The 1,126,496-nt window shown below is 56.1% G+C and overlaps 57 protein-coding genes, 1 long non-coding RNA gene and 4 pseudogenes across 68 annotated transcripts; 31 read left to right on the forward strand and 31 right to left on the reverse strand.

Moving 5' to 3' along the window:
* Positions 1 to 1,411: 1,411 nt before the first annotated feature.
* On the forward strand, positions 1,412 to 29,124 carry ITGAX (integrin subunit alpha X). Its single transcript, XM_066984244.1, is given in 30 exon segments — positions 1,412 to 1,599; positions 4,833 to 4,950; positions 6,155 to 6,243; positions 6,332 to 6,396; positions 8,437 to 8,551; positions 8,642 to 8,772; positions 9,602 to 9,747; positions 9,847 to 10,000; positions 10,925 to 11,075; positions 11,154 to 11,227; positions 11,313 to 11,442; positions 12,448 to 12,599; positions 12,680 to 12,820; positions 15,495 to 15,701; positions 17,076 to 17,205; positions 17,296 to 17,463; positions 18,852 to 19,009; positions 20,099 to 20,230; positions 20,890 to 20,963; positions 21,060 to 21,201; positions 22,992 to 23,099; positions 23,202 to 23,281; positions 23,373 to 23,450; positions 23,921 to 24,088; positions 25,101 to 25,206; positions 26,234 to 26,311; positions 26,419 to 26,593; positions 28,503 to 28,617; positions 28,619 to 28,661; positions 29,041 to 29,124. Coding segments are annotated over 30 exon segments (3,549 nt in total). The 5' UTR covers positions 1,412 to 1,562.
* A 1,613-nt stretch (positions 29,125 to 30,737) lies between these two features.
* COX6A2 (cytochrome c oxidase subunit 6A2) lies at positions 30,738 to 38,867 on the forward strand. The gene is made up of 4 exons (XM_066984245.1): positions 30,738 to 30,800; positions 31,313 to 31,424; positions 36,527 to 36,669; positions 38,686 to 38,867. Exons 1-4 carry the CDS (start codon positions 30,738 to 30,740, stop codon positions 38,764 to 38,766), a joined length of 399 nt encoding a protein of 132 aa, XP_066840346.1. The 3' UTR covers positions 38,767 to 38,867.
* Positions 38,868 to 40,510: 1,643 nt separating this feature from the next.
* Positions 40,511 to 73,848, reverse strand: LOC136787114 (integrin alpha-D-like). Its single transcript, XM_066984246.1, is given in 36 exon segments — positions 40,511 to 40,739; positions 41,107 to 41,237; positions 42,180 to 42,272; positions 43,976 to 44,086; positions 44,211 to 44,288; positions 45,401 to 45,457; positions 45,460 to 45,505; positions 45,596 to 45,676; positions 46,991 to 47,068; positions 47,157 to 47,236; positions 48,979 to 49,120; positions 49,219 to 49,293; positions 49,963 to 49,976; positions 49,979 to 50,022; positions 50,025 to 50,094; positions 51,851 to 51,925; positions 51,928 to 52,004; positions 53,008 to 53,072; positions 53,074 to 53,175; positions 53,265 to 53,395; positions 54,266 to 54,472; positions 56,990 to 57,088; positions 57,091 to 57,129; positions 57,214 to 57,311; positions 57,314 to 57,364; positions 60,281 to 60,410; positions 60,492 to 60,565; positions 60,637 to 60,787; positions 63,228 to 63,381; positions 64,513 to 64,664; positions 64,736 to 64,866; positions 65,690 to 65,792; positions 68,053 to 68,117; positions 68,730 to 68,823; positions 72,584 to 72,687; positions 73,788 to 73,848. Coding segments are annotated over 36 exon segments (3,468 nt in total). The 5' UTR covers positions 73,825 to 73,848.
* A 3,788-nt stretch (positions 73,849 to 77,636) lies between these two features.
* On the reverse strand, positions 77,637 to 98,433 carry TGFB1I1 (transforming growth factor beta 1 induced transcript 1). Of its 3 annotated transcripts, XM_066984363.1 has the most exons (10): positions 98,379 to 98,433; positions 92,392 to 92,483; positions 91,289 to 91,338; positions 89,635 to 89,738; positions 88,375 to 88,453; positions 86,350 to 86,620; positions 83,842 to 83,937; positions 82,532 to 82,613; positions 80,533 to 80,681; positions 77,637 to 79,449 (listed from the first exon to the last, which is right to left on the reverse strand). In XM_066984363.1, the coding sequence occupies exons 1-10, from the start codon at positions 98,389 to 98,391 to the stop codon at positions 79,183 to 79,185; spliced, it is 1,203 nt and encodes a 400-aa protein (XP_066840464.1). In that variant the 5' UTR covers positions 98,392 to 98,433; the 3' UTR covers positions 77,637 to 79,182. The 3 variants fall into 3 exon arrangements, with proteins under 3 accessions (XP_066840464.1, XP_066840466.1, XP_066840467.1); XM_066984365.1 differs by lacking the exons at positions 88,375 to 88,453; positions 91,289 to 91,338; XM_066984366.1 differs by lacking the exons at positions 88,375 to 88,453; positions 92,392 to 92,483 and having other exon boundaries at positions 98,379 to 98,424.
* A 6,218-nt stretch (positions 98,434 to 104,651) lies between these two features.
* On the reverse strand, positions 104,652 to 128,276 carry ARMC5 (armadillo repeat containing 5). Its single transcript, XM_066984247.1, is given in 11 exon segments — positions 104,652 to 107,107; positions 107,372 to 107,839; positions 108,052 to 108,342; positions 111,654 to 111,822; positions 113,514 to 113,641; positions 116,256 to 116,470; positions 117,304 to 117,791; positions 119,349 to 120,201; positions 125,704 to 125,810; positions 127,946 to 128,105; positions 128,108 to 128,276. Coding segments are annotated over 11 exon segments (5,328 nt in total). The 5' UTR covers positions 128,235 to 128,276; the 3' UTR covers positions 104,652 to 104,785.
* Positions 128,277 to 129,827: 1,551 nt separating this feature from the next.
* Positions 129,828 to 164,723, forward strand: LOC125181592 (sodium/glucose cotransporter 2-like). 5 transcript variants are annotated; one of them, XM_066984448.1, is made up of 15 exons: positions 129,828 to 129,924; positions 132,623 to 132,694; positions 134,637 to 134,741; positions 141,389 to 141,448; positions 149,081 to 149,185; positions 150,259 to 150,364; positions 150,803 to 150,883; positions 152,598 to 152,794; positions 153,782 to 153,917; positions 156,397 to 156,504; positions 157,613 to 157,763; positions 159,999 to 160,167; positions 161,701 to 161,916; positions 162,971 to 163,064; positions 164,129 to 164,723. In XM_066984448.1, the coding sequence occupies exons 1-15, from the start codon at positions 129,847 to 129,849 to the stop codon at positions 164,356 to 164,358; spliced, it is 1,908 nt and encodes a 635-aa protein (XP_066840549.1). In that variant the 5' UTR covers positions 129,828 to 129,846; the 3' UTR covers positions 164,359 to 164,723. The 5 variants fall into 5 exon arrangements, with proteins under 5 accessions (XP_066840549.1, XP_066840551.1, XP_066840550.1 ...); XM_066984450.1 differs by lacking the exon at positions 150,803 to 150,883; XM_066984449.1 differs by lacking the exon at positions 141,389 to 141,448.
* A 362-nt stretch (positions 164,724 to 165,085) lies between these two features.
* RUSF1 (RUS family member 1) lies at positions 165,086 to 177,646 on the reverse strand. The gene is made up of 15 exons (XM_066984248.1): positions 177,569 to 177,646; positions 176,619 to 176,858; positions 175,806 to 175,883; positions 174,565 to 174,679; positions 173,026 to 173,071; positions 171,936 to 171,968; positions 171,729 to 171,834; positions 170,325 to 170,426; positions 169,532 to 169,602; positions 168,451 to 168,680; positions 167,294 to 167,351; positions 167,094 to 167,164; positions 166,143 to 166,304; positions 165,390 to 165,470; positions 165,086 to 165,259 (listed from the first exon to the last, which is right to left on the reverse strand). The coding sequence occupies exons 1-15, from the start codon at positions 177,644 to 177,646 to the stop codon at positions 165,144 to 165,146; spliced, it is 1,587 nt and encodes a 528-aa protein (XP_066840349.1). The 3' UTR covers positions 165,086 to 165,143.
* A 1,432-nt stretch (positions 177,647 to 179,078) lies between these two features.
* RNF40 (ring finger protein 40) lies at positions 179,079 to 205,369 on the reverse strand. The gene is made up of 19 exons (XM_066984447.1): positions 205,236 to 205,369; positions 203,131 to 203,298; positions 200,707 to 200,849; positions 199,423 to 199,733; positions 198,062 to 198,174; positions 194,897 to 195,043; positions 193,537 to 193,611; positions 192,692 to 192,811; positions 191,418 to 191,597; positions 189,791 to 189,926; positions 189,291 to 189,412; positions 187,980 to 188,485; positions 187,110 to 187,227; positions 186,886 to 187,035; positions 186,126 to 186,338; positions 184,651 to 184,776; positions 183,100 to 183,240; positions 181,398 to 181,499; positions 179,079 to 180,074 (listed from the first exon to the last, which is right to left on the reverse strand). The coding sequence occupies exons 2-19, from the start codon at positions 203,290 to 203,292 to the stop codon at positions 179,898 to 179,900; spliced, it is 3,042 nt and encodes a 1,013-aa protein (XP_066840548.1). The 5' UTR covers positions 203,293 to 203,298; positions 205,236 to 205,369; the 3' UTR covers positions 179,079 to 179,897.
* Positions 205,370 to 206,380: 1,011 nt separating this feature from the next.
* SRCAP (Snf2 related CREBBP activator protein) lies at positions 206,381 to 260,174 on the reverse strand. Its single transcript, XM_066984249.1, is given in 34 exon segments — positions 206,381 to 210,150; positions 210,839 to 210,922; positions 212,009 to 212,188; positions 213,606 to 213,806; positions 214,493 to 214,607; positions 214,885 to 215,081; positions 217,512 to 217,681; positions 219,864 to 220,066; positions 221,684 to 222,061; positions 223,306 to 223,493; positions 228,596 to 228,599; positions 228,779 to 228,915; positions 230,988 to 231,204; positions 231,581 to 232,159; positions 232,904 to 233,073; positions 237,372 to 237,558; positions 237,660 to 237,796; positions 239,473 to 239,665; positions 241,356 to 241,525; positions 241,605 to 241,741; positions 244,036 to 244,213; positions 244,320 to 244,457; positions 244,460 to 244,659; positions 246,362 to 246,457; positions 247,893 to 247,982; positions 248,847 to 248,922; positions 249,067 to 249,230; positions 251,114 to 251,282; positions 253,717 to 253,857; positions 254,418 to 254,603; positions 256,077 to 256,262; positions 257,677 to 257,837; positions 257,945 to 258,018; positions 259,825 to 260,174. Coding segments are annotated over 34 exon segments (7,947 nt in total). The 5' UTR covers positions 260,160 to 260,174; the 3' UTR covers positions 206,381 to 208,044.
* A 3,842-nt stretch (positions 260,175 to 264,016) lies between these two features.
* On the reverse strand, positions 264,017 to 271,822 carry PPP4C (protein phosphatase 4 catalytic subunit). The gene is made up of 9 exons (XM_066984453.1): positions 271,694 to 271,822; positions 269,940 to 270,039; positions 269,779 to 269,830; positions 269,573 to 269,623; positions 268,573 to 268,674; positions 268,318 to 268,491; positions 267,172 to 267,298; positions 266,425 to 266,614; positions 264,017 to 265,594 (listed from the first exon to the last, which is right to left on the reverse strand). The coding sequence occupies exons 2-9, from the start codon at positions 270,035 to 270,037 to the stop codon at positions 265,465 to 265,467; spliced, it is 924 nt and encodes a 307-aa protein (XP_066840554.1). The 5' UTR covers positions 270,038 to 270,039; positions 271,694 to 271,822; the 3' UTR covers positions 264,017 to 265,464.
* A 1,777-nt stretch (positions 271,823 to 273,599) lies between these two features.
* ALDOA (aldolase, fructose-bisphosphate A) lies at positions 273,600 to 284,449 on the reverse strand. 3 transcript variants are annotated; one of them, XM_066984361.1, is made up of 9 exons: positions 284,425 to 284,449; positions 280,282 to 280,403; positions 279,011 to 279,222; positions 278,469 to 278,523; positions 277,983 to 278,143; positions 277,035 to 277,118; positions 276,779 to 276,953; positions 275,004 to 275,203; positions 273,600 to 273,825 (listed from the first exon to the last, which is right to left on the reverse strand). In XM_066984361.1, the coding sequence occupies exons 2-9, from the start codon at positions 280,391 to 280,393 to the stop codon at positions 273,730 to 273,732; spliced, it is 1,095 nt and encodes a 364-aa protein (XP_066840462.1). In that variant the 5' UTR covers positions 280,394 to 280,403; positions 284,425 to 284,449; the 3' UTR covers positions 273,600 to 273,729. The 3 variants fall into 3 exon arrangements, with proteins under 3 accessions (XP_066840462.1, XP_066840461.1, XP_066840463.1); XM_066984360.1 differs by lacking the exon at positions 284,425 to 284,449 and adding an exon at positions 283,842 to 283,989; XM_066984362.1 differs by lacking the exon at positions 284,425 to 284,449 and adding an exon at positions 282,604 to 282,786.
* Positions 277,186 to 277,986, forward strand: LOC136787226 (uncharacterized). The gene is made up of 3 exons (XR_010826813.1): positions 277,186 to 277,593; positions 277,656 to 277,716; positions 277,839 to 277,986. It is a non-coding gene; the product is annotated as an uncharacterized lncRNA (long non-coding RNA).
* Positions 284,450 to 285,460: 1,011 nt separating the features above from the next.
* LOC136787245 (ceramide synthase-like) lies at positions 285,461 to 859,140 on the forward strand. 3 transcript variants are annotated; one of them, XR_010826862.1, is made up of 8 exons: positions 285,803 to 285,833; positions 286,175 to 286,311; positions 287,264 to 287,347; positions 288,805 to 288,979; positions 290,036 to 290,079; positions 290,798 to 290,893; positions 292,693 to 293,243; positions 293,337 to 294,092. XR_010826862.1 is itself a non-coding variant. In XM_066984394.1 (7 exons), the coding sequence occupies exons 1-7, from the start codon at positions 285,818 to 285,820 to the stop codon at positions 292,957 to 292,959; spliced, it is 819 nt and encodes a 272-aa protein (XP_066840495.1). In that variant the 5' UTR covers positions 285,803 to 285,817; the 3' UTR covers positions 292,960 to 294,092. The 3 variants fall into 3 exon arrangements, 2 of the variants coding, with proteins under 2 accessions (XP_066840494.1, XP_066840495.1); XM_066984394.1 differs by having other exon boundaries at positions 292,693 to 294,092; XM_066984393.1 differs by lacking the exons at positions 285,803 to 285,833; positions 288,805 to 288,979; positions 290,036 to 290,079; ... (1 more) ...; positions 292,693 to 293,243; positions 293,337 to 294,092 and adding exons at positions 285,461 to 285,767; positions 856,174 to 856,393; positions 857,537 to 857,632; positions 858,837 to 859,140.
* LOC136787080 (kinesin-like protein KIF22) lies at positions 294,394 to 335,815 on the forward strand. The gene is made up of 6 exons (XM_066984205.1): positions 294,394 to 294,465; positions 294,527 to 294,985; positions 295,863 to 295,975; positions 296,047 to 296,174; positions 296,267 to 296,397; positions 335,555 to 335,815. Exons 1-6 carry the CDS (start codon positions 294,394 to 294,396, stop codon positions 335,813 to 335,815), a joined length of 1,164 nt encoding a protein of 387 aa, XP_066840306.1.
* Positions 343,088 to 344,017, reverse strand: LOC136787253 (olfactory receptor 14C36-like). Its single transcript, XM_066984410.1, has one exon. The coding sequence runs from the start codon at positions 344,015 to 344,017 to the stop codon at positions 343,088 to 343,090; it is 930 nt and encodes a 309-aa protein (XP_066840511.1).
* Positions 343,699 to 353,202, forward strand: LOC136787252 (olfactory receptor 6M1-like). Its single transcript, XM_066984409.1, has one exon. It carries the CDS (start codon positions 350,905 to 350,907, stop codon positions 351,853 to 351,855), a length of 951 nt encoding a protein of 316 aa, XP_066840510.1. The 5' UTR covers positions 343,699 to 350,904; the 3' UTR covers positions 351,856 to 353,202.
* LOC136787250 (coiled-coil domain-containing protein 81-like) lies at positions 359,272 to 365,788 on the reverse strand. Its single transcript, XM_066984407.1, has 12 exons — positions 365,515 to 365,788; positions 364,948 to 365,009; positions 364,288 to 364,441; positions 363,786 to 364,042; positions 363,317 to 363,387; positions 362,800 to 362,888; positions 362,566 to 362,683; positions 361,543 to 361,669; positions 360,940 to 361,077; positions 360,487 to 360,632; positions 360,082 to 360,207; positions 359,272 to 359,510 (listed from the first exon to the last, which is right to left on the reverse strand). The coding sequence occupies exons 1-12, from the start codon at positions 365,591 to 365,593 to the stop codon at positions 359,393 to 359,395; spliced, it is 1,485 nt and encodes a 494-aa protein (XP_066840508.1). The 5' UTR covers positions 365,594 to 365,788; the 3' UTR covers positions 359,272 to 359,392.
* LOC136787254 (olfactory receptor 14C36-like) lies at positions 370,194 to 371,690 on the forward strand. The gene has a single exon (XM_066984411.1). It carries the CDS (start codon positions 370,227 to 370,229, stop codon positions 371,202 to 371,204), a length of 978 nt encoding a protein of 325 aa, XP_066840512.1. The 5' UTR covers positions 370,194 to 370,226; the 3' UTR covers positions 371,205 to 371,690.
* On the reverse strand, positions 377,149 to 378,208 carry LOC136787251 (olfactory receptor 14A16-like). Its single transcript, XM_066984408.1, has one exon. The coding sequence runs from the start codon at positions 378,133 to 378,135 to the stop codon at positions 377,176 to 377,178; it is 960 nt and encodes a 319-aa protein (XP_066840509.1). The 5' UTR covers positions 378,136 to 378,208; the 3' UTR covers positions 377,149 to 377,175.
* On the forward strand, positions 393,525 to 394,568 carry LOC136787239 (olfactory receptor 14J1-like). The gene has a single exon (XM_066984389.1). The coding sequence runs from the start codon at positions 393,612 to 393,614 to the stop codon at positions 394,566 to 394,568; it is 957 nt and encodes a 318-aa protein (XP_066840490.1). The 5' UTR covers positions 393,525 to 393,611.
* Positions 436,967 to 437,926, reverse strand: LOC136787294 (olfactory receptor 14C36-like). The gene has a single exon (XM_066984454.1). The coding sequence runs from the start codon at positions 437,924 to 437,926 to the stop codon at positions 436,967 to 436,969; it is 960 nt and encodes a 319-aa protein (XP_066840555.1).
* Positions 448,920 to 458,540, forward strand: LOC136787249 (olfactory receptor 14A16-like). Its single transcript, XM_066984397.1, has 2 exons — positions 448,920 to 449,899; positions 458,135 to 458,540. The coding sequence occupies exons 1-2, from the start codon at positions 449,118 to 449,120 to the stop codon at positions 458,460 to 458,462; spliced, it is 1,110 nt and encodes a 369-aa protein (XP_066840498.1). The 5' UTR covers positions 448,920 to 449,117; the 3' UTR covers positions 458,463 to 458,540.
* LOC136787081 (olfactory receptor 14A16-like) lies at positions 461,910 to 463,252 on the reverse strand. The gene is made up of 2 exons (XM_066984206.1): positions 462,461 to 463,252; positions 461,910 to 462,100 (listed from the first exon to the last, which is right to left on the reverse strand). The coding sequence occupies exons 1-2, from the start codon at positions 463,245 to 463,247 to the stop codon at positions 461,910 to 461,912; spliced, it is 978 nt and encodes a 325-aa protein (XP_066840307.1). The 5' UTR covers positions 463,248 to 463,252.
* Positions 473,021 to 473,986, forward strand: LOC136787082 (olfactory receptor 14A16-like). The gene has a single exon (XM_066984207.1). It carries the CDS (start codon positions 473,021 to 473,023, stop codon positions 473,984 to 473,986), a length of 966 nt encoding a protein of 321 aa, XP_066840308.1.
* Positions 480,204 to 481,335, reverse strand: LOC136787298 (olfactory receptor 14J1-like). The gene has a single exon (XM_066984458.1). It carries the CDS (start codon positions 481,333 to 481,335, stop codon positions 480,400 to 480,402), a length of 936 nt encoding a protein of 311 aa, XP_066840559.1. The 3' UTR covers positions 480,204 to 480,399.
* On the reverse strand, positions 493,155 to 494,137 carry LOC136787275 (olfactory receptor 14C36-like). The gene has a single exon (XM_066984428.1). The coding sequence runs from the start codon at positions 494,135 to 494,137 to the stop codon at positions 493,178 to 493,180; it is 960 nt and encodes a 319-aa protein (XP_066840529.1). The 3' UTR covers positions 493,155 to 493,177.
* LOC136787211 (olfactory receptor 14C36-like) lies at positions 504,079 to 505,120 on the forward strand. The gene has a single exon (XM_066984342.1). The coding sequence runs from the start codon at positions 504,079 to 504,081 to the stop codon at positions 505,036 to 505,038; it is 960 nt and encodes a 319-aa protein (XP_066840443.1). The 3' UTR covers positions 505,039 to 505,120.
* LOC136787235 (olfactory receptor 14A16-like) lies at positions 508,586 to 509,695 on the reverse strand. The gene has a single exon (XM_066984383.1). It carries the CDS (start codon positions 509,693 to 509,695, stop codon positions 508,736 to 508,738), a length of 960 nt encoding a protein of 319 aa, XP_066840484.1. The 3' UTR covers positions 508,586 to 508,735.
* LOC136787295 (olfactory receptor 14A16-like) lies at positions 526,504 to 527,436 on the forward strand. Its single transcript, XM_066984455.1, has one exon. It carries the CDS (start codon positions 526,504 to 526,506, stop codon positions 527,434 to 527,436), a length of 933 nt encoding a protein of 310 aa, XP_066840556.1.
* Positions 555,857 to 557,400, forward strand: LOC136787305 (olfactory receptor 14C36-like). Its single transcript, XM_066984465.1, has one exon. The coding sequence runs from the start codon at positions 556,023 to 556,025 to the stop codon at positions 556,980 to 556,982; it is 960 nt and encodes a 319-aa protein (XP_066840566.1). The 5' UTR covers positions 555,857 to 556,022; the 3' UTR covers positions 556,983 to 557,400.
* LOC136787306 (olfactory receptor 14C36-like) lies at positions 569,247 to 570,161 on the forward strand. The gene has a single exon (XM_066984466.1). It carries the CDS (start codon positions 569,247 to 569,249, stop codon positions 570,159 to 570,161), a length of 915 nt encoding a protein of 304 aa, XP_066840567.1.
* Positions 577,464 to 581,897, reverse strand: LOC136787083 (olfactory receptor 14A16-like). Its single transcript, XM_066984208.1, has 2 exons — positions 581,878 to 581,897; positions 577,464 to 578,499 (listed from the first exon to the last, which is right to left on the reverse strand). Exons 1-2 carry the CDS (start codon positions 581,895 to 581,897, stop codon positions 577,464 to 577,466), a joined length of 1,056 nt encoding a protein of 351 aa, XP_066840309.1.
* LOC136787289 (olfactory receptor 14C36-like) lies at positions 588,082 to 588,996 on the forward strand. Its single transcript, XM_066984442.1, has one exon. The coding sequence runs from the start codon at positions 588,082 to 588,084 to the stop codon at positions 588,994 to 588,996; it is 915 nt and encodes a 304-aa protein (XP_066840543.1).
* On the forward strand, positions 613,413 to 614,384 carry LOC136787278 (olfactory receptor 14C36-like; annotated as a pseudogene).
* Positions 620,717 to 621,775, forward strand: LOC136787044 (olfactory receptor 14C36-like). The gene has a single exon (XM_066984151.1). It carries the CDS (start codon positions 620,723 to 620,725, stop codon positions 621,767 to 621,769), a length of 1,047 nt encoding a protein of 348 aa, XP_066840252.1. The 5' UTR covers positions 620,717 to 620,722; the 3' UTR covers positions 621,770 to 621,775.
* Positions 625,214 to 626,191, reverse strand: LOC136787084 (olfactory receptor 14C36-like). Its single transcript, XM_066984209.1, has one exon. It carries the CDS (start codon positions 626,189 to 626,191, stop codon positions 625,214 to 625,216), a length of 978 nt encoding a protein of 325 aa, XP_066840310.1.
* On the forward strand, positions 635,621 to 636,642 carry LOC136787328 (olfactory receptor 14C36-like). The gene has a single exon (XM_066984488.1). The coding sequence runs from the start codon at positions 635,621 to 635,623 to the stop codon at positions 636,578 to 636,580; it is 960 nt and encodes a 319-aa protein (XP_066840589.1). The 3' UTR covers positions 636,581 to 636,642.
* On the reverse strand, positions 643,795 to 644,607 carry LOC136787085 (olfactory receptor 14C36-like). Its single transcript, XM_066984211.1, has one exon. The coding sequence runs from the start codon at positions 644,605 to 644,607 to the stop codon at positions 643,795 to 643,797; it is 813 nt and encodes a 270-aa protein (XP_066840312.1).
* Positions 669,014 to 669,928, reverse strand: LOC136787330 (olfactory receptor 14C36-like). Its single transcript, XM_066984490.1, has one exon. The coding sequence runs from the start codon at positions 669,926 to 669,928 to the stop codon at positions 669,014 to 669,016; it is 915 nt and encodes a 304-aa protein (XP_066840591.1).
* Positions 679,840 to 680,631, forward strand: LOC136787266 (olfactory receptor 14C36-like). The gene has a single exon (XM_066984419.1). The coding sequence runs from the start codon at positions 679,840 to 679,842 to the stop codon at positions 680,629 to 680,631; it is 792 nt and encodes a 263-aa protein (XP_066840520.1).
* Positions 737,718 to 738,677, reverse strand: LOC136787299 (olfactory receptor 14C36-like; annotated as a pseudogene).
* LOC136787086 (olfactory receptor 14C36-like) lies at positions 760,841 to 761,800 on the forward strand. The gene has a single exon (XM_066984212.1). The coding sequence runs from the start codon at positions 760,841 to 760,843 to the stop codon at positions 761,798 to 761,800; it is 960 nt and encodes a 319-aa protein (XP_066840313.1).
* On the forward strand, positions 763,481 to 771,857 carry LOC136787087 (uncharacterized). Its single transcript, XM_066984213.1, has 3 exons — positions 763,481 to 764,300; positions 765,205 to 765,388; positions 770,799 to 771,857. The coding sequence occupies exons 1-3, from the start codon at positions 763,525 to 763,527 to the stop codon at positions 771,825 to 771,827; spliced, it is 1,989 nt and encodes a 662-aa protein (XP_066840314.1). The 5' UTR covers positions 763,481 to 763,524; the 3' UTR covers positions 771,828 to 771,857.
* Positions 795,489 to 796,466, forward strand: LOC136787088 (olfactory receptor 14C36-like). The gene has a single exon (XM_066984214.1). The coding sequence runs from the start codon at positions 795,489 to 795,491 to the stop codon at positions 796,464 to 796,466; it is 978 nt and encodes a 325-aa protein (XP_066840315.1).
* LOC136787321 (olfactory receptor 14A16-like) lies at positions 799,832 to 801,025 on the reverse strand. Its single transcript, XM_066984481.1, has one exon. The coding sequence runs from the start codon at positions 800,990 to 800,992 to the stop codon at positions 799,883 to 799,885; it is 1,110 nt and encodes a 369-aa protein (XP_066840582.1). The 5' UTR covers positions 800,993 to 801,025; the 3' UTR covers positions 799,832 to 799,882.
* Positions 839,519 to 840,310, forward strand: LOC136787089 (olfactory receptor 14J1-like). Its single transcript, XM_066984215.1, has one exon. The coding sequence runs from the start codon at positions 839,519 to 839,521 to the stop codon at positions 840,308 to 840,310; it is 792 nt and encodes a 263-aa protein (XP_066840316.1).
* LOC136787213 (olfactory receptor 14C36-like) lies at positions 846,073 to 847,181 on the forward strand. Its single transcript, XM_066984344.1, has one exon. The coding sequence runs from the start codon at positions 846,087 to 846,089 to the stop codon at positions 847,026 to 847,028; it is 942 nt and encodes a 313-aa protein (XP_066840445.1). The 5' UTR covers positions 846,073 to 846,086; the 3' UTR covers positions 847,029 to 847,181.
* A 74,407-nt stretch (positions 859,141 to 933,547) lies between the features above and the next one.
* On the reverse strand, positions 933,548 to 934,484 carry LOC136787242 (olfactory receptor 14C36-like). Its single transcript, XM_066984392.1, has one exon. The coding sequence runs from the start codon at positions 934,482 to 934,484 to the stop codon at positions 933,555 to 933,557; it is 930 nt and encodes a 309-aa protein (XP_066840493.1). The 3' UTR covers positions 933,548 to 933,554.
* A 6,512-nt stretch (positions 934,485 to 940,996) lies between these two features.
* LOC106029654 (olfactory receptor 6M1-like) lies at positions 940,997 to 942,925 on the forward strand. The gene has a single exon (XM_013170934.3). The coding sequence runs from the start codon at positions 941,391 to 941,393 to the stop codon at positions 942,339 to 942,341; it is 951 nt and encodes a 316-aa protein (XP_013026388.2). The 5' UTR covers positions 940,997 to 941,390; the 3' UTR covers positions 942,342 to 942,925.
* A 6,542-nt stretch (positions 942,926 to 949,467) lies between these two features.
* Positions 949,468 to 956,059, reverse strand: LOC136787116 (coiled-coil domain-containing protein 81-like). Its single transcript, XM_066984251.1, has 12 exons — positions 955,981 to 956,059; positions 955,414 to 955,475; positions 954,709 to 954,907; positions 954,252 to 954,508; positions 953,783 to 953,853; positions 953,266 to 953,354; positions 953,032 to 953,149; positions 952,009 to 952,135; positions 951,406 to 951,543; positions 950,953 to 951,098; positions 950,550 to 950,675; positions 949,468 to 949,979 (listed from the first exon to the last, which is right to left on the reverse strand). Exons 1-12 carry the CDS (start codon positions 956,057 to 956,059, stop codon positions 949,859 to 949,861), a joined length of 1,533 nt encoding a protein of 510 aa, XP_066840352.1. The 3' UTR covers positions 949,468 to 949,858.
* Positions 956,060 to 961,107: 5,048 nt separating this feature from the next.
* LOC136787279 (olfactory receptor 14J1-like) lies at positions 961,108 to 963,202 on the forward strand. Its single transcript, XM_066984432.1, has one exon. The coding sequence runs from the start codon at positions 961,373 to 961,375 to the stop codon at positions 962,330 to 962,332; it is 960 nt and encodes a 319-aa protein (XP_066840533.1). The 5' UTR covers positions 961,108 to 961,372; the 3' UTR covers positions 962,333 to 963,202.
* A 19,621-nt stretch (positions 963,203 to 982,823) lies between these two features.
* LOC136787273 (olfactory receptor 14C36-like) lies at positions 982,824 to 983,830 on the reverse strand. The gene has a single exon (XM_066984426.1). It carries the CDS (start codon positions 983,783 to 983,785, stop codon positions 982,826 to 982,828), a length of 960 nt encoding a protein of 319 aa, XP_066840527.1. The 5' UTR covers positions 983,786 to 983,830; the 3' UTR covers positions 982,824 to 982,825.
* A 12,228-nt stretch (positions 983,831 to 996,058) lies between these two features.
* On the forward strand, positions 996,059 to 999,755 carry LOC106029643 (olfactory receptor 14J1-like; the record flags this gene model as incomplete). Its single annotated transcript, XM_066984252.1, has 2 exons — positions 996,059 to 996,580; positions 999,585 to 999,755. Coding segments are annotated over 2 exons (693 nt in total), but the record flags the coding sequence as incomplete, so codon positions are not given.
* A 5,134-nt stretch (positions 999,756 to 1,004,889) lies between these two features.
* LOC136787117 (uncharacterized) lies at positions 1,004,890 to 1,013,543 on the forward strand. Its single transcript, XM_066984253.1, has 2 exons — positions 1,004,890 to 1,006,168; positions 1,012,515 to 1,013,543. Exons 1-2 carry the CDS (start codon positions 1,005,221 to 1,005,223, stop codon positions 1,013,541 to 1,013,543), a joined length of 1,977 nt encoding a protein of 658 aa, XP_066840354.1. The 5' UTR covers positions 1,004,890 to 1,005,220.
* An 11,903-nt stretch (positions 1,013,544 to 1,025,446) lies between these two features.
* LOC136787079 (olfactory receptor 14C36-like) lies at positions 1,025,447 to 1,026,406 on the reverse strand. The gene has a single exon (XM_066984204.1). It carries the CDS (start codon positions 1,026,404 to 1,026,406, stop codon positions 1,025,447 to 1,025,449), a length of 960 nt encoding a protein of 319 aa, XP_066840305.1.
* A 5,625-nt stretch (positions 1,026,407 to 1,032,031) lies between these two features.
* Positions 1,032,032 to 1,033,593, reverse strand: LOC136787118 (olfactory receptor 14C36-like; annotated as a pseudogene).
* A 20,366-nt stretch (positions 1,033,594 to 1,053,959) lies between these two features.
* LOC136787119 (olfactory receptor 14C36-like) lies at positions 1,053,960 to 1,054,901 on the reverse strand. Its single transcript, XM_066984254.1, has one exon. The coding sequence runs from the start codon at positions 1,054,899 to 1,054,901 to the stop codon at positions 1,053,960 to 1,053,962; it is 942 nt and encodes a 313-aa protein (XP_066840355.1).
* Positions 1,054,902 to 1,061,084: 6,183 nt separating this feature from the next.
* On the forward strand, positions 1,061,085 to 1,065,523 carry LOC136787120 (olfactory receptor 14J1-like; annotated as a pseudogene).
* Positions 1,065,524 to 1,071,885: 6,362 nt separating this feature from the next.
* LOC136787121 (olfactory receptor 14J1-like) lies at positions 1,071,886 to 1,072,821 on the reverse strand. Its single transcript, XM_066984255.1, has one exon. It carries the CDS (start codon positions 1,072,819 to 1,072,821, stop codon positions 1,071,886 to 1,071,888), a length of 936 nt encoding a protein of 311 aa, XP_066840356.1.
* Positions 1,072,822 to 1,075,079: 2,258 nt separating this feature from the next.
* Positions 1,075,080 to 1,075,649, reverse strand: LOC136786297 (olfactory receptor 14A16-like). The gene has a single exon (XM_048056243.2). The coding sequence runs from the start codon at positions 1,075,647 to 1,075,649 to the stop codon at positions 1,075,080 to 1,075,082; it is 570 nt and encodes a 189-aa protein (XP_047912200.2).
* Positions 1,075,650 to 1,100,436: 24,787 nt separating this feature from the next.
* Positions 1,100,437 to 1,101,728, reverse strand: LOC136787329 (olfactory receptor 14C36-like). Its single transcript, XM_066984489.1, has one exon. It carries the CDS (start codon positions 1,101,394 to 1,101,396, stop codon positions 1,100,437 to 1,100,439), a length of 960 nt encoding a protein of 319 aa, XP_066840590.1. The 5' UTR covers positions 1,101,397 to 1,101,728.
* An 11,387-nt stretch (positions 1,101,729 to 1,113,115) lies between these two features.
* LOC136787045 (olfactory receptor 14C36-like) lies at positions 1,113,116 to 1,114,075 on the forward strand. The gene has a single exon (XM_066984152.1). It carries the CDS (start codon positions 1,113,116 to 1,113,118, stop codon positions 1,114,073 to 1,114,075), a length of 960 nt encoding a protein of 319 aa, XP_066840253.1.
* The last annotated feature ends 12,421 nt before the right edge of the window (positions 1,114,076 to 1,126,496 follow it).

The following is a 1,126,496-nucleotide window of genomic DNA, read 5'->3' on the forward strand; positions in this document are numbered from 1 at the left end:
CCATGGGGTGGTGGTACCATGGGGTTGGGGACACCATGGGGTGGTGGCACCATGGGGTTGGGGACACCTTGGGGTGGTGGCACCACGGGGTTGGGGACACCATGGGGTGGGGACACCATGGGGTTGGGGACACCATGGGGTTATGGGGCCGTGGGGTGGTGACACCATGGGGTGGTGGCACCATGGGGTGGGGACACCATGGGGTTGGGGACACCATGGGGTTATGGGGCCGTGGGGTGGTGACACCATGGGGTGGTGGCACCATGGGGTTGGGGACACCATGGGGTGGTGGCACCATGGGGTGGGGACGCCATGGGGTTGGGGACACCTTGAGGTGGTGGCACCATGGGGTTGGGGACACCGTGGGGTTGTGGGGCCATGGAGTTATGGGATGGGGTTGTGGGGTCATGGGGCGGTAACACCATGGGATTGTGGGACCATGGGGTTGTGGGATCATGGGGTTGGGTCACCATGGGGTTGGGGACACCATAAGGTGGTGGCACCATGGGGTTATGGGGCCATAGGGTTATGGGATGGGGGTTATGGGACCATGGGGTTGTGGGGCCATGGGGTTTTGGGATCATGGGGTTGTGGTGTCACCACGGGGTGGTGGCACCACGGGGTTGTGTCACCATGGGGTGGTGTCACCGTGGGGTTTCAGGATCATGGGGTTTTGGTGTCACCATGGGGTGGTGTCACCACGGGGTTGTGTCACCTCGAGGTGGTGTCCCCATGGGGTTTTGGGGCCATGGTGTGGTGTCCCCATGGGGTTTTGGGGCCGCGGGGTGGTGTCCCCATGGGATTTTGGGGCCTTGGTGTGGTGTCCCCATGGGGTTGTGGGGCCATGGGGTTTTGGGGCCATGGTGTGGTGTCCCCATGGGGTTTTGGGGCCGCGGGGTGGTGTCCCCATGGGGTTTTGGGGCCGCGGGGTGGTGTCCCCATGGTGTGGTGTCCCCATGGGGTTGTGGGGCCACGGGGTGGTGTCCCCATGGGGTTTTGGGGCCACGGTGTGGTGTCCCCGTGGGGTTTTGGGGCCTTGGTGTGGTGTCCCCGTGGGGTTTTGGGGCCTTGGTGTGGTGTCCCCATGGGGTTGTGGGGCCATGGGGTTTTGGGGCCATGGTGTGGTGTCCCCATGGGGTTTTGGGGCCGCGGGGTGGTGTCCCCATGGGGTTTTGGGGCCGCGGGGTGGTGTCCCCATGGGGTTTTGGGGCCGCGGGGTGGTGTCACCACGGGCTTGTGTCACCTCGGGGTGCTGTCACCGTGGCCCGTACGCCCCACCCCCCCCCCACCCCGTGTCCATATAGGGCCGGACCCTATAGGGTCACGCGCTCCCTCCGTGGCCGCGCCCCCGCTTTTGCCTTTTCCCCCCTTTTTTAGCCCCCCCCCCCCCCCCCGCCGTCGCCCGTTTTTTTCTGCGCTTTCATTCATTATAATTTTTTTTTTATTTATTTTTACCCTTTTCCGCCCTTTCTCCCCCCGAATCCTTCCCCACCCCTTCCTTCCCCTTCCCCCCCTCCCCGCCGCCTCCAACTTCTGCTTCGGGGACGGAGCCGGCGGCGACTATGGGGCCGCGGGCGCTGCTGCTCTGCCTGGCCGCTGGTGGGTGGCGCCGGGGCCCTATAGGGGATTTGGGGTGGCGCCGGGTCCTATAGGGGATTTGGGGTTGTGCCGGGTCCTATAGGGGATTTGGGGTGGCTCTGGGTCTTATATGGGACGTGGGGTGGCACTGGGATCTCTGTGTCCCTATAAGGGATGTGGGGTGGCTCTGGGTCCTATAGGGGATTTGGGGTGGCACCAGGTCCTGTAGGGGACGTGGGGTGGCTCTGGGTCCTATAGGGGACGTGGGGTGGCTCTGGGTCTTATATGGGACGTGGGGTGGCACTGGGATCTCTGGGTCCCTATAAGGGATGTGGGGTGGCTCTGGGTCCTATAGGGGATTTGGGGTGGCATCAGGTCCTGTAGGGGATTTGGGGTGGCTCTGGGTCCTATAGGGGACGTGGGGTGGCTCTGGGTCCCTATAGGGAACTTGGGGTGGTGCTAGGTCCTATAGCGGATTTGGGGTGGCACCAGGTCTTATATGAGACGTGGGGTGGCACTGAGATCTCTGTGTCCCTATAAGGGATGTGGGGTGGCTCTGGGTCCTATAGGGGACGTGGGGTAGCTCTGGGTCCTATAGGGGATGTGGGGTGGCTCTAGGTCCCTATAGGGAACATGGGGTAGTGCCAGGTCTTATAGGGGATTTGGGGTGGCACCAGGTCCTGTAGGGGATTTGGGGTGGCTTTGGGTCCTGTAGGGGATTTGGGATGTCTCTGGGTCCTATAGGGGATTTGGGGTGGCTCTGGTTCCCATAGGGAACATGGGGTGGTGCCAGGTCCTATAGGGGATTTGGGGTGTCTCTGGGTCCTATAGGGGATTTGGGGTGGCACCAGGTCCTGCAGGGGACATGGGGTGGCGCTGGGATCTCTGTGTCCCTATAAGGGATGTGGGGTCACTCTGGGTCCTATAGGGGATGTGGGGTGGCTCTGGGTCCCTATAGGGAACATGGGGTGGTGCCAGGTCCTATAGGGGATTTGGGGTGGCACCAGGTCTTATATGGGACGTGGGGTGGCACTGAGATCTCTGTGTCCCTATAAGGGATGTGGGGTGGCTCTGGGTCCTATAGGGGATGTGGGGTGGCACCGGCAGCTCTGGATTCCTTTAGGGGATTTGGGGTGGGGCCGGGTCCTACAGGGGACATGGGGTGGCTCTGGGTCTTACGGGGGATGTGGGGTGGCACCAGGAGCTCTGGATCCCTATAGGGGATGTGGGGTGGCACCGTGTCCTATAGGGGATATGGGGTGGCACTGGGAGCTTTGTGACCCTATAGGGGACATGGGGTGGCTCTGAGTCCCTATAGGGGATGAGAGGTTGCACCAGGAGCTCTGGGTCCTATAGGGGACATGGGATTGCACCGGGTCCTTATAGGGGACATGGGGTGGCGCTGGGTCCTATAGGGGGTGTTGGGTGGTGTCAGGAGCTTTGTGACCCTACAGGGGACGTGGGGTGGCTCTGGGTCCTATAAGGGATGTGGGATGGTGCCGTGAGCTCCGAGTCACTATAGAGGATGTGGTGTGGCTCTGGGTCCTATGGGGGATGGGGGGTGGCACCGGGAACTCTGTGTCCCTATAGGGGATGTGGTGTGGCACCAGGAGCTCTAGGTCCCTATAGGGGAGGTGGGGTGGCTCTGGGTCCTATAGGGGATGTGGGGTGACAATGGGAGCTCAGGGTCCTATAGGGGACATGGGGTAGCACTGGGGCCCTATAAGGGATTTGGGGTGGCTCTGGGTCTTACAGGGGACATGGGGTTGCACCTGTACCTGGAGGTCCTATAGGGGATGTGGGGTGGCTCTGGGACTTGGGGGTCCTATAGGGGACGGGAGGTGGCACTGGAAGCTCTGTCACCCCATGGGAGTAGCACCAGGAGCTCTGTGTCCCTATAGGGGACATAGGGTGGCGCCAGAGCTCTGTGTCCCTATAGGGGATGTGGGGTGGCACTGGAAGCTCTGTGTCCTATGGGGGATGTGGGGTGGGACTGGGATCTGGGGGTCCTATAGGGGATGTGGGGTGGGTCTGGGTGCTATAGGGGACGTGGGGTAAGTCTAGGTCCTATGGGGGACGTGGGGTGGCTCTGGGAGTTCCGTGTCCCTATAGGGGACATAGGGTGGCACTAGGTCCTATAAGGGACATGGGGTGGGACCAGGACTTGGGGGTCCTATAGGGGACGTGGGGCGGCACTAAGTCCTATAGGGGCCATGGGGTGGGACCAGGACTTGGAGGTCCTATAGGGGACGTGGGGCGGCACTAGGTCCTATAGGGGACGTGGGGTGGCACTAGGTCTTATAGGAGCCATGGGGTGAGACCAGGACTTGGGGGTCCTATAGGGGATGTGGGGTGGCACTAGGTCCTACAAGGGACATGGAGTGGGACCAGGACTTGGAGGTCCTATAGGGGTCATGGGGTGGCAGTAGGTCCTATAGGGGCCATGGGGTGGGACCAGGACTTGGGAGTCCTATAGGGGACGTGGGGTGGCACTAGGTCCTATAGGGGACGTGGGGTGGGACCAGGACTTGGAGGTCCTATAGGGGACATGGTGTGTCTCTATGTCCTATAGGGGCCATGGGGTGGGACCAGGACTTGGGGGTCCTATAGGGGACGTGGGGTGGCACTAGGTCCTATGGGGGCCATGGGGTGGGACCAGGACTTGGAGGTCCTATAGGGGACGTGGGGTGGGAGTAGGTCCTATAGGGGCCATGGGGTGGGACCAGGACTTGGGGGTCTTATAGGGGATGTGGGGTGGCACTAGGTCCTATAGGGGCCATGGGGTGGGACCAGGACTTGGGGGTCTTATAGGGGATGTGGGGTGGCACTAGGTCCTATAGGGGCCATGGAGTGGGACCAGGACGTGGAGGTCCTATAGGGGTCATGGGGTGTCACTAGGTGCTATAGGGGCCATGGGGTGGGACCAGGACGTGGAGGTCCTATAGGGGCCATGGGGTGGCACTAGGTCCTATAGGGGCCATGGGGTGGGACCAGGACTTGGGGGTCCTATAGGGGACGTGGGGCGGCACTAGGTCCTACAGGGGACATGGGGCGGCACTAGGTCCTATAGGGGACATGGGGTGGCACTAGGTCCTACAGGGGCCATGGGGTGGGACCAGGATGTAGGGGTCCTACAGGGGACATGGGGTGGCACTAGGTCCTATAGGGGCCATGGAGCGGGACCAGGCCGTGGGGGTCCTATAGGGGACATGGGGTGGCCCCAGGAGCTCCGTGTCCCCAATGTCCCCCCCCAGCGCTCTCCTCCTGCCACGGCCCCGGCGTGGACGAGGACACGGTGACCGTCTTCCGCGGGGACGCCGCGGGGGCCTTCGGGCACAGCGTGGCCCAGTTCGGCACCACCGATGACGGCGGGTGAGCACCGGGGTTGGGGACGAAGGACCCCATGGTAGACCCCCAAATCCTCTTTTTTTCACCCCAAAATCCTCTTTTTTCCACCCCCAAAATCCTCTTTTTTCAGCCCCAAATCCTCCTTTTTCACCCCCAAATTCTCTTCTTTTCACCCCCAAATCCTCCTTTTTCACCCCCAAATCCTCTTCTTTTCACCCCCAAATCCTCCTTTTTCACTCCCAAATCCTCTTTTTTCACCCCAAAATCCTCTTTTTTTTATCCCCAAATCCTCTTTTTTCACCCCAAATCCTCTTTTGTCACCCCCAAATCATTCTTTTTCACCCCAAAATCCTCTTTTTTTTACCCCAAAATCTTCTTTTTTTCACCCCCAAATCCTCTTTTTTTTCACCCCCAAATCCTCTTTTTTTCACCCCAATCCTCTTTTTTTCACCCCCAAATACTCTTTTTTTCACCCCCAAATCCTGTTTTTTTCATCCCCCAAATTCTCTTTTTTTCCCCAAAATCCTCTTTTTTTCACCTCCAAATCCTCTTTTTTCACCCCAAATCCTCTTTTTTTCACCGCAAAATCCTCCTTTTTCACCCCTTAATTCTCCTTTTTCACCCCCAAATCCTCTTTGTTTTTCACCCCCAAATCCTCTTTGTTTTTCACCCCCAAATCCTCTTTGTTTTTCACCCCCAAATCCTCTTTTTTTATCTCCAAAATCCTCTTTTTTTCACCCCCAAATCCTTTTTTCAGCCCCAAATCCTCTTTTTTCACCCTCAAATCCTTTTTTTCACCCCCAAAATCCTCTTTTTTTCACCCCCCTAATCCTCTTTTTTCACCCCCAAATCCTCTTTTTTCACCCCCAAAGCCTCCTTTTTCACCCCCAAATCATTTTTTTACCCCCCATATCCTCCTTTTTCACCACCAAATCCTCTTTTTTCACCCCAAAATCCTTTTTTCACCCCCAAATCCTCTTTTTTTCACTCCAAAATCCTCTTTTTTCACCCCAAAATCCTTTTTTCACCCCCAAATCCTCTTTTTTTCACTCCAAAATCCTCTTTTTTCACCCCAAAATCCTTTTTTCACCCCCAATTCTTCTTTTTTTCACTCTCAAATCCTTTTTTTTTTTTCACTTCCAAATCCGCTTTTTTTTTTACCCCCAAATGCTCTTTTTTTCACCCCTAAAATCCTCTGTTTTCACCCCAAAAATCCCCCGCCCCGCAGGATCCTGGTGGGCGCCCCGCTGCAGAGGTCGGGGACGATTTTCCGGTGCCGGCCCCGCTCCGGGAGCTGCCAGGAGGTGGACGTCACCGGTGAGGACCCCCGGTTGTCCCCCCCCCAACCCCGACCCCAAAAATGGACATTTTGGGTCCCCGAGGGTCTCACCCCGCGTCTCTGTAGGGTCGCCGAAGGCGGTCAACTCGTCCATGGGGTTGACGGTGGCCGCGGGGGACGACGGGGTCCTGGTGAGTGTCGGAGGGGGGTGGCGGGGGGATTTCACCCCAAATTGGGCTGTTCGGGGCGATATCGAGGGTTTTTCACCCAAAATGGGTTCATTTGGGGTGGTATCAAGAAGATTTCACCCCAAATCGGTCCATTTGGGGTGATACCAAAGGGTTTTTCACCCGAAGTTGGTCTGTTTGGGGTGGTATCAAGGGTTTTTCACCCAAAATAGGTCCACATAGGGTGATATCATGGAGATTTCACCCAAACTTGGTCCTTTTATGGTGATATCAAGGTGATTTCACCCCAAATTTGTTCATTGGGGTGATATCAAGGAGATTTCACCCAAAATTGGTCCATCCGGGATGCTATCAAGGAAATTTCACCCCAAATTTGTTCTTCTGGGGTTATATCAAGGGCTTTTCACCCCAAATCGGTCTATTTCTGGTGATATCAAGGGGTTTTCACCCAAAATGGGTCCATCTGGGATGATATCGAGGAGATTTTACCCAAACTTGGTCCATTTCTGGTGATATCAAGGGGATTCCACCCCAAATTTGTCCTTCTGAGGTGATATCAAGGGTTTTTTTCACACAAAATTGATCGATTTAGGGCGGTATAAGGAGGTTTCACCCCAAATTGGTCCATTTCTGGTAATATTAAGGAGATTTCACCCAAAATTGGTCTCTTTGGGGTGATATCAAATGTTTTTCACCCCAAATTGGTCCATCTGGGTGATATCAAGAGTTTTTCACCCCATTTGATTTTTGGGGTCTCCCCACTGGTTTTTGGGGTCTCCCTGCTGATTTTTGTGTCTCCCTGTTGATTTCTGGCATCTTCCTGCTGATTTTTGGGGTCTCCCCGATGATTTTTGGGTCTCCCCGCTGTTTTTTGGGGTCTCCCTGCTGGTTTTTGGGTCTCCCCACTGTTTTTCAGGGTCTCCCCATTGATTTTTGGGGTCTCCCCGCTGATTTTCGGGGTCTCCCTGTTGATTTCTGGTGTCTCCCTGCTGATTTTGGGGTCTCCCTGTTCATTTCTGGCATCTTCCTGCTGATTTTTTGGGTCTCCCCACTGATTTTTGGGGTCTCCCCACTGATTTTTGGGTCTCCCCGCTGATTTCTGGGATCTCCCTGCTGATTTTTGGGTCTCCCCGCTGATTTTCGGGGTCCCCCTGTTGATTTCTGGTGTCTCCCTGCTGATTGTTGGGGTCTCCCCGCTGATTTCTGGGATCTCCCCGCTGATTTTGGGGGTTTCCCCGCTGAGTTTTGGGGTCTCCCTGTTCATTTCTGGCGTCTTCCTGCTGATTTTTGGGGTCTCCCCGCTGGTTTTGGGGTCTCCCCGCTGGTTTCTGGGGTCTCCCCACTGATTTTGGCATCTCCCCACTGATTTTTGGGTCTCCCTGTTGATTTCTGGTGTCTCCCCGCTGATTTTTGGGGTCTCCCCACTGATTTTTGGGTCTCCCTGCTGATTTTTGGGATCTCCCCACTGATTTTTGGGGTCTCCCCACTGATTTCTGGGATCTCCCCGCTGATTTTTGGGCCTCCCTGCTGATTTCTGGGATCTCCCCACTGATTTTTGGGGTCTCCCCACTGATTTTTGGGGTCTCCTCACTGATTTTCGGGGTCTCCTCGCTGATTTCTGGGATCTCCCCGCTGATTTTTGGGTCTCCCTGCTGATTTCTGGGATCTCCCCACTGATTTTTGGGGTCTCCCCACTGATTTCTGGGATCTCCCCACTGATTTCTGGGATCTCCCCACTGATTTTTGGGGTCTCCCCACTGATTTTTGGGGTCTCCCCGCTGATTTCTGGGATCTCCCCGCTGATTTTTGGGTCTCCCCGATGATTTTCGGGGTCCCCCTGTTGATTTCTGGTGTCTCCCTGCTGATTGTTGGGGTCTCCCCACTGATTTTTGGGGTCTCCCCAATGACTTTTGGGGTCTCCCCGCTGATTTTTGGGTCTCCCTGTTGATTTCTGGCATCTCCCTGCTGGTTTTTGGGGTCTCCCTGCTGATTTTCGGGGCCTCCCCGCTGATTTTCGGGGTCTCCCTGCCCCCCCGACCCCAGGCGTGCGGCCCCACGGTGCCCCAAGCCTGCGGGGAGAACCTCCACCTCAACGGCTTCTGCGTCCTCCTCGACGCCAACCTCCAGCAGCTCCAACGCCTCCCGGCCTCCCAACCAGGTACGGGGTGGGGGTGGGGGGGGACACCGAGGGTGGGACGCGTCGGGGACGTCCCCGTTGGCCACGGGGACATCGCTGTGGTCCCTCCAGGGTGCCCCAAACGTTCTTCAGACGTGGCGCTCCTCATCGATGGCTCGGGGAGCATCGGCGACTGGGAGTTCCAGACGATGAAGACCTTCATTGCCGAGGTGATGAAGAGGTTCCAGGGCATGGACACGCAGGTACCGCCCGCCCGGGTGGCCCTTCAGGTTCTTCGTCCCCGCCGTGTCCTCCCGGGGTTCTTCTGCTCCTCTTGGCGTCGCGTGGGGGGGTCTTCGTGACGGGGTGAGGTGGTGGGGGTTCTTCTTCTGGTGGTGTTCTCCCATGGTTCCTTACGATGGGGTCTTCTGGTTGGGTTCTCCCATGGTTCCTCACGTTGGGGTGATGCTTTGGGGTCTTCTTCTGTTTGTCTTCTCCCATGGTTCCTCACGATGGGGTCTTCTGGTTGTCTTCTCCCATGGTTCCACACAATGGGACCTTCTGGTGGTGTTCTCCCATGGTTCTTCACCATGGGGGTCTTCTGGTTGGGTTCTCCCATGGTTCCTCGTGATGGGGTGATGGTTCCTCACATTGGGGTCTTCTTCTGGTTGTCTTCTCCCATAGCTCCTCAAAATGGGGTCTTCTGGTTGGGTTCTCCCATGGTTCCTCTTGATGGGGGTCTTCTGGTTGGGTTCTCCCATGCTTCCTCACGTTGGGGTGACACGTTGGGGTCTTCTTCTGGTTGTCTTCTCCCATGGTTCCTCACGATGGGGTCTTCTGGTTGGGTTCTCCCATGGTTCCTCATGTTGGGGTGGTCACGTTGGGGTCTTCTGGTTGGGTTCTCCCATGGTTCCTTGTGATGCATTGGGGTCTTCTTCTGGTTGTCTTCTCCCATGGTTCCTCACGATGGGGTCTTCTGGTTGGGTTCTCCCATGGTTCCTCACGATGGGGTCTTCTGGTTGGGTTCTCCCATGGTTCCTCACGCTGGGGTGACGCGCTGGGGGCCTTCTTCTGGTTGTCCTCCCCTTGCAGTTTGCCCTCACCCAGTTCTCCGACAAGATCGTGGAGCACTTCAACTTCGAGACCTTCCGGAGGTCCCCGGACCCCATCCGTCTGGTGAGGAAGGTCCAGCAGCTCCGAGGCTTCACCTTCACCGCCTCGGCCATCCAGAAAGTTCTGTGAGTCCCGCGGCTCTGTCCCAGCCGCGAAGGTCCAAACCCCCCCCCCTCCCCCACCCCGGGGTCCCTCACCCTGGCGTCCTCCGTCTCCTGGTGCAGGACGGAGACGTTTCGGCCCGGCAAAGGGGGGCGAGAAGACGCCAGCAAGGTCCTCATCGTCGTCACGGACGGGAAGAAGTTCCGGGACCGGCTGACCTACGAGGACGTCATCCCGTTGGCCAACAGCATGGGGGTGACGCGCTACGCCATCGGGGTGAGGGGCCTGGCTGACCAAAGCCACCGGCGTCCGTCCCGGAACGTCTCCGTCCAGCCACCCAACCAGTCCCGGGCGTTCTAGAACATCTCCAGAACATCTCCGCCTGTCCCCAAACAGCTCCATCCGTCCATCCAACCACTCCCAGATGTTCTAGAACATCTCCATCCACCCCAAAACAGCTCCATCTATCCATCCAACCATTTTCAGATGTTCTAGAACACCTCCAGAACATCTCCACCCATCCCAAAACATCTCACCCGTCCACCCAACCACTCCCAGATGTTCTAGAACGTCTCCAAAACGTCTCCAACCATCCATCCAACCTCTCCCAGATGTTCTAGAACACCTCCAGAACATCCCCACCCATCCCAAAACACCTCACCCACCCACCCAACCACTCCCAGATGTCCTCAGACACCTCCAGAACATCTCCATCCATCCACCCAACCACTCCCAGATGTTCTAGAACACCTCCAGAACATCCCCACCCATCCCAAAACATCTCCATCCATCCACCCAGCTGCTCCCAGATGTTCTAGAACATCTCCAGAACATCTCCATCCATCCATCCAACCTCTCCCAGATGTTCTAGAACATCCCCACCCATCCCAAAACCTCTCCATCCATCCACCCAACCACTTCCAGATGTTCTAGAACACCTCCAGAACATCCCCATCCATCCCAAAACCTCTCCATCCACCCACCCAACCACTCCCAGATGTTCTAGAACGCCTCCAGAACGTCCCCACCCACCCGCCCCTCCCTCCACCCACCTCAAAACTTCTAACCCACCTCCAAACCCCCCCCACCCCCCCACCCCAAACCATCTCCCTCCGCCCCCCCCACCCCCAAACCTCTCCCCCCCCACCCCCCTCACCCCCCCCAACCCCACCCCCACCCCCACCCCACCCCCGCCCGCAGGTGGGCGACACCTTCCGGCAGCCCGACGCCGTGGCCGAGCTCCACGCCATCGCCTCGGCACCCCCCGAGGACCACGTCTTCCGTGTGGACAACTTCGACGCCCTGCAGGGCATCCAGAACCAGCTGCAGGAGAAGATCTTCGCCATCGAGGGTACCCGGGGGGGGCTTCGGGGGTTGGGGGGGGGGACCCCAAAACCAACCGTCACCCTTGGGTGCCCCCCCCCCCCAGGCACCCAGTCCGCCCTCGGCAGCTCCTTCCAGCTGGAGATGGCCCAGGAGGGCTTCAGCGCCCTGCTCACCCCCGTGAGTGTCCCCCGCCCGCCCCGCGCCCCCCGCCCCCCGCCCCTCCCCCCCCCAACCGGTCCCCTCCCGGTCCGTACTGGTGCAGGAGGGGCCCGTACTGGGAGCGGTGGGCGCCTACGACTGGTCCGGAGGGGTCTTCGTCTACGGCCCCGGCGGGAAGCCCACCTTCGTCAACGCCTCCCGAGGCGCCTGGGACATGAGCGATGCCTACCTGGGTGAGGGGCGGGGGGGGGGGCGGGGGGTCCTATGGGGGGGGGGGGGCTTGGGGGCGTCGGGGTCACTGGGGGGGGTCTTGGGGTCACCGGGGGGGGCTTGGGGACGTCGGTGTCCCCATGGGGGTCTTGGGGGCTTTGGGGTCCCCATGGGGGTCTTGGGGGTGTCAGGGTCACCGTGGGGGGTTTGGGGGCGTCAGGGTCACTGGGGGTCTTGGTGTCCCCATGGGGGTCTTGGGGGTCTTGGTGTCACCATGGGGGTCTTGGGGGTCTTGGGGTCGGTCCTCGTGCAGGTCTTGGGGGCGTTGGGGTCACTGGGGGAGGGGGGGGTCTTGGGGTCACCAGGGGGGGGCTTGGGGGCGTCGGTGGCCCCATGGGGGTCTTGGGTGTCTTGGGGGTGTCGGGGTCACCGGGGGGGGGTCTTGGTGTCCCCATTGGGGGTCTTGGGGGTGTTGGTGTCCCAGTGGGGGTCCTGGGGGTCTTGGGGTCCTCGTGGGAGCCTTGGGGGTGTTGGGGGTCACCGGGGGGGGGGGGTCTTGGGGTCACCGGGGGGGGCTTGGGGACGTCGGTGTCCCCGTGGGGGTCTTTGGGGCATTGGTGTCCCCATGGAGGTCTTGGGGATGTTGGGGTCCCCATGGGGGTCTTGGGGTCCCCATGGGGGTCTTGGGGGCTTTGGGGTCCCCATGGGGGTCTTGGGGGTGTCGGTTTCCCCATGGGGGCTTTGGGGTCCCCACGGGGGCCTTAGGGTTGGTGCTGTCCTCCCGGGGGTCCCCACATGGGGCCGGGGACTTTGGGGTCCCCCCGGGGGTCCCGGGGGACGTCAGGGCTCTTGGGGCCTCACGTTCCCGGGGTTCTCGTCACCACCCCCCAACCCCCCGGGCCCCTCGGTGCCCCCCCCGCGAGCCCCCCCTGGGGACATCGGCATCCCCCCGCGAGACCCCCTGGGGGGGGGCCACCGCCCCAACCCCCCCCCCCATGGGACGCCCCCCCTGACCCCGCCGTGCCCAGGCTACGCGGCCGAGTCCCTGTCCCTGGGGGGCAGCCGGGCGCTGGCGCTGGGGGCCCCCCGCTACGGCCACGTCGGCCGCCTCCTCCTCTTCGGCCTCCGCCGCGGCCCCACGGACACCTGGGAGCTCCTGGCCGACGCCGTGGGGCAGCAGGTAAAGGGGGGGGGGCCTCGGGGGGGGGGGAGACCCCCGGTGACCCCCCCCCCCCACCCCGCTGACCCCGCTGCCCGCAGGTGGGCTCCTACTTCGGGGCGTCCCTGTGCGCCCTGGCCCCCCGGGGGGACGGCTCGGCGAAGGCGCTGCTGGTGGGGGCCCCCATGTTCTACGGGGACGGCAGCGGGGGGCGCGTGGTCGTCTGCGGGCTGCCGCCGGAGGTAGGGGGCGCGGCACGGCCCCGCCCGGCCCCAAAGCGGCCCCAAAGCCGCCCCAGATCAACCCAACCCAAATCGACCCCAAATCCACCAACCCGACCCCAAATCAACCCCAAATCAACCCAACCCCAAATCGACCCCAAATCCACCAACCCAACCCCAAATCCACCAACTCAACCCCAAATCAACCCCAAATCAAACCAACCCCAAATCAACCCCAAATCGACCCCAAATCAACCCAACCCAACCCCAAATCCACCAACCCAAATCCAACTCGACCAACTCGACCCCAAATCCACCACCCCGACCCCAAATCGACCCCAAATCAACCCAACCCAAATCAACCCCAAATCGACCAACCCGACCCCAAATCGACCAACCCGACCCCAAATCCACCAACCCGACCCCAAATCAACCCCAAATCAACCCAAATCGACCCCAAATCCACCAGCCCGACCCCAAATCCACCAACCCGACTCCAAATCCACCAACCCGACCCCAAATCAACCCCAAATCAACCCAAATCGACCCCAAATCCACCAGCCCGACCCCAAATCCACCAACCCGACCCCAAATCAACCCCAAATCAACCCAAATCGACCCCAAATTGACCAACCCAACCCCAAATCAACCAACAAAACCCAACAAACCCAATCCCAAATCGACCAACCCAACCCAAATAAACCCCCAAAAAACCCTCAGCCCCACCCAACCCGCCCCATCCAACCCAGCCCTAATTACCCCAGCCCTAATTACCCCAGCCCTAATTAACCTGCCCCACCCCACCCAACCCAACCCAACCCAACCCCAACCAACCCACCCCACCCCCACCCCACCCAACCCAACTCGACCCAACCCCAATTAACCCAACAGCCCCCCCTCAACCCAACCCAACCCAACCCGTCCCATCCAACCCAGCCCTAATTAACCCAGCCCTAATTAACCCAGCCCTAATTGACCCAGCCCTAATTGACCCAGCCCTAATTGACCCAGCCCTAATTGACCCAGCCCTAATTAACCCAACCCAACCCGACCCCACCCCAACTACCCCACCCCACACCCACCCCACCCAACCCAACACACCCAACCCGACCCAACTCAACTCAACCCAACCAACCCAAATCAACCCAACCCAATCCAACCTACTCCATCCAACCCAGCCCTAATTAACCCAGCCCTAATTAACCCAATCCAACCCAGCCCTAATTAACCCACCCCAACCCACTCCATCCAACCCAGCCCTAATTAACCCAGCCTAAATTAACCCACCCCAACCCACCCGACCCCACCCCAACCAACCCACTCCAACCCATCCCAACCCCACCCAGCCCTAATTAACCCAGCCCTAATTAACCCAGCCCTAATTAACCCAGCCCATCCCACCCAACTCAACCCAACCCAACCACCCCAACCCAATCCAACTCAACCCAAATTAACCCAACCCAACCCACCCCATCCAACCCAGCCCTAATTGACCCAGCCCTAATTAACCCAGCCCTAATTAACCCAGCCCTAATTAATCCAACAAAACCCACCCGACCCTACCCCACCCCACCCAACCCAACCACCCCAACCCAACCCAGATTAACCCAACCCAACCCGCCCCATCCAACCCAGCCCTAATTAAACCAGCCCTAATTAACCCAACACAACCCACCGCATCCAACCCAGCCCTAATTAACCCAGCCCTAATTAATCCAACCCAACCCAACCCACCTGACCCCACCCCAACCAACCCACCCCACCCAACCCAACCCAACCACCCCAACCCAACCCAACCCAACCCCAATTAACCCAACCCAACCCGCCCCATCTGACCCAGCCCTAATTAACCCAGCCCTAATTAACCCAGCCCTAATTAATCCAACCCAACCCACCTGACCCCACCCCAACCAACCCACCCCACCCCCACCCCACCCCACCCAACCCAACACACCCAACCCAACCCGTCCCATCCGACCCAGCCCTAATTAACCCAGCCCTAATTAACCCAGCCCAACCAACCCAACCACCCCAACCCAAATAAACCCAACCCAACCCAACTCAACCCCAATTAACCCAACCCAACCCGCCCCATCCAACCCAGCCCTAATTAACCCAGCCCTAATTAACCCAGCCCTAATTAACCCACCCCATCCCACCCAAAACAACCCAACCACCCCAACCCAATCCAACTCAACCCAAATTAACCCAACCCAACCCACCCCATCCAACCCAGCCCTAATTGACCCAGCCCTAATTAATCCAACAAAACCCACCCGACCCTACCCCACCCCACCCAACCCAACCACCCCAACCCAACCCAGATTAACCCAACCCAACCCGCCCCATCCAACCCAGCCCTAATTAAACCAGCCCTAATTAACCCAGCCCTAATTAACCCACCCCACCCAACCCAACCCCAATCAACCCACCCCACCCCACCCAACCCACCCAACCCAACGCAACCACCCCAACCCAACCCAACTCAACCCAAATTAACCCAACCCAACCCGCCCCATCCGACCCAGCCCTAATTAACCCAGCCCTAATTAATCCAACCCAACCCACACGACCCCACCCCACCCAACCCAACCCAGCCACCCCAACCCAACGCAACCCAACCCGCCCCATCCGACCCAGCCCTAATTAACCCAGCCCTAATTAACCCCCCCTAATTAACCCCCCCCCCCCGCAGGCCAGGGTGCTGCGCTGCCCGCGCACGCTGCAGGGCCAGCCCGGCCACCCCCTGGGGCGCTTCGGGGCCAGCCTCAGCCGCCTGGGGGACGTGGACGGCGACGGCTGGCACGACGTGGCCGTGGGCGCCCCCATGGAGGACGAGCACCGCGGGGCCGTCTACGTCTTCCGGGGGGAGGAGGGCGGCGTCGCCGCGCACTACAGCCAGGTGGGGGCCCGGGGGGGACCCTTGGGTTCTGGGGGTGGGTTGGGTGCTGGGGAGAACTTGGGTGCTGGGGGTGGTTTGGGTGCTGGGGAGAACTTGGGTGCTGGGGGGGGGGTTGAGTGGTGGGGAGAACTTGGGTGCTGGGGAGAACTTGGGTGCTGGAGACCCCTTGGGTGCTGGAGACACCTTGGGTGGTGGGGGTGGGTTGGGTGCTGGGGAGAACTTGGGTGCTGGGGAGAACTTGGGTGGTGGGGAAGTCTTGGGTGCTAGAGGTGGCTTGGGTGGTGGAGACACCTTGGGTGGTGGAGAACCTTGGGTGCTGGAGGTGGCTTGGGTGCTGGAGAGAACTTGGGTGCGGGAGACATCTTGGGTGGTGGGGGTGGGTTGGGTGGTGGGGAGAACTTGGGTGCTGGAGACATCTTGGGTGGTGGAGACATCTTGGGTACTGGGGAAGCCTTGGGTGCTGGAGGCATCTTGGGTGGTGGGGACCCTTGGGTGCTGGGGGTGGGTTGGGTGCTGGGGGTGGGTTGAGTGGTGGGGAGAACTTGGGTGCAGGAGACATCTTGGGTGGTGGGGAAGCCTTGGGTGCTGGAGGTGCCTTGGGTGGTGGAGGCATCTTGGGTGGTGGAGAACCTTGGGTGCTGGGGGTGGGTTGGGTGGTGGGGAGAACTTGGGTGGTGGGGAGAACTTGGGTGCAGGAGACATCTTGGGTGGTGGAGACATCTTGGGTGCTGGGGAAGCCTTGGGTGGTGGAGGCATCTTGGGTGGTGGAGAACCTCGGGTGCTGGAGATACCTTGGTGGTGGGGAACCTTGGGTGGTTGAGGTGGGTTGGGTGCCGGAGGGAACTTGGGTGCCGGAGGGAACTTGGGTGCTGGGGGCATCTTGGGTGCTGGGGGCATCTTAGGTGGTGGAGACATCTTGGATGCTGGAGAGAATTTGGGTGGTGTAGAACCTTGGGTAGTGGAGACCCCTTGGGTGCGGGAGACCCCTTGGTGCGGGAGACCCCTTGGGTGCGGGAGACCCCTTGGGTGCGGGAGACATCTTGGGTGGTGGGGAAGTCTTGGGTGCTGGAGGGAATTTGGGTGGTGGAGACATCTTGGGTGGTGGAGACCCCTTGGGTGCTGGAGAGAACTTGGGTGGTGGAGACACCTTGGGCGCTGGGAACATCTTGGGTGGTGGGGACGCCTCGGGTGCTGGAGACGTCTTGGGTGCTGGAGGTAATTTGGGTGCTGGAGAACGTTGGGTGCTGGAGAACCTCAGGTCCCGGAGGCACGTTGGGTGCCGGAGGCATCTTGGGTGCCGGGGACGTTTTGGGTGCCGGAGACCCCCCCCGCCGGGACGCCGGGGTCCCCTCACCCCCCACCCACCCCCCGCAGCGCATCGCGGGCGCCCGCTTCCCCAGCGGGCCGCGCCACTTCGGGCAGGCGCTGAGCGGCGGCCGGGACCTGACGGGGGACAGGCTGCCGGACGTGGCCGTGGGCGCCCAGGGCCAGGTCCTGCTGCTCAGGTGGGACCCCCGCCCCCACCCCGGGGACCTCCCCCACCCACCCCCACCCCCACCCCCCACCCCGACGTCCCACGGCTCGGCGCCGCCAGGGTCCCCGCCGCTGCTCCGGGTGCGCGTGGAGGTGGCTTTCCGGCCCCCGGAGGTCCCCACGACCGCCTTCGAGTGCCGGGAGGAGGAGGAGGAGAAGGAGGAGGGCAAGGAGGTGGCCGTGGCCGAGGTCTGCTTCGTGGCCACCAAGAAGACCCCCGACAACTTCGGTGAGACCCCGCCCCCAAGCTGGGCGCCCCAGGGGGTCCGGCCGGGCAACCCCAGGCCCCCTCCAGGTGGCCCTAAGGGGCCCAGGAGCCCACGGGGCCTCCGAAACCCCCTCCAGATGGCCCCAAAACCCTCCCGAAAGCCATGTGACCTCCTAAACCCTTCTAGATGCCCCCCCAAGAACCTCCTAAACCCCCTCCAGATGTCCTCACCACCCCCAAGAGCCTCTCAAAACCCTCCCAAAATCCATGTGGCCTCCTAAACCCCTTCTAGATGCCCCCCAAAACCCCCAAGAGCCTCCCAAAACCCCCTCCAGATGTCCCCAAAACACTCCAGATCTCCACGTGGCCTCCTAAACCCCCTCCAGATGCCCTCAGCACCCCCAAGAGCCTCCCACAACCCCCTCCAGATGCCCTCAACCCCTCCACAACCCCACGGGGCCTCCCCAAACCCCCTCCAGATGCCTCCAAAACTCTCCCGAAATCCACGTGGCCTCCTAAACCCCTTCTAGATGTCCCCCAAACCCTCAGAACCCTCCCAACCCCCTCCAGATGTCCTCAACACCCCCAAGAGCCTCCCAAAACCCCTCCTGATGCCCTCAACCCCCTCCACAACCCCATGTGGCCTCCTAAACCCCTTCCAGATGCCCTCAATACCCCCAAGAGCCTCCTAAACCCCCTCCAGATGCCTCCAAAACCCTCCCGAAAGCCACGTGGCCTCCTAAACCCCTTCTAGGTGCCCCCCCAAACCCTCAGGACCCTCCTAAACCCCCTCCAGATGCCCTCAACCCCTCCACAACCCCACCAGGTCTACCAAAACCTCCTCCAGATGCCTCCAAAACCCTCCCGAAATCCACGTGGCCTCCCAAACCCCTTCTAGATGCCCCCCAAAACCCCCAAGAGCCTCCTAAACCCCCTCCAGATGTCCTCACCACCCCCAAGAGCCTCCCAAAACCCCCTCCAGATGCCCTCAACCCCTCCACAACCCCATGTGGCCTCCTAAACCCCCTCCAGATGTCCTCAAGACCCCCTAGAGCCTCCCAAAACCCCTCCAGATGTCCTCACCACCCCCAAGAGCCTCTCAAAACTCTCCCAAAATCCACGTGGCCTCCCAAACCCCTTCTAGATGCCCCCCATAACCCTCAAGAAGTCCTTGGGGCCTCCAAAACCCCCTCCAGATGCCCCCAACCCCCTCCAGACACCCCCAAACCCCCTTGAGATGCCCTCAAGACCCCCCAAACCCCCTCCAGATGCCCCCCAACCCCCTCCCCAACCCCCCACCCCCCAAAACCTCCCCTCCCATTCCCCCCATAACCCCCCCATCCCCACGCCCTTCCCCCCAACCCCTTCCCCCCACCCCCCAACCCCCCAACCCGTCACCTCCCCCGCAGGCACCCAGCTCTCCGTCACCCTGCGCTACCAGGCCACCCTGGACCCCGGGCGGGCCATGCGCCGCGCCGCCTTCCCCGGGGCGCCACCGGCCTCAACGGGACCCTGCGGGTGGGCGTCGGGCGCCACTGCCAGGCCTTCTCCATCAGACTCACGGTGTGTGTGTGGGGGGGGGCGGGGGGCACGGGGGGGGCGGCGGGGTCCCCCGTGCCTCCTGCGGCGCCGTCGGTCCCCTGGGGGCTCAACGGGCTTTGTCGTGGTGCTCATCGGCCTCTTCTTTATTTCCTCTTCCTCTTCTTTTCTTCGTCTTCTTCTTCTTCGTCTTCTTCATCTTCTTCCTCTTTTTCTTCATCTTCTTTTCTTCTTCATCTTCTTCCTCTTCTTCCTCTTCTTCTTCCTCTTCTTCTTCCTCTTCTTCTTCCTCTTCTTCTTCCTCTTCTTCTTCCTCTTCTCTTTCTTCTCCGTCTCTGTCTCTGTCTCTGTCTCCGTCTCCGTCTCCGTCTCCTTCTCCTTCGTCTGCTTCTCCGTCTTCTTCATCTTCTTCATCTTCATTTCTTCTTCTTTGTCTTTTCTTCTTCTTCTCCTCCTTCTCCTTTCTTCTTCTTCTTCCTCTTCTTCTTCCTCTTCTTCTTCCTCTTCCCCTTCTTCTTCCCCTTCATCTTTTCTTCTTCTCCTTCTTCTTCTTCATCTTCGTCTCCTTTTCTTCGTCTTCTTCGTCTTCTTCGTCTTCATCGTCTTCTTCGTCTTCTTCGTCTTCTTTTCTTCTTCTTCTTCCTCTTCTTTTCTTCTTCTTCTTCCTCTTTTTCTTCCTCTTTTTCTTCCTCTTTTTCTTCCTCTTCTTCTTCCTCTTCTTCTTCCTCTTCTTCTTCCTCTTCATCATCTTCGTCTTCTTCCTCTTCTTCTTCCTCTTCTTCTTCCTCTTCTTCTTCCTCTTCATCATCTTCGTCTTCTTCATCTTCTTCTTCATTTCTTCTTCTTTGTCTTTTCTTCTTCTACTCCTTCTCCTTTCTTCTTCCTCTTCTTCCTCTTCTTCTTCTTCTTCCTCTTCTTCTTCGTCGTCGTCTTCTCCATTTCCTCCTTCTCTTCTTCCTCTTCTTCCTCTTCTTCCTCTTCTTCCTCTTCTTCCTCTTCTTCCTCTTCTTCCTCTTCTTCCTCTTCTTCCTCTTCTTCCTCTTCTTCCTCTTCTTCCTCCTCTCTCCTTCCTCCTCCTCCCCCCCCCATCTCCCCCCCCCCCGGGGGCGCGGGGCAGGGCTGCCCTCGGGACACGCTGACCCCCCTGGGGCTGCGCCTGGGCTACGAGGCCACCGGGGACCCCCTGGAGGTGGCCGCGGGGCTGCGCCCGGCGCTGAGCCGGGACTCGGAGACGGAGACCGTGGGCACGGTGAGGGGGGGGGATTTGGGGGGAGGGGTTGGGGGGGCTGGGGGGGTTGGGGATTTTTGGGGGGATTGGGGGTGTTGGGGGTTTTGGGGGGTTTTGGGAGGGGGTTGGGGGGATTTGGGGTGGGGGTTGGGGGGAGGATTTGGGGAGGGATTTCAGGGGGGGATTTCGGGGGATTTTGGGGTGGGGGGATTGGGGGGATTTGGGGGGATTTGGGGGAGGGATTTTGGGGTGAGGATTTGGGGTGGGGATTTTGGGGGGATTTGGGGTGGGGGACTCGGGGGGATTTCAGGGGGATTTTGGGGCGGATTTGGGGTGAAGATTTTGGGGGGGGACTCGGGACCGGGGGGATTTGGGGGGTGGGGCACTGGAGGTGGGATTTGGGGAGGGATTTGGGGGGATTATGGGGGGAGGACTCGGGGGGATTTGGGGTTGGGGGGGTTGGGGGGTTTAGGGGAGGGATTCGGGGGGATTTGGGGTGGGGATTTTGGGGGGGGGATTTGGGGTGGGATTCAGGGGGAGATTTGGGTGGGGATTGGGGGATTTGGGGTTGGGATTTCAGGGGGATTTTGGGGGGGGGGATTTGGGGTGAGGATTTGGGGGGGGGGGGCGACAAACGGCCGCGTCCCCCCCCGTCCCCCCCGTCCCCCCGTCCCCCCCAGCTGCCCTTCGAGAAGAACTGCGGGGCCGACGCCGTCTGCCAGGACGCCCTGCGGCTCTCCTGCGGCTTCTCGGGGTACCGGCCCCCGCCCCCCGACCCCCCACCCCGGGGACCCCCGGCGGGTGTCCCCCCCCACCCCACCCCAAAACCCACCCCCGCCCCCCCCCCCAGGCTGGAGGAGGTGGTGGTGGGCCTCGCCGAGGCCGTGGACGTCCGCGTCACCCTGGGGAACCGCGGGGAGGACTCGTACGGGGCCCGCGTCCGCCTGCTGCACCCCGAGGCCCTCTCCTACCGCAGGGCCCGGGTCCTCCAGGTACCCCCGGGGGGGCCCCCACCCCCAGATCCGCCCCCCCCCCACCACCCCCAGACCCCCCCCATCCCCCCCACACCCCTAAGACCCCCCGAGACCCCCCCCCCAAGGGGCTCCCGGGACCCCCAGAAAGCCGTCGGCGAGGCCTCGGGGCCTGCGGGAGGCCCTGGGGCTTCCTGAGCCCCCCCCCAAAATACCTCCAGGTGCCCCCCGAACCCCACCCCAACCCCCCCCAGATGCCCTCAGGACCCCCCTGAACCCCCCAGATGCCCTCAGGACCACCCTGAATCCCCCACAGATGCCCTCAGGACCCCCTGAACCCCAGATGCCCTCAAGACCCCCCAAACCCCTTCCAGATACCCCCAAGACCCAATCAAACCCCCTCAGAAACCCCCAAACCCACCCGAACCCCCCCCAGATGCCCTCAGGACCCCCTGAACTTCCCCCAGATGCCCTCAAGACCCCTCTGAACCCCTCCAGACACCCCCTCCAGATGCCCTTAAGACCCCCCTGAACCCCCTCCCGATGCCCCCAAACCCAACCCCAACCCCCTCCAGATGGCCTCTAGACCCCTCGAACCCCCTCGAGACCCCCAAAAACCCTCCAGATGCCCTCAAGACCCCCCCAACCCCCTCTAGATGCCCCCCAACCCCTTCCGATACCCTCCAGTCCCCCAAACCCCTTCCAGACACCCCCAAACCCACCTGAACCCCCTCAAGACCCCCCAAACCCACCCCAAACCCGCTCCAGATGCAACTCCCTCCAGGTGCCCCCCAAACCCACCCGAACCACCTCAAGACCCCCCAAACCCCCTCCAGATGCCCTCAGGACCCCTCAAACTCCCTCCAGATGGCCCCCCAAACCCCCCCAAATCCCCTCAAGACCCCTGAAACCCACCTGAACCCTCTCCAGATGCCCCCCAAACTCACCCCAACCCCCTCCAGATGCCCCCTCAAGACTCCCCAAACCCCTCTCCAGACACCCCCAGGAACCCCCAAACCCTCCAGATGCCCTCCAGTCCCCCCAAATCCCTTCCAGATACCCCCAAACCCAATCAAACCCCCTCAAAACCCCCCAAACCCACCCCAAAGACCCTCCAGATGCCCCAAGACCCCCCAAAACCCCCCCCAGATGCCCTCAGGACCCCTCCAGACACCCCCTCGAGATGCCTTTAAGACCCCCAAACCCCCTCCCGATGCCCCCAAACCCAACCCCAACCCTCTCCAGATGGCCTCTAGACCCCTCGAACCCCCTCGAGACCCCCTGAACCCCTTCCAGATACCCTCAAGACCCCCCCCAAACCCCCTCCAGGTGCCCCCAAGAACCCACCCAAACCTCCTCAAGACCCCCCAAACCCACCCCAAACCCACCCCAAGCCCCCTCCAGATGCCCTCAGGACCCCCAAACTCCCTCCAGGTGCCCCCCCAAACCCACCCAAATCCCCTCAAGACCCCCCAAACCCACCCCAAACCCCCTCCAGATGCCCTCAAGACCCCCCTAAACCCCCTCCAGGTGCCCCCAAGAACCCCCAAAGCCCCTCAAGACCCCCCAAACCCACCCCAACCCCCTCCAGATGCTCTCAAGACCCCCCAAACCCCCTCCAGACGCCCCCCAAACCCACCCCAAGCCCCCCAACCCCCTTCCCCCAACCCCTTCCCACCACCCCGACCCCCTCCCTCCTCCACCAACCTCCCCTCCCCTCCCCTCCCCCTCCCCCCAACCCCCTCCCCCTCCCTCCCAAACCCCTCCCCCTCCCCCCAAGCCCCCCCTCACCCACCCACCCACCCCCCCAGTCCCGCCGGCGGTCGCCGTCCCTGCGCTGCAGCTCAGAGCCGGCGGCGGGCGGGCGCCGCAGCACCCTCTGCCTCGTCAACCCCCCCGTCCTGCGCCCCGACGACGAGGTGAGGGGGGGTCCCCCGGCTGTCCCCTCCCCCACCCCGCGTCCCCCCTCCCCATTCCGGGGGCGCCGCCGAGAAGCTGAGCCCCCCCCCCCCCCCCAAAAGGTGACGTTCGCCGTCACGCTGGACGTGCCCCACGGCGCCGAGCTGGGGGACGCCTTGGAGGTGGTGGCCAAGGCCGGCAGGTGAGGGGGCGGGGCTTGGGGGGGGGGGACGGCGATGACGTCACGTGACGTCACGCGAGGTCACGCGACGTCACGTGACGTCACGGCGCAGCGACAACGCGGCGGGGGACGGCCCGGAGGAGCGCGCCCGCGTGCCGGTGGCCTACAGCGTCCTGCTGGTGCTCGCCAGGTAGCGGGGCCACCGCGGGGCGTCCCCGGGCCACCAGCAGGGGGCCTCGGCCCCAGCGCCCCCCCCCCCACGTGACCCTTGACCCCAAGACCCCACCCCACGTGTCCCATGTCCCATTGACCCACCCAACGCGCCCCATTGACCCCAAGAAAACCCCACCCCACACATCCCTTGTCCCATTGACCCCCCCAATGTGTCCCCACCCAACGCTCCCATTGACCCCAAGACCCCACCCAACGCACCCCTTGACCCCAACCCCCCCAATGTGTCCCTTGACCCCGATGTCCCCCTCAACTTGTCCCGTGTCCCCAAGACCCCACCCAACCCCCCAACGCGCCCCTTGACCCCAAGACCCTACCCAACGTGGCCCGTGTCCCATCGACCCACCCAACGCGCCCCTTGACCCCAAGACCCCACCCAATGTGTTCCTTGACCCCGATGTCCCCCCCAACTTGTCCCATGTCCCCAAGACCCCACCCAACGCCCCCTTGTCCCATTGACCCCCCCAATGCATCCCTTGACCCCAAGACCCCACCCAATGTGCCCAAAGTCCCCAAGATGCCACCCAAGAGATTCGTGGTCCCCAACGCGCCCCTTGACCCTGATGCCCCCAACATGACCCCGATGTCCCCCCCAACGTGACCCTTGACCCCAAGACCCCACCCAACGTATCTCACGTCCCATTGACCCCCCCAACGCGCCCCTTGACCCCAAGACCCCACCCAATGTGTCCCTTGACCCCAAAACCCCCCCCCAACTTGTCCCATGACCCCAAGACCCCACCCAACGCGTCCCTTGTCCCCAAGACCCCCTCAACATGTCCTTTGACCCCAAGACCCTACCCAACATGTCCCATGTCCCGAAACCCCACCCAACATCCCTTGACCCCAATGTCCCCCCCAACGCGTCCCTTGACCCCAACCCCCCCCCAACGCGTCCCTTGACCCCAGACCCCACCCAACACGTCCCATGTCCCCAAGACCCCACCCAACGTATCTCTTGACCCATTGACCCCCCAATGCGCCCCTTGACCCCAAGACCCCCCCCAACGCGCCCCTTGACCCCAATGTGCCCCCCAACATGCCCCATGTCCCCAAGATGCCACCCAACGCGTCCCTTGTCCCATTGACCCCCCCGACACGTGTCCTTTGACCCCAAGACCCCCCAACACATCCCATGTCCCATTGACCCCACCCAACGTCCTTTGACCCCAAACCCCCCCAACATGTCCCATGTCCCCAAGAACCCACCCAACGTGTCCCATGTCCCCAAGATGCCCCCCAACGTGTCCCCAACGTGTCCCATTGACCCACCCAACGCCTCCCTTGACCCCAACCCCCCCACCGCCCCCCATGACCCCAACCCCCCCCCCCCCACCGCCCCCGTGACCCCGATGTCCCCCCCCAACGCGTCCCTTGTCCCCCCCCCCCCCCCCCCCCCCCCGCAGCCTCCCCGGACTCCACCGCCTACGCCAACGTCTCCACGCGGCCGGGGGCCCCCGCAGCGCCCCCGTGCACCACCGCTATGAGGTGAGGGCCCCACCCCCACCCCCGTGGCCACGCCCCCTCCGGGGAGGCCACGCCCACCTCGGCCACGCCCCCCTCTGGGGAGGCCACGCCCACCTGGGCCACGCCCACATCCCCCCCCCAGGTGCAGGTGCTGGGCCGGCGCGGCCCCCCTCGCCGTCACCTTCCTGGTGCCCGTGGCGCTGGGCGGGGCCCAGCTGTGGGCGGGGCTGGAGGCGGAGCCCCCGCAGGTAACGCCCCCCTCCAGGCCACGCCCACTGCCCCCCGCTGTCCCCCATGTCCCCGATGTCCCCAATCCCCCCCGATGTCCCCAATGTCCCCCCAATGTCCCCCTGTCCCTCTGTGTCCCCCCATGTCCCCCCACGCCCCCCGATGTCCTCAATGTCCCCAAATCTCCCCACCGACCCCAAATGTCCCCAAATGTCCCCAAATGTCCCCAAATGTCCCCCACGTCCCCTTGTCCTCCGTGTCCCCCAGTGTCCCCCCGTCCCTATATGTCCCCCCGATGTCCCCCCATGGCCCCCCAATGTCCCCGATGTCCCCATTGACCCCAAACGTCCCCCAATGTCCCCAATATCCCCCAACGACCCCCCAATGTCCCCGATGTCCCCTTTTGCCCCCAATGTCCCATTGTCCCCAACATCCCCCAATGTCCCCATTGTCCCCATTACCCTCGATGTCCCCATTGTCCCCAAATGTCCCCAAATGTCCCCAAATGTCCCCAAATGTCCCCCAAATGTCCCCCCGCTGTCCCATTGTCCTCCTGACGTCCCCGATGTCCCCATTGACCCCATTGTCCCCCAATGTCCCCAATACCCCCAAGTGTCCCCCCACTGTCCCCATTACCCTCAATGTCCCCAATGTCCCCAAATGTCCCCAAATGTCCCCAAATGTCCCCAAATGTCCCCAAATGTCCCCAAATGTTCCCCGCTGTCCCCAAATGTCCCCAAATGTCCCCAAATGTCCCCAAATGTCTCCCCGCTGTCCCCAAATGTCCCCAAATATCCCCCAATGTCCCCAAATGTCCCCAAACGTCCCCAAATGTCCCCCCGCTGTCCCCAAATGTCCCCCCAATGTCCCCAAATGTCCCCAAACGTCCCCAAATGTCCCCAAACGTCCCCAAACGTCCCCAAATGTCCCCCCAAATGTCTCTAAATGTCCCCAAATGTCCCCTGCTGTCCCCCCACTGTCCCCCAATGTCCCCAAATGTCCCCAATGTCCCCAAACGCCCCCCACTGTCCCCTCCCCCCCGCCCAGGGCCTGCAGTGCCAGCACGTCGCCGACCACCCGGGGGTCCCCGACTTCGCCGCCCGCCTGCGCCAGCACCCGGTGGTGGTGAGCCCCGCCCCCCTCGGGACACGCCCCCTCAGGCCACGCCCCCTGAAGCCCCGCCCCTCGTCCCCGCCCCCCGAGGCCCCGCCCCTGACCCCGCCCCCCCCCAGGACTGCGCCGTGGCCGCCTGCCGGGAGCTGCGCTGCGGGGTGGGGGCGCTGGAGCCCCCCAGAGCCTGGCCTTCAGCCTGGGGGGGAGCCTGGCCCTGGATTGGCTGCTGGAGGTCAGGGGGCGGGGCCTCGGGGGCGGGGCCTGGGGGGCGGGGCCTGGGGGCGGGGCTACGGGGTTATGGGGTTATGGGGTTATGGGGTTATGGGGTTATGGGGTTATGGGGTTACGGGGTTATGTGTTATGGGGTTATGGGGTTACGGGGGTTGGGTGGGTTATGGGGTTGGTGGGGTTATGGGGTTATGGGGTTACGGGGCTATGGGGTTATGGGGCTGTAGGGTGGGGGTGTGGGGTGGGGGTGTGGGGTTATGGGGTGGGGTTGGGGGGTGGGGTTGTGGGGGGGTCAGGTTATGGGGTGGGGGTGTGGGGGTTGGGGTGGGGTTATGGGGTGGGGGGGTGGGGTTGTGGGTTATAGGGTCGGGTGGAATTATGGGGTGGGGGGTTATGGGGTTATGGGGTTGTGGGGGTTATGGGGTGGGGTGTGGGGCTGGGTTGTAGGGTGGAGTTACGGGGTGGGGTTGTGGGGTGGGGATGTGGGGTGGAGCTGTGGGGCAGGGTTATGGGGTGGGGGGTTATGGGGTTGTGGGGTGGGGTTATGGGGTCCGGTTCTGAGGTGGGGGTGGGGTTGGGCTGCGGGGTTGAGTTCTGGGGCTGGGTTATGGGGTGGGGGTGTGGGGCTGGGTTGTGGGGTGGGGGTGTGGGGTGGGGGGTGGGGTGGGGGTGCCGGGCAGGAATGTGGGGTGGTGGGATTGAGTTGTGGGGTGGGGTTGTGGGGCCGGGCAATGGGGTCGGGTTGTGGGGTGGGAATTGGGGTTGTGGGGTGAGGTTATGGGGGTCAGGCCATGGGGCAGGAGTTATGGGGTCAGCCCATGGGGCCAGGTTATGGGGTCAGGCCATGGGGTCAGGCCACGGGGGCAGGCTATGGGGCAGGAGTTATGGGGTCAGGCTATGGGGCAGGCCATGGGGCAGGAGTTATGGGGTCAGGAGTTATGGGGCAGGAGTTATGGGGTCAGGCTATGGGGCAGGAGTTACGGGGTCTGGATAGGGTCGGGTTATGGGGTCAGGCCATGGGGCAGCCCATGGGGCAGGCCGTGGGGCACCCCCCGCCCCTATGGGGCACCCCCCGGCCCTGCCCCACGGCCGCCCCCGCCCCGGCCCAGGTGGGGCTGCCCAGGCGGCCCTGCAGAGCTCGGCCCGGCTGCACTACGAGGAGCGGCGCTACCGCAACGCCGGGGGGCGCGGGGGCTGCAGGTGGGGCTGGGGGGCATATGGGGGGGGGGGGGGGCCGATATATGGGGGGGGACCCCAATATATGGGGGGGGAGGACACCCAAATATTTGGGGGGAGGGGGGGACACCCAAATATATGGGGTGATGGGGGGGACCCAAATATATGGGGTGAGGGGGGGACCCAAATATATGGGGTGATGGGGGGGGGACCCCAATATATGGGGTGAGGGGGGACCCAAATATATGGGGTGAGGGGGGGGACCCAAATATATGGGGGGGGGACCCCAAATATATGGGGAGGGGGGACCCCAATATATGGGGAGGGGGGGGACCCAAATATATGGGGTGAGGGGGGGACCCCAATATATGGGGGGAGGGGGGGACCCCAATGTGTGGGGTGAGGGGGGGGACCGAAATATATGGGGGTGAGGGGGGACCCAAATGTGTGGGGTGAGGGGGGGACCCTGATATATGGGGGGGGGGGGGACACCCAAATATATGGGGGGAGGGGGGGACCCCAATGTGTGGGGTGATGGGGAGGGGGTCCCAAATCTGTGGGGCTGGGGGGGTGGGAGCAGTGGGGTCTGGCCCTGCCGTGTCTGGCCCTGGGGGTCCCTATGGGGCCGCCCCCCGCGTGGGTCCCTATGGGGCTGCCCCCCAAGTGCAGATCTATGGGGCCGCCCCCCATATGTGTCCCCATGGGGCCCCCCCATAACTGCGGATCTATGGGGCCACCCCCAAGTGTGGGTCCCTATGGGGCCGCCCCATATGTGTCCCTATGGGGCCGCCCCCATAAGCGGGGGTCGCTATGGGGGCCGCCCCCCACGTGTGGGTCCCCGTGGGGCAGGTGCGGACGGAGCTGGAGCGCCGGGCCCCCCCCCGGCCCCTGCCCCTGGTGCTGGGGGGCAGCGCGGGGGCTGCTGCTGCTGGCGCTGCTGGCGCTGGGGCTGCGGCAGGTGAGGGGCGGGGCCTCGCCGGGACACGCCCACCGGGGGCGGGGGCCTGGGTGGCCACGCCCCTTCCTGGCCACGCCGGCCACGCCCCTCGGTCTGACCACGCCCCCTTTGACCACGCTCCCTTTGACCACGCCCCCTTGGTCTGACCACGCTCCCTTTGACCACGCCCCCTTGGTCTGACCACGCCCCTTTGACCACGCCCCTTGGTCTGACCACGCCCCCTTTGACCACGCCGACCACGCCCCTCGGTCTGACCACGCCCCTTTGACCACGCCCCTCGGTCTGACCACGCCCCCTTTGACCACGCCCCCTCGGTCTGACCACGCCCCCTTTGACCACGCCCCCTCGGTCTGACCACGCCCTCTCCCCCCCCCCCCAGCTGGGGTTCTTCAGGCGCCGCTACCAGGAGCTGCTGCAGGGGGCGGCGGGACCCCCCGGGACCCCCGCGGAGCCCCAGGGATGAGGGGGGATGGGGGGCAGATGTGGGGCGGATGGGGGGCAGATGGGGGCTGCTATGGGGCTGGGAGGCTGGGGGGCTGCTATGGGGCTGCTGTGGGGCTGGGGGGCTGCTATGGGGCTGCTATGGGGCTGCTGTGGGGCTGGGGAGTGCTATGGGGTAGCTATGGGGCTGGGGGGCTGCTATGGGGTAGTTGTGGGGCAGCTGGGGGCTGGGGAGTGCTATGGGGTAGTTATAGGGCTGGTATGGGGCAGCTATGGGGCTGCTATGGGGCAGCTGTGGGGCTGGGGAGTGCTATGGGGCTGCTATGGGGCTGCTATAGGGCAGATGTGGGGCTGGGGTGGCTATGGGGCTGCTATTGGGCTGCTATGGGGCTGGGGGAGCTATGGGGCTGCTATGGGGCAGCTGTGGGGCTGGGGAGGCTGGGGGGCTGCTATGGGGCTGCTATGGGGCTGGGGAGGCTGGGGGGCAGCTATGGGGCAGCTGTGGGGCTGCTATGGGGCAGATGTGGGGCTGGGGGGCTGGGGGCTGCTATGGGGCTGCTGTGGGGCTGGGGGAGCTATGGGGCTGCTATGGGGCTGCTATGGGGCAGCTGGGGGCAGCTATGGGGCTATGGGGAAGCTATGGGGCTACTATGGGGCAGCTGTGGGGCTGCTATGGGGCAGATGGGGGCAGCTATGGGGCTGCTATGGGGCAGCTGAGGGGCTGCTATGGGGCAGATGTGGGGCTGGGGGGCTATGGGGAAGCTATGGGGCTGCTATGGGGCAGCTGTGGGGCTGCTATGGGGCTGGGGGCAGCTATGGGGCTGCTATGGGGCAGCTGGGGGGCTGGGGCGTGCTATGGGGTAGTTATGGGGCTGCTATGGGGCTGCTGTGGGGCAGATGTGGGGCAGATGTGGGGCTGGGGGGCCTGTGGGGTTGGGAGAGCTACGGGGCAGCTATGGGGCTGCTATGGGGCTGGGGAGGCTGGGGGCAGCTATGGGGCAGCTGTGGGGCCGGGATCGCTGTGGGGCATCTGTGGGGCTGGGGGAGCTGTGGGGCCAGGATCTGTGGGGCTGCCCCACCGATTTCGCACTGTCAGCACATAAAGTGTCCCTGCCCCACAGCGCTATGCGATCTGTGGGGCTGGGGGGGATCTGTGGGGCCGGGGTCCGCTATGGGGCGGGGGGACGCTATGGGGCTGGGGGTAATAAATAAAGGGGGTTCTATGGGGCGCGCTATGGGGCTGGGAATCTGTGGGGCCGGTGTCTGCTATGGGGCAGGACCCCGCTATGGGGCAGGACCCCGCTATGGGGCAGGGGAATCTATGGGGCAGGACCCCGCCGTGGGACCGTGTCCCGCTGTGGGGCAGGACCCTGCTATGGGGTAGGGGAATATGTGGGGCTGGGGAATCTATGGGGCTGGGGCCCGCTATAGGGCAAGGGGATCTGGGGCAGGGGAATCTATGGGGCAGGACCCCGCTATAGGGCAGGTCCTGCTATGGGGCAGGACCCCTCTATGGGACAGGACCCCCGCTATGGGGCAGGGCCCCTCCATGGGGCAGGTGAATCTATGGGGCAGGGGAATCTATGGGGCAGGGGAATCTATGGGGCAGGGGAATCTATGGGGCAGGGCCCCGCTATGGGGCAGGACCCCTCTATGGGGCAGGCCCCCGCTATGGGGCAGGGCCCCTCCATGGGGCAGGTGAATCTATGGGGCAGGGGAATCTATGGGGCAGGGGGAATCTATGGGGCAGGGCCCCTCTATAGGGCAGGGGAATCTATGGGGCAGGACCCCGCTATGGGGCAGGGCCCTGCTATGGGGCAGGGGGATCTATGGGGCAGGGGAATCTATGGGGGCAGGACCCCCGCTATGGGGCAGGGCCCCCGCTATGGGGCAGGGGATCTATGGGGCAGGGCCCCGCTATGGGGCAGGACCCCGCTATGGGGCAGGGGGATCTATGGGGCAGGGGGGACCCTATGGGGCAGGGCCCCTCTATAGGGCAGGGGAATCTATGGGGCAGGACCCCGCTATGGGGCAGGACCCCGCTATGGGGCAGGGGGATCTATGGGGCAGGGGGATCTATGGGGCAGGGCCCGCTATGGGGGCCTGCCCTCGCGTCGTCCCTTCCCCGCGCCCCCCCCCGCGGCCCCTCCCCCCGGGCTATTTTTGGGTGCCTTTGGGGCTATTTCTGGGGGGGGGCCCCGGGGGCCCAGAGAGCGCCATGGGCACCTGGGGGCGGCCCTGCTTCGGGGGGCACCCACTTGGGGGCAGCCCCACGGCGCCGCCTCCGCCCGCCGCCGGGACCCCACGCGGGGCCCGGGGGAGGTCAGCGGGGGGGGTTGGGGGGTTGGGGGAAATTGGGGGGATTTGGGGGATTTTGGGGGGATTTGGGGGATTTTGGGGGGATTTGGGGGGGATTTGGGGTCTTTTGGGGTCTTTTTGGGGCCAGGGGATTTTGGGGGGGATTTGGGGGGATTTGGGGTCTTTTGGGGTCTTTTGGGGCCAGGGGATTTTGGGGGGATTTGGGGGGATTTGGGGTCTTTTGGGGTCTTTTGGGGCCAGGGATTTTGGGGGCATTTTGGGGGATTTGGGGGCTTTGGGGGATTTGGGGGGGGAATCTGGGGTCTTTTGGGGTCTTTGGGGCCAGGGGAGGGATTTGGGGGGGATTTGGGGGGATTTGGGGCATTTGGGGTCGTGTCAAGGACGTTTGGGTTTTTTGGGGGGCCAGGGGAGGAATTTGGGGGGATTTGGGTGGGATTTGGGGGATTTGGGGGGTTTTGGGGGGATTTGGGGGGGGGACTTGGGGGCATTTAGGGGGGATTTGGGGCTTTTGGGGATTTGGGGGCGTATGGGGGGATTTGGGGGGGTTGGGGGATTTGGGGGATTTGGGGGGGATTTGGGGGTTCGGGGGGGTTGTGGGGGAAATTGGGGGGGAATCTGGGGTCTTTTGGGGTCTTTTGGGGCCAGGGGATTTTAGGGGGATTTGGGGGATTTGGGGGGGCTTTGGGGGGATTTTGGGGGCATTTTGGGGGGTTTGGGGGGGATTTGGGGGGATTTGGGGGGATTTGGGGGGATTTGGGGGGGAATCTGGGGTCTTTTGGGGTCTTTGGGGCCAGGGGAGGGATTTGGGGGGGATTTGGGGGGATTTGGGGCATTTGGGGTCATGTCAAGGACGTTTGGGTTTTGGGGGCCAGGGGAGGGGTTTGGGGGATTTGGGGGGCTTTAGGGGATTTTGGGGGATTTGGGGGACGTGGGGGGGATTTGGGGCTTTGGGGGGATTTGGGGTCCTGTCAGCTGGCATTTGTTTTTTTTTTGGGGCCAGGGGAGGGGTTTGGGGGATTTGGGGAGATTTGGGGGCATTTTGGGGGATTTGGGGTCATATGGGGGGGATTTTGGGGGCGGGTTGGGGGATTTGGGGGATTTGGGGGGATTTGGGGGATTTTGGGGGTTTTGGGGTCTTTTGGGGCCAGAGGAGGGGGTTGGGGGGTTTGGGGAGATTTGGGGGGGTTTTGGGGGCATTTTGGGGTCTTTTGGGGCCAGGGGAGGGATTTGGGGGGGATTTGGGGGGATTGGGGGTCGTGTCAAGGACGTTTGGGTTTTTGAGGCCAGGGGAGGAGTTTGGGAGGATTTGGGGGAATTTGGGGGATTTTGGGGGGGATTTGGGGATTTTGGGGGTTTTGGGGGGATTTGGGGTCTTTTGGGGCCACGGGAGGGATTTGGGGTGGTTCAGGGGGATTTGGGGTCGTGTCAAGGACATTTGGTTTTTTTGGGGGCCAGGGGAGGGGTTTGGGGGGATTTGGGGGGTTTGGGGTTGTTTGGGTGGATCTGGGGTCTTTTGGGTCGTGTCAAGGGCGTTCGGGGTTTTGGGGGTCTGTCAATGATTTTGGGGTGGTTTGCGGGGGATTTGGGGTCTTACGGGGCCGGGGGAGGGATTTGGGGTGGTTTGGGTTTTTTGGGGGTTGTAAGGATGGTTTTGGGGTCGTTTGGGGGGATTTGGGGTGGTTTGGGGGGATTTGGGGTCTTTGGGGTCATGTCAAGGGCGTTTGGGGTTTCAGGGGCTGTTGGGATTTTGGGGGTATTTTTGGGGTGATTTCGGGTCTTTTGGGGATTCGAGGTAGTTTGGGGTTTTGGGGGCTTTCGGAATGGTTTTGGGGTGATTTGGGGGGATTTGGGGTCTTCTGGGCTGTGTCAGGGGGTTGGGGGTTTTGGGTATTTTTGGGGTGGTTTGGGGTGATTTTGGGTCATTTTGGGGCACAAAGGGGTTTTGGGGGGTTTTGGGGCATAGCAGCTGTCACCGGGCCAATACCTGGTGATTTTGGGGTGATTTGGGGGGGGATTTGGGGCTTTTCGAGGCCTCGGCAGTCATTTTGTGGCGGCCGGGAGCCATTTTGGGCGGCGGGGGCCACGATTTGGGGCAGAATCGGGGCTTTTGGGGCGGAATTGGGACCGCGTTTTGGAGCAGAATCGGGGCTTTTAGGGGCTGCATTTTGGGGCAGAACTTGGGCTTTTGGGGACTGTGTTTTGGGGTGGAATCAGGACCACATTTTGGGGTGGAATTGTGGCTTTTGGGGACCACATTTCGGGGCAGAATCAGGACCCTGTTTTGGGGTGGAATCGGGTCTTTTAGGGACCATGATTTAGGGCAGAATTGGGACTTTTGGGGGCCATGTTTTGGGGTGGAATCGGGACTGCGTTTTGGGGTGGAATCAGGGCTTTTGGGGCTACATTTTGGGGTAGAACCGGGGTTTTCGGGGACCGCGTTTTGGGGTGGAATCGGGGCTTTTGGGGACCGTGTTTTGGGGTGGAATCGGGACTGTGTTTTGGGGTGGAATTGGGGCTTTGGGGCTGCATTTTAGGTGGAATTGGGGGGCTTTTGGGGGCCACGTTTTGGGGTGGAATCAGGACCGTGTTTTGGGGTGGAATTGGGGCTTTTGGGGACCGTGTTTTGGGGTAGAATCGGGACTGCGTTTTGGGGTGGAATCAGGGTTTTAGGGGCTGAGTTTTGGGGCAGAATCGGGACCACATTTTGGGGTGGAATTGGGGCCACGTTTTGGGGCAGAATCAGGGACCGTGTTTTTGGGCGGAATCAGGCCTTTGGGGCCGCGTTTTGGGGTCGGAACCGGGGCTTTCTGGGCCCCGGCGCCGTGCCCCACGGGCTCTGTGGGTCAGGGCGGACGTGGCGGGCGCTGTCGGGGCTTTTGGGGGCCACGTTTTGGGGTGGAATCAGGGCTTTTGGGGACCGTGTTTATGGGTGGAATCGGGACTGTGTTTTGGGGTGGAATTGGGGCTTTGGGGGACTGTGTTTTGGGGCAAAAATCAGGGCTTTTGGGGCTGCATTTTGGGGTGGAATTGGGGCTTTCAGGGACTGCACGTTGGGGTGGAATTGGGATCATGTTTGGGGGCAGAATCAGGACTGCGTTTTGGGGTGGAATTGGGGCTTTTGGGGACCGTGTTTTGGGGCAGAATCAGGACCACATTTTGGGGTGGAATTGGGGCTTTGGGGGACTGTATTTTGGGGTGGAATCAGGACCACATTTTGGGGTGGAATCAGGGCTTTTGGGGACCACATTTCAGGGTGGAATCAGGACTGTGTTTTGGGATGGAATCAGGGTTTTAGGGGCTGAGTTTTGGGGCAGAATCGGGACCACATTTTAGGGTGGAATCGGGGCCGCGTTTCGGGGCGGAATCGGGCCTTTTGGGGCCGCGTTTTGGGGTCGGAACCGGGGCTTTCGGGGCCCCAGCGCCGTGCCCCACGGGCTCTGTGGGTCAGGGCGGACGTGGCGGGCGCTGTTGGGGCTTGTGGGGGCCACGTTTTGGGGTGGAATTGGGGCTTTTGGGGACCGTGTTTATGGGTGGAATCGGGACTGTGTTTTGGGGGTGGAATTGGGGCTTTGGGGGACTGTGTTTTGGGGCGGAATCAGGGCTTTTGGGGCTGCATTTTGGGGTGGAATTGGGGCTTTCAGGGACTGCACGTTGGGGTGGAATTGGGATCATGTTTGGGGGCAGAATCAGGACTGCGTTTTGGGGTGGAATTGGGGCTTTTGGGGACCGTGTTTTGGGGCAGAATCAGGACCACATTTTGGGGTGGAATTGGGGCTTCGGGGGGCTGAGTTTTGGGCGGAATCGGGACCGTGTTTTAGGGTGGAACTGGGGCTTTCGGGGACTGTGTTTTTGGGGCAGAATTGGGATCATGTTTTGGAGTGGAATCGGGCTTTGGGGGACTGTGTTTTGGGGTGGAATCAGGACCAGATTTTTGGGGTGGAATCAGGGTTTTAGGGGCTGAGTTTTGGGGCAGAATCGGGACCACGTTTTGGGGTGGAATTGGGGCCACGTTTTGGGGCAGAATCGGGACCGCGTTTTGGGGTCGGAACCGGGGCTTTTCGGGGCCCCGGCGCCGTGCCCCACGGGCTCTGTGGGTCAGGGCGGACGTGGCGGGCGCTGTCGGGTCTTGTGGGGGCCACGTTTTGGGGTGGAATTGGGGCTTCGGAGGGCTGAGTTTTGGGGCGGAATCGGGACCGTGTTTTGGGGTGGAATTGGGGCTTTGGGGGACTGTGTTTTGGGGTGGAATCGGGACCACATTTAGGGTGGAATCGGGGCTTTCGGGGCCGCATTTCGGGGCGGAATCGGGACCACATTTCGGGGTGGAATTGGGGTCGCGTTTTGGGGCAGAATCGGGACCACATTTCGGGGTGGAATCGGGACCGTGTTTTTGGGGCGGAATCGGGCCTTTCGGGGCCGCGTTTTGGGGTCGGAACCGGGGCTTTCGGGGCCCCGGCGCCGTGCCCCACGGGCTCTGTGGGTCAGGGCGGACGTGGCGGGCGCTGTCGGGTCTTGTGGGGCCACGTTTTGGGGTGGAATCAGGGCTTTTGGGGACCACATTTCAGGGTGGAATCAGGACCTTGTTTTGGGATGGAATCAGGGTTTTAGGGGCTGAGTTTTGGGGCAGAATCGGGACCACATTTTAGGGTGGAATCGGGGCTTTTGGGGCCGCATTTCGGGGGCGGAATCGGGGACCACATTTCGGGTGGAATCGGGGCCACGTTTCGGGGCGGAATCGGGCCTTTTGGGGCCACGGGCCACGTTTTGGGGTGGAATTGGGGCTTCGGAGGGCTGAGTTTTGGGGCGGAATCGGGACCGTGTTTTGGGGTGGAATTGGGGCTTTGGGGACTGTGTTTTGGGGTGGAATCGGGACCACATTTTAGGGTGGAATCGGGGCTTTCGGGGCCGGCATTTCGGGGCGGAATCGGGACCACATTTCGGGGGTGGAATTGGGGTCGCGTTTTGGGGCAGAATCGGGACCACATTTCGGGGTGGAATCGGGACCGTGTTTTTGGGGGCGGAATCGGGCCTTTCGGGGCCGCGTTTTGGGGTCGGAACCGGGGCTTTTCGGGGCCCCGGCGCCGTGCCCCACGGGCTCTGTGGGTCAGGGCGGACGTGGCGGGCGCTGTCGTTCCTGGTGGCGCTGCCGGCGGTGGGGGTCTGCATGCTCAACGTCTGGCTGGAGCAGCGCCGGCACCGCCACGAGCGGCCGCCCTTCGTGCCCTACCACCACCTGCGCATCCGCACCAAGGTGGGGGCCCTATACGGGCCTATAGGTCCCGGGGGGGTGGGGTGGGGTGGGGGGGTCTATGGGGTCTCTGTGGGGTCCTATGGGGTCCCTATGGCAGTCCTATAGGGGTTTTATGGGGTCCTATGGGGTTCTGTGGGGGCCTATGGGGTTGTATGGGGTCCCTATGGGGGTCCATAGGGTTTTATGGGGTCCTATGGGGTTCTGTGGGGGCCTATGGGGGTTGTGTATGGGGTCCCTATGGGGTCCCATAGGGTTTTATGGGGTCCCTATGGGGTTCTGTGGGGGCCTATGGGGGTTGTATGGGGTCCCTATGGGGGTCCCATAGGGTTTTATGGGGTCCTATGGGGTTCTGTGGGGGCCTATGGGGGTTGTATGGGGTCCCTATGGGGGTCCTATAGGGTTTTATGGGGTCCCTATGGGGTTCTGTGGGGGCCTATGGGGGTTGTGCATGGGGGTCCCCATGGGGGTCCTATAGGGTTTTATGGGGTCCCATGGGGTTCTGTGGGGGCCTATGGGGTTGTATGGGGTCCCCATGGGGGGTCCTATAGGGTTTTATGGGGTCCTATGGGGTCTCTGTGGGGTCCTATGGGGCCCCCTATGTGTTTTTGCTGGGGTTCTATGGGGGTCCTATGGGGATGTATAGGGTCCCTATGGGATTTCTATGGGGATGTATGGGGTCCCTATGGGGTTCTATGGGGCCCATGGGGGCCTATGGGGGTCGTATGGGGTCCCTATGGGTTTCTATGGGGGCCTATGGGGGTTCTATGGGGGCCCTATGGGGTCCCTATGGGGGTCCTATAGGGTTTTATGGGGTCCTATGGGGTTCTATGGGGGCTCTATGGGGGACCTATGGGGATGTATGGGGTCCCTATGGGGTTGTATGGGGGCCTATGGGGTTGTATGGGGTCCCTATGGGGTTGTATAGGGTCCCTATGCTATCCTGTGGGGGCCCCATGGGGGCCTATGGGGTCCTAAGGGGTGCCTATGGGGTTCTATTGGGGTCCTATGGGGTCCTATAGGGTGGTATGGGGTCCCTATGGGGTTCTATGGGGTCCTATGGGGTCCTATGGGTTCTTATGGGGTTCTATGGGGTCCTTGCGGGGGGTTGTATGGGGTCCCTATGGGGGGGCCTTTAGGGTTCTATGGGGTCCTCTTGGGTCCTATAGGGTTGTATGGGGGTCCTATGGGGTCCTATGGGTCCTTATGGGGTCATATGGGGCTCTATGGGGGTCCTATAGGGTCCCTATGGGGTCCCTGTGGGGCTGGGGAGGGACATGGGTTGGGGTATCTGGGGCCCCATGGGGTCCCTATGGGGTTCTATGGGGCCCTATGGGGTGGGGGAGACATGGGTTGGGGTCCCTATGGGGTCCCTATGGGGGCCCTATGGGGCTGGGAGGGACGTGGGGTGGGGTACCCAAGTCCCTAATAGGGTCCCTAGGGGTCCCATGGGGTCCTATGGGGTCCTATGGTACCTATGGGGTCCTATGGGTCCTATGGGGTCCTGTAGGGTCCTGTGGGGTCCTATAGGTCCCCATGGGTCCTGTGGGGTCCTATGGGTCCTGTGGGGTCCTATGGGTCCCTATAGGGTCCTGTGGAGTCCTATTAGGGTCCTATGGGGTCCATGGGTCCTATGGGGTCCTATGGGTCCTATAGGGTCCTGTGGGGTCCTATGGGGTCCTATGGGTCCTGTGGGGTCCTATGGGGTCCTATGGGTCCTGTGGGGTCCTATAGGTCCCTATGGGTCCTGTGGGGTCCTATGGGGTCCTATAGATCCCTATGGGTCCTGTGGGTCCCTATAGGGCCCTATGGGTCCTTGGCTGGGGTTGTACGGGATTCTACGGGGCCCTATGGGGCGGGATCCGGGGCGGGGAAGACCCGACCCCAACGTGGACGAGTTCTACGGGGCGGGGCCATGGGGTCCCCACGGGGTCCCCATAGGGTCCTGGGGGTCCCTATGGGGTCCCTACGGGGTCCCCTATGGGGCGGCCGCCGCTGACCCCGCGCTCCGCCCCGCAGCCGTTCCCGTGGGGCGACGGCGCCCACACGCTGTTCCACAACGCCCGCACCAACCCCCTGCCCCACGGCTACGAGCACTGAGCGCCCGCGGCGGCCTCCTGCCCCATAGCGGCCTCCTGACCCACGGCGTCCTGCCCTATAGCGGCCTGACCCATGGCAATAAACGGCCTGGCCTGACCCGACCCGCGGTGTCTTTCTGCCCCATAGCGTCCTCCTGCCCCATAGCATCCCCACATCCTGCCCCATGGCGTCCCCACATCTGCCCCATAGCGGCCTCCTGCCCCATAGCGTCCTGCCCCACGGCGTCCTGCCCCATAGCATCCTGCCCCATAGTGTCCTGCCCCATAGCGTCCTCCTGCCCCATAGCGCCCTGCCCCATAGTGTCCTGCCCCATAGCGTCCTCCTGCCCCATAGCGTCCTCCTGCCCCATGGCGTCCTGACCCATGGCGTCCTCCTGCCCCATAGCGTCCTGCCCCACGGCATCCTGACCCATGGCATCCTCCTGCCCCATGGCGTCCCCACGTCCTGCCCCACGGCATCCTCATGTCCTGACCCACGGCGCGCGCGACCCCCAGCCCCATAGCGTTGCCCCAGCCCCATAGAGTTCCCCGCCCCATAGCGCGCCCCATAGCGCGCCCTTTATTCACCGCCCCCAGCCCCACAGATCCCCCAGCCCCATAGCGCTGTGGGGCAGGGACACTTTATTGCTGACAGTGCGAAATCGGTGGGGCAGCCCCACAGATCCTGGCCCCACAGCTCCCCCAGCCCCACAGATGCCCCACAGCGATCCCGGCCCCACAGCTGCCCCATAGCTGCCCCCCAGCCTCCCCAGCCCCATAGCAGCCCCATAGCTGCCCCGTAGCTCTCCCAACCCCACAGGCCCCCAGCCCCACATCTGCCCCACAGCAGCCCCATAGCAGCCCCATAACTACCCCATAGCACTCCCCAGCCCCCAGCTGCCCCATAGCAGCCCCATAGCTGCCCCCAGCCCCATAGCAGCCCCACAGCTGCCCCAAAGCAGCCCCATAGCAGCCCCCCAGCCTCCCCAGCCCCACAGCAGCCCCATAGCTGCCCCATAGCTCCCCCAGCCCCACAGCTGCCCCATAGCAGCCCCACAGCTGCCCCATAGCTGCCCCCCAGCCTCCCCAGCCCCACAGCTGCCCCATAGCAGCCCCACAGCTGCCCCATAGCTGCCCCCCAGCCTCCCCAGCCCCACAGCTGCCCCATAGCAGCCCCATAGCTGCCCCCAGCCCCGTAGCAGCCCCACATCTGACCCATAGCAGCCCCATAGCAGCCCCATAGCAACCCCATAGCACTCCCCAGCCCCACAGCTGCCCCGTAGCAGCCCCCCAGCCTCCCCAGACCCATAGCTGCCCCATAGCTACCCCATAGCCCCCCAGCCCCATAACTTCCCCATAGCAGCCCCACAGCTGCCCCATAGCTGTCCCCCAGCCTCCCCAGACCCATAGCTGCTCCATAGCTACCGTGTAGCTCCCCCAGCCCCACAGCTGCCCCACAGCTGCCCCATAGCAGCCCCGTAGCAGCACCCCAGCCCCATAGCAGCCCCACATCTGCCCTGCATCTGCCCCATAGCAGCCCCATAGCAGCCCCATAGCTCCCCCAGCCCCATAGCAGCCCAATAGCAGCCCCATAGCCACCCCAGCCCCACATCTGCCCTATAGCAGCCCCATAGCAGCCCCATAGCACTCCCCAGCCCCACAGCTGCCCCATAGCAGCCCCATACCAGCCCTATAACTACCCCATAGCACTCCCCAGCCCCCCAGCTGCCCCACAACTACCCCATAGCAGCCCCCCAGCCCCATAGCTACCCCATAGCACTCCCCAGCCCCATAGCAGCCCCATAGCAGCCCCATAGCAGCCCCCCAGCCCCACAGCTGCCCCATAGCAGCCCCATAGCAGCCCCCATCCGCCCCCATCCGCCCCACATCTGCCCCCCATCCGCCCCCCCCTCATCCCTGGGGCTCCGCGGGGGTCCCGGGGGTCCCGCCGCCCCCCTGCAGCAGCTCCTGGTAGCGGCGCCTGAAGAACCCCAGCTGGGGGGGGGGAGAGGGGGCGTGGTCAGACCAAGGGGGCGTGGTCAAAGCGGGGGCGTGGTCAGACCGAGGGGGCGTGGTCAGACCGAGGGGGCGTGGTCAGACCGAGGGGGCGTGGTCAGACCGAGGGGGCGTGGTCAGACCGAGGGGGCGTGGTCAGACCGAGGGGGCGTGGTCAGACCGAGGGGCGTGGTCAAGGGGGCGTGGTCAGACCGAGGGGGCGTGGTCAGACCGAGGGGGCGTGGTCAGACCGAGGGGGCGTGGTCAGACCGAGGGGGCGTGGTCAAAGGGGGCGTGGCCAGGAAGGGGCGTGGCCGCCCAGGCCCCGCCCCCGGTGGGCGTGTCCCGGCGAGGCCCCGCCCCTCACCTGCCGCAGCCCCAGCGCCAGCAGCGCCAGCAGCAGCAGCCCCCCGCGCTGCCCCCCAGCACCAGGGGCAGGGGCCGGGGGGGGGGCCCGGCGCTCCAGCTCCGTCCGCACCTGCCCCACGGGGACCCACACTTGGGGGGCGGCCCCATAGAGACCCCCGCTTATGGGGGGCCCCATGGGGACACATATGGGGGCGGCCCCATAGGGATCCACACTTATGGGGCGGCCCCATAGATCCGCAGTTACGGGGGCCCCATGGGGACACATATGGGGGGCGGCCCCATAGATCCGCACTTGGGGGGCAGCCCCATAGGGACCCCCGCTTATGGGGGGGCCCCATAGAGATCTACACTTGGGGGGCGGCCCCATAGGGACCCCCAGGGCCAGACACGGCAGGGCCAGACCCCACTGCTCCCCCCCCAGCCCCACAGATTTGGGACCCCCTCCCCATCACCCCACACATTGGGGTCCCCCCCTCCCCCCATATATTTGGGTGTCCCCCCCCTCCCCCCATATATCAGGGTCCCCCCCTCACCCCACAGATTTGGTTCCCCCCCCTCACCCCATATATTTGGGTCCCCCCCCTTAACCCCACACATTGGGGTCCCCCCGCCCACCCCATATATTGGGGTCCCCCCCCTCCCCCCATAGATTTGGGTCCCCCCCCTCCCCCCATATATTTGGGTGTCCCCCCTCCCCCCATATATCAGGGTCCCCCCCTCCCCCCATATATTTGCCCCCCCCCCCCCCCATATATTGGGGTGTCCCCCCCCATATATTTGGGTCCCCCCCCTTAACCCCACACATTGGGGTCCCCCCTCACCCCATATATTTGGGTCCCCCCTCCCCCCATATATCGGGGTCCCCCCCCCCCCCTTCCCCATATATTTGGGCCCCCCCTCCCCCCCCCCCATATATTTGTTCCCCCCCAATATATTGGGGTCCCCCCACCCCATATATCGGCCCCCCCCCCCATATATCGGGGTCCCCCCCCATATATCGGGGTCCCCCCCATATATCGGGGTCCCCCCCCATATATCGGCCCCCCCCCCCCATATGCCCCCCAGCCCCACCTGCAGCCCCCCGCGCCCCCCGGCGTTGCGGTAGCGCCGCTCCTCGTAGTGCAGCCGGGCCGAGCTCTGCAGGGCCGCCCTGGGCAGCCCCACCTGGGCCGGGGCGGGGGCGGCCGTGGGGCAGGGCCGGGGGTGCCCCATAGGGCGGGGGGTGCCCCACGGCCTGCCCCACGGCCTGCCCCATGGCCTGACCCCATAACCTGACCCCATAACCAGACCCCGTAACTCCTGCCCCATAGCCTGACCCCATGGACTGACCCCATAACTCCTGCCCCATAACCAGACCCCGTAACTCCTGCCCCATGGCCTGACCCCATAACTCAACCCCATAACCTGACCCCATAGCCTGACCCCATAACTCCTGCCCCATAGCCTGACCCATAGCCCGGCCCCATAACTCCTGCCCCAGAGCCTGCCCCATGGACTGACCCCATAACCTGACCCCATGGACTGACCCCATAACCTGACCCCATGGGCTGACCCCATAACCTGACCCCATAACTCCTGCCCCATAGCCTGACCCCATAGCCTGACCCCATAACCTGACCCCATGGCCTGACCCCATAACCTCACCCCATAACCTCACCCCACAACCCCAATTCCCACCCCACAACCCGACCCCATAGCCCGGCCCCACAACCCCACCCCACAACCCAATCCCACCACCCCATATTCCTGCCCCACACCCCCACCCCACCCCCCACCCCACACCCCCACCCCACAACCCAGCCCCACACCCGCACCCCATAACCCAGCCCCAGAACTCAACCCCGCAGCCCAACCCCACACCCCCACCTCAGAACCGGACCCCATAACCCCACCCCACAACCCCATAACCCCACCCCATAACCCTGCCCCACAACCCCACCCCATATCCCCACCCCACAACCCCACCCCGTAACTCCACCCTACAACCCAGCCCCACACCCCCACCCCATAACCCCACAACCCCATCACCCCACAACCCCCCACCCCATAATTCCACCCGACCCTATAACCCACAACCCCATCCCCCCACCCCATAACCCCACCCCATAACCCCCCCACCTCCCCACCCCATAACCTGACCCCCCCACAACCCCACCCCCCAACCCCACCCCATAACCCCACACCCCCACCCCACACCCCCGCCCTACAGCCCCATAACCCCATAACCCCATAACCCCATAACCCCATAACCCCATAACCCCGTAGCCCCATAACCCCATAACCCCATAACCCCATAACCCCATAGCTCCCATAACCCCATAGCCCCATAACCCCATAGCTCCCATAACCCCATAACCCCATAACCCCATAACCCCGTAGCCCCATAATCTCATAACCCCCATAACCCCATAACCCCATAACCCCGTAGCCCCATAACCCCATAACCCCATAACCCCATAACCCCATAGCCCCATAACCCCATAGCTCCATAGCCCCATAGCCCCATAACCCCATAACCCCATAACCCCATAACCCCATAACCCCGTAGCCCCATAACCCCATAACCCCATAACCCCATAACTCCCATAGCTCCCATAACCCCATAACCCCATAGCCCCATAACCCCATAGCTCCATAGCCCCATAGCTCCCATAACCCCATAACCCCATAACCCCATAACCCCATAACCCCGTAGCCCCCATAACCCCATAACCCCATAACCCCATAGCCCCATAACCCCATAACCCCATAACCCCATAGCTCCCATAACCCCATAACCCCATAACCCCATAGCCCCATAACCCCGTAGCCCCGCCCCCCAGGCCCTGCCCCCCGAGGCCCCGCCCCCCGAGGCCCCGCCCCCTGACCTCCAGCAGCCAATCCAGGGCCAGGCTCCCCCCAGGCTGAAGGCCAGGCTCTGGGGGCTCCAGCGCCCCCACCCCGCAGCGCAGCTCCCGGCAGGCGGCCACGGCGCAGTCCTGGGGGGGGCGGGGTCAGGGGCGGGGCCTCGGGGGCGGGGCCTGGGGGGGGGGTGTGGTCTTAGGGGCGGGGTTTAAGGGGGCGTGGCCTGAGGGGGCGTGTCCCGAGGGGGGCGGGGCTCACCACCACCGGGCGCTGGCGCAGGCGGGCGGCGAAGTCGGGGACCCCCGGGTGGTCGGCGACGTGCTGGCACTGCAGGCCCTGGGGGGAGGGGGGGACATTGGGGGGCGTTTGGGGACGTTTGGGGACATTTGGGGACAGTGGGGGACATTTGGGGACAGCGGGGGACAATGGGGACATTGGGGGGAGATTTGGGGACATTTGGGGACATTTGGGGACAGCGGGGAGACAATTTGGGGACATTTGGGGACATTTGGGAACATTTGGGGACATTTGGGGACAGCGGGAGACAATGGGGACATTGGGGGGATATTTGGGGACATTTGGGGACATTTGGGGACAGTGGGGGGACAGCGGGGACATTGGGGACATTGGGAACATTTGGGGATATTGGGGACAATGGGGACATTGGGGGGACAGCGGGGGGACACTGGGACATTGGGGTCATTGGGGACATCGGGGCATGGGGACATGGGGGGACATTGGGGGACATTTGGGGTCAGTGGGGACATCGGGGGACAAGGGGACATTGGGGACATCGGGGGGACACAGGGACAATGGGGACATTGAGGGTAATGGGGACAATGGGGACATTTGGGGATGTTGGGGACAATGGGGACATTGGGGGGACATTGGGGGGACATTTGGGGACATTTGGGGACATTTGGGGACATTTGGGGACATGGGGACATCAGGGGACAAGGGGACATTGGGGCATCGGGGACGTGGGGGACATTGGGGGATATTGGGGACATTGGGGGACGTTTGGGGTCAGCGGGGACATCGGGGACATCGGGGGGCCATGGGGGGACATCGGGGGGACATATAGGGACGGGGGGACACGGGGGGACACGGAGGACAAGGGGACGTGGGGGACATTTGGGGACATTTGGGGACAGTGGGGACATTTGGGGTCGGTGGGGACATCGGGGACATGAGGACTATGGGGAGATTGGGGACATTTGGGGACATTTGGGGTCAGTTGGGGGGTTTGGGGACATTTGGGGACATTTGGGGACATTCGGGGTCGGTGGGGAGATTTGGGGACATTGAGGACATCGGGGGGGGCGTGGGGAGACATCGGGGGGACACAGAGGGACGGGGGGACATCGGGGGGACATCGGGGGGGATTGGGGACATGGGGGACATGGGGGACAGCGGGGGCAGTGGGCGTGGCCCGGAGGGGGCGTTACCTGCGGGGGCTCCGCCTCCAGCCCCGCCCACAGCTGGGCCCCGCCCAGCGCCACGGGCACCAGGAAGGTGACGGCGAGGGGGCCGCGCCGGCCCAGCACCTGCACCTGGGGGGGGGGGGGGGATGTGGGCGTGGCCCAGGTGGGCGTGGCCTCCCCGGAGGGGCGTGGCCACGGGGGTGGGGGTGGGGCCCTCACCTCATAGCGGTGGCGCACGGGGGCACTGCGGGGGCCCCCGGCCGCGTGGAGACGTTGGCGTAGGCGGTGGAGTCCGGGAGGCTGCGGGGTGGAGGTGGGGGCGGGGGGGGGACAAGGGACGCGTTGGGGGGGACATCGGGGTCACGGGGGGCGGTGGGGGCGGGTTTGGGGTCATGGGGGGCGGTGGGGGGGTTTGGGGTCAAGGGAGGCGTTGGGTGGGTCAATGGGACATGGGACACGTTGGGGGAGCCTTGGGGACATGGGACACGTTGGGTGGGTTCTTGGGGACATGGGACATGTTGGGGGGCCTTGGGGTCAAAGGACACGTTGGGGGGGTCAATGGGACAAGGGAGGCGTTGGGGGGGGTTTGGGGTCAAGGGGCGCGTTGGGGACCACGAATCTCTTGGGTGGCATCTTGGGGACATTGGGCATGTTGGGTGGGGTCTTGGGGTCAAGGGGCGCGTTGGGGGGGGTTTTGGTGTCAAGGGATGCGTTGGGGGGGACATCGGGGTCAAGAGGCGTTGGGGGGGGTTTCGGGACATGGGACGTGTTGGGTGGGGTCTTGGGGTCAAGGGATGCGTTGGGGGGGGGGGGTTGGGGTCAAGGGACACGTTGGGGACCACGAATCTCTTGGGTGGTGTCTTGGGGACATCGGGCACGTTGGGTGGGACACTGGGGACATGGGATGTGTTGGGGGGGGGGTTGGGGTCAAGGGACACGTTGGGGGGGACATTGGGGTCAAGGGATGTTGGGTGGGGTTTTTGGGACATGGGACCTGTTGGGTAGGGTCTTGGGGTCAAAGGACATGTCGGGGGGTCAATGGGACAAGGGACGCGTTGGGTGGGGTCTTGGGGACATGGGACAAGTTGGGGGGATATTGGGGTCAAGGGACACATTGGGTGGGGTCTTGGGGTCAAGGGGCGCGTTGGGGGGGGGTTTGGGGTCAAGGGGCGCGTTGGGGACCACGAATCTCTTGGGTGGCATCTTGGGGACTTTGGGCACATTGGGTGGGGTCTTGGGGTCAAGGGGTGCGTTGAGGGGGGCTTTGGGGTCGAAGGACGCGTTGGGGGGGACATCGGGGTCAAGAGACGTTGGGGGGGGTTTCGGGACATGGGACGTGTTGGGTAGGGTCTTGGGGTCAAGGGGCGCGTTGGGGGGGTCTTGGGGACACGGGACAAGTTGAGGGGGACATCGGGGTCATGGGACACACTGGGGGGGGGTTGGGGTCAAGGGGCGCGTTGGGTGGGGTCTTGGGGTCAATGGGAGCGTTGGGTGGGTCAATGGGACGTGGGACATGTGGGGTGGGGTCTTGGGGTCAAGGGTCACGTGGCGGGGGGCGCTGGGGCCGAGGCCCCGTGCTGGTGGCCCGGGGACGCCCCGCGGTGGCCCCGCTACCTGGCGAGCACCAGCAGGACGCTGTAGGCCACCGGCACGCGGGCGCGCTCCTCCGGGCCGTCCCCCGCCGCGTTGTCGCTGCGCCGTGACGTCACGTGACGTCACGTGACCTCGCGTGACGTCACGTGACGTCATCGCCGTCCCCCCCCAAGCCCCGCCCCCTCACCTGCCGGCCTTGGCCACCACCTCCAAGGCGTCCCCCAGCTCGGCGTCGTGGGGCACGTCCAGCGTGACGGCGAACGTCACCTTTTGGGGGGGGGGGGGGCTCAGCTTCTCGGCGGCGCCCCCTGGAATGGGGAGGGGGGACGCGGGGTGGGGGAGGGGCGACCCGGGGACCCCCCCGCTCACCTCGTCGTCGGGGCGCAGGACGGGGGGTTGACGAGGCAGAGGGTGCTGCGGCGCCCGCCCGCCGCCGGCTCCGAGCTGCAGTGCACGGACGGCGACCGCCCGCGGGACTGGGGGGGGGTGGGGGGGTGAGGGGGGGGCTTGGGGGTGAGGGGGAGGGGTTTGGGAGGGAGGGGGAGGGGGTTGGGGGAAGGGGGACGGGGTTGGGGTGGGTTTGGGGGCGTCTGGAGGGGGTTTCGGGGGTCTTGAGGGCATCTGGAGGGGTTCAGGTGGGTTGGGGGCATCTGGAGGGGGTTGGGGTGGGTTTGGGGGGTCTTGAGGGGATTTGGGAGGGTTTGGGGGCACCTGGAGGGAGTTTGAGGGTCCTGAGGGCATCTGGAGGGGGTTCAGGGGGTCCTGAGAGCATCTGGAGGGGGCTTGGGGTGGGTTTGGGGTGGGTTTGGGGGTCTTGAGGGGCTTTGGGGGTTCTTGGGGGCACCTGGAGGGGGTTTGGGGGGTCTTGAGGGTATCTGGAAGGGGTTTGGGGGCATCTGGAGGGGGTTGGGGTGGGTCTGGGGGGGTCTTGAGGGGGTTTGGGTGGGTTTGGGGGCACCTGGAGGGGGTTTGGGGGGACTCGAGGGTATCTGGAAGGGGTTGGGGGCCATCTGGAGGGGGGTTGGGGTGGGTTTGGGGGAGTCTGGAAGGGGTTTGGGGGGTCTTGAGGGGGTTCGAGGGGTCTAGAGGCCATCTGGAGAGGGTTGGGGTTGGGTTTGGGGGCATCTGGAGGGGGTTCAGGGGGGTCTTGAGGGCATCTGGGGGGATTTGGGGGTCTTAAGGGCATCTTGAGGGGGTGTCTGGAGGGGTTCAGGGGTCTTGAGAGCATCTGGAGGGGGTTTGGGGTGGGTTTGGGGGGTCTTGACGGGGTTTGTGTGGGTTTGGGGGTATCTGGAGGGGATTTGGGGGCATCTGGAGGCGGGTTCGGGGGGTCTTGAGGGCATCTGGAGGGTTTTTGGGGGGTCTTGAGGGGGTTCGAGGGGTCTAGAGGCCATCTGGAGAGGGTTGGGGTTGGGTTTGGGGGCATTGGGAGGGGATTTGGGGGTCTTAAGGGCATCTGGAGGGTGTCTGGAGGGGTTCAGAGGGGTCCTGAGGGCATCTGGGGGGTTCAGGGGGGTCCTGAGGGCATCTGGGGGGGTTCAGGGGGTCCTGAGGGCATCTGGGGGGGTTCAGGGGTCCTGAGGGCATCTGTAGGTGGTTTGGGGTGGGTTTGGGGGGTTTGAGGGGTTTGATTGGGTTTGGGGGTATCTGGAAGGGGTTTGGGGGGTCTTGAGGGGGTTCAAGGGGTGCTGAGGTCATCTGGAGGGGGGTTGGGGTGGGTTTGGGGGTCTTGAGGGGGTTCAGGTGGGTTTGGGGGTATCTGGAAGGGGTCCTGAGGGCATCTGGGGGGGGGTTGGGGTGGGGTCGGGGGGCACCTGGGGCTATTTCGGGGGGGGGCTCAGGAAGCCCCAGGGCCTCCCGCAGGCCCCGAGGCCTCGCCGACGGCTTTCTGGGGGTCCCGGGAGCCCCTTGGGGGGGTCTCGGGGGGTCTTAGGGGTGTGGGGGGGATGGGGGGTCTGGGGGTGGTGGGGGGGCGGATCTGGGGGTGGGGGCCCCCCCCCCGGGGGTACCTGGAGGACCCGGGCCCTGCGGTAGGAGAGGGCCTCGGGGTGCAGCAGGCGGACGCGGGCCCCGTACGAGTCCTCCCCGCGGTTCCCCAGGGTGACGCGGACGTCCACGGCCTCGGCGAGGCCCACCACCACCTCCTCCAGCCTGGGGGGGGGGCGGGGGGTGGGTTTGGGGTGGGGGGGGGGGGGGGGACACCTGCCGGGGGTCCCCGGGGTGGGGGGGCGGGGGCGGGGGGCTGGTACCCCGAGAAGCCGCAGGAGAGGCCGCAGGGCGTCCTGGCAGACGGCGTCGGCCCCGCAGTTCTTCTCGAAGGGCAGCTGGGGGGGGACGGGGGGGGGGACAGGGGGGGACGCGGCCGTTTGTCGCCCCCCCCCAAATCCTCACCCCAAATCCCCCCCCAAAATCCCCCTGAAATCCCAACCCCAAATCCCCCCAATCCCCACCCAAATCCCCCCCCCAAATCCCCCCCCCCCAAACCCACCCCAAATCCCCCCAACCCCAAATCCAACCCCAAATCCCTCCATCAATCCCCCGAATCCCCCCCAAATCTCCCCCCAAATCCCCCCTCAAAATCTCCACCCCAAACCCCCCCGAATCCCACCCCAAAATCCCCCCAAATCCTCACCCCAAATCCCCACCCCAAAATCCCCCCAACCCCAATTCCCCCCAAATCCCCGCAAAATCTCCACCCCAAATCCCCCCAAATCCCCCTGAAATCCCAACCCCAAATCCCCCCCCAATTCCCCCCCCAAATCCTCACCCCAATATCCCCCCCCAATCCCCCCCCCAAAATCCCCCCCCAAAATCTCCCCCCCCCAAATCCCCCCCAAATCCCCCACCCCAAAATCCCCCACCCCAAAATCCCCCCAAAATCCCCCCCCAAATCCCCACCCCAAATCCCCCCCAAATCCCCCCAACCCCAAATCCTCCCCCAAATCCCCCCCAAATCCCCCAAACCTCCCCCTCCAAATCCCCCCCCCCCTCACCGTGCCCACGGCCCTCCGTCTCCGAGTCCCGGCTCAGCGCCGGGCGCAGCCCGCGGCCACCTCCAGGGGGTCCCCGGTGGCCTCGTAGCCCAGGCGCAGCCCCAGGGGGGTCAGCGTGTCCCGAGGGCAGCCCTGCCCCGCGCCCCCGGGGGGAGGGGGGGAGGAGGAGGAGGAGGGAGGAGGAAGGAGGAGGAAGAAGAGGAAGAAGAGAAGGAGAAGGAGGAGATAGAGAAGATGACGACGAAGAAGAAGAGGAAGAAGAGGAAGAAGAGGAAGAAGAGGAAGAAGAGGAAGAAGAGGAAGAAGAGGAAGAAGAGGAAGAAGAGGAAGAAGAGGAAGAAGAGGAAGAAGAGGAAGAAGAGGAAGAAGAGGAAGAAGAGAGGAAGAAGAGAGGAGAAGAAGAAAAGACAAAGAAGAAGAAATGAAGACGAAGAAGACGAAGAAGATGAAGATGATGAAGATGATGAAGAAGAAGAGGAGGAAGAGGAAGATGATGAAGACAAAGATGATGAAGACAAGAAGAAGAAGCAGACGAAGGAGAAGAAGAAGAAGAAGAGGAGGAGGAGGAGGAGGAAGAAGAGGAGGGAGAAGGAGAAGGAGTAGGAGAAGGAGAAGGAGAAGGAGAAAAGATGAAGAAGGGGAAGAAGACGAAGAAGAAAAGAAGAAGGGGAAGAAGAAGACGAAGAAGAAGAGGAAGAAGAGGAAGAAGAGGAAGAAGAGGAAGAAGAGGAAGAAGAGGAAGAAGAGGAAGAAGAAGAGGAAGAAGAGGAAGAAGAGGAAGAAGAGGAAGAAGAGGAAGAAGAGGAAGAAGAGGAAGAAGAAAGGAGAAGAAAGGAGAAGAAGAAGAAAAGACAAAGAAGAAGAAATGAAGAAGAAGATGAAGAAGACGAAGATGATGAAGAGGAAGAAGAAGAGGAAGAAGAAGGAGAAGGAGAAGGAGAAGAAAGAAAAGAAGAAAAGAAGAGGAATAATAATAATAAGAAGAAGAGGAATAAGAACAGAAGAAGAAGAAGAGGAAGAAAAAGAGGAAGAAGAAGAAGAAAAGAAGAGGAAGAAAAAGAAGAAAAGAAGACGAAGAAGATGAAGAAGACGAAGAAGACGAAGAAGACGAAGAAGACGAAGAAGACGAAGAAGACGAAGAAGACGAAGAAGACGAAGAAGACGAAGAAGACGAAGAAGACGAAGAAGACGAAGAAGACGAAGAAGACGAAGAAGACGAAGAAGACGAAGAAGACGAAGAAGACGAAGAAGACGAAGAAGACGAAGAAAAGAAGCAGAAGGAGAAGAAAAGGAGACGAAGATGAAGAAGAAGAAGGAGAAGAGGAAAAGATGAAGAAGGGGAAGAAGAAGGGGAAGAAGAAGGGGAAGAAGAAGGGGAAGAAGAAAGGAGAAGGAGGAGAAGAAGAAGAAAAGACAAAGAAGAAGAAATGAAGATGAAGAAGACGAAGAAGATGGAGAAGCAGACGAAGGAGAAGGAGAAGGAGAAGGAGACGGAGACAGAGACAGAGACGGAGACGGAGACAGAGACAGAGACGGAGACGGAGACGGAGACGGAGACGGAGATGGAGAAGAAAGAGAAGAGGAAGAAGAAGAGGAAGAAGAAGAGGAAGAAGAAGAGGAAGAAGAAGAGGAAGAAGAAGAGGAAGAAGAAGAGGAAGAAGAAGAGGAAGAAGAAGAGGAAGAAGAAGAGGAAGAAGAAGAAGAAAAGAAGAAGAAGATGAAGAAGACGAAGAAGAAGAAGACGAAGAAAAGAAGAGGAAGAGGAAATAAAGAAGAGGCCGATGAGCACCACGACAAAGCCCGTTGAGCCCCCAGGGGACCGATGGCGCCGCAGGAGGCACGGGGACCCCGCCGCCCCCCCGTGCCCCCCGCCCCCACACACACCCACCGTGAGTCTGATGGAGAAGGTCTGGCAGTGGCGCCCGACGCCCACCCGCAGGGTCCCGTTGAGGCCGGCGGCGCCCCGGGGAAGGCGGCGCGGCGCGTGGCCCGCCCGGGGTCCAGGGTGGCCTGGTAGCGCAGGGTGACGGAGAGCTGGGTGCCTGCGGGGGGAGGTGACGGGTTGGGGGGTGGGGGGAAAGGGTTGGGGGGAAGGGCGTGGGGTTGGGGGGGTCGTGGGGACAACGGGAGGGGAGGTTTTGGGGGGTGGGGGGTTGGGGAGGGGGTTCGGGGGCATCTGGAGGGGGTTTGGGGGGTCTTGAGGGCATCTCAAGGGGGTTGGGGGTGTCTGGAGGGGGTTGGGGGCATCTGGAGGGGGTTTTGGAGGCCCCAAGGACTTCTTGAGGGTTATGGGGGGCATCTAGAAGGGGTTTAGGAGGCCACGTGGGGTTGTGGAGGAGGTTGAGGGCATCTGGAGGGGGTTTTGGAGGCCCCAAGGACTTCTTGAGGGTTTGGGGGGCATCTAGAAGGGGTTTAGGAAGCCACGTGGATTTTGGGAGGGTTTTGGAGGCATCTGGAGGGGGTTTGGGGAGGCCCCGTGGGGTTTTGGAGGGGGTTGAGGGCATCTGGAGGGGGTTTAGGAGGCCACGTGGAGATCTGGAGTGTTCTGGGGACATCTGGAGGGGGTTTTGGGAGGCTCCTGAGGGTTTTGGGGGGCACCTAGAAGGGGTTTGGGAGGCCACGTGGACTTCGGGAGGGTTTTGGGAGGTTCTTGGGGGTGGTGAGGACATCTGGAGGGGGGTTTTGGGTGGCCCCGTGGGGTTTTGGAGAGGGTTGAGGGCATCTGGAGGGGGTTTTGGAGGCCACGTGGACTTCGGGAGGGTTTTGGGAGGCTTCTGGGGGTGCTGAGGGCATCTGGAGGGGGTTTAGGAGGCTCCTGGGGGTTTTGGGGGACATCTGGAGGGGGTTTAGGAGGCCACGTGGGGTTGTGGAGGGGGTTGAGGGCATCTGGAGGGGGTTTTGGGAGGGTCTTGGGGGTTTTGGGGACACCTGGAGGGGGTTTCAGAGGCCCCGCGGGCTCCTGGGCCCCTTGGGGCCACCTGGACGGGGCCTGGGGTTGCCCGGCCGGACCCCTGGGGGGCGCCCAGCTTGGGGGCGGGGTCTCACCGAAGTTGTCGGGGGTCTTCTTGGTGGCCACGAAGCAGACCTCGGCCACGGCCACCCTCCTTGCCCTCCTCCTCCTCCTCCTCCTCCTCCCGGCACTCGAAGGCGGTCGCGGGGACCTCCGGGGGCCGGAAAGCCACCTCCACGCGCACCCGGAGCAGCGGCGGGGACCTGGCGGCGCCGAGCCGTGGGACGTCGGGGTGGGGGGTGGGGGTGGGGGTGGGTGGGGGAGGTCCCCGGGGTGGGGGCGGGGGTCCCACCTGAGCAGCAGGACCTGGCCCTGGGCGCCCACGGCCACGTCCGGCAGCCTGTCCCCCGTCAGGTCCCGGCCGCCGCTCAGCGCCTGCCCGAAGTGGCGCGGCCCGCTGGGGAAGCGGGCGCCCGCGATGCGCTGCGGGGGGTGGGTGGGGGGGTGGGGTGGGGGGTGAGGGGACCCTGGCATCCCGGCAGAAGGGGGTCTCCGGCACCCAAAACGCCCCCGGCACCCAAGATGCCTCCGGCACCCAACGTGCCTCCGGCACCTGAGGTTCTCCAGCACCCAAATTACCTCCAGCACCCAAGACGTCTCCAGCACTCCGAGGCGTCCCCACCACCCAAGATGCTCCCAGCGCCCAAGGTGTCTCCACCACCCAAGTTCTCTCCAGCACCCAAGGGGTCTCCACCACCCAAATTCCCTCCAGCACCCAAGACTTCCCCACCACCCAAGATGTCTCCCGCACCCAAGGGGTCTCCCGCACCCAAGGGGTCTCCCGCACCCAAGGGGTCTCCCGCACCCAAGATGCTTCCAGCACCCAAGACGTCTCCACTACCCAAGGTTCTCCACCACCCAAATTCTCTCCAGCATCCAAGATGTCTCCACCACCTAAGATGCCCCCAGCACCCAAGATGCCCCCAGCACCCAAGTTCCCTCCGGCACCCAAGTTCCCTCCGGCACCCAACCCACCTCAACCACCCAAGGTTCCCCACCACCAAAGGTATCTCCAGCACCCAAGGTTCTCCACCACCCAAGATGCCTCCACCTCCCAAGGCTTCCCCGCACCCAAGATGTCTCCCGCACCCAAGTTCTCCCCAGCACCCAAGTTCTCCCCACCACCCAAACCACCCCCAGCACCCAAGGCTTCCCCGCACCCAAGATGTCTCCCGCACCCAAGTTCTCCCCAGCACCCAAGTTCTCCCCACCACCCAACCCACCCCCAGCACCCAAGTTCTCCCCAGCACCCAAACCACCCCCAGCACCCAAGGGTCACCCCCGGGCCCCCACCTGGCTGTAGTGCGCGGCGACGCCGCCCTCCTCCCCCCGGAAGACGTAGACGGCCCCGCGGTGCTCGTCCTCCATGGGGGCGCCCACGGCCACGTCGTGCCAGCCGTCGCCGTCCACGTCCCCCAGGCGGCTGAGGCTGGCCCCGAAGCGCCCCAGGGGGTGGCCGGGCTGGCCCTGCAGCGTGCGCGGGCAGCGCAGCACCCCGGCCTGCGGGGGGGTTAATTAGGGGGGTTAATTAGGGCTGGGTTAATTAGGGCTGGGTCGGATGGGGTGGGTTGGGTTGGGTTAATTTGGGTTGAGTTGGGTTGGGTTGGGGTGGTTGCATTGGGTTGGGTGGGTTGGGTGGGGTGGGGTGGAGTTGATTGGGGTTGGGTTGGGTGGAGTGGGTTAATTAGGGCTGGGTTAATTAGGGCTGGTTTAATTAGGGCTGGGTCAGATGGGGCGGGTTCGGTTGGGGTGGGTTGGGTGGGGTGGGGGTGGGGTGGGTTGGTTGGGGTGGGGTTGGGTGGGTTGGGTTGGATTAATTAGGGCTCGGTTAATTAGGGCTGGGTTAATTAGGGCTGGGTTAATTAGGGCTGGGTTAATTAGGGTTGGGTGGGTTGGGCGGGTTGGGTTGGGTTAATTGGGGTTGAGTTGGATTGGGTTGGGGTGGTTGGGTTGAGTTGGGTGGGGGTGGGGTGGGGTGGGTGGGGTGGGGTCGGGTTGGGTTAATTAGGGCTGGGTTAATTAGGGCTGGGTTAATTAGGGCTGGGTCAGATGGGGCGGGTTCGGTTGGGGGGGTTGGGTTGGGTGGGGTGGGGGTGGGATGGGTTGGTTGGGGTGGGGTTGGGTGGGTTGGGTTGGATTAATTAGGGCTGGGTTAATTAGGGCTGGGTCAATTAGGGCTGGGTCAATTAGGGCTGGGTTGGATGGGTTGGGTTGGGTTAATTTGGGTTGAGTTGGATTGGGTTGGGGTGGTTGGGTTGGGTTGGGTGGGATGGGTTGGGTTAATTAGGGCTGGGTTAATTAGGGCTGGGTTAATTAGGGCTGGGTTAATTAGGGCTGGGTCGGATGGGGCGGGTTGCGTTGGGTTAATTTGGGTTGAGTTGGGTTGGGTTGGGGTGGTTGGGTTGGGTTGGGTGGGATGGGGTGGGTTAATTAAGGCTGGGTTAATTAGGGCTGGGTTAATTAGGGCTGGGTTGGATGGGGCGGGTTGGGTTGGGTTAATTTGGGTTGAGTTGGGTTGGGTTGGGTTGGGTGTGTTGGGTTGGGTGGGGTGGGGTGGGTTGGGTGGGGTGGGGTCAGGTGGGTTGGGTTGGATTAATTAGGGCTGGGTTAATTAGGGCTGGGTTAATTAGGGCTGGGTTGGATGGGGTAGGTTGGATTGGGTTGGGTTAATTTGGGTTGGTTGGGTTGGGTTGAGTTGGGTTGGGTGGGGTGGGTGTGGGGTGGGGTAGTTGGGGTGGGGTCGGGTTGGGCTGGGTTAATTAGGGCTGGGTTAAGTAGGGTTGGGTTAATTAGGGCTGGGTTAATTAGGGCTGGGTTGGATGGGGCGGGTTGGGTTGGGTTGGGTTGAGGGGGGTTGGGTTGAGGGGGTTGTTGGGTTAATTGGGCTTGGGTTGAGTTGGGTGGAGTGGGGGTGGGGTGGGTTGGTTGGGGTTGGGTTGGGTTGGGTGGGGTGGGTTGGGTTAATTAGGGCTGGGTTAATTAGGGCTGGGTTAAGTAGGGCTGGGTTAATTAGGGCTGGGTTAATTAGGGCTGGGTTGGATGGGGCGGGTTGGGTGGGGCTGAGGGTTTTTTGGGGGTTTATTTGGGTTGGGTTGGGGTGGGTTGGTCGATTTGGGATTGGGTTTGTTGGGTTTTGTTGGTCGATTTGGGGTCGGGTTGGGTTGATTTGGGGTCGATTTGGGGTCGGGTTGGTCGATTTGGGGTCGATTTGGGTTGATTTGGGGTTGATTTGGGGCCGGGCTGGTGGATTTGGGGCCGGGCTGGTGGATTTGGGGCCGGGCTGGTGGATTTGGGGTCGGGCTGGTCGATGTGGGGTCGATTTGGGGTTGGGTTGGTCAATTTGGGGTCGATTTGGGGTCGATTTGGGGTCGGGCTGGTCGATTTGGGGCCGGGTTGGTTTGGGTTGATTTGGTGTTGGGTTGGTCGATTTGGGATTGGGTTGGGTTGGTCGATTTGGGGTTGATCTGGGGTCGATTTGGGGTCGGGGTGGTGGATTTGGGGTCGGGGTGGTGGATTTGGGGTCGGGGTGGTCGATTTGGGGTCGGGTTGGTCGATTTGGGGTCGATTTGGTCGATTTGGGGTCGATTTGGGTTGGGTTGATTTGGGGTTGATTTGGGGTCGGGTTGGTCGATTTGGGGTCGATTTGGGGTTGATTTGGGGTCGGGTTGGTCGATTTGCGGTCGGGTTGGGTTGATTTGGGGTTGATTTGGTGTCGGGTTGGTCGATTTGGGGTCAGTTTGGGGTCGATTTGGGTTGGGTTGATTTGGGGTCGATTTGGGGTCGGGTTGGTGGATTTGGGGTCAAGTTGGTCGAGTTGGATTTGGGTTGGTGGATTTGGGGTTGGGTTGGGTCGATTTGGGGTCGATTTGGGGTCGGGTCGATTTGGGGTTGATTTGGGGTCAGGGTGGTCGATTTGGGGTCGGGTCGGGTTGGGTCAATCTGGGGCGGCTTTGGGGCCGCTTTGGGGCCGCTTTGGGGCCGCTTTGGGGCCGGGCGGGGCCGTGCCGCGCCCCCTACCTCCGGCGGCAGCCCGCAGACGACCACGCGCCCCCCGCTGCCGTCCCCGTAGAACATGGGGGCCCCCACCAGCAGCGCCTTCGCCGAGCCGTCCCCCCGGGGGCCAGGGCGCACAGGGACGCCCCGAAGTAGGAGCCCACCTGCGGGCAGCGGGGTCAGCGGGGTGGGGGGGGGGGTCACCGGGGTCCCCACCCCCCCCCCCCCCGAGGCCCCCCCCCCTTTACCTGCTGCCCCACGGCGTCGGCCAGGAGCTCCCAGGTGTCCGTGGGGCCGCGGCGGAGGCCGAAGAGGAGGAGGCGGCCGACGTGGCCGTAGCGGGGGCCCCCAGCGCCAGCGCCCGGCTGCCCCCCAGGGACAGGGACTCGGCCGCGTAGCCTGGGTACGGCGGGGTCAGGGGGGGCGTCCCCAAGACCCCCATGGGGACACCAAGACCCCCAAGACCCCCCGGTGACCCCAAGACACCCCTCAGTGACCCCCAACACCCCCAAGGCTCCCACGAGGACCCCAAGACCCCCAGGACCCCCACTGGGACACCGACACCCCCAAGACCCCCATGGGGACACCAAGACCCTCATGGGGACACCAAGACCCCCAAGGTGACCCTGACACCCCCAAGACCCCCACGGGGACACTGACGTCCCCAAGCCCCCCCGGTGACCCCAAGACCCCCCCCCGGTGACCCCCAACACCCCCAAGGCTCCCACGAGGACCCCAAGACCCCCAGGACCCTCACTGGGACACCAACACCCCCAAGACCCCCATGGGGACACCGACGTCCCCAAGACCCCCCGGTGACCCCAAGACCCCCCGGTGACCCTGACACCCCCTAGCCCCCCACGAAGACCCCAAGAGCCCCAAGACCCCCAAGAGGACCCCAAGACCTCCAAGACCCCCATGGGGACACCAAGACCCCCAAGACCCCCCTGGTGACCCCAAGACCCCCCCGGTGACCCCGACACCCCCAAGACCCCCACGGGGACACCGACGTCCCCAAGACCCCCCTGGTGACCCCATGACCCCCCGGTGACCCCGACGCCCCCAAGCCCCCCACGAGGACCCCAAGACCCCCAAGACCCCCATGGGGACCCCAAAGCCCCCAAGACCCCCATGGGGACACCAAGACCCCCATGGGGACACCAAAGCCCCCAAGACCTCCATGGGGACACCAAGACCCTCATGGGGACCCCAAAGCCCCCAAGACCCCCATGGGGACACCAAGACCCCCATAGGGACACCAAGACCCCCAAGACCCCTATGGGGACACCAAGACCCCCGTGGGGACACCAAGACCCCCATAGGGACACCAAGACCCCCAAGACCCCTATGGGGACACCAAGACCCTCATGGGGACCCCAACGCCCCCAAGACCCCCACAGGGATACCGACACCCCCAAGACCCCCACGAGGACCCCAAGACCCCCAAGACCCCCACTGGGACACTGACACCCCCAAGACCCCCATAGGGACACCGATGTCCCCAAGACCCCCCCGGTGACCCCAAGCTCCCCACGGTGACCCTGACACCCCCAAGACCCCCCATGGGGACACCAAGACCCCCAAGACCCCCATGGGGACACCAATGTCCCAAAGACCCCCACGGGGACACCGACGTCCCCAAGACCCCCCGGTGACCCCAAGACCCCCCGCCGGTGACCCCCAACACCCCCAAGGCCCCCACGAGGACCCCAAGACCCCCAAGACCCCCATGGGGACACCAAAGCCCCCAAGACCCCCAAGACCCCCACGAGGACCCCAAGCCCCTCAAAACCCCCATAGGGACACCAACACTCCCAAGCCCCCCACGAGAACCCCAAGACCCCCAAAACCCCCATGGGGACACCGACATCCCCAAGACCCCCATGGGGACCCCAAAGCCCCCAAGACCTCCATGGGGACACCAAGACCCCCATGGGGACCCCAACATCCCCAAGACCCCCATGGGGACACCAATGCCCCAAAGACCCCCATGGGGACACCGACGTCCCCAAGACCCCCCGGTGACCCCAAGACCCCCCGGTGACCCTGACACCCCCTAGCCCCCCACGAAGACCCCAAGAGCCCCAAGACCCCCAAGAGGACCCCAAGACCTCCAAGACCCCCATGGGGACACCAAGACCCCCAAGACCCCCTGGTGACCCCAAGACCCCCCCCGGTGACCCCGACACCCCCAAGACCCCCACGGGGACACCGACGTCCCCAAGACCCCCCCTGGTGACCCCAAGACCCCCGGTGACCCCGACGCCCCCAAGCCCCCCAGGAGGACCCCAAGACCCCCAAGACCCCCATGGGGACCCCAAAGCCCCCAAGACCCCCCATGGGGACACCAAGACCCCCATGGGGACACCAAAGCCCCCAAGACCTCCATGGGGACACCAAGACCCCCATGGGGACCCCAAAGCCCCCAAGACCCCCGTGGGGACACCAAGACCCCCATAGGGACACCAAGACCCCCAAGACCCCTATGGGGACACCAAGACCCTCATGGGGACCCCAACGCCCCCAAGACCCCCACAGGGATACCGACACCCCCAAGACCCCCACGAGGACCCCAAGACCCCCAAGACCCCCACTGGGACACTGACACCCCCAAGACCCCCATAGGGACACCGATGTCCCCAAGACCCCCCGGTGACCCCAAGCTCCCCACGGTGACCCTGACACCCCCAAGACCCCCCATGGGGACACCAAGACCCCCAAGACCCCCATGGGGACACCAATGCCCCAAAGACCCCCACGGGGACACCGACGTCCCCAAGACCCCCGGTGACCCCAAGACCCCTCCCCGGTGACCCCCAACACCCCCAAGGCCCCCACGAGGACCCCAAGACCCCCAGGACCCCCACTGGGACACCAATACCCCCAAGACCCCCATGGGGACAGTGACGTCCCCAAGCCCCCCATGGGGACACCAAGACCCCCAAGACCCCCAGGGGGACACCAACACCCCCAAGACCCCCAATGGGGACATTGAGACCCCCAAGACCCCCACGGGGACCTGAAAGCCCCCAAGACCCCCATGGGGACACCAAGACCCTCGTGGGGACCCCAACGCCCCCAAGCCCCCACGGTGACCCTGACACCCCCAAGACCCCCCGGTGACCCCAACACCCCCAAGACCCCCATGGGGACCCCAAAGCCCCCAAGACCCCCCGGTGACCCCGACACCCCCAAGACCCCCACGGGGACACCGACGGCCCCAAGCCCCCCGGTGACCCCAAGACCCCCCGGTGACCCCGACTCCCCAAGCCCCCCCCCCCCCCCATAGGACCCCCCGCCCCCCACACCCCTCACCCAGGTAGGCGTCGCTCATGTCCCCGGCGCCTCGGGAGGCGTTGACGAAGGTGGGCTTCCCGCCGGGGCCGTAGACGAAGACCCCTCCGGACCAGTCGTAGGCGCCCACCGCTCCCAGTACGGGCCCCTCCTGCACCAGTACGGACCGGGAGGGGACCGGTTGGGGGGGAGGGGCGGGGGTGGGGGGCGCGGGGTGGGCGGGGACACTCACGGGGGTGAGCAGGGCGCTGAAGCCCTCCTGGGCCATCTCCAGCTGGAAGGAGCTGCCGAGGGCGGACTGGGTGCCTGGGGGGGGCACCCAAGGGTGACGGTTGGTTTTGGGGTCCCCCCCCAACCCCGAAGCCCCCCCCGGGTACCCTCGATGGCGAAGATCTTCTCCTGCAGCTGGTTCTGGATGCCCTGCAGGGCGTCGAAGTTGTCCACGCGGAAGACGTGGTCCTCGGGGGGCGCCGAGGCGATGGCGTGGAGCTCGGCCACGGCGTCGGGCTGCCGGAAGGCGTCGCCCACCTGCGGCCGGGGGGGGGTGGGGGTGGGGGTGGGGGTGGGGTTGGGGGGGTGAGGGGGGTGGGGGGGGAGAGGTTTGGGGGTGGGGGGCGGAGGGAGATGGTTTGGGGTGGGGGGCGGGGGGGTTCGGAGGTGGGTTAGAAGTTTTGGGGTGGGTGGGGGGAGGGGCGGGTGGGCGGGGACGTTCTGGAGGTGTTTGAGGACATCTGGGAGTGGTTGGGTGGGTGGGTGAGGTGTTTTGGGGTGGGTGGGGATGTTCTGGAGGTGTTCTAGAACATCTGGGAGAGGTTGGATGGGTGGTTGGAGACGTTTTGGAGATGTTCTAGAACATCTGGGAGTGGTTGGGTGGGTGGGTGAGATGTTTTGGGATGGGTGGGGATGTTCTAGAACATCTGGGAGTGGTTGGATGGACGGATGGAGCTGTTCTGGAGGTGTTCTAGAGCATCTGGGAGTGGTTGGGTGGATGGATGGAGATGTTTTGGGATGGGTGGAGAGGTTCTGGAGGTGTTGGAGGACATCTGGGAGAGGTTGGATGGACGGGTGAGATGTTTTGGGATGGATGGAGACGTTCTAGAACATCTGGGAGTGGTTGGGTGGACGGATGGAGACGTTTTGGGATGGATGGAGAGGTTCTGGAGATGTTCTAGAACATATGGAAATGGTTGGATGGACGGATGGACCTGTTTTGGGATGGATGGAATTGTTCTAGAACATCTGGGAGTGGTTGGAGGGATGGACGGATGGAGAAGTTTTGGGATGGATGGATGGAGAGGTTTTGGGATCTTTTGGGATGTTTGGGGACCTTTTGGGACCTTTTGGGATCTTTCAGGACATTTTGGGATCTTTTGAGATCTTTTGGGATGTTTGGGGATGTTTTGGGATGGATGGAGATGCTTTGGGATGGATGGATGGAGAGCCTTTGGGATCTTTGGGGATCTTTTGGGATCTTTGGGGATCTTTTGGGTTGTTTTGGGATGGATGGAGATGTTTTGGGATGGATGGATGGAGATATTTTGGGATCTTTTGGGACGTTCTGGGATGGGCGGAGCTGCTGGGGACGGCTTTAGGGATGGAGACGTTTTGGGATGGACGGATGGAGATGTTTTGGGATCTTTTGGGATCTTTTGGGATGTTTTGGGATGCTTTGAGATCTTTTGGGATCTTTGGGGATCTTTTGGGATGGATGGAGATGTTTGGGGATGGATGGATGGAGATCTTTTGGGATCTCTTGGGACATTTGGGGATGTTTGGGGATCTTTTGGGATGGATGGAGAAGTTTTGCGATGGATGGATGGAGATATTTTGGGATTTTTGGGGATTTTTTGGGATCTTTTGTTTTTTGGGGGATCTTTGGCGATCTTTGGGGACCTTTCGGGACGTTTTGGGGCGGACGGAGCTGCTGGGGACGGCTTTATGGATGGAGACGTTTCAGGATGGACGGATGGAGAGGTTTTGGGATGTTTTGGGATCTTTGGGGATCTTTGGGGATTTTTTGGGATCTTTTGGGATGTTTGGGGATGTTTTGGGATGGATGGGTGGAAATATTTGGGGATCTTTTGGGATCTTTTGGGATCTTTGGGGATCTTTTGGGGTCTTTTGAGATCTTTTGGGATGTTTTGGGATTTTTGGGGATCTTTGGGGATCTTTGGGGCTCTTTTGGGATGTTTGGGGATGTTTGGGATCTTTTGGGATGTTTGGGGATCTTTGGGGCTCTTTTGGGATTTTGGGGATCTTTGGGGCTCTTTTGGGATGTTTGGGGATCTTTTGGGATCTTTGTTTTTTTGGGGGTTCTTTTGGAATCTTTGGGGATCTTTGGGGATCTTTGGGGGCTCTTTTGGGATCTTTGGGGATCTTTGGGGCTCTTTTGGGATCTTTGGGGATCATTTGGGATCTTTGTTTTTTGGGGGGATCTTTTGGAATCTTTGAGGATCTTTGGGGCTCTTTTGGGATCTTTGGGGATCATTTGGGATCTTTGTTTTTTGGGGGGATCTTTTGGAATCTTTGGGGATCTTTGGGGATCTTTGGGGGCTCTTTTGGGATTTTGGGGGATCTTTGGGGCTCTTTTGGGATCTTTGGGGATCATTTGGGATCTTTAGTTTTTTGGGGGGTTCTTTTGGAATCTTTGGGGATCTTTGGGGATCTTTGGGGGCTCTTTTGGGATCTTCGGGGCTCTTTGGGGACCTTTTGGGATGTTTGGGGATCTTTTGGGATCTTTGGTTTTTTTTGGGGGGATCTTTTGGAATCTTTGGGGCTCTTTTGGGCTCTTTTGGGGCTCTTTTGGGGCTCTTTTGGGGACATTTTGGGATCTTTCGGGGACCTTTCGGGACGTTTTGGGGACGGACGGAGCCCCTGGGGACGCCTTTAGGGCCGGAGACCCCCCCCCCCAACCCCCCCCCCCCAGCCCCCACCCCCGCCCCCACCCCCGCCCCCCCCCGCCCCTCACCCCGATGGCGTAGCGGATGACCCCGGCGCGCTCCGCCTCGGGGAGGACGTGGCGGTACTCCAGCGGGTCGCCGTACTTCCGGCCGTCCGTCACCACGATCAGGATCCTGCTGGCCCCCGCCCGGCTCCCCCGCCCGGGCCCGAACACCTCCGTCCTACCAGGGCGACCGTCGTCACCCTCGGGTGCCGCCACATCGCCCTCGGGGTGCCGCCACGTATCCCTTGGGTCCCACTACGTCACCCTTGGGTGCCACCACATCACCCTGGGGTCCCACCACATCATGATGGGGTCCCACCACGTCACCCCGGGGTCCCACCACGTCACCCTTGGGGCCACCACATCACGATGGGGTCCCACCACGTCACCCTCGGGTCCCACCACATCACCCTGGGGTCCCACCACATCACCCTTTGGGCCATCACATCATGATGGGGTCCCACCACGTCACCCTGGGGTCTCACCACGTCACCCTGGGATGCCACCATGTCACCCTGGGGTCCCACCACGTCATGATGGGGTCCCACCCCGTCACCCTTGGGTGCCACCCCGTCACCCTGGGGTCCCACCCCGTCACCCCGGGGTCCCACCATCAACCTGGGGTCCCACCACGTCATGATGCCGTCCCACCACGTCACCCCGGGGTCCCGCCACGTCACCCCAGGCTCCCACCACGTGTCCCTCGGGTGCCACCCCATCACCCCGGGGTGCCACCCCGTCGCCCCGGGGTCCCACCCCGTCACCCTTGGGTGCCACCCTGTCACCCCGGGGTCCCACCCCGTCACCCCAGGGTCCCACCATCACCCTGGGGTCCCACCACGTCATGATGGCGTCCCACCACGTCACCCTGGGGTCCTGCCACGTCACCCGGGGCTCCCACCACGTGTCCCTTGGGTGCCACCCCGTCACGATGGGGTCCCACCACATATCCCTTGGGGCCACCATGTCACCCTTGGGTGCCACCCCATCACCTTTGGGTGCCACCATATCACGATGGGGTCCCACCACGTGTTCCTTAGGGCAACTACGTCACCCCGGGGTCCCACCACGTCACCCTTGGGGCCACCACGTCACGATGGGGTCCCACCACGTCACCCTTGGGGCCACCCCGTCACCCTTGGGTGCCACCCCGTCACCCTGGGGTCCCACCACGTCACCCCGGGGTCCCACCACGTCATGATGCCGTCCCACCACGTCACCCCGGGCTCCCGCCATGTGCCCCTCGGGTGCCACCCCGTCACCCCGGGGTGCCACCCCGTCGCCCCGGGGTGCCGCCGCGGGGACCCACAGCACGGTGCGGATGGCGCTGGCCGTCTGCGTGGTCCCTTTGCTCTGCCGCACGCCGCGGACCTCGGCCTCGCGCCCGGCCGGCGTCAGGCGCTCGAAGGCGGCGAAGTCGGCGTGGAGCCGGGAGTCGGTGGAGAACTGCACCAGGGCGAACTTCGGGGCGGGGGGTGTTAGGGGGCACCCATGGGTGCTGGGGTGGGGGTGGGGGTTGGGGGGGGACCTACACGGGCGTCGGTGGCCTGGAAGCGGCGCAGGACGTGGACGACGAAGTCCTTCATGCGCTCGAAGTCGCCGGGGGTGACGCTGCCGGAGCCGTCCACCAGGAAGACGATGTCGGAGGCCGGCGTGGGGCAGGCTGGGGGGGGGGTTACGGGGTGGGTTATGGGGTGAGGGGAGGGGGGTTATGGGGTGAGGGGGTGGGGTATGGGGTGAGGGGGGTTATGGGGTGGGGTATGGGGTGAGGGGGAGGGGTTATGGGGTGAGGGAGGGGGTTATGGGGTGAGGGGGTGGGGTTATGGGGTGAGGGGGTGGGGTATGGGGTGGGGGGGGGGGGGGTTATGGGGTGAGGGGGTGGGGTATGGGGTGAGGGGGGGTTATGGGGTGGGGGAGAGGGATATGGGGCAGGGGGTTGGGGTATGGGGCGGGATATGGGGCGGGGGGGTTATGGGGTGAGGGAGGGGGTTATGGGGTGAGGGGGGTTATGGGGTGGGGGGGGTACAGGGCGAGGGGGAGATGTGGGGTGGGAGGGGGGGCTATGGGGTGAGGGGGGTGGGATATGGGGTGGGGGGGATATGGGGCAGGAGGGGGGTATGGGGTGAGGGGGGTGGGGTGTGGGGTGGAGGGAAGGGATATGGGGCAGGAGGGGTGGGGGGCTCACCACCGCCCCATAGGACCCCCCCTGCCCCATATGGGGTCCCCCCTCGCCCCACAGCCCCCCTGCCCCATATAGGGTCACCCCCGCCCCATATGGGGTCGCCCCTACCCCCTATGAACCCCCACCCCATAGGACCCCCTCCCCGCCCCATATGGGGTCACCCCCGCCCCCTATGAACCCCCGCCCCATAGGACCCCCTCCCCACCCCATATGGGGTCGCCCCGCCCCATATGGGGTCGCCCCCGCCCCACAGCCCCCCCCCCCCGCCCCATATGGGGTCACCCCCCCCCCCCCCGCCCCGTACCTGGCCGGGCGGCCGGCAGGGCGCTGCCCGGGGGCAGGAGGACGCAGAGCCCCGGCAGCTCCTCCAGCTCCCCGCACGTCCGGCGCGCCTTGGGGCTGCACGCCTGCGGCCCCCCCGCACCCCAAAAAGGCCCCCGGTGGGTCCCAGTACGGCCCAGTAGGGCCCAGGAGGGCCCAGGAGGCCCCAGCAGGGCCCAGGAGGGCCCAGTAGGCCCCAGTAGGCTCCAGTAGGCCCAATAGGCTCCGGGAGGGCCCAGTAGGCCCCAGTAGGGCCCAGTAGGCCCCAGTAGGCCCCAATACACCCCAATAGATCCCAGAAGATCCCATAGGCCCCAGTAGGCCCCAGTAGGCCCCAGTAGGCCCCAATAGACCCCAATAGATCCCTGTAGGCCCCAGTAGGCCCCAATAGACCCCAATAGATCCCAGAAGATCCCATAGACCCCAGGAGGGCCCAGTAGGCCCCAGTAGGCCCCAGCAGGACCCAGCAGGACCCAGTAGGCTCCAGTAGGCCCCAGTAGGCCCCAGCAGGACCCAGTAGGCCCCAGCAGGCCCCAGTAGGCCCCAATACACACCAATAGGTCCCAGAAGATCTCATAGACCCCAGTAGGCCCCAGTAGGCCCCAGTAGGCCCCAATACACCCCAATAGATCCCAGAAGATCTCATAGGCCCCAGTAGGCCCCAGTAGGCCCCAGTAGGCCCCAATAGACCCCAATAGATCCCTGTAGGCCCCAGTAGGCCCCAATACACCCCAATAGATCCCAGAAGATCCCATAGACCCCAGGAGGGCCCAGTAGGCCCCAGTAGGCCCCAGCAGGACCCAGCAGGACCCAGTAGGCTCCAGTAGACCCCAGTAGGACCCAGCAGGACCCAGTAGGCCCCAGCAGGCCCCAGTACGACCCAGTAGGGCCCAGTAGGCCCCAGTAGGCCCCAATAGACCCCAATAGATCCCAGAAGATCCCATAGACCCCAGTAGGCCCCAGTAGGCCCCAGCAGGACTCAGCAGGACCCAGTAGGTCCCAGTAGGCCCCAGTAGGCCCCAATACACCCCAATAGATCCCAGAAGATCCCATAGACCCCAGTAGGCCCCAATAGACCCCAATAGACCCCAGTAGATCCCATAGACCCCAGTAGGGCCCAGTAGGACCCAGCAGGCCCCAGGAGGCCCCAGAAGGGCCCAGTAGGACCCAGCAGGACCCAGCAGGGCCCAGTAGGCTCCAGTAGGCCCCAGTAGGCCCCAGCAGGACCCAGTAGGCCCCAATAGATCCCAGAAGATCCCATAGACCCCAGTAGGCCCCAGGAGGCCCCAGGAGGCCCCAATAGCTCCCAGAAGATCCCATAGACCCCAGTAGGCCCCAGTAGGACCCAGCAGGACCCAGTAGGCTCCAGTAGGCCCCAGTAGGCCCCAGTAGGCCCCAATAGACCCCAATAGCTCCCAGAAGATCCCATAGACCCCAGTAGGTCCCAGTAGGCCCCAGTAGTTCCCAATAGACCCCAATAGACCCCAGAAGACCCCATAGACCCCAGTAGGGCCCAGTAGGCCCCAGTAGGCCCCAGCAGGCCCCAATAGATCCCATAGACCCCAGTAGGGCCCAGTAGGGCCCAGTAGGCCCCAGCAGGCCCCAGCAGGCCCCAGTAGGCCCCAGTAGGCCCTAATAGACCCCAATAGATCCCAGTAGATCCCATAGACCCCAGTAGGTCCCAGTAGGCCCCAGTAGGCCCCAATAGACCCCAATAGATCCCAGAAGATTCCACAGACCCCAGTAGGTCCCAGTAGGCCCCAGCAGGACCCAGTAGGCCCCACAGACCCCATAGACCCCATAGATCCCCCCATAGATCCCACAGACCCCACAGACCCCCTCCAGACCCCACAGACCCCATAGAACCCCCAATGACCCCATAGAACCCCCCATAGACCCCAGAGACCCCTTCCCATAGACCCCATGGACCCCATAGACCACCCCATGACCCCACAGACCCCACAGACCCCATAGACCCCCCAATGACCCCATAGACCCCATAGATGCCCCCACAGACCCCATAGACCCCCCAAATGACCCCATAGACCCCCCCATAGACCCCATAGACCCCAAAGGACCCCCCAGACCCCCCCAGACCCCATAGACCACCCCAATGACCCCATACACCCCACAGACCCCATAGACCCCCCAGACCCCCCCCAGACCCCATAGACCCTCCCCCCAGACCCCCAGACCCCACAGCCGGCCCCAATGACCCCATAGACCCCATAGACCCCCCAAATGACCCCATAGACTCCCCCAGACCCCATAGATTCCCCCATAACCCCCCCCAAATGACCCCATAGACCCCCCCCCCCCGACCCCATAAGACCCCCGGGCACCCACCAGCAGCTGGGAGCCGTCAGCGGCCACGGAGAGGCCGAGAGCGACGGGAGCCACATCGGGGGGCGCTGTGGGGCAGGGGACCCACACTTATGGGGGCTGCCCCATAACCCCCCTCCTGCCCCACACTTATGGGGCTGCCCCACACCCCCCCAACTGCCCCACACTTATGGGGCTGCCCCATAACCCCCTCCTGCCCCATAACCCCCCCCACCCCACACTTATGGGGCTGCCCCATAACCCCCCTCCTGCCCCATAACCCCCCCACCCCACACTTATGGGGCTGCCCCATAACCCCCCCTCCTGCCCCACACTTATGGGGCTGCCCCACAACCCCCCTCCTGCCCCACACTTATGGGGCAGCCCCATAACCCCCCATCCTGCCCCACACTTATGGGGCTGCCCCATAACCCCCCATCCTGCCCCACACTTATGGGGCAGCCCCCATAACCCCCCTCCCCGCCCCACACTTATGGGGCTGCCCCATAACGCCCCCCTCCCCCACACTTATGGGGCTGCCCCACAACCCCCCCTCCTGCCCCATAATCCCCCTCCTGCCCCATAACCCCCCCACCTGCCCCATAACCCCCCCCCGCCCCACACTTATGGGGGCAGCCCCATAACCCCCCACCCGCCCCATAACCCCCCCCCTGCCCCACACTTATGGGGCAGCCCCATACCGGTGACGGGGACGTCCCGGCAGCTCCCGGCCCCATAGCGGCACTCGAAGACCCGGCCCTGGCCCCCCAGGTCCAGGGGGGCCCCCACCAGCACCCCTGCGGGGGGGGGCAGAGATGTGGGGCTCAGTGGGGCTGCCCCATAGATTACGGGGGCACCCCATGGATCCCGTGGGTCACCCCATAACTGCCGTGGGGCACCCCAAACATCCCATGAACCCCCCAAAACCCCATGGGGCGCCCCATAGATTCTGTGGGGCGCCCCATAGCTGCCGTGGGGCGCCCCATAGATTCCGTGGGGCGCCCCATAGATCCCATCAGCCGCCCCAAAACCCCATGGGGCCCCCCAAAACCCCATGGGGCGCCCCCATAGATTCTGTGGGGCACCCCAAAACCCCATGGGGCGCCCCATAACCCCTTGGGGCGCCCCATAAGTCCCATGAACCCCCCCAAAAACCCCATAGGGTCCCCCATAGATTCAGTGGGGCGCCCCATAGATCCCATCAACCCCCCCATAACCCCCTTAGGGCACCCCATAAATCCCGTGAACCCCCAAAAACCCCATGGGGCGCCCCAAAACCCCATGGGGCACCCCATAGCTGCCGTGGGGCACCCCATAGATTCTGTGGGGCACCCCATAGATCCTGTGAACCCCCCAAAAACCCCATGGGGCCCCCCAAAACCCCATGGGGCGCCCCATAGATTCTGTGGGGCACCCCAAAACCCCATGGGGCACCCCATAGATGCCGTGGGGCACCCCATAGATCCCATCAGCCCCCCCAAAAACCCCATGGGGTGCCCCATAGATTCCGTGAACCCCCCAAAACCCCATGGGGCCCCCAAAACCCCATGGGGCGCCCCATAGAATCCGTGGGGCACCCCACAGATCCCGTGGGGCGCCCCATAGATCCCATCAACCCCCCCAAAAACCCCATGGGGCCCCCCGTAGCTGCTGTGGGGCACCCCATAGATTCCGTGGGGCACCCCAAAACCCCATGGGGCGCCCCATAGATGCCGTGGGTCACCCCATAGATCCCGTGGGGCACCCCATAGATTCTGGGGGCGCCCCATAGATCCCATGAACCCCCCCAAAAACCCCATGGGGCGCCCCATAGCTGCCGTGGGGCACCCCATAGATCCCATGAAGCCCCAAAACCCCATGGGGCGCCCCATAGATGCCGTGGGGCGCCCCATAGATCCCATCAACCCCCCCAAAACCCCATGGGGCGCCCCCATAACCCCCTTGGGGCCCCCCATAGATTCTGTGGGGCACCCCATAGATGCCGTGGGGGCGCCCCACAGATCCCATCAACCCCCCAAAACCCCATGGGGCGCCCCCATAACCCCCTTGGGGCCCCCCATAGATTCTGTGGGGCACCCCACAGATGCCGTGGGGCGCCCCATAGATCCCATCAACCCCCCAAAACCCCATGGGCGCCCCCATAACCCCCTTGGGGCCCCCCATAGATTCTGTGGGGCACCCCATAGATTCCGTGGGGCCCCCCATAGATCCCATCAACCCCCAAAAACCCCATGGGGCCCCCCAAACCCCATGGGGTGACCCATAGATGCCGTGGGTCACCCCATAGATCCCGTGGGGCGCCCCATAAATCCCGTGAACCCCCCAAAAACCCCATGGGGCACCCCGTAGATGCCGTGGGTCACCCCATAGATCCCGTGGGGCACCCCATAGATGCCGTGAACCCCCCCCCAAAACCCCATGGGTCGCCCCCATAGATCCCATCAGCCCCCCAAAACCCCATAGGGCCCCCCATAGATTCTGTGGGTCACCCCATAGATTCCGTGGGGCGCCCCATAGATTCCGTGGGGCGCTCCATAGATCCCATCAACCCCCAAAAACCCTATGGGGCCCCCCAAAACCCCATGGGGTGACCCATAGATGCCGTGGGTCACCCCATAGATTCCGTGGGGCACCCCATAGATCCCGTGAACCCCCCAAAACCCCATGGGGCCCCCAAAACCCCATAGGCCCCCCATAGATTTCGTGGGGCGCCCCATAGATTCCGTGAACCCCCCAAAACCCCATGGGACCCCCAAAACCCCATGGGGCGTCCCATAGATTCTGTGGGGCACCCCAAAAACCCCATGGGGCACCCCATAGATCCCATGAGGCGCCCCATAGATGCCGTGGGTCACCCCATAGATCCCGTGGGGCACCCCATAGATCCCATCAGCCCCCCCAAAACCCCATGGGGTGCCCCATAGATTCCGTGAACCCCCCAAAACCCCATGGGGCCCCCAAAACCCCATGGGGCGCCCCATAGAATCCGTGGGGCACCCCATAGATCCCGTGGGGCGCCCCATAGATCCCATCAACCCCCCCAAAACCCCATGGGGCCCCCCGTAGCTGCTGTGGGGCGCCCCATAGATTCCGTGGGGCACCCCAAAACCCCATGGGGCGCCCCATAGATGCCGTGGGTCACCCCATAGATCCCGTGGGGCACCCCATAGATTCTGGGGGCGCCCCATAGATCCCATGAACCCCCCAAAAACCCCATGGGGCCCCCCCATAACCCCCTTAGGGCACCCCATAAATCCCGTGAACCCCCCAAAAACCCCATGGGGCGCCCCCATAGATCCCGTGGGGCGCCCCATAGATCCCATCAACCCCCCCAAAACCCCATGGGGCCCCCCCATAACCCCCTTAGGGCGCCCCATAGATTCTGTGGGTCACCCCATAGATCCCGTGGGGCGCCCCATAGATCCCATGAACCCCCCCAAAAACCCCATGGGGCGCCCCATAGCTGCCGTGGGGCACCCCATAGATCCCATGAAGCCCCAAAACCCCATGGGGCGCCCCATAGATGCCGTGGGGCGCCCCATAGATCCCATCAACCCCCCAAAACCCCATGGGGCCCCCCATAACCCCCTTGGGGCCCCCCATAGATTCTGTGGGGCACCCCATAGATTCCGTGGGGCGCCCCATAGATCCCATCAACCCCCCAAAACCCCATGGGGCCCCCCCATAACCCCCTTGGGGCCCCCCATAGATTCTGTGGGGCACCCCATAGATTCCGTGGGGCGCCCCATAGATCCCATCAACCCCCAAAACCCCATGGGGCCCCCCATAACCCCCTTGGGGCCCCCCATAGATTCTGTGGGGCACCCCATAGATTCCGTGGGGCGCTCCATAGATCCCATCAACCCCCAAAACCCTATGGGGCCCCCAAAACCCCATGGGGTGACCCATAGATGCCGTGGGTCACCCCATAGATCCCGTGGGGCGCCCCATAAATCCCGTGAACCCCCCAAAAACCCCATGGGGGCGCCCCATAGATCCCATGGGGCGCCCCATAGATTCCGTGGGGCACCCCCATAGATCCCGTGAACCCCCCAAAACCCCATGGGGCCCCCCAATAACCCCCTTGGGGCACCCCATAGATCCCCGTGGGGCGCCCCATAGATGCCGTGAACCCCCCAAAAACCCCATAGGGCCCCCCATAGATCCCATGAACCCCCCAAAACCCCATGGGGCCCCCCAAAACCCCATGGGGCGCCCCATAGATTCTGTGGGGCACCCCACAGATCCCATGAACCCCCCCAAAAACCCCATGGGGCGCCCCATAGATCCCGTGGGGCGCCCCATAGATTCAGGGGGGCGCCCCATAGATCCCATCAGCCCCCCCAAAACCCCATGGGGCCCCCCAAAACCCCATGGGGCGTCCCATAGATGCCGTGGGGGCGCCCCATAGATCCCATGAATCCCCCCAAAACCCCATGGGGTGCCCCATAGATCCCATGGGGTGCCCCATAGATCCCGTGGGGCGCCCCATAGATGCCGTGGGGCGCCCCATAGCTGCCGTGGGGCGCCCCATAGATCCGGGGGCCGCTCCCTACCCGCCGCCCGCCTGGGCCACGCTGTGCTCCGAAGGAGCCGGGGGGACCCCGAAAAGTCGTCGCCGAGGCCTCGTCCAGGGGGTGCCAGGGGCGGGGGGCAGCGCTGCGGGGGCGGGGGGGCGGGGGGGGGACCCTCGTTAAGCCCCCCCCACCCCCTTCTCCAGCCCCACAAGTTGTGGGGCACCCCCATGAGCCCCCCAAAAGCCCCCATAACCCCCCCCCAAAACCCTCCCGTGACTCCCCAAAACCCCCTCAAAACCCCCATAATCCCCCCCCATATCCCCCCCCCATATCCCCCCAAATCCCCCCAAAATCCCCCCCAAAACCCCCAAAACCCCCAGAACCCCCCAAAACCCCCCAAACCCCCAAATCCCCCACAACCCCCCCACAAAACCCCCAAATCCCCCACAACCCCCCCACAAAACCCCCAAAACCCCCCAAAACCACCCCAACCCCCAAACCTTCCCCCAAATCCCCCATAACCCCCCAAAACCCCCCTAAAACCCCCCAAAACCCCCCCGAATACCCCCGAAACCACCCCCGAATCCCCCCCGAAACCCCCCCCCCAAAACCGCCATAACCCCCCAAACCCCCCAAACCCCCCAAAACCCCCACAAGCTCCCCAAAACCCCCCAAACCACCCCGTGACCCCCCCCAAAACCCCCAAAACCCCCCACAACCCCAATAACTCCCCCCAAAACCCCCCCCATATCCCCCAAAATCCCCCCCAAACCCCCATAATCCTCCCCATATCCCCCATAACCCCCCAAAAGCCCCCCAAAACCCCCCCGTGACCCCCCCAAAACCCCCTTAACCCCCCCCCAAAACCCCCAAATCCCCCCAAAACCCCCAGATCCCCCCAAAATCCCCCCCAACCCCCCCCCCCCCAAAACCCCCTCCATATCCCCCAAAACCCCCCCCCCCAAAAGCCCCCTAAAACCCCCAAACCCCCCAAAACCCCCAAATCCCCCCAAAACCCCCAAATCCCCCCATATCCCCCCCCATCCCCGCCCCACATCCCCCCCACCCCAAAATTTTGGGGACCCCCCCACCCCCCATCGCCCCCCCAAATATCTGGGACCCCCCCCCTTGACCCCTCCCCCCACGGTACCCCCAAATTTTGGGGACCCCCCCCCCAATATTTCTTCCCCCCTCCCCATCCCCCGAAGTCCCGTTTTTGGCCTTTTTCCCCCCAAAAATCACCTGCGCCGAGGGCAGCGAGCAGCACCCATGGGTGCATGGCGGGAAGGAGAAGTGGGGGGAGGGGAAGGGGGGAGGGGCGTGGGGGGGGGAGGGGCGACCCCCACCCCCCCAACCCCCCCCGTGGTCGCGGGTGGAGGAAGTGGTGGCAAAAAATGGGCCGGAAAAGGTGAAATGGACCCAAAAAAGGGAGAAATGGACCCGAAAGGGGGGTGGGGCGGGGAGGGGGAGGGGAAGGGAAAGGGGGGGAGGGGAGTTGGCCGAAATGGGGGAAATGGCCCCAAAAAGGGGGGGTGGGGTGGGGGGAGGGGTAAAGGGGGGGCGCCGGGGGCAGGAATCGCCAAAAATGGGCGAGAACGGGGAGAAAGGGGGGAAATGGGGGAAACGGGGAAAAATGGGGAGGAATGGGGAAAAATGGGGAGAAATGGGGAGAAATGGGGAGAAATGGGAAGAAATGGGGAGAAATGGGCAGAAACGGGGAAAAATGGGGAGAAATGGGCAGAAATTAAGTGGAAAATGAAAGAAATGGAGAAAAAGGGAGAGAAATGGAGTGAAAATGAAGGAAATTGACAGAAATGGACAAAAATGGAGTGAAAATGAAGGAAATGGGCAGAAATGGAGAAAAATGGAAAGAAATTGAGTGAAAAAATGGAGGAAATGGGCAAAAAAGGGCAGAAATGGACAAAAATGGGCAGAAATGGACAGAAATGGGCAGAAATGGGCAGAAATTAAGTGGAAAATGAAAGAAATTGAGAGAAAGGGAGAGAAACAGTGAAAATGAAGGAAATGGGCAGAAATGGAGAAAAATGGAAAGAAATTGAGTGAAAAATGGAGGAAATGGGCAAAAATGGGCAGAAATGGGCAGAAACCAAGTGAAAAATGAAAGAAATGGAGAAAAATGGAGAGAAATGGAGTGAAAATGAAGGAAATGGGCAGAAATGGGCAAAAATGGGTAGAAACTGAGTGAAAAAATAGAGGAAATGGAGAAAAATGTGCAGAAATGGACAAAAATGGGCAGAAATGGAGAGAAGTGGGCAGAAATGGGCAGAAATAGGCAGAAATTAAGTGGAAAATGAAAGAAATGGAGAAAAAGGGAGAGAAACAGTGAAAATGAAGGAAATTGACAGAAATGGACAGAAATGGAGTGAAAATGAAGGAAATAGGCAGAAATGGAGAAAAATGGAAAGAAATTGAGTGAAAAATGGAGGAAATGGGCAAAAAAGGGCAGAAATGGACAGAAATGGAGTGGGAAAATGAAGGAAATGGAGAAAAGTGGAGAGAAATTGAGTGAAAAAATGAAAGAAATGAAGGAAATGGACAAAAATGGGCAGAAATTCAGTGAAAAAATGAAAGAAATTGAGAGAAATGGAGAGAAACTGAGTGAAAATGAAGGAAACTGACAGAAATGGACAGAAATGGAGTGAGAAGTGAAGGAAATTGAGAAAAATGGACAGAAACTGAGTGAAAATGAAGGAAAATGATAGAAATGGACAAAAATTTGAGAGAAATGGACAGAAATGGAGTGAAAATGAAGGAAATGGACAGAAATGGGCCAAAAGGAGAGAAAGGGACAGAAACTGGAAGAAATTGACAGAAATGGACCCAAAAGGGGGAGAAACTGAAAGGAATGGAGTGGAATTGGCAGAAATGGAGTGAAATGGACCCAAAAAAAAGAGGAGATGGACCCAAAAGGGGAGTGAAATTGACTGAAAACGAATGAAATTGGCCTAAAAAGGAGGGGGGTGGGGGGAGTTGGCAGAAATTGGAGGAAATTGACCCAAATAGGGGGAAATTGGTTAAAAGGGGGGGGAGAATCAGCACCCCAAAAATATGGGAAATGAGCAAAAAAATGAGGGGCTTGGTGAAATGGAGAGAAAGGGGAGGAAATGGCCCCAAAATGGGTGCAATGGAGAGAAAAGGGAGTGAAATTGAAAGAAATGGAGCGAAACCGAAAGAAAGGGACCGAAATAGACCCCAAAGCACATAGAAATTGAAAGAAATGGGGTGAAACGGCCCCAAAAAGGTGGGGGGGCGAGGCAAAAAGGGGGGAAATGGGCAGAAATTAAGGGGAATGGGCTGAAAATGGGGGGAAACGGACCCAAAAAGGGGGGAGAATTGGAAGAAATGGAGCGAAATTGATAGAAAATGGGGGGGGGGGGGGGGATTGGCAGAAATGGGGGGAATTTGACCCCCAAAAAAATGTGAAATTCACCCAAAAGCTGGGAAGGGGGAGGGGGAGAAATTGGCAGAAATCAAGTGAAAGGGACCCCAAAAAGGAGGGAGGAAGTGAAAGTAGTGAAATGGACCCAAAAAGAGGAAATTGGACCCAAAAGGGGGATGAATTGGCTGAAATTGAGGGAAGTTGACTCCCAAAACACTAAAAGGGGGGGAAATTGTCCCCAAAGTGAGTGAAAAGTACCCCCAAATGGCTGAAATGGGCCTCAAAGTGCGGGGAACAGACCCAAAACCGGGTGAAATGGCCCCAAAAAGGTTGAAAATGACCAAAAATGGGAGAAATCAACCCCGAAAATGTGCTGACGTTGGCCCCAAAAGGGTGAGAAAGTGACCTAAAAGGGGGAGAAATCGCACCAAAATTGGGAGCAACGGCCCCAAAACTGGGAGAAGTGACCCCAAAAATGGGAGAAATTGCCCCAAAACTGGGAGAAATTGCTCCAAAACTGGGAGAAATGGCCCCAAAACTGGGTGAAATGTCCCCAAAACTGGGAGAAATTGCCCCAAAACTGGGAGAAGTGGTCCAAAATCTAGTAGAAGTGGCCCCAAAACTGGGAGAAATTGCCCCAAAATTCAGAGAACTGGCCCCAAAAGAGGGAGAAATCTCCCCAAAACTGGGAGAAGTGGCCCCGAAAATGGGAGGAATTGCCCCAAAGCTGGGAGAATTGGCCCCCAAACTGGAAGATGTGGCCCCAAAACTGGGAAAAGTGGCCCCAAAACTGGGGAGAAGTCGCTCCAAAGCTGGGAGAAATTGCCCAAAACAGGGAGAAATCACCCCAAAACAGGGAGAAGTGGCCCAAAACTGGGAGAAATGGCCCCAAAACTGGGAGAAGTCGCCCCCAAAATGGGAGAAATTGCCCCGAAACTGGGAGAAATTGCCCCAAAGCTGGGAGAATTGGCCCCAAAACTGGGAGAAACGTCCCCAAAACTGGGAGAAATCACCCCAAAACCCGGAAGATGTGGCCCCAAAGCTGGGAGAATTGGCCCCAAAACTGGGAGAAATCACCCCAAAACTGGGAGATGTGGCCCCAAAAACTGGGATAAATGGCCCCAAAATTGGGAGAAATTGCCACAAAACTGGAGAAATCGCCCCAAACCGGAAGATGTGGCCCCAAAACTGGGAGAAACGGCCCCAAAACTGGGAAAAGTGGGCCCCAAAACTGGGAGAAATTGCCCCAAAACTGGGAGAAATGGCTGCAAAACTGGGAGAAATTGCCCCCAAAACTGGCAAAAATAGCCCCAAAACTGGGAGAAATCGCCCCAAAACTGGGAAAAGTGGCCCCCAAACTGGGAGAAATGACCCCAAAACTGGGAGAAGTCGCCCCAAAGCTGGGAGAAATTGCCCCAAAACAGGGAGAAATCACCCCAAAACAGGGAGAAGTGGCCCCAAAACTGGGAGATGTGGCCCCAAAACCGGAAGATGTGGCCCCAAAACCGGAAGATGTGGCCCCAAAACTGGGAGAAATTGCCCCAAAAATGGGAGAAATCGCCCCAAAACGGGGAAATCGCCCCAAAACTGGGAGAAGTGGCCCCAAAAGGAAGGGAATCGGCCCCAGACGGCCGAGGTCGCCCCCAAAATCGGGTGAAATTTGCCCCAAAACGGCGCCCCACACGCTGCGGTTGTGCTGCCGGTGTTTATTGTCCGTGCGCGGCCGCGTGTGCCCGGTGCCCTGTGCCCTGCCCCATAGATCCCCCCCGCCCCATAGATCCTGCCCCATAGATCCTGCCCCATAGAGCCCCCCCGCCCCATAGATCCTGCCCCATAGATCCCCTCCTGCCCCATAGCTCCCCCCCGGCCCCATAGATCTCCCCCTGCCCCATCGATCCTGCTCCATAGATCTCCCCCTGCCCACAGATCCCCCCAACCCCATAGATCCTGCCCCATAGATCCCCCCCTGCCCCATAGATCACCCCCTGCCCCATAGATCCCCCTCCTGCCCCATTGATCCTGCCCCATAGATCCTGCCCCATAGATCCTGCCCCATAGATCCCCCCAGCCCCATAGATCCTGCCCCATAGATCCCCCCCACCCCATAGATTCTCCCCAAACTGCCCCATGGATCCCACAACCGCCCCATAGATCCCTCCCCTGCCCCATAGATCCTGCCCCATAGATCCCCCCTGCCCCATAGATTCCTCCCCCTGCCCCATAGATCCCCCCCGACCCATAGATCCCCCGCAACACCATAGATCCCTCCAGCCCCATAGATCCCGCCCCATAGATCCCGCCCCATAGATCCTGCCCCATAGATCCCCCCCCCCCCCGCCCCACAGCTCCCCACAAAGGCTTTGGCTTCTGCAAGCAAAGAGTGAGCGCGCCCCATGGAGGCCCCCCCCCCCAGTTCCTCCCAGTTCCTCGCCAAACTGAGAGGAACTGGGACCCCACGGGGGGCTTTGGGGTGTCCATGGGGCACCTATGGGGCATCCCCATAGATGTGGGGCGCCCCACTGATGGTAGAACCCCATAAGTGAAGGCAACGGTCAACGGAAGGCACTTTGAAGACCACGTCCATCATGGAGAACATCCAAGGGGACCTCCACGGGGTGGGTCTTGGGGTGGTTTTCGGGGTCACGTGGTGGTTTTGGGGTGTCCATGGGGTCTCTGTGGGGCAGCCCCATAGATGTGGGGCGCCCCACTGATCCCAGAGCCCCACGGGTGATGGCAACGGTCAACGGAAGGCCCGTTGAAGACCACGTCCATCGTGGAGAACATCCAAAGGGACCTCCATGGGGTGGCCTTGGGGTGGTTTGGGGGGTCGTATGGAGGTTTTGGGGTGTCCATGGGGTCTCTATGGGGCAGCCCCATAGCCGTGGGGCACCCCAATGATCCAGAACCTGATCTTCTCGGCCTCCAAGCCCCATGAGATGCCTTCAAGACCACGTCCATCACGGAGAACATCCAACGGGGCATCCGTAGGACGTTCTCCTGATGGTTTTGGGGTGTCTATGGGATATTTATGGGGCGCCCCACACCGTGGAACACCCCATTGACCCCAGATCTCCACTCTTGAGGTCCCCAAGCCCCGTGAGATGCCTTCAAGACCACGTCCATCACGGAGAACATCCAACGGGGCATCCGTAGGACGTTCTCCTGATGGTTTCGGGGTATCTACGGGATCTCTATGGGGTGCCCCACGGATTTTTTTCGGGGGGGGGGGAACCCCCCTCACCCGAAGAGGCGGTGGAAGCAGGGCTGGCAGTAGGGCTTCCCCTCCTGCTCCTGGAAGGTGCCCTTGGCCAGCGGGCGGAGGCAGAAGGCGCAGACGAAGTGCTCGGGGTGGAAGCGCTGGGCCATGGCGGTGACGCAGCGGCCGGCGATGGGCTCGCCGCAGCCCCGGCACAGGGAGCCCTGGCGGGCGTGGAAGTGGCGCTCGCAGTAGGGCCGCCCGCCGGCCTCGTAGAAGGTGCCGCCGACGAAGGGGGCGAAGCACTCCTGGGGGTGGGGGGAGGGGTGCGGGGGTTGGGGTTATGGGGACGGGGACGTCGGCGGACGAGGAATGGGGGGGCGGCGAGGGGATGGGGACGTGGAGGTTATGGGGATACTGGGGATATGGGGACGTGGGGTTATGGGGACATCGGGGATATGGGGACATGGAGGATATGGGGACGTTGGGGATATGGGGATGTTAAGGGCGTTGGGGACGTTAAGGGGTTGGGGACATCGAGGATTTGGGGACATTGAGGATATGGGGACATTAAAGGGCATGGGGACATCGAGGATATGGGGACATCGAGGATATGGGGACATTGAGGATATGGGGACGTTAAGGGTGTTGGGGACGTTAAAGGGTTGGGGACCTCGAGGATATGGGGACACTGAGGATATGGGGACATTAAGGGCATGGGGACATTAAAGGGTCGGGGACGTCGAGGTTATGGGGACATTGGGGATATGGGGACATTAAGGGCGTTGGGGATGTTAAGGGGTTGGGGACATCGAGGATTTGGGGACATTGACATTAAGGGCATGGGGACATCAAGGGGTTGGGGACATTGGGGATATGGGGACACTGAGGATATGGGAACATCAAGGGCATGGGGACATTAAAGGGTTGGGGACATCGAGGGCATGGGGACATTGGGGATATGGGGACATCGATGGCCAAGGAACGTGGGGACGTGGAGGATTTGGGGACATCGAGGATATGGGGACAAGGACACGGGGACATCAAGGACACGGGGACATCGAGGACACGGGGACACCGAGGACACGGGGACATCGAAGATATGGGGGCATCCAGGTTATGGGGACGGCGAGGACACAGGGACAAGGACGCGGGGACAAGGACGCAGGGACATCAAGGACACGGGGACGCCGGTGGCCAGCGGCCTTTGGGGACGCGGGCTGCGGAGCACCCATGGGGGCGCCGAACGGGGACCCCACCAGGAGAACCTCAACGGCGGGGCCTACAGCCCCACAACCTCCCGGAGGGCGGCCGGGGCGGGGGGGGGGGGGTGACGGGGGGTGACGGGGGGTGACGGGGGGGGTGACAGGGGGGTGGCGGGGGGGTCTCACCCGGCAGACGAAGCACTCAGGGTGCCAGAGTCCCTGGAGGGCGGCGATGTAGCCCTCGAGGATCGGCCGCCCGCAGCCCTGGCAGCGGCTGGAGAAGAGCTCGGCGAAGTCCCGGCGGCAGTAGGGCTGCCCGTCCTTCTCCAGGAAGCCTGCGGGGGGGGGACATCGGGGACGTCACTGGGGGCCTCAGGGTCACTGGGGACGTCAACGGGGGTGTTGGGGGCGTCAATGGGGGCGTTGGGGGTCACTGGGGGTGTCATTGGGGGCGTTGGGGGCATCAATGGGGACATTGGGGATGTCACTGGGGACGTCGGGGACATCCCCGGGGGCGTTGGGGACATCCCCGGGGGCGTCGGGGACCACCTCTGGGGGTGTTGGGGTCACTGGGGACGTCAATGGGGGCGTTGGGGGCATCAACGGGGGCATTGGGGCATCAGTGGGGGCGTTGGGGGCGTCAATGGGGGTGTTGGGGACGTCCTCTGGGGGCGTTGGGGACATTGGGGGTGTCAACGGGGGCATTGGGGGCGTCAATGGGGGCGTTGGGGATGTCACTGGGGACGTCAGGGACATCACCAGGGGCGTTGGGGACATTACCGGGGGCGTTGGGGACGTCACTGGGGGCATTGGGGACGTCCTCCGGGGGCATTGGGGGTGTCCTTCGGGGGCGTTGGGGTCACTGGGGACGTCAACAGGGGCGTTGGGGGAATCAATGGGGGCGTTGGGGTCATTGGGGACATCAATGGGGATGCTGGGGACATCAGTGGGGCCATCGGGGATGTCACCAGGGGGGCGTCAGTGGGGACATTGGGGATGTCAGTGGGGACATCGGGGACATCACCAGGGGTGCTGGGGACATCCCCGGGGGCATTGGGGACGTCCTCCAGGGGCGTTGGGGTCACTGGGGACGTCAACGGGGGCGTTGGGGGTGTCACTGGGGACATCGGGGACATCACCGGGGGCGTTGGGGACATCCCCGGGGGCACTGGGGACATCCTCGGGGGCGTCAAGGTCACTGGGGACGTCAACGGGGGCGTTGGGGGCGTCAATGGGGGCGTTGGGGGTCACTGGGGGTGTCAATGGGGGCGTTGGGGGCGTCAATGGGGGCGTTGGGGATGTCACTGGGGACATCGGGGACATCCCCGGGGGCGTTGGGGACATCCCCGGGGGCATTGGGGACGTCAACGGCAGCTTTGGGGGCGTCAATGGGGGCTTTGGGGGCATCAACGGGGACATTGGGGGCGTCACTGGGGGCATTGGGGGCATCACTGGGGGCATTGGGGACGTCACTGGGGGTATTGGGGACGTCCTCTGGGGGCGTTGGGGACATTGGGGACGTCACCGGGGGCGTTGGGGGCGTCACTGGGGGTATTGGGGACATCACTGGGGACATTGGGGACGGGAATGGGGACATGGGTGATGTCACCAAGGACGTCGGTGACGTCATTAGGGACATCGATGACGTCACTGGGGACATCGGGGACATCGGGGGGGGGGGGGGGGAAGCAAAGGCCCCGCCACGGGGACAAGGGGACACCGGAAGGGGGAGGGGGACATGGGGGGAGGGGGGGGGGGTCCCCAGGGTGCCACCGGGTCCCCAGGGTGCCACCGGGGTCCCTGGGGGGGTGCCACTGGGTCCCCAGGGTGCCACCGGGTCCCTGGGGGGTGCCACCAGGTCCCGGGGGGTGTCACCGGGTCCCCAGGGTGTCACCGGGTCCCCGGGGTGCCACCGGGTCCCCAGGGTGCCACCAGGTCCCAGGGGTGCCACTGGGTCCCCAGGGTGTCACCGGGTCCCCGAGGTGTCACTGGGTCCCCGGGGTGCCACCGGGTCCCAGGGGTGCCACTGGGTCCCGGGGGGTGTCACCGGGTCCCCGAGGTGTCACCGGGTCCCAGGGGTGCCACCAGGTCCCCGGGGTGCCACCGGGTCCCAGGGGTGTCACCGGGTCCCCGGGGGTGCCACCGGGTCCCAGGGGTGCCGCCGGGTCCCCGGGGTGCCACCCACCCTCGTCGCCGAAGGGCTGCCCGCAGTGGGTGCAGCAGAAGTGCTCGGGGTGCCAGGTCTTGTCCAGCGCCGTCACCATTTGCTGGGGGGGGGACATATGGGAGGGGGGGGGCTCGCTGCCGCCCCTATAGACCCCATAGACCCCCCATAGACCCCTATAGACCCCTATAGACCCTATAAGCCCCTATGGACCCTATAAGCCCCTATGGACCCTATAAAACCCTGTGGACCCCTATAGCCCCTGTGGACCCTATAATCTCCTATGGACCCCTACAACCCCTATATACCCCTATAGACCCTATAGACACCCCCCATAGACCCTATATACCCCTATAGCCCTATATGCCCCTATATATCCCTATAGACCCCCCCTGTAGACCCTATATAACCCTACAGACCCTATAAACCCCTATGGACCCCCCTGTAGACCCTATATAACCCTACAGACCCTATAAACCCCTATGGACCCCCCTGTAGACCCTATATAACCCTACAGACCCTACAAACCCCTGTGGACCTCTATAGCCCCTATGGACCCTATAAACGCCTGTGGACCCCTACAGCCCCTATATACCCCTACAGACTCTATAGACACCCCCCCTCCCCCATAGACCCTATATACCCCTATAGACCCTATATGCCCCTATATACCCCTATAGACCCCCCCCCCCCCCGACCCTATATACCCTATGGACCCTATAAAGCCCTATGGACCCCTATAGCCCCTATGGACCCTATAAACCCCTGTGGACCCCTATAGCCCCTATATACCCCATAGACCCTATAGACACCCGCCCCGACCCTATATACCCCTATAGACCCTATATGGCCCTATATACCCTTATAGACCCCCCTGTAGACCCTATATACCCGTATAAACCCCCTGTAGACCCTGTACACCCCTATAGACCCTACATACCCCTATAGACCCCTATAGCCGCTACATACCCCTATAGACCCCCCTGTAGACCCTATACACCCCATAGCCCCTATAGCCCCCATACCCCCCCATACCCCCTATAGCCCCCTATAGCCCCCCCATACCCCCTATAGCCCCCATATCCCCTACACACCCCCTTGCCCCCCATACTCCCCACACCCCCTATATCCTCCATACCCCCTACAGCCCCTATAGCCCCCATACCCCCTATAGCCCCCTATAGCCCCCATAGCCCCCCCTTGCCCCCCATGACCCCCATAACCCCCATATCTCCCATACCCCCCTACATGCCCCCATACCCCCCCCTTGTCCCCTATAGCCCCCCCATACCCCACATATCCCCTATAGCCCCTATAGCCCCCATACTCACGTGCAGCACGGGCTGCCCGCAGCGGGCGCAGGTGGGGGCGCCGGGGGGGCCGCAGCGGGAGCACCCCGAGAGCCAGGGGGGGCCCGGGGGGGTCACCTGGGGGGGGGGGGAGACCCCAAAAGTTAATTTTGGGGTCAAAAACCCCAAAAGCGGTGGCGGGGACCCCAAAAGTTTATTTTGGGGTAAAAAAATCCCAAAAGAGGTGGCGGGGACCCCAAAAGTTGATTTTGGGGCAAAAAAAACCAAAAGAGGTGGCGGGGACCCCAAAAGTTGATTTTGGGGCAAAACATCCTAAAAGTGGTAGCGGGGACCCCAAAAGTTTATTTTGGGGCAAAAAAATCCAAAAGTGGTGGCGGGGACCCCAAAAGTTTATTTTGGGGCAAAAAAAAGCCCAAAAGTAAAGGTGGGGACCCCAAAAGTTAATTTTGGGGTAAAACAACCCAAAAGTGGTGGTGGGGACCCCAAAAGTTTATTTTGGGGCAAAAAAGCCCAGAAGTGGTGGTGGGGACCCCAAAAGTTTATTTTGGGGCAAAAAAGCCCAAAAGTGGTGGTGGGGACCCCAAAAGTTTATTTCTGGGGTAAAAAACCCCAAAAGTGGTGGTGGGGACCCCAAAAGTGTCGGGGGGGGGAACCCCCTGAAGATTTTGGGGTGATATTGAGGGATTTTGGGGGCGGGTGTCTCCTGGTTTTGGGGTGCACCGATTTGGGGTGATCCCATTTGGGGTGAATCCGGATTTGGGGTGACCCCGTTTTGGGGGAAATCTGGATTTGGGGTGACCCCTTTTTAGGGGTGAGCCCATTTTGGGGGGAATCCGGATTTGGGGTGACCTCATATTTGGGCAGTCTGGATTCGGAGTGACTCCCTTTTAGGGTTGACCCCATTTCAGTTCCCTCTTAAATTCGGGGTCACCCCATTTTGGGGTGATCCGGATTCGGAGTGACTCCATTTTAGGGTCGACCCCATTTCGGGGCACTCCTAAATTCGGGGTCACCCCATTTTGGGGCGCTCTGGATTCGGAGTGACTCCATTTTAGGGGTGACCCCATCTTGGGTCACTCCTAAATTCGGGGTCACCCCATTTTGGGGTGATCTGGATTCAGAGTGACCCCATTTTAGGGGTGACCCCATTTTGGGGCGCTCCGGATTCGGAGTGACTCCATTTTAGGGTCGACCCCATTTCGGGGCACTCCTAAATTCGGGGTGACCCCATTTTTGGGTGATCTGGATTCAGAGTGACCCCATTTTAGGGGTGACCCCATTTAGGGGCACTCCTAAATTCAGGGTGACCCCATTTTTGGGTGATCTGGATTCGGAGTGACCCCATTTTAGGGGTGACCCCATTTTGGGTCACTCCTAAATTTGGGGTCACCCCATTTTGGGGCTTCTCCCAACTGGGGGTGACCCCATTTTGGGGCGCTGCGGATTCAGAGTGACTCCATTTTAGGGTCAACCCCATTTAGGGGCACTCCTAAATTCAGAGCAACCCCATTTTGGGGCAATCCGGATTTGGGGCGACTCCATTTTAGGGTTGACCCCATTTAGGGACACTCCTAAATTCGGAGCGACCCCATTTTGGGGCTCCGGATTCGGAGTGACTCCATTTTAGGGTCAACCCCATTTAGGGGCACTCCTAAATTCGGGGCGACCCCATTTTTGGGTGATCTGGATTCGGAGTGACCCCATTTTAGGGTCGACCCCATTTTGGGGCACTCCTAAATTCAGGGCAACCCCATTTTGGGGTGATCTGGATTTGGGGCGACCCCATTTTAGGGGTCACCCCATTTGGGGGCGCTCCGGATTCGGAGTGACTCCATTTTAGGGTCGACCCAATTTTGGGGCACTCCTAGATTCAGGGCAACCCCATTTTGGGGCGCTCCGGATTCGGAGTGACCCCATTTTAGGGGTGACCCCATTTTGGGGTGATCTGGATTCGGAGTGACCCCATTTTAGGGTCGACCCCATTTTGGGGCACTCCTAAATTCAGGGCAACCCCATTTTTGGGTGATCTGGATTTGGGGCGACCCCATTTTAGGGGTCACCCCATTTGGGGGCGCTCCGGATTCGGAGTGACTCCATTTTAGGGTCGACCCAATTTTGGGGCACTCCTAGATTCAGGGCAACCCCATTTTGGGGCGCTCCGGATTCGGAGTGACCCCATTTTAGGGGTGACCCCATTTTGGGGTGATCTGGATTCGGAGTGACTCCATTTTAGGGTCGACCCCATTTTGGGGCACTTCTAAATTCAGGGCGACCCCATTTTGGGGTGATCCGGATTCGGAGTGACTCCATTTTAGGGGCGACCCCATTTTGGGGCACTCCTAAATTCGGAGCGACCCCATTTGGGGGACCGCCTTCCCCCCTCCACCCCCTTCCCCCCCCCCCCTCCCTTTACCTCCACCCCAACCCCCCCCCCCAAATAAAAACCCCTAAAACCCCAATCCCCTAAAAACCACCCCTAAAAAAAAAAACCTAAAATGCCCAAAAACCCCAAAACTCCCCCAAAATCACCTTGGCCTCCGTGGGGACCCCCTGGCGCTTGAGGTCCTCCTGCAGCAGCACCAGCATGGAGTCGAGGTTCCCCTCGGGGGGGGGCGCCCCCTTTTTTAGGGGGGGCTGCGGGGTCGGAAGAGGGGGGACGGCCCCGGAACGGGGTTTCGGGGCGGGGGCGACCCCAAAACCCCCCGGGCCGACGGGGCCGCGGAGGTTGAAGTCGGAGAGCGAGGCCATCAGCTTGTCCAGCTCCTGGGTGGCCGCGGAGGTCGAGGCCGGGGGGGGAAGCCTGTTTTGGGGTGAAATTAGGGGTTTTAGGGTTTTTAAAGGTTTTTTTTAGGGTTTTTTAGGGTGTTTTGGGGCGGGATATAATTTTTTGGGGGGGAGGACCTCGAAATTTTGGGGTTTGGGGCTTTTTTTTGATGACAAAATGGTGGTGGTTGGATTTGAGGCCCGTTTTTTGGAGGCCGTTTTAGGAGGGTGTTTTGGGGTTTTGGGTGTTTTGGGGCGGGAAATTTTTTTGGTGGGGGAGGACCTATTTTGGGGGGCCTTTTCTTTTGGAGGATAAAAGGGTTTTTTTTTGGAGGCCGATTGGGGTTGTTTAGGGTTTTTTTTTAGGGGGGGTCTTTTGGGGCAGGATACGGTTTCTTTTTGTGGGGGAGGACCTCAAAATTTTGGGGTTTGGGGCTTTTTTTTGGAGGACAAAATGGGGTTTGATTTGGGCCCATTTTTGGAGGCTTTTTGGGGTGAAATAAGGGGGAGGGTTCTTTTAGGTTTTTTTAAGGGGTTTTTAGGGTGTTTTGGGGTGGGAAATGGTGGGGTTTGGCCTTTTTTTTTGGACAATATTTGAGGCCCATTTTTTGGAGGTTGCGGGGTTTTTGAAATATGGAGGGTTTTTTATTTTTTTTACCGACGGTTTCTTTTTGTGGGGGGGACCTCAAAATTTTTTTGGGGTGAAATTGGAGGGCCCGTTTTTGGAGGCCGAGGATTGAAATTTTTAGGGTTTTTTTTAAGGGTCTTTTGGGGGGGGTTTCTTTTTGTGGGGGAGGACCTCAGGGTTTTTTTTTTGTGAAATTGGTGGGGATTTGGGAGGCTGCGGGGGTTTTGGGGTGAAATAATTTTTTAGGATGTGGGGGTTTTAGGGTGTTTTGGGGTGGGATATATATTTTTTTTTGAGGCCCGTTTTTTGGAGGCCGAGGAGGTTTTGGGGTGAAATTAGGGGTTTTAGGGTTTTTTTTTATTTTGTTTAGGGTTTTTTAGGGTCTTTTGGGGCAGGATACGGTTTCTTTTTGTGGGGGAGGACCTCAAAATTTTGGGGTTTGGGGCTTTTTTTTGGAGGACGAAATGGTGGTGGTTGGATTTGAGGCCCATTTATTGGAGACCGAGGGGGTTTTGGGGTGAAATTAGGGGTTTTAGGATTTTTTTAGTTTTTTTTAAGGGGGTTTCAGGGTGTTTTGGGGTGGGATATAATTTTTTTGTGGGGGAGGACCTCGAAATTTTGGGGTTTCGGCCTTTTTTTTGGAGGACAAAATGGTGGTGGTGGATTTGAGGCCCATTTATTGGAGGCCGAGGGGGTTTTGGGGTGAAATAAGGAGTTTTAGGGTTTTTAAAGTTTTTTTAAGGGGTTTTTAGGGTGTTTTGGGCTGAGATACAATTTTTTGGAGGGGGAGGATCTCAAAATTTTGGGGTTTGGGTCTTTTTTTTTTGGAGGACAAAATGGTGGTGGTTGGATTTGAGGCCCGTTTATTGGAGGCCGAGGGGGTTTTGGGGTGAAATAAGAGGTTTTAGGGTTTTTAGTGTGTTTTGGGGTTCTAAGGGTGTTTTGGGGCGGGGTATCATTTGGGGGGGGGGGAACCTAAAAATTTTGGGGTTTGGGTTTTTTTGGGGGGGCCAAAATGGTGGTGGTTGGATTTGAGGCCCCAGATTGTGGAGGCTGAGGGGGTTTTGGGGCGAAAACAGCCAAAATGGGTGCTTTTTTGGGGCGAAACCCCCAAAATTTGGGGTTTATGGGATCGGGGGAGGCCCAAATTTGGGGGCGCTCACCGAGGGAGGGGGTCCCCGTCTTCGGCCTCATCCGTGGCCTCCGTCCTCGCCGAGGGGGGCACCTGGGCCAGGAGCTCGTCTGGGGGGGGCAGGAGAGGATTTTGGGGTGAAAAAGAGGGATTTTGGGTGAAGAAGGAGGATTTGGGGTGAAAAGAGGGGGTTTAGGGTGAAAGAGAGGGGTTTGGGGGTGAAAAAAATGGGTTTTGGGGTGAAAAAGTGGGGTTTGGGGGTCAATGTAGGGTTTTGGGGTGAGGAAAGGGGGTTTTGGGGTCAATGTAGGGTTTTGGGGTGAGAAAAGGGGATTTGGGGTCAGTGTAGGGTTTTGGGGTGAGGAAACGCGTTTTGGGGTCATTAAAGGAGGGTTTGGGGGTGAAAAGGAGGGTTTGGGGTGAAATAAGAGGGTTTGGGGTCAAGGAGGGAGTTTTGGGGTGAAATAAGAGGGATTGAGGTCAAGAAGAGAGTTTTGGGGTGAATAAGGGGGTTTTGGGGTGAATAAGGGGGATTTGGGGTCAATAAGGGGGATTTGGGGTCGATACTGGGATTTGGGGCTGAATACAGCGGGTTTGGGGCAAAAAATGGGGTTTTGGGGTGAAAGATGGGGATTTAGGGTGAAAAAGGGGTTTTTGGGGTCAGTAACAGGGTTTTGGGGTGAATAAGGGAGATTTGGGGTGCGTAAAGATTTGGGAGAGGGGTTCCCAGGGTGATTTTTTTTTGGGGTGAATTAATGGGATTTGGGGTTTTTAGGGGGCTGTGGGGCAGATTTGGGGGGATTTGGGGGGGATTTGGGGGGATTTGGGGGGATTTGGGGTCCGCCGGGGCGATTTTTGGGGCGATTTATTGAGATTTGGGGTGGGATTTGGGGTAATTTGCTGGGATTTGGGGTCAGTTTGTTGGGATTTGGGGTCAATTTGTTGGGATTTGGGGTCAATTTGTTGGGATTTGGGGTCAATTTGTTGGGATTTGGGGTCAGTTTGTTGGGATTTGGGGTCAATTTGTTGGGATTTGGGGTCAATTTGTTGGGATTTGGGGTCAATGTCTTGGGATTTGGGGTCAATTTCTTGGGATTTGGGGTCAATTTGTTGGGATTTGGGGTCAATTTGTTGGGATTTGGGCTCACCGGGACATTTTGGGGGTCAGTTCGCTGGGATTTGGGGTGATTTGGGGGGGTTTTGGGGTCCGGGGGGGTTTTTGGGGCGGCCGAAGCCGTTGATGGGGTCTCCGGGGCGGGTTTTTGGGGCGGATTCCGGGGATTTTGGGTACCTGCGATGCAGCTGTGGGTGGCGCTCAGGTCCCGCAGCAGCCGGTCCAGCTCCCCCAGGCCGGGGGACGGGGGCGGGCAGGGGGCGAGGGGCTTCTGCACGGCGCTGGGGGCGACCCCATAACCCCATAGCCCCATGTCCCCATAACCCCCAAACCCCATAACCCCATAGCCCCACAGCCCCATAGCCCCAAAATCCCATAACCCCTTAACCCCATAACCCCATAACCCCATGTCCCCATAACCTCATAACCCCATAATGCCCAAAACCCTATAAGACCATAACCCCATAACCCCATAGCCCCATAACACCCCAAACCCCATAACCCCATAACCCCATGTCTCCATAACCCCATAATGCACCAAACCCTATAAACCCACGTCCCCATGTCCCCAAAACCCCATAGACCCATGTCCCCATAACTCCATAACCCCCACACCCTATAACCCCATAACCCCATGTCCCCATAACCCCATAACCTAAAAAAAACCCATAACCCCATAACCCCCCAAACCCCATAACCCCATAGCCCCATGTCCCCATAACCCCAAAACCCCAAAACCCCCTGTCCCCATGTCCCCATAACCCCATAATGCCCAAAACCCTATAACCCCAAACCCCATGTCCCCATAACCCCATAGCCCCATAGCCCCCAGCCCCCATAACCCCAAAACCCCATAAGCACCTGTCCCCATAACCCCATAACCCACCGAAACCTATAACCCCATAACCCCATAGCCCCATGTCCCCTTAACCCCAAAACCCCCTGTCCCCATGTCCCCATAACCCCATAACCCCCCAAACCCTATAACCCCATAACCCCATGTCCCCATAACCCCGTAACCCCATAACCCCCAAACCCTATAACCCCATAACCCCCAAAACCTATAACCCCATAACCCCCCAAACCCTATAACCCCATAACCCCATGTCCCCATAACCTCGTAACCCCATGTCCCCATGTCCCCATAACCCCATAGCCCCCAGTCCCCATAACCCCAAAACCCCCCAAACCCTATAACCCCATAACCCCATGTCCCCATAACCCGAAAACCCCATAACGCTGTGTCCCCATAACCCCATAACCCCCCAAACCCTATAACCCCATAACCCCATGTCCCCCTGACCCTATATCCCCCAAACCCCATATCCCCATGTCCCCGTAACCCCATGACCCCATAGCCCCATGTCCCTCTATCCTCATGACCCCATAAATCCCAAAACCCTATAACCCCATCACCACACATCCCCATAACCCCCCAAACCCTATAACTCCATAACCCCCAAAATCCTATAACCCCATAACCCCCTGACCCCATAACCCCCCGACCCCATAACCCCCCGACCCCATAACCCGACCCCATAACCCCCCGACCCCATAACCCGACCCCATAACCCCCTGACCCCATAACCCCCCGACCCCATATCCCCCCGACCCCATAACCCAACCCCACAACCCCCCGACCCCATAACCCCCCGACCCCATAACCCCCTGACCCCATATCCCCCCGACCCCATAACCCCCCAACCCCATAACCCCCGACCCCATAACCCCCGACCCCATAACCCCCCGACCCCATAACCCGACCCCATAACCCCCCGACCCCATAACCCCCGACCCCATAACCCCGTGACCCCATAACCCGACCCCATACCTGTACCCTTGGTCCCTCTCCGACCCCACAGACGGGGGCGAGCTCGGGGGCTGCGGGGGGGGCGGCACACAAAGGGTTAACGGCGCCCCCCTCCCCCCCCCCCCGGCCCCAAAAACATCCCAAATGACCCCAAAAATCCCCTAAATACAAAATGACCCCAAATACCCCAAATGTCCCTAAATGTCCCCAAAATCCCCTAAATCCTAAACGACCCCAAATACCCCAAATGACCCCAAATACCCCAAATGACCCCAAAATGCCCTAAATCCTAAATGACCCCAAATATCCCAAAAGACCCCAAATACCCCAAATGACCCCAAAATCCCCTAAATCCTAAATGACCCCAAATACCCCAAACGACCCCAAATACCCCAGACGACCCCAAATGCCCCCAAATGTCCCCAACGCCCCCTAAATCCCCAAAGCCCCACGACCCCCCTTGACCCCAAAAGACCCCAAAAGACCCCAAAAGGCCCCAAATGACCCCAAAATCCCCTAAATCCCAAACGACCCCAAATACCCCAAATGACCCCAAATACCCCAAACGACCCCAAAAACCCCAAACAACCCCAAATACCCCCAAAACCCCAAATGCCCCCAAATGTCCCCAATGTCCCCCCCGAACCCAAAACCCCCTGACCCCCCTTGACCCCAAAAGACCCCAAAGACCCCAAAAAGCCCCAAAAGACCCCAAAATCCCCTAAATCCTAAGCGACCCCAAAAACCCCAAAAACCCCAAATACCCCAAAGACCCCAAAAACCCCAAATGCCCCCAAATGTCCCCAACGCCCCCCCCGGCCCCAAAGCCCCCCGACCCCCCTTGACCCCAAAAGACCCCAAAAGACCCCAAAAGGCCCCAAAATCCCCTAAATCCTAAACGACCCCAAATACCCCAAATGACCCCAAATACCCCAAACGACCCCAAATGACCCCAAAAGACCCCAAACACCCCAAAAACCCCAAATGCCCCCAAATGTCCCCGACGCCCCCCCCGGCCCCAAAGCCCCCTGACCCCCCTTGACCCCAAAAGACCCCAAAAGACCCCAAAAGGCCCCAAATGACCCCAAAATCCCCTAAATCCCATAAACGACCCCAAATCTCACCGGGCCGTATGGGGTCGGGGGGGGGTCGGCGGGGGGGCGGGGCCGCCGGGCGAGGTGAGAGGTCGTGACCTCGAGGTCAGCCAATAGGGCGTCTGCGGGGGCGGGGTTATGGGGTCACGGGGTTATGGGGTCAGGGGGTTATAGGGTCAGGGTTATGGGGTCGGGGGTTACGGGGTTATGGGGTTATAGGGTCAGGGTTATGGGGTCGGGGGTTATGGGGTTATAGGGTTATGGGGTTTTAGGGTCAGGGGTTATGGGGTCAGGGTTATAGGGTTATGGGGTTATGGGGTCAGGGGTTATGGGGTCAGGGGTTATGGGGTTATGGGGTTATGGGGTCAGGGGTTACGGGGCGAGGGGGTTATAGGGTCAGGGTTATGGGGCCAGGGGTTATGGGGTCAGGGTTTATGGGGTTATGGGGTTGTGGGGTCAGGGGGTTATGGGGTTATAGGGTCAGGGGTATTCGGGTCAGGGGGTTATGGGGTCACAGGGTTATAGGGTCAGGGGTTATGGGGTTATGGGGTTTTAGGGTCAGGGGTTATGGGGTTTTAGGGTCAGGGTTTATGGGGTGAAGGGGTTATGGGGTCAGGGGTTATGAGGTCAGGGGTTATGGGGCTATGGGGTTATGGGGTCACGGGGTTATGGGGTCAGGGTTATGGGGTCAGGGGTTATGGGGTCAGGGGGTTATGGGGTCAGGGGGTTATAGGGTCAGGGGTTATGGGGTCAGGGGTTATGGGGTGAGGGGGTTATGGGGTCAGGTTTATGGGGTCATGGGGTTATGGGGTTATGGGGTTATAGGGTCGGGGGATATGGAGTCGGGGGTTATGGGGTCTGGGGTTATGGGGTCAGGGGTTACGGGGTTATAGGGTCAGGGTTATGGGGTCGGGGGTTATGGGGTTATAGGGTTATGGGGTTTTAGGGTCAGGGGTTATGGGGTCAGCGTTATAGGGTTATGGGGTTATGGGGTCAGGGGTTATGGGGTCAGGGGGTTATAGGGTCAGGGTTATGGGGTCAGGGGTTACGGGGTGAGGGGGTTATAGGGTCAGGGTTATGGGGCCAGGGGTTATGGGGTCAGGGGGTTATAGGGTTATGGGGTTATAGGGTCAGGGTTACGGGGTCAGGGGTTATGGGGTCAGGGGTTATGGGGTCGGGGTTATAGGGTCAGCGGGTTATGGGGTCAGGGGGTTATGGGGTTATAGGGTCAGAGGTATTCGGGTCAGGGGGTTATGTGGTCACGGGGTTATAGGGTCAGGGGTTATGGGGTTATGGGGTTTTAGGGTCAGGGGTTATGGGGTAAAGGGGTTATAGGGTCAGGGGGTTATGGGGTCATGGGTTTATGGGGTTATGGGGTTATGGGGTCAGGAGTTATGGGGTCAGGGGGTTATAGGGTCAGGGTTATGGGGTCAGGGGGTTATGGGGTTATGGGGCTATAGGGTCAGGGTTATGGGGTCAGGGTTTATGGGGTCAGGGGGTTATAGGGTCAGGGGTTATGGGGTTATGGGGTTGTGGGGTCAGGGTTATGGTGTCAGGGGGTTATGGGGTCAGGGGTTATGGGCTTATGGGGCTATGGGGTTATAGGGTCAGGGTTATGGGGTCAGGGGTTATGGGGTCGGGGGATATGGGGTCAGGGTTATGGGGTCAGGGGGTTATGGGGTTATGGGGTCACGGGTTATGGGGTCAGGGGGTTATGGGGTCAGGGTTATGGGGTTGTGGGGTCACGGGGTTATAGTGTCAGGGGGTTATAGGGTCAGGGGTTATGGGGTTATGGGGTTATGGGGTCAGGGTTATGGGGTCAGGGGCTATGGGGTCGGGGGGTTATGGGGTCGGGGGGATATGGGGTCAGGGTTATAGGGTCAGGGTTATGGGGTCAGGGGTTATGGGGCTGTGGGGTTATGGGGTCACGGGGTTATGGGGTCAGGGTTATGGGGTCAGGGTTATGGGGTCAGCGGGTTATGGGGTCATGGGGTTATAGGGTCAGGGGTTATGGGGTCAAGGGTTTTTGGGGTCAGGGGTTACGGGGTTATGGGGTCAGGGGTTATGGGGTCGGGGGGTCAGGGTTACGGAGTCAGGGGGTTATGGGTTCAGGGGGTTATGGGGTTATGGGGTTATAGGGTCAGGGGTATTGGGGTCAGGGGGTTATGGGGTTATGGGGTCAGGGGTTATAGGGTCAGGGGTTTTGGGGTCAAGGGTCAAGGGGTTATGGGGTCACGGGATTATGGGGTCACGGGGTTATAGGGTCAGGGGTTATGGGGTTTGGGGTTATGGGGTCAGGGTTATGGGGCCAGGGGTTATGGGGTCAGGGGTTTATGGGGTTATGGGGGTCACAGGGTTATGGGGTTATGGGGTTTGGGGGTTATGGGGTTATGGGATCAGAGGGTTTGGGGTTAGGGTTTATAGGGTCAGGTTTATGGGGGTATGGGGTCAGGGGTTATGGGGTGAGGGGGTTATAGGGTCAGGGTTATGGGGTCAAGGGGTTATGGGGTTGTGGGGTCACAGGGTTATGGCGTCACAGGCTTATGTGGTTATGGGGCTCTGGGGTCAGGGTTATGGGGTCAGGGGGTTATAGGGTCAGGGTTATGGGGTTATGGGGTTTGGGGTTATGGGGTCATAGGGTCAGGGGTTATGGGGTCAGGGGATTGTGGGGTTATGGGGTTGGGGGTTATAGGGTCAGGGGGTTATGGGGTCATGGGTTATGAGGTTATGAGGTCGGGGGTTATAGGATCAGGGTTAGGGGGTCAAGGGGTCAGGGGTTATGGGGTCAGTGGTTATTGGGTCAAGGTTATGGGGTTATAGGGTCAGGGGTTATGGGGTCACGGGATTATGGGGTTGGGGGTTATAGGGTCAGGGGTTATGGGGTCAGGGGTTATGGGGTCACAGGGTTATAGGATCAGGGTTATGGGGTCAAGGGTTTATAGGGTTATGGGGTTATAGGGTCAGGGTTATGGGGTCAGGGGTTATGGGGTTATGGGGTCACAGGGTTATGGGATGTGGTGTATATAGGGTCAGGGCTATAGGGTTGGGGCTATAGGGATGGGGCTATAGGGCCGGGATATAGGGCTGGCTATAGGATGGCTATAGGGTCGGTTATAGGGACGGACAGATGGATGGGGCTATAGGGTCAGAGCTATAGGGTCAGGGTTATAGGGTCAGGGCTATAGGGTCAGGGTTATAAGGTCGGGTATAGGGCTGGGGTTATAGGGTCAGATATAGCGATGGGTGTAGGGTCAGGGCTATAGGGACGGAGCTATAGGGTCGGGGCTATAGGGACAGATATAGGGTCAGGGCTATAGCGTCATGGCTATAGGGTCAGGGTTATAGGGTCAGGGCTATAGGGTCGGGGCTATAGGGGTAGATATAGGGATGGCTATAGGGTAGGGTATAGGGATGGGATACAGGGACGGGGCTATGGGGCTGGCTATAGGGTGGGCTATAGGGCCAGGTATAGGGATAGGTATAGGGTCGGGGCTATAGGGCCAGCTATAGGGCCAGCTATAGGGCCAGGTATAGGGACAGCTATAGGGATGGGATATAGGGTCAGGGCTATAGGTCCGGCTATAGGGTTGGCTATAGGGCCGGCTATAGGGGCAGCTATATGGCCGGCTATAGGGACGGGTATAGGGATGGGTATGGGGATTGGATATAGGGTCGGGGCTATAGGGCCAGCTATAGGGCAGCTATAGGGCTGCTATAAGGGCAGCTATAGGGTTGGGGCTATAGGGCTGGGTATAGGGCAGCTATAGGGATGGGTATAGGGTTGGGGCTATAGGGTCAGCTATAGGGCTGGCTATAGGGGCAGCTATAGGGTCTCTATAGGGTCGCTATAGGGGCAGCTATAGGGCCGGGAATAGGGATGGGTATGGGGTCGGGGTTATAGGGGCAGCTATAGGGTCGGCTATAGGGATGGGTATAGGGATGGGTATGGGGACTGGTTATAGGGTCGGGGCTATAGGGCTGGGTATAGGGACAGCTATAGGGACAGGTATAGGGACGGGTAAAGAGACGGGATACTGAGTCAGGGCTATAGGGTCAGCTATAGGGCCGGCTACAGGGTCGCCTATAGGGTCGGGGCTATGGGGTCAGCTATAGGGACGGCTGTAGGGCTGGGTATAGGGACAGGATATAGGGCTGGGGCTATAGGGTCAGCTATAGGGTCAGCTATAGGGTCGGCTATAGGGATGGGTATAGGGATGGGCTATAGGGTCGGGGCTATAGGGCCGGCTATAGGGTCGGCTATAGAGCCGGCTATTGGGGCAGCTATAGGGGTGGCTATAGGGGCAGCTATAGGGAGGGGTATAGGGACAGGGCTATAGGGACAGGATATAGGGCTGGGGCTATAGGGTCAGGGTTATAGGGTTGGCTATAGGGTCTGCTATAGGGCCGGCTATAGGGATGGGTATGGGGATTGGCTATAGGGTCGGGGCTATAGGGCCGGCTATAGGGGCAGCTATAGGAACGGATATAGGGGCAGCTATAGGGCTGGGGCTATAGGAACAGGGCTATAGGGCCGGGTATAGGGACAGCTATAGGGACGGATATAGGGATGGGCTATAGGGTTGGGGCTATAGGGTTGGCTATAGGGCTGGCTGTAGAGTCGGCTATAGGGTTGGCTATAGGGGCAGCTATAGGGGCAGCTGTAGGGCTGGGGCTATAGGAACAGGGCTATAGGGCCGGGTATAGGGACAGCTATAGGGATGGGTATAGGGCTGGGCTATAGGGTCAGGGCTATAGGGTCGTTATAGGGTCGGCTATAGGGCTGGCTATAGGGTCTCTATAGGGTCGCTGTAGGGTCACTATGGGGTCCCTATGGGGTCTCTATGGGGTCCCTATGGGGTCTCTATGGGGTCTCTATAGGGTTGCTATAGGGTCTGCTATAGGGTTGGCTATAGGGACGGGTATAGGGATGGGTATAGGGCTGGGCTATAGGGTCGGGGCTATAGGGTCGTTATAGGGTCTCCATAGGGTCACTATGGGGTCGCTGTGGGGTCTCTATGGGGTCCCTATGGGGTCCCTATGGGGTCCCTATGGGGTCTCTATAGGGTTGCTATAGGGTCTGCTATAGGGTTGGCTATAGGGACGGGTATAGGGATGGGTATAGGGCTGGGCTATAGGGTCAGGGCTATAGGGTTGTTATAGGGTCGGCTATAGGGGCAGCTATAGGGGCAGCTATAGGGCTGGGCTATGGGGTCAGGGCTATAGGGTCGTTATAGGGCTGGCTATAGGGTCTCCATAGGGTCACTATGGGGTCGCTATGGGGTCCCTATAGGGTCCCTATGGGGTCCCTATGGGGTCGCTATGGGGTCCCTATAGGGTCTCCATAGGGTCCCTACGGGGTCCCTACGGGGTCGCTATGGGGTCCCTATAGGGTCCCTATGGGGTCCCTACGGGGGTCCCTACGGGGTCCCTATAGGGTCGCTATGGGGTCCCTACGGGGTCGCTATGGGGTCGCTATGGGGTCCCTACGGGGTCCCTATGGGGTCGCTATGGGGTCCCTACGGGGTCGCTACGGGGTCCCTATGGGGTCCCTATAGGGTCCCTATGGGGTCGCTATGGGGTCCCTATAGGTTCTCTATGGGGTCCCTATGGGGTCCCTACGGGGTCACTATGGGGTCCCTATGGGGTCTCTACGGGGTCCCTATGGGGTCCCTATGGGGTCCCTATAGGTTCTCTATGGGGTCTCTATAGGGTCTCTATGGGGTCCCTATAGGGTCGCTATGGGGTCCCTATGGGATCCCTATGGGGTCGCTATAGGGTCGCTATGGGGTCCCTATAGGGTCGCTATGGGGTCCCTACGGGGTCCCTACGGGGGTCCCTATGGGGTCCCTATAGGTTCTCTATGGGGTCCCTATGGGGTCCCTATGGGGTCCCTACGGGGTCCCTATAGGGTCCCTATGGGGTCCCTACGGGGTCCCTACGGGGTCGCTACGGGGTCCCTATGGGGTCTCTATGGGGTCCCTATAGGTCTCTATAGGCCCCGCCGGCCCGGCCCTTACCCAGCTCCTCCATCGTGGCTCCGGGTGGGGCCCCCCCGGCCCCTCCCCCCCCGGCCCCTCCCCCCCCCGCGGCCCCGCGGTGCCCAAATATGGAAGTGGCGGCCCGGGGGGGAGGGGCCTGGGGGGGGGGGGAGGGGGGGGAGGGGGGGGACCCCGGGATCTGTGGGGCAGGGATGTGTGGGGCTGGGACCCCCAGGATCTATGGGGCAGGGATGTGTGAGGCAGGGTCCTATGGGGCTGGGACCCATGGAATGTGTGGGGCTGGGATCTATGGGGCTGGGATCTATGGGGCAGGGATGTGTGGGGCTGGGACCCCCAGAATATGTGGGGCTCGGATCAATTGGGCCGCGATGTGTGGGGCTGGGATCTATGGGGCTGGGACCTCTGGGATCTATGGGGCAGGGACCCCCGGGATGTGTGGGGCCGGGATGTGTGGGGCTGAGATCTGTGGGGCAGGGATGTGTGGGGCAGGGACCTGTGGGATCTATGGGGCTGGGATCTATGGGGCTGGGATCCGCAGGATGTGTGGGGCAGGGACTTGTGGGGCAGGGACCCCCAGAATGTGTTGGGGCTGGGATCTATGGGGCAGGGAAGTGTGGGGCAGGGATCTATGGGGCAGGGACCACCAGGAATGTGTGGGGCAGGGATCTATGGGGCATGGATGTGTGGGGCTGAGATCTATGGGGCTGGGACCCCTGGGATGTGTGGGGCAGGGGACTTGTGGGGCTGGGATCTATGGGGCAGGGACCTCCGGAATGTGTGGGGCTGGGATGTGTGGGGCTGGGACCCCCAGAATGTGTGGGGCTGGGACCCCCAGGATCTATGGGGCAGGATCTATGGGGCAGGGACCCCCAGGATCTATGGGGCAGGGATCTATGGGGCTGGGATCTATGGGGCAGGGATGTGTGGGGCTGGGATCTATGGGGCAGGGACCCCCAGAATGTGTGGTGCAGGGATCTATGGGGCAGGATCTATGGGGCTGGGACCTCTGGGATCTATGGGGCTGGAGCTGTGGGATGTGTGGGGCAGGACCTGTGAGATCTATGGGGCTGGGATGTGTGGGGCAGGGTCATATGGGGCTGGGACCCATGGAATGCGTGGGGCTGGGATCTATGGGGCTGGGATCTATGGGGCAGGGATGTATGGGGCTGGGACCCCCAGAATGTGTGGGGCTGGGACCCCCAGGATCTATGGGGCAGGATCTATGGGGCAGGGACCCCCAGGATCTATGGGGCAGGGATCTATGGGGCTGGGATCTATGGGGCAGGGATGTGTGGGGCTGGGATCTATGGGGCAGGGACCCCCAGAATGTGTGGTGCAGGGATCTATGGGGCAGGATCTATGGGGCTGGGACCTCTGGGATCTATGGGGCTGGGAGCTGTGGGATGTGTGGGGCAGGACCTGTGAGATCTATGGGGCTGGGATGTGTGGGGCAGGGTCATATGGGGCTGGGACCCATGGAATGCGTGGGGCTGGGATCTATGGGGCTGGGATCTATGGGGCTGGGATCTATGGGGCAGGGATCTACGGGGCTGGGATGTGTGGGGCAGGGATGTGTGGGGCTGGGATCCCCAGGATGTGTGGGGCAGCGACCTATAGGATCTGTGGGGCAGGGACCTACAGAATGTGTGGGGCAGGGACTTCTGGGATCTGTGGGGCAGGGATGTGTGGGGCTGGGATCTATGGGGCAGGGACCCCAAGAATGTGTGGGGCAAGGACCCCTAGGATCTATGGGGCAGGGATCTATGGGGCAGGGACTTGTGGGGCAGGGACCCCCTGAATGTGTGGGGCTGGGATGTGTGGGGCTGGGATCCATGGGGCAGGGATGTGTGGGGCAGGGTCCTATGGGGCTGGGACCCCTGGAATATGTGGGGTGGGATGTGTGGGGCTGGGATCTATGGGGCAGGGACCCCCAGGATCTATGGGGCAGGATCTGTGGGGCAGGGACCCCCGGGATCTATGGGGCAGGATCTATGGGGCAGGGATCTATGGGGCTGGGATCTATGGGGCAGGGACCCCCGGGATCTATGGGGCTGGGAGCTGTGGGATGTGTGGGGCAGGACCTGTGAGATCTATGGGGCTGGGATGTGTGGGGCTGGGTCCTATGGGGCTGGGACCCATGGAATGTGTGGGGCTGGGATCTATGGGGCTGGGACCCCCGGGATGTGTGGGGCAGGATCTGTGGGGCAGGGACCCCCGGGATCTATGGGGCAGGATCTATGGGGCAGGGACCCCCAGGATCTATGGGGCAGGATCTATAGGGCAGGGACCCCCAGGATCTATGGGGCAGGATCTGTGGGGCAGGGACCCCCGGGATCTATGGGGCAGGATCTATGGGGCAGGGACCCCAGGATCTATGGGGCAGGATCTATGGGGCAGGGACCCCCGGGATCTATGGGGCAGGATCTATGGGGCACGGACCCCCAGGATCTATGGGGCAGGATCTATGGGGCAGGGACCCCCGGGATCTATGGGGCAGGATCTGTGGGGCAGGGACCCCCGGGATCTATGGGGCAGGATCTATGGGGCAGGGACCCCCGGGATCTATGGGGCAGGATCTGTGGGGCAGGGACCCCCGGGATCTATGGGGCAGGATCTATGGGGCAGGGACCCCCGGGATCTATGGGGCAGGATCTATGGGGCAGGGACCCCCAGGATCTATGGGGCAGGATCTATGGGGCAGGGACCCCCGGGATCTATGGGGCAGGATCTATGGGGCAGGGACCCCCGGGATCTATGGGGCAGGGACCCCCAGAATGTGTGGGGCTGGGATCTATGGGGCAGGGACCCCCAGGATCTATGGGGCAGGATCTGTGGGGCAGGGACCCCTGGGATCTATGGGGCAGGATCTATGGGGCAGGGACCCCCAGAATCTGTGGGGCAGGGACCCCCGGGATCTATGGGGCAGGATCTGTGGGGCAGGGACCCCCCGGATCTATGGGGCAGGATCTGTGGGGCAGGGACCCCCGGGATCTATGGGGCAGGATCTGTGGGGCAGGGACCCCCGGGATCTATGGGGCAGGATCTGTGGGGCAGGGACCCCCGGGATCTATGGGGCAGGATCTGTGGGGCAGGGACCCCCCGGATCTATGGGGCAGGATCTGTGGGGCAGGGACCCCCGGGATCTATGGGGCAGGATCTGTGGGGCAGGGACCCCCGGGATCTATGGGGCAGGATCTGTGGGGCAGGGACCCCCGGGATCTATGGGGCAGGATCTGTGGGGCAGGGACCCCCGGGATCTATGGGGCAGGATCTGTGGGGCAGGGACCCCCAGGATCTATGGGGCAGGATCTGTGGGGCAGGGACCCCCCAGGATCTATGGGGCAGGATCTGTGGGGCAGGGACCCCCGGGATCTATGGGGCAGGGACCCCCAGACCGTGGGGGCGGGGCCGCCGCAGCCGTTTCACCTCGTGTTTATTTGCGCCTCGCTCCAGCCGCGGCCCCAAAACCCCGGGAAATCGCCCCAAAACCCAGCCCCGCCCCCCCCCCGCCCCCCAACCTCGGGGCTCCCCCGTGTCGTCGCCCGGGGGGGGGGGGGGGGCCCCAAAATCCGCCTTTTTCACCCCAAAACCGCGGCCTCCCCCCCCCCGGGCCACCGCCAGCGCCCGTGGGGGGGCTCCGGACCCCCAAGGCCTCGCCCGTGGAGGCCACCGAGGTCCCCATGGGGGCCACCGAGGTCCCCAAGGAGGTCCCCGAGGTCCTCCTGGAGGTCCTCGAGATCTTCGTGGAGGCCACCGAGGTCCTCACGGAGGTCCCCGAGGTCCCCAAGGTCCCCATGGAGGCCACCAAGGTCCCCGTGGAGGTCCTCAAGGTCCTCATGAAGGTCCCCGAGGTCCTCAAAGTCCCCAAGGAGGTCCCCAAAGTCCTCATGGAGGTCCTCAAGGTCCCCATGGAGGCCACCGAGGTCCTCATGGAGGTCCCCAAAGTCCTCATGGAGGTCCTCAAGGTCCCCATGGAGGCCACCGAGGTCCCCAAGGTCCCCAAGGAGGCCACCAAGGTCCTCATGGAGGTCCTCAAGGTCCCCATGGTGGTCCCCAAGCTCCCCAAGGAGGTCCCCAAAGTCCTCATGGAGGTCCTCAAGGTCCCCAAAGTCCCCATGGAGGCCACCAAGGTCCCCGTGGAGGTCCCCAAGGAGGTCGCCAAGGTCCTCATGGAGGTCCTCAAGATCTTCGTGGAGGCCACCGAGGTCCCCCTGGAGGTCCCCGAGGTCCCCATGGAGGTCCCCAAGGTCCTTATGGAGGCCACCGAGGTCCTCCAGGAGCTCATGGAGGTCCCCAAGGTCGCCACCAAGGTCCCCATGGGGGCCACCAAGGTCCCCGAGGAGGTCCCCAAGGTCCCCCTGGAGGTCCCCGAGGTCCCCCTGGAGGTCCCCGAGGTCCCCATGGAGGTCCCCAAGGTCCTTATGGAGGCCACCGAGGTCCTCCAGGAGCTCATGGAGGTCCCCAAGGTCGCCACCAAGGTCCCCATGGGGGCCACCAAGGTCCCCGAGGAGGTCCCCCAAGGTCCCCCTGGAGGTCCCCGAGGTCCCCAAGGAGGTCCCCGAAGTCCTTATGGAGGTCCCCAAAGTCCTCATGGAGGTCCCCGAGGTCCCCAAGGAGGTCCCCGAGGTCCCCATGGAGGTCCCCAAGCTCCCCGTGGAGGTCCCCGAGGTCCCCAAGGAGGTCCCCGAGGTCCTCAGCCTCACCCCTGTCCCCAAAAAGGAGCCTCAACACCTTTTGGAGGCCACCAAGGTCCTCGTGGAAGTCCCCGAGGTCCTTACGGAGGCCATCGAGGTCCCCATGGAGGTCCTTGAGGTCCTCATGGAGGTCCTCGGCCTCGTCTTCATCACCAAAAATTGGCCTCAGCACCTTTTGGAGGCCCCCAAGGTCCTCCTGGAGGTCCCCAAGGTCCTTATGGAGGTCGCCGAGGTCCTCATGGAGGTCCTCAAGATCTTTATGGAGCTCCCCAAGGTCCTTATGGAGGCCACCGAGGTCCTCATGGAGGTCCTCGGCCTCGTCTTCGTCATCAAAAATTGGCCTCAACACCTTTCGGAGGTCCCCAAGGCCCTGGAGGTCCTTACGGAGGCCACCAAGGGCCTTACGGAGGCCACCAAGGTCCTCACGGAGGTCCTCGGCCTCGTCTTTGTCACCAAAAATTGGCCTCAACACCTAGTGGAGGTCCCGAAGGTCCTCCTGGAGGTCCCCGAGGTCCTTGTGAAGGTCCCCAGGGTCCCCATGGAGGCCACCAAGGTCCTCCTGGAGGTCCCCGAGGTCCTCCTGGAGGTCCTCGGCCTCGTCTCTGTCACCAAAAAGCAGCCTCAACACCTAGTGGAGGTCCTCAGAGACCTCGTGAAGGTCCCCAAAGACCTCGTGGAGGTACCCAAACACCTCGTGGAGGCCCCCAAAGTCTTCGTGGAGGCCCCCAAAGTCTTCGTGGAGGCCACCAGGGTCCTCCTGGAGGTCCCCGAGGTCCTCGCGGAGACCCCCGGCCTCACCTTCGTCCTTCCGAGCGCGCCCGGACGCCCACCGGGGGTCCTCCAGGAGGCCCCCAGCCTCCACGTCCTCACCTCAGGAGGTCCCCGAACCTCCAACCCAGGGGTCCCCCATGTCCCCAGGGAGGTCCCCGAGGTCCTGGAGGCCGCCCCCGGCCTCCGTGTCCCCACCCGGGGAGGGGCGAGGGCCCCCAAGGTCTCCGAGATGTCTCCTGTGGAGGTCCCGGGGGGGGGGGCTCAGGGAGGTCCCCCCACCTCCATCTCCACGTCCTCCTCGCCCCGGGGGGCCCCGACCTCCATCGGGAGGTCCCCGAGGTCCTCCTGGAGGTCCCCGAGGTCCTCGCGGAGGTCCCCAGGGTCCTCCTCAACGTCCTCGAGGTCCTCCTGAACGTCCCCGAGGTCCTCCTGGAGGTCCCCGAGGTCCTCGTGGAGGTCCCCGAGGTCCTCAGAGGTGTCCCCGAGGTCCTCCTGGAGGTCCCTGAGGTCCTCCAGGTTCTTGAGGTCCTCCTGGACCTCCCCAATGTCCTCCTGGAGGTCCCCAAAATCCCCCTGGAGGTCCCCAAAGTCCTCCTGGAGGTCCCCAAGGTCCTCAGGGGCGTCCCCAAGGTCCCCGAAGTCCTCCTGGAGGTCGCCAAAGTCCTCCTGGAGGTCCCCGAAGTCCTCCTGGAGGTCCTCAAAGTCCCCCTCGACGTCCTTGAGGTCCTCCTGGACGTCCTGGAGGTCCTCCTGGAGGTCCCCGAGGTCCTCCTGGAGGTCCCCACGGCCCTCCCGGAGGTCCCCGAGGTCCTCCTGGAGATCCCCGAGGTCCTCCTCAAGGTCCCCGCGGTCCTCCGGGAGGTCGGGGAGGTCCCCGAGGGGCCCGACCAAAGGGTCCCCCCCCCACGGCTGCCCCATCTCCAGGCGAGGCCGGGCCCCGGGGCGGGGCCACGGCGGCCATCAAGGCCTTGGCCAAGCGACGAGGGCACCGGGCCGCCCGGGCCACCTCCACCAAGCGGCGGGCCACCAGCCGCGCGTCCCCCTCCAGGAGGAGCCCGGTGGCCCGGGCGGCCAAGGGGACGCAGCCCCACCGCTCGGCCAGCTCCCAGAGGGCGGCCGGCGGGGCAACGAGGCCGCCGGCCACGGCGGCCTCGAAGCCGGCCACCAGGTAGCGGCGGGCCAAGGCCACGGCGGCGTCGGCGGCCCCGGGGAGACCGGCGGGGACAGCTGGGGACACGGGCGGCCCCGGCAGCCGTGGAGGTAGTGGAGGAGGAGGAGGAGGGGGCGGCGGGGGGCGAGGAGCAAGGCCACGGCCTCCTGGCGGGCCTCCGAGAAGGAACCTCCGAGCATGGCCTCCAGGACCGGCGAGGAACGAGCCAAGGTGGCCCGGGTGGCCGGGAGGCCCGGGGGGAGCCGTCGGGGAGGAGGAGGAGGTCGTGGGGGAGAGGGAGTAAGGGCAGGGGGGAGGGGGGAGGGGAGGGGGAGGGGGAGGGCGAGGAGGTTGGAGGAGGCGGGGATGGGGTGGAGGACCTCGAGGAGGGCTGAGGGCAAGAGTTGGAGGAGGTGGAGGAGGTTGGAGGACGCGGGGATGGGGTGGAGGACCTCGAGGAGGGTGGAGGACATGGGTTGGAGGAGGTCGAGGAGGTTGGAGGAGGTGGGGACGGGTTGGAGGACCTCGAGGAGGTTGGAGGAGGTGGGGTGGGGGAGGTCAAGGAGGTTGGAGGGCGTGGGGATGGGTTGGAGGACCTCGAGGAGGCTGGAGGAGGTGGGGTGGGGGAGGTCGAGGTTGGAGGACAAGAGTTGGAGGAGGTCGAGGAGGTTGGGGGAAGTGAGTTTGAGGAGGTCGAGGAGGTCGGAGGATGTGGGGATGGGTTGGAGGACCTCAATCTTTGAGAACATGGCTTGGAGGACCTCGAGGAGGTTGGAGGACGTGGGTTGGAGGAGTTCTTGGAGGTTTGAGGACACTGGGATGGGCTGGAGGACCTCGAGGAGGTTGGAGGAGGGGGGTGGGGGAGGTTGAGGTTGGAGGACAAGGGCTGGAGAAGGTTGAGGAGGTTGGAGGAGGTGAGTTTGAGGAGGTCGAGGAGGTTGGAGGATGTGGGGATGGGTTGGGAGGACCTCAAATTTTGAGAACATGGCTTGGAGGACCTCAAGGAGGCTGGAGGACGTGGGTTGGAGGACGTCGAGGAGGTTGGAGGGCACGGGGATGGGTTGGAGGACCTCGAGGAGGTTGGAGGACATGGGGTGGAGGACCTCAAGGAGGCTGGAGGGCATGGGGATGGGTTGGAGGACCTCGAGGAGGTTGGAGGAGGTGGGGTGGGGCAGGTCAAGGTTGGAGGACAAGAGTTGGAGGAGGTTGAGGAGGTTGGAGGACACGGGGATGTGTTGGAGGACCTCAAAGTTTGAGAACACGGCTTGGAGGACCTCAAGGAGGCTGGAGGACATGAGTTGGAGGACGTCAAGGAGGTTGGAGGACACAGGGGCGGGTTGGAGGACCTCGAGGAGGTTGGAGGACGTGGGGTGGAGGACGTCGAGGAGGTTGGAGGATGTGGGGATGGGTTGGAGGACCCCAAAGAGGTTGGGGGGACATGAATTGGAGGAGGTGGAGGAGGTTGGAGGACACGGGGATGGGTTGGAGGACCTCGATCTTTGAGAACATGGCTTGGAGGACCTCAAGGAGGCTGGAGGACGTGGGTTGGAGGACGTCGAGGAGGCTGGAGGGCACGGGGATGGGTTGGAGGACCTCGAGGAGGTTGGAGGAGGGGGGTGGGGGAGGTCGAGGAGGTTGGAGGACACGGGGATGGGTTGGAGGACCTTGAGGAGGTTGGAGGAGGTGGGTTGGAGGACATTGAGGAGATTGGAGGAGGTGGGGACGGGGTGGAGGACCTCGATCTTTGAGAATACGGCTTGGAGGACCTCAAGGAGGTTGGAGGACGTGGGTTGGAGGAGGTCGAGGAGGTTGGAGGGCATGGGGATGGGTTGGAGGACCTCGAGGAGGTTGGAGGAGGTGGGTTGGAGGAGGTCGAGGAGGTTGGAGGGCATGGGGATGGGTTGGAGGACCTCGAGGAGGTTGGAGGAGGTGGGTTGGAGGAGGTCGAGGAGGTTGGAGGGCATGGGGATGGGTTGGAGGACCTCGAGGAGGTTGGAGGAGGTGGGGTGGGGGAGGTCGAGGAGGTTGGAGGACATGGGGATGGGTTGGAGGACCTCGAGGAGGTTGGAGGAGGTGGGTTGGAGGACACTGAGGAGATTGGAGGAGGTGGGGACGGGGTGGAGGACCTCGATCTTTGAGAATACGGCTTAAAGGACCTCAAGGAGGTTGGAGGACGTGGGGTGGAAGAGGTCAAGAAGGTTGGAGGACACGGGGATGGGTTGGAGGACCTTGAGGAGGTTGGAGGAGGTGGGGTGCGGGAGGTCGAGGAGGTTGGAGGACATGGGGATGGGTTGGAGGACCTCGAGGAGGTCGGAGGAGGTGGGGTGGAGGAGGCTGAGGAGGTTGGAGGACATGGGTTTGAGGACCTCGACGTTTGAGGACAGGAGTTAGAGGACCTCGAGGAGGTTGGAGGAGGTGGGGACGGGTTGGAGGACCTCGATCTTTGAGAACACGGCTTGGAGGACCTCGAGGAGGTCGGAGGACACGGGGTGGAGGAGGTCGGGGAGGTTTGGGGACACGGGGACGGGGTGGAGGACCTCGAGGAGGTCGGAGGCCAAGGGTTGGAGGAGGTCGAGGAGGTCGGAGGACGTGGGGATGGGGTGGAGGACCTTGAGGTTTGAGGACAGGAATTGGAGGACCTCGAGGAGGTCGGAGGACACGGGGATGGGTTGGAGGACCTCGAGGAGCTTTGGGGACACGGATTTGGGGACGTCGAGGACATTTGGGGACCCGGGGACGGGTTGGAGGACCTCAAAGAGGTTGGAGGACACGGGGCAGAGGACCTCGAGGAGGTTTGGGGACACGGGGACGGGGTGGAGGACCTCGAGGAGGGTTGAGGACAAGAGTTGGAGGACCTCGAGGAGCTTTGGGGACACGGATTTGGGGACGTCGGGGACATTTGGGGACCCGGGGACGGGTTGGAGGACCCTCAAAGAGGTTGGAGGACACGGGGTGGAGGACGTTGGGGACACTTGGGGACACGGGTTTGGGGACCTCGAGGACATTTGGGGACACGGGGATGGGTTGGAGGACCTCAAGGAGGTTTGGGGACCCGGATTTGGGGACATTTGGGGACCCGGGGACGCGGTGGAGGACCTCGAGGCCGTTTGGGGACCCGGATTTGGGGACCTCGGGGACATTTGGGGACAGGACCCGGGGCCCCCGGTGCCACCCGGGGCCGTTTCGGTGGCCTCGGGGCCACCCCGGGGAGGAGCTCGGGGGGGGTTGGGGGACACCCGGGGACGGGGGAGCCGGAGGCGGGGCCGTTTGGCGGCCCGGGGGGGACGGGGGACGCGGGGGACGTCACCGGGGGGGCGGGTGGCCCCGAGGTCCTCGTCCCGGGGGCGGCGGCGGCGGCGTCCGGAGCCTGCGGGTCCCCCAAGGTCACCCCAAGGCCCCAAAACGGCCCCAAATGGCCCCAAATGGCCCCAAAATGTCCCCAAACGTCCCCAACCCCCCCAAAATGGCCCCAAACCCCCCCAAAACGCCCCCAAAACCCCCAAAACGCCTTCCCCCCAACTCCCCCCCAAAACACCCCCAAAACGTGCCCAAACCCCCCAAAACGCCCCCCCCCTACCCCCCCCCAAAAATGTCCCCAAAACTCCCAAAACGCCCCCAAACCCACCCAAAACGCCCCCAACACCCCCCAAAACGCCCCCCAATCCCCCAAACCCCCCCCCCAAAAGAGCCCCAAAACGCCCCCAACTCCCCCAAAACGCCCCCCCCGAAACATCCCCAACCCCCCCAAAACGTCCCCAAAACGCCCCCAAAATGTCCCCAAAATCCCCAAACACCCCCAGAAGTCCCCAAACCCCCCCAAAACGCCCCCAAATCCCCCCAAACGCCCCCAACCCGCCCCCCAAAACGCCCCAAAAGTCCCCAAACCCCCCAAAACGCCCCCAAACCCCCCACCCCCCGAAACGCCCCCAAAACCCTCAAAATGTCCCCAAAACGTCCCCAACCCCCCCAAACGCCCCCAAAACCCCCAAAATGTCCTCAAAACGCCCCCCAAACCCCCCCAAAACGGCCCCAACCCCCCCAAAACGCCCCCAAATGTCCTCAACTCCCCCAAACACCCCCAAACCCCCCAAATGCCCCCAAAACCCCCAAAATGTCCCCAAAACGCCCCCAAAATGTCCCCAAAATCCCCAAACGTCCCCAAAACTCCCAAGACGTCCCCCATCCCCCAAAATGTCCCCAAAACTCCCCCCAAACGCCCCCAAAACGCCTCCAACCCCCCCCCAAAACGCCCCCAACCCCCACCCCAAACGGCCCCAAAACCCCCAAAATGTCCCCAAAACTCCCAAAACGCCCCCAAACCCGCCCAAAATGCCCCAAAAGGCCCCCCCAAACGCCCCCAGCCCCCCCAACCCCCCTGAAACACCCCCTGAAACGCCCCCAAACCCCCCAAAACGCCCCCAAAACCTCCTCAAAACACCCCCAAACGCTCCCAACCCCCCAAAACGCCCCTCAAACCCCCCCCCCCCCCCAAAACGCCCCCAAAACCCCTCAAAACACCCCCAAACGCCCCCAACCCCCCCCCAAAACACCCCCAACCCCCCCAAAACGCCCCCAACCCCCACTAAACCCCCAAACCCCTGAAAACGCCCCCAACCCCCCCCCCCAAACGCCCCCAAACGCCCCTAAATGCCCCCAAATGCCCCGAAATGTCCCCAACCCCCCCAAAATGTCCCCAAACCCCCCAAAACGCCCCCAACTCCCCCAAAATGTCCCTGAAACGCCCCCCAAAATGTCCCCAAAATTCCCAACCGCCCCCAAAACACCCTCAACCGCCCCCAAAACTCCCCCAAAACGCCCCCAACCCCCCCCAAAACGCCCCCAAAACCCCCCCCAAAATGCCTCCCAAACCCCCCAACACCCCTAAAACGTCCCCAACCCCCCCCCCAAAACGCCCCCAAAATGCCCCCAAAACTCCCCCAAAACGCACCCAACCCCCCCCAAAACGCCCCCCAAAACGCCCCCCAAACCCCCCCAAACCCCCCAAAACGCCCCTAAACGTCCCCAACCCCCAAAACGCCCCCAAAATGCCCCCAAAACTCCACCAAAACGCACCCAACCCCCCCCCAAAACGCCCCCAAAACGCCCCCAAAACCCCCCCCAAAATGCTCTCCCAAACCCCCAAACGCCCCTAAAACGTCCCCAACCCCCCAAAACGCCCCCAAAACGCCCCCAAACCCCCAAAACGCCCCTAAAACGTCCCCAACCCCCCCCAAAACGCCCCCAAAACCCCCCCAAAACTCCCCCAAAACGCGCCCAACCCTCCCAAAACGCCCCCAAAACGCCCCCAAACCCCCCAAAACTCCACCAAAACGCACCCAACCCCCCCAAAACGCCCCCCAAAACGCCCCCAAAACCCCCCCAAAATGCCCCCCAAACCCCCAAAACGCCCCTAAAACGTCCCCAACCCCCCAAAACGCCCCCAAAACGCCCCCAAAACTCCCCCAAAATGCACCCAACCCCCAAAACGTCCCCAAACCCCCCAACCTCCCCAAAACGCCCCCCCAAAACGTCCCCAAACCCCCCCCAAACCCCCCCCCCAAAACGCCCCAAAGCCCCCCAAAACGCCCCCAAACGCCCCCCAAAACGCCCCCAACCCCCCCAAAATGCTCTCCCAAACCCCCAAAATGCCCCCTAAAACGTCCCCAACCCCCTCAAAACGCCCCCAAAATGCCCCCAAAACTCCACCAAAACGCACCCAACCCCCCCCAAAACGCCCCCAAAACCCCCCCAAAATGCCTCCCAAACCCCCAAAACGCCCCTAAAACGTCCCCAACCCCCCCCAAAACGCCCCCAAACCCCCCCAAAACTCCCCCAAAACGCACCCAACCCCCCCAAAACGCCCCCAAAACGCCCCCAAAACCCCCCCCAAAATGCCCCAAACCCCCCCAAAATGCCTCCCAAACCCCCAAAACGCCCCTAAAACGTCCCCAACCCCCCCCAAAACGCCCCTAAAACGTCTCCAACCCCCCAAAACGCCCCCAAAATGCCCCCAAAACTCCACCAAAACGCACCCAACCCCCCCCAAACGTCCCCAAACCCCCCAACCCCCCCCCCCCCAAAACGCCCCCAAACGCCCCCCAAAACATCCCCAAACCCCCCAAACTCCCCCCCAAACGCCCCCAAACCCCCCCAAAACGCCCTGAAACCCCCCGAAAACGCCCCCCAACCCCCCCCAAACGCCCCCAATCCCCCCCCAAACGCCCCCAACCCCCCCCAAATGCCCCCAAAACGCCCCTAAAACGTCCCCAACCCCCCAAAACGCCCCCAAAATGCCCCCAAAACTCCACCAAAACGCACCCAACCCCCCCCCAAAACGCCCCCAAAACGCCCCCAAAACCCCCCAAAATGCCTCCCAAACCCCCAAAACGCCCCTAAAACGTCCCCAACCCCCCCAAAACGCCCCCAAAACACCCCCAAAACTCCCCCAAAACGCACCCAACCCCCCCAAAACGTCCCCAAACCCCCAACCCCCCCAAAACGCCCCAAAAGCCCCCAAAACGCCCCCAAACGCCCCAAACCCCCAAAACGCCCCCAAAACCCCCAAACTCCCCCAAAACGCCCCAAACCCCCCCAAAACGCCCCCAAAACGTCCCCAAACCCCCCAAACTCCCCCAAAACGCCCCCAAACCCCCCAAAACGCCCCCCCCCCCCGCCCACCTTCGGGTCCCCGTCCCCGCTGCGCCCGCAGGAGCCCGATGGCGTCGGCGGCGTAGAGGGCGAAGGCCGGGGGGCTCGTAGGGGGCCGGGGGCCCGCGGGCCACCGCCGACAGCAGCAGGGCCACCGCGCCCCCCCCCCCACAGCAGCGCCCGCGCCGGGGACGGGGACCTGGGGGGGGGGGGGTTCTATAGGTGACTGGGGACCCCCTATAGGTGACTGGGGGGGGTATAAGGGACGGGGGGTCTCTATAGGTGATGGGGGGGGCTATAGGACACAGGGGTGGTCTCTATAGGTGACTGGGGGGGCTATGGGGGAAGGGGGGTCTCTATAGGTGACTGGGGACCCCCTATAGGCGAGTGGGGGGCTATAGGGGAAGGGGGGTCTCTATAGGGGATGGGGGGCCCTCTATAGGGGACTGGGGGGGGGGGCTATAGGGGACGGGGGGGCTCTATAGGTGACTGGGGACCCCCTACAGGTGACTGGGGGCTCTATAGGGGACGGGGGGGCTATGGGGGATGGGGGTGGGCTCTATAGGTGACTGGGGACCCCCTATAGGTGACTGGGGGGGCTCTATAGGGGACTGGGGGGGGGGTATAGGGGACGGGGGGTCTCTATAGGTGACTGGGGACCCCCTATAGGTGACTGGAGGGGAAGGGGGGCTATAGGGGATGGGGGGGCTCTATAGGTGACTGGGGACCCCCTATAGGCAAGTGGGGGGGGTATAGGGGATGGGGGGGGTCTCTATAGGGGACTGGGGGGCTATGGGGGACGGGGGGGGTCTATAGGTGACTGGGGACCCTCTATAGGTGACGGGGGGGGTGTCTCTATAGGTGACGGGGGGGGTCTCTATAGGGGCCGGGGGGGGGTCTCTATAGGTGACGGGGACCCTCTATAGGTGACCAGGGGTGGGAAGGGGGGCAGGCTATAGGTGACGGGGGGATCTCCATAGGTGACTGCGGGCCCTCTACAGGCGACCGGGACCCTCTATAGGCGACGGGGGGGGAAGGAGGGGTGGGCTATAGGTGACGGGGGCGGGGGGGGATCCCTATAGGTGACTGCGGGCCCTCTACGGGTGACTGGGACCCTCTGTAGGCGACCGGAGCCCCCCTCTATAGGCGACCGGAGCCCCTCTATAGGCGCCCGGGGCTGCAGGGCGACACCCCCAAACCCCACAGGTGACGGGGCCGGGACCAGGGACCACACAGGGACCACACAGGGGCCATATAGGGGCCGGGGCCATACAGGGACCGTATAGGGGACGTATGGGGGAGTATAGGGGACGGGGGGGGACTATAGGGGACGGGGGGGGACTATAGGGGATGGAGGGGGTCTCTATAGGTGACTGGGGGGGCTATAGGTGACTGGGGACCCTCTATAGGTGACGGGGGGGTCTCTATAGGTGACGGGGACCCTCTACAGGTGACTAGGGGGCTATAGGTGACGGGGGGTCTGTATGGGTGACTGGGGGGGCTATAGGGGACGGGGGGTCTCTATAGGTGACTGGGGACCCTCTATAGGTGACTGGGGTGGGCTGCGACACCCCCAACCCCCTCCCCCCCCCCAGCAGGTGACGGGGCCAGGACCGGGGACCACATAGGGGCCATATAGGGGCCGGGGCCATATAGGGGCCGTATGGGGGACTATAGGGGACGGGGGGGGACTATAGGGGATGGAGGAGGTCCCCCCCCGAGCAGTTGACGGGGCCGGGACCGGGGACCACACAGGGGCCACATAGGGGCCGTATAGGGGCCATATAGGGGCCGGGGCCATATAGGGGCCGTATGGGGGCCGTATGGGGGCCGGGGCCATATAGGGGCCGTATAGGGGCCGTATGGGGGCCGTATGGGGTCCATAAGTACCTGGCGAGCAGCGGCAGGGCGGTGGCGCAGGCCAGGCGGGCCGGGGGGGCCCCGCAGCGCAGCATGTGGGTCAGCAGCCCCACGCCATAGGGGGCCCCCGCCGCCGCCCCCAGGGAGCGCAGCAGCCCCTCGCCTGGGGGGGGGGAGATATAGGGGATTTAGGGGGGTATGGGGGGGTTGGGGGGTTTTGGGGGGTTTGGGGGGTTTGGGGGCAGTAGGGCCCCGAGAAGAAGGCCGAGGGAAAGCAAAAGGACCCCGAAAAGGACCCCGAAAGGATAACCCCAAAAGGGACCCCCCAAAAAAGAAAAAGGACCCCAAAAAGGACCCCAAAAGGACCCCAAAAAGGACCCCAAAAGGAATCCCAAAAGGATAACCCCAAAAGAACCCCCCAAAAAAGGACCCCGAAAAGGACCCTAAAAAGAACCCCAAAAGGACCCCGAAAAGGATAACCCCAAAAGAACCCCCAAAAAACAAAGGGACCCCAAAAGGACCCCAAAAGAAACCCCAAAAGGGTGACCCTAAAAGGACCCCAAAAGAAACCCCAAAAGAACCCTAAAAGGATAACCCCAAAAAGAAGCCCCCCAAAAAAGGACCCCAAAAAGTACCCCAAAAAGGACCCCAAAAGGATAACCCCAAAAAGGACCCCCCCAAAAAACAAAAGGGACCCCAAAAAGGACCCCAAAAGGAATCCCAAAAGGATAATCCTAAAAAGGACCCCCCAAAAAAGGACCCCAAAAAGGACCCCAAAACCAACCCCAAAAGGATAACCCTAAAAAGGACCCCAAAAAGGACCCCGAAAGGAATCCCAAAAGGATAACCCCAAAAAGAAGCCCCCCAAAAAGGACCCCAAAAAGGACCCCAAAAAGGACCCCAAAAGGATAACCCCAAAAGGACCCCCAAAAAACAAAAAGGACCCCAAAAAGGACCCCAAAAGGATAACCCTAAAAAGGACCCCCCAAAAAACAAAAGGGACCCCAAAAGGACCCCAAAAGGCTAACCCCAAAAAGAACCCCAAAAAGGACCCCAAAAAAGACCCCAAAAGGATAACCCCAAAAGGGACCCCCCAAAAAAGAAAAAGGACCCCAAAAAGGACCCCAAAAGGACCCCAAAAGGACCCCAAAAGAATCCCAAAAGGACCCCAAAAGGATAACCCCAAAGGGACCCCAAAAAGAACCCCAAAAGAAACCCAAAAGGATAACCCCAAAAAGAACCCCCCCCAAAAAAGGACCCCAAAAAGGACCCCAAAAGGAATCCCAAAAGGACAATCCCAAAAAGAACCCCCAAAAAAAGGGACCCCAAAAAGGACCCCAAAAGGAATCCCAAAAGAACCCTAAAAGGATAACCCCAAAAAGACCCCAAAAGGACCCCAAAGGGATGACCCCAAAAGGGTAACCCCAAAAGAAACCCCAAAAGGGTGACCCTAAAGGACCCCAAAGAGAACCCCAAAAGGACCCCAAAAGGAACCCTAAAAGGACAACCCCAAAAAGGACCCCAAAAAGACCCCGAAGGGATGACCCCAAAAGGGTAACCCCAAAAGAAACCCCAAAAAGGGTAACCCTAAAAGGACCCCAAAAGGAACCCCAAAAGAACCCTTAAAGGATAACCCCAAAAAGGACCCCAAAAGGACCCCAAAAGGAATCCCAAAAGGCTAACCCTAAAAAGAACCCCAAAAAGGACCCCGAAAAGGATAACCCCAAAAAGAACCCCCCAAAAACCAAAAGGGACCCCAAAAAGGGCACCAAAAGGAATCCCGAAAAGGACCCCAAAAAGAAGAAGGACCCCAAAAAGGACCCCAAAAGGCTAACCCTAAAAGAACCCCAAAAGGACCCCAAAAAAGACCCCAAAAGGATAACCCCAAAAGGGACCCCCCAAAAAAGAAAAAGGACCCCAAAAGGACCCCAAAGGACCCCAAAAGGACCCCGAAAGGAATCCCAAAAGGAACCCCAAAAAGAACCCTTAAAGGATAACCCCAAAAAAGACCCCAAAAGGACCCAAAAGAAACCCCAAGAGGGTGACCCTAAAAAGGACCCCAAAAGGACCCCAAAAAGGACCCCAAAGGACCCCAAAAGGACCCCAAAAGGACCCCAAAAGGACCCCAAAAGGACCCCAAAAAGGACCCCAAAAGGACCCCAAAAGGACCCCAAAAGGACCCCAAAAAGGACCCCAAAAGGACCCCAAAAGGACCGCGACCCCAAATCCCCTTCCAAAAAAACCAAACCCCAAACCCCCCCCCAAAAAAAACCCCAAAAACCAAAACCCCAAACCCCCCGAAACCGCCCCGAAAAACCGACCCAGCTCCTTCGGCCTCGCCCTCCGGCCTCCTCCTCCTCCTCCTCCTCCTCCACCCCAAAAAGACCCCAAATCCCCCCCAAAACCCCCCAAAAACCCCTAAACCACCCCAAATCCACCCCAAAAACCTCACCCAGCTCCTTCAGCCTCCTTCCTCCTCCTCCTCCTCCCTCCGGCCTCCACCCCCTTCGGCCTCAACCTCCTCCTCCTCCTCCTCATCCACCCCAAAAAAGACCCCAAATCCCCTCCAAAACCCCCCAAAAACCCCCAAACCACCCCAAAAAAACCCCCAAAACTCACCCAGCTCCTTCAGCCTCTCCCTCTGGCCTCCATCCTCCTCTCCCTCCGGCCTCTACCCCTTCAGCCTCAACCTCTTCCTCCTCCTCCTCCTCCACCCCAAAAAAGACCCCAAATCCCTCCAAAACCCCAAAACACCCCAAAACCCCCAAAAACCTCGCCCAGCTCCTTCAGCCTCTCCCTCCGGCCTCCACCCCTCCGGCCTCTACCCCCTCTGGCTTCAACCTCCTCCTCCTCGTCCTCCTCCTCGTCCTCCACCCCAAAAAGACCCCAAATCCCCTCAAAACCCCCAAAAACCCCTAAACCACCCCAAAAAAAACCCCAAAACTCACCCAGCTCCTTCAGCCTCTCCCTCCGGCCTCCATCCTCCTCTCCCTCCGGTCTCTACCCCCTTCGGCCTCAACCTCCTCCTCCTCCTCGTCCTCTACCCCAAAAAAAGACCCCAAATCCCCTCCAAAACCCCAAATCCCCTCAAAACCCCCCAAAAAACCCTAAACCACCCCAAAAACCCCAAAAAACCTCGCCCAGCTCCTTCAGCTTCTCTGGCCTCCATCCTCCTCTTCCTCCCTCCGGCCTCCACCCTCCGGCCTCAACCTCCTCCTCCTCCCCCCCCAAAAAGACCCCAAATCCCCTCCAAAACCCTCCAAAAACCCCTAAACCAGCCCAAACCCCCAAAAACCTCACCCAGCTCCTTCAGCCTCTCCCTCCGGCCTCCATCCTCCTCTCCCTCCGGCCTCTACCCCCTTCAGCCTCAACCTCTTCCTCCTCCTCCTCCTCCTCCACCCCAAAAAAGACCCCAAATCCCCTCCAAAACCCCAAAAACACCCCAAAAACCCCAAAACCTCGCCCAGCTCCCTCAGCCTCTCCCTCCTTCCTCCATCCTCCTCCTCCTCCTCCTTCCAGCCTCTACCCCTCCAGCCTCAACCTCCTCCTCTTCCTCCTCCTCCTCCTCCTCGTCCTCCTCCACCCCAAAAAAGACCCCAAATCCCCTCCAAAACCCCCAAAACACCCCAAAACCCCCAAAAAACTCACCGAGCTCCTTCAGCCTCTCCCTCCGGCCTCCATCCTCCTCCTCCTCCTCCTCCTTCCAGCCTCTACCCCCTCCGGCCTCAACCTCCTCCTCCCTCGTCCTCCACCCCAAAAAAGACCCCAAATCCCCTCCAAAGCCCCCAAAACCACCCCAAAACCCCCCCCCAAAACTCACCGAGCTCCTTCAGCCTCTCCCTCCGGCCTCCATCTTCCTTCTCCTCCTCCTCCTCCTTCCAGCCTCCGCCTTGAGCGACCTCCCGGGCCTCTTCGGGCTCCAAGCCCAGCACCAGCCAGGTCCTGAGCAGCGAGGGGACGTAGTGGCGGACCAGCGCCCCCAAAAAAGCGGGGTGCCCGGCGAGGCGCTGCAGCAACCTCACGGCTCGGGGGGCCGGGGCCGGGACCCCCGTGAGGTAGCGGAGGAGGCCGGAGACGGCGAGGCCGGAGGCCAAGGAGAGGCTGGGTTCGGGGCCGGAGGCCAAGCGGGACAGGAGGAGGAGAGCGGGGGTTTCGGGGAGCCAGGGGTCGCCCTCCGCGACCCCCTGGGGAGGGCCAGGGCCCCCAAAGGGGGTAAGGGAGGAGGCCGGCGGGGGGAGAGGGGAGGCCGGGGCGGAGGCCGGGGCGGGGAGGGAGGGCGGGGAGAGGGATTCCGAGAGGAGCCAGGACCTGTAAAGGGGGGGGGGAGAGAAGAGGGGTGAGATATGGGGGGGATGGGACAAAAGGGGGCTTCGAGGCGCTAAAAGAGGGGTTGGGGGCCTCGAGGAGGCTGTGGAGGCCCCAAAAGATGTCCTAAACGGCCTCCCAGGAGGTCCCAAAGATCTCAAAAAAGGGCTCAAAAACACTCAAAGAGGCTCTGGAGGCCCCAAAAAACGTCTTAAAGGGCCTCCTGGAGGTCTTAAAGATCCCAAAATAGGGCTCCAGGAACCTCGAGGAGGCTGTGGAGGCCCCAAAAAATGTCCTAAACGGCCTCCAGGAGGTCCCAAAGATCTCAAAAAAGGGCTCAAAAACCTCAAAAAGGTTCTGGAGGACCCAAAAAGGTCTTGAAGAACCTCCTGGAGGTCCCAAAGGTCACAAAAAAGGGCTCAGGAACATTAAGGAGGCTGTGGAGGCCCCAAAAAATGTCCTAAACGGTCTCCAGGAGGTCTCAAAGATCTCAAAAAAGGGCTCGAAAGCCTCAAAGAGGCTCTGGAGGCCCCAAAAACGTCTTAAAGGGCCTCCAGGAGGTCTTAAAGATCCCAAAATAGGGCTCAGGAACCTCGAGGAGGCTGTGGAGGCCCCAAAAATGTCCTAAACGGCCTCCAGGAGGTCTCAAAGATCTCAAAAAAGGGCTCGAAAGCCTCAAAGAGGTTCTGGAGGCCCCAAAAAACGTCTTGAAGAACCTCCTGGAGGTCTCAAGGATCTCAAAAAAAGGGTCTGGGGACCTCAAGGAGGCTGTGGAGGCCCCAAAAATGTCCTAAACGGCCTCCAGGAGGGCTCAACCATCCCAAAGCCCCCAGTGGCCTCCAAAACCCCAAAGGACCCCCCAAACCATCCCAAAGACCCCAAAGACCCCCAAAACCCCCCAAAACCCCCCACCGGCCTCCCAAAATGTCCCAAAGACCCCAAACGGCCTCCAAATTGTCCCGAATCCCCCCATTGGCCTCCGAAACCCCAAACCGGCCTCCAAACCATCCCAAAGCCTCCCAGCGGCCTCCAAAACCCCAAAAGACCCCCAAAACCCGCCCAAAGACCCCAAACGGCCTCCAAATTGTCCCAAATCCCCATTGGCCTCCAAAGCCCAAAACCGGCCTCCAAACCATCCCAAAGACCCCAAATGGCCTCCAAAACCCCAAAAGACCTCCCAAAACCACCCCAAAACCCCCCACCGCCCCCCCAAAACGTCCCAAATCCCCCCAGTGGCCTCCACAACCCAAAACCGGCCTCCAAACCATCCCAAAGCCCCCAGCGGCCTCCAAAACCCCAAAAGGACCTCCCAAAACATCCCAAAGACCCCAGACGGCCTCCCAAAACCCCAAAAGACCCCAAAACCCCCCAAACGCCCCCCAAAATGTCCCCCAAACCCCAAAGGACCTCCCAAAACGGCCCAAAGACCCCAAACGGCCTCCAGATTGTCCCAAATCCCCCCACTGGCCTCCAAAACCCCAAACCGGCCTCCAACCCATCCCAAATCCTCCCAGCGGCCTCCCAAGACCCCAAAACGCCCCCAACCCCCCCCGGACTCACTTGAGCCCCCTGCGGCTCCCGGCGGCCGCCCCGTCGCGGTTGGAGGCTGCGGGGCCTTCGCGGGGGACGTCGCAGGAGGCGGCCTCCGCGTCCTCCCCTCCGGCCTCCCGGCCTCCCCGGGCCTCCGCCGCCGCCTCCGCCCGGCCCCGCAGGACCTCCGCCAGCAGCGGCGCCAAGCCCAGGGCCTCCAGGGCCTCCAGGGCCTCCTGGTCGTAGGAGAAGGCCGCCAGGGCCAGGAGGACGCGCGGCCTCCACGGGCCGGCCTCCGCCAGGAGCCTCAGGAGGACGGCCAGGCCGCCGGCCTCCCGCACCCGGGCCCGGTTGACGGCCTCGCGGCACAGGAGGCAGAGGGCCCGCACGGCGGCGCCGGACGAGGCCGGGTGGAGGGCGGAGGCCGCCGCCGCCGGCCTCCGCCGAGGCCGCCACCTCCGCCGTCGCGGCCTCCACCTCGGCCGTCACGGCCTCCACCGCCCCGGCGGCCCCAGGGCCGGGCGGAGGTGGGCGCGGGCGCAGGCGTTGGCGATGGCGCCCAGGGCCGGGTGGCGGCGGCGGCGTTTGGGGTGGGAGGCCAGGGAGGCCAAGGCGGCGAAGGCCGGCGCCAGCTCGCCGGCGGCCTCGGCGGAGGCCGGCGGCTCGGTGAGGCCGCGCAAGGCCCGGGCCACCGAGGCGGAGGCCGGGTGGCCGGGGCCGAGGGAGGCCAGGCGGGCGGCGAGGGCGCGGACGGCGCCGGCGCGGCCCAGGGCGAGGCGGGAGGCCGGGGCGGAGGCCAGGATGCGGAGGGCGCGGGCGGCGCTGTGGAGGCACTCCGGGGTGGCGCAGGAGGCCGCCAGGGAGACCAGGAGGGGGCCGGCACCTGCGGGGGGGACACAGGGGACAAGGGGGAGGTCAAGGAGGTGGTGGAGGTTGGGGAGGTGGTGGAGGTCGAGGAGGTGGTGGAGGTTGGGGAGGTGGTGGAGGTCGAGGAGGTGGAGGAGATCAAGGAGGTGGTGGAGGCCGGGGAGGTCAAGGAGGTGGTGGAGGTGGTGGAGGCCGGGGAGGTTGAGGAGGTGGTGGAGGTGGTGGAGGCCAGGGACGGGGTTGGGGACGGCTTTGGGGACGCGTTTGGGGACAGCCCGAGGAGGTCGTGGAGGCCACGGGGGTGAGGAACCCATTGAGGAACCCGTTGGGGACGTCTTTGGGGACATTGGGACAAGTTTGGGGACATCTTGAGGAGGTTTTGGAGGCCACGGGGTTGAGGAACCTCTTGAGGAACCCGTTGGGGACGTCTTTTGGGGTCACGGGGACAAGTTTGGGGACATTTTGGAGGCCATTTTGATGAGGAACCCATTGAGGAACCCGTTGGGGACATCTTTGGGGTCATGGGGACATCTTTTGGGGACATTGTGGAGGCCATTTTGATGAGGAACCCGTTGAGGAACCCATCGGGGATGTCTTTGGGGACATTGGGGACATCTTTTGGGGACATCTTGAGGAGGTTTTGGAGGCCATGGGGTTGAGGAACCCGTTGAGGAACCCGTTGGGGACGTCTTTTGGGGTCACGGGGACAAGTTTGGGGACATTTTTGGAGGCCATTTTGATGAGGAACCTCTTGAGGAACCCATCGGGGACGTCTTTGGGGTCATGGGGACAAGTTTGGGGACATCTTGAGGAGGTTGTGGAGGCCACGGGGTTGAGGAACCTCTTGAGGAACCCGTTGGGGATGTCTTTGGGGTCATGGGGACGCATTTGGGGACATCTCGAGGAGGTTTTGGAGGCCATTTTGATGAGGAACCCATTGAGGAACCCATTGGGGACATCTTTGGGGTCATGAGGACATCTTTTGGGGACATTTTGGAGGCCATTTTGATGAGGAACCCGTTGAGGAACCCGTTGGGGACGTCTCTGGGGACTTGGGGACATCTTTGGGGACACCCCGAGGAAGTTTTGGAGGCCACGGGGGTGAGGAACCCATTGAGGAACCCGTTGGGGACATCTTTGGGGTCATGGGGACGCATTTGGGGACATCTCGAGGAGGTTTTGGAGGCCATTTTGATGAGGAACCCATTGAGGAACCCACTGGGGACATCTTTGGGGTCATGGGGACATCTTTTGAGGACATTTTGGAGGCCATTTTGATGAGGAACCTCTTGAGGAACCCGTTGGGGACGTCTTTTGGGGTCACGGGGACAAGTTTGGGGACATTTTGGAGGCCATTTTGATGAGGAACCCATTGAGGAACCCGTTGGGGACATCTTTGGGGTCATGGGGACATCTTTTGGGGACATTGTGGAGGCCATTTTGATGAGGAACCCGTTGAGGAACCCATCGGGGATGTCTTTGGGGACATTGGGGACATCTTTTGGGGACATCTTGAGGAGGTTTTGGAGGCCATGGGGTTGAGGAACCCGTTGAGGAACCCGTTGGGGACGTCTTTTGGGGTCACGGGGACAAGTTTGGGGACATTTTGGAGGCCATTTTGATGAGGAACCTCTTGAGGAACCCGCTGGGGACAACTTTTGGGGACACGGGGACATCTTTTGGGCCACCCCGAGGACCTCCCGGACAACCGCGGGGACCCCGAAGGGACCCCAAAAGTACCCAAGGGGACCTCGGGGCCACCCACGGGACCCCAAAACCCCCGAAGGGGGACCCCGTAAGGACACAAGGGGACCCCCAAAGGGACCTCAGGGGATGTCGGAGACCCCAAAAGGACGCAAGAAGACCCCAAAAGGACCCGAGGGACCCCAAAAGGACCCAAAGGACCCCAAAAGGACCCCATAAGGCCCTTGGGGACCCCAAAAGGACCCAAGAGAAGACTTCGGGGACCCCATAAGGGCATCAGGGACCCCGTAAGGCCCTCGGGGACCCCAAAAGACCCCATGAGGACCTTGGGGACCCCGTAAGGACCCAAGGGGACCCCGTAAGAACCTCACTGGGGCCATTTGGGGCCGTTTTTGGACAATTTTGTGCCATTTTGGGGCCATTTTGGGGCCATTTTGGGGCCATTTGGGGCCTTTTTGTGCCATTTTGGGGCTATTTGGTGCCATTTAGGGTCCTTTTGGGGCCATTTAGCATCCTTTTTGGGTCACTTTGTGTTATTTAGGGTCCTTTGGGGTCCTTTTGGGGGTATTTAAGGCCCTTTTGGGGCCATTTTATGCCACTTAGAGACCTTTTGGGGCCACTTTGGGGCCTTTTGGGTCCGTCTTGTGTTACTCGGAATCCTTTTGGGTCCATTTTGAGTTATTTAGGGCCCTTTTGGGGCCATTTGGGGCCATTTGGTCCTATTTGAGGTCTCTTTGGGGCCATTTTATACCGTTTTAGTGCCTTTCTGTGCCCTTTTGGTGCCATTTTGCGCCATTCGGGGTCCTTTTCGGGGCCATTTTGTGCCATTTTAGTGCCTTTTTGAGCCATTTTGGGTACTTTCGGGGCCATTTTATGCCATTTTGTGCCATTTTGCTGCCATTTGGTGTCCTTTTGGGGCCATTTTGTGCCATTTTGGGGCCATTTGGTGCCATTCGGGGTCCTTTTGGGGCCATTTTATGCCATTTTAGTGCCTTTTTGTGCCATTTTGGCGCCACTTGGTGCCATTTAGGGTCCTTTTGGGGCCGTTTTGTGCCATTTTAGTGCCTTTTTGTGCCATTCGGGGTCCTTTTGGGGCCATTTTGTGCCTTTTATGCCATTTGGCGGCCATTTGGGGTCCTTTTGGGGCCATTTTATGCCTTTTTGTACAATTTTGGGGCCATTTGGTGCCATTCGGGTTCCTTTTGGGGCCATTTTATGCCATTTTAGTGCCTTTTTGTGCCGTTTTAGTGCCATTTGGAGCCCTTTTGGGGCCATTTGGTGCCATTTAGGGTCCTTTTGGGGCCATTTTATGCCATTTTAGTGCCTCTTTGTGCCCTTTGGGGTCCTTTTGGGGCCATTTTACGCCATTTTAGTGCCTTTTTGTGCCCTTTTGTTGCCATTTTGTGGCCATTTGGTGCCATTTTATACCTTTTTAGTGCCTTTTTGTGCCATTTTGGGGCCACTTGGTGCCATTCGGGGTCCTTTTGGGGCCATTTTAGTACCTTTTTGTGCCCTTCTGGTGCCCTATGGGGTCCTTTTGGGGCCATTTTGTGCCTTTTTATGCCATTTGGCGGCCATTTGGTGCCATTTGGGGTCCTTTTGGGGCCACTTTATGCCTTTTGTGCCCTTTTGCAGCCATTTATGGTCCTTTTGGTGCCATTTTATGCCTTTCTGTGCCATTTTGGGGCCATTTGGCGCCGTTTCGGTGCCTTTTTTCCCCCTCGGACCCTTTTGGGGCCGCCTCGTACTTTTGGGGCCATTTTGTGCCATTTTAGTGCCTTTTGGTGCCATTTGGGGTCCTTTGGAGGCAATTTTATGCCTTTTTAGTGCCTTTTTGTGCCATTCGGGGTCCTTCTGGGGCCATTTTATGCCATTTTAGTGCCTTTTTGTGCCATTTGGGGTCATTTTGGGGCCATTTTATGCCTTTTTGTGCCATTTTGCAGGCATTTGCTGCCATTTGGTGTCCTTTTGGGGCCATTTTGTGCCATTTTAGTGCCTTTTTGTGCCATTTTGGGGCCATTTGGTGCCATTCGGGGTCCTTTAGGGACCATTTTATGCCTTTTTGTGCCATTTTGCAGCCATTTGGGGTCATTTTGGGGCCATTTTATGCCTTTTTGTGCCATTTTGCAGGCATTTGGTGCCATTTTATTCCTTTTGGGGCCATTTTATGCCTTTTTAGTGACTTTTTGTGCCATTTTAGGACCATTTGGTGTCATTCGGGGTCTTTTGGGGGCCATTTTATGCCTTTTTGTGCCATTTTGTGCTCTTTTGGTGCCATTTTGCGGCGTTTTGGTGCCATTTTGGGTCCTTTTGGGGCCATTTTTATGCCATTTTAGTGCCTTTTTGTGCCATTTTGGCGCAACTTGGTGCCATTTAGGGTCCTTTTGGGGCCGTTTTGTGCCATTTTAGTGCCTTTTTGTGCCATTCGGGGTCCTTTTGGGGCCATTTTGTGCCTTTTTATGCCATTTGGCGGCCATTTGGTGCCATTCGGGATCCTTCTGGGGCCATTTTATGCCATTTTGTGCCTTTTTGTGCCATTTTGCTGCCATTTGGTGTCCTTTTGGGGCCATTTTGTGCCATTTTAGTGCCTTTTTGTGCCATTTTGGGGCCATTTGGTGCCATTCGGGGTCCTTTAGGGACCATTTTATGCCTTTTTGTGCCATTTTGCAGGCATTTGGTGCCATTTGGGGTCCTTTTGGGGCCATTTTATGCCATTTTAGTGCCTTTCTATGCCATTTTGGGGCAATTTTATGCCATTTTAGTGCCTTTTTGTGCCATTTTGGCGCCACTTGGTGCCATTTAGGGTCCTTTTGGGGCCGTTTTTGTGCCATTTTAGTGCCTTTTTGTGCCATTCGGGGTCCTTTGGGGCCATTTTGTGCCTTTTTATGCCATTTGGCGGCCATTTGGTGCCATTTAGGGTCCTTTTGGGGCCATTTTATGCCATTTTAGTGCCATTTTAGTGCCTTTTGTGCCATTCGGGGTCCTTTTGGGGCCATTTTATGCCTTTTTGTACCATTTTGGAGCCATTTGGTGCCTTTTAGGGTCCTTTTGGGGCCATTTTATGCCTTTTCAGTGCCTTTTCGGTGCCATTTGGGGTCCTTTGGGGCAATTTTGTGCCATTTTGGGGCCATTTGATACCATTTAGGATCCTTTTGGGGCAATTTTATGCCTTTTTAGTGCCTTTTTGTGTCGCTCAGGGTCCTTTTGGGGCCATTTTATGCCATTTTAGTGCCTTTTTGTGCCGTTTTAGTGCCATTTGGAGTCCTTTTGGGGCCATTTTATGCCATTTTAGTGCCTTTTTGTGCCATTTGGGGTCCTTTTGGGGCCATTTTATGCCATTTTAGTGCCTTTTTGTGCCGTTTTAGTGCCATTCGGAGTCCTTTTGGGGCCATTTGGTGCCATTTAGGGTCCTTTAGGGGCCATTTTGTGCCTTTTGTGCCATTTGGTGGCCATTTGGTGCCATTCGGGGTCATTTTGGGGCCATTTTAGTGCCTTTTTGTGCCATTTTGTGGCCATTTGGTGCCATTTGGGGTCCTTTTGGGGCCATTCTATGCCTTTTCAGTGCCTTTTTGTGCCCTTTTGGGGCCATTCGGTGCCATTTGGGGTCCTTTTGTGACCACTTTATGCCTTTTTGTGCCATTTTGCAGCCATTTAGCGTCCTTTTGGGGCCGTTTTATGCCTTTCCGTGCCGTTTTGGGGCCATTTGGCGCCGTTTCGGTGCCTTTTTTTCCCCCCTCGGGCCCTTCCGGGGCCTCCCCGGGTTCTTTCGGGGCATTTCGGGGCCTTTTTGGGGCCGTTTGGGGGCGGGACTCACCGGCCTCGAGGACGTCGCGGGCTCCGTCGGGCTCCAGGGCCAGGTTGGCCAGGGCGCGCGCCGCCCGGTTCCGCACGCTCTCGGGGCCGGGGCCTGCAGCAGGGCCACTGGGGGGGGGGGGGGGGGGCGTGGTCAAAGGGGGCGTGGCCAAAGAGGGCGTGGTCAAAGGGGCGGGGCTAAAGGGGAGGGGGCGGGGCCAGGCTGCCCCATCAGCCCCTATGGGGGATCCCGGGACCTGGGGGGGGCCCCAAATCCCCCCCTTTTTTGGGGTCGAACCCCCCAAGAAGCCCTATGGGAACCCCGGCCCCCCTCTTTTGGGGTCAAAGCCCCCAGTTTTGGGGTCCGACCCCCCAAACCCCAATAACCCCCCCAAACCCCCATTAACCCCCATAGGACACCCCCAGCCCCCCTCTTTTGGGGTCAAAGCCCCCAGTTTTGGGGTCCGACCCCCCCAAACCCCCATTAATCCCCATAGGACCCCCCCAGCCCCCCCAAAACCCCCAATAGCTCCCCCAGGACCCCCCCAGCCCCCAATCTGGGTCCAAACCCCCCATTTGGTGCCCAAACCCCCCATTAACCCCCCCAAACCCCCCAATAACCCCCCCAGGACACCCCCGGCCCCCCAATTCGTGCCCAACCCCCCAGCCCCCCAAAATCCCCCTCTAAGCCCCCCATTAACCCCTTAAGGACCCCCCAGGCCCCCCAAACCCCTCAATAATCCCCCCAGGACCCCCCAGCCCCCCAATTTGGGTCCAAACCCCCCATTTTGTGCCCAACCCCCCCAGCCCCCAAATCTCCCCCCCCCCAAGCCCCCCATTAACCCCTTTAAGACCCCCCAGCCCCCAATAACCCCCCCAGAACCCCCCAGCCCCCGAATTCGTGCCCAACCCCCCCCAAACGCCCCCCAGTCCCCCAATAACCCCCCAGGACCCCCCAGCCCCCAATTTGGGTCCAAACCCCCCAAACCCCCCAAGCACCCCATTAAGCCCCCAGGACCCCTCCCAGCCCCCCAATTCGTGCCCAAACCCCCCAATAACCCCCCCCCGGACCCCCCCAGCCCCCCAATTTGGGTCCAAACCCCCCCAAACCCCCCAAGCACCCCATTAACCCCTCCAGGGCCCCCCCAGCCCCCTCTTCTGGGGTCTAACCCCCCCATTTCGTGCCCGACCCCCCAGCCCCCCAAATCCCCCCAAGCCCCCCATTAACCCCTTTAAGACCCCCCAGCCCCCCAATAACCCCCCCAGGACCACCCCCAGCCCCCCAATTCGTGCCCAAACTCCCCCAAACCCCCCCAAGCCCCCCAATAACCCCCAGAACCCCCCAGCCCCCCAATTTGGGTCCAAACCCCCATTTCGTGCCCAACCCACCCCAGCCCCCCCAAATCCCCCTCTAAGCCCCCCATTAACCCCTTAAGGACCCCCCAGCCCCCCCAAACCCCCAATAATCCCCAGGACCCCCCCAGCCCCCCAATTTGGGTCCAAACCCCCCCATTTAGTGCCCAACCCCCCCCAAATCTCCCCACTTCCCCCCTAAGCCCCCCATTAACCCCCCCGGACCCCCAGCCCCCCAATTTGGGTCCAAACCCCCCCAAACCCCCCAAGCACCCCATTAACCCCCCCGGACCCCCCCAGCCCCCTCTTTTGGGGTCTAACCCCCCCATTTCGTGCCCAACCCCCCAGCCCCCCAAATCTCCCTCTAAGGCCCCCATTAACCCCTTTAAGACCCCCAGCCCCCAATAACCCCCCCAGGACCCCCCCAGCCCCCCAATTCGTGCCCAACCCCCCCCCAAACCCCCCAAGCCCCCCAATAACCCCCAGAACCCCCCAGCCCCCCAATTTGGGTCCAAACCCCCCCCATTTCGTGCCCAACCCACCCCAGCCCCCCACAAATCCCCTCTAAGCCCCCCATTAACCCCTTAAGGACCCCCCAGCCCCCCAAACCCCCAATAATCCCCCCAGGACCCCCAGCCCCCCAGTTAGGGTCTAACCCCCCATTTGGGACCCAAACCCCCCAAAGCCCCCTGATTTCCCCCCCAAGCCCCTCATTAACCCCCCAAACCCCCAATAACCCCCCCAGGACCCCCCCAGCCCCCCAATTCGTGCCCAAACCCCCAATAACCCCTCAAACCCCCCAATAACCCCCAGGACCCCCCAGCCCCCCAATTCGTGCCCAAACCCCCCATTAACCCCCGGACCCCCCAGCCCCCCAGTTTGGGTCCAAACCCCCCAAGCCCCCCATTAACCCCCCCTCACCGAGGCGGGGCACCCCCCCCAGGCTCCGGGCCTGCCTCCTGCAGCCGGGCTCGGTGCAGAGGTTCCCCAGGACGCTGAGGGCCAGCCCCAGGCTGAGGCCCCGGGCCCCGGCGGGCTCCAGGAGCTCCAGGAGAGGCCCCAAACCCCCCGGGCCCGGAACCGAGCGGCTCCGCTCGGGCTCCGCGTGTGGCGGCTCCGGAGGGAGCGGAGGGCCCGGGACAGGCCCGGTTCGGCCCCGCTCCTCACGGCCTCCACGCACCAGGAGAGGGGCTCCGCCATGTTGGGAGGGGGAGAGGGACGGGGCGCGGGGGGATCACGGGAGCTGTAGTTCGGGCCCCGTAGGGCGTCGTTATAAGAAGGGGGTAAAGGACTACAAGTCCCATGAGGCATTGCGGCGCCGGGAAGGGAAGGAGGGAAGGGGCGGAAAGGAAGGCCGCAGGGCCGCAAGGGGGTGATGGGAGTTGTAGTTCGGGACCCGTAGGGCTCCGTTATAAGAAGGGGTAAAGGACTACAGATCCCATGAGGCATTGCGGCGCCGGGAAGGGAAGGAGGGAAGGGGCGGAAAGGAAGGCCGCAGGGGCGCAAGGGGTGATGGGAGCTGTAGTTCGGGACCCGTAGGGGTCAATGGAAGAGATAGGGGGAAGAACTACAGTTCCCATGAGGAATTGCGGCGCTGGGAAGGGAAGGAGGGAAGGGGAACTAAAGGGGAGTCTGAGAGTCGCAAGGGGTGATGGGAAGCGTAGTCCAGGCCCCATAGGGCTCAGTTAGGAGATGGGAGTGAAGGACTACAAGTCCCATGAGGCGTTGCGGCGCCGGGAAGGGAAGGAGGGACGGGGGAGAGGGGAGTGGGACGGGCGCGGGGGATGATGGGAATCGTAGTCCAGGTTCCGTACGGAGTCAATGGAGGGGTGAGGGGAAGGGACTACAGGTCCCATGAGGCCTTGCGGGGCCAGAGCTATGGGGCAGGGACCCCCCTATAGGGCCCCAGGCTGGGATCTATGGGGCAGGGACCCCCCTATAGGGCCCCAGCCCCCGATCTATGGGGCAGGGACCCCCCTATAGGGCCCCACACTGGGATCTATGGGGCAGGGACCCCCCTATAGGGCCCCACACTGGGATCTATGGGGCAGGGACCCCCCTATAGGGCCCCAGGCCGGGATCTATGGGGCAGGGACCCCCCTATAGGGCCCCAAGATGGGATCTATGGGGCAGGGACCCCCCTATAGGGCCCCAGGATGGGATCTATGGGGCAGGGACCCCCCTATAGGGCCCCAGGATGGGATCTATGGGGCAGGGACCCCCCTATAGGGCCCCAGGCCGGGATCTATGGGGCAGGGACCCCCTATAGGGCCCCAGGCCGGGATCTATGGGGCAGGGACCCCCTGTAGGGCCCCAGGCTGGGATCTATGGGGCAGGGACCCCCCTATAGGGCCCCACGCTGGGATCTATGGGGCAGGGACCCCCCTATAGGGCCCCACGCTGGGATCTATGGGGCAGGGACCCCCCTATAGGGCCCCAGGATGGGATCTATGGGGCAGGGACCCCCCTATAGGGCCCCAGGCCGGGATCTATGGGGCAGGGACCCCCTATAGGGCCCCAGGCCGGGATCTATGGGGCAGGGACCCCCCTATAGGGCCCCAGGCCGGGATCTATGGGGCAGGGACCCCCCTATAGGGCCCCAGCCCCCCCTATAGGGCCCACACCCCCCTTATAGGGCCCCACGGGGGTCACCGGGGCCACTTGGGGGCAGCCGAGCGTGCCCGGAGCGGGGGGAGGGGGGAGCCCGGCCCCACGGCTCCGCCCCACGGCGGCCCTATAGATATATAGGGGAGGGGTGGGGGCCGGGTTGGGCCCTATATATCTATAGGGGGCGGGTTTGGGGCCGGGGGCGATGGCGGCGGCCGTGGGGCCGTGGGACCTGGGGGTGATCGGCGCCTACTTCGCGCTCGTCCTCGCCGTGGGGCTCTGGGTAAGGTGGGGGGCCCCTATGGGATCTATAGGGGCGGCCGACCCCGTAGCGGGACCCCAAGTGGCCCCTCGGGACCCATAAGTGGCCCTATGGGACCCATAAGTGGCCCTATGGGACCTATAGGGGCTCCTGACCCTGTAGCGGGACCCATAAGTGGCCCCTTCAGACCCATAAGTGGCCCTATGGGACCTATAAGTGCCCCTTGACCCCATAGCCGGACCCATAAGTGGCCCTATGGGATCTATAGGGGGCGGCCGACCCCGTAGCGGGACCCATAAGTGCTCCAGCCCCATAAGTGGCCCCCCAGCCCCATAACTGCCCCCAGCCCCATAAGCACCCCCAGCCCCACAAGTGCCCCCAGCCCCATAACTGCCCCCCTGCCCCATAAGTGCCCCAGCCCCATAAGTGCCCCCACCCCGTAAGTGCCCCCAGCCCCCCAAGTACCCCCTGCCCCATAACTGCCCCCAGCCCCACAAGTGCCCCCCAGCCCCATAAGTGGCCCCCCCGCCCCCATAAGTGCCACCCCCAGCCCCATAAGTGCCCCCTGCCCCATAAGTGGCCCCCAGCCCCCCAAGTACCCCCTGACCCATAAGTGCCCCCCAAGTGCCCCCTGCCCCATAACTGCCCCCAGCCCCATAAGTGGCCCCCCCTGCCCCATAAGTGCCCCCACCCCATAAGTGCCCCTGCCCCATAACTGCCCCCCTGCCCCATAAGTGCCCCAGCCCCATAAGTGCCCCCCAGCCCCATACCTGCCCCCTGCCCCATAACTGCCCCCCTGCCCCATAAGTGCCCCAGCCCCATAAGTGCCCCCCAGCCCCATACCTGCCCCCTGCCCCATAACTGCCCCCAGCCCCATAAGTGCCCCCCCTGCCCCACAAGTGCCCCCCCCCCCCCCGTTTGTTCGCCCCCTGCCCCGGGGGGGGAAGGGCGGGTCAATCATTACCCAGGGGGCACCGGGGGCACCGGGGGCCCCACGCTGGGCCGTACTGGGAGGTACTGGGGTTATACTGGGCCATACTGGGCCGTACTCAGGGCCGTACTGGTCCATACTGGGCTGTACTGGTCCATACTGGGCCATACTGGGGCCGTACTGGTCCATACTGGGCTGTACTGGTCCATACTGGGCTGTACTGGGCCATACTGGGGCTGTACTGGTCCATACTGGGCCATACTGGGCCTGTACTGGGCCATACTGGACCATACTGGGGCTGTACTGGTCCATACTGGGCCATACTGGGGCTGTACTGGGCCATACTGGGCCTGTACTGGGCTGTACTGGTCCGTACTGGGGCTGTACTGGTCCATAGTGGTCCAGACTGGGGCTGTACTGGGCCATACTGGGCTGTACTGGGCCATACTGGGGCTGTACTGGGCCATACTGGTCCATAGTGGTCCGTACTGGGCTGTACTGGGCCATACTGGGGCTGTACTGGGCCATACTGGTCCATAGTGGTCCATACTGGGCTGTACTGGGCCATACTGGGACTGTACTGGGCCATACTGGGCCTGTACTGGTCTGTACTGGGGCTGTACTGGTCCGTACTGGGGCTGTACTGGGCCATACTGGGCCATAGTGGTCCATACTGGGACTGTACTGGGCCATACTGGGCCATACTGGTCCATACTGGGGCTGTACTGGGCCATACTGGGGCTGTACTGGTCCATACTGGGCTGTACTGGGCCATACTGGGGCTGTACTGGGCCATACTGGTCCATAGTGGTCCAGACTGGGGCTGTACTGGGCCATACTGGACCTGTACTGGTCCGTACTGGTCCATACTGGGCCATACTGGGCCATAGTGGGGCTGTACTGGGCCATACTGGACCTGTACTGGTCCATACTGGGCCATACTGGGCCATACTGGTCCATACTGGGGCTGTACTAGGCCATACTGGTCCATAGTGGTCCAGACTGCAGCTGTACTGGGCCGTACTGGTCCGTACTGGGGCTGTACTGGGCCATACTGGACCTGTACTGGTCCGTACTTGTCCATACTGGTCCATACTGGTCTGTAATAGCCCTGTAACAGTCTGTACTGGTCCTGGACCAGTCTGTACTGGTCTGTACCGGTTCGTACTGGTCCTGTACCAGTCCGTACTGGTTTGTACTGGTCCTTTACTGGTCCATACTGGTCCTGTACCAGTCTGGACTGGTCCATATAAATCTGAACTGGTCCTTTACTGGTCCGTACTGGTCTGTAATAGTCCTGCAACAGTCCGTACTGGTCCTGTACCAGTCTGTACTGGTCCATATAAATCTGAACTGGTCCTTTACTGGTCCATACTGGTCCTGTACCAGTCTGTACTGGTCCATATAAATCTGAACTGGTCCTTTACTGGTCCATACTGGTCTGTAATAGCCCTGCAACAGTCCGTACTGGTCCTGTACCAGTCTGTACCGGTTCGTACTGGTCCTGTACCAGTCCGTAATGGTTCGTACTGGTCCTGTACTGGTCCATACTGATCCTGTACCAGTCTGGACTGGTCCATATAAATCTGAACTGGTCCTTTACTGGTCCATACTGGTCCTGTACCAGTCTGTACTGGTCTGTACCGGTTCGTACTGGTCCTATACCAGTCCGTACTGGTTCGTACTGGTCCTGTATCGGTCTATACTGGCCCATACTGGTCCGTACTGGCCCGTACTGGTCTGTACGGGTCCGTACTGGTCCTTACTGGTGTGTACTGGTGCCCCCAGTCCCTGCGGCGCGGTTCCCGCAGCTCCATCTCCGGGTTCTTCCTGGCCGGGCAGCGAATGGGCTGGGGCAGCGTGAGTGGGATTGGGGCAAAAGCGGCGATTTTGGGGCTTCTGGGGGCGGGAGGGATCTGGGGGGGTTGGGGGGATTGGGGGGTTTGGGGGATTTGGGGAGGATTTGGGGGGATTTTGGGGGGATTTGGGGAAATTTGGGGGGATTTGGGGGGATTTTGGGGGAATTTGGGGATTTTGGGGGATTTGGGGAAATTTGGGGGAATTTTGGGGGATTTGGGGTTTGGGGATTTGGGGGATTTTGGGGGGATTTGGGGGATTTGGGGGGATTTGGGGGGATTTTGGGGGATTTTGGGGGATTTGGGGGATTTGGGGGTTGGGGGGGGATTTGGGGAGGATTTGGGGGATTTGGGGGATTTGGGGGATTTGGGGGATTTGGGGGGATTTGGGGGATTTGGGGGATTTGGGGGATTTGGGGGATTTGGGGGATTTGGAGGGATTTGGGGGGGGATTTGGGGGGATTTGGGGGGGATTTGGAGGGATTTGGGGGATTTTGGGGAATTTGGGGGATTTGGGGGGATTTGGGGGGATTTGGGGGATTTGGGGGGATTTGGGGAAATTTGGGGGATTTGGAGGGGATTTGGGGGAATTTGGGGGATTTGGGGGGGATTTGGGGGATTTGGGGGATTTGGGGGATTTGGGGGATTTGGGGGATTTGGGGGATTTCGGGGGATTTGGGGGGATTTGGGGGATTGGGGGATTTGGGGGATTTGGGGGGATTTGGGGGATTTGGGGGGGGATTTGGGGGATTTGGGGATTTGGGGGATTTGTGGATTTGGGGATTTGGGGGGATTTGGGGGGGATTTTGGGGGATTTGGGGGATTTGGGGGGATTTGGGGAGGATTTGGGGGATTTCGGGGGATTTTGGGGGATTTGGGGGATTTGGGGGATTTGGGGGATTTGGGGGATTTGGGGGGATTTGGGGGGATTTGGGGGGATTTGGGGGATTTTGGGATTTTGGGGGATTTGGGGGATTTGGGGGATTTGGGGGATTTCGGGGGGATTTGGGATTTGGGGGGGATTTGGGGGATTTGGGGGATTTGGGGGATTTGGGGGGATTTGGGGGATTTGGGGGGGGGATTTGGGGGATTTGGGGGATTTGGGGGGGGATTTGGGGGATTTGGGGGATTGGGGGATTTGGGGATTTGGGGGGGATTTGGGGGATTTGGGGATTTGGGGGGATTTGGGGGATTTGGGGGGGATTTTGGGGGATTTGGGGGATTTGGGGGGATTTGGGGGATTTGGGGAATTTGGGGGATTTGGGGGATTCTTGGGGGGATTTGTGGGGGATTTGGGGGGATTTTGGGATTTTGGGGGATTTGGGGAAATTTGGGGGGATTTGGGGGGTTTGGGGGGATTTTGGGGAGGATTTGGGGGATTTTGGGGGATTTTGGGGGATTTTGGGGGGATTTGGGGGGGATTTGGGGAAATTTGGGGGAATTTGGGGGGAGGGGGGATTTGGGGGATTTGGGGGATTTGGGGGATTTGGGGATTTGGGGGGGTTGGGGGGATTTGGGGGATTTGGGGGGATTTTGGGGGATTTTGGGGGATTTGGGGAAATTTGGGGGGGATTTGGGGGGGATTTGAGGGGATTTGGGGGATTTTAGGGGATTTGGGGGATTTCGGGGGATTTGGGGAAATTTGGGGGGATTTGGGGGATTTGGGGAAATTTGGGGGATTTCGGGGATTTTGGGGGATTTGGGGGGATTTGGGGAAATTTGGGGGTATTTGGGGTTATTTGGGTCCATTTGGGGGCATTTTGGGGCCATTTGAGGGTATTTTGGGTCAGTTTTGGGCCATTTTTGGGGCGGTTTTGGGGTATTTGGGGGCGGTTTGGGGGTATTTGGGGGCGGTTTGGGGGTTTCTGGGGCCGCTGGGTGCCATTCTGGGGCCGCTGGGTGCCCTTTTGGGGCATTTTGGGTCCATTTCGGGGTTCCCCCCGCAGGTGGGGGCCTCGCTCTTCGCCTCCAACATCGGCTCCGGGCACTTCGTGGGGCTGGCGGGGACGGGGGCGGCCACGGGGCTGGCGGTGGCGGCCTTCGAGTGGCACGTGAGGGGCCGCGACCCACGGCGGGACCTATAGCGGGACCTATAGGGACCTATAGCGACCTATAAGGACCCGTAGGGACCCACACAGCGGGACCCACAGCGACCCATAGAGACCTACGGGGGAACCTATAGTGGCCTATAGAGACCTACAGGGACCTGTAGAGACCCATAGGGACCCATAGGGGGACCTATAGTGACCTATAGCAACCTATAGGGACCTATAGGGACCCATAGAGACCCATAGGGACCCATAGCGGGACCTATAGCGACCTATAGGGACCCATAGGGACGCATAGAAACCCATAGGGGGACCTATAGCAACATATAGTGACCTATAGAGACCTATAGAGACCCATAGGGACCCATAGGGGGACCTATAGCGGGACTTATAGGGACCCATAGAGACCTATGGGGGACCTATAGCGACCTATAGGGACCCATAGGGACGCATAGAAACCCATAGGGGGACCTATAGCAACATATAGTGACCTATAGAGACCTATAGAGACCCATAGGGACCCATAGGGGGACCTATAGCGGGACTTATAGGGACCCATAGAGACCCATATGGGGGACCTATAGCGACCTATAGGGACCCATAGGGACGCATAGAAACCCATAGGGGGACCTATAGCAACATATAGTGACCTATAGAGACCTATAGAGACCCATAGGGACCCATAGGGGGACCTATAGCGGGACTTATAGGGACCCATAGAGACCTATGGGGGACCTATAGCGACCTATAGGGACCTATAGAGACCCATAGGGGGACCTGTAGCGATCCATAGTGGGACCCATAGGGACCCATAGAGACCCATAGGGGGACCTATAGCAACCTATAGGGACCCAAAGAGACCCATAGGGACCCATAACGGGACAAATAGGGACCCATAGGGGGACTTATAGCGATCTACAGGGACCCATAGGGACGCATAGAGATCCATAGAGACCCATAGGGGGACCTATAGCGACCTATAGGGACCTATAGAGACCCATAGGGACCCAAAGAGACCCATAGGGGGACCTATAGTGTCCTATAGCGACCTATAGGGACCTATAGAGAACCATAGGGACCCATAGGGGCCCATAGAGACCCATAGAGACCCATAGGGGGACCTATAGTGACCTGTAGAGACCCATAGGGGGACCTATAGTAACCTATAGAGACCCATAGGGAGACCTATAGCGACCTATAGGGACCCATAGAGAGAGACCCATAGGGGGACCTATAGCAACCTATAGCGGGACGTATAGGGATCTATAGGGACCCATAGGGGGACCTATAGTGGCCTATAGGGACCCACTGGGACCCATAGAGACCCATAGGGGGACATACAGCGACCTATAGCAGGACGTATAGGGACCCATCGGGGGAACCTATAGCAATCTATAGGGACCCATAGAGACCCATAGCAGGACCCATAGGGACCCATAGAGACCATAGAGACCCACAGCGGGACCTATAGGGACCCATAGATCCCCACACCCTGCCCCATAGATCGCCACATGACCCCATAGATCCTGCCCCACAGACCCAGCCCCATAGATCCCTACCCACAGATCCCAGCCCCACAGATCCCAGCCCATAGATCCCAGCCCATAGATCCCAGCCACACAGATCCCAGCCCCATAGATCCCAGCCCCACAGATCCCAGCCCATAGATCCCAGCCCATAGATCCCAGCCCCATAGATCCCTACCCATAGATCCCAGCCCATAGATCCCAGCCCCATAGATCCCAGCCCCATAGATCCCAGCCCCATAGATCCCAGCCCATAGATCCCCGCCCCATAGATCCCGCCCCATAGATCCCAGCCCACAGATCCCTACCCATAGATCCCAGCCCATAGATCCCTACCCATAGATCCCAGCCCATACATCCCAGCCCCATAGATCCCAGCCCCACAGATCCCAGCCCATAGATCCCTACCCATAGATCCCAGCCCATAGATCCCAGCCCCATAGATCCCTACCCATAGATCCCAGCCCATAGATCCCAGCCCCATAGATCCCAGCCCCATAGATCCCTACCCATAGATCCCAGCCCATAGATCCCAGCCCATAGATCCCAGCCCATAGATCCCATTCCCAGCCCCATAGATCCCAGCATAGATCCCAGCCCATAGATCCCAGCCCCATAGATCCCAGCCCACAGATCCCAGCCCATAGATCCCAGCCCCACAGATCCCAGCCCATAGATCCCACAGATCCCAGCCCAGATCCAGATCCCAGCCCCCAGATCCCAGCCCATAGATCCCAGCCCCACAGATCCCAGCCCACAGATCCCAGCCCACAGATCCCAGCCCCATAGATCCCAGCCCACAGATCCCAGCCCATAGATCCCAGCCCATAGATCCCAGCCCATAGATCCCAGCCCATAGATCCCAGCCCAGATCCCAGCCCCACAGATCCCAGCCCATAGATCCCAGCCCATAGATCCCAGCCCATAGATCCCAGCCCATAGATCCCAGCCCATAGATCCCAGCCCATAGATCCCAGCCCATAGATCCCAGCCCATAGATCCCAGCCCCACAGATCCCAGCCCATAGATCCCAGCCCATAGATCCCAGCCCATAGATCCCACCCACATAGATCCCTACCCATAGATCCCAGCTCCCACAGATCCCAGCCCATAGATCCCAGCCCACAGATCCCAGCCCCATAGATCCCAGCCCACAGATCCCAGCCCATAGATCCCAGCCCATAGATCCCAGCCCATAGATCCCAGCCCAGTAGATCCCAGCCCACAGATCCCAGCCCATAGATCCCTAACCCATAGATCCCAGCCCCACAGATCCCAGCCCATAGATCCCAGCCCATAGATCCCAGCCCATAGATCCCTAACCCATAGATCCCAGCCCCATAGATCCCAGCCCCATAGATCCCAGCCCATAGATCCCAGCCCATAGATCCCAGCCCATAGATCCCAGCCCCATAGATCCCAGCCCATAGATCCCAGCCCATAGATCCCAGCCCCACAGATCCCTACCCATAGATCCCAGCCCCACAGATCCCAGCCCATAGATCCCAGCCCACATAGATCCCAGCCCATAGATCCCAGCCCATAGATCCCAGCCCATAGATCCCAGCCCATAGATCCCAGCCCCATAGATCCCAGCCCCCACAGATCCCAGCCCATAGATCCCAGCCCCACAGATCCCAGCCCATAGATCCCAGCCCATAGATCCCAGCCCATAGATCCCTAACCCATAGATCCCAGCCCCACAGATCCCAGCCCATAGATCCCAGCCCATAGATCCCAGCCCATAGATCCCATAGCCCAGCCCCACAGATCCCAGCCCATAGATCCCAGCCCATAGATCCCAGCCCCATAGATCCCAGCCCATAGATCCCAGCCCATAGATCCCAGCCCCCCTACCCATAGATCCCAGCCCATAGATCCCAGCCCATAGATCCCAGCCCCACAGATCCCTACCCATAGATCCCAGCCCCACAGATCCCAGCCCATAGATCCCAGCCCCATAGATCCCTCCATAGATCCCAGCCCATAGATCCCAGCCCCACAGATCCCCCATAGATCCCAGCCCATAGATCCCAGCCCATAGATCCCAGCCCATAGATCCCTACCCATAGATCCCAGCCCCACAGATCCCAGCCCATAGATCCCAGCCCATAGATCCCAGCCCATAGATCCCTAACCCATAGATCCCAGCCCCACAGATCCCAGCCCATAGATCCCAGCCCATAGATCCCTAACCCATAGATAGATCCCAGCCCATAGATCCCATAGATCCCAGCCCATAGATCCCAGCCCCATAGATCCCTACCCATAGATCCCAGCCCATAGATCCCAGCCCCATAGATCCCAGCCCCATAGATCCCAGCCCCACAGATCCCAGCCCATAGATCCCAGCCCATAGATCCCAGCCCCATAGATCCCTACCCATAGATCCCAGCCCATAGATCCCAGCCCCATAGATCCCAGCCCCATAGATCCCAGCCCCATAGATCCCAGCCCATAGATCCCCGCCCCATAGATCCCGCCCCATAGATCCCAGCCCCATAGATCCCAGCCCCATAGATCCCTACCCATAGATCCCAGCCCATAGATCCCAGCCCATAGATCCCTACCCATAGATCCCAGCCCCACAGATCCCAGCCCCATAGATCCCAGCCCATAGATCCCAGCCCCACAGATCCCAGCCCATAGATCCCAGCCCATAGATCCCAGCCCCACAGATCCCTACCCATAGATCCCAGCCCCACAGATCCCAGCCCACAGATCCCAGCCCATAGATCCCAGCCCATAGATCCCAGCCCATAGATCCCAGCCCATAGATCCCAGCCCCACAGATCCCTACCCATAGATCCCAGCCCCACAGATCCCAGCCCATAGATCCCAGCCCCACAGATCCCAGCCCATAGATCCCAGCCCCACAGATCCCAGCCCATAGATCCCAGCCCATAGATCCCAGCCCATAGATCCCTACCCATAGATCCCAGCCCCACAGATCCCAGCCCATAGATCCCAGCCCATAGATCCCAGCCCCACAGATCCCAGCCCATAGATCCCAGCCCATAGATCCCAGCCCCACAGATCCCAGCCCATAGATCCCAGCCCATAGATCCCAGCCCCATAGATCCCAGCCCATAGATCCCTACCCATAGATCCCTACCCATAGATCCCAGCCCATAGATCCCAGCCCATAGATCCCAGCCCCACAGATCCCTACCCATAGATCCCAGCCCCACAGATCCCAGCCCATAGATCCCAGCCCATAGATCCCAGCCCATAGATCCCTAACCCATAGATCCCAGCCCCACAGATCCCAGCCCATAGATCCCAGCCCATAGATCCCAGCCCATAGATCCCTAACCCATAGATCCCAGCCCCACAGATCCCAGCCCATAGATCCCAGCCCATAGATCCCAGCCCATAGATCCCTAACCCATAGATCCCAGCCCCACAGATCCCAGCCCATAGATCCCAGCCCATAGATCCCAGCCCATAGATCCCTAACCCATAGATCCCAGCCCCACAGATCCCAGCCCATAGATCCCTACCCATAGATCCCAGCCCATAGATCCCAGCCCCACAGATCCCAGCCCACAGATCCCAGCCCATAGATCCCAGCCCATAGATCCCAGCCCATAGATCCCAGCCCCACAGATCCCAGCCCATAGATCCCAGCCCCACAGATCCCAGCCCATAGATCCCAGCCCATAGATCCCAGCCCATAGATCCCTACCCATAGATCCCAGCCCCACAGATCCCAGCCCATAGATCCCAGCCCATAGATCCCAGCCCCATAGATCCCAGCCCATAGATCCCAGCCCATAGATCCCTCCCAGCCCCACAGATCCCAGCCCATAGATCCCAGATCCCAGCCCATAGATCCCAGCCCATAGATCCCAGCCCCACAGATCCCAGCCCATAGATCCCAGCCCATAGATCCCAGCCCATAGATCCCAGCCCATAGATCCCAGCCCCACAGATCCCTCCCAGCCCATAGATCCCAGCCCATAGATCCCAGCCCCACAGATCCCAGCCCATAGATCCCAGCCCATAGATCCCAGCCCATAGATCCCTAACCCATAGATCCCAGCCCCACAGATCCCAGCCCATAGATCCCAGCCCATAGATCCCAGCCCCCTAACCCATAGATCCCAGCCCCACAGATCCCAGCCCATAGATCCCAGCCCATAGATCCCAGCCCATAGATCCCTAACCCATAGATCCCAGCCCCACAGATCCCAGCCCCATAGATCCCAGCCCATAGATCCCAGCCCATAGATCCCAGCCCCACAGATCCCAGCCCATAGATCCCAGCCCATAGATCCCAGCCCATAGATCCCTGCCCCATAGATCCCAGCCCCACAGATCCCAGCCCCATAGATCCCAGCCCCATAGATCCCAGCCCCATAGATCCCAGCCCATAGATCCCAGCCCATAGATCCCAGCCCCATAGATCCCAGCCCCACAGATCCCAGCCCCATAGATCCCAGCCCCACAGATCCCAGCCCCATAGATCCCAGCCCCATAGATCCCAGCCCCATAGATCCCAGCCCATAGATCCCAGCCCATAGATCCCTGCCCCATAGATCCCAGCCCCAGATCCCAGCCCCATAGATCCCAGCCCATAGATCCCAGCCCCATAGATCCCAGCCCCATAGATCCCAGCCCCATAGATCCCAGCCCCACAGATCCCAGCCCATAGATCCCAGCCCCATAGATCCCAGCCCATAGATCCCAGCCCCATAGATCCCAGCCCCATAGATCCCAGCCCCACAGATCCCAGCCCATAGATCCCAGCCCATAGATCCCAGCCCCATAGATCCCTACCCATAGATCCCAGCCCATAGATCCCAGCCCATAGATCCCAGCCCCATAGATCCCTACCCATAGATCCCAGCCCATAGATCCCAGCCCATACATCCCAGCCCCATAGATCCCAGCCCATAGATCCCAGCCCCACAGATCCCAGCCCCACAGACCCCGCCCCCTCAGGCCCCGCCCCCTCAGGCCCCGCCCCCTGAGGCCCCGCCCCCTGAGGCCCCGCCCCCTGAGGCCCCGCCCCCCTGAGGCCCCGCCCCCTGAGGCCCCGCCCCCTGAGGCCCCGCCCCCTGACCCCGCCCCCTCAGGCCCCGCCCCCTGACCCCGCCCCCTGACCCCGCCCCCCCCCAGGCCATGTTCGTGCTGCTGCTGCTGGGCTGGGTGTTCGCCCCCATCTACCTGCGGGCGGGGGTGAGCGTGACGTCAGCGCGCCGCCCTGCGTCGTGACGTCACCGCGCGCCGCGGGGGCGGGGCCACGACTGGCCACGCCCCCGACGCCCCTCCCGGTCCCTCCCAGTCCCCTCCCAGCCCCTCCCAATCCCCTCCCAGTCCCCTCCCAGTCCCCCCCAGTCCCTCCCAGTCCCCTCCCAGTCCCATCCCATCCCCTCCCAGTCCCCCCCAGTCCCTCCCAGTCCCCTCCCAGTCCCATCCCATCCCCTCCCAGTCCCCCCCAGTCCCTCCCAGTCCCCCCCAGTCCCTTCCAGTCCCCTCCCAGTCCCTCCCAGTCCCCTCCCAGTCCCCGCCAATCCCCTCCCAGTCCCTCCCAGTCCCTCCCAGCCCCTCCCAGTCCCCTCCCAGTCCCTCCCAGTCCCTCCCCACCCCCGAATCCCCTCCCAGTCCCTCCCAGTCCCTCCCAGTCCCTCCCAGTCCCCTCCCAGTCCCCTCCCAGTCCCTCCCAGTCCCTCCCAGTCCCCCCCAGTCCCTTCCAGTCCCCTCCCAGTCCCTCCCAGTCCCCTCCCAGTCCCCGCCAATCCCCTCCCAGTCCCTCCCAGTCCCTCCCAGTCCCTCCCAGTCCCCTCCCAGTCCCCTCCCAGTCCCTCCCAGTCCCTCCCAGTCCCCTCCCAGTCCCCTCCCACTCCCTCCCAGTCCCTCCCAGTCCCCTCCCAGTCCCTCCCAGTCCCTCCCAATCCCCTCCCAGTCCCTCCCAGTCCCTCCCAGTCCCTCCCAGTCCCCCCCAGTCCCTCCCAGTCCCTCCCAGCCCCTCCCAATCCCCTCCCAGCCCCTCCCAGTCCCTCCCAGTCCCCTCCCAGTCCCTCCCAGTCCCTCCCAGCCCCTCCCAATCCCCTCCCAGTCCCTCCCAGTCCCTCCCAATCCCCTCCCAGTCCCTCCCAGTCCCTCCCAGTCCCTCCCAGTCCCCTCCCAGTCCCTCCCAGTCCCTCCCAGTCCCCTCCCAGTCCCCCCCAACCCCCTCCCAGTCCCCCCCAATCCCCTCCCAGTCCCTCCCAGTCCCCCCCAGTCCCTCCCAGTCCCCTCCCAGTCCCCCCCAATCCCCTCCCAGTCCCTCCCAGTCCCCCCCCACCCCCTCCCAGTCCCCCCCAGTCCCCCCCAATCCCCTCCCAGTCCCTCCCAGTCCCTCCCAGTCCCCTCCCAGTCCCCTCCCAGTCCCCTCCCAGTCCCCCCCAGTCCCCCCCAATCCCCTCCCAGTCCCTCCCAGTCCCTCCCAGTCCCCTCCCAGTCCCCTCCCAGTCCCCTCCCAGTCCCTCCCAATCCCCTCCCAGTCCCTCCCAGTCCCTCCCAGTCCCCTCCCAGTCCCCCCCAATCCCCTCCCAGTCCCCCCCAGTCCCTCCCAGTCCCCCCCAATCCCCTCCCAGTCCCTCCCAGTCCCCTCCCAGTCCCTCCCAGTCCCTCCCAGTCCCCTCCCAGTCCCTCCCAGTCCTTCCCAGTCCCCTCCCAGTCCCTCCCAGTCCCTCCCAGCCCCTCCCAATCCCCTCCCAGTCCCTCCCAGTCCCCTCCCAGTTTCTCCCAGTCCCCTCCCAGTCCCTCCCAGCCCCTCCCAATCCCCTCCCAGTTTCTCCCAGTCCCCTCCCAGTCCCTCCCAGTCCCTCCCAGTCCCCTCCCAGTCCCTCCCAGTCCCTCCCAGTCCCCTCCCAGCCCCTCCCAGCCCCTCCCAATCCCCTCCCAGTCCCTCCCAGTCCCTCCCAATCCTCTCCCAGTCCCTCCCAGTCCCTCCCAGTCCCTCCCAGTCCCCCCCAGTCCCCTCCCAGTCCCTCCCAGCCCCTCCCAATCCCCTCCCAGCCCCTCCCAGTCCCTCCCAGTCCCCTCCCAGTCCCTCCCAGTCCCTCCCAGCCCCTCCCAATCCCCTCCCAGTCCCTCCCAGTCCCTCCCAATCCCCTCCCAGTCCCTCCCAGTCCCTCCCAGTCCCTCCCAGTCCCCTCCCAGTCCCTCCCAGTCCCTCCCAGTCCCCTCCCAGTCCCCCCCCAACCCCCTCCCAGTCCCCCCCAATCCCCTCCCAGTCCCTCCCAGTCACTCCCAGTCCCCCCCAGTCCCTCCCAGTCCCCTCCCAGTCCCCCCCAATCCCCTCCCACTCCCTCCCAGTCCCCCCCCACCCCCTCCCAGTCCCCCCCAGTCCCCCCCAATCCCCTCCCAGTCCCTCCCAGTCCCTCCCAGTCCCCTCCCAGTCCCCTCCCAGTCCCCTCCCAGTCCCCCCCAGTCCCCCCCAATCCCCTCCCAGTCCCTCCCAGTCCCTCCCAGTCCCCTCCCAGTCCCCTCCCAGTCCCCTCCCAGTCCCTCCCAATCCCCTCCCAGTCCCTCCCAGTCCCTCCCAGTCCCCTCCCAGTCCCCCCCAATCCCCTCCCAGTCCCTCCCAGTCCCTCCCAGTCCCCTCCCAGTCCCCTCCCAGTCCCCTCCCAGTCCCTCCCAATCCCCTCCCAGTCCCTCCCAGTCCCTCCCAGTCCCCTCCCAGTCCCCCCCAATCCCCTCCCAGTCCCCCCCAGTCCCTCCCAGTCCCCCCCAATCCCCTCCCAGTCCCTCCCAGTCCCTCCCAGTCTCTCCCAGTCCCCTCCCAGTCCCCTCCCAATCCCCTCCCAGTCCCTCCCAATCCCCTCCCAGTCCCTCCCAGTCCCTCCCAGTCCCCTCCCAGCCCCCCCCAGTCCCCTCCCAGTCCCCTCCCAGTCCCTCCCACCCCCTCCCAGTCCCCTCCCAGTCCCTCCAAGCCCCTCCCAGTCCCTCCCAGTCCCTCCCAGTCCCTCCCAGTCCCCTCCCAGTCCCCTCCCACCCCCTCCCAGTCCCTCCCAGTCCCCTCCCAGTCCCCTCCCAACCCCCTCCCAATCCCCCCCACCCCCTCCCAATCCCCTCCCAGTCCCTCCCAGTCCCTCCCAGTCCCTCCCAGTCCCCTCCCAGTCCCTCCCAGTCCCTCCCAGTCCCCTCCCAGTCCCCCCCCAACCCCCTCCCAGTCCCCCCCAATCCCCTCCCAGTCCCTCCCAGTCACTCCCAGTCCCCCCCAGTCCCTCCCAGTCCCCTCCCAGTCCCCCCCAATCCCCTCCCAGTCCCTCCCAGTCCCCCCCCACCCCCTCCCAGTCCCCCCCAGTCCCCCCCAATCCCCTCCCAGTCCCTCCCAGTCCCTCCCAGTCCCCTCCCAGTCCCCTCCCAGTCCCCTCCCAGTCCCCCCCAGTCCCCCCCAATCCCCTCCCAGTCCCTCCCAGTCCCTCCCAGTCCCCTCCCAGTCCCCTCCCAGTCCCCTCCCAGTCCCTCCCAATCCCCTCCCAGTCCCTCCCAGTCCCTCCCAGTCCCCTCCCAGTCCCCCCCAATCCCCTCCCAGTCCCTCCCAGTCCCTCCCAGTCCCCTCCCAGTCCCCTCCCAGTCCCCTCCCAGTCCCTCCCAATCCCCTCCCAGTCCCTCCCAGTCCCTCCCAGTCCCCTCCCAGTCCCCCCCAATCCCCTCCCAGTCCCCCCCAGTCCCTCCCAGTCCCCCCCAATCCCCTCCCAGTCCCTCCCAGTCCCTCCCAGTCCCTCCCAGTCCCCTCCCAGTCCCCTCCCAATCCCCTCCCAGTCCCTCCCAATCCCCTCCCAGTCCCTCCCAGTCCCTCCCAGTCCCCTCCCAGCCCCTCCCAATCCCCTCCCAGTCCCCTCCCAGTCCCCCCCAGTCCCTCCCAGTCCCCTCCCAGTCCCATCCCATCCCCTCCCAGTCCCCCCCAGTCCCTCCCAGTCCCCTCCCAGTCCCATCCCATCCCCTCCCAGTCCCCCCCAGTCCCTCCCAGTCCCCCCCAGTCCCTTCCAGTCCCCTCCCAGTCCCTCCCAGTCCCCTCCCAGTCCCCGCCAATCCCCTCCCAGTCCCTCCCAGTCCCTCCCAGCCCCTCCCAGTCCCCTCCCAGTCCCTCCCAGTCCCTCCCCACCCCCGAATCCCCTCCCAGTCCCTCCCAGTCCCTCCCAGTCCCTCCCAGTCCCCTCCCAGTCCCCTCCCAGTCCCTCCCAGTCCCTCCCAGTCCCCCCCAGTCCCTTCCAGTCCCCTCCCAGTCCCTCCCAGTCCCCTCCCAGTCCCCGCCAATCCCCTCCCAGTCCCTCCCAGTCCCTCCCAGTCCCTCCCAGTCCCCTCCCAGTCCCCTCCCAGTCCCTCCCAGTCCCTCCCAGTCCCCTCCCAGTCCCCTCCCACTCCCTCCCAGTCCCTCCCAGTCCCCTCCCAGTCCCTCCCAGTCCCTCCCAATCCCCTCCCAGTCCCTCCCAGTCCCTCCCAGTCCCTCCCAGTCCCCCCCAGTCCCTCCCAGTCCCTCCCAGCCCCTCCCAATCCCCTCCCAGCCCCTCCCAGTCCCTCCCAGTCCCCTCCCAGTCCCTCCCAGTCCCTCCCAGCCCCTCCCAATCCCCTCCCAGTCCCTCCCAGTCCCTCCCAATCCCCTCCCAGTCCCTCCCAGTCCCTCCCAGTCCCTCCCAGTCCCCTCCCAGTCCCTCCCAGTCCCTCCCAGTCCCCTCCCAGTCCCCCCCCAACCCCCTCCCAGTCCCCCCCAATCCCCTCCCAGTCCCTCCCAGTCCCCCCCAGTCCCTCCCAGTCCCCTCCCAGTCCCCCCCAATCCCCTCCCAGTCCCTCCCAGTCCCCCCCCACCCCCTCCCAGTCCCCCCCAGTCCCCCCCAATCCCCTCCCAGTCCCTCCCAGTCCCTCCCAGTCCCCTCCCAGTCCCCTCCCAGTCCCCTCCCAGTCCCCCCCAGTCCCCCCCAATCCCCTCCCAGTCCCTCCCAGTCCCTCCCAGTCCCCTCCCAGTCCCCTCCCAGTCCCCTCCCAGTCCCTCCCAATCCCCTCCCAGTCCCTCCCAGTCCCTCCCAGTCCCCTCCCAGTCCCCCCCAATCCCCTCCCAGTCCCCCCCAGTCCCTCCCAGTCCCCCCCAATCCCCTCCCAGTCCCTCCCAGTCCCCTCCCAGTCCCTCCCAGTCCCTCCCAGTCCCCTCCCAGTCCCTCCCAGTCCTTCCCAGTCCCCTCCCAGTCCCTCCCAGTCCCTCCCAGCCCCTCCCAATCCCCTCCCAGTCCCTCCCAGTCCCCTCCCAGTTTCTCCCAGTCCCCTCCCAGTCCCTCCCAGCCCCTCCCAATCCCCTCCCAGTTTCTCCCAGTCCCCTCCCAGTCCCTCCCAGTCCCTCCCAGTCCCCTCCCAGTCCCTCCCAGTCCCTCCCAGTCCCCTCCCAGCCCCTCCCAGCCCCTCCCAATCCCCTCCCAGTCCCTCCCAGTCCCTCCCAATCCTCTCCCAGTCCCTCCCAGTCCCTCCCAGTCCCTCCCAGTCCCCCCCAGTCCCCTCCCAGTCCCTCCCAGCCCCTCCCAATCCCCTCCCAGCCCCTCCCAGTCCCTCCCAGTCCCCTCCCAGTCCCTCCCAGTCCCTCCCAGCCCCTCCCAATCCCCTCCCAGTCCCTCCCAGTCCCTCCCAATCCCCTCCCAGTCCCTCCCAGTCCCTCCCAGTCCCTCCCAGTCCCCTCCCAGTCCCTCCCAGTCCCTCCCAGTCCCCTCCCAGTCCCCCCCCAACCCCCTCCCAGTCCCCCCCAATCCCCTCCCAGTCCCTCCCAGTCACTCCCAGTCCCCCCCAGTCCCTCCCAGTCCCCTCCCAGTCCCCCCCAATCCCCTCCCACTCCCTCCCAGTCCCCCCCCACCCCCTCCCAGTCCCCCCCAGTCCCCCCCAATCCCCTCCCAGTCCCTCCCAGTCCCTCCCAGTCCCCTCCCAGTCCCCTCCCAGTCCCCTCCCAGTCCCCCCCAGTCCCCCCCAATCCCCTCCCAGTCCCTCCCAGTCCCTCCCAGTCCCCTCCCAGTCCCCTCCCAGTCCCCTCCCAGTCCCTCCCAATCCCCTCCCAGTCCCTCCCAGTCCCTCCCAGTCCCCTCCCAGTCCCCCCCAATCCCCTCCCAGTCCCTCCCAGTCCCTCCCAGTCCCCTCCCAGTCCCCTCCCAGTCCCCTCCCAGTCCCTCCCAATCCCCTCCCAGTCCCTCCCAGTCCCTCCCAGTCCCCTCCCAGTCCCCCCCAATCCCCTCCCAGTCCCCCCCAGTCCCTCCCAGTCCCCCCCAATCCCCTCCCAGTCCCTCCCAGTCCCTCCCAGTCTCTCCCAGTCCCCTCCCAGTCCCCTCCCAATCCCCTCCCAGTCCCTCCCAATCCCCTCCCAGTCCCTCCCAGTCCCTCCCAGTCCCCTCCCAGCCCCCCCCAGTCCCCTCCCAGTCCCCTCCCAGTCCCTCCCACCCCCTCCCAGTCCCCTCCCAGTCCCTCCAAGCCCCTCCCAGTCCCTCCCAGTCCCTCCCAGTCCCTCCCAGTCCCCTCCCAGTCCCCTCCCACCCCCTCCCAGTCCCTCCCAGTCCCCTCCCAGTCCCCTCCCAACCCCCTCCCAATCCCCCCCACCCCCTCCCAATCCCCTCCCAGTCCCTCCCAGTCCCTCCCAGTCCCTCCCAGTCCCCTCCCAGTCCCTCCCAGTCCCTCCCAGTCCCCTCCCAGTCCCCCCCCAACCCCCTCCCAGTCCCCCCCAATCCCCTCCCAGTCCCTCCCAGTCACTCCCAGTCCCCCCCAGTCCCTCCCAGTCCCCTCCCAGTCCCCCCCAATCCCCTCCCAGTCCCTCCCAGTCCCCCCCCACCCCCTCCCAGTCCCCCCCAGTCCCCCCCAATCCCCTCCCAGTCCCTCCCAGTCCCTCCCAGTCCCCTCCCAGTCCCCTCCCAGTCCCCTCCCAGTCCCCCCCAGTCCCCCCCAATCCCCTCCCAGTCCCTCCCAGTCCCTCCCAGTCCCCTCCCAGTCCCCTCCCAGTCCCCTCCCAGTCCCTCCCAATCCCCTCCCAGTCCCTCCCAGTCCCTCCCAGTCCCCTCCCAGTCCCCCCCAATCCCCTCCCAGTCCCTCCCAGTCCCTCCCAGTCCCCTCCCAGTCCCCTCCCAGTCCCCTCCCAGTCCCTCCCAATCCCCTCCCAGTCCCTCCCAGTCCCTCCCAGTCCCCTCCCAGTCCCCCCCAATCCCCTCCCAGTCCCCCCCAGTCCCTCCCAGTCCCCCCCAATCCCCTCCCAGTCCCTCCCAGTCCCTCCCAGTCCCTCCCAGTCCCCTCCCAGTCCCCTCCCAATCCCCTCCCAGTCCCTCCCAATCCCCTCCCAGTCCCTCCCAGTCCCTCCCAGTCCCCTCCCAGCCCCCCCCAGTCCCCTCCCAGTCCCCTCCCAGTCCCTCCCACCCCCTCCCAGTCCCCTCCCAGTCCCTCCAAGCCCCTCCCAGTCCCTCCCAGTCCCTCCCAGTCCCTCCCAGTCCCCTCCCAGTCCCCTCCCACCCCCTCCCAGTCCCTCCCAGTCCCCTCCCAGTCCCCTCCCAACCCCCTCCCAATCCCCCCCACCCCCTCCCAATCCCCTCCCAGTCCCCTCCCAGTCCCTCCCAGTCCCCTCCCAGTCCCCTCCCAGTCCCTCCCAGTCCCCTCCCAGTCCCCCCCAATCCCCTCCCAGTCCCCCCCAATCCCCCCCCAATCCCCTCCCAGTCCCTCCCAGTCCCCCCCCAATCCCCTCCCAGTCCCCTCCCAGTCCCCTCCCAGTCCCCCCCAATCCCCTCCCAATCCCCCCCCACCCCCTCCCAGTCCCACCCCCACCCCTCCCACCCCCCCCAGTCCCTCCCAGTACCCCCAGTGCCCCCCCAGGCCCCCACCCTGCCCCGCTTCCTGGCGCTGCGGTTCGGGGCCCGCCGGCTGCGCCCCCTGCTGGCGCTGCTCTCGCTGCTGCTCTACGGGGCCGGGCGCGTCTCGGTGCGGGGCTTTGGGGCTTTTATGGGGTTTTGGGGGGGTTTTGGGGTTTTTATGGGGTCGGGGGGGTTGGGGGGGGTTGGGGGGTAAGGGGGGGTTGGGGGGCTTGGGGGGGTTTGGGGATTTTATGGGGTTTGGGGGGATTTGGGGGTTTTAGGGGATTTGGGGTTTATGGGGTTTTTATGGGGTTTTGGGGGGTTTGGGGTTTTTGTGGGGTTTTGGGGTTTTTATGGGGTCGGGGGGTTGGGGGGTCAAGGGGGTTTGGGGGGATATGGGGGATTTGGGGAGATTTGGGGGTTTTAGGGGATTTGGGGGGATTTGGGGTTTTTATGGGGTTTTGGGGGGTTTGGGGCCGATGTTTTGGGTTGAATTCCGGGGATTTTGGGTCCCCCAGGTAGACAAGTCCTATGGGACTTGGGGTTTTTATAGGATTTGGGGCAGTACTTTATGGGATTTGGGGTGGATTTCTGGGATTTGGGGTTTTATGGCCCAGGCATCCGTGTTCTATGGGATTTTGGGATTTCGGGGGTGATATTTTGGGGCGAATTGAGGGATTTTGGGTCCCCCAGGTAGACACATCCTATGGGACTTGGGGTTTTTATAGGATTTCGGGCGGTACTTTATGGGATTTGGGGTGGATTTCTGGGATTTGGGGTTTTTACAGCCGTGTACTCAAGGACTTGGGGTTTTGGGGGGTTTGAGGCTGATATTTTGGGGTGAATTCCGGGGATTTTGGGTCCCCCAGGTAGACACGTCCTATGGGACTTGGGGTTTGTATAGGGTTTGGGGCAGATTTCTGGGATTTGGGGTTTTTACGGCCGCGTACTCTGGGCCTTGGGGTTTTGGGGCGTTTGGGGCTGATATTTTGGGTTGAATTCCGGGGATTTTGGGTCCCCCAGGTAGACACGTCCTATGGGACTTGGGGTTTTTGTAGGATTTGGGGCGGTACTTTATGGGATTTGGGGCAGATTTCTGGGATTTGGGGTTTTTATGGCCGTGTGCTCCGGGCCTTGGGGTTCTGGGGGGTTTGGGGGTGATATTTTGGGGTGAATTGAGGGGATTTCGGGTCCCCGCAGGTGGACATGTTCTCGGGCGCCATCTTCATCCGGGAGGCGCTGGGCTGGGAGCTCTACACCTCCGTCGGGGCCCTGCTGGTGGCCACGGGGCTCTACACCGCCACCGGTGGGGGCGGGGCTTCCGGGCAGGGGGCGGGGCTTCCGGGGAGGGGGCGGGGCTTGAGGGGGCGGGGCTTCCGGGCAGGGGGGCGGGGCTTCCGGGGAGGGGGCGGGACTTCCGGGGAGGGGGCGGGACTTCCGGGGAGGGGGCGGGGCTTCCGGGCAGGGGGGCGGGGCTTCCGGGGAGGGGCGGGGCTTGAGGGGGCGGGGCCGGAAGTGGTAACGTGCGAGGGGCGGGGCTTCCTAGGGTGGGGTCAAGGGGCGGGGCCTAAAGGGGGCGGGGCTAAAGGGATGGGAGCAGTGGGTGGGGAGGCAGTTGAGGGGCGGGGCTTAAATGGGTGGGGCCGGATGGGGGCGGGGCTTGCGGGGGCGTGGTCGCGTGGGGGCGTGGCTTGAAGGGGGCGTGGTCGGAGGGGGCGTGGCCTAAAGGGGGCGTGGCCGGCAGGGGGCCTGGCGGCGCTGATGTACGCGGACGTGGTGCAGACGCTGGTTATCGTGGGGGGGGCCTCGGTGCTGGCCGCCTACGGTGGGACTGGGAGCACTGGGACGGACTGGGGGGGACTGGGAGGGGGTGGGGGGGGACTGGGAGGGGGTGGGAGGGGGTTGGGGGGGACTGGGAGGGACTGGGAGGGACTGGAAGGGGATTGGGGGGGACTGGGAGGGACTGGGAGGGGGTGGGAGGGGACTGGGGGGGACTGGGAGGGACTGGGAGGGGCTGGGAGGGGACTGGGAGGGACTGGGAGGGGATTGGGGGGACCTGGGAGGGACTGGGAGGGGGTGGGAGGGGACTGGGAGGGACTGGGAGGGACTGGGAGGGACTGGGAGGGACTGGGAGGCAGGTGTCAGGGCATACTGGGTTATACTGGTTCATACTGATTTGAATATCTTGGGCAGTACAGGTTTATACTGGTGCATACTGGTTTGTTACTGGTTTATAGTGGTTTGTACTGGTTTATAGTGGTTTGTACTGGTTCTTACTGGCTTATACTGGTGTCTACTGGTTCTCAGTGCTCCATACTGGTTTGGACCACAGTGGGCTGTACTCTCTCATACTGGTTAGCACTGGTTCATACTGGTTCGTACTACTTCGTAGTGGTTTATATCAGCTTATAGTGGTTTATAGTGGTTTATACTGGTTTTTACTGGTTTATACTGGTCTGTACTGGTTCCTAGTGTTCCGTACTGGTTTGGACCGTTTGGGCTCTACTTTCTCATACTGGCTACCACTGGTTTATACTGGTTTGTACTGGTTTATAGTAGTTTATAGTGGTTTATACCGGTTTCTACTGGTTTATAGCACCTAGTACTGGTTTGTACTGGTTCATACTGGTTTCTAGTGTTCCATACTGGTTTGGACCATAGTGGGCTGTATTTTTTCATACTGGTTAGCACTGGTTCATACTGGTTTGTACTGGTTAATAGTGGTTTGTGCTGGTTTATCCCAGTCTATAGGGCCTTATACCGGCTCATACTGGTCTGTACTTGTTTATACTGGTTCTTACTGGTTTATACTGGTTCTTACTGGTTCTTACAGTGTGTATTGGTTCTTAGTGTTCCATACTGGTTTGGACCATAGTGGGCTCTACTCTCTCGTTTTGGCTAGCACTGGTTCATACTGGTTTGTACTGGCTTATAGTAGCTCGTACTGGATCTTACTGTTTTATATTGGTTTATACTGGTTTATACTGGGTCTTAGTGCTCCATACTGGTTTATACTGGTTCTTAATTCTCCATACTGGTGTGGACCATAGTGGGCTCTACTTTTTCATACTGGTTAGCACTGGTTCTTACTGGTTTGTAGTAGTTTGTAGTGGTTTATATTGGCTTTTATTGGTTTATACTGGTTTCTATTGTCTTATACTGGTTTATATTGGTTTGTACTGGTTTGTACTGGTTCTTAGTGCTCCATACTGGTTTGGACTATAGTGGGCTCTACTTTTTCATACTGGTTAGCACTGGTTCGTACTGGTTTGTAGTAGTTTGTAGTGGTTTATATTGGCTTTTATTGGTTTATACTGGTTTCTATTGTCTTATACTGGTTTATATTGGTTTGTACTGGTTTGTACTGGTTCTTAGTGCTCCATACTGGTTTGGACTATAGTGGGCTCTACTCTCTGATACTGGTTAGCGCTGGTTCATACTGGTTTTTACTGGTTTATCGTGCTTTGTACTGGTTTATCCCAGTCCATAGGGGCTTACTGGTTCCTACTGGTTCTTACTGGTTCTTACTGGTCCCGCAGCCCTGTCGGCGGTTGGGGGGCTGCCGTCCCTGTGGCAGCGCTTCCCGCTGGCGCTGCCCCCCAACGCGTCGGGGCCGTGCCCCTCGCCGCGGGCCCTGGCCCTGCGCCTGCTGCGCCCCCCCGGCACCGACCTGCCCTGGCCGGGGCTGCTGCTGGGGCTGGGCGTCACCGCCGGGTGGTACTGGTGCACCGACCAGGTACTGGGAGGCACTGGGAGGCAGGGGGGGGGGGGGGGACTGGGAGGGGATGGGAGGGGACTGGGAGGGGATTGGGGGAGACTGGGGGAGACTGGGAGGGGATTGGGGGGGACTGGGGGGGACTGGGAGGGGATTGGGAGGGACTGGGAGGCACTGGGAGGGGATTGGGAGGGACTGGGAGGGGATTGGGGGGGACTGGGAGGGGATGGGAGGGGACTGGGAGGGACTGGGGGGGACTGGAAGGGGATTAGAAGGGACTGGGAGTTACTGGGAGGGGTTTTAGGAGGGAGTGGGAGCTACTGGGAGGGGACTGGAGCTACTGGGGGGACTGGGAGCTACTGGGAGGGGACTGCGAGCTACTGGAAGGGGTTTTAGGAGGGAGTGGGAGCTACTGGGAGGGACTGGGAGCTACTGGAAGAGGTTTTAGGAGGGACTGGGAGCTACTGGGAGGGACTGGGAGCTATTGGGAGGGGACTGGGAGCTACTGGGAGGGGATTAGGAGGGATTGGGAGGGGATTAGGAGGGACTGGAAGCAACTGAGAGGGGACTGGGAGCTACTGGGAGGGACTGGGAGCTACTGGGAGCTCCTGGGAGGGGACTGGGAGCAACTGGGAGGGACTGGGAGCTACTGGGAGGGGACTGGGAGGGACTGGGAGCTACTGGGAGGGGATTAGGAGGGGATTAGGAGAGATGGAGGGGATTAGGAGGGACTGGGGGGGGACTGGGAGCTACCGGAAGGGGTTTTAGGCGGGATTGGGAGGGGATTAGGAGGAACTGGGAGCTACTGGGACTGAGGACTGGGAGCTACTGGTAGGGGATTAGGAGGGGCTGGGAGTTACTGGCAGGGGATTAGGAGAGACTGGGAGCTACTGGAAGGGGTTTTTGGAGGGACTGGGAGCTACCGGAAGGGGTTTTAGGCGGGACTGGGAGGGGATTAGGAGGAACTGGGAGCTACTGGGAGTTACTGGGAGCGACTGGTGTCCGCAGGTGATCGTGCAGCGGTGCCTGGCGGGCCGCTCGCTGCTGCACGTGCGGGCGGGCTGCGTGCTCTGCGGGTACCTGAAGGTGCTGCCCGTCTTCCTCATGGTGCTGCCCGGCATGGCCGCCCGCCTCCTCTTCCCCGGTGCGTGCCCACCCGGCCTACCCCCCGGTAGCCCAAATCCCAGGGGGGTTGCCCAAAAGGGTTGCCTGAAGGGGCTACCGAAAACGGCTGCCCAAGATGGCCGCCGCCCAAGATGGCCGCCGCCCAAGATGGCTGCCCCCAAGATGGCTGCCCCCAAGATGGCTGCCCCAAGATGGCTGCCCCCAAGATGGCTGCCCCCAAGATGGCTGCCCAAGGTGGTTGTCCAATGGGGCTACCTAAAGTGGCTACCACCCAAAATGGCAGCCCAAGATGGCCGCCGCCCAAGATGGCCACCACCCAAGATGGCTGCCGCACAAGATGGCTGCCACCCAAGATGGCTGCCGCCCAAGATGGCTGCCCAAGATGGCTACCAAAAATGGCTGCCCAAGGTGGTTGCCCAACATGGCTACCACCCAAAATGGCTGCCCAAGGTGGTTGCCAATGGGGCTACCTAAAATGGCTACCCAAAATGGCTGCCCAACATGGCTACCCAAAATGGCTGCCCAAGGTGGTTGCCCAATGGGGCTACCTGAAGTGGCTACCTAAAATGGCTACCTAAGATGGCCACCCAAGATGGCTACCGCCCAAAATGGCCGCCCAAGATGGCCGCCGCCCAAGATGGCTGCCGCCCAAGATGGCTGCCGCCCAAGATGGCCACTGCCCAAGATGGCCACCGCCCAAGATGGCCACCACCCAAGATGGCCGCCCAACGTGGCTCCCCAAAATGGCTGCCCAAGGTGGTTGCCCAGTGGGGCTACCTAAAGTGGCTACCTAAAATGGCTGCCCAAGATGGCCGTCCAAGATGGCTACCACCCAAAATGGCCGCCCAAGATGGCCGCCGCCCAAGATGGCCGCTGCCCAAGATGGCCGCCGCCCAAGATGGCCGCCGCCCAAGATGGCCGCCACCCAAGATGGCCGCCACCCAAGATGGCCACCACCCAAGATGGCCGCCCAACGTGGCTCCCCAAAATGGCTGCCCAAGGTGGTTGCCCAGTGGGGCTACCTAAAGTGGCTACCTAAAATGGCTGCCCAAGATGGCCGTCCAAGATGGCTACCACCCAAAATGGCCGCCCAAGATGGCCGCCGCCCAAGATGGCCGCTGCCCAAGATGGCCGCCGCCCAAGATGGCCGCCGCCCAAGATGGCCGCCACCCAAGATGGCCGCCACCCAAGATGGCCACCACCCAAGATGGCCGCCCAACGTGGCTCCCCAAAATGGCTGCCCAAGGTGGTTGCCCAGTGGGGCTACCTAAAGTGGCTACCTAAAATGGCTGCCCAAGATGGCTGTCCAAGATGGCTACCACCCAAAATGGCCGCCCAAGGTGGCTGCTGCCCAAGATGGCCGCCGCCCAAGATGGCTGCCGCCCAAGATGGCCGCCAGCCAAGATGGCCGCCCAACATGGCTCCCCAAAATGGCTGCCCAAGGTGGTTGCCAAGTGGGGCTACCTAAAGGGGCTACCTAAAATGGCCGCCCAAGATGGCCACTGACCAAAATGGTTGCCCAAGATGGCCACCACCCAAAATGGCCACCAGCCAAGATGGCCGCCCAACATGGCCGCCACCCAAGATGGTTGCCCAATGTGGCTACCTAAAATGGCCGCCCAAGATGGCCACTGACCAAAATGGCCGCCCAAGATGGCCGCCCAATGTGGCTACCCAAGATGGCCGCCGCCCAAGATGGCCGCCCTTCATGGAACCCAAGGATCCCTCCCCTAATCCCTCAAATCCCACTTTATTACACCCCTAATCCCAGATAATCCCCCTCATCCTGCCCATAATCCACTAATCCCACACCTAACCCCAGATAATACCCCTAATCCTGCCCATAATCCCCCTAATCCCACCCATTGTCCCCTCCAATCCCACAAAATTCCCTTAATCCTGCCAAAAATCTCCTTAATCCCCCCCTAATCACACCCCTAATCCTATATAATCCCCTTTATCGTGCCTCTAATCCCCCCGGTCCCCCCAACATTGCCTCATCCCACATCATTCCCCTAAACCCGTCTAATTGCACTCCTAATCCCACATAATTCCCCTAGTCCCACTCATAATCCCTTTAATGTCACCCATTATCCCCACTAAACTCGCCTAATCCCATCAAATTTCCTAATCCCGCCAATAATCCCCCAAATACCGTTTTATTACATCCCTAATCCCACACGATTCCCTAATCCTGCCCAGTATCCTCCCTAAAATGAGCTAATGCTACCTCATTCCCCTAATCCCCTGCCCCTAACCCCCTAATCTCGCCCCTACTCCTCTCTAAAATCACCTAATCCCACACTTTTCCCCTAATCTCGCCCCTAAACCCCCTAATCCTGCCCTCTAATCCCCAATCCCGCCCCTAACTAACCTTAATCCCGCCCCTAATCCCCATAATCTCGCCCTTAGTCCCTCTAATCCCTCCCCTCATCCGTTTACCCGACCCCTATTCCCCCTAATCCCGCCCCCTAATCCCTTAATCCACCCTCCTGCAGACGTGGTGGGCTGTACAGACCCCGAGGAGTGCCAGCGCGCCTGCGGCTCCCCCGTGGGCTGCTCCAACGTGGCGTATCCGCGGCTTGTCCTCACCCTGCTGCCCCCCGGTAGGATTATGGGATTATCAAGGGTTATCAGGGGATTATCGCTGGTAATTGAGGGTTATTAGGGGATTATTAGTGGTAATGGGCATTATTAGGGGATTATTAGTGGATAATAGGGGATTAATAGCGGATTATTAGTGGCTAATAGGGTATTATTGGGGGATTATTAGTGGTAATTGAGGGTTATTAGGGTATTATTAGTGATAATCAGGGATTAGGGGATTATTAGTGGTAAATAAAGGGTTATCAGGGGATTATGGGTGGTAATCGAGGATTATCAGGGGATTATTAGTTGTAAACGAGGGTTATTATGGGATTATTGGTGGTAATCGAAGGTTATTGGGGGTTAATAGTGGTAATTGAGAGTTATTAATGGATTATTAGTGGTAATTGAGGGTTATTAAGGGATTATTAATGCCTATTAAGGGGTTATTAGATCTATTAATCCCTAATTAGCAGCCATTAATCCCATATTATTGGCCTTTAATCCTATATTAGCAGCCATTAATGACAGATTAGTGTCCAACAATCCCATATTAGCGGCCATTAATCCAGACTAGCGACTATTAATCCACATTAGAGTCCATTAAAACCAGATTAGTGGCCAGTAATCCCATATTAGAAGCCATTAATGCCACATTAGTGGCCAACAGTACCAGATTAGAGGCTATTAATCCAGATTAGTGGCCAATAATCCCTCATTAGCAGCCATGAATACAGATGAGCAGCATTAATCCCAGTTTATCGGCCATTAATACGGATTAGAGGCCATTAATCCCACAGTAGCGTCCAATAATCCCAGATTAACGGCCGTTAATCCCATACTAGCGGCCATTAATCCCACGTCAGATGCCATTAATCCCATATTTGAGGCCATTAATCCCATATTAGAGGCTATTAATCCCACATTAGAGGCCAAGAATCCCATATTAGAGGCCATTAATCCCATATTAGAGGCCAAGAATCCCAGATTAGAGCCCAAGAACCCCAGATTAGCGGCCATTAACCCCCGTTTATGACCTCTGTGGCCCTACCGGAGGCCCGCCACGGCGGGTCGGGGGCTCCCTAATTAGCGGCCGGCCTAATTAACGCCGCCCCACCCCCCCGGCAGGGCTGCGGGGGCTGATGCTGGCGGCGGTGCTGGCGGCCCTCATGTCCTCGCTGGCCTCCATCTTCGCCAGCGCCAGCGCCATCTTCTCCCTCGACGTCTACCAGCGCCTGCGGCCCCGCGCCAGCCAGCGGCACCTGCTGGTGGCCGGCAGGTGGGGACGGGGGGACGGGGGGGGGGGACACCGGGGGGACGTGGGGACACCGTGGGGACGCCGTGGGGTCACGGGGACGCCGTGGGGTTGTGGGGAGAACGTGGGGCCACCATAGGGCCATGGGGACACCATAGGGCCATAGGGCCACCTTAGGGCCACCATAGGGCCATGGGTCCGCCATAGGTCCATAGAGCCACCATAGGGCCACGGGGCCACCACAGGGCCACCATAGGGCCATGGGGACCACCATAGGTCCATCGGGGCTCCAAGATGACACCACAGGGCCATGGGGCCACCACGGGGCCGCCACGGAGTCACAGGGCCACCGTAGGGCCCTGGGGGCCACCCCAGGGCCATGGGGCCACCACAAGTCCATAGGGATACCACAGGTCCATGGGGACACCATAGGGCCACCATAGGGCCACAGGGACACCACGGGGACACCACAGGGCCATGGGGCCACCATGAGGCCACCATAGGTCCAGAGGGCCACCATAGGTCCACGGGGCCACCATAGGTCCAGAGGGCCACCACAGGTCCACGGGGCCACCACAGGGACACCATAGGGCTATGGGGCCACCATAGGGCCACAGAGCCACCATAGGTCCAGAGGGCCACCACAGGGCCATGGGGCCACCACAGGGCCACGGGGACACCACGGGGACACCATAGGGCCATGGGGCCACCATAGGTCCATAGGGCCACCATACGGACACGGGGCCACCATGGGGGCCGCCATATGGCCACGGGGACACCGTAGGTCCATGGGGACACCACTGGTCCATGGGGACACCATGGGGCCACCATAGGGCCATGGGGCCACCATAGGGCCACGGGGACACCATATGGCCATGGGGCCACCATAGGGCCACGGGGCCACCACAGGGCCACAGGGCCACCACAGGGCCACCATAGGGCCATGGGGCCACCATAGGTCCAGAGGGCCACCGTAGGGCCACGGGGCCACCACAGGGCCACAGGGCCACCACAGGGACACCATAGGGCCACGGGGACACCATAGGTCCATAGGACCACCACAGGGCCACGGGGACACCATAGGGCCACAGGGCCACCACAGGGACACCATAGGGCCATGGGGCCACCATAGGTCCAGAGGGCCACCACAGGTCCACGGGGACACCGCAGGGACACCATAGGGCCACAGGGCCACCATAGGTCCATAGGGCCACCATAGGGACACGGGGCCACCATGGGGGCTGCCATAGGGCCATGGGGACACCACTTGCCCATGGGGACACCATGGGGACCACCATAGGTCCATAGGGCCACCATAGGGCCACGGGGACACCATATGGCCATGGGGCCACCATAGGGCCACGGGGCCACCACAGGGCCACAGGGCCACCACAGGGCCACCATAGGGCCATGGGGCCACCATAGGGCCACGGGGCCACCACAGGGGCACGGGGCCACCACAGGGACACCATAGGTCCATAGAGCCACCACAGGGCCACGGGGCCACCATAGGGCCACCTTAGGGCCATCATAGGTCCAGAGGGCCACCATAGGTCCAGAGGGCCACCTTAGGGCCACCATAGGGCCACCGGGCCACCATAGGTCCACGGGGCCACCTTAGGGCCACGGGGCCACCACAGGTCCACGGGGGCCACCACAGGGCTGCCATAGGGCCATGGGGCCACCATAGGTCCAGAGGGCCACCACAGGGACATGGGGCCACCATAGGGCCATAGGGCCACCACAGGGACATGGGGCCACCATATGGCCATGGGGCCACCATGGGGCTGCCATAGGGCCATGGGGCCACCATAGGTCCATAGGGCCACCACGGGGCCATCATAGGTCCATAGGGCCACCATAGGGCCATGGGGACACCATATGGCCATGGGGCCACCACAGGGCTGCCATAGGGCCATGGGGACACCATAGGGCCACGGGGTCACCATAGGTCCATAGGGCCACCACGGGGCCACCATAGGTCCATAGAACCACCACAGGGCCACGGGGCCACCATAGGTCCATAGGGCCACCATAGGGCCACCGGGCCACCATAGGTCCACGGGGCCACCATAGGTCCACGGGGCCACCATAGGTCCATAGGGACACCATAGGGCCATGGGGCCACCACAGGGCCACCACAGGGCCACCATAGGGCCACAGGGCCACCACAGGTCCACGGCCAACCCTCGACCACGGCCAACGGTGGCCGAGGAGGTGCCACCGGAGGGGGGGGGGGTGACGCCGGTGTCCCCGCAGGCTGTGGATGGTGGTGCTGGTGGCCCTGAGCCTGGCCTGGCTGCCGGTGGTGGAGGTGGCGCAGGGCGGGCGCCTCTTCGACTACATCCAGGCCGTCGGCAGCTTCCTGAGCCCGCCCGTCGCCGCCGTCTTCTTCCTCGCCATCTTCGTGCCCCGCGTCAACGAGCCCGTGAGCGGGGGGGGGGGTGGGGGTGGGGGGGGGGAGCGGGGAGGAAGAGGAGGGGCCCGAGGGGTTGGGGGTGGTGATGAAGGACCCACCCCCAAGGGTCCCGGGAGGAAGAGGAGGGGGCTCGAGTGGCTGTAGGTGATGAAGATGAGGGAGCCAAGAGGCCGTGGAGGAAGAGGAGGGACCCAAGTGCCCGTAGATGATGATGATGATGATGATGAAGGACCCAAGTGTCCATGGAGGAAGAGGAGGGACCCAAGTCTCTGTAGATGATGATGAAGGACCCGAGTGTCCTTAGATGATGAAGATGAAGGACCCTAGTGTCCATGGAGGAAGAGGAGGGACCCAAGTGTTGTAGCTGATGATGAAGGACCCGAGTGTCCGTAGATGATGAAGATGAGGGACCCAAGTGGCCGTAGATGATGATGAAGGACCTGAGCGTGCATTGATGATGATGATGAGGGACTCAAGTGCTCATAGATGAAGATGAGGGACCCATGAGTCTGTAGATGATGATGATGAAGGACCCAAGCGTCCTTAGATGATGAAGATGAGGGACCCAAGTGTCCATAGACGATGATGAAGGACCTAAGTGTCCATAGATGATGATGATGAAGGACCCAAGTGTCCGTGGAGGAAGATGAGGGACCCAAGTGCCTGTAGATGATGATGAAGGACCCGAGTGTCCTTAGATGATGAAGATGAGGGACCCAAGTGTCTGTAGATGATGATGAAGGACCCGAGTGTCCTTAGATGATGAAGATGAGGGACCCAAATGTCTGTAGATGATGATGAAGGACCCAAGTGTCCATAGACGATGATGATGAAGGCCCCAAGTGGCCATGGAGGAAGAGGAGGGACCCAAGTGTCCGTAGGTGACGATGAAGGACCCAGGAACCCAGGGGTTCAAGCTGGCCTCAGGGGGACCCGGGTGGCACCGAAGGGGACCAAGGTGTCCGGGTGGCCACCAGGGGACCCAAGTGGCCTCCATGGGACCAAAGTAGCCTCCAGGAGACCCAAGTGGCCTCCAGGAGATCCCAGTGACCTCCAGAGGACCCAAGTGGCCTCCAGGGGACCCAGGTGGCCTCCAGGGGACCCAAGTGACCTCTGGGAGACCCAAGTGGCCACCAGGGGACCCAAGTGGCCTCCAGGGGACCCAGGTGGCCTCCAGGGGACCCAAGTGACCTCTGGGAGACCCAAGTGGCCACCAGGGGACCCAAGTGGCCTCCAGGGGACCCAAGTGGCCTCCATGGGACCAAAGTAGCCTCCAGGAGACCCAAGTGGCTTCCAGGAGATCCCAGTGACCTCCATGGGACCCAGGTGGCCTCCAGGAGACCAAAGTGGCCTCCGAAGGACCCAAGTAGCCCCCAGGAGACCCAAGTAACCTCTGGGAGACCCAAGTGGCCACCAGGAGATCCAAGTGACCTCCAGGAAGGACCCAAATGGCCTCCGTGGGACCCAAGTGGCCACCAGGGGAGCCAGGTGGCCCCCATGGGACCCCCCTGCCCCATCTCCTACCCCTCCCCCCCCCCCCAGGGCGCCTTCTGGGGCCTGGTGCTGGGCCTGGTGCTGGGCCTGGTGCGGATGGTGCCCGAGTTCGTGCTGGGGACGGGGACGTGCGAGGCCCCCGGGCGCTGCCCGGCCTTCATCTGCGGCCTCCACTACCTGCACTTCGCCATCGTCCTCTTCCTCGCCACCTGCGCCATCGTCATCGCCGTCTCGCTCTGCTACCCGCCCATCCCCCGGCGGCACGTGAGTGACGTGGGGCGGGGGGGGGGGGGGGGGGGGGACACGGGGAGGGGGAGGGGCGTGGGGAGGGGGGAGAGGGACACGAGTAGTCATGGAGGAAGAGGAGGGGCCCAAGCGTGGGTAGATGGTGATGAAGGACCCAAGAGTCCATGGAGGAAGATGAGGGACCCAAGTGTCCGTAGATGATGATGAAGGACCCAAGTGTCCATAGATGATGAAGATGAGGGACTCTAGTGGCCATGGAGGAAGATGAGGGACCCAAGTGTCCGTAGATGAGGAAGATGAGGGACCCAAGAGTCCATGGAGGAAGAGGAGGGACCAAAGAGTCCGTAGATGATGAAGATGAGGGACTCAAGTGGCCATGGAGGAAGATGAGGGACCCAAGTATCTGATGATGATGAGGGACCCGAGTGTCCGTAGATGAGGAAGATGAGGGACCCAAGAGTCCATGGAGGAAGAGGAGGGACCCAAGAGTCTGTAGGTGATGAAGGACCCAAGTGTCCATGGAGGAAGATGAGGAACCCCAATGTCTATGGAGGAAGATGAGGGACCCAAGTGTCAGTAGATGATGAAGATGAGGGACTCAAGTAGCCATGGAGGAAGATGAGGAACCCAAGTGTCCATAGATGATGATGAAGGACCCAAGTGTCCGTAGATGATGAAGATGAGGGACCCAGGTGTCTGTAGATGATGAAGGACCCAAGTGTCCATGGAGGAAGATGAGGAACCCAAGTATCCAATGATGAAGATGAGGGACCCAAGTGTCCATAGATGATGAAGATGAGGGACTCAAGTAGCCATGGAGGAAGATGAGGAACCCAAGTGTCCGTAGATGAAGATGAGGGACCCAAGAGTCTGTAGATGATGAAGAGGAGGGACCCAAGTGTCCATGGAGGAAGATGAGGGACCCAAGTGCCCGTAGATGACGATGAAGGCCCCGAGTGCCCGTGGAGGAAGAGGAGGGACTGGGGAACCACGGGAGGAAGACGAGGGACCCAGGTGACCATGGTGACACCGCCCCCCCCCCCCCCCCCCCCCCCCATCCTCTCGTCCCCAGCTCCACCGCCTGGTCTTCAGCCTCCGGCACAGCCAGGAGCCGCGGGACGACCTGGACAAGGAGCCGCCCCTGGACGGGGACGTCCAGCTGCAGAGTAAGGGACACGGGTGGCCGTGGGGACACCACGGGTGGCCCTGGGGACACCAAGGGTGGCCTTGGGGACATCAACTGTGGCCTTGGGGAAAGCTTGGGTGACCTTGGGGACGTCAACGGTGGCCCTGGGGACATCAATGGTGGCCTTGGGGACATCAGTGATGGCCTTGGAGACACCTTGGGTGGCCTTGGGGACATCAGCATTGAGTTGGGGACACCAACAGTGGCCATGGGGACATCAACGGTGGCCTTGGGGACATCAGCGTTGACTTGGGGACATCATGGGTGGCCTTGGGGACATCAACGGTGGCTTGGGGACATCAATGGTGGCCTTGGGGACACCTTGGGTGGCCTTGGGGACATCAGCATTGAGTTGGGGACACCAACATTGGCCTTGGGGACATCAACGGTGGCCTTGGGGAAACCTTGGGTGACCTTGGGGACGTCAACGGTGGCTTGGGGACATCAATGGTGGCCTTGGAGACACCTTGGGGACATCAGCGTTGACTTGGGGACACCATTGGGTGGCCTTGCGGGCATCAACGGTGGCTTGGGGACATCAATGATGGCCTTGGGAACACCTTGGGTGGCCTTGGGGACATCAGCGTTGACTTGGGGACACCAACAGTGGCCTTGGGGACACTATGGGTGGCCTTGGGGACATCAGCAGTGGCTTGGGGACATCAATGATGGCCTTGGAGACACCTTGGGTGGCCTAGGGGACATCAACGTTGACTTGGGGACATCAGCGTTGACTTGGGGACATCATGGGTGGCCTTGGGGACACCACGGGTGGCCTTGGGGACATCAACAGTGGCTTGGGGACACCTTGGGTGGCCCTGGGGACATCAGCACTGACTTGGGGACACCAACATTGGCCTTGGGGACATCAACGGTGGCCTTGGGGACATCAACGTTGACTTGGGGACATCAGCGTTGACTTGGGGACATCATGGGTGGCCTTGGGGACATCAATGGCGGCCTTGGGGACACCTTGGGTGGCCTCGGGGCCACCACGGGTCCAGGTGGGACCCCACGGCCACGTCGCCCCCGTTCCTCTTCCAGACGTGGAGGTGGAGCCAAGCGGCCAGGGGGCGGAGCCAAGCGGCCAAGGGGCGGAGCCGAGCGGCCAGGGGGCGGAGCCTGGCGGGCAAGGGGCGGAGCCTGGCGGGGCGGGGGGCGTGGCCAAGTACGTGGCCCCGCCCCCCGAGGACCCGGTGTGGGGCCGGGTGGTCAACGTCAACGCGCTGATCATGACGGCCGTCGCCGTCTTCCTCTGGGGCTACTTCGCCTGAGATGCCCCAAAATCGCCCGGATCGAGCCCGAAAACGCCCCGAAACGCCCCCCCCAAAAGCCTCTCCCGAAAAAAAGCCGCTCCCAAAACGTCCCCAACGCCTCAAAAAATGGCCCCGAAACGGCCCCGAAACCCCCCAAAAACGCGACGTCGAGAAACGTCAAAAAAAAAGAATGACCCCAAAATTCCCGTAATTGGCCCCAAAGCGTCAGGAATACCCCCCAAAAAATCCCCCCAGAGCTACCGCGGAAATTTAAAAAAAATGACCCAAAATGCTGTTATCGCCTCCAAAATCCTCAAAAACGCCTTTTGGCCCCTAAAACGCCCTCCAATTCTTCAAATAAAGCAAAAACACCCAGAAACGCAGCCACAACGCGCTCAGAAACCCCAAAACATCTCAGTCTAACCCCAAAACGCTCCCGAAATCCTCTCAAAGCGCTTACGAACCCTCGAAATGTCCTAAAAGCCCCGATTCGCCCCAAAACCTCAAATGCGTGTCCCAAATCCGATGAAATCCCCCCCGAAATGCTCCAAAACACCAAGGCTCCCCCGAAATGCCCCAAAACCATCCCGAACGACCCCAAAAAACCGTCCTCGAACTTCGCTTTTTTGAAAACGGCCGGAAGGGGGAAAAAGAGAAAAAAAAAATGCAGATTTTTGTAAATCACCCCCAAAACCGGGGAAATTTGATCCCATCGTCCAAAAAAAGCAAGTTTCGCTCCCCGGGCGCCGTTTTTGGGGCCGTTTTAGGGGAAATAAGGCGCGGGGGGGTGGGGTGGGGCGTGGTCAAGGTGGGCGGGGCTTATCCTCCGAAGCCCCGCCCTCCAGCCCCGCCCAGTCGAGCCGCCATTCGTCGGGGGCCAGCTGGTGCCGGTGCGTCAGCCAACCGGCGTTGGCCAAGCCTGTGAGGGGGCGGGAAGGGCGATGACGTCACGGCGGGGCGATGACGTCACGCTGGGGTGATGACGTCATGGTGATGACGTCATGGTGATGACGTCATGGTGATGACGTCATGATGATGACATCACGTACCGCGTAAGAAGGCGGGGCCGAGGGCGGTGTCCCACAGCCGCGAGCTCTCGGCCACCGCGGCCCACGGCACCGAGCCCGGCGCTGGAGGGGGGACAACGGGGGATGGGGGGGGACGTGTCGCCGGCGGGGACCCCGAAATCCCACCCCAGGACCCCAAAATCCAACCCTGCGACCCCCGGAAATGCCATCGGGACCCCAAAAAACGTCCCCGGGACCCCAAAAACCCAACCGCGCGCCCCAAAATGGCCCCAGGGAGCCCCAAAACCAAGCCCAGGAACCAGCAAAGCCGCCCCAAAACCCATCCGAGAACCCCAAAATCTCACCCCGGGACCCCAAAATCCCACCCCAGGACCCCCAAAATGTCCCCAGGACCCCAAAAACCCAACCCCGCGCCCCAAAATGGCCCAAGGGAGCCCCAAAACCAAGCCCAGGAACCAGCAAAGCCACCCCAAAACCCATCCGAGAACCCCAAAACCATCCCGGGACCCCAAAATCCATCCCGGGACCCCAAAACCACCTCTGGGTTCCCCAAAATCATCCCAAGGACCCCCAAAACAACCTCAAGGACCCCCCCAACCCCCCCCAACCCCCCAGGACCCCCCCAACCCCCCCAGGACCCCCCAAACCACCTCGAGGACCCCCCCAAACCACCCTAGGGATCCCCCCAGCCGCCCCCAACCCCCCCAGGACCCCCCCAAACCCACCCCAAGACCCCCCGAGGACCCCCCCCCCCCCCCCCCCCCCGGCACTCACGGCAGCGGCGCAGGCGCTGCTGCAGGCGGCGCAGGGCAGCACCCATGGGTGCCCCCGGGGGCAGGTCGGGGCCCAGCAGCTCCTCCAGCAGCAGGGCGTGGGCGCAGGCCCGCAGGGGGGCGTCGGGGGGGGCCCCGTGCCGCAGCCCCACCCCCACCCAGCCTGGGGGGGGGGGCGGGGAACCCATCGTTAATTGGGGACCCCTCCCCCGTTGGGATGGAGACCCCCCTATTGGGTTGGGGACCCCCCCGTTGGGTTGGGGACCCCCCCACTGAGTTGGGGACCCCCCCGTTGGGTTGAAGACCCTCCCTATTGGGTTGGGGACCCCCCCATTGGGTTGGGGACCCCCCCATTGGGTTGGGGACCCCCCCTTTTGGGGTTTGAGACCCCCCCCGTTGGGTTCGGGACCCCCCAGATGGGTTGGGGACCCCCACATTGGGTTGATGACCCCCCCCCCCGTTGGGTTCAGGACCCCCCAGTTGGGTTGGGGTCTCTCCATTGAGTTGGGGACCCCCCCGTTGAGTTGGGGACCCCCCCATTGGGTTGAGGAGCGCCCCCCTCATTGGATTTGGGACCCCCCCGTTGGGTTGGGGACCCCCCTATTGGGTTGGGGACCCCCCCGTTGGGGTTGGGACCCCTCTCATTGCCTTTGTAGACCCCTACGATGGGTGGGGGACCCCAAATCCGGGGACCCCCCCCCAGACTGAGGACCCCTCCCCAATTTGGGGACCCCCCCCTTAATTTTGGGGCCCCCCCCACAAATTTCGGGACCCCCACCCCAAAACCGGATCCCCCATACCCCAAAACCAGAGCCCCCCACCCCAAAACCGTAGCCACCACCCCAAAACCGGAGCCCCCACACCAATTTAGGGACCCCCCCCAGACTGAGGACCCCTCCCCAATTTGGGGACCCCCAATTTCCCCCCCCCCCCATAATTTCGGGGCCCCCACCTCGGCTGGGGCGCAGCACGATGACGTAGTCGCGGGTGCCGCACTCTACCGCCTTCCTCAGCTCGGCCTCGCTGTGGGGACAAATTTGGGGACCCCCCACCCCGATTGGGGACCCCCACCCCGATTTGGGGACCCCTCCCCGATTTGGGGACCCCCCCCCAGACCCCCGATTTCCCACCCCCAACCCCCCTCCTCCTCACCTCTTGACCAGGCGGTGCAGGGGGGCGCCCAGGTGGAGGCGCAGGCGGGTGCCGAAGCCTGGGGGGGACGTTGGGGGGCATTGGGGGGTGTTGGGGGGGGGTTGGGGGGGCGTTGGGGAGGTGTTGGGGGGTGTTGGGGGGGCGTTGGGGGCATTGGGTTGGGGGGATGTTGTGGGGTGTTGTGGGGCCGTTGGGGGGGCGTTGGGGGGGGGTTGGGGGGCGTTGGGGGGCGTTGGGGGGGCGTTGGGGGGGGGGGGTGTTGGGGGGCGTTGTGGGGGCGTTGGGGGGGGTTGGGGGGGCGTTGGGGGGCGTTGGGTGACACTGGGTGACACAAGGGTAAGGTTGGGTGACACCGAGTGACACGGGTGACATTGGGTGACGCAAGGGTGTCACTGGGTGACTTTGGGTGACGCTGGGGTGATACTGGGTGACGTTGGGTGACGTTGGGTGACACTGGGGTGACACTGGGTGACATAAAGTGTGACATTGGGTGACACAGAGGTGACATTGGGTGACATTGGGGCACCAGGTGACACAAGGGTGACATTGGGTGATGTTGGGTGACACAGGGGTCACACCAGGTGACGCTGGGTGACACCAGGTGACAAAAGGGTGCCGTTGGGTGGCACAGGGGTGACACCGGGTGACACAAGGGTGATGTTGGGTGACACAAGGATGAGGACAGGTGACGTTGGGTGACACAGGGGTGATACTGGGTGACGTTGGGTGGCGTTGGGTGACACCAGGTGACAAAAGGGTGATGTTGGGTGACATGAGGGTGACACTGGGTGACACAGGGGTGATACTGGGTGACGCTGGGTGACGCTGGGTGACGCGGGGGTGACACTGGGTGACGCTGGGTGACACCAGGTGACAAGGGGGTGACGTTGGGTGGCACAGGGGTGACACCGGGTGACACAAGGGTGACGTTGGGCGACGTTGGGTGACGTTGGGTGACATTGGGTGACACGAGGCTGACATTGGGTGACACAGGGGCGACCTTGGGCGACGCTGGGTGACACGAGGGTGGCACTGGGGGACGCTGGGTGGCACCGGGTGACAGGGGGGGTGATGGGGGGGTGACATCACGTGACAAGGGGGGGGGTGACATCACGTGACCCCGGGGCGACGCCCCCCACCCCCACCCCCGCCCTCACCGGGCAGCAGCGGCTCGCGGGGGTTGACCTCCTCCGGGCCGGGCACGCTGATGACGTCAGCGGCGGGGGGCGTGGCCGGGGGCTCGTGGGCGGGGCTCGGCCGCAAGGCCCCGCCCAGGGCGAGGCGGAGGCGGGGCCTGTTGAGGGTGGGCAGGCGGAGGGCCCCCACCGCCCCCACGTTGCAGCCCAGGTGGGCGCCCACCAGCAGGGCCACCAGCACCCAGCTCAGCCTGCGGGGGGGGGGGGGGGGCGTTTCCCATCAGCCCCCGGGGCGCGGGGCCCTGGGGGGGGTCCCCGCCCCTTCCCATCAGCCCCCGCGGCGCCCCGATCCCAGCAGCCCCTGCGGTTCCCCCGCCAATCGCTGAGCTTCTCCCCACGGGCCGAAACGAAAGTGAAAGCACCAAAACGAAAGTGAAAGTCCTCCCGTATCCCATCAGCCCCTGGGGCATGGAGCCCTCCCATGAGCCCCTGGGGGTCCCCCACCCCTTCCCATCAGCCCCTGCGGCTCGCCAGCCAATCGCTGAGCGTCTCCCCATGGACAAAAACAAAAGTGAAAGCACCAAAACGAAAGTGAAAGTTCTCCCGTATCCCATCAGCCCCTGGGGCACGGAACCTTCCCATGAGCCCCCGGGGGTCCCCCGCCCCTTCCCATCAGCCCCTGCGGCTCGCCAGCCAATGGCGGAGCCTCTCCCCGTGGGCAGAAATGAAAGTGAAAGACCAAAACGAAAGTGAAAGTCCTCCCATATCCCATCAGCCCCTGGGGCACGGAACCTTCCCATGAGCCCCCGGGGGTCCCTGCCCCTTCCCATCAGCCCCTGCGGCGCCCCGATCCCAGCAGCCCCTGCGGTTCCCCCGCCAATCGCTGAGCTTCTCCCCACGGGTCGAAACGAAAGTGAAAGTCCTCCCGTATCCCATCAGCCCCTGGGGCACGGAACCTTCCCATGAGCCTCTGGGGCTCCCCGCCCCTTCCCTTGGCGAGGCCCCGCCCCCTCCCTAAGCCCCGCCCACCAATCAGACCACGCCCCTTCTTTAGGCCACGCCCACCAGACAGGCCACGCCCCCCTAAGCCCCGCCCCCTCACCAGGGCCGCCCCTCCAGCAGGGGCAGCAGCAGCAGCGCCAGCGCCAGGCCCACGGCGTTCACCAGCGTCTCCTGCCCAGTATAAACCAGTAAGGACCAGTAAGGACCAGTATAGACCAATATGGACCAGTACAGACCAGTATGGGCCAGTACGGACCAATACGGGCCACATACAGCTCCCAGTAATACCAGTTGCCTTCCCAGCGCTCCCAGTAGGAACCAGTCCCCCTCCCAGTTCCTCCCAGTATGAACTGGGTCCACCCCCCAGTGCTCCCAGTACCAGCCAGTTGCCCCCCCAGGTCCTCCCAGTGCTCCCAGTTCCCCTCCCACTGGTCCCAATATGAACCAGCTGCCCTTCCAATACCTCCCGGTGCGCCCGGTTTCCCTCCCAGTGCTCCCAGTATGAACTGGTTCCCCTCCCAGTTCCTCCTAGTTCCCATCCCAGTGGTCCCAGTTTGAACCAGCTGCCCTCCCAATAACTCCCAGTGCTCCCAGTTCCCTTCCCAGAGCTCCCAGTTGCCCTCCCAGTACTCCCAGTATGAACCAGTTCCCCTCCCAGTTCCCCCCAGTATGAACCAGTTCCCCTCCCAGCGCTCCAAGTACTAACCAGTTGCCCTCCCAGTGCTCCCAGTTCCCCTCCCAGTCCCTCCCAATCCCCTCCCAGCCCCTCCCAGTCCCCCCCAATCCCCTCCCAGTCCCTCCCAGTCCCGCCCAATCCCCTCCCAGCCCCCCCCAATCCCCTCCCAGTGCCCCCCCAGCCCCTCCCAGTGCCTCCCAGTCCAAACCAGTCGCACCTGGCTGCCGTCCTTGGCGCTCACCTCGGCCGCGTTCTCCCTGCGGGCCTGGTGCACGGCCACGGCTGCCCGCGTGGCCCCGCCCGCCACCGCCACCGCGCTCTGGGGACACCAGTAACACCCAGTGCCTCCCAGTGCCTCCCAGTAACACCCCAGTAACACCCCAGTGACATTCCAGTACCACCATAATGGCACCCCGGTAGCTCCCAGTGACATCCCAGTGCCACCCAGTGGCCCCCGATGGCACCTCGATGCCACCCAGTGCCACCTCAGTGTCACCCAGTGCCTCCCAGTAACACCCAATGCCTCCCAGTGCCTCCCAGTAACACCCCAGTACCTCCCAGTCACACCCCAGTGCCTCCCAGTGCCGCCGCAACGGCACCCCAGTAGCTCCCAGTGACATCCCAGTGCCACTCAGTGGCCCCCGATGGGACCTCAATGCCACCCAGTGCCACCCCAGTGTCACCCAGTGCCTCCCACTAACACCCAGTGCCTCCCAGTAACATCCCAGTGCCTTCCAGTCCCACCCCAGTGCCTCCCAATGCCGCCACAACGGCACCCCAGTAGCTCCCAGTGACATCCCAGTGCCACCCAGTGGCCCCCGATGGCACCCCGATGCCACCCAGTGCCACCCCAGTGTCACCCAGTGCCTCCCAGTAACACCCAATGCCTCCCAGTGCCTCCCAGTAACACCCAGTGCCATCCCAGTGCCTCCCAGTGCTGCTGCAACGGCACCCCGGTAGCTCCCAGTGACATCCCAGTGCCACCCAGTGGCCCCCGATGGCACCTCGATGCCAGCCAGTGCCACCCCAGTGTCACCCAGTGCCTCCCAGTGTCACCCAGTGCCTCCCAGTAACACCTCAGTGCCTCCCAGTAACACCCAGTGCCACCCCAGTGCCTCCCAGTGCCGCCGCAACGGCACCCCAGTAACTCCCAGTGACATCCCAGTGCCACCCAGTGGCCCCCGATGGCACCCCGATGCCACCCGGTGCCACCCCAGTGTCACGCAGTGCCTCCCAGTAACACCCAGTGCCTCCCAGTACCGCCCCAGTGCCTCCCAGTACCTCCCAGTAACACCCCAGTGCCTCCCAGTAACACCCCAGTGCCTCCCAGTGCCTCCCAGTACCACTCACTCCCACCCCAGTGCCTCCCAGTCCCACCCCAGTCCCCCCAGCATCCCTCTGACGTCGCCCCAGTATCCCCCAGTACCGCCCTAACCCCTCCCCACCACCCAAGCCCCGCCCCCTCCACTCAAGCCCCGCCCCCTGACATCACACCCCGCCCCCAGGCCCCCCAACCCCACCCCAAGCCCCGCCCCCCAAGCCCCGCCCACTCCCACCCCAAGCCCCGCCCCCACCCGAGGCCCCGCCCCCCGGCGAGGCCCCGCCCCCTATGACGTCACACCTTGGCCATGGCCGCCGCCCCCAGCAGCAGCGGCCCCGCCCCCCCGCAGCCGGGCGCCAGCAGCTCCAGCACCAGCCCCACGTCGTTGATGACGTCAGCGGCCAGCCTGCGGGGGGCGGGGCCAAGGTCACGTGACAGGGCGGGGCCTCAAGGGGGCGGGGCCTCCGCCCAAAGTGGGCGGGGTTTGGGGGGGGGGGGGTCGCTCACCGCCATTGCTTGGCCTCGCAGTCCAGGGAGGGCCTGCGGGGAGGAGGGACCAGTATGGACCAGTATAAACCAGTATGGACCGGTATAGATCAGTATGGGCCAGTACCAACCAGTATAAGCCAGCATGGTCCAGTATAAACCAATACAAACCAGCATGGCCCAATATAGACCAGTATGGACCAGTGCAACCCAAACCAGTATCGCCTAGAATGGACCAGTACTAACCAGTATAGCCCACTATAAACCACTATAGACCAGTATGCACCAGTACTAACCAGTATAGACCACTATAAACCAGTATAGCCCAGTATGAACCAGTACAAACCAGTATGGACCAGTACGGACCAGCATAAACCAGTATGGACCACCATAAACAAGTATGGCCCAATATAGACCAGTACAAACCAAGCCAGTATAGCTCAGTATGAACCAGTATTAACCACTATAGACAACTATAAACCAGTATGGACCACTATAGACCAGTATAAACCGGTATGATCCAGTACAGACCAGCAGAGATAAATATGGACCAGTCTGGACCGCTACAGGCCAATACAGACCAGTACATACCAGTATAGATCACTACAAACTAATATGGGCCAGTATAAACCGGTATAGACCAGTATAAACCAGTATGAACCAGCACAGACCCATATAACCAACATAGACCACTATAAACCAGTACGGGCCAATATAAACCAGTACAGGTCAACAGAGACCCATACAATCAATACAGACCAGTATAAACCAGTATGGGTCAGTATAAACCAGTATGGGCCAGTAGGCCCCATTGCTCCCAGTAACACCCCAAGTGCTCCCAGTGACAACCAGTCTCACCTCCCAGTGCTCCCAATAATCCCTCCCAGTCCTCCCAGTAACCCCAGTGACCCCTCCCAGTACCTCCCAGTAACCCCCAATGACCCCTCCCAGTGCTCCCAGTAACTCCCAGTAACCACAATGATCCCTCCCAGTAACCCCCAGTACCTCCCAGTAAGCCCAATGACCCCTCCCAGTGCTCCCAGTCCCTCCCAGTACCCCCAGTGACCCCTCCCAGTCCCTCCCAGTCCATCCCAGTGCCCCCAGTGCTCACCCCTGGAGCCAGGCGAAGGCGATGCGCGTCACCATCCCCAGCCCATCTGCGGGGGAACCATTTTGGGGTGAAATCAGGCAATTTTGGGGCACCCCCAAACATTTAATTCAAAATCGCCAAATTTTGGGGTGAAATCAGGCAGATTTGGGAAAAAATAGAATTTGGGAAAGAAATGTGGAGATTTTGGGGTGAAATTGGGGATATTTGGGAAAACTATAGAAATTGGGAATGAATTCTGGGAATTTTGGGGTGAAATCAGGGAGATTTGGGAAAAAATAGAATTTGGGCATGAAATTTAGGGGTGAAATCGGAGAGATTTGGGAAAAACGAGAATTTGGGAATGAAATCTGGGGATTTTGGGGTGAAATCAGGGAGATTTGGGAAAAAAGAATTTGGGAGTGAAATCTGGAGATTTTGGGGTGAAATCAGAGAGATTTGGGAACAAAGAATTTGGGAATGAAATCTGGAGATTTTGGGGTGAAATTGGGGAATTTTGGGGAAAAATTGGGTAATAAAATCAGGGGATTTTGGGGTGAAATCAAGGAGATTTGGGAAAAATGAGAATTTGGGAATGAAATCGGAAAATTTTTGGGGGAGACTTCGGAGATTTGGGAAAAAGAGAATTTGGGAGTGAAATCTGGGGATTTTTGGGTGAAATCAGGTAGATTTGGGAAAAAGAGAATTTGGGAGTGAAATCTGGGGATTTTTGGGTGAAACCAGGTAGATTTGGGATAGAAATGGGGTTTGGGGAGTGAAATCGGAATTTTGGGGTGAAATCGGGAGATTTGGGAAAAAATACAATTTGGGAATGAATTCAGGGGAATTTGGGGTGAAATCAGAAAGATTTGGGAAAAAAGAATTTAGGAATGGAATCGGAATTCTGGGATGAAATCAGGGAGATTTTGGAAAAAGAGAATTTGGGAATGAAATCAGGGAATTTTAGGGTGAAATCAGAGCGAATTGGGAAAAAATAGAATTTCGGAATGAAATTAGGGGATTTTGGGGTGAAATCAGAGAGATGCAGGATAAAAATGGGACTTGGGGAGTGGAATCGGGAGAATTTGGGGTTAAATCATGGAATTTTGGGACATAAAAGAATTTGGGGAGGGGAACCAGGAGATTTTGGGGTGAAAAGGGGGATTTGGGGGTGAAAAGGGGGATTTTGGGGCAAAAATAAAGGTTTTGGGGGTCACCAGATTTTGAAGGGAAACTTCAGTGTTTTGGGGACACTACTGAAGATTTTGGGGTCAAAGCGAGAAAGTGGGAGAGGACGGGGAATTTGGGGTGAAACTGGGGGATTTTGGGGGTGCCGGACCCAATTTTGGGGTGAAAAAGGGGGATTTTGGGGTAAAATTGAAGGTTTCGGCGCCGCCAGATTTTGAGGGGAAACCCGAGCATTTTGGGGACACTACCGAAGATTTCGGGGCCAAAATGAAAAACTGGGGGGGGGAACAGGGGAAATTTGGGGTGAAACCGGGGGATTTTGGGGGTGCCGGAGCCGGTTTTGGGGCGAAAAAGGGGGATTTTGGGTCGACTCACCGCGCAGCACCCAGGTGAGGGTGGCCCCGGTGGCGGTGGCCGCGCTGTCCCCGACCCCCACGGTCTGGAGCACGGCGCGGGTGGAGAGGGTCCCGGTCACGGTGCTGCACAGCGCCTGCCAGTACAAACCAGTAAGAACCAGTACGGACCAGTATGAACCAGTAAGAACCAGTATGGACCAGTATCAATAGCCACTAAGGCCCAGATCTCTTCCAGTAACTCCCAGTGCTCCCAGTAAGCCCCCAGGGTGCCAAAATGTCCACCAGAAAGCTGCACAGCACCTCCCAGTAATGACCAGTAAGGACCAGTACAGGGCAGTATAAACCAGTAAGAACCAATAAAAACCAGTATCAAGAGCCACTAAGGCCCAGATCCCTCCCAGTAACTCCCAGTGCTCCCAGCAAGCCCCCAGGGTGCCAGAATGTCCACCGGGGTGCTGCACGGCGCCTCCCAGTAAGCACCAGTACAAACCAGTAAGGACCAGTATGAACCAATAAGCACCAATAACCCCCGCTAGCAATAACCAGTAAGGCTCTGCTCCTTCCCAATAACTCCCAGTGCTCCCAGTAAGGCCCCAGGGTGCCAAAACGCCCCTCAGGGCGCTGCACAGCGCCTCCCAGTAAGCACCAGTACAAACCAGTAAGAACCAGTAAAAACTAACTTTCTTCTGTCCCTTCCCAGTCCCCTCCCAGTGCTCCCAGTTGCCTCCCAGTGCCTACCAGTTCCCCCAATCCCCTCCCAGTCCCTCCCAGTCCCCCCCAATCCCCCCCCAATCCCCCCCCAACCCCCTCCCAGTCCCTCCCAGTCCCCCCCAATCCCCCCCCAACCCCCTCCCAGTCCCTCCCAGTCCCTCCCAGTCCCCCCCAATCCCCTCCCAGTCCCTCCCAGTCCCCCCCAATCCCTTCCAGTCCCTCCCAGTCCCTCCCAGTCCCTCCCAGTCCCCCCCCAACCCCCTCCCAGTCCCTCCCAGTCCCCCCCAACCCCCCTCCCAGTCCCTCCCAGTCCCCTCCCAGTCCCTCCCAATCCCCTCCCAGTCCCTCCCAGTCCCTCCCAGTCCCCCCCAATCCCGTCCCACCCCCTCCCAGTCCCCTCCCAGTCCCTCCCAATCCCCCCCCAACCCCCTCCCAGCCTCCCCCAGTCCCCTCCCAGCCCCTCCCAGTCCCTCCCAGTCCCTCCCAGTCCCCTCCCAGTCCCTCCCAGTCCCCCCAGCCCCCCCCACCCCCTCCCAGTGCCCCCAGTACCTGCAGCCCGTCCCAGCACTGGTACCGCCCGTAGTCGGCGCTGACGCTCTCGGGGTACCCCTGGGGCAGCAGCAGGCGCTGGGGGGGGGAGGGGGGGGGGTCAGGACCCCAAATCCCCCCCCCCAAAAATTCTGGGACCCCCCCCAAAACCCCCCCCGAGACCCAAAACCCCCCCAAATCCCCCCAGACCCCAAACGTCCCCCCCGGGACCCCCCAAATCCCCCCCCCAGGACCCCCCCAAGACCCCAAATCCCCCCCCCAACCCCCCCCTCCCCCCCTAAACGCCCCCCAAGCCCCCCCCCGGACCCCAAATCCCCCCCCAGTGCCCCCCCAAAGACCCCAAATGTCCCCCCCCAGCCCCCCAATGTCCCCCCAAGACCCCCCCAAATCCCCCCAACCCCCCCCAGGACCCCCCCCAAGACCCCAAATCCCCCCCCAGCCCCCCAAAGCCCCCCCAAGACCCCCCAAATCCCCCCAGGAGCCCCCCAAGACCCCAAATCCCCCCCAAATGCCCCCCAGACCCCCCAATGCCCCCCCCAAGACCCCAAATGCCCCCCCCAGCCCCCCCCAGCCCCCAAATCCCCCCCAAATGACCCCCAGACCCCCCCAAATCCCCCCCATTTCCCCCCTCCCTCCCCCAGACCCCCCCCAAGACCCCAAATCCCCCCCAAATCCCCCCAAGCCCCCCCCCTTCCCCCCTCCCCCCCAAAGACCCCCCCAGGACCCCCCCTCCCCCCCTCCCCCCCTCCCCCCAACCCCCCTCCCCCACCCCCTTGCCCCTCCCCCCCCTCCCCCCCCCCTCCCCTCCCCCACCTCCGCCGCCCTCCGCAGCCGCCCCGCGCCCCCCCCCTCCCCCCTCCCCCTCCCCCTCCCCTCCCCCCCCCCCCGCCGGGAGCCGCCGCAGCCCCTCCCCCCCCCGCCCCTCCCCCCCCCCCCCCCCCCCGGTACCGCGCGGCCTCGCGGCGCCCCCACAGCTCCCGGCACAGCGGGGGGGGGGGCGGCGCCACGTGACCGGGGGGGGCCCTCACGTGACCCGTCACGTGAGCCCCCGGGCTGGGGGGGGGCACCGGCGGCACCGGGGGGGGGGGAGGGGGAGCGGGGGGGGGGAGGGGGGGGGGCCGGGAGCGCGCCGCGGAGTCGCCGCCGCCGCCATCTTGGGAACGGGTCCGGGGCTCGGGGAGGGGGCGCTCTAGGAAGGTCCTCCGGGACTCTATGGTCGCCGGGAGGGCGCTCTAGGACAGAGGTCCTCCAGGTCTCTATGGTCGCCGGGAGGGCGCTCTAGGACAGAGGTCCTCCACGACTCTATGGTAACTCCGCGGACTCTCTAGGAGGGAGGGCCTCCGGGACTCTATGGTCACGGGGAGGCGCTCTAGGACACAGGTCCTCCAGGTCTCTATGGTCACTGCGTAGACTCTAGGAGGGAGGTCCTCCGAGACTCTATGGTCACGGGGTGGGCGCTCTAGGACAAAGGTCCTCCAGGTCTCTATGGTCGCCGCGTGGGCGCTCTGGGAGGGAGGTCCTCCGGGACTCTATGGTCACGGGGAGGGCGCTCTAGGAAGGTCCTCTGGGACTCTGTGGTCGCGGGGAGGGCGCTCTAGGACAGAGGTCCTCCAGGTCTCTATGGTCACGCCGCGGACTCTCTGGGACGGAGGTCCTCCGAGACTCTATGGTCACCAGGAGGGCGTTCTAGTAAGGTCCTCCGAGACTCTATGGTCACGGGGAGGGCGCTCTAGGACAGAGGTCCTCCAGGTCTCTGTGGTCACTGCGTAGACTCTAGGAGGGAGGTCCTCCGGGACTCTATGGTCACCAGGTGGGCGCTCTAGGAGGGCGGTCCTCCACATCTCTATGGTCACTGCCTGGGTTGTATTAGGAGGTCCTCCCCGTCTCTATGGTCACTACGTGGACTCGCTAGGACAAAGGTCCTCCGGGACTCTATGGTCACCGTGTTAGCGTTGGGGAGAATCGAATGGATGTTTTATTAATGTCTCTTAGGTGATGGGTCATACAGTAAAATTAAGCATTGCCAAATGTACTTACATTATCAATTAATTTATGTATGCTGGGAAGTTTAGGGAGCATATTATCAAATAATCTATGTATACTGGGAAACTTAGGGAGTATACGGAGCAGTCAAACGAATCGTTGAAGGGGAACCCTGGGAGGGAACAGGTACAGCCTGACCTTGGATAAGGGCCTGGAAGCGCTGAAATGAGGTGAAGCAGAACCAAGGAGCGGAGGGAGCATGCGTCGAGCGAGAAAGGGGAAAAGTTTAGCGGAGAGGAAGACTCCTTACTTCATCTGGACGACCACCTGGACGACCACCAGAGTGCGCCACGCATGTGCAAAGGGGAGGGGAGCTAATTAGAATGGAGTGCGAGGCTGCTGTTGCAACCTGTAATGAATATGTATACCTGACGCAATATTGTATGTATAAATAACGGCTGGGAAGTAACGGGACTTGAAGCCAGATTTGGGCACCTGCCCCGGCTTCCAGCACTGAATAAAGCACCTTCATATAATCACTTGGTGCTTATGTGGTTGCTACGCTAACAACCGGGCAGCCTTTCTAGGAGGGAGGTCCTCCAGCTGTCTATGGTCGCCCCTTGTGCTCTCTAGGAGGAAAGTCCTCCAGATCTCTATGGTTACGGGGTGGGCGCCCTAGGAAGAAGGTCCTCCAGATCTCTATGGTCACCCCTTGGGTTCCATTCGGCAGCCCTCCAGGTCTCTATGGTCACGAGGTGGGCTCTCTAGGAGTAAGGTCCTCCGGGACTCTGTGGTCACAGTGGAGACTCTCTAGGAGGGAGGTCCTCCAGGACTCTATGGTCACTGCATGACAAGTCAGGTCTCTATGGTCACGGGTTGACTAGGAAAAAGGTCCTCCAGGACTCTATGGTCACTGCATGACAAGTCCTCCAGGTCTCTATGGTCACGGGTTGGACTCTCTAGGAAAAAGGTCCTCCAGGACTCTATGGTCACGGGGAGGGCGTTCTAGGAAGGTCCTCCAGGACTCTACGGTGACTGCGTGGACTCTAGGAGGGAGGGCCTCCGGGACTCTATGGTCTTCCATTAAACCGTGCTAGAAGGGAGGTCCTCCAGCACTCTATGGTTTGAAGTCCTCCACCTCTCTATGGTTGCCAGCACGGCCCCACGTGCCCACGGGACACTCTAGCCCACCTCCCCAGTCTCTATGGCCCCGCAGCCCCTCTGGCCCTTCTTCCTCCCTCTCTATGGTCTCACCCCCCCCCCCCCAAGGAGGCCACACGCAGCCACGCCTACGGCTCCAAGCACTTTATTGGGGGGGGGGAGGGGCAGGGGGCGGGGCCACAGCACCCATCGGTCACCGGGGGGCACCCATGGGTGCTGGGGGACACCCATGGGTGTCATGGGGCACCCTGGGGTTCAACTGACGCCAACGCAAAGCCAACTGCGGTCCTCCAGGGTGGCGTTGACCAACCTCTAAGACCCAACGTTAGCCGTAGAGCACCCATTGATGGTTGGGGCGCACCCATGGGTGCTGGGGGTGGCCTTGGGGCACCCCACGATGTCAACAACCACCCATGGGTGCTCAAGGACCACTGTGGGCTTCATCTAACACAGGTACAAAGGGTTCTGTGGTCCTCCAGGGTAGCATTGACCAACCTCCAAAACCCAACGTTGACCAGAGAGCACCCAGGGATGGTCGGGGAGCACCCATGGGTGCTGGGGGTGGCCTTGGGGCACCCCACGACGTCAAGAAGCACCCACGGGTGCCCACGGTCTTCACCTAACGCACACACAAAGGGTTCCACGGTCCTCCAGGGTGGCGTTGACCAACCTCCAAGACCCAACGTTGACCGTAGAGCACCCAGGGATGGTCAGGGAGCACCCACAGATGGTTGGGGAGCACCCATGGGTGCTGTGGGTGGCTTTGGGGCACCCCAAGACGTCAAGAAGCACCCATGGGTGCCCACGGTCTTCACCTAACGCACACACAAAGGGTTCCACGGTCCTCCAGGGTGGCGTTGACCAACCTCCAAGACCCAACGTTGACCAGAGAGCACCCAGGAATGGTCGGGGAGCACCCATGGGTGCCGGGGGCGGGGGCCCGGGGGCTCAGCTGATGTAGACGCGGTGGAAGTCGTGGGCGCCGAAGGCGGCGTTGCACTTGGGGCACTTGCGCTGGCGCGTGTCGTAGCGGCTCTTGACACACTCGAAGCAGAAGACATGGAAGCACTTGGTGAGGACGGCGTCCTTCTTGCGGGCGTTGCAGCACGGGCACGTCAGGCGGGCCTGGGGGGGGGGGGGGGCGGGGCAAGATGGCCGTCAGCACCCCCGGGGCACCCGCGGGTGCTCCCGCCGCACCCAAAGGTCCTCCCGGGTCCAGGTGAGGTTCTCCAGACCCAGCCGCGGGTCTTCAGGTCCGTGCAAAGGGTTCTGCGTCCTAATCTGAGGTCCTCCAGCCCCACCCATGGGTGCTAGGACCCAACCCCAAGGTCCTCCAGCCCCACCCAAGGTCCTCCAGCACCACCCATGGGTGCTAGGACCCAACCCCAAGGTCCTCCAGCCCCACCCATGGGTGCTACGACCCAACCCCAAGGTCCTCCAGCCCCACCCAAGGTCCTCCAGCCCCACCCATGGGTGCTACAGACCCAACCCCAAGGTCCTCCAGCCCCACCCAAGGTCCTCCAGCACCACCCATGGGTGCTAGGACCCAACCCCAAGGTCCTCCAGCCCCACCCAAGGTCCTCCAGCCCCACCCATGGGTGCTAGGACCCAACCCCAAGGTCCTCCAGCCCCACCCAAGGTCCTCCAGCCCCAATGGGTGCTAGGACCCAACCCTAAGGTCCTCCAGCCCCACCCAAGGTGCTCCAGCCCCACCCATGGGTGCTACGACCCAACCCTAAGGTCCTCCAGCCCCACCCATGGGTGCTACAACTCAACCTGAAGGTCCTCCAGCGCCACCCAAGGTCCTCCAACCCCACCCATGGGTGCTGCAACTCAACCCCAAGGTCCTCCAGCCCCATCTAAGGTCCTCCAAGGTCACCCCATGAGGCTTCCAACCCCACCCAAGGTCTTCCAGCCCCACCCATGGGTGCTTCAACCCCAAGGTCCTCCAGCCCCACTTAAGGTCCTCCAGCCCCACCCAAAGCCCCCCAAGCCCACCCATGTACTACGACCCAACCCCAAGGTCCTCCAGCCCCATCTAAGGTCCTCCAAGATCACCCCAAGAGCCTTCCAACCCCACCCATGGGTGCTACGACCCACCCGTGGGTGCTACAACCCAACCCCAAGGTCTCTCAGCCCCACCCAAGTCCCTCCAACCTCCACCCAAGTCCTTCCAACCCCACCCATGGGTGCTACACCTCAACCCAAGGTCCTCCAGCCCCACTCAAGGTCCTCCAGCCCCAACCCAAAGCCCCCCAAGCCCACCCATGGGTGCTACGACCCAACCCCAAGGTCCTCCAGCCCCACCCATGGGTGCCCCAACCCATCCCCAAGGTCCTCCAGCCCCATCTACGTCCCTCCAACCTCCACCCAAGGTCCTCCCATCCCACCCATGCCCCTCCCCACCCCCCCCCCCCCCAGCACCCATGGGTGCTCCCGGCACAGCACCCGGTACTCCTTGATCTCCTCCTGGAGGATCTGGTCGGCGTCGGCGTACACCTCCACCTTCCGCTGCTTCTCCAGCTTCCGCCGCAGCCGCGACAGCTCCTCCTGTGGGGGGAGGGGGGGGGCTGACCCACGGCACCCATGGGTGCCCCCCGACCCCTACGGAGCCCATATGCCCCATAGGACCCTGACAGGCACCCCCAGAAGCCCAAATTTGCCACCTTCAGAGCCCCCCAGATCTCCTATAGGAAACTCCCCATAGGTCCCCCAGACCCCCCACAGGTCCCCCACACTCCCCTATAGGACCCCCAGACCCCCTATAGGCCCCCCCAGTCCCCCTACAGGTCCCCCCAGTCCCCCAGAGCCCCTATAGACCCCTGATAGGTCCCCCAGACCCTCTATAGGTCCCCATAGCCCCCCTATAGGTCCCTGTGGACCCCCTACAGGATCCTATGGGCCCTAGAGGCGCTGCTGTAGAGCCCCTATAGCACCCCACAGAACCCCTATGGGTCCCACAGACCCTTAAAGACCCCCCCGGAGTCCCTATAGGTGCCCGCAGACCCCTTATAGGGGCTCTTCAGGTCCCCCCAGAGCCACTGTAAGGTCATCCTGAGTCCCTATAGGGCCACACAGACCCCCCTAAAGGTCCTATAGGGTCTTGTAAGACCCCCATAGGGCTCCATAGCACCCATAGAGCCCCTTAACCTTTCCCCAAGCACCCTATAGCACCCATAGATAGATCCCTATAGGGTGCTGCGTGGCTCCTATAGAGCCCCATAGAAGCCCCCGGGCATGCTGTAGGGCTCCCACAGCACCCTATAGAGCCCCTTAACCCCCCACCCTGAGCTCCCTATAGTACCCCACACCACCCACGTGCCCCACCAGGACCCCTATAGGCCCATAAGGTGCTGTAGGGACCCTATAGAGTCCCATACAGCCCACTGAGCACCCCATACAGCCCCTTAACCCCCCCCTAAATAGCCTACATTGCCCCACAGCATCCATAGGATCCCCCAGGACCCCTACAGAGCCCACCTAAGTGCACCTATAAGTGCTATGCTACAGAGTGCCATAGCCTACAGGGAGCCTATAAGGTGCTATAGAGACCTATAGAGCTATACTATAGAAGACCTATAGGGTGCTATAGAGGGTCCATATAAAAGCCTACAGGGTGCTATAAGGCCATACACAGAAAACTTATAGGGTGCTATAGAGCCTACCTAAGATGCTACAGGAGATCTATAGGGGCTACAGACGATCTATAGAGTGGTATCAAATGCCTATAGGGTGCTATTAGTGGTCTATAGAACATTATAGAACTATAGGGTGCTATAGATAGTCTATAGGGTCCTACAGAATGCCTATTAGGTGCTATAGGTGGTCTATAAGATGCTACAGAAGACCTATAAGGTGCTATAGATGGTCTATAGGGTGCTATAGAAGACCTATGGGGGGGGGGCTACGGACCTACAGAATGCTACAGTAGACCTATAGGGTGCCATAGGAGACCTATAGGGTGCTATAGGAGACCTACAGATTGCCATAGGAGACCTATAGGGTGCCATAAGGGGCCCATAGGGTGCCATAAGGGGCCCACAGGGTGCCATAGGGTCTCTTGCACACCCCCCAGCCCCCCGTACCGGCCTCCCGGCCACCCCCGAGCCCCACCCCCCCCCACCCCCCCATAGATCCCATAGGCGCCCACCTGGGCCCTCTTGAGGCTGAGGGACTCCTTGTCCTTGGCCGCCCGGTTCTCGGCGGCGCAGGCCTGCAGCTCCCGCAGCCGGGCCTGGACGTGCTCCCCCTGCGCCCGCAGGTCCTCGGCCAGCTGCGCCGCCTCCACCGCCTGCGGGGGGGGGGGGGAGGGCACAGGGGAGGGTCACCGGGGTCCCAAGGGCCCCCAGGTCCCATAGGGTCGGGTTCCCTTGTGATGGGCCCCATAGGGTCAGGTCCCCTTGTCCTGGGCACCTGGGTTCTATAGGGTTGGGTCTCATAGGGTTGGGTCCCCTTGTGATGGACACCCAGGTCCCATAGGGTCGGGTCCCCTTGTCTTGGACCCTATAGGATTGGGTCCCCTTGTCCTGCGCACCCAGGTCCCATAGGGTTGGGTCCCATAGGGCCGGGTCCCCTTGTGGTGGGCAACCAGGTCCCATAGGGTCGGGTCCCATAGGGTTGGGTCCCTTTGTCCTGGGCACCCAGGTCCCATAGGGTTGGGTCCCCTTGTGGTGGGCACCCAGGTCCCATAGGGGCAGATCCCCTTGTCCCGGGTCCCATAGGGTCAGGTCCCCTCATCTTGCGCCCCATAGGGTCGGGTCTCCTTGGCCTGGGCACCCTGGTCTCATAGGGTTGGGTCCCCTTGTGCTGGGCCCCATAGGGCTGGGTCCCCTCATGATGGGCACCCAGGTCCCATAGGGTTGGGTCCCTTCATGATGGCCACCCATGTCCCCTACGTCATATAGGGTTGGGTGCCTTCATGATGGCCACCTGGGTCCCCTTCATGATGGCCACCCATGTCCCCTAGGTCCTATACGGTTGGGTCCCTTCATGATGGCCACTTGGCTCCCCTCATGATGGCCACCCACGTCCCTTGGGTCCAATAGGGTTGGGTCCCTTCATGATGGCCACTTGGGTCCCCTTGTGATGGCCACCCATGTCCCTTGGGTCCTATAGGGTTGGGTCCCCTCAGGTCCTATAGGGTTGGGTCCCTTCATGATGGCCACCCACATCCCCTAGATCCCATAGGGTTGGGTCCCTTCATGATGGCCACCTGGGTCTCCTCATGATGGCCACCCATGTCCCTTGGGTCCCATAGGGTTTGGTCCCTTCATGATGGCCACCCATGTCCCCTACGTCCTATAGGGTTGGGTCGCTTCATGATGGCCACTTGGGTCCCCTCGTGATGGCCACCCATGTCTCTTGGGTCCTATAGGGTTGGGTCCCTTCATGATGGCCACCTACATCCCCTAGGTCCTATAGGGTTGGGTCCCTTCATGATGGCCACCCATGTCCCCTAGGTCCTATAGGGTTGGGTTCCTTCTTGATGGCCACCTGGGTCCCCTCGTGATGGCCACCTACATCCCCTAGGTCCTATAGGGTTGGGTCCCTTCACGATGGCCACCCACATCCCTTGCGTCCCACAGGGCTGCGTCCCCTCGCTCCTCGCCACCTGGCTGTCCCCAACCCCCACCCCCGGGTCCCCAACCCCCACCCCCACCCCGGGGGGCCGCGTCCCCCCGTTCCCCTCCCGGGTCCTCACCTTCCTCTTGTTGAGCTCCAGGGCCTGCGAGCGCAGCGCCAGCTCCTTCTCCACCGAGGCCAGGCTGCTCTGCAGCACCCGCTCCTTCTCCTCCAGCTTCTGCACCACCAGCAGCTGCGCGTCCACCTGCCGGCGCACCGAGCCAGCACCGTGGGTGCCTCGCACCCACCCGGGGGCTCCTCCGCGCGTGGACCCTTGGGTGGCCTTCCACCACGGACGCTCGGGTGTCCCTCAGCCCTGATAGTTAGGTGTCCACCGCCTTGGACGCTTGGGTCTCCACCACCTTGGACACTTGGGTGTCCACTGCCTTGGACACTTGGGTGTCCACCGCCTTGGACCCGTAGGTGGCCTCAACCCAAACATCTGGGACCCCACAACCTCGGACACTTGGGTGTCCTCATCTCGGATATGTGGGTCTCCATCACCTTGGACACTTGGGTCTCCTCATCCCAAATACCAGGTTCTCCACCACCTTAGACCCTTGGGTGTCCTCCACCTTGGGCACTTGGGTCTCCTCCACCTCGGACACTTGGGTGTCCTCATCCCAAGCATTCGGATGTCCACCACCTTGGACCCTTGAGTGTCCTCCACCTTGGACCCTTGGGTGTCCTCAGCCCTGATATTTGGGTCTCTACGACCTTGGACACTTGGGTGTCCTCAGCCCAAACATCTCGGTCTCCACCCCCTTGAACACTTGGGTGTCCTCCACCTTGGACACCTGGATCCTCACCCCTGATATTTGGTTCTCCACCACCTCAGACCCTTGGGGGTCCTCATCCCAAGCATTTGGGTCCCCACCACCTCAGACCCCTGGGTCTCCACCATCTTCAGCGCTTGGGTGTCCTCAGCCCTGATATCTAGGTCTCCACCACCATAGACCCTTGGGCGTCCTCCACCTCGGACCCTTGGGTGTCCTCAGCCCTGATATTTGGGTCTCTACGACCTTGGACTCTTGGGTGTCCTCATCTCAGATATCTGGGTCTCCACCACCCTGGCCCCTTGGGTGTCCTCAGCCCAAACATCTGGGACCCCACCACCTTAGACGCTTGGGTGTCCTCCACCTCGGACACTTGGGTCTCCTCATCCCAAGCATTTGGGTGTCCACCACCTTGGACCCTTGGGTGTCCTCAACCCAAGCATCTGGGTCTCCACCACCATGGGTAATTGCATGTCCTCCACCTAAGACTCTTGGGTGTCCTCCTCCCAGACATCTGGGTCTCCACCACCTTGGACCCTTGGGCGTCCTCTACCTCGGACCCTTGGGTGTCCTCAGCCCTAACACCCGGGTCTCCACCACCTTGGACCCTTGGGCTTCCACCTTGGAGGCCCGGCTCCTCAACCCTAATATTTGGATATTTGGCTCTCCACCACCTCGGACCCTTGAGCTCCCGGAAGCTCCGGGTCCTCCTCCGCGCCAACGCCCCCCCCCCCCCCCCCGCCGGTCCTTCCCCCCCCCGCCCCTCCCCGTCCCCTACCTGCGCCTTGAGGGCGAGGACCTGCTCGGCCAGCTCGTCCTTCTCCTCGCGCAGCAGCTTGTGGATCTGGTTGGCCTTGATGCGCTCCGACATCAGCTTGAAGTTGGCGTCGTCCTTCTCGCGCAGCTGCTGCAGCAGCCGCAGGTTCTGCTCCTGCATGTCCTCGAAGGCCTGGCCCGTCACGTCCATCTCCGACAGCAGCGCCTCCTCCTCCTGCCCGGGGGGGGCGACAGGGCGGCCGCCGGGACGTCAGCGGACGGGCCCGTGACGTCAGCGGATGAGGCCCGCGACGGCACGGCCCCCGCGGCGCCGACGCCGGCGTTCCCTTCTCTACCGCACGCGCGGCCCCGACGCGCCGCCGACGTCACGAACCAGGCCCGTGACGTCATAAACCAGGCCCGTGACGTCACAAGCCGGGCCTATGACGTCACTGAAGGCACGCGTGAGGATATACAGCAGGCCTGTGACGTCATAAGCCCCGCCCGCCGGTCCCTATTGGAAACCCCTGCCCTCTTTCCCTATGCCCTTCCCTGTCCTCTAAGGCCCCGCCCCCTTCTAAAAGGCCCCGCCCCTTTCCTACAAGCCCCACCCACTCGTATAGGCCCCGCCCACCCCCTTTAGCCCCGCCCACCCCTTTAAGCCCCGCCCACAAGTGCCCCCGCCCCTCTAGGCCCCGCCCACCGCCCCCAAGCCCCGCCCACCGCCCCCAAGCCCCGCCCACCGCCCCCAAGCCCCGCCCACCGCCCCCAGCCCCGCCCACCTGCTTGGTGGCCGCCAGCTTGCGCTGCAGGTGCTCGATCTGCTCCTCGGCCTGGCGCAGGCGCCGCAGCGCCTCCTCGTCCGCCAGCTTCTTGCTCTCGCGCCGCTCCCGCTCCTCCAGCTCCCGCGCCCGGCCCCGCAGCTCCTCCGCCTGCCCGTTAACGCCTCGTTAATTCCTCGTTAAGGCCTAATTGCGTCTCGTTAAGGGGCCCCCCCCCGCCTCACCTCGGCCTTGCTCTTTCTCTCGGCCGCCATCAGCTGCACCTTGTCGCGCTGCTCCTTGGGCGCCGACTTGTACATGTCCAGCAGCAGCTTCATCTCCTTCTGGCTCTCCTGCGCCTTCCTGCTCGTTTGCATATCATTAGCATACGTTAGGTCCATTTGCATATCGTTTGCATAGCCTACGTTACGGCAGGGTTCCCTAAAGAGCGTCAAAACTGCCCCCAGTAGCACCAAAACTGACACCAAAACCCCAAAAACTGACACCAAAAAAAACAAAAACTGACACTAAAACCCCCAAAACTGATGTCAAAATCCCAAAAACTGACACCAAAAAAAACAAAAATTACACCCCCAAAACTGACACCAAAACCCCCAAAACTGATACCAAAACCTCCCCATATCCCGCTCCAGACCACCAATACCCCACTGACAACCCCCCCAAATCCACCCAAAACCCCCATAACGCCCCCCAAAAAAACCCCAATACCCCCCAAATTGCCCCCCCAGGCACCCCAAAACCTCAACAGCCCCCCAGATTTCCCCCCGGCCCCCAAAACCGCCCCCCACCACCCCCATAACCCCCTATATACCACTGATACCCCACTGACAGCCCCCAAAATCCCCCCAAAACCCCAATAACGCCCTTGTAACCCCCCCAAAAAAAACCAGATACCCCACAAATCACCCCCCCAGCCCCCCCAAACCTCAATAACCCCCCAAATTGCCCCCAATCCCCCAAAACCCCCAAAATCCCACTCCAGACCTCCGATACCCCGCTGACAGCCCCCCCAAATCCCCCCAAAACCCCCATAACCCCCCCAAAAAAAACCCCGCCACCCCCCCAAATCACCCCCCCAAGGGACCCCCCCTCACTTGAGCTCGCCCCGCAGCTGCTTGAGCACCTCCGAGTCCTTCTTCTTGGGCTCGTCGGGGGGCCCCTTGGGGCGTTCCCGCTCCCGCTCCCGCGCCCGCTCCCGCTCGGGACCCCCCCGGGACGCCCCGGGGCGGGGGAGGGGGGCGGGGGGGGGCTCCTTGACGCGGGGCGGGGGAGGGGGCTGCGGAGGGGGAGGGGCGGGGGTGGGGGCGGGAGCGGGGGGCTCCTCCTCCTCGGCCGGCCGCCGGGGCGGGGGGGTCGCCTCGACGGGGGCGGGTGTTGTGGCCGCCGGGGCCCCCTCCCGCTTGGGTTCTGGGGGGGCGGGGCCTGGTGGGGCCCCGCCCTCTTCTTCTTTAACGGGGGCGGGGCCTGGGGTGGCTCCGCCCCCTCCGGGAGGGGGCTCCTCTGGGGGGGCGGAGGGGGCAGAGGTGGAGGCAGATGGGGGAGGGGGAGGAGGCGGGGCGGGGCCCGCGGGGGGCGGGGCGCCGCTGGCTTGGAGGCGGAGCTGGGGGAGAGGGGAGGAGTCAGTGAGAACCACGCCCACACAAAAAGGTGGCGTGGCCCTTTTAAGAAGCAGCGGTGGGCCCACCCCGCTCCCTGTGGCAAAGCCTTTTTAAGACAACCCCCCCCCGTGTCTATTTTAAGGAGCTCCGCCCACTTCTTAAAGGGGCAGTCCCCAGGTTTTAAGTGGGCCCACCCCACCAACCAGCGACGTTGCCCTTTTAAGGCCACACCCATTAACAAGGCCCCTCCCCCTTAAAGCAGGCTCCTCCCATCACCATTCCTTCAATGGGGCCCACCCACCAGTCAATGGCATTGCCCTTTTAAGACCCCACCCCCACCCTTAAGCCCCACCCCCTTTGTACAACCCCACCCAATCCCAGGCCCCGCCCCTTCCCTGTAACTCCTCCCTTCTTAAAGGGGCAATGCTCTCCTTCCACCAACCACTAGGGTGGGCCCCACCGGTGCTGCTTTAAGGCCCCGCCCCCTTCCGCCAGCCACCCAATCCCCTCCCAGGGGCTGGCCACACCCCCCCAGCCTCACCCCACCCCCTTAAAGGGGCAATGCTCTCCTTCCACCAACCACTAGGGTGGGGCCCACCAGCGCTGCTTTAAGGCCCACCCCCTTCCGCCAGCCACCCAATCCCCTCTCAGGGGCTGGCCACACCCCCCCAGCCCCACCCCACCCCCTTAAAGGGGCAACGCCACACCACCACCAAAGGGACAGCAGTGGGGCGCTGCCTTGCCCCGAGCCCCACCCTGCTAAGCCCCACCCCCACTCAGGCCCCGCCCCCTTTAGGCCCCGCCCACCTTGTTGATCTCGGCCTGCACCTCCCGCAGCTTGCGCTTGTAGCGCTGCACGTCGCCCTTCAGCTGGTGGTTGTGGTTCTGCAGGCTGCTGATCAGGTGGCGCATCTCGCGGTTGATGGGGCCTGGGGGGGCGGGGACCCCAAAAAGTTTCAGGGGGGGGTGCGGGGGGGGGACCCCAAACCCCCCCCCCTCCCCCTCTTGGTGTTGGGCGGGGTCATAGAGAGCGGGCAAAGAGGGACCAGAACGTCTCTATGGGTGGTGGGACCATGGAGAAGGTGGAGGACCAACCCAAAGAGGCCTCCAACCGCCATGTTGGTGTTGGGTGGGGTCATAGAGAGCACGGGAAGAGGGACCAGAGCGTCTCTACGGGTGGTGGGAGCATGGAGAGGGTGGAGGACCAACCCAAAGAGGCCTCCAACCGCCATGTTGGTGTTGGGCGGGGTCATAGAGAGGAGACGAAGAGGGCCCAGAGCGTCCCGGGGCCGCGCCGCGGGCCTCACCCGCCTGCTCGTTGGCCGCCAGGTTCTGCTCGAACTCGATGCGCAGCATCTCGTACTCCTTGCGCACCTGGGCCAGCGTGTCCTCCAGCTGGATGACCTCCGTCCGCAGCCGCTTCTGCACCCCCAGCTCGTCGCTCTGCGAGGGGGGGGGCGAGGAGGATGAGGGGGACGAGGAAGGACGTGGAGGACACGGGGAGGGACAAGGAGGGAACATGGAGGGACGAGGAAGGATGTGGAGGACATGGAGGATGGAGGGATGAGGAGGACACGAGGAGGACGCAGATGATACGGAGGGCGCGGAGGAGGGAGGGAACGTGGAGGGCGCGGAGGAGGGAGGGAACGTGGAGGGCGCGGAGGAGGGAGGGAACGTGGAGGGCGCGGAGGAGGGAGGAGGACACAAAGGACGTGGAGGATGTAGAGAACATGGAAGACGTGAACATGGAGGATGGGAAGGGATGAGGAGAACATCGGGAATATGGAGGACGTGGAGGACACGGAGGGACACGGAGGATATGGAGGATGGAGGGAACATGGAGGACGTGGAAGGATGGGGAGGACACGGAACATGGAGGACGTGGAGGACACGGAGCACATGGAGGGAGGAGGAGGACGCAGGGGACACGGGAGACGTGAAGGACACGGGGAGACATGAGGGACATGGAGGACGTTGAGGGATGAAGACACGGAGGACACGGAGGACATGGAGGACGCAGGGAACATGGAGGACAAGGAGGACACAGAGGACACGGAGGACGTGGGGGACACGTGATGAGGGACACGAGGCCCTGCGACCCCCCCCAACACCCCAAGCCCAACCTCCGCGTCCTCCATGTGATGGCAGCGGCCATCTTGGATGGCCAACAGTTGGGTGCCGTGACGCCCCATGCCCCCTAGGACCTTCAGACTCCCCCCCCCAAGAACATTTTGGGACCACCAAGGACCTTCAGAACCCCCCCGAGAACATCTTGGGGCCACCAAAAACAACCCCCACGGTCCCAGTATGATGGAGGCGGCCATCTTGGATGGCCAACAGTTGGGTGCCATGACACCCCCCGCCCCCCAGGACCTTCAGAACCCCCCCAATAACATTTTGGGACCACCCAGGACCTTCAGAACCCAAGAACATCTTGGGGCCACCAAAACCAACCCCCATGGTCCCCGTATGACCGAGGCGGCCATCTTGGATGGCCAACGGTTGGGTGCCATGACGCCCCGTGTCCTTCAGAACCCCCTGAGAACACCTTGGGGCCCCCAAGGACCTTCAGAACCCCCCCCAAGAACATCTTGGGGCCACCAAAACCAACCCCCACGGTCCCAGTATGATGGAGGCGGCCATCTTGGATGGCCAACACTTGGGTGCCATGACACCCCCCGCCCCCCAGGACCTTCAGACCCCCCCCAATAACATTTTGGGACCACCCAGGACCTTCAGAACCCCTCTGAGAACATCTTGGGGCCACCAAAACCAACCCCCACGTTCCCCGTATGACGCAGGCGGCCATCTTGGATGGCCAAAACTCATCCGCCGCACCAACCCACACCCCCCCAGGACCTAGCGGACGTCCCCGAGAAGCCCGGAGGGCAGCTGGGGACGCCGTGGGGACACCCCGGGGACGCGCCCCCTCACCTCCATGTGCTCGATGTGGCGCAGGTGGCTGTTCTTGGTGGCCAGGAGGAGGGCGCGGGCCTCGTCCAGCTGCGTCTTCACCTGTAGGCTCTCGTGGTAGAGCAGGGAGAACTGGGACTGCAGCACCTTGTACTCCAGCGTCTCCTTCACCGCCTCCTCCGGCAGCGAGCGCAGGGCCACCTGTGTGGGGGGGCGGTGGGGTCCAGACGTGTCCCCAAAATGTCCCCTCCTCCCTCCCAGCTCGCCCCGGGGCACTGGGGTCCCACCAGGCTCCTCGAGGCCGCTGGGGCCTCCGTACCCCTCGTGGGGGTGACGGCCCCAAGTCCCCACAGGGCTTTTTGTCCCCTGCGTTGTCACCGCCCGTCATGTCCCCAGCGTGCACGATGTCCCCAGCGTGCACGATGTCCCCAGCGTGCACGATGTCCCCAGCGTTCCAACATCCATGACGCCCTCAAGGTTCATGACATCCCCAACGTCCTCCAACTTTTACGATGTCCCCAACATTTATGACGTCCCCAACATTCGCCACGTCCCCAACATCCCCAACACCTACGATGTCCCCAACATTCACATCTCCAACAGTTAGGTGTCCCCAACGGTCACCACGTCCCCAATGTTCATGACATCCCCAAAATCTGCCACGTCCCCAACACTCCAACGTTCACGACGTCCCCAACATCTACGACGTCCCCAACATTCACCATGTCCCCAACATTCGCCATGTGACATTCACGACGTCCCCAGTACCTACAATGTCCCCAACGCCCACCATGTCCCCGAGGTTCCAGCATTCCCAACGTCCCCAGTGTCCCCAGTATCTGTGATGTCCCCAGCATTCGCAACGCCCCCAATATTTACTATGTCCCCAACGCTCGTGATGTCCCCCGTATCTACAACAACCCCAACCGTTCACGATGTCCCCAACGTTCCCCATGTCCCCAACGTTCCCCATGTCCCCAGCGTTTGCCCCGTCCCCAACGTTCCCCATGTCCCCGGAGTTCCAACATCCACCATTTCCCCAATATTTACAATGTCCCCAATATTTACGATGTCCCCACCGTTCGTCCTGTCCCCAACGTTGACGTCCCCAACGTTGACGTCCCCAACGCTGACGACACCCCCGATATTTACGATGTCCCCAACGTTCACGACGTCCTTGAGGTCCTCCAGCACCTCCCACCCCCCTGCTACCCCGCATATCCCCGTGTCCCCAACTCCCCCCCCGGTGTCCCAACGCCCCCCAGCTGTCCCCAATGCCCCCCTCCCGGTGTCACCTTGAGGCGCTCGTGGCCCCGCACGGCCTGCTGGAGCTCCTGCTGCAGCTTCTCCAGCTCGGCCATGCGGCTGTTGGCCAGCTCCTGGTTCCCCTCCAGCTCCGCGTTCAGCATCTCAAACTGGGGGGGGGGGGGGCCCAAAAGCGGAGGAGTCACCCCCAAACCCAACAATCCCACCCCTTAAGGGCCCCAAACCCGGCCCAGGGTCCCCCAACCCACCTCAAGATCTCACCAACCCCACCAAGATCCCCCATGAGATCCTCAAGGTCCCCCAAATCCACCCCAAACCCTCCAAGAGCTCCTCAAGGCCCCCCAGAACCCTCCAAGAGCCCCTCAGGGTCTCCCAGAACCCCTCAAGATCCCCCCCAAACCCTCTAAGAGCTCCTCAGGGCACCCCGAATCCTCCCCAAACCCTTGGAAAGCCCCTCAGGGTCCCCCCAACCCCTTCAGGATCCCCAAATCCCCTCAAAATCCCCCCCAAATCCTCCAAGAGCCCCTCAAGGCCCCCCAAAACCCTCCAAGAGCCCCTCAGGGTCCCCCCAACACCTTCAGCATCCCCCAAAACCCCCTCAAGGTCCCCCCAAAACCCTCCAAGAGCCCCTCAGGGTCCCCCAAAACGCCTCAAGATCCCACCAACCCCCCCCCCAAGATCCCCCATGAGCTCCTCAGGGCTCCCCAAATCCCCCCCAAACCCTCCGAGAGCTCCTCAGGGCACCCCAAAACCCCTCGAGATTCCCCCCCCAAACCCTCCAAGAGCCCCTCAGGGTCCCCCCAACCCCCTCAGGGCCCCCCAAAACCCTTCGAGCCCCCCCCCAGACCCCCCAAACTCCCCGTCCCCCCCTCACCTTCTGCATGCTGAGTGTGATCTGTCCCCCCTGGAAGCCCCCGGAGCTGCCGGAGCCGTAGGAGCCCGAGGTGAGCTGGGGAGGGACAAGGGGACGTTGGGGACACCGAGGGGACGCTGGGGACACCGAGGGGACGTTGGGGACACCGAGGGGACGTTGGGGACACCCGGAGGTGCTGGGGACCCCAAAAACAGCAGGGGCGAGAAGTGGCAAGAGGGGACCCAAGTGGAGACCCCAAATGACGTGGAGGGACCCCGGTGGCACAGAGGGACCCAAGGGCGGCAGAGGGACCCCGAGGGACATGTGGGTGACACGGGGGGGGGCCTCAAGTGACATCGTGGGACACAAGTGATGTAGAGCGACCCCAAGTGACGTCACGAGACCCAAGTGACGTCATGAAACCCAAGTGACGTCATGAGACAGGAGAACCTCAAGTGATATGACGTGACCCAAGTGACGTAGAACGGCCCCAAGTGACATGGGGGGGACACCGGGGGGACCTCAAGTGACATCAGGAGACCCGCATGGCCCCAAGGGACATGGGAGGACCTCAGGTGACATCACGAGACCCAAATGACCCCAAGTGACGTCACAAGACCCAAATGACCCTAAGGGACATGGGATGACCTCAAGGAACGCGAGGCGACCCAAGTGATGTAGAGCGGCCCCAAGTGACATCACGAGACCAAGGTGACCCCAAGTGACGTCACAAGACCTACGTGACCCCAAGTGACATGGGAGGACCTCAAGTGACATCACGAGACCCAAATGACCCCAAGTGATGTCACAAGACCCAATGGACGCCAAGGGACATGGAAAAACCCCAAGGAACGCGATGCGACCCAAGTGACGTAGAACGACCCCAAGTGACATCACAAGACTCAGGTGACATCACAAGACCCAAGGAAACCCAAGTGACGTCACAAGGGACACGGGGGGACACTGGGGGACCTCAAGTGACATCAGGAGACCCACGTGACCCCAAGTGACGTCACAAGACCCAAGGGACGCCAAGGGACATGGGAGGACCTCAAGGAACGCGACGTGACCCAAGTGACGTAGAGCGACCCCAGCTGACGTCACGAGACCAAAGTGACCCCAAGTGACGTCACAAGGCCCAAGTGACATCACAAGGGACACGGGGGGACACTGGGGGACCTCAGGCGACATCACGAGACCCAAACGACCCCGAGGGACATGGGAGGACCTCAAGGAACGCGACGCGACCCAAGTCCCGTAGAGCGACCCCAAGGGACACGGGGGGGGACCCGAAGCACGTGGGGTCCACGGGGGCCACCGAGGGGTCCGGGGTTGGGGGGGGGGGGGGGTGACCAAGGGGACGTCGGGGACGCGGTGGCACCTGCTCGAGCGCCTCGGCCAGGTGGCGGTCCAGGCGCCCCTCGCGCTTGCGGAGCTTGGCGCTGTCCCACTGCAGCCCCTCCACCGTGGTGCCCATCTCCAGCACCTTGGTCTCGGCCGACGTCGCCTTGTCCTGCAGCTCCGCCAGCTGGGGGGGGGGCGGGGACAGCGGTCACGTGACCCCCGGCGGGGTTGGTGACGTCATCCCGTTGGGAGATGACGTCATCCCATGGGGACATCGATGGTGTCACCCCGTGGGGACGCAACGTCATCCCGTGGGGACGCCGGTGACGTCATCCCGTTGGGAGATGACGTCATCCATGGGGACGTTGGTGACGTCATCCCATGGGGAGATGACATCATCCCATGGGGACATCGGTGACGTCATCCCGTTGGGAGATGACGTCATCCACGGGGACACTGGTGACGTCATCCCGTTGGGAGGTGACGTCATCCCATGGGGACATCGATGGTGTCACCCCGTGGGGACATCGGTGACGTCATCCCAATGGGAGATGACGTCATCCATGGGGACACTGGTGACGTCATCCCGTTGGGAGATGACATCATCCCATGGGGACATCGATGGTGTCATCCCATAGGGGCATTGGTGACGTCATCCCGTTGGGAGATGACGTCATCCCGTGGGGACATCAATGGTGTCACCCCATGGGGACGTTGGTGACGTCATCCCATTGGGAGGTGACGTCATCCATGGGGACGCCAGTGACGTCATCCCGTTGGGAGATGACATCATCCCATGGGGACGTTGGTGACGTCATCCCGTTGGGAGATGACGTCATCCCATGGGGACATCGATGGTGTCACCCCGTGGGGACATTGGTGACGTCATCCCAATGGGAGATGACGTCATCCACGGGGACACTGGTGACGTCATCCCATGGGGACATCGATGGTGTCACCCCGTGGGGACATCGGTGACGTCATCCCAATGGGAGATGACGTCATCCATGGGGACACTGGTGACGTCATCCTGTTGGGAGATGACATCATCCCATGGGGACATCGATGGTGTCATCCCATAGGGGCATTGGTGACGTCATCCCGTTGGGAGATGACGTCATCCCATGGGGACATCCATGGTGTCACCCCCGTGGGGACGTTGGTGACGTCATCCCAATGGGAGATGACGTCATCCATGGGGACACTGGTGATGTCATCCCGTTGGGAGATGACGTCATCCCATTGGAAGATGACATCATCCCAATGGGAGATGACATCATCCCAATGGGAGATGACATCATCCCAATGGGAGATGACATCATCCCAACGGGGACACCGATGGTGTCAACCCATGGGGACGCAACGTCATCCCGTGGGGACGCTGGTGACGTCATCCCATGGGGAGATGACATCATCCCGTGGGAACACTGGTGATGTCATCCCGTTGGGAGACGACGTCATGCACGGGGACGCCGGTGACGTCATCCCGTTGGGAGATGACGTCATCCCATGGGGACGTCGATGACGTCATTCCATTGGGAGGTGACATCATCCCATGGGGACATTGGTGACGTCACCCCGTTGGGAGGTGACGTCATCCCCTTGGAGATGACGTCATCCACGGGGACGCTGGTGACGTCACCCCACCAGTTGCTCCCAATCCCGTCCAGCTCCTCCCAGTTGTCCCCTACACCCCTCCCAGCTCCTCCCAGTTGCTCCCAGTTGTCCCCCACGCCCCCTCCGGCTCTTCCCAGTTGCTCCCAGTGTCTTCCGAGCGCCTCCCAGTCATTCCCAGTTACCTATTCGCTCCGCTGGTTACCTCCAGTTCCACTCCCCAGTTGCTCCTAGGTCCATCCCAGTGGCCCCAGTTCCCTCCCAGTGCCTCCCAGCGACCCCCAGTCCCCTCCCAGCGACCCCCAGTCCCCTCCTGTACCATCCCAGAGCTCCCAGTACCTCCCAGTGCCCCTCCAGTGCCTCACTCCTCCTTCCCGATACTTCCCCATGCCCTCCCAGTGCTCCCAGTGCTCCCAGTTCCCTCCCAGCTCCCTCCCAGTGCTCCCCAGTCCCCTCCCAGCTGTTCCCAGTGTCTCATAATCCACTCCCAGTGTCTCCCAGTGCCCCCCAGTTCCCTCTCAGTCCTCTCCCAGTGCTTCCCAACTCCCTCCCAGTGCTCCCCAGTCCCCTCCCTAGTGCCTCGTAATCCACTCCCAGTGCCCCCCAGTTACACCCAGTGCCCCCCAGTTCCCTCCCAGCTTCTCCTAGTGCCTCATAATCCATTCCCAGTGCCCCCCAGTTGCTCCCAGTGCCCCCCCAGTTGCTCCCAGTGCCTCCCAATTCCCTCCCAGCTTCTCCTAGTGCCTCATAAGCCACTCCCAGTGCCCCCCAGTTGCTCCCAGTGCCCCCCCAATTGCCTCCCAGCTTCTCCTAGTGCCTCATAATCCACTCCCAGTGCCCCCCAGTTGCTCCCAGTGCCCTCCCAGTGCCCTCCCAGTGCCCTCCCAGTGCCCCCCAGTGCCTCCCAACTCCCTCCCAGCTTTTCCTAGTGCCTCATAAGCCACTCCCAGTGCCCCCCAGTCGCTCCCAGTGCCACCCCAGTGCCTCCCAACTCCCTCCCAGCTTCTCCTAGTGCCTCATAATCCACTCCCAGTGCCCCCCAGTTGCTCCCAGTGCCCTCCCAGTTGTCCCCCAGTGCCCTCCCAACTCCCTCCCAGTGCCTCATAAACCACTCCTAGTGCCCCCCAGTTGCTCCCAGTGCCCCTCCAGTTGCTCCCAGCGCCTCCCAACTCCCTCCCAGCTTCTCCTAGCGCATCATAATCCACTCCCAGCGCCCCCCGTTTGCTCCCAGTGCCCTCCCAGTTGCCTCCCAACTCCCTCCCAGCTTCTCCTAGTGCCTCATAATCCACTCCCAGTGCCCCCCAGTCGCTCCCAGTGCCCCCCCAGTCGCTCCCAGTGCCCCCCCAGTTGCCCCCCAGGGCCCTCCCAACTCCCTCCCAGCTTCTCCTAGTGCCTCATAAACCACTCCCATCGCCCCCCAGTTGCTCCCAGTGCCTCCCAGTCGCTCCCAGTGCCCCCCAGTTCCCTCCCAGTGCCCCCCAGTTCCCTCCCAGCTTTTCCTAGTGCCTCATAATCCACTCCCAGCGCCCCCCAGTCGCTCCCAGCGCCCCCCAGTCGCTCCCAGCGCCCCCCCAGTCGCTCCCAGTACCTCCAGCGAGACGCGGTGGTGCTTCTCCTGCAGCTGCAGGGCCAGGTCCTGCAGGCGCCGGTGCTCCCGCAGCAGCTCCCGCAGCAGCGCCCGGCCCGGCTCCCCCAGCTCCGCTGCAGGACGGCGCTGTCAGGGGGCCCCAAACCCCCCCCCCAAATCCCCCCAAAACCCCTCCAGGGACCCCCTCAAATCCTGACCAGCCCCCCCGGAGCCCCCAGATCCCTCCAGGACTCCCCCAGCAGCCCCCCCAGTCCCCCCCAAACCCCCCGATTCACGCCCAGGACATCCCCCGATGCCCCCCAAACCCCCCCCAGGACCCCCAAACTGCACCCAGGACCCCCAACCCCCCCCCCCAGGACCCCCCAGGGACCCCCCCAAATCCTGACCAGCCCCCCCAGAACCCCCAAATCCCTCCAGGACTCCCCCAGCAGCCCCCCTAAACCCCCCCATTCACCCCCAGTACATACCCCAATGCCCCCCAAAACCCCCCCAAATCCCCCCAGGACCCCCCAACCCCCCCCCAAATCCCCCCCAGGCCCCCCAAAACCCCCCCAAAATCCCCCCCTGGGACCCCCAAAACCTTACCACCCTCCCCAGAGCCCCCAAATCCCTCCAGGACTCCCCCAGCAGCCCCCCTAAACCCCCTGATTCACTCCCAGTACATCCCCAATGCCCCCCAAAACCCCCCAGGACCACCAAACCCCCCCCAAATCCCCCCCAAGCCCTCCAGGACCCCCCCAAATCCTTACCAGCCCCCCTGGAGCCCCCAAATCCTTCCAGGACTCCCCCAGCAGCCCCCCTAAACCCCCCGATTCACTCCCAGTACATCCCCCAATGCTCCCAAACCCCCCCCTAGGACCCCCAAAACCCCCCCAGGACCCCCAAAACCCCCCAGGACCCCCCAAATCCCCGCAACCCCCCCCCAGGGACCCCCACGGACCCCCCCAAATCCTGACCAGCCCCCCCAGAACCCCCAAATCCCTCCAGAACTCCCCCAGCAGCCCCCCCAGTCCCCCCCAAACCCCCCGATTCACTCCCAGGACATCCCCCAATGCCCCCCAAAACCCCCCAAATCCCCCCAGGACCCCCCAAACCCCCCCAGGACCCCCAACCCCCCCCCCAGGACCCCCAAAAACCCCCCAGGACCCCCATCTCCCACCCAAATCCCCCCAGGGACCCCCCCAAATCCTGACCAGCCCCCAGAACCCCCAAATCCCTCCAGGACTCCCCCAGCAGCCCCCCTAAACCCCCTGATTCACTCCCAGTACATCCCCCAGTGCCCCCAAACCCCCCAATGCTCCAGGAAACCCCCCCAAATCCCCCCCCAGACCCCCCAAACCCCCAGGACCCCCCGGCCTTACCCCTGGCGGCCAGGCGCGCCCCCAGCTCCTGGGTGCGGCGGTGGGCCCCCGCCAGCCCCTCCACCAGGCGGGCGACGGCGGCGGGGGCGAAGGCGAGGCGGGGGCGCAGGCGCAGCTCCCCTCCTCGGGGCCGCTGCGGCTCAGCGCCGCCACGAAGGCGGCCGCCGGCCCCCAGTTTCGGGGCGCCCCGAAGACGACGACGACCCCCCCGCAACGCCCGGAGGGGCCGAGGAGGAGGAGGGGGGGGGGGGAGGGGGCGGCGGAGGGGCCGGGGGAGGAGGGGGAGGGGGCGCCGGGGGCGCCCCAGGGCTCTGCGGAAGGGAAGGGGGGGGGAAAATGGGGGTGAGGGACCCCCCCGAAACGCGGCAAGAGGCCCCCAAAACCCCACTGACCCCCCCAATAACCCACTGACCCCCCAAATCCCATTAATCCCCCCCAAAACCCCATTAACCCCCCCCCAAACCCCACTGAGCGCCCCCCAAATCCCATTAACCCCCCCCAAAATCCCCATTAACCCCCCAAAACCCACCCACAGCCCCCCCAAATCCCCCCAAACCCCTCGTTGACCCCCCCAGCCCCCAAATGCCCCCAGACACTTAAGTGACCCCAAACCCCCCCAAATTCACCTTACAGCCCCCCAAACCGCCCCAAAGCCCCCCAACCCCCCAGAGCCCCCCCAAATTCCCCAAACTGCCCCAGGACCCCCCAAGACCCCTCCCCGAATTGCCCCGGGGCCCCCAAAAGCTCCGCCCTGCCCCCAAGACCCCCCCAAACTGCCCCCAAGACCCCCAATACCCCCAAAACTGCCCCAAGACCCCCAAACCACCCCAGAGCCCCCCAAAATGCCCCAGAGCCCCCAAAGATCCCCAAACTGCCCCAGAATTCCCCAAGACCCCCCAAAACCGCCCCAAGACCCCCCCTACCCCAAACCGCCCCAATCACCCCCAAACCCCCCAAATCACCCCAAACCCCCCAAATCACCCCCCAAACCCCCCAAGACCCCCGCAAACCACCCCAGAGCCCCCCAAGACCCCCCCAAACTACCCCAGAGCTCCCCCAAAGCCCCCCAACCCCCAAACCACCCCATAGCCCCCCAAATCACCCCAAAACCACCCCAAAGCCCCCCAACCGACCCCAAACCACCCCAAAGCCCCCCAAATCACCCCAAAACCCCCCCAAAGCCCCCAAATCACCCCAAACGCCCCCAACCCTCCAAAGCCCCCCAAACCCCAAACCACCCCAAAGCCCCCAAACCCCCCCAACACCCCCCCCGACTCACCCCACCCCTCCTGTCGGTCCCCTCGTTTCCCCGGGGGCGCCGGGGGGGGCTCGGCCCCCTCCGCCCGGGGCTCGGGGGGTCCGGGGGCGGGGGGGGCGGCGCCGTCGCCCTCGTGGCGCCGCAGCAGCGCCTGCACCTCGGCGTCCAGCTGGGGGGGGTAGAAGGGGGGTCAGGGCACCCCAAAATCCAGGGGGATCCCGTATGGGGGGGGCCCGGATCGTTTTGGGGGTGTTTGGGGGCTTTTAGGGCATTTGGGGGTTTTTTAGGCATTCTGGGGCTTTTTGGGGCGTTTTGGGGGCTTTTAAAGCGCCCTGGGCCTCCAAACCACTTTTAGGGTGGTTTTAGGGTAATTTTGGGTCCCCCAACAGCTTTTTTGGGGGGCTGAAGATTTCCACTTGTCCCCAAACCCTTTTTGGGGCGTTTTGGGGTTTTTAGGGCATTTTGGGGCTTTTGAGCATCCCAGGACGATTCAGGAACCCCAAACCGCTTTTAGGGTGGTTTTAGGGCGATTTTGGGGCCCCCAACAGCTTTTGGGGGGGGGGCTGAAGATTTCCGTGTGTCCCCAAACCCATTTTAGGGCATTTTGGGGCGTTTTGGGGGCTTTTTGAGCATCCCAGAACGATTCAGGGACCCCAAGCCACTTTTAGGGTGGTTTAGGGCAATTTTGGGGCCCCCAACAACTTTTTTTGGGGGGGCTAAAGATTTCCACGTGTCCCCAAACCCATTTTGGGGCTTTTTGGGGCGTTTTTAGCACCTCAGATCTGCTCACTTGAACCCAAAACCACCCCGGAAACGCCTCAAAAGGAATTTGGGGCTTTAAAGTGGGATTTTGGGGGATCCGGGGCCAGATTTTGGGGTTCCCCAAAAGCTCATAGGATTTTCTGAAAGCCTCAAAAACCCCCTAACGGCTCCCTAAAATATTAAAATTATTTTTTGGGGCCTTTTTAGCTATTTTTACCCCATCATTACCAATCCAATATGAAATTAAAAATACCCTAAAAGCAGATTAAAACCCTACAAATAAATTTGGGGGTAAAAAGGGCAATTTTAGGGCTCCCTGACACCTTTTAGATGTCTCCTGCCTTACTCCTGGTGTTCCCAAGAGCGATTTTGGGGCGCTTTTGACCCTTTTGAGCCGGTTTTGGGACACGACACCCACTTTTGGGCCCTGTGGGACCCTTTTGGGGCCAAATCAGAGCCTTTTTGGGTCTGACACCCACTTTTGAGGCCCCATGGCACCCTTTTGGGGTCTTGGAGTCCCCTTTTGGGGCCAAATCAGAGCCTTTTGGGGCCACATCAGAGCCTTTTGGGGTCTGACACCTTCTTTGAGGCCCGACACCCATTTTTAGGGCCCTGTCAGGCACTTTTGGGGTTCAACACTCACTTTTGAGGCCCTATGGGACCTTTTAGGGGCCCCGTGAGACCCTTTTGGGGCCTGACACCCCTTTTTAAGGCCCTGTGGGACCGTTTTCGGGGCCCGCCACCCCCTTTTGGAGCCCCACGAGACCTTTTCAGGACCCCGTGAGACTCTTTTGGGGTCTGCCACCCTTTTGGGGCCCGACACCCCATTTTAAGGCCCCAGGGGACTGTTTTTGGGGCCCACCACCCCCTTTTAAGGCCCCGTGGGACCGTTTTGGGGCCCGCCACCCCCTTTTGGAGCCCCTGCGAGACCCTTTCGGGACCCTGTGAGACCTTTTTGGGGCCCAACACCCCTTTTTAAGGCCCCATGGGACCATTTTTGGGGCCTGCCACCCCTTTTGGAGCCCAACACCCCATTTTAAGGCCCCAGGGGACTCTTTTGGGGCCCAACACCCCATTTTAAGGCCCCGTGGGACCGTTTTGGGGCCTGCCACCCCTTTTGGAGCCCCGCGAGACCCTTTCGGGGCCCGATACCCCGTTTTAAGGCCCCGTGGGACCGTTTTGGGGCCCAACACCTGCTTTTGGAGCCCCACGAAACCCTTTCGGGACCCCGTGAGACCCTTTTGGGGCTCACCGCCCCCTTTCGGGACCCCGTAGACCCTTTTCGGGACCTGACACCCCTTTTAAGGCCCCAGGGGACCATTTTTGGGGCCTGCCACCCCCTTTTGGAGCCCCACGGGACCCTTTCGGGACCCCATGGGACCCTTTTGAGTCCCAATACCCCCTTTTAAGGCCCCGTGGGGCCGTTTTGGGGCCCAACACCCCCCTTCGGGACCCCATGAGACCCTTTCGGGACCCCGTGAGACCCTTTTGGGGTCTGCCACCCCTTTTGGGGCCCGACACCCCATTTTAAGGCCCCGTGGGACCGTTTTGGGGCCCGCCACCTCCTTTTGGAGCCCCGCGAGACCCTTTTGGGACCCCGCGAGACCCTTTTGGGGTCTCAGGGCCCCTTGTGGGGTTCAGGGTCCCCTTTTTGGGGTTTTGGGGCCCCTTTTTGGGGCCGGCCGCACCTGCCCCCAGTAGCGGTTGACCAGCAGCAGCGTGGCGTCGTCGGTGGCCTGGCGCTTCTCCAGCTTCTCGATGCGCTCGCGCAGCTCGTCCTCGCACGCCTGCCGCTGCTCCAGCCGCTCGGCCAGCTTCTTGTTCTTGAACTGCAGCACCTTCAGGTCCATCTCCTCCTGTGGGGGGGTAATTAGCCCGGGCGTTAATTAACGAGAGGGTTAACGAGCGGTCGGGGTAGCTTCGTTAATCGCTGCGGGGGGGGAATGGGGGGATATGGGGCGGGGAAAGGGGGTTGGGGAGGGGAAAAGGGGGGGAAGCGAGGGGAAAAGGGGGAGTGGGGGGGTAGTTAGTTGGTTAATTAATTAATTAGGAGGTTAATAAGTGATTGGGGAGGTTAATCAAGAACTGGAGGGGGAACTGGGAGGATATGGGGTGGGAAAAAGGGTTGAGGAGGGGAAAAGGGGTGAAAAGCGAGGGGAGAGGGGATAAAGGAGGGGGTAAAGGGGGGGAGTGGGGGGCTGGTTAATTAGTTAATTAATTAATGAGAAGGTTAATAAGTGACTGGGTAGGTTAATTAATAATTGGGGGGAAATTGGGGGGATATGGGGTGGGGAAAGGGGGTTGGGGAAGGGAAAAGGGGGTGGAAAGGGAGGGGAGAGGGGATAAAGGGAGGGAGTAAAGAGCGGGAGTGGGGGGTTGGTTAATTAGTTAATTAATTAATTAGGAGGTTAATAAGTGATTGGGTAGGTTAATTAATAATTGGGGTGGAAATTGGGGGGGATATGGGGTGGGGAAAGGGGGTTGGGGAAGGGAAAAGGGGTGGAAAGGGAGGGGAGAGGGGGTGAAGGGGGGGTAAAGAGTGGGAGTGGGGGGGTTGGTTAATTAATTAGGAGGTTAATAAGTGATTGGGTAGGTTAATTAATAATTGGGGGGGAATTGGGGGGATATGGGGTGGGGAAGGGGGGTTGGGGAGGGAAAAGGGGTGGGAAGGGAGGAGGAAAAGGAGTAAAGGGGGGAGTGGGGGTTAATTAATTAGCTAATTAATTAATGAGAAGGTTAATAAGTGATTGGGTAGGTTAATTAATAATTAGGGAGGAAATTGGGGGGATATGGGGTGGGGAAAGGGGATCGGGGAAGGGAAAAGGGGTGGGAAGGGAGGGGAGAGGGGCTGGGGGGGAAGGGGGGGTAAAGGGGGGAGTGTGGAGTTACTGAATTAGTTAATTAATTAATGAGAGAATTAATAAGCGATTGAGTAGGTTAATTAATAATTGGGGCGGAACCCGGGGGATATGGGGTGGGGAAGGAGGGTTGGGGAGGGGAAAGGGGTGGGAAGGGAGGTGGAGAGGGGGTAAAGGGGGGGGACTGGGGGTTAATTAATTAATTAAGGAATCCTAATTGGGGAAGGGAAACAAGAACAAATAGGAGGAATTAATTAAGGGGGAAGCTAATGGGGGGGAAACCAATTAAGGGGGAACCAAAATGGGGGGGAACCAATTGGAGGGGGGGGGGTCAAAGTTTCCGGGGGGGCCCTTTGGGGGTCGGACCGAGGCCGCTGGGGGCCGCCATTATGGGAAGGGGGGGGTCTGGGGGGGGGGGAGGGGGTAAATAAGGGGAATTTTGGGCAAAAAAGGGGGAAAATGGTAAAATTATGGGGTTTGGTGGGGGAGGGACAGGGAAGGGGGTTCGGGGGGGCTCTGAGGGACCCGGGGGGGGGTTGGAGGGCGGGGGGGGCACGGAGAGATAGGGGAGAGGGTAAATAAGGGGATTTTGGGGTAAAAAAGGAGGAAAATGGTAAAATTATGGGGTTTAATGGAGGAAGGGGGGGAAAGGTGGAAGAAGGGGGGGGGTTGAAGGCCAAGGGGGGTCCCGGAGAGATGGGGGAGGGGCTAAATAAGGGGATTTTAGGGTAAAAAAGGGGGAAATAAGTAAAATTATAGGGTTTAACGGAGGGAGGGGTGAAAAGGGGGGAAGAGGGGGGGTTAAAGGCCAAGGGGGGACCCGGAGAGATGGGGGAGGGGCGAAGTAAGGGGATTTTGGGGTAAAAAAGGGGGGAAAACGGTAAAATTAGGGGGTTTTATGGGGAAGGGGGGGGTTTCGGGGGCCCCGGACTCACGGTGGAGGAGATGCCGCCGAGGCGCAGCGGCTCGATGAGGGTGGTGGGCGGCTGCTCCTCGCGGGGGGGGGGGCGGCGGCGGGGGGGGCCGCTTCTCCGGGGGCCCCCCTCCGCCGGCCCCGCCGGGCTCCGCCGCTCCCCGCTTGGCCCCGGCGCCCGACATGGCCTCGGGGGGGGCCGGGTTTTGGGGTGGTTTCGGGTCTTTTTCGGGGTGTTTTTAGTTGGTTTTTTTTTTTTTAAGGGGGGGGGGGGGGGGGCGCGGAGCTCCCTCAGCAGCCGCCGCCGCCGCCTCCCCCGGGCTGGGCCGCGGCGCTGTGCGCATGCGCCGCCCGCCTCACGGCGCAGCCCCGCCCCGCGCGCATGCGCGGAAGGAAGGGGGGGCGGTCGCCGCGGTAACGGAGCGAGAGGGGCGGGGCCTGTCGCTATGGTAACGGACGGGGAGGGGAGGGGGAGCGGTTGCCGTGGTAACGGAGTGAGGGGCGGGGCGCGGCGCTTAAAGGGGCCGCGTCCCGCTGTGGGGACCCTTGGGGGGGCCCCAAACCCCCCCCCAGGGACCCCCAACCCCACTGGGTGCCCCCCCCCCCGCCCTATAGGCGACCCCTAACCCTATGGAGACCCCCCCCCGATCCCCATAGGGACCCTCCCAGCCCTATAGGGCCCCCCTTCACCCCATTACCCCCCTAAATCCCATAAAGACCCCCCCAAACCCCATAGGGACCCCCCTGAAAACCCCATAAATCCCCCAGGGACCCCCCCCCTTTTCCATAGGGACCCCCGCCTTTAACCACAATAACCCACCCCCAAAGCCCCCTCCCCTAAAAAATCCCCCTCCCCTAAAAAAAATCCCCCTCCCCCCTCTACAAAGCCCCGCCCACCCAAATTTGGGGTCCCCCCCCCATCCCCTGGGGGGCGTCCCCCCCCCCCAAAACTCTCCGTTTTTAACCCTTTATTCATCGCGTTCTCCCGCAGAGGAAAGCTTACAGCCGCCGCCTGTACACGGTGCCCCACACCGGAAGGGGGGGGGGGGGAGGAGGCCGGGACCCCCCCCACACCCCCAAAATCTCCCCCCCACCCTAACAACGCCCCCCTCCCCCCAACCCCACCGGGGTCCCCCCCCAGCCCGGCACAAAGCACCTTTGCATAGATCGTGTTGAAAAGGAACCTATTTTACATGGGGCTGTACAGGGGGCCGCGCCCCCGCCAATGTACACGGGTAAAAAACGGCCCCCCCGGGGCCCCCGCCCACGCCCCCCCTCCGAGGGACGCCGGCTCCCGCCGCAAGATGGCCGCCGGGAGGGACGAGATGGCCGCCAGGCGGGCGGAGGCGCCGGGGGGCAAGATGGCCGCCGGCTCCGACAGCCGCTGGAGTCAAGATGGCCGCCGGGTTGCATGGGGCCAAGATGGCCGCCGGCCTGGGGGTCCACGTGGGTTAAGATGGCTGCCAAGGAGTCACTGCAGCCTGGTTCAAGATGGCCGCCAGCCCCGGTGTCCGTTGGAGCCAAGATGGCCGCCAAGGCGGATGTGTGTTGGGAGCAAGATGGCCGCCACGTCCTGTGCCGTCTGGAGCCAAGATGGCCGCCGGTTGCTGAAGCCAAGATGGCTGCTGGATCCGTGCCCACTGAGAGCAAGATGGCCGCCGGCGGCAGCGATCGCTGGGGCCAAGATGGCCGACATGGGCAGGACGAAGAGGACGCCGCTGAGATGAGGTTGAGGCAAGATGGCCGCCAGGCCTGGCACCCACTGGGAGCAAGATGGCCACCAGGTCTGACATCACAGGGTTCAAGATGGCCGCCTCTTCTGACATCACTGCATTCAAGATAGCTGCCAGTCCCAATGCCCACTGGGAACAAGATGGCCGCCAGCTCTGACATCACGTGGCTCAAGATGGCTGCCTCTTCTGACATCACAGCATTCAAGATGGCTGCAAGCTCTGACATCACTGCATTCAAGATGGCCGCCAGTCCTGAGGCACACTGGGAGCAAGATGGCTGCCACTTCTGACATCACATGGTTCAAGATGGCCGCCACCTCAGACATCACTGCCTTCAAGATTGCCGCCAGCCCCAACGCCTACTGGGAGCAAGATGGCTGCCATCTCTGACGTCACATGGCTCAACATGGCCGCCTCTTCTGACATCACGCGGCTCGAGATGGCTACCAGCTCTGACATCGCTTGCTTCAAGATGGCTGCCAATCCCAATGCCCACAGGGAACAAAATGGCCGCCAGCTGTGAGGTCATGTGGTTCAAGATGGCCACCAGTCCCTAGGCACGCTGGGAAAAAGACAGCTGCCACTTCTGACATCATCACGTGGTTTAAGATGGCCGCCTCTTCTGACATCACTGCGTTCAAGATGGCCACCAGCTCTGACATCACAAGGTTCAAGATGGCCGCCTCTTCTGACATCACTTCCTTCAAGATGGCCGCCACCTCTGACATCACAGGATTCACGATGGCCACCGGATATGACATCACTGCGCTCAAGATGGCCGCCGCCTCTGACATCACTAGCCTCCAGGTGGTGGCCGCTTCCTCTGACATCACCGCATTCAACATGGCCACCGGATGTGACATCACAGGGCCCTGCCACACACCTCTGACGTCACTAACAGCCTCCAGGCGGCCATCTTAGGCCCTCCAGCGGCCATTTTGGGGGCGGCCATCTTGGGGGAGGCCACCCGCCTCAGCCAGTCAGAGGGTGCCAGGGCGGCCATCTTGGACGGCGGCCATCTTGAAAATTCGGCCATCTTGGATGTCGGCCATCTTGAAATCTCGGCCATCTTGGACGTTGGCCATCTAGAAACGTTGACTATGTTGAACGTCGGCCATCTTGGGTGCCGGCCATCTTGGACGGCAGCCATCTTGAAACACCGGCCATCTTGAACGTCGGCCATCTTGGATGCCGGTCATCTTGCGATGCCGCCCGGCGGCCATTTTGGAGCGCCCCAGGAGGCCATTTGGGCCGCGCCCTCTCCGCTCGCTCGGCCGCCGCACCGTCGGCCATCTTGGGCTCACCCCCTCGCGGGGCTCCCGGGGCGTCCGCGCCGCCCAGCTCCGGGTGCCCGTCGGCCATCTTGCCGGCCCCCTCGGGGGGCAGCGGGGGGTCACGTCTTGGCCTTGCGGCCCCGCACGACCACCGCCGCCGCCGGGGGGGGCTCGGGGGGCGTCGCGGGCCCCCCGGGCGCGTTGGCGGCGGCGGTGGCGCATCGCCGCGGGGGCTGCCGCCGCCTCCTCCTCCGGGCCGGCGGCGGCGGGGGCCGGCGGCGGCGGTGCCGCGGAGCCCCCCCGGCCCCTCTACGGCGCCGCTTGGCGGGGGGGGGGCCGCCGGCGGGGGGCCTCGTCCCCGCTGCCGCCGCCGCCATCGTCGGAGGAGGAGGAGGAGGAGGAGGGCGGCGGCGGGGAGCGGCGGCGGCGGCGCCCGGGCTCGCGCTCCAGGGGGGCCATGAGGGGCGCCCCCGGGTGGCGCCGGGTGCTGCGGGGGGCCGGGGGGGGGCGAGGCGCTGCTGTCGGGGGACGCCCGCTTCGGGGGGCGCCCGCGCCGCCGTTTCCCGGGGCTGGCCGGGGCGGCGGACGCCGAACCGGCGCCGGTGCCGCCGCCGCCGCGCGCCGGCCGCCCCCGCCGCCGCTTGCCGGGGGGGGAGTGGCGGCGTCGGGGCCCCCCCCGCCGCTTCGGGGGGCGTCCGCGGCGGCGCTTGGGGGGCGCGGGGCTGCCGGCGGGGCTGGCGGCGGGCGCCGCGTCGGCGTCGTGGCGGCGGCGGCGGGGCCGTCCCGGCGCGGGCGCCTCGAGGACGGTGACCAGGCGGCCCGGCAGCTGCCGCAGCACTTTGGCGGCCGGCCCCGGCGCGCGGCTCTGCCGGATCTCCACGTCCGCGCTGCGGCGCCGCCGGGGGCCCCGCGAGGGGAGGCGGGGGGGCGCCGGCGTCACGCTCGGCGCCTCCGACGGCACCGGGGAGGCCGCGGGAGGGGTCGGCGGCGCCGGGGGAGGCGAGGCCGCGCCGGAGGCCGCCGGTGCCGGTGCTGGCGGCGGCGGCGGCGATGCCGCGCCGGACGGCGCCGCGTTCGCCGGGTTGGGTGCCGGGGAGGGCGGTAGAGTCACCGGGGTGGGGGCGGGCGCCGGCGGCGATGTCACCGGCGTGGCGTGGGACGTCACTGGCGCCGCCGGTGGCGTCGCCGGCGTGGCGTCGGGCGGCGCCGGCGGTGGGGGCGGTTGCGGCGGCGCTGGGGCCGGGGGCGTCGGCGGCGTCGCCGGCGGCGCTTTGGTGGTCGCCGGGGCCGGTTGTGCCGTCACCGGTGTCGTTTGCGCCGTCACCGGGGCCGCTTGCGACGTCACCGGTGTCACTTGCGACGTCACCGGAGCCGGCGGGGACGTCACCGGCGCCGGCTGCGACGTCACCGGGGCGGCGGGGGGCAGCGGCAGGGCCGCGGGCGGCGGCGCCGCGGGGACTTGCGTCATCAGCAGCACCGCCGGCGTCGGCGATGACGTCACCGGCGCGGCGTGTGATGGCGGCGGGGCGGCCGGCGGTGTGGCCGGCGCCGCTCTCGCCGTGGCCGGCGTCCCGGCTGGCGCCCGGGGGGACGTCCCGGCCCCCCGCGGCGACGTGGGCGGCGTCCTCGGCGACGTCGGCGTGGCGCGCGGTGACAGCGGCGCCCGCGGCGCCGGCGGGGCCGGTCGCGGCGCCGGCGGCGGCGGTGGCGTCGCCGTCGCGGCCGCCCGCAGGCGCTGGCTGGCGCGGGTGCCGGTGCGCTCGGGGAGGGGCCGGGGGGGGCCCCGGGCCCTGCGGGGCCGCCGGGGGCCGGGGCCTTCGTCGCCGGCCACCGCCGCCGCCGCCGCCTCCTCCTCTTCCTCGGCCGGCAGCCGGAAGCGGCCCTCGCCCTTGGCCTGGTCGATGTCCTTGCGCGCCGCCTCCACTTGCTCCTGCGGGGGGGGAAGGGGGCACCCATAGGTGCTCAGACCTGGAACAGGGACCTAAGGGTGCCCCAACCCCATAGCCAGACCCCCGCGGGTGTCCCTTGTGCCACAGTGGATGCCGCCCAGTTCATACTGGAGTCTCTCCAGTTGTTACTGGGAGCTGCTGGGCATCCCCCAGCCAACCCCGGAGCACCCATAGGTGCCCCCACCTATCACAAGGACCTAAGGGTGCCCCCACCCCATAGCCGGACCCTCATGGGTGTCCCTTGTCCTGTAGAGGGTGCCCCTTCAGCTCATACTGGTCTCTCCCCAGCTCTTACTGGGAGCTACTGGGCATCCCCTAGCACCCCCCGGAGCACCCATGGGTGCCCCCACCCCATAGCCAGACCCCCGTGGGAGTCCCTTATCCTGTGGTTAGACACCACTGGGTGCCCCCCGGCTCCTACTGGTGTGTCCCCAGTTGTTACTGGGAGCTGCTGGGTGTCCCCCAGCCCCCCCCGGAGCACCCATGGGTGCCCCCACCCGTAACAAGGACCTAAGGATGCCCCCACCCTATAGCCAAACCCTCATGGGTGTCCCTTGTCCCGTAGTGGGTGCCCCCCAACCCATACTGGTCTCTCCCCAGCTCTTACTGGGAGCTACTGGGCGTCCCCCAGCGCCGCCCCCCGAGCACCCATGGGTGCCCCCCACCCACCTCGGCCTGCTTCAGCTCCTCGCGGCTGACGTCCTCCAGCGAGGCCTCCAGGAAGTTCATGGCGTAGCGCTCGATGGGCGTCAGCTGCGGCACCGCGCGGCGCCGTCACCCCGAGGGTCCCCAACGTCCCCCCCCCCGGGGCTGTCACCTCCCCCCCCCCGTGTCCCCTCCTGGGCGCTCGATGCCCCCAAAATCCCCCCAAAACGGCCCCGAACGTCCCCGACAACCTCAGTGGCCCCAAAGGTCCCCGATGGCCCCAAATATTCCCAAATGTCCCCAATATCCGCAAATGTCCCCAAATGTCCCCAAATGTCCCCAAATATCCCTAAACGTCCTCAATATCCCCAACATCCCCAATGTCCCCAAATGTCCCCAATATCCCAAAATATTCCAAATGTCCCCAAACGTCCCAAATATCCCCAAATATCCCCAATATCCCAAAATATTCCAAATGTCTCCAAATGTCCCAAATGTCCCCAACATCCCCAAACGTCCCCAAATGTCCCCAACGACCCCAAATATCCCCAACGTCCCCCATGTCCTTGACACCCCCAAAGCATCTCCAATGTCCCCAACGTCCCCAAATATCCCAAATGTCCGCAACGTCCCCAAACGTCCCCAAACATCCCCAACGTTCCCAAATGTCCCCAATACCCAACATCCCCAAATGCTCCCAATGTCCCCAAATATCCCAAATATCCCCAAATACCCCTAAACGTCCCCAATATCCCCAACGTCCCCAAATATCCCCAACGTCCCCAACACCCAACATCCCCAAATGCCCCCGATGTCCCTAATACCCCCAAATATCCCCAATGTCCCCAAATACCCTTAAACGTCCCCAATATCCCCAACGTCCCCAAATATCCCCAACGTCCCCAAACATCCCCAACACCCAACATCCCCAAATGTCCCCAATATACCCAAATATCCCAAATGTCCCCAAATACCCTTAAACGTCCCCAATATCCCCCAACGCCCCCAATATCCCCATGTCCTCGATGTCCCCAACGTCCCCAAACGTCCCCAACGCCCCCGATGTCCCCAACCATCCCCAACGCCCCTCGTGCCCCTCCCGGCCGCTCCCTTCCCTTTTTCCCCGCCTCCCCGTGCCCCCCCATGTCCCCCGTGTCCCCCCCGTGTCCCCCGTGTCCCCTTTGTGTCCCCGACCTGCTCGACGAGGGCGGCGATCTCCTGCTCGGCCTTGGAGAGCTCCTCTTCGGCCTCGCGGGCGCCGCGCTCCTCCTCGGGGCTGAGGCTCTCGCTGAACTCGGCCAGCGCCGCCACGTGCTCCGCCCGCGCCTGCGAGGCCGCCCGGATGTCCTCGGGGTCCTCCGCCCCGCACAGCGCCTGCCACCGTCGCCACGGGGAGCGTCAGGGCCGGGGCGGGGGTGTCGGGGACGTCGAGGGGACATGGGGGGCGCAGGGGTGTTGGGGACATCGAGGGATGTAGGGGTGTTGGGGACATCAGGGGATGTCGGGGTGTTGGGGACATCAGGGGATGTAGGGGTGTTGGGGACATCAGGGGATGTAGGGGTGTTGGGGACATCAAGGGACATGGGGACGTTGGGGACATCAGGGGACAAGGGGATGTTGGGGACATCAGGGGGACATCAGGGGGTGCGGGGTTGTTGGGGGCATCGAGGGACGTAGGGGTGTTGGGGACATCAAGGGACATGGGGACATTGGGGACATCAGGGGACAAGGGGATGTTGGGGACATCAGGGGGACATCAGGGGGCGCGGGGGTGTTGGGGACATCGGGGGACGTAGGGACATCGGGGACATCAAGGATGTAGGGGTGTTGGGGACATCGGGGGGCGCGGGGGTCTTGGGGACATCGGGACATAGGGGTGTTGGGGACATCAAGGTACATGGGGACATTGGGGACATCAAGGGACAAGGGGATGTTGGGGACATCAAGGGACGTGGGGACGTTGGGGACATCAAAGGACGTAGGGGTGTCGGGGACGTCAAGGGGACATCGGGGGGCGTGGGGGTGTTGGGGGCATCGAGGGACGTAGGGGTGTTGGGGACATCAGGGGACGTAGGGGTGTTGGGGACATCAGGGGACGTAGGGGTGTTGGGGACATCGAGGGATGTGGGGACATTGGGGACATCAAAGGACAAGGGGATGTTGGGGACATCGAGGGATGCAGGGGTGTTGGGGACATCAAGGGGACATCGGGGGGCGTGGGGGTGTTGGGGACATCAAGGGACATGGGGACATTGAGGACATCAAGGGACAAGGGGATGTTGGGGACATCAGGGGGACATCAGGGGGCACGGGGGTGTTGGGGACGTTATGGGACGTAGGGACGTTGGGGACATTAAGGGATGTGGGGACATTGGGGACATCAAGGGACACAGGGACGTTGGGGACATCAGGGGACGTAGGGGTGTTGGGGACATCAAGGGACGTGGGGACATTGGGGTGTTGGGGACATCAAGGGGACATCGGGGGTGTGGGGGTGTTGGGGACATTAAGGGGACATCAAGGGACGTGGCGGTGTTGGGGACATCAAGGACATGAGGACATCAAGGCCTGGGACACGGGGACACGGGGACGTTGGGGACACCAGCCACCCGACGGGGACACGGGGGACATCGGGGGCACTGAGGACATGGGGGGGTGACAACGTGGGGCCATCTTGGGGACGTCACTGGGGACACAGTGAGGGCGTCGTTGGGGACGTCGTTGGGGACATCGTTGGGGACACGGGGACGCGGGGACACGTTGGGGACACGCTGGGGACGCACGGCCCGACCTGCTCCAGGATGTGCGTGCGCCGGCTGGCCGCGGGGTCCTCGTCCTCCTCCTGGGGACCGTCCCTGTCCCTGTCCCTGTCCCTGTCCCTGTCCCTGTCCCTGTCCCTGTCCCTGTCCCTGTCCTTGCCGTCCTTGTCCCCGTCCCGCTCGCGGCGCCCCGGCTCGTCCGGCGCCATGTCGAAGAGCTCACGGATCGTTTGCTTGGGGACAACGAGGGGACAACGAGGGGACCGTGAGAACGCCGGGGGGGGGGGGGAGGGGGGGGTCGCCCGCAGCCCCCTGCCCGCGTCCCTTCGGTGTCCCCGAGGGCCACCGCCTGTCCCCGAGGGCCACCGCACATCCCTGAGGGCCACCACCCGTCCCCAAGGGCCACCATGTATCCCCTCGGGCCATCGCCTGTCCCCTTGGGCCACCACCTGTCCACGAGGGCCACCACACATCCCCAAGGGCCACCGCATGTCCCCGAGGGCCACCACATATCCCCTCGGGCCACCGCCTGTCCCCGACGGCCACCACATATCCCCAAGGGCCACCACATATCCCCGAGGGCCACCACATGTCCCCGAGGGCCACCTCATGTCCCTGAGGGCCACCATGCACCCCGAGGGCCACCATGCACCCCGAGGGCCACCACCCGTCCCCTCAGGCCACCACGCATCCCCTCGGGCCACCACACACCCCCATGGGCCACCACGCGTCCCTGAGGGCCACCGTGCACCCCCTCGGGCCACCACCTGTCCCCAAGGGCCACCATGCATCCCCTCGGGCCACCACACGCCCCCATGGGCCACCACGTATCCCCAAGGGCCACCACGCATCCCCAAGGGCCACCACGCATCCCCTCGGGCCACCACACGCCCCCATGGGCCACCGCGCGCCCCCTCACCTGCTTGAAGTAGGCGGTGGTGAAGTTGCCCCCCTCGATGGCCATGTCCCCCAGCATCCTCTTCTGGTTGGCCTTCTTCAGGATGTTCTCCTCCACCGTCCGCTCGCTGATCAGCCTGGGGGCGCCGCCGAGGGGTGAGGGGACGGCCCCGGGGGGCGAGGGGATGTCCCCGAGGGGCCGCCAAGGGGCAAGGGGACGGCCCCAAGGGGCGAGGGGACGTCGAGGGGCGAGGGGACGTCCCCGAGGGGCAAGGGGACGTCCCCGAGGGGTGAGGGGACACCGAGGGGCCGTCCCCGAGGGGCAAGGGGACGCCGAGGGGCGAGGGGGATGCCCCCGAGGGGCGAGGGGACACCGAGGGGCCGTCCCCGAGGGGCGAGGGGCCCGCCCCGCACCGGTAGATGTGGACGTCGCGGGTCTGGCCGATGCGGTGGCAGCGGTCCTGCGCCTGGGCGTCCATGGTGGGGTTCCAGTCGCTGTCGTAGAAGACGACGGTGTCGGCCCCCGCCAGGTTGACGCCCACCCCGCCGCTGCGGGTGGAGAGGATGAAGCAGAAGATGCGCTTGTCGGCGTTGAAGCGCTCCATCAGCGCCTGCGGGGGGGGCGGGGGGGGAAGGGGGGCACGCGTCAGGCCCCCGCGGGACCTATAGGAGGGTCCCCCGGGGGGTGAGGGGGGCCTATAGGGGGCGGGGAGGCGGTGGGGGGGTGCTAGGAGGGGGACGGGGAGCACGGGTCGGGCCCAGGAGGACGTCAGGGTGGGTTGGGGTTGGGTTGGAGGGTGGGGGGACACGTGGGGAGCCTATAGGATGGTGTCTGGGGCATAGGGACCCTATAGATGCTCCTAAATATCTTAATTCCATACAGGAAGATGTCGGGATCCCATAGGGGAAGGTGCCAGGACACCCAGGTCCTGCCCAGGAGGACGTCAGGGTAGGTTGGGATTATGTTTGAGGGTGGGAGGACACGTGGGGACCATATAGGATGGTGTCAGAACACGTATGGACCCTATAGATGTGTTCCTAAACATCTTAATCCCATATAGAAAATGGGTAGGATGTCGGGATCCCATACAGGAAGGTGATGGGACACGCGGGTCCTGCCCAGGAGGACGTCAAGATGGGCTGGGGTTGGGTTTGAGGGTGGGGGGATATGTGGGGACCATATAGGATGCTGTCTGGAGCACGGGGACCCTATAGATGTTCCTAAAGATCTTAATCCCATATAGGAAGATGTCGGGATCCCATAGGGGAAGGTGCCAGGACACCCAGATCCTGCCCAGGAGGACATCAAGATGGGTTGGGATTGGCCTTCAGGGTGGTGGGACACATGGGGACCATATAGGATGGTGTCAGAACGTGTATGGACCCTATAGATGCTCCAAAAGATCTTAATCCCATATAGGAAGATGTCGGGATCCCATATGGGAAGGTGATGGGACACCCGGGTCCTGCCCAGGAGGACGTCAAGATGGGTTGGAGTTGGGTTGGAGGGTGGGAGGACACGTGGGGACCCTATAGGATGGTGTCAGAACACCTATGGACCCTATAGATGGTCCTAAATATCTTAATCCCATATAGGAAGATGTCAGGAGCCCTTATAGGAAGGTGCCAGGACACCCAGGTCCTGCCCAGGAGGACGTCAGGGTGGGTTGGGGTTGGGTTTGAGGGTGGGAGGACACGTGGGGACCCTATAGGATGGTGTCAGAACGTGTATGGACCCTATAGATGGTCCTAAAGATCTTGATCCCATATAGGAAGATGTCAGGAGCCCTTATAGGAAGGTGCCAGGACACCCAGGTCCTGCCCAGGAGGACGTCAGGGTGGGTTGGGGTTGGGTTTGAGGGTGGGGGGACACGTGGGGACCCTATAGGATGGTGTCAGAACACCTATGGACCCTATAGATGGTCCTAAATATCTTAATCCCATATAGGAAGATGTCAGGAGCCCTTATAGGAAGGTGCCAGGACACCCAGGTCCTGCCCAGGAGGACGTCAGGGTGGGTTGGGGTTGGGTTTGAGGGTGGGGGGACATGTGGGGACCCTATAGGATGGTGTCAGAACGTGTATGGACCCTATAGATGGTCCTAAAGATCTTGATCCCATATAGGAAGATGTCAGGAGCCCGTATAGGAAGGTGATGGGACACCCGGGTCCTGCCCAGGAGGACGTCAGGGTGGGTTGGGGTTGGGTTTGAGGGTGGGGGGACACACGGGGACCCTATAGGATGGTGTCTGGGGCACGGGGACCCTATAGACGTTCCTAAAGATCTTAATCCCATATAGGAAGATGTCGGGATCCCTTACAGGAAGGTGCCAGGACACCCAGATCCTGCCCAGGAGGACGTCAGGGTGGGTTGGGGTTGGGTTTCAGGGTGGTGGGACACACGGGGACCATATAGGATGGTGTCAGAACGTGTATGGACCCTATAGATGGTCCTAAAGATCTTAATCCCATATAGGAAGATGTCAGGAGCCCGTATAGGAAGGTGATGGGACACCCGGGTCCTGCCCAGGAGGACGTCAGGGTGGGCTGGGGTTGGGTTTGAGGGTGGGGGGACATGTGGGGACCCTATAGGATGGTGGCAGGGTGCGTGTCCCCATGCTGGGGACAGGCGTGTCACCACCACGTCCCCTAGGTCCCTATGGACCTCTACATCCCCTCCGTGACCTCCACAACCCCCCCATGACCTCCCTGTCCCCCATTTTGGCCACCAAAGCCCCCAACGGGCCCCACCTCCCCACGGAACCCCACCTACAAGGAGTCCGGTCCTGCCCGTTTGTCCCCAGGGTTGGGGACACGAGTGTCACCACGGCGTCCCCTAGGTCCCTACGGACCTCTACGTGCCCACCACGACCTCCACATCCCCTCCAAGACCTCCCCGTCCCCCATTTTGACCACCAACCCCCCCCAATGACCCCCGCGCCTCCCTCCGCGGACCCTCCCCGCGCCGCCCCTTCCCCGCCGACGTCCCCGGGGTGGGGGTTCGGTGCCACCCGCGTCCCCCCCGTGTCCCCCCCCCCCCACCTGGCGCTGCTCGACGCGGGTGCTGCCGTCCAGGCGCAGGTAGATGTGGCCGTGGTAGGTGAGGAAGCGCTCGAGGACGTCGAGCATCCGCGTCATCTGGGTGAAGATGAGGACGCGGTGGGCCCCCGCCTTCAGGCGCCGCAGCAGCACGTCCAGCGTCTGCAGCTTCCCTGGGGAGGGGGGGGACGCCGGGGTCACCGGGGAGGGGACGCGCCCCTGGGGGGGTGGGGGGGGGAGGGGAGGGGGCGGTGGGGGTTGGGGGGGGGGGCGGTTGGGGACGTGGGGGCTTCGTTGGGGACGTGGGGAGGTTGTTTGGGGGCACGGGGGCGTCGTTGGGGACATCACTGGGGACATGGGGGCGTTGTTTGAGGGCATGGGGACGTGGTTGGGGACGTGGGGACATCATTAGGGACGTGGGGACACCATTAAGGGACAGGGGGACACCATTAAGGGACAGGGGGACACTGTTGGGGCCATGGGGACATCGTTGGGGACACAGGGACATCATTGGGGACTTTATTATGGACACGGGGACATTGCTAGGGACGTGGGGACGTTGTTTGGGGACATGGGGACATCGCTGGGGACTTCATGATGGGCATGGGGACATTGTTGGGGACATGGGGGCGTCATTTGGGGACAGGGGGACATCGTTAGGGACACGGGGACATCATTGGGGACATCATTAGGGACATGGGGACACCATTAAGAGATGTGGGGACACTGTTAGGGACATGGGGACATCCCTGGGGACATCCTTAGGGACACGGACACAGGGCACGGGGACGTCACCGGGGCCATGGGGACGGCATCGGGGGGGGGGGGTGAGGACAGCGCCCGGGGGGGACGTGGGGACATCGGCACGGGGACGTCACCCCTGGGGCGGGGACAGCCCGGGGGGGCCACCAGGGAGGTGACACCGACGGCGGCCTCGGCGTCACCCTGGGGCCCCGATGTCCCCAACACCCCCGGTGTCCCCAACGCCCCCGGTAACCCCAACGCCCCCGGTGTCCCCAACAATCCCAGTGTCCCCAGCACCCCCGGTGTCCCCAACACCCACAAAGTCACCAAACGTCCCCATTGTCCCCGACATCCCAAATGTCCCCAGTATCCTCCATGTCCCCAGTGTCCCCGTTCCCCCTGGTGTCCCCACCATCCCCATTGCGCCCGCTGCCCCCAGTGTCCCCGTTGCCACATTGCTCCCAGTGTCCCCATCCCCCTTGATGTCCCTGATGTCCCCCCTGCCCCCGATGTCCCCACTGTCCCCAGTGTCCCCATTCCCCCCGCTGTCCCCAGTGTCCCCACTGCCCCCATTGTCCCCATTCCCTCAATGTCCCCAGTGTCCCCATTCCCCATTGCTCCCAGTGTCCCCATTCCCCCTGTTCCCCCCGCTGCCCCCAGTGTCCCCCCCGCTGTCCCCTATGTCTCTGTTGCCCCATTGCTCCCAGTGTTCCCATTCCCCCCGATGTCCCTAATGTCCCCATTGCTCCCAGTGTCCCCATTCCCCCCGTTCCCCCCGCTGTCCCCAGTGTCCCCCCGCTGTCCCCAATGTCTCTGTTGCCCCATTGCTCCCAGTGTCCCCATTCCCCTTGATGTCCCCAATGTCCCCCATTCCCCCCAATGTCCCCAGTGTCCCCATTCCCCTTGCTGTCCCCACTGCCCCCACTGTCCCCGATGTCCCCATTCCCCCCGCTGTCCCCAGTGTCCCCATTCCCCCCTGGTGTCCTCACTGTCCCCACAGCCCCCAATGTCCCCATTCCCCCACTGTCCCCAGTGTCCCCACTGTCCCCATTCCTCCCATTCCCCCCGCTGTCCCCAGTGTCCCCATTCCCCTTGATGTCCCCAATGTCCCCATTGCCCCTGATGTCCCCATTGCCCCATTCCCCCCAGTGTCCCCATTCCCCTTGATGTCCCCAATGTCCCCATTGCCCCTGATGTCCCCATTGCCCCATTCCCCCCAGTGTCCCCATTCCCCTTGATGTCCCCAATGTCCCCAGTGTCCCCGTTGCCCCATTGCTCCCAGCATCCCCATTCCCCCCGTTGCCCTCGCTGCCCCCAGTGTCCCCGTTGCCCCATTGCTCCCAGTGTCCCCATTCCCCTTGATGTCCCCCGATGTCCCCACTGCCCCCAATGTCCCCACTGTCCTCATTCCCCCTGCTGTCCCCGGTGCCCCTGTTCCCCCCACTGCCCCCAGTGTCCCGCTGTCCCCAGTGTCCCCATTCCCCTTGATGTCCCCAGTGTCCCCACTGCCCCCAGTGTCCCCATTGCTCCAATGTCCCCAGTGTCCCCGTTGCCCCATTGCTCCCAGTGTCCCCAGCGTCCCCCCGCCGTCCCCCCGCCCGGCGCACGTACCGCAGTCGTACTGGATGAGGCGCAGGTCGGGGAAGTGGCTGCGCATGCTGCTCAGCACCCGGTGCAGCGCCCGGCTGCGCGGGGCCACCTCCGCCCGCAGCCGCTCCTCCAGCAGCGCCCGCTGCCGCTGCCGCCAGGGCGCGGGGTGCGACGTGTGCAGCGCCACCGGCGGCGCCTCCACCGGCGGCAGCACGAAGATGAACCTGGGGGGGACACGGGGACACGTTGGGGACACGTTGGGGACACTTTGAGGATATGGGGACACCCTGGGGACACCCCGGGGACATGGGGACACCTTGGGGTCATGGGGACACGAGGGGTGCGACATGTGCAGCGCCACCGGTGGCAGCACGAAGATGAACCTTGGGGACACCTTGGGGACATGGGGACACCTTGGGGACACCCTGGGGACACCCTGGGGACACCCTGGGGACACCCTGGGGACATGGGGACACCTTGGGGACACCTTGGGGACACCCTGGGGATACCCTGGGGACACCCTGGGGACACCCTGGGGACGCCTTGGGGACACCCTGGGGACACCCTGGGGACACCCTGGGGACACCTTGGGGACACCTTGGGGACACCAGGACAGGGGACATGGGGACACGGGGGGTCCCCAGGGGTTGGGGGCTGCTTTTGGGGGAGCTCAGGGGACACCGGGTGGCCTCCGGGTGGCCTTGGTCCCCTGGGGTGGCCTTTGTCCCCTCGGTCCCCTCGGGTCCCCTTTGGGGTCCCCTCTGTCCCCTCCCTGTCCCCTCGGGTCCCCCCTCGGGACGCTTCTGTCCCCTTCGGGGTCCCCCGTAAAAGGGGACAAGGGGGGGGGGGGGTAAAAGGGGGGGTAAAAAGGGGACAGGGGGGTAAGGGGGAGGTAAAGGGGGGGTAAAGGGGCGGGAAGGGGGGGGGTAAAAGGGGTAAGGGGGGCAATGGGGGGGCAAAAGGGGACAATGGGGGTAAAGGGGAGAGTAAAAGGGGGGGTAAAGGGGGGGTAAAAGGGGGGGTAAAGGGGGTGAGGGGGTTATGGGGGGGTTGGGGGGTAAAAGGGGGGTTAAGGGGGTAAGAGGGGGTAAGGTGGGGTAAAGGGGGTTAAGGGGGCTATGGGGGGGATTGGGGGGTAAAGGGGGGGGTTTAGGGGGTAAGAGGGGGGTAAGGGGATTAAGGGGGTAATGGGGGGGTAAAGGGGGGTAATAGGGGGTAAAAGGGGGGTGGGGGGGTAAAGGGGGGGTTTAGGGGGTAAGGGGGGGAAAAGGGGGGGTGAGGGGGGGGGGTAAAAGGGGGGTAAAAGGGGACAAGGGGGGTAAAAGGGGTAAAGGGGGGGAAGGGGGGTGAGGCGTTATGGGGGGTTGGGGGGTAAGGGGGGGGTTAAGGGGGGTAAAAGGGGCAAAGGGGAGTGAAGGGGGGGTAATAGGTGGGGTAAAAGGGGACAGGGGGTAAAAGGGGTTAAAAGGGGATGACGGGGGGTAAAAGGGGGAAAGGGGGGCACAAGGGGGTAATGGGGGGGTAAAAGGGGGGGTGAGGGGTAAAAGGGGGGTTTAAAGGGGGTTGGGGGATAAGGGGTAAAGGGGGGTAAAAAGGGGGGCGATGGGGGGCAATAAGGGGGGGGTTGGGGGGTAATGGGGGGAAAAGGGGGGTAAAAGGTGACGGGTGTGGGGTGGGGGGGCGATAAGGGGGGCTGGGGGGGATTTGGGGGGGGGTAAAAGTGGGCGATGGGGGGTCCGGGGGGGGGATTTGGGGGCGATGGGGGTGCTGTGGGGGCGATGGGGGGGCTGCGGGGGTAATAGGGGGGCTGGGGGGGGTCCGTTTCGTTCTCCCCCCGGTACCTGTCGAGGAGGGGCGCCAGCTGCTGCAGCCGCTGCGGGGGGGCCAGGATGGCTCCTGCCAGGCCCCCCCGGTCCCAGAAGGCCTCCAGGCGCCGGGGCCGGGGGGCAGCTGGGCCAAGCGGCAGCGAGCCAGGCCCGCGGGGGTGCCGGGAGCTGGGGGCGGGGGGACGACGGCGGCGACGGGGAGCCGGGGGGGCCTCGGCGGGCTCCCCGAAGGTGTCGGCGGGCTCCGGGGGAGCCCGGGGGGGGCAGCAGGGTGCAGAGGCGCAGCACCTCGGTGCCGTAGACGGGCGCCAGCCCGCAGCGCAGCTCGTTGAGGCGCAGCAGCCGCTCCAGGCGCTCGGCGCGGGCCCGGCCCCGCTTCGCCTCCAGCGCTTCCTGCGGGGGGGGACAAAAAAATTATTTGGGGGTGGGGGGGGGGGTCGGGGGGGACCCCCCTGGAGGTCCCGGGGGGTTTGAGTTAAGGGGAGGGGAAGGGGAAGGGAGGGGAGGGTTGGGGGCATGGGGTGGGGTGAGGGAGAGTGAGGGGAGGGTGAGTCACCCCCCCTGAAAATATCTTAGGGCCCCCCCCGTAAAATTTACGGCCCCCCCCAAAGTTTAGGGACCCCCAAAGTTTAGGGACCCCCATAAAATTTAGGGACCCCCCAATAAGTTTGGGACCCCAATTCCATCCCCACTGAGCTTTGGGGACCCAAATCGCCCCCTAAAATGTCTCAGGGACCCCCTAAAATTTAGGGACCCCCCACAAAGTTTAGGGACCCCTCTTAAAATTTAGGGACCCCCATAAAATTTAGGGACCCCCCATAAATTTAGGGACCCCAATTCCAGCCCCAATAGGCTTTACAGACCCAAAACCCCCGTAAAATATCATAGGGGCCCCCCAATAAAATTTAGGCCCCCCCACAAAGTTTAGGGACCCCCACAAAGTTTAGGGACCCCTCATAAAATTTAGGGACCCCCAAAATTTAGGGGCTCCCCAATAAAATTTAGGGACCCCAATTCCATCCCCAATAGGCTTTACGGACTCAAATCCCCCCCCAAATAACTTAGAGACCCCCCCCAATAAAATTTAGGGCCCCCCTGAAAATTTACGGACCCCCCCACAAAATTTAGGGGACCCCATAAAATTTAGGGACCCCCCAATAAAATTGAGGGACCCCCCCATAAATTTAGGGACCCCAATTCCACCCCCAATAGGCTTTACAGACCCAAACCCCCGTAAAATATCACAGGGCCCCCCAATAAAATTTAGGGCCCCCCCCCAAAGTTTAGGGACCCCCACAAAGTTTAGGGACCCCCATAAAATTTACGGACCCCCAATAAAATTTAGGGACCCCCCATAAATTTAGGGACCCCAATTCCGCCCCCAATAGGCTTTAGGGACCCAAATCCCCCCCCTTAAAAAATTTAGGAGCCCCCCCTAAAATTTAACCCCCCCTTAAACTTAGGACCCCCCCAAAATTTAGGAACTCCCCAAAAATTTAGGGACCCCCCAAAAATGTAGGGACCCCCCTTAAATTTAGGGACCCCCCCCTTAAATCTAGGGACCCCAAATCCCCCCCATGTACCATTTAGGGCCCCCCCACCCTCCCCCAAAAAATCGGGTGCCCCCCGGTGCTTACCAGGTAGAAGGGGGGAGCGCGGGGGGGCGGGGGCTGGCGCCGCGGGGGGGCCGGGGGGGGCGGGCGCCGGGGGGGGCTGGGCCCGGCCCCTCGGGCTCCTCCTTGGTGCTGGGGGGCGCCGGGGGGGCCCCCGGGGGGGGGCGGCGGCGGCGGCGGGGGCGGGGGCGTTGAGGTGGGGGGGGCCGGCACTGGGGGGGGAGAGAGAAAAAGGGGGGGGGGTTAAGGGGGGCACCCCATAACCTGTAGGACCCCCCCAACTGATGGGGCACCCCAAAACCTCCAGGACCCCCCATTTATGCCCCCCCCACCCCCAAACCCCCAGGACCCCCCATTTCCCCCCCCCCCACCCCAAAACCCCCAAGGACCCCCCATTTCCCCCCCCACCCCAAAACCCCCCATTTATGCCCCCCCCAAACCCCCAGGACCCCCCCCATTTATCCCCCCCCCCCCCAAACCCCCAGGACCCCCCATTCCCCCCCCCTCCAAAAACCCCCAGGACCCCCCATTTCCCCCCCCCCACCCCAAAACCCCCCCATTTATGCCCCCCAACTTATGGGGCACCCCAAAACCCCAGGACCCCCCCATTTGTGCCCCCCCCACCCCAAACCCCCCAGGACCCCCCATTTCCCCCCCCACCCCAAAACCCCCCCAATTTCTGCCCCCCCCCCCCCCTGCCCCCCCCCCCCCACTCACCCTGCAGCTCGGGGCCGGGCGCCCGGGGGGGCAGCGGCGGCGGCTGGGGGGGGGCGGCGCCGGGGAGGGGGGGGGGGGGGGGCGCGGGGAGCACCCGCAGCAGGGGCGCCCCGGGGCCGGGGGGGCGCAGGGGGCGCAGGGGAGCAGGGGGGCCGGGGGGGGCGCCGCGAGGGGGGCGGCGGCGGCGCCGGGGGGGCGGCGGGGAGGCCGTCGCGGGGGGCCTGGCGCACCACGATCTTCACCACCCCCCGCTGTTCACCAGCGGCGTCGGCACTGGGGGGGGGGGGAAAGGGAGTCAGCACCCTTGGGAGCCCCCGGCACCCTTGGGACCCCCCGCACCCAAGGGACCCCCCGTAACAATAGGACCCCCCCCGAAGCGCCCACCCCCATAGGATCGCCCTCACCCTCTGCGGGACCCCCCCCAAGCACCCTTGGGACCCCCCATGGCACCCAAGGGACCCCCACACCCAAAGGACCCCCGCAGCACCCTTGGGACCCCCCGCACCCATGGAACCCCCCCCGTAACAATAGGACCCCCCAAACCCACTCTGGGATCCCCCCCAGCACTCTTGGGACCCCCACAGCACCCAAGGGACCCCCCGCACCCAGGGGACCCCCCTGTAACAATAGGACCCCCCCCGAAGCGCCCACCCCCATGGGATCCCCCCAATTCTGCTCTGGGATCCCCCCAGCACCCAGGAGACCCACCCTTGGCACCCTTGGGACCCCCCAGCACCCTTGAGACCCCCCCATGGCACCCTTGGGAGCCCCCCGCACCCAGGGGACCCCCCGTAACAATAGGACCCCCCCCGAAGCGCCCACCCCCATGGGATCGCCCTCACCCTCTACAGGACCCCCCAAGCACCCTTGGGACCCCCCTGCACCCAAAGGACCCCCCCGCACCCCTGGGACCCCCCCCCGAAGCGCCCACCCCCATGGGATCCCCCAACCCGCTGCGGGACCCCCCCCCAAGCACCCTTGGGACCTCCCCAGCACCCCTGGGACCCCCCATGGCACCCAAGGGACCCCCAGCACCCTTGGGACCCCCCCCTGTAACAATAGGACCACCCCCCGAAGCGCCCACCCCCACGGGAACCCCCTCACCCTCTGCAGGACCCCCCCAAAGCACCCTTGGGACCCCCCACACACCCAAGGGACCCCCCCAACACCCCCCCCGCACCCAAAGGACCCCCCCGTAACAATAGGACCCCCCCCGAAGCGCCCAGCCCCATGGGATCCCCCAACCCGCTGTGGGACGCCCCCCAGCACCCAGGGGACCCCCCCATGGCACCCTTGGGACCCCCCGCATCCCTGGGACCCCCAGCACCCCTAGGACCCCCCCATGGCACCCTTGGGACCCCCCCCCGCACCCAAAGGACACCCCCAGCACCCCTAGGACCCCCCCCATGGCCAAAGGACCCCCGGAACCCTTGGCCCCCCCCACCCAAAGGGGTGTTAAAGGGGGGATGGGGGGGGGGTTGGGGCACCCCTGGGTGTCCTGGGGGGGGGTTGGGGGGTCCTGGGGGCCCCAAATGGAACTGGGGGGGCTAAAATAATTTGGGGGGGGGCTAAAATAATCGGGGGGCCCTAAAATTCGGGGGGGGGGGGGGAAGACCTCGGGGGGGGCCTAAAAGGGAATTGGGGGGGCCCCCAAGCCCCGGGGACCCCAAAAGAATTGGGGGGGGGCTAAAATAATGGGGGGGGCCTAAAATAATTGGGGGGGTCCTAAAGACCCTGGGGGGGCCCTAAAAGACCCCGGGGGACCCCAAAAGAATTGGGGGGGATCCTAAAATAATGGGGGGCCTAAAATAATTGGGGGGTGGCCCTAAAAGACCCTGGGGGACCCCAAAGACCCTGGGGGGGGCCCAAAGACCCTGGGAGACCCCAAAAGAATTGGGGGGGCCCAAAATAATTTGGGGGGGTCCCGCGGGTGCCCCCCCCTCACCTTGAGCAGCGGCCAGGGGCAGCCCGATGGCGGCCGGGGGGGCGGCGGCCGGGGCGGCGGGCGGCGGCGGCGGCGGGGGGGGCGCGGGGGGCGGCGGCCGGGGGGGCGCGGGGGCGGCGACGGGGGCCAGGAGGGCCACCTGCGCGGGGGGCCAGCAGCGGGTGCTGGGGGCCGGCGGCCACCAGGTGCAGCACGTTGCCTGGGGGGGGGGGGAGAGAAAAACCCCGAATGTCGGGGGGCCCCGAAGGCCCCCCGTCCCGTAGCGCCCCCCAACCCCCGCAGCCCCCCCCGTAACCCCCTCCCCCCCCCGCAACCCGGGGGTAGCCCCGGTAATTCATGGGGCGGGGGCAGCTTCCCCATAACCCCCCCAACCCCATAAATCCCCCATAACCTTCCCATAACCCCATAACCCCCCAAAGCACCCCCAAATCCCCCATAACCCCCCCGACCCCATAACCCCCCCGACCCCATAACCCCCCCCATAACCCTATAACCCCCCCATGACCCCCCAAATCCCCCATAACCCCCCGACCCCATAACCCCCCCCCATAACCCCATAACCCCCCGTGACCCCACAAATCCCCCCATAACCCCCCCCCCAATAACTCACGGGGTGGGGGCGCGCAGGGGGGGCGGCCCCAGCGTGAGCTTCCCCATAACCCCATAACCCCCCAACCCCATAACCCCCCATAACCCCCCCATAACCCCCCCCCCAACCCCATAACCCCCCCCCTGACCCCATACCCCCCATACCCCATAACCCCCCCATAACCCCCCTGACCACATAACCCCCCCATAACCCCCCATAACCCCATAACCCCCCATGACCCCATAACCCCCCCGTGACCCCATAACCCCCCGACCCCATAACCCCCCCATAACCCCATAACCCCCCCATGACCCCATTAGCCCCCCATGACCCCATAACCCCATAACCCCCCATAACCCCCCATAACCCCATAACCCCCCATGACCCCATAACCCCCCCGTGACCCCATAACCCCCCGACCCCATAACCCCCCCATAACCCCATAACCCCCCCATGACCCCATTAGCCCCCCATGACCCCATAACCCCATAACCCCCCCATAACCCCATAACCCCCCCATGACCCCATTAGCCCCCCATGACCCCATAACCCCCCATGACCCCATACCCCCCTGACCCCATAACCCCCCTAACCCCCATAACCCCCATAACCCCATAACCCCCCCATGACCCCATAACCCCCCATACCCCCCCCGACCCCATAACCCCCCACATGACCCCATAACCCCCCACATGACCCCATAACCCCCCCCCGACCCCATAACCCCCCATGACCCCATAACCCCCCCACACCCTCCCCATGACCCCATACCCCCCCCGTGACCCCATAACCCCCTGACCCCATAACCCCCCTAACCCCATACCCCCCGTGACCCCATAACCCCCCATACCCCCCATGACCCCATTACCCCCCCCAACCCCCATAACCCCCCATGACCCCATAACCCCCATGACCCCATAACCCCCCCACACCCCCCCCCCATGACCCCATAACCCTCCCATAACCCCCCATAACCCCATACCCCCCCATGACCCCATAACCCCCCATAATCCCATAACCCCCCCAAATCCCCCCCTAACCCCCCCACAAACCCCTAACCCCATACCCCCCCCCGACCCCATAACCCCCCTAACCCCATAACCCCCCCATGACCCCATAACCCCCCCCATGACCCCATAACCCCCCATGACCCCATAACCCCCCATGACCCCATACCCCCCCCCCATGACCCCATAACCCCCCATGACCCCATAACCCCCGTGACCCCATACCCCCCCCATGACCCCATACCCCCCCATGACCCCATAACCCCCCATGACCCCATAACCCCCCATGACCCCATACCCCCCCGTGACCCCATACCCCCCGTGACCCCATAACCCCCCTAACCCCATAACCCCCCCCACACCCTCCCCATGACCCCATACCCCCCGAACCCCATAACCCCCATGACCCCATAACCCCCCCATAACCCCCCCGTGACCCCATAACCCCCATTACCCCCCGTGACCCCATACCCCCCCGTGACCCCATACCCCCCCAACCCCATAACCCCCCCATAACCCCCCGACCCCATAACCCCCCCGACCCCATAACCCCCATGACCCCATACCCCCCGTGACCCCATAACCCCATTACCCCCCGACCCCATACCCCCCGACCCCATAACCCCCCATGACCCCATACCCCCCGTGACCCCATAACCCCATTACCCCCCCGATCCCATACCCCCCGACCCCACCAACCCCCCCAACCCCATAGTCCCCCTAACCCCATGACCCCCCTGTGACCCCATACCCCCCATGACCCCATACCCCCCGACCCCATAACCCCCCTGACCCCGTAACCCCCCATAACCCCATACCCCCCCCGACCCCATAAACCCCATACCCCCCCCGTGACCCCATAACCCCATAACCCCCCATAACCCCCCGACCCCATAACCCCCCTAACCCCATAACCCCCCCGTGACCCCATAACCCCCCGTGACCCCATAACCCCCCCGTGACCCCATACCCCCCCCCGTGATCCCGTGACCCCCCAACCCCATAACCCCCCTAACCCCATAACCCCCCATGACCCCATACCCCCCGACCCCATACCCCCCTGACCCCATAACCCCATTACCCCCCGTGACCCCATAACCCCATTACCCCCCCGTGACCCCATAACCCCATAACCCCCCCGACCCCATAACCCCCCGTGACCCCATAACCCCATTACCCCCCCGACCCCATACCCCCCCCGACCCCATACCCCCCGACCCCATAACCCCCCCAACTCACGGGGCGGGGGGCGCGCAGCGGGGGGGGGCCCCAGCGTCAGCTTCCCCTGCAGCTGCAGCGTCAGCGCCTTGGCCCCCCCGCGGCCCCCGGGCGCTGCGCCAGGGCCGCCAGCTGCGCCAGGGACACCACCTCGCCCGCTGGGGGCACAGATTTGGGGTGAGAAACGGCGGGTTTGGGAAAATTGGGGGGGGGGGGTTGGGAAACCGGGGGGAATTGGGGTGAGAAACGGGGAGTTTGGGAAATTTGGGGGAGTTGGGGGTAGGAGAAATTGGGGTGAGAAATGGGGATTTTGGGGGAAATTGGGGGTGAAATTGGGGTGAGAAATGGGGATTTTGGGAAATGGGGGGGAATGGGGTGAGAAACGGGGGGTTGGGAAACTGGGGGGGGAATTGGGGTTAGAAATGGGGATTTGGGGGAAATGGGGGAGGTGAAAGTGGGGTGAGAATGGGGATTTTGGGAAATGGGGGGAATTGGGGTGAGAAATGGGGATTTTGGGAAAAGGGGGAATTGGGGGGTGAGGGGGGGTTGGGGGTGCACTGGGGTGAGAAATGGGGGGTTGGGAAACTGGGGGGGGGAATTGGGGTGAGAAATGGGGATTTTGGGACATTTGGGGGTGGGGGGGAATGGGGTGAGAAACGGGGGATGGGAAACTGGGGGATTGGGGTTAGAAACAGGGAGTTTGGGAAAAGGGGGATTGGGAGTCTGGGGGGTTGGGGGGATTGGGTGAGAAATGGGGATTTTTGGGAAATTGTGGGGGTGAAATTGGGGTTAGAAATGGGGATTTTGGGGAATTTGGGGGTGGAATTGGGGTTAGAAATGGGGATTTTGGGGAATGAGGGGATTGGGGGGGAATGGGGTGTTTGGGAAAGGGGGGGTGAATTTGGGTTGAGAAATGGGGATTTTGGGGAATTTGGGGGGCAGAATTGGGGTGAGAAATGGGGATTTGGGGAATTGGGAGTAGGAGAAATTGGGGTTAGAAAAGGGGATTTTGGGAAATTTGGGGAATTGGGGGGTGGGGGGGAATGGGGTGAGAAACAGGGGGTTGGGAAACTGGGGGGGGGAATTGGGGTGAGAAACGGGGATTTTGGGAAAAGGGGGATTGGGGGGTGGGGGGAATGCGGGGGGATTGGGGTGAGAAATGGGGACTGGGGGAAATTTCAGGGGGTGAAATCGGGGGTGAGAAACGGGGATTTTGGGAAAATGGGGGAGTTGGGGGTAGGAGAAACTGGGGCTAGAAATGGGGATTTTAGGAAATTTGGGGAACAGGGGGAAATGGGGTCTGGGGGGTGAATGGGAGGGGTTGGGGAGAAATGGGGGGGTTGGGGGAAGTAGGAAATGGGGTGAGAAATGGGGATTTGGGGAAATTGGGGGAGTTGGGGGGGGAATGGGGTCTGGGGGGATGGGGGGGTTGGGGAAGTGGGGATTTAAGGAAAATTGGGGGAGAGAGAAACAGAGGCGAGAAACGGGGATTTTGGGAAAAGTGGGCATGCGGGGTAATATTCGGGGCTCAGGGGAATTTGGGGTCAGAAACGGCGAGTTTGGGAAAAGGAGGAGAGAAATGGGGTAAAAGTGGGGATTTGGGGAAATTTGGGGAAAGGGGGGTATGGGGGTTGGGGGGCAAATGGGGGTTTGGGGTGAGAAATGGAGGATTTAGGAAATTGGGGGGGGCTTTGGGATGAGAAAGGGGAGTTTTGGGGCGGAAAAGGGGATCTTGGGGTGAGAAAGGGCGGTTTGGGGTGGAAAAGGGGGATTTGGGGTGGAAAAGGGGGGATTGGGGGTGAAAAAGGGGGATTTTGGGGTAGAAAAGGGGAGTTTTGGGGGTAGAAAGGGGGGTTTTGGGGTAGAAAAGGGGGGTTTTGGGGTACAAATGAGAGATTTTGGGGTAGAAAAGGGGGGTTTAGGGTAGAAAAGGGGGGCTTTTGGGGATAGAAAAGGAGGCTTTGGGGTAAAAAGGGAGGGGTTGGGGTAAAAAGGGGGGTTTGGGGTAAAAAAAGGGAGGTTTGGGGTAAAAAAGGGGGTTTGGGGTAGAAATGAGGGGTTTGGGGTAGAAATGAGGGGTTTGGGGTAGAAATGAGGGGTTTGGGGTAGAAATGAGGGGTTTGGGGTAGAAAAGGGGGCATTTGGGGTAGAAAAGGGGGGCGGATTAGGGGCAGGGAGGGGGCGGTGGGGGCGGTTTTTGGGTGCAGACGGGGGGGTTTCGGTTACGCACAGGGCAGCCGGGCCTGCATGTCCGGGGCCAGCAGCAGGCGCTGGGGGCCGGGTCCCGGCAGGGCGAAGGCGGCCAGGGGGGGCCCCCCCTTGGCCCCCAGCGCGGGGGGGGCCGGGGAGGGCTGGGGGGGGCGGGCGGCAGCGGCGGCGGCGGCGGGGGGCGGGGGCCGCGGCGGCCCGCGGGGGGGCGGCCAGGAGCTGGGGGGCGGGCGGCGGCGCTGCGGGGAGGAAGGGGTTAAAAAGCGGGGCGGGGGCAAGCCACGCCCCCCGAGGGAGGCCACGCCCCCTGCTACCCGCAGCCCATTCATAAATCCCGCCCGCTCCCGCTGAAGCCCCGCCCCCAGAAAGGCCACGCCCCCTTCCGTACAAGCCCCGCCCCCACCCAAGCCACGCCCCCAGGCACAAAGCCCCGCCCCCTCCCGCCCAAGCCACGCCCCCTCCCTCCACCCCAAGCCCCTCCCATGTACCCCAGGCCCCGCCCCCTCCCTCTAGGCCCCGCCCCCTCCCTCTAGGCCCCGCCCCTCCCTCTAGGCCCCGCCCCCTCCCTCTAGGCCACGCCCCCTCCACCCAAGCCCCGCCCCCTCCCCCACTCACCGTGGGCGGGGCCGGCGGGGGGCGTGGCCAGCAGCGCGGGGGGCGGGGCGCGGGGCGGGGCCAAGGCGAGCCCCACCCCCAGCCCCAGGGCCTGGGGGGCGGCCGGGACCCCCCCGGGGGGGGCAATTGCGACCCCCTGGGGGGCGAGCGTCACCCCGGGGGGGGCGAGCGTGACCCCGGGGGGGGCCAGGGTGACCCCGGGGGGGGCGATCGTCACCCCGGGGGGGGCCAGGGTGACCCCGGCGGGGGCAATTGTGGCCCCGGGGGGGGCGATTGTGACCCCGGGGGGGGCGAGAGTTACCCCGGGGGGGGCGATCGCTGCCCCAGGGGGGGCGATCGTGGCTCCGGGGGGGGCGAGCGTGACCCCGGCGGGGGCGGTTGGGACCCCGGGGGGGGGCGAGCGTGACCCCCGGGGGGGTGGCGGCTGCCCCGGGGGGGTTGGGGGCCGCTCCCCCCCCCGGGGGGGCGGGGCCGACGAGCAGGGGGCCGGGGCCGAGGGGGAGCACGCCCAGGGGGGCGGGGCGGGGGCTGTTGAGCAGCAGCACCGTGCGGGGCTCCTTGGGCGCCGGCTGGAGCATGCTGGGAAACGGGGGGGGGAGGGGGGGTCACCGAGGTCGCCCCAATGTCCCCAACCCCCCCCTGGTGTCCCCAAGGCCCCCCCCGGTGTCCCCAAGCCCCCCCGATGTCCCCAACCCCACCCTAATGTCCCCAAGACCCCCCAATATCCCCACCCCAATGTCCCCAACCCCCCCATGTCCCCAAACCCCCCGATGTCCCCAAGGCCCACCCATGTCCCCAAGACCCCCCCCATGTCCCCAAGACCCCATTGTGTCCCCAAGACCCCCCAATGTCCCCAATCCCCCCCCATGTACCCACCCCAGTGTCCCCCAACCCCCCCGATGTCCCCAAGACCCCCCCATGTCCCCAAGACCCCATTGTGTCCCCAAGACCCCCCAATGTCCCCAATCCCCCCCCATGTACCCACCCCAGTGTCCCCCAACCCCCCCGATGTCCCCAAGACCCCCCAATGTCCCCAATCCCCCCCCATGTACCCACCCCAGTGTCCCCAAGACCCCCCCAATGTCCCCAAGACCCCCCCATGTCCCCAAGACCCCATTGTGTCCTCAAGACCCCCCAATGTCCCCAATCCCCCTCCATGTACCCACCCCAGTGTCCCCAAGACCCCCCCAATGTCCCCAAGTACCCCCCATGTCCCCACCCGTGTCCGCAACCCCCCCCCGTGTCCCCAACCGCCCCGATGTCCCCAAGACCCCCCCCGATGTCCCCAAGACCCCATTGTGTCCCCAACCCCCCCCCCAGTACCGGTTGACTTTCATGCGGACGGGCTTGGGGCGCGGCGGGGGGTCGGGGGCGGCGGCGATGTCCTCGATGAGGCGCCGCGTCACCCGCCAGCGCGGCAGGAAGGTGTCGGCGGCGTAGCGCGACACCCGGCCCTCCAGGGCCACCAGGTCGAAGGGCGCCAGGTCCACGTGCTGCGGGGCGAGGGGACGTCACCGTCACCGCGAGGGGACGTCACCGTGAAGGTCACCCCCCCCCCCCCACCCCGGAGCCCTAAGGCCCGCCAACAGCCCCGTAACTGCGGCCCTCGGTCGTGGAGGCCTTGAGGGGGAGGTCGTGGTTGTGTCCCCGTGGCCTTCGTGTCCCCAAAATGGCCGCCGGAAGGGCGGGGAGGTGGTGGCACCAACGTGGTGGCCTTGGGTGGTGGCGGCACCAAGGGGGTGACCTCGGGTGATGACCTTGGTCAAGAAGACCTTGGTCAAGAGCTTGAGCAATGCCATCGTGTCCCTATGTCCCCAAAATGGCCGCCGGAAGGGCAGGGTGGTGGTGGCACCAAGGTGGTGGCCTCGGGTGGTGGCGGCACCACCTTGATGACCTGTGTCACCTCGTGCCACTCTTACTTGTCACCTACGAACCCATAATCTTGGTCATGAAGACCTTGAGGGGGGTCGTCGTTGTGTCCCCATGGCCTTTGTGTCCCCAAAATGGCCGCCGGAAGGGTGGGGTGGTAGCAACACCAAGGTGGTGGCCTTGGGTGGTGGTGGCACCAAGGTGGTGACCTTGGGTGATGACCTTGGTCAAGAAGACCTTGGTCAAGAAGAGCTTGAGCAATGCCATCGTGTCCCTGTGTCCCCAAAATGGCCGCCGGAAGGGCGGGGTGGTGGCCCTGGGTGGTGGTGACACCACCATGATGACCTGTGTCACCTTGTGCCACTCTTGTCACCTACGGCCCCATGATCTTGGTCATAAAGACCTTGAGGAGTGCCATCGTTGTGTCCTCGTGGCCTTTGTGTCCCCAAAATGGCCACCGGAAGGGCAGGGAGGTGGCCCTGTGTGGTGGTGGCACCAACGTGGTGGCCCTGGGTGGTGGTGGCACCAAGGGGGTGGCCTCGGGTGACGACCTTGGTCAAGAAGACCTTGGTCAAGAAGAGATTGAGCAATGCCATCGTGTCCCTATGTCCCCAAAATAGCCACCGGAAGGGCGGGGTGGTGGCCTCAGGTGGTGGTGACACCACCATGATGACCTGTGTCACTTCGTGGCACTCTTACTTGTCACCTACAAACCCATGATCTTGGTCATGAAGACCTTGAGGGGTGTTGTTGTTGTGTCCCCGTGGCCTTTGTGTCCCAAAAATGGCCGCCAGAAGGGCGGGGTGGTGGCAGCACCAAGGGGGTGGCCTTGGGTGATGACCTTGGCCAAGAAGACCTCAATCAAGAAGACCTTGAGCAATGCCATTATGTCCCTATGTCCCCAAAATGGCCGCCGGAAGGGCGGGGTGGTGGCCCTAGGTGGTGGTGACATCAAGGGGGTGGCCTCGGGTGGTGGTGGCACCACCATGATGACCTGTGTCACCTCGTGCCACTCTTACTTGTCACCTACGGCCCCATAACCTTGCTCATGAAGACCTTGAGGGGTGTCGTGGTTGTGTCCCCATGGCCTTTGTGTCCCCAAAATGGCCGCTGGAAGGGCGGGGTGGTGGCAGCACCAAGGGGGTGGCCTTGGGTGATGACCTTGGTCAAGAAGACCTCGATCAATAAGATCTTGAACGCCATCGTGTCCCTGTATCCCCAAAATGGCCGCCGGAAGGGCAGGGTGGTTGCGACACCAAGGGGGTGGCCTTGGGTGGTGGTGACACCAAGCTGGTGGCTCTGTGTCACCCCTACACTTCACCTACAGCCCCATCACCTTGGTCATGAAGACATGGAAGGGTTGCCACCATGTCCCCATGTCCCCAAAATGGCCACCAGAAGGGCGGGGTGGTGGCCCTGGGTGGTGGTGACACCAAGGGGGTGGCGGCAACACCAACGTGGTGGCCCTGGGTGGTGCTGACATCAGCGTGGTGGCCCTGTGTCACTTGGCATCACCCCTACGCCCCATAACCTTGACCACAAAGGCCTCGCCCACCACCCTCGTTGTGTCCCCACATCCTTTGTGTCCCCATAATGGCCAGCAAAAGGATGTGCTGGTGGCCTTGGGTGGTGGTGGCACCAAGGTGGTGGCCTCGGGCGATGACCTTGGTCAAGAAGACCTTGGTCAAGAAGAGCTTGAGCAACGCCATCGTGTCCCTGTGTCCCCAAAATGGCCACCGGAAGGGCAGGGTGGTGGCGGCACCAAGGTGGTGGCCTTGGGTGGTGGTGGCACCACCATGATGACCTGTGTCACCTCGTGCCACTCTTACTTGTCACCTACGAACCCATAATCTTGGTCATGAAGACCTTGAGGGGTGCCATTGTTGTGTCCCCGTGTCCTTTGTGTCCCTAAAATGGCCGCCAAAAGGGTGTGGTGGTGGCCCTGGGTGGTGGTGACACCAAGGGGGTGGCCTCGGGTGGTGGTGGCACCAAGCGGGTGGCCTCGGGTGGTGGTGGCACCAATATGGCCACCTGTGTCACCTTGTGCCACTCTTACTTGTCACCTACGGCCCCATAATCTTGGTCATGAAGACCTTGAGGGGTGCCATTGTTGTGTCCCCGTGGCCTTTGTGTCCCCAAAATGGCCGCCAAAAGGGTGTGGTGGTGGCCCTGGGTGGTGGCGACACCAAGGGGTGGCCCTGGGTGGTGGCGGCACCAAGGGGGTGGCCTTGGATGATGACCTTGGTCAAGAAGACCTTGGTCAAGAAGAGCTTGAGCAACGCCATCGTGTCCCTGTGTCCCCAAAATGGCCACCGGAAGGGCGGGGTGGTGGCCCTGGGTGGTGGTGGCACCACCATGATGACCTGTGTTACCTCGTGCCATTCTTACTTGTCACCTACGGCTCCATAACCTTGGTCATGAAGACCTTGAGAGGTGTCGTCGTTGTGTCCCCGTGGCCTTTGTGTCCCCAAAATGGCCGCCAGAAGGGCGGGGTGGTGGCGGCACCATGGTGGTGGCCTTGGGTGGTGGTGACACCAAGGTGGTGGCCCTGGGTCACCCCTACACCTGACCTACAGCCCCATCACCTTGGTCATGAAGACATGAAAGGGTTGCCACCATGTCCCCAAAATGGCCACCAGAAGGGCGGGGTGGTGGCCCTGGGTGGTGGTGGCACCAACGTGGTGGCCCTGTGTCACCTCGTGCCACTCCTACACCTCACCTATGGCCCCATAACCTTCATCACGAAGACCTTGAGGGCTGGTGGCGTGTCCCCATGTCCCCAAAAGTGCCACCAAAAGAGTGTGGTGGTGGCACCAAGGTGGTGGCTTCGGGTGATGACCTTGGTCAAGAAGACCTTGGTCAAGAAGAGCTTGAGCAATGCCATCCATCGTGTCCCTATGTCCCCAAAATGGCCGCCGGAAGGGCGGGGTGGTGGCCTCAGGTGGTGGCGGCACCAAGGTGGTGGCCTTGGGTGGTGGTGGCACCACCATGATGACCTGTGTCACCTCGTGCCACTCTTACTTGTCACCTACAGCCCCATGATCTTGGTCATGAAGACCTTGAGGGGGGTCGTCGTTGTGTCCCCGTGGCCTTTGTGTCCCCAGAATGGCCGCCGGAAGGGCGGGGTGGTGGCCCTGGGTGGTGGCGACACCAAGGGGGTGGCCTTGGGTGGTGGTGACACCAACATGGTGGCCCTGTGTCACCTCGTGTCACCCCTACACCTCACCTACGGCCCCATAACCTTGGTCATAAAGACCTTGAGGGGTGCCGTTGTTGTGTCCTCGTGGCCTTTGTGTCCCCAAAATGGCCGCCGGAAGGGCGGGGTGGTGGCCTCAGGTGGTGGTGGCACCACCATGATGACCTGTGTCACCTCGTGCCACTCTTACTTGTCACCTACGGCCCCATAACCTTGCTCATGAAGACCTTGACGAGTATCATCATGGTGTCCCCGTGGCCTTTGTGTCCCCAAAATGGCCACCGGAAGGGCGGGGTGGTGGCCCTGGGTGGTGGTGGCACCATGGTGGTGGCCTTGGGTGGTGGTGACACCAAGGTGGTGGCCCTGTGTCACTCCTACACCTGACCTACAGCCCCATCACCTTGGTCATGAAGACATGGAAGGGTTGCCACCATGTCCCCATGTCCCCAAAATGGCCACCAGAAGGGCGGGGTGGTGGCCCTGGGTGGTGGCGACACCAAGGGGGTGGCCTCGGGTGGTGGCAACACCAACGTGCTGGCCCTGGGTGGTGGCGACACCAATGTGGTGGCCCTGGGTCACTTGGTGGCACCCCTACGCCCCATAACCTTGACCACGAAGACCTCGCCCACCGCCGCCGTCCCCGTGTCCTTGTGTCCCCGTGTCCCTACGTGTCCGTGCATGTCCCCCGCATGTCCCCGCGCATCCCCGCGTGTCCCCGCGCGTCACCTTGAAGGGCTCGGGGTCGAGGGCGCGCAGCACGAGGGAGGCGGTGACGAAGCAGATGCCCTCGGTGACGAAGGGCGAGTGGATGGGGCGCGGCTCGAAGAGGTCGGGGTGGTTGCACACCTTGCGCAGCTGCATCAGCACGTTGATCACGCTCATGAAGTGCCCGCTGGCCAGGGTGGCCTTGGTGCTGCGGGGGGGGGGACAAGCGGGGAGGGGACGTTGAGGGGACGGCGTCGGGGACAACGGGGGGGACGCCGCCCCGGGGACAACGGGGCCGGCGGCACGCACCTGGCCTGCGCCATGAAGTCGTCGTAGAGGTAGCGCTGGCGCTTGGAGAGGCGGCACTTGAGGACGTGCTCGTACTTCTTGGGCATCTGCTTCTCCACGTCCACCTTCAGGCGGCGCAGCAGGAAGGGGCGGAGCACCTGCGGGGGCGGCCAATCAGACGGCGGGGTTCGGTTTTTGGGGGGGAAAAAACCCCGAGATTCATTTTTGGGGGGAAAAAACCCCGAAAAAAAAAAAAAAGGGAGTTTCGAGGGGAGGAAAACCCGCTCCCGGCGCGCCGCGCCCGAGGGTGAAGCGCTCCGGGGTTGCGCCCGGTGCAAGAGGTTCCGCCGGCGGCCCGGACCCCGAAATGGGTTGTCTCACCCCAAAAAAGGGCTCGGGGTCCCTCAGCTGCACCCCAAAAAGGGGGAAACGGGTTTAACGGAACCCCGAATCCAGCCGCGCTGCGCCCCAAAAAGGGGGACGGCCCCAAATCGGCCGCGTCCACCTCTGGGTTGCGCCGACCCGGGTGCCCCACAAACTTTGGCTTTTAACGCCCCGAACCCCAAAATGGGGTCCCCTGGAGCACCTGGACCCCAAAGCGGGGGATCCCCAGACTCAGTAAAACCCCAAAACCCACCTACCTTGATCAGCTGCACCCCAAAACAGGGATTACGACGACATGTGTGCCTCCACCTCTCCCCTCTCTTTGTCCCTCAACCCAACCCCTCCCTTCCCACCCCCTAACCCCAAAACCCCCTAAACCCCCCTAAAATCCCTTAAAACCCCAAACAGGGGTTCCCCATATTCCATAAAACCCCAAAACCCACTTACCCTTGCTCAACTACACCCCAAAACGGGGATCATGACCCAGTGTGTGCCTCCACCTCTCCACATCTCCCCTCTCTTCGTCCCTCAACCCACCGCCTCCCTTCCCACCCCCTCACCCCAAAACCCCCTAAAACCCCCCAAAACCCCTTAAAACCCCCAAACAGGGGTTCCCCATATTCCATAAAACCCCAAAACCCACTTACCCTGACTCAGCTGCACCCCAAAACGGGGATCATGATGAATTTTGTGCCTCCACCTCTCCACATCTCCCCTCTCTTCATCCCTCAACCCACCGCCTCCCTTCCCGCCCCCTAACCCTAAAACCCTCTAAACCCCCCTAAAACCCCTTAAAACCCCTTAAAACGCCCTAAAACCCCTTAAAACCCCAAAACAGGGGTTCCCCATATTCCATAAAACCCCAAAACCCACTTACCCTTGATCAACTACACCCCAAAACGGGGATCATGACCCAGCGTGTGCCTCCACCTCTCCACATCCCCCCTCTTTTTCCCCTCAACGCACCACCTTCCTTCTGACCCCCTCACCCTAAAACCCCCTAAAAGGGGTTTTATGGGGTTTTAGGGGGTTAAAACCCCAAAACAGGGGTTCCCCATATTCCATAAAACCCCAAAACCCACTTACCCTTGATCAGCTGCACCCCAAAACGGGGATTACGACGACGTGTGCCCCTCCACCTCTCCCATCTCTTTGTCCCTCAACCCACCGCCTCCCTTCCCACCCCCTCACCCTAAAACCCCCTAAAAGGGGTTTTAAGGGGTTTTAGGGGGTTAAAACCCCAAAACAGGGGTTCCCCATATTCCATAAAACCCCAAAACCCACTTACCCTTGCTCAACTACACCCCAAAACGGGGATCATGACCCAGTGTCTGCTCCACCTCTCCACCTCTCCCCCCTCTTCATCCCCTCCCACCCAACCCCCCCCAAACCCCCCAAAACCCTACAAACCCCCCCAAAAAAACCCCAAACCCCCCCCCCCGCCCCGCACCTTGTGCAGGCGCTTGACCAGCCCGTCGTTGTACTCCTGGCTGCCCTCGATCATGCCGGTGAGCGGGTTGGAGAACCACTCCTTGAACTCGCGGTGGGACTGGAAGACGTGGGGCATGAGGAAGTGCATCAGCGACCAGAGCTCCATCAGGCTGTTCTGCAGCGGCGTCCCCGTCAGCAGCAGCCGCCGCTGGCTGCGGAGAAGGAGCCCCCCCCGAGCCGGGACCTGGTCAGGCGGGGGGCGCCCCGAAAATAGGCGGGGGGGGGGGGACCCCGAGAACAAAGGGGGGGACCCCGAGAACAAAGGGGGGGACCCCGAGAACAAAGGGGGGACCCCGAGAACAAAGGGGGGGGGAGCGAAAAGGGAACGGGGAACGTGAAGAGGTGGGGAGGGGGAGAAGGGAGGGGGGGGGGGGGGGGGTGGGGGGGGTACGGAGAGGCTCAAGGGGGAGTTTCGGGGGGGTTTGGGGGGGGCCCCCAAAATTTAGGGGCCCCCCAATAATAAGGGGGCCCCCCAAAATGTAGGGTGCCCCCCCCCAAAAATTCTAGAGCCCCCCAAAAGCCCTAAGGGCGTCCCCAAAATGATAGGGGGTCGCCCAAGGGTCCCAGGGGGGTGGTTCTGCAGTGCCCCGAGGGAAGACCCCGGTGTTTTAGGGGGGCCCCCCCCAAAATTTAGGCCCCCCCCCAATATTAAGGGGCCCCCCAAAATGTAGGGTGCCCCCCCCCAAAACCCCCCCCAAGACGCCCCCAAACCTCTTTAAGATGCCCCCAACCCCCCTGAGATGCCCTCAAACCCCTCTAAGCCCCCCCAGACCCCCTCAAGACGCCCCCAAACTCCTCTAAGAAGCCCCCGAACCCCCGTAAGACCCCCCCCAAACCCCCTTTAGATGCCCTCAAACCCCCCTGAGACCCCCTGAAAGCCCCCTGAGATGCCTCCAAGCCCCCCAAGATGTCCCCAAACCCCCCCAAGGTCCCCCCAAGCCCCCCAAGATGCCTCCAAACCCCCCTTAGATGCCCTCAAACCCCCCCGAGCTGCCCCCAAACCCCCCCGAGACCCCCTGAAAGCCCCCTGAAAGCCCCCTTAGATGCCTCCAACCCCCTGAGCTGCCCCCAAACCCCCCCGAAAGCCCCCTTAGATGCCTCCAACCCCCCTCAGATGAACCCAACCCCCCCCCCAAGCTGCCCCCAAACCCTCCCTGAGCTGCCCCCGAAGCCCCCTTAGATGCCTCCAAACCCCCCAAAGTCCCCCCAAGCCCCCCCAAACCCCTCTGAAAGCCCCCTGAGCTGCCCTCCAACCCCCCTGAGAAGCCCCTGAAAGCCCCCTTAAATGCCTCCAACCCCCCCCAAGATGCCTCCAAACCCCCTTTAGATGCCCCCAACCCCCCCGAGACCCCCTGGAAGCCCCCCAAGATGCCTCCAACCCCCCCTGAAAGCCCCCTTAGATGCCTCCAACCCCCTTTAGATGCCCCCAACCCCCCCCAAGACCCCCTGAAAGCCCCCCAAGAAGCCTCCAAACCCCCTTTAGATGCCCCCAAAACCGCCTGAGAAGCCCCCGAAGCCCATAAGACCCCCTGAAAGCCCCCTTAGATGCCTCCAAATCCCCTTTAGATGCCCCCAAACCCCCCTGAAAGCCCCCTTAGATGCCTCCAACCCCCTTCAGATGCCCCCAACCCCCCTTTAGATGCCCCCAAAGCCCCAAGCCCCCCTGAAAGCCCCCTTAGATACCTCCAACCCCCCAAGATGCCTCCAAACCAACCCCCCAAGATGCCTCCAAACCCCCCTGAAAGCCCCCTCAGATGCCTCCAACCCCCCTTAGATGCCTCCAACCCCCCCAAGACGCCTCCAACGCCCCCCCATGAGGACCCCGCCCCCCCAGCCCCGGACCTGTTGAAGTTGAGCAGGGACTGCCAGCGCTGGGACTTGAAGTTCTTGATGTTCTGCGCCTCGTCCAGGATGAGGTACTTCCAGTTCTTGCGCCGGAACGCCTGGTGGTCCTGCAGCACCAGCTTGTAGGACGTGATGCACACGTGGAAGGCGTTGGGTTTGGTCCAGCCCTTCGGGGGGGGGGGCGAGGGGGTTAATTAGGGGGTTAATTAGGGGCCGGGGGGGTTAATGAGGGGCCGGGGGGGTCACCTGGCGCTTGAGGCGGCGCTCCTTCTGCGCCCCGTAGTAGGTGAGGATCTTGAAGGCGGGGCACCAGCGCTTGAGCTCCATCTCCCAGTTGAGCATCACGCTGGTGGGCACGATGATGAGGTGGGGGCCCCAGCTGCCTGCGGGGGGCCGGCGTCAGCGGGGGGCGGGGGGGGGTCTTGGGGAGTTTGGGTGCTCAAAGCCTACCCACAAAGACCCTACGAAGACCCCACAGCACCCAAGGGTGCTCGAAGCCTACCTAGATGGGCCCCAAAGACACTACGAAGACCCTACGAAGACCCTACAAAGACCCCACAGCACCCAAGGGTGCTCAAAGCCTACCTAGACGGACCCCAAAGACCCTATGAAGACCCTATAAAGACCCTATGAAGACCCCAGAGCACCCAAGGGTGCTCAAAGTGTACCTAGATGGACCCCAAAGACCCTACGAAGACCCTACGAAGACCCCACAGCACCCAAGGGTGCTCAAGGAGTACCTAGACAGGTCCTAAAGACCCTATGAAGACCCCAAAGCACCCAAGGGTGCTCAAAGCCTACCTAGTTGGACTCCAAAGACCCTATGAAGACTCTACGAAGACATCACAGCACCCAAGGGTGCTCAAAGCCTACCTAGGTAGATCCCAAAGACCCTATGAAGACCCTACGAAGACCCCAGAGCACCCAAGGGTGCCCAAAGCCCACCTAGACAGACCCCAAAGACCCTACAAAGACCCTATAAACACCCCACAGCACCCAAGGGTGCTCAAAGCCTACCTAGATGGGCCCCAAAGAACCTACGAAGACCCTACAAAGACCCCAGAGCACCCAAGGGTGCTCAAAGACTACCCAGATGGGCCCCAAAGACCCTATGAAGACCCCACGAAGACCCCACGAAGACCCCAGAGCACCCAAGGGTGCCCAAAGTGTACCTCAACAGACCCTAGAGCCCCTACGAAGCCCAACCCGTCCTTGACCAACCTCAACCCAACCCCGCGAAATCCCCCAAACACCCCGGGGAGAACCCTACAACGCCCCGCGCCGGTGGGAGGCGCCCCCCCCTGCACCCTTGGGTGCCCCTCACCCTTCTCGCAGGCCAGGTGGGCGAGCAGGGAGATGGTCTGGGTGGCTCTGCCCAACCCCAAGGGTGCTCAAGGAGCACCGACACAGGTCCCAAAGACCCTATGAAGACCCCACAGCACCCAAGGGTGCTTGAAGCCTACCTAGATGGACATCCCAAAGACCCTACGAAGACCCTACGAAGACCCCACAGCACCCAAGGGTGCCCAAAGCTTACCTAGATGGACTCCAAAGACCCTATGAAGACCCTATAAAGACCTCAGAGCACCCAAGGGTGCTCGAAGACTACCTAAATGGACCCCAAAGACCCTATGAAGACCCTATAAAGACCCCAGAGCACCCAAGGGTGCTTGAAGCCTACCTAGATGGACCCCAAAGACCCTATGAAGACCCCAGAGCACCCAAGGGTGCTCAAAGCCTACCTAGACAGACCCCTAAACCACACGAAGCCCAACCCATCCTTGACCTACCTCAACCCAACCCCGCGAAATCCCCCAAACACCCCGGTGGGAGGCGCCCTGGTGGGAGACACCCCCCCTGCACCCTTGGGTGCCCCTCACCCTTCTCGCAGGCCAGGTGGGCGAGCAGGGAGATGGTCTGGGTGGCTCTGCCCAACCCCAAGGGTGCTCAAGGAGCACAGAGACTGGTCCTGAACACCCTACGAAGACCCCACAGCACCCAAGGGTGCTCGAAGCCTACCTAGATAGATCCCAAAGACCCTATGAAGACCCTATAAAGACCCCACAGCACCCAAGGGTGCTCGAAGCCTACCTAGATGGACCCCAAAGACCCTATGAAGACCCTATGAAGACCCTACGAAGACCCCACAGCACCCAAGGGTGCTCAAAGCCCACCTAGATGGACCCCAAAGACCCTACAAAGACCCTACGAAGACCCCACAGCACCCAAGGGTGCTCAAAGTGTACCTAGATGGACCCCAAAGACCCTACAAAGACCCTACGAAGACCCCACAGCACCCAAGGGTGCTCAAAGACTACCTAGATAGATTCTGAAGACCCTACAAAGACCCTATTAAGACCCCACAGCACCCAAGGGTGCTCAAAGCCTACCCAGACAGACCCCAAAGACCCTACAAAGACCCTATAAAGACCCCAGAGCACCCAAGGGTGCTCAAAGCCTACCTAGATGGGCCCCCAAGACCCTATGAAGACCCCACGAAGACCCCAGAGCACCCAAGGGTGCTCAAAGCCTACCTAGACAGACCCTAGAGCCCCTACAAAGCCCAACCCGTCCTTGACCTACCTCAACCCAACCCCGCAAAATCCCCGAAACGCCCCGGTGGGAGGCGCCCCGGTGGGAGGCGCCCCCCCACCCTGCACCCTTGGGTGCCCCTCACCCTTCTCGCAGGCCAGGTGGGCGAGCAGGGAGATGGTCTGGATGGTCTTGCCCAGTCCCATCTCGTCGGCCAGGATGCCGTTGAGCTTCTTCTCGTACATGGTGACCAGCCAGTCCAGCCCGATGTGCTGGTACTCCCGCAGCGTCCCCCGCAGCAGGTGCGGGATGGGCGTCTTCACCTGCCCCGAAAATAACGGGGGGGGGGAGAACACCCCAAAAGTGGGCTCCGGCTGCCCCCGGGGGTGCCGGCGGGGGGCGGAGGGGGAGGGGAGCGGCGGGGGGCACCTGGGTGGTGGCCAAGGTGTAGCCCTTGGGCTGGAGGCTCTCGGCGGCGGCAGCGATGTCGGTGATCTCCTTTTTGGGGGCCGGGGGGGGCGGGGGGGCGGCGGCGGCGGAGGGGGGGGGGCCCCCCGGGGTGCTCCTGGGCGCCGGCGGCGGGGGAGGAGGCTTCGGGGGCGGGGGGGGGGCCGCGGGGCTTCGGCCTCGTCGTCGTCGTCCTCCTCTTCCTCCTCCTCCTCTTCCTCCTCCTCCTCGTCTTCCTCCTCCTCCTCCTCCTCTTCGTCCTCCTCCTCCTCCTCGTCTTCCTCCTCCTCCTCTTCCTCGTCGCTGTCGGCCGCCGGGGAATCTACGCGGGGTGGGGGGGGGGGGGTGGGTGCTGGGCCGGGGGGGGCACCCGTGGGGGCCTATGGCACCTATGGGGGGCCCTACGGCACCCATAAGGGGTCCTGTGGCACCTATGGGGGGCCCTACGGCACCCATAAGGGGTCCTGTGGCACCCATAAGGGGCCCTACGGTACCTATGATGGGTCCTATGGTACCTATAGGGGGGATCTGGGACCCTAGGATCGCCCTACGGCACCCAGGGGTGGCCCTATAGCACCTAACAGTGGCCCTATGGTGTCCATATGGGACCAGAGCAGACCCTATGGCACCCAGGGGTGACCCTATGGTGCCTGTATAGGACCAGAGAAGACCCTATAGCATCCAAGGTGGGCCTGTGGTATCCATATGGGACCAGAGCAGACCCTACGGCACCCAAGGGTGGCCTTATGGTGCCCACACGGTGTTAAGAGCAGACCCTATGGCACCCAGGGTTGGCCCTATAGCACCCAAGGGTGGCCTTATGGTGTCCATATAGAACTAGAGAAGAGCCTATAGCATCTAAGGTAGTCCTACAGTGTCCATACAGGACCAGAACAGACCCTATGGCACCTAAGGGTGGCCCTATAGTGTCCATATAGGACCAGAGAAGACCCTAGAGCACCCAGAGGTGGCCCCATGGTGCCCATACAGCACTGAAAAAGACCCTATAGCACCTAATGGTGGCCTTATGGTGCCCATATAAGATCATACAACACCTAAGGGTGACCCTATGGTGCCTGTACAGGACCAGAAAAGACCCTATGGCACCTAAGGGTGACCCCACGATGTCCGTATAGGACCAGAGAAGACCCTATAGCACCCAGAAATGGCCTTATGGTGTCCATACAGCATGAGGTAAGACCCTACGGCACCCAAGGGTGGCCCTATTGTGCCCATATAGTACCAGGGAAGACCCTGTAGCACCTAAGGGTGGCCCTATTATGCCTATATAGGACCACAGAAGACGCTATATTACCTAAGAGCGACCCTACGGCATCCATATAGCATAAGCCCCTATAGCACCCAAGGGTGGCCCCACAATGTCCCTATAGCACCAAAGACGACTCTACGGCACCTAGGGGTGACCCCATGATGCCCATATACTGCCAGAGCAGACCCTATAGCACCCAAGGGTGGCTTTGTAGTGCCTATACGGTACCAGAGAAGACCCTATGGCACCCACGGGTGGCCCTCCAGCACCCAAGGGTGGCCCTACATCACCCACGGACGGCCCTATGGCCCCTACGGCACCCAAGGGTGCCCCTACATCACCCAAGGGTGGCCCTATAGCACCCAAGGATGGCCCTATGGCCCCTATGGTGGCCCTACGGCACCCAAGGGTGGCCCTACATCACCTAAGGGCGGCCCTATAGCACCCAAGGACGGCCCTATGGCCCCTAGGGGCAGCCCTACAGCACCCAAGGGTGGCCCTCCAGCACCCAAGGACAGCCCTATAGCATCCATGGACGGCCCTATGGCCCCTACGGGCAGCCCTACGGCACCCAAGGGTGGCCCTCCAGCACCCAAGGACGGCCCTATGGCCCCTACGGGCGGCCCTACAGCACCCAAGGGTGGCCCTCCAGCACCCAAGGGCGGCCCTATAGCACCCACGGACGGCTCTATGGCACCCAAGGGCGCCCCTACGGCACCTGAGGCGCCCCCCCCAGCACCCGGGGTGCCCCTACCCGAGCGGGTGCTGCTGGCGCCCCGCGGGGAGTCGCAGTCGGAGTCGGCGAAGGCGCCGGCGTACTGCTGCAGCAGCTCCTCCATCGGCAGCGCGCCTGCGGGAACACGCGTGGCACACGGGTCCCCACGGGTCCCCACGGGTCCCCTCCGTGTCCCCCCGGGTCCCCTCCATGTCCCCATGTCCTTCCCATGTTCCACATCCCCACGCGTGCCCTTCCCATGTCCCCATGTCCCACACATGTCCTTCCATGTCCCCATGTCCCACACGTGTCCCCACGTGTCCCTTCCCATGTCCTCATGTCCCTTCCGTGTCCCCATGGGTCCTTCCCATGTCCCTGTGTCCCTTCCCGTGTCCCCACGTGTCCTTCCCATGTCCCCATGTCCCACGCGTGCCCTTCCCATGTCCATTCTGTGTCCCTTCCATGTCCCGCACGTGTCCTCCCATGTCCCCATGTGTCCCTTCCCATGTCCTCATGTCCCTTCCGTGTCCCCCTTCCCATGTCCTTTTCATGTCCCACCTGTCCCTTCCCTTGTCCCCATGTCCCTTCTCTGTCCCCGTGTCCCTTCCCGTGTCCCTTCCCATGTCCCACACGTGTCCTTCCGTGTCCCCACACGTGTCCTTCCGTGTCCCCACACGTGTCCTTCCGTGTCCCCACACGTGTCCTTCCGTGTCCCCACACGTGTCCTTCCGTGTCCCCACACGTGTCCTTCCGTGTCCCCACACGTGTCCTTCCGTGTCCCCACACGTGTCCTTCCGTGTCCCCACATGTCTTTTTCATGTCCCACCTGTCCCTTCCCTTGTCCCCATGTCCCTTCCGTGTCCCCACGGGTCCTTCCCATGTCCCTGTGTCCCTTCCCGTGTCCTTCTCATGTCCCCACATGTCCCTTCCGTGTCCCCACATGTCCCTTCCGTATCCCCACGTCTTTTTCATGTCCCACCTGTCCCTTCCCTTGTCCCCATGTCCCTTCCGTGTCCCCATGGGTCCTTCCCATGTCCTTGTGTCCCTTCCCGTGTCCTTCCCATGTCCCCACGTGTCCCTTCCGTGTCCCCACGGGTCCTTCCCATGTCCTTGTGTCCCTTCCCGTGTCCTTCCCATGTCCCCACGTGTCCCTTCCACGTCCCCCTTCCCATGTCCCCCACCCATGTCCCCGTGTCCCTACCCGTGCCCTCATGTGGCCCCATGTTGCCACGTCCCTTTTCATGTCCCCATGTCCCCATGTGTCCCTTCTCATGTCCCCACGTGTCCCCATGTCCCCACACCCCTTCTGCCCCCCCCACATGCCCCCAAGTCCCTTCTCATGTCCCCACGTGTCCCCATGTCCCCCCACACGTGTCCCCACGTGTCCCCGCGCCCCGCTGGCCGGTCCCACTGCCACGGGGCACGCGGCCATGACGCGGGGCCGCGGGCGCTCGCTGTGCGCACCGGCTACCAAGCCCGAGCCCGGTGGGGGGGCGGGCGGGGGCCTGTGTAGGTGCGGGGGGGGAGCACCCAAGGGTGCTGGGGGGCACCCGAGGGTGCTGGGTCCTACCCTCGCGGGCCAGGTCGTCCAGCTCCTGCTGGTGGTCCACGTCGCCCTCCAGGCGCTCCTGCGCCGCGATCGTCTCCTCCTCGTCCTCGCCTGGGGGGGGGAAAGGCTCGGGGGCGTGAAAAAAACCCAAAATGCGGGTTTCTGACCCCAAAAAACGGGACCCTGACCCCAAAAAGCGGGACCCTGACCTTAAAAACAGGACCCTGACCCCAAAAAAAAGCGGGAGCCTGACCTTAACAACGGGACTCTGACCCCAAAAGGCAGGACCCCGACCCCAAAAACAGGACCCTGACCCCAAAAAGCGGGACCCAAAAAGCAGGACCCCGACCCCAAAAAAAACAGCGGGGCCCTGACCCCAAAAAAAGCGGGACCCTGACCCCAAAAAAAGCGGGACCCCGACCCCCAAGGATAGGTGAAAAGACCCCAAAAAAACAACTCACAAACCCCCCCAAAACCAGGCCCCCCACCCCCAAAAATGGGTCCCTGACCCCAAAAAACGGGTCCAAGAGCCCCAGGATGGGTGACGAGACCTCTCCGGTGGGTGCCAGACCCCAAAAACCTGCCCCCGGACCCCAAAACCAGAGGTCAGACCTCCTAAAAGAGATGTCAGACCCCAAATAAAGAGGTCCCACACCCCAAGCCCATCCCCCAGCCCCCAAAACCCATCCCCCAGACCCCCTAAAACAGATGTCAGACCCCAGAAAAGAGGCCCCAGACCCCAAAAACGAGGTTCCAGACCCCAAAAACCTGCCCATGGGCCCGCAAACCCACCCCCCAGACCCCCAAACCACCCCCAGCCCCCTCGTAATAGATGTCAGACCCCAAAAGAGAGGCCCCAGACCCCAAAAGAGAGCCCCCAGACCCCAAAAGAGAGCCCCCAGACCCCAAAAAACAGGTCCCGGACCCCCAAACAGATGTCAGACCCCAAAAGAGAGCCCCCAGCCCCCCCCTCACCCTCCTCATCCTCGGCCGCGAACTCCTCGTCCTCCTCGCGGGGCTCCCAGGGCCGCTTGTCCCTGCGCAGCAGCGCCTGGGGGGGGGGGACACGGGAGGGGGTGACAACGGGGTTGGGGACACCCCGGGGGGGGTTGGGGACACCCCGGGGGGATTTGGGGACACCCCGGGGGGGGTTGGGGACACCCCGGGGGGGGTTGGGGACACCCCGGGGGGGTACCTGGGGGGGCAGGGAGCGCAGCAGCTCCTCGAGGGGCAGCTCCCCCTCGCGCTTGAGCAGCTCGAGCTCGCGGCGCCGCGCTGCGGGGGGGGCGCCCGCCCGCCGCTCCTCCCGCTCCGGCGTGGCCTCGGCGTCCGACCGCTCCTGCGGCTCCGAGTCCCCGTCTGGGGGGGGGGGGGGGGGGGGGGGTCAGCACCCTTGGGTGGCGCCCGGCACCCGTGGGCAGCGCCCGGCACCCACCCCCGGGCACGCGGATGCCCCCTGGGGCAGCGGTCCCTGTGTCCCTGGTCCCGATTCGGCCCCATCCCAGCACCCCCCGGTGCCCCTCGCCCCTATTTCTCCCCCCCCAGCACCCTTGGGTGCCCCTCGCCCCTATTTCTCCCCCCCCCAGCACCCATGGGTGCCCCTCACCCCTATTCCCCCCCCCCAGCACCCTTGGGTGCCCCTCGCCCCTATTTCTCCCCCCCCCCAGCACCCATGGGTACCCCTCACCCCTATTTCTCCCCCCCCCAGCACCCTTGGGTGCCCCTCGCCCCTATTCCCACCCCCCCGCCCCAGCACCCTTGGGTGCCCCTCGTCCCTACACCACCCCCCCAGCACCCTTGGGTGCCCCTCGCCCCTATTTCTCCCCCCCCCCCCCCGCCCCAGCACCCTTGGGTGCCCCTCGTCCCTATTCCCCCCCCCAGCACCCTTGGGTGCTCCTCGCCCCTATTTCTCCCCCCCCCCCCCAGCACCCTTGGGTGCCCCTTGTCCCAATTCGGCCCCGTTTCTCCCCCATCCCCAACACCCCTGGGTGCCCCTTGTCCCCGTTTGTCCCCATTCTTGGCACCCTTGGGTGCCCCCAGTCATCGATCTGTCCCCCATATCCCCCTCCCCAGCACCCTTGGGTGCCCCTTTTCCCAATTCTCCCCCATATGCCAGCACCCATGGGTGTCCCTCACCCCCATCTCTCCCCCATATCCCCACGCCCACCACCCCTGGGCGCCCCTTATCCCCATTTCTCCCCCATATCCCCCATCCCCATCCCCTTGGGTGCCCCTCGTCCCCATTATCAGCACCCTTGGGTGCCCTGACCCCACTTTGCCCCCATTTGTCCCCATTCTCTACACCCTTGGGTGCCCCTTTTCCCAATTTGTCCCCAGCCCAGCACCCTTGGGTGCCCCTGGTCCCAATTTGTTCCCATTCTCAGCACCCTTGGGTGCCCCTTGCCCCCATTCCTCCCCATCCTTAACACCCATGGGTGCCCCCTGTCCCCATTTCCCCCCCCAGCACCCCAGGGCGCCCCCTTCTCCCCCCCCAGCATCTTTGGGTGCCCCTTTTCCCGATTTCTCCCCATTTCTCCCCATCCCCAGCACCCTCGGGTGCCCCTTTTCCTGATTTCTCCCCACTTCTCCCCCCCCAGCACCTCAGGGTGCGCCCCCCCCTCCCACCCCAGCACCCCAAGGTGCCCCCTTCTACCCCCCCAGCACCCCAGGGTACCCCTCATCCCCATTTCTCCCCCATATCTCCCATCCCAGCACCCTTGGGTGCCCCTTTTCCCGATTTCTCCCCACTTCTCCCCCCTCACCCCCATTTCTCCCCCCCCCAGCACCCCAGGGTGCCCCTCACCTCACCCTCATTTCTCCCCCCCCCCCAGCACCCCAGGGTGCCCCTCACCCTCATTTCTCCCCCCCCCAGCACCCCAGGGTGCCCCTCACCCTCATTTCTCCCCCCATATCCCCCATCCCCAGCACCCTTGGGTGCCCCTCACCCTCATTTCTCCCCCCATATCCCCCATCCCAGCACCCTCGGGTGCCCCTTTTCCCAATTTCTCCCCACTTCTCCCCCCCCCACCCCCATTTCTCCCCCCCCCAGCACCCCAGGGTGCCCCTCACCCTCATTTCTCCCCCCATATCCCCCATCCCCAGCACCCTTGGGTGCCCCTCACCCTCATTTCTCCCCCCATATCCCCCATCCCAGCACCCTCGGGTGCCCCTTTTCCCAATTTCTCCCCATTTCTCCCCCCCCAGCACCCCCGGGCGCCCCCCCCGCCCCGCCCAGCACCCACCCTCGTCCTCCCCGCGGGCGGCGGGGGCGGGGCGGTGCCGGGGGGCGTTGAGGCTGCGGCTGAGCAGGTCGGAGTACTTCTCCGTCTGCCCCACGATGAAGTCGAGCTGCAGGTCCAGCGCCTTCTTGCGCTTCTCCTCCAGCCGCGACTGCTGCTTGAACTGCACCACCTGCGGCGGCACCCGCGGGTGCTCTCAGCGCCCGACGGCCACCAGGAGCACCCGACGGGCACCGCGGGCACCCGACGGCAACCCAACGGGCACCCAATGGCCATCGCGGGCACCCAACATCAACCCAAGGGCACCCAACGGCCATCGTGGGCACCCACAGGCAACCCAACGGGCACCCAACGGCAACCCAAGGGCCACCACGGGCACCCAACATCGACCCAAGGGCACCCAACAGCCACCAGGAGCACCCAACGGCAACCCAAGGGCCACCACGGGCACCCAACGGGCACCCAACATCGACCCAAGGGCACCCAACAGCAACCCAAGGGCACCCAATGGCCACCAGGAGCACCCAACGGGCACCCAACGGCCACCAGGAGCACACAACGGGCACCCAACGGCCACTGTGGGCACCCAACGGCAACCCAAGGGCCACCACGGGCACGCAACGTCAACCCAATGGGCACCCAATGCCCACCATGGGCAACCAAAGGGTACCCAACGGCCACCATGGGCACCCAACAGCAACCCGACGGGCACCCAACGGCCACCAGGAGCACCCGACAACAACCCAAGGGCCACCACAGGCACCTGACGGGCACCCAATGGCCACCAGGAGCACCCAACCACCACCAGGGGCACCCAACAGGCACCCAACAGCCACTGTGGGCACCCAACGGGCACCGCAGGCACCCAACGGCAACCCAACAGGCACCCAACGGCCACCAGGAGCGCCCGACGGCAACCCAACAGCCACTGTGGGCACCCAATGGCCATCGCGGGCACCCAACAGCCACCACGGGCACCCAGCAGCAACCCAACAGGCACCCAGCGGCCACCAGGAGCACCCAACGGTAACCCAAGGGCCACCACGGGCACCCAACATCGACCCAAAGGGCACCCAACAGCAACCCAACAGTCACTGGGGCCACCCAACAGACACCCAGCGGCCACCAGGAGCACCCAAAGGCAACCCAAGGGCCACCACGGGCACCCAACATCGACCCAAGGGGCACCCAAGGGCCACCACGGACACCCAATGGCCACCAGGAGCACCCAACAGCAACCCAACAGGCACCCAATGGCCACCAGGAGCACCCAAAAGCAACCCAAGGGGCACCACGGGCATCCAACATCGACCCAAAGGGCACCCAATAGCCACTGGGGGCACCCAACGGCCACCATGGCCAACCAAGGGGCACCCAACGCCCACTGTGGCCAACCAAGGAGCACCCAATGGCCAGTGGGGGCACCCAACGGGCACCGTGCACACCCAACGTCAACCCAATGGTCACCAGGGGCATCCAACAGCAACCCAAGGGGCACCCAAAGGCCAACCAACAGGCACCCAATGGCCACCATGGCCAACCAATAGGCACTGGGGGAACCCAACGGCAACCCAAGGGCCACCACGGGCACCCAACATCGACCCAAGGGGCACCCAATGGCCACTGGGGGCACCCAACAGACACCGGGGGCACCCAACGCCAATCCAACAGCCACCACGGGCACACAGCGGCAACCCAACGGGCACCCAACGGCCACCGTGGCCAACCAATGGGCACCCAATGGGCACTGGGGGCACCCAACGGCCACCACGGGCACCCAATGGCCACCACGGGCACCCAACGGCCACCACAAGTGACAATTGGCCACCATGGACCACCAACGACGAGGCTGGGGCCACCACAACCAACCAGTGGCCACCTAAGAGCCACCCAACAGCCACCACGAGCAACCAACAGCCACCCAAGAACCACCAGGGCCACCCAACGGCCACCGTGGGCAACCAACGGCCAGCCAATGACCACTGCGGGCCACCAACATCGACCCAAGAACCACCACGGCCACCCAAAGGCCATTGTGGGCAACCATCGGCCACCCAGCGCGAGGGCAGCGATGCATCAGCACAAAATCGCTGCCAAGCAAGCGGTGAAGGCGATGGTGGCCGCCTCAGGGAGTTTGGTAGCCCAAGCGTGCTAGGAGAGGGGGCAGCGAGCGCTTCTGGGTGGTGGCCACCTGGGAAAGCTTGGTGGTCCAGGACAGTCGGGTACGGGGTGAACCTGAGGGTGCCCGACACGTGTGGTGGCCACCGAGATGATTTGGTAGCCCACTGCTAGCCCGCTAGGGTGCTCCAAGGGGTGGTGGCCACCCAGAGAAGTTACTGGTCGCTCAAAAGCCTTGCTGGCCCAAAATGGGGTTGGGGACACGGTGCCGAGCACCCGTGGGCGCCCAGAGCGTGGTGGCCACCTCGAGGACGTTGGTAGCCCAAGGGTGGCTGGGGAGGTGCCGCTGAGCCCCGGCGGTGCCCTGGGTGCCGCTGAGCCCACCACCGAGAGAAGAACACGGAGGAGCTCCACCGAGACCCGGCGGTCGCCCGGTAGCCACCCAGCGCCGCCCGGTAGCCACCCAGCGCCGCCCGGTAGCCACCCACCTTCTCCACGTTGCTCCAGAACTGCTTGACCTCCTTGGCGATGGCGGCGGCCACGCGGCGCAGCTTGGCCTGCTCCTCCCGCTTGGCCCGCTCCTCCTTCTGCCGCTGCTCCTCGTGGTGCCGCATCACCATCCGCACCACCTGCGGGGCACCCATGGGTGGGGGTGGGCACCCATGGGGGGCAGGCCTGGACCACCACGGAGCACCCGAAGCCACCCCGAGAACCCTACGGCCTCGTGGCTCCTCGGGGTGCCCAGCGCCACGGCCCCAAAAGCCCTCCCGGATACCCCCAAAGCTTCCCCACCAGCCCTTATAGGGCCGACCCCACCCCAGATGACCCCAAAACCCCTCTTAGATGCCCCCAGAGCTTCTCCAGCGGCCATTATAGGGTTGAGCCTACCCCAGGTGACCCCAAAACCCCTCTTAGATACCACCAGAGCTTCTCCAGCGGCCATTATAGGGTTGAGCCTACCCCAGATGACCCCAAAACCCCTCCCAGATGCCCCCAGAGCTTCTCCAGTGGCCATTATAGGGTTGAGCCTACCCCAGGTGAACCCAAAACCCATCCCAGAAGACCCCAGAGCTTCTCCAGCAGCCGCTATAGGGTTGAACCAACCCCAAAACCCCTCCCAACTCCCCCACCAACCGTTATAGGGCCGACCCAACCCCACCCCGTCCCCCGTTATGGGGTCGGGGCGCACCTTGCGGGCGACGCCGCGCTTCCAGCGGCGCTCCTGGGCGAAGTCTGCGGCCAGCCACTGCATCTCCTCGCAGAGGTAGTCCCAGTGCACCTTGGGGCGCGCCGGCTCCGGCACCTTGGGCAGGCGCCGCAGCGACCAGAAGCCCTCGCGCTTCATCTCGGCCACGCGGTGCTCCACCTCCGCCTCCTGCGCGGCCCTACAGTCAGCGGGACCCCGAAACCACCCCAAAGCCGCCCCAAAGCACCCCAAAGCACCCCAAATCCTCCCAAAGCCGCTCTAAACGCTCCAAAGCCACCTTCAAACCTCGAAAAAAACACTCCAAATGCACCTAAAACCACTCTAAAGCACCCCACCCCCCCAAAAAACCCCCCCTAAATCCCTCAAAAATTTCCCTAAATCCTCCCAAGCCTCCTTAAATGTCCCCAAAGCACCCCAAATCCGTCCCAAGCCACCCCAAATCAGCCCCAAACCACCCTAAAGCTTCCAAAAAACCACTCTAAATGCCCCCAAAATCACCCTAAAACACTTTAATCCCCCCAACCCCCCATAAAACCCCCCTAAATCCCCCGAAGCCTCCTTAAATGTCCCCAAAGCACCCCAAATCCGTCCCAAGCCACCCCAAATCAGCCCCAAACCACCCTAAAACTTCCAAAAAACCACTCTAAATGCCCCCAAAACCACCCTAAAGCACTCTAATCCCCGCAGCCCCCCATAAAAGCCCCCTAAATCCCTCAAAAATCCCCCTAAATCCCTCCACCCCCTCAAAAATCTCCCCCAAATCCCCCCAACCCCCCCAAATCCTCCCCAACGCCCCCCAAATCCTCCCCAAGTGCCCGTAAAGCCACCCTAAATCCCCCCAAGGGCCCCCAAACCACCCTAAATCCTCCCAAAACAGCCCTAGAACCCCAAAGCCACCCTAAATGCCCTCAAAACCACCCTAAATCGCCCCAAACCTCCCCTAAATCCCCCCAAATGCCCCCTAAAACCCCTCTAAATCCCTCCAAAACTCCTCTAAATCCCCCCAACCTCCCCTAAAACGCCCCTAAATCCCTCCAAACTCTCCGAAGTGCCCCCAAAGCCACCCCAAATCCTGCCAGGCCCCCCCCCAAGTGCCCCCAAAGCCCCCACCACGCTCCGCCGGTTTTGTTCTGCTCCCAATTCTCCCCTAAAATCCCCCAAAACGAGGCCCACGCAGGGCCAAACCTTCTCTGAGCCCTCCTACAGGACGGAGCAACCCCATTTATCATCCCAAATCCCCTAAGCTTACCCAAAATCCCCCACTTTTCCCCCAAAACCAGGCCTAGGTTGGAGCAGAGATCCTCAGCCGGCTGCTATAAGCTTGAGCCAACCCCAAAACTCCCCAAAACGCCCTAAATCTCCCCAAAACCTCCTAAATCCCTCCCAAAACCCCTAAATCCCCCCCAAAAAAACCCATAGAAATTCTTTAGGGCTTTCTATAGGGTCGCGCCAGCCCCATTTATTCCTCAAAACCCCCTAAAATCCCCCCAAAAGCCCCCAATTGTCACCTTGACCCCCCCTAAACTCCCCCCCCATTAAAGCAGAGATTCTCTGATGTCTACTATAAGGTTGAGCCGGCCCCAAAACCCTCGGAATCGGCCCCAAAACCCCCGGAATCGGCCCCAAAACGGCATCACTCACATGCTTGGCCTGCTCGGCGATCTCGGCGTGGGTCTTGTCCCAGAGGCTGGGGGGCTCCGGGGGGCCGGGGGGGCCATCGGGCCGGGAGGGGGCGGCGGGGGAGGAGGCGGGGGGCGAGACGCTGCCGGGGGAGCCCGAGGAGGCGGGGGACACCGGGTTGCTGCCCGTCATTCTGCCTGCGGGGAGCTGCCGGACGTGGGGGGGTCAGGGGGGGCTCTTGGGAGGGATTTGGGGGGGCTATAGGGTCTGGGGGGGTGATTTGGGGAAGATTTGGGGGGCTACAGGGAAGTTGGGTGAGATCTGGGAGGACTGGATAGGATTTGGGGGGGCTATGGGGGCTTTGGGGGAGATTTGGGGGGGCTATGGGGGGATAAGGTGGGATTTGGGGGGGATTAGGTGGGATTTGGCAGAGCTATGGGGGGTTTGGGGATGATTTGGGGGGGGCTGTGGGGGCTTTAGGTGGGATTTGGAGGGACTACGGGGGGTTTGGGGGAGATTTGGGGGGGCTGTGGGGGATTTGGCGGGGCTATGGGGGGTTTGGGGAGGGATTTGGGGGGGCTATGGGGGGTTTGAGGGAGATCGGGGGGATTAGGTGGGATTTGGAGGGGCTGTGGGGATTAGGGAGAGATTTGGGGGGGCTATGGGGGGATTAGGTGGGATTTAGGGGGGCTATGGGGGGTTTGGGGGAGATTTGGGGGGATTAGGTGGGATTTAGGGGACTATAGCAATAATTTGGGGGGTTAGGTGAAATTTGGGGGAGATTTAGGGGGACTATGGGGGGTTTGAGGGAGATCTAGGCGGATTAGGTGGAAGCTGGGGGGCTATGGGGGATTAGGTGGGATTTGGGGGGGCCAGATGGAAATTAGGGGGGAATTAGGTGGGATTTAGGAGTGGCTATAAAGGGTCTGCGTGGCTATAGGGGGATTAGGTGGGATTTGGGGGGTGCTATGGGGGGTTATGGGGAGATTTAGGGGGATTAGTTGAGATTCGGGGGGGCTGTGGGGGGAACGGGTGAGATTTTGGGGGATTAGGTGGGATTTGGAGGGGCTATGGGGGAGTTGGGGAGATTCAGGGGGGCTATGGGTGAGATTTGGGGTGACTGGGTGGGATCTGGGGGGGGCTATGGGGATTCTGGTGAGATTTGGGGGAGCTACGGGGGATTTAGGTGAGATTTGGGGGGGCTATGAAGAGTTTAGGTGAGACTTAAGGGGGGACTTGGGGGGTATTGGGGGGGTCAGACGAGGTTTGGGGGGGGCTGTGGGGGTTCCGAGCGAGGTTTGGGGGGCCCAGATGACTCGTGGGGGGCTTATGGGGGGGGTGCAGATGAGGTTTGGGGGGGCTTTGGGGGTTCTGGGTGAGGTTCGGGGGGGCTACAAGGGGTCTGGGTGAGGTTTGGGGGGGGCTTTGTGGGGTGTGGGTGAGATTTGGGGGGGGGCTTTGTGGGGCGTGGGTGAGGTCTGGGGGGGCTTTGTGGGGCGTGGGTGGGATCTGGGATCCCAAATCAATTGGGGGGGCCCTATGGGGGGCTGAGGGTGCGATTTGGGGTCACTCCCGGACCCCACAGCCAACTGGGGGGGGGAGGGGGGGGGCTTTCACTCACCTCGGGGCGCAGCGGCGGGTGCTGGGGGGGGGCCCCGGGGGGGCCCGCCGGCCCCAGGGGCTGCTGGGAGGAAGGGGCCTCATCCTGCTCCGGCGGCCGCCGGGAGGAGCCGTCCAGCTCCTGGGCGCCCTGGCGGCCCAGCCTGCGCTCCGCCGAGCCGCCTGGAAGAGGGGGAGCACCTTTAGGGGCTGCCCCCCACCCTTGGGTGCTCCCCCCCCCCCCACCCTTGGGTGCTCCCCCCCCCCACCCTTGGGTGCCCGGCACCCACCTGTGTGCGCTGGGCCCTCCTCGTCCTCCTCACACTCCACTTCCACGGTGTCGGTGGCGCGGCGGGGGGCGCTCCTGGGGGGGCAACGGGGGGGGGTTGGGTGCTGGGAACCCCCCCCAGCACCCTGAGGTGGGTGCTGGGACCCCCCCCCACCGAAGGGGATGACCGAAAGCGGGGGTTCTGGCCCCAAAACGCGACGTTTTTGCCCTATTACCTTGTGTCGGGACACGTTCACCTCGTAGCGGGACCCCGTTGTCCCGTATTGGGCCCTTTTTACCCCAAAACGGCCCTATTAGCACACACCGGGACCCCTTTACCCCAAAACAACCCCGCCACCTCACCCCAGGACCCCGTTACCTCTCACCATGGCCCCCTCACCTCGTTTTAGGACCCCCTCACCTCATTTTAGGACCCCTTTTCCCCATTTTAGGACCCTTTTACCTCATTCTGGGACCCCCTCGCCTCACACCGGGACCCCATAACCTCACTTAAGCGCCCCTTTACCTTATTTTAGGCCCCCTTCACCTCAGATCAGGACCCCTTTACCTCGTATCAAAACTCTTTTATCCCATTTTAGGGCTTCCTTACCTCATTTGGGATCCCCTTTCCTCATTTTGGGGCCCTTTTACCTCATTTTGGGACCCTTTTACCTCATTTTAGGCCCCCCCCACCTCATTTTGGGACCCCGTTCCAACGTTTTAGGACCCCCCCGCCTCATTTAAGCCCCCTTTTACCTCACAACGGGACCCTTTTAACTTATTTTAGGACCCCTTCACCTCACACCGGGACCCCCCCACCTCATTTTGGCACCCTTTTACCTCTCTTTAGGACCCCCTCACCTCGTTTTAGGACTCTTATACTTCATACCAACACCCTTTTACCTCACTTTATGCCCCCCTCACCTCACGCTGGGACCCTTTTACCTCATTTTGGGACCCTTTTACCTCACTTAAGCCCCCTCACCTCACACCAGGACCCCTCTCCCACACTTAAGCACCCCTCACCTCAAACCGAGACCCCTTTACCTCATTCCGGGACCCTTTCATCTCATTTAAGGACTCTTTACCTCACACCAGGACTCCTTTACCTCGTTTTGGGACCCTTTTACTTCACTTAAGGACCCCTCGCCTCACACCGGGGCCCTTTTACCTCGTTTTGGGACCCTTTTACCTCGTTTTGGGACCCTTTTACCTCGTTTTGGGACCCTTTTACCTCATTTTGGGACCCTTTTACCTCATTTTGGGACCCTCTTACCTCATTTTGGGACCCTTTTACCTCATTAAGCCCCCCTCACCTCACACCGGGACCCCCTCTCCCACATTTTAGGACCCCCCGGCACCGTTTCAGCCCCCCTTTCCCTCGCACCGGGGGCCCTTTCCACACTTAACCCCCCCTTTCCCTCACACCGGGTCCCCGTTTCCCCCCTTTTACCCCCCCCTCACCTCGGCGCTGCCCCGTCCCCCGCCGGCCGCTTCCCGCCCTTTGCCCGGGGAGGCGGGAAGGGACCGGGGGGGGGTGGGGGCGGGGCCGCCGGTACCGGAGGAAGAAGGGGAGGGGGGAGGGGGGGCGCCGCCATCTTACCTGGGCGGGCGGGGAGAGGGGGGGAGCCGCGGTGCCACGGGGGTGTGTTGGGGGGGGAGGGGGGGGGGAGGAGGCTCCTCCCGCTCCGCCGCCGCCGGCCTCGGCCTCAGCCCCGCCGCGGATCCGCCGCCATCCGCCGCAAAATGGCGGCCGGCTCCCGCCCCGCCGCTCTCCCTTCCCCAACCCCCCCTCCCCCCACCCACCACCTCCCTCCCCTCTGCCCGCCGCCGGCCTCCGGCCCGTGCCCGCCCCCGCCGCCGCCGCCGCCGCCCGGGCCCCCCCCCCGTAGAGGGGCTCACGGGAAATGGAGTCCGCGGCGCCCGAGCCAGCGGCAAAATGGCGGCGGCCACCGCCGCCGCGCCGCGCTCCCGCGAGAAGGGGGCGGGGCCTGCGGCTCTCGCGAGACTTCGCGCGGGGGGAGACGCGGCGGGGAGGGGAGGTCTCGCGAGGGTTGGGGAGCGCGGGAGGCGGGAGCGGGGGGGGGGGAGGAAGATGGCGGGAGGCGCGTGGCGCGCGGGAACGCCCCCTGGGCGGCGCCTGCGCGGGAGTTGGGGGAGGGTCTCGCGAGAGGTGGGCGAGGGGGGTGATGGGAAATGAAGTCCGGCGGGGAGGTGGAGGACTCTGGGTGGGCCATGGGGGGCAGCCCCGGGGCATGATGGGACGGCGGCCATCTTGGATTAGGGCGAGAGGCTCATGGGGTGGCGGCCATCTTGGGTCAGCCTCGGGGGAGTCATGGGAAGGCGGCCATATTGGGTATGGGCAAGAGGCTCATATGGGATGGCAGCCATCTTGGGTCAGGCCTAGAGGATCATGGGATGGTGGCCATATTGCATTAGGGCAAGAGGCTCATCGGATGGTGGCCATGTTGGGTCAGCCCCAGAGGGTGATGGGATGGCAGCCATCTTGGATTAGGGAGGGCACCGCCATGTTAGGGCAGGCCTGGAGGCTCATGGGATGGCAGCCATCTTGGGTCAGCCCCAAGGGATCATGGGATAGCAGCCATCTTGGATATGGGCAAGAGGCTCATGGGACGGCAGCCATGATGGGCAGGCCTGTAGGATCATGGGGTGGCAGCCATGCTGGGTTAGGGCAAGAGACTCATGGGAAGGTGGCCATCTTGGGTCACACCTAAAGGATCATGGGGAGGCAGCCATATTGACTTAGGGCTGGAGGCTCTTGGGATGGCGGTCATGATAGGTCATGCCTGGAGGATCATGGGAGGGTGGCCTTACTGGATTAGAGCTAGAGGCTATTGGGGGGGGCGGCCATGTTGGGCCAGCCCCAGGGGCTGATGGGATAGCAGCCATATTTGGTATGGGCAAGAGGCTTATGGGTTGGTGGGGATGGTGGCCATGTTGGGTCAGGCCTAGAGGATCATGGGAAGGCAGCCGTATTGAGTTAGGGCTAGAGGCTCATGGGATGGTGGCCATGTTGGGTGTGCCGCAGCGGCTGATGGGATGGCAGCCATCTTGGATTAGGGCTAGAGGCTCATGGGGTGGCGGCCATCTTGGGTCAACCCCAGGAGCTCATGGGATGGCAGACATCTTGGGTATGGGCAAGAGGCTCACGTGATGGCAGCCATCTTGGATCAGGCCTGGAGGATCATGGGAAGGTGGCCATATTGGATTAGGGCAAGAGGCTCATGGGATGGCGGCCGTATTGGGTCAGCCCCAGGGGCTGATGGGATGGCAGTCATCTTGGGTATGAGCTAGAGTCTCATGGGACGGTGGCCATCTTGGGTCATGCCTGGAGGCTTATGGGATGGTCGCCATGTTGGGTCAACCCCAGGGGATCATGGGATGGCAGCCATCTTGGGTATGGGCTAGAGGTTCATGGGGTGTCGGCCATGCTGGGTCAGCCCCAAAGTATCATGGGAAGGCAGCCATATTGAGTTAGGGCTAGAGGCTCATGGCATAGCAGCCAAATTGGGTTGGCCCCAGGGGTTGATGGGATGGCAGCCATCTTGGATTAGGGCTAGAGCCTGAGGAAGGGGCTGCCATATTGGGGCAGGCCTGGAGGATTATGAGAAGGCAGCCATCTTGGATTAGGGTAGAGGCTGAGGAGGGGGCCGCCATGTTGGGGCAGGCCTGGAAGATCATGGGAAGGCAGCCATCTTGGGTCAACCCCAGGGGCTCATGGGAAGTCGGCCATATTGAGTTAGGGCTAGAGGCTCATGGAGTGGTGGCCATATTGGGTCAGCCCCATGGGCTAATGGGATGGCAGCCATGTTGGGTCAGGCCCAGGAGCTGATGAGATGGTGGCCATGTTGGGTATGGGCTAGAGGCTCATGGGATGGTGGCCATGCTGGGTCAGCCCCAGGGGCTGATGGGATGGCAGCCATCTTGGATTAGGGCTAGAGGCTCATGGGATGGCAGCCATATTGGGTCAGCCGCAGGGGATCATGGGGTGGCAGCCATATTGGGTATGGGCAAGAGGCTCATGGGATGGCAGCCATATTGGGTCAGGCCTGGAGGATCACGGGATGGTGGCCATCTTGGGTTAGGGCTAAAGGCTCATGGGACGTCAGCCATCTTGGGTCAGCCCCAGGGGCTGATGGGATGGCAGCCATCTTGGATTAGGGCTAGAGCCTGAGGAGGGGGCTGCAATGTTGGAGCAGACCTGGGGGATCATGGGAAGGCAGCCATGTTGGGTGAGAGCTTGAGGCTCATGGGAAGGCAGGCATGTTGGGCCAGGGCTAGAGGCTTATGGGATAGCGGCCATGTTGGGTCAGCCCAGGGAGGGTCATAGGAGGGCAGCCACATTGGGCCAGTCCCAGGGGCTCCTGGGAGGTCCCAACCCCCCCTAAACACCCCCATTTTGGGGGTCCCCAGCCCCCATCACCCCCATTTTTTTGGGGGGTGGTGCTATGGGGCACTGCCCCATAACCCCAAAGCCCCCCCATGGGACCATATGATCCCCCCAGTCCCCTATAGTCCCCCAAGCCCCTATGGGACCCCCCAAACTTTAGGGGACCCCCCCCAGGCACCAACCAATGGGGTCACAGGAGGGGGGTGGGGATGTGACAGCCCCATGGCAACAGCCCCCACCCCTATGGGACTGCCCCTACAGCTACCCCCATACCCTAGGGGCCCCTTTAGCTGCCCCTATAGACCCCCTGTACCCCACGTGTTCCCTATAGCCCCTGTAGGCCGTGTCCCCTACAGTCCCCATGACCCTATGGGCCCCCTATAGCCCCCCCATACCACCTCGTGGTCCCTGCATCCCCCCCACCCCCACAAAACCCCTCAGGCCCTATAGCACCCATGCACCCCTATAGCTCTCATATCCCCTATAGCCAATGTAACCCCTATAGCCCCAATGTGACCCTATAGACTGTGACCCCTATAGACCCCTCAGAATTCCCCTATAAGCCATGTGACCCCTGTAGACCCATGACCCCTATAGCCCCCCAAATCCCCTACAGCCCACGTGACCCCTATAGCCCCCCCCAAATCCTCTATAGTCACCCATATCTAAAATAGCCCATATGATCCCTATAGCCCCCCCAATCCTCTATAGCTCCCCAAATCCCTTATAGCCAGCATCACCCCTATAGCCCCCCCAATCCCCTATAGGCCCCCACATGACCCCTATAGCTCCCCAAATCCCCTATAGCCCATGTGACCCCTATGGCTCCCCAAATCCCCTATAGACCATGTGACCCCTATAGCCCCCCAACATTCTCTATATTTCCCCTAATCCCCTATAGCCCCCACATGACCTCTATAGCCCATGTGTAACACCTATAGCCCCCGAAATCCCCTATAGCCCCCCTAATCCCCCATAACCCATGTGATCCCTACAGCCCCCACATCCCTTATAGCTTCCCCAAATCCCCTATAGACCCCACACATCCCTACAGTCCTAATCCCCTATAGCACTAATCCCCTATGGCCCATGTGACCCCTATAGCCCCCCTAATCCCCCATAGCCCCCTAATCCCCTATAACCCATGTGACCCCTATAGCCCCCTCACATCCCCTATAGCCTCCCACATGATCCCTATAACCCCCCCAAATCCCCTATAGCCCCCCCAAATCCCCTATAGCCCATGTGATCCCTATAACCCCCATACATCTTCTATAGCCCCCTTAATCCCCTATAGCCCCCTTAATCCCCTATAGCCCCCTTAATCCCCTATAGCCCCCCAAATCCCTATAACCCTAATTCCTTATAGCCCTAATCCCCTAATGCCCCCACACAACCCCTATAGCTCCCCTAATCCCCTATAACTCCCCCAAATCCCCTATAGTCCATGTGATCCCTATAGCCCCCCCATCCCCTATAGCCCCCCTACATCCCTATAACCTTAATCCCCTATAGCCCCCACATGACCCCTACAGCCCCCCAAATCCCCTGTAACTCCCCCAAATCCCTTATAGCCCCTACACCACCCCTATAGCTCCCCTTATCCCCTATAGCCCCCCCAATCCCCTATACACGTGACCCCTATAGCCCCCCCGCAGCGTTTCTCACTTTGGGGCGTTTCGGTCAGTTTTTGGTGTCGTTTTTTATCTAAAAGGAGCAGACGCAGCGCCGCTTGGAAAAGGAACCAAAAAACAAAAAAAAAGAAGAAAAGAACAAAAAAAAAAAATCACGCCCCGCTGCCCATCCCCCCCCCCCCCAAAAAAAAACACGCGCGGGGAAGGGGGGTCCCCGAGGTGTCCCCAAAAGGAGGGGGGGGCCCCAAAAGTTACGGGGGGTCCCCAAAAGGGCCATAGAGGAGATGGGGGGTCCCTAAAGGGGTGGGGGGGTCCCCAAAAGGGCCATAAAGGGGATGGGGGGTCCCAAAAGTCACAGGGGGGTCCCCAAAAGGGGTGGGGGGGGTCGCCAAAAGGGCCATAAAGGGGACGGGGGGACCCTAAAGGGGATGGGGGGGTCCCTAAATGGGATTGGGGGGTCCCCAAATGGGATTGGGGGGTCCCCAAAATGGCCATAAAGGGGACGGGAGGGGGGTCCCTAAATTGGATGGGGGGTCCATAATGGGGATGGGGGGGGGTCCCCAAAGGGGCCATAAAGGGGACGGGGGGGTCCCTAAATGGGATGGGGGGGTCCCCAGAAGGGGCATAAAGGTGACAGGGGACCCCAAAAGGGATGGGGGGGTCCCTAAAGGGACAGGGAGGTCCCCAAAAGGGCCATAAAGGGGATAGGGGGGCCCTAAGTGTGATGGGGGGGTCCCCAAAATGGCCATTAAGGGGATGGGGGGGTCCCTAAATGGGATGGGGGGTTCCCAAAAGGGCCATAAAGTGGACAGCAGGTCCCCAAAAGGGGCGGGGGGGTCCCTAAAAGGGACGGGGGGGGACCCCAAAGGACCATAAAGGGGACAGGGGGGGTCCCTAAATGAGATGGGGGGGTCCCTAAAAGGATGGGGGGGGTCCCTAAATTGGATGGGAGGGTCCTCAAAGGGCCCTAAAGGGGATGGGGGGGTCCCCAAAAGGGCCATTAAGGACTGGGGGGGTCCCTAAATGGGATGGGGGGGTCCTTAAAGGGCCATAAAGGGGACAGGGGGGTCCCTAAATTAGATGTGGGTTCCCTAAAGGACATGGGGGGGGTCCCCAAAAGGGCCATTAAGAGGATGGGGGGCCCCAAAAGTCACAGGCGGGGTCCCAAAATGGTCATATAGGGGATGAGGGGGCCCTAAATTGGATGGGTGGGGTCCCTAAAAGGGATGGGGGGGTCCCCAAAATGGCCATAAAGGGGACAGGGGGGTCCCTAAACGGGCCGGGGGGGGGGGGGGGCCCCACCTCCCTTGGGGACAAGAGGGGACCTCGAGCGTGTCCCCTGGGGAACGCGGCGGCGGCACCACCGCGAGACTCCCCCCACATCACCCACCGCCCCGGGGGGCACTCGGCGGCCCCCCCCTTGGGTCGGGGGACACGGGGGGGGGACACGTGGGGACACGCGTGGACACGGGGGGGGGGGCACATGGTGGGGGGGGGTCACAGGAAGTAGTCGGCCACCGGCTTCTTGGAGGGGATGCCCCGCGTCTCCTGCGGCGCCGCCTCGAAGATGATGAACTCCTTCTGCAGGTGCTCGTCCAGCTCCAGGATGGCCGCCACGTTCCCGCACCTGTGTAATTAGCATGTGATTAACATGTAATTAGCATGTAATTAGTGTGTGATTAGCATGTTGCCCCCCCCAAGGTTGGTTTCTGGGGTCTGGTTTTGTGGTGGGGTGGCCCCGTTGAAGAGGAGCTCACCGACTTGTGCCACCGCTGTGTGTTCTTAGCATGTTCTTAGCGTGTTCTTAGCATGTTATTAGCATGTTCTTAGCATGTTGGGAGTCACCCAGAGCAGGAGCTGGGAGCCAGCCCCGTGCTGGGGGCCTGGTCCCGTTCGGGTGACACTCGGAGCCCCCCGGCCCCACGTTCACCCATCATGTGTCACACAACATCTTAGCATGGCCTTAGCATGTTCTTAGCGTGTTGGGACTCCCCTTTAAGTGTAGCCAGAGACTGACCCCGTGATGGGGACAGCCCCATCCTGGTGTCACTCGGAGCCCTTCAGTGTCCCCCTAACCCCACCACGAACCCCTATGTCCCTTAACATGGTCTTAGCATGATATTAGCATGATCATAGCATGTTCTTAGCATGTTGGGACTACTCTACACAAGCAGTTGGAGGCTGATCCCGTTGATGGGGCCGGTCCCACCAAGCATCACTCGGAGCCCTCTGCTGTTCCAGCCCCACCACAAACCCCTACGTCCATTAACATGACCTTAGCATGTTCTTAGCGTGTCATTAGCATGTTGGGACTCCCCTAAAGCAGCAGAGAGGACGTGGACACCACCCCACAACAAGCCCATCCCCATCCCCACACCACCCACCTTGGCCACGAATCCCCCGACCCCTCCCCACCCCCTCGGCGTGCCCTTAGCGTGTCCTTAGCGTGTTGCTGACCTGTAGCAGTAGTTGGGGGCGGACCAGACGGTGAGGACGGTCTCGTTGAAGTGCCACTTGTAGCCCTCCATCACCAGCTGGTGGGCCCGGCAGATCATGTCGATGTCGTTGGAGGCGTTGAACTGGGCCACCACGTCGCTGCCGAACAGGTAGCCCGCGCCCCGCGGCGACACGCCCCAGCCCGTCGTGTCTGGGGGGGGGGGCACACGCGTGTGTCAGGGCCGGGACACACGTGTCAGGGGTAGAACACGTGTGTCAGGGGCTGGGACACGCGTGTGGGGGGCCGGGACACGCAATAGGGTCACATATTTGGGGTACAGACCCGTGGTGAGGGATATAGACCGGTGGTGGTGCATGTGCATGGGTCCACACTCGTGTTGGGAGGTGACATGTGATGCACACGTGTGTTACACGTGTCTGTGGCAGGTGGACACGCCTGGGGGGGTCACACCTGTGTCACATGGCTGAGAATAGTGCGGATTTGGGGTTGTGTGCGCGAACACGTGGCCCAAACATACGTCATATGTGTCTACATGCGTGGCTACACGTGATCACACGCGTGTTGTGGGTACATCACCCCTCTGGGGACAACATGCGATGCACACACCCCGTCACACGTGGCCACGGGGAGCCCGCTGACCACCCTGTGCCCCTCCGCGCCTTGCGGGGCGCCCAGGGATGTCGTGACATGTCCCGACACGCGATGTCATGTGATGTCAGGCGATGTCACGCGTGTGCGGAGCCCACCTTCGGGGTCGGACCAGAGCAGGTCGCACATGGGGCCGTCGTGGGGCACCTCCTGCTTGCGGTCGATGGTGCGGATCTGGTCCAGGGTCTGGATGGAGGGTGAGAGGCCGCCGTGCACGCAGAAGATCTGCGGGGACACGCGTGTGCTTAGCATGTTCTTAGCATGTTCTTAGTGTGCCACACCATGCAGGGATGTCCTGGTGTGGCACTGTCACACGTGGCCTTCTCCATGCTCATAAGAGCTGTTGGTGGGTCCTTAGTGTGTTGTAGCACCTTCTATCATGTTCTTAGCGTGTTCTATGTCATTCTATGCCCTTAGCATGTTCTACCATGTCCTTAGCGTGTCCTAGCGTGTTCATCTTGCCATCAGTGACGACAAGGACACGACAAGGGGTAAAACTGGTGACACAGAACCCTCACACGGACCTCCCAACGCCCTTACATGTACTTAGCATGTCCTTAGCATGTCTTTAGCATGTATTAGTGTGTTCTTAGCATGTGCTAGCACATCATTAACACTTCCTAACGTCCAGTTTTTACTCCCAATAATGACAAAAACACCAAAAAAGAGCAAGCTGTCAATGCAGGACACACACACAGGCCTCCCCACACCCCACACGTGTGCTTAGCGTGTGCTGTCATGTCCTTAGCATGTCCTAGCATGTCCTTAGCATGTCCTAGCCCCCAGTTTTAGTTCCAGCGACGTCTAAAAGGGCCCAAGCTGTACACACAGGACCCTCACGTGCCTCTCCCCACCCCTCTGCGTGAACTTAGCATGTCCTAGCACGTCATTTCCATGCCCTAACCCATGCTCGGCACACGCTAACACCAAATTTTGGCAGAAATGGCAAAAATAAAGACCGAAAAGGAGCAAGATGTGAAGGCAGGACCCTTACACGGACCTCCCCCTACCCTTAGCATGTGGTGATGTGTCACTAACACGTGTTAGCATGTCCTTAGCATGTGTTAGTGTGCTCTTAACACGTGTTAACGTGTCCTTAGCATGTTCTTAACCCCTCCTAACACCCGATTTTGGCACCAAAGCCGGAAGAAAGACCCCGAGGCCGCCCCGCCTTCCATCCGGGACCCCCTCCGGGGCCCACCACGACCTTGCCGTGTCGTTAGCGTGTCACTAGCGTGCCGCACCTTGCCGTCGATGATGGCGGAGAGGCTGAGGTAGTCGAAGATCTCGGTGCAGTAGCGCCAGACGGTGACGGAGCCGTACTTGCGCAGGCACTCGTCGTAGAAGCCGTAGACCTGCGTGATCTGCCGGCTCTCGTGGTTGCCCCGGATCAGCGTGATGCGGTCGGGGTAACGCACCTGGAGGGGGGGGGCAGCACCCATGGGTGGGGGGAGCTCGGGGACCCCCGGCAGCACCTGCGGGTGCCCCCGCGGCCGTACCTTGAGCGCCAGCAGCAGCAGGAAGGTCTCCACGCTGTAGAAGCCCCGGTCCACGAAGTCGCCCATGAACAGGTAGTTGGTCTCGGGGACGTCCCCGCCGACCTGGGGGGGGGCAGATTAGGGGCGGGGGGGGGGGGCAGATTACGGTCACAGGGAGGAATATTAGGGACAAGGAAGGCAGATTAGGGTCACGGGGGGGCAGATTAGGGGCGGGGGGGCGGATTACGGTCACAGGGAGGAATATTAGGGACAAGGAAGGCAGATTAGGGTCACGGGGGGGGCAGATTAGGGTCATGGGGGGGGCAGATTAGGGTCACGGGGGGGGCAGATTAGGGGTATTTAGGGGGTGTTTAGGGGGTGAAGTTAGGGGTTGGGGGGCATTTAAGGTCAGGTTTTCGGGGGGTGGGCGAGGGAATGGGGGCATTTATGGGGCAGGGGGCACTTATGGGGCATGTCGGGGGCAATTAGGGGCAGGTCAGGGGCACTTAGGGGATATAGGGGGGGCATTTGTGGGGCAGAAGGGCACTTAGGGGTAGATTAGAGGGCAATTATGGGATATAGGGGGCAATTAGGGGACACAGGGGGGCATTCGTGGGGCAGGAGGGCACTTGGGGGCAGGTTAGGGAGCAATTAGGGGATACGGGGGGGCATTTCCCCTAATTCATGGGGCATTCATGGGGCAGGGGGCACTTAGGGGCAGATTAGGGGGCAATTAGGGGATACAGGGGGCAATTAGAGGATATAGGGGGGGCATTTGTGGGGCACGGGGACACTTAAGGGGCAGGTTGGGGGGGCAATTAGGGGATATAAGGGGGGTATTTATGGGGCAGGGGGGCACTTACGGGCAGATTAGGGGGCAATTAGGGGATATAGGGGGGCATTCGTGGGGCAGGGGGGACTTAGGGGGTAGGTTAGGGGGCAATTAGGGGATATAGGGGGCAATTAGGGGATATAGGGGGCAATTAGGGGATACAGGGGGGGCATTTGTGGGGCAACTCACCCTGAAGAGCTCCTTGAGGTCGTAGAACTGCCCATGGATGTCACCGCACACCTGGGGGGCACAAAGTGGGGGGGGGGGAGGGGGTCAGGACCCCATAATTGCCCCCCCCCGGACCCAAATTTGCCCCACGGGACCCACAATTGCCCCCCCAAGCCCACAATTGCCCCACAGGACCCACAATTGCCCCCCCCAGACCCACAACTCACCGTGACGGGCGAATCGACGCGCTGCACGTTGCTCTCCTCCACCAGGATCTCCCTTTGGGGCAAGCGGCCGTTAATTACCCCCCGGGTTAATTAATGGGTTAATTGCCCCCCAGGGGGTTAATTGCCCCCCCCCGGGGGTGGTTAATTGCCCCCGTCGTTACCTGGCCTTGGCGCAGAGCGCCTTGACCTCGCTCTCCTTGATGAGCTCGCAGCGCCGCAGCTGCTCGATCTGCCGGTCCAGGTCGCTCAGCTCCCCCATGGCTGGGGCAACAAGGTCAGCATCTGCCCCGCAAGGGCCCTAATTGCCCCACGGCGCTCCCTAATTGCCCCCGAGCTGCCCCGCGGCGCCCCGAACTGCTCTATGGGGTCCCCAAGTGACCCTTAGTTGCCCCACGGCGTCCCTAATTGCCCTATGGGGGTCCCCAAGTGCCCCACAGCTGCCCCCACAGGGGTCCCTAACTGCCCCATAGGGTCCCTAATTGCCCCACGGCGCTCCCTAATTGCCCCCAAACTGCCCCACGATGCCCCGAAATGCCCTATGGGGTCCCGAAGTGACCCTTATTTGCCCCACGGCGTCCCTGACTGCCCTATGGGGGTCCCCAAGTGCCCCGCAGCTGCCCCCTGGGGGTCCCTAACTGCCCCATAGGGTCCCTAATTGCCCCACGGCAGGCGCTAATTGCCCCCGAGCTGCCCTATGGGGTCCCGAAGTGACCCTTAGTTGCCCCACGGCATCCCTGACTGCCCTATGGGGGTCCCCAAGTGCCCCACAGCTGCCCCCCGGGGGTCCCTAACTGCCCCGCAGGGTCCTTAATTGCCCCACGGCAAGCTCTAATTGCCACCGAACTGCCCTATGGGGTCCCGAAGTGACCCTTAGTTGCCCCACGGCGTCCCTAATTGCCCCCGAGCTGCCCTATGGGGTCCCTAAGTGACCCTTAGCGTCCCTAATTGCCCCATGGGCGTCCTACAGGATCCCTAATTGCCCCCCGGGGGTCCCTACCTGCCCCATAGGACCCCTAACTGCCCCATAGCTGCCCCATGGGGGTCCCTAACCGCCCCACAAGGTCCCTAAATGCCCCATGGAGATCCTATGGGGTCCCTAACTGCCCCATGGCAGCCCTATAGAATCCCTAATTGCCCCACTGGGTCCCTAATTGCCCTATGGGGGTCCCTAACTGCCCCACAGGGTCACTAACTGCCCCACAGCTGCCCCATGGAGGTCCCTCACTGCCCCATAGGGTCCCACGGGGTCCCTAATTGCCCCATGGGGGTCCCCAATTGCCCCACAGCCACCCCACAGCGCTCCCTGCGCCCCATAGCGGCCCCATAAACCCCCAAAGCGGCCCCAAAACCCCCAAAGCGGCCCCAAAACCCCCTCAGCCACCCCACAGCGGCCCCCAATTGCCCCACAGCCCCTCCCGTGCCCCATAGCAGTCCCATAGCCCCCCATAACCACCCTCGTGCCCCACAGCGCCCCATAACTGCCCCATAGCCCCATAACCGCCCCATGGCTGCCCCACAGCGACACCACAACCCCCTCAGCCGCCCCATAGCCCCCCCCCCAACCGCTCCATGGCGACCCCACAGCCCCTCCCGGGCCCCATAGCAGCCCCATAGCCCCCCATAACCGCCCCATAACCACCCCCGTGCCCCACAACCGCCCCATAGCGGCCCCACAGCGCCCCACAAACACCCCACATCCCCTTCTATGCCCCATAGCGCCCCATAACCTCCCCATAGCCCCCCATAACCACCCCCGTGCCCCACAGCGCCCCATAACCACCCCCCAGCCGCCCCATAGCCGCCCCATAGCGGCCCCACGGCCCCCCCCGTGCCCCGTAGCGGCCCTCCCCGTGCCCCGTAGCGGCCCCCCGGCCTCTCCCGTGCCCCACGGCCCCCCCCCGGGGCCCCTCCGCACCCGGCGGCGGCTCCGCGCCCCCCCTCCGGCCGCCACCGTCCCCGCCGCCGCCGCCTCGCGTCACTTCCGGCGCGGCCCCGCCTTCCGTCCCCACCCCCTCCCCACCCCCGGCGCCGGGCGGAAGCGGAAGCAGGGCGGAGGCCACGCCCCCAGCGCTGGCTGGGAACGGGAGGGGGGGGGGACCGGTGCCGTTCCGTGGGGGTTCCCCACCGGAACCCGAGGGCGGGCGCGGGGGTTCCGCGCCGTTTTGGTTCCGCGGGGGGCCAAAAACAAGGGCCCGGTGTCCCCTGGGGGCCCCCATTGTCACCTGGGACCATCCCATTGTCCCCTGGGACCCCCCCAATGGCCCCTGGGACCCCCCCAATGGCCCCTGGGACCCCCCCATTGTCCCCTGGGTGTCCCCAATGTCACCTGGGCCCCCCCATTGTCCCCTGGGTGTCCCCATTGTCACCTGGACCCCCCCATTGTCACCTGGACCCCCCCATTGTCCCCTGGGACCCCCCCAATGTCCCCTGGGACCCCCCCATTGTCCCCTGGGTGTCCCCAATGTCACCTGGGCCCCCCCATTGTCCCCTGGGTGTCCCCATTGTCACCTGGACCCCCCCATTGTCCCCTGGGACCCCCCCATTGTCCCCTGGGACCCCCCCATTGTCACCTGGGATCCCCCATTGTCCCCTGGGACCCCCCCATTGTCCCCTGGGGGCCCCCATTGTCACTTGGGACCCCCCCATTGTCCCCTGGGATCCCCCATTGTCACCTGGGATCCCCCATTGTCCCCTGGGACCCCCTCATTGTCACTTGGGTGTCCCCCCCAATGTCCCCTAAGTGTCCCCCCATGTCACCTGGACCTCCCCCCCCCCCATTATTCCCCGGGTGCCCCCATTGTCCCCAGGCTCCCCCCACTGTCCCCTGGGTCCCCCCCCATGTCCCCATGTCCCCCACCCCATGTCCCCTCACGCCCCCCCCCATGTCCCCACGTCCCCTCATGTCCCCCGCCATGTCCCCGTGTCCCCGTACGTGTCCCCAGGGTGCCCCCCATGTCCCCATAACCCCAAAACCCCGTGTCCCCCATTGTCCCCGTGTCCCCACCACTTCCCACGTTTCCTCCATGTCCCTTTATGTCCCCCCCATGTCCCCACACATCCCCCATGTCCCCTTTCTCTCCATGTCCCCAATTGTCCCCACATGTCCCCACATCCCTCAGCGCCCCATGTCCATGTCCCAGGTGTCCCCACCACATCCCATGTCCCCATGTCCCCATGTCCCCCCGCCACATCTCACATGTCCCCAGGTCCCTCAATGTCCCCTTTCCACGTCCCCACGTGTCCCCGTGTCCCTCAATGTCCCACAACCCTCCGTGTCCCCATCATGTCCCACATGTCCCCAGGTCCCTCAATGTCCCATGTCCATGTCCCCATGTGTCCCCACCACGTCCCCACGTGTCCCCACGCCCCTCGACGTCCCATTTCCACATCCCCACGTGTCCCCATGTCCCCACCACGTCCCCACGTCCCTCGATGTCCCATGTCCATGTCCTTCATGTCCCCACCACATCCCACATGTCCCCGTGTCCCTCAATGTCCCATTTCCCTCTGTATCCCCATGTCCCCACCATGTCCCGTGTCCCCGTGTCCCCATGTCCTTCAATGTCCCATTTCCACGTCCCCACCACGTCCCCACGTGTCCCCACATCCCTCAACGTCCCCTTTCCACGTCCCCACGTGTCCCCACCCTGTCCCCATGTCCCCCGTCCATGTCCTCCATGTCCCCCCGTGTCCCCACATCCTTCAATGTCCCCATGTCCCCCCACATCCCTCCACGTCCCCGTGTCCCTCAATGTCCCCACATCCCCCCGTGTCCCCACCACGTCCCCCACATGTCCCCCCGTGTCCCCCGAGGCGGTGGCCCTGCAGGCAGCGTTCCTTTATTGAAGGGCGAGGGGACGGGGACAGGAGTGTCACACGGCGTGGCGGTCACCGCGTCCCGGTGACGTCATGGCATCCCCGGTGACGTCACGGCGCTCCCGGTGACGTCGCTCAGTAGGCGTGGTTGGAGACGAAGAGGGACTCGCTGGCGGCCGCCCCTGCCTGCCCGCTGGGGGTGTACTTGCCCTGGCACGCCAGGGAGTTGGCCTGGGGACAGGGACACGTGTGTCACACGGGGCCGTCACAAGTGGGACCACCGTGGCACCACCCAGAAACGTGTGGGACAATGGTGGCACCACCCAGAGACACGTGGGATGGTGGTGGCACCACCCACACGTCCATAGGACGATGGTGGCACCACGTAGACACACGTGGGACAGTGGTGGCACCATCCAGATGGACGTGGGACGGTGCTGGCACCATCAAAACACACCTTGGAGGGTGGTGGCACCATCCACATGTCCATAGGATGGTGGTGGCACCACCCAGACGCACGTGGGACGGTGGTGGCACCACCCAGAAACGTGTGGGACAATGGTGGCACCACCCAGAGACACGTGGGACGGTGGTGGCACCACCCGGACTCACGTTCTACGGCTGTGGTGCCACCCCCTTGGGGACACGGGGCTGTCACCCCGCAGAGCCACGGTGTCCCCAAAGGTTCTCCATCCCCCTGCTGTCCCCATGCAGGTGGCAGTGGCATACAAGGACGAGGACTGGCAGGATGGGTGGCCGAGGTGTCCCCACGTCCCTCCCCGTAACCCTGATGTCCCCAACGTTGACGTACCAGAACCTTCTTGAGGTCCTCCTGGACCACCCTGACCACATCCCTGCCCCCATGAAGTTCTCCACCCCCAGATGTCCCCATGTCCGTGACATTGACCTACCAGAACCTTCTTGAGGTCCTCCTAGACCACCACGACCATGTCCCCATGCGTTCTCCAACCCCCAAATGTCCCCAGCGTTGACCTACCAGAACCTTCTTGATGTCCTCCTCCTGGACCACCATGACCACGACCATGTCCCCACGCGTCCTCCAACCCCAAGACGTTCTCTACCCCCAGATATCCCCAACGTTGACGTACCAGAACCTCCTTGACGTCCTCCTGGACCACCACGATCACGTCCCCACATCTCCTCCAACCCCAAGACCTTCTCCATCCCCAGATGTCCCCAACGTTGACCTACCAGAACCTCCTTGACATCCTCCTGGACCACCCTGACCACGTCCCCACGTGTCCTCCAACCCCAAGACGTTCTCCACCCCCAGATATCCCCATGTCCGTGACATTGACCTATCAGAACCTTCTTGAGGTCCTCCTGGACCACCATGACCACGCCCCCATGCGTTCTCCAACCCCCAAATGTCCCTAACGTTGACGTACCAGGGCCCGCTTGACGTACTCCTCCTGGGCCGCCTTGGTGTTCTCCTTCTTGCCGCTCCAGGCCCGCAGCGCCGAGGCCTGCAGCGCCCGCCCGTAGGAGAAGGTCAGGGCCCAGGGCTTCGCCAGGGGACACCGGTTGATGGCGTTGAGGTTGATGGACGCCTCCTCCTCGCTCTGGCCCCCCGACAGGAACGTGATGCCTGGGGAACACGGAGACAGCGTCAGCACTGCGAGGACGTGGCCGTGGGGATGGGGACACCACGAGGACACAGCTATGGGGACCGGGACATCGTGGGGACATGGCCATGGGGACTTAACCATGGGGATGAGGACACCACGAGGACGTGGCCATGGGGACGAGGATATGACCATGGGGATCAGGATGACAACACCATGGAGATGGGGACACCATGAGGACACGGCCACGGGGACGGGGACATCGTGGGGACACGGCCACGGGGACGGGGACATCGTGGGGACACGGCCACGGGGAGATAAGGACACAGCTGCAAGTCTAGGGACACCATGGGGACACTGCCACGTGGACCAGGGCAGCGTGGGGACACCATGAGGACACGGCCACAGGGACGGGGACATCGTGGGGACACGGCCACGGGGACGGGGACATCGTGGGGACACGGCCACGGGGAGATAAGGACACAGCTGCAAGTCTAGGGACACCATGGGGACACTGCCACGTGGACCAGGGCAGCGTGGGGACAATGTGGGGACATGGCCATGGGGACACCACAGGGGGTCACCTACGGGGCCATGGGGTCCCCGTTGGGACTGGGACACCATGGGGACAGGGATGGCCACAGGAACGTGACCATGGAGGTGGCGACACCATGAGGACATCGCTATGGGAATGGGGACACCACGGAGAGGTGGCCACGGTGATGGGGACACCACGGGGAGGTGGCCAGGAGTATGGAGACCCCATGGGGACATAACCACGGTGATGGGGACCCCATGGGGACACGGCCATGAGCATGGGGACCCCATGGGGACATGGCCACAGTGACGGGGACATGGCCACGAGTATGTAGACCCCCTGGGGACATAACCATGGTGATGGGGACACCACGGGACATGGCCACGAGTCTGGAGACCCCATGGGGACGTGACCACGGTGATGGGGACACAGCCACGAGTATGAAGACCCCATGGGGATGTGGCCACGGTGACAGGGACATGGCCACGAGTATGGGAACACCATGAAGATGTGACCATGGTGATGGGGACACCATGGGGACATGGCCAAGAGTACGGAGACCCCATGGGGACAAAACCTCGGTGATGGGGACACCACGGGGACGTGGTTATGAGTATGGGAACACCGTGGGGACATGGCCACGGTGATGGGAACACCCTGGGGACACCACCATGGTGATGGGGACACAGACGGGAGTACGGAGACCCCATGGTGACGTGGCCACCATGATGAGGACCCCATGGGGACGTGGCCACCATGATGGGGACGTGGCCACCATGATGGGGACCCCATGGGGACGTGGCCACCATGATGGGGACCCAGCCACCATGATGGGGACCCCATGGGGACGTGGCCACCATGATGGGGACCCAGCCACCATGATGGGGACCCCATGGGGACGTGGCCACCATGATAGGGACCCGGCCACCATGATGGGGACCCCATGGGGACGTGGCCACCATGATGGGGACACAGCCATGAGTATGGAAACATCACGAGGACGTAACCACGGTGACAAGGACCCCACGGGGACCCGGCCACGGGGACGGGTGACACTGACCGGGCACGGCGGGTGGCACGGTGCGGCGCAGGGCGGTGACGGTGGCCATGGCGATCTCCTCGGGGCTGTACTTCTTGGTGCAGGAGTGGCCGGCTGTCACCATGTTGGGCTTCAGCAGCGTCCCCTCCAGGTAGACGTGGTGGTCGCTCAGCGCCTTGTAGACGGCCGCCAGCACCTGGGGACGCATCGGGGATGTTGGGGACACCTCGGGGTCACCCTGGGGACATGTTGGGGACACCCTGGGGACATCACCCACCTTCTCGGTCACGTACTGGCAGCGCTTCAGGTCATGGTCGCCATCTGGAAGGATCTCGGGCTCCACGATGGGGACGATGCCGTTCTGTGGGGACACGGGGACGTCAGGGACACCCCGAGGGTGGCAGGGAGGGGACGCAGTGACAGGGACACGATGGTGGATGGGGTGCGGGGCGGCAGAAGGTGGCCTGGGCTACCCAGGGGGACAGGAGGTGACACGGTGCCACGTCGCAGCTGGGAGGCCACCATGGGGTGCCCAGAGGTGACACAGGGGGTGGGGACGGAGAAGTGACACGAAGGGAGGACACAGGGAGGTGGCACCAGGGCGGGGAGGTGGCAAAATGTCAAGGGGAGGTGCCACCACACCAGCTGGAGGTGCCAATACGTCAACTGAAGGTGGCACCAAGCCAACTGGAGGCGGCAATACATCGAGGGGAGGTGCCACCACGCCAGCTGGAAGTGCCACCAGGGCGTGGAGGTGCCACCAGGCCAACTGGAGGTGCCAATATGTCAACTGGAGGTGGCACCAGGGTGTGGAGGTGGCAATATGTCAAGGGGAGGTGCCACCACGCCAACCCGGAGGTGCCACCACAGCGTGGAGGTGACAATATGTCAACTGGAGGGGCCACCACGCCAACTGGAGGGGCCACCACGCCAACTGGAGGGGCCACCAGGGCATGGAGGTGGCACTATGTCAAGGGGAGTTGCCATCAAGCCACCTGGAAGTGCCACCAGGGTATTGAGGTGACAACATATCAACTGGAGGGGCCACCACACCAACTGGAGGGGCCACCAGGGCGTGGAGGTGGCAGTATGTCAAGTGGAAGTGCCACCAAGTCAACTGGAGGGGCCACCAAGTCAACTGGAGGCCTCCAACCACCACAGGGCACCAACAGGGGACACGGGGACGGGAAGGGGGACACGGGGACGGGAAGGGGGACACGGGGACCTGCTGGCAGATGCTGGCGTAGCGCGCGAGGACGTTGGCGTTCTCCAGGATGGCGAGGCGCGAGGGCGTGTGCTCCGAGATCTTGAGGACGCAGCGCCACTTGGCGAAGTCGGCCCCGTCCTTCTTGTACTGGGCGCAGCGCTCCATCAGCCCGTCCAGCCCTGGGGACGCCGCGGTGGCATCAGGGGCGGGGCCACCCACAGGGCACGGGGACGGCACCGGGGGCGGGGACACCATGGTGGCATCGGGGATGGGGACGCCACAGTGGCTTCAGGGATGGGGACACCAACATGACATCATGGTGGCATCAAGGATGGGGACACCATGATGACGTAGTGGTGGCATCAGGGATGGGGACACCATGGTGGCATCAGGGATGGGGATGCCGACAAGACGTAGTGGTGGGATGGGGTCACCACAGTGACATCAGGGATGGGGACACCATGGTGGCGGCGTCGGGGATGGGGACACCATGGTGGCACTCACCTTGGGTCGTGGTCTCGCCATTGGTGCCAGCCAGGGGCACGACGCCCTTGTCCACCTGGGGGACGGGGACAGGGTCACTGGGGCGCCGGCCTGGTCCCCTCCCTGTCCCCACGGCCCACATGTCACCCCCCGTGTCCCCAACACCCCAAAGTCCCCATGATGTCCCCAAGACGTCCCCACCTCAACGCGGCCACCTAACGAGGCCACCATTGACGTGGTTGACCTGGATCAAAGAGTGTCCCATGTCCCCAAGACCTCAAGTCCCCCCAGCGCCCTTGATGTCCCCAAGATGTCCCCACCTCAACACATCAATGTGGCCACCTAACAAAGCCACCATTGACGTGGTTGACCTGGAGCGAGGAGTGTCCCATGTCCCCAAGACCCCCCAAAACCCTCGATGTCCCCAAGACGTCCCCACCCCAACGCGGCCACCTAACGAAGCCACCCCGTTGACCTGGTTGACCAGCAGCAAGGAGCCCCCACATCCCCCACCCCCCCACATCCCCCCACGGTGTCCCCCACCGTGTCCCCGAGGTCCCCACCTTGATGCCAACGACGCCGCCCTTGCCACGGATGACCTGGGGGAAGGGGCGCCCGTCATCGGCCGACTGGTAGAGGGTCTCGTGGAAGAGGATGACGCCGCCGATGCAGGGGTCCACGCGCTTGTCGGCCGTGAAGAGCAGCTGCCGGTACCAGCGGCGGTTCTCCTCCGTGTTCTCCGCCCCCACCGAGCTCAGCCGCTTGGCGATGCTGCCTGGGGTGGCCCAGTATAGACCAGTTTACCCCCAGTAACCCGTAATGGTCTCCCGGAGCTGCGCCAGTGCCTCCCAGTAGCTCCCAGTAGCATCCCAGGAGCTCTCATGGACCTCCTGGTGCCACCTCGAGGTTCTCAGACACTTCCCCATCCTCCTTGAAGTCATATCAGTATGTTCCAGTACATCCCAGTACGCCCCAGTAAGTCCCAGTGTGCCCCCTTGGGCTCTTGGTGCTGTCCCAGTGCCTCCCAGTAGCTCCCAGTGCCACTCCAGGAGCTCTCATGGACCTCCTGGTGCCACCCTGAGGTTCTCAGACACTTCCCCAACCTCCTTGAAGCCATACCAGTATGACCCAGTATGTCCCAGTATGACCCAGTATGTCCCAGTACGACCCCCCGGACTCTTGGTGGTGCTCCAGTGCCTCCCAGTAGCTCCCAGTACCATCCCAGGAGCTCTCATGGACCTCCTTGTGACACCTCGAGGTTCTCAGACACTTCCCCATTCTCCTTGAAGCCATACCAGTATGACCCAGTATGACCCAGTACCTCCTCCTGGGCTCTTGGTGGTGCCCCAGTGCCTCCCAGTACCACCCCAGGAGCTCTCAAAGCCCCCCGGTGCCACCTCGAGGTGCTCAGCTGTTTCCCCATCCTCCCTGCTGCCATCCCAGTTCATCCCAGTAGCTTCCAGTGCCCTCCTGGTGCCGCTCCAGTGGCTCCCAGTAAGGTCCAGTGCCCTCCCGGTGCCTCTCCATATCTCCCAGTGCCTTCCAGTGGCCCCTCGGCCCCTCCCAGTCCCATCAGAGCTGACTCACTCCCCAGCACTTCCTCAACACGGGGCAGGGCAGCGCCTCCCAGTTGCTTCCTGTCTGTCCCAGTTGCTTCCAGTCTGTCCCAGTTGCCTCCCAGTCTGTCCCAGTTGCCTCTCACTGCCCTTCAACCCCCACCCAGTGCCCTCCCAGTGGCCCTCAACCCCCTCCCAGTGCCCACCAGTCCCAACCAGCGCCCTCCCAGCACCCACCAGTCCCTCCCAGTGCCCTCCCAGTCCCTCCCAGTGCCCACCAGTGGACTCATCGGCAGCTAGGATGCCCTTGCCGGGGGCCACGATGCGCCGGGCGATGTCGGAGAGCTCCTGCTTCTGCTCGGGGGTGAGCGCCGGGTACTGGTGCGGCATGGTGGTGGCACTGGGGACAGGGGGACAGCGTCACGGGGGGACACGGGGAGAGGGTGGGGGCAGGGGAACATTGGGGAACCCGTGGAGAACGTCGGGGAACCCATGAGCATCGGGGACCCCATGGAGAACCCATGGAGAACGTTGGGGACCCCAAGGAGAACCCCATGGAGACCATCAAGGACCCCATGGAGAACATCGGGGACCCCATGGAGAACCCCTTGGAGAATGTTGGGGACCCTACAAAGAACATCGGGGTCCCCGTGGAGAACCCACGGAGAACTTTGGGGACCCCACGGGGAGCATCAGGGACCCTACAAAGAACATTGGGGGCCCTACAGAGAACCCACGGAGAACCCCTTGGAGAACGTTGGGGACCCCACAGAGGACATCAGGGAACCCACGGAGAACCCACAGGGGACATTGGGGACATCAGGGAGAACCCACAGGGAACCCCTTGGAGAACATTGGGGACCCCATGGAGAAGATCGGGGACCCCATGGAGAACCCGTGGGGAACATCGGGGACCCCGTGAAGAACATCTGAGACCCCAGAAGAAACCCATGGAGAAGATTGGGGACCCTACAGAGAACATCGGGGTCCCGTGGAGAACCCACGGAGAACTTTGGGGACCCCATGGAGAACCCGTGGGGAACATCAGGGACCCTACGGAGAAACCCATGGAGGACATCAAGGACCCCATGGAGAACCCGTGGGGAACGTCGGGGACCCCATGGAGAACATTGGGGACCCTACAGAGAACCCCTTGGAGAACATTGGGGACCCCATGGAGAACCCCATGGAGAACCCCACGGGGAACCCCTTGGAAAACGTTGGGGACCCCAAGGAGAACGTTGGGGACCCCAAGGAGAACCCATAGAGAAGACCGGGGACCCCATGGAAGAACATCGGGGATCCTACAGAGGACATTGGGGACCCCGTGGAGAACCCCACGGGGGACATCAGGGACCCCACAAAGAAACCCATGGGGGACATTGGGGACCCCACGGAGAACACGGGGGACCCCGTAGGAGAACCCATGAAGAACATCAGGAACCCCACGGAGAACCCATAGGGGACATCGAGGACCCCATGGGGAACGTCGGGGACCCCCCAGAGGACGTCGGGGCACCAGTGACGTGGGGACATCGGGGACCCCAAGGAGAACCCACGGGGACCCCAAGGAACTGGAGCAGGGGATGGGGACCCTGGTGGCCACCTGGGGACACCCCGGGGGGACAGAGGGGACACGAGAGGGGGGGCAGGGCCCCTGGTGGCCGGGAGGGGGCACCCATGGGTGCTGAGGGGACAGCGAGGAAGTGGGGAGGGGGAGAGGGGACAGCAAGGGGGGACCCAAGGGTGGCTGGGGACACCCAAGGGACACGGAGGAACCGCCCAAGGGGACACCAAGGGGACACCAAGGAACCACCCAGGGGAACGTGGGGACACCCAAGGGACACCAAGAGGACTTGGGGACACCAAGAAGGGACCCAGGGGACACCCAAGGGACACCGAGGGGGGACCCAAGAGTACCAGGGGCCACCCAAGGGACACCGAGTAACCACCCAAGGGGACACCAAGGGCATCAAGGAGGGACCCAGGGGACACCGAGGGGCCACCCAAAGGGACCTGGGGACACCCATGGGGACCCCCAAGGGATCTGGGGACACCGGGGAGGGACCCAGGGGACACCAAGGAAGGCCCCAAGGGGACCTGGGGACACCCAAGGGGACACCAAGGAACCACCCAAGGGGACGTGGGGACACCCAAGGGGACATCAAGGGGACCCAGGGGACACCCAAGGGACACCAAGGAACCACCCAAGGGGACACCGAGGACATCAAGGAGGGACCCAGGGGACACCAAGGGACCTGGGGCCACCCAAGGGGACACCAAGGAACCACCCAAGGGGGACACCGAGTGGGACCTGGGGCCACCCAAGGGACCCCAGGGGGACACGGGGCCACCCAAGGGACCCCAGGGGGACACCAAGGAGGGACCCAGGGGACACCGAGAAACCACCCAAGGGGACACCGAGGGGACCTGGGGCCACCCAAGGGACCCCAAGGAACCACCCAAGGGCCACCCAAAGGGACTTGGGGACACCAAGGAGGGACCCAGGGGCCACCCAAGGGGGACACCAAGGGGGACACGGGGCCACCCAAGGGACCTGGGGCCACCCAAGGGGCACCCAAGGGTGCGGGGCCACCCACCGGGTGTCCGAGCGCTGCGGGAGCCGGTGCCGAAATGGCAGCGGGGAGGGGACGGGGAGGGGACACGGGGACACACCCGGGGGGAGGGGACAGGGGAGGGGACACCCAGGGGCCACCCCCGCACCCAAGGGCGCTTCAAGGGCACCCCGCCCCCCGGCCGGGCCCCAAAACCTCCCTTTTTTCCCCCAAAATCCGCCGGGCTCGCCCCAAACCCACACCCTTCGTCCCCGAGATTCTCTCCTGGATACCAAAACCTCCCGTTCTCACCCCAAAATCTGCTTCTTTTTGCCCCAAATCGGCGCTTTTCGCCCCCAAAACCACCCCACCCCACCCCCCCGCACCCAAATCCTGCGTTTTTTGCCCCCGAAAATCTGCCCCCGCACCCAAAATCTGCACTTTTGGCTCCAATCCGCTCCCTTCTGCCCAAAAACTGCACTTTTCGCCCTCGCCGGCTTCTTTTTGCCCAAAATTTGTGTTTTTCGCACTTGGATCACCTTCTTTTCCCCCAAAACCTGCGTTTCTCGCCCCAAATCTGCCCCTTTAACCCCAAATCTGCGCTTTTTTGCCTCAAATCTGCGCCCACACCCAAAATCCGCACTTTCCGCCCCCAAACCAGCCTCCTTTAGCCCCAAACCTGCGTTTTCCCCCCCAAATCACCCCTTTTAACCCAAAAATCCTTATTTCGCCCCAAATCTGGGTCCCTCCCCCAGTAATCTCCCCCCACACCCAAAATTTGGGCGTTTTGCCCCAAAATCGGAGCTTTTCACCCCAAAACCTCTCCCGCGCCCCAAATCTCCCCGCTTCACCTCAAATCTCTCCCCGCACCCCAAACCTTCCCCTTTTTGCCCCAAAATTCTTCATTTTGCACCCAAATCTCTGCCCCCTCCCCCAAACCCCCAAAATCTGCTCTTTTCACCCCAAAACCTAACACCCCCCTGCCCAACCCCTTCCCCCCCCAGTTCCCCCCGTTTCCCCCCAAACCCGACTCCTCCACCCCCAAACCCGCCCTTTTTCCCCCCAAACCCCTCCTCGCCCCCAAAATCGCCCTTTTTCGCCCCAAAACCTCCCCCTTCGCCCCAAAACCTCAATTTCCCCCCCAAATTTCCCCCTCCCGCCCCCAAAATCCCCACTTTTCCCCCCAAACCCCCCTCATCCCCCTTACGACCCCCTCACCCCCTCCCCGGCCCCAAATTCGCCTTTTTTCCCCCCAAAAAACCTCCCCCCCTCCCCTCCCCCACCTGGGCTCGGGGAGCGGCCGGACGCGCGGGAACGGGGGGGCGGGGCCTGCCGAGAGGTGACGTCACGGGAGGGGGACCGGGGAGGCGCGCTCTTAAAGGGGCAACGGCGCGCTGAGTCACGGGGGGGGCCCACCGGGTCCTTTTGGGGTGGGGGGGGTTTGGGGGAGCTACGGGGGGGGGGGCACGATGACATGGGGGGGCAGAGAGAATTTGGGGGGGTGAGGGAGGATGGGGGGGGGGGCAGTGTTTTTTTGGGGGGGGGTTTGGGGAGGGTCCAGGTTTTTTTTTGGGGGGGGGTCCAGGTTTTTTTTGGGGGGGGTCCAGGGGGGTTTTAGGGGGGGTCCAGGGGGGATTTGGGGGGGTCCAGAGGGGATTTGGGGGGGGTCCAGGGGGGATTTGGGGGGGGTCCAGGGGGGATTTGGGGGGGGTCCAGGGGGGATTTGGGGTCCCTGGGGGGGGGGTACGGAGATGGGGGGGGTCAGAGGGGGTTTTGGGGTGCTGGGGGGGGGTCTTGGGGAGTGGGGGGGGGGCAATTTGGGCCCCCCCCCCCCAAAAAAAAAAGACCCCCCCCCCAAAAACTCACCAGGGTGGGGGCGTCCGAGGGGGGGCAGCAGCCGGGGGCCGGGGGCTCCCCGCTATATAGGGGCGCCGGGGGGGGCCCCCCCCGCCCTGACCTTCTCCGGTGCCCTCTGCCCTTTCGGCGGCCAAAAATAGGGCCCCCCCCCCCCCCCCCCCGCCCCTCCCCCACCCCGCAGCCCCTCCCCCCCCCCCCGGCACCCGGGGGGGGGAGGGGAGCCCCCCCTTCCCCCCCCCCCCCCGCATTTGACCCCCCCCCCTTTACCAGTTTTTGGGGGGGATCCCTCCATTTTGGGGGACCCCCCCCAATTTAGGGACCCCCCCCCTTATTTTTGGGGACCCCCCCCTTAATTTTGCCCCCCCCCCACGATTTTTAAGCCCCCCCCTACTTTTTTTGCCCCCCCCCCCCATTTTTGGAGACCCCCCCATGGTTTTTAGGCCCCCCCCCACCAATTTGGGGCACCCCCCCCATATTTTTTGGGGTCCCCCCCTTATTTTTAGTCCCCCCCAAATTTTTTAGCCCCCCCCCCCATATTTTTTAGCCCGCCCCCCCCCATTTTGGGGACCCCCCCCGCCCCTTCCCCCCCCAATTCCCAAATTTTGCCCCCCCTATATATTTTTTGGGGGGCAGTCCCCCTCATATTTTGCCCCCCCCTCCAATTTTGCCCCCCCCCCCAATTTTGCCCCCCCCCCAATTTTGCCCCCCCCCCCAATTTTGGACCCCCCCCCCCCCCTTTTTGCCCCCCCCCCTTTTGGGCCCTCCTCAGGGAGGGGCGGGGCCGCGTTGCCATGGCGACCCGGGGGGGCGGTTTCCATAGCAACGGCCCCCCCCGAGGGGCGGGGCCCGAGGGGCGGGAGTCAGCGCAAGGGGGCGTGGCTTAGCGAGGGGGCGTGGCTTAGCGAGGGGGCGTGGCTTGTTGAGTGGCAGGGGAGGGGCGGTGGCGCGAGGGGCGGGCGCGGCCTCATTAATATTCAGGATCACGCCACGTCATGAATATTCATGCTAAATATGCTAATTAGGGAGCGCGAGCCCCCGCCCTCTCGTTGATATTCGCGCCGCCCGCCTGCCGCTTGGTTGCCGTGGCGACGCCCCCCCGGTCGCCATAGCAACGCGCGTCCCGCCTCCCATTGGCCGGCACGCCCTGCGGGTTTATTCCCCCTCAGCCAATGGGAGCGGCCGGCGCTCCGCCTGCTCTGCCCGGCAACGCTCCCCGTCCTCCTCACCCCATTGGCTCCGCGGGCGGCCAATCCGGAGGGGCGGCGCCGCGCGTGCGCACCTCGCCCCGTCCACCCGTTGCCTTGGCGACGCGCGGCGCCCTGAGGGGGGCGGGCTGCGGCCTGCATGCAAATGTATGCAAATGAGACAGAGGGGGCGGGGCCTGACGGATCTACCTCTGTGAATGGGCGAGGGGCGGGGTGAGGGGGATGCAAATTTATGCAAATGAGGGGGGACGGGGAAGGGGGGGCACCTGGGTGAGGGGACACCTGAGGGGGGGGCACCTGAGGGGGGGTAGGCCCCTGGGGGGGGGTAGGCCCCTGAGGGGGGGTAGGCCCCTGGGGGGGGGGTAGGCCCCTCCCTCATTAAGCCCCTCCCCCTCGGGCCCCGCCCACTCTGGCCCCGCCCCTTGAGCCCCGCCCCTTTAAGCCCCGCCCCCCTGAGCCCCGCCCCTCCCCGTGGCCAGCCGTGCGGGCGGCGGGGCGGGAGGCCGGGACCCCCTCCCTCCCCCCCCCCCCCTCAACCCCCAAAATCCCCCCAGGCCATGGCCCCCCCCGGCGCCCCCCTGGCCGGCGGCCTCCTCTTCTTCCCCGGCCTCTTCCTGCTGGCCAAGAGCGGCCTCCGCCGCCTGCCCGGCCTCCGCTGGCCGGAGCCCGACGCCGTCATCGTGGCCGCCAGGTGGGGAGCGGGACCTTGGGGGGGCGGGAGGGGATGGGGGGGGGGGGACAGGGACAGGGGGGGATGTGGCACCGGGAGGGGATGGGGACGGGAGGGGGACAGGGAGGGGACGGGGACAGGGATGGGACGGGGCAGGGATGGAGGTGGCACAAGGACAGGGACGGTGCAGGGACAGGGATGGGATGGGGACAGGGATGGGGACAGGACAGGGACAGGACGGGGACAGGGAGGGGATGGGGACAGGGACAGGGATGGGACGGGGATGGTTTGGGGACAGGGATGGGGACAGGACGGGGATGGAGGTGGCACAAGGACAGGGACGGGATGGGGACAGGACGGGAAAGGGATGGGGACAGGGACAGGACAGGGATGGAAGTGGCACAAGGACAGGGACAGTGTGGGGATGGGGACAGGGACAGGACAGGGAGGGGGAGAGGACGGGGACAGGGATGGGACAGGGACAGGGACAGATGTGGCACAAGGACAGGGACGGGATGGGACAAGGACGGGATGGGGACAGGGACAGGACAGGGACAAGGTGGGGACAGGGATGGGGACAGGGACAGGGACGGATGTGGCACAAGGACAGGATGGTCTGGGGTTGGGGACAGGGACAGGGGCAGGACGGGGACACCGCGGGGGACAAGGACAGCGAGGGGACAGGGACGGAGCTGGCACGGGGCTGGGGCCGCAGCGGGGTCAAGGATGATGCGGCACGGGGACACTGGGGGACACTGGGGGACACTGGGGACATGGGGGGGACACTTGGGGACACCGGGGGACACCGGGGATGTTGGGGGACACCAGGGACAGCGGGGACGGCTGCGTCAGGACACGGGGACGGGGGTGGCAGGGCGGCTGTCCCCGAGGTGTCCCCGTGTCCCCGAGGTGTCCCATGTCCCCGAGGTGTCCCCATGTCCCCGAGGTGTCCCCAATGTGTCCCCCCCCCCAGGCTGGTGTCCTCGGTGCAGGCGGTGATGGCCTCCACGGCCGGCTACATCATCTCCTCCTCCTGCCGCCACGTCATCGACGACCAGTGAGTCCCCGCGGCACCCATGGGTGCCCCCCAGCACCCCCACCCCCCCGGCACCCATGGGTGCCCCCAGCCCAACCCCCCCCACAACCCCAAAGCCGACCCCAGAACGCCGACGGGGCCCCGCAGCGCCCCCGCAGCACCCATGGGTGCCCCACACAGGTCCGGGGGGTGGATGAAGGACACCGGGGGGGGGGGAAGGGGGCACCGGGGGGGGGCAGGGGACAGGGGGGGACAGGGGACACGGCGTCCTCGCGGGGGATTACGGCGGCAGCTGCCGGGGCTCATCCGGGATTATCCCGGCCCCCGGCGATGACGCGGGCGGCCCCGAGCGCCTCGGGCCCAAGGGCGACGGCCCAGGGGCACCCCGAGGGGGCACGGGGGGGGGGACACACACGTGAGGGGCCCCAAATTGGGGTGTCCCCAAGTCCCTGACCACCTGCGTCCCCCAAGTTGGGGGGTCCCAAAGTCACCTGGGACACCTGGGTGCTCAAATTGGGGTGTCCCCAAGTTCTTTGGGGGCCTGGGTGCCCCTAATCGGGATGTCCCCGAATCTCTGGGGGTCTGGGTGCCCCAAATTGGGGTGTCCCCAAGTCCCTGGGTGTCTGGGTGCCCCAAATCGGGGTGTCCCCAAATCCCTGGGTGTCTGGGTGCCCCAAATTGGGGTGTCCCCAAGTCCCTGGGTGTCTGGGTGCCCCAAATCGGGGTGTCCCAAAGCCACCTGGACACCTGGATCCCAAAACGGGGTGTCCCCAAGACCCTGAACAGCTGGGTCCCCTAAATTGGGGTGTCCCAAAGTCAACTGGGACACTTGGGTGCCCCAAATTGGGGTGTCCCCAAGACCCCAACCACCTGGATCCCCAAGTTGGGGTGTCCCAAAGCCACCTGGGACACCTGGCTCCCCAAAATTGGGGTGTCCCCAAATCAGTTGGTGTCTGGGTGCCCCAAATTGGGGTGTCCCCATATCTCCAGGCACTTGGGTGCCTCAAATTGGGGTGTCCCAAAGCCACCCTGGACACCTGGGTCCCCAAAATTGGGGTGTCCTCAAGTCCCTGGGTGTCTGGGTCCCACAAATTGGGGTGTCCCCAAGTCACCTGGACAGGTGGGTGCCCCAAATCGGGGTGTCCCCAAATCTCTGGGTGTCTGGGTCCCCCAAATCGGGGTGTCCCCAAATCCCTGGGTGTCTGGGTGCCCCAAATTGGGGTGTCCCCAAGTCCCTGGGTGTCTGGGTGCCCAAACTGGGGTGTCCCCAAAGCCACCTGGGACACTTGGGTCACCCAAATCGGGGTGTCCCCAAATCTCTGGGTATCTAGGTCCCCCAAATTGGGGTCTCCCCAAATCCCTGGGTGTCCATGTCCCCAAATCGTGCCGCCCCCAAGCCCCTCCCCCCACGTGTCCCCCCGAGACCCTCCCCCTGTGCCCTCCGAGGACACCGGTGTCCTCGCCGCGCCCCCCTGCAGGCACTGGCTGGCGGGGGCGTACCCCCAGTTCGCCGTCCCTACTTTGTGTACGATGTCTACGCCATGTTCCTGTGCCACTGGCACCGCGGGCGCGTCAAGGGACACGAAGCCGGGCCACCGCCATCCCTGCGGGCAGCCGCTGGCGCCTACCTGCGCAAGGACCTCCTGATGGTGCTCCACCACGCCGCCATGGTGCTCGTCTGCTTCCCGTGGCCACCGTGAGTGGGGGCAGGGTCCGGGGGGGGACACCTTGAGGACATGGGAATGGTGTGGGGACATGGGAACGGCGTGGGGACACGAGGGTGCCATGGGGATGTGGAGGTGGAGGATGGTGGCTGGGTGTGGACGTGGTCGTGGAGGTCCACCACACCTTCGTGGGCTTCTCCGTGGTCATGGGACACTTGGGGACACTTGGGGACACTTGGGACATGGGATGGAAGGACGTCACCTGAGGATGGAGCTACTCGTGGAGGTCACCACGCTGTGGTCCTTGCTGGCTTCTCCGTGGCCACGGGGACAGACGTGCTCATGGAGGTCCACCACGCCGCCATGGTGCTCGTCTGCTTCCCCGTGGCCACTGTGAGTGGGGGACAGGGACTGGGGGGACACCTTGGGGACATGGGAATGGCGTGGGGACACGAGGGTGCCGTGGGGATGTGGAGGTGGAGGGATGGCGGCTGGGTGTGGACGTGGTCGTGGAGGTCCACCACACCTTCGTGGGCTTCTTCGTGGTCACGGGGACACTTGGGGACACTTGGGGACACTTGGGGACATGGGGTGGAAGGACGTCACCTGGGGATGGAGCTACTCGTGGAGGTCACCACGCTGTGGTCCTTGTTGGCTTCTCCATGGCCATGAGGACAGACATGCTCATGGAGGTCCACCACGGTGTCGTGGGCTTCTCCGTGGTCATGGGGACACCTGGGGACACCTGGGGACACTTGGGGACATGGGGTGGAAGGACATTGCCTGGGTGTGGAGCTACTCGTGGAGGTCACCACGCTGTGGTCCTCGTTGGCTTCTCCGTGGCCATGAGAACAGACGTGCTCATGGAGGTCCACCATGCTGTCGTGGGCTTCTCTGTGGTCATGGGGACTCTTGGGGACACTTGGGGACACTTGGGGACACGGGGTAGAAAAGGTCACCTGGGATGGAGCTACTCATGGAGGTCACCACGCTGTGGTCCTTGTTGGCTTCTCCGTGGCCATGGGGACAGACGTGCTCATGGAGGTCCACCACGCCGCCATGGTGCTCGTCTGCTTCCCCGTGGCCACCGTGAGTGGGGGACAGGGACCGGGGGGACACCTTGGGGACACGGGAACAGTGTGGGGACACGGGAACGGCGTGGGGACACGAGGGTGCCGTGGGGATGTGGAGGTGGAGGGATGGCGGCTGGGTGTGGACGTGGTCATGGAGGTCCACCACACCTTCGTGGGCTTCTTCGTGGTCATGGGGACACTTGGGGACACTTGGGGACATGGGGTGGAAGAATGTCACTTGGGTATGGAGCTACTCGTGGAGGTCACCACGCTGTGGTCCTTGCTGGCTTCTCCGTGGCCACGGGGACAGACGTGCTCATGGAGGTCCACCACGCTTTTGTGGGCTTCTCCGTGGCCGTGGGGACACTTGGGGACATTTGGGGACACGGGGTAGAAGAAGGTCACCTGGGGATGGAGCTACTCATGGAGGTCACCACGCTGTGGTCCTTGTTGGCTTCTCCGTGGCCATGAGGACAGACGTGCTCATGGAGGTCCACCACGGTGTCGTGGGCTTCTCCGTGGTCATGGGGACATTTGGGGACATTTGAGGACACTTGGGGACACTTGTGGTGGAACACCTCCTTGGTACGGAGCTACTCATGGAGGTCCACCACGGAGTCATGGTGCTTGTTGGCTTCTCCATGGCCATGTCCCCATGTCCCCGTGTCCCCGTGTCCCCACATGTCCCCAAATGTCCCCGCGTGTCCCCAAATGTCCCCGTGTCCCCCCCCCAGCTGTGGCGCCAGGGGAAGGGCGACTTCTTCCTGGGTTGCCTGCTGATGGCGGAGCTCAGCACCCCCTTCGTCTGCCTGGGCAAGGTCCTCATCCTGGTGAGCCCCGAAACGCGGCCCCGGGGGGGCAATGGGGTGGCCAGGGGGGCTCCAGCCCCGGGGTCCCCAACCCCTTGAGTCCCCAGAAGAACATGGGGTGGTGGTGGGTCCCCACCCCCACGTGTCCCTCAACATCTGGGTCCCTGGGAGAACATGAGGTGGTGGTGGGCCCCCAAACCCTTGTGTCCCTCAACATTTGGGTCCCCAACCCTTTGTGTCCCCAACCCCTTGGGTCCCCAGAAGAACATGGGGTGATGGTGGGCCCCCAAACCCTCGTGTCCCTCAACATTTGGGTCCCCAACCCCTGGGTCTCTGGGAGAACACGGGATGGTGGTGGGTCCCCAAATCCTCATGTTCCTCACCACGTGGGTCCCCAGGAGAACATGGGATGGAGGTGGGCCCCCAACCCCACGTGTCCCTCAACATTTGGGTCCCCAACTCCTTGGGTCCCCAACCCCTGGGTCCCCAGAAGATCATGGGGTGGTGGTGGGTCCCCAAACCCTCGTGTCCCTCAACATCTGGGCCCCCACCCCTCATGTCCCTCAACATTCAGGCCCCCAACCCCTCGTGTCCCCAGCTCCTTGGGTCCCCAACCCCTGGGTCTCCAGCATAACAGGGGATGGTGGTGGGCCCCCAAGCCCTCATGTCTCCAACCTGTTGGGTCTCCAACCTGTTGGGTCTCCAACCTTTTGGGTCCCCAGAAGAACGTGGGGTGGTGGTGGGCTCCCAACCCCTCGTGTCCCTCAACATTTGGGTCCCCAACCCTTCATGTCCCCAACCCTCGGGTCCCCAAACCCTGGCCGAACATGGGGTGGTGGCGGGCCTCCATCCCACGTGTCCCTCAACGTTCGGGTCCCCAACCCTTGAGTCCCCGGGATGACTTGGGACGGTGGTGGGCCCCCACCCGACGTGTCCCTCAACATTCAGGCCCCCAACCCCTTGTGTCACCAGCCCCTGGGTCCCCAGCATGACTTGGGGTGCTGGTGGGCCCCCAACCCCACGCGTCCCTCAATATTTGGGTCCCCAACCCCTTGGGTCCCCAACCCCTTGAGTCCCCAGCATGACTTGGGATGGTGGTGGGCCCCCAGCACCACGCGTCCCTCAACATTTGGGTCCCCAACCCTTTGTGTCCCCAACCCCTTGGGTCCCCAGAAGAGCATGGGGTGGTGGTGGGCCCCCAACCTCTCATGTCCCCCAACCCTTGAGTCCCCAGGATGACTTGGGATGGTGGTGGGCCCCCAACCCCACGTGTCCCTGAACATTTGGGTCCCCAATCCCTCGTGTCCCCAACCCCTTGAGTCCCCAGGATGACTTGGGATGGAGGTGGGCCCAACCCCATGTGTCCCTCAACATTTGGGTCCCCAACCCTTTGTGTCCCCAACCCCCTGAGTCCCCAGAAGAACATGGGGTGGTGGTGGGCCCCCAACCCCTCGTGTCCCTCAACATTTGGGTCCCCAGCATGACTTGGGGTGGTGTTGGGCCCCCAACCCCACGCGTCCCTCAACATTTGGGTCCCCAACCCTTTGTGTCCCCAACCCCTTGAGTCCCCAGAAGAATACGGGGTGGTGGTGGGTCCCCAAACCCTCGTGTCCCTCAACATCTGGGTCCCCAGGAGAACATGGGGTGGTGGTGGGCTCCCAACCCCTTGTGTCCCCAACCCTTCATGTCCCCAGCAGAACGTGGGGTGGTGGTGGGCCCCCAACCTCTTGTGTCCCTCGCCACGTGGGTCCCCGGGAGAACATGGGGTGGTGGTGGGCCTCCATCCCACGTGTCCCTCACCCCTTTCTCCCCCCCCGCAGTACAAGCGGCAGCACACGGCGCTGCACAAGCTCAACGGGGTGGCCATGCTGGTGACCTTCCTGGGCTGCCGCGTGCTCCTCTTCCCCTACCTGTACTGGGCCTACGGGCGCCACCTTGGGGTGCCCCTGCTGCGGGTGCCGGGGGCGCTGCCCCCCGCCTACAACGCCGCCGCCGCCGCCCTCCTGGCCCCCCAGCTCTACTGGTTCGGCCTCATCTGCCGGGGGGCCTGGCGCCTCTTCCGGCCCCCGCCCCGGCACCCGCCCTGAGCCCCGCCGCCACTGCGGGGTGGGCGTCCCGTGGGGTGGGGTGGGGGTGGGGGGGCACCCTGAGGTCCTTCGAGGGGGGTTTAGGGGGGGGTTTAGGGGGCGGCCTGGGGCGGTTGTGGGGGCGGGGGGACTTCTGGGGGCGCACTGAGGTCTGTATGGAGGTCCCAAGGGGGCTCTAGGGTCCTTGTGGGGCACCCTGAGGTCCTTACGGGGGTCTTGGGGTCTTTAGGTGGCACCCTTAGGTCCTAATGGGGAGTCCCGGGGTCCTCATGGGGCACCCTGAGGTCCTTATGGGGGATCCTGAGGTCTTCAGGGGGCACCTTGAGGTCCATAATGGGGTCTCAAGGGGGTTCTGGGGTCCTCAGGGGCACCCTGAGGTCCTTATGGGGGTCTCAAGGGGGTTCCGGGGTCTTCAGAGCGCACCCCGAGGTCCTTAAAGGGGTCTCAAGGGGGTCCTGGGGTCCTTATGGAGCACCCTAAGGTCCATCTGGGGGTCCCAAGAGGGTCCTGGGGTCTTCAGGGAGCACCTTGAGGTCCAAAATGGGGTCCCAAGGAGATCCTGGGGTCCTTAGGTGGCACCCTAAGGTCCTTAAGGGGGTCTTGGGGTCTTCAGGGGGCACCCTAAGGTCCATATAGGGGGTCCTGAGGTCTTCAGGGAGCACCTTGAGGTCCTTTTGGGGTCCCAATGGGATTCTGGGGTTTTTAGGAGGCACCCTGAGGTCCTTGTGGGGGTCCCAAGGGGATCCTGGGTTTTTCAGGGGGCACCTGGGGTCCTTATAGGGCACCCTGATATCCTTAGGGGGGTCCTGGGGTCTTTAGGGAGCACCCTGAGGTCCTTGTGGGGGTCCCAAGGGGGTCCTGGGGTCTTCAGGGGGCACCCTGAGGTCCTTATGGGGGTCCCAAGGGAGTTCTGGGGTCTTCAAGGGGTCCTTGGGGTCCTTGTGAGGGACCCAAAGGAATCTGGGGACTTCAAGGAGCACCTTGAGGTCCTTTGGGGGGTCCCAAGGGGGTCCTGGGGTCCTTAGGGGCACCCTGAGGTCCATCTGGGGGTCTCAGGGGAGTCACCCCCACCCATGGGTGCCCGCAGGGTGCCCCCGCGCTGTCCTGGCCGCTGCATTAAAGGACTTTGGGGACAGCCCAGCTCCTCCTTGGGGACATGGGGGGGGGGGGGGGGATCGTGATGTCACCGCCCCGATGATGTCACCGCCCCGATGATGTCACCGCCCTGATGATGTCACCGCCCTGATGATGACGTCACCACCCCACTGCTGATGTCACACCCTTGAGGTCACTACCCGCCGGGAGGTCGGGAACTGGGCCCCTTCCCAGTATGAACTGGGGCCATTCCCAGTACGAACTGGGACCCCCAGCCCTTTCCCAGTACAAACTGGGACACTTCCCAATACAAACTTGCACCCCCAGCCCTTTCCCAGAATGAACTGGGATCCTTCCCAGTACGAACTGGGACCCCCAGCCCCATCCCAGTACAAACTGGGCCCATTCCCAGTATGAACTGGGACCCCCAGCCCCATCCCAGTACTAACTGGGATCCCCAGCCCCATCCTAGCACAAACTGGGAACTGTCCCAGTAGAAACTGGGCCCACTCCCAGTACAAACTGGGACCCTCAGCCCAATCCCAATACAAACTGGAACTGTCCCAGTAGAAACTGGGCCCACTCCCAGTACAAACTGGGACCCTCAGCCCAATCCCAATACAAACTGGGCGCAGTCCCAGTGCAAACTGGGCCCTTTCCAGTACGAACTGGGCGCGTTTGGCTTCGCCCCGCCCCCGTTGCCAGGCAACCGCCGCCGCCACCGCTGTTCCCGCCTCTTTGCCCTCCGTTGCCAGGCAACCGCCGCCATTTTGTCCCCTCCCCTTCCCGCGTTGCCAAGCAACCGCCGCCATTTCGCCCTGCCCCGCCGGGCTGCCCGCACTGCGCATGCGCACCTCCTCGCCTCCCATTGGCTGCCGCCGCGCGGCTTCAAACGGTCGGGCGGGAGCGATGGCGGCGGCGGCTGCGGCCGGTACGGGGAGGCTGAGGGCGCCGGGGGGGGGGATTTGGGGGGATCTGAGGGGAATTGGGGGGATCTGGGCGGCCGGAGGGGTTCAGGGAGGTTCTGGGGAGGGGATGCGAGGCTTTAGGGGGTTCTGGCGGTGAGGGGATGAGGGGTTGTGAGGGGGAAAAGGGCTGAGGGGTCGTTCGGTGAGGGGAGAGGGGCTGTGAGGGGACCGGGGGCTGTTAGGGGGGCATTTTGTGAGGGGACAGGGGGCTGTGAGGCGACGCTTCATGAGGGGACAGGCTGTCAGGCGACGTTTTGTGAGGGGACAGGGGCTGAGGGGACATTTTGTGGGGGGACGAGGGGTTTTCGGGGGGCAGGGGCTGTGAGGGGACACTTCCTGAGAGGATGGGCTGTAAGGGGACGTTTTGTGAGGAGACGGGGCTGTGAGGGGACATTTTGTGAGGGGACAAGGGGCTGTCAGGGGAGAGGGGCTGTGGGGGGACGTTTTGTGAGGGGAGGAGGGACTGTGAGGGGAGAAAAGGGCTGAGGGGACACTTCATGAGGGGACGAGGGGCTGTGAGGGGACAGCAGCCGTCAGGAGACACTTCATGAGGAGACAAAAGTGCTGAGGGGACACCTCATGAGGGGACGAGGGGCTGTGAGGGGACGGGGGCTGTAAGGGGACATTTTGGGGGTGTCAAGGGGCTGTGAGGGGACAAATCCTGAGGGGAATGGTGTTGGGGGGGGACGTTTTGTAGGTGGATGAGGGGCTGTGAGGGGACAGGGGGGCTGTGGGGGGACACTTCCTGAGGTGACAGGGGGCTGTGAGGACTCGTCGTCCAGCCGGGACCACCTCAACGGGTGCTGGTGCCCCCCCAGCGCCCCCCCCCGCCGGGTGCAGGTCTGCGTCCGCCTGCGCCCCGGCCCCCCCGGCGAGGAGCCCTGCCTGCTCCCCCTCGACTCCCACACCCTGGAGCTGCGCGAGGAGCCCCCCAGCGCCCCCTCCCGCTACCGGTGAGCCCCGGGGGAAGGCGGGCGGCACCCATGGGTGCCCCCCACCCCCTTCCTAACGCCTCCTTCCTCAGCTTCGATGCCATCTACGGTGCCGCCAGCTCCACCGCCGCCGTCTATGAGGGCTCCGTCCGCCCGCTGCTGTCCCACCTCCTGGCCGGCCGCGATGTCACCGTCCTCGCCTACGGGCCCAGCGGCTCCGGTGAGCGTTGTCACCCCCCCGCCAAGTGTCCCTGGTGCCGCGGTGACCCTCCTGGGGGGGGTGACACGGTGCTGGTGCCCACCCCCCCCCAGGGAAGACGCACACCATGCTGGGCAGCGAGGGGGAGCCCGGCTTGGTGCAGCGCGCCCTCGAGGACGTGCTGGAGGCCGTCGGGGACAGCCGCCGCGTCACCGTGGCCTGCATGGAGGTGTACTGCGAGGAGGTGCGTTGGGCCCCGCTTCCCCCCCCCACCCCCCCGACTCACCCCATGTCACCTCCCTTTGTTCACGTCCCCCCCCCCCCCCCCCCCCCCCCCACACACACACCGGTGTCCCCACATTTATCAACCTGTCCCACCCCCAGGTCCCCCCGGGTCTTCAGATCTGCTCTCCCCCATAGACAGATCCCTCCCCAGACCCCCATATCACCCACTTATCCCCCCCCCCCAAATCCACATACCCCTGAAAAAATTCCCATACTCCTCCTAAATCCCCATTTCCCCCCCGCATCCCCCCCCAAAAAACACATCCTCCTCAAAATCCCCATATCTACCCCCAATGCCCATATCCATCCCCATTTCTCCCCCCAAAATCCCCATATCCCCCCCAAAGCCCCCGTTACCCCCCCCCCCAAATCCCCATACGGCCCCATATCTGCCCCCAAATCCCCATTTCCCCCCCAAATCCCCCCCACATCCCCACTCAACCCCCAAATTCCCCACCATATCCCCTCCAAATCCCAAATCCCCCAAATCCTCCGAAATCCCCCCCCATCTGCCCCCCCATAGGGCGCCCTCTCTGCCCCCCCCCCCCAGGGCGCCCTCTCTGCCCCCAAACCCCTCATACCCCCCCCATTTCCCCCCCATAACCCACCCAAAATACCCATATGCCCCCCCAATGCCCATTTCCCCCCCGTAACCGCCCCATATCTCCCCCCTGGAATCGCCCACAACCCCCATATTCCCCCCACATCCACCCCCAAACCCGCATATCCCCCCCAGCCCCCATACCCCCCCCATATCCCCTCCCAAATCCCCACATCCCCCCACAAACCCCCCATACTTCCCCCAAATCCCCCCCATGCCTCCCCATATCTCCCCCCCAAAAAAAACCCATATCCCCCTCAAATCCCCCCCATATCCACCTCAAATCCCCCCCATATCCCGCTCAAATCCCCCCATATCCCCCCCATGCCCCCCCATATCCCCTCAAATCCCCCCCATAGCCCCCCAGTATCCTCCATCAAATCCCCAACCCCCCCATATCCCACCCCCAATGCCCATTTCCTCCCCATATCCCCCCAAATCCTCCCCAAAAATTCCCAGATACCCCCAATGCCCCTATAACCCCCCATAATCCCCCACCCCCCCATATCCCTCCCCATATTGCCCCCAATGCCAATTTCCCCCCGTGACCCCCCCAAAATCCCCATAACCTCCCCCAAAATGCCTATACCCCCCATACGTCTCCATATCCATCCCCAAACCCCCTCTACTCCCGCCAACCCCCCCCAAATCCCCCCTATATCCCCCCAAATCTCCCCCAAATCCTCGTATGCCCCCCATACGGCCCCCCATATCCCTCCCCAAAATCCCGATTATCTCCCCCAAATGCTCTCCAGACCCCCAAATCCCCCCATACACCCCCCCAAACCCCCCATACTCCCCCCATACGTCCTCCAAATCCCCGCAAACCCCCCAAATCCACCCTATACCCCCCCCCCAAAAAAACCATATCCCCCCCCAGATCCCCCCATACCCCGCCATATCTGCCCCCACACCCCTCTTCACCCCCCCATATTCCCCCCCAAATCCCCATACCCCTCCCCAAATCCCCAGTGCCCATTTTCTCCTCGTAATCCCCCCATACACCCCATATTCCCCCCCAAAACCCTCATTTCCCCCCTGGAGCCCCCCATATGCCCCCATATCCCCCCCAGAATCCCCAAAACCCCCATACCACCCCCTAAAATCCCCCAATGCCCATTTTCCCCCTGTAACCCCCCATACCCCCCCAAATCCCCCTATACACCCCCAACCTCCCATATCCCCCCGTATCCCCACCAAGACCCCCTATCCCCCCCAAAAATCCCCCACATGCCCCCATATCCCCCAATGCCTATTTGCCCCATGTAAGCCCCCCAAAAATCCCCATATCCTCCTCCCAAATCCCCATATCCCCCCCAAACCCTTCATATCCCCCCAAATCCCCCAATATCCCCCACCAAACCCCCAAAATCCCCCCAGTGCCCCCCCAAATCGTATCCAGTTTCCCTCATATTCCCCCCAAATCCCCATAACCACTCTGTTTCCCCCCAAAGCCCCCCATATCCTCCCTAGCCCGCCCACATTGCCCCCTCAAACCCCCATACTCCCCCTGTCCCCCCCAAATCCCCCCCAAACCTCCTATATCCCCCCAAAATCTTCCCATACCCCCCATATCCCCCCTAAATCCCCCCAAATCCCCCCATTTCCCCCATAACCCACCCAAAATGCCCATATGCCCCCAATGCCCATTTCCCCCTGTAACCCCCCATATCCCCCCCATATCCGCCCCGTATCTGCCCCCAAACCCCCACATCCCTCCATATCTCCCCCCAGTATCCCCCCCCAAATCCCCATATCCTCCCCCAAAATCCCCATGACCCCTCATACGGCCCCATATCTGCCCCCAAACCCCTCTTCCCTCCCTAAATCCCCCCCAAAATTGCCCAAACCCCCATATCCCCCCCAAATCCCATTTCCACCTACATTCCCCCCAAATCTCTACATCCCTCCCAAAATCGCCATATGCCCCCAAATCCCCATATGCCCCCCATACGGCCCCCATATCCCTCCCCAAAATCCCGATTATCCCCCCCAAATGCTCTCCAGACCCCCAAATCCCCCCATACACCCCCCCAACCCCCCATACTCCCCCATACGTCCTCCAAATCCCCGCAAACCCCCAAATCCACCCTATACCCCCCCAATAAAACCATATCCCCCCCCCAGATCCCCCCATACCCCGCCATATCTGCCCCCACACCCCTCTTCACCCCCCTCATATTCCCCCCCCAAATCCCCATACCCCTCCCCCCGATGCCAATTTCCCCCCGTAACCCACCCAAAATCCCCATATCCTCCCCCAAAATCCTCATACCCCCCCATACAGCCCCATACTTGCCCAAAGACCCCCCAAATTACCCCCAACCCCCCATATCCTCCCCAGCCCCCCACAGTCTGCCCTCAAACCCCCATACTCCCCCTTATGTCCCCCCCCAAACCCCCACAAACCTCCTATATCCCCCCAAAAATCTTCCCAAATCCCCCAAAATCCCCCCCCATATCTGCCCCCCATACGGCCCCATATCTACCCCCATACTCCCCATATCCCCCCATAGGGCCCCATATCTGCCCCCAAACCCCTCATACCCCCCCCAAATTCCCCCATTACCCCCCATAACCCACCCAAAATGCCCATATGCCCCCCCAATGCCCATTTTCCCCCCCGTAACCCCCCATATCCCCCCCATAATGCCCCATATCTGCCCCCAAATCCCCATTTCCCCCCCACATCCCCCCCCAAACCCTCCTATATCCCACCCATATCCACCACATACCCCCCCAAACCCCCACATCCCTCCATATCCTCCCCCAAAATCCCCCCCAAATCCCCATATCCCCACATCCCCACTCAAATCCTCAAATGTAACCCCCCAAAAAATCCCCATATCCTCCTCCCAAATCCCCATATCCCCCCCAAATCCCCCAATATCCCCCACCAAACGCCCTATTTCCCCCAGTGCCCCCCCATATCGCACCCAGTTTCCCCCATATTCCCCCCAAATCCCCATAACCACTCTGTTTCCTTCCCAAAGCCCCCCCCAAATTCCCCCAACCCCCCCATATACTCCCCAGCCCCCACATTGCCCCCTCAAACCCCCATACTCCCCCTGTCCCCCCAAATCCCCCCAAACCTCCTATATCCCCCCAAATCTTCCCAGACCCCCCATATCTTCCCCCCATACTCCCCATATCCCCCATACGGCCCCATATCTGCCCCCAAACCCCTCATACCCCCCATTTCCCCCCATAACCCACCCAAAATGCCCACATGCCCCCCAATGCCCATTTCCCCCCGTAACCCCCCATATCCCCCCCATAATGCCCCATATCTGCCCCCAAATCCCCATTTCCCCCCACATCCCCACCCAAATCCTCCTATATGCCACCCATATCCACCACATACCCCCCCCAAAATCCCCATATCCTCCCCCAAAATCCCCATACCCCCGATACGGTCCCTTATCTGCCCCCAAACCCCTCATACCCCTCCCAAATCCCATATCCCTCCCCAAAATCCCCCTTTCCTCCCCACATCCCTCCATATCTCCCCCCAATATCCCCCCCAAATCCCCATATCCTCCCCCAAAATCCCCATGACCCCTCATACGGCCCCTTATCTACCCCCAAACCGTCATACCCCCCAAATCCCCATATCCCTCCCCAAAATCCCCCTTTCCTCCCTGTAACTGCCCCATATCTCCCCCAGAATCGCCCAAGACCCCGAAATCCTCCCCCAAAACCCCCAAATCCCCATATACCTCCCCCAAATTCCCCCTATACCCCCCTGAAATCCCCCGTATAGCCCCCACATCCCCGCACCAAACCCCATATCCCCACATCCCCCCCCAAATCCCCATATGCCCCCCATACGGCCCCCATATCCCTCCCCAAAATCCCAATTTCCCCCCCCATCCCCCACAAAATCCCCATATCATCCCCCCAAACCCCATATCCCCCCCATAACCCTCCAACCCCCCCATATCTCCCCCAAATCCCAGTATCCCTCCCAATGCCCATTTCCTCCCCATATCCTCCGCCAAAATCCCCATACCCCCCATAATGCCCCATATCTGCCCCCAAGTCCCCATTACCCCCGCACAGCCCCCCCATTTTCCCCCCCCAAATCCCCATATCTTCCCCCCAAAACCCCCATTACCCCCCCATGCTCCCCATATCCCCCCCATACGGCCCCATATCTGCCCCCAAACCCCTCATACCCCCCAAATTCCCCCATTTCCCCCCATAACCCACCCAAAATGCCCATATGCCCCCCCAATGCCCATTTGCCCCCGTAGCCCCTCATATCCCCCCCATATCTGCCCCCAAACCCCCATATCCCCCTAAAATTGCCCAAAACCCCCAAATCCCATTTCCCCCTACATCCCCCCCAAAATGCCCCCAAAATTGCCGTATGCTCCCCCCATGCCCATTCCCGCACCATAACAACCCCATATGCCCCCCAGAATCCCCCCAAACCCCTCATACCCTCCCAAATCCTCATATCCCCCCCGATGCCAATTTCTCCCCCATACCCCCCCAGAATCGCCCCAAACCGCCATATTCCCCCCACATCCACCCCCAAACCCGCATATCCCCCCCATATCCCCCTCCCAAATCCCCACATCCCCCCACAAACCCCCCATACTTCCCCCAAATCCCCCCATGCCCCCACATATCCCCTCAAATCCCCCCCATATCCCCCCAGTATCCTCCCTCAAATCCCCAACCCCCCCATATCTCACCCTCAATGCCCATTTCCTCCCCATATCCCCCCCACCTCCCCCCAATGCCAATTTCCCCCGTGACCCCCCCAAAATCCCCATAACCTCCCCCAAAATGCCCATACCCCCCATACGTCTCCATATCCATCCCCAAACCCCCTATACTCCTCCCATACATCCCCCAAATCCCCCCAACCCCCCCCCAAATCCACCCTATATCTCCCCAACCTCCCCAAACCCCACATATACCCCCCCCAAGGCCCCCAAATCCCCCCCAGAATCCCCCAAAACCCCCATACTCCCCCCAAAATCCCCGAATGCCCATTTCCCCCCGTACCCCACGTACCACCCCCCAAATTCCTCCTATACACCCCCAACCTCCCATATGCCCCCCCAAATCCCCCCTGGAGCCCCCCAAGACCCCCTATCCCCCCCCAGTGCCAATTTACCCCATGTAACCCCCCAAAAAATCCCAATATCCTCCTCCCAAATCCCCATACCCCCATGCGGCCTCATATCCCCCCAAACCCCTCATATCCCCCACCAAACCCCCTATATCCGCCCAAGTGACCCATAAATCGCACCCAGTTTCCCCCATATTCCCCCCAAATCCCCATAACCACTCTGTTTCCCCCCAACCCCCCCATATCCTCCCCAGCCCCCCCACATTGCCCCCTCAAACCCCCATACTCCCCCTGTCCCCCCAAATCCCCCCAAACCTCCTATATCCCACAAAAATCTTCCCAGACCCCCATATCCCCCCTAAATCCCCCCAAATCGCCCCCATATTCCCCCCCGAACCCCATATCTGCCCCCCATACTCCCCCATATCTGCCCCCAAACCCCTCATACCCCCCTATAACCCACCCAAAATGCCCATACCCCCCCCAATGCCCATTTCCTCCCCAGATCCCCCCAAATCCTCCCCAAAAATTCCCAGATACCCCCAATGCCCCCTATAACCCCCCATAATCCCCCACCCCCCATATCCCTCCCCATATCCCCCCCGATGCCAATTTCCCCCGTGACCCCCCAAAAATCCCCATAACCTCCCCCGAAATCCCCATACGTCTCCATATCCATCCCCAAACCCCCTATACTCCCGCCAACCCCCCCCAAATCCCCCCTATATCCCCCCAAATCTCCCCAAATCCTCATATGCCCCCCATACGGCCCCCATATCCCTCCCCAAAATCCCGATTATCCCCCCCCAAATGCTCTCCAGACCCCCAAATCCCCCCATACACCCCCCCCAAACCCCCCATACTCCCCCATACGTCCTCCAAATCCCTGCAAACTCCCCAAATCCACCCTATACCCCCCCCAATAAAACCATATCCCCCCCCAGATCCCCCCCATACCCCGCCATATCTGCCCCCACACCCCTCTTCACCCCCCCATATTCCCCCCCAAATCCCCATACCCCTCCCCAAATCCCCAATGCCCATTTTCTCTCGTAACCCCCTCATACACGCCCATATTCCCCCCAAAACCCTCATTTCCCCCTGGAGCCCCCCCCATACGCCCCCATATACCCCCCCCAGAATCCCCCAAAACCCCCATACCACCCCCTAAAATCCCCAATGCCCATTTTCCCCCTGTAACCCCCCATACCCCCCCAAATCCCCCCTATACACCCCCAACCTCCCATATCCCCCCTGTATCCCCACCAAGGCCCCCTATCCCCCCCAAAATCCCCCACATGCCCCCATATCCCCCCCAATGCCAATTTGCCCCATGTAAGCCCCCCCAGAATCCCCATATCCTTCCCCCAAATCTCCATCCCCCCCATATGGCCCCGTATCCCTCCCCAGATCCCCATTTCCCCCCATATCCTCCCCCTAAATCCCCATATCTTCCCCCCCAAAACCTCCATTACCCCCCATAACCCACCCAAAATGCCCATATGCCCCCCAATGCCCATTTCCCCCCCGTAACCCCCCATATCCCCCCCATAATGCCCCATGTCTGTCCCCAAATCCCCATTTCCCCCGCACATCCCCCTCATATTTCCCCCTGAACCCCCATTTTCTCCCCCAAATCCCCATATCTTCCCCCCAAAACCCCATAACCACTCTGTTTCCCCCCAACCCCCCCATATCCTCCCCCAGCCCCCCCACATTGCCCCCTCAAACCCCCATACTCCCCCCTGTCCCCCCCAAATCCCCCCAAACCTCCTATATCCCACAAAAATCTTCCCAGACCCCCCATATCCCCCCTAAATCCCCCCAAATCGCCCCCATATTCCCCCGAACCCCCCATATCTGCCCCCCATACTCCCCCATATCTGCCCCCAAACCCCTCATACCCCCCTATAACCCACCCAATATGCCCATACCCCCCCCAATGCCCATTTCCCCCCCGTAACCCCCCATATCCCCCCCCATAATGCCCCATATCTGCCCCCAAATCCCCATTTCCCCCCACATCCCCCCAAATCCTCCTATATCCCACCCATATCCACCACATACCCCCCCAAACCCCCACATCCCTCCATATCTCCCCCAATATCCCCCCCAAATCCCCATATCCTCCCCCAAAATCCACAGGACGCACCATACGGCCCCATATCTGCCCCCAAACCCCTCTTCCCCCCCCCAAATCCCCCCCCCAAATCCCCCCCCCAAAATTTCCCAAAACCCCCACAACCCTCTCAAACCCATTTCCCCCTACATCCCCCTCCAAAATTCCCCCCGTACCCCCCAAATCCCCATATCCACCCCCCGATGCCAATTTCCCCCCGTAACCTCCCCCAAAATCCTCATACCCCCCATACACTCCCATAGTTCCCCCAAAGCCCCCCCCAAATTACCCCCAACCCTCCCCATATCCTCCCCAGCCCCCCCACAGTCTGCCCTCAAACCCCCATACTCCCCCTTATGTCCCCCCCAAATCCCCACAAACCTCCTATATCCCCCCAAAATCTTCCCAAATCCCCCCCGTATCTGCCCCACATACGGCCCCATATCTGCCCCCAAACCCCTCATACCCCCCATTTCCCCCCCATAACCCCCCATTTCCCCCCCATAACCCACCCAAAATGCCCATATGCCCCCAGTGCCCATTTCCCCCGTAACCCCCCATATATCCCCCCCATAATGCCCCATATCTGCCCCCAAATCCCCATTTCCCCCCACATCCCCCCCAAATCCTCCTATATCCCACCCATATCCACCACATCCCCCCCAAACCCCCACATCCCTCCATATCTCCCCCCAATATCCCCCCCCCAAATCCCCATATCCTCCCCCAAAATCCCCATGACCCCTCATACGGTCCCTTATCTGCCCCCAAACCCCTCATACCCCCTCCCAAATCCCCATATCCCTCCCCAAAATCCCCCTATACCATAACCCTCCATCCCTCCATATCTCCCCCCAAATCCCAGTATCCCTCCCAATGCCCATTTCCTCCCCATATCCTCCGCCAAAATCCCCATACCCCCCATATCTGTCCCCAAATCCCCATTTCCCCATTTTCCCCCCCAAATCCCCATATCTTCCCCCCAAAACCCCCATTACCCCCCATGCTCCCCATATCCCCCCCATACGGCCCCATATCTGCCCCCAAACCCCTCATACCCCCCAAATTCCCCCATTTCCCCCCCATAACCCACCCAAAATGCCCATATGCCCCCCAATGCCCATTTGCGCCCCGTAGCCCCTCATATCCCCCCCATATCTGCCCCCAAACCCCCATATCCCCCCAAAATTGCTCAAAACCCCCAAATCCCATTTCCCCCTACATCCCCCCAAAATGCCCCCAAAATCGCCGTATGCTCCCCCATGCCCATTCCCCGCACCATAACAACCCCATATGCCCCCCAGAATCCCCCAAACCCCTCATACCCTCCCAAATCCTCATATCCCCCCCGATGCCAATTTCTCCCCCATAACCCCCCCAAAATCCCCATACCCCCCCCCCATATAGCCCCATATCTGCTCCCAACCCCCCCCCAAAATCCCGATATCCTCCCCCAAAATCCCCATACCCCCAAATATCCCTCCCCAAATCTGCATATCTCCCCCAAATCCCCATATGCCCCCCAATGCCCATTTCCCCCCGTAACCGCCCCATATCTCCCCCAGAATCGTCCAAAACCCCCATATTCCCCCCACATCCACCCCCAAACCCGCATATCCCCCCAGCCCCCATACCCCCCCATATCCCCTCCCAAATCCCCACATCCCCCCACAAACCCCCCATACTTCCCCCAAATCCCCCCATGCCTCCCCATATCTCCCCCCAAAAAACCCATATCCCCCTCAAATCCCCCCCATATCCCCCAGCCCTCATACTCCCCCCATATCCCCTCAAATCCCCCCCATAGCCCCCCAGTATCCTCCCTCGAATCCCCAACCCCCATATCCCACCCCCAATGCCCATTTCCTCCCCAGATCCCCCCAAATCCTCCCCAAAAATTCCCAGATACCCCCAATGCCCCTATAACCCCCCATAATCCCCCACCCCCCATATCCCTCCGCATATCGTCCCCAATGCCAATTTCCCCCCGTGACCCCCCCCCAAAATCCCCATAACCTCCCCCAAAATGCCCATACCCCCCATACGTCTCCATATCCATCCCCAAACCCCCTCTACTCCCGCCAACCCCCCCAAATCCCCCCTATATCCCCCCAAATCTCCCCCAAATCCTCATATGCCCCCCCATACGGCCCCCATATCCCTCCCCAAAATCCCGATTATCTCCCCCAAATGCTCTCCAGACCCCCAAATCCCCCCATACACCCCCCAAACCCCATACTCCCCCATACGTCCTCCAAATCCCCGCAAACCCCCCAAATCCACCCTATACCCCCCCCCCAAAAAACCATATCCCCCCCCAGATCCCCCCATACCCTGCCATATCTGCCCCCACACCCCTCTTCAGCCCCCACATATTCCCCCCAAATCCCCATACCCCTCCCCAAATCCCCAATGCCCCCAATGCCCCTCCTCGTAACCCCCATACACCCCCATATTCCCCCCCCCAAACCCTCATTTCCCCCTGGAGCCCCCCCTTTACACCCCCATACCCCCCCCAGAATCCCCCCAAACCCCCATACCACCCCCTAAAATCCCCGAATGCCCATTTTCCCCCTGTAACCCCCCATACCCCCCCAAATCCCCCCTATACACCCCCAACCTCCCATATCCCCCCCATCCCCCCAAAATCCCCCACATGCCCCCATATCCCCCCCCCCAATGCCAATTTGCCCCATGTAAGCCCCCCAAAAATCCCCATATCCTCCTCCCAAATCCCCATACCTCCCCCAAACCCCTCATATCCCCCCCAAATCCCCCAATATCCCCCACCAAACCCCCAAAATCCCCCCAGTGCCCCCCAAATCGTATCCAGTTTCCTTCATATTCCCCCCAAATCCCCATAACCACTCTGTTTCCCCCCAAAGCCCCCCCCCCATATCCTCCCTAGCCCGCCCACATTGCCCCCTCAAACCCCCATACTCCCCCTGTCCCCCCAAATCCCCCCAAACCTCCTATATCCCCCCAAAATCTTCCCAGACCCCCCATATCCCCCCTAAATCCCCCCAAATCGCCCCCATATTCCCCCCATACTCCCCCATATCTGCCCCCCATACTCCCCCATATATGCCCCCAAATCCCCCCATTTCCCCCATAACCCACCCAAAATGCCCATATGCCCCCCAATGCCCATTTCCCCGGAACCCCCATATCCCCCCCATAATGCCCCATATCTGCCCCCAAATCCCCATTTCCCCCCACATCCCCCCCCCAAATCCTCCTATATCCCACCCATATCCACCACATACCCCCCAAACCCCCACATCCCTCCATATCTCCCCCCAATATCCCCCCCAAATCCCCATATCCTCCCCCAAAATCCCCATGACCCCTCATACGGCCCCTTATCTGCCCCCAAACCGTCATACCCCCCCAAATCCCCATATCCCTCCCCAAAATCCCCCTATACCCCTGAAATCCCCCGTATAGCCCCCACATCCCCGCACCAAACCCCATACCCCCACATCCCCCCCCCAAATCCCCATATGCCCCCCATACGGCCCCCATATCCCTCCCCAAAATCCCAATTTCCCCCCATCCCCCACAAAATCCCCATATCATCCCCCAAACCCCATATCCCCCCCCATAACCCTCCAACCCCCCCATATCTCCCCCCAAATCCCAGTATCCCTCCCAATGCCCATTTCCTCCCCATATCCTCCGCCAAAATCCCCATACCCCCCCATAATGCCCCATATCTGCCCCCAAGTCCCCATTACCCCCGCACAGCCCCCATATTTCCCCCTGAACCCCCCATTTTCCCCCCAAATCCCCATATCTTCCCCCAAAACCCCCATTACCCCCCCATGCTCCCCATATCCCCCCATACGGCCCCATATCTGCCCCCAAACCCCTCATACCCCCCCCCAAATTCCCCCATTTCCCCCCATAACCCACCCAAAATGCCCATATGCCCCCCAATGCCCATTTGCCCCCCGTAGCCCCTCATATCCCCCCCATATCTGCCCCCAAACCCCCATATCCCCCCAAAATTGCCCAAAACCCCCAAATCCCATTTCCCCCTACATCCCCCCAAAATCCCCCCAAAATCGCCGTATGCTCCCCCCATGCCCATTCCCGCACCATAACAACCCCATATCCCCCCAGAATCCCCCAAACCCCCCATACCCCCACAAATCCTCATATCCCCCCCCGATGCCAATTTCATCCCCATACCCCCCCATATAGCCCCATATCTGCTCCCAAATCCCCATATCCCTCCCCAAAATCCCCAAATCTCCCCAAACCCCCCCCCCCCAAAATCCCGATATCCTCCCCCAAAATCCCCATACCCCCACATATCCCTCCCCAAATCTGCATATCTCCCCCAAATCCCCATATGCCCCCCAATGCCCATTTCCCCCCCGTAACCGCCCCATATCTCCCCCCAGAATCGCCCAAAACCCCCATATTCCCCCCACATCCACCCCCAAACCCGCATATCCCCCCAGCCCCCATACCCCCTATATCCCCTCCCAAATCCCCACATCCCCCCACAAACCCCCCATACTTCCCCCAAATCCCCCCACGCCCTCCCCATATCTCCCCCCAAAAATACCCATATCCCCCCTCAAATCCCCCATACCCCTCAAATCCCCAACCCCCCCATATCCCACCCCCAATGCCCATTTCCTCCCCAGATCCCCCCAAATCCTCCCCAAAAATTCCCAGATACCCCCAATGCCCCTATAACCCCCATAATCCCCCACCCCCCATATCCCTCCCCATATCCCCCCCGATGCCAATTTCCCCCGTGATCCCCCAAAAATCCCCATAACCTCCCCCGAAATCCCCATACGTCTCCATATCCATCCCCAAACCCCCTCTACTCCCGCCAACCCCCCCCAAATCCCCCCTATATCCCCCCAAATCTCCCCCAAATCCTCATATGCCCCCCATACGGCCCCCATATCCCTCCCCAAAATCCCGATTATCCCCCCCATATGCTCTCCAGACCCCCAAATCCCCCCATACACCCCCCCAAACCCCCCCATACTCCCCCATACGTCCTCCAAATCCCCGCAAACTCCCCAAATCCACCCTATACCCCCCCAATAAAACCATATCCCCCCCCCCAGATCCCCCCCATACCCCGCCATATCTGCCCCCACACCCCTCTTCACCCCCCCCATATTCCCCCCCAAATCCCCATACCCCTCCCCAAATCCCCAATGCCCATTTTCCCCCTGTAACCCCCATACCCCCCCAAATCCCCCCTATACACCCCCAACCTCCCATATCCCCCCCTGTATCCCCACCAAGGCCCCCTATCCCCCCCAAAAATCCCCCACATGCCCCCATATCCCCCCCAATGCCAATTTGCCCCATGTAAGCCCCCCAGAATCCCCATATCCTTCCCCCAAATCTCCATCCCCCCCATATGGCCCCGTATCCCTCCCCAGATCCCCATTTCCCCCCATATCCTCCCCCTAAATCCCCATATCTTCCCCCCAAAACCTCCATTACCCCCATAACCCACCCAAAATGCCCATATGCCCCCCCAATGCCCATTTCCCCCCGTAACCCCCCATATCCCCCCCATAATGCCCCATGTCTGTCCCCAAATCCCCATTTCCCCCACACATCCCCCTCATATTTCCCCCTGAACCCCCCATTTTCTCCCCCAAATCCCCATATCTTCCCCCCAAAACCCCATAACCACTCTGTTTCCCCCCAACCCCCCATATCCTCCCCAGCCCCCCCACATTGCCCCCTCAAACCCCCATACTCCCCCCCCCCTGTCCCCCCCAAATCCCCCCCAAACCTCCTATATCCCACAAAAATCTTCCCAGACCCCCATATCCCCCCTAAATCCCCCCCAAATCGCCCCCATATTCCCCCGAACCCCCCATATCTGCCCCCCATACTCCCCCATATCTGCCCCCAAACCCCTCATACCCCCCTATAACCCACCCAATATGCCCATACCCCCCCCAATGCCCATTTCCCCCCGTAACCCCCCATATCCCCCCCCATAATGCCCCATATCTGCCCCCAAATCCCCATTTCCCCCCACATCCCCCCCCCAAATCCTCCTATATCCCACCCATATCCACCACATACCCCCCCCCAAACCCCCACATCCCTCCATATCTCCCCCAATATCCCCCCCAAATCCCCATATCCTCCCCCCAAAATCCACAGGACGCACCATACGGCCCCATATCTGCCCCCAAACCCCTCTTCCCCCCCCCAAATCCCCCCCCCCAAATCCCCCCCAAAATTTCCCAAAACCCCCACAACCCTCTCAAACCCATTTCCCCCTACATCCCCCTCCAAAATTCCCCCGTACCCCCCAAATCCCCATATCCACCCCCCGATGCCAATTTCCCCCCGTAACCCCCCCCAAAATCCCCATATCCTCCCCCAAAATCCTCATACCCCCCCCATACAGTCCCATAGTTCCCCCAAAGCCCCCCCCCCCAAATTACCCCCAACCCTCCCCATATCCTCCCCAGCCCCCCACAGTCTGCCCCTCAAACCCCCATACTCCCCCTTATGTCCCCCCCAAATCCCCACAAACCTCCCTATATCCCCCCAAAATCTTCCCAAATCCCCCCGTATCTGCCCCACATACGGCCCCGTATCTGCCCCACATACGGCCCCATATCTGCCCCCAAACCCCTCATACCCCCCATTTCCCCCCCATAACCCACCCAAAGTACCCATATGCCCCCCAATGCCCATTTCCCCCCGGAACCCCCCATATCCCCCCCATAATGCCCCATATCTGCCCCCAAATTCCCATTTCCCCCCACATCCCCCCCCCAAATCCTCCTATATGCCACCCATATCCACCACATACCCCCCCCAAAATCCCCATATCCTCCCCCAAAATCCCCATACCCCCGATACGGTCCCTTATCTGCCCCCAAACCCCTCATACCCCCTCCCAAATCCCATATCCCTCCCCAAAATCCCCCTTTCCTTCCCACATCCCTCCATATCTCCCCCAATATCCCCCCCAAATCCCCATATCCTCCCCCAAAATCCCCATGACCCCTCATACGGCCCCTTATCTGCCCCCAAACCGTCATACCCCCCAAATCCCCATATCCCTCCCCAAAATCCCCCTATACCCCCCTGAAATCCCCCGTATAGCCCCCACATCCCCGCACCAAACCCCATACCCCCACATCCCCCCCAAATCCCCATATGCCCCCCATACGGCCCCCATATCCCTCCCCAAAATCCCAATTTCCCCCCATCCCCCACAAAATCCCCATATCATCCCCCAAACCCCATATCCCCCCCATAACCCTCCAACCCCCCCATATCTCCCCCCAAATCCCAGTATCCCTCCCAATGCCCATTTCCTCCCCATATCCTCCGCCAAAATCCCCATACCCCCCATAATGCCCCATATCTGCCCCCAAGTCCCCATTTCCCCCGCACAGCCCCCCATATTTCCCCTGAACCCCCCATTTTCCCCCCCAAATCCCCATATCTTCCCCCCAAAACCCCCATTACCCCCCCATGCTCCCCATATCCCCCCCATACGGCCCCATATCTGCCCCCAAACCCCTCATACCCCCCCCCAAATTCCCCCATTTCCCCCATAACCCACCCAAAATGCCCATATGCCCCCCAATGCCCATTTGCCCCCGTAGCCCCTCATATCCCCCCCATATCTGCCCCCAAACCCCCATATCCCCCCAAAATTGCTCAAAACCCCCAAATCCCATTTCCCCCTACATCCCCCCCAAAATGCCCCCAAAATCGCCGTATGCTCCCCCATGCCCATTCCCGCACCATAACAACCCCATATGCCCCCCAGAATCCCCCAAACCCCTCATACCCTCCCAAATCCTCATATCCCCCCCGATGCCAATTTCTCCCCCATAACCCCCCCAAAATCCCCATACCCCCCCATATAGCCCCATATCTGCTCCCAACCCCCACCAAAATCCCGATATCCTCCCCCAAAATCCCCATACCCCCAAATATCCCTCCCCAAATCTGCATATCTCCCCCAAATCCCCATATGCCCCCCAATGCCCATTTCCCCCCCCGTAACCGCCCCATATCTCCCCCCAGAATCGTCCAAAACCCCCATATTCCCCCCACATCCACCCCCAAACCCGCATATCCCCCCCAGCCCCCATACCCCCCATATCCCCTCCCAAATCCCCACATCCCCCCACAAACCCCCCATACTTCCCCCAAATCCCCCCCATGCCTCCCCATATCTCCCCCCAAAAAAACCCATATCCCCCTCAAATCCCCCCATATCCCCCAGCCCTCATACTCCCCCATATCCCCTCAAATCCCCCCCATAGCCCCCCAGTATCCTCCCTCGAATCCCCAACCCCCCCATATCCCACCCCCAATGCCCATTTCCTCCCCAGATCCCCCCAAATCCTCCCCAAAAATTCCCAGATACCCCCAATGCCCCTATAACCCCCCATAATCCCCCACCCCCCCATATCCCTCCGCATATCGTCCCCAATGCCAATTTCCCCCGTGACCCCCCCCAAAATCCCCATAACCTCCCCCAAAATGCCCATACCCCCCCATACGTCTCCATATCCATCCCCAAACCCCTCTACTCCCGCCAACCCCCCCCCCAAATCCCCCCTATATCCCCCCAAATCTCCCCCAAATCCTCATATGCCCCCCATACGGCCCCCATATCCCTCCCCAAAATCCCGATTATCTCCCCCAAATGCTCTCCAGACCCCCAAATCCCCCCATACACCCCCCCCCCAAACCCCCCATACTCCCCATACGTCCTCCAAATCCCCGCAAACCCCCCAAATCCACCCTATACCCCCCCCCCAAAAACCATATCCCCCCCAGATCCCCCCATACCCCGCCATATCTGCCCCCACACCCCTCTTCAGCCCCCACATATTCCCCCCAAATCCCCATACCCCTCCCCAAATCCCCAATGCCCCCAATGCCCCTCCTCGTAACCCCCATACACCCCCATATTCCCCCCCCAAACCCTCATTTCCCCCCTGGAGCCCCCCTTTACACCCCCATACCCCCCCCCAGAATCCCCCCAAACCCCCATACCACCCCCTAAAATCCCCGAATGCCCATTTTCCCCCTGTAACCCCCCATACCCCCCCAAATCCCCCTATACACCCCCAACCTCCCATATCCCCCCCATCCCCCCCAAAATCCCCCACATGCCCCCATATCCCCCCCAATGCCAATTTGCCCCATGTAAGCCCCCCAAAAATCCCCATATCCTCCTCCCAAATCCCCATACCTCCCCCAAACCCCTCATATCCCCCCCAAATCCCCCAATATCCCCCACCAAACCCCCAAAATCCCCCCAGTGCCCCCCAAATCGTATCCAGTTTCCTTCATATTCCCCCCAAATCCCCATAACCACTCTGTTTCCCCCCAAAGCCCCCCATATCCTCCCTAGCCCGCCCACATTGCCCCCTCAAACCCCCATACTCCCCCTGTCCCCCCCAAATCCCCCCCAAACCTCCTATATCCCCCCAAAATCTTCCCAGACCCCCCATATCCCCCCTAAATCCCCCCCAAATCGCCCCCATATTCCCCCCATACTCCCCCATATCTGCCCCCCATACTCCCCCATATATGCCCCCAAATCCCCCCATTTCCCCCATAACCCACCCAAAATGCCCATATGCCCCCCCAATGCCCATTTCCCCCCGGAACCCCCCATATCCCCCCCATAATGCCCCATATCTGCCCCCAAATCCCCATTTCCCCCCCACATCCCCCCCCCCCAAATCCTCCTATATCCCACCCATATCCACCACATACCCCCCAAACCCCCACATCCCTCCATATCTCCCCCCAATATCCCCCCCAAATCCCCATATCCTCCCCCAAAATCCCCATGACCCCTCATACGGCCCCTTATCTGCCCCCAAACCGTCATACCCCCCAAATCCCCATATCCCTCCCCAAAATCCCCCTATACCCCCCTGAAATCCCCCGTATAGCCCCCACATCCCCGCACCAAACCCCATACCCCCACATCCCCCCCAAATCCCCATATGCCCCCCATACGGCCCCCATATCCCTCCCCAAAATCCCAATTTCCCCCATCCCCCACAAAATCCCCATATCATCCCCCAAACCCCATATCCCCCCCATAACCCTCCAACCCCCCATATCTCCCCCCAAATCCCAGTATCCCTCCCAATGCCCATTTCCTCCCCATATCCTCCGCCAAAATCCCCATACCCCCCCATAATGCCCCATATCTGCCCCCAAGTCCCCATTACCCCCGCACAGCCCCCCCATATTTCCCCCTGAACCCCCCATTTTCCCCCCCAAATCCCCATATCTTCCCCCCAAAACCCCCATTACCCCCCATGCTCCCCATATCCCCCCCATACGGCCCCATATCTGCCCCCAAACCCCTCATACCCCCCCCAAATTCCCCCATTTCCCCCATAACCCACCCAAAATGCCCATATGCCCCCCCAATGCCCATTTGCCCCCCGTAGCCCCTCATATCCCCCCCATATCTGCCCCCAAACCCCCATATCCCCCCAAAATTGCCCAAAACCCCAAATCCCATTTCCCCCTACATCCCCAAAATCCCCCCAAAATCGCCGTATGCTCCCCCCATGCCCATTCCCGCACCATAACAACCCCATATCCCCCAGAATCCCCCAAACGCCCCATACCCCCACAAATCCTCATATCCCCCCCGATGCCAATTTCATCCCCATACCCCCCATATAGCCCCATATCTGCTCCCAAATCCCCATATCCCTCCCCAAAATCCCCAAATCTCCCCAAACCCCCCAAAATCCCGATATCCTCCCCCAAAATCCCCATACCCCCACATATCCCTCCCCAAATCTGCATATCTCCCCCAAATCCCCATATGCCCCCCAATGCCCATTTCCCCCCGTAACCGCCCCATATCTCCCCCCAGAATCGCCCAAAACCCCCATATTCCCCCACATCCACCCCCAAACCCGCATATCCCCCCAGCCCCCATACCCCCCCCTATATCCCCTCCCAAATCCCCACATCCCCCCACAAACCCCCCATACTTCCCCCAAATCCCCCCACGCCTCCCCATATCTCCCCCCAAAAATACCCATATCCCCCTCAAATCCCCCCATACCCCTCAAATCCCCAACCCCCCCATATCCCACCCCCAATGCCCATTTCCTCCCCAGATCCCCCCAAATCCTCCCCAAAAATTCCCAGATACCCCCAATGCCCCTATAACCCCCCATAATCCCCCACCCCCCATATCCCTCCCCATATCCGCCCCCGATGCCAATTTCCCCCCGTGACCCCCCAAAAATCCCCATAACCTCCCCCGAAATCCCCATACGTCTCCATATCCATCCCCAAACCCCCTCTACTCCCGCCAACCCCCCCAAATCCCCCCTATATCCCCCCAAATCTCCCCCAAATCCTCATATGCCCCCCATACGGCCCCCATATCCCTCCCCAAAATCCCGATTATCCCCCCATATGCTCTCCAGACCCCCAAATCCCCCCATACACCCCCCCAAACCCCCCATACTCCCCATACGTCCTCCAAATCCCCCGCAAACTCCCCAAATCCACCCTATACCCCCCAATAAAACCATATCCCCCCCAGATCCCCCCATACCCCGCCATATCTGCCCCCACACCCCTCTTCACCCCCCCATATTCCCCCCCAAATCCCCATACCCCTCCCCAAATCCCCAATGCCCATTTTCCCCCTGTAACCCCCCATACCCCCCCAAATCCCCCCTATACACCCCCAACCTCCCATATCCCCCCTGTATCCCCACCAAGGCCCCCTATCCCCCCAAAATCCCCCACATGCCCCCATATCCCCCCCAATGCCAATTTGCCCCATGTAAGCCCCCCCAGAATCCCCATATCCTTCCCCCAAATCTCCATCCCCCCCATATGGCCCCGTATCCCTCCCCAGATCCCCATTTCCCCCCATATCCTCCCCCTAAATCCCCATATCTTCCCCCCAAAACCTCCATTACCCCCCATAACCCACCCAAAATGCCCATATGCCCCCCAATGCCCATTTCCCCCCGTAACCCCCATATCCCCCCCATAATGCCCCATGTCTGTCCCCAAATCCCCATTTCCCCCACACATCCCCCTCATATTTCCCCCTGAACCCCCCATTTTCTCCCCCAAATCCCCATATCTTCCCCCCAAAACCCCATAACCACTCTGTTTCCCCCCAACCCCCCCATATCCTCCCCAGCCCCCCCACATTGCCCCCTCAAACCCCCATACTCCCCTGTCCCCCCCAAATCCCCCCAAACCTCCTATATCCCACAAAAATCTTCCCAGACCCCCCATATCCCCCCTAAATCCCCCCAAATCGCCCCCATATTCCCCCCGAACCCCCCATATCTGCCCCCCATACTCCCCCATATCTGCCCCCAAACCCCTCATACCCCCTATAACCCACCCAATATGCCCATACCCCCCCAATGCCCATTTCCCCCCCGTAACCCCCCATATCCCCCCCATAATGCCCCATATCTGCCCCCAAATCCCCATTTCCCCACATCCCCCCCCAAATCCTCCTATATCCCACCCATATCCACCACATACCCCCCCAAACCCCCACATCCCTCCATATCTCCCCCCAATATCCCCCCCAAATCCCCATATCCTCCCCCAAAATCCACAGGACGCACCATACGGCCCCATATCTGCCCCCAAACCCCTCTTCCCCCCCCCCCAAATCCCCCCCAAATCCCCCCCAAAATTTCCCAAAACCCCCACAACCCTCTCAAACCCATTTCCCCCTACATCCCCTCCAAAATTCCCCCGTACCCCCAAATCCCCATATCCACCCCCGATGCCAATTTCCCCCCCGTAACCCCCCCCAAAATCCCCATATCCTCCCCCAAAATCCTCATACCCCCCCCATACAGTCCCATAGTTCCCCCAAAGCCCCCCCAAATTACCCCCAACCCTCCCCATATCCTCCCCAGCCCCCACAGTCTGCCCTCAAACCCCCATACTCCCCCTTATGTCCCCCCCAAATCCCCACAAACCTCCTATATCCCCCCAAAATCTTCCCAAATCCCCCCGTATCTGCCCCACATACGGCCCCATATCTGCCCCCAAACCCCTCATACCCCCCATTTCCCCCATAACCCACCCAAAGTACCCATATGCCCCCAATGCCCATTTCCCCCGGAACCCCCCATATCCCCCCATAATGCCCCATATCTGCCCCCAAATTCCCATTTCCCCCACATCCCCCCCCAAATCCTCCTATATGCCACCCATATCCACCACATACCCCCCCCAAAATCCCCATATCCTCCCCCAAAATCCCCATACCCCCGATACGGTCCCTTATCTGCCCCCAAACCCCTCATACCCCCTCCCAAATCCCATATCCCTCCCCAAAATCCCCCTTTCCTTCCCACATCCCTCCATATCTCCCCCCAATATCCCCCCAAATCCCCATATCCTCCCCCAAAATCCCCATGACCCCTCATACGGCCCCTTATCTGCCCCCAAACCGTCATACCCCCCCCCCAAATCCCCATATCCCTCCCCAAAATCCCCCTATACCCCCCTGAAATCCCCCGTATAGCCCCCACATCCCCGCACCAAACCCCATACCCCCACATCCCCCCCAAATCCCCATATGCCCCCCATACGGCCCCCATATCCCTCCCCAAAATCCCAATTTCCCCCCATCCCCCACAAAATCCCCATATCATCCCCCAAACCCCATATCCCCCCCATAACCCTCCAACCCCCATATCTCCCCCCAAATCCCAGTATCCCTCCCAATGCCCATTTCCTCCCCATATCCTCCGCCAAAATCCCCATACCCCCCATAATGCCCCATATCTGCCCCCAAGTCCCCATTTCCCCCGCACAGCCCCCCCATATTTCCCCCTGAACCCCCATTTTCCCCCCCAAATCCCCATATCTTCCCCCCAAAACCCCCATTACCCCCCCATGCTCCCCATATCCCCCATACGGCCCCATATCTGCCCCCAAACCCCTCATACCCCCCCAAATTCCCCCATTTCCCCCCATAACCCACCCAAAATGCCCATATGCCCCCCCAATGCCCATTTGCCCCCCGTAGCCCCTCATATCCCCCCATATCTGCCCCCAAACCCCCATATCCCCCCAAAATTGCTCAAAACCCCCAAATCCCATTTCCCCCTACATCCCCCCCAAAAATGCCCCCAAAATCGCCGTATGCTCCCCCCATGCCCATTCCCGCACCATAACAACCCCATATGCCCCCCAGAATCCCCCAAACCCCTCATACCCTCCCAAATCCTCATATCCCCCCCCCGATGCCAATTTCTCCCCCATAACCCCCCCCCAAAATCCCCATACCCCCCCATATAGCCCCATATCTGCTCCCAAACCCCCCAAAATCCCGATATCCCTCCCCCAAAATCCCCATACCCCCAAATATCCCTCCCCAAATCTGCATATCTCCCCCAAATCCCCATATGCCCCCCAATGCCCATTTCCCCCCCGTAACCGCCCCATATCTCCCCCCAGAATCGTCCAAAACCCCCATATTCCCCCCACATCCACCCCCAAACCCGCATATCCCCCCCAGCCCCGATACCCCCCCATATCCCCTCCCAAATCCCCACATCCCCCCACAAACCCCCCATACTTCCCCCAAATCCCCCCCCATGCCTCCCCATATCTCCCCCCCAAAAAAACCCATATCCCCCTCAAATCCCCCCATATCCCCCCAGCCCTCATACTCCCCCCATATCCCCTCAAATCCCCCCCATAGCCCCCCAGTATCCTCCCTCGAATCCCCAACCCCCCATATCCCACCCCCAATGCCCATTTCCTCCCCAGATCCCCCCAAATCCTCCCCAAAAAATTCCCAGATACCCCCAATGCCCCTATAACCCCCCATAATCCCCCACCCCCCCATATCCCTCCGCATATCGTCCCCAATGCCAATTTCCCCCGTGACCCCCCCAAAATCCCCATAACCTCCCCAAAATGCCCATACCCCCCCATACGTCTCCATATCCATCCCCAAACCCCCTCTACTCCCGCCAACCCCCCAAATCCCCCTATATCCCCCCAAATCTCCCCCAAATCCTCATATGCCCCCCATACGGCCCCCATATCCCTCCCCAAAATCCCGATTATCTCCCCCAAATGCTCTCCAGACCCCCAAATCCCCCCATACACCCCCAAACCCCCCATACTCCCCCCATACGTCCTCCAAATCCCCGCAAACCCCCAAATCCACCCTATACCCCCCCCAAAAAACCATATCCCCCCCAGATCCCCCCCATACCCCGCCATATCTGCCCCCACACCCCTCTTCAGCCCCCACATATTCCCCCCCCCAAATCCCCATACCCCTCCCCAAATCCCCAATGCCCCCAATGCCCCTCCTCGTAACCCCCCCATACACCCCCATATTCCCCCCCCCAAACCCTCATTTCCCCCTGGAGCCCCCCCCTTTACACCCCCATACCCCCCCCAGAATCCCCCAAAACCCCCATACCACCCCCTAAAATCCCCGAATGCCCATTTTCCCCCTGTAACCCCCCATACCCCCCCAAATCCCCCCTATACACCCCCAACCTCCCATATCCCCCCCATCCCCCCCAAAAATCCCCCACATGCCCCCCATATCCCCCCCAATGCCAATTTGCCCCATGTAAGCCCCCCAAAAATCCCCCATATCCTCCTCCCAAATCCCCATACCTCCCCCAAACCCCTCATTTCCCCCCCCAAATCCCCCAATATCCCCCACCAAACCCCCAAAATCCCCCAGTGCCCCCCCAAATCGTATCCAGTTTCTCTTCTATTCCCCCCCCAAATCCCCATAACCACTCTGTTTCCCCCCAAAGCCCCCCCCCCCATATCCCTCCCTAGCCCGCCCACATTGCCCCCTCAAACCCCCATACTCCCCCTGTCCCCCCCCAAATCCCCCCCAAACCTCCTATATCCCCCCAAAATCTTCCCAGACCCCCCATATCCCCCCTAAATCCCCCCCAAATCGCCCCCATATTCCCCCCATACTCCCCCATATCTGCCCCCATACTCCCCCATATATGCCCCCAAATCCCCCCATTTCCCCCCATAACCCACCCAATATGCCCATATGCCCCCCAATGCCCATTTCCCCCCGTAACCCCCCATATCCCCCCCATAATGCCCCATATCTGCCCCCAAATCCCCATTTCCCCCCCACATCCCCCCCCCAAATCCTCCTATATCCCACCCATATCCACCACATACCCCCCCAAACCCCCACATCCCTCCATATCTCCCCCAATATCCCCCCAAATCCCCATATCCTCCCCCAAAATCCCCATGACCCCTCATACGGCCCCTTATCTGCCCCCAAACCGTCATACCCCCCCCAAATCCCCATATCCCTCCCCAAAATCCCCCTATACCCCCCTGAAATCCCCCGTATAGCCCCCACATCCCCGCACCAAACCCCATACCCCCACATCCCCCCAAATCCCCATATGCCCCCCATACGGCCCCCATATCCCTCCCCAAAATCCCACCCCCCCCCCCCCATCCCCCACAAAATCCCCATATCATCCCCCAAACCCCATATCCCCCCCATAACCCTCCAACCCCCCCATATCTCCCCCCAAATCCCAGTATCCCTCCCAATGCCCATTTCCTCCCCATATCCTCCGCCAAAATCCCCATACCCCCCCATAATGCCCCATATCTGCCCCCAAGTCCCCATTACCCCCGCACAGCCCCCCCATATTTCCCCCTGAACCCCCCATTTTCCCCCCCAAATCCCCATATCTTCCCCCAAAACCCCCATTACCCCCCCATGCTCCCCATATCCCCATACGGCCCCATATCTGCCCCCAAACCCCTCATACCCCCCCAAATTCCCCCATTTCCCCCCATAACCACACCCAAAATGCCCATATGCCCCCCCAATGCCCATTTGCCCCCGTAGCCCCCTCATATCCCCCCCATATCTGCCCCCAAACCCCCATATCCCCCCAAAATTGCTCAAAACCCCCAAATCCCATTTCCCCCTACATCCCCCCCAAAATCCCCCCAAAATCGCCGTATGCTCCCCCCATGCCCATTCCCGCACCATAACAACCCCATATGCCCCCCCAGAATCCCCCAAACCCCCCATACCCCCACAAATCCTCATATCCCCCCGATGCCAATTTCATCCCCATACCCCCCCCCCATATAGCCCCATATCTGCTCCCAAATCCCCATATCCCTCCCCAAAATCCCCAAATCTGCCCCAAACCCCCCCCCAAAATCCCGATATCCTCCCCCAAAATCCCCATACCCCCACATATCCCTCCCCAAATCTGCATATCTCCCCCAAATCCCCATATGCCCCCCAATGCCCATTTCCCCCCGTAACCGCCCCATATCTCCCCCCCAGAATCGCCCAAAACCCCCATATTCCCCCCACATCCACCCCCAAACCCGCATATCCCCCCCAGCCCCCATACCCCCCCTATATCCCCTCCCAAATCCCCACATCCCCCCCACAAACCCCCCATACTTCTCCCCCAAATCCCCCCACGCCTCCCCATATCTCCCCCCAAAAATACCCATATCCCCCCCAAATCCCCCATACCCCTCAAATCCCCAACCCCCCCATATCCCACCCCCAATGCCCATTTCCTCCCCAGATCCCCCCAAATCCTCCCCAAAAATTCCCAGATACCCCCAATGCCCCTATAACCCCCCATAATCCCCCACCCCCATATCCCTCCCCATATCCCCCCCGATGCCAATTTCCCCCCGTGACCCCCCCAAAATCCCCATAACCTCCCCCAAAATGCCCATACCACCCCCCATACGTCTCCATATCCATCCCCAAACCCCCTCTACTCCCGCCAACCCCCCCAAATCCCCCCTATATCCCCCCAAATCTCCCCCAAATCCTCATATGCCCCCCATACGGCCCCCATATCCCTCCCCAAAATCCCGATTATCCCCCCATATGCTCTCCAGACCCCCAAATCCCCCCATACACCCCCCCAAACCCCCATACTCCCCCCATACGTCCTCCAAATCCCCGCAAACTCCCCAAATCCACCCTATACCCCCCCCAATAAAACCATATCCCCCCCAGATCCCCCCATACCCCGCCATATCTGCCCCCACACCCCTCTTCACCCCCCCCATATTCCCCCCCCAAATCCCCATACCCCTCCCCAAATCCCCAATGCCCATTTTCCCCCTGTAACCCCCCATACCCCCCCCAAATCCCCCTATACACCCCCAACCTCCCATATCCCCCCCCTGTATCCCCACCAAGGCCCCCTATCCCCCCCAAAAATCCCCCACATGCCCCCATATCCCCCCCAATGCCAATTTGCCCCATGTAAGCCCCCCAGAATCCCCATATCCTTCCCCCAAATCTCCATCCCCCCCATATGGCCCCGTATCCCTCCCCAGATCCCCATTTCCCCCCATATCCTCCCCCTAAATCCCCATATCTTCCCCCCAAAACCTCCATTACCCCCCCATAACCCACCCAAAATGCCCATATGCCCCCCCAATGCCCATTTCCCCCCGTAACCCCCCATATCCCCCCCCATAATGCCCCATGTCTGTCCCCAAATCCCCATTTCCCCCACACATCCCCCTCATATTTCCCCCCTGAACCCCCCATTTTCTCCCCAAATCCCCATATCTTCCCCCAAAACCCCATAACCACTCTGTTTCCCCCCCAACCCCCCCATATCCTCCCCAGCCCCCCCACATTGCCCCCTCAAACCCCCATACTCCCCCCCTGTCCCCCCCAAATCCCCCCAAACCTCCTATATCCCACAAAAATCTTCCCAGACCCCCCATATCCCCCCTAAATCCCCCCCAAATCGCCCCCATATTCCCCCCCGAACCCCCCATATCTGCCCCCCATACTCCCCCATATCTGCCCCCAAACCCCTCATACCCCCTATAACCCACCCAATATGCCCATACCCCCCCAATGCCCATTTCCCCCCGTAACCCCCCATATCCCCCCCATAATGCCCCATATCTGCCCCCAAATCCCCATTTCCCCCCACATCCCCCCCCAAATCCTCCTATATCCCACCCATATCCACCACATACCCCCCCCCAAACCCCCACATCCCTCCATATCTCCCCCCAATATCCCCCCCCCAAATCCCCATATCCTCCCCAAAATCCACAGGACGCACCATACGGCCCCATATCTGCCCCCCAAACCCCTCTCTTCCCCCCCCAAATCCCCCCCCAAATCCCCCCCCCAAAATTTCCCAAACCCCCACAACCCTCTCAAACCCATTTCCCCCCTACATCCCCCTCCAAAATTCCCCCGTACCCCCCAAATCCCCATATCCACACCCCCCGATGCCAATTTCCCCCCCGTAACCCCCCCCCCAAAATCCCCATATCCTCCCCAAAATCCTCATACCCCCCCCATACAGTCCCATAGTTCCCCCAAAGCCCCCCCCAAATTACCCCCAACCCCCCATATCCTCCCCCCAGCCCCCCACAGTCTGCCCTCAAACCCCCATACTCCCCCTTATGTCCCCCCCCAAATCCCCACAAACCTCCTATATCCCCCCAAAATCTTCCCCAAATCCCCCCCGTATCTGCCCCACATACGGCCCCGTATCTGCCCCACATACGGCCCCATATCTGCCCCCAAACCCCTCATACCCCCCATTTCCCCCCCATAACCCACCCAAAGTACCCATATGCCCCCCCCAATGCCCATTTCCCCCGGAACCCCCATATCCCCCCCCATAATGCCCCATATCTGCCCCCAAATTCCCATTTCCCCCCCACATCCCCCCCCCAAATCCTCCTATATGCCACCCATATCCACCACATACCCCCCCCCAAAATCCCCATATCCTCCCCCCAAAATCCCATACCCCCGATACGGTCCCTTATCTGCCCCCAAACCCCTCATACCCCCCTCCCCAAATCACATATCCCTCCCCAAAATCCCCCTTTCCTTCCCACATCCCTCCATATCTCCCCAATATCCCCCAAATCCCCATATCCTCCCCCAAAATCCCCATGACCCTCATACGGCCCCTTATCTGCCCCCAAACCGTCATACCCCCCCAAATCCCCATATCCCTCCCCAAAATCCCCCTATACCCCCCTGAAATCCCCCGTATAGCCCCCACATCCCCGCACCAAACCCCATACCCCCACATCCCCCCCCAAATCCCCATATGCCCCCCATACGGCCCCCCATATCCCTCCCCAAAATCCCAATTTCCCCATCCCCCACAAAATCCCCATATCATCCCCCAAACCCCATATCCCCCCCATAACCCTCCAACCCCCCATATCTCCCCCAAATCCCAGTATCCCTCCCAATGCCCATTTCCTCCCCATATCCTCCGCCAAAATCCCCCATACCCCCCCCATAATGCCCCATATCTGCCCCCAAGTCCCCATTTCCCCCGCACAGCCCCCCCATATTTCCCCCTGAACCCCCCATTTTCCCCCCCAAATCCCCATATCTTCCCCCCAAAACCCCCATTACCCCCATGCTCCCCATATCCCCCATACGGCCCCATATCTGCCCCCAAACCCCTCATACCCCCCCCAAATTCCCCCATTTCCCCCCATAACCCACCCAAAATGCCCATATGCCCCCCCAATGCCCATTTGCCCCCCGTAGCCCCTCATATCCCCCCCATATCTGCCCCCAAACCCCCATATCCCCCCAAAATTGCTCAAAACCCCCAAATCCCATTTCCCCCTACATCCCCCCCAAAATGCCCCCAAAATCGCCGTATGCTCCCCCCATGCCCATTCCCGCACCATAACAACCCCATATGCCCCCCAGAATCCCCCAAACCCCTCATACCCTCCCAAATCCTCATATCCCCCCCGATGCCAATTTCTCCCCCATAACCCCCCCAAAATCCCCATACCCCCCCATATAGCCCCATATCTGCTCCCAACCCCCCCCCAAAATCCCGATATCCTCCCCCAAAATCCCCATACCCCCAAATATCCCTCCCCAAATCTGCATATCTCCCCCAAATCCCCATATGCCCCCCAATGCCCATTTCCCCCCCGTAACCGCCCCATATCTCCCCCAGAATCGTCCAAAACCCCCATATTCCCCCCACATCCACCCCCAAACCCGCATATCCCCCCAGCCCCCATACCCCCATATCCCCTCCCAAATCCCCACATCCCCCCACAAACCCCCCATACTTCCCCCAAATCCCCCCCATGCCTCCCCATATCTCCCCCCCCAAAAAACCCATATCCCCCTCAAATCCCCCCATATCCCCCCCAGCCCTCATACTCCCCCCATATCCCCTCAAATCCCCCCCCATAGCCCCCCAGTATCCTCCCTCGAATCCCCAACCCCCCCATATCCCACCCCCAATGCCCATTTCCTCCCCCAGATCCCCCCAAATCCTCCCCAAAAATTCCCAGATACCCCCAATGCCCCTATAACCCCCATAATCCCCCACCCCCCCATATCCCTCCGCATATCGTCCCCAATGCCAATTTCCCCCCGTGACCCCCCCAAAATCCCCATAACCTCCCCCAAAATGCCCATACCCCCCCATACGTCTCCATATCCATCCCCAAACCCCTCTACTCCCGCCAACCCCCCCAAATCCCCCCTATATCCCCCCAAATCTCCCCCAAATCCTCATATGCCCCCCATACGGCCCCCATATCCCTCCCCAAAATCCCGATTATCTCCCCCAAATGCTCTCCAGACCCCCAAATCCCCCCATACACCCCCCCCAAACCCCCCATACTCCCCCATACGTCCTCCAAATCCCCGCAAACCCCCCAAATCCACCCTATACCCCCCCCCAAAAAAACCATATCCCCCCCAGATCCCCCCATACCCCGCCATATCTGCCCCCACACCCCTCTTCAGCCCCCACATATTCCCCCCCAAATCCCCATACCCCTCCCCAAATCCCCAATGCCCCCAATGCCCCTCCTCGTAACCCCCATACACCCCCATATTCCCCCCCAAACCCTCATTTCCCCCCTGGAGCCCCCCCTTACACCCCCATACCCCCCCCAGAATCCCCCCAAACCCCCATACCACCCCCTAAAATCCCCGAATGCCCATTTTCCCCCTGTAACCCCCCATACCCCCCAAATCCCCCCTATACACCCCCAACCTCCCATATCCCCCCCATCCCCCCAAAAATCCCCCACATGCCCCCATATCCCCCCCAATGCCAATTTGCCCCATGTAAGCCCCCCAAAAATCCCCCATATCCTCCTCCCAAATCCCCATACCTCCCCCAAACCCCTCATATCCCCCCAAATCCCCCAATATCCCCCACCAAACCCCCAAAATCCCCCAGTGCCCCCCCAAATCGTATCCAGTTTCCTTCATATTCCCCCCAAATCCCCATAACCACTCTGTTTCCCCCCAAAGCCCCCCCCCATATCCTCCCTAGCCCGCCCACATTGCCCCCTCAAACCCCCATACTCCCTGTCCCCCCAAATCCCCCCCAAACCTCCTATATCCCCCCCAAAATCTTCCCAGACCCCCCCATATCCCCCCCTAAATCCCCCCAAATCGCCCCCATATTCCCCCCCCCATACTCCCCCATATCTGCCCCCATACTCCCCATATATGCCCCCAAATCCCCCCATTTCCCCCCCATAACCCACCCAAATGCCCATATGCCCCCCAATGCCCATTTCCCCCCGTAACCCCCCATATCCCCCCCCCATAATGCCCCATATCTGCCCCCAAATCCCCATTTCCCCCCACATCCCCCCAAATCCTCCTATATCCCACCCATATCCACCACATACCCCCCAAACCCCCACATCCCTCCATATCTCCCCCCAATATCCCCCCAAATCCCCATATCCTCCCCCAAAATCCCCATGACCCCTCATACGGCCCCTTATCTGCCCCCAAACCGTCATACCCCCCCAAATCCCCATATCCCTCCCCAAAATCCCCCTATACCCCCCTGAAATCCCCCGTATAGCCCCCACATCCCCGCACCAAACCCCATACCCCCACATCCCCCCCAAATCCCCATATGCCCCCCATACGGCCCCCATATCCCTCCCCAAAATCCCAATTTCCCCCCATCCCCCACAAAATCCCCATATCATCCCCCCAAACCCCATATCCCCCCCCATAACCCTCCAACCCCCCATATCTCCCCCCAAATCCCAGTATCCCTCCCAATGCCCATTTCCTCCCCATATCCTCCGCCAAAATCCCCATACCCCCCCATAATGCCCCATATCTGCCCCCAAGTCCCCATTACCCCCGCACAGCCCCCCCATATTTCCCCCTGAACCCCCCATTTTCCCCCCCAAATCCCCATATCTTCCCCCAAAACCCCCATTACCCCCCCATGCTCCCCATATCCCCCCCATACGGCCCCCATATCTGCCCCCAAACCCCTCATACCCCCCCCCCCCAAATTCCCCCATTTCCCCCCATAACCCACCCAAAATGCCCATATGCCCCCCAATGCCCATTTGCCCCCCGTAGCCCCTCATATCCCCCATATCTGCCCCCAAACCCCCATATCCCCCCAAAATTGCCCAAAACCCCCAAATCCCATTTCCCCCTACATCCCCCCCAAAATCCCCCCAAAATCGCCGTATGCTCCCCCCATGCCCATTCCCGCACCATAACAACCCCATATCCCCCCCCAGAATCCCCCAAACCCCCCATACCCCCACAAATCCTCATATCCCCCCCGATGCCAATTTCTCATCCCCATACCCCCCCCATATAGCCCCACATCTGCTCCCAAATCCCCATATCCCTCCCCAAAATCCCCAAATCTCCCCAAACCCCCCCCCCCAAAATCCCGATATCCTCCCCCAAAATCCCCATACCCCCACATATCCCTCCCCAAATCTGCATATCTCCCCCAAATCCCCATATGCCCCCCAATGCCCATTTCCCCCCGTAACCGCCCCATATCTCCCCCCCCCCCCAGAATCGCCCAAAACCCCCATATTCCCCCCACATCCACCCCCAAACCCGCATATCCCCCCCAGCCCCCATACCCCCCTATATCCCCTCCCAAATCCCCACATCCCCCCACAAACCCCCCATACTTCCCCCAAATCCCCCCCACGCCTCCCCATATCTCCCCCCAAAAATACCCATATCCCCCTCAAATCCCCCATACTCCCTCAAATCCCCAACCCCCCCCATATCCCACCCCCAATGCCCATTTCCTCCCCAGATCCCCCCAAATCCTCCCCAAAAATTCCCAGATACCCCCAATGCCCCTATAACCCCCCATAATCCCCCACCCCCCATATCCCTCCCCATATCCCCCCCGATGCCAATTTCCCCCCCCGTGATCCCCCAAAAATCCCCATAACCTCCCCCGAAATCCCCATACGTCTCCATATCCATCCCCAAACCCCCTCTACTCCCGCCAACCCCCCCCAAATCCCCCCCTATATCCCCCCCAAATCTCCCCCAAATCCTCATATGCCCCCCATACGGCCCCCATATCCCTCCCCAAAATCCCGATTATCTCCCCCAAATGCTCTCCAGACCCCCAAATCCCCCCATACACCCCCCCCAAACCCCCCATACTCCCCCCATACGTCCTCCAAATCCCCGCAAACTCCCCAAATCCACCCTATACCCCCCCAATAAAACCATATCCCCCCCCAGATCCCCCCATACCCCGCCATATCTGCCCCCACACCCCTCTTCACCCCCCCCCCATATTCCCCCCCAAATCCCCATACCCCTCCCCAAATCCCCAATGCCCATTTTCCCCCTGTAACCCCCCATACCCCCCAAATCCCCCCTATACACCCCCAACCTCCCATATCCCCCCTGTATCCCCACCAAGGCCCCCTATCCCCCCCAAAAATCCCCCACATGCCCCCATATCCCCCCCAATGCCAATTTGCCCCATGTAAGCCCCCCCAGAATCCCCATATCCTTCCCCCAAATCTCCATCCCCCCCATATGGCCCCGTATCCCTCCCCAGATCCCCATTTCCCCCCCCATATCCTCCCCCTAAATCCCCATATCTCCCCCCAAAACCTCCATTACCCCCCCATAACCCACCCAAAATGCCCATATGCCCCCCCAATGCCCATTTCCCCCCCCGTAACCCCCATATCCCCCCCATAATGCCCCATGTCTGTCCCCAAATCCCCATTTCCCCCGCACATCCCCCCCCTCATATTTCCCCCCCCCCGAACCCCCCATTTTCTCCCCCAAATCCCCATATCTTCCCCCCAAAACCCCATAACCACTCTGTTTCCCCCCAACCCCCCCATATCCTCCCCAGCCCCCCCACATTGCCCCCTCAAACCCCCATACTCCCCCCTGTCCCCCCCAAATCCCCCCAAACCTCCTATATCCCACAAAAATCTTCCCAGACCCCCCATATCCCCCCTAAATCCCCCCCCAAATCGCCCCCATATTCCCCCCGAACCCCATATCTGCCCCCAAACCCCTCATACCCCCCTATAACCCACCCAATATGCCCATACCCCCCAATGCCCATTTCCCCCGTAACCCCCCATATCCCCCCCATAATGCCCCATATCTGCCCCCAAATCCCCATTTCCCCCCCCCATATCTACCCCCCAAACCCCCACATCCCTCCATATCTCCCCCCAATATCCCCCCCAAATCCCCATATCCTCCCCCAAAATCCACAGGACGCACCATACGGCCCCATATCTGCCCCCAAACCCCTCTTCCCAAATCTCATACTCCCCCATATCTGCCCCCAAACCCCTCATACCCCCCAACCCACCCAATATGCCCATATGCCCCCCCAATGCCCATTTCCCCCCCGTAACCCCCCATATCCCCCCCCATAATGCCCCATATCTGCCCCCAAATCCCCATTTCCCCCCCACATCCCCCCCCAAATCCTCCTATATCCCACCCATATCCACCACATACCCCCCCCCAAACCCCCACATCCCTCCATATCTCCCCCCAATATCCCCCCCAAATCCCCATATCCTCCCCCAAAATCCACAGGACGCACCATACGGCCCCATATCTGCCCCCCAAACCCCTCTTCCCCCCCCAAATCCCCCCAAATCCCCCCCAAAATTTCCCAAAACCCCCACAACCCTCTCAAACCCATTTCCCCCTACATCCCCCTCCAAAATTCCCCCGTACCCCCAAATCCCCATATCCACCCCCCGATGCCACCCCCCCCCCCCCCGTAACCCCCCCCCCCAAAATCCCCATATCCTCCCCCAAAATCCTCATACCCCCCCATACAGTCCCATAGTTCCCCCAAAGCCCCCCCCAAATTACCCCCAACCCTCCCCATATCCTCCCCAGCCCCCCCACAGTCTGCCCTCAAACCCCCATACTCCCCCTTATGTCCCCCCCAAATCCCCACAAACCTCCTATATCCCCCCAAAATCTTCCCAAATCCCCCCGTATCTGCCCCACATACGGCCCCATATCTGCCCCCAAACCCCTCATACCCCCCATTTCCCCCCCCATAACCCACCCAAAGTACCCATATGCCCCCCAATGCCCATTTCCCCCCCGTAACCCCCCATATCCCCCCCATAATGCCCCATATCTGCCCCCAAATTCCCATTTCCCCCCACATCCCCCCCCAAATCCTCCTATATGCCACCCATATCCACCACATACCCCCCCCCCAAAATCCCCATATCCTCCCCCAAAATCCCCATACCCCCGATACGGTCCCTTATCTGCCCCCAAACCCCTCATACCCCCTCCCAAATCCCATATCCCTCCCCAAAATCCCCCTTTCCTTCCCACATCCCTCCATATCTCCCCCCAATATCCCCCCCAAATCCCCATATCCTCCCCCAAAATCCTCATGACCCCTCATACGGCCCCTTATCTGCCCCCAAACCGTCATACCCCCCCAAATCCCCATATCCCTCCCCAAAATCCCCCCTATACCCCCCTGAAATCCCCCCGTATAGCCCCCACATCCCCGCACCAAACCCCATACCCCCACATCCCCCCCAAATCCCCATATGCCCCCCATACGGCCCCCATATCCCTCCCCAAAATCCCAATTTCCCCCCATCCCCCACAAAATCCCCATATCATCCCCCAAACCCCATATCCCCCCCCATAACCCTCCAACCCCCCCATATCTCCCCCCAAATCCCAGTATCCCTCCCAATGCCCATTTCCTCCCCATATCCTCCGCCAAAATCCCCATACCCCCCCATAATGCCCCATATCTGCCCCCAAGTCCCCATTTCCCCCGCACAGCCCCCCATATTTCCCCCTGAACCCCCCATTTTCCCCCCAAATCCCCATATCTTCCCCCCAAAACCCCCATTACCCCCCCATGCTCCCCATATCCCCCCCATACGGCCCCATATCTGCCCCCAAACCCCTCATACCCCCCCCAAATTCCCCCATTTCCCCCCCCCATAACCCACCCAAAATGCCCATATGCCCCCCCAATGCCCATTTGCCCCCCGTAGCCCCTCATATCCCCCCCATATCTGCCCCCAAACCCCCATATCCCCCCCAAAATTGCTCAAAACCCCCAAATCCCATTTCCCCCTACATCCCCCCCAAAATGCCCCCAAAATCGCCGTATGCTCCCCCCATGCCCATTCCCGCACCATAACAACCCCATATGCCCCCCCAGAATCCCCCAAACCCCTCATACCCTCCCAAATCCTCATATCCCCCCCGATGCCAATTTCTCCCCCATAACCCCCCCCATAAATCCCCATACCCCCCCCATATAGCCCCATATCTGCTCCCAAACCCCCCCCAAAATCCCGATATCCTCCCCCAAAATCCCCATACCCCCAAATATCCCTCCCCAAATCTGCATATCTCCCCCAAATCCCCATATGCCCCCCAATGCCCATTTCCCCCCCCCGTAACCGCCCCCCATATCTCCCCCCCAGAATCGTCCAAAACCCCCATATTCCCCCCACATCCACCCCCAAACCCGCATATCCCCCCCAGCCCCCATACCCCCCCATATCCCCTCCCAAATCCCCACATCCCCCCACAAACCCCCATACTTCCCCCCCAAATCCCCCCCATGCCTCCCCATATCTCCCCCCCAAAAAAAACCCATATCCCCCTCAAATCCCCCCATATCCCCCCAGCCCTCATACTCCCCCCATATCCCCTCAAATCTCCCCCCATAGCCCCCCAGTATCCTCCCTCGAATCCCCAACCCCCCCATATCCCACCCCCAATGCCCATTTCCTCCCCAGATCCCCCCCAAATCCTCCCCAAAAATTCCCAGATACCCCCAATGCCCCTATAACCCCCCATAATCCCCCACCCCCCCATATCCCTCCGCATATCGTCCCCAATGCCACCCCCCCGTGACCCCCCCCCAAAATCCCCATAACCTCCCCCAAAATGCCCATACCCCCCCATACGTCTCCATATCCATCCCCAAACCCCCTATACTCCTCCCATACATCCCCCAAATCCCCCCCAACCCCCCCCCCCCAAATCCACCCTATATCTCCCCAACCTCCCCAAACCCCACATATACCCCCCCCCCCCATAGGCCCCCAAATCCCCCCCCCAGAATCCCCCAAAACCCCCATACTCCCCCCAAAATCCCCCCAATGCCCATTTCCCCCCGTACCCCACGTACCCCCCCCAAACCTCCTATACACCCCCAACCTCCCATATGCCCCCCCAAATCCCCCCTGAGCCCCCCAAGACCCCCCTATCCCCCCCCAGTGCCAATTTACCCCATGTAACCCCCCAAAAATCCCCATATCCCTCCTCCCAAATCCCCATGCACCCCCCATGCGGCCTCATATCCCCCCAAACCCCTCATATCCCCCCAAACCCCTCATATCCCCCACCAAACCCCTATATCCGCCCAAGTGACCCATAAATCGCACCCAGTTTCCCCCATATTCCCCCCCAAATCCCCATAACCACTCTGCCCCCCAACCCCCCATATCCTCCCCCACCACATTGCCCCCTCAAACCCCCATACTCCCCCCTGTCCCCCCCAAATCCCCCCAAACCTCCTATATCCCACAAAAATCTTCCCAGACCCCCCATATCCCCCCTAATCCCCCCCCAAATTGCCCCATATTCCCCCCCCCAAAGCCCCCATATCGCCCCCCATATGGCCCCATATCTGCCCCCCATACTCCCCCCATCTGCCCCCAAATCCCCCAATCCCCCCCCATAACCCACCCAAAATGCCCATATGCCCCCAATGCCCATTTCCTGATTTCCCCCCATATTGCCCCATATCTGCCCCCAAATCCCCATTTCCCCCACATCCCCCCCCCAAATCCTCCTATATCCCACCCATATCCACCACATACCCCCCAAACCCCACATCCCTCCATATCTCCCCCCAATATCCCCCCCCAACCCCGTATCTGCCCCCAAAATCCACATGACGCCCATACGGCCCCATATCTGCCCCCAAACCCCTCTTCCCCCCCCCAAATCCCCCTCAAAATTGCCCAAACCCCCATAACCCTCTCAAACCCATTTCCCCCTACATCCCCCCCCCAAATTCCCACATAACCCCCCAACCCCATATCCACCCCCCGATGCCAATTTGCCCCATGTAAGCCCCCCAAAAATCCCCATATCTGCCCCCAAACCCCTCATACCCCCCCATACAGCCCCATATCTGCCCCCAAACCCCTCATACCCCCCCATTTTCCCCCCATAATCCACCCAAAATACCCGTATGTCCCCCCACCCCCCATTTCCCCCTATAAACCCCCATATCCTCCCCATAATGCCCCATATCTGCCCCCAAATCCCCATTTCCCCCGCACATTCCCCTCATATTTCCCCCCTGAACCCCCCATTTTCTCCCCCCCCAAATCCCCATATCTTCCCCCCAAAACCCCATAACCACTCTGTTTCCCCCCCCCAACCCCCCCATATCCTCCCCAGCCCCCCCACATTGCCCCCTCAAACCCCCATACTCCCCCCCTGTCCCCCCCAAATCCCCCCAAACCTCCTATATCCCACAAAATCTTCCCAGACCCCCCATATCCCCCCTAAATCCCCCAAATCGCCCCCATATTCCCCCTGAACCCCCCATATCTGCCCCCCATACTCCCCCCATATCTGCCCCCAAATCCCCCATTTCCCCCCCCATAACCCACCCATATGCCCCCCAATGCCCATTTCCCCCCCGTAACCCCCCATATCCCCCCCCATAATGCCCCATATCTGCCCCCAAATCCCCATTTCCCCCCCCACACCCCCCCCCAAATCCTCCTATATCCCACCCATATCCACCACATCCCTTCATATCCCCCCCCCAAATCCCCCCCCAAAATTGCCCAAAACCCCCATAACCCTCTCAAACCCATTCCCCCTACATCCCCCCAAAATTCCCCCATACCCCCTCAAATCCCCATATCCACCCTCCGATGCCAATTTCCCCCGTAACCCACCCAAAAACCCCATATCCTCCCCCAAAATCCTCATACCCCCCATACAGCCCCATACTTCCCCCAAAGACCCCCCAAATTACCCCCAACCCCCCGATATCCTCCCCAGCCCCCCCACAGTACGCCCTCAAACCCCCATACTCCCCCTTATGTCCCCCCCAAATCCCCGCAAACCTCCTATATCCCCCCAAAATCTTCCCCAAATCCCCCCGAAACTGCCCCCATACGGCCCCATATCTGCCCCCCCCCATACCCCCATATCTCCCCCATACTCCCCATATCCCCCCCATACGGCCCCATATCTGCCCCCAAACCCCCATACCCCCCCCCCAAATCCCCCATTTCCCCCCCATAACCCACCCAAAATGCCCATATGCCCCCCCAATGCCCATTTCCCCCCGTAACCCCCCCATATCCCCCCCATAATGCCCCATATCTGCCCCCAAATCCCCATTTCCCCCACCCCCCCCCCCCCCCCCAAATCCTCCTATATCCCACCTATATTCCCCCCAAACCCCCACATCCCTCCATATCTCCTCCCAATATCCCCCCCAAATCCCCATATCCTCCCCAAAATCCCCATACCCCCCATATGGCCCCTTATCTGCCCCCAAACCGTCATACCCCCCCCAAATCCCCATATCCCTCCCCAAAATCCCCCTTTCCTCCCTGTAACTGCCCCATATCTCCCCCCAGAATCGCCCAAGACCCCCAAATCCTCCCCCAAAACCCCCAAATCCCCATATACCTCCCCCAAATTCCCCCCATACCCCCCCCAAATCCCCCGTATAGCCCCCACATCCCCGCACCAAACCCCATACCCCCACATCCCCCCCCAAATCCCCATTTCCCCCTATAGCTCCCCCAGACCCCCACATCCCCCTCAAATCCCCATACCCCCCCATACGGCCCCAAATCCCCCCCATATCCCCCCTGAATCCCCCCAAATCCTTCCATACTCCCCCCCAGCCCCCCTCACCCCCCTCTCCCCCCAGATCCGCGACCTCCTGTGCCTGGGGGCCCCCCCCCGCGCATCCTCCAGGCCTCGGGGGCCCCCCCGAGGTGCGGGGCCTCACCCGCCTCCCCTGGGCCCCCCCCCGGCCCCCGCCCTCCTGGCGGCCTCGCTGGGCGCCCGCCGCCGCGCCGCCCCCACCCTCCTCAACGCCTCGTCCAGCCGGGGCCACCTGGTGCTGTGGGTGCGCTGCGACCCCCCGGGACCCCCCGGCACCCGGGGGTGCCCCCCCCCCCCACCTTGACCTTGGCCGACCCTGGCGGGGCTGGAAGACCCCCGGCGCAGCGGGGCTGGGGGGGTTCGCCTGCGCGAGGGGGGGCCACCAACGCCTCGCTGGGGGTGCTGCGGAGGGTGCTGGGGGCGCTGCGGCGGGGGCGCCCCTCCGCGAGAGCCGCCTCACCCCGCCTGCCTGGGGGGCGCCGCGCCCCCGGCCCCCCCCCCTCCCTGCTCCTCCCTCCTCGCCCTCTGCCCCCGCCCCCCGGGGCGCCCCCAGGCCCGCCGAGCCCTCAGCTTTGCCCGGGGGTGCGCTGGGTGCCCCCCCCCCGTGGGGGATGAGGGGCGGGGTGAGTTATTGGGGGGGGGGGGGGGTTGGGGTTATGGGGGTGTTGGTGTTGGGGGTGGTATCATGGGGATGGGGGTGTCCCGGGGGGGGGGGGGGGTTGGAGCTATGGGGAGGGATGAGGGGGCATCAAGGGGGTGGGGGGGTAACTGGGAGGGTTGGGGGAGCTTTGGGGAGGGGTGGGAGAGTGTTATGGGGGGGTTGGGGGCTGTGGGGGGGGTTGGGGGACAGGGGAGGGGGTGGGGGGTTTGGGGGGAGGGGGGTTGGGGGCTCTGGGAGGGGTGGGGGCCACTGGGGGGTTGGGGGCCTGTAGGGAGGGGTGGGGGGCACTGGGGGGCTGGGGGACCTGGGGGAGGGTATCAAGGGGGTGGGAGGGCACTGGGGGGGTCTGGAGGGGTGTGGGGGGCTCTGGGGAGGGGTGGAGGGGAGCTGGGGGGCTATGGGGGAGTTTGGGGGGGCTATGGGAAGGTATTGGGGAGGTTTGGGGGGCTATGGGGACGGGTGGGGAAAGCTTGGGGGGGCTCTGGGAGGGACTGGGGGAGCTGGGGGATTTTGGGGGAGCTTTGGGGAGGGGTGGGGGGCACTGGGGGGTTTGTGGGGTTATGGGGAGGGATGGGGGCACTGGGGACGTGGGGGAGGGGTGAGGGGGACACACGAGGAGGAAGGGGGGAGCATGGGACATGGGGGGGCACTGGGGGGATGTGGGACGGGGGGGATGCAGGGGGCTATTTGGCACCCCCTGACCCCCCCCCTCCCCCCCCAGATGCCACCGTTGCCAGCGACGCCCGGAGCCCAGGTAGGGATTTGGGGACATTGGGGGGGGGGCGGTGGACAAGGGGGTGGCACGGGCCCCCTGTGACCCCCTCTTCCCTGTCCCCCCCCCCCCCACAGGTCCCCCACGCCCCCCCCGGAGGACCGGGCCCTGCAGCGCTGGCTGGAGGACGCTGAGAACACGCTTGCAGGTGACACGGGGAGGGGACAGGGGGACACGGGGCGGGGGGTGACACCACCAGCACCCCACCGGGGGGCACCCATGGGTGCTCACCCCCTCCCCCCACAGAGGCTGAAGAAGCGGCGCCCACCCCCCTCCCCTCCTCCTCCGCCTCCTCCTCCTCTGGGTACGGTGGTCCCCCAAAGTGTCCCCTCCCCCCCAAAGTGTCCCCCCCCCCCCCCAAAGTGTCCCCCCCGTCCCCAAATGTCCCCCCCCTTGATGCTTTGTCCCACAGGCGCCCCCTCCCCCGGCCTCCCTGGTGGTGCTGCGGCGGCGGCAGAAGGTGGGTCCCTGGGTGGGGGGGTGTGACACACGTGGGGGGTCCATTTGTGCCCCCCCCGCTCAGTGTCCCCTGCTGTCCCCAGGGCTGTCCCCAGTGGGAGGCGGTGGCCGCCCCCCGGCTGGAGGCGGGGGTCCGGGCCCACGTCCTGCGGGCGCTCAACGGGGGGACCCGGCGCAGCTGCGGGGCTGGGGCCCCGCCAGGGGGGCGCGTCCACGCCTGGCGCCAGGAGCACGGCCCCTTCCGCACGGTCAGTGCCTGTCACCTCCCCGCTGTCACCCCCCTCCCCGCTGTCACCCCCGTGTCTTCTTGTCACCTCCCCGGGTCACCTTGTGTCACCCTCGGTGTGTCACCTGTTGTCACCCTGTGCCACCCCCGGGTGTCCCCTGGTGTGCCCCGTGTCACGGTGTCACCTCACAGGGTCCCCACGCGTGTCCCACACCACCCCCGGATGTCCTGTGTCACCCTGTGCCACTCCCAGGTGTCCCCTGCCATGTCCCACGGCACTGTGTCACTCTCCCAGTGTCCCCATGCGTGTCCCATGTCACCCTGTGCCACCCCTGGGTGTCCCCTGGTATGTCCCCATGTCACCCTGTGCCACCCCTGGGTGTCCCCTGGCATGCCCCGCGTCACCCCGTGCCAACCCACCGGGGCACCCAGTGTCCCTGCCACCCCCCCGCCCGGTGCTGTCCCCCGGGTGCCCCTGTCCCCACGGGTGCCCCTGTCCCCGCAGGTGGAGGACCTGGCGGCGGTGCCCGGCTTCTCGGCGGCGCAGGTGGCCACGCTGCTGCAGGTGAGCGGGGACGCGGGGCTGGGGGACAGCGGCCACGCAGGGGCCACGCGGGCGTGGCGGGGCGCCACGGCGGTGACGCGGTGCCCCTCTCCGCAGGCCAATGTCCCCGCTGCCCTGGGGACAGCCCCCGTCGTTGTCCCCCGGACCCCAATAAACAGCCGCGAACGCCGACCCCGCCTGGCTGCGTGCGCGTGGGGGCGGGGACAAGGGGAGGGGCTCCTGGAGGTGAGACAGAGGCGATTGGCCGGGTGGGGGGGGGGGGCTTCCTGTGCCCTCCTTCTCAAGGTGACCTCGTGCCACCCAGGTGGCCCCAAGCTCAGTAGGTGGCCCTGAGCTGCCAAGGAGGTGACTCCAAGGTTCCAAGATGACCCCAAGCCACAAAGGTGTCTCCAAGCCAAGGAGGTGACCCCAAGGTTCCATGGTGATACAAAGGAGGTGATCCCAGGGCACCAAGGTGTCCCCAAACCAAGGAGGTCACCCCGAGCAACCAAGATGTCCCCAAGCCAAGGAGGTGACCCCAAGCCACCAAGGTGGCCACCAAGGTGACCTCTGAGACAAGGAGGTGACCCCAAGCCACCAAGGTGTCCCCAAGCTGAGGGGGTGACCCCAAGGTTCCAAGGTAACACAGAGGAGGTGACCCCTGAGCCACCAAGGTGACCCCAAGCCAAGGAGGTGACCCTGAGCCACCAAGGAGATGACCCCAAGCCACCAAGGTGTCCCCAGGCTGAGGAGGTGACCCCAAGGTTCCAAGGTGATACAAAGGAGGTGATCCCAAGCCACCAAGGTGACCCCTGAGCCACCGAGGTGTCCCCAAACAAAGCAGGTGACCCTGAGTCACCAAAACCCAAAGCCAAGAAGGTGACCCCAAACCGCCAAGGAGGTGACCCCAAGCCACCAAGGTGTCCTCAAGCAAAGGAGGTGACCCCAAGCTTCCAAAGTAACACAAAGGAGGTGTCCCCAAGCCAAGGAGGTGGCCCTGAGCCACCAAGGTGTCCCCAGGTCAAGGAGGTAACCCCCGAGCCACCAAGGTGACCCCCAAGCCACCAAGATGACTCCAGCCAAGGAGGTGACCCCCAAGCCACCAGGGTGACCCCAGGCCACCCAGATGATGGTGAGCCACCAAGGTGTCCCCAAGCCATCAAGTTGGGCCCAACCACAAGATACTGAGGTAGCCCCAAGCCATCGTGACCACATGATGCTGAGATGAACCCAGGCCCCCAAGGTGACCCCCAAACTACCAAGGTGACCACAAGATATCAGGGTGACCCCTAAGTCACCAGGGTGACCTCAAGATATTAAGGTGACCCAAAGTCACCTAGATGACTCTGAGCCACCAAGGTGACCACAAGGTGAAGAGATGGTTCCAAGCCACCAAGGTGGACCACAAGAGATCAGGTTGACCATGAGCCACCAAGATGGCCTCTGGGCCACCAAGGTGACCACAAGATGAAGAGATGGCTCCGAGCCACCAAGAAGACCACAAGAGTCCAAGGTGACCACGAGCCACCAAGGTGACCACAGGAGACCAAGTTGACCAAGATGGTCTGTGAGCCACCAAGGTGACCCTCAAACCACTGAGGTGACCACAAGCCACCAAGGCGGCCACAAGATGAAGAGATGGCTCCAAGCCACCAAGGTGATCCTGAGCCACCAAGGTGACCCTCAAACTACCAAGGTGACCACGTGCCACCAAGTGACCGCAAGCCACCAAGATGACCAGAGCCATGGGACAGGTCCTTCGTGGCGCCTCAGCACAACCTCCACCCCACACCGCAGAGGGCTCTCCGCACCCAGAGGACCTCCTCTCCATCCTACGCTCACCTTGGTGCCCGCAGGCCGCTTCCTCCTGCAAGAGGACCCTTGAGGGACCAAGACTTGGGCATTGGAGCTCCTCCACCTTGCATTCGTGGTGGGGCTCCACCTCTCCCAGCACTCCCCCTGTGGTTCAAGAGCCTCCGTTCCTCGACTTGCCGTCGGGATCTCGTGCAGAAGACTTCACCCGTCGGGACCTTGTCATGCAGAAGACCTCGCCCTCCTTGGGAGGTCGCGGTGATGGTGGGACTCGATCTCCAAATCCTCCACCCGATTTTAGGATGCTGCGGTTCAGGATCTTGGCACCGGAGGGCTCCCGGACCTGCAGAATGCCCAAAGGAGCATCGCTCGTTTTTGGGATGTAGAGCGTAAATTCTTTCCTCTGCACTTCCACACAGCCTCTGCTTGTTGTTTTATTTCCTTTTCCCCCTTTCCCTTTTTAAAAATTATATAATTAATAATAATTTTCCCTTAATAACTATGTATTCCTTTAACAAAATTATCCTTACACGTACCCGTGAGCTGTTTCTTTCCTTTTCTTCTTCCCCTCCTCTTCTGAGGAGGGGCAGTGAGAGCGGTTGTGGCGGAGTTCAGCTGCCCGGCAAGGAAAAACCACCCCAAAATCCGCTGTGACTCTGGGGCAGGACGCGAGGGCGCGGTGCCCTGCGGCGACATCTCTGAGCGTCTCTCTCGAGCCATGAAGTATCTCCCAAGGGGACCGAAGCATCTCTCCGTGGAGAATTGCATCTCCCCAGGACATAAAAGCACTTGCCTGGAGCAACCACATTTCAGCTCTTTCTCCCCAGGGATCCCAAGGTTCTTTTTGGAGGACACGTGCACCTCCCCACGGCCCTCAAGCACGTGATTGGAGCACTGAAAGCTTCCTCTGCGAACCCATCGCCTCCTGAGGCGCTAAGACATCGCCCAGTGGCATACGAGCGTTACTTTGAAGAACCCAGCCCCTAAATAGAAAACCCAATCAACTCCTCGGAAGACCCAAGCACCTCTCTGGGCAACAAAGGCACCCAAAGTTCTCCCGCGAGTCGCCCCAGCATCTCTCTGCAGCGCAGAAGCACCTCCCTGGAGCACCCAAGCCTCTCACCAGAGAACCCAAGAACGTCCCCACCGCAATCCTACAGCTGAGCGGAGAACCCGAGCGCCTCCCCGGGGCTCCAGAACACCACCTGGGGCGGTTCTGGGCACCGCAGTACGAAAAGGACGTGAGACTGTTGGAGAGTGTCCAGAGGAGGGCGACGAAGATGGTGAAGGGCCTAGAGGGGCAGACGTATGAGGAGCGGCTGAGGTCACTTGGCCTTTTCAGCCTGGAGAAGAGGAGGCTGAGGGGAGACCTCATCGCAGCCTACAGCTTCCTCACACGGGGGAGCGAAGGGGAAGGCACCGATCTGTTCTCTTCAGAGATAGGACCCGAGGGAACGGTGTCAAGCTGCGGCAGGGGAGGTTCAGGCTGGACATCAGGAAGAGGTTCTTCACCGAGAGGGCGGTCGCCCGCTGGAACAGGCTCCCCAGGGAAGGAGTCACTGCACCAAGCCTGCCAGAGTTTAAGAAGCGTTTGGACTGTGCACTTAGTCACATGGTCTGAATTTTGGGGTAGACCTGTGCGGTGCCAGGAGCTGGACTCGAGGATCCTTATGGGTCCCTTCCAAGTGGGGATGTTCTATGATTTTATGATTCTAAGATCCTGAACTCCGCCATCTCACTGTCACTGCAGCCAAGACTGAAGGGCCTCATTATCGTGCAGTTCCTCCAAAATTGTCATGCAGTCCCACAGCTCGGCACCGCTGGGCCCGGTTTTGTCCCTGTCCCCCTTCAGATCCAGTTTAAAGCCCTGTCCATCAGCCCTGCTGACTCCTGGGCAAAGATCCCTCAAAGAAAGGTGCTCCCCATCAGGAGTCAGTAGGCTCAGTGTCACGTAGACCTCCCCACCATCAAGAAACCCAAAACTCTGTCAGTGGCACCAGCCTCGGCGCCACGTATTGATCTGCCCCTTCCTTTCAATATTGATCCCCGCCACTGGAAGGAAGGAGGAAACCACCACCCATGCACCTGATCCTATTCACCTCAAGTCCTCTGCTGTGCCTCGTCTCCCTCTTTCAGGATCCTCATTTCTACCTTCTCCCCCATGGCTTTTAAATTCCTGAGCAGCTCATCTTTGTAAGTACGGAGCCTCGCAGGGCTGAGGTGGTCAGGTGTACGGATTGATAAGGAAAGAGACAGAATGTGGGAGTGTTGATTGGGTTAAAAATAAGAAACGATTGGGTTAAAAAGAAAAGATTGGGTTAAAAAATAAAAGTTTGGGTTAAGAAGAAAAGATTGGGCTAAAAATAAGAAAGGAAAGGGGAACAATCAGCAAAACTGAGGCACAGAGCTGGCAAAACGAACATGGAGACAACGGCAAGGAGCAGAGCTCCCGGTCACATTGGTTGGTGGGTTATCAAAGTACCGGCGCTGCTCCCAGGAAGATCAACCTGGACTTAGCAGCTGGTAAGACTGTAAAGGCGGGTTGAAGAAACTCTCTGAGACTCAATTTGGAGTAGAAAGCAGAAATGTCATTAATTGTGGGGCCGGGCCCACAGGGGATTGCTCCACCTGGTGTGCGCGCCGAGTTGTTCAAGCTACAGAGGTTATATGCAGTCAGAGCATACATATCCATTAGATTTCCAAAAAATAATTAACACATTGGTACTGTTACTTCCTGGAACTCCTTAGAATATGTAAACGTCCCCGTTTATTTCTACTGGTGGTCTTTCGGGGTCTTCTGGTGGTCGTCGGTAGGCATCCTCACCGTGTTTGCTGGTGGAACCCAGTTCTTGCGCGTGCTCAGGTCTCGTTCTTTTTATCACCGTCGTTGGTTACACACCCAAGGCCACGCGCACAGCAGGAGTTCCTCACCTGATCTTCTGACACATCCTCCAGGCCTGGGTCATCTCGCCCTCATTCTGCGATACAAGCCCGTACATTCCTACAAATAAAGCTAATTAGTGAGTAAGGCAGCATCAGGGATACAAAGGTCCTAAAGTCTCTTCTGTCTGTGGTGAGTGGCCTGTTAGAATGATGGGCACCTCATTGATGCTGGAAGTGTGCGAACAGTTTCCTCACTGCATCCTTGAGCTCCTGGTTCCTCATGCTGTAGATGAGGGGGTTCACTGCTGGCGGCACCACCGAGTAGAGAACTGCCAGCACCAGGTCCGGGGATTGGGAGGAGTTGGAAGGGGGCTTCAGGTAGGCAAAGATGGCAGTGCTGATAAACAGGAAGACCACGGCCAGGTGAGGGAGGCACGTGGAAAAGGCTTTGTGCCGGCCCTGCTCAGAGGGCATCCTCAGCACGGCCCTGAAGATCTGCACGTAGGACAGCATGATGAAAGTGAAACAACCCCAGAATAAAGAAATACTACCCGTAAGTAACCCAACTTCCCTGAGATAGGCATCTGAGCAGGAGAGCTTGAGGATCTGGGGGATTTCACAGAAGAACTGGTCCACAGCATTGCCTCGGCAGAGGGGCAGGGAAAATGTATCAGCGGTGTGCAGCACAGCGTTGAAAAAACCACAGCTCCAGGCAGCTGCTGCCATCTGGGCACAAGCTCTGCTGCCCAGGAGGCTCCCGTAGTGCAGGGGCTTGCAGATGGCAATGTAGCGGTCATAGGCCATGATGGTGAGAACTGAAAATTCAGTTCCAATAAAGAAGACAAACAGAAAGACCTGTGCAACACATCCTGCATAGGAGATGGCCCTGGTGTCCCAGAGGGAATTGGCCATGGCTTTGGGGAGAGTGGTGGAGATGCAGCCCAGGTCTAGGAGGGCGAGGTTGAGGAGGAAGAAGTACATGGGGGTGTGGAGGCGGTGGTCGCAGGCTACGGCGGTGAGGATGAGGCCGTTGCCCAGGAGGGCAGCCAGGTAGATGCCCAGGAAGAGCGCGAAGTGCAGGAGCTGCAGCTCCCGCGTGTCTGCGAATGCCAGGAGGAGGAACTCGGTGATGGAGCTGCTGTTGGACATCTGATGCCTCTGCTGGTGGATGCTGCCAAAGCAGAAAAAAAACCAGACATTTGCAACAAGCTTCTCTGAGCAAAGCTCCCTTCATTCCTAAGCCCTCACATTGCATTTCTTTCCAGGAGGATCTTTGTGCATCTCCTTGGTTTGTGCTGGCTGAGTGTCCTGTACAGAAGGGGCACCTCTGCCCATCGGCTCCTGGTGGGTCATGTCTACTTCACAGCACCTTCTTCCACAGAGGAAGGTGGAAGGAGAGGTGCAGCACATCTGTCTATTTGCAAAGAGTTTTAGAGTTTAGTTTTAACCCTTGTGCCCAGCTGCTTGGTGCTTGCAGCATCCTCAGGTGCTGCACTCAGCGGTTACGCTGAAAAAGGAACCGTGCTGTTCTGGGAGAAGAGGGGAGCAGCTCAAGGAGCAGGTACGATCGCCGCCCGTTTAGCTGTGCAGGGTGTAATGAAGAGGCCACGACAAGGATGCTGATCCACAGGGGCTGCGCAAGGGCTCTCGGACAACACAAAGGTCCTCATCAACCCTCAGCATATAGCCTGCCCTGCAACAAGAACACAGAAATGAAGGCAGGCTCCTTCCCCCCACAGCTTCTCCCTGCAGCTCCCTGGGCAGGCTGAGTCCTCATCCACATTGCCCTGCTGCCGGGGACTCACCGTGTCCAGGCTCGTGCAGATTCTTCCCACGCCGTGAGCTCGGCCATCCTGCCGCTCTGCTCTCCTTGCCTCCCTTCTCTCCCCGTGCCAGCTGCAGGCAGTGCCCCCAGCCCTGCTGCGCCGTGCAGAGGAGTTGCCAGGAGCTCCCTCCTGCCCAGGGGTAGCACAGAACCAGCCCAAGGCCTCCCTTGCTCTGCCCCTCTGGGCTCCCTGCACATGTCCCTGGGGCTCCAGGGCTGACAGCAGGGTCCCTCTGGGGATTATGCTTTGAAGCATCTGAAGTAATCACCACTTGGCCTTCTTTAAACAACAGAGACTGATTCCAGCGGCATAGTTTGTCTTACCAGAGCGTGCTTTGTAAAGTGTACACGTTCCCTCTGGACACCCATGAAAAAAAAAAAAAAAAGGCCAGACAGGGGTTGTTTGTTGCCCTTGTTCAGGTCAGTGACTAGCTGATGCAATGCAGGCATCTCCTCTCGAGCTGGAGGCCTGCAGGCTAGGCAGGATTCAGCTCCCCCCGTGCACCCCCCACACCCACAGGAGCTGAGATTCCTCCTGGTTCAGTCCAGGCATGCAAATGTGCCTGCATGGGAGCTGCTGCTCTGAGCCCCTGCTCTTTATTCCGTGGGGAGACGCAAACACTCGGTGACTCCAAGATAACTGCTAGTTTTTGTGAGCTGTAATGGAAACCCTCTGAGCGTACTTACAGCCTTCCTTATTATTGACTGTGGGCCAGAGATCAGGGAATCACAGAATGGCTCAGGTTGGAAGATCATCTAACTCCAACCCCCCTGCCATAGGTGGGGATGCCACCCACTGGATCAGGTTGGCCAAGGCTCCATCTAACCTGGCCTTGAACACCTCCAGGAATGGGGCATCCACAGCTTCTCTGGGCAACCCGTTCCAGTGCCTCACTACCCTTAGAGGGAAGCATTTCTTCCTAATGTCTAATCTAAATCTATCTTCTTTTAGTTTATGACCTTTCCCCCTTGTCCTATCATTATCTACTTGAGTAAAGAGTCTTTCTCCGTCCTTTTTATAAGACCCCTTTAAATACTGAAAGGCTGCAGTAAGGTCTACCTGGAGCCTTCTCTTCTCTAGACTAAACAGCCCCACCTCTTTCATCCTCTCTTCACAGGAGAGACGCTCCAGCCCTCTGATCATCTTTGTGGCCCACTTCTGGACCTGCTTTAATAGGTCAATAGTGAAAACACCGGTCCCAAGACAGACCCCTGAGGGACACCGCTCATCACTGGCCTCCACCTGGGCATAGAACCAGTGACTGCTACTCTCTGCGTGCAGCCATTGAGCCAATTCCTTATCTGCCGGATGGTCCACCCTTCAAATCCACATCTTTCCAATTTAGAGATTAGGATGTTGTGTGGGACTGTGTCAAAGGCCTTACTGAAGCCCAAGTAGATGACATTGGTCAGTCTTCCCTTGTCGACTGATGCAGTCACTCCATAAGAGAAGGCCACCAGGCTGGTCAGGCAGGATTTGCCCTTGGTGAAGCCATGCTGGCTGTCCCGGATCACCTCCTTGTCCTGCGTGTGCCTTAACGTTGCCTTCAGGATTCGTTTCATGATCTTGCCAGGCACAGAGGTGAGGCTCGCTGGTTTCTAGTTCCCTGGGTCCTCCTTTCTTCCCTTTTTAAAAACGGGAGTGATGTTTCCCTTTTTCCAGTCACCAGGGACTTCATCTGACTGCCAGGACTTTTCAAATACGGTGGAGAGTGGCTTGGCGACTACATCAGCCAATTCCCTCAGGACCCTGCGATGCATGTTCTCAGGCCCCATAGACTTCTAGTTGCTAAGTTGTGTCAGGAGGTCCCAAACTTGGTCTCTGCTTGCAGGGTACATGGCCCTGTTTCCACTGTCTGTGCATTTCCTCCTTTTGCCTAAGTTTGACCAGCAGGTCCTTGTTCAGCCGTGCCCGTTTCCTGCCTTCCCTGCTTGATTTATTGCGTATGGGAACAGAGAGCTCTTGCGCTCCAAAGAAAATACCCTTAAAGAGCTGCCAGCTCTGATCAGATCCTGTCCCTAAGGACCGTGTCCCATGGGATCTCACCTACTAATTCTCTGAACAGCTGGAAGTTGGCTCTCCTCAAGTTCAGGGTCCTGACTTTGCTCTTAGCAGGGCCCATATCCCTCGAGATCACCAACTCAACCACGGCACGGTCACTGCAACCCAGGCTTCCTCCAATCTTAACCTCTTTAATGAGATCTTCCACACTGGTGAGCACCAGGTCCGGTAACGCTTCTCCTCTGCTTGGTTTGCCTAATACCTGGACGTGGAATTTGTCCTCACTGTACTCCAGGAGTCTCCTGGATTGCTTACACGTGGCTTTCCCAGAAAACATTCGGGTGGTTGAAATCCCCCAGGGGGATGAGAGCCTGTGAGCGCGATGCTTCTTGTAGCTGGAGCAAGAAGGCCTCATCGACAGACTCCTCTTGATCAGGCAGCCTGCAGTAGACCCTGACCACAAGATGTCCTTTGTTGGTCTGGTCCTTAATTTTTACCCACAGCCTCTCAACCTGCTCTTGGCTGTTTCTCAAAGGGAATTCTTTGACCACTGTGAATAAAAGTGAAATATCCTTGTGAAAAAGTGGATATCCTTGACCAAATTGAATATCCTTGACCACCCAAAATTAGACCAGACGTGTATACTTAGGGCAAACTAAGTTAAGACAAGTACATATCCCCGCGTATGAACGTTATTTAATCCAAGGGGTCTCATTTTAATGGCATAAGAAAGGTGTCTAGGGCTTTGTCAGGTGCCCAGCACAATTGCCTACAGCTGGGATATACCACATATGATATCCAGGAAAGCCATAACTTTCCTGAGCTGGGTTTAAGAGAGACACCCCGGAGCCCTGCAAATATGTCAGAAAATGGTTTAACTTGAAAGGAGCCTCTGGGCGTCGTCTTGTCCACCCCCCCCGGGCAAGCAGGGCTACCCAGATGCGCTTGTCCAGGATCATGTCCAGACATCTTTTGAATATCTCCAAGGAGGGAGACTCCACAACCTCTCTGGACAACCCGTGCCAGTTCTCAGTCACCCACAGAGTAAAGAATGTTCTGATGTTCAGAGGGAACCTCCTGCGTCTTGTTCTGCCGCTGGGCACCACTGGAAAAAGCACGGCTCCATCCTCTTTGCACCCTGCCTTCAGGTATTTCTATATGAGATCTCCCTGAGCCTTTTCTTCTCTACACTAAGCAGTTCCAGCTCTCTCAGCCTTTCCTCATAGGAGAGATGCTCCAGTCCTGTCATTATTTTTGTGGTCCTTCCTGGGACTCTTTCCAGTATGTCCCATGTCTCTTTTGTAACGGGGAGCCAAACGCTGGACACAGCATTCCAACTGAGGTCTTACTAGACTTGAGGGGGAAAGTTTATTTCCTTCCCCTGCTGGCAACACTCCCGATGCATCCACAAAGACCTGTTGTGGTTTAACCTTGGTGGAAAGCAAAGCACGACACAGACACTCACTCCCCTGCAGTTGGATGAGGTAGAGAATCAAAAGGGCCACAGGTTTTAACATTGCAGTGAACTCCTCCCTTTGCCCCTGCTCCGGTGCTGGCTTATTAAGAGGCCTCCCTCCCCTTGGGGTGTGCCTGCTCTGGTGTGGCCTTATCCATGAGGCACAGTTCCTTCAGCGGTGTACTTGCTGCAGCGTGCACTTATCCATGGCCACAGTCACTTCATGTCACCTCACCTGCTCCTCTGTGGCCTTATTCATAGACTCACAGACTCACAGACTCAAAGACTCATAGACTCGTAGACGTAGACTTGTAGACTCAGACTCATTGTTAGTAGATGCATAGACTCCTAGTAGACTCATAGTAGACTCAAAGACTCATCGACTCATCGACTCAGAGACTCATAGCCCTTCAGGGATGTACCTTCTGCATTGTGGACATATCCACAGATGCAGACCCTTTGGGGTATCCGTGCTCCCACGTAGATTCATCCACAGGCCACAGTCCCTCAAGCTGACACTGGACTTCCAGCCTGTTCAGTACAGCAGCACAGGGACAGCAGTAATGGCCATCACCAGCCCGAGGACACGGCCACAGCTCCAACACAGTTTTTCTGTGCTAACATAACTAAGAGGACTGGAGCCACCCATTCCCAAAGAACAGTGCCCCATAGGAAGAACTGCACGCGGTCTGTGGGATGCTCATGTTGGATCAGTTCGGGAAGGACTTCTCTGGGAGGGACCCCATGCTGGAGTAAGGGAAGAGAGTGAGGATGAAGGCTTATCATCAACGAAGCAGTATGGACTGACCGCATTCCCCATTCCTCTGCATTGCTTGGGAGGAGAAGGTAGAAGAGGGTAGATGGGAGGAAGGTGGTTTTTGGTTTGCCTTTGGTTCTCACTGCTCCAGTCTGTTATCAATAGGCAATAAATTACATTAATCTCCCATAAGGTGAGCCTGTTTTGCCTGTTACGGTACTATGAGTACGAGTGATCTCCCTGTCTTTATCTCAACCCATGAGTCTTTATTTTTTATTTTATTTTTTTTGGTATTTTCTCCCCCTTCTGAGGAGGGTGAGTAAGCGAATGGCATGGTGGTGCTTAGCTACCTACCAGTGTTAAACCACTACACACAAATAGAAAACATAGCTTCTTGGGAACTATGAAGATGAAAATTAACTCTATCCCAGCCAAAACCAGTACACCCCTCTGTTGCGTCAGTTTATCCCCTCCAGTCCCCTTGGCAACGTTCACCCAGGGTAATTCTGCAAGATTGTCCTACCAGACCCATACACTCCAATGCCCTACGGGCTGTCCTGCAACAAACCGGGACACACAGCCTCAGCCTCAGCATCACTTAGTTAGAGCCCTTATTTCAGGTGTTCCGAGGGTAACAAAATGAAACAAAACACACAAATATGCACACACACACTTGTTACTGGGTATGAGTGAACTAGGACTGCTCAAGACAGCACCATGAGCCCTGAAGGACATCCGCCTGAACAGTTTTTCAGGGTTAATGTGATTTAATATGATCCATCTGAACTGGGGGAACTGCCTCTTCAATGAAAATGTCTATCCAGAGAGGCATTAACATTCCTAGTCCTCAGCTAGCTCTGTCCTAAACCAGGAAGATGAACTGGATCCTGGAATTCCCCGTGAGTGTGCGCTTTTGTGCTAGTTAAAAAAACAAGACATTCACCCTGCAAAGTCCCTTGGACAAAGTGGTTGGAATCTGCCCATTGCCGTTGTATCTCTGAAGGATGGGTGCAAATATTTGTGAAGAGGGGAATTATTTTATCATTTCCTTTGGAATTTCTCAGACAGTCTATCAAGTATTCTTGTCCCATTGTGAAATGTGTCCTCTTCACAAAACAGAGAAAAAAATAATGATATAATCACTTCTGCCCCACTCCTGAACATTACTTTTGGGGCTTCCTTCCCTGAGAGGCTTCAAACATTAATCGTTTAGGCTTTTTTGCCATGACTAATCTAATTCCCACAGGAATCTGCAGCCAGGACTTACGCAGACCGTAGAAAACATTGCTCCATTCTCACAGGATGGAGTACAGCTTGTCAGACCTGAAGGAGAGCCACGGTTATATTGGCAATGAGAGTGTGAGCCCCTTTTTATTCTGATACTCCAAGCCCCATCACCCTGCACCTGCATTTGCTCCTCCGTGTTTCTCATGCTGGGTGCTGTGCAATAAGTAACTCAGCTAAAGAGTGAGTTCTGCTGCTGTTACAACAGAAACCAGGAACGCGGGATCGTCTTTTCCTCTCTCTCTCAGTCTGTCTCTGTATTTTGCCCCTCGGTTTCCAGAACGGAACCGCTCATCGGGAATTCAGGCACAACAGCTTTCAGGAAGGCACCCAAACTAAATACGTAGGATGTCCTTCGTGATGAAGGCAACCATGAAGCAACCAATGTCTAAGCAAGGGCATTTCCCTTGCAAATGCAATGTTTTGCCACTTTGAGCATGCGTAACCGAAAATACAGCTGTAGGAAATGCGGGGTGAAAATAACTAGTCATATGTTGATGTTTGATGGTAATTTTGACTGACGGTAACAGAGACACTGAAGCAGCTTGGCAGCAAGGACTTGTCTGCTCAGTCCTTTTTAAGCGAAAAGCTGTAACAAGTATCGGTGACTGCTAAATGGGGAGGAATGGAGACGTGACTGTTAAGAAAAGATCTTTATTTAAAATGACTCAACTGAATTTTCGAAGAGCTGACAGAGGACGTGTGGGGAACAATGGGGAATACCACAACTGTGACAGAGTTCATCCTGGTGGGATTTCCTAACAGCCTTGAGGTAGAGATTGTCTTCTTCGTGGTGTTCCTGCTTGTTTATTTAGTCACTGTCCTGGCAAATGCTCTTATCATTGTACTTGTATATGTAGACTGCAATCTCCATTCTCCCATGTACTACTTCCTCAGTAATTTCTCCTTCATTGAGATCTCCACAACCTCCACTGTGGTGCCGAAAATGCTGGCAAATGTTCTATCAGAGAAGAAAACCATCTCCTTTGCGGGCTGCTTTAGCCAGCTCTACTTTTACTTCTTCCTTGTTGCAGCCGAGTTCATCCTCTTTGCCATCATGTCCTACGACCGGTATGTGGCAATATGCCACCCCCTGAGGTATCCCACCGTCATGACAGCAAGGGTGTGCAACCAGCTCGTCCTCTCTGCGTGGGTGGGTGGCTTGGTCATGATCCTGCCATCAGTGGTCCTCAGAGCCAGGCTGCCCTACTGTGGTCCCAATGTCATTGACCACTACTTCTGTGACAGCGCGCCTCTCCTGCACCTCGCTTGTACAGATGTTTGGTTTGTCGAGCTGAATGATTTGGTGGTGTCTTTGGTCCTGCTCCTTGGTTCCCTGGAACTGACTGCAGCATCCTACGTCTGGATCATTTCAACCATACTCTGGATCCCATCTAACCAGGGCAGACAGAAAGCATCTGCCACTTGTGCTTCACATTTCATTGTGGTTTCCCTGGGCTTTGGTATCTCCATCTTTATCTATCTCAGGCCACCCCAGATGAACTCTGTGCACCTCAACAAAATCCTCTCCGTTCTCTCCAGCATTGTCACACCTCTTTTAAACCCTTTCATATTCAGTCTAAGGAATGAGCAGATGAAGGAAGCCTTGAAACGTGCTTTGTGCAAGCTCCTGGGGGTGACTAAGCAGGTGGGAAAACCATGAGTATGGACCATAGTCCAAACCATGAGTCACTCCTGGAAAAATCTCCCCAGGACATTTTTGTTCAAGTCTCTTCATTTTTTCTGACAGACTGTTGGAGACCGTATCTTGCTTTTACTTTCTTAAATGCAGGATTATAGTGGGGAAAAAAAAAATAAGGCAGCTTTATTCTACTGGATACGAACACCTCCATCAATATAATGCTTAGCCTTTGGAGTGAATGTTGTGCCTGATGCAGAGCAGATGGGGGACTCTCAAGAAGTAAATGGAGAAAAAGAAGAAAGTGTTAAAGAGACAAGGAAAAGAGCTGGAGAAACTGAATATCCTACTGGAAGAACTCTGAGCTGTGAAAACAACATCACGAACACAGCCTGCCTTGCTACACAAACTAATCCTGAGATGAAAAACAGACAGGAGCTCTGAAAGCATAGCTGCCAAGAAGAGAAAAATATCTCCATTAATAAATAAAAAGACCAAACTCCAAAGATACAGTGGCTTCAAGTACCAAAATTACTGCAGAAATAATCCAAACTAGAAATGCTCAGCGAGGTGGTAAAGATATTACATTAAAAAATAGTAATAATAAAATAAAAGGAATGGTTCAATCTTAAGTAATTTGTGACTAACTTAAAGTAATCTTAAGTGATTTCATATCTGATAGACAAGTTTTTGAGACATTTTCCAAACCCACAATAACCTAATGGCCTTTGTAGTTCTTTTGGGAGCTTGGGGGTGGTTTTGGTTGGTTGGTTTTGTATGGTTTTTCTTTCTTGTTTGTCTATTTGTTTGTTTTTAAAGCTGTTTTCCAAGTGATACTCTAAAGGACTGAGAGGATCCGTGCTGAATGAGTAATCACATATTCACAGATTCTTACTATAGCTGAGGTTGGAAGGGGAACCTTGGAGACTGTGTTGTCCAATCTCCCTGATCAAGCAGAGTCAGCTAGAGCAGGTGTGGTGGTTTTACCCAGCTGGGCAGCTGAACTCCACCACAGCTGCTCTCTCACTCCCCCTCCTCAAAGGGAAAGGGGGAGAAAATATGATGAAAAGGGCTCAAGGGTTGAGATAAGGACAGGGATATCGCAGCAATTACTGCCATGGGCAAAACAGACTCAGCATAGGGAGATTAATATAATTTCTTACCTATTACTAACAGGCTAGGGCAGTGAGAAACTAAAAGAAAACTAAAAAGCACCTTCCAACAATCCACCCTCTTCTACCTCTATCCCCCAAACAGTGCAGGGGAATGGGAAATAGGGGCTGTGGTCAGTCCCTGACGCTTGATCTGACCTTGGGATCTGCAGGGCTGGGTCTCACTCCTCTCTCTCCCAAACTGCTGTTGTGCAGGAGGTTTTTGTTGTTGTTGTTTTGTTTTACCCCTTTTCTTAGATCTGCTCTCACAGAGGTGCAAGCAACATCGTTTTTTGGCTCTGATCTGCCCAGCGGTGGGTCCCTTTGGAGCCAGCTGAAATTGGCCCTTATCTAACATGGGGCAGCTTCTGCATTCTTGTCACAGAAGCCATCCCTGCAGTCCTCCGCTACAAAAAAACCTTGCCATGTAAACCCACTACACAGACGTCAGTGAAAATAAGGAAATGCAAGTATTAGAGCAAGGTGGAGAAGTGAGGTGGGTGCCTACAGCCTGCAGGGAAAAGGGGGAAGGGATAGGACAGGGCAGGACCTATGGTGGTGAAGACCGAGAGCACTGGCAAGGCTGGAAGGCCCCAGCAGAACCAAGGGCTTTGTCCCCCTGCCTATGGCAGCTGTCTGCTACTGAGGCTCATGAGGAGACCTGCTGTGCTCATGACACTGGGGCCTTGTTGCCTCCTTGCAACCCAGTGGGGAGGCCAGGAGGTGTCATAGCATTGTCCTTCACACAGCATCACACACCCCACATCCCACTGCCCCAGGAAGAGCCCTGAGCCATGGGTGAGGGTCAGGGCCTCCCTTCCCAGGGGCTGTGGACAAGGCTTGGCCTTTGTGCTTCACCAAACAAACCAAGGCCTTTACCGAGCATCAGTCTCCTGCCCAGTGCCTTTGCCTACCTGCAATCATGGCCTCCAATTGTCTGCTCTAACAAGTCCCTGGGGAGGCTTTGTCAGTAATGACCCTCACTGGGGCCCATTAATACTCCCACACACTTCAAAGTCTCCTTCTGACTTTAACTTCTCCTGCAGTTACATCATTCTCCTCTCACTACCCGAGGTTCATGGACTCAGCTCCAAATGCACCATGGGGCTCATTACCATTCAGCCATTTTCATCCAGTCTTCCAGACTTGTACAGTTAATTAGTGAGGTTTGAAGAGTGCAGTTAAAGAGGAAGTTTTCTATGAGCACTTTACAGAAAGCATTTTCTTTATTTAAGATTAGTTTCCATTAATCTTGAGTTTTCATAAGAAGTGACAGAATCATTCTCTAGTTGACGTGGATCCAATGTGCCTCCTAAGGAGGTCTGGATGTGTAGGAAAAGCAGCCCCCTGCAGTCCCAGACTCTATGGACAACCTTGCTGCTCAGCTCCCCATCCCCACCACTTCTCTCATCAGCCACCTGGGACTTGCATCACTTTTCCTTACACAGGGCTTCTCCACTGAAGTCTGCAGCTGGATGTGACAGCTTTTTTGCACTAACTCCTGCCTCCTTTCCTCAGACATCTGTCTGCACACAGTTTTTTGTTGTTATTTTGGTGTGTGGCTGTCTTTGTTTTCAGTATTTATAAAAATATATATATAAAAGAAACAAACACCAACAAAAGGAAAAGAAACAAACAGAAACCAGAGCCCACAACAGTGAGCCAACTCCAAGTTGCCTCCAATGAGGTGCAGCATCCACAAGGGATGACTGTACAAGTAATTTTTGACACAGAGTGATAGGAAATGGTAAAAGAGAAATACAGCTACAGAGTTGGCTACAGGGATGATGAGAGGGACTGATGAAACACAGGCAAACTCAACCTCCCCGAAATCCCTAGAAGCAACAGGGTATATGAGAAGTATCTGAATGACCAAAGAGCAAGAGCAAGTGGAGGGGAACTCTGCAGAACAATGGAAATTGCACATGTCCACACATTCTGCTGGAAAAGTGACTTCCAGCATGGTCTGTTTCATAAGGCCAGGTGGAAATGCCTCAAAGACTGAGAAGATGAAGTGCAGTGCATAAGAGAAATTCTGGCAACGCAAGTACAAGGGAAGATCAATATTTTTCTCTCGCTGTAATACGCATCCTGAAATATGATAATTTTGATGTCATGGGACACCTCTCACATTGTATTAGAATTGTTCAGTCATTTCAGCTGACTGTAATGTGCTGATTGAGGTGAAATGTTTGAACTGCTTTAAAAACAAGTAGATAATACTCAGGCCTACAGCAATAAAATGACAATTTTCTGTCCTGCGTGGAGCCCTGATGCCACAAAACCCTCCCTGCCCAGGACTGTTCATGCCACCCCTCACTCCTGGCACAGAGAAAATCTGTGACTTGTCGAACTCTCCTGCCTGTTAGAGCAGAAAAAACAGAGTTAAAAAGATTCCCTGAAATGCTCCATCTTTGAATGGGTAAATTTGTGCCAATCATATCTGTATTATCTGCCTTTCTTGGTGGAAATATTCACATTTTCTGTCTGTATAGTGATGTATATATTTGTACAGCCACAGCTGTAACCCTTCCAGGGAGGGCGGGTTTGAGGCCTGTCCTGGGGCTGGGCCTTTTTCAAGAAAAAGATGGGAGCGAAGGCACCTGGGATACAGCAGTCCCTCACCGCACCTGAACTTGGCTGAACAACAGCCAGCCTTTGCTGTTGTCCGAGTAGGATGTGTTATACGGAGGGAATTGCAGCCCCGCACATCCCACGGGGCTCTGTGCTTTGAGGAGGCCTCAGCACCATCCCCCTGTCTGCCATGCGGGAGGCAGAGGTGGTACACGAGGGAATGGCAAACATACCCTCAGCACGTCATGGTGAGGGAGAGGAGTAGGGCATGCGCTGCAGATGAAGAGGAGAGTGGGGAGAACCGTCTGGGACAGACGCAGCGTGCTCTTGAAGGCTGCCGCAGCCTCCCCACGGCCCATGGCCATGGTTCCCCCCCCTGCCATCACCCCACCCCCACTCCCCCCCTGGCTGTTTTCCAGGTCAGCGTGGATCATCCCACAGCCTCAACAGAACGTATGGGTGACCATGGCTAATGCCACAGGCCAGGATATTATGTGCCTGAGACTTGCTGCACCGCAGCACCCCTTTTGCATCTGTCGGGTCGGAGCGCTGCTGAGACGGGAACACCTAGCCCGCTTATGTGACCAAGCCATGGCCTGAGAGCCACGCTGCGAGGCCTGGAGCGACTCCTGGAATGGTTGGTTATCCAGAGCTGGGCAGACACCAAGCCTCCCATCCCAAGAATTGAGCCTCCTGGGCTCGTTGTCAGCGACCTACTGCGCATTTTTCACCTATACAGGGAAAAACAACTCAGTGTCATGGTGGGTGAATAGTACGGAACCCAGTTTGGCTAGTGCTCGAGCGTTAACCACCCTGAATCGCCTAGCGTGCTGACTAAGTAAATTTAGTGATGCCACTAGTGCTGCGCTACCTGGCTTGCTGCTTGACGTAAATGTTAATAAGGCATGCTACGCTACAAAATAGAGCTGGGATTGATTTTTGTTACTTGTCCATGGTCATGGTTGCGAGGACTTTGCAGGTATGTCTTATATGAACCCGAGTGATCATTCCCACTTGGTACACGTGAAGATACAGGAATTACAAGAATTAACCAAACAGCTGAAGACAAATGATAGCAGGACCCCATTTGGAGACTGGACATGAGGGTGGCCGTGGCTACAAAACTACTGTTATTTGGTTGCTTATTATGTGTAATTTTTCCTGTGCATTGCATTCTGTCTTCCATGTCTATTGTCCCTGGTGCGGTCAGTAAGAGCTTGACTCAGCCCTGATCGTGCACTGCCATGTGCGGTGCCTTGGCAGCATGGCTGTGGGACCACGCGTGGGGCAGTGGGGCGATAAGGTCTCCCTTGAGCCTCCTAGGAGGAATGCAGGAACATTTACCAAGCAGCCAGGGATCAAGTTCAGAAAGCTAAGCCCCACTAGAATTGACTCTTGTCAGGAGCGTCAGGGGCAACAGGAAGGGCTTCTACAGGTATATTGGTGATAAAAGCAAGACTAGGGAAAACGTGGACCCTCTGCTGAAGGAAATGGGAGACCTGGTTACCTGGTACACGGAGGAGGCTGGGGTAGTCAATGACTTTTTTGCTTCAGTCTTCACTGTCAAGTGCTCTAGCCACACTAGCCAATTCACAGAATACAAAGGAACAGACTGGGAGAATGAGGTACTGCAGAGCCTCCTGGGAACTATTCCAAGGCACGTGGAAAACAAAGAGGTGCTTGGTGACAGTCAGCGTGGCTCCAGTAAGGGCAGATCATGCCTGAAAAATCTGGTGGCCTTCTACAGCAGGGTTACAGCACTGGTGGATAGGGGAAGAGCAGCTGCCGTCATCTACCTGGACTTCTGCAAGGCATTTGACACTGTCCTGCATGACATCCTTGTCTCCAAATTAGAGTCGTGGATATGATGGATGAGCAACTCCATGGGCAAGGAATTGGCTGGATGGTTGCACTCAGAGAGTTGTGGTCAACGGCTTCGTGCCCAAGTGGAGATCAGTGATGAGTCGTGTCCCTCAGGAGTCAGTATGGGGCCGGCATTATTTAATATATTTGTCAGCGACATGGACGGTAGATTGAGTGCACTCTCAGCACGTTTGCTGATGACTCTAAGCTGTGTGGCACGGTCGACACGCTGGAGGGAAGGGATGCCATCCAGGGGGACCTGCACAGGCTTGAGAGGTGGGCCAATGCAAACCTCGTGAGGTTCAACAAGGCCAAGTGGAAGGTCCTGCACCTGGATCAGGGCAATCCTAAGCACAAATCCAGGCTGGGTGGAGAATGGGTTGAGAGCAGCCCTGAGAAGGGCCTGGGAGCATTGGTGGGTGAGAGACTCCGCATGAACTGGCAATGTGCACATGCCATAAAAAAAAAGAAAGCCAGCCGTATCGCGGGCTGCATCAAAAGAAGTGTGGCCACGAGGCTGATCAGAGGGTTGTCCCACGAAGACAGGCTGGGAGAGTTGTTCAGTCTAGAGAAGAGAAGGCTCTGGGCAGACCTCATTGCAGCCTTCCAGTACCAAAAGGGGGCCTCCAAGAAAGCTGCGCAGGGACTCTTTCTCAGGGGGTGTAGTGATAGGACAAGGACTAGTGGTTTTAAACTAAAAAGGAGTAGATTTGGAGTAGATATAGGGCTACTCGGCTCCACCAGGTCTAAATCTCTGAACGTTAAGGCTACTTCTTTGCAACTGTGCATTTCCCGTCTCTACCTGATTCTTCAGGCATTTGGAAAGTTCAGTCTGTAGAAGGCTCAGCCTTTGCCTGATTCTGTCAGTTTTCTTCCAGCTCTCTACTATCATTTCTCATCTCCAGAGCTGGAAGTGATCAGGATCCAGGAGGTCTTGTACGTGCTTTGGTGAGCATTTCTTTTCAGCCCCTAAACGCTGAATACCAGCCACCAGGCCTGCAGTTTGAGCCATCTGTGCCTCTTACTTGTCTCCTCATGCTCTGTAAACATCTTTTCAATCCACTTGTTCCAATCAACCCAAGAATTTACTAGCACAGGTCCCATTTGGGTGCCCACACAATGCTCTAGTTTCCTTGTAAATATAACCCTAAGGGAACAGAAGCAAAGGATCGGTCCCCCAGCATATTATAAGCATTATGTACACGCAATCTCAGCAAGACACACAACTTGACCAGATCCTGCTGACTACCCCAGATGCTCTGGAGCCCAGTACAGACTGATACCACCCAGCATGGTCCTGCCCGGCCACTGGAACCCAGCCCAGTGCCCAGGGTCCCCAGCTCTCCGCCCAGGCTGAGGGACACGGCTGCCAGTTTCCCCTTTGCAGGTTCAACCAGCAACGAAGCTGAGCACCTGTGCCAGGGACACCCAGGGAGGACACTGATACAGCCGGCCACACAGACGACCACAAACAAGGCGCTGCTTGCAACAGCACCCACACACAGGACACAGACAGCCGAGTCCCCTCCGGCCCTGGGGCTGGCAGAGACAGCAGGTCACTGCTGCAGGTGCACACACGGCACTCTCGGGGTTCACAAGCACATACACACCCGCAGACCTGGCCCTGAGAGTCCTTTCACATGCCCTCAGATTCCCCATGCCTCTGCCTGCTCCTCGTCCCCATGGGCCTCCCCTCCAGGTCTGCCACGGAGCTCCCCTAGCTAGGAGGGAGCTATGGGGACGTGGGCTGAGACACAGACTTCCGCACTGGAAATGCGCGCAACTGGCAGCGATGAGTATCATGACGGGAAGCCACACTTAAGACAGCACAGGCATAGCAATGGGAGCCTTGGAAAGAGCTCTCCTTTCAACCCACATTCCTCTTTCAAAGCAGAGATCCAGCTTATGTGTACTCAAGTCTAGGGTGGATGAAGTGACACAAGCAGTCTGTTTGGGAAGAGCCCCGGTGCTCTTTATTTTCCATTCAGGGGTGGAAAGCGGGGGAGCGTCCCAGCCCCTTTGCTCAGAGCTCCGCTGCTGCTGGCACCGTTCCCAGCACCTTCCCCTCCACTGCGGTACCAGCATCTAGCGCTAGGGAGTCAAAAGAAAAAAGAGGATGAGCAGGTTGTGTACAGGCTGAACACAGAGAAATACTGCAGGCTTAGCTCGGGCCGTGCACGTAGGGGTCTGCTTCCCAGGAAGCTTCAAGGTTGCCGTGAAGTGAGACAGATGCCTCGTGCCCGAGCTCACGACAAGGTCCCCAGGGGTGCAGCTCACCAGCCTGGGGCTGAGTCAGGTGGAGCGGAGGACCCTGGGTATTCTGCACAGGTATTCCCCCTCAGGGCAAGGTGTCCTGGCGTCAGCGCTCTCCAAAGGAAGGACAGACTCTCGGCTTTGGAAAGGGGAGAGGCAGCCATCCAGGGGACCCCTCTGTTTTCAGACAGGACTTTCACATCCCACGTGGGAAAGCCTGTTCTGGGTGCCCAGCCGCTCCCCGTCAGGTGTCAGGGAGCTCCAGTCCCAAAGTCTCCAGAGTCTCCAAAGCCCGCGTCTGTCTCGGGAGGGGTGTCGGAGACGTGTCCTCTTTCTCCCAGAGCTGCCCCCAGGGGAAGGATGGGCCTTGCAGCAGCGGGAAGCACCATCCCTTTTTGGAGATACTTACCAGGGGAGCTGCTGCTGCTGCTCTTGCCGCAGCCGGTTTGCCTCCGCAACATTTCTGAATACGCTTTGTTGATGGCGATGCGGCTCCAACCTTTCCAAAACTTGGCGTGCTCGTGGGGAAAGGCGGCTGCAACAACAGGAGAAAGGGATCCCTCAGCCTCTCTCAGACACCCCTTCTGCCTCTCCCGTCATCCAGACCCTGCACCCATGCAGTGCCACCTGCACCCACCCTTCCAACCTGATTTTTAGGCCTTGGTGGTAACCAAGGTCATGCCCGCTTTAGGAGGAATCAAAGGGTGTCAGAGGCAAGCCCAGGACTCAGGGACCGGGCTCCTGGACATGTCCTGACATCACTCAAGAGCTACTCGAGTGCCCCAGGACGGGAACGGAGCCGGCACACACTTACTCAGGCTGGAGTCTCTCCAGCTTGGCTGCTGCTCCCAACTCCTCTGCTGGGGCAGGGTTCTCAGCCTTCCTCCACCTCCTCCTGACCTCCTTGCTCCTGGGCTGGGCTGGAGGATGGGGGGTCCAAGCATGTTGGCTGTTGAATCGCTGCAAGGAGAAGACACTCTCATCAAACAGGACTGGACACACAGGTGCTGTTTCCCAGAGGACCTCTTGAAAGGACCCTGCGGCAGGACCTGGGAACCAGGCGACTCGGCGCTGCCAGCCCACGTCTGGCTGCTGCTTTTATCCCTCACTTTCTGCTGACAACCTCTCCCTCACAGGGAGGAGCAGGCAAAGCCCTGCCCTGCGGCCTGGTGCCTGTCCTGCTCCCACCACCCTGGGACCTGCCGCCCTCGGAGCCCTGGCGGAGAGGATCGCTGCTGTTCTCAGCGCTGTTGATCACTGCCAGTACCTGGGGTATCTGTTGGTCCTCCCCATCAGACCAGGCTTCCCATGCAGCCATTTCTGCCCGGGCTTGTTCTTGTAGCTTTTGGTACGTGGGCCATGAGCAGTCTGTTTGGTCCCACTGTGAAGACAGGTTCCAGACCTCCTGGAGGAAAAAAAAAAAAACAAAAACACAACAGCAGACAGGATTGGTCTCAGCTGTCCCTCAGGCCTAACCCGCACTCCTGCCCCCTCGCCTCAGCCAGTCTGTCAGCAGTGCTTCGACCCTCAAGGACGAGGGGCCCTGAAGCTAGGCCAGGCTCCTCAACTCGTGACAAACACAGCTGAACAGCCCGCGGTGACCAAAGCCCTCTGCCATCAATGACCCAGAAAGGCCTTGTTCCTTTTCCATGGCCCCTGGTCAAAATGAAGTGGCTCGTGGCAACACGGGAGGCAGTAAGAGGCAGGGAAGGTGTGCGGGACGCCACCTTCTGTCTCCTGAGGAAGAGATGAAGGAGGTAACAAACGTGGAAATGAACGCATCCCAAGGGACCTGCTCAGGATCGCTCCACACAGAGGCTTTTGTACAGGCCCAAACAGCACGGTCATTGCAGCAAGGCAGAGCAGGTACCTGCAGCGCTCTCCTGGAGGCTTCAGGAGCAGGGAGTGCAGTGGTGGTGGACATGGCTTCAGGAGCTGTTTCCTGCCTGTCTGTCCTCTTCGTCCCGGGGGAGCTGCCTGGACACGGGGGGAGCACGCTGCAAACAGACACCAGGAGGAGGCTGCATGAGCCCAGGGGAATTCGGTCTCCAGTCCGCGCTCGCAAGCTGCGTCAGCCTCTGCAGCAGACGGCAGTTCCGCAGCGAGCGGGCGTATTGGACTGGCTGTGTTCACTTCAGCAGAGACAGAGAGAGCCAAACGCGAAGCTGTGGCACCACCTGCCTTCAGGAAGGCTCGGGATGCCCGTATCCAGGCCCTTTTTGGTGGAAGAAGGAGAGGAGCGGTGTCTTGTGCAAGGACAGGAGCCGAGAGACACCATTATGGCCCACCCGGGCTTTACCTCAGCTTCTCCTCTGTGGCCCTGAAACACGGTGCGCTTACGGGTGGAAAACAGGTTATCGCTGGGGAGCCAGTAGCATCGGAGAAAACCGTCAGGTAAGGAGGGCAGTCATGCCACCTCCCTACCTCAGCACTCTCTTGTGCCTGCCACAACGTTTGGGATAGCATTTGAAAAAAATGCCTGAAAGAAACTTTTCCATCTGGTATCACAGCTCCTTAGGCTGGAAGAAACAGCAGGGGAGATGGGGCCACGGCAATCCTAAGCCACGGTGAGACATGTTAGAATGAAGGCAGGGGACATTTGCTCCCACAGACAAGAAGATGGACTCTGCTGCAATGTGGGGGGACTCCTGAAGGGAGAAGAGCTTCTGCAACAAGGCCCTGCATTCAGCTCCCCCAGGGATCGGGGCCCTGGTGGAAAATGAAGCTGGTGTGCCAGTCTCAGGCAAACGTGCTGCACGCTTGCCATCCGTTGAGAGAGCGGCCTCCGCTGGGACGTGTGTCAGGAGCCACCCTGCGGCTGGTGGGTCCAAAGGGGACATCTCTCCTGTGTGGCTGCAAGTGGCTCCTTCCTCCTTTCCCCCAGGGGTCTCACCTGGTAGACGGCTTCTTCTCCACATCTTGCTGCCTTGTGCCCGGCTCCCAGCTTGTCAGGATGGGGTCGGAAAGCCTCTTCCTCCTCTGCAGCAGCTTGCCAGGATGGCACTCTGAAACTAGGAAAGGAGGAAGCTCTTCAGAGCAGCCGTGTGGGCACTGCCTTTTAACCTGGTTCAAGTCAGCCAGCACGGGACAGGGACCACCTCCAGACAGCAGGGACCTGTTCCCTTACCTCTTCTGATCCTGCGCTCTCCTGCAGCTTCCTCCTGTGAGGTGGTGGAAGCTTTGGCCTCTGGCCTTCTCCTCACAGTCAGATGAAACCTGGAAAACAAACGATGACACGGGCTTGAAGAAGGCTGGCCTCCTACCCGTTGCAGCTTGCTGGCAGTAATCCTCCTGGTGTCGCACAAGGCATGGCATCCCTTTTCCGTCATGTCCATGCATGGGGTTTGTTGTCAGTCTTCCCGCAGCACCAGAAAAGGTAGCCTAAATTCCCCTCCACATGCAGACAACTCTCTCTGACGGGAATCGCGGCAGCACGGGCACAAGAAACACAACCACAATGCCCCTCCTCTCCAGGTGAAGACACTCGTAGCCGAAACTCAGCATTAGTTAAGCAGGAACCAGTCTCCCCAGGATTTAGCCCTGACTGGGTGCTGAAGGTGGAGACCCAGCCGCGCACGTTCCAAAGCAGGAGGTGGGAAGCCTCCCGCTGGGTCAGCCAAGGGCTGCGGAGGAAACGCACTCACCTTGGGAACATCGGGATCCCACGAGCGGTGGTCTCTCCACTGAAGGCGGTCAGATGTGCCGGCCACATTCTCTGCAAAGAGACACAGACCTGCTGGAGGGTTTCTGAGGCGGTTTTCTCACGGCTCTCATTGACAGGAAGCAAACCTGTCTCCCAAGCCAAAAGAAAGCCTTCTCTCCAAAGCCCTCCTCCAAAGCCTCTTCCATGAACCTTTGTTCTGCTCTGGAGGAGCTGCATGGCAGAATATGGAGGCTGTACAGTAACACTGCCAGGCTTTTTGCAGGGGCAAGCATCCAGATGCTCAGAAGAAACTCTCTTTGTTAACGGAGAAAGCAGCTAAGGGGGCAAGCGTGGGGAAAGGCATTTGACTGGCCTGCCATGTCCAGGCTGGCCAACAGCGGTCGGATTCCTCACCCTTTGCTAGGATTCCCAAAGAAATTGAAGTAGCCCCCAAAACCTCACCAACTTACACTGTGGAGCAGTGCGACCAGGTCCGCAGTGCTCTCCAGACGTTTGACGCAGTCTAGATAAAACTTCATGCAGAGGAAACCATCTTTGCACGTCAGAACACCAATGTCCCTGAAGGCAAAGGGGACGTGCTCCTTGCTCCTCAGGAGGAAGCAGTACAACAGGATGGTCTCTTGCACACAGTTCTTCACCACGTGCAGTGGGAAGGAGGTGGCTTGTGATAGCTGCACGTAGTTCAGCGGCTCGATCTTGACACCATCTGCAAGGAGAAGCAACATCCTCAGTGCCACAGCAAGCCCAAGTTGCTTGCAACATTCAGAACAAGTTCCCAGAGAAAGGGTCGCTAAGAGAAAGAGCTCCTGGGGCACGGTTTCTTTTGGGGAACTCAAGCTGTACCCTGACCGTCGGAGACAATCCTCTACTTCTCCCGGGCCTTTCCAAAGAGCAGGGAGAACAAACCGTTCCGGACATGGGGCAGGAAGAGGGGGGCTGCTGCCTTCTCACCAGGGAGGAGCTCAGTGGGACAGTAGATCTCCTCCAGCCACAACTCGTCGATGTCTAGCTCGAAGAAAGGCCTTCGAACCAAGAGCGGCTCTTCTTTGCTATGGAATTGCTCTTGGACAACAGCAAAGGTCCCGAGTCCCGCAACCCGAACGCCCTGCACACAGAAAAGACAGAAAGGCCGATGAGGGAGTTCTTGAGAGACGGGAAAAGGGATGACTGTCAGAGCAGGGGGACACTGCTCTGTGCCCTGCCCGCTCCTGAGGGACAATGGGGCAAGGTGGGGCACTTTGGAAAGCTTTGCAAAAGAGCCACATCCTCTGTTTCTTTCGTCACCCCCCTCACAGGATTTGCCAACATCCCTTGGCTAGAGAAGCGCCCGGAGGTTTCCAGCACACGGATTAGGCCTGGGACTGACTCCCAGCAATTGTCCTAGGCACGGAGCCAGGATATTCCCCCATCTCTCTGCTCGCCCTCCCCACTCAGACCGCAGGGAAGAGGGAAGCCCTAGGGTGTGCCAAACACCTGAGAGGCAGAGCACATCTGGCCTTGGTTTCTCTCCCAGCTGGCCAAGAAGCTGCTCCGGGCACCCCGGGCAGTCTTAGAGCACTGCCACGGTGCTCGGGCAGGGATTGCTCTGCAGGGCCCAGGACACCAACCCACCTTATCCCGCTTCAGCTCTTCCAGGATGTACTTGGATACAGCATCCCAGATAGCCTCAGTCTCTGGAAAGCAAGGAAAAGACAGGTCAGGCTCCAGGCCAGCCAGCTCACAACCTCTTGGCAAGCACCTCACCCAGGCGATGACACATGCAGGCATACACAAGCATCCCAGAAAAACACCATGCAGGCACTCCTGGGACATTCCTGAGAGGCCTGTGGGACCTGCAGGCCACGCCAGTCTCTGGGACACCAGAGGTCTTTCCTCCCAGAGCCAGATCCCAAAGAGGCACCAGCTCCCAGGGAAAGCTGGCCCTGGACTGTCCCCCATCAGGAGAAGTCTGAGCCATGGCCAGAGGAGCCCTGGGCCTCAGGACAGCCCTGGCATCAGGACCCAGGAGTCCTGGCTGCCACATTGTCCCCTGAGCCCAGCGGGACCCTCAGGCAGGGCTCTCGTGACAGCCACCAGCTCTGTCCAGCACCACCACCACCCCCCAGCCCAGGACCTGCAGCTTGGGACAGCTGACAGCCCCTGGGACACCCCTTGGGAAGGGGCTCCTGACACCCTCACCTTTGGGGGAGAGCTGCAGGAGCACTGGGAATGCAGAAGTCAGATCAGAGGTGATGGTCACACTCCAGCAGCCCTCCATCTCGCTTGCTGCTGGCCCTCAGCTCAGGACAAGGGATGCCCGCCCTGGCTCCTCAACCACAGCTCCTCTGCAAGGTGCCCCTGCTCCTCCGCCCGTCAGCGAGGGTCGCCCAGTGCAACCTTGCTGCCTGCTGCCCCCACTCCTGGCCACAGAAGGACAGCGGTGGGGAGCACCCAAGCAGCGCCCAGCAGGGACCAGGCCTTGCAGGGAAGTGCCGGCACTGGCGCTGCTCCAGTGAAGATATCCTGGTGATGCAGTGCATCCCTTTGTGACATCAGCACGTGTCATCTGAAGGTTTATGATGTCAGCAGCATGGAGACGGCACAGCTCAGGAGAGAGACGAGAGATTTCCTTTCTTGTCCTGAGAAACAGTCACCTCCCTTCTGCCCAGTTCTTTAGCAGCATTTCCTGGCAAAGCCACCAGGAACATCTCCACATGGTGACAAAGGCCATAGAATAAAGGATTGGAGTGCCGGAGAAGTCCCCACTGTCCGCCTGCCCCAACACGCCTCTGCTCTGACCCTCTGACATCCCCCTCTGACATCAGCACGTGTCATTTGAAGGCCTATGAGGTCAGCAGCAAGGAGATGGCGCAGGTCGGGAGAGAGACGAGAGATTTCCCTTCTTGTCCTGAGAAACTGTCACCTCCCTTCTGCCCTGTTCTTTTCCACAGGATCTTGACAAATCTACCAGGAACATCTCCAAATGGTGACAAAGGCCATTGGATATAGGAAGTGGAGCGCTGGAAAAGTCACCGCTGTGTTCCTGCCCCAACACACCTCTTATCTTGGAAGCCCTTCCAGGAAGGTGGGGTTTGAGGCCTGTCCTGGGGCTGGGCCTTTTTCAAGAAAAAGATGGGAGCAAAGGCACCTGGGATACAGCAGTCCCTCACCGCACCTGAACTTGGCTGAACAACAGCCAGCCTTTGCTGTTGTCTGAGTAGGATGTGTTATACGGAGGGAATTGCAGCCCCACACATCCCACGGGGCTCTGTGCTTTGAGGAGGCCTCAGCACCATCCCCCCGTCTGCCATGCGGGAGGCAGAGGTGGTACACGAGGGAATGGCAAACATACCCTCAGCACGTCATGGTGAGGGAGAGGAGTAGGGCATGCGCTGCAGATGAAGAGGAGAGTGGGGAGAACCGACTGGGACAGACGCAGCGTGCTCCTGAAGGCTGCCGCAGCCTCCCCACGGCCCGTGGCCATGGGCCTCCAGAGCAGGAGGAGCCCGTGGAAGAGGCTGAGGTGGAGGGGCAGCCTGCCCCTTGCAGCCAGGCTGCCAGATCTGCCTGCAGGAGACCACTTGTGCCTTTGTGTGCACAACGAAGGAGGAACCCGTCATGATTTAGGATCAAAGTCTGTCACTTCAGGAGACCTGTGGCATACCGCACGCAGAGGCACGTGGTCTTGTGTCAGCTGGACTATGACAAATGGGCTGCAGGGAAAGACAAGAGTGAGCCAGTGCAGCGCTGGGTGTAGGGCTGGGCCCCGAAACCTCATCTCTTTCCATGTGCTGAAAAGGAGGGAGGATGAAATGAGGGGCCTGAAGCAGAGCACGCCCTGGTGTTCCTGAGGCCAGAAGGAAACAGGCCTGGGCTGTGCTGCCCTGACAGCAGAGGGCCTTTTGTGGTGTTGGTGCAGCCCTGAGGGCCAGTGCTGGAGCTGGGGCTGATCTCCAGGCAGGAGAAGGGGCTGCTGCCAAAGTCCTTGCCTATGGGCATCCTGTGATCCAGGGACACGGAAAAAAATCACTGGGCTGTGTCTTGGCTGAGTAAAAGATGGGGGTAAGAAGCAGCAGCAGTGTTTGCAAACCAAAGGACACAAGTGGAAACCCTGGTGTGATGTGCCTCATGTCCATGCACTGCCTGCCTCTACTGGATAGAGGAGGGACAGACCTTGGCTTGCTGCAGCCCTGGGAAGCGGCCACTTGCTCATAAGCACCAGATCTGTCGGAGATGCCATCGGGGTTCCCGTTAAGTACCAGCTATGAATGGCCAGAGCTGTCCTGTGGGTCCTGTGCTGCCCGTGTCAGCTGCATGCTCCAGTGGTGCTGGGCAGCGCTGGCATCTCAGGTAGCACTGCAGGCCTGGAACTGGCTATTACATGGAGCAGCTGCCCTGAACGAGGTTAGGCAATGTAGGGATGTCCGTGAGACAAGTGCCGTTACAGTCACCGGAGATGGAGGGAAAACCAGATGGAGAAGAGGGAGAGAGTCTCAGGTCTCCCTGTGGCACAGTTCTCCACTGGGTCAGGTGGATACCTCTACAGGCTGCCTTGAGCCTACTGAGGAGGGACAGGTTTAGTTGTCCTAAATGTGTGCATTTGCTGTCACTTCAGCTGGCCAAAGGCATTCCCCACCAGCCTCCAAGGGGATGCCCCCAGGTGCTGCCCTGTCCCTCAGGGTTCCTCCATGAGAGCTTGCAGATACCTGCACGTCCCTGTGCCCCCTGACATGTCACCAGGTGTTTGCAGCCCCCTGATTTCCTCCATCTCCATTGGTGATCATGTGGCTTCCTGGAGGTGAGAAATGGAGCTCACCTGCAGGTGCCCATGTTATGCACACCTAAATTGAGGGCAGAGGAATCCCAGGTACTGTGGGTTTGTGGCAGGCATGGTAGGGATCTGAGCCCCATTACAGCCCCAGGACAAAAACCCAGCATGAGATGCCTCAAGTGACTCTGCTGAATCCCTTCCGTAAGCAGGGGGTTAAAGGAGTTATTTTTGTGACCATGTCTGGGTGTCCCATCGTCAACTGGGATGAGAAGAGGTGATTGTTACAGATAATTATTTCTGTGCTAAGCGAAAAGAGCCTGCTGTCAAGAAGTGTGTGTGCCCAGGGGAGGGAGGAAACCCCAGGGATTCCTTGAGGCTGTTTCCCAGCAGGTTCCCCTGCAGCCCCAGGGCCATGGGCAGGGAGCCTGGTGGGGGGCAGAGCAAGGGAGGCTGGGGGCACTGCCTGCAGAGACAGGGTGGGTAAAGGCAGGCAGAAGTGGCAGGATGCACAGAGCTCGCTGGGGGAGAACACTTGCCAGCCCTGACCGGGGTAAGTCTCTGGCTGGAGGGCAATGCAGCCGCAGCTCCTGGAGGAAGGAGAAGCCGCGGGTGCAGGCAGGGGTGCCCAGGGCTGTGGTGCAGAGCAGGGTCCCTGCTGTGCCCCAGGGGCTGTGTGCCGGGGCAGGGCCTCTGCCGCCTGCCAGGCTCAGCACTCAGCCTGCGCGGGGAGCTGCCCAGGGCGCTGCGGGGAGAAGCTGCGGGTGGAAGGAGCCCCCCCGGCAGGGCAGGGTCCTGCTGCTGGCGGGAGGCTGCTGCCTGGGGCAGCCTGCTCACAGCTCCAAAGCACAACTGGGATGTATCTAAGGCGAGAAGACAATCAGCGGTTAGATACTTTAGGCTCAGCTTTCCAGACTATTTGCTTTCAGTTTTTTTCTTTTTTGTCTCTGTGGGAATAGAAATAGAGGCTGCTATTTCCAAGAAGAGGCTGATACGCCTAAGCCTTCCCACTGAGGATTACAAGGACCCCCAACAATTCCCTTGCCTGCCCCTCAGCCCATAGAAAGCTCCACCACCACACGTGCAGTGCCAGCAGGGTCTGTGTGACCTGGGCTCTAGGACGTGCCCCCAGCGAGCTGCCCCTGGGCAGAGCCCTGCTGCCAGGAGGTGTCTGCAGGGCAGAGCTGAGCACCCAGCGGGTGGGATGGGGGCTGTGACCTGCAGGCAGGAGGCGTGGGGACAGAGACCCAGCTGCAGGCAGGGACAGCTGCAGGCAGCAGAGCCATGGGCAGGGAGTGAGCGGGAGCTGCTCCCAGAAACTCCATGGTAGGGGAATTTGGGCACCTCAGCACCATCCCTGCACTGCTGACACCTTCCATTATCTCGACTGCCATCCAGCAAAGCCTCTGTCCCCACAACTATGGGATCTCAGGCTGCATTGTCCCCTTGGCAGCAGGACCCTCAGAACAGAGAACACCCCCAAGTGCCCATCTCTCACTCCATTTCCTGCCTCCCTCACTAGGAACCCTGGACCTTTTCTCTGTGTTTCCCCTCCCATCCATCCTGCCCTTGCTATTTCCCTCAGACTCCCGGGGCAGTGGGTTTAAAGGTAGAGCTCAAACAGCAGAATAGTGAGTCCTGCTCTGGAGGTGCATCCCTGGGAGCAAAGTGCCCAAGCCGGCTCTAGCCAAAATGGCTCTGGTCACTGCAGTGCCTAGTGCTGGGAAATGAGCTGGCTCTGTTCAGGTCACTCTGGTTTACGGACATCCAGCGGTGTCCCTGGGGTTATCCTGCTGGAGGATGTTGAACAGCCCCTCTGTATTACAGGTGCACAGCATCTGAACCAAACTATGAGTTTCAGAATGGGTCACCAGCTTTCCCAGGTACCCACTGCTGCGCAGCAGTGCTGAGTCCGATGGAGCTCATGGGCAGAGGCCGTGGCTCCAAACAGTGCTCAGCCAGCACAAACCAGAGCTTCAGCCAGGAAGGAGAATGAAGATGCTGCTGAGAAAGCGCGTATTTGTGGAGGTGGGTGAGAAAGGAAGGGTGTTGCTGAAAGGACAGAGATTTTCTCAGAGAAGTCTGCCCAAAGTTCTCCATGTGCTTTTGTCTTTGGACAGGCCCAAAGGCCAAGAGGCATCAGATGCCCAACAGCAGCTCCATCAGCGAGTTCCTCCTCCTGCCATTCGCAGACACGCGGGAGCTGCAGCTCCTGCACTTCGCGCTCTTCCTGGGCATCTACCTGGCTGCCCTCCTGGGCAACGGCCTCATCCTCACCGCCGTAGCCTGCGACCACCGCCTCCACACCCCCATGTACTTCTTCCTCCTCAACCTCGCCCTCCTCGACCTGGGCTGCATCTCCACCACTCTCCCCAAGGCCATGGCCAATTCCCTCTGGGACACCAGGGCCATTTCCTATACAGGATGTGTTGCACAGCTCTTTCTATTTCTATTCTTCCTCTCAGCAGAGTATTCTCTTCTCACCATCATGGCCTATGACCGCTACGTTGCCATCTGCAAGCCCCTGCGCTATGGGAGCCTCCTGGGCAGCAGAGCTTGTGCCCAGATGGCAGCAGCTGCCTGGGGTACTGCTTTTTTCAATGCTCTGTTGCACACTGCCAATACATTTTCACTGCCTCTCTGCCAAGGCAATGTCATGGACCAGTTCTTCTGTGAAATCCCCCAGATCCTCAAGCTTTCCTGCTCAGATGCCTACCTCAGGGAAGCTGGGCTTCTCACGTTCATTTCCTTTTTAGGGGTTGAGTGTTTTGTTTTCGTTCTTTTCTCTTATGTGCAGATCTTTAGGGCTGTGCTGAGGATGCCCTCTGAGCAGGGACGGCACAAAGCTTTTTCCACATGCCTCCCTCACGTGGCCGTGGTCTCCCTCTTTGTCAGCACCGGAATTTTTGCCTACATGAACCCCTCCTCCATTTCTTCCCCATCCCTGAACCTGGTGGTGGCAGTTCTGTACTCCGTGCTGCCTCCAGTATTGAACCCCTTCATCTACAGCATGAGGAACCAGGAGCTCAAGAATTCAATATGGAAACTCCTAACAAGGTGTTTATCAGTGACCACAGACTGTTTTCCTTTTTCTGCGGATGACTCTCCGTGTATGTCGTGACAATCTATCTCCCCCTTTTATAAGGAGTTTGCTTGTTTGTTCAGTTTGTTGGTTTTCCTTTCTGCCCTTGTGATACTGTTGTCTACCCAGAAATGCCCTTCTTCATGCCCTTCTATCTGAGTATCCATCTGCCTGTACATGTGACCCAGGGTTTCTGTAGCCAAGAAGGCAGGCTCTCTGTGTATTTAAACCAAATAAACCTTGGTCTGAGACCCAGTCTCAGCAGATCAGGAGTGAATGGGAACTGGGGCTGTGGAGGCAGTGCCCAGAGCCCTGCAGCAGCCTGTGGTGGGCACTGCTGTGGGGCCAGCCCAGCCTGGGCTGCTGGGCTGGGCTGGGCAGAGGGCAGGGAGGTGGGCAGAGGGCAGGGAGGTGGGAGAGCTGGGGGGCAGCTGGGCTGGGCTGGAAGCTACCCAGCACAGAGAAACATCCGTGTCAAGCTGGGATGTGTGGCCATGCATGGGGAGGACACACACTGCTGGCTTTGGGTCGTGAGGCAGGGATGGAAAACAGGCCGGTGCAGGAGGGAGGAGGCCAGGCTGTGCCCTGTTGGAATGGACAGGGCCCAGTGCCTTTGTCACCTGCAGCCTCTCTTGTTGGCCATGTCCAGCACTGGCCACTCCCCCCATGTTTAGGGGTGTTTTTGGCTGCCAGGCCATCTCTATCCTCATGCCAGGCTCAGGGCCTGTGTCAGGGGAACAGCCAGCCCTTTCGGCCTCTGTCCTGGCCCATAGCCCTGCAGACCTGGAGCAGGGCTGCCTGCAGAGGTCCCCATGGGACGTGGCAGGGACATGACATGGGCCGGGGTCTGGAGAAGGCTGCAAAAGCAGGAGGGACATGGAGGGAAGGGGCCTGAGGGTGCCATTGGGATTGTAACAGAGGGAGCTTGACCCAGCCTTGGATGTGCACTGCCATGTGCGGTGCCTTGGCAGCACGGCTGTGGGAGCATGTGTGGGGCAGTGGGGCTGGGCTGCAGCAGGGACCATGAAGCAGCTTCCAGGGAATGACAGCAAAGACTGGCTCCAAAAAAAAGTAACCTACGATGGTGGTGGAGGTATGGTTTTGGCAATGGCAGAGCTCATCTGCAATTGGTGTTTGCAAGAAAAGTCAAGGTCAAAGAGAAGATCTTTGATTACTGGAATGGAGACCAAGGATGAAGAAGGGAAATGCAAGGCTGCTGCTGAGTGGGGAGGCTGATTTAATGAGAGCAGCCAAAGCTTAGCCTGAGGGACTCTGTGCCTTCTTTGCCCGAGTCCTTACTGAAAAGGTCTCCAGGCTACTCTGTTCGGGGAAAGTGCTCAAGGAGGACAAGGAAACCTATTGACCAGAACTTCAATAACCGAGGCCCCAGCACACGCTTCCTGTCTGGAAGCAGCCCCGCGAGAAAGGTCTTGGTGGACAAGGAGCTGGTCAGGAGGCAGAAGTGTGCCCTGGCATCAAGAGAGGCCAGCAGATTCCTGGGCTGTACAACCAGGGGCATGGCCAGGACTTGGAGAGTGGCACAGTGCTGCATCCATTCAGATCCCCTACACAGGAAAGACTTCAGCGAGCTGGAGCAGGTTTACGAAAGGGCCCCCAGGATGGTCAGGGCCTGGAGCCCTTGGCCTGTGAGGAGAGGCTGACGGAGCTGGGCCTGTCCAGCCTGGAGAAGGGAAGGCTGAGGGGACCTCACCGCACTGCCTATGAGGAGGTCATGCAGAACAGAGGGCCAGGCTCCCCATCCGTGGTGCACAGTGGGAGGATGACAGACAACGGGTGTTGGGTGAAACCAGAGGTGCCAGACCTGGAGCTAAGGCACAGATTTCTCACCCAGCTCGCCCAGGGCTCGTCCTGAGCAAGGCGGCCACGAGCCCTGCCTGCCCTCCTGCCTGCCCCGCGCCGTCAGGTGGCTGTAGCAGAGGGGACCCACAGCCAGCCCCTCGATGGGGCTCTGCCAGCCCCTCGCCCTCCCCTCTGCAGTGATGTCATTTCTGCCCAGGGGCTCTCTGATGCGCGGGATGATGTCACAGTGCCTGCCGGCCAGCCCTTCTGAGGGCCAGTCAGGCTGCTGCAGTGGCAGTGACCTCACTCCAGCCCCCTCCCCACGGCCTGCCTCTCCCCTTCCCCTCTCCCCTCTCTGGACCCCGGGGTGTCACGCAGTCGGTGTCACGCAGCAGCTTTGCAGTGGTGGCCTCCGTGGTGGTGTTGCCAGGGAGGACATCTGCCCCTGAGCCAAAAGGACCTACTACTGCCAAGATGCATTTGGTGTTTCAAGCTGTCACTGGCAGAGGTCTTGCAAAGTCTTTCTGCAGTTGTGCCCAGGGACCTTCACTCCATGGGTCCTGGGCTGGGGCTTTCGCTTCAGACGAACCTGCGTTGGTCGTGGCACAAGAAAGACGCCTCTTACAGCTGTGCTCTGCATCCTCCTTCATGGTAGGGCACCACTCGGTGTCCTTCACTCTGCTCACAGTGTTCGTCTTAGTTTAGTTCATGGATCAACCAGATTTGATCTGCTTGAGTCTTCTGAGGCACAATCCAAGACCTATTGCCTGCTGCACCTACACCACAAGAACTATTCTACTACTACTATTTCTACTACTAACTATTTCTACTACTTCAAATCAGCCTATCCTGCAAGGGCATTTTCCTTTTTGAAGGACCCTCTTTAGGAGTTCTGCAACATACTTTTCTTCCCTAACATGTGTATTGGGCTGCATGGGTGGCCTCTGTGAGAAGGGACCAGGAGCTGCCCCAGATGTGGAATAATTGCTGGAGGTGGCTTACTGAGACTAAAGGAGCTGCCCCAGTTCAGATCAGAGCTAGGAGCTCCCTCTCAAAAAGGGATCCGCTGGCTGCAGGTCAAAGCTGAGCCAATGAGTGACACTAGTTGTGCATCTTTGATAATATTTTTTAGAAAATATAAAAAAAATCTTTGTGCAGCAACAGCTGGCAGAAGAGTGAGAAAATGTGAGAGAAGCAGCCCCGCAGATGCGTGGAGGAGCCCCTGGTGGAGCAGGTAGATGTGGCCTGAAGGAGGCTGCAGCCCATGGAGAGGAGCAACCACAGGAGCAAGATTTCTGGTGGGAGCTGCAGCCCATGGAGAGGAGCAGTCCATTCCTGAAGGACTTTCCCCAGCTTGGTACAGATCCATACTGAAGCTCTTCTTGAAGAGCTGCTGTCTGTGGGGAGGTCATGTAGGATCAGTTTGGGAATGGCATCCCATGGGAGTGACCCCACACTGGAGAAGGGAAGAGAGTAACCTGGAAGGAGCAGCGGAGATGAAGCACCATGGACTGATGTCCCCATTCCTTATCACCCTGCACCTCTTGCTGGGAGGAGGTAGAAGAAGTGGAGTGGTGGTAAAGTTGTTTCTAGTTGTCTTTACTTGTCACTGCTCTACACTGTTATGTGCTGGCAATAAATGACGTTAATCTTCCCCAAGTCTGTCCTGTCTGCAACAGTAGTTGTGAGCCATTTCTTGGTCCTTACCTCAGCCCATGAGTTATTTATTTGTATTTTCTCCCTGTATCCTGCTGAGGAGGGGTGTTGAGAGAGCAGCGTGGTGGGCACCTGGGAGACAGCCAAGGTTAACGCACCGAAGCTGGGCATTGAGTTTTGGGGTAAATTGGGGGTCCTGGCACTGTGGAAGCTTCCTGTACTATTATGCCTTTATGCGCATTCCCCTCTGCAGGACAACCAAGCCCCACTGTCCCACCTGCAGCCCCCTGGGACCTCTCTGCAGTCACCACATGGGGCAGCATGCGTGCAGGGGTAAGGAAACGTTCCCCCAGCACAGCCCCCTGCCAGCCCTCACTGCCCCGGCCCCCCACTGCCCTTCTCCTTTAGCAGCCTCCCCCCCTTCACCCAGCCTTGTCCCAGCCCCAGCATGTCCCACACAGGGGTTTGCAGACAGCCCTGCCCTGGGGCTGGCTGGGCTCTGGGCCCGGAGAGGGACCAGGCTGGGCTGGCCGTTCCCCCGGTACAGGCCCTGAGCTCAGCAGGAGGATGGAGGTGCTCACATTTCAGCAACCGGCCCTCCCCAAACCATGGTGGAAGGCTGGTGCTGGGAACTACTGGCATGAGGGGCTGGGGCTGGTGGTAGCTTTCTTGGGCAGTTTCTCCTTTTTTCCTGCTACAAGAAGCACAGCAAATCATGTCTGACCAATCTGGTGGCCTTTTCTAATGGAGTGATTACATCAGCTGACAAGGGAAGATGGCACCTACCTGGACTTCTACAAAGCCTTTGACACAGTCCCACATGACATCCTGATCTCCAAGTTGGAGAGCGGTGGATTTGAAGGGTGGAGCATTCAGTCAATAATGAATTGGCTTGAAGGCTGTGCCCAGAAGTGTTGGCTCCATGTCCAGGTGGAGGCCAGTGGTGAGTGGTGTTCCTCAAGGGTCTGTCTTGGGACTGATGCTGTTTAATATCAATATCAACGACAGAGACAGCGGGATCGAGTGCACCCTCAGCAAGTGTGCAGATGACACTAAGCTGAGTGATGCAGCGATACACCAGAAGGAAGGGATGCCATCCAAGGGACCTGGACAAGCTAGACAAGTGGGCCCATGTGAACCTAATGAGGTTCAACAAGACTAAGTGCAAGGTGCTGCACCTGGGTCAGGGCAATCCCAGACATGAGGACAGACTGGGTGAAGAACTCATTGAGAGCAGCCCTGCAGAGAAAGACTTGGGAGTTCTAGCGGATGAAAAGCTTGACATGAGCCAGCAGTGTGTGCTTGCAACCCAGAAGGCCAACTGCATCCTGGGCTGCATAAGCAAAGGATAATGACAGGACAAGGGAGATTGTTTTTAAAGGAAAAGAGGGGAGATTTAGATTAGAGATTAGGAGGAAATGCTTCACTCAGAGGGTGGTGAGGCACTGGAACAGGTTGCCCAGAGAAGTTGTGGATGCCCTATCCCTGGAGGTGTTGAAGGCCAGGTTGGACGAGGCTCTGGCAACCTGATCTAGTTGGCGGCATCCCTGCCCGTGGCAGGAGGGTTGGAACTAGATGGTCTTTAAGGTCTCTTCCAACCCAAGCTGTTCGATGATTCTGTGATTCTACAATCTCTGCCTTGAGGTATGCTGCTTGAGAGCCCCTTGGGCATGAGGATGGTCTGCAGGGCCCCAGGACCTCCTCTGTCTGCTCCCTCCTCTCGTGGGGCTCACAGAGGCTGCCAGCCCTGCAGAGGATCCAGAAGAGGGCTTGTCCTGCCCATGGTCACAACTGGACCATGGCCCTCCAGATTCACCCTAGCACCTCCAGCCTCACCCAAGGGTTATGTTTGGGGTACTGGCAAGCACTCAGGGTGGGGACATTGTCTCAAGGACATGTGCTAGGGACAGGGACTGAGGAACAGCAGCAGACTGATATGGCTCCTGGGTCATGCTTGCCTCTCCAAGGCAATTTAAAGCCCAGATCACCGCATCAGTCCCCATCCCTCCTCTCATCTTTTTGAGTGCTCCTGGTTGACTCTGTTCTGGCCATGCTGGTCAGGGTGGGAAGAAAACCCAGATGGATGGGAACGAGTGCTGCCAAAACTCCTTCCCCAGGGGTCTTTAGGTATGCAAGGTGCTTGGAAGGATTATGGAGCATTTCCAAAGGCACTAGGTATGTTCAGATATGCCTGAAGACAACATGAATCCCCCTGCAGTCTCCCTTGCCTGTGCCTGCTGCATCCCCACTGCCTCCACAGAGACAGCAGACACCTCCTTTGCCTCAGATACAGAGATATCACACAGAGGCTATGAGAGGGTCATCTCACACCCAGATACATACTTTATGTGGGCTCCAGGAGAAAGAGAGAAGGTTGATGCCTCAGCAGAAGTGGAAGGAATCCAAACAGTTGTGAAGGAACACGGTAACCAAGTATAACAAAAACAACAGAAAAAAATGTACTTGTGTATATTAATAAATAATAAATATAATGCATAAAAAACCAATAAAAGCAACTAAAATCAAACAGGTCTGTCATGGGACAGACTGTGAGTCATTCGTGGAGAGAGAGGAAAATTTTATCACTTCTGAAAAATGTCCACGAAATCACTTTCCTCAGGGCATCCTTCAGCTCCTGGTTCCTCATGCTGTAGATGAGGGGGTTCACTGCTGGCGGCATCACCGAGTACAGAACTGCCACCACGACATTCAAGGATGGGGAGGACAGGGAGAGGGGCTTCAGGTAGGAAAAAATTCCTGTGCTAATAAACAGGGAGACCACGGCCAGGTGAGGGAGACATGTGGAAAAGGCTTTGTGCCGTCCCTGCTGAGAGGGGATCCTCAGCACGGCCCTGAAAATCTGCACATAGGAGAGCACAATGAAAACAAAACACCCCAAAAACAGAAAACCACTCAATATGAGGAGTGCAACTTCCCTCATGTAGGAATTTGAGCAGGAGAGCCTGAAAATCTGGGGGATTTCACAGAAGAACTGGTCCATAGCATTGCCTTGGCAGAGGGGCAGTGAAAATGTATTGGCTGTGTGCAGCAGAGCATAGAGAACCCCACTGCCCCAGGCAGCTGCTGCCATCTGGGCACAAGCTCTGATGCCCAGAAGGGTCGCATAGTGCAGAGGCTTGCAGATGGCAACGTAGCGGTCGTAAGACATGACGTTGAGAATAAAATACTCTGCTGACATCAGGAAGAGAAAAATAAAGACCTGTGCAGCACACCCTGAGTAGGAAATGGCCCTGGTGTCCCAGAGGGAATTGGCCATGGCTTTGGTGAGAGTGGTGGAGATGCAGCCCAGGTCGAGGAGGGCGAGGTTGAGGAGGAAGAAGTACATGGGGGTGTGGAGGCGGGGGTCGCAGGCTACGGCGGTGAGGATGAGGCCGTTGCCCAGGAGGGCAGCCAGGTAGATGGCCAGGAAAAGCGCGAAGTGCAGGAGCTGCAGCTCCCGCGTGTCTGCGAATGCCAGCAGGAGGAACTCGGTGATGGAGCTGCTGTTGGACATCTGGTGCTCCAGGGAATAGGCACCTGTCCAAGGAGAAAACAGAAGGAGATATTAAGACAGAGTTCAGAGGACTCACTCCTGCTCACACTGGACACATGGGGCTTCCTATATGTGAAGGAAGATGTTTTCAGAGACTGGGTTCCTGCATTTCATGAGTGGCATTTGATCCAGTGAGGGGTTTTTGCCTATTTACCACCATGAGAGATGATGGCATATTGGCCATCAGCCTGTGTAAGGGAAGAAAGACAGATTCATCTCATCCTAGTTTACCCTCCTTCACAGATGATATCAGAACCAGAAACAGGCTCATGAAGGCACAATTGGCCAATCATCTGCATACCTCTTTGTTTTGATAAGGTGGACTCTGTCTTCACATCAGTTTCCCTTTATCACACCCTTTATCCAGGTACTGTATGGGTAATGGAATTTTAAAAGCTTGGAAGTACCCTTTCACCCTGTAAAACTTCACAGCCTGCTCCCCAGAAGACAAGGTGCAACAAAAGTGTCTACTTCTGTACCTTTTTAGGATTTAGATTCCCCCACAACATCTGAGAAATGGTAAAAATCTTTTTCCGTTGTTCTCAGTGTCAACACAAGCCAGTGCTTGGAGGCAAAATGCTCAGCTGGAGGGTGACTGCCCCCACACGTTGCTCTGAAAAAGAGCCCGGACTGTGCTGAGTGCGAATGCACAACTCCTCTCTTTCCCCGCCCAGCTATGGGGAGAAGGTGGAGAGAGACAGGACGGGGCTCCTGATTCACGTGGCTGAAATAAGGGCTCTGGGAAATGCAAAGGGCACAAAGAAGCTGTGCCCTTCTTGGGGCCTGTTGCAGCTTTCCAGGGATACCTTCATAGCGATAACCTCAAGCTGATGTCTCCTCAGGAGCGTGACCTCATTGCCCAACTGAAGAGACTGCATTGCACGGGACTTGAAATGTTCAAAGGGGACCTGGGCACCTTGGTCCAAGGAAAGCACCTCTGGGGCAGGGGCAGTGCCAGAACAGGAGCTTAACATCCCCCATCAGCACTGTTACTGCCAGAGAGTGCCACAGCGAGAACAGGAGCAGTGCACACAAATGGAGAAAGAAGGAAATGTAGTGTGTTCCTCCTGCTGAGAGGAGGAGAGGAGGCAGCCGGACACTCAAGAAAGCCTTCTCCCTACGCAGCTGTTCACACCACTCCCAGACAGCAGTCACAGGGCTGTAACTCCCAGCCTCTTTGATCCGCAGAGGGAAACCAGTCCGTGTCAGGGGAGACGGAGCTCTGCTCTGCGGGAGCTGTGGCTGCCGAGGAGGCGGCTCATGGCCTGGACCCCCCGGCCATGAAGGCAGAGGCTCTGCTGGGGGGAGAGGAGAACGAGGGGGCTTGCTCAGAGGACAGCATCCGCATGGGAGGGACAGACAGGGAGCAGCCAAAGTCCACCCTCCACAGCATTTCTGCCACAAGATCCCTCTCCTTCTCTGCCAATGTCTCTGCTGCCCGCAGCTGTCCCTTCCAGTAGCTGCTTCCCACATCTTCTTGTCATCACTCACAGACCCCAGCCCAGCCCCTGTTCACACAGCTTTGCCCTACAGACACCCCCTGGCAGCAGGAAGGTGACCAAAAGCATCTCCCTGCTTGCAGGTGCACAAGAGCAGGTCAGACAAACCCAGATGTGTCCAGCAAAGGCGATGCTGGTGCGGTCTGTAAGCAGAGCAGTGTGAAAAAGGCCTTTATGAGGTACCCGGCAGATCTACTGATTTCTCCTGATAAAGATCTTAGTGCTGTATTTACACCTGACAGTGCCAATTCATTCTCCCTTAGAAGGAAACAAAAAACACTCATTTTACAAGTTCCTCGTCTGAAAGCTGTCATCCCTTGCCTATATTCTTAGTAACACCTTCCTGGAATTCTCCTTGTAGTGCTGTGGATCTGTGAGCAGGCTGCCCCAGGCAGCAGCCTCCCGCCAGCAGCAGGACCCTGCCCTGCCGGGGGGGCTCCTTCCACCCGCAGCTTCTCCTCGCAGCGCCCTGGGCAGCTCCCCGCGCAGGCTGAGTGCTGAGCCTGGCAGGCGGCAGAGGCCCTGCCCCGGCACACAGCCCCTGGGGCACAGCAGGGACCCTGCTCTGCACCACAGCCCTGGGCACCCCTGCCTGCACGCGCGGCTTCTCCTTCCTCCAGGAGCTGCGGCTGCATTGCCCTCCAGCCAGAGACTTACCGGGGTCAGGGCTGGCAAGTGTTCTCCCCCAGCGAGCTCTGTGCATCCTGCCACTTCTGCCTGCCTTTACCCACTCTGTCTCTGCAGGCAGTGCCCCCAGCCCTGCTGCGCTGGGCACAGGAGCTGCTCCTGGGCAGAGCTGGCTCTCTGCAGCGCTGCGCGCTTGCCAGGAGCTCCCCTTGGGCCCAGGAGCCCGGCCCAGCTCAGCAGCACAGGCCCAGCCCAAGGCCTCCCTTGCTCTGCCCCCCACCAGGCTCCCTGCCCATGGCCCTGGGGCTGCAGGGGAACCTGCTGGGAAACAGCCTGAAGGGATCCCTGGGGTTCCCTCCCTCCCCTGGGCACACACACTTCTTCACACCAGCATCATTTCTCCTAGGAGAAAGTGAATTAGCTGTAACAATAACTTCTTCATGTCCCAGTATCAGTTAGGACATGAAGTCATGGTCAGGGACTGATCTCCTTCATCCCCACTTGAGGAAGGAATTCAGCAGAGTCAGTCGAGGCATCTCATGCTGCTTGTTATTCCTGGGGCTGGAAGAGGGTCTCAGCTCCCTCCCATGTCTGCCACAGATTCACAAGAGCTGGGATTCCTCTGGCCTCAGTTCAGGTGTCCACAACATAGGCAGCTTAATGCGAATTACTGAGCCACAATAGCTCCTTAGTGGAGATGGAGGACAGGCAGGAGCTGTTCAGATGCAAACATCTGGTGAAATTTGAGGTTGATCCCCTGGGAGTGTGGTGGAGGCATTCCTTTGGTTAACTGAAATGGCAGCAGATGCCACATGTAGGACAACTGAACCTGTCCCTACTCCTTATGTGCAGGGCAGCCTGCAGAGGCTGTCAGCAGAGCAAAAGGAGTCGTGTGTCACAGGGAGAGCTAAACCTATTCTGTTCTCTTTTAAATGTTCTGTTTTCTTTTAAAAGTTCTCTTTTTCCTTTCTCTTCTACATGACCCTTGGCTGTAATGGCTGTTGTGTCACGGACATCTGCACAGGGCCTCAGCTCTCACCAGCAAGGTCTCCCTGCCCTTTGTGCCTTGAGGCAGGACTCTGCAGGGGTACAACAGCTGGTGGGTGGGGACAAAATCAGTGGTTACTTTGCAAACTACACCCTTAACAGTTCATGGGACCTTAGGGCGTGCATCCATGGGTACAGGGAGAGTGTTCTGGCCTGGAGGTACTGGTTCCTTATGATCCCAGGAAGGGATCGGACAGCAGCATTCAGATACTGTAAGGGATCATTTAACTGCTCTTAGAGCTAAGAGTGTAAGGAGAGAAGACTATAGATGACCTATTGAATTTGGTGTGACTTCATTCTAGACACAGTACTCCACTGTTAGTTGCAGCTCTCCACTAGATGTTTGCACTGACCCTATGGGATTATTAAAGGGTGAGCGAGTTTTGCTGATCAGTCCTTGGCTCTCCAGTTGATGAATCAGCATATATGTGGTAATCAGGGAGTCTCGGATAGTGCCATATTGCCACTGGTGCACCATTTGGGTAGCTACTGGCACTTCGACCCTGAGCAACCCCACAACTGAAGGATCCTGTGAGGGACCGGGCAAGGTAGAAAACTGTTTAATGTGCATAAATCACCATAAATCACCTCCAGCATGGCCAATTCCATCAGATACGGGCTGCCTCTCTCCGTGGTGGTCCATTTGCCTGGGTGACATACAACGTCTTCCTTGAAGGGATACCTTTCCTTTAGGCCTGACAGGAGTTGCCTCAAGAGAGTGAGGGTTTGTGCCCCCTTTCCAACTGCTTTGTCAATGCCCCTTCCCTGGGGAGGGATCCCAGCTGCTTGTCTTCCCTGTCCTCTAATTCCAGGCTACTGGCCCTGTTATCCCAGTGTCAGATCAGCCAGGTGACAATGTGCTGGCCTAGATGATGGATGAAATCTTTTCGCACATCTCACAGCTCCCCAAGGAACAGTGATCAGGTGCTTACTGATGATTTTATGTTATCTCACTCTTCATCCACCTGTTCCTCTGACAGCCCTACTTGGGAGTAGCCTGCCTCTTCTTCTTCTTCCTCCTTCCCTGTATGAGTAGGAGCTTCTTTCATTGCTAAACAAGGTGGTTTTTTTCTCACGTATACGTATGACTGATACAGGCACAGGTTGGTTCTGTGGCCCAGTCACAGGGATTGGAGTTGTGTAGATTGCAACTCAGTAAGCAAAGGCCAAGCCCCAGCACGTTGCAGTGATTTCTGTCTCTTTGGAATTGCCAGGGTGATGACAGTCCTTTTTCAAGCATTCTGTGATTATTTTTTTTTTTAGGATTCTGCCCTTGTTCATGGGTGAAGTAACAAAGCATTTCAGGTGTCTACAGTTCTAGGTGCCCACCCATATCCTCCCACATTCCCTGCCACTCATAATTATCCTGCCTCAAGGCACATCCCTATGTGGCATTCTAGAAATAGGTTACCCTAACCTTAAAGAAAACCTGAAACACATTCAGGAGAAATAAGAATAAGAAGAAGTTGGTTTGAACATCCCAAGGATATTGAAAGTTTTGAAGAGGTATTGTAACTAGCCTGGAGGAGAAAGGGGGAGGTGAAGGAGAAAGGGAGAGGGAAGAAGTGGGGAGAAGAAGTGTCCTCCCTCATCCTTCCCATAGATTGTCTCCCCGAGGAGAAAAGGTAACGACTGTTAATTATGAACAGTTTCCAAGAGAAGGTTCCTCAAGTATGGAGGTGACAACAATGCTGAGTACAACTACCAGATTAGTCTCATGACCAGCAATTTCATCATAACATGAGGCAGCGTTACCCAGTAGAGTAAACTAATAACCATAAACCAGCCCCCAGAAAGCCCCCAGCACAACAGGGAATACACCGAGTACGTAATGTGCTATCTAACAGAATTCTGAGGTGAAACACAACTACTACACCGAGGTTAAAAAATAAATAAAAAAATACACCTTGTGGTCAGCAGCTATGAAGCAGATATAATGCTTGTAACCATTTTATTTTAACATGATCTGGTCATATCTGTTATTATCTCAACCCTTTGGGCCCCATGCAGGATCCATTCAGGAAGGAGGGCATCCCACAGGAGGGACCCAGAGAGGGCGGAGATGGATTGTCAAGGAGTGGTGGAGACAAGTGTCATGGACTGACTGCAATCCCCATTCCCCTGCACCACTCAGGGGAAGGAGTTACAAGAGGCTGGATGGGGGGAATGGTGTTTTTAGTTTGCTTGTGGTTCCTGCTGGTTGTAGTCCACTGGTAATAGGAAATAAATTCTATTAATCTGCCTATGCTAAGTCTGTCTTGTCCGTGATGATAATTGGTGCCCACGGTGGTATTTGGTGGGTGACCTCATGCTCTGCCTCAACCCCTGAGGTCTTTTCATCGTATTTTTTCCCCCTTTTCCTTGTAGAATCATAGAATCATAGAATCACAGAATATCCTGAGTTGGAAGGGACCCATAAGGATCATTAAGTCCAACTCCTGGCACCACACAGGTCTGCCCAAAAATTTAGACCATGTGACTAAATGCACAGTCCAATCTCTTCTTAAATTCAGACAGGCTTGGTGCAGTGACTCCTTCACTGGGAAGCCTGTTCCAGTGTGCAACCACCCTCTCGGTGAAGAACCTCTTCCCGATGTCCAGCCTAAACTTCCCCTGCCTCAGCTTCACACCGTTCCCACAGGTGCTGTAGGTTGGAAGTGAAAGAGCAGTTGCCGTGGAGTTCACCTGCGTAGCTGGATAACACCACCACAGTAATGGACATGGAAAGGGTTCAGCACCAGGACTGTGGCCACCCAGGGATGGCATCTCAACACCCAGGACATGCTGTGCCAGCCTGGCTGCACAGAAAAGAAGGAACAGAGGTTCCCCTGAAGGAGAGCAGTAGAAGAGGAAGGCTTGATTTCCAACACAGGCATTTCTGGCACATCCCTGAGAGGCCTGGGGAAGCTGCAGGCCACACCAGGCTCTGGGACACCAGAGGTCTTTCCTCCCAGAGCCAGATCTCAAAGAGGCACTAGCTCCCAGGGAAACCTGGCCCTGGATTGTCCCCATCAGGAGAAGTCTGAGCCATGCCTAGCAGAGCCCTTGGGTTCAGGGCAGACCTAGCATCAGGACCCAGGAATCCTGACTGCCACATTGTCCCCTGAGCCCAGAGGGACTCTCAGGCAAGGCTCTTGCAGCAGCCATCAGCCCTATCCAGCCTCCTCCCAAAGCCCTGGACTTGGAGCTCTGGATAGCTGACAGCCCCTCGGCCACCCCTTGGGAAGGGGCTCCTGACACCCTTACCTTTGGAGGAGAGCTGCAGGAGCACTGGAAACAGGGAAATCAGGTTGGAGGTGATGGTCGCACTCCAGCAGCCCTCCATCTCACTCTCTGCTGGCCCTCAGCTCAGGACAAGGGATGCCTGCCCTCGCTCCTCAACCACAGCTCTTCTGCAAGGTGCTCCTGCTCCTCCGCCCGTCAGCGAGGGTCGCCCACTGCAACCTTGCTGCCTGCTGCCCCCACTCCTGGCAACAGAAGGACAGCGGTGGGGAGCACCCAAGCAGTGCCCAGCAGGGACCAGGCCTTGCAGGGAAGTGCCGGCACTGCTGCTGCTCCAGTGACGATATCCTGGTGATGCAGTGCATCCCCCTGTGACATCAGCACGTGTGATTTGAAAGCCTATGAGGTCAGCAGCATGGAGACGGCGCAGCTTGGGAGAGAGACGAGAGATTTACCTTCTTGTCCTGAGAAACAGTCGCATCCCTTCTGCCCAGTTCTTTTCCACAGGATTCACAGATTCACAGATTTCTCTAGGTTGGAAGAGACCTCAAGATCATCGAGTCCAACCTCCGGCCCAACACTAAGTACTCCACTAAACCATATCCCTAAGCTCTACATCTAAACGTCTTTTAAAGACCTCCAGGGATGGTGACTCCACCACCTCCCTGGGCAGCCCGTTCCAATGCTTAATAACCCTTTCGGTAAAGAAGTACTTCCTAACATCCAACCTAAAACTCCCCTGTCGCAACTTTAGCCCATTCCCCCTCGTCCTGTCACTAGGCACGTGGGAGAATAGACCAACCCCCACCTCTCTACAGCCTCCTTTCAGGTAACTGTAGAGAGCGATGAGGTCGCCCCTGAGCCTCCTCTTCTCCAGGCTGAACAAGCCCAGCTCCCTCAGTCGCTCCTCGTAAGACTTGTTCTCCAGACCCCTCACAAGCTTGGTCGCCCTTCTCTGGACTCGCTTGAGCACGTCCATGTCCTTCCTGTAGCGAGGGGCCCAAAACTGAACACAGTACTCGAGGTGCGGCCTCACCAGAGCCGAGTACAGGGGCACAATCACTTCCCTCGACCTGCTGGCCACACTGCTTCTTATACAGGCCAGGATGCCGTTGGCCTTCTTGGCCACCTGAGCACACTGCTGGCTCATATTCAGCCGACTATCCACCAATACTCCCAGGTCCTTCTCGGCCAGGCAGCTTTCCAGCCACTCATCTCCCAGCCTGTAGCTCTGCTTGGGGTTGTTGCAGCCCAGGTGCAGGACCCGGCACTTGGCCTTGTTGAACTTCATGCAGTTAACCTCAGCCCATCGCTCCAGCCTATCCAGATCCTCCTGCAGAGCCTTCCTGCCCTCGAGCAGATCGACACACGCACTTAGCTTGGTGTCATCTGCAAACTTACTGAGGGTGCACTGGACGCCCTCATCCAGATCATCAATAAAGATATTAAAGAGGACCGGCCCCAGTACCGAGCCCTGGGGGACTCCACTAGTGACCGGCCTCCAACCAGATTTGACTCCATTCACCACAACTCTCTGGGCCCGGCCATCCAGCCAGTTTCTAACCCAGCGAAACGTACGCCAGTCCAAGCCCCGAGCAGCCAGTTTCTTGAGGAGAATGTTGTGGGGAACGGTGTCAAAAGCCTTACTGAGGTCAAGGTAGACCACGTCCACAGCCTTTCCCTCATCCACCAAGCGCGTCACTTGGTCATAGAAGGAGATCAGGTTCGTCAAGCAGGACCTGCCTTTCATAAACCCATGCTGACTGGGCCTGATCGCCTGCTTGCCCTGCAAGTGCCGCGTGATGACCCTCAAGATAATCTGCTCCATGAGCTTCCCCGGCACTGAGGTCAAACTGACAGGCCTATAGTTCCCCGGGTCTGCCCTCCGGCCCTTCTTATAGATGGGCGTCACATTGGCTAGCCGCCAGTCAACCGGGACCTCCCCCGATAGCCAGGACTGCCGATAAATGATGGAAAGCGGCTCGGCCAGCTCCTCCGCCAGTTCTCTCAGTACCCTTGGGTGGATCCCATCCGGCCCCATCGACTTGCGCACATCCAAGCTCCGTAGCAGGTCGCCAACCATTTCCTCATGGATAGCGAAGGCCACATCCTGCTCCCCATCCCCTTCCACCAGCTCAGGGCACTGGGTGTCCGGAGAACAACCGGTATTGCCGCTAAAGACTGAGGCAAAGGCGGCATTAAGCACCTCAGCCTTTTCCTCATCCTTAGTAACTAGGTTTCCCCTCGCATCCAGTAAAGGATGGAGATTCTCCCTAGTCCTCCGTTTCGCGTTGATATATTTGTAAAAGGATTTTTTGTTGTCTTTAACGGCAGTAGCCAGGTTGAGCTCCAGATGAGCTTTGGCCTTTCTAATGTTCTCCCTGCACAGCCTCGCTACATCCTTGTAGTCCTCCTCAGTGGCCCGCCCTTTTTTCCAAAGATTATAAACCCTCTTTTTTCTGCTAAGCTCCAGCCGCAACTCTCTGTTGAGCCAGGCCGGTCTTCTTCCACGCCGGCTCATCTTTGGGCACGTGGGGACGGACCGCTCCTGTGCCATCACGATTTCCTTCTTGAGGAGCGCCCAGCCTTCCTGGACTCCTCTGCCCTTCAGAACCGCCTCCCAAGGGACTCGGCCAACCAGCGTCCTGAGCAGCTCAAAGTCAGCCCTCCGGAAGTCCAAGACGGCAGTTTTACTGGTCCCCTTCCTGGCCTCGCCAAGAATAGAGAACTCTACCATTTCGTGGTCACTCTGCCCCAGACAGCTTCCGACCACCACATCTCCCACCAGTCCTTCTCTGTTTGTGAAGAGAAGGTCTAGCGGGGCACCACCCCTGGTAGGTTCACTGACCAGCTGCGTCAGGAAGCTATCTCCCACGCTCTCCAGAAACCTCCTAGACTGCTTTCTCTGTGCCGTGTTGTGTTTCCAGGATATGTCCGGGAAGTTGAAGTCCCCCACGAGGACAAGCGCCGACGATTTTGCAACTTCTGTCAGTTGCCTATAAAACTCCTCATCCGTCTCCTCATCCTGGTTCGGCGGTCTATAACAGACCCCCACCAGGATGCTAGCCTTGCCGGCCTTCCCGCGGATCCTAACCCACAGGGATTCAACCTTATCATTCCCAGCCTGGAGTTCCACAACATCAAAAGATTCTCTAATGTAGAGGGCCACGCCACCACCCCTTCTGTGCTGCCTGTCCCTCCTGAAGAGCCGATAGCCAGGCATTGCAGCACTCCAGTCGTGGGAGCGGTCCCACCACGTCTCCGTGATGGCAACCAAGTCGTAGCCTGCCTGCTGCACAATGGCTTCCAGCTCCTCCTGTTTGTTACCCATGCTGCGTGCATTAGTGTAAATGCACTTCAGCTGGGCCATCGCCTTCTTCCCCGGCGTAGCCATTGTTTCCCCCGGCACAGCTCCAACAAGCCTTGTTTGAGCCCTGTCCCCCTTCTTACCTAGTTTAAAGCTCTCTCTATGAGCCCCGCCAGCTCCTGGCCTAGGATCCGTTTTCCCCTTGGAGATAGAGACCCATCTGGGGCCATCAGGCCGGGTGCCGAGTAAAGCTCCCCATGGTGAAAAAACCCAAAATTTCTATGCTGGCACCAGCCTCTGAGCCACCCATTAACCACATGAGCTTTCCGTGTCCTCTCCGTGCCTCTCCCTTCCCCCGTAGGGATAGACGAAAACACCACCTGCACTCCCGCTCCCTTCACCAATCGTCCCAGTCCCCTATAGTCCTGTTTGATGGCCCTGAGGCTTCTCTTTTCAACATCATCGCTGCCAGCCTGGACTATCAAAAGCGGGTAATAGTCAGAGGGGCGAACCAGTTTGGAAGCTTCCTGGTAACGTCTCTGACCCTGGCCCCAGGGAGGCAGCAGACTTCCCTATGTGTGGGGTCAGGCCGACAAATAGGGCCCTCCGTTCCCCTGAGGAGGGAGCCGCCCACAACAATCACCCTTCTTTCTTTCTTGGTGGAGGCAGTCCTGAGGCGTGGAGTCAACTTCCTCACCTCAGACATCCTCCCGGGTAGGCTTCCTACCTCATCCTCACCCACGGGTCTCTCGAGCTCCAGGGCCTCAAACCTATTGTTCAAGGGCACCTGGGAAGGCGGTGCCGGAAGGGGAGGGCATCTCCTGCGAGGTCGAGCAGGGACCTGCCTCCATTCCTCCTCAACTCGCAGGTCCCCTCCCTCTGCCCGATGGCAACAGGGCAGGGGGTCCACCCCCCTTTGGGGCGTCTCACCCTGGTCCCTCTCCCTCCGGTCCTGCAGGGAGTTGCTCCACCAGTCTATCTCCCGCTCGCACTCCCTGATATCCCTCAGCCTCTGCACCTCTTCCTTGAGTTCCGCCACCATGCAGACCAGGTCGTCCACCTGCTCGCACCTCACGCAAGCAGTCTCCCTGCCTCCCGCAGATGGCAGCAAGAGGCTCATACACTCCCCGCATCCGGAGACCTGAACTGCCGCATGTTTGGACGGGCAGTCGGTCTGGGTGTGCACTGACTTCCTAGAGAAGGCACCGTGCCTGGTGGAGACCATTGTAGCCCAGCTGACAGGAGAGTGCCGTTAGAGGAATTGTCCCTATGGGCGGGTGTGAGCGCTCCGCCCTGCCTGCCCGCCCTGCCTGCGCCAACTGCCTCGCTAACTGCCGCGTCACTCCCACCGCGTCGCTCCCTGTTTGCCGGCCCTGGTCACCGCGCTCCTGGTCGCTCGCGCTCCCTAAGGGCTGCCTTTGACGGCCGGGGGGAGGAGCTGTCGCTGACGCTGCTGGCCCCGCCTACGCCTCGTCAGCCTCCCTCACGAGGGCTGCCGGTGCCTGGCGGCTCCCTCACGTAGGCTCGATGCCCGAAAAATAGCCCTGCCTGTCCCGATCCCGCGCTCCGCTGCAGCGCACGTCTGCCCCGGAGCCGGTCGCCTCGGCAAGTGTGATCTTGACAAATCCACCAGGAACATCTCCAAATGGTGACAAAGGCCATTGGATATAGGAAGTGGAGTACTGGAGAAGTCACCAGTGTCCTCCTGCCCCAACACACCTCTGCTCTTGGAAGCCCTTCCAGGAAGGTGGGGTTTGAGGCTTGTCCTGGGCGTGGGCTTTTTTCAAAAGATGGGAGCGAAGGCACCTGGGATGCAACAGCCCCTCACCGTGCCTGAACTCCTCTGCACTGCATGTCCCTCACTTGGAGAAGTAGGATGTGTTATATGGATGGAATTGCAGTGCGTGCCAGGGCCTTCCTCCCTGGACGTCCCACAAGGCTCTGTGCTCTGAGAAGGCCTCAGCAACATCCCCCAGTCTGCCATGCAGGAGGCAGAGGTGGTACAAGAGGGAATGGCAAACGTAATCGCTGTTGATCATCCCCACCTGTCTCTTCTGAAGAATCTGCACCCATCCAGCACAGCACCCCAAGCTGAGGGACCTGTCCCCCCACACCTCAGCAGCTCTTCCATCCATGTCCCAGCCCTGTGACAGCAGGCGGGGATCCAGCTCCTCCTGCCTGTGCCCCACGCTGAGGGCATTGGGGCACATCTGGGCTGCAGCACCTCAGCTGTGGCACAAGGGCCAAACTCAGCCTTGTCTCAGATTTTGTGCCCAAGCAAGGGCATGCAGAGGCTTTCCTTCACAGCAGAGACATGCTGCCGTGGATGGCAGATTGGTCACTTGCTCATAAGCACCAGATCTGTCGGAGATGCCATCGGGGTTCCCGTTAAGTACCAGCTATGAATGGCCAGAGCTGTCCTGTGGGTCCTGTGCTGCCCGTGTCAGCTGCATGCTCCAGTGGTGCTGGGCAGCACTGGCATCTCAGGTAGCACTGCAGGCCTGGAACTGGCTATTACATGGAGCAGCTGCCCTGAACGAGGTTAGGCAATGTAGGGATGTCCGTGAGACAAGTGCCGTTACAGTCACTGGAGATGGAGGGAAAACCAGATGGAGAAGAGGGAGAGAGACTCAGGTCTCCCTGTGGCACAGTTCTCCATTGGGTCAGGTGGATACCTCTACAGGCTGCCCTGAGCCTACTGAGGAGGGACAGGTTTAGTTGTCCTAAAAGTGTGCATTTGCTGTCACTTCAGCTGGCCAAAGGCATTCCCCACCAGGATGCCCCTGGGGGATGCCCCCAGGTGCTGCCCTGTCCCTTAGGGCTCCTCCATGAGAGCTTGCAGATACCTGCACGTCCCTCTGCCCCCTGACATGTCACCAGGTGTTTGCAGCCCCCTGATTTCCTCCATCTCCATTAATGATGTTGGAGCTGAGTCAAGGAGCTCACCTTCAGGTGCCCATGTGGTGTACATTAAAGGGAGGGCAGAGGAATCCCATTTCCTGTGGGTCTGGGGCAGGCATGGGTGTGAGATGAGCTCCCTTTTGGTCCCAGTCCTAAAATCCGTCATGAGATGTGTCAACTGACTCTGCAGAATCCCTTCCCTGAACAGGAGATAAAGAAGATAATTCCCTGACTTTGTCTGGATGCCCAAACTGATAGCGGGACAAGAAGATGTGATAGCTACACTTAATTGGTTTTCTGTTAGGAGAAATTAGCATGCTCTCAAGAAGTGTGTGTGCCCAGCGGAGGGAGGGAAGCCCAGGGATCCCTTCAGGCTGTTTCCCAGCAGGTTCCCCTGCAGCCCCAGGGCCATGGGCAGGGAGCCTGGTGGGGGGCAGAGCAAGGGAGGCCTTGGGCTGGGCCTGTGCTGCTGAGCTGGGCCGGGCTCCTGGGCCCAAGGGGAGCTCCTGGCAAGCGCGCAGCGCTGCAGAGAGCCAGCTCTGCCCAGGAGCAGCTCCTGTGCCCAGCGCAGCAGGGCTGGGGGCACTGCCTGCAGAGACAGAGTGGGTAAAGGCAGGCAGAAGTGGCAGGATGCACAGAGCTCGCTGGGGGAGAACACTTGCCAGCCCTGACCCCGGTAAGTCTCTGGCTGGAGGGCAATGCAGCCGCAGCTCCTGGAGGAAGGAGAAGCCGCGCGTGCAGGCAGGGGTGCCCAGGGCTGTGGTGCAGAGCAGGGTCCCTGCTGTGCCCCAGGGGCTGTGTGCCGGGGCAGGGCCTCTGCCGCCTGCCAGGCTCAGCACTCAGCCTGCGCGGGGAGCTGCCCAGGGCGCTGCGGGGAGAAGCTGCGGGTGGAAGGAGCCCCCCCGGCAGGGCAGGGTCCTGCTGCTGGTGGGAGGCTGCAGCCTGCTCAGAGCTCCACAGCACCACAAGGGTGTATCCAAGGGGACTTTGCAAAAGCAGAGACAAGGAAGGGTTTACCTAATCCTGTTTTGGTATTTCTGAGTCTCTGCGTTCAGTTTTCTCCTTTTGTCTCAGTGGGGATAGAAATAGGTGCTTTTATTTCCAAGAAGAGGCTGAGGCTGCTAAACCATCACAAGGAGATTTACAAGGATTCCAGCAAGTCCCTTTCCTTCCCCTCATCCCCTAGAAAGCTCCACCACCACACGTGCAGTGCCAGCAGGGTCTGTGTGACCTGGTCTCTAGGACGTGCCCCCAGCGAGCTGCCCCTGGGCAGAGCCCTGCTGCCAGGAGGTGTCTGCAGGGCAGAGCTGAGCACCCAGCGGGTGGGATGGGGGCTGTGACCTGCAGGCAGGAGGTGTGGGGACAGAGACCCAGCTGCAGGCAGGGACAGCTGCAGGCAGCAGAGCCATGGGCAGGGAGTGAGAGGGAGCTGCTCCACGTCTAGCAGCCCCATGGAGAAGACACGTCAGTCCTAAGGCTGTAGAAATGCTGCTGGATGGCTGTATGTGGGCAGGTGCTATGATCCCTCTGTGTCCGTGGTGAAAACCAGGGCGCTGAGATCCTCCTCAGGTACGATGAGATGGGTGAGGGGTTTGGAGATCTGTCCTTTGAACCTGGATTCCTCTGCTCTCAGCAGCATCCAGGTTCTTTTCAGGGGAACACCTGAGTGTGACCATCCTCCAGAGGTTCCTGCACAGGGCAGCTGGGACCAGGATGGATGGAAACAACTGCTGTCCTCACTCTGCCCTGACGGACAGTCCCTTTGCCTTGCAAGATCCCCAGGATTTCCCTTGGTGGGCAGTACAAGTGCCAAGGATGTATGCCTTATATACACTTCTTAGGTGTGGGGGGACAAGTATAAAGAAACAGAGCAGAACGTTATGCAGAAATCCTTGCTCTGCAGTTGGATGAATTTTGAGAATGACAAACTGCTAGTTTTAGGTGACAAACTCCTAGTTTTGCCAAGCACACTTCATCTGAGAGCACCCTGTGTTCCATCTGTATACTGCTCTAGGGCAGGACCGTCTCCTGCAGAGTCCCTTGAGTCCTGAAGCACCAAGTTGAGATCTAACAGAGGACCAGTCTTCCCGAAAGTGAAGAGGCAATTTTTTTCAGGTTACCACAAGAAATGGGGTAGGTTTTCCTTACAGAGGTCTACCATAGCATTTTAACTCTTTTTCCTCCTTGGACAGGCCTCCCTATTCAGAGGCAGCAGATCTCCGTTCGCAGGAGGATCAAATATCCAACAGCAGCTGAATCTCTGTCCAGTGAGTTCCTGAAGCCACAGTAATTGGGCAGCTCCTTGTGGGCAACTAGACCAAGCCCTTGAGGACTCTGGCTGGGACCAGGACAAATGGAAAGACTGGCTGTCCTTACTGTAGTAAGGACAGTTCCTTTGCCTCCTGGGACTCACAAGATCTCCCCTGGAATACTTTACAAATGCCAGGGTTTTCTTCCCACATATAAAATGCTTCTGAGTGTGACATAGGCAGCTGGAAGAAACTAAACCACAAACGCTTTTCTGCAGTCAAGAGTATTGACAGTTGTAATGCTACATAGATCAGAGAGAGATTAAAGCAGAGAAAACAACCTGTTCTTATTTACCTAGAGCTGTAGGGCAAGTCTGATTCCTCCAGTGCCCACAGCACAGACCGCTGCTCCCAGAGGCACCCTCAAGCCATCACCAAACAGATCTCAAGCAAGGTCTCAGAAAGGGGAAAGTAACTGTAGGGGGGCTTCGATGAGAACTGGGGTAGGTTTTCCTCAGAGTTGTCTCTCCTAGTTTATCACCATCTTTTCTTCCTTGTGTAGTTCCCTTTGTCCAGGAAGATCAGATGTCCAACAGCAGCTCCATCACCGAGTTCCTCCTCCTGACATTTGCAGACACGCGGGAGCTGCAGCTCCTGCACTTCGCGCTCTTCCTGGCCATCTACCTGGCTGCCCTCCTGGGCAACGGCCTCATCCTCACCGCCGTAGCCTGCGACCAGCGCCTCCACATCCCCATGTACTTCTTCCTCCTCAACCTCGCCCTCCTCGACCTGGGCTGCATCTCCACCACTCTCCCCAAAGCCATGGCCAATTCCCTCTGGGACACCAGGGCCATTTCCTACTCAGGGTGTGCTGCACAGGTCTTTTTCTTCTTTCTGTTTTCAGCAGAGTATTCTCTTCTCACCATTATGTCCTACGACCGCTACGTTGCCATCTGCAAGCCCCTGCACTACGGGACCCTCCTGGGCAGCAGAGCTTGTGCCCAGATGGCAGCAGCTGCCTGGAGCTGTGGTTTTTTCAACGCTGTGCTGCACACCGCTGATACATTTTCCCTGCCCCTCTGCCGAGGCAATGCTGTGGACCAGTTCTTCTGTGAAATCCCCCAGATCCTCAAGCTCTCCTGCATAGACTCCTACCTCAGGGAAGTTGGATTTCTCATGTTCAGCGCTTTTTTGGGGTTTGGCTGTTTTGTTTTCATCATGCTGTCCTATGTGCAGATATTCATGGCAGTGCTAAGGATGCCCTCGGAGCAGGGCCTGCACAAAATCTTCTCCACATGCCTCCCTCACCTGTTTGTGGTCTCCCTGTTTCTCAGCACTGTCATATTTGGCTACCTGAAGACCCCCTCCATCTCTTCCCCATCCCTGGATCTGGTGGTGGCAGTTCTGTACTCGGTGGTGCCTCCAGTAGTGAACCCCCTCATCTACAGCATAAGAAACAAGGAGCTCAGAGATGCTGTTAGAAAAGTAGCTTCATGGATGTTTCTGAATACTGATAAATTTCTCCTCTTTCTCCAAAAGTGATTTCCTGGATACTTGTTTCATTATCATTATTGTTACTTTTATCTTCATTGTCACTTCTGTTCATTAGTTTCCTAGAAAAATGGTTTTGATTTATACAGTGTCCATTCAGTTATGAAACTGCTCTGTGTTTTTTTTTTTTGTATTGTTTTGTTTTGTCTACCTATATATCAGCACTGCCTCTCTCTTTGCTTTTCTGTAATAAAACAAAATCTCCCCAATATACTGACAGAAAGTTTTCCTCTCCTTTCGTAGCTGGTGCCAATAACAGAGCTGAACAGTTTTGTAGTTTTTACAAGACATTTTTTATGTATCTCAAAAGACAGAAAAGGTGGTAGTGATTAACTGGAAAGTGTCCGACCTGAGCATGACGTAGAATGTATGAAATAAGCGGGGGATATTTTCTTATAATAGATAGCACAGTCAGGGTGAGCCATCCGCCTGCAGATATTAACAGCTGACAGAATGGAGCGTCAGTCAGGGAGAACCTTGAGAAATCCCAGGATTTCTCCCGCAGAAACCTCTTGACATTTACAAGGAGAAGAGCCTAGTCCTGTACCAGACAAGAGGAACCCCACACATCAGGGCAGACTGGGACCATGCTGAGTGAGCCGTGCCCAGGAGGAGGAGGGCCTGGGCACCACGAGCGATGCCATAGAGCAGAGGTGCCTGCTCACCAGGAACCAGGCCGGCTTCATAGACAGCTGTCTTATGAGATATTTGTGTCCATGGCTATGGCTGTTGTCTCTGCCACTAAAGCCTATGAGGAGACAGCCAATTGCTAAAGCACCAGAGTCTAATTGACACCTCGCCCACCTATGAACCAGGCAGGGGTCAGACTATTTTCCTGCACTTGGCAATGCACATCCCCATCTCCTACTGCCCCAGGAAGAGCCCTGAGCAAGGTGTGACAGAAACAGATTTCCCTTCCAGGGTGCCAGGGGACAAGGCGTAGTCCTTTTCTTTGGTGAAACACATCCAGGTTGTCTACACATCAGTGTCACCTTCACATTGCCTTTGTCTCCTTGTCCTCACTGCCTCCAATGCTCTGCTCTAACGAGCTCCAAGGGAGGCTGTGTCAGTCCTGGCCCTCGGGGGACACTGCAGGAAACTTGCATCTGACCTGGACTTCTTGAGAGATTTCTTCAATTGTCTCTCAGTGCCTGAGGTTCATGGGCTCATCACCAAAGCCCCCAGAGGGGTGATTCCAATGCCTTGGGCTGGGCCTCTGGTGCTGAGCTGGGCCGGGCTCCTGGGACAGAGAGCGCTCGTGGCAAGAGGGCCCTGGTGCAGAGAGACAGCTCTGCCCAGGAGCAGCTCCTCTGCACAGCGCAGCAGGGCTGGGGGCTCTGACGACAGCAGAGACACAGAGGGGAGAGAAGGAGAAGGGCTGAAGGCAGTTGGGAGTGAGAGGATGCTGAGAGCTGACTGCAGGAGAAATCTGCACAGCCCTTGACAAGGTAAGTGTCTGGCTGCAGGGCCATGCAGCTGCACGTCCTGGAAGGGTCTCCTCCTGGGTCTTGTTTCTGGGAGGGCAGTGGGCAATGCAGTGGGCTTTGAGAGTCCTGCTGGATTGCACTGCGAGGTGAGGAAGTCTGGAGGAAGCCCTTTGCAGTGCCCTAGCCCAGGTGCCCCCAGTCAGCCCAGGACACCCTGCCCTGGCTGGCCATGCCGGGCTCTCTGTCAGCTGCCCTGTAGCTCCTGCAGCCATGGAGGTGCCCCTTGGCAGTGCCCTGTTGGGTGGCAGGGTGCTGCAGGGCAGCACTGAGCACAGCCGCGTGGGATGGGGTCTGTGAGCACGGGCAGGGGAAAGAAGAGGTGGGCGCAGAGCAGCAGCTCCCAGCAGGGACAGCTGCAGGCAGCAGAGAGAGGGGCAGGCGGTCAGAAGGAGCTGTTGCCAGAAACGCCGTGGCAGGGGGGATTCGGGCACCTCGTGGCCATGCCCTGCAGTACAGTCCCCTTCCCCTGGAGCAGCCCCTCCCTGGCCTCCTCTCCCCCCTGCAGCCCATGGGCTGTGGGGCAGGCATGCCCAGCACAGCAGGCAGAGCCCAGATGAAGAGAAGCTCCCAACCTCAGTCTGCCTCAGAGCTTCACCCAGAGACAAGGTGAGGATGCTGTCCAGCTGCACTGGGACTGGGGCTTCTCTGCTCTCAGCTGTCTCCAGTTTCGTCTCAGGGAAACACCTGAGTGGGATGCTCCTGCAGCTCACAGAGGGGTGACAAAGGGCAGCTGTGAACAGGACTGCTGGGCAGAGCTGCTCTGCTCAGTCTTCACCAAGGGACAGTCCCTTTGACTACTGGCACCCACAGGATTTCACCAGGTCTGCACAGGAAATCTCACGGAGTTCAACCACCCGATACGTCTCCTAAGGATTATAGGGGCAAATGGAATAAAACACAGCAAACAAACCCCCTGAAGCTTTGCCTCTGCGTTCACATGAGCTTTTTGTAACAGCTCTGCAAATCTCATGGATCTGACAAGTGGACTGAACTTGAGTTTTCCCTGTGTTCCTTTTTCCCTCCCGATGCACAGCAGAAAGTACTCCACAGCAGCCCCCACTCCCAGTGCCACTCTCAGCTAGCATCATCTTGAGCTCAAGAGAGCTGCATAAAGGTTCTTTGCAAAGAGAGGCTCAGGCTGGGGGTGATCTAAGACTTCCAATATGTTTTCCTCAGAGAAGTCTGTTCTGACTTTGTTCTGCCTTCTCCTTTTTAACAGGCAACGATTTCCATTGTCAGCAAATGCCCAACAGCAGCTCCAACACCGAGTTCCTCCTCCTGCCATTCGCAGACACACGGGAGCTGCAGCTCCTGCACTTCGCGCTCTTCCTGGCCATCTACCTGGCTGCCCTCCTGGGCAACGGCCTCATCCTCACTGCCGTACCCTGCGACCACTGCCTCCACACCCCCATGTACTTCTTCCTCCTCAACCTCGCCATCCTCGACGTGGGCTGCATCTCCACCACTCTCCCCAAAGCAATGGCTAATTCCCTCTAGGACACCAGAGCCATCTATCAACGGTGTGTTGCACAGGTCTTTTTCTTTCTCTTCTTCATATCAGCAGAAATTTCTGTCCTTACTATCACGTCCTACGATCACTAGGTTGCCATCTGAAAGCCCCAAGCAAGTTCTTTCAGCATCTCGCTCGTTCAAAAAGCACCTCCGTGAAGCATGCAGAGACCTCTCTGGAGTACCCTAACTTCTCCCTGGGGTAGGAGAGGTAGATCCCCAGGATCCCCAAGCATCACTCTGTGTCACCCATCACAGCCTTGGTACGCACAAGCACCTCCCCGTGCTGCACAAGCAATTTGCTGAGGCAGCCAAAGATCTCCCCAGAGCACCCGGTCACCTGCGTGGGGTATTCAAGAACCTCCCTGGAGCACCCAAGTCTCTCAGCAAGCCACCCTGGTGTCTCTTGGAGCATGCAAACATCTCTGTGCAGCACCCAAGCGTCTGCCCCAGGCATACTTGGACATCCTAGAGCATTTTCCTGGAAACACAAGCGCCTCCCTGGGAGCACCCAAGCATATCCCCAGGCCACCCAGACACCTTCCTGAAACACCCAAGCATCTTCCTGTGGCACCCAGGCATCTCCCTGGGGAAACCAAGCACGTACTTGGAGAGCCCAAGCATCGTTGTGAGTCTCCATCTTTTGTGCGTGAGCAAACCAAGGGGCACCAAAGGATCACCTGGGGGCACCCAAGCATCTCCATGGGGCACCCAGGATCATCCTTGGAACACCCAAGCACCTGCACACAGCAGCCATGCACCTCCCTGGAGAAAGCATGCGTCTCCCTGGGGCACAGAAGCGTCGTCTTGGAGCTCCAGAACATCTCCCTGCATTGTTCAAGCATGTCTCTGGAGCACACAAGCAGCTTCCCACATCCCCAAGCATTTGAGCAGGTCACTCAAGCACCTCCCTGGATCCCACAGGCATCTTCCGCAGGTAGCCAGGCATTTCCCAGGCATCTCCCAGAGCACTCCAGCATCTCCACAGGACACTGAAGCACTTCCCTGGTGAAGCTAAGCACTTCCGTGGAGCACCCAGGCATCACCCCAGGGCACCCAAGCACCTCTCTTAAGTTGCCAAGCATAGCCACAGGGCACTAAAAAGATCTCCTTGGATGACACAAGCGTTTCCTCAGAGCAAACCAGCATCTCCCTGGAGTGCCCAAGAGCCTCTGGAGTGCCCATCCATCGCCCCAGGACCCCAACTCTTCCCCTGGTGCTCGCAAGTAATTCCCTTTGCACCCAAGTAGAAAGTCAGGGGAAAAAAGGGAAAGCGTCCCAGGGCACCCAAGCACATAACCCTAGAACGCAAGCTCTCACTTTGAGCACTGAAGCATCTCCCCATGCCATGCAAGCCCCGTTCTGGAGCACTCAAGCATCTTCTAGGAGACGGTCTTAAACTACCAGAGCATTCATTTCCATTAGATATTAGGCATGTTCGTGGAGCACCCAGGCATGTCCCAGGGCAACCAAGGTTGAAATGGAGATTCCAGGGTGCTCCAGGGAGGTGCTTGAGTGCCCTGGGAAGAGCCTGGTGTGCCCAGGGAGCTTCTTGTCTCCTCCAAGGCTCTGCAGGGCTGATCCCGGGAGGTGCTTGTGTGCGCCAAGGCCATGCTCGGTTTCCAAAAGGAGGAAATTGCATGTTGCAGGGGGATGCTTGGTGTCACCCAGACACTGAGCAGCCCTGGGGAGATGGGTGTGTGCCTCAGGAGGTGCTTGGGTTCCCAGGGGAGATGCTTCGGTGCTGCAGTGAGATGCTGGTGTTGTGTCGGGAGGTGTGTTGGTGCTCCAGGCAGATGTTTGGGTGCCCTGGGGAGATGCTTGGGTTCCTCATGGAGGCGTCTGCATATTCAAGGGAGGTGTTTGGGTGTCCTGGGGAGATTCTTTGGTGCTCCAAGATAGTGCTTGTGTGCCCCGTGGACAGAGTATGTAATGAGCAAGGGAGGAGCCTTGGGGCTTTCGGAAAGTGTAGGGGTGACGTGGATTGATGCCCGTTTGCCCCGGGGAGATCCTGGGATGTCCAGGAAGATGCTTGGGTGACCAGGGAGATGCTTGGGTGCCAGATGGAAAATGCTGGCGTCCCCTCGGCTGATGGCTGGCAGGAGCGTGTGCATCCCACAGAAGCTCTTGGGTGCCAAGGGAGGTGCTTCCCATGTCCAGTGAGATGTTTGTGTGCCCCAGGTGGTGTTGTGGAGCCCTGGGGAGATGCTTGCGTTCTCCACTCAGATGCACGAGTGCTGTGGGAAGAATCTTGGGCACTCCAATGAGGTGCTTGGGTGTTGCAGGCAGGTGCTTCTGTGCTGCAGGGAGATGCTTGGGTGATTGGGCAGAACTGTGTGTGATTAGGGGATAACTTTGTGTGCTCCAGGGAGGCTTGTCTTGTGGCCCAGGGCTATGCTTATGTACCCCGGGTAGATGCTTGTGTGCCCTGGGAATGTCTTCGGGCTCTCTAGGAAGATGCTCTATTGCTCTGGGGCCACTTGGGTGCCCCAGGATGTGCATGAGTACTGCAGAGAGCAGTTTGTGTGCTCCAGGGAGGTGCTTGAGCGCTCCAAGAGTGTTGTTGAGTTCCCTGAGAAGGTGTTTGTTTGCCCCGCTGAGGTGCTTGCATGCTCCAACGAGAGCGCTGAGCGCTGGAGAACGAGGCGTGGGTGCTGTGGGGATATGTGTGTTTCCTCAGGTGAGAAGCATTGGTTTACTGGAAACAAGCTTGTGTCCGCCTGGGAAGTGCTTGTGGACCACAGGGAAGTGCTGGGGGTCCCCAGGAAGATAGCTGGATGCCCCTGGAGGTGCTCGTGTACCCTGAGGAGATGCTAGATTGCACGAAGGAGATGCTTGGGTGCTTTCGAGACATGCCTGGGTGCCCCTGTGTTGTGCTTTCTTGCTCCAAATCGATGCTTGGGTGCTCTGGGAATGTTCTTGGGTGCCTCCAGGAGAAGACTGTGTGCTCCTGGAATGTGCTTGAACGCCCTGAGGAGATGGCAGCACGCCCTGGGAAAATGCTTGGGTCCCCCAGGGAGACCTTTGGTCTTCAAGGGAGGTGATTGCGTTCCCCAGCAAGGTGTTTGGCTGTCCCAGGGAAATGGGACGCAGGAAATGTGTCAGCCAGGCGTCACAATGGGCAGCGGGGCAGCGGTGGCTGTGTCACCCAGGCGTCACAGTGGGGCCGTGACACGGCAGCCCAGTCGGGATAAAAGGCCCCTGGTTGCGGGCAGGCCCCAGTCGGGATGGAAGCCCCTGGCAGCAGGCAGCAGAGGGCAGAGCAGGGCAGGACAGGGAGGTGAGTGCGCGATGGAGCAGGGGCTGAAGTGCAGTGCGAGCCTGAATGGCCCAGGAACCGCTGTGGGGAGGAGATGCTTGTGTGCTCATCCCGGTGCGGAGATGATGCCTGGGTGCCTCAGAAGATGCCCGCGGGACTCAGGAGCTGCTTTCTTGCTCGATGGAAGTTCTTGGCTGTGCCAGGAAGAATCTGGGTGCTCCCCAGGCTTCTTAGCTGCTGTGTCCAGATGCTCCCTGGGTGTGCAGGGAGATACTTGGTTTCTCCAAGAAGACAGCTGGGTGATGCAGAGATTCTTTTGGATGTCTCAGGAAGATGGATTGGTGATCCTGGCTGTTTCTTGGTGGCTCCAGAGAAATGCTTGAGTGCTCTTTGGGGATGCTTGTGTACCCTAGGAGATGTGCTTGTGTGCCCAAGGGAGAGGCTAGTTTGATCCAGGGTAAAGCTTTGTTTCTGCAGGGAGGATTTTGGGTGCTCCAGGGAGATGGTTGGGTGCTTTTTGTGTGATGCTTGGCTCCAGGGAGATGCCGGAGTGCTGTGGGGAGATGCTTGGTTCCTGCTCTTTGGTGTCTGTGTCCCCTGGGGGATGCGTGCATGAGCACGGGGACATACTTGAATGACCCTGGTAGGTACTTGTGCAGCCCTCGGAAGCTCTTGGGTGCCAAGGGAGGTGCTTCCCATGTCCAGTGAGATCTTTGTGTGCCCCAGGTGGTGTTTTGGTGCCCCGGGGAGATGCTTGGGTTCTCCAGTCAGATGTAGGACTGTGGTGGGAAGGTTCCTGTGGGAGGTGCAATGAGGTGCTTGGGTGTTGCAGGGAGGTGCTTCTGTGCTGCAGGGAGATGCTTGGGTGCCTGGGGCAGAACTTTGTGTGATTAGGGGATAGATTTTTGTGCTCTAAGGTGCAGCCAAACATTCCCCAGACCAGTCCCCATCTTGGGAGCAGCCAAGCATCTCCCCGGAGCACCCGACTATTGTACTAGGAGTACCCAAGCAGCTCCCCAGAGTACACGAGCATGTCCAAGGAGCATTCAGGCACCTCCCTAGAGAAGACATGAACCTCCCTAGGGAAAGAACCAGTCTCCCTTGGGAATACAAGCATCTTCCTGGAGCACTCTCCACGACGCCCAAGCCTCTCGCCAAGGAACATAAGCACCTCTTGAAATCACCGAGATTTTCCCCAGGGCACACAAGCCTTGTGTTGGAGTAGACAAGCATCTCCCCAGGACACCTAAGCACTACATTCTACCTGTGAGGCATCATCCAAGGGCATTCCAGCACCTTCCAGGAGATCCCAACAGCACCCTGAGCTCACAAGGTTCTGCCTGGCTCAGCCAGGCATCTCTCTGGAGCACCCAAGCGTCATTGCAGGGCATCCAAACGTGACCCTTTTAAGGACCCAAGCATTTTGGGTAGACCTGTGCGGTGCCAGGGGTTGCACTTGATCATCCTTATGGGTCCCTTCCAACTCGGGATATTCTGTGATTCTACGATTCCCCAGCAGCAGCAAAGCATCTCCCCAGGAACACGGCTATTTCCCTGAGGCACACAAGCATAACCCCCCGAGAACGCAAGCATCTTCCTGGAGGACCCACGCATCTCCCCGCCGCACTCAGGCACCCCACTGCAGCATTATTGAAACATCTCCCCAGGGAACCCAAGCACATCCCAAGGTACTCGGACGTCCCTCCAGAGCTCCCAAGCAAGTTCTTTCAGCATCTCGCTCGTTCAAAAAGCACCTCCGTGAAGCATGCAGAGACCTCTCTGGAATACCCTAACTTCTCCCTGGGGTAGGAGAGGTAGATCCCCAGGATCCCCAAGCATCACTCTGTGTCACCCATCACAGCCTTGGTACGCACAAGCACCTCCCCGTGCTGCACAAGCAATTTGCTGAGGCAGCCAAAGATCTCCCCAGAGCACCCGGTCACCTGCGTGGGGTATTCAAGAACCTCCCTGGAGCACCCAAGTCTCTCAGCAAGCCACCCTGGTGTCTCTTGGAGCATGCAAACATCTCTGTGCAGCACCCAAGCGTCTGCCCCAGGCATACTTGGACATCCTAGAGCATTTTCCTGGAAACACAAGCGCCTCCCTGGGAGCACCCAAGCATATCCCCAGGCCACCCAGACACCTTCCTGAAACACCCAAGCATCTTCCTGTGGCACCCAGGCATCTCCCTGGGGAAACCAAGCACGTACTTGGAGAGCCCAAGCATCGTTGTGAGTCTCCATCTTTTGTGCGTGAGCAAACCAAGGGGCACCAAAGGATCACCTGGGGGCACCCAAGCATCTCCATGGGGCACCCAGGATCATCCTTGGAACACCCAAGCACCTGCACACAGCAGCCATGCACCTCCCTGGAGAAAGCATGCGTCTCCCTGGGGCACAGAAGCGTCGTCTTGGAGCTCCAGAACATCTCCCTGCATTGTTCAAGCATGTCTCTGGAGCACACAAGCAGCTTCCCACATCCCCAAGCATTTGAGCAGGTCACTCAAGCACCTCCCTGGATCCCACAGGCATCTTCCGCAGGTAGCCAGGCATTTCCCAGGCATCTCCCAGAGCACTCCAGCATCTCCACAGGACACTGAAGCACTTCCCTGGTGAAGCTAAGCACTTCCGTGGAGCACCCAGGCATCACCCCAGGGCACCCAAGCACCTCTCTTAAGTTGCCAAGCATAGCCACAGGGCACTAAAAAGATCTCCTTGGATGACACAAGCGTTTCCTCAGAGCAAACCAGCATCTCCCTGGAGTGCCCAAGAGCCTCTGGAGTGCCCATCCATCGCCCCAGGACCCCAACTCTTCCCCTGGTGCTCGCAAGTAATTCCCTTTGCACCCAAGTAGAAAGTCAGGGGAAAAAAGGGAAAGCGTCCCAGGGCACCCAAGCACATAACCCTAGAACGCAAGCTCTCACTTTGAGCACTGAAGCATCTCCCCATGCCATGCAAGCCCCGTTCTGGAGCACTCAAGCATCTTCTAGGAGACGGTCTTAAACTACCAGAGCATTCATTTCCATTAGATATTAGGCATGTTCGTGGAGCACCCAGGCATGTCCCAGGGCAACCAAGGTTGAAATGGAGATTCCAGGGTGCTCCAGGGAGGTGCTTGAGTGCCCTGGGAAGAGCCTGGTGTGCCCAGGGAGCTTCTTGTCTCCTCCAAGGCTCTGCAGGGCTGATCCCGGGAGGTGCTTGTGTGCGCCAAGGCCATGCTCGGTTTCCAAAAGGAGGAAATTGCATGTTGCAGGGGGATGCTTGGTGTCACCCAGACACTGAGCAGCCCTGGGGAGATGGGTGTGTGCCTCAGGAGGTGCTTGGGTTCCCAGGGGAGATGCTTCGGTGCTGCAGTGAGATGCTGGTGTTGTGTCGGGAGGTGTGTTGGTGCTCCAGGCAGATGTTTGGGTGCCCTGGGGAGATGCTTGGGTTCCTCATGGAGGCGTCTGCATATTCAAGGGAGGTGTTTGGGTGTCCTGGGGAGATTCTTTGGTGCTCCAAGATAGTGCTTGTGTGCCCCGTGGACAGAGTATGTAATGAGCAAGGGAGGAGCCTTGGGGCTTTCGGAAAGTGTAGGGGTGACGTGGATTGATGCCCGTTTGCCCCGGGGAGATCCTGGGATGTCCAGGAAGATGCTTGGGTGACCAGGGAGATGCTTGGGTGCCAGATGGAAAATGCTGGCGTCCCCTCGGCTGATGGCTGGCAGGAGCGTGTGCATCCCACAGAAGCTCTTGGGTGCCAAGGGAGGTGCTTCCCATGTCCAGTGAGATGTTTGTGTGCCCCAGGTGGTGTTGTGGAGCCCTGGGGAGATGCTTGCGTTCTCCACTCAGATGCACGAGTGCTGTGGGAAGAATCTTGGGCACTCCAATGAGGTGCTTGGGTGTTGCAGGCAGGTGCTTCTGTGCTGCAGGGAGATGCTTGGGTGATTGGGCAGAACTGTGTGTGATTAGGGGATAACTTTGTGTGCTCCAGGGAGGCTTGTCTTGTGGCCCAGGGCTATGCTTATGTACCCCGGGTAGATGCTTGTGTGCCCTGGGAATGTCTTCGGGCTCTCTAGGAAGATGCTCTATTGCTCTGGGGCCACTTGGGTGCCCCAGGATGTGCATGAGTACTGCAGAGAGCAGTTTGTGTGCTCCAGGGAGGTGCTTGAGCGCTCCAAGAGTGTTGTTGAGTTCCCTGAGAAGGTGTTTGTTTGCCCCGCTGAGGTGCTTGCATGCTCCAACGAGAGCGCTGAGCGCTGGAGAACGAGGCGTGGGTGCTGTGGGGATATGTGTGTTTCCTCAGGTGAGAAGCATTGGTTTACTGGAAACAAGCTTGTGTCCGCCTGGGAAGTGCTTGTGGACCACAGGGAAGTGCTGGGGGTCCCCAGGAAGATAGCTGGATGCCCCTGGAGGTGCTTGTGTACCCTGAGGAGATGCTAGATTGCACGAAGGAGATGCTTGGGTGCTTTCGAGACATGCCTGGGTGCCCCTGTGTTGTGCTTTCTTGCTCCAAAGCGATGCTTGGGTGCTCTGGGAATGTTCTTGGGTGCCTCCAGGAGAAGACTGTGTGCTCCTGGAATGTGCTTGAACGTCCTGAGGAGATGGCAGCACGCCCTGGGAAAATGCTTGGGTCCCCCAGGGAGACCTTTGGTCTTCAAGGGAGGTGATTGCGTTCCCCAGCAAGGTGTTTGGCTGTCCCAGGGAAATGGGACGCAGGAAATGTGTCAGCCAGGCGTCACAATGGGCAGCGGGGCAGCGGTGGCTGTGTCACCCAGGCGTCACAGTGGGGCCGTGACACGGCAGCCCAGTCGGGATAAAAGGCCCCTGGTTGCGGGCAGGCCCCAGTCGGGATGGAAGCCCCTGGCAGCAGGCAGCAGAGGGCAGAGCAGGGCAGGACAGGGAGGTGAGTGCGCGATGGAGCAGGGGCTGAAGTGCAGTGCGAGCCTGAATGGCCCAGGAACCGCTGTGGGGAGGAGATGCTTGTGTGCTCATCCCGGTGCGGAGATGATGCCTGGGTGCCTCAGAAGATGCCCGCGGGACTCAGGAGCTGCTTTCTTGCTCGATGGAAGTTCTTGGCTGTGCCAGGAAGAATCTGGGTGCTCCCCAGGCTTCTTAGCTGCTGTGTCCAGACGCTCCCTGGGTGTGCAGGGAGATGCTTGGTTTCTCCAAGAAGACAGCTGGGTGATGCAGAGATTCTTTTGGATGTCTCAGGAAGATGGATTGGTGATCCTGGCTGTTTCTTGGTGGCTCCAGAGAAATGCTTGAGTGCTCTTTGGGGATGCTTGTGTACCCTAGGAGATGTGCTTGTGTGCCCAAGGGAGAGGCTAGTTTGATCCAGGGTAAAGCTTTGTTTCTGCAGGGAGGATTTTGGGTGCTCCAGGGAGATGGTTGGGTGCTTTTTGTGTGATGCTTGGCTCCAGGGAGATGCCGGAGTGCTGTGGGGAGATGCTTGGTTCCTGCTCTTTGGTGTCTGTGTCCCCTGGGGGATGCGTGCATGAGCACGGGGACATACTTGAATGACCCTGGTAGGTACTTGTGCAGCCCTCGGAAGCTCTTGGGTGCCAAGGGAGGTGCTTCCCATGTCCAGTGAGATCTTTGTGTGCCCCAGGTGGTGTTTTGGTGCCCCGGGGAGATGCTTGGGTTCTCCAGTCAGATGTAGGACTGTGGTGGGAAGGTTCCTGTGGGAGGTGCAATGAGGTGCTTGGGTGTTGCAGGGAGGTGCTTCTGTGCTGCAGGGAGATGCTTGGGTGCCTGGGGCAGAACTTTGTGTGATTAGGGGATAGATTTTTGTGCTCTAAGGTGCAGCCAAACATTCCCCAGACCAGTCCCCATCTTGGGAGCAGCCAAGCATCTCCCCGGAGCACCCAACTATTGTACTAGGAGTACCCAAGCAGCTCCCCAGAGTACACGAGCATGTCCAAGGAGCATTCAGGCACCTCCCTAGAGAAGACATGAACCTCCCTAGGGAAAGAACCAGTCTCCCTTGGGAATACAAGCATCTTCCTGGAGCACTCTCCACGACACCCAAGCCTCTCGCCAAGGAACATAAGCACCTCTTGAAATCACCGAGATTTTCCCCAGGGCACACAAGCCTTGTGTTGGAGTAGACAAGCATCTCCCCAGGACACCTAAGCACTACATTCTACCTGTGAGGCATCATCCAAGGGCATTCCAGCACCTTCCAGGAGATCCCAACAGCACCCTGAGCTCACAAGGTTCTGCCTGGCTCAGCCAGGCATCTCTCTGGAGCACCCAAGCGTCATTGCAGGGCATCCAAACGTGACCCTTTTAAGGACCCAAGCATTTTGGGTAGACCTGTGCGGTGCCAGGGGTTGCACTTGATCATCCTTATGGGTCCCTTCCAACTCGGGATATTCTGTGATTCTACGATTCCCCAGCAGCAGCAAAGCATCTCCCCAGGAACACGGCTATTTCCCTGAGGCACACAAGCATAACTCCCCGAGAACGCAAGCATCTTCCTGGAGGACCCACGCATCTCCCCGCCGCACTCAGGCACCCCACTGCAGCATTATTGAAACATCTCCCCAGGGAACCCAAGCACATCCCAAGGTACTCGGACGTCCCTCCAGAGCTCCCAAGCAAGTTCTTTCAGCATCTCGCTCGTTCAAAAAGCACCTCCGTGAAGCATGCAGAGACCTCTCTGGAATACCCTAACTTCTCCCTGGGGTAGGAGAGGTAGATCCCCAGGATCCCCAAGCATCACTCTGTGTCACCCATCACAGCCTTGGTACGCACAAGCACCTCCCCGTGCTGCACAAGCAATTTGCTGAGGCAGCCAAAGATCTCCCCAGAGCACCCGGTCACCTGCGTGGGGTATTCAAGAACCTCCCTGGAGCACCCAAGTCTCTCAGCAAGCCACCCTGGTGTCTCTTGGAGCACGCAAACATCTCTGTGCAGCACCCAAGCGTCTGCCCCAGGCATACTTGGACATCCTAGAGCATTTTCCTGGAAACACAAGCGCCTCCCTGGGAGCACCCAAGCATATCCCCAGGCCACCCAGACACCTTCCTGAAACACCCAGGCATCTTCCTGTGGCACCCAGGCATCTCCCTGGGGAAACCAAGCACGTACTTGGAGAGCCCAAGCATCGTTGTGAGTCTCCATCTTTTGTGCGTGAGCAAACCAAGGGGCACCAAAGGATCACCTGGGGGCACCCAAGCATCTCCATGGGGCACCCAGGATCATCCTTGGAACACCCAAGCACCTGCACACAGCAGCCATGCACCTCCCTGGAGAAAGCATGCGTCTCCCTGGGGCACAGAAGCGTCGTCTTGGAGCTCCAGAACATCTCCCTGCATTGTTCAAGCATGTCTCTGGAGCACACAAGCAGCTTCCCACATCCCCAAGCATTTGAGCAGGTCACTCAAGCACCTCCCTGGATCCCACAGGCATCTTCCGCAGGTAGCCAGGCATTTCCCAGGCATCTCCCAGAGCACTCCAGCATCTCCACAGGACACTGAAGCACTTCCCTGGTGAAGCTAAGCACTTCCGTGGAGCACCCAGGCATCACCCCAGGGCACCCAAGCACCTCTCTTAAGTTGCCAAGCATAGCCACAGGGCACTAAAAAGATCTCCTTGGATGACACAAGCGTTTCCTCAGAGCAAACCAGCATCTCCCTGGAGTGCCCAAGAGCCTCTGGAGTGCCCATCCATCGCCCCAGGACCCCAACTCTTCCCCTGGTGCTCGCAAGTAATTCCCTTTGCACCCAAGTAGAAAGTCAGGGGAAAAAAGGGAAAGCGTCCCAGGGCACCCAAGCACATAACCCTAGAACGCAAGCTCTCACTTTGAGCACTGAAGCATCTCCCCATGCCATGCAAGCCCCGTTCTGGAGCACTCAAGCATCTTCTAGGAGACGGTCTTAAACTACCAGAGCATTCATTTCCATTAGATATTAGGCATGTTCGTGGAGCACCCAGGCATGTCCCAGGGCAACCAAGGTTGAAATGGAGATTCCAGGGTGCTCCAGGGAGGTGCTTGGGTGCCCTGGGAAGAGCCTGGTGTGCCCAGGGAGCTTCTTGTCTCCTCCAAGGCTCTGCAGGGCTGATCCCGGGAGGTGCTTGTGTGCGCCAAGGCCATGCTCGGTTTCCAAAAGGAGGAAATTGCATGTTGCAGGGGGATGCTTGGTGTCACCCAGACACTGAGCAGCCCTGGGGAGATGGGTGTGTGCCTCAGGAGGTGCTTGGGTTCCCAGGGGAGATGCTTCGGTGCTGCAGTGAGATGCTGGTGTTGTGTCGGGAGGTGTGTTGGTGCTCCAGGCAGATGTTTGGGTGCCCTGGGGAGATGCTTGGGTTCCTCATGGAGGCGTCTGCATATTCAAGGGAGGTGTTTGGGTGTCCTGGGGAGATTCTTTGGTGTTCCAAGATAGTGCTTGTGTGCCCCGTGGACAGAGTATGTAATGAGCAAGGGAGGAGCCTTGGGGCTTTCGGAAAGTGTAGGGGTGACGTGGATTGATGCCCGTTTGCCCCGGGGAGATCCTGGGATGTCCAGGAAGATGCTTGGGTGACCAGGGAGATGCTTGGGTGCCAGATGGAAAATGCTGGCGTCCCCTCGGCTGATGGCTGGCAGGAGCGTGTGCATCCCACAGAAGCTCTTGGGTGCCAAGGGAGGTGCTTCCCATGTCCAGTGAGATGTTTGTGTGCCCCAGGTGGTGTTGTGGAGCCCTGGGGAGATGCTTGCGTTCTCCACTCAGATGCACGAGTGCTGTGGGAAGAATCTTGGGCACTCCAATGAGGTGCTTGGGTGTTGCAGGCAGGTGCTTCTGTGCTGCAGGGAGATGCTTGGGTGATTGGGCAGAACTGTGTGTGATTAGGGGATAACTTTGTGTGCTCCAGGGAGGCTTGTCTTGTGGCCCAGGGCTATGCTTATGTACCCCGGGTAGATGCTTGTGTGCCCTGGGAATGTCTTCGGGCTCTCTAGGAAGATGCTCTATTGCTCTGGGGCCACTTGGGTGCCCCAGGATGTGCATGAGTACTGCAGAGAGCAGTTTGTGTGCTCCAGGGAGGTGCTTGAGCGCTCCAAGAGTGTTGTTGAGTTCCCTGAGAAGGTGTTTGTTTGCCCCGCTGAGGTGCTTGCATGCTCCAACGAGAGCGCTGAGCGCTGGAGAACGAGGCGTGGGTGCTGTGGGGATATGTGTGTTTCCTCAGGTGAGAAGCATTGGTTTACTGGAAACAAGCTTGTGTCCGCCTGGGAAGTGCTTGTGGACCACAGGGAAGTGCTGGGGGTCCCCAGGAAGATAGCTGGATGCCCCTGGAGGTGCTCGTGTACCCTGAGGAGATGCTAGATTGCACGAAGGAGATGCTTGGGTGCTTTCGAGACATGCCTGGGTGCCCCTGTGTTGTGCTTTCTTGCTCCAAATCGATGCTTGGGTGCTCTGGGAATGTTCTTGGGTGCCTCCAGGAGAAGACTGTGTGCTCCTGGAATGTGCTTGAACGCCCTGAGGAGATGGCAGCACGCCCTGGGAAAATGCTTGGGTCCCCCAGGGAGACCTTTGGTCTTCAAGGGAGGTGATTGCGTTCCCCAGCAAGGTGTTTGGCTGTCCCAGGGAAATGGGACGCAGGAAATGTGTCAGCCAGGCGTCACAATGGGCAGCGGGGCAGCGGTGGCTGTGTCACCCAGGCGTCACAGTGGGGCCGTGACACGGCAGCCCAGTCGGGATAAAAGGCCCCTGGTTGCGGGCAGGCCCCAGTCGGGATGGAAGCCCCTGGCAGCAGGCAGCAGAGGGCAGAGCAGGGCAGGACAGGGAGGTGAGTGCGCGATGGAGCAGGGGCTGAAGTGCAGTGCGAGCCTGAATGGCCCAGGAACCGCTGTGGGGAGGAGATGCTTGTGTGCTCATCCCGGTGCGGAGATGATGCCTGGGTGCCTCAGAAGATGCCCGCGGGACTCAGGAGCTGCTTTCTTGCTCGATGGAAGTTCTTGGCTGTGCCAGGAAGAATCTGGGTGCTCCCCAGGCTTCTTAGCTGCTGTGTCCAGATGCTCCCTGGGTGTGCAGGGAGATACTTGGTTTCTCCAAGAAGACAGCTGGGTGATGCAGAGATTCTTTTGGATGTCTCAGGAAGATGGATTGGTGATCCTGGCTGTTTCTTGGTGGCTCCAGAGAAATGCTTGAGTGCTCTTTGGGGATGCTTGTGTACCCTAGGAGATGTGCTTGTGTGCCCAAGGGAGAGGCTAGTTTGATCCAGGGTAAAGCTTTGTTTCTGCAGGGAGGATTTTGGGTGCTCCAGGGAGATGGTTGGGTGCTTTTTGTGTGATGCTTGGCTCCAGGGAGATGCCGGAGTGCTGTGGGGAGATGCTTGGTTCCTGCTCTTTGGTGTCTGTGTCCCCTGGGGGATGCGTGCATGAGCACGGGGACATACTTGAATGACCCTGGTAGGTACTTGTGCAGCCCTCGGAAGCTCTTGGGTGCCAAGGGAGGTGCTTCCCATGTCCAGTGAGATCTTTGTGTGCCCCAGGTGGTGTTTTGGTGCCCCGGGGAGATGCTTGGGTTCTCCAGTCAGATGTAGGACTGTGGTGGGAAGGTTCCTGTGGGAGGTGCAATGAGGTGCTTGGGTGTTGCAGGGAGGTGCTTCTGTGCTGCAGGGAGATGCTTGGGTGCCTGGGGCAGAACTTTGTGTGATTAGGGGATAGATTTTTGTGCTCTAAGGTGCAGCCAAACATTCCCCAGACCAGTCCCCATCTTGGGAGCAGCCAAGCATCTCCCCGGAGCACCCGACTATTGTACTAGGAGTACCCAAGCAGCTCCCCAGAGTACACGAGCATGTCCAAGGAGCATTCAGGCACCTCCCTAGAGAAGACATGAACCTCCCTAGGGAAAGAACCAGTCTCCCTTGGGAATACAAGCATCTTCCTGGAGCACTCTCCACGACGCCCAAGCCTCTCGCCAAGGAACATAAGCACCTCTTGAAATCACCGAGATTTTCCCCAGGGCACACAAGCCTTGTGTTGGAGTAGACAAGCATCTCCCCAGGACACCTAAGCACTACATTCTACCTGTGAGGCATCATCCAAGGGCATTCCAGCACCTTCCAGGAGATCCCAACAGCACCCTGAGCTCACAAGGTTCTGCCTGGCTCAGCCAGGCATCTCTCTGGAGCACCCAAGCGTCATTGCAGGGCATCCAAACGTGACCCTTTTAAGGACCCAAGCATTTTGGGTAGACCTGTGCGGTGCCAGGGGTTGCACTTGATCATCCTTATGGGTCCCTTCCAACTCGGGATATTCTGTGATTCTACGATTCCCCAGCAGCAGCAAAGCATCTCCCCAGGAACACGGCTATTTCCCTGAGGCACACAAGCATAACCCCCCGAGAACGCAAGCATCTTCCTGGAGGACCCACGCATCTCCCCGCCGCACTCAGGCACCCCACTGCAGCATTATTGAAACATCTCCCCAGGGAACCCAAGCACATCCCAAGGTACTCGGACGTCCCTCCAGAGCTCCCAAGCAAGTTCTTTCAGCATCTCGCTCGTTCAAAAAGCACCTCCGTGAAGCATGCAGAGACCTCTCTGGAATACCCTAACTTCTCCCTGGGGTAGGAGAGGTAGATCCCCAGGATCCCCAAGCATCACTCTGTGTCACCCATCACAGCCTTGGTACGCACAAGCACCTCCCCGTGCTGCACAAGCAATTTGCTGAGGCAGCCAAAGATCTCCCCAGAGCACCCGGTCACCTGCGTGGGGTATTCAAGAACCTCCCTGGAGCACCCAAGTCTCTCAGCAAGCCACCGTGGTGTCTCTTGGAGCACGCAAACATCTCTGTGCAGCACCCAAGCGTCTGCCCCAGGCATACTTGGACATCCTAGAGCATTTTCCTGGAAACACAAGCGCCTCCCTGGGAGCACCCAAGCATATCCCCAGGCCACCCAGACACCTTCCTGAAACACCCAGGCATCTTCCTGTGGCACCCAGGCATCTCCCTGGGGAAACCAAGCACGTACTTGGAGAGCCCAAGCATCGTTGTGAGTCTCCATCTTTTGTGCGTGAGCAAACCAAGGGGCACCAAAGGATCACCTGGGGGCACCCAAGCATCTCCATGGGGCACCCAGGATCATCCTTGGAACACCCAAGCACCTGCACACAGCAGCCATGCACCTCCCTGGAGAAAGCATGCGTCTCCCTGGGGCACAGAAGCGTCGTCTTGGAGCTCCAGAACATCTCCCTGCATTGTTCAAGCATGTCTCTGGAGCACACAAGCAGCTTCCCACATCCCCAAGCATTTGAGCAGGTCACTCAAGCACCTCCCTGGATCCCACAGGCATCTTCCGCAGGTAGCCAGGCATTTCCCAGGCATCTCCCAGAGCACTCCAGCATCTCCACAGGACACTGAAGCACTTCCCTGGTGAAGCTAAGCACTTCCGTGGAGCACCCAGGCATCACCCCAGGGCACCCAAGCACCTCTCTTAAGTTGCCAAGCATAGCCACAGGGCACTAAAAAGATCTCCTTGGATGACACAAGCGTTTCCTCAGAGCAAACCAGCATCTCCCTGGAGTGCCCAAGAGCCTCTGGAGTGCCCATCCATCGCCCCAGGACCCCAACTCTTCCCCTGGTGCTCGCAAGTAATTCCCTTTGCACCCAAGTAGAAAGTCAGGGGAAAAAAGGGAAAGCGTCCCAGGGCACCCAAGCACATAACCCTAGAACGCAAGCTCTCACTTTGAGCACTGAAGCATCTCCCCATGCCATGCAAGCCCCGTTCTGGAGCACTCAAGCATCTTCTAGGAGACGGTCTTAAACTACCAGAGCATTCATTTCCATTAGATATTAGGCATGTTCGTGGAGCACCCAGGCATGTCCCAGGGCAACCAAGGTTGAAATGGAGATTCCAGGGTGCTCCAGGGAGGTGCTTGGGTGCCCTGGGAAGAGCCTGGTGTGCCCAGGGAGCTTCTTGTCTCCTCCAAGGCTCTGCAGGGCTGATCCCGGGAGGTGCTTGTGTGCGCCAAGGCCATGCTCGGTTTCCAAAAGGAGGAAATTGCATGTTGCAGGGGGATGCTTGGTGTCACCCAGACACTGAGCAGCCCTGGGGAGATGGGTGTGTGCCTCAGGAGGTGCTTGGGTTCCCAGGGGAGATGCTTCGGTGCTGCAGTGAGATGCTGGTGTTGTGTCGGGAGGTGTGTTGGTGCTCCAGGCAGATGTTTGGGTGCCCTGGGGAGATGCTTGGGTTCCTCATGGAGGCGTCTGCATATTCAAGGGAGGTGTTTGGGTGTCCTGGGGAGATTCTTTGGTGCTCCAAGATAGTGCTTGTGTGCCCCGTGGACAGAGTATGTAATGAGCAAGGGAGGAGCCTTGGGGCTTTCGGAAAGTGTAGGGGTGACGTGGATTGATGCCCGTTTGCCCCGGGGAGATCCTGGGATGTCCAGGAAGATGCTTGGGTGACCAGGGAGATGCTTGGGTGCCAGATGGAAAATGCTGGCGTCCCCTCGGCTGATGGCTGGCAGGAGCGTGTGCATCCCACAGAAGCTCTTGGGTGCCAAGGGAGGTGCTTCCCATGTCCAGTGAGATGTTTGTGTGCCCCAGGTGGTGTTGTGGAGCCCTGGGGAGATGCTTGCGTTCTCCACTCAGATGCACGAGTGCTGTGGGAAGAATCTTGGGCACTCCAATGAGGTGCTTGGGTGTTGCAGGCAGGTGCTTCTGTGCTGCAGGGAGATGCTTGGGTGATTGGGCAGAACTGTGTGTGATTAGGGGATAACTTTGTGTGCTCCAGGGAGGCTTGTCTTGTGGCCCAGGGCTATGCTTATGTACCCCGGGTAGATGCTTGTGTGCCCTGGGAATGTCTTCGGGCTCTCTAGGAAGATGCTCTATTGCTCTGGGGCCACTTGGGTGCCCCAGGATGTGCATGAGTACTGCAGAGAGCAGTTTGTGTGCTCCAGGGAGGTGCTTGAGCGCTCCAAGAGTGTTGTTGAGTTCCCTGAGAAGGTGTTTGTTTGCCCCGCTGAGGTGCTTGCATGCTCCAACGAGAGCGCTGAGCGCTGGAGAACGATGCGTGGGTGCTGTGGGGATATGTGTGTTTCCTCAGGTGAGAAGCATTGGTTTACTGGAAACAAGCTTGTGTCCGCCTGGGAAGTGCTTGTGGACCACAGGGAAGTGCTGGGGGTCCCCAGGAAGATAGCTGGATGCCCCTGGAGGTGCTCGTGTACCCTGAGGAGATGCTAGATTGCACGAAGGAGATGCTTGGGTGCTTTCGAGACATGCCTGGGTGCCCCTGTGTTGTGCTTTCTTGCTCCAAATCGATGCTTGGGTGCTCTGGGAATGTTCTTGGGTGCCTCCAGGAGAAGACTGTGTGCTCCTGGAATGTGCTTGAACGCCCTGAGGAGATGGCAGCACGCCCTGGGAAAATGCTTGGGTCCCCCAGGGAGATCTTTGGTCTTCAAGGGAGGTGATTGCGTTCCCCAGCAAGGTGTTTGGCTGTCCCAGGGAAATGGGACGCAGGAAATGTGTCAGCCAGGCGTCACAATGGGCAGCGGGGCAGCGGTGGCTGTGTCACCCAGGCGTCACAGTGGGGCCGCGACACGGCAGCCCAGTCGGGATAAAAGGCCCCTGGTTGCGGGCAGGCCCCAGTCGGGATGGAAGCCCCTGGCAGCAGGCAGCAGAGGGCAGAGCAGGGCAGGACAGGGAGGTGAGTGCGCGATGGAGCAGGGGCTGAAGTGCAGTGCGAGCCTGAACGGCCCAGGAACCGCTGTGGGGAGGAGATGCTTGTGTGCTCATCCCGGTGCGGAGATGATGCCTGGGTGCCTCAGAAGATGCCCGCGGGACTCAGGAGCTGCTTTCTTGCTCGATGGAAGTTCTTGGCTGTGCCAGGAAGAATCTGGGTGCTCCCCAGGCTTCTTAGCTGCTGTGTCCAGACGCTCCCTGGGTGTGCAGGGAGATGCTTGGTTTCTCCAAGAAGACAGCTGGGTGATGCAGAGATTCTTTTGGATGTCTCAGGAAGATGGATTGGTGATCCTGGCTGTTTCTTGGTGGCTCCAGAGAAATGCTTGAGTGCTCTTTGGGGATGCTTGTGTACCCTAGGAGATGTGCTTGTGTGCCCAAGGGAGAGGCTAGTTTGATCCAGGGTAAAGCTTTGTTTCTCCAGGGAGGATTTTGGGTGCTCCAGGGAGATGGTTGGGTGCTTTTTGTGTGATGCTTGGCTCCAGGGAGATGCCGGAGTGCTGTGGGGAGATGCTTGGTTCCTGCTCTTTGGTGTCTGTGTCCCCTGGGGGATGCGTGCATGAGCACGGGGACATACTTGAATGACCCTGGTAGGTACTTGTGCAGCCCTCGGAAGCTCTTGGGTGCCAAGGGAGGTGCTTCCCATGTCCAGTGAGATCTTTGTGTGCCCCAGGTGGTGTTTTGGTGCCCTGGGGAGATGCTTGGGTTCTCCAGTCAGATGTAGGACTGTGGTGGGAAGGTTCCTGTGGGAGGTGCAATGAGGTGCTTGGGTGTTGCAGGGAGGTGCTTCTGTGCTGCAGGGAGATGCTTGGGTGCCTGGGGCAGAACTTTGTGTGATTAGGGGATAGATTTTTGTGCTCTAAGGTGCAGCCAAACATTCCCCAGACCAGTCCCCATCTTGGGAGCAGCCAAGCATCTCCCCGGAGCACCCAACTATTGTACTAGGAGTACCCAAGCAGCTCCCCAGAGTACACGAGCATGTCCAAGGAGCATTCAGGCACCTCCCTAGAGAAGACATGAACCTCCCTAGGGAAAGAACCAGTCTCCCTTGGGAATACAAGCATCTTCCTGGAGCACTCTCCACGACACCCAAGCCTCTCGCCAAGGAACATAAGCACCTCTTGAAATCACCGAGATTTTCCCCAGGGCACACAAGCCTTGTGTTGGAGTAGACAAGCATCTCCCCAGGACACCTAAGCACTACATTCTACCTGTGAGGCATCATCCAAGGGCATTCCAGCACCTTCCAGGAGATCCCAACAGCACCCTGAGCTCACAAGGTTCTGCCTGGCTCAGCCAGGCATCTCTCTGGAGCACCCAAGCGTCATTGCAGGGCATCCAAACGTGACCCTTTTAAGGACCCAAGCATTTTGGATAGACCTGTGCGGTGCCAGGGGTTGCACTTGATCATCCTTATGGGTCCCTTCCAACTCGGGATATTCTGTGATTCTACGATTCCCCAGCAGCAGCAAAGCATCTCCCCAGGAACACGGCTATTTCCCTGAGGCACACAAGCATAACTCCCCGAGAACGCAAGCATCTTCCTGGAGGACCCACGCATCTCCCCGCTGCACTCAGGCACCCCACTGCAGCATTATTGAAACATCTCCCCAGGGAACCCAAGCACATCCCAAGGTACTCGGACGTCCCTCCAGAGCTCCCAAGCAAGTTCTTTCAGCATCTCGCTCGTTCAAAAAGCACCTCCGTGAAGCATGCAGAGACCTCTCTGGAATACCCTAACTTCTCCCTGGGGTAGGAGAGGTAGATCCCCAGGATCCCCAAGCATCACTCTGTGTCACCCATCACAGCCTTGGTACGCACAAGCACCTCCCCGTGCTGCACAAACAATTTGCTGAGGCAGCCAAAGATCTCCCCAGAGCACCCGGTCACCTGCGTGGGGTATTCAAGAACCTCCCTGGAGCACCCAAGTCTCTCAGCAAGCCACCCTGGTGTCTCTTGGAGCACGCAAACATCTCTGTGCAGCACCCAAGCGTCTGCCCCAGGCATACTTGGACATCCTAGAGCATTTTCCTGGAAACACAAGCGCCTCCCTGGGAGCACCCAAGCATATCCCCAGGCCACCCAGACACCTTCCTGAAACACCCAAGCATCTTCCTGTGGCACCCAGGCGTCTCCCTGGGGAAACCAAGCACGTACTTGGAGAGCCCAAGCATCGTTGTGAGTCTCCATCTTTTGTGCGTGAGCAAACCAAGGGGCACCAAAGGATCACCTGGGGGCACCCAAGCATCTCCATGGGGCACCCAGGATCATCCTTGGAACACCCAAGCACCTGCACACAGCAGCCATGCACCTCCCTGGAGAAAGCATGCGTCTCCCTGGGGCACAGAAGCGTCGTCTTGGAGCTCCAGAACATCTCCCTGCATTGTTCAAGCATGTCTCTGGAGCACACAAGCAGCTTCCCACATCCCCAAGCATTTGAGCAGGTCACTCAAGCACCTCCCTGGATCCCACAGGCATCTTCCGCAGGTAGCCAGGCATTTCCCAGGCATCTCCCAGAGCACTCCAGCATCTCCACAGGACACTGAAGCACTTCCCTGGTGAAGCTAAGCACTTCCGTGGAGCACCCAGGCATCACCCCAGGGCACCCAAGCACCTCTCTTAAGTTGCCAAGCATAGCCACAGGGCACTAAAAAGATCTCCTTGGATGACACAAGCATTTCCTCAGAGCAAACCAGCATCTCCCTGGAGTGCCCAAGAGCCTCTGGAGTGCCCATCCATCGCCCCAGGACCCCAACTCTTCCCCGGTGCTCGCAAGTAATTCCCTTTGCACCCAAGTAGAAAGTCAGGGGAAAAAAGGGAAAGCGTCCCAGGGCACCCAAGCACATAACCCTAGAACGCAAGCTCTCACTTTGAGCACTGAAGCATCTCCCCATGCCATGCAAGCCCCGTTCTGGAGCACTCAAGCATCTTCTAGGAGATGGTCTTAAACTACCAGAGCATTCATTTCCATTAGATATTAGGCATGTTCGTGGAGCACCCAGGCATGTCCCAGGGCAACCAAGGTTGAAATGGAGATTCCAGGGTGCTCCAGGGAGGTGCTTGGGTGCCCTGGGAAGAGCCTGGTGTGCCCAGGGAGCTTCTTGTCTCCTCCAAGGCTCTGCAGGGCTGATCCCGGGAGGTGCTTGTGTGCGCCAAGGCCATGCTCGGTTTCCAAAAGGAGGAAATTGCATGTTGCAGGGGGATGCTTGGTGTCACCCAGACACTGAGCAGCCCTGGGGAGATGGGTGTGTGCCTCAGGAGGTGCTTGGGTTCCCAGGGGAGATGCTTCGGTGCTGCAGTGAGATGCTGGTGTTGTGTCGGGAGGTGTGTTGGTGCTCCAGGCAGATGTTTGGGTGCCCTGGGGAGATGCTTGGGTTCCTCATGGAGGCGTCTGCATATTCAAGGGAGGTGTTTGGGTGTCCTGGGGAGATTCTTTGGTGCTCCAAGATAGTGCTTGTGTGCCCCGTGGACAGAGTATGTAATGAGCAAGGGAGGAGCCTTGGGGCTTTCGGAAAGTGTAGGGGTGACGTGGATTGATGCCCGTTTGCCCCGGGGAGATCCTGGGATGTCCAGGAAGATGCTTGGGTGACCAGGGAGATGCTTGGGTGCCAGATGGAAAATGCTGGCGTCCCCTCGGCTGATGGCTGGCAGGAGCGTGTGCATCCCACAGAAGCTCTTGGGTGCCAAGGGAGGTGCTTCCCATGTCCAGTGAGATGTTTGTGTGCCCCAGGTGGTGTTGTGGAGCCCTGGGGAGATGCTTGCGTTCTCCACTCAGATGCACGAGTGCTGTGGGAGGAATCTTGGGCACTCCAATGAGGTGCTTGGGTGTTGCAGGCAGGTGCTTCTGTGCTGCAGGGAGATGCTTGGGTGATTGGGCAGAACTTTGTGTGATTAGGGGATAACTTTGTGTGCTCCAGGGAGGCTTGTCTTGTGGCCCAGGGCTATGCTTATGTACCCCGGGTAGATGCTTGTGTGCCCTGGGAATGTCTTCGGGCTCTCTAGGAAGATGCTCTATTGCTCTGGGGCCACTTGGGTGCCCCAGGATGTGCATGAGTACTGCAGAGAGCAGTTTGTGTGCTCCAGGGAGGTGCTTGAGCGCTCCAAGAGTGTTGTTGAGTTCCCTGAGAAGGTGTTTGTTTGCCCCGCTGAGGTGCTTGCATGCTCCAACGAGAGCGCTGAGCGCTGGAGAACGATGCGTGGGTGCTGTGGGGATATGTGTGTTTCCTCAGGTGAGAAGCATTGGTTTACTGGAAACAAGCTTGTGTCCGCCTGGGAAGTGCTTGTGGACCACAGGGAAGTGCTGGGGGTCCCCAGGAAGATAGCTGGATGCCCCTGGAGGTGCTTGTGTACCCTGAGGAGATGCTAGATTGCACGAAGGAGATGCTTGGGTGCTTTCGAGACATGCCTGGGTGCCCCTGTGTTGTGCTTTCTTGCTCCAAATCGATGCTTGGGTGCTCTGGGAATGTTCTTGGGTGCCTCCAGGAGAAGACTGTGTGCTCCTGGAATGTGCTTGAACGCCCTGAGGAGATGGCAGCACGCCCTGGGAAAATGCTTGGGTCCCCCAGGGAGATCTTTGGTCTTCAAGGGAGGTGATTGCGTTCCCCAGCAAGGTGTTTGGCTGTCCCAGGGAAATGGGACGCAGGAAATGTGTCAGCCAGGCGTCACAATGGGCAGCGGGGCAGCGGTGGCTGTGTCACCCAGGCGTCACAGTGGGGCCGCGACACGGCAGCCCAGTCGGGATAAAAGGCCCCTGGTTGCGGGCAGGCCCCAGTCGGGATGGAAGCCCCTGGCAGCAGGCAGCAGAGGGCAGAGCAGGGCAGGACAGGGAGGTGAGTGCGCGATGGAGCAGGGGCTGAAGTGCAGTGCGAGCCTGAATGGCCCAGGAACCGCTGTGGGGAGGAGATGCTTGTGTGCTCATCCCGGTGCGGAGATGATGCCTGGGTGCCTCAGAAGATGCCCGCGGGACTCAGGAGCTGCTTTCTTGCTCGATGGAAGTTCTTGGCTGTGCCAGGAAGAATCTGGGTGCTCCCCAGGCTTCTTAGCTGCTGTGTCCAGACGCTCCCTGGGTGTGCAGGGAGATGCTTGGTTTCTCCAAGAAGACAGCTGGGTGATGCAGAGATTCTTTTGGATGTCTCAGGAAGATGGATTGGTGATCCTGGCTGTTTCTTGGTGGCTCCAGAGAAATGCTTGAGTGCTCTTTGGGGATGCTTGTGTACCCTAGGAGATGTGCTTGTGTGCCCAAGGGAGAGGCTAGTTTGATCCAGGGTAAAGCTTTGTTTCTGCAGGGAGGATTTTGGGTGCTCCAGGGAGATGGTTGGGTGCTTTTTGTGTGATGCTTGGCTCCAGGGAGATGCCGGAGTGCTGTGGGGAGATGCTTGGTTCCTGCTCTTTGGTGTCTGTGTCCCCTGGGGGATGCGTGCATGAGCACGGGGACATACTTGAATGACCCTGGTAGGTACTTGTGCAGCCCTCGGAAGCTCTTGGGTGCCAAGGGAGGTGCTTCCCATGTCCAGTGAGATCTTTGTGTGCCCCAGGTGGTGTTTTGGTGCCCCGGGGAGATGCTTGGGTTCTCCAGTCAGATGTAGGACTGTGGTGGGAAGGTTCCTGTGGGAGGTGCAATGAGGTGCTTGGGTGTTGCAGGGAGGTGCTTCTGTGCTGCAGGGAGATGCTTGGGTGCCTGGGGCAGAACTTTGTGTGATTAGGGGATAGATTTTTGTGCTCTAAGGTGCAGCCAAACATTCCCCAGACCAGTCCCCATCTTGGGAGCAGCCAAGCATCTCCCCGGAGCACCCAACTATTGTACTAGGAGTACCCAAGCAGCTCCCCAGAGTACACGAGCATGTCCAAGGAGCATTCAGGCACCTCCCTAGAGAAGACATGAACCTCCCTAGGGAAAGAACCAGTCTCCCTTGGGAATACAAGCATCTTCCTGGAGCACTCTCCACGACACCCAAGCCTCTCGCCAAGGAACATAAGCACCTCTTGAAATCACCGAGATTTTCCCCAGGGCACACAAGCCTTGTGTTGGAGTAGACAAGCATCTCCCCAGGACACCTAAGCACTACATTCTACCTGTGAGGCATCATCCAAGGGCATTCCAGCACCTTCCAGGAGATCCCAACAGCACCCTGAGCTCACAAGGTTCTGCCTGGCTCAGCCAGGCATCTCTCTGGAGCACCCAAGCGTCATTGCAGGGCATCCAAACGTGACCCTTTTAAGGACCCAAGCATTTTGGATAGACCTGTGCGGTGCCAGGGGTTGCACTTGATCATCCTTATGGGTCCCTTCCAACTCGGGATATTCTGTGATTCTACGATTCCCCAGCAGCAGCAAAGCATCTCCCCAGGAACACGGCTATTTCCCTGAGGCACACAAGCATAACTCCCCGAGAACGCAAGCATCTTCCTGGAGGACCCACGCATCTCCCCGCTGCACTCAGGCACCCCACTGCAGCATTATTGAAACATCTCCCCAGGGAACCCAAGCACATCCCAAGGTACTCGGACGTCCCTCCAGAGCTCCCAAGCAAGTTCTTTCAGCATCTCGCTCGTTCAAAAAGCACCTCCGTGAAGCATGCAGAGACCTCTCTGGAATACCCTAACTTCTCCCTGGGGTAGGAGAGGTAGATCCCCAGGATCCCCAAGCATCACTCTGTGTCACCCATCACAGCCTTGGTACGCACAAGCACCTCCCCGTGCTGCACAAACAATTTGCTGAGGCAGCCAAAGATCTCCCCAGAGCACCCGGTCACCTGCGTGGGGTATTCAAGAACCTCCCTGGAGCACCCAAGTCTCTCAGCAAGCCACCCTGGTGTCTCTTGGAGCACGCAAACATCTCTGTGCAGCACCCAAGCGTCTGCCCCAGGCATACTTGGACATCCTAGAGCATTTTCCTGGAAACACAAGCGCCTCCCTGGGAGCACCCAAGCATATCCCCAGGCCACCCAGACACCTTCCTGAAACACCCAGGCATCTTCCTGTGGCACCCAGGCATCTCCCTGGGGAAACCAAGCACGTACTTGGAGAGCCCAAGCATCGTTGTGAGTCTCCATCTTTTGTGCGTGAGCAAACCAAGGGGCACCAAAGGATCACCTGGGGGCACCCAAGCATCTCCATGGGGCACCCAGGATCATGCTTGGAACACCCAAGCACCTGCACACAGCAGCCATGCACCTCCCTGGAGAAAGCATGCGTCTCCCTGGGGCACAGAAGCGTCGTCTTGGAGCTCCAGAACATCTCCCTGCATTGTTCAAGCATGTCTCTGGAGCAGCCAAGCAGCTTCCCACATCCCCAAGCATTTGAGCAGGTCACTCAAGCACCTCCCTGGATCCCACAGGCATCTTCCGCAGGTAGCCAGGCATTTCCCAGGCATCTCCCAGAGCACTCCAGCATCTCCACAGGACACTGAAGCACTTCCCTGGTGAAGCTAAGCACTTCCGTGGAGCACCCAGGCATCACCCCAGGGCACCCAAGCACCTCTCTTAAGTTGCCAAGCATAGCCACAGGGCACTAAAAAGATCTCCTTGGATGACACAAGCATTTCCTCAGAGCAAACCAGCATCTCCCTGGAGTGCCCAAGAGCCTCTGGAGTGCCCATCCATCGCCCCAGGACCCCAACTCTTCCCCGGTGCTCGCAAGTAATTCCCTTTGCACCCAAGTAGAAAGTCAGGGGAAAAAAGGGAAAGCGTCCCAGGGCACCCAAGCACATAACCCTAGAACGCAAGCTCTCACTTTGAGCACTGAAGCATCTCCCCATGCCATGCAAGCCCCGTTCTGGAGCACTCAAGCATCTTCTAGGAGATGGTCTTAAACTACCAGAGCATTCATTTCCATTAGATATTAGGCATGTTCGTGGAGCACCCAGGCATGTCCCAGGGCAACCAAGGTTGAAATGGAGATTCCAGGGTGCTCCAGGGAGGTGCTTGGGTGCCCTGGGAAGAGCCTGGTGTGCCCAGGGAGCTTCTTGTCTCCTCCAAGGCTCTGCAGGGCTGATCCCGGGAGGTGCTTGTGTGCGCCAAGGCCATGCTCGGTTTCCAAAAGGAGGAAATTGCATGTTGCAGGGGGATGCTTGGTGTCACCCAGACACTGAGCAGCCCTGGGGAGATGGGTGTGTGCCTCAGGAGGTGCTTGGGTTCCCAGGGGAGATGCTTCGGTGCTGCAGTGAGATGCTGGTGTTGTGTCGGGAGGTGTGTTGGTGCTCCAGGCAGATGTTTGGGTGCCCTGGGGAGATGCTTGGGTTCCTCATGGAGGCGTCTGCATATTCAAGGGAGGTGTTTGGGTGTCCTGGGGAGATTCTTTGGTGCTCCAAGGTAGTGCTTGTGTGCCCCGTGGACAGAGTATGTAATGAGCAAGGGAGGAGCCTTGGGGCTTTCGGAAAGTGTAGGGGTGACGTGGATTGATGCCCGTTTGCCCCGGGGAGATCCTGGGATGTCCAGGAAGATGCTTGGGTGACCAGGGAGATGCTTGGGTGCCAGATGGAAAATGCTGGCGTCCCCTCGGCTGATGGCTGGCAGGAGCGTGTGCATCCCACAGAAGCTCTTGGGTGCCAAGGGAGGTGCTTCCCATGTCCAGTGAGATGTTTGTGTGCCCCAGGTGGTGTTGTGGAGCCCTGGGGAGATGCTTGCGTTCTCCACTCAGATGCACGAGTGCTGTGGGAAGAATCTTGGGCACTCCAATGAGGTGCTTGGGTGTTGCAGGCAGGTGCTTCTGTGCTGCAGGGAGATGCTTGGGTGATTGGGCAGAACTTTGTGTGCTTAGGGGATAACTTTGCGTGCTCCAGGGAGGCTTTTCTTGTGGCCCAGGGCTATGCTTATGTACCCCGGGTAGATGCTTGTGTGCCCTGGGAATGTCTTCGGGCTCTCTAGGAAGATGCTCTATTGCTCTGGGGCCACTTGGGTGCCCCAGGATGTGCATGAGTACTGCAGAGAGCAGTTTGTGTGCTCCAGGGAGGTGCTTGAGCGCTCCAAGAGTGTTGTTGAGTTCCCTGAGAAGGTGTTTGTTTGCCCCGCTGAGGTGCTTGCATGCTCCAACGAGAGCGCTGAGCGCTGGAGAACGATGCGTGGGTGCTGTGGGGATATGTGTGTTTCCTCAGGTGAGAAGCATTGGTTTACTGGAAACAAGCTTGTGTCCGCCTGGGAAGTGCTTGTGGACCACAGGGAAGTGCTGGGGGTCCCCAGGAAGATAGCTGGATGCCCCTGGAGGTGCTCGTGTACCCTGAGGAGATGCTAGATTGCACGAAGGAGATGCTTGGGTGCTTTCGAGACATGCCTGGGTGCCCCTGTGTTGTGCTTTCTTGCTCCAAATCGATGCTTGGGTGCTCTGGGAATGTTCTTGGGTGCCTCCAGGAGAAGACTGTGTGCTCCTGGAATGTGCTTGAACGCCCTGAGGAGATGGCAGCACGCCCTGGGAAAATGCTTGGGTCCCCCAGGGAGATCTTTGGTCTTCAAGGGAGGTGATTGCGTTCCCCAGCAAGGTGTTTGGCTGTCCCAGGGAAATGGGACGCAGGAAATGTGTCAGCCAGGCGTCACAATGGGCAGCGGGGCAGCGGTGGCTGTGTCACCCAGGCGTCACAGTGGGGCCGCGACACGGCAGCCCAGTCGGGATAAAAGGCCCCTGGTTGCGGGCAGGCCCCAGTCGGGATGGAAGCCCCTGGCAGCAGGCAGCAGAGGGCAGAGCAGGGCAGGACAGGGAGGTGAGTGCGCGATGGAGCAGGGGCTGAAGTGCAGTGCGAGCCTGAATGGCCCAGGAACCGCTGTGGGGAGGAGATGCTTGTGTGCTCATCCCGGTGCGGAGATGATGCCTGGGTGCCTCAGAAGATGCCCGCGGGACTCAGGAGCTGCTTTCTTGCTCGATGGAAGTTCTTGGCTGTGCCAGGAAGAATCTGGGTGCTCCCCAGGCTTCTTAGCTGCTGTGTCCAGACGCTCCCTGGGTGTGCAGGGAGATGCTTGGTTTCTCCAAGAAGACAGCTGGGTGATGCAGAGATTCTTTTGGATGTCTCAGGAAGATGGATTGGTGATCCTGGCTGTTTCTTGGTGGCTCCAGAGAAATGCTTGAGTGCTCTTTGGGGATGCTTGTGTACCCTAGGAGATGTGCTTGTGTGCCCAAGGGAGAGGCTAGTTTGATCCAGGGTAAAGCTTTGTTTCTGCAGGGAGGATTTTGGGTGCTCCAGGGAGATGGTTGGGTGCTTTTTGTGTGATGCTTGGCTCCAGGGAGATGCCGGAGTGCTGTGGGGAGATGCTTGGTTCCTGCTCTTTGGTGTCTGTGTCCCCTGGGGGATGCGTGCATGAGCACGGGGACATACTTGAATGACCCTGGTAGGTACTTGTGCAGCCCTCGGAAGCTCTTGGGTGCCAAGGGAGGTGCTTCCCATGTCCAGTGAGATCTTTGTGTGCCCCAGGTGGTGTTTTGGTGCCCCGGGGAGATGCTTGGGTTCTCCAGTCAGATGTAGGACTGTGGTGGGAAGGTTCCTGTGGGAGGTGCAATGAGGTGCTTGGGTGTTGCAGGGAGGTGCTTCTGTGCTGCAGGGAGATGCTTGGGTGCCTGGGGCAGAACTTTGTGTGATTAGGGGATAGATTTTTGTGCTCTAAGGTGCAGCCAAACATTCCCCAGACCAGTCCCCATCTTGGGAGCAGCCAAGCATCTCCCCGGAGCACCCAACTATTGTACTAGGAGTACCCAAGCAGCTCCCCAGAGTACACGAGCATGTCCAAGGAGCATTCAGGCACCTCCCTAGAGAAGACATGAACCTCCCTAGGGAAAGAACCAGTCTCCCTTGGGAATACAAGCATCTTCCTGGAGCACTCTCCACGACGCCCAAGCCTCTCGCCAAGGAACATAAGCACCTCTTGAAATCACCGAGATTTTCCCCAGGGCACACAAGCCTTGTGTTGGAGTAGACAAGCATCTCCCCAGGACACCTAAGCACTACATTCTACCTGTGAGGCATCATCCAAGGGCATTCCAGCACCTTCCAGGAGATCCCAACAGCACCCTGAGCTCACAAGGTTCTGCCTGGCTCAGCCAGGCATCTCTCTGGAGCACCCAAGCGTCATTGCAGGGCATCCAAACGTGACCCTTTTAAGGACCCAAGCATTTTGGGTAGACCTGTGCGGTGCCAGGGGTTGCACTTGATCATCCTTATGGGTCCCTTCCAACTCGGGATATTCTGTGATTCTACGATTCCCCAGCAGCAGCAAAGCATCTCCCCAGGAACACGGCTATTTCCCTGAGGCACACAAGCATAACCCCCCGAGAACGCAAGCATCTTCCTGGAGGACCCACGCATCTCCCCGCAGCACTCAGGCACCCCACTGCAGCATTATTGAAACATCTCCCCAGGGAACCCAAGCACATCCCAAGGTACTCGGACGTCCCTCCAGAGCTCCCAAGCAAGTTCTTTCAGCATCTCGGTCGTTCAAAAAGCACCTCTGTGAAGAATGCAGAGACCTCTCTGGAGTACCCTAACTTCTCCCTGGGGTAGGAGAGGTAGATCCCCAGGATCCCCAAGCATCACTCTGTGTCACCCATCACAGCCTTGGTACGCACAAGCACCTCCCCGTGCTGCACAAGCAATTTGCTGAGGCAGCCAAAGATCTCCCCAGAGCACCCGGTCACCTGCGTGGGGTATTCAAGAACCTCCCTGGAGCACCCTAGTCTCTCAGCAAGCCACCCTGGTGTCTCTTGGAGCACGCAAACATCTCTGTGCAGCACCCAAGCGTCTGCCCCAGGCATACTTGGACATCCTAGAGCATTTTCCTGGAAACACAAGCGCCTCCCTGGGAGCACCCAAGCATATCCCCAGGCCACCCAGACACCTTCCTGAAACACCCAAGCATCTTCCTGTGGCACCCAGGCATCTCCCTGGGGAAACCAAGCACGTACTTGGAGAGCCCAAGCATCGTTGTGAGTCTCCATCTTTTGTGCGTGAGCAAACCAAGGGGCACCAAAGGATCACCTGGGGGCACCCAAGCATCTCCATGGGGCACCCAGGATCATCCTTGGAACACCCAAGCACCTGCACACAGCAGCCATGCACCTCCCTGGAGAAAGCATGCGTCTCCCTGGGGCACAGAAGCGTCGTCTTGGAGCTCCAGAACATCTCCCTGCATTGTTCAAGCATGTCTCTGGAGCACACAAGCAGCTTCCCACATCCCCAAGCATTTGAGCAGGTCACTCAAGCACCTCCCTGGATCCCACAGGCATCTTCCGCAGGTAGCCAGGCATTTCCCAGGCATCTCCCAGAGCACTCCAGCATCTCCACAGGACACTGAAGCACTTCCCTGGTGAAGCTAAGCACTTCCGTGGAGCACCCAGGCATCACCCCAGGGCACCCAAGCACCTCTCTTAAGTTGCCAAGCATAGCCACAGGGCACTAAAAAGATCTCCTTGGATGACACAAGCGTTTCCTCAGAGCATACCAGCATCTCCCTGGAGTGCCCAAGAGCCTCTGGAGTGCCCATCCATCGCCCCAGGACCCCAACTCTTCCCCTGGTGCTCGCAAGTAATTCCCTTTGCACCCAAGTAGAAAGTCAGGGGAAAAAAGGGAAAGCGTCCCAGGGCACCCAAGCACATAACCCTAGAACGCAAGCTCTCACTTTGAGCACTGAAGCATCTCCCCATGCCATGCAAGCCCCGTTCTGGAGCACTCAAGCATCTTCTAGGAGACGGTCTTAAACTACCAGAGCATTCATTTCCATTAGATATTAGGCATGTTCGTGGAGCACCCAGGCATGTCCCAGGGCAACCAAGGTTGAAATGGAGATTCCAGGGTGCTCCAGGGAGGTGCTTGGGTGCCCTGGGAAGAGCCTGGTGTGCCCAGGGAGCTTCTTGTCTCCTCCAAGGCTCTGCAGGGCTGATCCCGGGAGGTGCTTGTGTGCGCCAAGGCCATGCTCGGTTTCCAAAAGGAGGAAATTGCATGTTGCAGGGGGATGCTTGGTGTCACCCAGACACTGAGCAGCCCTGGGGAGATGGGTGTGTGCCTCAGGAGGTGCTTGGGTTCCCAGGGGAGATGCTTCGGTGCTGCAGTGAGATGCTGGTGTTGTGTCGGGAGGTGTGTTGGTGCTCCAGGCAGATGTTTGGGTGCCCTGGAGAGATGCTTGGGTTCCTCATGGAGGCGTCTGCATATTCAAGGGAGGTGTTTGGGTGTCCTGGGGAGATTCTTTGGTGCTCCAAGATAGTGCTTGTGTGCCCCGTGGACAGAGTATGTAATGAGCAAGGGAGGAGCCTTGGGGCTTTCGGAAAGTGTAGGGGTGACGTGGATTGATGCCCGTTTGCCCCGGGGAGATCCTGGGATGTCCAGGAAGATGCTTGGGTGACCAGGGAGATGCTTGGGTGCCAGATGGAAAATGCTGGCGTCCCCTCGGCTGATGGCTGGCAGGAGCGTGTGCATCCCACAGAAGCTCTTGGGTGCCAAGGGAGGTGCTTCCCATGTCCAGTGAGATGTTTGTGTGCCCCAGGTGGTGTTGTGGAGCCCTGGGGAGATGCTTGCGTTCTCCACTCAGATGCACGAGTGCTGTGGGAAGAATCTTGGGCACTCCAATGAGGTGCTTGGGTGTTGCAGGCAGGTGCTTCTGTGCTGCAGGGAGATGCTTGGGTGATTGGGCAGAACTGTGTGTGCTTAGGGGATAACTTTGTGTGCTCCAGGGAGGCTTGTCTTGTGGCCCAGGGCTATGCTTATGTACCCCGGGTAGATGCTTGTGTGCCCTGGGAATGTCTTCGGGCTCTCTAGGAAGATGCTCTATTGCTCTGGGGCCACTTGGGTGCCCCAGGATGTGCATGAGTACTGCAGAGAGCAGTTTGTGTGCTCCAGGGAGGTGCTTGAGCGCTCCAAGAGTGTTGTTGAGTTCCCTGAGAAGGTGTTTGTTTGCCCCGCTGAGGTGCTTGCATGCTCCAACGAGAGCGCTGAGCGCTGGAGAACGAGGCGTGGGTGCTGTGGGGATATGTGTGTTTCCTCAGGTGAGAAGCATTGGTTTACTGGAAACAAGCTTGTGTCCGCCTGGGAAGTGCTTGTGGACCACAGGGAAGTGCTGGGGGTCCCCAGGAAGATAGCTGGATGCCCCTGGAGGTGCTTGTGTACCCTGAGGAGATGCTAGATTGCACGAAGGAGATGCTTGGGTGCTTTCGAGACATGCCTGGGTGCCCCTGTGTTGTGCTTTCTTGCTCCAAAGCGATGCTTGGGTGCTCTGGGAATGTTCTTGGGTGCCTCCAGGAGAAGACTGTGTGCTCCTGGAATGTGCTTGAACGCCCTGAGGAGATGGCAGCACGCCCTGGGAAAATGCTTGGGTCCCCCAGGGAGACCTTTGGTCTTCAAGGGAGGTGATTGCGTTCCCCAGCAAGGTGTTTGGCTGTCCCAGGGAAATGGGACGCAGGAAATGTGTCAGCCAGGCGTCACAATGGGCAGCGGGGCAGCGGTGGCTGTGTCACCCAGGCGTCACAGTGGGGCCGTGACACGGCAGCCCAGTCGGGATAAAAGGCCCCTGGTTGCGGGCAGGCCCCAGTCGGGATGGAAGCCCCTGGCAGCAGGCAGCAGAGGGCAGAGCAGGGCAGGACAGGGAGGTGAGTGCGCGATGGAGCAGGGGCTGAAGTGCAGTGCGAGCCTGAATGGCCCAGGAACCGCTGTGGGGAGGAGATGCTTGTGTGCTCATCCCGGTGCGGAGATGATGCCTGGGTGCCTCAGAAGATGCCCGCGGGACTCAGGAGCTGCTTTCTTGCTCGATGGAAGTTCTTGGCTGTGCCAGGAAGAATCTGGGTGCTCCCCAGGCTTCTTAGCTGCTGTGTCCAGACGCTCCCTGGGTGTGCAGGGAGATGCTTGGTTTCTCCAAGAAGACAGCTGGGTGATGCAGAGATTCTTTTGGATGTCTCAGGAAGATGGATTGGTGATCCTGGCTGTTTCTTGGTGGCTCCAGAGAAATGCTTGAGTGCTCTTTGGGGATGCTTGTGTACCCTAGGAGATGTGCTTGTGTGCCCAAGGGAGAGGCTAGTTTGATCCAGGGTAAAGCTTTGTTTCTGCAGGGAGGATTTTGGGTGCTCCAGGGAGATGGTTGGGTGCTTTTTGTGTGATGCTTGGCTCCAGGGAGATGCCGGAGTGCTGTGGGGAGATGCTTGGTTCCTGCTCTTTGGTGTCTGTGTCCCCTGGGGGATGCGTGCATGAGCACGGGGACATACTTGAATGACCCTGGTAGGTACTTGTGCAGCCCTCGGAAGCTCTTGGGTGCCAAGGGAGGTGCTTCCCATGTCCAGTGAGATCTTTGTGTGCCCCAGGTGGTGTTTTGGTGCCCCGGGGAGATGCTTGGGTTCTCCAGTCAGATGTAGGACTGTGGTGGGAAGGTTCCTGTGGGAGGTGCAATGAGGTGCTTGGGTGTTGCAGGGAGGTGCTTCTGTGCTGCAGGGAGATGCTTGGGTGCCTGGGGCAGAACTTTGTGTGATTAGGGGATAGATTTTTGTGCTCTAAGGTGCAGCCAAACATTCCCCAGACCAGTCCCCATCTTGGGAGCAGCCAAGCATCTCCCCGGAGCACCCAACTATTGTACTAGGAGTACCCAAGCAGCTCCCCAGAGTACACGAGCATGTCCAAGGAGCATTCAGGCACCTCCCTAGAGAAGACATGAACCTCCCTAGGGAAAGAACCAGTCTCCCTTGGGAATACAAGCATCTTCCTGGAGCACTCTCCACGACACCCAAGCCTCTCGCCAAGGAACATAAGCACCTCTTGAAATCACCGAGATTTTCCCCAGGGCACACAAGCCTTGTGTTGGAGTAGACAAGCATCTCCCCAGGACACCTAAGCACTACATTCTACCTGTGAGGCATCATCCAAGGGCATTCCAGCACCTTCCAGGAGATCCCAACAGCACCCTGAGCTCACAAGGTTCTGCCTGGCTCAGCCAGGCATCTCTCTGGAGCACCCAAGCGTCATTGCAGGGCATCCAAACGTGACCCTTTTAAGGACCCAAGCATTTTGGGTAGACCTGTGCGGTGCCAGGGGTTGCACTTGATCATCCTTATGGGTCCCTTCCAACTCGGGATATTCTGTGATTCTACGATTCCCCAGCAGCAGCAAAGCATCTCCCCAGGAACACGGCTATTTCCCTGAGGCACACAAGCATAACCCCCCGAGAACGCAAGCATCTTCCTGGAGGACCCACGCATCTCCCCGCCGCACTCAGGCACCCCACTGCAGCATTATTGAAACATCTCCCCAGGGAACCCAAGCACATCCCAAGGTACTCGGACGTCCCTCCAGAGCTCCCAAGCAAGTTCTTTCAGCATCTCGCTCGTTCAAAAAGCACCTCCGTGAAGCATGCAGAGACCTCTCTGGAATACCCTAACTTCTCCCTGGGGTAGGAGGGGTGGATCCCCAGGATCCCCAAGCATCACTCTGTGTCACCCATCACAGCCTTGGTACGCACAAGCACCTCCCCGTGCTGATCCAGGGAGGTGCTTGTGTGCCCCAAGGCCATGCTTGGTTTCCAAAAGGAAGAAATTGCATGTTCCAGGGGGATTATGTCTAGTTCTGGGCGGCAATGTAGAGATTCAATCCAATGACAATTCAAGCAACTGTGGGGCTGGGACATACTGGCTGATAGAGTTCCAATAGGGCGAGGCTTTGGAAGAAGCCTGATGTGTCGTGGGGAAACCACAGGTATTGGGAAATCCTTAGGAAAACACAGGTTTGTGTTTGAAGCCAAAGCTAGTAAGGATGGAGAGAAATTAGGAGAGCTTTGGAATCATGGGGTCAGAGGGAGGTGGGAATGTGAGTGTGTGGTAAAAGTCTGCAGGAAGGCAAGCACAGATACAGGAAAATGTAGGACAGGATGTGGAGGGGCATGGCGGAGGGCCACTGTGGGGCTGGAGCCCCCCAATGGAACCAGTGTCTTTAGGGCTACAGCTGCAGCCTCTTCCACTGAGGCCCAGCAGAGGACACCGGTCCCTTACAGCCCCTGGGCCTTGTTACCTCCTCAACCCCACAGAGCCTGGCAAGTGTCCTACCAATGTCCTGCACTCGGAATTGCACACCCCCACATCACACTGCCCCTGCCAGAGCCCCGAGCAGCCCAGGAAGTGCAGGATGCCCCTTTCCAGGGGATGCGCTCAGGCCTTGGCCATCCCCCTTGGTGAAACACATCAAGGGCTTTCAGAGCCACATCCCCACTTGATTTTCCACCTGTAACCAGTGCCTCTGATTTCCTCCTTCACCATCTCCCAGGCACAGGCACCTTGTCTGCTTGTTCCCATCGTGGTCTCTTCAGGGATGGCCCTCACTGGAGCTGGCCAACACCCTCAAACATTTGGAGGCTTGCTTGTCTTTTACTTCTTCAGAGGCTTGCTCCAGCTTTCTGGATGTGCAGTTCAGGAACTTGGCAGCAGAAGGCCAATCAACATGCAAAACTCCCCCAGAAGCCAAGGCTCTGGGCATAATTCTCCTGAAGTCTTCAATTCTTATGGGGTTAATTAGGGAGATGCCAGGAGTCTTCTTAAAGGGAAAGAATTCAATAATAATAATAATAATAATAATAATAAAAAACAACCTTCTAGGAAAGAATCTCTTCTTTCTGCTGTATTTATTTTTTTTTTTTTAGTTGTCTGCCTACAGATAAATTGATATCAGCGACCTCCAACTGATATTAATTCTGAATGTCTTCTAAGGGACTCTGAACATGTTTTTTTAAAGACAGAAGGTCCCGTGTCATATCTCATAGCCCCAAATGGGTGCTTCAGCTATTCCAGGGTATCCTTGAGGCAGCAGCAACATCTTTGTGGGCAACTGAATCAAGCCCTGAAGGACATTGTAGGCCAAACTGAAATGTATGTGGAAAATTCCTTAATGTAATAAATCTGTAAGAAGACTTCAATTTCAGAGTTTTTTATGCTTGTCTACAAGTTATCATCATTTTTTTAGAAGGTGATGTACATGGAGCAGTGAGTTATGACACTGTCTCCCCCTTTGTGTAAAGAAAAAAAAAATGCAACTCTCTCCAAAAATATATTTCTTCCCAACACTTGAAAGGGAGATTATGTTCCCAGGACATGCACATATTGGCACATTTCACCTTTACATCTCAGGTCTAAGCAGAGCAGAGAGCAATGAAGGTTAGAGAGGTTGGACACATCCTGCTTTTATCTCTTTGCTGTCAAGCAGCGGCCACACCTGTGCTAGGAATTCCCTCACACATCCTTCCTGTTTATGAACCAGCCAAATCTTTATGGCACAAGTGGCAGACTCCAACACCCAGAAGCCCGGAGCACAGAATTATCAGCAAATCACAGAATCATTTAGGTTGGAAACGACCTCTAAGATTATCCAGTCCAACCTTTGACCTAGCACTGCCATGTCCACCATTAAAACATGTCACGAAGCCCTACATTTTCATGTTTTTTAAAGACCTCCAACGATGATGACTCAACTACTTCCCTTGGCAGCCTGTTCCAATACTTCATAACTCTTTCAGAGAAGAAATTATTCTGAATATCAAACCTAAACCTCTCCTGGCACAACTTAAGGCTATTTCCTCTTGTCTTATCACTTGGTACTTTGAGAAGAGACTGATCCCCACTTCACTATAGTCTTTTTAAGGTGATTGTAGAGCACCATAAGGTCTCCCCTGAGACTCCTTTTTAAGGCCCAGGGCACAGCTGAGGAAAGCAAATGTGACCCCTGTCTTAAAGGAATGCAAGATGGAAGACCCAGGAAACTGTAGGCCAGACAGCCTTTCCTCAGTTCCCGGGAATCTGATGGGGTAGCTAAACATGGAAAACATTTCCAAGCACACAGAGGATAACAAAGTGATCAGGAGTCAGCATGGATTCACCAAGAGTTTCTTGAGACTTACCAGCTTGACAGCCAGTGATATCCCTTTTGGGAAACTGGAATTCCTGGGCATCTCCCTGAAGTGCCAGGGCACTGATGTGTATAGTGCATAGAACAAGAGGAAGAACCAGAGGTCTGTGTGTGGTTACAGAGCTCTCATTTTGGATAGCAGAGATGGTGTGACAGCCCACAACAGGGGTGCATCCAGGGGTGGAGAGCATTGTAAGGCATGGAGGGAGAGCAGACCTTTCAGGGGGAGAGCAGCGGCAACGTAAGGAGCTTTGCCGTGGTTTTGGTGATGAGAACCATCTGGGTCTGGATTAGACGGCACATGAACATGGGTGACCTTGTCGTTGGTGTCACCTAGAGACCTTCTGTAAGGAAGAAGCAGCAGGTATGGCCTTCCTCAGACAACTGGAAAATGCCTCAAGTTTGCAGGAAATGGTCCTCACGGGGGAAGTTGAAACACCCAGATTTCTGCTAGAATACCAGTACAACAGAGCACAAGCCATCTAACGGGTTTCTGGAGGGCATCAATGCTAAATTGATGAGCATGCAGAGATATTGTTAGGACAACCAAAGCCCTCCTGGAGTTGAATCTGGCAAAGGACATGAAGAATAACATGGACATATTAGGATAATGAAGAATATCAAGAAGGACTTCTACAAGGACATCAGCATTGAATGGAAAGCTGGATAAAATGCAGACTCACTGCTAATTACAGAGAAGGCCCAGGTGGCAGAGGACATAGAGAGGGCTGAGGCACTGCTCACTGTCCTCTTTGCTGCATTCTTTCCAACCTTGGCTTCTGGAACGGCAAGTCCTTGAGATCAGAACAAAAAAAGCCTGAAGCAAGGAAGTCGTACTTTGTGAGGTGGAGGACCTTGTTAGGGAACCCTTGGGCAAACCGGATTCCAAAGAAGTGGTGGTTAAGAACACGACTGGGAGGAGTAAGTAGGAATTTATAAAGCGGAAAATGGGTTTAACAAACCTGACTGCCTTCCACTAAAAGATGTCCTCAGATCGTGGAGGCTTGTGGTTGCTCAGGGAAGTTGTGGAGCCTCCATCCCTGGAGGTATTCAGAACCCATTTGGACATGGACCTGGGCAACCTGCTCAGGCTGATCCTGTTTGAGCAAAGGGGTTGGCCTAGGCAATCTCCAGAGCTCCCTTCCAACCTCAAACATTCTGTCATTCTATGATACCTGGCAGTGTTTCTGAGAACTTTTCCATGGTACCTCAAACCAGTCTGAGTCCTGGTGCCCATGGAACAGAGTTTGCTTTTAGGATGACCTCACTCACTAGGTAACCCTGATGAGCAGAGATCACAAAAGCAGGCAGAGTCTCAACCCACAGCAGTATTCCCAGGTCCAGACTCCACTGACCAGCTCCTTCTTCCTTGAGGATTATGAATTGGAAGAACCTTTGGAGGCCTGTACCTTGGCCTGCCCTCAGCTGGGATAACTTGGCAGCTAGATCACGTTGGTCAGTGCTTGGTTCACCTCTCATGCTCAGAGGTGATTTTTTTTCCCCCTTTTATTTGATATCTCTCTTTCTGCTTTTTCTATCTTCTCTGCCCCAACTTGTGCCCCTGCCAGATCACCACACCTACTCAGACCAAGGGCAATCCCAGCCTGCTCTTGAAGCACAGCCTCACCAGGATCCCCTGGGACTCTGCAAGCAGGCTGTGAGGGCCTGCTCCAGGAAGAGATGCACTGCATGAGATCAGAGGAGGGCATGTGAGAAACCCAACAGCCAGTGCAGAGGGACAGTGGCAGTAATTGCGAGCTGATGTGGGGCCAGAGCCAGGGGCTGCAGAGATCACCAGTGAAGCCCTCCAGCAGCTCCTTTCCACACCCAGGCAGGGAATAACACACCCAGCGGTGCTCCTGAGAGAGGTCAGGACACAGGACAGGAGGCACTGCGAGCTGTGGTGCCAGGCACTGACGCTCAGCCCTGGCTTTGGGGTCTCCCAGCAGGTGCTGCCAGTGCCTGCAGCCCCCAGAGCCCCCCAGCTCTGTGGGCAGCACTGAGGCCCGTCCTGACCTTTGGGAGCTGCTCTGGCTGCAGAGGGGCTGCCAGGAGCGCTGGGGCTGGTGCTGCCCACCCACACATCCTGCCCCAGGTGTCTCCTGGTCCCTGCAGCCATGGCTGTGACTGAGGGGAGAGGCCGGCCTGGCTGGGGCCTGGGGCCTGGCAGTAGTTTGGGGGTGGTGGCCGTGTGAGAACTTGCTGCAGTGCTGTGGCTCCTGTCCACAGGCCTGTCTCTGGGCTGGCCCAGCATCACTGCCCCACTCACAGCCACGGATCCCAACAGGAGGAAGAAGTCAGACATTTCCAAGACCAGCTCCCACCTGGGATTTTGTACTTTCCCTTTGGTTGATGCCACTAATACTGAGCTTTAAACTAAAAGCTCAGCCATCAGGAAGTGAAAAAGTCCCACTTAATTTATATTCAGCTATTACTTTGCTACGAGAAAGTCCACATTGATACACACTTTTAAACAGGCTTGGACAGGCTTCATCTGACACAATGCATGTTCATTCCTCAATAGCAGTGGTAGGAGTGAAAATATTGGGGGGGATGAAAAGCAGAAGCAAAAACAGTTAAAAATAATGAAATATGAAAACAAGACAAAATATAATAATGGAAAAGAAGGAAACACAAGGTTTGAATGGGATATACAGGGGGTCACCTGTGGAGAGATATGGGACATTTATGATTCCTGAAAAATGTCCATAAAAGCACTTTCACAATAGCATCCTTTAGTGCTTGCATCCTCATGCTGTAGATGAGGGGGTTCAGTGCTGGGGGAACCACAGAGTAAAGAACTGCCACCACCAGGTCCAGGGCTGCGGAAAAGATAGAGGGGGGCTTCAGGTAGGCAAACATGCCAGTGACGATTAACAAAGAGACCACGACCAAATGAGGGACACATGTGGAAACGGCTTTGTGCCGTCCCTGCTCAGAGGGCATCCTCAGCACAGCCTTGAAGATCTGAATGTAGGAGAGAACAATGAAAATAAAACAGCCCAAAAACAGAAGACTACTAAATGCGAGAAGTCTAAGATCCCTATGGTAGGAATGTGAGCAGGAGAGCTTGAGGATCTGGGGGATTTCACAGAAGAACTGGTCCACAGCATTGCCTTGGCAGAGGGGCAGTGAAAATGTATTGGCAGTGAGCAGCAGAGCATTGAGCAACCCACTGCCCCAGGCAGCTGCTGCCATCTGGGCACAAGCTCTGCTGCCCAGGAGGGTCCCATAGTGCAGGGGCTTGCAGATGGCAACGTAGCGGTTGTAGGCCATGATGGTGAGAAGAGAATAGTCTGATGACATCAAAAAGACAAACAGAAATTCCTGTGCAACACATCCTGCATAGGAGATGGCCCTGGTGTCCCAGAGGGAATTGGCCATGGCTTTGGGGAGAGTGGTGGAGATGCAGCCCAGGTCAAGGACGGCGAGGTTGAGGAGGAAGAAGTACATGGGGGTGTGGAGGCGGTGGTCGCAGGCTACGGCTGTGAGGATGAGGCCATTGCCCAGGAGGGCAGCCAGGTAGATGGCCAGGAAGAGCGCGAAGTGTAGGAGCTGCAGCTCCCGCGTGTCTGCGAATGGCAGGAGGAGGAACTCGCTGATGGAGCTGCTGTTGGACATCTGATGCCTGTTGGGTATGGAGATCTGTACATGTAGTAAAAGACAATGAAAAGTTAGGACAGGTTTCTCTGAGTGAACCCTGTGCCATTCCTTGTAGACCTCCCCCTTCCATACTCAAATGCTTTTTGTTTCTCTGCTGGAATGTTTCATTTAGCTACATGACATGAGCTTCATTTTTAAGGTTCAGTGTGCAATGAGGAACAGGGGCCTCTGCTGCTGGTCTCACGAGGGAATCAGTCCTGACCCAGTGCAAGGAGTACACAGGAACATAGCAGGAGGGTAAGGTTTTATTTTCAGATTTTGTCAGATGAAATCCCTTCTTACACAAGAGAGCATAGAATCACAGAATAGCTCGGGTTGGAAGAGACCTTACAGATAATCTAGTTCCAATTGCCTTGCCATGGGCAGGGATGCTACCCACTAGGTCAGGATGCCCAGGACCTCATCCAACCTGGTCCTGAACACCTCTAGGAATAGGACATTCACAGCCTATCTGGGCAATATGTTTCAGTACCTCGCCTCCCTCTGAGTGAAGAATTTCCTGCTAATCTCTAATCTAGATCTCCCCTCTTTTGGTTTAAAAACATTCCCCAATCCTGTCATTATCTGATTGATCAAAAAGTAGCTCTCCATCTTTTTTATAAGACCCCTTTAAATACGGAAAAGCTGCAGTGAGGTCACCCTGATCAGCCCCAACTCTCTCAGCCTTTGTTCGAAGGAGAGGTGCTCCAGCATGCTGATCATCTTCATGTCAGCATGTTAACATCTGCATTCCGGTGCTACATAATGTAGTTGGCAGAAAGGAGTTTTAGGGGCAATTTTTTATACACATTCTCTTCCCCCTCTTCATGCCCACACAGTGTTCTCTGAAGTCAGAAATCCTGAGCATTTCTGCTGCACTCACAGGGAATGGTTGTGAGACCTGAGAGGCAAAGGGATTCCCTGTGGCTCAGAGCAGAGTGAGGGAGCTGGATGGACTTGTCCCCAGCTGCCTGAGCTTTTGTAGATGGAGGGCAATCACATTTATGTTACCCTGAAAAGAAGCCAGATGCTGCTGAGACCAGATGAATCCACTGCCAATCTGTCAATGCCCAGCCTTTCTCAAGGTACCTGAACAAGGTCTCAGCACCACACCTCTAGTCAAGGACACCTATCATTCATTTCACCAACCCAACAGTTGCATGTAGCATCTCTCTGCTTCTTCCCTGGGTTTCACATAACACAGAAATGCTGTGGAAAAGATTTGCATCCTGCAGGACAGCTCACAGATTGAAAGGACACCCCAAGGAGATAACCAAATGACCTAGTGATGATCTTTCCTGAAGGGAAAGTCAACTCTCTCCCCATCCTCACAGATTGCATTGCCCACAACCCCCAGGCAGCTGACCCCCTCTGCAGTTGCAGCACAGGTGGAAATGGGCGCATGGCTGGAGAGATGCACCTCTGCTCTGCTGGAGCTCTGGCTGCAGAAGACATGCCCCATGCCTTGGACCCATGGGCGTGAGGGCAGAGGCTTTTCTGGGTGGGAGAGGAGGCAAGGGGGCATGCTCAGAGGAAGGGGTCTGCACTGAATGGAAATAATATGGAGTCTTCTGATGAATTCTCCCTCTGACAAGATTTCTGATTAACTTTCCCCTCATTCCTTGATCATATCCCTGATGCCTGAAGGTTTTATTTCTGGGAGTTGTTTCCCTGTCTCATGTCTTCTTCCTGTTTCTGCTCACAGCCTCAACCAAATCTGTGTGCAGTAATCTTTGCCCTTCAGAAACCTGCCTGTATGCAAGAGACTGCCTAGGTGCATGTGCATCTTTGCAGGTGGAAAAGGACCTGTCAGAAAGCCCTGCTGGGTTCAGCAAAGTTGATGCTGTCGCTTTCAATATGAAGAGGAGAGGCTGAAGGTACATTTGGGGCAGCTCACAAACATACTGATCCTCAGAGTTACAGTTCAGGAGTCTCAGCAATGTGCTCAAACTTACAGCTCCTCTTCCACTTCTTCCTGCTTCCCCTCCTGTCCAGTTGAGTAGGCAATTGAAAAGAGGGCAGAAAATCCCTATTTTGACCTTGTTTGCTTGGGAAATGCCCTTGTCGTACAATAGAGCTGTGCGCAGGCTGCCCCAGGCAGCAGCCTCCCGCCAGCAGCAGGACCCTGCCCTGCCGGGGGGGCTCCTTCCACCCGCAGCTTCTCCCCGCAGCGCCCTGGGCAGCTCCCCGCGCAGGCTGAGTGCTGAGCCTGGCAGGCGGCAGAGGCCCTGCCCCGGCACATAGCCCCTGGGGCACAGCAGGGACCCTGCTCTGCACCACAGCCCTGGGCACCCCTGCCTGCACCCGCGGCTTCTCCTTCCTCCAGGAGCTGCGGCTGCATTGCCCTCCAGCCAGAGACTTACCGGGGTCAGGGCTGGCAAGTGTTCTCCCCCAGCGAGCTCTGTGCATCCTGCCACCTCTGCCTGCCTTTACCCACTCTGTCTCTGCAGGCAGTGCCCCCAGCCCTGCTGCGCTGGGCACAGGAGCTGCTCCTGGGCAGAGCTGGCTCTCTGCAGCGCTGCCCGCTTGCCAGGAGCTCCCCTTGGGCCCAGGAGCCCGGCCCAGCTCAGCAGCACAGGCCCAGCCCAAGGCCTCCCTTGCTCTGCCCCCCACCAGGCTCCCTGCCCATGGCCCTGGGGCTGCAGGGGAACCTGCTGGGAAACAGCCCAAAGGGATCCCTGGGGTTCCCTCCCTCCCCTGGGCACACACACTTCTTCACACTAGCATCATTTCTCCTAGGAGAAAGTGAATTAGCTGTAACAATAACTTCTTCATGTCCCAGTATCAGTTAGGACATGAAGTCATGGTCAGGGACTGATCTTCTTCATCCCCCCTTAAGGAAGGAATTCAGCAGAGTCAGTCGAGGCATTTCATGCTGCTTGTTATTCCTGGGGTTGGAAGGGGTCTCAGCTCCCTCCCATGGCTGCCACAGACCCGCAGGAGCTGGGATTCCTCTGGCCTCAGTTCAGGAGTCCACAACATAGGCAGCTTAATGCGAATTACTGAGCCACAATAGCTCCTTAGTGGAGATGGAGGACAGGCAGGAGCTGTTCAGATGCAAACATCTGGTGAAATTTGTGGTAGATCCTCTGCGAGTCAGCTGGAGGCATATGTCCTTTGGGTAACTGAAATGGCAGCAGATGCCACATGTAGGACAACTGAACCTGTCCCTACTCCTTATGTGCAGGGCAGCCTGCAGAGGCTGTCAGCAGAGCAAAAGGAGTCATGTGTCACAGGGAGAGCTAAACCATTTTCTTCATCTTCTACATGCCCCATGGCTGTAATGGCTGTTGCGTCACGGACATCTGCACAGGGCCTCAGCTCTCACCAGCAAGGTCTCCCTGCCCTTTGTGCCTTGAGGCGGGACTCTGCAGGGCTACAACAGGCAGTGGGTGGGGACAAAATCAGTGGTTACTTTGCAAAGTCCACCCTTAACAGTTCATGGGACCTAAGGGCGTGCATCCATGGGTACAGGGAGAGTGTTCTGGCCAGGAGGTACTGGTTCCTTATGATCCCAGGAAGGGATCATTTAACTGCTCTTAGAGCTAAGACTGTAAGGAGAGAAGACTATAGATGACCTATTGAATTTGGTGTGAATTCATTCTAGACACAGTACTCCACTGTTAGTTGCAGCTCTCCATTAGACATTTGCACTGACCCTATGGGATTATTAAAGGTTGAACAAATTTTGCTGATCAGTCCTTGGCTCTCCAGTTGATGAATCAGGGAGTCTCGGAGAGTGCCGTATTGCCAGTGGTGCACCATTTGGATTGCTAATGGCACTTCGACCCTGAGCAACCCCACAACAGAAGGATCCTGTGAGGTACCGGGCAAGGTAGAAAAGTGTTTAATGTGCATAAATCACCATAAATCACCTCCAGCATGGCCAATTCCATCAGATACGGGCTGCCTCTCTCCCTGGTGGTCCATTTGCCTAGGTGACATACAACATCTTCCTTGAAGGGATGCCTTTCCTTTACACCTGACAGGAGTTGCCTCAAGAGAGTGAGGGTTTGTGCCCCCTTTCCAACTGCTTTGTCAATGCCCCCTTCCCTGGGGAGGGATCCAGCGGCTTGGCATCCCTGCCCTCTAATTCCAGGCTACTGGCCCTGTTATCCCAGTATCAGATCAGACAGGTGACAATGTGCTGGCCTAGATGATGGATGAAATCTTTTCGCACATCTCACAGCTCCCGAAGGAACAGTGATCAGGTGCTTACTGATGATTTTATGTTATCTCACTCTTCATCCACCTGTTCCTCTGACAGCCCTACTTGGGAGTAGCCTGCCTCTTCTTCTTCTTCCTCCTTCCCTGTATGAGTAGGAGCTTCTTTCATTGCTAAACAAGGTGGTTTTTTTCTCACGTATACGTATGACTGATACAGGCACAGGTTGGTTCTGTGGCCCAGTCACAGGGATTGGAGTTGTGTAGATTGCAACTCAGTAAGCAAAGGCCAAGCCCCAGCACATTGCAGTGATTTCTGTCTCTTTGGAATTGCCAGGGTGATGACACTCCTTTTTCAAGCATTCTGTGATTATTTTTTTTAGGATTCTGCACTTGTTCATGGGTGAAGTAACAAAGCATTGCAGGTGCCTACAGTTCTAGGTGCCCGCCCATATCCTCCAACATTCCCTGCCACTCACAATTATCCTGCCTCAAGGCACATCACTGTGTGGCATTCTAGAAATAGGTTACCCTAACCTTAAACAAAACCTGAAACACATTCAGGAGAAATAAGAATAAGAAGAAGTTGGTTTGAACATCCCAAGGATATTGAAAGTTTTGAAGAGCTATTGTACCTAGCCTGGAGGAGAAAGGGGGAGGTGAAGGAGAAAGAGAAAGGGAAGAAGTGGGGAGAAGAAGTGTCCCCCCTCATCCCTCCCATAGATTGTCTCCACGAGGAGAAAAGGTAGAGACTGTTAATTATGAACAGTTTCCGAGAGAAGGTTCCTCAAGTATGGAGGTGACAGCAATGCTGAGTACAACTACCAGATTAGTCTCATGACCAGCAATTTCATCATAACATAAGGTAGTGTTACCCAGTAGAGTAAACTAATAACCATAAACCAGCCCCCAGAAAGCCCCCAGCACAACAGGGAATACACCGAGTACGTAATGTGCTATCTAACAGAATTCTGAGGCGAAACACAACTACTACACCGAGATTAAAAAATAAATAAAAAAATACACCTTGTGGTCAGCAGCTATGAAGCAGATATAATGCTTGTAACCATTTTATTTTAACATGATCTGGTCATATCTGTTATTATCTCAACCCTTTAGTCCCCACGCAGGACCCATTCAGGAAGGAGGGCATCCCGCATGAGAGACCCAGAGAGGGCAGAGATGGATTGTCAAGGAGCGGTGGAGACAAGCGTCATGGACTGACTGCAATCCCCATTCCCCTGCACCACTCAGGGGAAGGAGTTACAAGAGGCTGGATGGGGGGAATGGTGTTTTTAGTTTGCTTGTGGTTCCTGATGGTTGTAGTCCACCAGTAATAGGCAATAAATTCTATTAATCTGCCTCTGCTAAGTCTGTCTTGCCGGTGATGATAATTGATGCCCATGATGGTATTTGGTGGGTGACCTCGTGCTCTACCTCAACCCCTGAGCTCTTGTAATCATATTTTCTCCCCTTTTTCCTTGTAGGTTGGACGTGAAAGAGCAGTTGCCGTGGAGTTCACCTGCTTAGCTGGATAACACCACCACAGTAACGGACATGGAAAGGGTTCAGCACCAGGACTGTGGCCACCCAGGGATGGCATCTCAACACCCAGAACATGCTCTGCCAGCCTGGCTGCACAGAAGAGAAGGAACAGAGGTTCCCCTGAAGGAGAGCAATAGAAGAGGAAGGCTTGATTTCCAACACAGGCATTTCTGGCACATCCCTGAGAGGCCTGGGGGAGCTGCAGGCCACACCAGGCTCTGGGACACCAGAGGTCTTTCCTCCCAGAGCCAGATCCCAAAGAGGCACCAGCTCCCAGGGAAACCTGGCCCTGGACTGTCCCACATCAGGAGGAGGCTGAGCCATGGCCAGAGGAGCCCCGGGGATAAGGGCAGCCCTAGCATCAGGACCCAGGAATCCTGACTGCCACATTGTCCCCTCAGCCCAGAAGGACCCTCAGGCAGGGCTCTTGCAGCAGCCATCAGCCCTATCCAGCCTCCTCCCAAAGCCCTGGACTTGGAGCTCTGGACAGCTGACAGCCCCTGGGACACCCCTTGGGAAGGGGATCCTGACACCCTCACCTTTGGAGAAGAGCTGCAGGAGCACTGGGAACAGGGAAGTAAGGTCAGAGGTGATGGTCACCCTCCAGCAGCCCTCCATCTCGCTTGCTGCTGGCCCTCAGCTCACGACAAGGGATGCCCACCCTGGCTCCTCAACCACAGCTCCTCTGCAAGGTGCCCCTGCTCCTCCGCCCGTCAGCGAGGGTCGCCCAGTACAACCTTGCTGCCTGCTGCCCCCACTCCTGGCCACAGAAGGACAGCGGTGGGGAGCACCCAAGCAGTGCCCAGCAGGGACCAGGCCTTGCAGGGAAGTGCCGGCACTGCCGCTGCTCCAGTGATGATATCCTGGTGATGCAGTGCATCCCCCTGTGACATCAGCACGTGTCATCTGAAGGCCTGTGAGGTCACCAGCAAGGAGATGGCGCAGGTCGGGAGAGAGACGAGAGATTTCCCTTCTTGTCCTGAGAAACTGTCACCTCCCTTCTGCCCAGTTCTTTACTAGCAGTTTCTGACAAATCCACCAGGAACATCTGCAAATGGTGACCAAGCCCATGGAATATAGGAGGTGGAGCCCTGGAGACGTCACTACTGCCACCCTGCCCCAACACACCTCTGCTCTTGGGAGCCCTTCCAGGAAGGTGGGGTTTGAGGCTTGTCCTGGGCCTGGCCTTTTTTCAAAAGATGGGAGCGAAGGCACCTGGGATGCAGCAGCCCCTCACCACGCCCGAACTCCTTTTCACTGCATGTCCCTCACTTGGAGAAGTAGGATGTGTTATACAGATGGAATTGCAGTGCATGCCAGGGCCTTCCTCCCTGGACATCCCACAAGGCTCTGTGCTCTGAGAAGGCCTCAGCAACATCCCCCAGTCTGCCATGCAGGAGGCAGAGGTGGTACAAGAGGGAATGGCAAACGTAATCACTGTTGATCATCCCCACCTGTCTCTTCTGAAGAATCTGCACCCATCCAGCACAGCACCCCAAGCTGAGGGACCTGTCCCCCCACACCTCAGCAGCTCTTCCATCCATGTCCCAGCCCTGTGACAGCAGGCGGGGATCCAGCTCCTCCTGCCTGTGCCCCACGCTGAGGGCATTGGGGCACATCTGGGCTGCAGCACCTCAGCTGTGGCACAAGGGCCAAACTCAGCCTTGTCCCAGATCCTCTGCCCAAGCCTGGGCATGCAGAGGCTTTCCTTCACAGCAGAGACATGCTGCCGTGGATGGCAGATGGCCATGGGAGGATGAAATGAGGGGCCCGAAGCAGAGCACGCCCTGGTGATCCTGAGGCCAGAAGGAAACAGGCCTGGGCTGTGCTGCCCTGACAGCAGAGGGCCTTTTGTGGTGTTGGTGCAGCCCTGAGGGCCAGTGCTGGAGCTGGGGCTGATCTCCAGGCAGGAGAAGGGGCTGCTGCCAAAGTCCTTGGCTATGGGCGTCCTGTGATCCAGGGACACAGAAAAAAATCACTGGGCTGTGTCTTGAGTAAAGGATGGGGGTGAGAAGCAGAAGCAGTGTTGGCAAACACAAGTGGAAACCCCGGTGTGATGTGCCTCATATCCATGCACTGCCTGCCTCTGTTGGATAGAGGAGGGACAGACCTTGGCTTGCTGCAGCCCTGAGAAGCAGTCACTTGCTCATAAGCACCAGATCTGTCGGAGATGCCATCCGGGTTCCCGTTAAGTACCAGCTATGAATGGCCAGAGCTGTCCATGGGTCCTGTGCTGCCCGTGTCAGCTGCATGCTCCAGTGGTGCTGGGCAGCGTTGGCATCTCAGGTAGCACTGCAGGCCTGGAACTGGCTATTACATGGAGCAGCTGCCCTGAACGAGGTTAGGCAATGTAGGGATGTCCCTGAGACAAGTGCCATTACAGTCACTGGAGATGGAGGGAAAACCAGATGGAGAAGAGGGAGAGAGACTCAGGTCTCCCTGTGGCACAGTTCTCCACTGGGTCAGGTGGATACCTCTACAGGCTGCCCTGAGCCTACTGAGGAGGGACAGGTTTAGTTGTCCTAAATGTGTGCATTTGCTGTCACTTCAGCTGGCCAGAGGCATTCCCCACCAGCCTCAGTGGGATTCCTCCAGGGCAATATTATTGCCCTGTCCCTCAGGGTAGAGCAGGGTAGATACCTGCACATCCCTCTGCCCCCTGACATGTCACCAGGTGTTTGCAGCCCCCTGATTTCCTCCATCTCCATTAATGATGTTGGAGCTGAGAAAAGGAGCTCACCTTCAGGTGCCCATGTGGTGTACATTAAACGGAGGGCAGAGGAATCCCAGGTCCTGTGGGTCTGGGGCAGGCATGGGAGTGAGATGAGCACCCTTCTATCCACAGGACTAAAATCCTGAATGAGATGCTTTAACTGACTCTGCTGGATCTCTACCTTAAGGGGGGATGAAGGAGATCAGTCCCTGACCATGACTTCATGTCCTAACTGATACTGCGACATGAAGAAGTTATTGTTACAGCTAATTCACTTTCTGCTAGGAGAAAAGACCCTGGTGTGAAGAAGTGTGTGTGCCAGGGGAGGGAGGGAAGCCCATCTGCTGCCATTTCAGTTACCCAAAGGAATGCCTCCACCACACTCCCAGGGGATCAACCTCAAATTTCACCAGATGTTTGCATCTGAACAGCTCCTGCCTGTCCTCCATCTCCACTAAGGAGCTATTGTGGCTCAGTAATTCGCATTAAGCTGCCTATGTTGTGGACACCTGAACTGAGGCCAGAGGAATCCCAGCTCCTGCGGGTCTGTGGCAGCCATGGGAGGGAGCTGAGACCCTCTTCCAGCCCCAGGAATAACAAGCAGCATGAGATGCCTCGACTGACTCTGCTGAATTCCTTCCTCAAGTGGGGATGAAGGAGATCAGTCCCTGACCATGACTTCATGTCCAAACTGATACTGGGACAAGGAGATGTGATTGTTCCACTTAATTGGTTTTCTGCAAGGAGAAATGAGCATACCCCCAGGAAGTGTGTATGCCCAGGTGAGAGAGGGAACCCCAGGGATCCCTTCGGGCTGTTTCCCAGCAGGTTCCCCTGCAGCCCCAGGGCCATGGGCAGGGAGCCTGGTGGGGGGCAGAGCAAGGGAGGCCTTGGGCTGGGCCTGTGCTGCTGAGCTGGGCCGGGCTCCTGGGCCCAAGGGGAGCTCCTGGCAAGCGGGCAGCACTGCAGAGAGCCAGCTCTGCCCAGGAGCAGCTCCTGTGCCCAGCGCAGCAGGGCTGGGGGCACTGCCTGCAGAGACAGAGTGGGTAAAGGCAGGCAGAAGTGGCAGGATGCACAGAGCTCGCTGGGGGAGAACACTTGCCAGCCCTGACCCCGGTAAGTCTCTGGCTGGAGGGCAATGCAGCCGCAGCTCCTGGAGGAAGGAGAAGCCGCGGGTGCAGGCAGGGGTGCCCAGGGCTGTGGTGCAGAGCAGGGTCCCTGCTGTGCCCCAGGGGCTGTGTGCCGGGGCAGGGCCTCTGCCGCCTGCCAGGCTCAGCACTCAGCCTGCGCGGGGAGCTGCCCAGGGCGCTGCGGGGAGAAGCTGCGGGTGGAAGGAGCCCCCCCGGCAGGGCAGGGTCCTGCTGCTGGTGGGGGGCTGCTGCCTAGGGCAGCCTGCTCACAGCTCCGCAGCACAACTGGTATGTATCCAAGGGGACGTTGCAAGAGCAGGGATAATGATAGGAAATTCCTGCTGCACTCTTAGCTTTCCAGACTCTCTGCTTTCAGTTTTCTCTTCTTTGGCTCAGTGAGAATAGAAATAAAGGCTGTCACTTCAGGTCACTTCAGGAGCATTACAAGGACCCCCAACAAGTCCCTTTCCTGCCCCTCAGCCCACAGAAAACTCCACCACCACACGTGCAGTGCCAGCAGGGTCTGTGTGACCTGGTCTCTAGGACGTGCCCCCAGCGAGCTGCCCCTGGGCAGAGCCCTGCTGCCAGGAGGTGTCTGCAGGGCAGAGCTGAGCACCCAGCAGTTGGGATGGGGGCTGTGACCTGCAGGCAGGAGGTGTGGGGACAGAGACCCAGCTGCAGGCAGGGACAGCTGCAGGCAGCAGAACCATGGGCAGGGAATGGCAGGACAGTGCTAACAGAATACTCTGGTACTTCCCTTTCTGCCCTCAGTCCCACAAGATTCAGGACATGACTCATAACCTCAGCAGCACGACTTCCAGCAGAGCAGACTCTCCTGAGTTTCTGTCAGTACCTCTCTGGCTTTGCCTCTCCTGGCAGAAGCCCTGTGATATTTTTCTCTGCTCCTACACCTACTGTTGCTGTTGTTGCTTTATGGCTCCCTGTAGATCTGGCTTTCAGCTGCAGCTCAAGCTCTGACCCTCTGGGTCCCACCACGCAGACCTGTCCTTAGGGGAAAGGTGCCCAAACCCCGTTCTAAACTCTGGGGCTTGGGGCAATGCAGTCTATGGGGAAGGAAAAAGCTGAATCACTTTCCAGGGTGTTCCTGAAGCCACAATAATTGAGCAGCTCAATGTGGGCAACTGGACTGAGCCCTAGAGGAGTCTGGCTGAGGCCAGGGTAGATGGACAGACTGGCTACCAACACTGCACTAAGGACATTCACTTTGCCCCTGGGACTCACAAAATTGCACCTGGAATATATTACAAACGCCACGGTATTCTACCCTCAAAAAAACTCTTCCGAGTGTCACACATGCAGTTGGAACAAATTAAACCACAAATGCTGTTTGGCAGTCAAGAGTGTTGAGAGTGGTAATGCTGGGAAGTCGACATACATCGGAGGTAGATTTAATCAGAGGTCACTCCTGATTTCTTTATACCTAGAATTGTAGGGCAGGCGTGACGCCTCCAAAGTGCACAGCAGGGTCCCCTGCTCCCAGAGGCACTCTCCTCCAGCACCATCCAAAGCTCAAGCAACAGAGCAGCAGAAAGGTCTCAGAAAGGGGAAAGTCACTGTGGGGGGTTTCAGTGAGAGATGGAGTAAGGTTTTCTCAGAGATGTCTCTGCTAATTATCACTGTCTTTTCTTCCTTGGATCGTCCCTTTGTCCAGGAGGATCAGATGTCCAACAGCAGCTCCATCACCGAGTTCCTCCTGCTGGCATTCGCAGACACGCGGGAGCTGCAGCTCCTGCACTTCGCGCTCTTCCTGGCCATCTACCTGGCTGCCCTCCTGGGCAACGGCCTCATCCTCACAGCCGTAGCCTGCGACCATCGCCTCCACACCCCCATGTACTTCTTCCTCCTCAACCTCGCCCTGATCGACCTGGGCTGCATCTCCACCACTCTCCCCAAAGCCATGGCCAATTCCCTCTGGGACACCAGGGCCATTTCTTATGCAGGATGTGCTGCACAGGTCTTTGCATTTGTCTTCCTGATATCAGCAGAGTATTTTATTCTCACCATCATGGCCTATGACCGCTACGTTGCCATCTGCAAGCCCCTGCACTACGGGAGCCTCCTGGGCAGCAGAGCTTGTGCCCAGATGGCAGCAGCTGCCTGGGGCAGTGGGGTTCTCTATGCTCTGCTGCACACTGCCAGTACATTTTCCCTGCCCCTCTGCCAAGGCAATGCTGTGGACCAGTTCTTCTGTGAAATCCCCCAGATCCTCAAGCTCTCTTGCACAGATTCCTACCTCAGGGAAGTTGGACTTCTCATGTTCACTTCCTTTTTGGGTTTTGGATGCTTTGTTTTCATTGTGCTCTCTTATGTGCAGACCTTTAGGGCTGTGCTGAGGATGCCCTCTGAGCAGGGCCAGCACAAAGCCTTTTCCACGTGCCTCCCTTGTTAGCGTTCATGAAAACACATAATCCACAAAGTGATTATATGAAGGTGCTTTATTAGGCGCAGGAAGTTAGGGGCATGCCTGCCCAAATCTAACTTCGTCTGATTTGTTTTCTTAGTTCTCTTTTATCTCCTAAGATACTACATATGCATTAGGTTTCACAACTCATCTATGCATATTCATTTCCTAGCTCCACCTAGCCTCGCTTTGTATGCTAATTATCTTATCAGTCCTTCTGCGCTTGCGTATTACTCTCTGGTGGTCGTCCGGGTGGTCGTCGGGATGAAGTAAGATGTCTTCATCAGAGTTGAACTTTTTAACCTTTCCTTCTCACACATGCTCTCTGAGCCCTTGGTCTCAGTCCAAACCGCAAGGTTGGTTTGATCCAGTTCCCAGGGTCCAAGAAGCCCCAGTTATCTAGATGTCTTGCAAATTGAGCATTCTTTTAATCCTCCTTACTCCTCATCATGAATTGGTGCATTCTCATGTTACCCTTGCACATATATTTTGTATCTTCCAAGCGCAGCCTCGGAACAGTACATCGCAAATGTAACATATTAAACAATATTGTATTATTTCTTCTTCTATTACTAACATTTCCCCCCTTTGAAAGCATTTCACTCCTTTCAAGGAGGGCAAATGCTTTCACTAACTAACTAAAATGTTTTACACTGAGTGCTCACCAATAATATAATCAAGGAAAAGTACTTCATTAGGAATCAAGAAAATTACAAAGATTAGGATTGTCACAACATTTCATAAGTCCACCACTTCTGCTTTATGTTACGTTCACTCTTCTGGTTGGGTTCACTTGATCTGAAACTGATCTTGTCTATTCGGTTTTCATTCCATTTCACCTCCTGGGTTCCTCAGATTCTTTCTCTGAAATCCAAAGTTGTTAGATGCCGGTGGAGGATATTGAGAATGTGGTTCCATTTGCCGAGCAATAGTTTGCATCACTGTCCGGTTCCAGGTTGTCTTCCTTAGAATCAGACTTTTCAGCATTATAAATGTTAACCAAATTAGTACCCCTACAACCACCAATATAATTATTGTCTCCAGTAAGGACTTAACCCAATTACTAATATTCCATCCACTAAAAATTTTATCCAACCAGCTTGTTGTCATATCTTTCTCTTCCTGTTCTGCATCTTGTTCCACTCAAGCCAGTTGTTCTATGTCATGTTCTACATCAATAGTCACATTTGGAATGTGGATGCAGCAATGATCAATATGATCTTTTAGAAATCCACATACTCCATGTTCCTTTAATAACAGTGTATCTAATGCCAATCGATTTTGTAGCACCATTTTAGTTGTAGATTGTAGTTGGATATTAAGGTCTCTAAAGCCTTCTTTCGTGGCTCTCGTGTGCCTACTCACTTGTCCTGTAAGTTTATAAATCATTTCCCTATTTCAATAAGTAGCTACCTTTGCAAATAGAGGTTCTAATGCCCGATTGAATTTTACTCCCTCCGAGGGTTCATGCCATATATCTTCATCTGCCCCTTCTTCTAAACTTCTTTTTGCCCTACTAATTTGTAGGGTTTCCAACTTTCCCTTAAAAGGAGACTTTTTCCATATTGGATGCAGTGTGGGGAGGGAGTCCTAGAGTTATTTCTTTTACTTCCCCATCTATCGGCGGGTGTGTAGTCCAAGTTCCATTACTGGCTGCCCATACAAATTGTCCTGGACTTTTTATGGTACTATAGCTACAATCCACTGCGACTTGACTAGCCTGGCTATTTCTTTCCGAATTGTACTTAATTCCTCGGCAAGCACATCCTGCCCTAAGAGCTATCAATACCGGAAGTAAGTGCTCGATATCTTCATTATTACTGTCGCAAGTATATTTCTTCTCACAAGTCCACCAAGCTACCTTTGTTGACTCTTGTCTACCACTACTATCAACCCGGCTTACTGTATAAAACTGATCAGTTCCATTCTGCTTCCCCTGCCATTTAATACACCATGATGTATTCCCTCCATACTGGAATTTCTGCAATAAACTTACTGTCCAATCACTATCCCACCCTTTCATTCCTTTTGGCTCATTTTTCTCTTGACATTCCCAAACAATCTTTTCTCTAACTCCTTCTACTACACGTAGTTCGTCGTAATAACACTGTCCCACATTCTTAAATCTGCCTATCGTTATGAAATGATAGTTCTTCTTTTCACATTCAGACCTCGATGTTGGGGGGCTCAGTTTCCTATAGTATTGTGTACCATTTATCCTCTCTAAAACTTTCACTTCTTTACATTGAATTGTTTCATTTCCTTTTACTTGGGGCAGTGGGGAGGTTATTATACCCCACTCAAGCGGGTCCCCTGTTGCTTTTCGGATGGGCAAACAAGCAGTAATTCTATCAGTTCCTTTCATTATGGCAAAATCTTTAATCAATCCTACCAGTAAATTCTCTGATGGTTGCATAGGTGGGATCTGTACCACTTGTGTCCATGGTGCCTGGCCCTCTCTTCTTCTTCTAGATCCTTTTTGGTGGGCTACCAATATTCCTTTATCCAATTTCGTATATACCAATATCTCTCTTATCCCGTAATCTGTGCTATTTTCATGTGTTACCATGCACCGGTAGTTTCCTTTGTTGGCTTTAGTAACACTAAACAGGGTTCATGTGGTAGCTCCTCTCAGTTGTTGGCCCAATTCTATGGTTTTACGTATGCCTTACGTATGCCTTACGTATGCCTTACGTATGCCTTCCCCTTCCATCCAGCCTTCAGTCCAGTATTGTCCCTGGTTGTGTCTACGTATATTTCCTGGCTCTGTCCGGAGTCATTTATTTTTCCCCAGACCACCTGTAGAGAGCTAATTGTTATTGGTTTATCGTTGTGCATTCCACATTCCAAAGTAACATTTTCTCCTTTGAATATTTCCTCTTTCTTATATTTTCCTGGTATTTCTAGGAACTCAATTACAAGGTATTTACAAAAAACAATTACTGTTATAGTTACTGTTGTTAAGAACCCCAACATTGTATGGTTATACGCGCCTCATCTGTAGTTTTGTATCTCCGATTGCTCGCACTGACCAAAATTCGGGAACCTTTTTCACCCGAGTATAATGAATCCAAGCATCCACCCCTTCTACCTTTAAAAGTAGTCAATAATACTTGATAAGGTCCAGCCCACCGTTCTCTCAGGGGTTCTTCATTCCGGTTTTTAATGTACACTTGGTCACCTGGCTGAATGTCGTGGACAGGATTTTCCAGTGCCAACGGTCGGTTCCACACCAGAACACTTTGAAGTTGAGCTAAAGTTTTACCAAGAGACAATATATAATTATAAACATCCTGGCTCCCTGTTATATGCATATTAGGATTTGGTTCTGGGGATTCATAAGGCTTTCCATATGTAATCTCATATGGGCTTACTGACATTCCACTCCTTGGCTTTATCCTTATTCTCAGTAAAGCTATAGGGAAAGCTTGTGGCCATTGTATTTTGTCTTCCTGGCAGATTTTACTGATCTGTCCCTTTAGAGTTTGGTTCATCCTTTCTACCTGTCCACTAGATTGGGGTCTCCATGCAGTATGTAAATTCCAAGAAATTCCTAATAGCCGACTTACGTCTTTAACCACAGATGAAACAAAGTGCGGCCCCCTATCCGAGGATATTCCTAATGGTACCCCAAACCTCGGAATGATTTCCCGCAGTAACCATTTTACTGTCTCTTTAGCTTGATTGGTGCGACAGGGAAGGGCTTCTGGCCATCTGAAAAAGGTGTCAACCCCTACTAACAAATACCTACATCCCCTAGTCCTAGGCAACTCTACAAAATCAACTTGCCAGTAATCTCCTGGTTCTATTCCTACTCTAACTCTTCCCATTTCAGCATGTTTTCTTGCTACTGGATTATTTTTCAGACAAATCTCACACTTTGACATTACTGATTTTGCCATTGTTAACATATGTGTAGAGATAATGCTACGTTTTAAAATGTTACCATTGCCTCTGCACCCCAGTGACACTCATTATGTCTTGTCTGAAGTATTTCTCGCATCACCAAGGCGGGTATTACTACTTGGCCCGTAGCGGTTACATACCGTCCGTCAGAGTTCTTTCGGGCCTTTAGGAGATTTGCTAATTTCTCATCCTCTGGTGAATATCTTGGTTCCTTGGGAAGATTAAGACAAGTGGGGCCTACCTTAAGTGGTACCAAAGCCATTACATTCCACACCTCCCGAGCAATTTGTCGAGCTGCTCGATCTGCCAGCCGATTCCCTTCTGATATTTTCAAGGTTCCTCCTTGATGAGTTTTACAGTGCATAATAGCCACTTGTTTTGGTTTTTGTACCGCATTTATCAAATTTAACACCTCCTCTTGATAGCTTATATTGGCTCCTTGTGAGGACAACAGCCCTCTTTCTTTCCATAATGCTCCATGAACATGGACTACTCCAAAAGCATACTTTGAATCTGTCCAAATATTTACCATCTTTCCTTTACTCAGTTCCAGTGCTCGAGGTAGGGCTATCAGTTCCGCTCGCTGTGCTGATGTTCCAGGTGGTAAAGGTTTTGCTTCGATCACTGTCTTTAGGGTTGTTACTGCATACCCTGCATATCGTGTTCCATTCTCCACAAAACTACTACCATCAGTAAAAAGTTCCCAGTCATACCTTTCAAGGGGTACATCCTTCAAATCCTCGCGGCTGGCATGGGTATGTTCGATTATTTCCACACAATTGTGTTCCAACGGTCCTTCTTCTGGAACAGTTCCTAGAAATACTGCTGAATTTAACAGGTTAGTTGTTTTCAAGGTTACGTCATCTTGTTCAGTTAGTATTGCCTGATATTTCATCATTCGGCTGGGTGATAGCCAGTGGCCACCCTTTTGTTCTAAAACAGTTGTTACCATATGTGGTACAAAAACTTCAATATGTTTTCCCATTTGAAGGCAAATAATTTTCTACTGTCTTTATCAAGAGGTATGCAAAAGAAGGCATCCTTTAAATCTATCACAGTAAACCATTTATATATCTCTCTCACAGATGTTAACAATGTGTAAGGATTAGCCACTACCGGGTGAATGTCCTTTGTTATTTCATTTATTGCTCTAAGATCTTGTACCAATCTATACTCACCATTCGGCTTCCTTACTGGAAAAATTGGAGTATTGTATTCCGATTTACATTCTTCCAGAATCTGATGTTTGAGAAATTTGTCAATAATTTTCACTGTCCCCTGCCTAGCTTCTATCTTAAGTGGATATTGTTTGATTCGAACAGGTTTGGCTCCTTCCTTTAATTCCACCTTTACCGGTTGTGCCAGTTTCGACTTCCCTGGTATATCTGTTTCCCATACTGTTGGTATAACTGCATTTTCTACTTCTCTTGGAATATTAACAAAGGGTTTATCTTTGATCATTAGGATTTGTCCTACTTTGGACTCAGGTACCTTCATTATTAATTCTCCATCCTCAAAGGTTATTGTTGCATCTAATTTAGCTAATAGATCCCGTCCCAAGAGTGGAATCGGGCATTCTGGTACATACAAAAATTCATGGGTTAGTTCCTTACCCCCAAAACGCAAATCAAGGGGTTTTAAGAATGGCCGTTCCTCCTCCTTCCCTGTGGCTCCAATTATTGTAGTTGTCTTAGTTCCAAATCGTCCTTTTAAACTATTTAACACTGAATATGTTGCTCCTATTACATTTACAGACTAATTAACACAGAGAAAGAAGCTCCTGTAACCAACAACAACAAAAAAATTCAAGCCTCTCTCTTCGTTTCCTAGCTTTATTTCAACTAGTGGACCTGCTAGGGTAGATGCCCCAGGTCCCCGTCATTTCTGACTGTTGTAAGTTTATCCTGCAGCCTAAAACAAATTCTTTCTGATATCAGGGGCCGATTGCCCTAGAAAGAGGCTAGCCAATTGCCTCTGTTTGTTTTCTGAAGCCAGGTCCAAATTTTCTGTCTTTTTTTTTTTTTTTTCCATTGCATTTCAAAGTTGGTCCAAAATTTCAAAAATTCCATAGGGTTTTCTTTTGGACCTTGTTGGAACAGATTCTCATTTCCCAATTTAACCAGATTTTGGTATTTACATAATTTCCGGGGTGGTAAGGGTCTCGGGGGGGGGGGGGGGGGGGGGGGGGTCGGTCAGGGGAATGCAATGGTTGAAAGTTCCCTGAGCAGTCCCATTGGCAATCTGAGCTCACATAGGAACTCAGGTTGTTTTAAGAGTTAGCTGCTTTTCTGTTTCCATGACAACTCTCTCCCGGACCCATCATGGTCCCTCCGCCCCAGAGGGCTCACACCGCGATTTTGAGATCTCAGCCTCGGGTTGAGGCGGAACTATTAACATTCCTACATCCTCTTCCCCTGCTCATTCAACTTCAAACAGCTCTGTTAAATACTACATGCCACACAGCCTTTAACACCTTCAACAACCCTTTTAACACTTCCTTTATCTTCTTCCAGCCTGTACTTTTCTAATGCCAACACCAAAGTCTCAGTCAGGGACCAACTTAATTCCATACCTTTTCCCTCCAAGATGCTGAAACAACATATCAGTATACAACATTTCATCCTATTTTCCTTCTCTCCTCAAAAACAACATTAATTGCAAGACACTGTTATAGTCGATTGATCCATAAAGTGGCCATTTAGTTTATATAGTGGCCACAATTGATTGCAATACTTAGTGGAAATCCTCTTGCTTTCCGCGCCCGCCTCCCCCAATACTTGGGAAACTGACCAAACACCACCGCAAATATACCGAAACTTTTAAACTGTTACTTAGATAATGCTCCCACCTTCCTCCTTGTCACACTCAAAACATTTAAGAACGAAATAGGATTGCAAGATGCACCGCCGGGCCCGTGTATTGGGCACCACCAATCAACATTTGGATAAAGCAGCACTTCTTTTCGGTCTGTCATGCGCTTCGTTCATCTCCGGCCGCTCCCCTCGCGGAGAATACGGAACCGCGGATCGGAACTCCGCACTCGCTTCGCAGCAATGCTGCGTCTCACTCACAACACAATCACGCAAGCACACAGAGAGGCCCCTTGCACTCTCGCTCACCAAATAACATTAATTGTAAGATAGTATTGTACTGTAAGGTTCCGTTTTCTGGCCAACTTTCTTGATCTTCTAGTTCATACTGTGGCCACCAAACATTACAGTAATCAACCAGTTTACCCTTTCGTAACTCCTGCCCGAAACACCCCTCCTTCCAGTGTGCTAGTAAACAGCCCAAAGGGGAGGATCGCGGTACCGAAGCATTACCGCCCAGAATACTTTTAAGTTTTTCCATTATCAGCTATAGCTTTTACCGAACCGAACCAGATGCTGAGCCTGCAGCAAAACCAGACCACTGATGCCGAACCTGCAGCGCTTTCGCGACTGTCTGACGGACGGCGCCTAGGCTTACCACGGGAATTCCCTAGCCCAACCGTGCGTGGCTTTCGCCGCGTCTGACCGGCAGGCTCCCAGACCAGATCGGTACCGATTACCAGAAAGCACCTTTTTCTTACCCTTTCAGAGGTACGTTGTGAGCAGTGGGGGTCGGTCGCGGCCGATGGCTCCCCGAGAAACTCCTCGGTGCCGGCTGGAGCGTGATCAGTTCGCGAGCCGCCTCAGCAGTGCCCGCAAGGTCCCACCTGGGTCGCCAAAATGTTAGCGTTCATGAAAACACATAATCCACAAAGTGATTATATGAAGGTGCTTTATTAGGCGCCGGAAGTTAGGGGCATGCCTGCCCAAATCTAACTTCGTCTGATTTGTTTTCTTAGTTCTCTTTTATCTCCTAAGATACTACATATGCATTAGGTTTCACAACTCATCTATGCATATTCATTTCCTAGCTCCACCTAGCCTCGCTTCGTATGCTAATTATCTTATCAGTCCTTCTGCGCTTGCGTATTACTCTCTGGTGGTCGTCCGGGTGGTCGTCGGGATGAAGTAAGATGTCTTCATCAGAGTTGAACTTTTTAACCTTTCCTTCTCACACATGCTCTCTGAGCCCTTGGTCTCAGTCCAAACCGCAAGGTTGGTTTGATCCAGTTCCCAGGGTCCAAGAAGCCCCAGTTATCTAGATGTCTTGCAAATTGAGCATTCTTTTAATCCTCCTTACTCCTCATCATGAATTGGTGCATTCTCATGTTACCCTTGCACATATATTTTGTATCTTCCAAGCGCAGCCTCGGAACAGTACATCGCAAATGTAACATATTAAACAATATTATATTATTTCTTCTTCTATTACTAACACCCTCACCTGGCCGTGGTCTCACTCTTTTTTAGCACTGTCATATTTGCCTACCTGAAGCCCCGTTCCATCTCCTCCCCAAACCTGAACCTGGCAGTGGCAGTTCTGTACTCCATGCTGCCTCCAGTAGCGAACCCCTTCATCTACAGTATGAGGAACCAGGATCTCAAGGATTCAATATGGAAAATGTTGATTGGGTTTTTATCTGTGGTGACAGACTGCCTACCTTTTTCTGCAAATGACTCCCACTGTATGTCACGACAGGCAGTCTTGCCTTTCTGCTTTGTGTTTGTTGGTTTGTTTGGTTGTTTTTCCCTTGTGTCCCTGTGATAATGTTGTCTATGCAGAAAAGCCCTTCACTAGCTGAGTATTCCGTTGTCTGTGTGACCTATGGTTTCAGTAAAAAAAGGCTCCAGGCTCTGTGTATTTAATCAAAATAAATGAAGCTGGAGCAATTTCTTTCTCTGAGACCTACGTTCAGTGGATTAAAAACAGGAATAATAAACTGTTTTCTCTCTGCAGCAGGTCAGGGCAGGCTGCCCTGGCCCTGGGGTGGCAGGAGCTGCCTGAGGGCCCCCAGGGATGGCACAAAGGGGCTGAAGGCCTCTGAGGATGTGCTGCAGAGGAGATCAGGGGACACAGCAGGGGACACTGACCTTTGTATGCTTGTGCCATGGTACCAAGGTGAACTGTTCCTGTTACAGTTAAAGAGGAAACAAAGATAACACAGGGCCACTGCCAAATTTATCAGGAAGGGCTGTATAGAGGTCAGAGTTTGTTAGCTTGTCGTCTTTGGCCTGAGCCAAATGATCTGAGAGGTCTTTTCCAATCTACATGGCTCTATTGTTCTATGGTTCTGTGAGTGTAAATAAGTCACAATCATTGGAAGGCAGCCACTGCAGTCTGGGAACTCGAGACTATGGCCTGGACAAGACCATAGGTTCTGCAAGGGATTCCTGTGGGCTGGCACCATGCATCCTGGCACACGTTCCAGTGGATTCCTGGAGTTAACTACACTTGAAACAGCCATTGAGATGCCGAGAAACTCGTGTTGGGTCATGTGTGATAAACTCAGGTGGAAAGACTCAAGAGCAGGTGATTTTGAGTGGCCGTGGCAGAGCCCAGCAGCTTGCCCCAGTCTGGGAATATGTCCCCTTCCAACTAGGGAATGAAAAGAGATTAATATGAAGAGACCTATTGGGTCAATCCGCACAGTAAGGGAAAGTAACAGTTCTTGTGCTGTAGGTGCAGCAGGCAATAGGCCTTGGATTTGGCCTCAGAAGACTCAAGCAGATCTCATGCAGTTCATCCATGAGCTAAGACAAACACTGTGAGCAGAGCGAAGGACACCGAGTGGTGCCCTACCATGAAGGAGGATGCAGAGCACAGCTGTAAGAGGTGTCTTTCTTCTGCCACGACCGACACAGGTTCGTCTGAAGTGAAAGCCCCAGCCCAGGACCTATGGAGTGAAGGTCCCTGGGCACAACTGCAGAAAGACTTTGCAAGACCTCTGCCAGTGACAGCTTGAAACACCAAATGCATCTTGGCAGTAGTAGGTCCTTTTGGCACAGGGGCAGATGTCCTCCCTGGCAACACCACCACGGAGGCCACCACTGCAAAGCTGCTGCGTGACACCGACTGCGTGACACCCCGGTGTCCAGAGAGGGGAGAGGGGAAGGGGAGAGGCAGGCTGTGGGGAGGGGGCTGGAGTGAGGTCACTGCCACTGCAGCAGCCTGACTGGCCCTCAGAAGGGCTGGCCAGCAGGCACTATGACATCATCCCGCGCATCAGAGAGCCCCTGGGCAGAAATGATGTCACTGCAGAGGGGAGGGCGAGGGGCTGGCAGAGCCCCATCGAGGGGCTGGCTGTGGGTCCCCTCTGCTACAGCCACCTGACGGCGCGGGGCAGGCAGGAGGGCAGGCAGGGCTCGTGGCCGCCTTGCTCAGGACGAGCCCTGGGCGAGCTGGGTGGGAAATCTGTGCCTTAGCTCCAGGCCTGGCACCTCTGGTTTCACCCAACACCCGTTGTCTGTCATCCTCCCGCTGTGCACCACGGATGGGGAGCCTGGCCCTCTGTTCTGCATGACCTCCTCATAGGCAGTGCGGTGAGGTCCCCTCAGCCTTCCCTTCTCCAGGCTGGACAGGCCCAGCTCCGTCAGCCTCTCCTCACAGGCCAAGGGCTCCAGGCCCTGACCATCCTGGGGGCCCTTTCGTAAACCTGCTCCAGCTCGCTGAAGTCTTTCCTGTGTAGGGGATCTGAATGGATGCAGCACTGTGCCACTCTCCAAGTCCTGGCCATGCCCCTGGTTGTACAGCCCAGGAATCTGCTGGCCTCTCTTGATGCCAGGGCACACTTCTGCCTCCTGACCAGCTCCTTGTCCACCAAGACCTTTCTCGCGGGGCTGCTTCCAGACAGGAAGCGTGTGCTGGGGCTTCAGTTATTGAAGTTCTGGTCAATAGGTTTCCTTGTCCTCCTTGAGCACTTTCCCCGAACAGAGTAGCCTGGAGAACTTTTCAGTAAGGACTCGGGCAAAGAAGGCACAGAGTCCCTCAGGCTAAGCTTTGGCTGCTCTCATTAAATCAGCCTCCCCACTCAGCAGCAGCCTTGCATTTCCCTTCTTCATCCTTGGTCTCCATTCCAGTAATCAAAGATCTTCTCTTTGACCTTGACTTTTCTTGCAAACACCAATTGCAGATGAGCTCTGCCATTGCCAAAACCATACCTCCACCACCATCGTAGGTTACTTTTTTTTGGAGCCAGTCTTTGCTGTCATTCCCTGGAAGCTGCTTCATGGTCCCTGCTGCAGCCCAGCCCCACTGCCCCACACATGCTCCCACAGCCGTGCTGCCAAGGCACCGCACATGGCAGTGCACATCCAAGGCTGGGTCAAGCTCCCTCTGTTACAATCCCAATGGCACCCTCAGGCCCCTTCCCTCCATGTCCCTCCTGCTTTTGCAGCCTTCTCCAGACCCCGGCCCATGTCATGTCCCAGCCACGTCCCATGGGGGCCTCTGCAGACAGCCCTGCTCCAGGTCTGCAGGGCTATGGGCCAGGACAGAGGCCAAAAGGGCTGGCTGTTCCCCTGACACAGGCCCTGAGCCTGGCATGAGGATAGAGATGGCCTGGCAGCCAAAAACACCCCTAAACATGGGGGGAGTGGCCAGTGCTGGACATGGCTGACAAGAGAGGCTGCAGGTGACAAAGGCACTGGGCCCTGTCCATTCCAACAGGGCACAGCCTGGCCTCCTCCCTCCTGCACCGGCCTGTTTTCCATCCCTGCCTCACGACCCAAAGCCAGCAGTGTGTGTCCTCCCCATGCATGGCCACACATCCCAGCTTGACACGGATGTTTCTCTGTGCTGGGTAGCTTCCAGCCCAGCCCAGCTGCCCCCCAGCTCTCCCACCTCCCTGCCCTCTGCCCACCTCCCTGCCCTCTGCCCAGCCCAGCCCAGCAGCCCAGGCTGGGCTGGCCCCACAGCAGTGCCCACCACAGGCTGCTGCAGGGCTCTGGGCACTGCCTCCACAGCCCCAGTTCCCATTCACTCCTGATCTGCTGAGATTGGGTCTCAGACCAAGGTTTATTTGGTTTAAATACACAGAGAGCCTGCCTTCTTGGCTACAGAAACCCTGGGTCACATGTACAGGCAGATGGATACGCAGGTAGAAGGGCATGAAGAAGGGCATTTCTGGGTAGACAACAGTATCACAAGGGCAGAAAGGAAAACCAACAAACTGAACAAACAAGCAAACTCCTTATAAAAGGGGGAGATAGATTGTCACGACATACACGGAGAGTCATCCGCAGAAAGAGGAAAACAGTCTGTGGTCACTGATAAACACCCTGTTAGCAGTTTCCATATTGAATTCTTGAGCTCCTGGTTCCTCATGCTGTAGATGAAGGGGTTCAATACTGGAGGCAGCACGGAGTACAGAACTGCCACCACCAGGTTCAGGGATGGGGAAGAAATGGAGGAGGGGTTCATGTAGGCAAAAATTCCGGTGCTGACAAAGAGGGAGACCACGGCCAGGTGAGGGAGGCATGTGGAAAAAGCTTTGTGCCGTCCCTGCTCAGAGGGCATCCTCAGCACAGCCCTAAAGATCTGCACATAAGAGAAAAGAACGAAAACAAAACACCCAAACCCTAAAAAGGAAATGAACGTGAGAAGCCCAACTTCCCTGAGGTAGGCATCTGAGCAGGAAAGCTTGAGGATCTGGGGGATTTCACAGAAGAACTGGTCCATGACATTGCCTTGGCAGAGAGGCAGGGAAAATGTATTGGCAGTGTGCAACAGAGCATTGAAAAAAGCAGTACCCCAGGCAGCTGGGAGGGAGGGAGGCTTCAGGTAGGCAAAAATGGCAGTGCTGAGAAAGAGGGATACCACGGCCAGGTGAGGGAGGCACGTGGAAAAGGCTTTGTGCCGGCCCTGCTCAGAGGGCATCCTCAGCACGGCCCTGAAGATCTGTACATAGGAGAGAACAATGAATACAAAACACCCCAAAACCACAAAAACACTAAATGTGAGAAGCCCAATTTCCCTGAGGTAGGAGTCAGAGCAAGAGAGCTTGAGGATCTGTGGGATTTCACAGAAGAACTGGTCCAGGGTATTTCCTCCACAGAGTGGCAATGAAAATGTATTGGCAGTGTGCAGGACAGCATTGAGAAAGCCACTGCCCCAGGCAGCTGCTGCCATATGGGCACAAGCTCTGCTGCCCAGGAGGCTCCCATAGCGCAGGGGCTTGCAGATGGCAACGTAGCGGTCATAGGCCATGATGGTGAGAAGAGAATACTCTGCTGAGAGGAAGAATAGAAATAGAAAGAGCTGTGCAACACATCCCGTGTAGGAAATGGCCCTGGTGTCCCAGAGGGAATTGGCCATGGCTTTGGGGAGAGTGGTGGAGATGCAGCCCAGGTCGAGGACGGCGAGGTTGAGGAGGAAGAAGTACATGGGGGTGTGGAGGCGGTGGTCGCAGGCTACGGCCGTGAGGATGAGGCCGTTGCCCAGGAGGGCAGCCAGGTAGATGGCCAGGAAGAGCGCGAAGTGCAGGAGCTGCAGCTCCCGCGTGTCTGCGAATGGCAGGAGGAGGAACTCACTGATGGAGCTGCTGTTGGACATCTGATGCCTCTTGGCCTTTGGGCCTGTCCAAAGACAAAAGCACATGGAGAACTTTGGGCAGACTTCTCTGAGAAAATCTCTGTCCTTTCAGCAACACCCTTCCTTTCTCACCCACCTCCACAAATACGCGCTTTCTCAGCAGCATCTTCATTCTCCTTCCTGGCTGAAGCTCTGGTTTGTGCTGGCTGAGCACTGTTTGGAGCCACGGCCTCTGCCCATGAGCTCCATCGGACTCAGCACTGCTGTGCAGCAGCAGGTACCTGGGAAAGCTGGTGACCCATTCTGAAACTCATAGTTTGGTTCAGATGCTGTGCACCTGTAATACAGAGGGGCTGTTCAACATCCTCCAGCAGGATAACCCCAGGGACACCGCTGGATGTCCAGAAACCAGAGTGACCTGAACAGAGCCAGCTCATTTCCCAGCACTAGGCACTGCAGTGACCAGAGCCATTTTGGCTAGAGCCGGCTTGGGCACTTTGCTCCCAGGGATGCACCTCCAGAGCAGGACTCACTATTCTGCTGTTTGAGCTCTACCTTTAAACCCACTGCTCCGGGAGTCTGAGGGGAATAGCAAGGGCAGGATGGATGGGAGGGGAAACACAGAGAAAAGGTCCAGGGTTCCTAGTGAGGGAGGCAGGAATGGGAGTGAGAGATGGGCACTTGGGGGTGTTCTCTGTTCTGAGGGTCCTGCTGCCAAGGGGACAATGCAGCCTGAGATCCCATAGTTGTGGGGACAGAGGCTTTGCTGGATGGCAGTCGAGATAATGGAAGGTGTCAGCAGTGCAGGGATGGTGCTGAGGTGCCCAAATTCCCCTACCATGGAGTTTCTGGGAGCAGCTCCCGCTCACTCCCTGCCCATGGCTCTGCTGCCTGCAGCTGTCCCTGCCTGCAGCTGGGTCTCTGTCCCCACGCCTCCTGCCTGCAGGTCACAGCCCCCATCCCACCCGCTGGGTGCTCAGCTCTGCCCTGCAGACACCTCCTGGCAGCAGGGCTCTGCCCAGGGGCAGCTCGCTGGGGGCACGTCCTAGAGCCCAGGTCACACAGACCCTGCTGGCACTGCACGTGTGGTGGTGGAGCTTTCTATGGGCTGAGGGGCAGGCAAGGGAATTGTTGGGGGTCCTTGTAATCCTCAGTGGGAAGGCTTAGGCGTATCAGCCTCTTCTTGGAAATAGCAGCCTCTATTTCCATTCCCACAGAGACAAAAAAGAAAAAACTGAAAGCAAATAGTCTGGAAAGCTGAGCCTAAAGTATCTAACCGCTGATTGTCTTCTCGCCTTAGATACATCCCAGTTGTGCTTTGGAGCTGTGAGCAGGCTGCCCCAGGCAGCAGCCTCCCACCAGCAGCAGGACCCTGCCCTGCCGGGGGGGCTCCTTCCACCCGCAGCTTCTCCCCGCAGCGCCCTGGGCAGCTCCCCGGGCAGGCTGAGTGCTGAGCCTGGCAGGCGGCAGAGGCCCTGCCCCGGCACACAGCCCCTGGGGCACAGCAGGGACCCTGCTCTGCACCACAGCCCTGGGCACCCCTGCCTGCACCCGCGGCTTCTCCTTCCTCCAGGAGCTGCGGCTGCATTGCCCTCCAGCCAGAGACTTACTGGGGTCAGGGCTGGCAAGTGTTCTCCCCCAGCGAGCTCTGTGCATCCTGCCACTTCTGCCTGCCTTTACCCACCCTGTCTCTGCAGGCAGTGCCCCCAGCCTCCCTTGCTCTGCCCCCCACCAGGCTCCCTGCACTTGGCCCTGGGGCTGCAGGGGAACCTGCTGGGAAGCAGCCCGAAGGGATCCCTGGGGTTCCCTCCCTCCCCTGGGCACACACACTTCTTGACAGCAGGCTCTTTTCGCTTAGCACAGAAATAATTATCTGTAACAATCACCTCTTCTCATCCCAGTTGATGATGGGACACCCAGATATGGTCACAAAAATAACTCCTTTAATCCCCTGCTTACGGAAGGGATTCAGCAGAGTCACTTGAGGCATCTCATGCTGGGTTTTTGTCCTGGGGCTGTAATGGGGCTCAGATCCCTACCATGCCTGCCACAAACCCACAGTACCTGGGATTCCTCTGCCCTCAATTTAGGTGTGCATAACATGGGCACCTGCAGGTGAGCTCCATTTCTCACCTCCAGGAAGCCACATGATCACCAATGGAGATGGAGGAAATCAGGGGGCTGCAAACACCTGGTGACATGTCAGGGGGCAGAGGGACATGCAGGTATCTGCAAGCTCTCATGGAGGAACCCTGAGGGACAGGGCAGCACCTGGGGGCATCCCCTTGGAGGCTGGTGGGGAATGCCTTTGGCCAGCTGAAGTGACAGCAAATGCACACATTTAGGACAACTAAACCTGTCCCTCCTCAGTAGGCTCAGGGCAGCCTGTAGAGGCATCCACCTGGCCCAATGGAGAACTGTGCCACAGGGAGACCTGAGTCTCTCTCTCCCTCTTCTCCATCTGGTTTTCCCTCCATCTCCAGTGACTGTAACGGCACTTATCTCACGGACATCCCTACATTGCCTAACCTCGTTCAGGGCAGCTGCTCCATGTAATAGCCAGTTCCAGGCCTGCAGTGCTACCTGAGATGCCAGCGCTGCCCAGCACCACTGGAGCATGCAGCTGACACGGGCAGCACAGGACCCACAGGACAGCTCTGGCCATTCATGTCTGGTACTTAACGGGCACCCCTGGTGGCATCTCCGACAGATCTGGTGCTTATGAGCAAGTGGCCGCTTCCCAGGGCTGCAGCAAGCCAAGGTCTGTCCCTCCTCTATCCAGTAGAGGCAGGCAGTGCATGGATATGAGGCACATCACACCGGGGTTCCCACTTGTGTTTGCAAACACTGCTGCTGCTTCTTACCCCCATCCTTTATTCAAGACACAGCCCAGTGATTTTTTTCTGTGTCCCTGGATCACAGGATGCCCATAGCCAAGGACTTTGGCAGCAGCCCCTTCTCCTGCCTGGAGATCAGCCCCAGCTCCAGCACTGGCCCTCAGGGCTGCACCAACACCACAAAAGGCCCTCTGCTGTCAGGGCAGCACAGCCCAGGCCTGTTTCCTTCTGGCCTCAGGAACACCAGGGCGTGCTCTGCTTCGGGCCCCTCATTCATCCTCCCATGGCCATCTGCCATCCACGGCAGCAGGTCTCTGCTGTGAAGGAAAGCCTCTGCATGCCCATGCTTGGGCACAAGATCTGGGACAAGGCTGAGTTTGGCCCTTGTGCCACAGCTGAGGTGCTGCAGCCCAGATGTGCCCCAATGCCCTCAGCGTGGGGCACAGGCAGGAGGAGCTGGATCCCCGCGTGCTGTCACAGGGCTGGGACATGGATGGAAGAGCTGCTGAGGTGTGGGGGGACAGGTCCCTCAGCTTGGGGGGCTGTGCTGGATGGGTGCAGATTCTTCAGAAGAGACAGGTGGGGATGATCAACAGTGATTACGTTTGCCATTCCCTCTTGTACCACCTCTGCCTCCTGCATGGCAGACTGGGGGATGTTGCTGAGGCCTTCTCAGAGCACAGAGCCTTGTGGGATGTCCAGGGAGGAAGGCCCTGGCATGCACTGCAATTCCATCCATATAACACATCCTACTTCTCCAAGTGAGGGACATGCAGTGAAGAGGAGTTCAGGCACGGTGAGGGGCTGCTGCAGCCCAGGTGCCTTCACTCCCATCTTTTGAAAAAAGCCCAGGCCCAGGACAAGCCTCAAACCCCACCTTCCTGGAAGGGCTTCCAAGATCAGAGGTTTGTTGGGGCAGGAACACAGCGGTGACTTCTCCAGCGCTCCACTTCCTATATCCAATGGCCTTTGTCACCATTTGGAGATGTTCCTGGTGGATTTGTCAGGATCCTGTGGAAAAGAACTGGGCAGAAGGGAGGTGACAGTTTCTCAGGACAAGAAGGGAAATCTCTCGTCTCTCTCCCGACCTGCGCCATCTCCTTGCTGCTGACCTCACAGGCCTTCAAATGACACGTGCGGATGTCACAGTGGATGCACTGCATCACCAGGATATCGTCACTGGAGCAGCGGCAGTGCCAGCACTTCCCTGCAAGGCCTGGTCCCTGCTGGGCACTGCTTGGGTGCTCCCCACCGCTGTCCTTCTGTGGCCAGGAGTGGGGGCAGCAGGCAGCAAGGTTGCACTGGGCGACCCTCGCTGACGGGCGGAGGAGCAGGGGCACCTTGCAGAGGAGCTGTGGTTGAGGAGCCAGGGTGGGCATCCCTTGTCGTGAGCTGAGGGCCAGCAGCAAGCGAGATGGAGGGCTGCTGGAGGGTGACCATCACCTCTGACCTTACTTCCCTGTTTCCAGTGCTCCTGCAGCTCTTCTCCAAAGGTGAGGGTGTCAGGAGCCCCTTCCCAAGGGGTGGCCCAGGGGCTGTCAGCTGTCCAGAGCTTCATGTCCAGGGCTTTGGGAGGAGGCTGGATAGGGCTGATGGCTGCTGCAAGAGCCCTGCCTGAGGGTTCTTCTGGGTCCGGGGACAATGTGGCAGTCAGGATTCGTGGGTCCTGATGCAAGGGCTGCCCTGAGCCCCAGGGCTCCTCTGGGCATGGCTCAGACTTCTCCTGATGGGGACAATCCAGGGCCAGGTTTCCCTGGGAGCTGGTGCCTCTTTGGAATCTGTCTCTGGGAGGAAAGACCTCTGGTGTCCAGAGCCTGGTGTGGCCTGCAGCTCCCCCAGGCCTCTCAGGGATGTGCCAGAAATGCCTGTGTTGGAAATCAAGCCTTCCTCTTCCCTTCAGGGGAACCTCTGTTCCTTCTCTTCTGTGCAGCCAGGCTGGCAGAGCATGTCTTGGGTGTTGAGATGCCATCCCTGGGTGGCCACAGTCCTGGTGCTGAACCCTTTCCATGTCCATTACTGTGGTGGTGTTATCCAGCTACGCAGGTGAACTCCACGGCAACTGTGCTTTCACTTCCAACCTACAAGGAAAAGGGGGAGAAAATATGATGACAAGAGCTCAGGGGTTGGGGTAGAGCACGAGGTCACCCACCAAATACCGTCATGGGCATCAATTATCATCATGAGCAAGACAGACTTAGCATAGGCAGATTAATAGAATTTATTGCCTATTACCAGTGGACTACAACCATCAGGAACCACAAGCAAACTAAAAACACCCTTCCCCCCATCCAGCCTCTTGTAACTCCTTCCCCTGAGTGGTGCAGGGGAATGGGGATTGCAGTCAGTCCATGACACTTGTCTCCACCGCTCCTTGACAATCCATCTCTGCCCTCTCTGTGTCTCTCCTGCGGGATGCCCTCCTTCCTGAATGGGTCCTGCGTGGGGCCCAAAGGGTTGAGATAATAACAGATATGACCAGATCATGTTAAAATAAAATGGTTACAAGCATTATATCTGCTTCATAGCTGCTGACCACAAGGTGTATTTTTTTATTTATTTTTTAATCTCGGTGCAGTAGTTGTGTTTCGCCTCAGAATTCTGTTAGATAGCACATTACGTACTCGGTGTATTCCCTGTTGTGCTGGGGGCTTTCTGGGGGCTGGTTTATGGTTATTAGTTTACTCTACTGGGTAACGCTACCTTATGTTATGATGAAATTGCTGGTCATGAGACTAACCTGGTAGTTGTACTCAGCATTGCTGTCACCTCCATACTTGAGGAACCTTCTCTCGGAAACTGTTCATAATTAACAGTCTCTACCTTTTCTCCTCGTGGAGACAATCTATGGGAGGGATGAGGGGGGACACTTCTTCTCCCCACTTCTTCCCTTTCTCTTTCTCCTTCACCTCCCCCTTTCTCCTCCAGGCTAGGTACAATAGCTCTTCAAAACTTTCAATATCCTTGGGATGTTCAAACCAACTTCTTCTTATTCTTATTTCTCCTGAATGTGTTTCAGGTTTTGTTTAAGGTTAGGGTAACCTATTTCTAGAATGCCACACAGTGATGTGCCTTGAGGCAGGATAATTATGAGTGGCAGGGAGTGTGGGAGGATATGGGCGGGCACCTGGAACTGTGGGCACCTGCAATGCCTTGGATCGTCACCCCTGAACAAGTGCAGAAACCTAAAAAAATGTCAGAATGCTTGAAAAAGGAGTGTCATCACCCTGGCAATTCCAAAGAGACAGAAATCACTGCAATGTGCTGGGGCTTGGCCTTTAGTTACTGAGTTGCAATCTACACAACTCCAATCCCTGTGACTGGGCCACAAAACCAACCTGTGCCTGTATCAGTCATACGTATACGTGAGAAAAAAACACCTTGTTTAGCAAGGAAAGAAACTCCTACTCATACAGGGAAGGAGGAAGAAGAAGATGAGGCAAGCTACTCCCAAGTAGGGCCATCAGAGGAACACGTGGATGAAGAGTGAGATATCATAAAATCATCAGTAAGCACCTGATCACTGTTCCTTGGGGAGCTGTGAGATGTGCGAAAAGATTTCAGCCATCATCTAGGCCAGCACATTGTCACCTGTCTGTTCCGATACTGGGATACCAAGGCCAGTAGCCTGGAATTTGAGGGCAGGGAAGCCAAGAAGCTGGGATCCCTCCCCAGGGAAGGGGGCATTGACAAAGCAGTTGGAAAGGGGGCACAAAGCCTCACTCTCTTGAGGCAACTCCTGTCAGGTGTAAAGGAAAGGTATCCCTTCAAGGAAGATGTTGCATGTCACCCAGGCAAATGGGCCACCAGGGAGAGAGGCAGCCCGTATCTGATGGAATTGGCCATGCTGGAGGTGATTTATGGTGATTTATGCACATTAAACAGTTTTCTGCCTTGCCCGGTACCTCACAGGATCCTTCAGTTGTGGGGTTGCTCAGGGTCGAAGTGCCAGTAGCTACCCAAATGGTGCACCAGTGGCAATATGGCACTATCCGAGACTCCCTGATTACCACATATATGCTGATTCATCAACTGGAGAGCCAAGGACTGATCAGCAAAACTCGCTCACCCTTTAATAATCCCATAGGGTCAGTGCAAATGTCTAATGGAGAGCTGCAACTAACAGTGGAGTACTGTGTCTAGAATGAAGTCACACCAAATTCAGTAGGTCATCTATAGTCTTCTCTCCTTACACTCTTAGCTCTAAGAGCAGTTAAATGATCCCTTACAGTATCTGAATGCTGCTGTCCGATCCCTTCCTGGGATCATAAGGAACCAGTACCTCCAGGCCAGAACACTCTCCCTGTACCCATGGATGCACGCCCTAAGGTCCCATGAACTGTTAAGGGTGTAGTTTGCAAAGTAACCACTGATTTTGTCCCCACCCACCTGTTGTACCCCTGCAGAGTCCTGCCTCAAGGCACAAAGGGCAGGGAGACCTTGCTGGTGAGAGCTGAGGCCCTGTGGAGATGTCTGAGACACAACAGCCATTACAGCCATGGGGCATGTAGAAGACAAAGAAAATGGTTTAGCTCTCCCTGTGACACATGACTCCTTTTGCTCTGCTGACAGCCTCTGCAGGCTGCCCTGCACATAAGGAGTAGGGACAGGTTCAGTTGTCCTACATGTGGCATCTGCTGCCATTTCAGTTACCCAAAGGAATGACTCCACCAGACTCCCAGGGGATCAACCTCAAATTTCACCAGATGTTTGCATCTGAACAGCTCCTGCCTGTCCTCCATCTCCACTAAGGAGCTATTGTGGCTCAGTAATTCGCATTAAGGTGCCTATGTTGTGGACACCTGAACTGAGGCCAGAGGAATCCAGGGTCCTGTGAATCTGTGGCAGACATGGGAGGGAGCTGAGACCCCTTCCAACCCCAGGAATAACAAGCAGCATGAGATGCCTCGACTGACTCTGCTGACTTCCTTCCTTAAGGGGGGATGAAGAAGATCAGTCCCTGACCATGACTTCATGTCCTAACTGATACTGGGACATGAAGAAGTTATTGTTACAGCTAATTCACTTTCTCCTAGGAGAAATGAGCATGCTAGCAAGAAGTGTGTGTGCCCAGGGCAGGGAGGGAAGCCCAGAGATCCCTTCAGGCTGTTTCCCAGCAGGTTCCCCTGCAGCCCCAGGGCCATGGGCAGGGAGCCTGGTGGGGGGCAGAGCAAGGGAGGCCTTGGGCTGGGCCTGTGCTGCTGAGCTGGGCCGGGCTCCTGGGCCCAAGGGGAGCTCCTGGCAAGCGGGCAGCGCTGCAGAGAGCCAGCTCTGCCCAGGAGCAGCTCCTCTGCCCAGCGCAGCAGGGCTGGGGGCACTGCCTGCAGAGACAGAGTGGGTAAAGGCAGGCAGAAGTGGCAGGATGCACAGAGCTCGCTGGGGGAGAACACTTGCCAGCCCTGACCCCGGTAAGTCTCTGGCTGGAGGGCAATGCAGCCGCAGCTCCTGGAGGAAGGAGAAGCCGCGCGTGCAGGCAGGGGTGCCCAGGGCTGTGGTGCAGAGCAGGGTCCCTGCTGTGCCCCAGGGGCTGTGTGCCGGGGCAGGGCCTCTGCCGCCTGCCAGGCTCAGCACTCAGCCTGCCCGGGGAGCTGCCCAGGGTGCTGCGGGGAGAAGCTGCGGGTGGAAGGAGCCCCCCCGGCAGGGCAGGGTCCTGCTGCTGGCAGGAGGCTGCTTCCTGGGGCAGCCTGCTCACAGATCCACAGCACAACCAGGGTGTATTCAAGCCACATTGCAAGAGAGGAGAAAAGGCAAGGGTTAGCGCCTTGAATCTCTGCTTTTCTGACCCTTTTCTTTCAGTCGTCTCTTCTTTGGCTCGGTGGGAATGGAAATAGATACTGTTATTTCCTAGAGAAGGCTGACATTTCTAAGCCATCACAAGGAGCATTACAAGGACCCCCAGCAAGTCCCTTTCCTTCCCCTCAGCCCATAGAAAGCTCCACCACCACCACATGTGCAGTGCCAGCAGGGTCTGTGTGACCTGGTCTCTAGGACGTGCCCCCAGCGAGCTGCCCCTGGGCAGAGCCCTGCTGCCAGGAGGTGTCTCCAGGGCAGAGCTGAGCACCCAGCGGGTGGGATGGGGGCTGTGACCTGCAGGCAGGAGGCATGAGGACAGAGACCCAGCTGCAGGCAGGGACAGCTGCAGGCAGCAGAGCCATGGGCAGGGCGTGAGAGGGAGCTGCTCCAAGAAACACCATGGCAGGGGAGATCTGGACATCTCTCCGACATCTGTGCACTGCAGACACCTTCCCTGGAGCAACCCCCTTCTCATCCATTATAGTACTTCAGACATAATGTCTTGGGAACTTGGTCATGAGTTTCCTTTGGATTTCCTGGGGTGGTGGTGTGAGAATTCACACGTACCTGAAATAAGTTTGTCAAGTGAAAGTTCAAGGTATGGTCTACCTCTAGGGTAAGCAGTCAATCCACTATTTGATGCCCTACAGGTAAGCCAGGCTGTTGGTAATGGAGGAACAGTGTTTTTATTACAGATTGAGGCTCCTAGACCATTGCTCTGGAAAAGGTCTGCATGTCTTTAAAGAATCTCACCAAGTTCTTTCATAGACCTCAGCCTAAAGCCAGTGCCAGCATCAATTTTATTGTTTCTTGAGGGATTATTTGACCTGCTCCTCTGGATCTGCAAAGAGGGAGATGCCCCTGGCCAGCAGGCATCTGAGGTCGCACCCAGTTCCTATGCCTTTGGCTGCAGAGCAGAACTGACTCTCCCAGTGCCAAAGGGCAGTTTCTCCTGCTCACAGAAAGAGCATCACCAACAGAACCCAGCCAGAACTCTGGCCAGGATGTTGCACAGAGGTCTTCCAGAAAGGAGTAAGGCAGTGCATGTCTGTTGTGTGTTGGTGAGACAGCAGTAGCTTAAACGACCTATGCAATAGATTTTGTAGATGTTTGACTATTCACTTGTTATTCCCTCCTTGGACAGAACCCCATGTCCAGAGGCAGAAAATGTCCAACAGCAGCTCCATCACCGAGTTCCTCCTCCTGCCATTTGCAGACACGCGGGAGCTGCAGCTCCTGCACTTCGCGCTCTTCCTGGGCATCTACCTGGCTGCCCTCCTGGGCAACGGCCTCATCCTCACCGCCGTAGCCTGCGACCACCGCCTCCACACCCCCATGTACTTCTTCCTCCTCAACCTCGCCATCCTCGACCTGGGCTGCATCTCCACCACTCTCCCCAAAGCCATGGCCAATTCCCTCTGGGACACCAGGGCCATTTCCTACACGGGATGTGTTGCACAGCTCTTTCTATTTCTATTCTTCCTCTCAGCAGAGTATTCTCTTCTCACCATCATGGCCTATGACCGCTACGTTGCCATCTGCAAGCCCCTGCACTACGGGAGCCTCCTGGGCAGCAGAGCTTGTGCCCATATGGCAGCAGCTGCCTGGGGCAGTGGCTTTCTCAATGCTGTCCTGCACACTGCCAATACATTTTCATTGCCACTCTGTGGAGGAAATACCCTGGACCAGTTCTTCTGTGAAATCCCACAGATCCTCAAGCTCTCTTGCTCTGACTCCTACCTCAGGGAAATTGGGCTTCTCACATTTAGTGTTTTTGTGGTTTTGGGGTGTTTTGTATTCATTGTTCTCTCCTATGTACAGATCTTCAGGGCCGTGCTGAGGATGCCCTCTGAGCAGGGCCGGCACAAAGCCTTTTCCACGTGCCTCCCTCACCTGGCCGTGGTATCCCTCTTTCTCAGCACTGCCATTTTTGCCTACCTGAAGCCCCCCTCCCTCTCCTCTCCATATCTGGATCTGGTGGTGGCAGTTCTATACTCGGTGGTTCCTCCAGCAGTGAACCCCCTCATCTACAGCATGAGGAACCAGGAGCTCAAGGATGCACTGCGCAAACTCATGAGTGGGTGTACATCAGAAGTAACGCACTGCCTGTCTTCTTCTGCAAAGCACTCGTAATGTAACTCATGATATGTCAAGCTTGTCTTCTGTTCTTTGGTGGTTTTTATTTGTTTACTAATGAGGGGTGTAAGGGACAACAATGTTTTCCATGTAAATTGTCATTATTTATCCTACTCACGTATTTAAACAAAATAAAGGAACCTGCAGTGGAGCGTGCCTGAGATGCTTCCTCTGAGAACTTTGCTAGGGGTTGCAGGGTAATGCCCATGGGTAGAAGTGGAGAGGAATAGAGTCCCATCACAGCAGCACTGCCAGGAAGCACCAGTGCTTGGTCTGTCTAGAGCTGCTTTCATTCCACTTCCACACTCTCCTGCTGAGCCTTTTCTGTTGGCGTAAGCCTGATTGTTCCTGTAGCTTGGTCACAGTACTGCTGTGTGGCAATCCTGTGATCACAGGCAGGGACAGTCAATGGGCACTTTTGTGACACACTTGGCCTCCAGAACAGCATTTCTGTCCCATAAAGTGATTCTGCTCAGGGTAGTGCCTGAGGGCTCAGGTCTTCCTTCTCAGTTGTTGTCAAGAACATTGCAGTCCAGAAATGGACTCCAAAGAGGGACCTGGCTTTGCCTGTTTCTCCATGGGCTCAGGGTGAAGTGATCAGAGCCCCAGCTGGGTGTTTGAGGGCATGGGGGCTGGCTCAGGTGTTGCTTGTTGGTGTCCAGCACTCAGGTGTATGCTGAAGAGTCTCCAATTAACCTGCCTGGGGCACTAGAGCATGTGATGGGGCTGGCTGTTGTGGTTTAACCCAGCTGGCAGCTAAGCAGCACACAGCCATTTGCTCAACCTCCCTCCTCCCTCTCTGGGATGGGGGAGAGAATCAGGAAAACAAAGCCTGTGGGTTGAGAGAGAGACAGTTTATTAGGACAGAAAATAATAATAATAATAATAACAACAACAACAACAATAATAATAATAATAGTACTACTACTAATAATGTGTACAAAACAAGTGATGCACAATGCAATTGCTCACCACCCGCTGACCAATGCCCAGCCTATCCCCGAGGAGCCAGTCCCCCCACCCCGGCCAGTCCCCCCATATTAATTGTTTAGCATGACGTCAGATGGTATGGAATACCCCTTTGGCCAGTTTGGGTCAGCTGCCCTGGGTCTGTCCCCTCCCAGCTCCTGCTGCACCCCCAGCCTGCTCGCTGGCAGGACAGAGCGAGAAGCTGAAAAGTCCTTGGCTTAGTGTAAGCACTGCTCTGCAACAATTAAAACATCAGTGTGTTATCAACATTATTCTCATCCTAAATCTCAAACACAGCACCCTACCAGCTACTAGGAGGAAAATTAACTCTGTTCTAGCTGAAACCAGGACACTGGCAGCAGGTGAGCATTTTTTGGAAAGAATCAGGAGCTGCCCGGAGAGCCCAGAGGAGCTGCAGGGACAGCGTCTGCCAGGGAGTCAGCAGTGAATGGAGCCCACGGAGTGTGAGCCTGTCTCAGGTGGAGTTCCCCTGAGATAAAGGGCTAGATCTGGGTGTGAGAAGAAGAGCCCCGCGACCCAGGGGACACAGCGGGAACAGGGAAGGGAGTCTGGTGACTGATTTGTTTTACCCCTAGTGAAACACCATAGGCTGGATGCAGTGCAGCAGCCAAACACTTCTGATGGCACTCGAGGAAAGAAAGAAGGCTACTGCTGAGCACCCTTGACAGCCTCAGAAGAGCTGGTGTGGGAGGCAGTCAGTGGAAGAGACCCATGACCTGTCTCTACCTCCCAGCCTGCACAGCACGGCCCTGCAGAGTAGCAGAGTGCCCCTGTGTCCTGGACACCACAGCCCCCTCGCTCTGCAGAGCAGCACCACCAGCTGGGGCTGTGGGATGCATGGGGAGAGGGTGCAGGAATGGCTGGCCAGGCCAGAACAGGCATACTCCTTCCTGGGAAAGGCTCTTTGTTGAGGTGGGAAGTCCTGGGAGGAGAGTGGGGCCCCGTGTGTGTGCAGGGGATCCCTGGAAAGAGAAACCCCTTGGTATGTATGCAGCTTGGGGCAGGCCGCCAGGGCTCGGGGGCAGCAGGAGCTGCCTGAGGAGCTCCAGGACCAGGGCTCTCAGCCCAGCTCAGAGAGGTGGTTTGTTCCTCCACAGAGGGATACAGAATGGCTCAGTCAGAAGGCCACATGTGTGCCCTGTACAGATGAGGCTTCAATGTGCATATTGTGTGCATGTAAGGCAAACCTGAGCACAAATGCCCTCAGCCTGTGTCCGTTCCTCATGCCGTGGGGTATCTCAGACAAGTGCAGAGCAGGGCGATGTACCACAGGGCTGAGACGCCTCTCAGCCTCTGGGAGAGGCAACACGAGCCAGAAGGACACCACAACCACTGCAGTGCCCTGTCTTTGGATGTGCAAGACTCATGTCTCTGAACACTGCTGTGTTTACAAGAAGTACATGAGGCCAGCTCAGATGCGGACACCTCACAGAGCCCTGACACTTCCATGTGTGACACCAGGAACAACCCCCACCACCTCCATGAAATCCATCTCACCTGTCCTGGACAGATTCATTGCAAATGCCCCAGTCTGCTGCATCACCCTCCCCTGCCTTTCCGGACTGTGTCAGCAAATGTGCCAGGGGGACCAGAGAGCTTTCTGGAGACTTGGAATGACACCAGACCTGTCTTCCGGAAGAGGAAAGAGGAGGGTGGGGAGAATTAAGGCTGGTCAGCCTCACCTCAGTCCCTGGGAAGGTGATGGGGCAAGCTTTTCCACAGCTACTTCCAGGCACTTCAAGGACAAAAAAGGGATTGCTGAACCCATAGGGGAGGAGAAAGAAAGTGACACTGTCTACCTGCAGTTTAGCAAGGCTGTTGACATTGTCTCCCAGAGACTTGTTGTAGTGAGAATGGTGCTATGTGGATGTAACTAATGGATGAGGCTGTGGGTGGGAATTTGGCTGGACAATCAGGCCCAGGTGTCATCCGTTGTGCAAAGTTCTCCTGTCAGGCAGTTCCTAGCAGCATCCCTCAGTGATCAGCACTTGTGCCAACACTGTTGAGTGTTGTTATTAAATGTCGGAATTACAGGATGGAGGATGCTTTCAGACCCTTTCTGGTTTGTGCCAAGCCGAAAGGAGCCCTTGAGAAACCTCATCTATTTGGTTTGCTTTGAGCAAGACAGTCCAAGAAGATGCCATTCAGGGGTCTCCTCGAATATGAGTTATTTTGCAATTCAAAGATTCTTTCCATTGGAGAGCTCTCTGAAGACATAATATGCAGAGAAAGAAAAAGAGAAAGGCAGGGGTAGAGATACATCATGTCTCACTATGAACACAGTAGATCCTATGAAGAATGTTTCTAGCAGTGGCAGAAAATTTACTTCATAAATTTCATGTGAGAAGCTTACTTTTTTAACGCCTCATGTGCTGGCCCACAAGGAAGGTGTTGGGTGGGTATGTTATTAGGAGGTCTGTTGTGCCTCAGAAACTTAAAATCCAGTAGGAAGCCTCGGGTCACCTCTGACTCTGGAGCTGACAGGCCAGCAGCAGTAACATGGCTGGGGACAAAGAATCTGAGGTGACCTCTTTCTGAAGCAGCTGATGTGTCAGCCCTTGCCTCCTGGCTGACATCTGTACTTTTTGGCTTGCACCTGCTAGAATCCCCTGATAAGGCAGCAGAAGGCACCTGCTTGGCACACTGATTGTGAGATGCCCTCTGTCTGAGAGCCTGATAGGCCCCATGCAGCAAGAGGCCTTGGGTGTGGGTTTTCATGTCTCTCCTGCATGGTGGAACATGGTGGGACATGGTGGTACATGGTGGGACAGCAACAGGCACACAGTTTGGTCATGTCAACTTGAGAAATTGGAAGGCCAGCAGCAGACCTGTGGAGAAAACCAAGAGCACTGGCAAGTCTGCAAGGCCCCAACCGAACTAAGGTCTTTGTCCCCTTGGCTGTAGCAGCTGTCTCTGCTACTGAAGCTCATAAGGAGACATGCTGTGCTCGTGACACTGGGTCCTTGCTGCCTCCTTACAACCCTGTGTAAAGACATAGTGACCTTGTGACTGTGATTGTGTTGTTTGGTGCATTGTGGAACAGCTCGTCCTTGTAGGGAGGGGTGTAAGTTGCTGAGCACATATGCAGGGGAAAAGAGGAAGAAAAACAAGGAACTAACCAAGCTCTGAGACAACGCTAGTGAAACTGTGGCAAGGCTGGTGAAACTTTGCAGCTTGGCTTGTACCCATGACACTTGCAGCTGGAAAAGCTGGCCAGAGGGCAGCAGGGGAAGATGATGATGGAACAACCTTCGCGGAGTGGGTGCAACCCCAACTCAAATGGTGCACATGCGCATTTGTAGACATGCTTATACAAGACCAAGGAGGAGCCTGGTGGCCCTTGTGACATGTGTTGGCCTCACGTGTCAGAACAGCTAGTGGGTAGGAGGGGATAAAACTGGGACTCCCCCAGAGGAGAGAGACAAGGCGCACTACCAAGGACAATGTTCCCTCAGTGGGAATGTCTGTTCAAGCGGTGTGCCTAATGACTCCTTCCTCTAGGCCATCAATGATTGGGAAAAGCTTCACACTCATCGGTACCATTGTCATTGCCCTGGGGTTGGTATGTGTGTAAATAGCTCGTAATAAAGCTTGCTTACTTTATATATATATATATAAATATTGTCTGCTCCTTGCTAAACTGAACCAATCAGCTTCAGCCCCTGGAATCTCACTAGAATAGAGCCTGCTAGGCCCCATGCAGGAAGAGGTCTTGGGCATGGGTTTTCAAGTCCCTTCTGTCTGAGCACATGGTGGGACAGCAACAGGCACACAGCTTGGTCATGACTACCTGAGAAGCTGGAAGGGCAGCAGCAGACCTGGAAGATCCTGGTGAGGTTTCTTCTGTCTGATCAGTTCACAGTGCAACAGAAGGCTGATGGGTTAGGGCCAGAGGTCACCCAGAAGGAGTCTGTGGTCAGCCCATGCCATTGTGTTTCAAGGAACTGCCAGGGAGGGTGAGGAGACATCAATGAGAGTAAGGAAATGCATGTATGAGAGCAAGGGGGAGAAGCAAGGTGGGTGGCTAAAGCTTGCAGGGAAAAGGGGGCACAGACAGGACAGCATAGGACTGCCTGTAATGGAAAAGACCAAGAGCACTGGCAAGACTGGAAGGCCCCAGCAGAACCAAGGTCTTTGTCCCCTTGGCTATGGCAGTTGTCTCTGTTACTAAGGCTCATGAGGAGACATGCTGTGCTCATGACACTGGGGGCTTGTTGCTTCCTTGCAACCCAGTGAGGAGGCCAGGAGGTGTCATAGCATTGTCCTTCACACAGCATCACACACCCCACATCCCACTGCCCCAGGAAGAGCCCTGAGCCATGCGTGAGGGACAGGACCTCATCTTTACTCAGTATCAGAGTCTCCTGCACAGTGCCTTGGCCTATCTGCAATCATGGCCTCCCATTGTCTGCTCTAACAAGTCCATGGGGAGGCTTTGTCAGTAATGACCCTCACTGAAGACCACTAAACTCCAGGACACTTCGAAGTCTCCTTCTGACTTTAACTTCTCCTGCAGTTGCATCATTCTCTCACTACCTGAGGTTTGTGGACTCAGCACCAAATGCACCGTGGGGCTCATTACCATTCAGCCATTTTCATCCGGTCTTCCAGACTTGTCCTGTAAATTAGTGAGGTATCAAAAGTGCAGGTAAACAAGGAAGTTTCAGTGACAACTTTACAGAAAGCATTTTCTTTATTTAAGATTAGTTTCCATTAGTTTAGAGTTTTCAGAAGAAGTGATAGCATCATTCTCTAGTTGACATTGGCCCCATGTGTCTCCTAAGGAGCTCTGTATGTGTAGGAAAAGCAGTCCCTTGAAGTCCTAGACTGCATGGACAGCCTTGCTGCTCACCTCCACATGCCCAGCACTTCTCTCATCAGTCATGTGGGACTTCACATTTGGGAATGTTTGAGATAGGTAGGAAATGATGTATAGAAACGCAACTACAGAGCTGGCTGTAGGGATGATGAGACAGAAAACTGGGATACAGGCAAGCTTGAAGCTCCCTCAGGATCCGAAAACCAACTGGGTAGGTGAGATGTATCTGTATGATCAAAGAGTAAGGAAAGGGGAATCTGGAGAAGAATGGAGAGTGCATGTGTCCAGATAGTCTGCTGGAAAGGTGGTGTCCAATATGGTCTGTTTAATCAGGCCAGGTGGAAATACTTGAAGGACTGTGGAGATTAAGTGAAGTGCATAAGAGACAGAGTCCTGCCAATGCAAGTATGGGAGAAGATGAGTACATTTTCTACTCCTGCAATACACATCCTAAAAAAAATAATATTCTAATGCCATGGGGGAAAAAAAAGCAAAAAAAAAAATTTGCATTAGAAGTGTTCCATCATTTCAGATGATTGTAATGTACTGATGGAAATAAAGAAAAGGAGTCTATATCTGCTGAAAGGTCCAATTAAATTCCTCAGCACATCCTGGAAAACATCCGTGACATCACTTTCCTAATGGCATCCTTGAGCTCCTGGTTCCTCATGCTGTAGATAAGGGGGTTCAATACTTGAGGCAGCACCGAGTACAGAACTGCCACTGCCAGGTTCAGGGATGGGGAGGAGACAGAGGGGGGCTTCAGGTAGGAAAACATGCCAGTGCTGATAAAGAGGGAGACTACAAAAAGGTGAGGGAGGCACGTAGAAAAGGCTTTGTGCCGGCCCCGCTCAGAGGGCATCCTCAGCACAGCCTTGAAGATCTGCATATAGGACAGCACAATGTAAACAAAACACCCCAAAAACACAAAAACACTAAATGTGAGAAGCCCAATTTCCCTGAGGTAGGAGTCAGAGCAAGAGAGCTTGAGGATCTGGGGAACTTCACAGAAGAACTGGTCAATAGCATTGCCTTGGCAGAGGGGCACAGAAAATGTATTAGCAGCGTGCAGCAGAGCATAGAGAAAGCCACTGCCCCAGGCAGCTGCTGCCATCTGGGCACAAGCTCTGCTGCCCAGGAGGGTTGCATAATGCAGGGGCTTGCAGATGGCAACGTAGCGGTCGTAGGACATGATGGTGAGAAGAGAATATTCTACTGAAAACAAAAAGAAGAAGAAAAAGACCTGTGCAGCACATCCTGTGTAGGAGATGGCCCTGGTGTCCCAGAGGGAATTGGCCATGGCTTTGGGGAGAGTGGTGGAGATGCAGCCCAGGTCGAGGAGGGCGAGGTTGAGGAGGAAGAAGTACATGGGGGTGTGGAGGCGGTGGTCGCAGGCTACGGCGGTGAGGATGAGGCCATTGCCCAGGAGGGCAGCCAGGTAGATGCCCAGGAAGAGCGCGAAGTGCAGGAGCTGCAGCTCCCGTGTGTCTGCAAATGTCAGGAGGAGGAACTCGCTGATGGAGCTGCTGTTGGACATCTGATGCTTCTGGAGAAAGGGGACAATCCAAGGAGGAAATTACAGTGATAATTAGGAGAGGCATGTCTGAGAAAAATCTACTCCTCATTGAAGAAGTGACTTTCTCCTTTCTGAGACCTTTCTTCTGCTCCCTTGCTTGAGCTTTGGTTGGTGGTGCCACTGGGAACAGGGGACTCTGCTGTGGCCTCTGCAGAAGTCAGGCCTGCCCTGCAGCTCAATGTAAAAACAAACCAGGAGAGTTCTCTGATTAAATCTCTCTCTGATGTATGTGGACTTCCCAGCAATACCATTCTCAAAACCCTTGACTACAGAATAGAGTGCATGGTGTACTTTGTTCCAGTTGCCTGTGTCACACTCAGGGGCAGTAGAAAACCATGGCATTTGTATGCCAAGTGAGATCTTGTGAATCCCAGGAAGCAAAATGACTATCCTTAGTGCAGTAAGGACAGACAGTCTGTCCATATGTCCTGGTCTCAGCCAGATTCCTCAAGGGCTCAGTCCAGTTGCCCATATTTAGCAGCCCAATGAATGGAATCTAGTCCTCTGGACTAGAGGAATTCCCTGGAAAGAGGTTCAGCTTTTTCCTTCCCCATAGACTGCATTGCCCAGAGCCCCATACGTAAGAAGGGGGATTGGGCATTTTCCTCCTACAGACACGTCTGTGTGGTGGGACCCATAGGGTCAGTGCTTGAGCTGCAGCTGAAAGCCAGATCTGCAGAGAGCCATAAAACAAGAACAGCAGCTGCAGGTGCACGAATAGAGTGAAATAGCACAGGGCTTCTGCCAGGGGAGGCAAGGCCAGGGACCAACAGGAACTTGGGAGAGTCTGTTCTACTGCAGGTCCTCCTGCTGAGGTTATGAGTCGTCCTGAATCCTGTGGGCTTGACAGTGGACAGGGAGGTGCCAGAATACTTTGCAGGCTCTGCTGCCTGCAGCTGTCCCTGCCTGCAGCTGGGTCTCTGTCCCCACGCCTCCTCCCTGCAGGTCACAGCCCCCATCCCACCCGCCGGGTGCTCAGCTCTGCCCTGCAGACACCTCCTGGCAGCAGGGCTCTGCCCAGGGGCAGCTCGTTGGGGGCACGTCCTAGAGACCAGGTCACACAGACCCTACTGGCACTGCCCATGTGGTGGTGGAGCCTTTTCTGGGCTGAGGGGCAGGCAAGGGACTTGTTGGGGGGTCCTTGTAACCCTCAGTGGAAAGGCTTAGGCGTATCGGCCTCTTCTTGGAAATAGCAGCCTCTATTTCTATTCCCACAGAGACAAAAAAGAAAAAACTGAAAGCAAACAGTCTGGAAAGCTGAGCCTAAAGTATCTAACCCCTGATTGTCTTCTCGCCTTAGATACATCCCAGTTGTGCTGTGGAGCTGCGAGCAGGCTGCCCCAGGCTGCAGCCTCCCGCCAGCAGCAGGACCCTGCCCTGCCGGGGGGGCTCCTTCCACCCGCAGCTTCTCCCCGCAGCGCCCTGGGCAGCTCCCCGCGCAGGCTGAGTGCTGAGCCTGGCAGGCGGCAGAGGCCCTGCCCCGGCACACAGCCCCTGGGGCACAGCAGGGACCCTGCTCTGCACCACAGCCCTGGGCACCCCTGCCTGCACCCGCGGCTTCTCCTTCCTCCAGGAGCTGCGGCTGCATTGCCCTCCAGCCAGAGACTTACCGGGGTCAGGGCTGGCAAGTGTTCTCCCCCAGCGAGCTCTGTGCATCCTGCCACTTCTGCCTGCCTTTACCCACTCTGTCTCTGCAGGCAGTGCCCCCAGCCCTGCTGCGCTGGGCACAGGAGCTGCTCCTGGGCAGAGCTGGCTCTCTGCAGCGCTGCCCGCTTGCCAGGAGCTCCCCTTGGGCCCAGGAGCCCGGCCCAGCTCAGCAGCACAGGCCCAGCCCAAGGTTTCCCTTGCTCTGCCCCCCACCAGGCTCCCTGCCCATGGCCCTGGGGCTGCAGGGGAACCTGCTGGGAAACAGCCCGAAGGGATCCCTGGGGTTCCCTCCCTCCCCTGGGCACGCACACTTGGCAGCAGGCTCATTTCACCTAACAGAAAACCAATTAAGTGTAACAATCACATCTTCTCTGAGAATTAGTTTGTTATGTCATGGACATGTCCACATGGCTTCATCTAACACCAGCAAGGTCTGCCTGCCTTTTATGCCCTGACACAGGACTCTGCCTGGGTACAAGAGGTGCTGGGTGGGGATAAAATCACTGGTACTTTGCAAACTGCATCCTTATAGTCCGTGGGACAGTAGGGCCTACATTGAAGAATTCTTGGTTGTGACCAGGAGGTGCTGGTTCATTATGATCCCAGGAGAAAGGCACTCTAGGTCTTGTGCAGGGACAGTTGGCATGTTACCCACCCCCTTGCACTGCATTGCCTGTGGCCCCACAAGTCAGATGGGCGATGGAACACCTCATTGCTGTGCCAACACATCTGTGGCAGGATGTTCAGGGTCATTTTTGGAGCTGCACCTGAAACCCCCATCCCTAGAGAGCCTAAACACAATAGCAGGAGCAGCATGAATGGGTGGAGAAATGTGGGGAAATATCACGGTGCTCACTCTGAGGAAGACAAAGAGGCAGAGAAACCCCCCCCCCGCCGAGAGCCTCACCCGGCTGTGCACAGCCCCCAGGGATGGGCACTGCTGGGCAGTCACTGGCATCCCCTCTGTCATGCAAGAGGAAAGGGGAGCATGTCCGCAGAGATGCGCCTCTCCTCTTCTGGGGCTCTGGTTGCAGACATGGCAGCTAATGGCCAGGACACCATGATCAGCTCCACATGATCCAGCAGGGTTCGCTTGCAGCATAGTCCAGCTGACACAGGACCACGTGTATCTCTGTGCAGTACAGTCAGGGACGGTAGTCCTGCCTTCAGCATGCCACAGGTCTCCTGAAATGAGAGACTTGGTCGGTTGTAAGAGAGAGCCCAGATTCATGCAGAAGAGGAGTTCAGGCACAGTGAGGGGCTGCTGCATCCCAGGTGCCTTCGCTCCCATCTTTTGAAAAAAGCCCAGGCCAAGGAGAAGGTGAAAACCCCACCTTCCTGGAATGGCTCCAAACAAGAGGCATATTGGTGCAGGAACACAGTGGTGACTCCTCCAGCACTCCACTTCCTATATTCAATGGCCTTTGTCACCATTTGGAGATGTTCCTGATGGATTTGTCAGGATCCTGTGGAAAAGAACTGCGCAGAAGGGAGGTGACAGTTTCTCAGGACAAGAAGGGAAATCTCTCGCCTCTCTCCTGAGCTGTGCCATCTCCATGCTGCTGACCTCCCAGGCCTCCAAAAGACACGTGCTGATGTCACAGGGGGATGGATGCACTGCATCACCAGGATATCGTCACTGGAGCAGCGGCAGTGCCGGCACTTCCCTGCAAGGCCTGGTCCCTGCTGGGCACTGCTTGGGTGCTCCCCACCGCTGTCTTTCTGTGGCCAGGAGTGGGGGCAGCAGGCAGCAAGGTTGCACTGGGTGACCCTCGCTGAAGGGCGGAGGAGCAGGGGCACCTTGCAGAGGAGTTGTGGTTGAGGAGCCAGGGCGGGCATCCCTTGTCCTGAGCTGAGGGCCAGCAGCAAGCGAGATGGACGGCTGCTGGAGGGTGACCACCACCTCCGAACTGACTTCCATGTTCCCAGTGCTCCTGCAGCTCTCCTCCAAAGGTGAGGGTGTCAGGAGCCCCTTCCCAAGGGCTGGAACACGAGCTGTCAGCTGTCCAAAGCTGCAGGTCCTGGGCTTTGGGGCGAAGCTGAACATGGTTGGTGGCTGATGCAAGAGCCGTGCCTGAGTGTCCTTCTGGACTCGGGACAATGTGGCAGTCAGGATTCCTGGGTCTTGATGCTAGGGCTGTCCTGAACCCTAGGGCTCCTCTGGGCATGGCTCAGCCTCCTCGTGATGGGGACAATCCAGGGCCAGGTTTCCCTGGGAGCTAGTGCCTCTTTGGGATCTGGATCTGGGAGGAAAGGTGTCCAGTGTCCCAGAGACTGGTGTGGCCTGCAGCTCCCACAGGCCTCTCAGGAATGTGCCAGAAATGCCTGAGTTGGGAAACAAGCCTTCCCCTTCTACTTCTCTCCTTCAGGGGAACATCTTTTCATTCCCTCCTGTGCCACCAGGCTGGCAGAGCATGTCGTGGATGCTCAGATGCCATCCCTGGATGGCCACAGTCCTGGTGCTGAACCCTTTCCATGTCCCTACGGGGGTGGTTTTATCCTGCTATGCATCTGAACTCCACCACAACTGCTCTTTCATATCCCCACATACAAGGAAAAGGGGGAGGAAATACGACGAAAGAGCCCGAGGGTTGAGATAAGAACATGAGATCATCCTCCGTGCATTGTTACGGGCACCAATTATTACTCAGTCCTCGTGAGGCCACGCCTGGAATAGTGTGTCCATTTCTGGGCTCCCCAGTACAAGAGGGACATGGAAGTCCAGAGGAGGTCTATGAAGATGATTAGAGGAATTGGAGCACCTGACATACGAGGAAAGGCTGAGGGAACTCTTTAGCCTGGAAAAGAGAAGACTGAGAGGGAATCTTAACCAATGTGTACAATCATCTGAGGGAATGGTGTCAAGAGTTTGGGGCTGGACTCTTTTCAGCGGAGCCCAGCAACACAACAAGAGGCAAGAGGAACAAACTGACACACAGGAAGTTCCAGCTGAATATGAGAAAACATTTCTTTACTGTAAGGGTGACAGAGCACTGGAATAGGTTGCCCCCCAATGGCCCTCTCCCATGCCCCTCCACATCCTGTCCTACATTTTCCTGTATCTGTGCTTGCATCCCTGCAGACTTGTACCACACACTCACATTCCCACCTCCCTCTGACCCCATGATTACCAAAGCTCTCCTAATTTCTCTTCATCCTTACTAGCTTTGGCTTCAAACACAAACCTGTGTTTTCCTGAGGATTTACCAATACCTGTGGTTTCCCCACGACACATCAGGCTTCTTCCAAAGCCTCACCCTATTGGAACTCTATCAGCCAGTATGTCCCAGACCCACAGTTGCTTGAATTGTCATTGGATTGAATCTCTACATTGCCGCCCTGAACTCGACATAATCCTTCTGGAATGGAAAAGGCCACACTAGAGCAGGTACACCTCTGAAGAGAGTGTGGCACGTGGATAAGTCCACACCTCTGAAGGCACACCTGCAACCGTTTATGGCAGTTAGTAAGTCCACGACACAGTAGGTAGAGCTTTGAAGGGACTGTGGCTCGTGGATAAGGATGTGTTGGAACAGGTACAGCTCTAAGGGAGTGTGGACAGTGGATGAGCCCAGGCTGGAGCAGGGGTGAGGGGAGGAGTTCATTGCAGGGTCAGATTCTGCAGCCTGGCCTGTGCTGTGGTTTAACCCAGCAGGCAGATAAGCACCACACAGCTATTGGCTCAAATCCCCTGCACCAGCGAAATAGGGCAGAGGACTGAAAACGGTAAAAGTGCAGGTACTTGTTGGTGTAACAAACAAGTGTTTTGTAACAAAGGGGAAAAAAAAAAAAAAGTGATGCAGAATGCTATTGCTGACCTCTGCTGACCAATGCCCAGACACCCCTGGTCAATTCCCCCAGCATTCTTGATTAGCATTAAATCATGTGGCATGGGATATGCCTTTGGCCAGTGTGGGCCAAACTGCCTTCTCCTGTCCTGTGAGGCCACAACAACAGATAGAAACCATTTCATGAACTAAATGGATTCACTGAATATTTGATTAATATGGACATTTCTGGGAGGTGGCCCATAGACTAAGGGAATGATATCCGTGTTCTAATTGCAGGGGGCTGATTAATGAAGACATATTGGAAAGTCTGGAACCTGTCATGGTATAAACGGTACAGAATAAGGGGTGAGTATTATCCTGGTTACTTCTTGGGTGACTTTTTTTGGCTCTCAACGCAGCTCAGAGAGGTGGTTTACTCCCCCACACTTAATGGGACACTTAATGGATAAGTCAGAAGTCCATATATGTGCCCTGTACAGATGAGGTTTCAGTGTGCACATTGTGTGCATGTGCATGTGAGGCGAACATGAGTGAGCACAAATGCCCTCTCCATGTGTCCATTCCTCATGCTGTACGGTATCTCAGACAAGTGCAGAGCAGGGCAATGCACCACAGGGCTCAGGTGTCTCCCAGAATCTGGGAGAGGCAGCAGGAGCCAGAGGGACACCACAACCACTGCAATGCCCTGCCTTTGGGTGTACAAGGGTAGGACTTGTGTGTTCTTGCCTGTCTCCTGCATCACCTGCCCCTGCCTTCCTGGACTGTGTCCGCAAATGTACCAGGGGGACCAGAGAGCTTTCTGGAGACTTGGAATGACATCAGACCTGTCTTCCAGAAGAGGAAAAAAGAGGATGAGAAGAATTAAGGCTGGTCAGCCTCACCTCCATCCCTGGGAAGGTGATGGGGCAAGTTTTTCCACAGCTACCTCCGGGCACTTGAAGGACAAAAATGGGATTGCTGAACCCATAGGTGAGGGAAAAGAAAGGGATGCTGTCTACCTGCACTTTAGCAAGGCTGTTGACATTGTCTCCTGGAGACTACTTACAGCCTGATTGGTGCTATGTGGACTTAACAAATGGATGAGGCTGTGGGTGGGAATTTGGCTGGACACTCAGGCCCAGTTGTCATCTGTGGTGGAAAGTTCTCCTGTCAGGCAGTTCCTAGCAGCATCCCTCAGTGATCAGTACTTGAGCCAACACTGCTGAATGTCGTTATTAACTCTCTGAATTACAGGATGGAGCACACTTTCAAATCCTTTCTGGATGGTGCCAAGCTCAGAGGAGCCCTTGACCAACCGCATCTAGTTTAGTCTGCCTTGAGCAGGACAGGTGAAGAGGATGCCATTCAGGGGTCTCTTCCAACCTGAGTTATTTTGTGATTCAATGACTCTTTCCATTGGAGAGCTCTCTGAAGACATAATAGGGAGAGGAAGAAGAAAAGAGAGAGAGGCAGAGGTACAGATACATCGTGTCTTACTATGAACACAGTAGATCCTGTGAAGAATGTTTCCATATTTAAAAAAGTGTTAGAAAATTTGATTGATAAATTTCATTTAAAAAGCTTACTTTTTGTGTCCTCATGTCCTGGCCCACAAGTGGGTGCTGGGTGAATGTGTTCTTATGTGGTCTGTTGTACCTCAGAAACTTAAAGTCACACAACAGGCACACAACTTGGTCACGTCTACCTGAGAAGCTGGAAGGCCAGCAGCAGGTATATGGCTTGGAAGACCATGGTGAGGTTTCTCCTGTCTGGTCAGGCCATAGGGCTCCAGAAGGCTGATGGCTTGGGACATCTGCTAAAAAAGTGGTTTGTGGATGATGGAGCTTTCTCTGCTGGTGGGAAACAGCAGGAGAGAGTAAAAGCTGCTGCAATGTGCTGCTTGGAAGTTTAAGACTGGGCATGAGGAGGAGGAAATGTCACTGAAAGGGTAGTGCTGTGGTGTCAGAGGTCACCCAGAAGGAGTCTGTGGTCAGCCCATGCCATTGTGTTTCAAGCAACTGCTGTGGAGGGTGGGGAGACATCAGTAAAAGTAAGGAAATGCCTGGATGAGAGCAAGGTGGAGAAGCAAGGTGGGTGCCTATAGCTTTCAGGGAAAAGGGGGAAGGGATAGGACAGGGCAGGACAGCCTGTGGTGGAGAAGACCGAGAGCACTGGCAAGGCTGGAAGGCCCCAGCAGAGTCAAGGTCTTTGTCCCCCTGCCGATGGCAGTTGTCTCTGCTACTGAGGCTCATGAGGAGACCTGCTGTGCTCATGACACTGGGGCCTTGTTGCCTCCTTGCAACCCAGTGGGGAGGCCAGGAGGTGTTATAACATTGTCCTTCACACAGCATCACACACCCCATATCCCACTGCCCCAGGGAGAGCCCTGAGCCATGGGTGAGCGACAGAACCTTCCTTCCCAGGGGCTGGGGGCCCGGGCTTGGCCTTTGTGCTTCACCAAACAAACCAAGGCCTTTACTCAGCATCAGAGGCTCCTGCCCAGTGCCTTTGCCTACCTGCAATCATGCCCTCCCATTGTCTGCTCTAACAAGTCCATGGGGAGGCTTTGTCAGTAATGACCCTCACTGGGGCCCATTAATACTCCTAGACACTTCAAGGTTTCCTTCTGACTTTAACTTCTCCTGCAGTTACATCATTCTCTTATCACTACCTGAAGTTTATGGTCTCAGCTCCAAATGCACCATGGGGCTCATTACAATTCAGTCATTTTCATCCAGTCTCCCAGACTTGTACAATTAATTAGTGAGGTTTCAAGAATGCAGTTTAAAGAGGAAGTTTTCAATGACTACTTCACTAAAAGCATTTTCCTTATTTAAGATTAGTTTCCATTAATTTAGAGTTTTCAGAAGAACTGATAGCATCACTCTCTAGTTGTCATGGATCCAATGTGCCTCCTAAGGAGATCTGTGTAAGTGGAAAAGCAGTCCCTTGAAGTCCTAGACTGTATGGACAATCTTGCTGCTCACCTCTCCATCCCCACCACTTCTCTCATCAGGCACCTGGGACTTGCATCACTTTGCCTTACACCAAACTTCTCCACTTAAGTTCACAGCTGTTGTAGCTGTTATAGCTGTTATAGTCCACAGCTCTTATAGCTGTTAAGCCCACAGTTGTTATAGCTTCTTTGCACCAAGTCCCACCTCTTTTCCTCAGACAACTGGCTGCTCACAGGCACAGTTTTTGATGTCGTTGTTATTAACATGTTACAACAAAGAAGCAAACCCCACAGTCCCCAACTGTGAGCCAAATCCAAGTTGCCTCCAATGAGGTGCAACTTCCACAAGGGATGACTATACAAGAAATGTTTGACATGGGTAGGAAATGATGAATAGAAATGCAATTACAGAGTTGGCTGTAGGGATGATGAGATAGAAAACTGAAAGATGGGCAAGCTTGAGATCCCTCAAGTTCTGAGAACCAACTGTGTAGGTGACAGGTATCTGAATGATCAAAGGGTGAGGGGAGGGGAATCTGGAGAAGAATGGAAACTGCACATGTCCAGAGAGTCTGCTGGAGAAGTGACTTCCAACATGGTCTGTTTCATAAAGCCAGGTGGAAATACCAGATAGACTGGGGAGATGAAGTGCGGTGCATAAGAGACAGAGTTCTGGCAATGCAAGTACAGGGGAAGATTGGTATCTTTTTCTTTTGCTGTAATAGACATACAAGAAAAAAAAATGTCATGGGGCAATTCAAACATTGTATTAGAAGTGTTCAATCATTTCAGTTGATTGAAGTGTGCTGATTGAAGTGAAATGTTTGTAATGGTTAAAAAAAATGGAGGCAATACTCAGGCCTACAGCCATAAAATGACGATTTTCTGTCCTGCCTTGAGCACAGTTACCATAAAACACTCCCTGCTCAGGACTGTTCATGCCACCCCTCACTCCTGCCGCAGAGCAAATCTGTGACATGTCGACCTCTCCTGCCTGTTAGAGGCCCAGATGATGTAGGCAATGGTATCTGAACTGCCAAATGCGGGTACAGGTATAGCAAACTAGGGATCAATGGGGGAAAATGTGATTGGTGAGCACTGGTAATTGAGCAGGGCACTGCATGTAAGAAAGGAAGGGATTAAAGTGTCTCAAGGAGGAAGAATGCTGTTGAAGAGGAGGGGAGAGGGATGCAAGGGGCCAGCTGCATGTGGATATGGGGCTGGTCAGGGCTGGTCTGCTCAGGCCCTGTGCCTGATCACTGTCCTGCCTTCTTATTCACCTCTGTTGCTGGCTATTTGCTGTATGAGTGTGCCCACTCCTGGGTGTGTTGGGGGTGAATCATACAATCATGGAACCACATAGCCATGTGTGCATCTGCACCCATGGGTAATTGCTGCTGGGGATGCGTGGAGCACTGATGACCTTCAGAGCAGATCAGGCTGAGGTGGGGAATGGGGTGGGGCCAGGTGTGTTGCTCATGGCTCTGTGTGTGCTGCTGGTGGTGTGGTGGCTGTGAAGGTGCTGTTCCCTGTTGGAGTTGCTCTGTGTGTGGTCGGCTGTGTACATGCCCTGTGTGCACATCTTTGCGTGTATGAGAGTGTATGTTTGTGCATGCACGTGTGTGTTTTTTCTGTGTGCACAAGAGTGTTGGAAATTTTGAGAGAATTTCTCCAGGTTCCTGACGAAAGAAGAAGCTGGGCGTTGCTGGATCTTAGGACTGAGGGACATTTTCTGACGCTCCCACAGACACAGAGATGGTGAAAGTGGTGTTAGCATGTTATCAATATGCTCCCTTTTCCTGTGGAGCATGCAAAGGCATCCAGCCATGGACAGGCCCAAGGAGAGGGATCGTCCTTCCTGTAGTCACAACTGCACTCCAGTCCTTGGGGAGGACCCAAGCTGAGGACTTGCTGAGGACTTCTGGGCTCAGGTTCAGCACACGGACGGGGGGAGACTGTCTCATGGCCATGTGCTAGACACAGCCAGAGGAACAGCAGCAAACTGCTATGGCTGCTGGGCCCTGTTTCCATCAGTCAAAGCCCTGACACAGGGCACAGGCATTGCTTTCGATAGCACCCAGCAATAAAGATGGCTGCATTAAGGGCTGGAGAATATAGGGCACCAGTTCTTCCTCAGCCACTTCCTAGGCTTGGTGAAGCACCAGGAAACCGTGGACTTGTGGCTCTGTATCGTAAGAAGTGTAGAATCATAGAATTATTAAGGTTGGAAAAGACCTCCAAGATCATCTGGTCCAACCATCCCCCTACCACCAATATCCCCCACTAAACCATGTCCCTAAGTACTACATCCAACCTTTTCCTCTGCACAGCTTTCCAGCCAGTCTGCCCCAAGCCTGTAGCACTGCATGGGGTTGTTGTGGCCACAGGGCAGGATTCAGCACTTAGCCATGGTGAACCTCATCCCATTGGCCTCTGCCCATCGATCCAACATGTCCAGGTCCCTCTACAGGGCCTTCCTATCCTCCAGCAAATCGACACTTCCCCCCAACTTGTTGTCATCTGCAGACTTACTGAGGGTGCACTCAATTCCCTCATCCAAATCATCAATTAAGCTGTTAAAGAGCATGGGCCCCAACACCAACCCCTGTGGAACACCACTAGTGACCAGTCACCAGCTGGATTTCACTCCGTTCACCACTACTCTCTGGGCCCGGCAGTCCGGCCAGTTTTAACCCAGCAAAGAGTGTACCTGTCCAAGCCATGGGCTGCCAACTTCTCCAGGAGAACACTATGGGAGACCATGTTAAAGGCCTTGCTGAAGTCTAGGTGGACTGCATCAACATGATTTCCCTCATCCACCACGCAAGTCACCCAGACATAGAAGGAGATGAGGTTGGTCAGGCAGGGCCCGCCTTTCATGAACGCATGCTGACTGGGCCTCATCCCCAGGTTGTCCCACATACATTGTGTGACTGCATTCAAGATGATCTGTTCCATCACCTTTCCTGGCGCCGAGGTGAGGCTGACAGGCCTGTAATTCTCCGGGTCCTCCTTACAAACCTTCTTGTAGATGGGCTTCACATTAGCAAATCGCCAGGCATCTGGGACCTCTCTGGATGACCATGACCACTGACAGATGATGGAAAGCATCTGATAGGTGATGGAAAGCGGCACAAGCTTCTGGAAAGCTTGGCAACAACCTTGAAAAAAGAGCCAAGGCTTCAGACAGTGCACTGTGGAGATCCCGTTTTATTTTGCAGATGCTATGGAAGAGTCAGCTCTGACCTTCTGTTAGACACATATTTACAGAGCCTCAAGAGCAAATAGAGCAGTGTCGCTCCTCAGCAGAAGTAGGATGAAAAAGAAATATTACTCTAAGAGCATAATAAATGCAAATGATATCAAAGATAAGAAGAACAAAAATGATAATGAAAGAAGGACCAGGCCTGAGGGGAGGTACCAAGTTAAGTCATTTCTGGAAAAAGAGGGGAAATTTCTCACTATTCAGAAACGTCCATGAAATCACTTTCCTAATAGCCCACTTGAGCTCCTGGTTCCTCATGCTGTAGATGAGGGGGTTCGATGTTGGAGGTATCACCGAGTACAGAACTGCCACCACCAGGTTCAGGGATGGGGAGGAGATGGAGGGGGGCTTCAGGTAAGCAAAAAAGCCAGTGCTGATAAACAGGGAGACTACAAAGAGGTGGGGGAGGCAGGTGGAGAAGGCTTTGTGCCGGCCCTGCTGAGAGGGCATCCTCAGCACAGCCCTGAAAATCTGCACATAGGAAAAAACAATGAAAACAAAACAGCCAGATGCTAAACAGACACCAGTCACAACTATCCAAAAACTCTTCAGGTAGGAGCGTGCACAGGATATCTGCAGGATCTGGGGGATTTCACAAAAGAACTGGTCCACAGCATTGCCTTGGCAGAGGGGCAGGGAAAATGTATTGGCCGTGTGCAGCAGAGCATAGAGAACCCCACTGCCCCAGGCAGCTGCTGCCATCTGGGCACAAGCTCTGCTGCCCAGGAGGGTCCCGTAGTGCAGGGGCTTGCAGATGGCAACGTAGCGGTCGTAGGACATGACGGTGAGAACATAAAATTCTGCTGATATGAAGAAGAGGAACAAAAAGACCTGTGCAGCACATCCTGCATAGGAAATGGCCCTGGTGTCCCAGAGGGAATTGGCCATGGCTTTGGGGAGAGTGGTGGAGATGCAGCCCAGGTCGAGGAGGGCGAGGTTGAGGAGGAAGAAGTACATGGGGGTGTGGAGGCGGTGGTCGCAGGCTACGGCAGTGAGGATGAGGCCGTTGCCCAGGAGGGCAGCCAGGTAGATGGCCAGGAAGAGCGCGAAGTGCAGGAGCTGCAGCTCCCGCGTGTCTGCGAATGGCAGGAGGAGGAACTCTCTGATGGAGCTGCTGTTGGACATGTGCTGACTCTTGGCCTCGGAGCCTGTCCAAAGACAAAAGGACACAGAGAACTTAGGGCAGACTTCTCTGAGCAGAGCTCTGTACTTTCAGCAACACTCTTCCTTTCTCACTCACCTACACAAACGCATTCTCAGCAGCAGTTTCATTCTCTTCTCTGGCTGGAGCTCTGCTTCGTGTTGGCTGAGTGCTGTTTGGAGCAGCAGCCTCTGCCCATGATTTCTCTAGGACTCAGCCCTGTTTTGCAGCAGTGGGTACCTGGGAAAGCTGGTGACCCATTCTGAAACTCATAGTTTGGTTCAGATGCTGTGCACCTGTAACGCAGAGTGGCTGTTCAACATCCTCCAGCAGGATAACCCCAGGGACACCGCTGGATGTCCTTAAACCAGAGTGAGCTGAATAGAGCCAGCTCATCTCCCAGCCCTACGCACCACAGTGCCCAGAGCCATATTGCCTAGAACAACTTGGGCACTTTGCTCCCAGGGATACACCTCCAGAGCAGGACTCAGTACTCTGCTGTTTGAGATCTGGCTTTAATCCCACTGCCCAGAGTCTGAGGAGAATAGTAAGGGCAGGATGGATGGGAGGGGAAACACAAAGAAATGCCCCATTGCTTCTGCTGAAGAAGCCAAGAATGAGAGTGAGAGCTGGGCATTTGGGGTGACCTCTTGTCCTGAAGATTGGACAGCCAAGGGAATAACGTTGAAAGACTCCATGGTTGTGGGGGTAGTGGCTTTACTGGATGGAAGAGCAGACCATGCAGCTGCTCAGGGGAAGGCGTCTCCAGTGCAGGGATGGCAGGGAGGTGCCTGAATCCCCTCTGCCATGGAGTTTCTGGGAGCAGCTCCCTCTCACTCCCTGACCAAGGCTCTGCTGCCTGCAGCTGTCCCTGCCTGCAGCTGGGTCTCTGTCCCCACGCCTCCTCCCTGCAGGTCACAGCCCCCATCCCACCCGCCGGGTGCTCAGCTCTGCCCTGCAGACACCTCCTGGCAGCAGGGCTCTGCCCAGGGGCAGCTCGCTGGGGGCACGTCCTAGAGACCAGGTCACGCAGACCCTGCTGACACTGCACGTGTGGTGGTGGAGCTTTCTGTGGGCTGAGGGGCAGGAAAGGGACGTGGTACAGGCCTTCTAATGCTTGTTGTGAAGGCTTAGGAGAGTCTGACTTCTCTTGGAAATCAGGGCATCTATTGCTATTCCCACTAAGCCAAAGAAGACAGAACTGAAAGCTCAGCAGGCTCAGGAAAGCTGGGACTGAAGCTGAAATCCCCTGCCTGATCCCTTCTCCTGCAATGTCCCCTTGAATACATCAAGGTTGTGCTGTGGAGCCATGAGCAGGCTGCCCCAGGCAGCAGCCTCCTGCCAGCAGCAGGACCCTGCCCTGCCGGGGGGGCTCCTTCCACCCGCAGCTTCTCCCCGCAGCGCCCTGGGCAGCTCCCCGCGCAGGCTAAGTGCTGAGCCTGGCAGGCGGCAGAGGCCCTGCCCCGGCACACAGCCCCTGGGGCACAGCAGGGACCCTGCTCTGCACCACAGCCCTGGGCACCCCTGCCTGCACGCGCGGCTTCTCCTTCCTCCAGGAGCTGCGGCTGCATTGTCCTCCAGCCAGAGACTTACCGGGGTCAGGGCTGGCAAGTGTTCTCCCCCAGCGAGCTCTGTGCATCCTGCCACTTCTGCCTGCCTTTACCCACTCTGTCTCTGCAGGCAGTGCCCCCAGCCCTGCTGCGCTGGGCACAGGAGCTGCTCCTGGGCAGAGCTGGCTCTCTGCAGCGCTGCCCGCTTGCCAGGAGCTCCCCTTGGGCCCAGGAGCCCGGCCCAGCTCAGCAGCACAGGCCCAGCCCAAGGCCTCCCTTGCTCTGCCCCCCACCAGGCTCCCTGCACATGGCCCTGAGTCTGCAGGGGAACTTGCTGGGAAACAGCCTGAAGGAATCCCTGGGCTTCCCTCCCTCCCCTGGGCACACACTTCTCGACAGCATGCTCATTTCTCCTAGCAGAAAACCAATTAAGTGTAACAATCACATCTTCTTGTCCCATTATCAGTTTGGGCATCCAGACAAAGTCAGGGAATCATCTTCTTTATCCCCTGTTCAGGGAAGGGATTCAGCAGAGTCAGTTAAGGCATCTCATTCAGGGTTTTAGTCCTGGGACTAGAACGGGGCTCAGCTCACACCCGTGCCTGCCCCAGACCCACAGGACCTGGGATTCCTCTGCCCTCCCTTTAATGTACACCACATGGGCACCTGAAGGTGAGCTCCTTTTCTCAGCTCCAACATCATTAATGGAGATGGAGGCAATCAGGGGGCTGCAAACACCTGGTGACATGTCAGGGGGCAGGGGGACGTGCAGGTATCTGCAAGCTCTCATGGAGGAACCCTGAGGGACAGGGCAGCACCTGGGGGCATCCCCTTGGAGGCTGGTGGGGAATGCCTTTGGCCAGCTGAAGTGACAGCAAATGCACACATTTAGGACAACTAAACCTGTCCCTCCTCAGTAGGCTCAGGGCAGCCTGTAGAGGTATCCACCTGACCCAATGGAGAGCTGTGCCACAGGGAGACCTGAGTCTCTCTCTCCCTCTTCTCCATCTGGTTTTCCCTCCATCTCCAGTGACTGTAACGGCACTTGTCTCACGGACATCCCTACATTGCCTAACCTCGTTCAGGGCAGCTGCTCCATGTAATAGCCAATTCCAGGCCTGCAGTGCTACCTGAGATGCCAACGCTGCCCAGCACCAATGGAGCATGCAGCTGACACGGGCAGCACAGGACCCACAGGACAGCTCTGGCCATTCATAGCTGGTACTTAACGGGCACCCCGATGGCATCTCCGACAGATCTGGTGCTTATGAGCAAGTGGCCGCTTCCCAGGGCTGCAGCAAGCCAAGGTCTGTCCCTCCTCTATCCAGTAGAGGCAGGCAGTGCATGGACATGAGGCACATCACACCGGGGTTTCCACTTGTGTTTGCAAACACTGCTGCTGCTTCTTACCCCCATCCTTTACTCAGTCAAGACACAGCCCAGTGATTTTTTCTGTGTCCCTGGATCACAGGACGCCCATAGCCAAGGACTTTGGCAGCAGCCCCTTCTCCTGCCTGGAGATCAGCCCCAGCTCCAGCACTGGCCCTCAGGGCTGCACCAACACCACAAAAGGCCCTCTGCTGTCAGGGCAGCACAGCCCAGGCCTGTTTCCTTCTGGCCTCAGGAAAACCAGGGCGTGCTCTGCTTCGGGCCCCTTATTTCATCCTCCCATGGCCATCTGCCATCCACGGCAGCAGGTCTCTGCTGTGAAGGAAAGCCTCTGCATGCCCATGCTTGGGCACAAGATCTGGGACAAGGCTGAGTTTGGCCCTTGTGCCACAGCTGAGGTGCTGCAGCCCAGATGTGCCCCAATGCCCTCAGCGTGGGGCACAGGCAGGAGGAGCTGAATCCCCACCGTAAGGAAGCTGCGTCAGCCTTAAGGAGTGCACTGCATCTGTCCCAAGCTGTTCTCCCTACTCTCCCCTTCGTCTGCTGCACTGCCCTACCCCTTTCCCTTGCCATGAGGTGCTGAGAGTATGTTTGCCATTCCCTCGTGTACTACTTCTGCCTCCTGCATGGCAGACTGGGGGATGTTGCTGAGGCCTTCTCAAATCTCAGAGCCCCGTGAGATGTCCGGGAAGGAAGGCACTGGCATGTGCTGCAATTCCCTCCATATAACACATCCTACTTCTCCAAGTGAGCGACATGCATTGAAGAGGAGTTCAGGCATACCGAGGGGCTGTCTTCGCATACCGAGCTGCCTTCGCTCCCATCTTTTGAAAAAAGCCCAGGCCCAGGACAAGCCTCAAAACCCACTTTCCTGGAAGGGCTTCCAAGAGCACAGGCGTGTTGGTGCAGGAACACAGGGGTGACTTTTCCAGCGCTCCACATCCTTTATTCCGTGGCCTTTGTTACCATTTCAAGATGTTCCTGGTGGATTTGTCAGGATCCTGTGGAAAAGAACTGGGCAGAAGGGAGGTGACTGTTTCTCAGGACAAGAAGGGAAATCTCTCGTCACTCTCCCAAGCTGTGCCATCTCCATGCTGCTGACCTCCCAGGCCTCCAAATGACACGTGCTGATGTCACAGGGGGATGCACTGCATCACCAGGATATCGTCACTGGAGCAGTGGCAGTGCCGGCACTTCCCTCCAAGGCCTGGTCCCTGCTGGGCACTGCTTGGGTGCTCCCCACCGCTGTCCTTCTGTGGCCAGGATTGGGGGCAGCAGGCAGCAAGGTTGCACTGGGCGACCCTCGCTGACGGGCAGAGGAGCAGGGGCACCTTGCAGAGGAGCTGTGGTTGAGGAGCCAGGGCGGGCATCCCTTGTCGTGAGCTGAGGGCCAGCAGCAAGCGAGATGGAGGGCTGCTGGAGGGTGACCATCACCTCCAACCTGACTTCCATGTTTCCAGTGCTCCTGCAGCTCTCCTCCAAAGGTGAGGGTGTCAGGAGCCCCTTCCCAAGGGGTGTCCCAGGGCTGTCAGCTGTCCCAAGCTGCAAGCCCTGGGCTGTTTTGGGGAGCTGGGCAGGACAAGTGTCTGCTTCAAGAGCCCTGCCTGAGGATTCCAATGGGCTCAGGGGACGTTGCAGCAACCACGACTCCTTGGTCCTGATGCTAGGGCTGCCCTGAGCCCCAGGGATCCACTAGGCATGGCTCAGCCTCGTCGTGATGGGGGACAATCCAGGGCCAGGTTTCCCTGGGAGCTGGTGCCTCTTTGGGATCTGTCTCTGGGAGGAAAGACCTCTGTTGTCCCAGAGACTGGTGTGGCCTGCAGCTCCCACAGGCCTCTCAGGAATGTTCCAGCCATGCCTGAGTTGGAAATCAAGCCTTCCCCTTGTACTGCTCTCCTTCAGGGGAACCTCTGTTCCTTCCCTCCTGTTCCGCCAGGCTGGCAGAGCATGTCCTGGATGCTGAGATGCCATCCCTGAATGGCCACAATCCTGGTGCTGAACCCTTCCTATATCTCTGCTATGGTAGTTTTACCCGGCTATGCAGGTGAACTCCACAGCAACTGCTCTTTCACTTCCACACCTACAAGGAAAAGGGGGAGAAATATGATGAAAAGAGATCAAGGGTTCAGGTAGAATAGGAGGTCACCCACCGAACATCCTCATGGGCACCAGTTATCATCGGGGCAAGACAGATTTAGCATAGGCAGACTAATATAATTTATTGCCTATCACTGGTGGACTACAACTGTGAGGAATTACAAGCAAACTAAAAACACCATTCCCCCTATCCACACTCTTCTATCTCCTTCCCCTGAGTGGAACAGGGAAAGGGGGATTGCAGTCAGTCCATGGCACTTGTCTCCACCACTCCTTGACGGTCAATCTCTGCCCCTGCGTCCCTCCCATGGAATGCCGTCCTTCCCAAATGGATCCTGCGTGGGGACCAAAGGATTGAGATAATGACAACTATGACTGGATCATGTTAAAATAAACCTGTTATAAGCATTCTAACACCTTCATGGTTGCTGGCCACAATGTTTATTTTGTTTTTATCTCGATGTAGTAGCTCTGTTTGCCCTCAGAATTGTGTTGGATAGCACATTACATACTGTGCGTGTTCCCTGTTGTGCTGTTTATCCTTTTTGGGGGCTGGTTTATGGTTATTAGTTTACTCTACAGCCTAACACTGCCTTATGTTGTGATAAAATTGCTGGTCGTGAGACTAATCTGGTAGTTGTACTCAGCATTGCTGTCACCTCCATACTTGAGGAACCATCTCCCAGAAACTATTCATAATTAACAGTTGTTACCTTTTCTCCTCGGGGAGCCAATCTATGGGATGGATGAGGGGGGACACTTCTTCTCCCCACTTCTTCCCTTTCCCTTTCTCCTTCACCTCCCCCTTTCTCCTCCAGGCTAGTTACAATAGCTCTTCAAAACTTTCAATATCCATGAACATCCATGGGATGTTCAAACCAACTTCTTCTTATTCTTATCTCTCCTGAATGTGTTTCAGGTTTTGTTTAAGGTTAGGGTAACCTATTTCTAGAATGCCACACAGGGATGTGCCTTGAGGCAGGATAATTGTGAGTGGCAGGGAATGTTGGAGGATATGGGCAGGCACCTAGAACTGTAGGCACCTGCAATGCTTTGTTACTTCACCCATGAACAAGTGCAGAATCCTAAAAAAAATAATCACTGAATGCTTGAAAAAGGAGTGTCATCACCCTGGCAATTCCAAAGAGACAGAAATAACTGCAAAGTGCTGGGGCTTGGCCTTTGCTTACTGAGTTGCAATCTACACAACTCCAATCCCTGTGACTGAGCCACAGAACCAAACTGTGCCTGTATCAGTCATATGTATACGTGAGAAAAAAACAAAATCAGCTTGTTTAGCAAGGAAAGAAGCTCCTACTCATAGAGGGAAGGAGGAAGAAGAAGATGAGGCAGGCTACTCCCAAGTAGGGCCCTCAGAGGAACAGGTGGATGAAGAGTGAGATATCATAAAATCATCAGTAAGCACCTGATCACTGTTCCTTGGGGAGCTGATGTGCGAAAAGATTTCAGCCATCATGTAGGCCAGCACATTGTCACCTGGCTGCTCTGATACAGGGATAACAGGGCCAGTAGCCTGGAATTAGAGGGCAGGGAAGCCAAGCAGCTGGATACCTCCCCAGGGAAGGGGGCATTGACAAAGCAGTTGGAAAGGGGGCACAAACCCTCACTCTCTTGAGGCAACTCCTGTCACGTGTAAAGGAAAGGTATCTCTTCAAGGAAGATGTTGTCTGCCACCCAGGCAAATGGACCACCAGGGAGAGAGGCAGCCTGTATCTGATGGAATTGGCCACGCTGGAGGTGATTTATGGTGATTTATGCACATTAAACAGTTTTCTACCTTGCCCGGTCCCTCACAGGATCCTTCAGTTGTGGGGTTGCTCAGGGTCAAATTGCCATTAGAAATCCAAATGGTGCACCAGTGGCAATATGGCACTATCCGAGACTCCCTGATTACCATATATATGCTGCTTCATTACTGGAGAGCCAAGGACTGATCAGCAAAACTCGCTCACCCTTTAATAATCCCATAGGGTCAGTGCAAATGTCTAATGGAGAGCTGCAACTAACAGTGGAGTACTGTGTCTAGAATGAAGTCACACCAGATTCAGTAGGTCATCTATAGTCTTCTCTCCTTACAGTCTTAGCTCTAAGAGCAGTTAAATGATCCCTTACAGTATCTGAATGCTGCTGTCCGATCCCTTCCCGGGATCATAAGGAACCAGTACCTCCTGGCCAGAACACTCTCCCTGTACCCGTGGATGCATGCCCTAAGGTCCCATGAACTGTTAAGGGTGTAGTTTGCAAAGTAACCACTGATTTTGTCCCCACCCACCACCTGTTGTACCCCTGCAGAGTCCTGCCTCAAGGCACAAAGGGCAGGGAGACCTTGGTGGTGAGAGCTGAGGCCCTGTGGAGATGTCCGTGACACAACAGCCATTACAGCCAAGGGTCATGTAGAAGAGAACAGAAGAGGTTTAGCTCTCCCTGTGACACATGACTCCTTTTGCTCTGCTGACAGCCTCTGCAGGCTGCCCTGCACATAAGGGGTAGGGACAGGTTCAGTTGTCCTACATGTGGCATCTGCTGCCATTTCAGCTACCCAAAGGACATATGCCTCCAGCTGACTCTCAGAGGATCAACCACAAATTTCACCAGATGTTTGCATCTGAACAGCTCCTGCCTGTCCTCCATCTCCACTAAGGAGCTATTGTGGCTCAGTAATTCGCATTAAGCTGCCTATGTTGTGGACACCTGAACTCCCGGGTCCTGTGGGTCTGTGGCAGAAATGGGAGGGAGCTGAGACCTCTCCCAGCCCCAGGAATAACAAGCAGCATGAGATGCCTTCACTGACTCTGCTGAATTCCTTCCTCAAGTGGGGATGAAGGAGATCAGTCCCTGACCATGACTTCATGTCCTAACTGATACTGGGACAACAAGATGAGATTGCTACACTTAATTGGTTTTCTGTAAGGAGAAATGACCCTGGTGTGAAGAAGTGTGTGTGCCAGGTGAGGGAGGAACCCCAGGGATCCCTTCGGGCTGTTTCCCAGCAGGTTCCCCTGCAGCCCCAGGGCCATGGGCAGGGAGCCTGGTGGGGGGCAGAGCAAGGGAGGCCTTGGGCTGGGCCTGTGCTGCTGAGCTGGGCCGGGCTCCTGGGCCCAAGGGGAGCTCCTGGCAAGCGGGCAGCGCTGCAGAGAGCCAGCTCTGCCCAGGAGCAGCTCCTCTGCCCAGCGCAGCAGGGCTGGGGGCACTGCCTGCAGAGACAGAGTGGGTAAAGGCAGGCAGAAGTGGCAGGATGCACAGAGCTCGCTGGGGGAGAACACTTGCCAGCCCTGACCCCGGTAAGTCTCTGGCTGGAGGGCAATGCAGCCGCAGCTCCTGGAGGAAGGAGAAGCCGCGCGTGCAGGCAGGGGTGCCCAGGGCTGTGGTGCAGAGCAGGGTCCCTGCTGTGCCCCAGGGGCTGTGTGCCGGGGCAGGGCCTCTGCCGCCTGCCAGGCTCAGCACTCAGCCTGCGCGGGGAGCTGCCCAGGGCGCTGCGGGGAGAAGCTGCGGGTGGAAGGAGCCCCCCCGGCAGGGCAGGGTCCTGCTGCTGGCGGGGGGCTCCTGCCTGGGGCAGCCTGCTCACAGCTCCACAGCACTGCAAGGGCATTTCCCAAGCATTTTTTTCAGAAGAAAGGTCAAAGCAGGAATTTTCTACCGTATTTTCAGTTACCTACTCTACTTGATGGGGGGAGGGACGGGAGGGGTGGGAGCAGGGAGAAATGGAAAAGGAGACCTGAGCAGTTTTGTCAGTTGTGAGCAATTATGAGCATATTGCCGAGACTCCTGAACTGTAACTTTTATGATCAGTATGTTTGTGAGCAAGCCCTGAGAATGCCTGCAACCTCTGCTCTTCCTATCGAAAGCAACAGCATCAACTTTGCTGAACCTGTCAGAGCTTTCTGACAGGTCCTTTTCTACCTGCAAAGATATACAGGCATCTAGGCGCTGTCAGACAAACAGGCAGTTGTCTGAAAAGCAAACGTTACTGCATGGAGTTTAGCATGAGTCTGTGAGCACAGACAGGGAAACAACATGAGACAAGGAAACGGTTTTCTGGAGTAAAATGTTAAGGCAGGAGGGACGGGATCAGGGAATGAGAGGAAAGTAAAGCCAGAAATGTGGGAGGGAGAATTCATCAGAAAACTGTATTATTCCCTTCAATGAAGGCACTTTCCTGTGAACAAGCTCCCTTGCCTCTTCTCCCACACAGAAAAGCCTCTGCCCTCACAGCCATGGGTCCAAGGCATGAAGCACGTCCTCTGCAGCCACAGCTCCGGCAGAGCAGAGGTGCACCTCTCCAGCCATGTGCCCATTTCCCTCTGTGGTGCAGGGGGGCTGAGAGCAACAGCCCGGTGTGTGGGCAACGCATTCTGTGAGGCTGGGGAAGGAGTTGACTTTCTCTTAATGAGAAACTGTCATTAGGACACTTGGGGTGTCCTCTTGAGCAGTGAGCTGCCCTGCAGGGTAGAAGTCTCTCCCATACTATGATTGCATTATCTGAAAGCCACATGTAGTAGTGGAGATGCTACAGGGAAGCACACGCTGTTGGGCTTGAGAAATGAATGACAGGTGTCCTTGGCTAGAAGTGTGATGCTGAGACCTTGCTTAGGTACCTTAAGAAAGGCTGCTCGCTGAGGGATGGACAGTGGGTTCCTTTGCTCTTATCAGTGTCTGGCTTCCAGGTTAACCTGGGATTGTGATGGCCCTCCATCAGCAAAAGCTACAACCTCAGGGCAGTTGGGATCAAGCCCAGCTAGCTCCCATCGCCCTACACCAAACTGCAGAGAATCTCTTTACCTCTCAGGCCTCTCAGCCATTCAGAAATGCTGCAGAATTTGTCACTGTCTTTTATTTCCTCAGCAGGTACTGATGTTCAGGAGCAGCACATGTCTAACAGCAGCTCCATCACCGAGTTCCTCCTCCTGCCATTCGCAGACACGCGGGAGCTGCAGCTCCTGCACTTCGCGCTCTTCCTGGCCATCTACCTGGCTGCCCTCCTGGGCAACGGCCTCATCCTCACAGCCGTAGCCTGCGACCACCGCCTCCACACCCCCATGTACTTCTTCCTCCTCAACCTCGCCCTCATCGACATGGGCTGCATCTCCACCACTGTCCCTAAAGCCATGGCCAATTCCCTCTGGGACACCAGGGCCATCTCCTATGCAGGATGTGTTGCACAGGTCTTTCTGACTGTCTTCTTGTTTTCAGCAGAGTATTCTCTTCTCACCATCATGTCCTATGACCGCTATGTTGCCATCTGCAAGCCCCTGCACTACGGGAGCCTCCTGGGCAGCAGAGCTTGTGCCCAGATGGCAGCAGCTGCCTGGGGCAGTGGGGTTCTCTATGCTCTGCTGCACACTGCCAATACATTTTCCCTGCCCCTCTGCCAAGGCAATGCTGTGGACCAGTTCTTCTGTGAAATCCCCCAGATCCTCAAGCTCTCCTGCTCACAGTCCTTCCTCAGTGAAGTTTGGGTTCTTGTGGGTAATGTTTTCATCGACTTTGGGTGTTTTGTATTCATTGTGCTCTCCTATGTTCAGATCATCAGGGCCGTGCTGAGGATGCCCTCTGAGCAGGGACGGCACAAAGCCTTCTCCATGTGCCTCCCTCACCTGGCTGTGGTCTCTCTCTTTATCAGCACTGTCATGTTTACCTACCTGAAGCCCCCCTCCATCTCCTCCACATCCCTAGACCTGGTTGTGGCAATTCTGTACTCGGTGGTGCCCCCAGCAGTGAACCCCTTCATCTACAGCATGAGAAACCAGGAGCTGAAAGTTGCACTGAACAAAGTGATTTCATTGACATTTTTCACTGGTGGTAAACTTCTCATCTGTCTCCACAAATGACTCACAGTATATTCATTGTATATTCAGTACATTCCTGTGTGTTGTATTATTATTATTATTGTTATTATTATATTATATTATTTTTGTTGTTGTTGTTAAGTACCATTGTGATGTTCCTACACACATTTGGCTTCGTCTCATTTCATCTGAAACATCAACCTGCTCTCTTTCTCTGTAGCCCCTATAAAATATGTGTGCCACTGGGACTGAGCTGACTCTCCCATAGTGTCTGTTTGATATCTCGGCTTCTACAGGCAAATGAGATGTTTGCAGTCTCCTTGGAGGAAATGTGGACCCAGTGGGCAAGGGAAGGTGGGTCTGGAAAAGGATTCATGTCATCCTCAGGCACAAAGGCATGGCACAAAGCTGCACCAGGGGAGGTTCAGACTGGACATTAGGAAAAATTTCCTTACCATGAGGGTGGTCAGACAGTAAACACTATCCCCACACCCACAGGGCCCTCAAGCCAGGTGTGTCAGGGCACAGATTCAGCCCAGCTTGTAGCATGAACAAAAAGGAGAAACTGCCCAAGAAAGCTACCACCAGCCCCCGCCCCTCACAGTTCCCAGCACCAGCCTTCCACCACAGTTTGTGGAGGGCCGACTGCTGAAATGTGAGCACCTCCATCCTCCTGCTGGGCTCAGGGCCTGTACCGGGGGAACGGCCAGCCCAGCCTGGTCCCTCTCCGGGCCCAGAGCCCAGCCAGCCCCAGGGCAGGGCTGTCTGTGAACCCCTGTGTGGGACATGCTGGGGCTGGGACAAGGCTGGGTGAAGGGGGGGAGGCTGCTAAAGCAGAAGGGCAGTGGGGGACTGGGGCAGTGAGGGCTGGCAGGGGGCTGTGCTGGGGGAATATTTCCTTATGGACAGGGTGAGAGAATACAATTAAACAACTCGTGGGTTGAGGTAAGGGGCAGGAAACCGTTCACAATTACTGTCACAGCAAGACAGACTTGGCTTGGGGAGAATTAATGTCATTTAATGCGAATTAATAAGAGTCTAGAGCAGTGACAACTAAGAGCCAACAAAAAACAACTTCACCCCCCACTGCACTTCCTTAACCTCCTCCCCGCCGAGTGATGCATGGGGATGAGGAATGAGGGTTGTGGTCAGTCCATAACACTTCATCTCCATCCTCACCCTCTTCCGCTGCTCCAGAGTAGGATAGGGTGGGGTCCCTCCCTCCCATGGGATGCAGTTCTTCCCAAACCGATCCAAGATGACTTTTCCACAGACTGCAGTTCTTAAGATGTTATCCAACATGGATCCGTACAAAGCTGGGGAAAGTCCTTCGGAAGTGGTCCGCTCCAGTGTCAGCTCCTCCATATGGGCTGCAGCTCCCGCCAGAAATCTTGGTCCCGTGTGGGCTCCTCTCCAATGGCTGCAGCCTCCTTCAGGCCACATCCACCTGCTCCACATGGGCTCCTCCACGGGCTGCAGGGGAACTTCTGCTCTGGCGCCTGGAGCACCTCCTGCCCTCCTTCTGCACTGACCTTGGTGTCTGCAGGGCTGCTTCTCTCACATTTTCTCACTCCTCTGCCAGCTGCTGCTGCACAGAGTATTTTGACACTTTCAAAAAAATTTATCACAGAGGCACAACCAGCATCGCTCATTGGCTCAGCTTTTGGCCAGCAGCCGGCAGGTTCCTTTTCAAGCTGGAGGAACTGGCTGTGATCTGAACTGGGGCAGCTTGTCCTTAAACAAGGCAAATGCCCTTGCAGGATAGGCAGCTTTGAAGTAGCAGGTCCCACCATTGCATCCTGGGAACTGTACATTACTAATTATAACTAGAAAAGAGAAAAGGCAATAAGGAGGAAGCTTGTGCCATTTGAACCACATGGTCTGCCTGATGTGATTCACAGGATCACCTAGAGAAACAGATGAGAAGGTAAAGAATGCACAGAGGTATGTTTGGCCATGTCCATGCCTTGTGCACACATCTGTGTGTGTATGAGATGGTGTTTGTGTGCTTGTGCATACACTTGTGTGTATTTGCCTGTGTGCAGAACAGGGCTGAGACTTCTGGGGCAATGTCTCCAGGCTCCTGATGCAAGAAGAAGCTGGGCCTGATTTCAGGACTGAGGGTCATTTCTTGAGGGCCCCACAGACACAGAGAAGGTGAAAGGGGCCTTAACATATTAGTAATACACTCCCTTTTCCTGGGCGGCATGCAGAGGCATCCAGCCATGGACAGGCCCAAGGAGAGGGCTCGTCCTTCGTGTGGTCGCAGCTGCACTCCAGTCCCTGGGGTGGACCCGAGCTGAGGACTTGCTGAGGACTTTTGGGCTCAGGTTCAGCACACAGGTTGGAGAAGACTGTCACATGGACGTGTGCTAGACTCAGACTGAGGAACAGAAGCAAACTGGTATGGCTGCTGTGTCGTGCTTCCATCCCTAGAAGCCCTGGCACAGGGCCCCAGACTTGGCTTCCGATCCCACCCTTCAGGAAAGATTATGGAGTTATGAGATGCAGAGCAGAGGACACCAGTCCTTCTTCAGCCACTTCCCAACCTAGTGCAGCACCAGGAAAACTGGATTTCTGGCTCATCTACCCTAACTCATGAGCATGCATTGGGGTACCCACAGTCCAGACCTTGTCTTGATTAGGTGAACACCAGTATTTGAGACAACTTCCAGCCAAGGTCAGCTCCCATCTGATCTCTCCCCATCCCTCCTCTCACCTCTCCAGATGTCTCTGGCCACCTCCCCATGCTCCCCACAGGGCGCTGAGCTGGTGGTGCTCTGAGCAGACCAAGCAGGCTGTGGTGCCCAAGAGGTGACCGCACGCTGGCTGAGCTGCACACGGCGGGAAGTAGACCCAGATGGGTTGGGATCACTGTTGCTAATCCTGCTTTTTATGGTGTGTAGTTCTGGCAGGTGCTCAGAAAGAGCAAGGGACATTGCCAAGGACCTAGGGGGTTTCCAGGTGTCTTTCTAAATCCAGCTGGTGGTACTTTGTGAGGGTGACAGGAATCCCTCTCCATCCTCCCTTCCCTGTGCGTGCTGGTTCTTCACTGAATTGCACAGGAACTGCGATGCTCTCCTTTGCCTGAGGACATCTAAATTTCACACTACCCCTTTTGGTGACAAGCTCTCGTGCATTTTCTCTCTTTGTAAGACTCCAGTCCTTGCCCACCTTGACAACATGCTGCCCACGGAGAACACCTGGGCTCTCCACACAGCTCCACATTCATGTCCTGGAAGCTGTCCTCTGCCCAGCCCCATGAGGGACAGTCATGGCTATGTACCTCAGTGACCATTCACCATTTCTGCTGTCATCAGACACCAACAGGGTGCTCCTAAATCCCACCCACAATCTCTCACAGCTCACAGTACGGCAATGAGCTTTTCCTCTCCCAGATCCATGCAGCAACGGGCCTTTTGGGGAGCAGCTGCACAGCTCTGATCTTGGCACCAGCTTTGAAAAAAGAGCCAAGTCTTCAGGCAATGCACTCTGGAGATGCTTTTTTTTTTTCTTTTCTTTTTTTTTTTTTCTTTTCTCAAAAGCTATGTAAGAGTGAGCTCTGACCTATTGTTAGACATATGTTTATCGAACCTCAAGAGTAAACAGAGTAATGTAATTCCTCAGGAGAAGTAGGATAGTTTTCTAAGAGTGTAAAAAATGCAAATGATACCAAAGTTAACAATTACAATAATGATATGAAAGAAGGACCAGGCCTGCACGGAGATACTAAGTTAAGTCATTTCTGGAAAAAGAAGGGAAATTTTTCACTATTGAGAAATATCCATAAAATCACTTTCCTAATATCACCCTTGAGCTCCTGGTTCTTTATGCTGTAGATGAAGGGGTTCAGTGTTGGAGGCACCACGGAGTACAGAACTGCTACCACCAGGTTCAGGGATGGAGAAGAGATGGAGGGGGGCTTCAGGTAGGCAAAAAAGCCAGTGCTGAGAAAGAGGGAGACCACAGTGAGGTGGGGGAGGCACGTGGAAAAGGCTTTGTGCCGTCCCTGCTCAGACGGCATCCTCAGCACGGCCCTGATGATCTGAACATAGGACAGTATGATGAAAACAAAACAGACAAATGCTAAACAGAAACCAGCCAGTAGAAGCCAAACTTCCTTCAGGTAGGAGTCTGTGCAGGAGAGCTTGAGGATCTGGGGGATTTCACAGAAGAACTGGTCCAGGATATTTCCTCCACAGACTGGCAGTGAAAATGAACTGGCAGTGTGCATCAGAGCATAGAGAACCCCACTGCCCCAGGCAGCTGCTGCCATCTCGGCACAAGCTCTGCTGCCCAGGAGGCTCCCGTAGTGCAGGGGCTTGCAGATGGCAATGTAGCGGTCATAGGCCATGATGGTGAGAAGAGAATACTCTGCTGAAAACAGGAAGACGAACAGAAAGACCTGTGCAGCACACCCTGAGTAGGAAATGGCCCTGGTGTCCCAGAGGGAATTGGCCATGGCTTTGGGCAGAGTGGTGGAGATGCAGCCCAGGTCGAGGAGGGCGAGGTTGAGGAGGAAGAAGTACATGGGGGTGTGGAGGCGATGGTCGCAGGCTACGGCGGTGAGGATGAGGCCGTTGCCCAGGAGGGCAGCCAGGTAGATGCCCAGGAAGAGCGCGAAGTGCAGGAGCTGCAGCTCCCGCGTGTCTGCGAATGGCAGGAGGAGGAACTTGGTGATGGAGCTACTGTTGGACATTTGATTCCTCTGGGCATGGAGACCTGTCTGAGAAAGAAAATGCAGCAAAATGTCAGGCTAGACTGTGTGAGCAAAATGTACTCCGTTTCTTTTTAAACCGCAGAAATGATGTTTCCCTTTAAGGAAGACCTCTGCAAGTGCCTTTCTAGGGCCCTGCTTGGTGGTGCCAGAGAGTGCTACTGGGAGCAGGTGACTATGGAAACCCTTTGCATTTCTGCTGCACTCCAGGTGAAATCTTGTGGGTCCTGCAAGGCAACAACTCTGTCCTTTAGATCAGAGCGAGGGAAGTAATCTGGGTATGGAGAGCTGTCTGAGGAGGAAAAAACAGGAAAACATTAGGACAGAAGTCTGTGATGAAACCTACTCCATTTCTTGCAGAAACCTCCCTGACTGCCTCTGCCCTTCCAGGAAGGCCTTTGCAGGTCCCTTTCATGAGCTGTGATTGGTGCTGATTGAAGGTATCACCAGGATCAGAGGTGCTCTGGAGGAGGGAGTCCTGCCCTACAGAGTTAGGTAGATGACAACATGGGCTTTCCTCAGATAGAATACAGTTGAGCTATCAAAGAATTTTTCAGCATGACTGTCCCTCAGGGCAGAGTGGGGGCAGCTGGTGTATCCATCAGTCTTGGTCTCAGCTGCTCTGTACAGGCACCTCCGGAGGATGGTCACATTCAGCTGTTTCCCTGAAAATAACCTGGATGCTGCTGAGAGCAGAGGAATCCAGGTTCAAAGGGCAGATCTCCAAACCCCTCACCCATTTCGTCATACCTGAGGAAGATCTCAGCTCTCTGCTCTTCACCACAGACACAGAGGGATCACAGCAGCTGCCCACATACAGCCATGCAGCAGCATTTCTATGGCCTTAGGACTGATGTCTCTTCTCCATGGAGCTGCTAGATAACACAGAGCTGCTAGGGCAGAGCTGTACCCTTGAGCATGGCAGCCTGCAGCCCAGCAGAAGCCCCATGTAAAGAGTCAAACATCCTTAGATGTGGTGTCCTGAAGGGAGAGTTCCTTCCTAGCCCAACACACCTTAGAGGCCCAAAAGTTAGGAGGGAACATGGATGCTTTTTGTTCATGCACATACCTGAGCGATAAGAACAACATTGTCACTGTTTGAGCTGCATATGAATTATGATCCCTAATGCAGCTGGAACAGTGACGATGTTGTTCCTATCAGTCACAAACACATGCTTTCTCAGCAGCAGCTTCATTCTCCTCTCTGGCTGGAGCTCTGGTTTGTGCTGGCTGAGCACTGTTTGGAGCAGCGGCCTCTGCCCATGAGCTCTCAAGGACTCTGCCCTGCTGTGCAGCAGTGTGTTCCTGGGAAAGGAACTGAACGTTCTGGGAAAGGAACGTTCTGAAACACATACTTTTGTTCAGATGTAGTGCATCTATAATAAAGAAAGGCGGTTCAACATCCTCCAGCAGGATAACCCCAGGGACACTGCTGGATCACCTTTAACCGGAGTGACCCGAACAGAGCCAGCTCATTTCCCGGCACTAGGCACTGCAGTGCCCTGAGCCATTTTGGCTAGAACAGCTTGGGCACTTTGCTCCCAGTGACACATCTCCAGAGCAGGACTCACTCAGCAGCGCAGGCCCAGCCCAAGGCCTCCCTTGCTCTGCCCCCACCAGGCTCCCTGCCCATGGCCCTGGGGCTGCAGGGGAACCTGCTGGGAAGCAGCCTCAAGGAATCCCTGGGGTTCCCTCCCTCACCTGGGCACACACACTTCTTCACACCAGGCTCATTTCTCCTTGCAGAAAACCAACTAAGTGTAACAATCACATCTTCTCTGAGAATTAGTTTGTTATGTCATGGACATGTCCACATGGCTTCATCTAACACCAGCAAGGTCTGCCTGCCTTTTATGCCCTGACACAGGACTCTGCCTGGGTGCAAGAGGTGCTGGGTGGGGATAAAATCACTGGTACTTTGCAAACTACATCCTTATAGTCTATGGGACAGTAGGGTTTGCACTGAAGAATTCTTGGTTGTGACCAGGAGGTGCTGGTTCATTTTGATCCCAGGAGAAAGGCACTCTAGGTCTTGTGCAGGGACAGTTGGCATGTTACCCACCCCCTTGCACTGCATTGCCTGTGGCCCCACAAGTCAGATGGGCGATGGAACACCTCATTGCTGTGCCAACACATCTGTGGCAGGATGTTCAGGGTCATTTTTGGAACTGCACCTGAAACCCCCATCCCTAGAGAGCCTAAACACAATAGCAGGAGCAGCATGAATGGGTGGAGAAATGTGGGGAAATATCACAGTGCTCACTCTGTGGAAGACAAAGAGGCAGAGAACCCCCCCCCGAGAGCCTCACCCAGCTGTGCACAGCCCCCAGGGATGGGCACTGCTGGGCAGTCACTGGCATCCCCTCTGTCATGCAAGAGGAAAGGGGAGCATGTCCGCAGAGATGCGCCTCTCCTCTTCTGGGGCTCTGGTTGCAGACATGGCAGCTAATGGCCGGGACACCATGATCAACTCCACATGATCCAGCAGGGTTCGCTTGCAGCATAGTCCAGCTGACACAGGACCACGTGGATCTCTGTGCAGTACAGTCAGGGACGGTAGTCCTGCCTTCAGCATGCCACAGGTCTCCTGAAATGAGAGACTTGGTCAAGTTGTAAGAGAGAGCCCAGATTCATGCAGAAGAGGAGTTCAGGCACAGTGAGGGGCTGCTGAATCCCAGGTGCCTTCGCTCCCATCTTTTGAAAAAAGCCCAGGCCAAGGAGAAGCTGAAAACCCCACCTTCCTGGAAGGGCTCCAAACAAGAGGCATATTGGTGCAGGAACACAGTGGCGACTCCTCCAGCACTCCACTTCCTATATTCCATGGCCTTTGGCACCATTTGGAGATTTCCCTCATCTGTTCCTGATCCTGAAAAGAACAGGGCAGAAGGGAGGTGACAGTTTCTCAGGACAAGAAGGGAAATCTCTCGTCTCTCTCCTGAGCTGTGCCATCTCCATGCTGCTGACCTCATAGGCCTTCAAATGACATGTGCTGATGTCACAGGGGGATGGATGCACTGCATCACCAGGATATCGTCACTGGAGCAGCAGCAGTGCCGGCACTTCCCTGCAAGGCCTGGTCCCTGCTGGGCACTGCTTGGGTGCTCCCCACCGCTGTCCTTCTGTGGCCAGGAGTGGGGGCAGCAGGCAGCAAGGTTGCACTGGGCGACCCTCGCTGACGGGCGGAGGAGCAGGGGCACCTTGCAGAGGAGCTGTGGTTGAGGAGCCAGGGCGGGCATCCCTTGTCGTGAGCTGAGGGCCAGCAGCAAGCGAGATGGAGGGCTGCTGGAGTGCGACCATCACCTCCAACCTGACTTCCATGTTTCCAGTGCTCCTGCAGCTCTCCCCTAAAGGTGAGGGTGTCAGGAGCCCCTTCCGAAGGGGTGGCCCAGGGGCTGTCAGCTGTCCCAAGCTGCAAGCCCTGGGCTGTTTTGGGGGGCTGGGCAGGACAGGTGGCTGCTGCAAGAGCCCTGCCTGAGGATTCCGATGGGCTCAGGGGACGTTGCAGCAACCACGACTCCTTGGTCCTGATGCTAGGGCTGCCCTGAGCCCCAGGGATCCACTAGGCATGGCTCAGCCTCGTCGTGATGGGGGACAATGCAGGGCTAGGTTTCCCTGGGAGCTCATGCCTCTTTGAGATCTGTCTCTGGGAGGAAAGACCTCTGGTGTCCCAGAGACTGGTGTGGCCTGCAGCTCCCACAGGCCTCTCAGGAATGTTCCAGCCATGCCTGAGTTGGAAATCAAGCCTTCCCCTTGTACTGCTCTCCTTCAGGGGAACCTCTGTTCCTTCCCTCCTGTTCCGCCAGGCTGGCAGAGCATGTCCTGGATGCTGAGATGCCATCCCTGGATGGCCACAATCCTGGTGCTGAACCCTTCCTATATCTCTGCTATGGTGGTTTTACCCGGCTATGCAGGTGAACTCCACAGCAACTGCTCTTTCACTTCCACACCTACAAGGAAAAGGGGGAGAAATATGATGAAAAGAGATCAAGGGTTCAGGTAGAATAGGAGGTCACCCACCGAATATCCTCATGGGCACCAGTTATCATCGGGGCAAGACAGATTTAGCATAGGCAGACTAATATAATTTATTGCCTATCACCGGTGGACTACAACTGTGAGGAACCACAAGCAAACTAAAAACACCATTCCCCCCAACCACACTCTTCTATCTCCTTCCCCTGAGTGGAACAGGGGAATGGGGATTGCAGTCAGTCCATGGCACTTGTCTCCACCGCTCCTTGACAGTCAATCTCTGCCCCTGCATCCCTCCCATGGGATGCCGTCCTTCCCAAATGGATCCTGCGCGGGGCCCAAAGGGTTGAGATAATGACAGCTATGACTGGATTATGTTAAAATAAATCTGTTATAAGCATTATATCACCTTCATAGTTGCTGACCACAATGTTTATTTTGTTTTTATCTCGACGTAGTAGCTCTGTTTGGCCTCAGAATTGTGTTGGATAGCACATTACATACTGTGCGTGTTCCCTGTTGTGCTGTTTATCCTTTCTGGGGGCTGGTTTATGGTTATTAGTTTACTCTACTGCATAACACTGCCTTATGTTATGATAAAATTGCTGGTCATGAGACTAATCTGGTAGTTGTACTCAGCATTGCTGTCACCTCCATACTTGAGGAACCTTCTCTCGGAAACTATTCATAATTAACAGTCTTTACCTTTTCTCCTCGGGGAGCCAATCTGTGGGAGGGATGAGGGGGGACACTTCTTCTCCTCACTTCTTCCCCCTCCCTTTCTCCTTCACCTCCCCCTTTCTCCTCCAGGCTAGTTACAATACCTCTTCAAAACTTCAAATATCCTTGGGATGTTCAAACCAGCCTGTACCTATTGTTCTATCTCATGAATGTGTTTCATTTTTTGTTTATGATTAGGGTGAACTATTTCAGAATGCCACTCAAAGATCTGCCCTGAGGCAGGATAGCTATGAGTGGCAGGAAGTGTGGGAGGATATGGGCAGGCACCTACAACAGTGAGCACCTGCAGTGCCTTGGAACTTCACCCCTGAACAAGTGCAGAATCTTAAAAAATTGGCAGAATGCTTGAAAAAGGAGTGTCATCACCCTGGCAATTCCAAAGAGACAGAATTCACTGCAATGTGCTGGGGCTTGGCCTATGCTTACTGAGTTGCAATCTACACAACTCCAATCCCTGTGACTGGGCCACAGAACCAGCCTGTGCCTGTATCAGTCATACATATACAGGAGAAGAAGCAAGAGAGATAAAATCATCTTGTTTAGCAAGGAAAAAAGCTCCTGCTCATACAGGGAGGGAAGAAGAAGAAGATGAGGCAGGTTACCCTGAAGTAGGGCCATCATAGGAAAAGGTGGATGAATAATGATATCATAAAAGCAGTGATAAGCACCTGATCATTATTCCTTGGGGAGCTGCGAGATAGGCAAAAAGATTTCAGCCATCATCTAGGCCAGCACATTGTCACTTGGTTGCTCTGATACTGGGATAACAGGGCCAGTAGCCTGGAATTAGAGGGCAGGGAAGCCAAGCAGCTGGGATCCCTCCCCAGGGAAGAGGGCATTGGAAAGGGGGCACAAATCCTCACTCTCTTGAGGCAACTCCTGTCAGGCCTAAAGGAAAGGTATCCCTTCAAGGAAGATGTTGCATGTCACCCAGGCAAATGGACCACCAGGGAGAGAGGCAGCCCGTATCTGATGGAATTGGCCATGCTGGAGGTGATTTATGGTGATTTATGCACATTAAACACTTTTCTACCTTGCCTGGTCTCTCATGGTAACCTTCTGTTGCGGGGTTGCTCAGGGTCGAAGTGCCAGTAGCTACCCAAATGGTGCACCAGTGGCAACATGGCACTATCCGAGACTCCCTGATTACCACATATATGCTGATTCATTACTAGAGAGCCAAGGACTGATCAGCAAAACTCGCTCACCCTTTAATAATCCCATAGCGTCAGTGCAAACATCTAGTGGAGAGCTGCAACTAACAGTGGAGTACTGTGTCTAGAAAGAAGTCACACCAAATTCAATAGGTCATCTATAGTCTTCTCTCCTTACAGTCTTAGCTCTAAGAGCAGTTAAATGATCCCTTACAGTATCTGAATGCTGCTGTCCGATCCCTTCCCGGGATCATAAGGAACCAGTACCTCCAGGCCAGAACACTCTCCCTGTACCCGTGGATGCATGCCCTAAGGTCCCATGAACTGTTAAGGGTGTAGTTTGCAAAGTAACCACTGATTTTGTCCCCACCCACCACCTGTTGTACCCCTGCAGAGTCCTGCCTCAAGGCACAAAGGGCAGGGAGACCTTGGTGGTGAGAGCTGAGGCCCTGTGGAGATGTCCGTGACACAACAGCCATTACAGCCAAGGGTCATGTAGAAGAGAACAGAATAGGTTTAGCTCTCCCTGTGACACATGACTCCTTTTGCTCTGCTGACAGCCTCTGCAGGCTGCCCTGCACAAAAGGAGTAGGGACACTTCAGTTGTCCTACATGTGGCATCTGCTGCCATTTCAGTTACCCAAAGGACATATGCCTCCAGCTGACTCTCAGAGGATCAACCACAAATTTCACCAGATGTTTGCATCTGAACAGCTCCTGCCTGTCCTCCATCTCCACTAAGGAGCTATTGTGGCTCAGTAATTCACGTTAAGGTGCCTATGCTGTGGACACCTGAACTGAGGCCAGAGGAATCCCAGGTCCTGCGGGTCTGTGGCAGGCATGGGAGGGAGCTGAGACCCCTTCCAACCCCAGGAATAACAAGCAGCATGAGATGCCTCGACTGACTCTGCTGAATTCCTTCCTCAAGTGGGGATGAAGGAGATCGGTCCCTGACCATGACTTCATGTCCAAACTGATACTGGGAAAAGAAGATGTGATTGTTATCAAGGAGCTCACCTTCAGGTGCCCATGTGGTGTACATTAAAGGGAGGGCAGAGGAATCCCAGGACCTGTGGGTCTGGGGCAGGCATGGGTGTGAGCTGATCTCCCTTTTGGTCCCAGTTCTGAAATCCATCATGAGCTGTCTCAACTGACTCTGCTGAATCCCTTCCCTGAACAGGGGATAAAGAAGGTGATTCCCTGACTTTGTCTGGATGCCCAAACTGATAGTGGGACAAGAAGATGTGATTGTTACACTTACTTGGCTCTCTGCAAGGAGAAATGAGCCTGCTGTCAAGAAGTGTGTGTGCCCAGGGGAGGGAGGGAAGCCCAGGGATCCCTTCGGGCTGTTTCCCAGCAGGTTCCCCTGCAGCCCCAGGGCCATGGGCAGGGAGCCTGGTGGGGGGCAGAGCAAGGGAGGCCTTGGGCTGGGCCTGTGCTGCTGAGCTGGGCCGGGCTCCTGGGCCCAAGGGGAGCTCCTGGCAAGCGGGCAGCGCTGCAGAGAGCCAGCTCTGCCCAGGAGCAGCTCCTCTGCCCAGCGCAGCAGGGCTGGGGGCACTGCCTGCAGAGACAGAGTGGGTAAAGGCAGGCAGAAGTGGCAGGATGCACAGAGCTCGCTGGGGGAGAACACTTGCCAGCCCTGACCCCGGTAAGTCTCTGGCTGGAGGGCAATGCAGCCGCAGCTCCTGGAGGAAGGAGAAGCCGCGCGTGCAGGCAGGGGTGCCCAGGGCTGTGGTGCAGAGCAGGGTCCCTGCTGTGCCCCAGGGGCTGTGTGCCGGGGCAGGGCCTCTGCCGCCTGCCAGGCTCAGCACTCAGCCTGCGCGGGGAGCTGCCCAGGGCGCTGCGGGGAGAAGCTGCGGGTGGAAGGAGCCCCCCCGGCAGGGCAGGGTCCTGCTGCTGGCGGGAGGCTGCAGCCTGCTCAGAGCTCCACAGCACCACAAGGATGTATCCAAGGGGACTTTGCAAAAGCAGAGACAAGGAAGGGTTTACCTAATCCTGTTTTGGTATTTCTGAGTCTCTGCTTTCAGTTTTCTCCTTTTGTCTCAGTGGGGATAGAAATAGGTGCTTTTATTTCCAAGAAGAGGCTGAGGCTGCTAAACCATCACAAGGAGATTTACAAGGACCTCAGCAAGTCCCTTTCCTTCCCCTCATCCCCTAGAAAGCTCCACCACCACACATGCAGTGTCAGCAGGGTCTGTGTGACCTGGTCTCTAGGACGTGCCCCCAGCGAGCTGCCCCTGGGCAGAGCCCTGCTGCCACGAGGTGTCTGCAGGGCAGAGCTGAGCACCCAGCGGGTGGGATGGGGGCTGTGACCTGCAGGCAGGAGGCGTGGGGACAGAGACCCAGCTGCAGGCAGGGACAGCTGCAGGCAGCAGAGCCATGGGCAGGGAGTGAGAGGGAGCTGCTCCACGTCTAGCAGCCCCATGGAGAAGACATGTCAGTCCTAAGGCCGTAGAAATGCTGCTGGATGGCTGTATGTGGGCAGCTGCTATGATCCCTATGTGTCCATGGTGAAAAGCAGGGGGCTGAGATCCTCCTCAGGTACGATGAGATGGGTGAGGGGTTTGGAGATCTGTCCTTTGAACCTGGATTCCTCTGCTCTCAGCAGCATCCAGGTTCTTTTCAGGGGAACACCTGAGTGTGACCATCCTCCAGAGGTTCCTGCACAGGGCAGCTGGGACCAGGATGGATGGAAACAACTGCTGTCCTCACTCTGCCCTGACGGACAGTCCCTTTGCCTTGCAGGATCCCCAAGATTTCCCTTGGTGGGCAGTACAAGTGCCAAGGATTTATGCCTTATATACACTTCTCAGGTGTGGGGGGACAAGTATAAAGAAACAGAGCAGAACGTTATGCAGAAATCCTTGCTCTGCAGTTGGGTGAATTTTGAGAATGACAAACTGCTAGTTTTAGGTGACAAACTCCTAGTTTTGCCAAGCACAGTTCATCTGAGAGCACCCTGTGTTCCATCTGTATACTGCTCTAGGGCAGGACCGTCTCCTGCAGAGTGCCTTGAGTCCTGAAGCACCAATTTGAGATCTAACAGAGGACCAGTCTTCCCGAAAGTGAAGAGGCAATTTTTTTCAGGTTACCACAAGAAATGGGGTAGGTTTTCCTTACAGAGGTCTACCATAGCATTTTAACTCTTTTTCCTCCTTGGACAGGCCTCCCTATTCAGAGGCAGCAGATCTCCGTTCGCAGGAGGATCAAATATCCAACAGCAGCTGAATCTCTGTCCAGTGAGTTCCTGAGGCCACAGTAATTGGGCAGCTCCTTGTGGGCAACTAGACCAAGCCCTTGAGGGCTCTGGCTGGGACCAGGACAAACGGAAAGACTGGCTGTCCTTACTGTAGTAAGGACAGTTCCTTTGCCTCCTGGGACTCACAAGATCTCCCCTGGAATACCTTACAAATGCCAGGGTTTTCTTCCCTCATATAAAATGCTTCTGAGTGTGACATAGGCAGCTGGAAGAAACTAAACCACAAACGCTTTTCTGCAGTCAAGAGTATTGACAGTTGTAATGCTACATAGATCAGAGAGAGATTAAAGCAGAGAAAACAACCTGTTCTTATTTACCTAGAGCTGTAGGGCAAGTCTGATTCCTCCAGTGCCCACAGCACAGACCGCTGCTCCCAGGGGCACCCTCAAGCCATCACCAACCAGATCTCAAGCAAGGTCTCAGAAAGGGGAAAGTAACTGTAGGGGGGCTTCGATGAGAACTGGGGTAGGTTTTCCTCAGAGTTGTCTCTCCTAGTTTATCACCATCTTTTCTTCCTTGTGTAGTTCCCTTTGTCCAGGAAGATTAGATGTCCAACAGCAGCTCTGTCACCGAGTTCCTCCTCCTGCCATTCGCAGACACGCGGGAGCTGCAGCTCCTGCACTTCGCGCTCTTCCTGGCCATCTACCTGGCTGCCCTCCTGGGCAACGGCCTCATCCTCACCGCCGTAGCCTGCGACCATCGCCTCCACACCCCCATGTACTTCTTCCTCCTCAACCTCGCCCTCCTCGACCTCGGCTGCATCTCCACCACTCTCCCCAAAGCCATGGCCAATTCCCTCTGGGACACCAGGGCCATTTCCTATGCAGGATGTGTTGCACAGGTCTTTCTGTTTGTCTTCCTGTTTTCAGCAGAGTATTCTCTTCTCACCATCATGGCCTGCAACCGCTATGTTGCCATCTGCAAGCCCCTGCACTACGGGAGCCTCCTGGGCAGCAGAGCTTGTGCCCAGATGGCAGCAGCTGCCTGGGGCAGTACTTTTCTCTATGCTCTGCTGCACACGGCCAGTACATTTTCCCTGCCCCTCTGCCAAGGCAATTCTGTGGACCAGTTCTTCTGTGAAGTTCCCCAGATCCTCAAGCTCTCCTGCACAGACTCCTACCTCAGGGAAGTTGGATTTCTTATGTTCAGTGCTTTTTTGGGGTTTGGCTGTTTTGTTTTCATCGTGCTGTCTTATGTGCAGATCTTCATGGCAGTGCTGAGGATGCCCTCGGAGCAGGGCCGGCACAAAATCTTCTCCACATGCCTCCCTCACCTGTTTGTGGTCTCCCTGTTTCTCAGCACTGTCATATTTGGCTACCTGAAGACCCCCTCCGTCTCTTCCCCATCCCTGGATCTGGTGGTGGCAGTTCTGTACTCGGTGGTGCCTCCAGTAGTGAACCCCCTCATCTACAGCATAAGAAACAAGGAGCTCAGAGATGCTGTTAGAAAAGTAGCTTCACGGGTGTTTCTGAATATTGATAAATTTCTCCTCTTTCTCCAAAAGTGATTTCCTGGATACTTGTTTCATTATCATTATTGTTACTTTTATCTTCATTGTCACTTCTGTTCATTAGTTTCCTAGAAAAATGGTTTTGATTTATACAGTGTCCATTCAGTTATGAAACTGCTCTATGTGGTTTTTTTTGTCTGTTTGTTTGTTTGTTTGTTTGTTTTGTTTTGTTTTTTTTGTCTACCTATATGTCAGCACTGCCTCTCTCTTTGCTTTTCTGTAATAAAACAGAATCTCCCCAATATACTGACAGAAAGTTTTCCTCTCCTTTCGTAGCTGGTGCCAATAACAGAGCTGAACAGTTTGGTAGTTTCACATTGATGCACAGCTGAACTCTGCCACACTGCTCTTTCACTCCCCCTCCTCAAACGAACAGCTGTCAACAGGCAGTTAACATGGCTTCACCAAGGGGAAGTCACGCTTGACCAGCCTGATAGCCTTTTATGAGGATATGACTGGGTGGACAGATGATGGTAAAGCAGTGGACGTGGTTTATCTTGATTCAGTAAAGCCTTTGACACCGTCTCCCACAGCATCCTCGCAGCTAAACTGAGAAAGTGTGGTCCGGACGATCAGATGGTGAGGTGGACTGTGAACTGGCTGAAGGGAAGAAGCCAGATGGTTGTGGTTAATGGGATGGAGTCTAGTTGGAGGCCTGTATCTACTGGAGTCCTTCAAGGTTGGTACTGTAACCAGTACTATTCAATATATTCATCAACAACTTGGATGAGGAAATGGAGCGCACTGTCAGCAAGTTTGCTGATGACACTAAACTGGGAGGAGCGGCTGACATGCCACAGGGCTGTGCTGCCATCCAGTGAGACCTAGACAGGCTGGAGAGTTGGGTGGGGAGAAATTTAATGAAATGTAATGAGGGCAAGTGTAGAGTCCTGCATCTGGGCAAGAACAACTCCAGACACCAGTGGAAGCTGGGGACTGCCCTGCTGGAGAGCAGCGAAGGGTAAAGGGACCTGGGGGTCCTGGTGGACAGCAGGATGACCATGAGCTAACACTGTGCCCTTGTGGCCAAGAAGGCCAATGGCCTCCTGGGGTGTATCAGAACAGCTGTGGTTAGTAGGTCGAGAGAGATTCTCCTCCCCCTCTACTCTGCCCTGGTGAGACCTCATCTGGAATATTGTGTCCAGTTCGGGGCCCCTCAGCTCAAGGACAGGGAACTGCTTGAGAGAGTCCAGCGCAGAGCCAGGAGGATGATTAAGGGAGTGGAGCATCTCCCTTATGAGGAAAGGCTCAGAGAGCTGGGTCTCTTTAGCTTGGAGAAGAGAAGACTGAGGGGTGACTTTATTAATGTTTATAAATATGTAAAGGGTGAGTGTCAGGAGGACGGAACCAGGGGCTCTTCTCAGTGACATCTAATGATAGGAGAAGTGACAGTGGGTGCAAGCTAGAAGATAGGAGGTTCCACTTAAATATGAGATGAAACTTTTTTACAGTGAGGGTGACAGAGCACTGGAACTGGCTGCCCGGGGGGTTGTGGAGCCTCCTCCTCTGGAGACATTCAAAACCCACCTGGGCACATGCCTGTGTGACCTGATCTAGGCGTTCCTGCTCCATCAGGGGGATTGGAGTAGATGATCTTTCAAGGTCCCTTCCAATCCCTAACATTCTGTGATTCTCTGTGTGATTCTGTGAAGATGGCAGCAGCTGCCTGGGGCAGTGGCTTTCTCAATGCTGTCCTGCACACTGCCAACATATTTTCACTGCCCCTCTGACAAGGTAATGCTGTGGACCAGTTCTTCTGTGAAATCCCCCAGATTTTCAAGCTCTCTTGCTCAGATGCCTAAGCTATTCATCCAATGGGATGGAGGAGAGAACTGGGAGAAAAAAAAAGTAAAAGTTCATGGGTTGAGATAAAGGCTGTTTCATAGGACACAAAAGGAATTATTATGATTATTATTATTATTATTATTATAGACACCAATAGACTAAGGACATGACATTCTTTATGTGTCTCAAAAGACAGAAAAGGTGGTAGTGATTAATTGGAAAGTGTCAGACCTGAGCATGACGTAGAATGTATGGAATAAGCGGGGGATATTGTCCTAGTTTTGGCTGCGATCATTTTTCTTCCTAATAGCTGCTTTGGTGCTGTGTTTCATATTTACAGAATCACTGAATGGTCTGGGTAGGAAAAGACCTTAAAGATCATATAATTCCAACCTATTCTTTCTAATATCTAATCTAAATCTACCCTCTTTCAGTTTAAAACCATTACCCCTAGTCCTATCGCTACACTATTTGATGAAGAGTCCCTCCCCAGCTTTTCTGTAGTCCCCTTTAGGTACTGGAAGGCCACTGTAAGGTCTCCACAGAGCCTTCTCTTCTCCAGGCCGAACAACCCCAACTCCCTCAGCCTGTCTACATAGGAGAGATGCTCCAGCCCTTTGATCATCCTCATGGCCCTCCTCTGGACTCATTCTAATAGATCCATGTCCTTCTTGTGCTGGGGGCCTGAGAGCTAAAAGCAGTACTTGAGGTGTGGCCTCACCAGGGCCAAGAACAAAGGGACAATCACTTCCCTAGGCCTGCTGACCACAGTATTCCTGGTACAAGCCAGGATGCTCTTGGCCTTCTTGGCTACCTGAACAAACTGCTGGCTCATATTCAGCCAACTATCCACCAATATCCCTAGGGCCCTTTCTGACGGACAGCTGACCAGCCACTCTTCCCCCAGCATGGATGGGGCTGTTGTGCCCCAAGTGCAAGACTCAGCCCATGGGTCCAGCCTATACAGATCCCTCTGCCGAGCCCTCCTACCCTCGAGCAGATCAACACTCGCTCTGAATTTGGTGTCATCTGCAAACTTACTGAGGGTGCACTCAATCCCCTCGTCCAGATCATTGTTGAAGATATTGAAGAGAACTGGCCCCAGTACTGGGCCCTGGGGGACACCAGTAGTGACCAGCCTCCAACTGCATTTAGCTCCACTTACCATGACTCTTTGGACCTGGCCACCCCGCCAGTTGTTAACCCAATGAAGCATACATCCATCTAGGCCTCGAGTAACCAGTTTCTCCTGGCGAATGCTGTGGGAAATGGTCTCAAAAGACTTACCGAAGTCTAGGTAGGCCATATCCACAGACTTTACCTCATCTATTCATGCTGACTACTTTCCCTCATGCTGACTGGGCCTGATCTCCTGGTTGTCCTGTAAATGTTGTGTGATGGTACTCAAGATAATCTGCTTCCCCTTCATGAGCTTCCCTGGCACCAAGGTCAGACTGACAGGCCTGCAGTTCACAGATCCTCCTTCTGGCCCTTCTTGTAGATGGCCGTCACCTTTTCTAGTCGCCAGTTGACTGGGACCTCCCCTTATAGGCAGGACTGCTGATCAGTGATGGAAAGCCGCTTGGTGAGTGCTTCGGCCAGCTCCCTCAGTACCCTTGGGTGGATCCCATCTGGCCCCTGTAGACTTGCATATATCTTCGTGGAGTAGCATGTCTCTAAATATTTCCTCACGGAGTATGAGAGCTTCATTCCACTCACTGTCCCTATCTACCAGTTCAGGAGTCTGAGTACCAGGGGAACAACTGTTCTTGCTGCTGGAGACTGAGGCAAAGGACGCAATAAAAACCTCAGCATTTTCCTCATCACTTTTACCTATGTTTCCCCCCACAACCAATAGAGGATGAAGATTCTCATATATCCTCTTTTTTTTTTTTTAATTTTATGAATTTAAAAATATATATTATTTTTTATATATCATTAGTAAATAAATTGGGCTCCAGTTGGTCTTTCGACCTTCTAATTTTGTCCCTCCACAGCCTCACAACATTTAGGATACGGTTCCAAACAAAATGACAGCATGCATGAGAAGGAAGCAGAGAAAAGGTAGAATCCAGTGGAATTCCATCCCCTATCATTCTGTGATACTGTGCTGCAGTTTTATTCCACTAAATCCTGTATTGTCCAAATACTCCTGCAATTGTTGATGCAGTTATCTTATAATAGAGAGCACAGTCAGGGTGAGCCATCCGCCTGCAGATATTAACAGCTGACAGAATGGAGCGTCAGTCAGGGAGAACCTTGAGAAATCCCAGGATTTCTCCTGCAGAAACCTCTTGACATTTACAAGGAGAAGAGCCTAGTCCTGTACCAGACAAGAGTAACCCCACACATCAGGGCAGACTGGGACCATGCTGAGTGAGCCGTGCCCAGGAGGAGGAGGGCCTGGGCACCACGAGCGATGCCATAGAGCAGAGGTGCCTGCTCACCAGGAACCAGGCCGGCTTCACAGACAGCTGTCTTATGAGATATTTGTGTCCATGGCTATGGCTGTTGTCTCTGCCACTAAAGCCTATGAGGAGACAGCCAATTGCTAAAGCACCAGAGTCTAATTGACACCTCGCCCACCTATGAACCAGGCAGGGGTCAGACTATTCTCCTGCACTTGGCAATGCACATCCCCATCTCCTACTGCCCCAGGAAGAGCCCTGAGCAAGGTGTGACAGAAACAGATTTCCCTTCCAGGGTGCCAGGGGACAAGGCGTAGTCCTTTTCTTTGGTGAAACACATCCAGGTTGTCTACACATCAGTGTCACCTTCACATTGCCTTTGTCTCCTCGTCCTCACTGCCTCCAATGCTCTGCTCTAACGAGCTCCAAGGGAGGCTGTGTCAGTCCTGGCCCTCAGGGGGACACTGCAGGAAACTTGCATCTGACCTGGACTTCTTGAGAGATTTCTTCAATTGTCTCTCAGTGCCTGAGGTTCGTGGGCTCATCACCAAAGCCCCCAGAGGGGTGATTCCAATGCCTTGGGCTGGGCCTCTGGTGCTGAGCTGGGCCGGGCTCCTGGGACAGAGAGAGCTCCTGGCAAGAGGGCCCTGGTGCAGAGAGACAGCTCTGCCCAGGAGCAGCTCCTCTGCACAGCGCAGCAGGGCTGGGGGCTCTGACCACAGCAGAGACACAGAGAGGAGAGAAGGAGAGAGGGCTTGGAGGCAGTTGGGAGTGGGAGGATGCTGAGAGCTGACTGCAGGAGAAATCTGCACAGCCCTTGACAAGGTAAGTGTCTGGCTGCAGGGCCATGCAGCTGCACGTCCTGGAAGGATCTCCTCCTGGGTCTTGTTTCTGGGAGGGCAGTGGGCAATGCAGTGGGCTTTGAGAGTCCTGCTGGATTGCACTGCGTGGTGAGGAAGACTGGCAGAAGCCACATTGAGTGCCCTAACCTAGCTGCCCTTGGTCAGCCAAGAGCGGAGTCGCCAGGCATCCTCCAGACATTGCAGGGGTTGCAGCTGCAATTCTGGGACACTCCAGCTTGTGGGGTGCATGGGGCTCTGTGCATGGGGCATACTCCTGGGCTGCGGGCTGTTCTCCAGCTAGAGCCGCTCTCTCATGGCATCCTTGTGTTATCCAGGTTCCCCAAGAAGAAGACACCTCCATGCAAAGGCCATGTCCGTGCTGCTGGATGGCTGTCTGTGGGCAGCTGGAGGGAGGCCTCTGCACCCCTGGTTAGGAGGGAAGAGCTGAGATCCTGATCAGCCTTACAGAAACAAGGTGAGGATGCTGTCCAGTTGCACTTGGACTGGGGCTTCTCTGTTCTCAGCTGTCTCCAGTTTCTTCTCAGGGAAACACCTCAGTGGGATGGTCCTGCAGCTCACAGAGGGGTGACACAGGGCTGCTGAGAACAGGTCTGGTGGGAATATCTGCTCTGCTCAGTCTTCAGCAAGGCACAGTCCCTTTGCCTCCTAGCACCCACAGGATTTCACGAGGAGCGCACAGGAAATGTCAGGTAGTTCAACAATCCAACGCCTCTCTTAAGCATTATGGGGCAACTGGGATAAGAAAAGCAAACAAAAAGAAAGCAAACAAAATCCCCGCAGCTCTGCTCTGCTCTGTATTCAGATCTGTTGTTGCAACAACACTGCAAAACTCATAGACTGAACTTGAGTTTCCCCCATGTTCCTGCTTTCCTCCTGCTGCAAAGCAGGAGGGACTCCTCTGGAGCCCACAGCAGCCCCAGCTCCCAGTGCCACTCTCAGCCAGCACCAGCCACAGCTCAAGAGAGCTGCAGAAAGGTTCTTTGCAAAGAGAGAGGCTCAGGCTGGGGGTGCTCTAAGTCTTGCAATAGGTTTTCTTCTTAGGAATCTGTTCATTCTGCCTTCTTCTCTTCAACAGACAACTGTGTCCAAGCTCATCAAATGCCCAACAGCAGCTCCATCACCGAGTTCCTCCTCCTGGCATTTGCAAACACACGGGAGCTGCAGCTCCTGCACTTCACGCTCTTCCTGGGCATCTACCTGGCTGCCCTCCTGGGCAACGGCCTCATCCTCACAGCCATAGCCTGCGACCACCGCCTCCACACCCCCATGTACTTCTTCCTCCTCAACCTCGCCCTCCTCGACCTGGGCTGCATCTCCACCACTCTCCCCAAAGCCATGGCCAATTCCCTCTGGGACACCAGGGCCATCTCCTATCAAGGGTGTGCTGCACAGGTCTTTTTCTTTCTCTTCTTCATATCAGCAGAGTATTTCCTTCTCACTATCATGGCCTATGACCGCTACGTTGCCATCTGCAAGCCCCTGCACTATAGGAGCCTCCTGGGCAGCAGAGCTTGTGCCCAGATGGCAGCAGCTGCCTGGAGCAGTGGCTTTCTGTATACTGTCCTGCACACTGCCAATACATTTTCCCTGCCCCTCTGCCAAGGCAATGCCGTGGACCAGTTCTTTTGTGAAATCCCCTACATTCTCAAGCTCTCCTGCTCAAAGTCATTCCTCAGGGAGGTTGGGCTTATTGTAGTTAGTGTTTCTTTAGTCTTTCTTTGTTTTGTTTTCATCGTTTTCTCCTATGTGCAGATCTTCAGGGCAGTGCTAAGGATCCCCTCTGAGCAAGGCCGGCACAAAGCCTTTTCCACGTGCCTCCCCCACCTCTTTGTGGTCTCCCTGTTTCTCAGCACTGGCATGTTTTCCTACCTGAAGCCCCCCTCCATCTCCTCCCCGTCCCTGGATCTGGTGGTGGCAGTTGTGTACTCAGTCTTTCCTGCAGCTCTGAACCCCCTCATCTACAGCATGAGGAACCACGAGCTCAAGGACGCAGTGAGGGTACTCTTTGGATACATGCTTCTTCATCAGTAATACTGAAGCCCACAATCCAATCAGAACTCACTGTTTTTCTATAAAATTGTTAGGATAGTCTTTTGTTATAATTCTTTTATAATATATTATACTGCATCTTTAGATTTTCATTTAATAATGGTATTTTTATTTTCATATCTCTTAATTATTCTTTTTTTTTTTCACATAAATGTCTCATGTACCTGTAGAACCATGCTTGCCTTGTAGATAATGACAATTGAGAAGCTGTCAGAACCTGATTGGTCTCAGTATCCCGCTCTTCCCACCTCCTCTGCAGCTTGGAGAGCTGCCCCAGCAGGCAGGAGGGGCTCGGAGCCAAGAGTCCAGCTGCCACATGGAGGAGCAGTCCTGCTGGCCCTCGGGGCTGCCCCTCACTGCCCCCTGGGCTCTGCCTCTCTGCTGCCTTCAGGTTGGGGCTGCTGCTTCCCTGGAGCCATGGCCATGGCCAGCAGCAGGACCTGGTCTTTTCACTGCTGCTCTATTTTGGCTTCCTCATTGTGCTTCTTGTATTTGGATAATCCGTGAGATCTCATGTACCTTGGTGACAGTCCTGTTGTCCCTACAGTGACATCCTTGTCCCTGCAGGCAGCAGCAGGCACTGTGCAGCCCTGGGTCACAGCTGGCCTCCCTGCTAGCTCCAAAATAACAAAAGGGGCTGCTCAGGGCAAATCCAGAAGCCTGGACACCTCTTCCAAATGTGTTATCAGGAATAGAGCCAAGGGGTTGCTCCCTGCTCTTCTGATTTTTTTGGGGTTCTTCATGGAATGAAGGACACGGGCTGAAAGTCCCAGTGTGGTTTGTGAGGAACCAAGGGCTGGGCCAAGAACTCCTTTTGTGGCAGCACATGCCCAAATAGACAACACTGTCCCCTGAAGTGGGGTAGATGTCCAATGCCAGCCTGGAGAGGAATCTGAAGCTTCCAGCAGATGTCAGGGGATCTGCAGGGACAATGTGCTCAGTGGGCAGTGATTAGAACCTCATAAAATGAGTGACCATCCAAAGAAGGGTCTGGTAAAGGAAAAGGCAAATCTGAGGAGTCCATGGGCTAAAGGAGGGCTCTGCAATGCCAGAAGAGGTGGTGAAGAGCCAGCAGGCAAAGGCCCATAAGACTGCAGATTAATTGAGGATAACCATTTTGAAGTGCTGTGGGCGAGGTCTGGTGCAGCACTCGCTTGCCCTTTGTGCCCTTAGAGACACCCCGTGGCCCTGCCAAGCACTGTCCTGTGCTGCTGAGCCATCAGGGCAGATGGAAATGGGTTCAGCAGCAGAGATCCCCATGGAATTGGGTCTGCTGCCCACCCTGAGCAGCACAGGCAGGGGGGAGACCCCCGGGGGTCCCAGGGCACAACAGCCCCTGGCTCTGCACAGCAGCACCACCAGCTGGGGCCCTGCAGGGAGCACCGGGAGGGAAGCAGCAAAGGCCGGCCAGGCCATCACAGACACACTGCCCTGGGCAAGGCTCTCTGGGAGCAGGGATGGCCCTGGGGAAGAGTAGGGCAGCATTTCTGGGCCTGCACAGATGGGTAAAGGAGAAAGGGAAAGCTCTTTTTGCAGGCACCTGCTTGGGGCAGGCAGCTCTGTGCCTGGGCCAGGCCTCTTGTGCTGGCCTGGGGAGCGGGGCTGGCCCTGCGGGGCACAGGCACTCTGTGCTGGGGATCTCCCAGGCAGGAGACCAGGGCTCCTGCAGCTTCACCGACCTCCATTTCCTTGCACCATAGCCAGCCTCCTCCTTGCTCACCCCAACCAGCAACTACACATGCATGAGCTGCCTGCTTCCTCCTCCTCTAGAGGAAGAGGAGGAAACACATCTCGAGAGAGAAGGGAAAGAACATAAAAACTCACAGAGAGATAGACACATAAGGAAGGGAAAGGAAAAGAAAAATTAAAGAAAAAGAAATTCCAACCCTAAACATGATGAATATTTAGTAACTCATCAGTTCCCACAAGCAGACCGCTGTGCTGCCAATCTCTGAGAAACTGCCACCTTGTCTTGGAAAGATGACCCCAGTATTTCCTGCTGAGCACCATGTTATGTCCAAAGTGGACTGACCAGAGCTCAAGTGCTCAATCTGGTGTGAGCAGGCAGAGGAGAGCTCTGCAGCCCCAGGGCATGCAGCAGCCCCAGCAAAGGAGTCTGGTGAGTGATTTGTTGCAGCCCTGGGGCAACGGCAGTGACCCCATGAGCTGGGTCTGCCTCCCAGCCTGCCCAACACAGTCCTGCAGAGTGCCCCCATGCCCCAGGCACCACAGCCCCCTCTCTCTGCAGAGTAGCACCTCTGGCTGTCATGTCAGAGATTTCAACTTTGGCCTAAAGTCATCCTCCACGGCTGCTTTCAGTTTTCTACACAGAGTCAGCCAGTGCCTCCATGATCCTTGGGGGAAACTGAAGCATGCATGAGGGCCTGGGAAAAGTTAGCTTGAATCCATAGGAGCCATTCTGGAACCAAAACTTAAGAGCAAGAAGCTCACTTTTGTGGTGGTGCAGAGCTGCTGGGCACATTGTGCAAGGTGCTCCCAGACATGTTTGTGTCCTCTTCCATTTAGCCTTAGGTGACACTTCTGTTTTAGGAATGGAGTAGCCAACAGAGGTGAGACAGATACTCTGAGATCATGAAAGCCATCAGAAAGCTGATCCCAACAAGATTACTGCTATGGGCAGGTCAGCTAAACCCTGGCTAGGAGCAATGTGAGATTTAGGGGAGGGAAGAGGACCTAGGGCAGCAGAAATTAATGATTTTGAAGAGGAAAAGAGTTCAGGTAATGTTAATGCTGCTCTAACACTAACTTCAAAAATTCATGTGAGGCCCTTCCCATGTCTCAACCAGTAACCTTAATCCCTAAACCTAAATGCTACTCCACACCCTGAGAGGAATACACTACTCTAATGCCAGACCTCAAAGTATCCCTTGAAGCCAAAACTCAGCCCATAGCCTCTTTCCCTTATGCTTTTTCTCATGCTTACCTTGATCCCTGCCCTTAATATCAGCACTGAAATGCTCTGTTTAACCCTGGACAACTTCTTAACAGACCTAAACAAAACCCTAAACCGCAAAGCTTGTCCATACCCTAACCACAGAGGTCACACCTTAAACAGAACACCAAACCCTTCCACTAGATTTTCCTTAATCTCTAACTCAGAAAGGTGAGCTCTAGTCCCTAATCCTATACATGAACAACTAACACCCAAAGCCCCCATTCCTGTGCATTAACCTCCTCACCTTCAACCCCTCTCCTAACCCTTAACTTTAGGCGCTTACCCCCTTGGCGCAGGGCAGGAGCCGTGAGGTTGCTGCGCAGTCACATGGCATTCAAAGATGGATATGAGGGGCCATGGATCTGATCAGCTCGTCAAACACAAGGAGGAGATGGGTGGGAATGCTCTGATGAGCTCAGCTCTGCCTCAGGATCTCCTGCCCCAGCAGGAGGAATGTGGCTGTGGCAGTGACTGTGAGGTCACTTCTGTCTCTGCAGATGATAGGGCAGCAGCAGGAACGTGTCACGGAAAGGGACTGTGAGGTCACTTCTGTCTGAAGTAGCTGACAGGTCACCCTCGACTTCTCCCTGGGATCTGTACTTTTGGGCTGACATCTGCCAGTGGCCCTGGTAGGCCAGCAGAAGGCACCAGGTTGGCATGCTGACTGTGGGATCCCCTCTGCCTCCATAGCCAGGAGGACCCAGGCAGAAAGAAGGCCCGCATATGGGTTGTGCTGTCCCTTCTGCTTGAGTCCTTGACTGGACAGCAGGAGGCACAAGGCTTGGTTGTGTCCAGCCAAGAAGCTGCAAGGCCAGCAGCAGGCCCATGGCTTGGAAGATGCTGGTGAGGTGACTTCTGTCTGGTTGGCTGACAGGCCGCAAGAAGGCTGATGGGTTGGGATTCATAGGAAAGCCTGCAGAGGAGAAGGCAGAGCGTGCTGGTAAGAAGGGAAGGACCCAGCAGCCCTGAAGTTTTTGTCCCCTTGGCTAGAGCTTATGAGGAGATATGTTATATTCATTGCAATGGGGCCTCATTGATTCCTCTCAACCCTGTGCAGCAGCTCGGAGGTGGCATACCACTGTTCTTCTCGTGGCATCACACTGCCCACTGCATCCCACAGACCCCCAGGAAGAGCCTTCAGCCAGATGTGGGGGTGCAGGATCTCCTCTCCCAGTGGCTGGGGTCAGGCCTTGGCTCTTCTGCTTCACCAAAACCAACCAAGACTTTTCTCAGCACAGCGCTTTGCCTGTCTGTAGTCATGGCCTCCAATTATCTGCCTTAACGCACCCCAGGGGAGACTTTGTTAGTAACAGCCCTCAGTGGGGCCCATTAATACTCCAAGTCACTTCAACTTTTCCTCCTGACTTTACTTGCTCAAGCGGTTACATCATTCTCCTCTCAGCACCTGAGCTTCATAGACTCAGCACCAAAGTACACCATGGAACTCATTAAAATGCAGAAACTCCTAACGTCTCTTCCACAGTTTTCTTCAAGTCTTCACAGCTTGTACAGCTAATTGCAGAGCCTGCATGATGTAGTTAAGGAAGATTTCAAAAAGCACCTAACACAAATCTTTTCTTGTTTTAAAGGCTGAATTTTGCTGCATTTCAGTTTTGAGCATCATTCTCCTATTGCTGTTGATCCAGGGTGACTTCTTTGGAGACCTTCATCGGGAGGAAAAGCAGAGTCTGGAGGTCTGACACCGCCACTGCCAGCAGTGGTCTTTGTCCCTGTAACTGCAGCCCAGCCCAGCACATGAAACCCTTTCTAAGATAAGTCCTGGGTTCCTTGGGAAAATAAAATAAAATAAAATAAAATAAAATAAAATAAAATAAAATAAAATAAAATAAAATAAAATAAAATAAAATAAAATAAAATAAAATAAAATAAAATAAAATAAAATAAAATAAAATAAAATAAAATAAAAAAGTTGAAATGACCATTGGAACCTGAGAAATTCAGCTTGAAACTTAGTAGACACCTGGACATCCATGGTCTCTCTTGGGTCTTCTGTTGAAAACTCAGGATGAAAGTAAAGAAAATATATCTTCAAGTGGCTGTAGCTGTACCCATGAGCTTAGCCTCTTTTGGGAAATCGTCCCCTTCCAGCCACAGAAAACTAAACTGAGTAATGTGAAAAGACCTGTCCGGTCAATAGAGTAGGGCAAAGTCATACTTCCTGTGCTATAGATGCAGAAGGCAAGAAGAATTGCATTGTGCCTTACACTACTCTGGGATGTGTAAGCCAGGTCATGCAACTTTACCTTAGTACTGACAAGTCCATCACTAAACCATGCTACTAAGTTCTACATCTACAGATGGGCTCTCCAGTCGATGAACCAGCTCATGGATGGCAATCAGGGAGTCTCGGTTAGTGTGACGCTGCCTCAGGTGTGCCAGCGTGGTAGCCATTGGCACCTGCTGTTCTTCAGCCCTCAGCAAACCCCCAACAGAAGGATTCTGTGGCAGGCCAAGCAAGGTAGACAACTGTTTAATGTCCTCCATCTCCAAGACAGCTATGCCAAAGCCCCACCGGTGCCCTCTTGGAACTCTGAAGTACCCTCTCCTGAAGTAGTCTATGCTGAGGACGCACATAGCCTCCAGGCCAGTCCCAATGGGGTGCTTTCACCATTCCTTCCCAGTTAGACTCACTTCAGGCTCCAATACAGTTAACTCTTGGGATCCCCCTGTCACTCCAGAAATACAGGTGGGTTCTACCTCTTTATAGCTTGATGGCATTAGGGTATACTGTGCACCGGTGTCTAGTAGAGCCTGATAAATTTGTGGGTCTGATGTGCCAGGCCATTAAATATACACAGTCCAGTAAACCCTATTGTCCCTTTCCTCCCTGCCTCCCCCTGGCTGGAAGCAGGACGTCTCTAGTCCTGCTCATAGTATTCATTACTGTGTCTGGTAGATGGCCCACTGGAAACACGTCCCACCATAGCACTGTCACCCCAGAGAACAGGGGAGAGTGAGCTGACAGCCAAGGGATGCAGTTCGGTGCAGGAGGTGGGGCTCAGCAGAGACAAACAGTCAAGGCAGTGGGGTGGGGGAGGCCAGCAGAAGCATCCCAATCAGTGGTGCTGCTTGTGAGGACACGTTTGTGCCAGCAGCCTGAGTGGGCAGCAGCTGTGCACAGGCGAGGGGAGGCCAGGAAGCACATGCCAAGAGCGCTCCTGCCAGCAGAGACAAGGCTGGGGCCGAGGGCAGGGGGAGAGGCAGGCCCAGGGCAGGGGGCTGCAAGGGCCATGCTGAGCTCCCTGTCCCTGCAGCAGCTGCACTGGCCCTCAGCAGATGTGCTGGCCAGCATGCACTGGGAGGTCCTGGTGTGCATCAGAGAGCAGCAAGGAGGGCACTGGAGAGGGCTGGGGTGAGGCGGGTGGCAGAGCCCCATGCAGGGGCTGGCTGGGGGTCCCCTCTGCTGCAGCCACCGCATGCAGCATGGCAGGAGAAGGGCAGGCAGGGCTCGTGGCTGCAGGGCAGAGCCTGGCCCTGGGCTCTTCCTGACATCCCTGCAGCTCCTGGCAGGCTGCAGTGAGGTGCCCCTCAGCCTTCCCTCCTGTGCTGCCAGGGCACACGGCTGCCTCCTGCCCAGCTCACTGCCCACCAAGAACGTCTGACAGGGCTGCTTCCCAAGCTGGGCCTTGCCCAGGGTCAGTCCCCTGCAGGGGCAGAAACTGGCCCTTGTCCTGGTGGCTTTTCATGGCCTTCCTGTCAACACATGCTCTTCTCATCCTTGAACTCTTTTACTGAATACATAGGCCTAGGAGAACTTTTTGGTACAGACTAATACAGAGAAAACATTGAGTCCCTCAGCCCCGTCTCTGTCTGCTGCTATGACGTGGCTATGAGACATGGATTTGCTATCAGGTATTTTCCTCTGACAATCTCAGCAGTCTCCATGACAGGACAAGACATGAGAATACATGACATTCCACACAGGAAAACACTTTTACTGTGAGCAATACCAAGCACTGGATCATGTTTCCTAAAAAGTACCGGAGTCCCCATCATTGGAGATACCCAAAGAACAGCTGGAAATGGGCCTGGGCTGCCTGGTTTAGGTGTCCATGCTTGGCTAGTGGGGTGGGCTAGATGGGCTTTGGACGTCCCCTCCAGTCTCAGTGAACCTATCACTCTGCAATGCTTGTCAGTGTTTCTGAGAACTCCTTGGCAGTATCTCCAAACCAGCTGGACACCGGGTGCTCATGGGGCAGAGCCTTCTTTTGAGGATGAATTCGTTCACGATGTAACCCCAAGGACAAAGTTGAGCAGGGATTACAAATGCCAGCAATACCTCGACTCACAGAGAGGGAGTGCCTGCCAGGGCAAAATGGGGCAGCCCCAAGGGCCACCAGGGCTTTTCCTCTGCATTGCAGCTGGGCTCTTCATCCCACAAGCACTCCTGTACCTGAAGAGAAATTATGAGAAACAAGAGTCACAGAAAATGAAACAGAAAATGACTACCTGCTGGTTCCTTTATTTGGTTATCTACCAAGACCTTATCAGCACCTGTACATGAGGTCTTTGGGTTAAAAAAAAAAAAAAAAAGGTGAGCTTTGACTCAAAACAGAGCACTTTGACCTGAAACACAGCACATCTTTACATTTGCTGAGGGTGCACTCTATTCCATCATCCAGGTCATTGACAAATAAGTTGAACAGGACTGGACCCAGTGTAGATCCCTGGGGGACACTGCTGGCTCCAGGCCTCCAACTAGACTCTGTTCCACTAAACACAATCCTCTGACCTCTGCCATCCAACCAGCTCACAATCCACCTCTCTGTCCACTCATCCATCCCACACTTCCTGAGCTGGCCTGTGAGGATGTTATGGGAGACAGTGCTGAAAGCCTTGCTGAAGTCAAAGTACACAACATCCACTGCTCTCCCTCACCCACTCAGCTAGTCATTCCATCACAGAAGGCTATCAAGTTGGTGAAGCATGGTTTCCCTTGGTGAACCCATGCTGACTACTCCTGATCACCTTCTCCTCCACATGCTGGAGATGACCTGCAGGATGAGCTGTTCCATTGCCTTTCCAGGGATGGAGGTGAGGCTGACCGGCCTGTAGTTGCCTGGGGCCTTCTTCTTGCCCTTGTTGAAGACTAGCATGACATGAGCTTTCTTCCAGTCTTCAGGCACTTCTGTTCTCCATGCCCTTTCAAAGATGATGGAGAGTGGGCCAGCAATAACATCTGCCAGCTCCCTCAGCACTCATGGATGTATCCCATCGAGGTCCATGGATTTGTGGGTGTCAAGTTTGCCTAAGAGATCTCTGACCTGATCCTCTTCAACCAAGGGAAAGTCCTCGTTTCTCCAGCTCTCCTCCCTTGTCCCGAAGCTCAGAGATTCCAGAGGGCTGGTCTTAGCAGTGAAGGCTGAAGCAAAGAAGGCATTCAGTAATTCTGCCTTCTGTGTATCCTTTGTCACCAGGGCACCCACCTCGTTAACCAGTGGGCCCATATTTTCCTTTGTCTTCCTTCAGCTCTTGATATATTTGAAAAAGCCCTTTTTGTTGTCCTTGACACCTCTTGCAAGATTTAACTTCAAATAGGCCTTGGACTTCCCTGTCACTTCCCTGCATCCTCAGACAATGTCCCTATATTCTTCCCAAGTGGCTTGTCCCCTTTTCCACATTATGTATGCTTTCTTCTTTCATTTAAGTCACTCCAGGATCTCCTTGATCATCCAAGCAGGTCTCCTGCCCCCTTTGTCTGACTTTTTGCTCACAGGAATACACAGCTCTTGAGCTTGGAGGACTTGGAGGTCAGTGCGCTATTGCTGCCGGTGCACCGTTGTGGCAGCCATCGGCACCTGCTCTTCTTCGGCTCTCAGCAACCCCACAACAGAAGGGTCCTGTGCGAGACCAGGCAAGGTAGACAACTATTTGACGTTCTCTGTATTCAAGGCAGTTATGCCAACAGCCCTCCGGTACCCTTTTCTTTAGTTGTTTACCCTTGGAAAAAGCCAGAAACAGAGTCTGGAGGCATGTCATTAGGGTTACCCAACGATGTTCACAATACTCAAGAGCTATCATGACTGGCCCCAAAGAAAGAAGGGGAAGGTGCCCTGCCTTGTGCCCTCCACCAAGTGGATTCATGAGTGTCGTACCAGTAGCAGCTCAAATAGTATTTATTGGTGCAGATTTAGGGAAAGCATCACAAGCCCATATTTGCTTTCCTAGTGGTAACTTAGTAGTTTCTTGCACTATGTAGTTGCTTTACAGGTAGGGTTTTGTAGCAATATGTAATAAAGACATTCATGAAAACGGAGCAACGAGGTGTCTGTGTCCTTGTGTACTATGGAATCCTACCAACCTCCTGTTGCGATCCATGGGCGGGCTGACCCTCAGAGGTCCTGACCATCGTTACTGTGATGCCCTTGGAGTGGTCCTCAGAGCTGCAGGAGCAACCACAGACCTGGGGCTTGGTGACAGCTCTTTGCTGCGGAGAACAGACCCAACCGCAGGGGCTGGACCCTTCAGATGCCCCGGTGCCATGAAACTGGCTTTTTTTCTGCTCAGGTCTGCTGCTCCCTCACACACAGCCAGGCCTGTGGCTCATCTCCCTGTGGAGGAGGAGGAGGCAAAGCACTGCTGGTGCCCGAGTAAGGGAGAAATACTCCACCTGTAGGAGGGCAGGGCTGGAGGGGAGGTGGCACAGGACAGGCACTGGCCTCTTTATCCTATTCCCTACCCTAAGAGCATTGAGACCGCAGGTCAGTGTCCGTACTGCTCACAGGTGCCTGCAGCCCTGTATCCTCAGGATCCATCTTCTCTCCTTCTGTACGTAACATTATTACTTTGCTTCTCACAGTTTGGGGCCAGCATTTGTGGACCTGGTACCTGGCACTGAAAGGCTGTGTCTCACACCGTGTTTTTTTGGTGAGTTTTTCCCATTGCAGCAGCAGAGCAGCAGCTAATTGCTTCTGGAAGACAACTGAAACAGCTTCTTCAGTGCATGCTTGAGCTCCTGGTTCCTCATGCTGTAGATGAGGGGGTTCACTGCTGGAGGCACCACAGAGTACAGAACTGCCACCACAAAGTCCAGGTATACGGAGGAGATGGAGGGGGGCTTCACGCCGGCAAACACGATAGTGCTGATAAACAGGGAGACCACAGCCAGGTGAGGGAGGCACGTGGAAAAGGCTTTGTGCAGGCCCTGCTCAGAGGGCATCCTCAGCACTGCCCTAAATATCTGCATATAGGACAACAGAATGAAAACAAAGCAACCAGCACCTAAACAAAAGCTAAATGCAATAAACCCAACTTCCCTGAGGTAGGCATCTGAGCAGGACAGCTTGAGGATCTGGGGGATTTCACAGAAGAACTGGTCCACAGCATTGCCTTGGCAGAGGGGCAGGGAAAATGTACTGGCCGTGTGCAGGACACCATGGAGAAAGCCACTGCCCCAGGCAGCTGCTGCCATCTGGACACAAGCTCTGCTGCCCAGGAGGGTCCCGTAGTGCAGGGGCATGCAGATGGCAACGTAGCGGTCATAGGCCATGATGGTGAGAACATAAAATTCTGCTGTAATCAAGAAGACTAATAGGAAGACCTGTGCAGCACATCCTGCATAGGAAATGGCCCTGGTGTCCCAGAGGGAATTGGTCACGGCTTTGGGGAGAGTGGTGGAGATGGATCCGAGGTCGAGGAGGGCGAGGTTGAGGAGGAAGAAGTACATGGGGGTGTGGAGGCGGTGGTCGCAGGCTACGGCGGTGAGGATGAGGCCGTTGCCCAGGAGGGCAGCCAGGTAGATGCCCAGGAAGAGCCCAAAGTGCAGGAGCTGCAGCTCCCGCGTGTCTGCAAATGCCAGCAGGAGGAACTCGCTCACAGAGCTGATTTTGGGCATTTGCTGCCCTTTATCAGGGACACTGCCAAAGAAGAAAAAATATAGAGTGTTAGGGAAAATTGCTCTGAGCTACAGTCATTTGATTCTTCAATGAAGCCTTCACATTGCCTTTCTTTCTAGGGGACCTTTTTGTCTCTCCCTGGCTGGAGCCCTGCTCTGTGCTGGCTGAGTGTCCTGTACACAGCAAATGCCTCTGCCCAGCAGCTCCCGATGGGCCACCTCTGCTCCAGAGCAGTGGTACACAGAGGTGCCAACAGAGCCATGTACTTGGAGGAGGGTTCCAGGGAAGGGGATCCCTCTGTTGAGTGAGGGGTGTTTGGCTGTGTGACTCCATGTGAGTCTTCTCTATTCCCCACCCTGAGAGAGGAAATCAGCTCACAGACCGCCTGTGTCTGGCTGGAGAGAACAGGAAGCATCTCCTCCTGCTTCACCCTCCGTGCACAGCATTCCCTGTCAGAATCAGGCACCAGCAGCTGCCACGCTGGGCAAGGGAGAGAAGCAGGCATGGGCAGGCAGGGCGGACCCAACCCGGTGCTGAGGCTGCGTTGTCGGTGAGGTAGAACCTGTCCTCACACCCCTGTGCCACCTGGCCAGCACAGGCAGCAGAGGGAAAAGAGCTCTGGAGTCTAAGAAGCGTTTGGAATATGCTCCTTGTCATATGGTAGGAATTTTGGGGTAAGACCTCTGTGGAGCCAGGAGCTGGACTCGATGATCCTTGTGGGTCCCTTCCAACTCAGGATATTCTATGATTCTGTGATTCTATGCCTTCTTCCATGGAGGAAGGTGGAGGGGGCCTGCAGCAAATGTGCCTACTTACACAGAGACTTAGGGTTCAGACACCCCGTATTCTCAGCCCCACAGATTATACATGCCATGACAGAAGCTGTGCTGGGGAGGAGAGGAGACCAGGGGCTGCTGCAAGGAAAGCGCCTGCACTTCAGGGGATGGCAGGGAGGGAGCAGCTCCCTCTCACTGCCTGCCCATGTCCCTGCTGCCTGCAGCTGTCCCTGCCAGCAGCTCTTTCTCTGTCCCCACGTCTCCTCCCGTCCATGCTCACAGATACCATCCCATCCGCTGTGTGCCCAGCTCTGCTCTGCAGACACCTCCCAGGGACATCTCCCTGTCTGCAGGTCCTAAAGAACAGCTCAGAAAAGCCCTGGTGCAGTGTGTAAGCAGAGAGAAGGGAAGGGATATTCTCAGGTTCATCACTAACCTGTTTATGTCTCAGTTCAATGCAATAGGAAGTTCCTTCACCTGTGCAATCCCTACAACTCTGTTAACACAGAGCCTGTGCAAGAATTAGAGCAGGAAAATGCAGGCAGAGACTGCAGAAAGTGCCCTCTTTGCAGGCAGCCCCTGCCGTCCCCTTCCTCTGCCCAAGGCTGCTCTGCAGCACCTTCTCCTCCACACAGCACGAACCACAAGAGACATCCTGGCAGCTCCTGGCCAGGCAGAGACGTCCCAGATCCAGAAACCCCTTCCAGGAACCTCTCCTGCACTGTCCTGCAGCCGGAGACTTACCGTGTGCAGAGCTGTGAAGGTTTCTCCTGCACTGAGCTCTCCTCTGCCCGCACCCTCCAGGCTGCCTGGAATCACTTTCTGCCTGGGTGCCTGCAGTCAGAGCCCCCAGCCCTACTGCGCTGTGCAGAGGAGCTGCTCCTGGGCAGAGCTGTCTCTCTGCACCAGGGCCCTCTTGCCAGGAGCTCTCTCTGTCCCAGGAGCCCGGCCCAGCTCAGCACCAGAGGCCCAGCCCAAGGCATTGGAATCACCCCTCTGGGGGTTTTGGTGATGGGCCCACGAACCTCAGGCACTGAGAGACAATTGAAGAAATCTCTCAAGAAGTCCAAGTCAGATGCAAGTTTCCTGCAGTGTCTCCCTGAGGGCCAGCACTGACACAGCCTCCCTTGGAGCTCATTAGAGCAGAACATTGGAGGCAGTGAGGACAAGGAGACAAAGGCAATGTGAAAGTGACACTGATGTGTAGACAACCTGGATGTGTTTCACCAAAGAAAAGGAACAGACCTTGTCCCCTGGCACCCAGGAAGGGAGATCTGTTTCTGTCACACACTGCTCAGGGCTCTTCCTGGGGCAGTAGGAGATGGGGATGTGCATGGCCAAGTGCAGGAGAATGGTATGACCCCTGCCTGGTTCATGGGTGGGGTTGAGGAAGCAATGATTCCCTGGTACTTTAATGACAAGCTGTCTCCTCATAGGCCTCAGTGGCAGAGACAACAGCCATAGCCATGGACACAAAGACCTGGGTCCTGTTGGGACTTTCAGCCTTGCCACAGCCCTCTATCCTGTCTAAACCTGGCTGTTCAAAGGACTCCCACACTTGCACATCTTTCCCTGCTGGCTCTAGACCCTTGTCCGTGTGGTGTCTTACTGGATCTCAGCTGAGTCTGATAACTCAGATTTTCTTGGTGCAATGCTCCTCTTAAGGCAGCTCTGTTTGAAGCTGGCCTGGTTCCTGGTGAGCGGCACCACTGCTCGTATGGCATCCGTCGTGGTGTTCCAGGCCCTCCTCCTCTTGGGCACTGTTCACTCAGCAGGGTCTCAGTCTGCCCTCATGTGTGGGGTTCCTCTTCCTCTGGTGCAGGATTAAGCTCTTCTCCTTGTAAATGTCGAGAGGATTCTGTAGGCAAAATCCTGCAGTTTCTCAAGGTTCCCCCACAATGACACTCCATTCTGTCAGCTGTTCGTGTCTGCAGGCAGACAGTTTAACCTTCACGTGATTGTGCTCTCTCTGACAAGATGGCAGCATCAGGAGTTGCAGGAAAGTTTGGATAATACAGGAGTAGTGAGTTGAATGGAATTGCAGCACAGAGTCACAGAAGGGTAGGGGATGGGAGGCTGCCAGGTTCCGCATTTTCTGTGCTTCCTTCTCATGCATGCTGTCAGTTTGTCTGGAGCTGTGTCCTGAACTTTATGGGGCTGTGCAGGTCAAAGTTAGAAGGGCCAAAGCCCAGCTGGAGCTCAATCTGTCTATTACTGTCAAAGACAATAAAAACTGTTTATATAAATACTTTAATAAAGGAGGATTAAGGAGAATCATCATATTTTATTGGATGTGGGGGGAAACCTGGTGACAAGAGATGAGGTAAAGGCTGAGGCACTTAATGCCTTCTTTGCCTCAGTCTCTAGCAGCAAGACCAGTTATTCCCCTAGATATTTCTTCCTCCTCATGGCCAGTGCCACCCTTCCAAGGTGCACTTTGTGGCAATTTTTTCTCTCCTGCTATTTCCTACTTCCAAAGAAAGCTCAATAAGTGTGGAAACCACTCCTGAAGTAGGCATCCCAACCCATCAGGCTCCTTGCGGCCTGTCAGCCCAGCAGACACAAGTCACCTCACCAGCATCTTCCAAGCCATGGGCCTGCTGCTGGCCTTGCACTTCTTGGCTAGACACACCCAAGCCATGTGCCTCCTGCTGTCCAGTCATGGACTCAAGCAGAAGGGACAGCACAACCCATATGCGGGCCTTCTTTCTGTCTGGGTCCTCCTGGCTATGGAGGCAGAGGGGATCCCACAGTCAGCATGCCAACCAGGTGCCTTCTGCTGGCCTACCAGGGCCACTGGCAGATGTCAGCCAAAAAGTACAGATCCCAGGGAGAAGCCAAGGGTGACCTGTCAGCTACTTCAGACAGAAGTGACCTCACAGTCCCTTTCCGTGACATGTTCCTGCTGCTGCCCTATCATCTGCAGAGACAGAAGTGACCTCACAGTCACTGCCACCATCACATTCCTCCTGCTGGGGCAGGAGATCCTGAGGCAGAGCTGAGCTCATCAGAGCATTCCCACCCATCTCCTCCTTGTGTTTGACGAGCTGATCAGATCCACGGCCCCTCACATTCATCTTTGAATGCCATGTGACTGCACAGCAACCTCACGGCTCCTGCCCTGCGCCAAGGGGGTAAGCGCCTAAAGTTAAGGGTCAGGAGAGGGGCTGAAGGTGAGGAGGTTAATGCACAGGAATGGGGGCTTTGGGTGTTAGTTGTTCATGTATGGCATTAGTGACTAGAGCTCACTTTTCTGGGTTAGAGATGAAGCAAAATCTAGTGGAAGTGTTTGGTGTTCTGCTTGTGGTGTCAGGTCTGTGGTTAGGGTATGATCAAGCTCTGTGGTTTAGGGTTTTGTTTAGGTCTGCAAGAAGACTAGGGTTAACTAGAGCATTTTAATGCTAGTGTTAAGGGCAGGGATCAGGGCGAGCAAGAGTGTAAGGGTAATGGAAAAAGGCTATGGACTAAGTTTGGCTTCAAGGGATATTGTGGACAAACATTAGAGTAGTGGATTCCTCTCAGGGTGTGGAGTAGCATTTAGGTTTAGGGATTAATGGATATGTCCAGACCTTGTCTTGGATGAGATGAACACCAGTATTTGAGGCAACTTCTAGACAAGGTCAGCTCCCATCTGATCTCTCCTCATGCCTCCTCTCTCCTCTCCAGCTCTTCCTGGCCACCTCCCCATGCTCCCCATGTGGCCCTGAGCTGGTGGTGCTATGAGCAGACCAAGCATGCTGTGGTGCCCAAGAGGTGACGGCACACTGGCTGTGCTGCACACGGTGGGAAGTAGACCTATCTGTATCGGGATCACTGCTGCTAAACTCTCACTCTGGATTCAATATCTGTGGCAGATGCTCAGGAAGACTAGGGAATATTTCCAAGGACTCTAGGGGTTTCCAGGTATTTTATAGATCCAGGCAGCTGGACTTCCCTGAGGATGAGAGGAACCCCTCTCCAGCCTTCCTTCTTTGAGCATGCTGGTCCCTCACTGAATCCCACAGGCACTGAGTTCTTGTTTGCCTGGGGACATCAAAATTTGGCACTGTTCCTATGGGTGACTCCCCCTTGGGCAAGCTCTCACTCTGTAGGGCTCCAGGCACTGCCCACCCCTGGGACATGCTCCCTAGGGAGAACCCCTGAGCTTCCCAGGCAGCTCCACATGACTCTCCTAGAGGATGTCCTCTGCCCTGCCCGATGTGGGACAGACGCGGGGATGTACCTCAGTGACCATTCACCACTTTCACTGTCATCAGACACCAACAGGTTACTCCTAAATCCTACCCTTGATATCTCACAGCTCATATGATGGTGATGAGCTTTTTGTCTCCCAAACGCATGGAGTTACAGGCCTTCTGAGGTGCAGCAGCTTGTATTGGGCTTACGTGTCACTGTTTTGGTAGCAGGGGGGATCTAGGGCTGGACCCTGTGAGCAGAGTCCAGAAGCTGCCCCATGTTAAATAAGAGCCACTTACAGATGGCTCCAGAAGTGACCCATTGCTGGCCAGAGCCGAGCCAATGGGCGATGCTGGGTTGGCCTCTGTGAGAACAGATATAAGGAAGGGGGAAAGAAACCTGCTCTGAAGCTGCAGCTGGGAGAGAGGAGTGAGAAAATGTAGTGAGAAGCAGTCCTTGGTACAGACACCAAGGTCAGTGCAGAAGGAGGGCAGGAGGTGCTCCATGCACCAGAGCAGAAGTTCCCCTGCGGCCTGTGGACAGGCCCCTGGTGGAGCAGGCTGTCCCCCTGCAGCCCATGGGTCCCACATGGAGCAGATCTCCACGCTGCAGCCCGTGGAGAAGCCCCCGGTGGAACAGGTGGATGTGGCCTGGAGGAGGCTGTGGTCCATGGAGGACCCCTGCCGGAGCAGACTCCAGGCTGGACTGTATCCCATGGAGAGGCGCCCATGCAGGAGCTGGGGGCCTGGGGGGATCAGTTCGGGAAGGATGGCATCCATGAGAGGGACCCCATACTGGAGCAGGGGCAGAGGGTGACCATGAAGGAGCGGCAGACACAAAGTGTTACAGACTGACTGCAGCCCCCATTCCCCGTTCCGCTGCACCACTGGGGGGAGGAGGTAGAAGACGGTGGACGGGGGTGAAGGTGTTTTTAGGCCTTTAGTTTCTCACTGCTCTCGTCTGTTAGTAATGCTCAATAACTTACCTGAATCTCTCTACTAAGTCTGTTAAGACCATGACTGAAATATATCAGTCATCTGCCTCTCCCTTAAATCAACCCTGGAGTCCTTTTCCACTCTTTTTTCTCCAGCTTTTCCTTTAGAGGGGGGTGAAAGAGCAGTGTGGAGGACTTCAGCTGCCCATCGATGTGAAACCACCACACTGCTCAGCCATGTTATTGGCAACATCTTTGAAAGAAGAGACAGGATTTCAGGCAGTGCACTGGGGAGATTCCATTTTATTAAGCAGATGCTAAGAGAGAGTACTGGCATCCAGGTAGACAAAAAATGTCCAGAGAAAAAAAAATAGCAATTTCATACCTCGGGAGAAGTGGGGTGAATAAAATACTTCTTTCTACAAAAGTAATACATGGAAATGACACTGAAGATAAATATAACATCATGGTAATGAAAGTAAGTACCAAGCCTCCAAGGGAAAACAAAGGAAGTCACTTGTGGAGAAAGAGGAGAAATGTATCAATCTTAAGAAAAATCCATGTAATCACTTTCCTGATAGCACACTTGAGCTCCTTGTTTCTCATGCTGTAGATGAAAGGATTGAATATCGGGGGCACCACTGAGTACAGAACTGCCACCACCAGATCCAGGGATGGAGAGGAGATGGAGGGGGGCTTCAGGTAGGCAAACATGCCAGTGCTGAGAAACAGAAAGACCACAAACAGGTGAGGGAGGCACGTGGAAAAGGCTTTGTGCTGGCCCTGCTCAGAGGGCATCCTCAGCACGGCCCTAAAGATCTGCAAATAGGAGAGCACAATGGAAGCAAAACACCCCAAGAACAGAACACTACTGAATGTGAGAAGCCCAGCTCCCCTGAGGTAGGAGTTAGTGCAGGAGAGCTTGAGGATCTGGGGGATTTCACAGAAGAACTGGTCAATAGCATTGCCTTGGCAGAGGGGCAGGGAAAATGTATTGGCAGTGTGCAGCAGAGCATAGAGAACCCCACTGCCCCAGGCAGCTGCTGCCATCTGGGCACAAGCTCTGCCGCCCAGGAGGCTCCCATAGTGCAGGGGCTTGCAGATGGCAACGTAGCGGTCGTAGGCCATGATGGTGAGAAGAGAATACTCTGCTGAAAACAAGAAGACAATCAGAAAGACCTGTGCAGCACATCCTTGATAGGAGATGGCCCTGGTGTCCCAGAGGGAATTGGCCATGGCTTTGGGGAGAGTGGTGGAGATGCAGCCCAGGTCGAGGACGGCGAGGTTGAGGAGGAAGAAGTACATGGGGGTGTGGAGGCGGTGGTCGCAGGCTACGGCGGTGAGGATGAGGCTGTTGCCCAGGAGGGCAGCCAGGTAGATGGCCAGGAAGAGCGCGAAGTGCAGGAGCTGCAGCTCCCGCGTGTCTGCGAATGCCAGCAGGAGGAACTCGCTGATGGAGCTGCTGTTGGACATGTGCTGCCTCTAGGTATGGGGATCTGCACAGGAAGGGAAAGACAATGATATGTTAGGACAGGCTTTTCTGAGTGAAACCTATGCCATTCCCCCAGCCATACGGCCATGCTTTTTCTTTCTCTACTGGAATCTTTCATTCAGCTCCATGACATGAGCTTCATTTTTTAAGGTTCAGTGTGCAATGAGGAGCAAGGGCCTCTGCTCCCAGGCTCTCAAGGGAATCAGTCCTGACCCAGCGCAGTGAGTGTACAGGACCATGGCAGCAGGACAAGGTTTTATTTTCAGATTTTGTCAAATGAAATCATTTCTTACCCAGAAGGGCATGTCTGCATCTGCATTCCCAGAGCTACAGAATGTAGTTGGCAGAAAAGTGCTTTAGGGCCACTTTTATTCTACACACCCTCATCCCCTTCATCATGCCCCAACAGTGTCCTCTGAAGTCAGAAATCCTGAGATTTTCTGCTTAACTCAGAGTGAATGGCTGTGAGACCTGAGAGGCAAAGGGATTCACTGTGGCTTGGTGCAGAGTGAAGGGAGCTGGCTGGGCTTGTTCCCAGCTGCCCGGCACTTGCAGATTTTGGGCACCAAGGGCAATAACATTCATATTACACTTGAAAAGAAGCCAGACTCTGCTGAGAGCAGAGGAGGCCACTGCCAATCCCTCAGTGCCCAGCCCTTTTGAAGGTACCTGAGCAAGGTTTCAGCACCACACCTCTAGCCAAGGACACCTAACATTCATTTCTCCAGCGCAACAGCATGTCCTTGCGTGTAGCATCTCCTCCACTACACAAGGCTTCTAGATCATGCAAGCAGACGATGGGAAAGATTTGCATCCTGCAGGGCAGCTCACAGCTCTAAAGGCTGTGAGGGCAGAGGCTTTTCTTAGTGGGACAGGAGGCAAGGGGGCTTGCACAGAGGAAGCGGTCTGCACTGAATGAAAAAATATGGAGTTTTGTGATGAATTCTCCCTCCGACAAGATTTCTGATTTACCTTCCACTCATTCCTCGGTCATATCCCTGAAGCTTTTACTTCCAGGAGCTCTTTCCCTGTCTCACGTCTTCTTCCTGTTTCTGCTCACAACCGCAGTGTGAGAAAGAGTCTTGTGTTTTTGCAGTAGAATGTGTTTTTGCAGTGGAAAATTCCACTAACCTTGCATATTCAAAAGTGATTGTGCAGGCATGACAGTGACATGGAAGTGGGGAGTATGATACACAGGTAAAGGAAAGGCCCCATTCTCTCAAAACAAGGATAGCTAAGAAAAACAGGATGAGCAGTGCAGAATCAGTAAAAACAAAAAATCACGCGCCCTCTAGTCATGAGAGAAGAAGGAAATAAAAAAGGAAAAGGAGAAATTAACAGCTGGTCAAATCAAATTCTACATATATGGTATAGTAATAAGCATCGAATAGTTTGTGAACTTGTACTCAGCCAATGAGGAAACGGCAGGAATCAAGTGTTGGGTAATAGGAAAAACGGGGTTATGATATACTTTTGCTGGGCTCTCCTGCCTGCAGGACACTCGCCATTGCAATCACGAATAAAATAGCTTCACAGAAAATCCTGTCTGAGAAAATTATTGTTCTTTTTCTCACACCACCCCAAACTCTATGCATTAATCTTTGCCCTTCAGAAACCTACCTGTATACAGGACAGTGGCTAGCTGGATGTGCATCTTTGTAGGTGGAAAAGGACCTGTCAGAAAGCCCTGCTGGGTTCAGCAAAGTTGATGCTGTAGCTTTCGATAGGAAGAGGAGAGGCTGAAGGCAGTTTTGGGGCTGCTCACAAACCCACTGATCATCAAAGTTAACAGCTCAGGAGTCTCAGCAATGTGCTCACACTGGACAGCTCCTTTTCCGTGTCTCCTTAATTCCCCTCCCTGTCCAGTAGAGTAGGTAACTAAAAAGAGGGCAGAAAATCCCTTCTTTGATCATTCTTTGAAAAAGAAAAAATGCCTGGGAAATGATACTGGGTGCTTTGGATCTGTGAGCAGGCTGCCCCAGGCAGCAGCCTCCCACCAGCAGCAGGACCCTGCCCTGCCGGGGGGGCTCCTTCCACCCGCAGCTTCTCCCCGCAGCGCCCTGGGCAGCTCCCCGGGCAGGCTGAGTGCTCAGCCTGGCAGGCGGCAGAGGCCCTGCCCCGGCAAACATCCCCTGGGGCACAGGAGGGACCCTGCTCTGCACCACAGCCCTGGGCACCCCTGCCTGCACCCGCGGCTTCTCCTTCCTCCAGGAGCTGCGGCTGCATTGCCCTCCAGCCAGAGACTTACCGGGGTCAGGGCTGGCAAGTGTTCTCCCCCAGCGAGCTCTGTGCATCCTGCCACTTCTGCCTGCCTTTACCCACTCTGTCTCTGCAGGCAGTGCCCCCAGCCCTGCTGCGCTGGGCAGAGGAGCTGCTCCTGGGCAGAGCTGGCTCTCTGCAGCGCTGCGCGCTTGCCAGGAGCTCCCCTTGGGCCCAGGAGCCCGGCCCAGCTCAGCAGCACAGGCCCAGCCCAAGGCCTCCCTTGCTCTGCCCCCCACCGGGCTCCCTGCCCATGGCCCTGGGGCTGCAGGGGAACCTGCTGGGAAACAGCCCGAAGGAATCCCTGGGCTTCCCTCCCTCCCCTGGGCACACACACTTGGCAGCAGGCTCATTTCACCTAACAGAAAACCAATTAAGTGTAACAATCACATCTTCTTGTCCCACTATCAGTTTGGGCATCCAGACAAAGTCAGGGAATCATCTTCTTTATCCCCTGTTCAGGGAAGGGATTCTGCAGAGTCAGTCGAGGCACCTCATTCTGCTTGTTATTCCTGCGGTTGGAAGGGGTCTCAGCTCCCTCCCATGCCTCCCCCAGACCCACAGGACCTGGGATTCCTCTGCCCTCCCTTTAATGTACACCACATGGGCACCTGAAGGTGAGCTCCTTTTCTCAGCTCCAACATCATTAATGGAGATGGAGGCAATCAGGGGGCTGCAAACACCTGGTGACATGTCAGGGGGCAGAGGGACGTGCAGGTATCTGCAAGCTCTCATGGAGGTACCCTGAGGGACAGGGCAGCACCTGGGGGCATCCCCTTGGAGGCTGGTGGGGAATGCCTTTGGCAAGCTGAAGCGACAGCAAATGCACACTTTTAGGACAACTAAACCTGTCCCTCCTCAGGAGGCTCAGGGCAGCCTGTAGAGGTATCCACCTGACCCAATGGAGAACTGTGCCACAGGGAGACCTGAGTCTCTCTCTCCCTCTTCTGCATCTAGTTTTCCCTCCATCTCCAGTGACTGTAACGGCACTTGTCTCACGGACATCCCTACATTGCCTAACCTCGTTCAGGGCAGCTGCTCCATGTAATAGCCAGTTCCAGGCCTGCAGTGCTACCTGAGATGCCAACGCTGCCCAGCACCACTGGAGCATGCAGCTGACACGGGCAGCACAGGACCCATGGACAGCTCTGGCCATTCATAGCTGGTACTTAATGGGAACCCCGATGGCATCTCCGACAGATCTGCTGCTTATGAGCAAGTGACCAATCTGCCATCCACGGCAGCATGTCTCTGCTGTGAAGGAAAGCCTCTGCATGCAAATGCTTGGGCACAAGATCTGGGACAAGGCTGAGTTTGGCCCTTGTGCCACAGCTGAGGTGCTGCAGCCCAGATGTGCCCCAATGCCCTCAGCGTGGGGCACAGGCAGGAGGAGCTGGATCCCCGCGTGCTGTCCCAGGGCTGGGACATGGATGGAAGAGCTGCTGAGGTGTGGGGGGACAGGTCCCTCAGCTTGGGGGGCTGTGCTGGATGGGTGCAGATTCTTCAGAAGAGACAGGTGGGGATGATCAACAGCGATTACGTTTGCCATTCCCTCGTGTACCACCTCTGCCTCCTGCATGGCAGACCGGGGGATGTTGCTGAGGCCTTCTCAGAGCACAGAGCCTTGTGGGATGTCCAGGGAGGAAGGCCCTGGCATGCACTGCAATTCCATCTGTATAACACATCCTACTTCTCCAAGTGAGGGACATGCAGTGAAGAGTTCAGGCACACCAAGGGGCTGCTGCATCCCAGGTTATTATGCATTACCAGTGGACTACAACCATCAGGAACCACAAGCAAACTAAAAACACCATTCCCCCCATCCAGCCTCTTGTAACTCCTTCCCCTGAGTGGTGCAGGGGAATGGGGATTGCAGTCAGTCCATGACACTTGTCTCCACCGCTCCTTGACAATCCATCTGTTGTGGTTTAACCCGGCTGGCAGCTAAACACCACACAGCCGTTCGCTCACCCTCTCCCTCCCTCTCTGGGATGGGGGAGAGAAATGGGAAAGTGAAGCCTGTGAGTTGAGATAAAGACAGTTTATTAAGACAGGAATATAATAATAACAATAATAATAATAATAGTGATAATGATAATAGTATTAATAATAATAATGTGTAAGAAAACAAGTGATGCACAATGCAATTGCTCACCACCCGCTGACCGATGCCCAGCCTATCCCCGAGCAGCCGGCCCCCCACCCCGGCCAGCCACCCCTATATATTGTTTAGCATGACGTCAGATGGTATGGAATACCCCTTTGGCCAGTTTGGGTCAGCTGTCCTGGGTCTGTCCCCTCCCAGCTCCTGCTGCACCCCCAGCCTGCTCGCTGGCAGGACAGAGCGAGAAGCCGAAAAGTCCTTGGCCTGGTGTAAACACTGCTCTGCGACAATTAAAACATCAGCATGTTATCAGCGCTCTTCTCATCCTAATCCAAAACATAGCACCCTACCAGCTACTAGGAGGGAAAATTAACTCTGTCCTAACTGGAACCAGGACACCATCTCTGCCCTCTCTGGGTCTCTCCTGTGGGATGCCCTCCTTCCTGAATGGGTCCTGCGTGGGGCCCAAAGGGTTGAGATAATAACAGATATGACCAGATCATGTTAAAATAAAATGGTTACAAGCATTATATCTGCTTCATAGCTGCTGACCACAAGGTGTATTTTTTTATTTATTTTTTAATCTCGGTGTAGTAGTTGTGTTTCGCCTCAGAATTCTGTTAGATAGCACATTACGTACTCGGTGTATTCCCTGTTGTGCTGGGGGCTTGCTGGGGGCTGATTTATGGTTATTAGTTTACTCTACTGGGTAACGCTACCACATGTTATGACGAAATTGCTGGTCATGAGACTAATCTGGTAGTTGTACTCAGCATTGCTGTCACCTCCATACTTGAGGAACCTTCTCTCGGAAACTGTTCATAATTAACAGTCTTTACCTTTTCTCCTCGGGGAGCCAATCTATGGGGAGAGATGAGAGGGGACACTTCTTCTCCCTACTTCTTCCCCCTCCCTTTCTCCTTCACCTCCCCCTTTCTCCTCCAGGCTAGGTACAATAGCTCTTCAAAACTCTGAATATCCTTGGGATGTTCAAACCAACTTCTTCTTACTCTTATTTCTCCTGAATGTGTTTCAGGTATTGTTTAAGGTTAGGGTAACCTATTTCTAGAATGCCACACAGGGATGTGCCTTGAGGCAGGATAATTGTGAGTGGCAGGGAATGTGGGAGGATATGGGCGGGCACCTAGAACTGTAGACACCTGAAATGCTTTTTTACTTCACCCATGAACAAGTGCAGAATTCCAAAAAAAATAATCACAGAATGCTTGAAAAAGGAGTGTCATCACCCTGGCAATTCCAAAGAGACAGAAATCACTGCAAAGTGCTGGGGCTTGGCCTTTGCTTACTGAGTTGCAATCTACACAACTCCAATCCCTGTGACTGGGCCACAGAACCAAACTGTGCCTGTATCAGTCATACGTATACGTGAGAAAAAAACAAAATCAGCTTGTTTAGCAAGGAAAGAAGCTCCTACTCATACAGGGAAGGAGGAAGAAGAAGATGAGGCAGGCTACTCCCAAGTAGGGCCATCAGAGGGACAGGTGGATGAAGAGTGAGATAACATAAAAGCAGCAGTAAGCATCTGATCACTGTTCCTTGGGGAGCTGTGAGATGTGCGAAAAGATTTCAGCCATCATCTAGGCCAGCACATTGTCACCTGTCTGATCCGATACTGGGATAACAGGGCCAGTAGCCTGGAATTAGAGGGCAGGGAAGCCAAGCAGTTGGGATCCCTCCCCAGGGAAGGGGGCATTGACAAAGCAGTTGGAAAGGGGGCACAAATCCTCACTCTCTTGAGGCAACTCCTGTCAGGTGTAAAGGAAAGGTATCCCTTCAAGGAAGATGTTGTATGTCACCCAGGCAAATGGACCACCAGGGAGAGAGGCAGCCCGTATCTGATGGAATTGGCCATGCTGGAGGTGATTTATGGTGATTTATGCACATTAAACACTTTTCTACCTTGCCTGGTCTCTCATGGTAACCTTCTGTTGTGGGGTTGCTCAGGGTCGAATTGCCAGTAGCTACCCAAATGGTGCACCAGTGGCAATATGGCACTATCCGAGACTCCCTGATTACCATATACATGCTGCTTCATTACTGGAGAGCCAAGGACTGATCAGCAAAACTCGCTCACCCTTTAATAATCCCATAGGGTCAGTGCAAATGTCTAATGGAGAGCTGCAACTAACAGTGGAGTACTGTGTCTAGAATGAAGTCACACCAGATTCAGTAGGTCATCTATAGTCTTCTCTCCTTACACTCTTAGCTCTAAGAGCAGTTAAATGATCCCTTACAGTATCTGAATGCTGCTGTCCGATCCCTTCCTGGGATCGTAAGGAACCAGTACCTCCTGGCCAGAACACTCTCCCTGTACCCGTGGATGCACGCCCTAAGGTCCCATGAACTGTTAAGGGTGTAGTTTGCAAAGTAACCACTGATTTTGTCCCCACCCACCACCTGTTGTACCCCTGCAGAGTCCTGCCTCAAGGCACAAAGGGCAGGGAGACCTTGCTGGTGAGAGCTGAGGCCCTGTGGAGATGTCTGAGACACAACAGCCATTACAGCCATGGGGCATGTAGAAAATGAAGAAAATGGTTTAGCTCTCCCTGTGACACATGACTCCTTTTGCTCTGCTGACAGCCTCTGCAGGCTGCCCTGCACAAAAGGAGTAGGGACAGGTTCAGTTGTCCTACATGTGGCATCTGCTGCCATTTCAGTTACCCAAAGGACATATGCCTCCACCACACTCCCAGGGGATCATCCACAAATTTCACCAGATGTTTGCATCTGAACAGCTCCTGCCTGTCCTCCATCTCCACTAAGGAGCTATTGTGGCTCAGTAATTCGCATTAAGCTGCCTATGTTGTGGACACCTGAACTGACGCCAGAGGAATCCAGGGTCCTGTGAATCTGTGGCAGACATGGGAGGGAGCTGAGACCCCTTCCAACCCCAGGAATAACAAGCAGCATGAGATGCCTCGACTGACTCTGCTGACTTCCTTCCTTAAGGGGGGATGAAGGAGATCAGTCCCTGACCATGACTTCATGTCCTAACTGATACTGGGACATGAAGAAGTTATTGTTACAGCTAATTCACTTTTTCCTAGGAGAAATGAGCATGCTAGCAAGAAGTGTGTGTGCCCAGGGGAGGGAGGGAACTCCAGGGATCCCTTCGGGCTGTTTCCCAGCAGGTTCCCCTGCAGCCCCAGGGCCATGGGCAGGGAGCCTGGTGGGGGGCAGAGCAAGGGAGGCCTTGGGCTGGGCCTGTGCTGCTGAGCTGGGCCGGGCTCCTGGGCCCAAGGGGAGCTCCTGGCAAGCGCGCAGCGCTGCAGAGAGCCAGCTCTGCCCAGGAGCAGCTCCTCTGCCCAGCGCAGCAGGGCTGGGGGCACTGCCTGCAGAGACAGAGTGGGTAAAGGCAGGCAGAAGTGGCAGGATGCACAGAGCTCGCTGGGGGAGAACACTTGCCAGCCCTGACCCCGGTAAGTCTCTGGCTGGAGGGCAATGCAGCCGCAGCTCCTGGAGGAAGGAGAAGCCGCGGGTGCAGGCAGGGGTGCCCAGGGCTGTGGTGCAGAGCAGGGTCCCTGCTGTGCCCCAGGGGCTGTGTGCCGGGGCAGGGCCTCTGCCGCCTGCCAGGCTCAGCACTCAGCCTGCGCGGGGAGCTGCCCAGGGCGCTGCGGGGAGAAGCTGCGGGTGGAAGGAGCCCCCCCGGCAGGGCAGGGTCCTGCTTCTGGCGGGAGGCTGCTGCCTGGGGCAGCCTGCTCACAGATCCGCAGCACAACCCAAGGGGGTTTCCTGACCCTTGGTTGTATCCAAGGGGACTTTTCATGAGGAATTTCAAGGCAGGAATTTTCTGCTTTGTTTTCACTTTCCAACACTTACGGGATGGAGAGAGGTTGCAGAATGAAATGGAAAAGTAACTGTGAGGTTTGAACACATCTCTGGGATTCCTGAACTGTAACTTTGATCATCGGAAGGTTTTTGAGGGGGCTGATAAATTGCCTTCAACCTCCATTTTGTTCATGGACAGGTTCAGCATCAAGTTTGCTGAACCCATCAGTGCTTTCTGACATGTTGTTTTACACCTTCAAAGATGCACGTGCCCCTAGCTGGTGCCCTGCATACAGGCAAGTTTCTGAAGGGCAAAGCTTACTGCACAGGGATTGGGTTGGGGCTGTGAGCAAAAACAGGACTAAGATATGAGACAGGGAAACCTGGAAATAAAACCTCCAGGGATATGATCAAGGAATGATAAGCAATTAAAACCAAAAATGTTGTCAGAAGGAGAATTCATCAGAAACGACCATATTTTTTTTCGAATCAGTGCAGAGCCCTTCCTCTGAGCAAGTCCCCTTGTCTCCTCTCCCACCCAGGAAAACCCCTGCCCTGGTGGCCGTGGCTCCAAGGCATGAAGCACGTCCTCTGCAGCCACACCTCCAGCAGAGCAGAGGCGCATCTCTCCAGCCATGTGCCCATTTTCCTTTGTGGTGCAGGGGGGCTGCCTAGGATCACGGGCAATGCATTCTGTGAGGCTGGGGAATGAGTTGACTTTCCCTTAATGAGACATTGTCATTAGGACACTTGGCTATCTCCTTGAGGTGTCCTTTCAAGTGGTGAGCTGCCCTGCAGGATGCAAATATTTTCCATAGCATCTTCATGTTATTTGAAAGCCCAGGAAAGAAGCAGAGAGATGCTGCATGCAAGGACATGCCGTTGGGTTGGTGAAATGAGTGATAGGTGTCCTTGGCTAGAGTTGTGATGCTGAGACCTTGCTCAGGTACCTAGAGAAAGGCTGGGCACTCAGTGACTGGCAGTGGATTCCTTTGCTCTCAGCAGTGTCTGGCAACTTTTCAGGTAACAGAAATGTGATTGCTGTCCAAAAGCTGCAGGTTCAGGGCAGTTGGGAACAAGTCCAGCCAGCTCCCTCACTCTGCTCTGAGCCACAGGGAATCCCTTTGCCTCTCAGGTCTCAAAACCATTCCCTGTGAGTGCAGCAGAAATGCTCAGGATTTCTGACTTCAGAGAACACTGCTTCAACATGAAGAGGGGGAAAAGGGTATGTAGAAAAAAATGTCTCTAAAACTCCTTTCTGCCAACTTCATTCTTGTCCTGGTTCCAGTTAGGACAGAGTTAATTTTTCCTCATAGTAGCTGGTAGGGTGCTATGTTTTGGATTAGGATGAGAAGAGCGCTGATAACATGCTGATGTTTTAATTGTTGCAGAGCAGTGTTTACACCAGGCCAAGGACTTTTCGGCTTCTCGCTCTGTCCTGCCAGCGAGCAGGCTGGGGGTGCAGCAGGAGCTGGGAGGGGACAGACCCAGGACAGCTGACCCCAACTGGCCAAAGGGGTATTCCATACCATCTGACGTCATGCTAAACAATATATAGGGGTGGCTGGCCGGGGTGGGGGGGCCGGCTGCTCAGGGATAGGCTGGGCATCGGTCAGCGGGTGGTGAGCAATTGCATTGTGCATCACTTGTTTCTTACACATTATTATTATTAATACTATTATCATTATCACTATTATTATTATTGTTATTATTATATTCCTGTTTTAATAAACTGTCTTTATCTCAACTCACCGGCTTCACTTTCCCGTTTCTCTCCCCCATCCCAGAGTGGGAGGGGGGAGGGTAAGCGAACGGCTGTGTGGTGTTTAGCTGCCAGCCGGGTTAAACCACAACAATTCTGTAGCACTGTGAATGCAGATGCTGACATGGCCTTCTGTGTAAGAAAGGATTTCATCTGAAAAAAATCTGAAAATAAAACTTTGCCCAGCTGTCATGTTCCTGTGCACTCACTGCTCTGAGTCAGGACTGATTCCCTCAAGAGTCCAGGAGCAGAGGTCCCTGCTTCTCACGGCACACTGAACTTTAGAAATGAAGCTTATGTCATGAAGTTGAATGACATTTTTCAACAAAGAAAGAAGAACCATTTGAGTCTGGCAGGGGGAGGGTCTACAAGGAATGGCATAGGCTTAACTCAGAGAAGACTCCCCTGACTTGTCATGCTGTTTTCCGACCTGTCCAGATCTCCATACCCAGAGGCAGCACCAGATGTCCAACAGCAGCTCCATCACCGAGTTCCTCCTCCTGCCATTCGCAGACATGCAGGAGCTGCGGCTCCTGCACTTCGCGCTCTTCCTGGCCATCTACCTGGCTGCCCTCCTGGGCAACGGCCTCATCCTCACCGCCGTAGCCTGCGACCACCGCCTCCACACCCCCATGTACTTCTTCCTCCTCAACCTCGCCCTCCTCGACCTGGGCTGCATCTCCACCACTCTCCCCAAAGCCATGGCCAATTCCCTCTGGGACACCAGGGCCATTTCCTATGCAGGATGTGCTGCACAGGTCTTTTTGTTCCTCTTCTTCATATCAGCAGAATTTTATGTTCTCACCGTCATGTCCTATGACCGCTACGTTGCCATCTGCAAGCCCCTGCACTACGGGACCCTCCTGGGCAGCAGAGCTTGTGCCCAGATGGCAGCAGCTGCCTGGGGCAGTGGGGTTCTCTATGCTCTGCTGCACACCGCCAATACATTTTCCCTGCCCCTCTGCCAAGGCAATGCTGTTGACCAGTTCTTCTGTGAAATTCCTCAGATCCTCAAGCTCTCCTGCACTGACTCCTATCTCAGGGAAGCTGGATTTCTCATGTTCAGTGCTTTTTTGGGGTTTGGATGTTTTTCTTTCATTGTGGTGTCCTATGTACAGATCTTCATGGCAGTGCTGAGGATGCCCTCTGAGCAGGGCCGGCACAAAGCCTTTTCCACGTGCCTCCCTCACCTGACTGTGGTCACCCTGTTTATCAGCATGGCCATATTTGCCTACCTGAAGCCCCCCTCCATCTCCTCCCCATCCCTAGACATGGCAGTTGCAATTCTGTATTCAGCAGTTCCCCCAGCAGTGAACCCCCTCATCTACAGTGTGAGGATTGAAGCACTAAAGGATGCTATTTTGAAAGTGTTTTTAATTATATTTTTTAGGAATCATAAAGTTCCCGTATCTCTCCACAGGTGACTCTCAATATATCCCATTCCAGCCTTGTGCTTTGTTCTTTTCCATTATTTTTTCTTGTTTCCATATTTCATTATTTTAATTTCATTATTTTTAACTGTTTGTTCTTCTGCTGTTCTCCCCTCCACCCCACCCCCCCCCCAAAATATATATTCACTCCTCCCACTGCTATTGCTGAATGAACCTGCATTGTCTCAGCAGAAGCTTGGATAAAAGTCAGTCTCAAAGTGTGTAGCAGTGCAGACTGTCTCATAGCAACATAATTGCTTTCTCTATATAATAAATGGGATTTTTTCACTTCCTGAAGGCTGGGCTTTTCTTTCAAAGCTCAGCAGAGCTGGCATCAACCAAAAGGAAAGTATAAAATCCCAGGTGGGAACTGGTCCTGGAAATGTCTGGCTCCTTCCTCATGCTATGATCTGTGTCTGCACTAGAGGAACAACCAGCCCTGTCACCCATGCCCAGACCCTACAGACTCTAGAGTGGGGCTGTCAGCGAGCCCCTGTGTGAGACATAGCAAGGGCTGGTCTGGGGCCTGGCACTGGGAAAAGCAGCCAGACCAGGAGGGCTGTAGGGGGACAAGGCACCAAGCTCTGTTGTGGGGACCGTGCCAGGGGGGTTGTTTCCCTGGCCCTGATGCCCTCTGCCCCAAGCAGTGCCGACACAGAGGGGACATGGGGCTGTGAGTGGGGCAGTGATGCTGGGCCAGCCCAGAGACAGGCCTGTGGACAGGAGCCACAGCACTGCAGCAAGTTCTCACACGGCCACCACCCCCAAACTACTGCCAGGCCCCAGGTCCCAGCCAGGCCGGCCTCTCCCCTCAGTCACAGCCGTGGCTGCAGGGACCAAGAGGCACCCGGGGCAGGATGTGTGGGTGGGCAGCACCAGCCCCAGTGCTCCTGGCAGCCCCTCTGCAGCCAGAGCAGCTCCCAAAGGTCAGGACGGGCCTCAGTGCTGCCCACAGGGCCAGGGGCTTTGGGACTGCAGGTACTGCCAGCACCTGCTGGGAGACCCCAGAGCCAGGGCTGAGCGTCAGTGCCCGGCACCACAGCTCACAGTGCCTCCTGTCCTGTGTCCTGACCTCTCTCAGGAGCACCGCTGGGTGTGTTATTCCCTGCCTGGGTGTGGAAAGGAGCTGCTGGAGGGCTTCACTGGTGATCTCTGCAGCCCCTGGCTCTGGCCCCACATCAGCTCGCAATTACTGCCACTGTCCCTCTGCACTGGCTGTTGGGTTTCTCACGTGCCCTCCTCTGATCTCATGCAGTGCATCTCTTCCTGGAGCAGGCCCTCACAGCCCGCTTGCAGAGTAATGGGATCCTGGTGAGGCTGTGCTTCAAGAGCAGGCTGGGATTGCCCTTGGTCTGAGTAGGTGTGGTGATCTGGCAGGGGCACAAGTTGGGGCAGAGAAGATAGAAAAAGCAGAAAGATATCAAATGAAAGGAGGAAAAAAAATCACCTCTGGGCATGAGAGGTGAACCAAGCACTGACCAAGGTGATCTAGCTGCCAAGTTATCCCAGCTGAGGGCAGGCCAAGGTACAGGCCTCCAAAGGTTCTTCCAATTCATAATCCTCAAGGCAGTGGAGTCTGGACCTGGGAATACTGCTGTGGGTTGAGACACTGCCTGCTTTTGTAATCTCTGCTCATCAGGGTTACCTAGTGAGTGAGGTCATCCTAAAAGCAAACTCTGTTCCATGGGCACCAGGACTCAGACTGGTTTGAGGTACCACGGAAAAGTTTCCAGAAACACTGCCAGGTATCATAGAATGACAGAATGTTTGAGGTTGGAAGGGAGCTCTGGAGATTGCCTAGGCCAACCCCTTTGCTCAAACAGGATCAGCCTGAGCAGGTTGCCCAGGTCCATGTCCAAATGGGTTCTGAATACCTCCAGGGATGGAGGCTCCACAACTTCCCTGAGCAACCACAAGCCTCCACGATCTGAGGACATCTTTTAGTGGAAGGCAGTCAGGTTTGTTAAACACATTTTCCGCTTTATAAATTCCTACTTACTCCTCCCAGTTGTGTTCTTAACCACCACTTCTTTGGAATCCAGTTTGCCCAAGGGTTCCCTAACAAGTTCCTCCACCTCACAAAGTACGACTTCCCTGCTTCAGGCTTTTTTTGTTCTGATCTCAAGGACTTGCCGTTCCAGAGGCCAAGGTTGGAAAGAATGCGGCAAAGAGGACAGTGAGCAGTGCCTCAGCCTTCTCTATGTCCTCTGCCACCTGGGCCTTCTCTGTATTTAGCAGTGAGTCTGCATTTTATCCAGCCTTCCATTCAATGCTGATGTCCTTGTAGAAGTCCTTCTTGTTGTTCTTCACGTCCTTTGCCAGATTCAACTCCAGGAGGGCTTTGGCTGTCCTAACAATATCTTTGCATGCTCATCAATTTAGCATTGATGCCCTCCAGAAACCCGTTAGATGGCTTGTGCTCTGTTGTACTGGTATTCTAGCAGAAATCTGAGTGTTTCAACTTCCCCCGTGAGGACCATTTCCTGCAAACTTGAGGCATTTTCCAGTTGTCTGAGGAAGGCCATACCTGCTGCTTCTTCCTTACAGGAGGTCTCTAGGTGACACCAACGACAAGGTCACCCATGTTCGTGTGCCTGCTAATCCAGACCCATGAATTCTCATCACCAAAACCAGGGCAAAGCTCCTTATGTTGCCGCTGCTCTCCCCCTGAAAGGTCTGCTCTCCCTCCGTGCCTTACAATCCTCTCCACCCCTGGACGCACCCCTGTTGTGGGCTGTCACACCATCTCACACACATCTCTGTGGGGTAAGTCTCAAGAAACTCTTGGTGAATCCATGCTGACTCCTGATCACTTTGTTATCCTCTGTGTGTTTGGAAATGTTTTCCATGTTTAGCTACCCCATCCGATTCCCAGGAACTGAGGAAAGGCTGTCTGGCCTATAGTTTCCAGGGTCTTTCATCTTGCATTCCTTTAAGACAGGGGTCACATTTGCTTTCCTCAGCTGTGCCCTGGGCCTTAAAAAGAAGTCTCAGGGGAGACCTTACCATGCTTTACAATCACCTTAAAAAGACTATAGTGAAGTGGGGATCAGTCTCTTCTCAAAGTACCAAGTGATAAGACAAGAGGAAATAGCCTTAAGTTGTGCCAGGAGAGGTTTAGGTTTGATATTCAGAATAATTTCTTCTCTGAAAGAGTTATGAAGTATTGGAACAGGCTGCCAGGGGAAGTAGTTGAGTCATCATCCTTAGAGGTCGTTAAAAAACATGAAGATGTAGGGCTTTGTGACATGTTTTAATGGTGGACATGGCAGTGCTAGGTCAAAGGTTGGACTGGATAATCTTAGAGGTCGTTTCCAACCTAAATGATTCTGTGATTTGCTGATAATTCTGTGCTCCGGGCTTCTGGGTGTTGGAGTCTGCCACTTGTGCCATAAAGATTTGGCTGGTTCATAAACAGGAAGGATGTGTGAGGGAATTCCTAGCACAGGTGTGGCCGCTGCTTGACAGCAAAGAGATAAAAGCAGGATGTGTCCAACCTCTCTAACCTTCATTGCTCTCTGCTCTGCTTAGACCTGAGATGTAAAGGTGAAATGTGCCAATATGTGCATGTCCTGGGAACATAATCTCCCTTTCAAGTGTTGGGAAGAAATATATTTTTGGAGAGAGTTACATTTTTTTTTCTTCACATAAAGGGGGAGAAAGTGTCATAACTCACTGCTCCATGTACATCACCTTTTAAAAAAATGATGATAACTTGTAGACAAGCATAAAAAATTCTGAAATTGAAGTCTTCTTACAAATTTATTACATTAAGGAATTTTCCACATACATTTCAGTTTGGCCTACAATATCCTTCAGGGCTTGATTCAGTTGCCCACAAAGATGTTGCTGCTGCCTCAAGGATACCCTGGAATAGCTGAAGCACCCATTTGGGGCTATGAGATATGACACAGGACCTTCTGTCTTTAAAAAAACATTTTCAGAGTCCCTTAGAAGACATTCAGAATTAATATCAGTTGGAGGTCGCTGATATCATTTTATCTGTAGGCGGACAACTAAAAAAAAAAAAAAAGACAGAAAGAAGAGATTCTTTCCTAGAAGGTTGTTTATTATTATTATTATTATTAAATTCTTTCCCTTTAAGAAGACTCCTGGCATCTCCCTAATTAACCCATAAGAATTGAAGACTTCAGGAGAGTTATGCCCAGAGTCTTGGCTTCTGAGGGAGTTTTGCATGTTGATTGGCCTTCTGCTGCCAAGTTCCTGAACTGCAGAACCAGAAAGCTGGAGCAAGCCTCTGAAGAAGTAAAAGACAAGCAAGCCTCCAACGGTTTGAGGGTGTTGGCCAGCTCCACTGAGGGCCATACCTGAAGAGACCACGATGGGAACAAGCGGACAAGGTGCCTGTCCCTGGGAGATGGTGAAGGAGGAAATCAGAGGCACTGGTTACAGGTGGAAAATCAAGTGGGGATGTGGCTCTGAAAGCCCTTGATGTGTTTCACCAAGGGGGATGGCCAAGGCCTGAGCGCATCCCCTGGAAAGGGGCATCCTGCACTTCCTGGGCTGCTCGGGGCTCTGGCAGGGGCAGTGTGATGTGGGGGTGTGCAATTCCGAGTGCAGGACATTGGTAGGACAATTGCCAGGCTCTGTGGGGTTGAGGAGCTAACAAGGCCCAGGGGCTGTAAGGGACCGGTGTCCTCTGCTGGGCCTCAGTGGAAGAGGCTGCAGCTGTAGCCCTAAAGACACCGGTTCCACTGGGGGGCTCCAGCCGCACAGTGGCCCTCCGCCATGCCCCTCCACATCATGTCGTACATTTTCCTGTATCTGTGCTTGCATCCCTGCAGAATTTTACCACACACTCACATTCCCACCTCCCTCTGACCCCATGATTGCCAAAGCTCTCCTAATTTCTCTCCATCCTTACTAGCTTTGGCTTCAAACACAAACCTGTGTTTTCCTGAGGATTTCCCAATACCTGTGGTTTCCCCACGACACATCAGGCTTCTTCCAAAGACTCACCCTATTGGAACTCTATCAGCCAGTATGTCCCAGCCCCACATTTGCCTGAATAGTCATTGGATTGAATCTCTACACTGCCGCCCTGAACTCGACATAATCCCCCTGGAACATGCAATTTCCTTCTTTTGAAAACCAAGCATGGCCTTGGGGCACACAAGCACCTCCCTGGATCAGCATGGGGAGGTGCTTGTGCGTACCAAGGCTGTGATGGGTGACACAGAGTGATGCTTGGGGATCCTGGGGATCTACCTCAGGGAGAAGTTAGGGTACTCCAGAGAGGTCTCTGCATGCTTCACAGAGGTGCTTTTTGAACGACCGAGATGCTGAAAGAACTTGCTTGGGAGCTCTGGAGGGACGTCCGAGTACCTTGGGATGTGCTTGGGTTCCCTGGGGAGATGTTTCAATAATGCTGCAGTGGGGTGCCTGAGTGCTGCGGGGAGATGCGTGGGTCCTCCAGGAAGATGCTTGCGTTCTCGGGGGGTTATGCTTGTGTGCCTCAGGGAAATAGCTGTGTTCCTGGGGAGATGCTTTGCTGCTGCTGGGGAATCGTAGAATCACAGAATATCCCGAGTTGGAAGGGACCCATAAGGATGATCAAGTGCAACCCCTGGCACCGCACAGGTCTACCCAAAATGCTTGGGTCCTTAAAAGGGTCACGTTTGGATGCCCTGCAATGACGCTTGGGTGCTCCAGAGAGATGCCTGGCTGAGCCAGGCAGAACCTTGTGAGCTCAGGGTGCTGTTGGGATCTCCTGGAAGGTGCTGGAATGCCCTTGGATGATGCCTCACAGGTAGAATGTAGTGCTTAGGTGTCCTGGGGAGATGCTTGTCTACTCCAACACAAGGCTTGTGTGCCCTGGGGAAAATCTCGGTGATTTCAAGAGGTGCTTATGTTCCTTGGCGAGAGGCTTGGGTGTCGTGGAGAGTGCTCCAGGAAGGTGCTTGTATTCCCAAGGGAGACTGGTTCTTTCCCTAGGGAGGTTCATGTCTTCTCTAGGGAGGTGCCTGAACGCTCCTTGGACATGCTCGTGTACTCTGGGGAGCTGCTTGGGTACTCCTAGTACAATAGTCGGGTGCTCCGGGGAGATGCTTGGCTGCTCCCAAGATGGGGACTGGTCTGGGGAATGTTTGGCTGCACCTTAGAGCACAAAAATCTATCCCCTAATCACACAAAGTTCTGCCCCGGGCACCCAAGCATCTCCCTGCAGCACAGAAGCACCTCCCTGCAACACCCAAGCACCTCATTGCACCTCCCACAGGAACCTTCCCACCACAGTCCTACATCTGACTGGAGAACCCAAGCATCTCCCCAGGGCACCAAAACACCACCTGGGGCACACAAAGATCTCACTGGACATGGGAAGCACCTCCCTTGGCACCCAAGAGCTTCCGAGGGCTGCACAAGTACCTACCAGGGTCATTCAAGTATGTCCCCGTGCTCATGCGCGCATCCCCCAGGGGACACAGACACCAAAGAGCAGGAACCAAGCATCTCCCCACAGCACTCCAGCATCTCCCTGGAGCCAAGCATCACACAAAAAGCACCCAGCCATCTCCCTGGAGCACCCAAAATCCTCCCTGCAGAAAGAAAGCTTTACCCTGGATCAAACTAGCCTCTCCCTTGGGCACACAAGCACATCTCCTAGGGTACACAAGCATCCCCAAAGAGCACTCAAGCATTTCTCTGGAGCCACCAAGAAACAGCCAGGATCACCAATCCATCTTCCTGAGACATCCAAAAGAATCTCTGCATCACCCAGCTGTCTTCTTGGAGAAACCAAGCATCTCCCTGCACACCCAGGGAGCATCTGGACACAGCAGCTAAGAAGCCTGGGGAGCACCCAGATTCTTCCTGGCATAGCCAAGAACTTCCATCGAGCAAGAAAGCAGCTCCTGAGTCCCGCGGGCATCTTCTGAGGCACCCAGGCATCATCTCCGCACCGGGATGAGCACACAAGCATCTCCTCCCCACAGCGGTTCCTGGGCCGTTCAGGCTCGCACTGCACTTCAGCCCCTGCTCCATCGCGCACTCACCTCCCTGTCCTGCCCTGCTCTGCCCTCTGCTGCCTGCTGCCAGGGGCTTCCATCCTGACTGGGGCCTGCCCGCAACCAGGGGCCTTTTATCCCGACTGGGCTGCCGTGTCACGGCCCCACTGTGACGCCTGGCTGACACAGCCACCGCTGCCCCGCTGCCCATTGTGACGCCTGGCTGACACATTTCCTGCGTCCCATTTCCCTGGGACAGCCAAACACCTTGCTGGGGAACGCAATCACCTCCCTTGAAGACCAAAGATCTCCCTGGGGGACCCAAGCATTTTCCCAGGGTGTGCTGCCATCTCCTCAGGGCGTTCAAGCACATTCCAGGAGCACACAGTCTTCTCCTGGAGGCACCCAAGAACATTCCCAGAGCACCCAAGCATCGCTTTGGAGCAAGAAAGCACAACACAGGGGCACCCAGGCATGTCTCGAAAGCACCCAAGCATCTCCTTCGTGCAATCTAGCATCTCCTCAGGGTACACAAGCACCTCCAGGGGCATCCAGCTATCTTCCTGGGGACCCCCAGCACTTCCCTGTGGTCCACAAGCACTTCCCAGGCGGACACAAGCTTGTTTCCAGTAAACCAATGCTTCTCACCTGAGGAAACACACATATCCCCACAGCACCCACGCATCGTTCTCCAGCGCTCAGCGCTCTCGTTGGAGCATGCAAGCACCTCAGCGGGGCAAACAAACACCTTCTCAGGGAACTCAACAACACTCTTGGAGCGCTCAAGCACCTCCCTGGAGCACACAAACTGCTCTCTGCAGTACTCATGCACATCCTGGGGCACCCAAGTGGCCCCAGAGCAATAGAGCATCTTCCTAGAGAGCCCGAAGACATTCCCAGGCCACACAAGCATCTACCCGGGGTACATAAGCATAGCCCTGGGCCACAAGAAAAGCCTCCCTGGAGCACACAAAGTTATCCCCTAAGCACACAAAGTTCTGCCCAATCACCCAAGCATCTCCCTGCAGCACAGAAGCACCTGCCTGCAACACCCAAGCACCTCATTGGAGTGCCCAAGATTCTTCCCACAGCACTCCTGCATCTGAGTGGAGAACGCAAGCATCTCCCCAGGGCTCCACAACACCACCTGGGGCACACAAACATCTCACTGGACATGGGAAGCACCTCCCTTGGCACCCAAGAGCTTCTGTGGGATGCACACGCTCCTGCCAGCCATCAGCCGAGGGGACGCCAGCATTTTCCATCTGGCACCCAAGCATCTCCCTGGTCACCCAAGCATCTTCCTAGACATCCCAGGATCTCCCCGGGGCAAACGGGCATCAATCCACGTCACCCCTACACTTTCCGAAAGCCCCAAGGCTCCTCCCTTGCTCATTACATACTCTGTCCACGGGGCACACAAGCACTATCTTGGAGCACCAAAGAATCTCCCCAGGACACCCAAACACCTCCCTTGAATATGCAGACGCCTCCATGAGGAACCCAAGCATCTCCCCAGGGCACCCAAACATCTGCCTGGAGCACCAACACACCTCCCGACACAACACCAGCATCTCACTGCAGCACCGAAGCATCTCCCCTGGGAACCCAAGCACCTCCTGAGGCACACACCCATCTCCCCAGGGCTGCTCAGTGTCTGGGTGACACCAAGCATCCCCCTGCAACATGCAATTTCCTCCTTTTGGAAACCGAGCATGGCCTTGGCGCACACAAGCACCTCCCGGGATCAGCCCTGCAGAGCCTTGGAGGAGACAAGAAGCTCCCTGGGCACACCAGGCTCTTCCCAGGGCACTCAAGCACCTCCCTGGAGCACCTTGGAATCTCCATTTCAACCTTGGTTGCCCTGGGACATGCAGGTTCTAGAATACCCCACGCAGGTGACCGGGTGCTCTGGGGAGATCTTTGGCTGCCTCAGCAAATTGCTTGTGCAGCTAGGGGAGGTGCTTGTGCGTACCAAGGCTGTGATGTGTGACACAGAGTGATGCTTGGGGATCCTGGGGATCTACCTCTCCGACCCCAGGGAGAATTTAGGGTACTCCAGAGAGGTCTCTGCATGCTTCACGGAGGTGCTTTTTGAACGACCGAGATGCTGAAAGAACTTGCTTGGGGCTTGCAGATGGCAACGTAGTGGTCGTAGGACATGGTAGTAAGGACAGAAATTTCTGCTGATATGAAGAAAGAAAGAAAAAGACCTGTGCAACACACCGTTGATAGATGATAGATGATAGATGGCTCTGGTGTCCCAGAGGGAATTGGCCATGGCTTTGGGGAGAGTGGTGGAGATGCAGCCCACGTCGAGGAGGGCAAGGTTGAGGAGGAAGAAGTACATGGGGGTGTGGAGGCAGTGGTCACAGGCTACGGCGGTGAGGCCGCCACTCCAACCTGTGTGACAGTCCCTGCAGCCACTCCAACTCCTCTGAAAGGCCCTGCAGCCACAACAACTCCTGGGATGGGCCCTGCAGCCGCTCCAACCCCTGTGACAGGCCCTACAGCCACTCCAGCCTCTCTGATGGGCCCCATTGCTGTGCCAGAGAACCAACCTCTGCCACTATCGGTTGCTCCTATATGCAAGAGAAAACTATGGATGTAAAAAAAAAATTGTTTATTTTTTTCTTAGAAAGGAAAGAAACTCCTATGCAGACAAGAAAGGAGGAAGAAGACAAGGAATGCTTCAACAAAGCTGGGCCACCAAGGAAGAAGGAGGGCAAAGAGGAAGAGATCAGAATGGCATCAGTAACCTACAAGACCCTTATCCCAGGGCGAACTATGAGATTTGTGAAAAAATTTCAGTCATCATCTAGGTGAGCACACTGTCACTTGGCTGCTCCAGTGCTGGGAGAACAGGGCCAATAGCCTGGAATTAGAGGGCAGGGAAGCCAAGCAGCTGGGATCCCCCTCTAGGGAAGGGGTGACTGACAAAGCAATTGGCTCTACCATTTATCATGGACTGACCCAGACTGCCCTGGAATGGGGGAAGCTCCTGAACACCTGCAATACCTTGGTGACATTGTCATGTGGGGCAACAGAGCAGAAGTATTTGAGAAGGGAAGGAAATAGCCCAAATCCTTCTGAAAGCTGGTTTTACCCTAAAAAAAATGTCAAGGGACCGCAACACTGGATCCCGATGCAGGCTGGCCAGGGTCGGGGGGACCGCTGCTCGGGGATGGGCTGGGCATCGATCGTTGGGTGGTGAGCAATTGCTTTGTACATCATTGCTTTGTACACCTAATTATTACTGTTGTTATTGTTGTTGTTATTATTAATCTCTTCCTTTTCTGTCCTTTTAAACTGTCTTTATCTCAACCCATGAGCTTTACAGGTGTGGAGCTGCAGGGGCAGTGAGCTAACAGCTGTGTGGTGCTGAGCTGCCAGCTGGGTTAAACCACAACGTCATGTTTGACAACTGCACATCAACAGCACAAATCACACTTCTAAAATCAGTCTCTTCTGTGTTCAGTGAGGAGCAGTTGGCGATGACTTCAGTCTGCTCCAAACACCATACCCCAGGAGAGACCCTGCTGCCTTCAGGAGCTGTCAGCCCTGAGGCCTTGGAGACACCTCGAGGGAGCCCAATGGCACAGAGCAAGCAATGCCATCATCGGGTGCTGTGCTGCTGAGCTGGGCTGGGCTCCTGGGCCCAATGGGAGCTCCTGGCAAGCGGGCAGCGCTGCAGAGAGCCAGCTCTGCCCAGGAGCAGCTCCTCTGCACAGCGCAGCAGGGCTGGGGGCTCTGACCACAGGTGGCACGGGGAGAGGAGAGAAGGAGAGAGGTGTTGGAGGCAGCGAGGAGCACAACAACAGAGGGCAGCGTGTGGCAGGACAGATCTGCAGACTCTTGACACCATGAGTCTCTGGCAGCAGGGCAATGCAGATGGGGTTGCCAAAGGGGTCTTCTACAGCTGGCACATCTGATCGCTGATAGCATCTCTCAGGGCGGCTCTTTTTGTTTCTCCAGCACAGAGTAGAAGATGCTGTAGAGAATGGCATCGGTGATTGGATTTTTCAAGAGAAAGACCAAGGCAGGGGATAACCAAAGGGTAAGAATTTTTCTGCAGTCTGTGCTTGCAGATTCTTGCAGTGGAAGGCAGGCAGGTTTCATGGTAATGGGTTGTTGGGATTGTACAGGAGACTGAGACACCTAGAGCATTGCAATGGGAGATAATGTGTCAGCGATGGACTTCATGAAGTCCCTTTCCACACCTCAGCCCACAGGCTGCACCAACACTATCTTTGTGGTCCTCTCCTGTTTTATTCTAGCTGATCTTCAGGAGCTGGAAACCCTCTGATGCCCAGGGCCCTATCTTTGTGTCTTCCTGCCAGAACAGAACACACAGTATTTGCAACGAGCATGAGCAGTCTCCTCTGCAGGCAGAGCTGCAGCAGAGGAGGGTGTGCTGAGTGTCTGTCTGTCCCTCCCTGGCCTTGCCACCCTTGGCAGCAGCACGCTGCCATTCCTTCTGGCTTCTCCACCTGGCCGTGCTGCTGCTGGTCTTGTTCCCAGGCTGGCTGGGGATGGGGATTTCACATGCCCATGGAGTGAGCCCTCGGTGTGCTTGGGGGAAGGGGAGTATGGGGACAGGGTGGGGGGGTCTGGAGATGTGCACTTTGAGCCTGGATTGCTCTGCTCTCAGCAGTGTTCAGGTCCTGCTCAGGTGAAACTCTGATTGCAGTTGTCCTGCAGCTCAAAGAGATACCAGCACAGGGCAGCTCAGACCAGCACTGATGGACAGACTGGCTGTCCTCCCTGAAGGACACTCTGCACTAAAGGGACAGTCCCTTTGCCTCTGAGGATCCACAGGATTTCACTTGGAGTGCAGTAGAAATGCCCAGGATTTCTGCCTCAGAAGAAGAACTTAAACGCTGGGGAGGTATCAATAACAAAAAATACAAAAAAATAAATCCCCAAAGTCCTGCTCGGCAATTGGTTGAACTGTGAGCAACAAAGGGGTAATACTCTTTGATATCATCACTAAATTTTATCTGAGATTACCCCATGTTCCTCTTTGCCTCTTGCTATAGGGCAGGACTTACTCCTCTGTTGCCTACAGCAGAGTCCCCTTCTCCCAGGGATACCCTCAGGCAGCATGAATCAGAACTCCTGAAAGGGACCTGCCAATTGTCTGCCTGGAAGGGAACAAGAATTTTGGGGGGTTTAAGCTGAGAAATAGAATGAGTTTTTCTCACTAAGTCTGCCATAACTTCTCAGATAAGTCTGCGGTAACTTGGCAGTGCTTTTTCTTCCTTGGGCAGGACCAAAAGACCAAAAACAGCAAATGCCCAACAGCAGCTCAGTGAGCGAGTTCCTCCTGCTGGCATTCGCAGACACGCGGGAGCTGCAGCTCCTGCACTTCGCGCTCTTCCTGGGCATCTACCTGGCTGCCCTCCTGGGCAACGGCCTCATCCTCACCGCCGTAGCCTGCGACCACCGCCTCCACACCCCCATGTACTTCTTCCTCCTCAACCTCGCCCTCCTCGACCTGGGCTGCATCTCCACCACTCTCCCCAAAGCCATGGCCAATTCCCTCTGGGACACCAGGGCCATCTCCTATGCAGGATGTGCTGCACAGGTGTTTGCATTTGTTTTCTTGATATCAGCAGAGTTTTATCTTCTCACAGTTATGTCCTATGACCGCTACGTTGCCATCTGCAAGCCCCTGCACTACGGGACCCTCCTGGGCAGCAGAGCTTGTGCCCAGATGGCAGCAGCTGCCTGGGGCAGTGGCTTTCTCAATGCTGTCCTGCACATGGCCAGTACATTTTCCCTGCCCCTCTGCCAAGGCAATGCTGTGGACCAGTTCTTCTGTGAAATCTCCCAGATCCTCAAGCTCTCCTGCTCAGATTCATACCTCAGGGAAGTCAGGGCGCTTGTGTTTAGCTTTTCTTTAGTCTTTGGTTGTTTTGTTTTCATTGTGTTATCCTATGTGCAGATCTTTAGGGCTGTGCCGAGGATGCCCTCTGAGCGGGGCCAGCTCAAAGCCTTTTCCATGTGCCTCCCTCACCTGGCCGTGGTCTCCCTGTTTGTCAGCACCATCATCTTTGCCTGCCTGAAGCCCCCCTCCATCTCTTCCCCATCCCTGGACCATGTGGTGGCAGTTCTGTACTCAGTGGTTCCTCCAGCATTGAACCCCTTCATCTACAGCATGAGGAATAAGGGACTGAAACATGCCCTGTGGAAACTGATATCTTGAGGTGTTTCAGAAGAAATTATCCTTCAGCCATCTTCTGCAAATGACTCATAACGTCACTTATTACAGGAAGAGCCAATATTCTCTTCAATATTCTCTTTTTGTTTGTTTGTTTGTGTCTTTGAGTATGTTTCTAGTACCAGTATTTTTTAGCTTTAATTCAGCTGTTGCCCAAGAAAATATCACTATTTGTCCCATTTCCAGTTCAGTATGTACATGTTGAGTATATGTACTGAGATTCTGTACCTGAGGAGCCATGCTCTCTGTGAATTTAAACAAAATAAAGGAGCCTGCACTGCCTTCTTTGTCTGACGTCCATCCTCTGAGACCTGTCCTGGCTCTGCAGGGACAGTGCCCGTGTGCAGGGGTGCAGAGGAAAAGAGTCCCATCCCAGCAGCACAGCCAGGGAGCACCAGTGCTTGGATCTGCAGGGGAAGTTTGAGCCCAGGAAACAGCAGTGAATGGAGCCTGCAGAGCATGAGCCTATCCCAGGTGGCCTGAGCAGAGCTCAAGTGCTCAATCTGGTGTGAACAGGCAGAGGAGAGCTCTGTAGCCCCAGGGCACGCATCAGGCCTGGCAAAGGAGTCCAGCGAGTGATTTGTCGCAGCCCTGGGGCAATGGCAGTGACCCCATGAGCTGGGTCTGCCTCCCCGCCTGCCCAACACAGCCCTGCAGAGTGCCCCTGTGCCCCGGGTACCACAGCCCCCTCGCTCTGCAGAGCAGCACCGCCAGCTGCGGCTGGGGCAGGGGCTTGGGCTGGGAGGGTGCCTCCCCTGAGTGTCTTCTAGGCCAGCTGCAGGCACATGGCTTCTGGACGTCAGCGTGATCTTCACTGTGTGGAAGGAGCTGAGAGACTGCCAACAGGCACGGGGCTTGAACACTGCCTGCAAGGTCCCTCCTGCCCTAGCACCTCCCAGGACTGGCACAGAACTGGCTCCCATGCATCAGAGAGGCTGGGAGTCCAGCAGCAGTGCCATGGGCTTGAAGGATCACAGCCAGCTCACTTCTACGTGGGCAGATCCTTGCCCAAGAAGGGGATGTTTTGTAGGTATGGTATTACGAGGGCAGTGGTGCCTCAGAAGCTCTAAGTCCAGTAGGACACGAATGGCTGTTAAATGGCCTGTGAGTTGACTTCTTTCTGAAGTAGCCAACAGGTCTTCCCTTGACTTCTGGCTGGGATCAGTGCCTTTAGGCTCACATCTGCTGGTGTCCATGATAGGCCAGCAGATGCACCTGCTTTGCACGTAGGTTGTAAGATCCTCTCTTCCTAAGTACCTGGCAGGCCCCATAGAGGAAGAGGTCTTTTATAGCTGTAGTCATGTCAGAGTGTCCTGGTTCCAGTTAGGACAGAGTTAATTTTCCCTCATAGTAGCTGGTAGGGTGCTATGTTTTGGATTAGGATGAGAAGAGCGCTGATAACATGCTGATGTTTTAATTGTTGCAGAGCAGTGTTTACACCAGGCCAAGGACTTTTCGGCTTCTCGCTCTGTCCTGCCAGCGAGCAGGCTGGGGGTGCAGCAGGAGCTGGGAGGGGACAGACCCAGGATGGCTGACCCAAACTGGCCAAAGGGGTATTCCATACTATCTGACGTCATGCTAAACAATATATAGGGGTGGCTGGCCAGGATGGGGGGCGGCTGCTCGGGGACAGGCTGGGCATCGGTCAGCGGGTGGTGAGCAATTGCGTTGTGCATCACTTGTTTTCTTACAATTATTATTAATACTATTATCATTATCACTATTATTATTATTATTGTTATTATTATATTCCTGTCTTAATAAACTGTCTTTATCTCAACTCACCGGCTTCACTTTCCCGTTTCTCTCCCCCATCCCAGAGAGGGAGGGGGGAGGGTGAGCAAACGGCTGTGTGGTGTTTAGCTGCCAGCCGGGTTAAACCACAACACAAAGCCTCCCCATGGACTTATTACGGGACACAATTGGAGGCCATGATTACAGATAGGCCAAGGCACTGTGCAGGAGACTCTGATACTGAGTAAAGATGAGGTCCTGTCCCTCACGCATGGCTCAGGGCTCTTCCTGGGGCAGTGGGATGTGGGGTGTGTGATGCTGTGTGAAGGACAATGCTATGACACCTCCTGGCCTCCTCACTGGGTTGCAAGGAAGCAACAAGCCCCCAGTGTCATGAGCACAGCATGTCTCCTCATGAGCCTTAGTAACAGAGACAACTGCCATAGCCAAGGGGACAAAGACCTTGGTTCTGCTGGGGCCTTCCAGTCTTGCCAGTGCTCTTGGTCTTTTCCATTACAGGCAGTCCTATGCTGTCCTGTCTGTGCCCCCTTTTCCCTGCAAGCTTTAGCCACCCACCTTGCTTCTCCCCCTTGCTCTCATACATGCATTTCCTTACTCTCATTGATGTCTCCTCACCCTCCCTGGCAGTTCCTTGAAACACAATGGCATGGGCTGACCACAGACTCTTTCTGGGTGGCCTCTGGCCCTAACCCATCAGCCTTCTTTTGCACTGTGAACTGATCAGACAGAAGAAACCTCACCAGGATCTTCCAGGTCTGCTGCTGCCCTTCCAGCTTCTCAGGTAGTCATGACCAAGCTGTGTGCCTGTTGCTGTCCCACCATGTGCTCAGACAGAAGGGACTTGAAAACCCATGCCCAAGACCTCTTCCTGCATGGGGCCTAGCAGGCTCTATTCTAGTGAGATTCCAGGGGCTGAAGCTGATTGGTTCAGTTTAGCAAGGAGCAGACAATATTTATATATATATATATAAAGTAAGCAAGCTTTATTACGAGCTATTTACACACATACCAACCCCAGGGCAATGACAATGGTACCGATGAGTGTGAAGCTTTTCCCAATCATTGATGGCCTAGAGGAAGGAGTCATTAGGCACACCGCTTGAACAGGCATTCCCACTGAGGCAACATTGTCCTTGGTAGTGCGCCTTGTCTCTCTCCTCTGGGGGAGTCCCAGTTTTATCCCCTCCTACCCACTAGCTGTTCTGACACGTGAGGCCAACACATGTCACAAGGGCCACCAGGCTCCTCCTTGGTCTTGTATAAGCATGTCTACAAATGCGCATGTGCACCATTTGAGTTGGGGTTGCACCCACTCCGCGAAGGTTGTTCCATCATCATCTTCCCCTGCTGCCCTCTGGCCAGCTTTTCCAGCTGCAAGTGTCATGGGTACAAGCCAAGCTGCAAAGTTTCACCAGCCTTGCCACAGTTTCACTAGCGTTGTCTCAGAGCTTGGTTAGTTCCTTGTTTTTCTTCCTCTTTTCCCCTGCATATGTGCTCAGCAACTTACACCCCTCCCTACAAGGACGAGCTGTTCCACAATGCACCAAACAACACAATCACAGTCACAAGGTCACTATGTCTTTACACAGGGTTGTAAGGAGGCAGCAAGGACCCAGTGTCACGAGCACAGCATGTCTCCTTATGAGCTTCAGTAGCAGAGACAGCTGCTACAGCCAAGGGGACAAAGACCTTAGTTCGGTTGGGGCCTTGCAGACTTGCCAGTGCTCTTGGTTTTCTCCACATGTCTGCTGCTGGCCTTCCAATTTCTCAAGTTGACATGACCAAACTGTGTGCCTGTTGCTGTCCCACCACGTACTCAGGCAGAAGAGACATGAAAACCCACACCCAAGGCCTCTTGCTGCATGGGGCCTATCAGGCTCTTAGACAGAGGGCATCTCACAATCAGTGTGCCAAGCAGGTGCCTTCTGCTGCCTTATCAGGGGATTCTAGCAGGTGCAAGCCAAAAAGCACAGATGTCAGCCAGGAGGCAAGGGCTGACACATCAGCTGCTTCAGACAGAGGTCACCTCAGATTCTTTGTCCCCAGCCATGTTACTGCTGCTGGCCTGTCAGCTCCAGAGTCAGAGGTGACCCGAGGCTTCCTACTGGATTTTAAGTTTCTGAGGCACAACAGACCTCCTAATAACATACCCACCCAACACCTTCCTTGTGGGCCAGCACATGAGGCGTTAAAAAAGTAAGCTTCTCACATGAAATTTATGAAGTAAATTTTCTGCCACTGCTAGAAACATTCTTCATAGGATCTACTGTGTTCATAGTGAGACATGATGTATCTCTACCCCTGCCTTTCTCTTTTTCTTTCTCTGCATATTATGTCTTCAGAGAGCTCTCCAATGGAAAGAATCTTTGAATTGCAAAATAACTCATATTCGAGGAGACCCCTGAATGGCATCTTCTTGGACTGTCTTGCTCAAAGCAAACCAAATAGATGAGGTTTCTCAAGGGCTCCTTTCGGCTTGGCACAAACCAGAAAGGGTCTGAAAGCATCCTCCATCCTGTAATTCCGACATTTAATAACAACACTCAACAGTGTTGGCACAAGTGCTGATCACTGAGGGATGCTGCTAGGAACTGCCTGACAGCAGAACTTTGCACAACGGATGACACCTGGGCCTGATTGTCCTGCCAAATTCCCACCCACAGCCTCATCCATTAGTTACATCCACATAGCACCATTCTCACTACAACAAGTCTCTGGGAGACAATGTCAACGGCCTTGCTAAACTGCAGGTAGACAGTGTCACTTTCTTTCTCCTCCCCTATGGGTTCAGCAATCCCTTTTTTGTCCTTGAAGTGCCTGGAAGTAGCTGTGGAAAAGCTTGCCCCATCACCTTCCCAGGGACTGAGGTGAGGCTGACCAGCCTTAATTCTCCCCACCCTCCTCTTTCCTCTTCCGGAAGACAGGTCTGATGTCATTCCAAGTCTCCAGAAAGCTCTCTGGTCCCCCTGGCACATTTGCTGACACAGTCCGGAAAGGCAGGGGAGGGTGATGCAGCAGACTGGGGCATTTGCAATGAATCTGTCCAGGACAGGTGAGATGGATTTCATGGAGGTGGTGGGGGTTGTTCCTGGTGTCACACATGGAAGTGTCAGGGCTCTGTGAGGTGTCCACATCTGAGCTGACCTCATGTACTTCTTGTAAACACAGCAGTGTTCAGAGACATGAGTCTTGCACATCCAAAGACAGGGCACTGCAGTGGTTGTGGTGTCCTTCTGGCTCGTGTTGCCTCTCCCAAAGGCTGAGAGGCGTCTCAGCCCTGCGGTACATCGCCCTGCTCTGCACTTGTCTGAGATACCCCACGGCATGAGGAACGGACACAGGCTGAGGGCATTTGTGCTCAGGTTTGCCTTACATGCACACAATATGCACATTGAAGCCTCATCTGTACAGGGCACACATGTGGCCTTCTGACTGAGCCATTCTGTATCCCTCTGTGGAGGAACAAACCACCTCTCTGAGCTGGGCTGAGAGCCCTGTTCCTGGAGCTCCTCAGGCAGCTCCTGCTGCCCCCGAGCCCTGGCGGCCTGCCCCAAGCTGCATACGTACCAAGGGGTTTCTCTTTCCAGGGATCCCCTGCACACACACGGGGCCCCACTCTCCTCCCAGGACTTCCCACCTCAACAAAGAGCCTTTCCCAGGAAGGAGTATGCCTGTTCTGGCCTGGCCAGCCATTCCTGCACCCTCTCCCCATGCATCCCACAGCCCCAGCTGGTGGTGCTGCTCTGCAGAGCGAGGGGGCTGTGGTGTCCAGGACACAGGGGCACTCTGCTACTCTGCAGGGCCGTGCTGTGCAGGCTGGGAGGTAGAGACAGGTCATGGGTCTCTTCCACTGACTGCCTCCCACACCAGCTCTTCTGTGGCTGTCAAGGGTGCTCAGCAGTAGCCTTCTTTCTTTCCTCGAGTGCCATCAGAAGTGTTTGGCTCCTGCACTGCATCCAGCCTATGGTGTTTCACTAGGGGTAAAACGAATCAGTCACCAGACTCCCTTCCTTGTTCCCGCTGTGTCCCCTGGGTCGCGGGGCTCTTCTTCTCACACCCAGATCTAGCACTTTATCTCAGGGGAACTCCACCTGAGACAGGCTCGCACTCCGTGGGCTCCATTCACTGCTGACTCCCTGGCAGACGCTGTCCCTGCAGCTCCTCTGGGCTCTCCTGGCAGCTCCTGATTCTTTCCAAAAAATGCTCACCTGCTGCCAGTGTCCTGGTTTCAGATAGAACAGAGTTAATTTTCCTCCTAGTAGCAGGTAGGGTGCTGTGTTTGAGATTTAGGATGAGAATAATGTTGAGAACACATTGATGTTTTGGTTGTCGCAGAGCAGTGCTTACACTAAGCCAAGGACTTTTCAGCTTCTCGCTCTGTCCTGCCAGCGGGCAGGCTGGGGGTGCAGCAGGAGCTGGGAGGGGACAGACCCAGGACAGCTGACCCCAACTGGCCAAAGGGGTATTCCATACCATCTGACGTCATGCTAAACAATTAATATGGGGGGACTGGCCGGGGTGGGGGGACTGGCTCCTTGGGGATAGGCTGGGCATTGGTCAGCGGGTGGTGAGCAATTGCATTGTGCATCACTTGTTTTGTACACATTATTAGTAGTAGTACTATTATTATTATTATTATTGTTGTTGTTGTTATTATTATTATTTTCTGTCCTAATAAACTGTCTCTCTCTCAACCCACAGGCTTTGTTTTCCTGATTCTCTCCCCCATCCCAGAGAGGGAGGAGGGAGGGTGAGCAAACGGCTGTGTGCTGCTTAGCTGCCAGCTGGGTTAAACCACAACAGCCAGCCCCATCACATGCTCTAGTGCCCCAGGCAGGTTAATTGGAGACTCTTCAGCATACACCTGAGTGCTGGACACCAACAAGCAACACCTGAGCCAGCCCCCATGCCCTCAAACACCCAGCTGGGGCTCTGATCACTTCACCCTGAGCCCATGGAGAAACAGGCAAAGCTAGGTCCCTCTTTGGAGTCCATTTCTGGACTGCAATGTTCTTGACAACAACTGAGAAGGAAGACCTGAGCCCTCAGGCACTACCCTGAGCAGAATCACTTTATGGGACGGAAATGCTGTTCTGGAGGCCAAGTGTGTCACAAAAGTGCCCATTGACTGTCCCTGCCTGTGATCACAGGATTGCCACACAGCAGTACTGTGACCAAGCTACAGGAACAATCAGGCTTACGCCAACAGAAAAGGCTCAGCAGGAGAGTGTGGAAGTGGAATGAAAGCAGCTCTAGACAGACCAAGCACTGGTGCTTCCTGGCAGTGCTGCTGTGATGGGACTCTATTCCTCTCCACTTCTACCCATGGGCATTACCCTGCAACCCCTAAGTTCTCAGAGGAAGCATCTCAGGCACGCTCCACTGCAGGTTCCTTTATTTTGTTTAAATACGTGAGTAGGATAAATAATGACAATTTATATGGAAAACATTGTTGTCCCTTACTCCCCTCATTAATAAACAAATAAAAACCACCAAAGAACAAAAGACAAGCTTGACATATCGTGAGTTACATTATGAGTGCTTTGCAGAAGAAGACAGGCAGTGCATTACTTCTGATGTACACCCACTCATGAGTTTGCGCAGTGCATCCTTGAGCTCCTGGTTCCTCATGCTGTAGATGAGGGGGTTCACTGCTGGAGGAACCACCGAGTATAGAACTGCCACCACCAGATCCAGATATGGAGAGGAGAGGGAGGGGGGCTTCAGGTAGGCAAAAAAGGCAGTGCTGAGAAAGAGGGATACCACGGCCAGGTGAGGGAGGCATGTGGAAAAGGCTTTGTGCCGGCCCTGCTCAGAGGGCATCCTCAGCACGACCCTGAAGATCTGTACATAGGAGAGAACAATGAATACAAAACACCCCAAAAACACAAAAACACTAAATGTGAGAAGCCCAATTTCCCTGAGGTAGGAGTCAGAGCAAGAGAGCTTGAGGATCTGTGGGATTTCACAGAAGAACTGGTCCAGGGTATTTCCTCCACAGAGTGGCAATGAAAATGTATTGGCAGTGTGCAGGACAGCATAGAGAAAGCCACTGCCCCAGGCAGCTGCTGCCATCTGGGCACAAGCTCTGCTGCCCAGGAGGCTCCCATAGTGCAGGGGCTTGCAGATGGCAACGTAGCGATCATAGGACATGATGGTGAGAAAATAATACTCTGCTGACAATAAAAAGAAAAAGAAAAAGACCTGTGCAGCACATCCTGTATAGGAGATGGCCCTGGTGTCCCAGAGGGAATTGGCCATGGCTTTGGGGAGAGTGGTGGAGATGCAGCCCAGGTCGAGGAGGGCGAGGTTGAGGAGGAAGAAGTACATGGGGGTGTGGAGGCGGTGGTCGCAGGCTACGGCGGTGAGGATGAGGCCGTTGCCCAGGAGGGCAGCCAGGTAGATGGCCAGGAAGAGCGCGAAGTGCAGGAGCTGCAGCTCCCGCGTGTCTGCGAATGCCAGGAGGAGGAACTCGGTGATGGAGCTGCTGTTGGACATTTTCTGCCTCTGGACATGGGGTTCTGTCCAAGGAGGGAATAACAAGTGAATAGTCAAACATCTACAAAATCTATTGCATAGGTCGTTTAAGCTACTGCTCTCTCACCAACACACAACAGACATGCACTGCCTTACTCCTTTCTGGAAGACCTCTGTGCAACATCCTGGCCAGAGTTCTGGCTGGGTTCTGTTGGTGATGCTCTTTCTGTGAGCAGGAGAAACTGCCCTTTGGCACTGGGAGAGTCAGTTCTGCTCTGAAGCCAAAGGCATAGGAACTGGGTGCGACCTCAGACGCCTGCTGGCCAAGGGCATCTCCCTCTTTGCAGATCCAGAGGAGCAGGTCAAATAATCCCTCAAGAAACAATAAAATTGATGCTGGCACTGGCTTTAGGCTGAGGTCTATGAAAGAACTTGGTGAGATTCTTTAAAGACATGCAGACCTTTTCCAGAGCAATGGTCTAGGAGCCTCAATCTGTAATAAAAACACTGTTCCTCCAATACCAACAGCCTGGCTTACCTGTAGGGCATCAAATAGTGGATTGACTGCTTACCCTGGAGGTAGACCATACCTTGAACTTTCACTTGACAAACCTATTTCAGGTATGTGTGAATTCTCACACCACCACCCCAGGAAATCCAAAGGAAACTCATGACCAAGTTCCCAAGACATTATGTCTGAAGTACTATAGTGGATGAGAAGGGGGTTGCTCCAGGGAAGATGTCTGCAGTGCACAGATGTCAGAGAGATGTCCAGATCTCCCCTGCCATGGTGTTTCTTGGAGCAGTTCCGTCTCACTGCCTGCCCATGGCTCTGCTGCCTGCAGCTCTCCCTGCCTGCAGCTGGGTCTCTGTCCCCACACCTCCTGCCTGCAGGTCACAGCCCCCATCCCACCCGCTGGGTGCTCAGCTCTGCCCTGCAGACACCTCCTGGCAGCAGGGCTCTGCCCAGGGGCAGCTCGCTGGGGGCACATCCTAGAGACCAGGTCACACAGACCCTGCTGGCACTGCACATGTGGTGGTGGTGGAGCTTTCTATGGGCTGAGGGGAAGGAAAGGGACTTGCTGGGGGTCCTTGTAATGCTCCTTGTGATGGCTTAGAAATGTCAGCCTTCTCTAGGAAATAACAGTATCTATTTCCATTCCCACCAAGCCAAAGAAGAGACGACTGAAAGAAAAGGGTCAGAAAAGCAGAGATTCAAGGCGCTAACCCTTGCCTTCTCTCCTCTCTTACAATGTGGCTTGAATACACCCTGGTTGTGCTGTGGATCTGTGAGCAGGCTGCCCCAGGCAGCAGCCTCCCACCAGCAGCAGGACCCTGCCCTGCCGGGGGGGCTCCTTCCACCCGCAGCTTCTCCCCGCAGCGCCCTGGGCAGCTCCCCGGGCAGGCTGAGTGCTGAGCCTGGCAGGCGGCAGAGGCCCTGCCCCGCCACACAGCCCCTGGGGCACAGCAGGGACCCTGCTCTGCACCACAGCCCTGGGCACCCCTGCCTGCACCCCCAGCTTCACAGCCTGCAGCCAGCCCGTGACAAGGGAACCCTCGGGGCCTGGCCTCCGTGCATTTTCCTTCTGCTAGAAACTTACCATATTATGTGCTTTAGGCATTGAATCTCCAATGATCTCTCAGTATACCCTCACTCCACTCAGCCCGTAACCTCTATCTCCTATCTCTCCTCTCCCAGTGCCAGCTGCAGGCAGTGCCCCCAGCCCTGCTGCACTGGGCAGAGGAGCTGCTCCTGGGCAGAGCTGGCTCTCTGCAGCGCTGCCCGCTTGCCAGGAGCTCCCATTGGGCCCAGGAGCCCGGCCCAGCTCAGCAGCACAGCACCCGACCATGACATCGCTTGCTCTGTGCCATTGGGCTCCTTCGAGGTGTCCCCAAGGCCTCAGGGCTGACAGCTCCTGAAGTCATCGGGGTCTCTCCTGGGGTGTGGTGTTTGAAGCAGACTGAAGTCATCACCGGCTGCTCCTCTCTGAACATGGGAGAGATGCATTTTAGAAGTGAGATTTGTGCTATTAAAGTGTGTTTGTCAAACACAAGCACAAATGATTCCCTCATTTAACCCCTATTGTGTTCTCACTGCGTGGAAGGACACCTCAGCCATGACATCCAGGGATCATTTCACCCCTCTGAACACCCTTCACCATTTCTTTTAGGAACTGAGAAAGAGACATCTTGCTCGTTGGTGTCCTAACAAGATGGGGGGACCAGAATGCTCTAAAATGGTTTCTATGAGTGGAATGGGACACAAAGACATCATTGGTTGAGTTTTCCCAGCTGTTCATCTGGAAGATCCTCTACCCATACACAAATCTCTTCTTCCTCTCTCGCATGACCAGCACGGTGACTGGGATGTGGAACACCCTCATCATCGTGCTGGTGCCTACAAGCAAACACCTGCAGATGCCCGTGGCCTTCTTCCTGAGGAAGATTTGTCATCCTTGCAGACCTTGTACAGCTCCACCACCCTGTGCCAGATGCAGGACAGCTTCCTGGCTGGAGACAGTACCTCTTTTACTCACAGAAGTGGTAGCGCTATCAGCTGCACCTTCTGCATGAATTGAGTGCTTCCTGCTGGGGGCCATGTCCTATGGTCAGTCCTGGGCTGTATGCCATCCCTGTTCTCTGCAAGAGTCGTGAAGTGGAAGGTCTGACTCCAGAAGGCAGCTGTAACTAAATCAGGGGAATTTCTCTCATGTACAGTAATTATTTCTCCTCCTCCCAGCTACAGTTCTGTGGCCACAGTGTTGTGGACCCCTTCCGTGATTTTGCCACATTGCTGGAGCTCCCCTGCAGGGCCCCATTGATACTCATGGTCTTTGCTTTCATAATCTGTATTTTGGATCCAATCTTCCTCTTCCTGCTCATGCAATGTTCATGTGTGTGTGTCCTGTGTTGGCAGGCCCATGGCCTTACCCACCTGCTCTTCTGTCCTCACGAGTGTCACCGTTTTCTATGACACCATCATAACTCTCCGTGTGAAGTGCAGAACAGCCCTCCTAAAAGATATTAACCAAGCCATTTCCCAAACCTTCATCATCCTCCTGGTCAGCCCTCAGGTTGCTTAGAGGTGGTGTGGGAAGGGTGAGAGAGGTGCTGGTGGAGCTGCAGATGTCATCATAAGACCTATCTCAAAAACCTTGGAAAGGACAGATTGATCAAAGACGTTCCTCGGCACTTGGAAAAGGCAGATGTCAAACCCATCTTCTACTAGAAGGGCAAGCAGAAGGATAATTAAGCGTAACCAATGATTAAAATGCCAGCCTTAACCCTAGCCATCAACCCAGACCTAAACTATAAGCCTCAAACCTTGCCCTCATTCTAAACCTTGAGCAGGTTCCTTGAGCAGAACACCAATCCCTCCCTTAAAGCCCTTTCCATTACCTTAACCCTGGAGGGTGACCTCTAATCCCTAAACTTTGTTCTGAACACGTAATCCCCAAAGCCCTCCAACATGTACACAGCACATCTCATCTTCAACCCCACTCCTACCCCTAATTTATGCTGTTTGTTCCCTTTGGGCAGGGCAGGGACTGTGAGGTCCTGCGGCAGCGCATGGCTTTGGAAGAGGTGTGTGAGGTAACAGGTATGTGATCAGATCAGAGGCCAAAAGGAAGAGTTGTCTGGGAACACTGTGATGAAGTCAGGTGTGCCTCAGGATCTGCTGGGCCTGCAGGAGGCACATGGCTGTGAAGGAGGCTGGGAGGTCACTTCTGTCTCTGGAGCTGACGGACCATCAGGAGGAATGTGGCACAGATAGGGACTGTAAAGGCCAGAAGCATGCACATGGTGTCGAAGATGATGGCGAGTTAACTTCTGTTCTGGTCAGGTGACAGACCAAAGGAAGGCTGATGGGATGGGAGTCATGCTTGAGGTATAGTTTGTGAGACCATAGAATCACAGAATGGCTCATGTTGGAAGGGCCCTTAAAGATCATCTAGTTCCAAACCCCTGGCCATAAGCAGGGATGCCACCCATGAAATCAGGTTGCCCAGGGCCTCATTCAACCTGCTCTTGAACAGCTCCAGGGATGGGGCATCTGTAAGGTCTCTTGGCAACTTGTTCCAGTGCCTCACCTCCCTCTGAGTGAAGAATTTCCTCCTAACCTCTAATCTAAATCTCCCCTCTTTTAGCTTAAAAGCATTCCACCTTGTCCTGTCATTATCTGATTGAGCAAAGAGTCACTCCCCATCTTTTTTATAAGCCACCTTTAAGTACTGAAAGGCCACAAAGACGTCACCCAGGAGCCTTCTCTACTCTAGGCTGAACAGCCCCATCTCTCTCAGCCTTTCTTCATAGGAGAGGTGCTCCAGCCCCTTGATCATCTTCATGGCCCTCCTCTGGACCCGCTTGAACAGATCCACATCCTTCTTGTGCTGGGGGCCCCACACCTGGAAACAGGGCTCCAAGTGAGACCTCAGGAGGGCAGAACAGAGGGGGACAATCACTTGCCTCCACCTGCTGGCCAACCCTTTTTTGATGCAGCCAGGGATGTAGTTGGCCTTCTGGGCTACAAGTGCGCACTCATGTCGAGCTTTTTCTCCACCAGAACCCCCAAGTCCTTCTCTGCAGGGCTGCTTTCAGTGAGTTCTTCTCCCAGCCTATCCTCATGTCTGGGATTTCCCTGGCCCAGATGCAGCACCTTACACTTGGACTTGTTGAACCTCATTAGGTTCACATGGGCCCACTTCTCAAGCCTGTCCAGGACCCTCCGGACAGCATCCCTTCCTCTGTTGCATCAACTACACCTCTCAGCTTGGTGTCATCCGCAAATTTGCTGAGGGTGCACTCGATCCCACTGTCTATGTCATTGATAAAGATATTAAAAAGTACTGGTCCCAGGACAGACCCCTAAGGTACACCACTCATCACCAGCCTCCACTCAGACATAGAGCTGTTGACCACTGCTCTGTGGGTGTGACCTTCAAACCAACTCCTTATCCACTCAATGGTGCACCCATCAAATGCATATCTCTCCAATTTGGAGACCAGGATGTCATGTGGGACCGTGTCAAAGGTCTTACGGAAATTCAAGTAGATGACATTGGTTGGTCTTCCCTTGTTTTCTGATGTGGTCGCTCCATTGTGGAAAGCCACCAGATTGGTCAGGCATGATTTACCCTTTGGTGAAGCCATGCTGGCTGTCTGAGATCACCTCTTTGTCTTGCAAGTGCCTTGACATTGATTCCAGTAGGATCTTTTCCATGATCTTGCCAGTCAGTGAGGCGAGGCTCACCATTCTGTAGTTCCCTGGGTCCTCCTTTCTACCCTTTTTTAAAATGGGAGTGATGTTTTCCCTTTTCCAGTCACCAGGGACTTCACCCGACTGCCAGAACTTTTCAAATATGATGGAGAGAGGCTTGGCAACTACATCAGCCAGTTCCCTCCAGACCCTGGGATGCAAATCATCAGGCCCCATAGACTTGTATGTGTTTATGTTCATCAGGTGGTCCTGAACCTGCTCTTCACTTACAGCAGGTGGGACTTTGCCCCCCCAGCTTCCATCTATGGGTTCAGGGAAACGAAAGACTTGGGAAGCCTGACTGGCAGTGAAGACTGAGGCAAAGAAGTTGTTGAGTACCTCAGCCTTCTCTATGTCTGTCATTACCAGTTCACCCCTCTCATCCGTCACAGGGGGTACACTCTCCTTGGCCTTTCTTTTCTGAGCAATGTATCTATAGAATCCCTTCCTGTTACGCTTTGCATCCCTTGCCAAGCTCAGTTCCATCCGTGCCTTGGCTTTCCTTATCCCATCCCTGCTCATCCGAAACTGAAGCATGCGTGAGGGCCTGGGAAAAGGAACCCTGGATCCACAGAAGCCATTTGGGAAACAAAACTTGTAGGTAGGAAGCGCAATTTTGTGGAGGTGCAGAGCTGATGGGCACACTGTGGAGGATGCTCCTAAAGACATGTATGTCCTTTTCCCTCCTGACTACAATGCCACTTCCTTCTCAGGAATGGAGTAAGCCAAGAGAGGTGAGACAGATACTCTACGATCATCAATGTCATCAGAAAGCTGATCCCAATAAAATATGGGAAGGTTAAGAGCAGCCTGGACAAGAAAGATGTGAGATTTTGGGGTGGGAAGAGGAGCATGGCCAGCAGAAAATAGTGATTTTGTAGAGGTAAGAGGGGTCATGTAATGTAGATATTGCGGTAACACTGACTTAAAACAGTCATGTATGGCCCTTACCTTATTTTAACCAGTAGTTTTAATCCCTAAACCTAAATGCTACTCCAGCACTCTGACAGAAATCCCCTACTCTACTGCTTGAACTCAAAGTATCCCGTGAAGCAAAACTCAGGCCATAGCCCCTTTCCCTTACCTTTATTCTCTTACTCACCCAAATGCCTTCCCTTGACACTAGCATTAAAATGCTCTATTTATCCCTAGACTTCTTGGCAGACCTAAACAAAACCCTAAACCGCAGAGCTTGTCCATACCCTAAACACAGAAGCACACCAAAACTTCCCAGTAAAAGTCTGCTTTACTCTCTAACACAGAAAGGTGAGCCCTAATCCCTAGGGGACTAGAGAGAAGTCAGCTCTGCCTCAGGATCCCCTGCCCCAGCAGGAGGAATGTGACTGGGGCAGTGACTGTGAGGTCACTTCTGTCTCTGCAGATGATAGGGCAGCAGCAGGAACATATCACGGAAAGGGACTGTGAGGTCACTTCTGTCTGAAGTAGCTGACAGGTCACCCTTGCCTTCTCCCTGGGATCTGTACTTTTTGGCTGACATCTGCCAGTGGCCCTGCTAGGCCAGCAGAAGGCACCTGGTTGGCATGCTGACTGTGGGATCCCCTCTGCCTCCATACCCAGGAGGACCCAGACAGAAAGAAGGCCCGCATATGGGTTGTGCTGTCCCTTCTGCTTGAGTCCATGACTGAACAGCAGGAGGCACAAGGCTTGGGTGTGTCTAGCCAAGAAGTGCAAGGCCAGCAGCAGGCCCATGGCTTGGAAGATGCTGGTGAGGTGACTTCTGTCTGGTGGACTGACAGGCCGCAAGAAGGCTGATGGGTTGGGATGCCTACTTTAGGAGTGGTTTCCACCCTGATGGAGCTTTCTTTGGTGGCAGGAAAGATTAGGAGAGAAAAAACTGCCACAAAGTGCACATTGGAAGGTTGGCACTGGCCATGAGGAGGAAGAAATGCCCAGGGGATCAACTGCTCTTGCTCTAGAGACTGAGGCAAAGAAGGCATTAAGTGCCTCAGCCTTTACCTCATCTCTTGTCACCAGGTTTCCCCCCACATCCAATAAAATATGATGATTCTCCTTAATCCTCCTTTATTTAAAGTGTTTATATAAACAGTTTTTGTTTTCTTTGACAGTAATAGACAGATTGACCTCCAGCTGGGCTTTGGCCCTTCTAATTTTGACCTGCACGGCCCCATAACATTTAGGACACAGCTCCAGACAAACTGACAGTATGCATGAGAATGAAGAACAGAAAAGGTGGAACCTGGCAGCATTCCATCCCCTACCCTTCTGTGACTCTATGCTGCAATTCCATTCAGCTGGTTACTCCTGTATTATCCAAACTTTCCTGCAACTCCTGATGCTGCCATCTTGTCAGAGAGAGCACAATCACGTGAAGGTTGAACTGTCTGCCTGCAGACATTAAACGCTGACAAACTGGAGCATCAGTGTGGGGGAATCTTGAGAAACTGCAGGATTCTGCCTACAGAAACGTCCTGACATTTACAACGAGAAGAGCCTGGTCCTACACCAGAGGAAGAGGAACCCCACACATCAGGACAGATTGGGACCCTGCTGAGTGAGCAGTGCCAAGGAGGAGGAGGGCCTGGGCACCAGGAGGGATCTCATACAAGCTACTCAGCTAAGACCCAGTGTGACACAACATGGACAAGTGTCTACAGCCAGCTGGGAAAGAGGTGTAGGTCTGGGAGACACTAGGATACTCTGGCCTTTAGAGGAGCAAGGACATAGGCAAGGCTGAAAGTCCCAACAGGACCCAGGTCTTTGTGTCCATGGCTATGGCTGTTGTCTCTGCCACTGAGGCCTATGAGGAGACAGCTTATCGTTAAAGCACCAGGGCCTCATTGCCTCCTCACCACCACCCATGAACCAGGCAGGGGTCGTACCATTCTCCTGCACTTGGCCATGCACATCCCCATCTCCTACTGCCCCAGGAAGAACCCTGAGCAAGGTGTGACAGAAACAGATCTCCCTTCCCAGGGGCCTGGGGACAAGGCCTAGTCCTTTTCTTTGGTGAAACACATCCAGGTTGTCTACACATCAGTGTCACCTTCACATTGCCTTTGTCTCCTTGTCCTCACTGCCTCCAATGCTCTGCTCTAACGAGCTCCAAGGGAGGCTGTGTCAGTCTTGGCCCTCGGGGGACGCTCCAGGAAACTTGCATCTGACTTGGACTTCTTGAGAGATTTCTTCAATTGTCTCTCAGTGCCTGAGGTTTGTGGGCTCATCACCAAAGCCCCCAGAGGGGTGACTACAATGCCTTGGGCTGGGCCTCTGCTGCTGAGCTGGGCCGGGCTCCTCGGACACAGAGAGCTCCTGGCAAGAGGGCCCTGGTGCAGAGAGACAGCTCTGCCCAGGAGCAGCTCCTCTGCACAGTGCAGCAGGGCTGGGGGCTCTGACCGCAGCAGAGACACAGAGAGGAGAGAAGGAGAGGGGTTGAAGGCAGTTGGGAGTGGGAGGATGCTGAGAGCTGACTGCAGGAGAAATCTGCACAGCCCTTGACAAGGTAAGTGTCCGGCTGCAGGGCCATGCAGCTGCACATCCTGGAAGGGTCTCCTCCTGGGTCTTGTTTCTGGGAGGGCAGTGGGCAATACAGTGGGCTTTGAGAGTCCTGCTGGATTGCACTGCGTGGTGAGGAAGTCTGGCAGAAGCCCCTTGGAGTGTCATAACCTAGCTGCCCCTAGTAAACCAAGAGCAGAGTGGCCAAGCCTGCTCCAGACACTGCAGGGCTGCAGCTGGGATGCTGGGACACCCCAGCTTGAAAATATTCATCTCTGTCCTTGGGGCGTCCTCTTGGTGTGCAGGCTGCTCTCCAGCAGGATGCAGCTCTCTCATGGCATCCTTGTGTTATCCAGGTGCCTGAAGGAGAAGACACCCCCGTTCTAAGGCCATGTCTGTGCTGCTGGATGGCTGTCTGTGGGCAGCTGGAGGGAGGCATCTGCAGCCCTGGTTAGGAGGGAAGAGCTGAGATCCTGCTCATGCACCTGCAGACAAGGTGAGGATTCTGTCCAGCTACACTGGGACTGGGGCTTTAAGCTGTCTCCATTTATTGGGAAACACAAGAGTGTGATCATTGCCCTAAGCAAAAGAAAATCTGCCTTGCTCTACACTGTGGTTGGAGGTGTACTTTGCAACAACACTGCAAAGTTCATGGATCTGATAAGTGGACTGAACTTGAGTTTCCCCCATGGTCCTGCTTCCCGCCTGCTTCACAGCAGGAGGGACTCCTCTGGAGCCCACAGCAATCCCTGCTCCCAGTGCCACTCTCAGACAGCATCAGCTGGGACTCGAGTGATAGAGCTGCAGAAATGTTCTCTTGCAAAGAGAGACGCTCAGGCGTGGGTTGCTCTAAGTTTTGTGATAGCTTTTCCTCAGAGAAGTCTCTTCTAACTTTTTTCTGCCTTATCCTCTTCAACAGACAACAGTGTCCAATGTCAGAAAATGCCCAACAGCAGCTCCATCACCGAATTCCTCCTCCTGGCATTCGCAGACACGCGGGAGCTGCAGCTCCTGCACTTTGGGCTCTTCCTGGCCATCTACCTGCCTGCCCTCCTGGGCAACGGCCTCATCCTCACCGCCGTAGCCTGCGACCACCGCCTCCACACCCCCATGTACTTCTTCCTCCTCAATCTTGCCCTCCTCGACTTGGGCTGCATCTCCACCACTCTCCCCAAAGCCATGGCCAATTCCCTCTGGGACACCAGGGCCATCTCCTATCAAGGGTGTGCTTCACAAGTCCTCTTTTTTGTCTTCTTCTTTGGTTCAGAGTATTCAATTCTCACCATCATGGCCTACGACCGCTACGTTGCCATCTGCAAGCCCCTGCACTACGGGAGCCTCCTGGGCAGCAGAGCTTGTGCCCAGATGGCAGCAGCTGCCTGGGGCAGTGGCTTTCTCAATGCTGTCCTGCACACGGCCAGTACATTTTCCCTGCCCCTCTGCCAAGGCAATGCTGTGGAGCAGTTCTTCTGTGAAATCCCCCACATCCTCAAGCTCTCTTGCTCAGATGCCTACCTCAGGGAATTCGAGCTACTTGTTTTCAGTTTTTCTTTAGTATTTGGTTGTTTTGTTTTCATTGTGTTATCCTATGTGCAGATCTTCAGGACTGTGCTGAGGATGCCCTCTGAGCAGGGCCGGCACAAAGCCTTTTCCACGTGCCTCCCTCACCTGGCTGTGGTCTCCCTGTTTGTCAGTACAGACATGTTTGCCCACCTGAAGCCCCCCTCCATCTCTTCCCCATCCATGGACCTGGTCGTGTCATTTCTGTACTCCGTGGTGCCCCCGGCAGTGAACCCCCTCATCTACAGCATGAGGAACCAGGAGCTCAAGGATGCCTTGAGGAAACTGATGACCTGATATCTTAAAAAAAAAAAAAAAAAAAAAAAAAAAAAAAGCCCATTTTCTTCTGCATATGACTCATAATTCATTGCAGGAACACGGTTATCTTTTTGGTCATTTTTCATACTCCGGAGAGCGTCATCACAAGCTCAGAGCTGTGGGGTGTATGGGTAGGAGGTTCAGCAATAGCTGGCCAGGCCATTGCTCATTGCTCACTTGGGAAATGCTCCCTGGGAGACAGGATTTCCCAGAAGATCAGGGCCTGCTGTATGTGCATGGGAGATGTGGAAAGAGAAACCCAGTGCTGGTGCCAGCAGGCACATCATATGCATGTGGAGAGATGAACATGATGGAGCACAAAGTCCATCAGCTATTCCTACAATTGTCACGAAGGCCAGTTGGGCAGATAGCATCACAAGACCAAGTAACGTCCCCTGGGAAGCCACCTGAAGACAGCTCTGGGATGTGCTTCCTTGAACCGCAGTCCCTGTGCCCATTCCTCATGTCCTGGGGTATCTCAGACGAGGGAAGAGCACGGTGAGGTACTGCAGGGCTGAGGTGCCTCCCAGCCTCTGGCAGTGGCTGCAGGAGCCAGAGGGACACTGCAAATAGTGCATTGCACTGTGCATCGGTGTGCAAGGCAGAGAGTCATATCTCTCAACAGCCCTGTGTGCATGAGGCAAGCTCAGATGTGGACACCTCACAGAGCCCTGCCATTGCCCTGTGTGACTCCAGAAACAACCCCCAGTGTCCCTGTGAGATTTCTGTCACCCCCCTTGCACAGGTTCATTGCAGATGCCCCTCTCTGCTATGTCACACTACCCTGCCTTTCTGGACCAGGCCATCAAGCATTTGGATCAGCAAGATTTCTGGGGACTTGGAAAAGGCAGGCATCAAACACATCTTCAGGAAGGGCAAGAAAAAGGATTGGCAGAATTGCAATTGTCACCTCTACCCCTGGGAACGTGGTGGGGAAAGTCCTGCCACAGCCATCTTCAGGGACATGGAGGAAACAAAGGAACTGCTGAAACAGAAGGGGAGGGGAAAGAAGGCATTGTGGTGAACCTGGACTTTAGCAAGGCCTTTGCCATGGTCTCCTGGAGTCTCCCTTTAGCCAGACTGGTGATATTTGGACTGAAGAAGGGGATGATGTTGGGGGAAGGAAGGTGGCTGGACATTAGTGGAACAAAGTCCCTCAAGGGGTCCCTCAAAAAGGGGCTAGACTTTGCCTAGACTTTTAGCCTAGACATCAGGAAGAGGTTCTTCACCAAAAGGGTGGTTGCACACTGGAACAGGCTCCCCAGTGAAGTAGTCACTGCACCAAGCCTGTCCGAATTTAAGAAGAGATTGGACTGTGCATCTGTGGCCAATGTCAGAAAATGCCCAACAGCAGCTCCATCACCGAGTTCCTCCTCCTGGCATTCGCAGACACGCGGGAGCTGCAGCTCCTGCACTTTGGGCTCTTCCTGGCCATCTACCTGCCTGCCCTCCTGGGCAACGGCCTCATCCTCACCGCCGTAGCCTGCGACCACCGCCTCCACACCCCCATGTACTTCTTCCTCCTCAACCTCGCCCTCCTCGACCTGGGCTGCATCTCCACCACTCTCCCCAAAGCCATGGCCAATTCCCTCTGGGACACCAGGGCTATCTCCTATCAAGAGTGTGCTTCACAAGTCCTGTTTTTCATCTTCTTCTTTGGTTCAGAGTATTCAATTCTCACCATCATGGCCTATGATCACTACGTTGCCATCTGCAAGCCCCTGCACTACGGGAGCCTCCTGGGCAGCAGAGCTTGTGCCCAGATGGCAGCAGCTGCCTGGGGCAGTGGCTTTCTCAATGCTGTCTTGCACACGGCCAATACATTTTCCCTGCCCCTCTGCCAAGGCAATGCTGTGGAGCAGTTCTTCTGTGAAATCCCCCACATCCTCAAGCTCTCTTGCTCAGATGCCTACCTCAGAGAATTTGAGCTACTTGTTTTCAGTCTTTCTTTAGTATTTGGTTGTTTTGTTTTCATTGTGTTATCCTATGTGCAGATCTTCAGGACTGTGCTGAGGATGCCCTCTGAGCAGGGCCGGCACAAAGCCTTTTCCACGTGCCTCCCTCACCTGGCTGTGGTCTCCCTGTTTGTCAGTACAGACATGTTTGCCTACCTGAAGCCCCCCTCCATCTCTTCCCCATCCATGGACCTGGTCGTGACAGTTCTGTATTCAGTAGTGCCTCCAGCTGTGAACCCCCTCATCTACTGCATGAGGAACCAGGAACTAAGGGATGCAGTGAGGACACTGCTTGAATACACAAATATTCAGCATATTCACCTATAATAATATGCCTATAATCAGAAATCCCAGCTTTTCTCAGAAAAAAAAATTTACATACTTTTTTATTATTATCTATCCGTACTATTATTTTCTCTAACTTTTTTTTTTTTCTGATTTATAAAATAGTATTCTTAGCCTCCTACAGGTTAATTATTTTCTGATAAAGCACTGGTTTTTATTAGATAAACCCAATATCGAAGTCATCAGAATTTCATTGGTCTCAGCTGCCATCTTGTCCCTTCTCCTCTGGAGCTGGGGGAGCAGCCCCAGCACGCAGGAGGGGCTTAGGGCCTAGAGCCCAGCTGCCACATGGAGGAGCAGCCCCGGTGGCCCTCGGGACTGCCCCTCACTGCCCGCTGGGCTCTGCCTCTCTGCTGCCTTCAGGTTGGGGCTGCTGCTTCCCTGGAGCCATGGCCATGGCCAGCAGCAGGATGTGGCCTTTTCACTGCTGCTCTCTTTTGGCTTCCACATTGTTCTCTTGTGCTCTTGTACGTGGGTTAGCCCTCAGATCTTGTGTACCTTGGTGACAGTCCTGTTGTCTCTGCAGTGGCATCCCTGTCCCAGCAGGCAGCAGCAGGCAATGTGCAGCCCCGTGTCACAGCTGCCCTCCCTGATACCACGGCAGTAACAAATGGGGCTCTGCAGGGCAATCCAGAAGCCTGGATGCCTCTTCCAATGCTGCTGTTAGGAACAGAGCCAAGGATTTGCTCCATGCTCTTCTGTTTTCTGGGGTTCTTCATGGAGTGTAGGACACAGGCTGAAAGTCCCAGCACGGTGTGTGAGTAGCAAAGGACTGGACCAAGAGCTCCCTTTATGGCCTCACCTGTCTAATCAGACAACAACTGGTCTCGGACTCCTCTTCATGGGACTAGGCACCCTGCAGTGGGGTGGATTGATGATGGCAGCCTGGAGAGGAATCTGGAGGTGCCAGGAGAGATCAGGGGAACCCTGGGACAATATGCTCATTGGGTAGTGATTAAAACCTCATAAAATTAGTGACCATCCAAAGAAGATTTTGGCAAAGGGAAAGGCCAATCAGAGAACTCTGTGGGCTAAGGAGGGCTCTGCAATGCCAGGGGAGGTGGTGAAGAGCCAGCAAGCGAAGGCCCATGAAACTGCATTGTAATTGAGGAGACCTTCTTTAAAGCCTCGTGGGCCAGGTCTGGTGCAGGACTTGTCCAGCACCCTGAGCAGCACGGGCAGGGGAGGGTCCCCACAGGGTCTCAGGGCACAACAGCCCCTGGCTCTGCACAGCAGCACCACCAGTTCGGGGCCCTGCCGGGAGCACATCAGGGAAGCAGCAATGGCCGGCCAGGCCAGCATGGACACACTGCCCTGGGCAAGGCTCTCTGGGAGCAGGGATGGCCCTGGGAAAGAGCAGGGCAGCATTTCTGGGCCTGCACAGATGGGTAAAGGAAGAAGAGTAAGCTCTTTGTGTAGGCACCTGCTCGGGGCAGGCTGCTCTGTGCCTGGGCCAGGCCTCTTGTGCTGGCCTGGGGAGCGGGGCTGGCCCTGTGGGGCACAGGCACTCTGTGCTGGGGATCTCCCAGGCAAGAGACCAGGGCTCCTGCAGCTTCACCGACCTCCATTTCCTTGCACCATAGCCAGCCTCCTCCTTGCTCACCCCAGGCAGCAACATGCACGAGCAGCCTCCTTCCTCCTCCTCTAGAGGGCAGAGGGGAGGGAACACCATAAATAAGTAAAACTCACAGATTGAGAGAAAGACACATAAGGATAGGAAAGGAAAAGAAAAAAGAAAGAAATGAAAATCAAACGCCAAACATAATGAACATTTTGTAACTCATCAGTTCCCACTAGCAGACCGTTGTGCAGGCAGTCTCTGAGAAACTGCCACCTTGTCTTGGAAAGATGATCCCAACATGTATTGCTGAGCACTATGTTATGTGCCATGGATCATCCATTGGGTCAGGCTGGGTCAGCTGTCACAGGGGGTTCCCCTCCCAGCCTTTTGCCCACCCACAACCAACTCGCTGGTAGGGCAGAGTGAGAAGCAGAGAAGGCCTTGATGCTGTTCACGCACTGCTCAGGAACAGCGAGCACAGCCGTGGGTGACCAACACTGCTCTGGTCACATCAAAAACACAGCACAACAGGGACTGCTCTGCAGAGAGTAACTCCGTCCCAGCCAGAGCTAGTGCAGGGCCCCATGCTGGACAAGAAAGCTCGCTCTGAGCTCTGGAAGGAGCCAGGAAGGTGCTAATAAGCACCAGGACAATTGAGGAAGCCCAAAGGCCCTTCTGAAGGGAAGGGTCACTGAGTGCCACCTGAGAGGCAGTGCTGGGCAGCGGGGAGGGCCAGGAGAAAGACTTGTGAGAAGGCTGTGAGAAACAGGGAAATCCAGGGCTTTAGCAGATCCTTAAAGTCCTGCCTGAGTCCCCAAATGGAAAGCAATGTATGTCTGTGGGTGGACAAGGAGGAAGTGATGAGTCCCGGATCTGGGGCAGGGCTGAAGGTCCCTGCGTGAAGCTGGGCTGATGGAGAAGTGTCCACCTTGCATGTGTGCCTCAGCCTGGGAGAAGGTGCCTGCCTGCGGTGCGGGATGGCTGGGCTGTGCTCAGCCATGCCCCAGGAGCTGACCTTGCTCTCTTCCTCCCCGCCACTCCCCACACGGGGCAGGCCCTCAGGAAACACCCCTGAGCCTGAAGACGCACCAACCTGCTGCAGTGAAGTGCCACTACTGCAGGGGAAGAGGGGAGGGTTGGTGACACACGGGACCTGTGGGCAAGAGTGGTGTGTGCAGAGCATGCATGGACATCTGCGGGGGCAGCATGTGCGTGGGAGATAGCAGTGCATGGAGCCCACAGAGCGTGAGCATGTTCCATGTGGACTGACCAGAGCTCAAGTGCTCAACCTGGTGTGAGCAGGCTGAGGAGAGCTCTGCAGCCCCAGGGCATGCAGTAGCCCCAGCACAGGAGTCTGGTGATTTGTTGCAGCCCTGGGGCAATGGCAGTGACCCTACGAGCTGGGTCTGCCTCCCAGCCTACCCAGCATGGCCCTGCAGAGTGCCCCCATGCCCCAGGCACCACAGCCCCCTTTCTCTGCTGAGCAGCTCTGGTTGTTCTGTCAGAGGTTTCAGCTTTTGCCTAAAGTCATCCTCCAGGTCTGCTTTCAGTTTTCTCCACAGAGGTGGCCACTGCCACAAAGATGCATGGAGGGAGCTAAAGCCTGCATGAGGGCCTGTGAAATGTTACCCTGGATCCATAGGAGTCACTCTGGAACCAAAACTTTTACATAGGATGTACACTTTTGTGGTGGTGCAGAGCTGATGGGCATATTGTGCAGGATGCTTCTACGGAACTTTGTGCCCTTTTCCCTCCTGACTGCAACGCCACTTCTGTCTCAAGAATGGTGTAGCCGACAGGTGAGACAGATACTCTGATATCATGAGAGCCCTCAAAAAGCTGATCCCAATATGATCAATATGAGGATGACAGGAGAAGCCTGGCCAACAGAGAAATGAGATTTGGGGAAGGGAAGAGGAGCTTGGAAAGCAGAAATGAATGATTTTGTAGAGGTAAGAGGTTTCACATAATGTTGACGATGCTTTAAAACTGAGTTAAAACAGCCATGTAAAGCCCTTATCTTATTTTAACCAGTAACCCTAACCCCTAAGCCTAAATGTTATTCCAACACCTTGACAGGAATCCACTACTGTAATGCCTGACCTCAAAGTATCCCTTGAAGCAAAACTCGGCCCATAGCCCCTTTTTCTTACTCTCTTGCTCACCCTAATCCCTTCCCTTTACACTAGCATTAAAATGCTCTATTTAACCCTAGCCGACTTCTTGGCAGACCTAAACAAAACCCTAAACCACAAAGCTTGTCCGTACCCCAGTCACAGACCTGACACCCTATGCAGAACACCAAATCCTCCCACTAAACTTTTGCTTAATTTCTAAGCCAGAAAGGTGAGCCCTAGTTCAAGGCCAGTTGGCAGGTGATTTTGGCCAACCTGATCTAATGGAAATTGTCCCTGTCCATGGAAGAAGGTTAGACTAGATGATCTTTAAGGTCACTTCCAACCCAAATTGGAAGTGACCAGTTCTATGAGTCTATGACAGAAAAAAGGTAGTGCATTGACTGCAAGGTCACTCCTGCCCTAGCACCTCACAGGACTGGCATGGAGCTGTCTCCTGTGTGTCAGAGAGGCTGGGAGTCCAGCAGCAGTGCCATGGGCTCAAAGGATCAACTCCAGCTCACTTCCACCTGGCCAACATTGTGGCTTTTCAGTACTTAAAGGGGACTTATAAAAACGAGGGAGATCAACTCTTTGTTCAACCAGATAATGACAGGACAAGGGGAAATAGTTTTAAACTCAAGGAAGGTAGGTTTTAGATTAGAGGTTAGGAGGAAATTTTTCACTCAGAAAGTGGTGATGCCCTGCAACAGGTTGTCCAGAGAGGTTGTGGATGCCCGATCCCTGGAGGTGTTCAAGAGCAGGTTAGATGAGGCCCTGAGAAACCAGGGTTGCTGGGTGGCATGTCTGCCTGTGGCAGTGGGGTTGGAATTAGATATTCTTTAAGGCCCCTTCAAACCCAAGCCATTCTATGATTCTATGATAGATGGTCAGATTCTGGGCCAAAAAGGGGGTGCTTTGTAGGAATGGTATTATGAGGTCAGTGGTGCCTCAGAAATTCATAATCCGTTCCTAAGGGAATGTCTGTAAAACAGGTTGTGACTTGAGCTCTTTCTGAAGTAGCCAACAGCTCATCCCTTGACTCCTATCTGTGCCTTTAGGCTCATATCAGAGAGTGTTCTTGATAGGCCTGCAGAAGGCAACTGCTTTGCACATAGTTTGTGAGATCCACTATTCCTAAGTATCTGGTAGTCACCATAGAGGAAGAGGTCTTGGACAGGGGTTGTCATGTCAGAGGTGTCAGCTTTTGCCTAAAGTCATCCTTCAGGGCTGCTTTTTGTTTTCTACACAGAGGGGGCTACTGCCTCCGAGACACCTGGGGGAAACTGAGGCATGCATGAGGGCCTGCGAAAAGTTACCCTGGATCTATAGGGGCCATTCTGGAACCCAATCTTGTAGGCAGGAAGTGCATTTTGTGGTGGTGCAGAGCTGCTGCGCACAGCTGCTCCCAATAAGATGACTAATAAGCTGATCCCAATAAGATGACTGATATGGGGAGGTCAGGAAAAGCCTGGACAGGAGCAGTGTGAGATTTGGGAGAGGGAAGAGGCGCGTGGCCAGCAGAAATTAAAGATTCTGTAGAGGTAAGAGGGTTCAGGTAATGTTGATTCTGCTGTAACAATGGCTTAAAACAGTCATGTGAGGCCCTCACACTATTGCAACCAGTCTCCTTAACCCCTAAACCTAAGTGCTACTCCACACCCTGACAGGAATCCACTACTCTATTGCCTGACCTTAAAGCATCCATTGAAGAGAAAAGTCAGCCCATAGCCCCTTTTTCTTATTCTGTTGCTCACCATAATCCTCGCCCTTAATACTAGCATTAAAATGCTCTAGTTAACCCTAGACAACTTCCTGACACACATAAAACAAAACAAAACAAAACAAAAAAACTAAACCACAGAGCTTGCCCATACCCTAACCAGAGACCTGACACCACAAGCAGAACACCAAACACTCCCAATAAATATTTCCTTAATCTCTAAACCAGCAAGGTGAGCCCTAGTCCCTAATTCCCTGCATGAACACCTAACATGCAAAGTCCCCGTTCCTGTGCATTAACCTCCTCATCTGCAGCCCCTCTCCTAAACCTTTACTTGAGGCACTTGGCCCTTTGGGGCAGGGCAGGCATTGTGAGGAGGCTGTGCACTCACATGGCATTCCAAGATGACTGTGAGGGGCCATGGATCTGATCAGCTCGTCAAACACAAGGAGGAGATGGGTGGGAATGCTCTGATGAGCTCAGCTCTGCCTCAGGATCCCCTGCCCCAGCAGGAGGAATGTGACTGGGGCAGTGACTGTGAGGTCACTTCTGTCTCTGCAGATGATAGGGCAGCAGCAGGAACGTGTCACGGAAAGGGACTGTGAGGTCACTTCTGTCTGAAGTAGCTGACAGGTCACCCTTGACTTCTCCCTGGGATCCGTACTTTTTGGCTGACATCTGCCAGTGGCCCTGGTAGGCCAGCAGAAGGCACCTGGTTGGCATGCTGACTGTGGGATCCCCTCTGCCTCCATACCCAGGAGGACCCAGGCAGAAAGAAGACCCACATATGGGTTGTCCTGTCCCTTCTGCTTGAGTCCATGACTGGACAGCAGGCGGCACAAGGCTTGGGTGCGTCTCGCCAAGAAGCTGCAAGGCCAGCAGCAGGCCCATGGCTTGGAAGATGCTGGTGAGGTGACTCGTGTCTGGTTGGCTGACAGGCCGCAAGGAGCCTGATGGGTTGGGATGCCTACTTCAGGAGTGGTTTCCACCCTTATGGAGCTTTCTTTGGTATTGGGAAAGATTAGGAGAGAAAAAACTGCCACAAAGTGTATCTTGGAAGGGTGGCACTGGCCATGAGGAGGAAGAAATATCCCTCAAAGAGTCATGTTGTGGTGCCAGAGGTCACCCCAAGAGTGTTGTGGTCAGACCCTGGCTTTGTGTTTCAAGGAACAGCTGGTGAGGGTTGACAAGACATTGGTGACATGATGGAAATGCTGGGATGAGATCAAGGTGGTGAACAGAGATGGGTGTCTGCAGGCTTCAAGGAAATAGAACAAAGTGTGGCACAGCACAGGAAAGCCTGCGGAGGAGAAGGTAGGGGGTGCTGGCAAGAAGGGAAGGCCCCAACAGCCCTGACATTTTTGTCCCTTTGGCTAGAGTTTATGAGGAGACACGTTATATTCATTGCAAGCTAACCTCATTGCTTCCTTGCAACCCTATGCAGAGGTGGAGAGGTGTCATACCACTGTTCTCGTGGGATCGCACTGCCCACCACATCCCACAGACCCTAGGAAGAGCCCTGAGCGAGACGTGGGGGTTCAGGATCTCCCCTCCTAGTGGCTGGGGTCAGGCCTTGGCCCTTCTGCTTCACTAAAACCTGGACTTTTCTCAGCACAGTGCCTTTGCCTACCTGTAATCATGGCCTCCAATTATCTGCCCTAACAAGTCCCTGGGGAGGCTTTGTTAGTAACAGCCCTCAGTGGGGCCCATTAATACTCCAAGTCAATTCAACTGTTCCTTCTGACTTTACTTTCTTAAGCAATTGCATCATTCTCCTCTCAGTACCTGTGCTTCATAGACTCAGCACCAAAATATACCATGGAACTCATTAAAATGCAGAAACTCCTAAGGAGCCATATCTCTCCCAAAGTTTTCTTCAAGACTTGTAGAGCTAATTGGAGAGCTTTCATGGTGTAGTTAAGGAGGAAGATTTCAAAGAGCATCTAATAAAAATCCTTTCTCATTTTAAAGGATGGATTTTGCTGCATTTCAGTTTGGAGCATCATTCTCCTATTGATATTGACCCAGGGTAACTTTGGAGGCATGCATAGGGTGGAAAAGCAGAGAGGTCTGACTGCATGGACAACCTTATTCCTCACCACCCCAGCCCTGCCATTTCTCTCATTGGCGCTTGCATCACTTGTCCTTATACCAGATTTCTGCACTGTAGTCTGCAGCTGGATGTTACTGCTCCTTTACACCAGCTCCTTATAGAGCTGTCTGCACTCAGGCACAGAAGGGTTTTTCCTGTTTCCAAACAAACAACAGGAAAACATGCTGCAATTTTCTAAAAAGCAAAGAAAGCTCCTCATCTTGTATGCCTCCATTGAGGTATACCTTCCCAAAAGGATGACAGCACAATAAGTGTTTTATACTGAGAGATAGGGAATTATAAGTATTAAGATAAGTATTAATCCATATGATATGAATTCAGTGATAAACGATGATGAGTTTCCTTAGGACACAATTAGACAGACTGCTGATAGATGAGCAAGCTTGAACTCCCTGAAGCTCAAAGTAGCAGCTGGGTCGGGTGAGAGCGGTCTGAATGATCAAAGAATAAGGGGAGGGCAAAGCAGGAGAACCATGAGAAGTGCATAGGTCCAGACAGGCAGCTGGACAGGGGACATCCAACATGGACTGGTTAATCAAGACAGACGCAAGTACCTGGAAGATGAGGGAGCACACCATAACAGACAAAGCAACGACGATGCAAGTACAGAACATCAGTATTTGTTTTCCTGTGACGAATACAGATCTTTAAAATTCACAGTCCTTCATGATACACTGTGTGACATTTTAGGGAAGGGATTGAATCATTTGAGGTTATAAATAGTTGCTTTATTAGTTAAGTACTGAACAAATTACTGGGTATTCAGGCAGAGCTTTACTATCTGACCATAAGCAACCAGTGCCAAGATCTTCAGAGTAGTTTATTCACATTTGAAATATTTCCTTGAAGTCACATTTCATGGTTATGCCTTCAATAAAATCATTAGGCCTCCAGAGGCTCTGGTGCATTTAAAGTAATTCCCTGGAATGGAAGCTGTGTGAAAGGACCTGCAGGAGACCAGAGCCCATTGGTGGATCAGGTGGAGACAGACGGAGTTCCCAGGGCACATCCACTGCCAGCAGTGGTCTTTGACCCTGAAACTGCAGCCCAACCCAGCACACGAAACCCCTTCAAAGACAAACCCCTTCTTCAGTGGGTTCTTGGGGCTGATCTGAAGTTGAAATGGCAACTGGGATCCCAAGATACTCTCCCTTGTTCCTAGTATACACCTAAACATCCATTTACCATCCTGGGTCAACTGTGAAAAACTCAGGCTGAAAGACTCAAGAGCAGGACATTTCAAATGGCTGAGGCAGAACCCATCAGTTTGCCCCACTTTGGGAAATCCTCCCTTTCAAACTGAGACTATGAAAGTGAAAAATGTGAAATGACCTGTCAGGTCAATGCACAGAGTAAGGGAAAGTCATATGTATTGTGCTGCTTTGGCAGAAGGCAAAAAGCACTGCATTGTGCCTAAGACCAATCAAGGACCTAATCCAGTTCATCTAAGATAAAGCAGAGTGAAGGACGTTATGTCCTAACACGAAGAAGGATGTAAATCACTGGTGAAGGAACTGTCTTTCTATGCCACCACCAATATACAGAAGCACTACACTACCTAAAGGTAACACATCCCACTCTGGCTCTGTCATCCTGTAGGGCAGGGGAGACGGAGCTGACAGCCAAGGGACACATTCGGATGTGGAAGTTGGGGCCCAGCAGAGACAAGGTCAGGAAGTTTCCTGGCAATGTCCCTGACCTGGACCCCAGGTAGGCAGCAGACTTCCCTAGGGGTAGGGTCCGACGGACATATGGGGCCCTCTGTTCCCCTTAGAAGGCTTTGTCCTCTCCCTGTGCACCACATGGAAGCGTCTGGCCCTGGACACTCCATGACCACCTTGCCGGTCCTGGCGGGCTGCAGTGAGAGGATGAATGCCCTGGGCCCCCTTCCTGCTCTTCCCAGGCCAGCTAGGGACCAGAGCGGCCTCCTCTCCCCTGTCCCTGCAGCTCTGGGCTCCCTTCACGGAGCCCTGGCTCTGCAGCACCAAGCCCTGCTGGGAGCCCTCCCCTGCATGCTCCCACCGCTCCCTGACGCTGCTGTTGCCCTCTGCCGCGCACTGCCCAGCCCAGCCCAGCCCCTGCCCGCCTCTCCCCACCTCGCTGCCCTCTCCCCAGCCCAGCCCAGCCCAGCCCAGTCCAGTCCTGCAGCCCAGGCTGGGCTGGCCTCATGGCAGTGCCCACTGCATGCTGCTGCAGGGCTCTGGGCATGGCCACCACAGCCCCAGCCCCTCGCAAGGCACCGCAGCTGCTGGGACAAAGGCGGCCTCTTTGGTTGGGCTCTCCAGCAGCCCCTGGGCTGGGGTCAGCCACAGCTCAGGAAACGGAGGTCGGTGAAGCTGCAGAAGCCGTGGTCTCTTGCCTGGGAGATCCACAGCACAGAGTGCCTGTGCCCCGCAGGGCCAGCCCCGCTCCCCAAGCCAGTACAGGAGACCTGGTTCAGCACCAGGCAGTGCTTGGCAGGACCATGGGGTGTCTCTAAGGGCACAAAGGGCAGGCGAGTGCAGTACCAGAGGTGGCCCACAAGATTTCAAATACTGCCTCTTCTATTATTCTTCAGTCTTATGTGCCTTCGCCTACTCGCTCTTCACCACCTCTCCTGGCATTGCAGAGCCCTCCTTAGACTAAGGAGTCCTCAGATTCGCCTTTTCCTTTACCAGACTCTTCTTTGGATGGTCATTCATTTTATAAGGTTCTAATCACTACCCACTGAGCATTGTCCCTGCAGATCCCCTGACATCTCCTGGCAGATCCAGATTCCTCTCCAGGCTGGCATTGACCATCATCCCCAAAGCAGGTGCACATTCCCATACAGATGAGTCCAAGGCCTGTTGTCTTCTGATTTGATAAGTGCTGTCATAAAGGGAGATCCTGGACCAGCCCTGGTCTCCTCACAGACCACCCTGTGAACCTAATGAACCTAAGGACAGGAAGCCTATGTCCTTCACTCCATGAAGAACCCCAGAAAACAAAAGAGCAGGGAGCAACCCCTTGGCTGTATTCCTGACAACAGCTTTGGAAGAGGAAACCAGGCTTCAGAGTTTGCCCTGAGCAGCCTTTTTTGTTTCTGTGGTGGTATCAGGGAAGTCAGATGTGACCCAGGGCTGCACATTGCCTGCTGCTGCCTGCAGCCACATGGACACCTCTGCAGAGACAGCAAGAGGGTAATCAAAGCACACAAGACCTCAGGGCTTACCCAAATACAAGAACAGAAGAAAACAATGAGGAAGCAAAAAGAAAGCAGCAGTGGAAAGGCCACATCCTGCTGCTGGCCATGACCATGGCTCCAGGGAAGCAGCAGCCCTGACCTGAAGGCAGCAGAGAGGCAGAGCCCAGCGGGCAGTGAGGGGCAGTCCCGAGGGCCACCGGGGCTGCTCCTCCATGTGGCAGCTGGGCTTTAGGCCCTGAGCCCCTCCTGCGTGCTGGGGCTGCTCCCCCAGCACTAGAAAAGGTGTGAACAGATTGGACCTTAGACCAGTAAGGTTCTGATGGCATCTTTATTGTTTTTATCTGCACAGGAAGCCTGGTTGTATAGGTACAGAAGATGATTAGTTTAGAATAAATTAATGAATTTACAGGCAGAACACTAAGAAAAGCAGGATTAAAGTCAAAATCATTCATTTGAGAAATTAATTAAAAAAAAAAAAAGAAAAACATTGACAAAACATTTTCTGAGATATTGTGGGAATCCTTTAAGGAATATATGGACATTACTCATATGGAAAATTTTCAGAGAGTTTCCTCACTGTATCCTTCAGCTTCTGGTTCCTCATGCTGTAGATGAGGGGGTTCACTGCTGGGGGCACCGCCGAGTACAGAAATGACACCACCAGGTCCAAGGATTGGGAGGAGATGCTGGTGGGCTTTAGGTGGGCAAACATGATTGTGCTGAGAAAGAGGGAGACCACGTCCAGGCGAGGGAGGCACGTGGAAAAGGCTTTGTGCCGGCCATGTTCAGAGGGCATCCTCAGCACAGCCCTGAAGATCTGCATATATGACAACAAAATGAAAACAAAATGACAAAAGAATACACAAAGGCTAAAACCAATAACCGCACGTTCCCTGTGGTAGTCTGAGTCTGAGCAGGAAAGCTTGAGAATCTGGGGGATTTCACAGAAGAACTGATCCACAGCATTGTCTTGGCAGAGGGGCAGGGAAAATGTACTGGCTGTGTGCAGCAGAGCATAGAGAACCCCACTGCCCCAGGCAGCTGCTGCCATCTGGGCACAAGCTCTGCTGCCCAGGAGGCTCCCGTAGTGCAGGGGCTTGCAGATGGCAACGTAGCGGTCATAGGCCATGACAGTGAGAACAGAAAACTCTGCTAAAAACAAACAGAAAAAGAAAAAGACCTGTGCAGCACATCCTGCATAGGAGATGGCCCTGGTGTCCCAGAGGGAATTGGCCATGGCTTTGGGGAGAGTGGTGGAGATGCAGCCCAGGTCGAGGAGGGCGAGGTCGAGGAGGAAGAAGTACATGGGGGTGTGGAGGCGGTGGTTGCAGGCTACGGCTGTAAGGATGAGGCCGTTGCCCAGGAGGGCAGCCAGGTAGATGCCCAGGAAGAGCGCGAAGTGCAGGAGCTGCAGCTCCCGCGTGTCTGCGAATGCCAGGAGGAGGAACTCTGTGATGGAGCTGCTGTTGGACATCTGATTCCTCTGGGCATGGAGACCTGTCTGAGTAAGAAAATACAGCAAAATGTCAGGCTAAACTGTGTGAGCAAAATGTACTCCATTTCTTCTTAAACCTCAAAAATGATGCTTCCCTTTCAGGAAGACCTCTGCAAGTGCCTTTCTAGGGCCCTGCTTGGTGGTGCCAGAGAGTGCTACTGGGAGCAGGTGACTATGGAAACCCTTTGAATTTCTGCTGCACTCTAGGTGAAATCTTGTGGGTCCTGCAAGGCAACAACTCTGTCCTTTAGATCAGAGCGAGGGAAGTAATCTGGGTATGGAGAGCTGTCTGAGGAGGAAAAAACAGGAAAACATTAGGACAGAAGTCTGTGATGAAACCTACTCCATTTCTTGTAGAAACCTCCCCGACTGCCTCTGCCCTTCCAGGAAGGCCTTTGCAGGTCCCTTTCATGAGCTGTGATTGGTGCTGATTGAAGGTACCACCAGGATCAGAGGTGCTCTGGAGGAGGGAGTCCTGCCCTACGGAGTTAGGTAGATGAAACATGGGCTTTTCTCAGATAGAATACAGTTGAGCTATGAAAGAATGTTTCAGCATGACTGTCCCTCAGGGCAGAGTGGGGGCAGCTGGTGTATCCATCAGTCTTGGTCTCAGCTGCTCTGTACAGGCACCTCCAGGGGATGGTCACATTCAGCTGTTTCCCTGAAAATAACCTGGATACTGCTGAGAGCAGAGAAATCCAGGTTCAAAGGGCAGATCTCCAAACACTTCACCCATTTCGTCATACCTGAGGAAGATCTCAGCTCTCTGCTCTTCTCCAGGGACAGGGAGGGATCACAGCAGCTGCCCACGTACAGCCATGCAGCAGCATTTCTATGGCCTTAGGACTGATGTCTCTTCTCCATGGAGCTGCTAGATAACACAGAGCTGCTAGGGCAGAGCTGTACCCTTGAGCATGGCAGCCTGCAGCCCAGCAGAAGCCCCATGTAAAGAGTCAAATATCCTTAGATGTGGTGTCCTGAAGGGTGAGTTCCTTCCTTCCCCAACACACCTTAGAGGCCCAAAAGTTAGGAGGGAACATGGATGCTTTTTGTTCATGCACATACCTGAGCGATAAGAACAACATTGTCACTGTTTGAGCTGCGTATGAATTATGATCCCTAATGCAGCTGGAACAGTGACGATGTTGTTCCTATCAGTCACAAACACATGCTTTCTCAGCAGCAGCTTCATTCTCCTCTCTGTCCGGAGCTCTGGTTTGTGCTGGCTGAGCACCGTTTGGAGCAGCGGCCTCTGCCCATGAGCTCTCAAGGACTCTGCCCTGCTGTGCAGCAGTGTGTTCCTGGGAAAGGAACTGAACGTTCTGGGAAAGGAACGTTCTGAAACACATACTTTTGTTCAGATGTAGAGCATCTATAATAAAGAAAGGCTGTTCAACAGCCTCCAGCAGGATAACCCCAGGGACACTGCTGGATCACCTTTAACCGGAGTGACCTGAACAGAACCAGCTCATTTCCCGGCACTAGGCACTGCAGTGCCCTGAGCCATTTTGGCTAGAACAGCTTGGGCACTTTGCTCCCAGTGACACATCTCCGGAGCAGGACTCACTGTTCTGGTGTTTGAGCTCTGGCTTTAATCCCGCTGCCCAGAGAGTCTGAGGAGAATAATAAGGGCAGGATGAATGGGAGGGGAAACAAAGAAATGTCCCAGTGCTTCTGCTGAGGAAAGCAAGAATGAGAGTGAGAGGTGAGCACTGGGAGTGTCCTCTTGTTCTGAAGGCTGGGCAGCCAAGAGGCTAACAGTTAGAGACCCCATGATTGTGGGGGCAGAGGCTTTGCTGGATGGGAGAGCATACAACACGGCTGCTCAGGGGAAGGCGTCTCGTCTGCAGTGCAGGGATGGCATGGAGTGGAGTACAGAACTGCCGCCGCCAGGTTCGGGTTTGGGGAGGATGCCACATGTTGTCATGGAGCTTTCTATGGCCAGAAGGGCAGGAAAGGGACTTGCTGTGATCCTTATAACCTCCTAGTGATGCTTCAGGAGCCTCAGGCTCTTCTTGGAAATAAGAGCCTCTATTTCTATTCTGGCTGAGACAAGGAAGAAAAAAATGAAAGCAGAGACTCAGGAAAGCAGAGATTCAAGGAGCTAACCCCTGCCTTTTGTCTTCTCTTGGAAAGTCTCCTTGGATACATCCTGCTTGCGCTATGGAGCAGGCTGCCCTAGGCAGCAGCCTCCCACCAGCAGCAGGACCCTGACCTGCCGGGGGGCTCCTTCCACCCGCAGCTTCTCCCCGCAGCGCCCTGGGCAGCTCCCCGGGCAGGCTGAGTGCTGAGCCTGGCAGGCGGCAGAGGCCCTGCCCCGGCACACAGCCCCTGGGGCACAGCAGGGACCCTGCTCTGCACCACAGCCCTGGGCACCCCTGCCTGCACGCGCGCCTTCTCCTTCCTCCAGGAGCTGCGGCTGCATTGCCCTCCAGCCAGAGACTTACCGGGGTCAGGGCTGGCAAGTGTTCTCTCCCAGCGAGCTCTGTGCATCCTGCCACTTCTGCCTGCCTTTACCAGGGATGAAATCACTGGTAGTTTGCAAACTATATCCTTATATTCTGTGGGACAGTAGGGCCTACATTGAAGAATTCTTGGTTGTGACCAGGAGGTGCTGGTTCATTATGATCCCAGGAGAAAGGCACTCTAGGTCTTGTGCAGGGACAGTTGGCATGTTACCCACCCCCTTGCACTGCATTGCCTGTGGCCCCACAAGTCAGATGGGCGATGGAACACCTCATTGCTGTGCCGACACATCTGTGGCAGGATGTTCAGGGTCATTTTTGGAGCTGCACCTGAAACCCCCATCCCTAAAGAGCCTAAACACAACAGCAGGAGCAGCATGAATGGGTGGAGAAATGTGGGGAAATATCACGGTGCTCACTCTGAGGAAGACAAAGAGGCAGAGAACCCCCCCCGAGAGCCTCACCCAGCTGTGCACAGCCCCCAGGGATGGGCACTGCTGGGCAGTCACTGGCATCCCCTCTGTCATGCAAGAGGAAAGGGGAGCATGTCCGCAGAGATGCCCCTCTCTTCTTCTGGGGCTCTGGTTGCAGACATGGCAGCTAATGGCCGGGACACCATGATCAGCTCCACATGATCCAGCAGGGTTCGCTTGCAGCATAGTCCAGCTGACACAGGACCACGTGTATCTCTGTGCAGTACAGTCAGGGACGGTAGTCCTGCCTTCAGCATGCCACAGGTCTCCTGAAATGAGAGACTTGGTCAGGTTGTAAGAGAGAGCCCAGATTCATGCAGAAGAGGAGTTCAGGCACAGTGAGGGGCTGCTGCATCCCAGGTGCCTTCGCTCCTATCTTTTGAAAAAAGCCCAGGCCAAGGAGAAGCTGAAAACCCCACCTTCCTGGAAGGGCTCCAAACAAGAGGCATATTTTTGCAGGAACACAGTGGTGACTCCTCCAGCACTCCACTTCCTATATTCCATGGCCTTTGCCACCATTTGGAGATTTCCCTCATCTGTTCCTGATCCTGAAAAGAACTGGGCAGAAGGGAGGTGACAGTTTCTCAGGACAAGAAGGGAAATCTCTCGTCTCTCTCCCAAGCTGTGCCGTCTCCATGCTGATGACCTCATAGGCCTTCAAATGACATGTGCTGATGTCACAGGGGGATGCACTGCATCACCAGGATATCGTCACTGGACCAGCGGCAGTGCCAGCACTTCCCTGCAAGGCCTGGTCCCTGCTGGGAACTGCTTGGGTGCTCCCCACCGCTGTCCTTCTGTGGCCAGGAGTGGGGGCAGCAGGCAGCAAGGTTGCACTGGGCGACCCTCGCTGACGGGCGGAGGAGCAGGGGCACCTCACAGAGGAGTTGTGGTTGAGGAGCCAGGGCGGGCATCCCTTGTCGTGAGCTGAGGGCCAGCAGCAAGAGAGATGCAGGGCTGCTGGAGTGCGACCATCACCTCCAACCTGACTTCCATGTTCCCAGTGCTCCTGCAGCTCTCCCCTAAAGGTGAGGGTGTCAGGAGCCCCTTCCGAAGGGGTGGCCCAGGGGCTGTCAGCTGTCCCAAGCTGCAAGCCCTGGGCTGTTTTGGGGGGCTGGGCAGGACAGGTGGCTGCTGCAAGAGCCCTGCCTGAGGATTCCGATGGGCTCAGGGGATGTTGCAGCAACCACGACTCCTTGGTCCTGATGCTAGGGCTGCCCTGAGCCCCAGGGATCCACTAGGCATGGCTCAGCCTCGTCGTGATGGGGGACAATCCAGGGCCAGGTTTCCCTGGGAGCTCGTGCCTCTTTGAGATCTGTCTCTGGGAGGAAAGATCTCTGGTGTCCCAGAGACTAGTGTGGCCTGCAGCTCCCACAGGCCTCTCAGGAATGTTCCAGCCATGCCTGAGTTGGAAATCAAGCCTTCCCCTTGTACTGCTCTCCTTCAGGGGAACCTCTGTTCCTTCCCTCCTGTTCCGCCAGGCTGGCAGAGCATGTCCTGGATGCTCAGATGCCATCCCTGGGTGGCCACAGTCCTGGCGCTGAACCCTTCCTATATCTCTGCTATGGTGGTTTTACCCAGCTATGGAGGTGAACTCCACAGCAACTGCTCTTTCACTTCCACACCTACAAGGAAAAGGGGGAGAAATATGATGAAAAGAGATCAAGGGTTCAGGTAGAATAGGAGGTCACCCACCAAATATCCTCATGGGCACCAGTTATCATCGGGGCAAGACAGATTTAGCATAGGCAGACTAATATAATTTACTGCCTATCACCGGTGGACTACAACTGTGAGGAACCACTAGCAAACTAAAAACACCATTCCCCCCAACCACACTCTTCTATCTCCTTCCCCTGAGTGGAACAGGGGAATGGGGATTGCAGTCAGTCCATGACACTTGTCTCCACCGCTCCTTGACAATCCATCTCTGCCCTCTCTGGGTCTCTCCTGCGGGATGCCGTCCTTCCCAAATGGATCCTGTGTGGGGCCCAAAGGGTTGAGATAATGACAGCTATGACTGGATCATGTTAAAATAAATCTGTTATAAGCATTATATCACCTTCATAGTTGCTGACCACAATGTTTATTTTGTTTTTATCTCGATGTAGTAGTTGTGTTTGGCCTCAGAATTGTGTTGGATAGCACATTACATACTGTGTGTGTTCCCTGTTGTGCTGTTTATCCTTTCTGGGGGCTGGTTTATGGTTATTAGTTTACTCTACTGCCTAACACTGCCTTATGTTATGATAAAATTGCTGGTCATGAGACTAATCTGGTAGTTGTACTCAGCATTGCTGTCACCTCCATACTTGAGGAACCATCTCCCAGAAACTATTCATAATTAACAGTCTTTACCTTTTCTCCTCGGGGAGCCAATCTGTGGGAGGAATGAGGGGGGGCGCTTCTTCTCCTCACTTCTTCCCTCTCCCTTTCTCCTTCACCTCCCCCTTTCTCCTCCAGGCTAGTTACAATACCTCTTCAAAACTTCAAATATCCTTGGGATGTTCAAACCAGCCTGTACCTATTGTTCTATCTCCTGAATGTGTTTCATTTTTTGTTTATGATTAGGGTGAACTATTTCAGAATGCCACTCAAAGATCTGCCCTGAGGCAGGATAGCTACGAGTGGCAGGGAGTGTGGGAGGATATGGGCAGGCACCTACAACAGTGAGCACCTGCAGTGCCTTGGAACTTCACCCCTGAACAAGTGCAGAATCTTAAAAAATTGGCAGAATGCTTGAAAAAGGAGTGTCATCACCCTGGCAATTCCAAAGAGACAGAAATCACTGCAATGTGCTGGGGCTTGGCCTTTGCTTACTGAGTTGCAATCTACACAACTCCAATCCCTGTGACTGGGCCACAGAACCAGCCTGTGCCTGTATCAGTCATACATATACACGAGAAGAAGCAAGAGAGATAAAATCATCTTGTTTAGCAAGGAAAAAAGCTCCTGCTCATACAGGGAGGGAAGAAGAAGAAGATGAGGCAGGCTACCCTGAAGTAGGGCCATCATAGGAAAAGGTGGATGAATAATGATATCATAAAAGCAGCGATAAGCACCTGATCATTAATCCTTGGGGAGCTGCGAGATAGGCAAAAAGATTTCAGCCATCATCTAGGCCAGCACATTGTCACTTGGCTGCTCTGATACTGGGATAACAGGGCCAGTAGCCTGGAATTAGAGGGCAGGGAAGACAAGCAGCTGGGATCCCTCCCCAGGGAAGAGGGCATTGGAAAGGGGGCACAAATCCTCACTCTCTTGAGGCAACTCCTGTCAGGTGTAAAGGAAAGGTATCCCTTCAAGGAAGATGTTGCATGTCACCCAGGCAAATGAACCACCAGGGAGAGAGGCAGCCCGTATCTGATGGAATTGGCCACGCTGGAGGTGATTTATGGTGATTTATGCACATTAAACAGTTTTCTACCTTGCCTGGTTCCCCACGGGATCTTTCTGTTGCGGGGTTGCTCAGGGTCGAAGTGCCAGTAGCTACCCAAATGGTGCACCAGTGGCAATATGGCACTATCCGAGACTCCCTGATTACCATATACATGCTGCTTCATTACTGGAGAGCCAAGGACTGATCAGCAAAACTCGCTCACCCTTTAATAATCCCATAGGGTCAGTGCAAACATCTAGTGGAGAGCTGCAACTAACAGTGGAGTACTGTGTCTAGAATGAAGTCACACCAAATTCAGTAGGTCATCTATAGTCTTCTCTCCTTACAGTCTTAGCACTAAGAACAGTTAAATGATCCCTTACAGTACCTGAATGCTGCTGTCCGATCCCTTCCTGGGATCATAAGGAACCAGTACCTCCTGGCCAGAACACTCTCCCTGTACCCGTGGATGCACGCCCTAAGGTCCCATGAACTGTTAAGGGTGGACTTTGCAAAGTAACCACTGATTTTGTCCCCACCCACCACCTGTTGTACCCCTGCAGAGTCCTGCCTCAAGGCACAAAGGGCAGGGAGACCTTGCTGGTGAGAGCTGAGGCCCTGTGGAGATGTCCGTGACACAACAGCCATTACAGCCATGGGGCATTTAGAAGAGAACAGAATAGGTTTAGCTCTCCCTGTGACACACGACTCCTTTTGCTCTGCTGACAGCCTCTGCAGGCTGCCCTGCACATAAGGAGTAGGGACAGGTTCAGTTGTCCTACATGTGGCATCTGCTGCCATTTCAGTTACCCAAAGGACATATGCCTCCAGCTGACTCGAAGAGGATCTACCACAAATTTCACCAGATGTTTGCATCTGAACAGCTCCTGCCTGTCCTCCATCTCCACTAAGGAGCTATTGTGGCTCAGTAATTCACATTAAGCTGCCTATGTTGTGGACACCTGAACTGAGGCCAGAGGAATCCCAGGTCCTGCGGGTCTGTGGCAGGCATGGGAGGGAGCTGAGACCCCTTCCAACCCCAGGAATAACAAGCAGCATGAGATGCCTCGACTGACTCTGCTGAATTCCTTCCTCAAGTGGGGATGAAGGAGATCAGTCCCTGACCATGACTTCATGTCCAAACTGATACTGGGAAAAGAAGATGTGATTGTTATCAAGGAGCTCACCTTCAGGTGCCCATGTGGTGTACATTAAAGGGAGGGCAGAGGAATCCCAGGTCCTGTGGGTCTGGGGCAGGCATGGGTGTGAGCTGAGCTCCCTTTTGGTCCCAGTTCTGAAATCCATCATGAGATGTCTCAATTGACTCTGCTGAATCCCTTCCCTGAACAGAGGATAAAGAAGGTGATTCCCTGACTTTGTCTGGATGCCCAAACTGATAGTGGGACAAGAAGATGTGATTGTTACACTTACTTGGCTCTCTGCAAGGAGAAATGGGCCTGCTGTCAAGAAGTGTGTGTGCCCAGGGGAGGGAGGGAAGCCCAGGGATCCCTTCAGGCTGTTTCCCAGCAGGTTGACCTGCAGCCCCAGGGCCATGGGCAGGGAGCCTGGTGGGGGGGCAGAGCAAGGGAGGCCTTGGGCTGGGCCTGTGCTGCTGAGCTGGGCCGGGCTCCTGGGCCCAAGGGGAGCTCCTGGCAAGCGGGCAGCGCTGCAGAGAGCCAGCTCTGCCCAGGAGCAGCTCCTGTGCCCAGCGCAGCAGGGCTGGGGGCACTGCCTGCAGAGACAGAGTGGGTAAAGGCAGGCAGAGGTGGCAGGATGCACAGAGCTCACTGGGGGAGAACACTTGCCAGCCCTGACCCCGGTAAGTCTCTGGCTGGAGGGCAATGCAGCCGCAGCTCCTGGAGGAAGGAGAAGGCGCGCGTGCAGGCAGGGGTGCCCAGGGCTGTGGTGCAGAGCAGGGTCCCTGCTGTGCCCCAGGGGCTGTGTGCCGGGGCAGGGCCTCTGCCGCCTGCCAGGCTCAGCACTCAGCCTGCCCGGGGAGCTGCCCAGGGTGCTGCGGGGAGAAGCTGCGGGTGGAAGGAGCCCCCCCGGCAGGGCAGGGTCCTGCTGCTGGCGGGAGGCTGCTGCCTGGGGCAGCCTGCTCACAGATCCACAGCACAACCTTGAGGTATTCAAGGGGACATTGCAAGAGAAGGGATCAGACGGGATTTCAGCTTCAGTCCCAGCTTTCCTGAGCCTGCTGAGCTTTCCATTTTGTCTGCTTTGGCTCAGTGGGAATAGCAGTAGATGCCCTTATTTCAAAGAGAAGTCAGACTCTCCTAAGCCTTCACAACAAGCATTAGAAGCCCTGTACCATGTCCCTTGCCTGCCCCTCTGCCCATAAAAAGCTCCACCACCAGATGTGCAGTGTCAGCAGGGTCTGTGTGACCTGGTCTCTAGGACGTGCCCCCAGCGAGCTGCCCCTGGGCAGAGCCCTGCTGCCAGGAGGTGTCTGCAGGGCAGAGCTGAGCACCCAGCGGGTGGGATGGGGGCTGTGACCTGCAGGCAGGAGGTGTGGGGACAGAGACCCAGCTGCAGGCAGGGACAGCTGCAGGCAGCAGAGCCACAAGCAGGGAGTGAGACGGAGCTGCTCCCAGAAACTCAGTGGCAGCGGAGATTTGAGCACTTCCCTGCCATCCCTGTACTGCAGATGCCTCCCCTGGAGCCACTCCCTACTCTCTTTTTTCTCACACCATAGAATTCCAGCCCTAATGTCACTGGGGCTTTTGCTGGGCTGCAGGCTGCCTTGCACAAGGGCACAGCTCTTCCCTAGCAGCCCTGTGTTATCTAGCATCCCCATGGAGAAGAAACTTCAGTCCTAAGGCCATAGAAATGCTGGTGGATGGCTGTATGTGGGCAGCTGTTATGATCCCTCCCTGTCCCTGGAGAAGAGCAGAGAGCTGAGATCCTCCTCAGGTACGATGAGATGGGTGAGGGGCTTGGAGATCTGCACTTTGAACCTGGATTCCTCTGCTCTCAGCAGCATCCAGGTTCTTTTCAGGGGAACACCTGAGTGTGACCATCCTCCAGAGGTGCCCGCACAGGGCAGCTGAGACCAGGAGTGATGGACACACCAGTTGTCCTCACTCTGCCCTGAGGGACAGTCCCTTTGCCTCCCAGGACCCCAAGGTTTCACTAGGTGGGCAGTACAAGTGCCAAGGATTTGTGCCTTAAATGCACTCCTCAGGTGTAGGGGGATGAGTATAAAGTAACAAACCAAAGCACTGTGCACAAAGCCCTGCTCTGCAGTTGGGTGAATTTTGAGAAAGTGTACTCCAAAACTCCTTGTTACGTCAAACACAGTTCATCTGAGACCACCCCATGTTCCATTTTCTTCTTGCTATAGGTCAGCACTGTCTCCTGCAGAGTCTCTTGCACGCAGTAGAACCCTCAGGCAGCACCAATTTGACATCAAGCAGAGGACCAGTCCTCCTAGAAGTGAAGAGGCAGTTTTTTATAGCTTAAAATAAATAAATAAATAAATAAATAAATGTAATAAAATAGGCTAGGTTTTCCTCACAGAGGTCTACCCTAACATTTTAATTCTCTTTCCTCCTTGGACAGGCCTCCCTATTCAGAGCAGCAGATCCCCATTCCCAGGAGGATCAGATGTCCAACAGCAGCTCCATCACCGAGTTCCTCCTCCTGGCATTTGCAGACACGCGGGAGCTGCAGCTCCTGCACTTTGGGCTCTTCCTGGGCATCTACCTGGCTGCCCTCCTGGGCAACGGCCTCATCCTCACCGCCGTAGCCTGCGACCACCGCCTCCACACCCCCATGTACTTCTTCCTCCTCATCCTCGCCCTCCTCGACCTGGGCTGCATCTCCACCACTCTCCCCAAAGCCATGGCCAATTCCCTCTGGGACACCAGGGCCATTTCCTATGCAGGATGTGCTGCACAGCTCTTTCTGTTTGTCTTCTTGATATCAGCAGAGTATTTTCTTCTCACTGTCATGTCCTACAACCGCTATGTTGCCACCTGTAAGCCCCTGCACTACGGGACCCTCCTGGGCAGCAGAGCTTGTGCCCAGATGGCAGCAGCTGCCTGGGGCAGTGGGTTGCTCAATGCTCTGCTGCACACTGCCAATACATTTTCCCTGCCCCTCTGCCAAGGCAATGCTGTGGACCAGTTCTTCTGTGAAATCTCCCAGATCCTCAAGCTCTCCTGCTCAGACTCCTACCTCAGGGAAATTGAGCTTATCACATTTAGTGGTTTTCTGTTTTGAGGGTGTTTTGTTTTCATTCTTTTCTCCTATGTGCAGATCTTCAAGGCTGTGCTGAGGATGCCCTCTGTGCAGGGACAGCACAAAGCCTTCTCCACGTGCCTCCCTCACCTGTTTGTGGTCTCCTTGTTTCTCAGCACAGCCATGTTTGCCTACCTGAAGCCCCCCTCCATCTCTTCTCCATCCCTGAACCTGGTGGTAGCAGTTCTGTACTCCGTGGTGCCTCCAACACTGAACCCCTTCATCTACAGCATAAAGAACCAGGAGCTCAAGGGTGACATTAGGAAAGTGATTTTATGGATATTTCTCAATAGTGAAAAATTTCCCTTCTTTTTCCAGAAATGACTTAACTTAGTATCTCCGTGCAGGCCTGGTCCTTCTTTCATATCATTATTGTAATTGTTAACTTTGGTATCATTTGCATTTATTACACTCTTAGAAAACTATCCTACTTCTCCTGAGGAATTACATTACTCTGTTTACTCTTGAGGTTCAATAAACATATGTCTAACAACAGGTCAGAGCTCACTTTTACATAGCTTTTGAGAAAAGAAAAAAAAAAAAAAAAAGAAAAAAAAAAGCATCTCCAGAGTGCATTGCCTGAAGGCTTGGCTCTTTTGTTTTGTTTTGTTTTGTTTTGTTTTCATTCTTTTCTCCTATGTGCAGATCTTCAAGGCTGTACTGAGGATGCCCTCTGAGCAGGGACGGCACAAAGCCTTCTCCACGTGCCTCCCTCACCTGGCCGTGGTCTTTCTGTTTCTCAGCACTGGCATGTGTGCCTACCTGAAGCCCCCCTCCATCTCCTCTCCATCCCTGGACCTTGTGATGGCTTTCCTGTACTCGGTGATGCTCTCAGCAGTGAACCCCCTCATCTACAGCATGAGGAACCAGGAGCTCAAGAATGCCATTAGGAAAGTGATGTCATGGATGTTTATAAAGATGCATTGAGGAAACTGACTGTGCCTTTCCACAGCTATAAAGTGCTTCTTTTCTTCTTCAGACGAATTACAGTTTATGTAATGACATGGCAAGCCTGTCTTAACTTCTGGAGGGATTTGCTTGGTTTTCTTTTTCCCCGTGTGATAATGTTTTCCGCAAAGCAATGCTGTTCTTCATCCTGTTGTACTCAAGTACCAACATATCATAGAATCATAGAATGGCCAGGGTTGAAAAGGACCTTAAAGATCACGTAGTTTCAACAGCTCTGCTCTGGGCAGGGTTGCCAGCCACTAAAGCGGGCTACCCAGAGCCGCATCCAGCCTGATGGATATCTTGTGTGACCCTGAGGCTTTGCAGAAATGAGGAGCCAGACTCTTTGTGTATTTAAACAAAAATAAATGAAGCTACAACAACTTCTTTGTCTGAGACCCACTCAAAGCTGATCAGAAAGTAATGGGAATAGCAAACCCCTTTCTGGCTGCAGCAGCTCAGGTCAGGCTGCCCTGGCCCTGGGGCAGCAGGAGCTGCCGGAGGACCCCCAGGGATGGCCCAGAGGGGTTGCGGGCCTCTGAGGATGTGCTGCAGAAGAGAGCAGGGGACACGGCAGGGGACACTGACCTCTGTACGCTTGTGCCATGGTTGTCCCATCTGTGGGGCTGAGCCCTCTGTGCCCCTGGGAGCTGCTGTGCCCTTCAGAGGGGCTGGGGCTGTGGTGGCAGTGCCCAGAGCCCTGCAGCAGCCTGCGGTGGGCACTGCCCTGGGGCTGCTGCCACTGGACTGGGATGAGGGCAGGGAGGTGGGCAGAGGGCAAGGAGGTGGGAGAGCCATGCTCCGGGTCTGTGCTGGGGAAACGTCCAGCCCTGTCGGCCTCTGTCCTGGCCCAGAGCCCTGCAGACCTGGAGCAGGGCTGTCTGCAGAGGCCCCCATGGGATGTGGCAGGGTCAGGGCAGAGGCCAGGGGCTGGAGGAGGCTGCAAAGGTAGGAGGGCCATGGCGGGAAGGGATCTTGAGGGTCTCTTTGGGATTGTAACAGGGGGATCTTGACCCAGCCCTGAATGTGCACTGCCATGTGCGGTGCCTTGGCAGCACGGCTGTGGGAGCATGTGTGGGGCAGTGGGACTGGGACGCTGCAGGGACAGGGTGCAGACAGGGGCCACAAAGCAGCCACCCACGAGTGACAGCAAGGATAGGCTCTGAAACAGAAATTTATGGTGGAGGTGGAGGTATGGTTTTAGCAAGGGCAGAGCTCACCTGGAAGTGGTGTTATCGAGAAAAGTCAAGAGCAAAGAGAAGAGCTTTTGCTGGAGCTAAGGCACAGATTTCTCACCCAGCTCGCCCAGGGCTCGTCCTGAGCAAGGCGGCCACGAGCCCTGCCTGCCCTCCTGCCTGCCCCGCGCCGTCAGGTGGCTGTAGCAGAGGGGACCCACAGCCAGCCCCTCGATGGGGCTCTGCCAGCCCCTCGCCCTCCCCTCTGCAGTGACGTCATTTCTGCCCAGGGGCTCTCTGATGCGCGGGATGATGTCACAGTGCCTGCCGGCCAGCCCTTCTGAGGGCCAGTCAGGCTGCTGCAGTGGCAGTGACCTCACTCCAGCCCCCTCCCCACAGCCTGCCTCTCCCCTTCCCCTCTCCCCTCTCTGGACCCCGGGGTGTCACGCAGTCGGTGTCACGCAGCAGCTTTCCAGTGGTGGCCTCCGTGGTGGTGTTGCCAGGGAGGACATCTGCCCCTGTGCCAAAAGGACCTACTACTGCCAAGATGCATTTGGTGTTTCAAGCTGTCAGTGGCAGAGGTCTTGCAAAGTCTTTCTGCAGTTGTGCCCAGGGACCTTCACTCCATGGGTCCTGGGCTGGGGCTTTCACTTCAGACGAACCTGCGTCGGTCGTGGCAGAAGAAAGACGCCTCTTACAGCTGTGCTCTGCATCCTCCTTCATGCTAGGGCACCACTCGGTGTCCTTCGCTCTGCTCACAGTGTTTGTCTTAGTTTAGTTCATGGATCAACCAGATTTGATCTGCCTGAGTCTTCTGAGGCCCAATCCAAGGCCTCCTGCCTGCTGCACCTACAGCACAAGAACCATTACTTCTCCGTATTATGCAGATTGACCTGATGGGTCTGTTCATATTAATCCCTTTTAATTTCCCTAGTTGGAAGGGGACATATTCCCAGACTGGGGCAGGTTGCTGGGCTCTGCCACAGCCACTCAAATTCACCTGCTCTTGAGTCTTTCAGCCTGAGTTTATCGCAGATGGACCAACATGATTTTCTTGGGGGTCTCAATGGCCATTTCAAGTGTAGTTATCTCCAGGAATCCACTGGAACTTGGGCGTCACATTTCCTAACCCACAGTTGACTGGGACCTCCCCTGCTCATCTTCCACACACTCCAGAGACCTCCTAGACTATTTCCTCTCTGCTGTGTTGTCTTTCCAGCAGACATCTGGGAAGCTGAAGACCCCAACCAGACTGTATTTTCAGTAACCAAGTCAGTATCGGCCAGTGTGTGAGTGGCTCTAGGACACTGGATGCACTCCGCGCACTCCAGTCTTTGATTCAATAACCTGCAGTGCTCTAGGACAGAAGTCACTGAGCACAAGCCAACATGTCAAAGCTCTTTTGTGTTTGTATAAAGCATTCCCATGCTCCAAACTCACCTCTAGAAGAGTCCGAAACACTCCAGGCACCCACAATTGACATAAGCAATGGCAGCATTACTGCAGGCTGTTGCAAGGAGTCCCAGAAGTGCCTTTCTGTGATGACCAGCTCTGGAGAAGGCCTTGGGTTGCTTAGCTTGGATGGAATGCCAGTGGATATTGGAAAGCAAGAGAACCAAGGCTTTGCACATCTCTGGGCCCCAAGGGCAGATGCCACTCACAGACGTTGCCTGGGTGACATGTGGCAGCAATAGCTTCTGCCGAGAGGCAAAACCCCTCTCTCAACAGAAGGGATGAGGAACAAAGCCTTCATCCCATTTGGCTGATCTCACAGTGATACCCAGGCGCAAAGCTGCCAGGCTGTTACCATGACTGTGGCAGTGTGCCGCTCTGTCAAGCAACTAGTAGCATTTCAGGGGAATCCAGCCCTAGTGCTTATTCTGCAACTAAACGCTGCTTTTCTAACCCTGTCAGGCTTCTCATGCATACCACCTTTTCTTTGTGGTGTCTCCTTCCTACGGAGGAATAACACCAAGCACCTGTACAGGCTGAGTAGAGGCAGAGGATCACCTCCCTTGGCCTGCTGGCAACATCCTTCCGAATGCACCCCACAATCTAGTTGCCTTTCTGGCCACAAGGGCACACTGCTGATGCATGCTCAGCCTGCTGTCCACCAGGACTCCCAGGTCCTTCTTTGCAGAGCTGCTTTCCAGCAGGTCATTCCCAGCCTGTACTGGTGCTGGGGGTTATTCCGCCCTAGGAAGGAGACAGGACCCTGCACTTGCCCTTGTTGAACTTCGTGGGGTTCCTCTCAGCCTATCTCTCCAGCATGTCCAGGTCCCTCTGTGGTATCAGCCACTCCTCCCAGCTTTGTGTCATCAGCAAAGTTTGTGAGGGTGCACTCTGTTACATCATTCACTTCACTGATGAGTAAGCTGAACAACAGAGAGGAACTTTGGCACATCCCGTAGCCCTGCACACCCTGGCAGGGCAATTCCTGCTGTGGGAATCAGTCAGCGCAGTGCTTAGAGAGGGCCAGTCAGTGTTTGCTTTGTCTGCTTCCAAGTGTGTTCCCCAGGAGGGACCCTGCTGCCTTCCAGGAGCTGTGAGCCCAGGAGCCCCAGGGACACATGAAGGGAGCCTGGTGGGGGGCAGAGCAAGTGAGGCCTTGGGCTGGGCCTGTGCTGCTGAGCTGGGCCGGGCTCCTGGGCCCAAGGGGAGCTCCTGGCAAGCGGGCAGCGCTGCAGAGAGCCAGCTCTGCCCAGGAGCAGCTCCTCTGCCCAGCGCAGCAGGGCTGGGGGCACTGCCTGCAGAGACAGAGTGGGTAAAGGCAGGCAGAAGTGGCAGGATGCACAGAGCTCGCTGGGGAAGAACACTTGCCAGCCCTGACCCCGGTAAGTCTCTGGCTGGAGGGCAATGCAGCCGCAGCTCCTGGAGGAAGGAGAAGCCGCGCGTGCAGGCAGGGGTGCCCAGGGCTGTGGTGCAGAGCAGGGTCCCTGCTGTGCCCCAGGGGCTGTGTGCCGGGGCAGGGCCTCTGCCGCCTGCCAGGCTCAGCACTCAGCCTGCCCGGGGAGCTGCCCAGGGCGCTGCGGGGAGAAGCTGCGGGTGGAAGGAGCCCCCCTGGCAGGGCAGGGTCCTGCTGCTGGTGGGAGGCTGCTGCCTGGGGCAGCCTGCTTACAGCTACGCAGCGCAACTGGTATGTATCCAAGGGGACGCTGCAAGAGCAGGGATAATGATAGGAAATTCCTGCTGCACTCTTAGCTTTCCAGACTCTCTGCTTTTAGTTTTCTCTTCTTTGGCTCAGTGAGAATAGAAATAAAGGCTGTCACTTCAGGGTAGAGGCTTTGACTGCTAAGCCTTCACAAGGAGCATTAGAAGGACCCCAGCAAGTCCCTTTCCTGCCCCTCAGCCCACAGAAAGCTCCACCACCAGATGTGCAGTGCCAGCAGGGTCTGTGTGACCTGGTCTCTAGGACGTGCCCCCAGCGAGCTGCCCCTGGGCAGAGCCCTGCTGCCAGGAGGTGTCTGCAGGGCACAGCTGAGCACCCAGCGGGTGGGATGGGGGCTGTGACCTGCAGGCAGGAGGCGTGGGGACAGAGACCCAGCTGCAGGCAGGGACAGCTGCAGGCAGCAGAGCCATGGGCAGGGAATGGCAGGACAGTGCTAACAGAATATTCTGGTACTTCCCTTTCTGCCCTCAGTCCCACAAGATTCAGGACGTGACTCATAACCTCAGCAGCACGACCTCCAGCAGAGCAGACTCTCCTGAGTTTCTGTCAGTACCTCTCTGGCTTTGCCTCTCCTGGCAGAAGCCCTGTGCTATTTTTCTCTGCTCCTACACCTACTGTTGCTGTTGTTGCTTTACGGCTCCCTGTAGATCTGGCTTTCAGCCGCAGCTCAATCTCTGACCCTCTAGGTCCCACCACGCAAACCTGTCCTTTGGGGAAAGGTGCCCAAACCCCCTTCTAAACTCTGGGGCTTGGGGCAATGCAGTCTGGAAGAAAGGAAAAAGCTGAATCACTTTCCCGGGTGTTCCTGAAGCCACAATAATTGAGCAGCTCAATGTGGGCAACTGGACTGAGCCCTAGAGGAGTCTGGCTGAGACCAGGGTAGATGGACAGACTGGCTACCAACACTGCACTAAGGACATTCACTTTGCCCCTGGGACTCACAAAATTGCACCTGGAATATATTACAAACGCCACGGTTTTCTACCCTCAAAAAAACTCTTCCGAGTGTCACACATGCAGTTGGAACAAATTAAACCACAAACGCTGTTTGGCAGTCAAGAGTGTTGAGAGTGGTAATGCTGGGAAGTCCACATACATCGGAGGTAGATTTAATCAGAGGTCACTCCTGATTTCTTTATACCTAGAATTGTAGGGCAGGTGTGACGCCTCCAAAGTGCACAACAGGGTCCCCTGCTCCCAGAGGCACTCTCCTCCAGCACCATCCAAAGCTCAAGCAACAGAGCAGCAGAAAGGTCTTGGAAAGGATAAAGTCACTGTGGGGGGGTTTCAGTGAGAGGTGGAGTAAGGTTTTCTCAGAGATGTCTCTGCTAATTATCACTGTCTTTTCTTCCTTGGATCGTCCCTTTGTCCAGGAGGATCAGATGACCAACAGCAGCTCCATCAGCGAGTTCCTCCTCCTGCCATTCGCAGACACGCGGGAGCTGCAGCTCCTGCACTTTGGGCTCTTCCTGGGCATCTACCTGGCTGCCCTCCTGGGCAACGGCCTCATCCTCACCGCCGTAGCCTGCGACCACCGCCTCCACACCCCCATGTACTTCTTCCTCCTCAACCTCGCCCTCCTCGACCTGGGCTGCATCTCCACCACTCTCCCCAAAGCCATGGCCAATTCCCTCTGGGACACCAGGGCCATCTCCTATACAGGATGTGCTGCACAGGTCTTTGCATTTGTCTTCCTGATATCAGCAGAGTATTTTCTTCTCACCATCATGGCCTATGACCGCTACGTTGCCATCTGCAAGCCCCTGCACTACGGGAGCCTCCTGGGCAGCAGAGCTTGTGCCCAGATGGCAGCAGCTGCCTGGGGCAGTGGGGTTCTCTATGCTCTGCTCCATACTTCCAGTACATTTTCCCTGCCCCTCTGCCAAGGCAATGCTGTGGACCAGTTCTTCTGTGAAATCCCCCAGATCCTCAAGCTCTCTTGCACAGACTCCTACCTCAGGGAAGTTGGACTTCTCATGTTCACTTCCTTTTTGGGTTTTGGATGCTTTGTTTTCATTGTGCTGTCCTATATGCAGATCTTCAAGGCTGTGCTGAGGATGCCCTCTGAGCAGGGCCAGCACAAAGCCTTTTCCACGTGCCTCCCTCACCTGGCCGTGGTCTCTCTCTTTTTCAGCACTGTCATATTTGCCTACCTGAAGCCCCATTCCATCTCCTCCCCATCCCTGAACCTGGCAGTGGCAGTTCTGTACTCCATGCTGCCTCCAGTAGCGAACCCCTTCATCTACAGTATGAGGAACCAGGATCTCAAGGATTCAATATGGAAAATGTTGATTGGGTTTTTATCTGTGGTGACAGACTGTCTACCTTTTTCTGCAAATGACTCCCACTGTATGTCACGACAGGCAGTCTTGCCTTTCTGCTTTGTGTTTGTTGGTTTGTTTGGTTGTTTTTCCCTTGTGTCCCTGTGATAATGTTGTCTATGCAGAAAAGCCCTTCACTTCCTTCTACCTAAGTATTCCGTTGTCTGTGTGACCTACAGTTTCAGTAAAAAAAGGCTCCAGGCTCTGTGTATTTAATCAAAATAAATGAAGCTGGAGCAATTTCTTTCTCTGAGACCTATGTTCAGTGGATTAATAAACAGGAATAATAAACTGTTTTCTCTCTGCAGCAGGTCAGGGCAGGCTGCCCTGGCCCTGGGGTGGCAGGAGCTGCCTGAGGGCCCCCAGGGATGGCACAGAGGGGCTGAAGGCCTCTGAGGATGTGCTGCAGAGATCAGGGGACACAGCAGGGGACACTGACCTTTGTATGCTTGTGCCATGGTACCAAGGTGAACTGTTCCTGTTACAGTTAAAGAGGAAACAAAGATAACACAGGGCCACTGCCGAATTTATCAGGAAGGGCTGTATACAGGTCAGAGTTTGTTAGCTTGTTGTCTTTGGCCTGAGCCAAATGATCTGAGAGGTCTTTTCCAATCTACATGACTCTATTGTTCTACGGTTCTATGAGTGTAAATAAGTCACAATCATTGGAAGGCAGCCACTGCAGTCTAGGAACTCGAGACTATGGCCTGGACAAGACCATAGGTTCTGCAAGGGATTCCTGTGGGCTGGCACCATGCATCCTGGCACACTTTCCAGTGGATTCCTGGAGTTAACTACACTTGAAATGGCCATTGAGACCCCGAGAAACTCGTGTTGGGTCATGTGTGATAAACTCAGGTGGAAAAACTCAAGAGCACGTGATTTTGAGTGGCTGTGGCAGAGCCCAGCAGCCCTTCCAAATATGTCCCCTTCCAAATAGGGAATAAAAAGAGATTAATATGAAGAGACCTATTGGGTCAATCCGCACAGTAAGGGAAAGTAATAGTTCTTGTGCTGTAGGTGCAGCAGGCAATAGGCCTTGGATAGGGCCTCAGAAGACTCAAGCAGATCTCATGCAGTTCATCCCTGAGCTAAGACAAACACTGTGAGCAGAGTGAAGGACACCGAGTGGTGCCCTAGCATGAAGGAGGATGCAGAGCACAGCTGTAAGAGGCGTCTTTCTTCTGCCACGACCGACGCAGGTTCGTGTGAATTGAAAGCCCTAGCCCAGGACCCATGGAGTGAAGGTCCCTGGGCACAACTGCAGAAAGACTTTGCAAGACCTCTGCCAGTGACAGCTTGAAACACCAAATGCATCTTGGCAGTAGTACGTCCTTTTGGCACAGGGGCAGATGTCCTCCCTGGCAACACCAACACCGAGGCCACCACTGCAAAGCTGCTGCGTGACACCGACTGCGTGACACCCCGGGGTCCAGAGAGGGGAGAGGGGAAGGGGAGAGGCAGGCCGTGGGGAGGGGGCTGGAGTGAGGTCACTGCCACTGCAGCAGCCTGACTGGCCCTCAGAAGGGCTGGCCGGCAGGCACTATGACATCATCCCGCGCATCAGAGAGCCCCTGGGCAGAAATGACGTCACTGCAGAGGGGAGGGCGAGGGGCTGGCAGAGCCCCATCGAGGGGCTGGCTGTGGGTCCCCTCTGCTACAGCCACCTGACGGCGCGGGGCAGGCAGGAGGGCAGGCAGGGCTCGTGGCCGCCTTGCTCAGGACGAGCCCTGGGCGAGCTGGGTGAGAAATCTGTGCCTTAGCTCCAGGCCTGGCACCTCTGGTTTCACCCAACACCCGTTGTCTGTCATCCTCCCGCTGTGCACCACGGATGGGGAGCCTGGCCCTCTGTTCTGCATGACCTCCTCCTAGGCAGTGCGGTGAGGTCCCCTCAGCCTTCCCTTCTCCAGGCTGGACAGGCCCAGCTCCGTCAGCCTCTCCTCACAGGCCAAGGGCTCCAGGCCCTGACCATCCTGGGGGCCCTTTCGTAAACCTGCTCCAGCTCGCTGAAGTCTTTCCTGTGTAGGGGATCTGAATGGATGCAGCACTGTGCCACTCTCCAAGGCCTGGCCATGCCCCTGGTTGTACAGCCCAGGAATCTGCTGGCCTCTCTTGATGCCAGGGCACACTTCTGCCTCCTGACCAGCTCCTTGTCCACCAAGACCTTTCTCCCGGGGCTGCTTCCAGACAGGAAGTGTGTGCTGGGGCCTCGGTTATTGAAGTTCTGGTCAATAGGTTTCCTTGTCCTCCTTGAGCACTTTCCCCGAACAGAGTAGCCTGGAGACCTTTTCAGTAAGGACTCGGGCAAAGAAGGCACAGAGTCCCTCAGGCTAAGCTTTGGCTGCTCTCATTAAATCAGCCTCCCCACTCAGCAGCAGCCCTGCATTTCCCTTCTTCATCCTTGGTCTCCATTCCAGTAATCAAAGATCTTCTCTTTGACCTTGACTTTTCTTGCAAACACCAATTGCAGATGAGCTCTGCCATTGCCAAAACCATACCTCCACCACCATCGTAGGTTACTTTTTTTTGGAGCCAGTCTTTGCTGTCATTCCCTGGAAGCTGCTTCATGGTCCCTGCTGCAGCCCAGCCCCACTGCCCCACACATGGTCCCACAGCCATGCTGCCAAGGCACCGCACATGGCAGTGCACATCCAAGGCTGGGTCAAGCTCCCTCTGTTACAATCCCAATGGCACCCTCAGGCCCCTTCCCTCCATGTCCCTCCTGCTTTTGCAGCCTTCTCCAGACCCCGGCCCATGTCATGTCCCAGCCACGTCCCATGGGGGCCTCTGCAGACAGCCCTGCTCCAGGTCTGCAGGGCTATGGGCCAGGACAGAGGCCGAAAGGGCTGGCTGTTCCCCTGACACAGGCCCTGAGCCTGGCATGAGGATAGAGATGGCCTGGCAGCCAAAAACACCCCTAAACATGGGGGGAGTGGCCAGTGCTGGACATGGCCGACAAGAGAGGCTGCAGGTGACAAAGGCACTGGGCGCTGTCCATTCCAACAGGGCACAGCCTGGCCTCCTCCTTCCTGCATCGGCCTGTTTTCCATCCCTGCCTCACGACCCAAAGCCAGCAGTGTGTGTCCTCCCCATGCATGGCCACACATCCCAGCTTGACACGGATGTTTCTCTGTGCTGGGTAGCTTCCAGCCCAGCCCAGCTGCCCCCCAGCTCTCCCACCTCCCTGCTCTCTGCGCACCTCCCTGCCCTCTGCCCAGCCCAGCCCAGCAGCCCAGGCTGGGCTGGCCCCACAGCAGTGCCCACCACAGGCTGCTGCAGGGCTCTGGGCACTGCCTCCACAGCCCCAGTTCCCATTCACTCCTGATCTGCTGAGATTGGGTCTCAGACCAAGGTTTATTTGGTTCAAATACACAGAGAGCCTGCCTTCTTGGCTACAGAAACCCTGGGTCACATGTACAGGCAGATGGATACTCAGGTAGAAGGGCATGAAGAAGGGCATTTCTGGGTAGACAACAGTATCACAAGGGCAGAAAGGAAAACCAACAAACTGAACAAACAAGCAAACTCCTCATAAAAGTGGGAGATAGATTGTCACGACATACACGGAGAGTCATCCGCAGAAAAAGGAAAACAGTCTGTGGTCACTGATAAACACCCTGTTAGCAGTTTCCATATTGAATTCTTGAGCTCCTGGTTCCTCATGCTGTAGATGAAGGGGTTCAATACTGGAGGCAGAACGGAGTACAGAACTGCCACCACCAGATTCAGGGATGGGGAAGAGATGGAGGAGGGGTTCATGTAGGCAAAAATTCCGGTGCTGACAAAGAGGGAGACCACGGCCACGTGAGGGAGGCATGTGGAAAAAGCTTTGTGCCGTCCCTGCTCAGAGGGCATCCTCAGTACAGCCCTAAAGATCTGCACATAAGAGAAAAGAACGAAAACAAAACACCCAAACCCTAAAAAGGAAATGAACGTGAGAAGCTCAATTTCCCTGAGGTAGGAGTCTGAGCAGGAGAGCTTGAGGATCTGGGGGATTTCGCAGAAGAACTGGTCCAAAGAATTGCCTTGGCAGAGGGGCAGGGAAAATGTATTGGCTGTGTGCAACAGAGCATTGAGCAACCCACTGCCCCAGGCAGCTGCTGCCATCTGGGAACAAGCTCTGCTGCCCAGGAGGCTCCCATAGCCCAGGGGCTTGCAGATGGCAATGTAGCGGTCATAGGCCATGATGGTGAGAAGAGAATACTCTGCTGAGAGGAAGAATAGAAATAGAAAGAGCTGTGCAACACATCCTGCATAGGAAATGGCCCTGGTGTCCCAGAGGGAATTGGCCATGGCTTTGGGGAGAGTGGTGGAGATGCAGCCCAGGTCGAGGAGGGCGAGGTTGAGGAGGAAGAAGTACATGGGGGTGTGGAGGCAGTGGTCGCAGGCTACGGCGGTGAGGATGAGACCATTGCCCAGGAGGGCAACCAGGTAGATGGCCAGGAAGAGCGCGAAGTGCAGGAGCTGCAGCTCCCGTGTGTCTGCGAATGCCAGGAGGAGGAACTCGGTGATGGAGCTGCTGTTGGACATGTGCTGCCTCTTGGCCTCGGAGCCTGTCCAAAGACGAAAGCACATGGAGAACTTCGGGCAGACTTCTCTGAGAAAATCTGTCCTTTCAGCAACACCCTTCCTTTCTCACCCACCTCCAGAAATACGCGCTTTCTCAGCAGCAGCTTCATTCTCCTTCCTGGCTGAAGCTCTGGTTTGTGCTGGCAGAGCACTGTTTGGAGCCACGGCCTCTGCCCATGAGCTCCATCGGACTCAGCACTGCTGTGCAGCAGCGGGTACCTGGGAAAGCTGGTGACCCATTCTGAAACTCATAGTTTGGTTCAGATGCTGTGCACCTGTAATACAGAGGGGCTGTTCAACATCCTCCAGCAGGATAACCCCAGGGACACCTCTGGATGTCCTTAAACCAGAGTGACCTGAACAGAGCCAGCTCATTTCCCAGCACTAGGCACTGCAGTGACCAGAGCCATTTTGGCTAGAGCCGGCTTGGGCACTTTGCTCCCAGGGATGCACCTCCAGAGCAGGACTCACTATTCTGCTGTTTGAGCTCTGTCTTTAAACCCACTGCCCAAGGAGTCTGAGGGGAATAGCAAGGGCAGGATGGATGGGAGGGGAAACACAGAGAAAAGGTCCAGGGTTCCTAGTGAGGGAGGCAGGAAATGGAGTGAGAGATGGGCACTTGGGGGGAGTTCTCTGTTCTGAGGGTCCTGCTGCCAAGGGGACAATGCAGCCTGAGATCCCATAGTTGTGGGGACAGAGGCTTTGCTGGATGGCAGTCGAGATAATGGAAGGTGTCAGCAGTGCAGGGATGGCACTGAGGTGCCCAAATTCCCCTACCATGGAGTTTCTGGGAGCAGCTCCCTCTCACTCCCTGACCATGGCTCTGCTGCCTGCAGCTGTCCCTGCCTGCAGCTGGGTCTCTGTCCCCACGCCTACTGCCTGCAGGTCACAGCCCCCATCCCACCCGCTGGGTGCTCAGCTCTGCCCTGCAGACACCTCCTGGCAGCAGGGCTCTGCCCAGGGGCAGCTCGCTGGGGGCACGTCCTAGAGACCAGGTCACACAGACCCTGCTGGCACTGCACATGTGGTGGTGGAGCTTTCTATGGGCTGAGGGGCAGGCAAGGGAATTGTTGGGGGTCCTTGTAACCCTCAGTGGGAAGGCTTAGGCGTATCAGCCTCTTCTTGGAAATAGCAGCCTCTATTTCTATTCCCACAGAGACAAAAAAAAAAAAAAAAGAAAGCAAATAGTCTGGAAAGCTGAGTCTAAAGTATCTAACCCCTGATTGTCTTCTCGCCTTAGATACATCCCAGTTGTGCTGTGGAGCTGTGAGCAGGCTGCCCCAGGCAGCAGCCCCCCGCCAGCAGCAGGACCCTGCCCTGCCGGGGGGGCTCCTGCCACCCGCAGCTTCTCCCCGCAGCGCCCTGGGCAGCTCCCCGGGCAGGCTGAGTGCTGAGCCTGGCAGGCGGCAGAGGCCCTGCCCCGGCACACAGACCCTGGGGCACAGCAGGGACCCTGCTCTGCACCACAGCCCTGGGCACCCCTGCCTGCACGCGCGCCTTCTCCTTCCTCCAGGAGCTGCGGCTGCATTGCCCTCCAGCCAGAGACTTACCGGGGTCAGGGCTGGCAAGTGTTCTCCCCCAGCGAGCTCTGTGCATCCTGCCACTTCTGCCTGCCTTTACCCACTCTGTCTCTGCAGGCAGTGCCCCCAGCCCTGCTGCGCTGGGCAGAGGAGCTGCTCCTGGGCAGAGCTGGCTCTCTGCAGCGCTGCCCGCTTGCCAGGAGCTCCCCTTGGGCCCAGGAGCCCGGCCCAGCTCAGCAGCACAGGCCCAGCCCAAGGCCTCCCTTGCTCTGCCCCCCACCAGCCTCCCTGCCCATGGCCCTGGGGCTGCAGGGGAACCTGCTGGGAAAGCCTCAAGGAATCCCTGGGGTTTCCTCCCTCCCCTGGGCACTTACACTTTTTGACAGCAGGCTCTTTTAGCTTAGCACAGAAATAATTATCTGTAACCATCACCTCCTCTCATCCCAGTTGACAATGGGACGCCCAGACATGGTCACAAAAATAACTCCTTTAACCACCTGCTTATGGAAGGGATTCTCATGCTGGGTTTTTGTCCTGGGGCTGTAATGGGGCTCAGATCCCTACCATGTCTGCTACAAACCCACAGGACCTGGGATTATTCTGCCCTCAATTTAGGTGTGCATAACATGGGCACCTGCAGGTGAGCTCCATTCCTCTCCTCAAGGAAGCGACATGAACACCAATGGAGATGGAGGAAATCAGGGGGTTGCAAACACCTGGTGACATGTCAGGGGGCAGAGGGACGTGCAGGTATCTGCAAGCTCTCATGGAGGAACCCTGAGGGACAGGGCAGCACCTGGGGGCATCCCCTTGGAGCTGGTGGGGAATGCCTTTGGCCAGCTGAAGTGACAGCAAATGCACACATTTAGGACAACTAAACCTGTCCCTCCTCAGTAGGCTCAGGGCAGCCTGTAGAGGTATCCACCTGACCCAATGGAGAACTGTGCCACAGGGAGACCTGAGACCTCCATCTTCTCCATCTGGTTTTCCCTCCATCTCCAGTGACTGTAACGGCACTTGTCTCATGGACATCCCTACATTGCCTAACCTCGTTCAGGGCATCTGCTCCATGTAATAGCCAATTCCAGGCCTGCAGTGCTACCTGAGATGCCAACGCTGCCCAGCACCAATGGAGCATGCAGCTGACACGGGCAGCACAGGACCCACAGGACAGCTCTGGCCATTCATAGCTGGTACTTAACGGGAACTCCGATGGCATCTCTGACAGATCTGGTGCTTATGAGCAAGTGACTGCTTCTCAGGGCTGCAGCAAGCCAAGGTCTGTCCCTCCTCTATCCAACAGAGGCAGGCAGTGCATGGATATGAGGCACATCACACCAGGGTTTCTACTTGTGTCCTTTGGTTTGCAAACACTGCTGCTGCTTCTTACCCCCATCCTTTATTCAAGACACAGCCCAGTGATTTTTTCTGTGTCCCTGGATCACAGGACGCCCATAGCCAAGGACTTTGGCAGCAGCCCCTTCTCCTGCCTGGAGATCAGCCCCAGCTCCAGCACTGGCCCTCAGGGCTGCACCAACACCACAGAAGGCCCTCTGCTGTCAGGGCGCCACAGCCCAGGCCTGTTTCCTTCTGGACTTGGGAACACCAGGGCGTGCTCTGCTTCGGGCCCCTCATTTCATCCTCCCATGGCCATCTGCCATCCACGGCAGCATGTCTCTGCTCTGAAGGAAAGCCTCTGCATGCCCAGGCTCCTGGCACAAGATCTGGGACAAGGCTGAGTTTGGCCCTTGTGCCACAGCTGAGGTGCTGCAGCCCAGATGTGCCCCAATGCCCTCAGCGTGGGGCACAGGCAGGAGGAGCTGGATCCCCGCCTGCTGTCACAGGGCTGGGACATGGATGGAAGAGCTGCTGAGGTGTGGGGGGACAGGTCCGTCAGCTTGGGGTGCTGTGCTGGATGGGTGCAGATTCTTCAGAAGAGACAGGTGGGGATGATCAACAACGATTACGTTTGCCATTCCCTCTTGTACCACCTCTGCCTCCTGCATGGCAGACCAGGGGATGTTGCTGAGGCCTTCTCAGAGCACAGAGCCTTGTGGGATGTCCAGGGAGGAAGGCCCTGGCATGCACTGCAATTCCATCTGTATAACACATCCTACTTCTCCAAGTGAAAGACATGCAGAGAAGAGGAGTTCAGGCACGGTGAGGGGCTGCTGCATCCCAGGTGCCTTCGCTCCCATCTTTTGAAAAAAACCCAGGCCCAGGACAAGCCTCAAACCCCACCTTCCTGGAAGGGCTTCCAAGAGCAGAGGTGTGTTGGTGCAGGAGGAACTCCAGGCAGGTGAACTCCACAGCAACTGCTCTTTCACTTCCAACCTACAAGGAAAAGGGGGAGAAAATATGATTACAAGAGCTCAGGGGTTGGGGTAGAGCACGAGGTCACCCACCAAATACCATCATGGGCATCAATTATCATCATGGGCAAGACAGACTTAGCAGAGGCAGATTAATAGAATTTATTGCCTATTACCAGTGGACTACAACCAGCAGGAACCACAAGCAAACTAAAAACACCATTCCCCCCATCCAGCCTCTTGTAACTCCTTCCCCTGAGTGGTGCAGGGGAATGGGGATTGCAGTCAGTCCATGACACTTGTCTCCACCGCTCCTTGACAATCCATCTCTGCCCTCTCTGGGTCTCTCCTGTGGGGTGCCCTCCTTCCTGAATGGGTCCTGTGTGGGGCCCAAAGGGTTGAGATAATAACAGATATGACCAGATCATGTTAAAATAAAATGGTTACAAGCATTATATCTGCTTCATAGCTGCTGACCACAAGGTGTATTTTTTTATTTATTTTTTAATCTCGGTGTAGTAGTTGTGTTTCGCCTCAGAATTCTGTTAGATAGCACATTACGTACTCGGCGTATTCCCTGTTGTGCTGGGGGCTTTCTGGGGGCTGGTTTATGGTTATTAGTTTACTGGGTAACACTACCTTATGTTATGATGAAATTGCTGGTCATGAGACTAATCTGGTAGTTGTACTCAGCATTGCTGTCACCTCCATACTTGAGGAACCTTCTCTCGGAAACTGTTCATAATTAACAGTCGTTACCTTTTCTCCTCGGGGAGACAATCTATGGGAAGGATGAGGGAGGACACTTCTTCTCCCCACTTCTTCCCTTTCCCTTTCTCCTTCACCTCCCCCTTTCTCCTCCAGGCTAGTTACAATAGCTCTTCAAAACTTTCAATATCCTTGGGATGTTCAAACCAACTTATTCTTATTTCTCCTGAATGTGTTTCAGGTTTTGTTTAAGGTTAGGGTAACCTATTTCTAGAATGCCACACAGTGATGTGCCTTGAGGCAGGATAATTATGAGTGGCAGGGAATGTGGGAGGATATGGGTGGGCACCTAGAACTGTAGGCACCTGCAATGCTTTGTTACTTCACCCATGAACAAGGGCAGAATCCTAAAAAAAATAATAATCACAGAATGCTTGAAAAAGGACTGTCATCACCCTGGCAATTCCAAAGAGACAGAAATCACTGCAATGTGCTGGGGCTTGGCCTTTGCTTACTGAGTTGCAATCTACACAACTCCAATCCCTGTGACTGGGCCAAAGAACCAACCTATGCCTGTATCAGTCATACATATACAGGAGAAAAAAACCAAAATCAGCTTGTTTAGCAAGGAAAGAAGCTCCTACTCATACAGGGAAGGAGGAAGAAGAAGATGAGGCAGGCTACTCCTAAATAGGGCCGTCAGAGGAACATGTGGATGAAGAGTGAGATATCATAAAATCATCAGTAAGCACCTGATCACTGTTCCTTGGGGAGCTGTGAGATGTGCAAAAAGATTTCAGCCATCATCTAGGCCAGCACATTGTCACCTGGCTGATCTGATACTGGGATAACAGGGCCAGTAGCCTGTAATTAGAGGACAGGGAAGACAAGCAGCTGGGATCCCTCCCCAGGGAAGGGGGCATTGACAAAGCAGTTGGAAAGGGGGCACAAATCCTCACTCTCTTGAGGCAACTCCTGTCAGGTGTAAAGGAAAGGTATCCCTTCAAGGAAGATGTTGTATGCCACCCAGGCAAATGGACCACCAGGGAGAGAGGCAGCCCGTATCTGATGGAATTGGCCATGCTGGAGGTGATTTATGGTGATTTATGCACATTAAACACTTTTCTACCTTGCCCGGTCCCTCACAGGATCCTTCAGTTGTGGGGTTGCTCCGGGTCGAAGTGCCAGTAGCTATCCAAATGGTGCACCAGTGGCAATATGACACTATCCGAGACTCCCTGATTACCACATATATGCTGATTCATCAACTGGAGAGCCAAGGACTGATCAGCAAAACTCGCTCACCCTTTAATAATCCCATAGGGTCAGTGCAAATGTCTAATGGAGAGCTGCAACTAACAGTGGAGTACTGTGTCTAGAATGAAGTCACACCAAATTCAATAGGTCATCTATAGTCTTCTCTCCTTACACTCTTAGCTCTAAGAGCAGTTAAATGATCCCTTCCTGGGATCATAAGGAACCAGTACCTCCAGGCCAGAACACTCTCCCTGTACCCGTGGATGCATGCCCTAAGGTCCCATGAACTGTTAAGGGTGTAGTTTGCAAAGTAACCACTGATTTTGTCCCCACCCACCACCTGTTGTACCCCTGCAGAGTCCTGCCTCAAGGCACAAAGGGCAGGGAGACCTTGCTGGTGAGAGCTGAGGCCCTGTGGAGATGTCTGAGACACAACAGCCATTACAGCCAAGGGACATGTAGAAGAGAAAGGAAAAAGAGAACTTTTAAAAGAGAACAGAACATTTAAAAGAGAACATAATAGGTTTAGCTCTCCCTGTGACACATGACTCCTTTTGCTCTGCTGACCGCCTCTGCAGGCTGCCCTGCACATAAGGAGTAGGGACAGGTTCAGTTGTCCTACATGTGCCATCTGCTGCCATTTCAGTTACCCAGAGGACGTATGCCTCCACCTGACTCGCAGAGGATCAACCACAAATTTCACCAGATGTTTGCATCTGAACAGCTCTTGCCTGTCCTCCATCTCCACTAAGGAACTATTGTGGCTCAGTAATTCGCATTAAGCTGCCTATGTTGTGGACACCTGAACTGAGGCCAGAGGAATCCCAGCTCTTGTGAATCTGTGGCAGACATGGGAGGGAGCTGAGACCCTCTTCCAGCCCCAGGAATAACAAGCAGCATGAGATGCCTCGACTGACTCTGCTGAATTCCTTCCTCAAGTGGGGATGAAGGAGATCAGTCCCTGACCATGACTTCATGTCCTAACTGATACTGGGACAAGGAGATGTGATTGTTCCACTTAATTGGTTTTCTGCTAGGAGAAATGACCCTGGTGTGAAGAAGTGTGTGTGCCAGGTGAGAGAGGGAACCCCAGGGATTCCTTGAGGCTGTTTCCCAGCAGGTTCCCCTGCAGCCCCAGGGCCATGGGCAGGGAGCCTGGTGGGGGGCAGAGCAAGGGAGGCCTTGGGCTGGGCCTGTGCTGCTGAGCTGGGCCGGGCTCCTGGGCCCAAGGGGAGCTCCTGGCAAGCGGGCAGCGCTGCAGAGAGCCAGCTCTGCCCAGGAGCAGCTCCTCTGCCCAGCGCAGCAGGGCTGGGGGCACTGCCTGCAGAGACAGAGTGGGTAAAGGCAGGCAGAAGTGGCAGGATGCACAGAGCTCGCTGGGGGAGAACACTTGCCAGCCCTGACCCCGGTAAGTCTCTGGCTGGAGGGCAATGCAGCCGCAGCTCCTGGAGGAAGGAGAAGCCGCGGGTGCAGGCAGGGGTGCCCAGGGCTGTGGTGCAGAGCAGGGTCCCTGCTGTGCCCCAGGGGCTGTGTGCCGGGGCAGGGCCTCTGCCGCCTGCCAGGCTCAGCACTCAGCCTGCCCGGGGAGCTGCCCAGGGCGCTGCGGGGAGAAGCTGCAGGTGGCAGGAGCCCCCCCGGCAGGGCAGGGTCCTGCTGCTGGCGGGAGGCTGCTGCCTGGGGCAGCCTGCTCAGAGATCCACAGCACTACAAGGAGAATTCCAGGAAGGTGTTACTAAGAATACAGGCAAGGGATGACAGCTTTCAGACGAGGAACTTGTAAAATGAGTGTTTTTTGTTTCCTTCTAAGGGAGAATGAATTGGCACTGTCAGGTGTAAATACAGCACTAAGATCTTTATCAGGAGAAATCAGTAGATCTGCCGGGTACCTCATAAAGGCCTTTTACACACTGCTCTGCTTACAGACCGCACCAGCATCGCCTTTGCTGGACACATCTGGGTTTGTCTGACCTGCTCTTGTGCACCTGCAAGCAGGGAGATGCTTTTGGTCACCTTCCTGCTGCCAGGGGGTGTCTGTAGGGCAAAGCTGTGTGAACAGGGGCTGGGCTGGGGTCTGTGAGTGATGACAAGAAGATGTGGGAAGCAGCTACTGGAAGGGACAGCTGCGGGCAGCAGAGACATTGGCAGAGAAGGAGAGGGATCTTGTGACAGAAATGCTGTGGAGGGTGGACTTTGGCTGCTCCCTGTCTGTCCCTCCCATGCGGATGCTGTCCTCTGAGCAAGCCCCCTCGTTCTCCTCTCCCCCCAGCAGAGCCTCTGCCTTCATGGCCAGGGGGTCCAGGCCATGAGCCGCCTCCTCTGCAGCCACAGATCCTGTAGAGCAGAGCTCCATCTCCCCTGACACGGACTGGTTTCCCTCTGCAGATCAAAGAGGCTGGGAGTTACAGCCCTGTGACTGCTGTCTGGGAGTGGTGTGAACAGCTGCGTAGGGAGGAGGCTTTCTTGAGTGTCCGGCTGTCTCCTCTCCTCCTCTCAGCAGGAGGAACACACTACATTTCCTTCTTTCTCCATTTGTGTGCACTGCTCCTGTTCTCGCTGTGGCACTCTGGCAGTAACAGTGCTGATGGGGGATGTTAAGCTCCTGTTCTGGCACTGCCCCTGCCCCAGAGGTGCTTTCCTTGGACCAAGGTGCCCAGGTCCCCTTTGAACATTTCAAGTCCCGTGCAATGCAGTCCCTTCAGCTGGGCAATGAGGTCACTCTCCTGAGGAGACGTCAGCTTGAGGTTATCGCTATGAAGGTATCCCTGGAAAGCTGCAACAGGCCCCAAGAAGAGCACAGCTTCTTTGTGCCCTTTTGCATTTCCCAGAGCCCTTATTTCAGCCACGTGAATCAGGAGCCCCGTCCTGTCTCTCTCCACCTTCTCCCCGTAGCTGGGCGGGGAAAGAGAGGAGTGGTGCATTCGCACTCAGCACAGTCCGGGCTCTTTCTCAGAGCAACGTGTGGGGGCAGTCACCCTCCAGCTGAGCATTTTGCCTCCAAGCACTGGCTTGTGTTGACACTGAGAACAATGGAAAAAGATTTTTACCATTTCTCAGATGTTGTGGGGGAATCTAAATCCTAAAAAAGGTACAGAAGTAGACACTTTTGTTGCACCTTGTCTTCTGGGGAGCAGGCTGTGAAGTTTTACAGGGTGAAAGGGTACTTCCAAGCTTTTAAAATTCCATTACCCATACAGTACCTGGATAAAGGGTGTGATAAAGGGAAACTGATGTGAAGACAGAGTCTACCTTATCAAAACAAAGAGGTATGCAGATGATTGGGCCAATTGTGCCTGTTTCTGGTTCTGATATCATCTGTGAAGGAGGGTAAACTAGGATGAGATGAATCTGTCTTTCTTCCCTTACACAGGCTGATGGCCAATATGCCATCATCACTCATGGTGGTAAATAGGCAAAAACCCTCACTGGACCAAATGCCACTCATGAAATGCAGGGACCCAGTCGCTGAAAACGTCTCCCTTCACATATAGGAAGCCCCATGTGTCCAGTGTGAGCAGGAATGAGTCCTCTGAAATCTGTCTTAATATCTCCTTCTGTTTTCTCCTTGGACAGGTGCCAATTCCCTGGAGCACCAGATGTCCAACAGCAGCTCCATCACCGAGTTCCTCCTCCTGACATTCGCAGACACGCAGGAGCTGCAGCTCCTGCACTTCGCGCTCTTTCTGGCCATCTACCTGGCTGCCCTCCTGGGCAACGGCCTCATCCTCACCGCCGTAGCCTGTGACCACCGCCTCCACACCCCCATGTACTTCTTCCTCCTCAACCTCGCCCTCCTCGACCTGGGCTGCATCTCCACCACTCTCCCCAAAGCCATGGCCAATTCCCTCTGGGACACCAGGGCCATCTCCTATGCAGGATGTGTTGCACAGGTCTTTATTTTTCTCTTCCTGATGTCAGCAGAGTATTTTCTTCTCACCATTATGTCCTACGACCGCTACGTTGACATCTGCAAGCCTCTGCACTATGCGAGCCTTCTGGGCATCAGAGCTTGTGCCCAGATGGGAGCAGCTGCCTGGGGCAGTGGGGTTCTCTATGCTCTGCTGCACACTACCAATACATTTTCACTGCCCCTCTGCAGAGGCAATGTTGTGGAGCAGTTCTTCTGTGAAATCCCCCAGATCCTCAAGCTCTCCTGCTCAAATTCCTACGTCAGGGAAGTTGCACTCGTCATATTGAGTGGTTTTCTGTTTTTGGGGTGTTTTGTTTTCATTGTGCTCTCCTATGTGCAGATTTTCAGGGCTGTGCTGAGGATCCCCTCTCAGCAGGGACGGCACAAAGCCTTTTCCACGTGTCTCCCTCACCTGGCCGTGGTCTCCCTGTTTATTAGCACAGGAAGTTTTTCCTACCTGAAGCCCCTCTCCCTGTCCTCCCCATCCTTGAATATAGTGGTGGCAGTTTTGTACTCGGTGATGCCTCCAGCAGTGAACCCCCTCATCTACAGCATGAGGAACCAGGAGCTGAAGGATGCCCTGAGGAAAGTGATTTCGTGGACATTTTTCAGAAGTGATAAAATTTTCCTCTCTCTCCACAAATGACTCACAGTCTGTCCCATGACAGACCTGTTTGATTTTAGTTGCTGTTACTGTTTTTTTATGCATATAATATATATTATTTATTAATATACACGAGTACATTTTTTTCTGTTGTTTTTGTTATACGTGGTTACCATGTTCCTTCACAACTGTTCGGATTCCTTCCACTTCTGCTGGGGCATCAACCTTCTTTCTTTCTCCTGGAGCCCACATAAAGTATGTATCTGGGTGTGAGATGACCCTCTCGTAGCCTCTGTGTGATATCTCTGTATCTGAGGCAAAGGAGGTGTCTGCTGTCTCTGTGGAGGCAGTGGGGATGCAGCAGGCACAGGCAAGGGAGGCTACAGGGGGATTCATGTTGTCTTCAGGCATATCTGAACATACCTAGTGCCTTTGGAAATGCTCCATAATCCTTCCAAGCACCTTGCATATCTAAAGACCCCTGGGGAAGGAGTTTTGGCAGCACTCGTTCCCATCCATCTGGGTTTTCTTCCCACCCTGACCAGCATGGCCAGAACAGAGTCAACCAGGAGCACTCAAAAAGATCAGAGGAGGGATGGGGACTGATGTGGTGATCTGGGTTTTAAATTGCCTTGGAGAGGCAAGCATGACCCAGGAGCCATATCAGTCTGCTGCTGTTCCTCAGTCCCTGTCCCTAGCACATGTCCTTGAGACGATGTCCCCACCCTGAGTGCTTGCCAGTACCCCAAACATAACCCTTGGGTGAGGCTGGAGGCGCTGGGGTGAATCTGGAGGGCCATGGTCCAGTTGTGACCACGGGCAGAACAAGCCCTCTTCTGGATCCTCTGCAGGGCTGGCAGCCTCTGTGAGGCCCACGAGAGGAGGGAGCAGACAGAGGAGGTCCTGGGGCCCTGCAGACCATCCTCATGCCCAAGGGGCTCTCAAGCAGCATACCTCAAGGCAGAGATCGTAGAATCACAGAATCATCGAACAGCTTGGGTTGGAAGAGACCTTAAAGACCACCTAGTTCCAACCCTCCTGCCACGGGCAGGGATGCCGCCAACTAGATCAGGTTGCCCAGAGCCTCGTCCAACCTGGCCTTCAACACCTCCAGGGATAGGGCATCCACAACTTCTCTGGGCAACCTGTTCCAGTGCCTCACCACCCTCTGAGTGAAGCATTTCCTCCTAATCTCTAATCTAAATCTCCCCTCTTTTCCTTGAAAAACAATCTCCCTTGTCCTGTCATTATCCTTTGCTTATGCAGCCCAGGATGCAGTTGGCCTTCTGCATTGCAAGCACACACTGCTGGCTCATGTCGAGCTTTTCATCCGCTAGAACTCCCAAGTCTTTCTCTGCAGGGCTGCTCTCAATTAGTTCTTCACCCAGTCTGTCCTCATGCCTGGGATTGCCCTGACCCAGGTACAGCACCTTGCACTTAGTCTTGTTGAACCTCATTAGGTTCACATGGGCCCACTTGTCACAGTATCACAGTATCACAGTATCACAGTATCACAGATTTCTAGGTTGGAAGAGACCTCAAGATCATCGAGTCCAACCTCCGACCTAACACTAAGTACTCCACTAAACCATATCGCTAAGCTCTACATCTAAACATCTTTTAAAGACCTCCAGGTATGGTGACTCCACCACCTCCCTGGGCAGCCCGTTCCAATGCTTAATAACCCTTTCGGTAAAGAAGTACTTCCTAACATCCAACCTAAAACTCCCCTGTCGCAACTTTCGCCCATTCCCCCTCGTCCTGTCACCAGGCACGTAGGAGAACAGACCAACCCCCACCTCTCTACAGCCTCCTTTAAGGTACCTATAGAGAGCGATAAGGTCGCCCCTGAGCCTCCTCTTCTCCAGGCTGAACAAGCCCAGCTCCCTCAGCCGCTCCTCGTAAGACTTGTTCTCCAGACCCCTCACCAGCTTGGTCGCCCTTCTCTGGACTCGCTCGAGCACGTCCATATCCTTCCTGTAGCGAGGGGCCCAAAATTGAACACAGTACTCAAGGTGCGGCCTCACCAGAGCCAAGTACAGGGGCACAATCACTTCCCTAGACCTGCTGGCCACACTGCTTCTTATGCAAGCCAGGATGCTGTTGGCCTTCTTGGCCACCTGGGCACACTGCTGGCTCATATTCAGCCGACTATCAACCAATACTCCCAGGTCCTTCTCGGCCAGGCAGCTTTCCAGCCACTCATCTCCCAGCCTGTAGCTCTGCTTGGGGTTGTTGCGCCCCAGGTGCAGGACCCGGCACTTGACCTTGTTGAACTTCATGCAGTTGACCTCAGCCCATCGCTCCAGCCTATCCAGATCCTCCTGCAGAGCCTTCCTGCCCTCGAGCAGATCGACACACGCACTTAGCTTGGTGTCATCTGCAAACTTACTGAGGGTGTGCTGGACGCCCTCATCCAGATCATCGATAAAGATATTAAAGAGGACCGGCCCCAGTACCGAGCCATGGGGGACGCCACTAGTAACCGGCCTCCAACCAGATTTGACTCCATTCACCACAACTCTCTGGGCCCGGCCATCCAGCCAGTTTCTAACCCAGCGAAGCGTACGCCAGTCCAAGCCCCGAGCAGCCAGTTTCTTGAGGAGAATGTTGTGGGGAACGGTGTCAAAAGCCTTACTGAGGTCAAGGTAAACCACATCCACAGCCTTTCCCTCATCCACCAAGCGCGTCACTTTGTCATAGAAGGAGATCAGGTTCGTCAAGCAGGACCTGCCTTTCATAAACCCATGCTGACTGGGCCTGATCGCCTGCTTGCCCTGCAAGTGCCGCGTGATGACCCTCAAGATAATCTGCTCCATGAGCTTTCCTGGCACTGAGGTCAAACTGACAGGCCTATAGTTCCCCGGGTCTGCCCTGCGGCCCTTCTTATAGATGGGCGTCACATTGGCTAGCCGCCAGTCAACCGGGACCTCCCCCGATATCCAGGACTGCCGATAAATGATGGAAAGCGGCTCGGCCAGCTCCTCCGCCAGTTCTTTCAGTACCCTCGGGTGCATCCCATCCGGCCCCATCGACTTGCGCACATCCAAGCTCCGTAGCAGGTCGCCAACCATTTCCTCATGGATAGCGAAGGCCACATCCTGCTCCCCATCCCCTTCCACCAGCTCAAGGCACTGGGTATCCAGAGAACAACCGGTATTGCCGCTAAAGACTGAGGCAAAGGCGGCATTAAGCACCTCAGCTTTTTCCTCATCCTTAGTAACTAGGTTTCCCCTCGCATCCAGTAAAGGATGGAGATTCTCCTTAGTCCTCCGTTTCGCGTTGATATATTTGTAAAAGGATTTTTTGTTGTCTTTAACGGCAGTAATGTCTAGCTTGACTCCATTGTCTAGCTTGTCCAGGTCCCTTGGATGGCATCCCTTCCTTCTGGTGTATCGCTGCACCACTCAGCTTAGTGTCATCTGCACACTTGCTGAGGGTGCACTCGATCCCACTGTCTGTGTTGTTGATATTGATATTAAACAGCACCAGACCCAAGACAGACCCTTGAGGAACACCACTCGCCACTGGCCTCCACCTGGACATGGAGCCAACAATTCTGGGCACAGCCTTCAAGCCAATTCATTATTGACCGAATGCTCCACCCTTCAAATCCACCGCTCTCCAGCTTGGAGATCAGGATGTCATGTGGGACTCTGTCAAAGGCTTTGTAGAAGTCCAGGTAGGTGCCATCTTTTCCTTGTCAGCTGATGCAATCACTCCATTAGAGAAGGCCACCAGATTGGTCAGACATGATTTGCTGTGCTTCTTGTAGCAGGAAAAAAGGAGAAACTGCCCAAGAAAGCTACCACCAGCCCCAGCCCCTCATGCCAGTAGTTCCCAGCACCAGCCTTCCAGCACGGTTTGTGGAGGGCCAACTGCTGAAATGTGAGCACCTCCATCCTCCTGCTGGGCTCAGGGCCTGTACCGGGGGAACGGCCAGCCCAGCCTGGTCCCTCTCCGGGCCCAGAGCCCAGCCAGCCCCAGGGCAGGGCTGTCTGCGAACCCCTGTGTGGGACATGCTGGGGCTGGGACAAGGCTGGGTGAAGGGGGGAGGCTGCTAAAGCAGAAGGGCAGTGGGGGCTGGGGCAGTGAGGGCTGGCAGGGGGCTGTGCTGGAGGAATATTTCCTTACCCCCTGCACGCGTGCTGCCCCATGTGGTGACTGCAGAGATGTCCCAGGGGGCTGCAGGTGGGACAGTGGGGCTTGGTTGTCCTGCAGAGGGGAATGCACATAAAGGCATAATAGTACAGGAAGCTTCCACAGTGCCAGGACCCCCAATTTACCCCAAAACTCAATGCCCAGGTTTGGTGCGTTAACCTTGGCTGTCTCCCAGGTGCCCACCATGCTGCTTTCTCAACACCCCTCCTCAGCAGGATACAGGGAGAAAATACAAATAAATAACTCATGGGCTGAGGTAAGGACCAAGAAATGGCTCACAACTACTGTTGCAGACAGGACACACTTGGGGAAGATTAACGTCATTTATTGCCAGCACATAACAGTGTAGAGCAGTGCCAAGTAAAGACAACTAGAAACAACTTTACCACCACTCCACTTCTTCTACCTCCTCCCAGCAAGAGGTGCAGGGTGATAAGGAATGGGGGCTTCAGTCCATGGTGCTTCGTCTCCGCTGCTCCTTCCAGGTTACTCTCTTCCCTTCTCCAGTGTGGGGTCACTCCCATGGGATGCCATTCCCAAACTGATCCTACATGACCTCCCCACAGACAGCAGCTCTTCAAGAAGAGCTTCAGTATGGATCTGTACCAAGCTGGGGAAAGTCCTTCAGGAATGGACTGCTCCTTTCCATGGGCTGCAGCTCCCACCAGAAATGTGGCCTCCTTCAGGCCACATCCACTTGCTCCACCAGGGGCTCCTCCACGCATCTGCAGGGCTGCTTCTCTCACATTTTCTCACTCTTCTGCCAGCTGTTGCTGCACAAAGATTTTTTTTTTATACTTTCTAAAAAATATTATCAAAGATGCACAACTAGTGTCACTCGTTGGCTCAGCTTTGACCTGCAGCCAGCGGATCCCTTTTTGAGAGGGAGCTACTAGCTCTGATCTGAACTGGGGCAGCTCCTTTAGTCTCAATAAGCCACCTCCAGCAATTATTCCACATCTGGGGCAGCTCCTGGTCCCTTCTCACAGAGGCCACCCATGCAGCCCAATACACATGTTAGGGAAGAAAAGTATGTTGCAGAACTCCTAAAGAGGGTCCTTCAAAAAGGAAAATGCCCTTGCAGGATAGGCTGATTTGAAGTAGTAGAAATAGTTAGTAGTAGAAATAGTAGTAGTAGAATAGTTCTTGTGCTGTAGGTGCAGCAGGCAATAGGTCTTGGATTGGGCCTCAGAAGAGTCAAGCAGATCTAATCTGGTTCATCCCTGAGCTAAGACAAACACTGTGAGCAGAGCGAAGGACACCGAGTGGTGCCCTACCATGAAGGAGGATGCAGAGCACAGCTGTAAGAGGCGTCTTTCTTGTGCCATGACTGACGCAGGTTCGTCTGAAGTGAGAACCCCAGCCCAGGACCCATGGAGTGAAGGTCCCTGGGCACAACTGCAGAAAGACTTTGCAAGACCTCTGCCAGTGACAGCTTGAAACACCAAATGCATCTTGGCAGTAGTAGGTCCTTTTGGCACAGGGGCAGATGTCCTCCCTGGCAACACCACCACGGAGGCCACCACTGCAAAGCTGCTGCGTGACACCGACTGCGTGACACCCCGGGGTCCAGAGAGGGGAGAGGGGAAGGGGAGAGGCAGGCTGTGGGGAGGGGGCTGGAGTGAGGTCACTGCCACTGCAGCAGCCTGACTGGCCCTCAGAAGGGCTGGCCGGCAGGCACTGTGACATCATCCCGCGCATCAGAGAGCCCCTGGGCAGAAAGGACGTCACTGCAGAGGGGAGGGCGAGGGGCTGGCAGAGCCCCATCGAGGGGCTGGCTGTGGGTCCCCTCTGCTACAGCCACCTGACGGCACGGGGCAGGCAGGAGGGCAGGCAGGGCTCGTGGCCGCCTTGCTCAGGACGAGCCCCACTGCCCCACACATGCTCCCACAGCCGTGCTGCCAAGGCACCGCACATGGCAGTGCACATTCAGGGCAGGGTCAAGCTCCCCCTGTTACAATCCCAATGGCACCCTCAGGGTCCCTTCCCGCCATGGCCCTCCTGCCTTTGCAGCCTCTTCCAGCCCATGGCCCCTGCCCTGACCCAGCCACATCCCATGGGGGCCTCTGCAGACAGCCCTGCTCCAGGTCTGCAGGGCTCTGGGCCAGGACAGAGGCCAGCACAGCTGGCCAGTCCCCCAGCACAGACCCGGAGCATGGCTCTCCCAACTCCTTGCCCTCTGCCCACCTCCTTGCCCTCATCCCAGTGCAGTGGCAGCAGCCCCAGGGCAGTGCCCACCACAGGCTGCTGCAGGGCTCTGGGCACTGCCACCACAGCCCCAGCCCCTCTGACGGGCACAGCGGCTCCCAGGGGCACAGAGGGCTCAGCCCCACAGATGGGACAACCATGGCACAAGCGTACAGAGGTCAGTGTCCCCTGCTGTGTCCCCTGCTCTCTTCTGCAGCACATCCTCAGAGGCCCGCAGCCCCTCTGGGCCATCCCTGGGGGTCCTCAGGCAGCTCCTGCTGCCCCAGGGCCAGGGCAGCCTGCCCCGAGCTGCTGCAGCCAGAAAGGGGTTTGCTATTCCCATTACTTCCTGATCAGCTGAGAGTGGGTCTCAGACGAAGAAGTTGTTGTAGCTTCATTTATTTTGTTTAAATACACAAAGAGTCTGGCTCCTCATTTATGCAAAGCCTCAGGGTCACACAAGATATCCATCAGGCTGGATGCGGCTCTGGGCAGCCTGCTTTAGTGGCTGGCAACCCTGCCCAGAGCAGAGAGGTTGAAACTACGTGATCTTGAAGGTCCTTTTCAACCCTGGCCATTCTATGATTCTATGATATCTTGGTACTTGAGTACAACAGGATGAAGAACAGCATTGCTTTGTGGAAAACATTATCACATGGGGAAAAAGAAAACCAAACAAATCCCTCCAGAAGTTAAGACAGGCTTGCCATGTCATTACATAAACTGTAATTCATCTGAAGAAGAAAAGAAGCAGTTTCTAGCTGCGGAAAGGCACAATCAGTTTCCTCAACACATCCTTACAAACATCCATGACATCACTTTCCTAATGGCATTCTTGAGCTCCTGGTTCCTCATGCTGTAGATGAGGGGGTTCACTGCTGGGGGCATCACCGAGTACAGGAAAGCCATCACAAGGTCCAGGGATGGAGAGGAGTGGAGGGGGGCTTCAGGTAGGCACACATGCCAGTGCTGAGAAAGAGAAAGACCACGGCCAGGTGAGGGAGGCACGTGGAGAAGGCTTTGTACCACCCCTGCTCAGAGGGCATCCTAAGCACAGCCCTGAAAATCCGCACATAGGAGAAAAGAATGAAAGCAAAACACCCCAAAAACACAAAACCACTAAAAGTGAGAAGCCCAGTTTCCCTGAGGTAGGAGTCTGAGCAGGAGAGCTTGAGGATGAAGGGGATTTCACAGAAGAACTGGTCCACAGCATTGCCTTGGCAGAGGGGCAGGGAAAATGTATTGGCAGTGTGCAGCAGAGCATAGAGAACCCCACTGCCCCAGGCAGCTGCTGCCATCTGGGCACAAGCTCTGCTGCCCAGGAGGGTCCCGTAGTGCAGGGGTTTGCAGATGGCAATGTAGCGGTCGTAGGACATGATGGTGAGAACATAAAACTCTGCTGCTATCAAGAAGACAACCAGAAAGAGCTGTGCAACACATCCTGCATAGGAGATGGCCCTGGTGTCCCAGAGGGAATTGACCATGGCTTTGGGGAGAGTGGTGGAGATGGATCCCAGGTCGAGGAGGGCGAGGTTGAGGAGGAAGAAGTACATGGGGGCGTGGAGGCGGTGGTCGCAGGCTATGGCGGTGAGGATGAGGCCGTTGCCCAGGAGGGCAGCCAGGTAGATGGCCAAGAAGAGCATGAAGTGCAGGAGCTGCAGCTCCCGTGTGTCTGCGAATGGCAGGAGGAGGAACTCGGTGATGGAGCTGCTGTTGGACATCTGATCCTCCTGGGAATGGGGATCTGCTGCTCTGAATAGGGTGGCCCGTCCAAGGAGGAAAGAGAATTAAAATGTTAGGGTAGACCTCTGTGAGGAAAACCTAGCCTATTTTATTACATTTTTTTTTTTATGTTTTTTAATCTATAAAAAACTGCCTCTTCACTTGTGGGAGGACTGGTCCTCTGCTTGATGTCAAAGTGGTGCTGCCTGAGGGTGCTACTGCGGGCAAGAGACTCTGCAGGAGACAGTGCTGACCTATAGCAAGAAGTAAATGGAACATGGGGTGGTCTCAGATGAACTGTGTTTGACGTAACAAGGAGTTTTGGAGTACACTTTCTCAAAATTCACCCAACTGCAGAGCAGGGCTTTGTGCACAATGCTTTGGTTTGTTACTTTATATTTGTCCCCCTACACCTGAGGAGTGCATTTAAGGCACAAATCCTTGGCACATTTACTGCCCACCTAGTGAAACCTTGGGGTCCTGGGAGGCAAAGGGACTGTCCCTCAGGGCAGAGTGAGGACAACTGGTGTGTCCATCACTCCTGGTCTCAGCTGCCCTGTGCGGGCACCTCTGGAGGATGGTCACACTCAGGTGTTCCCCTGAAAAGAACCTGGATGCTGCTGAGAGCAGAGGAATCCAGGTTCAAAGTGCAGATCTCCAAGCCCCTCACCCATCTCATCGTACCTGAGGAGGATCTCAGCTCTCTGCTCTTCTCCAGGGACAGGGAGGGATCATAACAGCTGCCCACATACAGCCATCCACCAGCATTTCTATGGCCTTAGGACTGAAGTTTCTTCTCCATGGGGATGCTAGATAACACAGGGCTGCTAGGGAAGAGCTGTGCCCTTGTGCAAGGCAGCCTGCAGCCCAGCAAAAGCCCCAGTGACATTAGGGCTGGAATTCTATGGTGTGAGAAAAAAGAGAGTAGGGAGTGGCTCCAGGGGAGACATCTGCAGTACAGGGATGGCAGGGAAGTGCTCAAATCTCCCCTGCCACTGAGTTTCTGGGAGCAGCTCCGTCTCACTCCCTGCTTGTGGCTCTGCTGCCTGCAGCTGTCCCTGCCTGCAGCTGGGTCTCTGTCCCCACGCCTCCTGCCTGCAGGTCACAGCCCCCATCCCACCCGCTGGGTGCTCAGCTCTGCCCTGCAGACACCTCCTGGCAGCAGGGCTCTGCCCAGGGGCAGCTCGCTGGGGGCACGTCCTAGAGACCAGGTCACACAGACCCTGCTGGCACTGCACATCTGGTGGTGGAGCTTTTTATGGGCAGAGGGGCAGGCAAGGGACGTGGTACAGGGCTTCTAATGCTTGTTGTGAAGGCTTAGGAGAGTCTGACTTCTCTTGGAAATAAGGGCATCTATTGCTATTACCGCTGAGCCAAAGAAGACAAAATGGAAAGCTCAGCAGGCTCAGGAAAGCTGGGACTGAAGCTGAAATCCCGTCTGATCCCTTCTCTTGCAATGTCCCCTTGAATACATCAAGGTTGTGCTGTGGATCTGTGAGCAGGCTGCCCCAGGCAGCAGCCTCCCGCCAGCAGCAGGACCCTGCCCTGCCGGGGGGGCTCCTTCCACCCGCAGCTTCTCCCCGCAGCGCCCTGGGCAGCTCCCCGGGCAGGCTGAGTGCTGAGCCTGGCAGGCGGCAGAGGCCCTGCCCCGGCACACAGCCCCTGGGGCACAGCAGGGACCCTGCTCTGCACCACAGCCCTGGGCACCCCTGCCTGCACCCGCGGCTTCTCCTTCCTCCAGGAGCTGCGGCTGCATTGCCCTCCAGCCAGAGACTTACCGGGGTCAGGGCTGGCAAGTGTTCTCCCCCAGCGAGCTCTGTGCATCCTGCCACTTCTGCCTGCCTTTACCCACTCTGTCTCTGCAGGCAGTGCCCCCAGCCCTGCTGCGCTGGGCACAGGAGCTGCTCCTGGGCAGAGCTGGCTCTCTGCAGCGCTGCCCGCTTGCCAGGAGCTCCCCTTGGGCCCAGGAGCCCGGCCCAGCTCAGCAGCACAGGCCCAGCCCAAGGCCTCCCTTGCTCTGCCCCCCACCAGGCTCCCTGCCCATGGCCCTGGGGCTGCAGGGGAACCTGCTGGGAAACAGCCTGAAGGGATCCCTGGGCTTCCCTCCCTCCCCTGGGCACACACACTTCTTGACAGCAGGCTCATTTCTCCTTGCAGAGAGCCAAGTAAGTGTAACAATCACATCTTCTTGTCCCACTATCAGTTTGGGCATCCAGACAAAGTCAGGGAATCTTCTTCTTTATCCCCTGTTCAGGGAAGGGATTCAGCAGAGTCAGTTGAGACATCTCATGATGGATTTCAGAACTGGGACCAAAAGGGAGCTCAGCTCACACCCATGCCTGCCCCAGACCCACAGGACCTGGGATTCCTCTGCCCTCCCTTTAATGTACACCACATGGGCACCTGAAGGTGAGCTCCTTGATAACAATCACATCTTCTTTTCCCAGTATCAGTTTGGACATGAAGTCATGGTCAGGGACTGATCTCCTTCATCCCCACTTGAGGAAGGAATTCAGCAGAGTCAGTCGAGGCATCTCATGCTGCTTGTTATTCCTGGGGTTGGAAGGGGTCTCAGCTCCCTCCCATGCCTGCCACAGACCCGCAGGACCTGGGATTCCTCTGGCCTCAGTTCAGGTGTCCACAACATAGGCACCTTAATGTGAATTACTGAGCCACAATAGCTCCTTAGTGGAGATGGAGGACAGGCAGGAGCTGTTCAGATGCAAACATCTGGTGAAATTTGAGGTTGATCCCCTGGGAGTGTGGTGGAGGCATTCCTTTGGGTAACTGAAATGGCAGCAGATGCCACATGTAGGACAACTGAACCTGTCCCTACTCCTTTTGTGCAGGGCAGCCTGCAGAGGCTGTCAGCAGAGCAAAAGGAGTCGTGTGTCACAGGGAGAGCTAAACCTCTTCTGTTCTCTTCTACATGACCCTTGGCTGTAATGGCTGTTGTTTCACGGACATCTCCACAGGGCCTCAGCTCTCACCAGCAAGGTCTCCCTGTCCTTTGTGCCTTGAGTCAGGACTCTGCAGGGGTACAACAGGTAGGTGGGGACAAAATCAGTGGTTACTTTGCAAACTACACCCTTAACAGTTCATGGGACCTTAGGGCGTGCATCCACGGGTACAGGGAGAGTGTTCTGGCCAGGAGGTACTGGTTCCTTATGATCCCAGGAAGGGATCGGACAGCAGCATTCAGATACTGTAAGGGATCATTTAACTGTTCTTAGTGCTAAGACTATAAGGAGAGAAGACTATAGATGACCTACTGAATTTGGTGTGACTTCATTCTAGACACAGTACTCCACTGTTAGTTGCAGCTCTCCACTAGATGTTTGCACTGACCCTATGGGATTATTAAAGGGTGAGTGAGTTTTGCTGATCAGTCCTTGGCTCTCCAGTAATGAAGCAGCATGTATATGGTAATCAGGGAGTCTCGGATAGTGCCATATTGCCACTGGTGCACCATTTGGGTAGCTACTGGCACTTCGACCCTGAGCAACCCTGCAACAGAAAGATCCCGTGGGGAACCAGGCAAGGTAGAAAACTGTTTAATGTGCATAAATCACCATAAATCACCTCCAGCATGGCCAATTCCATCAGATACGGGCTGCCTCTCTCCTTGGTGGTCCATTTACCTGGGAGACATGCAACATCTTCCTTGAAGGGATACCTTTCCTTTACACCTGACAGGAGTTGCCTCAAGAGAGTGAGGATTTGTGCCCCCTTTCCAATGCCCTCTTCCCTGGGGAGGGATCCCAGCTGCTTGTCTTCCCTGCCCTCTAATTCCAGGCTCCTGGCCCTGTTATCCCAGTATCAGAGCAGCCAAGTGACAATGTGCTGGCCTAGATGATGGCTGAAATCTTTTTGCCTATCTCGCAGCTCCCCAAGGATTAATGATCAGGTGCTTATCGCTGCTTTTATGATATCATTATTCATCCACCTTTTCCTATGATGGCCCTACTTCAGGGTAGCCTGCCTCATCTTCTTCTTCTTCCCTCCCTGTATGAGCAGGAGCTTTTTTCCTTGCTAAACAAGATGATTTTATCTCTCTTGCTTCTTCTCGTGTATATGTATGACTGATACAGGCACAGGCTGGTTCTGTGGCCCAGTCACAGGGATTGGAGTTGTGTAGATTGCAACTCAGTAAGCATAGGCCAAGCCCCAGCACATTGCCGTGATTTCTGTCTCTTTGGAATTGCCAGGGTGATGACAGTCCTTTTTCAAGCATTCTGCCAATTTTTTAAGATTCTGCACTTGTTCAGGGGTGAAGTTCCAAGGCACTGCAGGTGCTCACTGTTGTAGGTGCCTGCCCATATCCTCCCACACTCCCTGCCACTCGTAGCTATCCTGCCTCAGGGCAGATCTTTGAGTGGCATTCTGAAATAGTTCACCCTAATCATAAACAAAAAATGAAACACATTCAGGAGATAGAACAATAGGTACAGGCTGGTTTGAACATCCCAAGGATATTTGAAGTTTTGAAGAGGTATTGTAACTAGCCTGGAGGAGAAAGGGGGAGGTGAAGGAGAAAGGGAGAGGGAAGAAGTGAGGAGAAGAAGCGACCCCCCCCTTTCCTCCCACAGATTGGCTCCCCGAGGAGAAAAGGTAAAGACTGTTAATTATGAATAGTTTCTGGGAGATGGTTCCTCAAGTATGGAGGTGACAGCAATGCTGAGTACAACTACCAGATTAGTCTCATGACCAGCAATTTTATCATAACATAAGGCAGTGTTAGGCAGTAGAGTAAACTAATAACCATAAACCAGCCCCCAGAAAGGATAAACAGCACAACAGGGAACACACACAGTATGTAATGTGCTATCCAACACAATTCTGAGGCCAAACACAACTACTACATCGAGATAAAAACAAAATAAACATTGTGGTCAGCAACTATGAAGGTGATATAATGCTTATAACAGATTTATTTTAACATGATCCAGTCATAGCTGTCATTATCTCAACCCTTTGGGCCCCACACAGGATCCATTTGGGAAGGACGGCATCCCGCAGGAGAGACCCAGAGAGGGCAGAGATGGATTGTCAAGGAGCGGTGGAGACAAGTGTCATGGACTGACTGCAATCCCCATTCCCCTGTTCCACTCAGGGGAAGGAGATAGAAGAGTGTGGTTGGGGGGAATGGTGTTTTTAGTTTGCTAGTGGTTCCTCACAGTTGTAGTCCACCGGTGATAGGCAGTAAATTATATTAGTCTGCCTATGCTAAATCTGTCTTGCCCCGATGATAACTGGTGCCCATGAGGATATTTGGTGGGTGACCTCCTATTCTACCTGAACCCTTGATCTCTTTTCATCATATTTCTCCCCCTTTTCCTTGTAGGTGTGGAAGTGAAAGAGCAGTTGCTGTGGAGTTCACCTCCATAGCTGGGTAAAACCACCATAGCAGAGATATAGGAAGGGTTCAGCACCAGGACTGTGGCCACCCAGGGATGGCATCTGAGCATCCAGGACATGCTCTGCCAGCCTGGCGGAACAGGAGGGAAGGAACAGAGGTTCCCCTGAAGGAGAGCAGTACAAGGGGAAGGCTTGATTTCCAACTCAGGCATGGCTGGAACATTCCTGAGAGGCCTGTGGGAGCTGCAGGCCACACCAGTCTCTGGGACACCAGAGATCTTTCCTCCCAGAGACAGATCTCAAAGAGGCATGAGCTCCCAGGGAAACCTGGCCCTGGATTGTCCCCCATCACGACGAGGCTGAGCCATGCCTAGTGGATCCCTGGGGCTCAGGGCAGCCCTAGCATCAGGACCAAGGAGTCGTGGTTGCTGCAACATCCCCTGAGCCCATCGGAATCCTCAGGCAGGGCTCTTGCAGCAGCCACCTGTCCTGCCCAGCCCCCCAAAACAGCCCAGGGCTTGCAGCTTGGGACAGCTGACAGCCCCTGGGACACCCCTTGGGAAGGGGCTCCTGACACCCTCACCTTTGGAGGAGAGCTGCAGGAGCACTGGGAACATGGAAGTCAGGTTGGAGGTGATGGTCGCACTCCAGCAGCCCTGCATCTCTCTTGCTGCTGGCCCTCAGCTCACGACAAGGGATGCCCGCCCTGGCTCCTCAACCACAACTCCTCTGTGAGGTGCCCCTGCTCCTCCGCCCGTCAGCGAGGGTCGCCCAGTGCAACCTTGCTGCCTGCTGCCCCCACTCCTGGCCACAGAAGGACAGCGGTGGGGAGCACCCAAGCAGTTCCCAGCAGGGACCAGGCCTTGCAGGGAAGTGCTGGCACTGCCGCTGGTCCAGTGACGATATCCTGGTGATGCAGTGCATCCCCCTGTGACATCAGCACATGTCATTTGAAGGCCTATGAGGTCATCAGCATGGAGACGGCACAGCTTGGGAGAGAGACGAGAGATTTCCCTTCTTGTCCTGAGAAACTGTCACCTCCCTTCTGCCCAGTTCTTTTCAGGATCAGGAACAGATGAGGGAAATCTCCAAATGGTGGCAAAGGCCATGGAATATAGGAAGTGGAGTGCTGGAGGAGTCACCACTGTGTTCCTGCAAAAATATGCCTCTTGTTTGGAGCCCTTCCAGGAAGGTGGGGTTTTCAGCTTCTCCTTGGCCTGGGCTTTTTTCAAAAGATAGGAGCGAAGGCACCTGGGATGCAGCAGCCCCTCACTGTGCCTGAACTCCTCTTCTGCATGAATCTGGGCTCTCTCTTACAACCTGACCAAGTCTCTCATTTCAGGAGACCTGTGGCATGCTGAAGGCAGGACTACCGTCCCTGACTGTACTGCACAGAGATACACGTGGTCCTGTGTCAGCTGGACTATGCTGCAAGCGAACCCTGCTGGATCATGTGGAGCTGATCATGGTGTCCCGGCCATTAGCTGCCATGTCTGCAACCAGAGCCCCAGAAGAAGAGAGGGGCATCTCTGCGGACATGCTCCCCTTTCCTCTTGCATGACAGAGGGGATGCCAGTGACTGCCCAGCAGTGCCCATCCCTGGGGGCTGTGCACAGCTGGGTGAGGCTCTCGGGGGGGGTTCTCTGCCTCTTTGTCTTCCTCAGAGTGAGCACCGTGATATTTCCCCACATTTCTCCACCCATTCATGCTGCTCCTGCTGTTGTGTTTAGGCTCTTTAGGGATGGGGGTTTCAGGTGCAGTTCCAAAAATGACCCTGAACATCCTGCCACAGATGTGTCGGCACAGCAATGAGGTGTTCCATCGCCCATCTGACTTGTGGGGCCACAGGCAATGCAGTGCAAGGGGGTGGGTAACATGCCAACTGTCCCTGCACAAGACCTAGAGTGCCTTTCTCCTGGGATCATAATGAACCAGCACCTCCTGGTCACAACCAAGAATTCTTCAATGTAGGCCCTACTGTCCCACAGAATATAAGGATATAGTTTGCAAACTACCAGTGATTTCATCCCTGGTAAAGGCAGGCAGAAGTGGCAGGATGCACAGAGCTCGCTGGGAGAGAACACTTGCCAGCCCTGACCCCGGTAAGTCTCTGGCTGGAGGGCAATGCAGCCGCAGCTCCTGGAGGAAGGAGAAGGCGCGCGTGCAGGCAGGGGTGCCCAGGGCTGTGGTGCAGAGCAGGGTCCCTGCTGTGCCCCAGGGGCTGTGTGCCGGGGCAGGGCCTCTGCCGCCTGCCAGGCTCAGCACTCAGCCTGCCCGGGGAGCTGCCCAGGGCGCTGCGGGGAGAAGCTGCGGGTGGAAGGAGCCCCCCGGCAGGTCAGGGTCCTGCTGCTGGTGGGAGGCTGCTGCCTAGGGCAGCCTGCTCCATAGCGCAAGCAGGATGTATCCAAGGAGACTTTCCAAGAGAAGACAAAAGGCAGGGGTTAGCTCCTTGAATCTCTGCTTTCCTGAGTCTCTGCTTTCATTTTTTTCTTCCTTGTCTCAGCCAGAATAGAAATAGAGGCTCTTATTTCCAAGAAGAGCCTGAGGCTCCTGAAGCATCACTAGGAGGTTATAAGGATCACAGCAAGTCCCTTTCCTGCCCTTCTGGCCATAGAAAGCTCCATGACAACATGTGGCATCCTCCCCAAACCCGAACCTGGCGGCGGCAGTTCTGTACTCCACTCCATGCCATCCCTGCACTGCAGACGAGACGCCTTCCCCTGAGCAGCCGTGTTGTATGCTCTCCCATCCAGCAAAGCCTCTGCCCCCACAATCATGGGGTCTCTAACTGTTAGCCTCTTGGCTGCCCAGCCTTCAGAACAAGAGGACACTCCCAGTGCTCACCTCTCACTCTCATTCTTGCTTTCCTCAGCAGAAGCACTGGGACATTTCTTTGTTTCCCCTCCCATTCATCCTGCCCTTATTATTCTCCTCAGACTCTCTGGGCAGCGGGATTAAAGCCAGAGCTCAAACACCAGAACAGTGAGTCCTGCTCCGGAGATGTGTCACTGGGAGCAAAGTGCCCAAGCTGTTCTAGCCAAAATGGCTCAGGGCACTGCAGTGCCTAGTGCCGGGAAATGAGCTGGTTCTGTTCAGGTCACTCCGGTTAAAGGTGATCCAGCAGTGTCCCTGGGGTTATCCTGCTGGAGGCTGTTGAACAGCCTTTCTTTATTATAGATGCTCTACATCTGAACAAAAGTATGTGTTTCAGAACGTTCCTTTCCCAGAACGTTCAGTTCCTTTCCCAGGAACACACTGCTGCACAGCAGGGCAGAGTCCTTGAGAGCTCATGGGCAGAGGCCGCTGCTCCAAACGGTGCTCAGCCAGCACAAACCAGAGCTCCGGACAGAGAGGAGAATGAAGCTGCTGCTGAGAAAGCATGTGTTTGTGACTGATAGGAACAACCTCGTCACTGTTCCAGCTGCATTAGGGATCATAATTCATACGCAGCTCAAACAGTGACAATGTTGTTCTTATCGCTCAGGTATGTGCATGAACAAAAAGCATCCATGTTCCCTCCTAACTTTTGGGCCTCTAAGGTGTGTTGGGGAAGGAAGGAACTCACCCTTCAGGACACCACACCTAAGGATATTTGACTCTTTACATGGGGCTTCTGCTGGGCTGCAGGCTGCCATGCTCAAGGGTACAGCTCTGCCCTAGCAGCTCTGTGTTATCTAGCAGCTCCATGGAGAAGAGACATCAGTCCTAAGGCCATAGAAATGCTGCTGCATGGCTGTACGTGGGCAGCTGCTGTGATCCCTCTGTGTCTGTGGTGAAGAGCAGAGAGCTGAGATCTTCCTCAGGTATGACGAAATGGGTGAAGTGTTTGGAGATCTGCCCTTTGAACCTGGATTTCTCTGCTCTCAGCAGTATCCAGGTTATTTTCAGGGAAACAGCTGAATGTGACCATCCTCTGGAGGTGCCTGTACAGAGCAGCTGAGACCAAGACTGATGGATACACCAGCTGCCCCCACTCTGCCCTGAGGGACAGTCATGCTGAAAAATTCTTTCATAGCTCAACTGTATTCTATCTGAGAAAAGCCCATGTTTCATCTACCTAACTCCGTAGGGCAGGACTCCCTCCTCCAGAGCACCTCTGATCCTGGTGGTCCTTCAATCTGACCTTCAATCAGCACCAATCACAGCTCATGAAAGGGACCTGCAAAGGCCTTCCTGGAAGGGCAGAGGCAGTCGGGGAGGTTTCTACAAGAAATGGAGTAGGTTTCATCACAGACTTCTGTCCTAATGTTTTCCTGTTTTTTCCTCCTCAGACAGCTCTCCATACCCAGATTACTTCCCTCGCTCTGATCTAAAGGACAGAGTTGTTGCCTTGCAGGACCCACAAGATTTCACCTAGAGTGCAGCAGAAATTCAAAGGGTTTCCATAGTCACCTGCTCCCAGTAGCACTCTCTGGCACCACCAAGCAGGGCCCTAGAAAGGCACTTGCAGAGGTCTTCCTGAAAGGGAAGCATCATTTTTGAGGTTTAAGAAGAAATGGAGTACATTTTGCTCACACAGTTTAGCCTGACATTTTGCTGTATTTTCTTACTCAGACAGGTCTCCATGCCCAGAGGAATCAAACGTCCAACAGCAGCTCCATCACAGAGTTCCTCCTCCTGGCATTCGCAGACACGCGGGAGCTGCAGCTCCTGCACTTCGCGCTCTTCCTGGGCATCTACCTGGCTGCCCTCCTGGGCAACGGCCTCATCCTCACCACCGTAGCCTGCAACCACCGCCTCCACACCCCCATGTACTTCTTCCTCCTCAACCTCGCCCTCCTCGACCTGGGCTGCATCTCCACCACCCTCCCCAAAGCCATGGCCAATTCCCTCTGGGACACCAGGGCCATCTCCTATGCAGGATGTGCTGCACAGGTCTTTTTCTTTTTCTGTTTGTTTTTAGCAGAGTTTTCTGTTCTCACTGTCATGGCCTATGACCGCTACGTTGCCATCTGCAAGCCCCTGCACTACGGGAGCCTCCTGGGCAGCAGAGCTTGTGCCCAGATGGCAGCAGCTGCCTGGGGCAGTGGGGTTCTCTATGCTCTGCTGCACACAGCCAGTACATTTTCCCTGCCCCTCTGCCAAGACAATGCTGTGGATCAGTTCTTCTGTGAAATCCCCCAGATTCTCAAGCTTTCCTGCTCAGACTCAGACTACCACAGGGAACGTGCGGTTATTGGTTTTAGCCTTTGTGTATTCTTTTGTCATTTTGTTTTCATTTTGTTGTCATATGTGCAGATCTTCAGGGCTGTGCTGAGGATGCCCTCTGAACATGGCCGGCACAAAGCCTTTTCCACGTGCCTCCCTCACCTGGACGTGGTCTCCCTCTTTCTCAGCACAATCATGTTTGCCCACCTAAAGCCCACCAGCATCTCCTCCCAATCCTTGGACCTGGTGGTGTCATTTCTGTACTCGGCGGTGCCCCCAGCAGTGAACCCCCTCATCTACAGCATGAGGAACCAGAAGCTGAAGGATACAGTGAGGAAACTCTCTGAAAATTTTCCATATGAGTAATGTCCATATATTCCTTAAAGGATTCCCACAATATCTCAGAAAATGTTTTGTCAATGTTTTTCTTTTTTTTTTTTAATTAATTTCTCAAATGAATGATTTTGACTTTAATCCTGCTTTTCTTAGTGTTCTGCCTGTAAATTCATTAATTTATTCTAAACTAATCATCTTCTGTACCTATACAACCGGGCTTCCTGTGCAGATAAAAACAATAAAGATGCCATCAGAACCTTACTGGTCTAAGGTCCAATCTGTTCACACCTTTTCTAGTGCTGGGGGAGCAGCCCCAGCACGCAGGAGGGGCTCAGGGCCTAAAGCCCAGCTGCCACATGGAGGAGCAGCCCCGGTGGCCCTCGGGACTGCCCCTCACTGCCCGCTGGGCTCTGCCTCTCTGCTGCCTTCAGGTCAGGGCTGCTGCTTCCCTGGAGCCATGGTCATGGCCAGCAGCAGGATGTGGCCTTTCCACTGCTGCTTTCTTTTTGCTTCCTCATTGTTTTCTTCTGTTCTTGTATTTGGGTAAGCCCTGAGGTCTTGTGTGCTTTGATTACCCTCTTGCTGTCTCTGCAGAGGTGTCCATGTGGCTGCAGGCAGCAGCAGGCAATGTGCAGCCCTGGGTCACATCTGACTTCCCTGATACCACCACAGAAACAAAAAAGGCTGCTCAGGGCAAACTCTGAAGCCTGGTTTCCTCTTCCAAAGCTGTTGTCAGGAATACAGCCAAGGGGTTGCTCCCTGCTCTTTTGTTTTCTGGGGTTCTTCATGGAGTGAAGGACACAGGCTTCCTGTCCTTAGGTTCATTAGGTTCACAGGGTGGTCTGTGAGGAGACCAGGGCTGGTCCAGGATCTCCCTTTATGACAGCACTTATCAAATCAGAAGACAACAGGCCTTGGACTCATCTGTATGGGAATGTGCACCTGCTTTGGGTATGATGGTCAATGCCAGCCTGGAGAGGAATCTGGATCTGCCAGGAGATGTCAGGGGATCTGCAGGGACAATGTGCTCAGTGGGTAGTGATTAGAACCTTATAAAATGAATGACCATCCAAAGAAGAGTCTGGTAAAGGAAAAGGCGAATCTGAGGACTCCTTAGTCTAAGGAGGGCTCTGCAATGCCAGGAGAGGTGGTGAAGAGCGAGTAGGCGAAGGCACATAAGACTGAAGAATAATAGAAGAGGCAGTATTTGAAATCTTGTGGGCCACCTCTGGTACTGCACTCGCCTGCCCTTTGTGCCCTTAGAGACACCCCATGGTCCTGCCAAGCACTGCCTGGTGCTGAACCAGGTCTCCTGTACTGGCTTGGGGAGCGGGGCTGGCCCTGTGGGGCACAGGCGCTCTGTGCTGGGGATCTCCCAGGCAAGAGACCACGGCTCCTGCAGCTTCACGTACCACCATTTCCTGAGCCGTGGCTGACCCCAGCCCAGGGGCTGCTGGAGAGCCCAACCAAAGAGGCCGCCTTTGTCCCAGCAGCTGCGGTGCCTTGCGAGGGGCTGGGGCTGTGGTGGCCATGCCCAGAGCCCTGCAGCAGCATGCAGTGGGCACTGCCATGAGGCCAGCCCAGCCTGGGCTGCAGGACTGGACTGGGCTGGGCTGGGCTGGGCTGCGGAGAGGGCAGCGAGGTGGGGAGAGGTGGGCAGGGGCTGGGCTGGGCTGGGCAGTGCGCGGCAGAGGGCAACAGCAGCGTCAGGGAGCGGTGGGAGCATGCAGGGGAGGGCTCCCAGCAGTGCTTGGTGCTGCAGAGCCAGGGCTGCGTGAAGGGAGCCCAGAGCTGCAGGGACAGGGGAGAGGAGGCCCCTCTGGTCCCTAGCTGGCCTGGGAAGAGCAGGAAGGGGGGCCCAGGGCATTCATCCTCTCACTGCAGCCCGCCAGGACCGGCAAGGTGGTCATGGAGTGTCCAGGGCCAGATGCTTCCATGTGGTGCACAGGGAGAGGACAAAGCCTTCTAAGGGGAACAGAGGGCCCCATATGTCCGCCGGACCCTACCCGTAGGGAAGTCTGCTGCCTACCTGGGGTCCAGGTCAGGGACATTGCCAGGAAACTTCCTGACCTTGTCTCTGCTGGGCCCCAACTTCCACATCCGAATGTGTCCCTTGGCTGTCAGCTCCGTCTCCCCTGCCCTACAGGATGACAGAGCCAGAGTGGGATGTGTTACCTTTAGGTAGTGTAGTGCTTCTGTATATTGGTGGTGGCATAGAAAGACAGTCCCTTCACCAGTGATTTACATCCTTCTTCGTGTTAGGACATAACGTCCTTCACTCTGCTTTATCTTAGATGAACTGGATTAGGTCCTTGATTGGTCTTAGGCACAATGCAGTGCTTTTTGCCTTCTGCCAAAGCAGCACAATACGTATGACTTTCCCTTACTCTGTGCATTGACCTGACAGGTCATTTCACATTTTTCACTTTCATATTCTCAGTTTGAAAGGGAGGATTTCCCAAAGTGGGGCAAACTGATGGGTTCTGCCTCAGCCATTTGAAATGTCCTGCTCTTGAGTCTTTCAGCCTGAGTTTTTCACAGTTGACCCAGGATGGTAAATGGATGTTTAGGTGTATACTAGGAACAAGGGAGAGTATCTTGGGATCCCAGTTGCCATTTCAACTTCAGATCAGCCCCAAGAACCCACTGAAGAAGGGGTTTGTCTTTGAAGGGGTTTCATGTGCTGGGTTGGGCTGCAGTTTCAGGGTCAAAGACCACTGCTGGCAGTGGATGTGCCCTGGGAACTCCGTCTGTCTCCACCTGATCCACCAATGGGCTCTGGTCTCCTGCAGGTCCTTTCACACAGCTTCCATTCCAGGGAATTACTTTAAATGCACCAGAGCCTCTGGAGGCCTAATGATTTTATTGAAGGCATAACCATGAAATGTGACTTCAAGGAAATATTTCAAATGCGAATAAACTACTCTGAAGATCTTGGCGCTGGTTGCTTATGGTCAGATAGTAAAGCTCTGCCTGAATACCCAGTAATTTGTTCAGTACTTAACTAATAAAGCAACTATTTATAACCTCAAATGATTCAATCCCTTCCCTAAAATGTCACACAGTGTATCATGAAGGACTGTGAATTTTAAAGATCTGTATTCGTCACAGGAAAACAAATACTGATGTTCTGTACTTGCATCGTCGTTGCTTTGTCTGTTATGGTGTGCTCCCTCATCTTCCAGGTACTTGCATCTGTCTTGATTAACCAGTCCATGTTGGATGTCCCCTGTCCAGCTGCCTGTCTGGACCTATGCACTTCTCATGGTTCTGCTGCTTTGCCCTCCCCTTATTCTTTGATCATTCAGACCGCTCTCACCCGACCCAGCTGCTGCTTTGAGCTTCAGGGAGTTCAAGCTTGCTCATCTATCAGCAGTCTGTCTAATTGTGTCCTAAGGAAACTCATCATCGTTTATCACTGAATTCATATCATATGGATTAATACTTATCTTAATACTTATAATTCCCTATCTCTCAGTATAAAACACTTATTGTGCTGTCATCCTTTTGGGAAGGTATACCTCAATGGAGGCATACAAGATGAGGAGCTTTCTTTGCTTTTTAGAAAATTGCAGCATGTTTTCCTGTTGTTTGTTTGGAAACAGGAAAAACCCTTCTGTGCCTGAGTGCAGACAGCTCTATAAGGAGCTGGTGTAAAGGAGCAGTAACATCCAGCTGCAGACTACAGTGCAGAAATCTGGTGTAAGGACAAGTGATGCAAGCGCCAATGAGAGAAATGGCAGGGCTGGGGTGGTGAGGAATAAGGTTGTCCATGCAGTCAGACCTCTCTGCTTTTCCACCCTATGCATGCCTCCAAAGTTACCCTGGGTCAATATCAATAGGAGAATGATGCTCCAAACTGAAATGCAGCAAAATCCATCCTTTAAAATGAGAAAGGATTTTTATTAGATGCTCTTTGAAATCTTCCTCCTTAACTACACCATGAAAGCTCTCCAATTAGCTCTACAAGTCTTGAAGAAAACTTTGGGAGAGATATGGCTCCTTAGGAGTTTCTGCATTTTAATGAGTTCCATGGTGTATTTTGGCGCTGAGTCTATGAAGCACAGGTACTGAGAGGAGAATGATGCAATTGCTTAAGAAAGTAAAGTCAGAAGGAACAGTTGAATTGACTTGGAGTATTAATGGGCCCCACTGAGGGCTGTTACTAACAAAGCCTCCCCAGGGACTTGTTAGGGCAGATAATTGGAGGCCATGATTACAGGTAGGCAAAGGCACTGTGCTGAGAAAAGTCCAGGTTTTAGTGAAGCAGAAGGGCCAAGGCCTGACCCCAGCCACTAGGAGGGGAGATCCTGAACCCCCACGTCTTGCTCAGGGCTCTTCCTAGGGTCTGTGGGATGTGGTGGGCAGTGCGATCCCACGAGAACAGTGGTATGACACCTCTCCACCTCTGCATAGGGTTGCAAGGAAGCAATGAGGTTAGCTTGCAATGAATATAACGTGTCTCCTCATAAACTCTAGCCAAAGGGACAAAAATGTCAGGGCTGTTGGGGCCTTCCCTTCTTGCCAGCACCCCCTACCTTCTCCTCCGCAGGCTTTCCTGTGCTGTGCCACACTTTGTCCTATTTCCTTGAAGCCTGCAGACACCCATCTCTGTTCACCACCTTGATCTCATCCCAGCATTTCCATCATTTCACCAATGTCTTGTCAACCCTCACCAGCTGTTCCTTGAAACACAAAGCCAGGGTCTGACCACAACACTCTTGGGGTGACCTCTGGCACCACAGCATGACTCTTTGAGGGATATTTCTTCCTCCTCATGGCCAGTGCCACCCTTCCAAGATACACTTTGTGGCAGTTTTTTCTCTCCTGCTCTTTCCCAATACCAAAGAAAGCTCCATAAGGGTGGAAACCACTCCTGAAGTAGGCATCCCAACCCATCAGGCTCCTTGCGGCCTGTCAGCCAACCAGACACGAGTCACCTCACCAGCATCTTCCAAGCCATGGGCCTGCTGCTGGCCTTGCAGCTTCTTGGCGAGACGCACCCAAGCCTTGTGCCGCCTGCTGTCCAGTCATGGACTCAAGCAGAAGGGGCAGGACAACCCATATGCGGGTCTTCTTTCTGCCTGGGTCCTCCTGGGTATGTAGGCAGAGGGGATCCCACAGTCAGCATGCCAACCAGGTGCCTTCTGCTGGCCTTCCAGGACCACTGGCAGATGTCAGCCAAAAAGTGCAGGTCCCAGGGAGGAGCCAAGGGTGACCTGTCAGCTCCTTCAGACAGAAGTGACCTCACAGTCCCTTTCCGTGACACGTTCCTGCTGCTGCCCTATCATCTGCAGAGACAGAAGTGACCTCACAGTCACTGCCCCAGTCACATTCCTCCTGCTGGGGCAGGGGATCCTGAGGCAGAGCTGAGCTCATCAGAGCATTCCCACCCATCTCCTCCTTGTGTTTGACGAGCTGATCAGATCCATGGCCCCTCACATTCATCTTGGAATGCCATGTGAGTGCACAGCCTCCTCACAATGCCTGCCCTGCCCCAAAGGGCCAAGTGCCTCAAGTAAAGGTTTAGGAGAGGGGCTGCAGATGAGGAGGTTAATGCACAGGAACGGGGACTTTGCATGTTAGGTGTTCATGCAGGGAATTAGGGACTAGGGCTCACCTTGCTGGTTTAGAGATTAAGGAAATATTTATTGGGAGTGTTTGGTGTTCTGCTTGTGGTGTCAGGTCTCTGGTTAGGGTATGGGCAAGCTCTGTGGTTTTGTTTTTTTGTTTTGTTTTGTTTTGTTTTATGTGTGTCAGGAAGTTGTCTAGGGTTAACTAGAGCATTTTAATGCTAGTATTAAGGGCGAGGATTATGGTGAGCAACAGAATAAGAAAAAGGGGCTATGGGCTGACTTTTCTCTTCAATGGATGCTTTAAGGTCAGGCAATAGAGTAGTGGATTCCTGTCAGGGTGTGGAGTAGCACTTAGGTTTAGGGGTTAAGGAGACTGGTTGCAATAGTGTGAGGGCCTCACATGACTGTTTTAAGCCATTGTTACAGCAGAATCAACATTACCTGAACCCTCTTACCTCTACAGAATCTTTAATTTCTGCTGGCCACGCGCCTCTTCCCTCTCCCAAATCTCACACTGCTCCTGTCCAGGCTTTTCCTGACCTCCCCATATCAGTCATCTTATTGGGATCAGCTTATTAGTCATCTTATTGGGAGCAGCTGTGTGCAGCAGCTCTGCACCACCACAAAATGCACTTCCTGCCTACAGGATTGGGTTCCAGAATGGCCCCTATAGATCCAGGGTAACTTTTCGCAGGCCCTCATGCATGCCTCAGTTTCCCCCAGGTGTCTCGGAGGCAGTAGCCCCCTCTGTGTAGAAAACAAAAAGCAGCCCTGAAGGATGACTTTAGGCAAAAGCTGACACCTCTGACATGACAACCCCTGTCCAAGACCTCTTCCTCTATGGTGACTACCAGATACTTAGGAATAGTGGATCTCACAAACTATGTGCAAAGCAGTTGCCTTCTGCAGGCCTATCAAGAACACTCTCTGATATGAGCCTAAAGGCACAGATAGGAGTCAAGGGATAAGCTGTTGGCTACTTCAGAAAGAGCTCAAGTCACAACCTGTTTTACAGACATTCCCTTAGGAACGGATTATGAATTTCTGAGGCACCACTGACCTCATAATACCATTCCTACAAAGCACCCCCTTTTTGGCCCAGAATCTGACCATCTATCATAGAATCATAGAATGGCTTGGGTTTGAAGGGGCCTTAAAGAATATCTAATTCCAACCCCACTGCCACAGGCAGACATGCCACCCAGCAACCCTGGTTTCTCAGGGCCTCATCTAACCTGCTCTTGAACACCTCCAGGGATCGGGCATCCACAACCTCTCTGGACAACCTGTTGCAGGGCATCACCACTTTCTGAGTGAAAAATTTCCTCCTAACCTCTAATCTAAAACCTACCTTCCTTTAGTTTAAAACTATTTCCCCTTGTCCTGTCATTATCTGATTGAACAAAGAGTTGATCTCCCTTGTTTTTATAAGTCCCCTTTAAGTACTGAAAAGCCACAATGTTGGCCAGGTGGAAGTGAGCTGGTTGTGATCCTTTGAGCCCATGGCACTGCTGCTGGACTCCCAGCCTCTCTGACACACAGGAGACAGCTCCATGCCAGTCCTGTGAGGTGCTAGGGCAGGAGTGACCTTGCAGTCAATGCACTACCTTTTTTCTGTCATAGACTCATAGAACTGGTCACTTCCAATTTGGGTTGGAAGTGACCTTAAAGATCATCTAGTCTAACCTTCTTCCATGGACAGGGACTATTTCCATTAGATCAGGTTGGCCAAAATCACCTGCCAACTGGCCTTGAACTAGGGCTCACCTTTCTGGCTTAGAAATTAAGCAAAAATTTAGTGGGAGGATTTGGTGTTCTGCATAGGGTGTCAGGTCTGTGGCTGGGGTACGGACAAGCTTTGTGGTTTAGGGTTTTGTTTAGGTCTGCCAAGAAGTCGGCTAGGGTTAAATAGAGCATTTTAATGCTAGTGTAAAGGGCAGGGATTAGGGTGAGCAAGAGAGTAAGAAAAAGGGGCTATGGGCCGAGTTTTGCTTCAAGGGATACTTTGAGGTCAGGCATTACAGTAGTGGATTCCTGTCAAGGTGTTGGAATAACATTTAGGCTTAGGGGTTAGGGTTACTGGTTAAAATAAGATAAGGGCTTTACATGACTGTTTTAACTCAGTTTTAAAGCATCATCAACATTACGTGAAACCTCTTACCTCTACAAAATCATTCATTTCTGCTTTCCAAGCTCCTCTTCCCTTCCCCAAATCTCATTTCTCTGTTGGCCAGGCTTCTCCTGTCATCCTCATATTGATCTTATTGGGATCAGCTTTTTGAGGGCTCTCATGATATCAGAGTATCTGTCTCACCTGTCGGCTACACCATTCTTGAGACAGAAGTGGCGTTGCAGTCAGGAGGGAAAAGGGCACAAAGTTCCGTAGAAGCATCCTGCACAATATGCCCATCAGCTCTGCACCACCACAAAAGTGTACATCCTATGTAAAAGATTTGGTTCCAGAGTGACTCCTATGGATCCAGGGTAACATTTCACAGGCCCTCATGCAGGCTTTAGCTCCCTCCATGCATCTTTGTGGCAGTGGCCACCTCTGTGGAGAAAACTGAAAGCAGACCTGGAGGATGACTTTAGGCAAAAGCTGAAACCTCTGACAGAACAACCAGAGCTGCTCAGCAGAGCGAGGGGGCTGTGGTACCTGGGGCATGGGTGCACTCTGCAGGGCCATGCTGGGTAGGCTGGGAGGCAGACCCAGCTCGTAGGGTCACTGCCATTGCCCCAGGGCTGCAACAAATCACCAGACTCCTGTGCTGGGGCTGCTGCATGCCCTGGGGCTGCAGAGCTCTCCTCAGCCTGCTCACACCAGGTTGAGTACTTGAGCTCTGGTCAGTCCACATGGAACACGCTCTGTGGGCTCCATGCACTGCTATCTCCCACGCACATGCTGCCCCCGCAGATGTCCATGCATGCTCTGCACACACCACTCTTGCCCACAGGTCCCGTGTGTCACCAACCCTCCCCTCTTCCCCTGCAGTAGTGGCACTTCACTGCAGCAGGTTGGTGCGTCTTCAGGCTCAGGGGTGTTTCCTGAGGGCCTGCCCCGTGTGGGGAGTGGCGGGGAGGAAGAGAGCAAGGTCAGCTCCTGGGGCATGGCTGAGCACAGCCCAGCCATCCCGCACCGCAGGCAGGCACCTTCTCCCAGGCTGAGGCACACATGCAAGGTGGACACTTCTCCATCAGCCCAGCTTCACGCAGGGACCTTCAGCCCTGCCCCAGATCCGGGACTCATCACTTCCTCCTTGTCCACCCACAGACATACATTGCTTTCCATTTGGGGACTCAGGCAGGACTTTAAGGATCTGCTAAAGCCCTGGATTTCCTTGTTTCTCACAGCCTTCTCACAAGTCTTTCTCCTGGCCCTCCCCGCTGCCCAGCACTGCCTCTCAGGTGGCACTCAGTGACCCTTCCCTTCAGAAGGGCCTTTGGGCTTCCTCAATTGTCCTGGTGCTTATTAGCACCTTCCTGGCTCCTTCCAGAGCTCAGAGCGAGCTTTCTTGTCCAGCATGGGGCCCTGCACTGGCTCTGGCTGGGACGGAGTTACTCTCTGCAGAGCAGCCCCTGTCGTGCTGTGTTTTTGATGTGACCAGAGCAGTGTTGGTCACCCACGGCTGTGGTCGCTGTTCCTGAGCAGTGCTTGAACAGCACCAAGGCCTTCTCTGCTTCTCACTCTGCCCTACCAGCGAGTTGGTTGTGGGTGGGCAAAAGGCTGGGAGGGGAACCCCCTGTGACAGCTGACCCAGCCTGACCCAATGGATGATCCATGGCACATAACATAGTGCTCAGCAATACATGTTGGGATCATCTTTCCAAGACAAGGTGGCAGTTTCTCAGAGACTGCCTGCACAACGGTCTGCTAGTGGGAACTGATGAGTTACAAAATGTTCATTATGTTTGGCGTTTGATTTTCATTTCTTTCTTTTTTCTTTTCCTTTCCTATCCTTATGTGTCTTTCTCTCAATCTGTGAGTTTTACTTATTTATGGTGTTCCCTCCCCTCTGCCCTCTAGAGGAGGAGGAAGGAGGCAGCTCGTGCATGTTGCTGTCTGGGGTGAGCAAGGAGGAGGCTGGCCATGGTGCAAGGAAATGGAGGTCGGTGAAGCTGCAGGAGCCCTGGTCTCTTGCCTGGGAGATCCCCAGCACAGAGTGCCTGTGCCCCGCAGGGCCAGCCCTGCCCCCCAGGCCAGCACAAGAGGCCTGGCCCAGGCACAGAGCAGCCTGCCCCGAGCAGGTGCCTACACAAAGAGATTACTCTTCCTCCTTTACCCATCTGTGCAGGCCCAGAAATGCTGCCCTGCTCTTTCCCAGGGCCATCCCTGCTCCCAGAGAGCCTTGCCCAGGGCAGTGTGTCCATGCTGGCCTGGCCGGCCATTGCTGCTTCCCTGCTGTGCTCCCGGCAGGGCCCCGAACTGGTGGTGCTGCTGTGCAGAGCCAGGGGCTGTTGTGCCCTGAGACCCTGTGGGGACCCTCCCCTGCCCGTGCTGCTCAGGGTGCTGGACAAGTCCTGCACCAGACCTGGCCTACGAGGCTTTAAAGAAGGTCTCCTCAATTACAATGCAGTTTCATGGGCCTTCGCTTGCTGGCTCTTCACCACCTCCCCTGGCATTGCAGAGCCCTCCTTAGCCCACAGAGTTCTCTGATTGGCCTTTTCCTTTGCCAAAATCTTCTTTGGATGGTCACTAATTTTATGAGGTTTTAATCACTACCCAATGAGCACATTGTCCCAGGGTTCCCCTGATCTCTCCTGGCACCTCCAGATTCCTCTCCAGGCTGCCATCATCAATCCACCCCACTGCAGGGTGCCTAGTCCCATGAAGAGGAGTCCGAGACCAGTTGTTGTCTGATTAGACAGGTGAGGCCATAAAGGGAGCTCTTGGTCCAGTCCTTTGCTACTCACACACTGCGCTGGGACTTTCAGCCTGTGCCCTACACTCCATGAAGAACCCCAGAAAACAGAAGAGCACGGAGCAAACCCTTGGCTCTGTTCCTAACAGCAGCATTGGAAGAGGCATCCAGGCTTCTGGATTGCCCTGCAGAGCCCCATTTGTTACTGCCGTGGTATCAGGGAGGGCAGCTGTGACACGGGGCTGCACATTGCCTGCTGCTGCCTGCTGGGACAGGGATGCCACTGCAGAGACAACAGGACTGTCACCAAGGTACACAAGATCTGAGGGCTAACCCACGTACAAGAGCACAAGAGAACAATGAGGAAGCCAAAAGAAAGCAGCAGTGAAAAGGCCACGTCCTGCTGCTGGCCATGGCCATGGCTCCAGGGAAGCAGCAGCCCCAACCTGAAGGCAGCAGAGAGGCAGAGCCCAGCGGGCAGTGAGGGGCAGTCCCGAGGGCCACCGGGGCTGCTCCTCCATGTGGCAGCTGGGCTCTAGGCCCTAAGCCCCTCCTGCGTGCTGGGGCTGCTCCCCCAGCTCCAGAGGAGAAGGGACAAGATGGCAGCTGAGACCAATGAAATTCTGATGACTTCGATATTGGGTTTATCTAATAAAAAGCAGTGCTTTATCAGAAAATAATTAACCTGTAGGAGGCTAAGAATAGTATTTTATAAATCAGAAAAAAAAAAAGTTAGAGAAAATAATAGTACGGATAGATAATAATAAAAAAGTATGTAAATTTTTTTTTCTGAGAAAAGCTGGGATTTCTGATTATAGGCATATTATTATAGGTGAATATGCTGAAAATTTGTGTATTCAAGCAGTGTCCTCACTGCATCCCTTAGTTCCTGGTTCCTCATGCAGTAGATGAGGGGGTTCACAGCTGGAGGCACTACTGAGTACAGAACTGTCACGACCAGGTCCATGGAAGAGGGGGAAGAGATGGAGGGGGGCTTCAGGTAGACAAACATGTCTGTACTGACAAACAGGGAGACCACAGCCAGGTGAGGGAGGCACGTGGAAAAGGCTTTGTGCCGGCCCTGCTCAGACGGCATCCTCAGCACAGTCCTGAAGATGTGCACATAGGATAACACAATGAAAACAAAACAACCAAATACTAAAGAAAAACTGAAAACAAGTAGCTCAAATTCTCTGAGGTAGGCATCTGAGCAAGAGAGCTTGAGGATGTGGGGGATTTCACAGAAGAACTGCTCCACAGCATGGCCTTGGCAGAGGGGCAGGGAAAATGTATTGGCCGTGTGCAGGACAGCATTGAGAAAGCCACTGCCCCAGGCAGCTACTGCCATCTGGGCACAAGCTCTGCTGCCCAGGAGGCTCCCGTAGTGCAGGGGCTTGCAGATGGCAACGTAGTGGTCATAGGCCATGATGGTGAGAATTGAATACTCTGAACAAAAGAAGAAGACGAAAAACAGGACCTGTGAAGCACACCCTTGATAGGAGATGGCCCTGGTGTCCCAGAGGGAATTGGCCATGGCTTTGGGCAGAGTGGTGGAGATGCAGCCCAGATCGAGGAGGGCGAGGTTGAGGAGGAAGAAGTACATGGGGGTGTGGAGGCGGTGGTCGCAGGCTACGGCGGTGAGGATGAGGCCGTCGCCCAGGAGGGCAGCCAGGTAGATGGCCAGGAAGAGCGCGAAGTGCAGGAGCTGCAGCTCCCGCGTGTCTGCGAATGCCAGGAGGAGGAACTCGCTCACAGAGCTGCTGTTGGGCATTTTCTGACATTGGCCACAGATGCACAGTCCAATCTCTTCTTAAATTCGGACAGGCTTGGTGCAGTGACTACTTCACTGGGGAGCCTGTTCCAGTGTGCAACCACCCTTTTGGTGAAGAACCTCTTCCTGATGTCTAGGCTAAAAGTCTAGGCAAAGTCTAGCCCCTTTTTGAGGGACCCCTTGAGGGACTTTGTTCCACTAACGGAACAGCCACCTTCCTTCCCCCAACATCATCCCCTTCTTCAGTCCAAATATCACCAGTCTGGCTAAAGGGAGACTCCAGGAGACCATGGCAAAGGCCTTGCTAAAGTCCAGGTTCACCACAATGCCTTCTTTCCCCTCCCCTTCTGTTTCAGCAGTTCCTTTGTTTCCTCCATGTCCCTGAAGATGGCTGTGGCAGGACTTTCCCCACCACGTTCCCAGGGGTAGAGGTGACAATTGCAATTCTGCCAATCCTTTTTCTTGCCCTTCCTGAAGATGTGTTTGATGCCTGCCTTTTCCAAGTCCCCAGAAATCTTGCTGATCCAAATGCTTGATGGCCTGGTCCAGAAAGGCAGGGTAGTGTGACATAGCAGAGAGGGGCATCTGCAATGAACCTGTGCAAGGGGGTGACAGAAATCTCACAGGGACACTGGGGGTTGTTTCTGGAGTCACACAGGGCAATGGCAGGGCTCTGTGAGGTGTCCACATCTGAGCTTGCCTCATGCACACAGGGCTGTTGAGAGATATGACTCTCTGCCTTGCACACCGATGCACAGTGCAATGCACTATTTGCAGTGTCCCTCTGGCTCCTGCAGCCACTGCCAGAGACTGGGAGGCACCTCAGCCCTGCAGTACCTCACCGTGCTCTTCCCTCGTCTGAGATACCCCAGGACATGAGGAATGGGCACAGGGACCGCGGTTCAAGGAAGCACATCCCAGAGCTGTCTTCAGGTGGCTTCCCAGGGGACGTTACTTGGTCTTGTGACGCTATCTGCCCAACTGGCCTTCGTGACAATTGTAGGAATAGCTGATGGACTTTGTGCTCCATCATGTTCATCTCTCCACATGCATATGATGTGCCTGCTGGCACCAGCACTGGGTTTCTCTTTCCACATCTCCCATGCACATACAGCAGGCCCTGATCTTCTGGGAAATCCTGTCTCCCAGGGAGCATTTCCCAAGTGAGCAATGAGCAATGGCCTGGCCAGCTATTGCTGAACCTCCTACCCATACACCCCACAGCTCTGAGCTTGTGATGACGCTCTCCGGAGTATGAAAAATGACCAAAAAGATAACCGTGTTCCTGCAATGAATTATGAGTCATATGCAGAAGAAAATGGGCTTTTTTTTTTTTTTTTTTTTTTTTTTTAAGATATCAGGTCATCAGTTTCCTCAAGGCATCCTTGAGCTCCTGGTTCCTCATGCTGTAGATGAGGGGGTTCACTGCCGGGGGCACCACGGAGTACAGAACTGACACCACCAGGTCCAGGGATGGGGAAGAGATGGAGGGGGGATTCAGGTGGGCAAACATGTCTGTACTGACAAATAGGGAGACCACAGCCAGGTGAGGGAGGCACGTGGAAAAGGCTTTGTGCCGGCCTTGCTCAGAGGGCATCCTCAGCACAGTCCTGAAGATCTGCACATAGGATAACACAATGAAAACAAAACAACCAAATACTAAAGAAAAACTGAAAACAAGTAGCTCGAATTCCCTGAGGTAGGCATCTGAGCAAGAGAGCTTGAGGATGTGGGGGATTTCACAGGAGAACTGCTCCACAGCATTGCCCTGGCAGAGGGGCAGGGAAAATGTACTGGCAGTGTGCAGGACAGCATTGAGAAAGCCACTGCCCCAGGCAGCTGCTGCCATCTGGGCACAAGCTCTGCTGCCCAGGAGGGTCCCGTAGTGCAGGGGCTTGCAGATGGCAACGTAGCGATCATAGGCCATGATGGTGAGAATTGAATACTCTGAACCAAAGAAGAAGACAAAAAAGAGGACTTGTGAAGCACACCCTTGATAGGAGATGGCCCTGGTGTCCCAGAGGGAATTGGCCATGGCTTTGGGGAGAGTGGTGGAGATGCAGCCCACGTCGAGGAGGGCAAGATTGAGGAGGAAGAAGTACATGGGGGTGTGGAGGCGGTGGTCGCAGGCTACGGCGGTGAGGATGAGGCCGTTGCCCAGGAGGGCAGCCAGGTAGATGCCCAGGAAGAGCGCGAAGTGCAGGAGCTGCAGCTCCCGCGTGTCTGCGAATGCCAGGAGGAGGAACTCGGTGATGGAGCTGCTGTTGGGCATTTTCTGACATTGGACACAGATGTCTGTTGAAGAGGATAAGGCAGAAAAAAGTTAGAAGAGACTTCAGTGAGGAAAACCTATCACAAAACTTAGAGCAACCCACGCCTGAGCCTCTCTCTTTGCAAGAGAACATTTCTGCAGCTCTATCACTTGAGTGCCAGCTGATGCTGTCTGAGAGTGGCGCTGGGAGCAGGGATTGCTGTGGGCTCCAGAGGAGTCCCTCCTGCCGTGAAGCAGGCGGGAAGCAGGACCATGGGGGAAACTCAAGTTCAGTCCACTTATCAGATCCATGAACTTTGCAGTGTTGTTGCAAAGTACACCTCCAACCACAGTGTAGAGCAAGGCAGATTTTCTTTTGCTTAGGGCAATGATCACACTCGTGTGTTTCCCAATAAATGGAGACAGCTTAAAGCCCCAGTCCCAGTGCAGCTGGACAGAATCCTCACCTTGTCTGCAGGTGCATGAGCAAGATCTCAGCTCTTCCCTCCTAACCAGGGCTGCAGATGCCTCCCTCCAGCTGCCCACAGACAGCCATCCAGCAGCACAAACATGGCCTTAGCATGGAGGTGTCTTCTCCTTCGGGCACCTGGATAACACAAGGATGCCATGAGAGAGCTGCATCCTGCTGGAGAGCAGCCTGCACACCAGGAGGACGCCCCAAGGACAGAGATGAATATTTGCAAGCTGGGGTGTCCCAGCATCCCAGCTGCACCCCTGCAGTGTCTGGAGCAGGCTTGGCCACTCTGCTCTTGGTTTACTAGGGGCAGCTAGGTTATGACACTCCAAGGGGCTTCTGCCAGACTTCCTCACCTTGCAGTGCAATCCAGCAGGACTCTCAAAGCCCACTGCATTGCCCACTGCCCTCCCAGAAACAAGACCCAGGAGGAGACCCTTCCAGGATGTGCAGCTGCATGGCCCTGCAGCCGGACACTTACCTTGTCAAGGGCTGTGCAGATTTCTCTTGCAGTCAGCTCTCAGCATCCTCCCACTCCCAACTGCCTTCAACCCCTCTCCTTCTCTCCTCTCTGTGTCTCTGCTGCGGTCAGAGCCCCCAGCCCTGCTGCGCTGTGCAGAGGAGCTGCTCCTGGGCAGAGCTGTCTCTCTGCACCAGGGTCCTCTTGCCAGGAGCTCCCTCTGTCCGAGGAGCCCAGCCCAGCTCAGCAGCAGAGGCCCAGCCCAAGGCATTGTAGTCTCCCCTCTGGGGACTTTGGTGATGAGCCCACAAACCTCAGGCACTGAGAGACAATTGAAGAAATCTCTCAAGAAGTCCAAGTCAGATGCAAGTTTCCTGGAGCGTCCCCCGAGGGCCAGGACTGACACAGCCTCCCTTGGAGCTCGTTAGAGCAGAACATTGGAGGCAGTGAGGACAAGGAGACAAAGGCAATGTGAAGGTGACACTGATGTGTAGACAACCTGGATGTGTTTCACCAAAGAAAAGGACTAGGCCTTGTCCCCAGGCCCCTGGGAAGGGAGATATGTTTCTGTCACACCTTGCTCAGGGTTCTTCCTGGGGCAGTAGGAGATGGGGATGTGCATGGCCAAGTGCAGGAGAAAGCTACGACCCCTGCCTGGTTCATGGGTGGTGGTGAGGAGGCAATGAGGCCCTGGTGCTTTAACGATAAGCTGTCTCCTCATAGGCCTCAGTGGCAGAGACAACAGCCATAGCCATGGACACAAAGACATGGGTCCTGTTGGGACTTTCAGCCTTGCCTATGTCCTTGCTCCTCTGAAGGCCAGAGTATCCTAGAGTCTCCCAGACCTACACCTTTTCCCAGCTGGCTGTAGACACTTGTCCATGTTGTGTCACACCGGGTCTTAGCTGAGTAGCTTGTATGAGATCCCTCATGGTGCCCAGGCCCTCCTCCTCCTGGGCACTGCTCACTCAGCAGGGTCCCAATCTGTCCTGATGTGTGGGGTTCCTCTTCCTCTGGTGTAGGACCAGGCTCTTCTTGTTGTAAATGTCAGGACGTTTCTGTAGGCAGAATCCTGCAGTTTCTCAAGATTCCCCCACACTGATGCTCCATTTTGTCAGCGTTTAATGTCTGCAGGCAGACAGTTCAACCTTCACGTGATTGTGCTCTCTCTGACAAGATGGCAGCATCAGGAGTTGCAGGAAAGTTTGGATAATACAGGAGTAACCAGCTGAATGGAATTGCAGCATAGAGTCACAGAAGGGTAGGGGATGGAATGCTGCCAGGTTCCACCTTTTCTGTTCTTCATTCTCATGCATACTGTCAGTTTGTCTGGAGCTGTGTCCTAAATGTTATGGGGCTGTGCAGGTCAAAATTAGAAGGGCCAAAGCCCAGCTGGAGCTCAATCTGTCTATTACTGTCAAAGACAATAAAAACTGTTTATATAAATACTTTAATAAAGGAGGATTAAGGAGAATCATCATATTTTATTGGATGTGGGGGGAAACCTGGTGACAAGAGATGAGGTAAAGGCTGAGGCACTTAATGCCTTCTTTGCCTCAGTCTCTAGCAGCAAGACCAGTTATTCCCCTAGATATTTCTTCCTCCTCATGGCCAGTGCCACCCTTCCAAGGTGCACTTTGTAGCAATTTTTTCTCTCCTGCTATTTCCTACTTCCAAAGAAAGCTCAAAAAGTGTGGAAACCACTCCTGAAGTAGGCATCCCAACCCATCAGGCTCCTTGCGGCCTGTCAGCCAACCAGACACGAGTCACCTCACCAGCATCTTCCAAGCCATGGGCCTGCTGCTGGCCTTGCACTTCTTGGCTAGACACAACCAAGCCATGTGCCTCCTGCTGTCCAGTCATGGACTCAAGCAGAAGGGACAGGACAACTCATATGTGGGCCTTCTTTCTGTCTGGGTCCTCCTGGGTATGGAGGCAGAGGGGATCCCACAGTCAGCATGCCAACCAGGTGCCTTCTGCTGGCCTACCAGGGCCACTGGCAGATGTCAGCCAAAAAGTACAGATCCCAGGGAGAAGCCAAGGGTGACCTGTCAGCTACTTCAGACAGAAGTGACCTCACAGTCCCTTTCCGTGACACGTTCCTGCTGCTGCCCTATCATCTGCAGAGACAGAAGTGACCTCACAGTCACTGCCCCAGTCACATTCCTCCTGCTGGGGCAGGGGATCCTGAGGCAGAGCTGGCCTCTCTCTAGTCCCCTAGGGATTAGGGCTCACCTTTCTGGGTTAGAGAGTAAAGCAGACTTTTACTGGGAAGTTTTGGTGTGCTTCTGTGTTTAGGGTATGGACAAGCTCTGCGGTTTAGGGTTTTGTTTAGGTCTGCCAAGAAGTCTAGGGATAAATAGAGCATTTTAATGCTAGTGTCAAGGGAAGGCATTTGGGTGAGTAAGAGAATAAAGGTAAGGGAAAGGGGCTATGGCCTGAGTTTTGCTTCACGGGATACTTTGAGTTCAAGCATTAGAGTAGGGGATTTCTGTCAGAGTGCTGGAGTAGCATTTAGGTTTAGGGATTAAAACTACTGGTTAAAATAAGGTAAGGGCCATACATGACTGTTTTAAGTCAGTGTTACCGCAATATCTACATTACATGACCCCTCTTACCTCTACAAAATCATTATTTTCTGCTTCCATGCTCCTCTTCCCACCCCAAAATCTCACGTCTTTCTTGTCCAGGCTGCTCTTAACCTTCCCATATTTTATTGGGATCAGCTTTCTGATGACATTGATGATCGTAGAGTATCTGTCTCACCTCTGTTGGCTTACTCCATTCCTGAGAAGGAAGTGGCATTGTAGTCAGGAGGGAAAAGGGCATACATGTCTTTAGGAGCATCCTCCACAGTGTGCCCATCAGCTCTGCACCTCCACAAAATTGCGCTTCCTACCTACAAGTTTTGTTTCCCAAATGGCTTCTATGGATCCAGGGTTCCTTTTCCCAGGCCCTCACGCATGCTTCAGTTTCGGATGAGCAGGGATGGGATAAGGAAAGCCAAGGCACGGATGGAACTGAGCTTGGCAAGGGATGCAAAGCGTAACAGGAAGGGATTCTATAGATACATTGCTCAGAAAAGAAAGGCCAAGGAGAGTGTACCCCCTGTGACGGATGAGAGGGGTGAACTGGTAATGACAGACACAGAGAAGGCTGAGGTACTCAACAACTTCTTTGCCTCAGTCTTCACTGCCAGTCAGGCTTCCCAAGTCTTTCGTTTCCCTGAACCCATAGATGGAAGCTGGGGGGGCAAAGTCCCACCTGCTGTAAGTGAAGAGCAGGTTCAGGACCACCTGATGAACATAAACACGTACAAGTCTATGGGGCCTGATGACTTGCATCCCAGGGTCTGGAGGGAACTGGCTGATGTAGTTGCCAAAGCCTCTCTCCATCATATTTGAAAAGTTCTGGCAGTCGGGTGAAGTCCCTGGTGACTGGAAAAGGGAAAACATCACTCCCATTTTAAAAAAGGGTAGAAAGGAGGACCCAGGGAACTACAGAATGGTGAGCCTCGCCTCACTGACTGGCAAGATCACGGAAAAGATCCTCCTGGAATCAATGTCAAGGCACTTGCAAGACAAAGAGGTGATCTCAGACAGCCAGCATGGCTTCACCAAAGGGTAAATCATGCCTGACCAATCTGGTGGCTTTCCACAATGGAGTGACCACATCAGAAAACAAGGGAAGACCAACCAATGTCATCTCCTTGAATTTCCGTAAGACCTTTGACACGGTCCCACATGACATCCTGGTCTCCAAACTGGAGAGAGATGCATTTGATGGGTGCACCATTGAGTGGATAAGGAGTTGGTTTGAAGGTCACACCCAGAGAGCAGTGGTCAACGGCTCTATGTCCGAGTGGAGGCTGGTGATGAGTGGTGTACCTTAGGGGTCTGTCCTCAGACCAGTACTTTTTAATGTCTTTATCAATGACATAGACAGTGGGATCGAGTGCACCCTCAGCAAATTTGTGGATGACACCAAGCTGAGAGGTGTAGTTGATGCAACAGAGGAAGGGATGCTGTCCGGAGGGTCCTGGACAAGCTTGAGAAGTGGGCCCATGTGAAACTAATGAGGTTCAACAAGTCCAAGTGTAAGGTGCTGCATCTGGGCCAGGGAAATCCCAGACATGAGGATAGGCTGGGAGAAGAACTCACTGAGAGCAGCCCTGCAGAGAAGGTCTTGGGGGTTCTGGTGGAGAAAAAGCTCGACATGAGTGCGCACTTGTAGCCCAGAAGGCCAACTACATCCCTGCCTTCATCAAAAAAGGGTTGGCCAGCAGGTGGAGGCAAGTGATTGCCCCCCTCTGTTCTGTCCTTCTGAGGCCTCACCTGGAGTCCTGTGTCCAGGTGTGGGGCCCCCAGCACAAGAAGGATGTGGATCTGTTCAAGCGGGTCCAGAGGAGGGCCATGAAGATGATCAAGGGGCTGGAGCACCTCTCCTATGAAGAAAGGCTGAGAGAGATGGGGCTGTTCAGCCTAGAGTAGAGAAGGCTCCTGGGTGACGTCTTTGTGACCTTTCAGTACTTAAAGGTGGCTTATAAAAAAGATGGGGAGTGACTCTTTGCTCAATCAGATAATGACAGGACAAGGTGGAATGCTTTTAAGCTAAAAGAGGGGAGATTTAGATTAGAGGTTAGGAGGAAATTCTTCACTCAGAGGGAGGTGAGGCACTGGAACAAGTTGCCAAGAGACCTTATAGATGCCCCATCCCTGAAGCTGTTCAAGAGCAGGTTGAATGAGGCCCTGGGCAACTTGATTTCATGGGTGGCATCCCTGCTTATGGCCGGGGGGTTGGAACTAGATGATCTTTAAGGGCCCTTCCAACATGAGCCATTCTGTGATTCTATGGTCTCACAAACTATACCTCAAGCATGACTCCCATCCCATCAGCCTTCCGGTGGTCTGTCACCTGACCAGAACAGAAGTTAACTCGCCATCATCTTCGACACCATGTGCATGCTTCTGGCCTTTACAGTCCCTATCTGTGCCACATTCCTCCTGATGGTCTGTCAGCTCCAGAGACAGAAGTGACCTCCCAGCCTCCTTCACAGCCATGTGCTTCCTGCAGGCCCAGCAGATCCTGAGGCACACCTGACCTCATCACAGCATTCCCAGCCAGCTCCTCCCTGTGGCCTTTGGTCTGATCACATACCTGTTACCTCACATGCCTCTTCCAATGCCATGGGACTGCTGCAAGACCTTAGAGTTCCTGCCCTCCCACAAGGGGACAAACAGCTGAAATTAGGGTATGTTGAAGATGAGATGTGCTGTGTGCATGGTGGTGGGCTTTGGGGGTTAGGTGTTCATTTTAACATTTAGAGATTTGAGGTCACCCCCTATGGTTAAGGGAACGGCAAGGGCTTTGAGGGAGGGATTGGTGTTCTGCTCAAGGTGCCTGCTCAAGGTATAGCAGAAGAGCAAGCTTTGTAGGTTAGAGTTTAGTTCTTGGATGAGGGCTAGGGTTAAGGCTGGCATTTTAATTCTTGGTTAGGCTTAATCATCCTTCTGGTCGCCCTTCTAGTAGAAGATGGGTTTGACATCTGCCTTTTCCAAGTCCTGAGGAACGTCTTTGATCAATCTGTCATTTCCAAAGTCTTTGAGATATGTCTTATGACGATGTCTGCAGCTCCACCAGCACCTCTCTCACCCTTCCAAAACCACCTCTAAGAAACCTGAAGACTGACCAGGGGGATGATGAAGGTTTGGGAAAGGGCTTGGTTAAAATCTCTAGAAAGGACTGTTCTGTGCTTCACACGGAGAGTGATGATGGTGTCATAGAAAATGGTGACACTTGTGAGGACAGAAGAGCAGGTGGATAAGGCCTTGGGCCTGCCAACGCAGGACGCACACACATGAAAACTGCAGGGGAGGGAAGAGGAAGATTGGATCCAAACTGCAGATTATGAAAGCAAAGACCATGAGTATCAATGGGGCCTTGCAGGAGAGTTCCAGCAATGGGGCAAAAATCACAGGAGGGGACCATGACACCGGGACCACAGAACTGTAGTTGGCAGGAAGAAAAATAATTACTGTACATGAGAGAAATACCCCTGGTTCAGGTACTGCTGCCTTCTGGAGTCAGACCTTCCACTTCACGACTCTTGCAGAGAACAGGGATGGCATACAGCCCAGGGCTGACCGTAGGACATGGCCTCCAGCAGGAAGCACTCAGTTCATGCAGAAGTTGCAGCTGATAGCAGTCCCACTTCTGTGAGCAATGGGGGTGCTGTCCCCAGTCAGGAAACTGTCCTGCATCTGGCACAGGGTGGTGGAGCTGTACAAGGTCTGCAAGGAGAACAAATCTCCCCCAGGAAGAAGGCCACGGGCATCTGCAGGTGTTTGCTTGTAGGCACCAGCATGATGATGAGGGTGTTCCACATCCCAGTCACCGTGCTGGTCATGCGAAAGATGAGGAATATACTTATCTAAGAGTTGAAGACCTTTCATATTCACCGTAGGGGAAAGTCAATCAATGCTGTCTTATTGTCCCATTTGCCTTTCTTCATGGAATATGTTTTAGAACATTCTGGTCTCCTCTCTCTTGTTGGGACACGAATCACCAAGATGTTTCTTCTCAGTTTGTAAAAGAAATGGTGAACAAAGCTCAGAGAGGTGAAATTATCTCTGCCTGTCATGGCTGAGGTGTCTTTCCACACCGTGGAAAAGGAATAGGGTTTTAAGGGAGGCTGTCATTTGTACTCCTGGTAGACATCCTCACTCTAATAGCAGAAATCACACTTCTAAAATCCATCTCCCCTTTGTTCAGAGAGGAGCAGTCGGTGATGCCTTCAGTCTGCCTCAAACACCACACCCCAGGAGAGACCCTGCTGCCTTCAGGAGCTGTCAGTCCCGAGGCCTTGGGGACACCTCGAGGGAGCCCAAAGGCACAGAGCAAGCGATGTCATGGTCGGGTGCTGTGCTGCTGAACTGGGCCGGGCTCCTGGGCCCAAGGGGAGCTCCTGGCAAGCGGGCAGCGCTGCAGAGAGCCAGCTCTGCCCAGGAGCAGCTCCTCTGCCCAGCGCAGCAGGGCTGGGGGCTCTGACCGCAGGTGGCACGGGGAGAGGAGAGAAGGAGAGAGGGCTTGGAGGCAGTGAGGAGCACAACAACAGAGGGCAGCGTGTGGCAGGACAGATCTGCAGGCTCTTGACACAGTGAGTCTCTGGCAGCAGGGCAATGCAGGTGTAGTTGCCAAAGGGGTCTTCTACAGCTGGCACATCCAATGCCTGATATAGCATATGTCCAGATGGTTCTCTCTGTTTTTTCCAGCGAAGAGTGGAAGATGCTGTAGAGAATGTCTTTTATGAGGAAGCATCTCAAGAGAAAGACCGAGGCTTGTTTTATCTGAAGGGGAAGGCTTTTTTGAACTCTATGGTTTAAGATTTCTGCTGCAAAGTTTTTACTGGTTTCATGGTAATGGGTTGTCAGGATTGTACAGGAGACTGAATCTACTAGAGCATTGCACTGAGAGATCAGTATGTCAGCAATGAACTTCACAAAGACCCTTCAGCCACCTCAGCTTAAAGACTGCACCAACATCACGTTTGTGGTCTCCTCAGGTTTTAACTGAGCTGATCTTTAGGAGCTGCAGCCCCTGTGATGCCCATGGACAGGACCCTGTACTCAGGAGTCCTCTGCAGGGCAGAACTCAGCACACAGCTTATGGGATGGGGTCTGTGAGCGTGGACAGGGAGGAGATGTGGGGACAGAGAACCCGCTCCCAGCAGGGATATGGGCAGGCAGCAGGGACATGGGCAGGTGGTGAGAGGGAGCTGCTGCCAGAAATGCTGTGCGAGGGAGGGCTCAGGCACCTCCCTGCCATCCCCTGCAGGGCAGGCACCTTCCCTGGGACACCCCCTGCTCTCCTCTCCCACCAGCAGAGCCTCTGCCCTCAAGCCCCTGGTGTCCCCAGCAGGAGCTGCCTCCTCTGCAGACAGATCTGTGGCAGAGGAGGGTCTCCTGAGTGTCTGTCCCTCTCTGGCCTTGCCTCCCCTGGCAGGAGCACGCTGGCGTTCCTCCTTGCTTCTCCACCTGGCCGTGCTGCTGCTGGTCTTGTTCCCAGGCTGGCTGGGGATAGGGGTTTCACATGCCCATGGAGTGAGCCCTCGGTGTGCTTGGGGGAAGGGGAGTATGGGGACAGGGTGGGGGGTCTGGAGATGTGCACTTTGAGCCTTGATTCCTCAGGAATCTCTCAGAAGTGTCCTTGTTCTTTTCAGTCAAACATTTGAGTAGAATTTTCCTGCAGCTCTCACAAGGCAGCTGAGACCGGACTTGATGGACAGACTGGCTGTCCTCCCTGAAGGACACTCTGCACTAAAGTGACAGTCCCTTTTTCTCTGATGATGATCCACAAGGATTCACTTTGAGCCCAGCAGAAATAACCAGGATTTGTGGCTTAGAAACACTCCTCAGCAGTGGTGGGACAGCTGAAACAAAAAATAAAAAATAAAAATAAAAAATAAATTAAAAAGAAAGCCGCCACAGCTCTGTTCTGCAGTTTGGTGAACTGGGAGCAACACTGCGGCAAAACTCTTTTGATATCAGGATGGAAGTGAAACCGACATTCCCCCATGTTCCTCTTCACCTCTTGCTGTAGGACAGGACTGACTCCTTTGCCCATAGTAAAGCCCCCTGTTCCAACAGAGACCCTCAGGCAGAATGAATCAGGACACATGATAGGAATCTGCCAAATATTTGCCAGAAAGTGGACGATATATTTGATGATTTTAAATGAGAAATGGAATTAGTTTTCCTCTGATACGTTTGTTGTACTTTATTACTGTCATCCTCTTCTTTGTTTAGGATCACATCCCCAAAAAAGCAGATGTCCAACAGAAGTGCCATCACCGAGTTCCTCCTCCTGCTGGCATTCGCAGACACGCGGGAGCTGCAGCTCCTGCACTTCGCGCTCTTCCTGGGCATCTACCTGGCTGCCCTCCTGGGCAACGGCCTCATCCTCACGGCCGTAGCCTGCGACCACCGCCTCCACACCCCCATGTACTTCTTCCTCCTCAACCTCGCCGTCCTCGACCTGGGCTGCATCTCCACCACTCTCCCCAAAGCCATGGCCAATTCCCTCTGGGACACCAGGGCCATTTCCTATGCAGGATGTGCTGCACAGGTCTTTTTGTTCCTCTTCTTCATATCAGCAGAGTTTTCTGTTCTCACCGTCATGTCCTATGACCGCTACGTTGCCATCTGCAAGCCCCTGCACTACGGGAGCCTCCTGGGCAGCAGAGCTTGTGCCCAGATGGCAGCAGCTGCCTGGGGCAGTGGGGTTCTCTATGCTCTGCTGCACACTGCCAATACATTTTCCCTGCCCCTCTGCCAAGGCAATGCTATTGACCAGTTCTTCTGTGAAATTCCTCAGATCCTCAAGCTCTCCTGCACTGACTCCTATCTCAGGGAAGCTGGATTTCTCATGTTCAGTGCTTTTTTGGGGTTTGGATGTTTTTCTTTCATTGTGGTGTCCTATGTGCAGATCTTCATGGCAGTGCTGAGGATGCCCTCTGAGCAGGGCCGGCACAAAGCCTTTTCCACGTGCCTCCCTCACCTGATTGTGGTCACCCTGTTTATCAGCATGGCCATATTTGCCTACCTGAAGCCCCCCTCCATCTCCTCCCCATCCCTAGACATGGCAGTTGCAATTCTGTATTCAGCAGTTCCCCCAGCAGTGAACCCCCTCATCTACAGTGTGAGGATTGAAGCACTAAAGGATGCTATTTTGAAAGTGTTTTTAATTATATTTTTTAGGAATCATAAAGTTCCCGTATCTCTCCACAGGTGACTCTCAATATATCCCATTCCAGCCTTGTGCTTTGTTCTTTTCCATTATTATATTTTTTCTTGTTTCCATATTTCATTATTTTAATTTCATTATTTTTAACTGTTTGTTCTTCTGCTGTTCTCCCCTCCACCCCCCCCCCCCCCCAAAATATATATTCACTCCTCCCACTGCTATTGCTGAATGAACCTGCATTGTCTCAGCAGAAGCTTGGATAAAAGTCAGTCTCAAAGTGTGTAGCAGTGCAGACTGTCTCATAGCAACATAATTGCTTTCTCTATATAATAAATGGGATTTTTTCACTTCCTGAAGGCTGGGCTTTTCTTTCAAAGCTCAGCAGAGCTGGCATCAACCAAAAGGAAAGTATAAAATCCCAGGTGGGAACGGGTCCTGGAAATGTCTGGCTCCTTCCTCATGCTATGATCTGTGTCTGCACTAGAGGAACAACCAGCCCTGTCACCCATGCCCAGACTCTACAGACTCTAGAGTGGGGCTGTCAGCGAGCCCCTGTGTGAGACGTAGCAACGGCTGGTCTGGGGCCTGGCACTGGGAAAAGTAGCCAGACCAGGAGGGCTGTGGGGGGACAAGGCACCAAGCTCTGTTGTGGGGACCGTGCCAGGGGGGTTGTTTCCCTGGCCCTGATGCCCTCTGCCCCAAGCAGTGCCGACACAGAGGGGACATGGGGCTGTGAGTGGGGCAGTGATGCTGGGCCAGCCCAGAGACAGGCCTGTGGACAGGAGCCACAGCACTGCAGCAAGTTCTCACACGGCCACCACCCCCAAACTACTGCCAGGCCCCACGCCTCAGGCCACAGCCAGGCCGGCCTCTCCCCTCAGTCACAGCCATGGCTGCAGGGACCAGGAGACACCTGGGGCAGGATGTGTGGGTGGGCAGCACCAGCCCCAGCGCTCCTGGCAGCCCCTCTGCAGCCAGAGCAGCTCCCAAAGGTCAGGACGGGCCTCAGCGCTGCCCACAGGGCCAGGGGCTTTGGGACTGCAGGTACTGACAGCACTTGCTGGGAGACCCCAAAGCCAGGGCTGAGCGTCAGTGCCCGGCACCACAGCTCACAGTGCCTCCTGTCCTGTGTCCTGACCTCTCTCAGGAGCACCGCTGGGTGTGTTATTCCCTGCATGGGTGTGGAAAGGAGCTGCTGGAGGGCTTCACTGGTGATCTCTGTAGCCCCTGGCTCTGGCCCCACATCAGCTCACAATTACTGCCACTGTCCCTCTGCACTGGCTGTTGGGTTTCTCACGTGCCCTCCTCTGATCTCATGCAGTGCATCTCTTCCTGGAGCAGGCCCTCACAGCCTGCTTGCAGAGTCCCAGGGGATCCTGGTGAGGCTGTGCTTCAAGAGCAGGCTGGGATTGCCCTTGGTCTGAGTAGGTGTGGTGATCTGGCAGGGGCACAAGTTGGGGCAGAGAAGATAGAAAAAGCAGAAAGATATCAAATGAAAGGAGGAAAAAAAATCACCTCTGGGCATGAGAGGTGAACCAAGCACTGACCAACGTGATCTAGCTGCCAAGTTATCCCAGCTGAGGGCAGGCCAAGGTACAGGCCTCCAAAGGTTCTTCCAATTCATAATCCTCAAGGAAGAAGGAGCTGGTCAGTGGAGTCTGGACCTGGGAATACTGCTGTGGGTTGAGACACTGCCTGCTTTTGTAATCTCTGCTCATCAGGGTTACCTAGTGAGTGAGGTCATCCTAAAAGCAAACTCTGTTCCATGGGCACCAGGACTCAGACTGGTTTGAGGTACCACGGAAAAGTTTCCAGAAACACTGTCAGGTATCATAGAATGACAGAATGTTTGAGGTTGGAAGGGAGCTCTGGAGATTGCCTAGGCCAACCCCTTTGCTCAAACAGGATCAGCCTGAGCAGGTTGCCCAGGTCCATGTCCAAATGGGTTCTGAATACCTCCAGGGATGGAGGCTCCACAACTTCCCTGAGCAACCACAAGCCTCCACGATCTGAGGACATCTTTTAGTGGAAGGCAGTCAGGTTTGTTAAACACATTTTCCGCTTTATAAATTCCTACTTACTCCTCCCAGTCGTGTTCTTAACCACCACTTCTTTGGAATCCAGTTTGCCCAAGGGTTCCCTAACAAGTTCCTCCACCTCACAAAGTACGACTTCCCTGCTTCAGGCTTTTTTTGTTCTGATCTCAAGGACTTGCCGTTCCAGAGGCCAAGGTTGGAAAGAATGCGGCAAAGAGGACAGTGAGCAGTGCCTCAGCCTTCTCTATGTCCTCTGCCACCTTGGCCTTCTCTGTATTTAGCAGTGAGTCTGCATTTTATCCAGCCTTCCATTCAATGCTGATGTCCTTGTAGAAGTCCTTCTTGTTGTTCTTCACGTCCTTTGCCAGATTCAACTCCAGGAGGGCTTTGGCTGTCCTAACAATATCTTTGCATGCTCATCAATTTAGCATTGATGCCCTCCAGAAACCCGTTAGATGGCTTGTGCTCTGTTGTACTGGTATTCTAGCAGAAATCTGAGCGTTTCAACTTCCCCCGTGAGGACCATTTCCTGCAAACTTGAGGCATTTTCCAGTTGTCTGAGGAAGGCCATACCTGCTGCTTCTTCCTTACAGGAGGTCTCTAGGTGACACCAACGACAAGGTCGCCCATGTTCGTGTGCCTGCTAATCCAGACCCATGAATTCTCATCACCAAAACCAGGGCAAAGCTCCTTATGTTGCCGCTGCTCTCCCCCTGAAAGGTCTGCTCTCCCTCCGTGCCTTACAATCCTCTCCACCCCTGGACGCACCCCTGTTGTGGGCTGTTACACCATCTCTGCTATCCAAAATGAGAGCTCTGTAACCACACACAGACCTCTGGTTCTTCCTCTTTTTCTATGCACTATACACATCAGTGCCCTGGCACTTCAGGGAGATGCCCAGGAATTCCAGTTTCCCAAAAGGGATATCACTGGCTGTCAAGCTGGTAAGTCTCAAGAAACTCTTGGTGAATCCATGCTGACTCCTGATCACTTTGTTATCCTCCGTGTGTTTGGAAATGTTTTCCATGTTTAGCTACCCCATCCGATTCCCGGGAACTGAGGAAAGGCTGTCTGGGCTATAGTTTCCAGGGTCTTTCATCTTGCATTCCTTTAAGACAGGGGTCACATTTGCTTTCCTCAGCTGTGCCCTGGGCCTTAAAAAGGAGTCTCAGGGGAGACCTTACCGTGCTTTACAATCACCTTAAAAAGACTATAGTGAAGTGGGGATCAGTCTCTTCTCAAAGTACCAAGTGATAAGACAAGAGGAAATAGCCTTAAGTTGTGCCAGGAGAGGTTTAGGTTTGATATTCAGAATAATTTCTTCTCTGAAAGAGTTATGAAGTATTGGAACAGGCTGCCAGGGGAAGTAGTTGAGTCATCATCCTTGGAGGTCTTTAAAAAACATGAAGATGTAGGGCTTTGTGACATGTTTTAATGGTGGACATGGCAGTGCTAGGTCAAAGGTTGGACTGGATAATCTTAGAGGTCGTTTCCAACCTAAATGATTCTGTGATTTGCTGATAATTCTGTGCTCCGGGCTTCTGGGTGTTGGAGTCTGCCACTTGTGCCATAAAGATTTGGCTGGTTCATAAACAGGAAGGATGTGTGAGGGAATTCCTAGCACAGGTGTGGCCGCTGCTTGACAGCAAAGAGATAAAAGCAGGATGTGTCCAACCTCTCTAACCGTCATTGCTCTCTGCTCTGCTTAGACCTGAGATGTAAAGGTGAAATGTGCCAATATGCGCATGTCCTGGGAACATAATCTCCCTTTCAAGTGTTGGGAATAAATATATTTTTGGAGAGAGTTACATTTTTTTTTCTTCACATAAAGGGGGAGAAAGTGTCATAACTCACTGCTCCATGTACATCACCTTTTAAAAAAATGATGATAACTTGTAGACAAGCATAAAAAATTCTGAAATTGAAGTCTTCTTACAAATTTATTACATTAAGGAATTTTCCACATACATTTCAGTTTGGCCTACAATATCCTTCAGGGCTTGATTCAGTTGCCCACAAAGATGTTGCTGCTGCCTCAAGGATACCCTGGAATAGCTGAAGCACCCATTTGGGGCTATGAGATATGACACGGGACCTTCTGTCTTTAAAAAAACATGTTCAGAGTCCCTTAGAAGACATTCAGAATTAATATCAGTTGGAGGTCGCTGATATCATTTTATCTGTAGGCAGACAACTAAAAAAAAAAAAAAAGGCAGAAAGAAGAGATTCTTTCCTAGAAGGTTGTTTATTATTATTATTATTATTAAATTCTTTCCCTTTAAGAAGACTCCTGGCATCTCCCTAATTAACCCATAAGAATTGAAGACTTCAGGAGAGTTATGCCCAGAGTCTTGGCTTCTGAGGGAGTTTTGCATGTTGATTGGCCTTCTGCTGCCAAGTTCCTGAACTGCAGAACCAGAAAGCTGGAGCAAGCCTCTGAAGAAGTAAAAGACGAGCAAGCCTCTGAAGAAGTAAAAGACAAGCAAGCCTCCAACTGTTTGAGGGTGTTGGCCAGCTCCACTGAGGGCCATCCCTGAAGAGACCACGATGGGAACAAGCGGACAAGGTGCCTGTCCCTGGGAGATGGTGAAGGAGGAAATCAGAGGCACTGGTTACAGGTGGAAAATCAAGTGGGGATGTGGCTCTGAAAGCCCTTGATGTGTTTCACCAAGGGGGATGGCCAAGGCCTGAGCGCATCCCCTGGAAAGGGGCATCCTGCACTTCCTGGGCTGCTCGGGGCTCTGGCAGGGGCAGTGTGATGGGGGGTGTGCAATTCTGAGTGCAGGACATTGGTAGGACACTTGCCAGGCTCTGTGGGGTTGAGGAGCTAACAAGGCCCAGGGGCTGTAAGGGACCGGTGTCCTCTGCTGGGCCTCAGTGGAAGAGGCTGCAGCTGTAGCCCTAAAGACACCGGTTCCACTGGGGGGCTCCAGCCCCACAGTGGCTCTCCGACAAACCCCTCCACATCATGTCGTACATTTTCCTGTATCTGTGCTTGCATCCCTGCAGAATTTTACCACACACTCACATTCCCACCTCACTCTGACCCCATGATTGCCAAAGCTCTCCTAATTTCTCTCCATCCTTACTAGCTTTGGCTTCAAACACAAACCTGTGTTTTCCTGAGGATTTCCCAATACCTGTGGTTTCCCCACGACACATCAGGCTTCTTCCAAAGCCTCACCCTATTGGAACTCTATCAGCCAGTATGTCCCAGACCCACAGTTGCTTGAATTGTCATTGGATTGAATCTCTACATTGCCGCCCTGAACTCGACATAATCCCCCAGGCAAACATGCAATTTCCTTCTTTTGAAAACCAAGCATGGCCTTGGCGCACACAAGCACCTCCCTGGATCAGCATGGGGAGGTGCTTGTGCATACCAAGGCTGTGATGGGTGACACAGAGTGATGCTTGGGGATCCTGGGGATCTACCTCTCCTACCCCAGGGAGAAGTTAGGGTACTCCAGAGAGGTCTCTGCATGCTTCACAGAGGTGCTTTTTGAAGAACCGAGATGCTGAAAGAACTTGCTTGGGAGCTCTGGAGGGACGTCCGAGTACCTTGGGATGTGCTTGGGTTCCCGGGGAGATGTTTCAATAATGCTGCAGTGGGGTGCCTGAGTGCTGCGGGGAGATGCGTGGGTCCTCCAGGAAGATGCTTGCGTTCTCACGGGGTTATGCTTGTGTGCCTCAGGGAAATAGCTGCGTTCCTGGGGAGATGCTTTGCTGCTGCTGGGGAATCGTAGAATCACAGAATATCCCGAGTTGGAAGGGACCCATAAGGATGATCAAGTGCAACCCCTGGCACCGCACAGGTCTACCCAAAATGCTTGGGTCCTTAAAAGGGTCACGTTTGGATGCCCTGCAATGACGCTTGGGTGCTCCAGAGAGATGCCTGGCTGAGCCAGGCAGAACCTTGTGAGCTCAGGGTGATGTTGGGATCTCCTGGAAGGTGCTGGAATGCCCTTGGATGATGCCTCACAGGTAGAATGTAGTGCTTAGGTGTCGTGGGGAGATGCTTGTCTACTCCAACACAAGGCTTGTGTGCCCTGGGGAAAATCTCGGTGATTTCAAGAGGTGCTTATGTTCCTTGGCGAGAGGCTTGGGTGTCGTGGAGAGTGCTCCAGGAAGGTGCTTGTATTCCCAAGGGAGACTGGTTCTTTCCCTAGGGAGGTTCATGTCTTCTCTAGGGAGGTGCCTGAATGCTCCTTGGACATGCTCGTGGACTCTGGGGAGCTGCTTGGGTACTCCTAGTACAATAGTCGGGTGCTCCGGGGAGATGCTTGGCTGCTCCCAAGATGGGGACTGGTCTGGGGAATGTTTGGCTGCACCTTAGAGCACAAAAATCTATCCCCTAATCACACAAAGTTCTGCCCCAGGCACCCAAGCATCTCCCTGCAGCACAGAAGCACCTCCCTGCAACACCCAAGCACCTCATTGCACCTCCCACAGGAACCTTCCCACCACAGTCCTACATCTGACTGGAGAACCCAAGCATCTCCCCGGGGCACCAAAACACCACCTGGGGCACACAAAGATCTCACTGGACATGGGAAGCACCTCCCTTGGCACCCAAGAGCTTCCGAGGGCTGCACAAGTACCTACCAGGGTCATTCAAGTATGTCCCCGTGCTCATGCACGCATCCCCCAGGGGACACAGACACCAAAGAGCAGGAACCAAGCATCTCCCCACAGCACTCCAGCATCTCCCTGGAGCCAAGCATCACACAAAAAGCACCCAACCATCTCCCTGGAGCACCCAAAATCCTCCCTGCAGAAACAAAGCTTTACCCTGGATCAAACTAGCCTCTCCCTTGGGCACACAAGCACATCTCCTAGGGTACACAAGCATCCCCAAAGAGCACTCAAGCATTTCTCTGGAGCCACCAAGAAACAGCCAGGATCACCAATCCATCTTCCTGAGACATCCAAAAGAATCTCTGCATCACCCAGCTGTCTTCTTGGAGAAACCAAGCATCTCCCTGCACACCCACGGAGCATCTGGACACAGCAGCTAAGAAGCCTGGGGAGCACCCAGATTCTTCCCGGCATAGCCAAGAACTTCCATCGAGCAAGAAAGCAGCTCCTGAGTCCCGCGGGCATCTTCTGAGGCACCCAGGCATCATCTCCGCACCGGGATGAGCACACAAGCATCTCCTCCCCACAGCGGTTCCTGGGCCATTCAGGCTCGCACTGCACTTCTGCCCCTGCTCCATCGCGCACTCACCTCCCTGTCCTGCCCTGCTCTGCCCTCTGCTGCCTGCTGCCAGGGGCTTCCATCCCGACTGGGGCCTGCCCGCAACCGGGGGCCTTTTATCCCGACTGGGCTGCCGTGTCACGGCCCCACTGTGACGCCTGGGTGACACAGCCACCGCTGCCCCGCTGCCCATTGTGACGCCTGGCTGACACATTTCCTGCGTCCCATTTCCCTGGGACAGCCAAACACCTTGCTGGGGAACGCAATCACCTCCCTTGAAGACCAAAGATCTCCCTGGGGGACCCAAGCATTTTCCCAGGGCATGCGGCCATCTCCTCAGGGCGTTCAAGCACATTCCAGGAGCACACAGTCTTCTCCTGGAGGCACCCAAGAACATTCCCAGAGCACCCAAGCATCGCTTTGGAGCAAGAAAGCACAACACAGGGGCACCCAGGCATGTCTCAAAAGCACCCAAGCATCTCCTTCGTGCAATCTAGCATCTCCTCAGGGTACACGAGCACCTCCAGGGGCATCCAGCTATCTTCCTGGGGACCCCCAGCACTTCCCTGTGGTCCACAAGCACTTCCCAGGCGGACACAAGCTTGTTTCCAGTAAACCAATGCTTCTCACCTGAGGAAACACACATATCCCCACAGCACCCACGCCTCGTTCTCCAGCGCTCAGCGCTCTCGTTGGAGCATGCAAGCACCTCAGCGGGGCAAACAAACACCTTCTCAGGGAACTCAACAACACTCTTGGAGCGCTCAAGCACCTCCCTGGAGCACACAAACTGCTCTCTGCAGTACTCATGCACATCCTGGGGCACCCAAGTGGCCCCAGAGCAATAGAGCATCTTCCTAGAGAGCCCGAAGACATTCCCAGGGCACACAAGCATCTACCCGGGGTACATAAGCATAGCCCTGGGCCACAAGAAAAGCCTCCCTGGAGCACACAAAGTTATCCCCTAAGCACACAAAGTTCTGCCCAATCACCCAAGCATCTCCCTGCAGCACAGAAGCACCTGCCTGCAACACCCAAGCACCTCATTGGAGTGCCCGAGATTCTTCCCACAGCACTCGTGCACCTGAGTGGAGAACGCAAGCATCTCCCCAGGGCTCCACAACACCACCTGGGGCACACAAACATCTCACTGGACATGGGAAGCACCTCCCTTGGCACCCAAGAGCTTCTGTGGGATGCACACGCTCCTGCCAGCCATCAGCCGAGGGGACGCCAGCATTTTCCATCTGGCACCCAAGCATCTCCCTGGTCACCCAAGCATCTTCCTGGACATCCCAGGATCTCCCCGGGGCAAACGGGCATCAATCCACGTCACCCCTACACTTTCCGAAAGCCCCAAGGCTCCTCCCTTGCTCATTACATACTCTGTCCACGGGACACACAAGCACTACCGTGGAGCACCAAAGAATCTCCCCAGGACACCCAAACACCTCCCTTGAATATGCAGACGCCTCCATGAGGAACCCAAGCATCTCCCCAGGGCACCCAAACATCTGCCTGGAGCACCAACACACCTCCCGACACAACACCAGCATCTCACTGCAGCACCGAAGCATCTCCCCTGGGAACCCAAGCACCTCCTGAGGCACACACCCATCTCCCCAGGGCTGCTCAGTGTCTGGGTGACACCAAGCATCCCCCTGCAACATGCAATTTCCTCCTTTTGGAAACCGAGCATGGCCTTGGCGCACACAAGCACCTCCCGGGATCAGCCCTGCAGAGCCTTGGAGGAGACAAGAAGCTCCCTGGGCACACCAGGCTCTTCCCAGGGCACTCAAGCACCTCCCTGGAGCACCCTGGAATCTCCATTTCAACCTTGGTTGCCCTGGGACATGCCTGGGTGCTCCACGAACATGCCTAATATCTAATGGAAATGAATGCTCTGGTAGTTTAAGACCGTCTCCTAGAAGATGCTTGAGTGCTCCAGAATGGGGCTTGCATGGCATGGGGAGATGCTTCAGTGCTCAAAGTGAGAGCTTGCGTTCTAGGGTTATGTGCTTGGGTGCCCTGGGACGCTTTCCCTTTTTTCCCCTGACTTTCTACTTGGGTGCAAAGGGAATTACTTGCGAGCACCAGGGGAAGAGTTGGGGTCCTGGGGCGATGGATGGGCACTCCAGAGGCTCTTGGGCACTCCAGGGAGATGCTGGTTTGCTCTGAGGAAATGCTTGTGTCATCCAAGGAGATCTTTTTAGTGCCCTGTGGCTATGCTTGGCAACTTAAGAGAGGTGCTTGGGTGCCCTGGGGTGATGCCTGGGTGCTCCACGCAAGTGCTTAGCTTCACCAGGGAAGTGCTTCAGTGTCCTGTGGAGATGCTGGAGTGCTCTGGGAGATGCCTGGGAAATGCCTGGCTACCTGGGGAAGATGCCTGTGGGATCCAGGGAGGTGCTTGAGTGACCTGCTCAAATGCTTGGGGATGTGGGAAGCTGCTTGGCTGCTCCAGAGACATGCTTGAACAATGCAGGGAGATGTTCTGGAGCTCCAAGACGACGCTTCTGTGCCCCAGGGAGACGCATGCTTTCTCCAGGGAGGTGCATGGCTGCTGTGTGCAGGTGCTTGGGTGTTCCAAGGATGATCCTGGGTGCCCCATGGAGATGCTTGGGTGCCCCCAGGTGATCCTTTGGTGCCCCTTGGTTTGCTCACGCACAAAAGATGGAGACTCACAACGATGCTTGGGCTCTCCAAGTACGTGCTTGGTTTCCCCAGGGAGATGCCTGGGTGCCACAGGAAGATGCTTGGGTGTTTCAGGAAGGTGTCTGGGTGGCCTGGGGATATGCTTGGGTGCTCCCAGGGAGGCGCTTGTGTTTCCAGGAAAATGCTCTAGGATGTCCAAGTATGCCTGGGGCAGACGCTTGGGTGCTGCACAGAGATGTTTGCATGCTCCAAGAGACACCAGGGTGGCTTGCTGAGAGACTTGGGTGCTCCAGGGAGGTTCTTGAATACCCCACGCAGGTGAGCGGGTGCTCTGGGGAGATCTTTGGCTGCCTCAGCAAATTGCTTGTGCAGCACGGGGAGGTGCTTGTGCGTACCAAGGCTGTGATGGGTGACACAGAGTGATGCTTGGGGATCCTGGGGGTCTACCTCTCCTACCCCAGGGAGAAGTTAGGGTACTCCAGAGAGGTCTCTGCATGCTTCACAGAGGTGCTTTTTGAACGAGCGAGATGCTGAAAGAACTTGCTTGGGAGCTCTGGAGGGACGTCCGAGTACCTTGGGATGTGCTTGGGTTCCCTGGGGAGATGTTTCAATAATGCTGCAGTGGGGTGCCTGAGTGCTGCGGGGAGATGCGTGGGTCCTCCAGGAAGATGCTTGCGTTCTCGCGGGGTTATGCTTGTGTGCCTCAGGGAAATAGCTGCGTTCCTGGGGAGATGCTTTGCTGCTGCTGGGGAATCGTAGAATCACAGAATATCCCGAGTTGGAAGGGACCCATAAGGGTGATCAAGTGCAACCCCTGGCACCGCACAGGTCTACCCAAAATGCTTGGGTCCTTAAAAGGGTCACGTTTGGATGCCCTGCAATGACGCTTGGGTGCTCCAGAGAGATGCCTGGCTGAGCCAGGCAGAACCTTGTGAGCTCAGGGTGATGTTGGGATCTCCTGGAAGGTGCTGGAATGCCCTTGGATGATGCCTCACAGGTAGAATGTAGTGCTTAGGTGTCGTGGGGAGATGCTTGTCTACTCCAACACAAGGCTTGTGTGCCCTGGGGAAAATCTCGGTGATTTCAAGAGGTGCTTATGTTCCTTGGCGAGAGGCTTGGGTGTCGTGGAGAGTGCTCCAGGAAGGTGCTTGTATTCCCAAGGGAGACTGGTTCTTTCCCTAGGGAGGTTCATGTCTTCTCTAGGGAGGTGCCTGAATGCTCCTTGGACATGCTCGTGTACTCTGGGGAGCTGCTTGGGTACTCCTAGTACAATAGTCGGGTGCTCCGGGGAGATGCTTGGCTGCTCCCAAGATGGGGACTGGTCTGGGGAATGTTTGGCTGCACCTTAGAGCACAAAAATCTATCCCCTAATCACACAAAGTTCTGCCCCAGGCACCCAAGCATCTCCCTGCAGCACAGAAGCACCTCCCTGCAACACCCAAGCACCTCATTGCACCTCCCACAGGAACCTTCCCACCACAGTCCTACATCTGACTGGAGAACCCAAGCATCTCCCCGGGGCACCAAAACACCACCTGGGGCACACAAAGATCTCACTGGACATGGGAAGCACCTCCCTTGGCACCCAAGAGCTTCCGAGGGCTGCACAAGTACCTACCAGGGTCATTCAAGTATGTCCCCGTGCTCATGCACGCATCCCCCAGGGGACACAGACACCAAAGAGCAGGAACCAAGCATCTCCCCACAGCACTCCAGCATCTCCCTGGAGCCAAGCATCACACAAAAAGCACCCAACCATCTCCCTGGAGCACCCAAAATCCTCCCTGCAGAAACAAAGCTTTACCCCGGATCAAACTAGCCTCTCCCTTGGGCACACAAGCACATCTCCTAGGGTACACAAGCATCCCCAAAGAGCACTCAAGCATTTCTCTGGAGCCACCAAGAAACAGCCAGGATCACCAATCCATCTTCCTGAGACATCCAAAAGAATCTCTGCATCACCCAGCTGTCTTCTTGGAGAAACCAAGCATCTCCCTGCACACCCACGGAGCATCTGGACACAGCAGCTAAGAAGCCTGGGGAGCACCCAGATTCTTCCCGGCATAGCCAAGAACTTCCATCGAGCAAGAAAGCAGCTCCTGAGTCCCGCGGGCATCTTCTGAGGCACCCAGGCATCATCTCCGCACCGGGATGAGCACACAAGCATCTCCTCCCCACAGCGGTTCCTGGGCCATTCAGGCTCGCACTGCACTTCAGCCCCTGCTCCATCGCGCACTCACCTCCCTGTCCTGCCCTGCTCTGCCCTCTGCTGCCTGCTGCCAGGGGCTTCCATCCCGACTGGGGCCTGCCCGCAACCAGGGGCCTTTTATCCCGACTGGGCTGCCGTGTCACGGCCCCACTGTGACGCCTGGGTGACACAGCCACCGCTGCCCCGCTGCCCATTGTGACGCCTGGCTGACACATTTCCTGCGTCCCATTTCCCTGGGACAGCCAAACACCTTGCTGGGGAACGCAATCACCTCCCTTGAAGACCAAAGATCTCCCTGGGGGACCCAAGCATTTTCCCAGGGCGTGCTGGCATCTCCTCAGGGCGTTCAAGCACATTCCAGGAGCACACGGTCTTCTCCTGGAGGCACCCAAGAACATTCCCAGAGCACCCAAGCATCGATTTGGAGCAAGAAAGCACAACACAGGGGCACCCAGGCATGTCTCAAAAGCACCCAAGCATCTCCTTCGTGCAATCTAGCATCTCCTCAGGGTACACGAGCACCTCCAGGGGCATCCAGCTATCTTCCTGGGGACCCCCAGCACTTCCCTGTGGTCCACAAGCACTTCCCAGGCGGACACAAGCTTGTTTCCAGTAAACCAATGCTTCTCACCTGAGGAAACACACATATCCCCACAGCACCCACGCCTCGTTCTCCAGCGCTCAGCGCTCTCGTTGGAGCATGCAAGCACCTCAGCGGGGCAAACAAACACCTTCTCAGGGAACTCAACAACACTCTTGGAGCGCTCAAGCACCTCCCTGGAGCACACAAACTGCTCTCTGCAGTACTCATGCACATCCTGGGGCACCCAAGTGGCCCCAGAGCAATAGAGCATCTTCCTAGAGAGCCCGAAGACATTCCCAGGGCACACAAGCATCTACCCGGGGTACATAAGCATAGCCCTGGGCCACAAGAAAAGCCTCCCTGGAGCACACAAAGTTATCCCCTAAGCACACAAAGTTCTGCCCAATCACCCAAGCATCTCCCTGCAGCACAGAAGCACCTGCCTGCAACACCCAAGCACCTCATTGGAGTGCCCGAGATTCTTCCCACAGCACTCGTGCATCTGAGTGGAGAACGCAAGCATCTCCCCAGGGCTCCACAACACCACCTGGGGCACACAAACATCTCACTGGACATGGGAAGCACCTCCCTTGGCACCCAAGAGCTTCTGTGGGATGCACACGCTCCTGCCAGCCATCAGCCGAGGGGACGCCAGCATTTTCCATCTGGCACCCAAGCATCTCCCTGGTCACCCAAGCATCTTCCTGGACATCCCAGGATCTCCCCGGGGCAAACGGGCATCAATCCACGTCACCCCTACACTTTCTGAAAGCCCCAAGGCTCCTCCCTTGCTCATTACATACTCTGTCCACGGGACACACAAGCACTACCTTGGAGCACCAAAGAATCTCCCCAGGACACCCAAACACCTCCCTTGAATATGCAGACGCCTCCATGAGGAACCCAAGCATCTCCCCAGGGCACCCAAACATCTGCCTGGAGCACCAACACACCTCCCGACACAACACCAGCATCTCACTGCAGCACCGAAGCATCTCCCCTGGGAACCCAAGCACCTCCTGAGGCACACACCCATCTCCCCAGGGCTGCTCAGTGTCTGGGTGACACCAAGCATCCCCCTGCAACATGCAATTTCCTCCTTTTGGAAACCCAGCATGGCCTTGGCGCACACAAGCACCTCCCGGGATCAGCCCTGCAGAGCCTTGGAGGAGACAAGAAGCTCCCTGGGCACACCAGGCTCTTCCCAGGGCACTCAAGCACCTCCCTGGAGCACCCTGGAATCTCCATTTCAACCTTGGTTGCCCTGGGACATGCCTGGGTGCTCCACGAACATGCCTAATATCTAATGGAAATGAATGCTCTGGTAGTTTAAGACCGTCTCCTAGAAGATGCTTGAGTGCTCCAGAATGGGGCTTGCATGGCATGGGGAGATGCTTCAGTGCTCAAAGTGAGAGCTTGCGTTCTAGGGTTATGTGCTTGGGTGCCCTGGGACGCTTTCCCTTTTTTCCCCTGACTTTCTACTTGGGTGCAAAGGGAATTACTTGCGAGCACCAGGGGAAGAGTTGGGGTCCTGGGGCGATGGATGGGCACTCCAGAGGCTCTTGGGCACTCCAGGGAGATGCTGGTTTGCTCTGAGGAAATGCTTGTGTCATCCAAGGAGATCTTTTTAGTGCCCTGTGGCTATGCTTGGCAACTTAAGAGAGGTGCTTGGGTGCCCTGGGGTGACGCCTGGGTGCTCCACGCAAGTGCTTAGCTTCACCAGGGAAGTGCTTCAGTGTCCTGTGGAGATGCTGGAGTGCTCTGGGAGATGCCTGGGAAATGCCTGGCTACCTGGGGAAGATGCCTGTGGGATCCAGGGAGGTGCTTGAGTGACCTGCTCAAATGCTTGGGGATGTGGGAAGCTGCTTGGCTGCTCCAGAGACATGCTTGAACAATGCAGGGAGATGTTCTGGAGCTCCAAGACGACGCTTCTGTGCCCCAGGGAGACGCATGCTTTCTCCAGGGAGGTGCATGGCTGCTGTGTGCAGGTGCTTGGGTGTTCCAAGGATGATCCTGGGTGCCCCATGGAGATGCTTGGGTGCCCCCAGGTGATCCTTTGGTGCCCCTTGGTTTGCTCACGCACAAAAGATGGAGACTCACAACGATGCTTGGGCTCTCCAAGTACGTGCTTGGTTTCCCCAGGGAGATGCCTGGGTGCCACAGGAAGATGCTTGGGTGTTTCAGGAAGGTGTCTGGGTGGCCTGGGGATATGCTTGGGTGCTCCCAGGGAGGCGCTTGTGTTTCCAGGAAAATGCTCTAGGATGTCCAAGTATGCCTGGGGCAGACGCTTGGGTGCTGCACAGAGATGTTTGCATGCTCCAAGAGACACCAGGGTGGCTTGCTGAGAGACTTGGGTGCTCCAGGGAGGTTCTTGAATACCCCACACAGGTGAGCGGGTGCTCTGGGGAGATCTTTGGCTGCCTCAGCAAATTGCTTGTGCAGCACGGGGAGGTGCTTGTGCGTACCAAGGCTGTGATGGGTGACACAGAGCGATGCTTGGGGATCCTGGGGGTCTACCTCTCCTACCCCAGGGAGAAGTTAGGGTACTCCAGAGAGGTCTCTGCATGCTTCACAGAGGTGCTTTTTGAACGACCGAGATGCTGAAAGAACTTGCTTGGGAGCTCTGGAGGGACGTCCGAGTACCTTGGGATGTGCTTGGGTTCCCTGGGGAGATGTTTCAATAATGCTGCAGTGGGGTGCCTGAGTGCTGCGGGGAGATGCGTGGGTCCTCCAGGAAGATGCTTGCGTTCTCGTGGGGTTATGCTTGTGTGCCTCAGGGAAATAGCTGCGTTCCTGGGGAGATGCTTTGCTGCTGCTGGGGAATCGTAGAATCACAGAATATCCCGAGTTGGAAGGGACCCATAAGGATGATCAAGTGCAACCCCTGGCACCGCACAGGTCTACGCAAAATGCTTGGGTCCTTAAAAGGGTCACGTTTGGATGCCCTGCAATGACGCTTGGGTGCTCCAGAGAGATGCCTGGCTGAGCCAGGCAGAACCTTGTGAGCTCAGGGTGATGTTGGGATCTCCTGGAAGGTGCTGGAATGCCCTTGGATGATGCCTCACAGGTAGAATGTAGTGCTTAGGTGTCCTGGGGAGATGCTTGTCTACTCCAACACAAGGCTTGTGTGCCCTGGGGAAAATCTCGGTGATTTCAAGAGGTGCTTATGTTCCTTGGCGAGAGGCTTGGGTGTCGTGGAGAGTGCTCCAGGAAGGTGCTTGTATTCCCAAGGGAGACTGGTTCTTTCCCTAGGGAGGTTCATGTCTTCTCTAGGGAGGTGCCTGAATGCTCCTTGGACATGCTCGTGTACTCTGGGGAGCTGCTTGGGTACTCCTAGTACAATAGTCGGGTGCTCCGGGGAGATGCTTGGCTGCTCCCAAGATGGGGACTGGTCTGGGGAATGTTTGGCTGCACCTTAGAGCACAAAAATCTATCCCCTAATCACACAAAGTTCTGCCCCAGGCACCCAAGCATCTCCCTGCAGCACAGAAGCACCTCCCTGCAACACCCAAGCACCTCATTGCACCTCCCACAGGAACCTTCCCACCACAGTCCTACATCTGACTGGAGAACCCAAGCATCTCCCCAGGGCACCAAAACACCACCTGGGGCACACAAAGATCTCACTGGACATGGGAAGCACCTCCCTTGGCACCCAAGAGCTTCCGAGGGCTGCACAAGTACCTACCAGGGTCATTCAAGTATGTCCCCGTGCTCATGCACGCATCCCCCAGGGGACACAGACACCAAAGAGCAGGAACCAAGCATCTCCCCACAGCACTCCAGCATCTCCCTGGAGCCAAGCATCACACAAAAAGCACCCAACCATCTCCCTGGAGCACCCAAAATCCTCCCTGCAGAAACAAAGCTTTACCCTGGATCAAACTAGCCTCTCCCTTGGGCACACAAGCACATCTCCTAGGGTACACAAGCATCCCCAAAGAGCACTCAAGCATTTCTCTGGAGCCACCAAGAAACAGCCAGGATCACCAATCCATCTTCCTGAGACATCCAAAAGAATCTCTGCATCACCCAGCTGTCTTCTTGGAGAAACCAAGCATCTCCCTGCACACCCACGGAGCATCTGGACACAGCAGCTAAGAAGCCTGGGGAGCACCCAGATTCTTCCCGGCATAGCCAAGAACTTCCATCGAGCAAGAAAGCAGCTCCTGAGTCCCGCGGGCATCTTCTGAGGCACCCAGGCATCATCTCCGCACCGGGATGAGCACACAAGCATCTCCTCCCCACAGCGGTTCCTGGGCCATTCAGGCTCGCACTGCACTTCAGCCCCTGCTCCATCGCGCACTCACCTCCCTGTCCTGCCCTGCTCTGCCCTCTGCTGCCTGCTGCCAGGGGCTTCCATCCCGACTGGGGCCTGCCCGCAACCAGGGGCCTTTTATCCCGACTGGGCTGCCGTGTCACGGCCCCACTGTGACGCCTGGGTGACACAGCCACCGCTGCCCCGCTGCCCATTGTGACGCCTGGCTGACACATTTCCTGCGTCCCATTTCCCTGGGACAGCCAAACACCTTGCTGGGGAACGCAATCACCTCCCTTGAAGACCAAAGATCTCCCTGGGGGACCCAAGCATTTTCCCAGGGCGTGCTGGCATCTCCTCAGGGCGTTCAAGCACATTCCAGGAGCACACAGTCTTCTCCTGGAGGCACCCAAGAACATTCCCAGAGCACCCAAGCATCGATTTGGAGCAAGAAAGCACAACACAGGGGCACCCAGGCATGTCTCAAAAGCACCCAAGCATCTCCTTCGTGCAATCTAGCATCTCCTCAGGGTACACGAGCACCTCCAGGGGCATCCAGCTATCTTCCTGGGGACCCCCAGCACTTCCCTGTGGTCCACAAGCACTTCCCAGGCGGACACAAGCTTGTTTCCAGTAAACCAATGCTTCTCACCTGAGGAAACACACATATCCCCACAGCACCCACGCCTCGTTCTCCAGCGCTCAGCGCTCTCGTTGGAGCATGCAAGCACCTCAGCGGGGCAAACAAACACCTTCTCAGGGAACTCAACAACACTCTTGGAGCGCTCAAGCACCTCCCTGGAGCACACAAACTGCTCTCTGCAGTACTCATGCACATCCTGGGGCACCCAAGTGGCCCCAGAGCAATAGAGCATCTTCCTAGAGAGCCCGAAGGCATTCCCAGGGCACACAAGCATCTACCCGGGGTACATAAGCATAGCCCTGGGCCACAAGAAAAGCCTCCCTGGAGCACACAAAGTTATCCCCTAATCACACAAAGTTCTGCCCAATCACCCAAGCATCTCCCTGCAGCACAGAAGCACCTGCCTGCAACACCCAAGCACCTCATTGGAGTGCCCGAGATTCTTCCCACAGCACTCGTGCATCTGAGTGGAGAACGCAAGCATCTCCCCAGGGCTCCACAACACCACCTGGGGCACACAAACATCTCACTGGACATGGGAAGCACCTCCCTTGGCACCCAAGAGCTTCTGTGGGATGCACACGCTCCTGCCAGCCATCAGCCGAGGGGACGCCAGCATTTTCCATCGGGCACCCAAGCATCTCCCTGGTCACCCAAGCATCTTCCTGGACATCCCAGGATCTCCCCGGGGCAAACGGGCATCAATCCACGTCACCCCTACACTTTCCGAAAGCCCCAAGGCTCCTCCCTTGCTCATTACATACTCTGTCCACGGGACACACAAGCACTACCTTGGAGCACCAAAGAATCTCCCCAGGACACCCAAACACCTCCCTTGAATATGCAGACGCCTCCATGAGGAACCCAAGCATCTCCCCAGGGCACCCAAGCACCTCCTGAGGCACACACCCATCTCCCCAGGGCTGCTCAGTGTCTGGGTGACACCAAGCATCCCCCTGCAACATGCAATTTCCTCCTTTTGGAAACCGAGCATGGCCTTGGCGCACACAAGCACCTCCCGGGATCAGCCCTGCAGAGCCTTGGAGGAGACAAGAAGCTCCCTGGGCACACCAGGCTCTTCCCAGGGCACTCAAGCACCTCCCTGGAGCACCCTGGAATCTCCATTTCAACCTTGGTTGCCCTGGGACATGCCTGGGTGCTCCACGAACATGCCTAATATCTAATGGAAATGAATGCTCTGGTAGTTTAAGACCGTCTCCTAGAAGATGCTTGAGTGCTCCAGAATGGGGCTTGCATGGCATGGGGAGATGCTTCAGTGCTCAAAGTGAGAGCTTGCGTTCTAGGGTTATGTGCTTGGGTGCCCTGGGACGCTTTCCCTTTTTTCCCCTGACTTTCTACTTGGGTGCAAAGGGAATTACTTGCGAGCACCAGGGGAAGAGTTGGGGTCCTGGGGCGATGGATGGGCACTCCAGAGGCTCTTGGGCACTCCAGGGAGATGCTGGTTTGCTCTGAGGAAATGCTTGTGTCATCCAAGGAGATCTTTTTAGTGCCCTGTGGCTATGCTTGGCAACTTAAGAGAGGTGCTTGGGTGCCCTGGGGTGAAGCCTGGGTGCTCCACGCAAGTGCTTAGCTTCACCAGGGAAGTGCTTCAGTGTCCTGTGGAGATGCTGGAGTGCTCTGGGAGATGCCTGGGAAATGCCTGGCTACCTGGGGAAGATGCCTGTGGGATCCAGGGAGGTGCTTGAGTGACCTGCTCAAATGCTTGGGGATGTGGGAAGCTGCTTGGCTGCTCCAGAGACATGCTTGAACAATGCAGGGAGATGTTCTGGAGCTCCAAGACGACGCTTCTGTGCCCCAGGGAGACGCATGCTTTCTCCAGGGAGGTGCATGGCTGCTGTGTGCAGGTGCTTGGGTGTTCCAAGGATGATCCTGGGTGCCCCATGGAGATGCTTGGGTGCCCCCAGGTGATCCTTTGGTGCCCCTTGGTTTGCTCACGCACAAAAGATGGAGACTCACAACGATGCTTGGGCTCTCCAAGTACGTGCTTGGTTTCCCCAGGGAGATGCCTGGGTGCCACAGGAAGATGCTTGGGTGTTTCAGGAAGGTGTCTGGGTGGCCTGGGGATATGCTTGGGTGCTCCCAGGGAGGCGCTTGTGTTTCCAGGAAAATGCTCTAGGATGTCCAAGTATGCCTGGGGCAGACGCTTGGGTGCTGCACAGAGATGTTTGCATGCTCCAAGAGACACCACGGTGGCTTGCTGAGAGACTTGGGTGCTCCAGGGAGGTTCTTGAATACCCCTCGCAGGTGAGCGGGTGCTCTGGGGAGATCTTTGGCTGCCTCAGCAAATTGCTTGTGCAGCACGGGGAGGTGCTTGTGCGTACCAAGGCTGTGATGGGTGACACAGAGTGATGCTTGGGGATCCTGGGGGTCTACCTCTCCTACCCCAGGGAGAAGTTAGGGTACTCCAGAGAGGTCTCTGCATGCTTCACAGAGGTGCTTTTTGAACGACCGAGATGCTGAAAGAACTTGCTTGGGAGCTCTGGAGGGACGTCCGAGTACCTTGGGATGTGCTTGGGTTCCCTGGGGAGATGTTTCAATAATGCTGCAGTGGGGTGCCTGAGTGCTGCGGGGAGATGCGTGGGTCCTCCAGGAAGATGCTTGCGTTCTCGCGGGGTTATGCTTGTGTGCCTCAGGGAAATAGCTGCGTTCCTGGGGAGATGCTTTGCTGCTGCTGGGGAATCGTAGAATCACAGAATATCCCGAGTTGGAAGGGACCCATAAGGATGATCAAGTGCAACCCCTGGCACCGCACAGGTCTACGCAAAATGCTTGGGTCCTTAAAAGGGTCACGTTTGGATGCCCTGCAATGACGCTTGGGTGCTCCAGAGAGATGCCTGGCTGAGCCAGGCAGAACCTTGTGAGCTCAGGGTGATGTTGGGATCTCCTGGAAGGTGCTGGAATGCCCTTGGATGATGCCTCACAGGTAGAATGTAGTGCTTAGGTGTCCTGGGGAGATGCTTGTCTACTCCAACACAAGGCTTGTGTGCCCTGGGGAAAATCTCGGTGATTTCAAGAGGTGCTTATGTTCCTTGGCGAGAGGCTTGGGTGTCGTGGAGAGTGCTCCAGGAAGGTGCTTGTATTCCCAAGGGAGACTGGTTCTTTCCCTAGGGAGGTTCATGTCTTCTCTAGGGAGGTGCCTGAATGCTCCTTGGACATGCTCGTGTACTCTGGGGAGCTGCTTGGGTACTCCTAGTACAATAGTCGGGTGCTCCGGGGAGATGCTTGGCTGCTCCCAAGATGGGGACTGGTCTGGGGAATGTTTGGCTGCACCTTAGAGCACAAAAATCTATCCCCTAATCACACAAAGTTCTGCCCCAGGCACCCAAGCATCTCCCTGCAGCACAGAAGCACCTCCCTGCAACACCCAAGCACCTCATTGCACCTCCCACAGGAACCTTCCCACCACAGTCCTACATCTGACTGGAGAACCCAAGCATCTCCCCAGGGCACCAAAACACCACCTGGGGCACACAAAGATCTCACTGGACATGGGAAGCACCTCCCTTGGCACCCAAGAGCTTCCGAGGGCTGCACAAGTACCTACCAGGGTCATTCAAGTATGTCCCCGTGCTCATGCACGCATCCCCCAGGGGACACAGACACCAAAGAGCAGGAACCAAGCATCTCCCCACAGCACTCCAGCATCTCCCTGGAGCCAAGCATCACACAAAAAGCACCCAACCATCTCCCTGGAGCACCCAAAATCCTCCCTGCAGAAACAAAGCTTTACCCTGGATCAAACTAGCCTCTCCTTGGGCACACAAGCACATCTCCTAGGGTACACAAGCATCCCCAAAGAGCACTCAAGCATTTCTCTGGAGCCACCAAGAAACAGCCAGGATCACCAATCCATCTTCCTGAGACATCCAAAAGAATCTCTGCATCACCCAGCTGTCTTCTTGGAGAAACCAAGCGTCTCCCTGCACACCCACGGAGCATCTGGACACAGCAGCTAAGAAGCCTGGGGAGCACCCAGATTCTTCCCGGCATAGCCAAGAACTTCCATCGAGCAAGAAAGCAGCTCCTGAGTCCCGCGGGCATCTTCTGAGGCACCCAGGCATCATCTCCGCACCGGGATGAGCACACAAGCATCTCCTCCCCACAGCGGTTCCTGGGCCATTCAGGCTCGCACTGCACTTCAGCCCCTGCTCCATCGCGCACTCACCTCCCTGTCCTGCCCTGCTCTGCCCTCTGCTGCCTGCTGCCAGGGGCTTCCATCCCGACTGGGGCCTGCCCGCAACCAGGGGCCTTTTATCCCGACTGGGCTGCCGTGTCACGGCCCCACTGTGACGCCTGGGTGACACAGCCACCGCTGCCCCGCTGCCCATTGTGACGCCTGGCTGACACATTTCCTGCGTCCCATTTCCCTGGGACAGCCAAACACCTTGCTGGGGAACGCAATCACCTCCCTTGAAGACCAAAGATCTCCCTGGGGGACCCAAGCATTTTCCCAGGGCGTGCTGGCATCTCCTCAGGGCGTTCAAGCACATTCCAGGAGCACACAGTCTTCTCCTGGAGGCACCCAAGAACATTCCCAGAGCACCCAAGCATCGATTTGGAGCAAGAAAGCACAACACAGGGGCACCCAGGCATGTCTCAAAAGCACCCAAGCATCTCCTTCGTGCAATCTAGCATCTCCTCAGGGTACACGAGCACCTCCAGGGGCATCCAGCTATCTTCCTGGGGACCCCCAGCACTTCCCTGTGGTCCACAAGCACTTCCCAGGCGGACACAAGCTTGTTTCCAGTAAACCAATGCTTCTCACCTGAGGAAACACACATATCCCCACAGCACCCACGCCTCGTTCTCCAGCGCTCAGCGCTCTCGTTGGAGCATGCAAGCACCTCAGCGGGGCAAACAAACACCTTCTCAGGGAACTCAACAACACTCTTGGAGCACTCAAGCACCTCCCTGGAGCACACAAACTGCTCTCTGCAGTACTCATGCACATCCTGGGGCACCCAAGTGGCCCCAGAGCAATAGAGCATCTTCCTAGAGAGCCCGAAGACATTCCCAGGGCACACAAGCATCTACCCGGGGTACATAAGCATAGCCCTGGGCCACAAGAAAAGCCTCCCTGGAGCACACAAAGTTATCCCCTAATCACACAAAGTTCTGCCCAATCACCCAAGCATCTCCCTGCAGCACAGAAGCACCTGCCTGCAACACCCAAGCACCTCATTGGAGTGCCCGAGATTCTTCCCACAGCACTCGTGCATCTGAGTGGAGAACGCAAGCATCTCCCCAGGGCTCCACAACACCACCTGGGGCACACAAACATCTCACTGGACATGGGAAGCACCTCCCTTGGCACCCAAGAGCTTCTGTGGGATGCACACGCTCCTGCCAGCCATCAGCCGAGGGGACGCCAGCATTTTCCATCGGGCACCCAAGCATCTCCCTGGTCACCCAAGCATCTTCCTGGACATCCCAGGATCTCCCCGGGGCAAACGGGCATCAATCCACATCACCCCTACACTTTCCGAAAGCCCCAAGGCTCCTCCCTTGCTCATTACATACTCTGTCCACGGGGCACACAAGCACTATCTTGGAGCACCAAAGAATCTCCCCAGGACACCCAAACACCTCCCTTGAATATGCAGACGCCTCCATGAGGAACCCAAGCATCTCCCCAGGGCACCCAAACATCTGCCTGGAGCACCAACACACCTCCCGACACAACACCAGCATCTCACTGCAGCACCGAAGCATCTCCCCTGGGAACCCAAGCACCTCCTGAGGCACACACCCATCTCCCCAGGGCTGCTCAGTGTCTGGGTGACACCAAGCATCCCCCTGCAACATGCAATTTCCTCCTTTTGGAAACCGAGCATGGCCTTGGCGCACACAAGCACCTCCCGGGATCAGCCCTGCAGAGCCTTGGAGGAGACAAGAAGCTCCCTGGGCACACCAGGCTCTTCCCAGGGCACTCAAGCACCTCCCTGGAGCACCCTGGAATCTCCATTTCAACCTTGGTTGCCCTGGGACATGCCTGGGTGCTCCACGAACATGCCTAATATCTAATGGAAATGAATGCTCTGGTAGTTTAAGACCGTCTCCTAGAAGATGCTTGAGTGCTCCAGAATGGGGCTTGCATGGCATGGGGAGATGCTTCAGTGCTCAAAGTGAGAGCTTGCGTTCTAGGGTTATGTGCTTGGGTGCCCTGGGACGCTTTCCCTTTTTTCCCCTGACTTTCTACTTGGGTGCAAAGGGAATTACTTGCGAGCACCAGGGGAAGAGTTGGGGTCCTGGGGCGATGGATGGGCACTCCAGAGGCTCTTGGGCACTCCAGGGAGATGCTGGTTTGCTCTGAGGAAATGCTTGTGTCATCCAAGGAGATCTTTTTAGTGCCCTGTGGCTATGCTTGGCAACTTAAGAGAGGTGCTTGGGTGCCCTGGGGTGACGCCTGGGTGCTCCACGCAAGTGCTTAGCTTCACCAGGGAAGTGCTTCAGTGTCCTGTGGAGATGCTGGAGTGCTCTGGGAGATGCCTGGGAAATGCCTGGCTACCTGGGGAAGATGCCTGTGGGATCCAGGGAGGTGCTTGAGTGACCTGCTCAAATGCTTGGGGATGTGGGAAGCTGCTTGGCTGCTCCAGAGACATGCTTGAACAATGCAGGGAGATGTTCTGGAGCTCCAAGACGACGCTTCTGTGCCCCAGGGAGACGCATGCTTTCTCCAGGGAGGTGCATGGCTGCTGTGTGCAGGTGCTTGGGTGTTCCAAGGATGATCCTGGGTGCCCCATGGAGATGCTTGGGTGCCCCCAGGTGATCCTTTGGTGCCCCTTGGTTTGCTCACGCACAAAAGATGGAGACTCACAACGATGCTTGGGCTCTCCAAGTACGTGCTTGGTTTCCCCAGGGAGATGCCTGGGTGCCACAGGAAGATGCTTGGGTGTTTCAGGAAGGTGTCTGGGTGGCCTGGGGATATGCTTGGGTGCTCCCAGGGAGGCGCTTGTGTTTCCAGGAAAATGCTCTAGGATGTCCAAGTATGCCTGGGGCAGACGCTTGGGTGCTGCACAGAGATGTTTGCATGCTCCAAGAGACACCACGGTGGCTTGCTGAGCGACTTGGGTGCTCCAGGGAGGTTCTTGAATACCCCACGCAGGTGAGCGGGTGCTCTGGGGAGATCTTTGGCTGCCTCAGCAAATTGCTTGTGCAGCACGGGGAGGTGCTTGTGCGTACCAAGGCTGTGATGGGTGACACAGAGTGATGCTTGGGGATCCTGGGGGTCTACCTCTCCTACCCCAGGGAGAAGTTAGGGTACTCCAGAGAGGTCTCTGCATGCTTCACAGAGGTGCTTTTTGAACGACCGAGATGCTGAAAGAACTTGCTTGGGAGCTCTGGAGGGACGTCCGAGTACCTTGGGATGTGCTTGGGTTCCCTGGGGAGATGTTTCAATAATGCTGCAGTGGGGTGCCTGAGTGCTGCGGGGAGATGCGTGGGTCCTCCAGGAAGATGCTTGCGTTCTCGCGGGGTTATGCTTGTGTGCCTCAGGGAAATAGCTGCGTTCCTGGGGAGATGCTTTGCTGCTGCTGGGGAATCGTAGAATCACAGAATATCCCGAGTTGGAAGGGACCCATAAGGATGATCAAGTGCAACCCCTGGCACCGCACAGGTCTACGCAAAATGCTTGGGTCCTTAAAAGGGTCACGTTTGGATGCCCTGCAATGACGCTTGGGTGCTCCAGAGAGATGCCTGGCTGAGCCAGGCAGAACCTTGTGAGCTCAGGGTGATGTTGGGATCTCCTGGAAGGTGCTGGAATGCCCTTGGATGATGCCTCACAGGTAGAATGTAGTGCTTAGGTGTCCTGGGGAGATGCTTGTCTACTCCAACACAAGGCTTGTGTGCCCTGGGGAAAATCTCGGTGATTTCAAGAGGTGCTTATGTTCCTTGGCGAGAGGCTTGGGTGTCGTGGAGAGTGCTCCAGGAAGGTGCTTGTATTCCCAAGGGAGACTGGTTCTTTCCCTAGGGAGGTTCATGTCTTCTCTAGGGAGGTGCCTGAATGCTCCTTGGACATGCTCGTGTACTCTGGGGAGCTGCTTGGGTACTCCTAGTACAATAGTCGGGTGCTCCGGGGAGATGCTTGGCTGCTCCCAAGATGGGGACTGGTCTGGGGAATGTTTGGCTGCACCTTAGAGCACAAAAATCTATCCCCTAATCACACAAAGTTCTGCCCCAGGCACCCAAGCATCTCCCTGCAGCACAGAAGCACCTCCCTGCAACACCCAAGCACCTCATTGCACCTCCCACAGGAACCTTCCCACCACAGTCCTACATCTGACTGGAGAACCCAAGCATCTCCCCAGGGCACCAAAACACCACCTGGGGCACACAAAGATCTCACTGGACATGGGAAGCACCTCCCTTGGCACCCAAGAGCTTCCGAGGGCTGCACAAGTACCTACCAGGGTCATTCAAGTATGTCCCCGTGCTCATGCACGCATCCCCCAGGGGACACAGACACCAAAGAGCAGGAACCAAGCATCTCCCCACAGCACTCCAGCATCTCCCTGGAGCCAAGCATCACACAAAAAGCACCCAACCATCTCCCTGGAGCACCCAAAATCCTCCCTGCAGAAACAAAGCTTTACCCTGGATCAAACTAGCCTCTCCCTTGGGCACACAAGCACATCTCCTAGGGTACACAAGCATCCCCAAAGAGCACTCAAGCATTTCTCTGGAGCCACCAAGAAACAGCCAGGATCACCAATCCATCTTCCTGAGACATCCAAAAGAATCTCTGCATCACCCAGCTGTCTTCTTGGAGAAACCAAGCATCTCCCTGCACACCCACGGAGCATCTGGACACAGCAGCTAAGAAGCCTGGGGAGCACCCAGATTCTTCCCGGCATAGCCAAGAACTTCCATCGAGCAAGAAAGCAGCTCCTGAGTCCCGCGGGCATCTTCTGAGGCACCCAGGCATCATCTCCGCACCGGGATGAGCACACAAGCATCTCCTCCCCACAGCGGTTCCTGGGCCGTTCAGGCTCGCACTGCACTTCAGCCCCTGCTCCATCGCGCACTCACCTCCCTGTCCTGCCCTGCTCTGCCCTCTGCTGCCTGCTGCCAGGGGCTTCCATCCCGACTGGGGCCTGCCCGCAACCAGGGGCCTTTTATCCCGACTGGGCTGCCGTGTCACGGCCCCACTGTGACGCCTGGGTGACACAGCCACCGCTGCCCCGCTGCCCATTGTGACGCCTGGCTGACACATTTCCTGCGTCCCATTTCCCTGGGACAGCCAAACACCTTGCTGGGGAACGCAATCACCTCCCTTGAAGACCAAAGATCTCCCTGGGGGACCCAAGCATTTTCCCAGGGCATGCTGGCATCTCCTCAGGGCGTTCAAGCACATTCCAGGAGCACACAGTCTTCTCCTGGAGGCACCCAAGAACATTCCCAGAGCACCCAAGCATCGATTTGGAGCAAGAAAGCACAACACAGGGGCACCCAGGCATGTCTCAAAAGCACCCAAGCATCTCCTTCGTGCAATCTAGCATCTCCTCAGGGTACACGAGCACCTCCAGGGGCATCCAGCTATCTTCCTGGGGACCCCCAGCACTTCCCTGTGGTCCACAAGCACTTCCCAGGCGGACACAAGCTTGTTTCCAGTAAACCAATGCTTCTCACCTGAGGAAACACACATATCCCCACAGCACCCACGCCTCGTTCTCCAGCGCTCAGCGCTCTCGTTGGAGCATGCAAGCACCTCAGCGGGGCAAACAAACACCTTCTCAGGGAACTCAACAACACTCTTGGAGCGCTCAAGCACCTCCCTGGAGCACACAAACTGCTCTCTGCAGTACTCATGCACATCCTGGGGCACCCAAGTGGCCCCAGAGCAATAGAGCATCTTCCTAGAGAGCCCGAAGACATTCCCAGGGCACACAAGCATCTACCCGGGGTACATAAGCATAGCCCTGGGCCACAAGAAAAGCCTCCCTGGAGCACACAAAGTTATCCCCTAATCACACAAAGTTCTGCCCAATCACCCAAGCATCTCCCTGCAGCACAGAAGCACCTGCCTGCAACACCCAAGCACCTCATTGGAGTGCCCAAGATTCTTCCCACAGCACTCCTGCATCTGAGTGGAGAACGCAAGCATCTCCCCAGGGCTCCACAACACCACCTGGGGCACACAAACATCTCACTGGACATGGGAAGCACCTCCCTTGGCACCCAAGAGCTTCTGTGGGATGCACACGCTCCTGCCAGCCATCAGCCGAGGGGACGCCAGCATTTTCCATCGGGCACCCAAGCATCTCCCTGGTCACCCAAGCATCTTCCTGGACATCCCAGGATCTCCCCGGGGCAAACGGGCATCAATCCACGTCACCCCTACACTTTCCGAAAGCCCCAAGGCTCCTCCCTTGCTCATTACATACTCTGTCCACGGGACACACAAGCACTACCTTGGAGCACCAAAGAATCTCCCCAGGACACCCAAACACCTCCCTTGAATATGCAGACGCCTCCATGAGGAACCCAAGCATCTCCCCAGGGCACCCAAACATCTGCCTGGAGCACCAACACACCTCCCGACAGAACACCAGCATCTCACTGCAGCACCGAAGCATCTCCCCTGGGAACCCAAGCACCTCCTGAGGCACACACCCATCTCCCCAGGGCTGCTCAGTGTCTGGGTGACACCAAGCATCCCCCTGCAACATGCAATTTCCTCCTTTTGGAAACCGAGCATGGCCTTGGCGCACACAAGCACCTCCCGGGATCAGCCCTGCAGAGCCTTGGAGGAGACAAGAAGCTCCCTGGGCACACCAGGCTCTTCCCAGGGCACTCAAGCACCTCCCTGGAGCACCCTGGAATCTCCATTTCAACCTTGGTTGCCCTGGGACATGCCTGGGTGCTCCACGAACATGCCTAATATCTAATGGAAATGAATGCTCTGGTAGTTTAAGACCGTCTCCTAGAAGATGCTTGAGTGCTCCAGAATGGGGCTTGCATGGCATGGGGAGATGCTTCAGTGCTCAAAGTGAGAGCTTGCGTTCTAGGGTTATGTGCTTGGGTGCCCTGGGACGCTTTCCCTTTTTTCCCCTGACTTTCTACTTGGGTGCAAAGGGAATTACTTGCGAGCACCAGGGGAAGAGTTGGGGTCCTGGGGCGATGGATGGGCACTCCAGAGGCTCTTGGGCACTCCAGGGAGATGCTGGTTTGCTCTGAGGAAATGCTTGTGTCATCCAAGGAGATCTTTTTAGTGCCCTGTGGCTATGCTTGGCAACTTAAGAGAGGTGCTTGGGTGCCCTGGGGTGATGCCTGGGTGCTCCACGCAAGTGCTTAGCTTCACCAGGGAAGTGCTTCAGTGTCCTGTGGAGATGCTGGAGTGCTCTGGGAGATGCCTGGGAAATGCCTGGCTACCTGGGGAAGATGCCTGTGGGATCCAGGGAGGTGCTTGAGTGACCTGCTCAAATGCTTGGGGATGTGGGAAGCTGCTTGGCTGCTCCAGAGACATGCTTGAACAATGCAGGGAGATGTTCTGGAGCTCCAAGACGACGCTTCTGTGCCCCAGGGAGACGCATGCTTTCTCCAGGGAGGTGCATGGCTGCTGTGTGCAGGTGCTTGGGTGTTCCAAGGATGATCCTGGGTGCCCCATGGAGATGCTTGGGTGCCCCCAGGTGATCCTTTGGTGCCCCTTGGTTTGCTCACGCACAAAAGATGGAGACTCACAACGATGCTTGGGCTCTCCAAGTACGTGCTTGGTTTCCCCAGGGAGATGCCTGGGTGCCACAGGAAGATGCTTGGGTGTTTCAGGAAGGTGTCTGGGTGGCCTGGGGATATGCTTGGGTGCTCCCAGGGAGGCGCTTGTGTTTCCAGGAAAATGCTCTAGGATGTCCAAGTATGCCTGGGGCAGACGCTTGGGTGCTGCACAGAGATGTTTGCATGCTCCAAGAGACACCACGGTGGCTTGCTGAGCGACTTGGGTGCTCCAGGGAGGTTCTTGAATACCCCACGCAGGTGAGCGGGTGCTCTGGGGAGATCTTTGGCTGCCTCAGCAAATTGCTTGTGCAGCACGGGGAGGTGCTTGTGCGTACCAAGGCTGTGATGGGTGACACAGAGTGATGCTTGGGGATCCTGGGGGTCTACCTCTCCTACCCCAGGGAGAAGTTAGGGTACTCCAGAGAGGTCTCTGCATGCTTCACAGAGGTGCTTTTTGAACGACCGAGATGCTGAAAGAACTTGCTTGGGAGCTCTGGAGGGACGTCCGAGTACCTTGGGATGTGCTTGGGTTCCCTGGGGAGATGTTTCAATAATGCTGCAGTGGGGTGCCTGAGTGCTGCGGGGAGATGCGTGGGTCCTCCAGGAAGATGCTTGCGTTCTCGTGGGGTTATGCTTGTGTGCCTCAGGGAAATAGCTGCGTTCCTGGGGAGATGCTTTGCTGCTGCTGGGGAATCGTAGAATCACAGAATATCCCGAGTTGGAAGGGACCCATAAGGATGATCAAGTGCAACCCCTGGCACCGCACAGGTCTACGCAAAATGCTTGGGTCCTTAAAAGGGTCACGTTTGGATGCCCTGCAATGACGCTTGGGTGCTCCAGAGAGATGCCTGGCTGAGCCAGGCAGAACCTTGTGAGCTCAGGGTGATGTTGGGATCTCCTGGAAGGTGCTGGAATGCCCTTGGATGATGCCTCACAGGTAGAATGTAGTGCTTAGGTGTCCTGGGGAGATGCTTGTCTACTCCAACACAAGGCTTGTGTGCCCTGGGGAAAATCTCGGTGATTTCAAGAGGTGCTTATGTTCCTTGGCGAGAGGCTTGGGTGTCGTGGAGAGTGCTCCAGGAAGGTGCTTGTATTCCCAAGGGAGACTGGTTCTTTCCCTAGGGAGGTTCATGTCTTCTCTAGGGAGGTGCCTGAATGCTCCTTGGACATGCTCGTGTACTCTGGGGAGCTGCTTGGGTACTCCTAGTACAATAGTCGGGTGCTCCGGGGAGATGCTTGGCTGCTCCCAAGATGGGGACTGGTCTGGGGAATGTTTGGCTGCACCTTAGAGCACAAAAATCTATCCCCTAATCACACAAAGTTCTGCCCCAGGCACCCAAGCATCTCCCTGCAGCACAGAAGCACCTCCCTGCAACACCCAAGCACCTCATTGCACCTCCCACAGGAACCTTCCCACCACAGTCCTACATCTGACTGGAGAACCCAAGCATCTCCCCAGGGCACCAAAACACCACCTGGGGCACACAAAGATCTCACTGGACATGGGAAGCACCTCCCTTGGCACCCAAGAGCTTCCGAGGGCTGCACAAGTACCTACCAGGGTCATTCAAGTATGTCCCCGTGCTCATGCACGCATCCCCCAGGGGACACAGACACCAAAGAGCAGGAACCAAGCATCTCCCCACAGCACTCCAGCATCTCCCTGGAGCCAAGCATCACACAAAAAGCACCCAACCATCTCCCTGGAGCACCCAAAATCCTCCCTGCAGAAACAAAGCTTTACCCTGGATCAAACTAGCCTCTCCCTTGGGCACACAAGCACATCTCCTAGGGTACACAAGCATCCCCAAAGAGCACTCAAGCATTTCTCTGGAGCCACCAAGAAACAGCCAGGATCACCAATCCATCTTCCTGAGACATCCAAAAGAATCTCTGCATCACCCAGCTGTCTTCTTGGAGAAACCAAGCATCTCCCTGCACACCCACGGAGCATCTGGACACAGCAGCTAAGAAGCCTGGGGAGCACCCAGATTCTTCCCGGCATAGCCAAGAACTTCCATCGAGCAAGAAAGCAGCTCCTGAGTCCCGCGGGCATCTTCTGAGGCACCCAGGCATCATCTCCGCACCGGGATGAGCACACAAGCATCTCCTCCCCACAGCGGTTCCTGGGCCGTTCAGGCTCGCACTGCACTTCAGCCCCTGCTCCATCGCGCACTCACCTCCCTGTCCTGCCCTGCTCTGCCCTCTGCTGCCTGCTGCCAGGGGCTTCCATCCCGACTGGGGCCTGCCCGCAACCAGGGGCCTTTTATCCCGACTGGGCTGCCGTGTCACGGCCCCACTGTGACGCCTGGGTGACACAGCCACCGCTGCCCCGCTGCCCATTGTGACGCCTGGCTGACACATTTCCTGCGTCCCATTTCCCTGGGACAGCCAAACACCTTGCTGGGGAACGCAATCACCTCCCTTGAAGACCAAAGATCTCCCTGGGGGACCCAAGCATTTTCCCAGGGCATGCTGGCATCTCCTCAGGGCGTTCAAGCACATTCCAGGAGCACACAGTCTTCTCCTGGAGGCACCCAAGAACATTCCCAGAGCACCCAAGCATCGATTTGGAGCAAGAAAGCACAACACAGGGGCACCCAGGCATGTCTCAAAAGCACCCAAGCATCTCCTTCGTGCAATCTAGCATCTCCTCAGGGTACACGAGCACCTCCAGGGGCATCCAGCTATCTTCCTGGGGACCCCCAGCACTTCCCTGTGGTCCACAAGCACTTCCCAGGCGGACACAAGCTTGTTTCCAGTAAACCAATGCTTCTCACCTGAGGAAACACACATATCCCCACAGCACCCACGCCTCGTTCTCCAGCGCTCAGCGCTCTCGTTGGAGCATGCAAGCACCTCAGCGGGGCAAACAAACACCTTCTCAGGGAACTCAACAACACTCTTGGAGCGCTCAAGCACCTCCCTGGAGCACACAAACTGCTCTCTGCAGTACTCATGCACATCCTGGGGCACCCAAGTGGCCCCAGAGCAATAGAGCATCTTCCTAGAGAGCCCGAAGACATTCCCAGGGCACACAAGCATCTACCCGGGGTACATAAGCATAGCCCTGGGCCACAAGAAAAGCCTCCCTGGAGCACACAAAGTTATCCCCTAAGCACACAAAGTTCTGCCCAATCACCCAAGCATCTCCCTGCAGCACAGAAGCACCTGCCTGCAACACCCAAGCACCTCATTGGAGTGCCCAAGATTCTTCCCACAGCACTCCTGCATCTGAGTGGAGAACGCAAGCATCTCCCCAGGGCTCCACAACACCACCTGGGGCACACAAACATCTCACTGGACATGGGAAGCACCTCCCTTGGCACCCAAGAGCTTCTGTGGGATGCACACGCTCCTGCCAGCCATCAGCCGAGGGGACGCCAGCATTTTCCATCGGGCACCCAAGCATCTCCCTGGTCACCCAAGCATCTTCCTGGACATCCCAGGATCTCCCCGGGGCAAACGGGCATCAATCCACGTCACCCCTACACTTTCCGAAAGCCCCAAGGCTCCTCCCTTGCTCATTACATACTCTGTCCACGGGACACACAAGCACTACCTTGGAGCACCAAAGAATCTCCCCAGGACACCCAAACACCTCCCTTGAATATGCAGACGCCTCCATGAGGAACCCAAGCATCTCCCCAGGGCACCCAAACATCTGCCTGGAGCACCAACACACCTCCCGACAGAACACCAGCATCTCACTGCAGCACCGAAGCATCTCCCCTGGGAACCCAAGCACCTCCTGAGGCACACACCCATCTCCCCAGGGCTGCTCAGTGTCTGGGTGACACCAAGCATCCCCCTGCAACATGCAATTTCCTCCTTTTGGAAACCGAGCATGGCCTTGGCGCACACAAGCACCTCCCGGGATCAGCCCTGCAGAGCCTTGGAGGAGACAAGAAGCTCCCTGGGCACACCAGGCTCTTCCCAGGGCACTCAAGCACCTCCCTGGAGCACCCTGGAATCTCCATTTCAACCTTGGTTGCCCTGGGACATGCCTGGGTGCTCCACGAACATGCCTAATATCTAATGGAAATGAATGCTCTGGTAGTTTAAGACCGTCTCCTAGAAGATGCTTGAGTGCTCCAGAATGGGGCTTGCATGGCATGGGGAGATGCTTCAGTGCTCAAAGTGAGAGCTTGCGTTCTAGGGTTATGTGCTTGGGTGCCCTGGGACGCTTTCCCTTTTTTCCCCTGACTTTCTACTTGGGTGCAAAGGGAATTACTTGCGAGCACCAGGGGAAGAGTTGGGGTCCTGGGGCGATGGATGGGCACTCCAGAGGCTCTTGGGCACTCCAGGGAGATGCTGGTTTGCTCTGAGGAAATGCTTGTGTCATCCAAGGAGATCTTTTTAGTGCCCTGTGGCTATGCTTGGCAACTTAAGAGAGGTGCTTGGGTGCCCTGGGGTGAAGCCTGGGTGCTCCACGCAAGTGCTTAGCTTCACCAGGGAAGTGCTTCAGTGTCCTGTGGAGATGCTGGAGTGCTCTGGGAGATGCCTGGGAAATGCCTGGCTACCTGGGGAAGATGCCTGTGGGATCCAGGGAGGTGCTTGAGTGACCTGCTCAAATGCTTGGGGATGTGGGAAGCTGCTTGGCTGCTCCAGAGACATGCTTGAACAATGCAGGGAGATGTTCTGGAGCTCCAAGACGACGCTTCTGTGCCCCAGGGAGACGCATGCTTTCTCCAGGGAGGTGCATGGCTGCTGTGTGCAGGTGCTTGGGTGTTCCAAGGATGATCCTGGGTGCCCCATGGAGATGCTTGGGTGCCCCCAGGTGATCCTTTGGTGCCCCTTGGTTTGCTCACGCACAAAAGATGGAGACTCACAACGATGCTTGGGCTCTCCAAGTACGTGCTTGGTTTCCCCAGGGAGATGCCTGGGTGCCACAGGAAGATGCTTGGGTGTTTCAGGAAGGTGTCTGGGTGGCCTGGGGATATGCTTGGGTGCTCCCAGGGAGGCGCTTGTGTTTCCAGGAAAATGCTCTAGGATGTCCAAGTATGCCTGGGGCAGACGCTTGGGTGCTGCACAGAGATGTTTGCATGCTCCAAGAGACACCACGGTGGCTTGCTGAGAGACTTGGGTGCTCCAGGGAGGTTCTTGAATACCCCACGCAGGTGAGCGGGTGCTCTGGGGAGATCTTTGGCTGCCTCAGCAAATTGCTTGTGCAGCACGGGGAGGTGCTTGTGCGTACCAAGGCTGTGATGGGTGACACAGAGTGATGCTTGGGGATCCTGGGGGGTCTACCTCTCCTACCCCAGGGAGAAGTTAGGGTACTCCAGAGAGGTCTCTGCATGCTTCACAGAGGTGCTTTTTGAACGACCGAGATGCTGAAAGAACTTGCTTGGGAGCTCTGGAGGGACGTCCGAGTACCTTGGGATGTGCTTGGGTTCCCTGGGGAGATGTTTCAATAATGCTGCAGTGGGGTGCCTGAGTGCTGCGGGGAGATGCGTGGGTCCTCCAGGAAGATGCTTGCGTTCTCGCGGGGTTATGCTTGTGTGCCTCAGGGAAATAGCTGTGTTCCTGGGGAGATGCTTTGCTGCTGCTGGGGAATCGTAGAATCACAGAATATCCCGAGTTGGAAGGGACCCATAAGGATGATCAAGTGCAACCCCTGGCACCGCACAGGTCTACGCAAAATGCTTGGGTCCTTAAAAGGGTCACGTTTGGATGCCCTGCAATGACGCTTGGGTGCTCCAGAGAGATGCCTGGCTGAGCCAGGCAGAACCTTGTGAGCTCAGGGTGATGTTGGGATCTCCTGGAAGGTGCTGGAATGCCCTTGGATGATGCCTCACAGGTAGAATGTAGTGCTTAGGTGTCCTGGGGAGATGCTTGTCTACTCCAACACAAGGCTTGTGTGCCCTGGGGAAAATCTCGGTGATTTCAAGAGGTGCTTATGTTCCTTGGCGAGAGGCTTGGGTGTCGTGGAGAGTGCTCCAGGAAGGTGCTTGTATTCCCAAGGGAGACTGGTTCTTTCCCTAGGGAGGTTCATGTCTTCTCTAGGGAGGTGCCTGAATGCTCCTTGGACATGCTCGTGTACTCTGGGGAGCTGCTTGGGTACTCCTAGTACAATAGTCGGGTGCTCCGGGGAGATGCTTGGCTGCTCCCAAGATGGGGACTGGTCTGGGGAATGTTTGGCTGCACCTTAGAGCACAAAAATCTATCCCCTAATCACACAAAGTTCTGCCCCAGGCACCCAAGCATCTCCCTGCAGCACAGAAGCACCTCCCTGCAACACCCAAGCACCTCATTGCACCTCCCACAGGAACCTTCCCACCACAGTCCTACATCTGACTGGAGAACCCAAGCATCTCCCCAGGGCACCAAAACACCACCTGGGGCACACAAAGATCTCACTGGACATGGGAAGCACCTCCCTTGGCACCCAAGAGCTTCCGAGGGCTGCACAAGTACCTACCAGGGTCATTCAAGTATGTCCCCGTGCTCATGCACGCATCCCCCAGGGGACACAGACACCAAAGAGCAGGAACCAAGCATCTCCCCACAGCACTCCAGCATCTCCCTGGAGCCAAGCATCACACAAAAAGCACCCAACCATCTCCCTGGAGCACCCAAAATCCTCCCTGCAGAAACAAAGCTTTACCCTGGATCAAACTAGCCTCTCCCTTGGGCACACAAGCACATCTCCTAGGGTACACAAGCATCCCCAAAGAGCACTCAAGCATTTCTCTGGAGCCACCAAGAAACAGCCAGGATCACCAATCCATCTTCCTGAGACATCCAAAAGAATCTCTGCATCACCCAGCTGTCTTCTTGGAGAAACCAAGCATCTCCCTGCACACCCACGGAGCATCTGGACACAGCAGCTAAGAAGCCTGGGGAGCACCCAGATTCTTCCTGGCACAGCCAAGAACTTCCATCGAGCAAGAAAGCAGCTCCTGAGTCCCGCGGGCATCTTCTGAGGCACCCAGGCATCATCTCCGCACCGGGATGAGCACACAAGCATCTCCTCCCCACAGCGGTTCCTGGGCCATTCAGGCTCGCACTGCACTTCAGCCCCTGCTCCATCGCGCACTCACCTCCCTGTCCTGCCCTGCTCTGCCCTCTGCTGCCTGCTGCCAGGGGCTTCCATCCCGACTGGGGCCTGCCCGCAACCAGGGGCCTTTTATCCCGACTGGGCTGCCGTGTCACGGCCCCACTGTGACGCCTGGGTGACACAGCCACCGCTGCCCCGCTGCCCATTGTGACGCCTGGCTGACACATTTCCTGCGTCCCATTTCCCTGGGACAGCCAAACACCTTGCTGGGGAACGCAATCACCTCCCTTGAAGACCAAAGATCTCCCTGGGGGACCCAAGCATTTTCCCAGGGTGTGCTGCCATCTCCTCAGGGCGTTCAAGCACATTCCAGGAGCACACAGTCTTCTCCTGGAGGCACCCAAGAACATTCCCAGAGCACCCAAGCATCGATTTGGAGCAAGAAAGCACAACACAGGGGCACCCAGGCATGTCTCGAAAGCACCCAAGCATCTCCTTCGTGCAATCTAGCATCTCCTCAGGGTACACGAGCACCTCCAGGGGCATCCAGCTATCTTCCTGGGGACCCCCAGCACTTCCCTGTGGTCCACAAGCACTTCCCAGGCGGACACAAGCTTGTTTCCAGTAAACCAATGCTTCTCACCTGAGGAAACACACATATCCCCACAGCACCCACGCCTCGTTCTCCAGCGCTCAGCGCTCTCGTTGGAGCATGCAAGCACCTCAGCGGGGCAAACAAACACCTTCTCAGGGAACTCAACAACACTCTTGGAGCGCTCAAGCACCTCCCTGGAGCACACAAACTGCTCTCTGCAGTACTCATGCACATCCTGGGGCACCCAAGTGGCCCCAGAGCAATAGAGCATCTTCCTAGAGAGCCCGAAGACATTCCCAGGGCACACAAGCATCTACCCGGGGTACATAAGCATAGCCCTGGGCCACAAGAAAAGCCTCCCTGGAGCACACAAAGTTATCCCCTAATCACACAAAGTTCTGCCCAATCACCCAAGCATCTCCCTGCAGCACAGAAGCACCTGCCTGCAACACCCAAGCACCTCATTGGAGTGCCCGAGATTCTTCCCACAGCACTCGTGCACCTGAGTGGAGAACGCAAGCATCTCCCCAGGGCTCCACAACACCACCTGGGGCACACAAACATCTCACTGGACATGGGAAGCACCTCCCTTGGCACCCAAGAGCTTCTGTGGGATGCACACGCTCCTGCCAGCCATCAGCCGAGGGGACGCCAGCATTTTCCATCTGGCACCCAAGCATCTCCCTGGTCACCCAAGCATCTTCCTGGACATCCCAGGATCTCCCCGGGGCAAACGGGCATCAATCCACGTCACCCCTACACTTTCTGAAAGCCCCAAGGCTCCTCCCTTGCTCATTACATACTCTGTCCACGGGACACACAGGCACTACCTTGGAGCACCAAAGAATCTCCCCAGGACACCCAAACACCTCCCTTGAATATGCAGACGCCTCCATGAGGAACCCAAGCATCTCCCCAGGGCACCCAAGCACCTCCTGAGGCACACACCCATCTCCCCAGGGCTGCTCAGTGTCTGGGTGACACCAAGCATCCCCCTGCAACATGCAATTTCCTCCTTTTGGAAACCGAGCATGGCCTTGGCGCACACAAGCACCTCCCGGGATCAGCCCTGCAGAGCCTTGGAGGAGACAAGAAGCTCCCTGGGCACACCAGGCTCTTCCCAGGGCACTCAAGCACCTCCCTGGAGCACCCTGGAATCTCCATTTCAACCTTGGTTGCCCTGGGACATGCCTGGGTGCTCCACGAACATGCCTAATATCTAATGGAAATGAATGCTCTGGTAGTTTAAGACCGTCTCCTAGAAGATGCTTGAGTGCTCCAGAATGGGGCTTGCATGGCATGGGGAGATGCTTCAGTGCTCAAAGTGAGAGCTTGCGTTCTAGGGTTATGTGCTTGGGTGCCCTGGGACGCTTTCCCTTTTTTCCCCTGACTTTCTACTTGGGTGCAAAGGGAATTACTTGCGAGCACCAGGGGAAGAGTTGGGGTCCTGGGGCGATGGATGGGCACTCCAGAGGCTCTTGGGCACTCCAGGGAGATGCTGGTTTGCTCTGAGGAAATGCTTGTGTCATCCAAGGAGATCTTTTTAGTGCCCTGTGGCTATGCTTGGCAACTTAAGAGAGGTGCTTGGGTGCCCTGGGGTGACGCCTGGGTGCTCCACGCAAGTGCTTAGCTTCACCAGGGAAGTGCTTCAGTGTCCTGTGGAGATGCTGGAGTGCTCTGGGAGATGCCTGGGAAATGCCTGGCTACCTGCGGAAGATGCCTGTGGGATCCAGGGAGGTGCTTGAGTGACCTGCTCAAATGCTTGGGGATGTGGGAAGCTGCTTGGCTGCTCCAGAGACATGCTTGAACAATGCAGGGAGATGTTCTGGAGCTCCAAGACGACGCTTCTGTGCCCCAGGGAGACGCATGCTTTCTCCAGGGAGGTGCATGGCTGCTGTGTGCAGGTGCTTGGGTGTTCCAAGGATGATCCTGGGTGCCCCATGGAGATGCTTGGGTGCCCCCAGGTGATCCTTTGGTGCCCCTTGGTTTGCTCACGCACAAAAGATGGAGACTCACAACGATGCTTGGGCTCTCCAAGTACGTGCTTGGTTTCCCCAGGGAGATGCCTGGGTGCCACAGGAAGATGCTTGGGTGTTTCAGGAAGGTGTCTGGGTGGCCTGGGGATATGCTTGGGTGCTCCCAGGGAGGCGCTTGTGTTTCCAGGAAAATGCTCTAGGATGTCCAAGTATGCCTGGGGCAGACGCTTGGGTGCTGCACAGAGATGTTTGCATGCTCCAAGAGACACCACGGTGGCTTGCTGAGAGACTTGGGTGCTCCAGGGAGGTTCTTGAATACCCCACGCAGGTGAGCGGGTGCTCTGGGGAGATCTTTGGCTGCCTCAGCAAATTGCTTGTGCAGCACGGGGAGGTGCTTGTGCGTACCAAGGCTGTGATGGGTGACACAGAGTGATGCTTGGGGATCCTGGGGGTCTACCTCTCCTACCCCAGGGAGAAGTTAGGGTACTCCAGAGAGGTCTCTGCATGCTTCACAGAGGTGCTTTTTGAACGACCGAGATGCTGAAAGAACTTGCTTGGGAGCTCTGGAGGGACGTCCGAGTACCTTGGGATGTGCTTGGGTTCCCTGGGGAGATGTTTCAATAATGCTGCAGTGGGGTGCCTGAGTGCTGCGGGGAGATGCGTGGGTCCTCCAGGAAGATGCTTGCGTTCTCGCGGGGTTATGCTTGTGTGCCTCAGGGAAATAGCTGCGTTCCTGGGGAGATGCTTTGCTGCTGCTGGGGAATCGTAGAATCACAGAATATCCCGAGTTGGAAGGGACCCATAAGGATGATCAAGTGCAACCCCTGGCACCGCACAGGTCTACGCAAAATGCTTGGGTCCTTAAAAGGGTCACGTTTGGATGCCCTGCAATGACGCTTGGGTGCTCCAGAGAGATGCCTGGCTGAGCCAGGCAGAACCTTGTGAGCTCAGGGTGATGTTGGGATCTCCTGGAAGGTGCTGGAATGCCCTTGGATGATGCCTCACAGGTAGAATGTAGTGCTTAGGTGTCCTGGGGAGATGCTTGTCTACTCCAACACAAGGCTTGTGTGCCCTGGGGAAAATCTCGGTGATTTCAAGAGGTGCTTATGTTCCTTGGCGAGAGGCTTGGGTGTCGTGGAGAGTGCTCCAGGAAGGTGCTTGTATTCCCAAGGGAGACTGGTTCTTTCCCTAGGGAGGTTCATGCCTTCTCTAGGGAGGTGCCTGAATGCTCCTTGGACATGCTCGTGTACTCTGGGGAGCTGCTTGGGTACTCCTAGTACAATAGTCGGGTGCTCCGGGGAGATGCTTGGCTGCTCCCAAGATGGGGACTGGTCTGGGGAATGTTTGGCTGCACCTTAGAGCACAAAAATCTATCCCCTAATCACACAAAGTTCTGCCCCAGGCACCCAAGCATCTCCCTGCAGCACAGAAGCACCTCCCTGCAACACCCAAGCACCTCATTGCACCTCCCACAGGAACCTTCCCACCACAGTCCTACATCTGACTGGAGAACCCAAGCATCTCCCCAGGGCACCAAAACACCACCTGGGGCACACAAAGATCTCACTGGACATGGGAAGCACCTCCCTTGGCACCCAAGAGCTTCCGAGGGCTGCACAAGTACCTACCAGGGTCATTCAAGTATGTCCCCGTGCTCATGCACGCATCCCCCAGGGGACACAGACACCAAAGAGCAGGAACCAAGCATCTCCCCACAGCACTCCAGCATCTCCCTGGAGCCAAGCATCACACAAAAAGCACCCAACCATCTCCCTGGAGCACCCAAAATCCTCCCTGCAGAAACAAAGCTTTACCCTGGATCAAACTAGCCTCTCCCTTGGGCACACAAGCACATCTCCTAGGGTACACAAGCATCCCCAAAGAGCACTCAAGCATTTCTCTGGAGCCACCAAGAAACAGCCAGGATCACCAATCCATCTTCCTGAGACATCCAAAAGAATCTCGGCATCACCCAGCTGTCTTCTTGGAGAAACCAAGCATCTCCCTGCACACCCAGGGAGCATCTGGACACAGCAGCTAAGAAGCCTGGGGAGCACCCAGATTCTTCCTGGCACAGCCAAGAACTTCCATCGAGCAAGAAAGCAGCTCCTGAGTCCCGCGGGCATCTTCTGAGGCACCCAGGCATCATCTCCGCACCGGGATGAGCACACAAGCATCTCCTCCCCACAGCGGTTCCTGGGCCATTCAGGCTCGCACTGCACTTCAGCCCCTGCTCCATCGCGCACTCACCTCCCTGTCCTGCCCTGCTCTGCCCTCTGCTGCCTGCTGCCAGGGGCTTCCATCCCGACTGGGGCCTGCCCGCAACCAGGGGCCTTTTATCCCGACTGGGCTGCCGTGTCACGGCCCCACTGTGACGCCTGGGTGACACAGCCACCGCTGCCCCGCTGCCCATTGTGACGCCTGGCTGACACATTTCCTGCGTCCCATTTCCCTGGGACAGCCAAACACCTTGCTGGGGAACGCAATCACCTCCCTTGAAGACCAAAGATCTCCCTGGGGGACCCAAGCATTTTCCCAGGGTGTGCTGCCATCTCCTCAGGGCGTTCAAGCACATTCCAGGAGCACACAGTCTTCTCCTGGAGGCACCCAAGAACATTCCCAGAGCACCCAAGCATCGATTTGGAGCAAGAAAGCACAACACAGGGGCACCCAGGCATGTCTCGAAAGCACCCAAGCATCTCCTTCGTGCAATCTAGCATCTCCTCAGGGTACACGAGCACCTCCAGGGGCATCCAGCTATCTTCCTGGGGACCCCCAGCACTTCCCTGTGGTCCACAAGCACTTCCCAGGCGGACACAAGCTTGTTTCCAGTAAACCAATGCTTCTCACCTGAGGAAACACACATATCCCCACAGCACCCACGCCTCGTTCTCCAGCGCTCAGCGCTCTCGTTGGAGCATGCAAGCACCTCAGCGGGGCAAACAAACACCTTCTCAGGGAACTCAACAACACTCTTGGAGCGCTCAAGCACCTCCCTGGAGCACACAAACTGCTCTCTGCAGTACTCATGCACATCCTGGGGCACCCAAGTGGCCCCAGAGCAATAGAGCATCTTCCTAGAGAGCCCGAAGACATTCCCAGGGCACACAAGCATCTACCCGGGGTACATAAGCATAGCCCTGGGCCACAAGAAAAGCCTCCCTGGAGCACACAAAGTTATCCCCTAAGCACACAAAGTTCTGCCCAATCACCCAAGCATCTCCCTGCAGCACAGAAGCACCTGCCTGCAACACCCAAGCACCTCATTGGAGTGCCCGAGATTCTTCCCACAGCACTCGTGCATCTGAGTGGAGAACGCAAGCATCTCCCCAGGGCTCCACAACACCACCTGGGGCACACAAACATCTCACTGGACATGGGAAGCACCTCCCTTGGCACCCAAGAGCTTCTGTGGGATGCACACGCTCCTGCCAGCCATCAGCCGAGGGGACGCCAGCATTTTCCATCTGGCACCCAAGCATCTCCCTGGTCACCCAAGCATCTTCCTGGACATCCCAGGATCTCCCCGGGGCAAACGGGCATCAATCCACGTCACCCCTACACTTTCTGAAAGCCCCAAGGCTCCTCCCTTGCTCATTACATACTCTGTCCACGGGACACACAAGCACTATCTTGGAGCACCAAAGAATCTCCCCAGGACACCCAAACACCTCCCTTGAATATGCAGACGCCTCCATGAGGAACCCAAGCATCTCCCCAGGGCACCCAAACATCTGCCTGGAGCACCAACACACCTCCCGACACAACACCAGCATCTCACTGCAGCACCGAAGCATCTCCCCTGGGAACCCAAGCACCTCCTGAGGCACACACCCATCTCCCCAGGGCTGCTCAGTGTCTGGGTGACACCAAGCATCCCCCTGCAACATGCAATTTCCTCCTTTTGGAAACCGAGCATGGCCTTGGCGCACACAAGCACCTCCCGGGATCAGCCCTGCAGAGCCTTGGAGGAGACAAGAAGCTCCCTGGGCACACCAGGCTCTTCCCAGGGCACTCAAGCACCTCCCTGGAGCACCCTGGAATCTCCATTTCAACCTTGGTTGCCCTGGGACATGCCTGGGTGCTCCACGAACATGCCTAATATCTAATGGAAATGAATGCTCTGGTAGTTTAAGACCGTCTCCTAGAAGATGCTTGAGTGCTCCAGAATGGGGCTTGCATGGCATGGGGAGATGCTTCAGTGCTCAAAGTGAGAGCTTGCGTTCTAGGGTTATGTGCTTGGGTGCCCTGGGACGCTTTCCCTTTTTTCCCCTGACTTTCTACTTGGGTGCAAAGGGAATTACTTGCGAGCACCAGGGGAAGAGTTGGGGTCCTGGGGCGATGGATGGGCACTCCAGAGGCTCTTGGGCACTCCAGGGAGATGCTGGTTTGCTCTGAGGAAATGCTTGTGTCATCCAAGGAGATCTTTTTAGTGCCCTGTGGCTATGCTTGGCAACTTAAGAGAGGTGCTTGGGTGCCCTGGGGTGACGCCTGGGTGCTCCACGCAAGTGCTTAGCTTCACCAGGGAAGTGCTTCAGTGTCCTGTGGAGATGCTGGAGTGCTCTGGGAGATGCCTGGGAAATGCCTGGCTACCTGGGGAAGATGCCTGTGGGATCCAGGGAGGTGCTTGAGTGACCTGCTCAAATGCTTGGGGATGTGGGAAGCTGCTTGGCTGCTCCAGAGACATGCTTGAACAATGCAGGGAGATGTTCTGGAGCTCCAAGATGACGCTTCTGTGCCCCAGGGAGACGCATGCTTTCTCCAGGGAGGTGCATGGCTGCTGTGTGCAGGTGCTTGGGTGTTCCAAGGATGATCCTGGGTGCCCCATGGAGATGCTTGGGTGCCCCCAGGTGATCCTTTGGTGCCCCTTGGTTTGCTCACGCACAAAAGATGGAGACTCACAACGATGCTTGGGCTCTCCAAGTACGTGCTTGGTTTCCCCAGGGAGATGCCTGGGTGCCACAGGAAGATGCTTGGGTGTTTCAGGAAGGTGTCTGGGTGGCCTGGGGATATGCTTGGGTGCTCCCAGGGAGGCGCTTGTGTTTCCAGGAAAATGCTCTAGGATGTCCAAGTATGCCTGGGGCAGACGCTTGGGTGCTGCACAGAGATGTTTGCATGCTCCAAGGGACACCACGGTGGCTTGCTGAGAGACTTGGGTGCTCCAGGGAGGTTCTTGAATACCCCACGCAGGTGAGCGGGTGCTCTGGGGAGATCTTTGGCTGCCTCAGCAAATTGCTTGTGCAGCACGGGGAGGTGCTTGTGCGTACCAAGGCTGTGATGGGTGACACAGAGTGATGCTTGGGGATCCTGGGGATCTACCTCTCCTACCCCAGGGAGAAGTTAGGGTACTCCAGAGAGGTCTCTGCATGCTTCACAGAGGTGCTTTTTGAACGACCGAGATGCTGAAAGAACTTGCTTGGGAGCTCTGGAGGGACGTCCGAGTACCTTGGGATGTGCTTGGGTTCCCTGGGGAGATGTTTCAATAATGCTGCAGTGGGGTGCCTGAGTGCTGCGGGGAGATGCGTGGGTCCTCCAGGAAGATGCTTGCGTTCTCGCAGGGTTATGCTTGTGTGCCTCAGGGAAATAGCTGCGTTCCTGGGGAGATGCTTTGCTGCTGCTGGGGAATCGTAGAATCACAGAATATCCCGAGTTGGAAGGGACCCATAAGGATGATCAAGTGCAACCCCTGGCACCGCACAGGTCTACGCAAAATGCTTGGGTCCTTAAAAGGGTCACGTTTGGATGCCCTGCAATGACGCTTGGGTGCTCCAGAGAGATGCCTGGCTGAGCCAGGCAGAACCTTGTGAGCTCAGGGTGATGTTGGGATCTCCTGGAAGGTGCTGGAATGCCCTTGGATGATGCCTCACAGGTAGAATGTAGTGCTTAGGTGTCCTGGGGAGATGCTTGTCTACTCCAACACAAGGCTTGTGTGCCCTGGGGAAAATCTCGGTGATTTCAAGAGGTGCTTATGTTCCTTGGCGAGAGGCTTGGGTGTCGTGGAGAGTGCTCCAGGAAGGTGCTTGTATTCCCAAGGGAGACTGGTTCTTTCCCTAGGGAGGTTCATGTCTTCTCTAGGGAGGTGCCTGAATGCTCCTTGGACATGCTCGTGTACTCTGGGGAGCTGCTTGGGTACTCCTAGTACAATAGTCGGGTGCTCCGGGGAGATGCTTGGCTGCTCCCAAGATGGGGACTGGTCTGGGGAATGTTTGGCTGCACCTTAGAGCACAAAAATCTATCCCCTAATCACACAAAGTTCTGCCCCAGGCACCCAAGCATCTCCCTGCAGCACAGAAGCACCTCCCTGCAACACCCAAGCACCTCATTGCACCTCCCACAGGAACCTTCCCACCACAGTCCTACATCTGACTGGAGAACCCAAGCATCTCCCCAGGGCACCAAAACACCACCTGGGGCACACAAAGATCTCACTGGACATGGGAAGCACCTCCCTTGGCACCCAAGAGCTTCCGAGGGCTGCACAAGTACCTACCAGGGTCATTCAAGTATGTCCCCGTGCTCATGCACGCATCCCCCAGGGGACACAGACACCAAAGAGCAGGAACCAAGCATCTCCCCACAGCACTCCAGCATCTCCCTGGAGCCAAGCATCACACAAAAAGCACCCAACCATCTCCCTGGAGCACCCAAAATCCTCCCTGGACAAACAAAGCTTTACCCCGGATCAAACTAGCCTCTCCCTTGGGCACACAAGCACATCTCCTAGGGTACACAAGCATCCCCAAAGAGCACTCAAGCATTTCTCTGGAGCCACCAAGAAACAGCCAGGATCACCAATCCATCTTCCTGAGACATCCAAAAGAATCTCTGCATCACCCAGCTGTCTTCTTGGAGAAACCAAGCATCTCCCTGCACACCCACGGAGCATCTGGACACAGCAGCTAAGAAGCCTGGGGAGCACCCAGATTCTTCCCGGCATAGCCAAGAACTTCCATCGAGCAAGAAAGCAGCTCCTGAGTCCCGCGGGCATCTTCTGAGGCACCCAGGCATCATCTCCGCACCGGGATGAGCACACAAGCATCTCCTCCCCACAGCGGTTCCTGGGCCATTCAGGCTCGCACTGCACTTCAGCCCCTGCTCCATCGCGCACTCACCTCCCTGTCCTGCCCTGCTCTGCCCTCTGCTGCCTGCTGCCAGGGGCTTCCATCCCGACTGGGGCCTGCCCGCAACCAGGGGCCTTTTATCCCGACTGGGCTGCCGTGTCACGGCCCCACTGTGACGCCTGGGTGACACAGCCACCGCTGCCCCGCTGCCCATTGTGACGCCTGGCTGACACATTTCCTGCGTCCCATTTCCCTGGGACAGCCAAACACCTTGCTGGGGAACGCAATCACCTCCCTTGAAGACCAAAGATCTCCCTGGGGGACCCAAGCATTTTCCCAGGGCGTGCTGCCATCTCCTCAGGGCGTTCAAGCACATTCCAGGAGCACACAGTCTTCTCCTGGAGGCACCCAAGAACATTCCCAGAGCACCCAAGCATCGCTTTGGAGCAAGAAAGCACAACACAGGGGCACCCAGGCATGTCTCAAAAGCACCCAAGCATCTCCTTCGTGCAATCTAGCATCTCCTCAGGGTACACGAGCACCTCCAGGGGCATCCAGCTATCTTCCTGGGGACCCCCAGCACTTCCCTGTGGTCCACAAGCACTTCCCAGGCGGACACAAGCTTGTTTCCAGTAAACCAATGCTTCTCACCTGAGGAAACACACATATCCCCACAGCACCCACGCCTCGTTCTCCAGCGCTCAGCGCTCTCGTTGGAGCATGCAAGCACCTCAGCGGGGCAAACAAACACCTTCTCAGGGAACTCAACAACACTCTTGGAGCGCTCAAGCACCTCCCTGGAGCACACAAACTGCTCTCTGCAGTACTCATGCACATCCTGGGGCACCCAAGTGGCCCCAGAGCAATAGAGCATCTTCCTAGAGAGCCCGAAGACATTCCCAGGGCACACAAGCATCTACCCGGGGTACATAAGCATAGCCCTGGGCCACAAGAAAAGCCTCCCTGGAGCACACAAAGTTATCCCCTAAGCACACAAAGTTCTGCCCAATCACCCAAGCATCTCCCTGCAGCACAGAAGCACCTGCCTGCAACACCCAAGCACCTCATTGGAGTGCCCGAGATTCTTCCCACAGCACTCGTGCATCTGAGTGGAGAACGCAAGCATCTCCCCAGGGCTCCACAACACCACCTGGGGCACACAAACATCTCACTGGACATGGGAAGCACCTCCCTTGGCACCCAAGAGCTTCTGTGGGATGCACACGCTCCTGCCAGCCATCAGCCGAGGGGACGCCAGCATTTTCCATCTGGCACCCAAGCATCTCCCTGGTCACCCAAGCATCTTCCTGGACATCCCAGGATCTCCCCGGGGCAAACGGGCATCAATCCACGTCACCCCCTACACTTTCCGAAAGCCCCAAGGCTCCTCCCTTGCTCATTACATACTCTGTCCACGGGACACACAAGCACTACCTTGGAGCACCAAAGAATCTCCCCAGGACACCCCAACACCTCCCTTGAATATGCAGACGCCTCCATGAGGAACCCAAGCATCTCCCCAGGGCACCCAAACATCTGCCTGGAGCACCAACACACCTCCCGACACAACACCAGCATCTCACTGCAGCACCGAAGCATCTCCCCTGGGAACCCAAGCACCTCCTGAGGCACACACCCATCTCCCCAGGGCTGCTCAGTGTCTGGGTGACACCAAGCATCCCCCTGCAACATGCAATTTCCTCCTTTTGGAAACCGAGCATGGCCTTGGCGCACACAAGCACCTCCCGGGATCAGCCCTGCAGAGCCTTGGAGGAGACAAGAAGCTCCCTGGGCACACCAGGCTCTTCCCAGGGCACTCAAGCACCTCCCTGGAGCACCCTGGAATCTCCATTTCAACCTTGGTTGCCCTGGGACATGCCTGGGTGCTCCACGAACATGCCTAATATCTAATGGAAATGAATGCTCTGGTAGTTTAAGACCGTCTCCTAGAAGATGCTTGAGTGCTCCAGAATGGGGCTTGCATGGCATGGGGAGATGCTTCAGTGCTCAAAGTGAGAGCTTGCGTTCTAGGGTTATGTGCTTGGGTGCCCTGGGACGCTTTCCCTTTTTTCCCCTGACTTTCTACTTGGGTGCAAAGGGAATTACTTGCGAGCACCAGGGGAAGAGTTGGGGTCCTGGGGCGATGGATGGGCACTCCAGAGGCTCTTGGGCACTCCAGGGAGATGCTGGTTTGCTCTGAGGAAATGCTTGTGTCATCCAAGGAGATCTTTTTAGTGCCCTGTGGCTATGCTTGGCAACTTAAGAGAGGTGCTTGGGTGCCCTGGGGTGACGCCTGGGTGCTCCACGCAAGTGCTTAGCTTCACCAGGGAAGTGCTTCAGTGTCCTGTGGAGATGCTGGAGTGCTCTGGGAGATGCCTGGGAAATGCCTGGCTACCTGGGGAAGATGCCTGTGGGATCCAGGGAGGTGCTTGAGTGACCTGCTCAAATGCTTGGGGATGTGGGAAGCTGCTTGGCTGCTCCAGAGACATGCTTGAACAATGCAGGGAGATGTTCTGGAGCTCCAAGACGACGCTTCTGTGCCCCAGGGAGACGCATGCTTTCTCCAGGGAGGTGCATGGCTGCTGTGTGCAGGTGCTTGGGTGTTCCAAGGATGATCCTGGGTGCCCCATGGAGATGCTTGGGTGCCCCCAGGTGATCCTTTGGTGCCCCTTGGTTTGCTCACGCACAAAAGATGGAGACTCACAACGATGCTTGGGCTCTCCAAGTACGTGCTTGTTTTCCCCAGGGAGATGCCTGGGTGCCACAGGAAGATGCTTGGGTGTTTCAGGAAGGTGTCTGGGTGGCCTGGGGATATGCTTGGGTGCTCCCAGGGAGGCGCTTGTGTTTCCAGGAAAATGCTCTAGGATGTCCAAGTATGCCTGGGGCAGACGCTTGGGTGCTGCACAGAGATGTTTGCATGCTCCAAGAGACACCACGGTGGCTTGCTGAGAGACTTGGGTGCTCCAGGGAGGTTCTTGAATACCCCACGCAGGTGAGCGGGTGCTCTGGGGAGATCTTTGGCTGCCTCAGCAAATTGCTTGTGCAGCACGGGGAGGTGCTTGTGCGTACCAAGGCTGTGATGGGTGACACAGAGTGATGCTTGGGGATCCTGGGGATCTACCTCTCCTACCCCAGGGAGAAGTTAGGGTACTCCAGAGAGGTCTCTGCATGCTTCACAGAGGTCCTTTTTGAACGACCGAGATGCTGAAAGAACTTGCTTGGGAGCTCTGGAGGGACGTCCGAGTACCTTGGGATGTGCTTGGGTTCCCTGGGGAGATGTTTCAATAATGCTGCAGTGGGGTGCCTGAGTGCTGCAGGGAGATGCGTGGGTCCTCCAGGAAGATGCTTGCGTTCTCGCGGGGTTATGCTTGTGTGCCTCAGGGAAATAGCTGCGTTCCTGGGGAGATGCTTTGCTGCTGCTGGGGAATCGTAGAATCACAGAATATCCCGAGTTGGAAGGGACCCATAAGGATGATCAAGTGCAACCCCTGGCACCGCACAGGTCTACCCAAAATGCTTGGGTCCTTAAAAGGGTCACGTTTGGATGCCCTGCAATGACGCTTGGGTGCTCCAGAGAGATGCCTGGCTGAGCCAGGCAGAACCTTGTGAGCTCAGGGTGATGTTGGGATCTCCTGGAAGGTGCTGGAATGCCCTTGGATGATGCCTCACAGGTAGAATGTAGTGCTTAGGTGTCCTGGGGAGATGCTTGTCTACTCCAACACAAGGCTTGTGTGCCCTGGGGAAAATCTCGGTGATTTCAAGAGGTGCTTATGTTCCTTGGCGAGAGGCTTGGGTGTCGTGGAGAGTGCTCCAGGAAGGTGCTTGTATTCCCAAGGGAGACTGGTTCTTTCCCTAGGGAGGTTCATGTCTTCTCTAGGGAGGTGCCTGAATGCTCCTTGGACATGCTCGTGTACTCTGGGGAGCTGCTTGGGTACTCCTAGTACAATAGTCGGGTGCTCCGGGGAGATGCTTGGCTGCTCCCAAGATGGGGACTGGTCTGGGGAATGTTTGGCTGCACCTTAGAGCACAAAAATCTATCCCCTAATCACACAAAGTTCTGCCCCAGGCACCCAAGCATCTCCCTGCAGCACAGAAGCACCTCCCTGCAACACCCAAGCACCTCATTGCACCTCCCACAGGAACCTTCCCACCACAGTCCTACATCTGACTGGAGAACCCAAGCATCTCCCCAGGGCACCAAAACACCACCTGGGGCACACAAAGATCTCACTGGACATGGGAAGCACCTCCCTTGGCACCCAAGAGCTTCCGAGGGCTGCACAAGTACCTACCAGGGTCATTCAAGTATGTCCCCGTGCTCATGCACGCATCCCCCAGGGGACACAGACACCAAAGAGCAGGAACCAAGCATCTCCCCACAGCACTCCAGCATCTCCCTGGAGCCAAGCATCACACAAAAAGCACCCAACCATCTCCCTGGAGCACCCAAAATCCTCCCTGCAGAAACAAAGCTTTACCCTGGATCAAACTAGCCTCTCCCTTGGGCACACAAGCACATCTCCTAGGGTACACAAGCATCCCCAAAGAGCACTCAAGCATTTCTCTGGAGCCACCAAGAAACAGCCAGGATCACCAATCCATCTTCCTGAGACATCCAAAAGAATCTCTGCATCACCCAGCTGTCTTCTTGGAGAAACCAAGCATCTCCCTGCACACCCACGGAGCATCTGGACACAGCAGCTAAGAAGCCTGGGGAGCACCCAGATTCTTCCCGGCATAGCCAAGAACTTCCATCGAGCAAGAAAGCAGCTCCTGAGTCCCGCGGGCATCTTCTGAGGCACCCAGGCATCATCTCCGCACTGGGATGAGCACACAAGCATCTCCTCCCCACAGCGGTTCCTGGGCCATTCAGGCTCGCACTGCACTTCAGCCCCTGCTCCATCGCGCACTCACCTCCCTGTCCTGCCCTGCTCTGCCCTCTGCTGCCTGCTGCCAGGGGCTTCCATCCCGACTGGGGCCTGCCCGCAACCAGGGGCCTTTTATCCCGACTGGGCTGCCGTGTCACGGCCCCACTGTGACGCCTGGGTGACACAGCCACCGCTGCCCCGCTGCCCATTGTGACGCCTGGCTGACACATTTCCTGCGTCCCATTTCCCTGGGACAGCCAAACACCTTGCTGGGGAACGCAATCACCTCCCTTGAAGACCAAAGATCTCCCTGGGGGACCCAAGCATTTTCCCAGGGCGTGCTGCCATCTCCTCAGGGCGTTCAAGCACATTCCAGGAGCACACAGTCTTCTCCTGGAGGCACCCAAGAACATTCCCAGAGCACCCAAGCATCGATTTGGAACAAGAAAGCACAACACAGGGGCACCCAGGCATGTCTCAAAAGCACCCAAGCATCTCCTTCGTGCAATCTAGCATCTCCTCAGGGTACACGAGCACCTCCAGGGGCATCCAGCTATCTTCCTGGGGACCCCCAGCACTTCCCTGTGGTCCACAAGCACTTCCCAGGCGGACACAAGCTTGTTTCCAGTAAACCAATGCTTCTCACCTGAGGAAACACACATATCCCCACAGCACCCACGCCTCGTTCTCCAGCGCTCAGCGCTCTCGTTGGAGCATGCAAGCACCTCAGCGGGGCAAACAAACACCTTCTCAGGGAACTCAACAACACTCTTGGAGCGCTCAAGCACCTCCCTGGAGCACACAAACTGCTCTCTGCAGTACTCATGCACATCCTGGGGCACCCAAGTGGCCCCAGAGCAATAGAGCATCTTCCTAGAGAGCCCGAAGACATTCCCAGGGCACACAAGCATCTACCCGGGGTACATAAGCATAGCCCTGGGCCACAAGAAAAGCCTCCCTGGAGCACACAAAGTTATCCCCTAATCACACAAAGTTCTGCCCAATCACCCAAGCATCTCCCTGCAGCACAGAAGCACCTGCCTGCAACACCCAAGCACCTCATTGGAGTGCCCGAGATTCTTCCCACAGCACTCGTGCATCTGAGTGGAGAACGCAAGCATCTCCCCAGGGCTCCACAACACCACCTGGGGCACACAAACATCTCACTGGACATGGGAAGCACCTCCCTTGGCACCCAAGAGCTTCTGTGGGATGCACACGCTCCTGCCAGCCATCAGCCGAGGGGACGCCAGCATTTTCCATCTGGCACCCAAGCATCTCCCTGGTCACCCAAGCATCTTCCTGGACATCCCAGGATCTCCCCGGGGCAAACGGGCATCAATCCACGTCACCCCTACACTTTCTGAAAGCCCCAAGGCTCCTCCCTTGCTCATTACATACTCTGTCCACGGGACACACAAGCACTACCTTGGAGCACCAAAGAATCTCCCCAGGACACCCAAACACCTCCCTTGAATATGCAGACGCCTCCATGAGGAACCCAAGCATCTCCCCAGGGCACCCAAACATCTGCCTGGAGCACCAACACACCTCCCGACACAACACCAGCATCTCACTGCAGCACCGAAGCATCTCCCCTGGGAACCCAAGCACCTCCTGAGGCACACACCCATCTCCCCAGGGCTGCTCAGTGTCTGGGTGACACCAAGCAACCCCCTGCAACATGCAATTCCCTCCTTTTGGAAACCGAGCATGGCCTTGGCGCACACAAGCACCTCCCGGGATCAGCCCTGCAGAGCCTTGGAGGAGACAAGAAGCTCCCTGGGCACACCAGGCTCTTCCCAGGGCACTCAAGCACCTCCCTGGAGCACCCTGGAATCTCCATTTCAACCTTGGTTGCCCTGGGACATGCCTGGGTGCTCCACAAACATGCCTAATATCTAATGGAAATGAATGCTCTGGTAGTTTAAGACCGTCTCCTAGAAGATGCTTGAGTGCTCCAGAATGGGGCTTGCATGGCATGGGGAGATGCTTCAGTGCTCAAAGTGAGAGCTTGCGTTCTAGGGTTATGTGCTTGGGTGCCCTGGGACGCTTTCCCTTTTTTCCCCTGACTTTCTACTTGGGTGCAAAGGGAATTACTTGCGAGCACCAGGGGAAGAGTTGGGGTCCTGGGGCGATGGATGGGCACTCCAGAGGCTCTTGGGCACTCCAGGGAGATGCTGGTTTGCTCTGAGGAAATGCTTGTGTCATCCAAGGAGATCTTTTTAGTGCCCTGTGGCTATGCTTGGCAACTTAAGAGAGGTGCTTGGGTGCCCTGGGGTGATGCCTGGGTGCTCCACGCAAGTGCTTAGCTTCACCAGGGAAGTGCTTCAGTGTCCTGTGGAGATGCTGGAGTGCTCTGGGAGATGCCTGGGAAATGCCTGGCTACCTGGGGAAGATGCCTGTGGGATCCAGGGAGGTGCTTGAGTGACCTGCTCAAATGCTTGGGGATGTGGGAAGCTGCTTGGCTGCTCCAGAGACATGCTTGAACAATGCAGGGAGATGTTCTGGAGCTCCAAGACGACGCTTCTGTGCCCCAGGGAGACGCATGCTTTCTCCAGGGAGGTGCATGGCTGCTGTGTGCAGGTGCTTGGGTGTTCCAAGGATGATCCTGGGTGCCCCATGGAGATGCTTGGGTGCCCCCAGGTGATCCTTTGGTGCTCCTTGGTTTGCTCACGCACAAAAGATGGAGACTCACAACGATGCTTGGGCTCTCCAAGTACGTGCTTGTTTTCCCCAGGGAGATGCCTGGGTGCCACAGGAAGATGCTTGGGTGTTTCAGGAAGGTGTCTGGGTGGCCTGGGGATATGCTTGGGTGCTCCCAGGGAGGCGCTTGTGTTTCCAGGAAAATGCTCTAGGATGTCCAAGTATGCCTGGGGCAGACGCTTGGGTGCTGCACAGAGATGTTTGCATGCTCCAAGAGACACCACGGTGGCTTGCTGAGAGACTTGGGTGCTCCAGGGAGGTTCTTGAATACCCCACGCAGGTGAGCGGGTGCTCTGGGGAGATCTTTGGCTGCCTCAGCAAATTGCTTGTGCAGCACGGGGAGGTGCTTGTGCGTACCAAGGCTGTGATGGGTGACACAGAGTGATGCTTGGGGATCCTGGGGATCTACCTCTCCTACCCCAGGGAGAAGTTAGGGTACTCCAGAGAGGTCTCTGCATGATTCACAGAGGTGCTTTTTGAACGACCGAGATGCTGAAAGAACTTGCTTGGGGCTTTCAGATGGCAACCTAGTTGTCGTAGGACATGATAGTAAGGACAGAAATTTCTGCTGATATGAAGAAGAGAAAGAAAAAGACCTGTGCAACACACCGTTGATAGATGGCCCTGGTGTCCCAGAGGGAATTGGCCATGGCTTTGGGGAGAGTGGTGGAGATGCAGCCCACGTCGAGGAGGGCGAGGTTGAGGAGGAAGAAGTACATGGGGGTGTGAAGGCGGTGGTTGCAGGCTACGGCTGTGAGGATGAGGCCGTTGCCCAGGAGGGCAGCCAGGTAGATGCCCAGGAAGAGCCAGAAGTGCAGGAGCTGCAGCTCCCACGTGTCTGCGAATGGCAGGAGGAGGAACTCGGTGATTGAGCTGCTGTTGGACATTTCCTGACAATGGAAATCGTTGCCTGTTAAAAAGGTGAAGGCAGAACAAAGTCAGAACAGACTTCTCTGAGGAAAACATATTGGAAGTCTTAGATCACCCCCAGCCTGAGCCTCTCTTTGCAAAGAACCTTTATGCAGCTCTCTTGAGCTCAAGATGATGCTAGCTGAGAGTGGCACTGGGAGTAGGGGCTGTTGTGGAGTACTTCCTGCTGTGCATCGGGAGGGAAAAAGGAACACAGGGAAAACTCAAGTTCAGTCCACTTGTCAGATCCATGAGATTTGCAGAGCTGTTACAAAAAGCTCATGTGAACGCAGAGGCAAAGCTTCAGGGGGTTTGTTTGCTGTGTTTTATTCCATTTGCCCCTATAATCCTTAGGAGACGTATCGGGTGGTTGAACTCCATGAGATTTCCTGTGCAGACCTGGTGAAATCCTGTGGGTGCCAGTAGTCAAAGGGACTGTCCCTTGGTGAAGACTGAGCAGAGCAGCTCTGCCCAGCAGTCCTGTTCACAGCTGCCCTTTGTCACCCCTCTGTGAGCTGCAGGAGCATCCCACTCAGGTGTTTCCCTGAGACGAAACTGGAGACAGCTGAGAGCAGAGAAGCCCCAGTCCCAGTGCAGCTGGACAGCATCCTCACCTTGTCTCTGGGTGAAGCTCTGAGGCAGACTGAGGTTGGGAGCTTCTCTTCATCTGGGCTCTGCTTGCTGTGCTGGCCATGCCTGCCCCACAGCCCATGGGCTGCAGGGGGGAGAGGAGGCCAGGGAGGGGCTGCTCCAGGGGAAGGGGACTGTACTGCAGGGCATGGCCACGAGGTGCCCGAATCCCCCCTGCCACGGCGTTTCTGGCAACAGCTCCTTCTGCCTGCCTGCCCCTCTCTCTGCTGCCTGCAGCTGTCCCTGCTGGGAGCTGCTGCTCTGCGCCCACCTCTTCTTTCCCCCGCCCGTGCTCACAGACCCCATCCCACGCAGCTGTGCTCAGTGCTGCCCTGCAGCACCCTGCCACCCAACAGGGCACTGCCAAGGGGCACCTCCATGGCTGCAGGAGCTACAGGGCAGCTGACAGAGAGCCCGGCATGGCCAGCCAGGGCAGGGTGTCCTGGGCTGACTGGGGGCACCTGGGCTAGGGCACTGCAAAGGGCTTCCTCCAGACTTCCTCACCTCGCAGTGCAATCCAGCAGGACTCTCAAAGCCCACTGCATTGCCCACTGCCCTCCCAGAAACAAGACCCAGGAGGAGACCCTTCCAGGACGTGCAGCTGCATGGCCCTGCAGCCAGAGACTTAACTTGTCAAGGGCTGTGCAGATTTCTCCTGCAGTCAGCTCTCAGCATCCTCCCACTCCCAACTGCCTTCAGCCCTTCTCCTCTCCCCTCTGTGTCTCTGCTGTGGTCAGAGCCCCCAGCCCTGCTGCGCTGTGCAGAGGAGCTGCTCCTGGGCAGAGCTGTCTCTCTGCACCAGGGCCCTCTTGCCAGGAGCTCTCTCTGTCCCAGGAGCCTGGCCCAGCTCAGCACCAGAGGCCCAGCCCAAGGCATTGGAATCACCCCTCTGGGGGCTTTGGTGATGAGCCCACGAACCTCAGGCACTGAGAGACAATTGAGGAAATCTCTCAAGAAGTCCAGGTCAGATGCAAGTTTCCTGCAGTGTCCCCCGAGGGCCAGCACTGACACAGCCTCCCTTGGAGCTCATTAGAGCAGAACATTGGAGGCAGTGAGGACAAGGAGACAAAGGCAATGTGAAGGTGACACTGATGTGTAGACAACCTGGATGTGTTTCACCAAAGAAAAGGACTAGGCCTTGTCCCCTGGCACCCTGGAAGGGAAATCTGTTTCTGTCACACCTTGCTCAGGGCTCTTCCTGGGGCAGTAGGAGATAGAGATGTGCATTGCCAAGTGCAGGAAAATAGTCTGACCCCTGCCTGGTTCATAGGTGGGCGAGGTGTCAATTAGACTCTGGTGCTTTAGCAATTGGCTGTCTCCTCATAGGCTTTAGTGGCAGAGACAACAGCCATAGCCATGGACACAAATATCTCATAAGACAGCTGTCTGTGAAGCCGGCCTGGTTCCTGGTGAGCAGGCACCTCTGCTCTATGGCATCGCTCGTGGTGCCCAGGCCCTCCTCCTCCTGGGCACGGCTCACTCAGCATGGTCCCAGTCTGCCCTGATGTGTGGGGTTACTCTTGTCTGGTACAGGACTAGGCTCTTCTCCTTGTAAATGTCAAGAGGTTTCTGCAGGAGAAATCCTGGGATTTCTCAAGGTTCTCCCTGACCGACGCTCCATTCTGTCAGCTGTTAATATCTGCAGGCGGATGGCTCACCCTGACTGTGCTGTCTGTTATAAGAAAATATCCCCCGCTTATTCCATACATTCTACGTCATGCTCAGGTCTGACACTTTCCAGTTAATCACTACCACCTTTTCTGTCTTTTGAGATACATAAAAAATGTCATGTAAACACTACAAAACTGTTCAGCTCTGTTATTGGCACCAGCTACGAAAGGAGAGGAAAACTTTCTGTCAGTATATTGGGGAGATTCTGTTTTATTACAGAAAAGCAAAGAGAGAGGCAGTGCTGATATATAGGTAGACAAAACAAAACAAAACAAAACAAAAACACAGAGCAGTTTCATAACTGAATGGACACTGTATAATTCAAAACCATTTTTCTAGGAAACTAATGAACAGAAGTGACAATGAAGATAAAAGTAACAATAATGATAATGAAACAAGTATCCAGGAAATCACTTTTGGAGAAAGAGGAGAAATTTATCAATATTCAGAAACATCCATGAAGCTACTTTTCTAACAGCATCTCTGAGCTCCTTGTTTCTTATGCTGTAGATGAGGGGGTTCACTACTGGAGGCACCACCGAGTACAGAACTGCCACCACCAGATCCAGGGATGGGGAAGAGATGGAGAGGGTCTGCAGGTAGCCAAATATGACAGTGCTGAGAAACAGGGAGACCACAAACAGGTGAGGGAGGCATGTGGAGAAGATTTTGTGCCGGCCCTGCTCCGAGGGCATCCTCAGCACTGCCATGAAGATCTACACATAGGACAGCACGATGAAAACAAAACAGCCAAACCCCAAAAAAGCGCTGAACATGAGAAATCCAACTTCCCTGAGATAGGAGTCTGTGCAGGAGAACTTGAGGATGGAGGGGATTTCACAGAAGAACTGGTCCACAGCATTGCCTTGGCAGAGGGGCAGGGAAAATGTATTGGCAGTGTGCAGCAGAGCATAGAGAACCCCACTGCCCCAGGCAGCTGCTGCCATCTGGGCACAAGCTCTGCTGCCCAGGAGGGTCCCATAATGCAGGGGCTTGCAGATGGCAACATAGCGGTCATAGGACATGATGGTGAGAACATAAAACTCTGCTGATATCAAGAAGACAAACAGAAAGAGCTGTGCAGCACATCCTGCATAGGAGATGGCCCTGGTGTCCCAGAGGGAATTGGCCATGGCTTTGGGGAGAGTGGTGGAGATGCAGCCCAGGTCGAGGAGGGCGAGGTTGAGGAGGAAGAAGTACATGGGGGTGTGGAGGCGGTGGTCGCAGGCTACGGCGGTGAGGATGAGGCCGTTGCCCAGGAGGGCAGCCAGGTAGATGCCCAGGAAGAGCGCGAAGTGCAGGAGCTGCAGCTCCCGCGTGTCTGCGAATGCCAGGAGGAGGAACTCGGTGATGGAGCTGCTGTTGGACATCTGATCCTCCTGGGAATTGGGATCTGCTCCTCTGGATAGGGAGGGCTGTCCAAGGAGGAAAGAGAATTAAAATGTTAGGGTAGACCTCTGTGAGGAAAACCTAGCCTATTTTATTATTTTTATTTTTCTTTCTTTCTTTCTTTCATTTTTTTTTTTTTGAAACCGTAAAAAACTGCCTCTTCACTTCTGGGAGGACTGGTCCTCTGCTTGATGTCAAAGTAGTGCTGCCTGAGGTTGCTAGTGGGGGCAAGAGACTCTGCAGGAGACAGTGCTGACTTATAGCAAGAAGTAAATGGAACATGGGGTGGTCTCAAATGAACTGTGTTTGATGTAACAAGGAGTTTTGGAGTACACTTTCTCAAAATTCACCCAACTGCAGAGCAGGGCTTTGTGCACAGTGCTTTGGTTTGTTACTTTATACTTGTCCCCCTCCACCTGAGGAGTGTATTTAAGGCACAAATCCTTGGCACTTGTACTGCCCACCTAGTGAAACCTTGGGGTCCTGGGAGGCAAAGGGGCTGTCCCTCAGGGCAGAGTGAGGACAACTGGTGTGTCCATCACTCCTGGTCTCAGCTGCCCTGTGCGGGCACCTCTGGAGGATGGTCACACACAGGTGTTCCCCTGAAAAGAACCTGGATGCTGCTGAGAGCACCTGAATCCAGGTTCAAAGTGCAGATCCCCAAGCCCCTCACCCATCTCATCGTACCTGAGGAGGATCTCAGCTCTCTGCTCTTCTCCAGGGACAGGGAGGGATCATAGCAGCTGCCCATATACAGCCATCCACCAGCATTTCTATGGCCTTAGGACTGAAGTTTCTTCTCCATGGGGCTGCTAGATAACACAGGGCTGCTAGGGAAGAGCTTTGCCCTTGTGCAAGGCAGCCTGCAGCCCAGCAAAAGCCCCAGTGACATTAGGGCTGGAAGTCTACGGTGTGAGAAAAAGGAGAGTAGGGAGTGGCTCCAGGGGAGGCATCTGCAGTACAGGGATGGCAGGGAAGTGCTCAAATCTCTGCTGCCACTGAATTTCTGGGAGCAGCTCCGTCTCACTCCCTGCTTGTGGCTCTGCTGCCTGCAGCTGTCCCTGCCTGCAGCTGGGTCTCTGTCCCCACGCCTCCTGCCTGCAGGTCACAGCCCCCATCCCACCCGCTGGGTGCTCAGCTCTGCCCTGCAGACACCTCCTGGCAGCAGGGCTCTGCCCAGCGGCAGCTCGCTGGGGGCACGTCCTAGAGACCAGGTCACAGAGACCCTGCTGACACTGCCCATGTGGTGATGGAGCTTTCTATGGGCTGAGGGGCAGGAAAGGGACTTGCTGGGGTCCTTGTAACCCTCAGTTGGAAGGCTTAGGCGTATCAACCTCTTCTTGGAAATAGCAGCCTCTATTTCCATTCCCACAAAGACAAAAAAGAAAAAACTGAAAGCAAATAGTCTGGAAAGCTGAGCCTAAAGTATCTAACCCCTGATTGTCTTCTCGCCTTAGATACATCCCAGTTGTGCTGTGGAACTGAAAGCAGCCTGCCCCAGCCAGCAGCCTCCCACCAGCAGCAGGACCCTGCCCTGCCGGGGGGGCTCCTTCCACCCGCAGCTTCTCCCCGCAGCGCCCTGGGCAGCTCCCCGCGCAGGCTGAGTGCTGAGCCTGGCAGGCGGCAGAGGCCCTGCCCCGGCACACAGCCCCTGGGGCACAGCAGGGACCCTGCTCTGCACCACAGCCCTGGGCACCCCTGCCTGCACCCGCGCCTTCTCCTTCCTCCAGGAGCTGCGGCTGCATTGCCCTCCAGCCAGAGACTTACCGGGGTCAGGGCTGGCAAGTGTTCTCCCCCAGCGAGCTCTGTGCATCCTGCCACTTCTGCCTGCCTTTACCCACTCTATCTCTGCAGGCAGTGCCCCCAGCCCTGCTGCGCTGGGCAGAGGAGCTGCTCCTGGGCAGAGCTGGCTCTCTGCAGCGCTGCGCGCTTGCCAGGAGCTCCCCTTGGGCCCAGGAGCCCGGCCCAGCTCAGCAGCACAGGCCCAGCCCAAGGCCTCCCTTGCTCTGTCCTCCACCAGGCTCCCTTCATGTGTCCCTGGGGCTCCTGGGCTCACAGCTCCTGGAAGGCAGCAGGGTCCCTCCTGGGGAACACACTTGGAAGCAGACAAAGCAAACACTGACTGGCCCTCTCTAAGCACTGCGCTGACTGATTCCTGCAGCAGGAATTGCCCTGCCAGGGTGCGCAGGGGTGCGGGACGTGCCAAAGTTCCTCTCTGTTGTTCAACTTACTCATCAGTGAAGTCAATGATGTAACAGAGTGCACCCTCACAAACTTTGCTGATGACACAAAGCTGGGAGGAGTGCCTGATACCCCAGAGGGCTGTGCTGCCATTCAGAGGGGCCTGGACATGCTGGAGGGATAGGCTGAGAGGAACCCCGTGAAGTTCAACAAGGGCAAGTGCAGGGTCCTGTCTCCTTCCTAGGGTGGAATAACCCCCAGCACCAGTACAGGCTGGGAATGACCTGCTGGAAAGCAGCTCTTCAAAGAAGGACCTGGGAGTCCAGCTGGACAGCAGGCTGAGCATGAGTCAGCAGTGTGCCCTGGTGGCCAAGAAGGCCGACGGGATCCTGGGGTGCATTCGGAAGAGTGTTGCCAGCAGGCCAAGGGAGGTGATCTTCCCCCTCTACTCAGCCTGTACAGGTGCTTGCTGTTATTCCTCCCTAGGAAGGAGACACTACAAAGAAAATGTGGTATGCATGAGAAGCCTGACAGGGTTAGAAAAGCAACTTTTAGTTGCAGAATAAGCAATAGGGCTGAATTCTCCTGAAATGCTACTAGTTCCTTGACAGAGCGGCACACTGCCACAGTCATGGTGACAGCCTGGCAGCTTTGTGCCTGGGTATTAGTGAGATCAGCCAAATGGGATGAAGGCTTTGTTCCTCATCCCTACTGTTGAGAGAGGGGTTTTGCCTCTCAGCAGGAGCTATCGCTGCCACATGTCACCCAGGCAACGTCTGTGAGTGGCAACTGCCCTTGGGGCCCAGAGATGTGCAAAGCCTTGGTTCTCTTGCTTTCCAATATCCACTGGCATTCCATCCAAGCTAAGCAACCCAAGGCCTTCTCCAGAGCTGGTCATCACGGAAAGGCACTTCTGGGACTCCTTGCAACAGCCTGCAGTAATGCTGCCATTGCTTATGTCAATTGTGGGTGCCTGGAGTGTTTCAGACTCTTCTAGAGGTGAGTTTGAAGTATGGGAATGCTTTATACAAACACAAAAGAGCTTTGACATGTTGGCTTGTGCTCAGTGACTTCTGTCCTAGAGCACTGCAGGTTATTGAATCAAAGACTGGAGTGCGCGGAGCGCATCCAGTGTCCTAGAGTCATTCACACACTGGCTGATACTGACTTGGTTACTGAAAATAGTCTGGTTGGGGTCTTCAGCTTCCCAGATGTCTGCCAGAAAGACAACACAGCAGAGAGGAAATAGTCTAGGAGGTCTCTGGAGTGTGTGGAAGATAAGCAGGGGAGGTCCCAGTCAACTGTCGGTTAGCAAATGTGACGCCTATCTACAGGAAAGGCCCAAAGGAGGACCCAGTGAACTACAAGCCTGTCAGTCTGAACTTTGGTGCCGGGGAAGGTTATGGTGCAGATTATCTTGTGTGTCATCCTACTGCATATATAGGACAACATATAGGTGATCAGGCCCAGTCAGCATGGATTTATGGAAGGCAGGTCCTGCTTGACGAACCTGTTCTCCTATGAGAAGGTGATGCACTTAGTGGATGAGGGAGAGGCTGTGGATGTTGTCTGCCTAAGGTTTAGTAAAGGTTTTGACTCTGTTTCCCAGAGTTAAATCCAATTGGCGGCCAGTCACAAGTGGTGTCCCCCATGGCTCAGCGACAGGACAAGAAGAAATGGCCTCGCGTTGCACCAGGGGAGGTTTAGGTTGGATATTGGGAAAAACGTCTTCCCTGAAAGGGTCGTGATACATTGGAACAGGCTGCCCAGCAATGTGGTGGAGTGGTCATCTCTGGAGGTATTCACAAGACATACAGATGTGATGCTTAGGGACATGGTTTAGTGGTAGACGTGGCAGTGTTAGGTTAACAGTTGAACTCGATGATCTGAGAGGTCTTTTCCAATCTACATGATTCTGTGGTTCCATGGTTCTAGGAGTCTAACATAGGTCATAATCATTGGAAGGCAGCCACTGCAGTCTGGGAACTCGAGACTATGGCCTGGACAAGACCATAGGTTGTGAGAGGGATTCCTGTGGGCTGGCACCATGCATCCTGGCACACGTTCCAGTGGATTCCTGGAGTTAACTACACTTGAAATGGCCATTGAGACCCCCAAGAAAATCATTTTGCTCCATGTGCGATAAACTCAGGCTGAAAGACTCAGGAGCAGGTGAATTTGAATGACTGTGGCAGAGCCCAGCAGCTTGCCCCAGTCTGGGAATATGTCCCCTTCCATCTAGTGAAATTAAAAGGGATTAATATCAACAGACCCATCAGGTCAATCTGCATAATACGGAGAAGTAATGGTTCTTGTGCTGTAGGTGCAGCAAGCAGGAGGCCTTGTGTTGTGGTTTAACCCGGCTGGCAGCTAAACACCACACAGCCGTTCGCTCACCCTCCCCCCTCCCTCTCTGGGATGGGGGAGAGAAACGGGAAAGTGAAGCCGGTGAGTTGAGATAAAGACAGTTTATTAAGACAGGAATATAATAATAACAATAATAATAATAATAGTGATAATGATAATAGTATTAATAATAATAATGTGTAAGAAAACAAGTGATGCACAATGCAATTGCTCACCACCCGCTGACCGATGCCCAGCCTATCCCTGAGCAGCCGGCCCCCCCACCCCGGCCAGCCACCCCTATATATTGTTTAGCATGACGTCAGATGGTATGGAATACCCCTTTGGCCAGTTGAGGTCAGCTGTCCTGGGTCTGTCCCCTCCCAGCTCCTGCTGCACCCCCAGCCTGCTCGCTGGCAGGACAGAGCGAGAAGCCGAAAAGTCCTTGGCCTGGTGTAAACACTGCTCTGCAACAATTAAAACATCAGCATGTTATCAGCGCTCTTCTCATCCTAATCCAAAACATAGCACCCTACCAGCTACTATGAGGGAAAATTAACTCTCTCCTAACTGGAACCAGGACAGATATCCACCCCTTATTCCATACCATTTATGTCATGCTCAGGTTACACTCTTTCCAATACATTCTAATTAATCACCATTTTCTTTAATGTTATATAGCAATTATGGTAGCGATGACATACAGTATTATATAATAATTAACATACTACAATTCAACTCATGGGCTATTCTCTAGTTTGTTGTACAGTGGGGCTTCTTCAGCACGAACCACCTCCTCCTCTGATGATATCCCAAAGTATTTGCCTTCTGGCCAGTCCATAATCACCTCCAAGATTCCTGGGCGACTGGGGTTTCCTATTCGAGCCCGCTGAGTAATCAGTGCAACCCACTTGCTCCATGTAGCATCAGTTGCATGATGTGTAGAGGGGACCCTTCCTTTGAACATCCAGCCTAGTACCGGCAGTCGGGGTGCCAGGAGGAGCTGCGCTTCAGTACCGACCACTTCCGAAGCAGATCGAACTCCTTCATATGCTGCCAATATCTCCTTTTCAGTTGGAGTATAGCGGGCTTCAGATCCTCTGTATCCCCGACTCCAAAACCCCAGGGGTCGACCTCGAGTTTCCCCAGGTTCTTTCTGCCAGAGGCTCCAGGTGGGACCATTCTCTCCGGCTGCGGTGTAGAGCACATTCTTTACATCTGGTCCTGTTCGGACTGGCCCGAGGGCTACTGCATGAACTATTTCCTGCTTAATTTGTTCAAAGGCTTGTCGTTGCTCAGGGCCCCATTCAAAAGCATTCTTCTTACGGGTTACTTGGTAGAGCGGGTTTACAATCAGACTGTAATTTGGAATATGCATTCTCCAAAACCCCACGACACCTAGGAAAGTTTGTGTTTCTTTTTTGCTAGTTGGTGGAGACATAGCTGTTATCTTGTTGATCACATCCATTGGGATTTGACGACGTCCATCTTGCCATTTAATTCCTAAAAACTGGATCTCTCGTGCAGGTCCTTTAACTTTATTCTGTTTTATGGCAAAACCGGCCTTCAGAAGGATTTGGACTATTTTCTTCCCTTTCTTGAAAACTTCTTCTGCAGTGTCACCCCACACAATGATGTCATCGATGTACTGCAGGTGTTCAGGAGCTTCCCCCTGCTCCAGCGCAGACTGGATCAGTCCATGGCAAATGGTAGGGCTGTGTTTCCACCCCTGGGGCAGCCGATTCCAAGTATATTGGACTCCCCTCCAAGTGAAAGCAAACTGTGGCCTGCACTGTGCTGCTAGAGGGATGGAGAAAAATGCATTAGCGATATCAATTGTGGCATACCACTTGGCTGCCTTTGATTCCAGTTCATACTGGAGTTCTAGCATGTCCGGCACTGCAGCACTCAGTGGTGGCGTGACTTCATTCAGGCCACGATAGTCCACTGTTAGTCTCCACTCACCATTAGACTTTCGCACTGGCCATATGGGACTATTAAAAGGTGAATGAGTCTTGCTGATCACTCCTTGGCTCTCCAGTTGACGAATTAGCTTATGGATGGGACTCAGGGAGTCTCGGTTGGTGCGATATTGCCGCCGGTGCACAGTTGTGGTAGCGATCGGCACTTGCTGTTCTTCAACCCTCAGCAACCCCACAACAGAAGGGTCCTCTGAGAGACCAGGCAAGGTAGACAACTGTTTAATGTCCTCTGTCTCCAAAGCAGCTATGCCAAAAGCCCAGCGGAACCCTTTTGGGTCCTTGAAATATCCTCTTCTAAGATAGTCTATGCCAAGGATGCACGGAGCATCTGGGCCAGTCACAATACGGTGCTTTTGCCACTCATTACCGGTTAGACTCACTTCAGCCTCCAATACAGTTAACTGCTGGGATCCCCCCGTCACACCATAAATACAGATGGGCTCTGGCCCTTTATAGCTTGATGGCATTAGAGTACATTGTGCACCGGTGTCTACCAAAGCCTTATACTTCTGTGCGTCTGACGTGCCAGGCCATCGAATCCACACAGTCCAATAAACTCGATTGTCCCTTTCCTCCCCCTGGCTGGAGGCAAGGCCCCTCTAGTCCTGGTCAGAATCTTCATTTCTGTGTTTAAAGGACTGCCTGCTGGAAGTTGGAGCAGCAAACTTTTCAGAGAACTCCTTTTTCCCAATTGTTTTCCTTTGCAATTCACGTACCCGTGCCTCTAGGGTCGCAGTAGATTTTCCATCCCATTTTCTCATGTCCTCTCCATGGTCACGTAGGTAAAACCACAGGGTGGCGCGGTGTGTGTGCCCACCATATTGTCTTCCTTGCATAGATGAACGTTTACCCCTAATAGCTGAGACACTGGTTTGTACAGGTGGGGAGGAAAATAATCTCTCTTCAAGTTGGTGGATCTTTTCAGAAAGTTTCTCCAAAGCATTCTCTTTTAGCTGGTGGACACTGGTTCGTTCAGGTGGAGGGGAAGATAAATTCTCTTTAAGTTGGTGGACCTCTTCAGAGAGTTTCTCCACAGCTGAGACACAGGCCTTTAGGGAAGAGGAGAGATTTCCTTCGTACTGCCGGAGTATTTTAGTCACTTCATTCACTGTGGGATTCTCCTCCGCTTTCCAGGCTAGTATTGCCAATGAGCTGGCATATGATGATGGTGCACTCTGTACAAACTTCCGCCACATGGGTTGTGTACACCGGACTGCATCTGGATCTGCGGATGTTTGTGCGTCGTCTAGGTCCTTATAAATTACTTCCCGTACGGCCAATTCCCTCAGGTACTGAATTCCCTTCTCCATGGTGGTCCATTTGCCTGGTAGACATACAAGTTCTTCCTTGAAGGGATACCTTTCCTTCACAGCTGACAGGAGACGCCTCCAGAGGCTGCGAGATCGTGCTCCATCTCCAATTGCTTTGTCAATGCATGCGTCCCTAGCAAGGGATCCCAGCCGCCTGGCTTCCTTGCCCTCTAATTCCACATAATTGGCTCCCGTGTCCCAGCACCGGAGCAGCCAGGTGACAAGCTGCTCGCCTATACAGCGACCAAAATCTTTTCGCACATCTCGTAGCTCACGCTGGTATAGAGTCCGGGTAATTACTGTTGATTTTTCAACATCCTCATCCTCATCTTCAGTCTTCTGCACCTTTGATGGCCGGTATAGAGTCCGGGTAGTTACTGTTGATTTTCCGACATCCTCATCCTCATCTTCACTCTCCTGCACCTTTGATGGCTGGTATGGAGTCCGGGTAGTTACTGTTGATTTTTCGCCATCCTCATCCTCATCTTCAGTCTCCTGCACCTTTGATGGCCCAGCCTCGTCTTCACTACGCCCAGACTTAGCAGAAGACTGTCTGCGTTTTAAACGACCTGAGCCTCTATACCATTTTTTCACCTTGTCTACAGGGGCAACTTGCACTGCTACAGCTCGTTTCTCTGACCCAGACACAGGGTCTGCCACAGGGGTTGGAATACCCTCTGCGGGGTCAACTTGCACTGCTACAGCTCGTTTCTCTGACCCAGACACAGGGTCTGCCACAGGGGTTGGAATACCCTCTGCGGGGTCAACTTGCACTGCTACAGCTCGTTTCTCTGACCCAGCCACAGGAGTGGGGGCAGCTGCAGGAGCTGGAGCGGCTGCAGGGGCTGGAGCTGGAGCGGCTGCAGGAGCTGGAGCTGGAGCGGCTGCAGGAGCCGGAACGGCTGCAGGAGCTGGAGCTGGAGCGGCTGCAGGGGCTGGAGCTGGAGCGGCTGCAGGAGCCGGAACGGCTGCAGGACCTGGAGCGGCTGCAGGAGCTGGAGCTGGAGTAGCTGCAGGAGCTGGAACTGGAGCGGCTGCAGGAGCTGGAGCGGCTGCAGGAGCTGGAACTGGAACGGCTGCAGGAGCTGGAGCTGGAGCGGCTGCAGGAGCTGGAGCGGCTGCAGGCGCTGGAGCTGGAGCGGCTGCAGGAGCTGCAGCTGGAGTGGCTGCAGGAGCTGGAGCTGGAACGGCTGCAGGAGCTGGAGCTGGAGCGGCTGCAGGAGCTGGAGCGGCTGCAGGAGCTGGAGCTGGAGCGGCTGCAGGAGCTGCAGCTGGAGTGGCTGCAGGAGCTGGAGCTGGAGCGGCTGCAGGAGCTGCAGCTGGAGTGGCTGCAGGAGCTGGAGCTGGAACGGCTGCAGGAGCTGGAGCTAGGTTGCTAGTAGCATCAATTGCAGCTCGATAGGCACAAGCCAGACCCCAGCACGCTACAGTGATTTGTGTCACTTTGGAACTGCCAGAGTCATGACACCTTTTTTTCAAGCATTCTGCCAGCTTTTTAGGATTTTGCAGTTGTTCAGGGGTGAATGTCCAAAACACTGGAGGTGACCACTGCTCTAGAAACCTGCCCATATCCTCCCACACTCCCTGCCACTCGCAACTATCCCGCCTCAAGACAGATCTCCGGATGAGATTCCTAAGTAGTTGTTTAACCCTCCACAAAATCTGAAGCGCATTCAGGAGACATAACAACAAGAGCAGGCTGGTCTGAGTATCCCAAGGATATTCAACATCTTGGAGAACCACCGTAACTAGCTCGGGGGATAAGAGGGTGGTGGTGAAGGAGAAAGGGAGAGTGAACAGGTAGGGAAACATGTCTTCCCCTGTCCCCTTCACAGATTGGCTCCCTGACGAAAACAGGCAATAGGTGTAATTGCTAATAGTTTCCGAGATATGGGTTCCAAAGTATAAAGTCGACGTCAGTGCTGAGTACAAATACCAGGTTAAAGTCGTGACCAGATATTTCATCATTTCATAAGCCATTCCTACACCGCACAGTACCATAACAATCTTAAACCAGGGCCCGGAAAGGATAAACAGTGCAACAGGGAGCACATACAGAAAGTAACGCACCATAAAACTCAATTTGGAATACAGGTACAGCAGACTGGAGATTAAGGCAATCAACATCGTGACTAGCAACTATTAAGCAGGTCCAATACTTATACCAATTTTAGTTTAACACACTCTGGTCAGATTTGTCGATATCTCAACCCTTCGGGCCCCACGTTGGGCGCCAAAAGGACTGTTGTGGTTTAACCCGGCTGGCAGCTAAACACCACACAGCCGTTCGCTCACCCTCCCCCCTCCCTCTCTGGGATGGGGGAGAGAAACGGGAAAGTGAAGCCTGTGAGTTGAGATAAAGACAGTTTATTAAGACAGGAAAATAATAATAACAATAATAATAATAATAGTGATAATGGTAATAGTATTAACAATAATAATGTGTAAGAAAACAAGTGATGCACAATGCAATTGCTCACCACCCGCTGACCGATGCCCAGCCTATTCCCGAGCAGCCGGCCCCCCCACCCCGGCCAGCCACCCCTATATATTGTTTAGCATGACGTCAGATGGTATGGAATACCCCTTCTTTGGCCAGTTTGGGTCAGCTGTCCTGGGTCTGTCCCCTCCCAGCTCCTGCTGCACCCCCAGCCTGCTCGCTGGCAGGACAGAGCAAGAAGCCGAAAAGTCCTTGGCCTGGTGTAAACACTGCTCTGCAACAATTAAAACATCAGCATGTTATCAGCGCTCTTCTCATCCTAATCCAAAACATAGCACCCTACCAGCTACTATGAGCTACTTAACTCTGTCCTAACTGGAACCAGGACACCATGGCTTGGACAGGTACACTCTTTGCTGGGTTAAAATCTGGCTGGATGGCTGGGCCCAGAGAGTAGTGGTGAACGGAGTGAAATCCGGCTGGTGACAGGTCACCAGTGGTGTTCCCCAGGGGTTGGGTTTGGGGCCCAAGCTCTTTAACATCTTTATTGATGATTTGGATGAGGGAATTGAGTGCACCCTCAGTAAGTCTGCAGATGGCAACAAGTTGGGGGGAAGTGTCGATTTGCTGGAGGATAGGAAGGCCCTGTAGAGGGACCTGGACATGTTGGATCGATGGGCAGAGGCCAATGGGATGAGGTTCACCACGGCTAAGTGCCGCGTCCTGCCCTGTGGCCACAACAACCCCATGCAGTGCTACAGGCTTGGGGCAGACTGTCTGGAAAGCTGTGCAGAGGAAAAGGTTGGATGTAATACTTAGGGACATGGTTTAGTGAGTGATATTGGTGATAGGGGGATGGTTGGACCAGATGATCTTGGAGGTCTTTTCCAACCTTAATAATTCTATGATTCTGTGCTTCTTACGATACAGAGCCACAAGTCCACGGTTTCCTGGTGCTTCACCAAGCCTAGGAAGTGGCTGAGGAAGAACTGGTGCCCTATATTCTCCAGCTTTTATTGCAACCATCTTTCTAGTTGGGTGGCATCGAAAGCAATGCCTGTGCCCTGTGTCAGGGCTTTGACTGATGGAAACAGGGCCCAGTAGCCATAACAGTTTGCTGCTGTCCCCCTGGCTGTGTCCAGCACATGGCCGTGAGACAGTCTCCCCCAGTCTGTGTGCTGAACCTGAGCCCAAAAGTCCTCAGCAAGTCCTCAGCTTGGGTCCTCCCCAAGGACGGGAGTGTAGTTGTGACCACAGGAAGGACGAACCCTCTCCTTGGGTCTGTACATGGCTGGATGCCTTTGCATGCTCCACAGGAAAAGGGAGCATATTGATAACATGCTAACACCCCTTTCACCATCTCTGTGTCTGTGGGAGCGTCAGAAAATGTCCCTCAGTCCTAAGACCCAGGAAAGCTTCTTCTTTCATCAGGAACCTGGAGAAATTCTCTCAGAATTTCCAAGACTCTTGTGCACACAGGCAAATACACACAGGGCATGGACACAGCCGACCACACACAGACCAGCTCCAACAGGGAACAGCACCTTCACAGCCACCACACCACCAGCAGCACACACAGAGCCATGAGCAACACACCTGGCCCCATCCCATTCCCCACCTCAGCCTGATCTGCTCTGAAGGTCACCAGTGCTCCACACATCCCCAGCAGCAATTACCCATGGGTGCAGACGCACACATGGCTATGTGGTTCCATGATTGTATGATTCACCCCCAACACACCCAGGAGTGAGCACACTCACACAGCAAATAGCCAGCAACAGAGGTGAATAAGAAGGCAGGACAGTGATCAGGAACAGGGCCTGAGCAGACCAGCCCTGACCAGCCCCATGTCCACGTGCAGCTGGCCCCTTGCATCCCTCTCCCCTCCTCTTCCACAGGATTCTTCCTCATCAAGACACTTTAATCCCTTCCTTTCTTACATGCAGTGCCCTGCTCAATTACCAGTTCTCACCACTCGCATTTTCCCCCACCGATCCCTAGTTTGCTATACCTGTACCCGCATTCGGTAATTCAGATACCATTGCCTACATCATCTGGTCCTCTAACAGGCAGGAGAGGTCGACATGTCACAGATTTGCTCTGTGGCAGGAGTGAGGGGTGGCATGAACAGTCCCAAGCAGGCAGTGTTTTATGGCAACTGGACTCCATACAGGACAGAAAATCGTCGTTTTATGGCTGTAGGCCCGAGTATTGCCTCCATTTTTTTTTAACCATTTCAAACATTTCACTTCAATCAGCACACTTCAATCAACTGAAATGACTGAACACTTCTAATACAATGCTTGAATTGTCCCATGACATTTTTTTTTCTTGAATGTTTATTACAGCAAAAGAAAAAAATACCAATCTTCCCCTGTACTTGCATTGCCAGAACTCTGTCTCTTATGCACCGCGCTTCATCTCCCCAGTCTATCTGGTATTTCCACCTGGCTTTATGAAACAGACCATGTTGGAAGTCACTTTTCCAGCAGACTGTCTGGACATGTGCAGTTTCCATTCTTCTCCAGATTCCCCTCCCCTCACTCTTTGATCATTCAGATACCTCTCACCTACACAGTTGGTTCTCAGAACTTGAGGGATCTCAAGCTTGCCCATATTTCAGTTTTCTATCTCATCAACCCTACAGACAACTCTGTAATTGCATTTCTATTCATTATTTCCTACCTATGTCAAACATTTATGTATAGTCATCCCTTGTGGAAGTTGCACCTCATTGGAGGCAACTTGGATTTGGCTCACAGTTGGGGACTGTGGGGTTTGCTTCTTTGTTGTAAAATGTTAATAACAACGACATCAAAAACTGTGCCTGTGTGCAGCCAGTTGTCTGAGGAAAGGAGGTGGGACTTGGTGCAAAGAAGCTATAACAACTGTGGACTTAACAGCTATAAGAGCTGTGGACTATAACAGCTATAACAGCTACAACAGCTGTGAACTTAAGTGGAGAAGTTTGGTGTAAGGCAAAGTGATGCAAGTCCCAGGTGCCTGATGAGGGAAATGCTGGGGATGGAGAGTTGAGCAGCAAGGTCGTCCATAGGTTGTCCATACAGCAGCAAGGTTGTCCATACAGTCCAGCACTTCAAGGGACTGCTTTTCCACTTATACAGATCTCCTTAGGAGGCACATTGGATCCATGACAACTAGAGAATGATGCTATCAGTTCTTCTGAAAACTCTAAACTAATGGAAACTAACCTTAAATAAGGAAAATGCTCTTAGTGAAGTGGTCATTGAAAATTTCCTCTTTAAACTGCATTCTTGAAACCTCACTAATTAATTGTACAAGTCTGGAAGACTGAATGAAAATGACTGAATTGTAATGAGCCCCATGGTGCATTTGGTGCCGAGTCAATAAACTTCAGGTAGTGATAAGAGAATGATGTAACTGCAGGAGAAGTTAAAGTCAGAAGGAAACTTAGAAGTGTCTAGGAGTATTAATGGGCCCCAGTGAGGGTCATTACTGACAAAGCCTCCCCATGGACTTGTTAGAGCAGACAATGGGAGGCCATGATTGCAGGTAGGCAAAGGCACTGTGCAGGAGACTCTGATGCTGAGTAAAGGCCTTGGTTTGTCTGGTGAAGCACAAAGGCTAAAGCCTTGTCCACAGCCCCTGGGACGGGAGGCCCTGACCCTCACCCATGGCTCAGGGCTCTTCCTGGGGCAGTGGGATGTGGGGTGTGTGATGCTGTGTGAAGGACAATGCTATGACACCTCCTGGCCTCCCCACTGGGTTGCAAGGAGGCAACAAGGCCCCAGTGTCATGAGCACAGCATGTCTCCTCATGAGCCTCAGTAGCAGAGACAACTGCCATCGGCAGGGGGACAAAGCCCTTGGATATGCTGGGGCCTTCCAGCCTTGCCAGTGCTCTCGGTCTTCTCCACCACAGGCTGTCCTGCGCTATCTTATCCCTTCCCACTTTTCTCTGCAGGCTGTAGGCACCCACCTTGCTTCTCCACCTTGCTCTCATCCAGGCATTTCCTTACTTTCACTGATGTCTCCCCACCCTCCATGGCAGTTGCTTGAAACACAATGGCATGGGCTGACCACAGGCTCCTTCTGGGTGACCTCTGACACCACAGCACTACCCTTTCAGTGACATTTCCTCCTCCTCATGCCCAGTCTTAAACTTCCAAGCAGCACATTGCAGCAGCTTTTACTCTCTCCTGCTGTTTCCCACCAGCAGAGAAAGCTCCAACATCCACAAACTACTTTTTCAGCAGATGTCCCAAGCCATCAGCCTTCTGGAGCCCTATGGCCTGACGAGACAGAAGAAACCTCACCATGGTCTTCCAAGCCATATACCTGCTGCTGGCCTTTCAGCCTCTCAGGTAGACGTGACCAAGTTGTGTGCCTGTTGCTGGCCCACCATGTGCTCAGGCAGAAGGGATGTTATAACTCACACCAAGGCCTCTTCCTGCATGGGGCCTATCAGGCTCTCAGACAGAGGGCATCTCACAATCAGTGTGCCAAGCAGTTGCCTTCTGCTGCCTTATCAGGGATGCTGGCAGGTGTAAGCGGAAAAGCACAGGTCTCAGCCAGGAGGCAAGGGCTGACACATCAGCTGCTTCAGGAAGCAGTCACCTCATAGGCCCTGTCCCCAGCCATGTTACTACTGCTGGCCTGTCAGCTCCAGAGTCAGAGGTGACCAGATGCTTCCTACTGGATTTTAAGTTTCTGAGGCACAACAGACCACATAAGAACACATTCACCCAGCACTCGCCTTGTGGGCCAGGACATGAGGACACAAAAAGTAAGCTTTTTAAATGAAATTTATCCATCAAATTTTCTAACACTTCTTTAAATATGGAAACATTCTTCACAGGATCTACTGTGTTTTTAGTAACACACGATGTATCTGTACCTCTGCCTCTCTCTCTTTTCTTCTTCCTCTCCCTATTATGTCTTCAGAGAGCTCTCCAGTGGAAAGAGTCATTGAATCACAAAATAACTCATGTTGGAAGAGACCCCTGAATGGCATCCTCTTCACCTGTCCTGCTCAAGGCAAACTAAACCAGATGAGGTAGCTAAAGGGCTCCTCTGAGCTTGGCACCATCCAGAAAGGATCTGAAAGTGTGCTCCATCCTGTAATTCAGAGAGTTAATAATGACATTCAGCAGTGTTGGCCCAAGTACTGATCACTGAGGGATGGTGCTAGGAACTGCCTGACAGGAGAACTTTCCGTCACAGATGACAACTGCGCCTGAGTGTCCAGCCAAATTCCCACCCACAGCCTCATCCATTTGTTAAGTCCACATAGCACCAATCAGGCTGTAAGTAGTCTCCAGGAGACAATGTCAACGGCCTTGATAAAGTGCAGGTAGACAGCGTCCCTTTCTTTTCCCTCACCTATGGGTTCTGCAATCCCATTTTTGTCCTTCAAGTGCCCGGAGGTAGCTGTGGAAAAACTTGCCCCATCACCTTCCCAGGGATGGAGGTGAGGCTGACCAGCCTTAATTCTTCCCACCCTCTTTTTTCCTCTTCTGGAAGGCAGATCTGATGTCATTCCAAGTCTCCAGAAAGCTCTCTGATCCCCCTGGCACATTTGCTGACACAGTCCAGGAAGGCAGGGGAGGGTGGTGCAGGAGACAGGCAAGAACACACAAGTCCTACCCTTGTACACCCAAAGGCAGGGCATTGCAGTTCTTGTGGTGTCCCTCTGGCTCCTGCTGCCTCTCCCAGATTCTGGGAGGCACCTCAGCCCTGCAGTGCATGACCCTGCTCTGCACTTCTCTGAGATACCCCATGGCATGAGGAATGGACACAGGGAGAGGGCATTTGTGCTCACTCATGTTCACCTCACATGCACATGCACACAATGTGCACACTGAAGCCTCATCTGTACAGGGCACACATATGGACTTCTGACTTATCCATTAAGTGTCCCATTAAGTGTGGGGGAGTAAACCACCTCTCTGAGCTGCGCTGGGAGCCAAAAAAGTCACCCAAGAAGTAACCAGGATAATACTCACCCCTTATTCTGTACCGTTTATACCATGACAGGTTCCAGACTTTCCAATCAGCCCCCTGCAATTAGAACACGGATATCATTCCCTTAGTCTATGGGCCAGCTCCCAGAAATGTCCATATTAATCAAATATTCAGTGAATCCATTTAGTTCATGAAATGGTTTCTATCTGTTGTTGTGGCCTCACAGGACAGGAGAAGGCAGTTTGGCCCACACTGGCCAAAGGGATATCCCATACCACATGATGTAATGCTGGGGGAATTGACCAGGAGTGTCTGGGCATTGGTCAGCAGAGGTCAGCAATAGCATTCTGCATCACTTTTTTGGTTTTTTTTTTTCCCCTTTGTTACAAAACACTTGTTTGTTACACCAACAAGTACCTGCGCTTTTACCATTTTCAGTCCTCTGCCCTATTGCGCTGGGGCAGGGGATTTGAGCCAATAGCTGTGTGGTGCTTATCTGCCTGCTGGGTTAAACCACAGCACAGACCAGGCCGCAGAATCTGACCCTACAATGAACTCCTCCCCTCACCCCTGCTCCAGCCTGGGCTCATCCACTGGCCACACACCCTTAGAGCTGTAACTGTTCCAACACATCCTTATCCACAGTCCCTTCAAAGCTCTACCTACTGTGCGTGGACTTACCAACAGCCATAGACGGTTGCAGGTGTGCCTTCAGAGGTGTGGACTTATCTATGTGCCACACTCTCTTCAGAGGTGTACCTGCTCTAGTGTGGCCTTTTCCATTCCAGAAGGATTATGTCGAGTTCAGGGCGGCAATGTAGAGACTCAATCCAATGACAATTGAAGCAAATGTGGGGCTGGGACATACTGGCTGATAGAGTTCCAATAGGGTGAGGCTTTGGAAGAAGCCTGATGTGTTGCGGGGAAACCACAGGTATTGGTAAATCCTCAGGAAAGCACAGGTTTGTGTTTGAAGCCAAAGCTAGTAAGGATGGAGAGAAATTAGGAGAGCTTTGGCCATCATGGGGTCAGAGTGAGGTGGGAATGTGAGTGCGTGGTAAAAGTGTGCAGGGATGCAAGCACAGATACAGGAAAATGTAGGACAGGATGTGGAGGGGCATGGGAGAGGGCCATTGTGGAGCAACCTATTCCAGTGCTCTGTCACCCTTACAGTAAAGAAATGTTTTCTCATATTCAGCTGGAACTTCCTCTGTGTCAGTTTGTGCCTCTTGCCTCTTGTCATGTTGCTGGGCTCCGCTGAAAAGAGTCCGGCCCCATCCTCTGGACACCCTTCCCTCAGATAATTGTACACATTGGTTAAGATTCCCTCTCAGTCTTCTCTTTCCCAGGCTAAAGAGTTCCCTCAGCCTGTCCTAGTACGACAGGTGCTCCAATTCCTCTAATCGTCTTCATAGACCTCCTCTGGACTTCCATGTCCCTCTTGTACTGGGGAGCCCAGAAATGGACACACTATTCCAGGCGTGGCCTCAGGAGGACTGAGTAATAATTGGTGCCCGTAACAATGCACGGAGGATAATCTCATGTTCTTATCTCAACAATCGGGCTCTTTCGTCGTATTTTCTCCCCCTTTTCCTTGTATGTGGGGATATGAAAGAGCGGTTGTGGTGGAGTTCAGATGCATAGCAGGATAAAACCACCCTAGTAGGGACATGGGAAGGGTTCAGCACCAGGACTGTGGCCATCCAGGGATGGCATCTGAGCATCCAGGACATGCTCTGCCAGCCTGGTGGCACAGGAGGGAATGAAAAGAGGTTCCCCTGAAGGAGAGAAGTAGAAGGGGAAGGCTTGTTTCCCAACTCAGGCATTGCTGGCACATTCCTGAGACAGCTGTTGGAGCTGCAGGCCACACCAGTCTCTGGGACACTGGGAATCTTTCCTCCCAGATCCAGATCCCAAAGAGGCACCAGCTCCCAGGGAAACCTGGCCCTGGATTGTCCCCATCACGAGGAGGCTGAGCCATGCCCAGAGGAGCCCTAGGGTTCAGGACAGCCCTAGCATCAAGACCCAGGAGTCCTGACTGCCACATTGTCCCGAGTCCAGAGGGACCCTCAGGCAGGGCTCTTGCATCAGCCACCAGCCATGTTCAACTTCGCCCCAAAGCCCAGGACCTGCAGCTTTGGACAGCTGACAGCTCGTGTTCCAGCCCTTGGGAAGGGGCTCCTGACACCCTCACCTTTGGAGGAGAGCTGCAGAAGCACTGGGAACATGGAAGTCATGTTGGAGGTGATGGTCACCCTCCAGCAGCCCTCCATCTCGCTTGCTGCTGGCCCTCAGCTCAGGGATGCCCGCCCTGGCTCCTCAGCCACAACTCCTCTGTGAGGTGCCCCTGCTCCTCCACCCATCAGCGAGGGTCGCCCAGTGCAACCTTGCTGCCTGCTGCCCCCACTCCTGGCCACAGAAGGACAGTGGTGGGGAGCACCCAAGCAGTGCCCAGCAGGGACCAGGCCTTGCAGGGAAGTGCCGGCACTGCCACTGCTCCAGTGACGATATCCTGGTGATGCAGTGCATCCACTGTGACATCAGCATGTGTCATTTGGAGGCCTGGGAGGTCAGCAGCATGGAGATGGCACAGCTTGGGAGAGAGATGAGAGATTTCCCTTTTCTGTCATGAGAAACTGTCACCTCCCTTCTGCCCAGTTCTTTCCCACAGGATCCTGACAAATCCACCAGGAACATCTGCAAATGGTGACAAAGGCCATGGAATATAGGAAGTGGAGTGCTGGAGGAATCACCACTGTGTTCCTGCACCAATATGCCTCTTGTTTGGAGCCCTTCCAGGAAGGTGGGGTTTTCACCTTGTCCTTGGCCTGGGCTTTTTTCAAAAGATGGGAGCGAAGACACCTGGGATGCAGCAGCCCCTCACTGTGCCTGAACTCCTCTTCTGTATGAATCTGGGCTCTCTCTTACAACTTGACCAAGTCTCTCATTTCAGGAGACCTGTGGCATGCTGAAGGCAGGACTACCGTCCCTGACTGTACTGCACAGTACACGTGGTCCTGTGTCAGCTGGACTATGCTGCAAGCGAACCCTGCTGGATCATGTGGAGCTGATCATGGTGTCCCGGCCATTAGCTGCCATGTCTGCAACCAGAGCCCCAGAAGAGGAGAGGCGCATCTCTGCGGACATGCTCCCCTTTCCTCTTGCATGACAGAGGGGATGCCAGTGACTGCCCAGCAGTGCCCATCCCTGGGGGCTGTGCACAGCTGGGTGAGGCTCTTGGGGTGGGGGTTTCTCTGCCTCTTTGTCTTCCTCAGAGTGAGCACCGTGATATTTCCCCACATTTCTCCACCCGTTCATGCTGCTCCTGCTATTGTGTTTAGGGGGGTTGAACTCATCATCTAGGGATGGGGGTTTCAGGTGCAGTTCCAAAAATGACCCTGAACATCCTGCCACAGATGTGTCAGCACAGCAATGAGGTGTTCCATCGCCCATCTGACTTGTGGGGCCACAGGCAATGCAGTGCAAGGGGGTGGGTAACATGCCAACTGTCCCTGCACAAGACCTAGAGTGCCTTTCTCCTGGGATCATAATGAACCAGCACCTCCTGGTCATAACCAAGAATTCTTCAGTGCAAGCCATATTGTCCCATAGACTATAAGGATGCAGTTTGCAAAGTACCAGTGATTTCATCCCTGCCCAGCACCTCTTGTACCCAGGCAGAGTCCCATGTCAGGGCATAAAAGGCAAGCAGACCTTGCTGGTGTTAGATGAGGCCATGTGGACATGTCCATGACATAACAAACTAATACTCGGAGAAGATGTGATTGTTACACATAATTCTTTTTCTGCTAGGAGAAATGACTCTGTTGTGAAGTGCGTGTGCCCAGGGGAGGGAGGGAAGCCCAGAGACTCCTTCAGGCTGTTTCCCAGCAGGTTCCCCTGCAGCCCCAGGGCCATGGGCAGGGAGCCTGGTGGGGGGCAGAGCAAGGGAGGCCTTGGGCTGCGCCTGTGCTGCTGAGCTGGGCCGGGCTCCTGGGCCCAAGGGGAGCTCCTGGCAAGCGGGCAGCGCTGCAGAGAGCCAGCTCTGCCCAGGAGCAGCTCCTGTGCCCAGCGCAGCAGGGCTGGGGGCACTGCCTGCAGCTGGCACAGGGAGGGGAAAGAAGGGAGAGATGTTTAAGGCTGTGTGGAGGGTTAGAAAGCTGAGAGTACACTGGAGAAGCAATGCTTGCAACCCTTAACATGGTAAGTCTAAGTGAACTGCAATGCACTGGAGTATCCTGGAGGTGTCCTACACCTGGATTGTCCCAGAGCAGATCAGGCTGGAGACACTGTGTGTTTTTTTCTTGTAGAGAAGCACAAGCTCCAGAGCAGGGGTTTCTAAGCTGCAGGGTCAGTGTCCAGGCCCCGAGGGCTCCCTTGTCATCGTCCGGCTGCAGGCTGTGAAGCCGGGGGTGCAGGCAGGGGTGCCCAGGGCTGTGGTGCAGAGCAGGGTCCCTGCTGTGCCCCAGGGGCTGTGTGGCGGGGCAGGGCCTCTGCCGCCTGCCAGGCTCAGCACTCAGCCTGCCTGGGGAGCTGCCCAGGGCGCTGCGGGGAGAAGCTGCGGGTGGAAGGAGCCCCCCCGGCAGGGCAGGGTCCTGCTGCTGGTGGGAGGCTGCAGCCTGGGGCAGCCTGCTCATGGCTCCCCAGCACTACAAGGGCATTTTCCGAGCATTTTTTTCAGAAGAAAGGTAAAAACAGGGATTTTCTACCGTATTTTCAGTTACCTACTGTACTTGACCGGGGGAGGGACGGGAGGGGTGGGAACAGGGAGAAATGGAAAAGGAGACCTAAGCAATTTTGTCAGTTGTGAGCAATTATGAGCATATTGCCGAGACTCCTGAACTGTAACTTTTATGATCAGTATGTTTGTGAGCAAGCCCTGAGAATGCCTGCAACCTCTGCTCTTCCTATCGAAAGCAGCAGCATCAACTTTGCTGAACCTGTCAGAGCTTTCTGACAGGTCCTTTTCTACCTGCAAAGATATACAGGCACCTAGGCACTGTCAGATAAACAGGCAGGTTTCTGAAAAGCAAATATTACTGCATGGAGTTTAGCATGAGTCTGTGAGCACAGACAGGGAAACAACATGAGACAAGGAAACCCTTTCCTAGAGTAAAATGTTAAGGCAGGAGGGACAGGATCAGGGAATGAGAGGAAAGTAAAGCCAGAAATGTGGGAGGGAGAATTCATCAGAAAACTCTATTATTCCCTTCAATGAAGGCACTTTCCTGTGAACAAGCTCCCTTGCCTCTTCTCCCACACAGAAAAGCCTCTGCCCTCACAGCCATGGGTCCAAGGCATGAAGCACGTCCTCTGCAGCCACAGCTCCGGCAGAGCAGAGGTGCACCTCTCCAGCCATGTGCCCATTTCCCTCTGTGGTGCAGGGGGGCTGAGAGCAACAGCCTGGTGTGTGGGCAATTCATTCTGTGAGGCTGGGGAAGGAGTTGACTTTCTCTTAATGAGAAACTGTCATTAGGACACTTGGGGTGTCCTCCTGAGCAGTGAGCTGCCCTGCAGGATAGAAGTCTCTCCCATGCTATGATTGCGTTATCTGAAAGCCACATGTAGTAGTGGAGATGCTACAGGGAAGCACACGCTGTTGGGCTTGAGAAATGAATGATAGGTGTCCTTGGCTAGAAGTGTGATGCTGAGACCTTGCTTAGGTACCTTAAGAAAGGCTGGTCACTGAGGGATGGACAGCGGGTTCCTCTGCTCTTACCAGTGTCTGGCTTCCAGGGTAACCTGGGATTGTGATGGCCCTCCATCAGCAAAAGCTACGACCTCAGGGCAGTTGGGATCAAGCCCAGCTAGCTCCCATCACCCTACACCAAACTGCAGAGAATCTCTTTACCTCTCAGGCCTCGCAGCCATTCAGAAATGCTGCAGAATTTGTCACTGTCTTTTATTTCTTCAGCAGGTACTGATGTTCAGGAGCAGCACATGTCCAACAGCAGCTCCATCACCGAGTTCCTCCTCCTGCCATTCGCAGACACACGGGAGCTGCAGCTCCTGCACTTCGCGCTCTTCCTGGGCATCTACCTGGCTGCCCTCCTGGGCAACGGCCTCATCCTCACCGCCGTAGCCTGCGACCACCGCCTCCACACCCCCATGTACTTCTTCCTCCTCAACCTCGCCCTCCTCGACCTGGGCTGCATCTCCACCACTCTCCCCAAAGCCATGGCCAATTCCCTCTGGGACACCAGGGCCATTTCCTATGCAGGGTGTGCTGCACAGGTCTTTCTGTTCGTCTTCCTGTTTTCAGCAGAGTATTCTCTTCTCACCATCATGGCCTACGACCGTTATGTTGCCATCTGCAAGCCCCTGCACTATGGGATCCTTCTGGGCAGCAGAGCTTGTGCCCAGATGGCAGCAGCTGCCTGGGGCAGTGGGGTTCTCTATGCTCTGCTGCACACTGCCAATGCATTTTCCCCGCCCCTCTGCCGAGGCAATGCTGTGGACCAGTTCTTCTGTGAAATCCCTCAGATCCTCAAGCTCTCCTGTTCACAGTCCTTCCTCAGTGAAGTTTGGGTTCTTGTGGGTAATGTTTTCATCGACTTTGGGTGTTTTGTATTCATTGTGCTCTCCTATGTTCAGATCATCAGGGCCGTGCTGAGGATGCCCTCTGAGCAGGGACGGTACAAAGCCTTCTCCATGTGCCTCCCTCACCTGGCTGTGGTCTCTCTCTTTATCGGCACTGTCATGTTTACCTACCTGAAGCCCCCCTCCATCTCCTCCACATCCCTAGACCTGGTTGTGGCAATTCTGTACTCGGTGGTGCCCCCAGCAGTGAACCCCTTCATCTACAGCATGAGAAACCAGGAGCTGAAAGTTGCACTGAACAAAGTGATTTCATTGGCATTTTTCACTGGTAGTAAACTTCTCATCTGTCTCCACAAATGACTCACAGTATATTCATTGTCATATTCAATTGTATATTCATTCATGGGAAGGCGGCTGCAGCCTGGGACAACCTGCTCAGATCCACAGCACAACCAGGATGTATCAAAGGAGACTTTGCAACAGCCGCGAAAAGGTAGGGGATTTCAGCTTCAGTCACGGATTTCCTGAGCCTCCTGAGTTTTCAGTCTTCTCTACTTGCTTCAGTGGAAATAGAAATATATGCTTTTAATTCCAAGAAGAGGCTGAGACTCCATGATGGCTGAGAGGTTACAAGGATCTTTTCCTTCCCCTCAGCCTGTAGAAAACTCCACCACCACACATGCAGTGTCAGCAGGGTCTGGGTGACCTGGTCTCTAGGACGTGCCCCCAGCGAGCTGCCGCTGGGCAGAGCCCTGCTGCCAGGAGGTGTCTGCAGGGCAGAGCTGAGCACCCAGCGGGTGGGATGGGGGCTGTGACCTGCAGGCAGGAGGCGTGGGGACAGAGACCCAGCTGCAGGCAGGGACAGCTGCAGGCAGCAGAGCCATGGGCAGGGAGTGAGAGGGAGCTGCTCCCAGAAGCAATATGGGACAGGGGATTTGGGCACCTGCCCTGCCGACGCCTTCTTCATACAAACTCCTTAGCTTCTTTTCTCATGTAATAATAATGTCATGAGTTTCTTTTGATTCACTAGAGTTTTGGGGATGAGAATTCGTGTGCAGCTCAAAAACTGGTGATGATGTTCCTATCTCTTCAATATGTCCATGAATAAAAGGCATCAACGTTCCCTCCTAACTGTTGGGTCTCTGGGAAATGCAGTGTGTGGGGAAGGAGCTGACTCTCCCTTCAGAACACCACATCTAAGGAAATTTGACTCTTTACATGCGGCTTTGGCTGGGCTGCAGGCTGCCATGCACAAGGGCACAGCTCTGCCCTAGCAGTTCTGTGTTATCTAACATCCCCATGGAGAAGACACGTCAGCCCTAAGGCCATAGAAATGCTGGTGGATGGCTGTATATTGGCAGCTGTTATGATCCCTCTCTGTCCCTGGAGAAGAGCAGAGAGCTGAGATCCTCCTCAGGTGCAATGAGATGGGTGAGGGGTTTGGAGATCTGCCCTTTGAACCTGGATTCCTCTGCTCTCAGCAGCATCCAGGTTCTTTTCAGGGGAACACCTGAGTGCGACCATCCTCCAGAGGTGCCCGCACAGGGCAGCTGAAACCAGGACTGATGGACACCCCAGCTGTCCCCACTCTGCCTTGAAGGACAGCCCCTTTGCCTCCCAGGAGCCCAAGGTTTCACTTGGTGAGCAGTACAAGCACCAAGGATTTGTGCCTTAAATGCACTCCTCAGGTTTAGGGGGGATGAGTATGAAGTAACAAAGCACATCATTATGCACAAAGCCCTCCTCTGCAGTCGGGTGAATTTTGAGATAGAATGCTCCAAAACTCCTAGTTACCTCAAACACACTTCATCTGAGACCACCCCATGTTCCATTTACTTACTTTTCTAGGACAGAACTGTCTCCTGCAGAGTCTATTGCCCCCACTAGCACCCTCAGGCAGCACCACTTTGACATCAAGCAGAGGACCAGTCCTCCCAGAAGTGAAGAGGCAGTTTTTTATGGCTTCTACAAAGCAATAGGCTAGGTTTTCCTCACAGAGGTCTACTCTAACATTTTAATTCTCTTTCCTCCTTGGACAGGCCTCCCTATTCAGAGCAGCAGATCCCAATTCCCAGGAGGATCAGATGTCCAACAGCAGCTCCATCACCGAGTTCCTCCTCCTGGCATTCGCAGACACGCGGGAGCTGCAGCTCCTGCACTTCACGCTCTTCCTGGGCATCTACCTGGCTGCCCTCCTGGGCAACGGCCTCATCCTCACCGCCGTAGCCTGCGACCACCGCCTCCACACCCCCATGTACTTCTTCCTCCTCAACCTCGCCCTCCTCGACCTGGGCTGCATCTCCACCACTCTCTCCAAAGCCATGGCCAATTCCCTCTGGGACACCAGGGCCATCTCCTATGCAGGATGTTTTGCACAGCTCTTTCTGTTTGTCTTCTTGATATCAGCAGAGTTTTATCTTCTCACTGTCATGGCCTATGACTGCTACGTTGCCATCTGCAAGCCCCTGCACTACGGGACCCTCCTGGGCAGCGAAGCTTGTGCCCAGATGGCAGCAGCTGCCTGGGGCAGTGGGGTTCTCCATGCTCTGCTGCACACTGCCAGTACATTTTCCCTGCCCCTCTGCCAAGGCAATGCTGTGGACCAGTTCTTCTGTGAAATCCCTCAGATCCTCAAGCTCTCCTGCTCTGACTCCTACCTCAGGGAAGTTGGGCTTCTCACATTTAGTGGTTTTGTATTTTGGGGGTGTTTTGTTTTCATTCTTTTCTCCTATGTGCAGATCTTCAAGGCTGTGCTGAGGATGCCCTCTGAGAAGGGACAGCACAAAGCCTTTTCCACGTGCCTCCCTCACCTGGTTGTGGTCTCCATTTTTATAAGCACTGCTGCATTTGCCGGCTTCAAGTCCCCTTCCATCTCCTCACCATCTCTGGATCTAGTGATTACAGTTTTGTACTCAGTGATGCCCCCAGAAGTGAACCCCCTCATCTACAGCATGAGGAACCAGGAGCTAAAGAATGCCATTTGGAATGTGTTATTACAGATATTTTTCAGTAATCATGAAGTTCCCATCTCTCTCCCAAAGTGACTCTCAATATATCCCATTCTAGCCTTGTGTTTCATTGTTTTATATTAACATACTTTTTTTGTAATTATTATTTTTTGTATTTTTTGTGCTTCTGCTGTTCCTAGACCTGGGATACATCTCCACCACTCTCCCCAAAGCCATGACCTATTCCCTGTGGCACAACAGGCCATTTCCTATGCAGGATGTGCTGCATAGGTTTTTCTGTTTGTCTTCTTGATATCAGCAGAATATTCTCTTCTCACCATTATGTTCTATGACTGCTACGTTGCCATCTGCAAGCCCCTGCACTACGGGAGCCTCCTGGGCAGCAGAGCTTGTGCCCAGATGGCAGCAGCTGCCTGGGGCAGTGGGGTTCTCTATGCTTTTCTGCACAATGCCAGTACATTTTCCCTGCCCCTCTGCCAAGGCAATGCTGTGGACCAGTTCTTCTGTGAAATCCCTCAGATCCTCAAGCTCTCCTGCTCACACTCCTACCTCAGGGAAGCTGGGCTTCTCATAGTTTGTTTCTTGTTGGTGTTTGGATGTTTTGTTTTCATTGTTCTGTGGTTGTTTTCTGGTTCTCTGATTTCATTGTTTTCTGGTTTGCGGGTGTTTTGTATTCATCATACTGTCTTATGTGCCGATCTTTAGGGTTGTGCTGAAGATCCCCTCTGAGCAGGGATGGAACAAAGTCTTTTCCATGTGCCTCTCTTACCTGGCAGTAGTCTCCCTGTTTATCAGCGCTGGCAGATTTGCCTACCTGAAGCCCCCCTCCATCTTCTCCCTATGCCTATATCTGGTGGTGGCTGTTCTATACTCAGTGGTGCCCCCAGCAGTGAACCCCCTCGTGTACAGCATGAGGAACCAGGAGCTCAAGGGTGCTGTTAGGAAAAAGATTTCATGGCTGTTTCTGAAAATTGATAAATTTCCCCTTTTTCTCCACAAATGATTTCCTGAGTATTTGTTTCATTATCATTATATATTCTTACTTTTATCTTCAGTGTCATTTCTTTTTATTAGTTTCTTAGAAAAAAAAATATTTATCTAGTGTACTTTGAGGAATAAAACAACAAAGTGTTATTTTGTTCGTCTGTATGTCAGGATTGACTCTTTCTTACCATCTGTTTAATAAAACATGATCACCCCTATAAATTGCTTGAAACTGTCTCTCCTTTTTCAAAGCTGGTGCCAGTAACAAGGCCAAGTGGTGTGGTGGTTTCACAATGATGTGCAGCTGTACTCCATAGTGCCACTTTCACCACCCATCCTCAAAGGCACAGATGGAGAAAATAGAATGGAAAAGGGCTGCAGTGTTGATTTAAGGGACAGGCAGATCACTCACCAATTGCAGTCATGGGCAAAGCGTACTTAGCGTAGGGAGATTAAGATAATTTATTGAGTGTTACTAGAAGGCTGGAACAGTGAGAAACTAAAAGCGAACTAAAAAAAGACCATCCACCCTCTTCTTCCTCCTCCCCCTGAGCAGCTCAGGGGAACGGGCAATGGGAGCTGCGGTCAGTCCATGACACTTCATCTCCACCGCTCCTTCATGGTCACTCTCTGCCCATACTCCGGCGTGAGGTCCCTCCCAAGTGATGCTGTCCTTCCCAAACTGATCCTGCGTGGGCTTTCCACAGGCAGCAGCTCTTCAAGAACTACTCCAATATGGGTCCTTAGCACAGCATCCATCTGCCAGGAGCAAACTGCTCCAGCACGGGTCCCCCACGGGTGGCAGCTCCCCCCAGATCCCCTGCTCCTGCGTGGGCTCCTCTCCACAGGCTGCATCTCCGGCCCAGGGCCTGCTCCTGCGGGGGCTCTCCATGGGATGCAGCCTCCTCCAGGCCACATCCACCTGCTCCACCGGGGGCTCCTCAACGGGCTGCAGCGTGGAGATCTGCTCCGCTGTGGCACCCATGGACTGCAAGGGGACAGCCTACTACACCATGGGCCTCTTCATGGGCTTCAGGGGAACTTCTCCTCTGGTGCCTGGAGCCCCTCCTGCCCGCCCTCTGCACTGACCTAGGTGTGTGCAGGGCTGTTTTTCTCTACATTTTCTCACTCCTCTCTCCCAGCTGCTGTTTCAGAGCAGTATTTCTCCTTTCTTAAATATCCTCTTACAGAGTTGCAACTAGTATTGCCCATTCGCTCAGCTCTGGTCAGTGATGGGTCCCTTTTGGAGCCATGTGGAATGGGCCCTTACCTGACAGGGGGCAGCTTCTGGACTCTTCTAACAGAAGCCACCCCTGCAGCACCACTGCTACCAAACCATTGCCACGTAAACCCAATACAAGCAGCTGTACCGCAGAAGGCCTGTTGCTCCATGGATTAGGGAGAAAAAAGGCTCGTCATCATACTGTGAGATGTGAAAGACTGAAGGTAGGATTTAAAAGTTACCCATCAGTGTCTGTTGGCAGTGGAGATGGAGAAAGGTCAATGAAGTACTTCTCCAAGGCTGTCCCACATGTGGCAGGGCAGAGGACATCCTCCAGGAGAGGAATGTGGAGATGTGTGGAAAGGCCAGGCTATCTTTCTGAGCAGCATCTGTGCAGGGTGGGCAGTGACTGGAGCCCCACAAAGTGAGACATCACCCAAGGGGTTGTAATACCACATCGGGCCAAGATTACCCTCATAAAATTATCAGAAAGAAAGAAAAAAAAAACACTCTCAGTTTGGATATAGAGGTAGCACAACTGGAACAGAGCGATGAGCATTGTGGTATCACCTCGTCAGTGCTGGTTCAAGGCCTGGCAGCACTGTAGGCACCACTGTGTGTCACCCCGCTCAGAATTTGGGTCAGATGAACCATTTTCAGTTCTCATAAACTATACTGACTGTTTGCCTGTTGACCCGAATGGGACTGTAGTTACTGAGTCATTCTGGTGCGGATGGGACATTCCTCCTGCAATGTGTTCTTGGAGAGGCTCTTCTCACCCCAGTCTCTCCCCATACTTATGGTCCTACACCTCTCACAGAAGGAAATAACCCTGCAGTGCCTGGATTTGTCCACGGTTGCTCCTACTCACAGCACTGGCTCTTTGTGGCCTTTCTGACTTGTGTATTTTTCATCCTGATGAGAAACGGCCTTGTCCTGATCCTGACTTTATTGGGTACCCCAAAAAGACAGACTGGAGCTTATTGCATCATATGTAGGGTTTCAGAGTAAGGAATCAAAGACTGCATGAACCTCACACAAGGGCAGGAGATACTCCCCTCTGGAAAGGTTATTTGTGCTACTGACCGTAAAGCCACGCAAGGCTACCTTGGTAAGACCCAGTCATCCCTTTTCTTAAGGCACTGAAGCCACATTAATTTGTATGAATATAGAGGCCTGTCCTGGAGTGGCATGACACCATCCTTTTTTGTGTTTCCAACCAAGCTTTCTCTCCAGGTCCTTTCTGGGTGTGGACTGGGGGCAGGCAACATGCACAATTGGAGTTGGATCTCTCAGGGCTGCCTCCACCTTTTGGCTAACATGGACACAGTAAAGGTGTTGAGACCCAGAGAGGTGGAGATGCAGAGAAGCCTTTTCTGTTGCTGCAAAATAAAATTAAACACGGACTGATTTTTCTCATTTTCTGTTTCCTTCCTTGGTTTGGTTTGGTTTGTTTTTTCCTCCTACAAATTTAGCAGTTTTCCTTTGAACAGCTAAATCTAATTCCTAACTTTCTGTACTTCTGAAAGACATGTAGTTATTCTGGAAGTTGCTCAGATCCTCCTAATGTTGTTACTGATGCTCTGGGTGTCTGGGGAGAAGCACTGGCAGCACTAGGGTTGCTGACTTCTCTCCTAGGATTGCTCACTGACTGACTTATAACCAGGTAGGAACAAGAGTGATGGAGTAGTGTCCAGAGAACCCTATCCAGGTGCTTTCCAGGGAAATGACACAAAGAAAATGAGGTCACCTCTGTCTCCTGTATCACCAACTGAGAAGAGTGCTCCTGTGTCCTAGCTCCTGACAACAGTAAATCCCTTTTGCCGTGCTCTGAAGTGCTGAGATACTGTGCTAGAACAGCCACTGCTAAAAGCAGCCGCAGGCAGCTGTGGCTTGCCTGGGCTCAGAGGAATGGGTTTTGTTCAACTTGGAGAAATGCTGCTGATGAGACTGTCGCTATGTAAGGAGTACTCCGTCAGTTTTCCTTGAGCAATGCTCAAGCTTTGCTCAAAGCAAAGCCATGCTCTATGTGTGATCATGTGAAGCATTGCGATATCCAGGCATTAAAAAGCATATCCTACAGGTTTAGGGAAGAAACAAGGAAACAACGCTGATATATGGAAAATCTGCCTCTAAATGGTTGTTTTCAGTTACAAAACTTTTTTCCAAAAATGCAGGGATCTCAAAGTATTTCAGGAAATAAAAGTTTTTAATTTTCCTACTTATTTGCATGTGTAAATAGGTAGGTTAGGAAACAGATCATGGCCACTTCTTCCTCAAATCTATACTAATTTTATCTTGGAGATTTTGAACAGTGCTTCTAGGAGAACTCCAAAGACAAGACTCATAGAAATAGGTAGGCATGATAGAAAAAAAGAATGAAATCAAGCTCTCAGATCACGTCTCTGTGGATTCAGTTTTCAGTTGAAAAAAAAATCCTTTTTTTTTTTTTTCAGAGCTTAAGAAGACTTTTTGAAGGGAGTTAGCAATGGGTAGAGACATGCAGCAAGCATCCTCAGTTCTCTCTGCTTGGAATAGAACATTTCTTCCCCATGTCAAACTGATACCTTCCACAAGCTTTCAGCTGAGTCTGTTATTCACAGGAAGCAACCTGCAATTGCAAGGGCTGCTTGCTTACAGCTCACGCCCTTCAAGTGTGATCAGCAACATCCTTATGCTCTGGGAGATGGGAAATGCAAAAGGGAAGGCTCAGTTTTCCAGCCAGCAAGAGCATCGCTCTGCTCTGTGAGGGCTTGCAGTGGCCTGGGAAGCCTTGCTGGGTTGAGATCACAGCTAGTGAGCCTTCAGTTGCATTTGGAAGCTGCCAGAACTCCAAGTGACAGAACTGCAAGGTCAAGCAAGGGAACTAGACAGCATATTCAGAAGTTATAATAGCCTGCCCTGTTTGCCCCACCTTTAATCACCTTCCTCTTTGGATCCCTTGAAAACTGTTTCACATTGGGTTGTGATTGTGTTGTGATTGCTTGCATAATGCCCCTTTAAGCCCCCTGAAAGCTTGTGATTTCTGCACAAGTAGCTACCTTTCTGCTTCGTTAAAATGCCCCAGGGATGAATCAATGTCCTTTACTAATTGACAGGTAGAAGTCTGTTTTACTTCTGATGGAGTTCACCCCTCAGCCATGCAAAAAATTAATAATTTGGATCTAAGGTAGTGTCCCTTCTCTCTGTGTGGTGGACAGACCTTCAGGGGATGAGTTCTTATCCCTGAGGAAAACTGGGATGAATCTCTCTCACTAAAGTCTTGAACCAAATCTTCACCTTGCTTTGCCTTGCCTTGCCTTGCCTTGCCTTGCCTTGCCTTGCCTTGCCTTGCCTTCCCTTCCCTTCCCTTCATGTTTTTAAGGTGACTACTCTTTATCCATTGTCTTTTTTTTTTTTCTTTTCCTCATATAGCACCAGAAACCAGGCAAAGTCTTAAATAATATACATATATATAAAATATATATAAAAGTTATTTAAATCCTCTCTTACAAAGAAAACTAAATTTCTCTTATTCATATGACAACTAGCTGTCATTCAGGCTTAACGATTTTGTTCTGACCCTTCCTGACAGGCAAGAAACTCAGGTACTAGGGCTGGCTAGGATGGAGATAATTTTCTTCATAACAATCCCTGTGGTGCTGTGTTTTAGGTTGGAGTTTAAAACAGCATTGATGACATACCAATGTTTTGGCTATTGCTGAGTAGTGATTGCACAGCATCAAAACCTTCTCTTTTTCCCACTCTGCCCCTACAGCGTATCAGCCACGGGTGGACAAGGGTCCATGGGGCACACAACCAGGACAGATGACCCAGACTGACCAAAGAGATATTCCTTGCCATGTAATGCCATGCTCAGCAATAAAAAGCTGAGGGGACTGGGTGGTGGGGAAGGTAGGCATTGCTTGAAGGCTGGCTTGTTTTGGTTTGTTGGTTTGTTTTCTTTTTCCTTCCTCTAACTCTAGCTTATTAAACTGTCTTTGCCTTGACCCATGAGTTTTCTTGCTTTTGGCCATTCAATTTTCTCCCCCATCCCACTGAGGGGGAGTAAATGAGTAACTGGGTGGGGGCTTAGCTACCAGCTGGGGTCTGCCCACCAGACCACATTAGATTTCCATACACACATGCAGATTTTGGTCAAACTGTCCTAATACTGGAGTCATGTGTATGCTGATGTTTGTAGCCTGTCGCTATATTTGAGGTCTACATGGTGGTGGATGGGCCAAGAGCATCCTCTAACAGCATGTTGTTGACATTGCTCTATGTAGAGAAAATGCTTCAAAGAAAAGGCTTGGATAATCACACTACTGATCCTGGATTTCTTCTCTTGGGATTTTCTGACCACCCTTGCCTACCCAGCGTGTGCTTCACAGTCTTCCTGATCATCTACCTCATGGTTCTCATTGGGAACAGCCTGATTGTGCTCATCACAGTGATGGACTCAAGCCTCCACAACCCCATGTATTTCTTCCTGAGAAACCTATCCTTCCTGGAGATCTGCTACACATCGACTACTCTACCAAAAATGCTGGTGGCTTTCCTGACAGGAGATGGCAGGATCTCCTTTCTTGGCTGTGCTGCCCAGCTGTATTTCTTGACCATGCTGGGAAGCACTGAATGCCTTCTCTTGGCTGCCATGGCCTATGACCGCTACGTAGCCATATGTGACCCCCTGCGCTACAGCCTCATCATGAATGGGGGGTTCTGCATCAGACTGGTAGTGGGGGCGTGGATGGCCATCGTGCCAGTACAAGTGGGACAGACTTATCAGGTGTTCACCTTGCCCTTCTGTGCATCCCGTGACCTTCATCACTTCTTCTGCGATGTCTCCCCTCTGTTGGAACTGGCCTGTGCAGACACTTTCTGCAACCAAGTGACCCTGCACATTATCATCCTCGTAGCTGCTGTCCTTCCCTTTTCCATGATAGTTATTTCTTACACTAAAATTATCAGGGCAATTCTGAAAATGCCTTCAGTTCTGAGCAGACACAAAGCCTTTTCCACCTGCTCTTCACACCTCGGGATTGTGACTCTCTTTTATGGCTCAGCCATGCTTGTGTACTTTAAACGCCGGTCAAGGGACTCTGCAGACACTGACAAATACCTTGCCCTGTTTTACACAATTGTGACCCCCATGTTTAACCCAGTCATCTATAGTCTGAGGAACAAGGAAGTTAGAATTGCCCTGAGAAGACTCCTATGGAGAAAGTGATATGGCAGAGTATGTGAAAGAAGCCCAAATCGTACCAAAAGTCCCAATGAGGCATTTGGCTGTGTGAATGTAGGCATCAAGAATCAGCTTAGACAAAATTGATATCTTTGATTCTCCTCAAGGCCTTGATCCTCCTCAAGAAGGGGATAGGTCTCCTGGGGCATTCCTGTTATCTCTGAGAGCCCCACCTAGGTATCTTCATGCTCCAAAACACCTGGAGTTCTCCTTTATATTTAAATTCAAAACCCTTATTCAAGCAGTGTCTGTCTAAGTTGTCAGTACCATTAAAGAGCAATACTCAAAGAAGCTGATGGAGATCACAGGGTAACACATGCACTGAGAAGGTGCATTGGGTTTATGCAGCGAGGTTCTGGTAGTAGTGGGGCTGCAGGGGTGGCTTCTGTGAGAAGAGACCAAGAGCTGCCTCAAGTCAGATAAGAGCCAGTTCCAGCCATCTCAAAAAAGTAACAACCACTGGCCAAAGCTGAGCCAATGACCGATGCTGGTTGCGTCTCTGTGATAAAATGTTGAAGAGAGGCCAGAGAACATTGTGCTGCCTCTGTGAGACAGGAGTGAGAAATGTAATGAAACAAGACTGCAGACATCAAGGCCAATAAAGAAGGAGAAGGATCTGGCTTCCTGAGAAGCCTCTCTCTAATAAAAGGGCGTCTCCTCATTGCAGCAACTGAAGGCTGGGCTCTTCTTCCCTATGAAAGCAGGAATTGGTTCCAGGAATTACACTCTCCATGGGCTGTTGCTGTGCTTGGTTCTCCATGGGCTCAAGGCTTGGGGGTCATAGGGAGAGGTGTTGCAGAATGAGGGCTGGACTCAGCTCCCACTTTTGGCTGCTTCCCACCTTGACCATCTTAGCCAGTATGAAATAACTCCCTGTACCCAGGCACCACTGTCCCCTCTTCCTGCAGAGCAGCACTGCCATCTCAGGGTCCTCTGAGGAGCACTAGGAGGAGGCCAGGAGCAGCAGAGCTGGTGCTCCTGGAGGAGGGATGGGGAGAGGTCAGGGAAGGGCTGACCTGGGCTGGAATTTTTCTCACAGAGAAAAATACTGATGTTCTGTTAATCCAGAAAAGGATATCTCCCAGGAAAAAGGCTGCAGTATCTCTCTGGGCAATGGTCATCAGTCACCTACAGTAAAGAAATGTTTCATAGGGTCAGCTAGTGGCCATTGCCTCTGGTACTTCATCAGCCTCTCTACCAGGATCTTATGGGCGACATGTGAAAAGGCTTTCGGAAGACAAGGCAGACAGCATCCCCTGCTCTCCCCTCATTTACCAAGGCAGTCTTTTCATTGGAGAAGGCTATCAAGTTGTTAAAGTCACAAGAGACCCTTGGTGAATCCATGCTGACCACTCCTGATCACTTTGTTGTCCTCCATGTGCTTGGAAACATTTGCCAGGATTAGCTGCTCCATCCCCTTCCCAGGATCTGAGGAAAGGCTGTCTGGCCTCTAGTTCCCTGGGACCTGTCTTGCCTTCGTGCAAGGTAGAAGTCACATTTGCCTTCCTCGGCTGTGCTCTGGGCCTCTTTCTAAGGCTGTGCTCTGGGTTTCTGGGTATTGCTTGCAGTCTGGCACTTGGAGAGCCATGGTGCTATGCAACTGTACACCCCGTAAAGATTTGGCCAGCTCATAAAGAGGAAGGATGAAAGGGAAGTCCTAGCACATGTGGCCATTGGTCGACAGCAAAGAGCTAAAGGCAGGATCAATCCATCCCCTCTAACCTTCATTGCTCTCTGCTCCGTTTAGATCTGAGATGGAGATGTGCAATGTGCCAATACACGCATGTCCTCAGAACACAGTTTCACCATTCAAAGTTTAGGGAAGGAACATGTTTGGGAACATGGGTGCAAACTTGGATAAGAATTCATAGACAAGCCTAAATGTTCTGGAAGTTAGTGCATTTCATTTGTTTTGTCTCTTGGCTTCCCTCCATAAATCAAGAGAGCTCAGGATTTCAGCACGTGACTCTCTGAGTCCAAAAAGCAAATATGGGGAAATGAAGTCCTGGGAAAGGAGTGGTTTTGGTGGCCTTGGTGGGCCTTTTGTTGGCCAGGAGGGCCAACTGTATCCTGGAGTGCATCAAGCACGGCATTGCTAGTCGGTCGAGGGAAGTGATTGTCCCGCTCTACCCTGCGCTGGTGCGGCCTCACCTCGAGTACTGTGTGCAGTTCTGGGCACCACAGTACAAAAAGGTCATTAAACTGTTGGAGAGTGTCCAGAGGAGGGCATCAAAGATGGTGAAGGGCCTAGAGGGGAAGATACATGAGGAGCGGCTGAGGTCACTTGGCCTGTTCTGCCTGGAAAAGGGGAGGCTGAGGGGAGACCTCATCGCGGTCTACAGCTTCCTCACGCAGGGGAGTGGAGGGGCAGGTGCCGATCTGTTCTCCTTAGTCACCAGTGATAGGACCCGCTGTAACAGTGTCAAGCTGAGGCAGGGGAGGATTAGGCTAGACATCAGGAAGAGGTTCTTCACTGAGAGGGTGGTCACACACTGGAACAGGCTCCCCAGGGAAGTAGTCACTGCACCAAGCCCGTTGGAGTTTAAGAAGTGTTTGGACTTTTCACTTAGTCACATGGTCTAAAATTTTGGGTAGACCTGTGTGGTGCCAGGAGTTGGACTCGATGATCTTTATGGGTCCCTTCCAACTCGGGATATTCTATGATTCTATGAACTCATAATCCTCAAGGAAGAAGGAGCTGGTCAGTGGAGTCAGGACCTGGGAACACTGCTGTGAGTTGAGACACTGCCTGCTTTTGTAATCTCTGTTCATCAGGGTTACCTAGTGAGTGAAGTCATCCTAAAAGCAAGCTCTGTTCCATGGGCACCAGGACTCAGACTGGTTTGAGGTGCCACGGAAAAGTTTCCAGAAACACTGCCGGGTATCAGAGAACTACAGAAAGTTTGATGTTGGAAGGGAGCTCTGGAGATTGCCTGGGCAACCCCATTGCTCAAGCAAGGCCAGCTTGAGCAGGTTGTCCAGGACCATGTCCATGTCCAGATGGGTTCTGAATATCTCCAGCTATGTTGGCTCCACAACATCTCTGAGCAACCTGTGCCACTCATCAACCAAGTTCACAGTACAGAAGTGCTTTCCTGTGTTCAGGAGGTTTTACCAGTGTTTCATTTGGTGCCCATTGCCTCATGTCCTGTTACTGGGCACCACAGAGACGAATCAGGCTGCCTTGTCTTAATTCCTCCCATCAGGCCTTTACCTAACGTGGCCACACCTGCAGTATTGTGTCCAATTCTGGGCTCCCCTGTAAAAGAGGGACATGGAACTGCTGGAGCTAGTCCAGAGGAGGTCTACAAAGAGGATGAGGGGACTGGAGCACCTGTCATATGAGGACAGGTTGAGAGGGCTGGGCCTGTTTGGCCTGGAAAAGAGAAGACTGAGGGGAGACCTCATCAATGTGTATAAATATCTGAGGGGAGGGTGTCGAGAGGATGGAACCAGACATTTTCAGTTGTGCCCAGCAACAGGCCTACAGGCAACAGGCACAAACTGAAGCACAGGAAGTTCCAGCTGAATATGAGAGGGCACTTCTTTACTGTGAGGGTGACAAAGCACCACGTTGCCCGGAGAGGTTGTGGAGTGTCCTTCACTGGAGATATTCAAAATCGGCCTGGATGCCATCCTGTGCAATGTGCTCTAGGTGATCCTGCTTGGCAAGGGGATCAGACTAAATGATATTCAGAGGTCCCTTCCAACCTCAGCCATTCCATGATTCTTTGATAAAAAGCTCCCCCGAGCCTTCTCTTCTCCAGGCTGAACACTCCAGCTCTCTCAGCCTCTCTTCATCTGAAGACGCTCCGGTCCCTTAATGATCTTTTTGGCTTCTGCTGGACTTACTGCACTACGTCCAGGTCTTTCATGCACAGGGGAGCCCAGAACTGGACACTGCACACTGGGTTTGGTCTCAGCAGAGGTCAGTAGGGAAGAAGGACCAACTCCCTGAATGTACTGGCAAGGTTCGTAATAATGAAGTCCAGGGTGCTGGTGGCCTTCTTTGATGTAATTCCACACGGCTAGCACCTGTTCATCTTGTTGACTACCAGAAAACCCAGGTCCTTCTCTACCAAGCTGATTTCTAGCTGGTTGTCCCCAAGCAATGTCTTGGTGCATACTGTTATTCCTGCAGGAGCATTTCACTTTGTTGAATTTCATGTGGTTCCTCTCTGCCCAGTTCTCCAGCCCGCCGAGGTCCCTCAGAATGACAGCACAACCATTTGATGTGTCAGCCACTGCTCTCAGATTCATATCGTCTGCCAACTTGCTCCATTGTACAGATCATTAATAAACTTGTTAAATAATACTTGTCTAGTATTGACTCCCTGTTTACACAGTAGTGAACAACCTCCAGCTGGAGTGTGTATATCTAGTCACAACACTCCGAACCCAGATGTTTAGCAAAATTCCAGTCCATATCATCCACACAGGCTCACCAAATTAAAGAATGGCTGAGGTGTGAATGGACAGGATAGGACCCAATATTGCCCCCACAGTGTTCTGCTTGTGACTGATCTCCAACTAGACTGCGTGCCACAGGACTGTGAGCCCAGCTGTACAGAAACTTTTCAATACATTTCTCCTCATCCTGCCCAGACTTCATCAGCTTCTCTACCAGGATCTTATGGGAGACATGTGAAAAGGCTTTCGGAAGACAAGGCAGACAGCATCCCCTGCTCTCCCCTCATTTACCAAGGCAGTCTTTTCATTGGAGAAGGCTATCAAGTTGTTAAAGTCACAAGAGACCCTTGGTGAATCCATGCTGACCACTCCTGATCACTTTGTTGTCCTCCATGTGCTTGGAAACATTTGCCAGGATTAGCTGCTCCATCCCCTTCCCAGGATCTGAGGAAAGGCTGTCTGGCCTCTAGTTCCCTGGGACCTGTCTTGCCTTCGTGCAAGGTAGAAGTCACATTTGCCTTCCTCGGCTGTGCTCTGGGCCTCTTTCTAAGGCTGTGCTCTGGGTTTCTGGGTATTGCTTGCAGTCTGGCACTTGGAGAGCCATGGTGCTATGCAACTGTACACCCCGTAAAGATTTGGCCAGCTCATAAAGAGGAAGGATGAAAGGGAAGTCCTAGCACATGTGGCCATTGGTTGACAGCAAAGAGCTAAAGGCAGGATCAATCCATCCCCTCTAACCTTCATTGCTCTCTGCTCCGTTTAGATCTGAGATGGAGATGTGCAATGTGCCAATACACGCATGTCCTCAGAACACAGTTTCACCATTCAAAGTTTAGGGAAGGAACATGTTTGGGAACATGGGTGCAAACTTGGATAAGAATTCATAGACAAGCCTAAATGTTCTGAAAGTTAGTGCATTTCATTTGTTTTGTCTCTTGGCTTCCCTCCATAAATCAAGAGAGCTCAGGATTTCAGCACGTGACTCTCTGAGTCCAAAAAGCGAATATGGGGAAATGAAGTCCTGGGAAAGGAGTGGTTTTGGTGGCCTTGAAATGTGTGCTTGACACTCACAAAAAAAAGATATTTTTCATTTCTCTAAGGTTCTCCGTTGTGGAAATTGGACTAAGTAGAGGAAATATGGGTTTAATATAGAGCTGAAGAGTGTCTTTTATATTTGACCAGACTGTGCCTTTTATCTTTCATTGCTGTCGATAAAGACATTACCTTCAGTGCCTGCATGTAGCTCATTCTCCAAGGAAAGCAGCTGGGAATTGGTGCCAAGGGGCTGGAAAACATTCCAATGCAATGCTCATGAAAAATCTCAGAGCTTATCACACCTGCTGTCAGTCCCAGGTGGCTGATAAGGGAAAGAGTGGGGCTGAGGGGTAGGGATGAAGACTGTGCATAGGGTGCCTGGCAGAAAGGGTCTTGATTTCCCCACGGGCTCAGAGTCCCTTAGGAGACATTTAGGACCAATATCAGTTGGAGATTGTTGATATCACTTTATCTGTAGGCAGACAAGTAAAGAAACAGCAGAAAGAAGAAATCTTTTCCTATACCTTTCATTATTATTATTATTGAAGTCTCTCCATTTAAGGAGACTCCTGGCATCTCCCTAATTAACCCCATAAGAACTGAAGACTTCGGGAGAATTGTGTCCGGAGCCTTGGCTTGTGAGGGAGTTTTGCATGTTGATTCGCCCTCTGCTGCCAAGTTCCTGAACTGCAGATCCTAAAGCAAGTCTGAAGAAGTAAAAAACAGAAGCAAGCCCCCAGATGTTTGAGGGTGTTGGCCAACCCTGCTGAGGGCCATCCCAGAAGAGACCACGAGAGAAATAACCAGACAAGGTGCCAGTCTCTGGGAGATGGTGAAGGAGAAAATCAGAGGCACTGGTTACAAGTGGAAAATCAAATGGAGAAGTTTCTCTGAAAGCCCTTGATGTGTTTCACCAAGGGGGATGGCCAAGGCCTGAGCGCATCCCCTGGGAAGGGGGATCCTGTACTTCCTTGGCTGCTCGGGGCTCTGGCAGGGGCAATGGGATGTGGGGGTGTGCAATTCCGAGTGCAGGACATTGGTAGGACACTTGCCAGGCTCTGTGGGGCCTCAGTGGAAGAGGCTGCAGCTGTAGCCCTAAGGACACCGGTTTCACTGGGGGGGCTCCAACCCCACTATAGCCCTTTGTCATCCCTCTCCGCAGCCTCTCCCAATTTTTCCTGTACCTGTACTTGCATCCCTGCAGACTTTTACCACACATTCACATTCCCAGCTCACTCTGACCCCTCGACTGCACAAGTTCTCCTGATTTCTCTCCATCCTCACTAGATTTGGCTTCAAACACTTTGTCTTCCTGAGGATTTACCGATACCTGTGGTTTCCCCACAACACATCAGGCTTCTTCCAAAGCCCAATCCTAATGGTCCTCTATCAGCCAATATGTCCCAGACCCACCTTTGTTTGCTTCATCTCTGCATTGAATCTCTACATTGCAGCCCTGACCTCCACATTACCCTTCTGAAATGGAAAAAGACTCACTAGAGCATGTGCATCTCTGAAGAGAGTGTGGCACGTGGATAAGTCCACACCTCTGAAGGCACACCCGCAAGCGTCTGTGGCAGTCAGTAAGTCCACGACACAGTAGGTAGAGCTTTGAAGGGACTGTGGCTCATGGATATGGCTGTGTCAGAGCAGGTACAGCTCTAAGGGACTGTGGCCAGTGGACGAGCCCAGGCTGGAGCTGAGGTGACGGCAGGAGTTCATTACAATGTCAGATTCTGCGGCCTGGTCTGTGCTGTGGTTTAACTTAGCAGGCAGATAAGCACCTCACAGCCATGTTCCATAGCAGGAAACACTCGAATCAATGGCAGACGAGCCTCACAAGAAGCAGTGCAAGTGCAGCAGTGACCTGAGCTGAGCTGGCATTGGTGACCTCTCACTCCATGTAACATATGTCTTCTCCTGTCCTGTGGGGCCACAACAACAGATAGAACCCAATTCATGGACTAAATGGATTCATTGAACCTTTTATGGGCATTTTACTGAGCAGGCCCATAGACTAATGGTATGAAATCCGTGTTTTAATTGCAGGGTGTTGATTAATGAAGATGTATTGGAAAGTCCTGAACCTGCCATTATATAAGCAATAGAGAATAAGGGGTGGATATTGTCCTGGTTACTTCTTGGGTGACTTTTTTGGCTCTCAGCCCAGCTCAGAGAGGTTTTTTGTTCCTCCACAGGGGGACACTTAATGGATAAGTCAGTAGTCCATATGTGTGCCCTGTACAGATGAGGCTTCAGTGTGCACATTGTGTGCATGTGCATGTGAGGTGAACATGAGTGAGCACAAATGCCCTCTCCCTGTGTCTATTCCTCATGACGTACGGTATCTCAGACAAGTGCAGAGCAGGGCAATGCACCACAGGGCTCAGGTGCCTCGCAGAATCTGGGAGAGGCAGCAGGAACCACAGGGACACCACAAGCACTGCAATGCCCTGCCTTTGGGTGTACAAGGGTAGGACTTGTGTGTTCTTGCCTGTCTCCTGCACCACCCTCCCCTGCCTTCCTGGACTGTGTCAGCAAATGTGCCAGGGGGACCAGAGAGCTTTCTGGAGACTTGGAATGACATCAAACGTGTCTTACAAAAAACGAAAAAAGAGGGTAGGAAAAATTAAGGCCGGTCAGCCTCACCTCCGACCCTGGGAAGGTGATGGGGCAAGTTTTTCCATAGCCACCTCTGGGCAGTTGAAGGACAAAAATGGGGTTTCTGAAACCCTAAGGGAGGGGAAAGAAAGGGACACTGTCTACCTGCGCCTTGGCCTTTGATGTTGTCTCCCTAAGACTTCTGGCCAGACTGGTGCTATTTGGACTTAACAAATGGATGGGGCTGTGGGTGGGAAGTGTGATGGACAATCAGGCCCAATTGTCATCTGTGGTTGTTCTCCTGTCAGGCAGTTTTTAGCAGCATCCCTCAGTGATGAGCACTTGAGCCAGCACTGTTGAATGTCATTATTAATTCTCTGAATCACAGGATGGAGCACACTTTCAAATCCTTTCTGGATGGTGCCAAGCACAGAGGAGCCCTTGACCAACCGCATCTAGTTTAGTCTGCCTTGAGCAGGACAGCTGAAGAGGATGACATTCAAGGGTCTCTTCCAACATGAGTTATTTTGTGATTCCATGACTCTTTCCATTGGAGAGCTCTCTGAAGACATAATAGGGAGAGGAAGAAGAAAAGAGAGACAGGCAGAAGTAGAGATACATCATGTGTTACTATGAACACAGTAGATCCTCTGAAGAATGTTTCCATATTTAAAGAAGTGTTAGAAAATTTGATTGATAAATTTCATTTAAAAAGCTTACTTTTTGTGTCCTCAGGTCCTGGCCCACAAGGCGAGTACTGGGTGAATGTGTTCTTATGTGGTCTGTTGTGCCTCAGAAACTTAACAACCAGTAGGAAGCCTCAGGTCACTTCAGTCTCTGGAGCTGACAGGCCAGCAGCAGTAACATGGCTGGGGACAGGGCCTATGAGGTGACTGCTACCTGAAGCAGCTGATGTGTCAGCCCTTGCCTCCTGGCTGAGACCTGTGCTTTTCCGCTTACACCTGCCAGCATCCCTGATAAGGCAGCAGAAGGCAACTGCTTGGCACATTGATTGTGAGATGCCCTCTGTCTGAGAGCCTGATAGGCTCCATGCAGGAAGAGGCCTTGGGTGTGGGTTTTCAAGTCCCTTCTGCCTAAGCACATGGTGGGCCAGCAACAGGCACACAACTTGGTCACATCTACCTGAGAAACTGGAAGGCCAGCAGCAGGTATATGGCTTGGAAGACCATGGTGAGGTTTCTTCTGTCTCGTCAGGCCATAGGGCTCCAGAAGTCTGATGGCTTGGGACATCTGCTAAAAAAGTGGTTTGTGGATAATGGAGCTTTCTCTGGTGGTGGGAAACAGCAGGAGAGAGTAAAAGCTGCTGCAATGTGCTGCTTAGAAGTTTAAGACTGGGCATGAGGAGGAGAAAATGTCACTGAAAGGGTAGTGCTGTGGTGTCAGAGGTCACCCAGAAGGAGTCTGTGGTCAGCCCATGCTATTGTGTTTCAAGCAACTGCCGTGGAGGGTGGGGAGACATCAGTGAAAGTAAGGAAATGCCTGGATGAGAGCAAGGTGGAGAAGCAAGGTGGGTGCCTACAGCCTGCAGGGAAAAGGGGGAAGTGATAGGACAGGGCAGAACAGCCTGTGGTGGAGAAGACCGAGAGCACTGGCAAGGCTGGAAGGCCCCAGCATATCCAAGGGCTTTGTCCCCCTGCCTATGGCAGCTGTCTCTGCTACTGAGGCTCATGAGGAGACATGCTGTGCTCATGACACTGGGGCCTTGTTGCCTCCTTGCAACCCAGTGGGGAGGCCAGGAGGTGTCATAGCATTGTCCTTCACACAGCATCACACACTCCACATCCCACTGCCCCAGGAAGAGCCCTGAGCCATGGGTGAGCGACAGAACCTCCCTTCCCAGGGGCTGGGGGCCCAGGCTTGGCCTTTGTGCTTCACCAAACAAACCAAGGCCTTTACTCAGCATCAGAGTCTCCTGCACAGTGCCTTTGCCTACCTGCAATCATGGCCTCCCATTGTCTGCTCTAACAAGTCCATGGGGAGGCTTTGTCAGTAATGACCCTCACTGGGGCCCATTAATACTCCTAGACACTTCAAGGTTTCCTTCTGACTTGAACTTCTCCTGCAGTTACATCATTCTCTTATCACTACCTGAAGTTTATGGACTCAGCACCAAATGCACCATGGGGCTCATTACAATTCAGTCATTTTCATTCAGTCTTCCAGACTTGTACAATTAATTAGTGAGGTTTCAAGAATGCAGTTTAAAGAGGAAGTTTTCAATGACCACTTCACTAAGAACATTTTCCTTATTTAAGATTAGTTTCCATTAGTTTAGAGTTTTCAGAAGAACTGATAGCATCACTCTCTAGTTGTCATGGATCCAATGTGCCTCCTAAGGAGGTCTGTATAAGTGGAAAAGCAGTCCCTTGAAGTCCTAGACTGTATGGACAACCTTGCTGCTCACCTCTCCATCCCCAGCACTTCTCTCATCAGGCACCTGGGACTTGCATCACTTTGCCTTACACCAAACTTCTCCACTTAAGTTCACAGCTGTTGTAGCTGTTATAGCTGTTATAGTCCACAGCTCTTATAGCTGTTAAGTCCACAGTTGTTATAGCTTCTTTGCACCAAGTCCCACCTCTTTTCCTCAGACAACTGGCTGCACACAGGCACAGTTTTTGATGTCGTTGTTATTAACATTTTACAACAAAGAAGCAAACCCCACAGTCCCCAACTGTGAGCCAAATCCAAGTTGCCTCCAATGAGGTGCAACTTCCACAAGGGATGACTATACATAAATGTTTGACATAGGTAGGAAATAATGAATAGAAATGCAATTACAGAGTTGGCTGTAGGGATGATGAGATAGAAAACTGAAAGATGGGCAAGCTTGAGATCCCTCAAGTTCTGAGAACCAACAGTGTAGGTGACAGGTATCTGAATGATCAAAGGGTGAGGGGAGGGGAATCTGGAGAAGAATGGAAACTGCACATGTCCAGAGAGTCTGCTGGAGAAGTGACTTCCAACATGGTCTGTTTCATAAAGCCAGGTGGAAATACCAGATAGACTGGGGAGATGAAGTGCGGTGCATAAGAGACAGAGTTCTGGCAATGCAAGTACAGGGGAAGATTGGTATTTTTTTCTTTTGCTGTAATAAACATTCAAGAAAAAAAAATGTCATGAGACAATTCAAACATTGTATTAGAAGTGTTCAGTCATTTCAGTTGATTGAAGTGTGCTGATTGAAGTGAAATGTTTGAAATGGTTAAAAAAAATGGAGGCAATACTCGGGCCTACAGCCATAAAATGACGATTTTCAGTCCTGCCTTGAGCACAGTTACCATAAAACACTCCCTGCTCAGGACTGTTCATGCCAACCCTCACTCCTGCCGCAGAGCAAATCTGTGACATGTCGACCTCTCCTGCCTGTTAGAGGCCCAGATGAAGTAGACAATGGTATCTGAATTACCAAATGCGGGTACAGGTATAGCAAACTAGGGATCAATGGGGGAAAATGTGATTGGTGAGAACTGGTAATTGAGCAGGGCACTGCATGTAAGAAAGGAAGGGATTAAAGTGTCTCAAGCAGGAAGAATGCTGTGGAAGAAGAGGGGAGAGGGATGCAAGGGGCCAGCTGCATGTGGATATGGGGCTGGTCAGGGCTGGTCTGGTCAGGCCCTGTTCCTGATCACTGTCCTGCCTTCTTATTCAACTCTGTTGCTGGCTATTTGCTGTATGAGTGTGCCCACTCCTGGGTGTGTTAGGGGTGAATCATACAATCATGGAACCACATAGCCATGTGTGCGTCTGCACCCATGGGTAATTGCTGCTGGGGATGCGTGGAGCACTGGTGACCTTCAGAGCAGATCAGGCTGAGGTGAGGAATGGGATGGGGCCAGGTGTGTTGCTCATGGCTCTGTGTGTGCTGCTGGTGGTGTGGTGGCTGTGAAGGTGCTGTTCCCTGTTGGAGCTGGTCTGTGTGTGGTCGGCTGTGTCCATGCCCTGCGTGCACATCTGTGTGTGTATGAGAGTGTGTGTTTGTACACGCACTTGTGTGTATTTGCCTGTGTGCACGAGAGTGTTGGAAATTCTGAGAGAATTTCTAGCCATGGTGAACCTCATCCCATTGGCCTCTGCCCATTGATCCAACCTGTCCAGGTCCCTCTACAGGGCCTTCCTACCCTCCGGCAAATTGGCACTTCCCACCACCTTATTGTCATCTGCAGACTTACTGAGGGTGCACTCAATTCCCTCATCCAAATCATCAATAAAGCTGTTAAAGATGATGGGCCCCAACACCAACCCCTGCGGAACACCACTAGTGACCGGTCACCAGCTGGATTTCACTCTGTTCACCACTACTCTCTGGGCCCGGCAGTCCAGCCAGTTTTTAACTCAGCAAAGAGTGTACCTGTCCAAGCCATGGGCTGCCAACTTCTCCAGGAGAATACTATGGGAGACCGTGTCAAAGGCCTTGCTGAAGTCTAGGTGGACTGCATCAACATGATTTCCCTCATCCACCATGCAAGTCACCCAGACATAGAAGGAGATGAGGTTGGTCAGGCAGGACTTGCTTTTCATGAACGCATGCTGACTGGGCCTCATCCCCAGGTTGTCCCACGTATGTTGTGTGACTGCATTCAAGATGATCTGTTCCATCACCTTTCCTGGTGCCGAGGTGAGGCTGACAGGCCTGTAATTCCCCGGGTCCTCCTTACAAACCTTCTTGTAGATGGGCTTCACATTAGGAAGTCTCCAGTCATCTGGGACCTCTCTGGATGACCATGACCACTGACAGAGGATGGAAAGCGTCTGACAGGTGATGGAAAGCGGCACAAGCTTCTGGAAAGCTTGGCAACAACCTTGAAAAAAGAGCCAAGGCTTCAGACAGTGCACTGTGGAGATCCCGTTTTATTTTGCAGATGCTATGGAAGAATCAGCTCTGACCTTCTATTAGACACATATTTACAGAGCCTCAAGAGCAAACAGAGCAGTGTCGATCCTCAGCAGAAGTAGGATGAAAAAGAGATATTACTCTAAGAGCATAATAAATGCAAATGATACCAAAGATAAGAATAACAATAATGATAATGAAAGAAGGACTGGGCCTCAGGGGAGGTACCAAGTTAAGTCATTTCTGGAAAAAGAGGGGAATTTTGTCACTATTCAGAAACATCCATGAAATCACTTTGCTAACAGCCCACTTGAGCTCCCTGCTTCTCATGCTGTAGATGAGGGGGTTCAATGTTGGAGGTATCACCGAGTACAGAACTGCCACCACCAGGTTCAGGGATGGGGAGGAGATGGAGGGGGGCTTCAGGTAGGCAAAAAAGCCAGTGCTGATAAACAGGGAGACCACAAAGAGGTGGGGGAGGCACGTGGAAAAGGCTTTGTGCCGGCCCTGCTCAGAGGGCATCCTCAGCACATACCCTGAAAATCTGCACATAGGAAAAAACAGCGAAAACAAAACAGCCAGATGCTAAACAGACACCAATCAAAACTACCCAAAAACTCTTCAGGTAGGAGCGTGCACAGGATATCTGCAGGATCTGGGGGATTTCACAAAAGAACTGGTCCACAGCATTGCCTTGGCAGAGGGGCAGGGAAAATGTATTGGCAGTGTGCAGCAGAGCATAGAGAACCCCACTGCCCCAGGCAGCTGCTGCCATCTGGGCACAAGCTCTGCTGTCCAGGAGGCTCCCGTAGTGCAGGGGCTTGCAGATGGCAACGTAGCGGTCGTAGGACATGACAGTGAGAAGAAAATACTCTGCTGACATGAGAAAGGGGAAAAGAAAGACCTGTGCAGCACATCCTGCATAGGAAATGGCCCTGGTGTCCCAGAGGGAATTGGCCATGGCTTTGGGGAGAGCGGTGGAGATGCAGCCCAGGTCGAGGAGGGCGAGGTTGAGGAGGAAGAAGTACATGGGGGTGTGGAGGCGGTGGTCGCAGGCTACGGCAGTGAGGATGAGGCCGTTGCCCAGGAGGGCAGCCAGGTAGATGGCCAGGAAGAGCGCGAAGTGCAGGAGCTGCAGCTCCCGCGTGTCTGCAAATGCCAGGAGGAGGAACTCGCTGATGGAGCTGCTGTTGGACATGTGCTGCCTCTTGGCCTCGGAGCCTGTCCAAAGACAAAAGGACACAGAGAACTTAGGGCAGACTTCTCTGAGCAAAGCTCTGTACTTTCAGCAACACTCTTCCTTTCTCACTCACCTACACAAACGCATTCTCAGCAGCAGTTTCATTCTCTTCTCTGTCTGGAGCTCTTCTTCGTGTTGGCTGAGTACTGTTTGGAGCAGCAGCCTCTGCCCATGGTTTCTCTAGGACTCAGCCCTGCTTTGCAGCAGTGGGTACCTGGGAAAGCTGGTGACCCATTCTGAAACTCATAGTTTGGTTCAGATGCTGTGCACCTGTAATACAGACAGGCTGTTCAACATCCTCCAGCAGGATAACCCCAGGGACACCACTGGATGTCCTTAAACCAGAGTGACCTGAATAGAGCCAGCTCATTTCCCAGCCCTACGCACCACAGTGCCCAGAGCCATATTGGCTAGAACAACTTGGGCACTTTGCTCCCAGGGATACACCTCCAGAGCAGGACTCAGTACTCTGCTGTTTGAGATCTGGCTTTAATCCCACTGCCCAGAGTCTGAGGAGAATAGTAAGGGCAGGATGGATGGGAGGGGAAACACAGAGAAATGCCCCATTGCTTCTGCTGAAGAAGCCAAGAATGAGAGTGAGAGCTGGGCATTTGGGGTGACCTCTTGTGCTGAAGATTGGGCAGCCAAGGGGCTAACGTTGAAAGACTCCATGGTTGGGGGGGTAGTGGCTTTACTGGATGGGAGAGCAGACCATGCAGCTGCTCAGGGGAAGGCATCTCCAGTGCAGGGATGGCAGGGAGGTGCCTGAATCCCCTCTGCCATGGAGTTCCTGGGAGCAGCTCCCTCTCACTCCCTGCCCATGGCTCTGCTGCCTGCAGCTGTCCCTGCCTGCAGCTGGGTCTCTGTCCCCACGCCTCCTGCCTGCAGGTCACAGCCCCCATCCCACCGGCTGGGTGCTCAGCTCTGCCCTGCAGACACCTCCTGGCAGCAGGGCTCTGCCCAGGGGCAGCTCGCTGGGGGCACGTCCTAGAGACCAGGTCACCCAGACCCTGCTGACACTGCACATGTGGTGGTGGAGCTTTTTCTGGGCTGAGGGGCAGGAAAGGGAATTGTTGGGGGTCCTTGTAACCCTCAGTGGGAAGGCTTAGGCATATCGGCCTCTTCTTGGAAATAGCAGCCTCTATTTCTATTCCCACAGAGACAAAAAAAGAAAAAACTGAAAGCAAACAGTCTGGAAAGCTGAGCCTAAAGCATCTAACCCCTGATTGTCTTCTCGCCTTAGATACATCCCAGTTGTGCTGTGGAGCTGTGAGCAGGCTGCCCCAGGCAGCAGCCTCCCACCAGCAGCAGGACCCTGCCCTGCCGGGGGGGCTCCTTCCACCCGCAGCTTCTCCCCGCAGCGCCCTGGGCAGCTCCCCGGGCAGGCTGAGTGCTGAGCCTGGCAGGCGGCAGAGGCCCTGCCCCGGCACACAGCCCCTGGGGCACAGCAGGGACCCTGCTCTGCACCACAGCCCTGGGCACCCCTGCCTGCACCCGCGGCTTCTCCTTCCTCCAGGAGCTGCGGCTGCATTGCCCTCCAGCCAGAGACTTACCGGGGTCAGGGCTGGCAAGTGTTCTCCCCCAGCGAGCTCTGTGCATCCTGCCACTTCTGCCTGCCTTTACCCACTCTGTCTCTGCAGGCAGTGCCCCCAGCCCTGCTGCGCTGGGCACAGGAGCTGCTCCTGGGCAGAGCTGGCTCTCTGCAGCGCTGCCCGCTTGCCAGGAGCTCCCCTTGGGCCCAGGAGCCCGGCCCAGCTCAGCAGCACAGGCCCAGCCCAAGGCCTCCCTTGCTCTGCCCCCCACCAGGCTCCCTGCCCATGGCCCTGGGGCTGCAGGGGAACCTGCTGGGAAACAGCCTCAAGGAATCCCTGGGCTTCCCTCCCTCCCCTGGGCACACACACTTCTTCACACCAGCATCATTTCTCCTAGGAGAAAGTGAATTAGCTGTAACAATAACTTCTTCATGTCCCGGTATCAGTTTGGACATGAAGTCATGGTCAGGGACTGATCTCCTTCATCCCCACTTGAGGAAGGAATTCAGCAGAGTCAGTCGAGGCATCTCATGCTGCTTGTTATTCCTGGGGCTGGAAGAGGGTCTCAGTTCCCTCACATCTCTGCCACCGACTCACAGGAGCTGGGATTCCTCTGGCCTCAGTTCAGGTGTCCACAACATAGGCAGCTTAATGCGAATTACTGAGCCACAATAGCTCCTTAGTGGAGATGGAGGACAGGCAGGAGCTGTTCAGATGCAAACATCTGGTGAAATTTGAGGTAGATCCTCTGAGAGTCAGGTGGAGGCATTCCTTTGGTTAACTGAAATGGCAGCAGATGCCACATGTAGGACAACTGAACCTGTCCCTACTCCTTATGTGCAGGGCAGCCTGCAGAGGCTGTCAGCAGAGCAAAAGGAGTCATGTGTCACAGGGAGAGCTAAACCATTTTCTTCGTCTTGTACATGCCCCATGGCTGTAATGGCTGTTGTGTCTCAGACATCTCCACAGGGCCTCAGCTCTCACCAGCAAGGTCTCCCTGCCCTTTGTGCCTTGAGGCAGGACTCTGCAGGGGTACAACAGGTGGAGGGTGGGGACAAAATCAGTGGTTACTTTGCAAACTACACCCGTAACAGTTCATGGGACCTTAGGGCGTGCATCCACGGGTACAGGGAGAGTGTTCTGGCCAGGAGGTACTGGTTCCTTATGATCCCAGGAAGGGATCGGACAGCAGCATTCAGATACTGTAAGGGATCATTTAACTGCTCTTAGAGCTAAGAGTGTAAGGAGAGAAGACTATAGATGACCTACTGAATTTGGTGTGACTTCATTCTAGACACAGTACTCCACTGTTAGTTGCAGCTCTCCATTAGACATTTGCACTGACCCTATGGGATTATTAAAGGGTGAGCGAGTTTTGCTGATCAGTCCTTGGCTCTCCAGTTGATGAATCAGCATATATATGGTAATCAGGGAGTCTCGGATAGTTCCATATTGCCACTGGTGCACCATTTGGCTAGCTAATGGCACTTTGACCCTGAGCAACTCCGCAACAGAAGGATCCCATGGGGGACCGGGCAAGGCAGAAAACCGTTTAATGTGCATAAATCACCATAAATCACCTCCAGCATGGCCAATTCCATCAGATACGGGCTGCCTCTCTCCCTGGTGGTCCATTTGCCTGGGTGACATACAACATCTTCCTTGAAGGGATCCCTTTCCTTTAGGCCTTACAGGAGTTGCCTCAAGAGAGTGAGGGTGCCCCCTTTCCAATTGCTTTGTCAATGCCCCCTTCCCTGGGGAGGGATCCAGCGGCTTGGCATCCCTGTCCTCTAATTCCAGGCTACTGGCCCTGTTATCCCAGTATCAGATCAGCCAGGTGACAATGTGCTGGCCTAGATGATGGCTGAAATCTTTTCGCACATCTCACAGCTCCCCAAGGAACAGTGATCAGGTGCTTACTGATGATTTTATGTTATCTCACTCTTCATCCACCTGTTCCTCTGACAGCCCTACTTGGGAGTAGCCTGCCTCATCTTCTTCTTCCTCCTTCCCTGTATGAGTAGGAGCTTCTTTCATGGATAAACAAGCTGATTTTGTTTTTTTCTCAGGTATACGTATGACTGATACAGGCACAGGTTGGTTTTGTGGCCCAGTCACAGGGATTGGAGTTGTGTAGATTGCAACTCAGTAAGCAAAGGCCAAGCCCCAGCAGATTGCAGTGATTTCTGTCTCTTTGGAATTGCCAGGGTGATGACACTCCTTTTTCAAGCATTCTGTGATTATTTTTTTTAGGATTCTGAACTTGTTCAGGGGTGACGTTCCAAGGCATTGCAGGTGCCCACAGTTCTAGGTGCCCGCCCATATCCTCCCACATTCCCTGCCACTCATAATTATCCTGCCTCAAGGCACATCCCTGTGTGGCATTCTAGAAATAGGTTACCCTAACCTTAAACAAAACCTGAAACACATTCAGGAGAAATAAGAATAAGAAGTTGGTTTGAACATCCCAAGGATATTCAGAGTTTTGAAGAGCTATTGTAACTAGCCTGGAGGAGAAAGGGGGAGGTGAAGGAGAAAGGGAAAGGGAAGAAGTGGGGAGAAGAAGTGTCCCCTCTCATCCCTCCCATAGATTGTCTCCCCAAGGAGAAAAGGTAAAGACTGTTAATAAGAAGGTTCCTCAAGTATGGAGATGACAGCAATGCTGAGTACAACTACCAGATTAGTCTCATGACCAGCAATTTCATAATAACATAAGGTAGCGTTACCCAGTAGAGTAAACTAATAACCAGAAACCAGCCCCCAGAAAGCCCCCAGCACAACAGGGAATACGCCGAGTACGTAATGTGCTATCTAACAGAATTCTGAGGCAAAACACAACTACTACACCGAGTTTAAAAAAATAAATAAAAAAATACACCTTGTGGTCAGCAGCTATGAAGCAGATATAATGCTTGTAACCATTTTATTTTAACATGATCTGGTCATATCTGTTATTATCTCAACACTTTGGGCCCCATGCAGGACCCATTCAGGAAGGAGGGCATCCCACAGGAGAGACCCAGAGAGGGCAGAGATGGATTGTCAAGGAGTGGTGGAGACAAGTGTCATGGACTGACTGCAATCCCCATTCCCCTGCACCACTCAGGGGAAGGAGTTACAAGAGGCTGGATGGGGGGAATGGTGTTTTTAGTTTGCTTGTGGTTCCTGATGGTTGTAGTCCACTGGTAATAGGCAATAAATTCTATTAATCTGCCTATGCTAAGTCTGTCTTGCCCATGATGATAATTGATGCCCATGATGGTATTTGGTGGGTGACCTCGTGCTCTGCCTCAACCCCTGAGCTCTTGTCATCATATTTTCTCCCCCTTTTCCTTGTAGGTTGGAAGTGAAAGAGCAGTTGCCGTGGAGTTCACCTGCGTAGCTGGGTAAAATCACCACAGTAATGGACATGGAAAGGGTTCAGCACCAGGACTGTGGCCACCCAGGGATGGCATCTCAACACCCAGGACATGCTCTGCCAGCCTGGCTGCACAGAAAAGAAGGAACAGAGGTTCCCCTGAAGGAGAGCGGTAGAAGAGGAAGGCTTGATTTCCAACACAGGCATTTCTGGCACATCCCTGAGAGGCCTGCGGGAGCTGCAGGCCACAGAAGTCTCTGGGACACCAGAGGTCTTTCCTCCCAGAGACAGATCCCAAAGAGGCACCAGCTCCCAGGGAAACCTGGCCCTGGATTGTCCCCATCAGGAGAAGTCTGAGCCATGCCCAGAGGAGCCCTGGGGCTCAGGGCAGCCCTAGCATCAGGACCCAGGAATCCTGACTGCCACATTGTCCCCTGAGCCGAGAAGGACCCTCAGGCAGGGCTCTTGCAGCAGCCATCAGCCCTGTCCAGCCTCCTCCCAAAGCCCTGGACTTGGAGCTCTGGACAGCTGACAGCCCCTGGGACACCCCTTGGGAAGGGGCTCCTGACACCCTCACCTTTGGGGGAGAGCTGCAGGAGCACTGGAAACAGGGAAGTCAGGTCGGAGGTGATGGTCACCCTCCAGCAGCCCTCCATCTCGCTTGCTGCTGGCCCTCAGCTCACGACAAGGGATGCCCACCCTGGCTCCTCAACTACAGCTCCTCTGCAAGGTGCCCCTGCTCCTCCGCCCATCAGCGAGGGTCGCCCAGTGCAACCTTGCTGCCTGCTGCCCCCACTCCTGGCCACAGAAGGACAGCGGTGGGGAGCACCCAAGCAGCGCCCAGCAGGGACCAGGCCTTGCAGGGAAGTGCTGGCACTGCCGCTGCTCCAGTGACGATATCCTGGTGATGCAGTGCATCCCCCTGTGACATCAGCACATGTCATTTGGAGGCCTGGGAGGTCAGCAGCAAGGAGATGGCGCAGCTCAGGAGAGAGACGAGAGATTTCCCTTCTTGTCCTGAGAAACTGTCACCTCCCTTCTGCCCAGTTCTTTTCCACAGGATCTTGACAAATCCACCAGAAACATCTCCAAATGGTGACAAAGGCCATGGAATATAGGAAGTGGAGCACTGGAGAAGTCACCGCTGTCCTCCTGCACCAACACACCTCTGATCTTGGAAGCCCTTCCAGGAAGGTGGGGTTTGAGGCTTGTCCTGGGCCTGGGCTTTTTTCAAAAGATGAGAGCGAAGGCACCTGGGTTGTAGCAGCCCCTCACCGTGCCTGAACTCCTCTTCTCTGCATGTCCCTCACTTGGAGAAGTAGGATGTGTTATATGGATGGAATCGCAGTGCATGCCAGGGCCTTCCTCCCTGGACATCCCACAAGGCTCTGTGCTCTGAGAAGGCCTCAGCAACATCCCCTGGTCTGCCATGCAGGAGGCAGAGGTGGTACACGACGGAATGGCAAGCGTAATCGCTGTTGATCATCCCCACCTGTCTCTTCTGAAGAATCTGCACCCATCCAGCACAGCACCCCAAGCTGAGGGACCTGTCCCCCCACACCTCAGCAGCTCTTCCATCCATGTCCCAGCCCTGTGACAGCACGCGGGGATCCAGCTCCTCCTGCCTGTACCCCAGGCTGAGGGCATTGGGGCACATCTGGGCTGCAGCACCTCAGCTGTGGCACAAGGGCCAAACTCAGCCTTGTCCCAGATCTTGTGCCCAAGCATGGGCATGCAGAGGCTTTCCTTCACAGCAGAGACATGCTGCCGTGGATGGCAGATTGGTCACTTGCTCATAAGCACCAGATCTGTCGGAGATGCCATCGGAGTTCCCGTTAAGTACCAGCTATGAATGGCCAGAGCTGTCCTGTGGGTCCTGTGCTGCCCGTGTCAGCTGCATGCTCCAGTGGTGCTGGGCAGCGTTGGCATCTCAGGTAACACTGCAGGCCTGGAACTGGCTATTACATGGAGCAGCTGCCCTGAACAAGGTTAGGCAATGTAGGGATGTCCGTGAGACAAGTGCCGTTACAGTCACTGGAGAGGGAGGGAAAACCAGATGGAGAAGAGGGAGAGAGACTCAGGTCTCCCTGTGGCACAGTTCTCCATTGGGTCAGGTGGATGCCTCTACAGGCTGCCCTGAGCCTACTGAGGAGGGACAGGTTTAGTTGTCCTAAATGTGTGCATTTGCTGTCCCTTCAGCTGGCCAAAGGCATTCCCCACCAGCCTCCAAGGGGATGCCCCCAGGTGCTGCCCTGTCCCTCAGGGTTCCTCCATGAGAGCTTGCAGATACCTGCACGTCCCTCTGTCCCCTGACATGTCACCAGGTGTTTGCAGCCCCCTGATTTCCTCCATCTCCATTAATGATGTTGGAGCTGAGAAAAGGAGCTCACCTTCAGGTGCCCATGTGGTGTACATTAAAGGGAGGGAGAGGAATCCCAGGTCCTGTGGGTCTGGGGCAGGCATGGGTGTGAGCTGAGCTCCCTTTTGGTCCCAGTCCTAAAATCCAGCATGAGATGTCTCAAGTGACTCTGCAGAATCCCTTCCCTGAACAGGGGATAAAGAAGATGATTCCCTGACTTTGTCTGGATGCCCAAACTGATAGCGGGACAAGAAGATGGGATAGTTACACTTAATTCTTTTTCTGCTAGGAGAAATGAGCATGCTCTCAAGAAGTGTGTGTGCCCAGGGGAGGGAGGGAACACTAGGGATCCCTTCGGGCTGTTTCCCAGCAGGTTCCCCTGCAGCCCCAGGGCCATGGGCAGGGAGCCTGGTGGGGGGCAGAGCAAGGGAGGCCTTGGGCTGGGCCTGTGCTGCTGAGCTGGGCCGGGCTCCTGGGCCCAAGGGGAGCTCCTGGCAAGCGGGCAGCGCTGCAGAGAGCCAGCTCTGCCCAGGAGCAGCTCCTGTGCCCAGCGCAGCAGGGCTGGGGGCACTGCCTGCAGAGACAGAGTGGGTAAAGGCAGGCAGAAGTGGCAGGATGCACAGAGCTCGCTGGGGGAGAACACTTGCCAGCCCTGACCCCGGTAAGTCTCTGGCTGGAGGGCAATGCAGCCGCAGCTCCTGGAGGAAGGAGAAGCCGCGGGTGCAGGCAGGGGTGCCCAGGGCTGTGGTGCAGAGCAGGGTCCCTGCTGTGCCCCAGGGGCTGTGTGCCGGGGCAGGGCCTCTGCCGCCTGCCAGGCTCAGCACTCAGCCTGCGCGGGGAGCTGCCCAGGGCGCTGCGGGGAGAAGCTGCGGGTGGAAGGAGCCCCCCCGGCAGGGCAGGGTCCTGCTGCTGGCGGGAGGCTGCTGCCTGGGGCAGTCTGCTCACAGCTCCACAGCACAACTGGGATGTATCTAAGGCGAGAAGACAATCAGGGGTTAGATGCTTTAGGCTCAGCTTTCCAGACTGTTTGCTTTCAGTTTTTTCTTTTTTTGTCTCTGTGGGAATAGAAATAGAGGCTGCTATTTCCAAGAAGAGGCCGATATGCCTAAGCCTTCCCACTGAGGGTTACAAGGACCCCCAACAATTCCCTTTCCTGCCCCTCAGCCCAGAAAAAGCTCCACCACCACATGTGCAGTGTCAGCAGGGTCTGGGTGACCTGGTCTCTAGGACGTGCCCCCAGCGAGCTGCCCCTGGGCAGAGCCCTGCTGCCAGGAGGTGTCTGCAGGGCAGAGCTGAGCACCCAGCCGGTGGGATGGGGGCTGTGACCTGCAGGCAGGAGGCGTGGGGACAGAGACCCAGCTGCAGGCAGGGACAGCTGCAGGCAGCAGAGCCATTGGCAGGGAGTGAGAGGGAGCTGCTCCCAGGAACTCCATGGCAGAGGGGATTCAGGCACCTCCCTGCCATCCCTGCACTGGAGATGCCTTCCCCTGAGCAGCTGCATGGTCTGCTCTCCCATCCAGTAAAGCCACTACCCCCCCAACCATGGAGTCTTTCAACGTTAGCCCCTTGGCTGCCCAATCTTCAGCACAAGAGGTCACCCCAAATGCCCAGCTCTCACTCCCATTCTTGGCTTCTTCAGCAGAAGCAATGGGGCATTTCTTTGTGTTTCCCCTCCCATCCATCCTGCCCTTACTATTCTCCTCAGACTCTGGGCAGTGGGATTAAAGCCAGATCTCAAACACCAGAGTACTGAGTCCTGCTCTGGAGGTGTATCCCTGGGAGCAAAGTGCCCAAGTTGTTCTAGCCAATATGGCTCTGGGCACTGTGGTGCGTAGGGCTGGGAAATGAGCTGGCTCTATTCAGGTCACTCTGGTTTAAGGACATCCAGCGGTGTCCCTGGGGTTATCCTACTGGAGGATGTTGAACAGCCTCTCTGTATTACAGGTGCACAGCATCTGAACCAAACTATGAGTTTCAGAATGGGTCACCAGCTTTCCCAGGTACCCACTGCTGCAAAGCAGGGCTGAGTCCTAGAGAAATCATGGGCAGAGGCTGCTGCTCCAAACAGTACTCAGCCAACACGAAGCAGAGCTCCAGACAGAGAAGAGAATGAAACTGCTGCTGAGAATGCGTTTGTGTAGGTGAGTGAGAAAGGAAGAGTGTTGCTGAAAGTACAGAGCTTTGCTCAGAGAAGTCTGCCCTAAATTCTCTGTGTCCTTTTGTCTTTGGACAGGCTCCGAGGCCAAGAGGCAGCACATGTCCAACAGCAGCTCCATCAGCGAGATCCTCCTCCTGCCATTCGCAGACATGCGGGAGCTGCAGCTCCTGCACTTCGCACTCTTCCTGGCCATCTACCTGGCTGCCCTCCTGGGCAACGGCCTCATCCTCACCGCCGTAGCCTGCGACCACCGCCTCCACACCCCCATGTACTTCTTCCTCCTCAACCTCGCCGTCCTCGACCTGGGCTGCATCTCCACCACTCTCCCCAAAGCCATGGCCAATTCCCTCTGGGACACCAGGGCCATTTCCTACACGGGATGTGTTGCACAGCTCTTTCTGTTTCTATTCTTCCTCTCAGCAGAGTATTCTCTTCTCACCATCATGGCCTATGACCGCTACGTTGCCATCTGCAAGCCCCTGCGCTATGGGAGCCTCCTGGGCAGCAGAGCTTGTGCCCAGATGGCAGCAGCTGCCTGGGGTACTGCTTTTTTCAATGCTCTGTTGCACACTGCCGATACACTTTCACTGCCCCGCTGCCAAGGCAATTCTTTGGACCAGTTCTTCTGTGAAATCCCCCAGATCCTCAAGCTTTCCTGCTCAGATGCCTACCTCAGGGAAGTTGGGCTTCTCACGTTCATTTCCTTTTTAGGGTTTGGGTGTTTTGTTTTCGTTCTTTTCTCTTATGTGCAGATCTTTAGGGCTGTGCTGAGGATGCCCTCTGAGCAGGGACGGCACAAAGCTTTTTCCACATGCCTCCCTCACCTGGCCGTGGTCTCCCTCTTTGTCAGCACCGGAATTTTTGCCTACATGAACCCCTCCTCCATTTCTTCCCCATCCCTGAACCTGGTGGTGGCAGTTCTGTACTCCGTTCTGCCTCCAGTATTGAACCCCTTCATCTACAGCATGAGGAACCAGGAGCTCAAGAATTCAATATGGAAACTCCTAACAAGGTGTTTATCAGTGACTACAGACTGTTTTCCTTTTTCTGCGGATGACTCTCCATGTATGTCGTGACAATCCATCTCCCCCTTTTATGAGGAGTTTGCTTGTTTGTTCAGTTTGTTGGTTTTCCTTTCTGCCTTTGTGATACTGTTGTCTACCCAGAAATGCCCTTCTTCATGCCCTTCTACCTGAGTATCCATCTGCCTGTACATGTGACCCAGGGTTTCTGTAGCCAAGAAGGCAGGCTCTCTGTGTATTTAAACCAAATAAACCTTGGTCTGAGACCCAATCTCAGCAGATCAGGAGTGAATGGGAACTGGGGCTGTGGAGGCAGTGCCCAGAGCCCTGCAGCAGCCTGTGGTGGGCACTGCTGTGGGGCCAGCCCAGCCTGGGCTGCTGGGCTGGGCTGGGCAGAGGGCAGGGAGGTGGGCAGAGGGCAGGGAGGTGGGAGAGCTGGGGGGCAGTTGGGCTGGGCTGGAAGCTACCCAGCACAGAGAAACATCCATGTCAAGCTGGGATGTGTGGCCATGCAGGGGGAGGACACGCACCACTGGCTTCGGGTCGTGAGGCAGGGATGGAAAACAGGCCGGTGCAGGACGGAGGAGGCCAGGCTGTGCCCTGTTGGAATGGACAGGGCTCAGTGCCTTCTTCACCTGCAGCCTCTCTTGTCGGCCATGTCCAGCACTGGCCACTCCCCCCAGGTTTAGGGGTGTGTTTGGCTGCCAGGCCATCTCTATCCTCATGCCGGGCTCAGGGCCTGTGTCCTGGCACAGGGCCCTGCAGACCTGGAGCAGGGCTGTCTGCAGAGGCCCCCATGGGATGTGGCAGGGACATGACATGGGCCGGGGTCTGGAGAAGGCTGAAAAAGCAGGAGCGACATGGAGGGAAGGGGCCTGAGGGTGCCATTGGGATTGTAACAGAGGGAGCTTGACCCAGCCTTGGATGTGCACTGCCATGTGCGGTGCCTTGGCAGCACGGCTGTGGGAGCATGTGTGGGGCAGTGGGGCTGGGCTGCAGCAGGGACCATGAAGCAGCTTCCAGGGAATGACAGCAAAGACTGGCTCCAAAAAAAAGTAACCTACGATGGTGGTGGAGGTATGGTTTTGGCAATGGCAGAGCTCATCTGCAATTGGTGTTTGCAAGAAAAGTCAAGGTCAAAGAGAAGATCTTTGATTACTGGAATGGAGACCAAGGATGAAGAAGGGAAATGCAAGGCTGCTGCTGAGTGGGGAGGCTGATTTAATGAGAGCAGGCAAAGCTTAGCCTGAGGGACTCTGTGCCTTCTTTGCCCGAGTCCTTACTGAAAAGGTCTCCAGGCTACTCTGTTCGGGGAAAGTGCTCAAGGAGGACAAGGAAACCTATTGACCAGAACTTCAATAACCAAGGCCCCAGCACACGCTTCCTGTCTGGAAGCAGCCCCGGGAGAAAGGTCTTGGTGGACAAGGAGCTGGGCAGGAGGCAGAAGTATTCCCTGGCATCAAGGGAGGCCAGCAGATTCCTGGGCTGTACAACCAGGGGCATGGCCAGGACTTGGAGAGTGGCACAGTGCTGCATCCATTCAGATCCCCTACACAGGAAAGACTTCAGCGAGCTGGAGCAGGTTTACGAAAGGGCCCCCAGGATGGTCAGGGCCTGGAGCCCTTGGCCTGTGAGGAGAGGCTGACGGAGCTGGGCCTGTCCAGCCTGGAGAAGGGAAGGCTGAGGGGACCTCACCGCACTGCCTATGAGGAGGTCATGCAGAACAGAGGGCCAGGCTCCCCATCCGTGGTGCACAGTGGGAGGATGACAGACAACGGGTGTTGGGTGAAACCAGAGGTGCCAGACCTGGAGCTAAGGCACAGATTTCTCACCCAGCTCGCCCAGGGCTCGTCCTGAGCAAGGCGGCCACGAGCCCTGCCTGCCCTCCTGCCTGCCCCGCGCCATCAGGTGGCTGTAGCAGAGGGGACCCACAGCCAGCCCCTCGATGGGGCTCTGCCAGCCCCTCGCCCTCCCCTCTGCAGTGACGTCATTTCTGCCCAGGGGCTCTCTGATGCGTGGGATGATGTCATAGTGCCTGCCGGCCAGCCCTTCTGAGGGCCAGTCAGGCTGCTGCAGTGGCAGTGACCTCACTCCAGCCCCCTCCCCACGGCCTGCCTCTCCCCTTCCCCTCTCCCCTCTCTGGACCCCGGGGTGTCACGCAGTCGGTGTCACGCAGCAGCTTTGCAGTGGTGGCCTCCGTGGTGGTGTTGCCAGGGAGGACATCTGCCCCTGAGCCAAAAGGACGTACTACTGCCAAGATGCATTTGGTGTTTCAAGCTGTCACTGGCAGAGGTCTTGCAAAGTCTTTCTGCAGTTGTGCCCAGGGACCTTCACTCCATAGGTCCTGGGCTGGGGCTTTCGCTTCAGACGAACCTGTGTCGGTCGTGGCAGAAGAAAGACGCCTCTTACAGCTGTGCTCTGCATCCTCCTTCATGGTAGTGCACCACTCGGTGTCCTTCGCTCTGCTCACAGTGTTTGTCTTAGCTCATGGATGAACTGCATGAGATCTGCTTGAGTCTTCTGAGGCCAAATCCAAGGCCTATTGCCTGCTGCACCTACAGCACAAGAACTGTTACTTTCCCTTACTGTGCAGATTGACCCAATAGGTCTCTTCATATTAATCTCTTTTTATTCCCTAGTTGGAAGGGGACATATTCCCAGACTGGGGCAAGCTGCTGGGCTCTGCCACAGCCACTCAAAATCACCTGCTCTTGAGTCTTTCAGCCTGAGTTTATCACACATGACCCAACACGAGTTTCTCGGGGTCTCAATGGCCATTTCAAGTGTAGTTAACTCCAGGAATCCACTGGAACGTGTGCCAGGATGCATGGTGCCAGCCCACAGGAATCCCTTGCAGAACCTATGGTCTTGTCCAGGCCATAGTCTCGAGTTCCCAGACTGCAGTGGCTGCCTTCCAATGATTGTGACTTATTTACACTCATAGAACCATAGAACAATAGAGCCATGTAGATTGGAAAAGACCTCTCAGATCATTTGGCTCAGGCCAAAGACGACAAGCTAACAAACTCTGACCTCTATACAGCCCTTCCTGATAAATTCGGCAGTGGCCCTGTGTTATCTTTGTTTCCTCTTTAACTGTAACAGGAACAGTTCACCTTGGTACCATGGCACAAGCATACAAAGGTCAGTGTCCCCTGCTGTGTCCCCTGATCTCCTCTGCAGCACATCCTCAGAGGCCTTCAGCCCCTCTGTGCCATCCCTGGGGGCCCTCAGGCAGCTCCAGCCACCCCAGGGCCAGGGCAGCCTGCCCTGACCTGCTGCAGAGAGAAAACAGTTTATTATTCCTGTTTTTAATCCACTGAACGTAGGTCTCAGAGAAAGAAATTGCTCCAGCTTCATTTATTTTGATTAAATACACAGAGCCTGGAGCCTTTTTTTACTGAAACCATAGGTCACACAGACAACGGAATACTCAGCTAGTGAAGGGCTTTTCTGCATAGACAACATTATCACAGGGACACAAGGGAAAAACAACCAAACAAACCAACAAACACAAAGCAGAAAGGCAAGACTGCCTGTCGTGACATACAGTGGGAGTCATTTGCAGAAAAAGGTAGACAGTCTGTCACCACAGATAAAAACCCAATCAACATTTTCCATATTGAATCCTTGAGATCCTGGTTCCTCATACTGTAGATGAAGGGGTTCGCTACTGGAGGCAGCATGGAGTACAGAACTGCCACTGCCAGGTTCAGGTTTGGGGAGGAGATGGAACAGGGCTTCAGGTAGGCAAATATGACAGTGCTAAAAAAGAGTGTGACCACGGCCAGGTGAGGGAGGCACGTGGAAAAGGCTTTGTGCTGGCCCTGCTCAGAGGGCATCCTCAGCACAGCCCTAAAGATCTGCACATAAGAGAGCACAATGAAAACAAAGCATCCAAAACCCAAAAAGGAAGTGAACATGAGAAGTCCAACTTCCCTGAGGTAGGAGTCTGTGCAAGAGAGCTTGAGGATCTGGGGGATTTCACAGAAGAACTGGTCCACAGCATTGCCTTGGCAGAGGGGCAGGGAAAATGTATTGGCAGTGTGCAGCAGAGCATAGAGAACCCCACTGCCCCAGGCAGCTGCTGCCATCTGGGCACAAGCTCTGCAGCCCAGGAGGCTCCCGTAGTGCAGGGGCTTGCAGATGGCAACGTAGCGGTCATAGGCCATGATGGTGAGAAGAAAATACTCTGCTGATATCAGGAAGACAAATGCAAAGACCTGTGCAGCACATCCTGCATAGGAAATGGCCCTGGTGTCCCAGAGGGAATTGGCCATGGCTTTGGGGAGAGTGGTGGAGATGCAGCCCAGGTCGAGGACGGCGAGGTTGAGGAGGAAGAAGTACATGGGGGTGTGGAGGCGGTGGTCGCAGGCTACGGCTGTGAGGATGAGGCCGTTGCCCAGGAGGGCAGCCAGGTAGATGGCCAGGAAGAGCGCGAAGTGCAGGAGCTGCAGCTCCCGCGTGTCTGCGAATGCCAGCAGGAGGAACTCGGTGATGGAGCTGCTGTTGGACATCTGATCCTCCTGGACAAAGGGACGATCCAAGGAAGAAAAGACAGTGATAATTAGCAGAGACATCTCTGAGAAAACCTTACTCCATCTCTCACTGAAACCCCCCACAGTGACTTTCCCCTTTCTGAGACCTTTCTGCTGCTCTGTTGCTTGAGCTTTGGATGGTGCTGGAGGAGAGTGCCTCTGGGAGCAGGGGACCCTGCTGTGCACTTTGGAGGCGTCACACCTGCCCTACAATTCTAGGTATAAAGAAATCAGGAGTGACCTCTGATTAAATCTACCTCCGATGTATGTCGACTTCCCAGCATTACCACTCTCAACACTCTTGACTGCCAAACAGCGTTTGTGGTTTAATTTGTTCCAACTGCATGTGTGACACTCGGAAGAGTTTTTTGAAGGTAGAAAACTGGCGTTTGTAATATATTCCAGGTGCAATTTTGTGAGTCCCAGGGGCAAAGTGAATGTCCTTAGTGCAGTGTTGGTAGCCAGTCTGTCCATCTACCCTGGTCTCAGCCAGACTCCTCTAGGGCTCAGTCCAGTTGCCCACATTGAGCTGCTCAATTATTGTGGCTTCAGGGACACCCGGGAAAGTGATTCAGCTTTTTCCTTTCCTCCAGACTGCATTGCCCCAAGCCCCAGAGTTTAGAAGGGGGTTTGGGCACCTTTCCCCTAAGGACAGGTCTGCGTGGTGGGACCCAGAGGGTCAGAGCTTGAGCTGCAGCTGAAAGCCAGATCTGCAGGGAGCCATAAAGCAACAACAGCAACAGTAGGTGTAGGAGCAGAGAAAAATATCACAGGGCTTCTGCCAGGAGAGGCAAAGCCAGAGAGGTACTGACAGAAACTCAGGAGAGTCTGCTCTGCTGGAAGTCGTGCTGCTGAGGTTATGAGTCACGTCCTGAATCTTGGGGGACTGAGGGCGGAAAGGGAAGTACCAGAGTATTCTGTTAGCACTGTCCTGCCATAGAGAAAAGTACTGCCCCAGGCAGCTGCTGCCATCTGGGCACAAGCTCTGCTGCCCAGGAGGCTCCCGTAGTGCAGGGGCTTGCAGATGGCAACGTAGCGGTCGTAGGACATGATGGTGAGAAGAGAATACTCTGCTGAAAACAAGAAGACAATCAGAAAGACCTGCGCAGCACACCCTGAGTAGGAAATGGCCCTGGTGTCCCAGAGGGAATTGGCCATGGCTTTGGGGAGAGTGGTGGAGATGCAGCCCAGGTCGAGGAGGGCGAGGCTGAGGAGGAAGAAGTACATGGGGGTGTGGAGGCGGTGGTCGCAGGCTACGGCGGTGAGGATGAGGCCGTTGCCCAGGAGGGCAGCCAGGTAGATGGCCAGGAAGAGCACGAAGTGCAGGAGCTGCAGCTCCCGCATGTCTGCGAATGGCAGCAGGAGGAACTTGGTGATGGAGCTGCTGTTGGACATCTGATGCCTCTTGGCCTTGGAGCCTATCCAAAGAGAAAAGGACATGGACTGGCTACCTAGGAAAGGCCGTGACACATTCTGAAACCCATAGTTTAGTTCACATGCAGTGCACCTGTAGTACAGAGGGGTTGTTCAACATCTTCCAGCAGGAGAACCTCAGGGACGTTGCTGGATTACGTTAAATCAGTGACTTCAACAGAGCCAGCTCATTTCCCAGCCCTACGCACTGCAGTGCCCAGAGCCATATTGGCTGGAACAGCTTGAACACTTTGCTCCCAGTGACATACCTACAGAGCAGGACTCGCTATTCTGATGTTTGAGCATTGGCTTTAATCCCACTGCCCAGAGAGACTGAGGGGAAACCAAGGGCAGGATGGCTGGGAGGAGAAACAGAGAGAAATGCCCCAGTGCTCCTGCTTTCAGGGGCAGGAATGGGACTGAGAGATTGGCACTTGGGGGGTTCTCTCTTTCTGAGGGTCCTGCTGCTAAAGGGACAACAGTCAGAAACCCCATGGTTTTGGGGCAGAGGCTTTGCTGGATTTGAGCAGAGACCACGTGGTTGCTCTGGGTAAGGTGTCTGCACTGCATGGATGTCAGGGAGGTGCCCAAATCGCCCCTACCACGGAGTTTCTGGGAGCAGCTCCCGCTCACTCCCTGACCATGGCTCTGCTGCCTGCAGCTGTCCCTGCCTGCAGCTGGGTCTCTGTCCCCACGCCTCCTGCCTGCAGGTCACAGCCCCCATCCCACCCGCTGGGTGCTCAGCTCTGCCCTGCAGACACCTCCTGGCAGCAGGGCTCTGCCCAGAGGCAGCTCGCTGGGGACACGTCCTAGAGACCAGGTCACACAGACCCTGCTGACACTGCACGTGTGGTGGTGGAGCTTTCTGTGGGCAGGAAAGAGACTTCCTACGGTCCTTGGAATGCTCCTTATTAGGGCTTAGGAATGTCAGCCTCTTCTTAAAAATAACAGCCTCTATTTCTATTTCCACAGGGACAAAGAAGAGAAAACTGAAAGCAGAGGCTCAGGAAAGCAGAGATGCAAGCATCTAACCCCTGATTGGCTTCTTGCCTTGGATACAACCTGGGAGTGCTGTGGAGCTGTGAGCAGGCTGCCCCAGGCAGCAGCCTCCCGCCAGCAGCAGGACCCTGCCCTGCCGGGGGGGCTCCTGCCACCCACAGCTTCTCCCCGCAGCGCCCTGGGCAGCTCCCCGGGCAGGCTGAGTGCTGAGCCTGGCAGGCGGCAGAGGCCCTGCCCTGGCACACAGCCCCTGGGGCACAGCAGGGACCCTGCTCTGCACCACAGCCCTGGGCACCCCTGCCTGCACCCGCGGCTTCTCCTTCCTCCAGGAGCTGCGGCTGCATTGCCCTCCAGCCAGAGACTTACCGGGGTCAGGGCTGGCAAGTGTTCTCCCCCAGCGAGCTCTGTGCATCCTGCCACTTCTGCCTGCCTTTACCCACTCTGTCTCTGCAGGCAGTGCCCCCAGCCCTGCTGCACTGGGCAGAGGAGCTGCTCCTGGGCAGAGCTGGCTCTCTGCAGCGCTGCGCGCTTGCCAGGAGCTCCCCTTGGGCCCAGGAGCCCGGCCCAGCTCAGCAGCACAGGCCCAGCCCAAGGCCTCCCTTGCTCTGCCCCCCACCAGGCTCCCTGCCCATGGCCCTGGGGCTGCAGGGGAACCTGCTGGGAAACAGCCTCAAGGGATCCCTGGGCTTCCCTCATTCCCCTGGGCACACACACTTGGCAGCAGGCTCATTTCACCTAACAGAAAACCAATTAAGTGTAACAATCACATCTTCTTGTCCCGCTATCAGTTTGGGAATCCAGACAAAGTCAGGGAATCTTCTTCTTTATCCCCTGTTCAGGGAAGGGATTTTGCAGAGTCACTTGAGACATCTCATGATGGATTTTAGGACTGGGACCAAAAGGGAGCTCATCTCACACCCATGCCTGCCCCAGACCCACAGGACCTGGGATTCCTCTGCCCTCCCTTTAATCTACACCACACGGGCACCTGCAGGTGAGCTCCTTTTCTCAGCTCCAACATCATTAATGGAGATGGAGGCAATCAGGGGGCTGCAAACACCTGGTGACATGTCAGGGGACAGAGGGACGTGCAGGTATCTGCAAGCTCTCATGGAGGAACCCTGAGGGACAGGGCAGCACCTGGGGGCATCCCCTTGGAGGCTGGTGGGGAATGCCTTTGGCCAGCTGAAGTGACAGCAAATGCACACATTTAGGACAACTAAACCTGTCCCTCCTCAGTAGGCTCAGGGCAGCCTGTAGAGGTATCCACCTGACCCAATGGAGAACTGTGCCACAGGGAGACCTGAGTCTCTCTCTCCCTCTTCATTTAGTTTTCCCTCCATCTCCAGTGACTGTAACGGCACTTGTCTCACGGACATCCCTACATTGCCTAACCTCGTTCAGGGCAGCTACTCCATGTAATAGCCAGTTCCAGGCCTGCAGTGCTACCTGAGATGCCAACGCTGCCCAGCACCACTGGAGCATGCAGCTGACACGGGCAGCACAGGACCCACAGGACAGCTCTGGCCATTCATAGCTGGTACTTAACGGGAACCCCGATGGCATCTCCGACAGATCTGGTGCTTATGAGCAAGTGACTGCTTCCCAGGGCTGCAGCAAGCCAAGGTCTGTCCCTCCTCTATCCAACAGAGGCAGGCAGTGCATGGATATGAGGCACATCACACCGGCGTTTCCACTTGTGTCCTTTGGTTTGCAAACACTGCTGCTGCTTCTCACCCCCATCCTTTACTCAGTCAAGACACAGCCCAGTGATTTTTTCTGTGTCCCTGGATCACAGGATGCCCATAGCCAAGGACATTGGCAGCAGCCCCTTCTCCTGCCTGGAGATCAGCCCCAGCTCCAGCACTGGCCTTCAGGGCTGCACCAACACCACATAAGGCCCTCTGCTGTCAGGGCGGCACAGCCCAGGCCTGTTTCCTTCTGGACTTGGGAACACCAGGGCGTGCTCTGCTTCGGGCCCCTCATTTCATCCTCCCATGGCCATCTGCCATCCACGGCAGCAGGTCTCTGCTCTGAAGGAAAGCCTCTGCATGCCCATGCTTGGGCACAGGATCTGGGACAAGGCTGAGTTTGGCCCTTGTGCCACAGCTGAGGTGCTGCAGCCCAGATGTGCCCCAATGCCCTCAGCGTGGGGCACAGGCAGGAGGAGCTGGATCCCCGCCTGCTGTCACAGGGCTGGGACATGGATGGAAGAGCTGCTGAGGTGTGGGGGGACAGGTCCCTCAGCTTGGGGTGCTGTGCTGGATGGGTGCAGATTCTTCAGAAGAGACAGGTGGGGATGATCAACAGCAATTACGTTTGCCATTCCCTCTTGTACCACCTCTGCCTCCTGCATGGCAGACCGGGGGATGTTGCTGAGGCCTTCTCAGAGCACAGAGCCTTGTGGGATGTCCAGGGAGGAAGGCCCTGGCATGCACTGCAATTCCATCGGTATAACACATCCTACTTCTCCAAGTGAGGGACATGCAGTGGAGTTCAGGCACGGTGAGGGGCTGCTGCATCCCAGGTGCCTTCGCTCCCATCTTTTGAAAAAAGCCCAGGCCCAGGACAAGCCTCAAACCCCACCTTCCTGGAAGGGCTTCCAAGATCAGAGGTGTGTTGGTGCAGGAGGACAGTGGTGACTTCCCCAGTGCTCCACTTCCTATATCCAATGGCCTTTGTCACCATTTGGAGATGTTCCTGGTGGATTTGTCAAGTTCCTGTGGAAAAGAACTGGGCAGAAGGGAGGTGACTGTTTCTCAGGACAAGAAGGGAAATCTCTTGTCTCTCTCACAAGCTGCGCCGTCTCCTTGCTGCTGACCTCATAGGCCTTCAAATGACACGTGCCGATGTCACAGGGGGATGGATGCACTGCATCACCAGGATATCGTCACTGGAGCAGCGCCAGTGCCGGCACTTCCCTGCAAGGCCTGGTCCCTGCTGGGCACTGCTTGGGTGCTCCCCACCGCTGTCCTTCTGTGGCCAGGAATCGGGGCAGCAGGCAGCAAGGTTGCACTGGGCGACCCTCGCTGACGGGCGGAGGAGCAGGGGCACCTTGCAGAGGAGCTGTGGTTGAGGAGCCAGGGCGGGCATCCCTTGTCGTGAGCTGAGGGCCAGCAGCAAGCAAGATGGAGGGCTGCTGGAGTGCGACTATCACCTCCAACCTGACTTGCCTGTTTCCAGTGCTCCTGCAGCTCTCCCTCAAAGGTGAGGGTGTCAGGAGCCCCTTCCCAAGGGCTGGAACAGGAGCTGTCAGCTGTCCAGAGCTCCAAGTCCAGGGCTTTGGGAGGAGGCTGGATAGGGCTGATGGCTGCTGCAAGAGTCCTGCCTGAGGGTCCTTCTGGGCTGAGGGGACAATGTGGCAGTCAGGATTCCTGGGTCCTGATGCTAGGGCTGCCCTGAGCCCCAGGGCTCTTCTAGGCATGGCTCAGACTTCTCCTGATGGGGACAATCCAGGGCCAGGTTTCCCTGGGAGCTGGTGCCTCTTTGAGATCTGGATCTGGGAGGAAAGACCTCTGGTGTCCCAGAGCCTGGTGTGGCCTGCAGCTCCCACAGGCCTCTCAGGGATGTGCCAGAAATGCCTGTGTTGGAAATCAAGCCTTCCTCTTCTACTTCTCTCCTTCAGGGGAACCTCTGTTCCTTCTCTTCTGTGCAGCCAGGCTGGCAGAGCATGTCCTGGGTGTTGAGATGCCATCCCTGGGTGGCCACAGTCCTGGTGCTGAACCCTTTCCTTGTCCATTCCTGTGGTGGTTTTATCCAGCTACGCAGGTGAACTCCACGGCAACTGCTCTTTCACTTCCAGCCTACAGGACTTGTGGGAACGGTGTGAAGCTGAGGCAGGGGAAGTTTAGGCTGGACATTGGGAAGGGGTTCTTCACCGAGAGGGTGGTCACACACTGGAACAGGCTCCCAAGTGAAGCAGTCACTACACCAAGCCTGTCTGAATTTAAGAAGAGATTGGACTGGGCACTTAGTCACATGGTCTAAACTTTTGGGCAGACCTGTGCGGTGCCAGGAGTTGGACTTGATGATCCTTATGGGTCTCTTCCAACTCGGGATATTCTATGATTCTATGATTCTATGATTCTACGATTCTACAAGGAAAAGGGGGAGAAAATATGATGAAAAGACCTCAGGGGTTGAGGCAGAGCACGAGGTCACCCACCAAATACCATCATGGGCATCAATTATCATCACGGACAAGACAGACTTAGCAGAGGCAGATTAATAGAATTTATTGCCTATTACCAGTGGACTACAACCAGCAGGAACCACAAGCAAACTAAAAACACCATTCCCCCCATCCAGCCTCTTGTAACTCCTTCCCCTGAGTGGTGCAGGGGAATGGGGATTGCAGTCAGTCCATGACACTTGTCTCCACCGCTCCTTGACAATCCATCTCTGCCCTCTCTGGGTCTCTCCTGCGGGATGCCCTCCTTCCTGAATGGGTCCTGTGTGGGGCCCAAAGGGTTGAGATAATAACAGATATGACCATATCATGTTAAAATAAAATGGTTACAAGCATTATATCTGCTTCATAGCTGCTGAAAACAAGGTGTATTTTTTTATTTATTTTTTAATCTCGGTGTAGTAGTTGTGTTTCGCCTCAGAATTCTGTTAGATAGCACATTACGTACTCGGCGTATTCCCTGTTGTGCTGGGGGCTTTCTGGGGGCTGGTTTACGGTTATTAGTTTACTCTACTGGGTAACGCTACCACATGTTATGACGAAATTGCTGGTCATGAGACTAATCTGGTAGTTGTACTCAGCATTGCTGTCACCTCCATACTTGAGGAACCATCTCCCAGAAACTATTCATAATTAACAGTCGTTACCTTTTCTCCTTGGGGAGCCAATCTATGGGAGGGATGAGAGGGGACACTTCTTCTCCCCACTTCTTCCCTCTCCCTTTCTCCTTCACGTCCCCCTTTCTCCTCCAGGCTAGTTACAATAGCTCTTCAAAACTTTCAATATCCTTGGGATGTTCAAACCAACTTCTTCTTATTCTTATTTCTCCTGAATGTGTTTCAGGTTTTGTTTAAGGTTAGGGTAACCTATTTCTAGAATGCCACACAGTGATGTGCCTTGAGGCAGGATAATTATGAGTGGCAAGGAATGTGGGAGGATATGGGCGGGCACCTAGAACTGTAGGCACCTGCAATGCTTTCTTACTTCACCCATGAACAAGTGCAGAATCATAAAAAAAAAAATAAATCACAGAATGCTTGAAAAAGGACTGTCATCACCCTGGCAATTCCAAAGAGACAGAAATCACTGCAATGTGCTGGGGCTTGGCCTTTGCTTACTGAGTTGCAATCTACACAACTCCAATCCCTGTGACTGAGCCACAAAACCAACCTGTGCCTGTATCAGTCATACATATACGTGAGAAAAAAAACAAAATCAGCTTGTTTAGCAAGGAAAGAAGCTCCTACTCATACAGGGAAGGAGGAAGAAGAAGATGAGGCAGGCTACTCCTAAATAGGGCTGTCAGAGGAACACATGGATGAAGAGTGAGATAACATAAAATCATCAGTAAGCACCTGATCACTGTTCCTTGGAGAGCTGTGAGATGTGCGAAAAGATTTCAGCCATCATGTAGGCCAGCACATTGTCACCTGGCTGCTCTGATACTGGGATAACAGGGCCAGTAGCCTGGAATTAGAGGACAGGGAAGACAAGCAGCTGGGATCCCTCCCCAGGGAAGGGGGCATTGACAAAGCAATTGGAAAGGGGGCACAAATCCTCACTCTCTTGAGGCAACTCCTGTCAGGCCTAAAGGAAAGGTATCCCTTCAAGGAAGATGTTGTATGCCACCCAGGCAAATGGACCACCATGGAGAGAGGCAGCCCGTATCTGATGGAATTGGCCATGCTGGAGGTGATTTATGGTGATTTATGCACATTAAACAGTTTTCTACCTTGCCCGGTCCCTCACGGAATCCTTCTGTTGTGGGGTTGCTCAGGGTCGAAGTGCCAGTAGCTACCCAAATGGTGCACAAGTGCAATATGGCACTATCCGAGACTCCCTGATTACCACATATATGCTGATTCATCAACTGGAGAGCCAAGGACTGATCAGCAAAACTCGCTCACCCTTTAATAATCCCATAGGGTCAGTGCAAATGTCTAATGGAGAGCTGCAACTAACAGTGGAGTACTGTGTCTAGAATGAAGTCACACCAGATTCAATAGGTCATCTATAGTCTTCTCTCCTTACAGTCTTAGCTCTAAGAGCAGTTAAATGATCCCTTACAGTATCTGAATGCTGCTGTCCGATCCCTTCCTGGGATCATAAGGAACCAGTACCTCCAGGCCAGAACACTCTCCCTGTACCCGTGGATGCACGCCCTAAGGTCCCATGAACTGTTAAGGGTGTAGTTTGCAAAGTAACCACTGATTTTGTCCCCACCCACCACCTGTTGTACCCCTGCAGAGTCGGGCCTCAAGGCACAAAAGGCAGGGGGACCTTGCTGGTGAGAGCTGAGGCCCTGTGTGTGTGTCTGTGACACAACAGCCATTACAGCCAAGGGACATGTAGAAGACGAAGAAAATGGTTTAGCTCTCCCTGTGACACATGACTCCTTTTGCTCTGCTGACAGCCTCTGCAGGCTGCCCTGCACATAAGGAGTAGGGACAGGTTCAGTTGTCCTACATGTGGCATCTGCTGCCATTTCAGTTACCCAAAGGAATGCCTCCACCACACTCCCAGGGGATCAACCTCAAATTTCACCAGATGTTTGCATCTGAACAGCTCCTGCCTGTCCTCCATCTCCACTAAGGAGCTATTGTGGCTCAGTAATTCGCATTAAGGTGCCTATGTTGTGGACACCTGAACTGAGGCCGGAGGAATCCCAGCTCTTGTGAGTCTGTGGCAGACATGGGAGGGAGCTGAGACCCTCTTCCAGCCCCAGGAATAACAAGCAGCATGAGATGCCTCGACTGACTCTGCTGAAGTCCTTCCTCAAGTGGGGATGAAGGAGATCAGTCCCTGACCATGACTTCATGTCCTAACTGATAATGGGACATAAAGAAGTTATTGTTACAGCTAATTCACTTTCTCCTAGGAGAAATGATGCTGGTGTGAAGAAGTGTGTGTGCCCAGGGGAGGGAGGGAAGCCCAGGGATCCCTTCAGGCTGTTTCCCAGCAGGTTCCCCTGCAGCCCCAGGGCCATGGGCAGGGAGCCTGGTGGGGGGCAGAGCAAGGGAGGCCTTGGGCTGGGCCTGTGCTGCTGAGCTGGGCCGGGCTCCTGGGCCCAAGGGGAGCTCCTGGCAAGCGCGCAGCGCTGCAGAGAGCCAGCTCTGCCCAGGAGCAGCTCCTCTGCCCAGCGCAGCAGGGCTGGGGGCACTGCCTGCAGAGACAGAGTGGGTAAAGGCAGGCAGAAGTGGCAGGATGCACAGAGCTCGCTGGGGGAGAACACTTGCCAGCCCTGACCCCGGTAAGTCTCTGGCTGGAGGGCAATGCAGCCGCAGCTCCTGGAGGAAGGAGAAGCCGCGCGTGCAGGCAGGGGTGCCCAGGGCTGTGGTGCAGAGCAGGGTCCCTGCTGTGCCCCAGGGGCTGTGTGCCGGGGCAGGGCCTCTGCCACCTGCCAGGCTCAGCACTCAGCCTGCCCGGGGAGCTGCCCAGGGCGCTGCGGGGAGAAGCTGCGGGTGGAAGGAGCCCCCCCGGCAGGGCAGGGTCCTGCTGCTGGCGGGAGGCTGCTGCCTGGGGCAGCCTGCTCACAGATCCACAGCACTACAAGGAGCATTCCAGGAAGGTGTTACTAAGAATACAGGCAAGGGATGACAGCTTTCAGATGAGGAACTTGTAAAATGAGTGTTTTTTGTTTCCTTCTAAGGGAGAATGAATTGGTACTGTCAGGTGTAAATACAGCACTAAGATCTTTATCAGGAGAAATCAGTAGATCTGCCAGGTACCTCATAAAGGCCTTTTACACACTGCTCCGCCTACAGACCGCACCAGCATCGCCTTTGCTGGACACATCTGGGTTTGTCTGACCTTCTCTTGTGCACCTGCAAGCAGGGAGATTCTTTTCATCACCTCCCTGCTGCCAGGGGGTGTCTGTAGGGCAAAGCTGTGTGAACAGGGGCTGGGCTGGGGTCTGTGAGTGATGACAAGAAGGAGATGTGGGAAGCAGCTACTGGAAGGGACAGCTGCGGGCAGCAGAGACATTGGCAGAGAAGGAGAGGGATCTTGTGACAGAAATGCTGTGGTGGGTGGACTTTGGCTGCTCCCTGTCTGTCCCTCCCATGCGGATGCTGTCCTCTGAGCAAGCCCCCTCGTTCTCCTCTCCCCCCAGCAGAGCCTCTGCCTTCAAGGCCGGGGGGTCCAGGCCATGAGCCGCCTCCTCTGCGGCCACAGCTCCTGTAGAGCAGAGCTCCATCTCCCCTGACACGGGCTGGTTTCCCTCTGCAGATCAAAGAGGCTGGGAGTTACAGCCCTGTGACTGCTGTCTGGGAGTGGTGTGAACAGCTGCGTAGGGAGAAGGCTTTCTTGAGTGTCCGGCTGTCTCCTCTCCTCCTCTCAGCAGGAGGAACACAGTACATTTCCTTCTTCCTCCATTTGTGTGCACTGCTCCTGTTCTCGCTGTGGCACTCTCTGGCAGTAACAGTGCTGATGGGGGATGTTAAGCTCCTGTTCTGGCACTGCCCCTGCCCCAGAGGTGCTTTCCTTGGACCAAGGTGCCCAGGTCCCCTTTGAACATTTCAAGTCCTGTGCAATGCAGTCCTTTCAGTTTGGGCAATGAGGTCACGCTCCTGAGGAGACATCAGCTAGAGGTTATCGCTATGAAGGTATCCCTGGAAAGCTGCAACAGGCCCCAAGAAGGGCACAGCTTCGTTGTGCCCTTTGCATTTCCCAGAGCCCTTATTTCAGCCACGTGAATCAGGAGCCCCGTCCTGTCCCTCTCCACCTTCTCCCCATAGCTGGGCAGGGAAAGAGAGGAGTTGTGCATTCGCACCCAGCACAGTCCGGGCTCCTTTTCAGAGCAACGTGTGGGGGCAGTCACCCTCCAGCTGAGCACTTTGCCTCCAAGCACTGGCTTGTGTTGACACTGAGAACAACGGAAAAAGATTTTTACCATTTCTCAGATGTTGTGGGGGAATCTAAATCCTAAAAAGGTACAGAAGTAGACACTTTTGTTGCACCTTGTCTTCTGGGGAGCAGGCTGTGAAGTTTTACAGGGTGAAAGGGTACTTCCAAGCTTTTAAAATTCCATTACCCATACAGTACCCGGATAAAGGGTGTGATAAAGGGAAACTGATGTGAAGACAGAGTCTACCTTATCAAAACAAAGAGGTATGCAGATGATTGGGCCAATTGTGCCTGTTTCTGGTTCTGATATCATCTGTGAAGGAGGGTAAACTAGGATGAGATGAATCTGTCTTTCTTCCCTTACACAGGCTGATGGCCAATATGCCATCATCTCTCATGGTGGTAAATAGGCAAAAACCCTCACTGGACCAAATGCCACTCATGAAATGCAGGGACCCAGTCGCTGAAAACATCTCCCTTCACATATAGGAAGCCCCATGTGTCCAGTGTGAGCAGGAGTGAGTCCTCTGAAATCTGTCTTAATATCTCCTTCTGTTTTCTCCTAGGACAGGTGCCAATTCCTGGAGCACCAGATGTCCAACAGCAGCTCCATCACCGAGTTCCTTCTCCTGCCATTCGCAGACACGTGGGAGCTGCAGCTCCTGCACTTCGCGCTCTTCCTGGCCATCTACCTGGCTGCCCTCCTGGGCAACGGCCTCATCCTCACTGCCGTAGCCTGCGACCACCGCCTCCACACCCCCATGTACTTCTTCCTCCTCAACCTCGCCCTCCTCGACCTGGGCTGCATCTCCACCACTCTCCCCAAAGCCATGGCCAATTCCCTCTGGGACACCAGGGCCATCTCCTACACAGGATGTGCTGCACAGGTCTTTATTTTTCTCTTCCTGATGTCAGCAGAGTATTTAATTCTCACCATCATGTCCTACGACCGCTACGTTGCCATCTGCAAGCCTCTGCACTATGCGACCCTTCTGGGCATCAGAGCTTGTGCCCAGATGGCAGCAGCTGCCTGGGGCAGTGGGGTTCTCTATGCTCTGCTGCACGCTGCTAATACATTTTCACTGCCCCTCTGCAGAGGCAATGTTGTGGAGCAGTTCTTCTGTGAAATCCCCCAGATCCTCAAGCTCTCCTGCTCAAATTCCTACGTCAGGGAAGTTGCACTCCTCATATTGAGTGGTTTTCTGTTTTTGGGGTGTTTTGTTTTCATTGTTTTTTCCTATGTGCAGATTTTCAGGGCTGTGCTGAGGATCCCCTCTCAGCAGGGACGGCACAAAGCCTTTTCCACGTGTCTCCCTGTCCTGGTTCCAGTTAGGACAGAGTTAAGTAGCTCATAGTAGCTGGTAGGGTGCTATGTTTTGGATTAGGATGAGAAGAGCGCTGATAACATGCTGATGTTTTAATTGTTGCAGAGCAGTGTTTACACCGGGCCAAGGACTTTTCGGCTTCTTGCTCTGTCCTGCCAGCGAGCAGGCTGGGGGTGCAGCAGGAGCTGGGAGGGGACAGACCCAGGACAGCTGACCCAAACTGGCCAAAGGGGTATTCCATACCATCTGACGTCATGCTAAACAATATATAGGGGTGGCTGGCCGGGGTGGGGGGCCGGCTGCTCGGGAATAGGCTGGGCATCGGTCAGCGGGTGGTGAGCAATTGCATTGTGCATCACTTGTTTTCTTACACATTATTATTGTTAATACTATTACCATTATCACTATTATTATTATTATTGTTATTATTATTTTCCTGTCTTAATAAACTGTCTTTATCTCAACTCACAGGCTTCACTTTCCCGTTTCTCTCCCCCATCCCAGAGAGGGAGGGGGGAGGGTGAGCGAACGGCTGTGTGGTGTTTAGCTGCCAGCCGGGTTAAACCACAACAGTCCTTTTGGCGCCCAACGTGGGGCTCGAAGGGTTGAGATATCGACAAATCTGACCAGAGTGTGTTAAACTAAAATTGGTATAAGTATTGGACCTGCTTAATAGTTGCTAGTCACGATGTTGATTGCCTTAATCTCCAGTCTGCTGTACCTGTATTCCAAATTGAGTTTTATGGTGCGTTACTTTCTGTATGTGCTCCCTGTTGCACTGTTTATCCTTTCCGGGCCCTGGTTTAAGATTGTTATGGTACTGTGCGGTGTAGCAATGGCTTATGAAATGATGAGATATCTGGTCACGACTTTAACCTGGTATTTGTACTCAGCACTGACGTCGACTCTATACTTTGGAACCCATATCTCGGAAACTATTAGCAATTACACCTATTGCCTATTTTCGTCAGGGAGCCAATCTGTGAAGGGGACAGGGGAAGACATGTTTCCCTACCTGTTCACTCTCCCTTTCTCCTTCACCACCACCCTCTTATCCCCCGAGCTAGTTACGGTGGTTCTCCGAGATGTTGAATATCCTTGGGATACTCAGACCAGCCTGCTCTTGTTGTTATGTCTCCTGAATGCGCTTCAGGTTTTGTTGAGGGTTAAACAACTACTTAGGAATCTCATCCGGAGATCTGTCTTGAGGCGGGATAGTTGCGAGTGGCAGGGAGTGTGGGAGGATATGGGCAGGTTTCTAGAGCAGTGGTCACCTCCAGTGTTTTGGACATTCACCCCTGAACAACTGCAAAATCCTAAAAAGCTGGCAGAATGCTTGAAAAAAAGGTGTCATGACTCTGGCAGTTCCAAAGTGACACAAATCACTGTAGCGTGCTGGGGTCTGGCTTGTGCCTATCGAGCTGCAATTGATGCTACTAGCAACCTAGCTCCAGCTCCTGCAGCTGCTCCAGCTCCAGCTCCTGCAGCCACTCCAGCTGCAGCTCCTGCAGCCGCTCCAGCTCCAGCTCCTGCAGCCGTTCCAGTTCCAGCTCCTGCAGCCGCTCCAGCTCCTGCAGCCGCTCCAGTTCCAGCTCCTGCAGCTACTCCAGCTCCAGCTCCTGCAGCCGCTCCAGCTCCAGCTCCTGCAGCCGTTCCGGCTCCTGCAGCCGCTCCAGCTCCAGCTCCTGCAGCCGTTCCGGCTCCTGCAGCCGCTCCAGCTCCAGCTCCTGCAGCCGTTCCGGCTCCTGCAGCCGCTCCAGCTCCTGCAGCCGCTCCAGCTGCAGCTCCTGCAGCCGCTCCAGCTCGTGCAGCTGCTCCCACTCCTGTGGCTGGGTCAGAGAAATGAGCTGTAGCAGTGCAAGTTGACCCCGCAGAGGGTATTCCAACCCCTGTGGCAGACCCTGTGTCTGGGTCAGAGAAACGAGCTGTAGCAGTGCAAGTTGACCCCGCAGAGGGTATTCCAACCCCTGTGGCAGACCCTGTGTCTGGGTCAAAGAAACGAGCTGTAGCAGTGCAAGTTGCCCCTGTAGACAAGGTGAAAAAATGGTATAGAGGCTCAGGTCGTTTAAAACGCAGACAGTCTTCTGCTAAGTCTGGGCGTAGTGAAGACGAGGCTGGGCCATCAAAGGTGCAGGAGACTGAAGATGAGGATGAGGATGGCGAAACTATCTTAGAAGAGGATATTTCAAGGACCCAAAAGGGTTCCGCTGGGCTTTTGGCATAGCTGCTTTGGAGACAGAGGACATTAAACAGTTGTCTACCTTGCCTGGTCTCTCAGAGGACCCTTCTGTTGTGGGGTTGCTGAGGGTTGAAGAACAGCAAGTGCCGATCGCTACCACAACTGTGCACCGGCGGCAATATCGCACCAACCGAGACTCCCTGAGTCCCATCCATAAGCTAATTCGTCAACTGGAGAGCCAAGGAGTGATCAGCAAGACTCATTCACCTTTTAATAGTCCCATATGGCCAGTGCGAAAGTCTAATGGTGAGTGGAGACTAACAGTGGACTATCGTGGCCTGAACGAAGTCACGCCACCACTGAGTGCTGCAGTGCCGGACATGCTAGAACTCCAGTATGAACTGGAATCAAAGGCAGCCAAGTGGTATGCCACAATTGATATCGCTAATGCATTTTTCTCCATCCCTCTAGCAGCACAGTGCAGGCCACAGTTTGCTTTCACTTGGAGGGGAGTCCAATATACTTGGAATCGGCTGCCCCAAGGGTGGAAACACAGCCCTACCATCTGCAATGGACTGATCCAGTCTGCGCTGGAGCAGGGGGAAGCTCCTGAACACCTGCAGTACATCGATGACATCATTGTGTGGGGTGACACTGCAGAAGAAGTTTTCGAGAAAGGGAAGAAAATAGTCCAAATCCTTCTGAAGGCCGGTTTTGCCATAAAACAGAATAAAGTTAAAGGACCTGCACGAGAGATCCAGTTTTTAGGAATTAAATGGCAAGATGGACGTCGTCAAATCCCAATGGATGTGATCAACAAGATAACAGCTATGTCTCCACCAACTAGCAAAAAAGAAACACAAACTTTCCTAGGTGTCGTGGGGTTTTGGAGAATGCATATTCCAAATTACAGTCTGATTGTAAACCCGCTCTACCAAGTAACCCGTAAGAAGAATGCTTTTGAATGGGGCCCTGAGCAACGACAAGCCTTTGAACAAATTAAGCAGGAAATAGTTCATGCAGTAGCCCTCGGGCCAGTCCGAACAGGACCAGATGTAAAGAATGTGCTCTACACCGCAGCCGGAGAGAATGGTCCCACCTGGAGCCTCTGGCAGAAAGAACCTGGGGAAACTCGAGGTCGACCCCTGGGGTTTTGGAGTCGGGGATACAGAGGATCTGAAGCCCGCTATACTCCAACTGAAAAGGAGATATTGGCAGCATATGAAGGAGTTCGATCTGCTTCGGAAGTGGTCGGTACTGAAGCGCAGCTCCTCCTGGCACCCCGACTGCCGGTACTAGGCTGGATGTTCAAAGGAAGGGTCCCCTCTACGCATCATGCAACTGATGCTACATGGAGCAAGTGGGTTGCACTGATTACTCAGCGGGCTCGAATAGGAAACCCCAGTCGCCCAGGAATCTTGGAGGTGATTATGGACTGGCCAGAAGGCAAATACTTTGGGATATCATCAGAGGAGGAGGTGGTTCGTGCTGAAGAAGCCCCCCTGTACAACAAGCTACCGGAAAATGAGAAGAAATATGCCTTGTTCACTGACGGGTCCTGTCGTATTGTGGGAAAGCATCGGAGATGGAAAGCTGCTGTATGGAGTCCTACACGACGAGTTGCAGAAGCTGCTGAGGGAGAAGGTGAATCGAGTCAGTTTGCAGAAGTAAAAGCCATTCAGCTGGCTTTAGATATTGCTGAACGAGAAAAGTGGCCAGTTCTCTATCTCTATACTGATTCATGGATGGTAGCAAATGCCCTGTGGGGGTGGTTACAGCAATGGAAGCAGAACAACTGGCAGCGCAGGGGCAAGCCCATCTGGGCTGCGGCATTGTGGCAAGATATTGCTGCCCGGGTAGAGAACCTGGTTGTAAAGGTACGCCATGTAGATGCTCATGTGCCCAAGAATCGGGCTACTGAAGAACATCAAAACAACCAGCAGGTGGATCAGGCTGCTAAGATTGAAGTGGCTCAGGTGGACCTGGACTGGCAACATAAAGGTGAATTATTTATAGCCCGATGGGCCCATGACACCTCAGGCCATCAAGGTAGAGATGCAACCTACAGATGGGCTCGTGATCGAGGGGTGGACCTGACCATGGACACTATAGCACAGGTTATTCATGACTGTGAAACATGTGCTGCAATCAAGCAAGCCAAACGGTCAAAACCTCTTTGGTATGGAGGACGATGGCTGAAATATAAATATGGAGAGGCCTGGCAGATTGATTACATCACACTCCCTCAAACCCGCAACGGCAAGCGCCACGTACTTACAGTGGTGGAAGCAACCACCGGATGGCTGGAAACATATCCTGTGCCCCATGCCACCGCCCGGAACACTATCCTGGGCCTTGAAAAGCAAGTCTTATGGCGACATGGCACCCCAGAGAGAATTGAGTCAGACAACGGGACTCATTTCCGAAACAACCTTATAGACACTTGGGCCAAAGAACATGGTATTGAGTGGGTGTATCACATCCCCTATCATGCACCAGCCTCTGGAAAAGTTGAACGATACAATGGACTGTTGAAGACTACACTGAAAGCAATGGGTGCTGGGACATTCAAAAATTGGGATACACATTTGGCAAAGGCCACCTGGTTAGTCAATACCAGGGGATCTGCCAACCGAGCTGGACCTGCCCAATCAAACCTGTTACGCACTGTAGAAGGGGATAAAGTTCCTGTAGTGCACGTAAGAAACATGCTGGGTACAACAGTCTGGGCTACTCCTGCCTCAGGAAAAGGCAAACCCATTCGTGGAATTGCTTTTGCTCAGGGACCTGGATGCACTTGGTGGGTAATGCAAAAGAATGGGGAGGTCCGGTGTGTACCTCAAGGGGATTTGATACTGGGTGAGAATAGCCCATGAGTTGAATTGTAGTATGTTAATTATTATATAATAATGTATGTCATCACTACCATGATTGCTATATATCATAGATGAAAATGGTGATTAATTAGAATGTATTGGACAGAGTGTAACCTGAGCATGACATAAATGGTATGGAATAAGGGGTGGATATCTGTCCTGGTTCCAGTTAGGACAGAGTTAAGTAGCTCATAGTAGCTGGTAGGGTGCTATGTTTTGGATTAGGATGAGAAGAGCGCTGATAACATGCTGATGTTTTAATTGTTGCAGAGCAGTGTTTACACCAGGCCAAGGACTTTTTGGCTTCTTGCTCTGTCCTGCCAGCGAGCAGGCTGGGGGTGCAGCAGGAGCTGGGAGGGGACAGACCCAGGACAGCTGACCCAAACTGGCCAAAGGGGTATTCCATACCATCTGACGTCATGCTAAACAATATATAGGGGTGGCTGGCCGGGGTGGGGGGGCCGGCTGCTCGGGAATAGGCTGGGCATCGGTCAGCGGGTGGTGAGCAATTGCATTGTGCATCACTCGTTTTCTTACACATTATTATTGTTAATACTATTACCATTATCACTATTATTATTATTATTGTTATTATTATTTTCCTGCCTTAATAAACTGTCTTTATCTCAACTCACAGGCTTCACTTTCCCGTTTCTCTCCCCCATCCCAGAGAGGGAGGGGGGAGGGTGAGCGAACGGCTGTGTGGTGTTTAGCTGCCAGCCGGGTTAAACCACAACAGGCTTTACTTAGAATTAGAGTAAAACCACGGACAAAGGAAAATCTAAGCCCTTTTGAAATATTATACGGAAGACCCTATCAGTTTTTGTTCAGCGGGGAGGACCTGACGCAACTGGGGTCGGGATACTTGTATAATTATTTAATAGGACTCCAAAAACAGTTGGATCAAATATCTAAAGTTGTCTCAGGAACCAGGGCTAGAGGGCTGGACCAACCAATCCACCCCTTTAAACCTGGGGATTATGTGTATGTAAAAGCATTTGCAGGTCGCCCTTTGGAAGAAAAGTGGACGGGACCATACCAGGTGCTGCTGACAACACATACCGCCATCAAGATTAAGGAGCAAACGGCCTGGATCCATTATTCGAGAGTGAAGAAAGCTCCAAAAGCCCCCTGGAAAGTAACGCTGGGTGACGGTGAACTGAAACTAAAGTTCAGTCAAGCAAAATGAAGACACTATGGTCAGGAGTATTTAGTAATGTAGTTAGCAGAAATTTAGTTAACAGAATTGTTTTATTTCTGTGGCTTATAGTTGTAATTGTGATTCAAGAATTGGAAGGTGCTTCTATGATGATAGAGAATGGTGGGTGGCCTTGGTCTGAAGCCGTAACCACGGAGGATAAGAGCATTAATGGAAAGTTAGCTGTTGTGGTTATTTGGCGAACAAATGGTGATCATTTACATGCATTATCAGAATGGCAAAATTTAGGGGAAGGGTGGATACACCAAAGAACTGTAGGGGACGAAATTGAAATAGGGTGCCGAATGATTAATGGAACAGCCCACGAGAAAGCAACGGGGATTTTAGTAAAACCGACCTCCAAAAGTGGCCAACAAGAAGGTTGTATCCGCCCAGGTAAATTAGATTGTTGGTATAATTTTATATTAACACAGACTGTAGCAGTTAACTGTTTTTGGACTAATAATGGTCAAAAGCTCGAGACCAAGGAAGGCGAGAGCCTCGTGATAAATTTTACAATATATGCTATACTTCCTACGACAGTGAGACCCCCTATTGCACTTCCTTCCCCTACAACCTATGCCCAAGCCCCAGTCAAGCTGGAACCCAAAATTTATGAAACAGGCCCATATGTAGTAAGGAACACAGGCCAACAACAATTGTTATTTAATCCAGAATGGTCTCTCAAGCGTGTTGAATTGCTAATACAAATTAACATCTCAGCAGTTCAACCAGCCTGTTCTCCTTTCCTAAAGACATCATTAGAAGGCTGGACAATATGGTCACAAAAGCAAGTACACCTCAGGGGCAGAACACAAAGAGACTTAACTGGAATGCTAGGAACAGGATTAGGAGTTTTAAATGGAATTGATTCAGAAATACTAATGAATAAGCTAGCCACAGCAACAAGTGATTTGATAAAACTAAAACAGCCCCTGCAATCATCCTTACTGGCATTGGGAACTAGCCAATGGCAAGTTTCAAAGGTGTTACCAATATGGGAAAAGGCTGAAGACCAGGACCACAGACTAATAATAGATGCACTTAGTATGGCGCAAGATAATGTATCTTTAGCTCTTAGTTGTATACAGGTACAGTTATGGATGCAGGCAACGGCTGCCTTGATCATTAGGGAAGGAAGTGAAGGCATTTTTCCGGCTGAAGTCCGAAAGATTGGTTGGGACAATGCCAATGATTTTGAAAAGAAGTTCCAATCTTGGTGGACTCTGGTAAATTTTACCTATGATCCCATTATTAACATGGCTACTGCCTTTGTGCTTACTATACGTAATGCTACAGTTTATGTTATCCACCCCATTATTGCACTAGGATTAAATCATGAGGAAACAGTGCTCTATCCTTCGGAGCATAGAACCTGGGCCCGGATGAAGAACGGGAAATGGCAGTCTGTGAATCTAGAATCATGTGTTACCCGGGAACAACAAGGATTTATTTGTGAAAGCAACACAATTGATGCTCAGGATGTATGTCTTGACACTGAGCAAGGTGTTTGCCACTTTGAAATTCATCCAAATACTAGTCAAAAGACTGTGCTTGTATATATTGGTCAAGGCTGTGTGTGTTTAAGAACTGCTTGTGCTTTTGTAGAAGTAGATAAGGAAAACATAACTCTACCTAGCAAAAATCATTCTAACTTTTGTATTTGTAACTTTGTTAGAATCATCGGGTGTGATTTTTTATATTCAGCACCAGTGGTATCCCACCAGTTGATCAAGTCCAACAACACAATGTATCACAAGTTATTACCCACACCTATTGGGATGAACCTCACGCTAGTGAAGCAATTACTTAAACACCAAGACCTGATCAAAATTTTAAAAGGCATTCAGGAAGATGGAGAGAAGACTTTAATCACTGTCCACCATGATACAAAAGAAATAAACAGAGTTTTGCAAAGAGTAAAACAAGACACAAATCATAGCTGGTGGGACAAACTCTTTGGATGGTCACCAACTGCAACTGGGATTTTGAACACATTGTGTCACCCAATTATTGTTCTATTGATGTTAGTTGGTATAAGTTTAATATTGTCTTTTGTAATACTTGTTTGGAATTGGAAATTGTTACAACGAATGGCAATATTAGCTTCCCTGACGAAAGTACATGGCAAGGTATTGAGGGATACATATCGTAGAGGCTGGGAAGAAGAATTTTTGTATTCGGAAAGGTCTCTACCGACATAGGGGAAATATAGAAACAAACAAAGGTTCTGTATAAGATTAGTAAGGATAACATTTCATGGGGCTTTGAGGAAATATGGAATAAGTTAACCTCATGGTTACCCAACTTTCAATAGTTAGAACAAGTTTTTACTGATCTGGTTATGTTATTGGTAGTAGGAATATTTGTATGTATGTTACTGCGATACTGCTAATGATAAGGGCATGCAATGCAAAAGAATTTGCATGGGGAAAAGAAAAGGGGGGATTGATTAGGGAAGCTGAGGCGATTCCCGCTTGCCAGGAGCTCCCCTTGGGCCCAGGAGCCCGGCCCAGCTCAGCAGCACAGGCCCAGCCCAAGGCCTCCCTTGCTCTGCCCCCCACCAGGCTCCCTGCACATGGCCCTGGGGCTGCAGGGGAACCTGCTGGGAAAGAGCCTGAAGGAATCCCTGGGGTTCCTTCCCTCCCCTGGGCACACACACTTCTTGACAGCAGGCTCATTTCTCCTAGCAGAAAAAGAATTATGTATAACAATCACATCTTCTCTGAGAATTAGTTTGTTATGTCATGGACATGTCCACATGGCCTCATCTAACACCATCAAGGTCTGCCTGCCTTTTATGCCCTGACACAGGACTCTGCCTGGGTACAAGAGGTGCTGGGTGGTGATAAAATCACTGGTACTTTGCAAACTGCATCCTGATTAGGGAAGCTGAGGTGATTCCAGATAAGAAAGGGTTAAGAATGTAAATATTAAAGGAGAACAGAACATTAGGTGTAGGGCAGGAAACAGATGTACGGACAATGTATCTCGAAATAGGACATATACGGGCAATATATCTCGAACAAGACATTGGAATCCAAGATAAGAAAATAATGAGCAGAAGAATCGAAGAAAAAACAGTCCTTGCGGTTAGGAAGAAAGCTAACTCAGCAGAATCCTGACCAAGGGTGAAAAGTACACTGTGAGGAAGACTTATGGCCTTCCTCTCTGAGACCACCGACCACAGCTTGACGACCCCTGCCCAAGACCACCGAGAGGATCTGCGCAGGCGCAGGACACAAAAAACTGATTAGCATGAGAAGCGAGAGTAGGCGGGGTTAGATAATGAATATGTATAGGCGTTAATAAAATATTAATCACTGTGATGTATAAATTTGGGACGGCTTTTCACTTTGGGATGCACGATAGGCGGAAAGATCACCCGTGCATCCGGCGCCGTCAATAAAGAATAAATCACTTAAAGAAATTGGATTTATGATCTTTGAATCAATCCTTATAGTCCGTGGGACAGTAGGGCCTACATTGAAGAATTCTTGGTTATGACCAGGAGGTGCTGGTTCATTATGATCCCAGGAGAAAGGCACTCTAGGTCTTGTGCAGGGACAGTTGGCATGTTACCCACCCCCTTGCACTGCATTGCCTGTGGCCCCACAAGTCAGATGGGCGATGGAACACCTCATTGCTGTGCCAACACATCTGTGGCAGGATGTTCAGGGTCATTTTTGGAACTGCACCTGAAACCCCCATCCCTAGAGAGCCTAAACACAATAGCAGGAGCAGCATGAATGGGTGGAGAAATGTGGGGAAATATCACGGTGCTCACTCTGAGGAAGACAAAGAGGCAGAGAACCCCCCCCCGAGAGCCTCAACCAGCTGTGCACAGCCCCCAGGGATGGGAACTGCTGGGCAGTCACTGGCATCCCCTCTGTCATGCAAGAGGAAAGGGGAGCATGTCCTCCGCAGAGATGTGCCTCTCCTCTTCTGGGGCTCTGGTTGCAGACATAGCTGCTAATGGCCGGGACACCATGATCAGCTCCACATGATCCAGCAGGGTTCGCTTGCAGCATAGTCCAGCTGACACAGGACCACGTGTATCTCTGTGCAGTACAGTCAGGGACGGTAGTCCTGCCTTCAGCATGCCACAGGTCTCCTGAAATGAGAGACTTGGTCAGGTTGTAAGAGAGAGCCCAGATTCATGCAGAAGAGGAGTTCAGGCACAGTGAGGGGCTGCTGCATCCCAGGTGCCTTCGCTCCCATCTTTTGAAAAAAGCCCAGGCCAAGGAGAAGGTGAAAACCCCACCTTCCTGGAAGGGCTCCAAACAAGAGGCATATTGGTGCAGGAACACAGTGGTGATTCCTCCAGCACTCCACTTCCTATATTCAATGGCCTTTGTCACCATTTGGAGATGTTCCTGATGGATTTGTCAGGATCCTGTGGAAAAGAACTGGGCAGAAGGGAGCTGACTGTTTCTCATGACAGAAAAGGGAAATCTCTCGCCTCTCTCCTGAGCTGTGCCATCTCCATGCTGCTGACCTCACAGGCCTTCAAATAACACATGCTGATGTTACAGTGGATGCACTGCATCACCAGGATATCGTCACTGGAGCAGCGGCAGTGCCGGCACTTCCCTGCAAGGCCTGGTCCCTGCTGGGCACTGCTTGGGTGCTCCCCACCGCTGTCCTTCTGTGGCCAGGAGTGGGGTCAGCAGGCAGCAAGGTTGCACTGGGTGACCCTCGCTGATGGGTGGAGGAGCAGGGGCACCTTGCAGACGAGTTGTGGTTGAGGAGCCAGGGCAGGCATCCGTTGTCGTGAGCTGAGGGCCAGCAGCAAGCGAGATGGACGGCTGCTGGAGGGTGACCATCACCTCCGAACTGACTTCCATGTTCCCAGTGCTCCTGCAGCTCTCCTCCAAAGGTGAGGGTGTCAGGAGCCCCTTCCCAAGGGCTGGAACAAGAGCTGTCAGCTGTCCCAAGCTGCAGGTCCTGGGCTTTGGGGCGAAGCTGAACATGGCTGGTGGCTGATGCAAGAGCCATGCCTGAGTGTCCCGCTGGACTCGGGACAATGTGGCAGTCAGGATTCCTGGGTCTTGATGCTAGGGCTGTTCTGAACCCTAGCGCTCCTCTGGGCATGGCTCAGCCTCCTTGTGATGGGGACAATCCAGGGCAAGATTTCCCTGGGAGCTGGTGCCTCTTTGGGATCTGTCTCTGGGAGGAAAGATGCCCAGTGTCCCAGAGACTGGTGTGGCCTGCAGCTCCCACAGGCCTCTCAGGAATGTGCCAGCAATGCCTGAGTTGGGAAACAAGCCTTCCCCTTCTACTTCTCTCCTTCAGGGGGACCTCTGTTCATTCCCTCCTGTGCCACCAGGCTGGCAGAGCATGTCCTGGATGCTCAGATGCCATCCCTGGATGGCCACAGTCCTGGTGCTGAACCCTTTCCATGTCCCTGCGGGGGTGGTTTTATCCTGCTATGCATCTGAACTCCACCACAACCGCTCTTGCATATCCCCACATACAAGGAAAAGGGGGAGAAAATATGATGAAAAGAGCCCGAGGGTTGAGATAAGAACATGAGATCATCCTCCGTGCATTGTTACAGGCACCAATTATTACTCAGTCCTCGTGAGGCCATGCTTGGAATAGTGTGTCCATTTCTGGGCTCCCCAGTACAAGAGGGACATGGAAGTCCAGAGGAGGTCTATGAAGATGATTAGAGGAATTGGAGCACCTGTCGTACTAGGACAGGCTGAGGGAACTCTTTAGCCTGGAAAAGAGAAGACTGAGAGGGAATCTTAACCAATGTGTACAATCATCTGAGGGAATGGTGTCAAGAGTTTGGGGCTGGACTCTTTTCAGCGGTGCCCAGCAACACGACAAGAGGCAAGAGGCACAAACTGACACACAGGAAGTTCCAGCTGAATATGAGAAAACATTTCTTTACTGTAAGGGTGACAGAGCACTGGAATAGGTTGCCCCCCAATGGCCCTCTGCCATGCCCCTCCACATCCTGTCCTACATTTTCCTGTATCTGTGCTTGCATCCCTGCAGACTTTTACCACGCACTCACATTCCCACCTCACTCTGACCCCATGATTGCCAAAGCTCTCCTAATTTCTCTCCATCCTTACTAGCTTTGGCTTCAAACACAAACCTGTGTTTTCCTGAGGATTTCCCAATACCTGTGGTTTCCCCGCAACACATCAGGCTTCTTCCAAAGCCTCACCCTATTGGAACTCTATCAGCCAGTATGTCCCAGCCCCACATTTGCTTGAATTGTCATTGGATTGAGTCTCTACATTGCCGCCCTGAACTCGACATAATCCTTCTGGAATGGAAAAGGCTACACTAGAGCAGGTACACCTCTGAAGAGAGTGTGGCATATGGATAAGTCCACACCTCTGAAGGCACACCTGCAACCATCTATGGCTGTCGGTAAGTCCACGCACAGTAGGTAGAGCTTTGAAGGGACTGTGGCTCATGGATAAGGATGTGTTGGAACAGGTACACACCTAAGGGACTGTGGCCAGTGGATGAGCCCAGGCTGGAGCAGGGGTGAGGGGAGGAGTTCATTGCAGGGTCAGATTCTGCGGCCTGGTCTGTGCTGTGGTTTAACCCAGCAGGCAGATAAGCACCACACAGCTATTGGCTCAAATCCCCTGCACCAGCGAAATAGGGCAGAGGACTGAAAATGGTAAAAGTGCAGGTACTTGTTGGTGTAACAAACAAGTGTTTTGTAACAAAGGGGAAAAAAAAAAAAAGTGACGCAGAATGCTATTCATCACCTCCTGCTGGCCAATGCCCAGACACCCCTGGCCGATTCCCCCAGTATTCTTGCTTAGCATTACATCATGTGGTATGGGATATCCCTTTGGCCAGTGTGGGCCAAACTGCCTTCTCCTGTCCTGTGAGGCCTCAACAACAGATAGAAACCAATTCATGAACTGAATGGATTCACTGAATATTTGATTAATATGGACATTTCTGGGAGGTGGCCCATAGACTAAGGGAATGATATCCGTGTTCTAATTGCAGGGTGCTGATTAATGAAGACATATTGGAAAGTCCGGAACCTGTCATGGTATAAACGGTACAGAATAAGGGGTGAGTATTGTCCTGGTTACTTCTTGGGTGACTTTTTCTGGCTCTCAATGCAGCTCAGAGAGGTGGTTTATGCCCCCACACTTAATGGGACACTTAATGGATAAGTCAGAAGTCCATATGTGTGCCCTGTACAGATGAGGCTTCAGTGTGCACATTGTGTGCATGTGCATGTGAGGTGAACATGAGTGAGCACAAATGCCCTCTCCCTGTGTCCATTCCTCATGCCATGGGGTATCTCAGACAAGTGCAGAGCAGGGCAATGCACCACAGGGCTCAGGTGCCTCCCAGCCTGTGGGAGAGGCAGCAGGAGCCAGAGGGACACCACAAGCACTGCAATGCCCTGCCTTTGGGTGTACAAGGGTAGGACTTGTGTGTTCTTGCCTGTCTCCTGCACCACCCTCCCCTGCCTTCCTGGACTGTGTCAGCAAATGTACCAGGGGGACCAGAGAGCTTTCTGGAGACTAGGAATGACATCAGACCTGTCTTCCGGAAGAGGAAAAAAGAGGGTGAGAAGAATTAAGGCTGGTCAGCCTCACCTCCATCCCTGGGAAGGTGATGGGGCAAGTTTTTCCACAGCTACCTCCGGGCACTTGAAGGACAAAAATGGGATTGCAGAACCCTTAGGTGAGGGAAAAGAAAGGGATGCTGTCTACCTGCACTTTAGCAAGGCTGTTGACATTGTCTCCTGGAGACTACTTACAGCCTGATTGGTGCTATGTGGACTTAACAAATGGATGAGGCTGTGGGTGGGAATTTGGCTGGACACTCAGGCCCAGTTGTCATCTATGGTGCAAAGTTCTCCTGTCAGGCAGTTCCTAGCAGCATCCCTCAGTGATCAGTACTTGAGCCAACACTGCTGAATGTCGTTATTAACTCTCTGAATTACAGGATGGAGCACACTTTCAGATCCTTTCTGGATGGTGCCAAGCTCAGAGGAGCCCTTGACCAACCGCATCTAGTTTAGTCTGCCTTGAGCAGGACAGGTGAAGAGGATGCCATTCAGGGGTCTCTTCCAACCTGAGTTATTTTGCGATTCCATGACTCTTTCCATTGGAGAGCTCTCTGAAGACATAATAGGGAGAGGAAGAAGAAAAGAGAGAGAGGCAGAGGTACAGATACATCGTGTCTTACTATGAACAAAGTAGATCCTGTGAAGAATGTTTCCATATTTAAAAAAGTGTTAGAAAATTTGATTGATAAATTTCATTTAAAAAGCTAACTTTTTGTGTCCTCATGTCTTGGCCCACAAGTGGGTGCTGGGTGAATGAGTTCTTATGTGGTCTGTTGTACCTCAGAAACTTAAAGTCACACAACAGGCACACAACTTGGTCACGTCTACCTGAGAAGCTGGAAGGCCAGCAGCAGGAATACGGCTTGGAAGACCATGGTGAGGTTTCTCCTGTCTGGTCAGGCCATAGGGCTCCAGAAGGCTGATGGCTTGGGACATCTGCTAAAAAAGCGGTTTGTGGATGATGGAGCTTTCTCTGCTGGTGGGAAACAGCAGGAGAGAGTAAAAGCTGCTGCAATGTGCTTCTTGGAAGTTTAAGACTGGGCATGAGGAGGAGGAAATGTCACTGAAAGGGTAGTGCTGTGGTGTCAGAGGTCACCCAGAAGGAGTCTGTGGTCAGCCCATGCCATTGTGTTTCAAGCAACTGCCGTGGAGGGTGGGGAGACATCAGTAAAAGTAAGGAAATGCCTGGATGAGAGCAAGGTGGAGAAGCAAGGTGGGTGCCTACAGCTTTCAGGGAAAAGGGGGAAGTGATAGGACAGGGCAGGACAGCCTGTGGTGGAGAAGACCGAGAGCACTGGCAAGGCTCAAAGGCCCCAGCATATCCAAGGTCTTTGTCCCCCTGCCGATGGCAGTTGTCTCTGCTACTGAGGCTCATGAGGAGACCTGCTGTGCTCATGACACTGGGGCCTTGTTGCCTCCTTGCAACCCAGTGGGGAGGCCAGGAGGTGTTATAACATTGTCCTTCACACAGCATCACACACCCCATATCCCACTGCCCCAGGGAGAGCCCTGAGCCATGGGTGAGCGACAGAACCTCCCTTCCCAGGGGCTGGGGGCCCGGGCTTGGCCTTTGTGCTTCACCAAACAAACCAAGGCCTTTACTCAGCAACAGAGGCTCCTGCCCAGTGCCTTTGCCTACCTGCAATCATGCCCTCCCATTGTCTGCTCTAACAAGTCCATGGGGAGGCTTTGTCAGTAATGACCCTCGCTGGGGCCCATTAATACTCCTAGACACTTCAAGGTTTCCTTCTGACTTGAACTTCTCCTGCAGTTACATCATTCTCTTATCACTACCTGAAGTTTATGGTCTCAGCTCCAAATGCACCATGGGGCTCATTACAATTCAGTCATTTTCATCCAGTCTTCCAGACTTGTACAATTAATTAGTGAGGTTTCAAGAATGCAGTTTAAAGAGGAAGTTTTCAATGACTACTTCACAAAAAGCATTTTCCTTATTTAAGATTAGTTTCCATTAGTTTAGAGTTTTCAGAAGAACTGATAGCATCACTCTCTAGTTGTCATGGATCCAATGTGCCTCCTAAGGAGGTCTGTATAAGTGGAAAAGCAGTCCCTTGAAGTCCTAGACTGTATGGACAATCTTGCTGCTCACCTCTCCATCCCCAGCACTTCCCTCATCAGGCACCTGGGACTTGCATCACTTTGCCTTACACCAAACTTCTCCACTTAAGTTCACAGCTGTTGTAGCTGTTATAGCTGTTATAGTCCACAGCTCTTATAGCTGTTAAGTCCACAGTTGTTATAGCTTCTTTGCACCAAGTCCCACCTCTTTTCCTCAGACAACTGGCTGCTCACAGGCACAGTTTTTGATGTCGTTGTTATTAACATGTTACAACAAAGAAGCAAACCCCACAGTCCCCAACTGTGAGCCAAATCCAAGTTGCCTCCAATGAGGTGCAACTTCCACAAGGGATGACTATACAAGAAATGTTTGACATGGGTAGGAAATGATGAATAGAAATGCAATTACAGAGTTGGCTGTAGGGATGATGAGATCGAAAACTGAAAGATGGGCAAGCTTGAGATCCCTCAAGTTCTGAGAACCAACTGTGTAGGTGACAGGTATCTGAATGATCAAAGGGTGAGGGGAGGGGAATCTGGAGAAGAATGGAAACTGCACATGTCCAGACAGTCTGCTGGAAAGGTTACTTCCAACATGGTCTGTTTCATAAAGCCAGGTGGAAATACCAGATAGACTGGGGAGATGAAGTGCGGTGCATAAGAGACAGAGTTCTGGCAATGCAAGTACAGGGGAAGATTGGTATCTTTTTCTTTTGCTGTAATAAACATTCAAGAAAAAAAAATGTCACAGGGCAATTCAAACATTGTATTAGAAGTGTTCAGTCATTTCAGTTGATTGAAGTGTGCTGATTGAAGTGAAATGTTTGAAATGGTTAAAAAAAATGGAGGCAATACTCAGGCCTACAGCCATAAAATGACGATTTTCTGTCCTGCCTTGAGCACAGTTACCATAAAACACTCCCTGCTCAGGACTGTTCATGCCACCCCTCACTCCTGCCGCAGAGCAAATCTGTGACATGTCGACCTCTCCTGCCTGTTAGACGACCAGATGATGTAGGCAATGGTATCTGAATTGCCAAATGCGGGTACAGGTATAACAAACTAGGGATCAGTGGGGGAAAATGCGATTGGTGAGAACTGGTAATTGAGCAGGGCACTGCATGTAAGAAAGGAAGGGATTAAAGTGTCTCGAGGAGGAAGAATGCTGTTGAAGAGGAGGGGAGAGGGATGCAAGGGGCCAGCTGCATGTGGATATGGGGCTGGTCAGGGCTGGTCTGCTCAGGCCCTGTGCCTGATCACTGTCCTGCCTTCTTATTCACCTCTGTTGCTGGCTATTTGCTGTATGAGTGTGCCCACTCCTGGGTGTGTTGGGGGTGAATCATACAATCATGGAACCACATAGCCATGTGTGCGTCTGCACCCATGGGTAATTGCTGCTGGGGATGCGTGGAGCACTGGTGACCTTCAGAGCAGATCAGGCTGAGGTGGGGAATGGGATGGGGCCAGGTGTGTTGCTCATGGCTCTGTGTGTGCTGCTGGTGGTGTGGTGGCTGTGAAGGTGCTGTTCCCTGTTGGAGCTGGTCTGTGTGTGGTTGGCTGTGTACATGCCCTGTGTGCACATCTTTGCGTGTATGAGAGTGTATGTTTGTGCATGCACGTGTGTGTTTTTTCTGTGTGCACAAGAGTGTTGGAAATTTTGAGAGAATTTCTGCAGGTTCCTGACGAAAGAAGAAGCTGGGCTTTGCTGGATCTTAGGACTGAGGGACATTTTCTGATGCTCCCACAGGCACAGAGATGGTGAAAGGGGTGTTAGCATGTTATCAATATGCTCCCTTTTCCTGTGGAGCATGCAAAGGCATCCAGCCATGGACAGGCCCAAGGAGAGGGATCGTCCTTCCTGTAGTCACAACTGCACTCCAGTCCTTGGGGAGGACCCAAGCTGAGGACTTGCTGAGGACTTTTGGGCTCAGGTTCAGCACACAGACTGGGGGAGACTGTCTCATGGCCATGTGCTAGTCACAGCCAGAGGAACAGCAGCAAACTGCTATGGCTGCTGGGCCCTGTTTCCATCAGTCAAAGCCCTGACACAGGGCACAGGCATTGCTTTCGATGGCACCCAACTAGAAAGATGGTTGCATTAAGGGCTGGAGAATATAGGGCACCAGTTCTTCCTCAGCCACTTCCTAGGCTTGGTGAAGCACCAGGAAACCATGGACGTGTGGCTCTGTATCGTAAGAAGTGTAGAATCATAGAATTATTAAGGTTGAAAAAGACCTCCAAGATCATCTGGTCCAACCATCCCCCTACCACCAATATCACTCACTAAACCATGTCCCTAAGTACTACATCCAACCTTTTCCTCTGCACAGCTTTCCAGCCAGTCTGCCCCAAGCCTGTAGCACTGCATGGGGTTGTTGTGGCCACAGGGCAGGACACGGCACTTAGCCGTGGCGAACCTTATCCCATTGGCCTCTGCCCATCAATCCAACATGTCCAGGTCCCTCTACAGGGCCTTCCTATCCTCCAGCAAATCGACACTTCCCCCCAACTTGTTGTCATCTGCAGACTTACTGAGGGTGCACTCAATTCCCTCATCCAAATCGTCAATAACGCTGTTAAAGAGCATGGGCCCCAACACCAACCCCTGTGGAACACCACTAGTGACCGGTCACCAGCTGGGTTTCACTCCGTTCACCACTACTCTCTGGGCCCGGCAGTCCGGCCAGTTTTAACCCAGCAAAGAGTGTACCTGTCCAAGCCATGGGCTGCCAACTTCTCCAGGAGAACACTATGGGAGACCGTGTTAAAGGCCTTGCTGAAGTCTAGGTGGACTGCATCAACATGATTTCCCTCATCCACCACGCAAGTCACCCAGACATAGAAGGAGATGAGGTTGGTCAGGCAGGACCCGCCTTTCATGAACCCATGCTGACTGGGCCTCATCCCCAGGTTGTCCCACATACGTTGTGTGACTGCATTCAAGATGATCTGTTCCATCACCTTTCCTGGCGCCGAGGTGAGGCTGACAGGCCTGTAATTCTCCGGGTCCTCCTTACAAACCTTCTTGTAGATGGGCTTCACATTAGGAAGTCGCCAGGCATCTGGGACCTCTCTGGATGACCATGACCACTGACAGAGGATGGAAAGTGTCTGATAGGTGATGGAAAGCGGCACAAGCATCAGGAAACCTTGGCAACCACCTTGAAAAAAGAGCCAAGGCTTCAGACAGTGCACTGTGGAGATCCCGTTTTATTTTGCAGATGCTATGGAAGAGTCACCTCTGACCTTCTGTTAGACACATATTTACAGAGCCTCAAGAGCAAACAGAGCAGTGTCGATCCTCAGCAGAAGTAGGATGAAAAAGAGATATTACTCTAAGAGCATAATAAATGCAAATGATACCAAAGATAAGAATAACAATAATGATAATGAAAGAAGGACAAGGCCTGAGGGGAGGTACCAAGTTAAGTCATTTCTGGAAAAAGTGGGGAAGTTTGTCACTATTCAGAAACGTCCATGAAATCACTTTGCTAATAGCCCACTTGAGCTCCTGGTTCCTCATGCTATAGATGAGGGGGTTCAATGTTGGAGGTATCACCGAGTACAGAGCTGCCACCACCAGGTTCAGGGAGGGGGAGGAGATGGAGGGGGGCTTCAGGTAAGCAAAAAAGCCAGTGCTGATAAACAAGGAGACTACAAAGAGGTGGGGGAGGCACGTGGAAAAGGTTTTGTGCCGGCCCTGCTCAGAGGGCATCCTCAGCACAGCCCTGAAAATCTGCAAGTAGGAAAAAACAATGAAAACAAAACAGTCAGATGCTAAACAGACACCAGTCACAACTACCCAAAAACTTTTCAGGTAGGAGTGTGCGCAGGATATTTTCAGGATCTGGGGGATTTCACAGAAGAACTGGTCCACAGCATTGCCTTGGCAGAGGGGCAGGGAAAATGTATTGGCAGTGTGCAGCAGAGCATAGAGAACCCCACTGCCCCAGGCAGCTGCTGCCATCTGGGCACAAGCTCTGCTGCCCAGGAGGCTCCCGTAGTGCAGGGGCTTGCAGCTGGCAACGTAGCGGTCGTAGGCCATGATGGTGAGAAGAGAATACTCTGCTGAAAACAAAAAGAAGAAGAAAAAGACCTGTGCAGCACACCCTGAGTAGGAAATGGCCCTGGTGTCCCAGAGGGAATTGGCCATGGCTTTGGGGACAGTGGTGGAGATGCAGCCCAGGTCGAGGAGGGCGAGGTTGAGGAGGAAGAAGTACATGGGGGTGTGGAGGCGGTGGTCGCAGGCTACGGCGGTGAGGATGAGGCCGTTGCCCAGGAGGGCAGCCAGGTAGATGGCCAGGAAGAGCGCGAAGTGCAGGAGCTGCAGCTCCCGCGTCTGCCAAAGTGTCAGGGACTGACTGCAATCCCCATTCCCCTGCACCACTCAGGGGAAGGAGTTACAAGAGGCTGGATGGGGGGAATGGTGTTTTTAGTTTGCTTGTGGTTCCTGCTGGTTGTAGTCCACTGGTAATAGGCCATACATTCTATTTATCTGCCTATGCTAAGTCTGTCTTGTCCGTGATGATAATTGGTGCCCATGATGGTATTTGGTGGGTGACCTCGTGCTCTGCCTCAACCCCTGAGGTCTTTTCATCGTATTTTCTCCCCCTTTTCCTTGTAGAATCATAGAATCTTAGAATCATAGAATATCCTGAGTTGGAAGGGACCCATAAGGATCATTAAGTCCAACTCCTGGCACCGCACAGGTCTGCCCAAAAGTTTAGACCATGTGACTAAGTGCACAGTCCAATCTCTTCTTAAATTCAGACAGGCTTGGTGCAGTGACTACTTCACTGGGGAGCCTGTTCCAGTGTGCAACCACCCTCTTGGTGAAGAACCTCTTCCCGATGTCCAGCCTAAACTTCCCCTGCCTTAGCTTCACACCATTCCCACAGGTGCTGTAGGCTGGAAGTGAAAGAGCAGTTGCCGTGGAGTTCACCTGCGTAGCTGGATAACACCACCACAGTAATGGACATGGAAAGGGTTCAGCACCAGGACTGTGGCCACCCAAGGATGGCATCTCAACACCCAGGACATGCTCTGCCAGCCTGGCTGCACAGAAAAGAAGGAACAGAGGTTCCCCTGAAGGAGAGCAGTAGAAGAGGAAGGCTTGATTTCCAACACAGGCATTTCTGGCACATCCCTGAGAGGCCTGGGGGAGCTGGAGGCCACACCAGGCTCTGGGACACCAGAGGTCTTTCCTCCCAGAGACAGATCTCAAAGAGGCACTAGCTCCCAGGGAAACCTGGCCCTGGATTGTCCCCATCAGGAGAAGTCTGAGCCATGCCCAGAGGAGCCCTGGGGCTCAGGGCAGCCCTAGCATCAGGACCGAGGAATCCTGACTGCCACATTGTCCCCTGAGCCCAGAGGGACTCTCAGGCAAGGCTTTTGCAGCAGCCATCAGCCTTGTCCAGCCTCCCCCCAAAGCCCTGGACTTGGAGCTCTGGACAGCTGACAGCCCTTGGGACACCCCTTGGGAAGGGGCTCCTGACACCCTCACCTTTGGAGGAGAGCTGCAGGAGCACTGGGAACGCGGAAGTCAGGTCGGAGGTGATGGTCACACTCCAGCAACCCTCCATTTCGCTTGCTGCTGGCCCTCAGCTCAGGACAAGGGATGCCCACCCTGGCTCCTCAACCACAGCTCCTCTGCAAGGTGCCCCTGCTCCTCCGCCCGTCAGCGAGGGTCGCCCAGTGCAACCTTGCTGCCTGCTGCCCCCACTCCTGGCCACAGAAGGACAGCGGTGGGGAGCACCCAAGCAGTGCCCAGCAGGGACCAGGCCTTGCAGGGAAGTGCTGGCACTGCCGCTGCTCCAGTGACGATATCCTGGTGATGCAGTGCATCCCCCTGTGACATCAGCACGTGTCATTTGAAGGCCTGGGAGGTCAGCAGCAAGGAGACAGGACAGCTTGGGAGGGAAACGACAGATTTCTCTTCTTGTCCTGAGAAACTGTCACCTCCCTTCTGCCCAGTTCTTTTCCACAGGAACTTGACAAATCCACCAGGAACATCTCCAAATGGTGACAAAGGCCATTGGATATAGGAAGTGGAGCACTGGAGAAGTCACCACTGTCCTCCTGCACCAACACACCTCTGCTCTTGGAAGCCCTTCCAGGAAGGTGGGGTTTGAGGCTTGTCCTGGGCCTGGGCTTTTTTCAAAAGATGGGAGCGAAGGCACCTGGGATGCAGCAGCCCCTCACCGTGCCTGAACTCCACTGCATGTCCCTGACTTGGAGAAGTAGGATGTGTTATATGGATGGAATTGCAGTGCATGCCAGGGCCTTCCTCCCTGGACATCCCACAAGGCTCTGTGCTCTGAGAAGGCCTCAGCAACATCTCCCAGTCTGCCATGCAGGAGGCAGAGGTGGTACAAGAGGGAATGGCAAACGTAATCGCTGTTGATCATCCCCACCTGTCTCTTCTGAAGAATCTGCACCCATCCAGCACAGCACCCCAAGCTGAGGGACCTGTCCCCCCACACCTCAGCAGCTCTTCCATCCATGTCCCAGCCCCGTGACAGCAGGCGGGGATCCAGCTCCTCCTGCCTGTGCCCCACGCTGAGGGCATTGGGGCACATCTGGGCTGCAGCACCTCAGCTGTGGCACAAGGGCCAAACTCAGCCTTGTCCCAGATCTTGTGCCCAAGCATGGGCATGCAGAGGCTTTCCTTCACAGCAGAGACCTGCTGCCGTGGATGGCAGATGGCCATGGGAGGATGAAATGAGGGGCCCGAAGCAGAGCACGCCCTGGTGTTCCCAAGTCCGGAAGGAAACAGGCCTGGGCTGTGGCGCCCTGACAGCAGAGGGCCTTTTGTGGTGTTGGTGCAGCCCTGAAGGCCAGTGCTGGAGCTGGGGCTGATCTCCAGGCAGGAGAAGGGGCTGCTGCCAAAGTCCTTGCCTATGGGCATCCTGTGATCCAGGGACACAGAAAAAATCACTGGGCTGTGTCTTGACTGAGTAAAGGATGGGGGTGAGAAGCAGCAGCAGTGTTTGCAAACCAAAGGACACAAGTGGAAACGCCGGTGTGATGTGCCTCATATCCACGCACTGCCTGCCTCTACTGGATAGAGGAGGAACAGACCTTGGCTTGCTGCAGCCCTGGGAAGCAGTCACTTGCTCATAAGCACCAGATCTGTCGGAGATGCCATCGGGGTTCCCGTTAAGTACCAGCTATGAATGGCCAGAGCTGTCCTGTGGGTCCTGTGCTGCCCGTGTCAGCTGCATGCTCCAGTGGTGCTGGGCAGCGTTGGCATCTCAGGTAGCACTGCAGGCCTGGAACTGGCTATTACATGGAGCAGCTGCCCTGAACGAGGTTAGGCAATGTAGGGATGTCCCTGAGACAAGTGCCGTTACAGTCACTGGAGATGGAGGGAAAACCAGATGGAGAAGAGGGAGAGAGACTCAGGTCTCCCTGTGGCACAGTTCTCCATTGGGTCAGGTGGATACCTCTACAGGCTGCCCTGAGCCTACTGAGGAGGGACAGGTTTAGTTGTCCTAAATGTGTGCATTTGCTGTCACTTCAGCTGGCCAAAGGCATTCCCCACCAGCCTCCAAGGGGATGCCCCCAGGTGCTGCCCTGTCCCTCAGGGTTCCTCCATGAGAGCTTGCAGATACCTGCACGTCCCTCTGCCCCCTGACATGTCACTAGGTGTTTGCAGCCCCCTGATTTCCTCCATCTCCATTAATGATGTTGGAGCTGAGACAAGGAGCTCACCTGCAGGTGCCCGTGTGGTGTACATTAAAGGGAGGGCAGAGGAATCCCAGGTCCTGTGGGTCTGGGGCAGGCATGGGTGTGAGATGAGCTCCCTTTTGGTCCCAGTCCTAAAATCCATCATGAGATGTCTCAAGTGACTCTGCAAAATCCCTTCCCTGAACAGGGGATAAAGAAGATGATTCCCTGACTTTGTCTGGATGCCCAAACTGATAGCGGTACAAGAAGATGTGATTGTTACACTTAATTGGTTTTCTGTTAGGTGAAATGAGCCTGCTGCCAAGTGTGTGTGCCCAGGGGAATGAGGGAAGCCCAGGGATCCCTTCAGGCTGTTTCCCAGCAGGTTCCCCTGCAGCCCCAGGGCCATGGGCAGGGAGCCTGGTGGGGGGCAGAGCAAGGGAGGCCTTGGGCTGGGCCTGTGCTGCCGAGCTGGGCCGGGCTCCTGGGCCCAAGGGGAGCTCCTGGCAAGCGGGCAGCGCTGCAGAGAGCCAGCTCTGCCCAGGAGCAGCTCCTGTGCCCAGCGCAGCAGGGCTGGGGGCACTGCCTGCAGAGACAGAGTGGGTAAAGGCAGGCAGAAGTGGCAGGATGCACAGAGCTCGCTGGGGAAGAACACTTGCCAGCCCTGACCCCGGTAAGTCTCTGGCTGGAGGGCAATGCAGCCGCAGCTCCTGGAGGAAGGAGAAGCCGCGCGTGCAGGCAGGGGTGCCCAGGGCTGTGGTGCAGAGCAGGGTCCCTGCTGTGCCCCAGGGGCTGTGTGCCGGGGCAGGGCCTCTGCCGCCTGCCAGGCTCAGCACTCAGCCTGCCCGGGGAGCTGCCCAGGGCGCTGCGGGGAGAAGCTGCGGGTGGAAGGAGCCCCCCCGGCAGGGCAGGGTCCTGCTGCTGGCGGGAGGCTGCTGCCTGGGGCAGCCTGCTCACAGCTCCACAGTACTCCCAGGTTGTATCCAAGGCAAGAAGCCAATCAGGGGTTAGATGGTTGCATCTCCGCTTTCCTGAGCCTCTGCTTTCAGTTTTCTCTTCTTTGTCCCTGTGGAAATAGAAATAGAGGCTGTTATTTTTAAGAAGAGGCTGACATTCCTAAGCCCTAATAAGGAGCATTCCAAGGACCCCAGCAAGTCCCTTTCCTGCCCACAGAAAGCTCCACCACCACACGTGCAGAGTCAGCAGGGTCTGTGTGACCTGGTCTCTAGGACGTGTCCCCAGCGAGCTGCCTCTGGGCAGAGCCCTGCTGCCAGGAGGTGTCTGCAGGGCAGAGCTGAGCACCCAGCAGGTGGGATGGGGACTGTGACCTGCAGGCAGGAGGCGTGGGGACAGAGACCCAGCTGCAGGCAGGGACAGCTGCAGGCAGCAGAGCCATGGGCAGGGAGTGAGCGGGAGCTGCTCCCAGAGACTCTGTGGTAGGGGCGATTTGGGCACCTCCCTGACATCCATGCAGTGCAGACACCTTACCCAGAGCAACCACGTGGTCTCTGCTCAAATCCAGCAAAGCCTCTGCCCCAAAACCATGGGGTCTCTGACTGTTGTCCCTTTAGCAGCAGGACCCTCAGAAGGAGAGAACCCCCCAAGTGCCAATCTCTCAGTCCCATTCCTGCCCCTGAAAGCAGGAGCACTGGGGCATTTCTCTCTGTTTCTCCTCCCAGCCATCCTGCCCTTGGTTTCCCCTCAGTCTCTCTGGGCAGTGGGATTAAAGCCAATGCTCAAACATCAGAATACCGAGTCCTGCTCTGTAGGTATGTCACTGGGAGCAAAGTGCTCAAGCTGTTCCAGCCAATATGGCTCTGGGCACTGCAGTGCATAGGGCTGGGAAATGAGCTGGCTCTGTTGAAGTCACTGATTTAACGTAATCCAGCAATGTCCCTGAGGTTCTCCTGCTGGAAGATGTTGAACAACCCCTCTGTACTACAGGTGCACTGCATGTGAACTAAACTATGGGTTTCAGAATGTGTCACGGCCTTTCCTAGGTAGCCAGTCCATGTCCTTTTGTCTTTGGATAGGCTCCAAGGCCAAGAGGCATCAGATGTCCAACAGCAGCTCCATCACCAAGTTCCTCCTGCTGCCATTTGCAGACACGCGGGAGCTGCAGCTCCTGCACTTTGGGCTCTTCCTGGCCATCTACCTGGCTGCCCTCCTGGGCAACGGCCTCATCCTCACCGCCGTAGCCTGCGACCACCGCCTCCACACCCCCATGTACTTCTTCCTCCTCAACCTCGCCCTCCTCGACCTGGGCTGCATCTCCACCACTTTCCCGAAAGCCATGGCCAATTCCTTTCATGGTACCAGGGCCGTTTCCTATGCAGGTTGTGCTGCACAGGTCTTTCTGATTGTCTTCTTGTTTTCAGCAGAGTATTTTATTCTCACCATCATGTCCTACGACCGCTACGTTGCCATCTGCAAGCCCCTGCACTACGGGAGCCTCCTGGGCAATAGAGCTTGTGGCCAGATGGCAGCAGCTGCCTGGGGCAGTGGGGTTCTCTATGGTCTGCTGCACACTGCCAATACATTTTCCCTGCCCCTCTGCAGAGGCAATGCTGTGGACCAGTTCTTCTGTGAAATCCCCCAGATCCTCAAGCTCTCCTGCTCAGACTCCTACCTCAGGGAAGCTGGGCTTCTCACATTCAGTAGTGTTCTGTTCTTGGGGTGTTTTGCTTCCATTGTGCTCTCCTATTTGCAGATCTTCAGGGCTGTGCTGAGGATGCAATCTGAGCAGGGGCGGCACAAAGCCTTTTCCACGTGCCTCCCTCACCTGGCCGTGGTCTCCCTGTTCCTCAGCACTGGCTTTTTCGCCTACCTGAAGCCTCCCTCCACCTCCTCCCCATCCCTGGATCTGGTGGTGGCAGTTCTGTACTCAGTGGTGCCCCCGATATTCAACCCTTTCATCTACAGCATGAGAAACAAGGAGCTCAAGCGTGCTATCAGGAAAGTGATTACATGGATTTTTCTTAAGATTGATACATTTGTCCTCTTTCTCCACAAGTGACTTCCTTTGGTTTCCCTTGGAGGCTTGGTACTTACTTTCATTACCATGATATTATATTTATCTTCAGTGTCATTTCCATGTATTACGTTAGTAGAAAAAAGTATTTTATTCACCCCACTTCTCCCGAGGTATGAAATTGCTATTTTTTTTTTCTCTGGACATTTTTTGTCTACCTGGATGCCAGTACTCTCTCTTAGCATCTGCTTAATAAAATGGAATCTCCCCAGTGCACTGCCTGAAATCCTGTCTCTTCTTTCAAAGATGTTGCCAATAACATTGCTGAGCATGTTCCCCTCTAAAGGAAAAGCTGGAGAAAAAAAATGGAAAAGGACTCCAGGGTTGATTTAAGGGAGAGGCAGATGACTGATATATTTCAGTCATGGTCTTAACAGACTTTGTAGAGAGATTCAGCTAAGTTATTGAGCATTACTAACAGACGAGAGCAGTGAGAAACTAAAGGCCTAAAAACACCTTCACCCCAATCCACCGTCTTCTACCTCCTCCCCCCAGTGGTGCAGCGGAACGGGGAATGGGGGCTGCAGTCAGTCTCTAACACTTTGTGTCTGCCGCTCCTTCATGGTCACCCTCTGCCCCTGCTCCAGTCTGGGGTCCCTCCCATGGATGCCATCCTTCCCGAACTGATCCCCCCAGGCCCCCAGCTCCTGCGTGGGCTCCTCTCCATGGGATACAGTCCAGCCTGGAGTCTGCTCCGGCAGGGGTCCTCCATGGGCCACAGCCTCCTCCAGGCCACATCCACCTGCTCCACCGGGGGCTTCTCCATGGGCTGCAGCGTGGAGATCTGCTCCGTGTGGGACCCGTGGGCTGCAGGGGGACAGCCTGCTCCACCAGGGGCCTCTCCACGGGCTGCAGGGGAACTTCTGCTCTGGTGCATGGAGCACCTCCTGCCCTCCTTCTGCACTGACCTTGGTGTCTGTACCAAGGACTGCTTCTCACTACATTTTCTCACTCCTCTCTCCCAGTTGCAGCTTCAGAGCAGATTTTTTTTCCCCTTCCTTAAATCTGTTCTCACAGAGGCCAACCCAGCATCGCCCATTGGCTCGGCTCTGGCCAGCAATGGGTCACTTCTGGAGCCATCTGTAACTGGCTCTTCTTTAACATGGGGCAGCTTCTGGACTCTGCTCACAGGGTCCAGCTCTAGATCCCCCCTGCTACCAAAACAGTGACACCTAAGCCCAATACAAGCTGCTGCACCTCAGAAGGCCTGTAACTCCATGCGTTTGGGAGACAAAAAGCTCATCACCATCATATGAGTTGTGACATATCAAGGGTAGGATTTAGGAGTAACCTGTTGGTGTCTGATGACAGTGAAAGTGGTGAATGGCCACTGAGGTACATCCCCGCGTCTGTCCCACATGGGGCAGGGCAGAGGACATCCTCTAGGAGAGTAATGTGGAGCTGCCTGGGAAGCTCAGGGGTTCTCCCTAGGGAGCATGTCCCAGGGGTGGGCAGTGCCTGGAGCCCTACAAAGTGAGAGCTTGCCCAAGGTGGAGTCATCCATAGGAACAGTGCCAAATTTTGATGTCCCCAGGCAAACAAGAACTCAGTGCCTGTGGGATTCAGTGAGGGACCAGCATGCTCAAAGAAGGAAGGCTGGAGAGGGGTTCGCCTCATCCTCAGGGAAGTCCAGCTGCCTGGATCTATAAAATACCTGGAAACCCCTAGAGTCCTTGGAAATATTCCCTAGTCTTCCTGAGCATCTGCCACAGATGTTGAATGCAGAGTGAGAGTTTAGCAGCAGTGATCCCAATACAGATAGGTCTACTTCCCACCGTGTGCAGCACAGCCAGTGTGCCGTCACCTCTTGGGCACCACAGCATGCTTGGTCTGCTCATAGCACCACCAGCTCAGGGCCACATGGGGAGCATGGGGAGGTGGCCAGGAAGAGCTGGAGAGGAGAGAGGAGGCATGAGGAGAGATCAGATGGGAGCTGACCTTGTCTAGAAGTTGCCTCTAATACTGGTGTTCATCTCATCCAAGACAAGGTCTGGACATATCCATTAATCCCTAAACCTAAATGCTACTCCACACCCTGACAGGAATCCACTACTCTAATGTTTGTCCACAATATCCCTTGAAGCCAAACTTAGTCCATAGCCTTTTTCCATTACCCTTACACTCTTGCTCGCCCTGATCCCTGCCCTTAACACTAGCATTAAAATGCTCTAGTTAACCCTAGTCTTCTTGCAGACCTAAACAAAACCCTAAACCACAGAGCTTGATCATACCCTAACCACAGACCTGACACCACAAGCAGAACACCAAACACTTCCACTAGATTTTGCTTAATCTCTAACCCAGAAAAGCGAGCTCTAGTCACTAATGCCATACATGAACAACTAACACCCAAAGCCCCCATTCCTGTGCATTAACCTCCTCACCTTCAACCCCTCTCCTGACCCTTAACTTTAGGCGCTTACCCCCTTGGCGCAGGGCAGGAGCCGTGAGGTTGCTGTGCAGTCACATGGCATTCAGAGATGAATGTGAGGGGCCATGGATCTGATCAGCTCGTCAAACACAAGGACGAGATGGGTGGGAATGCTCTGATGAGCTCAGCTCTGCCTCAGGATCTCCTGCCCCAGCAGGAGGAATGTGGCTGGGGCAGTGACTGTGAGGTCACTTCTGTCTCTGCAGATGAAAGGGCAGCAGCAGGAACGTGTCACGGAAAGGGACTGTGAGGTCACTTCTGTCTGAAGTAGCTGACAGGTCACCCTTGCCTTCTCCCTGGGATCTGTACTTTTTGGCTGACATCTGCCAGTGGCCCTGCTAGGCCAGCAGAAGGCACCTGGTTGGCATGCTGACTGTGGGATCCCCTCTGCCTCCATACCCAGGAGGACCCAGGCAGAAAGAAGGCCCGCATATGGGTTGTGCTGTCCCTTCTGCTTGAGTCCATGACTGAACAGCAGGAGGCACAAGGCTTGGGTGTGTCTACACAAGAAGCTGCAAGGCCAGCAGCAAGCCCATGGCTTGGAAGATGCTGGTGAGGTGACTCATGTCTGGTTGGCTGAGAGGCCGCAAGGAGCCTGATGGGTTGGGATGCCTACATCAGGAGCGGTTTCCACCCTTATGGAGCTTTCTTTGGTATTGGGAAAGAGCAGGAGAGAAAAAACTGCCACAAAGTGTATCTTGGAAGGGTGGCACTGGCCGTGAGGAGGAAGAAATATCTAGGGGAATAACTGGTCTTGCTGCTAGAGACTGGGGCAAAGAAAGCATTAAGTGCCTCAGCCTTTACCGCATCTCTTTTCACCAGGTTTCGCCCCACATCCAATAAAATATGATGATTCTCCTTAATCCTCCTTTATTAAAATATTTATATAAACAGTTTTTATTGTCTTTGACAGTTAAGACAGATTGACCTCCAGCTGGGCTTTGGCCGTTCTAACTTTGACCTGCACAGCCCCATAAAGTTCAGGACACAGCTCCAGACAAACTGACAGCATGCGTGAGAAGGAAGCACAGAAAACGTGGAACCTGGCAGCCTCCCATCCCCTACGCTTCTATGATTCTGTGCTGCAATTCCATTCAACTGGTTACTCCTGTATTATCCAAACTTTCCTGCAACTCCTGATTCTGATATCTTGTCACAGATCACACAAAGGTTGAACTTTCTGCCTGCAGACATGAACAGCTGACAGAATGGAGTGTCATTGTGGGGGAACCTTGAGAAACTGCAGGATTTTGCCTAAAGGAACATCTTGACCTTTACAAGAAGAAGAACCCAGTCCTGCACCAGGGGAAGAGGAACCCCACACATCAGAGCAGACTGGGACCTTGCTGAGTGAGCAGTGCCCAGGAGGAGGAGGGCCTGGGCACCACGAGGGATGCCATATGAGCAGTGGTGCCTGCTCACCAGGAGCCAGGCCAGCTTCCTACAGAGCTGCCTTACGAGGAGCATGGCCACCAAGAAAATCTGAGTTATCAGACTCAGCTGAGATCCGGTAAGACAGCACCCACAGAAGGGTCTACAGGCAGCAGGGAAAGATGTGCAGGTCTGCGAGTCCTTCAAACAGCCAGGTATGGACAGGATAGAGGGCTGTGGCAAGGCTGAAAGTCCCAACAGGACCCAGGTCTTTGTGTCCATGGCTATGGCTGTTGTCTCTGCCACTGAGGCCTATGAGGAGACAGCTTGTCATTAAAGTACCACGGCCTCATTGCCTCCTCGACCCCACCCATGAACCAGGCAGGGGTCATACCATTCTCCTGCACTTGGCCATGCACATCCCCATCTCCTACTGCCCCAGGAAGAGCCCTGAGCAAGGTGTGACAGAAACAGATCTCCCTTCCTGGGTGCCAGGGGACAAGGTCTGTTCCTTTGCTTTGGTGAAACACATCCAGGTTGTCTACACATCAGTGTCACTTTCACATTGCCTTTGTCTCCTTGTCCTCACTGCCTCCAATGTTCTGCTCTAACGAGCTCCAAGGGGGCTGTGTCAGTGCTGGCCCTCAGGCGGACACTGCAGGATACTTGGATCTGACCTGGACTTCTTGAGAGATTTCTTCAATTGTCTCTCAGTGCCTGAGGTTCGTGGGCTCATCACCAAAGCCCCCAGAGGGGTGATTACAATGCCTTGGGCTGGGCCTCTGGTGCTGAGCTGGGCCGGGCTCCTGGGACAGAGAGAGCTCCTGGCAAGAGGGCCCTGGTGCAGAGAGCCAGCTCTGCCCAGGAGCAGCTCCTCTGCACAGCGCAGCAGGGCTGGGGGCTCTGACCGCAGGTGGCACGGGGAGAGGAGAGAAGGAGAGAGGGCTTGGAGGCAGTTGGGAGTGGGAGGATGCTGAGAGCTGACTGCAGGAGAAATCTGCACAGCCCTTGACAAGGTAAGTGTCTGGCTGCAGGGCCATGCAGCTGCACGTCCTGGAAGGGTCTCCTCCTGGGTCTTGTTTCTGGGAGGGCAGGGGGCAATGCAGTAGGCTTTGAGAGTCCTGCTGGATTTCACTGTGAGGTGAGGAAGTCTGGCGGAAGCCCCTTGGAGTGCTCTAAGCCAGGTGCCCCTGGTCAGCCAAGGGCAGAGTGTCCAAGACTCCTCCAAACACTGCAGGGGTGTAGATGGGAAGCTGGGACATCCTTTCTTGCAGATATCCAGCTCTCTTTGTGAGGTGTCTTCCTGGGTTGGAGGCTGCTCTCCAACAGGATGCAGCTCTCTAGCAGCATCCTTGTGTTATCCAGGTGCCCCAAGAAGAAGACACCTCCTTGCAAAGGCCATGTTTGTGCTGCTGGATGGCTGTCTGTGAGCAGCTGGAGTGAGGCCTCTGCACCCCTGGTTAGGAGGGAAGAGCTGAGATCCTGCTCAGACACCTGGAAACAAGGTGAGGATTCTGTCCAGCTGCACTGGCACTGGGGCTTCTCTGCTGTAAGCTGTCTCCACTTCTTTGGAAACACACGAGTGTGATCATTGTCCTAAGCAAAAGAAAATCTGCCTTTCTCTACACTGTGGTTGGATGTGTTCTTTGCAACAACATTGCAAAGTTCATGGATCTGATAAGTGGACTGAACTTGAGTTTCCCTCATGTTCCTGCTTCCCGCCTGCTTCACAGCAGGAGGGACTCCTCTGGAGCCCACAGCAATCCCTGCTCCCAGTGCCACTCTCAGACAGCATCAGCGGGGAATCAAGTGATAGAGCTGCAGAAATGTTCTCTTGCAAAGAGAGAGGCTTAGGATGAGAGTGCTCTAAGACTTGCTATAGGCTTTCCTCAGAGAAGTCTCTTCTAAATTTTTTCTGCCTTCTCCTCTTCAACAGACAACAGTGTCCAATGTCAGAAAATGCCCAACAGCAGTTCTGTGAGCGAGTTCCTCCTGCTGGCATTCGCAGACACGCGGGAGCTGCAGCTCCTGCACTTCGCGCTCTTTCTGGCCATCTACCTGGCTGCCCTCCTGGGCAACGGCCTCATCCTCACCGCCGTAGCCTGCGACCACCGCCTCCACACCCCCATGTACTTCTTCCTCCTCAACCTCGCCCTCCTCGACCTCGGATCCATCTCTATCACTGTCCCCAAAGCCATGGCCAATTCCCTCTGGGACACCAAGGCCATCTCCTATCAAGGATGTGTTGCACAAGTCTTTTTTCTCTTTTTCATTGCATCAGCAGAGTATTCCCTTCTCACCATCATGGCCTACGACCGCTACATTGCCATCTGCAAGCCCCTGCACTACGGGAGCCTCCTGGGCAGCAGAGCTTGTGCCCAGATGGCAGCAGCTGCCTGGGGCAGTGGGTTGCTCAATGCTGTCTTGCACACGGCCAATACATTTTCCCTGCCCCTCTGCCAAGGCAATGCTGTGGACCAGTTCTTCTGTGAAATCCCCCAGATTCTCAAGCTCTCCTGCTCAGATGTATATCTCAGGGGAGCTGGAGTAGTTGTGTTCAGTGTTTCTGTGTTATTTGGTTGTTCTGTTTTTATTGTTATTTCCTATATTCAGATCTTCAGGTTAGTGCTGAGGATGCCCTCTGAGCAGGGCCGGCACAAAGCCTTTTCCACGTGCCTCCCTCACCTGGCTGTGGTCTCCCTGATGGTCAGCACTGGCATGTTTGCCTACCTGAAGCCCCCCTCCATCTCTTCCCCATCCATGGACCTGGTGGTGGCAGTTCTGTACTCAGTAGTGCCCCCAGCAGTGAACCCAGTCATCTACAGCATGAGGAACCAGGAACTAAGGGATGCGGTGAGGACACTGCCTGAATACACAAACTTTCAGCATATTCGCCTATAATAATATGCCTATATTCAGAAATTCCAGCTTTTCTCAGAAAAATTTTTACATACTCTTTTATTATTATCTATCTGTACTATTATTTTCTCTTTTTTTTCTTTTTTTTTTTTCTGATTTATAAAATATTATTCTTAGCCTCCTACAGGTTAATTATTTTCCGATAAAACACTGCTTCCTGTGTAGATAAACCCAATAATGAAGTCATCAGAATTTCATTGGTCTCAGCTGCCATCTCATCCCTTCTCCTCTGGAGCTGGGGGAGCAGCCCCAGCACGCAGGAGGGGCTCGGGGCCTAGAGCCCAGCTGCCACGTGGAGGAGCAGCCCCGGTGGCCCTCGGGGCTGCCCCTCACTGCCCGCTGGGCTCTGCCTCTCTGCTGCCTTTGGGTCGGGGCTGCCGCTTCCCTGGAGTCATGGCCATGGCCAGCAGCAGGATGTGGCCTTTTCACTGCTGCTCTCTTTTGGCTTCCTCATTGTTCTCTTGTGCTCTTGTACGTGGGTTAGCCCTCAGATCTTGTGTACCTTGGTGACAGTCCTGTTGTCTCTGCAGTGGCATCCCTGTCCCAGCAGGCAGCAGCAGGCAATGTGCAGCCCCGTGTCACAGCTGCCCTCCCTGATACCACGGCAGTAACAAATGGGGCTCTGCAGGGCAAACCCAGAAGCCTGGATGCCTCTTCCAATGCTGCTGTTAGGAACAGAGCCAAGGATTTGCTCCGTGCTCTTCTGTTTTCTGGGGTTCTTCATGGAGTGTAGGACACAGGCTGAAAGTCCCAGGGCGGTGTGTGAGTAGCAAAGGACTGGACCAAGAGCTCCCTTTATGGCCTCACCTGTCTAATCAGACAACAACTGGTCTCGGACTCCTCTTCATGGGACTAGGCACCCTGCAGTGGGGTGGATTGATGATGGCAGCCTGGAGAGGAATCTGGAGGTGCCAGGAGAGATCAGGGCAACCCTGGGACAATGTGCTCATTGGGTAGTGATTAAAACCTCATAAAATTAGTGACCATCCAAAGAAGATTTTGGCAAAGGAAAAGGCCAATCAGAGAACTCTGTGGGCTAAGGAGGGCTCTGCAATGCCAGGGGAGGTGGTGAAGAGCCAGCAAGCGAAGGCCCATAAAACTGCATTGTAATTGAGGAGACCTTCTTTGAAGCCTCGTGGGCCAGGTCTGGTGCAGCACTTGTCCAGCACCCTGAGCAGCACGGGCAGGGGAGGGTCCCCACAGGGTCTCAGGGCACAACAGCCCCTGGCTCTGCACAGCAGCACCGCCAGCTCAGGGCCTGGCGGGGAGCATGGCAGGGAAGCAGCAATGGCAGGCCAGGCCAGCACGGACACACTGCCCTGGGCAAGGCTCTCTGGGAGCAGGGATGGCCCTGGGAAAGAGCAGGGCAGCATTTCTGGGCCTGCACAGATGGGTAGATGGGTAAAGGAGGAAGAGTAATCTCTTTGTGTAGGCACCTGCTCGGGGCAGGCTGCTCTGTGCCTGGGCCAGGCCTCTTGTGCTGGCCTGGGGAGCGGGGCTGGCCCTGCGGGGCACAGGCACTCTGTGCTGGGGATCTCCCAGGCAAGAGACCAGGGCTCCTGCAGCTTCACCGACCTCCATTTCCTTGCACCATGGCCAGCCTCCTCCTTGCTCACCCCAGGCAGCAGCATGCACGAGCTGCCTCCTTCCTCCTCCTCTAGAGGGCAGAGGGGAGGGAACACCATAAATAAGTAAAACTCACAGATTGAGAGAAAGACACATAAGAATAGGAAAGAAAAAGAAAAAAGAAAGAAATGAAAATCAAACGCCAGACATAATGAGCATCTTGTAACTCATCAGTTCCCACTAGCAGACCGTTGTGCAGGCAGTCTCTGAGAAACTGCCACCTTGTCTTGGAAAGATGATCCCAACATGTATTGCTGAGCACTATGTTATGTGCCATGGATCATCCATTGGGTCAGGCTGGGTCAGCTGTCACAGCGGGTTCCCCTCCCAGCCTTTTGCCCACCCACAACCAACTCGCTGGTAGGGCAGAGTGAGAAGCAGAGAAGGCCTTGATGCTGTTCACGCACTGCTCAGGAACAGCGACCACAGCCGTGGGTGACCAACACTGCTCTGGTCACATCAAAAACACAGCACGACAGGGGCTGCTCTGCAGAGAGTAACTCCGTCCCAGCCAGAGCCAGTGCAGGGCCCCATGCTGGACAAGAAAGCTCGCTCTGAGCTCTGGAAGGAGCCAGGAAGGTGCTAATAAGCACCAGGACAATTGAGGAAGCCCAAAGGCCCTTCTGAAGGGAAGGGTCACTGAGTGCCACCTGAGAGGCAGTGCTGGGCAGCGGGGAGGGCCAGGAGAAAGACTTGTGAGAAGGCTGTGAGAAACAAGGAAATCCAGGGCTTTAGCAGATCCTTAAAGTCCTGCCTGAGTCCCCAAATGGAAAGCAATGTATGTCTGTGGGTGGACAAGGAGGAAGTGATGAGTCCCGGATCTGGGGCAGGGCTGAAGGTCCCTGCGTGAAGCTGGGCTGATGGAGAAGTGTCCACCTTGCATGTGTGCCTCAGCCTGGGAGAAGGGGCCTGCCTGCGGTGTGGGATGGCTGGGCTGTGCTCAGCCATGCCCCAGGAGCTGACCTTGCTCTCTTCCTCCCCGCCACTCCCCACACGGGGCAGGCCCTCAGGAAACACCCCTGAGCCTGAAGACGCACCGACCTGCTGCGGTGAGGTGCCACTACTGCAGGGGAAGAGGGGAGGGTTGGAGAGACACGTGGGGCCTGCGGGCAAGAGTGGTGTGGCTTGAGAAAGTGAGTGCCTGGGGAAAGTTACCCTCGATCCATAGGAGCCATTCTGGAAAGAAAACTTGTATGCAGGAACCACACTGTTCTGGAGGTGCAGAGCTGCTGGGCACATTGTGGAGGGTGCTCTGATGGACTTTTTTGTCATTTTCCATCGTGTCTTAAGTGCCGCTTTTCTCAGAAATAGAGTAGCCAACAAGAGGTGTGATGGATACGCTGAGATCATGATAGCCATCAGAAAGCTAATCCCAATGAGATGACTGATATGGGGAGGTCAGGAGAAACCCTGGTGAGGAGAGACGTGAGATTTGGGGGAGGGAATAGGGTCTTGCCCACAGAAACTAAGGATTTTGTAGAGGTAAGAGGGTTCAGGTTATGCTGGTGCTGCTGTAGCAGTGACTTAATGAAGGGATGAAAGACATGGACTGCTGATGGCTCTTGAACTGGAGACGTTTATTGCCCTTTTTCACTACTGCATATACTTTCCCCGTAGCCCCACGCGCTGTCCACGCGCCCGAATCTGTCATACAATTGGTTAGAGACCCTCAGGCACGTGCCTCGAGCCAGCCAGCAATTGGCCACTGCCCAAAGCTCATCTTTAACACCGTAGCCAATTTACTTTATCTCCACCTTGCTCAAGTTTTTGTTTCTACCGCTTGTTTCCTCATTATCTCTAATTCAGGGATGTGTGAAACAGCACGAAGCCACCTGCGAATTCCTTTCCCACAATTCCCCCTTTTTTATTTTCAACCAACCAAATGCTTTCTATAGATTTTTCTATCAATCACCGCAGACATTGCAATAAGCAAGGTACAATAAGCAACAGGGTGAAAATCACATGCAGGATTACAATTGTAAAGTAGCGTGCCTACTAGAATCTACATCAGTCAACAAGCCACTAAGCGCTAGGGATGTTGTTTCGCAGTGATGCTGCATCTCACTCGCACAGCACAATCACACAATCACGCAAAGAGGCCTCTTGCACTTCTCATTCATACCACAAGAAAATATCACTTAAAATAATTTGTCCGTGGCTTCAGGAGGCCCTTGTCTACTCCCGTGGTGAGCGGCTGAGAGTGGAGACCCCTCCGAGGAAAAATGCTGGGGGTGCACCTAGGGGCGTTCCACAGTCAATCCCACAGCCGAGCAGAGCGGCTCCTGACGCAAGGAATGACGCTATTATAGTTTTGTATAATTACAGCAAAGAGATGCATTGCAATAAGGAGCAAGTGTGGCGTTGACCATTTGTTTCATGATTTGTTTTTTTGCCTGAGAAATTAAACCTTACACATGCTGTTGCTGTTTCACATCCCAGGATATCTAATTCCTGTGGCTCTAGGGGCGCTTGCGGCAAGTAGACAGTCCAGTCTTTGTTATCTGCCGGGTTCCCCACCAGACATGTCATGAATGGCTCGTTAGCACTAGCCCGGGACAGGCACATCGCTTCTTGTCCTGTCATGTTGGCGAGGGTGACCCAGATGTTGCAGCGTGGTTGGATGGAGACCCAGGGCTGGCAATAATCGATGACAGCGGCGATTGTGAGGAGGAGGCCAACCATGGCGTTACCTCCCTTGCTGGTACCCATCTTGGTCCGTGACCTGTGGAGACACAGGCATACCCTCGACCCCAAGTTATTAGGGCTGGGGTCCCTCCCAAAGACCCTCCCAAAGACCTGTATTTAAATTTTTTACTATTACTAAGGCCTACTCTGACTGTGGCACCCATGACAGCGCAGAATTCATACTTTTGTAATGTTTTATTGTGGGCGGTACCTCTTTGTGAGGAAAGGGTAATGATAGGTGATTTATTACGTAAAGTGCCTTTCCCAACCTGTTCTGTGGTGTTTCCTGGGTGTCTCCCCCTTTTTGTTTATTTAGCAGTGTTTTCAAGGTGCGATGTGTGCGCTCAACAGTGGCTTGACCCGTGGGGGAATGAGGAATGCCTGTGGTGTGTCAGATAACCCAAGTTTGAAAAAAGGTTTGAAGGGAGTGACTAGTATAGGCGGGGCCACTGTCGGTTTTTATTTCCTTTGGGATGCCTAGCGCTGCGAAAGCAACACAGAAGTGAGCCTGGACATGGCAACTAGTTTCACCCACCGCAACTGTTGCTCAAATAGCATGAGAGAAAGTATCTACCAATACGTGAACATTTTTCAAGCGACCAAATTCTGGAATATGCGTCACGTCAGTCTGGCATAACTGTAAGGACCGTAGACTTCTATGGTTTACCGTTAAAGATCGGGTCGAAACATGTTGTTGACAGTCAGGACATGTTTGGGCAATCAATTTGGCATCAGTGACCGATATAGTGAATTGTTTCACCAAGACTTTGGCGGATTGATGGAAAAAGGCATGGGATAACCATGCTTGCTCCAGCACCTTAGGCACCAGGGCAGTCAGGGTCATATTAGTTAGCTGGTCAGCATGTGCGTTACCCTCTGCAAAAATACCGGGTAACATGGTGTGGCTCCACATATGAATAATACAATATGGGTGCACTTGCTGCTCTACCAAAAATAACAGTTCTTTAAATTTTAGAAACAAGTTTTCCTTTGGGATATGTCTCAAATTGGCCCTCTCAATGCGCTGAGCGACACTTACAGCATATTGCGAGTCCGATACAATATCCAAAGGTACTAGGCTTTTCTTTTTTTTTTCCTTCTCTTTTTTTTTCTTTTTTTCTCTCTTTTTTTTTTATTTATTTAGCACATTTTTATTGAGAGTGCAGCACAGATACTTTCCCTGAAACAATTACTTCAAAACATTAATGAATATAAATTGTCAAAAATATGCTAACGAATTTACTTAAATACATACATTTAAAAAAAAAACTGAAAAACAATTATTTAACAGCCTAAGACACATTCACAATGTAATTTCTCCATCATTTATGGTTTTTATCTCTAACACAAGAGGACACAAGTCTGAAAATCCGCATATATTAAGGTATCACAGAGCATAGAAAATATATGAAAATATCTACTAGCATTTGGCACAATGCAAATATTCTACCCCAAGAGAGAGAAACAGTGTAATATTTTGAGCTACACAGATTGTTATTCACGCAAATTGTGATGTTACAACAGCAACTCTTGTCTTAGTTGGAAAAACCCAAAGGTGGTGAGCAGGGGACACGGTGGTTTGTGAGAAAGCACGTTCAGGTGCTTAGCCGTCTAATTTAGCTGGATGAGGAACAATGTGACGTTTTCCTGTTGTTAAACGTCGCCATCTGTATCGCTGGCACAAAAATTATTCGTACTGGAGCAAACAATTTGTGAATAGCATATGCCAACAGGAATGTGCCTGTACCAGCAGCCCTTTTAGATTGCAGCGATGATTCACTGAAACCAAGTTTGAAGAGAACCGCAGTCATATCCACGCCACTTGACGCAGCCAGGTAGAAGATTCCTAGAGATACTAGTGAAATTCCAACGTGGAATGAAACCCCTACAGCACCACATTCTTTGAAAACTTTTTTCAGCTGCTGGGATTTACTGAGTTTGCGTTCACTGCTGAGATCTGTGGCTGCCTTTTCAGGGGATCCACCCACACCCTCGGCCGAGCTGCCGCCGGCGGCCCGCAGCGCCAGCAGAGGGGCCGGCGGGCTGAGGGGGAGCCGGCCCGGGGGTGGGGGGGATGGCGGGGGGCAGCAGCGGCGGCGGCGGAGGGCGGCGGTGAGCGGGGTCCCGCGGGGCGGAGGGCCCGGGCGCAGCAGCGGGCGGAACACGGCAGAGCCCGGTGCGCACGGGCGTGCGCTCAAACCTGAGAAACGCAGCAGCCGGCGGCGGGGCGGGTGTGCGGGTGCTCGGAGGTGACAGCGGGGGTGCAGGTGGCGCTGGACCCTGCGTTAGCGTTGCATTTCGACTCTATCCTTTGGAAACCATATCTCGGAAACCATTAACAATTACACCTATTGCCTTTTCGCGCTCCGCTTCCCGTTTCCCCGCCGCCGTCGTAAAGGTTTTCCCTCTGCATTATGCTTCGAATGGCACTGGCTAGCCCAGTGCCATCCCTTGCCGCACCGTGGGCAAGCAGCAGGAGGAGCAGGGTTACCACGTCCCCCCTCCCGCTCCTCGCTGTGGACATTCAGCAGCAAAATGTCCCGTGGCTTGGCAGCGGGAACACCGTTTACCTCCGATTTGAAGCACAGCACCAAAAGCTCCGGCCAAAGCGGCACTGTGATGTTCTATGGATCCAACTCGACTGCATGCCTCTATCATTTGTACTAATGTAGTATTAGCAGGCAGGGCTTGGAGTATTTTGTTACAGTCTGTGTTTGCATTGTCCACTGCCAGTTTTAGCATAAGGGCCTCTTTGGCCTCGTGGTTGTCAATTTGTTTGCCCAAAGCGTCTCGCAATCTATCAATGAATTGCATATAAGGCTCGGTAACTTGTTGCCTAATGCTGGTAAATGATGGCTGGACTTTTCCAACTTCAGGCAACTTCAGCATAGCCTGGAGGGCCAGAGACGCGGACTGCCACAGGACGGCATCGTTGAGCCTAGCCTGCAATCTCGGATCAAGTAAGGGCTCGGTCCCCATCAACTGTGGGATCCCGGCTCCCCGGAGGGGGTCGCCAGGCTGCCGTTCTATGTTACCTAGGGCGGCTAATTCACACCCTTCTTTCCATTTTTGCTCCCAGAGTAGTTTTTGTGTTGGCGTTAAAATCAGCGCAGCTATCTGACGGCAATCGTACGGCACCAAAAATTGACCAGTCATAACATTTTCTAACAATGACTGAGTAAATGGTGCATGTAATCCATATGTAGTCACAGCCTTTCTTAATTCTTTAATTAGGTCCCATTGGAAGGCATGATATTCATTTGGACCATTAGGTCGCACCTGCACCAGGAAAGGCATTCCTACCGGGTCCCTGTCCTTTAGCGCTTCCCGGCGCACTAGCTCCCATCGTTCCCGTGGGTCGAAAGCTCAGGCCTGCAGGGAGGCATTATCGGGGGTAGGCAAGGTGGGAGCCAAGGGGGTCAGCGGGGAGGGGCTCTGCGGCGGCGGTCCGTGGCTCTCTTCCTTGTCATCCCCCAGGTCTATCAAATCGCACCGCTCTGGTGACCTTGCAGGCTCTGATCTCGGTTCGGCTGCTGTTATTGCCTGGGCAGCGGCGTTCTGTACTTCCTTTTCTGCCTGCCACGATCCTAAAGTCTCAGTCACCAGCCGCCACGTAGCCGTTACCTCAGCAGCATCAGTATCCCCACTGGATGCTGCTTCCCATATTTTTTCCTCCGCTTGGTCCCAAGTTTTTACATCAAATACTGTGGAAGCCATTGAGGGGAGCCCTTGTTTTTGCAAAAATTTCAATAATAGCTTTATTTTAAACGGATCATTTTTTACTCCCCTGTCTATTAGGAGTTGCATTAGCAGTTTCACTATAGCCTCTTCCTCTGCCGAAAGGCTAGCTCCCATGATCAATGCCCAGCCCCTCACCTGTCCTTCAGGTGATGTCCCGGGGTTGAAGCTGCAGTCCAGCTGCGAGCTTGACTCATTCGGCTGGGTTCCCTTCGGACGCTCGTGCAGCGCTGCTCCTCCCTGATCACGTCGGAGTCACCATTTGAAGGGATGCAAGACACAGACTCCTGATGGCTCTTGAACTGGAGACGTTTATTGCCCTTTTTCACTACTACATATACTTTCCCCGTAGCCCCACGCGCTGTCCACGCGCCCGAATCTGTCATACAATTGGTTAGAGACCTCAGGCACGCGCCTCGAGTCAGCCAGCAATTGGCCACTGCCCAAAGCTCATCTTTAGCACTGTAGCCAATTTACTTTATCTCCACCTTGCTCAAGTTTTTGTTTCTACCGCTTGTTTCCTCATTATCTCTAATTCAGGGATGTGTGAAGCAGCGCAAAGCTACCTGTGAATTCCTTTCCCACACCTGGGTGTCTGGGTGCCCCAAATTGGGGTGTCCCAAAGCCACCTGGGACACTTGGGTCACCCAAATCGGGGTGTCCCCAAATCTCTGGGTGTTTGGGTGCCCCATATCAGGGTGTCCCCAATTTCCTCGGTGTCTGGGTGCCCAAATTGGGGTGTCCCAAAGCCAGCTGGGACACTTGGGTCACCCAAATCGGGGTGTCCCCAAATCCCTGGGTGTCTGGGTGCCCCAAATTGGGGTGTCCCCAAGTCCCTGGGTGTCTGGGTGCCCAAACTGGGGTGTCCCAAAGCCAGCTGGGACACTTGGGTCACCCAAATCGGGGTGTCCCCAAATCTCTGGGTGTCTAGGTCCCCCAAATTGGGGTCTCCCCAAATCCCTGGCTGTCCGTGCCCCCAAATCGTGCCGCCCCCAAGCCCCTCCCCCCACGTGTCCCCCCGAGACCCTCCCCCTGTGTCCTCCGAGGACACCGGTGTCCTCGCCGTGCCCCCCCGCAGGCACTGGCTGGCGGGGGCGTACCCCCAGTTCGCCGTCCCCTACTTTGTATACGATGTCTACGCCATGTTCCTGTGCCACTGGCACCGCGGGCGCGTCAAGGGACACGAAGCCGGGCCACCGCCATCCCTGCGGGCAGCCGCTGGCGCCTACCTGCGCAAGGACCTCCTGATGGTGCTCCACCACGCCGCCATGGTGCTCGTCTGCTTCCCCGTGGCCACCGTGAGTGGGGGCAGGGTCCGGGGGGGGACACCTTGAGGACACGGGAATGGTGTGGGGACACGGGAACGGCGTGGGGACACGGGAACGGCGTGGGGACACGGGAACGGCGTGGGGATATGGAGGTGGAGGGATGGTGGCTGGGTGTGGACGTGGTCGTGGAGGTCCACCACACCTTCGTGGGCTTCTTCGTGGTCACGGGGACACTTGGGGACACTTGGGGACACTTGGGGACACTTGGGGACATGGGGTGGAAGGACGTCACCTGGGTATGGAGCTACTCGTGGAGGTCACCACGCTGTGGTCCTTGTTGGCTTCTCCATGGCCATGAGGACAGACGTGCTCATGGAGGTCCACCATGCTGTCGTGGGCTTCTCCGTGGTCATGGGGACTCTTGGGGACACTTGGGGACACTTGGGGACACGGGGTAGAAAAAGGTCACCTGGGGATGGAGCTACTCATGGAGGTCACCACGCTGTGGTCCTTGTTGGCTTCTCCGTGGCCACGGGGACAGACGTGCTCATGGAGGTCCACCACGCCGCCATGGTGCTCGTCTGCTTCCCCGTGGCCACCGTGAGTGGGGGACAGGGACCGGGGGGACACCTTGGGGACACGGGAACAGTGTGGGGACACGGGAACGGCGTGGGGACACGGGAACGGCGTGGGGATGTGGAGGTGGAGGGATGGCGGCTGGGTGTGGACGTGGTCATGGAGGTCCACCACACCTTCGTGGGCTTCTTCGTGGTCATGGGGACACTTGGGGACACTTGGGGACATGGGGTGGAAGAATGTCACTTGGGTATGGAGCTACTCGTGGAGGTCACCACGCTGTGGTCCTTGCTGGCTTCTCCGTGGCCACGGGGACAGACGTGCTCATGGAGGTCCACCACGCTGTTGTGGGCTTCTCCGTGGTCATGGGGACACTTGGGGACATTTGGGGACATTTGAGGACACTTGGGGACACTTGTGGTGGAACACCTCCTTGGTACGGAGCTACTCATGGAGGTCCACCACGGAGTCATGGTGCTTGTTGGCTTCTCCATGTCCCCATGTCCCCATGTCCCCATGTCCCCGTGTCCCTACATGTCCCCAAGTGTCCCCAAATGTCCCCGCATGTCCCCAAATGTCCCCGTGTCCCCCCCCCAGCTGTGGCGCCAGGGGAAGGGCGACTTCTTCCTGGGTTGCCTGCTGATGGCGGAGCTCAGCACCCCCTTCGTCTGCCTGGGCAAGGTCCTCATCCTGGTGAGCCCCAAAACGCGGCCCCGGGGGGACAATGGGGTGGCCGGGGGGGCTCCAGCCCCGGGGTCCCCAACCCCTTGAGTCCCCAGAAGAACATGGGGTGGTGGTGGGTCTCCACCCCCACGTGTCCCTCAACATCTGGGTCCCTGGGAGAACATGGGGTGGTGGTAGGCCCCCAAACCCTCGTGTCCCTCAACATTTGGGTCCCCAACCCTTTGTGTCCCCAACCCCTTGGGTCCCCAGAAGAACATGGGGTGGTGGTGGGTCCCCAAACTCTTGTGTCCCTCAACATTTGGGTCCCCAACCCCTGGGTCTCTGGGAGAACACGGGATGGTGGTGGGTCCCCAAATCCTCATGTTCCTCACCACGTGGGTCCCCAGGAGAACATGGGATGGAGGTGGGCCCCCAACCCCACGTGTCCCTCAACATTTGGGTCCCCAACTCCTTGGGTCCCCAACCCCTGGGTCCCCAGAAGAACATAGGGTGGTGGTGGGTCCCCAAACCCTCGTGTCCCTCAACATCTGGGCCCCCACCCCTCATGTCCCTCAACATTCAGGCCCCCAACCCCTCGTGTCCCCAACTCCTTGGGTCCCCAACCCCTGGGTCTCCAGCATAACAGGGGATGGTGGTGGGCCCCCAAGCCCTCATGTCTCCAACCCCTTGGGTCTCCAACCTGTTGGGTCTCCAACCTGTTGGGTCTCCAACCTTTTGGGTCCCCAGAAGAACGTGGGGTGGTGGTGGGCTCCCAACCCCTCGTGTCCCTCAACATTTGGGTCCCCAACCCTTCATGTCCCCAACCCTCGGGTCCCCAACCCCTGGCCGAACATGGGGTGGTGGCGGGCCTCCATCCCACGTGTCCCTCAACGTTCGGGTCCCCAACCCTTGAGTCCCTGGGATGACTTGGGACGGTGGTGGGCCCCCACCCCACGTGTCCCTCAACATTCAGGCCCCCAACCCCTTGTGTCACCAGTCCCTGGGTCCCCAGCATGACTTGGGGTGCTGGTGGGCCCCCAACCCCACGCGTCCCTCAATATTTGGGTCCCCAACCCCTTGTGTCCCCAACCCTTCATGTCCCCAGCAGAACGTGGGGTGGTGGTGGGCCCCCAACCCCTCGTGTCCCTCGCCACGTGGGTCCCCGGGAGAACATGGGACGGTGGTGGGCCTCCATCCCACGTGTCCCTCACCCCTTCCCCCCACCCCCCCGCAGTACAATCGGCAGCACACGGCGCTGCACAAGCTCAACGGGGTGGCCATGCTGGTGACCTTCCTGGGCTGCCGCGTGCTCCTCTTCCCCTACCTGTACTGGGCCTAGGGGCGCCACCTCGGGGTGCCCCTGCTGCGGGTGCCGGGGGCGCTGCCCCCCGCCTACAACGCCGCCGCCGCCGCCCTCCTGGCCCCCCAGCTCTACTGGTTCGGCCTCATCTGCCGGGGGGCCTGGCGCCTCTTCCGGCCCCCGCCCCGGCACCCACCCTGAGCCCCGCCGCCACTGCGGGGTGGGCGTCCCGTGGGGTGGGGTGGGGGGGCACCCTGAGGTCCTTCGAGGGGGGTTTAGGGGGGGGTTTAGGGGGCGGCCTGGGGCGGTTGTGGGGGCGGGGGGACTTCTGGGGGCACACTGAGGTCCGTATGGAGGTCCCAAGGGGGCTCTAGGGTCCTTGTGGGGCACCCTGAGGTCCTTACGGGGGTCTTGGGGTCTTTAGGTGGCACCCTTAGGTCCTAATGGGGAGTCCCGGGGTCCTCATGGGGCACCCTGAGGTCCTTATGGGGGATCCCGAGGTCTTCAGGGGGCACCTTGAGGTCCATAATGGGGTCTCAAGGGGGTTCCGGGGTCTTCAGAGCGCACCCCGAGGTCCTTAAGGGGGTCCCAAGGGGGTCCTGAGGTCCTTATGGAGCACCCTAAGGTCCATCTGGGGGGTCCCAAGAGGGTCCTGGGGTCTTCAGGGAGCACCCTGAGGTCCAAAATGGGGTCCCAAGGGGATCCTGGGGTCCTTAGGTGGCACCCTAAGGTCCTTAAGGGGGTCTTGGGGTCTTCAGGGGGCACCCTAAGGTCCATATAGGGGGTCCTGAGGTCTTCAGGGAGCACCTTGAGGTCCTTGTGGTGGTCCCAAGGGGGTCCTGGGGTCTCCAGCGGTCCTTATAGGGCACCCTGAGGTCAATGTGGGGAGTCCTGAGGTCTTTAGGGGGCACCCTAAGGTCCTTATGGGGTCCCAAGGAGTTCCTGGGGTCCTTATGAGGCACCCTGATGGGGTGCCTCATATGGCAGTCCTCATATGGGGAGTCCTGGGGTCTTTCAGGGACACCCTGAGGTCCTTACGGGGGTCCTAAGGGTGTCCTGGGGTCTTCAGAGGGCACCCTGAGGTCCTTATGGGGGATCCTGAGGTCTTCAGGGGGCACCCTGAGGTCCTTATGGGGGTCCCAAGGGAGTTCTGGGGTCTTCAAGGGGTCCTTGGGGTCCTTGTGAGGGACCCAAAGGAATCTGGGGACTTCAAGGAGCACCTTGAGGTCCTTTGGGGGGTCCCAAGGGGGTCCTGGGGTCCTTAGGGGCACCCTGAGGTCCATCTGGGGGTCTCAGGGGAGTCACCCCCACCCATGGGTGCCCGCAGGGTGCCCCGCGCTGTCCCGGCCGCTGCATTAAAGGACTTTGGGGACGGCCCGGCTCCTCCTTGGGGACATGGGGGGGGGGGGGGAGGATCGTGATGTCACCGCCCCGATGATGTCACCGCCCCGATGATGTCACCGCCCTGATGATGACGTCACCACCCCACTGCTGATGTCACACCCTTGAGGTCACTGCCCGCCGGGAGGTCGGGAACTGGGCCCCTTCCCAGTATGAACTGGGGCCATTCCCAGTACGAACTGGGACCCCCAGCCCCATCCCATTACAAACTGGGACACTTCCCAATACAAACTTGCACCCCCAGCCCTTTCCCAGAATGAACTGGGATCCTTCCCAGTACGAACTGGGACCCCCAGCCCCATCCCAGTACAAACTGGGCCCATTCCCAGTATGAACTGGGACCCCCAGCCCCATCCCAGTACAAACTGGGATCCCCAGCCCCATCCTAGCACAAACTGGGAACTGTCCCAGTAGAAACTGGGCCCACTCCCAGTACAAACTGGGACCCTCAGCCCAATCCCAATACAAACTGGGAACTGTCCCAGTAGAAACTGGGCCCACTCCCAGTACAAACTGGGACCCTCAGCCCAATCCCAATACAAACTGGGCGCAGTCCCAGTGCAAACTGGGCCCTTTCCCAGTACGAACTGGGCGCGTTTGGCTTCGCCCCGCCCCCGTTGCCAGGCAACCGCCGCCGCCACCGCTGTTCCCGCCTCTTTGCCCTCCGTTGCCAGGCAACCGCCGCCATTTTGTCCCCTCCCCTTCCCGCGTTGCCAAGCAACCGCCGCCATTTCGCCCTGCCCCGCCGGGCTGCCCGCACTGCGCATGCGCACCTCCTCGCCTCCCATTGGCTGCCGCCGCGCGGCTTCAAACGGTCGGGCGGGAGCGATGGCGGCGGCGGCTGCGGCCGGTACGGGGAGGCTGAGGGCGCCGGGGGGGGGGATTTGGGGGGATCTGAGGGGAATTGGGGGGATCTGGGCGGCCGGAGGGGTTCAGGGAGGTTCTGGGGAGGGGATGCGAGGCTTTAGGGGGTTCTGGCGGTGAGGGGATGAGGGGTTGTGAGGGGGAAAAGGGCTGAGGGGTCGTTCGGTGAGGGGAGAGGGGCTGTGAGGGGACCGGGGGCTGTTAGGGGGGCATTTTGTGAGGGGACAGGGGGCTGTGAGGCGACGCTTCATGAGGGGACAGGCTGTCAGGCGACGTTTTGTGAGGGGACAGGGGCTGAGGGGACATTTTGTGGGGGGACGAGGGGTTTTCGGGGGGCAGGGGCTGTGAGGGGACACTTCCTGAGAGGATGGGCTGTAAGGGGACGTTTTGTGAGGGGACAAGGGGCTGTCAGGGGAGAGGGGCTGTGGGGGGACGTTTTGTGAGGGGAGGAGGGACTGTGAGGGGAGAAAAGGGCTGAGGGGACACTTCATGAGGGGACGAGGGGCTGTGAGGGGACAGCAGCCGTCAGGAGACACTTCATGAGGAGACAAAAGTGCTGAGGGGACACCTCATGAGGGGACGAGGGGCTGTGAGGGGACGGGGGCTGTAAGGGGACATTTTGGGGGTGTCAAGGGGCTGTGAGGGGACAAATCCTGAGGGGAATGGTGTGGGGGGGGACGTTTTGTAGGTGGATGAGGGGCTGTGAGGGGACAGGGGGGCTGTGGGGGGACACTTCCTGAGGTGGCAGGGGGCTGCGAGGACTCGTCGTCCAGCCGGGACCACCTCAGCGGGTGCTGGTGCCCCCCCAGCGCCCCCCCGCCGGGTGCAGGTCTGCGTCCGCCTGCGCCCCGGCCCCCCCGGCGAGGAGCCCTGCCTGCTCCCCCTCGACTCCCACACCCTGGAGCTGCGCGAGGAGCCCCCCAACGCCCCCTCCCGCTACCGGTGAGCCCCGGGGGAAGGCGGGCGGCACCCATGGGTGCCCCCCACCCCCTTCCTAACGCCTCCTTCCTCAGCTTCGATGCCATCTACGGTGCCGCCAGCTCCACCGCCGCCGTCTATGAGGGCTCCGTCCGCCCGCTGCTGTCCCACCTCCTGGCCGGCCGCGATGTCACCGTCCTCGCCTACGGGCCCAGCGGCTCCGGTGAGCGTTGTCACCCCCCCGCCAAGTGTCCCTGGTGCCGCGGTGACCCTCCTGGGGGGGTGACACGGTGCTGGTGCCCACCCCCCCCCAGGGAAGACGCACACCATGCTGGGCAGCGAGGGGGAGCCCGGCTTGGTGCAGCGCGCCCTCGAGGACGTGCTGGAGGCCGTCGGGGAGAGCCGCCGCGTCACCGTGGCCTGCATGGAGGTGTACTGCGAGGAGGTGCGTTGGGCCCCGCTTCCCCCCCCCACCCCCCCCGACTCACCCCATGTCACCTCCCTTTGTTCACGTCCCCCCCCCCCCACACACACACACACACACCGGTGTCCCCACATTTATCAACCTGTCCCACCCCCAGGTCCCCCCCGGGTCTTCAGATCTGCTCTCCCCCATAGACAGATCCCTCCCCAGACCCCCATATCACCCACTTATCCCCCCCCCAAATCCACATACCCCTGAAAAAATTCCCATACTCCTCCTAAATCCCCATTTCCCCCCCGCATCCCCCCCCAAAAAACACATCCTCCTCAAAATCCCCATATCTACCCCCAATGCCCATATCCATCCCCATTTCTCCCCCCAAAATCCCCATATCCCCCCCAAAGCCCCCGTTACCCCCCCCCCAAATCCCCATACGGCCCCATATCTGCCCCCAAATCCCCATTTCCCCCCCAAATCCCCCCCACATCCCCACTCAACCCCCAAATTCCCCACCATATCCCCTCCAAATCCCAAATCCCCCAAATCCTCCGAAATCCCCCCCCATCTGCCCCCCCATAGGGCGCCCTCTCTGCCCCCCCCCCCAGGGCGCCCTCTCTGCCCCCAAACCCCTCATACCCCCCCCATTTCCCCCCCATAACCCACCCAAAATACCCATATGCCCCCCCAATGCCCATTTCCCCCCCGTAACCGCCCCATATCTCCCCCTGGAATCGCCCACAACCCCCATATTCCCCCCACATCCACCCCCAAACCCGCATATCCCCCCCAGCCCCCATACCCCCCCCCATATCCCCTCCCAAATCCCCACATCCCCCCACAAACCCCCCATACTTCCCCCAAATCCCCCCCATGCCTCCCCATATCTCCCCCCCAAAAAAACCCATATCCCCCTCAAATCCCCCCCATATCCACCTCAAATCCCCCCCATATCCCGCTCAAATCCCCCCATATCCCCCCCATGCCCCCCCATATCCCCTCAAATCCCCCCCATAGCCCCCCAGTATCCTCCATCAAATCCCCAACCCCCCCATATCCCACCCCCAATGCCCATTTCCTCCCCATATCCCCCCAAATCCTCCCCAAAAATTCCCAGATACCCCCAATGCCCCTATAACACCCCATAATCCCCCACCCCCCCATATCCCTCCGCATATCGTCCCCAATGCCAATTTCCCCCCGTGACCCCCCCAAAATCCCCATAACCTCCCCCAAAATGCCTATACCCCCCCATACGTCTCCATATCCATCCCCAAACCCCCTCTACTCCCGCCAACCCCCCCCCCAAATCCCCCCTATATCCCCCCAAATCTCCCCCAAATCCTCGTATGCCCCCCATACGGCCCCCATATCCCTCCCCAAAATCCCGATTATCCCCCCCAAATGCTCTCCAGACCCCCAAATCCCCCCATACACCCCCCCAAACCCCCCATACTCCCCCCATACGTCCTCCAAATCCCCGCAAACCCCCCAAATCCACCCTATACCCCCCCCCAAAAAACCATATCCCCCCCCAGATCCCCCCATACCCCGCCATATCTGCCCCCACACCCCTCTTCACCCCCCCATATTCCCCCCCAAATCCCATTACCCCTCCCCAAATCCCCAGTGCCCATTTTCTCCTCGTAATCCCCCCATACACCCCCATATTCCCCCCCAAAACCCTCATTTCCCCCCTGGAGCCCCCCCATATGCCCCCATATCCCCCCCAGAATCCCCCAAAACCCCCATACCACCCCCTAAAATCCCCCAATGCCCATTTTCCCCCTGTAACCCCCCATACCCCCCCCAAATCCCCCTATACACCCCCAACCTCCCATATCCCCCCCGTATCCCCACCAAGACCCCCTATCCCCCCCAAAAATCCCCCACATGCCCCCATATCCCCCCCAATGCCTATTTGCCCCATGTAAGCCCCCCAAAAATCCCCATATCCTCCTCCCAAATCCCCATATCCCCCCCAAACCCTTCATATCCCCCCCAAATCCCCCAATATCCCCCACCAAACCCCCAAAATCCCCCCAGTGCCCCCCCAAATCGTATCCAGTTTCCCTCATATTCCCCCCAAATCCCCATAACCACTCTGTTTCCCCCCAAAGCCCCCCCCATATCCTCCCTAGCCCGCCCACATTGCCCCCTCAAACCCCCATACTCCCCCCTGTCCCCCCCAAATCCCCCCAAACCTCCTATATCCCCCCAAAATCTTCCCATACCCCCCATATCCCCCCTAAATCCCCCCAAATCCCCCCATTTCCCCCCCATAACCCACCCAAAATGCCCATATGCCCCCAATGCCCATTTCCCCCCTGTAACCCCCCATATCCCCCCCCATATCCGCCCCGTATCTGCCCCCAAACCCCCACATCCCTCCATATCTCCCCCCAGTATCCCCCCCCAAATCCCCATATCCTCCCCCAAAATCCCCATGACCCCTCATATGGCCCCATATCTGCCCCCAAACCCCTCTTCCCTCCCTAAATCCCCCCCCCAAAATTGCCCAAACCCCCATATCCCCCCCAAATCCCATTTCCACCTACATTCCCCCCAAATCTCTACATCCCTCCCAAAATCGCCATATGCCCCCAAATCCCCATATGCCCCCCATACGGCCCCCATATCCCTCCCCAAAATCCCGATTATCCCCCCAAATGCTCTCCAGACCCCCAAATCCCCCCATACACCCCCCCCAACCCCCCATACTCCCCCCATACGTCATCCAAATCCCCGCAAACCCCCCAAATCCACCCTATACCCCCCCAATAAAACCATATCCCCCCCCAGATCCCCCCATACCCCGCCATATCTGCCCCCACACCCCTCTTCACCCCCCTCATATTCCCCCCCAAATCCCCATACCCCTCCCCCCGATGCCAATTTCCCCCCCGTAACCCACCCAAAATCCCCATATCCTCCCCCAAAATCCTCATACCCCCCCATACAGCCCCATACTTGCCCAAAGACCCCCCAAATTACCCCCAACCCCCCCATATCCTCCCCAGCCCCCCCACAGTCTGCCCTCAAACCCCCATACTCCCCCTTATGTCCCCCCCAAACCCCCGCAAACCTCCTATATCCCCCCAAAATCTTCCCAAATCCCCCAAAATCCCCCCCCATATCTGCCCCCCATACGGCCCCATATCTACCCCCATACTCCCCATATCCCCCCCATAGGGCCCCATATCTGCCCCCAAACCCCTCATACCCCCCCCAAATTCCCCCATTTCCCCCCCATAACCCACCCAAAATGCCCATATGCCCCCCCAATGCCCATTTTCCCCCCCGTAACCCCCCATATCCCCCCCCATAATGCCCCATATCTGCCCCCAAATCCCCATTTCCCCCCCACATCCCCCCCCAAACCCTCCTATATCCCACCCATATCCACCACATACCCCCCCAAACCCCCACATCCCTCCATATCCTCCCCCAAAATCCCCCCCAAATCCCCATATCCCCACATCCCCACTCAAATCCTCAAATGTAACCCCCCAAAAAATCCCCATATCCTCCTCCCAAATCCCCATATCCCCCCCAAATCCCCCAATATCCCCCACCAAACGCCCTATTTCCCCAGTGCCCCCCCATATCGCACCCAGTTTCCCCCATATTCCCCCCAAATCCCCATAACCACTCTGTTTCCTTCCCAAAGCCCCCCCCCAAATTCCCCCCAACCCCCCCATATACTCCCCAGCCCCCCCACATTGCCCCCTCAAACCCCCATACTCCCCCCTGTCCCCCCCAAATCCCCCCAAACCTCCTATATCCCCCCCAAATCTTCCCAGACCCCCCATATCTTCCCCCCATACTCCCCATATCCCCCCCATACGGCCCCATATCTGCCCCCAAACCCCTCATACCCCCCATTTCCCCCCCATAACCCACCCAAAATGCCCACATGCCCCCCCAATGCCCATTTCCCCCCCGTAACCCCCCATATCCCCCCCATAATGCCCCATATCTGCCCCCAAATCCCCATTTCCCCCCCACATCCCCCCCCAAATCCTCCTATATGCCACCCTTATCCACCACATACCCCCCCCCAAAATCCCCATATCCTCCCCCAAAATCCCCATACCCCCGATACGGTCCCTTATCTGCCCCCAAACCCCTCATACCCCCTCCCAAATCCCATATCCCTCCCCAAAATCCCCCTTTCCTCCCCACATCCCTCCATATCTCCCCCCAATATCCCCCCCAAATCCCCATATCCTCCCCCAAAATCCCCATGACCCCTCATACGGCCCCTTATCTACCCCCAAACCGTCATACCCCCCCCAAATCCCCATATCCCTCCCCAAAATCCCCCTTTCCTCCCTGTAACTGCCCCATATCTCCCCCCCAGAATCGCCCAAGACCCCGAAATCCTCCCCCAAAACCCCCAAATCCCCATATACCTCCCCCAAATTCCCCCTATACCCCCCTGAAATCCCCCGTATAGCCCCCACATCCCCGCACCAAACCCCATATCCCCACATCCCCCCCCCAAATCCCCATATGCCCCCCATACGGCCCCCATATCCCTCCCCAAAATCCCAATTTCCCCCCGCCATCCCCCACAAAATCCCCATATCATCCCCCAAACCCCATATCCCCCCCCATAACCCTCCAACCCCCCCATATCTCCCCCCAAATCCCAGTATCCCTCCCAATGCCCATTTCCTCCCCATATCCTCCGCCAAAATCCCCATACCCCCCCATAATGCCCCATATCTGCCCCCAAGTCCCCATTTCCCCCGCACAGCCCCCCCATTTTCCCCCCCAAATCCCCATATCTTCCCCCCAAAACCCCCATTACCCCCCCATGCTCCCCATATCCCCCCCATACGGCCCCATATCTGCCCCCAAACCCCTCATACCCCCCCCAAATTCCCCCATTTCCCCCCCATAACCCACCCAAAATGCCCATATGCCCCCCCAATGCCCATTTGCCCCCCGTAGCCCCTCATATCCCCCCCATATCTGCCCCCAAACCCCCATATCCCCCCAAAATTGCTCAAAACCCCCAAATCCCATTTCCCCCTACATCCCCCCCAAAATGCCCCCAAAATCGCCGTATGCTCCCCCCATGCCCATTCCCGCACCATAACAACCCCATATGCCCCCCCAGAATCCCCCAAACCCCTCATACCCTCCCAAATCCTCATATCCCCCCCGATGCCAATTTCTCCCCCATAACCCCCCCCAAAATCCCCATACCCCCCCCATATAGCCCCATATCTGCTCCCAAACCCCCCCCAAAATCCCGATATCCTCCCCCAAAATCCCCATACCCCCAAATATCCCTCCCCAAATCTGCATATCTCCCCCAAATCCCCATATGCCCCCCAATGCCCATTTCCCCCCCGTAACCGCCCCATATCTCCCCCCCAGAATCGTCCAAAACCCCCATATTCCCCCCACATCCACCCCCAAACCCGCATATCCCCCCCAGCCCCGATACCCCCCCCATATCCCCTCCCAAATCCCCACATCCCCCCACAAACCCCCCATACTTCCCCCAAATCCCCCCCATGCCTCCCCATATCTCCCCCCCAAAAAAACCCATATCCCCCTCAAATCCCCCCCATATCCCCCCAGCCCTCATACTCCCCCCATATCCCCTCAAATCCCCCCCATAGCCCCCCAGTATCCTCCCTCGAATCCCCAACCCCCCCATATCCCACCCCCAATGCCCATTTCCTCCCCAGATCCCCCCAAATCCTCCCCAAAAATTCCCAGATACCCCCAATGCCCCTATAACCCCCCATAATCCCCCACCCCCCCATATCCCTCCGCATATCGTCCCCAATGCCAATTTCCCCCCGTGACCCCCCCAAAATCCCCATAACCTCCCCAAAATGCCCATACCCCCCCATACGTCTCCATATCCATCCCCAAACCCCCTCTACTCCCGCCAACCCCCCCCAAATCCCCCCTATATCCCCCCAAATCTCCCCCAAATCCTCATATGCCCCCCATACGGCCCCCATATCCCTCCCCAAAATCCCGATTATCTCCCCCAAATGCTCTCCAGACCCCCAAATCCCCCCATACACCCCCCCAAACCCCCCATACTCCCCCCATACGTCCTCCAAATCCCCGCAAACCCCCCAAATCCACCCTATACCCCCCCCAAAAAACCATATCCCCCCCCAGATCCCCCCATACCCCGCCATATCTGCCCCCACACCCCTCTTCAGCCCCCACATATTCCCCCCCAAATCCCCATACCCCTCCCCAAATCCCCAATGCCCCAAATGCCCCTCCTCGTAACCCCCCCATACACCCCCATATTCCCCCCCCCAAACCCTCATTTCCCCCTTGGAGCCCCCCCTTTACACCCCCATACCCCCCCCCAGAATCCCCCAAAACCCCCATACCACCCCCTAAAATCCCCGAATGCCCATTTTCCCCCTGTAACCCCCCATACCCCCCCCAAATCCCCCCTATACACCCCCAACCTCCCATATCCCCCCCATCCCCCCCAAAAATCCCCCACATGCCCCCATATCCCCCCCCAATGCCAATTTGCCCCATGTAAGCCCCCCAAAAATCCCCATATCCTCCTCCCAAATCCCCATACCTCCCCCAAACCCCTCATATCCCCCCCAAATCCCCCAATATCCCCCACCAAACCCCCAAAATCCCCCCAGTGCCCCCCCAAATCGTATCCAGTTTCCTTCATATTCCCCCCAAATCCCCATAACCACTCTGTTTCCCCCCAAAGCCCCCCCCCATATCCTCCCTAGCCCGCCCACATTGCCCCCTCAAACCCCCATACTCCCCCCTGTCCCCCCCAAATCCCCCCAAACCTCCTATATCCCCCCAAAATCTTCCCAGACCCCCCATATCCCCCCTAAATCCCCCCAAATCGCCCCCATATTCCCCCCATACTCCCCCATATCTGCCCCCCATACTCCCCCATATATGCCCCCAAATCCCCCCATTTCCCCCCCATAACCCACCCAATATGCCCATACCCCCCCCAATGCCCATTTCCCCCCCGTAACCCCCCATATCCCCCCCCATAATGCCCCATATCTGCCCCCAAATCCCCATTTCCCCCCACATCCCCCCCCAAATCCTCCTATATCCCACCCATATCCACCACATACCCCCCCCCAAACCCCCACATCCCTCCATATCTCCCCCCAATATCCCCCCCAAATCCCCATATCCTCCCCCAAAATCCACAGGACGCACCATACGGCCCCATATCTGCCCCCAAACCCCTCTTCCCCCCCCCAAATCCCCCCCAAATCCCCCCCAAAATTTCCCAAAACCCCCACAACCCTCTCAAACCCATTTCCCCCTACATCCCCCTCCAAAATTCCCCCGTACCCCCCCAAATCCCCATATCCACCCCCCGATGCCAATTTCCCCCCCGTAACCCCCCCCAAAATCCCCATATCCTCCCCAAAATCCTCATACCCCCCCCATACAGTCCCATAGTTCCCCCAAAGCCCCCCCCAAATTACCCCCAACCCTCCCCATATCCTCCCCAGCCCCCCCACAGTCTGCCCTCAAACCCCCATACTCCCCCTTATGTCCCCCCCAAATCCCCACAAACCTCCTATATCCCCCCAAAATCTTCCCAAATCCCCCCGTATCTGCCCCACATACGGCCCCATATCTGCCCCCAAACCCCTCATACCCCCCATTTCCCCCCCATAACCCACCCAAAATGCCCATATGCCCCCCCAATGCCCATTTCCCCCCCGTAACCCCCCATATCCCCCCCATAATGCCCCATATCTGCCCCCAAATTCCCATTTCCCCCCCACATCCCCCCCCAAATCCTCCTATATGCCACCCATATCCACCACATACCCCCCCCCAAAATCCCCATATCCTCCCCCAAAATCCCCATACCCCCGATACGGTCCCTTATCTGCCCCCAAACCCCTCATACCCCCTCCCAAATCCCATATACCTCCCCAAAATCCCCCTTTCCTTCCCACATCCCTCCATATCTCCCCCCAATATCCCCCCCAAATCCCCATATCCTCCCCCAAAATCCTCATGACCCCTCATACGGCCCCTTATCTGCCCCCAAACCGTCATACCCCCCCCAAATCCCCATATCCCTCCCCAAAATCCCCCTATACCCCCCTGAAATCCCCCGTATAGCCCCCACATCCCCGCACCAAACCCCATACCCCCACATCCCCCCCCAAATCCCCATATGCCCCCCATACGGCCCCCATATCCCTCCCCAAAATCCCAATTTCCCCCCCATCCCCCACAAAATCCCCATATCATCCCCCAAACCCCATATCCCCCCCCATAACCCTCCAACCCCCCCATATCTCCCCCCAAATCCCAGTATCCCTCCCAATGCCCATTTCCTCCCCATACCCCCCCATAATGCCCCATATCTGCCCCCAAGTCCCCATTTCCCCCGCACAGCCCCCCCATATTTCCCCCTGAACCCCCCATTTTCCCCCCCAAATCCCCATATCTTCCCCCCAAAACCCCCATTACCCCCCCATGCTCCCCATATCCCCCCCATACGGCCCCATATCTGCCCCCAAACCCCTCATACCCCCCCCAAATTCCCCCATTTCCCCCCCATAACCCACCCAAAATGCCCATATGCCCCCCCAATGCCCATTTGCCCCCCGTAGCCCCTCATATCCCCCCCATATCTGCCCCCAAACCCCCATATCCCCCCAAAATTGCCCAAAACCCCCAAATCCCATTTCCCCCTACATCCCCCCCAAAATGCCCCCAAAATCGCCGTATGCTCCCCCCATGCCCATTCCCGCACCATAACAACCCCATATGCCCCCCCAGAATCCCCCAAACCCCTCATACCCTCCCAAATCCTCATATCCCCCCCGATTGCCAATTTCTCCCCCATAACCCCCCCCAAAATCCCCATACCCCCCCCATATAGCCCCATATCTGCTCCCAACCCCCCCCCAAAATCCCGATATCCTCCCCCAAAATCCCCATACCCCCAAATATCCCTCCCCAAATCTGCATATCTCCCCCAAATCCCCATATGCCCCCCAATGCCCATTTCCCCCCGTAACCGCCCCATATCTCCCCCAGAATCGTCCAAAACCCCCATATTCCCCCCACATCCACCCCCAAACCCGCATATCCCCCCCAGCCCCCATACCCCCCATATCCCCTCCCAAATCCCCACATCCCCCCACAAACCCCCATACTTCCCCCAAATCCCCCATGCCTCCCCATATCTCCCCCCCAAAAAAACCCATATCCCCCTCAAATCCCCCCCATATCCCCCCAGCCCTCATACTCCCCCCATATCCCCTCAAATCCCCCCCCATAGCCCCCCAGTATCCTCCCTCGAATCCCCAACCCCCCCATATCCCACCCCCAATGCCCATTTCCTCCCCAGATCCCCCCAAATCCTCCCCAAAAATTCCCAGATACCCCCAATGCCCCTATAACCCCCCATAATCCCCCCCCCCCATATCCCTCCGCATATCGTCCCCAATGCCAATTTCCCCCGTGACCCCCCCAAAATCCCCATAACCTCCCCCAAAATGCCCATACCCCCCATACGTCTCCATATCCATCCCCAAACCCCTCTACTCCCGCCAACCCCCCCAAATCCCCCCCTATATCCCCCCAAATCTCCCCCAAATCCTCATATGCCCCCCATACGGCCCCCATATCCCTCCCCAAAATCCCGATTATCTCCCCCAAATGCTCTCCAGACCCCCAAATCCCCCCATACACCCCCCCAAACCCCCCATACTCCCCCCATACGTCCTCCAAATCCCCGCAAACCCCCCAAATCCACCCTATACCCCCCCCCCAAAAAACCATATCCCCCCCAGATCCCCCCATACCCCGCCATATCTGCCCCCACACCCCTCTTCAGCCCCCACATATTCCCCCCAAATCCCCATACCCCTCCCCAAATCCCCAATGCCCCCAATGCCCCTCCTCGTAACCCCCCCATACACCCCCATATTCCCCCCCCCCAAACCCTCATTTCCCCCTTGGAGCCCCCTTTACACCCCCATACCCCCCCCCAGAATCCCCCAAAACCCCCATACCACCCCTAAAATCCCCGAATGCCCATTTTCCCCCTGTAACCCCCCATACCCCCCCAAATCCCCCCTATACACCCCCAACCTCCCATATCCCCCCCATCCCCCCCAAAAATCCCCCACATGCCCCCATATCCCCCCCAATGCCAATTTGCCCCATGTAAGCCCCCCAAAAATCCCCATATCCTCCTCCCAAATCCCCATACCTCCCCCAAACCCCTCATATCCCCCCAAATCCCCCAATATCCCCCACCAAACCCCCAAAATCCCCCCAGTGCCCCCCAAATCGTATCCAGTTTCCTTCATATTCCCCCCAAATCCCCATAACCACTCTGTTTCCCCCCAAAGCCCCCCCCCCCATATCCTCCCTAGCCCGCCCACATTGCCCCCTCAAACCCCCATACTCCCCCTGTCCCCCCCAAATCCCCCCAAACCTCCTATATCCCCCCCAAAATCTTCCCAGACCCCCCATATCCCCCCTAAATCCCCCCAAATCGCCCCCATATTCCCCCCATACTCCCCCATATCTGCCCCCCATACTCCCCCATATATGCCCCCAAATCCCCCCATTTCCCCCCATAACCCACCCAATATGCCCATACCCCCCAATGCCCATTTCCCCCCGTAACCCCCCATATCCCCCCCATAATGCCCCATATCTGCCCCCAAATCCCCATTTCCCCCCACATCCCCCCAAATCCTCCTATATCCCACCCATATCCACCACATACCCCCAAACCCCCACATCCCTCCATATCTCCCCCAATATCCCCCCCAAATCCCCATATCCTCCCCCAAAATCCCCATGACCCCTCATACGGCCCCTTATCTGCCCCCAAACCGTCATACCCCCCCAAATCCCCATATCCCTCCCCAAAATCCCCCTATACCCCCCTGAAATCCCCCCGTATAGCCCCCACATCCCCGCACCAAACCCCATACCCCCACATCCCCCCCAAATCCCCATATGCCCCCCATACGGCCCCCATATCCCTCCCCAAAATCCCAATTTCCCCCCATCCCCCACAAAATCCCCATATCATCCCCCAAACCCCATATCCCCCCATAACCCTCCAACCCCCCCATATCTCCCCCCAAATCCCAGTATCCCTCCCAATGCCCATTTCCTCCCCATATCCTCCGCCAAAATCCCCATACCCCCCCATAATGCCCCATATCTGCCCCCAAGTCCCCATTACCCCCGCACAGCCCCCATATTTCCCCCTGAACCCCCCATTTTCCCCCCAAATCCCCATACCTTCCCCCCAAAACCCCCATTACCCCCCATGCTCCCCATATCCCCCATACGGCCCCATATCTGCCCCCAAACCCCTCATACCCCCCCAAATTCCCCCATTTCCCCCCCATAACCCACCCAAAATGCCCATATGCCCCCCCAATGCCCATTTGCCCCCCGTAGCCCCTCATATCCCCCCCATATCTGCCCCCAAACCCCCATATCCCCCCAAAATTGCCCAAAACCCCCAAATCCCATTTCCCCCTACATCCCCCCCAAAATCCCCCCAAAATCGCCGTATGCTCCCCCCATGCCCATTCCCGCACCATAACAACCCCATATCCCCCCCAGAATCCCCCAAACCCCCCATACCCCCACAAATCCTCATATCCCCCCCCGATGCCAATTTCATCCCCATACCCCCCCCATATAGCCCCATATCTGCTCCCAAATCCCCATATCCCTCCCCCAAAATCCCCAAATCTCCCCAAACCCCCCCCCAAAATCCCGATATCCTCCCCCAAAATCCCCATACCCCCCACATATCCCTCCCCAAATCTGCATATCTCCCCCAAATCCCCATATGCCCCCCAATGCCCATTTCCCCCCGTAACCGCCCCATATCTCCCCCCCAGAATCGCCCAAAACCCCCATATTCCCCCCACATCCACCCCCAAACCCGCATATCCCCCCCAGCCCCCATACCCCCCTATATCCCCTCCCAAATCCCCACATCCCCCCACAAACCCCCCATACTTCCCCCAAATCCCCCCCACGCCTCCCCATATCTCCCCCCAAAAATACCCATATCCCCCTCAAATCCCCCATACCCCTCAAATCCCCAACCCCCCCCATATCCCACCCCCAATGCCCATTTCCTCCCCAGATCCCCCCAAATCCTCCCCAAAAATTCCCAGATACCCCCAATGCCCCTATAACCCCCCATAATCCCCCACCCCCCATATCCCTCCCCATATCCCCCCCGGATGCCAATTTCCCCCCGTGATCCCCCAAAAATCCCCATAACCTCCCCCGAAATCCCCATACGTCTCCATATCCATCCCCAAACCCCCTCTACTCCCGCCAACCCCCCCCCAAATCCCCCCTATATCCCCCCAAATCTCCCCCAAATCCTCATATGCCCCCCATACGGCCCCCATATCCCTCCCCAAAATCCCGATTATCCCCCCCAAATGCTCTCCAGACCCCCAAATCCCCCCATACACCCCCCCCAAACCCCCCATACTCCCCCCATACGTCCTCCAAATCCCCGCAAACTCCCCAAATCCACCCTATACCCCCCCCAATAAAACCATATCCCCCCCCCAGATCCCCCCATACCCCGCCATATCTGCCCCCACACCCCTCTTCACCCCCCCCATATTCCCCCCAAATCCCCATACCCCTCCCCAAATCCCCAATGCCCATTTTCCCCCTGTAACCCCCCATACCCCCCCCAAATCCCCCCTATACACCCCCAACCTCCCATATCCCCCCCTGTATCCCCACCAAGGCCCCCTATCCCCCCCAAAAATCCCCCACATGCCCCCATATCCCCCCCCAATGCCAATTTGCCCCATGTAAGCCCCCCCAGAATCCCCATATCCTTCCCCAAATCTCCATCCCCCCCCATATGGCCCCGTATCCCTCCCCAGATCCCCATTTCCCCCCCATATCCTCCCCCTAAATCCCCATATCTTCCCCCCAAAACCTCCATTACCCCCCCATAACCCACCCAAAATGCCCATATGCCCCCCCAATGCCCATTTCCCCCCCGTAACCCCCCATATCCCCCCCATAATGCCCCATGTCTGTCCCCAAATCCCCATTTCCCCCGCACATCCCCCTCATATTTCCCCCTGAACCCCCCATTTTCTCCCCCAAATCCCCATATCTTCCCCCCAAAACCCCATAACCACTGTTTCCCCCCAACCCCCCCATATCCTCCCCAGCCCCCCCACATTGCCCCCTCAAACCCCAATACTCCCCCCTGTCCCCCCCAAATCCCCCCAAACCTCCTATATCCCACAAAAATCTTCCCAGACCCCCCATATCCCCCCTAAATCCCCCCAAATCGCCCCCATATTCCCCCCGAACCCCCCATATCTGCCCCCCATACTCCCCCATATCTGCCCCCAAACCCCTCATACCCCCCTATAACCCACCCAATATGCCCATACCCCCCCCCAATGCCCATTTCCCCCCCGTAACCCCCCATATCCCCCCCCATAATGCCCCATATCTGCCCCCAAATCCCCATTTCCCCCCACATCCCCCCCCAAATCCTCCTATATCCCACCCATATCCACCACATACCCCCCCCCAAACCCCCACATCCCTCCATATCTCCCCCCAATATCCCCCCCAAATCCCCATATCCTCCCCCAAAATCCACAGGACGCACCATACGGCCCCATATCTGCCCCCAAACCCCTCTTCCCCCCCCCAAATCCCCCCCCAAATCCCCCCCAAAATTTCCCAAAACCCCCACAACCCTCTCAAACCCATTTCCCCCTACATCCCCCTCCAAAATTCCCCCGTACCCCCCCAAATCCCCATATCCACCCCCCGATGCCAATTTCCCCCCGTAACCCCCCCCAAAATCCCCATATCCTCCCCCAAAATCCTCATACCTCCCCCATACAGTCCCATAGTTCCCCAAAGCCCCCCCCAAATTACCCCCAACCCTCCCCATATCCTCCCCAGCCCCCCCACAGTCTGCCCTCAAACCCCCATACTCCCCCTTATGTCCCCCCCAAATCCCCACAAACCTCCTATATCCCCCCAAAATCTTCCCAAATCCCCCCCGTATCTGCCCCACATACGGCCCCATATCTGCCCCCAAACCCCTCATACCCCCCATTTCCCCCCCATAACCCACCCAAAGTACCCATATGCCCCCCCAATGCCCATTTCCCCCCCGTAACCCCCCATATCCCCCCCATAATGCCCCATATCTGCCCCCAAATTCCCATTTCCCCCCCACATCCCCCCCCAAATCCTCCTATATGCCACCCATATCCACCACATACCCCCCCCCAAAATCCCCATATCCTCCCCCAAAATCCCCATACCCCCGATACGGTCCCTTATCTGCCCCCAAACCCCTCATACCCCCTCCCAAATCGCATATCCCTCCCCAAAATCCCCCTTTCCTTCCCACATCCCTCCATATCTCCCCCCAATATCCCCCCCAAATCCCCATATCCTCCCCCAAAATCCCCATGACCCCTCATACGGCCCCTTATCTGCCCCCAAACCGTCATACCCCCCCCAAATCCCCATATCCCTCCCCAAAATCCCCCTATACCCCCCTGAAATCCCCCGTATAGCCCCCACATCCCCGCACCAAACCCCATACCCCCACATCCCCCCCCAAATCCCCATATGCCCCCCATACGGCCCCCATATCCCTCCCCAAAATCCCAATTTCCCCCCCATCCCCCACAAAATCCCCATATCATCCCCCAAACCCCATATCCCCCCCCATAACCCTCCAACCCCCCCATATCTCCCCCCAAATCCTCAGTATCCCTCCCAATGCCCATTTCCTCCCCATACCCCCCCATAATGCCCCATATCTGCCCCCAAGTCCCCATTTCCCCCGCACAGCCCCCCCATATTTCCCCCTGAACCCCCCATTTTCCCCCCCAAATCCCCATATCTTCCCCCCAAAACCCCCATTACCCCCCCATGCTCCCCATATCCCCCCCATACGGCCCCATATCTGCCCCCAAACCCCTCATACCCCCCCCAAATTCCCCCATTTCCCCCCCATAACCCACCCAAAATGCCCATATGCCCCCCAATGCCCATTTGCCCCCCGTAGCCCCTCATATCCCCCCCATATCTGCCCCCAAACCCCCATATCCCCCCAAAATTGCTCAAAACCCCCAAATCCCATTTCCCCCTACATCCCCCCCAAAATGCCCCCAAAATCGCCGTATGCTCCCCCCATGCCCATTCCCGCACCATAACAACCCCATATCCCCCCCAGAATCCCCCAAACCCCTCATACCCTCCCAAATCCTCATATCCCCCCCCGATGCCAATTTCTCCCCCATAACCCCCCCCAAAATCCCCATACCCCCAAATATCCCTCCCCAAATCTGCATATCTCCCCCAAATCCCCATATGCCCCCCAATGCCCATTTCCCCCCCGTAACCGCCCCATATCTCCCCCCCAGAATCGTCCAAAACCCCCATATTCCCCCCACATCCACCCCCAAACCCGCATATCCCCCCCAGCCCCCATACCCCCCCCATATCCCCTCCCAAATCCCCACATCCCCCCACAAACCCCCCATACTTCCCCCAAATCCCCCCCATGCCTCCCCATATCTCCCCCCCAAAAAAACCCATATCCCCCTCAAATCCCCCCATATCCCCCCAGCCCTCATACTCCCCCCATATCCCCTCAAATCCCCCCCATAGCCCCCCAGTATCCTCCCTCGAATCCCCAACCCCCCCATATCCCACCCCCAATGCCCATTTCCTCCCCAGATCCCCCCAAATCCTCCCCAAAAATTCCCAGATACCCCCAATGCCCCTATAACCCCCCATAATCCCCCACCCCCCCATATCCCTCCGCATATCGTCCCCAATGCCAATTTCCCCCCGTGACCCCCCCAAAATCCCCATAACCTCCCCAAAATGCCCATACCCCCCCATACGTCTCCATATCCATCCCCAAACCCCCTCTACTCCCGCCAACCCCCCCCAAATCCCCCCTATATCCCCCCAAATCTCCCCCAAATCCTCATATGCCCCCCATACGGCCCCCATATCCCTCCCCAAAATCCCGATTATCTCCCCCAAATGCTCTCCAGACCCCCAAATCCCCCCATACACCCCCCCAAACCCCCCATACTCCCCCCATACGTCCTCCAAATCCCCGCAAACTCCCCAAATCCACCCTATACCCCCCCCCCAAAAAACCATATCCCCCCCCAGATCCCCCCATACCCCGCCATATCTGCCCCCACACCCCTCTTCAGCCCCCACATATTCCCCCCCAAATCCCCATACCCCTCCCCAAATCCCCAATGCCCCCAATGCCCCTCCTCGTAACCCCCCCATACACCCCCATATTCCCCCCCCAAACCCTCATTTCCCCCCTGGAGCCCCCCCTTTACACCCCCATACCCCCCCCCAGAATCCCCCAAACCCCCATACCACCCCCTAAAATCCCCGAATGCCCATTTTCCCCCTGTAACCCCCCATACCCCCCCCAAATCCCCCCTATACACCCCCAACCTCCCATATCCCCCCCATCCCCCCCAAAAATCCCCCACATGCCCCCATATCCCCCCCCAATGCCAATTTGCCCCATGTAAGCCCCCCAAAAATCCCCATATCCTCCTCCCAAATCCCCATACCTCCCCCAAACCCCTCATATCCCCCCCAAATCCCCCAATATCCCCCACCAAACCCCCAAAATCCCCCCAGTGCCCCCCCAAATCGTATCCAGTTTCCTTCATATTCCCCCCAAATCCCCATAACCACTCTGTTTCCCCCCAAAGCCCCCCCCCATATCCTCCCTAGCCCGCCCACATTGCCCCCTCAAACCCCCATACTCCCCCCTGTCCCCCCCAAATCCCCCCAAACCTCCTATATCCCCCCAAAATCTTCCCAGACCCCCCATATCCCCCCTAAATCCCCCCAAATCGCCCCCATATTCCCCCCATACTCCCCCATATCTGCCCCCCATACTCCCCCATATATGCCCCCAAATCCCCCCATTTCCCCCCCATAACCCACTCAAAATGCCCATATGCCCCCCCAATGCCCATTTCCCCCCCGTAACCCCCCATATCCCCCCCCATAATGCCCCATATCTGCCCCCAAATCCCCATTTCCCCCCCACATCCCCCCCCAAATCCTCCTATATCCCACCCATATCCACCACATACCCCCCCAAACCCCCACATCCCTCCATATCTCCCCCCAATATCCCCCCCAAATCCCCATATCCTCCCCCAAAATCCCCATGACCCCTCATACGGCCCCTTATCTGCCCCCAAACCGTCATACCCCCCCCAAATCCCCATATCCCTCCCCAAAATCCCCCTATACCCCCCTGAAATCCCCCGTATAGCCCCCACATCCCCGCACCAAACCCCATACCCCCACATCCCCCCCCAAATCCCCATATGCCCCCCATACGGCCCCCATATCCCTCCCCAAAATCCCAATTTCCCCCCCATCCCCCACAAAATCCCCATATCATCCCCCAAACCCCATATCCCCCCCCATAACCCTCCAACCCCCCCATATCTCCCCCCAAATCCCAGTATCCCTCCCAATGCCCATTTCCTCCCCATATCCTCCGCCAAAATCCCCATACCCCCCCATAATGCCCCATATCTGCCCCCAAGTCCCCATTACCCCCGCACAGCCCCCCCATATTTCCCCCTGAACCCCCCATTTTCCCCCCAAATCCCCATATCTTCCCCCCAAAACCCCCATTACCCCCCATGCTCCCATATCCCCCCCATACGGCCCCATATCTGCCCCCAAACCCCTCATACCCCCCCCAAATTCCCCCATTTCCCCCCCATAACCCACCCAAAATGCCCATATGCCCCCCCAATGCCCATTTGCCCCCCGTAGCCCCTCATATCCCCCCCATATCTGCCCCCAAACCCCCATATCCCCCCAAAATTGCCCAAAACCCCCAAATCCCATTTCCCCCTACATCCCCCCCAAAATCCCCCCAAAATCGCCGTATGCTCCCCCCATGCCCATTCCCGCACCATAACAACCCCATATCCCCCCAGAATCCCCCAAACCCCCCATACCCCCACAAATCCTCATATCCCCCCCCGATGCCAATTTCATCCCCATACCCCCCCCATATAGCCCCATATCTGCTCCCAAATCCCCATATCCCTCCCCAAAATCCCCAAATCTCCCCAAACCCCCCCCCAAAATCCCGATATCCTCCCCCAAAATCCCCATACCCCCACATATCCCTCCCCAAATCTGCATATCTCCCCCAAATCCCCATATGCCCCCCAATGCCCATTTCCCCCCCGTAACCGCCCCATATCTCCCCCCCAGAATTGCCCAAAACCCCCATATTCCCCCCACATCCACCCCCAAACCCGCATATCCCCCCAGCCCCCATACCCCCCCTATATCCCCTCCCAAATCCCCACATCCCCCCACAAACCCCCCATACTTCCCCCAAATCCCCCACGCCTCCCCATATCTCCCCCCAAAAATACCCATATCCCCCTCAAATCCCCCATACCCCTCAAATCCCCAACCCCCCCCATATCCCACCCCCAATGCCCATTTCCTCCCCAGATCCCCCCAAATCCTCCCCAAAAATTCCCAGATACCCCCAATGCCCCTATAACCCCCCATAATCCCCCACCCCCCATATCCCTCCCCATATCCCCCCCGATGCCAATTTCCCCCCGTGACCCCCCAAAAATCCCCATAACCTCCCCCGAAATCCCCATACGTCTCCATATCCATCCCCAAACCCCCTATACTCCCGCCAACCCCCCCCAAATCCCCCCTATATCCCCCCAAATCTCCCCCAAATCCTCATATGCCCCCCATACGGCCCCCATATCCCTCCCCAAAATCCCGATTATCCCCCCCAAATGCTCTCCAGACCCCCAAATCCCCCCATACACCCCCCCCAAACCCCCCATACTCCCCCCATACGTCCTCCAAATCCCCGCAAACCCCCCAAATCCACCCTATACCCCCCCCAATAAAACCATATCCCCCCCCAGATCCCCCCATACCCCGCCATATCTGCCCCCACACCCCTCTTCACCCCCCCATATTCCCCCCCAAATCCCCATACCCCTCCCCAAATCCCCAATGCCCATTTTCTCCTCGTAACCCCCTCATACACCCCCATATTCCCCCCCAAAACCCTCATTTCCCCCCTGGAGCCCCCCCATACGCCCCCATATACCCCCCCAGAATCCCCCAAAACCCCCATACCACCCCCTAAAATCCCCAATGCCCATTTTCCCCCTGTAACCCTCCATACCCCCCCAAATCCCCCCTATACACCCCCAACCTCCCATATCCCCCCCTGTATCCCCACCAAGGCCCCCTATCCCCCCCAAAAATCCCCCACATGCCCCCATATCCCCCCCCAATGCCAATTTGCCCCATGTAAGCCCCCCCAGAATCCCCATATCCTTCCCCCAAATCTCCATCCCCCCCATATGGCCCCGTATCCCTCCCCAGATCCCCATTTCCCCCCCATATCCTCCCCCTAAATCCCCATATCTTCCCCCCAAAACCTCCATTACCCCCCCATAACCCACCCAAAATGCCCATATGCCCCCCCAATGCCCATTTCCCCCCCGTAACCCCCCATATCCCCCCCATAATGCCCCATGTCTGTCCCCAAATCCCCATTTCCCCCGCACATCCCCCTCATATTTCCCCCTGAACCCCCCATTTTCTCCCCCAAATCCCCATATCTTCCCCCCAAAACCCCATAACCACTCTGTTTCCCCCCAACCCCCCCATATCCTCCCCAGCCCCCCCACATTGCCCCCTCAAACCCCCATACTCCCCCCTGTCCCCCCCAAATCCCCCCAAACCTCCTATATCCCACAAAAATCTTCCCAGACCCCCCATATCCCCCCTAAATCCCCCCCAAATCGCCCCCATATTCCCCCCGAACCCCCCATATCTGCCCCCCATACTCCCCCATATCTGCCCCCAAACCCCTCATACCCCCCTATAACCCACCCAATATGCCCATACCCCCCCCAATGCCCATTTCCCCCCGTAACCCCCCATATCCCCCCCCATAATGCCCCATATCTGCCCCCAAATCCCCATTTCCCCCCACATCCCCCCCAAATCCTCCTATATCCCACCCATATCCACCACATACCCCCCCCCCAAACCCCCACATCCCTCCATATCTCCCCCCAATATCCCCCCCAAATCCCCATATCCTCCCCCAAAATCCACAGGACGCACCATACGGCCCCATATCTGCCCCCAAACCCCTCTTCCCCCCCCCAAATCCCCCCCAAATCCCCCCCAAAATTTCCCAAAACCCCACAACCCTCTCAAACCCATTTCCCCCTACATCCCCCTCCAAAATTCCCCCGTACCCCCCCAAATCCCCATATCCACCCCCCGATGCCAATTTCCCCCCCGTAACCCCCCCCAAAATCCCCATATCCTCCCCCAAAATCCTCATACCCCCCCCATACAGTCCCATAGTTCCCCCAAAGCCCCCCCCAAATTACCCCCAACCCTCCCCATATCCTCCCCAGCCCCCCCACAGTCTGCCCTCAAACCCCCATACTCCCCCTTATGTCCCCCCCAAATCCCCACAAACCTCCTATATCCCCCCAAAATCTTCCCAAATCCCCCCCGTATCTGCCCCACATACGGCCCCATATCTGCCCCCAAACCCCTCATACCCCCCATTTCCCCCCCATAACCCACCCAAAATGCCCATATGCCCCCCCAATGCCCATTTCCCCCCCGGAACCCCCCATATCCCCCCCATAATGCCCCATATCTGCCCCCAAATTCCCATTTCCCCCCCACATCCCCCCCCAAATCCTCCTATATGCCACCCATATCCACCACATACCCCCCCCCAAAATCCCCATATCCTCCCCCAAAATCCCCATGACCCCTCATACGGCCCCTTATCTGCCCCCAAACCGTCATACCCCCCCCAAATCCCCATATCCCTCCCCAAAATCCCCCTATACCCCCCTGAAATCCCCCGTATAGCCCCCACATCCCCGCACCAAACCCCATACCCCCACATCCCCCCCCAAATCCCCATATGCCCCCCATACGGCCCCCATATCCCTCCCCAAAATCCCAATTTCCCCCCATCCCCCACAAAATCCCCATATCATCCCCCAAACCCCATATCCCCCCCCATAACCCTCCAACCCCCCCATATCTCCCCCCAAATCCCAGTATCCCTCCCAATGCCCATTTCCTCCCCATATCCTCCGCCAAAATCCCCATACCCCCCCATAATGCCCCATATCTGCCCCCAAGTCCCCATTTCCCCCGCACAGCCCCCCCATATTTCCCCCTGAACCCCCCATTTTCCCCCCCAAATCCCCATATCTTCCCCCCAAAACCCCCATTACCCCCCCATGCTCCCCATATCCCCCCCATACGGCCCCATATCTGCCCCCAAACCCCTCATACCCCCCCCAAATTCCCCCATTTCCCCCCCATAACCCACCCAAAATGCCCATATGCCCCCCCAATGCCCATTTGCCCCCCGTAGCCCCTCATATCCCCCCCATATCTGCCCCCAAACCCCCATATCCCCCCAAAATTGCTCAAAACCCCCAAATCCCATTTCCCCCTACATCCCCCCCAAAATGCCCCCAAAATCGCCGTATGCTCCCCCCATGCCCATTCCCGCACCATAACAACCCCATATGCCCCCCCAGAATCCCCCAAACCCCTCATACCCTCCCAAATCCTCATATCCCCCCCGATGCCAATTTCTCCCCCATAACCCCCCCCAAAATCCCCATACCCCCCCCATATAGCCCCATATCTGCTCCCAACCCCCCCCCAAAATCCCGATATCCTCCCCCAAAATCCCCATACCCCCAAATATCCCTCCCCAAATCTGCATATCTCCCCCAAATCCCCATATGCCCCCCAATGCCCATTTCCCCCCCGTAACCGCCCCATATCTCCCCCCCAGAATCGTCCAAAACCCCCATATTCCCCCCACATCCACCCCCAAACCCGCATATCCCCCCCAGCCCCGATACCCCCCCCATATCCCCTCCCAAATCCCCACATCCCCCCACAAACCCCCCATACTTCCCCCAAATCCCCCCCATGCCTCCCCATATCTCCCCCCCAAAAAAACCCATATCCCCCTCAAATCCCCCCATATCCCCCCAGCCCTCATACTCCCCCCATATCCCCTCAAATCCCCCCCATAGCCCCCCAGTATCCTCCCTCGAATCCCCAACCCCCCCATATCCCACCCCCAATGCCCATTTCCTCCCCAGATCCCCCCAAATCCTCCCCAAAAATTCCCAGATACCCCCAATGCCCCTATAACCCCCCATAATCCCCCACCCCCCCATATCCCTCCGCATATCGTCCCCAATGCCAATTTCCCCCCGTGACCCCCCCAAAATCCCCATAACCTCCCCCAAAATGCCCATACCCCCCCATACGTCTCCATATCCATCCCCAAACCCCCTCTACTCCCGCCAACCCCCCCCAAATCCCCCCTATATCCCCCCAAATCTCCCCCAAATCCTCATATGCCCCCCATACGGCCCCCATATCCCTCCCCAAAATCCCGATTATCTCCCCCAAATGCTCTCCAGACCCCCAAATCCCCCCATACACCCCCCCAAACCCCCCATACTCCCCCCATACGTCCTCCAAATCCCCGCAAACCCCCCAAATCCACCCTATACCCCCCCCCAAAAAACCATATCCCCCCCCAGATCCCCCCATACCCCGCCATATCTGCCCCCACACCCCTCTTCAGCCCCCACATATTCCCCCCCAAATCCCCATACCCCTCCCCAAATCCCCAATGCCCCCAATGCCCCTCCTCGTAACCCCCCCATACACCCCCATATTCCCCCCCCCAAACCCTCATTTCCCCCTTGGAGCCCCCCCTTTACACCCCCATACCCCCCCCCAGAATCCCCCAAAACCCCCATACCACCCCCTAAAATCCCCGAATGCCCATTTTCCCCCTGTAACCCCCCATACCCCCCCCCAAATCCCCCCTATACACCCCCAACCTCCCATATCCCCCCCATCCCCCCCAAAAATCCCCCACATGCCCCCATATCCCCCCCCAATGCCAATTTGCCCCATGTAAGCCCCCCAAAAATCCCCATATCCTCCTCCCAAATCCCCATACCTCCCCCAAACCCCTCATATCCCCCCCAAATCCCCCAATATCCCCCACCAAACCCCCAAAATCCCCCCAGTGCCCCCCCAAATCGTATCCAGTTTCCTTCATATTCCCCCCAAATCCCCATAACCACTCTGTTTCCCCCCAAAGCCCCCCCCCATATCCTCCCTAGCCCGCCCACATTGCCCCCTCAAACCCCCATACTCCCCCCTGTCCCCCCCAAATCCCCCCAAACCTCCTATATCCCCCCAAAATCTTCCCAGACCCCCCATATCCCCCCTAAATCCCCCCAAATCGCCCCCATATTCCCCCCATACTCCCCCATATCTGCCCCCATACTCCCCCATATATGCCCCCAAATCCCCCCATTTCCCCCCCATAACCCACCCAAAATGCCCATATGCCCCCCCAATGCCCATTTCCCCCCCGTAACCCCCCATATCCCCCCCCATAATGCCCCATATCTGCCCCCAAATCCCCATTTCCCCCCCACATCCCCCCCCAAATCCTCCTATATCCCACCCATATCCACCACATACCCCCCCAAACCCCCACATCCCTCCATATCTCAATATCCCCCCCAAATCCCCATATCCTCCCCCAAAATCCCCATGACCCCTCATACGGCCCCTTATCTGCCCCCAAACCGTCATACCCCCCCCAAATCCCCATATCCCTCCCCAAAATCCCCCTATACCCCCCTGAAATCCCCCGTATAGCCCCCACATCCCCGCACCAAACCCCATACCCCCACATCCCCCCCCAAATCCCCATATGCCCCCCATACGGCCCCCATATCCCTCCCCAAAATCCCAATTTCCCCCCCATCCCCCACAAAATCCCCATATCATCCCCCAAACCCCATATCCCCCCCCATAACCCTCCAACCCCCCCATATCTCCCCCCAAATCCCAGTATCCCTCCCAATGCCCATTTCCTCCCCATATCCTCCGCCAAAATCCCCATACCCCCCCATAATGCCCCATATCTGCCCCCAAGTCCCCATTACCCCCGCACAGCCCCCCCATATTTCCCCCTGAACCCCCCATTTTCCCCCCCAAATCCCCATATCTTCCCCCCAAAACCCCCATTACCCCCCCATGCTCCCCATATCCCCCCCATACGGCCCCATATCTGCCCCCAAACCCCTCATACCCCCCCCAAATTCCCCCATTTCCCCCCCATAACCCACCCAAAATGCCCATATGCCCCCCCAATGCCCATTTGCCCCCCGTAGCCCCTCATATCCCCCCCATATCTGCCCCCAAACCCCCATATCCCCCCAAAATTGCCCAAAACCCCCAAATCCCATTTCCCCCTACATCCCCCCCAAAATCCCCCCAAAATCGCCGTATGCTCCCCCCATGCCCATTCCCGCACCATAACAACCCCATATCCCCCCCAGAATCCCCCAAACCCCCCATACCCCCACAAATCCTCATATCCCCCCCCGATGCCAATTTCATCCCCATACCCCCCATATAGCCCCATATCTGCTCCCAAATCCCCATATCCCTCCCCAAAATCCCCAAATCTCCCCAACCCCCCCCCCAAAATCCCGATATCCTCCCCCAAAATCCCCATACCCCCACATATCCCTCCCCAAATCTGCATATCTCCCCCAAATCCCCATATGCCCCCCAATGCCCATTTCCCCCCGTAACCGCCCCATATCTCCCCCCAGAATCGCCCAAAACCCCCATATTCCCCCCACATCCACCCCCAAACCCGCATATCCCCCCAGCCCCCATACCCCCTATATCCCCTCCCAAATCCCCACATCCCCCCACAAACCCCCCATACTTCCCCCAAATCCCCCCCACGCCTCCCCATATCTCCCCCAAAAATACCCATATCCCCCTCAAATCCCCCATACCCTTCAAATCCCCAACCCCCCCCATATCCCACCCCCAATGCCCATTTCCTCCCCAGATCCCCCCAAATCCTCCCCAAAAATTCCCAGATACCCCCAATGCCCCTATAACCCCCCATAATCCCCCACCCCCCATATCCCTCCCCATATCCCCCCCGATGCCAATTTCCCCCGTGATCCCCCAAAAATCCCCATAACCTCCCCCGAAATCCCCATACGTCTCCATATCCATCCCCAAACCCCCTCTACTCCCGCCAACCCCCCCCCCCAAATCCCCCCTATATCCCCCCAAATCTCCCCCAAATCCTCATATGCCCCCCATACGGCCCCCATATCCCTCCCCAAAATCCCGATTATCCCCCCCAAATGCTCTCCAGACCCCCAAATCCCCCCATACACCCCCCAAACCCCCCATACTCCCCATACGTCCTCCAAATCCCCGCATAAACTCCCCAAATCCACCCTATACCCCCCAATAAAACCATATCCCCCCCAGATCCCCCCATACCCCGCCATATCTGCCCCCACACCCCTCTTCACCCCCCCCATATTCCCCCCCCAAATCCCCATACCCCTCCCCAAATCCCCAATGCCCATTTTCCCCCTGTAACCCCCCATACCCCCCCCCCCAAATCCCCCCTATACACCCCCAACCTCCCATATCCCCCCCCCCCTGTATCCCCACCAAGGCCCCCTATCCCCCCCAAAAATCCCCCACATGCCCCCATATCCCCCCCCCAATGCCAATTTGCCCCATGTAAGCCCCCCAGAATCCCCATATCCTTCCCCCAAATCTCCATCCCCCCCATATGGCCCCGTATCCCTCCCCAGATCCCCATTTCCCCCCATATCCTCCCCCTAAATCCCCATATCTTCCCCCCAAAACCTCCATTACCCCCCCATAACCCACCCAAAATGCCCATATGCCCCCCCAATGCCCATTTCCCCCCGTAACCCCCCATATCCCCCCCATAATGCCCCATGTCTGTCCCCAAATCCCCATTTCCCCCGCACATCCCCCTCATATTTCCCCCTGAACCCCCCATTTTCTCCCCCAAATCCCCATATCTTCCCCCCAAAACCCCATAACCACTGTTTCCCCCAACCCCCCCATATCCTCCCCAGCCCCCCCACATTGCCCCCTCAAACCCCCATACTCCCCCCTGTCCCCCCAAATCCCCCCAAACCTCCTATATCCCACAAAAATCTTCCCAGACCCCCATATCCCCCCTAAATCCCCCCAAATCGCCCCCATATTCCCCCCGAACCCCCCATATCTGCCCCCCATACTCCCCCATATCTGCCCCCAAACCCCTCATACCCCCCTATAACCCACCCAATATGCCCATACCCCCCCCCAATGCCCATTTCCCCCCGTAACCCCCCATATCCCCCCCATAATGCCCCATATCTGCCCCCAAATCCCCATTTCCCCCCACATCCCCCCCAAATCCTCCTATATCCCACCCATATCCACCACATACCCCCCCAAACCCCCACATCCCTCCATATCTCCCCCCAATATCCCCCCCAAATCCCCATATCCTCCCCCAAAATCCACAGGACGCACCATACGGCCCCATATCTGCCCCCAAACCCCTCTTCCCCCCCCCCCCCCCAAACCCCCCCCCCAAATCCCCCCCAAAATTTCCCAAAACCCCCACAACCCTCTCAAACCCATTTCCCCCTACATCCCCCCTCCAAAATTCCCCCGTACCCCCCCAAATCCCCATATCCACCCCCCGATGCCAATTTCCCCCGTAACCCCCCCCCCCCAAAATCCCCATATCCTCCCCCAAAATCCTCATACCCCCCATACAGTCCCATAGTTCCCCCAAAGCCCCCCCCAAATTACCCCCAACCCTCCCCATATCCTCCCCAGCCCCCCCACAGTCTGCCCTCAAACCCCCATACTCCCCCTTATGTCCCCCCCAAATCCCCACAAACCTCCTATATCCCCCCAAAATCTTCCCAAATCCCTCCCGTATCTGCCCCACATACGGCCCCATATCTGCCCCCAAACCCCTCATACCCCCATTTCCCCCCCATAACCCACCCAAAGTACCCATATGCCCCCCAATGCCCATTTCCCCCCGGAACCCCCCATATCCCCCCATAATGCCCCATATCTGCCCCCAAATTCCCATTTCCCCACATCCCCCCCCCAAATCCTCCTATATGCCACCCATATCCACCACATACCCCCCCAAAATCCCCATATCCTCCCCCAAAATCCCCATACCCCCGATACGGTCCCTTATCTGCCCCCAAACCCCTCATACCCCCTCCCAAATCCCATATCCCTCCCCAAAATCCCCTTTCCTTCCCACATCCCTCCATATCTCCCCCCAATATCCCCCCCAAATCCCCATATCCTCCCCCAAAATCCCCATGACCCCTCATACGGCCCCTTATCTGCCCCCAAACCGTCATACCCCCCCAAATCCCCATATCCCTCCCCAAAATCCCCCTATACCCCCCTGAAATCCCCCGTATAGCCCCCACATCCCCGCACCAAACCCCATACCCCCACATCCCCCCCCCAAATCCCCATATGCCCCCCATACGGCCCCCATATCCCTCCCCAAAATCCCAATTTCCCCCATCCCCCACAAAATCCCCATATCATCCCCCAAACCCCATATCCCCCCCCATAACCCTCCAACCCCCCCATATCTCCCCAAATCCCAGTATCCCTCCCAATGCCCATTTCCTCCCCATATCCTCCGCCAAAATCCCCATACCCCCCCATAATGCCCCATATCTGCCCCCAAGTCCCCATTTCCCCCGCACAGCCCCCATATTTCCCCCTGAACCCCCCATTTTCCCCCCAAATCCCCATATCTTCCCCCCAAAACCCCCATTACCCCCCATGCTCCCCATATCCCCCCCATACGGCCCCATATCTGCCCCCAAACCCCTCATACCCCCCCAAATTCCCCCATTTCCCCCATAACCCACCCAAAATGCCCATATGCCCCCCCAATGCCCATTTGCCCCCCGTAGCCCCTCATATCCCCCCCATATCTGCCCCCAAACCCCCATATCCCCCCAAAATTGCTCAAAACCCCCAAATCCCATTTCCCCCTACATCCCCCCAAAATGCCCCCAAAATCGCCGTATGCTCCCCCCATGCCCATTCCCGCACCATAACAACCCCATATGCCCCCCAGAATCCCCCCAAACCCCTCATACCCTCCCAAATCCTCATATCCCCCCCGATGCCAATTTCTCCCCCATAACCCCCCCCCAAAATCCCCATACCCCCCATATAGCCCCATATCTGCTCCCAACCCCCCCCCCAAAATCCCGATATCCTCCCCCAAAATCCCCATACCCCCAAATATCCCTCCCCAAATCTGCATATCTCCCCCAAATCCCCATATGCCCCCCAATGCCCATTTCCCCCCGTAACCGCCCCATATCTCCCCCCAGAATCGTCCAAAACCCCCATATTCCCCCCACATCCACCCCCAAACCCGCATATCCCCCCCAGCCCCGATACCCCCCCCATATCCCCTCCCAAATCCCCACATCCCCCCACAAACCCCCCATACTTCCCCCAAATCCCCCCATGCCTCCCCATATCTCCCCCCAAAAAAACCCATATCCCCCTCAAATCCCCCCATATCCCCCCAGCCCTCATACTCCCCCCATATCCCCTCAAATCCCCCCCCCATAGCCCCCAGTATCCTCCCTCGAATCCCCAACCCCCCCATATCCCACCCCCAATGCCCATTTCCTCCCCAGATCCCCCCCAAATCCTCCCCAAAAATTCCCAGATACCCCCAATGCCCCTATAACCCCCCATAATCCCCCACCCCCCCATATCCCTCCGCATATCGTCCCCAATGCCAATTTCCCCCGTGACCCCCCCCCCAAAATCCCCATAACCTCCCCCAAAATGCCCATACCCCCCATACGTCTCCATATCCATCCCCAAACCCCCTCTACTCCCGCCAACCCCCCCCAAATCCCCCCTATATCCCCCCAAATCTCCCCCAAATCCTCATATGCCCCCCATACGGCCCCCATATCCCTCCCCAAAATCCCGATTATCTCCCCCAAATGCTCTCCAGACCCCCAAATCCCCCCATACACCCCCCAAACCCCCCATACTCCCCCCATACGTCCTCCAAATCCCCGCAAACCCCCCAAATCCACCCTATACCCCCCCCCAAAAAACAATATCCCCCCCCCCAGATCCCCCCATACCCCGCCATATCTGCCCCCACACCCCTCTTCAGCCCCCACATATTCCCCCCAAATCCCCATACCCCTCCCCAAATCCCCAATGCCCCCAATGCCCCTCCTCGTAACCCCCCCATACACCCCCATATTCCCCCCCCAAACCCTCATTTCCCCCTTGGAGCCCCCCTTTACACCCCCATACCCCCCCAGAATCCCCCAAAACCCCCATACCACCCCCTAAAATCCCCCGAATGCCCATTTTCCCCTGTAACCCCCCATACCCCCCCAAATCCCCCTATACACCCCCAACCTCCCATATCCCCCCCATCCCCCCAAAAATCCCCCACATGCCCCCATATCCCCCCCAATGCCAATTTGCCCCATGTAAGCCCCCCAAAAATCCCCATATCCTCCTCCCAAATCCCCATACCTCCCCCAAACCCCTCATATCCCCCCCAAATCCCCCAATATCCCCCACCAAACCCCAAAATCCCCCCAGTGCCCCCCAAATCGTATCCAGTTTCCTTCATATTCCCCCCAAATCCCCATAACCACTCTGTTTCCCCCCAAAGCCCCCCCCCCCCATATCCTCCCTAGCCCGCCCACATTGCCCCCTCAAACCCCCATACTCCCCCTGTCCCCCCAAATCCCCCCAAACCTCCTATATCCCCCAAAATCTTCCCAGACCCCCCATATCCCCCCTAAATCCCCCCAAATCGCCCCCATATTCCCCCCATACTCCCCCATATCTGCCCCCCATACTCCCCCATATATGCCCCCAAATCCCCCCATTTCCCCCCATAACCCACCCAAAATGCCCATATGCCCCCCAATGCCCATTTCCCCCGTAACCCCCCCCCATATCCCCCCCCATAATGCCCCATATCTGCCCCCAAATCCCCATTTCCCCCCACATCCCCCCCCCAAATCCTCCTATATCCCACCCATATCCACCACATACCCCCCAAACCCCCACATCCCTCCATATCTCCCCCCAATATCCCCCCCAAATCCCCATATCCTCCCCCAAAATCCCCATGACCCCTCATACGGCCCCTTATCTGCCCCCAAACCGTCATACCCCCCAAATCCCCATATCCCTCCCCAAAATCCCCCTATACCCCCCTGAAATCCCCCGTATAGCCCCCACATCCCCGCACCAAACCCCCATACCCCCACATCCCCCCCAAATCCCCATATGCCCCCCATACGGCCCCCATATCCCTCCCCAAAATCCCAATTTCCCCCATCCCCCACAAAATCCCCATATCATCCCCCAAACCCCATATCCCCCCCATAACCCTCCAACCCCCATATCTCCCCCCAAATCCCAGTATCCCTCCCAATGCCCATTTCCTCCCCATATCCTCCGCCAAAATCCCCCATACCCCCCCATAATGCCCCATATCTGCCCCCAAGTCCCCATTTCCCCCGCACAGCCCCCCCCCATATTTCCCCCCTGAACCCCCCATTTTCCCCCCCCCAAATCCCCATATCTTCCCCCCCAAAACCCCCATTACCCCCCCATGCTCCCCATATCCCCCCCATACGGCCCCATATCTGCCCCCAAACCCCTCATACCCCCCCCAAATTCCCCATTTCCCCCCATAACCCACCCAAAATGCCCATATGCCCCCCAATGCCCATTTGCCCCCCGTAGCCCCTCATATCCCCCCCATATCTGCCCCCAAACCCCCATATCCCCCCAAAATTGCTCAAAACCCCCAAATCCCATTTCCCCCTACATCCCCCCCCAAAATCCCCCCAAAATCGCCGTATGCTCCCCCCATGCCCATTCCCGCACCATAACAACCCCATATCCCCCCCAGAATCCCCCAAACCCCCCATACCCCCACAAATCCTCATATCCCCCCCGATGCCAATTTCATCCCCATACCCCCCATATAGCCCCATATCTGCTCCCAAATCCCCATATCCCTCCCCAAAATCCCCAAATCTCCCCAAACCCCCCCCCAAAATCCCGATATCCTCCCCCAAAATCCCCATACCCCCACATATCCCTCCCCAAATCTGCATATCTCCCCCAAATCCCCATATGCCCCCCAATGCCCATTTCCCCCGTAACCGCCCCATATCTCCCCCCAGAATCGCCCAAAACCCCCATATTCCCCCCACATCCACCCCCAAACCCGCATATCCCCCCAGCCCCCATACCCCCCTATATCCCCTCCCAAATCCCCACATCCCCCCACAAACCCCCCATACTTCCCCCAAATCCCCCCACGCCTCCCCATATCTCCCCCCAAAAATACCCATATCCCCCTCAAATCCCCCATACCCCTCAAATCCCCAACCCCCCCCATATCCCACCCCCAATGCCCATTTCCTCCCCAGATCCCCCCAAATCCTCCCCAAAAATTCCCAGATACCCCCAATGCCCCTATAACCCCCCATAATCCCCCACCCCCCATATCCCTCCCCATATCCCCCCCGATGCCAATTTCCCCCCGTGATCCCCCAAAAATCCCCATAACCTCCCCCGAAATCCCCATACGTCTCCATATCCATCCCCAAACCCCCTCTACTCCCGCCAACCCCCCCCAAATCCCCCTATATCCCCCCAAATCTCCCCCAAATCCTCATATGCCCCCCATACGGCCCCCATATCCCTCCCCAAAATCCCGATTATCTCCCCCAAATGCTCTCCAGACCCCCAAATCCCCCCATACACCCCCCAAACCCCCATACTCCCCCCATACGTCCTCCAAATCCCCGCAAACCCCCAAATCCACCCTATACCCCCCCCCCCAAAAAACCATATCCCCCAGATCCCCCCATACCCCGCCATATCTGCCCCCACACCCCTCTTCACCCCCCCCATATTCCCCCCCAAATCCCCATACCCCTCCCCAAATCCCCAATGCCCCCAATGCCCCTCCTCGTAACCCCCCATACACCCCCATATTCCCCCCCCCCCCAAACCCTCATTTCCCCCTTGGAGCCCCCCTTTACACCCCCATACCCCCCCCAGAATCCCCCCAAAACCCCCATACCACCCCCTAAAATCCCCGAATGCCCATTTTCCCCCTGTAACCCCCCATACCCCCCCAAATCCCCCTATACACCCCCAACCTCCCATATCCCCCCCATCCCCCCCAAAAATCCCCCACATGCCCCCATATCCCCCCCCAATGCCAATTTGCCCCATGTAAGCCCCCCAAAAATCCCCATATCCTCCTCCCAAATCCCCATACCTCCCCCAAACCCCTCATATCCCCCCCCAAATCCCCCAATATCCCCACCAAACCCCCAAAATCCCCCCAGTGCCCCCCCAAATCGTATCCAGTTTCCTTCATATTCCCCCCAAATCCCCATAACCACTCTGTTTCCCCCCAAAGCCCCCCCCCCCATATCCTCCCTAGCCCGCCCACATTGCCCCCTCAAACCCCCATACTCCCCCCCTGTCCCCCCCCAAATCCCCCCAAACCTCCTATATCCCCCCAAAATCTTCCCAGACCCCCCATATCCCCCCTAAATCCCCCCAAATCGCCCCCATATTCCCCCCATACTCCCCCATATCTGCCCCCCATACTCCCCCATATATGCCCCCAAATCCCCCCATTTCCCCCATAACCCACCCAAAATGCCCATATGCCCCCCAATGCCCATTTCCCCCCGTAACCCCCCATATCCCCCCCCCATAATGCCCCATATCTGCCCCCAAATCCCCATTTCCCCCCCACATCCCCCCCCCCAAATCCTCCTATATCCCACCCATATCCACCACATACCCCCCAAACCCCCACATCCCTCCATATCTCCCCCCAATATCCCCCCCAAATCCCCATATCCTCCCCCAAAATCCCCATGACCCCTCATACGGCCCCTTATCTGCCCCCAAACCGTCATACCCCCCCAAATCCCCATATCCCTCCCCAAAATCCCCCTATACCCCCCTGAAATCCCCCGTATAGCCCCCACATCCCCGCACCAAACCCCATACCCCCACATCCCCCCCAAATCCCCATATGCCCCCCATACGGCCCCCATATCCCTCCCCAAAATCCCAATTTCCCCCCATCCCCCACAAAATCCCCATATCATCCCCCAAACCCCATATCCCCCCCATAACCCTCCAACCCCCCCATATCTCCCCCCAAATCCCAGTATCCCTCCCAATGCCCATTTCCTCCCCATATCCTCCGCCAAAATCCCCATACCCCCATAATGCCCCATATCTGCCCCCAAGTCCCCATTACCCCCGCACAGCCCCCCCATATTTCCCCCTGAACCCCCCATTTCCCCCCAAATCCCCATATCTTCCCCCCAAAACCCCCATTACCCCCCATGCTCCCCATATCCCCCCCATACGGCCCCATATCTGCCCCCAAACCCCTCATACCCCCCCCCAAATTCCCCCATTTCCCCCATAACCCACCCAAAATGCCCATATGCCCCCCAATGCCCATTTGCCCCCCGTAGCCCCTCATATCCCCCCCATATCTGCCCCCAAACCCCCATATCCCCCCAAAATTGCTCAAAACCCCCAAATCCCATTTCCCCCTACATCCCCCCCAAAATCCCCCCAAAATCGCCGTATGCTCCCCCCATGCCCATTCCCGCACCATAACAACCCCATATCCCCCCCAGAATCCCCCAAACCCCCCATACCCCCACAAATCCTCATATCCCCCCCGATGCCAATTTCATCCCCATACCCCCCCCATATAGCCCCATATCTGCTCCCAAATCCCCATATCCCTCCCCAAAATCCCCAAATCTCCCCAAACCCCCCCCCAAAATCCCGATATCCTCCCCCAAAATCCCCATACCCCCACATATCCCTCCCCAAATCTGCATATCTCCCCCAAATCCCCATATGCCCCCCAATGCCCATTTCCCCCCGTAACCGCCCCATATCTCCCCCCAGAATCGCCCAAAACCCCCATATTCCCCCCACATCCACCCCCAAACCCGCATATCCCCCCCAGCCCCCATACCCCCCTATATCCCCTCCCAAATCCCCACATCCCCCCACAAACCCCCATACTTCCCCCAAATCCCCCCACGCCTCCCCATATCTCCCCCCAAAAATACCCATATCCCCCTCAAATCCCCCATACCCCTCAAATCCCCAACCCCCCCCCATATCCCACCCCCAATGCCCATTTCCTCCCCAGATCCCCCCAAATCCTCCCCAAAAATTCCCAGATACCCCCAATGCCCCTATAACCCCCCATAATCCCCCACCCCCCATATCCCTCCCCATATCCCCCCCCCGATGCCAATTTCCCCCCGTGATCCCCCAAAAATCCCCATAACCTCCCCCCCGAAATCCCCATACGTCTCCATATCCATCCCCAAACCCCTCTACTCCCGCCAACCCCCCCCCCCAAATCCCCCCTATATCCCCCCCAAATCTCCCCCAAATCCTCATATGCCCCCCATACGGCCCCCATATCCCTCCCCAAAATCCCGATTATCCCCCCCCATATGCTCTCCAGACCCCCAAATCCCCCCATACACCCCCCCCAAACCCCCCATACTCCCCATACGTCCTCCAAATCCCCGCAAACTCCCCAAATCCACCCTATACCCCCCAATAAAACCATATCCCCCCCAGATCCCCCCATACCCCGCCATATCTGCCCCCACACCCCTCTTCACCCCCCCCATATTCCCCCCAAATCCCCATACCCCTCCCCAAATCCCCAATGCCCATTTTCCCCCTGTAACCCCCCATACCCCCCCAAATCCCCCCTATACACCCCCAACCTCCCATATCCCCCTGTATCCCCACCAAGGCCCCCTATCCCCCCAAAAATCCCCCACATGCCCCCATATCCCCCCCCCAATGCCAATTTGCCCCATGTAAGCCCCCCAGAATCCCCATATCCTTCCCCCAAATCTCCATCCCCCCCATATGGCCCCGTATCCCTCCCCAGATCCCCATTTCCCCCCCATATCCCTCCCCCTAAATCCCCATATCTTCCCCCCAAAACCTCCATTACCCCCCCATAACCCACCCAAAATGCCCATATGCCCCCCCAATGCCCATTTCCCCCCGTAACCCCCCCCATATCCCCCCCCCATAATGCCCCATGTCTGTCCCCAAATCCCCATTTCCCCCGCACATCCCCCCTCATATTTCCCCCTGAACCCCCCATTTTCTCCCCCAAATCCCCATATCTTCCCCCCAAAACCCCATAACCACTCTGTTTCCCCCCAACCCCCCCATATCCTCCCCAGCCCCCCCACATTGCCCCCTCAAACCCCCATACTCCCCCCTGTCCCCCCAAATCCCCCCAAACCTCCTATATCCCACAAAAATCTTCCCAGACCCCCCATATCCCCCCCTAAATCCCCCCAAATCGCCCCCATATTCCCCCCGAACCCCCCATATCTGCCCCCCATACTCCCCCATATCTGCCCCCAAACCCCTCATACCCCCCTATAACCCACCCAAAATGCCCATACCCCCCCAATGCCCATTTCCCCCCGTAACCCCCCATATCCCCCCCCATAATGCCCCATATCTGCCCCCAAATCCCCATTTCCCCCCACATCCCCCCCCCAAATCCTCCTATATCCCACCCATATCCACCACATACCCCCCCCAAACCCCCACATCCCTCCATATCTCCCCCCAATATCCCCCCCAAATCCCCATATCCTCCCCCAAAATCCACAGGACGCACCATACGGCCCCATATCTGCCCCCAAACCCCTCTTCCCCCCCCCCCAAATCCCCCCCCCAAATCCCCCCAAAATTTCCCAAAACCCCCACAACCCTCTCAAACCCATTTCCCCCTACATCCCCCTCCAAAATTCCCCCCCGTACCCCCCCAAATCCCCATATCCACCCCCCGATGCCAATTTCCCCCCCGTAACCCCCCCCCCCAAAATCCCCATATCCTCCCCCCAAAATCCTCATACCCCCCCATACAGTCCCATAGTTCCCCCAAAGCTCCCCCCAAATTACCCCCAACCCTCCCCATATCCTCCCCAGCCCCCCCACAGTCTGCCCCTCAAACCCCCATACTCCCCCTTATGTCCCCCCAAATCCCCACAAACCTCCTATATCCCCCCAAAATCTTCCCAAATCCCCCCCGTATCTGCCCCACATACGGCCCCATATCTGCCCCCAAACCCCTCATACCCCCCATTTCCCCCCCATAACCCACCCAAAGTACCCATATGCCCCCCCAATGCCCATTTCCCCCCGTAACCCCCCATATCCCCCCATAATGCCCCATATCTGCCCCCAAATTCCCATTTCCCCCCACATCCCCCCAAATCCTCCTATATGCCACCCATATCCACCACATACCCCCCCCCCCAAAATCCCCATATCCTCCCCCAAAATCCCCATACCCCCGATACGGTCCCTTATCTGCCCCCAAACCCCTCATACCCCCTCCCAAATCCCATATCCCTCCCCAAAATCCCCCTTTCCTTCCCACATCCCTCCATATCTCCCCCCAATATCCCCCCCAAATCCCCATATCCTCCCCCAAAATCCCCATGACCCCTCATACGGCCCCTTATCTGCCCCCAAACCGTCATACCCCCCCAAATCCCCATATGCCCCCCATACGGCCCCCATATCCCTCCCCAAAATCCCAATTCCCCCCATCCCCCACAAAATCCCCATATCATCCCCCAAACCCCATATCCCCCCCCATAACCCTCCAACCCCCCCATATCTCCCCCCAAATCCCAGTATCCCTCCCAATGCCCATTTCCTCCCCATACCCCCATAATGCCCCATATCTGCCCCCAAGTCCCCATTTCCCCCGCACAGCCCCCCCATATTTCCCCCTGAACCCCCCATTTTCCCCCCAAATCCCCATATCTTCCCCCCAAAACCCCCATTACCCCCCATGCTCCCCATATCCCCCCCATACGGCCCCATATCTGCCCCCAAACCCCTCATACCCCCCCCCCAAATTCCCCCATTTCCCCCATAACCCACCCAAAATGCCCATATGCCCCCCAATGCCCATTTGCCCCCCGTAGCCCCTCATATCCCCCCCATATCTGCCCCCAAACCCCCATATCCCCCCAAAATTGCTCAAAACCCCCAAATCCCATTTCCCCCTACATCCCCCCCAAAATGCCCCCAAAATCGCCGTATGCTCCCCCCATGCCCATTCCCGCACCATAACAACCCCATATGCCCCCCCAGAATCCCCCAAACCCCTCATACCCTCCCAAATCCTCATATCCCCCCCGATGCCAATTTCTCCCCCATAACCCCCCCAAAATCCCCATACCCCCAAATATCCCTCCCCAAATCTGCATATCTCCCCCAAATCCCCATATGCCCCCCAATGCCCATTTCCCCCCGTAACCGCCCCATATCTCCCCCCAGAATCGTCCAAAACCCCCATATTCCCCCCACATCCACCCCCAAACCCGCATATCCCCCCCAGCCCCCATACCCCCCCATATCCCCTCCCAAATCCCCACATCCCCCCACAAACCCCCCATACTTCCCCCAAATCCCCCCCATGCCTCCCCATATCTCCCCCCAAAAAAACCCATATCCCCCTCAAATCCCCCCATATCCCCCCAGCCCTCATACTCCCCCCATATCCCCTCAAATCCCCCCCATAGCCCCCCAGTATCCTCCCTCGAATCCCCAACCCCCCATATCCCACCCCCCAATGCCCATTTCCTCCCCAGATCCCCCCCAAATCCTCCCCAAAAATTCCCAGATACCCCCAATGCCCCTATAACCCCCCATAATCCCCCACCCCCCCATATCCCTCCGCATATCGTCCCCAATGCCAATTTCCCCCCGTGACCCCCCCAAAATCCCCATAACCTCCCCCAAAATGCCCATACCCCCCCATACGTCTCCATATCCATCCCCAAACCCCCTCTACTCCCGCCAACCCCCCAAATCCCCCTGTATCCCCCCCAAATCTCCCCCAAATCCTCATATGCCCCCCATACGGCCCCCATATCCCTCCCCAAAATCCCGATTATCTCCCCCAAATGCTCTCCAGACCCCCAAATCCCCCCATACACCCCCAAACCCCCCATACTCCCCCATACGTCCTCCAAATCCCCGCAAACCCCCCAAATCCACCCTATACCCCCCCAATAAAACCATATCCCCCCCAGATCCCCCCATACCCCGCCATATCTGCCCCCACACCCCTCTTCAGCCCCCACATATTCCCCCCAAATCCCCATACCCCTCCCCAAATCCCCAATGCCCCCAATGCCCCTCCTCGTAACCCCCATACACCCCCATATTCCCCCCCAAACCCTCATTTCCCCCTTGGAGCCCCCCTTTACACCCCCATACCCCCCCCCAGAATCCCCCAAAACCCCCATACCACCCCCTAAAATCCCCGAATGCCCATTTTCCCCCTGTAACCCCCCATACCCCCCCAAATCCCCCCTATACACCCCAACCTCCCATATCCCCCCCATCCCCCCCAAAAATCCCCCACATGCCCCCATATCCCCCCCAATGCCAATTTGCCCATGTAAGCCCCCCAAAAATCCCCATATCCTCCTCCCAAATCCCCATACCTCCCCCAAACCCCTCATATCCCCCCCAAATCCCCCAATATCCCCCACCAAACCCCAAAATCCCCCCAGTGCCCCCCAAATCGTATCCAGTTTCCTTCATATTCCCCCCAAATCCCCATAACCACTCTGTTTCCCCCCAAAGCCCCCCCATATCCTCCCTAGCCCGCCCACATTGCCCCCTCAAACCCCCATACTCCCCCCTGTCCCCCCCAAATCCCCCCAAACCTCCTATATCCCCCTAAAATCTTCCCAGACCCCCCCATATCCCCCCTAAATCCCCCCAAATCGCCCCCATATTCCCCCCATACTCCCCCATATCTGCCCCCCATACTCCCCCATATATGCCCCCAAATCCCCCCATTTCCCCCCCATAACCACCCAAAATGCCCATATGCCCCCCCAATGCCCATTTCCCCCCCGTAACCCCCCATATCCCCCCCCATAATGCCCCATATCTGCCCCCAAATCCCCATTTCCCCCCCACATCCCCCCCCAAATCCTCCTATATCCCACCCATATCCACCACATACCCCCCCAAACCCCCACATCCCTCCATATCTCCCCCCAATATCCCCCCCAAATCCCCATATCCTCCCCCAAAATCCCCATGACCCCTCATACGGCCCCTTATCTGCCCCCAAACCGTCATACCCCCCCCAAATCCCCATATCCCTCCCCAAAATCCCCCTATACCCCCCTGAAATCCCCGTATAGCCCCCACATCCCCGCACCAAACCCCATACCCCCACATCCCCCCCCAAATCCCCATATGCCCCCCATACGGCCCCCATATCCCTCCCCAAAATCCCAATTTCCCCCCCATCCCCCACAAAATCCCCATATCATCCCCCAAACCCCATATCCCCCCCCATAACCCTCCAACCCCCCCATATCTCCCCCCAAATCCCAGTATCCCTCCCAATGCCCATTTCCTCCCCATATCCTACGCCAAAATCCCCATACCCCCCCATAATGCCCCATATCTGCCCCCAAGTCCCCATTACCCCCGCACAGCCCCCCCATATTTCCCCCTGAACCCCCCATTTTCCCCCCCAAATCCCCATATCTTCCCCCCAAAACCCCCATTACCCCCCCATGCTCCCCATATCCCCCCCATACGGCCCCATATCTGCCCCCAAACCCCTCATACCCCCCCCAAATTCCCCCATTTCCCCCCCATAACCCACCCAAAATGCCCATATGCCCCCCCAATGCCCATTTGCCCCCCGTAGCCCCTCATATCCCCCCCATATCTGCCCCCAAACCCCCATATCCCCCCAAAATTGCTCAAAACCCCCAAATCCCATTTCCCCCTACATCCCCCCCAAAATCCCCCAAAATCGCCGTATGCTCCCCCCATGCCCATTCCCGCACCATAACAACCCCATATCCCCCCCAGAATCCCCCAAACCCCCCATACCCCCACAAATCCTCATATCCCCCCCCGATGCCAATTTCATCCCCATACCCCCCCCATATAGCCCCATATCTGCTCCCAAATCCCCATATCCCTCCCCAAAATCCCCAAATCTCCCCAAACCCCCCCCCAAAATCCCGATATCCTCCCCCAAAATCCCCATACCCCCACATATCCCTCCCCAAATCTGCATATCTCCCCCAAATCCCCATATGCCCCCCAATGCCCATTTCCCCCCCGTAACCGCCCCATATCTCCCCCCCAGAATCGCCCAAAACCCCCATATTCCCCCCACATCCACCCCCAAACCCGCATATCCCCCCCAGCCCCCATACCCCCCCTATATCCCCTCCCAAATCCCCACATCCCCCCACAAACCCCCCATACTTCCCCCAAATCCCCCCCACGCCTCCCCATATCTCCCCCCAAAAATACCCATATCCCCCTCAAATCCCCCATACCCCTCAAATCCCCAACCCCCCCCATATCCCACCCCCAATGCCCATTTCCTCCCCAGATCCCCCCAAATCCTCCCCAAAAATTCCCAGATACCCCCAATGCCCCTATAACCCCCCATAATCCCCCACCCCCCCATATCCCTCCCCATATCCCCCCCCGATGCCAATTTCCCCCCGTGATCCCCCAAAAATCCCCATAACCTCCCCCGAAATCCCCATACGTCTCCATATCCATCCCCAAACCCCCTCTACTCCCGCCAACCCCCCCCCAAATCCCCCCTATATCCCCCCAAATCTCCCCAAATCCTCATATGCCCCCCATACGGCCCCCATATCCCTCCCCAAAATCCCGATTATCTCCCCCAAATGCTCTCCAGACCCCCAAATCCCCCCATACACCCCCCCCAAACCCCCCATACTCCCCCCATACGTCCTCCAAATCCCCGCAAACTCCCCAAATCCACCCTATACCCCCCCCAATAAAACCATATCCCCCCCCCAGATCCCCCCATACCCCGCCATATCTGCCCCCACACCCCTCTTCACCCCCCCCATATTCCCCCCCAAATCCCCATACCCCTCCCCAAATCCCCAATGCCCATTTTCCCCCTGTAACCCCCCATACCCCCCCCAAATCCCCCCTATACACCCCCAACCTCCCATATCCCCCCCTGTATCCCCACCAAGGCCCCCTATCCCCCCCAAAAATCCCCCACATGCCCCCATATCCCCCCCCAATGCCAATTTGCCCCATGTAAGCCCCCCCAGAATCCCCATATCCTTCCCCCAAATCTCCATCCCCCCCCCATATGGCCCCGTATCCCTCCCCAGATCCCCATTTCCCCCCCATATCCTCCCCCTAAATCCCCATATCTTCCCCCCAAAACCTCCATTACCCCCCCATAACCCACCCAAAATGCCCATATGCCCCCCCAATGCCCATTTCCCCCCCGTAACCCCCCATATCCCCCCCATAATGCCCCATGTCTGTCCCCAAATCCCCATTTCCCCCGCACATCCCCCTCATATTTCCCCCTGAACCCCCCATTTTCTCCCCCAAATCCCCATATCTTCCCCCCAAAACCCCATAACCACTCTGTTTCCCCCCAACCCCCCCATATCCTCCCCAGCCCCCCCACATTGCCCCCTCAAACCCCCATACTCCCCCCTGTCCCCCCCAAATCCCCCCAAACCTCCTATATCCCACAAAAATCTTCCCAGACCCCCCATATCCCCCCTAAATCCCCCCCAAATCGCCCCCATATTCCCCCCGAACCCCCCATATCTGCCCCCCATACTCCCCCATATCTGCCCCCAAACCCCTCATACCCCCCTATAACCCACCCAATATGCCCATAAATGCCCATTTCCCCCCCGTAACATATCCCCCCCCATAATCATATCTGCCCCCTATCCCCCCACATCCCCCCCCCATCCTCCTATATCCCACCCATATCCACCACATACCCCCCCCCCAAACCCCCACATCCCTCCATATCTCCCCCCAATATCCCCCCCAAATCCCCATATCCTCCCCCAAAATCCACAGGACGCACCATACGGCCCCATATCTGCCCCCAAACCCCTCTTCCCCCCCCCAAATCCCCCCCCAAATCCCCCCCAAAATTTCCCAAAACCCCCACAACCCTCTCAAACCCATTTCCCCCTACATCCCCCTCCAAAATTCCCCCGTACCCCCCCAAATCCCCATATCCACCCCCCCGATGCCAATTTCCCCCCCGTAACCCCCCCCAAAATCCCCATATCCTCCCCCAAAATCCTCATACCCCCCCCATACAGTCCCATAGTTCCCCCAAAGCCCCCCCCAAATTACCCCCAACCCTCCCCATATCCTCCCCAGCCCCCCCACAGTCTGCCCTCAAACCCCCATACTCCCCCTTATGTCCCCCCCAAATCCCCACAAACCTCCTATATCCCCCCAAAATCTTCCCAAATCCCCCCCGTATCTGCCCCACATACGGCCCCATATCTGCCCCCAAACCCCTCATACCCCCCATTTCCCCCCCATAACCCACCCAAAGTACCCATATGCCCCCCCAATGCCCATTTCCCCCCCGTAACCCCCCATATCCCCCCCATAATGCCCCATATCTGCCCCCAAATTCCCATTTCCCCCCCACATCCCCCCCCAAATCCTCCTATATGCCACCCATATCCACCACATACCCCCCCCCCAAAATCCCCATATCCTCCCCCAAAATCCCCATACCCCCGATACGGTCCCTTATCTGCCCCCAAACCCCTCATACCCCCTCCCAAATCCCATATCCCTCCCCAAAATCCCCCTTTCCTTCCCACATCCCTCCATATCTCCCCCCAATATCCCCCCCAAATCCCCATATCCTCCCCCAAAATCCTCATGACCCCTCATACGGCCCCTTATCTGCCCCCAAACCGTCATACCCCCCCCCAAATCCCCATATCCCTCCCCAAAATCCCCCTATACCCCCCTGAAATCCCCCGTATAGCCCCCACATCCCCGCACCAAACCCCATACCCCCACATCCCCCCCCAAATCCCCATATGCCCCCCATACGGCCCCCATATCCCTCCCCAAAATCCCAATTTCCCCCCCATCCCCCACAAAATCCCCATATCATCCCCCAAACCCCATATCCCCCCCCATAACCCTCCAACCCCCCCATATCTCCCCCCAAATCCCAGTATCCCTCCCAATGCCCATTTCCTCCCCATACCCCCCCATAATGCCCCATATCTGCCCCCAAGTCCCCATTTCCCCCGCACAGCCCCCCCATATTTCCCCCTGAACCCCCCATTTTCCCCCCCAAATCCCCATATCTTCCCCCCAAAACCCCCATTACCCCCCCATGCTCCCCATATCCCCCCCATACGGCCCCATATCTGCCCCCAAACCCCTCATACCCACCCCAAATTCCCCCATTTCCCCCCCATAACCCACCCAAAATGCCCATATGCCCCCCAATGCCCATTTGCCCCCCGTAGCCCCTCATATCCCCCCCATATCTGCCCCCAAACCCCCATATCCCCCCAAAATTGCTCAAAACCCCCAAATCCCATTTCCCCCTACATCCCCCCCAAAATGCCCCCAAAATCGCCGTATGCTCCCCCCATGCCCATTCCCGCACCATAACAACCCCATATGCCCCCCCAGAATCCCCCAAACCCCTCATACCCTCCCAAATCCTCATATCCCCCCCCGATGCCAATTTCTCCCCCATAACCCCCCCCAAAATCCCCATACCCCCAAATATCCCTCCCCAAATCTGCATATCTCCCCCAAATCCCCATATGCCCCCCAATGCCCATTTCCCCCCCGTAACCGCCCCATATCTCCCCCCCAGAATCGTCCAAAACCCCCATATTCCCCCCACATCCACCCCCAAACCCGCATATCCCCCCCAGCCCCCATACCCCCCCATATCCCCTCCCAAATCCCCACATCCCCCCACAAACCCCCCATACTTCCCCCAAATCCCCCCCATGCCTCCCCATATCTCCCCCCCAAAAAAACCCATATCCCCCTCAAATCCCCCCATATCCCCCCAGCCCTCATACTCCCCCCATATCCCCTCAAATCCCCCCCATAGCCCCCCAGTATCCTCCCTCGAATCCCCAACCCCCCCATATCCCACCCCCAATGCCCATTTCCTCCCCAGATCCCCCCAAATCCTCCCCAAAAATTCCCAGATACCCCCAATGCCCCTATAACCCCCCATAATCCCCCACCCCCCCATATCCCTCCGCATATCGTCCCCAATGCCAATTTCCCCCCGTGACCCCCCCAAAATCCCCATAACCTCCCCCAGAATGCCCATACCCCCCCATACGTCTCCATATCCATCCCCAAACCCCCTCTACTCCCGCCAACCCCCCCCAAATCCCCCCTATATCCCCCCAAATCTCCCCCAAATCCTCATATGCCCCCCATACGGCCCCCATATCCCTCCCCAAAATCCCGATTATCTCCCCCAAATGCTCTCCAGACCCCCAAATCCCCCCATACACCCCCCCAAACCCCCCATACTCCCCCCATACGTCCTCCAAATCCCCGCAAACCCCCCAAATCCACCCTATACCCCCCCCCAAAAAACCATATCCCCCCCCAGATCCCCCCATACCCTGCCATATCTGCCCCCACACCCCTCTTCAGCCCCCACATATTCCCCCCCAAATCCCCATACCCCTCCCCAAATCCCCAATGCCCCCAATGCCCCTCCTCGTAACCCCCCCATACACCCCCATATTCCCCCCCCCAAACCCTCATTTCCCCCCTGGAGCCCCCCCTTTACACCCCCATACCCCCCCCCAGAATCCCCCAAAACCCCCATACCACCCCCTAAAATCCCCGAATGCCCATTTTCCCCCTGTAACCCCCCATACCCCCCCCAAATCCCCCCTATACACCCCCAACCTCCCATATCCCCCCCATCCCCCCCAAAAATCCCCCACATGCCCCCATATCCCCCCCCAATGCCAATTTGCCCCATGTAAGCCCCCCAAAAATCCCCATATCCTCCTCCCAAATCCCCATACCTCCCCCAAACCCCTCATATCCCCCCCAAATCCCCCAATATCCCCCACCAAACCCCCAAAATCCCCCCAGTGCCCCCCCAAATCGTATCCAGTTTCCTTCATATTCCCCCCAAATCCCCATAACCACTCTGTTTCCCCCCAAAGCCCCCCCCATATCCTCCCTAGCCCGCCCACATTGCCCCCTCAAACCCCCATACTCCCCCCTGTCCCCCCCAAATCCCCCCAAACCTCCTATATCCCCCCAAAATCTTCCCAGACCCCCCATATCCCCCCTAAATCCCCCCAAATCGCCCCCATATTCCCCCCATACTCCCCCATATCTGCCCCCCATACTCCCCCATATATGCCCCCAAATCCCCCCATTTCCCCCCCATAACCCACCCAAAATGCCCATACCCCCCCAATGCCCATTTCCCCCCCTGTAACCCCCCATATCCCCCCCCATAATGCCCCATATCTGCCCCCAAATCCCCATTTCCCCCCCACATCCCCCCCCAAATCCTCCTATATCCCACCCATATCCACCACATACCCCCCCAAACCCCCACATCCCTCCATATCTCCCCCCAATATCCCCCCCAAATCCCCATATCCTCCCCCAAAATCCCCATGACCCCTCATACGGCCCCTTATCTGCCCCCAAACCGTCATACCCCCCCCAAATCCCCATATCCCTCCCCAAAATCCCCCTATACCCCCCTGAAATCCCCCGTATAGCCCCCACATCCCCGCACCAAACCCCATACCCCCACATCCCCCCCCCAAATCCCCATATGCCCCCCATACGGCCCCCATATCCCTCCCCAAAATCCCAATTTCCCCCCCATCCCCCACAAAATCCCCATATCATCCCCCAAACCCCATATCCCCCCCCATAACCCTCCAACCCCCCCATATCTCCCCCCAAATCCCAGTATCCCTCCCAATGCCCATTTCCTCCCCATATCCTCCGCCAAAATCCCCATACCCCCCCATAATGCCCCATATCTGCCCCCAAGTCCCCATTTCCCCCGCACAGCCCCCCCATATTTCCCCCTGAACCCCCCATTTTCCCCCCCAAATCCCCATATCTTCCCCCCAAAACCCCCATTACCCCCCCATGCTCCCCATATCCCCCCCATACGGCCCCATATCTGCCCCCAAACCCCTCATACCCCCCCCAAATTCCCCCATTTCCCCCCCATAACCCACCCAAAATGCCCATATGCCCCCCCAATGCCCATTTGCCCCCGTAGCCCCTCATATCCCCCCCATATCTGCCCCCAAACCCCCATATCCCCCCAAAATTGCTCAAAACCCCCAAATCCCATTTCCCCCTACATCCCCCCCAAAATGCCCCCAAAATCGCCGTATGCTCCCCCCATGCCCATTCCCGCACCATAACAACCCCATATCCCCCCCAGAATCCCCCAAACCCCCCATACCCTCCCAAATCCTCATATCCCCCCCGATGCCAATTTCTCCCCATAACCCCCCCCAAAATCCCCATACCCCCCCCATATAGCCCCATATCTGCTCCCAAACCCCCCCCAAAATCCCGATATCCTCCCCCAAAATCCCCATACCCCCAAATATCCCTCCCCAAATCTGCATATCTCCCCCAAATCCCCATATGCCCCCCAATGCCCATTTCCCCCCCGTAACCGCCCCATATCTCCCCCCCAGAATCGTCCAAAACCCCCATATTCCCCCCACATCCACCCCCAAACCCGCATATCCCCCCCAGCCCCGATACCCCCCCCATATCCCCTCCCAAATCCCCACATCCCCCCACAAACCCCCCATACTTCCCCCAAATCCCCCCCATGCCTCCCCATATCTCCCCCCCAAAAAAACCCATATCCCCCTCAAATCCCCCCCATATCCCCCCAGCCCTCATACTCCCCCCATATCCCCTCAAATCCCCCCCATAGCCCCCCAGTATCCTCCCTCGAATCCCCAACCCCCCCATATCCCACCCCCAATGCCCATTTCCTCCCCAGATCCCCCCAAATCCTCCCCAAAAATTCCCAGATACCCCCAATGCCCCTATAACCCCCCATAATCCCCCACCCCCCCATATCCCTCCGCATATCGTCCCCAATGCCAATTTCCCCCCGTGACCCCCCCAAAATCCCCATAACCTCCCCCAAAATGCCCATACCCCCCCATACGTCTCCATATCCATCCCCAAACCCCCTCTACTCCCGCCAACCCCCCCCAAATCCCCCCTATATCCCCCCAAATCTCCCCCAAATCCTCATATGCCCTCCATACGGCCCCCATATCCCTCCCCAAAATCCCGATTATCTCCCCCAAATGCTCTCCAGACCCCCAAATCCCCCCATACACCCCCCCAAACCCCCCATACTCCCCCCATACGTCCTCCAAATCCCCGCAAACCCCCCAAATCCACCCTATACCCCCCCCCCAAAAAACCATATCCCCCCCCAGATCCCCCCATACCCCGCCATATCTGCCCCCACACCCCTCTTCAGCCCCCACATATTCCCCCCCAAATCCCCATACCCCTCCCCAAATCCCCAATGCCCCCAATGCCCCTCCTCGTAACCCCCCCATACACCCCCATATTCCCCCCCCCAAACCCTCATTTCCCCCTTGGAGCCCCCCCTTTACACCCCCATACCCCCCCCCAGAATCCCCCAAAACCCCCATACCACCCCCTAAAATCCCCGAATGCCCATTTTCCCCCTGTAACCCCCCATACCCCCCCCAAATCCCCCCTATACACCCCCAACCTCCCATATCCCCCCCATCCCCCCCAAAAATCCCCCACATGCCCCCATATCCCCCCCCAATGCCAATTTGCCCCATGTAAGCCCCCCAAAAATCCCCATATCCTCCTCCCAAATCCCCATACCTCCCCCAAACCCCTCATATCCCCCCCAAATCCCCCAATATCCCCCACCAAACCCCCAAAATCCCCCCAGTGCCCCCCCAAATTGTATCCAGTTTCCTTCATATTCCCCCCAAATCCCCATAACCACTCTGTTTCCCCCCAAAGCCCCCCCCCATATCCTCCCTAGCCCGCCCACATTGCCCCCTCAAACCCCCATACTCCCCCCTGTCCCCCCCAAATCCCCCCAAACCTCCTATATCCCCCCAAAATCTTCCCAGACCCCCCATATCCCCCCTAAATCCCCCCAAATCGCCCCCATATTCCCCCCATACTCCCCCATATCTGCCCCCCATACTCCCCCATATATGCCCCCAAATCCCCCCATTTCCCCCCCATAACCCACTCAAAATGCCCATATGCCCCCCCAATGCCCATTTCCCCCCCGTAACCCCCCATATCCCCCCCCATAATGCCCCATATCTGCCCCCAAATCCCCATTTCCCCCCCACATCCCCCCCCAAATCCTCCTATATCCCACCCATATCCACCACATACCCCCCCAAACCCCCACATCCCTCCATATCTCCCCCCAATATCCCCCCCAAATCCCCATATCCTCCCCCAAAATCCCCATGACCCCTCATACGGCCCCTTATCTGCCCCCAAACCGTCATACCCCCCCCAAATCCCCATATCCCTCCCCAAAATCCCCCTATACCCCCCTGAAATCCCCCGTATAGCCCCCACATCCCCGCACCAAACCCCATACCCCCACATCCCCCCCCCAAATCCCCATATGCCCCCCATACGGCCCCCATATCCCTCCCCAAAATCCCAATTTCCCCCCCATCCCCCACAAAATCCCCATATCATCCCCCAAACCCCATATCCCCCCCCATAACCCTCCAACCCCCCCATATCTCCCCCCAAATCCCAGTATCCCTCCCAATGCCCATTTCCTCCCCATATCCTCCGCCAAAATCCCCATACCCCCCCATAATGCCCCATATCTGCCCCCAAGTCCCCATTACCCCCGCACAGCCCCCCCATATTTCCCCCTGAACCCCCCATTTTCCCCCCCAAATCCCCATATCTTCCCCCCAAAACCCCCATTACCCCCCCATGCTCCCCATATCCCCCCCATACGGCCCCATATCTGCCCCCAAACCCCTCATACCCCCCCCAAATTCCCCCATTTCCCCCCCATAACCCACCCAAAATGCCCATATGCCCCCCCAATGCCCATTTGCCCCCCGTAGCCCCTCATATCCCCCCCATATCTGCCCCCAAACCCCCATATCCCCCCAAAATTGCTCAAAACCCCCAAATCCCATTTCCCCCTACATCCCCCCCAAAATCCCCCCAAAATCGCCGTATGCTCCCCCCATGCCCATTCCCGCACCATAACAACCCCATATCCCCCCCAGAATCCCCCAAACCCCCCATACCCCCACAAATCCTCATATCCCCCCCCGATGCCAATTTCATCCCCATACCCCCCCCATATAGCCCCATATCTGCTCCCAAATCCCCATATCCCTCCCCAAAATCCCCAAATCTCCCCAAACCCCCCCCCAAAATCCCGATATCCTCCCCCAAAATCCCCATACCCCCACATATCCCTCCCCAAATCTGCATATCTCCCCCAAATCCCCATATGCCCCCCAATGCCCATTTCCCCCCCGTAACCGCCCCATATCTCCCCCCCAGAATCGCCCAAAACCCCCATATTCCCCCCACATCCACCCCCAAACCCGCATATCCCCCCCAGCCCCCATACCCCCCCTATATCCCCTCCCAAATCCCCACATCCCCCCACAAACCCCCCATACTTCCCCCAAATCCCCCCCACGCCTCCCCATATCTCCCCCCAAAAATACCCATATCCCCCTCAAATCCCCCATACCCCTCAAATCCCCAACCCCCCCCATATCCCACCCCCAATGCCCATTTCCTCCCCAGATCCCCCCAAATCCTCCCCAAAAATTCCCAGATACCCCCAATGCCCCTATAACCCCCCATAATCCCCCACCCCCCATATCCCTCCCCATATCCCCCCCCGATGCCAATTTCCCCCCGTGATCCCCCAAAAATCCCCATAACCTCCCCCGAAATCCCCATACGTCTCCATATCCATCCCCAAACCCCCTATACTCCCGCCAACCCCCCCCCAAATCCCCCCTATATCCCCCCAAATCTCCCCCAAATCCTCATATGCCCCCCATACGGCCCCCATATCCCTCCCCAAAATCCCGATTATCCCCCCCATATGCTCTCCAGACCCCCAAATCCCCCCATACACCCCCCCCAAACCCCCCATACTCCCCCCATACGTCCTCCAAATCCCCGCAAACTCCCCAAATCCACCCTATACCCCCCCAATAAAACCATATCCCCCCCCAGATCCCCCCATACCCCGCCATATCTGCCCCCACACCCCTCTTCACCCCCCCCATATTCCCCCCCAAATCCCCATACCCCTCCCCAAATCCCCAATGCCCATTTTCTCCTCGTAACCCCCTCATACACCCCCATATTCCCCCCCAAAACCCTCATTTCCCCCCTGGAGCCCCCCCATACGCCCCCATATACCCCCCCAGAATCCCCCAAAACCCCCATACCACCCCCTAAAATCCCCGAATGCCCATTTTCCCCCTGTAACCCCCCATACCCCCCCAAATCCCCCCTATACACCCCCAACCTCCCATATCCCCCCCTGTATCCCCACCAAGGCCCCCTATCCCCCCCAAAAATCCCCCACATGCCCCCATATCCCCCCCCAATGCCAATTTGCCCCATGTAAGCCCCCCCAGAATCCCCATATCCTTCCCCCAAATCTCCATCCCCCCCCATATGGCCCCGTATCCCTCCCCAGATCCCCATTTCCCCCCCATATCCTCCCCCTAAATCCCCATATCTTCCCCCCAAAACCTCCATTACCCCCCCATAACCCACCCAAAATGCCCATATGCCCCCCCAATGCCCATTTCCCCCCCGTAACCCCCCATATCCCCCCCATAATGCCCCATGTCTGTCCCCAAATCCCCATTTCCCCCGCACATCCCCCTCATATTTCCCCCTGAACCCCCCATTTTCTCCCCCAAATCCCCATATCTTCCCCCCAAAACCCCATAACCACTCTGTTTCCCCCCAACCCCCCCATATCCTCCCCAGCCCCCCCACATTGCCCCCTCAAACCCCCATACTCCCCCCTGTCCCCCCCAAATCCCCCCAAACCTCCTATATCCCACAAAAATCTTCCCAGACCCCCCATATCCCCCCTAAATCCCCCCCAAATCGCCCCCATATTCCCCCCGAACCCCCCATATCTGCCCCCCATACTCCCCCATATCTGCCCCCAAACCCCTCATACCCCCCTATAACCCACCCAATATGCCCATACCCCCCCAATGCCCATTTCCCCCCGTAACCCCCCATATCCCCCCCCATAATGCCCCATATCTGCCCCCAAATCCCCATTTCCCCCCACATCCCCCCCCAAATCCTCCTATATCCCACCCATATCCACCACATACCCCCCCCCCCAAACCCCCACATCCCTCCATATCTCCCCCCAATATCCCCCCCAAATCCCCATATCCTCCCCCAAAATCCACAGGACGCACCATACGGCCCCATATCTGCCCCCAAACCCCTCTTCCCCCCCCCAAATCCCCCCCCAAATCCCCCCCAAAATTTCCCAAAACCCCCACAACCCTCTCAAACCCATTTCCCCCTACATCCCCCTCCAAAATTCCCCCGTACCCCCCCAAATCCCCATATCCACCCCCCGATGCCAATTTCCCCCCCGTAACCCCCCCCAAAATCCCCATATCCTCCCCCAAAATCCTCATACCCCCCCCATACAGTCCCATAGTTCCCCCAAAGCCCCCCCCAAATTACCCCCAACCCTCCCCATATCCTCCCCAGCCCCCCCACAGTCTGCCCTCAAACCCCCATACTCCCCCTTATGTCCCCCCCAAATCCCCACAAACCTCCTATATCCCCCCAAAATCTTCCCAAATCCCCCCCGTATCTGCCCCACATACGGCCCCATATCTGCCCCCAAACCCCTCATACCCCCCATTTCCCCCCCATAACCCACCCAAAGTACCCATATGCCCCCCCAATGCCCATTTCCCCCCCGGAACCCCCCATATCCCCCCCATAATGCCCCATATCTGCCCCCAAATTCCCATTTCCCCCCCACATCCCCCCCCAAATCCTCCTATATGCCACCCATATCCACCACATACCCCCCCCCAAAATCCCCATATCCTCCCCCAAAATCCCCATACCCCCGATACGGTCCCTTATCTGCCCCCAAACCCCTCATACCCCCTCCCAAATCCCATATCCCTCCCCAAAATCCCCCTTTCCTTCCCACATCCCTCCATATCTCCCCCCAATATCCCCCCCAAATCCTCATATCCTCCCCCAAAATCCCCATGACCCCTCATACGGCCCCTTATCTGCCCCCAAACCGTCATACCCCCCCCAAATCCCCATATCCCTCCCCAAAATCCCCCTATACCCCCCTGAAATCCCCCGTATAGCCCCCACATCCCCGCACCAAACCCCATACCCCCACATCCCCCCCCCAAATCCCCATATGCCCCCCATACGGCCCCCATATCCCTCCCCAAAATCCCAATTTCCCCCCCATCCCCCACAAAATCCCCATATCATCCCCCAAACCCCATATCCCCCCCCATAACCCTCCAACCCCCCCATATCTCCCCCCAAATCCCAGTATCCCTCCCAATGCCCATTTCCTCCCCATATCCTCCGCCAAAATCCCCATACCCCCCCATAATGCCCCATATCTGCCCCCAAGTCCCCATTTCCCCCGCACAGCCCCCCCATATTTCCCCCTGAACCCCCCATTTTCCCCCCCAAATCCCCATATCTTCCCCCCAAAACCCCCATTACCCCCCCATGCTCCCCATATCCCCCCCATACGGCCCCATATCTGCCCCCAAACCCCTCATACCCCCCCCAAATTCCCCCATTTCCCCCCCATAACCCACCCAAAATGCCCATATGCCCCCCCAATGCCCATTTGCCCCCCGTAGCCCCTCATATCCCCCCCATATCTGCCCCCAAACCCCCATATCCCCCCAAAATTGCTCAAAACCCCCAAATCCCATTTCCCCCTACATCCCCCCCAAAATGCCCCCAAAATCGCCGTATGCTCCCCCCATGCCCATTCCCGCACCATAACAACCCCATATGCCCCCCCAGAATCCCCCAAACCCCTCATACCCTCCCAAATCCTCATATCCCCCCCGATGCCAATTTCTCCCCCATAACCCCCCCCAAAATCCCCATACCCCCCCCATATAGCCCCATATCTGCTCCCAAACCCCCCCCAAAATCCCGATATCCTCCCCCAAAATCCCCATACCCCCAAATATCCCTCCCCAAATCTGCATATCTCCCCCAAATCCCCATATGCCCCCCAATGCCCATTTCCCCCCCGTAACCGCCCCATATCTCCCCCCCAGAGTCGTCCAAAACCCCCATATTCCCCCCACATCCACCCCCAAACCCGCATATCCCCCCCAGCCCCCATACCCCCCCATATCCCCTCCCAAATCCCCACATCCCCCCACAAACCCCCCATACTTCCCCCAAATCCCCCCCATGCCTCCCCATATCTCCCCCCCAAAAAAACCCATATCCCCCTCAAATCCCCCCATATCCCCCCAGCCCTCATACTCCCCCCATATCCCCTCAAATCCCCCCCATAGCCCCCCAGTATCCTCCCTCGAATCCCCAACCCCCCCATATCCCACCCCCAATGCCCATTTCCTCCCCAGATCCCCCCAAATCCTCCCCAAAAATTCCCAGATACCCCCAATGCCCCTATAACCCCCCATAATCCCCCACCCCCCCATATCCCTCCGCATATCGTCCCCAATGCCAATTTCCCCCCGTGACCCCCCCAAAATCCCCATAACCTCCCCCAAAATGCCCATACCCCCCCATACGTCTCCATATCCATCCCCAAACCCCCTCTACTCCCGCCAACCCCCCCCAAATCCCCCCTATATCCCCCCAAATCTCCCCCAAATCCTCATATGCCCCCCATACGGCCCCCATATCCCTCCCCAAAATCCCGATTATCTCCCCCAAATGCTCTCCAGACCCCCAAATCCCCCCATACACCCCCCCAAACCCCCCATACTCCCCCCATACGTCCTCCAAATCCCCGCAAACCCCCCAAATCCACCCTATACCCCCCCCCAAAAAACCATATCCCCCCCCAGATCCCCCCATACCCCGCCATATCTGCCCCCACACCCCTCTTCAGCCCCCACATATTCCCCCCCAAATCCCCATACCCCTCCCCAAATCCCCAATGCCCCCAATGCCCCTCCTCGTAACCCCCCCATACACCCCCATATTCCCCCCCCCAAACCCTCATTTCCCCCTTGGAGCCCCCCCTTTACACCCCCATACCCCCCCCCAGAATCCCCCAAAACCCCCATACCACCCCCTAAAATCCCCGAATGCCCATTTTCCCCCTGTAACCCCCCATACCCCCCCCAAATCCCCCCTATACACCCCCAACCTCCCATATCCCCCCCATCCCCCCCAAAAATCCCCCACATGCCCCCATATCCCCCCCCAATGCCAATTTGCCCCATGTAAGCCCCCCAAAAATCCCCATATCCTCCTCCCAAATCCCCATACCTCCCCCAAACCCCTCATATCCCCCCCAAATCCCCCAATATCCCCCACCAAACCCCCAAAATCCCCCCAGTGCCCCCCCAAATCGTATCCAGTTTCCTTCATATTCCCCCCAAATCCCCATAACCACTCTGTTTCCCCCCAAAGCCCCCCCCCATATCCTCCCTAGCCCGCCCACATTGCCCCCTCAAACCCCCATACTCCCCCCTGTCCCCCCCAAATCCCCCCAAACCTCCTATATCCCCCCAAAATCTTCCCAGACCCCCCATATCCCCCCTAAATCCCCCCAAATCGCCCCCATATTCCCCCCATACTCCCCCATATCTGCCCCCCATACTCCCCCATATATGCCCCCAAATCCCCCCATTTCCCCCCCATAACCCACCCAAAATGCCCATATGCCCCCCCAATGCCCATTTCCCCCCCGTAACCCCCCATATCCCCCCCCATAATGCCCCATATCTGCCCCCAAATCCCCATTTCCCCCCCACATCCCCCCCCAAATCCTCCTATATCCCACCCATATCCACCACATACCCCCCCAAACCCCCACATCCCTCCATATCTCCCCCCAATATCCCCCCCAAATCCCCATATCCTCCCCCAAAATCCCCATGACCCCTCATACGGCCCCTTATCTGCCCCCAAACCGTCATACCCCCCCCAAATCCCCATATCCCTCCCCAAAATCCCCCTATACCCCCCTGAAATCCCCCGTATAGCCCCCACATCCCCGCACCAAACCCCATACCCCCACATCCCCCCCCAAATCCCCATATGCCCCCCATACGGCCCCCATATCCCTCCCCAAAATCCCAATTTCCCCCCCATCCCCCACAAAATCCCCATATCATCCCCCAAACCCCATATCCCCCCCCATAACCCTCCAACCCCCCCATATCTCCCCCCAAATCCCAGTATCCCTCCCAATGCCCATTTCCTCCCCATATCCTCCGCCAAAATCCCCATACCCCCCCATAATGCCCCACATCTGCCCCCAAGTCCCCATTACCCCCGCACAGCCCCCCCATATTTCCCCCTGAACCCCCCATTTTCCCCCCCAAATCCCCATATCTTCCCCCCAAAACCCCCATTACCCCCCCATGCTCCCCATATCCCCCCCATACGGCCCCATATCTGCCCCCAAACCCCTCATACCCCCCCCAAATTCCCCCATTTCCCCCCCATAACCCACCCAAAATGCCCATATGCCCCCCCAATGCCCATTTGCCCCCCGTAGCCCCTCATATCCCCCCCATATCTGCCCCCAAACCCCCATATCCCCCCAAAATTGCTCAAAACCCCCAAATCCCATTTCCCCCTACATCCCCCCCAAAATCCCCCCAAAATCGCCGTATGCTCCCCCCATGCCCATTCCCGCACCATAACAACCCCATATCCCCCCCAGAATCCCCCAAACCCCCCATACCCCCACAAATCCTCATATCCCCCCCCGATGCCAATTTCATCCCCATACCCCCCCCATATAGCCCCATATCTGCTCCCAAATCCCCATATCCCTCCCCAAAATCCCCAAATCTCCCCAAACCCCCCCCCAAAATCCCGATATCCTCCCCCAAAATCCCCATACCCCCACATATCCCTCCCCAAATCTGCATATCTCCCCCAAATCCCCATATGCCCCCCAATGCCCATTTCCCCCCCGTAACCGCCCCATATCTCCCCCCCAGAATCGCCCAAAACCCCCATATTCCCCCCACATCCACCCCCAAACCCGCATATCCCCCCCAGCCCCCATACCCCCCCTATATCCCCTCCCAAATCCCCACATCCCCCCACAAACCCCCCATACTTCCCCCAAATCCCCCCCACGCCTCCCCATATCTCCCCCCAAAAATACCCATATCCCCCTCAAATCCCCCATACCCCTCAAATCCCCAACCCCCCCCATATCCCACCCCCAATGCCCATTTCCTCCCCAGATCCCCCCAAATCCTCCCCAAAAATTCCCAGATACCCCCAATGCCCCTATAACCCCCCATAATCCCCCACCCCCCATATCCCTCCCCATATCCCCCCCCGATGCCAATTTCCCCCCGTGATCCCCCAAAAATCCCCATAACCTCCCCCGAAATCCCCATACGTCTCCATATCCATCCCCAAACCCCCTCTACTCCCGCCAACCCCCCCCCAAATCCCCCCTATATCCCCCCAAATCTCCCCCAAATCCTCATATGCCCCCCATACGGCCCCCATATCCCTCCCCAAAATCCCGATTATCCCCCCCATATGCTCTCCAGACCCCCAAATCCCCCCATACACCCCCCCCAAACCCCCCATACTCCCCCCATACGTCCTCCAAATCCCCGCAAACTCCCCAAATCCACCCTATACCCCCCCCAATAAAACCATATCCCCCCCCCAGATCCCCCCATACCCCGCCATATCTGCCCCCACACCCCTCTTCACCCCCCCCATATTCCCCCCCAAATCCCCATACCCCTCCCCAAATCCCCAATGCCCATTTTCCCCCTGTAACCCCCCATACCCCCCCCAAATCCCCCCTATACACCCCCAACCTCCCATATCCCCCCTGTATCCCCACCAAGGCCCCCTATCCCCCCCAAAAATCCCCCACATGCCCCCATATCCCCCCCCAATGCCAATTTGCCCCATGTAAGCCCCCCCAGAATCCCCATATCCTTCCCCCAAATCTCCATCCCCCCCCATATGGCCCCGTATCCCTCCCCAGATCCCCATTTCCCCCCCATATCCTCCCCCTAAATCCCCATATCTTCCCCCCAAAACCTCCATTACCCCCCCATAACCCACCCAAAATGCCCATATGCCCCCCCAATGCCCATTTCCCCCCCGTAACCCCCCATATCCCCCCCATAATGCCCCATGTCTGTCCCCAAATCCCCATTTCCCCCGCACATCCCCCTCATATTTCCCCCTGAACCCCCCATTTTCTCCCCCAAATCCCCATATCTTCCCCCCAAAACCCCATAACCACTGTTTCCCCCCAGCCCCCCCACATTGCCCCCTCAAACCCCCATACTCCCCCCTGTCCCCCCCAAATCCCCCCAAACCTCCTATATCCCACAAAAATCTTCCCAGACCCCCCATATCCCCCCTAAATCCCCCCCAAATCGCCCCCATATTCCCCCCGAACCCCCCATATCTGCCCCCCATACTCCCCCATATCTGCCCCCAAACCCCTCATACCCCCCTATAACCCACCCAATATGCCCATACCCCCCCCAATGCCCATTTCCCCCCCGTAACCCCCCATATCCCCCCCCATAATGCCCCATATCTGCCCCCAAATCCCCATTTCCCCCCACATCCCCCCCCAAATCCTCCTATATCCCACCCATATCCACCACATACCCCCCCCCCCAAACCCCCACATCCCTCCATATCTCCCCCCAATATCCCCCCCAAATCCCCATATCCTCCCCCAAAATCCACAGGACGCACCATACGGCCCCATATCTGCCCCCAAACCCCTCTTCCCCCCCCCAAATCCCCCCCCAAATCCCCCCCAAAATTTCCCAAAACCCCCACAACCCTCTCAAACCCATTTCCCCCTACATCCCCCTCCAAAATTCCCCCGTACCCCCCCAAATCCCCATATCCACCCCCCGATGCCAATTTCCCCCCCGTAACCCCCCCCAAAATCCCCATATCCTCCCCCAAAATCCTCATACCCCCCCCATACAGTCCCATAGTTCCCCCAAAGCCCCCCCCAAATTACCCCCAACCCTCCCCATATCCTCCCCAGCCCCCCCACAGTCTGCCCTCAAACCCCCATACTCCCCCTTATGTCCCCCCCAAATCCCCACAAACCTCCTATATCCCCCCAAAATCTTCCCAAATCCCCCCCGTATCTGCCCCACATACGGCCCCATATCTGCCCCCAAACCCCTCATACCCCCCATTTCCCCCCCATAACCCACCCAAAGTACCCATATGCCCCCCCAATGCCCATTTCCCCCCCGTAACCCCCCATATCCCCCCCATAATGCCCCATATCTGCCCCCAAATTCCCATTTCCCCCCCACATCCCCCCCCAAATCCTCCTATATGCCACCCATATCCACCACATACCCCCCCCCCAAAATCCCCATATCCTCCCCCAAAATCCCCATACCCCCGATACGGTCCCTTATCTGCCCCCAAACCCCTCATACCCCCTCCCAAATCCCATATCCCTCCCCAAAATCCCCCTTTCCTTCCCACATCCCTCCATATCTCCCCCCAATATCCCCCCCAAATCCCCATATCCTCCCCCAAAATCCCCATGACCCCTCATACGGCCCCTTATCTGCCCCCAAACCGTCATACCCCCCCCAAATCCCCATATCCCTCCCCAAAATCCCCCTATACCCCCCTGAAATCCCCCGTATAGCCCCCACATCCCCGCACCAAACCCCATACCCCCACATCCCCCCCCCAAATCCCCATATGCCCCCCATACGGCCCCCATATCCCTCCCCAAAATCCCAATTTCCCCCCCATCCCCCACAAAATCCCCATATCATCCCCCAAACCCCATATCCCCCCCCATAACCCTCCAACCCCCCCATATCTCCCCCCAAATCCCAGTATCCCTCCCAATGCCCATTTCCTCCCCATACCCCCCCATAATGCCCCATATCTGCCCCCAAGTCCCCATTTCCCCCGCACAGCCCCCCCATATTTCCCCCTGAACCCCCCATTTTCCCCCCCAAATCCCCATATCTTCCCCCCAAAACCCCCATTACCCCCCCATGCTCCCCATATCCCCCCCATACGGCCCCATATCTGCCCCCAAACCCCTCATACCCCCCCCAAATTCCCCCATTTCCCCCCCATAACCCACCCAAAATGCCCATATGCCCCCCCAATGCCCATTTGCCCCCCGTAGCCCCTCATATCCCCCCCATATCTGCCCCCAAACCCCCATATCCCCCCAAAATTGCTCAAAACCCCCAAATCCCATTTCCCCCTACATCCCCCCCAAAATGCCCCCAAAATCGCCGTATGCTCCCCCCATGCCCATTCCCGCACCATAACAACCCCATATGCCCCCCCAGAATCCCCCAAACCCCTCATACCCTCCCAAATCCTCATATCCCCCCCGATGCCAATTTCTCCCCCATAACCCCCCCCAAAATCCCCATACCCCCCCCATATAGCCCCATATCTGCTCCCAAACCCCCCCCAAAATCCCGATATCCTCCCCCAAAATCCCCATACCCCCAAATATCCCTCCCCAAATCTGCATATCTCCCCCAAATCCCCATATGCCCCCCAATGCCCATTTCCCCCCCGTAACCGCCCCATATCTCCCCCCCAGAATCGTCCAAAACCCCCATATTCCCCCCACATCCACCCCCAAACCCGCATATCCCCCCCAGCCCCGATACCCCCCCCATATCCCCTCCCAAATCCCCACATCCCCCCACAAACCCCCCATACTTCCCCCAAATCCCCCCCATGCCTCCCCATATCTCCCCCCCAAAAAAACCCATATCCCCCTCAAATCCCCCCATATCCCCCCAGCCCTCATACTCCCCCCATATCCCCTCAAATCCCCCCCATAGCCCCCCAGTATCCTCCCTCGAATCCCCAACCCCCCCATATCCCACCCCCAATGCCCATTTCCTCCCCAGATCCCCCCAAATCCTCCCCAAAAATTCCCAGATACCCCCAATGCCCCTATAACCCCCCATAATCCCCCACCCCCCCATATCCCTCCGCATATCGTCCCCAATGCCAATTTCCCCCCGTGACCCCCCCAAAATCCCCATAACCTCCCCCAAAATGCCCATACCCCCCCATACGTCTCCATATCCATCCCCAAACCCCCTCTACTCCCGCCAACCCCCCCCAAATCCCCCCTATATCCCCCCAAATCTCCCCCAAATCCTCATATGCCCCCCATACGGCCCCCATATCCCTCCCCAAAATCCCGATTATCTCCCCCAAATGCTCTCCAGACCCCCAAATCCCCCCATACACCCCCCCAAACCCCCCATACTCCCCCCATACGTCCTCCAAATCCCCGCAAACCCCCCAAATCCACCCTATACCCCCCTCAAAAAAACCATATCCCCCCCCAGATCCCCCCATACCCCGCCATATCTGCCCCCACACCCCTCTTCACCCCCCCCATATTCCCCCCCAAATCCCCATACCCCTCCCCAAATCCCCAGTGCCCATTTTCTCCTCGTAACCCCCCCATACACCCCCATATTCCCCCCCCAAAACCCTCATTTCCCCCCTGGAGCCCCCCCCTATACGCCCCCATATCCCACCCCAGAATCCCCCAAAACCCCCATAGCACCCCCTAAAATCCCCGAATGCCCATTCCCCCCTGTAACTCCCCATACCCCCCCCCAAATCCCCCCTATACACCCCCAACCTCCCATATCCCCCCCCATCCCCCCCAAAAATCCCCCACATGCCCCCATATCCCCCCCCAATGCCAATTTGCCCCATGTAAGCCCCCCAAAAATCCCCATATCCTCCTCCCAAATCCCCATACCCCCCCCAAACCCCTCATATCCCCCCCAAATCCCCCAATATCCCCCACCAAACCCCCTATATCCCCTCAGTGCCCCCCCAAATCGTATCCAGTTTCCCTCATATTCCCCCCAAATCCCCATAACCACTCTGTTTCCCCCCCAACCCCCCCATATCCTCCCCAGCCCCCCCACATTGCCCCCTCAAACCCCCATACTCCCCCCTGTCCCCCCCAAATCCCCGCAAACCTCCTATATCCCCCCCCAAAATCTTCCCATACCCCCCATATCCCCCCTAAATCCCCCAAATCGCCCCATGTTCCCCCTGAACCCCCCATATCTGCCCCCCATACTCCCCCATATCTGCCCCCAAATCCCCCCATTTCCCCCCCATAACCCGCCCATATGCCCCCCCAATGCCCATTTCCCCCCCGTAACCCCCCATATCCCCCCCCGTATCTGCCCCCAAATCCCCACATCCCTCCATATCTCCCCCCAGTATCCCCCCCCAAATCCCCATATCCTCCCCCAAAATCCCCATGACCCCCCATACGGCCCCATATCTGCCCCCAAACCCCTCTTCCCTTTCTAAATCCCCCCCCCAAAATTGCCCAAACCCCCATATCCCCCCCAAATCCCATTTCCCCCTACATTCCCCCCAAATCTCTACATCCCTCCCAAAATCTCCATATGCCCCCAAATCCCCATATGCCCCCCCAATGCCCATTTCCCCCCCGTAACCCCCCATATCCCCCCCATAATGCCCCATATCTGCCCCCAAATCCCCATTTCCCCCCCCACACCCCCCCCAAATCCTCCTATATCCCACCCATATCCACCACATCCCTTCATATCCCCCCCCAAATCCCCCCCAAAATTGCCCAAAACCCCCATAACCCTCTCAAACCCATTCCCCCTACATCCCCCCCCAAAATTCCCCCATACCCCCCTCAAATCCCCATATCCACCCTCCGATGCCAATTTCCCCCCCGTAACCCACCCAAAAACCCCATATCCTCCCCCAAAATCCTCATACCCCCCCATACAGCCCCATACTTCCCCCAAAGACCCCCCAAATTACCCCCAACCCCCCCATATCCTCCCCAGCCCCCCCACAGTACGCCCTCAAACCCCCATACTCCCCCTTATGTCCCCCCCAAATCCCCGCAAACCTCCTATATCCCCCCAAAATCTTCCCAAATCCCCCGAAATCCCCCCCCATATCTGCCCCCCATACGGCCCCATATCTACCCCCATACTCCCCATATCCCCCCCATAGGGCCCCATATCTCCCCCCCATACTCCCCATATCCCCCCCATACGGCCCCATATCTGCCCCCAAACCCCTCATACCCCCCCCAAATTCCCCCATTTCCCCCCCATAACCCACCCAAAATGCCCATATGCCCCCCCAATGCCCATTTCCCCCCCGTAACCCCCCATATCCCCCCCCATAATGCCCCATATCTGCCCCCAAATCCCCATTTCCCCCCCACCCCCCCCCAAATCCTCCTATATCCCACCTATATTCCCCCCAAACCCCCACATCCCTCCATATCTCCTCCCAATATCCCCCCCAAATCCCCATATCCTCCCCCAAAATCCCCATACCCCCCATATGGCCCCTTATCTGCCCCCAAACCGTCATACCCCCCCCAAATCCCCATATCCCTCCCCAAAATCCCCCTTTCCTCCCTGTAACTGCCCCATATCTCCCCCCCAGAATCGCCCAAGACCCCCAAATCCTCCCCCAAAACCCCCAAATCCCCATATCCCTCCCCAAAATCCCCCTATACCCCCCTGAAATCCCCCGTATAGCCCCCACATCCCCGCACCAAACCCCATACCCCCACATCCCACCCCCCAAATCCCCATATGCCCCCCATACGGCCCCCATATCCCTCCCCAAAATCCCAATTTCCCCCCTATAGCTCCCCCAGACCCCCACATCCCCCTCAAATCCCCATACCCCCCCCATACGGCCCCAAATCCCCCCCATATCCCCCCTGAATCCCCCCAAATCCTTCCATACTCCCCCCCAGCCCCCCCTCACCCCCCCTCTCCCCCCAGATCCGCGACCTCCTGTGCCCGGGGGGCCCCCCCCTGCGCATCCTCCAGGCCCGGGGGGGCCCCCCCGAGGTGCGGGGCCTCACCCGCCTCCCCCTGGGCCCCCCCCCGGCCCCCGCCCTCCTGGCGGCCTCGCTGGGCGCCCGCCGCCGCGCCGCCCCCACCCTCCTCAACGCCTCGTCCAGCCGGGGCCACCTGGTGCTGTGGGTGCGCTGCGACCCCCCCGGGACCCCCCCGGCACCCGGGGGTGCCCCCCCCCCCCCCCCACCTTGACCTTGGCCGACCTGGCGGGGCTGGAAGACCCCCGGCGCAGCGGGGCTGGGGGGGTTCGCCTGCGCGAGGGGGGGGCCACCAACGCCTCGCTGGGGGTGCTGCGGAGGGTGCTGGGGGCGCTGCGGCGGGGGGGGCGCCCCCCCCTCCGCGAGAGCCGCCTCACCCGCCTGCTGGGGGGGGCGCCGCGCCCCCCCGGCCCCCCCCTCCTGCTCCTCCTCCTCGCCCTCTGCCCCCGCCCCCCCGGGCGCCCCCAGGCCCGCCGAGCCCTCAGCTTTGCCCGGGGGGTGCGCCGGGTGCCCCCCCCCCCCGTGGGGGATGAGGGGGGGGGTGAGTTATTTGGGGGGGGGGGGGTTGGGGTTATGGGGGTGTTGGTGTTGGGGGTGGTGTCATGGGGATGGGGGCGTCCGGGGGGGGGGGTTGGGAGCTATGGGGGAGGGATGAGGGGGCATCAAGGGGGTGGGGGGGGTTATGGGAGGGTTGGGGGAGCTATGGGGAGGGGTGGGGGGTTATGGGGGGGTTGGGGGGCTCTGGGGAGGGGTGGGGGACACTGGGGGGGTTTGGGGGGGGACTCTGGGGAGGGGTGGGGGCCACTGGGGGGGTTGGGGGCCTGTAGGGAGGGGTGGGGGGCACTGGGGGGCTGGGGGACATGGGGAGGGTATCAAGGGGGTGGGAGGGCACTGGGGGGGTCTGGAGGGGTGTGGGGGGGCTCTGGGGAGGGGTGGAGGGAGCTGGGGGGGCTATGGGGGAGTTTGGGGGGGCTATGGGAAGGTATTGGGGAGGTTTGGGGGGGCTATGGGGACGGGTGGGGAAAGCTTGGGGGGGCTCTGGGAGGGACGGGGGGAGCTGGGGGATTTTGGGGAGCTTTGGGGAGGGGTGGGGGGCACTGGGGGGTTTGTGGGGTTATGGGGAGGGATGGGGGGGCACTGGGGACGTGGGGGAGGGGTGAGGGGGACACACGAGGAGGAAGGGGGGAGCATGGGACATGGGGGGGCACTGGGGGGGGATGTGGGACGGGGGGGGATGCAGGGGGGCTATTTGGCACCCCCTGACCCCCCCCCTCCCCCCCCAGATGCCACCGTTGCCAGCGACGCCCCGGAGCCCAGGTAGGGATTTGGGGACATTGGGGGGGGGGGGCGGTGGACAAGGGGGTGGCACGGGCCCCCTGTGACCCCCTCTTCCCTGTCCCCCCCCCCCCCACAGGTCCCCCACGCCCCCCCCGGAGGACCGGGCCCTGCAGCGCTGGCTGGAGGACGCTGAGAACACGCTGCAGGTGACACGGGGAGGGGACAGGGGGACACGGGGCAGGGGGTGACACCACCAGCACCCCACCGGGGGGGGGGCACCCATGGGTGCTCACCCCCCTCCCCCCCACAGAGGCTGAAGAAGCGGCGCCCACCCCCCTCCCCTCCTCCTCCGCCTCCTCCTCCTCTGGGTATGGTGGTCCCCCAAAGTGTCCCCCCCCCCCCCAAAGTGTCCCCCCCCCGTCCCCAAATGTCCCCCCCCCCCCTTGACGCTTTGTCCCACAGGAGCCCCCTCCCCGGCCTCCCTGGTGGTGCTGCGGCGGCGGCAGAAGGTGGGTCCCTGGGTGGGGGGGTGTGACACACGTGGGGGGGGTCCATTTGTGCCCCCCCCCCGCTCAGTGTCCCCTGCTGTCCCCAGGGCTGTCCCCAGTGGGAGGCGGTGGCCGCCCCCCGGCTGGAGGCGGGGGTCCGGGCCCACGTCCTGCGGGCGCTCAACGGGGGGGACCCGGCGCAGCTGCGGGGGCTGGGGCCCCGCCGGGGGGGGCGCGTCCACGCCTGGCGCCAGGAGCACGGCCCCTTCCGCACGGTCAGTGCCTGTCACCTCCCCGCTGTCACCCCCCTCCCCGCTGTCACCCCCCGTGTCTTCTTGTCACCTCCCCGGGTCACCTTGTGTCACCCTCGGTGTGTCACCTGTTGTCACCCTGTGCCACCCCCGGGTGTCCCCTGGTGTGCCCCGTGTCACGGTGTCACCTCACAGGGTCCCCACGCGTGTCCCACACCACCCCCGGATGTCCTGTGTCACCCTGTGCCACTCCCAGGTGTCCCCTGCCATGTCCCACGGCACCGTGTCACCTCCCAGTGTCCCCATGCGTGTCCCATGTCACCCTGTGCCACCCCTGGGTGTCCCCTGGTATGCCCCATGTCACCCTGTGCCACCCCTGGGTGTCCCCTGGCATGCCCCGCGTCACCCCGTGCCAACCCACCGGGGCACCCAGTGTCCCTGCCACCCCCCCGCCCGGTGCTGTCCCCGGGTGCCCCTGTCCCCACGGGTGCCCCTGTCCCCGCAGGTGGAGGACCTGGCGGCGGTGCCCGGCTTCTCGGCGGCGCAGGTGGCCACGCTGCTGCAGGTGAGCGGGGACGCGGGGCTGGGGGACAGCGGCCACGCAGGGGCCACGCGGGCGTGGCGGGGGCGCCACGGCGGTGACGCGGTGCCCCTCTCCGCAGGCCAATGTCCCCGCTGCCCTGGGGACAGCCCCGTCGTTGTCCCCCGGACCCCAATAAACAGCCGCGAACGCCGACCCCGCCTGGCTGCGTGCGCGTGGGGGCGGGGACAAGGGGAGGGGCTCCTGGAGGTGAGACGAGGCGATTGGCCGGGTGGGGGGGGGGGGGCTTCCTGGTGCCCTCCTTCTCAAGGTGACCTCGTGCCACCCAGGTGGGCCCAAGTTCAGTAGGTGGCCCTCAGCCACCAAGGTGTCCCCAAGCCGAGGAGGTGACCCCGAGCAACCAAGGTGTCCTTGTGCCACCAAGATGTCCCCAAGCTGAGGAGGTGACCCCTGAGCTGCCAAGGAGGTGGCCCCAAGCAAAGGAGGTCACCTCCAAGCCACCAAGGTGTTCCCAAGCCACTAAGATGACCCCTGAGACAAGGAGGTGACCCCAAGCCACCAAGGTGTCCCCAAGCCAAGGAGGTGGCCACCAAGGTTACCCCTGAGACAAGGAGGTGACCCAAGGTTCCAAGATGACCCCAAGCCACCAAGGTGTCCCCAAGCCAAGGAGGTGACCCCAAGGTTCCATGGTGATACAAAGGAGGTGATCCCAGGGCACCAAGGTGTCCCCAAACCAAGGAGGTCACCCTGAGCAACCAAGATGTCCCCAAGCCAAGGAGGTGACCCCAAGCACCAAGATGACCCCTGAGACAAGGAGGTGACCCCAAGCCACCAAGGTGTCCCCAAGCCAAGGAGGTGACCCCAAGCCACCAAGGTGGCCACCAAGGTTACCCCTGAGACAAGGAGGTGACCCCAAGCCACTAAGGTGTCCCCAAGCCAAGGAGGTGACCCCCAAGGTTCCCTGGTGATACAAAGGAGGTGATCCCAGGGCACCAAGGTGTCCCCAAACCAAGGAGGTCACCCTGAGCAACCAAGATGTCCCCAAGCCAAGGAGGTGACCCCAAGCACCAAGATGACCCCTGAGACAAGGAGGTGACCCCAAGCCACCAAGGTGTCCCCAAGCCAAGGAGGTGGCCACCAAGGTTACCCCTGAGACAAGGAGGTGACCCCAAGCCACCAAGGTGTCCCCAAGCCGAGGGGGTGACCCCAAGGTTCCAAGGTAACACAAAGGAGATGACCCCTGAGCCACCAAGGTGACCCCAAGCCAAGGAGGTGACCCCGAGCCACCAAGGTGTCCCCAGGCTGAGGAGGTGACCCCAAGGTTCCAAGGTGATACAAAGGAGGTGATCCCAAGCCATCAAGGTGACCCCTCAGCCTTCAAGGGTCCCCAAACAAAGGTGATCCTGAGTCACCAAAACCCAAAGCCAAGGAGGTGACCCCAAGCCACCAAGGTGTCCTCAAGCAAAGGAGGTGACCCCAAGCTTCCAAAGTAACACAAAGGAGTTGACCCCAAGCCACCAAGGTGTCCCCAAGTCAAGGCGGTAACCCCCAAGCCACCAAGATGACCCCAGCCAAGGAGGTGACCCCCAGGCCACCCAGATGATGGTGAGCCACCAAGGTGTCCCCAAGCCATCAAGTTGGGCCCAACCACAAGATACTGAGATAGCCCCAAGCCACCGTGACCACACGATGCTGAGATGAACCCAGGCCCCCAAGGTGACCACAAGATATCAAGGTGACCCCAAGTCACCAGGGTGGCCTCCAGATATTAAGGTGACCCAAAGTCACCTAGATGACTCTGAGCCACCAAGGTGACTACAAGAGGTGAAGGTGAGCATGAGCCACCAAGGTGACCCTCAAACTACTGAGGTGACCACGTGCCACCAAAGTGACCACAAGGTAATGAGATGGCTCCAAGCCACCAAGGTGACCACAAGTTGAAGAGAGAGCTCCAAGCCACCAAGGTGATCCTGAGCCACCGAGGTGACCCTCAAACTACCAAGGTGACCACGTGCCACCAAGTGACCGCAAGCCACCAAGATGACCAGAGCCATGGGACAGGTCCTTCGTGGCGCCTCAGCACAACCTCCACCCCACACCGCAGAGGACTCCCCGCACCCAGAGGACCTCCTCTCCATCCTACGCTCACCTTGGTGCCCGCAGGCCGCTTCCTCCTGCAAGAGGACCCTTGAGGGACCAAGACTTGGGCATTGGAGCTCCTCCACCTTGCGTTTGTGGTGGGGCTCCACCTCTCCCAGCACTCCCCCTGTGGTTCAAGAGCCTCCGTTCCTCGACTTGCCGTCGGGATCTCGTGCAGAAGACTTCACCCATCGGGACCTCGTCGTGCAGAAGACCTTGCCCTCCTTGGGAGGTCACGGTGATGGTGGGACTCGATCTCCAAATCCTCCACCCGATTTTAGGATGCTGCGGTTCAGGATCTTGGCACCGGAGGACTCCCGGACCTGCAGAATGCCCAAAGGAGCATCGCTCGTTTTTGGGATGTAGAGCGTAAATTCTTTCCTCTGCACTTCCACACAGCCTCTGCTTGTTTTTTTTATTTCCTTTTCCCCCTTTCCCTTTTTAAAAATTATATAATTAATAATAATTTTCCCTTAATAATTATGTATTCCTTTCACTAAATTATCCTTATGTGTACCCGTGAGCTGTTTCTTTCCTTTTCTTCTTCCCCTCCTCTTCTGAGGAGGGGCAGTGAGAGCGGTTGTGGCAGAGTTCAGCTGCCTGGCAAGGAAAAACCACCCCAAAATCTGCTGTGACTCTGGGGCAGGACGCGAGGGCGCGGTGCCCTGCGGCGACATCTCTGAGCGTCTCTCTCGAGCCGTGAAGTATCTCCCAAGGGGACCGAAGCATCTCTCCGTGGAGAATTGCATCTCCCCAGGACATAAAAGCACTTGCCTGGAGCAACCACATTTCAGCTCTTTCTCCCCAGGGAGCCTAAGGTTCTTTTTGGAGGACACGTGCACCTCCCCACGGCCCTCAAGCACGTGATTGGAGCACTGAAAGCTTCCTCTGCGAACCCATCGCCTCCTGAGGCGCTAAGACATCGCCCAGTGGCATACGAGCGTTACTTTGAAGAACCCAGCCCCTAAATAGAAAACCCAATCAACTCCTCGGAAGACCCAAGCACCTCTCTGGGCAACAAAGGCACCCAAAGTTCTCCCGCGAGTCGCCCCAGCATCTCTCTGCAGCGCAGAAGCACCTCCCTGGAGCACCCAAGCCTCTCACCGGAGAACCCAAGAACGTCCCCACCGCACTCCTACAGCTGAGCGGAGAACCCGAGCGCCTCCCTGGGGCTCCAGAACACCTCCTGGGGCGGTTCTGGGCACCGCAGTACGAAAAGGACGTGAGACTGTTGGAGAGTGTCCAGAGGAGGGCGACGAAGATGGTGAAGGGCCTAGAGGGGCAGACGTATGAGGAGCGGCTGAGGTCACTTGGCCTTTTCAGCCTGGAGAAGAGGAGGCTGAGGGGAGACCTCATCGCAGCCTACAGCTTCCTCACACGGGGGAGCGAAGGGGAAGGCACCGATCTGTTCTCTTCAGAGATAGGACCCGAGGGAACGGTGTCAAGCTGCGGCAGGGGAGGTTCAGGCTGGACATCAGGAAGAGGTTCTTCACCGAGAGGGCGGTCGCCCGCTGGAACAGGCTCCCCAGGGAAGGAGTCACTGCACCAAGCCTGCCAGAGTTTAAGAAGCGTTTGGACTGTGCACTTAGTCACATGGTCTGAATTTTGGGGTAGACCTGTGCGGTGCCAGGAGCTGGACTCGATGATCCTTATGGGTCCCTTCCAAGTGGGGATGTTCTATGATTTTATGATTCTAAGATCCTGAACTCCGCCATCTCACTGTCACTGCAGCCAAGACTGAAGGGCCTCATTATCGTGCAGTTCCTCCAAAATTGTCATGCAGTCCCACAGCTCGGCACCGCTGGGCCCGGTTTTGTCCCTGTCCCCCTTCAGATCCAGTTTAAAGCCCTGTCCATCAGCCCTGCTGACTCCTGGGCAAAGATCCCTCAAAGAAAGGTGCTCCCCATCAGGAGTCAGTAGGCTCAGTGTCACGTAGACCTCCCCACCATCAAGAAACCCAAAACTCTGTCAGTGGCACCAGCCTCGGCGCCACGTATTGATCTGCCCGTTCCTTTCAATATTGATCCCCGCCACTGGAAGGAAGGAGGAAACCACCACCCATGCACCTGATCCTATTCACCTCAAGTCCTCTGCTGTGCCTCGTCTCCCTCTTTCAGGATCCTCATTTCTACTTTCTCCCCCATGGCTTTTAAATTCCTGAGCAGCTCATCTTTGTAAGTACGGAGCCTCGCAGGGCTGAGGTGGTCAGGTGTACGGATTGATAAGGAAAGAGACAGAATGTGGGAGTGTTGATTGGGTTAAAAATAAGAAACGATTGGGTTAAAAAGAAAAGATTGGGTTAAAAAATAAAAGTTTGGGTTAAGAAGAAAAGATTGGGCTAAAAATAAGAAAGGAAAGGGGAACAATCAGCAAAACTGAGGCACAGAGCTGGCAAAACGAACATGGAGACAACGGCAAGGAGCAGAGCTCCCGGTCACATTGGTTGGTGGGTTATCAAAGTACCGGCGCTGCTCCCAGGAAGATCAACCTGGACTTAGCAGCTGGTAAGACTGTAAAGGCGGGTTGAAGAAACTCTCTGAGACTCAATTTGGAGTAGAAAGCAGAAATGTCATTAATTGTGGGGCCGGGCCCACAGGGGATTGCTCCACCTGGTGTGCGCGCCGAGTTGTTCAAGCTACAGAGGTTATATGCAGTCAGAGCATACATATCCATTAGATTTCCAAAAAATAATTAACACATTGGTACTGTTACTTCCTGGAACTCCTTAGAATATGTAAACGTCCCCGTTTATTTCTACTGGTGGTCTTTCGGGGTCTTCTGGTGGTCGTCGGTAGGCATCCTCACCGTGTTTGCTGGTGGAACCCAGTTCTTGCGCGTGCTCAGGTCTCGTTCTTTTTATCACCGTCGTTGGTTACACACCCAAGGCCACGCGCACAGCAGGAGTTCCTCACCTGATCTTCTGACACATCCTCCAGGCCTGGGTCATCTCGCCCTCATTCTGCGATACAAGCCCGCACATTCCTACAAATAAAGCTAATTAGTGAGTAAGGCAGCATCAGGGATACAAAGGTCCTAAAGTCTCTTCTGTCTGTGGTGAGTGGCCTGTTAGAATGATGGGCGCCTCATTGATGCTGGAAGTGTGCGAACAGTTTCCTCACTGCATCCTTGAGCTCCTGGTTCCTCATGCTGTAGATGAGGGGGTTCACTGCTGGGGGCACCACCGAGTAGAGAACTGCCAGCACCAGGTCCGGGGATTGGGAGGAGTTGGAAGGGGGCTTCAGGTAGGCAAAGATGGCAGTGCTGATAAACAGGAAGACCACGGCCAGGTGAGGGAGGCACGTGGAAAAGGCTTTGTGCCGGCCCTGCTCAGAGGGCATCCTCAGCACGGCCCTGAAGATCTGCACGTAGGACAGCATGATGAAAGTGAAACAACCCCAGAATAAAGAAATACTACCCGTAAGTAACCCAACTTCCCTGAGATAGGCATCTGAGCAGGAGAGCTTGAGGATCTGGGGGATTTCACAGAAGAACTGGTCCACAGCATTGCCTCGGCAGAGGGGCAGGGAAAATGTATCAGCGGTGTGCAGCACAGCGTTGAAAAAACCACAGCTCCAGGCAGCTGCTGCCATCTGGGCACAAGCTCTGCTGCCCAGGAGGCTCCCGTAGTGCAGGGGCTTGCAGATGGCAACGTAGCGGTCATAGGCCATGATGGTGAGAACTGAAAATTCAGTTCCAATAAAGAAGACAAACAGAAAGACCTGTGCAACACATCCTGCATAGGAGATGGCCCTGGTGTCCCAGAGGGAATTGGCCATGGCTTTGGGGAGAGTGGTGGAGATGCAGCCCAGGTCTAGGAGGGCGAGGTTGAGGAGGAAGAAGTACATGGGGGTGTGGAGGCGGTGGTCGCAGGCTACGGCGGTGAGGATGAGGCCGTTGCCCAGGAGGGCAGCCAGGTAGATGCCCAGGAAGAGCGCGAAGTGCAGGAGCTGCAGCTCCCGCGTGTCTGCGAATGCCAGGAGGAGGAACTCGGTGATGGAGCTGCTGTTGGACATCTGATGCCTCTGCTGGTGGATGCTGCCAAAGTAGAAAAAAAAACAGACATTTGCAACAAGCTTCTCTGAGCAAAGCTCCCTTCATTCCTAAACCCTCACATTGCATTTCTTTCCAGGAGGATCTTTGTGCATCTCCTTGGTTTGTGCTGGCTGAGTGTCCTGTACAGAAGGGGCACCTCTGCCCATCGGCTCCTGGTGGGTCATGTCTACTTCACAGCACCTTCTTCCACAGAGGAAGGTGGAAGGAGAGGTGCAGCACATCTGTCTATTTACAAAGAGTTTTAGAGTTTAGTTTTAACCCTTGTGCCCAGCTGCTTGGTGCTTGCAGCATCCTCAGGTGCTGCACTCAGCGGTTACGCTGAAAAAGGAACCAGGCTGTTCTGGGAGAAGAGGGGAGCAGCTCAAGGAGCAGGTACGATCGCCGCCCTTTTAGCTGTGCAGGGTGTAATGAAGAGGCCACGACAAGGATGCTGATCCACAGGGGCTGCGCAAGGGCTCTCGGACAACACAAAGGTCCTCATCAACCCTCAGCATATAGCCTGCCCTGCAACAAGAACACAGAAATGAAGGCAGGCTCCTTCCCCCCACAGCTTCTCCCTGCAGCTCCCTGGGCAGGCTGAGTCCTCATCCACATTGCCCTGCTGCCGGGGACTTACCGTGTCCAGGCTCGTGCAGATTCCTCCCACGCCGTGAGCTCGGCCATCCCGCCGCTCTGCTCTCCTTGCCTCCCTTCTCTCCCCGTGCCAGCTGCAGGCAGTGCCCCCAGCCCTGCTGCGCTGTGCAGAGGAGCTGCTCCTGGGCAGAGCTGGCTCTCCACACTTGCCAAGAGCTCCCTCCTGCCCAGGGGTAGCACAGAACCAGCCCAAGGCCTCCCTTGCTCTGCCCCTCTGGGCTCCCTGCACATGTCCCTGGGGCTCCAGGGCTGACAGCAGGGTCCCTCTGGGGATTATGCTTTGAAGCATCTGAAGTAATCACCACTTGGCCTTCTCTAAACAACAGAGACTGATTCCAGCGGCATAGTTTGTCTTACCAGAGCGTGCTTTGTAAAGTGTACACGTTCCCTCTGGACACCCATGAAAAAAAAAAAAAAAAAGGCCAGACGGGTTGTTTGTTGCCCTTGTTCAGGTCAGTGACTAGCTGATGCAATGCAGGCATCTCCTCTCGAGCTGGAGGCCTGCAGGCTAGGCAGGATTCAGCTCCCCCCGTGCACCCCCCACACCCACAGGAGCTGAGATTCCTCCTGGTTCAGTCCAGGCATGCAAATGTGCCTGCATGGGAGCTGCTGCTCTGAGCCCCTGCTCTTTATTCCGTGGGGAGACGCAAACACTCGGTGACTCCAAGATAACTGCTAGTTTTTGTGAGCTGTAATGGAAACCCTCTGAGCGTACTTACAGCCTTCCTTATTATTGACTGTGGGCCAGAGATCAGAGAATCACAGAATGGCTCGGGTTGGAAGATCATCTAACTCCAACCCCCCTGCCATAGGTGGGGATGCCACCCACTGGATCAGGTTGGCCAAGGCTCCATCTAACCTGGCCTTGAACACCTCCAGGAATGGGGCATCCACAGCTTCTCTGGGCAACCCGTTCCAGTGCCTCACTACCCTTAGAGGGAAGCATTTCTTCCTAATGTCTAATCTAAATCTATCTTCTTTTAGTTTATGACCTTTCCCCCTTGTCCTATCATTATCTACTTGAGTAAAGAGTCTTTCTCCGTCCTTTTTATAAGACCCCTTTAAATACTGAAAGGCTGCAGTAAGGTCTACCTGGAGCCTTCTCTTCTCTAGACTAAACAGCCCCACCTCTCTCATCCTCTCTTCACAGGAGAGGCGCTCCAGCCCTCTGATCATCTTTGTGGCCCACTTCTGGACCTGCTTTAATAGGTCAATAGTGAAAACACCGGTCCCAAGACAGACCCCTGAGGGACACCGCTCATCACTGGCCTCCACCTGGACATAGAACCAGTGACCACTACTCTGCGTGCAGCCATTGAGCCAATTCCTTATCTGCCGGATGGTCCACCCTTCAAATCCACATCTTTCCAATTTAGAGATTAGGATGTTGTGTGGGACTGTGTCAAAGACCTTACTGAAGCCCAAGTAGATGACATTGGTCAGTCTTCCCTTGTCGACTGATGCAGTCACTCCATAAGAGAAGGCCACCAGGCTGGTCAGGCAGGATTTGCCCTTGGTGAAGCCATGCTGGCTGTCCCGGATCACCTCCTTGTCCTGCGTGTGCCTTAACGTTGCCTTCAGGATTCGTTTCATGATCTTGCCAGGCACAGAGGTGAGGCTCGCTGGTTTCTAGTTCCCTGGGTCCTCCTTTCTTCCCTTTTTAAAAACGGGAGTGATGTTTCCCTTTTTCCAGTCACCAGGGACTTCATCTGACTGCCAGGACTTTTCAAATACGGTGGAGAGTGGCTTGGCGACTACATCAGCCAATTCCCTCAGGACCCTGAGATGCATGTTCTCAGGCCCTGTAGACTTCTAGTTGCTAAGTTGTGTCAGGAGGTCCCAAACTTGCTCTTTGCTTGCAGGGTACATGGCCCTGTTTCCACTGTCTGTGCATTTCCTCCTTTTGCCTAAGTTTGACCAGCAGGTCCTTGTTCAGCCGTGCCCGTTTCCTGCCTTCCCTGCGTGATTTATTACGTATGGGAACAGAGAGCTCTTGCGCTCCAAAGAAAATACCCTTAAAGAGCTGCCAGCTCTGATCAGATCCTGTCCCTAAGGACCGTGTCCCATGGGATCTCACCTACTAATTCTCTGAACAGCTGGAAGTTGGCTCTCCTCAAGTTCAGGGTCCTGACTTTGCTCTTAGCAGGGCCCATATCCCTCGAGATCACCAACTCAACCACGGCACGGTCACTGCAACCCAGGCTTCCTCCAATCTTAACCTCTTTAATGAGATCTTCCACACTGGTGAGCACCAGGTCCGGTAACGCTTCTCCTTTGCTTGGTTTGCCTAATACCTGGACGTGGAATTTGTCCTCACTGCATTCCAGGAGTCTCCTGGATTGCTTACACGTGGCTTTCCCAGAAAACATCCGGGTGGTTGAAATCCCCCAGGGGGATGAGAGCCTGTGAGCGCGATGCTTCTTGTAGCTGGAGCAAGAAGGCCTCATCGACAGACTCCTCTTGATCAGGCAGCCTGCAGTAGACCCCGACCACAAGATGTCCTTTGCTGGTCTGGTCCTTAATTTTTACCCACAGCCTCTCAACCTGCTCTTGGCTGTTTCTCAAAGGGAATTCTTTGACCACTGTGAATAAAAGTGAAATATCCTCGTGAAAAAGTGGATATCCTTGACCAAATTGAATATCCTTGACCACCCAAAATTAGACCAGACGTGTATACTTAGGGCAAACTAAGTTAAGACAAGTACATATCCCCGCGTATGAACGTTATTTAATCCAAGGGGTCTCATTTTAATGGCATAAGAAAGGTGTCTAGGGCTTTGTCAGGTGCCCAGCACAATTGCCTACAGCTGGGATATACCACATATGATATCCAGGAAAGCCATAACTTTCCTGAGCTGGGTTTAAGAGAGACACCCCGGGGCCCTGCAAATATGTCAGAAAATGGTTTAACTTGAAAGGAGCCTCTGGGCATCGTCTTGTCCAACCCCCCTGGGCAAGCAGGGCTACCCAGATGCGCTTGTCCAGGATCATGTCCAGACATCTTTTGAATATCTCCAAGGAGGGAGACTCCACAACCTCTCTGGACAACCCGTGCCAGTTCTCAGTCACCCACAGAGTAAAGAATGTTCTGATGTTCAGAGGGAACCTCCTGCGTCTTGTTCTGCCGCTGGGCACCACTGGAAAAAGCATGGCTCCATCCTCTTTGCACCCTGCCTTCAGGTATTTCTATATGAGATCTCCCTGAGCCTTTTCTTCTCTAGACTAAACAGTTCCAGCTCTCTCAGCCTTTCTTCACAGGAGAGATGCTCCAGTCCTGTCATTATTTTTGTGGTCCTTCCTGGGACTCTTTCCAGTATGTCCCATGTCTCTTTTGTAACGGGGAGCCAAACGCTGGACACAGCATTCCAACTGAGGTCTTACTAGGCTTGAGGGGGAAAGTTTATTTCCTTCCCCTGCTGGCAACACTCCTGATGCATCCACAAAGACCTGTTGTGGTTTAACCTTGGTGGAAAGCAAAGCACGACACAGACACTCACTCCCCTGCAGTTGGATGAGGTAGAGAATCAAAAGGGCCACAGGTTTTAACATTGCAGCGAACTCCTCCCTTTGCCCTTGCTCCGGTGCTGGCTTATTAAGAGGCCTCCCTCCCCTTGGGGTGTGCCTTCTCTGGTGTGGCCTTATCCATGAGGCACAGTTCCTTCAGTGGTGTACTTGCTGCAGTGTGCACTTATCCATGGCCACAGTCACTTCATGTCACCTCACCTACTCCTCTGTGGTCTTATTCATAGATTCACAGACTCACAGACTCACAGACTCATAGACTCGTAGACGTAGACTTGTAGACTCAGACTCATTGTTAGTAGATGCATAGACTCCTAGTAGACTCATAGTAGACTCAAAGACTCATCGACTCAGAGACTCAGAGACTCATAGCCCTTCAGGGATGTACCTTCTGCATTGTGGACATATCCACAGATGCAGACCCTTTGGGGTATCCGTGCTCCCACGAAGATTCATCCACAGGCCACAGTCCCTCAAGCTGACACTGGAGTTCCAGCCTGTTCAGTACAGCAGCACAGGGACAGCAGTAATGGCCATCACCAGCCCGAGGACACGGCCACAGCTCCAACACAGTTTTTCTGTGCTAACATAACTCAGAGGACTGGAGCCACCCATTCCCAAAGAACAGTGCCCCATAGGAAGAACTGCACGCGGTCTGTGGGATGCTCATGTTGGATCAGTTCGGGAAGGACTTCTCTGGGAGGGACCCCATGCTGGAGTAAGGGAAGAGAGTGAGGAGGAAGGATTATCATCAACGAAGCAGTATGGACTGACCGCATTCCCCATTCCTCTGCATTGCTTGGGAGGAGAAGGTAGAAGAGGGTAGATGGGAGGAAGGTGGTTTTGGTTTGACTTTGGTTCTCACTGCTCCAGTCTGTTATCAATAGGCAATAAATTACATTAATCTCCCATAAGGTGAGCCTGTTTTGCCTGTTACGGTACTATGAGTACGAGTGATCTCCCTGTCTTTATCTCAACCCATGAGTATTTTTTTTTTTTTCCTGGTATTTTCTCCCCCTTCTGAGGAGGGTGAGTAAGCGAATGGCATGGTGGTGCTTAGCTACCTACCAGTGTTAAACCACTACACACAAATAGAAAACATAGCTTCTTGGGAACTATGAAGATGAAAATTAACTCTATCCCAGCCAAAACCAGTACACCCCTCTGTCGCGTCAGTTTATCCCCTCCAGTCCCCTTGGCAATGTTCACCCAGGGTAATTCTGCAAGATTGTCCTACCAGACCCATACACTCCAATGCCCTACGGGCTGTCCTGCAACAAACCGGGACACACAGCCTCAGCCTCAGCATCACCTAGTTAGAGCCCTTATTTCAGGTGTTCCGAGGGTAACAAAATGAAACAAAACACACAAATATGCACACACACATTTGTTACTGGGTATGAGTGAACTAGGACTGCTCAAGACAGCACCATGAGCCCTGAAGGACATCCGCCTGAACAGTTTTTCAGGGTTAATGTGATTTAATATGATCCATCTGAACTGGGGGAACTGCCTCTTCAACGAAAATGTCTATCCAGAGAGGCATTAACATTCCTAGTCCTCAGCTAGCTCTGTCCTAAACCAGGAAGATGAACTGGACCCTGGAATTCCCCGTGAGTGTGCACTTTTGTGCTAGTTAAAAAAACAAGACATTCACCCTGCAAAGTCCCTTGGACAAAGTGGTTGGAATCTACCCATTGCCGTTGTATCTCTGAAGGATGGGTGCAAATATTTGTGAAGAGGGGAATTATTTTATCATTTCCTTTGGAATTTCTCAGACAGTCTATCAAGTATTCTTGTCCCATTGTGAAATGTGTCCTCTTCACGAAACAGAGAAAAAAAATAATGATATAATCACTTCTGCCCCACTCCTGAACATTACTTTTGGGGCTTCCTTCCCTGAGAGGCTTCAAACATTAATCGTTTAGGCTTTTTTGCCATGACTAATCTAATTCCCACAGGAATCTGCAGCCAGGACTTACGCAGACCGTAGAAAACATTGCTCCATTCTCACAGGATGGAGTACAGCTTGTCAGACCTGAAGGAGAGCCACGGTTATATTGGCAATGAGAGTGTGAGCCCCTTTTTATTCTGATACTCCAAGCCCCATCACCCTGCACCTGCATTTGCTCCTCCGTGTTTCTCATGCTGGGTGCTGTGCAATAAGTAACTCAGCTAAAGAGTGAGTTCTGCTGCTGTTACAACAGAAACCAGGAACGCGGGATCGTCTTTTCCTCTCTCTCTCAGTCTGTCTCTGTATTTTGCCTCTCGGTTTCCAGAACGGAACCTCTCATCGGGAATTCAGGCACAACAGCTTTCAGGAAGGCACCCAAACTAAATACATAGGATGTCCTTCGTGATGAAGGCAACCATGAAGCAACCAATGTCTAAGCAAGGGCATTTCCCTTGCAAATGCAATATTTTGCCACTTTGAGCATGCGTAACTGAAAATACAGCTGTAGGAAATGCAGGGTGAAAATAACTAGTCATATGTTGATGTTTGATGATAATTTTGACTGATGGTAACGGAGACACTGAAGCAGCTTGGCAGCAAGGACTTGTCTGCTCAGTCCTTTTTAAGTGAAAAGCTGTAACAAGTATCGGTGACTGCTAAATGGGGAGGAATGGAGACGTGACTGTTAAGAAAAGATCTTTATTTAAAATGACTCAACTGAATTTTCGAAGAGCTGACAGAGGACGTGTGGGGAACAATGGGGAATACCACAACTGTGACAGAGTTCATCCTGGTGGGATTTCCTAACAGCCTTGAGGTAGAGATTGTCTTCTTCGTGGTGTTCCTGCTTGTTTATTTAGTCACTGTCCTGGCAAATGCTCTTATCATTGTACTTGTATATGTAGACTGCAATCTCCATTCTCCCATGTACTACTTCCTCAGTAATTTCTCCTTCATTGAGATCTCCACAACCTCCACTGTGGTGCCGAAAATGCTGGCAAATGTTCTATCAGAGAAGAAAACCATCTCCTTTGCGGGCTGCTTTAGCCAGCTCTACTTTTACTTCTTCCTTGTTGCAGCCGAGTTCATCCTCTTTGCCATCATGTCCTATGACCGGTATGTGGCAATATGCCACCCCCTGAGGTATCCCACCGTCATGACAGCAAGGGTGTGCAACCAGCTCGTCCTCTCTGCGTGGGTGGGTGGCTTGGTCATGATCCTGCCGTCAGTGGTCCTCAGAGCCAGGCTGCCCTACTGTGGTCCCAATGTCATTGACCACTACTTCTGTGACAGCGCGCCTCTCCTGCACCTCGCTTGTACAGATGTTTGGTTTGTCGAGCTGAATGATTTGGTGGTGTCTTTGGTCCTGCTCCTTGGTTCCCTGGCACTGACTGCAGCATCCTACGTCTGGATCATTTCAACCATACTCTGGATCCCATCTAACCAGGGCAGACAGAAAGCATCTGCCACTTGTGCTTCACATTTCATTGTGGTTTCCCTGGGTTTTGGTATCTCCATCTTTATCTATCTCAGGCCACCCCAGATGAACTCTGTGCACCTCAACAAAATCCTCTCCGTTCTCTCCAGCATTGTCACACCTCTTTTAAACCCTTTCATATTCAGTCTAAGGAATGAGCAGATGAAGGAAGCCTTGAAACGTGCTTTGTGCAAGCTCCTGGGGGTGACTAAGCAGGTGGGAAAACCATGAGTATGGACCATAGTCCAAACCATGAGTCACTCCTGGAAAAATCTCCCCAGGACATTTTTGTTCAAGTCTCTTCACTTTTTCTGACAGACTGTTGGAGACCATATCTTGCTTTTACTTTCTTAAATGCAGGATTAGAGTGGGGAAAAAAAAAATAAGGCAACTTTATTCTACTGGATACGAACACCTCCATCAATATAATGCTTAGCCTTTGGAGTGAATGTTGTGCCTGATGCAGAGCAGATGGGGGACTCTCAAGAAGTAAATGGAGAAAAAGAAGAAAGTGTTAAAGAGACAAGGAAAAGAGCTGGAGAAACTGAATATCCTACTGGAAGAACTCTGAGCTGTGAAAACAACATCACTAACACAGCCTGCCTTGCTACACAAACTAATCCTGAGATGAAAAACAGACAGGAGCTCTGAAAGCATAGCTGCCAAGAAGAGAAAAATATCTCCATTAATAAATAAAAAGACCAAACTCCAAAGATACAGTGGCTTCAAGTACCAAAATTACTGCAGAAATAATCCAAACTAGAAATGCTCAGCGAGGTGGTAAAGATATTACATTAAAAATAGTAATAATAAAATAAAAGGAATGGTTCAATCTTAAGTAATTTGTGACTAACTTAAAGTAATCTTAAGTGATTTCATATCTGATAGACAAGTTTTTGAGACATTTTCCAAACCCACAATAACCTAATGGCCTTTGTAGTTCTTTTGGGAGCTTGGGGGTGGTTTTGGTTGGTTGGTTTTGTATGGTTTTTCTTTCTTGTTTGTCTATTTGTTTGTTTTTAAAGCTGTTTTCCAAGTGATACTCTAAAGGACTGAGAGGATCCGTGCTGAATGAGTAATCACATATTCACAGATTCTTACTATAGCTGAGGTTGGAAGGGGAACCTTGGAGACTGTGTTGTCCAATCTCCCTGATCAAGCAGAGTCAGCTAGAGCAGGTGTGGTGGTTTTACCCAGCTGGGCAGCTGAACTCCACCACAGCCGCTCTCTCACTCCCCCTCCTCAAAGGGAAAGGGGGAGAAAATACGATGAAAAGGGCTCAAGGGTTGAGATAAGGACAGGGATATCGCAGCAATTACTGCCATGGGCAAAACAGACTCAGCATAGGGAGATTAATATAATTTCTTACCTATTACTAACAGGCTAGGGCAGTGAGAAACTAAAAGAAAACTAAAAAGCACCTTCCAACAATCCACCCTCTTCTACCTCTATCCCCCAAACAGTGCAGGGGAATGGGAAATGGGGGCTGTGGTCAGTCCCTGATGCTTGATCTGACATTGGGGTCTGCAGGGCTGGGTCTCACTCCTCTCTCTCCCAAACTGCTGTTGTGCAGCAGGGTTTTGTTGTTGTTTTGTTTTACCCCTTTTCTTAAATCTGCTCTCACAGAGGTGCGAACAACATCGTTTTTTGGCTCTGATCTGCCCAGCGGTGGGTCCCTTTGGAGCCAGCTGAAATTGGCCCTTATCTACCATGGGGCAGCTTCTGCATTCTTGTCACAGAAGCAATCCCTGCAGTCCTCTGCTACAAAAACCTCGCCATGTAAACCCACTACACAGACGTCAGTGGAAATAAGGAAACGCAAGTATTAGAGCAAGGTGGAGAAGTGAGGTGGGTGCCTACAGCCTGCAGGGAAAAGGGGGAAGGGATAGGACAGGGCAGGACCTATGGTGGTGAAGACCGAGAGCACTGGCAAGGCTGGAAGGCCCCAGCAGAACCAAGGGCTTTGTCCCCCTGCCGATGGCAGTTGTCTCTGCTACTGAGGCTCATGAGGAGACATGTTGTGCTCATGACACTGGGGCCTTGTTGCCTCCTTGCAACCCAGTGGGGAGGCCAGGAGGTGTCATAGCATTGTCCTTCACACAGCATCACACACCCCACATCCCACTGCCCCAGGAAGAGCCCTGAGCCGTGGGTGAGGGTCAGGGCCTCCCTTCCCAGGGGCTGTGGACAAGGCTTGGCCTTTGTGCTTCACCAAACAAACCAAGGCCTTTACCGAGCATCAGTCTCCTGCCCAGTGCCTTTGCCTACTTGCAATCATGGCCTCCAATTGTCTGCTCTAACAAGTCCATGGGGAGGCTTTGTCAGTAATGACCCTCACTGGGGCCCATTAATACTCCCAGACACTTCAAAGTCTCCTTCTGACTTTAACTTCTCCTGCAGTTACATCATTCTCCTCTCACTACCCGAGGTTCATGGACTCAGCACCAAATGCACCATGGGGCTCATTACCGTTCAGCCATTTTCATCCAGTCTTCCAGACTTGTACAGTTAATTAGTGAGGTTTGAAGAGTGTAGTTAAAGAGGAAGTTTTCTATGAGCACTTTACAGAAAGCATTTTCTTTATTTAAGATTAGTTTCCAGCAATCTTGAGTTTTCATAAGAAGTGACAGAATCATTCTCTAGTTGACGTGGATCCAATGTGCCTCCTAAGGAGGTCTGGATGTGTAGGAAAAGCAGCCCCCTGCAGTCCCAGACTCTATGGACAACCTTGCTGCTCAGCTCCCCATCTCCACCACTTCTCTCATCAGCCACCTGGGACTTGCATCACTTTTCCTTACACAGGGCTTCTCCACTGAAGTCTGCAGCTGGATGTGACAGCTTTTTTGCACTAACTCCTGCCTCCTTTCCTCAGACATCTGTCTGCACACAGTTTTTTGTTGTTATTTTGGTGTGTGGCTGTCTTTGTTTTCAGTATTTATAAAAATATATATATAAAAGAAACAAACACCAACAAAAGGAAAAGAAACAAACAGAAACCAGAGCCCACAACAGTGAGCCAACTCCATGTTGCCTCCAATGAGGTGCACCATCCACAAGGGATGACTGTACAAGTAATTTTTGACACAGAGTGATAGGAAATGGTAAAAGAGAAATACAGCTACAGAGAGGGACTGATGAAACACAGGCAAACTCAACCTCCCCGAAATCCCTAGAAGCAACAGGGTATATGAGAAGTATCTGAATGACCAAAGAGCAAGAGCAAGTGGAGGGGAACTCTGCAGAACAATGGAAATTGCACATGTCCACACATTCTGCTGGAAAAGTGACTTCCAGCATGGTCTGTTTCATAAGGCCAGGTGGAAATTTCCTCAAAGACTGAGAAGATGAAGTGCAGTGCATAAGAGAAATTCTGGCAACGCAAGTACAAGGGAAGATCAATATTTTTCTCTCGCTGTAATACGCATCCTGAAATATGATAATTTTGATGTCATGGGACACCTCTCACATTGTATTAGAATTGTTCAGTCATTTCAGCTGACTGTAATGTGCTGATTGAGGTGAAATGTTTGAACTGCTTTAAAAACAAGTAGGTAATACTCAGGCCTACAGCAATAAAATGACAATTTTCTGTCCTGCGTGGAGCCCTGATGCCGCAAAACCCTCCCTGCCCAGGACTGTTCATGCCACCCCTCACTCCTGGCACAGAGAAAATCTGTGACTTGTCGAACTCTCCTGCCTGTTAGAGCAGAGAAAAAACTGAGTTAAAAAGATTCTCTGAAATGCTCCATCTTTGAATGGCTAAATTTGTGCCAATCATATCTGTATTATCTGCCTTTCTTGGTGGAAATATTCACATTTTCTGTCTGTATAGTGATGTATATATTTGTACAGCCACAGCTGTAACCCTTCCAGGGAGGGCGGGTTTGAGGCCTGTCCTGGGGCTGGGCCTTTTTCAAGAAAAAGATGGGAGCGAAGGCACCTGGGATACAGCAGTCCCTCACCGTGCCTGAACTTGGCTGAACAACAGCCAGCCTTTGCTGTTGTCCGAGTAGGATGTGTTATACGGAGGGAATTGCAGCCCCGCACATCCCACGGGGCTCTGTGCTTTGAGGAGGCCTCAGCACCATCCCCCTGTCTGCCATGCGGGAGGCAGAGGTGGTACACGAGGGAATGGCAAACATACCCTCAGCACGTCATGGTGAGGGAGAGGAGTAGGGCATGCGCTGCAGATGAAGAGGAGAGTGGGGAGAACCGTCTGGGACAGACGCAGCGTGCTCCTGAAGGCTGCTGCAGCTTCCCCGCGGCCCGTGGCCATGGTTCCCCCCCCTGCCATCACCCCACCCCCACTCCCCCCCGGCTGTTTTCCAGGTCAGCGTGGATCATCCCACAGCCTCAACAGAACGTATGGGTGACCATGGCTAATGCCACAGGCCAGGATATTATGTGCCTGAGTCTTGCTGCACCGCAGCACCCCTTTTGCATCTGTCGGGTCGGAGCGCTGCTGAGACGGGAACGCCTAGCCCGCTTATGTGACCAAGCCATGGCCTGAGAGCCACGCTGCGAGGCCTGGAGCGACTCCTGGAATGGTTGGTTATCCAGAGCTGGGCAGACACCAAGCCTCCCGTCCCAAGAATTGAGCCTCCTGGGCTTGTTGTCAGCGACCTACTGCGCATTTTTCACCTATACAGGGAAAAACAACTCAGTGTCATGGTGGGTGAATAGTACGGAACCCAGTTTGGCTAGTGCTCGAGCGTTAACCACCCTGAATCGCCTAGCGTGCTGACTAAGTAAATTTAGTGATGCCACTAGTGCTGCGCTACCTGGCTTGCTGCTTGACGTAAATGTTAATAAGGCATGCTACGCTACAAAATAGAGCTGGGATTGATTTTTGTTACTTGTCCATGGTCATGGTTGCGAGGACTTTGCAGGTATGTCTTATATGAACCCGAGTGATCATTCCCACTTGGTACACGTGAAGATACAGGAATTACAAGAATTAACCAAACAGCTGAAGACAAATGATAGCAGGACCCCATTTGGAGACTGGACATGAGGGTGGCCGTGGCTACAAAACTACTGTTATTTGGTTGCTTATTATGTGTAATTTTTCCTGTGCATTGCATTCTGTCTTCCATGTCTATTGTCCCTGGTGCGGTCAGTAAGAGCTTGACTCAGCCCTGATCGTGCACTGCCATGTGCGGTGCCTTGGCAGCATGGCTGTGGGACCACGCGTGGGGCAGTGGGGCGATAAGGTCTCCCTTGAGCCTCCTAGGAGGAATGCAGGAACATTTACCAAGCAGCCAGGGATCAAGTTCAGAAAGCTAAGCCCCACTAGAATTGACTCTTGTCAGGAGCGTCAGGGGCAACAGGAAGGGCTTCTACAGGTATATTGGTGATAAAAGCAAGACTAGGGAAAACGTGGGCCCTCTGCTGAAGGAAATGGGAGACCTGGTTACCTGGTACACGGAGGAGGCTGGGGTAGTCAATGACTTTTTTGCTTCAGTCTTCACTGTCAAGTGCTCTAGCCACACTAGCCAATTCACAGAATACAAAGGAACAGACTGGGAGAATGAGGTACTGCAGAGCCTCCTGGGAACTATTCCAAGGCACGTGGAAAACAAAGAGGTGCTTGGTGACAGTCAGCGTGGCTCCAGTAAGGGCAGATCATGCCTGAAAAATCTGGTGGCCTTCTACAGCAGGGTTACAGCACTGGTGGATAGGGGAAGAGCAGCTGCCGTCATCTACCTGGACTTCTGCAAGGCATTTGACACTGTCCTGCATGACATCCTTGTCTCCAAATTGGAGAGTCGTGGATATGATGGATGAGCAACTCCATGGGCAAGGAATTGGCTGGATGGTTGCACTCAGAGAGTTGTGGTCAACAGCTTCATGCCCAAGTGGAGATCAGTGATGAGTCGTGTCCCTCAGGAGTCAGTATGGGGCCGGCATTATTTAATATATTTGTCAGCGACATGGACGGTAGATTGAGTGCACTCTCAGCACGTTTGCTGATGACTCTAAGCTGTGTGGCACGGTCGACACGCTGGAGGGAAGGGATGCCATCCAGGGGGACCTGCACAGGCTTGAGAGCTGGGCCAATGCAAACCTCGTGAGGTTCAACAAGGCCAAGTGGAAGGTCCTGCACCTGGATCAGGGCAATCCTAAGCACAAATCCAGGCTGGGTGGAGAATGGGTTGAGAGCAGCCCTGAGAAGGGCCTGGGAGCATTGGTGGGTGAGAGACTCCGCATGAACTGGCAATGTGCACATGCCATAAAAAAAAAGAAAGCCAGCCGTATCACGGGCTGCATCAAAAGAAGTGTGGCCACGAGGCTGATCAGAGGGTTGTCCCACGAAGACAGGCTGGGAGAGTTGTTCAGTCTAGAGAAAAGAAGGCTCTGGGCAGACCTCATTGCAGCCTTCCAGTACCAAAAGGGGACCTCCAAGAAAGCTGCGCAGGGACTCTTTCTCAGGGGGTGTAGTGATAGGACGAGGACTAGTGGTTTTAAACTAAAAAGGAGTAGATTTGGAGTAGATATAGGGCTACTCGGCTCCACCAGGTCTAAATCTCTGAACGTTAAGGCTACTTCTTTGCAACTGTGCATTTCCCGTCTCTACCTGATTCTTCAGGCATTTGGAAAGTTCAGTCTGTAGAAGGCTCAGCCTTTGCCTGATTCTGTCAGTTTTCTTCCAGCTCTCTACTATCATTTCTCATCTCCAGAGCTGGAAGTGATCAGGATCCAGGAGGTCTTGTACGTGCTTTGGTGAGCATTTATTTTCAGCCCCTAAACGCTGAATACCAGCCACCAGGCCTGCAGTTTGAGCCATCTGTGCCTCTTACTTGTCTCCTCATGCTCTGTAAACATCTTTTCAATCCACTTGTTCCAATCAACCCAAGAATTTACTAGCACAGGTCCCATTTGGGTGCCCACACAATGCTCTAGTTTCCTTGTAAATATAACCCTAAGGGAACAGAAGCAAAGGATCGGTCCCCCAGCATATTATAAGCATTATGTACACGCAATCTCAGCAAGACACACAACTTGACCAGATCCTGCTGACTACCCCAGATGCTCTGGAGCCCAGTACAGACCGATACCACCCAGCATGGTCCTGCCCGGCCACTGGAACCCAGCCCAGTGCCCAGGGTCCCCAGCTCTCCGCCCAGGCTGAGGGACACGGCTGCCAGTTTCCCCTTTGCAGGTTCAACCAGCAACGAAGCTGAGCACCTGTGCCAGGGACACCCACGGAGGACACTGATACAGCCGGTCACACAGACGACCACAGACAAGGCGTTGCTTGCAACAGCACCCACACACAGGACACAGACAGCCGAGTCCCCTCCGGCCCTGGGGCTGGCAGAGACAGCAGGTCACTGCTGCAGGCGCACACACGGCACTCTCGGGGTTCACAAGCACATACACACCCGCAGACCTGGCCCTGAGAGTCCTTTCAGATGCCCTCAGATTCCCCATGCCTCTGCCTGCTCCTCGTCCCCACGGGCCTCCCCTCCAGGTCTGCCACGGAGCTCCCCTAGCTAGGAGGGAGCTATGGGGACGTGGGCTGAGACACAGACTTCTGCACTGGAAATGCGCGCAACTGGCAGCGATGAGCATCATGACGGGAAGCCACACTTAAGACAGCGCAGGCATAGCAATGGGAGCCTTGGAAAGAGCTCTCCTTTCAACCCACATTCCTCTTTCAAAGCAGAGATCCAGCTTATGCGTACTCAAGTCTAGGGTGGATGAAGTGACACAAGCAGTCTGTTTGGGAAGAGCCCCGGTGCTCTTTATTTTCCATTCAGGGGTGGAAAGCGGGGGAGCTTCCCAGCCCCTTTGCTCAGAGCTCCGCTGCTGCCGCCGTCACCATTCCCAGCACCTTCCCCTCCACTGCGGTACCAGCATCTAGCACTAGGGAGTCAAAAGAAAAAGAGGATGAGCAGGTTGTGTACAGGCTGAACACAGAGAAATACTGCAGGCTTAGCTCGGGCCGTGCACGTAGGGGTCTGCTTCCCATGAAGCTTCAAGGCTGCTGTGAAGTGAGACAGATGCCTCGTGCCCAAGCTCACGACAAGGTCCCCAGGGGTGCAGCTCACCAGCCTGGGGCTGGGTCAGGTGGAGCGGAGGACCCTGGGTATTCTGCACAGGTATTCCCCCTCAGGGCAAGGTGTCCTGGTGTCAGCGCTCTCCAAAGGAAGGACAGACTCTTGGCTTTGGAAAGGGGAGAGGCAGCCATCCAGGGGACCCCTCTGTTTTCAGACAGGACTTTCACATCCCACATGGGAAAGCCTGTTCTGGGTGCCCAGCCGCTCCCCGTCAGGTGTCAGGGAGCTCCAGTCCCAAAGTCTCCAGAGTCTCCAAAGCCCGCGTCTGTCTCGGGAGGGGTGTTGGAGACGTGCCCTCTTTCTCCCAGTGCTGCCCCCAGGGGAAGGATGGGCCTTGCAGCAGTGGGAAGCACCATCCCTTTTTGGAGATACTTACCAGGGGAGCTGCTGCTGCTGCTCTTGCCGCAGCCGGTTTGCCTCCGCAACATTTCTGAATACGCTTTGTTGATGGCGATGCGGCTCCAACCTTTCCAAAACTTGGCGTGCTCGTGGGGAAAGGCGGCTGCAACAACAGGAGAAAGGGATCCCTCAGCCTCTCTCAGACACCCCTTCTGCCTCTCCCCATCCAGACCCTGCACCCATGCAGTGCCACCTGCACCCACCCTTCCAACCTGATTTTTAGGCCTTGGTGGTAACCAAGGTCATGCCCGCTTTAGGAGGAATCAAAGGGTGTCAGAGGCAAGCCCAGGACTCAGGGACCAGGCTCCTGGACATGTCCTGACATCACTCAACAGCTACTCCAGTGCCCCAGGACGGGAACGGAGCCGGCACACACTTACTCAGGCCGGAGTCTCTCCAGCTTGGCTGCTGCTCCCAAATCCTCTGCTGGGGCAGGGTTCTCAGCCTTCCTCCACCTCCTCCTGACCTCCTTGCTCCTGGGCTGGGCTGGAGGATGGGGGGTCCAAGCATGTTGGCTGTTGAATCGCTGCAAGGAGAAGACACTCTCATCAAACAGGACTGGACACACAGGTGCTGTTTCCCAGAGGACCTCTTGAAAGGGCCCTGCAACAGGACCTGGGAACCAGGCGACTCGGCGCTGCCAGCCCACGTCTGGCTGCTGCTTTTATCCCTCCCTTTCTGCTGACAACCTCTCCCTCACAGGGAGGAGCAGGCAAAGCCCTGCCCTGCGGCCTGGTGCCCGTCCTGCTCCCACCACCCTGGGACCTGCCGCCCTCGGAGCCCTGGCGGAGAGGATCGCTGCTGTTCTCAGCGCTGTTGATCACTGCCAGTACCTGGGGTATCTGTTGGTCCTCCCCATCAGACCAGGCTTCCCATGCAGCCATTTCTGCCCGGGCTTGCTCTTGTAGCTTTTGGTACGTGGGCCATGAGCAGTCTGTTTGGTCCCACTGTGAAGACAGGTTCCAGACCTCCTGGAGGAAAAAAAAAAAAACAAAAACACAACAGCAGACAGGATTGGTCTCAGCTGTCCCTCAGGCCTAACCCGCACTCCTGCCCCCTCGCCTCAGCCGGTCTGTCAGCAGTGCTTCGACCCTCAAGGATGAGGGGCCCTGAAGCTAGGCCAGGCTCCTCAACTCGTGACAAACACAGCTGAACAGCCCGCGGTGACCAAAGCCCTCTGCCATCAATGACCCAGAAAGGCCTTGTTCCTTTTCCATGGCCCCTGGTCAAAATGAAGTGGCTCATGGCAACACGGGAGGCAGTAAGAGGCAGGGAAGGTGTGCGGGACGCCACCTTCTGTCTCCTGAGGAAGAGATGAAGGAGGTAACAAATGTGAAGACGAACGCATCCCAAGGGACCTGCTCGGGATCGCTCCACACAGAGGCTTTTGTACAGGCCCAAACAGCACGGTCATTGCAGCAAGGCAGAGCAGGTACCTGCAGCGCTCTCCTGGAGGCTTCAGGAGCAGGGAGCGCAGTGGTGGTGGACATGGCTTGAGGAGCTGTTTCCTGCCTGTCTGTCCTCTTCGTCCCGGGGGAGCTGCCTGGACACGGGGGGAGCACGCTGCAAACAGACACCAGGAGGAGGCTGCATGAGCCCAGGGGAATTCGGTCTCCAGTCTGCGCTCGCAAGCTGCGTCAGCCTCTGCAGCAGACGGCAGTTCCGCAGCGAGCGGGCGTATTGGACTGGCCGTGTTCACTTCAGCGGAGACAGAGAGAGCCAAACGCGAAGCTGTGGCACCACCTGCCTTCAGGAAGGCTCGGGATGCCCGTATCCAGGCCCTTTTTGGTGGAAGAAGGAGGGGAGCGGTGTCTTGTGCAAGGACAGGAGCCGAGAGACACCATTATGGCCCACCCGGGCTTTACTTCAGCTTCTCCTCTGTGGCCCTGAAACACGGTGCGCTTACGGGTGGAAAACAGGTTATCGCTGGGGAGCCAGTAGCATCGGAGAAAACCGTCAGGTAAGGAGGGCAGTCATGCCACCTCCCTACCTCAGCACTCTCTTGTGCCTGCCACAACGTTTGGGATAGCATTTGAAAAAAATGCCTGAAAGAAACTTTTCCATCTGGTATCACAGCTCCTTAGGCTGGAAGAAACAGCAGGGGAGATGGGGCCACGGCAATCCTAAGCCACGGTGAGACATGTTAGAATGAAGGCAGGGGACATTTGCTCCCACAGACAAGAAGATGGACTCTGCTGCAATGTGGGGGGACTCCTGAAGGGAGAAGAGCTTCTGCAACAAGGCCCTGCATTCAGCTCCCCCAGGGATCGGGGCCCTGGTGGAAAATGAAGCTGGTGTGCCAGTCTCAGGCAAACGTGCTGCACGCTTGCCATCCGTTGAGAGAGCGGCCTCCGCTGGGACGTGTGTCAGGAGCCACCCTGCGGCTGGTGGGTCCAAAGGGGACATCTCTCCTGTGTGGCTGCAAGTGGCTCCTTCCTCCTTTCCCCCAGGGGTCTCACCTGGTAGACGGCTTCTTCTCCACATCTTGCTGCCTTGTGCCTGGCTCCCAGCTTGTCAGGATGGGGTCGGAAAGCCTCTTCCTCCTCTGCAGCAGCTTGCCAGGATGGCACTCTGAAACTAGGAAAGGAGGAAGCTCTTCAGAGCAGCCGTGTGGGCACTGCCTTTTAACCTGGTTCAAGTCAGCCAGCACGGGACAGGGACCACCTCCAGACAGCAGGGACCTGTTCCCTTACCTCTTCTGATCCTGCGCTCTCCTGCAGCTTCCTCCTGTGAGGTGGTGGAAGCTTTGGCCTCTGGCCTTCTCCTCACAGTCAGATGAAACCTGGAAAACAAACGATGACACGGGCTTGAAGAAGGCTGGCCTCCTACCCGTTGCAGCTTGCTGGCAGTAATCCTCCTGGTGTCGCACAAGGCATGGCATCCCTTTTCCGTCATGTCCATGCATGGGGTTTGTTGTCAGTCTTCCCGCAGCACCAGAAAAGGTAGCCTAAATTCCCCTCCACATGCAGGCAACTCTCTCTGACGGGAATCGCGGCAGCACGGGCACAAGAAACACAACCACAATGCCCCTCCTCTCCAGGTGAAGACACTCATAGCCGAAACTCAGCATTAGTTAAGCAGGAACCAGTCTCCCCGGGATTTAGCCCTGACTGGGTGCTGAAGGTGGAGACCCAGCCGCGCACGTTCCAAAGCAGGAGGTGGGAAGCCTCCCGCTGGGTCAGCCAAGGGCTGCGGAGGAAACACACTCACCTTGGGAACATCGGGATCCCACGAGCGGTGGTCTCTCCACTGAAGGCGGTCAGATGTGCCGGCCACATTCTCTGCAAAGAGACACAGACCTGCTGGAGGGTTTCTGAGGCGGTTTTCTCACGGCTCTCATTGACAGGAAGCAAACCTGTCTCCCAAGCCAAAAGAAAGCCTTCTCTCCAAAGCCCTCCTCCAAAGCCTCTTCCATGAAACTTTGTTCTGCTCTGCAGGAGCTGCATGGCAGAATATGGAGGCTGTACAGTAACACTGCCAGGCTTTTTGCAGGGGCAAGCGCCCAGATGCTCAGAAGAAACTCTCTTTGTTAATGGAGAAAGCAGCTAAGGGGGCAAGCGTGGGGAAAGGCATTTGACTGGCCTGCCATGTCCAGGCTGGCCAACAGCGGTCGGATTCCTCACCCTTTGCTAGGATTCCCAAAGAAATTGAAGTAGCCCTCAAAACCTCACCAACTTACACTGTGGAGCAGTGCAACAAGGCCCGCAGAGCTCTCCAGACGTTTGACGCAGTCTAGATAAAACTTCATGCAGAGGAAACCATCTTTGCACGTCAGAACACCAATGTCCCTGAAGGCAAAGGGGACGTGCTCCTTGCTCCTCAGGAGGAAGCAGTACAACAGGATGGTCTCTTGCACACAGTTCTTCACCACGTGCAGTGGGAAGGAGGTGGCTCGCGATAGCTGCACGTAGTTCAGCGGCTCGATCTTGACACCATCTGCAAGGAGAAGCAACATCCTCAGTGCCACGGCAAGCCCAAGTTGCTTGCAACATTCAGAACAAGTTCCCAGAGAAAGGGTCGCTAAGAGAAAGAGCTCCTGGGGCACGGTTTCTTTTGGGGAACTCAAGCTGTACCCTGACCGTCGGAGACAATCCTCTACTTCTCCCGGGCCTTTCCAAAGAGCAGGGAGAACAAACCGTTCCGGACATGGGGCAGGAAGAGGGGGGCTGCTGCCTTCTCACCAGGGAGGAGCTCAGTGGGACAGTAGATCTCCTCCAGCCACAACTCGTCGATGTCTAGCTCGAAGAAAGGCCTTCGAACCAAGAGCGGCTCTTCTTTGCTATGGAATTGCTCTTGGACAACAGCAAAGGTCCCGAGTCCCGCCACCCGAACGCCCTGCACACAGAAAAGACAGAAAGGCCGATGAGGGAGTTCTTGAGAGACGGGAAAAGGGATGACTGTCAGAGCAGGGGGACACTGCTCTGTGCCCTGCCCGCTCCTGAGGGACAATGGGGCAAGGTGGGGCACTTTGGAAAGCTTTGCAAAAGAGCCGCATCCTCTGTTTCTTTCGTCACCCCCCTCACAGGATTTGCCAACATCCCTTGGCTAGAGAAGCGCCCGGAGGTTTCCAGCACACGGATTAGGCCTGGGACTGACTGCCAGCAACTGTCCTAGGCACGGAGCCAGGATATTCCCCCATCTCTCTGCTCGCCCTCCCCACTCAGACCGCAGGGAAGAGTGAAGCCCTAGGGTGTGCCAAACACCTGAGAGGCAGAGCACATCTGGCCTTGGTTTCTCTCCCAGCTGGCCAAGAAGCTGCTCCGGGCACCCCGGGCAGTCTTAGAGCACTGCCACGGTGCTCGGGCAGGGATTGCTCTGCAGGGCCCAGGACACCAACCCACCTTATCCCGCTTCAGCTCTTCCAGGATGTACTTGGATACAGCATCCCAGATAGCCTCAGTCTCTGGAAAGCAAGGAAAAGACAGGTCAGGCTCCAGGCCAGCCAGCTCACAACCTCTTGGCAAGCACCTCACCCAGGCGATGACACATGCAGGCATACACAAGCATCCCAGAAAAACACCATGCAGGCACTCCTGGGACATTCCTGAGAGGCCTGTGGGAGCTGCAGGCCACGCCAGTCTCTGGGACACCAGAGGTCTTTCCTCCCAGAGCCAGATCCCAAAGAGGCACCAGCTCCCAGGGAAAGCTGGCCCTGGACTGTCCTCCATCAGGAGAAGTCTGAGCCATGGCCAGAGGAGCCCTGGGCCTCAGGACAGCCCTGGCATCAGGACCCAGGAGTCCTGGCTGCCACATTGTCCCCTGAGCCCAGCGGGACTCTCAGGCAGGGCTCTCGTGGCAGCCACCAGCTCTGTCCAGCACCACCACCACCCCCCAGCCCAGGACCTGCAGCTTGGGACAGCTGACAGCCCCTGGGACACCCCTTGGGAAGGGGCTCCTGACACCCTCACCTTTGGGGGAGAGCTGCAGGAGCACTGGGAATGCAGAAGTCAGATCAGAGGTGATGGTCACACTCCAGCAGCCCTCCATCTCGCTTGCTGCTGGCCCTCAGCTCAGGACAAGGGATGCGCGCCCTGGCTCGTCAACCACAGCTCCTCTGCAAGGTGCCCCTGCTCCTCCGCCCGTCAGCGAGGGTCGCCCAGTGCAACCTTGCTGCCTGCTGCCCCCACTCCTGGCCACAGAAGGACAGCGGTGGGGAGCACCCAAGCAGCGCCCAGCAGGGACCAGGCCTTGCAGGGAAGTGCCGGCACTGGCGCTGCTCCAGTGAAGATATCCTGGTGATGCAGTGCATCCCTTTGTGACATCAGCATGTGTCATTTGAAGGCTTATGATGTCAGCAGCATGGAGACGGCACAGCTCAGGAGAGAGACGAGAGATTTCCTTTCTTGTCCTGAGAAACAGTCACCTCCCTTCTGCCCAGTTCTTTAGCAGCAGTTCCTGGCAAATCCATCAGGAACATCTCCACATGGTGACAAAGGCCACGGAATAAAGGATTGGAGTGCTGGAGAAGTCCCCACTGTCTGCCTGCCCCAACACGCCTCTGCTCTGACCCTCTGACATCCCCCTCTGACATCAGCACGTGTCATTTGAAGGCCTATGAGGTCAGCAGCAAGGAGATGGCGCAGGTCGGGAGAGAGACGAGAGATTTCCCTTCTTGTCCTGAGAAACTGTCACCTCCCTTCTGCCCTGTTCTTTTCCACAGGATCTTCACAAATCCACCAGGAACATCTCCAAATGGTGACAAAGGCCATTGGATATAGGAAATGGAGCGCTGGAAAAGTCACCGCTGTGTTCCTGCAACAACACGCCTCTTATCTTGGAAGCCCTTCCAGGAAGGTGGGGTTTGAGGCCTGTCCTGGGGCTGGGCCTTTTTCAAGAAAAAGATGGGAGCGAAGGCACCTGGGATACAGCAGTCCCTCACCGCACCTGAACTTGGCTGAACGACAGCCAGCCTTTGCTGTTGTCCAAGTAGGATGTGTTATACGGAGGGAATTGCAGCCCCGCACATCCCACGGGGCTCTGTGCTTTGAGGAGGCCTCAGCACCATCCCCCTGTCTGCCATGCGGGAGGCAGAGGTGGTACACGAGGGAATGGCAAACATACCCTCAGCACGTCATGGTGAGGGAGAGGAGTAGGGCATGCGCTGCAGATGAAGAGGAGAGTGGGGAGAACCGTCTGGGACAGACGCAGCGTGCTCCTGAAGGCTGCCGCAGCCTCCCCACGGCCCGTGGCCATGGGCCTCCAGAGCAGGAGGAGCCCGTGGAAGAGGCTGAGGTGGAGGGGCAGCCTGCCCCTTGCAGCCAGGCTGCCAGATCTGCCTGCAGGAGACCACTTGTGCCTTTGTGTGCACAACGAAGGAGGAACCCATCATGATTTAGGATCTAAAGTCTGTCACTTCAGGAGACCTGTGGCATACCGCACGCAGAGGCACGTGGTCTTGTGTCAGCTGGACTATGACAAATGGGCTGCAGGGAAAGACAAGAGTGAGCCAGTGCAGCGCTGGGTGTAGGGCTGGGCCCCGAAACCTCATCTCTTTCCATGTGCTGAAAAGGAGGGAGGATGAAATGAGGGGCCCGAAGCAGAGCATGCCCTGGTGTTCCTGAGGCCAGAAGGAAACAGGCCTGGGCTGTGCTGCCCTGACAGCAGAGGGCCTTTTGTGGTGTTGGTGCAGCCCTGAGGGCCAGTGCTGGAGCTGGGGCTGATCTCCAGGCAGGAGAAGGGGCTGCTGCCAATGTCCTTGGCTATGGGCGTCCTGTGATCCAGGGACACAGAAAAAATCACTGGGCTGTGTCTTGAGTAAAGCATGGGGGTAAGAAGCAGCAGCAGTGTTTGCAAACACAAGTGGAAACCCCGGTGTGATGTGCCTCATGTCCATGCACTGCCTGCCTCTGCTGGATAGAGGAGGGACAGACCTTGGCTTGCTGCAGCCCTGGGAAGCGGCCACTTGCTCATAAGCACCAGATCTGTCGGAGATGCCATCGGGGTGCCCGTTAAGTACCAGCTATGAATGGCCAGAGCTGTCCTGTGGGTCCTGTGCTGCCCGTGTCAGCTGCATGCTCCAGTGGTGCTGGGCAGCGTTGGCATCTCAGGTAGCACTGCCGGCCTGGAACTGGCTATTACATGGAGCAGCTGCCCTGAACGAGGTTAGGCAATGTAGGGATGTCCGTGAGACAAGTGCCGTTACAGTCACTGGAGGTGGAGGGAAAACCAGATGGAGAAGAGGGAGAGAGACTCAGGTCTCCCTGTGGCACAGTTCTCCATTGGGTCAGGTGGATACCTCTACAGGCTGCCCTGAGCCTACTGAGGAGGGACAGGTTTAGTTGTCCTAAATGTGTGCATTTGCTGTCATTTCAGCTGGCCAAAAGTATTCCCCACCAGCCTCAATGGGATTCCTCCAGGGCAATATTATTGCCCTGTCCCTCAGGGTAGAGCAGGGTAGATACCTGCACATCCCTCTGCCCCCTGACATGTCACCAGGTGTTTGCAGCCCCCTGATTTCCTCCATCTCCATTAATGATGTTGGAGCTGAGAAAAGGAGCTCACCTTCAGGTGCCCATGTGGTGTACATTAAAGGGAGGGCAGAGGAATCCCAGGTCCTGTGGGTCTGGGGCAGGCATGGGTGTGAGCTGAGCTCCCTTTTGGTCCCAGTCCTAAAATCCATCATGAGATGTCTCAAGTGACTCTGCCGAATCCCTTCCCTGAACAGGGGATAAAGAAGATGATTCCCTGACTTTGTCTGGATGCCCAAACTGATAGCGGGACAAGAAGATGTGATTGTTACACTTAATTGGTTTTCTGTTAGGTGAAATGAGCCTGCTGCCAAGTGTGTGTGCCCAGGGGAGGGAGGGAACCCCAGGGATCCCTTCGGGCTGTTTCCCAGCAGGTTCCCCTGCAGCCCCAGGGCCATGGGCAGGGAGCCTGGTGGGGGGCAGAGCAAGGGAGGCCTTGGGCTGGGCCTGTGCTGCTGAGCTGGGCCGGGCTCCTGGGCCCAAGGGGAGCTCCTGGCAAGCGCGCAGCGCTGCAGAGAGCCAGCTCTGCCCAGGAGCAGCCCCTCTGCCCAGCGCAGCAGGGCTGGGGGCACTGCCTGCAGAGACAGAGTGGGTAAAGGCAGGCAGAAGTGGCAGGATGCACAGAGCTCGCTGGGGGAGAACACTTGCCAGCCCTGACCCCGGTAAGTCTCTGGCTGGAGGGCAATGCAGCCGCAGCTCCTGGAGGAAGGAGAAGCCGCGCGTGCAGGCAGGGGTGCCCAGGGCTGTGGTGCAGAGCAGGGTCCCTGCTGTGCCCCAGGGGCTGTGTGCCGGGGCAGGGCCTCTGCCGCCTGCCAGGCTCAGCACTCAGCCTGCCCGGGGAGCTGCCCAGGGCGCTGCGGGGAGAAGCTGCGGGTGGAAGGAGCCCCCCCGGCAGGGCAGGGTCCTGGTGCTGGTGGGAGGCTGCTGCCTGGGGCAGCCTGCTCACAGATCCACAGCACAACCTTGATGTATTCAAGGGGACATTGCAGGAGAAGGGATCAGGCAGGGGATTTCAGCTTCAGTCCCAGCTTTCCTGAGCCTGCTGAGCTTTCAGTTTTGTCTTCTTTGGCTTAGTGGGAATAGCAATAGATGCCCTGATTTCCAAGAGAAGTCAGACTCTCCTAAGCCTTCACAACAAGCATTAGAAGGCCTGTACCAAGTCCCTTTCCTGCCCCTCAGCCCATAGAAAGCTCCACCACCACACGTGCAGTGCCAGCAGGGTCTGTGTGACCTGGTCTCTAGGACGTGCCCCAGCGAGCTGCCCCTGGGCAGAGCCCTGCTGCCAGGAGGTGTCTGCAGGGCAGAGCTGAGCACCCGGCGGGTGGGATGGGGGCTGTGACCTGCAGACAGGAGGCGTGGGGACAGAGACCCAGCTGCAGGCAGGGACAGCTGCAGGCAGCAGGGCCATGGCAGGGAGTGAGAGGGAGCTGCTCCACGTCTCGCAGCCCCATGGAGAAGACACGTCAGTCCTAAGGCTGTAGAAATGCTGCTGGATGGCTGTATGTGGGCAGCTGCTATGATCCCTCCCTGTCCCTGGAGAAGAGCAGAGAGCTGAGATCCTCCTCAGGTACGATGAGATGGGTGAGGGGTTTGGAGATCTGTCCTTTGAACCTGGATTCCTCTGCTCTCAGCAGCATCCAGGTTCTTTTCAGGGGAACACCTGAGTGTGACCATCCTCCAGAGGTTCCTGCACAGGGCAGCTGGGACCAGGATGGATGGAAACAACTGCTGTCCTCACTCTGCCCTGACGGACAGTCCCTTTGCCTTGCAGGATCCCCAAGATTTCCCTTGGTGGGCAGTACAAGTGCCAAGGATGTATGCCTTATATACACTTCTCAGGTGTAGGGGGACAAGTATAAAGAAACAGAGCAGAACGTTATGCAAAAATCCTTGCTCTGCAGTTGGGTGAATTCTGAGAATGACAAACTGCTAGTTTTAGCTGACAAACTCCTAGTTTTGCCAAGCACAGTTCATCTGAGAGCACCCTGTGTTCCATCTGTATACTGCTGTAGGGCAGGACCGTCTCCTGCAGAGTCCCTTGAGTCCTGAAGCACCAAGTTGAGATCTAACAGAGGACCAGTCTTCCCGAAAGTGAAGAGGCAATTTTTTTCAGGTTACCACAAGAAATGGGGTAGGTTTTCCTTACAGAGGTCTACCATAGCATTTTAACTCTTTTTCCTCCTTGGACAGGCCTCCCTATTCAGAGGCAGCAGATCTCCGTTCGCAGGAGGATCAAATATCCAACAGCAGCTGAATCTCTGTCCAGTGAGTTCCTGAGGCCACAGTAATTGGGCAGCTCCTTGTGGGCAACTAGACCAAGCCCTTGAAGACTCTGGCTGGGACCAGGACAAACGGAAAGACTGGCTGTCCTTACTGTAGTAAGGACAGTTCCTTTGCCTCCTGGGACTCACAAGATCTCCTCTGGAATACCTTACAAATGCCAGGGTTTTCTTCCCACATATAAAATGCTTCTGAGTGTGACATAGGCAGCTGGAAGAAACTAAACCACAAACGCTTTTCTGCAGTCAAGAGTGTTGACAGTTATAATGCTACATAGATCAGAGAGAGATTAAAGCAGAGAAAACAACCTGTTCTTATTTACCTAGAGCTGTAGGGCAAGTCTGATTCCTCCAGTGCCCACAGCACAGACCGCTGCTCCCAGGGGCACCCTCAAGCCATCACCAACCAGATCTCAAGCAAGGTCTCAGAAAGGGGAAAGTAACTGTAGGGGGGGCTTTGATGAGAACTGGGGTAGGTTTTCCTCAGAGTTGTCTCTCCTAGTTTATCACCATCTTTTCTTCCTTGTGTAGTTCCCTTTGTCCAGGAAGATCAGATGTCCAACAGCAGCTCCATCACCGAGTTCCTCCTCCTGCCATTTGCAGACACGCGGGAGCTGCAGCTCCTGCACTTCGCGCTCTTCCTGGGCATCTACCTGGCTGCCCTCCTGGGCAACGGCCTCATCCTCACCGCCGTAGCCTGCGACCACCGCCTCCACACCCCCATGTACTTCTTCCTCCTCAGCCTCGCCCTCCTCGACCTGGGCTGCATCTCCACCACTCTCCCCAAAGCCATGGCCAATTCCCTCTGGGACACCAGGGCCATCTCCTACTCAGGGTGTGCTGCACAGGTCTTTTTCTTCTTCTTTCTGTTTTCAGCAGAGTATTCTCTTCTCACCATTATGTCCTACGACCGCTACGTTGCCATCTGCAAGCCCCTGCACTACGGGACCCTCCTGGGCAGCAGAGCTTGTGCCCAGATGGCAGCAGCTGCCTGGGGCAGTGGGGTTCTCTATGCTCTGCTGCACACTGCCAGTACATTTTCCCTGCCCCTCTGCCAAGGCAATGCTGTGGACCAGTTCTTCTGTGAAATCCCCCAGATCCTCAAGCTCTCCTGCACAGACTCCTATCTCAGGGAAGTTGGATTTCTCATGTTCAGTGCTTTTTTGGGGTTTGGCTGTTTTGTTTTCATCATGCTGTCCTATGTGCAGATCTTCATGGCAGTGCTAAGGATGCCCTCGGAGCAGGGCCTGCACAAAATCTTCTCCACATGCCTCCCTCACCTGTTTGTGGTCTCCCTGTTTCTCAGCACTGTCATATTTGGCTACCTGAAGACCCCCTCCATCTCTTCCCCATCCCTGGATCTGGTGGTGGCAGTTCTGTACTCGGTGGTGCCTCCAGTAGTGAACCCCCTCATCTACAGCATAAGAAACAAGGAGCTCAGAGATGCTGTTAGAAAAGTAGCTTCATGGATGTTTCTGAATATTGATAAATTTCTCCTCTTTCTCCAAAAGTGATTTCCTGGATACTTGTTTCATTATCATTATTGTTACTTTTATCTTCATTGTCACTTCTGTTCATTAGTTTCCTAGAAAAATGGTTTTGAATTATACAGTGTCCATTCAGTTATGAAACTGCTCTGTGTTTTTGTTTTGTTTTGTTTTGTCTACCTATATATCAGCACTGCCTCTCTCTTTGCTTTTCTGTAATAAAACAGAATCTCCCCAATATACTGACAGAAAGTTTTCCTCTCCTTTCGTAGCTGGTGCCAATAACAGAGCTGAACAGTTTTGTAGTTTTTACATGACATTTTTTATGTATCTCAAAAGATAGAAAAGGTGGTAGTGATTAACTGGAAAGTGTCAGACCTGAGCATGACGTAGAATGTATGGAATAAGCGGGGGATATTTTCTTATAATAGACAGCACAGTCAGGGTGAGCCATCCGCCTGCAGCTATTAACAGCTGACAGAATGGAGCGTCAGTCAGGGAGAACCTTGAGAAATCCCAGGATTTCTCCTGCAGAAACCTCTTGACGTTTACAAGGAGAAGAGCCTAGTCCTGTACCAGACAAGAGTAACCCCACACATCAGGGCAGACTGGGACCATGCTGAGTGAGCCGTGCCCAGGAGGAGGAGGGCCTGGGCACCACGAGCGATGCCATAGAGCAGAGGTGCCTGCTCACCAGGAACCAGGCCGGCTTCACAGACAGCTGTCTTATGAGATATTTGTGTCCATGGCTATGGCTGTTGTCTCTGCCACTAAAGCCTATGAGGAGACAGCCAATTGCTAAAGCACCAGAGTCTAATTGACACCTCGCCCACCTATGAACCAGGCAGGGGTCATACTATTTTCCTGCACTTGGCAATGCACATCCCCATCTCCTACTGCCCCAGGAAGAGCCCTGAGCAAGGTGTGACAGAAACAGATTTCCCTTCCAGGGTGCCAGGGGACAAGGCGTAGTCCTTTTCTTTGGTGAAACACATCCAGGTTGTCTACACATCAGTGTCACCTTCACATTGCCTTTGTCTCCTTGTCCTCACTGCCTCCAATGTTCTGCTCTAACGAGCTCCAAGGGAGGCTGTGTCAGTGCTGGCCCTCGGGGGACACTCCAGGAAACTTGCATCTGACCTGGACTTCTTGAGAGATTTCCTCAATTGTCTCTCAGTGCCTGAGGTTCGTGGGCTCATCACCAAAGCCCCCAGAGGGGTGATTCCAATGCCTTGGGCTGGGCCTCTGCTGCTGAGCTGGGCCAGGCTCCTGGGACAGAGAGAGCTCCTGGCAAGAGGGCCCTGGTGCAGAGAGACAGCTCTGCCCAGGAGCAGCTCCTCTGCACAGCGCAGCAGGGCTGGGGGCTCTGACCACAGCAGAGACACAGAGGGGAGAGAAGGAGAAGGGCTGAAGGCAGTTGGGAGTGGGAGGACGCTGAGAGCTGACTGCAGGAGAAATCTGCACAGCCCTTGACAAGTTAAGTCTCTGGCTGCAGGGCCATGCAGCTGCACGTCCTAGAAGGGTCACCTCCTGGGTCTTGTTTCTGGGAGGGCAGTGGGCAATGCAGTGGGCTTTGAGAGTCCTGCTGGATTGCACTGCGAGGTGAGGAAGTCTGGAGGAAGCCCTTTGCAGTGCCCTAGCCCAGGTGCCCCCAGTCAGCCCAGGACACCCTGCCCTGGCTGGCCATGCCGGGCTCTCTGTCAGCTGCCCTGTAGCTCCTGCAGCCATGGAGGTGCCCCTTGGCAGTGCCCTGTTGGGTGGCAGGGTGCTGCAGGGCAGCACTGAGCACAGCCGCGTGGGATGGGGTCTGTGAGCACGGGCGGGGGAAAGAAGAGGTGGGCGCAGAGCAGCAGCTCCCAGCAGGGACAGCTGCAGGCAGCAGAGAGAGGGGCAGGCGGTCAGAAGGAGCTGTTGCCAGAAACGCCGTGGCAGGGGGGATTCGGGCACCTCGTGGCCATGCCCTGCAGTACAGTCACCTTCCCCTGGAGCAGCCCCTCCCTGGCCTCCTCTCCCCCCTGCAGCCCATGGGCTGTGGGGCAGGCATGGCCAGCACAGCAGGCAGAGCCCAGATGAAGAGAAGCTCCCAACCTCAGTCTGCCTCAGAGCTTCACCCAGAGACAAGGTGAGGATGCTGTCCAGCTGCACTGGGACTGGGGCTTCTCTGCTCTCAGCTGTCTCCAGTTTCGTCTCAGGGAAACACCTCAGTGGGATGCTCCTGCAGCTCACAGAGGGGTGACAAAGGGCAGCTGTGAACAGGACTGCTGGGCAGAGCTGCTCTGCTCAGTCTTCACCAAGGGACAGTCCCTTTGACTACTGGCACCCACAGGATTTCACCAGGTCTGCACAGGAAATCTCACGGAGTTCAACCACCCGATACGTCTCCTAAGGATTATAGGGGCAAATGGAATAAAACACAGCAAACAAACCCCCTGAAGCTTTGCCTCTGCGTTCACATGAGCTTTTTGTAACAGCTCTGCAAATCTCATGGATCTGACAAGTGGACTGAACTTGAGTTTTCCCTGTGTTCCTTTTTCCCTCCCGATGCACAGCAGGAAGTACTCCACAACAGCCCCTACTCCCAGTGCCACTCTCAGCTAGCATTATCTTGAGCTCAAGAGAGCTGCATAAAGGTTCTTTGCAAAGAGAGGCTCAGGCTGGGGGTGATCTAAGACTTCCAATAGGTTTTCCTCAGAGAAGTCTGTTCTGACTTTGTTCTGCCTTCACCTTTTTAACAGGCAACGATTTCCATTGTCAGGAAATGTCCAACAGCAGCTCAATCACCGAGTTCCTCCTCCTGCCATTCGCAGACACGCGGGAGCTGCAGCTCCTGCACTTCTGGCTCTTCCTGGGCATCTACCTGGCTGCCCTCCTGGGCAACGGCCTCATCCTCACAGCCGTAGCCTGCGACCACCGCCTCCACACCCCCATGTACTTCTTCCTCCTCAACCTCGCCCTCCTCGACCTGGGCTGCATCTCCACCACTCTCCCCAAAGCCATGGCCAATTCCCTCTAGGACACCAGAGCCATCTATCAACGGTGTGTTGCACAGGTCTTTTTCTTTCTCTTCTTCATATCAGCAGAAATTTCTGTCCTTACTATCATGTCCTACGACCACTACGTTGCCATCTGCAAGCCCCAAGCAAGTTCTTTCAGCATCTCGGTCGTTCAAAAAGCACCTCTGTGAAGCATGCAGAGACCTCTCTGGAGTACCCTAACTTCTCCCTGGGGTAGGAGAGGTAGATCCCCAGGACCCCCGAGCATCACTCTGTGTCACCCATCACAGCCTTGGTACGCACAAGCACCTCCCCGTGCTGCACAAGCAATTTGCTGAGGCAGCCAAAGATCTCCCCAGAGCACCCGGTCACCTGCGTGGGGTATTCAAGAACCTCCCTGGAGCACCCAAGTCTCTCAGCAAGCCACCGTGGTGTCTCTTGGAGCATGCAAACATCTCTGTGCAGCACCCAAGCGTCTGCCCCAGGCATACTTGGACATCCTAGAGCATTTTCCTGGAAACACAAGCGCCTCCCTGGGAGCACCCAAGCATATCCCCAGGCCACCCAGACACCTTCCTGAAACACCCAAGCATCTTCCTGTGGCACCCAGGCATCTCCCTGGGGAAACCAAGCACGTACTTGGAGAGCCCAAGCATCGTTGTGAGTCTCCATCTTTTGTGCGTGAGCAAACCAAGGGGCACCAAAGGATCACCTGGGGGCACCCAAGCATCTCCATGGGGCACCCAGGATCATCCTTGGAACACCCAAGCACCTGCACACAGCAGCCATGCACCTCCCTGGAGAAAGCATTCGTCTCCCTGGGGCACAGAAGCGTCGTCTTGGAGCTCCAGAACATCTCCCTGCATTGTTCAAGCATGTCTCTGGAGCAGCCAAGCAGCTTCCCACATCCCCAAGCATTTGAGCAGGTCACTCCAGCACCTCCCTGGATCCCACAGGCATCTTCCGCAGGTAGCCAGGCATTTCCCAGGCATCTCCCAGAGCACTCCAGCATCTCCACAGGACACTGAAGCACTTCCCTGGTGAAGCTAAGCACTTCCGTGGAGCACCCAGGCATCACCCCAGGGCACCCAAGCACCTCTCTTAAGTTGCCAAGCATAGCCACAGGGCACTAAAAAGATCTCCTTGGATGACACAAGCATTTCCTCAGAGCAAACCAGCATCTCCCTGGAGTGCCCAAGAGCCTCTGGAGTGCCCATCCATCGCCCCAGGACCCCAACTCTTCCCCTGGTGCTCGCAAGTAATTCCCTTTGCACCCAAGTAGAAAGTCAGGGGAAAAAAGGGAAAGCGTCCCAGGGCACCCAAGCACATAACCCTAGAACGCAAGCTCTCACTTTGAGCACCGAAGCATCTCCCCATGCCATGCAAGCCCCATTCTGGAGCACTCAAGCATCTTCTAGGAGACGGTCTTAAACTACCAGAGCATTCATTTCCATTAGATATTAGGCATGTTCGTGGAGCACCCAGGCATGTCCCAGGGCAACCAAGGTTGAAATGGAGATTCCAGGGTGCTCCAGGGAGGTGCTTGAGTGCCCTGGGAAGAGCCTGGTGTGCCCAGGGAGCTTCTTGTCTCCTCCAAGGCTCTGCAGGGCTGATCCTGGGAGGTGCTTGTGTGCACCAAGGCCATGCTCGGTTTCCAAAAGGAGGAAATTGCATGTTGCAGGGGGATGCTTGGTGTCACCCAGACACTGAGCAGCCCTGGGGAGATGCTTGCGTTCTCCAGTCAGATGCAGGAGTGCTGTGGGAAGAATCTCGGGCACTCCAATGAGGTGCTTGGGTGTTGCAGGCAGGTGCTTCTGTGCTGCAGGGAGATGCTTGGGTGATTGGGCAGAACTTTGTGTGATTAGGGGATAACTTTGTGTGCTCCAGGGAGGCTTTTCTTGTGGCCCAGGGCTATGCTTATGTACCCCGGGTAGAAGCTTGTGTGGCCTGGGAATGTCTTCGGGCTCTCTAGGAAGATGCTCTATTGCTCTGGGGCCACTTGGGTGCCCCAGGATGTGCATGAGTACTGCAGAGAGCAGTTTGTGTGCTCCAGGGAGGTGCTTGAGCGCTCCAAGAGTGTTGTTGAGTTCCCTGAGAAGGTGTTTGTTTGCCCCGCTGAGGTGCTTGCATGCTCCAACGAGAGCGCTGAGCGCTGGAGAACGAGGCGTGGGTGCTGTGGGGATATGTGTGTTTCCTCAGGTGAGAAGCATTGGTTTACTGGAAACAAGCTTGTGTCCGCCTGGGAAGTGCTTGTGGACCACAGGGAAGTGCTGGAGGTCCCCAGGAAGATAGCTGGATGCCCCTGGAGGTGCTCGTGTACCCTGAGGAGATGCTAGATTGCACGAAGGAGATGCTTGGGTGCTTTCGAGACATGCCTGGGTGCCCCTGTGTTGTGCTTTCTTGCTCCAAATTGATGCTTGGGTGCTCTGGGAGTGTTCTTGGGTGCCTCCAGGAGAAGACTGTGTGCTCCTGGAATGTGCTTGAACGCCCTGAGGAGATGGCAGCACGCCCTGGGAAAATGCTTGGGTCCCCCAGGGAGATCTTTGGTCTTCAAGGGAGGTGATTGCGTTCCCCAGCAAGGTGTTTGGCTGTCCCAGGGAAATGGGACGCAGGAAATGTGTCAGCCAGGCGTCACAATGGGCAGCGGGGCAGCGGTGGCTGTGTCACCCAGGCGTCACAGTGGGGCCGTGACACGGCAGCCCAGTCGGGATAAAAGGCCCCTGGTTGCGGGCAGGCCCCAGTCGGGATGGAAGCCCCTGGCAGCAGGCAGCAGAGGGCAGAGCAGGGCAGGACAGGGAGGTGAGTGCGCGATGGAGCAGGGGCTGAAGTGCAGTGCGAGCCTGAATGGCCCAGGAACTGCTGTGGGGAGGAGATGCTTGTGTGCTCATCCCGGTGCGGAGATGATGCCTGGGTGCCCTAGAAGATGCCCGCGGGACTCAGGAGCTGCTTTCTTGCTCGATGGAAGTTCTTGGCTATGCCAGGAAGAATCTGGGTGCTCCCCAGGCTTCTTAGCTGCTGTGTCCAGATGCTCCCTGGGTGTGCAGGGAGATGCTTGGTTTCTCCAAGAAGACAGCTGGGTGATGCAGAGATTCTTTTGGATGTCTCAGGAAGATGGATTGGTGATCCTGGCTGTTTCTTGGTGGCTCCAGAGAAATGCTTGAGTGCTCTTTGGGGATGCTTGTGTACCCTAGGAGATGTGCTTGTGTGCCCAAGGGAGAGGCTAGTTTGATCCAGGGTAAAGCTTTGTTTCTGCAGGGAGGATTTTGGGTGCTCCAGGGAGATGGTTGGGTGCTTTTTGTGTGATGCTTGGCTCCAGGGAGATGCTGGAGTGCTGTGGGGAGATGCTTGGTTCCTGCTCTTTGGTGTCTGTGTCCCCTGGGGGATGCGTGCATGAGCACGGGGACATACTTGAATGACCCTGGTAGGTACTTGTGCAGCCCTCGGAAGCTCTTGGGTGCCAAGGGAGGTGCTTCCCATGTCCAGTGAGATCTTTGTGTGCCCCAGGTGGTGTTTTGGTGCCCTGGGGAGATGCTTGGGTTCTCCAGTCAGATGTAGGACTGTGGTGGGAAGGTTCCTGTGGGAGGTGCAATGAGGTGCTTGGGTGTCGCAGGGAGGTGCTTCTGTGCTGCAGGGAGATGCTTGGGTGCCTGGGGCAGAACTTTGTGTGATCAGGGGATAGATTTTTGTGCTCTAAGGTGCAGCCAAACATTCCCCAGACCAGTCCCCATCTTGGGAGCAGCCAAGCATCTCCCCGGAGCACCCGACTATTGTACTAGGAGTACCCAAGCAGCTCCCCAGAGTACACGAGCATGTCCAAGGAGCATTCAGGCACCTCCCTAGAGAAGACATGAACCTCCCTAGGGAAAGAACCAGTCTCCCTTGGGAATACAAGCACCTTCCTGGAGCACTCTCCACGACACCCAAGCCTCTCGCCAAGGAACATAAGCACCTCTTGAAATCACCAAGATTTTCCCCAGGGCACACAAGCCTTGTGTTGGAGTAGACAAGCATCTCCCCACGACACCTAAGCACTACATTCTACCTGTGAGGCATCATCCAAGGGCATTCCAGCACCTTCCAGGAGATCCCAACAGCACCCTGAGCTCACAAGGTTCTGCCTGGCTCAGCCAGGCATCTCTCTGGAGCACCCAAGCGTCATTGCAGGGCATCCAAACGTGACCCTTTTAAGGACCCAAGCATTTTGGGTAGACCTGTGCGGTGCCAGGGGTTGCACTTTGTCCTGGTTCCAGTTAGGACAGAGTTAATGTTCCCTCATAGTAGCTGGTAGGGTGCTATGTTTTGGATTAGGATGAGAAGAGCGCTGATAACATGCTGATGTTTTAATTGTTGCAGAGCAGTGTTTACACCAGGCCAAGGACTTTTCGGCTTCTCGCTCTGTCCTGCCAGCGAGCAGGCTGGGGGTGCAGCAGGAGCTGGGAGGGGACAGACCCAGGACAGCTGACCCAAACTGGCCAGAGGGGTATTCCATACCATCTGACGTCATGCTAAACAATATATAGGGGTGGCTGGCCGGGGTGGGGGGCCGGCTGCTCGGGGATAGGCTGGGCATCGGTCAGCGGGTGGTGAGCAATTGCATTGTGCATCACTTGTTTTCTTACACATTATTATTGTTAATACTATTACCATTATCACTATTATTATTATTATTGTTATTATTATTTTCCTGTCTTAATAAACTGTCTTTATCTCAACTCACAGGCTTCACTTTCCCGTTTCTCTCCCCCCATCCCAGAGAGGGAGGGGGGAGGGTGAGCGAACGGCTGTGTGGTGTTTAGCTGCCAGCCGGGTTAAACCACAACAGTCTTTTTGGCGCCCAACGTGGGGCCCGAAGGGTTGAGATATCGACAAATCTGACCAGAGTGTGTTAAACTAAAATTGGTATAAGTATTGGACCTGCTTAATAGTTGCTAGTCACGATGTTGATTGCCTTAATCTCCAGTCTGCTGTACCTGTATTCCAAATTGAGTTTTATGGTGCGTTACTTTCTGTATGTGCTCCCTGTTGCACTGTTTATCCTTTCCGGGCCCTGGTTTAAGATTGTTATGGTACTGTGCGGTGTAACAATGGCTTATGAAATGATGAAATATCTGGTCACGACTTTAACCTGGTATTTGTACTCAGCACTGACGTCGACTCTATACTTTGGAACCCATATCTCGGAAACTATTAGCAATTACACCTATTGCCTGTTTTCGTTAGGGAGCCAATCTGTGAAGGGGACAGGGGAAGACATGTTTCCCTACCTGTTCACTCTCCCTTTCTCCTTCACCACCACTCTCTTATCCCCCGAGTTAGTTACGGTGGTTCTCCGAGATGTTGAATATCCTTGGGATACTCAGACCAGCCTGCTCTTGTTGTTATGTCTCCTGAATGCGCTTCAGATTTTGTGGAGGGTTAAACAACTACTTAGGAATCTCATCCGGAGATCTGTCTTGAGGCGGGGTAGTTGCGAGTGGCAGGGAGTGTGGGAGGATATGGGCAGGTTTCTAGAGCAGTGGTCACCTCCAGTGTTTTGGACATTCACCCCTGAACAACTGCAAAATCCTAAAAAGCTGGCAGAATGCTTGAAAAAAAGGTGTCATGACTCTGGCAGTTCCAAAGTGACACAAATCACTGTAGCGTGCTGGGGTCTGGCTTGTGCCTATCGAGCTGCAATTGATGTTATTAGCAACCTAGCTCCTGCAGCCGCTCCAGCTCCAGCTCCTGCAGCCGCTCCAGCTGCAGCTCCTGCAGCCGCTCCAGTTCCAGCTCCTGCAGCCGCTCCAGTTCCAGCTCCTGCAGCCGCTCCAGTTCCAGCTCCTGCAGCTACTCCAGCTCCAGCTCCTGCAGCCGCTCCAGCTCCAGCTCCAGCTCCTGCAGCCGCTCCAGTTCCAGCTCCTGCAGCTACTCCAGCTCCAGCCCCTGCAGCCGCTCCAGCTCCTGCAGCCGCTCCAGCTCCTGCAGCCGCTCCAGCTCCAGCTCCTGCAGCCGTTCCGGCTCCTGCAGCCGCTCCAGCTCCAGCCCCTGCAGCCGCTCCAGCTCCTGCAGCTGCCCCAGCTCCTGCAGCTGCCCCAGCTCGTGCAGCTGCTCCCACTCCTGTGGCTGGGTCAGAGAAACGAGCTGTAGCAGTGCAAGTTGACCCCGCAGAGGGTATCCCAACCCCTGTGGCAGACCCTGTGTCTGGGTCAGAGAAACGAGCTGTAGCAGTGCAAGTTGACCCCGCAGAGTGTATTCCAAGCCCTGTGGCAGACCCTGTGTCTGGGTCAGAGAAACGAGCTGTAGCAGTGCAAGTTGACCCTGCAGAGGGTATTCCAACCCCTGTGGCAGACCCTGTGGCTGGGTCAGAGAAACGAGCTGTAGCAGTGCAAGTTGCCCCTGTAGACAAGGTGAAAAAATGGTATAGAGGCTCAGGTCGTTTAAAACGCAGACAGTCTTCTGCTAAGTCTGGGCGAAGTGAAGACGAGGCTGGGCCATCAAAGGTGCAGGAGACTGAAGATGAGGATGAGGATGGCGAAAAATCAACAGTAACTACCCGGACTCCATACCAGCCATCAAAGGTGCAGGAGACTGAAGATGAGGATGAGGATGTCGGAAAATCAACAGTAACTACCCGGACTCTACACCGGCCATCAAAGGTGCAGAAGACTGAAGATGAGGATGAGGATGTCGAAAAATCAACAGTAATTACCCGGACTCTATACCAGCGTGAGCTACGAGATGTGCGAAAAGATTTTGGTCGCTGTATAGGCGAGCAGCTTGTCACCTGGCTGCTCCGGTGCTGGGACACGGGAGCCAATTATGTGGAATTGGAGGGCAAGGAAGCCAGGCGGCTGGGATCCCTTGCTAGGGACGCATGCATTGACAAAGCAATTGGAGATGGAGCACAATCTCGCAGCCTCTGGAGGCGTCTCCTGTCAGCTGTGAAGGAAAGGTATCTCTTCAAGGAAGAACTTGTATGTTTACCAAGCAAATGGACCACCATGGAGAAGGGAATTCAGTACCTGAGGGAATTGGCCGTACGGGAAGTAATTTATAAGGACCTAGATGACGCACAAACATCCGCAGATCCAGATGCAGTCCAGTGTACACCACCCATGTGGCGGAAGTTTGTACGGAGTGCCCCATCATCATATGCCAACTCATTGGCAATACTAGCCTGGAAAACGGAGGAGAATCCCACAGTGAATGAAGTGACTAAAATACTCCGGCAGTACGAAGGAAATCTCTCCTCTTCCCTAAAGGCCTGTGTCTCAGCTGTGGAGAAACTCTCTGAAGAGGTCCACCAACTTAAAGAGAATTTATCTTCCCCTTCACCTGAACGAACCAGTGTCCACCAGCTAAAAGAGAATGCTTTGGAGAAACTTTCTGAAAAGATCCACCAACTTGAAGAAAGATTATCTTCCCCTTCACCTGAACGAACTAGTGTCCACCAGCTAAAAGAGAATACCTTGGAGAAACTTTCTGAAGAGATCCACCAACTTAAAGAGAGTTTATTTTCCTCCCCACCTGTACAAACCAGTGTCTCAGCTATTAGGGGTAAACGTTCATCTATGCAAGGAAGACAATATGGTGGGCACACACACCGCGCCACCCTGTGGTTTTACCTACGTGACCATGGAGAGGACATGAGAAAATGGGATGGAAAATCTACTGCGACCCTAGAGGCACGGGTACGTGAATTGCAAAGGAAAACAATTGGGAAAAAGGAGTTCTCTGAAAGGTTTGCTGCTCCAACTTCCAGCAGGCAGTCCTTTAAACACAGAAATGAAGATTCTGACCAGGACTAGAGGGGCCCTGCCTCCAGCCAGGGGGAGGAAAGGGACAATCGAGTTTATTGGACTGTGTGGATTCGATGGCCTGGCACGTCAGACGCACAGAAGTATAAGGCTTTGGTAGACACCGGTGCACAATGTACTCTAATGCCATCAAGCTATAAAGGGCCAGAGCCCATCTGTATTTATGGTGTGACGGGGGGATCCCAGCAGTTAACTGTATTGGAGGCTGAAGTGAGTCTAACCGGTAATGAGTGGCAAAAGCACCGTATTGTGACTGGCCCAGATGCTCCGTGCATCCTTGGCATAGACTATCTTAGAAGAGGATATTTCAAGGACCCAAAAGGGTTCCGCTGGGCTTTTGGCATAGCTGCTTTGGAGACAGAGGACATTAAACAGTTGTCTACCTTGCCTGGTCTCTCAGAGGACCCTTCTGTTGTGGGGTTGCTGAGGGTTGAAGAACAGCAAGTGCCGATCGCTACCACAACTGTGCACCGGCGGCAATATCGCACCAACCGAGACTCCCTGAGTCCCATCCATAAGCTAATTCGTCAACTGGAGAGCCAAGGAGTGATCAGCAAGACTCATTCACCTTTTAATAGTCCCATATGGCCAGTGCGAAAGTCTAATGGTGAGTGGAGACTAACAGTGGACTATCGTGGCCTGAACGAAGTCACGCCACCACTGAGTGCTGCAGTGCCGGACATGCTAGAACTCCAGTATGAACTGGAATCAAAGGCAGCCAAGTGGTATGCCACAATTGATATCGCTAATGCATTTTTCTCCATCCCTCTAGCAGCACAGTGCAGGCCACAGTTTGCTTTCACTTGGAGGGGAGTCCAATATACTTGGAATCGGCTGCCCCAGGGGTGGAAACACAGCCCTACCATTTGCCATGGACTGATCCAGTCTGCGCTGGAGCAGGGGGAAGCTCCTGAACACCTGCAGTACATCGATGACATCATTGTGTGGGGTGACACTGCAGAAGAAGTTTTCGAGAAAGGGAAGAAAATAGTCCAAATCCTTCTGAAGGCCGGTTTTGCCATAAAACAGAATAAAGTTAAAGGACCTGCACGAGAGATCCAGTTTTTAGGAATAAAATGGCAAGATGGACGCCGTCAAATCCCAATGGATGTGATCAACAAAATAACAGCTATGTCTCCACCAACTAGCAAAAAAGAAACACAAACTTTCCTAGGTGTCGTGGGGTTTTGGAGAATGCATATTCCAAATTACAGTCTGATTGTAAACCCGCTCTACCAAGTAACCCGTAAGAAGAATGCTTTTGAATGGGGCCCTGAGCAACGACAAGCCTTTGAACAAATTAAGCAGGAAATAGTTCATGCAGTAGCCCTCGGGCCAGTCCGAACAGGACCAGATGTAAAGAATGTGCTCTACACCGCAGCCGGAGAGAATGGTCCCACCTGGAGCCTCTGGCAGAAAGAACCTGGGGAAACTCGAGGTCGACCCCTGGGGTTTTGGAGTCGGGGATACAGAGGATCTGAAGCCCGCTATACTCCAACTGAAAAGGAGATATTGGCAGCATATGAAGGAGTTCGATCTGCTTCGGAAGTGGTCGGTACTGAAGCGCAGCTCCTCCTGGCACCCCGACTGCCGGTACTAGGCTGGATGTTCAAAGGAAGGGTCCCCTCTACGCATCATGCAACTGATGCTACATGGAGCAAGTGGGTTGCACTGATTACTCAGCGGGCTCGAATAGGAAACCCCAGTCGCCCAGGAATCTTGGAGGTGATTATGGACTGGCCAGAAGGCAAATACTTTGGGATATCACCAGAGGAGGAGGTGGTTCGTGCTGAAGAAGCCCCCCTGTACAACAAGCTATCGGAAAATGAGAAGAAATATGCCTTGTTCACTGACGGGTCCTGTCGTATTGTGGGAAAGCATCGGAGATGGAAAGCTGCTGTATGGAGTCCTACACGACGAGTTGCAGAAGCTGCTGAGGGAGAAGGTGAATCGAGTCAGTTTGCAGAAGTAAAAGCCATTCAGCTGGCTTTAGATATTGCTGAACGAGAAAAGTGGCCAGTTCTCTATCTCTATACTGATTCATGGATGGTAGCAAATGCCCTGTGGGGGTGGTTACAGCAATGGAAGCAGAACAACTGGCAGCGCAGGGGCAAGCCCATCTGGGCTGCGGCATTGTGGCAAGATATTGCTGCCCGGGTAGAGAACCTGGTTGTAAAGGTACGCCATGTAGATGCTCATGTGCCCAAGAATCGGGCTACTGAAGAACACCAAAACAACCAGCAGGTGGATCAGGCTGCTAAGATTGAAGTGGCTCAGGTGGACCTGGACTGGCAACATAAAGGTGAATTATTTATAGCCCGATGGGCCCATGACACCTCAGGCCATCAAGGTAGAGATGCAACCTACAGATGGGCTCGTGATCGAGGGGTGGACCTGACCATGGACACTATAGCACAGGTTATTCATGACTGTGAAACATGTGCTGCAATCAAGCAAGCCAAACGGTCAAAACCTCTTTGGTATGGAGGACGATGGCTGAAATATAAATATGGAGAGGCCTGGCAGATTGATTACATCACACTCCCTCAAACCCGCAACGGCAAGCGCCACGTACTTACAATGGTGGAAGCAACCACCGGATGGCTGGAAACATATCCTGTGCCCCATGCCACCGCCCGGAACACTATCCTGGGCCTTGAAAAGCAAGTCTTATGGCGACATGGCACCCCAGAGAGAATTGAGTCAGACAACGGGACTCATTTCCGAAACAACCTTATAGACACTTGGGCCAAAGAACATGGTATTGAGTGGGTGTATCACATCCCCTATCATGCACCAGCCTCTGGAAAAGTTGAACGATACAATGGACTGTTGAAGACTACACTGAAAGCAATGGGTGCTGGGACATTCAAAAATTGGGATACACATTTGGCAAAGGCCACCTGGTTAGTCAATACCAGGGGATCTGCCAACCGAGCTGGACCTGCCCAATCAAACCTGTTACGCACTGTAGAAGGGGATAAAGTTCCTGTAGTGCACGTAAGAAACATGCTGGGTACAACAGTCTGGGCTACTCCTGCCTCAGGAAAAGGCAAACCCATTCGTGGAATTGCTTTTGCTCAGGGACCTGGATGCACTTGGTGGGTAATGCAAAAGAATGGGGAGGTCCGGTGTGTACCTCAAGGGGATTTGATACTGGGTGAGAATAGCCCATGAGTTGAATTGTAGTATGTTAATTATTATATAATAATGTATGTCATCACTACCATGATTGCTATATATCATAGATGAAAATGGTGATTAATTAGAATGTATTGGACAGAGTGTAACCTGAGCATGACATAAATGGTATGGAATAAGGGGTGGATATCTGTCCTGGTTCCAGTTAGGACAGAGTTAATGTTCCCTCATAGTAGCTGGTAGGGTGCTATGTTTTGGATTAGGATGAGAAGAGCGCTGATAACATGCTGATGTTTTAATTGTTGCAGAGCAGTGTTTACACCAGGCCAAGGACTTTTCGGCTTCTCGCTCTGTCCTGCCAGCGAGCAGGCTGGGGGTGCAGCAGGAGCTGGGAGGGGACAGACCCAGGACAGCTGACCCAAACTGGCCAAAGGGGTATTCCATACCATCTGACGTCATGCTAAACAATATATAGGGGTGGCTGGCCGGGGTGGGGGGGCCGGCTGCTCGGGGATAGGCTGGGCATCGGTCAGCGGGTGGTGAGCAATTGCATTGTGCATCACTTGTTTTCTTACACATTATTATTGTTAATACTATTACCATTATCACTATTATTATTATTATTGTTATTATTATTTTCCTGTCTTAATAAACTGTCTTTATCTCAACTCACAGGCTTCACTTTCCCGTTTCTCTCCCCCCATCCCAGAGAGGGAGGGGGGAGGGTGAGCGAACGGCTGTGTGGTGTTTAGCTGCCAGCCGGGTTAAACCACAACACACTTGATCATCCTTATGGGTCCCTTCCAACTCGGGATATTCTGTGATTCTACGATTCCCCAGCAGCAGCAAAGCATCTCCCCAGGAACGCAGCTATTTCCCTGAGACACACAAGCATAACCCCCCGAGAACGCAAGCATCTTCCTGGAGGACCCACGCATCTCCCCGCAGCACTCAGGCACCCCACTGCAGCATTATTGAAACATCTCCCCAGGGAACCCAAGCACATCCCAAGGTACTCGGACGTCCCTCCAGAGCTCCCAAGCAAGTTCTTTCAGCATCTCGGTCGTTCAAAAAGCACCTCTGTGAAGCATGCAGAGACCTCTCTGGAGTACCCTAACTTCTCCCTGGGGTAGGAGAGGTAGATCCCCAGGATCCCCAAGCATCGCTCTGTGTCACCCATCACAGCCTTGGTACGCATAAACACCTCCCCATGCTGATCCAGGGAGGTGCTTGTGTGCGCCAAGGCCATGCTTGGTTTTCAAAAGAAGGAAATTGCATGTTTGCCGGGGGATTATGTCGAGTTCAGGGCGGCAATGTAGAGATTCAATCCAATGACAATTCAGGCAACTGTGGGGCTGGGACATACTGGCTGATAGAGTTCCAATAGGGTGAGGCTTTGGAAGAAGCCTGATGTGTCGTGGGGAAACCACAGGTATTGGGAAATCCTCAGGGAAACACAGGTTTGTGTTTGAAGCCAAAGCTAGTAAGGATGGAGAGAAATTAGGAGAGCTTTGGCAATCATGGGGTCAGAGGGAGGTGGGAATGTGAGTGTGTGGTAAAATTCTGCAGGGATGCAAGCACAGATACAGGAAAATGTACGACATGATGTGGAGGGGCATGGCGGAGGGCCACTGTGGGGCTGGAGCCCCCCAGTGGAACCGGTGTCTTTAGGGCTACAGCTGCAGCCTCTTCCTCTGAGGCCCAGCAGAGGACACCGGTCCCTTACAGCCCCTGGGCCTTGTTAGCTCCTCAACCCCACAGAGCCTGGCAAGTGTCCTACCAATGTCCTGCACTCGGAATTGCACACCCCCACATCACACTGCCCCTGCCAGAGCCCCGAGCAGCCCAGGAAGTGCAGGATGCCCCTTTCCAGGGGATGCGCTCAGGCCTTGGCCATCCCCCTTGGTGAAACACATCAAGGGCTTTCAGAGCCACATCCCCACTTGATTTTCCACCTGTAACCAGTGCCTCTGATTTCCTCCTCCACCATCTCCCAGGGACAGGCACCTTGTCCACTTGTTCCCATCGTGGTCTCTTCAGGGATGGCCCTCAGTGGAGCTGGCCAACACCCTCAAACAGTTGGAGGCTTGCTTGTCTTTTACTTCTTCAGAGGCTTGCTCGTCTTTTACTTCTTCAGAGGCTTGCTCCAGCTTTCTGGTTCTGCAGTTCAGGAACTTGGCAGCAGAAGGCCAATCAACATGCAAAACTCCCTCAGAAGCCAAGACTCTGGGCATAACTCTCCTGAAGTCTTCAATTCTTATGGGTTAATTAGGGAGATGCCAGGAGTCTTCTTAAAGGGAAAGAATTTAATAATAATAATAATAATAATAAACAACCTTCTAGGAAAGAATCTCTTCTTTCTGCTTTTTTTTTTTTTTTAGTTGTCCGCCTACAGATAAAATGATATCAGCGACCTCCAACTGATATTAATTCTGAATGTCTTCTAAGGGACTCTGAAAATGTTTTTTTAAAGACAGAAGGTCCTGTGTCATATCTCATAGCCCCAAATGGGTGCTTCAGCTATTCCAGGGTATCCTTGAGGCAGCAGCAACATCTTTGTGGGCAACTGAATCAAGCCCTGAAGGATATTGTAGGCCAAACTGAAATGTATGTGGAAAATTCCTTAATGTAATAAATTTGTAAGAAGACTTCAATTTCAGAGTTTTTTATGCTTGTCTACAAGTTATCATCATTTTTTTAGAAGGTGATGTACATGGAGCAGTGAGTTATGACACTTTCTCCCCCTTTATGTGAAGAAAAAAAAATGTAACTCTCTCCAAAAATATATTTATTCCCAACACTTGAAAGGGAGATTATGTTCCCAGGACATGCGCATATTGGCACATTTCACCTTTACATCTCAGGTCTAAGCAGAGCAGAGAGCAATGAAGGTTAGAGAGGTTGGACACATCCTGCTTTTATCTCTTTGCTGTCAAGCAGCGGCCACACCTGTGCTAGGAATTCCCTCACACATCCTTCCTGTTTATGAACCAGCCAAATCTTTATGGCACAAGTGGCAGACTCCAACACCCAGAAGCCCGGAGCACAGAATTATCAGCAAATCACAGAATCATTTAGGTTGGAAACGACCTCTAAGATTATCCAGTCCAACCTTTGACCTAGCACTGCCATGTCCACCATTAAAACATGTCACAAAGCCCTACATCTTCATGTTTTTTAACGACCTCCAAGGATGATGACTCAACTACTTCCCCTGGCAGCCTGTTCCAATACTTCATAACTCTTTCAGAGAAGAAATTATTCTGAATATCAAACCTAAACCTCTCCTGGCACAACTTAAGGCTATTTCCTCTTGTCTTATCACTTGGTCTCCTGGCACAACTTAAGGCTATTTCCTCTTGTCTTATCACTTGGTACTTTGAGAAGAGACTGATCCCCACTTCACTATAGTCTTTTTAAGGTGATTGTAAAGCATGGTAAGGTCTCCCCTGAGACTCCTTTTTAAGGCCCAGGGCACAGCTGAGGAAAGCAAATGTGACCCCTGTCTTAAAGGAATGCAAGATGGAAGACCCAGGAAACTGTAGGCCAGACAGCCTTTCCTCAGTTCCCGGGAATCGGATGGGGTAGCTAAACATGGAAAACATTTCCAAACACACGGAGGATAACAAAGTGATCAGGAGTCAGCATGGATTCACCAAGAGTTTCTTGAGACTTACCAGCTTGACAGCCAGTGATATCCCTTTTGGGAAACTGGAATTCCTGGGCATCTCCCTGAAGTGCCAGGGCACTGATGTGTATAGTGCATAGAAAAAGAGGAAGAACCAGAGGTCTGTGTGTGGTTACAGAGCTCTCATTTTGGATAGCAGAGATGGTGTAACAGCCCACAACAGGGGTGCGTCCAGGGGTGGAGAGGATTGTAAGGCACGGAGGGAGAGCAGACCTTTCAGGGGGAGAGCAGCGGCAACATAAGGCGCTTTGCCCTGGTTTTGGTGATGAGAATTCATGGGTCTGGATTAGCAGGCACACGAACATGGGTGACCTTGTAGTTGGTGTCACCTAGAGACCTCCTGTAAGGAAGAAGCAGCAGGTATGGCCTTCCTCAGACAACTGGAAAATGCCTCAAGTTTGCAGGAAATGGTCCTCACGGGGGAAGTTGAAACACCCAGATTTCTGCTAGAATACCAGTACAACAGAGCACAAGCCATCTAACGGGTTTCTGGAGGGCATCGATGCTAAATTGATGAGCATGCAAAGATATTGTTAGGACAGCCAAAGCCCTCCTGGAGTTGAATCTGGCAAAGGACGTGAAGAACAACAAGAAGGACTTCTACAAGGACATCAGCATTGAATGGAAGGCTGGATAAAATGCAGACTCACTGCTAAATACAGAGAAGGCCCAGGTGGCAGAGGACATAGAGAAGGCTGAGGCACTGCTCACTGTCCTCTTTGCCGCATTCTTTCCAACCTTGGCCTCTGGAACAGCAAGTCCTTGAGATCAGAACAAAAAAACCTGAAGCAGGGAAGTCGTACTTTGTGAGGTGGAGGACCTTGTTAGGGAACCCTTGGGCAAACTGGATTCCAAAGAAGTGGTGGTTAAGAACACGACTGGGAGGAGTAAGTAGGAATTTATAAAGCGGAAAATGTGTTTAACAAACCTGACTGCCTTCCACTAAAAGATGTCCTCAGATCGTGGAGGCTTGTGGTTGCTCAGGGAAGTTGTGGAGCCTCCATCCCTGGAGGTATTCAGAACCCATTTGGACATGGACCTGGGCAACCTGCTCAGGCTGATCCTGTTTGAGCAAAGGGGTTGGCCTAGGCAATCTCCAGAGCTCCCTTCCAACCTCAAACATTCTGTCGTTCTGTGATACCTGGCAGTGTTTCTGGAAACTTTTCCGTGGTACCTCAAACCAGTCTGAGTCCTGGTGCCCATGGAACAGAGTTTGCTTTTAGGATGACCTCACTCACTAGGTAACCCTGATGAGCAGAGATTACAAAAGCAGGCAGTGTCTCAACCCACAGCAGTATTCCCAGGTCCAGACTCCACTGCCTTGAGGATTATGAATTGGAAGAACCTTTGGAGGCCTGTACCTTGGCCTGCCCTCAGCTGGGATAACTTGGCAGCTAGATCACGTTGGTCAGTGCTTGGTTCACCTCTCATGCCCAGAGGTGATTTTTTTTCCTCCTTTCATTTGATATCTTTCTGCTTTTTCTATCTTCTCTGCCCCAACTTGTGCCCCTGCCAGATCACCACACCTACTCAGACCAAGGGCAATCCCAGCCTGCTCTTGAAGCACAGCCTCACCAGGATCCCATTACTCTGCAAGCGGGCTATGAGGGCCTGCTCCAGGAAGAGATGCACTGCATGAGATCAGAGGAGGGCACGTGAGAAACCCAACAGCCAGTGCAGAGGGACAGTGGCAGTAATTGTGAGCTGATGTGGGGCCAGAGCCAGGGGCTGCAGAGATCACCAGTGAAGCCCTCCAGCAGCTCCTTTCCACACCCATGCAGGGAATAACACACCCAGCGGTGCTCCTGAGAGAGGTCAGGACACGGGACAGGAGGCACTGTGAGCTGTGGTGCCGGGCACTGACGCTCAGCCCTGGCTCTGGGGTCTCCCAGCAGGTGCTGCCAGTGCCTGCAGCCCCCAGAGCCCCCCAGCCCTGTGGGCAGCACTGAGGCCCGTCCTGACCTTTGGGAGCTGCTCTGGCTGCAGAGGGGCTGCCAGGAGCGCTGGGGCTGGTGCTGCCCACCCACACATCCTGCCCCAGGTGTCTCTTGGTCCCTGCAGCCATGGCTGTGACTGAGGGGAGAGGCCGGCCTGGCTGGGGCCTGGGGCCTGGCAGTAGTTTGGGGGTGGTGGCCGTGTGAGAACTTGCTGCAGTGCTGTGGCTCCTGCCCACAGGCCTGTCTCTGGGCTGGCCCAGCATCACTGCCCCACTCACAGCCCCATGTCCCCTCTGTGTCGGCACTGCTTGGGGCAGAGGGCATCAGGGCCAGGGAAACAACCCCCCTGGCACGGTCCCCACAACAGAGCTTGGTGCCTTGTCCCCCCACAGCCCTCCTGGTCTGGCTGCTTTTCCCAGTGCCAGGCCCCAGACCAGCCCTTGCTACGTCTCACACAGGGGCTCGCTGACAGCCCCACTCTAGAGTCTGTAGGGTCTGGGCATGGGTGACAGGGCTGGTTGTTCCTCTAGTGCAGACACAGATCATAGCATGAGGAAGGAGCCAGACATTTCCAGGACCAGTTCCCACCTGGGATTTTATACTTTCCTTTTGGTTGATGCCAGCTCTGCTGAGCTTTGAAAGAAAAGCCCAGCCTTCAGGAAGTGAAAAAATCCCATTTATTATATAGAGAAAGCAATTATGTTGCTATGAGACAGTCTGCACTGCTACACACTTTGAGACTGACTTTTATCCAAGCTTCTGCTGAGACAACGCAGGTTCATTCAGCAATAGCAGTGGGAGGAGTGAATATATATTTTGGGGGGGGGGGGGGGGGGTGGAGGGGAGAACAGCAGAAGAACAAACAGCTAAAAATAATGAAATTAAAATAATGAAATATGGAAACAAGAAAAAATATAATAATGGAAAAGAACAAAGCACAAGGCTGGAATGGGATATATTGAGAGTCACCTGTGGAGAGATACGGGAACTTTATGATTCCTAAAAAATATAATTAAAAACACTTTCAAAATAGCATCCTTTAGTGCTTCAATCCTCACACTGTAGATGAGGGGGTTCACTGCTGGGGGAACTGCTGAATACAGAATTGCAACTGCCATGTCTAGGGATGGGGAGGAGATGGAGGGGGGCTGCAGGTAGGCAAATATGGCCATGCTGATAAACAGGGTGACCACAGTCAGGTGAGGGAGGCACGTGGAGAAGGCTTTGTGCCGGCCCTGCTCAGAGGGCATCCTCAGCACTGCCATGAAGATCTGCACATAGGACACCACAGTGAAAGAAAAACATCCAAACCCCAAAAAAGCACTGAACATGAGAAATCCAGCTTCCCTGAGATAGGAGTCAGTGCAGGAGAGCTTGAGGATCTGAGGAATTTCACAGAAGAACTGGTCAATAGCATTGCCTTGGCAGAGGGGCAGGGAAAATGTATTGGCGGTGTGCAGCAGAGCATAGAGAACCCCACTGCCCCAGGCAGCTGCTGCCATCTGGGCACAAGCTCTGCTGCCCAGGAGGGTCCCGTAGTGCAGGGGCTTGCAGATGGCAACGTAGCGGTCGTAGGACATGATGGTGAGAACATAAAATTCTGCTGATATGAAGAAGAGGAACAAAAAGACCTGTGCAGCACATCCTGCATAGGAAATGGCCCTGGTGTCCCAGAGGGAATTGGCCATGGCTTTGGGGAGAGTGGTGGAGATGCAGCCCAGGTCGAGGAGGGCGAGGTTGAGGAGGAAGAAGTACATGGGGGTGTGGACGCGGTGGTCGCAGGCTACGGCGGTGAGGATGAGGCCGTTGCCCAGGAGGGCAGCCAGGTAGATGGCCAGGAAGAGCGCGAAGTGCAGGAGCTGCAGCTCCTGCATGTCTGCGAATGCCAGCAGGAGGAACTCGGTGATGGAGCTGCTGTTGGACATCTGGTGCTGCCTCTGGGTATGTAGATCTGGACAGGTCGGAAAACAGCATGACAAGTCAGGGGAGTCTTCTCTGAGTTAAACCTATGCCATTCCTTGTAGACCCTCCCCCTGCCAGACTCAAATGGTTCTTCTTTCTTTGTTGAAAAATGTCATTCAACTTCATGACATAAGCTTCATTTCTAAAGTTCAGTGTGCCGTGAGAAGCAGGGACCTCTGCTCCTGGACTCTTGAGGGAATCAGTCCTGACTCAGAGCAGTGAGTGCACAGGAACGTGACAGCTGGGCAAAGTTTTATTTTCAGATTTTGTCAGATGAAATCCTTTCTTACACAGAAGGCCATGTCAGCATCTGCATTCACAGTGCTACAGAATTGTTGTGGTTTAACCCGGCTGGCAGCTAAACACCACACAGCCGTTCGCTCACCCTCCCCCCTCCCTCTCTGGGATGGGGGAGAGAAACGGGAAAGTGAAGCCGGTGAGTTGAGATAAAGACAGTTTATTAAGACAGGAATATAATAATAACAATAATAATAATAGTGATAATGATAATAGTATTAATAATAATAATGTGTAAGAAACAAGTGATGCACAATGCAATTGCTCACCACCCGCTGACCGATGCCCAGCCTAACCCCGAGCAGCCGGCCCCCCACCCCGGCCAGCCACCCCTATATATTGTTTAGCATGACGTCAGATGGTATGGAATACCCCTTTGGCCAGTTTGGGTCAGCTGTCCTGGGTCTGTCCCCTCCCAGCTCCTGCTGCACCCCCAGCCTGCTCGCTGGCAGGACAGAGCGAGAAGCCAAAAAGTCCTTGGCCTGGTGTAAACACTGCTCTGCAACAATTAAAACATCAGCATGTTATCAGCGCTCTTCTCATCCTAATCCAAAACATAGAACCCTACCAGCTACTATGAGAAAAAATTAACTCTGTCCTAACTGGAACCAGGACAAGAATGAAGTTGGCAGAAAGGAGTTTTAGAGACATTTTTTTCTACATACCCTTTTCCCCCTCTTCATGTTGAAGCAGTGTTCTCTGAAGTCAGAAATCCTGAGCATTTCTGCTGCACTCACAGGGAATGGTTTTGAGACCTGAGAGGCAAAGGGATTCCCTGTGGCTCAGAGCAGAGTGAGGGAGCTGGCTGGACTTGTTCCCAACTGCCCTGAACCTGCAGCTTTTGGACAGCAATCACATTTCTGTTACCTGAAAAGTTGCCAGACACTGCTGAGAGCAAAGGAATCCACTGCCAGTCACTGAGTGCCCAGCCTTTCTCTAGGTACCTGAGCAAGGTCTCAGCATCACAACTCTAGCCAAGGACACCTATCACTCCTTTCACCAACCCAACGGCATGTCCTTGCATGCAGCATCTGTCTGCTTCTTTCCTGGGCTTTCAAATAACATGAAGATGCTATGGAAAATATTTGCATCCTGCAGGGCAGCTCACCACTTGAAAGGACACCTCAAGGAGATAGCCAAGTGTCCTAATGACGGTGTCTCATTAAGGGAAAGTCAACTCATTCCCCAGCCTCACAGAATGCATTGCCCGTGATCCTAGGCAGCCCCCCTGCACCACAAAGGAAAATGGGCACATGGCTGGAGAGATGCGCCTCTGCTCTGCTGGAGGTGTGGCTGCAGAGGACGTGCTTCATGCCTTGGAGCCACGGCCACCAGGGCAGGGGTTTTCCTGGGTGGGAGAGGAGACAAGGGGACTTGCTCAGAGGAAGAGCTCTGCACTGATTCGAAAAAAAATATGGTCGTTTCTGATGAATTCTCCTTCTGACAACGTTTTTGGTTTAATTGCTTATCATTCCTTGATCGTATCCCTGGAGGTTTTATTTCCAGGTTTCCCTGTCTCATATCTTAGTCCTGTTTTTGCTCACAGCCCCAACCCAATCCCTGTGCAGTAAGCTTTGCCCTTCAGAAACTTGCCTGTATGCAGGGCACCAGCTAGGGGCACGTGCATCTTTGAAGGTGTAAAACAACATGTCAGAAAGCACTGATGGGTTCAGCAAACTTGATGCTGAACCTGTCCATGAACAAAATGGAGGCTGAAGGCAATTTATCAGCCCCCTCAAAAACCTTCCGATGATCAAAGTTACAGTTCAGGAATCCCAGAGATGTGTTCAAACCTCACAGTTACTTTTCCATTTCATTCTGCAACCTCTCTCCATCCCGTAAGTGTTGGAAAGTGAAAACAAAGCAGAAAATTCCTGCCTTGAAATTCCTCATGAAAAGTCCCCTTGGATACAACCAAGGGTCAGGAAACCCCCTTGGGTTGTGCTGCGGATCTGTGAGCAGGCTGCCCCAGGCAGCAGCCTCCCACCAGCACCAGGACCCTGCCCTGCCGGGGAGGCTCCTTCCACCCGCAGCTTCTCCCCGCAGCGCCCTGGGCAGCTCCCCGGGCAGGCTGAGTGCTGAGCCTGGCAGGCGGCAGAGGCCCTGCCCCGGCACACAGCCCCTGGGGCACAGCAGGGACCCTGCTCTGCACCACAGCCCTGGGCACCCCTGCCTGCACCCGCGGCTTCTCCTTCCTCCAGGAGCTGCGGCTGCATTGCCCTCCAGCCAGAGACTTACCGGGGTCAGGGCTGGCAAGTGTTCTCCCCCAGCGAGCTCTGTGCATCCTGCCACTTCTGCCTGCCTTTACCCACTCTGCCTCTGCAGGCAGTGCCCCCAGCCCTGCTGCGCTGGGCAGAGGAGCTGCTCCTGGGCAGAGCTGGCTCTCTGCAGCGCTGCCCGCTTGCCAGGAGCTCCCCTTGGGCCCAGGAGCCCGGCCCAGCTCAGCAGCACAGGCCCAGCCCAAGGTTTCCCTTGCTCTGCCCCCCACCAGGCTCCCTGCCCATGGCCCTGGGGCTGCAGGGGAACCTGCTGGGAAACAGCCTGAAGGGATCCCTGGGGTTCCCTCCCTCCCCTGGGCACACACACTTCTTGACAGCAGGATCATTTCTCCTAGGAAAAAGTGAATTAGCTGTAACAATAACTTCTTCATGTCCCAGTATCAGTTAGGACATGAAGTCATGGTCAGGGACTGATCTTCTTCATCCCCCCTTAAGGAAGGAAGTCAGCAGAGTCAGTCGAGGCATCTCATGCTGCTTGTTATTCCTGGGGTTGGAAGGGGTCTCAGCTCCCTCCCATGTCTGCCACAGACCCGCAAGAGCTGGGATTCCTCTGGCCTCAGTTCATGTGTCCACAACATAGGCAGCTTAATGCGAATTACTGAGCCACAACAGCTCCTTAGTGGAGATGGAGGACAGGCAGGAGCTGTTCAGATGCAAACATCTGGTGAAATTTGAGGTTGATCCTCTGCGAGTCAGGTGGAGGCATACGTCCTTTGGTTAACTGAAATGGCAGCAGATGCCACATGTAGGACAACTGAACCTGTCCCTACCCCTTATGTGCAGGGCAGCCTGCAGAGGCTGTCAGCAGAGCAAAAGGAGTCATGTGTCAGAGGGAGAGCTAAACCTCTTCTGTTCTCTTCTACATGCCCCATGGCTGTAATGGCTGTTGTGTCTCAGACATCTCTACAGGGCCTCAGCTCTCACCAGTAAGGTCTCCCTGCCCTTTGTGCCTTGAGGCAGGACTCTGCAGGGGTACAACAGGTGGGTGGGGACAAAATCAGTGGTTACTTTGCAAACTACACCCGTAACAGTTCATGGGACCTTAGGGCGTGCATCCATGGGTACAGGGAGAGTGTTCTGGCCTGGAGGTACTGGTTCCTTATGATCCCAGGAAGGGATCGGACAGCAGCATTCAGATACTGTAAGGGATCATTTAACTGCTCTTAGAGCTAAGACTGTAAGGAGAGAAGACTATAGATGACCTACTGAATCTGGTGTGACTTCATTCTAGACACAGTACTCCACTGTTAGTTGCAGCTCTCCACTAGATGTTTGCACTGACCCTATGGGATTATTAAAGGGTGAACAAATTTTGCTGATCAGTCCTTGGCTCTCCAGTAATGAAGCAGCATGTATATGGTAATCAGGGAGTCTCGGATAGTTCCATATTGCCACTGGTGCACCATTTGGCTAGCTAATGGCACTTTGACCCTGAGCAACCCCACAACTGAAGGATCCTGTGAGGGACCGGGCAAGGTAGAAAACCGTTTAATGTGCATAAATCACCATAAATCACCTCCAGCATGGCCAATTCCATCAGATACGGGCTGCCTCTCTCCCTGGTGGTCCATTTGCCTGGGTGACATGCAACATCTTCCTTGAAGGGATACCTTTCCTTTACACGTGACAGGAGTTGCCTCAAGAGAGTGAGGGTTTGTGCCCCCTTTCCAACTGCTTTGTCAATGCCCCCTTCCCTGGGGAGGGATCCCAGCTGCTTGGCTTCCCTGCCCTCAAATTCCAGGCTACTGGCCCTGTTATCCCAGTATCAGATCAGCCAGGTGACAATGTGCTGGCCTAGATGATGGATGAAATCTTTTCGCACATCTCACAGCTCCCCAAGGAACAGTGATCAGGTGCTTACTGATGATTTTATGATATCTCACTCTTCATCCACCTGTTCCTCTGATGGCCCTACTTGGGAGTAGCCTGCCTCATCTTCTTCTTCCTCCTTCCCTGTATGAGTAGGAGCTTCTTTCCTTGCTAAACAAGGTGTTTTTTTCTCACATATACGCATGACTGATACAGGCACAGGTTGGTTTTGTGGCCCAGTCACAGGGATTGGAGTTGTGTAGATTGCAACTCAGTAAGCAAAGGCCAAGCCCCAGCACATTGCAGTGATTTCTGGCTCTTTGGAATTGCCAGGGTGATGACACTCCTTTTTCAAGCATTCTGACATTTTTTTAGGTTTCTGCACTTGTTCAGGGGTGACGTTCCAAGGCATTGCAGGTGCCCACAGTTCTAGGTGCCCGCCCATATCCTCCCACACTCCCTGCCACTCATAATTATCCTGCCTCAAGGCACATCCCTGTGTGGCATTCTAGAAATAGGTTACCCTAACCTTAAACAAAACCTGAAACACATTCAGGAGAGATAAGAATAAGAAGAAGCTGATTTGAACATCCCAAGGATATTGAAAGTTTTGAAGAGCTATTGTAAGTAGCCTGGAGGAGAAAGGGGGAGGTGAAGGAGAAAGGGAAAGGGAAGAAGTGGGGAGAAGAAGTGTCCCCCCTCATCCCTCCCATAGATGTCTCCCCGAGGAGAAAAGGCAAAGACTGTTAATTATGAATAGTTTCCGAGAGAAGGTTCCTCAAGTATGGAGGTGACAGCAATGCTGAGTACAACTACCAGATTAGTCTCATGACCAGCAATTCCATCATAACATAAGGTAGCGTTACCCAGTAGAGTAAACTAATAACCATAAACCAGCACCCAGAAAGCCCCCAGCACAACAGGGAATACACCGAGTACGTAATGTGCTAACAGAATTCTGAGGCGAAACACAACTACTACACCGAGATTAAAAAATAAATAAAAAAATACACCTTGTGGTCAGCAGCTATGAAGCAGATATAATGCTTGTAACCATTTTATTTTAACATGATCTGGTCATATCCGTTATTATCTCAACCCTTTGGGCCCCACGCAGGACCCATTCAGGAAGGAGGGCATCCTGCAGGAGAGACCCAGAGAGGGCAGAGATGGATTGTCAAGGAGCGGTGGAGACAAGTGTCATGGACTGACTGCAATCCCCATTCCCCTGCTCCACTCAGGGGAAGGAGTTACAAGAGGCTGGATGGGGGGAATGGTGTTTTTAGTTTGCTTGTGGTTCCTGATGGTTGTAGTCCACTGGTAATAGGCAATAAATTCTATTAATCTGCCTATGCTAAGTCTGTCTTGCCGGTGATGATAATTGATGCCCATGATGGTATTTGGTGGGTGACCTCGTGCTCTACCCCAACCCCTGAGCTCTTGTAATCATATTTTCTCCCCCTTTTCCTTGTAGGTTGGAAGTGAAAGCACAGTTGCCATGGAGTTCACCTGCGTAGCTGGATAACACCACCACAGTAATGGACATGGAAAGGGTTCAGCACCAGGACTTTGGCCACCCAGGGATGGCATCTCAACACCCAAGACATGCTCTGCCAGCCTGGCTGCACAGAAGAGAAGGAACAGAGGTTTCCCTGAAGGGAAGAGGAAGGCTTGATTTCCAACACAGGCATTTCTGGCACATCCCTGAGAGGCCTGGGGGAGCTGCAGGCCACACCAGGCTCTGGGACACCAGAGGTCTTTCCTCCCAGAGACAGATTCCAAAGAGGCACCAGCTCCCAGGGGAACCTGGCCCTGGATTGTGCCCATCAGGAGAAGTCTGAGCCATGCCCAGAGGAGCCCTGGGTCTCAGGGCAGCCCCAGCCTCAGGACCCAGGAATCCTGACTGCCACATTGTCCCCGGACCCAGAAGAACCCTCAGGCAGGGCTCTTGCAGCAGCCATCAGCCCTATCCAGCCTCCTCCCAAAGCCCTGGACTTGGAGCTCTGGACAGCTGACAGCCCCTCGGCCACCCCTTGGGAAGGGGCTCCTGACACCCTCACCTTTGGGGGAGAGCTGCAGGAGCACTGGGAACATGGAAGTCAGGTCGGAGGTGATGGTCGCACTCCAGCAACCCTCCATCTCACTTGCTGCTGGCCCTCAGCTCACGACAAGGGATGCCCGCCCTGGCTCCTCAACCACAACTCCTCTGCAAGGTGCCCCTGCTCCTCCGCCCGTCAGCGAGGGTCGCCCAGTGCAACCTTGCTGCCTGCTGCCCCCACTCCTGGCCACAGAAGGACAGCGGTGGGGAGCACCCAAGCAGTGCCCAGCAGGGACCAGGCCTTGCAGGGAAGTGCCGGCACTGCCGCTGCTCCAGTGACGATATCCTGGTGATGCAGTGCATCCCCCTGTGACATCAGCATGTGTCATCTGAAGGCCTGTGAGGTCACCAGCAAGGAGATGGCGCAGGTCGGGAGAGAGACGAGAGATTTCCCTTCTTGTCCTGAGAAACTGTCAACTCCCTTCTGCCCAGTTCTTTTCCACAGGATCCTGACAAATCCACCAGGAACATCTCCAAATGGTGACAAAGGCCATTGGATATAGGAAGTGGAGCACTGGAGAAGTCACCGGTGTTTTCCTGCCCCAACACACCTCTGATCTTGGAAGCCCTTCCAGGAAGGTGGGGTTTGAGGCTTGTCCTGGGCCTGGGCTTTTTTCAAAAGATGGGAGCAAAGGCACCTGGGATGCAGCAGCCCCTAGGTATGCCTGAACTCCTCTTCACTGCAAGTCCCTCACTTGGAGGGACATCCCACAAGGCTCTGTGCTCTGAGAAGGCCTCAGCAACATCCCCCAGTCTGCCATGCAGGAGGCAGAGGTGGTACAAGAGGGAATGGCAAACGTAATCGCTGTTGATCATCCCCACCTGTCTCTTCTGAAGAATCTGCACCCATCCAGCACAGCACCCCAAGCTGAGGGACCTGTCCCCCCACACCTCAGCAGCTCTTCCATCCATGTCCCAGCCCTGTGACAGCAGGCGGGGATCCAGCTCCTCCTGCCTGTGCCCCACGCTGAGGGCATTGGGGCACATCTGGGCTGCAGCACCTCAGCTGTGGCACAAGGGCCAAACTCAGCCTTGTCCCAGATCTTGTGCCCAAGCATGGGCATGCAGAGGCTTTCCTTCACAGCAGAGACCTGCTGCCGTGGATGGCAGATGGCCATGGGAGGATGAAATAAGGGGCCCGAAGCAGAGCACGCCCTGGTGTTCCCAAGTCCAGAAAGAAACAGGCCTGGGCTGTGCTGCCCTGACAGCAGAGGGCCTTTTGTGGTGTTGGTGCAGCCCTGAGGGCCAGTGCTGGAGCTGGGGCTGATCTCCAGGCAGGAGAAGGGGCTGCTGCCAAAGTCCTTGGCTATGGGCATCCTGTGATCCAGGGACACGGAAAAAATCACTGGGCTGTGTCTTGAGTAAAGGATGGGGGTGAAAAGCAGCAGCAGTGTTTGCAAACACAAGTGGAAACCCCGGTGTGATGTGCCTCATATCCATGCACTGCCTGCCTCTACTGGATAGAGGAGGGACAGACCTTGGCTTGCTGCAGCCCTGAGAAGCAGTCACTTGCTCATAAGCACCAGATCTGTCGGAGATGCCATCAGGGGTTCCCGTTAAGTACCAGCTATGAATGGCCAGAGCTGTCCTGTGGGTCCTGTGCTGCCCGTGTCAGCTGCATGCTCCAGCGGTGCTGGGCAGCGTTGGCATCGCAGGTAGCACTGCAGGCCTGGAACTGGCTATTACATGGAGCAGCTGCCCTGAACGAGGTTAGGCAATGTAGGGATGTCCGTGAGACAAGTGCCGTTACAGTCACTGGAGATGGAGGGAAAACCAGATGGAGAAGAGGGAGAGAGAGACTCAGGTCTCCCTGTGGCACAGTTCTGCATTGGGTCAGGTGGATACCTCTACAGGCTGCCCTGAGCCTACTGAGGAGGGACAGGTTTAGTTGTCCTAAATGTGTGCATTTGCTGTCACTTCAGCTGGCCAAAAGTATTCCCCACCAGCCTCAGTGGGATTCCTCCAGGGCAATATTATTGCCCTGTCCCTCAGGGTAGAGCAGGGTAGATACCTGCACATCCCTCTGCCCCCTGACATGTCACCAGGTGTTTGCAGCCCCCTGATTTCCTCCATCTCCGTTAATGATGTTGGAGCTGAGACAAGGAGCTCACCTTCAGGTGCCCATGTGGTGTTCATTAAACGGAGGGCAGAGGAATCCCAGGTCCTCTGGGTCTGGGGCAGGCATGGGAGTGAGATGAGCACCCTTCTATCCACAGGACTAAAATCCTGAATGAGATGCTTTAACTGACTCTGCTGGATCTCTGCCTTAAGGGGGGATGAAGGAGATCAGTCCCTGACCATGACTTCATGTCCTAACTGATACTGCGACATGAAGAAGTTATTGTTACAGCTAATTCACTTTCTGCTAGGAGAAAAGACCCTGGTGTGAAGAAGTGTGTGTGCCAGGGGAGGGAGGGAAGCCCATCTGCTGCCGTTTCAGTTACCCAAAGGAATGCCTCCACCACACTCCCAGGGAATCAACCTCAAATTTCACCAGATGTTTCCATCTGAACATCTCCTGCCTGTCCTCCATCTCCACTAAGGAGCTATCATGGCTCAGTAATTCGCATTAAGCTGCCTATGTTGTGGACACCTGAACTGAGGCCAGAGGAATCCCAGGTCCTGCGGGCCTGTGGCAGACATGGGAGGGAGCTGAGACCCTCTTCCAGCCCCAGGAATAACAAGCAGCATGAGATGCCTGACTGACTCTGCTGAATTCCTTCCTCAAATGGGGACGAAGGAGATCAGTCCCTGACCATGACTTCATGTCCAAACTGATACTGGGAAAAGGAGATGTGATTGTTCCACTTAATTGGTTTTCTGCAAGGAGAAATGAGCCTGCTGTCAAGTGTGTGTGCCCAGGGGAGGGAGGGAAGCCCAGGGATCCCTTCAGGCTGTTTCCCAGCAGGTTCCCCTGCAGCCCCAGGGCCATGGGCAGGGAGCCTGGTGGGGGGCAGAGCAAGGGAGGCCTTGGGCTGGGCCTGTGCTGCTGAGCTGGGCCGGGCTCCTGGGCCCAAGGGGAGCTCCTGGCAAGCGGGCAGCACTGCAGAGAGCCAGCTCTGCCCAGGAGCAGCTCCTGTGCCCAGCGCAGCAGGGCTGGGGGCACTGCCTGCAGAGACAGAGTGGGTAAAGGCAGGCAGAAGTGGCAGGATGCACAGAGCTCGCTGGGGGAGAACACTTGCCAGCCCTGACCCCGGTAAGTCTCTGGCTGGAGGGCAATGCAGCCGCAGCTCCTGCAGGAAGGAGAAGCCGCGGGTGCAGGCAGGGGTGCCCAGGGCTGTGGTGCAGAGCAGGGTCCCTGCTGTGCCCCAGGGGCTGTGTGCCGGGGCAGGGCCTCTGCCGCCTGCCAGGCTCAGCACTCAGCCTGCCCGGGGAGCTGCCCAGGGCGCTGCGGGGAGAAGCTGCGGGTGGAAGGAGCCCCCCCGGCAGGGCAGGGTCCTGGTGCTGGTGGGAGGCTGCTGCCTGGGGCAGCCTGCTCACAGCTCCAAAGCACTACAAGGGCATTTCCCAAGCATTTTTTTCAGAAGAAAGCACAAAACAGGGATTTTCTACCGTATTTTCAGTTACCTACTCTACTTGACTGGGGGAGGGACGGGAGGGGTGGGAACAGGGAGAAATGAAAAAGGAGACCTGAGCAATTTTGTCAGTTGTGAGCAATTATGAGCATATTGCCGAGACTCCTGAACTGTAACTTTTATGATCAGTATGTTTGTGAGCAAGCCCTGAGAATGCCTGCAACTTCTGCTCTTCCTATCAAGAGCAACAGCATCAACTTTGCTGAACCTGTCAGAGCTTTCTCACAGGTCCTTTTCTACCTGCAGAGATATACAGGCACCCAGGCACCTAGGGTGGCTGCTGCCTCGGGCAGGCTCCTCACAGATCCACAGCACAACCTTGATGTATTCAAGGGGACATTGCAAGAGAAGGGATCAGGCACGGGATTTCAGCTACAGTCCCAGTGTTCCTGAGCCTGCTGAGCTTTCCATTTTGTCTTCTTTGGCTCAGTGGGAATAGCAATAGATGCCGTTATTTCCAAGAGAAGTCAGACTCTCCTAAGCCTTCACAACAAGCATTAGAAGGACTGTACCACGTCCTTTTCCTTCCCCTCAGCCCATAGAAAACTCCACCACCACACATGCAGTGTCAGCAGGGTCTGTGTGACCTGGTCTCTAGGACGTGCCCCCAACGAGCTGCCCCTGGGCAGAGCCCTGCTGCCAGGAGGTGTCTGCAGGGCAGAGCTGAGCACCCAGCGGGTGGGATGGGGGCTGTGAGCTGCAGGCAGGAGGCGTGGGGACAGAGACCCAGCTGCAGGCAGGGACAGCTGCAGGCAGCAGAGCCATGGGCAGGGAGTGAGCGGGAGCTGCTCCCAGAAACTCCATGGTAGGGGAGATTTGAGCACTTCCCTGCCATCCCTGTACTGCAGATGCCTCCTCTGGAGCCACTCTCCACTCTCCTTTTTCTCACACCATAGACTTCCAGCCCTAATGTCACTGGGGCTTTTGCTGGGCTGCAGGCTGCCTTGCACAAGGGCACAGCTCTTCCCTAGCAGTCCTGTGTTATCTAGCAGCCCCATGGAGAAGCAACTTCAGTCCTAAGGCCATAGAAATGCTGGTGGATGGCTGTATATTGGCAGCTGTTATGATCCCTCCCTGCCCCTGGAGAAGAGCAGAGAGCTGAGATCCTCCTCAGGTACGATGAGATGGGTGAGGGGTTTGGGGATCTGCACTTTGAACCTGGATTCCTCTGCTCTCAGCAGCATCCAGGTTCTTTTCAGGGGAACACCTGAGTGTGACCATCCTCCAGAGGTGCCTGCACAGGGCAGCTGAGACCAGGAGTGATGGACACACCAGCTGTCCTCACTCTGCCCTGAGGGACGGTCCCTTTGCCTCCCAGGAGCCCAAGGTTTCACTTGGTGGGCAGTAAATGTGCCAAGGATTTGTGCCTTAAATGCACTCCTCAGGTGTAGGGGGATGAGTATAAAGTAACAAACCAAAGCATTCTGCACAAAGCCCTGCTCTGCAGTTGGGTGAATTTTGAGAAAGTGTACTCCAAAACTCCTTGTTACATCAAACACAGTTCATCTGAGACCACCCCATGTTCCATTTACTTCTTGCTATAGGTCAGCACTGTCTCCTGCAGAGTCTCTTGCCCCCAGTAGCACCCTCAGGCAGCACCACTTTGACATCAAGCAGAGGACCAGTCCTCCCAGAAGTGAAGAGGCAGTTTTTTATGGTTTCAAAAAAAAAAAGATAATAATAATAAAATAGGCTAGGTTTTCCTCACAGAGGTCTACCCTAACAATTTAATTCTCTTTCCTCCTTGGAGAGGCCTCCCTATTCAGAGCAGCAGATCCCAATTCCCAGGAGGATCAGATGTTCAACAGCAGCTCCATCACCGAGTTCCTCCTCCTGGCATTCGCAGACACGCGGGAGCTGCAGCTCCTGCACTTCGCGCTCTTCCTGGCCATCTACCTGGCTGCCCTCCTGGGCAACGGCCTCATCCTCACCGCCGTAGCCTGCGACCACCGCGTCCACACCCCCATGTACTTCTTCCTCCTCAACCTCACCCTCCTCGACCTGGGCTGCATCTCCACCACTCTCCCCAAAGCCATGGCCAATTCCCTCTGGGACACCAGGGCCATCTCCTATGCAGGATGTGCTGCACAGGTCTTTCTGATTGTCTTCTTGTTTTCAGCAGAGTATTCTCTTCTCACCATCATGTCCTACGACCGCTACGTTGCCATCTGCAAGCCCCTGCACTACGGGACCCTTCTGGGCAGCAGAGCTTGTGCCCAGATGGCAGCAGCTGCCTGGGGCAGTGGGGTTCTCTATGCTCTGATGCACACGGCCAATACATTTTCCCTGCCCCTCTGCCAAGGCAATGCTGTGGACCAGTTCTTCTGTGAAATCCCCCAGATCCTCAAGCTCTCCTGCACTAACTCCTACCTCAGGGAAGCTGGGCTTCTCACATTCAGTAGTGTTCTGTTTTTGGGGTGTTTTGCTTCCATTGTGCTCTCCTATTTGCAGATCTTCAGGGCCATGCCGAGGATGCCCTCTGATCAGGGGCGGCACAAAGCCTTTTCCACGTGCCTCCCTCACCTGTTTGTGGTCTCCCTGTTCCTCAGCACTGGCTTTTTCGCATACCTGCAGCCCCCGTCCATCTCCTCCCCATCCCTGGATCTGGTGGTGGCAGTTCTGTACTCAGTGGTGCCCCTGATATTCAATCCTTTCATCTACAGCATGAGAAACAAGGAGCTCAAGCGTGCTATCAGGAAAGTGATTACATGGATTTTTCCTCAGATTGATACATTTCTCCTCTTTCTCCACAAGTGACTTCCTTTGGTTTTTCTTGGAGGCTTGGTACTTACTTTCATTACCATGATGTTATATTTATCTTCAGTGTCATTTCCATGTATTACTTTCGTAGAAAAAAGTATTTTATTCACCCCACTTCTCCCGAGCTATGAAATTGCTATTTTTTTTTTTCTCTGGACATTTTTTGTCTACCTGGATGCCAGTACTCTCTCTTAGCATCTGCTTAATAAAATGGAATCTCCCCAGTGCACTGCCTGAAATCCTGTCTCTTCTTTCAAAGATGTTGCCAATAACATGGCTGAGCAGTGTGGTGGTTTCACATAGATGGGCAGCTGAAGTCCTCCACACTGCTCTTTCACCCCCCTCTAAAGGAAAAGCTGGAGAAAAAAGAGTGGAAAAGGACTCCAGGGTTGATTTAAGGGAGAGGCAGATGACTGATATATTTCAGTCATGGTCTTAACAGACTTCATAGAGAGATTCAGGTAAGTTATTGAGCATTACTAACAGACGAGAGCAGTGAGAAACTAAAGGCTTAAAAACACCTTCACCCCCGTCCACCGTCTTCTACCTCCTCCCCCCAGTGGTGCAGCGGAACGGGGAATGGGGGCTGCAGTCAGTCTGTAACACTTTGTGTCTGCCGCTCCTTCATGGTCACCCTCTGCCCCTGCTCCAGTCTGGGGTCCCTCCCATGGATGCCATCCTTCCCGAACTGATCCCCCCAGGCCCCCAGCTCCTGCGTGGGCTCCTCTCCATGGGATACAGTCCAGCCTGGAGTCTGCTCCGGCAGGGGTCCTCCATGGGCCACAGCCTCCTCCAGGCCACATCCACCTGCTCCACCGGGGGCTTCTCCACGGGCTGCAGCGTGGAGATCTGCTCCGTGTGGGACCCATGGGCTGCAGGGGGACAGCCTGCTCCACCAGGGGCCTGTCCACAGGCCGCAGGGGAACTTCTGCTCTGGTGCATGGAGCACCTCCTGCCCTCCTTCTGCACTGACCTTGGTGTCTGTACCAAGGACTGCTTCTCACTACATTTTCTCACTCCTCTCTCCCAGCTGCAGCTTCAGAGCAGATTTTTTTTCCCCTTCCTTAAATCTGTTCTCACAGAGGCCAACCCAGCATCGCCCATTGCCTCGGCTCTGGCCAGCAATGGGTCACTTCTGGAGCCATCTGTAACTGGCTCTTCTTTAACATGGGGCAGCTTCTGGACTCTGCTCACAGGGTCCAGCCCTAGATCCCCCCTGCTACCAAAACAGTGACACGTAAGCCCAATACAAGCTGCTGCACCTCAGAAGGCCTGTAACTCTGTGCATTTGGGAGACAAAAAGCTCATCACCATCATATGAGTTGTGAGAAATCAGGGGTAGGATTTAGGAGTAACCTGTTGGTGTCTGATGACAGTGAAAGTGGTGAATGGCCACTGAGGTACATCCCCGCGTCTGTCCCACATGGGGCAGGGCAGAGAACATCCTCTAGGAGATTAATGTGGAGCTGCCTGGGAAGCTCAGGGGTTCTCCCTAGGGAGCATGTCCCAGGGGTGGGCAGTGCCTGGAGCCCTACAAAGTGAGAGATTGCCCAAGGGGGAGTCACCCATAGGAACGGTGCCAAATTTTGATGTCCCCAGGCAAACAAGAACTCAGTGCCTGTGGGATTCTGTGAGGGACCAGCATGCTCAAAGAAGGAAGGTTGGAGAGGAGTTCCTCTCATCCTCAGGGAAGTCCAGCTGCCTGGATCTATAAAATACCTGGAAACCCCTAGAGTCCTTGGAAATATTCCCTAGTCTTCCTGAGCATCTGCCACAGATGTTGAATCCAGAGTGAGAGTTTAGCAGCAGTGATCCCAATACAGATAGGTCTACTTCCCACCGTGTGCAGCTCAGCCAGTGTGCCGTCACCTCTTGGGCACCACAGCATGCTTGGTCTGCTCATAGCACCACCAGCTCAGGGCCACATGGGGAGCATGGGGAGGTGGCCAGGAAGAGCTGGAGAGGAGAGAGGAGGCATGAGGAGAGATCAGATGGGAGCTGACCTTGACTAGAAGTTGCCTCAAATACTGGTGTTCATCTCATCCAAGACAAGGTCTGGACTGTGTGTACCCTAACTCATGCTCATCATGCAGAACCACAAGTCTATGGTTTCCTGGTGCACCACCTGACATGAGGAGTAACTGAAGGAGGACTGGTGCCCTAACCTGCCAATCTCTTAATGCCATTGCCCTTTGTGAAGGGTGTCTTGGAAAGCAAGGCTGAGATCCCGTGTCAAGGTTTGCATTGATGGAAGCATGACCCAGCAGCCATGTGAGCTTCCTGCTCTCCTGCTGTACACATCCATGTAGCATGAAGCACATATGCATGTCTGCATGTAGACATGCAGCACATATCCTTGAGACAGTCTCTCCCAACCCATGTGCTGGCCCTTACCCCAAAGATCACCCCCAGACAAGGTTCTTCAGCTCAGGTCCACCTGGAGAACTGAAGGGAAACTGTGACCACAGGAAGTCCCAGAAGAGAATCACAGAATCATAGAATGGCCTGGCTTGGAAGGGACCTTAAAGATCATCTAGTTCCAACCCCCCGACATGGGCAGGGATGCCACCTACTAGAACAGGTTGCTCAGGGTGTCATCCAACCTGGTCTGGAACACCTCCAGGGATGAGGCATCCACAGCTTCTCTGGGCAACCTGTTCCAGTGCCTCACCATGAAGAATTTCCTCCTACTCTCCACTTCAAATCTCCCCTCTTTTAGTTTAAAATCATCCCCCTTTGTCCTCTTATTGTCTGCCCGAGGAGAAAGTCACTCTCCATCTTTTTTATAAGCTCCCTTTAAAATTTGAAAAGCTGCAATGAAGTCACCCCTGAGCCTTCCCTTCTTCAGGCTGACCATTTCCAGCCCTCTTAGCCTTACATCATAGGAGAGGTTCTCCAGCCTTTTGACCAACTTTGTGGCTCTCCTCTGGACCCATTCTAACAGATCGACATCCTTCTTGTACAGGGGACCCCAGACGTGGATGCAGTACTCCAAGTGGGGCTTCACAAGATCAGAATAGTTTCTGATAGATGGTTCCTGAAGTACAGTGGTGACAGCAATGCTGAGTACAACTACCAGATCAGTCTCACTTCCAAAAATTTTATCATACCATAAGCCAGTGTTACACATTACAGCAAAATAAAAACCTTAAACCAGACCCCAGAAGTGATAAACAGCACTGCAAGGAACACACAGTTGGTAATGTACTATCCAACGTAATTCAGAGACCAAACACAACTACAACCCTGAGATCCCCCCAAAAAATCAACATTATTTTCAGCAAATAATAAGCTTATAACAATTTTATTTTAACATGCTCTGGTCAGATCTGTCATTATCTCTACCCTTTGGGCCCTATGTTATGTGCCAAAGGGAGTGTTGTGGATTAACCTTGCAGGCAGCTCAGCACCACATAGCCGTTTACTCCACACCCTATCATTGAGATGGGGAGAGAATCGAGAGGGGAAAAAAGATAAAATCTCATGGGTTGAGATAAAGACTGTTTAATAAGAGAGAAAATGAAGGGAAATAATAATAATAAAGATGTTATTGCTGTTGTTGTTGTTGATGATGATGATAGTAGAATGCACAAAGCAAGTGATGCACAGTGGAATTGCTCACCACCTGCTGACCAATGTCCAGCCCGCTCCAGGCCAGAGCAGCTGCTGGTCGGAGCCGAGCCAATGAGTGATGCTGGTTGCACCTCTGTGAGAGCAGATTTAAAAAGGAATAAACATGCTGGGAAACAGCAGCTGGGAGGGAGAGGAGTGAGAACCAGTCCTGCAGACACCAAGGTCAGGAGGTGCTCCAGACACCAGAAGTTCCCCTGCAGTCCATGGATAGGCCCATGGAGAAGCAGGCTGTCCCCCTGCAGCCCATGGGTCCCACAGCAGAGCAGATCTCCACGCTGCAGCCCATGGAGGAACCCCCAGTGGAGCAGGTGGATTTGGCCTGGAGGAAGCTGCGGCCCATGGAGAGACACCGCTGAACAAGACTCCAACTCCTGGGACCCCAAAAGACCACACAAAAAATATTTACTTCCCCTTTTCCTCTGGGGAGGGGTTGTGATGGAGTGGGGTGGAGGAGGTCACTTGCGTAGCAGGGTAAATCCATCATGTAGGGGTATGGGAAGTGTTCAGACCTAGGGCTGCGGCATTCCGGAGATGGCATCTCAGCATCCAGGACATGCTCTGCCAGCTTGGCCACACAAACAGGAATGAAGAGAGGTTCCCCTGAAGGACAGCAGTAGAAGAGGAAGGCTTGATTTCCAACACAGGCATTGCTGGAACATTCCTGAGAGACCTGGGGGAGCTGCAGGCCACACCAGTCTTTGGGACACCGGACATCTTTCCTCCCAGAGCCAGATCCCAAAGAGGCACCAGTTCCCAGGGAAACCTGGCCCTGGACTGTCCCCCATCAGGAGAATTCTGAGCCATGGCCAGAGGAGCCCTGGGCCTCAGGACAGCCCTGGCATCAGGACCCAGGGGTCCTGGCTGCTACATCATCTCCTGAGCCCAGCGGGACCCTCAGGCAGGGCTCTTGCAGCAGCCATCAGCCCTATCCAGTCTCCTCCCAAAGCCCTGGACTTGGAGCTCTGGACAGCTGACAGCCCCTGGGCCACCCGTCGGGAAGGGGCTCCTGACACCCTCACCTTTGGAGGAGAGCTGCAGGAGCACTGAAAAGAGGGAAGTCAGGTTGGAGGTGATGGTCGCCCTCCAGCAGCCCTCCATCTCACTTGCTGCTGGCCCTCAGCTCACGACAAGGGATGCCTGCCCTGGCTCCTCAACCACAGCTCCTCTGCAAGGTGCCCCTGCTCCTCCGCCCGTCAGTGAGGGTCGCCCAGTGCAACCTTGCTGCCTGCTGCCCCCACTCCTGGCCACAGAAGGACAGCGGTGGGGAGCACCCAAGCAGTGCCCAGCAGGGACCAGGCCTTGCAGGGAAGTGCCGGCACTGCCGCTGCTCCAGTGACGATATCCTGGTGATGCAGTGCATCCCCCTGTGACATCAGCACGTGTCATTTGGAGGCCTGGGAGGTCAGCAGCATGGAGATGGCACAGCTCGGGAGAGAGACGAGAGATTTCCTTTCTTGTCCTGAGAAACAGTCACCTCCCTTCTGCCCAGTTCTTTTCCAGCATTTCCTGACAAATCCACCAGGAACATCTCCAAATGGTGACAAAGGCCATTGGATATAAGAAGTGGAGCGCTGGAGAAGTCACCGCTGTGTTCCTGCACCAACACGCCTCTGCTCTTGAGAGCCTTCCCAGGAGGGTTGGGTTTGAGGCTTGTCCTGGGGCTGGGATTTTCTCAAAAGACAGGAGCGAAGGCACCTGGGATGGAGCATCCCCTCAGTGTGCCTGAACTCCTCTTCACTGCATGTCCCTCACTTGTAGAAGTAGGATGTGTTATATGGAGGGAACTGCAGCACACGCTGGGATCCTCCTTCTGGGACAGCCCTTGGGGCTCTGTACTTAGAGATGGCCTCAGCATCATCCCCTGGTCTGCCATGCAGGAGGCAGAGGTGGTACACGAGGGAATGGCAAACATACCCTCAGCATATCATTGTGAGGGAGAAGAGTATGGCAGCACTACAGATGGAGAGGAGAGTGGGGAAAATGGTCTGTGACAGACGTGGTGCACTCCTCAAGGCTGCTACCCGTTGGCCATGGCCATGAGCCTCTAGGAGAAGGCGCCCATGAAGAGGTTGAGGTGGAGAGGCAGCCTGCCCCTTGCAGCTGGGCTGCCAGATCTTTCTGCAGGAGACCACTTGTGTCTTTGTGTCCACAATGAAGGAGGAACCCATCCCGATTTAGGATCTACTCTGTGTTCTCTCTCAGAACTTGACCAAGTCTCTCATTTCAGGAGACCTGATGCATGCTGAAGGCAGGACTACTGCCCCTGACTGTACTGCACACAGATGTACCTGGTCCCGTGTCAGCTTCACCACGTCAAGTGGGCTGCAGGGAAAGACAAGAGTGAGAATGTGCAGTGCTGGATGTAGGGCTGGGCCCCGAAACCTCATCTCTTTCCATGTGCTGAAAAGCAGCTGGACTACAGCATGTATTTGGCAAGAGGAGTGTCAAGACACAAGTTTTCCTGTTTGCAAGTCCCAGATCCTGGTGAACATCACCTAGGTCGGCCCATCTGGCAGCTCTGCACAGAAGCTGTCTCCAAGAACCCACAGAAACCTTGGGAATGTTTGCACCCAGCAGTGTCCCTTTCCTGTGACCGTTCGAGTGATTAAAGGCCCCCAGGGTGACATGGAGTCAGTGAACTCAGCTTAGTCCAATGGCTTCCACAAGACTTTGTCCACTTCTTCAGCCTGACTGCAGGCATTTACCTCCGACCACACTGTCACCCTAACTGGCTCTGCTCTGACCCTCACCCACAAGGATCCTCCCAGTCTGCTGCCCATCCCATAGAGGAGCTCCATGCATCCAGACAGATCCTTCACATGGAGGGCAACCCCCTGTTGATCGTCCCCGCTTGTCTCTTCTGAAGAATCTGCACCCACCCAGCACGACCACACTGTCACCCTGACTGGCTCTCCTCTGAGCTTCACCCACAAGGGCACCCCCAACCTGCTGCCCATCCCATAGAGGAGTGGCTCCTTCAAATGGAGGACAATACCCTGTTATTCGGCCCCCCATCCATATGTCCCTATCCAGCACAGCGCCCCAAGCTGAGGGACCTGTCCCCCAACACCTCATCAGCCCTTCTTTCAATGTCACAGCCCTGTGACAGGAGATTGGGATCCATCTCCTCCTGCCTGTGCCCCAGGCTGAGGGCATTGTGGCACATCTGGACTGTGTGTCCTGCCTGTAAACAGGACAAAGAAACAGAATAAAGAAAGACGATTTATAGCCTAAAAGGAGAAATGATCCTGCTGTCAAGAAGTGTGTGTGCCCAGGTGAGGGAGGGAACCCCAGGGATTCCTTGAGGCTGTTTCCCAGCAGGTTCCCCTGCAGCCCCAGGGCCATGGGCAGGGAGCCTGGTGGGGGGCAGAGCAAGGGAGGCCTTGGGCTGGGCCTGTGCTGCTGAGCTGGGCCGGGCTCCTGGGCCCAAGGGGAGCTCCTGGCAAGCGGGCAGCACTGCAGAGAGCCAGCTCTGCCCAGGAGCAGCTCCTCTGCCCAGCGCAGCAGGGCTGGGGGCACTGCCTGCAGAGACAGAGTGGGTAAAGGCAGGCAGAAGTGGCAGGATGCACAGAGCTCGCTGGGGAAGAACACTTGCCAGCCCTGACCCCGGTAAGTCTCTGGCTGGAGGGCAATGCAGCCGCAGCTCCTGGAGGAAGGAGAAGCCGCGGGTGCAGGCAGGGGTGCCCAGGGCTGTGGTGCAGAGCAGGGTCCCTGCTGTGCCCCAGGGGCTGTGTGCCGGGGCAGGGCCTCTGCCGCCTGCCAGGCTCAGCACTCAGCTTGCCCGGGGAGCTGCCCAGGGCGCTGCGGGGAGAAGCTGCGGGTGGCAGGAGCCCCCCCGGCAGGGCAGGGTCCTGGTGCTGGCGGGAGGCTGCTGCCTGGGGCAGCCTGCTCACAGCTCCACAGCACTCCCAGGTTGTATCCAAGGCAAGAAGCCAATCAGGGGTTAGATGCTTGCATCTCGGCTTTCCTGAGCCTCTGCTTTCAGTTTTCTCTTCTTTGTCCCTGTGGAAATAGAAATAGAGGCTGTTATTTTTAAGAAAAGGCTGACATTCCTAAGCCCTAATAAGGAGCATTCCAAGGACCGTCGGAAGTCTCTTTCCTGCCCATAGAAAGCTCCACCACCACATGTGCAGTGTCAGCAGGGTCTGTGTGACCTGGTCTCTAGGACATGCCCCCAGCGAGCTGCCCCTGGGCAGAGCCCTGCTGCCAGGAGGTGTCTGCAGGGCAGAGCTGAGCACCTCATGGGTGGGATGGGGGCTGTGACCTGCAGGCAGGAGGCGTGGGGACAGAGACCCAGGTGCTGGCAGGGACAGCTGCAGGCAGCAGAGGCATGGGCAGGGAGTGAGCGGGAGCTGCTCCCAGAAACTCCATGGTAGGGGCGATTTGGGCACCTCCCTGACATCCATGCAGTGCAGACACCTTACCCAGAGCAACCGCGTGGTCTCTGCTCAAATCCAGCAAAGCCTCTGCCCCAAAACCATGGGGTCTCTGACTGTTGTCCCTTTAGCAGCAGGACCCTCAGAAAAAGAGAACCCCCCAAGTGCCAATCTCTCAGTCCCATTCCTGTCCCTGAAAGCAGGAGCACTGGGGCATTTCTCTCTGTTTCTCCTCCCATCCATCCTGCCCTTGGTTTCCCCTCAGTCTCTCTGGGCAGTGGGATTAAAGCCAATGCTCAAACAACAGAATACCGAGTCCTGCTCTGTAGGTATGTCACTGGGAGCAAAGTGCTCAAGCTGTTCCAGCCAATATGGCTCTGGGCACTGCAGTGCGTAGGGCTGGGAAATGAGCTGGCTCTGTTGAAGTCACTGATTTAACGTAATCCAGCAACGTCCCTGAGGTTCTCCTGCTGGAAGATGTTGAACAACCCCTCTGTACTACAGGTACACTGCATGTGAACTAAACTTTGGGTTTCAGAACGTGTCACGGCCTTTCCTAGGTAGCCAGTCCATGTCCTTTTGTCTTTGGATAGGTTCCAAGGCCAAGAGGCATCAGATGTCCAACAACAGCTCCATCACCGAGTTTCTCCTGCTGGCATTCGCAGACACGCGGGAGCTGCAGCTCCTGCACTTCGCGCTCTTCCTGGCCATCTACCTGGCTGCCCTCCTGGGCAACGGCCTCATCCTCACCGCCGTAGCCTGCGACCACCGCCTCCACACCCCCATGTACTTCTTCCTCCTCAACCTCGCCCTCCTTGACCTGGGCTGCATCTCCACCACTCTCCCCAAAGCCATGGCCAATTCCCTCTGGGACACCAGGGCCATCTCCTATGCAGGATGTGTTGCACAGGTCTTTCTGTTTGTCTTTTTGATATCAGCAGAGTATTTTCTTCTCACTGTCATGGCCTATGACCGCTATGTTGCCATCTGCAAGCCCCTGCACTACGGGAGCCTCCTGGGCAGCAGAGCTTGTGCCCAGATGGCAGCAGCTGCCTGGGGCAGTGGGGTTCTCCATGCTCTGCTGCTCACTGCCAATACATTTTCCCTGCCCCTCTGCCAAGGCAATGCTGTGGAGCAGTTCTTCTGTGAAATCCCCCAGATCCTCAAGCTCTCCTGCTCTGACTCCTACCTCAGGGAAGTTGGGCTTCTCACATTTAGTGGTTTTGTATTTTGGGGGTGTTTTGTTTTCATTCTTTTTTCCTATTTGCAGATCTTCAGGGCCGTGCTGAGGATGCCCTCTGAGCAGGGACAGCACAAAGCCTTCTCCACGTGCCTCCCTCACCTGGTTGTGGTCTCCGTTTTTATAAGCACTGCTGCATTTGCCGGCTTCAAGTCCCCTTCCATCTCCTCACCATCTCTGGATCTAGTGATTACAGTTTTGTACTCAGTGATGCCCCCAGCAGTGAACCCTCTCATCTACAGCATGAGGAACCAGGAGCTAAAGAATGCCATTTGGAATGTGTTATTACAAATATTTTTCAGTAATCATGAAGTTCCCATCTCTCTCCCAAAGTGACTCTCAATATATCCCATTCTAGCCTTGTGTTTCATTGTTTTATATTAACATACTTTTTTTGTAATTATTATTTTTTGTATTTTTTGTGCTTCTGCTGTTCCTAGACCTGGGATACATCTCCGCCACTGTCCCCAAAGCCATGACCTATTCCCTGTGGGACACCAGGCCATTTCCTATGCAGGATGTGCTGCATAGGTTTTTCTGTTTGTCTTCTTGATATCAGCAGAATATTCTCTTCTCGCCATTATGTTCTACAACTGCTACGTTGCCATCTGCAAGCCCCTGCACTACGGGAGCCTCCTGGGCAGCAGAGCTTGTGCCCAGATGGCAGCAGCTGTCTGGGGCAGTTGCTTTCTCCATGCTGTCCTGCTCACTGCCAATACATTTTCCCTGCCCCTCTGCCAAGGCAATGCTGTGGACCAGTTCTTCTGTGAAATCCCCTTGATCCTCAAGCTCTGCTGCTCACACTCCTACCTCAGGGAAGCTGGGCTTCTCATAGTTTGTTCCTTGTTGGTGTTTGGATGTTTTGTTTTCATTGTTCTGTGGTTGTTTTCTGGTTCTCTGATTTCATTGTTTTCTGGTTTGGGGGTGTTTTGTATTCATCATACTGTCTTATGTGCAGATCTTTAGGGTTGTGCTGAAGATCTCCTCTGAGCAGGGATGGAACAAAGTCTTTTCCATGTGCCTCTCTCACCTGGCTGTAGTCTCCCTGTTTATCAGCGCTGGCAGATTTGCCTACCTGAAGCCCCCCTCCATCTTCTCCCTATGCCTGTATCTGGTGGTGGCTGTTCTATACTCAGTGGTGCCTCCAGCAGTGAACCCCCTCGTCTACAGCATGAGGAACCAGGAGCTCAAGGGTGCTGTTAGGAAAAAGATTTCATGGCTGTTTCTGAAAATTGATAATTTCCCCTTTTTCTCCACAAGTGATTTCCTGAGTATTTGTTTCATTATCATTATATATTCTTACTTTATCTTCAGTGTCATTTCTTTTAATTAGTTTCTTAGAAAAAAAAATATTTATCTAGTGTACTTTGAGGAATAAAACAACAAAGTGTTATTTTGTTCGTCTGTATGTCAGGATTGACTCTTTCTTACCATCCGTTTAATAAAACATGATCTCCCCTATAAATTGCCTGAAACTGTCTCTCCTTTTCAAAGCTGGTGCCAATAACATGGCCAAGTGGTGTGGTGGTTTCACAATGATGTGCAGCTGTACTCCATAGTGCCACTTTCACCACCCATCCTCAAAGGCACAGATGGAGAAAATAGAATGGAAAAGGGCTGCAGTGTTGATTTAAGGGACAGGCAGATCACTCACCAATTGCAGTCATGGGCAAAGCGTACTTAGCGTAGGGAGATTAAGATAATTTATTGAGTGTTACTAGAAGACTGGAACAGTGAGAAACTAAAAGCGAACTAAAAAAGACCATCCACCCTCTTCTTCCTCCTCCCCCTGAGCAGCTCAGGGGAACGGGCAATGGGAGCTGCGGTCAGTCCATGACACTTCATCTCCACCACTCCTTCATGGCCACTCTCTGCCCATACTCTGGCGTGAGGTCCCTCCCAAGGGATGCTGTCCTTCCCAAACTGATCCTGCGTGGGCTTTCCACAGGCAGCAGCTCTTCAAGAACTACTCCAGTATGGGTCCTTATCACAGCATCCATCTGCCAGGAGCAAACTGCTCCAGCACGGGTCCCCCACGGGCGGCAGCTGCCCCCAGATCCCCTGCTCCTGTGCGGGCTCCTCTCCACGGGCTGCAGCTCCAGCCCAGGGCCTGCTCCTGCGGGGGCTCTCCATGGGCTGCTGCCTCCTCCAGGCCACATCCACCTGCTCCTCCGGGGACTCGTCCACGGGCTGCAGCGTGGACATCTGCTCCGCCATGGCACCGATGGACTGCAAGGGGACAGCCTACTACACCATGGGCCTCTCCATGGGCTTCAGGGGAACTTCTCTGGTGCCTGGAGCCCCTCCTGCCCACCCTCTGCACTGACCTAGGTGTGTGCAGGGCTGTTTTTCTCTACATTTTCTCACTCCTCTCTCCCAGCTGCTGTTTCAGAGCAGTATTTCTCCTTTCTTAAATATCCTCTTACAGAGTTGCAACTAGTATTGCCCATTCGCTCAGCTCTGGTCAGTGATGGGTCCCTTTTGGAGCCATGTGGAATGGGCCCTTACCAGACAGGGGGCAGCTTCTGGACTCTTCTAACAGAAGCCACCCCTGCAGCACCACTGCTACCAAACCATTGCCACGTAAACCCAATACAAGCAGCTGTACCGCAGAAGGCCTGTTGCTCCATGGATTAGGGAGAAAAAAGGCTCGTCATCATACTGTGAGATGTGAAAGACTGAAGGTAGGATTTAACAGTTACCCATCAGTGTCTGTTGGCAGTGGAGATGGAGAAAGGTCAATGAAGTACTTCTCCAAGGCTGTCCCACATGTGGCAGGGCAGAGGACATCCTTCAGGAGAGGAATGTGGAGATGTGTGGAAAGGCCAGGCTATCTTCCTGAGCAGCATCTGTGCAGGGTGGGCAGTGACTGGAGCCCCACAAAGTGAGAGATCACCCAAAGGGTTGTAATACCACATCAGGCCAAGATTACCCTCATAAAATTATCAGAAAAAAAAAAAAAGAAAAAAGAAAAACCACTCTCAGTTTGGATATAGAGGTAGCACAACTGGAACAGAGCGATGAGCATTGTGGTATCACCTCGTCAGTGTTGGTTCAAGGCCTGGCAGCACTGTAGGCACCACTGTGTGTCACCCCACTCAGAATTTGGGTCAGATGAACCATTTTTCAGTTCTCATAAACTATACTGACTGTTTGCCTGTTGACCCGAATGGGACTGTAGTTACTGAGTCATTCTGGTGCGGATGGGACATTCCTCCTGCAATGAGTTCTTGGAGAGGCTCTTCTCACCCCAGTCTCTCCCCATACTTATGGTCCTACACCTCTCACAGAAGGAAATAACCCTGCAGTGCCTGGATTTGTCCACGGTTGCTCTTACCCACAGCACTGGCTCTTTGTGGCCTTTCTGACTTGTGTATTTTTCATCCTGATGAGAAACGGCCTTGTCCTGATCCTGACTTTGTTGGGTACCCCAAAAAGACAGACTGGAGCTTATTGCATCATATGTAGGGTTTCAGAGTAAGGAATCAAAGACTGCATGAACCTCACACAAGGGCAGGAGATACTCCCCTCTGGAAAGGTTATTTGTGCTACTGACCGTAAAGCCACGCAAGGCTACCTTGGTAAGACGCAGTCATCCCTTTTTTTAAGGCACTGAAGCCACATTAATTTGTATGAATATAGAGGCCTGTCCTGGAGTGGCATGACACCATCCTTTTTTGTGTTTCCAACCAAGATTTCTCTCCAGGTCCTTTCTGGGTGTGGACTGGGGGCAGGCAACATGCACAATTGGATCTGGATCTCTCAGGGCTGCCTCTACCTTTTGGCTAACATGGACACAGTAAAGGTGTTGAGACCCAGAGAGGTGAAGATACAGAGAAGCCTTTTCTGTTGCTGCAAAATAAAATTAAACACAGACTGATTTTTCTCATTTTCTGTTTCCTTCCTTGGTTTGGTTTGGTTTGTTTTTTCCTCCTACAAATTTAGCAGTTTTCCTTTGAACAGCTAAATCTAATTCCTAACTTTCTGTACTTTTGAAAGACATGTAGTTATTCTGGAAGTTGCTCAGATCCTCCTAATGTAGTTACTGATGCTCTGGGTGTCTGGGGAGAAGCACTGGCAGCACTAGGGTTGCCAACTTCTCTCCTAGGATTGCTCACTGACTGACTTATAACCAGGTAGGAACAAGAGTGATGGAGTAGTGTCCAGAGAACCCTATCCAGGTGCTTTCCAGGGAAATGACACAAAGAAAATGAGGTCACCTCTGTCTCCTGTATCACCGACTGAGAAGAGTGCTCCCGTGTCCTAGCTCCTGACAATGGTAAATCCCTTTTGCCGTGCTCTGAAGTGCTGAGATACTGTGCTAGAACAGCCACTGCTAAAAGCAGCCGCAGGCAGCTGTGGCTTGCCTGGGCTCAGAGGAATGGGTTTTGTTCAACTTGGAGAAATGCTGCTGATGAGACTGTCACTATGTAAGGAGTACCCCATCAGTTTTCCTTGAGCAATGCTCAAGCTTTGCTCAAAGCAAAGACATGCTCTATGTGTGATCATGTGAAGCATTGCGATATCCGGGCATTAAAAAGCATATCCTACAGGTTTAGGGAAGAAACAAGGAAACAACGCTGATATATGGAAAATCTGCCTCTAAATGGTTGTTTTCAGTTACAAAACTTTTTTCCAAAAATGCAGGGATCTCAAAGTATTTCAGGAAATAAAAGTTTTTAATTTTCCTACTTATTTGCATGTGTAAATAGGTAGGTTAGGAAACAGATCATGGCCACTTCTTCCTCAAATGTACACTAATTTTATCTTGGAGATTTTGAACAGTGCTTCTAGGAGAACTCCAAAGACAAGACTCATAGAAATAGGCAGGCATGATAGAAAAAAAGAATGAAATCAAGCATCAAGCTCTCAGATCATGTCTCTGTGGATTCAGTTTTCAGTTGAAAAAAAAATCCTTTTTTTTTTTTTTTTCAGAGCTTAAGAAGACTTTAGTTAGCAGTGGATAGAGACATGCAGCAAGCATCCTCAGTTCTCTCTGCTTGGAATAGAACATTTCTTCCCCATGTCAAACTGATACCTTCCAAAATCTTTCAGCTGAGTCTGTTATTCACAGGAAGCAACCTGCAATTGCAAGGGCTGCTTGCTTACAGCTCACGCCCTTCAAGTGTGATCAGCAACATCCTTATGCTTTGGGAAATGGGAAATGCAAAAGGGAAGGCTCAGTTTTCCAGCCAGCGAGAGCATCGCTCTGCTCTGTGAGGGCTTGCAGTGGCCTGGGAAGCCTTGCTGGGTTGAGATCACAGCTAGTGAGCCTTCAGTTGCATTTGGAAGCTGCCAGAACTCCAAGTGACAGAACTGCAAGGTCAAGCAAGGGAACTAGACAGCATATTCAGAAGTTATAATAGCCTGCCCTGTTTGCCCCACCTTTAATCACCTTCCTCTTTGGATCCCTTGAAAACTGTTTCACATTGGGTTGTGACTGTGTTGTGATTGCTTGCATAATGCCCCTTTTAGCCCCCTGAAAGCTTGTGATTTCTGCACAAGTAGCTACCTTTACTCATTGACAGGTAGAAGTCTGTTTTACTTCTAATGGAGTTCACCCCTCAGCCATGCAAAAAATTAATAATTTGGATCTAAGGTAGTGTCCCTTCTCTCTGTGTGGTGGACAGACCTTCAGGGGATGAGTTCTTATCCCTGAGGAAAACTGGGATGAATCTCTCTCACTAAAGTCTTGAACCAAATCTTCACCTTGCCTTGCCTTGCCTTGCCTTGCCTTGCCTTGCCTTGCCTTGCCTTGCCTTGCCTTCCCTTCCCTTCCCTTCCCTTCCCTTCATGTTTTTAAGGTGACTACTCTTTATCCATTGTCTTCTTTTTTTTTTTCTTTTCCTCATATAGCAACAGAAACCAGGCAAAGTCTTAAATAATATACATATATATAAAATATATATAAAAGTTATTTAAATCCTCTCTTACAAAGAAAACTAAATTTCTCTTATTCATATGACAACTAGCTGTCATTCAGGCTTAACGATTTTGTTCTGACCCTTCCTGACAGGTAAGAAACTCAGGTACTAGGGCTGGCTAGGATGGAGATAATTTTCTTCATAGCAATCCCTGTGGTGCTGTGTTTTAGGTTGGAGTTTAAAACAGTGTTGATGACATACCAATGTTTTGGCTATTGCTGAGTAGTGATTGCACAGCATCAAAGCCTTCTCTTTTTCCCACTCTGCCCCTACAGCGTACCGGCCACAGGTGGACAAGGGTCCATGGGGCACACAACCAGGACAGATGACCCAGACTGACCAAAGAGATATTCCTTGCCATGTAATGCCATGCTCAGCAATAAAAAGCTGAGGGGACTGGGTGGTGGGGAAGGTAGGCATTGCTTGAAGGCTGGCTTGTTTTGGTTTGTTGGTTTGTTTTCTTTTTCCTTCCTCTAACTCTAGCTTATTAAACTGTCTTTGCCTTGACCCATGAGTTTTCTTGCTTTTGGCCCTTCAATTTTCTCCCCCATCCCACTGAGGGGGAGTAAATGAGTAACTGGGTGGGGGCTTAGCTACCAGCTGGGGTCTGCCCACCAGACCACATTAGATTTCCATACACACATGCAGATTTTGGTCAAACTGTCCTAATACTGGAGTCATGTGTATGCTGATGTTTGTAGCCTGTCGCTATATTTGAGGTCTACATGGTGGTGGATGGGCCAAGAGCGTCCTCTAACAGCATGTTGTTGGCATTGCTCTATGTAGAGAAAATGCTTCAAAGAAAAGGCTTGGATAATCACACTACTGATCCTGGATTTCTTCTTTTGGGATTTTCTGACCACCCTTGCCTACCCAGCGTGTGCTTCACAGTCTTCCTGATCATCTACCTCATGGTTCTCATTGGGAACAGCCTGATTGTGCTCATCACAGTGATGGACTCAAGCCTCCACAACCCCATGTATTTCTTCCTGAGAAACCTATCCTTCCTGGAGATCTGCTACACATCGACTACTCTACCAAAAATGCGGGTGGCTTTCCTGACAGGAGATGGCAGGATCTCCTTTCTTGGCTGTGCTGCCCAGCTGTATTTCTTGACCATGCTGGGAAGCACTGAATGCCTTCTCTTGGCTGCCATGGCCTATGACCGCTACGTAGCCATATGTGACCCCCTGCGCTACAGCCTCATCATGAATGGGGGGTTCTGCATCAGACTGGTAGTGGGGGCGTGGATGGCCATCGTGCCAGTACAAGTGGGACAGACCTATCAGGTGTTCACCTTGCCCTTCTGTGCATCCCGTGACCTTCATCACTTCTTCTGCGATGTCCCCCCTCTGTTGGAACTGGCCTGTGCAGACACTTTCTGCAACCAAGTGACCCTGCACATTATCATCCTCGTAGCTGCTGTCCTTCCCTTTTCCATGCTAGTTATTTCTTACACTAAAATTATCAGGGCAATTCTGAAAATGCCTTCAGTTCTGAGCAGACACAAAGCCTTTTCCACCTGCTCTTCACACCTCGGGATTGTGACTCTCTTTTATGGCTCAGCCATGCTTGTGTACTTTATACGCCGGTCAAGGGACTCTGCAGACACTGACAAATACCTTGCCCTGTTTTACACAATTGTGACCCCCATGTTTAACCCAGTCATCTATAGTCTGAAGAACAAGGAAGTTAGAATTGCCCTGAGAAGACTCCTATGGAGAAAGTGATATGGCAGAGTATGTGAAAGAAGCCCAAATAGTACCAAAAGTCCCAATGAGGCATTTGGCCGTGTGAATGTAGGCATCAAGAATCAGCTTAGACAAAATTGATATCTTTGATTCTCCTCAAGGCCTTGATCCTCCTCAAGAAGGGGATAGGTCTCCTGGGGCATTCCTGTTATCTCTGAGAGCCCCACCTAGGTATCTTCATGCTCCAAAACACCTGGAGTTCTCCTTTATATTTAAATTCAAAACCCTTATTCAAGCAGTGTCTGTCCAAGTTGTCAGTACCATTAAAGAGCAATACTCAAAGAAGCTGATGGAGATCACAGGGTAACACATGCACTGAGAAGGTGCATTGGGTTTATGCAGCGAGGTTCTGGTAGTAGTGGGGCTGCAGGGGTGGCTTCTGTGAGAAGAGACCAAGAGCTGCCTCAAGTCAGATAAGAGCCAGTTCCAGCCATCTCAAAAAAAGTAACAACCACTGGCCAAAGCTGAGCCAATGACTGATGCTGGTTGCGCCTCTGTGATAAAATGTTGAAGAGAGGCCAGAGAACATTGTGCTGCCTCTGTGAGACAGGAGTGAGAAATGTAATGAAACAAGACTGCAGACATCAAGGCCAATGAAGAAGGAGAAGGATCTGGCTTCCTGAGAAGCATCTCTCTAATAAAAGGGCGTCTCTTCATTGCAGCAACTGAAGGCTGGGCTCTTCTTCCCTATGAAAGCAGGAATTGGTTCCAGGAATTACACTCTCCATGGGCTGTTGCTGTGCTTGGTTCTCCATGGGCTCAAGGCTTGGGGGTCATAGGGAGATGTGTTGCAGAATGAGGGCTGGACTCAGCTCCCACTTGTGGCTGCTTCCCACCTTGACCGTCTTAGCCAGTATGAAATAACTCCCTGTACCCAGGCACCACTGCCCCCTCTTCCTGCAGAGCAGCACTGCCACCTCAGGGTCCTCTGAGGAGCACTAGGAGGAGGCCAGGAGCAGCAGAGCTGGTGCTCCTGGAGGAGGGATGGGGAGAGGTCAGGGAAGGGCTGACCTGGGCTGGAATTTTTCTCACAGAGAAAAATACTGATGTTCTGTTAATCCAAGACAATGCCCAGGCTGCGGGTACCCTGAAGTACACTTATAGTGAAGTCCCTTTTGACTTGGTGCTCTACTAGTGTCTCCTGCTCTAAACTTCGGTGCCTTCATTCCTCCAGAAGGGTGTCATCAAAAGGAAGGATGGGACCCTGTGTCAGGAGCTATACTGAAAGAACAATAACCCATACCCCATGGTAGTTCACAGATATCCCTTCAGTCCCCATGCCCAGCACACATCCTTGAGACAGTCTCTCCCACTCCATGTGCCAGGCCTTACCCCAAAAGTCTCCCCCAGACAAAGCTCCTCAGCTGTGGTCGAGCTGGATCACTGGAGTCCAGCCATGACCATAGGGGGGACAGAGCCTCTCATGGGTCTTCTGAAGGGAGATCATCCTCTGTGATCCCCAGAGAAAATGGCAGCAGGCAGAGGAGAACTTAAGAAACTGTTGCCCATTCCTGTGCACATGGGACCCTCAGCCCAAGATCCTGATTGGCTCGTTGTTGCATGAAACGGCAAGGAGAAGCTCTCACGGGAGCATTAGTCCAAGATCACACCATTTCACAGAATCCTGGAGGTACCAGTCATTTCATCATAGGAGGTTTTCAAGTTGTTCAAGCATGACTTCCCTTTGGTGAATCCATGCTGACTACTGCTGATGACTTTCACGTCCTTTCTTTGCCTGTAAATGGTTGCCAGGAAGAACTTCTCCATCACTTTCAGAGGGATGGAGGTGAGGCTGCCCAGCCTATAGGCTCATGGGTCCTCCTTCTTGCCCTTCGTGAAGATATGGAAAGCACAGCACTATATGAGCTGTTATAAGAATGTTAACTCAATCCCAGCCACACCTCGTACAGTTAGGCTTGGTCAAAGTGGGTGAGGTAATCTGTCCTGGTGGCAGGGATGTGGGGGAAAAGACAAAAGACCAAGAGGAAAAAAAAAAAAAAAAGGTGAAAGGGGCCGAAAGAGAAATTTCGAATGGTTTTCAGGAGAAAATAAATCACCGTGAATGTGAATTAAAGCTTGGTCAGGAGAAAGTACTGACTAATCTGATCTCTCAGTTAAGTTGTCTCTGCTCAGAGCAGACCACAGTGCTAGAGAGCTCCAGAAGTCCTTTGTGACCCTAGGTCCTGTCAGGGAACGGGGCTGCACAGTGGAGGTAGGGTTAGTGGGCACTTCCGTGTCTTGCGGCTTTGCTGGCCTTTGTAATCCCTGGCCGGACCTGTCCTCAGCACTGCACAGTGACCATGTTCATCCTCAAAATGCGGCTCTGATCCATGGGCTCCAGGACTCCATCGAGGATGGGGGTACCACAGACAATTTCTCAGAAACACTGCTGGGCATTACAGAATCACAGAATAATGAGGATTGGAAGAGGCCTCTGGAGACTGTCTGGTTCAAGTGCTTCCTACTCAAGCAGGGTCAGCTGGAGCAGGTTGGCCAGGACAGGGTCCAGCAGTGTTTAGAATATCTCCCAGGAAAAAGGCTGCAGTATCTCTCTGGGCAATGGTCATCAGTCACCTACAGTAAAGAAATGTTTCATAGGGTCAGCTAGTGGCCATTGCCTCTGGTACTTCATCAGCCTCTCTACCAGGATCTTATGGGAGACATGTGAAAAGGCTTTCGGAAGACAAGGCAGACAGCATCCCCTGCTCTCCCCTCATTTACCAAGGCAGTCTTTTCATTGGAGAAGGCTATCAAGTTGTTAAAGTCACAAGAGACCCTTGGTGAATCCATGCTGACCACTCCTGATCACTTTGTTGTCCTCCATGTGCTTGGAAACATTTGCCAGGATTAGCTGCTCCATCCCCTTCCCAGGATCTGAGGAAAGGCTGTCTGGCCTCTAGTTCCCTGGGACCTCTGTCTTGCCTTCGTGCAAGATAGGAGTCACATTTGCCTTCCTCAGCTGTGCTCTGGGCCTCTTTCTAAGGCTGTGCTCTGGGTTTCTGGGTATTGCTTGCAGTCTGGCACTTGGAGAGCCATGGTGTTATGCAACTGTACACCCCCTAAAGATTTGGCCAGCTCATAAAGAGGAAGGATGAAAGGGAAGTCCTAGCACGTGTGGCCATTGGTCGACAGCAAAGAGCTAAAGGCAGGATCTATCCATCCCCTCTAACCTTCATTGCTCTCTGCTCCGTTTAGATCTGAGATGGAGATGTGCAATGTGCCAATACACGCATGTCCTGAGAACACAGTTTCACCATTCAAAGTTTTGGGAATGAACATGTTTGGGAACATGGGTGCAAACTTGGATAAGAATTCATAGACAAGCCTAAATATTCTGAAAGTTAGTGCATTTCATTTGTTTTGTCTCTTGGCTTCCCTCCATAAATCAAGAGAGCTCAGGATTTCAGCACGTGACTCTCTGAGTCCAAAAAGCAAATATCAGGAAATGAAGTCCTGGGAAAGGAGTGGTTTTGGTGGCCTTGAATTGTGTGCTTGACACTCACAAAAAAAGATATTTTTCATGTCTCTCTGGTTCTCCGTTGTGGAAATTGGACTAAGTAGAGGAAATATGGGCATAATATAGAGCTGAAGAGTGTCTTTTATATTTGACCAGACTGTGCCTTTTATCTTTCATTGCTGTCGATTAAGACATTACCTTCAGTGCCTGCATGTAGCTCATTCTCCAAGGAAAGCAGCTGGGAATTGGTGCCAAGGGGCTGGAAAACATTCCAATGCAATGCTCATGAAAAATCTCAGAGCTTATCACACCTGCTGTCAGTCCCAGGTGGCTGATAAGGGAAAGAGTGGGGCTGAGGGGTAGGGATGAAGACTGTGCATAGGGTGCCTGGCAGAAAGGGTCTTGATTTCCCCACGGGCTCAGAGTCCCTTAGGAGACATTCAGGACCAATATCAGTTGGAGATTGTTGATATCACTTTATCTGTAGGCAGACAAGTAAAGAAACAGCAGAAAGAAGAAATGTTTTCCTATACCTTTCATTATTATTATTCTTGAAGTCTCTCCATTTAAGGAGACTCCTGGCATCTCCCTAATTAACCCCATAAGAACTGAAGACTTCGGGAGAATTGTGTCCGGAGCCTTGGCTTGTGAGGGAGTTTTGCATGTTGATTCGCCCTCTGCTGCCAAGTTCCTGAACTGCAGATCCTGAAGCAAGTCTGAAGAAGTAAAGGACAGAAGCAAGCCCCCAGATGTTTGAGGGTGTTGGCCAACCCCGATGAGGGCCATCCCAGAAGAGACCACAAGAGAAATAACCAGACAAGGTGCCAGTCTCTGGGAGATGGTGAAGGAGAAAATAAGAGGCACTGGTTACAAGTGGAAAATCAAATGGAGAAGTTTCTCTAAAAGCCCTTGATGTGTTTCACCAAGGGGGATGGCCAAGGCCTGAGCGCATCCCCTGGGAAGGGGGATCCTGTACTTCCTTGGCTGCTCGGGGCTCTGGCAGGGGCAATGGGATGTGGGGGTGTGCAATTCCGAGTGCAGGACACTGGTAGGACACTTGCCAGGCTCTGTGGGGCCTCAGTGGAAGAGGCTGCAGCTGTAGCCCTAAGGACACCGGTTTCATTGGGGGGGCTCCAACCCCACTATAGCCCTTTGTCATCCCTCTCCGCAGCTTCTCCCAATTTTTCCTGTACCTGTACTTGCATCCCTGCAGACTTTTACCACACATTCACATTCCCAGCTCACTCTGTCCCCTCGACTGCACAAGTTCTCCTGATTTCTCTCCATCCTCACTAGATTTGGCTTCAAACACTTTGTCTTCCTGAGGATTTACCGATACCTGTGGTTTCCCCACAACACATCGGGCTTCTTCCAAAGCCCAATCCTAATGGTCCTCTATCAGCCAATATGTCCCAGACCCACCTTTGTTTGCTTCATCTCTGCATTGAATCTCTACAATGCAGCCCTGACCTCCACATTACCCTTCTGAAATGGAAAAGGACTCACTAGAGCATGTACATCTCTGAAGAGAATGTGGCATGTGGATAAGTCCACACCTCTGAAGGCACACCCGCAAGCGTCTGTGGCGGTTGGTAAGTCCACGACACAGTAGGTAGAGCTCTGAAGGGACTGTGGTTCATGGATACGGCTGTGTCAGAGCAGGTACAGCTCTAAGGGACTGTGGCCAGTGGACGAGCCCAGGCTGGAGCTGAGGTGACGGCAGGAGTTCATTGCAATGTCAGATTCTGCGGCCTGGTCTGTGCTGTGGTTTAACCCAGCAGGCAGATAAGCACCTCACAGCCATGTTCCATAGCAGGAAACACTCGAATCAATGGCAGACGAGCCTCAGAAGAAGCAGTGCAAGTGCAGCAGTGACCTGAGCTAAGCTGGCATTGGTGACCTCTCACTCCATGTAACATATGTCTTCTCCTGTCCTGTGGGGCCACAACAACAGATAGAACCAAATTCTTGGACTAAATGGATGCATTGAACATTTTATGGGCATTTCACTGAGTAGGCCCATAGACTAAGGGTATGAAATCTGTGTTTTAATTGCAGGGTGTTGATTAATGAAGACGTATTGGAAAGTCCTGAACCTGCCATTATATAAACAGTAGAGAATAAGGGGTGGATATTGTCCTGGTTACTTCTTGGGTGACTTTTTTGGCTCTCAGCCCAGCTCAGAGAGGTTGTTTGTTCCTCCACAGAGGGACACTTAATGGAGAAGTCAGAAGTCCATATGTGTGCCCTGTACAGATGAGGCTTCAGTGTGCACATTGTATGCCTGTGCATGTGAGGTGAACCTGAGTGAGCACAAATGCCCTCTCCCTGTGTCCATTCCTCATGCCGTACGGTATCTCAGACAAGTGCAGAGCAGGGCAATGCACCACAGGGCTCAGGTGCCTCCCAGCCTGTGGGAGAGGCAGCAGGAGCCAGAGGGACACCACAACCACTGCAATGCCCTGCCTTTGGGTGTACAAGGGTAGGACTTGTGTGTTCTTGCCTGTCTCCTGCACCACCCTCCCCTGCCTTCCTGGACTGTGTCAGAAATGTGCCAGGGGGATCAGAGAGCTTTCTGGAGACTTGGAATGACATCAGATCTGCCTTCCAGAAGAGGAAAAAAGAGGGTGGGAAGAATTAAGGCTGGTCAGCCTCACCTCCATCCCTGGGAAGGTGATGGGGCAAGTTTTTCCACAGCTACCTCCGGGCACTTGAAGGACAAAAATGGGATTGCAGAACCCATAGGTGAGGGAAAAGAAAGGGACGCTGTCTACCTGCACTTTAGCAAGGCTGTTGACATTGTCTCCTGGAGACTACTTACAGCCTGATTGGTGCTATGTGGACTTAACAAATGGATGAGGCTGTGGGTGGGAATTTGGCTGGACACTCAGGCCCAGTTGTCATCTGTGACGGAAAGTTCGCCTGTCAGGCAATTCCTAGCACCATCCCTCAGTGATCAGTACTTGGGCCAGCACTGTTGAATGTCATTATTAACTCTCTGAATTACAGGATGGAGCACACTTTCAGATCCTTTCTGGATGGTGCCAAGCACAGAGGAGCCCTTGACCAACCGCATCTAGTTTAGTCTGCCTTGAGCAGGACAGTTGAAGAGGATGACATTCAGGGGTCTCTTCCAACATGAGTTATTTTGTGATTCAATGACTCTTTCCATTGGAGAGCTCTCTGAAGACATAATAGGGAGAGGAAGAAGAAAAGAGAGAGAGGCAGAGGTAGAGATACATCGTGTCTTACTATGAACACAGTAAAACCTGTGAAGAATGTTTCCGTATTTAAAGAAGTGTTAAAAAATTTGATTAATAAATTTCATTTAAAAAGCTTACTTTTTGTGTCCTCATGTCCTGGCCCACAAGTGGGTGCTGGGTGAATGTGTTCTTATGTGGTCTGTTGTGCCTCAGAAACTTAAAATCCAGTAGGAAGCATCTGGTCACCTCTGACTCTGGAGCTGACAGGCCAGCAGTAGTAACATGGCTGGGGACAGGGCCTATGAGGTGACTGCTACCTGAAGCAGCTGATGTGTCAGCCCTTGCCTCCTGGCTGAGACCTGTGCTTTTCCGCTTACACCTGCCAGCATCCCTGATAAGGCAGCAGAAGGCACCTGCTTAGCACACTGATTGTGAGATGCCCTCTGTCTGAGAGCCTGATAAACCCCATGCAGGAAGAGGCCTTGGTGTGAGTTATAACATCCCTTCTGCCTGAGCACATGGTGGGCCAGCAACAGGCACACAACTTGGTCACGTCTACCTGAGAAGCTGGAAGGCCAGCAGCAGGCATATGGCTTGGAAGATCATGGTGAGGTTTCTTCTGTCTGGTCAGGCCATAGGGCTCCAGAAGGCTGATGGCTTGGGACATCTGCTAAAAAAGCGGTTTGTGGATGATGGAGCTTTCTCTGGTGGTGGGAAACAGCAGGAGAGTAAAAGCTGCTGCAATGTGCTGCTTGGAAGTTTAAGACTGGGCATGAGGAGGAGGAAATGTCACTGAAAGGGTAGTGCTGTGGTGTCAGAGGTCACCCAGAAGGAGCCTGTGGTCAGCCCATGCTATTGTGTTTCAAGCAACTGCCGTGGAGGGTGGGGAGACATCAGTGAAAGTAAGGAAATGCCTGGATGAGAGCAAGGTGGAGAAGCAAGGTGGGTGCCTACAGCCTGCAGGGAAAAGGGGGAAGTGATAGGACAGGGCAGGACAGCCTGTGGTGGAGAAGACCGAGAGCACTGGCAAGGCTGGAAGGCCCCAGCATATCCAAGGTCTTTGTCCCCCTGCCGATGGCAGTTGTCTCTGCTACTGAGGCTCATGAGGAGACATACTGTGCTCATGACACTGGGGCCTTGTTGCCTCCTTGCAACCCAGTGAGGAGGCCAGGAGGTGTCATAGCATTGTCCTTCACACAGCATCACACACCCCACATCCCACTGCCCCAGGAGGAGCCCTGAGCCATGGGTGAGTGACAGAACCTCCCTTCCCAGGGGCTCGGGGCCCGGGCTTGGCCTTTGTGCTTCACCAAACAAACCAAGGCCTTTACTCAGCATCAGAGTGTCCTGCCCAGTGCCTTTGCCTACCTGCAATCATGGCCTCCAATTATCTGCTCTAACAAGTCCATGGGGATGCTTTGTCAGTAATGACCCTCACTGGGGCCCATTAATATTCCTAGACACTTCAAGGTTTCCTTCTGACTTGAACTTCTCCTGCAGTTACATCATTCTCCTCTCACTACCTGAAGTTTATGGTCTCAGCACCAAATGCACCATGGGGCTCATTACAATTCAGTCATTTTCATTCAGTCTTCCAGACTTGTACAATTAATTAGTGAGGTTTCAAGAATGCAGTTTAAAGAGGAAGTTTTCAATGACCACTTCACTAAGAGCATTTTCCTTATTTAAGGTTAGTTTCCATTAGTTTAGAGTTTTCAGAAGAACTGATAGCATCATTCTCTAGTTGTCATGGATCCAATGTGCCTCCTAAGGAGATCTGTATAAGTGGAAAAGCAGTCCCTTGAAGTCCTGCACTGTATGGACAACCTTGCTGCTGTATGGACAACCTATGGACGACCTTGCTGCTCACCTCTCCATCCCCAGCACTTCCCTCATCAGGCACCTGGGACTTGCATCACTTTGCCTTACACCAAACTTCTCCACTTAAGTTCACAGCTGTTGTAGCTGTTATAGTTGTTATAGTCCAGAGCTGTTATAGCAGTTAAGTCCACAGTTGTTATAGCTACTTTGCACCAAGTCCCACCTCTTTTCCTCTGAAAACTGGCTGCTCACAGGCACAGTTTTTGATGTCGTTGTTATTAACATTTTACAACAAAGAAGCAAACCCCACAATCCCCAACTGTGAGCCAAATCCAAGTTGCCTCCAATGAGGTGCACCTTCCACAAGGGATGACTATACATAAATGTTTGACATAGGTAGGAAATAATGAATAGAAATGCAATTACAGAGTTGGCTGTAGGGATGATGAGATCGAAAACTGAAATATGGGCAAGCTTGAGATCCCTCAAGTTCTGAGAACCAACTGTGTAGGTGAGAGGTATCTGAATGATCAAAGAGTGAGGGGAGGAGAATCTGGAGAAGAATGGAAACTGCACATGTCTAGAGAGTCTGCTGGAAAAGTGACTTCCAACATGGTCTGTTTCATAAAGCCAGGTGGAAATATCAGAAAGACTGGGGAGATGAAGTGCGGTGCATAAGAGACAGAGTTCTGGCAATGCAAGTACAGGGGAAGATTGGTATTTTTTTCTTTTGCTGTAATAAACATTCAAGAAAAAAAAATGTCATGGGACAATTCAAACATTGTATTAGAACTGTTCAGTCATTTCAGTTGATTGAAGTGTGCTGATTGAAGTGAAATGTTTGAAATGGTTAAAAAAAATGGAGGCAATACTCGGGCCTACAGCCATAAAACGACGATTTTCTGTCCTGTATGGAGTCCAGTTGCCATAAAACACTGCCTGCTTGGGACTGTTCATGCCACCCCTCACTCCTGCCACAGAGCAAATCTGTGACATGTCGACCTCTCCTGCCTGTTAGAGGCCCAGATGATGTAGGCAATGGTATCTGAATTACCAAATGCGGGTACAGGTATAGCAAACTAGGGATCAGTGGGGGAAAATGCGATTGGTGAGAACTGGTAATTGAGCAGGGCACTGCATGTAAGAAAGGAAGTGATTAAAGTGTCTCGAGGAGGAAGAATCCTGTGGAAGAGGAGGGGAGAGGGATGCAAGGGGCCAGCTGCATGTGGATATGGGGCTGGTCAGGGCTGGTCTGCTCAGGCCCTGAGCCTGATCACTGTCCTGCCTTCTTATTCACCTCTGTTGCTGGCTATTTGCTGTGTGAGTGTGCTCACTCCTGGGTGTGTTAGGAGTGAATCATACAATTATGGAACCACATAGCCATGTGTGCGTCTGCACCCATGGGTAATTGCTGCTGGGGATGCGTGGAGCACTGGTGACCTTCAGAGCAGACCAGGCTGAGGTGGGGAATGGGATGGGGCCAGGTGTGTTGCTCATGGCTCTGTGTGTGCTGCTGGTGGTGTGGTGGCTGTGAAGGTGCTGTTCCCTGTTGGAGTTGCTCTGTGTGTGGTCGGCTGTGTCCATGCCCTGTGTGTATTTGCCTGTGTGCACAAGAGTCTTGGAAATTCTGAGAGAATTTCTGCAGGTTCCTGATGAAAGAAGAAGCTGGGCTTTGCTGGATCTTAGGACTGAGGGACATTTTCTGACGTTCCCACAGCCTCAGAGATGGTGAAAGGGGAGTTAGCATGTTATCAATATGCTCCCTTTTCCTGTGGAGCGTGCAAAGGCATCCAGCCATGGACAGGCCCAAGGAGAGGGTTCGTCCTTCCTGTGGTCACAACTGCACTCCAGTCCTTGGGGAGGACCCAAGCTGCGGACTTGCTGAGGACTTTTGGGCTCAGGTTCAGCACACAGACTGGGGGAGTCTGTCTCACGGCCATGTGCTGGACACAGCCAGAGGAACAACAGCAAACTGCTGTGGCTGCTGGGCCATATTTCCATCAGTCAAAGCCCTGACACAGGGCACAGGCATTGCTTTCGATGGCACCCAACTAGAAAGATGGTTGCCTCAAGGGCTGGAGAATATAGGGCACCAGTTCTTCCTCAGCCACTTCCTCAGGCTTGGTGAAGCACCAGGAAACCGTGGACTTGTGGCTCTATATCGTAAGAAGCACAGAATCATAGAATTATTAAGGTTGGAAAAGACCTCCAAGATCATCTGGTCCAACCATCCCCCTACCACCAATATCCTCCACTAAACCAGATCCCTAAGTACTACATCCAACCTTTTCCTCTGCACAGCTTTCCAGCCAGTCTGCCCCAAGCCTGTAGCACTGCATGGGGTTGTTGTGGCCACAGGGCAGGACGCGGCACTTAGCCGTGGTGAACCTCATCCCATTGGCCTCTGCCTATTGATCCAACATGTCCAGGTCCCCCTGCAGAGCCTTCCTATCCTCCAGCAAATCGACACTTCCCCCCAACTTGTTGTCATCTGCAGACTTACTGAGGGTGCACTCAATTCCCTCATCCAAATCATCAATAACGCTGTTAAAGAGGATGGGCCCCAACACCAACCCCTGGGGAACACCACTAGTGACAGGTCACCAGCTGGATTTCACTCCGTTCACCACTACTCTCTGGGCCTGGCATTCCCGCCAGTTTTAACCCAGCAAAGAGTGTACCTGTCCAAGCCATGGGCTGCTAACTTCTCCACGAGAATGCTATGGGAGACCATGTTAAAGGCCTTGCTGAAGTCTAGGTGGACTACATCAACATGATTACCCTCATCCACCATGCAAGTCACCCAGACATAGAAGGAGATGAGGTTGGTCAGGCAGGACTTGCCTTTCATGAACCCATGCTGACTGGGCTTCATCCCCAGGTTGTCCCACATACGTTCTGTGATTGCATTCAAGATGATCTGTTCCATCACCTTTCCTGGTGCGGAGGTGAGGCTGACAGGCCTGTAATTCCCTGGGTCCTCCTTACAAACCTTCTTGTAGATGGGCTTCACATTAGGAAGTCGCCAGTCATCTGGGACCTCTCTGGATGACCATGACCACTGACAGTGGATGGAAAGCGTCTGATAGGTGATGGAAAGTGGCACAAGCTTCTGGAAAGCTTGGCAACCACCTTGAAAAAAGAGCCAAGGCTTCAGACAGTGCACTGTGGAGATCCCGTTTTATTTTGCAGATGCTATGGAAGAGTCAGCTCTGACCTTCTGTTAGACACAAATTTACAGAGCCTCAAGAGCAAACAAAGCAGTGTCGATCCTCAGCAGAAGTAGGATGAAAAAGAAATATTACTCTAAGAGCATAATAAATGCAAATGATACCAAAGATAAGAATAACAATAATGATAATGAAAGAAGGACCAGGCCTGAGGGGAGGTACCAAGTTAAGTCATTTCTGGAAAAAGAGGGGAAGTTTGTCTCTATTCAGAAACATCCATGTAATCACTTTCCTAATAGCCCACTTGAGCTCCTGGTTCCTCATGCTGTAGATGAGGGGGTTCGATGTTGGAGGTATCACCGAGTACAGAACTGCCACCACCAGGTTCAGGGATGGGGAGGAGATGGAGGGGGGCTTCAGGGAAGCAAAAAAGCATGTGCTGATAAACAGGGAGACCACAAAGAGGTGGGGGAGGCACGTGGAAAAGACTTTGTGCCGGCCCTGCTCAGAGGGCATCCTCAGCACAGCCCTGAAAATCTGCACATAGGAAAAAACAATGAAAACAAAACAGCCAGATGCTAAACAGACATCAGTCACAACTACCCAAAAACTCTTCAGGTAGGAGTGTGCACAGGATATCTGCAGGATCTGGGGGATTTCACAAAAGAACTGGTCCACAGCATTGCCTTGGCAGAGGGGCAGGGAAAATGTATTGGCAGTGTGCAGGACAGCATTGAGAAAGCCACTGCCCCAGGCAGCTGCTGCCATCTGTGCACAAGCTCTGCTGCCCAGGAGGCTCCCGTAGTGCAGGGGCTTGCAGATGGCAACGTAGCGGTCATAGGACATGATGGTGAGAATTGAATACTCTGCTGACATCAGAAAGAGAAAAATAAAGACCTGTGCAGCACAACCTGCATAGGAAATGGCCCTGGTGTCCCAGAGGGAATTGACCATGGCTTTGGGGAGAGTGGTGGAGATGCAGCCCAGGTCGAGGACGGCGAGGTTGAGGAGGAAGAAGTACATGGGGGTGTGGAGGCGGTGGTCGCAGGCTACGGCGGTGAGGATGAGGCCGTTGCCCAGGAGGGCAGCCAGGTAGATGCCCAGGAAGAGCGCGAAGTGCAGGAGCTGCAGCTCCCGCGTGTCTGCGAATGGCAGGAGGAGGAACTCGGTGATGGAGCTGCTGTTCGACATCTGATGCCTCTTGGCCTTGGGACCTGTCCAAAGACAAAAGGACATAGAGAATTTAGGGCAGAGGTCTCTGAGAAAATCTCTGTCCTTTCAGCAACACCCTTCCTTTCTCACCCGCCTCCACAAATACGCGCTTTCTCAGCAGCAGCTTCATTCTCCTTCCTGGCTGAAGCTCTGGTTTGTGCTGGCTGAGCACTGTTTGGAGCCACGGCCTCTGCCCATGAGCTCCATCGGACTCAGCACTGCTCTGCAGCAGCGGGTACCTGGGAAAGCTGGTGACCCATTCTGAAACTCATAGTTTGGTTCAGATGCTGTGCACCTGTAATACAGAGGGGCTGTTCAACATCCTCCAGCAGGATAACCCCAGGGACACCGCTGGATGTCCGTAAACCAGAGTGACCTCAACAGAGCCAGCTTATTTCCCAGCACTAGGCACTGCAGTGACCAGAGCCATTTTGGCTAGAGTCGGCTTGGGCACTTTGCTCCCAGGGATGCACCTCCAGAGCAGGACTCACTATTCTGCTGTTTGAGCTCTACCTTTAAACCCACTGCCCCGGGAGTCTGAGGGGAATAGCAAGGGCAGGATGGATGGGAGGGGAAACACAGAGAAAAGGTCCAGGGTTCCTAGTGAGGGAGGCAGGAAATGGAGTGAGAGATGAGCACTTGGGGGGTTCTCTCTTCTGAGGGTCCTGCTGCCAAGGGGACAATGCAGCCTGAGATCCCATAGTTGTGGGGACAGAGGCTTTGCTGGATGGCAGTCAAGATAATGGAAGGTGTCAGCAGTGCAGGGATGGTGCTGAGGTGCCCAAATTCCCCTACCATGGAGTTTCTGGGAGCAGGTCCCTCTCACTCCCTGACCATGGCTCTGCTGCCTGCAGCTATTCCTGCCTGCAGCTGGGTCTCTGTCCCCACACCTCCTGCCTGCAGGTCACAGCCCCCATCCCACCTGCCGGGTGCTCAGCTCTGCCCTGCAGACACCTCCTGGCAGCAGGGCTCTGCCCAGGGGCAGCTCGCTGGGGGCACGTCCTAGAGACCAGGTCACACAGACCCTGCTGACACTGCACATGTGGTGGTGGAGCTTTCTGTGGGCTGAGGGGCAGGAAAGGGACTTGCTGGGGTCCTTCTAATGCTCCTTGTGGAGGCTTAGCAGTCAAAGCCTCTACCCTGAAGTGACAGCCTTTATTTCTATTCTCACTGAGCCAAAGAAGAGAAAACTAAAAGCAGAGAGTCTGGAAAGCTAAGAGTGCAGCAGGAATTTCCTATCATTATCCCTGCTCTTGCAACGTCCCCTTGGATACATACCAGTTGCGCTGCGGAGCTGTAAGCAGGCTGCCCCAGGCAGCAGCCTCCCACCAGCAGCAGGACCCTGCCCTGCCGGGGGGGCTCCTTCCACCCGCAGCTTCTCCCCGCAGCGCCCTGGGCAGCTCCCCGCGCAGGCTGAGTGCTGAGCCTGGCAGGCGGCAGAGGCCCTGCCCCGGCACACAGCCCCTGGGGCACAGCAGGGACCCTGCTCTGCACCACAGCCCTGGGCACCCCTGCCTGCACCCGCGGCTTCTCCTTCCTCCAGGAGCTGCGGCTGCATTGCCCTCCAGCCAGAGACTTACCGGGGTCAGGGCTGGCAAGTGTTCTCCCCCAGCGAGCTCTGTGCATCCTGCCACCTCTGCCTGCCTTTACCCACTCTGTCTCTGCAGGCAGTGCCCCCAGCCCTGCTGCGCTGGGCACAGGAGCTGCTCCTGGGCAGAGCTGGCTCTCTGCAGCGCTGCCCGCTTGCCAGGAGCTCCCCTTGGGCCCAGGAGCCCGGCCCAGCTCAGCAGCACAGGCCCAGCCCAAGGCCTCCCTTGCTCTGCCCCCCACCAGGCTCCCTTCATGTGTCCCTGGGGCTCCTGGGCTCACAGCTCCTGGAAGGCAGCAGGGTCCCTCCTGGGGAACACACTTGGAAGCAGACAAAGCAAACACTGGCTGGCCCTCTCTAAACACTGCACTGACTGATTCCCACAGCAGGAATTGCCCTGCCAGGGTGTGCAGGGCTACGGGATGTGCCAAAGTTCCTCTCTGTTGTTCAACTTACTCATCAATGAAGTGAATGATGTAACAGAGTGCACCCTCACAAACTTTGCCGATGACACAAAGCTGGAAGGAGTGGCTGATACCACAGAGGGACCTGGACATTCTGGAGAGATAGGCTGAGAGGAACCCCACGAAGTTCAACAAGGGCAAGTGCAGGGTCCTGTCTCCTTCCTAGGGCGGAATAACCCCCAGCACCAGTACAGGCTGGGAATGGCCTGCTGGAAAGCAGCTCTGCAAAGAAGGACCTGGGAGTCCTGGTGGACAGCAGGCTGAGCATGAGTCAGCAGTGTGCCCTTGTGGCCAAGAAGGCCGACGGGATCCTGGGGTGCATTAGGAACAGTGTCACCAGCAGGCCAAGGGAGGTGATCCTCCCCCTCTACTCAGCCTGTACAGGTGCTTGGTGTTATTCCTCCCTAGGAAGGAGACACCACAAAGAAAAGGTGGTATGCATGAGAAGCCTGACAGGGTTAGAAAAGCAGCGTTTAGTTGCAGAATAAGCACTAGGGCTGGATTCCCCTGAAAAGCTACCAGTTCCTTGACAGAGCGGCACACTGCCACAGTCATGGTAACAGCCTGGCAGCTTTGCGCCTGGGTATTAGTGAGATCAGTCAAATGGGATGAAGGCTTTGTTCCTCATCCCTTCTGTTGAGAGAGGGCTTTTGCCTCTCGGCAGGAGCTATCGCTGCCACATGTCACCCAGGCAAGGTCTGTGAGTGGCATCTGCCCTTGGGGCCCAGAGATGTGCAAAGCCTTGTTTGTCTTGCTTTCCAATATCCACTGGCATTCCATCCAAGCTAAGCAACCCAAGGCCTTCTCCAGAGCTGGTCATCACGGAAAGGCACTTCTGGGACTCCTTGCAACAGCCTGCAGTAATGCTGCCATTGCTTATGTCAATTGTGGGTGCCTGGAGTGTTTTGGACTCTTCTAGAGGTGAGTTTGAAGTATGGGAATGCTTTATACAAACACAAAAGAGCTTTGACATGTTGGCTTGTGCTCAGTGACTTCTGAGCTAGAGGACTGCCGGTTATTGAATCAAAGACTGGAGTGTGTGGAGTGCATCCAGTGTCCTAGAGCCACTCACACACTGGCCGATACTGACTTGGTCACTGAAAATACAGTCTGGTTGGGGTCTTCAGCTTCCCAGATGTCTGCCGGAAAGACAACACAGCAGAGAGGAAATAGTCTAGGAGGTCTCTGGAGTGTGTGGAAGATGAGCAGGGGAGGTCCCAGTCAACTGTGGGTTAGCAAATGTGACGCCCAAGTTCCAGTGGATTCCTGGAGATAACTACACTTGAAATGGCCATTGAGACCCCCAAGAAAATCATGTTGGTCCATCTGCGATAAACTCAGGCTGAAAGACTCAAGAGCAGGTGAATTTGAGTGGCTGTGGCAGAGCCCAGCAGCCTGCCCCAGTCTGGGAATATGTCCCCTTCCAACTAGGGAAATTAAAAGGGATTAATATGAACAGACCCATCAGGTCAATCTGCATAATACGGAGAAGTAATAGTTCTTGTGCTGTAGGTGCAGCAGGCAGGAGGCCTTGGATTGGGCCTCAGAAGACTCAAGCAGATCTCATGCAGTTCATCCATGAGCTAAGACAAACAGTGTGAGCAGAGCGAAGGACACCGAGTGGTGCCCTAGCATGAAGGAGGATGCAGAGCACAGCTGTAAGAGGCGTCTTTCTTGTGCCACGACCGACGCAGGTTCGTCTGAAGCGAAAGCCCCAGCCCAGGACCCATGGAGTGAAGGTCCCTGGGCACAACTGCAGAAAGACTTTGCAAGACCTCTGCCAGTGACAGCTTGAAACACCAAATGCATCTTGGCAGTAGTAGGTCCTTTTGGCTCAGGGGCAGATGTCCTCCCTGGCAACACCACCACGGAGGCCACCACTGGAAAGCTGCTGCGTGACACCGACTGCGTGACACCCCGGGGTCCAGAGAGGGGAGAGGGGAAGGGGAGAGGCAGGCCGTGGGGAGGGGGCTGGAGTGAGGTCACTGCCACTGCAGCAGCCTGACTGGCCCTCAGAAGGGCTGGCCGGCAGGCACTATGACATCATCCCGCGCATCAGAGAGCCCCTGGGCAGAAATGACATCACTGCAGAGGGGAGGGCGAGGGGCTGGCAGAGCCCCATCGAGGGGCTGGCTGTGGGTCCCCTCTGCTACAGCCACCTGACGGCGCGGGGCAGGCAGGAGGGCAGGCAGGGCTCGTGGCCGCCTTGCTCAGGACGAGCCCTGGGCGAGCTGGGTGAGAAATCTGTGCCTTAGCTCCAGCAAAAGCTCTTCTCTTTGCTCTTGACTTTTCTCGATAACACCACTTCCAGGTGAGCTCTGCCCTTGCTAAAACCATACCTCCACCTCCACCATAAATTTCTGTTTCAGAGCCTATCCTTGCTGTCACTCGTGGGTGGCTGCTTTGTGGCCCCTGTCTGCACCCTGTCCTTGCAGCGTCCCAGCCCCACTGCCCCACACATGCTCCCACAGCCGTGCTGCCAAGGCACCGCACATGGCAGTGCACATTCAGGGCTGGGTCAAGATCCCCCTGTTACAATCCCAAAGAGACCCTCAGGGTCCCTTCCCACCATGGCCCTCCTGCCTTTGCAGCCTCCTCCAGCCCCTGGCCTCTGCCCTGACCCTGCCACATCCCATGGGGGCCTCTGCAGACAGCCCTGCTCCAGGTCTGCAGGGCTCTGGGCCAGGACAGAGGCCGACAGGGCTGGACGTTTCCCCAGCACAGACCCGGAGCATGGCTCTCCCACCTCCTTGCCCTCTGCCCACCTCCCTGCCCTCATCCCAGTCCAGTGGCAGCAGCCCCAGGGCAGTGCCCACCGCAGGCTGCTGCAGGGCTCTGGGCACTGCCACCACAGCCCCAGCCCCTCTGAAGGGCACAGCAGCTCCCAGGGGCACAGAGGGCTCAGCCCCACAGATGGGACAACCATGGCACAAGCGTACAGAGGTCAGTGTCCCCTGCCGTGTCCCCTGCTCTCTTCTGCAGCACATCCTCAGAGGCCCGCAGCCCCTCTGGGCCATCCCTGGGGGTCCTCAGGCAGCTCCTGCTGCCCCAGGGCCAGGGCAGCCTGACCTGAGCTGCTGCAGCCAGAAAGGGGTTTGCTATTCCCATTACTTTCTGATCAGCTGAGAGTGGGTCTCAGACAAAGAAGTTGTTGTAGCTTCATTTATTTTTGTTTAAATACACAAAGAGTCTGGCTCCTCATTTCTGCAAAGCCTCAGGGTCACACAAGACATCCATCAGGCTGGATGCGGCTCTGGGCAGCCTGCTTTAGTGGCTGGCAACCCTGCCCAGAGCAGAGCGGTTGAAACTACGTGATCTTTAAGGTCCTTTTCAACCCTGGCCATTCTATGATTCTATGATATGTTGGTACTTGAGTACAACAGGATGAAGAACAGCATTGCTTTGCGGAAAACATTATCACACGGGGAAAAAGAAAACCAAGCAAATCCCTCCAGAAGTTAAGACAGGCTTGCCATGTCATTACATAAACTGTAATTCGTCTGAAGAAGAAAAGAAGCACTTTATAGCTGTGGAACGGCACAGTCAGTTTCCTCAACGCATCTTTACAAACATCCATGACATCACTTTCCTAATGGCATTCTTGAGCTCCTGGTTCCTCATGCTGTAGATGAGGGGGTTCACTGCTGAGAGCATCACCGAGTACAGGAAAGCCATCACAAGGTCCAGGGATGGAGAGGAGATGGAGGGGGGCTTCAGGTAGGCACACATGCCAGTGCTGAGAAACAGAAAGACCACGGCCAGGTGAGGGAGGCACGTGGAGAAGGCTTTGTGCCGTCCCTGCTCAGAGGGCATCCTCAGTACAGCCTTGAAGATCTGCACATAGGAGAAAAGAATGAAAACAAAACAAAACAAAACAAAACAAAAGAGCCAAGCCTTCAGGCAATGCACTCTGGAGATGCTTTTTTTTTTCTTTTTTTTTTTTTTTTCTTTTCTCAAAAGCTATGTAAAAGTGAGCTCTGACCTGTTGTTAGACATATGTTTGTTGAACCTCAAGAGTAAACAGAGTAATGTAATTCCTCAGGAGAAGTAGGATAGTTTTCTAAGAGTGTAATAAATGCAAATGATACCAAAGTTAACAATTACAATAATGATATGAAAGAAGGACCAGGCCTGCACGGAGATACTAAGTTAAGTCATTTCTGGAAAAAGAAGGGAAATTTTTCACTATTGAGAAATATCCATAAAATCACTTTCCTAATGTCACCCTTGAGCTCCTGGTTCTTTATGCTGTACATGAAGGGGTTCAGTGTTGGAGGCACCACGGAGTACAGAACTGCTACCACCAGGTTCAGGGATGGAGAAGAGATGGAGGGGGGCTTCAGGTAGGCAAACATGGCTGTGCTGAGAAACAAGGAGACCACAAACAGGTGAGGGAGGCACGTGGAGAAGGCTTTGTGCTGTCCCTGCTCAGAGGGCATCCTCAGCACAGCCTTGAAGATCTGCACATAGGAGAAAAGAATGAAAACAAAACACCCTCAAAACAGAAAACCACTAAATGTGATAAGCTCAATTTCCCTGAGGTAGGAGTCTGAGCAGGAGAGCTTGAGGATCTGGGAGATTTCACAGAAGAACTGGTCCACAGCATTGCCTTGGCAGAGGGGCAGGGAAAATGTATTGGCAGTGTGCAGCAGAGCATTGAGCAACCCACTGCCCCAGGCAGCTGCTGCCATCTGGGCACAAGCTCTGCTGCCCAGGAGGGTCCCGTAGTGCAGGGGCTTACAGGTGGCAACATAGCGGTTGTAGGACATGACAGTGAGAAGAAAATACTCTGCTGATATCAAGAAGACAAACAGAAAGAGCTGTGCAGCACATCCTGCATAGGAAATGGCCCTGGTGTCCCAGAGGGAATTGGCCATGGCTTTGGGGAGAGTGGTGGAGATGCAGCCCAGGTCATTCAGGGCGAGGTTGAGGAGGAAGAAGTACATGGGGGTGTGGAGGCGGTGCTTGCAGGCTACGGCGGTGAGGATGAGGCCGTTGCCCAGGAGGGCAGCCAGGTAGATGCCCAGGAAGAGCCCAAAGTGCAGGAGCTGCAGCTCCCGCGTGTCTGCGAATGGCAGGAGGAGGAACTCGGTGATGGAGCTGCTGTTGGACATCTGATCCTCCTGGGAATGGGGATCTGCTGCTCTGAATAGGGAGGCCTGTCCAAGGAGGAAAGAGAATTAAAATGTTAGGGTAGACCTCTGTGAGGAAAACCTAGCCTATTTTATTACATTTATTTATTTATTTATTTATTTATTTTAAGCTATAAAAAACTGCCTCTTCACTTCTAGGAGGACTGGTCCTCTGCTTGATGTCAAATTGGTGCTGCCTGAGGGTTCTACTGTGTGCAAGAGACTCTGCAGGAGACAGTGCTGACCTATAGCAAGAAGAAAATGGAACATGGGGTGGTCTCAGATGAACTGTGTTTGACGTAACAAGGAGTTTTGGAGTACACTTTCTCAAAATTCACCCAACTGCAGAGCAGGGCTTTGTGCACAGTGCTTTGGTTTGTTACTTTATACTCATCCCCCTACACCTGAGGAGTGCATTTAAGGCACAAATCCTTGGCACTTGTACTGCCCACCTAGTGAAACCTTGGGGTCCTGGGAGGCAAAGGGACTGTCCCTCAGGGCAGAGTGAGGACAACTGGTGTGTCCATCACTCCTGGTCTCAGCTGCCCTGTGCGGGCACCTCTGGAGGATGGTCACACTCAGGTGTTCCCCTGAAAAGAACCTGGATGCTGCTGAGAGCAGAGGAATCCAGGTTCAAAGTGCAGATCTCCAAGCCCCTCACCCATCTCATCGTACCTGAGGAGGATCTCAGCTCTCTGCTCTTCTCCAGGGACAGGGAGGGATCATAACAGCTGCCCACATACAGCCATCCACCAGCATTTCTATGGCCTTAGGACTGAAGTTGCTTCTCCATGGGGATGCTAGATAACACAGGGCTGCTAGGGAAGAGCTGTGCCCTTGTGCAAGGCAGCCTGCAGCCCAGCAAAAGCCCCAGTGACATTAGGGCTGGAATTCTATGGTGTGAGAAAAAAGAGAGTAGGGAGTGGCTCCAGGGGAGGCATCTGCAGTACAGGGATGGCAGGGAAGTGCTCAAATCTCCCCTGCCACTGAGTTTCTGGGAGCAGCTCCGTCTCACTCCCTGCTTGTGGCTCTGCTGCCTGCAGCTGTCCCTGCCTGCAGCTGGGTCTCTGTCCCCACGCCTCCTGCCTGCAGGTCACAGCCCCCATCCCACCTGCTGGGTGCTCAGCTCTGCCCTGCAGACACCTCCTGGCAGCAGGGCTCTGCCCAGGGGCAGCTCGCTGGGGGCACGTCCTAGAGACCAGGTCACACAGACCCTGCTGACACTGCACATCTGGTGGTGGAGCTTTTTATGGGCAGAGGGGCAGGCAAGGGACGTGGTACAGGGCTTCTAATGCTTGTTGTGAAGGCTTAGGAGAGTCTGACTTCTCTTGGAAATAAGGGCATCTACTGCTATTCCCACTGAGCCAAAGAAGACAAAATGGAAAGCTCAGCAGGCTCAGGAAAGCTGGGACTGAAGCTGAAATCCCGTCTGATCCCTTCTCTTGCAATGTCCCCTTGAATACATCAAGGTTGTGCTGTGGATCTGTGAGCAGGCTGCCCCAGGCAGCAGCCTCCCGCCAGCAGCAGGACCCTGCCCTGCCGGGGGGGCTCCTTCCACCCGCAGCTTCTCCCCGCAGCGCCCTGGGCAGCTCCCCGCGCAGGCTGAGTGCTGAGCCTGGCAGGCGGCAGAGGCCCTGCCCCGGCACACAGCCCCTGGGGCACAGCAGGGACCCTGCTCTGCACCACAGCCCTGGGCACCCCTGCCTGCACCCGCGGCTTCTCCTTCCTCCAGGAGCTGCGGCTGCATTGCCCTCCAGCCAGAGACTTACCGGGGTCAGGGCTGGCAAGTGTTCTCCCCCAGCGAGCTCTGTGCATCCTGCCACTTCTGCCTGCCTTTACCCACTCTGTCTCTGCAGGCAGTGCCCCCAGCCCTGCTGCGCTGGGCACAGGAGCTGCTCCTGGGCAGAGCTGGCTCTCTGCAGCGCTGCCCGCTTGCCAGGAGCTCCCCTTGGGCCCAGGAGCCCGGCCCAGCTCAGCAGCACAGGCCCAGCCCAAGGCCTCCCTTGCTCTGCCCCCCCACCAGGCTCCCTGCCCATGGCCCTGGGGCTGCAGGTCAACCTGCTGGGAAACAGCCTGAAGGGATCCCTGGGCTTCCCTCCCTCCCCTGGGCACACACACTTCTTGACAGCAGGCCCATTTCTCCTTGCAGAGAGCCAAGTAAGTGTAACAATCACATCTTCTTGTCCCACTATCAGTTTGGGCATCCAGACAAAGTCAGGGAATCACCTTCTTTATCCTCTGTTCAGGGAAGGGATTCAGCAGAGTCACTTGAGACATCTCATGATGGATTTTAGGACTGGGACCAAAAGGGAGCTCAGCTCACACCCATGCCTGCCCCAGACCCACAGGACCTGGGATTCCTCTGCCCTCCCTTTAATGTACACCACATGGGCACCTGAAGGTGAGCTCCTTGATAACAATCACATCTTCTTTTCCCAGTATCAGTTTGGACATGAAGTCATGGTCAGGGACTGATCTCCTTCATCCCCACTTGAGGAAGGAATTCAGCAGAGTCAGTCGAGGCATCTCATGCTGCTTGTTATTCCTGGGGTTGGAAGGGGTCTCAGCTCCCTCCCATGCCTGCCACAGACCCGCAGGACCTGGGATTCCTCTGGCCTCAGTTCAGGTGTCCACAACATAGGCACCTTAATGTGAATTACTGAGCCACAATAGCTCCTTAGTGGAGATGGAGGACAGGCAGGAGCTGTTCAGATGCAAACATCTGGTGAAATTTGAGGTTGATCCCCTGGGAGTGTGGTGGAGGCATTCCTTTGGGTAACTGAAATGGCAGCAGATGCCACATGTAGGACAACTGAACCTGTCCCTACTCCTTTTGTGCAGGGCAGCCTGCAGAGGCTGTCAGCAGAGCAAAAGGAGTCGTGTGTCACAGGGAGAGCTAAACCTGTTCTGTTCTCTTCTACATGCCCCTTGGCTGTAATGGCTGTTGTTTCACGGACATCTCCACAGGGCCTCAGCTCTCACCAGCAAGGTCTCCCTGTCCTTTGTGCCTTGAGTCAGGACTCTGCAGGGGCACAACAGCTGGTGGGTGGGGACAAAATCAGTGGTTACTTTGCAAAGTCCACCCTTAACAGTTCATGGGACCTTAGGGCGTGCATCCACGGGTACAGGGAGAGTGTTCTGGCCAGGAGGTACTGGTTCCTTATGATCCCAGGAAGGGATCGGACAGCAGCATTCAGGTACTGTAAGGGATCATTTAACTGTTCTTAGTGCTAAGACTATAAGGAGAGAAGACTATAGATGACCTATTGAATTTGGTGTGACTTCATTCTAGACACAGTACTCCACTGTTAGTTGCAGCTCTCCACTAGATGTTTGCACTGACCCTATGGGATTATTAAAGGGTGAGCGAGTTTTGCTGATCAGTCCTTGGCTCTCCAGTAATGAAGCAGCATGTATATGGTAATCAGGGAGTCTCGGATAGCGCCATATTGCCACTGGTGCACCATTTGGGTAGCTACTGGCACTTCGACCCTGAGCAACCCCGCAACAGAAAGATCCCGTGGGGAACCAGGCAAGGTAGAAAACTGTTTAATGTGCATAAATCACCATAAATCACCTCCAGCGTGGCCAATTCCATCAGATACGGGCTGCCTCTCTCCCTGGTGGTTCATTTGCCTGGGTGACATGCAACATCTTCCTTGAAGGGATACCTTTCCTTTACACCTGACAGGAGTTGCCTCAAGAGAGTGAGGATTCGTGCCCCCTTTCCAATGCCCTCTTCCCTGGGGAGGGATCCCAGCTGCTTGTCTTCCCTGCCCTCTAATTCCAGGCTCCTGGCCCTGTTATCCCAGTATCAGAGCAGCCAAGTGACAATGTGCTGGCCTAGATGATGGCTGAAATCTTTTTGCCTATCTCGCAGCTCCCCAAGGATTAATGATCAGGTGCTTATCGCTGCTTTTATGATATCATTATTCATCCACCTTTTTCTATGATGGCCCTACTTCAGGGTAGCCTGCCTCATCTTCTTCTTTTTCCCTCCCTGTATGAGCAGGAGCTTTTTTCCTTGCTAAACAAGATGATTTTATCTCTCTTGCTTCTTCTCGTGTATATGTATGACTGATACAGGCACAGGCTGGTTCTGTGGCCCAGTCACAGGGATTGGAGTTGTGTAGATTGCAACTCAGTAAGCATAGGCCAAGCCCCAGCACATTGCCGTGATTTCTGTCTCTTTGGAATTGCCAGGGTGATGACACTCCTTTTTCAAGCATTCTGCCAATTTTTTAAGATTCTGCACTTGTTCAGGGGTGAAGTTTCAAGGCACTGCAGGTGCTCACTGTTGTAGGTGCCTGCCCATATCCTCCCACACTCCCTGCCACTCAAAGCTATCCTGCCTCAGGGCAGATCTTTGAGTGGCATTCTGAAATAGTTCACCCTAATCATAAACAAAAAATGAAACACATTCAGGAGATAGAACAATAGGTACAGGCTGGTTTGAACATCCCAAGGATATTTGAAGTTTTGAAGAGGTATTGTAACTAGCCTGGAGGAGAAAGGGGGAGGTGAAGGAGAAAGGGAGAGGGAAGAAGTGAGGAGAAGAAGCGCCCCCCCTCATTCCTCCCACAGATTGGCTCCCCGAGGAGAAAAGGTAAAGACTGTTAATTATGAATAGTTTCTGGGAGATGGTTCCTCAAGTATGGAGGTGACAGCAATGCTGAGTACAACTACCAGATTAGTCTCATGACCAGCAATTTTATCACAACATAAGGCAGTGTTAGGCTGTAGAGTAAACTAATAACCATAAACCAGCCCCCAGAAAGGATAAACAGCACAACAGGGAACACACACAGTATGTAATGTGCTATCCAACACAATTCTGAGGCCAAACACAACTACTACATCGAGATAAAAACAAAATAAACATTGTGGTCAGCAACTATGAAGGTGATATAATGCTTATAACAGATTTATTTTAACATGATCCAGTCATAGCTGTCATTATCTCAACCCTTTGGGCCCCACACAGGATCCATTTGGGAAGGACGGCATCCCGCAGGAGAGACCCAGAGAGGGCAGAGATGGATTGTCAAGGAGCGGTGGAGACAAGCGTCATGGACTGACTGCAATCCCCATTCCCCTGTTCCACTCAGGGGAAGGAGATAGAAGAGTGTGGTTGGGGGGAATGGTGTTTTTAGTTTGCTAGTGGTTCCTCACAGTTGTAGTCCACTGGTGATAGGCAGTAAATTATATTAGTCTGCCTATGCTAAATCTGTCTTGCCCCGATGATAACTGGTGCCCATGAGGATATTTGGTGGGTGACCTCCTATTCTACCTGAACCCTTGATCTCTTTTCATCATATTTCTCCCCCTTTTCCTTGTAGGTGTGGAAGTGAAAGAGCAGTTGCTGTGGAGTTCACCTCCATAGCCGGGTAAAACCACCATAGCAGAGATATAGGAAGGGTTCAGCACCAGGACTGTGGCCACCCAGGGATGGCATCTCAGCATCCAGGACATGCTCTGCCAGCCTGGCGGAACAGGAGGGAAGGAACAGAGGTTCCCCTGAAGGAGAGCAGTACAAGGGGAAGGCTTGATTTCCAACTCAGGCATGGCTGGAACATTCCTGAGAGGCCTGTTGGAGCTGCAGGCCACACTAGTCTCTGGGACACCAGAGATCTTTCCTCCCAGAGACAGATCTCAAAGAGGCACGAGCTCCCAGGGAAACCTGGCCCTGGATTGTCCCCCATCACGACGAGGCTGAGCCATGCCTAGTGGATCCCTGGGGCTCAGGGCAGCCCTAGCATCAGGACCAAGGAGTCGTGGTTGCTGCAACATCCCCTGAGCCCATCGGAATCCTCAGGCAGGGCTCTTAAAGCAGCCACCTGTCCTGCCCAGCCCCCCAAAACAGCCCAGGGCTTGCAGCTTGGGACAGCTGACAGCCCCTGGGCCACCCCTTCGGAAGGGGCTCCTGACACCCTCACCTTTAGGGGAGAGCTGCAGAAGCACTGGGAACATGGAAGTCAGGTTGGAGGTGATGGTCGCACTCCAGCAGCCCTGCATCTCGCTTGCTGCTGGCCCTCAGCTCACGACAAGGGATGCCCGCCCTGGCTCCTCAACCACAACTCCTCTGTGAGGTGCCCCTGCTCCTCCGCCCGTCAGCGAGGGTCGCCCAGTGCAACCTTGCTGCCTGCTGCCCCCACTCCTGGCCACAGAAGGACAGCGGTGGGGAGCACCCAAGCAGTTCCCAGCAGGGACCAGGCCTTGCAGGGAAGTGCTGGCACTGCCGCTGGTCCAGTGACGATATCCTGGTGATGCAGTGCATCCCCCTGTGACATCAGCACATGTCATTTGAAGGCCTATGAGGTCATCAGCATGGAGACGGCACAGCTTGGGAGAGAGACGAGAGATTTCCCTTCTTGTCCTGAGAAACAGTCACCTCCCTTCTGCCCAGTTCTTTTCAGGATCAGGAACAGATGAGGGAAATCTCCAAATGGTGGCAAAGGCCATGGAATATAGGAAGTGGAGTGCTGGAGGATTCACCACTGTGTTCCTGCACCAATATGCCTCTTGTTTGGAGCCCTTCCAGGAAGGTGGGGTTTTCACCTTCTCCTTGGCCTGGGCTTTTTTCAAAAGATGGGAGCGAAGACACCTGGGATGCAGCAGCCCCTCACTGTGCCTGAACTCCTCTTCTGCATGAATCTGGGCTCTCTCTTACAACTTGACCAAGTCTCTCATTTCAGGAGACCTGTGGCATGCTGAAGGCAGGACTACCGTCCCTGACTGTACTGCACAGAGATACACGTGGTCCTGTGTCAGCTGGACTATGCTGCAAGCGAACCCTGCTGGATCATGTGGAGCTGATCATGGTGTCCCGGCCATTAGCTGCCATGTCTGCAACCAGAGCCCCAGAAGAAGAGAGGGGCATCTCTGCGGACATGCTCCCCTTTCCTCTTGCATGACAGAGGGGATGCCAGTGACTGCCCAGCAGTGCCCATCCCTGGGGGCTGTGCACAGCTGGGTGAGGCTCTCGGGGGGGGGGCGGTTCTCTGCCTCTTTGTCTTCCTCAGAGTGAGCACCGTGATATTTCCCCACATTTCTCCACCCATTCATGCTGCTCCTGCTGTTGTGTTTAGGCTCTCTAGGGATGGGGGTTTCAGGTGCAGTTCCAAAAATGACCCTGAACATTCTGCCACAGATGTGTCGGAACAGCAATGAGGTGTTCCATCGCCCATCTGACTTGTGGGGCCACAGGCAATGCAGTGCAAGGGGGTGGGTAACATGCCAACTGTTCCTGCACAAGACCTAGAGTGCCTTTCTCCTGGGATCATAATGAACCAGCACCTCCTGGTCACAACCAAGAATTCTTCAATGTAGGCCCTACTGTCCCACAGACTATAAGGATGTAGTTTGCAAACTACCAGTGATTTCATCCCTGGTAAAGGCAGGCAGAAGTGGCAGGATGCACAGAGCTCGCTGGGAGAGAACACTTGCCAGCCCTGACCCCGGTAAGTCTCTGGCTGGAGGGCAATGCAGCCGCAGCTCCTGGAGGAAGGAGAAGGCGCGCGTGCAGGCAGGGGTGCCCAGGGCTGTGGTGCAGAGCAGGGTCCCTGCTGTGCCCCAGGGGCTGTGTGCCGGGGCAGGGCCTCTGCCGCCTGCCAGGCTCAGCACTCAGCCTGCGCGGGGAGCTGCCCAGGGCGCTGCGGGGAGAAGCTGCGGGTGGAAGGAGCCCCCCCGGCAGGGCAGGGTCCTGCTGCTGGTGGGAGGCTGCTGCCTAGGGCAGCCTGCTCCATAGCGCAAGCAGGATGTATCCAAGGAGACTTTCCAAGAGAAGACAAAAGGCAGGGGTTAGCTCCTTGAATCTCTGCTTTCCTGAGTCTCTGCTTTCATTTTTTTCTTCTTTGTCTCAGCCAGAATAGAAATAGAGGCTCTTATTTCCAAGAAGAGCCTGAGGCTCCTGAAGCATCACTAGGAGGTTATAAGGATCACAGCAAGTCCCTTTCCTGCCCTTCTGGCCATAGAAAGCTCCATGACAACATGTGGCATCCTCCCCAAACCCGAACCTGGCGGCGGCAGTTCTGTACTCCACTCCATGCCATCCCTGCACTGCAGACGAGACGCCTTCCCCTGAGCAGCCGTGTTGTATGCTCTCCCATCCAGCAAAGCCTCTGCCCCCACAGTCATGGGGTCTCTAACTGTTAGCCTCTTGGCTGCCCAGCCTTCAGAACAAGAGGACACTCCCAGTGCTCACCTCTCACTCTCATTCTTGCTTTCCTCAGCAGAAGCACTGGGACATTTCTTTGTTTCCCCTCCCATTCATCCTGCCCTTATTATTCTCCTCAGACTCTCTGGGCAGTGGGATTAAAGCCAGAGCTCAAACACCAGAACAGTGAGTCCTGCTCCGGAGATGTGTCACTGGGAGCAAAGTGCCCAAGCTGTTCTAGCCAAAATGGCTCAGGGCACTGCAGTGCCTAGTGCCGGGAAATGAGCTGGTTCTGTTCAGGTCACTCCGGTTAAAGGTGATCCAGCAGTGTCCCTGGGGTTATCCTGCTGGAGGCTGTTGAACAGCCTTTCTTTATTATAGATGCTCTACATCTGAACAAAAGTATGTGTTTCAGAACGTTCCTTTCCCAGAACGTTCAGTTCCTTTCCCAGGAACACACTGCTGCACAGCAGGGCAGAGTCCTTGAGAGCTCATGGGCAGAGGCCGCTGCTCCAAACAGTGCTCAGCCAGCACAAACCAGAGCTCCAGCCAGAGAGGAGAATGAAGCTGCTGCTGAGAAAGCATGTGTTTGTGACTGATAGGAACAACATCGTCACTGTTCCAGCTGCATTAGGGATCATAATTCATATGCAGCTCAAACAGTGACAATGTTGTTCTTATCGCTCAGGTATGTGCATGAACAAAAAGCATCCATGTTCCCTCCTAACTTTTGGGCCTCTAAGGTGTGTTGGGGAAGGAAGGAACTCACCCTTCAGGACACCACATCTAAGGATATTTGACTCTTTACATGGGGCTTCTGCTGGGCTGCAGGCTGCCATGCTCAAGGGTACAGCTCTGCCCTAGCAGCTCTGTGTTATCTAGCAGCTCCATGGAGAAGAGACATCAGTCCTAAGGCCATAGAAATGCTGCTGCATGGCTGTATGTGGGCAGCTGCTGTGATCCCTCTGTGTCTGTGGTGAAGAGCAGAGAGCTGAGATCTTCCTCAGGTATGACGAAATGGGTGAAGTGTTTGGAGATCTGCCCTTTGAACCTGGATTTCTCTGCTCTCAGCAGTATCCAGGTTATTTTCAGGGAAACAGCTGAATGTGACCATCCTCCGGAGGTGCCTGTACAGAGCAGCTGAGACCAAGACTGATGGATACACCAGCTGCCCCCACTCTGCCCTGAGGGACAGTCATGCTGAAAAATTCTTTCATAGCTCAACTGTATTCTATCTGAGAAAAGCCCATGTTTCATCTACCTAACTCCGTAGGGCAGGACTCCCTCCTCCAGAGCACCTCTGATCCTGGTGGTCCTTCAATCTGACCTTCAATCAGCACCAATCACAGCTCATGAAAGGGACCTGCAAAGGCCTTCCTGGAAGGGCAGAGGCAGTCGGGGAGGTTTCTACAAGAAATGGAGTAGGTTTCATCACAGACTTCTGTCCTAATGTTTTCCTGTTTTTTCCTCCTCAGACAGCTCTCCATACCCAGATTACTTCCCTCGCTCTGATCTAAAGGACAGAGTTGTTGCCTTGCAGGACCCACAAGATTTCACCTAGAGTGCAGCAGAAATGCAAAGGGTTTCCATAGTCACCTGCTCCCAGTAGCACTCTCTGGCACCACCAAGCAGGGCCCTAGAAAGGCACTTGCAGAGGTCTTCCTGAAAGGGAAGCATCATTTTTGAGGTTTAAGAAGAAATGGAGTACATTTTGCTCACACAGTTTAGCCTGACATTTTGCTGTATTTTCTTACTCAGACAGGTCTCCATGCCCAGAGGAATCAAACGTCCAACAGCAGCTCCATCACAGAGTTCCTCCTCCTGGCATTCGCAGACACGCGGGAGCTGCAGCTCCTGCACTTCGCGCTCTTCCTGGGCATCTACCTGGCTGCCCTCCTGGGCAACGGCCTCATCCTTACAGCCGTAGCCTGCAACCACCGCCTCCACACCCCCATGTACTTCTTCCTCCTCAACCTCGCCCTCCTCGACCTGGGCTGCATCTCCACCACTCTCCCCAAAGCCATGGCCAATTCCCTCTGGGACACCAGGGCCATCTCCTATGCAGGATGTGCTGCACAGGTCTTTTTCTTTTTCTGTTTGTTTTTAGCAGAGTTTTCTGTTCTCACTGTCATGGCCTATGACCGCTACGTTGCCATCTGCAAGCCCCTGCACTACAGGAGCCTCCTGGGCAGCAGAGCTTGTGCCCAGATGGCAGCAGCTGCCTGGGGCAGTGGGGTTCTCTATGCTCTGCTGCACACAGCCAGTACATTTTCCCTGCCCCTCTGCCAAGACAATGCTGTGGATCAGTTCTTCTGTGAAATCCCCCAGATTCTCAAGCTTTCCTGCTCAGACTCAGACTACCACAGGGAACGTGCGGTTATTGGTTTTAGCCTTTGTGTATTCTTTTGTCATTTTGTTTTCATTTTGTTGTCATATGTGCAGATCTTCAGGGCTGTGCTGAGGATGCCCTCTGAACATGGCCGGCACAAAGCCTTTTCCACGTGCCTCCCTCACCTGGACGTGGTCTCCCTCTTTCTCAGCACAATCATGTTTGCCCACCTAAAGCCCACCAGCATCTCCTCCCAATCCTTGGACCTGGTGGTGTCATTTCTGTACTCGGCGGTGCCCCCAGCAGTGAATCCCCTCATCTACAGCATGAGGAACCAGAAGCTGAAGGATACAGTGAGGAAACTCTCTGAAAATTTTCCATATGAGTAATGTCCATATATTCCTTAAAGGATTCCCACAATATCTCAGAAAATGTTTTGTCAATGTTTTTCTTTTTTTTTTTTTTTAATTAATTTCTCAAATGAATGATTTTGACTTTAATCCTGCTTTTCTTAGTGTTCTGCCTGTAAATTCATTAATTTATTCTAAACTAATCATCTTCTGTACCTATACAACCGGGCTTCCTGTGCAGATAAAAACAATAAAGATGCCATCAGAACCTTACTGGTCTAAGGTCCAATCTGTTCACACCTTTTCTAGTGCTGGGGGAGCAGCCCCAGCACGCAGGAGGGGCTCAGGGCCTAAAGCCCAGCTGCCACATGGAGGAGCAGCCCCGGTGGCCCTCGGGACTGCCCCTCACTGCCCGCTGGGCTCTGCCTCTCTGCTGCCTTCAGGTCAGGGCTGCTGCTTCCCTGGAGCCATGGTCATGGCCAGCAGCAAGATGTGGCCTTTCCACTGCTGCTTTCTTTTTGCTTCCTCATTGTTTTCTTCTGTTCTTGTATTTGGGTAAGCCCTGAGGTCTTGTGTGCTTTGATTACCCTCTTGCTGTCTCTGCAGAGGTGTCCATGTGGCTGCAGGCAGCAGCAGGCAATGTGCAGCCCTGGGTCACATCTGACTTCCCTGATACCACCACAGAAACAAAAAAGGCTGCTCAGGGCAAACTCTGAAGCCTGGTTTCCTCTTCCAAAGCTGTTGTCAGGAATACAGCCAAGGGGTTGCTCCCTGCTCTTTTGTTTTCTGGGGTTCTTCATGGAGTGAAGGACACAGGCTTCCTGTCCTTAGGTTCATTAGGTTCACAGGGTGGTCTGTGAGGAGACCAGGGCTGGTCCAGGATCTCCCTTTATGACAGCACTTATCAAATCAGAAGACAACAGGCCTTGGACTCATCTGTATGGGAATGTGCACCTGCTTTGGGTATGATGGTCAATGCCAGCCTGGAGAGGAATCTGGATCTGCCAGGAGATGTCAGGGGATCTGCAGGGACAATGTGCTCAGTGGGTAGTGATTAGAACCTTATAAAATGAATGACCATCCAAAGAAGAGTCTGGTAAAGGAAAAGGCGAATCTGAGGACTCCTTAGTCTAAGGAGGGCTCTGCAATGCCAGGAGAGGTGGTGAAGAGCGAGTAGGCGAAGGCACATAAGACTGAAGAATAATAGAAGAGGCAGTATTTGAAATCTTGTGGGCCACCTCTGGTACTGCACTCGCCTGCCCTTTGTGCCCTTAGAGACACCCCATGGTCCTGCCAAGCACTGCCTGGTGCTGAACCAGGTCTCCTGTACTGGCTTGGGGAGCGGGGCTGGCCCTGTGGGGCACAGGCACTCTGTGCTGGGGATCTCCCAGGCAAGAGACCACGGCTCCTGCAGCTTCACGTACCACCATTTCCTGAGCCGTGGCTGACCCCAGCCCAGGGGCTGCTGGAGAGCCCAACCAAAGAGGCCGCCTTTGTCCCAGCAGCAGCGGTGCCTTGCGAGGGGCTGGGGCTGTGGTGGCCGTGCCCAGAGCCCTGCAGCAGCATGCAGTGGGCACTGCCATGAGGCCAGCCCAGCCTGGGCTGCAGGACTGGACTGGGCTGGGCTGGGCTGGGCTGGGGAGAGGGCAGCGAGGTGGGGAGAGGTGGGCAGGGGCTGGGCTGGGCTGGGCAGTGCGCGGCAGAGGGCAACAGCAGCGTCAGGGAGCGGTGGGAGCATGCAGGGGAGGGCTCCCAGCAGGGCTTGGTGCTGCAGAGCCAGGGCTGCGTGAAGGGAGCCCAGAGCTGCAGGGACAGGGGAGAGGAGGCCCCTCTGGTCCCTAGCTGGCCTGGGAAGAGCAGGAAGGGGGTCCCAGGACATTCATCCTCTCACCGCAGCCCGCCAGGACCGGCAAGGTGGTCATGGAGTGTCCAGGGCCAGACGCTTCCATGTGGTGCACAGGGAGAGGACAAAGCCTTCTAAGGGGAACAGAGGGCCCCATATGTCCGCCGGACCCTACCCGTAGGGAAGTCTGCTGCCTACCTGGGGTCCAGGTCAGGGACATTGCCAGGAAACTTCCTGACCTTGTCTCTGCTGAGCCCCAACTTCCACACACAAATGTGTCCCTTGGCTGTCAGCTCCGTCTCCCCTGCCCTACAGGATGACAGAGCCAGAGTGGGATGTGTTACCTTTAGGTAGTGTAGTGCTTCTGTATATTGGTGGTGGCATAGAAAGACAGTCCCTTCACCAGTGATTTACATCCTTCTTCGTGTTAGGACATAACGTCCTTCACTCTGCTTTATCTTAGATGAACTGGATTAGGTCCTTGATTGGTCTTAGGCACAATGCAGTGCTTTTTGCCTTCTGCCAAAGCAGCACAATACGTATGACTTTCCCTTACTCTGTGCATTGACCTGACAGGTCATTTCACATTTTTCACTTTCATATTCTCAGTTTGAAAGGGAGGATTTCCCAAAGTGGGGCAAACTGATGGGTTCTGCCTCAGCCATTTGAAATGTCCTGCTCTTGAGTCTTTCAGCCTGAGTTTTTCACAGTTGACCCAGGACGGTAAATGGATGTTTAGGTGTATACTAGGAACAAGGGAGAGTATCTTGGGATCCCAGTTGCCATTTCAACTTCAGATCAGCCCCAAGAACCCACTGAAGAAGGGGTTTGTCTTTGAAGGGGTTTCATGTGCTGGGTTGGGCTGCAGTTTCAGGGTCAAAGACCACTGCTGGCAGTGGATGTGCCCTGGGAACTCCGTCTGTCTCCACCTGATCCACCAATGGGCTCTGGTCTCCTGCAGGTCCTTTCACACAGCTTCCATTCCAGGGAATTACTTTAAATGCACCAGAGCCTCTGGAGGCCTAATGATTTTATTGAAGGCATAACCATGAAATGTGACTTCAAGGAAATATTTCAAATGCGAATAAACTACTCTGAAGATCTTGGCGCTGGTTGCTTATGGTCAGATAGTAAAGCTCTGCCTGAATACCCAGTAATTTGTTCAGTACTTAACTAATAAAACAACTATTTATAACCTCAAATGATTCGATCCCTTCCCTAAAATGTCACACAGTGTATCATGAAGGACTGTGAATTTTAAAGATCTGTATTCGTCACAGGAAAACAAATACTGATGTTCTGTACTTGCATCGTCGTTGCTTTGTCTGTTATGGTGTGCTCCCTCATCTTCCAGGTACTTGCATCTGTCTTGATTAACCAGTCCATGTTGGATGTCCCCTGTCCAGCTGCCTGTCTGGACCTATGCACTTCTCATGGTTCTCCTGCTTTGCCCTCCCCTTATTCTTTGATCATTCAGACCGCTCTCACCCGACCCAGCTGCTGCTTTGAGCTTCAGGGAGTTCAAGCTTGCTCATCTATCAGCAGTCTGTCTAATTGTGTCCTAAGGAAACTCATCATCGTTTATCACTGAATTCATATCATATGGATTAATACTTATCTTAATACTTATAATTCCCTATCTCTCAGTATAAAACACTTATTGTGCTGTCATCCTTTTGGGAAGGTATACCTCAATGGAGGCATACAAGATGAGGAGCTTTCTTTGCTTTTTAGAAAATTGCAGCATGTTTTCCTGTTGTTTGTTTGGAAACAGGAAAAACCCTTCTGTGCCTGAGTGCAGACAGCTCTATAAGGAGCTGGTGTAAAGGAGCAGTAACATCCAGCTGCAGACTACAGTGCAGAAATCTGGTATAAGGACAAGTGATGCAAGCGCCAATGAGAGAAATGGCAGGGCTGGGGTGGTGAGGAATAAGGTTGTCCATGCAGTCAGACCTCTCTGCTTTTCCACCCTATGCATGCCTCCAAAGTTACCCTGGGTCAATATCAATAGGAGAATGATGCTCCAAACTGAAATGCAGCAAAATCCATCCTTTAAAATGAGAAAGGATTTTTATTAGATGCTCTTTGAAATCTTCCTCCTTAACTACACCATGAAAGCTCTCCAATTAGCTCTACAAGTCTTGAAGAAAACTTTGGGAGAGATATGGCTCCTTAGGAGTTTCTGCATTTTAATGAGTTCCATGGTATATTTTGGTGCTGAGTCTATGAAGCACAGGTACTGAGAGGAGAATGATGCAATTGCTTAAGAAAGTAAAGTCAGAAGGAAGAGTTGAATTGACTTGGAGTGTTAATGGGCCCCACTGAGGGCTGTTACTAACAAAGCCTCCCCAGGGACTTGTTAGGGCAGATAATTGGAGGCCATGATTACAGGTAGGCAAAGGCACTGTGCTGAGAAAAGTCCAGGTTTTAGTGAAGCAGAAGGGCCAAGGCCTGACCCCAGCCACTAGGAGGGGAAATCCTGAACCCCCACGTCTCGCTCAGGGCTCTTCCTAGGGTCTGTGGGATGTGGTGGGCAGTGCGATCCCACGAGAACAGTGGTATGACACCTCTCCACCTCTGCATAGGGTTGCAAGGAAGCAATGAGGTTAGCTTGCAATGAATATAACGTGTCTCCTCATAAACTCTAGACTCATAAACTCTAGACTCATAAACTCTAGACAAAGGGACAAAAATGTCAGGGCTGTTGGGGCCTTCCCTTCTTGCCAGCACCCCCTACCTTCTCCTCCGCAGGCTTTCCTGTGCTGTGCCACACTTTGTCCTATTTCCTTGAAGCCTGCAGACACCCATCTCTGTTCACCACCTTGATCTCATCCCAGCATTTCCATCATTTCACCAATGTCTTGTCAACCCTCACCAGCTGTTCCTTGAAACACAAAGCCAGGGTCTGACCACAACACTCTTGGGGTGACCTCTGGCACCACAGCATGACCCTTTGAGGGATATTTCTTCCTCCTCATGGCCAGTGCCACCCTTCCAAGATACACTTTGTGGCAGTTTTTTCTCTCCTGCTCTTTCCCAATACCAAAGAAAGCTCCATAAGGGTGGAAACCACTCCTGAAGTAGGCATCCCAACCCATCAGGCTCCTTGCGGCCTGTCAGCCAACCAGACACGAGTCACCTCACCAGCATCTTCCAAGCCATGGGCCTGCTGCTGGCCTTGCAGCTTCTTGGCGAGACGCACCCAAGCCTTGTGCCGCCTGCTGTCCCCCAGGGATCGGGCATCCACAACCTCTCTGGACAACCTGTTGCAGGGCATCACCACTTTCTGAGTGAAAAATTTCCTCCTAACCTCTAATCTAAAACCTACCTTCCTTTAGTTTAAAACTATTTCCCCTTGTCCTGTCATTATCTGATTGAACAAAGAGTTGATCTCCCTCGTTTTTATAAGTCCCCTTTAAGTACTGAAAAGCCACAATGTTGGCCAGGTGGAAGTGAGCTGGAGTTGATCCTTTGAGCCCATGGCACTGCTGCTGGACTCCCAGCCTCTCTGACACACAGGAGACAGCTCCATGCCAGTCCTGTGAGGTGCTAGGGGAGGAGTGACCTTGCAGTCAATGCACTACCTTTTTTCTGTCATAGGCTCATAGAACTGGTCACTTCCAATTTGGGTTGGAAGTGACCTTAAAGATCATCTAGTCTAACTTTCTTCCATGGACAGGGACAATTTCCATTAGATCAGGTTGGCCAAAATCACCTGCCAACTGGCCTTGAACTAGGGCTCACCTTTCTGGCTTAGAAATTAAGCAAAAGTTTAGTGGGAGGATTTGGTGTTCTGCATAGGGTGTCAGGTCTGTGACTGGGGTACGGACAAGCTTTGTGGTTTAGGGTTTTGTTTAGGTCTGCCAAGAAGTCGGCTAGGGTTAAATAGAGCATTTTAATGCTAGTGTAAAGGGAAGGGATTAGGGTGAGCAAGAGAGTAAGAAAAAGGGGCTATGGGCCGAGTTTTGCTTCAAGGGATACTTTGAGGTCAGGCATTACAGTAGTGGATTCCTGTCAAGGTGTTGGAATAACATTTAGGCTTAGGGGTTAGGGTTACTGGTTAAAATAAGATAAGGGCTTTACATGGCTGTTTTAACTCAGTTTCAAAGCATCGTCAACATTATGTGAAACCTCTTACCTCTACAAAATCATTCATTTCTGCTTTCCAAGCTCCTCTTCCCTTCCCCAAATCTCACTTCTCTGTTGGCCAGGCTTCTCCTGTCATCCTCATATTGATCATATTGGGATCAGCTTTTTGAGGGCTCTCATGATATCAGAGTATCTGTCTCACCTGTTGGCTACACCATTCTTGAGACAGAAGTGGCGTTGCAGTCAGGAGGGAAAAGGGCACAAAGTTCCGTAGGAGCATCCTGCACAATATGCCCATCAGCTCTGCACCACCACAAAAGTGTACATCCTATGTAAAAGTTTTGGTTCCAGAGTGACTCCTATGGATCCAGGGTAACATTTCACAGGCCCTCATGCAGGCTTTAGCTCCCTCCATGCATCTTTGTGGCAGTGGCCACCTCTGTGGAGAAAACTGAAAGCAGACCTGGAGGATGACTTTAGGCAAAAGCTGAAACCTCTGACAGAACAACCAGAGCTGCTCAGCAGAGAAAGGGGGCTGTGGTGCCTGGGGCATGGGGGCACTCTGCAGGGCCATGCTGGGTAGGCTGGGAGGCAGACCCAGCTCCTAGGGTCACTGCCATTGCCCCAGGGCTGCAACAAATCACCAGACTCCTGTGCTGGGGCTACTGCATGCCCTGGGGCTGCAGAGCTCTCCTCAGCCTACTCACACCAGGTTGAGCACTTGAGCTCTGGTCAGTCCACATGGAACATGCTCACGCTCTGTGGGCTCCATGCACTGCTATCTCCCACGCACATGCTGCCCCCGCAGATGTCCATGCATGCTCTGCACACACCACTCTTGCCCACAGGTCCCGTGTGTCACCAACCCTCCCCTCTTCCCCTGCAGTAGTGGCACTTCACTGCAGCAGGTTGGTGCGTCTTCAGGCTCAGGGGTGTTTCCTGAGGGCCTGCCCCGTGTGGGGAGTGGCGGGGAGGAAGAGAGCAAGGTCAGCTCCTGGGGCATGGCTGAGCACAGCCCAGCCATCCCGCACCGCAGGCAGGCACCTTCTCCCAGGCTGAGGCACACATGCAAGGTGGACACTTCTCCATCAGCCCAGCTTCACGCAGGGACCTTCAGCCCTGCCCCAGATCCGGGACTCATCACTTCCTCCTTGTCCACCCACAGACATACATTGCTTTCCATCTGGGGACTCAGGCAGGACTTTAAGGATCTGCTAAAGCCCTGGATTTCCCTGTTTCTCACAGCCTTCTCACAAGTCTTTCTCCTGGCCCTCCCCGCTGCCCAGCACTGCCTCTCAGGTGGCACTCAGTGACCCTTCCCTTCAGAAGGGCCTTTGGGCTTCCTCAATTGTCCTGGTGCTTATTAGCACCTTCCTGGCTCCTTCCAGAGCTCAGAGCGAGCTTTCTTGTCCAGCATGGGGCCCTGCACTAGCTCTGGCTGGGACGGAGTTACTCTCTGCAGAGCAGTCCCTGTTGTGCTGTGTTTTTGATGTGACCAGAGCAGTGTTGGTCACCCACGGCTGTGCTCGCTGTTCCTGAGCAGTGCGTGAACAGCATCAAGGCCTTCTCTGCTTCTCACTCTGCCCTACCAGCGAGTTGGTTGTGGGTGGGCAAAAGGCTGGGAGGGGAACCCCCTGTGACAGCTGACCCAGCCTGACCCAATGGATGATCCATGGCACATAACATAGTGCTCAGCAATACATGTTGGGATCATCTTTCCAAGACAAGGTGGCAGTTTCTCAGAGACTGCCTGCACAACGGTCTGCTAGTGGGAACTGATGAGTTACAAAATGTTCATTATGTTTGGCGTTTGATTTTCATTTCTTTCTTTTTTCTTTTCCTTTCCCTTCCTTATGTGTCTTTCTCTCAATCTGTGAGTTTTACTTATTTATGGTGTTCCCTCCCCTCTGCCCTCTAGAGGAGGAGGAAGGAGGCAGCTCGTGCATGTTGCTGCCTGGGGTGAGCAAGGAGGAGGCTGGCTATGGTGCAAGGAAATGGAGGTCGGTGAAGCTGCAGGAGCCCTGGTCTCTTGCCTGGGAGATCCCCAGCACAGAGTGCCTGTGCCCCGCAGGGCCAGCCCCGCTCCCCAGGCCAGCACAAGAGGCCTGGCCCAGGCACAGAGCAGCCTGCCCCGAGCAGGTGCCTACACAAAGAGCTTACTCTTCTTCCTTTACCCATCTGTGCAGGCCCAGAAATGCTGCCCTGCTCTTTCCCAGGGCCATCCCTGCTCCCAGAGAGCCTTGCCCAGGGCACTGTGTCCATGCTGGCCTGGCCGGCCATTGCTGCTTCCCTGATGTGCTCCCGGCAGGGCCCCGAACTGGTGGTGCTGCTGTGCAGAGCCAGGGGCTGTTGTGCCCTGAGACCCTGTGGGGACCCTCCCCTGCCCGTGCTGCTCAGGGTGCTGGACAAGTCCTGCACCAGACCTGGCCCACGAGGCTTTAAAGAAGGTCTCCTCAATTACAATGCAGTTTCATGGGCCTTCGCTTGCTGGCTCTTCACCACCTCCCCTGGCATTGCAGAGCCCTCCTTAGCCCACAGAGTTCTCTGATTGGCCTTTCCCTTTGCCAAAATCTTCTTTGGATGGTCACTAATTTTATGAGGTTTTAATCACTACCCAATGAGCACATTGTCCCAGGGTTCCCCTGATCTCTCCTGGCACCTCCAGATTCCTCTCCAGGCTGCCATCATCAATCCACCCCACTGCAGGGTGCCTAGTCCCATGAAGAGGAGTCCGAGACCAGTTGTTGTCTGATTAGACAGGTGAGGCCATAAAGGGAGCTCTTGGTCCAGTCCTTTGCTACTCACACACCGTGCTGGGACTTTCAGCCTGTGTCCTACACTCCATGAAGAACCCCAGAAAACAGAAGAGCATGGAGCAAATCCTTGGCTCTGTTCCTAACAGCAGCATTGGAAGAGGCATCCAGGCTTCTGGGTTTGCCCTGCAGAGCCCCATTTGTTACTGCCGTGGTATCAGGGAGGGCAGCTGTGACACGGGGCTGCACATTGCCTGCTGCTGCCTGCTGGGACAGGGATGCCACTGCAGAGACAACAGGACTGTCACCAAGGTACACAAGATCTGAGGGCTAACCCACGTACAAGAGCACAAGAGAACAATGTGGAAGCCAAAAGAGAGCAGCAGTGAAAAGGCCACGTCCTGCTGCTGGCCATGGCCATGGCTCCAGGGAAGCAGCAGCCCCAACCTGAAGGCAGCAGAGAGGCAGAGCCCAGCGGGCAGTGAGGGGCAGTCCCGAGGGCCACCGGGGCTGCTCCTCCATGTGGCAGCTGGGCTTTAGGCCCTAAGCCCCTCCTGCGTGCTGGGGCTGCTCCCCCAGCTCCAGAGGAGAAGGGACAAGATGGCAGCTGACACCAATGAAATTCTGATGACTTCGATATTGGGTTTATCTAATAAAAAGCAGTGCTTTATCAGAAAATAATTAACCTGTAGGAGGCTAAGAATAGTATTTTATAAATCAGAAAAAAAAAAAAAGTTAGAGAAAATAATAGTACGGATAGATAATAATAAAAAAGTATGTAATTTTTTTTTTCTGAGAAAAGCTGGGATTTCTGATTATAGGCATATTATTATAGGTGAATATGCTGAAAATTTGTGTATTCAAGCAGTGTCCTCACTGCATCCCTTAGTTCCTGGTTCCTCATGCAGTAGATGAGGGGGTTCACAGCTGGAGGCACTACTGAGTACAGAACTGTCACGACCAGGTCCATGGATGGGGAAGAGATGGAGGGGGGCTTCAGGTGGGCAAACATGTCTGTACTGACAAACAGGGAGACCACAGCCAGGTGAGGGAGGCACGTGGAAAAGGCTTTGTGCCGGCCCTGCTCAGAGGGCATCCTCAGCACAGTCCTGAAGATGTGCACATAGGATAACACAATGAAAACAAAACAACCAAATACTAAAGAAAAACTGAAAACAAGTAGCTCGAATTCCCTGAGGTAGGCATCTGAGCAAGAGAGCTTGAGGATGTGGGGGATTTCACAGAAGAACTGCTCCACAGCATTGCCTTGGCAGAGGGGCAGGGAAAATGTACTGGCCGTGTGCAGGACAGCATTGAGAAAGCCACTACCCCAGGCAGCTGCTGCCATCTGGGCACAAGCTCTGCTGCCCAGGAGGCTCCCGTAGTGCAGGGGCTTGCAGATGGCAACGTAGCGGTCGTAGGCCATGATGGTGAGAATTGAATACTCTGAACCAAAGAAGAAGACAAAAAAGAGGACTTGTGAAGCACACCCTTGATAGGAGATGGCCCTGGTGTCCCAGAGGGAATTGGCCATGGATTTGGGGAGAGTGGTGGAGATGCAGCCCAAGTCGAGGAGGGCAAGATTGAGGAGGAAGAAGTACATGGGGGTGTGGAGGCGGTGGTCGCAGGCTACGGCGGTGAGGATGAGGCCGTTGCCCAGGAGGGCAGCCAGGTAGATGGCCAGGAAGAGCGCGAAGTGCAGGAGCTGCAGCTCCCGCGTGTCTGCGAATGCCAGGAGGAGGAATTCGGTGATGGAGCTGCTGTTGGGCATTTTCTGACATTGGACACTGTTGTCTGTTGAAGAGGATAAGGCAGAAAAAAGTTAGAAGAGACTTCTCTGAGGAAAAGCTATCACAAAACTTAGAGCAACCCACGCCTGAGCCTCTCGCTTTGCAAGAGAACATTTCTGCAGCTCTATCACTCGAGTCCCAGCTGATGCTGTCTGAGAGTGGCACTGGGAGCAGGGATTGCTGTGGGCTCCAGAGGAGTCCCTCCTGCTGTGAAGCAGGCGGCAAGCAGGACCATGGGGGAAACTCAAGTTCAGTCCACTTATCAGATCCATGAACTCTGCAGTGTTGTTGCAAAGTACACCTCCAACCACAGTGTAGAGCAAGGCAGATTTTCTTTTGCTTAGGGCAATGATCACACTCTTGTGTTTCCCAATAAATGGAGACAGCTTAAAGCCCCAGTCCCAGTGCAGCTGGACAGAATCCTCACCTTGTCTGCAGGTGCATGAGCAGGATCTCAGCTCTTCCCTCCTAACCAGGGCTGCAGATGCCTCCCTCCAGCTGCCCACAGACAGCCATCCAGCAGCACAGACATGGCCTTAGAACGGGGGTGTCTTCTCCTTCAGGCACCTGGATAACACAAGGATGCCATGAGAGAGCTGCATCCTGCTGGAGAGCAGCCTGCACACCAGGAGGACGCCCCAAGGACAGAGATGAATATTTGCAAGCTGGGGTGTCCCAGCATCCCAGCTGCACCCCTGCAGTGTCTGGAGCAGGCTTGGCCACTCTGCTCTTGGTTTACTAGGGGCAGCTAGGTTATGACACTCCAAGGGGCTTCTGCCAGACTTCCTCACCACGCAGTGCAATCCAGCAGGACTCTCAAAGCCCACTGCATTGCCCACTGCCCTCCCAGAAACAAGACCCAGGAGGAGACCCTTCCAGGACGTGCAGCTGCATGGCCCTGCAGCCGGACACTTACCTTGTCAAGGGCTGTGCAGATTTCTCCTGCAGTCAGCTCTCAGCATCCTCCCACTCCCAACTGCCTTCAACCCCTCTCCTTCTCTCCTCTCTGTGTCTCTGCTGCGGTCAGAGCCCCCAGCCCTGCTGCACTGTGCAGAGGAGCTGCTCCTGGGCAGAGCTGTCTCTCTGCACCAGGGCCCTCTTGCCAGGAGCTCTCTCTGTCCCAGGAGCCCGGCCCAGCTCAGCAGCAGAGGCCCAGCCCAAGGCATTGTAGTCACCCCTCTGGGGGCTTTGGTGATGAGCCCACAAACCTCAGGCACTGAGAGCAAACTGAAGAAATCTCTCAAGAAGTCCAAGTCAGATGCAAGTTTCCTGGAGCGTCCCCCGAGGGCCAGGACTGACACAGCCTCCCTTGGAGCTCGTTAGAGCAGAACATTGGAGGCAGTGAGGACAAGGAGACAAAGGCAATGTGAAAGTGACACTGATGTGTAGACAACCTGGATGTGTTTCACCAAAGAAAAGGACTAGGCCTTGTCCCCAGGCCCCTGGGAAGGGAGATATGTTTCTGTCACACCTTGCTCAGGGTTCTTCCTGGGGCAGTAGGAGATGGGGATGTGCATGGCCAAGTGCAGGAGAATGGTACGACCCCTGCGTGGTTCATGGGTGGTGGTGAGGAGGCAATGAGGCCCTGGTGCTTTAACGATAAGCTGTCTCCTCATAGGCCTCAGTGGCAGAGACAACAGCCATAGCCATGGACACAAAGACCTGGGTCCTGTTGGGACTTTCAGCCTTGCCTATGTCCTTGCTCCTCTAAAGGCCAGAGTATCCTAGTGTCTCCCAGACCTACACCTCTTTCCCAGCTGGCTGTAGACACTTGTCCATGTTGTGTCACACCGGGTCTTAGCTGAGTAGCTTGTATGAGATCCCTCATGGTGCCCAGGCCCTCCTCCTCCTGGGCACTGCTCACTCAGCAGGGTCCCAATCTGTCCTGATGTGTGGGGTTCCTCTTCCTCTGGTGTAGGACCAGGCTCTTCTCGTTGTAAATGTCAGGACGTTTCTGTAGGCAGAATCCTGCAGTTTCTCAAGATTCCCCCACACTGATGCTCCAGTTTGTCAGCGTTTAATGTCTGCAGGCAGACAGTTCAACCTTCACGTGATTGTGCTCTCTCTGACAAGATGGCAGCATCAGGAGTTGCAGGAAAGTTTGGATAATACAGGAGTAACCAGCTGAATGGAATTGCAGCATAGAGTCACAGAAGGGTAGGGGATGGAATGCTGCCAGGTTCCACCTTTTCTGTTCTTCATTCTCATGCATACTGTCAGTTTGTCTGGAGCTGTGTCCTAAATGTTATGGGGCCGTGCAGGTCAAAATTAGAAGGGCTAAAGCCCAGCTGGAGGTCAATCTGTCTATTACTGTCAAAGAAAACAAAAACTGTTTATATAAACACTTTAAATAAAGGAGGATTAAGGAGAATCATCTTCCTTTATTGGATGTGGGAGGAAACCTGGTGACAAGAGATGAGGTAAAGGCTGAGGCACTTAATGCTTTCTTTGCCTCAGTCTCTAGAGCAAGAGCAGTTGATCCCCTGGGCATTTCTTCCTCCTCATGGCCAGTGCCAACCTTCCAATGTGCACTTTGTGGCAGTTTTTTCTCTCCTAATCTTTCCTGCCACCAAAGAAAGCTCCATCAGGGTGGAAACCACTCCTAAAGTAGGCATCCCAACCCATCAGCCTTCTTGCGGCCTGTCAGTCCACCAGACAGAAGTCACCTCACCAGCATCTTCCAAGCCATGGGCCTGCTGCTGGCCTTGCACTTCTTGGCTAGACACACCCAAGCCTTGTGCCTCCTGCTGTTCAGTCATGGACTCAAGCAGAAGGGACAGCACAACCCATATGCGGGCCTTCTTTCTGTCTGGGTCCTCCTGGGTATGGAGGCAGAGGGGATCCCACAGTCAGCATGCCAACCAGGTGCCTTCTGCTGGCCTAGCAGGGCCACTGGCAGATGTCAGCCAAAAAGTACAGATCCCAGGGAGAAGGCAAGGGTGACCTGTCAGCTACTTCAGACAGAAGTGACCTCACAGTCCCTTTCCGTGACATGTTCCTGCTGCTGCCCTATCATCTGCAGAGACAGAAGTGACCTCACAGTCACTGCCACAGCCACATTCCTCCTGCTGGGGCAGGGGATCCTGAGGCAGAGCTGACTTCTCTCTAGTCCCCTAGGGATTAGGGCTCACCTTTCTGGGTTAGAGAGTAAACAGACTTTTACTGGGAAGTTTTGGTGTGCTTCTGTGTTTAGGGTATGGACAAGCTCTGCGGTTTAGGGTTTTGTTTAGGTCTGCCAAGAAGTCTAGGGATAAATAGAGCATTTTAATGCTAGTGTCAAGGGAAGGCATTTGGGTGAGTAAGAGAATAAAGGTAAGGGAAAGGGGCTATGGCCTGAGTTTTGCTTCACGGGATACTTTGAGTTCAAGCAGTAGAGTAGGGGATTTCTGTCAGAGTGCTGGAGTAGCATTTAGGTTTAGGGATTAAAACTACTGGTTAAAATAAGGTAAGGGCCATACATGACTGTTTTAAGTCAGTGTTACCGCAATATCTACATTACATGACCCCTCTTACCTCTACAAAATCATTATTTTCTGCTGGCCATGCTCCTCTTCCCACCCCAAAATCTCACATCTTTCTTGTCCAGGCTGCTCTTAACCTTCCCATATTTTATTGGGATCAGCTTTCTGATGACATTCATGATCGTAGAGTATCTGTCTCACCTCTCTTGGCTTACTCCATTCCTGAGAAGGAAGTGGCATTGTAGTCAGGAGGGAAAAGGACATACATGTCTTTAGGAGCATCCTCCACAGTGTGCCCATCAGCTCTGCACCTCCACAAAATTGCGCTTCCTACCTACAAGTTTTGTTTCCCAAATGGCTTCTGTGGATGCAGGGTTCCTTTTCCCAGGCCCTCACGCATGCTTCAGTTTCGGATGAGCAGGGATGGGATAAGGAAAGCCAAGGCACGGATGGAACTGAGCTTGGCAAGGGATGCAAAGCGTAACAGAAAGGGATTCTATAGATACATTGCTCAGAAAAGAAAGGCCAAGGAGAGTGTACCCCCTGTGACGGATGAGAGGGGTGAACTGGTAATGACAGACACAGAGAAGGCTGAGGTACTCAACAACTTCTTTGCCTCAGTCTTCACTGCCAGTCAGGCTTCCCAAGTCTTTCGTTTCCCTGAACCCATAGATGGAAGCTGGGGGGGCAAAGTCCCACCTGCTGTAAGTGAAGAGCAGGTTCAGGACCACCTGATGAACATAAACACATACAAGTCTATGGGGCCTGATGACTTGCATCCCAGGGTCTGGAGGGAACTGGCTGATGTAGTTGCCAAGCCTCTCTCCATCATATTTGAAAAGTTCTGGCAGTCGGGTGAAGTCCCTGGTGACTGGAAAAGGGAAAACATCACTCCCATTTTAAAAAAGGGTAGAAAGGAGGACCCAGGGAACTACAGAATGGTGAGCCTCGCCTCACTGACTGGCAAGATCATGGAAAAGATCCTCCTGGAATCAATGTCAAGGCACTTGCAAGACAAAGAGGTGATCTCAGACAGCCAGCATGGCTTCACCAAAGGGTAAATCATGCCTGACCAATCTGGTGGCTTTCCACAATGGAGTGACCACATCAGAAAACAAGGGAAGACCAACCAATGTCATCTACTTGAATTTCCGTAAGACCTTTGACACGGTCCCACATGACATCCTGGTCTCCAAATTGGAGAGATATGCATTTGATGGGTGCACCATTGAGTGGATAAGGAGTTGGTTTGAAGGTCACACCCACAGAGCAGTGGTCAACAGCTCTATGTCTGAGTGGAGGCTGGTGATGAGTGGTGTACCTTAGGGGTCTGTCCTGGGACCAGTACTTTTTAATATCTTTATCAATGACATAGACAGTGGGATCGAGTGCACCCTCAGCAAATTTGCGGATGACACCAAGCTGAGAGGTGTAGTTGATGCAACAGAGGAAGGGATGCTGTCCGGAGGGTCCTGGACAGGCTTGAGAAGTGGGCCCATGTGAACCTAATGAGGTTCAACAAGTCCAAGTGTAAGGTGCTGCATCTGGGCCAGGGAAATCCCAGACATGAGGATAGGCTGGGAGAAGAACTCACTGAAAGCAGCCCTGCAGAGAAGGACTTGGGGGTTCTGGTGGAGAAAAAGCTCGACATGAGTGCGCACTTGTAGCCCAGAAGGCCAACTACATCCCTGGCTGCATCAAAAAAGGGTTGGCCAGCAGGTGGAGGCAAGTGATTGTCCCCCTCTGTTCTGCCCTCCTGAGGCCTCACTTGGAGCCCTGTTTCCAGGTGTGGGGCCCCCAGCACAAGAAGGATGTGGATCTGTTCAAGCGGGTCCAGAGGAGGGCCATGAAGATGATCAAGGGGCTGGAGCACCTCTCCTATGAAGAAAGGCTGAGAGAGCTGGGGCTGTTCAGCCTAGAGTAGAGAAGGCTCCTGGGTGACGTCTTTGTGACCTTTCAGTACTTAAAGGTGGCTTATAAAAAAGATGGGGAGTGACTCTTTGCTCAATCAGATAATGACAGGACAAGGTGGAATGCTTTTAAGCTAAAAGAGGGGAGATTTAGATTAGAGGTTAGGAGGAAATTCTTCACTCAGAGGGAGGTGAGGCACTGGAACAAGTTGCCAAGAGACCTTAGAGATGCCCCATCCCTGGAGCTGTTCAAGAGCAGGTTGAATGAGGCCCTGGGCAACCTGATTTCATGGGTGGCATCCCTGCTTATGGCCGGGGGTTTGGAACTAGATGATCTTTAAGGGCCCTTCCAACATGAGCCATTCTGTGATTCTATGGTCTCACAAACTATACCTCAAGCATGACTCCCATCCCATCAGCCTTCCTTTGGTCTGTCACCTGACCAGAACAGAAGTTAACTCGCCATCATCTTCGACACCATGTGCATGCTTCTGGCCTTTAGGGTCCCTATCTGTGCCACATTCCTCCTGATGGTCCGTCAGCTCCAGAGACAGAAGTGACCTCCCAGCCTCCTTCACAGCCATGTGCCTCCTGCAGGCCCAGCAGATCCTGAGGCACACCTGACTTCATCACAGTGTTCCCAGACAACTCTTCCTTTTGGCCTCTGATCTGATCACATACCTGTTACCTCACACACCTCTTCCAAAGCCATGCGCTGCCGCAGGACCTCACAGTCCCTGCCCTGCCCAAAGGGAACAAACAGCATAAATTAGGGGTAGGAGTGGGGTTGAAGATGAGATGTGCTGTGTACATGTTGGAGGGCTTTGGGGATTACGTGTTCAGAACAAAGTTTAGGGATTAGAGGTCACCCTCCAGGGTTAAGGTAATGGAAAGGGCTTTAAGGGAGGGATTGGTGTTCTGCTCAAGGATCCTGCTCAAGGTTTAGAATGAGGGCAAGGTTTGAGGCTTATAGTTTAGGTCTGGGTTGATGGCTAGGGTTAAGGCTGGCATTTTAATCATTGGTTACGCTTAATTATCCTTCTGCTTGCCCTTCTAGTAGAAGATGGGTTTGACATCTGCCTTTTCCAAGTGCCGAGGAACGTCTTTGATCAATCTGTCCTTTCCAAGGTTTTTGAGATAGGTCTTATGATGACATCTGCAGCTCCACCAGCACCTCTCTCACCCTTCCCACACCACCTCTAAGCAACCTGAGGGCTGACCAGGAGGATGATGAAGGTTTGGGAAATGGCTTGGTTAATATCTTTTAGGAGGGCTGTTCTGCGCTTCACACGGAGAGTTATGATGGTGTCATAGAAAACGGTGACACTCGTGAGGACAGAAGAGCAGGTGGGTAAGGCCATGGGCCTTCCAACACAGGACACACACACATGAACACTGCATGAGCGGGAAGAGGAAGATTGGATCCAAAATACAGATTATGAAAGCAAAGACCATGAGTATTAATGGGGCCCTGCAGGGGAGCTCCAGCAATGGGGCAAAATCACAGAAGGGGTCCACGACACTGGGGCCACAGAACTGTAGCTGGGAGGAGGAGAAATTATTACTGTACATGAGAGAAATTCCCCTGATTTAGTTACAGCTGCCTTCTGGAGTCAGACCTTCCACTTCACGACTCTTGCAGAGAACAGGGATGGCATACAGCCCAGGGCTGACCATAGGACATGGCCCCCAGCAGGAAGCACTCAATTCATGCAGAAGGTGCAGCTGATAGCGCTACCACTTCTGTGAGTAAAAGAGGTACTGTCTCCAGCCAGGAAGCTGTCCTGCATCTGGCACAGGGTGGTGGAGCTGTACAAGGTCTGCAAGGATGACAAATCTTCCTCAGGAAGAAGGCCACGGGCATCTGCAGGTGTTTGCTTGTAGGCACCAGCACGATGATGAGGGTGTTCCACATCCCAGTCACCGTGCTGGTCATGCGAGAGAGGAAGAAGAGATTTGTGTATGGGTAGAGGATCTTCCAGATGGACAGCTGGGAAAACTCAACCAATGATGTCTTTGTGTCCCATTCCACTCATAGAAACCATTTTAGAGCATTCTGGTCCCCCCATCTTGTTAGGACACCAATGAGCAAGATGTCTCTTTCTCAGTTTCTAAAAGAAATGGTGAAGGGTGTTCAGAGGGGTGAAATGATCCGTGGATGTCATGGCTGAGGTGTCCTTCCACGCAGTGAGAACACAATAGGGGTTAAATGAGGGAATCATTTGTGCTTGTGTTTGACAACCACACTTTAATAGCACAAATCTCACTTCTAAAATGCATCTCTCCCATGTTCAGAGAGGAGCAGCCGGTGATGACTTCAGTCTGCTTCAAACACCACACCCCAGGAGAGACCCCGATGACTTCAGGAGCTGTCAGCCCTGAGGCCTTGGGGACACCTCGAAGGAGCCCAATGGCACAGAGCAAGCGATGTCATGGTCGGGTGCTGTGCTGCTGAGCTGGGCCGGGCTCCTGGGCCCAATGGGAGCTCCTGGCAAGCGGGCAGCGCTGCAGAGAGCCAGCTCTGCCCAGGAGCAGCTCCTCTGCCCAGTGCAGCAGGGCTGGGGGCACTGCCTGCAGCTGGCACTGGGAGAGGAGAGATAGGAGATAGAGGTTACGGGCTGAGTGGAGTGAGGGTATACTGAGAGATCATTGGAGATTCAATGCCTAAAGCACATAATATGGTAAGTTTCTAGCAGAAGGAAAATGCACGGAGGCCAGGCCCCGAGGGTTCCCTTGTCACGGGCTGGCTGCGGGCTGTGAAGCTGGGGGTGCAGGCAGGGGTGCCCAGGGCTGTGGTGCAGAGCAGGGTCCCTGCTGTGCCCCAGGGGCTGTGTGCCGGGGCAGGGCCTCTGCCGCCTGCCAGGCTCAGCACTCAGCCTGCCCGGGGAGCTGCCCAGGGCACTGCGGGGAGAAGCTGCGGGTGGAAGGAGCCCCCCCGGCAGGGCAGGGTCCTGCTGCTGGTGGGAGGCTGCTGCCTGGAGCAGCCTGCTCACAGATCCACAGCACAACCAGGGTGTATTCAAGCCACATTGTAAGAGAGGAGAGAAGGCAAGGGTTAGCGCCTTGAATCTCTGCTTTTCTGACCCTTTTCTTTCAGTCGTCTCTTCTTTGGCTTGGTGGGAATGGAAATAGATACTGTTATTTCCTAGAGAAGGCTGACATTTCTAAGCCATCACAAGGAGCATTACAAGGACCCCCAGCAAGTCCCTTTCCTTCCCCTCATCCCCTAGAAAGCTCCACCACCACCACATGTGCAGTGCCAGCAGGGTCTGTGTGACCTGGTCTCTAGGACGTGCCCCCAGCGAGCTGCCCCTGGGCAGAGCCCTGCTGCCAGGAGGTGTCTGCAGGGCAGAGCTGAGCACCCAGCGGGTGGGATGGGGGCTGTGACCTGCAGGCAGGAGGTGTGGGGACAGAGACCCAGCTGCAGGCAGGGAGAGCTGCAGGCAGCAGAGCCATGGGCAGGCAATGAGACGGAACTACTCCAAGAAACACCATGGCAGGGGAGATCTGGACATCTCTCTGACATCTGTGCACTGCAGACACCTTTCCTGGAGCAACCCCCTTCTCATCCGTTATAGTACTTCAGACATAATGTCTTGGGAACTTGGTCATGAGTTTCCTTTGGATTTCCTGGGGTGGTGGTGTGAGAATTCACACATACCTGAAATAGGTTTGTCAAGTGAAAGTTCAAAGTATGGTCTACCTCACGGGTAAGCAGTCAATCCACTATTTGATGCCCTACAGGTAAGCCAGGCTGTTGGTATTGGAGGAACAGTGTTTTTATTACAGACTGAGGCTCCTAGACCATTGCTCTGGAAAAGGTCTGCATGTCTTTAAAGAATCTCACCAAGTTCTTTCATAGACCTCAGCCTAAAGCCAGTGCCAGCATCAATTTTATTGTTTCTTGAGGGATTATTTGACCTGCTCCTCTGGATCTGCAAAGAGGGAGATGCCCTTGGCCAGCAGGCATCTGAGGTCACACCCAGTTCCTATGCCTTTGGCTTCAGAGCAGAACTGACTCTCCCAGTGCCAAAGGGCAGTTTCTCCTGCTCACAGAAAGAGCATCACCAACAGAACCCAGCCAGAACTCTGGCCAGGATGTTGCACAGAGGTCTTCTAGAAAGGAGTAAGGCAGTGCATGTCTGTTGTGTGTTGGTGAGAGAGCAGTAGCTTAAACGACCTATGCAATAGATTTTGTAGATGTTTGACTATTCACTTGTTATTCCCTCCTTGGACAGAACCCCATGTCCAGAGGCAGAAAATGTCCAACAGCAGCTCCATCACCGAGTTCCTCCTCCTGGCATTCGCAGACACGCAGGAGCTGCAGCTCCTGCACTTTGCGCTCTTCCTGGTCATCTACCTGGCTGCCCTCCTGGGCAACGGCCTCATCCTCACCGCCGTAGCCTGCGACCACCGCCTCCACACTCCCATGTACTTCTTCCTCCTCAACCTCGCCCTCCTCGACCTGGGCTGCATCTCCACCACTCTCCCCAAAGCCATGGCCAATTCCCTCTGGGACACCAGGGCCATCTCCTATACAGGATGTGCTGCACAGGTCTTTTTCTTTTTCTTTTTATTGTCAGCAGAGTATTATTTTCTCACCATCATGTCCTATGATCGCTACGTTGCCATCTGCAAGCCCCTGCACTACGGGAGCCTCCTGGGCAGCAGAGCTTATGCCCATATGGCAGCAGCTGCCTGGGGCAGTGGCTTTCTCTATGCTGTCCTGCACACTGCCAATACATTTTCATTGCCACTCTGTGGAGGAAATACCCTGGACCAGTTCTTCTGTGAAATCCCACAGATCCTCAAGCTCTCTTGCTCTGACTCCTACCTCAGGGAAATTGGGCTTCTCACATTTAGTGTTTTTGTGTTTTTGGGGTGTTTTGTATTCATTGTTCTCTCCTATGTACAGATCTTCAGGGTCGTGCTGAGGATGCCCTCTGAGCAGGGCCGGCACAAAGCCTTTTCCACGTGCCTCCCTCACCTGGCCGTGGTATCCCTCTTTCTCAGCACTGCCTTTTTTGCCTACCTGAAGCCCCCCTCCCTCTCCTCTCCATCTCTGGATCTGGTGGTGGCAGTTCTATACTCGGTGGTTCCTCCAGCAGTGAACCCCCTCATCTACAGCATGAGGAACCAGGAGCTCAAGGATGCACTGCGCAAACTCATGAGTGGGTGTACATCAGAAGTAATGCACTGCCTGTCTTCTTCTGCAAAGCACTCATAATGTAACTCACGATATGTCAAGCTTGTCTTTTGTTCTTTGGTGGTTTTTATTTGTTTATTAATGAGGGGTGTAAGGGACAACAATGTTTTCCATATAAATTGCCATTATTTATCCTACTCACATATTTAAACAAAATAAAGGAACCTGCAGTGGAGCGTGCCTGAGATGCTTCCTCTGAGAACTTTGCTAGGGGTTGCAGGGTAATGCCCATGGGTAGAAGTGGAGAGGAATAGAGTCCCATCACAGCAGCACTGCCAGGAAGCACCAGTGCTTGGTCTGTCTAGAGCTGCTTTCATTCCACTTCCACACTCTCCTGCTGAGCCTTTTCTGTTGGCGTAAGCCTGATTGTTCCTGTAGCTTGGTCACAGTACTGCTGTGTGGCAATCCTGTGATCACAGGCAGGGACAGTCAATGGGCACTTTTGTGACACACTTGGCCTCCAGAACAGCATTTCCGTCCCATAAAGTGATTCTGCTCAGGGTAGTGCCTGAGGGCTCAGGTCTTCCTTCTCAGTTGTTGTCAAGAACATTGCAGTCCAGAAATGGACTCCAAAGAGGGACCTGGCTTTGCCTGTTTCTCCATGGGCTCAGGGTGAAGTGATCAGAGCCCCAGCTGGGTGTTTGAGGGCATGGGGGCTGGCTCAGGTGTTGCTTGTTGGTGTCCAGCACTCAGGTGTATGCTGAAGAGTCTCCAATTAACCTGCCTGGGGCACTAGAGCATGTGATGGGGCTGGCTGTTGTGGTTTAACCCAGCTGGCAGCTAAGCAGCACACAGCCATTTGCTCACCCTCCCTCCTCCCTCTCTGGGATGGGGGAGAGAATCAGGAAAACAAAGCCTGTGGGTTGAGAGAGAGACAGTTTATTAGGACAGAAAATAATAATAATAACAACAACAACAGCAATAATAATAATAATAGTACTACTACTAATAATGTGTACAAAACAAGTGATGCACAATGCAATTGCTCACCACCCGCTGACCAATGCCCAGCCTATCCCCAAGGAGCCAGTCCCCCCACCCCGGCCAGTCCCCCCATATTAATTGTTTAGCATGACGTCAGATGGTATGGAATACCCCTTTGGCCAGTTGGGGTCAGCTGTCCTGGGTCTGTCCCCTCCCAGCTCCTGCTGCACCCCCAGCCTGCCCGCTGGCAGGACAGAGCGAGAAGCTGAAAAGTCCTTGGCTTAGTGTAAGCACTGCTCTGCGACAACCAAAACATCAGTGTGTTATCAACATTATTCTCATCCTAAATCTCAAACACAGCACCCTACCTGCTACTAGGAGGAAAATTAACTCTGTTCTAGCTGAAACCAGGACACTGGCAGCAGGTGAGCATTTTTTGGAAAGAATCAGGAGCTGCCAGGAGAGCCCAGAGGAGCTGCAGGGACAGCGTCTGCCAGGGAGTCAGCAATGAATGGAGCCCACGGAGTGCGAGCCTGTCTCAGGTGGAGTTCCCCTGAGATAAAGGGCTAGATCTGGGTGTGAGAAGAAGAGCCCCGCGACCCAGGGGACACAGCGGGAACAGGGAAGGGAGTCTGGTGACTGATTCGTTTTACCCCTAGTGAAACACCATAGGCTGGATGCAGTGCAGCAGCCAAACACTTCTGATGGCACTCGAGGAAAGAAAGAAGGCTACTGCTGAGCACCCTTGACAGCCACAGAAGAGCTGGTGTGGGAGGCAGTCAGTGGAAGAGACCCATGACCTGTCTCTACCTCCCAGCCTGCACAGCACGGCCCTGCAGAGTAGCAGAGTGCCCCTGTGTCCTGGACACCACAGCCCCCTCGCTCTGCAGAGCAGCACCACCAGCTGGGGCTGTGGGATGCATGGGGAGAGGGTGCAGGAATGGCTGGCCAGGCCAGCACAGGCATACTCCTTCCTGGGAAAGGCTCTTTGTTGAGGTGGGAAGTCCTGGGAGGAGAGTGGGGCCCCGTGTGTGTGCAGGGGATCCCTGGAAAGAGAAACCCCTTGGTACGTATGCAGCTTGGGGCAGGCCGCCAGGGCTCGGGGGCAGCAGGAGCTGCCTGAGGAGCTCCAGGACCAGGGCTCTCAGCCCAGCTCAGAGAGGTGGTTTGTTCCTCCACAGAGGGATACAGAATGGCTCAGTCAGAAGGCCACATGTGTGCCCTGTACAGATGAGGCTTCAATGTGCATATTGTGTGCATGTAAGGCAAACCTGAGCACAAATGCCCTCAGCCTGTGTCCGTTCCTCATGCCGTGGGGTATCTCAGACAAGTGCAGAGCAGGGCGATGTACCGCAGGGCTGAGACGCCTCTCAGCCTCTGGGAGAGGCAACACAAGCCAGAAGGACACCACAACCACTGCAATGCCCTGTCTTTGGATGTGCAAGACTCATGTCTCTGAACACTGCTGTGTTTACAAGAAGTACATGAGGCCAGCTCAGATGTGGACACCTCACAGAGCCCTGACACTTCCATGTGTGACACCAGGAACAACCCCCACCACCTCCATGAAATCCATCTCACCTGTCCTGGACAGATTCATTGCAAATGCCCCAGTCTGCTGCATCACCCTCCCCTGCCTTTCCGGACTGTGTCAGCAAATGTGCCAGGGGGACCAGAGAGCTTTCTGGAGACTTGGAATGACATCAGACCTGTCTTCCGGAAGAGGAAAGAGGAGGGTGGGGAGAATTAAGGCTGGTCAGCCTCACCTCAGTCCCTGGGAAGGTGATGGGGCAAGCTTTTCCACAGCTACTTCCAGGCACTTCAAGGACAAAAAAGGGATTGCTGAACCCATAGGGGAGGAGAAAGAAAGTGACACTGTCTACCTGCAGTTTAGCAAGGCTGTTGACATTGTCTCCCAGAGACTTGTTGTAGTGAGAATGGTGCTATGTGGACGTAACTAATGGATGAGGCTGTGGGTGGGAATTTGGCAGGACAATCAGGCCCAGGTGTCATCCGTTGTGCAAAGTTCTCCTGTCAGGCAGTTCCTAGCAGCATCCCTCAGTGATCAGCACTTGTGCCAACACTGTTGAGTGTTGTCATTAAATCTCGGAATTACAGGATGGAGCATGCTTTCAGACCCTTTCTGGTTTGTGCCAAGCCGAAAGGAGCCCTTGAGAAACCTCATCTATTTAGTTTTCTTTGAGCAAGACCGTCCAAGAAGATGCCATTCAGGGGTCTCCTCGAATATGAGTTATTTTGCAATTCAAAGATTCTTTCCATTGGAGAGCTCTCTGAAGACATAATATGCAGAGAAAGAAAAAGAGAAAGGCAGGGGTAGAGATACATCATGTCTCACTATGAACACAGTAGATCCTATGAAGAATGTTTCTAGCAGTGGCAGAAAATTTATTTCATAAATTTCATGTGAGAAGCTTACTTTTTTAACGCCTCATGTGCTGGCCCACAAGGAAGGTGTTGGGTGGGTATGTTATTAGGAGGTCTGTTGTGCCTCAGAAACTTAAAATCCAGTAGGAAGCATCTGGTCACCTCTGACTCTGGAGCTGACAGGCCAGCAGCAGTAACATGGCTGGGGACAAAGAATCTGAGGTGACCTCTTTCTGAAGCAGCTGATGTGTCAGCCCTTGCCTCCTGGCTGACATCTGTGCTTTTTGGCTTGCACCTGCTAGAATCCCCTGATAAGGCAGCAGAAGGCACCTGCTTGGCACACTGATTGTGAGATGCCCTCTGTCTAAGAGCCTGATAAACCCCATGCAGCAAGAGGCCTTGGGTGTGGGTTTTCATGTCTCTTCTGCCTGAGTACGTGGTGGGATAGCAACAGGCACACAGTTTGGTCATGTCAACTTGAGAAGTTGGAAGGCCAGCAGCAGACGTGGAGAAAACCAAGAGCACTGGAAAGGCTGCAAGGCCCCAGCCGAACTAAGGTCTTTGTCCCCTTGGCTGTAAAAGCTGTCTCTGCTACTGAAGCTCATAAGGAGACATGTTGTGCTCGTGCCACTGGGTCCTTGTTGCCTCCTTACAACCCTGTGTAAAGACATAGTGACCTTATGACTGTGATTGTGTTGTTTGGTGCATTGTGGAACAGCTCGTCCTTGTAGGGAGGGGTGTAAGTTGCTGAGCACATATGCAGGGGAAAAGAGGAAGAAAAACAAGGAACTAACTAAGCTCTGAGACAAGGCTGGTGAAACTTTGCAGCTTGGCTTATACCCATGACACTTGCAGCTGGAAAAGCTGGCCAGAGGGCAGCAGGAGAAGATGATGATGGAACAACCTCCGCGGAGTGGGTGCAACCCCAACTCAAATGGTGCACATGCGCATTTGTAGACATGCTTATACAAGACCAAGGAGGAGCCTGGTGGCCCTTGTGACATGTGTTGGCCTCACGTGTCAGAACAGCTAGTGGGTAGGAGGGAATAAAACTGGGACTCCCCCAGAGGAGAGAGACAAGGCGCACTACCAAGGACAATGTTGCCTCAATGTGAATGCCTGTTCAAGCGGTGTGCCTAATGACTCCTTCCTCTAGGCCATCAATGATTGGGAAAAGCTTCACACTCATCGGTATCATTGTCATTGCCCTGGGGTTGGTATGTGTGTAAATAGCTCGTAATAAAGCTTGCTTACTTTATATATATATATATATATAAATATTGTCTGCTCCTTGCTAAACTGAACCAATCAGCTTCAGCCCCTGGAATCTCACTAGAATAGAGCCTGCTAGGCCCCATGCAGGAAGAGGTCTTGGGCATGGGTTTTCAAGTCCCTTCTGTCTGAGCACATGGTGGGACAGCAACAGGCACACAGCTTGGTCATGACTACCTGAGAAGCTGGAAGGGCAGCAGCAGACCTGGAAGATCCTGGTGAGGTTTCTTCTGTCTGATCAGTTCACAGTGCAACAGAAGGCTGATGGGTTAGGGCCAGAGGCCACCCAGAAAGAGTCTGTGGTCAGCCCATGCCATTGTGTTTCAAGGAACTGCCAGGGAGGGTGAGGAGACGTCAGTGAGAGTAAGGAAATGCATGTATGAGAGCAAGGGGGAGAAGCAAGGTGGGTGCCTACAGCTTTCAGAGAAAAGTGGGAAGGGATAAGACAGCACAGGACAGCCTGTAATGGAAAAGACCAAGAGCACTGGCAAGACTGGAAGGCCCCATCAGAACCAAGGTCTTTGTCCCCTTGGCTATGGCAGTTGTCTCTGTTACTAAGGCTCATGAGGAGACATGCTGTGCTCATGACACTGGGGGCTTGTTGCTTCCTTGCAACCCAGTGGGGAGGCCAGGAGGTGTCATAGCATTGTCCTTCACACAGCATCACACACCCCACATCCCACTGCCCCAGGAAGAGCCCTGAGCCATGCGTGAGGGACAGGACCTCATCTTTACTCAGTATCAGAGTCTCCTGCACAGTGCCTTGGCCTATCTGCAATCATGGCCTCCCATTGTCTGCTCTAACAAGTCCATGGGGAGGCTTTGTCAGTAATGACCCTCACTGAAGACCACTAAACTCTAGGACACTTCGAAGTCTCCTTCTGACTTTAACTTCTCCTGCAGTTGCATCATTCTCTCACTACCTGAGGTTTGTGGACTCAGCACCAAATGCACCATGGGGCTCATTCCCATTCAGCCATTTTCATCCGGTCTTCCAGACTTGTCCTGTAAATTAGTGAGGTATCAAAAGTGCAGGTAAACAAGGAAGTTTCAGTGACAACTTTACAGAAAGCATTTTCTTTATTTAAGATTAGTTTCCATTAGTTTAGAGTTTTGAGAAGAAGTGATAGCATCATTCTCTAGTTGACATTGGCCCCATGTGTCTCCTAAGGAGCTCTGTATGTGTAGGAAAAGCAGTCCCTTGAAGTCCTAGACTGCATGGACAGCCTTGCTGCTCACCTCCACATGCCCAGCACTTCTCTCATCAGTCATGTGGGACTTCACATTTGGGAATGTTTGAGATAGGTAGGAAATGATGTATAGAAACACAACTACAGAGTTGGCTGTAGGGATGATGAGACAGAAAACTGGAATACAGGCAAGCTTGAAGCTCCCTCAGGATCCGAAAACCAACTGGGTAGGTGAGATGTATCTGTATGACCAAAGAGTAGGGAAAGGGGAATCTGGAGAAGAATGGAGAGTGCATGTGTCCAGAAAGTCTGCTGGAAAGGTGGCATCCAATATGGCCTGTTTAATCAGGCCAGGTGGAAATACCTGAAGGACTGTGGAGATTAAGTGAAGTGCATAAGAGACAGAGTCCTGGCAATGCAAGTATGGGAGAAGATGAGTACATTTTCTACTCCTGCAATACACATCCTAAAAAAAGTAATATTCTAATGTCATGGGGAAAAAAAAGCAAAAAAAAAAAATTTGCATTAGAAGTGTTCCATCATTTCAGATGATTGTAATGTACTGATGGAAATAAAGAAAAGGAGTCTATATCTGCTGAAAGGTCCAATTAAATTCCTCAGCACATCCTGGAAAACATCCGTGACATCACTTTCCTAATGGCATCCTTGAGTTCCTGGTTCCTCATGCTGTAGATAAGGGGGTTCAATACTTGAGGCAGCACCGAGTACAGAACTGTCACTGCCAGGTTCAGGGATGGGGAGGAGACAGAGTGGGGCTTCAGGTAGGAAAACATGCCAGTGCTGATAAAGAGGGAGACTACAAAAAGGTGAGGGAGGCACGTGGAAAAGGCTTTGTGCCGGCCCCACTCAGAGGGCATCCTCAGCACAGCCTTGAAGATCTGCATATAGGAGAGTACAATGTAAACAAAACACCCCAAAAACACAAAAACACTAAATGTGAGAAGCCCAATTTCCCTGAGGTAGGAGTCAGAGCAAGAGAGCTTGAGGATCTGGGGAACTTCACAGAAGAACTGGTCAATAGCATTGCCTTGGCAGAGGGGCACAGAAAATGTATTAGCAGCGTGCAGCAGAGCATAGAGAAAGCCACTGCCCCAGGCAGCTGCTGCCGTCTGGGCACAAGCTCTGCTGCCCAGGAGGGTTGCATAGTGCAGGGGCTTGCAGATGGCAACGTAGCGGTCGTAGGACATGATGGTGAGAAGAGAATATTCTACTGAAAACAAAAAGAAGAAGAAAAAGACCTGTGCAGCACATCCTGCATAGGAAATGGCCCTGGTGTCCCAGAGGGAATTGGCCATGGCTTTGGGGAGAGTGGTGGAGATGCAGCCCAGGTCGAGGAGGGCGAGGTTGAGGAGGAAGAAGTACATGGGGGTGTGGAGGCGGTGGTCACAGGCTACGGCGGTGAGGATGAGGCCGTTGCCCAGAAGGGCAGCCAGGTAGATGCCCAGGAAGAGCGCGAAGTGCAGGAGCTGCAGCTCCCGTGTGTCTGCGAATGGCAGGAGGAGGAACTTGGTGATGGAGCTGCTGTTGGACATCTCATCCTCCTGGAGAAAGGGGACAATCCAAGGAGGATATTACAGTGATAATTAGGAGAGGCATGTCTGAGAAAAATCTACTCCTCATTGAAGAAGTGACTTTCTCCTTTCTGAGACCTTTCTTCTGCTCCCTTGCTTGAGCTTTGGTTGGTGGTGCCACTGGGAACAGGGGACTCTGCTGTGGCCTCTGCAGAAGTCAGGCCTGCCCTACAGCTCAATGTAAAAACAAACCAGGAGAGATCTCTGATTAAATCTCTCTGTGATGTATGTGGACTTCCCAGCAATACCACTCTCAAAACCCTTGACTACAGAATAGAGTGCATGGTGTACTTTGTTCCAGTTGCCTGTGTGTTGTGGTGTAACCTGGCTGGCAGCTAAACACCACACAGCCGTTCGCTCACCCTCCCCCCTCCCTCTCTGGGATGGGGGAGAGAAACGGGAAAGTGAAGCCTGTGAGTTGAGATAAAGACAGTTTATTAAGACAGGAATATAATAATAACAATAATAATAATAGTGATAATGATAATAGTATTAATAATAATAATGTGTAAGAAACAAGTGATGCACAATGCAATTGCTCACCACCCGCTGACCGATGCCCAGCCTATCCCCGAGCAGCCGGCCCCCCACCCCGGCCAGCCACCCCTATATATTGTTTAGCGTGACGTCAGATGGTATGGAATACCCCTTTGGCCAGTTGGGGTCAGCTGTCCTGGGTCTGTCCCCTCCCAGCTCCTGCTGCACCCCTAGCCTGCTCGCTGGCAGGACAGAGCGAGAAGCCGAAAAGTCCTTGGCCTGGTGTAAACACTGCTCTGCAACAATTAAAACATCAGCATGTTATCAGCGCTCTTCTCATCCTAATCCAAAACATATCACCCTACCAGCTACTATGAGGAAAAATTAACTCTGTCCTAACTGGAACCAGGACACTCTGACATGACAACAGCTATCCAAGACCTCTTCCTCTACGGGGCCTGCCAGGTACTTAGGAAGAGAGGATCTTACAACCTACGTGCAAAGCAGGTGCATCTGCTGGCCTGTCATGGACACCAGCAGATGTGAGCCTAAAGGCACTGATCCCAGCCAGAAGTCAAGGGAAGACCTGTTGGCTACTTCAGAAAGAAGTCAACTCACAGGCCATTTAACAGCCATTCATGTCCTACTGGACTTAGAGCTTCTGAGGCACCACTGCCCTCGTAATACCATACCTACAAAACATCCCCTTCTTGGGCAAGGCTCTGCCCACGTAGAAGTGAGCTGGCTGTGATCCTTCAAGCCCATGGCACTGCTGCTGGACTCCCAGCCTCTCTGATGCATGGGAGCCAGTTCTGTGCCAGTCCTGGGAGGTGCTAGGGCAGGAGGGACCTTGCAGGCAGTGTTCAAGCCCCGTGCCTGTTGGCAGTCTCTCAGCTCCTTCCACACAGTGAAGATCACGCTGACGTCCAGAAGCCATGTGCCTGCAGCTGGCCTAGAAGACACTCAGGGGAGGCACCCTCCCAGCCCAAGCCCCTGCCCCAGCCGCAGCTGGTGGTGCTGCTTTGCAGAGCGAGGGGGCTGTGGTACCCGGGGCACAGGGGCACTCTGCAGGGCTGTGTTGGGCAGGCGGGGAGGCAGACCCAGCTCATGGGGTCACTGCCATTGCCCCAGGGCTGCGACAAATCACTCACCAGACTCCTTTGCCAGGCCTGATGCATGCCCTGGGGCTACAGAGCTCTCCTCTGCCTGTTCACACCAGATTGAGCACTTGAGCTCTGCTCAGGCCACCTGGGATAGGCTCATGCTCTGCAGGCTCCATTCACTGCTGTTTCCTGGACTCAAACTTCCCCTGCAGATCCAAGCACTGGTGCTCCCTGGCTGTGCTGCTGGGATGGGACTCTTTTCCTCTGCACCCCTGCACACGGGCACTGTTCCTGCAGAGCCAGGACAGGTCTCAGAGGAAGGACGTCAGACAAAGAAGGCAGTGCAGGCTCCTTTATTTTGTTTAAATTCACAGAGAGCATGGCTCCTCAGGCACAGAATCTCAGTACATACACTCAACATGTACATACTGAACTGGAAATGGGACAAATAATGAAATTTTATTGGGCAACAGCTGTATTAAAGCTAAAAAATACTGGTACTAGAAACACATACTCAAAGACACAAACAAACAAACAAAAAAAAGAGAATATTGAAGAGAATATTGGCTCTTCCTGTAATAAGTGACATTATGAGTCATTTGCAGAAGATGACTGAAAAATAATTTCTTCTGAAACACCTCAAGATATCAGTTTCCACAGGGCATGTTTCAGTCCCTTATTCCTCATGCTGTAGATGAAGGGGTTCAATGCTGGAGGAACCACTGAGTACAGAACTGCTACCACATGGTCCAGGGATGGGGAAGAGATGGAGGGGGGCTTCAGGTAGGCAAAGATGATGGTGCTGACAAACAGGGAGACCACGGCCAGGTGAGGGAGGCACGTGGAAAAGGCTTTGAGCTGGCCCCGCTCAGAGGGCATCCTCGGCACAGCCCTGAAGATCTGCACATAGGACACCACAATGAAAATAAAACAACCAAAGCCTAAAGAAAAGCTAAACACAAGCGCCCTGACTTCCCTGAGGTACGAATCTGAGCAGGAGAGCTTGAGGATCTGGGAAATTTCACAGAAGAACTGGTCCACAGCATTGCCTTGGCAGAGGGGCAAGGAAAATGTACTGGCCGTGTGCAGGACAGCATTGAGAAAGCCACTGCCCCAGGCAGCTGCTGCCATCTGGGCACAAGCTCTGCTGCCCAGGAGGCTCCCGTAGTGCAGGGGCTTGCAGATGGCAATGCAGCGGTCATAGGACATAACAGTGAGAATAGAAAACTGTGCGGATATCAAGAAAACAAACAGAAAGACCTGTGCAGCACATCCTGCATAGGAAATGGCCCTGGTGTCCCAGAGGGAATTGGCCATGGCTTTGGGGAGAGTGGTGGAGATGCAGCCCAGGTCGAGGAGGGTGAGGTTGAGGAGGAAGAAGTACATGGGGGTGTGGAGGCGGTGGTTGCAGGCTACGGCGGTGAGGATGAGGCCGTTGCCCAGGAGGGCAGCCAGGTAGATGGCCAGGAAGAGCGCGAAGTGCAGGAGCTGCAGCTCCCGCGTGTCTGCGAATGCCAGCAGGAGGAACTCGCTCACTGAGCTGCTGTTGGCCATTTGCTGTTTTTGGTCATTTGGTCCTGCCCAAGGAAGAAAAAGCACTGCCAAGTTACCGCAGACTTATCTGAGAAGTTATGGCAGACTGAGTGAGAAAAACTCATTCTATTTCTGAGCTTAAACCCCCCAAAATTCTTGTTCCCTTCCAGGCAGACAATTGGCAGGTCCCTTTCAGGAGTTCTGATTCATGCTGCCTGAGGGTATCCCTGGGAGAAGGGGACTCTGCTGTAGGCAACAGAGGAGTAAGTCCTGCCCTATAGCAAGAGGCAAAGAGGAACATGGGGTAATCTCGGATAAAATTTAGTGATGATATCAAAGAGTCTTACCCCTTTGTTGCTCACAGTTCAACCAATTGCCGAGCAGGACTTTGGGGATTTATTTTTTTGTATTTTTTGTTATTGATTCCTCCCCAGCGTTTTAGTTCTTTTTCTGAGGCAGAAATCCTGGGCATTTCTACTGCACTCCAAGTAAAATCCTGTGGATCCTCAGAGGCAAAGGGACTGTCCCTTTAGTACAGAGTGTCCTTCAGGGAGGACAGCCAGTCTGTCCATCAGTGCTGGTCTGAGCTGCCCTGTGCTGGTATCTCTGTGAGCTGCAGGACAACTGCAATCAGAGCTTCACCTGAGCAGGACCTGAACACTGCTGAGAGCAGAGCAATCCAGGCTCAAATTGCACATCTCCAGACCCCCCCACCCTGTCCCCATACTCTCCTTCCCCCATGCACACCGAGGGCTCACTCCATGGGCATGTGAAACCCCCATCCCCAGCCAGCCTGGAAACAAGAACAGCAAAAGCACGGCCAGGTGGAGAAGCCAGGAGGAATGGCAGTGTGCTGCTGCCAGGGGAGGCAAGGCCAGGGAGGGACAGACAGACACTCAGCAGACCCTCCTCTGCTGCAGCTCTGCCTGCAGAGGAGACTGCTCATGCTCGTTGCAAATACTGTGTGTTCTGTTCTGGCAGGAAGACACAAAGATAGGGCACTGGGCATCAGAGGGTTTCCAGCTCCTGAAGATCAGCTAGAATAAAACCTGAGAGGACCACAAAGATAGTGTTGGTGCAGCCTGTGGGCTGAGGTGTGGAAAGGGACTTCATGAAGTCCATCTCTGACACATTATCTCCCATTGCAATGCTCTAGGTGTCTCAGTCTCCTGTACAATCCCAACAACCCATTACCATGAAACCTGCCTGCCTTCCACTGCAAGAATGTGCAAGCACAGACTGCAGAAAAATTCTTACCCTTTGGTTAGCCCCTGCCTTGGTCTTTCTCTTGAAAAATCCAATCACCGATGCCATTCTCTACAGCATCTTCTACTCTGTGCTGGAGAAACAAAAAGAGCCGCCCTGAGAGATGCTATCAATGATCAGATGTGCGAGCTGTAGAAGACCCCTCTGTCAATCCCATCTGCATTGCCCTGCTGCCAGAGACTCACAGTGTCAAGAGGCTGCAGATCTGTCCTGCCACACGCTGCCCTCTGTTGTTGTGCTCCTCGCTGCCTCCAGCACCTCTTTCCTTCTCTCCTCTCCCCGTGCCACCTGTGGTCAGAGCCCCCAGCCCTGCTGCGCTGTGCAGAGGAGCTGCTCCTGGGCAGAGCTGGCTCTCTGCAGCGCTGCCCGCTTGCCAGGAGCTCCCCTTGGGCCCTGGAGCCCGGCCCAGCTCAGCAGCACAGCACCCGATCATGGCATCGCTTGCTCTGTGCCATTGGGCTCCCTCGAGGTATCTCCAAGGCCTCAGGGCTGACAGCTCCTGAAGGCAGCAGGGTCTCTCCTGGGGTATGGTGTTTGCAGCAGACTGAAGTCACCACCAACTGCTCCTCACTGAACACAGAAGAGACTGATTTTAGAAGTGTGATTTGTGCTGTTGATGTGCAGTTGCCAAACATGATGTCGTGGTTTAACCCAGCCGGCAGCTCAGCACCACACAGCTGTTAGCTCACTGCCCCTGCAGCTCCACACCTGTAAAGCTCATGGGTTGAGATAAAGACAGTTTAAAAGGACAGAAAAGGAAGAGATTAATAATAACAACAACAATAACAACAGTAATAATTAGGTGTACAAAGCAATGATGTACAAAGCAATTGCTCACCACCCAATGATCGATGCCCAGCCCATCCCCGAGCAGCGGTCCCCCCGACCCTGGCCAGCCTGCATTGGGATCCAGTGTTGCGGTCCCTTGACATTTGGTTTAGGGTAAAACCAGCTTTCAGAAGGATTTGGATTATTTCTTTCTCTTTCTCAAATACTTCTGCTCTGTTGCTCCACATGACAATGTCACCAAGGTATTGCAGGTGTTCAGGAGCTTCCCCCATTCCAGGGCAGTCTGGGTCAGTCCATGGTAAATGGTAGAGCCAATTGCTTTGTCAGTCACCCCTTCCCTAGAGGGGGATCCCAGCTGCTTGGCTTCCCTGCCCTCTAATTCCAGGCTATTGGCCCTGTTCTCCCAGCACTGGAGCAGCCAAGTGACAGTGTGCTCACCTAGATGATGACTGAAATTTTTTCACAAATCTCATAGCTCGCCCTGGGATAAGGGTCTTGTAGGTTACTGATGCCGTTCTGATCTCTTCCTCTTTGCCCTCCTTCTTCCTTGGTGGCCCAACTTTGTTGAAGCATTCCTTGTCTTCTTCCTCCTTTCTTGTCTGCATAGGAGTTCCTTTCCTTTCTAAGAAAAAAATAAACAAATGTTTTTTACATCCATAGTTTTCTCTTGCATATAGGAGCAACCAATAGTGGCACAGGTTGGTTCTCTGGCACAGCAATGGGGCCCATCAGAGAGGCTGGAGTGGCTGTAGGGCCTGTCACAGGGGTTGGAGCGGCGGCAGGGCCCATCCCAGGAGTTGTTGTGGCTGCAGGGCCTTTCAGAGGAGTTGGAGTGGCTGCAGGGACCGTCACACAGGTTGGAGTGGCGGCCTGTCACTGGACTTGGAGTAGCATTGACTGTGTCTTCTATACTTAGGAAAAGCCCCAGCATGTTGCAGTGATTTGTGTCTTTTCACAAGACTTTTTCATGCATTTCACCAGTTTTTTAGGATTCTGCACTTGCTCAGGGGTGAAGTTCCAAAGCATTGGATGTGCCCACCGCTCTAGGGGCCTGCCAGTGTCCTCCCATGCTCCTAGCCCCTACTAAATCTCCTGCCTCGGGGCAGACTTCTGGATGGCATTCTCAAGTACTTGTTTAACCTTAAACAAAAGCTGAAACACATTCAGGAGACATCACAATAGGAACAGGCTGGTTTGACCATCCCAGGGATATTCAAAGCTTTGAAGAGCTGTTGTAACTAGCCTGGAAGAGAAAGGGGAGGTGAAGGAGAAAGGGAGAGTGAAGAAGTTGTGAAAAGTGTCACCCTTTTGTCAGCTCCCTGTCCCTATCTACCAGCTCAGGGGCTGAGTACCAGGGGAACAACTGGTCTTGCTGCTGAAGGCTGAGGCAAAGAAGGCATTAAATACCTCAGTCTTTTCCTCATCTCTTCTCAAAATGTTTCCCTCCACATCCAATAAAGTATGAAGATTCTCCTTAATCCTCCCCTTCTCGTGTATTTCTAAAAACATTTTTATTGTCTTTGCTGGTAACAGCCAGACTGATCTCCAGTTAGGCTTTGACCCTTCTAATTTTGTCCCTGCAAAGCCTTGCAACATTTAGGACAAAGCTCCAAACAAAATGACAGAAGGCATGAGAAGGAAGCACAGAAAAGGTGCCTTCCATGCTCTAGCCTTCTGTGAGCCTGTGCTGCAATTCCGTTCAACTAGTTACTCCTGTATTGTCCAAACTCTCCTGCAACTTCTGATGCTGCTATCTTGTGAGAGACAGCACAATCAGGGGAAGCCCTCTGCCTACAGACATTAACAGCTGACACAACGGAGCATCTGTCCAGGGGAACCTTGAGAAACAGTAGGATGTTGCCTACAGAAACCTCTTGAAATTTAGAAAGAGAAAAGCCTAGTCCTGCAACAGAAGAAGAAGAACCCCATGCATCATGGTAGACTGGGACCCTGCTGAGTGAGCAGTGCCCAGGAGGAGGAGGGCCTGGGCACCACGAGGGATGCCATACGAGCAGCGGTGCCTGCTCACCAGGAACCAGGCCGGCTGAATACAGAGCTGCCGTACAAGGAACATGGCCACCAAGAAAATCTGAGTCATCTCACTCAGCTCAGATCCGCTGTGACATGACACGGACAAAGGTCTACAGCTAGCAGGGAAAGAGGTGCAGGTGTGGGATCGCCTAGGAAAGTCTGATGTGGAGAGGAGCAAGGGCTGTGGCAAGGCTGAAAGTCCCAACAGGACCCAGGTCTTTGTGTCCATGGCTATGGCTGTTGTCTCTGCCACTGAGGCCTATGAGGAGACAGCTTGTTATTAAAGTACCAGGGAATCATTGCTTCCTCAACCCCACCCATGAACCAGGCAGGGGTCATACCATTCTCCTGCACTTTGCCATGCACATCCCCATCTCCTACTGCCCCAGGAAGAGCCCTGAGCAAGGTGTGACAGAAACAGATCTCCCTTCCTGGGTGCCAGTGGACAAGGTCTGTTCCTTTTCTTTGGTGAAACACATCCAGGTTGTCTACACATCAGTGTCACCTTTACACTGCCTTTGTCTCCTTGTTCTCACTGCCTCCTCCAATGTTCTGCTCTAACGAGCTCCAAGGGAGGCTGTGTCAGTGCTGGCCCTCAGGGAGACACTGCAGGAAACTTGCCTCTGACTTGGACTTCTTGAGAGATTTCTTCAATTGTCTCTCAGTGCCTGAGGTTCGTGGGCCCATCACCAAAACCCGCAGAGGGGTGATTCCAATGCCTTGGGCTGGGCCTGTGCTGCTGAGCTGGGCCGGGCTCCTGGGACAGAGAGAGCTCCTGGCAAGAGGGCCCTGGTGCAGAGAGCCAGCTCTGCCCAGGAGCAGCTCCTTTGCACAGCGCAGCAGGGCTGGGGGCTCTGACTGCAGGCACCCAGGCAGAAAGTGATTCCAGGCAGCCTGGAGGGTGCGGGCAGAGGAGAGCTCAGTGCAGGAGAAACCTTCACAGCTCTGCACACGGTAAGTGTCCGGCTGCAGGACAGTGCAGGAGAGGTTCCTGGAAGGGGCTCCTGGATCTGGGACGTCTCTGCCTGGCCAGGAGCTGCCAGGATGTCTCTTGTGGCTCGTGCTGTGTGGAGGAGAAGGTGCTGCAGAGCAGCCTTGCGCAGAGGAAGGGGAGGGCAGGGGCTGCCTGCAAAGAGGGCACTTTCTGCAGTCTCTGCCTGCATTTTCCTGCTCTAATTCTTGTGCAGGCTCTGTGTTAACAGAGTTGTAGGGATTGCACAGGTGAAGGAACTTCCTATTGCATTGAACTGAGACATAAACAGGTTAGTGATGAACCTGAGAATATCCCTTCCCTTCTCTCTGTTTACACACTGCACCAGGGCTTTTCTGAGCTGTTCTTTAGGACCTGCAGAGAGGGAGATGTCCCCAGAGCTGTCCCCATCCCTGGGAGGTGTCTGCAGGGCAGAGCTGGGCACACTGGGCGGATGGAATTGTGTCTGTGAGCATGGACGGGAGGAGACGTGGGGACAGAGAAAGAGCTGCTGGCAGGGAGAGCTGCAGGCAGCAGGGACATGGGCAGGCAGTGAGAGGGAGCTGCTCCCTCCCTGCCATCCCCTGAAGTGCAGGCGCCTTCCTTGCAGCAGCCCCTGGTCTCCTCTCCTCCCCAGCACAGCTTCTGTCATGGCATGTATAATCTGTGGGGCTGAGAATACGGGGTGTCTGAACCCTAAGTCTCTGTGTAAGTAGGCACATTTGCTGCAGGCCCCCTCCACCTTCCTCCATGGAAGAAGGCACAGAATCACAGAATCATAGAATATCCTGAGTTGGAAGGGACCCACAAGGATCATCGAGTCCAGCTCCTGGCTCCACAGAGGTCTTACCCCAAAATTCCTACCATATGACAAGGAGCATATTCCAAACGCTTCTTAGACTCCAGAGCTCTTTTCCCTCTGCTGCCTGTGCCGGCCAGGTGGCACAGGGGTGTGAGGACAGGTTCTACCTCACCGACAACGCAGCCTCGGCACCGGGTTGGGTCCGCCCTGCCTGCCCATGCCTGCTTCTCTCCCTTGCCCAGCGTGGCAGCTGCTGGTGCCTGATTCTGACAGGGAATGCTGTGCATGGAGGGTGAAGCAGGAGGAAATGCTTCCTGTTCTCTCCGGCCAGACACAGGCAGTCTGTGAGCTAATTTCCTCTCTCAGGGTGGGGAATAGAGAAGACTCACATGGAGTCACACAGCCAAACACCCCTCACTCAACAGAGGGATCCCCTTCCCTGGAACCCTCCTCCAAGTACATGGCTCTGTTGGCACCTCTGTGTACCACTGCTCTGGAGCAGAGGTGGCCCATCAGGAGCTGCTGGGCAGAGGCATTTGCTGTGTACAGGACACTCAGCCAGCACAGAGCAGGGCTCCAGCCAGGGAGAGACAAAAAGGTCCCCTAGAAAGAAAGGCAATGTGAAGGCTTCATTGAAGAATCAAATGGCTGTAGCTCAGAGCAATTTTCCCTAACACTCTATATTTTTTCTTCTTTGGCAGTGTCCCTGATGAAGGGCAGCAAATGCCCAACATCAGCTCTGTGAGCGAGTTCCTCCTGCTGGCATTTGCAGACACGCGGGAGCTGCAGCTCCTGCACTTTGGGCTCTTCCTGGGCATCTACCTGGCTGCCCTCCTGGGCAACGGCCTCATCCTCACAGCTGTAGCCTGCGACCACCGCCTCCACACCCCCATGTACTTCTTCCTCCTCAACCTCGCCCTCCTCGACCTGGGCTGCATCTCCACCACTCTCCCCAAAGCCGTGACCAATTCCCTCTGGGACACCAGGGCCATTTCCTACGCAGGATGTGCTGCACAGGTCTTCCTATTAGTCTTCTTGATTACAGCAGAATTTTATGTTCTCACCATCATGGCCTACGACCGCTACGTAGCCATCTGCATGCCCCTGCACTACGGGGGCCTCCTGGGCAGCAGAGCTTGTGCCCAGATGGCAGCAGCTGCCTGGGGCAGTGGCTTTCTCCATGGTGTCCTGCACACGGCCAGTACATTTTCCCTGCCCCTCTGCCAAGGCAATGCTGTGGACCAGTTCTTCTGTGAAATCCCCCAGATCCTCAAGCTCTCCTGCTCAGATGCCTACCTCAGGGAAGTTGGGTTTATTGCATTTAGCTTTTGTTTAGGTGCTGGTTGCTTTGTTTTCATTGTGGTGTCCTATATGCAGATATTTAGGGCCGTGCTGAGGATGCCCTCTGAGCAGGGCCTGCACAAAGCCTTTTCCACGTGCCTCCCTCACCTGGCTGTGGTCTCCCTGTTTATCAGCACTATCGTGTTTGCCGGCGTGAAGCCCCCCTCCATCTCCTCCGTATACCTGGACTTTGTGGTGGCAGTTCTGTACTCTGTGGTGCCTCCAGCACTGAACCCACTCATCTACAGCATGAGGAACCAGGAGCTCAAGCATGCACTGAAGAAGCTGTTTCAGTTGTCTTCCAGAAGCAATTAGCTGCTGCTCTGCTGCTGCAATGGGAAAAACTCACCAAAAAAACACGGTGTGAGACACAGCCTTTCAGTGCCAGGTACCAGGTCCACAAATGCTGGCCCCAAACTGTGAGAAGCAAAGTAACAATGTTACGTACAGAAGGAGAGAAGATGGATCCTGAGGATACAGGGCTGCAGGCACCTGTGAGCAGTACGGACACTGACCTGCGGTCTCAATGCTCTTAGGGTAGGGAATAGGATAAAGAGGCCAGTGCCTGTCCTGTGCCACCTCCCCTCCAGCCCTGCCCTCCTACAGGTGGAGTATTTCTCCCTTACTCGGGCACCAGCAGCGCTTTGCCTTCCTCCACAGGGAGATGAGCCACAGGCCGGGCTGTGTGTGAGGGAGCAGCAGACCTGAGCAGAAAAAAAGCCAGTTTCATGGCACCGGGGCATCTGAAGGGTCCAGCCCCTGCGGTTGGGTCTGTTCTCCGCAGCAAAGAGCTGTCACCAAGCCCCAGGTCTGTGGTTGCTCCTGCAGCTCTGAGGACCACTCCAAGGGCATCACAGTAATGATGGTCAGGACCTATGAGGGTCAGCCCGCCCATGGATCGCAACAGGAGGTTGGTAGGATTCCATAGTACACAAGGACACAGACACCTCGTTGCTCCGTTTTCATGAATGTCTTTATTACAAATTGCTACAAAACCCTACCTGTAAAGCAACTACATAATGCAAGAAACTACTAAGTTACCACTAGGAAAGCAAATATGGGCTTGTGATGCTTTCCCTAAATCTGCACCAATAAATACTATTTGAGCTGCTACTGGTACGACACTCATGAATCCACTTGGTGGATGGCACAAGGCAGGGCACCTTCCCCTTCTTTCTTTGGGGCCAGTCATGATAGCTCTTGAGTATTGTGAACATCATTGGGCAACCCTAATGACATGCCTCCAGACTCTGTTTCTGGCTTTTTCCAAGGGTAAACAACTAAAGAAAAGGGTACCGGAGGGCTGTTGGCATAACTGCCTTGAATACAGAGAACGTCAAATAGTTGTCTACCTTGCCTGGTCTCGCACAGGACCCTTCTGTTGTGGGGTTGCTGAGAGCCGAAGAAGAGCAGGTGCCGATGGCTGCCACAACAGTGCACCGGCAGCAATAGCGCACTGACCTCCAAGTCCTCCAAGCTCAAGAGCTGTGTATTCTTGTGAGCAAAAAGTCAGACAAAGGGGGCAGGAGACCTGCTTGGATGATCAAGGAGATCCTGGAGTGACTTAAATGAAAGAAGAAAGCATACATAATGTGGAAAAGGGGACAAGCCACTTGGGAAGAATATAGGGACATTGTCTGAGGATGCAGGGAAGTGACAGGGAAGTCCAAGGCCTATTTGAAGTTAAATCTTGCAAGAGGTGTCAAGGACAACAAAAAGGGCTTTTTCAAATATATCAAGAGCTGAAGGAAGACAAAGGAAAATATGGGCCCACTGGTTAACGAGGTGGGTGCCCTGGTGACAAAGGATACACAGAAGGCAGAATTACTGAATGCCTTCTTTGCTTCAGCCTTCACTGCTAAGACCAGCCCTCTGGAATCTCTGAGCTTCGGGACAAGGGAGGAGAGCTGGAGAAACGAGGACTTTCCCTTGGTTGAAGAGGATCAGGTCAGAGATCTCTTAGGCAAACTTGACACCCACAAATCCATGGACCTCGATGGGATACATCCATGAGTGCTGAGGGAGCTGGCAGATGTTATGGCTGGCCCACTCTCCATCATCTTTGAAAGGGCATGGAGAACAGGAGAAGTGCCTGAAGACTGGAAGAAAGCTCATGTCATGCCAGTCTTCAACAAGGGCAAGAAGAAGGCCCCAGGCAACTACAGGCCGGCCAGCCTCACCTCCATCCCTGGAAAGGCAATGGAACAGCTCATCCTGCAGGTCATCTCCAGCATGTGGAGGAGAAGGTGATCAGGAGTAGTCAGCATGGGTTCACCAAGGGAAACCATGCTTCACCAACTTGATAGCCTTCTGTGACGGAATGACTAGCTGAGTGGGTGAGGGAGAGCAGTGGATGTTGTGTACTTTGACTTCAGCAAGGCTTTCAGCACTGTCTCCCATAACATCCTCACAGGCCAGCTCAGGAAGTGTGGGATGGATGAGTGGACAGAGAGGTGGATTGTGAGCTGGTTGGATGGCAGAGGTCAGAGGATTGTGTTTAGTGGAACAGAGTCTAGTTGGAGGCCTGGAGCCAGCAGTGTCCCCCAGGGATCTACACTGGGTCCAGTCCTGTTCAACTTATTTGTCAATGACCTGGATGATGGAATAGAGTGCACCCCCAGCAAATGTAAAGATGTGCTGTGTTTCAGGTCAAAGTGCTCTGTTTTGAGTCAAAGCTCACCTTTTTTTTTTTTTTTAACCCAAAAACCTCATGTACAGGTGCTGATAAGGTCTTGGTAGATAACCAAATAAAGGAACCAGCAGGTAGTCATTTTCTGTTTCATTTTCTGTGACTCTTGTTTCTCATAATTTCTCTTCAGGTACAGCAGTGCTTGTGGGATGAAGAGCCCAGCTGCAATGCGGAGGAAAAGCCCTGGTGGCCCTTGGGGCTGCCCCATTTTGCCCTGGCAGGCACTCCCTCTCTGTGAGTCAAGGTATTGCTGGCATTTGTAATCCCTGCTCAACTTTGTCCTTGGGGTTACATCGTGAACGAATTCATCCTCAAAAGAAGGCTCTGCCCCATGAGCACCCGGTGTCCAGCTGGTTTGGAGATACTGCCAAAGAGTTCTCAGAAACACTGACAAGCATTGCAGAGTGATAGGTTCACTGAGACTGGAGGGGATGTCCAAAGCCCATCTAGCCCACCCCACTAGCCAAGCATGGACACCTAAACCAGGCAGCCCAGGCCCATTTCCAGCTGGGCTTTGGGTATCTCCAGTGATGGGGACTCCGGTACTTTTTAGGAAACATGATCCAGTGCTTGGTATTGCTCACAGTAAAAGTGTTTTCCTGTGTGGAATGTCATGTATTCTCATGTCTTGTCCTGTCATGAAGACTGCTGAGATTGTCAGAGGAAAATACCTGATAGCAAATCCATGTCTCATAGCCACGTCATAGCAGCAGACAGAGACGGGGCTGAGGGACTCAATGTTTTCTCTGTATTAGTCTGTACCAAAAAGTTCTCCTAGGCCTATGTATTCAGTAAAAGAGTTCAAGGATGAGAAGAGCATGTGTTGACAGGAAGGCTATGAAAAGCCACCAGGACAAGGGCCAGTTTCTGCCCCTGCAGGGGACTGACCCTGGGCAAGGCCCAGCTTGGGAAGCAGCCCTGTCAGACGTTCTTGGTGGGCAGTGAGCTGGGCAGGAGGCAGCCGTGTGCCCTGGCAGCACAGGAGGGAAGGCTGAGGGGCACCTCACTGCAGCCTGCCAGGAGCTGCAGGGATGTCAGGAAGAGCCCAGGGCCAGGCTCTACCCCGCAGCCACAAGCCCTGCCTGCCCTTCTCCTGCCATGCTGCATGCGGTGACTGCAGCAGAGGGGACCCCCAACCAGCCCCTGCATGGGGCTCTGCCACCCGCCTCACCCCAGCCCTCTCCAGTGCCCTCCTTGCTGCTCTCTGATGCACGCCAGGACCTCCCAGTGCATGCCGGCCAGCACATCTGCTGAGGGCCAGTGCAGCTGCTGCAAGGACAGGGAGCTCAGCATGGCCCTTGCAGCCCCCTGCCCTGGGCCTGCCTCTCCCCCTGCCCTCGGCCCCAGCCTTGTCTCTGCTGGCAGGAGCGCTCTTGGCATTCGCTTCCTGGCCTCCCCTCGCCTGTGCACAGCTGCTGCCCACTCAGGCTGCTGGCACAAACGTGTCCTCACAAGCAGCACCACTGATTGGGATGCTTCTGCTGGCCTCCCCCACCCCACTGCCTTGACTGTTTGTCTCTGCTGAGCCCCACCTCCTGCACCGAATTGCATCCCTTGGCTGTCAGCTCACTCTCCCCTGTTCTGTGGGATGACAGTGCTATGGTGGGACGTGTTTCCAGTGGGCCATCTACCAGACACAGTAATGAATACTATGAGCAGGACTAGAGACGTCCTGCTTCCAGCCAGGGAGAGGCAGGGAGGAAAGGGACAATAGGGTTTACTGGACTGTGTATATTTAATGGCCTGGCACATCAGACCCACAAATTTATCAGGCTCTACTAGACACCGGTGGACAGTATATCCTAATGCCATCAAGCTATAAAGAGGTAAAACCCTCCTGTATTTCTGGAGTGACAGGGGGATCCCAAGAGTTAACTGTATTGGAGCCTGAAGTGAGTCTAACTGGGAAGGAATGGTGAAAGCACCCCATTGGGACTGGCCTGGAGGCTATGTGCGTCCTCAGCATAGACTACTTCAGGAGAGGGTACTTCAGAGTTCCAAGAGGGCACCGGTGGGGCTTTGGCATAGCTGTCTTGGAGATGGAGGACATTAAACAGTTGTCTACCTTGCTTGGCCTGCCACAGAATCCTTCTGTTGGGGGTTTGCTGAGGGCTGAAGAACAGCAGGTGCCAATGGCTACCACGCTGGCACACCTGAGGCAGCGTCACACTAACCGAGACTCCCTGATTGCCATCCATGAGCTGGTTCATCGACTGGAGAGCCCATGTGTAGATGTAGAACTTAGTAGCATGGTTTAGTGATGGACTTGTCAGTACTAAGGTAAAGTTGCATGACCTGGCTTACACATCCCAGAGTAGTGTAAGGCACAATGCAATTCTTCTTGCCTTCTGCATCTATAGCACAGGAAGTATGACTTTGCCCTACCCTATTGACCGGACAGGTCTTTTCACATTACTCAATTTAGTTTTCTGTGGCTGGAAGGGGACGATTTCCCAAAAGAGGCTAAGCTCATGGGTACAGCTACAGCCACTTGAAGATATATTTTCTTTACTTTCATCCTGAGTTTTCAACAGAAGACCCAAGAGAGACCATGGATGTCCAGGTGTCTACTAAGTTTCAAGCTGAATTTCTCAGGTTCCAATGGTCATTTCAACTTATTTTATTTTATTTTATTTTATTTTATTTTATTTTATTTTATTTTATTTTATTTTATTTTATTTTATTTTATTTTATTTTATTTTATTTTATTTTATTTTATTTTATTTTATTTTATTTTATTTTCCCAAGGAACCCAGGACTTATCTTAGAAAGGGTTTCATGTGCTGGGCTGGGCTGCAGTTACAGGGACAAAGACCACTGCTGGCAGTGGCGGTGTCAGACCTCCAGACTCTGCTTTTCCTCCCGATGAAGGTCTCCAAAGAAGTCACCCTGGATCAACAGCAATAGGAGAATGATGCTCAAAACTGAAATGCAGCAAAATTCAGCCTTTAAAACAAGAAAAGATTTGTGTTAGGTGCTTTTTGAAATCTTCCTTAACTACATCATGCAGGCTCTGCAATTAGCTGTACAAGCTGTGAAGACTTGAAGAAAACTGTGGAAGAGACGTTAGGAGTTTCTGCATTTTAATGAGTTCCATGGTGTACTTTGGTGCTGAGTCTATGAAGCTCAGGTGCTGAGAGGAGAATGATGTAACCGCTTGAGCAAGTAAAGTCAGGAGGAAAAGTTGAAGTGACTTGGAGTATTAATGGGCCCCACTGAGGGCTGTTACTAACAAAGTCTCCCCAAGGGTGCGTTAATGCAGATAATTGAAGGCCATGACTACAGACAGGCAAAGCGCTGTGCTGAGAAAAGTCTTGGTTGGTTTTGGTGAAGCAGAAGAGCCAAGGCCTGACCCCAGCCACTGGGAGAGGAGATCCTGCACCCCCACATCTGGCTCAAGGCTCTTCCTGGGGGTCTGTGGGATGCAGTGGGCAGTGTGATGCCACAAGAAGAACAGTGGTATGCCACTTCCGAGCTGCTGCACAGGGTTGAGAGGAATCAATGAGGCCCCATTGCAATGAATATAACATATCTCCTCATAAGCTCTAGCCAAGGGGACAAAAACTTCAGGGCTGCTGGGTCCTTCCCTTCTTACCAGCACGCTCTGCCTTCTCCTCTGCAGGCTTTCCTATGAATCCCAACTCATCAGCCTTCTTGCGGCCTGTCAGCCAACCAGACAGAAGTCACCTCACCAGCATCTTCCAAGCCATGGGCCTGCTGCTGGCCTTGCAGCTTCTTGGCTGGACACAACCAAGCCTTGTGCCTCCTGCTGTCCAGTCAAGGACTCAAGCAGAAGGGACAGCACAACCCATATGCGGGCCTTCTTTCTGCCTGGGTCCTCCTGGCTATGGAGGCAGAGGGGATCCCACAGTCAGCATGCCAACCAGGTGCCTTCTGCTGGCCTAGCAGGGCCACTGGCAGATGTCAGCCCAAAACTACAGATCCCAGGGAGAAGTCAAGGGTGACCTGTCAGCTACTTCAGACAGAAGTGACCTCACAGTCCCTTTCCGTGACATGTTCCTGCTGCTGCCCTATCATCTGCAGAGACAGAAGTGACCTCACAGTCACTGTCCCAGTCACATTCCTCCTGCTGGGGCAGGAGATCCTGAGGCAGAGCTGAGCTCATCAGAGCATTCCCACCCATCTCGTCCTTGTGTTTGACGAGCTGATCAGATCCACGGCCCCTCACATTCATCTTTGAATGCCATGTGACTGTGCAGCAACCTCACGGCTCCTGCCCTGCGCCAAGCGGGTAAGCGCCTAAAGTTAAAGGTTTGGAGAGGGGTTGAAGGTGAGGAGGTTAATGCATAGGAACAGGGGCTTTGGGTGTTAGTTGTTCATGTATAGGATTAGGGACTAGAGCTCACCTTTCTGAGTTAGAGATTAAGGAAAATCTAGTGGAAGGGTTTGGTGTTCTGTTTAAGGTGTGACCTCTGTGGTTAGGGTATGGACAAGCTTTGCGGTTTAGGGTTTTGTTTAGGTCTGTTAAGAAGTTGTCCAGGGTTAAACAGAGCATTTCAATGCTGGTATTAAGGGCAGGGATCAAGGTAAGCATGAGAAAAAGCATAAGGGAAAGAGGCTATGGGCTGAGTTTTGGCTTCAAGGGATACTTTGAGGTCTGGCATTAGAGTAGTGTATTCCTCTCAGGGTGTGGAGTAGCATTTAGGTTTAGGGATTAAGGTTACTGGTTGAGACATGGGAAGGGCCTCACATGAATTTTTGAAGTTAGTGTTAGAGCAGCATTAACATTACCTGAACTCTTTTCCTCTTCAAAATCATTAATTTCTGCTGCCCTAGGTCCTCTTCCCTCCCCTAAATCTCACATTGCTCCTAGCCAGGGTTTAGCTGACCTGCCCATAGCAGTAATCTTGTTGGGATCAGCTTTCTGATGGCTTTCATGATTTCAGAGTATCTGTCTCACCTCTGTTGGCTACTCCATTCCTAAAACAGAAGTGTCACCTAAGGCTAAATGGAAGAGGACACAAACATGTCTGGGAGCACCTTGCACAATGTGCCCAGCAGCTCTGCACCACCACAAAAGTGAGCTTCTTGCTCTTAAGTTTTGGTTCCAGAATGGCTCCTATGGATTCAAGCTAACTATTCCCAGGCCCTCATGCATGCTTCAGTTTCCCCCAAGGATCATGGAGGCACTGGCTGACTCTGTGTAGAAAACTGAAAGCAGCCGTGGAGGATGACTTTAGGCCAAAGTTGAAATCTCTGACATGACAGCCAGAGGTGCTACTCTGCAGAGAGAGGGGGCTGTGGTGCCTGGGGCATGGGGGCACTCTGCAGGACTGTGTTGGGCAGGCTGGGAGGCAGACCCAGCTCATGGGGTCACTGCCGTTGCCCCAGGGCTGCAACAAATCACTCACCAGACTCCTTTGCTGGGGCTGCTGCATGCCCTGGGGCTGCAGAGCTCTCCTCTGCCTGCTCACACCAGATTGAGCACTTGAGCTCTGGTCAGTCCACTTTGGACATAACATGGTGCTCAGCAGGAAATACTGGGGTCATCTTTCCAAGACAAGGTGGCAGTTTCTCAGAGATTGGCAGCACAGCGGTCTGCTTGTGGGAACTGATGAGTTACTAAATATTCATCATGTTTGGGGTTGGAATTTCTTTTTCTTTAATTTTTCTTTTCCTTTCCCTTCCTTATGTGTCTATCTCTCTGTGAGTTTTTATGTTCTTTCCCTTCTCTCTCGAGATGTGTTTCCTCCTCTTCCTCTAGAGGAGGAGGAAGCAGGCAGCTCATGCATGTGTAGTTGCTGGTTGGGGTGAGCAAGGAGGAGGCTGGCTATGGTGCAAGGAAATGGAGGTCGGTGAAGCTGCAGGAGCCCTGGTCTCTTGCCTGGGAGATCCCCAGCACAGAGTGCCTGTGCCCCGCAGGGCCAGCCCGGCTCCCCAGGCCAGCACAAGAGGCCTGCCCCAGGCACAGAGCTGCCTGCCCCAAGCAGGTGCCTGCAAAAAGAGCTTTCCCTTTCTCCTTTACCCATCTGTGCAGGCCCAGAAATGCTGCCCTACTCTTCCCCAGGGCCATCCCTGCTCCCAGAGAGACTTGCCCAGGGCAGTGTGTCTGTGATGGCCTGGCTGGCTGTTGCTGCTTCCCTCCCCGTGCTCCCTGCAGGGCCCCAGCTGGTGGTGCTGCTGTGCAGAGCCAGGGGCTGTTGTGCCCTGGGACCCCCGGGGGTCTCCCCCCTGCCTGTGCTGCTCAGGGTGGGCAGCAGACCCAATTCCATGGGGATCTCTGCTGCTGAACCCATTTCCATCTGCCCTGATGGCTCAGCAGCACAGGACAGTGCTTGGCAGGGCCACGGGGTGTCTCTAAGGGCACAAAGGGCAAGCGAGTGCTGCACCAGACCTCGCCCACAGCACTTCAAAATGGTTATCCTCAATTAATCTGCAGTCTTATGGGCCTTTGCCTGCTGGCTCTTCACCACCTCTTCTGCCATTGCAGAGCCCTCCTTTAGCCCATGGACTCCTCAGATTTGCCTTTTCCTTTACCAGACCCTTCTTTGGATGGTCACTCATTTTATGAGGTTCTAATCACTGCCCACTGAGCACATTGTCCCTGCAGATCCCCTGACATCTGCTGGAAGCTTCAGATTCCTCTCCAGGCTGGCATTGGACATCTACCCCACTTCAGGGGACAGTGTTGTCTATTTGGGCATGTGCTGCCACAAAAGGAGTTCTTGGCCCAGCCCTTGGTTCCTCACAAACCACACTGGGACTTTCAGCCCATGTCCTTCATTCCATGAAGAACCCCAAAAAATCAGAAGAGCAGGGAGCAACCCCTTGGCTCTATTCCTGATAACACATTTGGAAGAGGTGTCCAGGCTTCTGGATTTGCCCTGAGCAGCCCCTTTTGTTATTTTGGAGCTAGCAGGGAGGCCAGCTGTGACCCAGGGCTGCACAGTGCCTGCTGCTGCCTGCAGGGACAGGGATGTCACTGTAGGGACAACAGGACTGTCACCAAGGTACATGAGATCTCACGGATTATCCAAATACAAGAAGCACAATGAGGAAGCCAAAATAGAGCAGCAGTGAAAAGACCAGGTCCTGCTGCTGGCCATGGCCATGGCTCCAGGGAAGCAGCAGCCCCAACCTGAAGGCAGCAGAGAGGCAGAGCCCAGGGGGCAGTGAGGGGCAGCCCCGAGGGCCAGCAGGACTGCTCCTCCATGTGGCAGCTGGACTCTTGGCTCCGAGCCCCTCCTGCATGCTGGGGCAGCTCTCCAAGCTGCAGAGGAGGTGGGAAGAGCGGGATACTGAGACCAATCAGGTTCTGACAGCTTCTCAATTGTCATTATCTACAAGGCAAGCATGGTTCTACAGGTACATGAGACATTTATGTGAAAAAAAAAAGAATAATTAAGAGATATGAAAATAAAAATACCATTATTAAATGAAAATCTAAAGATGCAGTATAATATATTATAAAAGAATTCTAACAAAAGACTATCCTAACAATTTTATAGAAAAACAGTGAGTTCTGATTGGATTGTGGGCTTCAATATTACTGATGAAGAAGCATGTATCCAAAGAGTATCCTCACTGCGTCCTTGAGCTCCTGGTTCCTCATGCTGTAGATGAGGGGGTTCAGAGCTGCAGGAAAGACTGAGTACACAAGTGCCACCACCAGATCCAGGGACGGGGAGGAGATGGAGGGGGGCTTCAGGTAGGAAAACATGCAAGTGCTGAGAAACAGGGAGACCACAAACAGGTGAGGGAGGCACGTGGAAAAGGCTTTTTGCCGGCCTTGCTCAGAGGGGATCCTTAGCACTGCCCTGAAGATCTGCACATAGGAGAAAACGATGAAAACAAAACAAATAAAGACTAAAGAAACACTAACTACAATAAGCCCAGACTCCCTGAGGAATGACTTTGAGCAGGAGAGCTTGAGAATGTGGGGGATTTCACAGAAGAACTGGTCCACGGCATTGCCTTGGCAGAGGGGCAGGGAAAATGTATTGGCAGTATGCAGGACAGTATACAGAAAGCCACTGCTCCAGGCAGCTGCTGCCATCTGGGCACAAGCTCTGCTGCCCAGGAGGCTCCCGTAATGGAGGGGCTTGCAGATGGCAACGTAGCGGTCATAGGCCATGATGGTGAGAAGGAAATACTCTGCTGATATGAAGAAGAGAAAGAAAAAGACCTGTGCAGCACACCCTTGATAGGAGATGGCCCTGGTGTTCCTGATGGCATTGGCCATGGCTTTGGGGAGAGTGGTGGAGATGCAGCCCAGGTCGAGGAGGGCGAGGTTGAGGAGGAAGAAGTACATGGGGGTGTGGAAGTGGTGGTCGCAGGCTACGGCGGTGAGGATGAGGCCGTTGCCCAGGAGGGCAGCCAGGTAGATGCCCAGGAAGAGCCCGAAGTGCCGGAGCTGCAGCTCCCGCGTGTTTGCAAATGCCAGGAGGAGGAACTCGCTGATGGAGCTGCTGTTGGGCATTTGATGAGCTTGGACACAGTTGTCTGTTGAAGAGGAGAAGGCAGAATGAACAGATTCCTAAGAAGAAAACCTATTGCAAGACTTAGAGCACCCCCAGCCTGAGCCTCTCTCTTTGCAAAGAACCTTTCTGCAGCTCTCTTGGGCTGTGGCTGGTGCTGTCTGAGAGTGGCACTGGGAGCTGGGGCTGCTGTGGGCTCCAGAGGAGTCCCTCCTGCTTTGCAGCAGGAGGAAAGCAGGAACATGGGGGAAACTCAAGTTCAGTCTACGAGTTTTGCAGTGTTGTTGCAACAACAGATCTGAATACAGAGCAGAGCAGAGCTGCGGGGATTTTATTTGCTTTCTTTTTGTTTGCTTTTCTTATCCCAGTTGCCCCATAATGCTTAAGAGAGGCGTTGGATTGTTGAACTGCCTGACATTTCCTGTGCGCTCCTCGTGAAATCCTGTGGGTGCTAGGAGGCAAAGGGACTGTGCCTTGCTGAAGACTGAGCAGAGCAGATATTCCCACCAGACCTGTTCTCAGCTGCCCTGTGTCACCCCTCTGTGAGCTGCAGGACCATCCCACTGAGGTGTTTCCCTGAGAAGAAACTGGAGACAGCTGAGAACAGAGAAGCCCCAGTCCAAGTGCAACTGGACAGCATCCTCACCTTGTTTCTGTAAGGCTGATCAGGATCTCAGCTCTTCCCTCCTAACCAGGGGTGCAGAGGCCTCACTCCAGCTGCCCACAGACAGCCATCCAGCAGCACGGACATGGCCTTTGCATGGAGGTGTCTTCTTCTTGGGGAACCTGGATAACACAAGGATGCCATGAGAGAGCGGCTCTAGCTGGAGAACAGCCCGCAGCCCAGGAGTATGCCCCATGCACAGAGCCCCATGCACCCCACAAGCTGGGGTGTCCCAGAATTGCAGCTGCAACCCCTGCAATGTCTGGAGGATGCCTGGCCACTCCGCTTTTGGCTGACCAAGGGCAGCTAGGTTAGGGCGCTCTATGTGGCTTCTGCCAGTCTTCCTCACCACGCAGTGCAATCCAGCAGGACTCTCAAAGCCCACTGCATTGCCCACTGCCCTCCCAGAAACAAGACCCAGGAGGAGACCCTTCCAGGACCTGCAGCTGCATGGCCCTGCAGCCAGACACTTGCCTTGTCAAGGGCTGTGCAGATTTCTCCTGCAGTCAGCACTCAGCATCCTCCCACTCCCAACTGCCTCCAAGCCCTCTCTCCTTCTCTCCTCTCTGTGTCTCTGCTGTGGTCAGAGCCCCCAGCCCTGCTGTGCTGTGCAGAGGAGCTGCTCCTGGGCAGAGCTGTCTCTCTGCACCAGGGCCCTCTTGCCAGGAGCTCTCTCTGTCCCAGGAGCCCGGCCCAGCTCAGCAGCAGGGGCCCAGCCCAAGGCATTGGAATCACCCCTCTGGGGGCTTTGATGATGAGCCCACGAACCTCAGGCACTGAGAGCAAACTGAAGAAATCTCTCAAGAAGTCCAGGTCAGATGCAAGTTTCCTGCAGTGTCCCCCGAGGGCCAGGACTGACACAGCCTCCCTTGGAGCTCGTTAGAGCAGAACATTGGAGGCAGTGAGGACAAGGAGACAAAGGCAATGTGAAGGTGACACTGATGTGTAGACAACCTGGATGTGTTTCACCAAAGAAAAGGACTACGCCTTGTCCCCTGGCACCCTGGAAGGGAAATCTGTTTCTGTCACACCTTGCTCAGGGCTCTTCCTGGGGCAGTAGGAGATGGGGATGTGCATTGCCAAGTGCAGGAGAATAGTATGACCCCTGCCTGGTTCATAGGTGGGCGAGGTGTCAATTAGACTCTGGTGCTTTAGCAATTGGCTGTCTCCTCATAGGCTTTAGTGGCAGAGACAACAGCCATAGCCATGGACACAAATATCTCATAAGACAGCTGTCTGTGAAGCCGGCCTGGTTCCTGGTGAGCAGGCACCTCTGCTCTATGGCATCGCTCGTGGTGCCCAGGCCCTCCTCCTCCTGGGCACGGCTCACTCAGCATGGTCCCAGTCTGCCCTGATGTGTGGGGTTACTCTTGTCTGGTACAGGACTAGGCTCTTCTCCTTGTAAATGTCAAGAGGTTTCTGCAGGAGAAATCCTGGGATTTCTCAAGGTTCTCCCTGACTGACGCTCCATTCTGTCAGCTGTTAATATCTGCAGGCGGATGGCTCACCCTGACTGTGCTATCTATTATAAGATAACTGCATCAACAATTGCAGGACTATTTGGACAATACAAGATTTAGTGGAATAAAACTGCAGCACAGTATCACAGAATGATAGGGGATGGAATTCCACTGGATTCTACCTTTTCTCTGCTTCCTTCTCATGCATGCTGTCATTTTGTTTGGAACCGTATCCTAAATGTTGTGAGGCTGTGCAGGGACAAAATTAGAAGGTCGAAAGACCAACTGGAGCGCAATTTATTTACTAAAGATATATAAAAAATAATATATATTTTTAAATTCATAAAATTAAAAAAAAAAAGAAAAGAGGATATATGAGAATCTTCATCCTCTATTGGTTGTGGGGGGAAACATAGGTAAAAGTGATGAGGAAAATGCTGAGGTTTTTATTGCTTCCTTTGCCTCAGTCTCCAGCAGCAAGAACAGTTGTTCCCCTGGTACTCAGACTCCTGAACTGGTAGATAGGGACAGTGAGTGGAATGAAGCTCTCATACTCCGTGAGGAAATATTTAGAGACACGCTACTGCACGAAGATATATGCAAGTCTACAGGGGCCAGACGGGATCCACCCAAGGGTACTGAGGGAGCTGGCTGAAGCACTCACCAAGCGGCTTTCCATCACTGATCAGCAGTCCTGCCTATAAGGGGAGGTCCCAGTCAACTGGCGACTAGAAAAGGTGACGGCCATCTACAAGAAGGGCCAGAAGGAGGATCTGTGAACTGCAGGCCTGTCAGTCTGACCTTGGTGCCAGGGAAGCTCATGAAGGGGAAGCAGATTATCTTGAGTACCATCACACAACATTTACAGGACAACCAGGAGATCAGGCCCAGTCAGCATGAGGGAAAGTAGTCAGCATGAATAGATGAGGTAAAGTCTGTGGATATGGCCTACCTAGACTTCAGTAAGTCTTTTGAGACCATTTCCCACAGCATTCGCCAGGAGAAACTGGTTACTCGAGGCCTAGATGGATGTATGCTTCATTGGGTTAAAAACTGGCGGGGTGGCCAGGTCCAAAGAGTCATGGTAAGTGGAGCTAAATGCAGTTGGAGGCTGGTCACTACTGGTGTCCCCCAGGGCCCAGTACTGGGGCCAGTTCTCTTCAATATCTTCAACAATGATCTGGACGAGGGGATTGAGTGCACCCTCAGTAAGTTTGCAGATGACACCAAATTCAGAGCGAGTGTTGATCTGCTCGAGGGTAGGAGGGCTCGGCAGAGGGATCTGTATAGGCTGGACCCATGGGCTGAGTCTTGCACTTGGGGCACAACAGCCCCATCCATGCTGGGGGAAGAGTGGCTGGTCAGCTGTCCGGCAGAAAGGGCCCTAGGGATATTGGTGGATAGTTGGCTGAATATGAGCCAGCAGTTTGTTCAGGTAGCCAAGAAGGCCAAGAGCATCCTGGCTTGTACCAGGAATACTGTGGTCAGCAGGCCTAGGGAAGTGATTGTCCCTTTGTTCTTGGCCCTGGTGAGGCCACACCTCAAGTACTGCTTTTAGCTCTCAGGCCCCCAGCACAAGAAGGACATGGATCTATTAGAATGAGTCCAGAGGAGGGCCATGAGGATGATCAAAGGGCTGGAGCATCTCTCCTATGTAGACAGGCTGAGGGAGTTGGGGTTGTTCGGCCTGGAGAAGAGAAGGCTCTGTGGAGACCTTACAGTGGCCTTCCAGTACCTAAAGGGGACTACAGAAAAGCTGGGGAGGGACTCTTCATCAAATAGTGTAGCGATAGGACTAGGGGTAATGGTTTTAAACTGAAAGAGGGTAGATTTAGATTAGATATTAGAAAGAATAGGTTGGAATTATATGATCTTTAAGGTCTTTTCCTACCCAGACCATTCAGTGATTCTGTAAATATGAAACACAGCACCAAAGCAGCTATTAGGAAGAAAAATGATCGCAGCCAAAACTAGGACAATATCCCCCGCTTATTCCATACATTCTACGTCATGCTCAGGTCTGACACTTTCCAATTAATCACTACCACCTTTTCTGTCTTTTGAGACACATAAAGAATGTCATGTCCTTAGTCTATTGGTGTCTATAATAATAATAATAATAATAATCATAATAATTCCTTTTGTGTCCTATGAAACAGCCTTTATCTCAACCCATGAACTTTTACTTTTTTTTTCTCCCAGTTCTCTCCTCCATCCCATTGGATGAATAGCTTAGGCATCTGAGCAAGAGAGCTTGAAAATCTGGGGGATTTCACAGAAGAACTGGTCCACAGCATTACCTTGTCAGAGGGGCAGTGAAAATATGTTGGCAGTGTGCAGGACAGCATTGAGAAAGCCACTGCCCCAGGCAGCTGCTGCCATCTTCACAGAATCACACAGAGAATCACAGAATGTTAGGGATTGGAAGGGACCTTGAAAGATCATCTACTCCAATCCCCCTGATGGAGCAGGAACGCCTAGATCAGGTCACACAGGCATGTGCCCAGGTGGGTTTTGAATGTCTCCAGAGGAGGAGGCTCCACAACCCCCCGGGCAGCCAGTTCCAGTGCTCTGTCACCCTCACTGTAAAAAAGTTTCATCTCATATTTAAGTGGAACCTCCTATCTTCTAGCTTGCACCCACTGTCACTTCTCCTATCATTAGATGTCACTGAGAAGAGCCCCTGGTTCCGTCCTCCTGACACTCACCCTTTACATATTTATAAACATTAATAAAGTCACCCCTCAGTCTTCTCTTCTCCAAGCTAAAGAGACCCAGCTCTCTGAGCCTTTCCTCATAAGGGAGATGCTCCACTCCCTTAATCATCCTCCTGGCTCTGCGCTGGACTCTCTCAAGCAGTTCCCTGTCCTTGAGCTGAGGGGCCCCGAACTGGACACAATATTCCAGATGAGGTCTCACCAGGGCAGAGTAGAGGGGGAGGAGAATCTCTCTCGACCTACTAACCACAGCTGTTCTGATACACCCCAGGAGGCCATTGGCCTTCTTGGCCACAAGGGCACAGTGTTAGCTCATGGTCATCCTGCTGTCCACCAGGACCCCCAGGTCCCTTTACCCTTCGCTGCTCTCCAGCAGGGCAGTCCCCAGCTTCCACTGGTGTCTGGAGTTGTTCTTGCCCAGATGCAGGACTCTACACTTGCCCTCATTACATTTCATTAAATTTCTCCCCACCCAACTCTCCAGCCTGTCTAGGTCTCACTGGATGGCAGCACAGCCCTGTGGCATGTCAGCCGCTCCTCCCAGTTTAGTGTCATCAGCAAACTTGCTGACAGTGCGCTCCATTTCCTCATCCAAGTTGTTGATGAATATATTGAATAGTACTGGTTACAGTACCAACCTTGAAGGACTCCAGTAGATACAGGCCTCCAACTAGACTCCATCCCATTAACCACAACCATCTGGCTTCTTCCCTTCAGCCAGTTCACAGTCCACCTCACCATCTGATCGTCCGGACCACACTTTCTCAGTTTAGCTGCGAGGATGCTGTGGGAGACGGTGTCAAAGGCTTTACTGAATCAAGATAAACCACGTCCACTGCTTTACCATCATCTGTCCACCCAGTCATATCCTCATAAAAGGCTATCAGGCTGCTCAAGCGTGACTTCCCCTTGGTGAAGCCATGTTAACTGCCTGTTGACAGCTGTTCGTTTGAGGAGGGGGAGTGAAAGAGCAGTGTGGCAGAGTTCAGCTGTCCATCAATGTGAAACTACCAAACTGTTCAGCTCTGTTATTGGCACCAGCTACGAAAGGAGAGGAAAACTTTCTGTCAGTATATTGGGGAGATTCTGTTTTATTACAGAAAAGCAAAGAGAGGGGCAGTGCTGACATATAGGTAGACAAAACAAACAAACAAACAAACAAAAAACCGCATAGAGCAGTTTCATAACTGAATGGACACTGTATAAATCAAAACCGTTTTTCTAGGAAACTAATGAACAGAAGTGACAATGAAGATAAAAGTAACAATAATGATAATGAAACAAGTATCCAGGAAATCACTTTTGGAGAAAGAGGAGAAATTTATCAATGTTCAGAAACACCCATGAAGCTACTTTTCTAACAGCATCTCTGAGCTCCTTGTTTCTTATGCTGTAGATGAGGGGGTTCACTACTGGAGGCACCACCGAGTACAGAACTGCCACCACCAGATCCAGGGATGGGGAAGAGACGGAGGGGGTCTTCAGGTAGCCAAATATGACAGTGCTGAGAAACAGGGAGACCACAAACAGGTGAGGGAGGCATGTGGAGAAGATTTTGTGCCGTCCCTGCTCCGAGGGCATCCTCAGCACTGCCATGAAGATCTGCACATAGGACAGCACGATGAAAACAAAACAGCCAAACCCCAAAAAAGCACTGAACATGAGAAATCCAACTTCCCTGAGATAGGAGTCTGTGCAGGAGAGCTTGAGGATCTGGGGAACTTCACAGAAGAACTGCTCCACGGCATTGCCTTGGCAGAGGGGCAGGGAAAATGTATTGGTAGTGTGCAGCAGGGCATAGAGAAAAGTACTGCCCCAGGCAGCTGCTGCCATCTGGGCACAAGCTCTGCTGCCCAGGAGGCTCCCGTAGTGCAGGGGCTTGCAGATGGCAACGTAGCGGTCATAGGCCATGATGGTGAGAAGAAAATACTCTGCTGACATGAGAAAGGGGAAAAGAAAGGCCTGTGCAGCACATCCTGCATAGGAAATGGCCCTGGTGTCCCAGAGGGAATTGGCCATGGCTTTGGGGAGAGTGGTGGAGATGCAGCCCAGGTCGAGGAGGGCGAGGTTGAGGAGGAAGAAGTACATGGGGGTGTGGAGGCGGTGGTCGCAGGCTACGGCGGTGAGGATGAGGCCGTTGCCCAGGAGGGCAGCCAGGTAGATGGCCAGGAAGAGCGCGAAGTGCAGGAGCTGCAGCTCCCGCGTGTCTGCGAATGGCAGGAGGAGGAACTCGGTGATGGAGCTGCTGTTGGACATCTAATCTTCCTGGACAAAGGGAACTACACAAGGAAGAAAAGATGGTGATAAACTAGGAGAGACAACTCTGAGGAAAACCTACCCCAGTTCTCATCGAAGCCCCCCTACAGTTACTTTCCCCTTTCTGAGACCTTGCTTGAGATCTGGTTGGTGATGTCTTGAGGGTGCCTCTGGGAGCAGCGGTCTGTGCTGTGGGCACTGGAGGAATCAGACTTGCCCTACAGCTCTAGGTAAATAAGAACAGGTTGTTTTCTCTGCTTTAATCTCTCTCTGATCTATGTAGCATTACAACTGTCAATACTCTTGACTGCAGAAAAGCGTTTGTGGTTTAGTTTCTTCCAGCTGCCTATGTCACACTCAGAAGCATTTTATATGAGGGAAGAAAACCCTGGCATTTGTAAGGTATTCCAGGGGAGATCTTGTGAGTCCCAGGAGGCAAAGGAACTGTCCTTACTACAGTAAGGACAGCCAGTCTTTCCATTTGTCCTGGTCCCAGCCAGAGTCCTCAAGGGCTTGGTCTAGTTGCCCACAAGGAGCTGCCCAATTACTGTGGCCTCAGGAACTCACTGGACAGAGATTCAGCTGCTGTTGGATATTTGATCCTCCTGCGAACGGAGATCTGCTGCCTCTGAATAGGGAGGCCTGTCCAAGGAGGAAAGAGTTAAAATGCTATGGTAGACCTCTGTAAGGAAAACCTACTCCATTTCTTGTGGTAACCTGAAAAAAATTGCCTCTTCACTTTCGGGAAGACTGGTCCTCTGTTAGATCTCAACTTGGTGCTTCAGGACTCAAGGGACTCTGCAGGAGACGGTCCTGCCCTAGAGCAGTATACAGATGGAACACAGGGTGCTCTCAGATGAACTGTGCTTGGCAAAACTAGGAGTTTGTCAGCTAAAACTAGCAGTTTGTCATTCTCAGAATTCACCCAACTGCAGAGCAAGGATTTTTGCATAACGTTCTGCTCTGTTTCTTTATACATGTCTCCCCACACCTGAGAAGTGTATATAAGGCATACATCCTTGGCACTTGTACTGCCCACCAAGGGAAATCTTGGGGATCCTGCAAGGCAAAGGGACTGTCCGTCAGGGCAGAGTGAGGACAGCAGTTGTTTCCATCCGTCCTGGTCCCAGCTGCCCTGTGCAGGAACCTCTGGAGGATGGTCACACTCAGGTGTTCCCCTGAAAAGAACCTGGATGCTGCTGAGAGCAGAGGAATCCAGGTTCAAGGGACAGATCCCCAAGCCCCTCACCCATCTCATTGTACCTGAGGAGGATCTCAGCTCTCTGCTCTTCTCCAGGGACAGAGGGATCATAACAGCTGCCCACATACAGCCATCCAGCAGCATTTCTACGGCCTTAGGACTGACATGTCTTCTCCATGGGGATGCTAGACATGGAGCAGCTCCCTCTCACTCCCTGACCAAGGCTCTGCTGCCTGCAGCTGTCCCTGCCTGCAGCTGGGTCTCTGTCCCCACGCCTCCTGCCTGCAGCTCACAGCCCCCATCCCACCCGCTGGGTGCTCAGCTCTGCCCTGCAGACACCTCCTGGCAGCAGGGCTCTGCCCAGTGGCAGCTCGCTGGGGGCACGTCCTAGAGACCAGGTCACACAGACCCTGCTGACACTGCACGTGTGGTGGTGGAGTTTTCTATGGGCTGAGGGGAAGGAAAAGATCCTTGTAACCTCTCAGCCATCATGGAGTCTCAGCCTCTTCTTGGAATTAAAAGCATATATTTCTATTACCACTGAAGCAAGTAGAGAAGACTGAAAACTCAGGAGGCTCAGGAAAGCGGTGACTGAAGCTGAAATCACCTTACCCCGGCTGTTGCAAAGTCTCCTTGGATACACCCTGGTTGTGCTGTGGATCTGAGCAGGCTGTCCCAGGCAGCAGCCTCCCGCCAGCAGCAGGACCCTGCCCTGCCGGGGGGGTTCCTTCCACCCGCAGCTTCTCCCCGCAGCGCCCTGGGCAGCTCCCCGGGCAGGCTGAGTGCTGAGCCTGGCAGGCGGCAGAGGCCCTGCCCCGGCACACAGCCCCTGGGGCACAGCAGGGACCCTGCTCTGCACCACAGCCCTGGGCACCCCTGCCTGCACGCGTGGCTTCTCCTTCCTCCAGGAGCTGCGGCTGCATTGCCCTCCAGCCAGAGACTTACCGGGGTCAGGGCTGGCAAGTGTTCTCCCCCAGCGAGCTCTGTGCATCCTGCCACTTCTGCCTGCCTTTACCCACTCTGTCTCTGCAGGCAGTGCCCCCAGCCCTGCTGCGCTGGGCACAGGAGCTGCTCCTGGGCAGAGCTGGCTCTCTGCAGCGCTGCCCGCTTGCCAGGAGCTCCCCTTGGGCCCAGGAGCCCGGCCCAGCTCAGCAGCACAGGCCCAGCCCAAGGCGCCCCATTGCTCTGCCCCCCACCAGGCTCCCTGCCCATGGCCCTGGGGCTGCAGGGGAACCTGCTGGGAAACAGCCCGAAGGGATCCCTAGCGTTCCCTCCCTCCACTGGGCACGCACACTTCCTGAGGGTATGCTCATTTCTCCTTGCAGAAAACCAATTAAGTGGAACAATCACATCTCCTTTTCCCAGTATCAGTTTGGACATGAAGTCATGGTCAGGGACTGATGTACTTCGTCCCCATTTGAGGAAGGAATTCAGCAGAGTCAGTCAGGCATCTCATGCTGCTTGTTATTCCTGGGGTTGGAAGGGGTCTCAGCTCCCTCCCATGTCTGCCACAGGCCCGCAGGAGCTGGGATTCCTCTGGCCTCAGTTCAGGTGTCCACAACATAGGCAGCTTAATGCGAATTACTGAGCCATGATAGCTCCTTAGTGGAGATGGAGGACAGGCAGGAGCTGTTCAGATGGAAACATCTGGTGAAATTTGAGGTTGATTCCCTGGGAGTGTGGTGGAGGCATTCCTTTGGGTAACTGAAATGGCAGCAGATGGGCTTCCCTCCCTCCCCTGGCACACACACTTCTTCACACCAGGGTCTTTTCTCCTAGCAGAAAGTGAATTAGCTGTAACAATAACTTCTTCATGTCGCAGTATCAGTTAGGACATGAAGTCATGGTCAGGGACTGATCTCCTTCATCCCCCCTTAAGGTAGAGATCCAGCAGAGTCAGTTAAATCATCTCATTCAGGATTTTAGTCCTGTGGATAGAAGGGTGCTCATCTCACTCCCATGCCTGCCCCAGACCCACAGGACCTGGGATTCCTCTGCCCTCCGTTTAATGTACACCACATGGGCACCTGAAGGTGAGCTCCTTTTCTCAGCTCCAACATCATTAACGGAGATGGATGAAATCAGGGGGCTGCAAACACCTGGTGACATGTCAGGGGGCAGAGGGATGTGCAGGTATCTACCCTGCTCTACCCTGAGGGACAGGGCAATAATATTGCCCTGGAGGAATCCCACTGAGGCTGGTGGGGAATGCCTCTGGCCAGCTGAAGTGACACCAAATGCACACATTTAGGACAACTAAACCTGTCCCTCCTCAGTAGGCTCAGGGCAGCCTGTAGAGGTATCCACCTGACCCAATGGAGAACTGTGCCACAGGGAGACCTGAGTCTCTCTCTCCCTCTTCTCCATCTGGTTTTCCCTCCATCTCCAGTGACTGTAACGGCACTTGTCTCACAGACATCCCTACATTGCCTAACCTCGTTCAGGGCAGCTGCTCCATGTAATAGCCAGTTCCAGGCCTGCAGTGCTACCTGAGATGCCAACGCTGCCCAGCACCAATGGAGCATGCAGCTGACACGGGCAGCACAGGACCCACAGGACAGCTCTGGCCATTCATAGCTGGTACTTAACGGGAACCCGGATGGCATCTCCGACAGATCTGGTGCTTATGAGCAAGTGGCCACTTCCCAGGGCTGCAGCAAGCCAAGGTCTGTCCCTCCTCTATCCAGTAGAGGCAGGCAGTGCATGGATATGAGGCACATCACACCGGGGTTTCCACTTGTGTTTGCCAACACTGCTTCTGCTTCTCACCCCCATCCTTTACTCAAGACACAGCCCAGTGATTTTTTCTGTGTCCCTGGATCACAGGATGCCCGTAGCCAAGGACTTTGGCAGCAGCCCCTTCTCCTGCCTGGAGATCAGCCCCAGCTCCAGCACTGGCCCTCAGGGCTGCACCAACACCACAAAAGGCCCTCTGCTGTCAGGGCAGCACAGCCCAGGCCTGTTTCCTTCTGGACTTGGGAACACCAGGGCGTGCTCTGCTTCGGGCCCCTCATTTCATCCTCCCATGGCCATCTGCCATCCACGGCAGCATGTCTCTGCTCTGAAGGAAAGCCTCTGCATGCCCAGGCTCCTGGCACAAGATCTGGGACAAGGCTGAGTTTGGCCCTTGTGCCACAGCTGAGGTGCTGCAGCCCAGATGTGCCCCAATGCCCTCAGCCTGGGGCACAGGCAGGAGGAGCTGGATCCCCGCCTGCTGTCACAGGGCTGGGACATGGATGGAAGAGCTGCTGAGGTGTGGGGGGACAGGTCCCTCAGCTTGGGGTGCTGTGCTGGATGGGTGCAGATTCTTCAGAAGAGACAGGTGGGGATGATCAACAGTGATTATGTTTGCCATTCCCTCGTGTACCACCTCTGCCTCCTGCATGGCAGACCGGGGGATGTTGCTGAGGCCTTCTCAGAGCACAGAGCCTTGTGGGATGTCCAGGGAGGAAGGCCCTGGCATGCACTGCAATTCCATCCGTATAACACATCCTACTTCTCCAAGTGAGGGACATACAGTGAAAAGGACTTCGGGCGTGGTGAGGGGCTGCTGCATCCCAGGTGCCTTCGCTCCCATCTTTTGAAAAAAGCCCAGGCCCAGGACAAGCCTCAAACCCCACCTTCCTGGAAGGGCTCCCAAGAGCAGAGGTGTGTTGGGGCAGGGTGGCAGTAGTGACCTCTCCAGGGCTCCACCTCCTATATTCCATGGGCTTGGTCACCATTTGCAGATGTTCCTGGTGGATTTGTCAGAAACTGCTAGTAAAGAACTGGGCAGAAGGGAGGTGACAGTTTCTCAGGACAAGAAGGGAAATCTCTCGTCTCTCTCCTGACCTGCGCCATCTCCTTACTGCTGACCTCACAGGCCTTCAGATGACACGTGCTGATGTCACAGGGGGATGCACTGCATCACCAGGATATCATCACTGGAGCAGCGGCAGTGCCGGCACTTCCCTGCAAGGCCTGGTCCCTGCTGGGCACTGCTTGGGTGCTCCCCACCGCTGTCCTTCTGTGGCCAGGAGTGGGGGCAGCAGGCAGCAAGGTTGCACTGGGCGACCCTCGCTGACGGGCGGAGGAGCAGGGGCACCTTGCAGAGGAGCTGTGGTTGAGGAGCCAGGGCGGGCATCCCTTGTCGTGAGCTGAGGGCCAGCAGCAAGCGAGATGGAGGGCTGCTGGAGGGTGACCATCACCTCTGACCTTACTTCCCTGTTTCCAGTGCTCCTGCAGCTCTCCTCCAAAGGTGAGGGTGTCAGGAGCCCCTTCCCAAGGGGTGTCCCAGGGGCTGTCAGCTGTCCAGAGCTCCAAGTCCAGGGCTTTGGGAGGAGGCTGGATAGGGCTGATGGCTGCTGCAAGAGCCCTGCCTGAGGGTCCTTCTGGGCTGAGGGGACAATGTGGCAGTCAGGATTCCTGGGTCCTGATGCTAGGGCTGCCCTTATCCCCGGGGCTCCTCTGGCCATGGCTCAGCCTCCTCCTGATGTGGGACAGTCCAGGGCCAGGTTTCCCTGGGAGCTGGTGCCTCTTTGGGATCTGGCTCTGGGAGGAAAGACCTCTGGTGTCCCAGAGACTGGTGTGGCCTGCAGCTCCCCCAGGCCTCTCAGGGATGTGCCAGAAATGCCTGTGTTGGAAATCAAGCCTTCCTCTTCTACTGCTCTCCTTCAGGGGAACCTCTGTTCCTTCTCTTCTGTGCAGCCAGGCTGGCAGAGCATGTTCTGGGTGTTGAGATGCCATCCCTGGGTGGCCACAGTCCTGGTGCTGAACCCTTTCCATGTCCGTTACTGTGGTGGTGTTATCCAGCTAAGCAGGTGAACTCCACGGCAACTGCTCTTTCACGTCCAACCTACAAGGAAAAAGGGGAGAAAATATGATGACGAGCTCAGGGGTTGAGGTAGAGCACGAGGTCACCCACCAAATACCATCATGGGCATCAATTATCATCATGGGCAAGACAGACTTAGCAGAGGCAGATTAATAGAATTTATTGCCTATTACCAGTGGACTACAACCATCAGGAACCACAAGCAAACTAAAAACACCATTCCCCCCATCCAGCCTTTTGTAACTCCTTCCCCTGAGTGGTGCAGGGGAATGGGGATTGCAGTCAGTCCATGACACTTGTCTCCACCGCTCCTTGACAATCCATCTCTGCCCTCTCTGGGTCTCTCCTGTGGGATGCCCTCCTTCCTGAATGGGTCCTGCGTGGGGACTAAAGGGTTGAGATAATAACAGATATGACCAGATCATGTTAAAATAAAATGGTTACAAGCATTATATCTGCTTCATAGCTGCTGACCACAAGGTGTATTTTTTTATTTATTTTTTAATCTCGGTGTAGTAGTTGTGTTTCGCCTCAGAATTCTGTTAGATAGCACATTACGTACTCGGTGTATTCCCTGTTGTGCTGTGGGCTTTCTGGGGGCTGGTTTATGGTTATTAGTTTACTCTACTGGGTAACACTACCTTATGTTATGATGAAATTGCTGGTCATGAGACTAATCTGGTAGTTGTACTCAGCATTGCTGTCACCTCCATACTTGAGGAACCTTCTCTCGGAAACTGTTCATAATTAACAGTCTCTACCTTTTCTCCTCGTGGAGACAATCTATGGGAGGGATGAGGGGGGACACTTCTTCTCCCCACTTCTTCCCTTTCTCTTTCTCCTTCACCTCCCCCTTTCTCCTCCAGGCTAGGTACAATAGCTCTTCAAAACTTTCAATATCCTTGGGATGTTCAAACCAACTTCTTCTTATTCTTATTTCTCCTGAATGTGTTTCAGGTTTTGTTTAAGGTTAGGGTAACCTATTTCTAGAATGCCACACAGGGATGTGCCTTGAGGCAGGATAATTATGAGTGGCAGGGAATGTTGGAGGATATGGGCGGGCACCTAGAACTGTAGGCACCTGCAATGCTTTGTTACTTCACCCATGAACAAGTGCAGAATCCTAAAAAAAATAATCACAGAATGCTTGAAAAAGGAGTGTCATCACTCTGGCAATTCCAAAGAGACAGAAATCACTGCAATGTGCTGGGGCTTGGCCTTTGCTTACTGAGTTGCAATCTACACAACTCCAATCCCTGTGACTGGGCCACAGAACCAACCTGTGCCTGTATCAGTCATACGTATACGTGAGAAAAAAACCACCTTGTTTAGCAATGAAAGAAGCTCCTACTCATACAGGGAAGGAGGAAGAAGAAGATGAGGCAGGCTACTCCCAAGTAGGGCTGTCAGAGGAACAGGTGGATGAAGAGTGAGATATCATAAAATCATCAGTAAGCACCTGATCACTGTTCCTTGGGGAGCTGTGAGATGTGCGAAAAGATTTCATCCATCATCTAGGCCAGCACATTGTCACCTGGCTGATCTGATACTGGGATAACAGGGCCAGTAGCCTGGAATTAGAGGGCAGGGATGCCAAGCCGCTGGATCCCTCCCCAGGGAAGGGGGCATTGACAAAGCAGTTGGAAAGGGGGCACAAACCCTCACTCTCTTGAGGCAACTCCTGTCAGGTGTAAAGGAAAGGCATCCCTTCAAGGAAGATGTTGTATGTCACCTAGGCAAATGGACCACCAGGGAGAGAGGCAGCCCGTATCTGATGGAATTGGCCATGCTGGAGGTGATTTATGGTGATTTATGCACATTAAACAGTTTTCTACCTTGCCCGGTACCTCACAGGATCCTTCTGTTGTGGGGTTGCTCAGGGTCGAAGTGCCATTAGCAATCCAAATGGTGCACCACTGGCAATACGGCACTCTCCGAGACTCCCTGATTCATCAACTGGAGAGCCAAGGACTGATCAGCAAAATTTGTTCACCCTTTAATAATCCCATAGGGTCAGTGCAAATGTCTAATGGAGAGCTGCAACTAACAGTGGAGTACTGTGTCTAGAATGAATTCACACCAAATTCAATAGGTCATCTATAGTCTTCTCTCCTTACAGTCTTAGCTCTAAGAGCAGTTAAATGATCCCTTCCTGGGATCATAAGGAACCAGTACCTCCTGGCCAGAACACTCTCCCTGTACCCATGGATGCACGCCCTTAGGTCCCATGAACTGTTAAGGGTGGACTTTGCAAAGTAACCACTGATTTTGTCCCCACCCACCGCCTGTTGTAGCCCTACAGAGTCCTGCCTCAAGGCACAAAGGACAGGGAGACCTTGCTGGTGAGAGCTGAGGCCCTGTGCAGATGTCCGTGATGCAACAGCCATTACAGCCATGGGGCATGTAGAAGATGAAGAAAATGGTTTAGCTCTCCCTGTGACACATGACTCCTTTTGCTCTGCTGAGAGCCTCTGCAGGCTGCCCTGCACATAAGGAGTAGGGACAGGTTCAGTTGTCCTACATGTGGCATCTGCTGCCATTTCAGTTACCCAAAGGACATATGCCTCCAGCTGACTCGCAGAGGATCTACCACAAATTTCACCAGATGTTTGCATCTGAACAGCTCCTGCCTGTCCTCCATCTCCACTAAGGAGCTGTTGTGGCTCAGTAATTCGCATTAAGCTGCCTATGTTGTGGACTCCTGAACTGAGGCCAGAGGAATCCCAGGTCCTGCGGGTCTGTGGCAGACATGGGAGGGAGCTGAGACCCCTTCCAACCCCAGGAATAACAAGCAGCATGAGATGCCTCGACTGACTCTGCTGAATTCCTTCCTTAAGGGGGGATGAAGAAGATCAGTCCCTGACCATGACTTCATGTCCTAACTGATACTGGGACATGAAGAAGTTATTGTTACAGCTAATTCACTTTCTCCTAGGAGAAATGATGCTGGTGTGAAGAAGTGTGTGTGCCCAGGGGAGGGAGGGAAGCCCAGGGATCCCTTCGGGCTGTTTCCCAGCAGGTTCCCCTGCAGCCCCAGGGCCATGGGCAGGGAGCCTGGTGGGGGGCAGAGCAAGGGAGGCCTTGGGCTGGGCCTGTGCTGCTGAGCTGGGCCGGGCTCCTGGGCCCAAGGGGAGCTCCTGGCAAGCGGGCAGCGCTGCAGAGAGCCAGCTCTGCCCAGGAGCAGCTCCTGTGCCCAGCGCAGCAGGGCTGGGGGCACTGCCTGCAGAGACAGAGTGGGTAAAGGCAGGCAGAAGTGGCAGGATGCACAGAGCTCGCTGGGGGAGAACACTTGCCAGCCCTGACCCCGGTAAGTCTCTGGCTGGAGGGCAATGCAGCCGCAGCTCCTGGAGGAAGGAGAAGCCGCGGGTGCAGGCAGGGGTGCCCAGGGCTGTGGTGCAGAGCAGGGTCCCTGCTGTGCCCCAGGGGCTGTGTGCCGGGGCAGGGCCTCTGCCGCCTGCCAGGCTCAGCACTCAGCCTGCCCGGGGAGCTGCCCAGGGCGCTGCGGAGAGAAGCTGTGGGTGGAAGGAGCCCCCCCGGCAGGGCAGGGTCCTGCTGCTGGCGGGGGGCTGCTGCCTGGGGCAGCCTGCTCACAGCTCCATTGTACGACAACGGCATTTCCCAAGCAAATTTTTCTAAGCAAACAAGGTCAAAATAGGGATTTTCTGCCCTCTTTTCAATTGCCTACTCAACTGGACAGGAGGGGAAGCAGGAAGAAGTGGAAGAGGAGCTGTAAGTTTGAGCACATTGCTGAGACTCCTGAACTGTAACTCTGAGGATCAGTATGTTTGTGAGCTGCCCCAAATGTACCTTCAGCCTCTCCTCTTCATATTGAAAGCGACAGCATCAACTTTGCTGAACCCAGCAGGGCTTTCTGACAGGTCCTTTTCCACCTGCAAAGATGCACATGCACCTAGGCAGTCTCTTGCATACAGGCAGGTTTCTGAGGGGCAAAGATTACTGCACACAGATTTGGTTGAGGCTGTGAGCAGAAACAGGAATAAGACATGAGACAGGGAAACAACTCCCAGAAATAAAACCTTCAGGCATCAGGGATATGATCAAGGAATGAGGGGAAAGTTAATCAGAAATCTTGTCAGAGGGAGAATTCATCAGAAAACTCCATATTTTTTCCATTCAGTGCAGACCCCTTCCTCTGAACATGCCCCCTTGCCTCCTCTCCCACCCAGAAAAGCCTCTGCCCTCACGCCCATGGGTCCAAGGCATGGGGCATGTCTTCTGCAGCCAGAGCTCCAGCAGAGCAGAGGTGCATCTCTCCAGCCATGCGCCCATTTCCACCTGTGCTGCAACTGCAGAGGGGGTCAGCTGCCTGGTGGTTGTGGGCAATGCAATCTGTGAGGCTGGGGAGAGAGTTGACTTTCCCTTCAGGAAAGACCATCACTAGGTCATTTGGTTATCTCCTCGGGGTGTCCTTTCAATCTGTGAGCTGTCCTGCAGGATGCAAATCTTTTCCATAGCATCTCTGTGTTATGTGAAACCCAGGGAAGAAGCAGAGAGATGCTACATGCAACTGTTGGGTTGGTGAAATGAATGATAGGTGTCCTTGGCTAGAGGTGTGGTGCTGAGACCTTGTTCAGGTACCTTGAGAAAGGCTGGGCATTGACAGATTGGCAGTGGATTCATCTGGTCTCAGCAGCATCTAGCTTCTTTTCAGGGTAACATAAATGTGATTGCCCTCCATCTACAAAAGCTCAGGCAGCTGGGGACAAGTCCAGCCAGCTCCCTCACTCTGCTCTGAGCCACAGGGAATCCCTTTGCCTCTCAGGTCTCACAACCATTCCCTGTGAGTGCAGCAGAAATGCTCAGGATTTCTGACTTCAGAGAACACTGTGTGGGCATGAAGAGGGGGAAGAGAATGTGTATAAAACATTGCCCCTAAAACTCCTTTCTGCCAACTACATTATGTAGCACCGGAATGCAGATGTTAACATGCTGACATGAAGATGATCAGCATGCTGGAGCACCCCTCCTTCGAAGAAAGGGTGAGAGAGCTGGGGCTGAGCAGGGTGACCTCACTGCAGCTTTTCCGTATTTTAAGGGGTCTTATAAAAAAGATTGAGAGCTACTTTTTGATCAATCAGATAATGTCAGGATCAGGGGAATGTTTTTAAACTAAAAGAGGGGAGATTTAGATTAGAGATTAGGAGGAAATTCTTCACTCAGAGGGAGGCGAGGTACTGAAACATATTGCCCAGATAGGCTGTGAATGTCCTATTCCTAGAGGTGTTCAGGACCAGGTTGGATGAGGTCCTGGGCATCCTGACCTAGTGGGTAGCATCCCTGCCCATGGCAAGGCGATTGGAACTAGATTATCTGTAAGGTCTCTTCCAACCCGAGCCATTCTGTGATTCTATGCTCTTTTGTGTAAGAAGGGATTTCATCTGACAAAATCTGAAAATAAAACCTTACCCTCCTGCTATGTTCCTGTGTACTCCCTGCACTGGGTCAGGACTGATTCCCTCGCGAGACCAGCAGCAGAGGCCCCTGCTCCTCATTGCACACTGAACCTTAAAAATGAAGCTCATGTCATGGAGCTAAATGAAAGATTCCAGCAGAGAAACAAAAAGCATTTGAGTATGGCAGGGGGAGATCTACAAGGAATGGCACAGGATTCACTCAGAGAAACCTGTCCTAACTTTTGATTGTCTTTTACTACATGTACAGATCTCCATACCCAGAAGAATCAGATGTCCAACAGCAGCTCCATCACCGAGTTCCTCCTCCTGCCATTCGCAGACACGCGGGAGCTGCAGCTCCTGCACTTCGCGCTCTTCCTGGGCATCTACCTGGCTGCCCTCCTGGGCAATGGCCTCATCCTCACAGCCATAGCCTGCGACCACCGCCTCCACACCCCCATGTACTTCTTCCTCCTCAACCTCGCCCTCCTCGACCTGGGCTGCATCTCCACCACTCTCCCCAAAGCCATGGCCAATTCCCTCTGGGACACCAGGGCCATTTCCTACTCGGGATGTGTTGCACAGGAATTTCTGTTTGTCTTTTTGATGTCATCAGACTATTCTCTTCTCACAGTCATGGCCTACGACCGCTACGTTGCCATCTGCAAGCCCCTGCACTATGGGACCCTCCTGGGCAGCAGGGCTTGTGCCCAGATGGCAGCAGCTGCCTGGGGCAGTGGGTTGCTCAATGCTCTGCTGCTCACTGCCAATACATTTTCCCTGCCCCTCTGCCAAGGCAATGCTGTGGACCAGTTCTTCTGTGAAATCCCCCAGATCCTCAAGCTCTCCTGCTCACATTCCTACCATAGGGATCTTAGACTTCTCGCATTTAGTAGTCTTCTGGTTTTGGGCTGTTTTATTTTCATTGTTCTCTCCTATGTTCAGATCTTCAAGGCTGTGCTGAGGATGCCCTCTGAGCAGGGACGGCACAAAGCCTTTTCCACATGTGTCCCTCATTTGGTCGTGGTCTCTTTGTTAATCGTCACTGGCATGTTTGCCTACCTGAAGCCCCCCTCTATCTTTTCCCCAGCCCTAGACCTGGTGGTGGCAGTTCTTTACTCTGTGGTTCCCCCAGCACTGAACCCCCTCATCTACAGCATGAGGATGCAAGCACTAAAGGATGCTATTGTGAAAGTGCTTTTATGGACATTTTTCAGGAATCATAAATGTCCCATATCTCTCCACAGGTGACCCCCTGTATATCCCATTCAAACCTTGTGTTTCCTTCTTTTCCATTATTATATTTTGTCTTGTTTTCATATTTCATTATTTTTAACTGTTTGTGCTTCTGCTTTTCAACCCCCCCAATATTTTCACTCCTACCACTGCTATTGAGGAATGAACATGCATTGTGTCAGATGAAGCCTGTCCAAGCCTGTTTAAAAGTGTGTATCAATGTGGACTTTCTCGTAGCAAAGTAATAGCTGTATATAAATTAAGTGGGACTTTTTCACTTCCTGATGGCTGAGCTTTTAGTTTAAAGCTCAGTATTAGTGGCATCAACCAAAGGGAAAGTACAAAATCCCAGGTGGGAGCTGGTCTTGGAAATGTCTGACTCCTTCCTCCTGTTGGGATCCGTGGCTGTGAGTGGGTCAGTGATGCTGGGCCAGCCCAGAGACAGGCCTGTGGACAGGAGCCACAGCACTGCAGCAAGTTCTCACACGGCCACCACCCCCAAACTACTGCCAGGCCCCACGCCCCAGCCAGGCCGGCCTCTCCCCTCAGTCACAGCCATGGCTGCAGGGACCAGGAGACACCTGGGGCAGGATGTGTGGGTGGGCAGCACCAGCCCCAGCGCTCCTGGCAGCCCCTCTGCAGCCAGAGCAGCTCCCAAAGGTCAGGACGGGCCTCAGTGCTGCCCACAGGGCCAGGGGCTCTGGGGGCTGCAGGCACTGGCAGCACCTGCTGGGAGACCCCAGAGCCAGGGCTGAGCGTCAGTGCCTGGCACCACAGCTCACAGTGCCTCCTGTCCCGTGTCCTGACCTCTCTCAGGAGCACTGCTGGGTGTGTTATTCCCTGCATGGGTGTGGAAAGGAGCTGCTGGAGGGCTTCACTGGTGATCTCTGCAGCCCCTGGCTCTGGCCCCACATCAGCTCGCAATTACTGCCACTGTCCCTCTGCACTGGCTGTTGGGTTTCTCACATGCCCTCCTCTGATCTCATGCAGTGCATCTCTTCCTGGAGCAGGCCCTCACAGCCTGCTTGCAGAGTCCCAGGGGATCCTGGTGAGGCTGTGCTTCAAGAGCAGGCTGGGATTGCCCTTGGTCTGAGTAGGTGTGGTGATCTGGCAGGGGCACAAGTTGGGGCAGAGAAGATAGAAAAAGCAGAAAGAGAGATATCAAATAAAAGGGGGAAAAAAAATCACCTCTGAGCATGAGAGGTGAACCAAGCACTGACCAACGTGATCTAGCTGCCAAGTTATCCCAGCTGAGGGCAGGCCAAGGTACAGGCCTCCAAAGGTTCTTCCAATTCATAATCCTCAAGGAAGAAGGAGCTGGTCAGTGGAGTCTGGACCTGGGAATACTGCTGTGGGTTGAGACTCTGCCTGCTTTTGTGATCTCTGCTCATCAGGGTTACCTAGTGAGTGAGGTCATCCTAAAAGCAAACTCTGTTCCATGGGCACCAGGACTCAGACTGGTTTGAGGTACCACGGAAAAGTTCTCAGAAACACTGCCAGGTATCATAGAATGACAGAATGTTTGAGGTTGGAAGGGAGCTCTGGAGATTGCCTAGGCCAACCCCTTTGCTCAAACAGGATCAGCCTGAGCAGGTTGCCCAGGTCCATGTCCAAATAGGTTCTGAATACCTCCAGGGATGGAGGCTCCACAACTTCCCTGAGCAACCACAAGCCTCCACGATCTGAGGACATCTTTTAGTGGAAGGCAGTCAGGTTTGTTAAACACATTTTCCGCTTTATAAATTCCTACTTACTCCTCCCAGTCGTGTTCTTAACCACCACTTCTTTGGAATCCGGTTTGCCCAAGGGTTCCCTAACAAGGTCCTCCACCTCACAAAGTACGACTTCCTTGCTTCAGGCTTTTTTTGTTCTGATCTCAAGGACTTGCCGTTCCAGAGGCCAAGGTTGGAAAGAATGCGGCAAAGAGGACAGTGAGCAGTGCCTCAGCCCTCTCTATGTCCTCTGCCACCTGGGCCTTCTCTGTAATTAGCAGTGAGTCTGCATTTTATCCAGCTTTCCATTCAATGCTGATGTCCTTGTAGAAGTCCTTCTTGGTATTCTTCATTATCCTAATATGTACATGTTATTCTTCATGTCCTTTGCCAGATTCAACTCCAGGAGGGCTTTGGTTGTCCTAACAATATCTCTGCATGCTCATCAATTTAGCATCGATGCCCTCCAGAAACCCGTTAGATGGCTTGTGCTCTGTTGTACTGGTATTCTAGCAGAAATCTGGGTGTTTCAACTTCCCCCGTGAGGACCATTTCCTGCAAACTTGAGGCATTTTCCAGTTGTCTGAGGAAGGCCATACCTGCTGCTTCTTCCTTACAGGAGGTCTCTAGGTGACACCAACGACAAGGTCACCCATGTTCATGTGCCGTCTAATCCAGACCCAGATGGTTCTCATCACCAAAACCACGGCAAAGCTCCTTACGTTGCCGCTGCTCTCCCCCTGAAAGGTCTGCTCTCCCTCCATGCCTTACAATCCTCTCCACCCCTGGACGCACCCCTGTTGTGGGCTGTCACACCATCTCTGCTATCCAAAATGAGAGCTCTGTAACCACACACAGACCTCTGGTTCTTCCTCTTGTTCTACGCACTATACACATCAGTGCCCTGGCACTTCAGGGAGATGCCCAGGAATTCCAGTTTCCCAAAAGGGATATCACTGGCTGTCAAGCTGGTAAGTCTCAAGAAACTCTTGGTGAATCCATGCTGACTCCTGATCACTTTGTTATCCTCCGTGTGCTTGGAAATGTTTTCCATGTTTAGCTACCCCATCAGATTCCCAGGAACTGAGGAAAGGCTGTCTGGGCTATAGTTTCCAGGGTCTTTCATCTTGCATTCCTTTAAGACAGGGGTCACATTTGCTTTCCTCAGCTGTGCCCTGGGCCTTAAAAAGGAGTCTCAGGGGAGACCTTATGGTGCTCTACAATCACCTTAAAAAGACTATAGTGAAGAGGGGATCAGTCTCTTCTCAAAGTACCAAGTGATAAGACAAGAGGAAATAGCCTTAAGTTGTGCCAGGAGAGGTTTAGGTTTGATATTCAGAATAATTTCTTCTCTGAAAGAGTTATGAAGTATTGGAACAGGCTGCCAAGGGAAGTAGTTGAGTCATCATCTTTGGAGGTCTTTAAAAAACATGAAAATGTAGGGCTTTGTGACATGTTTTAATGGTGGACATGGCAGTGCTAGGTCAAAGGTTGGACTGGATAATCTTAGTGGTTGTTTCCAACCTAAATGATTCTGTGATTTGCTGATAATTCTGTGCTCTGGGCTTCTGGGTGTTGGAGTTTGTCACAAAGATTTGGCTGGTTCATAAACAGGAAGGATGTGTGAGGGAATTCCTAGCACAGGTGTGGCCGCTGCTTGACAGCAAAGAGATAAAAGCAGGATGTGTCCAACCTCTCTAACCTTCATTGCTCTCTGCTCTGCTTAGACCTGAGATGTAAAGGTGAAATGTGCCAATATGCGCATGTCCTGGGAACATAATCTCCCTTTCAAGTGTTGGGAAGAAATATATTTTTGGAGAGAGTTGCATTTTTTTTTTCTTTACACAAAGGGGGAGACAGTGTCATAACTCACTGCTCCATGTACATCACCTTCTAAAAAAATGATGATAACTTGTAGACAAGCATAAAAAACTCTGAAATTGAAGTCTTCTTACAGATTTATTACATTAAGGAATTTTCCACATACATTTCAGTTTGGCCTACAATGTCCTTCAGGGCTTGATTCAGTTGCCCACAAAGATGTTGCTGCTGCCTCAAGGATACCCTGGAATAGCTGAAGCACCCATTTGGGGCTATGAGATATGACACGGGACCTTCTGTCTTTAAAAAAACATGTTCAGAGTCCCTTAGAAGACATTCAGAATTAATATCAGTTGGAGGTCGCTGATATCAATTTATCTGTAGGCAGACAACTAAAAAAAAAAATAAATACAGCAGAAAGAAGAGATTCTTTCCTAGAAGGTTGTTTATTATTATTATTATTATTATTATTATTATTATTATTATTGAATTCTTTCCCTTTAAGAAGACTCCTGGCATCTCCCTAATTAACCCATAAGAATTGAAGACTTCAGGAGAATTATGCCCAGAGCCTTGGCTTCTGAGGGAGTTTTGCATGTTGATTGGCCTTCTGCTGCCAAGTTCCTGAACTGCAGAACCAGAAAGCTGGAGCAAGCCTCTGAAGAAGTAAAAGACGAGCAAGCCTCTGAAGAAGTAAAAGACAAGCAAGCCTCCAACTGTTTGAGGGTGTTGGCCAGCCCCACTGAGGGCCATACCTGAAGAGACCACGATGGGAACAAGCGGACAAGGTGCCTGTCCCTGGGAGATGGTGAAGGAGGAAATCAGAGGCACTGGTTACAGGTGGAAAATCAAGTGGGGATGTGGCTCTGAAAGCCCTTGATGTGTTTCACCAAGGGGGATGGCCAAGGCCTGAGCGCATCCCCTGGAAAGGGGCATCCTGCACTTCCTGGGCTGCTCGGGGCTCTGGCAGGGGCAGTGTGATGTGGGGGTGTGCAATTCCGAGTGCAGGACATTGGTAGGACAATTGCCAGGCTCTGTGGGGTTGAGGAGGTAACAAGGCCCAGGGGCTGTAAGGGACTGGTGTCCTCTGCTGGGCCTCAGTGGAAGAGGCTGCAGCTGTAGCCCTAAAGACACCGGTTCCATTGGGGGGCTCCAGCCCCACAGTGGCCCTCCGCCATGCCCCTCCACATCCTGTCGTACATTTTCCTGTATCTGTGCTTGCATCCCTGCAGAATTTTACCACACACTCACATTCCCACCTCCCTCTGACCCCATGATTGCCAAAGCTCTCCTAATTTCTCTCCATCCTTACTAGCTTTGGCTTCAAACACAAACCTGTGTTTTCCTGAGGATTTCCCAATACCTGTGGCTTCCCCACGACACATCAGGCTTCTTCCACAGCCTCACGCTATTGGAAGTTTATCAGCCAGTATGTCCCAGCCCCACATTTGCTTGAATTGTAATTGGATTGAATCTCTACATTGCCGCCCAGAACTAGACATAATCCCCCTGGAACATGCAATTTCCTCCTTTTGGAAACCAAGCATGGCCTTGGCGCACACAAGCACCTCCCTCGATCAGCACGGGGAGGTGCTTGTGCGTACCAAGGATGTGATGGGTGACACAGAGTGATGCTTGGGGATCCTGGGGATCTACCTCTCCTACCCCAGGGAGAAGTTAGGGTACTCCAGAGAGGTCTCTGCATGCTTCACAGAGGTGCTTTTTGAACGACCGAGATGCTGAAAGAACTTGCTTGGGAGCTCTGGAGGGACGTCCGAGTACCTTGGGATGTGCTTGGGTTCCCTGGGGAGATGTTTCAATAATGCTGCAGTGGGGTGCCTGAGTGCTGCGGGGAGATGCGTGGGTCCTCCAGGAAGATGCTTGCGTTCTCGGGGGGTTATGCTTGTGTGCCTCAGGGAAATAGCTGTGTTCCTGGGGAGATGCTTTGCTGCTGCTGGGGAATCGTAGAATCACAGAATATCCCGAGTTGGAAGGGACCCATAAGGATGATCAAGTGCAACCCCTGGCACCGCACAGGTCTACGCAAAATGCTTGGGTCCTTAAAAGGGTCACGTTTGGATGCCCTGCAATGACGCTTGGGTGCTCCAGAGAGATGCCTGGCTGAGCCAGGCAGAACCTTGTGAGCTCAGGGTGATGTTGGGATCTCCTGGAAGGTGCTGGAATGCCCTTGGATGATGCCTCACGGGTAGAATGTAGTGCTTAGGTGTCGTGGGGAGATGCTTGTCTACTCCAACACAAGGCTTGTGTGCCCTGGGGAAAATCTCGGTGATTTCAAGAGGTGCTTAGGTTCCTTGGCGAGAGGCTTGGGTGTCGTGGATAGTGCTCCAGGAAGATGCTTGTATTCCCAAGGGAGACTGGTTCTTTCCCTAGGGAGGTTCATGCCTTCTCTAGGGAGGTGCCTGAATGCTCCTTGGACATGCTCGTGTACTCTGGGGAGCTGCTTGGGTACTCCTAGTACAATAGTCGGGTGCTCCGGGGAGATGCTTGGCTGCTCCCAAGATGGGGACTGGTCTGGGGAATGTTTGGCTGCACCTTAGAGCACAAAAATCTATCCCCTAATCACACAAAGTTCTGCCCCAGGCACCCAAGCATCTCCCTGCAGCACAGAAGCACCTCCCTGCAACACCCAAGCACCTCATTGCACCTCCCACAGGAACCTTCCCACCACAGTCCTACATCTGACTGGAGAACCCAAGCATCTCCCCAGGGCACCAAAACACCACCTGGGGCACACAAAGATCTCACTGGACATGGGAAGCACCTCCCTTGGCACCCAAGAGCTTCCGAGGGCTGCACAAGTACCTACCAGGGTCATTCAAGTATGTCCCCGTGCTCATGCACGCATCCCCCAGGGGACACAGACACCAAAGAGCAGGAACCAAGCATCTCCCCACAGCACTCCAGCATCTCCCTGGAGCCAAGCATCACACAAAAAGCACCCAACCATCTCCCTGGAGCACCCAAAATCCTCCCTGCAGAAACAAAGCTTTACCCTGGATCAAACTAGCCTCTCCCTTGGGCACACAAGCACACCTCCTAGGGTACACAAGCATCCCCAAAGAGCACTCAAGCATTTCTCTGGAGCCACCAAGAAACAGCCAGGATCACCAATCCATCTTCCTGAGACATCCAAAAGAATCTCTGCATCACCCAGCTGTCTTCTTGGAGAAACCAAGCATCTCCCTGCACACCCAGGGAGCATCTGGACACAGCAGCTAAGAAGCCTGGGGAGCACCCAGATTCTTCCTGGCATAGCCAAGAACTTCCATCGAGCAAGAAAGCAGCTCCTGAGTCCCGCGGGCATCTTCTGAGGCACCCAGGCATCATCTCCGCACCGGGATGAGCACACAAGCATCTCCTCCCCACAGCGGATCCTGGGCCATTCAGGCTCGCACTGCACTTCAGCCCCTGCTCCATCGCGCACTCACCTCCCTGTCCTGCCCTGCTCTGCCCTCTGCTGCCTGCTGCCAGGGGCTTCCATCCCGACTGGGGCCTGCCCGCAACCAGGGGCCTTTTATCCCGACTGGGCTGCCGTGTCATGGCCCCACTGTGACGCCTGGGTGACACAGCCACCGCTGCCCCGCTGCCCATTGTGACGCCTGGCTGACACATTTCCTGCGTCCCATTTCCCTGGGACAGCCAAACACCTTGCTGGGGAACGCAATCACCTCCCTTGAAGACCAAAGATCTCCCTGGGGGACCCAAGCATTTTCCCAGGGCGTGCTGCCATCTCCTCAGGGCGTTCAAGCACATTCCAGGAGCACACAGTCTTCTCCTGGAGGCACCCAAGAACATTCCCAGAGCACCCAAGCATCGATTTGGAGCAAGAAAGCACAACACAGGGGCACCCAGGCATGTCTCGAAAGCACCCAAGCATCTCCTTCGTGCAATCTAGCATCTCCTCAGGGTACACGAGCACCTCCAGGGGCATCCAGCTATCTTCCTGGGGACCCCCAGCACTTCCCTGTGGTCCACAAGCACTTCCCAGGCGGACACAAGCTTGTTTCCAGTAAACCAATGCTTCTCACCTGAGGAAACACACATATCCCCGCAGCACCCACGCATCGTTCTCCAGCGCTCAGCGCTCTCGTTGGAGCATGCAAGCACCTCAGCGGGGCAAACAAACACCTTCTCAGGGAACTCAACAACACTCTTGGAGCGCTCAAGCACCTCCCTGGAGCACACAAACTGCTCTCTGCAGTACTCATGCACATCCTGGGGCACCCAAGTGGCCCCAGAGCAATAGAGCATCTTCCTAGAGAGCCCGAAGACATTCCCAGGGCACACAAGCATCTACCTGGGGTACATAAGCATAGCCCTGGGCCACAAGAAAAGCCTCCCTGGAGCACACAAAGTTATCCCCTAATCACACACAGTTCTGCCCAATCACCCAAGCATCTCCCTGCAGCACAGAAGCACCTGCCTGCAACACCCAAGCACCTCATTGGAGTGCCCAAGATTCTTCCCACAGCACTCGTGCATCTGAGTGGAGAACGCAAGCATCTCCCCAGGGCTCCACAACACCACCTGGGGCACACAAACATCTCACTGGACATGGGAAGCACCTCCCTTGGCACCCAAGAGCTTCTGTGGGATGCACACGCTCCTGCCAGCCATCAGCCGAGGGGACGCCAGCATTTTCCATCTGGCACCCAAGCATCTCCCTGGTCACCCAAGCATCTTCCTGGACATCCCAGGATCTCCCCGGGGCAAACGGGCATCAATCCACGTCACCCCTACACTTTCCGAAAGCCCCAAGGCTCCTCCCTTGCTCATTACATACTCTGTCCACGGGGCACACAAGCACTACCTTGGAGCACCAAAGAATCTCCCCAGGACACCCAAACACCTCCCTTGAATATGCAGACGCCTCCATGAGGAACCCAAGCATCTCCCCAGGGCACCCAAACATCTGCCTGGAGCACCAACACACCTCCCGACAGAACACCAGCATCTCACTGCAGCACCGAAGCATCTCCCCTGGGAACCCAAGCACCTCCTGAGGCACACACCCATCTCCCCAGGGCTGCTCAGTGTCTGGGTGACACCAAGCATCCCCCTGCAACATGCAATTCCCTCCTTTTGGAAACCGAGCATGGCCTTGGCGCACACAAGCACCTCCCGGGATCAGCCCTGCAGAGCCTTGGAGGAGACAAGAAGCTCCCTGGGCACACCAGGCTCTTCCCAGGGCACTCAAGCACCTCCCTGGAGCACCCTGGAATCTCCATTTCAACCTTGGTTGCCCTGGGACATGCCTGGGTGCTCCACGAACATGCCTAATATCTAATGGAAATGAATGCTCTGGTAGTTTAAGACCGTCTCCTAGAAGATGCTTGAGTGCTCCAGAATGGGGCTTGCATGGCATGGGGAGATGCTTCAGTGCTCAAAGTGAGAGCTTGCGTTCTAGGGTTATGTGCTTGGGTGCCCTGGGACGCTTTCCCTTTTTTCCCCTGACTTTCTACTTGGGTGCAAAGGGAATTACTTGCGAGCACTAGGGGAAGAGTTGGGGTCCTGGGGCGATGGACGGGCACTCCAAAGGCTCTTGGGCACTCCAGGGAGATGCTGGTTTGCTCTGAGGAAATGCTTGTGTCATCCAAGGAGGTCTTTTTAGTGCCCTGTGGCTATGCTTGGCAACTTAAGAGAGGTGCTTGGGTGCCCTGGGGTGATGCCTGGGTGCTCCACGGAAGTGCTTAGCTTCACCAGGGAAGTGCTTCAGTGTCCTGTGGAGATGCTGGAGTGCTCTGGGAGATGCCTGGGAAATGCCTGGCTACCTGGGGAAGATGCCTGTGGGATCCAGGGAGGTGCTGGAGTGACCTGCTCAAATGCTTGGGGATGTGGGAAGCTGCTTGGCTGCTCCAGAGACATGCTTGAACAATGCAGGGAGATGTTCTGGAGCTCCAAGACGACGCTTCTGTGCCCCAGGGAGACGCATGCTTTCTCCAGGGAGGTGCATGGCTGCTGTGTGCAGGTGCTTGGGTGTTCCAAGGATGATCCTGGGTGCCCCATGGAGATGCTTGGGTGCCCCCAGGTGATCCTTTGGTGCCCCTTGGTTTGCTCACGCACAAAAGATGGAGACTCACAACGATGCTTGGGCTCTCCAAGTACGTGCTTGGTTTCCCCAGGGAGACGCCTGGGTGCCACAGGAAGATGCTTGGGTGTTTCAGGAAGGTGTCTGGGTGGCCTGGGGATATGCTTGGGTGCTCCCAGGGAGGCGCTTGTGTTTCCAGGAAAATGCTCTAGGATGTCCAAGTATGCCTGGGGCAGACGCTTGGGTGCTGCACAGAGATGTTTGCATGCTCCAAGAGACACCACGGTGGCTTGCTGAGAGACTTGGGTGCTCCAGGGAGGTTCTTGAATACCCCACGCAGGTGACCGGGTGCTCTGGGGAGATCTTTGGCTGCCTCAGCAAATTGCTTGTGCAGCACGGGGAGGTGCTTGTGCGTACCAAGGCTGTGATGGGTGACACAGAGTGATGCTTGGGGATCCTGGGGATCTACCTCTCCTACCCCAGGGAGAAGTTAGGGTATTCCAGAGAGGTCTCTGCATGCTTCACGGAGGTGCTTTTTGAACGACCGAGATGTTGAAAGAACTTGCTTGGGGTTTGCAGATGGCAACGTAGTGGTCGTAGGACATGATAGTAAGGACAGAAATTTCTGCTGATATGAAGAAGAGAAAGAAAAAGACCTGTGCAACACACCGTTGATAGATGGCTCTGGTGTCCTAGAGGGAATTGGCCATGGCTTTGGGGAGAGTGGTGGAGATGCAGCCCAGGTCGAGGAGGGCGAGGTTGAGGAGGAAGAAGTACATGGGGGTGTGGAGGCGGTGGTCGCAGGCTGCGGCGGTGAGGATGAGGCCGTTGCCCAGGAGGGCAGCCAGGTAGAGGCCCAGGAAGAGCGCGAAGTGCAGGAGCTGCAGCTCCCGCGTGTCTGCAAATGGCAGGAGGAGGAACTCGGTGATGGAGCTGCTGTTGGACATTTCCTGACAATGGAAATCGTTGCCTGTTAAAAAGGAGAAGGCAGAACAAAGTCAGAACAGACTTCTCTGAGGAAAACATACTGGAAGTCTTAGATCACCCCCAGCCTGAGCCTCTCTTTGCAAAGAACCTTTATGCAGCTCTCTTGAGCTCAAGATGATGCTAGCTGAGAGTGGCACTGGGAGTAGGGGCTATTGTGGAGTACTTCCTGCTGTGCATCGGGAGGGAAAAAGGAACACAGGGAAAACTCAAGTTCAGTCCACTTGTCAGATCCATGAGATTTGCAGAGCTGTTACAAAAAGCTCATGTGAACGCAGAGGCAAAGCTTCAGGGGGTTTGTTTGCTGTGTTCTATTCCATTTGCCCCTATAATCCTTAGGAGACGTATCGGGTGGTTGAACTCCCTGAGATTTCCTGTGCAGTCCTGGTGAAATCCTGTGGGTGCCAGTAGTCAAAGGGACTGTCCCTTGGTGAAGACTGAGCAGAGCAGCTCTGCCCAGCAGTCCTGTTCACAGCTGCCCTTTGTCACCCCTCTGTGAGCTGCAGGAGCATCCCACTCAGGTGTTTCCCTGAGACGAAACTGGAGACAGCTGAGAGCAGAGAAGCCCCAGTCCCAGTGCAGCTGGACAGCATCCTCACCTTGTCTCTGGGTGAAGCTCTCAGGCACTGAGGTTGGGAGCTTCTCTTCATCTGGGCTCTGCCTGCTGTGCTGGCCATGCCTGCCCCACAGCCCATGGGCTGCAGGGGGGAGAGGAGGCCAGGGAGGGGCTGCTCCAGGGGAAGGGGACTGTACTGCAGGGCACAGCTGCGAGGTGCCCGAATCCCCCCTGCCACGGCGTTTCTGGCAACAGCTCCTTCTGACTGCCTGCCCCTCTCTCTGCTGCCTGCAGCTGTCCCTGCTGGGAGCTGCTGCTCTGCGCCAACCTCTTCTTTCCCCCACCCATGCTCACAGACCCCATCCCACGCGGCTGTGCTCAGTGCTGCCCTGCAGCACCCTGCCACCCAACAGGGCACTGCCAAGGGGCACCTCCATGCCTGCAGGAGCTACAGGGCAGCTGACAGAGAGCCCGGCATGGCCAGCCAGGGCAGGGTGTCCTGGGCTGACTGGGAGCACCTGGGCTAGGGCACTGCAAAGGGCTTCCTCCAGACTTCCTCACCTCGCAGTGCAATCCAGCAGGACTCTCAAAGCCCACTGCATTGCCCACTGCCCTCCCAGAAATAAGACCCAGGAGGTGACCCTTCCAGGATGTGCAGCTGCATGGCCCTGCAGCCAGAGACTTACCTTGTCAAGGGCTGTGCAGATTTCTCCTGCAGTCAGCTCTCAGCATCCTCTCACTCCCAACTGCCTCCAAGCCCTCTCTCCTTCTCTCCTCTCTGTGTCTCTGCTGTGGTCAGAGCCCCCAGCCCTGCTGCACTGTGCAGAGGAGCTGCTCCTGGGCAGAGCTGTCTCTCTGCACCAGGGCCCTCTTGCCAGGAGCGCTCTCTGTCCCAGGAGCCCGGCCCAGCTCAGCAGCAGAGGCCCAGCCCAAGGCATTGGAATCACCCCTCTGGGGGCTTTGGTGATGAGCCCACGAACCTCAGGCACTGAGAGACAATTGAAGAAATCTCTCAAGAAGTCCAGGTCAGATGCAAGTTTCCTGCAGTGTCCCCCAAGGGCCAGGACTGACACAGCCTCCCTTGGAGCTCGTTAGAGCAGAGCATTGGAGGCAGTGAGGACAAGGAGACAAAGGCAATGTGAAGGTGACACTGATGTGTAGACAACCTGGATGTGTTTCACCAAAGAAAAGGACTACGCCTTGTCCCCTGGCACCCTGGAAGGGAAATCTGTTTCTGTCACACCTTGCTCAGGGCTCTTCCTGGGGCAGTAGGAGATGGGGATGTGCATTGCCAAGTGCAGGAAAATAGTATGA

The sequence above is a fragment of the Anser cygnoides genome, chromosome 28 (genome assembly GCF_040182565.1).
Source record: "Anser cygnoides isolate HZ-2024a breed goose chromosome 28, Taihu_goose_T2T_genome, whole genome shotgun sequence".
In the NCBI taxonomy this organism is placed as follows: domain Eukaryota; kingdom Metazoa; phylum Chordata; class Aves; order Anseriformes; family Anatidae; genus Anser; species Anser cygnoides.

Bases quoted from the DNA above. Each gene is read 5' to 3' on its own strand.
- LOC136787279 (XM_066984432.1), top strand. From the start codon at position 961,373: ATGTCCAACAGCAGCTCCATCACCGAGTTCCTCCTCCTGCCATTTGCA.
- LOC136787298 (XM_066984458.1), bottom strand. From the start codon at position 481,335: ATGTCCAACAGCAGCTCCATCAGCGAGTTCCTCCTCCTGACATTTGCA.
- LOC136786297 (XM_048056243.2), bottom strand. From the start codon at position 1,075,649: ATGTCCTATGACCGCTGCATTGCCATCTGCAAGCCCCTGCACTACGGG.
- LOC136787245 (XM_066984393.1), top strand. From the start codon at position 285,585: ATGGGAGCGGCCGGCGCTCCGCCTGCTCTGCCCGGCAACGCTCCCCGT. The intron at 287,348-856,173 runs GTGAGTCCCCGC...GCCCCCCCGCAG, and splicing joins CGCCACGTCATCGACGACCA to GCACTGGCTGGCGGGGGCGT. The intron at 856,394-857,536 runs GTGAGTGGGGGC...TCCCCCCCCCAG, and splicing joins TCTGCTTCCCCGTGGCCACC to CTGTGGCGCCAGGGGAAGGG.
- LOC136787242 (XM_066984392.1), bottom strand. From the start codon at position 934,484: ATGTCCAACAGCAGCTCCATCACCGAGTTCCTCCTCCTGGCATTCGCA.
- LOC136787116 (XM_066984251.1), bottom strand. From the start codon at position 956,059: ATGGAGGGCTGCTGGAGTGTGACCATCACCTCTGATCTGACTTCTGCA. The intron at 955,476-955,980 runs GTGAGGGTGTCA...CTTGCTTTCCAG, and splicing joins CCTGCAGCTCTCCCCCAAAG to AGACTGAGGCTATCTGGGAT. The intron at 950,676-950,952 runs GTAAGTGTGTGC...CTGTTGTTGCAG, and splicing joins CTGGAGAGACTCCGGCCTGA to CCGCCTTTCCCCACGAGCAC.
- LOC136787305 (XM_066984465.1), top strand. From the start codon at position 556,023: ATGTCCAACAGCAGCTCCATCACCGAGTTCCTCCTCCTGCCATTCGCA.
- LOC136787321 (XM_066984481.1), bottom strand. From the start codon at position 800,992: ATGTCTCTGCTAATTATCACTGTCTTTTCTTCCTTGGATCGTCCCTTT.
- LOC136787082 (XM_066984207.1), top strand. From the start codon at position 473,021: ATGTCCAACAGCAGCTCCATCACCGAGTTCCTCCTCCTGCCATTTGCA.
- LOC136787044 (XM_066984151.1), top strand. From the start codon at position 620,723: ATGACCAACAGCAGCTCCATCAGCGAGTTCCTCCTCCTGCCATTCGCA.
- LOC136787235 (XM_066984383.1), bottom strand. From the start codon at position 509,695: ATGTCCAACAGTAGCTCCATCACCAAGTTCCTCCTCCTGCCATTCGCA.
- TGFB1I1 (XM_066984363.1), bottom strand. The intron at 83,938-86,349 runs GTGATTTTGGGG...CCCCCCCCCCAG, and splicing joins GGGTCCCCACGGAGGCCAAG to GTGACCCCCCCGGGCCCCCC. The intron at 80,682-82,531 runs GTGGGTGGCACC...CCCCCCCCGCAG, and splicing joins GCAGCCCTTCGGCGACGAGG to GCTTCCTGGAGAAGGACGGG.
- LOC136787119 (XM_066984254.1), bottom strand. From the start codon at position 1,054,901: ATGCCCAACAGCAGCTCCATCACCGAATTCCTCCTCCTGGCATTCGCA.
- LOC136787213 (XM_066984344.1), top strand. From the start codon at position 846,087: ATGCCCAACAGCAGTTCTGTGAGCGAGTTCCTCCTGCTGGCATTCGCA.
- LOC136787275 (XM_066984428.1), bottom strand. From the start codon at position 494,137: ATGTCCAACAGCAGCTCCATCAGAGAGTTCCTCCTCCTGCCATTCGCA.
- ALDOA (XM_066984361.1), bottom strand. From the start codon at position 280,393: ATGCCGCACCAGTACCCGGCGCTCACCCCCGAGCAGAAGCAGGAGCTC. The intron at 279,223-280,281 runs GTGGGCACTGGG...GGGCCACCCCAG, and splicing joins AGCTGCCGATGAGTCCACTG to GCAGCATCGCCAAGCGGCTG. The intron at 277,119-277,982 runs GTCCCCGTGTCC...GTGTCCCCACAG, and splicing joins ACGCCAGCATCTGCCAGCAG to AACGGCATCGTCCCCATCGT.
- LOC125181592 (XM_066984448.1), top strand. From the start codon at position 129,847: ATGGCGGCGGCCGTGGGGCCGTGGGACCTGGGGGTGATCGGCGCCTAC. The intron at 129,925-132,622 runs GTAAGGTGGGGG...TGGTGCCCCCAG, and splicing joins TCCTCGCCGTGGGGCTCTGG to TCCCTGCGGCGCGGTTCCCG. The intron at 150,365-150,802 runs GTGGGGGCGGGG...CGTGGCCGGCAG, and splicing joins GGGGCTCTACACCGCCACCG to GGGGCCTGGCGGCGCTGATG.
- LOC136787289 (XM_066984442.1), top strand. From the start codon at position 588,082: ATGCCCAACAGCAGCTCCATCACCGAATTCCTCCTCCTGGCATTCGCA.
- LOC136787087 (XM_066984213.1), top strand. From the start codon at position 763,525: ATGTCCAACAGCAGCTCCATCACCGAGTTCCTCCTCCTGGCATTCGCA. The intron at 764,301-765,204 runs GTCCCCTTCCAT...CCTGTTTATCAG, and splicing joins GCTGCATTTGCCGGCTTCAA to CGCTGGCAGATTTGCCTACC. The intron at 765,389-770,798 runs TTTCCCCTTTTT...TGATGTTTGTAG, and splicing joins TGTTTCTGAAAATTGATAAA to CCTGTCGCTATATTTGAGGT.
- LOC136787330 (XM_066984490.1), bottom strand. From the start codon at position 669,928: ATGCCCAACAGCAGCTCCATCACCGAGTTCCTCCTCCTGGCATTCGCA.
- LOC136787083 (XM_066984208.1), bottom strand. From the start codon at position 581,897: ATGAGATGTGCTGTGTACAT. The intron at 578,500-581,877 runs GTTGGAGGGCTT...CCTATGCAATAG, and splicing joins ATGAGATGTGCTGTGTACAT to ATTTTGTAGATGTTTGACTA.
- LOC136787121 (XM_066984255.1), bottom strand. From the start codon at position 1,072,821: ATGTCCAACAGCAGCTCCATCACCAAGTTCCTCCTCCTGCCATTCGCA.
- LOC136787045 (XM_066984152.1), top strand. From the start codon at position 1,113,116: ATGTCCAACAGCAGCTCCATCACCGAGTTCCTCCTCCTGCCATTCGCA.
- COX6A2 (XM_066984245.1), top strand. From the start codon at position 30,738: ATGGGGCAGGACCCCTCTATGGGGCAGGCCCCCGCTATGGGGCAGGGC. The intron at 30,801-31,312 runs GTGAATCTATGG...CCGGGGGCCCAG, and splicing joins AGGGCCCCTCCATGGGGCAG to AGAGCGCCATGGGCACCTGG. The intron at 36,670-38,685 runs GTGGGGGCCCTA...TCCGCCCCGCAG, and splicing joins ACCTGCGCATCCGCACCAAG to CCGTTCCCGTGGGGCGACGG.
- LOC136787294 (XM_066984454.1), bottom strand. From the start codon at position 437,926: ATGTCCAACAGCAGCTCCATCAGCGAGTTCCTCCTCCTGCCATTCGCA.
- LOC136787079 (XM_066984204.1), bottom strand. From the start codon at position 1,026,406: ATGTCGAACAGCAGCTCCATCACCGAGTTCCTCCTCCTGCCATTCGCA.
- RNF40 (XM_066984447.1), bottom strand. From the start codon at position 203,292: ATGGACCTGAAGGTGCTGCAGTTCAAGAACAAGAAGCTGGCCGAGCGG. The intron at 188,486-189,290 runs GTGGGCGGGGCC...CCTCTCCCCCAG, and splicing joins TGCAGGCCGAGATCAACAAG to CTCCGCCTCCAAGCCAGCGG. The intron at 180,075-181,397 runs GTGCTGTGCCGG...CCCCCCCCCCAG, and splicing joins AGGAGATCAAGGAGTACCGG to GCCCGCCTGACGTGCCCGTG.
- LOC136787249 (XM_066984397.1), top strand. From the start codon at position 449,118: ATGTCTCTGCTAATTATCACTGTCTTTTCTTCCTTGGATCGTCCCTTT. The intron at 449,900-458,134 runs CCCTTGTTAGCG...CTATTACTAACA, and splicing joins AAAGCCTTTTCCACGTGCCT to CCCTCACCTGGCCGTGGTCT.
- LOC136787250 (XM_066984407.1), bottom strand. From the start codon at position 365,593: ATGGAGGGCTGCTGGAGTGTGACCATCACCTCTGATCTGACTTCTGCA. The intron at 363,388-363,785 runs GTAAGTTGGTGA...GTCTCTTTGCAG, and splicing joins TGGTCGCACTGCTCCACAGT to AGAATGTGGCCGGCACATCT. The intron at 361,670-362,565 runs GTGAGACCCCTG...GTCTGTTTGCAG, and splicing joins GAGAAGAAGCCGTCTACCAG to CGTGCTCCCCCCGTGTCCAG.
- LOC136787273 (XM_066984426.1), bottom strand. From the start codon at position 983,785: ATGTCCAACAGCAGCTCCATCACCGAGTTCCTCCTGCTGGCATTCGCA.
- LOC136787117 (XM_066984253.1), top strand. From the start codon at position 1,005,221: ATGTCCTTTTGTCTTTGGATAGGTTCCAAGGCCAAGAGGCATCAGATG. The intron at 1,006,169-1,012,514 runs GTGTTATTACAA...TGATGTTTGTAG, and splicing joins TAAAGAATGCCATTTGGAAT to CCTGTCGCTATATTTGAGGT.
- PPP4C (XM_066984453.1), bottom strand. From the start codon at position 270,037: ATGGGGGAGCTGAGCGACCTGGACCGGCAGATCGAGCAGCTGCGGCGC. The intron at 268,492-268,572 runs GTACGGCCGCGG...CCCCCCCTCCAG, and splicing joins TGCTGCTGCTGGCGCTCAAG to GTGCGTTACCCCGACCGCAT. The intron at 267,299-268,317 runs GTGCGGCACGCT...GTGTCCCCGCAG, and splicing joins CCGCCATCATCGACGGCAAG to ATCTTCTGCGTGCACGGCGG.
- LOC136787211 (XM_066984342.1), top strand. From the start codon at position 504,079: ATGTCTAACAGCAGCTCCATCACCGAGTTCCTCCTCCTGCCATTCGCA.
- LOC136787254 (XM_066984411.1), top strand. From the start codon at position 370,227: ATGCCCAACAGCAGCTCCATCAGCGAGTTCCTCCTCCTGCCATTCGCA.
- LOC136787306 (XM_066984466.1), top strand. From the start codon at position 569,247: ATGCCCAACAGCAGCTCAGTGAGCGAGTTCCTCCTGCTGGCATTCGCA.
- LOC136787252 (XM_066984409.1), top strand. From the start codon at position 350,905: ATGGGGAATACCACAACTGTGACAGAGTTCATCCTGGTGGGATTTCCT.
- LOC136787086 (XM_066984212.1), top strand. From the start codon at position 760,841: ATGTCCAACAGCAGCTCCATCACCGAGTTCCTCCTCCTGCCATTCGCA.
- RUSF1 (XM_066984248.1), bottom strand. From the start codon at position 177,646: ATGTGGAGGACCGCCCTCCTAGAGCGCCCACCTGGTGACCATAGAGTC. The intron at 167,352-168,450 runs GTGAGGGCGGGG...CGTCCCCCCCAG, and splicing joins CCGCGAGCCGCTGCTGCCCG to GCTTCGGCACCCGCCTGCGC. The intron at 165,471-166,142 runs GTGAGTGCCGGG...TCCCCCCTCCAG, and splicing joins GCAGCGCCTGCGCCGCTGCC to CGCCGGGCTCGGTGCCGTGG.
- LOC136787329 (XM_066984489.1), bottom strand. From the start codon at position 1,101,396: ATGTCCAACAGCAGCTCCATCACCGAGTTCCTCCTCCTGCCATTCGCA.
- LOC106029654 (XM_013170934.3), top strand. From the start codon at position 941,391: ATGGGGAATACCACAACTGTGACAGAGTTCATCCTGGTGGGATTTCCT.
- LOC136787088 (XM_066984214.1), top strand. From the start codon at position 795,489: ATGTCCAACAGCAGCTCCATCAGCGAGATCCTCCTCCTGCCATTCGCA.
- LOC136787081 (XM_066984206.1), bottom strand. From the start codon at position 463,247: ATGTCCAACAGCAGCTCCATCAGTGAGTTCCTCCTCCTGCCATTCGCA. The intron at 462,101-462,460 runs TCCCAGCTGCCT...ACCCCTCCTCCA, and splicing joins CTACCTGAAGCCTCCCTCCC to TTTCTTCCCCATCCCTGAAC.
- LOC136787084 (XM_066984209.1), bottom strand. From the start codon at position 626,191: ATGTCCAACAGCAGCTCCATCACCGAGTTCCTCCTCCTGGCATTCGCA.
- LOC136787328 (XM_066984488.1), top strand. From the start codon at position 635,621: ATGTCCAACAGCAGCTCCATCACCGAGTTCCTCCTCCTGACATTCGCA.
- LOC136787295 (XM_066984455.1), top strand. From the start codon at position 526,504: ATGCCCAACAGCAGCTCCATCACCGAGTTCCTCCTCCTGGCATTTGCA.
- LOC136787251 (XM_066984408.1), bottom strand. From the start codon at position 378,135: ATGTCCAACAGCAGCTCCATCACCGAGTTCCTCCTGCTGGCATTCGCA.
- LOC136787266 (XM_066984419.1), top strand. From the start codon at position 679,840: ATGTACTTCTTCCTCCTCAACCTCGCCGTCCTCGACCTGGGCTGCATC.
- LOC136787253 (XM_066984410.1), bottom strand. From the start codon at position 344,017: ATGTCCAACAGCAGCTCCATCACCGAGTTCCTCCTCCTGGCATTCGCA.
- LOC136787085 (XM_066984211.1), bottom strand. From the start codon at position 644,607: ATGTCCAACAGCAGCTCCATCACCGAGTTCCTCCTCCTGCCATTCGCA.
- LOC136787239 (XM_066984389.1), top strand. From the start codon at position 393,612: ATGTCCAACAGCAGCTCCATCACCGAGTTCCTCCTCCTGACATTTGCA.
- LOC136787089 (XM_066984215.1), top strand. From the start codon at position 839,519: ATGTACTTCTTCCTCCTCAACCTCGCCCTCCTCGACCTGGGCTGCATC.
- LOC136787080 (XM_066984205.1), top strand. From the start codon at position 294,394: ATGAACTGGGATCCTTCCCAGTACGAACTGGGACCCCCAGCCCCATCC. The intron at 295,976-296,046 runs GTGAGCCCCGGG...CTCCTTCCTCAG, and splicing joins AGCGCCCCCTCCCGCTACCG to CTTCGATGCCATCTACGGTG. The intron at 296,398-335,554 runs GTGCGTTGGGCC...CTCTCCCCCCAG, and splicing joins TGGAGGTGTACTGCGAGGAG to ATCCGCGACCTCCTGTGCCT.